General features: G+C 46.4%; 15 protein-coding genes, 8 long non-coding RNA genes, 3 other non-coding genes and 3 pseudogenes across 76 annotated transcripts; 16 read left to right on the top strand and 13 right to left on the bottom strand.

The window, feature by feature from the left end:
* Positions 1–6,668: 6,668 nt before the first annotated feature.
* On the bottom strand, positions 6,669–74,026 carry ALPL (alkaline phosphatase, biomineralization associated). Of its 6 annotated transcripts, XM_070458872.1 has the most exons (13): positions 37,305–37,386; positions 35,325–35,436; positions 27,795–27,958; positions 22,505–22,624; positions 22,088–22,203; positions 20,467–20,641; positions 19,337–19,512; positions 15,759–15,902; positions 13,828–13,897; positions 11,702–11,836; positions 9,055–9,246; positions 8,521–8,640; positions 6,669–7,658 (listed from the first exon to the last, which is right to left on the bottom strand). In XM_070458872.1, the coding sequence occupies exons 3-13, from the start codon at positions 27,853–27,855 to the stop codon at positions 7,393–7,395; spliced, it is 1,575 nt and encodes a 524-aa protein (XP_070314973.1). In that variant the 5' UTR covers positions 27,856–27,958; positions 35,325–35,436; positions 37,305–37,386; the 3' UTR covers positions 6,669–7,392. The 6 variants fall into 6 exon arrangements, with proteins under 6 accessions (XP_070314973.1, XP_070314974.1, XP_020730180.1 ...); XM_070458873.1 differs by lacking the exons at positions 35,325–35,436; positions 37,305–37,386 and adding an exon at positions 73,942–74,026; XM_020874521.2 differs by lacking the exons at positions 35,325–35,436; positions 37,305–37,386 and adding an exon at positions 70,977–71,125.
* LOC139032277 (U6 spliceosomal RNA) lies at positions 32,153–32,259 on the top strand. Its single transcript, XR_011484812.1, has one exon. It is a non-coding gene; the product is annotated as a U6 spliceosomal RNA (small nuclear RNA).
* A 72,536-nt stretch (positions 74,027–146,562) lies between the features above and the next one.
* ECE1 (endothelin converting enzyme 1) lies at positions 146,563–275,897 on the top strand. Of its 2 annotated transcripts, none has more exons than XM_070458871.1 (19): positions 146,563–146,666; positions 206,553–206,639; positions 215,237–215,378; positions 222,422–222,634; positions 236,190–236,311; positions 237,324–237,470; positions 238,831–238,896; positions 240,016–240,207; positions 247,004–247,146; positions 248,524–248,638; positions 254,525–254,635; positions 256,154–256,252; positions 256,857–256,934; positions 258,414–258,517; positions 261,862–261,972; positions 262,763–262,830; positions 263,598–263,788; positions 272,776–272,871; positions 273,535–275,897. In XM_070458871.1, the coding sequence occupies exons 1-19, from the start codon at positions 146,664–146,666 to the stop codon at positions 273,709–273,711; spliced, it is 2,265 nt and encodes a 754-aa protein (XP_070314972.1). In that variant the 5' UTR covers positions 146,563–146,663; the 3' UTR covers positions 273,712–275,897. The 2 variants fall into 2 exon arrangements, with proteins under 2 accessions (XP_070314972.1, XP_020730268.1); XM_020874609.2 differs by lacking the exon at positions 146,563–146,666 and adding an exon at positions 206,213–206,319.
* On the bottom strand, positions 146,861–148,478 carry LOC110125472 (uncharacterized). The gene is made up of 3 exons (XR_011484670.1): positions 148,306–148,478; positions 147,440–147,557; positions 146,861–147,128 (listed from the first exon to the last, which is right to left on the bottom strand). It is a non-coding gene; the product is annotated as an uncharacterized lncRNA (long non-coding RNA).
* Positions 275,898–280,501: 4,604 nt separating the features above from the next.
* Positions 280,502–281,296, top strand: LOC110125516 (prefoldin subunit 6 pseudogene; annotated as a pseudogene).
* Positions 281,297–284,063: 2,767 nt separating this feature from the next.
* On the top strand, positions 284,064–284,170 carry LOC139032287 (U6 spliceosomal RNA). Its single transcript, XR_011484822.1, has one exon. It is a non-coding gene; the product is annotated as a U6 spliceosomal RNA (small nuclear RNA).
* An 11,657-nt stretch (positions 284,171–295,827) lies between these two features.
* LOC139032214 (uncharacterized) lies at positions 295,828–313,154 on the bottom strand. Its single transcript, XR_011484734.1, has 2 exons — positions 313,037–313,154; positions 295,828–296,676 (listed from the first exon to the last, which is right to left on the bottom strand). It is a non-coding gene; the product is annotated as an uncharacterized lncRNA (long non-coding RNA).
* Positions 313,155–313,164: 10 nt separating this feature from the next.
* Positions 313,165–662,141, top strand: EIF4G3 (eukaryotic translation initiation factor 4 gamma 3). Of its 24 annotated transcripts, XM_070458863.1 has the most exons (38): positions 313,165–313,247; positions 406,484–406,559; positions 443,361–443,489; positions 497,367–497,462; positions 498,462–498,503; positions 498,870–498,983; positions 502,411–502,443; positions 512,864–512,884; positions 513,779–513,958; positions 514,733–514,847; positions 523,148–523,245; positions 525,177–525,299; positions 543,707–543,866; positions 549,784–550,623; positions 582,193–582,281; positions 586,902–587,148; positions 589,511–589,644; positions 591,643–591,762; positions 592,154–592,264; positions 597,279–597,449; positions 605,225–605,422; positions 619,902–620,048; positions 621,445–621,681; positions 622,721–622,825; positions 624,240–624,372; positions 627,241–627,335; positions 629,541–629,634; positions 630,569–630,686; positions 632,152–632,372; positions 634,702–634,820; positions 638,647–638,819; positions 643,976–644,101; positions 645,243–645,324; positions 647,568–647,666; positions 654,830–654,976; positions 658,555–658,636; positions 660,182–660,328; positions 661,796–662,141. In XM_070458863.1, the coding sequence occupies exons 4-38, from the start codon at positions 497,433–497,435 to the stop codon at positions 661,975–661,977; spliced, it is 5,133 nt and encodes a 1,710-aa protein (XP_070314964.1). In that variant the 5' UTR covers positions 313,165–313,247; positions 406,484–406,559; positions 443,361–443,489; positions 497,367–497,432; the 3' UTR covers positions 661,978–662,141. The 24 variants fall into 24 exon arrangements, with proteins under 24 accessions (XP_070314964.1, XP_070314966.1, XP_070314967.1 ...); XM_070458865.1 differs by lacking the exon at positions 443,361–443,489; XM_070458860.1 differs by lacking the exons at positions 313,165–313,247; positions 406,484–406,559 and adding an exon at positions 450,901–451,002 and having other exon boundaries at positions 443,391–443,489.
* LOC110149557 (RNA-binding motif protein, X chromosome-like) lies at positions 423,041–425,188 on the top strand (annotated as a pseudogene).
* TRNAK-UUU (transfer RNA lysine (anticodon UUU)) lies at positions 521,395–521,467 on the top strand. Its single transcript has one exon. It is a non-coding gene; the product is annotated as a tRNA-Lys (tRNA).
* LOC110149559 (uncharacterized) lies at positions 560,203–583,144 on the bottom strand. The gene is made up of 4 exons (XR_002317493.2): positions 583,058–583,144; positions 580,658–580,719; positions 567,698–567,818; positions 560,203–560,735 (listed from the first exon to the last, which is right to left on the bottom strand). It is a non-coding gene; the product is annotated as an uncharacterized lncRNA (long non-coding RNA).
* On the bottom strand, positions 620,992–621,296 carry LOC110149538 (small ubiquitin-related modifier 2 pseudogene; annotated as a pseudogene).
* Positions 662,142–662,467: 326 nt separating the features above from the next.
* Positions 662,468–681,160, bottom strand: LOC110149558 (serine/arginine repetitive matrix protein 3-like). Its single transcript, XM_070458448.1, has 3 exons — positions 680,878–681,160; positions 670,124–680,616; positions 662,468–669,074 (listed from the first exon to the last, which is right to left on the bottom strand). Exons 1-2 carry the CDS (start codon positions 681,158–681,160, stop codon positions 679,760–679,762), a joined length of 1,140 nt encoding a protein of 379 aa, XP_070314549.1. The 3' UTR covers positions 662,468–669,074; positions 670,124–679,759.
* Positions 680,328–717,610, top strand: HP1BP3 (heterochromatin protein 1 binding protein 3). 9 transcript variants are annotated; one of them, XM_070458868.1, is made up of 13 exons: positions 680,330–680,418; positions 685,656–685,848; positions 686,296–686,392; positions 689,136–689,289; positions 690,544–690,703; positions 693,823–693,966; positions 696,058–696,138; positions 696,830–696,984; positions 707,752–707,842; positions 712,273–712,432; positions 713,761–713,872; positions 715,281–715,400; positions 715,838–717,610. In XM_070458868.1, exons 2-13 carry the CDS (start codon positions 685,753–685,755, stop codon positions 716,130–716,132), a joined length of 1,665 nt encoding a protein of 554 aa, XP_070314969.1. In that variant the 5' UTR covers positions 680,330–680,418; positions 685,656–685,752; the 3' UTR covers positions 716,133–717,610. The 9 variants fall into 9 exon arrangements, with proteins under 9 accessions (XP_020767683.1, XP_070314969.1, XP_020767680.1 ...); XM_020912021.2 differs by having other exon boundaries at positions 686,293–686,392; XM_070458867.1 differs by lacking the exon at positions 680,330–680,418 and adding an exon at positions 680,937–681,014 and having other exon boundaries at positions 686,293–686,392.
* Positions 717,611–719,947: 2,337 nt separating this feature from the next.
* Positions 719,948–722,594, top strand: LOC110149550 (uncharacterized). Its single transcript, XR_002317488.2, has 2 exons — positions 719,948–721,734; positions 721,834–722,594. It is a non-coding gene; the product is annotated as an uncharacterized lncRNA (long non-coding RNA).
* A 5,138-nt stretch (positions 722,595–727,732) lies between these two features.
* SH2D5 (SH2 domain containing 5) lies at positions 727,733–741,213 on the top strand. 8 transcript variants are annotated; one of them, XM_070458840.1, is made up of 10 exons: positions 727,733–727,906; positions 732,749–732,877; positions 733,181–733,264; positions 733,755–733,829; positions 734,889–735,035; positions 736,270–736,518; positions 736,666–736,840; positions 737,213–737,321; positions 737,935–738,094; positions 738,986–741,213. In XM_070458840.1, exons 2-10 carry the CDS (start codon positions 732,791–732,793, stop codon positions 739,187–739,189), a joined length of 1,290 nt encoding a protein of 429 aa, XP_070314941.1. In that variant the 5' UTR covers positions 727,733–727,906; positions 732,749–732,790; the 3' UTR covers positions 739,190–741,213. The 8 variants fall into 8 exon arrangements, with proteins under 8 accessions (XP_070314941.1, XP_020767737.2, XP_070314938.1 ...); XM_020912078.2 differs by having other exon boundaries at positions 732,454–732,877; positions 733,184–733,264; XM_070458837.1 differs by having other exon boundaries at positions 732,454–732,877; positions 736,669–736,840.
* Positions 741,214–742,929: 1,716 nt separating this feature from the next.
* Positions 742,930–788,903, top strand: KIF17 (kinesin family member 17). Of its 7 annotated transcripts, none has more exons than XM_020911997.2 (16): positions 742,933–743,511; positions 749,032–749,178; positions 750,154–750,255; positions 754,607–754,796; positions 757,752–758,204; positions 762,839–762,948; positions 767,670–767,817; positions 770,248–770,783; positions 771,495–771,559; positions 771,905–772,031; positions 772,807–773,006; positions 776,032–776,263; positions 782,068–782,326; positions 784,057–784,127; positions 787,194–787,314; positions 788,193–788,903. In XM_020911997.2, the coding sequence occupies exons 1-16, from the start codon at positions 743,281–743,283 to the stop codon at positions 788,369–788,371; spliced, it is 3,171 nt and encodes a 1,056-aa protein (XP_020767656.2). In that variant the 5' UTR covers positions 742,933–743,280; the 3' UTR covers positions 788,372–788,903. The 7 variants fall into 7 exon arrangements, with proteins under 7 accessions (XP_070314933.1, XP_070314934.1, XP_070314935.1 ...); XM_020911998.2 differs by having other exon boundaries at positions 742,935–743,511; positions 784,060–784,127; XM_020911999.2 differs by having other exon boundaries at positions 742,937–743,511; positions 771,479–771,559; positions 771,933–772,031.
* Positions 773,700–776,038, bottom strand: LOC139032210 (uncharacterized). Its single transcript, XR_011484732.1, has 2 exons — positions 775,923–776,038; positions 773,700–775,478 (listed from the first exon to the last, which is right to left on the bottom strand). It is a non-coding gene; the product is annotated as an uncharacterized lncRNA (long non-coding RNA).
* A 1,671-nt stretch (positions 788,904–790,574) lies between the features above and the next one.
* On the bottom strand, positions 790,575–791,866 carry LOC139032212 (uncharacterized). Its single transcript, XR_011484733.1, has 2 exons — positions 791,485–791,866; positions 790,575–791,039 (listed from the first exon to the last, which is right to left on the bottom strand). It is a non-coding gene; the product is annotated as an uncharacterized lncRNA (long non-coding RNA).
* Positions 791,867–791,917: 51 nt separating this feature from the next.
* On the top strand, positions 791,918–803,216 carry DDOST (dolichyl-diphosphooligosaccharide--protein glycosyltransferase non-catalytic subunit). Its single transcript, XM_020911996.2, has 11 exons — positions 791,918–792,115; positions 792,318–792,428; positions 799,313–799,399; positions 800,234–800,337; positions 800,436–800,530; positions 800,769–800,862; positions 801,044–801,192; positions 801,710–801,857; positions 802,405–802,525; positions 802,624–802,730; positions 802,803–803,216. The coding sequence occupies exons 1-11, from the start codon at positions 791,962–791,964 to the stop codon at positions 802,950–802,952; spliced, it is 1,320 nt and encodes a 439-aa protein (XP_020767655.1). The 5' UTR covers positions 791,918–791,961; the 3' UTR covers positions 802,953–803,216.
* Positions 803,217–803,584: 368 nt separating this feature from the next.
* On the bottom strand, positions 803,585–823,524 carry PINK1 (PTEN induced kinase 1). The gene is made up of 8 exons (XM_020911994.2): positions 823,059–823,524; positions 814,387–814,677; positions 812,911–813,011; positions 809,322–809,504; positions 808,648–808,811; positions 806,475–806,602; positions 805,903–806,139; positions 803,585–804,940 (listed from the first exon to the last, which is right to left on the bottom strand). Exons 1-8 carry the CDS (start codon positions 823,452–823,454, stop codon positions 804,674–804,676), a joined length of 1,767 nt encoding a protein of 588 aa, XP_020767653.2. The 5' UTR covers positions 823,455–823,524; the 3' UTR covers positions 803,585–804,673.
* Positions 823,525–836,357: 12,833 nt separating this feature from the next.
* On the bottom strand, positions 836,358–860,374 carry CDA (cytidine deaminase). Its single transcript, XM_020912077.2, has 4 exons — positions 860,163–860,374; positions 848,585–848,696; positions 843,776–843,833; positions 836,358–840,507 (listed from the first exon to the last, which is right to left on the bottom strand). Exons 1-4 carry the CDS (start codon positions 860,314–860,316, stop codon positions 840,391–840,393), a joined length of 441 nt encoding a protein of 146 aa, XP_020767736.1. The 5' UTR covers positions 860,317–860,374; the 3' UTR covers positions 836,358–840,390.
* Positions 860,375–861,590: 1,216 nt separating this feature from the next.
* On the bottom strand, positions 861,591–864,624 carry LOC139032209 (rhophilin-2-like). Its single transcript, XM_070458831.1, has one exon. It carries the CDS (start codon positions 864,608–864,610, stop codon positions 862,550–862,552), a length of 2,061 nt encoding a protein of 686 aa, XP_070314932.1. The 5' UTR covers positions 864,611–864,624; the 3' UTR covers positions 861,591–862,549.
* Positions 864,625–894,461: 29,837 nt separating this feature from the next.
* FAM43B (family with sequence similarity 43 member B) lies at positions 894,462–897,570 on the bottom strand. Its single transcript, XM_070458830.1, has one exon. It carries the CDS (start codon positions 896,513–896,515, stop codon positions 895,544–895,546), a length of 972 nt encoding a protein of 323 aa, XP_070314931.1. The 5' UTR covers positions 896,516–897,570; the 3' UTR covers positions 894,462–895,543.
* Positions 897,571–929,079: 31,509 nt separating this feature from the next.
* On the bottom strand, positions 929,080–936,216 carry LOC139032208 (uncharacterized). The gene is made up of 2 exons (XR_011484731.1): positions 932,812–936,216; positions 929,080–931,637 (listed from the first exon to the last, which is right to left on the bottom strand). It is a non-coding gene; the product is annotated as an uncharacterized lncRNA (long non-coding RNA).
* A 19-nt stretch (positions 936,217–936,235) lies between these two features.
* MUL1 (mitochondrial E3 ubiquitin protein ligase 1) lies at positions 936,236–943,853 on the top strand. The gene is made up of 4 exons (XM_020899175.2): positions 936,236–936,474; positions 939,848–939,935; positions 940,586–940,706; positions 941,992–943,853. Exons 1-4 carry the CDS (start codon positions 936,355–936,357, stop codon positions 942,728–942,730), a joined length of 1,068 nt encoding a protein of 355 aa, XP_020754834.1. The 5' UTR covers positions 936,236–936,354; the 3' UTR covers positions 942,731–943,853.
* An 888-nt stretch (positions 943,854–944,741) lies between these two features.
* On the top strand, positions 944,742–951,194 carry LOC139032207 (uncharacterized). The gene is made up of 2 exons (XR_011484730.1): positions 944,742–949,619; positions 950,080–951,194. It is a non-coding gene; the product is annotated as an uncharacterized lncRNA (long non-coding RNA).
* Positions 951,195–955,398: 4,204 nt separating this feature from the next.
* Positions 955,399–956,919, top strand: LOC139032206 (proline-rich protein 36-like). The gene is made up of 2 exons (XM_070458829.1): positions 955,399–955,594; positions 955,685–956,919. The coding sequence occupies exons 1-2, from the start codon at positions 955,414–955,416 to the stop codon at positions 956,917–956,919; spliced, it is 1,416 nt and encodes a 471-aa protein (XP_070314930.1). The 5' UTR covers positions 955,399–955,413.
* Positions 956,038–960,072, top strand: CAMK2N1 (calcium/calmodulin dependent protein kinase II inhibitor 1). The gene is made up of 2 exons (XM_020899176.2): positions 956,038–957,150; positions 958,742–960,072. The coding sequence occupies exons 1-2, from the start codon at positions 956,985–956,987 to the stop codon at positions 958,810–958,812; spliced, it is 237 nt and encodes a 78-aa protein (XP_020754835.1). The 5' UTR covers positions 956,038–956,984; the 3' UTR covers positions 958,813–960,072.
* Positions 960,073–1,073,776: the final 113,704 nt, after the last annotated feature.

Raw genomic sequence — 1,073,776 nt, 5'->3', positions numbered from 1 at the left:
AGTAGAGGGCTCAGGACCAAAGGCCCCTCCAGCACTGACTCCTGCCGCGAGGGTGGGGACGGTACTCTCACGCCTGGAGAACAGGCATCAGCTCCTCAGGCCCAGGCCCTGCAAGGGCTCAGGGAGACGAGGGCATGACCACACCTCCAACCTGGCCAGGGACTTCCCTGGGGGTCCAGCGGCTAAGACTCCACGCTACCAAGTGCAGGGGGCCTTGCGTTCGATTCCTGGTTGGGGAGCTAGATTCCAGGTGCCGCAGCTAAAGATTCCGCGGGCCGCAACAAAGATCAAAGACCCCGCATGCCGCAGCTAAGGCTCAGGGCAGCCAAATAAACAAACAGGAAAAAACAAAACCAAAAACCTGTCCACACCCTGCCCCAGGGCCCTCCTTCTCATCCCAGCCCAGTCCTGTGTCAGCGGGACACGGCCTCTTAGCTGCCACTGTTCCCCAACCAGGTCACCTGAGGGTCAGGAGGCCTGAAGACAGGGCCCTTCAGCCAGTGGTCAAGCCCAGGCTGACCTCGGAGAGCCTGGGGCCACCTGGCCTGGCCCGGGCAGGGGGAGGCGAGGGTTCTGCCCAAGGCTGCTGGGCGCTTCCCGCCAGGACAAGGGCCCAGGCCCAAAGGGTCAGGATCTCCTGACCGATGCCGGCAGCCCACCACCTTGAATCTTTGCAGGGTCACAGTCCTGACCCCGTTTTTGCCCCTCGTCCTGCCTGGCGCATGGTTAAACCTCACACCCTGCAGCCGCACTGTTTGCCTCTACAGTGAAGTCGCTCAGTCATGTCTGACTCTTTGCAACCCCGTGGACTGTAGCCTACGAGGCTCCTCCATCCATGGGGTTTTCTAGGCAAGAATACTGGAGTGGGTTGCCGTTTCCTTCTCCAGGCGATCTTCTCAACCCAGGGATTGAACCCAGGTCTCCTGCATTGCAGGCAGACACTTGACTGCCTGAGCCAGCAGGGAAGCCCAATTTTGCCTTTATATCCTCCTCCATATCCTGTTAGTTGTGCGGCTTCACATAAGTCATCAGATTTCTCTCTGCATCCGTCTCCTCATCCGTAGACCAGAGACAGCGGCGGTCCTTGCCCTCTGAGGGTGGTTGGGAGAGTGAACGGGTTAAGTACCCCGTGAGGCACTCGGAAGGGTCCCGGGCACTCAGAGAGCCCCGTGGAAAGGCCTGGACTCTGCTTGCAGCGGTGTTTCCACCGCCTCAGCGACTCTAAGCCTTGGTTCTCATGGGCAGGGAGGGAGACGAGGTACTGGCCAGTTGGCCCGGCCTGCCCTTGCTGGGCTGGTGCGTCACGTGTGTGCCCCCCATCCTGAGGCTGGGGGCAGATGACTGAGGGGTCAGAAAGCAGCCTGGCGCCGTGACCAAGGCAGCCTCACAAGGAGGCCCTGGGAAGCCACACAGGAGCCCAAATCCACTTCTGAGAACTTAATCCCCTCACCCCACCCCCGGATCGGCTGGGGCTAGATCTTGCTGGGAGGTCTTGGGGGTGAGCCACCAGGGCTAATTATAAACGCCGCTGGTTTGGGGCTCTCACCACCCCATCGAAGGGCTTCTGCGGCCGATGGGGTCTGGGTTGTTTTCCTTGGAGAGATGAGTGCCTCGGAGCGGGTTGGGGGAGGTGGACTCGGGGGTCAAGGGTTCAGCTTGCAGCTGTCACTTAAGAAACATGGAACAGGTCACTGCGCCCTGCGAAGCCTCAGCTTTCTCATCTGTAAAATGGGGATGACAATGCCCGGGTCACAGGATGGTCATGGGATGGTGGTGGGGTATGTGGATGTTTCCAATATACACCCCCCTGCCCCGCCCTGAGGACAGCAACTTCACTGCATGTCTTGGGTGCTTAGTAGGTGTGAGGTGCATTGCAGGTCTCCTGCTCCCTCCTGCCGTCTTTCTCAGCGCAGTCGGTCTGCTGACCACCCACCCACTCACACGCTGGTCTGGTTTCCTTCGTCATAAGCAGGACTGAGACTCGCAGGCGCAAATTTGGGGCCTGCTTCTCCCTGCCTGTCTCCATGGCCCCAGCATCCCCTGCCTGGCCTCCTATAGCAGATTTCTTGCTGCTCTCAGCCTCTAGCTCTTCTCAAAGCTGCCCTCCAAGCTGGCAGCCAAGATGGTCTTTCGAAAGCAATGCACACGTCCAGTTCCAGAACCTTCCGTGGCTCCCCAGGGTCTCCAAGGTCACCCCTCGCTTCCTGGAATGGAGTCATAGGTCCTCCCACTTGTGTCTCCCCACAGGGTTCCCTCTAAGTTCCCCTCTGTGGCCTCAAGCCCTGCCCCAGTCCTCCTCTCCTCATCAAGCCCCAGATCATTCATCGCCTTATCTCTGTACCCAGCCCACCTGCGCCCCCAGCTGGTGAGGTGCCCCTCTATGCCCCCAGGGGAGAAGTCCTGGAGAAGACTGTTGAGATTCCCTTGGACAACGAGGAGATCCAACCAGTCCATCCTAAAGGAAATCAACCCTGAATATTCATTGGAAGGACTGATGTTGAAGCTGAAGCTCCACTACTTTGGCCACTTGATACGAAGAACTGACTCATTGGAAAAGACCCTGATGCTGGGGAAGATTGAAGGCGGGATGAGAAGGGGACGACAGAGGAGGAGACAGTTGGATGGCATCACTGACTCAATGGACATGAGTTTGAGTAAACTCTGGGAGACAGTGAAGGACAGGGAAACCTGGCATGCTGCAGTCCATGGCGCTGCAAAGAGTCGGACACGACTGAGCGACTGAACAACAATGACAACTGTGGCCCCATAGTTCCTGCCTCCCCATCACGCTGGGATTCCCTCCGGCCTTCTCTTCCATGAGACATGAGCTTCCTGAGGACAGGAAGCCCGTTCACAGTCGTCTCCCAGGTGTGGCCCAGAATAAGGCAGAGGCCACAAGCCCAGTTTCCACCATGGCCAGATAGGGAACACCAGTCCACAGGGCCTTCTTGTAGGAGGGCAGACAGGAATGCTGGAGACTGTGACGGGCAGGAGCCGTACACCCATGACAGGCAGCCGTCTCTCAGCTCTGACTGACCGAGGCCCTGCAGAAATGTGGGGCAAGGCGAGCGGACCTTGCAATTGTTCAACCAAGCCAGAACTCCAAATCTTTTGTGCAAGTTCCCAGTGCTTTAAAACACTGTGAGGATAATCAGTGACATCTGGGGAGCACATGAGTGGAAGGTGCCCTGAACACACGTGAAGCTAAGACAAGACAACCCAGACTTCCACACCCCTTCCTTACTGTGGAGGAAAGGTCTCAACGGTGTGGGGAGGGGCAGTGATAGACAGCTTGGGAGGAGGGTCTGGGGATGCTGCTAACCATCCTACAGCAGAGACACATCCGGCCCCAAGTGCCAAGGGTGCCCAGGCTGAGAACCAGAAAACTAAGGCCGTGGCATCCGGTCCCATCACTTCATGGCAAATAGATGGGGAAACAGTGGAAACAGTGACAGATTTTTATTTTGGGGGGCTCCAAAATCACTGCAGATGGTGATTGCAGCCATGAAATTAAAAGACGCTTGCTCCTTGGAAGAAAAGTTATGACCAACCTAGACAGCAGATTAAAAAGCAGAGACATTACTTTTCAAACAAAGGTCCGTCTAGTCAAAGCTATGGTTTTTCCAGTAGTCATGTATGGATGTGAGAGTTGAACTGTAAAGAAAGCTGAGTGCTGAAGAATTGAAGCTTTTGAACTGTGGTGTTGGAAAAGACTCTTGAGAGTCCTTTGGACTGCAAGCAGATCCAACCAGTCCATCCTGAAGGAGATCAGTCCTGAATATTCATTGGAAGGACTGATGCTGAAGCTGAAACTCCAATACTTAGGCCACCTGATGAGAAGAACTGACTCATTTGAAAAGACCCTGATGCTGGGAAAGATTGAAGGTGGGAGGAGAAGCGGAAGACAGAGGATGAGATGGTTGGATGGCCTCATCACTGACTGGATGGATGTGAGTTTGAGTAAACTCCGGGAGTTGTTGATGGACAAGGAGGCCTGGTGTGCTGCAGTCCACGGGGTCGCAAAGAGTCAGACATGACTGAGCTACTGAACTGAACTGAAGAGTTGTTGGAGGGAAGGGTCTGCTCAAAGACTACATTTCCCAGCCTCCTTTGCATCCAGGTAGAATCATGTGACTAGTTCTCACCAATGGACTGTGAGTAGGAGTGATGAGTGTCGCTTCCAGGAAGAAGAGGTTAAAACGTGAGCCCCCCCACCCCTCCGCCTTGTCCTTCAGTGTGGTGGCCAGATGGAATTTAGACATTCTGGTTGAGATAGAACCTCTTGAATTTAGAGGAGGGCAGAGCCACATGGTGGAAAGAGCCTGGGTCCCAGGCACCTGACCAGAGGCACCCCCAGATGTTTGAGATAGAAATGAACTCATTGTGTTAAATTCCAGATTTCTCTTTAACAGAGGACAGGGTTATCTGGATGACTAGAAGTGGATTTGTCAGCTTAGATTTGTTCTTCCTCGCTGAGAAAATGTCTTACGTCACCCTTAGCCTCTAATTCCACGGGGGGATGGGTGGAGCTGGGACTTCTGCCTGGACTCCTGGCCTGGATTAGGACTGAGAGCCACCTACAGTTGGAATATTGGGGTGATGAGTGACCTGACAGTGCGTGTGGGGTCCAGCCTGGGTAAGGGAGGCCCTGGAGCAGTCTGAGCACCCTGATTCTTCTCGAAGCACACATGCATGAGCCACAGCCTGGCCTCGTGCAGGAGCTCCTGGTCCCTCGTGGGATCCTGAGAGCTCAGCGTGTTCAGCTCAGTGCCAGGACAGTACATTCAGATGTCAGGAATGGAACATCAGCGAGGTTAAAGAACTCCCGAGTTCATGGAAACGAGAACGCGATGGAACAGAGACGGGAACCCCTACCTCCCAGACCAGCGGCAGCCCATGCTTCTGAATCCCATCCCAAAGTTTAATAAACGATGTTGGTGCTTCACTTGTGTCCTTTGAGCATTTACTGTTCCTGCTCAGGCTTTGGGGCTTGTTCTCAGCCCTTCCTGGGGTGTGTTGGAAGGGCCAGGGTGTTCATTTTTTCAGGAACAGCTCTTAGCCAGTGAGAAAGGAGAGTTGAAGAATAAATACCCCAGCTCCCTCACTCCACAGCGAGATAACCCTGAGATGCAGCTCCCTTGCATCCTGGAGGCCCACAGTGGGACTGAGCCCTGGTTGCCCACGATGGTGACCTGCTTAACATGCATGCTTCCTTTCCCGGCTCACTTCCCCACTCTGTCTGGTGCGTCCTGGGTTCCTTTTCCTACCCCAGGGATTGAACCCGCATCTCTTGCGTCTCCTGCATTGGCAGGTGGTTTCTCTACCACTGCGCCACTCAGGAAGCCCCTTCACAAACTGTACTCAAATCCTTGCCTCTGGAGAACCCAACCTAAGACACAAAGTGTGGTTTGCACACCCCAGTGAGGCTTGTACATTGACTTTGGGTGGTACTGGTGAACTTTTAAAGATTGACTGCTTAAATGTGAATTTAAAGAAGTGTTTACGAAATGACAATAGAGATACAGCAAAAATTATGTAGACAGTATGAGAACAACAAATGACAACGCTGCACTGTACAGTTAAAGGTGAGGTGTCCGTCCTGGCCAGAATGTAGGCAAGTAGTTTACTATCCCAGCATCAGCTTGGCTGTGCCCTTTTTTGCCAGGACTGCTGGGAAACTTAAAGAGAACTCTTTTTCAGCTGCATTTTTAGTTTCTTTTTTCTGGTATTTTCATTCTTGAAGGATGCCTTGCTTCTAACATACAATTTCTTGCGGAGTTCATTTTTAACTAGTGTGTGTTATGAGTCATTAGTACCGGCTGCTTCAGAGCCTGGTTGGCAGGAGGTTGGAAATGCACTGTAAATAAAGGATGTCATTAAGTGTGGGAACTTTGGAATCAGACCCCAGCTCCGCAGCTTGGGGGACCTTGGGCACTCATGTCACTTCGTATACCCTTGGTTTCATCATCTATAAATGTGGATGGATGAAGGGGGCCTGCTTCTCAAAGATTAAATGAAATGAATCCACATAAGCACCAAGCTCAGAGACTGGCAGATAGTAAATAATCAGTGTTAACGGTTAGGACTGTCATCATTATCATCATGATCGAGTTTTTCATTCTGGTACCTGGGGGACTCTACCCCCAATATCAGGTGTAACCCTGAGTCTGTACCCGGCCTTGACAATCAGGAATGGAAAGATCACCATTACTGTCTAGGCCGAGGCTCTATGAGGGCAACCACTAACCTCTTGGCCTGGTACGGTGCCTGGCGCACACTCAATACTTGCTGAATGAACGGATAAGGGAGCAGCTACGATCAGCCATGGTGGGCAGCTCTTTGAGGGTACCACGCAGCCAGGGTATCCCGGGGCACTTGAAAGCCTTCCTGCTGAGGGCTTCGGGGCCCAGAGGCACTCTTCTTTAATCCTCATGGTGGTCCTGCAGTGGGCTGCCTCCCGGAGAGGCAGAGATGCAAAGGACTTTGTCCACAGTCACCCAGGTAATGAGTAGTGAAGACCCCAGGTCAGCGGCAGACCCCCTCTTCCTCCCCACCCACCCCCACCTGCGTGCGCTCCTGGGCCCCGAGTCCAGCTCTCCCCAGAGAAGTGAGCTTATTTCAGTCTCTTCCTCACTGACCACAAAGACTCAGTCCTGTCCTCAGAAATATTTGGAAAGTTTTATTTAAATGTTTTGTGTTCCCTTTTAACCAACACCAAAAAGAGAAAATTTTTTGGCTGTTTCGAACAGGAGCGTCCCTTCAGAGAGGAGCTGGCGTGTGTGTTTAGAGCCGGGAAGCATCCGCTTTGCCAGACTCCTCTTCCCAGCCTGGGTCACCCGGGGCTGGACGGCCAGTCCTCGGAGCCGACTTCCTGGGAGCCCCGGGGCGACCTTGGAGTGAGTGAGCAAACCTCCCTCCTGAGGAGGACCTGGTCTCCCCTGCAGTTAGGGACGGACTTGGGGAACGGGCCCAAGAGCCTGGTGGGTTCCAGAGGGATGGGGAACGGGGTGGGGGAGGGTCAGATCCAGAATGTTCCATAGAAGCTCTAGGGCCTCTGGGTCTGGAGAAATAGAGTTGCTAGAAAAATAAGAGGCTTTGAGAAGTTCTGCAGTCTATGCTCTCTGCCTGCCCAAGAGAAACCTACCCTGTTGGCCAAAGGGGGCAGCGGGTGGCGGGGGAGGCTGGAGGCCAGCAACTGATCTGGCTGCAGTGGAGGATTCCGGAGGGGAGCCAGGCAGGCGGCAGGCAGACTTTGGTTTCCTGGGTCCCCTTGCCGGCAGCGGCAGAGGCGGTGGGGGTCTCTGCCTCCCGCCTCTTTGAGGTGTGGGCTGCCAGGCCGTGGGCAGCACCGGCCATCGGTCACGGGCTGGTGGGTGCCCGGGCCCCGGGCCCTCAGAACAGGCTGCCCAGGGGCAGCAGGGCCAGCAGGAGCAGCAGGGGGCCTGGGGAGGGGCTGCTGGACGAGCTGGCTGAGGCACAGTGGTCGCGGTTGGCACCAATGCAGGCTGCGTAGGCCATCACATGGGGGATGTAGTTCTGCTCGTGGACGCCGTGCAGCAGGTGCGCCATGGGGCCCTTGGCAAAGACGGCTACATCCTCCCCGCCATGGGTCTCGTGGCGCAGGGGCACAGCGGACTGCGCCTGATAGTTGTTGTGAGCTGTGGGCCAGAAGAAACGCTTACTGAGCACCTGCCAGGGGGCCTGGCATGGTGCAGCAGCTTTTCCGTGCCCACTTCCGGACTGGCTCAAATGCCCTCCTCCCCCATTTTTTTTCGAGGTGGGGGGCCACTCTGTGCAGCACATTGGATCCTAGTTCCCCAACCAGGGATCAAACCCGTGCCACCTGCATCGAGAGCGTGGAGTCTTTAACGACTGGACCACTTGGGAAGTCCCGAATGCTCCCGTTTTATAGAAGAGGAAGCCGAGGCTCACTGAGGGAAAGTCATTTCCTACACTAGGCCACAGGACTCAAGCCTGAGTCTGTTCTGACACAGAAGTCTGCTCTCTCAACCTGCAGCTCTCATCTGGGCTGTCTGGATTAGAAGGGAAGAGACAACCCAGGAAAAGCCTCTGATCCTTGGCTGTGCCATTAGACCCCCAGGGGGGTGCTGGGGACATCATGAACAAATATTCAACAATATGGAATCAAATAAACAAACTGGGAAGGCGCGCACACACTGGAATACTATACAGCCAGTAAAAATGACAGTACAAAACAGCAAGCACCTGCATGTGCTAGGTACCACACTAAGCTCATCAGATCCAGCTATCCTTCAGACAACCTTGGGAGGTAGACCATTCTTCTGAAGGAAACTGAAAACGAGGAAGGTGAAGTTATATGCCCAAGGTCACAGAGTTGCTAGATTTGAGGAAGGGATTCAAACTGACATTGTTGTGACTCAAGTTCTGTCTATTCTGGGACACCTCGCTCCCAACCTTAACCAGAGGACCACACTGTTTCCGAGCTCATCCCTGAGGGGGTGCCCTGTCCCCTCCCAGCCCTGGGCCTTGCGTTCTCACCATAGTCCACCATGGAGACATTCTCTCGCTCACCACCCACCACCTTGTAGCCAGGCCCGTTGCCGTACAGGATGGCAGTGAAAGGCTTCTTGTCTGTGTCGCTCACCATGGGGGCCAGACCTGCACAAGAAGGCGTTGGTCCAGGGGTCATGTTGGAGCACCAGGAGTCCAGTCCCTAACCCCCAGCTAGGGTCCCTGCCCAAGGAAGCCACCTTCCAAGCCCAGTTTATTTCCAACCGACCGTCCCTCAGTTTTGATTGTGCCCGTGTCCTCCCATCTGTTGGTCCATCCTTCCATCCATCCCTCCATCCTCTTCTCTCCCCTGTCCATTAATCCAGCCTGCCTCTCACTCTTCTACCTATCCATCATCCCGGTGGCCACCCAGGCATCACTTCCCTCCACGCCCCCCACCCTCTATTCCCCCACCTGCCAGTAACTTCTCTTTCCTCCCCAATTCCGAGTCCCACACGTGCCAGGCCCTGGGCTTGCCAGCTCTCCTACCCTACCCCCGCCCCCCAGTGGAAGCCTACCTACCAAAGATAGAGTTGCCACGGGGGGTGTACCCGCCAAAGGTAAAGACGTGGGAGTGGTCAGCAGTGACAACGGTCAGCGTGTCTTCTACGGAGGTCATAGCACCCGCCTGCCCGATGGCCTGGTCCATCTCCACCGCCTCGTGCAGCGCCTGCTTGGCTTTGCCCTCGTGGTGCCCGTGGTCAATCCTGCCCCCTTGGGACACCAAGGCAAAGGCCTCTGGTCAGGGAGTGGGGAACGAGGTGTAATCCCCGATTCCCACCCCCCTGGGTTAACCGCCAGGTTAACCTTGATGGGAGCTCCCCTGGGCCAGGCACCATGCCGGGCATTTAAGACAGCTGTTCAACCTTCCCAGCAGCTCAGACAGTCAGCCGCTGGACCACAGGCCCACGTGTGGACAGTGCAAAGTCAGGTTTAAGGCAGATCCACCACCCCACGCTCCTCTCTGAGCTGCTTCTTTAGCTGCTTAGAGTCCCTGAAGACCTCGGAGAGTTAGGGAGAGGACCCAACATGCCTGAATACCTACTAGGTGCCAGACGGAACAAACTGACGTCTTGTTACCCATTCCCAACGTCTTGTTCCCCATTCCCAACAACTGGGCAGAGATGGGTACAATCAGCCCAGTTTACAGATGGAGCACCTGAGGCTGAGACTGGGGAACTGACGTGTCCAAGGTGAGATCTGCTGGGCTTTGAATTCACATGACCCACTCTAAAACCCCGTTTTTCCATCTTTGAATACATCCCCTCTGAGTATAAAGTGAAAGTGAAAGTCTCTCAGTCGTGTCAGACTCTTTGCAACCCCATGGACTATACAGTCCATGGAATTCTCCAGGCCAGAATACTGGAGTGGGTAGCCTTTCCCTTCTTCAGGGGATCTTCCCAACCCAGGGATCAAACCCAGGTCTCCTGCATTGCAAGCGGATTCTTTACCAGCTGAGCCCCCAGGGAAGCCCAAGAATACTGGAGTGGGTAGCCTATCCCTTCTCCAGCGGATCTTCCTGACCCAGGAATTGAACCGGGGTCTCCTGCATTGCAGGTGGATTCTTCACCAGCTGAGGTCTCAGGGAATTACTCCAAATTACCAAGTGTGAAGCACACTCTTAGAGGGGAAAATCCCTCGGGGCTTGGGCAGTACCCACAGCAGGCTTTCATAAAGGCCTGGAGAAGCCTGCACCCCATGCCACCTCCCCCCAGGTGAGCAGAGCAGGCCTGGCTTGGTTAAGCCTGGCTTGAAGATCACAGCTGAGACTGTGTGACTGCAGGGAGCGCCTCCCGTCTCTAAGAGGAAGACGATGCCTGGGTGGACACTCCCAACTCTGAGGGTCCGGAGCCTGGGTGCCTGGCCGCCCTGCCTTCCTGCTGGCCTGGGCCTCACCACACAGGCCTGGCCGGCTGGCAGGGCGGGTCCCTCCTTTGTTGTGGCTCTGGGAGCAGCTGGCCTGGCCGGCCCGGTCCTGGCCCTGCTCACAAAGAGGACCGCTCCCGGGGGAGCCCGTGCTCACCACCACTGGTTCCTGGCTGCTTCCTCAGCGTCAGAGGCCTGTTCGGGGCCAGGCCGAGGCCGCCGTGCTTGAGTGGGAACCCCGGGGTTTGGCAGGAAAGCAGCCAAGCTGGGCTGGCGGCCGCTGGCCTCTGGAAGGGGGACGGGCGCGAGCGTGTGTGTATGTGCGGTGGGAGGACGTGTGCAAGTATGTCCGTGTGTGTATGTGTGTGTCCAGGCAGAACATGAATAGTTGTTAGAACTTTGGAGGATTCCAGAGACTTTATCATTTCCTCTTACTTTCTATTGTGATCACCTTAGCTATTGGGCAATCATAATAATGATAATAATAGAAGCATTGAGGATTTATTCTCTGCTGGGCCCCCTTCCAAGTACATTATGTCTCTGGACACAATGGATGCTAATAGTCCTTCTTGGAGAAGGGGACTATTTTGGGCCTCATTTTTACAGCAATGCACAGGTAAAAGTCACAAGAGTCAGTGGTGGCAGCACTCGGACAATGAGTCCGGGCCTCACGACAGTGCTGGGAAACCCCAGGAGTCTTGGCAGACAGCACAGCTGCCTCCCGAAGCGTCTGGCCCTCCCAGCCCTAGGGACCCCAGGATATACCCAGGGGCTGCCCTGGGCCTTCTCCTCTCTGGCCTTGGCCCCATATGGGCCTAATAACAGCAGCGGCCCAGTGTCCAGCTGCGAGGGCATCCACAGACCAATGGGCATCTGGTCGACCCTGGGCCGGTGTCCTTGGGCCCAGCCCAAGCCAGGCAGCTGGTCAGGGCACCTCTGACTATGGGGGCTTGCAGACTTGTCTTTGGGGAGGAGTGAAGCTGTGGGGGCTGCACACCCCTCCAGAGACAGGCTCTGGGGAGGAATTTCCAAAAGGAAGAAAACTGCCTCCTCTCTCAGGAAGCCCTCCTGGACTGGTAAGCCAGATGAGCCATCTCCACACCCAAAGAAGAACTTGTTGGGCTGGGAGCTTCAGCACCGCCCCTTCTCTCCAACTCTCTCATTTATGACCCATCCTCCCCAAAGGAATCTCTCTGCTCATCCCCAAATGGGACAGTCCTCTCTGAGAGCTGACCACCTGACCCCTAAACCCACTTAGAAACTCCCAGGGAAGTGGCCTTGCAGCTAGGCTTGGGCCCCTTACCTTCCACCAGCAGGAAGAAGCCTTTGGGGTTCTTGTTCAGGATCTTGATGGCCATCTCTACCATCTCGGAGAGTGAAGGGTCAGTCACGTTGTTCCTGTTGAGTTCATACTGCATGTCCCCCGGCTCAAAGAGACCTGAGAAGGAGCCAGGAGGGTGTGGGTGTCTCGGGGAGCAGAGGTTTCTCATGCACAACTTCGGGGTAAAGGGCGGTGGGGGGGCGGAAGCAGCTCTGGGGGTCTCTTGCAGCCTGACTTGTGCCAGGTGCTCTGGGAGGGCTGCCTCCGTTCATCTTCTCAGCCTCGCCTTGGTGGCGGGGTGGGGCAGGGGCACTGTGTCCATTTCACAGAGGAGGAGACAGGCTCAGGTGTTCTGTAACTCGCTACTTTCAGCTGCTAATGGGAGACCTGGGATTCCAGTCCATCAGCCCACTCCTAGCCCAGAGGGCCCTGGACAAGCCAGAGGACTGTGTCCCGACCTCAACGAGACAGCCTGGGTGTGTGTTTACATGTCAGGTTTGAAGGGCTCAGTGCTTATACAGTGAAACAAAAGACGGTTTAGGGCCACTGTCTCTGCTGTTCCCTGAGTGTGGTTTTTTCCCTCGTGAAACAAGGAGAGAGATCCATGCCTTGCTCACATCACAAGGTTCCGCATGTACTGGTTTGCTGTTTTCCAGTCCTGGATGTGCTTCCAGAACACCTTGCCCTCCCACGCGTGGGCGCGGCCTAACAGGAGCTCCAAGGAACAGACTGCTTACTCTGGGCCACGTGCTGTCCTGTGTGCTTTGGAAGCAGCCGGGCCCAGCCTCTGAGATGTCGCCGAGCAGCCCTTCCTCCTGGAATTCACGCTCTCAGGCCCTACCTCACTGACTGGGGCCGGCCTGTGTATCCAACAGAATGCCGTGCAGACGACAGCGTGTGACTTCCAGGCCCGAGTATAAGACGCTGCAGCTTTGCCTTGCAAACTCCTACTTTCTGGGGAAAGCCAGTCGCCACATCGTGAGGACACTCAAGCAACTCAGTGGAGAGATTCACACGGTGAGAAGCTGAGGCCTCCGGCCAACAGCCCGCACTGACTTATTAGCCATGTGAGTGAGCCACCCTGGAAGCCCCAGCCCCAGTCAAGCCTTCAGAGGACCGCAACCTCCTGAGACCTAGCTAAACCACTCCCGGATTCCTGACCCAAAGAAACTGTGAAAGAGTAAATGTTTGCTCTCGTTTTAAACTGTAAAGTTCTGGGATCATCTGTTATGCAGCCACAGAGATAACTTATACATTAGCTCATTTAATCCTCATGTCACCTGAGGCAGGCCTGATCACTGTACCCACTGTATAGAGGATTCATTATCCTCATTTTATAGAAAACGGAGGCACAGAAAAGAGAAATCACTTGCCCAGGATTGCACAGCTCATGAGTGGTAGGAACTGGATTTGAACCCAGCAACCTGGCTCTAGACCCGTAAATGGAATGTTCATGCTACATGGGTACAGGCATAATTCTCTACAGGCAGTGTGGGGTATGGGGTGTGCGCTGTGTGGCCCAGGCAAGCAGAGAGCTGTGTGCGTCTGAGCGATCCTCCAGGTGCCCTGCTGTAAGCCCAGAATCTCTGAGGCCATGCCCAGACCCCAGGGGCCATGTTCCTTGAGAAAGGCTTGCAGGGGGCTTTGCCACCAGCTGCTTGGCCCAACAGCCAGGAGGGAAAGGGGACCCAGATGTCTGCAGTGGTACTCAGGGTCTCATTCCACCTCACCTGGAGCCGCCTTGGGTCCCACACCTGTTACCCAGTCCCTGGGTCCCCTGGCCCCACAGCCATGGATGTGTTTAAGTCCCAGCACCAGCTAGGGTTCAGACTCACCTGGGCCATGTGACCTGCCAGAGGTCATCTTCCTTCTCTGAGCTCTGTTTCCCTTTGTGCTCAATGGAGCTGTTTGCCCCGCACGGCCAGCAAGTTTCAGGTCTAGTTCTATGAACCAGAACCCCTCCCTCACCCCTCCCACATCCTGGAGCCTGGGGACAGAGGTCCCCAAGTTGGGGTGGGGGCGGCTTGGGCCTCCTCTCCCAGCACTGGTTCACAGAGCCCTGGCCCCAGGGCACCCAGCTGGATATGCACTCCACCCCCTCCACTTACCCAAGAGGTAGTCCACGGTGTGGGGGTCAAGGGCCAGGAGATCAGTGCGGTTCCAGACGTAGTGAGAGTGCTAGAAGGAAGGGCCAGGGTGAGTCATGCTGGGACCGGGGGAGTCAGCTGGTCTCAGCGTCTGGGGCACGTGTGTGTGTCCTTCAGTCATTTAACAGTCCCTCTCTGAGGACCTACCATCCCTGCCTTCAAGAAATGGCAAATAAACAGGTAATTTTAATGCAAGGTGATGAGAATTCTGAGACCAGGGGCCCTGTGAACCTAGAGACAAGATCAGGGAGGGCTTCCTGGTGGAGGTGAGGTCCTCATCCGGACGTGGAAGACAAAGAAAGAACTGAACAACCTGGAGTCAGGGAACAGCGTTCCGAGCGGGGGGGGGGCGCGCTGTAGGGCAAAGAAGAGGAAGGCACAGATCACCGAGGGCCTTGAGTACTCACTGAGAGGTATGGGCTGTGTGTGTTCTCAGAGCCAGAAGGAAGGAAGTCTGCCCTGGGGACCCCAGCTAAGGGGGGAAATAAAGGAAGGACAGCTTTCCCAGGGCACAGAGGCCATGGGAAGGGACTGGCCAGCTTGCCTGGAGAGGGTGCCTTTCAGGCCTGGACTGGGGGGTGGGGTCCTGAACTACCAGGAACCATCTGTGTGTCCTTAGGAGAGCTCCTCACCTTCTCTGGGTGATGGCATTGGGATCAGAGGTTTTTCAAACCTCCGGGGCTGCTCTGGGGAGGAAGGTGGGAAGGCTAAGAAAGTGGGGTTCCCCTGCTATCCCTCACTTCATGCCTGGGGGGCCAAGCTCTGGTCCCATGTTCCAGGTAGAGAAACCAAGGCTGGGAATGGCGGTGCCTCTCAGGCTTGGGCCGGGGAGGGGCTCTGGTCTACCCAGAGATGACTCAGAAGGCACGGGAAGAGTTCAAAGCAGCTAGGTCCTGCCCCCACCCACCCGGGGGGCCATTCCCCGTCCCTGCCCCCACCTCAGTCTTGGCCTAGCCCCATCCCACAAGGCCTCCCCAGGGGCCAGGCCTGGAAGCCTCCGAAACCCAACCCCAGAGTGACATCAAAGCGGCTGCCAGGCTGCTCCCCACTGTCTTCAGCTCCGACCACAGTCATTTCCAGACCCCAGCTGCCCCAGGCCCCGGGGCCGGCAGATGGATTTCACGGGCCGGAGCTCTTCCCGGGAGCCAGTGCCCAGGTCTTCCCACGCTTCGGCTTCCCATCCCCGGCCAGCACGTGCCCTGACCCCGGCCCCTCCCTGCCACCGCGGCCTGCGAGATTCCCCCAACTGTGGGCCTCCTCCCCCCCACCCCCCTTTCGGGGCTTCTCAGCCCCTCCCTTGTGGTCTGTCCCCTCTGGGTTCCCGTAGGTCCTGGGCATCTCGCCATCCAAGCACAGTGTTCCACGTCTCCTTGACCATCTGATTCATCCTTTGGACCGCAGGCCTCGCCAGGGGCCCCGCACGCAGTAGGGGTACAGGTGGGCGCATGGCCATGCAGGTCACTCCTTGGCCCACCCTCTTCCTCACTGCCTGAAGGAAGGAATCAATGGGCACCTACTATGTGAACTTCCTGGTGGCTAAATGGTAAAGCGTCTGCCTGCAGTGCTGGAGACCCAGGTTCGATCCCTGGGTCAGAAAGATCCCCTGGAGAAGAAAATGGCACCCCACTCCAGGACTCTTGCCTGGAAAATCCCATGGATGGAGGAACCTGGTAGGCTACAATCCATGGGGTCGCAAAGAGTCAGACACGACTGAGCGACTTCACTTTCACTTTTCATGTGACATTCAGATACCTTTGACTCTGAGGTCCTTTGGTAAGGTCCTCTGGGCCTGAGCTAAGAATTACAAACCCATTCTACAGAAATGAACAGATGCAGAGAAGGATTCCCCCCAGCACCTCCCCGCCCAGTCGTCAGGCAACTGGACAGGCTACCTTGTGTTTCGGCTTGAAGCTCTTCCAGATGTCGATGAGGTCCAGGCCGTCCAGCCTCGTGCCTCTGGCCTTCTCGTCCAGCTCATACTCCACATCGGTTCTGTTCTTGGGGAACATGTACTTCCGGCCGCCCCCCATGATCACCTAAAGGGGACACAGCCGTCAGTACCCCAGGGGTGCCATGCTGTCTGGAGGTTCCCAGAGGCCCGGCTGGAGAGCTGGGCTCCGCGGGGGACGGACGGAGTGGACGCTTCTCCAGCGTGGTGAGTCTTGGCTCCAGTGCGCGCCACCTTCCCTGAGCCTCTGCTCCATCGACTCAGCCAGGAATGGAATCACGAGTCTACTGGGATTGTGGTTTGGGCTTCGGAGTGCAATACTGGCGCTAACCTCCCTTACCTGGCTTTCCAGAAGCCCAATACCAACTTCCGCTGGTGTGAGAGCAGCAGCATCTTACAGCATGTGTGTCGGGCACTAAGGCCTTGAGATTGCTGTTGTTTAGTCGCTCAGTCGTGTCCCACACGTGTGACCCCACGGACTGTAGCCCACCAGGCTCCTCTGTCCACGGGATTCTCCAGGCAAGAATACTGGAGTGGGTTGCTCATTTCCTTCTCCAGGGGATCTTCCCGACCCAGGGATCGAACCCAAGTCTGCTGCATTGGCAGGAGGATTCTTTACCCCTGAGCCACTGGGAAGCCCTAACAGACTTGAGATACCTGATCTTGTTCAACGTCACACAAGGCTGCAAGGCTACCCATGTCACCTCTCTTCCAAACAAATGGGTGCAGAAATATGATTTCTTTCCCCTAAGGCCACGTAGCCAGCGAGGGTACAGAGCCAGGATGTGAACCCAAGGCGCCTCCAGCTCCTGCTGTGTCCATGGAGCGGAGGATGGGGACTCCGACCGAGAGCTGCCTCCTCGCCGCCCCCGCCCCCCCCCCCGCCCCCGGAGGCGAGAAGCCTCTGCCAGGGAGGTCTTGGGGCAGCCCAGCTGGGAGCCTGGCAAACAGCGGGCCAGCGCCCACGTCTGTGTAGTCACCGCCAGGCTAATTTTACCCACTGCGCTGACCCACGCGGGCAGACGGACGCGGGGCTGTTTGTTTTTCTTGGGAGACCATGTTTGAAGTCCTGACTATTTTTAAAATGGGGGCCAAGGGCATAACAGCCGCCGCCCGCGGTGACCACCACCCCGGTGTCCTCCTGTTACCGTGGGCGTCAGCCCAGGCCACTGCCCCTGGCTGACACCTCGGGAGCGCAGAGTCCAGTGACGGCCGGCCTTGGACCCGCCGTCCCCGGGGATGGCATTTCACAGGCGCCCTCCTCAGAACCCAGGTTCCACCGGGTGGACAGGGAGCCAGGAGTCCAGGGTACAGGTGGCAGATACAGGGCCATCCCGGATCCCGGGGAACCAGAAAGGCCTTTGAAGTCAGACTGGGGTTGGAATCCTGACTCTGCTGTATCTTGACCAAGGTCCGGGCGCTTAAGCTCTCTGTGGCTCCGGGTGTCCATCTATTAAATGGAATGGACAGCGCACGCACAGGACTGTCCCAGGAGGAAACGCAGTGACGAGCAGTCCAGTCCCGGCCGCCCCCCCGGGGGCTGGCTTCCCCTGCAAGGCATTCTCACGGCCAGCAGCAGTGGAGCTCAGGATGGCTCCGTGAAGGCAAGCTCCTCACAGCCAGCTCCAGCCGGGTGCTCTGCGGGGCGGGGCAGGCTTGGGACAGAAAGGAGAAGGGGACCCCGGGTCACTGGCTCCCTGCCCCCCTCCAAACCGTTCCCACAGAACCTGACCCCTTGGCATTTTCAGAATGGAAAATGAAGCCCCCAATCTTCTTGCCTGGAGCCTCGTCATTTCCAGCCCCAACAGGGACTTCACACACTCATTAAACTCCCAAATAACAGACTTGCTGTTTGGCTTTGGGGTTTGGGTTTGTGTCTTTCATTTTTCTTTTTCTTTCTTTCCTTTTTTTTTTAGTAAAAGATATTTATTTTCAGGGCGGACACCAGCATTTTTGTTTCATGTGCAGCCTGAGGGGGCTTTGTGGTGGGGGGCTCTGTGGTGGGGTGGCGACTGAGGAGCAGAGAAGGACAGGGGGAGCTGAGGGAGGAGATGGGGGGCGGGGCGGGACTCCCAGCGGCCGCACCCCCTCACTCAGGTCGGGATGCAACCCCCCGCCCCTGCAATCTCCCCCCGCCTCTGCCAGCAAAGCCTTCCTTTAAGCTCCTGTCCCCTTCTCAGGCAGTTGCCGCCAAATCCCTCTCAAGGGCAGTCCCGTAATTACACCCTGCACTTGTACAACAAATGTTCTCACATCCACGACCTCATCTCGGCCTCCAGCAGCCCCAGGAGGCGGGGAGGGGCCGGGGCGGGGGCACCCTGCTCTTGCTGCACAGGTGGGGACACTGAGGCTCGGGGGGGGGGCGGAGAAGCCTGTCGGGTGCCCGCAAAGTCGGAAGGGTGCTTTGCCTGAGACACTAGCTAGCTAGGAGCCGGTCACCAGGACTACACGTCCCGAGAAGGGCAGCTTAATCCACGGCTCGGAAAAGAGAAACGAGAGGTTGGAAGAGGGGCAGGTGGCACTTGGAAACTGGGGGCGTGGCATGGGGGGGGGTCTGGGAGCCAGGGAGTTAGTCTGGTGGGGGTAGAATCAGACAGAGTGGGAGGGGCCTGGGGGCTCTCTCTGAGCCTCCCTGAACCCCCATTCTAAGCTCAGGGGCCGAGGCCCCCTCGCCTCCTCACCGGCACCCCCACGGGAGGTAACAAGACCTTGAAAAGGGAACAAGCCAGAGGGTCTCATTTAAGAAACAGAAGGTGTGGACCCATCTGAGGGTCAGGCGGATGATACTGGGGCGCGTGTGTGCGAAGTGCTCCATACGTCAGAGCTTGTGTTTCAGGACAGGGACACCTAGCTGCTTCTGCGTAAATGCCACCACCTTCTGAACACTCACGAGGCATCAGGCCCAGTGCCAAACTGTTACAGGGGTTATTTTATCTAGATCTGGCAATGGGCTTATAAGGTAGGTACATTTCACAAAAGGGCTGTAGAAGGGAAGGCTCAGAGAAGTTAAGCAACTGACCTAAGGTCACACAGCTAGCAAACAGCAGGCCAAGGACGTGACCCCAAGTTTCAGAGTAAGAGCCCGTGCCAACCACGGCTTGCACATCGCCTTTTCTCTGGGCACGCTGCCTGAGTGCACGGGGCTCACGGCTGTCCGTGCATGTGGGAACGTACGGGGCAGGTACCGGGCCACCCCCACGCTCCAGGGCAGCGCCAGTTCCCAATGGACAGAATAATCCCTGGGCGCCTGACTCTCGGGGCACGGTGGCGGCCACATCAGGGTTCATCCCTCAGGCCCACCGCGGTGAAATCACACAGTGCCTCCCTGCCCCAACCGCAAATCCCCTAATGGGCCGGGAGCCCTCCCAGGTGAATGCAGAGCCCGCTCAAGCCGCTTCTTCAGGCCAGTCTGGGCCTGAGGCCTGAGGCCCACCAGGGGCCCCGCCTCGCCCGCCCTGCCCCGGCTGGGCCCTGCCCCGCCCCGGCTGTGCCCTGCCCCGCTGTGCCCTGCCCTGCACTTGCCTCGATGTCCTTGACGTTGTGCATGAGCTGGTAGGCGATGTCCTTGCAGCCCTGGCTTAGGGCCTCCGGGGGCATCTCATTGTCCGAGTACCAGTCCCGGTCAGCGGAGTGGGCGTAGGAGGCGCTGGGGGTGGCGTGGTTCACTCGCGTGGTGGTCACGATGCCCACGGATTTCCCTGAGGGGTGGGGGAGGAGAGGTCGGGTTCATCTGGACTTCGGGCTGTCCAAGCCAGTTCTCTTCTCTTTCCCTCTCTTAGCTAAAGATGGGCCAGTTCCACTGCCAGCCTGGGCCCCAGGCTCCCCATCGGTACCAAAGGCAGGCTTATGTGTGTGCTCGGTCACTCGACTCTTTCTGACCTCATGGACTGTAGCCCACCAGGCCCCTCTGTAATACTGGAGTGGGTTGCCGTGCCCTCCTCCAGGGGATCTTCCTGACCCAAGGATCGAACCCAAGTCTCCTGCATGTTCTGCGCTGAGCCACGTGGAAAGGCAGGGTGGGTGGCTTCCAAACAGCCAGACAGCTCAGACCCTCTGCCTCTGTGACCCTCCCCACTCCCGAGGGCCCTTGAAACATAAGCACCTAGGCGGGAGCCCTCCTCTCCATCAAGGACCCCACCACGCCCCACCCCTGCAGGAAGTCCACGGCTGCCCTGCAAGAACTCAGGGGTCCCTCCGAAGGGCTCTCAGATGGAGTGTGGCTCTGTCACCAACATCAGCCGGACTCACACCATGACTCCAGGGATGTCGGGGGAACATCCCGGTGCCTCCCAGTTCCAAGGAGGAAAGGAACGGGGGTAGACAGCTACTGGACTCCCACGACACCAGCGCTGGGCTAGATCCCTCACCTTCCTCACGCTGAACCTGTGAGGGGCTATGTTTTCAAGAACATTTTATAGTCAAACAAACAGACTCCGGGAAATGAGCTGGGGGCAAACCCACACTGAGTAGCCGTGAGACTTCGCTCTCACGGAAGAAAGTCCCTGAAGAGTTCGCAGAGTCCCAGAACATCAGAGCTGGAAGGGCCCTGGCGAGCCTCTTTTTCTGCTCTCTCCCCATTGTACAGTTGGGAAGACTGAGGCCCAGACAGGTCACAGAGCCGGGCCCCGTTCCCCACGGCTCGCCCCACTCACCTGCGTCCTTGGCCCAGCGCAGGATGGAGGTGACCTCGTTGCCCTGCGTGGTGTTGCACTGGGAGCGCTGGGTCGCTGCGCTCACCCCCACGGTGCCCTCATTGGCCTTCACCCCACACAAGTAGGCGGTGGCGGTGCCTGCGCTATCGGGGACCTGGGCGTTGGTGTTGTATGTCTGCAGGTGGAAAAGGAGGGTCAGGAGATGGCCCAGCCTTGGCCCACCCTGTTGCCCCAGCACCCCCACTCACAGCCCGAGGCCTGGGCATGAGGGAGACAGAGGCCTCCTGCGGTCTTGGCTGAGCCCTGCTGCCCACCGAGGTCTCCCCACCCCTAAAGCCACCGGATCCCCTAGCTGCCTGCCTCCTGCCCACCCCCATACCCTGGCAGCCAGGATAGCAGGAAGGGGCAGGAACGCAGTGTTCTAGCACATGGGGACTCGTTGGGCAGAGGGGTGAGACCTGGGTCAGCTGTCTCTAGGTCTGGAGGTCCCGGAGCCGGCAAAGGGTGGAGGAGGCAGGTGAGTGTGGAGAAGGGAGCGGGTTCTTGAGGGAGGCAGGGAGGCTGGGGAAGGGGAGGGAAAACGAGAGCGGGGCAGGATCTCGGAGGAGGAAACGGGGACCCCCTTATTCAGACTTCCCTGGGGGCTCAGACGGTACAGCGTCTACCTGCAATGCAGGAGACCCGGGTTCAACCCCGGGGTCGGGAAGATCTCCTGGAGAAGGAAATGGCAACCCCCTCCAGTGTTCTTGCCAGGAGAACCCCATGGACGGAGGAGCCTGGTAGGCTACAGTCCATGGGGCCGCAAAGAGTCGGACATGACTGAGCGACTTCACTTTCCTTTCCTTTTATTCAGACCACTGGTGGGGACCCTGAAACTACCTGCCCACAGCGTCTTGAGGACCACCGCCACTACCAACAACAACCCCCGTGACAGAGCTACCAGCTTCCATCTGAGCCGCCTTGGGAGAAATGAATGTCACAGAGCCCGTGCAAAGAGCACACACTGTGATTCCATTCTCATCAAGTGCAAAAGCAGGAACAGCTAATCTGTGGCATCAAAAGTCAGGAAGCAAGAACTGGAGGGGACTGCGGGGTGGGAGCCCCGGCTGCCATCACGTTCAGTTTCTCAACCCCAGTGCTAGCAGCCACACAGACACGTGGAAAGTTGGTGAAAAATTCACCCCGCACACGTGTGCCCTTCTCTCTACGCTTGTTGTGCATCAGTAGATTTTAAAACCAGTGAGCTGAAATCCCCCAAATCTTAGGAAGCAGTGACCACTGTCCTTTCTTCATGGCGGGGCCACGGAGTCCCCGGGAGGGCCGACCGCCTCATCGGTGGGCTTGAGGGGCCTAGCAGGAGCCACGACCCTGCCCTCTCTTCCCTCGTGGCTCAGAGGGTAAAGCGTCTGCCTGCAATGCGGGAGACCAGGGTTCGATCCCTGGGGGGGGAAGGTCCCCTGGAGAAGGAAAGGGCACCCCACTCCGGTACTCTCGCCTGGAGAATCCCATGGGTGGAGGAGCTTAGTTGGCTACAGTCCACGGGGTCGCAAAGAGTCGGACACGGCTGGGCGACTTCCCTTCACCTCCTCCTGGGAGGGGGAGGCTCGGGGTGGGAGCTTACCTTGGAGAGGGCCACATAGGGAAACTTGTCCATCTCCAGCCTGGTCTCCTCCCCGGGGTTGTGGTGGAGCTGACCCTTGAGAATGCGGGCGGCTGTCACCGTGGAAACGCCCATGCCTGTGGTGGAGGTCGGGGAGCGGCGGGGGGGAGCTCAGGTTTTCGGGCTCCCAGCCTCGTCAATCAGGCCTCTCAGGCCCCCACAGCTCCCCAGCCTGGGGCCGAGGCAGGTTCGGCAGGGGGCACCAGACCTTCCCTGGTTGGGCGGGGGGGCACTTCCTCCTTCTGTCCCTAGACCCTCAGGGTCCACAGCCTGGCCCCACCCCCCCATCCCCGGCAACATGCCCCCAGAGGCCAAGCCTCTGTAACACAGCCCCCTTCACCTCTGCCTGGCCCCCCGGACCCCCCACCCAGGCCTCACCATCTCCCAGGAACATGATGACATTCTTAGCCACGTTGGTGTTGAGAGTCTGAAGCCTCAGGGCATTTTTCAGGGTCTGCTGAGCTTGTTCTCGCCAGTACTTGGGATCTTTCTCTTTCTCTGCAGAGACAGAGAGGCAGAGTTATTCAGCGGGAGCGGGGCAGCTCCCCCAGCCCCAGCCATTACAGACCCCAACTTATCATGATGGCAAGGCTGCCTGCAGTCAGCAGAGCAAGCAGTCCTTGCTCCATCCCAGACAGCCATCCTGAGGTCTGCCAGCCTCTGCCAAGCCAAACAAGCCTGAGGACTCTGGGTCTTCTCCCCACACCCGAGAGCGGAGGAACCAAGGCTCAGAGACGCCAAGCGACTCGCCCAAGGCCACACAGCTCTGGTGGACACTGGCAGAGCTGGGCTTCACTCCAAAGCCCATGCTCTTTCTTTCCACCCAGTGGAGACACATTGTGCTCAGGCAGCAAATGAACAGCGCGAGCACAATCAGGAGGGTAATGTTTAACCTATTCAAGAGAACAAGCTACCTCCAACGGCAGGAACCCCCAGATGTATCCCAGCCATCAATTATAAACTCCGCTTGGCTTATTCATTAAAGTAGGCTCAGCAGGAACCTGACTCAGCAACAGCTATTTAGCAGGGCTGGAAAGCAAGGCTTGCCTTTTTGTTTACTGTATCAAACTTAAAGGAGTCATATACCTCACTCCTGTGAGTGTAAATTGGCCAAGAAGGTGCTCTGTGTCCCTAATTCCTGGGAAAACCAGGAATGCCTGCTTCTCTGTCTGTCTCTCTCCACCCCCACCACCCCCACCATGTCCATGGCTTGAGTCATCAATTTTCCAGTGGAAAGAACACTCTAGGGCTTGACAGTCCTCGCAGAACAGCTGCTGTGCGGAGCAGCTGAGCTCCCGGGTCCTCAGTCTCCTCCCCGTCAGATGCGGGTGTTTGCACCTTCAGGATTAGATAAGGCAGCACACGGCCCTACAGGAGAGGACCAACACCGCACTCCCAACATCTCCACGCCAGACCCGGACTCCCCTTTTCCTCCAAGCAGATCCCCGTCCACGGGGGTCAGGGCCCTCCCACCACCTGCTGCTTTCTCCTCTGTGCTCGGGCCCCTCCAAACCCGCCCATCACAACACGGAAGCCTCGAGAAGGGCCCTCCTCGGGGACACTCTCTCTTAATGGCCCCCATTGCCGGGAGGGACGGCGGAGGCCAGGAGAGGTGGGAGGGTCGTGTCCAAGGTCACGTTACACATTCACGACTGAAGACACAGGCCTCACCCCATGGCCCAGCCCAGGCCCAGGCTCGCAGTGTGGGTAAGGAGCACAGCTTTCCTTTTGCATGGCCGTGCTGGGTCTCTGCTGCTGCACGCGGGCTTTCTCCAGTTGCAGAGCACTTCTCGGTGGAAGAGAAGCATGTGGAATCCTCCTGCATGGGACCGAACCCACAACCCCCGGGCCTGAACCCATGACCCCCGCACTGGCAGGGTTCTCAACCACTGGACCACCAGGGACGTCCCCACAGCACTCCCTTCTTAGGCACGGTGCCCAGCTTTGTGCCAAGAGCCTTCCCCTCCCCAGCAGCCTGACGGAGTGGCTACCATTACTTCCTCCACATTACGGAATGGGGAAACTGAACACCCTGAGATTTGAGCCGCAGAGGAAGCAGGAAACGCACACTACTCTTGCGTGGGGCAGGCAGTGCAGGCAGGGACACGAAAGGAAGCCGTTCTCACCTCAAGCCTGGGAGCCGTCTGTGCCCCACCCCACCTCCAGCGGCCCCATCCTCACCCCGACCCCTCAGCCCACCACCTTCATGCCGGCAGCCCCCAGCAACACTCCTCTCTTCCGAAGCTCCCCAAGTTTAGACCTCCTGGCCAGAGGCTCCTGCTGGAGCCCAGAGAACCGTGGTCCTTCCATCTAGCTGAACGCCTTTATGCAAGTTCTTGCCACTCAAGTTTCTGTTCCAGGAAAACGAGAGGACGGAGCTACTCACAAGCAGTTCTAGGATTGAAAGACGTAAAGCCTGAGCAAGTGCCCTTGGCCAGTGGTTTTGTTTTTTTTAAACTTGGGTTTTCAAATAGAAGTTTTTTTTAAATTGAAGTACAGCTGATTTACCACATTGTGTCCATTTCTGCTGTACAGTAAAGTGACTCAGTTCAGTCGCTCAGTCGTGTCTGACTCTTTGCAACCCCGTGGACTGCAGCACGCCAGGCCTCCCTGTCCATCGCCAACTCCAGGAGTTTACTCAAACTCATGTCCATTGAGTTGGTGATGCCATCTGACCATCTTATCCTCTGTAGTCCCTTTCTCCTCCTGCCCTCAATCTTTCCCAGCATCAGGGTCTTTTCCAATGAGTCAGCTCTTCACATCAGGTGGCCAGAGTATTGGAGTTTCAGCTTCAACATCAGTCCTTCCAATGAATATTCAGGACTGATTTCCTTTAGGATGGACTGGTTGAATCTGCTTGCAGTCCAAGGGACTCTCAAGAGTCTTCTCCAATACCACAGTTCAAAAGCATCAATTCTTCAGCGCTCAGATTTCTTTATAGTTCAACTCTCACATCCATACATGACCACTGGACAAACCACAGCTTTGACTAGATAGACCTCAGTTATTCACATATCTTTTTTCCCCATATTCTTCTCCATTACGGCTTATTCCAGGATTTTGAATATAGTTCCCTGTGCCGTACAGTAGGACCTTGCTGTTTATCCATTTTATATGTGAGAGTCTCCATCTACTAACCCCCAACTCCACGGGCAAGTGGTTTTGATCAGGGACCTACTAGCTGTGGGCAGGTTTCAATCTCCCTCCTGCCGTGCTCCCACATATGAACACAGTGCCGAGGCTTTGGTCAAGGAGCTTCTTTGGCCATTTGGGTGCCCTCTGGGTGGCGATGGCCTTCTGCCTCTCCTGCCCTCCCCCTGGCACCTGGCACACGCCCCGGGGCCAGGCCGCCGTCGGCCTCCCTGTTCCCGTTGCTTCTTCTCCAGTTGAGCCTGTTTGCCGGTTCCCTGCTCTGCCTGCTCCGAGGGGGACCAGGAGTCTGGCGAAGGCACAGCCTTGTCTTCCTCACCAGCGCTATGCCAGGGTCTGAGAAGGGTCTGGTGGATGTCAGACTGACTTCACGGTCTGAGGACTGGTTTAAGCAATGGTGGCTTTGATGCTCAGGAAGCTATTGAGCATCAGGAAGCTGTTGTTTTTGGAGACCATTAAAGGACACTCAGAAATCCTTGTGTTGTAACGAATGCTAAATGAAGAGTACTTATCAGTACGTACGTGTGAGTCCATTTATATGAGGCCCCAAAACAGGCAAAACTCGTCTAAGTTAGCAAGAGGAAGCCTAGACACTTCCTCTTCCCCGCTTGGGGCCGGGCGGGGGGTGGCACAGGAAAGCTCTTGGCGTCGCATGACTGGAAATGTCCTTTCTTGATCTGGGTGATGGTTACATGGGTACCAAAATATGTCAAAACTCTTCAAGCTGTATATTTAAGATTTGTGCACTTTGCTTCAAGTTATATACCTAATTACTTTTTAAAAGGTTTTTTTTTGATGTGGACCATTTTTAAAGTCCTTATTGAATTTGTTACAATTTATCACTTGTTTTAAAGCCTGGAGTTTTTGGCCATCTTAGCTCCCTGACCAGGGATCAAACTCATACCCCTTGCATTGGAAGGTGAAATTTTAACCACTGGAACACCAGGCAAGTCCCCTATTTTTTTTTTTTAAAAAGGAAAAGGCCATGATGTAACACTACTACACACCCATCAAAATGGCTAAAATGAAACAGACACGAAAAATTAAGGAGCTGAATATTTGAAGATTTTTCATTTTGTCGCTTTTTCATCTTCTCTCATTTCATTCATCTTTCACCCAAGAAGGCTGTGAGTGCTGAGGAAGCAGGAACTCAGTCCCAGAGCAACCTTGGGCCCACAGGGAGTCACACCGAGAGGCATCATGTGAGCATGGCTGGAGCAGCGGTGGGAGCCTGGCAGCCCAGGTTCAGGTCCCAGCCCAGCTGCGGATGTGCTGTGTGATCTGGGAGGCCAGTCCCTTCTCTGCACTCCAATTTCCTCATCCGTTGAAATATATTCTGCCCATGAGCACCTGCTCCCTGCCTGACACTGTGACTGTCCCCTATAATTCCCGCAACAGCCCTAAGGAGAGATCAGCATCTCCACTGGGCAGATGGAGAAATTAAGACTCAGGGAGGGCAAGTTGGGGGACTCCTAGTCACATGAAAAAGCCAAGGAAGACTCCCCTTCTACAACAGACACTGAAATGCTAAAGAAAAAAGCAACTGAGAACAGTATATAGCTTGGAAAAGGAAGTCAGAAGCGGGGAAAGGCAGAAAAAGCAGAAGGCAGAAAAGGGGGGCAGAAGGGAAATTCCCAGGAGGCAGAAATTAAGTTGGAATTCAAAATCATGAAGGCAAACAGGAGCTGATGTTGAGGGACCCTTGGGGTCCCCGATCAGATACAGAAGAGTTGAGACTGTTTTCAGGCACATGTTTTGCCTGGGAGCTATGGAAGGGTTGGGGAGAGAAAGCCAGGCATAAAATGTGAACTCAATTCCAAACCTGAAGGACTTTCCTGGTGCTACAGTGGATGAGAATCCATCTGCCAGTGCAGGGGACATGGGTTCAATCCCTGGTCCAGGAAGGTTCCAGTTGTGGGGCAACTAAGCCCGTGGGTCACAGCTACCGAGCCCGCACGCTACAACTAGAGAATTCCGTGCAAAGCAACGAAGACCCAGCACAGTCAAAAATAAATCAGATTATAAAATACTCCAAATCTGAGCCTGAATTTAAAGTGTAAGAGCCCCAAACTGAGAAACTAACATAAACACTCTTACAGAACTGATTGCAGAATCAGACACTGTAAAAACACTTTCATGTGAGTTTCTGATAGGAAACATAAACTATGAAAAGAAAAAAATAAATAAAACTCCTTGAAGGTGAATTTTAAAGCAAGAATTACAAAATATAAAGAAATGTTCTATCAGGGGTTTATAGAAGAGTTTATAGAGTAAGTTCTATTTCAGATTTCTATCGATAAGAGAGACAGGAAACTGCAATTAAAGAATAATATAAAAGGAAAAAGACTGGCTCTTCCAACACAAGCACATGTAGTAGCTGGGATTTCCTGCTCTGAACATTTGTTTCCAGCTCTTAAATACTGCGGGTGAGTCTATGACCCTGATCACAGACACTGCCTTCATCCTATCCCACCTATCCCAGGTCTCCCCCTCCATCCACCCTTGCCCCCAATCCTACCTGGCACTAAGCAGCTGGTAAGACAGGTACCAATAGCCAGCACTAAGAATGGTGGGATCATGGCGTACTCCAAGACCTGCTTTCTCTCTGGAGCCCAGAGGTGTGATGGATGTGGGTGGGAGAGGTGGGCTGCCAGTGGTCAGCAGTTAATTGATGTTCCAATCCTAGAAATTAAAAAAAAAAAAAAAAAAGACATGAAAGTCACAACTCCAGAGGTCATCTGTTCATTCACTTATTTGTTTGTTGATTCATTCATTTTCCACTTATTACAGGAGGCCTGGCATTAGGATGCCAAATCTAAGTGGTCCCTCCCTCAGGAAGCTTAACCACACAAAGAGCTGTGGAGGCATAAATGAGTTCTATGCTGCCAACTGGTTCCTTCTCATCCCTCAACTGAAGGCCCACTTTCCACCCACCTGAAGCCCAGAGCCCATCAGAGTTCAGCTTTTCTGTGTAGTGATTCTCAAACTGCAGGATGCATCAGAATTTTCCAGAGGGCTTGTTGAAACAGATTCCAATACCGCCAACCCTGGCCCAGAGACCCCGTTTGCATTTCTAACAAGCTCCCAGGTGCTGCTGCTGCTGTTGGTTCACAGACCCTACTGTGAGAAGCTCTGTTCTGGAACATTCGTCTTCAGCCTTGAATTACCCATGTCCCAAGTACATCAGAGACAAAACAAAGAGTCCACCTTTTCTCACAGGGACACCTACATGTGCTCTTATAGGACAGCGGTATTTGCTATGATCTCTTCTACAGATTGTCATTTATGGCAAGAGATATAAAAACTATACAGGCGACATACAGGACAAGATTGTCTTACAAGTGTGACCATTTCTGGATAGTGACATTTTAGATGACTGATTCCTTTTTCATTGCTGTTTTTCCAAATTTTCCTTCTGTGTTGAGATGTTACCTTTATAATTTTTTTAAATGTTATTTCTTAAAAAGGACTGAAAGGAAACACACCAGAATGTTCACTGTGGTTTTCTATGGGTAGTAGGACTGGGAATGACTATTTCTGAGCAGTGTACTAACTCTGTTGAGAAATGCACTGACCCTGTTGCGTATAAGTGTTACTGGAAGATGAGGCATTTAAAACGGCAAGAGTTGCGCTGTTACTATTTTCACCAAAACCAAGATAAGAATGATTATTTCATTTGTTATGGGAAATGGCACAACATTCTGCCACAACAGTGGCATGTGAGATAAGAAACCACTCTACTCCTGGAAAAGGGATCTTGATTCTTGGTTCAACCCCAAAACGGCGCACGGGGGCAATTCTCTGGCAGTCCAGGGGTCAGGACTCTGCGCTTCCACTGCAGGGGGCATGGGTTTGATCTCAATCCCACACGCCCCTCAGTGCGGCCAAATTAAATAAATCAATGAAAGGTGCCTGGGGCATTCCGGTACCCATAGACAGGGCTCACCAGCACTCCATCCCACAGAACACCCAGTGTGCATCAAACACCTCACCCAGCTGGATAGCCCTGTGCTGGGGCGGAGCAGGGGGTGGGCAGTGCAGGAAGGGAAGCTCAGGAATTGAACGGAAATGGCCTCCATCTAACAGCACTTAACTCTGAGTGGTGGGATTTCGGATGACTTTTAATGCTTTAAGTCTACTTTAGTTTCCAAACATTACTAGAGTCTATTCTAACATCAGAAAAAAAGAAGTTATTAAATTGATATACAATATCAAGACAATCATTGCATGTGCTTCTCTGCTTTTTTCTGTTCTGTTTTTAATTTTTATAGGCGTATAGTCGCTTTACAAAGCTGTGTTAGATGTACTTTCTGCTTTGGAAGCAATTCCTTCCTGGTCCATTTCACCCACCACACAGAGCGCTTCTAAAAGCGGGGATCTTGCCTTATTTGTTTGTACTCCAGTGCTTGGTACAGTATACATTTACATCAGTTGAAAGTCAGTGGTCTAAGAGCTGGAGGTAGGCAGGAGTCACCCCCAAATCCTCCATTTTTGTGTGCGGAAAAGTCCAAGCGTTGGCAAGGAGTTGGGATTACCAGAGGATCTGTTCGCTGCTGGTAGGCAGAGATTGGTTCAACCACTGTGGTAAACCAATGGTATCTATCAAGGGGACACCATACATACGCCCTCTGACCCATTAGCTCCAACAGAAATGCACGTGTGTTCACCAAAAGACGTAGGTAAGAATATTCACATCAGCCCTGTTCATAATGACCTCAAAACTCTGTCCATCTTCGGCGAGATGGACAAATGCATTGTATGGGGTCACGAGAAGGAAATCTACACAACAATGAGAATGAATAATTGAGAAGAATATACATCAGCAGGGATGCCTCCAGTAAAGGTGAGCTTGAGTGAAGGGAGGCGACCGGGAGGATATATCGTGACTCTAATGATGGTTGTTGCTGTTTAGTTGATAAGTCAAGTCCAACTCTAAAGTTTAAAGCATACAGGCATGAAGACATTTGGAGAACGGTTGGGACTGGTGCTGGGGAGCAGGGATGAAGGGGAAAAGGAACAAAGAAAACAAAAACTGAGCTCATGATAGGAGCCCATACATTGAGGAATAGGACTTACTCAACTGTCTGCACCACAGATCCACAACAGACTCATCAATAAGGAAAAATGAAAGTGAAGGTGGCCCCAGGAGCTCTCCAAGGCTCACCTGGCCCTGCCTGGCTATTCTTGTCTCTCTCCTCTGCTAGCCTGACGCTCCGTGAGAGTGAAGACCATCTCTTCCCCATCACTGACTCCCAATCCAGTGCACACAGAATTGGCTCCATAAACGCTAACAATGAAAAGTCCCATGACTCAGGATGGAATGCTCTGAATTTTGGCCCCAGGGCTGTGGCTTTGAGAAAGGTCTGTTCTGAAGACAAATAGGTGCCTTTTCCCATTGCCTCTGCCTGGAAAGGAGAGGAGGCAAGAATCTAGGAAACCAGGGTCTCCTAGGAAACTCTGGGGCCAGTCGCCCTTGCTGGCTCCTCCTCTCAGCCCCCACCCGGACTCGGAGGCTCCAAGTCCGCTTCTGGGTGGGTGGCCCTGGGCGATGGGCTCGTGGGGCTCCGACTGGGGCTGCAGGGACCCCAGCTGCCCACCACCCTCTGCCAGCACTCTACCAGTTCAGAAGGGAGCCTCCGGGTGTGTGCCAGCACCCCCCCACCCCCACCATCCAGCCAGACCGTCTCTGCCAGGCTCACAGCTCCGTGCCCTGATTACGCACAGCAAGCGTGCAGAAGTCCTGGCTGGGCTCCCGCCCTGCAGGAGGAGCGGCTACTTGGTAGGTTAGCAGAGGAAGCGGAGGCTGGGCTTTGGCCCTGAGGACTGACTCAGCATCCTGGGACAGAGGGCCCGGGAGCCCCTTGAGACTGGGCAGAAAGCCAGCCCTGGATTGGGCCTCAGAAGGTCCAGGACACACGACAGAGTAACAGGGCTGATAGAAATCACTGCCACTTCTTGCCTTGTGCTAACAGCAGTGTATATCTGTGATCCCACTTAATCAGCACAAGTGCCATCAGATCCCGGTTCACGGTTAGGAAACTGAGCAAAGGCTCTTAGCCAGTCCGTGGCCAAGCGCGATTCAATCTCCAGCTGACTCAACCTCTTGGGGCCTCAGTTTCCCTACCACGGAGAGGGAGAAAGACCAGTGCCCACCCTTCCCCCTCCCACAAGAGCAAACAGAACCACACGAATCTAGGGCAGGATCTCTGGCCGGGCGGGAGTCAGCCTGGGGCAAGCCCTACCTGAGGGGCTGGGCCAGACGGGTGAAGAAGCAGACCAAGGCCAAGGTCAGCACCAGGAGGAGGAGGCTGAGGACTGCTGTGAGGACCAGGTCCAGGGTGGGGGACAGGAGGGCCATCTGGAGCCAAGAGGGCCCCAGGGAGCCGCCAGCACAACCCGGAACACTCGGTCACACAGCCCTGGATGCCTGCCCCAAAGCCCTGGGTCAGTGGCCCTGACCTGGCTGTGTTCCTTGGGGTTAATCTTTGGGGATTAGCCCAGGAGGTGTGAAACGGGAGGAGGGACAATCCCCGAGGCTCTCCTCCCCCAGGCCGGTCCATCCCCACTGGAGGCTTGGCCGTCCCTCCTGCATGCCCAAACGTTTACTGAGCACATGCTGTGTACCCAGCTCTGCTCAAGGGACTAAGGACTCAGTGGGGAACAGGACAGACACAGTTTCTGTTTTCCTGGAGATTCTTGACCAGCCCGGATAGGGAAAAGCACCTACTATGTGTCAGGCATTGTGCTGGGCACCTTGTGGGATAAAAGCACAGAAGGAAAGGAACCCCTACCCAGGGTCATCATCTTTTTTCTTTCTTTAAAGATGATGCTGCTTTGCCAAAAGAGAATTCCTAGAAGCTTAAAAAAAAAGGTATAGTGCTTGTTTCGGCAGCACATGTACTAAAATTGGAACGATACAGAGAAGATTAGCATGGCCCTTGCACAAGGATGACACACAAATTCGTGAAGCGTTCCATATTTTTTTTAAAAAAAAAGGTATAGCCAAGACATGGAAGCAACCCAAATGTCCATCAACAGATGAATGGATAAAGAAAATGTGGTACACACACACACACACACACACACACACACACAGGAATATTACTCAGCCATAAAAAATGAAACCATGCCATTCACAGCAACACAGATGGACCCAGAGACCATCATACCAAGTGAAGCAAGTCAGATAAAGACAAACACCAAACAGCACTGCCTACATGTGGAATCCATAAACAAGGATCCAAAAGAACCCGCCCACAAAAGAGAGACAGACTCATTGACCCAGAAAGCAAACCCAATGACGCCAAAGGGGCAAAGGCCATGGGGGAGGGATGAATTGCACAGTCGCTTTTTTCCCAGCACCAGGAGCTGCTCCGGGAACCTGTGTCTGCACTGCATCAGCCAGAGAGGTGAACCCTTCTCCAGAATAAGAGCAACTGTTCTTACTTAGCACCAACGGTGTGCCAGGCCCCACTTCCAGATGAAGGAAAAACAGATGCTCAGAGGTGCAGTGATGGAGTTGGAATCTGAACCCGGATCTGCTGGCCATCACAGCTGTAACCCCAACCCCAGCACTGCTTCAGGTCTGGGACTGTACCAGCCCTGCAGGGCGGCAAGGAGGCTTCAGTCAAGTCTCAGGCAGGTGTGCAAACCCAGCCATCCCCAGAGAGGCAGCACACACAGGCTGGAGGGAGCTGAACCTGGAGGGAGCTGAACCGCCCGCTGCCTAGAGCGGCCCTTCCTGCTTCCGAAGTGTCCCCAACCCCCTTTTCATTTGTCTTTGGTGGTGGTGGTTTAGTCGTTAAGTCGTGTCCGACTCTTGTGATCCCATGGACAGAGGAGGCTGGCAGGCTACAGTCCATGGGATTCTCCAGGCAAGAATACTGGAGTAGGTTGCTATTTCCTTCTCCAGGGGATCTTCTTCTCAACCCAGGAATCGAACCCTGGTCTCTTGCACTGTAGGCAGATTCTTCAACTAAGCTACAAGGGAAGCTGTTAATTTTTCTTTGGCTTCCAACAACCTCTCAAGTCAGGATGGTGATTATAGTTCCCAGCTTATAGATTCAGAAGCTGAGGTTCAGAGAGGGGAAGCCACTGGATACCCACGGGGCCTGGGTGCCTAAGAGACCAGGCCTTTTCCGATTATATGTCCAGCCTCCTGGGACACCTCGGATCCCATGGTACAGAGCACCCAAGGATGGTAGGGGGAGATGCTTTTACCCTCTTGGTGCCAAGGGAGGACCCTGTTCCTGGCGCCAGAAAGCACACTGAGCTAAGTAAGAAAACAAGAAACTCATCGCATTACTCCCTTAAAACTTTTTCTTTCTCTCTTTGCATCAGATCCTCACCACATCCTAACGACATAGGCAGGGTAGATGGCAGGGGGGGGAGGAGGAACAAGGCTTATCAGGAAAGCCGTTCTGAGCTGTCACAGCCAGCAAGTCTGGTTCAAGTCCCAGCTCCATCACTTCCCGGCTGTGTGATATTGGTCAGTTCCTGTATCAGAGAGCCTGCTGCCTTCTCCTCCTAACATCTCTCTCCCATTTAGGAGACCCCAGAGGCAGGCCAGGCACTGAAATGTGACGTACCTCCTCTTGCATGTGCATACGCAGTCGTGTCTGACTCTTTATGACCCCACGGACTGCACCCCGCCAGGCTCCTCTGTCCATGGAATTCTCCAGGCAAGAATACTGGAGTGGGTTGCCATTTCCTTCTCCAGGGGATCTTTCCAACCCAGGAATCAAACCCAGGTCTCTTGCATGGCAGGCAGATTCTTCACCATCTGAGCCACCAGGGAAGCCAAGAATACTGGAGTAGCTTGCCATTTCCTAGTCCAGGTTAGCTTCCTAACCCAAGGAATGAACCCGCATCTCTTCCGTCTCCTGCACTGGCAGGCAGATTCTTTACCTCTGCGCCGCCTGGGAAGCCCATACCTGATCTTACTTTCATCCTTATTAGCCAACTGAGAGCTAGATACAATTGTCCCCCTTTCCAGGTGAGGGGAAAAGGCCCAGGGGGCCGTGGTGACAATGATCCAGGGTTACACAGATGGGAGATGCAGAGCCAAGCCCTCACAGGGCTCCACGTGGGGCCTACCCAGGGGTCACCCCCGTTCCAGACTCTTCCCACCACAGCTCACCCAGGAGCCCTCCCTGCCCCCACTCAGCTCTCAGGCCCGAGATGCCCTTTATAGCTCCCTACTCACCGACCTAACGAATCGATACGAGGCCGCAGCAGTGTCACCTTGGACTCCCGAGAAGTACACTGTGGGAGCAGTTATTCGTCCTCCGGGAGCCACCAGTCTAGAGGTCACAGTTCAACAATGTCTGGGCTGGGAAGGGTTCTTTGACCAGCTCTTCCCAAATGTCCCAGACCACAAAAATCACTTTGGGTGATTGCAGAAAAGTCCTGCTCCCAGATGGTAGCCAGGGAGGTGTGCAGCCTGGCAAGTGTATGAGGGAACTCTACGGGGTGATGGAAGTATTCTTTACAATGGTCTGGGAGGCAAAGTGTATAAATGTGTAAAAATTCATCCAGGGGTTAATAACCCCCACCTTGCCTGAATTGTGGGCTTCCCTTGTGGCTCAGCTGGTAAAGAACCTGCCTGCAGTGTGGGGGACCTGGGTTCAATCCCGGGGTTGGGAAGATCCCCTGGAGAAGGGAAGGGCTATCCACTCCAGTATTCTGGCCATGGGGTCGCAAAGAATCGGACACAACTGAGTGACTTTTACTTTCACTTTGCCGCAATTGTGAATTGTTAGGTGAGAAAGGTCTGCCGATATTTGAGTTTAGGAAACATTGGGAAAGAAAAGGTGTCCTGGGGGTGGCTGCATTCAAATTTTAAAAGAAATTAAAGAGACATAACAACCTCTCCCCCCCTAATTAATTCTTAGCCCCCACCCCCACCTCAAACCTACTCAGAATCTCCCAGGGCAGGGCCTGGCAAGTCATCCCACAAGCAGATTAGTTTGAGAAACACTGCCTTGGAGACAGATGATCCCATTGCCCAGATGGGAAGATTAAGGCCTAAAGAAGAGAAAAGACTTACCCCGGGTCTCCCGGCTGCTCCGCCCCACAGACATGCACCGAGAATAATCAGAACCAGCCCGGGGCCAGTGCCTCTGGGCTGTGAGCTGGGCCTTCTTGGCTTTTTCAAGGAACTGTGATTGAACAGAAGGGCTAAATGTTCCCAGTGCTTCTGATGGGGGGCGTGGGGAACGGGATGGGAGCTGGAGGGGGTCCGGCACCACCAGACGGGGCTGCAGCAGCTGCCTGGGGAGAGGAAGCCACCGAAGATCAGCCCAGGAACATTTCAGCTGCAGGGTCAGGGAGAAGGGACACGGAATCGCTCTCGCAGCCAAGCCCAGCATCCCTGGCAAGGCTTGCTGGCTGGGAGTTTATTCATTCAGGACGGAAGTTATTTACAGTCGCTGCCATAAAGCAGCCTCTGGGTGAAGGGCTCTGGAAGGAATGTGTGGTGGTCAGCGCGGGCTGCAGGTCAGACCCAAGGACAGACTTACTTGGGAGGGCGGTGGGCCAGGTGCTGGGGTAGAGTGAGACCTCTAGCCACTGCTGACAGCACCCCATCTTGGCAGAAAACAGACACGGGAGTGCCTGGGAGGCTTGGTGTCAGTCCTGACTGCTGCCAAGCCGTGGCATCTTCAGAGCTGTAATAAGATGCCAGCTTTCTCTCCACCACCACCTCCACCCCCCACTCCTACGCCCAGGCACTTCCAGCCTCAGCCCCTCTGCACACTGCGTTCCCTGGCCTAGGACAGGTCTTGAATGTTCCCTGCTGTCCACCCGATGAAGTCCTCCCATCACCCTTCCCCCCTTGACCTCAGCTCTGCTGGGCCGCCCAGCAGCCCCCGCCTGGGACCTGGTGGGAGTTCCAGCTCCTCCCCTAGAAGCTGGGTGCTCAAGACCTGGAGCACATTTATCAGAGTCTTAAGAGATCCACGGGCGGTCACTCCTCACCACGGGGTGAGTGCCTAGCGAGCAGGGATCTTGCTCTGGGGATGGCAGCCGCCCTGCGGCTGGCAGAGCCCCAGCGCACAGCTGGCCGGCCTGGCAGGAATGTGGGTAGGCCGGTGGAAGGGTGGCAGGTCAATGCCGAGGGACTGAGGAGGCGGCTCGGCAGCAGGAAGCGAGCCCTGGAGCCAGGGCTCCAGGTTCAGACCCCGCTCCGCCCCTCTCAAGCCCGGGGGAAGCGGGCGGGCTCAGGGCCAGTGAGCCCACCCCTGGAGCCTCAGGCGTCTCATCAGCAAAGTGGGAGACAACAGAAGCCACAGGGTCGTGGTAAGGATTGTATGAGTTGATACACAGGACGTGGCAAGCAGGCAGTGAGTGTCGCCTGGCAGCCACGGCCGCTGGGCAGCGTGGGGACGGACTCGGAGGTGAGTGGGCAGGCGAGAGGCTGGCACTGAGAACACACAGACCCTCTCCTGCCCACTCAGCCAGCGGTCACGTCCCCCCGGGCGCAGCACAGGCCTGCTCGCCCGGGAGGTCCGGGAGCTCTTTCTCGCTCTAAGACTCCAGAAACCGAAAAGCCTGCCTGGCTGCTGGGGACCTCCAGCCAGGGGAGGGGTTAGTTAAGACGTGGAGGTTCCAGTTCCCAGAGTCAAGGGGTGCCGTGTGTCCTGAGGACCAGATCCGCCTGTCCGTCTCTCTCTCACAGACAAACCACCCAGCTGGCGGCCTGCCGCTTTCTCTCCCTCCTGAAGAAGACAGACAGAGACCACTTTGGGTCAGTGGGGAAGCTTCCATGGAGCAGGGAGGAGGAGAGCCAGGCTGGAAGGATGGGAGGGTTAAAATGAACAGAGAGAGCGCGCGGTCCACACAGGGAACCCGAAAACGCAAAGGCAAGGAGGTAGCAATGTGGCATCTAGAGGTCGGGGCAGGGGTTGGGGGGGAAGGCAGGGGACCATTGGTGACCGAGGACAGTCAGCCAGGACAGACCACAGAGCGCTTTGCTCCCCGAGGTCAGCGGAGTCAAGGGCAGGCGCTCGGCAGGCCCCACCTGACTTACATGCCTCTTGTTGACCCATTTCACAGATGAGGACTCTGAAGCTCAGATGGTCTGCCGCTCGCCCAAGGCCACACAGCAGAGCTGGAACCGAAAGCCTCAAGGATCTGAGTTCTAGAGCTGTCGGTGTTTCTGCGGCTTTCTAGGGCGCCTGGCCCCGTCTGGGTGCCACACACTGGCTCCGTGGGCAAAGGACTGAAGCCAGTCAAGGTTCAACCGGAGGGAGGAGAGCTGGCAGCAGGGAGGTGGGGGAGGGAGAGGGCAGGGCCCAGAGGAGGAGGCCTGGGGACTCCGTGCCCGGGGAGGCCAGAGCGCCTGGGCAGAGGAGGGTCGGGGATGCTCCCACACGGGCTCCCACCCTCCCACGGGAAGGATGTGTTCCCAGGCCACCTTGCTAGGGGCCAAGCCTGGGAGCTGAGCGGCATGGGGATGGGAGATGTGTTTTATATCCGAGGTGTTCACTGTCTCTTGCCCTCGGGCACCCCACTCAGCACTCACAGCGGACAAGAAACGAAAGCCACAGAGAGGGTGTGCAACCTTCCCAGGGTCACACAGCGATCAACAGAAGGAACAGGTCTCCCCACCAACCAATTGAGATTTCTGGGGCTATTATGGGAAGCACAGGGCAGTCTGTGATGCACAGCATGGATGCCAGGGTCTTGGAATTCCAAACATTAGTGATTCCTGTCAACTGAAAAGAACATTTCAAATTGAGCCTATTCTAGAAAAATCCTTATTTTACATACTTGGTCATTACATTTGTGATAAAAATAGCATATCTTTTCATAGCTCTTACTGTGTGCCAGACATTGTTCTAAACACTTCACCTATATTAATTCATTCAGTCTCCACAATAGCTTACTAGGTAGGCACTATGATTACACCCAACTTGTTCAGTTCAGTCGCTCAGTCGTGTTCAACTCTTAGTGACCCCATGGACTACAGCACGCCAGGCCTCCCTGTCCATCACCAACTCCCGGAGTTTACTCAAACTCATGTGCATTGATGCCATACACCCCAACTTCCAGGTAACAAGACGGAAGCACAGAGAGCTTAAGCACCTGCTCCAAGATCACACAGCCAGAACGCGACCAAGTCAAGAACTCAACATCGCTTGTGGATGTTCCTGTCTCCCAGGGCCAAGTGTAAACTCCTGAAGCAATCAGGAAGGTTAGAAACAAACCACGTCTTTTCTACCTGCAGTGTGTGCGTGACATGTGTGTGGGTGAATGGAGACACAGCTGCCGCCAGAGTCATATTCACCATGCGCCCTACCTGATGTGCATGTCAGCCCCTGCGGGACGGCTTCTTACCCCGACTTCACCGGAGACAGGGGAGCCGACCTGCCCCAGGTCACACTGAGTGCAAGTCTTTGATCACAGGAGGCCGGTCCGGCAGAGGGGGCCACCCAGGGTGTGCGGGGAGGCGGGGAGGGGGGCCTCGGTTGGAGGCCTGGCTCCACCCCTGGACACACCCCTCCTGCCCCACCGGCCCGCCTCTCAGCCGGGTCTCCTGCAGGACCCTGGACCCCGGGGCTGCTCTCCCTGCCTGCCCCCCGCTGCCCCGCGTGCCCTGGCAGCCTTCCCCAAGGAGGAGAAACCTCCATTCCACAGACGGCCCCACACAGGCCCTGAAAGTGGGGGCGCTGAGGCGGCTCGGAACTTCAGAGAAATGGACCATGAACTTGTAACCTTCTGGGTGGCAGCCAACACAAGCAGTATCCCCGGGTGGCCTGTGTCTGGTTTCTCCAAGGCCCGGCCCTCTTCGGAACAGGAAGGGCACGGATGCTCCCAGGGACAGGTCTCACTGCCCCGGGCCCACGATAACCGCGCTCCTCACATTCCCAGGGAACCTTCCAGCGGCTGGTGGCTCCTGGCACTCCTGCACTTGATACCCCTGCTGACTCTGGGAGGGTGGGAATGCACCCTGCACCTGGGCAGAAAATATGGGTCTGCAGAGGCGAGGGTCCCAGCCAAGGGGAGCACGGCAGAGCAGAGCCCCCATCGCTTGCTGGCTTTGTGACCTGGGGCCCGTCACTTGCCGTTTCTGGGTCCAATGGCAACCATCACAGTGTGTACCTGTATCACTGGGCTAATCATCAGAACAAATTTCAAAACAAGCAGTAAGACAAAGACCCAGGGCCTGGCCCATATTAAACACTCAAAGTAAATGTTAGCTAGTAGGAGAAGTGAGAACAAGCGTGCCGGGCGCTGAGTGCTTCCCAGGGCTTCCCTCGTCTCATCCTCACGACACCACACAGTACGGGCGCTCGTTGCTCCCACTGCACAGAGAAGTTAAGTGGCTCGGCCAGGGTCACACAGCTGTCAACAGGAGGACCAGTATGAAGAGGGAAGGGAAGCTCAATGGATGAAGCACCTACTACGTGCCAGGAGCTTTCTGTTCAGCCTTCCAAGAACCCGGCCAGGTGGGAATTACCAGCTCGGGTCAGAAGAGAAAACTAAGGCTCAGAGAACTAAGGCACGGGGTGCAGGGTCACAGCGCAACCACGTGGGAGAGCTGGGATGCAGGCCAGGCATGTCTGGCTCCAAATCCAGGGCACTGGCTCTCCCAGCTCAGTCACATGCAGGACAACTTCCATCAGAGTCACCATCACGGACAGCAGATCCTGATGCCTCAGCCGCCCCAGGACAGGGAGCCCTGCGTCAGCGTGCCCTGTGACGTGTGTGTGTGTGTGTGTGCGTGCGCACGCGCGTGCAGCAGCGTCCTGAAAGTGAGCAAAGCAGGGCTCCCATTGTGCGTGCGTCCAGCCCCGTGACCGCTCCTCACGTCAGGCTGCTGCCTCTGTCCCCAGACCGGCTCCTCCTGGGCCTCCACGTGGCTGCAGCCTCCTCGGGACCTCTCCTGCCTGGAAGAGGCACTTGGGGGGGCTTTCAGCCACACCGGCCCCCTCCCTCCGGGGTCAGCCCCTTGGGTTTGTAAGTTTACACAAAGGGGCTGAGATGCGTGGTGACTGCTCAGAATTACAAGTCAGAGTCCTGGCCGGTTACTCAAGGGCTGTTCTCGCACCTGTCAAGCAGGGACAATAAATGCCTCTCCACTTCCAGTAATGGTTTCTTGAGAGGGAAGGCGCTCTACAGACTGTCAAGAGCTATGCAGGTTTCTGTTTCTATGGCTTTCTGCTGTTTCCCCTTCTGAGAACTGGATGAGAACTGAGAACCACCTGGATGGTGTGACATGAGGGTGGGGGGCAATGCGGAGGTGCGCTGTGTGGAGCCTGAAGATAAAGCAAGCTCTCAGCAGGTGGAATAGAGAGATGCAGAGAATCTGACTCTTTGAAGACACTGCTTGAGCCCCTGGATACAGCCATGCCTGAAGCCTACCTCTTAACATCCAAGTTACATGAGCTAATTACCCCCCCGTATTGCTTACCTTGGATTTTCTGTTATTTGGAACATAGAACCTGAGCTCAGAACTCCAGTTTAGCCCATTTTTCTCAGCTGCTTACACTGTAAACAACCACATCATGTCACTCAGCTAGCAGTCTCTATCAAAGAAAAAAATCTTGCAAACGAGTTAAGGACGGATCAGTAAGTTTCAAGTGGATGATAAAATGAGGCCAACTGATACAAGTTAGGTCTTTGTGGAATCTATTAACCTGTAGAATCGTAGAAAGTCCATGGGGAGAATTTGCCTAAAAGCCCTACTACATGCAAGACTCAGACCGTCCGCTTCCAACAGGTTGTTGTCAGTTGAGTTTAACAACTCTTTGATCACCTGGTTCCAAGTGTCTACTATGTGTCTGGTCCTATGCTGAGGGCCACAGGTACAATCAGCCTTCCAGGCCCTTTGGTCTAATGATGCTAGGTCACCAAACACATTTTCACTATATTTTACACAAAGCCCTAGGAGGCTGGCCCACAAGGGGGAAACTGCTGCACCCATTTCACAGAGAAGGAAATAGAGACTCAGAGGGGTATAGTGACTTGCCTAACTGCTGAAGAGGGGCAGGGCCAGGCCAAGCCCCTGGATCTATCTGGCTCCAAACCCAGTGCCTTTTCTCTCAGCCTTTTGGATGGTAAGGATGGTGCTGGGACTGACATTTCTTTGAGGTAGTTTGTTCCACTTAGGGGCAATCAGAGGGCTTCGCTGGTGGCCCAGTGGCAAAGATGCAGAAGATGCGGGCTTGATCCCTGAGCTGGGAGGATCCCCTGGAGGAGGCAATGGCAATAGACTCCAGTATTCTTGCCTAGAAAATTCCATGGACAGAGTGACTGGCAGGATGCAGTCCATGGGGCCACAAAGAGGAGGCCATGACTGTGCAACTGAGCATGCCTGCACAGGGCAATCAGAGTGGTTTAAAAAGCTAAAGAAAGCAGGGAAGCCTAGTATCATGGGCTTCCTGTTTGTCCTGAGGCTCTTGGCTCCGTGAGAAGCCCCAGTACTCAGGCCCATCCGGCTTTACAGGGCTCTCCTACAGGGCTCACTTCCTGCAGGCTGTGGCCAGAGAGGGTTCAGCCACCACCCTAAAATCCAGGCTCCAAATGCTTTCATGGGCAGCCTGTGGCATCCCAAGTGAGCTGTCCTATTGCCTCTGCCCAGCGTCTTTAAGATCCAACTGACACAGCCTCAACATCCATCATTTGACCACTGCTTACTGAGCACCTACTATATACCAGGGGCAAATCCCTGCTGGGGCAGGGGGAGGTGAGCAGACAACAAGAAAATAAGTAAAATCAGTAGGTAATGGCAAGTGAGATGGAGAAATAGAAGGCAGGGAGGAGAGGTGGTATTTGCAGGGGAGTTTTTGTTGTTGTTTTGGGGTGGGCTTTTTTTTTTTGCAGTTTTATATAGAGAGATCAGAGAAGGTCTCACCAGGGAAACATCTCACTGGAGCCTTGCAATAATTCCACACAGTTGAGAACTGCAAATAAGGAAACCATTATAACTGCATTATAACTAACCATTAGAACTGCAAATAAGAAAACAAAGACTTCAGGACTAAAAAGTCCACACACGCCAATCTAAGCAGCCGTGGAGCTCAGATTCTGGTGCACTGATACTTCCCCCTTACCAAAGGTTACTAGCAGCCCTTTTGCAGCCACATGTTCAAACCTGCAAGAGTAAACGGCCCGGTGCCACAGTCTGGAACTGCCTTTTAGCAAGACCTACAACTGCTTCCGCAAGGCCTTGCTCTCCAACGTCAGCTCCGAACTTGTTGAATCTCAGTTCTCCTCTTTGCTGACTCCGTGTCCTCTGAGACTATTGCTCTCCTTCCCAGAGCCCCTCTGGCTCTCTCTCTCTCAGGTCACTTGAGCCACTAATTGTCCAACCCACCCTCGTTCTGTCTCCTCAATTAACTTCTGGCCCATCATGAAACCTGTATTTGCATGAAACCTACAAAAGACATCTTGTGGAAGGCCTAGGGCAGGCAGACAGCTGGCATACGTGTGGAATGGGGAGGGGGCATTCTCACCAAGTTTTCCCATCTGGATTTGTTCAATAATCTCCCAAACTTCAGACTAATCTTTCTGAATATGAGGCAGAGTGGAAAGGCCTTGGCCTTGGAGAAGCTGGATACAAGGTTAAGTCCTGGTGGTACGGCTTTGAAAGTGATTTTATGTCTGAGGCTGCAGTTTCCTTATCTGTAAGACAGGGGCACAGATTCTCATTTTCCAAAGTTGTTTCAAAACATCCTGATTTTGCAAGGCTGTTTTAAAGATGAAATGCAATGGAGAGTATCTGTTAGGCAATAATATTGGGTAGTATTTTTAAAAATTTAGATAGAGCCTGGCAGACAAACATCAAGATTTTATGGACTGGAATGAAGAAAGGTCCGTGTGATGGTGAACCAGCACCATCAGCACAGCGACAGCTGCATTCATTCCGTTCCTACACCCTGAGGTAGGCACCCTTAGGATCGACCTTATTAGACAGAAGTTGGGGGGGGGAGCATAGAGACTAAGTAACTTGCCTATGGTCACAAAGCAGACAAGTGGCAGAGTTGGGATTATGAACCCAAGTTGTCCAAGCCCGAAGTGTAAGCTCTTAACCACTATGCTAGGTTAGTAAACGAGGGTTCACGAGCTGAACTAGCTACTCATTGAAACACAGAGATTAAGTAAGTCCAGAACCTTCATTCTTAACCACTGCATTAGGGGAAACACTGACTGAAACTGCTCACCCCAGCCAGGCACCGCAGTAACCACTTATGTGAGCTATTTTACAACACGTCCTGGTAAGCATCACGGAGCTAACAAGTCACCACCAACCAGACACATTCGGGAAAGGTCAAGAGGAGACGCCACGTGTCCTCCCCACCTCTCAGAATCCTCCTCGCTGGAATCCGTTTTGGCTGGGCAATGCGTGCACCACCAGTCATGTTCAGGTCATTACTGATGTTACCAGGTAGAATCCCCTCACCGGGTCAGCTAATAATGCCTACTCTGACTCTGGCCATAAATATGAGTTTTCTTCTGTGATTCAAGCTCAATCAGACCAACAAGCAAAGTTTCAGCCAAGGAATAAAATCTCCCACAATTATGGGATGGGTTTATGTAGAAAACACCAGGCAATGGTAATTTAAGTTTAAAGTTGCCTCTGTGTTGGGAACAATTAAATCATCCTAAGGATAATCAGTCTAGTAACACTAGGAACTGGACTGTGTGCCTTGTGGACAACGCACGCTCAGTCGCTTCAGTCATGTCCAGCTCTTTGGGGCCCCACGGACTGTAGCCCACCAGGCTCCTCTGTCCATGGGGATTCTCCAGGCAAGAATACTAGAGTGGGTTGCCATGCCCTCCTCCAGGGGATCTTCCTTATGGACAATGCCAATACATAATTTCCTTGAAAGATAAGGATTGGTACAGAATAGACTAAATTAGATGACCTGGAACATATTGGGCTGCACCTAATGGAAGTTCTGACTCAATTCTTACTTATGACTTTACTAATACTGCTAGCTATGTTATTTGTATTTTATCTTTTACAAAATTGCTATTTCCTACATAATCAAATGTTTGACTGAGCCTCTGATAAAAAAATGATGACATGTAGATCCATGAGATCAATGACTGTAACAATGTCTAACTCTAGATATGAGAAGAAGCCACAAGAAGGAATATTTTCCTGTATCATAAGAGGCTAGTAAAGATAGGTGGTCTGGAGCTTTTTGGCACTGTTAATGAGGCCTAGTCCAATAGTACATTGAGTGGCCTGTCAACGAAATCTTTGCCAGACATGGGAATAAGCATTCCTGGCACCATGGGATATAAATGGTCATGAAATGCACCCCCAAACTATGGTCAAATTTATGACCATGAACGGAGTCTGCTGACTGGAAATCGGCACTTGTCATCTACCTCTGCAAAGATTAAATTACTGCAGCTGCTGATCTTCAACACCCTCTTGAAAGTAGTTCAGGGTGGAGATCAGGAATGAGGCACTTGGTACTCTGGGAAAAACTGGAAGAAGAGGCCTTCAAATAGTTATTTCCAGGAGAAGACTTTATGAGTCCCAATTCTGGCATCTTCTCATACCTAGAGAAATACTAACATCATTAATGGTGACATCTGCTTTGGCTATTAAGAAGAATATTACAATTAAAAGTAAAAATGGAGTAACTGTGACTCAGACATCCAAAGAAATAACTAGATGATGCTACGGTTGTAACTTAAGGCTAGTCCTTGTGTTGCTAAGAAACTGTTTGCTGAGCTGTGTCAGACTTGGATGCCACCAAATGTTCTCAAAACAATGTCTGCTGGAAGCTAGTAACTGCAACCTTACTTTTTAAATGTCTCCTCTTGTAACCATTACATTTCTAGACAAGGAAATTGCTTTAGATCATACATTAACAGAAAGAAGAGACATATATGATGACCAATAGCACCTTTTATCTATATATTAATATTACATTTAAAGTTAAAACCTACTTAGATGAGTTTCCCCAAAATACCAGGTCCAGACTGGGTTTCAGGCTTACTCCCCTGAAAAGAAATGAGATTTACTCTATTAAAATTTCACTTGTCACTCCTCCAACTACCTTTAATTGGGTTGGTTACACCAACATGGCAGACCAAGGGATTGAGGTTTTAATATATAAGACTCAGATCCAGGACTTGCAACTCAGAAAAACTTACAGTTCAAAGTCGATTCTTCAAATTGAGGCAGCACCATGCCACATTTTGACAGGAAGTTGCCAGAGCCATAGTTGCCCAGTTCCCTGAATTAAAACTGAGCAAGACTCTGTGGGCCTTTGCAGTACAGATCCTTCTGGGTCCTCTATTTCTTTGTATCCTTGTAGGATATAGGCTTCATTCGGCCTCCTCGACCTTTCCTGAGTTCTCTGGAACTCAGATGCAAACAGCGGCTGATAAGGGAAGGGAGGAGATACAGAAACAGGGGAAGAGCATTCAAGTGGAGGCAGAGCCTCGGGGCAGCATCCTAGTGCCCACTCAACAAACACGCCTAACAGTATCTTTGAGAACTGGGGCCCCCAACCAGGTGGAGATGGTAACTTCAAGCTGAATGTTAGATGCCTGGAGCACTGCCCTATTACTTCACCATCAACAAATCAGAAGAAAATTACACCCTGAAGCCCCTTTTGCCTTCCTTTCCTGGGGCCTGGTGATGACCATCCTGTTAGGCCTCTTGTTATGTTCTCCGTTTCATCTCCGACGGGGTCAAATAGTTTCAGGCTAAATTGTTACCACGAGGGTGAGTGTCGGTTTTGGGCACAGAATACCTATATGCAGATCATGTGGAGAGAGACTTCTGTCTACGAGGCAGGACGACAGCCATCTCAGCTGGAAGCAGTTACAGAAGAAAGAGATCGCTGCTTTCAGTCCCCAAGAAGTATCTTGAGTAGGAACTGAAGTCTCTCAGCAGGGAGTTGTTAGGGGAAACACAAAAACTGCCCACCCTGCGAGGCACCATAGTTACCATTTGCATAAGTTACTTTACGACAGGAGGTCCTGGTAAGGAACACGGAACTAACAAGCTACTACCACCTGGAAGAATTTGGGAAATTCTTCTAGCCCTCCAGAGTCCTCCGTGTTGGAATCCATCATGGCTTGAGCAATTCGAGTTACCATCAGGAAAGACTCTGAGTCGAAATGGTTGGCCAGAGACAACCGGGAAACGAATCCCACCACCATAAAACCCAAGACTGCAAGCCATGTAGCGGAGCAGTCCTCCTGGGCTCCCAATGAAGCCTCTTGCCTTGTCAGCACGTGTGTCTCCTCAGACAATTCATTTCTGAGTGTTAGACAAGAGCCCACTTCCAGACCCCGAATGGGGTCCCCCACTTCCTGAAACAACTGTACCAGCTTGTCAGAGCTAAAAGGGGCTCTAAAATAATCTAACTCAATACTCTCGTTTTTTCCCAGCAGGGGCCTAAAGGTCCCGAGAGGTAGTGAGACTTTCCCAAAGTCACACAGTCAGTTACTTGAATAGGATGGGCACCTGGTTTCCTAACTCTAGAACCCCATGCTGATAATGAGTGTCACACTGCCCGTGAGGGTCTTCAGGGAAAGAATCTTGAGGAGGTACCAGAATTTTTCCAGCAGAAGTGCAGGGAAGACAGACTAATTATGGTGAACAGCAGCACATGTGAAGGTCTGGAGGCCAAAGTCCTTTTTTTAGGGAACAGTGAGTTGCTAGTTGCACGCAAACGCTGGGGCAGGAACAGATGATAAAGCTGACTTTTCATATTAAACCAAATTTCATATTTCCACATGGTCCTTCTATTGTGTAACGCTTTTCTAATACAGTTTCTTATACTGTTTTACATTGCCAATATCTTTCCTTATCTATTTCGTATGCTCCTGATGCTAATTAAAAATTCTGGGTCTTTCTGTCGCAATGTGGCTGACTCCAGTGCTATCCTGAGTCAGTTCGCTGTTTTTCTTTTGAAGTTTTGTGCTCCGGCTGGCGATGCAGTGGGGGTGCTGCGCGTACTTTCCCTTGAAACAGTGAGGGAAGACATATGGCTCTGGGCCCCTTTCCCGCAAATCAACACCAGAGTTACAATAGAGCAAACGTCACTAGCCTAGGAACTAGTGGAGGGAAGCGGAATCTCCTGGGGAGGTGGAAGGGGGTGGGGACGCCGCAGCCAGGAGAAGGGGTAGGGCCTGGAGCGGGCGTGGAGAACGCCACAGAACAGAAAACAGAGTTTGAGCTCTGCTCTTGCCTCTTTGCATCAAGACTTCCCCAGCACAACCCCTCCATCCCCCGTCCCAGCCCCCGCCCCCAAAACATGCCCACTCGCCCCCGAGAAATGAAGGCCAGCGTTCTCACTGGAACAGGCAGGGCCCAGGCAGACGGCCCAAGTGTCTGCTGGGGTAAAATCAGGGCCACGGAGCAGGCACTAAGGAACTGCAGAAACCAAGAGCGAACTAACAGGCTGACAGTCACCCCGCAGCCCTTCTCTTCCAGACCTGGAGGTTGGTGGACTCTGACCCAGGCAGACAGTCCCCTCCCCTGGCTGCCTCTTCCTAGCACTCAGAAAGTGAGGCTCAGGACTTCCCTGGTAACCCACTGGGTAAAAATCTGCCTGCCAATGCAAGGGACGTGGGTTCAGTTCCTGGTCTGGGAAGATTCCACACACCACGGCGCAACTAAAGCCATGTGCCACGACTATTGAGCCCCCTCGTGCCGCAACCGGCCCCCGCCTGCCACCACTAGAAAAAAACTTGTGCACAGCAATGAAGATTGAGCACAGCCAAAAATAAACAAAGTTTAAAAAAAGAAAGTGAGGCTCAGTCGCGTAGAGTTAGTTACTTGGTGGGGATGTGGGGAGTTGTGATGCTAAACCCGGGGAGGAAATATGCAATTCTGGCACCTGGGGGTCTCCACTCTGGGACTGGCCTCTCCTTGGGCTCAACCATGCTGACAGAGAGCAGGGTCAGGCTTGGATTTTTATCCCAATATGCCAGCACCAGACAGGCGAGCTGAATGGTCCCTTCCCCTGAGGAATGAGATCACGGGTTAAAGAACAGGGAATCTGGGGAGCACACCACCTTCCGAAGAAAAACAAACTGATTAGAGATACCACTGGACCTGGCCAGGCTCAACAGATGGATTTTTTTTTTTTTTTTTCATTTAAAGGATTTTATTTTATTTCTCCAGACAGGAAGGCTACAGTTAAAAACTTAATAACCAAAATGTAATATTTCATTCTTCAAAAGAGCCACAAGCTTTTCACCTCTGGACGCTCAGGTTACACAACAACCCAAACCTTTGTGCTCTCAGAAGTAAACGTACATCTTTCTCAAGAGGCCTTGCATGACTCCACAGCTGAAATTCCTGTTACAAAACTGAACCAAACTGAAACCAGGCCGCCATCAACCTACGTAGGCCCTGATGTACACAGGGCTCTGGCCAAATTCTCTCCCAATCCTGGATCCATCATGGTCCATTCAATGCCTGTTTGCTGCCAACAGTGAGCTCCAGAGGTCAGGAAGCTGAAGGTTTTGCCTGTCGACACGTGGTTCTCTTGGAGCCCCAGCAGGGACCCCTCCACCAAGATTCATTCTGTAGCGTCTGATCACGCAAATCACATACAGTAGTAAATTCTGATTCCAGGGCTGAGACGACATCGGATGAGGAGGAAGAGAGCAGACGACGAACAACAAAGAGCGCCGCCGACGCGAAAGAACAGATGGACTTTAAAACAAGAATTCTAAAACAAGCATTAGAAACATGTGAAAGAAATACACTATTAGTGAAATAAAAGAGAATAAGAAATTGTTAAAGGATCCAGGTGGAAATATTCCATGTGAAAAACCAGTTGAAACAACAAATATAATAGGTAGAATGAATTATAGAACAGATACAGCATCTGAGCAATGAAATACGGAACTGGGATATCAGATGGAGGACTATCTCTAGGAAGAAGCCAGGAAGGATGAAGAAATAGAAAATATGAAAGAAATGGTAAAAGACTGGTTAAAAGTTAAACACCAACCCCCATCTTACTCTATCAATTTGAAATGGATCATAAACCTAATTATAAAAGTCAGAACTATAAAGCAATTATCCTTCAATTAAAAAAAATAAGTAAAGCCAGAATCATAAAGCTTTTAGAAGATAATATAAGCAGAGATCTCTGTGACTCTGGGTAAGACAAGGAGTCTTAACTTCATTTAAAAAATTGATAAGTTGGACTTCATTCAACATTTAAAATTTCTACTCATCAGAAGATAGCATTGGGCTTCCCTGGTAGTCCAGTTGTTAATAATCCACTTTGCAATGCAAGGACACCAATTTCATCCCTGGTTCAGGAAGATCCCACATGCCACAGAGCAACTCAGCCCACAGCCATAACTACTGAAGCCTCCGTGCCCAGAGTCTGTGCTCCATAACAGAGAATGGCCCCAGGGTGCAGCAACAAAGACTCACCACGGCCAAAAAATAAATAAACCTTAAAAAAAAAGACATCAGTAAGAAACTGAACAGATAAGACATATTCTAGAAAAGAATCTGCACAATACACATAGCTTACAAAAGACTCGTACCCAGGAAATGAAGAACTCCTGAAGTTGACAGGGCTTCCCAGGTGGATCAGTGGTAAAGAATCCACTTCCCAATGCAGGAGACGCAGGTTCAATCCCTGGGTCGGGAAGATTCTCTGGAGGAGGAACTGGCAACCCATTCCAGTATTCTTGCCTGGAGAATCCCATGGACAGAGGAACCTAGCAGGCTACAGTCCATGGAGTGACAAAGAGTCAGACATGAATGAGCACATACACACGAAGTTCACAAGAAAATGATTAACTCTTCCTCCCCACGCCACACGAAGGGCCAGAGACTTAACCATGGCAAAAAAAATAAAACATACAAGTGACCAATAGCTCTAGGTACTTCACATCATTATCAGGTAAATAAAATTTAAAAAACACCTCTCACATCCACCAGAATGACTAACACCAAGTCAACATGACAAAAATGTAGAAAAACTCATGATTGTGTAATAATCTTTTGAAAAAGAGTTTGTCAAACAAACATATACTTATGACACGATCCAGCAATTTCACTCCTAAGTATTTACACTCAAAGATTATAAAGTATTCAAAGGAACTTTATTCATAATATCCCCAAACTGGAAATAGTTCAAATATTCAGTAACTGAAGAATGAATAAACAATGGCGGTATGGTATAGCAATACAATGGAAAATCACTTGGTTAGAAAAAAGAGAGCTACCAAGGCAACAAACACAGATAAATATCAAAAGCATTATGCTAAGTGAAAGAAGCTAGACACAGAACAGTACCTGCTGTATGATTTCATTTATGTGAAATTCTAGAAGAGGACCAATCTCATCTATGGTAAAAGGAATGAGAATGATTGCAATCTGGGAGGAAAAATAGACTAGAAAGGGGTATGAGGAACTCTATAGAAAATTTTTTTAAATCTTATTTTGGGGTTCTGTTTATAAGGTAATGTGATTGGTCAAAATACTACATTGACTGGGGGGGAAAGGTCCATTTTCATTCCAATTCCGAAGAAGGGCAATGCCAAATAATGTCCAAACTACCACACTATTGCACTCATTTCACATGCTAGCAAAGAAAAGCTCAAAATCCTTCAAGCTAGGCTTCAACAGTATTTGAACCAAGAACTTCCAGATGTACAAGCTGGATTTAGAAAAAGGCAGAAGAACCAGAGATCAAATCGCCAACATCCATTGATCATAAAAAAAGCTAGAGAATTCTGGAAAAACATCTACTTTTGCTTCATTGACTACACTAAAGCCTTTGACTGTGTAGACCACAACAAACGGTGGAAAATTCTTAAAGAGATGGGAATTCCAACCACCTTACCTGCCTTCTGTGAAATCTGCACGCAGGTCAAGAAGCAACAGTTAGAACCGGACATGGAACAATGGACTGGTTCTAAATTGGGAAAGGAGTTCATCAAGGCTACATATTGTCACCCTGCTTATTTAACTTATATGCAGAGTACACCATGCAAAATACCAGGCTGGATAAAGCACAAACTGGAATCAAAATTTCAGGGAAAATTATCAGTAACTTCAGATATGCAGATGACACCACCCTTATGGCAGAAAGCAAAGAGGAACTAAAGAGCCTCTTGATGAAGGTGAAAGAGAGAGAAAAAGCTGGCTTAAAACTCAACATTCAGAAAATGAAGATCATGGCATCCTGTCCCATGAGTTCATGGCAAAACGGATGGGGAAACAATGGAAACAGTGACAGACTTTATTTTCTTGGGCTCCAAAATCAATGCAGATGGTGACTGCAGCCATGAAATGAAAAGATGCTTGCTCCTTGGAAGAAAAGCAACGACAGCATATTAAAAAGCAGAGACATTACTTTGTCAAAAAAGGTCCGTATAGTCAAAGCTATGGTTTTTCCAGTAGTCATGTATGGATGTGAGAGTTGGACCATGGAGAAAGCTGAGCACCAAAGAATTGATGCTTTTGAACTGTGGTGCTGGATAAGACTCTTGAGAGTTCCTTGGTTTGCAAGGAGATCAAATCAGTTCATCCTAAAGGAAATCAGTCCTGAATATTCATTAGAAGGTTGATGCATGTGCTCACTTTGGCAGCACACATACTAAAATTAGAAGGACTGATGCTGAAGCTAAAGCTCCAATACTTGGCCACCAGAGAAGAACCAAGTCGTTGGAAAAGACCCTGATGCTGGGAAAGACTGAAGGCAAGAGAAGGGGATGACGGAGGGTGAGACGGTTGAATGGCATCACTGACTCAGTGGATGTGAGTTTGAGCAAACTCTGGGAGATGGTGAAGGACAGGAAATGTTGGCATGGTGCTGTCCATGGGGTCGCAAAGAGTTGGACATAACTACATAACTGAGCAAAACTCACAACAACGGACACATGCATACATATGGCTGAGTCCCTTTGCTGCTTACCTGAAATGATCACATCATTGTTATTTGGCTATCAGTTCAGTTCAGTCACTCAGTCATGTCCAATTCTGTGAGTTTTATAGTTATTATGCTATACTCCAATACAAAATATAAAGTTTAAAAAAAACCCACTACACTGAACACTTAAGATCTGTACATTTTATTGAATGAAATTATATATGAACAACAAAAAAAGAGAGATGAAATATAATTGCCCACATCTAGATATTAAGAGTCCCAGGAGAGGAAAATAAATCAAAGGAGGAGATATTGGAAGAAATAATGAAGATAACCTTGAAACTGAAGAAAGATGATAGATCTCAATTTGAAAGGGCCCCAAATACACCAAACAGGATGAATAATGAAACATGTACACTGAGAAATATTACAGTGAATATCAGAATAAAAAAACATTCTCAAAGTCCAGAGAAAAACAGATCACTTAAAAAGGAGTAAGTGTCAAATTGAATTGACCAAAGTACCAAAGGAAAAGAATCTGAACTGAGAATTTCATATCCAGCTAAATTGCCATTCAAATGTTAAAGGTTTGTACACCCCCCCAAAATTTTTTTGAAGTAATTATTAATACTTCAGTAATAGAAACAAATTCCTCAGATGATACTAAAGATATATGAAAGCTGAGCAAATAACTTAGTAAAGTTTGGTGTTTAAAAAAAAAATCCCAGATCAAAGAAAAGAGTAAGATATATATATCTATATGTACATATAGATATATATATATATAGCTACAGTCCACAGGATCACAGAGTCAGACATGACTGAAGTGACTTAGCACGTGCACAGACACACACACACCTCAGAACTGAAAAATCTAGACAAGTTTAAAGGCCGTTGTGGGGGCTCAAAGGCAAGCTGCTGAAGAGCTTAAGGGCTGAGAGGGAAGACAGAGACCAAGGGATATGAGGAAATGCTCATCTTGTCTTTGTAGGCAAAGCTACAGCTAATAATTTTTTAAAGTAATAAACTATTAAAAGAAAAATAAGTTGTAATGAAAAAGTAGGGTAGCAGAAACAAAGTACACACACATTCTTTTCAGGAACACGCAAACAAAAAATTCATCACACACCAGGCCACAAAGCAAGTCTCACATCTTAAACAGCAGGTCTTCACACAGTTCACATTCTCTGACCATTAACTTAGAAGTCAGTTTTTAAAAGAACAAACAATTCCCCCTATATTTGGAGATGTAAAAAAGAATTCCTAAGTATCTCATACATCAGAGAAATGCCACAGCAGAAATTAAACACTACTTAGCACCAATTGATGATAAAACACGATAAATCAAAAATTGTGCAATGCAGCAAAGAAAGGCTAAAAATTAATAAACTAAGTTTACAATTAAGGAAATTAGAAAAAAACAGAAACTCAAACAAAACGAAAGGAGATTATAAAGAGCAAAATCAACAAAACAGGAAAAAAAGAGGATTAAGTTGAGAAGATCAAAGCCACAAATTGGTCCTTTAAAAAAGATGATAAACTTGAGGCAAGATTAATTTTAAAAAATAAAGAGAGGGAGAAAGAGATAATACATAGTTATTACAGAAAAGAGAAATACAATTAAGAAAATGCTATAAGCAACCTTTGCCAATAAGTATAAAAATGTAGATTAAATGCATACATTTCTAAAAATATATAAATATATGCAACCGCATGGACTATAGCCTGCCAGGCTCCTCTGTCCATGGGATTCTCCAGGCAAGAATACCGGAATGGGTTGCCATGCCTTCCTCCAGGGAATCTTCCCAAGCCAGGGATCAAACCCGGGTCTCCCACATTGTAGGCAGATTCTTTACCAGCTGAGCCACCAAAGGAGTCCGTATATTTATAACACACCAAAACTGACTCAGGAAATCAGAAGACGACGTTTAAAAATGGAAACAGCAGGGCTTCCCTGGTGGTCCAGTGGTTAAGAAGATGCCTTGCCGCAAAGTGACACACATCACCACATAATGGAGCAGGAAGATAAAAGCTAAGGCTTCAGAGCACAGACGTGAGGAACTACAGCAGCTACAAGCTGACACACCCTTTCTTGTTGGCCCAACGACTTCCCACGTTTTCCTCCAGGCATCGCTGAGAGACACCGCTCCGTGGAGAGCAGAAGCCGGCTCAGCAGAGCAGAGCCTCTCAGGGCCCAGGGCTTTCATTACGGAGCTCTCCCAACTGTTGTGCCTGTTTGAAATTTTTTACCATAAAGTGTTGGAAAAACAAATAAGTAAACATGCATCAGTTTGATTAAATTAAAAAAAAAAAAAAGGAATCCGCCTTGCAGGTGGAGGGACACTGGTTCGATCCCTGACCCTGGAAAATCCCACACATCACAGAGCAACTACAGAGTCCCGGCTCTGGAGTCCTCAAGGCCCAACTGCTGAGCCCAGCGCTGCAGTGACTGAAGCGCCAGCGCAAGATGCGCATAGATGCGCATAGAGCCGAGGTCCACAACAAGAGACCCGCCTACAATAAATACTTAAAAGGAAAGCAGGTACCCATAGTCGGTGCTTTTTCGACACTAGCAAAACCTGAACACGACCCAAATGTGATCAGCAAGAAATTGACTAAAAAGAAAATTGTGGCAGGAATTCCCAGGCAATCCAGTGGTTAGGACTTGGCACTTTTACTGCCAAGGCCCTGGGTTCAATTCCTAGTGGGAAACTAAGAGCTGCAAGCAGCGAGGTGGAGCCAACAATAAAATAAAAACTTTTAAAAATTGTGGAATAGTTACCCAGTAGAATGTTACATAGTAGTTTAAAAAAAAAAAGAATTATAGCTATATGCAACATTGGCTCAACCTTGGCAATAAGATTGAGTGAGAAAAGCAAGTCCAAGGAGATTATGTAAAGCATGATACACTTTCATAAAGTAAAAAATATATTGATATGATATATATAACATACACATCTATGATTTTAAATACTAATCAAAAAAGACAAAGAGAATGAGAAACTTTATATATGATACATATATCTAAATGTGACAATACTAATAAAATTACTATAAAGTATTAATCGAAATTTTAAAATAATACTTGTAAAAAGCAAAAGAATGAGAAAGCCCAGACTCAGGAGAGTGGTTATCCCACTTGAAGAAAGGAGGGTGGGAGAAGGATGGAGGAGCCCAGAGGAAAATGTAAGGTATTGGATGATGGCTGACAGACATTTAAAATTTATTTTTAATAATAAAATAGACCAGAGGGGACATACCTGGTGGTTCAGTAGTTACTAACCTGCCTGCCAAGGCAAGGGGAACGGGTTTGATTCCTGGTCTGGGAAGATTCCACATGCCACTGGGCAACTGAGCCCGCGTGTGCGTCTGTGTGTGTGTGTGTGTGTGTGTGTGTGTGTGTGTGTGTGTGTGTGTCCCATATGGGTACTTATTTGTGTTTGACCCTGTGACCCCATGAACTGCAGCCCTCCAGGCTCCTCTGTCCATGGGATTTTCCAGGCAAGAATATTGGAGTGGATGGCCATTTCCTTCTCCAAGGGATCTTCCCCACCCAGGGATTGAACCCCAAGTCTCCTGTGTCTCCTGCACTCACTGGCAGGCAGATCTTTACCACTGTGCCACCTCGGAAGCCCAACTGAGCCCATAAATCACACATATTGAGCCCGCGCATCCTAGAGCCCATGCTCTGCAACAAGAGAAGCCACTGAAATGAGAAGCCCGCGTACTTCAACAAAGAGCAGCCCCCACTTGCTGCAACTAAATAAAGACCATGAGTAGCAACAAAGACCCAGGGCAGCCAAAAATAAAATTAATTTTAAAAAACAGACAAGAGAGTCATTATGAACCAGTGACACATGTGCTTGAACAAGGGTCATGACGATGCCACTGGAAGATCCCAGAGTCCGTAAAATAACTTAAAATAAAAATGCTAGGTAAATATTCACATTTTGACAAGCACTACAGAGAGTCCAACACCTGTCGTATCTCACTGTTTTTGTGAGTGGGAGATCACTACTGTCCCCATCTTACGAGTGAACTGAGGTTCAGTCACTTGCCCAGGATCAATCACATGGGACCCAGGTCACTTCCCTGAGCCTCACCTTCCTCCTGTCTAAGGAGGCAAGATAGATGACTTCCTTGGCAAAGAGGAAGTGTTTAATAAGTGTTTGCCTTAATTGAGAGGGGCTGCGTGGGCATGTTGGAGGGAAACTGGTGGGAGGCGAGGGGACCCAGATAGAGTCCCACCATCTCCCTCTGAGATCTGGGAGGGTCCCCTTCCCTCTCTGGGCCTCAGCCGCTCGCTCTGTGCCTGGAGAGGACGGGTACGGGCGAACACCAAAGGTTCCTGCTTTAAGTTTTCAAGGGGCCAACAAACAGGTCCCCCACCACCTCCGCGCCCTGGCAGGTGCTGCTGGCTCTCCCAGAGTAGGCTCAGAGGTCTGCGAGCTCCGGTCTAAGCCCAGCTTCTGAGGTCATCTCCTGGCCCCCTCCCCTCACCACTCTGACCTTCGGCGCTCTGCTCTCTCCCCCCAGGGATTTTGCACCTCCTGCATCCCCCGCCCCCCAGGTCTTCGGCTGGCTCACGCCTCCTTCTTCAGGTCAAAGGTCACCACCTCTGAACCCAGTCCCTCACTATTTCACAATCCCGTTTCTTCTCTTCACAGAGCTCGTCTTTGGCTGAAATTAACCTAATTTTTATTTATTATTTACTTTTGAATTTTTATTTCATTTAAATTTTTATTGGAGTAGAGTCTTAGGTGGCTAAGTGCTAAAGAATCTGCCCGCCAATGCAGGAGACATGGGTTTAATCCCTGGCTCGGGAAGATCCCCTGGAGGAGGAAATGGCAATCCATGCCAGTATTCTTGCCTAGAAAATCCCCTGGACAGAGGACCCCGGCGGGCTCCAGTCCGTGGCACACAGTCGGAGTCGGACGTGACTTAGCAATTGAGCACACACACACAGTTGATTTACAATGTTGTGTTAGATTCAGACGTAGAGCGACACAATACTTACACATGTCAGTTACACACACACGGATATCTACTCTTTTTTAGATGCTTTTCCCGCATAGCATCTTTTTTAGATGCTTTTCCCACATATGCATATACAAATATCAGTCATACAGACACATGTATCTACTCTTTTTTAGATTCCTTTCCCACATAGGTCATTACAGAATATTGAATAGTTTCCTGTACTATATAGTAGGTCTTTATTAGTCATCTATTTTATATATAGTAGTGTATACATGGATGGACCTAGAGATTATCATACTGAGTGAAGTCAAAGAAAGATAAATATCATATATCATTCATTTATATGTGAAGTCTAAAAAAAAGGGCACAGATGAACTTCTTTATAAAACAGAAATGAAGTCACAGATGTAGAACAAATTTATGGTTACCAGAGGGTAAGGGGGGTGAGGGATAAATTGGAAGGCTAGGATTGGCATATACACACTGCTGTATATAAAACCTAGTTTCACTTTATGGTCTGTCTTTAAAGCTCCAGGAGGGAGGAGAGTGTGGTTCACTTCTGTATCTCCACCTAGAACTCTGCATGCCTACAGAAGATGCTTTAAAAAAAAAAAAAAGATGCTCAGTATTTGCTGGAAGGAGGAAAAAAAAAAGAATGATGCCATCTCCTGCGGAATTTGTGGTCATCCAGCCCAGGGATTGGTTAGGTAGACTCCCCTGGTCCACAGCTCTTAAACTTTCCGTCATCCTGTGCCACTTGGGATTCTTGTTTACATGACCATCTCCTCACACACTGGGTAATCTTTGAAGCAAAGGCTAGACCAGGCTCAGGTGTGAATTCCAGCATCCAGTCTTGGGCTGAGCAGGCAGGTGGGCTAAGGAAATATTCATTGAGTGAATGAACGAATGTTCTGCACCCATCTTCCCGCTTCCTGACTCTGCTTCCTCCTTTCTACAGACCGACAGGCGCCAAGAGGTCACACCCAGCTGACAATAAAGGCCACTCCAGCGTGAATTTCCTGGAGGACAGTCCCCCCTTCCTCCAAAAGGAGTCACTCCAGAAAGCGAGATGACAAAGCGCGAGACCAGCCCTGCCTCTGTCACAGAAACCGTCTGGGGCCTGCCCAGCAAAGCCAACGCGACGGGGGTTTTCTGTCCATCTCAGCCTTGCAAAGGACAGCAAGCCGTGGGACCAGGAGGCTGGCAGGCCTGCCCGGAGCCCGAACGGGAGGCCTCGAACACTGAGTTCCATCTGGCCGTGGGCCAGCTGGGAAATACTTGATTATTCAAATCATGTAGCCATTCAAGAGGAAATGATCTGCTTCCTCCAAAAGCACAAAGTGGGGCAGGCAGACCAGCCCAGGGACTTGGGTGCCGAAGGGGGAAATTGCAAAGTTTTGCACAAACCAGCGCGCTGAGATTTTCCACCCCAGGCAGACTCTGGAAACCTGAGATGGAAACTCAGGAGGGTCAGGCCTGAGCCCTGGACAGAGGCTGGGGCCAGGCCCCCACTGAGGATTCAGTTAGCAGTAGCTTCGGCCAGGCTGATTGCCTGCCCTCCTCCTGACCCTGGTTCTGGAGACAGCAGGACTGCCCCGCGGTGTCCCCCCACCCCTATTTGTTCCTGCCTTCACCCAGGAATCTCACAGGGGTAGATAAACTCCACATCCTCAGCTCAGGGGGCCGGCGAGTATCCTGCAGTCTATTCCTGGTTTTTGCTCACTTCTTGCCTTGCACCCCCTTCCCTGAGTTGGGCTCCGGAAGAACCATCAGGTTCAAGAAGAGTTTATGCATCTGGCCTGCAGAGTTTTATCTAACATTTATTAAGTGATTAGGCGCTCACACTTCAGAGCCAAGCTGCCCAGGTTCAAATTCTGGCTTAACCATATCTGAGCTGCCTGACCGTGGGCAAGTCCCTTTCCTCTTCCATGCTTTTTCACCTGTAAAAACAGGGATTGGAGTACCTACTCTGTGAGAAGTTTAAGAGGATCAAGTAAGAGACTTCCCTGGCAGTCCAGAGGCTAAGACCCCATGCTCCCAACGCAGGAGGTGCAAGTTCGATCCCTGGTCAGGGAACAAGATCCCACATGCTACAACTAAGAGTTCACATGCAACATAACAAAGACCCCACAAGCCGCAACCAAATAAATAAATAGTCTTTTTTTTTTTTTAAAGAGAACCAAATGAAAAAGGGTATGTAAAATACTTACTTAGCAGGCTATACATGGGGCATTCGGCAAATGACAGCTCTTAGTATTACTAAACAAATGAAGATTGTTCGGAGGCTGGCCTGAGTCTCTGCAGCACATATCCTAAGGACTGACCCTTCTTCCCTCACCAGAGCCAAAACCAGTCGGCCCAGAGCAGACCGACAGGCAGAGGGGAAAGGCCCCAGGCTCTGGCTCGAAACCCCAGCCCCACCACTCATCAGCTCTGCAACCCTGGGCAAGTTACTTAACCACACTGAACCTGGTTTCTGCCTCTATGCACTCTAAGCCGGAGCAGCACCTCGCTCAGAACCGTCACGAACCTCCCCCATCAGGAAGGATGCTAGGCCCTGCGGCAGGTCACTGTGAGCAGAGCCCCGGGGAATTACGCAGTCGACGCGTGCCCAGACTGCCCCAGGCAGGGGTGAGGCGATCCACTGGCTTCCTTTTCTGGAAACTTCCGTCCGGGCTCAGCCTTCAGATGTGATGTGGGGAAGCCTCCCCAGGAAATAGTCCGCTCCGGGGGCCATGTAATACCAGTGCGGACCCTGACACAGGCCTGCCGGCCAACAGGCAGCCCTGAACACAGGCGAAAGCGTACTGACCAGCAGGAAGCTTCGAGGAGCCCTTCCTTACGAAAGGAGGTGGCCAGGATTCACACACCCAGCTGCCATCACCCAGACAAACGAGCTCATTTCTCTGTTTCCTCTTCCGTGGGGTGGGGGTCATCACAGTACTCACCAGCTGGGAGGATTAGAGGTGTTCCTACATCTAACGTGCTTGGGGCAGAGTCTGCCCCTCAGGAAGCATGAACTGATGCTGTTAGTCATTCATGACTGCGTTCCTTTCTTCCACGAAGGCTTTCTCAGCCTCCCCAGCAGACTCAGGCTCCTCCTGGGGGCTTCAGCACAGGGCAGGATCCGCTCCTGTTACACGGATGATGATCACAAGACCTACCATGTGCTCGGCACCCAATTAAGCAGTTTTGTTTTCTTTTAGTCTTTTTATTTCAACTGCGCTGGGTCTTCATTGCTGCCCACGGGCTTTCTCGGGCTGTGGTGAGCGAGGGCTACTGTTTGTTGCAATGCGCGGCCTTCTCGTTGCTAGGGCTTCTCCTGCCGCAGAACACAGGACTCCAGGCAAGCGGGCTTCAGCAGTTGTGGTGCATGGGCTTTGCTGTTCTGCCACAAGTGGAATCTTCCCGGACCAGGGATCGAACCTGTGTCCCTGCATTGGCAGGCGGATTCTTATCCACTGCGCCACCAGGGAAGTCCCATGTTAAGCATTTTATATTCATGGAGATGTTTCTTAATCAGGGGGCAGAATGATCCCTGGACTCACAGACCATTGGCTCTGGGGCAGGGCACTCTGTGCTATGGAAAGAGCTTTGGGGAAAGTGGTCACTGTGTTCCATAGATTGGAATACATGTATCCCAGAAGGTATGAAAATATTTGCACTTGGTACCGACTATGGGACCTAGGAGACATTACTTACATTTTTTGGAGCTCGGCTGTGAGGATAAGTGAATATATATAAGTAAAGCACTTAAAACAGAGCCTGATTCATGACTTGTTTAAAGCAAACATCTATTGATATATGTGTCAATCACTCCTCCAAATACCTCTCATGGACATGCGGGAAAACTGAGGCACAGAGGCATTATAAGGTCTTTGCTCCTAAGGGATGTTATTCTCTGTAAGAATTCACTCATTCATTCACCATATATGTATTAAGTGCATACAGGATGCTTGGTACATATATTATGGCACATTCGGTACATATAATAGATTCAGCAAATGATGGCTGTTCCTGGCTTGAGGTTATTTGGCACTGAGGGTACATCTGCAAACAAGTTGGACAAAAGGATTGGTCAGAGGTATGACGCTGGGGAAACTCACACTTGACTAAGGTCTGAGCCACCAATAGGGAAATTGGCCCATCCTGCTGCCAATCACTGACCAATCAGTGACAATTATGAGCTGATGTTATTGGTAAAAAAAGAAGATGCAGATATGGGAAGGGCAGCCAGGCTCAGCCTGGAGTAGCTCAGGCGTCATGCCCAGCAGAACAGCGCTCCTGGCTTTTCCCCTTTCCCTGGGGGAACCAACCCGCCTGGGCTGTGGGAACCTCTGCCAGGCGGGGCAGCCTTTCACTACGAGATCATCCCCGGACACTTGCTGGAGGCAGGCACCTTGTGAGACACTGGGATTCACGAATGACTCAGATGGGGTTCCTGCCCTCCAGGAACTCACGCAGGGCCAGACAATACGAGGATGATCAGATGACAAAGGGCTGAAGATTTCCAAGCAAGATCTAGAAAAGCAGTGATGATGCCAACTGGCGACGCAGGCAGGGAAGACACTGCAGAGGCGGGGACAGCAGGGTTAAAAGTGAAGACGTGACAGGTCGGGGGACACAGCTGGGGAAACATCACGAGCCTGGGATGCCGACCTGAGTCTGAGAGCTGGTTCTGCCATCTGCTTGACCTGAGCCTGTTTCCCTTCTGCAGATGAAGATAATGCTTTATCGGGCTGTTTCCAGGATTCACTGGTTTCAGGAATAAGAAAGAGCTTTAAAAAATGAAAACGTCTAAGAGCCTGGATACTGAGGTGGGGGAGAATCAAAGTGACTCATCCATGGTCCAAAGGTGGATTAAAACAGGAACTCATTTTGGTCCATCCAGGATACAGAGTGGGTAACTCAGCCCCACCTCAGCTGCAACACGCCCCTGTTCCCACCCTCCCACTCCAGGCTCCCCTGGGCCATCCCAGGACCCAGGGATTACCATTTCCGCACCGTGTGACCCCAGACCCAATTTTCTAACCCCAAACATGGAGACGCCACTTGCCGCGCCCTTCGTGTGTACACACATCCTTGTGTACGTGGATGGCCCTGCAGGCAGAAGGGTGCTTTGCACAGGTGAAGGAACATCACAGTCGCAAAGGACAGATGGTGATGGTGAGCAAGGAGGAGTCAGCAGGAGACCTAGCAGGGAGGGGAGACCGCCGCAGGGCTGCACGCATGGGCGAACCCCAATCTCTGCAGCTCCGCTGGTTCACCAGCTGAGGAAACGTGGGCACATTGTTTCACCTTTGAGTCACTTCCCTCACTTGAAAAGTGGGCTGTTAGAAGGATTAAAAGCACGACTGTATAGAAAGCATTTAGCTGAGTGGCTTGGTGCCTAACAGATACTCAGTAAATGTTAATAACTCATCATTACTATTACTACTGCTACGGATATTATTGTGGAGGGTGGGGGAAGGGGTGAGTGGAGCTCTTTCCAAGAGGGATCCGAAACCAGCCTCTTTCTTCTCAGTCTTAACAAGCCTGGGTTGTGACCGGCCCCAGAAGCCCACCCTGCCTCCCACCCTTCTCTGAGGAGTGGACAGGGACACAGCTGGGTGCTCCTTTGCAGGTCTCCAGCCCACAGCCGAGGTGAGCTCTGGGGCGGTCTAGCTCAGGGTTCCTCCAGCTTTCCCAGACCAGGAAATAAAGATTAAAGAGCATAGCAACCAGGGCACCACCCTGGGCCTGTCCCTTCTCGTTGCCGTTCACACAATGCCTAAGTCGAATTTGGTTCAGGACGTCTTTCCATTTGCTGTGTGCCAACTCTATTGAGTGAGTAATGGCTGCCTGGAGGACTGCGGTTAGAAGGGACCTGAGGTTCAGAAGGAAAGAGAGCAGTGGTTGATTAGTAAGGTCTGACATGTATAGGCCCAGAGAGTCAAGAGAACAGTGGTTGCTTAGTGATGTCTGACACGTATAACACAGGAGAGGGGGCGGTATGCAGGCCAACTATTGGCCACACATGAACTAGAAATGTCCCAACACTGACTCCCTGGATCAAGCCACAGTTGTCAGGCAGGATAACCAAAAGCCAAGGGGGAAAGGGACTTGCCCAAGGTCACATAGCTTGAAATGGCAGGACTGGGATTCGAACCCAGGCCCCTCTGGTTCTTTGAGGATGCTGCCTACTACAATCATTGTTTCTTTCCTGTTGACTACAAGAGGGGGTGTCCAGGCCAAAGCCCATTGTTTGGGAGAACAGAAGCCACTGTCCAACCAGGAGGGTGCCTATGCTTGGTCCCCTCCCTGACACTGCCCACCCCAAATGACTGCAAACCCGGAGACAGATGGTTCTACTGAAAACACATATATACAGCAAGGGCTGTATCCAGACAAAAATTTGAATCCAGACACTAATCTGATGGAAGGCATGAGACCTAAATTTGGGTCTCATCCCCACTTTCTAGCTGCATGACCTTGAGAAAGTTACTTGGCTTCTCTGAGCTTAAGTTTTGGCCTCTATAAAACAGAGAGGATAACAAGTTAAATAAGGTCACTAAAAGTGATTTGCTCAGTTCCTGACAGAGTTAAGACCTTAAATCGGGGGTCCTCAACCTCCAAGATCTAATGCCTGATGATCTGAGAGGCAGCTGATGTAACAATAATAGAAATAAAGTGCACAATATATGTAATGCACATGAATCATCTGGAAACCATCACCACCACCCCTCCCACCCTGCCATCCGTGGAAAAATTGTCTTCCACGAAACCAGTCCCTGGTACCAAAAATGCTGGGAACCACTGCCTTAAATGTTAGTTGGAAGGATGAGGTCAAGGGGAAAAATTAAAACACACAGCATTTTCACAAAAGTGAACTCAAGTGATGAAGGCGAGAGCTCAGATAAGCTGTTGAGAGGAATCTATTTATCTCCGATTATCTTGATAGGCTAACTAAAGTTGAAATACGAATTACTAGATTTGATGATTTCAAAATAAGGAACCATACTCTTCTAGGAAGATAGATTGTGTCATTCATACCACAAAGAAGGAAGCAGCCTTGAGTGGGTGGATCGGCAATGGCAGGGGATGAATGTGTGTATTTCCCACTCCCCGAGGGGTAATTCTGTGCCTCAGCTTCCTCATCTGTAAAGTGGGAATAACTGCACCTGCCACACAGGGGTGCTGTTGAGACTAAATGAGCAGTTCCAGGAGAGGCGCTAAGCACCATCTGCCTATCTGGGTGGCAAGAGGGGAGCTGGCTTAATTAGGCAGAATAGACAGGGCAGCTATAAGGGGTGAAGGGAGCGGGCCCTCAGAGTCAGCTGACACACTTTCTGGCCAAAATGGTGGCAGATGAGAAAGTTATTAACTCCTGTATGTTAAGAGGCCGGTGACGCGGAGAGGCCACACCTGACACAGCTGAGTGACAGTCAGCCTAGAGGACTACAGGACGGTGACCTGACATCTGCCAGAGTGGCCACACTGTTGTTCTGTAAAGTAAAAGGTCACTCAGAGAAGGCAAGAACTTGACTTAACAGAAAGTCACATCGCAGATCCTTCTAAAGGTGGGACTTACGTTTTTTTCAGATAAAAGCCACCAAAACACTTTTTTTTAAAGAACATCAAATGTTTCCTGGGCTTTGCCTGGCAGCTTGCAGACCTGGCTGGGTGAAATGCATCCACTTGAATCACAGACTGAGATCTGGAAGCATGAGAATGCTTCTCTCGAACGAGCCTGGGGTCAGCACCTCACTACAGGGTCGCTAAGGAAATAGCCTCAGTCGCCCCTCCTCTCTCCCTTCCCAGGTCAGGGCAGGGTGACCGAGGCACCAAGGGGAGGGATCTGGACCCAAGATATCCTTTTGGAGCCTCAACTGCAAAACAGCAGGGTGTGAGGGACAGGGGAGGTTCAAGGATGATGTGGAAATTGCCTGGTACCCAGCGGGTGCTCACAAAAATGCTACTTCCCATACAAGGTCATTCCTGCACTCCTCTGCGGGTGCAAGGACCAGGGGCCCTGTGGCTGCTATCAGGAATCAGGGCTCTCCCAGTTCACCCCAGAGCACTTTGCTTGTGGAGACCTTCTAGAATCTCATGCTAGGCAGCTGCCTCCAGAGTCTTTCATGCTCAGTCGCTAAGCTGTGTCCAACTCCTTGCTACCCCAGGCTCCTCTGTCCATGGGATTTCCCCAGGCAAGACCACTGGCATGGATTGCCATTTCCTTCTCCAGGGGATCTTCCAGACCCAGGGATCGAATCCACATCTCCTGCATTGGCAGGCAGGTTCTTTATCACTGAGCCACCAGGGAAGCCCTCCAGAGCATTTACCACGAGCTTCAACCACGAGGCTTCCCGGCTTTCCTCACCGTCCTCAAGCTCAGACACGGCGATTTGGAGATTTGTGCTGCAGCTGTTATGCTGCCTGTTCCCCGCGGGCCTAGACCCCTGGAAAAGGGAATGGCAACCCACTGCAGTATTCTTGCCTAGAAAATCCCATGGACAGAGGAGGCTGGGAGGCTATAGTCCATGGGGTCGCAAGGAGTCAGACACAACTGAGCAACTTCCCTTCACTTTAGGCCCCCAGAAAAGGGGAAAAAACAGACCGCTGTGGGTTCAGAGTGCAGGATGGTGCTTCCTGTCTGTGAAGCATCACTAGTGCACAGGCCTGTCGGGAGACTAGGTAAGGTGGTAGATGTCAAGGGAGTCCCTCCCCTGAAGGGGCTGCGCAATCTCTAGTCTGAAGCACCCAGGGTTGCCTGTCCCCAAGGGGGTGGACCCCAAGCCCAGCTCCCTAAGGACTCACAGGCTGATGCTTGGTCAGCCCCCAAACTCCCGAGCCCTTAGCCCCTTCCCGGGAGCAGCAAAGCAGGAAGAGAGCGTCCTCGTCCTGGCTGACATGTTCCAGAGATGCTGCCAGGCCCCGGAAGGGGGCTGGGGTCCGTTATGCCCCACATTCCGCCCCCGAGCCTCGTGACGGCCAGCCCGAGCCACATGCACCTAGCTCAGAAACTGCAGACTCAGAAGGCAGGCCGGGAACGGCAATGAGATGAACGGGCTGGGTGTGAGAGCAGGGTGCAGAGGGGACTGTGGTCAAGAGGATGGACCGGCTGCTGGCGGCCAGGCCGGGATGCAGCCCAGCGTGGCCACATCTTTTGATCTTCCCAGAGAAACCAGAACCCTTATTTTTATGTAAAACGAAATTGCCTGTTTTCACAACACCAACAACTAAATGCAAGTTTTAAATCACTACAGCAGTCAACAATTCCCCTGCCCCCACCCCCTGCTGCCTCAGGAGGGCAGTTTGCGACTGACCTACCATAACTTCAGCCACAGATGTTTGAGGACCAACTCAAACTAAATCAGACCCACGCCAAGTCTTAGGGGTGTCCCAAATCCCCAGGTCATGCCCTTCAGGCATCCTTGGATACAGATACAGACATTGAGGCTCAGAGAGGGGAAGTGACTTGCCCAAGGTCACACAGGGAGGGTACCAGTTCAAGGGCTTAACCTCTGTCCTGAGTTGCAGACTTTTCCCACCAGCTCACACCATCTGTATCCTTCCTCAACAATTCTTTTTTTTTTTAATATTTCAATGATTTTATATTCCAAATATCTGTCATATTTTTTGAAAATTCTTTATGTTGAAATTCCACATAGTTAATCCATTATTAAAATGTAAAACCGTATTAACAAAATTTGTTTAAAAATTTTATATACTTGAAGACTCTAAGATCCCCTTATTTTTTGTCCCCTAGACCAGAGACATTTTTTGTGGTAATATTTTAAAATTTTTTAGTATCTTTTCTGTATCACCTACTATCTACCCATCAATCATGTTCGTTGCTTTCCTCTAAACTGTCTCCCTGCCCCTCATTTTACCAGTAATTCTTTCCTTTAAAAAATAGATGTATATTGAAGATATGCCATGGAAATGATACAGACCAAAATCAGACAGTGGATACTTTTCAGAAAGGTCATGGGAGACCCTGGGTAAGTCTGTACTCTCTCTGAGTGTCAGTCTCCCTGGTCTGCAAAGTAGCCAGTTGACAGAAGCAGTCTTTAAATGCCTTCCAACTGTGAAATTCTAGGCATCTATGAGGTCTCTTCTGCACCCAGTACTTTGTGGCCTCAGATGAACATAAAATAGTAATAATAATAATAACGGGGAGGACAAGTCCACGGTAGCCAGGAAGGAACACTACAATTTTTAGTGAAACTTGACTCTTAGTTACTGGAATTCAGAAGGAACGATGTAAATACCCAGGCAGTTTAACCACCATCCGACAGTTAAACAAAAACACATCTGGTTTAACTTCATTTTCCTCAACTCCTCCCCCGCTCCTGCACCCCCTACCCTCATCTCAAATTTTACCCCTTAATTTGAGAAGTCAAATTAAATGCAAACAATTGATTTCATGCCACAGTGAGGTTGAGAATTTCAGCATGGAAAACTTTAAGCATGATGTTTTTCTGGGAGCAATTAGGAAATGTTGGGGGATGGCATGAGGGGGTAGAAAAATAGGAAGGCTACTCCTGAATGTTCTTTGGACGCTGAGCATCAGAGAAGAGTTGCCGAATGCCTACTAGGAACCCAGCACTTAGAGAGGCCAAGCGAGTTGCTGCAGGTCACACAGCTAGGGCTGGAACCCCAGGCGCTGATCCTAAAGCCATTCTTTTCCCTCCTGTCGAGGCCTTTGTAACCTACATAGGGCCTTCCCTCTGGCCCTCATGGATCACCTGGTAGTGGCCAAAAATGTCTCACAGAGAATATTAACTTCTCAACAACAGTCCCCAACAGTGGTCATTTTCAGCTGAGCCATTCAATGGTGAAAAACCATTATAATCTTGCCAACCCTTCACAACTCTGCAAACTATATATTAGTAACCCATATGATGGATGATTTCCTCACCTGAGGCTCTAAACTTGTCTAGTCATACGGCAGTGCTGGAAATGAACCCAGTCTACTGCCCACAGCTGCCCTCTAAAAGCAATCCTGTGGACTGTAGTCTGCCAGGCTCCTCTGTCCATGGGATTCTCCAGGCAAGAATACTGGAGTGGGTTGCCATGCCCTCCTCCAGGGGATCTTCTTGGCCCAGGGATGGAGCCCACATTTCTGACGTCTCCTGCATTGGCAGACGGGTTCTTTACCACTAGCGCCACCTGGGAAGCCCTCAAAAAAGGAAGGACATCCCTAAAAAAAAAAAACCCACCAAAAATAGACACTGCACAGCCTAGCTCCAGCCTGCAGAGGACAAGGACCACGACGTAGCACTGGAAAGCTGAGTTTGCATTCCTGTGGCCACGCGGAGATTCTGAGTGCTGGTCCTCAGCCCAGCTTGCTCACTCTCCCCGTAATGTTCTCTTCAAGCTCTGCTTTGTATTAATAACTCCAGCTGGACCTATTCAAAGTGAGCACTCTGAGCTATGCCACTGGATCCTCCCCCTGGATTCGGAGGCCTCATCCCCAAAGGTGTGTACAATACCAAGATCACTGGAGCTGGTCACCAGGGCTCCAGCCCCAGCTCCCCAGGTAGCATCTCTTGTTGTTGAGCAAATCACCTCCCTTCTCCAGGACCAGTTTCTTCATCTGTAGGACTGCATCCGGTTTGCAGGGCAGTCAGGTATGTAAGGACCGGTAGGGCTTGAGTTTGATTTCACCTCATTTCAAAGCTGGGACACATCCAGGCAGAAGGGACTGTGGAGGTTAACAGTCCCAAGCCTTTTCCCAGCACCGAGCTCCAGGCTCCGGGCCAAGGCTGAGTCTAGGATGATGGGAGGCGGCACTTGACTATGAGCAAGGAGGACACCGTGCCACTCAACAACACAACCCATCGGGGAATGGGCAGGGCCTAGGCGGTGGGTGACAGGTTTCCAGGGTTCGGGGCCGAGACAAACACCCTACACCCCATCTCAAGTTTGCATTTTCCGCTGAGATTAGAGCTGATGAGAGCCAAAATTTTCTTAAGCACAGGCACCAGCTCAACACTTTGCATAGGTTAATCATACTATTTACTAATCTCAGCTAAAAGGAGGAGACTGGGGCATGACAAGCAACAGAATTTGTCCCAGGTCACACAGCTAGGTTGCCTTTTTCTGTTAGTGAAAACCAAAGGTTGGCTGATCCATTTTACCCATGTTACTGCCTGTTAATCTCCTTCCTTGTGAACTGCTTGATTCTTTTTCTAAAGTGTCAGTTTCAGAGCCTGAAAAAGTTTTGTTATACAAGTGTGCAGATGTCTGTGTAATTTATCGCTGCATTCCCAGCACCTAGGACAGGGTTTGGGGTATTAAAATGCTTTTTGAATGGAGGCGGCGTTTTGTTTCTGCCCTCAGTTCAGTTTTATTGCTCACAGCAGTCTTATGAGAGAGGTGCACTCCCTTACCTTCAGGTGGGGTCACGGATTCAGACAGGGGCCTTCCCTGAAGCCTATATCTGACTCCAGGGGCTGGGGAGTCGGGAAGCCGTGTCCAAGAACCTTTTCTGCTTATGGAGTTCGGATGTATGAAGTTCAGGAAGAGACAAGGAGACAGAGAGACAAGAAAGGCAGGGGCAGGGAGTGGAGAGGGCAGGGTGGGGAGGACACTCTGGGGAGGTCGGAAGATTTGAAGAGGACAGGTCTAGGGCGTGGGGGGAGGCAAGACTGAACACCAGAAGACCCAGAAGGAGGAACCAAGATCAGCCCCTCATCTTAGCAGGGGGATGAGGTTGTAGGGTTTAGAGTCTGGCTTCAAATCCGGGCCTCAGACTTGCTTAACTTCTTCAGGCCTCAGTTTCCCTGTTTGTAAAGGAGATGATGCACGTCAAGCGTTGGAGCCTGGCACGCGTAGGTGTTCAACAAACGTCAACTTTGCTGGTGTGGAAGCCCACCCCTTGCCTACCAGGGAACTCGGGCCCACCTGGAAGTCTTCTTTTTTCCCCCAGAGCCCAGAGGCCCTTTCTGGCCAGAGAACTGCACCCTCCAGAGATCTCCTCCACCCACTGGCCGCTGTAAAGACCCCTCCCCCAGCCCCATTTTGCATTGAAAAAGGGTCTGAAGAGACAATGCGGGGGAAGGCTGGAGCTCCGCACAGCTACCCGCCCCCCCATTGTGACCAGGCTTTTAACCCTTTCTTATCAAGACCAGGCGCCGGAACCCACCCCGGGCCATCCGCTCACCTGCCTACGCCCAGAGATGGATCGCAGCAAACTTCCCCAGCTTCGGGGGGCTCCAGAGCTCGGCCCCAAGGCCGCTGTGCCCCGCCCCCCCCCCCTCCACGACTTCCAAACAGACTCCAACACGCCGGATGTCCGCCCCCCTCCCCGTCCCCCTGCGGCTCCCGGACCGAAGTGCCTCCCTCTCTCTACGGTTCCCAGCTCCGGCCCAAACTACTTTTGGAGCCCACCCAAACAGGCCAGCCCCCGCCCCTGGCGGTTGTGCCAAGATCTAGAGGCTGCTAGATGGCTGGCAGTTCTGGGGTAGGCAACCCGAGTCTCTTGATCGCGGACCAAGGGGGCGCCGTAGAAGCCGCCCAGCCACCGGGCACCCGGAGGCGGTGCCGAGACCGAAGACGGGGGTCTCAGGCAGCCGCCGGGAGACCCCAGGGCTGCAGCGGCCGACTCGAGGGCAGTCAGCCCGCCTCGCCGGCTCCGCTGGGACCACGTCCACTTTCTGGGCCGGCCCAGCGCGCCCGCAGGAAGCCGCAGATGCGCGCGAGCGCGGGAGCGGGACAGGTGGCTGGAGGTTCCGAATGGGCTGCCTTGAGCGGTGTGGGGGGGCGCGGAGGTCCCGGCCCGGCCCCTGATATCCAGCCTCGCCGCCCTCGCCCGGCGAGGAGAGGATGCGGAAAGGGGGCCTGGGATGCTCCACATCCCGGGGGTCCCGGAGAGCCAGGAACCAGCGTCGAGTCTTTACCTGCGCGGAGTTCGTGGGTGAAGGTCTGTCCCGGCGCAAGGGACGCGGGGTCGATGCGCTGGGAGCTCGGACGCGGAGGGGCGGGAGCGCGACGCTGCCCCGGCCAAGTCCCCCGCGGGCTTATAAAGGCGATCGCGGGGCACGCGCGCGGCCTGGGCAGCCCTACCCGGCCCCCGCCCCCGCCCCCGCCCCCGGCCCGGGCCCCGGCCCTCCCCGCCCCCGGCCCGCCCCCGGCCCGGGCCCTGCTGGCGGGTCCGGCCACGCGGCCAGCGCGCCGCCTGCCGGGGAGCCGGGCGCCCTCCGTCTTCCTGAGCCCTGGCTCGGCTCCCGCCCTTGCGCGGAGTTGGGGCGGGCGCTTCCCAGCGAGGCCACGCTCTGTCCTTTCTCTCCGCGAGCGCCGGCTCTGATTCCGTCTCTTTGGGGTTGACCTTATCCTTGGCTCCAACTTCCTGCTATGTCTCTTTGTGGCTGTTTCTCGCGCCCTCCGACTTGTCTGCCTCTCTGTCTGACAACCCACCTGTCTCTTTTGGGACCTCTGTCTCGCCCCATCTCTGTGCACGTGTCTCTCCGCCGTGTCCACCCGTGTGTCTGACTCTCCTCCCTGTCCCCTCCCGCCTTCCCCCTCCAACCAGACCACTGGCCCGGCCCCCTCTCCGCTGGTCTTGGGTTCTCTACTCTGCTCGGGCTGAGGAAACCGAGGGATACCTCGGAGGGGGTGGCTTAAGGATGGGAGCCTCCTCTCCTGGAATGGGACTGTTGCCTCTTTCTCCTTAGAGCCAGCCAGGGTTCCTGCTGACCGCATCCCATCCAGAGGTGACGACCTGTCTACCCAGTAACCAGAGGAGGAAGCCCACACTTTCCACCTGGTGGAATCAGACAGCCCAGGTTCAAGACTCCAGCCTGGTAACAAATCACTTGAGCCCTGTGGCCGGCGGGCCCCTTAACCCGCAGAGGTCAGCTGCCCTTATCACAGGCCGTTGTTGTTGCTGTTCAGTTGCTCAGTAGTGTCCATCTTTGGGACCCCATGGGCTGCAGGACACCAGGCTCCTCTGTCCTCCACTGTCTCCACTGTCCTATGCTGAGAGGCAGACTAATGTGAGACAGTGGTTGAAAAGTGCACAGGAAACTCTAAAAGCTCTAAAAGTTCTAAAGGATAAAGGGAGGCAGGGCAGGACTGGAGGAGACTGAGGCCTGAGCAGAGAAGCTGGCAGCACCAGCAGGACCAGTTGTTGTTTAGTGGCTAAGTCGTGCCGGAGTCGCTGAGACCCCATGGTCTGCAGCACACCAGGCTCCTCTGTCCACGGGATTTTCCAGGCAGGAATACTGGAGTGAATTGCCCTTCCTTCTCCAGGGGATCTTCCTGATCCAGGAATCGAACCCATGTCTCTTGCATTGGCAGGCGGATTCTTTACCATGTGAGGCACCAGGAAAGTCCTGGCCCAGAATTCTGTCTTACCTAGGACATGCTGACCTTGGGCCAGGCATCTTACATACATTATCTCCCAACAACTCCATTTTAGAGACAAGAAAACAGAGGCCCAGACACAGTATGAGGACAGCTTGTCAGTATGATTGGAACCAGAACTGGGAACTAGCACCAAAAACAAAGAGTGTCTTTGTATTTATTTTTCTTTTTTCTTGTATTTTTAGCAACTGATATTGCTTCTTTATTTATGAGTGGTATGGAGTGTCCTTCCTGACATAAGTTTGTTTTTAGAAAGTGAATCAAAGCATTGATTAAATATTATATTTATGTATTCAATGAGTTAGATTATTATGGCAAAAATCATGGAGGTGATAAATGAATCAAGTTCGGGAAACAACACTTTTGCATTAGAAATTGTGAGTGAAGGCATCCAGAACGGAGTCTCAGACCTTGGAGGGGTTCTGTAATTGCTCACAAACTCCAGGGAAAGGGTTAGGGATACAAAGAGGCTTGAGACAATGTCATTGTCAGTGGGCCAGGGGCATATCCCCAGGAATGAGGAGTCTGCCCGTCCCAGCCTGAACAGAGGCCGGGGGCCGAGGCCACGGTGACTTGAATGGACCCCATTTCACCAATTATGGGCCCCCATGCCTGCCGTTGACCTCTGGTCTCCCCAAAACTTTTGGGGATGGACACTTCTAGTTGCACTACATGGCCAGCATTGGGCCCCCTGTGTCTGGGTGATTTTTCCCCAGGTACCACTGGCTGAGCGCCTAAGAATTGATGCTTTTGAATCTGTGGTGCTGGAGAAGGCTCTTGAGAGTCTCTTGGACAGCAAGGAGATCACACCAGTCGATCCTAAAGGAAATCAACCCTGAACATTCATTGGAAGACCCGACGCTGAAACTGAAGCTCCAATACTTTGGCCACCTAATGCAAATAGCCGACTCATTGGAAAAGACCCTGATGCTGGGAAAGATTGAAGGCAAAAGGAGAAGGGGCCGGCAGAGAATGAGATGGTTAGATAGCATCACCGACTCAATGGACATGAATTTGAGCAAACTGGGAGACAGGAGAGGACAGAGGAGCCTGGCGTGCTGAGAGGGAAGGAACTAAGAAAACGGAAACAGGAGCTTGCCTGGTGGGTCCAGTGGTTAAGAATCCACTTGCCAATGCAAGGGACACGGGTTCGATCCCTGAGCCAGGAAGATCCCACGGGCCTCAGAGCAGCTAAACCTGTGCACCACAACTCCTGAGCCTGTGCTCAAGAGCCCATGGGCTGCAGCTACTGAAGCCTGCACACCCTAGAGCCTGTGCCCCACGACAAGAGAAGTCACCGAAATGAGAAGCCCTTGCACTGCAACTAGAGAGGAACCCCCGCGCATCGCAACTAGAGAAAGCCCACTCACAGCAACGAAGACCCAGCACAGTCAAAAGCAAATAGCAGGGTTTGAGAGCCCTTCCCAGGACCAGCGCTAGCTTCAGCCCTGGTCCCGGACTTCCCCCTTCCCAGTTCTGCCCGCAGCCCCGCCTTCCCACCTTGAGCCTCATCCTGGCTCAGCCCTCCTCGTCTTGGTCTCAGGCAGGTCTCCCAGGCAGTGCTAACCCAAGCTTCCAGCTCATCTGCAGTCCCAGCCCCCGCGCCCACCCCCGGCAGTCAACCCTGTGCTCAGTACCCTAAGAAATGACCAGAGTGTCTCCCAGGCCCTGCTGGACTTAAAGGAAGCCTTCCTCACAAAGGCCCCGCCTGCCCTGTGAGAAAACCCCATTGTCTGAGGAACAATGTCTCTATTTTGTCCTTTATTTCTAAAGGGACTTGTGAGCCGGCTCCAAGCTCCTAGAGGGAGAGTGTTGCTTCCTATTCTCAACCCTGGAGAAGGCTTCAGGCCAAAAGGAAGGGTCAAGGCTGTCCGCTGGGAGCTGGATTCCAGAGATCAGAGCGGATTCAAGCAGGCCCAGCATAGCGGTCCCGTGGCATTTCCAGAATGGAGACAGGAAGGAAGGCATCCCAAATAAGTAGGAAGAGTCTGTACCCAGGGTGGTGGAGAGATCTCCTCCCTTCTCCCCCTCCCCTGACCACATACTTACAAGACTTTGATCATCTCTGGTAAAGTCTTCCTGAAGATTCATCCATCCTCCTGGCTGTCCATCCACCTCCCTGTCTTCAATAGACACGTCTGAGATAGGCCTTGGAGATGCTTCCCTGGGGGGCTGTGTCACTTTTGCCTTCCACCTCCTGTTAGATGCAAACTTGAGGGCCCAAGAACACTTTAGGGCTTGGACAATGGTAGGCTGATATTTGGCAGCATGGGGATTTCTTTAGCAATGTTCTGAAAGGTTTATGACTTTTATGGCAAATAGGTCAGATACCTACTAAGCCTACAAAACCATCCCCAAGAAGAAGAAATGCAAAAAGGCAAAATGGCTGTCTGAGGAGGCCTTCCAAATAGCTGAGAAAAGAAGAGAAGCTAAAGGCAAAGGAGAAAAGGAAAGATATACCCATCTGAATGTAGAGTTCCAAAGAATAGCAAGGAGAGATGAGAAAGCCTTCCTCAGTGATCAATGCAAAGAAATAGAGGAAAACAATAGAATGGGAAAGACTAGAAATCTCTTCAAGAAAATTGGAGCTACTGAGGGAAAATCTCATGCAAAGGTGGGCTCAATAAAGGATAGAAATGGTAAGGACCTAACAGAAGCAGAAGATATTAAGAAGAGGTGGCTAGAATACATAGAAAAGCTATACAGAAAAGATCTTAATGACCCAGATAACAACGATGGTGTGATCACTCACCTAGAGCCAGACATCCTAGAGTGCAAAGTCAAGTGGGCCTTAGGAAACATCACTATAAACGAAGTTAGTGGAGGTGATGGAATTCCAACTGAGCTATTTCAAATCCTAAAAGATGATGCTGTTAAAATGCTGCACTCAGCATGCCAGCAAATTTGGAAAACTCAGCAGTGGCCACAGAACTGGAAAAGGTCAGTTTTCATTCCAATCAAAAGAAGGACAATGCCAAAGAATGTTCAAACTACCACACAATTGCACTCATCTCACATGCTAGCAAAGTAATGCTCAAAATCCTTCAAGCTAGGCTTCAGCAGTATGTGAACTGAGAACTTCCAGATGTACAAGCTGGATTTAGAAAAGGCAGAGGAATAGGAGATCAAATTGCCAACATCCGTTGAACCATAGAAAAAGCTAGAGAATTCCAGAAAAATGTATACTTCTGCTTCATTAACTACATTAAAGCCTTTGACTGTGTAGACCACAACAAACTGTGGAAAATTCTTCAAGAGTTGGAAATATAAGATCATCTCACCCGCCTCCTCTGAAACCTGTATGCAGGTCAAGAAGCAACAGTCAGAACTGGACGTGGAACAACGGACTGGTTCCAAACTGGAAAAGGAGTTCATCAAGGCTGTATATTGTCACTCTGCTTATTTAACTTATATGCACAGTACATCATGTGAAATGCCAAGCTGAATGAAGCTCAGCTGGAATCAAGATTGCCAGGAGAAATATCAATAACCTCAGGTATGCAGATGACACCACCCTTATGGCAAAAGCAAAGAGGAACTAAAGAGCCTCTTGATGAAAGTGAAAGAGGAGAGTGAAAAAGATGACTTAAAACTCAACTTTCAAAAAATGAAGAGCATGGCATCTGGTCCCATCACTTCATGGCAAATAGATGGGGAAGCAGTGGAAACAGTGACAGACTTTCTCTTCTTGGGCTCCAAAATCACTGCAGATGGTGACTGCAGCCATGAAATTAAAAGACACTTGCTCCTTGGAAGAAAAACTATGACAAACCTAGACAGTGTATTAAAAAAGCAGAGACAATACTTTTCCAACAAAGGTCCATCTAGTCGAAGCTATGATTTTTTCCAGTAGTCATGTATGGTTGTGAGAGTTGGATTATAAAGACAGCTGAGCGCCGAAGAACTTTTGAACTGTGGTGTTGGAGAAGACTCTTGAGAGTCCCTTGCACTGCAAGAAGATCCAACCAGTCAATCCTAAAGGAAATCACTCCTGAATATTCATTAGAAGGACTGATGCTGAAGCTGAAGCTCCAATATTTTGGCTACCTGATGCGAGGAGCCAACTCATTAGAAAAGACCCTGATGCTGGGAAAGATTGAAGGCAGGAGGAGAAGGAGGCAACAGAGGATGAGATGGTTGGATCACGTCACTGACTCAATGGACATGAGTTTGAGCAAGCTCCAGGAGATGGTGAAGGACAGGGAAGCCTGGTGTGCTGCAGTCCACAGAGTGCAAAAGAGTCAGACACGACTGAGCGACTGAACAACAACAAATACATGGAGACTTTGCCACATTTTTGTGTTTACAGTGTCCTATGGCTATTCGTCTCCTGACAACTGGCCTTGGGCTCAGTGCAGCCTCCTGTCTTCCCTTTAATGGATGACTTCTTCCTTTTCATGTCATAGCCAGTATGGAGCCAGCCATCTAGCTGACCTCGTGTCTACAGTTTGCAGAAGCATAAGAGGAGGAGTTGGCAACTCATTATCAGAGAATGCAAATCAAAACCACAATGAGGTACCATTACACGCCAGTCAGGATGGCTGCTATCCAAAAGTCTACAAGCAATAAATGCTGGAGAGGGTGTGGAGAAAAAGGAACCCTCTTACACTGTTGGTGGGAATGCAAACTAGTACAGCCGCTATGGAAAACAGTGTGGAGATTTCTTAAAAAACTGGAAATAGAACTGCCATATGACCCAGCAATCCCACTCCTGGGCATACACACTGAGGAAACCAGATCTGAAAGAGACACGTGCACCCCGATGTTCATCGCAGCACTGTTTATAATAGCCAGGACATGGAAGCAACCTAGTTACCCATCAGTGGACGAATGGATAAAGAAGCTGTGGTAGATATACACAATGGAATATTACTCAGCCATTAAAAAGAATTTGAATCCGTTCTAATGAGATGGATGAAACTGGAGCCTATTATACAGAGTGAAGTAAACCAGAAAGATAAAGACCATTACAGTATACTAATGCATATTTATGGAATTCAAAAAGATGGTAACAATAACCCTATATGCAAAACAGAAAATAGACACAGATGTATAGAACAGACTTTGGGACTCTGAGGGAGAAGGCGAGGGTGGGATGTCCTGAGAGAATAGCATTGAAACAAGTATACTATCAAGGGTGAGACAGATCACCAGCCCAGGTTGGATGCATGAGACAAGTGCTCAGGGCTGGTGCATGGGGAAGACCCAGAGGGATGGGATGGGGAGGGAGGCTGGAGGGGGGATCGGGATGGGGAACACATGTAAATCCATGGCTGATTCATGTCAATGTATGGCAAAAACCACTACAATATTGTAAAGTAATTAGCCTCCAACTAATAAATATAAATGGGAAAAAAAAGTTATTAAAAAAAATGCCCAAAAAAAGAGAGGAGGAGTTGGGTGTCATTGTCAGACAAAGAATGCTCAGGAGTTCCCTGGTGGTCCAGTGGTTAGGACTTGGTGCTTTCAACCATGGCCTGGGTTAAATCTCTGGTCGGGGAACTAACACTCTGCAGGTCATGTGGCATAGTCCCCCCAAAAATCATCTCAGACAAAGAATGCTTCATGGAATGTGCTTAGGAGGGACCTGAGGAGCCTTCAGTTTCATCTCCTGCTAAGTTCTCCACCTGCTGGCCTCTGCTTACCCTAAATATAGCTGAGCGTGGAGAATTCCAGTTTTTGGCTGGAATCCTGGGCTTACTGTCAACTTGGACCACAGGCCTCAGGTCTAAATTGCCTAGTTTTTCTTTCTCTCCTTTCAACCTGTCCAATTTCAAAGGAGTCAAGCACGTCTCTTTCTTGTAGGAATTTATTAATGAGTGCAAGAAATGAGCAGCCTCCAAAATCCTGAGATTTTCCCACGAGTTTATAAAAGAGCAGCCTTGGAGGCCCCTGGTTTGAATTCCAAGTTTCAACAGACTCCGACCACACTGACCCCTTCACCACCAGCTATTTTAGAATAGCCAACCTCCCAGTCAAAAATCCCTGTTCCACATGTGCTGTATTGCCCTCCTCTGCCCCACAAGTTCTGCACTGGAGGGTCTGTGATTTGCAGTATCCTACTTCGGGTCCCCATTTGCTCATCAGTTAAGAGGTTGTAAATATCGAAATCTGGGCTTTCCAAGTGGTGCTAGTGGTAAAGAATCTGCCTGCCAATGCAGGAGACATAAGAGGCATGGGTTCGATCCCTGGGTCAGGAAGATTCCCCTGGAGGAGGGCGTGGCAACCCACTCCAGTATTCTTGCCTGGAGAATCCCATGGATAGAGGAGCCTAGTGGGCTACAGTCCATAGCATCGCACAGGATCAGACTTGACTGTAGTGACTTAGCATATACACACACACAAATAACAAAATCTAATTTGTCAAACTTAAACAAATTTTTTAAAATTTATTTACTACTATTTTTGACTGTACTGGGTCTCCACTGCTGCTCACAGGCTCCTCTTCTAGCTGTGTCTCTGGGGCTACTCTTGAGTTGCGATGCATGGTTGTGATACTCTGCAGTTGTGATGTATCTAGTTGCGAAACGACGTCTCCTTGTAGTGGCTTCTCTGGAGCTGTGGGCTTCAGTCGTTCTGGCACACCGGCTTAGTTGCCCCGCGGCACGTGAAGTCTTTCTGGACCAGGGATCAAACCCCTGTCCTCTGCACTGGCAGGTGGATCCTTAACCACTGGACTGCCAGGGAAGTCCTCAAACCGGTTTTGAAACTAAAGGAAACTTATTGGCCCATGAAACAGGCAAGTCTACATGTGGGAGAGGCTTTTTTCCTCAGTGGTTCAGTGATATACTAGGACCTGATTTCTCTCTCTTTTCATTTCTCAGCTCCTTTTGGCCCTGTTTGCATCCAGGTGGAGGTTCCCAGATGACATCTCACCTGTAATATATCAAAAACGTGGAAATCTGTTCTCATGGGCCAAACCTCCATTGTTGTTGTTGAGTCCCTAAGTCGTGTCTGACTCTTTGTGACCCCATGGACAGAGTTCATCAGGCTCCTCCATCCTCCACTGTCTCCCAGAGTTTGCCCATTTCACATCCCTTGAGCTGGTGATGCTATCGGACCATCTCATCCTCTGCCACCCCCTTCCCTTGTCATGGCAAAGGGGCTTGTGTAACTAAATGCAGTGAGAGCGATGCAGTGCTGGTCCACCCAAGATGGATGGGTCATAGTGAAGAGGTCTGACAAGATGAGGTCCACTGGAGAAGGAAATGGCAACGCACTACAATATTTTTGCATGGAGAACCCCTTGTATAGTATGAAAAGGCAAATCTCCTTCATGGGCTCCCTAAACCAACCACCCCAGTGGTTGATATAAGAGAATCCAGGCCCACCCATAGAGACAGGATAAGGTCCCAGCCTACCCACCCTGTTTGGAAAGGCCAGGACGGGGGTGGGTGACGGGGAGGTAAGTCACAGATGTCTCCCCCACGTGGCTCTAGGATTTAGGTGAGTACTCACATGCTTACCTTTATGGGCTCTATACTTGCCAAAGCACTTTGAAATAAATAATAGTAAAAATATTTTATATGGGTACAGTAAGGTATGTTTTTAAAGATATAAATCATCTCAGTTCATGTTAGAAAGCCTGAATCCAAAAAAGAAAAAGTAAATTAAAATAACCTGTAGTCTCATCACACAGAGCGAATCCATTTAACACCTTGGTATTTCTCTTTCACAATTTACTTATTTTTAAAAAAATTATTTGTTTTAGTTGACTTCTCCAGGTCTTAGTGTTGGCACATAAGATCTTTAGTTGAGGCATGTGGGGGTCCCAGCTCCCTAACCAGGGGGCGAACCTGGGCCAAATTTGTACCAAGTAAGAAATATACTGGCCCTGGCAGTGAAAGTCCAGAATCCTAACCGCTAGGCTACCAGGAGACTATCTTCCCCAATTTAAAAGCAAAACAGGGCTTCCCTGGTGGTCCAGTGGTTAAGAATCCACCTGCCAAGGCAGGGGACACAGTTCAATCCCTGGTCTGGGAAGATCCCACCTGCCGCAGAGCAGCCAAACCCATACTCCATAGCAAGGGAAGACGCCGCAGTGAGAAAGCCTCGAGCCACGAGGAAGAGCAGCCTCCACCCTCTGCAGCTAGAGAAAGCCCGTGGCAGCAACAAAGACCCCGTGCAACCAAAAATAAATAGACTCAATAAACCACTATTTTTTAAAAAATAGCAAAACAAAATAAAAATTCAAAGAAGGGGATCACAGGAGATGTATGAAACAGCCTACATTCAGGTAAGATTTTTCCCAGTGGCTCAAAGTGTCTGCCTCCAATGCAGGAGACCCGGATTTGATCCCTGGGTCGGGAAGATCCCCTGGAGAAGGAAATGGCAACCCACTCCAGTATTCTTGCCTGGAGAATCCCATGGACAGAGGAGCCTGGTGGGCTACAGTCCCCGGGGTCGCAAAAAGTTGGACATGACTGAGCGACTTCACTTTCAATGATGTATTCAGGACGTGGTTTCTCTCCCTTATGGAGAAAAACAAAGACCCTGCTTTTCTGGCTTACTACACACACATTTTCACAACCCCGTCCGGGTTTTGCAGCCCTCTGGATGTATTATCCCATCTTCTCCTCTGGGTGGGGTTATCGCGAGCCGCATTTTACAGACAGAACACCGGAGGCGTGGCGGTCAGGTCCGGAGCAGGTGGCCAGTGTGCAGTTCCCAGCCCAGGCCCCTAGCCGTGGCGCTCAGCTTCCGAGTGGGAGGCAGGATGCGCGGCTGGTCTGAAGGAAGCGCCCCCAAAGCGATTCTGGAAGGGGAGTGACCACAGGCTGCACCTCCGCACCAGTCTTGTCCGCTTTCCAGCCTCTTCCGAGGTTCCAGAGATCTCTGCGCACTCGGAGGAAGGACGACCAGTGGGTTTAATGTTTACCCGCCCCGAAGCGCGGCGTCACGGAGACCCGGGCACTCGGGACGCTCCCTCTACTTCTGGGCGTGGGGATGGGCAGGGCAAGGGGTCAGCGGGCAGCGCCTCCACCTCAGATGCCAGCTCCTCCCGCCCGAGTTTTCGGTGTGGATGCAGGGCTGGAGTGAGCATGCGATTGGAGGGGTGTGCTCAGAAGGCCCCCAGACAGGCCCCCACCTTCCAGCGGCCTCAACCGAAAACTCTGTTGTAATGGACAGTGGCCCAGGCTCTGAAGCCCGCTCCACAGGCTTCCCTGGAGGCTCCGTGGTAAAGAATCCGCCTGCCAAGGAAGGAGACACGGGCTTGATCCTTGATCTGGGAGCAACGAACCCCCTGCCTCGCATCTGTTGAGCCTGTGCTCTAAAGCCCAAGAGCCCGTGTCCTCGAGCCCGGCCGCACGCCCAGAGGAGCCGCCGCAGTGAGGGGCCTGGGCACCGCACCTAGAGGGCAGCCCCGCTCGCTGCAACTAGAGAAAAACCCACGAAGCAATGAAGACCAACAACAGCCAAAACAAAATCTTGCTCCAGGCTGATTCATGTCAATGCATGGCAAAACCCACTACAATATTAATTAGCCTCCAATTAAAATAAACTAATTAATTTTTTGAAAAATTAAAGAAAACAGACTTATGATTACCAGGAGGTAAGGTGGGGGGAGGGATAAATTGAGAGACTGGGATTGACATATACACAGTACTTTATATTGGCTTGGCCAAAACGTTCATTTGGGGGTTTCCATTAGATATTATGGAGAAATCCAAATGAACCTCCTGGCCAAGCCAATATATAAAATAGATAACTAATGATGACCTACTGTATAGAATAGGGAACTCTACTTAATACACTATAATGATCTATATGGGGAAATAATCTAAAAAAAAGAGTGGATATATGTATGACTGATTCACTTTGCTATACTGAAAGTATTGTATTGTAAATTGTATTGTAAATCAACTGTACTCCAATAAAAAATTTTTTAAGTGTTCCCAGGTATAGATTCTTAAAATAATGTAAAAATAAATATCAACTGATAAAAAAAAAAATCTTGCTCCACTAGCTGTGTTCGACCTTGAGCAAGTGAACCTATCTGTGCCTCAGTTTCTTTGACTGTGAAATGGGAATAATAATACATACCCCCACCCCCCCACACACACGTGCAGAGCTGTTGAGGGGTTTAAAATCCTTATAAAGCCCTGGGAAGAGCGGCACACAATAAACATTCAATAAGTATCAGCTATAATTATTGTTTTATTATACATGTATTAATGAGTGTTCTACTTGCTGGTAACAGAAAGCCACTCCTGCTGGACGAACAGAAAAGAGGCATTTATTAAAGGGAAGTCTGTCCATGACAGACAAGGGCAGGGAGGCAGTCAGTGTTCCAGAAGCAACTGGAAGCAGAGAATTTTTTCCCCCTCCGGGGAAGATGTTCAAAAGCCTTTGTATTCCTACTGAAATAGAAATAGAGCTGCTGCACAGTATGAGCCTCGGACGTACAATAAAGTGAGTCACAGTTTTTAAAGGTTTTACTACATTTATAGTTATTGTAAAATATTGGTTATAGTCCTTCTGCTGCATAATATATCCTTGTGTTTTATATATAGTTGTTTGCACCTTTTAATTCACTCCCCTATCTTGCTCCTTCCTGCTTCTCTCTCCCCTCTGGGAACCACTAGTTTTCTCTATATATCCGTGAGTCAGTTTCTCTTTTGTTATATTCACTAATTGTTTTATTTTTTAGTTTCTACATATAAGGGATATCAAACAGTATTTTTTTTCTCTGTCTGACGTCTGACTTGTTTCACTAAGCTTGATACCCTCCAAATCCATCCACGTTGTTGCAAGCGGTAAAATATCATTATTTTTTTTATGGCTGATCGGTATTCCATTGTATATACACACCACATCTTTATCCAGTCATCTGTTGATGGACACTTAGGTTGCTTCCATGTCTTGGCTATTGTAAACAATGCTGCTATAAACATTAGGTGCTTGTATCTGTTTTGCTGAAAGTTTCACTTTCATTTCAGGTTCAAAGGATTTGTTAACAAAAGAAACCACTCGTCACACACAGATAAACAACTTTAATGTTTAATAAAGAATTATTTAGCTTAATTTCAATATACAGTCATGAAAAGAAAAGGGAAATAGAAACCATAGAGAAGAGGAACAGCACATACATCACCAAAGTGGGTCGACCAACATCCAGAATTAAACAGAGTGACAGGAAGTCCCGAGTCACAGCGATTTGGAGTCCCGGTTGGGAAAAGGTCCCAGGCAGTGCGTCCACTCCACAGGTAAGACTTCAGATTGCAGTTTTGGGGGTTCCCACTTAAAACCCTAGGCTGCAAACTGATATCATCATCAGTTTGTGGGCAAAAATGCAGCTCTGGTTTTACTTTAACACTTTTACAATGCTGTTTGTTTTATCTTGTGAGATTTGTTGTTCAGTCGCCAAGTTGTGTCTGATTCTTTGCGACTCTTTGAACTGCAGCATGCCAGGCTTCCCACTCCTTCACTATCTCCTTGAGTTTGCTCAAACTCATGTCCATTGAGTCGGTGATGCCATCCAACCATGTCATCTTCTGTCGTCCCCTTCTCCTTCTGCCTTCAATCTTTCCCAGCATAAGAGTCTTTTCCAATAAGTCAACTCTTCCCTTCAGGTGGCCAAAGTACTGGAGCTTCCGCATCAGTCCTTCCAATGAATATCCAGGGTTTATTTCCTTTAGGAGTGACTGGTTTGATGTCCTAGCTGTTCAAGGGACTCTCAAGAGTCTTCTCCAGTGCCTCGGTTTGAAAGCAACAATTCGGCATTCATCCTTCTTGATGGTCCAACTCTCACATCTGTACATGACTACTGGAAAAACCATAACTTCTACTATATGGACCTTTGTCAGCAAAGTAATGTTTCTGCTTTTTAATATGCTATCTAGGATTGTCATAGCTTTTCTTCCAAGGAGTAAGCATCTTTAAATTTCATGGCTACAGTCACCGTCTGCAGTGATTTTGGAGCCCAAGAAAATGAAATCCAACACTGTTCCTGCTTTTTCCCCATCTATTTGCCATGAAGTGATGGGACTGGATGCCATGATCTTCTTTTTTTGAATGTTGAGTTTTAAGCCAGCTTTTTCTTTTTTAAAATTAATTAATTTATTTTAATGGGAAGATAATTACTTTACAATACTGTGATGTTTTTTGCCATACAGCGACCCAAATCAGTCACAGGTACACTTGTGTCCCCCATCCTGAACCCCCTTCCCACCTCCCTCCCCATCCCATCCCTCTGGGTTGTCCTAGAGCACCAATTTTGAGTGTCCTGCTTCATGCATCCAACTTACACTGATGATCTGTTTTACATATGACAATTTATGTATGTCAGGTACATTGAAACAATACATGTTTCAATGCTATTCTCTCATATCACCTCACCCTCACCTTCTCCCACAGAGTCCAAAAGTCTATTCTTTACATCTGTGTCTCTTTGGCTGGCTTGCATATAGGATCATCGTAACCGTCTTTCTAAATTCCATATATAGGTGTTAATATACTGTATTGGTGTTTCTCTTTCTGACTTACAGTTTCATCACCTCATTAGAACTGACTCAAATGCGTTCTTTTTTGTAGCTGAGTTATATTCCATTGTGTATATGTACCACATCTTCCTTCATCAATGGACATCAAGGTTGCTTCCGTGTCCTAGCTATTGTAAACAGTGCTGCGATGAACATTGGGGTGCACGTGTCTCTTTCGATTCTGGTTTTCTCAGTGTGTATGACCAGCAGTGGGATTGCTGGGTCATATGGCAGTTTCATTTCCAGTTTTTTAAGGAATCTCCACACTGTTCTCCGTAGTGGCTGTACCAGATTGCATTCCTACCAACAGTGTAAGAGGGTTCCCTTTTCTCCACACCCTCTCCAACATTTATTGTTTGTAGACTTTTTGATGGTGACCATTCTGACCAGCATGAGATGGTACTTCATTGTGGTATTGACTTGCATTTCTCTAATAATGAGTGATATTGAGCATATCCATAGCCATTTGCATGTCTCCTTTGGAGGAATGTCTGTTTAGTTCTTTGGCCCACTTTTTGACTGGGTGGTTCGTTTTTCTTGTATTGAGCTGCATGAATTGCTTATATATTTGGGATATTAGTTCTTTGTCAGTTGCTTCATTTGCTATCGTTTTCCCCCATTCCGAAGGCTGCCTTTTCACCTTGTTAAGCCAGCTTTTTCACTCTCCTCTTTCACCTTCATTAAGAGGCTCTTTAGTTCCTCTTCATTTTCTGCCATTAAAGTGGTATCATCTGTGAGTCATGGGATTTCCTTAAACCCTGGGGTGGTTGGCCAGGCCTCCAGGGGCTCGAGAATTCCGAGACCCATTCCCTTTCTTATCTAAAGTGATGCATGACTAGCTGTGCTCATGGGCAGGCATGGAATCTGGGCAGTGTCCAGACAGCTCAGAAGCAAGGTCAAAGGTCTACTCTCCTGTTTCTGAAGTCTGAACAAGACTAATCTCCATTTTGATTTCCCTTCTTCTCTATACATTTGTGCTAAGTCGCTTCAGTCGTATCCTACTCTTTGTGACCCCAATGGAGTATAGCCCTCCAGGCTCTTTTATCTGTGAAATTCACCATGCAAGAATACTGGGGTGGGTTTCCACCCCCTTCTCTGAGGCACCTTCCTAATGGGGGGAGCGAACTTTCATCTCTTGTGTCTCCTGCACTTCGAGCAGATTCTTTACTTCTGAGCCATTGGAACGTTATCTTTTTGAGTTGGTGTTTTCTTTTCTTTTTTTTCCCAATATATACTGAGGAGTGGAATTTCTGAGTCATGTTGTAGCTGCTGTTCCATTGCTAATTTGTGTTTGACTCTCTATAACCCCATGGACTATAGAACGTCTGGCTCCTCTGTCCTCCACTGTCTCCCAGAGCTTGCTCAAATTCATGTCCATTGAGTCAGTGATACTATCTAACCATCCATTCTCTGCCACACCCTTCTGCTGTGGCCTTTAATCTTTCCCAGCATTCTGGTCTTTCCTAATGAGATGACTCTTTCCATCAAGTGGCCAAGGTATTGGCGCTTCAGCATCAGTCCTTCCAATGAATATTCAGGGTTGATTTCCTTTAGGATTAGCTGGTTTGATCTCCTTGGAGTCCACAGGACTCTCAAGAATCTTCTCCAGCACCACAATTTGAAAGCATTGATTCTTTGGTGCTCAGCCTTCTTGATGGTCCACCTCTCACATCCATACATGACTACTAGAAAAACCAGAGCTTTGACTATGTGGACCTTCGCCTGCAAAGTGATGTCTCTGCTTTTTAATGTGCTGTCTAGGTTTGTCACAGCTTTCCTTCCAAGGAGCAAGTATCTTTTATCTCATGACTGCAGTCACCATCTGTAGCGATTTTGGAGCCCAAGAAAATAAAATCTGCCATTGCTTCCACTTCTGAGCCATAGAGCATTAGGTTGGTACAAAAATAACTGTAGTTTTGCATTGTTGAAATTTGCTATTTTATATAGGAATATGTTCTGAAATAAATGTGGTTATATTCTACATCATTTTAATGTGTGTTTCTTACTTTATGTCTTTTGCTAAGGACTTAATACTTGCTGTGCATTTTATGTTTGTTTTAGGCTAGGGAAATGATGTTAGACAAAAAGCAAATTTGAGCAGTTTTCTTATTCGGATTCAAAATGGGCTGTAAAGCAGCAGAGATAAGTTGTAACATCAACAACACATATGGCCCAGGAACTGCTAAGGAACATAGAGTGCAGCAGTGGTTCCAGAAGTTTTCTTAAGGAGATGAGTGCCTTGAAGATGAGGAGCAAAGCGACCAGCCATCAGAAGTTGACAACAACCAGCTGAGAAGATCATCAAAGCTGATCGTCTTACAACGACACGAGAAGCTGCCAAAGAGCTCGACATCAACCATTCTACAGCCATTCAGCATTCGAAGCAAACTGGAAAAGTGAAGTAGCTTGATACGTGGGTATCTCATGAGCTGACTGCGGGTCAAAAAAATCATCATTTTGAAGTGCTGTCTTCTTTTATTGTATGCAGCAAAAACAAACCATTTCCGGATTGGATTGTGACATGCAGTGAACAGTGCATTTTATATGACAACCGGCAACGACCAGCTCCGTGGTTGGACCGAGAAGAAGCTCCAAAGCACTTCCCAAAGCCAAAACAGGTCATGGTTTGTTTGATGGCCTCCTGCCCGTCTGACCCTCTACGGCTTTCTGAATTCTGACAAGACCATTACATTTGAGAACTATGCTCAGCAAATCAACGAGATGCGCTGAGAATGGCAACATTTTCAGCCAGCGTTGGTCAACAGAACCGGCCCAATTCTTCCCCACAACAACGCCTGATGGCACATAGCACAGCCAAAGCTTCAAAAGTTGAACAAATCGGGCTACAAAGCTATGCTTCATCCACCATATTTGCCTGACTTCTTGCCAACCAAGTACCACTGCTTCATGCATCTTCACAACTTTTTGCAGGGAAAATGCTTCCTCCACCAGTAGGAGGCAGAAAATGGTGTGCAAGAGTCCCTCAAATCCCAAAGCACAGATTTTTATGCTATAGGAATAAACAAAGTTATTTCTCATCGGCAAAAATGTGTTAATTGTAAAGGTTCCTACTTTGATTAATAAAGATGTGTTCGAGCCTAGTTATAATGATTTAAAATTCACAGTCTGAAACCACAATTACTTTTTCACGAACCTAATAGTTCTATTCTGAGTTTTTTGAGACACCTCCATACTCTTTTTCAAAGTGGCTGGCTGGAAGCGGGGTTTGATCAGTCACCAGTTTCAGGCTTTCTGACCGTTTTTAGACTTCGTTTCTTCTCTCTGTCCTCGCTTCACTCTCCTCTCCCTGTAAAGCCACTCTCTGTTCTTGCCAGTCTTTGCGGCAGGACCTGACCCCATCCCCCAGGGCTTCTAGCAACCGCAGTGAGGTGTGGCCGTGCCTGTGCCCAGGAGAGAACGGGATTGGGCCCACGGGCCCATGTCCACCCCTGGCCAACCAGCTGTGGATGCATCGGCCACGCAGGGCCAGCGTGGCAGCTCATACAGAACTGAGGACTGGCTTGTGAGGGCTTCTGGACACGCAGCGATGAAAGGCTGTCATTCCCCTTCTGTTACAAACCACCTTCACTCCCTGGTTCTCAGACTGAGAGGACAACCTCTCACCCTCACTGCTCTCCGAGGAGGGAAGACACACTCTCTGAAAGGGCCTGCCTGCAGCGCCTTCATCCCAGGGGAGGCCCTGCCCCAGCGCCTGTTACCCCAGGGAGCTACCGCAACACAGCCCTTCACGCACAAACACACACACACACACAATCACAGCACATCCCTTCACACAGTCACACATATCCCTTCACACACACGCACACACACACACACCATCAGAACACCGCCCTTCACACACACACAGTCACAACACATCCCTCACAACACATCCCTTCACACACACACATGCACACACTCACAGTCGCATATCCCTCTGGACACAGCTGATCAACTCAGATTTGGCCAATACCTAGACTTGTCCCCTGACTCCACAATCAGTCAGAACCACTAATGGAAGGGCAACTATTGACCATCAGAGAGGAAAGCTCGGGTTCTCCCGGGATCTCCGTGGGATCTGAGGTGAGCGTGCCCACTGAATGAGGGGAGAAGGGAGTAGTTGATCAGAGATCAAAGAGGAAGCGAGATAAGAGAGACCTGCAGCCCAAGGCACCAGGCAGGTAACTTCAGTCTCTGACTTCCCAGTTCCCATGTCCGTCACCAGAAGGGCCTGGCTGGGGTTAGGTTTCTTTCTTTCTTGGGCCCATGGAGATCCCTGAAAATTCCAGTTGCAGCCTCACAATTCCCTCCATCCAAATTTTTATTTCAGGTCACCAAAAATGCCTTACTCAGAAAAATTAACTTCCTTATTTCTCCCTAAAATGAACCACAAATAATCCAACTTCCTTATTTCTTCAAGGAGAGGAGATGCAACCAGCCCACCCCTTTATTCCTCCTGCTTAAAGCGCCATGGACATGTGTGCCCGGAGCGTGCGCCAGAAACATCCATTTAAGGACACTTAGAACAATGGCTGGCACCACAGCACTATCCTGTCCCAGCGCCACCTGACCTCCCCCCAAGGGAGGGGACAGAAAGCAGCTTTCCTAAAATGGCCTGCAGAACCATCGTTGCGACCGCTCCCCCAGACGTGGGCATGGCATCCCTGGGGACAGTATGCGAAGGTCTCCGGAGAGCATGGCCCTTTTCCAGTCCCCAGAGCTGGGCTGGTCATAGCATGTCAAAGAGGAGCCAGAGCAGGACTCTGAGAACAACGATTCCTCCAAAGCACCAGCGCTGGTGCTCCTGCACTTAACTAGCTTCAGAAGCTGTTCGTAGACTGGGCAACCATTCCCTGGGAGGAAGGTGATCAGAATCGGTCACAGAGCTCCTCTCTCCCCACCACGTCCTTACCTCGCGAAGTAGTTCACTCAAGCGTGTGCTCAGTCACTCAGTTCTGACTGTTTGCAACCTCACGGACTGTAACCCACCAGGCTCCTCTGTCCATAGAATTTTCCAGGCGAGAATACTGGGGTGAGTTGCCATTTCCTCCTCAGAGAATCTTCCAGACCCGGGGATCTAACCTGTGGCTCTTGTGTCAGCAGGCAGATCCTTTACCACTGAGCCACGTGGGAAGCCCTGCAACCAAGACCTCATTCCAACTTCCTTTCTCCTCCAGCAAATCTGAAGATATTCATTCAAATTCGGTAAAGCTTCCTTCTTTTTTTGGTAAACTGATTTACTTATTTACTTCCAGCTGGCCCGGGTCTTGGTTGCTGCGCAGGCGCCTCCCTAGTTGTGCAAGCAGGGGCCGCTCTAGTCGCAGTGAGCAGGTTCTAGTTGCAGTGCGTGGGTTTCTCACGTTGCAGAGCACGGGATCGCGGGTGCACAGGCTTCATTAGTTGCTGTTCCCGGGCTCTAGAGCACAGTCAATCATCATGGCACGCGGGTTTAGTCACCCCGTGGCACGCGGGATTTTCCCAGATCAGGGATCCAAGCTGTGACTCCTGCATTGGCGGGAGGATTCTTTACCACTGGGCCACTGGGAAAGCTCTCAGTGAACATTTTTGTTTTGAGCCCGCTGTGTGCTAGGACCCGCCCTCAATTAAAGTACACGCACACTAATCCCTCCTTGGCCGGAGCCACTGTTAACACCAAAATCGTATTTCCTTATTTGTGAAATGACAAGTTTGGGCGAGGCATGGTCTCTGGCCCCGCCTCGCTCTGATGGTCTAGAAATGGCATGTCTCATCGCTACCGTGTATCATGATAATGGATGGTGCACGAGTTTATTCCTTATTCTTGGGCCATTTTCTACATCTGTTTCCTGATCTCTCCGTGTGCCCAGCGCAAGAGGGTCTTTGTGGAGTAAACTGATAATTGCTTGCTGAGAATCCAGTTAATGCCAGGGAGACAAGACAGGTCCCTGTCCGGCTGGCGGAAAGGCTGACGTCCGACCAGCAGCAGGGAGTGAACCTGACAGGTGACGTGTCAGCATTCGCAGCCGAGGCCAGCGGCAGTCCCTGGGCTGGGCCGGGTCATGCTCCAGTCCCGCCCTCTCTCCACTCCCACCCTCCCCCAGCAACTAGTGGTTAGGCTAAAAAGATGTGCCCAGGGTGCCAGAAGGGTAGAAGAATTGCTCCCCAGTCCAGACAAAACTCAAGAATAAAAGTTCATCTCAGGGACTTCCCATGTGGTCCAGTGGTTGACTCTGCACTTCCAAGGCAGGGGCACTGGTATGATTCCCTGATTAGGGAACTGAGATCCCGTATGCCGCTTGGTGTGGCCTAAATAAATAATAATTGATTTTTAAAAGCTCATTTGGACAATCTCATTCAAAATTCTGTAATCAGGAAATTTCAAATATGGAAGCATAAACTAGTTTTAACGTTGGCATGTGTGTTAGATGTTTGTTTTTTAATGTTATTTATATTTCAAATTGTGGTGCTGTAGAAAACTCTTGAGAGTCCTTTGGACAGTGAGGAGATCAAACCAGTCAATCCCAAAGGAAATCAACCCTGAATATTCATTGGAAGGACTGATGCTGAAGCTGAAGTTCCGGTACTTTGGCCACCAGATGCAAAGAGCTGACTCACTGGAAAAGACCCTGATGCTGGCAAAGATTGAGGGCAAGAGGAGAAGGGGGCAAAAGAGGATGAGATGGTTAGACAGCATCACTGACTCAACGGACATGAATTTGAGCAAACTCTGGGAGATAGTGGAGGACAGAAGAAGCTGCTGTCTATGGGGTCGCAAGGAGTCAGACACAACTTAGTGAATGAACAGCAGCGACAAATATTTCTAATTACATGGGGAGAGAATAGTAAGGGCTACCACAGTGCTCAGGCAGCTAAGGTCTAAAATGGGCCCTGGTGCTGGGAGTTGGGTTTGCAGCCTTGGAATTGGTGGCCCTGAGTCATCACTTCTCTCTCTCTGTGGGTAGCCGGCTCTTTTTTCTCATCCCTTGTTGTTGTTCAGTCTCTCAGTCATGTCTGACTCTTTGCAACTCCATGGATTGCAGCACACAGCCTTCCCTGTCCTTCATTATCTCTGAGAGTTTGTTCAAACTCAAGCCCATCGAGTCAGTGATGCCATCCAACCATCTTGTCCTTCCCTTCTCCTCCTGCCCTCAATCTTTCCCAGCACCAGGGTCTTTTCCAATGAGTCAGCTCTTCACATCAGGGGACCAAACTATCAGAGCTTCAACTTCAGCATCAGTCCTTCCAGTGAATATTCAGGGTTGATTTCCTTTGGGATTGACTGGTTTGATCTCCTTGCTGTCCAAAGGACTCAAGAGTCTTCTCCAACACAATTTGAAAGCATCATTTCTTCAGTACTCAGCCTTCTTTATGATCCAACTATCACATCCATACATCACTACGGGAAAAACCATAGCTTTGACTAGATGAATCTTTGTTGGCAAAGTGATGTCTCTGCTTTTTTAATATACTCACTAGGTTTTTCATAGGGTTTCTTCCAAGGAGCAAGCACCTTTTAATTTCATGGCTGCAGTCACCATGCACAGTGATTTTGGAGCCCAAGAAAATAAAATGTTTCCCTGTTTCCATTGTTTCCCCATCGATTTGCCATGAAGTAATGGGACCAGATGCCATGATCTTAGTTTCTTGAATGTTGAGTTTTAAGCCAGCTTTTTCAGTCTCCATTTTCACCTTCATCCAGAGGGTCTTTAGTTCTTCTTCACTTTCTGCCATTAGGGTGGTGTCATCTGCATATCTGAGGTTATTGATATTTCTCCGGGCAATCCTGATTCCAGTTTGTGCTTCATCCAGCCTGGCATTTCACATGATGTACTCTGCATATAAGTTAAATAAGCAGGGTGACAATATATGGCCCTTACATATTCCTTATCCCTTAAAATATCTTAAGACCTTAGTTGCAAAACAAGGCTCAACTCACCCAAACAACACCTGACCTAGTCCAGATGGCTTTGTTTGTATTGACGTTTTTCCCAAGAGGAGGGGCTGGAGGGAGGAAAACACCCCCTGCAGAAAACAATCGCTTTTTATCCCTAGAAGGTTCAGTTGATCCCAAGCCAAAAGGAAAATGCTCCGTCCTCTGGGATATTTGGAAATAGGTGGGACAGGACTCCATAGGACAGCTGTGAGTCCGTGGAGCTGGGTGGGAACCCTTCGCTTCCTCTTGCTTACAGGTGGCTGTTGGCGCGTGTGTGTGTCACCACCTGTACAGTGACTGGTTGATACACTTCTTCCAGTGGATTGACTCTTTCCTTTTTTTATTCTGATAGATTCATTTTAGAATTAATTCACTATTGAAAACAGGAAGCCAATTTCATTTGCCATGAATAGAAGGTAACACGACCATAGATTCAGTGAGTTCTAGTTTGAATCCATTGCCTGCCAAGGGCTTTTAACAAGTGGTAGGGAGGTGTTGATGATATATTTGGCCCAGAGAGAGTGAAATAAAATTGAAAAAGGAAAGCCTTCTCAATATGTGATCTGAGGTTATTTAAGACCACATGTGGGTAAATCGTTTCCTACTTGGGTCTTTTCTATGAAGCAATGAGCTCCCTGTTAGAAAGAGATGGGTCAATGTCATTTGCTAGAGCGCATAGCAGAATGTCTTAACATATGTTGAGTGTGCATTAAACACTTCTACGTGTTGGGTACCCCGAGTATAAGGCAGCCGGCTGGGGCTGTGCCAACCAGGGGTCGGCCCCTCCCTCAGACTTCTAACTTGATCAGGGATGGGAGAGCCTGTGCATCAAACTGGCGGGAGGAGTTGGTGCCTCCCTGTCCTGACCTGCTCCTGAGTCCTGGGGTCTTACAAGCAGGGTGGGGCTGGGGGAAGGTGCCCCAAGTGCCTCACTCTGGTCTGACCCAGAAGGTTCTGGAGAGCCCAGTGAGGCCGTCCTCTTTTCTGGGAGAACACCCCAGCACATTCCATAAACTGGTCTCTTAGTACTTGCAATTCTTAAAAGAAAAATAATTTGTTGCCACTTCTCCCGTGGCCCCCAGCCAATGTTTACTTTCTCCCTATTTTCAGAATTCAGTGCTAACTGGGGGCAAATTGCCAAGTGTCTGAATGGGATATAACTATATTCCCAGCTTGGGAATTTTGTCTCTTTTCCTGCCACCCAGGAGGGGAGGGGAAAGTGAAAGTGTTTTGGAAATTAAAATTCAACTTCGCAATTCTATTAGCATCAGTTTCATCATTTTCAAATTCCTGAGCCCAGGGAGGCTTCAGAACCAAACTTAACCTCTTTGTTCTGACACTTAGTTACTGCCTTGAGTAAAGTCTTAAATCTGAGGTCCCCCAACCTGGAGGTGCCGGGCCCCCCACAGCAGAGGGTCACGGGTTACGGAGCACCGCTCCTGTACCGGGCACTGTGCGCTGTCAGCCGGGATACCAGCTGCTACCAGGATGCTTTTGCACGCTCAGGAAACAGTTTCTTGGCCTTGTTCTTGCTGGCTCCATCTTCCAGAAGAGGCGCAAAGTTGCTTCCAGAATACTCAGATAAGAATGCTCCCAGATCTGAAGCAGTGGAGCACTTCTAACCACCACCTCCCCACCCCCACACACCAGCTGGAAGCTTCCCCGGGAGCAGCAGGTGTTTATAAGAGCCTTACCGCCCATCCCCACCGCACCCCATCATCTGCCCACAGCCAGTCCCTTTCCCTCGCAGAACCTTGGCTTCTTCAGCTCAGCATGGTCCCCCGATCAATCCCTCAGCCCTGGTCCCCTCGGGGAGCTCCTATCTCACCGGCACCGCCCTTTGACGCATGCCTCGCACCACAGTCCTCCTTGTCTCTCCCTTCTTATGTCCAGGCCATCTCCGAGACCTGTGGGTTTTACCGGATAGTTTAGTTCAGTTCAGTCTCTCTGTTGTGTCTTTGTGACCCCGTTGACAGCAGCATGCCAGGCCTCCCTGTCCATCAACAACTCCCAGAGTCTACTCAAACTCATGTCCATCGAGTTGGTGATGCCATCCAACCATCTCATCCTCTGTTGTCCCCTTCTCCTGCGCTCGATCTTTCCCAGCGTCAGGGTCTTTTCCAATGAGTCGGCTCTTTTCATGAGGTAGCCAAAGTATTGGAGTTTCAGCTTCAGCATCACTCCTTCCAATGAATATTCAATGAACTGGATAAATGCCTAAATATCTCTCCGTTCTGACCACTCCCCTCCACGTCCACCACCACCACCACCCTGCTGCAGTTCCTCACCGAGATGCATGCAGATCCTGCCCTGGTCTCGGGATGTGACACTGCCCTCTCTTCTCGGGGCAGATCTGATTGTATCGTGCGCCTGCCTCACCTCTGCTGAAAAGTCACCCGCGCCTGTCCCTGCTCCTGTGCTGAAGACCTGATTCCTAACTATGGCTGCCGGGGGAGGCCTGGTCCTCACCAGCTTCAGCCACATCAGGCCCCTGCTGTGGCTGCCTGGGCCTGTCTGTGGTTCCTTGAATGCCCCATGCTCTTGCCTGCCGCAATGCATTTGCGCAGCCTGTTTCTTCCTCCTGGAAAGGCCTACTTTACGTCCCCCGAAGCCTGGCCTCGCTCTGTCCTGTTTACTCAGTTCTGAGCTGACGGTTCACCTCTGCCTAGCTCCCTCTTTGGACAGCAGCACTGAGAGCGTCCGGCCGTCGTCATGCCCTTTCAGAGCACTGGGTGCTTCTTTACCTTGCTCTAAGGAGGTTATTCCTTTAACCACCTTCTTGACTATAACCCCCATGAAGACAGGGCCAGTGGCTTTTTTTTTTTTAATACTTATTTATTTGGCTGTGTCGGGTCTTAGCTGTGGCATGCTAGGTCATTCTGTGCAGCACACAGACTCTAGTTTCGGCACGTGAGCCCAGTGGCCCTGTAGCTTGTGGGATCTTAGTTCCCCGACCAGGGATCAAGCCTGCATCCTCTGCATGGGGAGGCAGATTCTTAGCTACCAGACCCCCAGGGAAGTCCCAGCAGTGGCTGTTTTAATTCACTTTGTTGCCCCAGAGATGAGGACCTGACACACAGCATAGTTGAGTTGAGTTGAATGACTGAATGAAGATTGCTCTGAGAGCCAAATAAGGGAGAGGGAGTGCGAAACGGAGAGGAAATTGATGTTTGGAAGGTGTCCACGGGGTGGCCAGTGTTTCAGATACATGGTTCTGACTAATTTTCACACCTCACCCATTTTTACATGGAGAAAACTGAGACTCAGGGATATCAGTTCACCTGCCCATAGTATTCAGCCAGTAAATGGCAGACTTAAAAGTAAGAGCGTGGTCTGTTTAACTCCAGAGCTCATAATCTGCCCCATTCCCCAGGCTGCCTCCAAGTTCAAAAGAGGAAGGAATGTGTCTTGCAAATTCTTGAGATAAACATCAGTCTTTATTTACAGGGAAGCAATGGAGAAACAAACATAGAGAACAGACTATGGACATGGGGAGAGGGGAGGAGAGGGTGAGATGTGTGGAAAGAGTAACATGGAAACTTACATTACTGTATGTAAAAGAGATGGCCAAGGGGAATTTGCTGTGTGGCTCAGGAAACTCAAACAGGGGCTCTGTATCGACCTAGAGGGGTGGGGTGGGGAGGGAGATGGGAGGGAGGTTCAAAAGGGAGGGGATATAGGCAAACCTATGGCTGATTCATGCTGAGGTTTGACAGAAAACAACAAAATTCTGTAAAGCAATTATCCTTCAATAAAATAAATAAATAAATAAATAAACATCCTTAAAAAAAAGTCCTTTATGAGCACCCCCAGAGCTACTTTTACCATAATAATAACAGGTGTGCGTGGGGAGGAGTTGCTGGAAAGAAAAAGTTTCAGGGGCATTGGAAAGGATCTATATTTTGCTTGAGGGTCGTGGTAGCACAGATACAGACATATATATATATATATATATATATATATATATATATATATGTATGGGCTTCCCTGGTGGCTAAGCTGGTAAGGAATCTGCCTGCAATGCGGGAGACCTGGGTTCGATCCCTGGGTTAGGAAGATCCCCTGGAGAAGGGAAAGGCTACCCATTTCAGTATTCTGGGTTGCAGAGTCGGACACACGACTGAGCGACTTTCATTTTCATATACATATGTATATGTATGTGCTCACTGAAATGTGCACCTAAGAGTTGTACATTTCATCATTTATAAATTTTACCTCCATGCCAGAGCTATGAATTGTTGGTACTATTGAGGAAATTTGAGCATGTCTTCATTAGCTAATATTATTGTATCCATGCTAAATGCTGCCAAAATTTACCCACAGAGTTATCATGTAACACAGGAATTCACTCCTGGTACCTGAAAGAATTGAAAACATGTATATACAGAAAAGAATTTGTATGTAAATATTCATAGCAACATATTCAGAATAGCCCCAGGGTGGAGAAAACACAAATATCCATCAACGGATGAACAGATGAATGAAATGTTTTTTTTCTTTTTCTTTTAAATATGTTTTTTTAAGTACAAAAGACGTGAACAAATAATTTTCAAAGGCAAAATCTCAACCTAAAAAAATAAAAATCAAATAAGGTATGGTATATCTGTCTAGTGGAATACTATTTAGCAATAAAAAGAAACAAAGAGATGCAATGAAAACAGTGCTCAGAGAGAAATTTGTACCTGTAAACCCCTACACTATCAAAGAAGAAAGATCTCAAATTAACGACCTAAGCTTCCACCTTAAAAAACTAGAAACAAAGGAGCAAACTAACCCCAAAGCAAGTATAAAGAGGGAATAAGAAAGATTAGAGTGGAGATAAATGAAATTAGAAATAGAATAACAATAGAATCAATGGAACCAAAAATTACTTCTTTGAAAAGATCAACCTCTTGGGGACTTCCCTAGTGGTCTGGTGGCTAAGACTTCACGCTCCCACAGCAGGGGGCCTGGGTTCAAATCCTGGTCAGGGAACTAGATCCCAAATGTCCCAACTAAGAGTTCCAACACCACAACTAGAGATCCCACAGGCCATACCAAAAGGCTCCACATGATGGAACAAAGATGCCGTGTGCCGCAACTAAGACCTGGAGCAGCCAAAGAAATACATTTTTTAAAAATCAACTTTGTTGTCAAGATGTTGGCAAAACTTTAACTAGACTGATCAAGAGAGAAAAAGAGAGAAGACTCAAATTACTAAAAATCAGAAATGAGAGTGGGGACATTGCTACCAAACTTATAGAAAGAAAAAGAATTATAGGAGAATCCTATCAGCAATTGTAGAACAACAAATTAGGTAATGTAAATGAAATGGGCAAAACCTGAAAAGGCACAAACTGCCAAAAACAAAAACCCTGAAAAACAGAACTACCATCAGTTCAGTTCAGTTCAGTTCAGTCCCTCAGTCGTGTCCGACACTGTGACGCCAAGGACCATCACCAGATGGTCCCTGTCCATCAGACCTCCCTGTCCATCACCAACTCCTGGAGTTTACTCAAACTCATATGCATTGAGTCAGTGATGCCATCCAACCATCTCATCCTCTGTCGTCCCCTTCTCCTCCCACCCTTAAACTTCCCAGCATCAGGGTCTTTTCAAATGAGTCAGCTCTTCGCATCAGGTGGCCAAAGTATTGCCATATTATCCAGCAATTCCACTGCTGGGTATATATCCAAAGAAAATGAAAACACTCAGAAAGATAGATACACCCCAATATTCATAGCAACAGTAACTATAGCCAACATATGAAATAAACCTAAGTATCCATCATCAGATGACTGGATAAAGAAGATGTGGTGATATATACAATGGAATATTACCTGTAAAAGAGAATGAAATTCTGCTATTTGCAACATGGATGGACCTTGAGAGTATTATACTTAGTGAAATGTCAGACAGAAAAAGACAAAGACTACATTATCAGTGATATGTAGAATCTAAAAAATAGAATAAACAAATGAATATAACAAAACAGAAACAGACTCACAGACACAGAGAGAAAACTTGTGGTTACCAGCGGGGAGAGGGAAGGGGGAGGGACAATTATAGGAAAGGTAGATTAGGTACAAACTACCATATATAAAATAAGTTACAAGAATATATTGTACAGCACAGGGAAATATAACCATTATTTTATAATAACTTTAAACAGAGTATAACCTATAGAAATACTGAATTATATGTTGTATGCCTGAAACTAATATAGTATTGTAGACAGTAAAAAAGTGAAAAGTGAAAGTGAAAGTCACTCAGTCGTGTCCGACTCTTTGTGATCCCATGTCCATGGAATTCTCCAGGCCAGAATACTGAAGTGGGTAGCCTTTCCTTTCTCCAAGGGGATGTTCCCAACCCAGGGATTGAACCCGGGTCTCCCGCATTGAGGGTGGATTCTTTACCAGCTGAGCCGCAAGGGGAGCCCAAAGTAAACTCTGAATAGACATATAAGTAAAGAGATTGAGTCAGTAGACAAAAAATTTCTAGCAAAGAGACATTTAGAACTAGATGGTTTATTGAATTTTATTAACTTCTTAAGGAAGAATTAACACTCTCCTTCTAAAATTCTTCCCAAAAAATAGAGGAGGAAACGCTTTCCAGCTCATTCTACGAGGTCAATATTACTCTGATATCAAAGCCAGATAAAGACATTTCAAGAGGGACTTCCCTGGTGGTCCAGGGGCTAAGACTCTGAGCTCCCAACCCCACATGCCCCAACTAAGAGCTCTCATACCTCAACTAAAGATCTGCACACTGCAGCAAAAGTCAAGATCCTGTGTGATGCAACTGACCCAGTGCGGCCAAAATAGGAAAGAAATAAAATATTTAAAATTTTTTCTTTAAAAATAAGAGACATTACGAGAAAAGATAATTACAGACTGACATCCCTTATGAACATACATGAGAAAATTCTCAACAAGGGACTTTCCTAGTTGCTCAGTGGTAAAGCATCTGCCTGCCAGTGAGTTTCGATCCCTGGTTCAGGAAGATTCCACTTGCCTGGAGTAACTAAACCCGCACGGAGCAAATATTGAGCCTCTGCTCTAGGGCCCGAGCTCCGCAATGAGGAGCCACCGCAGTGAGGAGCCCCCACTCTCTGTAACTAGAGAAACCCACACTACAGTGAAAGCCAGCACAGTCGAAAATAAATAAGGAAAATGATTTTTTTAAAGAAATTCTTAACAAAATATTAGTAAACCAAATTCAAACCAAATATACCATGACAAAGTGGGATTTTTTTTCTAGGAATGCCAAGATTGGTTTAATATACAAAAATCAATCGATGATGTATACCATATTCATGCAATAAAGGAAGAAAACCACACGATCATCCCAATTGTTGCACGCAAAAAAATGCATTTGAAAAGCTCCAACATCCTTTCATGATAAAAACATCCAAACAACTAGGAAGGAAAAGACATTTTCCTCAACCTAATCAAGGGCATCTGTGAAAAGCCCACAGCCAGCATCACACTGGTGATACTTTCCCCCTACGATCAAGAAAAAAATCAAAGATGTCAGCTCTCACCACTTCTCAACATGGTGCTGGGGGTTCTAGCCAAGGCAATTAGGCAAGAAAAAGAAAAAAAGCATACAGGCTGGAAAGAAAGAAGTAAAATTATCTCTGTTCTCAAATGACATGATCTTATATAGAGAAAAGCTTAAGGAATCCACTTAAAAAAACTTGTTTAGAACCAATAAACAAGTTCAGCAAGGTTGCAGTATACAAAATCAAGGCATGAAACTAAATTGTATTTCTATGTCTTAAGCAATAAAAAATAAAAAGTGAATAAAAACTTTCATTTACATTATCATCAAAAAATATTTAGGAATAAATTTAACAAGAGAAGAATAATATATGTATACTAAAAGCTACACAACATTATTAATAAAAATTAAGCAACAGTTAACTGTTCCCAAAGTGTTCTCTGTAGCCCAGACACCCACAAAGATTCACAGAATTGGATTGGGAAGAGAAGGGGAAAGGAGGAAATAGAGGTGTTCTGAGGTAGAAAACAGAGTCAAAAGTGGGAGAGTAATCACCACACTCCTGAATAGAAATGGGAACTGAATATTGGATTCTTAAATGTCCAAAATTTGTATCACATACTGAAAAACAAAGATTTAAAATCTAGTGTAGAGGTTAGACTCTTTGAAATACAATATTTAAAAACAAAAACACACAAAAAATTTAGAAATGTATATGAAGTTTGGTTTAAAAATAGGGTTTCTCTCTTTCTCTCTTTTTTTTTTTGGCAAGGTTATAGTGAAATGAAAATGAAAATTAAGGAATAATAGAGGAGTATTAGAGGACTTTAAAAGGAAATAGGAGAGAAAACCAAGAAAAAGAAGAAAAAAAAAGATAAATTTTTTCCCCTAATTAAAAAAATAGTAAAAATATATGAAAATGAAAGTTGAGGAGTAATGGGGGAGTAATAGGGAATTTTAAAAGAAAATAAAAGAGAAAAATTAAAAAAGGAAAGAAAAAAAAAATTTTTTTTATTAAAAAAATATATATACATATATATCTAGGAATTTCTCTGAGGTTGTTGCGGTCAGCGTAGGTTCAGTTCAATTTCAGACAGCTCCTCTTTCCAGCTTACACTTCTCGATATCTGTAGGCTCCTTCCCGTGTATTCGGTGTTACCTTCAGGGATTTTAATCTGTTGCACCGGTCCTTTCTGAAGCGGTTCCCTTTGTTTATTTGGCTTATGTTTGCCGTCTCTTCGGTGTCTAATTTCCGCCCTGACACAGGCGGGCGGAGGTGATCTCTTATTTAGGTTCTCTAGTTCAGTTCAGTCCTGCTACGGGGAGGGCGGGGTGCTGCAGACAGACACCGCTCTGTGTGGATAGCGCTCACCGTGTTCCGGCCACACTGGGTTTGCCCCGCTCACGGGTGTCAGTGCTTTCGCCGTCTACACTGCTCAGGCTCCCGGCTGCTCCACATGGAGCGGGCCCTGCGTTGAGTGCGGTTCCAGTTTTCGGGTTCTCCACAAAAGCGCAGATTCGGTTGCGCCTGCGTTTTGTGCCTTTCTCGGCCTGAGCGGTTCAGGCAGCCAGGGGCCTGGGCGTACAGTTAAATAAGTAGAAAAATATCTCGTGTTCATGGATTAGAAGATTTAAGATTTATATGATAGAAGTACTCATCATATTGTTCTACAGATTCAATGCATTTCCTATCAAAATTCCAACTGATAAGTTTGCAGAAATGGACAAGATGGTCCTAAAATTTGTGCAGAGACTCAGGAACTAAGAAAAGCCAAACAATTTTGAAAAAAAAGAACAAAATTGGAGAATTCACAAGCAAAGGAGGAGAAGGGGATGACAGTGCTGTGGTCCACGGAGTCTCAAAGAGTCGGACACAACTGAGCGACTGAAGTGAACTGAACTGAACTGAATTACTCATCATCCCTTAAGTATTGTGCCCTTGCTCCAATTCAATTTAACTAATACCTTTATGAAATATGCCTTATAAAAGGTGAAGGGTTCCAAGGATAGGTACTTTCTGGCACATATTCTGTGTCATTACCTCAATACCTTACCTAGGTCACATATGATTTACTTAATTTTGTTAATCCTTTCAAAGGACCAGCTTTTAGGATTGTTAATTTGCGCTCTTATCTTTGTTGTTTTCTTCTTTCTTATCCCCTTTGCTATTCTTTTTCAACTTCTTGAGATGGACACTTGAATCATTAATTTCCAAATCTTTCTCCTTTTCTAAAATACCCATTTTGAGGCTGCAAATTTTCTCTAAGAACTGCATTAGCTGCATCCTACAAGTTTTAATATGAGATACCTTTATTATCCTTCAGTGCAGAAAGTTTTCTGATTTCCATTTTGATTTCTTCTTTGACCAGTTTAATATCCAGGCAGTTGGGGATTTTCTATTTTTATTTTTTTGTTATGGATTTATAGTTCCTTGTGGTTAAACTATCTAGTCTGAATAATTTCAATCTTTTGAAATGTGTTGAGTCTTTTTTTATGGGCCAGTATATGGTTTATTTTTATAATAATGCATGTTCACTTGAAAACATGTAAATTTAGAGTTCTCAAGTCAAATTTGTTAAAAAAATATATATCACTGACTGATCACAGCTCTTCTTATATTGGGTTTCCCAGGTGGCACTAGTGGTAAAGGATCTGCCTGCCAATGCAGGAGATGTAAGAGACATGAGTTTGATCCCTGGGTCGGGAAGATCCCCTAAAGGAGAGCACGGCAACCCACTCCAGTATTCTTGTCTGGAGAATCCTATGGACAGAGGAGACCGGTGGGCTACAGTCCACAGTGTCGCAAAGAGTCGGCCACTACTGAAGTGACTTAGCTCATAGCTCAGGGTCCTCCATCCAAACTTTAGGGGCCAGAGGTGATTCAGAATTCATAAGTTTTTCAGATTTTAGAAAGATGATTTTGTACATATTCTGGAACCACACATATTAATCAACTACATTAACATACAATCAATGGGTTATTCCATTAAGACTATAAATAGCTTGGTCAGATCAGACCTTGCCATCAAATGAGCTTTGGTGGCAAACTTGCAAAAACACTTGAGAGGGATTTCAGATCTGTAGTGAAAGCTAATGGCCAATATAGTCAAGCATTTCCTGAGCACTTACCATGTGCCAGGAACTGTGCTGAGTGTTAGCCCTCATCTACATGCTATGTGGTGGGAATGATTTTTATGCACATTTTACAACGGAAGAAACTGAGGCTTAAAATTGAGCATAAAAGCAGGAAGTGTCCGACGCTGGGAAGAGGCGTTTAATGGATGAGAGAATGGAGGCTCAGAGAGGTGAAGCGACTTCCCTGGACTGCAGAACACAAGGGGTCCAGCTCAGCCCACCCGCTCCGGACCTTGTCCTGCAGAGCCTCCCCTCACCCTGCCCTTCTCTCTCCCAAATCTGGGTCACAGGGAGCAGGCAGCCTCAGGAAGGAACTGCCGGCCTCGCAGAAGCAATTGCTTAAGCAAAAGAGAATGCAAAATACCTTCCTAGGAACTTGTTCCCACAGGCAAATGTCTACTACCTCGATGACCGGTAATAAACATGCAGATGCCTGAGTGAATCTGGAGGTGGGTTCTCTTTGTTCACTGCGTCCTCTTCGAGTGTCCTTTGACTCGTGGTTCCTAGACTTGCAGTTTCACAAAACTTGTTGTTGCTGTTCGGTCGCTGAATCATGTCTGACTCTGTGACCCCATGGACTGCAGCCCACCAGGCTTCCCTGTCCTTCACTATCTCCCAGAGCTTGCTCAAACTCATGTCCATTGAGTCGGAAATGCCATCCAACCATCTCAGCCCCTTCTCCTCCTGCCCTCAATTTTTCCCATACACTTGCTACTATGTATAAAATAGGTAACTAATAAGGACCTACTGTATAGCACAGGGAAGTCGACTCGATACTCTGTAAGTAGTTCCTCTCTCAGGTAGTGGATGAACAGGGACACAGAGAGCATTGTACACTCTTCATATACCTAACTTTCAGGAGAGGATCCCAGGAACAATGTGTTAACAAGCAGAACAGACAGTTGGGACAAGGATCTGGGAGTTTCCAAAGAACCAGGATTAACATGGTGCCGGCCCGTGGAATGCACATTGGGAATTCTTTGTTATGTTATTATTATCCTTCTTTTGAAAGAATAATAAAAGAAACATCTATATATTGCTTCACCAAGACTTCCCATTTACTAATATTTAAACATTTGCTTTATCTCTCTATATATATCAGCACTGTTCAATAAAAATTTCTGTGATAATGGAAATGTTTCATACCTGAACCATCCTAGTGAATGTGAAATGGCCTCTTGTGGTTTTTAATTGCATTTCCTAACAACTAATGATGCTGAGTATCGTTCCATGTGGTATCGACCATTTATATATCTTCTTTGGAGAAAAGTCAGTTCAAGTCTTTTGACCACTTTGTAATTGTGTTGTCTACTGGTTATTGCACATTAAAAAGCAGAGACATTAATTTGCTGACAAAGGTCCATATAGTCAAAGCTATGGTTTTTTCCAGTAGTCATGTATGGATGTGAGAATTGGACTATAAAGAAAGCTGAGCGCCAAAGAATTGATGCTTTTGAACTGTGGTGTTGGAGAAGACTCTTGAGAGTCCCTTGGACAGCAAGGAGATCCAACCAGTCCATCCTAAAGGAGATCAGTCCTGGGTGTTCATTGGAAGGACTGATGTTGAAGCTTAAACTCCACTACTTTTGCCACCTGATGCAAAGAACTGACTAATTTGAAAAGACCCTGATGCTGGGAAAGATTGAAGGTGGGAGGAGAAGGGGACGACAGAGGATGAGATGGTTGGAGGGTATCACCAACTCAATGGACACGAGTTTGAGCAAGTTGCGGGAGCTGATGGTGGAGAGAGAAACCTGGCATGCTGCAGTCCGTGGAGTGACAAAGAATGGGACACGACTTAGCGACTGAAAAACAACAACACATTTTCTCCCATTTTGTGGTTTGGCTTTTCAATTCCTTTTTTATTGAAATATAATTGATTTACAGTGTTGTGTTTTTTCATTTTCTTGATGGTGTTCTTTGATGCACAAGTTTTTAGTGTTGATGAAATCCAATTTATCTAGTTATTCTTTTCTTACTTGTACTTTTGGTGTCATACATAAGAATCCATTTCCAAACCCACTGTCATGAAGATTTAGGTCTATGCTTTCTTCTAGGAATTTATACTTATTCCTCATACATTTAGGTCTTTGATCAATTTTTAGTTAATTTTTGCATGTGGTATAAGTATCCGACATAATTTTCATTCTTTTGCATGTGGATATCCAGTTGTCCCAGAACCATTTCTTGATAAGGCTATTCTTTCCTTAGGCTATTCTTCTTGGCACTCTTGTAGAAAATCAACTGACTCTAGATTTATGGGTTTGTTTCAGTTCAGTTCAGTTCAGTTCAGTTTAGTCACTCAGTCGTGTCCGACTCTTTGAGACTCCATGAACTGCAGCACGCCAGACTTCCCTGTCCAACACCAACTCCCGGACCCCACCCAAACTCATGTCCATTGAGTCGGTGATGCCATTCAACCATCTCATCCTCTGCCATCCCCTTCTCCTCCTGCCCTCAATCTTTCCCAGCATCAGAGTTTTTTCAAATGAGTCAGTGCTTTGCATCAGGTGGCAAAAGTATTGGAGTTTCAGCTTCAACATCAGTCCTTCCAATGAACACCCAGGACTGATTTCCTTTAAGATGGACTGGTTGGATCTCCTTGCTGTCCAAGGGACTCTCAAGAGTCTTCTCCAACACCACAGTTCAAAAGCACCAATTCTTCAGTGCACTCAGCTTTCTTTATAGTCCAACTCTCACATCCACACATGACCACTGGAAAAACCATAGCCTTGACTAGATGGACCTTTGTTGGCAAAGTAATGTCTCTGCTTTTTAATATGCTGTCTAGGTTGGTCATAACTTTCCTTTCAAGGAGTAAGCATCTTTTAATTTCATGGCTGCAGTCACCATCTGTGGTGATTTTGGAGCCCCCAAGGATAATGTCAGCCACTGTTTCACTGTTTCCCCATCTATTTGCCATAAAGTGATGGGACCAGATGCCATGATCTTAATTTTTTGAATGTTGAGCTTTAAGCCAACTTTTTCACTCTCCTCTTTCACCTTCATCAAGAGGCTTTAGTTCTTCTTCACTTTCTGCCATAAGGGTGGTGTCATCTGCATATCTGAGGTTACTGATATTTCTCCTGGCAATCTTGATTCCAGCTTGGGCTTCCTCCAATCCAGTATATCTCATGATGTACTCTGCATATAAGTTAAATAAGCAGGGTGACAATACACAGCCTTGATGTACTTGCTTTCCTATCTGGAACCAGTCTGTTGTTCCATGTCCAGTTCTAACTGTTGCTTCTTGACCTGAATACAAATTTCTCAAGAGGCAGGTCAAGTGGTCTGGAGTTAAAATACTATGAGGGAGATGATTTAGACCAGACTCTGTAGTAGGTGTGGTCTAATTCCATGGACTGTAGCCATGAAATTAAAAGATGCTTGCTCCTTGGAAGTAAGGTTATGACAAATCTAGACAGTATATTAAAAAGCAGAGACATCACTTTGCTGACGAAGGTCCATATAGTCAGAGCTACAGGTTTTCCAGCAGTCATGTATGAATGTGAGAGTGGGGCCATAGAGAAGGCTGAGTGGTGAAGAATTGATGCTTTCGAATTGTGACGCTGGAGAAGACTCTCGAGAGTACCTTGGACTCCAAGGAGATCAAACCAGTCGATCCTAAAGAAAATCAATTCTGTAGATTCATTGGAAGCACTGATGCTGAAGCTGAAGCTCTGATACTTTGGCCACCTGGTGTAAAGAGCCAACTCATCTGGAAAAGATCCTGATGCTGGGAAAGACTGGAGGCAAAAGGAGAACAGGGTGGCAGAAGATAACGTGGTTAGATAGCATCACTGACTCAATGGACATGAATTTGAGCAAACTCCAGGAGATAGTGGCGGACACAAGCGTCTGGCATGCGACAGTCCATGGGGTCGCAGAGTCGGACACGACTTGGCACCTAAACAACAACAACAACTGTTGTAGATGACAGAAGCCCAAGTCAAACTGACTGAAGCAAATAAGAGACTTTGTTTATTTGCATAATTGAAAAGTCCAAGGGGATTTCTGGCTTTAAGCACAGTTGGCTCAAGGTGTTTAAACGGTGCAGTCAGAGTGGCTGTTGTGCCAATTTTCCTAATAGTGTCTACTAAAAAGGCTTTGATTTATGGTGCCATATTTGTTATATATCAGATCTATCATTTATTTTTATCTATCACCCATCATCATCATCATTTGTATCTATATTTGTATCTATGGCTATCTATCTATCTGTATATGTAATAGGATAACATTTCCCATTTAGTTTCTCTTTCATAAAGTTTCCTTAGCTCTTTGCGGACCTTATTCTTCCGTATGTAATTTTTTTTTTATTCTTCCGTATGTAATTTAGAACAAGCTTGTTGAATTTCTCCAAAATGAAATCCATCTCTAGATGTTTGGGATTGTACTGACTTTGTAGATCCAATTTGAGCAGCAGTTTTGTGATATAAAGTTACCCTAACCATGAGTATTGAGTAGGTAATCATTTACGTCTTCTTTTGTATTCCTCAACAGAATTTTTAAAAGTTTACCTTAGGGATCTTTTGCATTCTTTAAGCTAATTTTTAGAGATTTTAATGTAAATTTAAGAATTTTTTAAAAAATTTTGAAACAATCTTAAACATACCAGGGAATTGCAAGAATAATACAGAGATTTTTTTTCCTGAACCATTTGAGTTTTTGCTGGCAACTTGACGCCCACACCCTCATATACTCCTTTGGGTCTTTCATACAAATAAGGACATTCTCATCCATAGCCACAATGTAACCATCAGAGGTGGGAAATAGACTATCATCTCATCCCCAAGCCTCATTCAAGTTTCAACAATTGTGCCAATCACGTGGTTTTTAAATAAATATCCATTTGTTTTTATTTTTGGCTATGCTGCGTTTTGTCTGCTGTGCCCAGGGTTTCTCTACTCAAGGTGAGCAGGGGCGGCTCATTAGTTGCCGTGTGCAGGCTTCTCACTGCGGGGGCTTCTCCTGTGCAGACCCCTGGCCCCAGGGCTTGGGTTCGCTCATTCTGGCACATGGGTTTAGTTCCCCTGAGGCATGTCCCCTGACCAGGGGCGGAACCTGTGTCCCCTGCATTGGCAGGCGGATTCTTAACTGCTGAACCACCAGGAAAATCCTCAACAACGTTCTGAACGGCAAAAGGAATCACATGTTCAGACCACATCTTGCATTTATTTGTTTTTTTGTGTCTCTTTAATCTCGTTCGATTTGGAACTGTTCCTCAGTCTTTCTTGGACTTACATGACCTTAAAACGTTGGAAGATCAAGGCAAGTTATTTTACAGAATGTCCCCCAGTTTAGATTTGTCTGATATTTCCTCACAATTAGATCCAGGTTATGCGTCTTTGGCAGGAACATCAAACAAGTGAAGTTATGTTCCTCCCTTGCCATCCTATTGAATAGCACACAATTTCAGTCTGTCCTGTTGCTCATGCTGTTTACTTTGATCGCTTGAGGACAGGTTTTGCCATTGTAAAGCGACCCTTTCTCTATTTGTAATTAAAAGTATTTTCTGGAGTGGTTCTTTTAAATTCTATAAGTCATCTATTTTCATGGAGCTTTCAATTTATTCATCCATTTATTTATAGCAACACAAACTCATGGTTTTCTATTTCATTCAATTCATTGCTATACTTACTTATTTTGCTTTCAAATCGTCCTGTTTTTGTCCAGTGGAAGCCCTTCCAAATTGGACACATCCTTTTGGTGTGTCCTCTTCTTTGAGAACTTCCTTGCTTTCTCTTGTAACAACATGACCTAAGCTCATTTTCTACTTTCTCTGTCCTGGAATCAACAATTCATTCAATGAGACCTGGTTCCTTTTTTAAAAAAATTGTTTATGCATGTATGTGGCTGCTCCAGGTCTTGGTTGCAGCACATGGGATCTCTGATCTTTGCTGCAACCTGTGGGATTTGAGTTGTGGCATGCTAACTCCCATTTGTGGTATGTGGAATCTAGTTCCCTGACCCAGGATCGAACCCAGTCCCCTTCCATTGGGAGCACGGCGTTTTAGCCAGTGGGCCACTAAGGAGGTCCCAAGAGCTGGTTCCTTTTAGTGGCGAAGAGTATTTAGAAGGGCTTCCCAGGTGGTTCAGATGGTAAAGAATCTGCCCACAGTGCAGGAGACCTGGATTCAATCCCTGGGTGGGGAAGATCCCCTGGAGTATTTAGAAGCCAAGAGCTGAATATAAGAGTGCTTATTGCTATTGTAGTATCACTGGCCCCATTCTTGAAGCTAGAGAATATATGTCACTCTCTCCACCAGCCTGGGGACCCAGCATCTCCTGCCAGGCTCCCCCCATGCTGAGTACCTTCCCCACCCCAGGGGGGCCCCAGCACCCCACACAGGCTGCCCCTCTTCACGGATGTCACCTTGCTGTGCACTACTGGGGACTGAATTTGGGGGGATGGGCAGGAGAAAGGATAAAAAGGAAGAGGAAGCTAATTTACTTGTTACTTCAATATTTTATTTCTCCTTGTATTTTTCAGTTCCCTATGGCTGATATCCAAAAAGATGCTCCTAATTTTTATAAATAGATCTTTTATCTGGTTATTATTGCATTGTTTTTTCTGCATAGGTGACTAGTGTATAGTCTGCAAGTAATGACAGATTCACTTGTTAGCTTCTAATCCTTACATTTCTTTTGCTTTTGTTTATAATGTGGGCTAGAACCTTGAGGCTAATTGTATAGTATCTGTGATATCAGGTATCTTTGAGTTGTTTCTGATCTTAGAGGCATCTAATGTTTGTCCATTAAGAAAATATTTGTTCTAAATATGGAGGTTCCTTAAGAAACTAAAAACAGAGCTACCATATGACCTGCGATCCCACTCTTGGGCATATATCCAGAGAAAAACATGATCTGAAAGGATACAGGCATCCCAATGTCCATTGCAACACTGCTTACAATAGCCACGGCATGGAATCAACTAAACGTCCACTGGCAGAGGAATGCACAGAGATGTAGCATCTGTATACAACGGATTATTACTCAGCCACAAAAGAGGATGAAATGATGCCATTTGCAGCAACACAGACGGACCTGGAGCTAGTCATGCTGAGGGAAGTAAGTCAGACCAAGAAGGACAAATACCGAATGACATCCCTTACATGCGGGATCTAAAATGATACCAAGGAATTTACTTACAAAACAGAAAGAGACTCACAGAGTTAGAGAACAAACTAAGGTTGCTGGGGGGACGGATGGGGGCAAGGGATAGTTAGGGAGTTTGGGATGGACATGTTCACACTGCTGTATTTAAAATGGATAACTGACAAAGACCTACTGAATGGCACATGGAACTCTACTTAACGTTATGTGGCAGCCTGGATGGGAGGGGAGTTTGGGGGAGAAAGGATACATGTATATGTATGGCTGAGTCCCTTCACTCTTGACCTGAAGCTATTACATTATTGTTTGTTAATCAACTATGCCTCAATACAAAATAAAATATTAAAAAAAAAGAATATATTTGTTCTAAGAGTTTTTCTGCCCCAGGTCTTAGCTGTAGCATGTGAGATCTGTGACCTTCATTGATTGCAGTGTGCAGGAACTTTAGCTGTGGTGTGTGAGCTTTTAGTTGCAGCATGTGGGATCTAGTTCTCTGATCAGGGACTGAACCCCAGCCCCCTGCACTGGGAGTGTAGAAGTTTATTACTGAATCCCCACAGAAGTCCCCATTCTAATTTTTTTACATATAATTTTTATCAAAATTTGCAAGTTTTTTTCTATTTCTAGTACATAAGGAATTTTAAAATCATAAATCATTGCTGAATTTATCAAAAGCCTTTTCTGTGTATATGTGCCTCTAATGAAATAATCATGTGATTTTTCTCCTTCAGTCTATTAATTAACATGGAAAATTTTTGAAGGTTAATTTTCTTTTCTTTTTTTTTTGAGTTTCATTTATTTCTATTAGTTGGAGGCTAATTACTCTACAATACTGTAGTGGGTTTTTGTACTGTGATTCATTGACATGAATCAGCCATGGATTTACATGTGTTCCCCATCCCAATCCCCCCTCCCACCTCCCCCTCCATCCCATCCCTCTGGGTCTTCCCAGTGCACCAGGCCCGAGCACTTGTCTCATGCATCCAACCTGGGCTGGTGATCTGTTTCACTATAGATAATATACATGTTTCGACGCTGTTCTCTCAAAACATCCCACCCTCGCCTTCTCCCACAGAGTCCAAAAGTCTGTTCTGTACATCTGTGTCTCTTTTTCTGTTTTGCATATAGGGCTATCATTATCATCTTTCTAAATTCCATATATATGCATTAGTATGCTGTAATGTTCTTTATCTCTCTGGCTTACTTCACTCTGTATAATGGGCTCCAGTTTCATCCATCTCATTAGAACTGATTCAAATGAATTCTTTTTAATGGCTGAATAATATTCGATGTGTATATGTACCACAGCTTCCTTATCCATTCAATTCAGTCTATGTGTTATGTGTGACTTTGGGCAGCCTGTAAGTTGACATTCAGGGCTATGTTCCTGCGTTGCTGGAGAATTTGCGTGGTACGTCTTGCTCTGGCTCTTGGGTGGTGGTTGGTTCCAGTGTAGGTATGGAGGCTTTTGGATGGTCTCTTATTACTTAATGTTCCGTGTAGTCAGGAGTTTTCTGGTGTTCTCAGGTTTGGGGCTTAAGTCTCCTGCCTCTGGATTTCAATTTTATTCTTCCAGTAGTCTCAAGACTTCTCCAACTATACAGCACTGATAATAAAACACCCAGAGAGGTTCACAGAGTTACATGAAGAGGAGAGGGAGGAGGGAGATAGAGATGAGCAGGAGGAAAAAATGGTGGACTCAAGAGGAGAGAGACAGATCTACACAGTTGTCTGTTCCCAAAATGTTCTCCATAGCCCAAACACCCACAAAGATTCACAGAATTGGATTGGGAAGAGAAGGGGAAGGGAGGGAATAGAGGTGTTCTGAGGGAGAAAATGGCGAGTCAAAAGTGGGAGAGAGTAATCAACACACTCCTGAGTAAAAATGGGAACTGAATATTGGATTCTTATATGTCCAAAATTTATATCACATACTGAAAAACAAAGATTAAAAATCTAGAGTAGAGGTTAGACTCTTAAAAATACAATATTAAAAACAAAAACACAAAAGTTTTTAGAAATATATACGAAGTTCGGTTTAAAAATAGGGCTTCTCTTTTTTTTTTGCAAGGTTATAGTGAAATGAAAATGAAAATTAAGGAGTAGTAGAGAAGTAATAGAGGACTTTAAAAGAAAATAAGAGAAAAAGAAAAAAAAGAAAAGTAAAAAAAGAAAAAAAAAAGAAAAAAAATTTTTTTCCAATTAAAAAAAATCGTAAAAATGTATGAAAATGAAAGTTAAGGAGTAATGGGGGAGTAATAGGGAATTTTAAAAGAAAATAAAAGAGAAAAAATAAAAAAGAAAAGAAAAGAAAAAAATTTTTTTAATAAAAAAATGGTAAATATATATCTAGGAATTTCTCTGGAGCTGTTGCGGTCAGTGTGGGTTCGGTTCAGTTTCAGATAGCTCCTCGTTCCAGCTTACACTTCTCGATATCTACAGGCCCCTTCCGGTGTAGTCCGTGTTATCCACAGTGATTTTAATCTGTTGCACCGGTCCCTTCTGAAGGGGTTCCCTTTGCTTATTTGGCTTCTGTTTGCTGGTCTCTTCAGTGTCTAATTTCCGTCCTGACCCAGGCGGGCGGAGGTGGTCTCTTATTCAGGTTCGCTGGTTCCATCGCGCTGCGGGGAGGGACTTGCGCTGCTCTCCCCGTCTACGCTGCTCAGGCTCCCGGCTGCTCTATATGGAGCGGGCCCTGCGTTGCGTGTGGCTCCAGTTTTCGGGTATTCCACAGAAGCACGGACTCGGCTGCGCCTGCATTTTATGCCTTCCCCGTCTCAGCGGCTCAGGTAGCCAGGAGCTTGACCGGGGCACTCTACCCGGGTGTGGCACGCCTTCTCCCCTCCACGTCCCCAGCCCCAGTCCCCAGCCGCGCCGCCCTGTGCCTCGCAGTGCCCCTCCCAGCGGATGTCGACCATCCAGAATCTCAGGAAGTCTTTGATTAGAAACTGGAGGCCTGTTTGCAGTGTGGTAGGGATGCCGTCTTTGGGGCGGAGTTTGCCCCTTTCCCCTCCCCCCTGCCTCCTGCCTCTGGTGAGGCTGGGCTGGTCCGCAGCCAGCTAGCTCCTCTGGACTTGCTCAGACCCTTTGTTCTGCGAACGGCCAGCAGTGTGTTCCGGCCAGTTAATTTTCTCTCTCTCTTTTGCTGCCCCACAGTTTAAGTTGGAATCTCACAAAAGCTCCCTCTGCTTGCCCCCAGGGCACTCAGGCCCGGTCCTCACCCTAAGCAATGCCGCCTGCTCCTCTCCGTTCCGCCCCCACTTGCTGGTGGCGGATGCGGGCGTCTGGGGTACTTTTCTGCTGGGAGTTGCTTTTAGGCACATAATCTGTGGAATTTATTTATTTTTCCTCCCAGTTAGGTTGCCCTCCAAGATTCGAAAATTTCCCCCAGACCCGCCAGTGCGAGGGTTTCCTGGTGTTTGCAAACTTCCTCTATTAAGACTCCCTTCCCGGGACGGGTCTCCGTCCCTAGCTCTTTTGTCTCCCTTTTTATCTTTTATATTTTGTCCTACCTCCTTTCGAAGACAATGGGCTGCTTTTCTGGGCGCCTGATGTCCTCAGCTAGCGATCAGAAGTTGTTTCGTGAAGTTTGCTCTGCGTTGAATTGTTCTTCCCATAAATTTGTAGGAGAGAAAGTGGTCTCCCCGTCCTATTCCCCCGCCATCTTGGCTCCCGAAGGTTAATTTTCTGATGGCTAATTCTCCTTTCTTATATATGTTAAAGCCTAAACAACAGCAACATAGGATTCAGTTAGACAATATGCTGTTTAGGATTTTCATCTTCATGTTCATCAGGTGAAAGGCAATGCCCCCCACCACCCCCCAACCTGATCCTCTGTCCCAGATCCTGGCTGCCAACTCTGCCTAAATTTGCCCTTCCTCCCCAGACTTACCTAAGCAAGGCTCATTCCTAACCTGGACCGAATTCGACATCTCATCCTCCGCAGCATGTCACTGGTCACCCACACAGCTCTACTTCAGGCCCAGGGAAAGAGCTAGTATTGACCTGTTTTCCTCCTGACTCACCCAGGCTTCTGCTCCCCTCTGCCCGTGAAGCTGTCCTGGCTATTCCCAGGGACACTCCAGGAGCCTCTATCAGCTTTCTCCCGCCCTATCTGAGCTGGAACTGCCCCCAGCCCCATTCCCAGTCTCATCCCCCGCTGTACTGGGGCTCCACGGTGTCCAGGGTCACCCCCAGCCTGCGTCATTGGTCCCGTGGTTACCACCATGTGAAGGACTGCACCAACCCCTTCCCTGCATAGACATGCTGCCCCCTGCTGGTCAGTTGGTTATAAAGCATAAACGTTTTCCAGGCCCTTGGATGCTTACTGTTCCAATGTTAAAAGCTGTGACCAACCTAGACAACATATTAAAAAGCAGAGACATTACTTTGCCAGCAAAGGTCCATCTAGTCAAAGCTATGGTTTTTCCGGTGGTCATATACGGATGTGAGAGTTGGACCATAAAGAAGGCTGAGCACCGAAGAATTGATGCTTTTGAACTGTGGTGCTGGAGAAGACTCTTGAGAGTCCCTTGGACTGCAAGGAGATCCAACCAGTCCATCCTGAAGGAAATCAGTCCTGGGTGTTCATTGGAAGGACTGATGCTGAAGCTCACCTGATGCGAAGAGCTGACTCCTTGGAAAAGACCCTGATGCTGGGAAAGATTGAAGGCGGGAGGAGAAGGGGACGACAGAGGATGAGATGGTTGGATGGCATGACCGACTCAATGGACATGAGTTTGAGCAAGCTCCGGGAGTTGGTGATGGACTGGGAGGCCTGGCGTGCTGCAGTCCGTGGGGTTGCAAAGGGTCAGATACAACTGAGCGACTGAACTGAACTGGATGCTTACTGAGCTGCCCTGTCGCGCTCTTAAACCACAGTTTGTAAGCACTTAACACGCTTTATCTAACTGACTCTTCACAACAGCTTCACGAAGAAGGTTTTGTCATTACTCCTATTTTACAGGTGGGGATGAATGGAGGCAATTTTGAATCCAGTAAATTAAGAATAAGGATGACAGCAACTCATCAGTGCAGTCCTTCCTGTGGATCCAGAACTGCGTGTTTTTTTTTTTAATTTATGTGTTTATTGGCCGTGCAGGGTCTTCATTGCTGCGCTTGAGCTTTCTCCAGCTGTGATGTGCGAACTTCTCTTTGCCACAGCCTCTCTCGTTGCTGAGTGCAGGCTCTAGGGCATGTGGGCTTCAGTTTTTGTGGCGTGTGGGCTCAGGAGCTGCAGCTCAAGAGCTCCAGAGCATGGTTTCACTAGTTGTGGCACCCAGGGTTAGTTACTTCGAGGCACATGGGATCTTCCCTGACCAGGGATCGAATCTGTGTCCTTTGCATTGCAAGGCTGAGTCTTAACCCCTGGACCACCAGGGAAGGCCCTCAGAACTGCATTGCTATTTAGTCATAAAGTCACACTCATCTCTTTTGTGACCCCATAGACTGTAGCCCGCCAGGCTCCTCTGTCCATGGGATTTCTCCAGGCAAGGATACTGGAGTGGGTTGCCATTTCCCCCTCCAGGGGATCTTTCCAACCCAGGGGTCAAATCTGTGTCTCCAGCTTGCCAGGCGGATTCTTTACCACGGAGCCACCTAGGCAGCCCTTCAGAACTACAGCAGGCCTTTCAAAAGCATAGTCTCCTCAAACCTTCTCTCCCACTTCCATAGCCTGGTATCAAAGGTGCTCTGCGGGCCCCACGCCTCCAACACCCCGTCCACAGACAGCCCACCCAGCCTCCCCGACTCTCAGCTGGGGACCCTCAAACTACCCACGACGTGTGCCCAACTCCCATACCCTCCTCCTCAGCATCCCCCCCACCCCGACTCCCCAGCTCAGGCCAGTCTGCCCAGTCCTCTGGGTCCTCTTCCTGCTCATCTCCAACTAATTCTCTATCTCCAGCACCTTCCACCACCCCACCGTCTCAACCAGAACGTTTCCAGAGACACTTAAAATGCTACAGTCTCTCTCATCTCAAAAACATAAGCAAACGCCCACTCTGTTTCGGCCCTTCAATTCTAGCTACTGTCCTGTTTCTCCTCCAGAGAAACTTCTGGAAGGGCTGTCCACACTCACGGCCTCCTTTCCCCACCACCTCCTCGTTCATCAGCCCAGGCCCTTGTGGCTCTTGGCCCCGGGGGCTGCAGCCAAGGCTTCTAAGGTCACCGCTCAGGGACGTGGCGCGGTTCAGGCTCAGGGTCTTGATCTCTCTCTCAGCTGCACTTGACGCGGTCGGCCACACCCTCCTTCTGGCAAGACTCTCTCCCCTCCTGGCTGCTGGTTCTCTTCCAAGCTCTCAAGCATCTCCTCCCAGCCTCCTTTGATGACCTTTGTCATTTAGCTGGCCGTTGGATGCTGGCACTGTGCATCACTCCGTCCTGCACCCTCACTGCCCTTCATCCCGTCCTCTCAGCCCAGGGCATCTCATCCACACGTGCAGATGCTGATGGCTCCCAAGAGTATATCTCTGGGCCAGGGTCCCAACAAGGGAGCAGTTTGGCCCTCCAAGGGACATTCGGCATCATCTAGAGACATTTGTCAGATCTAGAGAGGGATGCTCCTGATGTTTAGTGGGCAGAGGCTCTGGGGGCTGCTAAAGAGCCTACAATGCCCAAGACAGCGAAGTACCCAGCCTGCAAGGCCAGCCGTGCCCAGGCTGAGGACTCCATTCTAGCCTAGCTCTTCTTCTGAGCCCCAGGCTGGTACACCCAACCACTCACACCACAGCTTCCCCTGGATCTCTCAAACACGCCTCGGACTCAGCCTATCCACTCTGAACTCCTGATCGACCCCCAGCTGATTCTCTCACGCTCCTCGCCACCTCAACTGCACCCCATTTGGTCACCTACAAACCCGGAGTCATCCTGGAAACGTCCCCCTCCCTCACTGAGTGTCCGGTCTGTCACCAGGTGCTGCCCACGTTGAGCATCTCTCAACACCCCACTCCACGCACCATCGTCTCCTGCCTAGGCTTTTATAAGAGCGCCCTGTCTGGCCTCCCGGGGCTGTCTCAGGGGCCCCCTCCAGTGTTTTCACCGCACGGCAGTCAGAGTGGTCCGCGTCAAAATGCAGATCTGATTTTGACGTCTTGTTTGAAACACAAATGGCTTCCTATTACTCTTTGGATCAAGGCCTAAAGCCTTAACCCAGCTCGCGAGGCCTGTGTGTTCTAGCTCTTGGCAACACTCCAGGCTCTCTTGGAGCCCCTACACACCCCTCTCTCTGCCCTGTAGCCACGATTGCCCAGATTTTCAGTTCCCCAAATCCACCGAGCTCCCTTCTACCCCAGAGCCTTTACATGTGCTGTGCCCCTGCCTGGACCGCTCAACCCAGTTGACTCCTGTTCATGCACTAGAAATAACTTCAGAGGTCACCACTTCAAGGCAACCATACATGACGTCAAGGTCTAGGTTAAGTTCTATGACAGACTGTCTCAGAAGGCCATGTTTCTTTCCTCAGGAAGTTAGTTCAGCATGCATTTCCCCTACTTACCCTTGAATGACTTGATCAGTGTCTGTCTCCCTGGCTTGATTCTGCACCCATCAGGCGGGACCACATCGCTGCTTGCTCACCGGCTTCTAGCACAGGCTGGGCACATACGTGGAGGGAGGGGGTCAGCGCAACCTCTAAAGAACAGAGGGAGTGAAATTTGATCTTTCCTCCTGGTCACATTGTGAATCACACCAAGAGAAAGCTTCTGAGTCATCACCTTTTCTTTTCCCCCTGAAAGGCATTGCATTCATTCTTTCCTTATCACAAAAACAGTCCAGGCTCGTGGTCATAAAATCAGAAACACAAAGATATAGGAGGAAGAAAATATAACTCTATTGTACATAGTATTTCGCAAACTGCTTTTTAACCTGAGCAACAAATAAAACCTGAACAATAGGTTTAGATGCTTGTCAGGCCTTACCTTTTTTTATCATTGTTTTTCCTGCATAATATCCCATTATATGTACAGAGTATAGATTCTTTCTCAAGGGACCTGCTGCATGAGAATGCCAGGGAGCTTTTCAAAATACAAATTTCAAGCTCCGTGCCCAGATTTGGGGAGACTTGGGTAGGTCCCAGGTATTGCTACTTTAAAATTTTACCCTGGAGACTCTAATGGGCAAGGCAAGTTTGGGAACCACTGCGTGAATGAACCCTCTATTTTGGCCACGAAGGGAGGACCCAGCATTTTGTTATTCTTAGTTGTGCACCACCAGTGAGGATCCTTATGCTCCCACTGGCAAATGACCTCAGTTCTCTCAGACAGCTGATTCCCAGGCTGGCCTTGTGCAGGTAGGGCCAAAGTGCCAAGCTGCTTTGAGTTTTCAAACCCCTTTGCCTCAGTCGGGTCTCTTCTCCCAAGTGAAGATAAGATGGACTTGGTCTGGGGAGGGTGAGCCAGGCCTAGGAAGAACATGATTTTCACTCTTTCACTTTATACCCCTTTGAACAGTTTGATTTTATGATGACTGGCATGTATTCTTTTTTACAATTAAAAAAGAAACCAATAGGTTTTTCCAAAATGTCCAATGACTTCCAGCCCAGATGATTTCTTTTGCTGAGCTCTGATCCTGATCTCAGGCTGCTTCCTTGATCTCGACCCTCGGTTGTTGAACAAACATCTTAGAGTTGACACATGTGAAAATTAACAGAAGCAAGCTCGTTTTCCCCTCTTAGACCTGCTTCGCCAGAGTAAATAGCACTTCTGCTCACCCAGCTGCTTGGGACAGAAATGGGGAAGCCTCAGCACCCTCTCGCTCACCCCCATATCCATCCATTCAAGTCCTGTGGATCCTGTCTACAGATCCCATCTCACACTGGTCCAGTTCTCTCCATCCCCATCACCATCGTCCTGGCCTAAGCTGTCTCCATCACTCACTGGACTTCTGCATCTCCCACCCAGACAAGCCACTTTGCCTATAGCAATTAGAGTGGTCTTTCAAAACCTAACTGACACCAAGACAATCCTGTTGGAGATTCTCTGATAACTTCCTGTTGTACTTCGGATGCAATCGGCGTCTTTAAGGGGCCCCCCCGGCCCCCATGTGGTCTGGGCCCTACCCATCTCTTGTCTAGCCTCTCTTTGGGCTGTGACAGCTCTGGCCTTCAGGTTACTCCTCATGATAACAGGTGGAGCTCCTTACCTGAATGCCTTCACTCATCTCTGGAATGTTCTTCTCACGAAGTCTCACCTTCCCTCAGCTCTCAACTTGAATGCCCTTCTGCAGGGGTTTCTCTGACCTCATCTAGGGTAAGTTCCCCTCAACCCTCTCTCTGACTGCCTATGCTTCTTCATAACCCTCAGTCTTGATTACAACAATATGTTTAGGTGTTGCCGTTGTTATTCAGTCACTAAGTTGTGTCCAAGTCTTTGCGACCTCATGGACCGCAGTACGCCAGGCTTCCCTGTCCTTCACTACCTTCTGGAGTTTGTTCAAACTCATGTCCATTCAGTTGGTGATGCCATACAACCATCTCATCCTCTGTCATCCCCTTCTCCTCCCGCCTTCTATCTTTCCCAACATCAGGGTCTTTTCCAATGAGTCAGCTCTTTGCATCAGGTGGCCAAAGTATTGGAGCTTCAGCCTCAGCATCAGTCCTTCCAATGAACACCCAGGACTGATCTCCTTTAGGATGGACTGGTTGGATGTCCTTGAAGTCCAAGGGACTTTCAAGAGTCTTCTCTAACACCACAGTTCAAAAGCATCAATTCTTCAGAGCTCAGTTTTCTGTATGTTCCAGTTTAGGTGTTATACCAATATAATTGGCTGTTGTTGGCTTCACTCACTGGAATGGAAGCTTCTGGAGAGGAGAGATGTAGCTGTTTGTTCACTGTGAACGCAGCACTAGCCCAGTGCCTGACACGTGTAAGGTTCTCAGTACATATTCATCAAAGGGTTTGAAGGAGAAAGGGTCAAGGTCTCAGTCTTCCTGCTTTAAAGAGGAGACAACGGAGCCCTGAAACGTAAAAGGACCTAGCTGATGTCACCCAGCTAGTCAGCGGAGCTCGGGGCCTCACCCTGCTGATCCCAGGTGGAGTGCCCCGCAGCGTCCTGGGCTGCCCGTCGTTTAAACTCATCACAACCCTGAGAGGAGAGAGGTCTTCTCCTCCTGTCACAGGCAGGCCCACTGAGATCCTGGGACTCCCCCTGAGTCACTGGGTGAGCAGTGTTCACACTGCTCACACCCAGTCTTCTGTCTCTCTCCTCTTTCCATCACAACAAACTGCAGCCCACACATTTTTACTGGGTGCCTACTAGGTTCCAGGGACCGTGCTGGGAGCTGAGGAAGTGGAGTGAGGCAGAAGGCACGCCCCTGTTCTCTTGGTACCCACATCACTGTGGGAGGAGACAGGAAACCGATGCAGAGAAAAGTCCAGGAATAATTATCCATTGTGATATCAGGTTTTGAAACCTAGCTAAGTGTTCTTGGCATCATCTGCTTCCCCGCCGTCTCTAAGCATCTTAAAATTCTTCTGCTCCCATCCCTTCCCCAGGGCCTCCCTCGCAGGGCCTCCCTCGCTTGCTAAAGCCGGCGCTTTATCAGAAATAATAAAAATCAGAGTGGAAACAAATAAGTAGCAACTAAGAAATCATAAAAGTTCAATGAACAGAGCTGGTTCTTTGAAAAGATAAATAAAATCAACAAACCTTTAGCTACATTTACCAAAAAAAAAAGAGAGAGGACTCAAATAAGAAATGAAAGAAGAAAAGTTACAACTGATAACTTGGAAATACATACAAAGACCCATAAGAGACTACTATGAACAATTATACAAAAATTGGACAAACAGAAGAAATGGGTATTTTCCTAGAAACATAAAATCTTTCAAGACTGAATTATGAAGAAATAGAAAAATCTGGATAGACTGATTACTAGTAAGGAGCTTGAAACAGTAATCAAAAGTCTCTCAACAAACAAAAGCCAAGGACCATATGGCTTCACTGATGATTTCTACCAAACATTCAATGAAAAATTAATACTAATCCTTTGCAAACTCCTCCCAAAAATTAAAAGAGGGAGGACCTCTTCCAACCGTTTTATGAGGTCAGCATTATCCTGACACTCAAACCAAACAAAGATACTACCGAAAAAAAAGAAATTACAAGCCAATGTCTTTGTTGAACATACATGCAGAAATCCCCAAGAAAATATTAGCAAACTTAATTCAACAATCCATTAAAAGGCTCATACACCATGATCAACTGCGATTTTCTTTCCAGGGATGAAAAGATGGTTTGACATCCACAACTTAATCAATCTGATACATCATATTCACAAAGTGATAAAATATTCACAAAATTCACAAAATATTCACAAAATTAAGGATAAAAATCACATGATCATCTAGACGCAGAAGAAGCGTTTGACAAAATTCAACATCCATTTATGACAAAATTCTCAACAAAGTGAGAATAGAGAAGTATAATAAAAGACATATACAACAAACCAATGGCTAACATCACACTCGGCAGTGAAAAGCTGAGAATTTTCCTCTAAAATCAAGAATGAGACAAGGATAGGCACACTCGCCATTTGTAGTCAACATAGTACTAGATGTCCTAACCACAACAGTTAGGCAATAAAAAGAAATGAAATGCATCCAAATTGAAAAGGAAGACGTAAAATTATCCTGATTTGCAGATGACAGGATTCTATGTGCAGAAAACCCTAATGACCATTGAAAATGGTTAGAACTAATAAATGAATTAAGTAAAGTTGCAGAATACAAAATCAATATATAGAAGTATGTGATATTTCTATATACTAATAACTATATATAAGAAAGGAAAATTAAGAAAACAATCTCATTTACAGTTGCATCAGAAAGGATAAAATACCTTGGAATAAATTTAACTTAGAAGATGAAAGACCTATACACTGAAAACTGCATGATGATGATGAAATAAATCAAAGAAGACACAAATTAATGTTAAAAATGTCCACACTACCCAAAGCAAATTCTTAAAGAGATGAAAATACCAGACCACCTTACCTGCCTCCTGAGAAATCTGTATGTAGGTCAAGAAGTAACAGAACCAAACACAAAACAATGAACTGGTTCCAAATTGAGAAAGGAATAGGTCAAGGCTGTATATTGTCACCCTGCTTATTTAACTTATATGCAGTGTACCTCATGTGAAATGCTGGACTGGATGAAGCACAAACTAGAATCAAGATTGCCAGGAGAAATATCAATAACCTCCGATATTCAGATGACACCACTCTTATGGCAGAAAGCAAAGAGGAACTAAAGAGCCTCTGGATGAAGGTGAAAGAGGAGAGTGAAAAAGCTGACTTAAAACTCAACATTCAAAAAGCTAAGATTATGGCATCTGGTCCCATCAATTCATGACAAATAGACAGGGAAACAATGGAAACAATGACAGACTTTATTTTCTGGGACTCCAAAATCAGTGCCGATGGTGACTGCAGCCATTAAATTAAATGATGCTTGCTCCTTGGAAGAAAAGTTACAGCAAACCTAGACAACAAATTAAAAAGCAGACACATTAAAAAAAAATAAAATAAAATAAAAAGCAGACACATTACTTTGCTAGCAAAGGCCCGTCTAGTCCAAACTATAGTTTTTCCTGTAGTCATGTATGGATGTGAGAGTTGGACCATAAACAAGGCTGAGCGCTGAAGAACTGATGCTTTTGAACTGTGGTGTTAGAGAAGACTCTTGAGAGTCCCTTGGACTGCAAAGAGATCAAACCAGTTCATCTTAAAAATAATCAGTCCTGAATATTCACTGGGAGGACTGATGCTGAAGCTGAAGCTCCAATACTTTGAACACCTGATGAGAAGAGCTGACTCATTAGAAAAGACCCTGATGCTGGGAAAGATTGAAGGCAGGAGGAGAAGGGGATGACGGAGGATGAGATTGTTGGATGGCACCACTGACTCAATGGACATGAGTTTGAGAAAGCTCCAGGAGATGGTGAAGAATAAGGAAGCCTGCCGTGCTGCAGTCCATAGGTCACAAACAGTCAAACTTGACCGAGTGACTCAACAACAACAACAATCCAAAGCGATGTACAAATACAATGTAATCCATATCAAAATTCCAATAGCACAGTTCATTGAACTAGAACTAATCATTTTTAAAGTTGTAAGGGCCCTGAATAGCCAAAACAATCTTGAGAAAGACGAGTGAAGCTGGAAGTATCATAATCCCTGTTTTCAAACTATACTCCAAAGCTGTAATCATCAAAACAGTATGGTACTGGCACAAAAATAGGCACACAGATGAATGGAACCGAAATGAGAGCCCAGAAATAAACTCACATATATACGGGCAACTAATTTACAACAAAAGAGCAAAGAACATACAATAAAGGATAGCCTCTTCAATAAATGGTATTGGGAAAACTGGACAGCCACATGCAAAAGGAAGAAACCAGGACCATTATTTTATATCACACATGAGAATTAACTCAGAATGGATTAGAGACTTGAATGTAGGACCCGAGAGCATAAAACTCCTAGAGAAAAATGTAGGCAGTGACCTCACTGACCTTGGTCTCAGTGAGTGTTTTTTGACTCTGACTCCATGGGCAAGGGAAACAAAAGAGAAAAAAATGGGACTACATCAAACTAAAAACCTTCTGCACAGCAAAGGAAAATGCCATCAAATCAAAAAGGTAACCTACTGAGTGGGAGAAGATACCTGCAAATTATATATCCAATAAGGGAGTGACATCCAAAATATATAAAGAAGTCATACAACTCAGCAACAGAAGAACAAACAACCCAATAAGAAATGAGGATCTGAAACAATTTTTTTTCCAAAAAAGATATAGAGATGACCAATAGGCATGTGAAAAGTTGTTCAGTACCACTAACTACTAGGGAAAAGCAAATCAAAACCACAATGAGATCTCACCTCAAACCTAACAGAATAGCCATTATCGAAATGGCAAGAAATAACAAATGTCGGAGAGGCTAGACAGCCTCGCACATGGTTGGCAGGACTGTAAAATGATGCGGCCACTATGGGAAAGGGCATTGAGATTCCTCAAAGCAAGAATAGAACAAGCATATGACCCAGCTATTCCACTTCTAGGTGTTTATCCAACGAACAGGAAAACACAAATTCAAAAACACAGATGCACCTGTACGTTCATTGCAGCTTTATTTACAGTAGCCAAGATATGAAAACAACTTAAATATCCATAGATGGATGAATGGCTAAAAGAGATGTCGTATATATAAAATGAAATACTACTCAGCCATAAAGAACAGTGAAATCCTGCCATCTGCAGTGACATGAAAGGAACTTGAAGTTATTAGGCCAAGTGAAATGTAGATGGGGAAGGAGGAATGCAGTATGATCTCACTCATGTATGGGATGCAAACGACCCCAAAGAACAAACAAATAAACAAAAACTCATAGCTGCAGAGATCCAGTCAGTGGTTGGCAGACAAGGTTGGAGGGTGGATGAAATGAGTGAAGGGTGTCGGATGTATGGTGATAGATGGTGACTAGCCTTGTGGTGGTGAGCACTTTGTAGTGTATACAAGGTTGAATTATAATATTGTATAGCTGAATCTTACATTAAAAAAAAAAAAGCTGGCCGCTTACCCTGTCTGTCCTACTGACCATATTCCCAAGCGGTCACTTCAGACCACCACGAGGGGGCACTCGTGCCCCATCTCAGATGGGTCCTCCACTGGCCCAGCTTGGATGGGGAAGAAGGGGAGAGACCCAGATGGGAGCAAAAGACAAAGAGGAACAAAGAAAAGCTCGCAGACTCCCCAGCTTGGGTGTCTTGGGGAATCAGCTATGTCAGGCCAAACTTTTCTCTAGAAAAGTTTCTCAATTGTTTTTCTCCGTTGTCTCCCTCCTGCTTTAATGTCTCCCCATTCACTCATTTAATACACTTTTAAAATAGCTTTATTGAGTTATAATGTCTATCCCGTAAAAGTGCACCCACTTAATGTGGACAAGACAATGCTTTCTAGTATATTCAGAGTCATTCAACTGTTCGTATAATCCAATTTCAGAGTATTTCAATCCCCCAAGAAGCCTTGTACTCATCAGCAATCCCTTCCCAGCCCTCCACTCCATTTTCCTCTCCCCACTCTGCCCTAGGCAAACCACTAATCTATTTTCTGTCTCTATAATGTTAGTCACTCAGTCTTGTCCAACTCTTTGTGACCCCATGGATTGTAGCCTGCCAGGCTCCTCTTTCCATGGGGTTCTCCAGGCAAAAATTCTGGAGTTGAGAATCATTCCCTTCTGCAGGGGATCTTCTTGACCCAGGGATCAAATCTGGGTCTCCTGCATTGCAGGCGGATTCTTTACCATCTGAGCCAGCAGGGAAGCCCCAAGATTTACCTATTCTGGACCTTTCCTATAAATAGAATCATATAATAGCATATGCAGTCTTTTGTGACTGGCTTCTTTCACATATTGTAATGTCATCGCGGTTCAACCATGTTGTAACCTGTATCATTACTTACTCCCTTTTCATTGCTGAATAATATTGTCACGTGGATAGACCACACTTTGTCTATCCATTAATCTGTTGACGGGCATTCGAATTTTTTCTAGTTTTGGCTATCATGAATAACATTATTATGAACATTAGCATTCCACTTTTTAAACCGATATAATTCATATACCATAGACTTCATCCTTTTAAAGAATAGAATTCAGTGGTTCTTAATAAATTCACAAAGTTGTGCAACCGTTACCACTATCTAATTTCAGCGTATTTCATCACCTGTAAAAGACTCCCTGCTTATTAGCAGTCACTCCCTATCTCTCCCTCCCTCTAGCCCCTGGGAACCACAAATCTATTTTCTGTCTCTATGTATTTGTCTCTTCTGGACATTTCATGTAAATGAAATCATACAATATGCGGCTTTTTGTGTCTGGCTTTTTTACTCAGTGTATGTTTTTGAGGTTTTTCCATGTTGCAACATGTATCATTACTTCATTCTTTTTGTTGCTAAATAATACTGCATTGTAATGATATAGCACATTTTATTTGTATATTTCTTGCTGGTAGACATTTGGGTTGTTTCCAACTTGGGGAAGTTATGAATAGAGCTGCTGTGAACACTCACAAACAAGTTTTTGTATAGACATGTGTTTTCATTCTCCTGTGTACATACCTAGCAGTGAAATTGCAGGATCATATGGAAACTCTGTATTTAATGTTTTTGAGAACTGACTGACTCAAAATGGGCTGCACCATGTTCCATCCCCACTAGCAACTGTATAAACATTCTCACTTCTCCTCATCCTCACCCTTTTGATTCTAGCAGTTCTCCTGGGTGTGAAATGTTTGCTCAATCTGCTTTTGCCGAGCACCTTACTACGTGCCAAGGCCATTCGAGGTGCTAGAGATGGACAGTGAACAGGACACCGTTGGCCCTGCCTGCGTGGGGGCCCAGCACCTACTATAGATTTAGGCATTCAGGGAGTAGTGAACCCGTGGGCCAGACAGGAACAGAGAGCACTGGGATGACTTGAGACAGGGCCTGAGTGGCCGGGCAGGGGTGATGGTACCTAAGCTGCTTCACCTGGAGGATCAGGTGTGAGGTCCCCTCTGGGAAAGTGATGCTTGTCTTGAGACTTAACAGGTAGGAAGGAGCCACCCCTTTCAGCCCTGAAGAACACCATCCCAAGTCCCGGGAGCAGCAGGGCCCAAGCCCCTGACACCCGATGAGCGTGGTGTCTCCTAGTGACAGCAGGGAGCACGGTGTGCTGGGCGCTGAGTGAGCCGCGGGGAGGGAAGGGGTGGCCGGGTGGGCGGAGGAAGGTCCACCATGGAGAGTCTGAATTTAACTCTGAGCTTTGGGAGAAGCCCCTCGGGTTTTGAGAAGAGAGCTTTTATATTCTGAGAATCTCCCTCTTTTTAAACTTAAAAAAAGATGGGGCAGGAGATAGGAGAGAGGTTCAAAAAGGAGGGGATATAGGTATACCTATGGCTGATTTCTGCTGAGGTTTGACAGAAAGCAACAAAACTCTGTAAAGCAATTATCTTTCAATAAAAGAAATAAATTTAAAAAAATATGTATTTTATTTATTTGACAGCTCCAAGTCTTAGCTGTGGCACCCGGGATCTTGAATTGCAGTATGTGAACGCTCTGTTGTGGCATGCGGAATCTAGCTCCTTGACCAAGGATTGAACCTGGGCCCCCTGTACTGGGAGCTCAGAGTCTTAACCCCACAACCCTCAGGGGAGTCCCAAGACTCTTCTTTCCGTGTGTGAAACAAGGGTCTCTGGGAGACAGGAGCTGAGCAGGGAGCCTGGGAAGGGCACCGTTCACGCAGTCCAGGTGAAGGATGGCAGAGGCTGGGAGTGGAGGGGCTGGGGCTGAATATGTTTTGGAGGTGTGTGTGTGCTGAGTCTGCATCTGACTCTGCAACCCCATGGACTATAGCCCACCAGGCTCCTCTGTCCACGGGATTCTCCAGGCAAGAATATTGGAGTGGGTTGCCATTCCCTTCTTCAGAGGATTTTCCCAACCCGGGGATCGAACCAGTGTCTCCTGTGTCTCCTGCATTGCAGGCAGATTTTTTACCTGTTAAGCTGTCAGGGAAGCCCAACTAGAAGGGCTGGGTGTGGATATGCTTTGGAGGTAGAATAAACCATTTACTGGAGGACTGCACGTGAGGAATGAAGAAAGGAGAGGCATGTTCTTCCTGGCCCCTTGTACTCAGCAAACTTGCTCTGAGGCTCTGGTGGACTGATATGACCCAGTGGACCCCCTGGGACCAGGAGGGATGCATCTTCTGCCTTCAGCCTGGAGACCAAGGACCCTCCCCCACCAGGAGATTGCAGGGTGGCGGCACATCTTCATGAAGCTCCTATGGCATCCTGAGTCCTACCCTTGGCACTATGGGGGCTCAAAAGAAGACCTTCATTCTCGCCCTTAAGAGTTCAAGCCTCATGCCAGCCCTAGTCTAATGGCTTCTGGTCATCGGGAACACGCTGCCCAATTCGTCTCCCTGGCACTGGGCTCCCACAGGCTCACGCCCATCCTGGAGCCCTTCAGTAGGGTGCTGTGCCCCTCGCCATGTTTCCCAGCTTGAATAACATATAGACATGCTCTCTGAAAGGAAGAAGATCCTCCCAGCCAGACGTTATTGATTTGAAATGTTTTTATCATACTGTCTTATAAGACATAAAACTAGGTACAAACTCCACGGGCTCTCATAACACCGTAAAACCGAGTTATAAATTAAACACAAGCACAGCTGCAAACCTGCCCTCGTCCCGATGAACTGTAGTCCTTTAATGTGCTGGGTGATGTTGTTGTGCGGGATCAAAACCGCCCCTTGCAACATCGAGCACTTTGTGGACTGTGCCAGTGTGGTTGCTTTGCTCGTTTGTTTGCCTTTTTAGTCTGAAGCTCCTACCTGGGCTGTGCGGGCTGAATAGATTCACTCACTTCTCTTTTCCATGCGGGTGACGGGAACCCTCTCACAGATGAGTGCATGGGCTCATCATTTGGGCCCTTTGCTGTGGGCATAGCAATTCCTCTGTGTTTTAAGCCCAGGACTGTTTTAAGAGCCTTCATAGTAAGTAAAGTAAAGTCGCTCAGTCATGTCTGACTCTTTGTGACCCCATGGACTGTAGCCTACCAGGCTCCTCTGTCCATGGGATTTTCCAGGCAAGAGTACTGGAGTGGGTTGCCATTTCCTTCTCCAGGGGATCTTCCAAACCCAGGGATCAAACCTGGGTCTCCAACATTCAGACAGACGCTTTACCATATGAGCCACCAGGCCTTCAGATGAGAAAATGTCTTAACGGCTCAGATAACCATGACGATGTGGTCACTTACCAAGAGCCAGACGTCTTGGAGCATGAACTCAATCCAGAAGAAGACCGTCCCAGTCAGACATTGTTGATTTGAAATGCTTTTATTATATTGCTCCTTGAGACATAAAGCTAAGTAAAAACTCCACTCAGCAATGGCCCCAGGACTGGAAAAGATCAGTTTTCATTCCAATTCCAGAGAAGGGCAATGCCAAAGAATGTTCATACTACTGTACAATTGAGCTCATTTCACAAGCTAGCAAGATAATGCTCAAAATCCTCCAAGCTAGGCTTCAGCAGTATGTGAACTGAGAACTCACAGATGTAAAAGCTGGATTTAGAAAAGGCAGAGGAACCAGAGATCAAATTCCCAACATTTGTTGGATCATAGAGAAAACAAGGGAATTCCAGAAAAACATCTACTTCTGCTTCGTTGACTACACTAAAGCCTTTGACTGTGTGGATCAAAACAACCTGTGGAAAATTCTTAGACATGGGAATACCAGACCACCTTACCTGCCTCCTGAGAAATCTGTATGGAGGTCAAGAAGCAACAGTTAGAACCAGACATGGAACAATGAACTGGTTCAAAACTGGGAAAGGAATGCATCAAGGCTGTATATTGTCACCTTGCTTATTTAACTTATATGCAGAGTACATCATGAGAAACGCTGGGCTGGATGAATCACAAGCTGGAATCAAGACTGCTGGGAGAAATATCAAAAACTTCAGATATGCATATGATACCACCCTAATGGCAGAAAGCTAAGAGGAACTAAAGAGCCTCTTGATGAGAGTGAAAGAGGAGAGTGAAAAAGCTGGTTTAAAACTCAACAGGAAAGAAGTGAAGATCGTGGCATCTGGTCCCATCACTTCATGGCAAATAGAAGAGGAAAAAGTGAAAACAGTGACAGATTTTATTTTCTTGGGCTCCAAAATCAATGCAGATGGTGACTGCAGCCACAAAATTAAAAGATACTTGCTCCTTGGAAGAAAAGCTATGACAAACCTAGACAGCATATTAAAAAGCAGAGATATCACTTTGCCAATGAAGATCCATTTAGTCAAAGCTACGGTTTTCCCGCAGTCATGTACAGATGTGAGAGTTGGACCATAAAGAAGGCTTAGCACCAGAGAATTGATTGTTTCAAACTGCGGTGCTGGAGAAGACCCTCGAAAGTCCCATGTACATCAAGGAGATCAAACCAGTCCATCCTGAACGAAATCAACCCTGAGTGTTCATTGGAAAGACTGATGCTGAAGCTGAAGCTCCAATACTTTGGCCACCTGTTTCGAAGAGCTGACTCATTGGAAAAGACCCTGATGCTGGGAAAGATTGAGGGGAGAAGGAGAAGGGGATAACAGAGGATGAGATGGTTGGATAGCATCACTAACTCAATGGACATGAGTTTGAGCAAATTCCAGGAGACAGTGAAGGATAGGGAAGCCTGGCGTGCTACAGTCCATGGGGTTGCAAAGAGTCAGATGGGACTGAGCGACTGAACAACACCAAACAGGCCTCCAGAATTCTTAACTGGTGGCTCCACATAGCCCTTGTCAGACACATTTAAAAATATACCCACACCTCACGTCAATTATACCTTTTCTTTTTGCTGTAAGAGGGGATTTATTCTTGTAATTCTGCAATTGAAAGTATTCACATTAACAATGTTTGTGGGTGTGCCTGTTATTTTAGCTGTTGTTGTTTGTTACTCCAGAGTCATTAACATTCTTTTTTAGATCTGGAACATTGTCTGGGCCCTTGGAAATCTCCCAGGCCCAAGGGTTGAGCTCATGGTCCTGGAAAATAAACCAACCAAGCCAAGACCTGCTTCTTTCTTTCCTCATCAGCCCAAGACAATTAAACGGGGGCAGTTGGCACCAAGCTGACCCCAAGCACAGGCCAACATGGGCTCAGAAACAGTGTTGGCTGCTCTGGTTTTGAGGCCTGGGTCACTCAGCGGAGCTAGAATACGCTTATACTCATTGTTTTTAGATTGTCACTGAATTGAAAGCCCCACATTATGAAAATTCTAACGAAGCCAGGTTACTGGGAACATGCCTGAGGCTTCGCAGAGGTCAGAGACTTCAGTTTGAGGCCCCTTGGGCTTCAAGGTCACGTCACAGCACCTTGATCTGGGACCAAGCCCTCCACCATGTACAGCTAGCTCTCCTTTTGAGAGGTTTTCCTCCCCATCACTCAGCCAGGCTCCGATCCTTCTGCTGTCTCTGCTCAGAAGGACCTCCTCACAGTTTTTAGACTCTTTTATGTATTTGTTTCTAACATACTTGTTTACTCACTTGGCTGCATCAGATCTGTCGCGTCGTGCGGGGTCTGCACTCGGTCCTGGGGGATCTTGGCTGGTGTGCGCCGTCTCTCTAGCTGTGGCATGCAGGCTTAGTTGCTCCGCAGCACGTGGGATCTCGGTTTCCCCACCAGGGATCAAATCCGTGGCAGATTTTTAATCATTGAACCACCCCTAGACTCTTTTACTTTTTTAAGTTTTAAAACATTGTGCAGGTGATCCATGTTAACTATAGGAAAATCAGAAAATTTAGCCATATCAAAATGAAAATAGGAACATTAAAAAAAAATTAGTGATCTCATCACAGAGAAATAATCATGATTAACTGATTATTGGGCTTCCCAGGTGGCATGAGTGGTTTGATTCCTGGGTTGGGAAGATCCCTTGGAGAAGGGCATGGCAACCCACTCCAATATACTTGCCTGGAGAATCCCATGGACAGAGGAGCCTGGTGGGCTACAGTCCATGTGGTCACAAGGAGTTGGACATGACTAAAGTGACTTAGCACACACATACACGTGACTGATTATTTGCTACATCAGTTCAATTCAGTTGCTCAGTCGTGTCCAACTCTTTGTGACCCCATGGAAATGCAGCACACAAGGCTTCCCTGTCTATCACCAACTCCCAAGTCTTGCTCAAACTCAAGTCCATCAAGTCGGTGATGCCATCCAACCATCTCATCCTTTCTCGTCCCCTTCTCCTCCTACCTTCAATCTTTGCCAGCATCAAGGTCTCTTCCAGTGAGTCAGTTCTTTGCATGAGGTGGCCAAAGGATTGGAGTTTCAGCTTCAGTGTCAGTCCTTCCAATGAACACCCAGGACTGATTTCCTTTAGGATGGACTGGTTGGATCTCCTTGCAGTCCAAGGGACTCTCAAGAGTCTTCTCCAACACCACAGTTAAAAAGCATCAATTCTTCAGCGCTCAGCTTTCTTTATAGTCTAACTCTCACATCCATGCATGACTACTGGAAAAACCATGGCTTTGACTAGATGGACCTTTGTTGGCAAAGTAATGTCTCTGCTTTTTAATATGCTGTCTAAGTTGGTCATGACTTTTCTTCCAAGGAGCAAGTGTCTTTTAATTTCATGGCTGCAGTCACCATCTGCAGTGATTTTGGAGCCCCCAAAAATAAAGTCTGTCATTGTTTCCATTGTTTCCCATTTATTTGCCATGAAGTGATGGGACTGGATGCCATGATGTTAGTTTTCTGAATGTTGAGTTTTAAGCCAACTTTTTCACTCTCTTCTTTCATTTTATCAAGAGGCTCTTTAATTCTTCTTTGCTTTCTGCCATAAGGGTGGTGTCATCTGCATATCTGAAGTTATTGACGTTTCTGCCAGCAATCTTGATTCCAGCTTGTGCTTCCTCCAGCCCAGCGTTTCTCATGATGTACTCTGCATAACAGTTAGATAAGCAGGGTGACAATATACAACCTTGATGCACTCCTTTCCCTATTTGGAACCAGTCTGTTGTTCTATGTCCAGTTCTAACTGTTGCTTCCTGACCTGCATACAGATTTCTCAGGGGGCAGGTAAGGTGGTCTGGTATTCCCATCTCCATCTCTTTAAGAATTTTTCAGTTTGTTGTGATCTCCACAGTCAAAGGCTTTCAAAAGTGTAACTAATAAAGCAGAAGTAGATGTTTTTCTGGAACTCTCTTGGTTTTTTGATGATCCAACAGATGCTGGCAATTTGGTCTCTGGTTCCTCTGCTATTGCTACATATACTCTTTAAATTTCAGTTTTCCACATATTAACATATTAACAAAATGCAATGAGTGCAATTTTTCAAATGAAGTAATATAAGTAAACAAAAATAGGGTATACTGTAATATATACTTGTAATAATCAAGTTTGACAAAAAAACACTTTTAGTATATTTGCTTCAGCTCTTTTATTTATTTATTAAAATAAAAATCCTAACTGATTAGGGTTTGTTTTTATTTATTTGGCTGCATTGGGTCTTAGTTGCAGCATATGGGATTGTGAATCCTGTTGCAGCACGGAGGAGGTTTTAGTTGCGGCACGTGGGATAGAACCTGGGCCCCCTGCATTTTGAGCATGGAGTCTGAGCCGCTGGGCCACCAGGGAAGTCTGTTTAGCTTTTCTAAAAAAATAATAAAACTTAGCAGACATGCTGAAGCACTCGCCCCCAACATACACCCACCCGGTGCTCCTCGGCTGTCCATCCGCAGTGTTCCCCTACCAGAGTCAAACTGTCTCACAAAGCTGGGGTTTATCTTCCAAACCAGTGCTCTGGATATTGTTAAACTTCAAATGAATCGAGTCGTGCATATACGCCTCTGGGTCTGTCGTAATGTCTTACAGATGCGTTCACGTTAATCCGCATCAGCCAGTTTGTCCATTTACACTGCCAGTCATGATTCTGTGTACTGAATGGACCGCAGTTTCTTTACCAATTCCCCTGATGATTGATTGTGCAAACTGTGCTACATGCTATACCACTCTTGTGTGGGGAACATGAATTTCTTTGGGATCAATACCAAAGACCGAATTGCTGGGTTGTAGGACACTCAGAGTATCATAGCCGTCCTTTCTTCCGTTCAACCACAAGTCATGAATATTTTTCCATTTCAACACTTATCCCACATCAGCAGTTTTCCATGGCTATAGCAATTCTGCCACAAACTCCTCAACATAATTATGATGGGCATAATTAGTTTCTATTAAAGACTTGATGAGGCAGTACCTTTGCAGCTATATATTTGTGCATATCTTTATTTCTGTAGGAGAAATGTATAAAAGTAGAACTTCTGGGTCCAAAGGGATATGCACTTTCTTTTTTAAAAATATTTATTTATTTATTTGGCTGTACTGGGTCATGCGGGATCTTTAGTTACGGGATGCAGCATCTGGATCCCTGACCAGAATTGAAGCCTGGCCTCCTTCCCTGTGGGCATGGAATCTTAGCCACTGGACCACCATGGAAGTCCCTAGCACACGCATTTTCAAGACTAACTTCACTGAGAATTCTTGGACCGACTGCTCCTTCCACCAGCTCCCACCTCCTTCAAGGGCAGGAGAGTCTGTTTCCCCAAATCTGGCCCCCTGACCCCTCTAAGTAAAGCATTTGCCTCTGGAAATCTTGTCCTTATCCCTTCACCTCACCCATTCCTTTTCCTCCTTCAGCCAAACTCTGGCCTATGGACTTTCATAGCCCTTAATCACTCTTGTACAACATTCATCACTTTTTCATTTCCTCCACAGTTATTTTGGTGTGTGATTTATCTTCTCACCCAGATGTAAATATTTTAATGTCAGGAATTCAATTTTCTTCAGTGTTATTCTTTCATAATTTATATACCCCCAAGAAACAGACACAACATCTACAACAGACTCCACATACAGACTGTTAAAAAATACCTGGAGGGCTAGAAAAGACTTGATTAAAATATTCTGATTCAGTGAAGTTACTGCATTTCCATTCCATTCCACCCAACTGACATTTGTTGAGAAATCTCTCTGGGACAGGAGCTGTGCTAGGCCCCGGGGAACCAGAGGCAAAGAGGCCCTAGTCCATGCCTACCAGGCAGTCAACTCAATGTTGCCCCAAGCATCATCTCATGCAGGGCAAAAAGGGAAACATGACGCATTATCTCCAACCCCTGATTAAAGAACAAAGGCTATTTCAGCTGGGAAAGACCCTTTACCCTGGCGCTAAAGTACAAGAAGGATTTTTCACATATGGACCTATGTTTTGGACAATCTGCTTAGCAGCCTCTTAAAGATAATGCAGAGATGCTCTTTTCCATGTGGATTTAATTTCTCCATCACATTTCAGAGAGGTAAGGACATACATCCTTCAGGGACTTCCCTGATGGTTCAGCGGTGAAGACTCCACACTTCCCCTGCAGGGCGGTGCGGTTCCATCCCTGGCCAGGGAACTAAGATTTGACCATGCCACACAGCATGGTCAATAATTTAAAAAAAAACACCACATCATTCATAAGGGTCATTTTTGTAGATAAAAGACATGGTGCCACCTCATACACTGCTGGTAGGAATGTAAAATGATATGGCCACTTTGGAAAAGAGCTTGGCAGTCTCTGAAAAAGCTGAATATACTACTGACCACACAACCCAGGAATTCCGCTCATAGACACCCAGGTATTCACTCCAGGGAAATGAAAATGTGTGTCCACACAAAGACTTTTAGGCAAATGTCCATAGCAGCGTTATTCTACAGAAAAAAAAACTGGAGGCAATCCAAAATTGAAAAGTGAATGGATAAAGAAAGCGCAGCGCAGCCATGTTAGGCGTTACTATTTGGCAAGAAAAAGAAACAAATGACCCACACTTGCAACACAGATGAAGCTCAGACTTCATGCTCAGGGCAAGAAGGCTTCATATTACATGATTTCATTTATGCAACTTTCCCAGAAGAGGCAAAACTGGGGAGACAGAAAGCAGATTGGTGACTGCCTGGGGGTGAGGGTAAAAGCAGGAGCCCGTATAGTCAGAGCTATGGTTTTTCCAGGAATCATGTACAGATGTGAGAACTGAACCATCAAGAAGGCTGAGCACTGAAGAACTGATGCTTTTGAATTGTGGTGTTGGAGAAGACTCTCAAGATTCCCTTGGACTACAAGGAGATCCAACCGGTCAATCCTAAAAAAAAAATCATCCCTGAATATTTATTGGAAGTTCTGATGCTGAAGCTGAAACTCCAATACTTTGGCCACCTGATGTGAAGAGCCAGCTCATTGGAAAAGACCCTGATGCTGGGAAAGATTGTGGGCAGGAGGAGAAGGGGATGACAGAGGATGAGATGGTTGGATGGCATCACTGACTCAATGGACTTGAGTTTAAGCAAACTCCAGGAGATAGTGAAGGAAGTCTGGTGTGCTGCAGTCCACGGGGTTGCAAAGAGTCAGACACAACTAAGTGACTGAACAGCAAAAAGTGACTGAACCTGCAAAAAGGCCCGAGGGATCTTTAGGAAATGATTGAAGTTCTACATCTGGACTGTGGCGATGGTTGTGCAACTATATGAGTTTACTAAAATTCACCGAATTATACAGTTAAAATGCATAAGTTTTGTGGCATGTTAGTTACACCTTGTAAAGAGCCATGACGAAACAAGAAAGACACAGGCCATGCATTTGTGGGTTTTATCATTTAATTAGGCAGGGTGATGGTGGATCAGTCATTAAGCCCCTAAGCACAGAATTATAAAGTCTGCCAAAGAGAAGGAAGGAAAGACAGTGGGTGCAGTGACACAGAATAAAAAGAGAAACCTCCTTGGAGAGGGTGGCCAGGGAAGGTCTATCTCAAGAGCTGTCCTTTGGATAGAGACATGGGAAGGACACTCCCGGTGAAGAGATGGCAAGGTCAGAGTCAGGGTGGGGAAGTCTAGGAGTCTTACACACTTGTGGTAGTGTTTAAAGAGTTGCCCTGACCTGCTAACCACATGGCCCATGAGTGACTGGGCAGGGGTTTAAAACAAGGTCTTCTTGTGCCCTAAGTTGGCATCAATCTTCCTGCCAGTCTGTTCTTGCAGCCGATGCGATTTCCCCAGTCATACACCGGCTGCTCAGCCTGTCCACACTGGCCTGCCGCTGCCCAGGGCTTGGAGCACGGTGGGGCATGGAGGTGCCTGAGCACGTGTGAGGTGAGGAGACGGCTGAGGTGTGTGTGAGCTCATGCTGCCCCGACACCTGCTGCCCAAACTGTGAGTCACGGGCAGGGATGACCGCGGGATCCAGCCTCACAGACTCAGCCCAGGCTCAGGGGGTCCAAGGTCCAGGGGAGCCGCAGGCTGCAAGAAGCCCCACCTGCCCACACCTCCTCTCCATGCGTGGGACATAATGCTCTTTTTCTTTTAATTCTAATTTTTACCTTCCACCCTTTCCCTGTCTTTTTTGTTTTGTTTTGTTTTAATTGAACACTTTATATAATTGCATTTTCTCTCCTTTCTTGGTATTTCATCATACTTTTTAAAAAATTCATTTAATTGATTATTTGGCTGCATAGTCTTATCTGCGGCAGGCAGGATCTTCCATCTTAATTGGGGCATGCAGAATCTTTAGTTGCCACATGCAAGATTTTCAGTTGTGACATGTGGGATTGTCCAGGGATCAAACCCATGTCCCCTGCGCTGGGAACGCAGAGTCTTAGCCACTGGACCACCAGGAACTTCCCCAGGATATAATGCTTTTGAGGGCAGACCTGGCTTCGATTCAAATCTCCACAATGGCACTTCTGAGCTATGTGACCTTGGTCTTGACTGAGCCTTGCTCTCTTTCTTTGCTGGATGAGGATGTTGGGGTATGGGAAAGAGCAGATTTGGGATTAGAACCCACATCCACTTGACTATGAAGCCCTGGTTTCTCCACCACGCTATATGGACTGGCTTCTTGAAATGGCCCTCACTGAGGGGCTAGTTCAGTGTTCTCAGCCCTGACCATGCAATCAGATCAAACCTGGGAGTTTGATGAACTTTGGGATCCACCCTTAGAGACTGGTTTAATTGCCCTCAAGTGGGGCCCAGGGACCAGTACATTTTAAAAGCTCCCCAGAAAAAAATAAATAAATAAAACCTCCCCGGACAATTCAAACAGGCTGCCAGGGTTGAGAATCACAGATCCAACCTCTTCATGTTCTTTGTTTTTGTTTTTTAAAAATCTCTTCATCTTAGAGACAAGGAGACAGAATCCCCAAAGATCTCCTGGCCATTTTCAGCTGAGCTGAAAATTTTGAATTCTCCCCCTGCATGAAAGAACTATAGCTTGGATATATAAAGTCTCAGTGAAGAACCAGAGCTTTGTAATCAGATGGTTGTTCAGTTGCTCGGTTGTGCCAGACTCTGTCTGACCCCATGGACTGCAGCACGCCAGCCTTCCCTGTCTATCACTATCTCCTGGAATTTGCTTAAACTCGTGTCCGTTAAGTCAATGATGCCATCCAACCACCTCATCTTCTGTCATCCTCTTCTTCTCCTGTCCTTCAATCATTCCCAGCATCAGGGTCTTTTCAAATGAGTCAGTTCTTTGCATCAGGTGGCCAAAGTATTGGAGTTTCAGCTTCAGCATCGGTCCTTCCAATGAATATTCAGGACCGATTTCCTTTAGGATGGACTGGTTGGATCTCCTTGCTGTCCAAGGGACTCTCAAGAGTCTTCTCCAACCCCACAGTTCAAAAGCACCAATTCTGGTGTTTTGGAGATGAGGTTCAGAGAGGTGTGGAACCTTGGCTAGGCTCCCTCAGCTACGGACAGAATCCACATAGAGTCTGACTCCAGAGCGGGATCTCATCCCACGGTCCCCGGGCCTAATCAGATGGGGTCTTTGGGGCTCCCAGCCACCATCCTTGCTCTGACTGGTTGGGCAGCCTCTGGGGAGCTCTTCCCTTGACTCCGTGGGGCTGGGCAGCAGGATTGCTTTGAGGGCACCTGGCTCGAGGCCTTTCTCCCGTCCCCACTTGCACCCCCGGCCCAAGTCAAGGACACAGGAGTGGGAAATGGAGCCTGGCCTGGGATTGCTCCCGAGAACGTAAGCACTCCGGTTGCAGGGGAAAGGGCGCCTTCCTGAGTGGCAACAGCCGCCCCCAGCCCCAGCTCCCCCACGGTCCTCACTGCCCTAAACACACCAGACACTGGCCTTCTTCTTGTCCGCCCGTGTCCTGCCCACATCTGGGTCTTTGCACAGGTGGCCCCCACTGCTTGAGCCCTCTTCCCTTACCTGGGTGTGTGACTCCATCTGTCACACTCAGCTACTTCCTCTCTAGTGCCCCTGACCTCCCCGCCATGTGGAGCACCTCCAGAACCCAGCACCTCTTCCCTGTGTGATCCGTCACATTTTCTAAGTAGGTCGTGACATCCTGTCCCTCCTGCCCGATCCAGCTTGCCCACCCTGGCCCACTCTACTTCTGTGCCCTTTCCCATTTCTCTATGATTTGACTCTTTTCAGCTGTCAACCAACGAACTCACATGACAAAATGTTTTTGTTTATGATCAACATCTTCTCCATTTACCAAAATGCAGTGAAGTGGCTGCTCGGTGTTAAAGCAAACATGATGAAACATGAATTTAGAAGAGGCTGAAGCCCATAGAAGGAGATAGGGAGAGACCTTGTCGGGCTTCTGGACTGAATTAGTAACTGAAGTTGAATATATAACTTACCCAAGAGCATGCCAGCAGCCAAAGCAAAAGTGGAAGTATACCAGGCTAGAGCAGTCTGGTTCTGGGGTGACTTGGTTCCTTGAAAAACCACACCCTTCCCCCTCAACTGATAAGGGCTGTAGATAACAGAGCTGCTACCGGCAGGGAAGACCTTTGAGGAAGTGGGTTTCCACGCTCTGCATTCCTGTTCCTAGTGGCAGTCTCTGTGCTCATCCCAGCTAATTCTCAGGAATTTCTTCTGCTTCACTGTTCCAACCTGGCCTACTTTCCCCAGCTCTGGGCTCCACAAAAGTAATGGGTCCCCCATCTGAGAAATGTCCAAACTTGGGCCAGGTGACCACCGTGGGGGAAGTGGCAAAGATTTTAAAACTTTGAATAGATGATCGGTTTTTATTCAGGTCCAGACCTCAGGGTCTGTGAACTTATGCCTAGGTAACCGAGATGTAGCCCAGATCCCTAGCCAGCTCCAGTTCCTGTATGCTCCTTCAGAGAAAACAAATTCACACATCACAACTTAAAATCTGCCTTATTGTGGGTTAGTGACCATGTTCCATGCAGCTTCAGGCTCTTCATGTAGAAAACAGGGGTGATACTGATCACAAGGAATCATGGAGTCAATGACAGTGCATGTCTAACTTTTATTTGTGTATTTTCCTACACGATCACAAGCAGAAAGGGTTTTGAAGCTCCTTAAAAAAATAAACAACAACAAATAGAACTAAGCAACTACATTAACCAGAAGATTAAAATCAGAAAAGTTATTTCAGGGACTTCCCTGGTGGTCCAGTGGTTAAGACTCTGTGCTCTCCCCTACCCCACCAAAAAGAAAAAGAAAAGCTATATCATCCCTGCTCCCTACTTTCTGGCTATGTGACCTTGAGCAAGTTGCTTTGCCTCTCTGAGCCTCGGTTTCCTCATTTGTAAAATGAGATAACAGTAGTACCTTCCCCCATTGTGGTATTATAGAATTAAACAATATGGAAGAATAATTAGCACAATGTCTGGCATATAGTAAGTAGGCAATACATTTTAGAAATTCTTCTTCTTCTTATGTAATCTCATTTTTGGTTTATAAGAAAAGTAATCTGGGTAAAAGCCGAGCCACTTTGAGGCCAGGCTCAAATCCTTATTGAATTAGAAAGAAATACCATTTCCTTCCCCCACCAAAAAAAAAGCAATTCAAATGTTTATTCAGTACTTTCGAAAATGTTAAAGATTTCATTCATTTAAAGATTTCATGCATAATATCAACAAAACTTAACACTCCTTTTCCTCTCTTTGTTCCTTCTTCTCTTCCTCCCTCCCACCCACTGTACACAGCACACACATCTTTATTCCGAGTCCCTCAAATACTTTCTCAAAGCTCAAGCTGCACGTTCTTAGCTCCCGGGCTCCTGCTCCAGCCTCTCCCATCTCTTCCCCGCCAGCACCCTCTGCCCTGTCTCTCCTGGCTTGTTTCTTTCTCCTCCCTCATCCTGTGACTCAGATCCGCAGGACAGAGCAAGCCTGAAGACACCTGGACTGCAAAGTTTTCTTCCTCAAAGGTAGGGAGGGGGCCTTCCCTGGTGGTCCAGTGGCTAAGACTCCGAGCTGATCGGAGACCCTGCATGCTGCAATTAAGACCTGGCCCAGCCAAATAAATAAATATTTTTTCAAAAGACAAGGAACCAAGGAGACTATGAAAAGTTAATGTGTTTCTCTCATAAAACAGACACACATCTATTAATGCAGCTCAATGCAGACTCTTATCAAGGAGTTAGCAGTGGTTAATATTTGAGGAGTGGGGTTATGAGGGATTTTTTTCCTGTTGTATTCATTTCCATATTACTTACATTATTTTACAGTGAGTACGCATTAATTGCCCTTGAGATCAGAAAAAAAACCCCACAGATTTTATTTTTAAAATTAAATATGGAAATCAGGGCAAAGGGAGAAAATAGCACAAAAAGTAAAGGAAGGTCTCCCCTGGTGGTCCAGTGGTTAAGAAACCTGCCTGCCAATGCAGGGAACACAGGTTCCTTCGATCCCTGGTCCAGGAAGATCCCACATGCTGAGGGGTCACTACTGAAGCCCACACATCTAGATCCTGCGCTCTGCAAGGAGAGAAGCCAGTGCAATGAGAAGCCCCTGCTTGCCACAACTAGAGAAAGCCCACATGCAGCAAGGAAGACCCAGGACAGCCATAAATAAACAAACATTTTTTAAGTAAAGGAAAAGCAGGTATAATGTGAGCATCCAAAATACATCCCAGTATTTAATCCTGCAAAGTATTTAATCATGGTCCTGTATTCAAACCACGCAAAGGGCCAAGTGTGGGGCCCAGTGCACGCTTGATAAACAGCACCTACTGTTGCTCAGGACTTAATGGATCTCCAGTCCCTCATAGAAACTCAAACTGCCCAATGGAATCAGAGCAGCTAGTGGCCCAAAGAGGAAAAGGTCAGACTGAAACATCCTGGTCCCCAGCCCCACCCCAGGCAACCTCTCTACAGGGTTGGGTGAGTCAAGAAATAGTCTAATTGGATCTGACAAGCTCTGCCTGCCCTCCTGGGCCAACCTCCTAATGGGCTCCTTTTAACTACATCCTCTTAGACAGGCTGGTGGGTGGGTGTGATAGGGAAGTCTGTTCCTAGAGAGCCTGGTGATACCCCCCAGGAGCTCTAGACTATAGTTTCAGCTCCGTTATGGAAGACAAGACAAAATAAAAAATTGAATAGCTCTTATAATGAGTGTCATTTTGTCTGTAGACCTGTAGCTGTCCAGTTTATCCAGACTCTGACTTGGTACGTGATATCAGCAACCCCCTACCCAAATCAGTTAACCACTAAGGATTCCTTGGGTACCTACTGTATGCTAGACATTGCCGTCAAGACGATGACAGAGGAAAAGTAGAGGAAGAATACCAATAAAAACTGTTGCCATTTATTGGAGGCCTATGAAATATAAGCCTCTCCACAAATTCTAGAGGATTCTTCTCGGACCTGTGTTGGGAAGATCCCCTGGAGAAGGAAACGGCTACCTACTCCAGTATTCTGGCCTGGAGAATTCCATGCATAGTCCATGGGGGTCACAAAGAGCTGGACACGACTGAGCGACTTTCACTTTCACTTTTCACACTTCTTGGATCTTGATGAGTCCTCAGGCTGGGATAGCTCGAAATCCCACATAAACTCAAAAGCCAGGTACCTCTGAGACCCTCAGGCTCGGCGGCCTGGCCAATCAGAACCCCTGGCCACAGTGATTGGCCAAGGAATGGATACATTCCAGTGGATACAACAGCCAGTGAGACCTGATTTGGAGACCGCAATTAGAACTGTTGAGAAAAGAGAGTCTCTGTTTGTGCTGGAGCTGCTAGAGACTAGGATGCATGGCTAGTGCTGCTGGCAGCCACTCTCTGATCAGGAGGACAGCCTACCAGAGAATGAGACCAGTGGAGAGGGAAAGAATCTTGAGGGACTGAGAGATTGACCCTGAATCCTGACGACATCATCTGAGCCCCTCAGTGCAGCCATGCCTGGAGCTTGCTCGACCCTGCCCTTACCAGTTTAAGGCAGTTTTCTGCCAGTTCGAGCTCTGATGCTCTGACTACTGTACCCAGAAACCTGAGTGTTTGGCAGAAGCATCCTCAACACCCAGTCTATAGGAGCCTGACGAGGGAATCGGGTTCTCCTGCCACACAACGGCCCATGTTTCTGTTAGCACAATGAGCCTACAAATGCCAACAGAAGCAGTGTGGCACCAGAACGAAGGAGCAAGTCCTCTCAGACCCGCTGTGCCACCTTGGGGGAGCCACTTTCCCTCTCTGAACGTTCATGTTCCTCACCTGCAACACGGGGCTGGGGTGGGAATCATGGTATCTGTAGGTTTGTTCCCATGAGGCTGTTTGGGGGAGGGGAATACTGGGGATCAGCAGAGTGGGCAGCAAACCTCCTCCCTGTTGTTCTCAGAGCAGCATGAAGACCAGGGCCTGTCCTTCCCAGGCAGCCTGGGGGGGCTGGAACAGGAAAGACTCAGCCCGAGTGCTGGAAGCCCTCAGTTCTAGTCCTGGTTCGGCCGCCAGACTGGGGCATGGCTCGGGGTAAGCGCCTCCCCTGGCGGTGTGAACCTTTCAGAAGTGGAAAAAGCCACGCCCTTTCTCCTCGGTTTTCTGGAAGAGTCAGGATCCTGTCTTGTTCACTGTTGTACACCCCCAGTAGTCAGCCCAGCTCCTGCCTCACTGATACAGCATTCCAGAATGCCCATCGTGTGAGCAAAAGAACCGCAGTCAGGATACCGGACCTTTCTTTTCGGAACATGCTGTTGGACTATGACATATACACAAAAAAAGCCCAGATCCTAAGGACTCTTCACAAACGGCACATCCCCGTACCCAGCCCTCCCATCCGCAAGCCACCCTCTACCAGCACCTGGAAGTCCCCGGGTGCCCCCTTTCCAGTCATTCCTTCCACAGAGGCAAGGCTGGCCTGACTTCTGACAGCATCGAAGTGCTTTGGACTTTATAGAAATGGAGAAATGCTCAGCATTTTCCAGTGATTCATAGCTTACAAAGAGCCCATGTGTACATGAACTCATTAAATCTTCACATCAGTACTGAGGGGCAGGCAGGAATTACAAATCCTACTTTGCAGAGGAGAAAACTGAGGCTCAGAGAGAAGGGAATCCCCCAAATTGCATCACTGGTAAGTGGACCACCAGGATAACTGGTTCCATTTTCCGGTCTACCTGGATCTTAGAATGTCCCTCCAGGAATTAGGATGCAATGCCCAGGAATGGTCTGGGCAGCTGGTAGTGTAAGTTACCAGTCCTCCAGGATGGAGAGAGGGTCCAGACCTTCCGTCCAGAGAAGATCTGGTCACCTTCAGGGCAGGGCCCACCTCCCTTCTTTCAATCCGTGGCACTCAACAAACTTTGTGAATTCTGGCAAGTGGTCCCCCTCCCCATCTGCCTCCCTCCACGCTGGAGAATCCAGAAGGCTGTACGGAAACAGGGGGAGTTATTTCCCCAGGCCCGTCCCTGCCCACCACGTGGCCACACTGCCCAGGAGCAGAGGGTCCCATTTGGCTCCTGGCACTGTGTGCCCAGACCTCTCCTTTGCAGAGTCACTCGGGCCAGCTCCTGATCAGGGTCTGCTGCCAGCTTCTCCTCCTCCCCAAATCTACCTCTGTCCCCCATGGCTGGTTGGCAAGATTCCCCAGGTCTTTCCTTCTGGCCTCATGAACTCTTATACATCCCTCAATGCCCCAGCCCCCATGTTCTCTGGAATGTCTTTGTTCCTCCTAACACACACATAAACACACACACACAGCCCCCCCACATGCACAGCCCGTGTAAACACGCGCGCACACACACACACACACACACCCTCCTTCCCTCTTACACACACACACACAGAGCCCACATAAACACACATGCACACACAACCCACCCCCCCACACATGCACAGCCCACATAAACACACATGCGCGCACACACACACACGCACAGCCCACATAAACACACACACGCACAGCCCACCCCACACACACATGCACAGCCCACATAAACACGCACACACACACACACACCCTCCTTCCCTCTTACACACACACACACACACAGAGCCCACATAAACACACATGCACGCACAGCCCACCCCCCACACATGCACAGCCCACGTAAACACACACGCGTGCGCACACACACGCACAGCCCACATAAACACACACACGCACAGCCCATGTAAACACGCACAAACACACACACAGCCCACATAAACACACACACACGCACAGCCCACCCCCCACACACATGCACAGCCCACGTAAACACGCACACACACACACACACCCTCCTTCCCTCTTAACACACACACACACACACAGAGAGCCCACATAAACACACACACACTCACAGCCCACATAAACACACACACGCACAGCCCACCCCCCCATGCACAGCCCACGTAAACACGCGCGCACACACACACACACCCTCCTTCCCTCTTACACACACACACACAGAGCCCACATAAACACACATGCACGCACAGCCCACCCCCCACACATGCACAGCCCACGTAAACACACACGCGCGCGCACACACACACACTCACAGCCCACATAAACACACACACGCACAGCCCACCCCCCCCACACACATGCACAGCCCACGTAAACACGCACGCACACGCACACACACACACACACACAGAAGCCTGCAGTAACAAACCCTCATAGTCAGTCTCTGCCTTCCGTCACACAGTAACACATAGGCGCGCACGGGATCCATCCCTTCCCCGGGCTTTTCTGTCTCCTCCTTTCCTCTCTCTCTCTCTCTCTCTCTCTCTCTCTCTCACACACACACACACACACACACAAACATACACCCCTCCGCCTCTCAAGCCTCTCTCACTCTTACACACGCGCGCGCGCAGCTGCAATGCCCTGGCTCACACTCCTTGCAGTCACCAGGCAGGAAGACAAAGGTCGCCGAGGCTCCCGGCGCCGCGCACCGAACGCAGCTGAGCGGCTCCCTGGCCTTGGCCGGCCTCGAGCCGGGTCTCGGCGTGGTCTGGAGCCCGCCCCGGGCGCCGGAGCTCCAGCCCCGGTCAGCCCTCGGGGGTGCGCACGCGGCCCACCGGCCCTAGCCCCGGCGCGCCGAGGGTTAAGGCGCGGGCGCGGGCGGGGGAGGCGGCCCCGGGCTTGATTGGCCGCGTCGCCCGGGCCCCGCGCCCCCGCGCCCCGCCATTGGCCCGTCGGCGGGCCCGCCTCCCGGGGCTCGTAGCGCGAGCGGCGCTCACCCGCGGGGGCCCAGCCTCGCCGTCCGGGCAGCGCGGCCGTGAGCCGGGAGTGGGGCCGGGAGTGCGGCGCGGGGCCGGAGCGGAGCGCGCGAGCGATGGTGAGTGCCGCGCCCGGCCCGCCTCGACGGCCCCCGGCGGCGGCGCCCTGGTGGGACTCGGGGCCGGCCCGGAGCGCGGGGGGCCTGGGCGCCGGCTGCGGCTCTGGGAAGGCGTGCAGTCGTGGGGTGCGCGGGCCGCGCTCGGCTCGCCTGACGGCGCCGCGCTCTGTTCCGTCGGGGGCGGCTGGAGGGGGTCGGGGTGGCCGCTTCGGTTCGTGCTCCCTTGCTGTGGTTTTGCGCTGGGGCGTCCGGAAGGCCCTGAACGCTGCTGGGCTTGGAGACCCTCGGCGGGTTCCGTAAGGGGGTCGGGGACCATCCGAAGCGCTGGATTCGGTAGGACCTGAGTGTCCCGGGACTCTGAGGCGGGTCTGGGGCTGAGGCTCGGCTTGGAGCGTCGTGGGTGGCCGCGCCGAGAGCTTCGGAGGAGTAGTTCGGGCGCCCTGGGACTGGATCCACTATGCCCTGAGGGTTGAGAGTGGATGCTGTCAGAGACCAGGGGCCCCTGGGATGCCCTAAGGCCAGCGATCTGGTCTCCCCAGCATGTCCCAGTAATGGGTCTTCATCGGAGGGGGTTGGTGAGGCCACTGACTCGGATGGGCAGTGGCACCAGGAAGAAAGGAGTTGGACTTGGGGACTTAGGGGGACCGGGGGGGGGGGGGGGGGTCGGTGTTTCTGAAATCCCCGGAGAGAAATCCGTTTGGTCAGGCTGAATTCGTTGACGCTGTTTTAGAGAGGAGGGTGGTTCTGGAAGGAAAGTCAAGATCTTTCAGTACCTCTCTGAGGCCTGGTGACCACCTCGCCATCACGGAGGCCGAGGCCGCCTACGTCTCTGTGGCTTGTCTTCTCCGAGGGCAGGCCGCTCCGGTTCTCTCTCTTGTCCTGCTCTGTGCCCTGTGGAGTGGACACAGGGCACCATGAAGGGCATGTGTCGGTGACGGTGGCTTCCAGGCCCACGGACGCAGCCACACCTCCCCGTCTCTGTGACGATGCCGTCAAGCCTGAATGTGCCAGGTGGGGGCAGGAAAGGACCCCTGTAGCCTGATGAGTCCCCTCAGCGACCCCCCAGGACCAACTCCCACTCTCTCCGGGCCTGGAGCCCCCATACAATATCCCGTTCTTCTTCCCTTCAAGCCAGTCCCCTCTTTTCTCACCCACGAGTGTCTGCCTGCCCTGCACCACCACGAGCCACTCCAGAGTCAGTAATAATGAAGTTATGGCTTGATTCCGCACCTAGAGGTGCTTAGAGACTCTTGGATCCAACCTACCTCTTTGATCAGGACCCCCCCCCCCCCCCAGATTGCTCTTCTTGAATAGTTGCAGTGGCAGGGTGCTCACTCCCAAGTGGATCGGCACTTGATTTAAGGTCTCAGTATATGGGAAATAAAAAAAGGGTGACTTCGAGGTCATATCATCCACTCTGCCTCCAAGCCCACCCTGACCTTAGTTACTCAGAAAGAGAAATTTATCCTTCTCCAAAATCAGTTAAAGAAGGAGAGGCCAGTCACTTTGCCCTGGTGACACATTTCAGAGCCTTACAACCTTCCAGCCTGTCAGAAAGACCCCTGGTTTTGTCCTCAAACAGACTTGGGTTTGAATTTTGGTTCCTCTGCTTCCCCAGAGGGACAAGTGACATCATTACCTCTGAGTTTCCGTTTCCTCTTCATCTGTGAAATGAGATGATATGTCTTATCTCTCAAGGATGTTGTACAGACTTGGTGAGCTAACCCAGCAAGAGGGATTTACTTGAATACAGCTTTCTGATACAACTTTAAGCTCAAGGTGGGAAGTTCTGCCTGACATCTAACCTCTTTGCTAAGTGCAGAAGAAGGATTAAAGTTTATCATGTGGGGAGAAAACGGGGAGGGTGATACTTAGAAAATCAGGCATTAGCTCATCAGTCAACAAAGATTTATTGAACTCTTCTATATGCCAAGTCTTGTCTAGGGAGGAAAAAAACGGTCGTAAACACCATGGTAAGAGCACTTCCATGGGACTTCCCCTGGCCACCCAGGGGTTAGAGGCTGCGCTTCCACTGCAGGGCGCCCGGGTTCAATCCCTGGTCAGGAAACTAAGATCCCACATGGCACATAGTATGGCAAAAAAAAAAAAAAAAAAAGAGGGCTTTCACTAGTCTATAAATGTCCACACCATCCTCAGGCGGGGTGGCATGTCTTTAGGAGAGGTAGCGCGATGCTGCCAGGGCAGGGCTCCCCTCTGGACGGAGAGGTGGGGCAAAGCTTCACCGAGCAGGTGGCGTCTGAATCGGAAAGAACATCCCGGGTCAACGCACCTCTGCGAGCGGAGGACCAGAGATGTGGGAGTGTGGGAAGTACTCTTGGAAGGGGCCCAATGGGGTTTGCTCGGCCTGTGGGCACCGGAGCGGCAGGAGAGAGGGGAAGGTGGCAGGGGACGCTGCTGGGGCTGGATGGTGGGAGGCTGGGGCAGGCCGAGGGGCCGGAGCTCCACCGTGGGTAGTTGGTCCACTGCGATCGGGCGGGAAGAAGGCTGATGTCAGGCCCCTCAGCCCCTGTCATTTTGGTTTCTCCTAAACACCAGGCCCTGTGCTCATTCCTGAGGTGGGGGTGATTCAGGGCTGCTAGAGTGTTTATTCCTTGGCTCTCCTGCTCCACGGGTTTAAAACAGTTCAGCGTTCTTGCCAGCGTTGCCAAGTTTCCCCTGGCCCCTGGGTCCCTAACGGGGCTCTGCTCAGAGAGCGCGTGGGCTGTTTCCTGCGTCCTGCCTCCATCTGCTTGATGGTCCCCAGCTCCCCACCTCGGTCTCTAACGCCTTGGCAGGGAGTCAGCGCTGCTCTCAGAGGCTTCAAGTAGACCCCCTCTGCAGATGTGGGAGATGAGGGCTCTCAGGGGCGTTTTGTCCGTCCTGTCTCTGATTGTCCTCATGCTGCCCAGCAGCAGGCACAGAGAGATGAAGGAGATTGTTAGGGTCACACAGCAAGATGGAACCAGAGCAGGCGCAAACCTCCTGCAAGTCCGGGGGGCTACCAGACAGACAGGTTGGGGGAAGGAGGCCCAGCCTGCTCTTGTGGAGCCCTGAGAATGCTTCTTTTCCTTCCCAACTAGGGGCTGAGCTGGAGGGTCAGCAGTCATCTTTACTGTAAGTGGCTGAGCTGAGAACCAGGTCCAGCTCCCAAGCATCAAGACTGGGTGTCCCACCCACTTGCCGCGTGACTTTGGGTCAGCTGTTCCTTCTCTCTGCACCCCCTTTCCTACCAAGTGCGGCCGGTTTGCTCCTTGTCAGGATCGCAGGCCAATACCACCTAGTACACGACATAGAAATGTTTCACAAACTGTTAAGAACTTGAGGGAAAGTATGATTGAAGGCAGGAGGAGAAGGGGACAACAGAGGACGAGATGGTTGGATGGCATGACCGACTCAGTGGACATGAGTTTGAGCAAGCTCTGGGAGATGGTGAAGGACAGGGAGACCTGGCTTACTGCAGTCCATGGGGTCATAAAGAGTTGGGTGCGACTGAGTGACTGAACAGCAACAGAATGACTGACTGAAGATGGGAGGCCAGCCACATGCCCCCTGAACCAGTCTGCAGGGGGCTTCCAGAGTACAAGGTATCTTTCCCCAGTGTGGCCTGTGCTGTGCTGTTGGGTTATTGCTTATAGGCACCTTATTAACTTTTGTTAAAGAACAGATACATTGTTTCCCAGATGGAATTGGAGAAACCAAGTCCTATATAGGGTAGAAGCAGGATTTAAGTAGTAGGAGGGTTTCCGGGTGGGTTCAACAGAAAGTTTCAGGCCTTGGCCAAGACATAAACAGCTTGGCCAAAGTCCACACTTTGATGTCAGGGTGATAGCAACAGCGAGGGAGGAGCCATCAGCAACTGTTTACGACTTTTTGTCCTTCTCAATTTTTTCTTTTCAGTTAACTAGGTAAGGCCCTGCCCTGGTCAAAGTGCTGCATTCATTCATTCATCCACCCATTCATTCATTCACCAAAAAAGTATGCCTCGCATAATGCCAGGAGCTGGGGCTGTGGGCATCAGTATGGATGAGACTGGTAGGTCTGTTTTTCAGTCTGGCAATCAAGAGATAGGGAGTAGGAAATTACAAGTGTGATTTCTGTTACCAAGGAGACACACGGGGTGCTGTGGCGCAGATAGGGCAACCTGGGGCCGTAGAAAGGCTGCCCTAGAGGCCGTGCCATGGAGGTTGTGGCCTTAAAGAATGGACGAGACCGGGAAGAGCATTCCAGGCGGGGGCAGCAGCAAGTGGGAGATGGGACAAAACTTGGTGCTCTCGGGAGTCAATTTGCCTGCAGGCTCAGAAGATGATGCTTGGGAGGTGGCCGGGGTGGGCGCGTGCAGGGAAGGCCTGGTTCAAGATTTGGGGCTGGATCCTAAGGGCTGTGAGGGGAGTGACATGGTCAGGTCTGCATTTTTGAGATAATCGCAGAGGCTGCTTTGCAGAGAATGGAGGGAAAGGGCAAGGCTGGAGGCCGGGAAACTCTTTAGGAGGCCGCCAGAGCGGCCCCAGGAGAGACCACAGTGGTCTGAACACCCGCTACAGCCCCCACCCACCCCACCCCACCCCACACGCTGCCCAGGGTGGGCGGTGCGGCGAGGAGGGGCTCTGGCCCTAGAGGCCCCCAGAGCCCCCTGCCCTGTGGGCATGGATCTTCCTCTTCTCCTGCTTTCCTGCGAATTAACTAGCGGGCCTCCAGGAACTTTGATCTAACAGAGGAGAAAGACGAAGTTTCCAAAAAGTTCTGAAACAAGGTAGAAAATGGGGATGTAGCTTCGGGTCCCCCTGGCCATGGGGGTGTATCAGGGAAGGCTTTCCAGAGGAGGCGGCATTTGAACTGCTTCCTCGGGCCACAGTGAATGGAAGGGAAGGCTTCCAAGGAGCCAAGCTTTGGAGAGAGGACAGTGAGGAGATGCTGACTCACTGGGAAAAGACCCTGACGCTGGGAAAGACTGAAGGCAGGAGGAGAAGGGGATGACAGAGGATGAGATGGCTTGTTGGCATCACCGACTCGATGGACACGAGCTTGGGTAAACTCCGGGAGTTGGCGATGGACAGGGAGGCCCGGCGTGCTGCGGTCCATGGGGTCACAGAGTCACACACTACTGGGCGACTGAACTGAACTGAAGGTATGGTCTGGCCTGGGGCAAAGATTAATGAGTAACCAGTGCTGACTGACCCCACTGCCAGAGAGGGGCGCTGGGAGCCTAGGACCTGGGGGTCCAGCCCTTTCCCCAGTGGCCCTGAGGATGGGCTGCCCAGGCCTGCCTCGGCTCCCCGATGAGCCTCGGAAAGGCTCCCTCTCCCCACTGGGCTCCTGGTGGGGGAGTTAGTGAGGGGCTGATGTAAACAGAGGAACACGTTTCTGGGAAACATTCAGGAAATAAGCTGAGAGAGGATCCAACTTCAGGGAGGTGTGCCTGGCTGCCCGATCTCCTTAAAATCTTGGAGTGCTTGTGTTAAAGGGGGATTTGTAACCACCTAATTCAACAGCAACCCACTCCAGTACTCTTGCCTGGAAAATCCCATGGACGGAGGAGCCTGGTAGGCTATAGTCAGTCTGTGGGGTCGCAAAGAGTCGGACACGACTGAGCGACTTCACTTTCACTATTTTACAGGAGGAAAGACTGAGGGGGTGATGTGAGCGTCTACCATGTGCCTGGCACTTACGTGTCAGCCTTGTGACCGTCATACCAACCGCAGGGAGCAGGTTCATCCCCATTACGGACCTGGGAAGGCTGAGGCTCAGTGACCAGTTAGGGAGTTAGGACTTGTAAGCGGGCAGCAGCCTCCTGATTACTCAAGATTCTGGCTTCAGTCCCAAACTGCCACTCGATTTGGCAGAAACTGCCTTCCTGGGAAAACCCCCTGGGGACGGGGATGGGACTGTTGGGCAGTGGCCAGAGGCCTGGGGAGCTGATTGGGGCTGGATGCTGGCCTGGCCGACATGCTGATTACCTTTCGCCTTTGCCCAGCACTTGACAGTGAGGTTCTTCCGCTCACCCCCTTCACCACCTGTCTGTGATCCCACGGCCAACAGGTGGCAAAGCCAGGGCTGAAACCCAGGCCTGTGTCCCCCCAGCCCAGACCCCTATCTCCCAGCTCCTGGCATTGCCCCTGGGGCCCGGGACCAGGTCCCCAGTGGCCCCTGTCTAGAGACTTCCCCAGCCTCCTGAGCTCATGCTCACTGTGGGTGAGGAGCGGCCCCTGACCCAGAAGACAGACCCTCCTCCTCCCCAGGCTCCTCCCCACCAGCTCCTCCCCTCCTCTCGGGGAAGGCAGGAGTCAGGTTACAGGGTAAACACCGCCGGTCAATATTTACCTCTGCCTGGAGCCGTAGCCTGCCTCCCACGCGCCGCCTCCCCAGGTGTGCAGGCCTGCCCCGAGCTGGTCACCGAAGGCAAGGCCGAGGGTGGAGATGCAGCTTCAGCCTGCGGCCCTCGGCAAGACGCGCTTAGTTTTCCCATCTGTAAAATGGCGTGGCTGGAACAGACTGATTCAAGGGGCCGTTTTCAGCCGTGGTTATGTAGGATTCCAGGCGTCATGCTCTGGTTCAGAGCACGGGTGTGGAGTTGGCCAGACCGGGGTTTCCATCTCAGCTTTGCATTTTCTCCCTGCGAGGTCAGTCCCTTCCAGCTTCAGTTTCCCCAGTTTGTAAAATGAGCTGCTAACGGACCTGTTTTGGAGGATCACTGGTGAGGATTAACGAGATGATGCCTTGATGCGCAGAGTTTGGGGCACAGGATAAGAAGTGAGTGGGGCGTGCCTGGTGGCTCAGACGGTAAAGAATCTGCTGGCAGTGCTGGGGACCGGGGTTCAATCCCTGGGCCGGGAAAATCCTCTGGAGGAGGGCATGGCAACCCACTCCAGTATGCTTGCCTGGAGAATCCCCATGGACAGAGCCTGGCAGGCTGCAGTCCATGGGGTCACAAGGAGTCGGACACGACTGAGCGACTAACACACATAAACACAAGAAGTGAGTAAGTGGTGGTGGCTGGTGGTAGTGGTTGGTGGTGGCTGTTATTCCAAATAAACATTTGATGATCCTCTGGATCCAGGCACTGGGTTGCCTCACTTGGGAACAAGAACCAAGGGTGGGGACTGTAACCTCAAACTCTCCTAGGACTTGGGCTGGGGGAACCCAGGAGTTGAAACAGCCCTTGGGTTAACACCACAAACACACACACATCACACGCACACACCCAGGTCCAGGACTGACCTCAGCGATCTGTGGCGTGAGAGGGGTGAGGGAGGAGGCAGAGGGGAGGACGGATGCACTTCCGAAGCGGTTCGTTCACAGGAGCTTCGCATCCAGTACAGAGAGCAGCTGTTGCCTCTGGCCCTGGAGAGGAGGGGGCGTGGGGCAGGGCAGGCCCAGAGGGGTCGGCCAGCTGGCAGAGGTGGCCCCGGGTCCAGCCTGGCCCCCTCGCTTTCTGCGCTGTCTCTTGGGACACGTCACCTCTCTGGGCTTCGTTTGCCTGGCTCTCCTGTGGAGACGGTGGCGCCTGCTTGGTGCTCCAGTTGAAACAGTTGTATCAGATGCTGTTTCGGAAGAACCCAGCTCCCTCCTGGCACATCCACGGGGCTCAGCCCGTTTTATCAGCCGCTTTTATGGTTACAAGAACCACTCGCCGGTCCTGCTCATCAGGGTGCTTCTTGAGGGCATGATTGTGCATTTTTTAAAATCGTGACAGAGGGACTTTCCTGGTGGTCCTGTAGTTAAGAATCCGCCTGCCAGTGCAGGGGCCACAGGTTCGCTTACTGGTTGGGGAGCTGAGATCCCACCTGGCCACCGAGCAGCTCAGCCCATGGGCCACGACCACTGAGTCCGTGCTCTGGAGCCCGTGAGCTGCAACAGGAGAAGCCCCTGCCCACCGCAGCTAGAGAAAGCCCATGCACAGCACCGAAGACCCGGTACAGCCATGAGTATAAAATTACCTAAGCGTTGCGGCATAATTTACACCAGGTGCACACATCTTGTACAACTCAGTTTGCACAGATGTACACACCTACATAACCACCACCTAGAACCTTCCTGCGGCCCCCAGAGAGTTCCCATGTGCCCCCCCCCCCCCCACCGTGGGAAGTTCCAAAGTCAATCCCCCAGCTACAGGGGCCGCTGACCTGTCTTCTGTTGCTGTTTTGCCTGATTTTGGACTCTGTCTGCGTGAATTCACACGTGTGTACGCCTGGGTCTGGTTCCTTTCCGCTTCCGTCAGCACTAAATGTTTGTACCGCCTCTGAGCTGTGGCCAGGATTCCTGCCTTGGGGCCCTGTTACATGCCGCTGGGTGGATGTGCACGGCCTGGATGATGTTTGAGTTGATTCCAGGTTGGGGCGGCAGTGACATTCCCGTGCCTGTCTCTCGGGTGGGTCATAGGAGTGGAACCGCCCGATCGGAGGGTCAGTGTGTGTTTCCTGGAAACTGCCACACCGATCTCCAAGGAGGGCTCTGTTCGCCTCTTTGCCCGGGGGCCCACGGCCTAACCTAGAGTACCAGCTTGATGGATGTCTTTTTAAAGAAAGATGGAATTTGAGTCCTTGCTTGATCTTAAGGCTTCAGACCTACGCCGACGCCCTCAGGACTGAGGCTCTGCCCAGATGCCGAGCTTTGTCTTGGAGCCCCTCAGTCCTCAGGGCAGGGCGGGAGTCTGGCCCGGGGAGCCCAGGCCGTGAAGCTCGGCCAGTGATTGGCTGTGGGGCCTTCGGAAGCCCCTCCCCTCCCTGATCCTAGTTTCTGCTTCTCCCAAACGTGGTGTGGAGTGAAGGTTTCTGCGGCTCCTCGTCTGGGTGCTTCTGCTCCTCGTTGCTCCATGCTTTTCCACCTCTGGGCTTGCTCCGGTGCCCCTGTGTCCCATATCTCCAAGGAAGGGCCCTTTAGGAAAGTGGGTCGTCTCTTCATTCTTAGCCCCCTCGCTAAATACCTCCTTGTGAATCAGTCCTCTCTCGGTGAGATTCCCCACACCCAGAGGGGGCCCCTGACTGTGGGAGCCCCACCCATGAAGGCTCTGCTAAGGTAACAGGGCCAACCTGGATCTGAATCCTGCCGCTGCCGGCTCTGTGACCTTGGGCAAGCCAGCCCACCTCTGAGTTCCTGCATCCTCTTCTGCAGGGTTGATGAGGCTGAAGTGAGGTCCTGCCTCATGGTGGGGGCAGCAGAACCCCCGCCCATGAGGAGCTGCCTTCTAGAAGAAGGAGCCACAGACTTAAACAGGCAAATCAGTCAACCAGAAAGATCCCATCAGAGAAAGGAGAGAAAAGGAAAACAGGGATGAGGCTGTGAGCTGGGGAAGGGGAAACTCTCGATGGCTGGGAATGGATGAGGAGGGGGCAGCCAGGCAGAGATGCAGGAAGCGGAGAGAATTCCAAACAGGACAGCAAGTGCAAAGGGCCTGAGACAGAGATGGGGGTTTCAGCACAATATGAGTGGCCGGAAGGCTGATGGGACTGGCTGATAGATGGAGGGAGCAAGGGGGAAGTGGGTAGGAAGAGGTGGGTGTGGAGAGAGCAGGTCCTACAGGGCCTTGTCAGGCTCAGGGTTGGGGGGCGGGGCGTTGGCATTTCCTTTTTAAAATTAATTAATTTTTGGTTGCACTGGGTCTTCCTTGCTGAGCGTGAGTTTTCTCTCCTTGTGTCCGAGCGGGGGCCTAGCTACCCTTGGTGTGGTGCATGGGCTTCGCATTGCAGTGGCTTCTTTTGTCGCCGAGCACAGGCTCTAGCGCGTTTGGGCTTTTGTAGTTGCGGCCTCAATAGTTATGGCACACAGGCTTTAGTTAGTTGCCCGCGGCTTGTGGAATCTTCCCGGACCAGGGATCGAACGTGTGTCCCTTGCGTCAGCAGGCGGGCTCCCATCCAGTGTACCACCAGGGAAGTCCGGCATTTCATTTTTCAGAGTGATGGGGAACCTGCAGGGCTCCAGACAGGGAGGGGACGCATTTGGCTTTAGGAAGGCCCTGGCTGCTGTGTGGGGAGATGGCCTGTAGGGGGCAGGAGTGAGGCAGGAGGAGGGCCGCGTCCAGTGGGAGGGCATTTCACCTGCCCTGCGGGCGAGGCTTCTGTTGCGCCAGGACATGGGGTTTGAGCAGCTCCTTCAGAGAAGGGGAGAGAGGTGATGGGGCCATCCCAGGTGCTGAAGACGTTCCTGGCAGCTGAGCCTGGTGGACAGAGAACTGACCCTTGGGGCCAGAGAGACCGGTCTTTTTTTTTTTTTTTCCAGAGAGGCCGGTCTTAGGACCTGCCTTTGAACTCAGCCTTCCAGAGCAAGCTTCGGGTCCTCCCAGGGGGACCCCTTTCCCAGCACCCCAGGCCATGGGGACCCAGGGACAAGGAGCAAGAAGGGCCCCTCTGCACCCCCTGCAGAAGTGAGGCGGAGGAAGTGATGGCCTCCCCGGCTCCCAGTCCTCCCGCCCCTCCCCAAGGCTGCAGCTCCCTCGGCTCGGCTCCAGGCCACCCTGTGGCTTTGTGGTTCCCGGGTGTCCCGGGCTGGTCTGAGGAAGGAGGCGGCCACAAGAAAGCGGTCCTTCACCTCCCTCTGCCCCCAGTGGGTGGTTACTCGGTATCCTGCTGGGCTTCCCCAGGTGGTGGGGAGGGAAGCCACAGGGAGGGCAGGGCCTGGGAGTTCACGGTCTCTTGAGAGCCACGTGCAAGTGGGAACTTAGATGTCATCTAGAGCGGCCACTTCGTGGGAAGACAAAGGCTCAGGAAGGGAAGAACAGTCTTGTGGACCCTGACTGCTTCCTCTTCCGTGGGAGCCCTTTGCAGCCAGCAAGTTAAGAAGTTAGTACGAGGTCTTTCTGTATATCCTCCCTTAAGCATCAGCTCTGGCTTGAGCTGGTGTCTTTGAGGAAAACGGGATCTGGAAGTTGAAACCCTGGAAAACAAAGGGCCTGTATCTGGGAGAGGAACGGGATTAGAATAGGTATTTACTGGGAGAGGAAGGGAATTCAGAAGGCTGAAAAAAAGTTGGAATTCAAGCTGAATCAGAATTTGCTGAATGCACCTTCTGTGCCAGGTATGGGGGTATCTCTGCCCCCCCGCAAGGGACTCCCAGGCCTGTGGGAGACACAGACAAGTCAATTAGCAACAAGTGAGAAACCACAGCCTCTAAAGGCTGGGGGAATGGATAACTGATTTGGCCCAGGGAGGTGATTATTTTGAGCTGGGTCTTGAAGGATGAGGAGGAGCTCGCCAGCCAGGCAGAGCCAGAATTTAAATTGAAAGAGTCTGTCTGGCCTGGCCTCACTGCCCTGTGAGCCTTAGGAGATGTGATTCCGCGGGTCCTGGGCACTGAGTGTGGGCCCTGGGCAAGTGTCCAGCCATTTCTCATTGAACCCCTGCACCTGTCCTCTCAAACCCTGTCGCCTCCTGCTTCTGCCAGGGTGGTGAGTGGTTGGCCAGCCTTGTGTGGAGAGTCTCTGCCCTCTCTATGGCCAGCACTTGGGTCCTGAGAAGGACGCACAGATTCCACTGCCGGTGCACTGTGGCTGCTGTGAAGGTGCAAAGAGTCGGTGAAGGATTTCCTCTTTCATTTTGCACCTCTCCTCACCTCCCTGCACCAGCCCCCACCCCCAGCAACCTGAGATGTACTTTGCATAACGCACTTCCTCAGATCTTTACAACAACACACACACCCCCCACACACCCCCCCCCCCCCCCCCCCGGGCAATTAGAGGTTGGTTGTCACCATTTTAAGCTTGCAAAACGCCTGACCTGCCTCTTGAGAGATCTGTATGCAGGTCAGGAAGCAACAGTTAGAACTCGACATGGAACAACAGACTGGTTCCAAATAGGAAAAGGAGTACATCAAGGCTGTATATAGTCACCCTCCTTATTTAACTTATATGCAGAGTACATCATGAGAAACACTGGGCTGGATGAAGCACAAGCTGGAATCAAGATTGCCAGGAGAAACATCAGTAACCTCAGATATGCAGATGACACCACACTTATGGCAGGAAGTGAAGAAGAACTAAAGAGCCTCTTGATGAAAGTGAAAGAGGAGAGTAAAAAAGTTGGCTTAAAGCTCAACATTCAGAAAACAAAGATATGGCATCCGGTCCCATCACTTCATGGCAAATAGATGGGAAAACAGTAGAAACAGTGGCAGATTTTATTTTGTTGGGCTCAAAAATCACTACAGATGGTGACTGCAGCCATGAAATTAAAAGACACTTACTCTTCCTTGGAAGAAAAGTTATGACCAACCTAGACAGCATATTAAAAAGCAGAGATGTTACTTTGCCAACAAAGGTCCGTCTAGTCAAGGCTATGGTTTTTCCAGTAGTCATGTATGGATGTGAGAGTTGGACTATAGAGAAAGCTGAGTGCCAAAGAATTGATGCTTTTGAACTGTGGTGTTGGAGAAGTCTCTTGAGAGTCCCTTGGACTGCAAGGAGATCCACCCAGTCCATCCTAAAGGAAATCAGTCCTGAATATTCATTGGAAGGCCTAATGTTGAAGCTGAAACTCCAATCCTTTGGCCACCTGATGCGAAGAGCTGACTCATTTGAAAATACCCTGATGCTCGGAAAGATTGAAGGTGGGAGGAGAAGGGGACAACAGAGGATGAGATGGTTGGATGGCATTACTGACTCAGTGGACATGAGTTTGAGTAGACCCCGGGAATTGGTGATGGACAGGGAGGCCTGGCGTGCTGCAGTCCACGGGGTCGCAAAGAGTCGGGCACAACGAGCAACTGAACTGAACTGAACTGTCACCATCTTAAGCCTGCAGAAGGCAACAAAGAGAGGTTGAGCTGCATGGTCACGAGCACACAGCTAAGCAAATACTCTATAATTTGCTCCTCTTTTGGTCTTAACTCCACGGCCTGTGCTCACGTTTCTAAGCCGTGAGAAAGCAGGCCCGTTCATGATAGGCTGGCCTTTCTGATGACAGGTGCTCCCACCCCCATCCACACAGCCTCTGGGCTTCTCATCAGGGCCCCAGGACTGCTGCAGGGGGGTGGTGACAGTATCACTTGACTGTATTAGTGGCAGCCCTTCTCAAGCCCAAGTGTGCGTGAGAATCCTCAGGGACCCCGGTGACAAATGCACATTTCATTGCCATTGTCACACACATTCTGATACCATCTGAGTGGAGTAGGGTACAGACTGGAACTTGTTTCCAGTGAGCTTCCTGATTCTGATGCTGGTGGGTGATTGATCACACTTGGGCAACCCTGACTTACTGCACATCCGCTCTGGAGCCAGCGCCCTTGTGGGCCTTTTGTTTTGTCATTTCAGCCATCAGAACATTGCTTGGTGGGGGAAGCTGGTACAAAAGAAAGTGGGGAGTCTTGAGACTTCGACCAGTCATAATGAGGACATTTGTAACCAATGTGTCATATGTATTTAATCTTCAGATTAATTGGCTGAGGAAACTAAGGCTCAGAGAGGTTCAGGGACTTAGAACCCACATCCCTCAGCCGCTGATGCCTGTCTTCTCAGCCCTGCACGTGGCCTCTTTTGCACATTCCCAAACACAGGTTCTTAGAGGCCTGGAATCAAAGGAAATATGGGAAGATTGGTGGTGGTGGTAACTACCATTTACTGACCAACTCCTATGTGCCAGGCACAGAGTATAGAATGGTGAGCACACAGAAATGGTCTTGGGTGATTGCACAGATTTCTGATTTTGAGCAGGATACTGTGTGACCTTATGTCTGAAGAGCCCATCCCAGGCAGGGGTTGGGGGGAGGGCATCTCTCAGGAAGAAGCAATTGAGAAAGAATCTGAAGGGTGAGTTACGTATTAACCAGGTGAAAAGATAGAAAAGGACTCTAGGGTAAGAGAATGGCATGTGCAAACGTCCTGAGGTGGGTGACCTATACAGCATGTTCAGCATAGCCGGAGTAGAAAGTAAAAGTGACCCAAGGTGAGGCAGAGGGGTTTGCCAGGCCCTGGGCCCCATGGGGCTGTGTGGACCAGGTGAGCAACTTGGACTGCATCCCAACAGCAGTGGAACATGGAAAGCCACGAGATTGTGTGTGTTTTCAAATCAATTAACTTTATAGGCTTTATTTTCTTCTACAATGAAAGATCCCACTTAAGCCTGTGAAGGAAGAAAGGGCAAACATGTCTAACTCGTGGGGTGGACGGTCCACCCGGCCCTGGATGGGGTGCCAGCAGGGGGTGGCAGGACCCCAGTCGCCTTTTATTAAACTCTATCTGGCTGCTGAGTGGAGACGGACTAGGGTGAGGGGGCAGGAGTGGAGGTGGGAGATGGTGGCCCTACTCGAGGGAGTGGAAGGGAGAGGCAGCCAGAGATGCTTGGAGACGAGCTGAGCACTTTGATGAGTGAGGACGGAGCCCGGGAGGTGTGTGAGCTGCTCTGGGTCCGGGTCACGCAGCTTGTTGGCGGGCCTTCCCATAGAGCTCTGACTCAGCCGAGCTTCCAGGCAGCCCTTTTGCAGACGTCCTCCTGCCAGGCCTTCTTTTGCCTGCACCCACTCCCAACTCCCCAGGGGTGGGGCCTGCTGACTTCAGGGGTGGGGGGGCTTCATGGCACAGATCTGTCTTTGAAGCATCTACCAGGGGGAAGGTGGTGCTCTGACCACCGAATTCTTTCCTTATGACCTCTGCTCTCTGCCCTCTGCCCGGCCATCCCCAGGCTTTGAAGGAGTCCGCAGAAGTGGGGCTGGGATGGGGACTGGAGCCGCTGTGCTTAACATAGCCCCTGCTTGGGCAGGAGTGGAGGCCCTTCCAAGGATCTGAGGAGACGCCCTGCTGCAGAAAGAAAGGACCAGAGCCTGGGCCTCTGCCAGTGGGGTCCCCCTGCTAGAAGTAGGAGACGCCCCTGCACCCACACCTCTTGAGCTGGAAACAGCTGGCTGCCATTTAAGGTTTTTCTCCTCCCCCTCCCAGCCCCGCATTAACTCCCTGGCACATGCCACCTCTGAGATGTTCAACTAGATGAATTTCTCACCCTGCAGGCCTCCCCCCTGCTCCAAACCATCCCCTCTGCGGTTCTAAGAGCCGTGATGCTCCTGCATGAACCGCATCCCCTTTGTGTGGGAGCCCCCACTTTCCTCTCTGTGGCTCAGGCTCCCCTCTCTTCTCTCCAGGTTCCAGAGCCCACTCTCCTCTCAGGACCCTGCTCCCTGGGAATCGCCCCTGGACCTTGGACCTGGGTGTGATCTCTCTCTGGGGCCCAGGTCCCCTGCTCTCCCAGGGATGGTACACACACAGAGTCGTGCACACAGACACACACACACACACATATGTGCACACACGCACACAGACGTGCGCACACACGCTCACACACAGACGTGCACACATACGTGCACACACACTCTCACACAGACATGCACACACACGTGTGCACACGCTCACACACAGACGTGCGCACACACGTGAACACAGACATGCACACACATGTGTGCACACACGCTCTCACACAGGCGTGCGCACACACGCTCACACACAGACGTGCACACACGTGCACACAAGGGCTGGGTCCTTCTCACTCTGACTCACAGGGTGTGCGCGCTCAGTCGCTTCAGTCGTGTCCGACTCTTTGCGACCCCATGGACTGTAGCCCGCCAGGCTCCTCTGTCCCCGGGATTCTCCAGGCAGGAATACCGGCGTGGGTTGCCATACCCTCTTCCAGGGTATATTCCTGACCCGGGGATCAAACCCACATCTCGTGCGTCTCCTGCATGGCAGGCAGATTCCTTACCGCTGAGCCACAATAGGTACACAAATAGGTACTGATACATAGTAAGTACTTAAGAAATGTATTCTCTTTCTCCTGCCACCCCCTCTCCCACCCTCCCAACCTTGTGGCCCCTTCCGAGTCCCCCTCCCCTACATGGGTATTTCTGCTTAGGGGGCCACATGCTGTGTGACACCCAGGCCTGGGAAGCAGTTATTAACTTGGACATTGGGACCGGGAAAAGGCTCAGTGCTACCAGCCCAGCCCCCTGCCCTGATGTCTTGTTGAGTCGGTTTGAGGCAAGTGTGGGATACGACAGAGGAAGTCCCCTTCCCACCGCCGGGAGCTCAGCTGAGGACGTTGGTGCCCTGGCAGGACACGGGCAGCAGCATTGGAAGCGAGCTGGGGGGTTGGCCTAAGAGCCACTGGTGGCTTCTTGGGGAAAGAAGCCAGGATCTCCTCGGGCCTGGAGGACAGTGTCTGGACACCTGCTGTGGGTGCAGCGCTGTGGGCCACCTGTTCTCCCCGTCCTCGTACCTGTCTGCTCCGCGGCGCGGGAGGCAGGAGCCACCACCAAGTGAACGCTACTTCCGAGCCGGCCCTGTGGCGAACGGCGGTTGCATGTCATCAGAGTCAGTCTAAAGAGATGGGTCCTGAGACCTGCCTCATGGTCTGGTGGTTAAGACTGCACTTCCACTGCGGGGGACGTGGGTCCCATCCCTGGTTGGGGAGCTAAGATCCCGCACGTTGCACAGCCACCCTCACCACCACCCCCCTGGCAAAAAAAGAGAGAGATAGGTCCTAGTGTGTCCCCATTTAACAGATGAGGAAACTGAGGCTTGGTGAGGCAAGGGGACTCGGCCAAAGCCACACATCTCAGAGCCGTGACTCCAGAGCCAGGAGTGTTTTGCAGGTTCCTATGGAGTGTCTTAACTTCCGGCCTGGATCGGGGTGGGCTTGTGGCTCAGAAAAGCCATCAAGCAGTGGAGAGAGAGGGGCTAGCCAAGGAGCATGAGAAGAAGATTGCTCTGGAACCCTGACTTGGGATCTCTCTGGAGGAAAGCAGGTGGTCCCCTCCCGGGAGGGACCAGGCAGCCAGAAGCAAGTTTGAGCTGGATGAGGAGCTGGCACTGTTCTGTCCTCTGGGCACTTAATGCCCTTTAGTTGTGCCTGTGATTTCCCTGCCCTGGAGGGGGAGCCCTGGAGGGCAGAGACCCTGCCTCTTGGCCCACCTGCTCTTGGCAGATGAAAGACGAGTTGGGGGTGGGGTGCAACCCCACAGTGCTGGAAGAGGGGAGCTATCGGGATGGGGAACAGCCTTCCCGGGCCAGAGGGATGGTCCTCGAGCCAGTGCGTGGTTCACAGGATCACCAGGGACAGGCTATTAAGTGTTAACACCAGCTAATGGCGACATAGAGTCCGATACATAAAAATTGCACTTTGCAAGCAATTGTGAGCCCCGTCTGTTGTGTCATATGTTTCTTTCAAGAGCAGAATCTGGAACAAAATGTCAGGGAGCATCTCTGCCAGTGATCTAGGATCCCTCCAGACTGAAGAGGGATTTTTTTCCCCTTCTTTGGTGATCTAAGAGTTTTCTTACTGTCCCCAAGTGCCAGTGAGTCAGCCATAAAGCTCATTCAGGAAAGTCCGGAGGAATCTTTCTCCTCCGTCAGGTCCCATCTGGGCAGGGCCAGGTGACACCCAGTGACACAGCCGAGGTTGGGGGAGGAAAACCAGGCACACTCCACCAGCCACTTGTCGCTGCCACCCCCGCCTGCGTTTGTCATCCGTTCCCAGGGCACAGAGCCATCTCGGCCCGGGCTGGCAGGCAGATCAGTGACCCCAGGGCTCCCCCAGCCTGACTCAGTGCAGCCCTGGCCCTCTCTGGGGGAACGTGAGTCACTTCTTCAACCCTGGAATGTTTCTCTTTGTGTGGAAAGAAGGGGAACGGAATGGGGGTGGGGATAGCCCCACTTGGGGCTCATTTCCCAGGCCACAGAGGGAGGGGCTCCAGGCGACTGTTGGAGGGGGCAGCCGGACCCAGTTAAGTCAGTAAACTGCTGAACTGAGCAAGTGAAAGGTCCCTCCCCTTGACCAAGCCTGATCCCTTTCCTCTGCCCCACCCAGCACCCTCAGTTCAGTTCAGTTCAGTCGCTCAGTCGTGTCCGACTCTGCAACCCCGTGAACCGAAGCACGCCAGGCCTCCCTGTCCATCACCAACTCCCGGAGTTCATCCAAACTCCTGTCCATTGTGTTGGTGATGCCATCTGACCATCTCATCCTCTGTCATCCCCTTCTCCTCCTGCCTTCAATCCTTCCCAGCATCAGGGTCTTTGCCAAGGAGTTGGCTCTTTGCATCAGGTGGCCAAAGTATTGGAGTTTCAGCTTCAGCATCATTCCTTCCAATGAACATTCAGGACTGATTTCCTTTGGGGCATGCTACTCCTTTCTATCCTTTGTGAAGTGAGTGAAGTGAAAGTCACTCAGTCATGTCCAACTCTTTGCGACCCCGTGAACTATACAGCCAATGGAATTCTCCAGGCCAGAATACTGGAGTGGGTAGCCTTTTCCTTCTCCAGGGGATCTTCCCAACCCAGGGATGGAACTCAGGTCTTAACCGCTCTTTAACTTGACTAGGTTAAGAAGGTATCTGGGGATGGGAGATGTCAATTAGGATTGACTATTCTGCGGATTTGAAAACCTGACTTCAGCAAGGGTGAGAGGTGTGATGAATTCCATCCGTTAGTGGTGACTGCCAGGGCGTGGGGACAGGGGTGCCGCTTTGCTGGAGAGGAACTGGGAGGCCTGGGTTTGCCCTTCCCCTCTTGCCCAGATTCCCCGTTATTTGCTAGGTGACCTTACAAAAATCCTTTTCCTTCTTTGAGACACTTTTCTCATCTGTAACACAGGGCAAACAATTACCACCCACAGGTGTTGAAAGATAAATGAAGATGCATCTGCAGAGCAGCCTCATTTCCTTTGCATCCTAACTCTGACGTCACTTTCTCAGAGACCCCCTTCCTGGCCTCACTCCTGAAAATTGTCCCTCCCTTCGTTTTCTGTCCATTTCCCTGCGTGATTTTTCTCATCAGCTCTCACTACAGTCCAACACACTGCCTATTTTTAATTCATTTTCTTTCCTCCTCTCACTAACCCATAAGGATTTCTGTGGGTCTTGTTCCCTGGTTTAGCCACCTCGAACGGGGCTGCCATGTGGTAGGCACATAAACATTTGTAAAAGAACGTGTAAGTGAAAAAGCGAGTGAAAAAATGAACAAAGTCATGTGAGCCCGGGGCACAGTGCATAGGCGTTCGTAGGGCCTGGGTTCCTCTTCGTCCTTCTCCAGCTGCGTTATTCTGGACAGCTGAGTCCTTTCTCCCCACTCTCTCCAGGTCAGCTCATCCACTTTTTAAAAAATTGTTTGGCTTCTCCGAGTCTTAGTTGCGGCATCTGGTCCCCTGACCGGAGATGGAAGCTGGGCCCCCTGCATGGAGAATGGAGAGCTTGGAGTCTTAGCCACTGGACCACCAGGGGAGTCCCCTGCTCACCCACTTTTGAGGGTTCATACTAGTGCATGAGATTGCCCTGGGGAATATAGTGGGGGGCAGTTATAATAAAATTAGAAGTTACTGGGGGAGGTGGGAAGGAGGTTCAGGAGGGAAGGGTATATATATATATATATATACATACATACATATACATATGCTTACGGCGGATTCACGTTCTAGAGTAGAACCAACACAACATTGTAAAGCAGCTATCCTCCAACTAAAAATAATAAATAAATAAAAGGCACTGTTTTGGAGTCGGATGCAGAAGGTACATGCATTTTAAAGATTTTTTTTTTTTAAAAGAAACTTCAGTGAAGACTTTCCTCCGTGTCCTCAGACATCCCTGGCTCCAGGTTCAGTCTCTGGGTGCCTTCGGGAAGGTGTGAGGAGGCTTGGTTTGGGAAATGACCCCAATCTGGAAGCCCCATGGCCTGCCCTCCCTCCCTTCTGAGCCCCTGGCCGGGATTCCGGCAAACGTGCATGGTTTCTGCAGGGCACACACCCCAGCGTGTCTCATCCAAGGCCGCGGCCGATGCCCTTCCTAAGCTGTTTCTTTTTTTCCAGGAGAGTCAGCCCTGGGACCTGGCGCCCTGAAACCCCCTTTCTTTAAATAAGTGTTTTGTTTTGGAATAATTTGGGCCTTCCCTGGTGGCTCAGACAGAAAAGAATCCATCTGCCGTATAGGAGACCCGGCTTCGATCCTGGGGGTGGGAAGATCCCCTGGAGAAGGGAATGGCTACCCACTCCAGTACTCTTGCCTGGAGAATTCCATGGACAGAGGAGCCAGGTGGGCCACAGTCCATGGGATCGCAGAGTCAGACATGACTGAGTAACTTTCACTTTGGAATAATTTTGGGTTAACAGAAAGGTTGCAAATATGATAAGGCGTTTCGGTTTCCTCCTCACCCAGCTCCCCCTCATGGTATTAATAACATCTCTCATGACCACAGAACGTTTGTGAAAACCGAGACACCATCGGTGGTTCATTGAGGTTCATTAAACCCACACTCTGGATTTCACTGGTGTTTACACGCGTGTTCTTTTCTATTCCAGAATCCCATCTGAGACACTCATGACAGTTAATCGTCCTGTCTCCTTAGCCTCTTCTGACCTGTGACCGTTTCTCAGACCTGCCTTGTTCTTTATGACCTCGGCGGTGTTGAGGGCACAGGGCAGGTATTTTGTGGAACGGCCTTCTGTTTGGATTTGTCCGGGGGCCTCTTTGTGATGCCTTCCTCTCTGTCTGCTGCGCAGAGTGGTCCCCAAGGCCACGGCCTTCTCCTCTGCCCTGGACTCTCCCCGCCTCTCTTGCGCTGATGCCACCTGTCCATGGTGAAGACCGCCTCTGCCCTCCTGTGCCCCAAACCCGGCTTTTCCTGCCCTCAGTCAGCAGCTTATCTGCTCAGTTGCCTGCTTGGAGTTCAAGTGCCACCTAGATGCCTCCTTGCTCGAGTTCTATCAATATCCTGCCTCCCCTCCACTTGCCACCCATACCCTCTATCAGCCATCTTTGTCCCTGGATTAAGGCAAAGTCTCCTGCCCTCACCTGCCTCCAGCCTTGCCCCTCCAACTTGCCTCCTCACTGCAGCTTTGGCCAACTTTCTGAAACATGTCTGGCCATTCTGCTTAGATGCACCCCATTGTCCTGGGAGAAGTCAGACTCCTCCATAGGAATTCTCAGGTTTTCATGTCCTAGTCTTTGCCCCTTTCTCTAGCATCATCTCTGGCCTTTCTCCACCCTGTCGTCCCTGCTTCAGCCAAGTAGAGATACAGTACCCCTGCCGCGCCCCAGGGCAGCTCACTCTGCCCTTCTCTACCCCTCTGCATGGACTGTGCCGTCTTTGTCTGTTTCCTGCCATTAGAATGTGAATTTCATGAGGATAGAGATCTTATTGGGCTTGTTCTCCACTTCCCTACAGTACCGTGGACAGTGCCTGGCACATAGTAGGTGCTTGATGGTGGTGGCAAGATGGGGTGGGGGGCAAGATGGGTGGCAAGATGGGTGATGGGGGTAGGTTGCCATTTCCTTCTCCAGGAGATTTTCCCGACCCAGGGATCAAACCTGCATCTCTTGCATCTCCTGCGTTGTAGGCAGATTATTTACCACTGAGCCACCAAGGAAGCCCAGGTGCTTGATAAATACTTATTAACCAAGGTGAGAAGAGCATGGGGTAAGAAAGTTATTTATCAGATAATCTCAGATGAGCATGAAAGTGCGGCAGTGACAAATGCTGTGGAGGCAGGGTTCATGGTGCTGCCCGTGCCTGTATTAGGGGCCTGGACTTGTGGAGGTCAGAGAGATAATGACGCTGTCCGTGCAGTCTGAGGAGAGGTGCTGTAGCTAGGAGGGGAGAGAAGAGCATTCTAGGTACAGGGCATGTGCAGAGGCCCGGTGGGTGAAGGGAATATGAAGGACTGGAAAGAAAAGCAGAGTTAATGGGGCCCAGCCAGGGTAGGGAGAGCAAGGGAACATTGTGACGTGAGGCCAAACAGGGCGGCAGGGCCAGAGCTTGGGGTGGGGTGCTTATCATTTTTAGCTTCATCCTCAGAACCATATGAGGCCACTGAATGGGGGTATGAGAGAGAGAGAGAAGGAGGGGGAGAAGACAGGGAGAAAGAACCATGATCGTGTCTAGGCTCCGTGACTTTGGACAGGTCACCTAGTCTGCCTGAGTGTCAGTCTCCTTGTCTATAAAACTGGGGACAGAACCACCTACTTTAGAGGGTCGTTGGGGGGATCAAATGAAATAAATGTAAAGCACTTGGTCCCACTTTGGTGCATGGTTGGGGGCCTGGTGAATGTCCCATTTCTTCCCTTCCCTCTCTCCCCGCACCACCAGCAGCTGCAGACTGTGAGAGAGATGTTAACGAGCCCTGTTCACAGCTCAGCCAAGCTCTCTGCTCACGGCCCTTCCCCTTGACCTGCCATCTCAGCCTCTGCCCAGCAGGGAGGGAGGCGATGCCCATCTGTCCCTCCCATCCCAGGCCCACCTCCTGCTCTGACCAGCCAGGCGCTAGGATCCCCATGGCCTGCCTCTCCCTGGGCTCCGCAGGGACCAGCAAGCGACAGGAAAGCCAGCCGACATGTTCAGCTCGCTCTGGGGCTCACGAGTTTGAGTGCAGAAGGGCTGTCCTGGTGACCCAGGAGCCCACCCAGGCCCGCCCACTGCTCGCAGAGCACCGCCTGCCCCGCTTTGTGGCCACCGTCTCTCAAGTTCCCTTCTGTACGCGCTTTGCACTCATCACCCTGTTGAAGCCACATCCATGCAGGACATGAATCAGTGTCCGCTTTTCACAGATGAGGAAACTGAGGCCCAGGCAGGTGACATGATATTCCCAGGCTCTCATTGCTTGTTGGTGGCGGGTCCGCCTGACCTGGAGACCCAGTGCCCTGCTTTGTCTCCTGTTGGACTTGGAGGCTAAGAACCCTGGGAGGATCCTTTGAGGTTACAGCCAGTGCCTCTGAATGCAGCCAGTCTTGGCATGTGGAGAGAGGCAGTTTTTATTATTTTGCAAGATTGTCCCACATATAGCAGAAAGTGAACAACTCTGGCCCCTAGGCTTAAAGGTGAGTCCTCCCCAGTCATTTGACAACCAAAAATGCTCCCACATATATCCAAAAACTCCTTAGAGGGGTAGAACTGCCCCCAAATTGAGACCTGCTGATAATTGAGTAAAAAGAACAGTAGTACTAACATTATTGAGGACCTGCTGCTGCTTCTGTGTAGTCACTTCAGTCTTGTCTGACTGTGCGACCCTATGGACGGCAGCCCGTCAGTGTCACACAGTAGGTGGGCATCGGGGCTGAGTTTGAACTCAGGACTGGCAGAACAGCGCTCTTCACTCCATCTGATGCTCAGAAGGACAAGATGAGCCTCGCTGACTGCAGCTAGCCAGAGAAGCCACTGGCCCATGGTCAGAGGAGGAATTCCGCCTCTGTAGCCTGATGCCTGGGGTCTACTGCTGTTGTCTCCACCCAGACACCTTTGTTTGTCCTCATCCCGTTTCTCTCCCTCCATCACCCTCAACCTTGTGCCCTTGGACCGGGCCCACCAAGCCCCTCCTCTTGCCTCAGTCTTTCTCCTCGTCCTTGGAATTACCCTAATCTTTCACGGAGGGGGACATTTTAGAGGATCAGGTGGCAAAACTTGTATGAAGAAAGTCCTGGTTTGGTGCCAGGTGGGTCCTGTGGGTTCAGGAAATGTTTGCTAACTCTGACCTCCATTGTCCTGGCCGACTCCATCCTCTGACTGTCCCTCTGTCTGTCCCTCTTCCTCTCCTCCTCATCTCCGACTTTTTCGGTCCTCACCTGGCTGGGTATGGAGGCCAGCTTCTGAAGCTCTGTGCCAAGCTGGCCCCACCTCCCTGTCTCCTATGCCAGTGGTTGGTACTGTTGTCTTTGCCACAGGGCCGGGGGCCTTGGGCTGGAGCACATGGGAGGAGGGGGCCCTGGCATGGTCCCAGCGTGTGCCCTCAGCTTGCCCTTTGCACTGACCAGGTGAGAAGGGCTGACTGGTCTCCTGCCCTCAGAGCACCGCTGGCATTTCCATGGCAGCTGTATAGCCAGGCCCTTGGCTCCTGCTGGGCAGAGTCACCAGGTGCCCCCCAGGTGCCCACAGTTCCTGGAAGGTCAGCCTCTGTTTGGAGGCTAGAGGTGGGCAACACTCACCTGCCCTGAATTCTTAGAGAGGGGAGCAGCACGTGGCTCAGGTGGGGTGTGGGGTCTTCTGGTTTCATCTGACATACCCCTGTCCCCAGTCCATCTGACTGGGCAGCTGCCCGTGACTTCTCTCTGAGCTTTGGTTTTCTTATCTATAAGATGGGGATGTAATGCTGATCGCAGAAATCATCCCAGCTGCCTGCACGAGCCTGGGGGTGGCGGGGCGGGGGGACACCTTGGTCAACGAACCTGGAGAAGCTTTCCTGGGACAGAGCTGGAGGGAGGCGGGAGCAGACCAACAGGACACGGCTCTGTTTCATTAGGACTTGGGAGTCAGATGGGTCTGCGCCTTTCTTCTCCAAGCCTCCGTTTTTCCTCCCTAAAGTGAAGATAGTTCTTCCTGTATGACAGGATTGCTGGGAGCATGGAATAAGATGTATGTGGCATGCCAAATGTGGCGCCTGGCCCAGTATACAAGAGGTACTCATTAGGCGTTGATTTCATTTAAGGGCACTGGCTGGTCGCAGCCCCAAGGAGGGGTGTTTCCTGTGGTCAGCCCTGCCTGCACAGACCTAGGTCCTCCACAGACCCCATTCCTGGGCAGGGCTGCTGGGCGCCCCCAGGACGTGCCCCGCCATGGGGAATTCCTCCTGCGTTATTCACACAGACTTCCCCAGGAAGGCCGAGCCCCTCTCTGTAAACGTCCCCTGCCGCCCCGTTATCTGGCTTTCCCTGAAGGCCTTTGTCGATTTCTGGTTTGTGTTAGGTTGTTTGTGTCCCGTCTTATCTCCCCCAGGAGACAGGGGCAGCCAGCTGAGTCACAGTGACCTGCGTGTGAGTCCCCAGCTCTGCCACCGATCGGCTGTGGGGTGCTGGGCAAGTGCCTTCACTTCTTGGAACTTCGGTTTTCTCTTCTGTAGAAATGGGGATAATAAAACCTCCAGCACAGAGTGGTCGTAAAGATTACATGAAAAGGCTGCATGGTGCCTGGCGCGGGGCAGAGGATGAGTCAGAGAAAGCCTGTCCCCACCCCCTTTTCCAAACCAGCAGCAGCGGGATCCTACACGCTCTGACCCAGGGGCCAGGGAAGAACCTCACAGTATAATCAAGCCACCCACCACCTGGGCAATGGGCAGAGGCAGCTGTACAGCCTCCGTCTGCTGGAAGTTCCCAGGACCTCATGGCCGAGGGGAAGCTGGGACCTCAGGAAGTCTCCCCAGAAGGTAGAGTGGAAGAGGAGACACAGATGAGACCCCTGCAGGGATGCGGGCAGGCATGGAGGTTAAGAGCACAGACTCTGGGTCAGGCACTCACTTCTTCCACTTAATGAGGGCTGTGTGATCCCAGATAAGTGAACTGACCTCTCTGGGCCTCAGCGCTCCACCTGGGAACCAGGGTACAACGATGCACCCCATCTCCTGGGCTAGCTGTGTGAAGGTGATGAGGTGAAGCATGAAAAGTGCTTGGCACTGTTTGGTCAAGATTTCCTGGTATTTATTTTTAAGAAGTGCTCTCTAGGACCTACCGAGTGCTTCACCAAACTCCTCAATTTCCCCTAAAACAATTACCCGTGAAGTTTTGTTGTTGTTTAATTTTACGAGTTTATTTTTCCAGTACCTTCCAGGAGCCAGGCACTGTGCTTCATGCCTTCATCATTTTAACTCACATAATCCTTTTTTTTTAAGTTGTATTTTTTTGTGTGTGATGTGGACCATTTTTAAAGTTTTTGTTGAATTTGTTACCATATTGCTTCTGTTTTATGTTTTGATTTTTTGGCCTCAAGGCCTGTAGGATCTTCACTTCCCCACCAGGGATCCAACCCACACCTCCCGCATTGGAAGCAAAGTCTTAGCCACTGGACCACCAGGGAAGTCTCTGCCCCGTGTAATCTTCATTGTCATCTCTTGTCCCCATTTTGTAGATGAGGAAACAGCCTGAGAAACTGGGCCACCTGTCCCGGTCCACATGGCCCTTGACTCCCAGGGTCCAGCCCTGTCTCACTTTGCCCCTTTTCTGGGGATCGTTATGGACCGGCTTGGGAATGTCTTGCCAGGTATCAGCTGGATACAGCAAACCCCAAACACAATCTGTGCGGAGAATCTGTAAACAGAGGATCCGGAGTGGGGTGGAGGCAGCCAGGAGAGTGAAAGCCAGCTGGGAAGGGAGCTGGAGGCTGGAGCCTGAGACCGCGTGTGTTTATTCAGCCTGTTCCAGGCAGGCAGGGGGCCCTGGCGGCCAGTGTAAACATCCGGCCTGCCTGTCGCCTGCTGGGGGGAGGCTGAGGCAGCCAGGAACCAGCAACCAGGGCCTCCTGGTGGCAGCTCGGAGGGGTACCTTGTAGACGCCACTCGGTGTTGGGCGCCTAGTACGTGTCATGTCACTTACACACAGCATCTTATCACATCTTTTACAGTAGCCCTTTTTGGTCTCTTATTATTTTTACCTTGCTGATGAGGAAACAGCCCTGGGAATGGTATAGCCCCCAGCTGTCAAAAGCCCGCAAGAGTTGGTTTGCTGAGAGGGTGAGTTTGTCAAAGAGCAGCTTAGACAATATTCCTTGGCTTCCACTTCTGCTGGTGCCACTCTTCCTGGACAAACTCAGCTGGGACCCTCATTCCCTTTCTGTCCTGCTGGGGTGTGCCATCTGGGAGCTGCACTCCTTGCTGTAAGTCGCCTCCCCCGATTTAGTGCTTCTTAGCCCATCACCGCCTGCGGGACTGGCCGGGCTGAGGAAGGCCGGCTCGGGGTTGCTGCCCCTTTCTTAACCAGGGAAGGGAATTTGGCTGGCGCTGGTTTTGCAGCCTTGCGGAGTGAGTCTGATGGATCGATAAGACCTTAGGTGTCATTCCCGCCCATTTAACAGATGGAGAAACAGAAGCCCAGAGAGGAGAAATGTTTGTGCCAAAGACTCGCCGTGAATGGCCAAGGCAGAACCGGTGTCCGGGTCTCCAGGGAGGACACCCCTAGGCCTTGTTAATGGGGGTGGGGTGGGGCAGGGTTAGGAAAGGACAGGGATGGGGTAAGCGTGTTCCTGGTGCGTCATGATCAGAAATTGGATTTCACGGCCACCCCACTCCCTTCTGCCCTCTCCAAGCCGTGCCCCAGAGATGCCCTTGGACTCTGGGAAACTCGGGTAAATTCCTGTTTGTGCCAGCGGGTTCGTCTCACTTGGTTCCAGTGGCTGAAAGCCCATGCAGGGGCCCTGCTCCCCCACCTGCTGCCCCTTTCTGCCCCAGGTCTTGTCCTGCTCCATCCCCGCACACTCTCACCACCCCCAACACCACCCTCCCCCCCCCACCCAGATTCATCTTGGAGTCCAACAGAACGACCACTTGCATTGTGCCAAAGCTGGGAGGAATCATTTAAATATTGACTTGGCCAAAAGGGTCGTTCGGGTTTTTCTGTAAATCTTACAGAAAATCCTGAATGACCCTTTTGGCCAACCCAACATAACAGCGTCCAGCGCCTGGGCGCTGGATGCCCATGGGGCTCAGGCCTGACCAGAATTGTTTCTGCCCCCCCTCAGAGAGGGGGCTGGCGGTGACCCCAGTCAGAGGTTGAGATCACACCTTTTGCCTGGATTTGAACCAGGAGCCACACACCCAAGGGTCCACACCCTCGGCCACACCTCTTAGAGCCTGGGACCTGGGACAGCCACCCCAGAGGGTTTGTTTGGGTACAAGGCGGTTCAGGCTCCACCTGGAGCGTGAGGAGTGCAGTCTCAGGTGAGTCCGAGGAGATTTGGGTGGGCAGGGAGCCCAGCTTTGCTGCCCACCTCGCAGCCGGAAGGGGCACCGAGGCCAGAGCCGGCAAGGCTGAGGAGGGCTGGGGCCGCAGCGGGAGTCCGGCCAGCCAGGCCCATGACTCTCCTGTGTCCCGGCCAAGGGGCCACGATTGCCCAATCCCCACATGCGTCACCAGTTAGGAATCACTGAAGGCCGGGCCTCGGGATGAGTAAACCCTTTTCTCCCCTTGATCTGAGGCCTGTGGACTGGCCCTGCACCTCCATCCGTTTGTTTTGGGAGACTCTCCCGACAGCTGTAAGGACAAGAGCAGCTGCCGTGCGCCTGGCCCCACAACAGCACCCCGCACCCTACGGGGTGCCAGCCCCCGCCCCTGCAACTATGCACCAGGCTCTTTACAAACCCAGCCTTGTTTGATTCTCAGATAAGTCATGGGAACTAACAGAGGGTCTTATGATCCCACTTCCTGGAGGAGAAGACTGAGATCTCGCAGCCACAAAGCCCAATTCTGGCTCTCCGTCCAAGTGTGCCTGCTTCCAAAGCCCATGCCTTTTTTGATATGGGACAAAATAGTTCAGACATATAAAAAGCATAGAGTTCAGCAAAAAAGAAACACTGGTGAACCTACCATCCAGCTTAAGAACTAGAACATTCCAGATGCAGCTGAAGGCCCCACACGGGTCCCTCCCTGATCCCATTGCCTACGACACCCCCCCACCCTGGCTTCCAGAAGAAATGGCTTTCTTAAATGACCGCCTCAGTTCTTTTACTAGGTCTTTCTGCCTCCCCTAATGATACATATGTGTGTTAGTCACCCAGTCATGTCCGACTCTGTGCAACCCCACGGACTGTAGCCCACCAGGCTCCTCTGTCTGTGGGATTTCCCAGACAAGAATACTGGAGCGGGTTGCCATTCCCTTCTCCAGGGGATTTTCCATGACCCCAGGATTGAACCTGGGTCTCCTGCATTGCAGGCAGATTCTTTATCGAATGAACCACCGGGGAAGCCCAAATGATACATAGCATTGCTCCTGTGTTTGAAAACTTAAATGCTAGTAATTGGCACAGGCTTTTCTCTCTGCATGTTGTGCTCGGGTCGGGTCCGGGTCACTGCAGTGGTGTAGCGTGTCCTGTGTCACATGCATCAGCACGCTTATGCCAGCTGGGTGAGGCAGCCATTTAAGTTGCTACTCATTCACTCCTTTCTTTTTTGAGTCAGTCTTTTTATTTTATCTTATTTATGTTTGGCTGTGCTGGGTCTTCATTGCTGCACGGGCTTTTTCTCTTCTTTGCAGCGACTGGGGGCTATTCCCTGGTTGCAACGTGAGGGCTTCTCATCGCGGTCTTCTCTTCCTGTGGCGCACGGGCGTAATTGTCCCACAGCATGTGGGATCTTCCCAGACCAGGGATGGAACCCGTGTCTCCTGCGTTGGCAGGCGAATTCTTCACCACTGAGCCACCAGGGTAGCCCCTCATCCACCATTTAGATGATGCCATGGAGCTTCCTTGTCCATGTCTCCGAACACGGGAGAGTGTCCAGGTTGTGTATATATCTGGCCACCTGAGGCAAAGAGCCGACTCATTGGAAAAGACCCCAATGCTGGGAAAGATGCAGGGCAAGAGGAGAAGGGGGCGACGGAGGATGAGATGGTTGGATGGCATCACCGACTCAATGGACATGAGTTTGAGCAAGCTCTAGAAGATAGTGGAGAACAGGGGAGCCTGGCATGCTGCAGTCCATGGGGTGGCAAAGAGTCGGACACGACTTAGCGACTGAACACCAACAGTGTTAAGGAGGGGCTTCAGTAAGCCCCTTGTATCACAGGACTCTTTGCTGAGAGAACTGATCAGTAATTTGGGGGGAGGTTCCTGCTCAAAGAGTTAAAGACCCCTAATGACAAGAGTGTTCCTATTTTGTCTGCTGCTGTGAACTGCACCCAGAACAGTGTCCGGCACATAGTAGGTGTACAGTAGATACCTGTTGACTAGGTGTGAGTGTTCCAAGCTCTATGTGAAGCCTTGACGTTCACAGCCATAAGCAGTCTGCTGTGCAGATGGGTTCTTCCCACCTCACAGATGAGCTTAAGAGAGGTTTAGTCATGGTCCCAGCAGCCCAGTCAGTCAGCTCCAGAGCCTGCTCTCTTTCCTAATTCCAGGCATCCTCCGAAATTGTCTGTGTAGCCAGCGGAGGCTTCAGAGGCCAGGAGCTGCTTCTAAAGCCTAATTACTTGGGGACTTCCCTGGTGGTCCAGTGGCTAAGACTCCATGCTCCCACCGAAGAGGGTCTGGGTTCGATCCCTGGTCTGGGAACTAGACCCCACATGCCTCAACTAAGACATGGTGTAGCCAAATAAATACATAAAAATAACTAGGTATTTTTGAAAAATAAAGTCTAGTTGGCTAGATAGAGGTGCTTAGGGCTTTTAAGGTGGTCTGGAGGCTGGTAGGGTGTGGTGGAGCCTGCTGGTTGTAGCTTGGAATGCCACCATGGGGTCAGCGGAGGGGCTGGGGGGTGAGTAACATCTCACTTCTGGGGCTGATCCATGGGAGAACTGCAAAGGCTGGGACCATGCTGGATTCTGATGCAGTCAGTGGGCAAGACCTGTCATAGTGCAGGCAGCCTGACCCCTCAGAAGAATCATTTGTGTGGGGCGTGAGCAAACCCAGATTCAAATCCCAGACCAGCCACTTAGTAAATGTGTGGCTTTGGGTTAAGTCACTCAGCCTCTCTGAACCCTGTCATCTCCATCTGTTCAGTGAGGATATGGACTTTCTCTTGCAGAGTTGTTAATGTGTTTAGAATTGAGCATAACAGGCACAGTGCCTGGATAGTATAGTAACTGCATTTCAGGGGAGAAGGATATTCCGTTAGGGATACATACAAATCACTGCAGGTGCTCACAGACGGGGCAGCTTAGGACACTTCATGGAGGACATCTGATTTGGGTTCTGAAGGGTGAATAGAAGTTCTCCAAGCCAAAGAGTAGACTATGGGTCCAGCAACTTCTGCGTGTCCCGACTGGACTTGGTATTGAGAGAAACATCATAGTGTTGCTTTGAAAAAGCGAAAGGAAATGTAAGTTGCTTACAATCTGATAGAGGTGCGTGACCTCTGACAACGATGCTGACCACTTAGATAAAGAATCAGGAGTTAATGGTACTGGGATCCGAGGAACACATGAAAACGGTGGGCTAGGGCAGTCAGGAAGTTCTAGGGGTAAGTGGTAGGGCTTGAATGAGAAAGGAAGATGAGAGGGAGAGAGACTGCGTGATTCTTGGTTTCCTGGCTGGGCTAGGTCAGGGAAGGGGCCTCCCCCGCCTGCCAGGCGACTAGGGACGAATCGTCCGTGTCCCCAAGCCTTGTGCTATTTTCGCCTTTCGAAGAGAAGTTGTTTTTAATTGCGCAATTGCAAATTGGCTCCTGCGCCGGCCTGAGGAGAAGCCAAAGCCCCAGAGGGCGGGAGGAAGAGCCCGAGCTGGGTGTCTACGCAGCCAGGAGTTTGGGGGCCCAGGAGGGGGCTCGGGAATGGCGCTGAATGAGTTTCCCAGGCAAGGACGCCAGCCTGGTCTCGGCAGACCTCCCTGCCCAGAACTCCCCTGCCCAGAACTCCCTCCATTCTGCAGGACCCTGTGGTGCCCGAGAGGTGGGCGGACTGGGTTTGGATTATAGCCTCTCCCCGGCTGTGTGACCTTGAACCAGTTACCTAACCTCTCTGTGCCTCTCCTTTCAAATCTCTCACATGTGATCGCTGCGATGGTTAAACCAGAAAACACGGGTAAAGTGCACGGGGCCTGATGAAGTCGCTGCTCAGAGAACCGGTTTTGTCGCTGCTGCTCTTGTACAGATTTAGCAGCAGTAACAGCTACCCCATCACGGCCGCTATCTGCCGTCACCGCCCCCGTGGCCCCAGGCCATGGTCTTGCTCCGGGGTGAACTCCAGCGTCATCCCAGCTGCCTCGCCTTCTCTCCCTGAGCCAGAATGTTCCTATGCCATGGCATTAGCGTCCAGCATCACAGCCTGTCCCCTTGGCGGGGGCCCCTCTTAGGAGGAGGCGAAATTTGAGCTCTGATGTGCCTTTTTGCAGATTATTTCCTTAATTCTCACCCTGTGAAGTAGGTTCAGGTGTCTCCCTTTGTAGATGAGCAAACGTGCTCGGAGAGGTAAGTGACTTGCCCAGCGTCGCAGAGCGGTGAATCACAGGGATGCAAGCCCAGGTCTCTCTGGTCCCGAACCTCCGCTCCTCGCCCCCCAGGAGGGGGCGGCGGCTTGTTCCCAAGGCTGGGAGCCTGGTGCTGTCCCTTCCTGCAGCCACCCTGCGCCCCCTTTTTGGCCACGTCCCCCGGCTCCTTGTTCTCCAGCCCCCTTGACTGCTCCGCACCTGGGGACCACTCTGGGCCAAGACTGCAGACGGGGCAGCCTGTGTCGTCCCCCACCGTCAGCAGGAGTCGGGCCTCCTCGCCCCAGCAGGCATTTCCTCCCGAGCTCCCCAGGCAGCCTGACACATGTGTGATGAGGGGAGTAATGGGGACCAGATGGGAGGCTGAGCCGGGGTGGGCTCTGTTAGGCAGACATTCCTGGTCACTGAGGCAACGCCAGCCCAGTAGCATCTGGTTTGGCTAAGGGTCCAGCCTGATTGGCTGGGGCTGGACTTGGGGAGTTGCACCGCCGCCCCCCCCCCCTCCCCGGGAGGCCCTGATGTGGCAGCAGGTGGGGATGAGCAGTTCCTGCTGAGACAGCGTTTAGGAGTCCAGGAGGCAATAGCAGGGGCCGGAGGGGCAGAGGGAAAACAGCAGGGCGTTCAGAGCCAGACCTGGCGCCCGGTCCCGGCTGTCACTCTCGGTCACTGTCACCCCAGCAAGTCATTGCACTTCTCTGGGCTGCAGTTTCGTCATCTGCATCGTAGGGTGACGGTGATAGTACTTACTCCATGGGTGCGTGAGAGAATCAAAAGCGTAGCAGTGCTGAGGTCAGAATGCTTTACATATTTTATTTCATCTCAATCTCATAGCCACCCATGAGACCAGTCTGTTTTACGGGTAAACTGAGGCTCCGGGGTCATGGCACTTGCAAAAGTCGGACAGGTCATAGGAGGCAGAGCTGGGACCTGAACCCAGGCTTCCAGGGACCCTTTAAGTTTTCATGGCCGGGTGACTGGGACAGCCGCATACCCGGTCCCCACGGCAGCCCGTCACCCCAGCAGCGTGGTGGGACCTGGTGGCCAGGTGTGCGGAGTGCCGGGGAACACAGAGGAAGGAAAGCGTGTGGGGCCAGGGTCTCCGGGGTGTATCTGCCAGCTGCCCTCCCCACTCCGCTTGCTGACAGCAGCCCCTCCCTTTGGAAACTGCCCCTCCCCTGCTCCTCAAGCTGTCAGCTGCCGCCCGTCACAGGATCTTGCCCCTCCCCAGGGAGGGCACATGCCCCAGGCCTGGCCAATCAGAGCCCTTCCCTGAGACTCTATAATTTAACCCAGAGAAAGGGAGGGGTTCTTTTCTCTAGGGCTCTTAGCTGCCGGGACGCAAACCTGGCCCCCTTCTGTGGGTTCCGAGGACGTCAGGAGATAAGGACATGAGACACACAGAGGGAAGGTGAGGGTGGGAGTAGACGCACGGGGGAGCTGCTCCAGCAGCCCGGCACCCGAACTGGCTTTCCTGCTGCCCGAGGTCTGATCCTCCCCCCCTTCCAGGCAGTTGCAAGCCCCGGCTCCGTAGGAGCTGAGCTCCTGTCACTTACAATTCTGAGGGCTTTCCCGGTGGCTCAGACAGTTAAAGAATCTGCCTCCTAACACCGGAAGCTCGAGTTCCATCCCTGGGTCGGGAAGATCCTCTGGAGAGGGAATGGTTACCCACTCCCAGTACACTTGCCTGGGAAATCCCGTGGACAGAGGAACCTGGCGGGCTACAGTCCACGGGGATCATAAAGAGTCGGGCACAACTGAGTGACTAACATGCACACAACCTTGAGGGTCCTGGCTGAGGGGGCTTCACAGAGGAGGTGGCGTTTGAGCCACGTGTTAAAGGGGTTTTTGGATAATCAGCGATGGTGAGGTGGCCTCAGGCAAGAGAAGCTGGTGAGAAGAGCCCGCTTGTGACTTCCTGTGGAGCTGGCAGTGTGAGGTTTGGGCAGTGCCTAATTACATCGTCCTAACAATCCGGTGAGTTCGACGCTGTTATTCTGTCACTTTCCAGATGGGAAAACAAAGGCACAGAGGTTCAACAGTTTGCTTGCAATCACATCGCTGGTACACGACAGAGCTGGGTGTTTGACCCTGAGCCGTCTGGCTCCAGCGTTCCTTCTCTCAACCACAGAGTAGAAATGACCACCTTCTGACTACAGCCTCGAGTTCTTTCCGTGGAACACCATGTCTCATAGCCCAGCAGAGCCCGCAATTGGGATGTGGCCCCGGGACTCCAGGGTCCCAGCGTGGGCTGGGCAGTGGAGAAGAGAGGGAGGGAGGCCCCTGTGGAACCTTCCAGAGGAACTAGGTGCTCTCCTGGCCCGGTTCCATCCCGGGCTAGCCGGGAGCTTCAGCCAGGTCTCTTGCCAGGTGCCCTGCCGTTTCTGTAAGCTGTGATAATCTCCACACACGGTGAATGATGGGCTCTGGCTGTGTCTGGCTAAGCCCTTGGCAGGAGGTCAGCGACTTTAAGAAGCTCTGGCTTCCAGCCGAGGTGCTGGAGAGTTATAAAACCACTTCCAGCCCAGGAGGCCCTGGGCAGGCAGGAGGAGGGGAAGGACTGCACTGAGAGTGGATCCCCAGGGATTATCAGCCTCAGTCCGCAGTTCCCGCCTGCCCCAGGCTCCGGCACCTCCCCTGTGTTGACAGCTTTTTACCCTATACTTACAGAGTTAGGGAGCATCAGCCCCATATGATAAGCAAAGAGGTTGAGGCTCAGTGAGGCTTAGTAACCTGCCCAAGGACACACAGCCAGATCTCCCAGGTCTGTGTCCAGGGCTCTGAACAGCCTCACTTCTGCCTCTTCGGCCCCGTCCCTCATCTGAAGGATTCTGAAACACACGCCAGAGCCCCATCAGTTCTCCTGGTCTTTCCCCCAAAACACTTCTTCTTCCCTCCGATTCCAGAGAAAGGATTCTTCCCCCATGAGAGAGTCCTTTTCCATTTCTCCACTGGAGGAGCCCCCAGCCCCTGGGAGTCCTGCCCAGGTGGTTCTGGGCCAGGGGTTGGGGACTAAGACTTTCACCTGTGTGCCCGTGTCTGGGCCCTGTCAGGCCCAGGGGAGCCAGTCTTGCTTATTAGGCTCAAGCTCCTTGGGAGGAAGACTTTCAGTTCAGTTCCGTCACTCAGTCGTGTCCAACTCTTTGCAGCCCCATGAACTGCAGCACGCCAGGCCTCCCTGTTCATCACCAACTCCCGGAGTCCACCCAAACTCATGCCCATTGAGTCGGTGATGCCATCCAGCCATCTCATCCTCTGTCGTCCCCTTCTCCTCTTGCCCTCAATCTTTCCCAGCATCAGGGTCTTTTCCAGTGAGTCAGCTCTTCACATCAGGTGGCCAAGGTATTGGAGTTTCAGCTTCATCAGTCCTTCCAATGAACACCCAGGACTGATCTCCTTTAGGATGACTTTAGTTGGGGGCAAAGGAAAGGCTGGGTAGGCCGAGCCTCAGAAGATTAGCCCTGCCAGAGTAGGGCAGGGAGCAAGGCTCTCCAGATGGAGAAACAGCGAAAGTGAAGGTCCAGAGGTGGAGCAGTGGGCACCCCCCGGCCATCACTGTGCGTCTCATCTTGGCCAGTGAGGCAGAGCGTCCACCTCCAGCCCTCCCTGGTTAGCCTCCACAGTGCAAAGAACCCCAGACTCTGCTCTAGACCCAGAGCCCCAGATCTGGCGGGGACAGGTGACCAGGACGGCCCCGGGCATGCAGGGAAGCCCCTCTGGGAGCCTGCGTAGCCCTGACGTCCTCCCGTCCGTGACTGTGACATCGACGTTGAGAGCTGTCCTTTGTGAAACACCTGCCCTGTGCCTGCCCCTGTGTTTCGCATTCCCCCCGGGTCCCGTTTGACACTCAGGACCACCTTGCGGGGAGGCCCCTGCTCCTCTCTTGCAGGGGAGCTGCAGACCCAGAGGTGGCGCGACTCACTCAACGTCACTGTCACTCAACAGTTGAGCCGAGCGGGTCTGACGTCAGAGCCCGTGTCCCCAGCCATGAGGGGTGGTCCTAACTCAGCCCTCGGGGCTGCTGTGGGGTGTGAAAGCAGATTCAGAGGAGCGATAAAGCAGGGCATCCAGGGCTACGCAGCCTGAGCCGGTGAGACTTGGATGGGGGACCAGAGCTGATACCCTAGACCCAGGAGGAAGGCGGGGGTCTGGGTGCAGGGAGACGAGGGCCCCTCCATGGCTTTCAGCCATCCTAAGCCCACGTCAGCTCCTTCACCAGCACCGAGTCCTTAGCAGCCACGGCTTTGAAAGGAGGGTCCAGAGGCCTGGCTTCTGGTCCTGGCCATGCCTGCTTGCTCAGGGGACTTCCTCTGGACCTCAGCTAGTTCATCTGTAGAATGGGCGGGGGCAGGCATGGGGAGTGGTCAGACGAGCGTCCCCCTCACCACGACTCCAGCCACACTGCCCTTCTTCCCGCTCCTTTTTCGTTTAATACAGGTGTATACATTTTTTAAAATGTTATATATTTATTTTGTTTCTCGTTGTGAGTCTTGCTGCATGCAGGCTTTCTCTAGTTGCAGCAGGCGGGGGCTACTCTCGTTGTGATGCGCGCTTCTCGTGGTGGTCGCCTCTCTCCCCGCAGGCCCCGGGTACGTGGGCTTCCATTGTTGTGCTCGTGGGCTCTGTGGTTGCAGCGTGCAGGCTTAGTTGCTCGGAGGCAAGTGGGATCTTCCCAACCCCGGGACTGAACCTGCGTCCCGTGGAGTCTCAACCACTGAAACCCCAAGAAGTCCCCTCCTGCCCCTTGAGCTCTGCTTGGTCCTGTCTCTGCTCTGGTTGTTCCCTCTGCCTGAAGTGCCCCCTCACAGCCGGCGCCCCGGCGTTCTGGTTTCACTTGGTGTGTCACCTGCTCACGACGGCCCCTCTGGTCTTCTCCAGTATCCCCCGCCCCACCGCCCTGACATCCTTTCTCCGTAACTGAGACAGTCAGGGTGTGGGTTAGGGTTTAGGGACGCCAGAGTCAAACTCAGTTCAGTTCAGTCCAGTCGCTCAGTCGTGTCTGACTCTTTGTGACCCCATGGACCGCAGCACGCCAGGCCTCCCTGTCCATCACCAACTCCCGGAGTTTACTCAAACTCATGTCCATTGAGTCGGTGATGCCATCCAACCATCTCATCCTCTGTCGTCCCCTTCTCCTCCCGCCTTCTATCTTTCCCAGCATCAGGGTTTTTTCAAATGAGTCAACTCTTCCCATCAGGTGGCCAAAGGATTGGAGTTTCAGCTTCAACATCAGTCCTTCCAATGAACATGCAGGACTGATCTCCTTTAGGATGGACTGGTGCCTGGGTTCAAATCCCAAAGTCCACCCCTTAAAACTGATGATCTTGGCTATAGTCTGTCTGTGCCTCAATTGCCTCTTCTATTAAATGGGGTCAATAATAACAACATACTGTCATTTTTGTAAGAATTAAGTAATGTGTTAGAAAACACAGTTGTCAGGACACAGTAAACACTGAAAATGTTAGGTGTTAGGATAGATAATAACTCTTAGCAACATTATTCCGTCTCCGACCCCCCACCCCACCCCGCCCCACCCCTCCCCGCTTTAAACTTCCAGCTCCTGAGAGCCAGGACTTTGTCTTGTTCAGTGACGTATATCAAGCACGGAGCCATTTCCTGGCACACAGTAAGTGAAGTCGCTCAGTCGTGTCCAACTCTGTGCGACCCCATGGACTGTAGCCCACCAGGCTTCCGTCCATGGGATTCTCCAGGCAAGAGTACTGGAGTGGGTTACCATTTCCTTCTCTAGGGGATCATCCTGACCCAGGGATCGAACCCAGGTCTCCCGCATTGGAGGCAGATGCTTTAACCTCTGAGCCACCAGGGAAGCCCATGGCACAGAGTAAGTGCCTAATAAATAGTTGTTGAGTGAATGAATGCGTGGATGGATGAGTGCTGACATTCCCAGCTTCTCAGTGGCTCCGTATGTCTGGACATGGGGGAGGATGGATTTAGGGAGGACGACCCTGGGCCAGTCCCAACTCAGTGTCCAGCAGCCCCTACGGCGGGCACACCCCAGCCTGCCCTCATGGTGTCTGTGGGTGTTTGCTGCTGTTTCCCAGCTCGGAGTTTTGGATTTTTGCAGTCGTGCATGGAGGCTAACATAGATTTTCCCCTGTGCTCAGCAGCCTTCCTTCTCAGACCTGCAGAGTTGGGCCCAGCCTACTTATCTTTACCAGTGCCCATTACCCTTCCCCCAGCCCAGAGAATCAATTTTTTTTTTTTTTTTGGCCATGCCATGTGGCATGTGGAATCTTAGTTTCCCAACCAGGGATTGAAGTTGTGCCCCCTACGCTGGAAGCTCAGAGTCTTAACCACTGGACCGCCAGGGAAGTCCCCCAGAGCATCTTCACAAACGAGTCTAACAGAAATGTTCTCAACCGCGCCTCCCACCGTTCCCATGCCTCCCTCTTGTTCTAGAATTCAGGGTGGGACTGCTGACCCATCCATCCCCCTGCAGGTCTTTTCTTGGCTCCTGGGCCTCTGAGTACCCCTAGAGGTGCCCAGTCCCAGGAGGGAGGGAGAGATGGGTACGTCGCTATCTGTGCAGACGATACCGAGGCTCCAAGGGGAGGTTTGCTGGATGCCCTGCGCTGGCGGTGGCCAGAGGCAGAGTTCAAACCCAGGTCTCAACATTTGCTTCTTGTTTTCATTCATTCATTCGTTCGGCTCAGTTACTGACCAGCGCTCACGGTGCCTGCCCTGGCTGGGGGCCCAGAGTTACCCGGCGACATAGCCAGCTATCCCCATGCTGTCCACTGGAACTCCGTGACATGGAACTGTTCTATGTCTGTGGCTGCTAACCGTGTCTGGCTACAGGGCACGTGAAATGTTACTAGTGCAAATGTGGAACTGAATTCTTTTTTTTAAATTTATTTATTTTAATTGGAGGCTAATTACTTTACAGTATTGTAGTGGTTTTTGCCACACACTGACATGAATCAGCCACGGGTGGACATGTGTTCCCCGTCCTGAGCCCCCGTCCCACCTCCCTCCCCACCCCATCCCTCAGGATCTTCCCAGTGCACCAGCCCTGAGCGCCCTGTCTCATGACCCGAACCTGGGCTGGCGATCTGTTTCACATGTGGTGATATACATGTTTCAGTGCTATTCTCTCAGATCATCCCACCCTCGCCTTCTCCCACAGAGTCCAAAAGACTGATCTCTGTGTCTGTGTCCCCTTTGCTGTCTCGCATATAGGGTCATCGTTACCGTCTTTCTAAATGGAATTGAATTCTTAATTTTAACTTTAGTAGCCACACGTAACTCACGGCTACTGGGTTGGACATTATGGATATGACAGTCCTCTGAGGAGCAGTCCTTCACGGCCTCGGATGTAGGTCTCAGACTCAAACGTGAGCCGGGGGACCACGTTGATTTCCCAGGGGGCAGCTTAGGGTCTGTCTCCTTTCCCAGTTGTCAGTATATTAAACTCACAGGTGTCTGCTTCACACCCACAAAGGAGTCAATCACTGTTTTCTCTGAAATGCAAGACCCTCCTAACCCATCATGCAGTCTTCCCTGGTTTTTTTTTTTCCTCGTTAGTGAGGTGTAACTTATATAGAGTAAAATCGCACAGTCCAGAAGCAAACGGTTTGGCGAGTTTTGACAACTGTCGACACCCGTGTAACCCCGGTGGCATCGAGATAGACACAGCCGGAACGTTTCCGCTTTCCCAGACAGCTCCCTCCTGCTCATCCCAGTGAGTCCTGTCCTCAGAGCAACTGCTGTGCTGACGTCTGTCACCTTAGATTAGTTTTGCCTGTTTTTAAGCCTCAGAGCAATCATCTTTGCACTTTTGACTGAGACGAGGTTTTAAGAAACACGTCCCTTTGTTGGAGACACAGAGCACCAGCATGATGGAAAACGGCAGCTGAACCTGGGTCGCGGCGAGGAGGAGACCAGAATGTGGGGAGGGGTGGGGGCCCGTGGGGGCCTGGGGTTTCCGGCCAGTCCAGAGGGGGCAGCCGCCCTTCAGCTCCAGCTGGCTGCGGCTACTTGAGAATGTGGGCCCAGCGCTTCCAAGTCTTTTTTTTTTTTAATGCTTTTTTTTTCTTCTTCTGCCAAGTCGTTTTTAAAGGAAAGCTGAAAATACTGGTTTTCATGTAAAATCTCCTTAATGTCGGCATTTCAAAACGTGTTACAACACTGCCGGCCAGGTAATTCACGCCTGTGTGTCAGAATCACGCTGTGGACTGTGGATGTGAGTTCTGCCTTGGGCCCATCAGGATGTTAGTTACCGTTCTGTCTGATATTTGTGGCATGGGCCCTTGGCTTCAGGTCCTGTTCCAAGTACTCGATGTTATTAAGTCCTCTAATCCTCTTAATAATTTATTAATTCATCCATTTCACAGATGAGTAAACTGAGCCGCGAGAGGGATTACGTGACTCGCCCAAAGTTACAGGGTACTTGGCTGGCACTTGAACCCCGACTGCCTGCTTTCTGAGTCCCAACTCTTAACCACTACACGTTAAGGGGTGGAAGGCAAAGCTTCCCCGGGGATGGTTATGCCACTCGGGGTGCAGCTTGGCCATCCAAGAGCGCTCCCCCCCTGAGCGAGCGGCTTGGGCCCCGCCTCCTGGGCCCACCTGCCTGGCACAGTCCGTTTTCATGTCCGGGCACCTTGACTGTCAGCTGGTGGAGCCCCGGTTTTGCAAAGTGCTGGGAAAGCAGCCAGGGGTGGGGCTGGCAGGCAGGAAGCCTGGCTGAGGGTATCTGGGAGCGCTGGGCAAGTGGGGACAGAAGCCGCAGTAAGCTGGCAGGGGGAGGGCTCAGGCCTGGAGGGTGACAGGCGCTTGGAGGAGGTGCCAGCTGCAGAACAAGCCCGCTGGCCCGGGTCAGGCCAGGCCGCCACTACAGGGAGCTGATGACTGCGGGATCCCCATCCGCTAATGCTGCGTTCACACAGGCCTGTCTCTTGGGGGAGGTCGGGAAGGAGAAGGTAGGGATCCCAAGGCCAGACAATGCTGCCTTCCATTCTCCCCTAGCGCTTCCACACAGGGGGGAAACTGAGGCCCAGAGAGGGCACCACCAGGACTCAGACCTGGACTTCCGGCTCCCCGTCCTGCCCTCTCTCCGCTCCATTTGGGTCCACGTTCCTCAGGACCCAGAGATGTGGGGCAGGGAGGTCTGTGGGTGCTGGCAGGCAAACGTTCCAGAAGCCTGAGGCACGTGCCAGAGGGAGGCCAGACCCTCCCCTCTGGCCCTTGTCTGTGTCACTGAGCCAGGGCCGGCCCTGTATTAAAGACGCTTTTGCCATTATTATTTTTTTTTCTCCCATGTGATCGTCACACCTGCTTTTGGGAGCTGTACTCTTATTATCCCCTGGTATTACCAGTGAGAAAGCCAACTCTCAGAGAGGTAGAGATCCCTGCCAGAAAGTTGGTGGGATTGAACGAGTGATGCATGTCGAGTGCTCACCACCGTTCTGGTACACAGCAAAGGGTCATGGGCTTGTGGGCCAGAGCAGGGGTGAGGGGTGAGGGGGCAGGACTGGGCAAGGAGGACCTCCTGCATCAGGTAACATGGACCGGGCTTTGGGGAGTCTGTGGGGCAAGGAGGTCTGTGGGCGCTGGCAGGCAAGTGTTCCAGAAGCCTGAGGCACGTGCCGGAGGGAGGCCAGACCCTCCCCTCTGGCCCTTGTCTGTGTCACTGAGCCAGGGCCAGCCCTGTATTAAAGATGCTTTTGCCATTATTTTTTTTTTTCTCTAATTTGATCATCACACCTCCTGCATAAGGGCCTCCTGCATAAGGTAACACAGACTGGGCTCAGCCTCTCAGGCAGCTGGTTTCCCTAAGGTCAAGGATGCTTCCTGAGTAAGACCAAAACACCACATAACGTGGGTGGTACCCCAGAGCTCTCAGAAACCTTTCAGCAGCCCAGCGCCCCCCCTCCGCCACACACACACACAGGGGGAGCCCTCCAGGTCTGGTTCCAGGTCTTGTGCATTTTGAAGGAGCAGTCTGGCCTTGAGGTCCTCTCATCACCTCTCTGAACCTCAGTTTCCTCATCTGTCAAATGGGTACAGTGCTACCTCCCATGCAGGGTTGTGATGAGGGCCTGGCATATGATAAGATAGGTGCTCAGTAAACAGGCATCACAGAATCTCTAGGAAACACCTATTTAATTGAATTGAACTTTTAAGGACAGAGGACAGACACATTCCAAGCGTAGCCCAGGAAAGCTTGATCCACACTTTAGTGCAGAACCAAAAAAATCTCAACTACAGCTTTTGGGGGTCCTGTTTTAGAGGGTTAAGAGAGCCACTCAGCCCTCTTCAGCTATGTCTACACTGGAAGAAAGCACTAGGGAGCACATTTGTCATTAGTTCCCCCGCACGCCCACCCAAGAGCTGCAGACACTTACTGAGCACTACTGTGTGCCAGCCCCTATGCTAAGCCCTTCCTTTATGTCATCATTTTATACAGGAGGAAGTGGGCTTGGTAACTGGACCCTGGACCCTCCACCAGTACGTGGTGGCGTTGAGATCTGAACCTATATAATCTGGCTCCAGACTCTGTGTTCTTAGGAATGGAAAATAATCTACCAGAACTATGTGCAAATATTCACTGGGGGCAGTCTTTCACAGTTCCAAAGCCTTTGCGTGCACGTGACCCCCTTTGGCCCTGGCGTCACTAGAGGAGGATGGTGTTTTCATGCCCATCTTACAGTTGAGGATGCGGAGGCCCCGAGAGGGGGTGCAGGTGGACCGAGGCTGGAATGTGGGTCCGTCACCTGATTCCATGTCCAATGTCCTTTCTCCTTCTTCTCAGTCACCTCTTGGGGAAACAGTTATCTAAGCTGAGTGGTGACAGCCAGCAGGCCCCAGTGAGCTCACCATTGCTGTGGTCCAGCCTGGCCCACCACCACCATGGACCCACCCTCACTGGGCAAGCACCATCCCAGCCCCAGACCCGTTTCCTGCATCCGTATCACTTTGATATCAGAGCTTTAGAGCCACTAGCTCTCAGAGAGAAACAGAGATGAAAGATTTTCACATTCCGGTCCTCAGAACCCCTGAGGAAAGCAGACCCAGGGTCAGGATGTAGGGTTACCGATTGCGTGAGTGGCAGCTCCACTCAGCTCTGTTTTGTATTTTGGGTTGCAGTGTTACGTTTTCAAAAAACAAATGGCTCGGCAGGACCCAGGCCCACGCACCAGCAGGCCGGGAGCCCTGGCAGCCAACTGGGCCCCCACCTGCCAGCGTGCCCGCAGTAACTGGCTCTACCACGCCGAAGGGCTCGCGGAGCCCACACAGGGGTCCCCATATGGCCCTGGTGACTAGTGGGAAGTGTTCTGTTGACTTACAGGACGTCTCCCATGACAGGCCACTTTTTCAAAGACTGGGAAATGTAATCAACCTACCTAATACATGGAAATAAAAACAGAAATTAGGCGAAACAAGGCAACAGAGGTATATGTTCCAAACAAAGGAACAAGGTAAGACCCCAGAGGAAGACCTAAATGAAATGGAGATAGGCAATCTATCCAATAAAAAATTTAAGGAAATGGTCATAAACATGTTCAATAAATATGGGAGAATGGATGAACACAGAAGTTTAAGAAAGAATTAGAAAATAGAAAGGGAAATTGAATAGCTGAACAATACAATTGTTGTTCAGTTAGTAAGTTGTGTCCAACTCTCTGTGACCCCATGGACTGCAGCACACCAGGCTTCCCTGTCCTTCACTATCTCTTGGAGTTTGCTCAGATTCATGTCCATTGAGCTGGTGATGCCATCCAACCATCTCATCATCTGCCACCCTATTCTCCTTTTGCCTTCCATCTTTTCCCACATCAGGGTTTTTTCCAGTGAGTCAGCTCTTTGTATCAGGTGGCCAAAGTAGTGGAGCTTCGGTTCCAGCATCAGTCCTTCCAATGAATATTCAGGATTGATTTCTTTTAGGATTGACTGATTTTGATCTCCTTGCAGCCCAAGTGTTCTCAAGAGTCCTCCAGCACCACATTTCAAAAGCATTAATTCTTCGGCACTCAGTCTTCTTTATGGTCCAACTCTCACATCCATACATGACTACTGGAAAAGCCGTAGCTTTGACTATATGGACTTTTGTTGGCAAAGTAATGTCTCTGCTTTTTAATGTGCTATCTGGGTTTATCATAGCTTTCCTTCCAAGGACCAAGCGTCTTTTAATTTCATGGCTGCAGTCACTGTCCACAGTGATTTTGGAGCCCAAGAAAATTAAATTTGTCACTGCTTCCACTTTTTCTCCTTCTATTTGCCATGAAATGATGGGACTGGACGCCACGGTCTTAGTTTTTTGAATGTTGAGTTTTAAGCCAGCTTTTTCGCTCTCATGAAACCTCATCAAGAGACTCTTTAGTTCCTCTTCACCTTCTGCCATTAGAGTGGTATCTGCATGTCTGAGGTTATTGATATTTCTCCCAGCAGCCTTGACTCCAGCTTGTGCTTCATCCAGTCTGGCATTTCACATGATGTACTCTGCATGTGAGTGACAGGGTGACTGTATACAGCCTTGATGTACTCCTTTCCCAGTTTTGAACTAGTCAGCTGTTCCATGTAAGGTTCTAATTGTTACTTCTTGACATGCTTACAGATTTCTCAGAGACAGGTAAGGTGGCCTGGTATTCCCATCTCTTTATGAATTTTCCAGTTTGTTGTGACCCACACAATCAAAGGCTTTAGTGTGGTCAATGAAGCAGAAGTAGGTGTTTTTCTGTAATTCCCTTGCTTCCTCTATAATCCAGTGAATGGTGGCAATTTGATCTCTGGTTCCTCTGCCTTTTCTAAACCCAGCTTGTACATCTGGAAGTTCTTGGTTCAGTACTGCTAAAGCTTAACTTGAAGGATATTGAGCATAACCTTACTAGTATGTGAAACACTAATACTAATACTTGAGCATAATCTTACTAGTATGTGAAACACTAATACTAATACTTGTACAGTAGTTTGTGCATTCTTTGGCATTACCCTTCTTTGGGATTGGAATGAAAACTGACTTTTTCCAGTCCTCTGGCCACTGCTGAGTTTTCCAGATTTGCCGACATGTTGAGTGCAGCACAAAAACAGCATCATCTTTCAGGATTTTAAATAGCCCAGCTGGAATTTCATCACCTCCATTAGTTTGTAGTAATGTTTTCTAAGGCCCACTTGACTTCATACTCCGGATGTCTGGCTCTAGGTGAGTGACCACACCATCATGGTTATCTGGGTCATTAAGACCTTTTTTGTGTAGTTCATCTGTATATTTTTGTCACCTCTTCTTAATCTTTCTACTTCTTTTAGGTTCTTGCCATTTGGGTCTTTTATCATGCACATCCTTTCATGAAATATTCCCTTGATATCTCCAATTTTCTTGAAGAGAGCTCTAGTCTTTTCCATTCTATTGTTTTCCTCTACTTCTTTCACTGTTCATTTAATAAGGCCTTCTGATCTCTTCTTGCTATTCTCTGAAAGTATGCATTCATTTGGGTATACATTTCCCTTTCTCCTTTGCTTTTAAAGTGGAACAATACAATAACCAGAATTAAAAATGAGCTAGAAGGAGTCAACAGTAGATTAGATGCAACTAGAGAGTAGCCCCTGCTCACTAGACAAGAGCCCACACAGCGAGAAAGACCAGTACCGCTCCCTTCCCAAAAAAATCCTGAGCAAAGTAGCAAATTGAATCCAACAATGCATTAAAAGGATCATATACCATGATTAAGTGGGATTTATCCAGGAATACAAGGGCGGTTCAATATTTGCAAATCACTCAATGTTATGCATCAAATTAACCAATTGAAGAATAAAAATCATATGATAATCTCAATGCTGCTGCTGCTAAGTCACTTCAGTCGTGTCCGACTCTGTGCGACTCCATCGACGGCAGTCCACCAGGCCCCTCTGTCCATGGGATTCTCCAGGAGCATAAAAAATTTTTGACAGAATTCAACATCCATTTATGATAAAAAAGAAAAAAGTCTCAACAAAGTGAGTACAGAGGGACTATATCTCAGTATAATAAAAGACATATGACAAGCCCACTGCTAACATCATACTCAATGGTGAAAATCTGAAAGCATTTCCTCTAAGATCAGGAACAATACCAAATGCCCACTCTTACCACTTTTATTCAACATAGCATTGGGAGTCCTAGCCACAGCAATCAGACAAGAAAAAGAAAAGGAATCTAAACTGGAAAGAAAGAAATAATGCTATCACTGTTTGCAGATGACATAACACCATATATAGAAAATCCTGAAGATTTCATTAAAAAAAAAAAACTATTAAAACTAATAAATGAATTTAGTAAAGTTGTATGATACAAAATTAATATTAAGTAATCTATTGTGTTTCTGTGCAGTAACAATGAATTATCAGAAAAATAAATTAAGAAAACAGTCCTGTTTACAATTGCATCCAAAAGTAAAATGCCTACGAATAAATTTAACCAAAGTAGTAAAAGACCTGTACACTAAAAACCGTAAGACACTGATGAAATAAATTGAAGAAGACACCAAAAATGGAAAGATACACCATGCTTATGCACTGGAAGAATTACTGTTGTTAAAATGATCACACCACTCAAAGCAATATACAGGTTCAATGAAATCCCTATCCAAATACCAGTGACATTTTCACAGAACTAGGTAATTCTAAAATTTGTCTTGAAATACAAAAGACTCCCAAATAGTCAAAATAATCTTGGGGGAGAAAAGCACAAAACTAAAGATGTCATCCTCTCTGACTTCAAACTATTAACAAAGCTACAGTAATCAAAACAATATGCTGCTGCTGCTAAGTCACTTCAGTCGTGTCCAACTCTGTGCGACCCCATAGACGGCAGCCCACCAGGCTCCCCCATCCCTGGGATTCTCCAGGCAAGAACACTGGAGTGGGTTGCCATTTCCTTCTCCAATGCATGAAAGTGAAGTCGCTCAGTCCTGTCTGTCTCCTAGTGACCCCATGGACTGCTGCCTTCCATGGGCTTTTCCAGGCAGGAGTACTGGAGTGGGTTGCCATTGCCTTCTCCCAAAACTATGATACTGATGCAAATACAGACACACTGATCAATGGAACAGAATTGAGAGTCCAGAAAGAAGAGCCCACACTTACATGGTCAATTAATCTATAACAAAGGAGGCAAGAATACACAATGGGGAAAAGACAGCCTCTTCAATAAACAGTATTGGAAAACTGGACTTGGAAAAGAATCAAACTGGACTACTTTCTCACACTGTATACAAAAAATAAACTCAAAATGTATTAAAGATTTAAATGTAAGACCTGAAACTATAAAACTCCTAGAAGAAAACATAGGTAGTATGCCCTTTGACATTTTTTTAGGAGTATTCTTTGTATCTGTCTCCTCAGGCATGGGAAACAAAAATAAATAAACAACTGGGAACACATCAAGTGAAAAGCTTTTGCATGGTCAGTGAAACTACCAGTAAAATGAAAAGGCAGCATACTGAATGGAAGAAAATATTTGCATATGATATATCTGATAAGTTAATACCAATATATATAAAGAACTCATACAACTCAACATTAAAAAAGCAAACAGCTGGGTTAAAAAATGGGCAGAGGACCTGAATGGTCATTTTTCCAAAGACATACAGCTGGTCAACTGACACATGAAAAGAACGCCCAACATCACTAATCATCAAAGAAATGCAAATCAAAACCACAGTAAGATATCACTTTATACTTGTCAGAATGACTTTTATAAAAAATGCAACATGGAGAAGGAAATGGCAACCCACTCCAGTATTCTTGCCTGGAAAAGTCCATGGACAGAGGAGCCTGGCGGGCTGCAGTCCATGGGGTTACATGACTGAGCATGTGTGCACGAGGGTGGAGGGAGATGGGTTGGTAGCAATAAACTGGTAGAACTAAAAAAAAAAAAAAAATGCAACAAATAAATGTTGGCAAGGATGTGGAGAAAAGGGAACCTTTGTGTGCTGTTAGTGGGAATATAAATTGGTGTAGCCTCTATGAAAAATAGCATGAAGGTTCCTCAAAAAATTAAAAATAGAAGTACCATGTTATCCACTCCTGGATAGTTTTCTGAAGAAAACAAAAACACTAACTTGAAAAGATATATGCACTTCAACATTCATTGCAGCATTATTTAGAATAATCAAGATATGGAAGCAACCTAAGTACCCATTAATAGTTGGATGGATAAAGAAGATGTGGCACATATATATGCATATGTGTATATATATGTATATGTACAATGGGATATTACTTAAAAATGAAATCTTGCCATTTGTGACAATATGAATAGACCTAGAGGGTATTATGCTCAGTAAAATAAGTCAGATAGAGAAAGACAAATATAGTGTGATTTTACTTACATTTTAAAAAATGAATAAATGTATCAAAAAGAAACTGAGTCATAGATACAGAGAGCAAACAGGTGGTTGCCAGAGGCGAGGCAAGTAGGGGAAAATGAGTGAAACAGGTGAGGGTGATTAATAGTACAAACTTGCAGTGACAAATGAGTCTTGGGAATGAAGTGTATAACATGAGGAATAGTCAATAATATTGTGATCATTTTGCACAGTGACTGATGTTAACTAGACATTGTGGTGATCATTTTGCAACGTACAGAAATAGCAAATCATTATATTGTAGGAACTAGTAATAACAGCGTTTGGTCAATTATACTTTTTGAAAATATTAGAATAAAATTGGGTGTGTTAACTAAAAATAACAGTAGTAAATAAAGGACTCTACAGGGTTAAAAATACATATGCTTTCAAACCACTGTTTAAATCCAGCAATTACTTCCTCATTTTACAGATGGAAAAAGTGACTCCAAAGCATGTGCTTTTCCCATAAATGATGATAAGATTCAGGCATGTTCCAAGTTTCTTAACTTACTTAACCCTTACAACCCTGAGGACAATAGTTGTCTCCACTGAGGCTCAGATGGTTAAGGGCCTACCTCCCAAGTTCACACTTTCAGCCACTCCCAGCCTGACAGGCATACCTCTCTTTGCCTTGGAGAGGGGAAACCGCTTGCCGAGGCCCAGGGTGAGGCAGTGTCAGAAATGGGTCCAGGATATAGATTTTCTGCCTCCCAGCCCACGCCCTGGTTACCTGCCACGGTCCAGTCTCTGGACTGGATATGGAGACGAGCAGGCCTGTATGGAGCCTGACTGTGTTCTGTGCTGGCTGTGTGACTTTGCCCCTGTTAACAGACCTCTCTGAGCCTGTTCCCTCTCCCTGGAAAAGGAGAGATAGGGCCCACAGCATGGAACTTATCATGAAATCTAAATAGGATCATCCACATGAGTAAGTCTGCCCAGGGCCTGGCGCAAACCGAGGGCCCTTGTCACCCTCAGTTCAGAGATCCGAGGGATCCCCAAAGCTTCCTGCCCCGCCCGCCTCCTCCCTGCCTTCTCCCCAGTCCTCTCCCGCCCACCTGTGTAACACAGATACTAATTACAACCATTTCCAGGAACCGCTTCCTGCTTGAGCCTAATTAGGCAGCGCAGTCATCCCCATTATAAATGTCATTAAGTGAGACAGATTAACTTTGTCCTAGGTTTTATGTGATTAGATCAGCAAACGCTGAGGCGCAGTTGGTCTTCCCAGCCTGCTTATCCCGCACAGCTTAGGGCCTGCTCCAAGTGTCTGGTCAGCCTCAATACCCCTGATGGCTTGGTGATAACAGCAGGCAACTCGGCCCCTGGGACTTCCCTGGTGGTCCTGTGGTTAAGACTCTGCGCTTCAAATGCAGGGCATGCGGGTTTGATCCCTGATCAGGGAACTAAGATCCCACATGCTGCACTGTACAGCCAAAAAGTTTTCTTTAAAAAGTGGACAACTCAGCCCCTTTGACCTGACTGAGAGGCGGTGCCCGAAGTGGAAAGGACACAGCAGGTTGGCGCTGCCTTCGTATTTATCATAATGGCAAAACCACGGGCTTTGCAAATAGACACATCTGGGCTGTAGCCCGGGCTTTGTTAGGTACCAGCTGTGTGACTCTGGGGCAAGTCACTGACCCTTCTTGTACTCCAGTTGTTTTGCACTGTGTAATTGGGAGTTAAAGTTAAATTACACTGTGTAATGTCAAGTTACAGCACGGTGCCTGGCATGCCATGGGTCCTCCCCAGTCCTCCCCTTCCCATCTTCCATCATCTTCAGTGTGAAGAGCCAGCCCTTTCTGAACCCACTGCCCACACAGTAACATCACCTGAGCTTTACTTCTCTGTGAGGCACTGGGCTTTAGGCATCTTATTTAATGCATATAAAGACCCTGGGACTTCCCTGGAGGTTCAAACGGTAAAGAATCTGCCTGCAGTGCGGGAGACCTAGGTTTGATCCCTAGTTCTGGAAGATCCCCTGGAGAAGGGAATGGCTACCCACTCTGGTATTTTGCTTGGGAACTCCCATGGACAGAGAAGCCTGGTGGGCTACAGTCCAAAGGGTCACAAAGAGTTGGACATGACTGAAGTAACTTAGCAGGCACGCATAAAGACCCTATGAAGCAGATATCACAATCATTTGATAGGAGAGAAAACAAAAGTATAGAAAGCTCTGTCAAGGTCACACAGCTGCAGTTGGCTGCTGGTCACTCTATTGGGGTGAGATGCTAGAAGCCTGTGTAGCTGCCTTCAGGGATCACAGTAAAGTCCAAGAAGGCTGCCTGTAGGAAGATGCATCTGAGCTGAGGGGTTAGACAGGGGAAGGAGGAGAGGAAAAGCCTCCGAGACAGGAGACAATGGATATGCCAAGGCCTCGAAGAGAAAGCAACAGTGTGTTTAGGGGCCTGACTATTCATATTTTACTGAGGTTCAGGCATCAGTGGGAGGCTGGAGAGGATCCGGGAGCAGACTGAGAGGTGGGCGGAGGTTGGGAGCCCCACCAAGACTCACGCTTTCTCCTACCAGTTCCGGGGAAGCTTCGTGAGAAGGAGGAGAGTGACTGGATCATATCAGTTAGTTTAAACAGTTCTGGGGCCAGCTGGGAGGTGGTAGACTCGGGAGGGTGAGGGGCTCTAAACCAGGGAAGGCTTCTGGGCAGAGGAGGGGCGGAACCAAGTGGGCCTGGACAGAGGGGCAGAGATGGAGGCAGGCAGGTGGGGTGGGGAGAGGTGAGGTAGGAGCCTCGCGGGGGCTGAACAGTCAGGAGGATGGTAGGGGCCTGTGTCGAGGAGTCAAGAAGAGGCTGCCGGCCAAGCCGGGTTGGGTGTGGGCTGGCCGCCCCGGCAGGCACTGGGGTACAGTCCGCTGAAGGCTCTCAATGCCTCCCGGGGCCCCTGGGCAGGTGAGTCAACACCAGGCCAAGTGGGCAAGTGTTTTCCAGCTCCCTGCATGTGTGGGCCGGTCTCCGACTGCCAGCGTGTGAGGGGGAGCCCGGCCTGGGACTCTGGTCCCAGCCTGGGGTGACTGACTCATGGACTGGCAGGGCTGCAGCCTTCCCCCTGGAGGCGGTGAGCAGCCTTGACCTCCCGTGGAAGCTCTGTGCTCTTGACCTTCCGGTCTTCCTCCCCTTAGGCCTCCTCGAGCTCCTGACTGCCCCCTCGGCCCTGCCCACCTTCCCCTTCTCCACGCTCAGGCCTCCGGCCCCACCCGGCCCCACGTGCCGTCTCTCTCCCCCACCCCAGCCCCGGTTGGGTTCCTCTATTTCCCACGGCAGCCTGTTGTCTCCAAAAGGAGTCCACCTGGAGAGCCAGGCCCCAGGGTGGCACGGGGAAGGAGGAAGAGGATCTCTGAGGGTCAGGAGATCTGGGTTGGAGTCCCAGCTCTGCCCCAAGGGCAGGCGGCTTCCTTCCCCTGTCCTCAGTCTCTTCATCCATGAAATGGCTTTGTTCCACAGGGTGACGTATCGCGAAACACAAATGAGACCAAGGTATAAAGGAGCCTTGAGAATCGGGCGGTGCTGGGCTTGTGGTGGTGTCAACAACTTTGTTTTCTTGTTTAGGGGGCAGCTAGTTATTTTTTTTAAATAAACATTTTATTTTAGAACCATTTTAGACATATAGCATCATTGGGAAGATTGAAGAGGGTTTCTTTATACTCCACACTCGGTTCTCCTATTATTTATATATGACATGGTACATTTGTCAATTAATGAACTAACATTGATACATTGTTACCAACTAAAGTCTTTTATGCCTTCTTTTTTTTTTTTTTTGACCGCGCTTTGCGGGATCCTAGTTCCTGGACCAGAGATGGAATAAACCCAAGCCCCCTGCACAGGATGCATGGAGTCTCAACTACTGGTCCACCAAGGAAGTCCCTTAATTTGTCTTTTTTTTTTTTTCAATTTTTTTTTTTTGCCACGTCACATGGCTTCTGGGATCTTAGTGCCCCTAGGGATTGATTGAACCCTGGGTCACAGCATTGGAAGCACCAAGTCGTAACCACCTGACTGCCAGGGAATTCCCACAGTTGTCTGTAAGTTTCTGCCTAAGGTCCTTTTTCTGTTCTGGGATCCCACCGAGCATGTACGGTGCTCAGTCACTCAGTTGTGTCCAACTATTTGCAACCCCATGGACTGTAGCCCGCCAGGCAGCTCTGTCCATGGGGATTCTCCACGCAAGAATACTGGAGTGGGTAGCCTATCCCTTCTCCAGGGGATCTTCCCGACCCAGGAATCTGACCGGGGTCTCCTGCATTGCAGGCTCATTCTTTACCAGCTGAACTACCAGGGAAGCCCCCCACCAAGCATACCCCATTATGTTTAGTTGCTATGTCTCCTTAAGTTCATCTTGGCTGTGGCTGTTGCTTTGGGGAGGAAAGCACAGAGGTAAAGTACCATTTGCATTCCATCATGTCAGGAGTACATCCTATCCTTCAGTAATTGGAGTTATCCTTGCGGACATTAGCCTTGATTACCCAGGAAAATGGTTGTTTTTGCCTTGATTAGGGCAGCAGAGTGAGATGCACAACAAACGTGAACTGAGCTAAGGCCAAGGTCAGAAAACCTGGACGGGTGCAGAAGCAAATGGAAAAGCTGAGGAAGGAGAATAAACAAAAGCGTCTCATCAGACTGCAGTGTTTCCCCCCAAGTGCCAGGTCACTTGGGGATGGGATGCTCGGTGCCAGGCAGTTCGTTTCAGCTCATTACATCTTTTCAGGGACTCCCCTGGTGGTCCAGTGGCTAAGACTCCACACTCCCAACGCAGGGAGCCAGGATTCAATCCCTGGTTGGGGAACTAGATCCCACATGCCACAACAAAGAGTTCATATGCTGCAACTAAGACCAGTGCAGCCAAATAAATAGATTAAAAAAAAATCTCTACACTGAACCATTTTATAGATGAGGAAGCTGAGGCCTTAGGAGGAAAATGATATGGTCACATGATCCAGGGAACCTGGGTTTGGGCCCAGGTCTGTCTTTCCTGCTTCATTCCTGCTGTTGAAAAAATACATTGATGCTGCAGTCCCAGGAGAGTCCAGTTAGGGCAGGAATGTTTCATGATGCAGGTTGTTTCAAACTCACTTTATTCCAAAAAAGATTCATGATGGGTTGTAACTGAAACACATTCAATCAAATGATACACAGAAGAAATGAAAAATCAGGAGCAGAGAAAATAGAGCAGAAAATGTGGACAAGGACAAAGCCGAACATAAAGGCCAGAAAAGTGCTTGGTTTGGCTGTGAGCTCCCTCAGCTAATTCCTGTAATTCTTCTTATCAAAGAGCTAAGAAGCGGTTCACTCCTCCGGGAACGTTGTGGTAAATTTAAAAAGGACTTAATCACATGGAGGGACTTCCCAACGGGTCCAGTGGCTGAGACTCTGTACTCCCAATGCAGGGAGCCTTGGTTTGGTCCCTGGTCAAGGAACTAGACCCCACATGCTGCAGCTGATGGTTCTCATTTGCTGCCACTAAAGATCCTACGTGGTGCTGTTAAGACTAAAGATCTCCAGGGCTGCAACAAAGGCCTGGCACAGCCAAATGAATAAATATTTAAAACAAGAAAGAAATTAAGCACATGGAAATTTCTCATGTAAAAGACACTGAACAATGTTATAGATCAGATAACAGTAGCAGTAGGTGTTACCTGGTGTCATCTTCAGGAGTCATGGCTATATTTTTACTATATGTTCCTTGCCTAAAGTTGTCCTATTTGAATTTTACTTGTCATCAAGCAACTCAACCCTGTTTCTTCTTCACTGAAGTCACAGATGCCTTTACCTGAGTGAAAATCTTGGATACAAATTAACTGGTTATCTATATACTAGGTTCTGTGCTGGATACCAGGGATGGAGGGAAATAGCGTAATTGTTGCCCATCCCCCAGGTCTATCCCTGTGATGAAGACACCTGGACAAACGCCTGAATGAAATGCAGGTGCTGTGCTTGGGGTACACCAGAGGGGCGGGTATAATCCCCTCTGACTGGAGAGGAGGGGGGACTTCCTGGAGGAAGAGGTAGGCTAGACATGGAGATCAGTAGCTGTGGTGGAGACAGCATAGTCTTTTGTGTTACTTTGGCAGCATCGGGTCTTAGTTGTGGCACATGGGATCTAAGCATCTGACCAAGCATCAAACCCAGGCCCCCTGCATTGGGAGTGCAGAGTCTTAGCCACTGGACCACCAGGGGAGTCCCAAGGGGGGGACTTGGGAGAGAGGGTGGCAGTCATAGGTTCCTTGAGGGTTGGGAGCAAGTGCTATCCCCTCAGCTCACACCCTGGGGCCTGACGGACATCATGGACTCAGCGAACTCCTTTTGGGGGGTCAGCGCCCACAGGGATAGCTCAGGGGTCAGGGTGACGGCCATACACCTGCGAGGTGTGTGCAGGGTGAGTCTGGGGAGGCGGGTTTGGGCCGGTTCAGGGGAGTCCTTGCATGTCAAGCTAAGGAGTTTGGATTTTGTTTTTAGGCAGTGGGGATCAATTGGAGGCTTCTGAGCCCCATGTCTTATAAGTAGTGATGATACAAATAGTAACAGAGAACACTTGGTGGGAATATGCCGGGTGCCCAGCACTGTTCTGAGCACTTTATTTTTAAGTTTTAGGTCTTTAAAAGTTTTTATTTTGGGCTGCACTGGGTCTCTGTTGCTAGGCACGGGCTTTCTTTAGTTGCAGCAAGCAGGGGCCACTCTTCTTTGAGGTACGCAGGCCTTATTGCATTGGCTTCTCTCATAGAGGCAGGTGGGCTCTAGGGATGCAGGCTTCAGCAGCTGTAGTACACAGATTAGCTGCTGCACAGCATGTGGAATCTTCCCAGACCAGGGATCGGAGCCGTGCCCCCTGCATTGGCAGGCGGATTCTTAACCACTGGATGACCAGGGAAGTCCCTAAATGCTTCATATTGACTAAGCGTCACGACAGCCCTATGAGGGAGCTGTTATTGTTATCACCCCATTTTACAGATGAGACTGCCAAGGTGGAGAGGCTGAGTCACTTGTCCAGGCTCACGCAGTGGGGACACGGCGTAGTGAGGCTCTGAACTGAAGCTTGGAACTTGAGCTTTTCCTCACTCTATTATTGTCCTTGTTAAACATAAGTATTTAACTAACATAAAACACGGAGCAGGAAATGGCAACCCACTCCAGTATTCTTGCCTGGAGAACCCCAGGGACAGAGGAGCCCGGTGGGCTGCCGTCTGTGGGGTCGCACAGAGTCGGACACGGCTGAAGCGACTTAGCAGCAGCAGCAGGAAGTATGAGTGTGTTAGGTGGGCTTCCCAGGTGGCGCCAGCTGTGAAGAGCCCACCTACCAATGCAGGAAGTGAAGTGAAAGTCGCTCAGTCACGTCCGACTCTTCGTGACCCGATGGACTGGATGGCCTGCCAGGCTCCTCTGCCCGTGGAATTCTCCAGGCCAGAATGCTGTTGTGGGTAGCCTTTCCGTTCTCCAGAGGATCTTCCCAACCCAGGAGGGATGGAGCCCAGGTGTCCCGTATTGCAGGTGGATTCTTTACCCTCTGAACCACCAGGGATGCCAACTGCAGGAGACACAGGAAACACAGGTTGCATCCCTGGGTCGGGAAGGTCCCCTGGAGAAGGGAATGGCTCCCCACTCCAGTATTCTTGCCTGGAAAATTCCACGGACAGAGGAGCCTGGAGGCCTACAGTCCCTGGGCTTGCATAGAGTCAGACACAACTGAGCACACATAGACATAAGAATTCAACAGATCCCAGCTAGTTACTGGCATAAAAGGCAAGAACTGATGGGGGCTCTGGCCACACAGGGCAGCATCTCTGAGAAGCTGAGACTTGGAAACAGAATGTGAAAACGACTTGTGGGCTGTGGTCAGGGAGTCCCAAGCCTACGAATTTCACCCACAGCTGCTCTTTTTTTTTTTGCCTCTGACAAGTTCTCAGTTTCTTGGAAGATCCCCCTCCTTTGGGCAAACCAACACAAAAGCCATCAGGGTGACTCACATGATTAGGAAAGATGACCTGGTGGGATCACCCCCCGTGCCACTGAGCCCAGAGCCTCTGTCATCAGAAACACATGAGCGTTTATAACACTTCTCGTTTCTGTTTCAGCCCAGGCCTTTGATTTCCACAGGGTGGGGTTTCCAGAGCCGGGCACCATCACAGCCTCCATCTGTCTGTCTTTCGTCACCATGTCCTTGATGGATCTGGGGACCGTGGTTCCCACTGCTCCGCTCCTGGTCTCCGCCCAGTGCTTCTCACGAACTCCAGGCCCTCACTTCTCATCCACGGCTCAGCGGGGCCAGGAGAGGAGCGTGCAGATCAGGGTAGCATCTCCCCAGAAAGCTGCCGTTGTTCGTCCCTTTCCTAAAGCTCCCTGGCTGTGGGTGTCCTCATGACCACAGACGAGGCTGTCAGGGAGAACAGCCCTGGCCAGCCTGCCACTCACTGCCCCTGAAGGCCAGGCCATCCCCGCCTGGAGCAGCGCTCCCCTTCTGCACAGAGCAGGAGGCCAGGAGGCCCCACGGTCCAGGTCCTGCTCTGCCGCGCAGGAGCTGAGCGTCTGGGCTTCTCTGCAGGCGGTGTGGTGGGCTGAGGCAGCCAGGACTCCCATCCGGGTTCTCTGACTCTCTAGCCAGGGAGGGGACCGGCGGGAGCGGGAAGAGGGTGCTGCCGCCTCCCCATGCTCAGTCTCCTCTGCCAAGTGGAAGGGGGAGGTGGAGATCCCACCGCACCGGGCTTCCCGGGGTCAGGAAGGATACGGATGCCTGGGGCCCAGCGGCTCAGCGTTGGTTGGTGTGCCTGGCCCCCTCCCACATCTTCGTGAAAGGGAAGTGATACCTGCTGAGGCCAGGGCTGTGGTGGGTGTGGGGATCCAACAAGACAGTGAGCGGAGGGCCCCACCCAGAACCGGGCAGGTAAGAGACAGGGCTCCCCTCACCCAGCCACCCCACCACCCCCCTTGTTGGAATGCCAGCTGCTGACTGGGGCCCACGGTGCTCCCCACGGATGGAGACGGCTAAGCCATTCCCACGTCCGAGGTGGCTTCAGTTTCACTCCCCGGCCCCAGGGCAGGCGGCATTTCTAGAAGGCCCCCTCATCTTTTGTGTGCTGAAAAATAAACAGCTCTCCTCAGATTTCTGCTCCGGAGGTAGGTGAGCTTCCCGGTCATCCCTGCATGGACAGGCCGGCCTCGGCCCCTGGGATGGGCTGCCAGCCTCCTCCCTCGCCTCTTACTTTCCCTCAGATGCCGGTGGAAGCTCCAGCCCCACTCTAGGCCTTTGGGGGCATAGGGCCTCGCAGGACCCAGTCCTCCCATCAAGGTTCTCCTAGTTAAGGTGCTGTGTGCGTCAGTAGAAGGAAACCTGGGATGTGGGGAGGGTGGGGGAAGGCAGAAGACACAGCGCAGGGGGCCTGAGGCTGCCTGGGGCCAGAGAAGGCTGGGCAGGAGAGCTTTCCAGAAGGACTGATCTCTGAGCTGAGACGGAAGGAGGAGATGCCATTGCTTCACTGCACCTGGGCCAGTTACTTCCCCAAACCTCGGTTTCAGGTTCTGTAAGACAGACTGATGATACCTCCTTCAGCGTGAACAGTGAGAGGCTTCAGTGAGATGATGAGTGTAAAAGAACCGACAAATACCTCGTCCCACTAAGCGCCCAGGAAACAGTAGCTGCCTGCCGTGCCAGGCATGGGAGGTGTTTGGTGACTTGAATTTCTTTCTCAAGGGTCTTTTTCCTGGGGCAGTTAGCACCTGTTACTTAGTCTAACTGGTTTCCAAAAAAACCCAGGGTGAAATTAAAACAGCCCGGTGGCCCTTTCTGTTTCTCCGGTGAGTGATGGGAAGTCCTGCCCCCAGTGGGAGTGGAGCAGAAGACACCAGAATGAAAACTCTTCCCACGGACCCTGCCTCCCCCAAGGTCCTCAGACATGTTCCCCTTGTCCTTGGGTATTGCAAAATGAGATGCATTTTCAAGGCCCTTCCCCAGAGTAATTTTCACTTCTTTACTTGTTCTTGCGTTCATTTTAACAGTGTTTGGAGCGCCTGTGCTGTGGCAGCTGATGGGGATTCTGTGTCAGACAAGGTCCCAGTTCTGATAAAGCTCACAATTTTGGTGAGGGGGAAGGAGACAGACGTTAAAAACCAGCATAAATAAGTAACAGACTGCAGCAAAACAGGTTGCCATGATCGATAATTTGGGTTCTGCTCCGGGTGGCTGGGACATTTGAGGGTGTGATGTTTATGCTGACCTCTATCTGCAACAGAAATCTGCATGGTGGGGCGCAGAGACATGTTCCACACAGAGGGAACAGTGCTATAAAGATCTCGAGGGCAGGAGACACTTGGAGAGTCTGAGAACAGAGGGAGGGCAGGAGAAGCTGGGGCCTGAGTCAGCAGCGAGGTGGGACAAGGGGCAGGGTGGGCAGGGGCCACGGAGGACCGGCAAGGGGACTGTCCCCGCAGAATTGGGAGCCAGGGTAGCAGGATCTGAGCTTCCTGCTGAAGGCTGGGCTCTGGCTGCGGAGCAGGCTGGAAGAGGGCAGGAGGTGAGGCCAGGAGACCTCGGGGTCTGTCACCGTGGCGCCCCGGGTGCCACTCAGCCTCTGTGCCTGTCCCTTCAGGCATCTGTGCCGTCAGCTGTGGGAGGGACCCGGAGCCTGCTTTGGAAAGCTGAGGAAAATGTATGAATGCAGGGGGGTTCCAGGTCTCACCGGACAGGGAGGGTCCTTTGGGAAACTGCCGAGTAGGCTTTGCTGGGGCCTTGAGGGGCAGGGAGAGCGCCCAGTGCCCACCTCTGAGGGAAGGTGGAGGGAACGGGCCTCTTCTTGGCTGTCGGCTGGCCCCAGAGTTCCTGTTTTGAGGGTAAGATCACACCTTGGAGCCTGGAGCCAAGCATGGGCTTCCCTCCAGCACGCACAGAACATTTTTCATTCTAAGGAGAGTGCTCTGGAATTTTCTGAGATCATCGTGAACTCTGGCTTAAAGACCCCTGAACGAAAGGAAGGGGGAAATGGGGGGGGGGTGCACATGCCTTTTTTATTCCCCTGTGTGTGTGTGTTTTCCCCCAATCTTTCTCGCTCCCATGGGAGAGGCTGCTCTTGGCGCAGCTAAAGGACAATGGCGAGAAAAACTTCTCTCTTGACCTTTGTGGCCAAACTAGGGGCCCTTTCCTAATACCTGGCTTTTGGCATCTGCCACCACGGCTTATAGATGGGGGACTTCATGTTTCTTAGAAGGAAGGGTGGCCGCGAGCCCCTTCCTGCCTGCAAGCGGGAGGGGCCTCTCCCCGACCCCCACCCCACTCCCCGACCTCTGGGAAGGGGGAGAAGGCTTCGTCTCCCTGGGGACTCTGGGGGGCGGTCTCCCGGCGCGGCCGGGGAGGGAGCCGGAGCCGCGCGGACCAGGCTCCGCCCTCGAAGGTGGTGCGAGGCCGGGCCCAGCCCCACGGCCGGCCCTCCCGGGCCAGAGCCGCGGGCGCGCGGCGGCGGGGAGCGGGCGTCGTGGGGTGCACCATGCGGAGCCTGTGGCCGCCGCGGCCGGTGGCCGCGGCGCTGTCGGCGCTGGGGGTAAGGCGCAGGGTTGCATAATCGGGGAAGGGGCGGGGGGTGGCGAAGGGAGGCGGGACCCCCCTCGGCCTCCCCCGGCGCGGGCCTGGCCGTGGGCCGGTCCCGGTGTCCCGGCCGGGGCGGGGCGCGGCGGCGGCAGCGCAGGCGGCGGGTGGCCGCTTCCCTGTTCTCCCCATTCGGGCGTGGGAGCCATGGAGGCGCTAAGAGAGTCGGTGCTGCACTTGACTTTGCAGATGTCGACCTACAAGCGGGCCACGCTGGACGAGGAGGACCTGGTGGACGCACTCTCCGAGGGCGACGTGTACCCCAACCACCTGCAGGTAGGCGCCCCCAGCCTGTCAGCCACCGGGGGGCGGGGGTGGGGGACCCGTGCCAGCCCGCCAGCCCTCGGGCTCCGTGGGTTTAAAAAAAGCCTTTTCTGGGTTAGCAGTACCCCTGAGGCGCTGGGCTCCCCAACAGGCCTCCCCTCCCCACTTCCACGCGTCCCCAACCCCTCCCGACCACCTGCTGCTGGGTTACAGACCATGTGGCCGAGCAGAAGAAGCACCCTCGAGGGGTGAGCTGGTCCAGTTCTCTCTTCACGGGAAGAGAACGGTCCCTGAGTGCTGAGACTTGCCCAGAGTTTTAGGCAGAGCCTAAAACCTTCTGAGTTGTCGCATGCAATGTCCCGGAATCCTGTCAGTCCTGGGCAGACGGGGAGTGGTTGGTCACCCTGTCTGGCAGACATTACCCCACGTTCTTCCTCTTCTTCCCCAAACCCTGCATCCTGGCGTGGGAGCCCAGCCTCCGCTCCTCGGCTCTCTGCCCCTTCCAGCCTGTACTCGGGAGGCCCAGGCCCTCCCCCACCAGGCGCTGCCCCCCTGGGGTTCAAATGTGCCCACCAACAACACTCAATGCGGCTGCTTTCTGCTCTCCCCCCCCCCCCCCCCCACCCCGGAGGGATGAGCTGGGGCTTCCAGACCAGGACCTCAGCCCCGGTTGGGCGTGAACTGAAACAGGTGGACCTGAGGAATTTGGAAATACCAGAGGATGCCCAGGGGGGCCCTGTGAGCTGACACCTGAAGAACCGGCTTGCAGAAGGCCCGGTGAGCCGCTCAGCCTAGGAGGACTTCTGCCAGGTCGACCCGGGGAGGCATAGAGGAGGGTCTTGGGGCTGCTGCAGGAACTGATACCAACTGATACGCCCCCAGAGGGAAAGCGTAGGTTGTGTGGAAACTTAGGCTGCCAGGCCCAGTCCTACTCGGGCACACCTCTCAGAAGCTGGGATCATGATACTAGTAAGGGAAACAGCACTGATTGATATTCGTTCAGTAGACCCCGGGGAGGTCCCAACCCGACTCTGGGTGGTCTGCACACACTGCAACAGGACTCTGTAACCTACACGGTCCCACTCAACCTTCAGGAGCAGCCCGTGAGTTGTTGTCTTTACTGCTCCCCCTTACAGACGAGGAAACTGAGGCTCTGAAAGGGGAGACAACTTGCCTTAGGTGCACTGGAGCTAGAAATCCAGGAGTAAGAAATCAAACCTGGTCTGTCTAGAGCCACTTCCCCGTGGACCCTTCTGAAGAGGCTAAATCCAGCAGGAAATTAGATTCCTGTGGCAGGCGCTTTTGCCTTCCTGAATCAAAACAGCATCTAATCAGCCGTCTTTTTCAGTCTCATCTTTCACAGAAGGTTCTAAAAATATCAGCACAAAAGCATTTCAGAATTCACAACAAAGTAATGTGCTGTGTTGTTATCATCATAACGGCAGCCCGCATGGGTATAGACCTTTTCAGGCCACAAAGCACATTCGTCAGCCTGAGGCCGCCTGGCAGAGGGGAGGCACCCAGGTCTCTGAGATGTGGGGGGCCCAGGTGTGAATGTGACACCACCTGTGATCCTGGGCGATCTAAGCTTCTCTTCCTGCATCTGCACAGTGGGAGTTAAGAGAAAATGACCGTGGTGCATGTTTCAGGGCCTGCCAGGATTGCTGTTTGTGATCGTGAGCTAAGGGCTCTTGTGACTGTGTCACACTTGACAAAGCTGAGTCTCAGAGAGGTTAGGGACATTCCTGTGGTCACAGAGCGCTCATGTGGTTGGAATGTAGTGTTGATGCCCCGACACCAAGCCACCCAACCGGGTATATCGTCCACTTTCACTACAGAAAAAGCCCAAATGCTTGCCCTAAGGATTAGGAGGCATTTCTGTAGGTACCCAGCCTGGCTTTCCTTGAGCCTCCACAACTTCCCCAAAGCAGACTAGCTAACGATTGTTCTTGTAAGAGTGGAGAACCTTTTCATTTCATCTTACAGAGTTTTCTATGAGTTTTATGTCTTTAATCACAGGAAGTTTTTTCCAGTATAACAATTTTGCATACTAATTTGTGAAAAAAAAGAGTCAAGTATAAAAAAAATTTACAAAGAGACAGTAACCCCACCACTCAGAAATAACTACTTCTCATTTTTCACATTTGCTTGTATGTATTTTTTAATATAATTGAGCTCACTCTGCATCCATAACATTTTGTCCTACTTTTTTCATTTAATGCCACATCATAAGCATTTTTCTGTGTTGTTAGAAACTTCGGAAACATCAGCTGTACCTCAGTTTTAAAAATACTTCCAAGGAGTTCCTTGATGGCTCAGTGGTTAGGACTTGATGCTCTCACTGCTGAGGGCTGGGGTTCGATCCCTGGCCTGGGAACTAACATCCTGCAAGCCTTGTAGTACAGCCAAAAAAATAAAACAACACTTCCAAAACATACTGCCATTAAATATGATAATACTTTATGGTACCAATATATAAAAATACATTTACTCAATCTGCTACAATTGGACAATAGACCCAGTATCTGTAACACTGTGGGTGACCAGCTTCTAACCTTTTGAATAATTTTCTATGAGTAATTCCTAGAAACTCAACTGTTCCCTCAATTTTAGGCTTTTTAAAATGGATCCAACCCCCCTCCTCCACCCACCAAATCTCCATCTCTTGACAGGCAGCTATAAAAATCAGCTACTTGATTTTTCAAGATTTTGAAGCCCGTTGTTCCTGAAACTCCCGAGTTGTCAATACCAACACTAGTAAATGACAACTTGCATCTTTCAGCCAAACTTGCCACCTTTTGCCTGAACATGCTGACAGAGTGTTGTATTTAGCTGGAGCAAATTTCTACTTGTACCTCACCTGAAAGGATTTTTCTTTTCCTTGATCTCATATTTTTGCCGTCAACTAAAATTCATCAGTGTGGACTGAGTGCAGAGTTTAAAGCCCCAGCTCTGACATGGAGCCCCAACTTTGCCTCTCATGGGCTCTGAGACCTGAAAGCTACTCAGTTAACCAGGTTTTTTTTTTTTTTTTTTACAAGATGGGGTTGATAATAATCCACTTCTCAGAGATGTTGCAGAGATTGAAATGAGACAATCCAAGTGAAAGCACTTAGTGTAATGCACAGAAAATGTATTTGGTTGGGATTATTATAAAAACTCACCCGGCGTGATATCTCAGTGATGCCCTAAACATAATAGCTTTGCCTCTGTTTGGCTCAGACTGGCTGCCTGGTCTCTGTCCCTCCAGGTACATGCCACACACCGTTTCAGTGGCTCAGAGGGAAATAACTTAAGTCATACCTGCAGCTGGGGCTTCCCAGGTGGTAAAGAATCCTCCTTCCAATGAGGAAACACAGGAAACAGGTTCGAGCCCCGGGTGGGGAAGATCCTCTGGAGTACGAAATGGCTACCCACTCTTGCCTGGAGAATCCCATGGACAGAGGAGTCTGGAGGGCTACAGCCCACGGGGTCGCAAAGAGTCGGACACGACTGAGCCCAAACTGGGAGCAGAAGGCCACTGCTGCTGCGGCTTGGCCACTTCAGTCGTGTCCAGCCCTGTGCGACCCCATGGACTGTAGTTCACCAGGCTTCTCTCCAGGGAATTCTCAGGAGTACTGAGTGGGTTGCCGTGCCCTCCTCCAGGGGATCTTCCCAACCCTGGGATCGAACCCAGGTCTGCTGCCCTGCAGGCAGATTCTTTACCACTGAGCCACCAGGGAGACCTCCCACAGAAGGCCACAACTATTTACCAAAACCTTTGAAGCTCATCCAGTTACCCCTAAAAGTCAAATTTACTTTTCAAGAAAAAGGAAAGCCAAGATACTTAATTCTTGGTGGTGGTTTTCTCTAATCCCCCCCACACCCCTTCCCTTCATGCACAGAGCTGTCTTTTGTCGGCAATTGCAGAGACAGTCCCATTAAGTACTTTGAAAAGATCTCTCTGCTTTCCAGCAGACTCTTTCAACTCCATCTGTCTGTTTGATCTTTTTACTCTTGACCTTAGGGTTGCTTTAGGATCCGAACTGGTCAGACCTTACACCTCATCTAGCTTCCTCATTTTAAAAATAGGTGACTGGGACTTCGCTGGTGGTCCAGCAGTTAAGATTCCACACTTTCAATGCAGGGGGGGGGCACAAGTTCGACCCCTGCATGGGGAACTAAGATCCCCCAGTCTGCATAAAAAAATATATATATATATATAAATAGGTGACTGAGGTCCAGAGGCTGCCCAGGGACACACTCGCGATCTTGATAAAGCCAGGGTTGACCTTTGACTTCTCAGGTTCATGCCCTTTCTCCTGTGCCATTGACAGCTGGAAGGTGCATCTTCTAAATACTAGACTTGGATTCCTGTTGAGATGCAAGGAGTCCGCTCCCCCCGAGCAGGTACTGATTCAAGCTGCTCTCAGTCATTGGGAGAGTCAGGCCGTGGAGCTGAGGGGCTGGTAGGGCTCTGGGAGGAAGTGGAGAGGACGGGAGGGCTTCATAGTTTCAGCCTGGCCTGGCCCCAGTGGCCTTAGCCAGAAGCCTGCCATGTAGAAACTGTCTTGGAAGAAACTTCCCCAGCCTAACACAGGATATCACGCAGCGCCAGGCTGTCACGGTCTGTCTGTTCCGAGGGGCTGACTCGGAGGCAGGCGGCCCCGTCTCCCTGCCAGCCCTCCCCGGGGTGGTCTGGGCTGCAGGGGGTGGGCTCCCTGCCAACCCTTTGGCCAGACTGACTCCTGTTGGCCGCTCCGCTCAGCTCAGGTCGCTGGTGGACCAGGCGGTGTCTCAGGAAACAACTGCCTTCCCTGCGGACCCCCTGCTTCCTCCGAAAGCCGGGCTCCCCACCCCTTCTGCTGCTGGCTTGTCTCCTGGGCCCCAGGTGTGGTGGCCTGTCCTCGCCCGTAGAACCCGTTCTTGCTGGGAGCCTCGCTGAGCCAGGCGCTCACTTCTGTAACCGAATATTGATCCCTCAGCAGGGCTTTGTTCCCTTGGCTGTGGCAACCCTGGGAACTTCTGGGCTGGATGGCTCAACCGTTGCTCTCTCTCTTTCTCCACCTCTGTTTCCTGCTTGGTCTTCCTCTCTACCTTTCTTTCCAGGCATCCTTTCCTTTCTATCTCATGCTCTCCCTGCCTCCCCGGACCAACCCCTAGGATGCTAAGCCGGCCAGTGAGCTGAGCATTCACGATGATTGTGACCCCACCTTCCAGGGTAAGCTCCACTCCTTGGCTGCTGCTGCGCCCAGTTACCTCTCTGGAGACCAAGTGGGCTGCCCGTCACTAACCCTCCGACCCTCCACGTTTCTGCAAGCCCCTCTCTCACGATCCACATGCCGTCATTTCCCAAAGGCGGGCTCTGAAGGAGGCAGGGCGCGGAAGGGACTCACTGAGCCAAACAGCCCCAGCCCCAGCCCCAGCCCCGGGCACGGCACCCGGGAATTGGACAGCCTGTCCTGGAGTGGCCTCTTGACCCCGGCACAGTCTGCTGGTGACTTCTCCTGCCGTGGGAGACTGCATCTGGACTTCGGCCCTCAGAGGCAAGGCTTGTCCAGAAGCCAAGAGGCCCTTCTGCCTGGTGGTTAAATCCAGCAAACAACCATACAAAGGCTAAAAACTCTGCCTTCAAATTCCATGTGCCCTTTCTCCCTGGAATTATGAATGTTTAATTTAATTTGGACTTAATTCTGTTTGCGTTTTGCAGTGAACGCCATCTGTCTGTTTGATGTTAAACAGGCGAGGCGAGGCTCGCTGCTCCTGGTGGGCAGCGCGGCCACGGGGCTGATGCTGTGGGCTCAGGGGAGATGTGGGTTTTCTTGTCACCCTCTCTGCCCCCTGCTTCCTGTGTTTCTTCTGGAGCCAATACTCACACTACTCTTGGGGGTGCTGGGAAGATGGAATAGCATCATCCAGCAACAGAATAGAATTAACACGGGCGCCCAGAAGGCCCTCAAGCACCAGCTGCCGTGACGGCTGCTTTTGCCCTCCTTCCCTTTGTCCTTTCGTCCTCTTCCTTCTATTTCTTCTTTCTCTCCCTTCACTTCCTCAGATTCCCCGCACCTTGCGAGTTTCCTGCCAAATGTCAACATGAATCAGCCATAGGTATCCATATGTCCCCTCCCTTTGGCAGAAAACAACAAAATTCTGTAAAGCAGTTATCCTTCAATTAAAAAATATTAAAAAAAAAAAAAAAAGTTTCCTGGATTGCCCTGGTGGTTCAGCACTCCCCTGGTGGTCAACCGTCCCAAAACGGGGGGTGCAGGACCAGTCTCTGGTCAGGGAGCTAGGATTCCACATGCTGAGCTGTGCAGCCAAAAAAAAGACAGTTTCCTGCTTCCCCAGCCCCGACAGCTGTGCTCCCTGGCTTCCCAGGGCTCTGGTGCCTCTTCAACCAAGGTTAGCCATCGCTTAGCTTTCCACCCCTCTCCCCTTGAGCTGAGCCTTGATAATGGATGGGGTCACTGAGAGGCCCAGCAGGGGAGACAGAAGGGGAGCTCAGTTCCATGGCCCGGAAAGAGTGAGAACCAATGTCAGCATCCCCAGACAAGGCAGCGTCTGCTTCAGACCCTTTGAGGGCCCCTCTGGATCCCAGCGCCCCCAGTGAACTGGGTGAAGGAATTGCTACCTCTGAGAAAGTGCTTCATAGACACCGAGGCTGTGAGCATGTCAGCATCATCCCAGGCTATGTCTGCACCAGGAGCGTGGTCAGAATCTTCATGTCTCACCGTTTTAAAAAGGTTCTTCAGGGGAGCTCCCTGGTGGATCAGGTGGTAAAGAATCTTCCTGTAATTCAAGAGACCCGGGTTTGATCCCTAGGTTCGGAAGATCCCCTGGAGAAGGACATGGCAACCCACTCCAGTATCTTTCCTGGAGAATCCCATGGACAGAGGAGCCTGGCGGGCCACAGTTCACGGGGTTGTAAAGAGTCGGACACGACTGAGCGACTCACACTTCGGGGCTTTCGGGAGGCGGTGTCCCTCCCTGTACCCGCTTTCGTGTCCCAGCCTCCTGGACCTCCACGCAATTCTCACCAAGCCTCAAGTTCCTTTTCTCGGTTTTAGGATCCATCATCTTTTTTTGCGTCCCCACAAGGAGTCCTTGTCTTCCCCTTTCACCAGTGCAGCAGTCCCCAGACATTTCCTGTTCAGAAAATAGCCAGCGATGACCATGAGGCTGCTCGATGCCCTTCGCTTAGGTGACTGCCCTCAGGGTCCCCAGGCGTCGGTGTCAGGCTCCCTGAAGGCTGTGCCGTGGCCCCCAGTGGCAGCCGTCCTCTCAGAAGTTGGGGGCCACTCTCAGGTCAGAGGCTGGGTCTCCCCATCTCCCCTGGCAGGCTGTGGGCCTCCCTGCCTCCATGCCCGTTCCCCTTGAGCCTTGCTTCTCCTTCCACCTTGACTTTTCCAAAGGGTGAATCTAATCCCATCGTTCCAGCCCTGGGAAGAAGTCCCCCACCTGTAACCCGGCTTATAGCACCCCTGAGCATCCAGGCCTTGCCCCTCTCCTTCTCCCTTCCCCTCCCCTTTCACCTGGTCAGCTGCTACTTATTCTTTTAAGACCCAGCCCAGGGGGCCCCCACCTCCAGGAAGCCTTCCCTGACTGAACCCCTGCCCAGCCCAATATGTTTCTGTATCTGTCTTTCTGCTGGGCGGTGAGAGCTGAAAGCGAGTGGCCCTGAGTTGGTGCTCGACTGTTGACACGTGGCCACAATGTCACTGAACTGAACCCCACCTTCAGGGTTCCCTTCCTGTCCCGCGGCCCCGGCTTCGGCAGGAAGCACCTCATCGAACGGAGAGGAGCCCCCAGCAGGCTTCGGGTGTGAAGGCCGGGCCCTGGGCTCAGCGCTGTAGGCTGGTGGGTCCCTCCTCAGCTTGGAAGGCCCTGTCACACCCTCCCCTTCCTCTCATTGTGCCTCCTTTCCTGTTTAGCTGACTGTGAGTTAGGCCGAGAACGTTTTTTCCTCCCTCTGAGGACCTGCTGAGATGGAGCCTTTTCCCCTTTGCATCCCCCCTGACGTCTCCCAGGACTCGATGCTCTGACCCGTGGGTGGGCTCTGGGATCCATACCTTTGGACCCAGATCCGAGCTCGACCCATCTAGCCGTGTGAGCAGAGGCAAGGGGCTCACCCCTCCGGGTTGCGGTTTCCTCATTTGTAAAAAGAAACCGGGCGTGCAGTCCTCGTGGGGCCGAGCCGGCGTCGGCGGCCCAAGCTGCCCGTGCCCCCATCTGCGCTGCGGTCGTCAGGCTGGGGGTTGTGTCCCCCTCAGAGCCCAGCCGGATGCGCCCTGGATGCCTGCGCATGCAAACATCCTGTTCTTTTTTGAACTCCTTACTGGAGAAACAGGGAAAAACCCAATCTTTTTTTTTTTCCCCTCCTAAACCCAGATCGGGTGACACAGAAAACACAGGCGCGGCTGGCCTGAGCTGCTTGACTGCGAGCTGCTGAGCAGCGTGGCCGCTCCTCTCCCGGATTAGGACGGGTTCCGTGGGAACCAGACCACCCCTGAGACAGGAGGGCGGCCCTGATGTCTCCCCGGGGCCAGGACCTGCTGCGCAGCCCCCTCCTCCTGGGCAGCGAGGGCCCCGGGCTCACGTCCTCCCCGTTCCGCCTGCCTCCCGCCCTGCAGGTGAACTTCCGAGGCCCCCGGAACGGCCAGAGATGCTGGGCCGCCAGGACCCCGGTGGAGAGGCGGCTGGTGGTGCTGGTGGCGCTTCTGGCGGCGGCAGTGGTGGCCTGTCTGGGAGTGCTGGGCATCCAGTACCGGACAAGTAGGTGCCTCTCTCTGTGACGGGTCTGGGCTCCGCTCACTGCCGCCCCGGGCTGTGGCCGCGTGTGTCAGCGGCTGGCCTCCGAGGCTCAGGGGGAGCTGGGGCTGGGGGGCTGGGGGGGCTGCTGCAGACTGAGGCCTGGGAGGTGGGCGGACAGGTGGTGATCAGGTTTGGGTGTCAGGAGGAGGTGAGTGTAAATCCTGGCCTGGCAACTTGTTATCCTTGTGACATTGGACAGGTCACTCAATCTCTCAGAGCTTGTGTGTTTTCTGCTTTCAGTGGAGACACCGGTGGTCAGTTTGAATTCCTCCCACAACTAGCCCACGTTTCTCTGTCCAAACCTGTGTAGCAATATGATCAGACCCCACTTTGACCTCTGAGGATTCGGGATAATCCTCAGATTATCTACCGGGCACATACCTGGTGACCGGCAGACCTTCTCTGGCTTCAGTTCCAGGTACTCTTATTGTTAGGATGTGGGCTGGTTAGACATGCGGGCTGACCCTGTCGCCCATCAACAGTTCCAGCAAAACAGCAGTGATGGCTTCCGCTTGCTGAATACTTTCCATGCACCGAATACCTTGCCTCTCCTTTACAGATGTAATCTTGTTTCCTCCTCGCTGCCACTCTGTGAGGTGTGGTTGCTTCTGGCCCCATTTTCTGCAAAGGAAACTGAGGCAGTGAAACTACGCGGTTTGCCCAAGGCCATGTGCCTAGTGCGGGAGGGATTCAGCCGTGGGCTGGCGGGCCCCAGAGCTCAGGCTCTGTCTTCGGTGTAATTGATGGTGCACCCTAGTTTGTGTTACCCCAGGAAAGCTGTTCTTTGAGCCAGGGGACCTTTGCATACCTCTGTCATCTCATTTCTCTGTCCTACCTTGTATAGTAATATGATCAGACCCCAGTTGGATCCCGCTGTCAGGGGTCTGAGGCTGGTTCTCTATGTCTGGTTGAGTGTATGTAGCAACTGCCTCTCATAGAATCCATGCTCCGTAAGCTCTTATGGTCCAGGAAAGGGCAGATCCAAGCTAATAGGGATGGGAGTCCAGATAGTTCCAGGATCTCTTTCTTCTCTGTGCCCCTGTATCCAGCTCTCTGATGGCAAGAAGCCACCTGGATGAGCAGCCTCTGGGGCTTCGCCAGCAGTTTAACCCCATCGACTTTGTCACCTGGGGCTCATCCCATCAGAGAGATCGTGAACCTTCATAGGATCTGTCAGTTCAGTTCTGTCGCTCAGTCGTGTCTGACTCTTTCTGACTCTGTGAACCGCAGCACGCCAGGCCTCCCTAATTCATCCCCAACTCCTGGAGTTTACCCAGACCCATGTCCATTGAGTCGGTGATGCCATCCAACCATCTCATCCTCTGTCGTCCCCTTCTCCTCCTGCTCTCAATCTTTCCCAGCATCAGGGTCTTTTCAAATGAGTCAGCTCTTCACATCAGGTGGCCAAAGTATTGGAGTTTCAGCTTCAGCATCAGTCCTTCCAGTGAACACCCAGGACTGATCTCCTTTAGGATGGACTGGTTGGATCTCCTTGCAGTCCAAGGGACTCTCAAGAGTCTTCTCCAACACCACAGTTCAAAAGCATCAGTTCTTCGGTGCTCAGCTTTCTTCACCGTCCAGCTCTCACATCCATACATGACCACTGGAAAAACCATAGCCTTGACTAGACAAACCTTTGTTGACACAGTAATGTCTCTGCTTTTTAATATGCTGTCTAGGTTGGTCATAACTTTCCTTCTAAGGAATAAGCGGCTTTTAATTTCATGGTTACAATCACCATCTGCAGTGATTTTGGAGCCGCAAAAAATAATGTCAGCCACTGTTTCCACTGTTTCCCCATCTATTTGCCATGAAGTGATGGGACCAGATGCCATGATCTTAGCTTTCTGAATGTTGAGCTTTAAGCCAACTTTTTCACTCTCCTCTTTCACTTTCATCGAGAGGCTCTTTACTTCTTCTTCACTTTCTGCCGTAAGGGTGGTGTCATCTGCATATTGGAGGTTATTGATATTTCTCCTGGCAATCTTGATTCTAGCCTGTGCTTCATCCAGCCCAGCGTGTCTCATGATGTACTCTGCATATAAGTTAAATAAGCAGGGTGACAATATACAGCCTTGACGTTCTCCTTTTCCTATTTGGAACCAGTCTGTTGTTCCATGTCCAGTTCTAACTGTTGCTCCCTGACCTGCATATAGGTTTCTCAAGAGACAGGTCAGGTTTCTGGTGTCCCATCTCTTTCAGAATTTTCCACAGTTTATTGTGATCCACACAGTCAAAGGCTTTGGCATAGTCAGTAAAGCAGAAATAGATGTTTTTCTGGAACTCTCATGCTTTTTCGATGATCCAGTGGATGTTGGCAATTTGATCTCTGTTCATAGGATCTGGGAACATCAACTCCAGGCTTTGTTGAGCCTTCTCCACTGTGAACTTGCTGGCCTGCATAACTGGCCACACTGCATTGGGGTTGGGGAAGGGGTTTGGAGGACTGAAAAGAGTGCAGGGCTTCATCTGAGTCATCCTCCCATCCCTCCTGGATCAAGCACTCATTCATTCACTCATTATTCATTCCACAAACATTGAATGAGTGCTTACTCTATGTCAGGCGCCTAGGTGGTACCTGAGAAATAATTGCTTAGTTATTTAACTGACTTTTTAATGGTTTGTAGATGTCTTACCAAATGTGCCTAGCCCAGCAGGCGATTATTGCATATCTGATTGATTAATTAGTGATTTCCTAACCATATGTGCTCAGCATAATGCCTGCTTGCCATAGGATACTTTGCAAAGTGAATAAATAATGATTGAATGAACAAAGAGCAAGAAGGAAGACAAAGTGGGAACAGCCTTTCTCTACTGATCACCCTTGTCCTGCAGCTGCCATCTTGCTTCGTCCTAAAGCAGGTTTAATTCCGGGCAGTGCAGGCCTTCTCCAGCCGTGTCTGCCCAGCGTGGGAGCTGATGGGATTCCAACACGCACTGTTGCCCTGAGGTTGCCCCTAGACGTTCAAAGGACGTTTTTCCATCAGAAACCAGAAGGGAGCCCCTGAGGCCTGGCTTCTAAGGATGGGGCAGCACACACGTATGTTGTTGCCGGGGGGGCCCACAGGGAGGAATCCTGCTTCAGTCTATCCCGTCTGTCTCAGGGCTCCAGAAGTGTTTTCCCCAGCCTGGTCCTGGGTGAGGGGAACTCTTCCCCCCAGGGTGGAGCTGGACTGGGGATCTGGTGACCCTTGAGCCTGTTCATGTGTCTTTATCAGCTGCCTGAGCCTGGGAAAGCAGTGGCCGCCCCAGATGCTGGTGATAACCTCATTACCCAGCAGCAGGTGCTGGCACTATCCACATCTGGGCAGACATTGGGCAGGTCAATGCAGATTTTGGTGATTCTCAAAGACACACCTGTAAGTTATGTCTGAGCACTTGAATACATATTTATCCACCTTCCTGTTGCACCCTGCTTTCCAGAAACATACAGATGCTTTGCAAACAGTGGCAGCAAAACAAACAATACATTTTCCAGAAAATATTCTGAAGTGTCTTAGTGTTGAGGCCAGGCACCATCAGAGCCTCTAACCTTTAGCTAGATCTGGGACCTGATCCTGCCTTCTCGATGGATCATGCACAACCTAAAGGGAAGAAGTATTTCTGCATCTACAGGTGGATCAAAGGCTGGACAAATCTCCTTTATTCATTCAGCCATTCATTCATTCAACAAACACTTAATGAATAGCTGCTGGGTGCCAAGTTTGCTGAGCAAAGGAAGTGTAAATGCAAGTAAGATGCTGACCTTGGGCTTTGCAGTGGTGAAGAACCCACCTGCCAATGCAGGAAATATGAGACTAGGGTTCAATCCCTGGGTCAGGAAGATTTCCCTGGAGGAGGGCGTGGCAACCCACCCCAATGTTCTTGCCTGGAGAATCCCATGGACAGAGGAGCCTGCCAGGCTTCGGTCCATAGGGTCGGAAAGAGTTGGACACCGCTGAAGTGACTTAGCGTGCATGCGCGCATGCAAGATGCTGGCCCTACTCGCAGGCTCACTTCCTAGTGGGGAAGGTAGTCAGGGTGATGGCCGTGACACAGCACAATGTGCTCAGGTGGCAGGCCTCCAGACAGCCAAGGGGACCAGGGAAGGGAGAGGTTTCCCCAAGGAGAGAGAGCTTGGGCTGAGTTTTGAGGTTGTTGACATGGGATGAGAGGCACGTCGAAATTGTGAATTAATTAATCAAATGTACACGAAGCACCTCCTAGGCCAAGGATCGTTGATAAGGGATCTAGAAGCCAATAGTAGTTAAATAGCCAGGCAATTATTGCCTACGTATCACCTGGGTGCTTAAGTATTTCTGTGTGCCTAGCGGAATAGGTGCTTAAGTGAAGAACTCAAGCCTGTCAGACTGATTCCTGGGGACTGGTTTCCTATTGAAAACCAAGGCCTGCTGTGATAACTGCAGATTATCTCTCTGTCTCTCTCATGCACACACACACACGCACAGATTCTGTCTTGCTCCCTCAGGATCAGTCTCTTTACAGCTGGCCTCTGGGTTTTCCCACCCGCCAAGTATTTGTCAAGCTTGACTTCCTGCAGTTAGTTGTATAAAAACAATAGGTATTCTTTTTCTTTTCCAAATATGAAGTTATATCATAATAGTGAATAGGCTTTTTCAGATGACACAGAAACTCTTTTCCCCCACCCCCATAAAGACTTTGGTACATTTCCTTAGTTGAAAAGCAAGGCATGCAACTCAAAGGTCTCATCTAGAGATATTTGAAATTGTGCTATGTCCCCTACCATATCCGTTCTCTATTTTCATGCCTAAGGTGAAAGTCACTCAGTCGTGTCCAACTCTTTGCGACCCCATGGACTACACTGTCCGTGGAATTCTCCAGGCCAGAATACTGGAGTGGGTAGCCTTTCCCTTCTCCAGGGGATCTTCCCAACCCAGGGGTCTCCCGAGTTGCTGACGGATTCTTTACCAGCAGAGCCACAAGGGAAGCCCATTTTCATGCCTCACGGTTCAATAATCTTTAATTGTTGTACAGTCATCTCAAAACAAGAAATTATTGGGTTGGCCAAAAAGGTCGCTCCAGTTTTCTGTAACATCCTCCAGAAAAACCTGAGCAACCTTTTTGACCAGCCCAATACCTCGAAATAGAATCGCCCTGATTTTGGGGCTGTCCTGCGACCCTTCTGAGCCCTTCGTCCACCCTCAGGACCTTGGGTTTATCATCAGATATACATTAGCACACAGGTTGCCCAGCCCTGGCCAGCGTTGCATCTCCAGGTGAGATGATGACCAGCCCTGCCAGCCGGTGCATTCTCTTTTGCTCTCTGAGGGTTGATCTGGGAATATCAGATGCTAAGACTCCAGGGAGCTGAGTCCCCCGACCCCGCTGCCCAGCCACGAGGTCACTTCCTCATCATCAGGCAGTTGGTCCTCCTTTTTCTCATCTCCAGAGGGAGAAACCAAGCTTCGGAGGGATGAGGTTACCAGCACGAGGCCAGAGGCAGAGAGCTGGGCTCTGCACCAAGGTCTAGGAAAGAGCCCCCAGCACCTGCCCTGCCCCTCTCCTCCGTGCGCAGTGGGGAACTGAAGGGCCGGCCAAGCGGCGGTGCAGGCAAGTGGGAAGAACCCAGCTTTGGCGTTGCCGAAGCAGCAGAGAGCGGGTTCAGTCCGGGCGTTCCCATGCCGCCGCGGGACGCTCAGAGCCTTGCTGTCCCCATCTGCCCCCGGGGGTCTCGCCCCCGTTATCGGGAGACCATCCCTCTGGTTGCCTGTCTGCTCCGGTCAACCAGCGGTGCAGATCCTCCGTCTCCTACCGTCAGGTTCGTCTCACCACCTCGGCCCGAACCCCCGCTAAGGTGGCCCCGGCTTGCTTCCCCCGCTTGAGCCCGCTGACCGACCTCAGGGCCGGAGTCCGGCCCTGTCCGCCGGCCTCTGCCCCAAGTCCTGTAGAATCAGCTCAAAGTGAAAAATGAAGTCGCTCAGTTGTGTCTGACTCTTGCGACCCCATGGACTGTAGCCCACCAGGCTCTTCCGCCCATGGGATTTTCCCAGGCAAGAGTACTGAAGTGGGCTGCCATTCCCTTCTCTGGGGATCGAACCCCCATCTCCCGCATTGCAGGCAGACGCTTTACCGTCTGAGCCAGCAGGGAAGTCCTTAGAATCAGCTCAGAGGAAGCGGATTTCTTTGTCCCTTGTGCTTTGGGGGCACTTGTAGGATTTGGCAGCCCTCCCCCGGGCGCCTGCCATCACGGGAAGAGCTCCCTTCCAGGCCCAAAGCGGAGGGTGGGACTCAAACCCCACTGGCCACTGAGCAGGGAGCTTAGTCTCTCTCCCTGTGCCTCTGTTTCCCAATACATAAAAGTGGCTTTAAGTGAAGCGATCTCTTAGGACTGTTTCCTTTTTGCTTCTTTGAAAATTCAGCGAGATGATTCTCCTGCCTTATACCCGGTGGGAATGATTTTTCACGGTTCCTTCTGTTCCTCAGTCTTTCCTTCTTCCTGGCACCTCGTCCGCGTCACGGATTTGGCGCAGTGAGTTCGTGTATAATAAGTAACGGACATTTCTCCTTCTGTATTCTTTTGACTTTTCTTAGATAAGTTTGTATCTGCCACTAAATTATTAACTCCTGAAGAAAAAGACTATGGTTTTATATCTCCTACCACACACACACACCTATCTGCACTCAGCAAAGAACTTGGAAGATGCTCAGTAATTACTTTGTTGAATAAATGAATGCATGAATGAGTAAACGAATTTGTTGAGCATCAGGAGATAATTTTTAAAAATCAATGAATATTTATGGCAGCACTGATTAAAAGAAGCACCTTGGTTCTGGTTTTAAAGTCATAGGAAGGATTTTAGGCAACTCAACAGAAGTCTTATTTTACAAGCCAGGAGATCATAAATCCACGGAAATCTTTGTCTCTGTAGTGTTTGGTCTCTCTGTTTGGTCAGGGCTGGGGTGGCCCAGACCACCTGCACTCTATTTCCATAGCCTCCTCCCTGCCTGCCCTTCACTGGCCTCTTACCCTTGACCCCTGCCAGGAACGCCCTCCGTGTGCCTAAGTGAGGCCTGCATCTCAGTGACCAGCTCCATCTTGAGCTCCATGGACCCCACGGTGGACCCCTGCCAGGACTTCTTCACCTACGCCTGCGGAGGCTGGATCAAAGCCAACCCCGTGCCTGACGGCCACTCACGCTGGGGGACCTTCAGCAACCTCTGGGAACACAACCAAGCCATCATCAAGCACCTCCTCGGTAGGCACCTGGCGGGGGGACTGGGGAACGGGCTGCAGAGGGGGCTGCCCTCCGGACCCAGCCAGGCTCGGCTGAAGGGCGAGGTTGGCAGGATGGGGAGACGAGAGGGTTGGGAGCAGACAAGACTGGGTTGGAATGTCTGTCCCGTCTCTGGGTGTGTGATCCTAAGTCACTTATCACCGAGCCTCACTTCCTCCATCTGTAAAAACGGGACTAGTAAGGCCCAAACTGCGGAGTTTCGAGAGCTAGAGAGCACATGTGTGAAGCATTAGTGTGGTATGTACGGCATGTCAGAGGTGTGTAAGTACTGTGTGTGTGGCTGTGGTCATAATTTATGGCTTCAAGCTGTGGCTTAGTTTTTGACTGGTTTTGACTGGGAGTTTTGCAAGTTGTGAGCAAAAGGAATGAAGGCATGCTGGATCCAGATTTTAAGGTTGTGAGCCGATCCAGGTTCTGGCAATGTTTTATCTGAGAGTCATCCAAAGGCAGGAGTCTTCCTTGGCCTGGTGGTAATCCGGCTTGTGTGATAAACCGTCCCGCACTTTATACCTTGTTAGGCCATTAGCACTTCTAGTTGACCTTGGTGTTGGTGGTTTTATCCTCAGGTTAGAATCCCACGTCTGTCTTGTTTGAGGCTGTGTCCTTAGTCAAAGTCTGTTGAATTAACATCTGCCCTTGAGGATGCTTCTCCATGTGGAGTCGAAACACGCTGTGCTGTCACCTGTAGAGGTCCCAACTTGAACCCCTTTGGGACCAAGACCTTCACCATGCCTGTCTCCTGCTGACCCCTACCCCATTCTGGGACCCTCAATGCTGACAGGAGCTCAATCATGGAAAGTCAGTCCATTAATTCACCAATGATAGAACTGAGATTGAAGAAGTACTTATTAAATTAAAAAAAATACTTTCTTAAAAAATAATACCTTCTTAATACTCAAAAGTAGGTCAATTGAAGAAGACATCTAAAAGAGGGCTCAGTCATGTCCGACTCTTTGCGACCCTTTGAACTATAGCCCGCTAGGCTCTTCTGCCCATGGGATCCTCCCGACGAGAATACTGGAGTCGGTTACCACTGCCTCCTTCAAGGGAGTCTTCCTGACCGAGGGATCGAACCCTCATCTCCTGCACTGGCAGGCAGATTCTTTACCACTGGCAGCACCTGGGAAGCCCCTAAAAGGGGACAGATGGTCTCAGCGGGACAGAAACCTTCCTATGAGACAGGAAGAGATTTCTAACTTGATGAATATGAATTTCAGGAGACTGTGTCTTTAAGATGAAAGTGGAAATTAGCAAACCAGATTAAGGAGACCTTTGCTTTCTTATTCACCCCTGCCCCAGGGGCATGGCTGCTGCAGGGTGGAACTCACCCACCACTTCCCCCTGGTACCCAGCAGCTCCAGGGCAGGGCCCCTGGGCACAAGGAGACCTGCTTGTCTCTCTGAGGATCAGAAAAGGTGGTGGGTGGAGGTGGGGCGGAGGGAACCCCAGGTCAGGAATAACCCAGCCCCCTGTGCACACTATGCCACCTGCTTGCCTTTGCAGGGGGACCCAGCCTTTTATTTCAGAATTAAAGGCAAGTATGTCTGTGGTGGCCAGACTGAAACTCAGCGTTGTCCTTTCCCCAGCATCTAAAGACACAGCTGGAGACTGGGCAGGGATCATCAACCAAAGCAGAGGAACAGAGGACTTCTCTGATGATCCAGTGGTTTAGATTCCACACTTCCGCTGCAGGGGGCACAGGTTCCATCCCTGGTTGGGAAACGAAGATCCCATATGCTGCACAGTGCAGTCCAAAAAATAAATAAGTTGTATTTGGGAACTTCCCCGGCAGTTCAGTGATTAAGAGCGTGTGCTCCCAATGCAAGCGGCACAGGTTCGATCCCTGGTCTGGGGACTAGACTAAGATCCCACAGTGCTGTGCAGCGTGGTCAAAAAATGAAAAACACGGCAGGAGGATAGTCTCGGCAGGATAACAATATGGGCTAGTGCCTCTGTGTCCTTCACCAGGACCTGGATTCAAGTCCTGGTTCTGCCACTTACTGTGTGATCTTGGGTCAGTGGCATAACCTCTCTGGGCTTCTTGTCTCATCAGTACAATGGGAACCACACCTCCTCCAGGTTGTGAAAATTAAGTGGAAAAATATCTATAAAGCCCTTTGCTGGAGCCAGGCATATTGTGGTGGCTGCTGGCTGTGCTGATGTGACTCTTGTTACTCACCCTTGACCTTTGCCCAACACTTTCCAGTTTACAGAGCTCTTCTGTAGATAACCATTCCTTGTGACCCTGCTCCTGTAGGAACTAGGAAGCTGTTGCTCACCCCACTTGATAGATGAGGAACCGGAAGTCCAGAGAGCTCCCCAAGATGGGCTAATAGGTGGCAGAACTGCCACTGCCTGAATCCTGGCCACATGTCCCTTTCCGGTCCCACGCCCTAACCCTGCCCATCTTTTTGGGGAGAACTTGCAGGAAGCACACAGTGTGGAGAGTCTGAAGGGAAGAAGGAAACAGCCCGGCTCTTGCTGAGTCTGTGTACCAGGCTCTTTATATCCACTGCCTCCTCAATCCTCACGGTTACCCTGGGACTTAGGAACCGCGGTCCCATTCCTGGATGACGAAGCTGAGAGAAGTTAAGCTCGCCAAGGACACCCTGCTGGTCCAGGGGCTTCAGCCAAGGGGACCAGTTCACACCGAGAAGGGACTGCGGAGAAAGGCAGACGGGCCCTTGGACTCCCCAGTCAGGCCCAGAGCTGGCCCCTGGGGAGGGCACCCCTGGGTCCTGATCTGCTGCCTCTGGGAGGATCATGGGTCTTATCAGGAAGACCTTGGTTCTGGGCCGAGACTCAGCCCCTCCCCACCCCCGCCCCACCCCCACAGCGGTGGCCTCCCGTCTGGACCCTGGCCTTTCATCCCCGCTGTCCCTGAGGCGGGGAGCTGCACTGAGGGGGCAGGCAGCAGCCAGGACCCTGTGTTCAAGCCCCTGACCCCGGGTCGGGGCCGGTGGGATCAGGAGCCCCGGCAGGCTGGCCGATCACGTGTGGCCTTGGCCCACGCGCTTTCTCTACAACTTGGTTCCACGATCTGTAAAATGTGGGTGATTGTATTGCCTGATGCTCAGGGTTACTGTGCGTGTCGTCTCGCGTGTGGTGGGTCAGCGTGCTCGGCGCAGAGCCTGGCTCCCAGGAGGCGCTCAGCAGAACTGCCCTCCTTGGTGGTGGGGGTGGGTGAGTTCCAGGTCAGCCCCCTGCCTATGGCCTGTGTGGATGCCCCGCCTGCTTCAGCCCTTCACCTGTGAAGTGGGAACCAGCTCAGAGTACCGGCAGGGGTGTTCTGAGGATTCGTGGGTGGTCACAGAGAGAGTACTTATTGCTTGTTTTATTTCTTTTGTTTCTTGGATTTGTCTGGTGGCTCAGACGGTAAAGCGTCTGCCTACATTTCGGGAGACCCGGGTTCGATCCCTGGGTGGGGAAGATCCCCTGGAGAAGGGAATGGCAACCTGCTCTAGTATTCTTGCCTGGGAAATCCCATGGACCAGAGGAGCCTGGCGGGCTACAGTCCATGGGGTCACAAAGAGGCAACACAACTGAGCCACTTCACCTTTCACTTATTTCCTTTTAAAAAAAAGTGTAACCGGAGTATAGTTGCTTTACAATGTTCTGTTAGTTTCTGCTGCACAGTGCAGTGAGTCAGCCTCACATGTGTGTACATCCCTGTCCGCTTTAGGCCACCTCCGAGCATTCCAGTAGAGTTCCCCATGTGGTACAGTAGGCTCTGCTTGGTTATCTGTTTTACACGGGGTATCAGGAGTGTCTGTGTCCGTCCCAGTCTCCCAGTTCAGCCCAAGCCTTCGCTTTCCCCACCGGCATCCATAGGTTTGTTCTCTGCATCTGTGACTCTCTAGCTACCTTGTAAATAAGATTGTTTATACTGGCTTTTTCAGATTCTACACATACGCGTTAATATACGGTGTTTATTTTTCTCTTATAGAAGCCCTGATAGAGCCTCTTATCAGAAGGAGGTATGAGAGTGTTAGTCGTGTCTGACTCTTTGCAATCCCATAGCCAGGATGCCGATTTTTTCTCTCCTAACAGATGGGAGCTAGCAGTTCCAAAAACACTTCTTTAAAATGTATTAAAAAAAATTGGGGACAAGTTTGATCCCCAGAGTTTAAAAAAACCCTCCTGATCTTCTTCTGTGATACTGAATGGCCACAGTATCCTTTGGAAGACGGGGAACACTGGCCTGTTAAAGGGTCTCTCAATTATGATACTGTTTTCATTGGAGAAGGAAATGGCAACCCACTCCAGTTCTCTTGCTTGGAAAATCCCGTGGACGGAGGAGCCTGGTAGGCTACAGTCCATGGGGTCGCAAAGAGTGGGACACGACTGAGCGACTTCACTTTAGCCAGGCTCCTCTGTCCTTGGTATTCTCCAGGCAAGAATACTAGAGGGGGGAGCCATTCCCTTCTCCAGGGGGTCTTCCCAATGCAGGGATCTAACCCCAGTCTCCCGCATCGCAGGCAGATTCCTCATCATCTGGGCCACCCGGGAAGCCTCAGGGGGGTGTGGGTGTATCCATGGCCATGCTGGGTTGTTATATTATTTTCTTCAAGCCATGGAGTACATGCCCATTTTACAGATGTGACTCACAAATACAAAGGAAACGGATCTCCTGGGAGATGGTGGAGCTGGGGCCTCAGACCTGTCCTCTTTCTCTACTGATTCTGCTGTGCAGAGGTCAGGGACAGCCCAGAAGTATGGTCTGCCCTGCAATCTCCTTCCCCTGAGAGCTGCTTGATTTTGTTCTCCAGGCCAGGGGACACCTGGCTCGGGCCCAACGAGCAAGTAGCTAGGGTCCCCTCATGTCATAGTGACCGAGAGCTTCCCCACAAGGTATACCCTGGCATCCCCGCCCCCCAGGCCCACTCTTGAAAACCAGTCTGGAAACGGCCCCTCCCCTGTGGGCCTTGATACCTGAGACTCTTGATACCTGGAAATTCCTGAAGGGCCAGGAAGTAGGTGAGCAGGTGAACAAAATATGCAGGAGCGTGGGCCAGTGTATTCTTGGGCTCCAGGTCAGGCTGGTTTCAGCTCCCCCAAGACACAGGGGTCAGCCAGCAGGCCCTAGGAGGGATTGGATACACAGGGGGCCTGGCTGGGCAGGCTGGCCTGGGTGGGGGTGGCTTCTCTGAGAGGAGAAAGACAACTCCGAGGCCCATGAGGAATGTTAGCTGGCCGAGCAGGACAACTGTTACCATCAGCTTGCCCCGTGACCTTGGGCGAGCCACTTCTTTCTATGAACAGTGGGTTTGCTCTGGCCCCCTCTGAGGAAATCCAGGGACATCTGTAGCAGGTGGATTGAGCTGGGCCAAGTGCCACCGTGGCATGTCCTGGCAGCCTGCTGGCTAGAAGGGGGCAACCTCAGCCGCATGAGACCCAGGTGCCTCAGCCAAAAGACCATCTGCCGTCCATACACACTGCCAGCGTGGGCTGCCCTCATAAGCTTTGGGGAGACCAGAGGGTGTCCTCACTTTATCAGGGGAAAGATGCGGTTGGACCTGTCATCCCTTAGGCTGGGCCTCACCTTAGGCATTCTACCCTGTGTTTTTAGCACAGGGTATTCTGCCATCTAGAATACCTTCCCCACGCCCTCCCAGTCCTGCAAGACTCTGTCAAACCTGCTACTCCCGTTATGCCTTCTGTGGTTACCAAAGGGCCTATCCAGGCTTGAGCTACAATTATATCTTGTGTACTTGTCATGATTACTGTATTTTATATTCTAAGATGAATCATGCAAAAAAAATAATAATTGATGCCTACTTGTAACAATTCAAGTAATGCAGATTCCCTAAAGCCCAAGTTAATGGTTTCCCTTTCTTCTACTCCTGACCAGATACACACAGAATCATCCCCATGGCATCAAATCTGCCCATGTCAGTGACTTGGCAGTAAATCATGTCACCCTGTGACATCTTTTCTACTGTTATTTTGTTCTGTCTTTCCAGTATTTACCGTTTAATGTAGCTTCATCTTCCTGTGCACATTGAAAGCTCTGTGGATAAGATCTGCATGTGAAATGCCTTCTATCCAATGTCCTTCTTGCAGCAGCGGGCCCTTCTTTTTCTTTCATGTTTGGTGGGGGGGTGGTTAGATGGATTGGTTTTTTGAATCAATGCTTTATTTGTTTTTGGTGGCACGGGGTCTGGTTGCTGTGGCCGCGCTGTCTCTAGTTGTGGCGAGCAGGGGCTCCGCTCCCTTGCCGTGTGATGAGGTGGCCGCTTGTTGCAGAGCTTGGCCTCTAGCCGCTCAAACTCAGTCGTTGGTGCACGGACTTAGTTGCTCTGTGCGTGCATGCGTGCTAAGTCACTTCAGTTGTATCTGACTCATTGCAACCCTATAGACTGTAGCCCGCCAGGCTCCTCTGTCCGTGGGATTTCTCCAGGCAAGAATACTGGAGTGGGTGGCCATGCCCTCCTCCAGGGGATCTGCCTGACCCAGGGATCGGACCTGCGTCTCTTATGTCTCCCGCATTGGCAGGCGGGCTCTTTACCACTAGCATCACCTGGGAAGCCCTAGCTGCTCTGTGGCATGTGGGAGCTTCCCAGACCCAGGGCTGACCCTGTGTCCCCTCCATTGGCAGGCAGATTCTTCATCGCTGGATCAGCAGGGAAGTCCCTAGATGCATTGAGTGATGAGTTGATCCAAGGATGGGAGTGGGTGTCCAGGGCTTCTTAGGGGCGGCTGGATTGCTTCAGATCTCCCTCCGGTGTTCCAGGTCAATATGCAGGAGGGGAAAGGGAGGGCAAGAGAGCTCAGGCCTCTGCTCTGACCTCAGCCACTCACCGGCGTGACCCTGGACCAGTGACCCAGCCTCTATAAATTGGCACCCACTGTGGAAGCGGCTGTGACAAGATACACATACACAGCCACACCCACACACAGGAAGCTGTGTGTTATCTCCGGGAGGCCTGAAAATGCGTGGGTTCAAATTCCAGCGTGCCGCCCATCACCTCTGCCTTCCTAGGCAGGTTCCTTCATCTCCCTGGACCTCGTTTTCCTTCGGTGTGTAATGGGGTGACCGTATCCACGGCAGCGTGTCCGAGTGGTGATGAAAAGGTCCCAGCACATGGCCTAACCCATGGTGCGTCTCCAGTAAGCGGGAATGGTCTTATCATCTCGTTCTTCTGTAGAAAAGGGCACCTCCTTATCAGCTGCCCCTTACCCTCACCGGATGGGGCTCCTGAGGCCTGTGATTGTCAGAGCTGTGTCTGTGGTTTTATCTAAAACAGACGCCGGTCCTGCCCTGACGTGGAGTCAGGGCCCCACACGCTCCTGGCCGGCCGGTCTGCTGCGCACAGTGAGGGGGGTGCCCCGGAATTTCGGGACCCCCATCTCTGCAGCCTCCCAGCGTCTGTTTCCTCCCCGGGAGAGCTGTGGGAAAGGGTGTTCCAATAAAAACTTCCAGAGGAAGAAGTGGGCCGATTAAATGGGATACTCGCTTTCCTCTCCGGGACTTTGGGGAAGTGACAGAGAAAGTTTCTGGAATTCGGGGTCCCTGGAAGGAAGTACCCAGGCAATTGGGAGTCCTGTTGTCTGGTCCTGGGCTGCCAAATTGTTTCCAGACCACTGGGGTCCTGGAAGTGCCACCATTTTCAACATATGGCCCCCTTCTGGGCCGGGGCCTTCCCTGGTAGCTCAGTGCTTAAAAAACATAACAAAAACCCACCTGCCAGTGCAGAGACTCAGGAGACGTGAGTTCGGTTCCTGGGCTGGGCAGATGCCCTGGAGGAGGAGATGCTAACCCTCTCCAGCATTCTTGCCTGGGAAATCCCATGGACAGAGGAGCCTGGTGGCAAGAGTTGGATATGACTCAGTGGCTGAGCATGCACACACACACTGGGTCCTGGACACTGCCCAGCCCCTTCCTCCTAGGCCACTCTCTACTTCTACTTCTGGGAAGAAAACACGGTCTGGGGTGTCTTAAAGAAAACCAACGTTTTCCTCAGGAGAAAATCAACTGTGCCTGATTTCACTCTGAAACTGAGCCTCCTCCCTCGGGCCCAAGTGATGGACGCCTGTGTCTGTGGAGCCCCAGATACACCTTCCCTCGTTCTCTCAACTGTTACATACTGTCCGCTGACTGTGGCACAGCTTCGCTAGGTGCCCGGGGTCGTGTAAGGAAGTTAACAGTCTTTCTTTGTGGAGCTTCCATTCCCACAGGGGAGACAGTCAACAAATTAATGAGTTAATAAATGACTTCAGCTTGTGAAGACTTCAGCTCAGTTCAGTTCAGTCGCTCAGTCGTGTCCGACTCTTTGTGACTCCGAGAACCGCATCACGCCAGGCCTTGCTATTCATCCCCAACTCTTGGAGTTTACCCAGACCCATGTCCATTGAGTCGGTGATGCCATCCAACCATCTCATCCTCTGTTGTCCCCTTCTCCTCCTGCCTTCAATCTTTCCCAGCATCAGGGTCTTTTCAGATAAATTAGCTCTTCACATCAGGTGGCCAAAGTATTGGAGTTTCAGCTTCAGCATCAGTCCTTACAATGAACACCCAGGACTGATCTCCTTTAGGATGGACTGGTTGGATCTCCTTGCAGTCCAAGGGACTCTCAAGAGTCTTCTCCAACACCACAGTTCAAAAGCATCAATTCTTCGGTGCTCAGCTTTCTTTATGGTCCAGTTCTCACATCCATACATGACTACTGGAAAAACCATAGCCTTGACTAGACAAACCTTTGTTGACACAGTAATGTCTCTGCTTTTTAATATGCTGTCTAGGTTGGTCATAACTTTCCTTCTAAGGAGTAAGCGGCTTTTAATTTCATGGTTACAGTCACCATCTGCAGTGATTTTGGAGCCCCAAAAAATAAAGTCAGCCACTGTTTCCACTGTTTCCCCATCTATTTGCCTTGAAGTGATGGGACTGGATGCCATGATCTTAGTTTTCTGAATGTTGAGCTTTAAGCCAATTTTTCACTCTCCTCTTTCACTTTCATCAAGAGGTTCTTTAGTTCTTCTTCGCTTTCTGCCATAAGGGTGGTGTCATCTGCACATCTGAGGTTATTGATATTTCTCCCGGCAGTCTTGATTCCAGCTTGTGCTTCATCCAGTCCAGTGTTTCTTGTGATATACTCTGCATAAACATTAAATAAGCAGGGTGACAAAATACAGCCTTGATGTACTCTTTTCCCAATTTGGCCTTGAAAAAGAATCAAGTAGGAGGCAGGACCAGAGAAAGAAGAGGTCTTGTAGCCATGGTGATCAGGAAGGATGGGCCTGTGGAGGAGCGGCCCCTTAACCCGAAGCTTGAATTAGAGAGAGAACAGCCCGCAGGGATGTGAGGGGAAGAGTGTGGCTGGCAGCAGGAACAGTGAGCACGGTGGCCCTGGGGTAGGAGCATGGGATCAAGAGGGCGGGAACAGAAGACAGGCTCAAGCTGGAGGCGAGGCCCAGATCATTCAGGGCAGTGTTTCCCCATCTTTTTTAATGACTGCCCCCTCCCTCAAATTTTAATACCTTAGATATATGGTTGTTTCTATACTGTTATTGTGGTTTAGTCGCTCACTAAGTCGTGTCCGACTCTTTTGCGACCCCGTGGTCTGTAACCCAGGATCCTCTGTCCATGGAATTTCCAAGGCAAGAGTACTAGAGTGGATTGCCATTTCCTTCTCCAGGAGATCTTCCCAACCCAGGGATCGAACCCACATCTCCTGCACTGGCAGATGGATTCTTTACCACTGAGCCACCAGGGAAGCCCTGTATGTATTCATAGAAAGGGTCAGATGTTTCTAGGGACTTCCCTGGTGGTCCAGTGGTTAAGACTTCGTCTTCTAGTGCGGGGGTGTGTGTGGCTTCAGTCCCTGGTTGGGGAGTGAAGGTCCCACATGCCTCACGGCCAAAAAAAATCACAAACATAAAACAGAAGGAGTATTATAAAAATTCAACAAAGGGAAAAAAATAGTCCACATTTTTTAAAAACTTAAAAAAAAAAAAGACTTTGATTCCACTGCAGAGGGCACAAGTTTGATCCCTGGTCAGGGAATGAAGATCCCGCATGCTGCTTGGCACAGCAAAGGAAAAAAAAAAAAAGAATAAGATGTTTCTGCTATTGAAGAATTAATTTTTTCTCCCCTTTAGGAGTAATATTGCCCCCATTGAGAATGCATGCTGTAGGGCTCTCTGCGCAATGTTAAGGGTTGTGTATATGCCTCTGCCAGCTGCCCCCAAGGTTCCTCATGGATGGCTGATAGATCTCAAATGTAAAATATCTGAAAACCGAAGTGCTCATTCCACTCCCCGAACCTGCGCTCCACCCCCCACTTCTGTAGCTCAGCTCCCCCTGGCTCAGGCCGGGGAAACCTGGGAGCATCCTGACTCCTGTTTCCTCTCATGTCCCCCCCACCGGCTTCTCGGTCCTTCTTTCTGCCACCCTGGCCACCCCATCATCGCCCCATCGCTCCATCGCTCCGCCGGTCTGCTGCAGCGAGCCACCAGCTGGCCGTCTCACCCTGGCTCCTGTCCCACAAGGAGCCTGCGGGGTCGCAGGTACCCTTGAGCAAGGAGGAAGGAGAGGAGGTGGAAAAGATGCTGTGGGTGGTCCTGACGGGCGGAGGAGCCAGGCAGTGGGCTGGGGGGCCGTGGAGGAGCTTGGCCTGCTCGCGGGGCTCCGGCCCCAGCCAGCATGGGCAGACGCTGGGACGGCACGTGCTCAGTCCCTGGGGGACTCGTCCTCTGTCCCTCCTTGCCCCCCTGCCTCCTTTCCTCCCCTTGCCAGTCTCCCCTGGGCCCTGGCCTTAGCACTGTCTCGTCCCCCAGATACAGCATCTTCCTCATCAGACGCAGACTCTGGGCTCCGTTTTTTCTGCACCCATCACTGCGAACTGCTGTGTGCCCACCTGATGCTGGGGGAGCAGGGGGAACTCGCCGTGGACTGGTGGGCGAGGCCGCCAAGCACCACGTCCACAGTCGCTCCATGTCCAGCTCATCCTTCCTTCCCAGAGCTCCAGCATGGAGTTCCCGGGCCTCCCCTGCCATCCTCTTCCAAGCCCCTGGACTTTCTCCTCGTTGCATTACCCCACATGTGATCGGATGTCTTGTGTGGACCGCATTGTTGTCCACCTGGCCCGTCAAGCTGCAGGCCTCACACCGGCAGCCCTGTGTGTCCCGAGTTGCCCAGTGCTCCCTCCGCACCCAGCCTGGCAGCCCCCACACCGCTGGAACGTAGTCAACGTTTGTGGGGAAATGAGCCAAGGTTGACCGCAGGGGTGTGGAGCTAGGAGGAAGGAAGGTGTTTTTTTTTTGAGGAAGGAAGTTTGAAGCAGAGAGGGAGGTCGAGGCATTTTGCCTCCTCCCAGCCAGCATTCAGGGTCGTATCTGACGGGTCTGCCTGGAACTCGATGTAACGAGCATAGCCAGGCTGTTCTTGGGAGTCTTTATTTGGGTCTCTTATCTCGGTGGCCTTGGAGTCGTGGAGGAGGGCGATGCTAGGCCCTTCTGTGGCCAGAGCACGCAGAACGTGCCTCCCCTGACGCTGGTCTGGCATTTCAAGGTCACGGCCAGAGCCAGCCGTGGGCAGTGGGATGCCGGCTGCTTCTGGGGTCTGATGAGCAGTGATAGTTCTTCAAAAACCTAGCTCTTGGGGGATGTTGCCGCAGAAACGAGGCCCCTGGGAGGCAGTGGGAGCCCCCCACTTTGCATTCCCCAATGTTCTGCTTGGAGAGTCTGGGGAGCCAGGCAGCTCTTGCCCCATCTGCCCCACCCCCGCCCCCAGAAGGCTCTTCTCTCGATCTAGGAGGGCCCGGGGGGCGCTCAGGTGTCTCCAGGGCTCAGCAGTGGTCCCCTGTGAGCTCCAGGGCTGTGTGAACCTTCCGCAGCCCCTCAGCACGCCCTGGACCTCCGTCTCCATGACTCCCTTCAAACTCCCGTCACCGGTTCAGGGCCGTCTCCTTGACGGCAGCCAGGTGGTCCCTGTGACGCTGTTTATGGTAAGCATTGGAGGGCAGGGGCGCGCTGGGGAGAAGGGCTGGGAAAGCTGATTAGACCGGTCAGGAAATGACTCCCGCCCTTGTGAAACCGGCTCCGCCAAACATTTCTTTTCTCCCAGGTCATTTTACGCTTCCTTGCTTTGCCTCATCCTGTCCAGCTCCCCGCCCCCCAGCCAGACCGAATACTCTTTCCCTTCATTTCTGCCTGGTGAGTAACTTTTTGTCTTTCAGAACCAGCTCAAACAGTAGAACATCCTCTGGAGACCACCCCCTCCCCCGGCACCCCTCCCCCACAGGCCCTCCCCACTCCACCAAAGGGTGGGACCTTTCTGTAGGTGGCAGAACCATTTGCATTAGTGAACGCACATCCTGTCTTGAGGTCACGTCTTTGCACGCCTGAGTCACCAGAGGCAAGAGCGGGTCTCATTCATGTCTGTAAAACCTCGTGCCCAACCTGGTGCCTGTTAGGTGCTCAGCGTTGATGCCCTCCGTGAATGAATCTCTTAGGAGAAGCCTCGTAGGCAGGGTGGCCTCTGAGAGGCCTTGGCAGCTAAGTGCGGTGTGAGGGTGTCCAATGCAGAAGGCCCGGGGGACCTTTTCTTTATGCGTTTCCTTGTTTAGTATTTGTGTTTATTTGTATTTGTATTTATTATTTGTATTTAGTCCTTCAAAAGGAAGCTCCGTGGGGACGGGGGCATTGTCTTTTGGGTCCCCAAAGCTGGCACAGAGCCTGGCATAGAGTTCGCAGCTAGTACCTGCTTTGTGAACAAATGGATGAAGTTCTGCCACAGGAGTCTTCTTGGAGGAAGTGGGGTGTGGGGAGTCGCCCCAGGGAGCAAAAGCAGGGGCTCCAGGGTCCAGGAGGAGGAGCGGAGTGCCCCGGGGAAGCCAGATGAGCAGACACAGGCCGCCCCGCCACCTCCAGTGGGGCGGGCAGGACCCTGGCCCTGCTAGGGCACATGCAGGAGCCCGGTCCTCCGTAGGTGGCGTCGGGACCAGGGCCCCGGGGGCAAGGAGAGGGGCCGGGGTCCCCGGGTGAGGCCCTGAGACGCTGCTCGTGGCGGTGGGGAGGGACACGGCCAAGGGCCTCTGTGTCAACTCGAGGTCAAATGGACCTGCCCGGCCCCTCTGAGGAAGGGCGCCGAAAGGCAATCTGTGATGAGCGAGGCCTTTAAAGCGCTGCCCAAGTCCAGTCTTGATCACAAGAGAGGCTCTCGGGAGTCTGGAAAAAAAAACCCAAGACAGGCGTCTGTCCCGCACAGCAGGCGGGGGTGTGGGGCCACGTGCCGGCTGGCAGGGACGCCGACTCGTCTGCCGTCCAGGGACAGGTCTGAAGGCGTCCAGCGGAGGCGGGGAAGCACGGGCTCCTCCCTGTGTGTGGCCGGCGGGAGTGAGGAGCCCTCCAGCATGCCCGCCGCGGAGGTCACGCCTCTGCTCTGGCCCAGCTCGTCGCCTACACTGACGGGCCCCGTCGCCGGCCTTTCCCACAGCTGACGCCCGACCTCTCCCGGGGCCGCCCAGCGTGGGGACGGGGCTGTGCCGCCAACCGCTGTCCTTTGTCGTTCCAGAAAACTCCACAGCCAGCGTGAGCGAGGCAGAGAGGAAGGCCCAGGTGTACTACCGAGCCTGCATGAATGAAACCAGGATTGAGGAGCTCAAGGCCAAACCCCTGATGGAGCTCATTGAGAAGGTGCGCCCCTGCCCCCGTCTCCCCCGCCCCCGGCCCCTGCTTCAGCCTGCTTCCACCGCCAGGGCCCAGCCACCTCACACCTCACCCAGCTGGACCGTGGAGTCTGCTGACGTGTGTCAGGCTGCCTGAGTGTGTGTGCACATGTGTGCGTGCGTCTCTGCATCGGTGGGGATGTCTGTCACGTGTGTGTGTGCATGCGTGTGTGTGTGTGTGTGTGTGTGTGTGTGTGTGTGTGTGTGTCTGGGCATCTGTGAGCGGGGCAAGGGTTTCTCTTTCTGGCTGCTTCCATTCCCTCAGAGGGGACATTTGTGTGTGCAGAGGGGTGTGTCCTGCAAGGACCCGCAGAGACTCTGGGGTCAGGGGCAGAGCCCTCCCAGTGAGGAGGGCCACACTGACCCGGCCCCCCGGCCCCCTGAGCTGAATGCCCTCCCGGGCACTGTCCAGTCAGCCTTGGAGGGGCCCTGAGGGGAGCCACCCAAGCTGGCCACGCTGCCCGGTGCACACGGAGGGTGGGCGTGGGTGTCCCCGGGGGCCTGCTGTTCCCCTGAGGCCCCCCTCCTAGGTGGGCTCCCGGGGGGCCCTGAGGCAGGGTGGGGCACCGCGGGCTCCGCGGACAGGACAGCCCTCCCCTGTGGCACAGGCCGAGAGCACTGGAAAGTCCCAACTCAGAGACTCTGTTAGACCTTAGCTCATCGACCTTGTAAAGAATATGCACCCATTTTTTTATGGGCGCAGTTGAATTTCTGCTTTAATAGGAGTACATTCACACGATTGATTATTCAAAAATGAACAGATACAGGATGGGTCAGCCACCTGGGAAGCAGGCGCCATGTTCTCGTGACTCAGTGGTCAGAAACCCCCAGTGAAGACCGACCAGACCTCTCGTTTGCCCCTGAGGCCCAGAGAGGTCAGGGAACCGCAGAGCGCCACGCACCACGTCCGCTGCAGAAGCAGGACCCACGTCTGGTCTGCATGCGCCTCATCCCCTCCTGTCCCCTCTCCCTCCCCACAGCTCGGCGGCTGGAACATCACGGGGCCCTGGGACAAGGACAACTTCCAGGACACGCTTCAGGTGGTCACATCCCACTACCACACCTCACCCTTCTTCTCCGTCTATGTCAGCGCCGACTCCAAGAATTCCAACAGCAACGTGATCCAGGTGAGGGGCCTGGAGGTCTAGGGCGAGGACGGGCCTGACCTCCAGGCCTGATCTGCATTTAGCAAGTGGCGGGGTGGGGTGGGGTGCAGACCTGCCCTGGCCAACAGGCTTCTGGTTTTTGAGCTTGGTGTCTCTGGCGGCTCCCCACTGAGGTTTAAGGCAGGGACGTTGGCAAAGGGCAGGCTTGCCCTCCTTGGGTAGTGGGGTACCTGCAGTGCAGGTGAATTTGGGGGTTCTGATTGGTCCCTGTGGGCGCCAGGGGTGTCAGCAAGTCCTGGGCACAGCTGGAGCCACCTCCTGGTCACCCCACCTCTGTCTCTCCAGCCTTTGTGGCTCTGATTGGCATAGCTTTGAGTCCACCTCTTCCCATCAGAACCTGCCCCAGACGGTCAGCACACCCAGGGGAGCCCCAGCCCTGGTCTGCCCACTCTCAGGTGCAGAAGTGAGAAACCCAAGCCTCTCCTGGGTTTCTCCCCATGTCTACCACTCACTCACTGTGTGACCATGGGGGAGTGCCTCAACCTCTCTGGGCTGCAGTTTCCTTATCAATCAAATGAACTATAATGACACCTACTCCAGGCATGTCAGAGGGTGACCGAAGGCTCTCTTAGGAGCTATCAGGGATTGACCCTGCCTCCCTGCCCAGCACCCAGCAAGCCCTTCATGGGCACTCTCTCCTTGTACTCAGCCCAGCTCTGAGGACTCGATGGTTCCCCTGTCTTCCAGCTGAAGAAGCTGAGGATCAGAACGGTTCGGTAGCTTGTCTAAGGTGACATAGCTCTGAGTGATTCTGAACCGCTCATTATCTTAGGAAGTGGTTAATTAAACACAGAGAGTCTGCAGAGCCTTGGAGTTTAAAGAGGAGGATGGCTCCGTCTGGCCCATGAGAAGGGCCCTGAACCCCTGCGCTGACCACATGCGTCTGTCCCCTCACTGGAGGGCCCATCCCAGGCGTGGCCCCTGCTACCAGCTTGTGCTTCTGTGCACGCCCATCCCTCTGTTGCTATGTGCCTGCTGTCCCTGGGGCTGGTGGAGGCTGCGTGGGTGTGCGTGCACGGGTGTGTGTGTGCGGGTGTCCGTGCACGGGTGTGTGTGCGTGGGTGTGTGTGCACGGGTGTGTGTATGCAGGTGTGCATGCATGGGTGTGTGTGCATGGGTGTGTGTATGCAGGTGTGTGTGCACGGGTGTGCGTGCACGGGTGTGTGTGCACGGGTGTGTGTGTGCAGGTGTGCGTGCACGGGTGTGTGTGCACGGGTGTGTGTGCACAGGTGTGCGTGCATGGGTATGCATGTGCAGATGTGTGTGCATGGATGTGCGTGCATGACAGCAGATCCCCTCTCATCCCTACCTTTCTCTCCAGGTGGACCAGTCTGGCCTGGGCTTACCCTCAAGAGATTATTACCTGAACAAAACCGAGAATGAGAAGGTGGGTGTGCCTCTTCCGAGAGAGTGGCTCCGACCCAGCCCGCCTCCCTCTGTGGTTCGTCCCCCTCGGTGACCCCTCAGTATCCACACCTCTGCAGGTCTTTGAAGCTAGAGAAGCATGCAGGGGTCCCTTACCTAGCAGTCCCTGGCAGGGGGGAGGGGCCTCATTTGTCCCCATTTTAGAGTGAGGCTCTTCCACGTTTCGCCCTGTGGGCGCAGTGGACAGGAACAGGTGTCATCTGTCCCCGTTCCAGAGAGAGGCAGATCTAACGGCCACTACCTCTGGCCTTCCTGGTGATCCTGCAGGTCCTGAATGCCTCTGAATGTCATTCCCCTCAGCTGTCATATGCGTATTATTTTTCCCTGGACTGTTTCAGAGGAGGAAATAAGGCTCAGAGATGCTGAGTGACCTGCTTAAGGTCACACAGCTGGCCGTCAGTGGTGAGGCTGAGATTCTCATCTAGATCCGCTGACTCCAAACCGCCTACTTTCCCCTCCCTCCCCCCGGCTGCCTCCCGTGATGTCCCAGGGAGACGTTGCCTGAGGTTCGTCATCTGTCCATTCATGATTCTGCCAGCTTGTATTGCGCAAGTGCATACTAAGTGCCTGATGCTGGGGAGACAGTGGTCTATAAGGCCAGCCTGCTTCCCGGCCCATGGGGCTTCGAGTCTAGGAGAGGAGGCAGATGTTAAATAACTCACCACCAGATTCGAGGCATAATGAGCAATTGTGCTAAGGGAAGGGCGAGCTGAGAAGGTAACCTGAGGGTCTAATTCAGATCTGGGGGCCTGGCAGAGCAGGGTGGTTCAGAAGTAGTGTGTTCCAAGACGAGAACTGAACGGTGGCCCCACTGGTGCCTTTCATGTAACGAGCATCCCAGAGGGAGTGTGGGCCGCGACAGCAGAGACCGACCCACGTGGGGCCCTGGGTGGGCCTTATCCTGGGGGCCATGGGGAGCCAGTGAAGGGGTATGCTGCCAAAACCATTCCTGAAGCTGGTTTCCTGGGTAGAACCCCCAGCTCCCTGGCTGCCCGCCCAGGGCTGAGCTGACTGCCCCGCAGCTTGTCCAGCAGGCAGCAGGTGGCAGCCGCTGATGGAAGTGGGGGGCTGGGTCCCGCAGGTGCTGACAGGATACCTGAACTATATGGTCCAGCTGGGGAAGCTGCTGGGCGGAGGGGCCGAGGACACCATCCGGCCCCAGATGCAGCAGATCCTGGACTTTGAGACGGCGCTGGCCAACATCACCATCCCCCAAGAGAAGCGCCGGGACGAGGAACTCATCTACCACAAAGTTACGGCAGCTGAGCTGCAGGTAGCCGAGCTGGCTGACGCGGAGGCTGGGGTGGCCGTGGGATTCAGGATGCAGGGCGCTGGGCTGGGGGCATGGACACCTCCTTCGCCAGAACAACCCCACGAAGCACAGGGGTGGTTGTTATCACCGATTCCCAGGTGGCACTGAGGCTCAGAGAGGCCGAGTTGCTGGCTGAAGGTCACGCAGCCGGTGACGCCAAAGCTGGTGTCTTGCTGTATTCCAGGCCGCTTTTCTGAAACCGTAGTTAGCTGGGGAGAGTCTGCGCTCGTGGCAATATTGAATCATAGTGATTGGGCGTGTCCATTCTCCCAAGCTCCTTGAGCCTGGCACATAGCAAATAAACACAGCAAATAAATCTGATGTCACCTTCCTTTTACCAAGCCAGGAGGTTAGGTGATGTGCCCAAGGCCTCCAGGCTTCTAAGTGGCAGAGGAGCTGGGACCCGGACTCAGGCTTGGCTCACTGGAGCTCTGCTCTTGATGATGCTCTTGACCATGACCCCTGCGGCCTCCTGGAGCTGTAGCAGGGTTGAGGTCAGCACTGAACGGCTCTCTACTGGGTGTAACCCATCTGAGAAGCCACTGTCTTCTCTGTAGATCAGTTCAGTTCAGTCCAGTCGCTCAGTCGTGTCTTACTCTTTGTGACCCTATGGACTGCAGCACGCCAGGCCTCCTCGTCCATCACCAACTCCCGGAGTTTACTCAAGCTCAAATCCATGGAGTCAGTGATGCCATCCAACCATCTCATCCTCTGTTGTCCCCTTCACCTCCTGCCTTCAATCTTTCCCAGCATCAGGGTCTTTTCCAGTGAGTCAGTTCTTTGCATCAGGTGGCCAAAGGATTGTAGTTTCAGCTTCACCATCAGTCCTTCCAAGTTAATATTCAGGATTGATTTCCTTTAGGATGGACTGGTTGGATATCCTTGCAATCCAAGGGACTCTCAAGAGTCTTCGCCAACACCACAGTTCAAAAGCATCAATTCTTTAGTGCTTAGCTTTCTTTATAGTCCAACTCTTACATCCATACATGGCTACTGGAAAGACCATAGCCTTGACTAGACAGACCTTTGTTGGCAAAGTAATGTTTCTGCTTTTTAATATGCTGTCTAGGTTGGTCATAACTTTCCTTCCAAGGAGCAGGTGTCTTTTAATTTCATGGCTGCAGTCACCATCTGCAGTGATTTTGGAGCCCAAAATAATAAAGTCTGTCACTGTTTCCGCTGTTTCCCCATCTATTTGCCATGAAGTGATGGGACCAGATGCCATGATCTTAGTTTTCTGAATGTTGAGCCTTAAGCCAACTCTTTCACTCTCCTCTTTCACTTTCATCGAGAGGCTCTTTAGTTCCTCTTCACTTTCTGCCATAAGGGTGGTGTCATCTGCATATCTGAGGTTATTGATACTTCTTGCAGTCTTGAGTCCTCTGTAGATCAGCCTCTACCAAAGTCTGCCCCCTGGTGGCTGTTTGGGACTTGCAGGTGATGAACTGGCCTCGATTCCGTCTTTTTTCTTTTTTCTTTTTTGTTTGTTTTTATTTACTTTTTTGGCTGCACGGGGTCTTAGCTGCAGCATGTGGTCTCTTTGGTTGCAGCTTGCAAACTCTTCATGGCAGCATGTGGGATCTAGTTCCCTGACCAGGGATGGAACCTGGATCTCCTGCATTGAGAGCATGGAGTCTTCACCACTGGACCCCTAGGGAAGTCCCCAGTTCCTTCTTTCTGGTTCGTGGCTTGTAGACCTTCCCCCAGGCCCCGGGGTCATAGAGGAGTCAGCAGAAAGGCCTCAATCAATCCTCCTGTTTCCTGCCATCGCTTGGCTCCCCCCCCAGGAAGGATGTCCAGGCCACCTCTGCCCACCAAGTCCTGCCCATCCATTCAAGTTCAGCTCATTTTCTTTCCTTTTCGGAAGAACACCTAGACCCCTGCCCCCTTTTCTGTCTCCATCTCTCCCTCCAACAAGCGTCTGTAGGACCACGCTGGGGCTGGGTTCTTGCCCTGTTTCTGGATGAGCTGGGGACACCAGCGAGGAAGCAAGCTCAATCTCATTGCCTCGAGCTTTGTGCAGAAGAGGCTGAGCCTTGGAGCTGGGGCCGGGTAGGGGGGTCTCACGCGGGGGTGAGTGGGAGCCAGGCTGCCCAGGTGTCCCGGGTGGGCACACAGCCCACACAAGCCTGCGGATGAGGGCCGGAGAGCCCGGCCTCCTTCCAGGTGCCAGCTGCCCTTCCGGTCCCCAGAGAAGCTGGCATCATGGGGAGCGGTGCTGAGTGGGTTGTTATGGAGATCAGAGGCCTGTGCTGGGCACCATCTGGCACTGTTTTTCCCTCTCCGAGGCCAGGAAGTCGAGGGAGATGCTGTTTGCTGATGCAACTTGATTTGGTTTGCTCCAGCTGCACGGTTCTCAGCCCAGAGGGGCTCCGGCGGTCCCTGTCCCCCCTACAGTGGTCACGAAGCCCGAGGGTGGCTGAGAAAGCAGTCGCCCTGGGTGCATCTGCCCCAGAGTGGCCTGCTGGCTCCACCCCCGGATGGCCTTTCACCATTTCAACAGGCTTTTGCTCTGTTCTTCCAAGTAGAAAGGAAAAGCTTTTCCTCCCCCCGCCCCCCCCCCCCAGCTGCAGGACTCCCCAGGTGGGGAGGATTTTAGCAGAGGCAGCAGCCTGGAGCGGTGTGAGCAGAGGATTGCCCCAGCCCAGTCCCACCACCAGCCTTGGGCAAGTCACATAACCCCCTCCTCCTTGAGCCTTGGTTTCCTTCCTTATAAAATGGGCTTTGCTCGCTCATCCACACCTGCCGTGTTCCAGGACACAGAGACAGAGGAGGGGCAGATCCTACCCTCGTAAGGGGCGTGGCTCTTACCCACCCTTTTTTTTCTTAAGATTTATTGTTTATATTTTTGACCGTGCTGGATCTTCGTCGTGGCTCACCTTCTCTAGTTGCAGCTAGCGGGACTGCTCTTGTGGTGCATGGGCTTCTCGTTGTGCTGGCTTCTCTTGTTAGAGCTCGCGGGCTCTAGAGCCCAGGCTTAACAGTTGTGGCGCACGGGCTTAGCTGCCCCGTGGCATGCGGGATCTTCCTGGGCCAGGCAGGGAACTGGACCCCTGCTGTGGCAGGCAGATTCTCAACCGCTTGACCACCAGGAAAGCCCAGTTCTTACCTTTAAGTCACAGAATTTTTGGAGGCCAGGTTCAAAGGTATGGAGTGTCTCCAAAGGGATGGGTACATATTACAAAATGATGTCTAAGTGTTTAAAGAAGTGGTGGACAGCTGAAGCCTGGTGTGCTGGATGAGAATCTGCCTGCCCTGCCCTGCCCGTGGGGTTGCATGATGATGAGATGAGGCAAAGGCTGAGATCTCAAACTTTGCAGGCTGGCCTGCAGTTTGAACATGCGACAGTCATCGTTCTTAGTACTGTTCCTGCATCATCAGTGATGATAGCCCATGTCTCCGGCTCTAAACCAATTTGACTCATTTCACCCTTGGACAGGAGAGGATGTCTTTTTGTTCCTTGGTATCTGGAAATGTAGTCTTCTTCCTACACTTCAAGGGGACTCAGGAGTGGGTGCCCCAGCCTTTCACAGTGTGGTTCTAAGAAGCTATGGCCAGTTCCAGGCCAGCCCCCAGCAGCAGAGTCTGAATTGAGGACCACGAATCAAACCTCCTTCTGCGGCTTCTCTAAGGGGCCCGAGGACCTTCCTATTCCTTCCTAGGACCGTCCACATCAAAAATTGACTGGGAATGAGCCCCATTCTCTGATCTAAATTCTCTAGCTGAGGTGGAATCTGGGAGCATGCGTTCTTTCCCTTTGCAAGCCTCCTTGAGCTGGGGGCTTGGTGACCAGCAGGACTTTTTTTCGGCAGCAAGTGTGGAAAACAGAGCTCATCTGTGTACCTCGAAGGCTTAGAGTCACAAGTGGAAGGTCCTGATTAGTTAAAACAGCTGTCTCCATGGACACTGACCTAGGCACACGAGCTTTAAGTTAGGTGTTCGCTAAAGCAATAAAGAGTGAAAATTTTGGTAAACAGCACACACCTTATTTCAGAGTGATGGGAATTTACCTGCCCAGAACCCCTGCTCTCCCTAAAAGAACAGGCTTGTGTTAAGTACATAGGGATTTATCATCACCTGTATCTCTACCCTGATCGGAGCCCCAGTCACCAGCAGTTGTATAAAGCTCTTGTTAATTGTGTGAACAGTGACATTTTGTCAACTTGGCTATTCTCCCAGGGGTCTTTGCCAGCAAGTCACGCAGTCACATGGCACTAAGTGTTGGGCTCTGTCTGACCAGCTCACCTGGACACCATCACGTTTTGCAGCCACAGAAATTTGAGGGGGAGCCCCAGAGGTTACTTGCTTAAGGAGCTCCTGCCAGGAAAAGAGAGTGGAATGGACAAGCTGGGGAAAAAAGAAGCTCGATTTGTTGAGTGAGCTGTCCCAAGAGGCACTTGGCAGGGATTGTTGTCTCCATTGAAAGAAAGCCTGTGGAGTGACTTGAGGCTCATGGTAGGCACCCCAGTCCAGGTCTCACTCAGGACACGGCTCTTAATATGTATTTATTTATTTATTTGGCTATGCTGGGTCTTAGCTGTGGCATGTGGGACCTAGTTCCCTGACCAGGGATTGAACCCAGGGCCCTTGCCTCGGGAGCATGCCACTAGACCACCAGGAAAAAGTCCCTGAGAGCCATCCACTAAATGTTTCCCAGCTCACCCCTGCCCACAGGACTGGCCCCCTTCTGTCCTTGGAGGTCCTTGCTCCCCAGCCGCTGAGCTGCCCTTTAAAACCAGAGAGACGGTCAAGTGGGAGGTCTCCATGGCTGCCTGTGTCACTGAAGGCCTTGTAAGTATTTACCAGCCAGTTATGGGTCCATCAGTGTGACAGGTTGAGTTCACTTTCTTAATTGATCTTCCCGTACGAAGGCCATTTATAATGCAACTCTCACTTCCTTAATTTGTCTTTGCACTTTGCCCATTTTCAAGGGAACAAAGAACAGAATTTGGAATCAGTCCCAGTTCCACTCTTGGGAGCCTTGGAGCAATGATTGCAAAGCTAATCAATGATTATAATAACTAACATTGATTGAGTGCTTGCTCCATGCCAGATACCATTGATATTAGAAGCATTTTTACTGTAACACAGGATATGTCGTCCTGAAAATCCTTTCTTTCTGTAAAATTATAGGACTAAAAATAACAGAACATATGGGGGAAATAGGACTAGAGCAAACCATTCGAAAGTTGTGTAACTTTAGGACATCATGCTAAGTGAAATAAGCCAGTCACACAAGGACAAATACTGCCTAGTTCCGCTTACATGAGCTACGGAGTAGTCAGACTCACGGACTGAAGGTGGAATGGTGGTTGCCCAGGGCTGGGGCTGGGGAGATCCTGTTTAATAGAGTCAGTTTCAGTTTTGCAAGATGGAGTCTGGGGATGGATGGTGAATGTACTTAATGCCATAGGTAAGGTGGTAAATTTCACGTTATGTACATTTTACCATAATTATTTAAAATGTAGCATGACTTTGTAATCAAAACACTCCCAAGACAGTAACTGGAACCTTGGGAGAGAGCTCGGCATGGCTGGAGGCTGCCTGGGGAGTGGAATGGCACTCCCGGCTGTGGACACCAAGACCCTACAGACAGACAGACAGACAGACAGACAGGAGCTGTGTGTGTAAGTGGGCTGCCATTCGGCTGGCCCTGGGCAAGTGCAGCCCTCTGGGAGCTGAGTTATGCAAAGCAGGCATGTGCCCCTGTGGGGACAGAGCCCTGGGTGCAGGTGAGCCGACCGGCGTCCCGTGTGTGTCTCCCTTTCTTGCTGAGGTTGACATCCTACACTTGCTTTTCCAGCTTCCAAGCCTGAGAAAAACTCCCCTGTGGACCAAAGCACTCCACACGCTCTGTGGCCGTCGTTCTTGAAATTGACAATCATGTAGAGGACCGATCATGTAGAAACTAGTGAATGTTACAGAAGCACTTGTTGGGTTGAACAGATGAGGTTAAGTTGTTTAATCCCTGCATTAACCCTATGGGATGGTTTCTGTGAAGATAAGCCTCACTTTTCAAGATCCTGAGGCACAGAAAGTGAAGTGTTAGTCTCTCAGTCGTGTCTCTTTGTGACCCCATGGACTGTAGCTGGCCACAGACTCCTCTGTCCATGGAATTCTCCAGGCAAGAATACTGGAGTGGGTTGCCATGCCTTTCTCCAGGGGATCTTCCCGACCCCGGGATTGAACCTGGGTCTCCTGCTCTGCGGGCTGATTCTTTACCGTCTGAGGCACCAAGGAAGCCCTTGAAGCACAGGGGGCTTCATCGTCTTACCTGGGATGACACAGCTAGTAAGAGCATGAACCCGGGCAGTTTGGCTCCAGGCTCTGCACGCCCCCATGACACGCCACTCTGAGGCTGTTTCTTCATCAGTAAAGTGGGGATAATGGTACCGACCACCCAGGCCTGTTAGGCAGCCTGGCTGAGAGAGGACGTGTGCCACCCGCAGTGGCTCCTGGCGTTGGAGGCCCTGACCGGCATCTGCTGCTTCCGTCCTCGTGTCTGCTCTTCTTCAGATCTCAAGTGACCGATCGGCGTTCAGCGCCTTGAATGGGTCCTTCTGTGTAACGGGACTCTGCCAGCGGTCAGCCAGGCCTGGGCCTGACGTCTGCCCAGTGCACTCTCAGCCAGCGCCCGCCTCTCCCGCTTTGTTGGTGGGTGGGGAGAGGGGGCTCCTTCTTCAGAAGAGCGACCTGGAGACCTGGGCTCTGAAGAGAGGCAGCCCAGCCAGAGTCACCCTGTCCGCTTTCCTTCCAGACCTTGGCGCCGGCCATCAACTGGCTGCCCTTCCTCAACACCATCTTCTACCCCGTGGAGATCAATGAGTCAGAGCCGATTGTCATCTACGACAGAGAATACCTGAGCAGGGTGTCCACCCTCATCAACAGCACAGACAAATGGTGAGGGCACCCAGCGCCCGGGGACGGGCCCCTCTGCTCAGCCAGGACAGGGGCACGCTGGCCCGGGACATCGGCCCGCGGGCTGGCTTTTTTTTTTTTAATATTTATTTGGCTGCGCTGGGCCTTAGTTGCAGCACTTGGATGGTTTTAGTTGCAGTATGTGGCATCGAGTTCCCCAACCAGGGTTCGAACCGGGGCCCCTGCTTTGGGAGTACAGAGTCTTAGCCACTGGGCCACTGGGGAGGTCCCCTGGGCTGGCTCTTCTGAGAGGCTGCAGGACACCCTGTCTCCTCCACCGGCCCCCTTGGTAGCCTGGGGCACGTTTCTTTCCAGCTTCATCGGGTTCATCTTCCTCATCCATGAAGTGAAGATACAAATAGCACTTACCACACAGGGTTGTTGTGAGAACTGAGTGAAACAATTGGTGTGAAGTGTGTTAACACAGTGCCTGACCCCGAATGGGACTCAGTAAATGTTCGCTAACACTTTTAGTTAATATTTATGATTGTTTTTAATTTTAAAGATTTGTTGTAGGGAATTCCCTGATGATCCAGTGGTTAGGACTCTGGGCTTCCATGGCAGGGTCCCAGGTTCAATTCCTGGCCAGGGAGTGAAGATCCCACGATCCTTGTGGTATGGCCAAATAAAAAGGACGTGTTATAGAAAATTTTTAAACTACAGAAAAAAGGCAACAAAAATTAAAATTGCCCAGAGCGCCATTGTTGATCTTATGGGGGGTGTGTGTGTGTGTGTTTGTGTGTGCATTTGTAGAGAGAAGCTTGGATATGTAAGTGAGAGAAAGAGAGAGATGGATGTTCTAATACATCATTCCTTCTTTTTCCCCATCATTGTAACCACATGGATCGTTTGCCTTTCCTTAACATTTATCATAAACATCTCCCCATGGCAACCCAGGCCCTCTGCACATCTCATTTAACTCCATGATAGTCCATCGAGTATAAATATGATTATTTATTCACCATTCCCTGTTGTCAGACATTTGGTTGGTTCCGGTTTGAGGCTGGATGTTCATTATAGTGCACACCCTGTGTGTGTGACGGTGACTTGCCTACAAAGGTGGTATCAGCCCCGATGACTGTCTGCGCTCCGGGGGCGGGGGCAGGGAGAGCTCCCATTCATGGAGGCTTGGGCCTGGCCGGTCAGAGCGCCCTTCCCCGCCCACCCTGTTCGGGGGCCCTTTCCCATCGCTGGCCTCCTGGCCGGGACATCCTCAAGCTCTGGAAGTGCCACCCTTCCCCTGCTTTGGGCGGGCGGCGCCCACCACCCCGAGCGCGTGTCTGTGGCCCCTCGAGGTCGGCGGGGGGCTTGCTGCGTCCGCCCCGGGCACGTCTGAGCCTGTCTGTGCTCCTGCTGCAGCCTGCTGAACAACTACATGATCTGGAACCTGGTACGGAAGACAAGCTCCTTCCTCGATCAGCGCTTCCAGGACGCCGACGAGAAGTTCATGGAAGTCATGTACGGGACCAAGAAGGTGAGCCTGGCAGCGTGCGTTTCCCCCGCTCACGCTGAGTGCCTGCTGGGCACCAGGCCCTGGAGCTCACAGGGAGGGAGGTGCCAGGCTGCGGAGGAAGAGGGCCACCCCAGGGGTCCGCCTGGTGTCCGCCAGCGCGTGGGAGGGGACCTGAGGCAGCGGGGTGGCCAGGAGCCCCCAGGAAGGGGCGGTTACACTGAGTCTTCAGGTATAAGGGCTTCCTTCCCAGGAGGCTCAGCGGCAAAGAATCCACCTGCCAAGGAGGAGACTTGAGTTCGATCCCTGGGTCGGGAGGACCCCCCAGAAGAAGGAAATGGCAACCCACTCCAGTATTCTTGCCTGGGAAATCCCGTGGACAGAGGAGCCTGGTGGGCTACGGCCCACGGGGCCGCAAAGAGTCAGACATGACTAAACTACAAGTATAAAGTAGACCCAGAGGTTTAGCTAATTTACTGCAAAAAGTGGCTTCGGTTCTCTCGCTGCTGACTTCTCAGGTGCGATGGGTCTAAGGCTTTCCTCGTGTAAGAGCGCTCACGTGACTGTCACATCCCTGCAGGGTGGGTACCACCCTCAGCCGCCTTTTACATAGGGGCTCTCCAGCTCCAATAATCCTGCTTCTTCCCCATACATATAAAACCCTTGGAGCAGCCCCCCTGACTCCTGGAAAGTATGATACCAGTGTCCACTGATGTTATTCTCCTCCCAGGCCCCAGTTCAGGGAGTCTCTGCTACTTTAAATGCCCCGCTGTGACGCCTGCCCACCAGCTACTTCCACCTTCTCCAGGAAGCGGAGGTCATCTCTGTCTGTCGTGGCCACCTACTATGTGCCCACTGACCCGTGCCACTGTCTACTCCGAGTCCACTGTGCCCACACTGAGGTGGGGGCTGTGCCCGAGGCCCCCGTGTCTGCTGAGGGAGCTGGTAGAAACGGATCAGCCCTCGCAGGTGCGGAGGGGACCCCGAAGCCGAGAGGTACCCCATCCGCAGAGCAGGAGAGGCTGGAGAGCCAAGCCTTTGGCCAGCGTGGCCTGCCCCCACCCAGGACCACAGCTTGCAAGACCCCAGGGGGCAGGCACAGCTAGCTCCCCAGGGCTCTGCCCCGCCACCCTGCCCAGAGTCCAGGGGAGTGGGCGGGGCCAGATCAGGACTCATGGGATGGCAGGATGTGGGTCTCAAAGTTCCTCCTGGGGCAGGGTTCTCCGTGTCCCTCTCTCTGGTGGGAAGGGGGCTGAGGAACAAGCCCTGATCCTGATGAGAGGGGCTCCTATACTATAGTATAGTCCAGGCTCCTCTGTCCAAGGGATGCTCCAAGCGAGAATACTAGAGTGGGTTGTCATTCCCTTCTCCAGGGGTTCTTCCCAATGCAGGGATTGAACCCAGCTCTTCTGCATCGCAAGCAGATTCTTTACTGTCTGAGCCGCCTGGCAGTTTTGTAAGTGGAGAGTGGCTTTCAAACCCAGCACGTCTGATTCCACAGCCTGTGCTTCTAAGCTCTGTACCACTCAGCTTCGCTCTGCAGGAACCAAAAGTCACGACTGAGCATCCTGAGAGTTGCCAGGGGCAGCAGGTGGGGAGGGCAGAGTGAGGAGTTGTCAAACAGCTGCAGAGTTTCAGATCTGCAAGGTGAGAAGTTCTGGAGATGGGTTGCACAACCGGTAAATATAACACTGCTGGACTTTATACTTAGAGTTCGTTGGGCCAGGCTCAAAGTGCAGCTGCCGCTCTGACCAATGAGATGCTGAGAGCTGGTGGGACACACGGAGGCCTGGGCAGAGGCAGGGGCGGCTGGGAGATCCTGAAGGTGCGAACGAGGCTCTGGGCCGGGGGTCACTGGATGCCCCCGGATGGAGGGATGGAAGATACTGCCTATCTGTTTCTCCTTCTCCAGCCCTCCTCACCCCCCGTCATGACTGCTCCTGGGTCCTGGCCGGGTCCGCCCAACTTATGTCCAGCACAGCTCAAATCACAGCTCCACTATGTGACCTTGGGGAGTCCTGGTGCCTCTCTGAGCCTCCGTTTTCTCATCTGTTCTTTGGGATCATTCCTGACCTCATCTCACAGGACCCTGGGGAATGGCCTCCATGTGGGAAAACACTTTTAATTCCCTAAAGATTTATAGAGCGTCCTGTTGTCCATCGATATAGGGAGATAATAATGCAGAACTTTGCGTCAGAAGATCTGAATTTACAACCACAAAACCTTTTTTGTATATAATTTTATTTATGTATTTTTGGCTGCTCCGGGTCTTCCGTTGCTGTGTGTAGGGGCTTTCTCTAGTTGCAGTGCTCTGATTTCTGGCTGTGGTGACTTCTCTTAGTGGGGAGCACGGACTCGAGGTACACGGGCTTCAGTAGTTGTGGCACACGGGCTTAGTTGCCCTGTGGCATGTGGGATCTTCCCAGACCCGGGATTCAACCCATGTCCCCTGCCTTGACAGGCAGATTCTTTACCGCTGGACCAGCAGGGAAGTTCCTAACCACACAGTTCAGTTCAGTTCAGTTGCTCAGCCGTGTCTGACTCTTTGCGACCCCATGGTCTGCAGCATGCTAGGCCTCCCTGTCCATCACCAGCTCCCAGAGTTTAACTCAAACTCATGCCCATTGAGTCGGTGATGCCATCCAACCATCTCATCCTCTGTTGTCCCCTTCTCCTCCTGCCCTCAATCTTTCCCAGCATCAGGGTCCAAGAGACTCTCAAGAGTCTCCTAACCACACAGCCTTGGGCAGAGCACTTCATTAGATCAAGGAGTTTAGTCTTTCTCTCTGTAAAATGGAATAACTCATCACTGCCCTGTTTACCAGAGGGCTGACTGGGATTACGCAGGGGGATCCGCACAAAGTCTGCTCTAAAGGGTACCACATTCCACAAAGGAGCACAGAGAGAACCTGCCTCGTAGGGTTGTATGAGGGGTCTAGGGGACAGGGCCCAGAACCCAGTGCAATTCAATTGCTCAGTCGTGTCCGACTCTGCGACTCCATGGACTAGAGCACGCCAGGCCTCCCTGTCCATCACCAACTCCCAGAGCTTACTCAAACTCATGTCCATCTAGTCAGTGGTGCCATTCAACCATCTCATTCTCTGTCATCCCCTTCTCCTCCTGCCCTCAATCTTTCCCAGCATCAGGGTCTTTTCTAATGAGTCAGCTCTTCGCATCAGGTGGTCAGAGTATTGGAGTTTCAGCTTCAGCATCAGTCCTTCCAATGAACACCTAGGACTGAACTGCTTTAGGATGGACTGGTGGATCTCCTTGCAGTCCAAGGGACTCTCAAGAGTCTTCTCCAACACCACAGTTCAAAAGCATCAGTTCTTCAGTGTGCAGCTTTCTTTATAGTCCAACTCTCACATCCACACATGACTACTGGAAAAGGTCAGTATAGCTTTGACTAGACGGACCTGTGTTGGTGAAGTAATGTACCCAGTAGACGTTTAATAAGCATTAACTACTGTCGCTGATGCTGTTAAGCTTGTTGTGCGTCTGCTTCTTCCCCCAGATGTTCTGGGTGCTTCAGCTGAGCTGCTTGAGGGCAGGACCCAGCACTGTCAGGGCACAGCTGAACTGCTCAGAGAACACTGGCTGTGTGAATTAATGAGCGCAGACCTGAACGGATGGGTCAACGCAGAGAGTCCCCTGAGAAGACAGTGAGTAAGACCTGTCCCATCATCCAGCTGCCCCAGCCTGGAGCCGTCACAGAACCCAGAGCTGCAGTGCTCTGGTCCCGACCTCCTGAGCGACCAGCCTCTGCAGCTGGGGCAGGTGGGGCACAGGGCTGGGGGAGTTTAAGTGGATTTAACAGCCAGGAAGTGAAAGAGCTTAGGAAAGGCCGCAGGGCCTTTTTCTTTCTTCCCTCTGGTGTGTAAGAAACTTTTAAGCTAAAGCATAATTTGTTATTGTTTTTGTTTGGTGGCTAAGCCCTGTCTGACTCTTCTGCGACCCCATGGACTACAGGCCATCAGGCTCCTCTGTCCATGGGATTTCCCAGGCAGGAATACTGGAGTGTGTTGCCATTTCCTTCTCCAGGGGATCCTCCCAACCCAGGGATGCAACCTGAGTCTCCTGCTGGGCAGGTGGGTTCTTTGCTGAGCCACCTGGGAAGCCCAGCTCTAGTTTACATACAGGTAGATGGGGAGACAGGGGAAACAATGAGAGGCTTTATTCTGGGGGGCTCTAAAAATACTGCAGATGGTGACTGCAACCATGAGATTCAAAGACACTTACTCCTTGGAAGAAAGTTATGACCAACCTAGATAGCATATTAAAAAGCAGAGCCATTACTTTGCCAACAAAGGTCTGTCTAGTCAAACCTATGGTTTTTCCAGTAGTCCTGTATGAACGTGAGAGTTGGACTGTAAAGAAAGCTGCACGCTGAAGAACTGATGCTTTTGAACTGTGGTGTTGGAGAAGACTCTTGAGAGTTCCTCGGACTGCAAGGACATCCAACCAGTCCATCCTAAATGAAATCAGTCCTGAATATTCATTGGAAGGACTGATGCTGAGGCTGAAACTCCAATACTTTGGCCACCTGATGTGAAGACCTGATTCATTAGAAAAGACCCTGATGCTGGGAAAGATTGAAGGCGGGAGGAGAAGGGGGCGACAGAGGATGAGATGGTTGGATGGCATCACCAACTCGATAGACATGAGTTTGAGTAAACTCTGAAAGTTGGTGATAGACAGGGAGGCCTGGTGTGCTGTGGTCCATGGGGTTGCAAAGAGTTGGACATGACTGAGTGACTGAACTGAACTGAACGGACTAAAAATGTGTACATTAAGTATGCAGTTCAGTGAGAGTTGACAAATGAAATCGCTCCTGCTACCACCAGCCCGATCAAGGTAGAGAGTGTGTCCATCACCCATGTGTCCAGAGTGCTCTGTGTAGGAGGTTCCCTTGCACCCCCATCGGTGCCCCCACCAGCCCTGCCCACCCGGAGGTGGGTGTAGATGGAACCACACGCCGTGTGAGCGTCTTTTGCTCAGCGTAACGGCACTGGAATTCATCCACGCTGTGTCATCCGCCGCCCCTTCTCCTTTTGTTGCCGAGTGGTGTGCTGCTGTATAAAAATGCCACATTTTGTTTGTCCATCTGCCTGTCGACGGGCATTTCATTTGTTTTCGGTTGATGGCTATAATGAAGCAGGCTGCGCTGAGTCTGGGTGGTTTTCACCACCTGTTCTTCCTAGTTAAGAGGACCCAGCTTCCTCTGCAGCGCAGCGGTTGTATGAGCAGGGCCACCGCCTGTGGTCACGCGGACTGTCCACAAAGGCGGCCTGGGTGGGCGAGCGGGCAGCGCTGAGCCCAGCATGGGTGCTTGCCCCAGGCCTGGCTCCGTGAGGCTCCAGCCCAGCTGCCCCGTCTCCAGCCTCCAGCGCGTCCTGTGGGCTGGCGGGCTTGTGGGTGAGACCGAGGTCGGATGAATACGTCCAAGTCCCGCAGGGTCCCGATGGCGGCTCTTTCTCCAAGAGGCTTTAAATGGGGCTGCAGCCCTTCTGGGGTTTTCTGTTACTTGAGGGGTAGAAAGGGAACTTCCTAAGGTTCTTTGCGACCAGGATCCTTAGCATCCTCCAGGAGAGAGGAGTGGCGTGGGGTATGGAGTCCGGCATGTCATGGTTCCGGCGGCGGGGGCCTCTGGACCAGCGGCTTCCCCTTGCGGACTGTCTGCATCCTCATCTGCCTCCGGGGTCTGTTTTGGTGGCTCTGTAGGACACATCGGCATCTGTGGAGCGCACTGCAGGAAGCGGTGGATGGCAGGGATTAGGGTGATCCCCGGGCCTAAAATAACTTCCGCTGCAGGAAAAGTCTCCCTTCAGTTCTGGACGGAAGCACGGACCCCGCTGTCCCGCCTCCCGGACAGACAGTGCCAAGAAACCCCTCTGACTTGTGTTTTCCAGACCTGTCTTCCCCGCTGGAAGTTTTGCGTGAGTGACACAGAGAACACCCTGGGCTTCGCCCTGGGCCCCATGTTCGTCAAAGCGACCTTCGCCGAGGACAGCAAGAACATAGTAAGTGCCCCCGCGCGCGGAGGCCGTGACGTCACACCCGCCACCCCCGTGAGCCCGCCAGGCCGCGCTCTCATCTGCTCTGGACCAGCCCTCCCCTGGGCCTGGGCTCCAGCCCTAACTCCAAGGTTCCACTTTCTAAAGCCTTGCGTAATCTGAGTTACCTACAGTAGAGAGTACGATCACAGGGGCAGGTCCTTTATGGGATTTCATGTAGCCCTCCTGGCTTCCCAGGGAGGTTGGTCTAGCCATCTCCACCTCCAAGGGTAGGCAGGCCCAGAGGGGTCATGTTGGCAGAACCCCTTGACATGAAATGATGGCGGGCAGAGGACACCCGTGGCTGAGCATCCGGAGACAGCCGGGCCCCAGCCCGGATGCCGGCTTTATCTCTTCCTGGTGGGGGGTCTTGGGACAATACTCTGACCCCATGGACATGGAGGTGGGTGCATCCATCCTGCAGGCGGAGACTGAATGGCATTGTGCACGTGGAGAGCAGCTGGCACAGAGTAAGGGCTCAGGGAGCGGTAGCTGCTGTGTCATTCTTGTTGTGGTTCAGTCGCTAACTTGTGTCCAACTCTTTGCGACCCCACAGACTGCAGCACGCCAGGCTTCCCTATCCTTCACCACTTCCCAGAGTTTGCTCAAACTCATGTCCATCGAGTCGGTGATGCCATCCAACCATCTCACCCTCTGTTGTCCCCTTCTCCTCTTGCCCTCAGTCTTTCCCAGCATCAGGGTCTTTTCCAAAGAGTTGGCTCTTCGCGTCAGGTGGCCAGAGTATCGGAGCCTCAGCTTCAGCATCAGTCGTTCCAATGAACATTCAGGCTTGATTTCCTTTGGTCCCATTTTTATTACTAACTCTAACTGCACAGATTTTTATTTGCAGTCAGAGGTTAGCAAACTGACTCAAACCTCTTACATGACCTTCCTGTTAGTGGCAGAGATGCAGATTCTGAGTCGAGTTCTGTCTGTCTCCAGTCTGTCTGCTCCTCCTGCTGCCCGACTCCCCCTTCCTCTGCTCCGGAGTCTTTTTCAGCCTCTGGATCTGCTTTTGACATTCATCTCCAGCCTGAACAGAGTCTTTCTGGACCCACCCCTCAGAACTCGGCTTCTCTAGATTTTAAAGCCCAGCCCATCCGAAAGGAATTCCATCATCTGATACCTCTGAGAACAGCTATATGTCCTAACATCTCTGAAAAGAATAGCAGGGCATGGCGCTCAGTAAAGGCACTGATAAGTCCTGCCATAAGAGTCTTTTCCAGTGTTCCCAGAGCTTGCCCTGAGTGTAAGTGACCAGGGAGCCCTGTTTATAGAAATCTACCTCATCTCACAGGATGCTAGCATTCAGAGGAAGGAGGTTGGGGGACCGAGGCTGTGGACCCCCTTCCTCAGCCCAGCACCTCGGAGCATGAGGCCTGGAGCCAGGATCTGAGTTTAGGCTCTGGCCCCGCGGCATCCTTCTCCAGGAGATGTCCGCTGCCCATGGGAAAGTTCAGTGCCCACACCTGACTGTCTCCTCAGGCCAGCGAAATCATCCTGGAGATCAAGAAGGCATTTGAAGAGAGCCTGAGCACCCTGAAGTGGATGGATGAAGATACTCGGAAATCGGCCAAGGAAAAGGTGAGGCTGGCCGGGAGCTGGGAGGGGCCCCGCACAGAGGGCAGCGACCTCAGAGGAGGAGGTGGACGAAGGAGGGACTGGCTCTATCCGGTGAGCCCAGGACGGATGCCGCGGGCAGTCCAGCGCGATGGCGGGAGAGCCGTGAACACATGGCTCGGATTAATGACTGGGTGGAAACAGACCGTGCTAAGTGTGCAAGGGAGGGACTTCCCTGGTGGCCCAGTGGCTGAGACTCTGCGATCCCACCGCTGGAGGCCCGGACTCAATCCCTGTTTGGGAAACTTGATCCCTCCTGCTGCATCTAAGACCTAGCACAGCCAAATAAATATAATTAAAGAAAAAAGTGTGTGCAGGGGAGAGGTGCAGAGCGATGTGACAGTGGATTGGACATGGTCCAGAGCAGCAGGCAGGCCACGGAAAGCTTCCTGGGAGAGCTGACATTGAGGCAGAGATCCCAAGGATAAGCAGAAGTTAGACAAGAGAAAGGGCCGTGAAAGCCCTGAGTGGGGAGGAGCCTGGCCACTTTCCCTGGGCCCCGACCTTGAGCCCGCCACCCACAGAGCCCTGCTGGGTGCTCACTGTCCTCCGTGTCTCTCCTGCCCAGGCGGACGCGATCTACAACATGATAGGCTATCCCAACTTTATCATGGACCCCAAGGAGCTGGACAAAGTGTTCAATGACGTGAGTGGCTCCCTTGCCTTCTGCCCCCTTGCATTCCTGAAATGCCCCTGGGGGGCAGGGATGGGGCAGAGGCTGATCTGGGTGGGCTGCTGGAGGCACCATGACTGTCAAGACGTCTTGAGATGAAGTGGTGTGGGGTCTGGGGATGGACTGGGCACCAGGGGGCCAATCTCTCCTCCTTCCTCCCTGGGGCCAACCAGTGGCCCCTGCCCCCTAGGACCCACCAGCAGCCCTTGGCCAGCACAGCACAGTCCACTCCATTCAATGAGTGGGAGTTAATGAGGGAGGGGGTCAACCAGATGATAGAAGGCATAGAGATAATCTGCATCCCTAAAAGCATCAGAGTGGAGCCCCTAAACCTCCCAGCCCCCAGAGAAACCTGGACCTGCCTCCTGTCCCCTGGCTTCTCCCCACCTCCCCAGAGAAACCTGGACCTCTTGTTCAGACTTTGAAATGCTAATGGAAAGGAGGAAGCTTAAACCCCAGATGCACGTTTAAGCTTAATTTAGGCAGCAGGGTAGTTGATACGTCCCTGGTGGTTAGAGCTTTGGGCAAATCACTCCGTTAAGTGGATTGTGCTTCTGCCCCGAACGTTTTATACCATGTAATTGAAATTTGTGAATTCAGGCATTTGTGAAATTATAATAACCTCTCATTATGGTTATATTTAAAACCTGAGAATATGAAAATTACGGCTGAGAATATGGGACTCATCCACAGCCTTTTTCCTTGAGAGTAATTTTAGATGCTCCAGGGTATCATGATACGAGATGAGGGGCTCCTGGAGACAGCCCAGGCAGACCCTGTCTGGATTAGAGTCTGGACCCCAAGCGCCTGGCCTTTCACTGGAGCCCTGATGTAGAGAGCAGGTCTGAGAGAACCTCACACCTGTGGCAAGAGCCGAAAGGCCAGGCTGAGTGGGGAGGAAGGGGTGCAGGCATGCCTGCACCCTAATAGTTCACAGATCCCCCTGGATTTATGAGATCTGTGCTGGCCCGTGTGGCAGCTACTAGCCACAGATCCCTACTTTAGTGAATTAAAATCAATTAGTTCATTAAATTAAAAGGTTGCGCTCACCACATTTGAAATGAGCTAGAGCCACATGCGGCTGATGTCGACCATACCTGACAACACACGTATAGAGCCTGGCCATCATCGCAGAAATTTCTGGACCCTGCTGGACGTACGTGCCAAGGCCCTGGCACGATGGCAGGGGCTTCCTGTTGCCCCGAGGCCCTGCTGGGCCGCCCCAGGTGAAGCTCTTACTGTGTCCTTGAAGGGAGAGGACGCCAGCCCCCGGCCAGGATGAGGGCCAAGGGAAGAGCCCCAGCCTGCAGCCCCGAGCCCCCCGTTTTTGTCTGCCCTGAGGATCAGTGCCCCGGCCACGCGGGGTTTCAGCCTTCTCGGTTTTAGAAGACGGGCTTTGCGTCCGAGGCCCTGAGCGTGCTCTGACCCTGTGGCTTGCTCCCTCCTGCATAGTACACCGCCGTGCCAGACCTCTACTTCGAGAACGCCATGCGGTTTTTCAACTTCTCCTGGAGGGTCACTGCCGACCAGCTCCGGAAAGCGCCCAACAGAGATCAGTGAGTCTCCGGGCCTCGCTGGGGGGACGCTGGCTCCCGCAGGCGGGTGTGGGGCCCAGCGCTCCTTCAGCCTGAATCATGTGCGGGGATGTAACTGTCCTGCCAGCCCTCTGAGGTGTCGGGACTGCTGTTATCCCGCTCGCCTGCCAGGAGCCGGGGTCAGCCTGAGTCCGTATGTCCTTAGTGTCCAGCCTGTTGGCAGAGGGGGGTCCACCTGACCTCACTGCCCAGCTCTGCCACTGCGGTGTTCAAGCCTTTGCTTCACTGTCTGCAGGTGTGTGTGTGTGTGTACGTGCACGTGCCCAGTGTGTGTGTGTGTGTGTGTGTGTGTGTGTACGCGCACGTGCCCAGTTGTGTCTTGACTCTTTGCAACCCCATGAACCGTAGCCCACCTGGCTCCTCTGTCCACGGGATTTCCCAGGCAAGAAGACTGGGGTGGGTTGTCAGCTGCTACTCCGGGGTCTTCTTGGCCCTGGAATCAACCCCGCTTCTCCTGTGTCTCCTGCGCGGGGCTGCTTCTTCACTTGCTGAGACGTCAGGGAAGCCAAGGGGTGGAAGCCGCCTCTTTCTCTTTGCCCCTGGTTCCCCCTTGTGGACAACAGGGGTTAGGACATCTCTGTCTCTTCTGTCTTCATCCACGGTATACCCTAAACATACAAGAAAGTGGTCTTTTATGTCCAGAATATGCTGCAGGCACTACCCCAGTGCTGTGAATTTACTAGAAGTCTTTTAGCTTAAACTTTTCCATTTAAATTAAGTCTCCTACTCATTAATGTATCCATGCTTAATGTATCTCTGTGGGACTCACCTGGAGGAAACATAGTGACTAGCTAGGCTCTCGGAGAAAATATCCTTTCTGGCTCACTCCACCCCCCACTGGTCCTTCATATCGGAACAGTCATTGGGAGGCCAAAATTTTCATTAGTATCTACCATCAGAGCCTCTTCTACACTCAAAAAAATCATTGAACCCCCAGAAGCTTGTTTATGGTGATTGCACTGACTTTTCTGAAAATTTTATGAAAAAGAACTGTTTTTTTTTTTTTAAGAACTGTTTTTTAAAGTTTACTAAAAAGAGAGGGATTGTTTTACTTTTTACAAGTTTCTTTAATGTCTGGCTTAATGGAAGACAGCAGGATTCGCACGTCGGCTCCTGCCTTCAGCCTGCTGCAATATATTGTTTTGAAATATGTAAAGATATTCTAGCCTTACACAGACATGTAATTAGAAAAGGAAAGAATATTTTAACAGTCTTTTTCATACGTATGCATATCCTTCATTGATATTACTCCAAAACGTGACAGGTAGTACTTTTTAAAAATTAATTTCTATTGGTGTATAGTTGCTTTACAATATTGTGTTAGTTTCTACCGTAAGGAAAATGAATCAGCTATACGTATACACACCCGTGCTTTTTCGGGCTTCCTTCCCATTGAGGTCACCTCAGAGCCCTGAGCAGAGTTCCCTGAGCTATACTAGGTTCTCATTAGTTATCTATCTTATACACAGTATCAGTAGTATATGTATGTTAATTCCAGTCTCTCGATTCACCCCACCCTCCTTTCCCCGCTTGGTGTCCATAGGTTTGTTTTCTAGCTCTGTGTCTCTGCTTCTATTTTGCAAATAAGATTATCTGGTTAATTGCACTGCAGAGCCTGAAGCCATGCTCATAAACGTTTCACATTCTCTTACACTAATGTTTCATCGGTGTGTCTGGCCCTTTGAATGGATCCTTCCTTTACCCACGCGTGACTTTGTAACACCATGCATTGGTGATTTGGAAAACAATGGTTCACGGAGTTTCACATATCTTCCAAACAGTAATATCTTCATTATACATTATATATCCAGAAAAATCCACACCAGGTAATATCACTGCTGACCTCCAGAGGAAAGTCTAGGTGTTGGACAGCTATCAAGTTTGCCATGGCCGGGACCAGTTTTTCAAGTTTTCGCTTGAAATTTCAGTTGTTTTGAAACCTTGAGTTTTTATCATTTGTCAGTTTTATCAACTGACAAACCATGTCAGTTGTTTTGCTTGAGGTGATGTGCTCACTGTTCATTTTCAAGAAAACGCCTATCAAACACCCATCATCCTCTCAACTACAAATGGCATTCCGTGAAGAAAAACAGAAATGCTGGGACTTCCCTGGTGGTCCACTGGTTAAGACTCCACGTTTCCAATGCAGGGGACGTGGGTTCAATTGCTGGTCAGGGAACTAAGGTTCCACATGCCACAGTGTGCCCAAAAGATTAAAAAAAGAAATAAAAACAGAAATGCTTACAAGTGCTTCCCATCTGGTCACACAAACTGTTAAAAGACTTGTATTCAAGGGTCAAGGTTTAACGAAGTTAATAATTATTATGCTGCATCATCAAGGATGTTCTTAAGGGAAAAGACCTTTTTTTTTTTTTGGTGAAGAACATGGTGACCAACTGAACTGGTACCACTACCTTAACTGCTCCAGCAGTTTTACCCAGCGTTGCCTTTCCCCCATCAGTATAATGTCAACACGGTGGGAAAGGTAAATAGCATCTTAGTATTTTAATGAAAAGAGTTTTGGCCTCACAGAGCCCCTGAAAGGGAACTGGGGGCTTCCCATCTCACCAGGTGTCCACGCAGCACACTTTGAAAACTGCTGGCAGATTCATTTTGAGCCTAGAGTATAGGCTCTCTTTTTAGTATAGAATGGTCCATTTTGTTCTTTGTGGGGGTTTTTTTGAGATGTTCAACATTTTTAATAGTGAAATGAAACGTAAAATGAGATTTCATTGTACACTTGCTAACATGGCTAAAGTTGATAGTTTCTAATGCTGAAGAAGATGCTGGGCACCTGGAAATATCCAGCCTGGCAAGTGGAGTGTAAAATGGTACAGCCATGGTGGAAAACTGGGAGTTCTTTTCTCTTTTTTGGTTTTTAATTTTTGTTGCAGCACAGCTGATTTACAAGGTTGTGTTAGTTTCAGGTGTACAACAAGGCGAACCCGTTGGTTCTCCACACACACATATCCACTGCGTTTTAGATTCTTTCCCCATATAGGCCTGACAGCCTTGAGAAGGCTTGACCACTGTGCCCTACCGTAGGTCCTTACTAGTTATCGCATTTCACTCTTTGCAGGGATCTCACTGTGCGATGTGACATTGAATTCAACCAGCTCCTTCCTAACAGACATTTGGGTGTTGCTAAGTTTCCTCTCTCAAAAGCAGGGCTGCCTCGTGCTTGCGTGCCCTGGGCAGGGTCAAGGGGAATCCACACGTTCAGGGCTCTCGACGCCCCGCAGATGGGCTGTCCCCGCCTGCCGTCCCCCGTGGGGTCAGAGCGTCCACGTGTGTCTTGCTTGCAGGTGGAGCATGACCCCGCCCATGGTGAACGCCTACTACTCACCCACCAAGAACGAGATCGTGTTTCCGGCTGGAATCCTGCAGGCGCCCTTCTACACCCGCTCTTCACCCAAGTAGGACGCTCCTGGGGCTCTGTCCCATCTCCTCCCTGCCCACCCCCCACCCCCGCAACCCCTCAGCAGACCCCCCAGCCCAGCCCGACAGCAGGGTCAGCCCACAGCTGACCTCGCCTGCAACCCCGTCTCACCGAGGGCTCCTTGTCCCGCCGGCCAGGAGACGTTGCCATGGAGACAACACACTCACCCCCTGTGCTTCCCTCCGGGGTCTCCTAGACCTCGAAGTCCCTACACAGTGGGCACTCGGGGGCCCATCATGGAGGCAGTTCGGTTTAGTCGCTCAGTCGTGTCAACTCTTTGCAGCACGCCAGGCCCCCTCTGTCCATCACCAACTCCCGGAGCCTGCTCAAACTCATGTCCATCGAGTCGGTGATGCCATCATGGAGGCAGGAGCCCCAAACAGGGGAGTGCCCCTCTAGTGGTGTTCTAGAACAGTCCCAGCTGGGAAGTTGGGAAGGGTGAGAAGTCTCGGAAGTGAATTCCACACAGGCCTGGATCTGATCCCCAGGCCTGCTCTCTGCTGACTGAGTGGCCCTTGGGCAAAGTGGCTGAACCATCCCACACCTGCGTTTGCTCCCTTATACTCAGTTACTGAGGCCTAGCTCTTTGCACTGACCCTAGAGGGCAGTGCCTGGCACGGCGCTAGGAGTCCAGTGGGCACAGGCTGACACAGCCGGCTCTCCAGGCTCTGAACAGCTCGGGGGCCCAGCTCCTGTGTCTCCAGACTGAGGAAGTGGTGGTCCCCCTGCACATGGCATCACTCTCACCCCCGTTTCTCCCCCTCCAGTGCCTTAAACTTCGGCGGCATCGGTGTCGTCGTGGGCCACGAGCTGACTCATGCTTTTGACGATCAAGGTACGGGATCCTCAGGGTCCCCTTCGGATGAATCCCCACCGGCTTCCTGGCCCACTGCTCCTGCCTTTTTTGCCTTTATGCATCTTGGCCTTGGAGACAGACCGAGACAGAAGGTTAAAATACTGGCCCAGACACCTACCAATCTGTGTGGACTCTCACAAGCCCCATCATTTCCGCAGGCCTCTATTTTCTTATCTGTGAAATGGGCATGATCATGTGGCGATTGTGAGGACTGGGCAGGCTCACAGCGGGCCACCCTGCTCCCCGAAGGTGTGCAGTGCCGGGGTCGTATAGCGTCCCCCCTATAGTCAGTGGGGAGCGAGCATTTCTCCACCACCCCAGAGACTTTTCTGGGCCAACGACAAGTAGAAGAGTTAATACCTCACCAGCTAACGTCCAGAATCCCCCTCATTGTCTCCTGCCTTGGGAACCCCGAGACCGAGAATGAGGAGGCAGGACCTTCCTGTGACCGGGCGCAGGGTCAGAGGCCCTTCACCAGCCTCGACGGTGAATCCAGCTCCACCGAGACTTTGAACGTGCGGGTCCTCAGTCGGGTCACGTTCCTCCATCCCCCGCCCCACCCCAGGCCGGCTGATTCATCCAGGTCCCTCAGCACCCAGCCCGGCCTCGTCTCCGCAGTGCTGGGGGGTAGACGGCCGGACCCGTGGCTGGCTGATTTCTCCCTGGGAGGAGAGGCGCGACCGCAGCACGGGGCTCTGGCTGTGTCTCTTCTCCGCCCGGCCTGACGCTCCCCTCTGACCCCGCAGGCCGAGAGTACGACAAGGACGGGAACCTCCGGCCCTGGTGGAAGAACTCGTCCGTGGAGGCGTTCAAGCAGCAGACCGAATGCATGGTGGAGCAGTATGGCAACTACAGCGTGAACGGGGAGCCGGTGAACGGCCGGCACACCCTCGGCGAAAACATCGCGGACAACGGGGGCCTCAAGGCGGCCTATCGGGTATGTGGCCCCTCCCTGCACACCCCAGACCCGAGCTGGGTCTGGCCAGGTGCTCCTCGGTTAAGAGTGGTGGGAGACAAGCTGGGCATGTGCAACGGGTCTGTGGGCCTCAGTTGCTGCATCTGTGGAATGGGTGGCCGTGAGGACCGAGTGTAAGGGTGTCTGTGAAGCACCCAGCTCAGAACTGGCACACAGAGGCTGTGTACCCCAAGTTCAGCCTCCAGAAAGGGCTGGGCTGGACCCACCTGAAGACCTGCCTGTCCCTCTCGTTGCAGGGGAAGCTGCCCCTGACCCAGGCAGCAGTGGCCCCGGGAAGGGAGGGAGGGGGACACTGGTCACGGAGCCAGTTCCGGCTGTGGTCCTGGCTCTGCAGTGAGTCGCTCAGCCTCCCTGAGCCTCGGTGCGTGTGGCTGTGTTCATCCCTGCATCTCTGGGTGTGAGAGAGATGGCACGTGATGGCTTGGGCACAGGGTCTAGTCCGGGGTGGCCCTCAGCGATGTTGGCTGAGCTGGAAGGGAGAGATGCCAGAGGCTAAGACAGAACCTCCTCCTCCTCCCCGTGGCAGCGAGAGCAGGAAGCCCGAGAGATGCTGTGTGCTGAGGCCTGGGGGCAGGGCCCCCCGAGATCCCTGCAATTAGGCATCTCACGCCCTCTGTGCAGGCGACAGAAACAACCAGAAACGTCCGATGACTTGCCTGACGTCTGTTAGTCGGTGAAAGTGTGTTGCAAACTTTTGACCCGCCGTGTCCTGTTTTTGGTGCTGGCGGTTCTGGGATGAAACAGCAACGGGTCCTGCTCTCGTGAAGCCCCCACCTGTAGCGGGTCAGGGAGGGAGAGGAAAGGCAGTTCACACCCCTACGGATAAGTGTGACGATGTCAGGTGCTAATGAGACGAAGAAGAGGAGACAGGCCAAAGGAAGAAAGAAAAATAGGGGAGAGGGTGGTCAGGGGAGGCCTTCTAGAGGGGATGACCTTGGAATGGAGTCCAGTAGGGTGAGGAAGAGGCGGGGAAGAACAGTAAACGCCGAGGCCGTGAGGTGGACCCAAGCCTCGCACAGTCCAGGACAGGAAGACGGACGGGCGGGGATGGAGGGCACGGCCCGGTGCAGGAGGGGCGGCTGGAGGAGCGGTTGTCCTGGCTGTGGCCTCTGTCGACTGAGCAAGGACCTTGGTGTTTATTCTGGCTGCAGCGGGAGCCACTGCGGGGGTTCACACAGGGGAAGGATCTGCGCCACCCTCTACAACCAGGTCAGCAGGCCTACAGCCTGTGGGCCACATCCAACCCTTAGCTGGCTAAATCAATAAAAATAAAGTTGTGGGAGAGAGGGGACAGCTACACCCACTCATCTCCATGGTGCTTGTGACTGCTTTCATATATCAGGGTGTTCCTTGAGCCGTTACAGCAGAGAAACTGTTTGGCTTCCAAAGCTGAAAAGATTTCCTCTCTGACCCTTTACAGAAAGTGCTGCCAGCCCCTGTTTATGAGGATGACCCGAGTTGCTGTGTTGGGAGGGGGTTGGAATCGGACCAGTTTGAGGTCAAGGAGACTAGTTAGAAAGCTGCTGTGAGGTTGTCCAGGCAAGAGATGGGCTAGAGCAACGTGAAGGGTGAGATGTGGTTAGATTGGGGTTGTTCGGTTGATTGAAAGAAGATGAATTGCCGGGGCCCAGCCCCAGCAGGATCCAGGGGGTACCCTCAGGATGAACGGCGTTGACGAGAGATAGAAGACCCGTGAGACCAGCCTTGATAGGGCCAAGTCTGCGAGGGAAAGAGAGAGAGAGAATGACCAGATGGGGGTGTTTGCAGGGTCTGGCAATGCTTTATTTTTTACCGTGGCTTTTATACCCTAAATTAGTACATTTCTAAGGGGAAGATAGTTTAACATTACATCAGCTTGTTCTTCACGAAACCAGGGTGTTTTCTGCATACTTCTTTGTTTATGAGGGTCTTGTACATTATCTTCTGGCCTTGGGGCCTATTGACATTTTATGACCTAGGTGAATGCAAAGCTGTTTTCCGTAATCTATTCTTTAATGAACACAAAGGTCAGTCCTTTTGCAGAAGTTATCAGTTAAATTTATCTAAAAGGTTTACCACACAAAGACTCTGCAGCTCCGATGAGGCAGCCCCTGTTTAGCATTCCTGGTTAAAATAAACAATTTTAAACTCTTATTTTTCTAAGTCTTTAACTATAACCACTTTTAGAATAATATTTTTATGTTCTTTAATAGGGCTTCCTCACCCCCGAAGGGCTCTGTGCCTATTAGGGCCTTTATGTGATCAGGTTCTTTATGCTGTTTTATGATTAGGGTACTATAAGCAATCATGCATATTAGTACCAAGGGCATAAACAATTTGCCAAACAAAATAAAATACCAGCAAAGGAGTTTAAATTAAAACATTAAAACATTCCTTTCACCCTGGATAATCTCATAAAATACCACCACCTGGGAAACTTATTGATTAAAGTTCTAAATTGATTCTTATTTGGAAAGACATCGGGGAAGGCCTTCTGCCTGTGTCACAGAAATTAGGGAGTATTAAAGCAAGCATCAGAAGAACAGATACCATCTTTAAGGTGAGCCCCGGGGGCAGCTTTGGGGCAGCTTTTCAGAATCCCTGAAAACCTGATCCGCCTTGCGCATCAGGCTTTCTCCCCATGACCTTGTCATGGGTGGGATCTCTTGAGCTAGCCTTTTCCAAATCCTTGAAAACCTGATCCGCCTTGCCTGTCAGGTTTTCTCCCTTATGACCTTGTCATGGGTAGGATCTCGTGTTCTGGCTCCCGGCATCTCCCCCTTTTTTACTTTTTAAAACAGCGAGATGGATTTCAGTTGCGAGCTTCTGAGTGCTTTGCCGGAAAATTCTGACAATACAAGGAAGGATTATAATGAAAAGTAAAACTAAGGCTGCTACAGCAGCATAACTGAAGATAATTGATAGAATATTTTTTCCAGAAATAAAGTTAGAAAAGGTATGAAAAAGTCATTAGCAGCTCCTGCAGCAGTAAAGTCTAGACGGGAATGTTCTAAGATCTTTATCTCACCATGAAGCTTTCCAAGATCTAAACTAATGCTGGAGCTATTCCATATGCCTGAAATATGGTTTTTAATCCTATCCCAATTATAATCTGTATCATTTACTTTTAGGGGTGTTGCACAAATCCACCGATAGTCGGCGTGACAGGATAGTGCTAACTTTACCCTTAAAGCCTGCAACTCAGTTCCAATATGCATGACTGCTTCTTTTAGGGCATCTATTTTTACTTTTAATTTTCTATCTATAAATTCTTGTGTAGCTAGAGCTAAAGAAACATTTTTTGACATATCATTGACATATTGAGCAGTATGTACCTGTTGAGTCAATGATACCGCTGCCACAGTGACAGAGGTGATTGCTGCTATCAGAGCTGAAACCCCTGAGATAAGTAATCCGACAAACAGTCGGGAACATTGAATCATGCAGTTGTTGCAGAACGGCTAGACCGAAATTGTCATACCAGTAGGCATTCACCGTGACGGGCACCAGAAGACAAGGTGGACGCTGCAGCACCACAAAAGAACAAATGTTATATTGAGGGATTAAACAGGATGAGAGCATGCATGGTTCACAGTAGACTATATTGGGTCCACCTGAATAGTTAATCTGTATATGAATCCTTTTTGAATCATTAGTAAACAAAAAAACGTAAGGGGAGGGTAAACAAGCCAGCACAGAATAGGTGGAATCGTTCTCTGGCCGAGATAGAGTAACAGGGCCTCGAGGTGGCAGCAAGGGCTCTCCAAATTTCTGCTTGCCAAAAAGTTTTCCCCTTAGTTGTATAGGACAACATGGGGGGAACAAATTGATTAATATACCATCTGCTGGCCACCAGTGGCCAAGGGAGGGAATCATTTTTTCAATTGCTAAACCTACTAACATGGTCAGAAACAGATCCCAGATTCTGATTTGGATTTGGATTGCTCCAGTCTTGTACCGAATAGTTTCTGCCTCTCGGTATACTATAATCTATTCTCGAATTATAAGTACAAGATTTTCATACTGGATATCCCAGGCAGTTGTCTATAGTTTTCCATAAGACATCTGAAGGAGCAACATCAATACAATTGGGATATTTTGGTGGAGCATTAAGGAACAAGGATTTATAGGGGTCAAGGACCCCGGGCATATGGGCCTGTAATATCCAAACCAGCCGATCTCCTGTTTTATCTGAAAATTTTGGTGCTGGGGAATCTGTCAAAATTGCTTTCTTGGAGGCTCCAACACACCCCTCCTTAGAGGGAGTGATGAGATCACTTGTATGACTATGGGGGAGGTTAAAGTAAAGGGGAAGGCCATCCGTTAATCCCCTAAAAGTATCGTTAAAATTGATGGGGTAGTGATCTTTATCATAAGAAGTATAGGATCCTCCCAAGAGATGAGGCTGGTCTGTGTTGACCCGTATAGGGTCGCTGTTCCAAGTAACTACTTGGAAGGTCGGGGGATCAGGGAAATATGCCCAGTATTTTTCTGATGGAGAAGAGGTAGCACTTGCCTGGCAAGACAGTAAAGCAAGCATAGCAATAAAAACCCTTTCGGGAGAGGCTGAGGATCCCTGCAGGGAAGCTATTCCCTGTGCTTGACGGCACAGCGACTTAATTTGCCCCCATGTGGGTATGGAGGCTTGTTGAGTTGCCCGCACAGGACATCCTGGTGGTTTCCATTTGTTCCTCCAGGATCTCCGCTGCCGGTTGTTTCAGAGTCTGCTGGACCTTTTAGGTGGGCGGCGGAGGCAGGGGCAGAGGAGCGTCCTTCTTCTTTTGTGGTCGAAGCAATGGGGGAACCGGATGTCTGGGGGACTGCGACATGGCGAATCAGTGTCGAATCAGTCTGTCCGGGATCCAAATTGGCTACTCAGCACCCTAGGGGAAAATACAAGCACACCCTCGGCCGCTGGTTAGTAATGGGTCAGGACCCCTCCGTTGTCCTGAAAGAAGGTTTTTCCATTTAACCAGAGGTTCTGTACTCTGCTGCTCTGGACTCCAATGTCAGAGCATTGCAGTGACCCCAAATGAATCAGTGTTTAGATTGTATATCACAAAAAGAGTGTGTTGTAGAATCTGGTGAGGGGAACTATACTTAAATTCACCTTTATGTAGTTTTAAAATTTGAGTTTTTAGGGTCTGATGTGCTCTTTCTACGATGGCTTGTCCCTGTGGGTTATAAGGGATACCTGTGCTATGTTTTATATGAAACCTTGTACAAAAGTCTTGAAACGATTTAGAAATGTAAGCAGGGGCGTTGTCAGTTTTAAGACATTACAATAGCCAAGTCTAACAGTGAGGGGTTATTTTTGGTAGAAGCAGAATGAGCTTTTATATGTACCATAATCTTAAATAACACTTATTTACTTTACTAAAGTATCAAAAGATTTTAAAAACAAATATAAATCACTTAAAGGCAAAGAAATTCATAATTTGTTATTGAAAGAGTCATTCTAATAAAACTTTGTTCTCTTAACAGAGAGAGTAGACTAAATTCCAGTCTGTTACCAATTTACCGAACAGCAAACAAACAAAATTTTTCAGTTAATCTTAGAAAAGTCTTTTAATAAATCTTGAAGAACTAGCAGTATTTTTTTTAAAGGCATGAGAGTGAAACCATACAAGGCATGTTTAAAATCTAATTAAATTGACCACAATGACCACAGCCTGGTCATTGCTGTGACTTGTAACACTTTAATGTGATAACTAAAATTATAACTGACATTTTACCAGGACACATCAGATTTTCATGAATTTCACATAATTTCTAGGGTATCTATATAAGTAACATCAACCATACAATATAACCTGAGAAGATTTATCACTCCTCCAACAATAATTCCCATGCAATTTAACATGTCAAATGAACTCAGGTAGTTTAATAGCTCTTTGGGATGTCTCAGGGGCCCTCTGAAGCATCCCAAAGTCAGCTAGAAGTCAAGCTATTTAGGCAGTTTTGTCAATAAATATCAAAAGCGTTTATAGTACTCTGTCAGGTAGAATCATATAGATCACTGTGAAATAATATATTTGCACTTTCCATCAAGCCTTTTTTAACACTTTCTGTACCCATTACTTTGTTCTCTCATCCTGAAACAGCCACCTGTAAGTCAGACTTACTTCCTTTTTTTTTTTTTTTATAAAATAAAACTTCAATCCTCATACCTTCTTTACTGAACACACACATCTTACTTTCCTTAAGCAACCAAGAATTGACCTTTATATTAGCATTCTATAGATTGGTGAACATAAATACCAGTGATAATTTCTAAAAAAATTCTAGCAAACATCTCAGGATGGCATCAAACATTATTTATTAATAGCCTAAAATCTTTAGTTTCTCTGTAAGTTAGTATTCAGTAATGAATGTTTCAGAATCTTATTTTATTTGGAAATGACCTAGCTATTTAATAAACTTCTGTTATTAGTTTAGCACAACTTTAGAAATTTAGGTTACCAAAATCTGGAGAAACTGTTTTAGCTAGACATTTTTAATCTTAAGTTCAAAAGCTCATATCTCATTTACCCCTTTTTTTTTTTTAAGTTTCTTTAATTGAGGTACTTTCCTTGTTGACAAACTTGTAACAGATATTACAATATAACAATATTTAACTTATAATAAACCTAGGCATAATGAAAATATTTTACTTGATGTTAATTACTCTGACATGTCTATATTAGATAGGTCAACAAACAAACATTAATATCAGGTATTTAATACTGAATATTTTCCAGTTTACCTGAACCTGGAATTTATTGTTTAATTTAGAATCATTTGATTTGTAAGCACTTACCTTTCTTTAAGCCAATTAAATAGAGCTCATTTACAAATGAACCTAAAAAATATTACCCAGAGACAAAGACATACCAAGACACATTTAGACACACACAGTGCAAGATCTAGCTTCATTTTTAAAGTTCGGTCATGAATTAGATATTACAATATGAAATTTACTAGTTTATAAAAAAGTTGAAATAAATAAAAAATTTTAAAGGCTTTTTCCCTTTTCCCTCAGTCTCAGGAGTTAGAGATGGTCTAGATAAGTGTTCCCTAGAGCCCTGGTCTCAAGGCACAGGGAAAGAAAATCAAGTTCTAACAAAAAGCAAAATGGCCATCAAAAATCACAGCACAGAACACAGAGTTAAAACACACACATATAAACACATCAGACACTCCCTTAAATACAAGAATACCGTCTCTCAGAAAACCTTCTATAGAGACATAAAACTTCAGATGTCTTCAAAGATTTCAAGAGGAGGAAAGGAAGCCAGGTTGAAAGAAGGAGGAGGGGGAGGCGGGAAAGGGGGGCAAAAGGGGTGGTCTTACAGCCGTCTCCTGCCACCTGCAGACACCCAGGCGTTTCGGGACTTTTCCCTGGGCTTCCAGAGAAGGGAGGACTAGAACTCGGCCCTACCGGAATTCGAGTTCTCTGCCAAGAGGAGGTGATCAGTCTCCAATCCTCAGCTCAAGCTGAGGCCCTTCGACCAAATTCCTGCGTCCAGGACCAGGGGATTAGAAAAATGGGAAGGATAGGAAAGCTAAGGAGAGGAAAGAGAGAGGGAAGGGGAGAGAGGTCAATAAAGTCTCTTGTTCCTTACCGGTCGGGGCACTCTGGGCAGTTGTCCGCGCCAGGAGGAGACCAGGGACAAAAGGGTCCCAGTTGCGGCCGCTGGGTCTGGTCCATTGGCAGGCAAGCTGGCCTCTGAGTACCCTGAGTGGTCAGGATGTCAGTCTCAGTGAAGAAGAGTCCCCACCAGTTGCAGGAAGGGGCCCCCTGCCAGGGCCTATAAACGAGGCTCTTATAAATGAACTGTCCAAGGAGACACATGTGCTGACATTGCTCTTGGACAAACGTAAAAAAGGACTGAACACCAGTCTTTTTAACTTTAATTCCTCTGTGGTTAAGGAGTTGCATTATGAAAAAGCTGTCTTCCTTTGACTCACTGTTACCCGTTTTTGTTACTAATTAGAAGAAAAAAAGACAAAAAAAGGAAGAGGCTTAATTTTAGAGAAGAACAAACCTGAGACGTACCCACCTTTCTTACCCTACCTTTCTTATGTAGGGGGGCCTGTAGCGCCCTAGTGGGGTTCTAAAACCTGAAGCCTACCCACTTTCCTCACCCTACCTATTTTATGCAGAGGGGCCCGCGTAAGGAGAGTTCTGGGGTTTGGGCCTGAGTAACTGGGTGGTTCAATTCAGTTCAATCGCTCAGTCGTGTCCGACTCTTTGCAACCCCATGGCATTGCAGCATGCCAGGCCTCCCTGTCCATCACCAACTACTGGAGTTTACTCAAACTCATGTCCATCGAGTCGGTGATGCCATCCAACCATCTCACTTTCCTCTCCATTTCACTTCTCCTCTCACTTTCAATCTTTCCCAGCATCAGGGTCTTTTCAGATGAGTCAATTCTTCGCATCAGGTGGCCAAAGTATTGGAGCTTCAGCTTCAGCATCAGTCCTTCCAATGAACACCCAGGACTGATCTCCTTTAGGAGGGACTGGTTGGATCTCCTTGCAGTCCAAGGGACTCTCAAGAGTCTTCTCCAACACCACAGTTCGAAAGCATCAGTTCTTTGGTGCTCAGCTTTTGTCGTTGGCGTCATTTACTGTGATGGGAAAGCAGTGTGTGTGTGTGTGTGTGTGTGTGTGTGTGTGTAAAATGCATCTTGGATGTCCAGCTGGTGCAGCTGAATGTTCCCAAGAAAGGCTGGGGCTGGCAGGTGCATCTGTATTTAGAAGGAGGTGGTACTTAAAGCCGTGGGGTTGAATGAGCTCCCTTTGGGATGAGTGCAGCAGAGTGCGGCTCCTCTAGGCTGAGTTGGGCTCAGGGCTGAGGCCCAAGACCCTCAGAAGCCAGGCCCTGTCCCGACGGGGTGCATCTTCCCAGGTCTCCCCCACTAGCCCCCACTGCCACCCGCTTCTTCATGTGACACGGGGACCCTGAGCTCTGCTCTCCCCCCAGGCCTACCAGAACTGGGTGAAGAAGAATGGGGCTGAGCAGACGCTGCCCACCCTGGGTCTCACCAACAACCAGCTCTTCTTCCTGGGCTTTGCACAGGTGAGTTCTTTAGAGAAAAGCTAATACTCAGGCACAGTCTGCCATCTTGAGTTCCAGAAGCGCTGAAAACCAAAAGGCAAATTTCTTCAAATAGAGAAGCCCTAGCTCGTGGGTGCATCCACAGGGCATTTACCCTGTAAGAAGGCAAGCTTCATCTTTGGGGAAATTCAAGGAAGGGTTGAGAACCCTGTTAGAGGAATTCCTGCATCAGGTTTGCTTGGATGGCTAAGGGCCCTCCCAGTTCTGCTGTTCTAGATGTGTCTTAAACTCAAGGTGTCCCAGGTCGTCCCTAGAGTTGGCAATCAGTATGTAGCCTTCTGTTGGTGCCCAGAGTCACAGGGCCATGAGGCAGTTGGTTCTGCCCAGGAAAGGAGTGATCTGGACTCAGTGCAAAGTGTTCAAACTGGTTTGGGGGCAGAATCCTTTGTGCAGGTGAAGCGTAATGCAGATGCCTGGGACAGACATTCATCTGGTCTGGCTGCAGGAGAGGAAGCTGGATGAAGGCCCCCCAGCCCTCTGCTTCTTCCTAACCCAGGTGGCGGGCCCTTCATGGGGGTCTTAGAACCAGAGGAACGCTTATTTCCCTGTTAGGGTGATGGGGCCAATCTGGCGGCCTTGGGGACCCGCAGTGACTCCGCCCTCTCCCTTGTCACCCCCTCAAAGGTCTGGTGCTCTGTCCGCACCCCCGAGAGCTCGCACGAAGGTCTCATCACCGATCCCCACAGCCCCTCCCGCTTCCGAGTCATCGGCTCCATCTCCAACTCAAAGGAGTTCTCAGAACACTTCCGCTGCCCACCCGGCTCACCCATGAACCCACATCACAAGTGTGAAGTCTGGTGAAGGGCCAAGCACCCCGAGCCGAGATGGAGGGCGAGGGGGGGGCCCAAGAACACGCCCCCGGGCCCACAAGACTGCCCCCTCCATCCAGCGGCCAGCCCCCTCCCCCAACACTGCAGGGTGGTCAGCCGGAACCAAGCCTGTGATGTGAGCTCTCACCGTAATCTGAGATTTGACCCCCTGTGAAGACCTGGTCATCCTAGGCACATGTGTGTCAACTCTGATGGGTGTTGGGGCATTAGCCAGGTTGCCCACTGGGTCTGGACCCTCGCCGACAAGGGCAGGGGGGCCCAGCCCCCTCCGCCCACATGCAGCACCAGATATACCACAAATACCACTGTGTCAAATGCTTTAAAGATATATTTTTGGGGAAACTATTTTTTAAACATTGTGGAATACACTGGAAATCTTCAGGGAAATGATGCATTTAAAACACTTTTTTTTTTTAAGGAAAGGATCGGTATATTTATTATGTTCTCTTTTTCTAAATAACCTGTGGACAAGGGAAAGCCCCTGACTACCCCCCCTCTCTTCCTTCCTCGCTACAAGGTTGGGCTGAAGCAGGATTCCCAGCCACCAAGCAGGTCCCCACGTGGAGAGGTGCTTCTTCCTTTGGGGTGTGTGGTTCCAGCCCCCTCCCCTGGTTCTTGCTCCCAGCAGAGGGAGGGGCAGCTCGCTGGCAGCACCCCCCAGGGGTGCCTGCCTCTGAACCCAGAGTCCATCAGTGGGGTCCCCCAGCAAGGAAACTCTGGCCCCCAGAGTCGCACTAGGGGACTGATGGCTGCGTGAGGCCAGGTCTGTGCCCCCCACCCCAGCCTGGCGGTGCCTGAGCACCCCGGACCTGGGTCACGAGCCCTGCGAGGCTGAGACCCCCCACCAGAGCTCTGCTGAGCCAGGGGGCCCTCTCTCCATCCCCTTGCTTTTGGGCGCCTCCCTCAGCCCGGGACCCATGGCTGCTCTGTAGCGCCCCATCCCAGCCGTTGCGGAGTCTGCCTTGCACACCTCTTCTCCCCCGGGAAGAAGAAAAGAGAAAGCAGCGCTCATCGCCCTGGGCGCCGGATCCTCCCTTGGGCTCTGACCTCCACCACCTCCTTTCCTGGCTCCCAGGACCCCAGCCAGCCCCAGCCTCCCCCCTCAGTGCCTTATCTGGGGCTGCGCCCCGCAGGAGGAGACCGCCCTCTGCCCCCAGGGGCCCTCGGCGTCCCCAGGGAGCCCCCGCGTGCCCTGTCTGGAGCACCAGGCCATGCTCCCCGACCCAGGGCCCACACAGCTGCCCCTCACGGCTGCCCAGCGGCTGAGGCTGGCTGGTCAGCGGCACTGCGGCCAGGAGTCTGAGGACCCCCTGAACGTGCCCCGGGCTCCAGCCCACCCTCAGCCCCTTGGCTGAGTGGAGACAGTACTGGCCCTGGACCCTCCTCTTCTTGGGGGGTGCTCTCAGCCGGGGGAGGGGGGTTCAGGGGGCAGGCACGGTGGGTCTGGCCTGAGGAGTCAGGGCACCGGGAATGCGCCTCCTCCGTGCGGCCACAGCTTGTCGGGATGGCCGCGTTGGGACGCCCCGACCCGGCGGAGCTCACGGAGCCCCAGGCCGACCCCGTGCGGAAGCGGGCGCCGAGGCCGGAGACCCGCCGCCCCCAGAGGAGCCAGTCCTTCCGGGAGGAGCAGACGGCAGCTCGGCCACCGCCAGGCGCCCTTTCACCCGCCCTTGAGCTGGGGCGGGGGTCGTCGGGGGGCTCCAGGTGAGGCCCTGGCCCCCACTAGCGGCGGGCCGGGGCCTCGTCAGCGGAAAGGAGCACGGGGCAGAGAAGGGGCGGAGTTCGGAGCCTGCCTCTCACCCCCGCCGCGGAGGGCTCCCTCCTGCCCTCCAGCCTTCCCAGAGGAGGCTCCCAGCCCCCTAGCCTGGGGACCAGGACCCCCCAGCGAAGGCAGGCGTCCCAGGGCCGAGGTCCAGCCAGAGGCAGGGCCGGGATGGAAGCCAGGGGAGCCCCACCCGCCTCGTGCCCTCGCCCCACCCCCGAGCTTTGGGCAGCCGCCCTCCCTCGAGGCCCGGGGCGCCCCCCGGGGCCGGCGTCTCTGCGGGGACAGGGGTGTAGGGCTGGGATCTGGGAATCTATTTTTTTGTATTATCACGTTTCGTGCTACTGTAGTCCTGTGTGGCACCATTGTAACTGAAATAAAGTACTTACACCGAAGGCCGTGTGACCGAGCGTGTGTCCTCCCCCGGGCAAGGTGTGTCCTGTGGAGCCGCCAGTGTCCCCGGGGCTGGCCGCGCCTCCTCCCCGGAGCAGGGGCCTTGAGTGAGTGAACGTCGCTCAGTCGTGTCCGGCTCTTTGTGAGCCCGTGGACCATACAGTCCCTGGAATTCTCCGGGCCAGGATACTGGAGTGGGTAGCCTTGCCCTTCTCCAGGGGATCTTCCCAACCCAGGGGTCGAACCCAGGTCTCCCACAATGCAGGGGGATTCCTTACCAGCTGGGCCACCAGGGAAGCAGAAGCCCTGGATCCTGGCTAATGCCTGTGCCCGCCTGGCCGCACTTCCGTCGTCACCAAGAGCGTGTGAGCGCCCCCTGCTGGTGAGAACGATGCGTGTCGCCGCATGGGCTCAAGGGACCTCCGGGTAAAAATACTTCCGTTATCTCGGAATGAAGGATGTCATCACTGTTTCCAGGCCTCAGGTGCGTGGGCAGGGCAGGCAGTTCAAGGAAGAGTCTCTGACATACCCTCATGCCTCTCCTGGGTTTTACATACATTCTTCCCTCTGCCTGGAATACCCAACCCTGCCTTCTTTTGGCTGATGAACTCCTACTCATCCTGCGATGTCCAGGTCAGCATCACCTCTAGGAAGCCATTCCTGACCTGCAGTCCAGATCACGGGGCTCATACAGGCTTCCCTCTCCTACCAGACTTACAGCCGGGGCTGCCATAACAAAAGGTCGCAGTGTCACTGCATGGTACCTTACACAACAGAAATGCATTCTCTTGCAGTTCTGGAGGATGTCAGTCTGAGATTGAGCTGGTTCGTGCTGAGGAATGTGAGGGAGAATCTCCTGGGGGCTTGCTGGTTCTCTTTGGTGCTCCCAAAACTTCTCCCTTTGGTGCTTCTGGAAACATCCCTCATCTCTGCCTTCATCTCACATGATGTTCTCCCTGTGTGTGTCTGCCTCTGTATCCAAATTCCTTTCTAACTTAATTTTTATTTTATATTGAGGTATAGTCGATTAACAATTTTGTGTTCTTCTCTGTTTTTATAAGGGCATCAGTCATATTGAATTAGGGCCTACTCAGAAAGTGAAAGTGTTAGCTACTCAGTCCTGTCCAACTCTTTGCAACACCATGGACTGTAGCCCGCCAGGCTCCTCTGTCCACAGGATTCCCCAGGCGAGAATACTGGAGTGGGTTGCCATTTCCTTCTCCAGGGGATCTTCCCAACCCAGGGATGAAACCTACGTCTCCTGCATTGCAGGCAGACTGTATGGTCTGAGTCTCCCAGGAAGCCCAGGGCCTACTTTAGTGACCTCACTTGTATTCATTTATTTATTTGGCTGTGCTGGGTCTTTGTTGTAGCATGCTGGATCTTTTATTTGTGTCATGCAAACTCTTAGCTGTGGTATGAGGGAGCTGGTTCCCTGACCAGGGATTGAATCCAGGCCCCCAGCATTGGGAGCACGGAGTCTTAGCCACTGGACCACCAGGGAAGTCCCCTGACCTTATCTTAACTGCATTCAAGTTCATGTAATGAACTTATATTATATGCATTATATATATATATATACATATATATAACACATATTATATATATGTAATATGTTACATATATTACATGCATCTTAATTGCATGTAATATAACCCCTCTAAGGTCATATTCTGAAGTACTGGGGATTTCAGCCTCAACATGAATGGAGGGGTGGGGGCAAATTCAGCTCCTAACACAGGCCCTAATTCTGCAGGCTACAGAGGTGCCTGCCCCACCCCCAGCAGCCCAGCGCCTGGACCAGCCAGGGACTATTGGAGAAACGGGTGAGTGGGTGGGTGGATGGATGAGGGAACGGACAATGACTGTAAGTGAGACACGATTGAGACAGCCACCCCACAGCACACCAGGCACCTAAGAGATCAAGTCCCGTGGGCTGAGGTGAGGGAGAACACTTCCTAAAGGGGAGAGATTTCATCTGAGCCTTGGCTGAAGGGGGAGGATTGAGATTCACGCCCCAGAGTGGATGGAGTGATGGCCCCAGGCAAGCACCTATCTGAGAGGCAGGACTCCTCCCACTGCCTTGCTTTAAAGGGAGTGAGTCGTTTCTCTTCTCTTAGATCCCGCTATTCCAGCTCTCAAACGGACAATTAGCTCTCTCAGTTGCGACCCACGGTGCTGGGGAGATGTGAAGATCCTTGAGACGGTGATGCACTTGGAAACTCGTCGGCCAGCTCACACGAGGCGAACCTTCTTACTGACCAGTGTGCCTGAGCCCCTAGCCTCCAGCATCTCTCAGCAGGACGGCTTGGCCTCCTACCCTCCCACTGCTCTCTGTCCTAGAGGAGTACGCTGCTCAGAACTATACCCTCCCACCACAAAGTTTAAAAAAAAAAAGTCACTCATAGTCTCATCACCTGAGGATTAAAAAAGAGTAAGCTATTTAAAGATCTTACTTTCGCTCCCCGTCACCAGCTCGCCCTCCCACCTGAGTCTCCTTTCTGCACCTTATGCAGTCCAGGCCCTCTCCTGCCTGTCCTTCAGAGTAGAATGTTCCCCCAACACACACACACACCCTTGCCAATGAATGAATGAATGAATGCAGAATTTAATAAAAGCTTCCCCATACTGCATGCCTGCTGCGAGTCAGGCTGTGAGCCGTGTGCTGTATACACATCCTCTGCTTGAATGCTCACAGCAGCTTTCTGAGAGAGGTGCTTTATCACCCGGATCACCGGGGGAGCTGTGGCAGAGACGGATTCTGAAGCCAGGCAGCTACTTGGGGGAATGTGAGAAGCTGCCAAGAACAGGGCCACTTTGAGAGTCACACACATGCACACACACGCACACACGTGCGCACACACACGTGCACACACACGCACACGTGCACACACACGCACACGTGCACACACACGTGCACACACGTGCACACACACACACAGGCTGAAGGTGCAGAAGGGAGACCTTTCTTCCTGCGGAGCCCATCTTCCTGACGCTGTCCCTTTCCCCATGACCAAGTGAACAGGCTCCTTTCTCTTCCCTGGAGTTCCTGCCCCTCCCTTCCTGAACCTCCTCCCTTTTTTGTAAGCGGCAGATCCTCTCTTCTTAAAGCATGCCCCCCTCTCCAAGCAGGAATATTAAAACCCCAGCTCGACCCTCTAGGAGTTTACCACACAGTTAGAGAGATAGAAACACATGCAAGATGTGACCAACTAGAAAATATATGCAAACTACGGCTTCCCAGGTGGCGCTAGTGGTAAAGAACCTGCCTGCCAATGCAGGAGACATAAGAGATGCGGGTTCAATCCCTGGGTCAGGAAGATCCCTTGGTGGAGGGCATGGCAACCCACTCCAGTATTCTTGCCTGGAGAATCCCATGGACAGAAGAGCCTGGTGGGCTGCAGTCTATAAGGTCACAAAGAGTCGCACACGACTGAAGTGACTTAGCACGCACACACATGCAATCTAGTAATAACAATCAACTGTAAAGCCAAAGGATTCAGCAGAGGCTCTCCATGAGGGTTGAGGAACTGCAGAAGGAGGGATAAGACAATATTCTAAACTTTTAAGAATCTACTACAGTAATAAAACAATGAAAAATGGGCAAAACCCTTAAACAAAAAAAAACTCTGTAAAACTTTCCTGAGGAACATAAAAGAAGACCTGAATAAATGCAGATGAATATCCTTATCACGGATGGAAAATTTCAACACAATAAAAGATGTCAGTTCTTCCCGACATGAATCTCTAATTTCCATGTACTTTCAACCAAACTTCCAAGATAATTTCCATGGAATTTGATAAGCTGATTCACATGGAATGGAAAATGTACCAGGGCCAGGACAATTTTGAAAAAAATTAGTGAGGGAGCTAGGCCTCTCACAATATGTTATAAAGCTTTAGTAAGTTGTATAACATGATGCTGGCATAGGATTAAAGAAATGAAAACAACTTGAATCGATTAGAGAACCAGAAACAATTCTGTGTGTATGTGGGCATTAGTACAGGAGAAAAAGAGGGGGTGCTTCCCAAGTGTCTCATGCTCAGTCAGTCATGCCCGATCCTTTGCGATCCCATGGAATGTACCCTGCCAGGCTCCTCTGTCCATGGAATTCTCCAGGCAAGAATACTGCAGTGAGTTGCCATTTCCTTCTCCAGGGGATCTTCCCCACCCAGGGATCGAACCTGCATCTTTTATGTCTCCAGCATTGACAAGCAGGTTCTTTACCACTAGCGCCACCTGGGAAGCCCTTCCCAAGTGGCTCAGTAATAAAGAATTCCCCTGCCAACGCAAGAGACAAGGGTTCGATGCATGGGTCAGGAAGATTTCCCTGGAGAGGGAAATAGCAACTCACTCCAGTATTCTTGCCTGCGAAGTCTCATAGAGGAACCTGGCAAGCTACAGTCCATGGAGTGGCAAATGAATCAGACACAACTTAGCAACTGAAAAACAACAATAAAAAAGCCCTTTAAATCAGTCGGGAAATGATGAACCATTTAATAAACGTTAGGATATCCATGTTAGGATATCCACCCAGGAAAAAATGAGATCTTGCCTTTCTCACACAGTTCTCACATGCAGTGATCATGGCAATAAATTCTACATATACTAGAAACCTAAACGTGCAGTAACTATAAAAGTATCAGATGAAATAGAAGAGAAGTTGTTTAAGAGTTTGGGTAGGCAAAGCTATCTTTGAAAAGACACAACTATTCATTAATAGGAATGTAATTGTAGAATTTCTAAAAATATAAAAACCTCTAAAGAAATTAAAACATACCTTAATCCTATCATCCAAAAAGTCACAGGGCACACGATGAAGAAAAAAAAGAAAAGATTAATATCTTTGGCAACATCAAAATGTAATTCATTTATAAACCAGATATAATAAATAAAATTAAAAGATTAGGCAACAAGGACCTACTATATAGCACCGGGAATTATATTCAATATCTTGTTATAAGCTATGATGGAAAAGAATCTAAAGGGTTCACCAATACTGAAGAGAGAGCGCTTTCGTCCCCGCCATGGCTGAGCTAATCCAGAAGAAGCTGCAGGGAGAAGTGGAGATGCATCAACAGCTGCAGGACTTGAGTAAATCCATGTCAAGGAGGCAGAAACTAGAGGCACAACCAACAGAGAATGATATCGCGAAGGAGGAACTGGCCCTGCTGGATGGGTCCAACGTGGTGTTTAAACTTCTGGGGCCGGTGCTGGTCAAACAGGGGCTGGGGGAAGCTCGGGCCACAGTGGGGAAAAGGCTGCACTCCATCACAGCTGAGATTAAGCCGTGTGAGTCCCAGCTCCGGGACCTGGAGCAGCAGAGGGAGGCCTCGCTCAGCTGCGCAGGAGTTCCAGCGGGCGCAGGCGGCAAGGGCAGGGGCTCCTGGGAAGGCCTGACCCTGTCCTGGGGGTGGGGGGGGGGGGGATGAGGCAGCTCTAGGGTCTATACTGTAGTTAATGAAATGTGAAAATATCTGGCGTGTTCTGACCAGCCAAAAAAAAAAAAGAGTCTAAAAAGTACACACACACGTGCGTCTGATTCACTTCGCTGCACATCTGAACCTAACACAACGCTGTAAATCAACCATGCTTCAATTAAAAAAATTAATTAAAAGATAAGTGACAGATTGGAAGCGAAAAATTTCTAACATGTGCAGCTAATGATCCAGAACATATATAAACAACTCATAAAATAAAACAGCCAACTAGGTGAGAAAGAGAGCAAAAGATTTGAAGAGCTCATTCAGGGAAGAAAACATTAAAAAAAAAATGTATTTTGAAAAGGTGATCCTGCTAATAATATGGGAAATGCATTTAAAATTCCAATCAGGTAATGCTTTTCACCCATCAGCTTGACAAAAGTGATGGTATTTGACATGAAGCATTGGTGAGAATAAAGGAAACTAGGTACTGCTGCTCACTGCTAGGGCCAATTTAACAGTATTTTCTCAATATCAAGTGCATTCACCAGGACTTCCAGGGTTGGAAGAAACGGTGGCTCCCTAATTTCAAATCAACCCACTCACCCTCCTCCCAAAAGAAAGTAAATCAACAAAGAAAGGAAATAAAACCACACAAGAATCTTTGAATTAACCAAAGCAGAGAAATAATCCAAATTCCAAGAGAAGTCACATCAGATACAGCTGCAAGCCTGTGGGTGCAGAGAGTGATGGAGAATAAAATACCAAAATCATATCATAAATGAAGATTAAAAAGATGTTCAAGGGAGAATAGATCCAAATGTAAACTTAATAAAGGACATTGAAGAAAATCCAGAAAGCAACCATGAGAGTGAAAATTAGGTTGAAGAAGTAAAACTGGTCAGAGAGAAAATGGTAGAACTGAAAGATAGGTAAAGGGTTAGCATTTTAAAAACTATTTATTAAGTTGGTGCAAAAGTAACTTCAGTTTTGCATTGTTGAACTTGGCATTGTTGACAACTTTACACATGGACATCACCAGATGGTCAACACCGAAATCAGACGGAGTGTATTCTTTGCTGTCGAAGATGGAGAAGCTCCATACAGTTAGCAAAGACAAGACTGGGAGCTGACTGTGGCTCAGATCAGGAACTCCTTATTGCCAAATTCAGACTGAAATTGAAGAAAGTAGGGAAAACCACTAGACCACTCAGGTATGACCTAAATCAAAGCCTTTACAATTATACAGTGGAAGTGACAAATAGATTCAAGGGATTAGATCTGATAGACAGAGTGCCTGAAGAACTATGGATAGAGGTTCATGACATTGTATAGGAGGCAGGGATCAGACCATTCCCAAGAAAAAGAAATGCAGAAAGGCAAAATGGTTGTCTGAAGAGGCCTTATAAATAACTGAGAAAAGAAGAGAAGTGAAAGGCAAAGGAGAAAATGAAATATATACCCACCTGAATGCAGAGTTCTAAAGGACAGCAAGGAGAGGTAAGAAAGCCTTCCTCAGTGATCAATGCAAAGAAATAGAGGAAACAATAGACTGGGAAAGACTAGAGATCTCTTCAAGAAAATTAGAGATACCAAGGGAATATTTCATGCAAAGATGGGCTCAATAAAGGACAGAAACGATATGGACCTAACAGAAGCAGAAGATGTTAAAAAGAGGTGGCAAGAATACACAGAAGAACTGTACAAAAAAGATCTTCAAGACCCAGATAATCACAATGGTGTGATTACTCACCTAGAGCCAAACATCCTTAGAAGTGAAGTCAAGTGGGCCTCTGGAAGCATCACTATGAACAAAGCTAGTGGAAGTGATGGAATTCCAATTGAGCTATTTCAAATCCTAAAAGATGATGCAGTGAAAGTGCTGCACTCAATAAGCCAGCAAATTTAGAAAACTCAGCAGTGGTCACAGGACTGGAAAAGGCCAGTTTTCATTCCAATCCCAAAGAAAGGCAATGCCAAAGAATGTTCAAACTACCACACAACTGCACTCATCTCACACGCTAGCAAAGTAATGCTCAAAATTCTCCATGTTCTTCAACAGTACATGAACTGAGAACTTTCAGATGGTCAAGCTGGATTTAGAAAAGGCAGAGAACCAGAGATCAAATTGCCAACATCCATTGGATCACCGGAAAAGCAAGAGAATTCCACAAAAACACCTACCTCTGCTTCATTGACTATGCCAAAGCCTTTGACAGTGTGGATCACAACAAACTGTGGAAAATTCTTAAAGAGATGGGAATACCAGACCACCTTAGAAACACCAGACCTCCTGAGAAATCTGTATGCAGGCCAAGAAGCAACAGTCAGAACTGGACATGGAACAGACTGGTTCCAAATTGGGAAAGGAGTACGTCAAGGCTGTATACTGTCACCTGGCTTATTTAATTTATAAGCACAGTACATCATGCGAAATGCCAGTCTGAATGAAGCATAAGCTGGAATCAAGATTGCCGGGAGAAATATCAATAACCCAAGATACACAGATGACACCACCCTTATGGCAGAAAGTGCTGCTGCTGCTGCTGCTGCTAAGTCATGCTAGTTGTGTCAGACGCTTAGCGATCCCATGGACTGTAGCCCGCCGGGCTCCTCCGTCCATGGGATTCTCCAGGCAAGAGTACTGGAGTGGGTTGCCATTGCCTACTCCAGGCAGAAAGTGAAGAAGAACTAAAGAGCCTCTTGATGAAAGTGAAAGAGGAGTGGCTTAAAACTCAACATTCATGCTCGCTTCAGCAGCACATATACTAAAATTGGAATGATACAGAGAAGATTAGCATGGCCCCTGCAGAAGGGTGACATGCAAATTCGTAAAGCATTCCATATTTTTCATGGAGGCAACCTAGATGCCCATCAGCAGATGAATGGATAAGGAAGCTGTGGTACATATACACTATGGAATATTACTCAGCCATTAAAAAGAATTCATTTGAATCAGTTCTAATGAGATGGATGAAACTGGAGCCCATTATACAGAGTGAAGTAAGCCAGAAAGACAAAGACCAATAGAGTATACTAATGCATATATATGGAATTTAAAAGGATGGTAATGATAACCCTATATGCAAAACAGAAAAAGAGACACAGATATACAGAATAGACTTTTAGACTCTGTGGGAGAAGGCGAGGGTGGGATGTTCTGAGAGAACAGCATTGAAACAAGTATACTATCAAGGGTGAAACAGATCACCAGCCCAGGTTGGATGCATGAGATGGGTGCTCGGGGCTGGTGCACTGGGAAGACCCAGAGGGATGGGATGGGGAGGGAGGTGGGAGGGGGGATCGGGATGGGGAATACATGTAAATCCATGGCTGATTCATATCAATGTACGGCAAAAACCACTACAATTTTTTTTAAATTTACTCATTTGAAAAAAAAAAAAGAAAGTGAAAGAGGAGAGTGAAAAAGCTGGCTTAGAACTCAACATTCAAAAAATGAAGAGTAAGGTATTGGGTCCCATCACTTTATGGCAAATAGATGGGGAAACAATTGAAACAGTGACAGTGTCTATTTTTGGGGGCTCCAAACTCACTGCAGATGGTGACTGCAGCCATGAAATTAAAAGATGCTTGCTCCTTGGAAGAAAAGCTATGACCAACCTAGACAGCATATTAAAAAGCAAAGAGGGACTTCCCTGGTGGTCCAGTGGTTAAGAATCCGCATTCCAATGCAGGGGATGCAGGTTTGATCACTGGTTGAGGAACTGAGATCCCACATACTGAAACCAGAGAGCTCATGCATGACACTGAAGACCCAGTGAAGCCAAAAATAAATTTAAAAAAATAAATAAAATTCAATTTAAAAAATAAAATTAAAAGAAGAGACATTACTTTGCCGACAAAGATCTCGTCAAAGCTATAGTTTTTTCCAGTAGTCATGTGTAAATGTGAGAGTTGGACTATAAAGAAAGCTGTGCACTGAAGTATTGATGCTTTTGAACTGTGGTGTTGGAGAACTCTTGAGAGTCCCTTGGACTGCAAGAAGATCAAGCCAGTCCATCCTGAAGGAAATCAGTCCTGAATATTCATTGAAAGGACTGATGCTGAAGCTGAAACTCCAATACTTTTGGCCACCTCATGAGAAGAACTGACTCACTGAAAAAGACCCTGATGCTGGAAAAGGTTGAAGGCAGGGGGAGAACGGGATGACAGAGGATGAGATGGTTGGATGGCATCACTGACTCAATGGACATGAGTTTGAGCAAGCTCTGGGAGTTGGTGATGGACAGGGAGGCCTGGCGTGCTGCAGTCCATGGGGTCACAAAGAGTCAGACTGAACAGAGCAAATGAACTGAACTGATTGTTGAAATTTGCCATTTGATATTGAAGTACATTCTTAAATAAGTGTAGTTACATCATTTTCAAGCACATTTCTTGGTTTATAAGATTTTTGCTAATGAATTATTACTTTATTTTTATTTTATATGTATTTTAGACTATGAAATGATTTTAGACAAAAAGCAAATTCGAGTGATTTTCTTTTTCGAAGTCAAAATGGAGAGCAATTCTTATTCGAGTTCAAAAGCAGCAGGGACAATTTGCAACATCAACAACGCATTTGGTCTGGGAACTCCTAATGAATGTTCAGCGCAATTGTGGTTCAACGAGTTTTGCAAAGGTGATGAGAGCCTTGAAGTTGAGGAGTGCTGTGGCTGGCCATCCAAGGTTGACAGTGACCTCAGAGCGTCATCGAAGCTGATCCTCTTACAACTGCAAGAGAGCCTGCCCGAGATCTCAGCGTCGACCATTCTACGGTCGTTTGGCGTTTGAATCAAATTGGAAAGGTGAAAAAGCTCGGTAAGTGGGTGCCTCATGAGTTGACTGCAAATCAAAAAATCGTCATTTTGAAGAGTCATCTTCTCTTATTCTATGCAACAACAGCGCCCATTTCTCAACTGGATTGTGACATGCGACGAAAAGCGAATTTTTATGACAACCAGCAACAACCAGCTCAGCAGATGGACCAAGAAGGAACTCCAAAGCACTTCCCAAAGCCAAACTTGCATGAAGAAAAGGTCATGGGCACTGTTTGGTGGTCTGCTGTCGGTCTGATCCACTACAGCTTTCTGAATCCTAGCGGAACCATTACATCTGGGGAAGTACGCTCAGCAAATCAATGAGTCGCACAGAAAACTGCAGTCCCTACAGCCAGCATTGGTCAACAGAAAGGGCCCAGTTCTTCTCCATGACAATGCCCGACCACAGGTCGCACAACCAGCGCTTCAAAAGTTGAACAAATTGGGTTACAAAGTTTTGTATTCACCTGACCTCTCGCCAGTTGACTACCACTTCTTCAAGCACCTCGACAACTTTTTGCAGGGAAAACGCTTCCACAACCAGCAGGATGCAGAAAATGCTGTCCAAGCGTTCGAGGGATCCCAAAAGCACAGATTTTTATGCTACAGGAATAAAAGAATTTATTTCTCGTTGGCAAAAATGTGTTGATTGTAATTGTTCCCATCTTGATTAATAAAGATATGTTTGAGCCTAGTTGTAATAATTTAAAATTCAGGGTCTGAAACCCTAATTCCTTTTGCGCCAACCTAACACTTCTTTTTGGCAGTGTCAGCTCTTAGCTGTGGCAAGCGGTTCTCTCCTTATAATGTGCGGGCTTCTCTCATTGCAGCATGTGGCCTCAGTCACTGTGGCTCACGGGCTTGGTTCCCCTGAGCCGCGTGGGGTCTGAGTCCCCTGACCAGGCACGGAACCCACATCCCCTGCAACTGAAGGTGCGTTCTTAACCACTGAATCGCCACAGATGTCCTATGAGCTAAAACTTAAAGCTGTAATCCAGGAAGACTTTCTAGAAATGAAAGACCTGCATCTACACACCAAAAGGGCTCACTGGGTACCATGGAAATTGATGCTAAATCATCAACTCTAAGATACATCCTTATAAAGTTATTGGACTTTAAAGATAGAAAATACACACACACAAAAAGATAGAAAACACTCAAGGCCTCCAGACAAAAATATGAACTAACTTAGGCAGACGTTTGAAAAAACTAACATACATTATATGAGGTACCTAGAATAGACAAATTCATAGAGACAGAAAATAGAATAGAGATGACCAGAGGCTGGAGGGACGAGGGAGCGGGGAGTTATAGTTCAAGGAGTACAGAGATGTTGTTGGAGATGATGAAAAAGTTTCAGGTATAGATAGTGGTGGTTACACAACATGTTAAATGTATTTAATGACATTAAATTGTACACTCATGAATGGTTAAAGTGGTAAATATTATATGTGTAATATATATACATATAGTTACAACAACATAATATACAAAGTAAAGCAATCGTGGAGCCACACTGGGACTTCCTGGTGGTCCAGTGGCTAGTGCTTTCACTGCCAGGGTCCAGACAGTGTCCATCTCTGGTTGGCGAACTAAGATCCCACAAGCTATGTGGTGTGGCCAAGAACAAACACAAAGCACAAAAAAAATCATTCTTAGCTTGCGAGTTGCACAGAAAGAGCAGAGAGGAAGACCTGACCCACAGGCATGGTTGGCCAGCCCTTGCCTTAGGGGTTAAGAATGCTGGGCTAGCAATCCCACTTCTGGGCATACACACCGAGGAAACCAGATCTGAAAGAGACACGTGCACCCCAATGTTCATCGCAGCACTGTTTATAATAGCCAGGACATGGAAGCAACCTAGATGCCCATCAGCAGACGAATGGATGAGGAAGCTGTGGTACATATACACCATGGAATATTACTCAGCCATTAAAAAGAATTCATTTGAATCAGTTCTAATGAGATGGATGAAACTGGAGCCCATTATACAGAGCGAAGTAAGCCAGAAAGATAAAGACCATTACAGTATACTAACACATATATATGGAATTTAGAAAGATGGTAACAATAACCCTATATGCAAAACAGAAAAAGAGACACAAATGTATAGAACAGACTTGTGGACTCTGTGGGAGAAGGCGAGGGTGGGATGTTTCAAGAGATCAGCATCGAAACATGTATATTATCTAGGGTGAAACAGATCACCAGCCCAGGTTGGATTCATGAGACAAGTGCTCGGGCCTGGAGCACTGGGAAGACCCAGAGGGATCGGGTGGAGAGGGAGATGGGAGGGGGGACCGGGATGGGGAATACATGTAAATCCATGGCTAATTCATTTCAATGTATGACAAAAACCACTGCAATGATGTAAAGTAATTAGCCTCCAACTAATAAAAATAAATGGAAAAAAAAAAGAGAGAGAAAAAAAAATTCATGCTTGAAAGTTCAAAAAAAAAAAAGAATGCTGGGCTGTGTGTGTGCTTACTCGCTCAGTCGTGTCCGACCCTTTGCGACCCTGTGGCCTGTAGCCCGCCAGGCTCCTCTGTCCATGGTGATTCTCTGGGCAAGAATACTGGAGCGGGTAGCCGTTCCCTTCTCCAGGGGATCTTCCCAACCTGGGGATCGAGCCCAGGCCTCCCACATTGAATGAAACAACGGCATACTCACAACTCCTCCCTCCCATCTGTTGTGTATTGTTGTATTGTATTTTTGTATATGCTATAATTCCACACTGTTATTAGTTTTGCTTTAGATAGTCAATTATCTTTCAAGGCGATTAAAATAGTCTACACATGACTTTTTTTTTTAACTCATGCCTTTTATATTTACTTTTATTTTAACCATTTCTGGAGACCTTCATTTCTTTGTGTAAGAAATGAAGCACATCTGGGTGCTTATTCTGATATCATATTCTTCCACATAAAGAACTCCTTTGAGATTTCTTGTAGTATAGGTCTGCTGGTGATGAAATGTCTCAGCTTTTGTGTATCTGAACAAGTCTTCAGCTCACCTCATTCTTAAAAAATTATATACAATATAATTGACTTTTTTGCATACAGTTTGATGGATTTTGAGACTTGCATAGGATCCTTTGAGACTTTCCAGGTGACATAGTGGTAAAGAATCTGCCAATGCAGGAGACACAAGGGACGTGAGTTCGATCCCAGGGTCTGAAAGATCCCCTGGAGAAGGGAATGGCAACCCACTCCAGTATTCTTTCCTGGAAGATTCCATAGACAGAGAAGCCTGGCAGGTTACAGTCCTTGGGGTCGAAAAAAGTCAGACACAACTGAGCAACTGACCTCGTATGCATAACATCCTCTAACCACCAGAATCAGGATACAGAATAGTTGTGCTTTCATTAAAAAAGAAAAAAAAATGTTTTATTTTGAAACAATTATTGACTCATAGGAAGTTGCAAAAAAATAGCATAGAAAGTCCTGTGTTACCCTTCCTCTGTGGTAACATCTTACATAACTATTGTACAACATCAAAACCTAACATTGTCAATTCAAGAAACTTACATTAGTATGGTAATCAAACTTATTAGGACCTTATTTACATTTCACCAATTTTTATACACACTCATGTCTCTGTGTGAGTGTATAGTTGTAGGCAGATTTATGCCATTTACGGATTCATGTTACCAGCACCTTCATTTTTGAAAGTTTTTTTTTTTTTTTTTTTTTAGTTTTCAGCCGTGCCATGTGGTATGCAGGATCTTAGTTCCCCCACTAGGGATCGAACTGACACTCCCTGCAGTGGAATCATGGAATCTTAACCACTGGACCACCAGGGAAGTCCTCTGAAAGATATTCTTGATGCAGATAGAATTCTGGGTTGATGTTTCTTCAGCACTTTAAAGAGGTCAGGACTTCCCTGGTCCTCAGTGGTAAAAAAAAAAAATCTGGCTGCCAATGAAGGAGACGTGAGGTCGATCCCTGATCCAGGAAGATCCCACACGCCTCGGGACAACTAAGCCCATGCGCTGCAACTATTGAGCCTGTGCCCTGGAACCCGGGAGCCGCAAGTACTGCGCCCCTGCAGCCTAGAGCCTGTGCTCTGCGACGAGAAGCCCACGCTCTACAACAGAATAGCCCCCGCTCTCCACAACCAGAGAAAAGCCCACGCAGCAATGAAGACCCAGCACAGCTGAAAATAAGATACACAGAATTATTAAAAAACCAAAGATGTCAGCTCATTGTCTCCTGCTTGTATGGCTGTACGGCTGTTAGCATAACTGACGCCATCTTGGGGCTGTTCAGTTCCTCCCGTCCTCCGACTGAGCCTACCTGTGGCTGGACTGGGTAGTAAGTAAATCTCTTCTCTGTGGTCAAAGGTTTTGTAGTTAATAGACACTGTTTAATGGTTGTTTAGGTCCAGGTGGCCTCCATGCTCCATGATGATGAAGACTTTAACTGACATTCCCAGCGCCCAGGAGACTAGTTACCCATTCATATATCTTGGCTTAGGAATGCACTTTGTGTTTCCAAGCACGCATCGCCACACCTGAGGTTGACTGTAAAATTGTCCCGGGGCCTCTCGTTGGAGCACAGTGCAGCTGTGAACGCCTCTGGATCACAGTCTGCTGATTCCATCCTGCCAGTTATCCTTTAATAAACTGATCCATTGGTCACATGGAGCTGCCTCCCTCACTTCTCAGTCTCAAGATGCCTTTTCAGTTCAGTGGACACTTTTTGCTCCCTCTGTCCTCCCTCTTAGTTTCTGACCAGAAGTCTACTGTAATTCTTATCTTTGCTCCTTTGTGTGTATCGAGTATCTTTGGCCCCCTCGGTCTGCCTTCAGGATTTTCTCTTTATCTTTGGTTTTCAGCAGTTTGACTACAATGTGTCTAGGTGTCTTTGCTTTTTGTTTTCTTAGGGGATGCATGCATTCTAAGTTGTTTCAGTTTGTGTCTGAGTCTTCGCAACTCTATAGATGGTAGCCTACCAGACTCTTCTCATTTCATGGGATTTTCCAGGCAAGAATACTGGGGTGGGTTGCCATGTCCTCCTCCAGGGAATCTTCCCGACCCAGGGATCAAACCTGCGTCTCTTACGTCTCCTGCATTGGCAGGTGGGTTCTTTACCACTAGCGCCACCTGGGAACCCCTTTTTTATGGGGGGTGTTATTTATCCCACCTGGTGTCCTCTGTGATTCTTACATCTATATTTGATGTCCTTCATAATTTTTGGAAAAGTTTGATCCACTATCTCTTCAAGTATTCATCTGCCTGTTCTCTCTCTTTCTTCTTTCTGGGACTCCAGTTATACATATATTAGATAATCTGATTTTGTTCCACAGCTTTTGGATGCTCTGTTCTGGTTTTGTTTGTTTTTTCACTTATTTCTCTCTCTGTGTTTCAGTTTAGATAATTTCTATTGAACTATCTTCAAGTTTACCAACTTCTTGCTCAGTTCTGTTGAGTCTGGAGATTAGTCCATAGAAGGCATTCATCTCTGCTACCATGCTGTTTTGTTTTTCTTCTAGAATTTCTGTTTGACTCATAATTTACATTCTGCTGAAATTCCCCATCTGTTTGTGCATGTGGTCCATCTCGTCTACGAGCATTTTTAATGTACAAATCGTGATTGTTTAAAAATCCTTCTCTAGTAGTTTCAACAATAGCATCATTTCTGAATCTGGCTTGGTTGATTCTTTGTCTCTTGACAGTGGAATTTTTTCTTGCTTTTTAGTGTTTTATAATTTTCAACCGAACACCCAGACATTGTGTGTAGAAGAGTAGAGACTAAATTAAGTAGCATCAGTTCCTGGAAATGAGCAAGCATCTTTCACTAGACAATTAGTGTAAGAGCTGAAGTCAGTGCACTTCGGGGCTGAGCTGGTTTGGACTACATTGTTGCTATAGTTACCTTCCTTGCACTACTGATTTCCGGCTTCTCTAGCATCATCTCAAACTTTGGATGAGGACTGGGTGGCTGGGGGGTTTTTAACAATGGTCCTGCTTCACCCCCTCAACTTTCCATCCCTCAGCTGGGTTGCTTATTACTTGGTGCTTGCTAGCCTGGTTTGGGGGTGGGGAGTGGGGGGGACTTGGTTCTTATTCTGATCCAGCCTCAGTCTTTGGCAAACCGTATCCCTGGGTTTGAGAAGCCTCACTCTCAAAGATCACTAAGTTTCCTTAGCGATCCTCTCCTCCTCCCCACGGCAGCAAATTCTGCCTGGTATTTTGGCAGTTCCATGCAGGGGGGTTTCCTGCCACCCCGACCCCCAGTGATAGGAGCCTTGTAATGGTAGGGGCACAGGATCTTGGTCCAGAGGGTTTCTGCCCCTCCCACGTCCCCCAGCCCTGACAGGTCGTCACGTGTGCCCTGTGGGGGAAGGGCTTGCCGCAGGTCCCCAGCAGCTCCAGATTTTCATTCTATAGAGGAGACGGGTCCTGGGGAGGGCAAGACTTCCCACCCTCCCTGCAGGTGCAAGCATGCCCCTCATCCAGGTTGATGGAGGCCTGAGGGGAGAAACCTGCTAGAGGGTACGTGTGTCTGCGACTCCTGGGGGTCCACAGAAGGCCTGTAGCAATGAGTTACAGATTTAGCCTGAATCCCTTACGTGCTTGGCACTTGGCAGATGCACATTACATACTTACTGCATGTTGGGAGGAGATCATGGACTTTTCTAAGCCTGTTTCTGCACCTGTTAAACCGGGATGATGAGCCCCACCTCACCGAGCGCTCACACGAGGCAATGGCTAGGAAAGGGTTTGTGCTGAGTGGCGGTGGTTTAATCACTGAGTCATGTCTGACTCTTTGTGACCCCATGGACTGTAGCCCGCCAGGCTCCTCTGGTCCATGGGGTTTCCCAGGCAAGAATATTGGAGTGGGTTGCCATTTCTTTCTCCAGGGGATCTCCCTGACCCAGGAATTGAACCTGGGGCTCCTACATTGCAGGCAGATTTTTTTTTACCGATTGAGCTACGAGGGAAGCCCAGGAGAAGTGGAGGAGCAAACACACACACAGGGTGGTAAACCCTGGGACCTCTGCTCCCTCACCTGTGGGAAAGCTGAGACGTGCGGCGAGACCAGGACCGAGGGTGAGGGGGTGTGGCTGGCATGTGTGGGGGGACGGTGGTGGGGATAGAGCCAGCAAACCCAAAGGGGAGCTCTGGTTCAGACGGTCGAGATTTAGAGTCTGGCTCCCACAGCGAATCCCTGTTTGACTTGGGGTAAGGTAAATAACCAGTCATCTGTAATATGGGTTTTGGGATTCATGATAATTCAGTGAAAGTTTGTCAAGAGTTTAGAACAGTACTTTGCATAAAGTACTTAACAGATATCAAGGTTTTTTGTTTTGTTTTACTAATCCCTTCATTCATCTATTCAACAAACACCGAGAACCTAGTATGCGCTAGGCATTGGGCAAGGTCCTGGAAATAGGCCATTGAATGCGATAGGGTTCTTGTTGTTAGTGATCAAGAAAAGCAGTCACTGAACAAGAAATCGCCACTGTAAAGGGCTCTCTAAACTTGAAAGTGCTGCGGAATATAAAAGTGTATGTCTGAAGAGGCAACCTTTGAGCTGAGATGTGAAGAACAAGCAGGAATTTGTAGATAAAGGGCAGGTAAGAGTGGGAATTCCCTGCTGGTCCAGTGGTTAGGATTCAGTGCTTTCACTGCCAGGGCTTGGGTTTGATCCCTGGTCAGGGAACTAAAATCCTGCAAGCCACACGGTGAGGCCAAAAAAATTTTTTTAATTGGGAGGAGGGAGCAGTGTAGGGAAGAGTGTACCAGGCAAAGGGAACAGCAGATGTAAAGGCTGAATTAGGAAGACGCAAGCGCCTGGAAGAAGGCCAGAGAGGCTGGAGGTCAGGGGGAGAAGGAGGGCGGAGGGGGGCAGAGAGAGAGGGAGGTGGGGAGGGAATGGCCATAGGCCTCATCCTTAGAGTTGAGTTTTGTCTTAAGATCAATGGGAGGGGCTTCTCTGGTGGAAAGTGAAAGTGAAAGTCGTTCAGTCTTGTCTGACTCTTTGCGACCCCATGGACTATATGGTCCATGGAATCCTCCAGGCCAGAAAACTGGAGTGGGTAGACTTTCCCTTCTCCAGGGTATCTTCCCAACCCAGGGATCGAACCCAGGTCTCCTGCATTGCAGGCGGATTCTTTACCAGCTGAGCCACAAGGGAAGATCAGTGGCTAAGACCCAAAGCTCCCGATGCAGGGGACCTGGGTTCGATCCCTCGTCGGGGAACTAAGATCCCAGATATCAAAAATAAGCCCAGGCGCCACAAAGAGAAGCTCAGCTGGTTACAATGAAGACCCAGTGCAGCCAAAATAAATAACGAATTTTTAAGGGAAAAGATCAATGGGAAGTTATCGGAGAGTATAAGCCAGAGCTTCTCTCTTAGGGAAGGGCTTCCCTCCTAGCTCAGTTGGTAAAGAATCTGCGTGCAATGCATGAGATCTGCGTTCAGTTCCTGGGTTGGGAAGATCCCCTGGAGAAGGAAATGGCAACCCACTCCAGTATTCTTGCCTAGAGAATCCCATGGACAGAGAAGCCTGGCAGGCTACTCTCCATGGGGTTGCAAGAGTTGGACACGACTTAGCAACAGACAGATAAGCCAGAGAATGACATGATCAGCTTCGGGTTTTTAAAAGCATTTCTGCCAGATGTGCAAAGAACAGATCTGAGGAGAGCTGGAGTGGAAACAGGGAGCCTTAGAAAGCAGAGAAAAAAGTGGAGCACGGCACACCCAAGGGAGCTGGGAGCGTGCATCTGGACCTTGTGAGCCAATTCCTTTTCCCTCCTGAGCCCCAAGACAAAAACCTGCTTCTAGAGACGGAATTTGCTAAAGTCCAAGTTTCTTGCCACTTGTAAGATGAGGCCACCAGAGGGCGCAAAACACCCTAAAGGGTCTCGGGATCAGCCCAGATCCTCCACCCACCCAGACTGTCCTAGGACTCAAAGACAGCCCGGGGCGTCCCCTCCCCTCTCCCAATTAAAGGGCTGAGTCCGGGGCCCACGCGAGCCAGCCTCCAGTTCCTTTGTTAGGAAACAGTGAATAAACTGAAGGCCTCGTGGACCGGGAGCCTGAAAACCTGAGCTCTGATCCGTTTCCCCACTGCTCCCGGGCTTGGGCGCGGTACTTCAGGTCTCTGATTCCCCCTCCCCAACATCTGCAAGAATCCTCGCTACTGTTTTCCCTTTTGCTCTCTCATTTGAACCAGGGACCATGTGCTCCCTCGGCCCTCATTTCAGAGAGAAGTGTAAGGGGGTTCGGAGCCTAGTGTTTGAGTCGCCTGGGTTTAATCTCCATTCCAACCACAGGGGACCTCACCTGTCAAAGCCCCAGGTAACCGGAAACCCTGATCCATCCCTTGAAGGGTTGAAAATTATGAGATAATGTCTCTAGTGCTTAGGACATATTAATTGCTCGATATATGGTTATTATGCAGACAGAAATTTGACTCACATTCATTAAGTGCTTACTTAATGAATCTCCAGGATTGGAGATTTAAGAGTAATTCTTTTTGCGCCTTTTGGCAAGATTCCTTCCCTTTTTTTTTTTCTTTTTTGCCTTTTCTAAGCCTCAGTTTCTCCAACAGAAAAACAAGAGGGTGAGATTAGAGTGGATCCTCAGTAGGAGCCATTCCAGCCCTGACCCTCCAGGCTGTTTCTATCTCCCTCCCTCCAACCTCTCTCCCAGTTCCCTTCCTTTCTTCCACCTTCCCATCATTTATTCATTCAGTCGACAATTATTTATTGAGTATCTACTATATTGCAGGTGCAGGAAACAAAACAGACTGACATCAAACAGGTGTCCAGCAGTGACAGCCAGTCTGTTGGAAGCATGTTTGTTCAAAACCTTCTTTGTCCTCTCTTTCAGCAATCAATCCTGCAGGTTATTTTGTGTTTGGAACAGGGAAAAAAAAATTGTGCCAAGAGTTTATTTCTGTGCATCTCTGTGTGGCTGTGTACACACACACATTTATATTTAACATTGCAGCAGCGTCGTCATGGGAACCATTTTTTGGTGTCTCTGGGCATGAGCGCTGCCTGTGAGTGGAGGAGCATCTATGGAACACCCCCGGCATGGACTTTTGTGCGGCGAACCATCCTGCTGGCAGAGTTCCCCCACGAGCCTTTGTCGGCCCTTTTGATCATTGCTGCCTGTTTTTCTCATTGATCTTGTCGGATGTGAGTGAAAATGACTGGGGGTGGGGGGTGGGGGGCTGAATGTCAAGCTCAGAGACTGGCAGAGCCAGATCCCCTTGGACATCTGCCAGCGAGCGGCGTGGATAGGTCAGCTTGGGCTTTTTGTCTTTTTAAACCCTTGATTTGGGAATGTTTGAGGCTTTGGGGAAGACTTGGATGAAAAGACAAAAGCAGCCAGGGAATGTATTTTCAGAAACGACAGCTGCAGCAGCCACTTTTGAACTTGGTAGGCAGTGCCAGAGCTGGGAGGGGCGGAGTGCCGGCCAGGGGGAGAGAAGCGACGCGCTCTTCATCACGCAGCTCCTCGGGGGGCCTGGCCCGGTCCTCAGTGCTTTGCATACGTTATCTCCTGTAATCCTCCCATCCAGCCTGTAAGACAGACAGTGTGGTTCTTAGCAGGAAACTGGGATGGAGAGAAAAAGGGGCCGAGCCAAGTGGCAAAGCTGTGAGAGTCAAACCCAGGCTGCAGGCTGACTCCAGCCAGGGTCAGGGTTCTACCCACTGCTCCAGCCCCTGGCGCCCTCTCTGCAGCCAGAGGTTCCTCTCAATCCAGGCCAGGACTTGAGGGGAGAGGCCACCAGGAGTGGCAGCCCAGAGATGCAAGTCCGTGCACAAACCCCAAGTCACAGGGGTGGACCCCCTTCCTAGGGGGGCCGTGAGTGAACAAATCAAATCTCTGCAGACATTGCGTGTTTAGCCGCTAAGTCATCTCCAACTCCTTGCCACCCTTTGGACTGTAGCCCTCCAGGCTCCTCCGTCCACGGGATGCAGACATTACCTTCACTCTAAGTACAGGACTGCCTTGTGCTTTGGTGTCATGAGAGCTTACCAGGCATTGCTTCACTTCTTTATGTTATAAAGTCCGTGAGACCAATGTTTTCTTATCATTACTCTATTACAGATAAAGAGCGTGAGGTACAGAGAGGTTAAATGTCTTGCCCAAGATCACACAGCTAATGAGCTGAGATTTGAACCCAAGCAAATTGGTTTTGGCACCTGAGCCTTTCTGGTCTGTGAGCTAGGATTCTGCATAGAGCCACGTGGACTCTCCCTTCCACAAACAGCTCCAGCTCAGAGGTAAGAAGAGTTAAAGGAACAGGAAATAGGATCTTCCTTTAATTTTCATGGCTGCACCTTGTAGCACGTGGAACGTCCCCAACCAGGGATCAAACCCATGCCGCCTGCAGTGAAAGCTTGGTGTTATAACCACTGGACCACCAGGGAAATCCTGAGGCTCCTCTTTTATTGATGTGTTCAGCCCTGAGCTATGTCTTTCCACCTCACAACTTCGCCAGTCCGTTGGAACTACTAGGATCCCCTTTATACAGATGAGGTGAGTCAAGGTCCAGCCGGGTGAAGTGATTGGCTAAGGTCTCAGAACTGGGATTTGAGCCAAGACCTACATTTTCCAAAGTCCAAACCCTATGCTCCAAGAGTAAGATAGCACGGCCCTGGGTACTTCTACATTTCTCAGCTATAGTGCCAAAGAAGTGTTCAGGTGTTTTGCTGAGAACGGGGAAAGCCATTCTAGGAAACCCTTGTAAGGCAGAGGACTCAGACGCCCAGATCAAGGTGCTCTCTCAAATCTGCCAGGGTAGGGTTACACTCAGTAACTCAACCAGCATCCATCCCTCAGCTATTTACAGAGCGCCACCTACTGCCAGGCTCCGGGGCGTGCAGCAGTGAAAGCGAGTCATGGACCCTGCCGTGGGGAGCTTACCTTCTAGCCGCGAATAGCCATGATCCAAGTAAGTAACTGTGTGAGCTATCTAGGGAGCTGTGGGTGTGGATAAGAGACCGCTGGGCCTGGGTTGATAACTGATGTGCATGTTTTACATTTATTCAAGGACTTGAGAAGGTCAAGGATATCACTTAGTGCTTTTGGCCAAAGCTTAAAGCTGGCCATGCTACAGCATGAAATGAAAGAGGTTTCTATTTTCTTCCTGTTCAGAAAACAGGCTGTGGTACCCTGTTAGGATCCACCTCCTCTCGCCAAGCCATTTCCAGCCTCATAGAAAAGGTAAATAAGCTAGCGTCTGTGGAATACTTATTATGTGCCAGGTACCAGGCTACATCAGTCCCTTATGTACTTAGCATGATAGAATCACACACACACACACACACACACACACACACACACACACACACACACACAATCGACCCACCACAAAAGTAGCAGAAGGCGGGGATGAATTAAGTTTGTCTGGGAAGGAGGCAAGTCAAAGAAAGATGATACTTGCCAGCGTTTTGAAGGATAAGTAGGAGCTCAGTAGGCAATCCAGGAGCAGGAGACACTTCAGGGGAGGAAACAGCGTCTGGAAAGATTTGGAGACGTGAAAGTGTTTGGCTGTGCAAGATGCCTGTCAGTAAGGAAGTGGGAGGAACTGAGGTGCAGAGAATGCTGAGTCAGAGGCCACAGGGCCTTAGGTACCTGGCTGAGGAGCCTGGCCTCTGTCTGATCTCCATGCTCCCTGCAGAAGGGTGAGAGCCAAGCATCTTCTTCCACTTTTCTATCCAAGTGAAAGCAAAGGCACACAGGGGGGAGGGGGGAAAGAGTGTGACTGCCAAATTTGGGAAGCTGAAAAACGTTCATCTGCAGAATTAATTCTACATCGCTGCTATTTTCATTCTCGTGCTGGTGGGAAAGGCAGAGCATAGCAACGCGCCTCAGCCTTTTTCCAGGTGTCTGGAGCACTGGCAGGCTGGCTCCCACGGAGATCACTAGGGCCAGCCTGCTGCTTGGCGCCAGCTGTGGGCATCTGGAAATCCAGCTTCCTCTTCTGGTCATTAGATGGGGGGAAGATCAGAATCCAGGATTTTCCCAAGGCAGTAAACTTGGCAGGATGATTAAATGGCATTAGGCTTGACAAGGGCCAGGGGGAAGGATATCCGGACCACCCAGGATAGAAAGATGTGTTTTCCAGATTCAGGATTGGGTATGTGGGTGACTCTGTAAAGTGCTTTGGTTTAGAGCATGCTGGTGGCCTGCAGGGCGGGTTCTAGAGACCTTTCACAAGGCCAGGCCCACTAGCTGTCAGGTTGATCTCAGTAATAGGGCAGCTCAGAAGATTTGGTGTGTGGGTAGCTGTTGTTTAGTTGCTGAGTTGTATCTCTTTTGCAACCCCCATGGATTATAACCCGCCAGGTTCCTTTGTCCATGGGATTTTTCCAGGCAAGAATACTGGAGTGGGTTGCCATGTCCTACTCCAGAGGATCTTCCCTACCCAGGGATCGAACCTACGTCCCTTGCAGTGGCGGGTAGATTCTTTACCAGTGAGCCACCAGGGAAGCCCTGGGTGTGTGGAGGGTTCTGTTAATGAGGCCTGGAGCAGCGAGGTCACCTGCTGCTTTGGCTCGGGTCCAGCGGACATGTCCTGAACATGCTGGGCAACAGCCAGACGAGAGGAAGGAAGGCCCTGTTTGGATTCAACTTTTATGTGTAAGCAGTACTGGTAGCCACACTGGAGGGTAATGAGTTAATATATCCAAATGAATTAATATGTGTAAAGAGCTTTGTCCAATGCATAGCACATAGTGAGTGTTTAGTAAATGTTAGTTTTGTTATTGTTGCTTTGTTTTCTTTCTCTGACCAAACCCTGAAGCCATTGGCATCTTAGTTACTTGACCAGGGATCCAACCCATGCCCTTTGTAATGGGAGTGTGGAGTCTTAATCACCAGACTGCCAGGGAAGTCGCTAGTTGTTGTTTTTATCTGCTAGACACACTAATGGTTGTCTTCCAAGTGCTAGCTTATTTAATCCTCACATCAGCTCTAGGAAGTAGGAATTAACAGGTTTAAAAAAGTGTACCTGTTACAGGTGAGAAAACTGAGGTACAGGGGGGTTACATAACTCACTCCAGGGCACATAGTTAAAAGTGACAGAGCTGAAAAGAACCTCTACAATGCAACAATTTTTTAAAAAAATCAACCCAATTCAAAACTGGACAAAGGACTGGAATATACATTTCTCTGAAGAAAGTATCAAATGGTCAGTAAGCACATGCAAAGATGCTTGACACCAGTAACCATTAAGGAAATACAAACCAAAACTGCAAGGCAACTCCACTTCACACCTGTTAGGAGGGTTACTATGAAAAAGAAAGGAGGAAAGAAAATGAGTGTTGGTGAGAATGCGGAGAAACTGGAACCCTTGTGCATTGCTGCTGGGATATATAATGGAGCAACCATTGTAGAAAAACTATGAGTATAGTAGCTCTGCAAAAACCATATGATTCAGCAATTCCACTTCTAAGTATATGCCCCAAATAATTCAAAGCTGATACTTGTGAAAAGACACTTGTATACCCATAAGTTCATGGCAGTATTGGTCACAATAGCTAAAAAGTGGAAACAATGCAAATCTCCACTGATACATGAATGGATAAACAAGATGTGGTATATCCATTCAATGGGTTAGTATTCAGCCCTGAAAAGAAATTACATTCTGACACATGCTACAAGATGGATGAACCTTAAAAATATTAAGTGAAGTTTGAAAGTGAAGTCGTTAAGTCGTGTCTGACTCTTTGTGACCCTCACCATGGACTGTAGCCTGCCAGGCTCCTCCATCCATGGGATTTTCCAGGCAAGAGTACTGGAGTGGGTTGCCATTTCCTTCTCCAGTAAGTGAAGTTAGCCAGATGCAAAAGTATGGTATGAATCCATTTACATGAAATACCAAGAGCAGTAGAATGGTGGTTGCCAGAGGTTGGAGGGAGGAGAGAATGCGGAGTTATTGTTTATATTGTTTCAGTTTGGGATGTTGAAAAGTTCCGCTAATGTCAATGCCAATGCCAATGCCAATGCCAATGCCACTTAATGCCCCTGAATTGTGCACTTAAAAATGGCTACAATGGTAAATTTTATCTTGTATCTTATATGCTTGTTTTTTATTTTTTTTGTATTTTTTATGTTGTATCTTAAAACTAAAAAAAATGAAAGAAAAAATGTCAGAGTTGGATCAGGACCCAGGTCTCTTTGTCCCTAGCATCCCCTGGGATGGTTCCCTGGGCCCACTTTCTCCTTTGTAGGAAAATACACTTCATTTTTGTTCAAAACTGACCAGCAGACAGACTTCCCTGGAGAACTAGTGGTTAAGGATCTGCACTTCCAATGCAGGGGGTGTGGGTTCTATCCCTGGTTGGGGAACTAAGATCCCACATTCATGCAGTGTGGCCAAGAAGTTAAACAAAAAAATTACTGAGCTGTAGAGAGAAAAGCCAGGTCTTGATGCTAATGGACACACCCGGTTGGAATTAGTTCTCTTATCCAAACAAGGCATTGGCTAGTGATGTTCAACTCGAACAATAGGTAGGTTCTGAATTAGAATGTCGAAGAGTCAGATCGTGGTAACTGTGTGTGCTCCTTCTCTCTGACCCCCTCCCCCTCCCATGCCCCGTGCCCCCCCAGCAGGTATCATTTTGTGTCAGTCAGTCAGTCAAGGAATATTTTACTGAGCCCTCTGGTATATCACAAGGTAGTTCTCAGATACCAGCTGGGTGCCTTACAATTTAACTCAACCCTGACACCATCTACCTGAAGACAGCTTCAAATCCCACAGTTAGTTTATAAAGGATGGTCTGGGAAGCCCTCTCTGATAAGATGAAGTGAAGGGCTCAGTCCTACAAGGTTCCCCCACACCCACCCCTCTGCTTCAGATATGCCGGCCACAAGCCCAGGCTGTTATCTGTGCTTCTGGTCCATTGGCTAGAGACAGGAGGTTCCCATGACCCCTCCTTGCGCTGGAGTTAGTTACGAGAGCAGCTTACAGAACTCAGAGAAACATTTCCCTTGGTAGATCACCAGTTTATTATGAAAGGATGTGACTCAAGAACAGCACAGGGCAAAGGACAGGGAAAGGCTGCAGAAGCTTCCACACCCTCTCTCTCCACCGACCTGGAGGCACTCACAACCTTGTCCTCCTGGGGTTTTATGGAGGCCTCATCACAGAGGGCTACAGTTCATGGGGTCACAAAGAGTTGGACATGACTAAGCATACACACACACACACACACACACACACACACAAGCACACACATGCACACACGCATAACATACACTTGATTGATTAAATCTTCGGCCACTGGTGATGGAACTCAACCTCCAGGACAGGGACTGAAAGTTCAGCTCTCTAGTCATAAAGTATATTCGCCTGGCAGCCCAGCCCCCCCCTCCTTAGGTGACTTAGGGGCTTCCCAAACATCACTTCAATTTACATAACAAATGAAACCTTATCACTCTCCTAACTTCAGTTCTATTCAGTTCAGTCTCTCAGTCCTGTCTGACTCTTTGCCACCCCACAGAGTGCAAAATGCCAGGCTTCCCTGTCCATCACGAACTCCCGGAGCTTACTCAAACTCACATCCATCAATTCGGTGATGCCATCCAACCATCTCATCCTCTATCATCCCCTTCTCCTCCTGCCCTCAATCTTTCCCAGCATCAGGGTCTCTTCCAATGAGTCAGTTTTTCGCATCAGGTGAGCTTCAGCATCAGTCCTTCCAAAGAATATTCAGGACTGATTTCCTTTAGGATTGACTGGTTGGATCTCGTTGCAGTTCAAAGGACTCTCAAGAGTCTTCTCCAACACCACAGTTCAAAAGCATCAATTCTTCTGTGCTCAGCTTTCTTTATAGTCCAACTTTCACATCCATACATAACTACTGGAAAAACCATAGCTTTGACTAGACAGACCTTTATTGGCAAAGTAATGTCTCTGCTTTTTAATATGTTGTCTAGGTTGGTCATAGCTTTTCTTCCAAGGAGCAAGCGTCTTTTAATTTCATGGCAGCAGTCAACATCTGCAGTGATTTTGGAACCCCCCAAAATAAAGCCTCTCACTGTTTCCATTGTTCCCCTAACTATTTGCCATGAAGTGATGGGACGAGATGCCGTGGTCTTAGTTTCCTGAATGTTGAGTTTTAAGCCAGCTTTTTCACCCTCCTCTTTCATCAAGAGGCTCTTTGGTTCTTCTTCGCTTTCTGCCATAAGGGTTGTGTCATCTGTGTATCTCAGGTTGATATTGATATTTCTCCCAGCAATCTTGATTCCAGCTTGAGCTTCATCCAGCCTGGCATTTTGCATGATGTACTCTGCATATAAGTTAAATAAGTAGAGTGACAATATACAGCCTTGACGTACTCCTTTTCCTATTTGGAACCAGTCTGTTGTTCCATCTTCAGTTCTAACTGTTGCTTCCTGACCTGCATATGGGTTTCTCAAGAGGCAGGTCAGGTGGTCTGGTTTTCCCATCTATTTCAGAATTTTCCACAGTTTATTGTGATCCACACAGTCAAAGGCTTTGGCATTGTCAATAAAGCAGAAGTAGATGTTTTTCTGGAACTATCTTGCTTTTTCAATGAGCCAACAGATGTTTGCAATTTGATCTCTGGTTCCTCTGCCTTTTCTAAATCCAGCTTGAACATCTGGAAGTTCACGGTTCACATACTGTTGAAGCCTGGTGTGGAGAATTTTAAGCATTATTTTGCTAGAGTGTGAGATGAGTGCAATTGTGGGGCAGTTTGAACATTCTTTGGCATTGCCTTCCTCTGGGATTGGAATGAAAACTGACCTTTCTACTCTAAGGGTTCTAGCAGCTCTACTTCAGGGATGGAATGAAGATCAAATATATATTTATTATAAATCACAATATCACAAGCACACAATATATGTCAGGCACTATTCTAGGGCCTGGAGATACAGCAATGAACAAAACAGAATCCCTACTCTTGTAGGGCTAACATTCTAATGGGGAAGATAGATTATAAATATGAATATGTAAATATGTCACTGGTTAGATGGTGTTAAGTATAATGAAGGAAATTACAGTAAGATAGAGTGGGCTGAGGTTGGGAGTGGGTTGTTAATTTATAAGGAATGATCAGGGAAGGCCTCTCCTATAAGGTGGCAGTTGAGTAGGGACAAGAAGGAAGTGAGGGGATGAGCAAACAGTACTATATCCTAAGGACAGGAAACAGAAAGTGCAAAGACCCTGAGGTCTGAAGTGTATAAAAGGAACATCCGGGAACTTCTCTGCTGCTCCAGCGGTTAAGATTCCACTTCCACTGTAGGGGGCATGGGTTCTATTCCTGGTCAGGGAAGATCTTGCATGCTTTGCGATGTGGCCAAATAAATAAATAAAATGTTAGTTATTAAGGGAAAAAAAAAAAGGAACATCCGAAAGGCCAGTGCACTAAAGAAGACTACAGGAGCAGCTCAGGGGGGTAAAGGCGGGGGCGTGGGAGTCAGAGATCCCTGAACACCTCAGAGACCACTGAACAGATTTTGGTTTTTACTCTAATTCAGAAGTGAGGGCAGTGGAGGGCTCTGGGCACAGGAGTGGCAGGATCTTAACTTTTCAATGTAAATCATTATGGGGATTATTATTATTATTTGGCCATGGCAGCTTGTGGGATCCTAGCCTCCCTCCTGCAAGGAAAGCATGAAGCCCTAACTGCTGCGCTACCAGGGAATTCTATGGGGATTATTTAACTTGAAGGTCCAATTACCTCTCTCTCTTCCCTATTAGATGTGGTCTCATTAGGGTCCCAGCGCAGAGCCTAGGATGTAGATATCACTCAGTAAATGCCCATTAAATTAGTTCTGAAGATTGACTGTGATTCCAGAGGTACACAGGGGATCAATGGCCCATCCTTGTAGTGGGAAAAGAGGGGAATGGGTGCGTGTGGGGATATCCAACTTCTTAATGAGAGGATGGTATCAGGTCATGAGAAGCACCTTCGTCCAGCAGCAAGAAGAGCTTGTGAGTTTCAGTCCAGGCTGTGTTGGTCACTGCAGGGTGACCTTGAGAAAAATCTTATATCTGGGCTCTAATTTAAAACCAGGACCCTAAGGTGATCCCTAAGGCACCTCCCGTCCTGACTAGACGCATTATAATACTTCAAACAATTATGGTAAATAAAAGTAACTTAAAATTTACTGTCTTAACCATCTTATGATAATATTTTTTGTTCCCTCTTCCATCCTGGTGAAGCTGCAGTATCTACTGCTGCAGAACTGTTGGGGGCTATGGTCAGCTGCAGAAATACCTGAGAGATGAAGACCACTGCACACACATATGGGCAAAGGCAAAGGGGTAGGATGACTTGGCCTGGGAAGTGGGGGTGGCTGTGGCAGCAAGTTTTGCCTTGGAAGGAAGAACTAAAGGATGTAGCTTTGTTGAGGTTCTGACCATGCCCTAGGCCCTGGTGATGCTCTCTATGGACCAGCTCCTCCAAGTCCTGCTTTAATCCTTTGGAGGCAGACCTCCTGTCTTCTTTTTGCAAAAGGCCCAGAGAAATTAGGAAACTTGCTTAAGGTTGATGAGCTCGTCTGCAAGGTTAGAATCCAGATCTCTCTGAAAGTTTACAACTTTTGAAAGAACTACTACCTTCATTACCGGGAGAAATAGCAATAACCTCAGATATGCAGATGATACCACCCTTATGGCAGAAAGTGAAGAGGAACTAAAAAGCCTCTTGATGAAAGTGAAAGAGGAGAGTGAAAAAGTTGGCTTAAAGCTCAACATTCAGAAAACTAAGATCATGGCATCTCGTCCCATCACTTCATGGCAAATAGATGGGGAAACAGTGGAAGCAGTGTCAGACTTTATTTTTTGGGGCTCCAAAATCACTGCAGATGGTGACTGCAGCCATGAAATTAAAAGATGCTTACTCCTTGGAAGGAAAGTTATGACCAACCTAGATAGCATATTAAAAAGCAGAGATATTACTTTGCCAACAAAGGTCCGTCTAGTCAAGGCTATGGTTTTTCCAGTGGTCATGTATGGATGTGAGAGTTGGTCTATAAAGAAAGCTGAGCACCAAAGAATTGATGCTTTTTTTGAACTGTGGTGTTGGAGAAGACTCTTGAGAGTCCCCTGGACTGCAAGGAGATCCAACCAGTCCATCCTAAAGGAAATCAGTCCTGGGTGTTCATTGGAAGGACTGATGCTGAAACTGAAACTCCAATACTTTGGCCACCTCATGTGAAGAGTTGACTCACTGGAAAAGACCCTGATGCTAGGAGGGATTGGGGGCAGGAGGAGAATGGGACGACAGAGGATGAGATGGTTGGATGGCATCACTGACTCGATGGGCAGGAGTCTGAGTAAACTCCGGGAATTGGTGATGGACAGGGGGCCTGGTGTGCTGCGATTCATGGGGTCGCAAAGAGTCGGACATGACTGAGTGACTGAACTGAACTGAACTACCTTCAGTAGTAGGGCAGCCTACCACCAGGCCCTGTGATGCTGGGCAGGGCCTGCTGACATAGCTCTTTACTGAAGGACATTCATAGCTGATTATGAACCAGCTTCAGTATAGGCAATGGGGCAAAATATTTACTTTTTTTTCCCACAGGGGCTTTTCTCCTCTCCATGTTCATTTCAGATGAGTGCCCTATAGTCGCTACTTATTCAGTCTTCCTCTGCCTTCTTGTTTTTTATGTTCTTGGTCTCTCATCTCTACGTCTTAACTCCCTAGGGTCTAGATCTTACGTCACTAAGTTCCACGCCCAGCTCTATCTTGCCAGGCCTTGGTGGAGGTTTGCATGTCTCAGAGTGGAACACCTGATACAAACCTTCTGTGGCTACTAAAGATGGCTTCATTATGCTAAAAGGCTAGTCCCCTCCAGGAGGAAAAACAAATGAAAGAGCCAGAGAATTCCAGCTTGGAACAATATTTTCAAAAATTTTCAATTCAGAAATTAAAGGGTCCCCCTGAGTCCAATCTTCCATTCATTTAGAGAAACAGCATGGTGACCCCACATGATAACAAGTAAGCAAAGCACCATCACTCAGCCTTGAGAAGATGTATAAACTAGATCTTAACCTGCCTGCTGGCTCTTGGAGTGAGGATGGAGAGGTATACTGATTCTGGGAGGGAATGCAGGCCTCTGCTGGGGTTAGTGTGGTGGACTCTGGGAATGGTAGCTGGGTGGTTAAAAATGCAAAATTCCGCCGGTGGACCAGCAGGACCCTCTTGACTTTCTCACTCCCTGTGCAGTGAGGCCCAGCCTAGGCTCTGCAGTACCCAGGGCCTCTCCAGGATAACCTGAAATCCTCTGGCAATTCACAAATATTCTCTCCTTCAGTGAGCTTCACGTCGTATTAACTGGGTACTAGATATCAAGGATATTTTAAAGGGCCAAGTAATGTTCCTGTATCCAACTATTGCGGGCTCCCCAGGTGGTACACTGGTAAAGATTCTGCCTGCAATGCAGGAGACACAGGAGATATGCATTTGATCCCTGTTGGGAAGATCCTCTGAAGGAAATGGCAACCCATTCCAAATATTCTTGCCTGGGAAATCCCATGGACAGAGGAGGCTGGCAGGCTACAGTCCATGGGGTCTCAAGAGTGACTAAACTGCCACACAACTGAATGACTAAACCACCAACCATCCAACTATTATTATGAGTCAGGGACTGGACTTTGTACATATTATCTTATTTCTCATGATAGGAGGCAATCTCCATTTTACAGATGAGAAAACTGAGGCATGAGAGGTTAAGTGATTGTCTCTAAGGTCATACAACTAATCAATGGCAGGGCTGAGAATCAAACTCAGGCAATTTGATTCCAAAAGCTGTACCCTTAGTTGCTCAACACAAGCTTTAAGCATCCACTCGGGAACCTAGAAAAGGTGAGCATAGCTCAGCCTGGGGAGTGAGGAAAGGCTGTCTGGAGGAAGTGGGGCCTAAGCCAACCTTGAAGCGGGACGGGAATTAGCCAATGGGCTGAGAAAAGAGAGGATGGTTTGGGGTTGTAGCCCAGGGTGAGGAGGAAGATGGCCTTGTTTGCAGTGGAGCAAGGTGGCTGCAGCTCTGGATGTGAGGTGGAGAATGGCAGGATGGAAGCAGAGTCTAGATCCTGAGGCTGTTTTATTTCTTTACTTGTTTATGGCCGCACTGTTGTAGTACATGGGCTCAGTTGCCCTGCAGTATGTGGAATCTTCCCAGATTAGGGATCAAACACATGTCCCCTGAGTTGATAGGCAGACTCTCAACCATTGGACCACCAGGGAAGTCTCCTGAAGGGTCCTGAATTTAAACTGGATCCTGAGGGCAATGTGGGAGGCATGGACAGCTCTCAGCAGGCAAATTTACAAGATCAGCTTTGCTTGTGGACAGTGTCCCTGGACAGCGTGGGGAGGTTGCTCTGGGGAAGGCAATGGTGGCATATCAGAACTGGAGTCAGATGCCTGGGTTAATTTTTTAAAATACTTATTTATTTCACTGCACCAGTTCTTAGTTGCAGCACAGATCTTTAGCTGTGGCATCAGAGCTCTTAGTTGCAGCATGCAGGATCTAATTCCCTGATCAGGGTTCAAACCTGGGCCCCTTGCACTGGGAGCTTGGAGTCTTAGCCACTAGACCACCAGGGAAGTCCCAGATGCCTGGGTTTAAATGCCAGCATTTCGACTTGAAAGTTATACAATTACTCAGTTTCTTTGTAAATAAGGTATAGTATTACCTTGCACAGTTGTGGAGGTGAATAGGATTGACTCTAAGTAGAATGCTTAGGAGAGTTGTGCCCTGGCACACAGTAGGTGTTCAACAAATTTTAGCTGCTCTGTGTCAAATGGGAGGTGTTGAGCAGGGTTATGCTTTGGATGAAAGGAGAGCACTCTACCTTTCTGACTTTGCACGGGTATAAGGCTTTCCCATTGATTGCCCAGGCCTAGAATCTTATCAAGGACTGTTACATTATTTTGCTCAAGATCTATCTGTTTAAGAGAGATAACTGAAGACCAGACACACAATAATCGCCTGATGAGTGTAGCTATTAAGTTGGAAAAGGAAACAAGCTCAGAAAAGAATAACAATTAAGCAATTATCAGTCTGTTATCACCCTGTAAGTTCCATTCTGTTCAGCTGCTCAGTCCTGTCTTGACTCTTTGTGACCCCATGGACTGCAGTACACCAGGCTTCCCTGTCCATCACCAACTTCTGGAGCTTGCTCAAACTCATGTCCATTGAGTCAGTGATGCCATCCCAACCATAACATCCTCTGTCATCCCCTTCTCCTCCTGCCTTCAATCTTTCCCAGCATCAGGGTCTTTTCCAGTGAGTCAGTTCTTCTCATCAGGTAGCCAAAGTATTGGAGTTTCAGGTTCAGCATGAGTCCTTCCAATGAATTTTCAGGACTGATTTCCTTTAGGACGGACTGGTTGGATCTTGCAGTCCAAGGGACTCTCAAGAGTATTCTCCAATGCCACAGTCCAAAAGTCAATTCTTCAGTGCTCAACTTTCTTTATGGTCCAACTCTCACATCCATACATGACTACTAGTAAAACCATAGCTTTGACTAGACGGACCTTTGTTTGCAAAGTAATGTCTTTGCTTTTTAATACGCTGTCTAGGTTGGTCATAGCTTTTCTTCCAAGGAGCAAGAGTCTTTTAATTTCATGGCTGCAGTCACCATCTGCAGTGATTTTGGAGCCCCCCAAAATAAAGTCTCTTATTGTTTCCATTGTTTCCCCATCTATTTGCCATGAAGTGATGGGACGAGATGCCATGATCTTACTTTTCTGAATGTTGAGCTTTAAGCCAACTTTTTCACTCTCCTCTTTCACTTTCATCAAGAGGTTCTTTAGGTCTTCTTCACTTTCTGCCATAAGGGTTGTGTCATCTGTGTATCTCAGGTTATTGATATTTCTCCCTGCAATCTTGATTCTAGCTTGTGCTTCATTCAGCCTGGCATTTTGCATGATGTACTGTGCATATAAGTTAAATAAGCAGGGTGAAAATACACAGCCTTGACATACTCCTTTCCTGATTTGGAACCAAGTCTGTTGTTCCATGTTCAGTTCTAACTATTGCTTCTTGACCTGCATACAGATTTCTCTGGAGGCAGGTCGGGTGGTCTGGTATTCCCATCTCTTTAGGAGTTTTCCACAGTTTGTTGTGATCCACACAGTTAAAGGTTTTGGCGTAGTCAATAAAGCAGAGGTAGATTCACCCTGTAAATGGGGAACCAAATTCTTTCCTGGGAACAGGTTTTCATTGGGAGAAGGAAGTTTGAGATCTGGAACACAGAAGGAGAATCTGGGGAAGGGCAGTACCAGTTGGGAATTTTTCCTGGAGCTGATTGTGCCTGAAGAAGACCAGAAAATCCAATCCCAGGTAAACAGGTGTTACAAATCCAAACGATTCCAGAATGTGACTTCCAGTCTGGAGATGATGGATGGATGATATTCCTTCTTCACTACACTAGGAGCTGTGAAACTCTCCCCAGAAAGATGCAGTGGAGGTATCCCCTTCTTCCAGATGGTTTTTATTCAGAAGGAACTTTTAGGGTTCCCAAGGACTACCAAGAATTAAGCACCGATTGTGTGTAGAGCTTCATATGAATTGAAAAAAAAAAAAAAAAAAGGCAGTATGAAACAGTATAGCAGGAGTTAGAACCCACCTCTGATTCCAATTTTGTGTCTGCCAATTACACTCTCCATGTGACCTTGGGAAAGTATCTTGCCCTTTTTTTTTAATGATTTTATTTTCATTTATTTAGTTTTGGCTGTGCTGGGTCTTTGTTGCTGTGCAGGCTTTTCTTTAGCTGTGGTGAGCTGGGCTACTCTCTAGCTGATGTGCACGGGCTTCTCTTGTTGTGGAGAACTGGCTCTAGGGCATTCCAGCTTCAGTAGTTGTGGCACAAGGGCTTGAGTTGCAGCTCCTGGGCTTTAGAGGACAGGCTCAATAGTTGTAGCACATGGTCTTAGTTGCTCCACCACCTCTGGGATCTTCCTGGACCAGGGATTAAACCGGTGTCTCCTGCATTGGCAGGCGGATTCTTTCCCTCTGAGCCACCAGGGCAGTCTCCTCTTGTGGGTTTTGAGCCTGGCTTTTCTCAGCTCCTTCTTTTGGGTGGTGGTATTGAGTCTCCCCGGAGAAGGCAATGACAACCCACTCCAGTACTCTTGCCTGGAAAATCCCATGGGCAGAGGAGCCTGGTGGGCTGCAGTCCATGGGGTCTCGAAGAGTCAGACACGACTGAGCGACTTCACTCTCACGCACTGGACAAGGAAACGGCAGCCCTCTCCAGTGTTCTTGCCTGGAGAATCCCAGGGACGGCGGAGCCTGGTGGGCTGCCGTCTATGGGGTCGCACAGAGTCGGACACGACTGAAGTGACTTAGCAGCAGCAGCAGCATTGAGTCTCCCTGGGCCTCAGTCTCTTCCTTTGTGAAATGATTGTCCCTATTTCACTGGACGGTGTGAGACAGTAAGTGCTCGGTGCCTGGGAACCATTATTACCTGGCTTGCTCCCTGATCTCTGCAGTTCTTTTCCCCTCAATGTTCCAGTGCTTAGACAAGACCCCCAATGCGGGGTGGTGGTGGTTTGCGGGCAGGGTGTGTGTGGGGGTGTGTTCGTTGGTCATGCTCAGGAGAAAAGGAGTTTAAGTGTCATAGGGCACTGGGGAGCCGACCGCCGGCTGACGGTCAAAGGGCGCTCGGGTCCTGAGGCAGGCCTGAGAAGAATCCTTGCACAGATCCTTAAATTAGGGCTGCCGATTAGATAAGGCAGTCAGGTGAGGTCCCCGGGCAACTTGGGAGGCGGCCAGGTTCCTTCAGACGAAGGTGGATTTCAGATCCTGGTTTGGCTCTGTCCTTTCTCTGCTGGGTGACCTTGGGCCGGTCCCTTTTCCTCTCCTCGCCTCAGCGCGCTCTGGAGACCGGGGCTCCTCATCCCACTCGCTTCTCTGAGCGAGGGCGAAATGTCGACACAATGGACGGTGACTGCGTTACAGGCCGGCGAGAGCTCTGTGTGATGCAGATAGGGGCACGCGGCGCGTTCCTCTCCAGCGATTTCTCTGTGGTGAAGCGCTTCCTACCACCGTGACCTGGGTCTCTCTCAGCGTCTCCCGCCCCCCGCGGACAGGGCTCTGCGGACCGCAGGGCTCCACGGCCGTTACCATTGTTCTTCGCGGCTGGGCTACAGGGGAGGGCTCTCACAGACCAGACCTCGCCTTTGGTCTCTCCCTCCGCCCGGTACCCCTCGGCCGCAGCGCGCCTGGGAAGCCTCCCCCCGCGCCCCTCCCCCGACTCCTTGCCGATCTTCCCCGAGGAAGCGAGTCCGCCCCAGAGAGCTCCCGAACGGCGGCCGAAGACGCCCCCGAGCGTTTCCGAAGAATCCCGATCACTCCCAGTCTCCGGAAAGAGCCGAAGGGGCTTCCCACCCTCGGCCTCCCGAGCCACTCCGAAAAGGCCCGAAGTTTTCCGAGCGGCCGTCCTGCCGGACTGCTGGAGGCGGCCGCAGCGCCATGTTGGATGCTCTGCTCGTTGAGGGAAGAAAATCCGCCGGCATCGCCTGAGCCCCGCTACCGAGAAGGGCGCCGCTTCCCCCGGGGAGGGGGATAAAGACCCCCCGCCGCCGGCCCATGAGGATATTGCCGTGAAAGGTCCGGTCTCTCCGCCTCCTGCCCCCGCCGGGTCCGGCCCCCCCCCTGGGGTCGCGTTGTCACGGAGACCGGCAGCCGGTGGTGCTGGCCCGCGGGGCGGCTGCTGCTGCCGGCGGCGGCGGCGGCGGCGGCGGCGGCGGCGGCGGCGGCGGGCGTGTGTGACCGGCCCGGGCCCCCTCCTCCTCCTCCTCCCAGCCTCCCCCCGGCCCCCTGCTCCCGCCGCCTCCCCGGGTCTGCCCCCATCCCGCCCCCCCGCTGCCCCCGGCCCCTGCACCCCGGCGCGCCCGGTCCCGCTCTGGGGGGGTTGGTGGCTTCGCTTTGCCATGAGTTTACCGCAGAAACCGGCTCTGAAATCAGGCTCAGCGGCTGCAGCAGGAACCGGACCCGGCACCGGAGCGGCGGCGGCGGCGGCGGCGGCGGCAGCGGTACCGCCTCCTCACCCGGCGGCGGCGGCGGCGGCGGCAGCGGCGGCGGCGGCGGCGGCAGCAGCGGCGGCCCCTCCTCACCCGAACATCAGGGCCCTCCAGACCCAGGCGCCCCAACAGTATCCTTTTCACCTTCCTGCCAGCCCTTCGGCTCGCTTCGCCGTGGACCGGGGTTAGGGGTGTCGGGGACTGTGGCCCCTCCGGGGACTCTCCTGCCCGCAACCACTGCCCAGCCAGGGGCAGGGACGCTTCTCCTCCAGCCCACGCACCCGACCTGGCGCCGGAGCTTTTGGGGGTGCCCTGGCAGCAGCTCTGCGGGGGATGGGGAACTCCCCCCTCCCCCGGACCCTCTGCACTACTGTGCAGACTAGCTCTATCGGCCTTGCTTCTGCAGCCCTTCCCTTTTGGAGCCGGGGCGGGGTGGGAGACACCGTTTCCCCCTTCTCGTGTCTCCTCCCCTCGAAACCCGACCCCCCCCCCCCCCCTTTTATTAGGCCGAATTTGCTGGTGCCTGTGACCAGCCCCGCAGGGAAGGCTTTTTCTCTGATTGTTGTAAGGACGACACCCTCCTCCTGATCTCCCTTCAGCTCCCGCTGCAGCGGGGCATGGTGGGCTTCCTTGATTATCGTGGTTAATACATAATAAACTTTATTGGTAAATTTCCCGTGTGAAACTAAACTCAGCTCGTTCCAAAGGTAAGTCGGATTTTCAGTCTACGGTGAAATTTTGCAGAAAGCACTCCCTCTGGCTAGTGTTTTTTTTTTTTTTTTTTTTTTTTTTAGCGATTGGGAGAGTTGTGATGTGGTTTGTGGTGGAACGCGATCTAAGGAGGAAATGTTACGCCGGACGCTTCCCTGTCTTTGACCTTTTTTAAAGGAAGAGGAAGTTAACTGACATTACCCATCACCCCCAAAAGTCTCACTTCTTGGAAGACTGGTGTTAAATGCTGAATATTTTTAAAGGGCTTGAATTTACTCTTCCTAGGCCTGATATCTGGAGGGTACCGTGGTTCCTGGCTGAAAAGTCTAGTGTTGAATATGTCTAATCTCATGTTATTTGCTCGACTGTAGAGTTTTTGCACAGCTTTGATTGAAAAGACTTGGTGACGAGGTATTTTAGTTAAAAACCAGCGGGTGAAGGTAAAACGTTGAGTTCATGAATTCCACGGAGAATTAGAAAGGCATTATTACCTACCTGAGAGTAACATTTCATTATACACCCCTCCCCCCAATCCGTTGTATTTATGTAAATCAATAAATAATTATTGGATGTTTAGATGTGTTGTGTTTTTGTATTTGTGTCATCGTGTGTTTGACTATTAGAGAGAGTAGGGTGTTGGAGCAAGCGAAACTAACTGCTGTGAGGTCCACAGATTATTTCACAGTCTGTAGTTTGATTCTTGTCTGTATCCATTACTTTGAGAAGGGAAAGGTATCTCCCCCTCTAGTCATCTCAGGTCATCGTTTTGGTTTCTGTCAAGTGCCATTTTGTCTGTGCTTTGAATATTGTTAGTCCACATTTTTTCAATCCAAGCAGTGTGGCGCAGGGTAAGATAAATTCCGTTCCAGTGTGATGTGTGTACTGATTTCATAATGTTTAACTGCATGATTCTGTTTAATTAAGAATTGCTCACTGATGAGACTGGTTAGTGATTCCATAGTGTTTGCTGCCCGTTAAAAACCTGGTTAGTTTTGATCAGTGTCCCTAGTTGCTTTACTTTGGGGGGTGGGGGAGACTGACTGATACTCCTACTTCAAGGTAGAATCCAGTATTGGATCTCTTAAAGATATCTTCACTTAATGCTTTGTGAGTTTAAATTCCTTTTTAATTTCAGGGTTTTTTTTTATCTTGATTGCCCATACTTGGTTAGCGCTCTTTAAGTTTCTATACTGTGCCACCAAGTAAATTATTCGTTACCTCCATCTTGGAGCTGTTTGGGAAATTAAACATATGAAAGGCGGCCTGTAGTTATGTGTTCTTGGCTACAAAGTGTAAGGACCGAGGTGCTGAGTCTGACAGTGCTTGGTGAGTTTAGTGGCATTATTTGGATACTTAAGTGTTTCAAGTGTGCTTTTACAAGTGCATTTCACAAAGGAAGGACTTTTAAAAGTTGTGAGTTTGTTGCAATATAAGTTAGTAATACTGCAACAGTTGTTAAAGGAGATAGATCTAAATGTAGTAATATAGGTTACTTAGTTTTATGTGGCTTTTTTTTACTTTGGCTCATGTCAGTGAAGTAAGATTAAATTTTCTTCTTGATGTATTTCACAGTTCTGTTATCTTTTATTTGCTTTACACATTGAAAGATTACAATTGCTAAATCTGAAAGCTTGTAAGTATATGAAGTGTAGATTACAGATTTCATTATAACATGCCAGTGGTGGAATGTTATCCGTGGTAATGGGGAATTGGCTAAAAATGGATTGAAATAGGGTAATTTTGCTTTTCTACACTGAGGGAATGTGGGGATTTGTATTTGTTTGATAAAAGTGATCATCATATAAATTGATACACATCGAAGCATTGAGACTGGAGTGCAGAGTTGGAGTTGCCCTTTCTGTGGCTTGATTAACTCCAGTTCTTCAGAATGTACTGGTGTAGTTGTGTTTGAATTAATAAGTTTAGATAGCATTTTAAATCTGTAAAAATATAAGGAGACTCATGTAACGATGTCTGTGCTTCGTTTGTACTCAGTGTTCAACTGCAAATCGGAAATGCTAATCAGTTGGAATTGAAGCTTAATGCAGCAGGCTCCTAAGGCCCTGTCAGGTGGAGGTCCTTGGCTGCCGAGAGGCTGGATGGGACCTGTCCAGGGGTGGATGGGCCTTGGCGGAGGGTGGGTGGGGACGGTGAGGATGAAAGAAGATAAACCCCGATACAAAAAGGGCTGATGCCAAGCGAGAAATATGCTTAGAGTTTCTATAACATAATCCAGTGTGAATAGTTTATGAAATTGGCACTTGGGGATCCTTGCCTTGAGATTTGCTCACCTCACCTTCCCAGTGTGAGGTTCCAGGAGGCTCTACTGAGAACCTCATGCTGATTCTTAACCTTTTCTAGGTAACAAACAACTTTGACATTTTGATAAAACCTTGTAGTCCCTCTCCAGAGAAAATTGTACATGCATAGAAAATCTTGCTAACATTTTTCAGGGAGTTCTTGGGTCCTCATTAAAAGCCTAGTTCTTTAGATGGAAATTGCTCACCCTTGAGATAATTGAAGATAAATGAGTTTGAATTCAAGTGCCCAAGTAGTTCTGACTTAAACAGAACAATTTTGCGGTCTGTTATGAATACTCAATGTTCTATTTATATGGAAAGGCTTCAGGATGTAATTTCTCTCAGGGCTGCTGACACTTCTGGGGAGTCTAGTTACTGTTTAGGGGGAGTTGGTTTGGTTAAGAAAATCAGAGCAGTAAGTTCTTTAAAGAAACTTAATTTGGTAAAGGCCTGTGGTGACCCCCAAATGACTTGTGTCCTCAGCTCTTTTGTCTTAGATATGACATACATTAAAAGCAAATATTCTCTTTATTTTCGGTACTATAGTTTTCCCTTTTTTGCATTCTGTGTTGATTTTCAGTTTTATAGGCTGAAACCAGTAACATTTGCTTTCTTCTTTTTGCCTCCATCAAAGCTAAATCTGAGTGATAATAATGGTGTTTATTTATTGAGTGCCTACTGTTCTAGGAGCTGTACATATATGATTTCATTAATTTGCACAAGAACTCTAATGTTCTCTGTTTTACTGATGAGGAAACTGAAGTTCAGAGGAAACTGAATTTCAGAGAATGTAAGTAACGTTCTCAAGGTCATCTATCTAGTAGGTAGCGAACTGTGGTTCAGACTGTGGTCCTAAGGCTTATGGATGTCCTTTCTGTGTGCTGGGCTACTTCTTACCAAGTGTGCGTGTGAGAGTGAGGGCAGCAAGGATGCCCTCCCGTATTTTATAGCTAGAGGAAGTCTGTATAAAGTAAAGGATCTCTGTGGAGTAACCTAAAGTGCAGTGATGCTGTACCATGTTTTAATTAGCTCATAGCTACATACAGCTAGACAAGTAGGTTATCTTTACCTCCTTGAGCCTTGAAGCATAGGAATAGGCCTGCCACATTTGATTCAGTGCATGTTTCTGCTTGTTCAGATGTTAGCAAGCCATCTCTCAAAATACCTGTATAACTAGCAACTAGAACTGTGTAGCTTATGCAGTGGCCAGTAGTCTATTTACTCCTAAGCCCCACCATCAACAAAGATGGATCTGCTTTGAGACCCAGATCTCCCTCCTCTTGGGAGGGAGGGTGGGAGAGTGACACAAGATGGAGATGAAGAAGGAACAAAGTTAGATGCCTGATTCGCATCAGCTCTTGCCTCTGCTGCTGCTATGCCCTGTACTAGGCTCACTGGTATTTTCCATCAAACTCGGAGAACTTAAATTACCTGAGGACCAATAAGTTGCTTTTCCACACTGGGGTCTCTGATAAGATTTTTACAAAAAGACCTGCTAAAAAATGTTATTGAAAACCGTGTTTTAAATCAGAATAGGGTTGCCACCTTTTAGCTGTTTATATTGGTGCTTTAAGTGGCAAGTTTAAAAATTGTTCGTTCATCCAGCACCTACTGTGCAGTTCATCCAGCACACTCAGTGTAGGTCTCGGGTTGAAGTCCTTGCCCTCAAAGAACTGGGTCCAGACAGGTGAACGACGGAATAGCGTGAGGCAAGTACAATTACTCTGGTCTAAGAGCCTAGCCTAGGGGCAAGGGGGAATTAGGGCTTCCTACAAGAAATCCTGAGCTAAATTAGAAGGATGAGTAAGAATTACCCAAGGTTTAGAGAGCTTTCTCCTCTGCCAGCTAACTTTTCCCAGTTCCTTTGCTGTTGCTGCTACATAGAATGTTAGTACTGAAAGGGTTTCAGGCATGTTTTAGGTTTTTAGAAGTGGCGGAGAAGCTAGAAAGACATACCAGAGAACATGGCAATCAAAACACAGTTGCTATAGATTGAAAATATCTTAAACATCATAATATGAGAATATGAGAAGATGCATTGATGTTAATATATCAGATCCTGATTTCTGTGGTTGGTTCTTTCCTAGTCTCCTTCCCAGTCATCCTATAATATCCCCTGCCCTTCTGATACTAGAATGGCTTGGAAGCAGTACCTGCTGGCCCCAAAATATAAGTAGATTTCACTTGGTGTATTGAGACGGTCAGCTGATAGGGAGTTTAAAAAAAAAATCTGGATTTGAGTTTGGCTTTTCCATTTTAATGTGTTATCTTGGACTGGTCATGTAACTGCTTTGGGCATCAGTTTCCCTTCCTCTGAAATGAAGAGGTTAGACTAGTTTACTAAGTGATCCTCTTGAATTGTAGGGGCTTTTTTTTTTGTAGTGGCTTTTAATTCTGAAGATTATGGTTTGAGGATTTGTTTTGTTCTTGCAAGTAGATGGGAAGGATTTATAGAGACCTATTAACGGTTTCTTAGTCTGTTTGATGGTCAGTGACACGTTTCTGTGGTGACTTAACTGATACTAGAGGCATTCTAACATGGACCACAGGGAAGGCAGCTTGCTCATATAAGAAGCGTCTGGTTTTTGTCTTGTTAATGTTAGATTTAGCCAAACAGATTGAAATACTTCTGTGACTTTAGTAGTGAAGACTTTATGGTCTGTGGTGGGATGACTCGAGGCTATAAATAAGGTTGCCATGTCGGATGGTGGCTTGCTCTGGGGGATGACCCAGCTAGTTCATTATGAGGTATGAGGGAGAAAGTATGTTCTGAAACAAACGCCTGTGGTGAGGACCGGTCTCTATTTTTACTTTAGGAATGATGCTTTGAGTCAATATAATAGGAAATGAAGTATTTCCTGATTATTAGGCAGGCGCCTGACTTCAGGCAGTGAATAAACTGCAGCTGGAATTTGCGTGGATGAAATATTGCAGGATCCTGAGATACTTCTGAATTCTCAGTTGGTTCCTAGTTCTTTGGCTTGCTGCCAGTCAGAAGGAATTTTTCACTTTCCTATACCCTTAGCTGAAATTTGAGATGGTTTGAGCTATGTAAAGTACATTCGAAACTTATCAGTTTTTATGATCTTTATTAACTAGTAGTTGTTTTGTACTTTTTTGAGCCCTGCGTGGGTGTTCCCTGACTCTTCTGAGACATTAAATTTTATCTACAGAGAATGTAAACCCCTTAAAGGCAGAGATTTTTGTTTTTTGTTCACTCTGTTGAGTTGCCAGCACCTATAACTGTGCTTGGCAGGTAGTCGGAAGTCTGTAAATGTTTGTTGAATGAAATGTTAACTTAAGAGTCTAGGAATCAGTTTAAGGTAAGTTTTGAGATAATATAGGTGACATCACAACAATTCTGGTACTCAAAGCTGCCCTAAAATTGTTTGCACTGATGTGTAATGGAATTGAAAATAGTTCCATAATTTCCTTTGAGATGGCATAAGCATTGACCTAGTTTGCAAAGCCGTCTAAAGTAGTTGGATTGCATTTGAAGTATAGATACTGAGAATTAGTTTATATAAAGGCCAAGGAGAAAAAACAGTCAAATGTTACTGTTAAAATTTTTGTTTTATACTTTTAATAATAATACATCAATTCAGCAAGGTTTGAAAAATATAGAAAAGTAAAAAGGAAGTCAGCCATAATCTTAGTATATAGAGATGCCCACTGTTTAACATTTTGGTATATTTTTTGTCCTTTTTTGTATGGACTTTAATTTTAATGGACTTAAAATCTGCCCTTTTTTGTAACATAACTTAAGGTCAAATTACATACAGTTTTATATCTTGCTTATTTTGTTGCTTAACTATCTGCCAACAGAAACTAGTTTTTTTTTTTTTTTTTCCCAGAAACTAGTTTTTGAGTAGTTTTATTCTTCATCAATTTGGAATGAACTATTTTTGTTGCTTTGGAAAGGTTTTCTTGAGAATATTCTTTTACCTTTGCCTTGTAGCTCAGAAGTTATGACTGCCCATTAGGAAGAGGAGGGTTGAAATCTTTATCAATAAGTCAGACATTTTTGAGTTACTGTGCCTATAATATTTTGTGTTATTTATAACATTAAGTGTATTGACATAACTTCATAGGGGCTTCTCTGGTGGCTCAGAGGTAAAGAATCCGCCTGCCAATGCAGAAGACATGGATTTGATCCCTGGGTGGAGAAGATCCCCTGGAGGATGAAATAGCAGCCCACTCCAGTATTCTTGTCTGGGAAATCCCATGGACAGAGGAGCCTGATGGGCTATAGTCCCTGGGATCACAAAGACTCTGACACGACTTAGTGACTAAGCAACATAACTTCACAGACTTCCCCCCTACAGTTATTTGCATTTAAAAAATTATTCCTTTGACTCCATCTTCATCCATATATTTAAACATACTTTAAAAAGATGTGAACAGGGTGTTATTTTTCAGTTAGGAATTGTATACATGTGTACATGTATATCAGAGAAGGCAATGGCACCCCATTCCAGTATTCTTGCCTGGAAAATCCCATGGACGGAGGAGCCTGGTAGGCTGCAATCCATGGGATCGCTAAGAGTCAGACATGACTGAGCGACTTCACTTTCACTTCTCACTTTCATGCATTGGAGAAGGCAGTGGCACCCCACTCCAGTATTCTTGCCTGGAGAATCCGAGGGACAGGGGAGCCTGGTGGGCTGCTATCTGTGGGGTCGCACAGAGTTGGATATGACTGAAGCGACTTACCAGTAGCAGTAGCAGTACATGTATATCCGATTTTCAGAAAATGTTGATATTTATATGGAGTGATTGGAGGGAGGATAAGACCATATAGGGTCTCATGCAGGGCTCAGGAAATAAGATTGAAGCATTGGAACAACCAGAATTTTGGTATGACAACGTGGGATCAACACTCCATCACAGTAGAAATAAGTACAGTTTTGAGCCAGTACAATATTTTTTACATTGAGAATGGAAAGGACTGAAACTTGTAGATAGAATGGAGGAATATTAAGAAAGGGTGAGTGATATGACCCCCAACTCTTTCTTGGCCCTAGAAAATAGCACAGAAGACACAGAATTTGAACTGTAAGATGAATTTTTAAAAAATTAAAAAGTTTAAGTTTACAGTCAGGGTTTCGTTGGGCAGAGAGGAAAGGATTGTGGTGAGTGGGTCATCAGCAGGAACAAAGATTTGGGCTTGAAATAAGCATGTGTATGCTGGGTTGTTGCTTCCCTGGTGGCTCAAGTGGTAAAGAATCCGCCTGCCAGTGCAGGAAATACGGGTTTGATCCCTGAGTCAGGAAGATCCCCTGGAGAAGGAAATGGCAACCCACTCCCATGTTCTTCTGTGGGAGGTCACATGGATAGAGGAGCCAGGTGGGCTACAGTCTGTGAGGTTGCAAAAGAGTCAGACATGACTTAGCAGTAACATGCTGGATTGTTAGGGTCTTGATCAGTATGCTTGGAGTGGAGGATTCTTGTGATACAATCCTTGAGATAATGGGTCCAGATTCTAGAGGACTTTGAATGAGTAAAAGAAAAGGTTAGATTTCGTTTGTATAAAGCATTGCTTTTTTTGGTGGTGGAGGGGCACAGTTTTGTTGAGGTATAATTTGCATATACCATAACAAGCCACCCATTTAGAGCAGACAGTTCAGTGGTTTTTAATTTATTAACATCATTCTACAACCATCACTGCAATAAATTTTAGAATATTTTCATTACTTTCCAAAAGAATTCATTAGAACTACCAGTACCCCCCCCCCCCCCCCCCCCAAACCATAGGCAAGTACTATTAGCCTACAGAGATTTGCCTATTTTCTGGACATTTTGTATAATGGAATAATATGATAAGTGGTCTTTTGTGAGTGGTTCCTCTCTGCATAAGTTTTTCATGGTTCAGCTATGTTCAAGCACATGTTTGAGAACCTTTTTTTAATTGTTGGAGAATATTCCAGCTGTCATGTTTTCTTCATCTGTTGATGGACATTTGGGTGGTTAAAACATTTACTGTTATATATAATTATGAGTGTTTTTGTGTGGATGCATGTTTTGATTTTTCTTGAGTAGATACCTAAGACTACAGTTGTTGGGTTTTATGAGGTAGCTCCACGTTTAACATTCTGAGGAACTGCCAAACTGTTTTCTACTACCATTTTACATTCCTACCAGCAAAATATGAAGATTCCAGTACTTGTCATTGTATGTTTTGATTATAGGCTGTTGTAATGGGCATAAAGTGGTATCTCATTGTGGTTCTGATTTGCTTTTCCTTGATGACCAGTGATGATGTGCGTATTTTTTGTGGGCTTATTGAACATTTGTCTTTGGAGAAATGTCTGTTCAAATCCTTTGCCCAGTTTTTAACTTAGTTGTCTTTTTATGATTGAGTTGTAAGAGTTCTTTATATAGTCTGGATACAAGTCCCTTTTCAGATATAACATTTACAGTTTTTTTTCCCCCATTGAGTGGGTCAGTCACCTTTTTTCATTTTTTACTTTCTCGATCGTGTCCTTTGAAGCCCCAAAGTTTTTAATTTTGATGAAGTCCAATTTATCTGTTTCTCTTTTGTCACTTGTGCTTTTGTATTGTGTCTAAGAAGGCTTTGCCTAATTCAGGGTCATGAAGATTTACATCTTTGTTTGCTTCTAAGTTTATAATTTTAGTTTTTATACTTAGGTCTCTGATCCATTCTGAATTTGTATGTATGGTGTTAAGTAAGGGTCTGAGTTTATTCTGCATTTGTATATCCAGTTGTTTCAGTACTGTTTGCTTGATTATTTTATCCTCATTGAATTGTCTTGGCACCCTGTCAGAAACCCGCTGCATTTCTTTTTTATTTATTGAAAACTGATGATGAAACAGTAGTTTTGAAGATTTATTTGGTTGAGGTGTGCAAGTTGAAATAAGGAACAGGAAAGATTAGGAGAGAAGGAATGGCATCACAGAACTACATGTAAAAATAATCCATTAAATGTTTGAGATTAGTGAGATGTGCTCCTATTTAATGACTTATTGAATAAACAGACTTTGACCATTTCTACCTTTTGTATAATGCCTGAAACTATTCAAAAGGAGATTTTGCCTCCTTCTGTCATTAAGGTAAATTCCTATTAGGCGGTGATAATTTTGTAAGAAATAAAGTATGGCCATTTGACTACTTTGTTGTCTTGTCAAGAATTGAAATTGTAAGTTAAAAACTCTTGGGTTATTGTATTTCACATAGAATGTTAGTTCTACCTAACGTGTGTATGTAATTTTCAAGTTAAATTTGATTATTTATTTATTTATCTATATCCTCAGGCTATCCTAACGTATATATTATTATAAAGAAACAAAATAGAGAAATAACCGCTATCCTCTGTGTGGTAGGATTTTTGTTTTTTTAACTGTTTAGGAAAAGACCCCATTAAAGAAGAAACTCTGTAACCTCCAGGTCTGATGACAGCAGGGTCTGTTTGCTTTGGATGGAGATTTTTCACACGCAGTTTCCTCAGTGACTTGAAATATTACAGTGTGGGGATGGGATGTTGGTTTTTAAAGATTGTGTTTACTTCCCTTGTGGCTCAGCTGGTAAAGAATCCGCCTGCAATGTGGGAGACCTGGGTTCAATCCCTGGGTTGGGAAGATCCCCTGGAGAAAGGAAAATCTACCCTCTCTAGTATTCTGGCCTGGAGAATTCCACGGACTGTATAGTCCATGGGGTCACAAAGAGTAGGGCACAACTGAGAGACTTTCACTTTCACTTAGCTTAGCTCTTACTAAATATGCAAAGGAAGTAGGTCTTAATTACCCTATGTGGAATTTTGAGGATATCAATACCTGGTTAATACTGTTGAGTCTTTGAGGCTAATATGTCATATTCAGCTGATAACTTAATATTATGTTGTTGATCTTTTGCAGAACTAATAGAATTTGGAACTAGTCCAACTTTCTGAGGTAACTGCTAAAGCAGACAGTGGAGTACTTGACCTTAGCTTATTACCCTTTATGCTGTGACTGGGTGAGTGTACTTGAATGTGGTACGTTTTAGGCAAGGCAGTGAGAGCTGAATGCTGTTCTGGAAAGTTGGTGATTTCATTCTTGACGTTCTTTAAAAAATCATTAAAAAGATCTAAGCATGTAAATATGCAGTAGCTTATTTTCACATTACATAAGCCTCCTTTGGGGGTCTCCTGATCTAACTTCCTGGCCCCCCCCTCAGGGGTATTTGTTCAGAGGCTAGGGGAGAGAGGATGACTTCCCTAAGCATCTGGTTTATTCCAGCTCAGACTGACTTGACAGCTTGAATAACACGCACACTTTGGCCTTCTCGCAAGGAAACCTAAGGTCCTCTCTCTCCCGCAATGGCCCTGGTTTGCGTGGTGAATTATATGCTCATCCTACCCAGTAACGGGCTTCCCTTGTGGCTCAGCTGGTAAAGCATCCGCCTGCAATGCGGGAGACCTGGGTTTGATTGGGAAGATCCCCTGGAGAAGGGAAGGGCTACCCTCTCTAGTATTCTGGCCTGGAGAATTCCACGGACTGTATAGTCCATGGGGTCGCAAAGAGTCGGACACGACTGAGCGACTTTAACTCACTGACTTACCCGGTAACGATTATGTAGCTTAGAAAATTAAGGGTGTTTATGTTATTTCTAAGTATGTTGCTAAAATGCTTTGTGAGGCACCAAAATCTTTTATATCGATTGGTCCAGTAATTTGTATTTGATGTTATAGTTATTATAGAGGTCTTTGACACTAGCATGTGAACTAAGTAGGAACAAAGCATTGTCAGCTCACTAAATAAAAAGAGCGACTTTACGTGAAGTAAATTTAGACTTGGAGAAAACCTGCCAAAATAGTAGGATGTGTCCCCTTACGTCTCTTGTGTCTTCCCCTACAGTTAGCATATTCCCTAACCAGGTACAGTGATCAGGAATAGGAAGTTAACTTTGATACAGTATTTTCAGCTAAGCTGCAGACCTTAATAGAATTTTTACCAGTTTTTCCACTATCCTTTTTCTGTTCCAGGATCCCACACTGCATTTAGTTACTATTTTTGCTTAGTCTCCTCTAGTCTGTCATTGTTTCTCTGTCTTTCTTTTTCATGACTGATCCCTTTGAAGGTTACCGATCAGATATTTTGTAGAATGTCCCTCATTTTGGGTTTATTTGATGTCTCCTCGTGATTTGAATGAGGTTATGAATTTTGATAAGGATACCAAAATGCACACTTTCCTAGTGTATCATATGAAGAGGTTCACCTTGTCAGTATGGAATGGTCAATATGAAGTGATTACTTGGTTAGATTGATCTTCCTACTGTGGAGTTGCAGTCTCACCCTTATAGTAAGTGTCTTGTGGAAGACTTAGCAAGTACTGGTTCTCCTCAGACTTTGGCACACCAATCTTAGTAACTGGTGGATATTACATGCAACATTTATTAAGTTTGTGGATGCTTAATTGGGACTTTCTAATTCTCTCTTTCCTTCCACATGTATTAATTGTAATTCTTCTGTGAGGAAGAGCTCTCCTCCATTTATTATTATATAGTCTATTATATATTTATATCATCAGTGAGTCATGGATATGTATTATCATTATATGTTTTGTTGCTCAGATTATTCCAACTTTGGCCATTAGGAGTTCTTTCAGATTGGCGCCTGTGTTTTTCCACCCAGCTAGCAACCTTTTTTTTTTTTTTCTTTTTTGGCTGTGCTGTGCTTCTTGTGGTATCTTGGTTCTCCACCAGGAAACTGATCCCAGGCCCCTACCAGTGAAAGTACAGAGTCCTACCCGCTGGACTGCCAGGGAGTTCATCCCCCCACCCCAGCCACCCTACCCTTGCTGCTTTTGAAAGCATTTCTTTACTTTCTGGCATCACACGATGTTTCAGGTTCATATTGTATTTTCCCTGCCTCAGTGCTGCAGTCAGCCACTTCTCCAAGAAATCCTGAGCCTTCTTCTTGGAGAATGGTGTTAGTGACCAAGCTCTAGGCCTAGCTGTGTTCAGTGTCACTAGAATGTCCTTGCTTCTAGGCCCTTTCAGCAGACAAAATTAGGGAATATATGTATTATACTAACCCACTTATATACACATTATCTGTATTTCTGTATTTATATATACATATGAGTCCCACTGCAGTGCCACCCAGTTTGTTTTAGCATTCCGCTTCTCCTTGTTTATTAAATGTCTCTAGTAATGAAAGCCTGATTCTGCATATCTATAATCTTCTCACTTCATTGTACACAAAGAGTACAAAAAGAGTTTGAGAATTTCTAACGCTTTTCTTCTACTTTTGGTTTTGATTGTTTGTTTTGAGCATGTGAAACATTACTCTGGTTCCAAGAGTCCGAATTATACTTAAAAAAAAAAAGATGAAAAATGCACTCAGAGGAGGAGCGCGCCTCCTGTTTACGCTGCCCAGTTCCCCTTCTTCTTCGTCGTCTTGTTTTAAGACTAATCTCCTGCCCCTCTTTTCTCCCCCCCGCCTTTTCTTTTTGATTTGGTTTTGACTGTGCTGGGTCTTCGTGGGCTCGTTGGGCTCTCTGGTTGCGGCGGTGGAGGGCTGCTCTCCGGTTGTGGTGGGAGGACTTCTCAGTGCAGTGCTTCTCTCGCTGCAGGGCACAGGCCCTCGGGCTCGAAGGCTTCAGCTGTCGTGTCTTAGGGGCTCCAGAGCATGAGTGGCAGTGGCACACGGGCTTAGCTGTGCCACGGCACGTGGAATCTTCCTGAACTGGGGATCAAACCCATGTCCCCTGTGTAGCAAGAGGTATCCTAACCACTAGACCATCAAGAAAGTCCTGTTTCCCTCTTCTTTTCCACCTATACTTGGAAGTAACCTATTTCTTAATTTCTGGTTTATCTTTTCTGTGTTTCTTTTACACAAATGAGTAGATACCTGTGTATTTTCTTTTATCTCTTTTCTTACATGAAGATAGCCATGTTGTCATGGTGAACCCCATAATCTCCTTGAGTTCCAGTTTTCTCATCTGTAAAATGAGGAAAATTGTACCTCTCTCTTTTTCGAAGGGTTTTGATTCTGATTGAGATAATGAAAGAGTAAATGATTTCTAAACTTTATGATGGCCTTTATAAGGCAACAAACAACATTAGTGGTTTCTGTCCAGGGAAAGGACTTGACTTATTTGACCTTGCAATACAGTATCAGAAGCTTTTGTTATTGTGAAACAATTTGGGAATTAAAGCAAAGTTTTTTTGTTGTTCTAGTTTTTCATTATTCATTATTATTATTATTTTTTTAAATCAATTTTCAGTATGGCTTTAGGTTATCACAGTGTATCATGTGTAATTATTTAGTTTTATTTTTGAGCTTGATGAGCATCTGAATTCCCCAGCAGTCATGTTTTTAATTTATATTAAAACTTGGTCAGATTTTAAAAGTATTCCTTCTATTAGCATAGTTGCTAAAAGAACGAAATGTGTACAGCTTTTTGTTTTGTTCTTATCTTGTTTTGCTCCCAGAGATGTGAATTTGAAGGACTTTTTATGTTTAGGTTCTATTGGGAACTGCAGGTCCAGTGTCTTTACTTCACATCTGATAATTTTATTTAGTCAGAAGATGTATGTATTTCACATTCTTTGAGTTTGCCTAAGAGTAAATTCTTTTGATGAGCTTTGAAATCAGAGATGTACTCTAGTTATCCCTGTAGAACCCATGGACAGACTACCTGCCTTGTTTTTTATGTTGTTAAATTTTGAATGCCAGGTCTGGTGAATTGTTTTACTTGAAGGAGCTTAACCGAAATAGAAATTTAGCCATTAAGTGTTGCAGTTTATATGCACTTTTAAAATAACAACCCCTTTTCTTCAGTTAACCATATATTCATCAGAGAGTCTAGGTGCAAAAAGTAAGTCTCTCCATGCTTTTAGTGAAATTGAGGCTTTGGTCTATTCATAATAGTACTGTGTATGAAAATGCCTGTCAGTGATAAGAACAGTTGTGAGAAGCTGCCAACTGGCAGGTGGCAGAATAGCCTTCACAAACATACTGCTGGTCACTCTTCCCAGTTTTTCTCAGTATTTGAAGAGGCAGGTCATTTTTCTTTTGTATTCCAGAAACATGTTTGTGAGAGTAGCTTAGTTGCTATTCAACAGAAGGCTCAACTCAGTGGAAGAGGGCACCTGGTAATGGTAAGGTTAGGGTGCTGAAGGGAGAAGGAAAGAACTAACGGAATCCTGAGAAAAGAGTGAGAGGCAGAACAGAGGAGGGAAGTATTGGTCATTGTTTTGGTAGATAGATTTAGCTAACAGTCCCTGAAGCTTAGTAGGCACAGCAATTATTTATTAAGCGAACAAGGAGCACGTTTTATTAAATAATAGTATGTGCTAACTGGTGAAGGAGATCTAAAACAAACCTGAGGTGTGCTCTCTGCCTCTTACATACTTTAGTCAAACAGTTAAACATTTAAGGTGCTTTCTGAAGGGAGGTGAGGAGATCAGAGGCCTGAAGATGGGCGAGGACTAGAGGAATAGGAAGCAGGACTTGGATAGGCAGAAGGGGAAGGACATTTTGGGAGGAATGACAGAAGACAGTTGGGGGAGGATGCGTTTATAGCAGGTAGGAAATGGCACAGGTTGTGTTTGGGGTGGTCAGAGCTGCTTGATTGAAATGGAAGCCAGTGAATGTGCAGTGTAGCAAACAGTCTCTACTTTCATCTGTAGCAGGTGGAGGTTTTTTGAAGACTTAAACCCTACTAACACGTTTGGTTGTTACAAGAAGGTGAAGATTGTGCTGAATGGGTTGAGATAGACAGGAGGCATGGAGATTGTATGCTGGGTCCATTAAAGATTTTTCCAGGGTTTTTCTGCTGTACATCCAGGCTAGAGGGAAGTGAAAAGGAAAGGATGATCATATCATCCCTTTCTTTTTCTCTGAGATTTTTGCAGGTGCTGAGGAGGGGGGTCACTTGACTTAAGAGGGTAGGGTGGGAGAGAGCTGGGAGGAATGAGGGAAGAGGCTTCCTGGAGAAAGGGATATTTCTAAACTTAAGCCGGAAGGGTGAATGAGCCATATGAAGGATGATGATAGGACAAGGAGTATTTCAGCCAGGAATCAGCACATGGAGAGACTCAGGACAGTGACAAATGACTTGTTTATCATTGCTGAGACAACAGTTGGGAGGGGAGAAGTGGAAAATCAGAGGCCGCAGAAAAGACCATATACACCATACTAGTGGTGGTGGTCTAGTCGCTAAGTGGTGTCCAGCTCCTTGCAGCCCTATGGATTGTAGCACGTTGGGCTCCTCTGTCTGTGGATTTCACCCAGGTGACGGCGCGGAGCCATCAGAGCTGTGAGCTGGGGAATGATGTGGCGAGATTGTGTTTAGGAGGGCCATTCTGGAAGGTTGTTAGGAGAGAGGACCAGATTATCTAAGTTTAGTAAATAATTAAAATCCAAGGTTGATAATGTGAGTTACAATTTTTACTTGGGACTTTTAAGATAGATTGTATATGCTTTTCCTAAGGGTGATTTTTCAGTTTGTTTACTTTTTTTGTCTGCAGTTTTTCAGATTTATGAACTATATATAGATATGTTTGTTCAAGAGGCTTGGAGCTAGGCAAATTTCCAGGGTTGTTCCCCAACCTGCACTTAAAGATCACTTGGACTTGATTTTAAAAAACATGTTTAGTTCTAATTTAAGTTTCAGTCTTTGTTTACAGTTAGTGCATGGTTAGTAACAGGTTCATAGCAGATAGCTTGTCATTTTATAGTTTAAAAGGTGTATTGTCTTGGTACTTAAGTAAAGGCTTTTCTTTACTTAATAGTGAAAGTACCTGCTGGCTAGCTAACAGGGCATCTTTTATCATAGATACATATATGTATTGCATATATCTATATCTCCCTGTTAGTTGAGCTTGGAATTTGAAATATGAGGTTAATTTGACTGCCTTAGAAATGAAAGGGAAATTATTACGGTGTAACGCATAGATGGGACTTCCCAGGTGGCTCGGTGGTAAAGAATCCACCTGCCAGTGCAGGAGACACGGGACACGTGGGTTTGGTTCCTGTGTCAGGATGATCCACTGAAGGAGGAAATGGCAGCCCACTCTAGTGTTTTGGTCACAAGCAGTTGGACATGGCTGAGCGACTGAGTGTGTGCACACACGCGCACGTACACAGACAATGCCTGGATAAACCACTGGAATTGAAACCAGAAAGCAATTAGGAGTTGTTTCTCAGTCCAGTACTTTATTGGAAATCACAGCTTTGAAAAATATACTTGGAGGGGATCCTTCTTATGACAGAAAGATTCTTAAAGGTGAAACACCTTTGGTTCTGAGAAGTGAAACTGAGTTGAACCAGAACTGGAGAAGGTAATTCCATTGAGTGTCAGGTTATTTGGCTTCTCTGACTCTCAAAAAAGATTAGTAATTCATATTTTATCCACTTGTTTTCAGTTCCTTTGAATAAGCACTGAACGATGCTCTAGTTAACTATATTATGTGGTTAAAAAATCCTCTTATTTTTCTTATTGGAAGCACATTTTCTTACGTTTGAACATGTATCACAGTAGTAGTCTAATGGGTTATTGCGATCAGAGACACACTCCTAGTTGCAAGAATGGTTTTCGAATGCTCTTAGACACTTATATTATTTTTGCTCTGAGAAAAGAGATTGTTCACTGTGCTTTAGGAGCTGGTAGCTAAGTCTGATGCTTCTTAGCCCTTAACTAAGGAAAATGGAGCTTGGACAATAGATGGTTTTATAGGCCTGTGAAACCCAACAGCATGTTCAGCAATGTAAACAATGGCAGCTGTCTTTTGCTGGCTTGTCTGTTGTTCGAAGTGTAATGAAACTGCCTCTCACAAATGGCTTCACCTGCTGACTCATCTTCCAACCCCTAAACCACCATAGGGTCCAGCATTATTTAATACTGGGATTGAGAATAAAAAGAATCCAAGTCTTAGAATGTGAGGGTAGTAATGGATCATGGAAATCTTTTAACTCAGCCCCTTCTCAGATGACCTCAACTATTAAAAAAAAAGGTCATGATGGCAGATGCCATATTTGATAGTTACAAGAATTAGTATATACTGCTATTCAGAGTGCCATTAGGATCTTCTTGAATGATTGAGGACTCTTCTGTATAGAAATCCTTGAGATGTACTTTTTGGCTTTTTAAAAAAAATAACACTTTATTCTGAAAGTGGTTGTAAGTCACTGGTACAGGGGCAGCACATGTTTAGTCCCTGCTGTATACAGTAGGAGGACTGTGGGGAGAAGTAAAATGAAAGATGGATATTGTGAAAAACTTCCAATCTAATTAGAAAATAGATATGAGAAAGGAATGGGAAATATTTAGGAGTCAACTTATTAATGAGTGAATAAGCTGAGTCACCTGATACTGACTGTGTGAAAGAAGCTTTTATAAATTTATGGGAGCTCTTAGAGCAGTGGATGCAAAAAAATCTGTTGCGGAAGTGAAAACTTCCCATATATTTGAATTCTAAAGATTGGAAACTGTGTTCCAAGAAACTCAATTTCCACAGGAAACACAGGGAAAACCAACGGCTTACAATGGTGGTTCTCAGATTTTTTTCTCCCCTGTGCATTGTTAAATATTATTGAGGACATTCTTAAATATTTTTGAGGACCTCAGAGAGCTTTTCTTATGTGGGCTATGTCTGTTGATATTTGTAATATTAGACAATAAAGAAAAATTAAAAATAACCACTTAGTTAAAAAAAAGACAAATCCATTATGGATTAACTTAGTTTGAAAAGTGAAAAATAACCACTTTTCAAAACAAAAATTAGTAGCATTTTATATTTTTGCAAATCTCTTTAATTTGTAGTGGAATAGAAATAACTGTTATCTGCTTCTGCATTCATTCTGCTATACAGTGTTTGTTTGAAGGAGCTTGGAAAGGAGTATTTTAATGTCTTTCTCAGATAATTGTGGATATTCTTTTTTATTATACCGAAACTTGAAAGTGGTAGTTTTTTAAAGGTTAATTTCAGTTTGGAACCTAAACCTTGTCCATGAACTTTTAATGCACTTAAATCCATTGGTTTGTAGTGTACTTTGAATGGATCTTTTACCCAAGCAGATTTTGTAACACCATGCGTTGGTTGTCTGGAAGATAATAGCTCAATAAGTTATGCAGATTTTTCAAATGTTGATGTATTTCATTATACAGTATTTGGGAAGTTTTTGAGCTCACGGTGGTAGATACCAATTCAGCTGTGACTTGTGAAGTGTGGAAGGGTTATTGAAATTGCATTAGAAACCAGTCTTTGGGTTGTAGGCAAATGGATTTCATTTTCATGAAGAAGCTTCATGTTGATGGCCCTGAAAATGAGGCATTTTATTATCCTTGTTCCTTCTGGTGTTAGCAGGTTTGACTCATTCATTTAAGGAATACAGAACTGGAAATAGTTGCCCTTTTCAGATAGCTTTGTTAACCTGGGGGAGTTTCTGTGATGGAATGTGCAGGAGTAGTTTTGAGGATTGCTGCTCTAGGTGCTTGGTTTCCTGTCGGTTAAAGATCTGGGAGTCTTTAGAATCTCTTCTAAGCCTTTTTATTTCCTCATCCTCCGATAGTGGGTCTTGGATCAGTTCTTTTTTGTTTTTTCATTTTTAAGTTATGTCTAATGCCACAACTAGAATTTCTTTGAAAACTTCATTTATTTTCTTTTATTTATGTTTAGCTGTTGCTGGGTCTTCGTTGCTGTGTGGGCTTTCTCTCATTGCGGGGTGTGGGGCCTACTCTGGTTGCGGTGTGCGGGCTTCCTATTGCGGTGGCTTCTCTTGGTGCGGAGCACAGGCTCTGGGGCGTGTGGGCTTCAGTAGCTGGTGGCACTGTGGGCTCAGTTGTGTGGCTCCCGGTTTCTAGAGCACAGGCTCAGGAGTTGCGGCACACAGGCTTTGTTGCTCCTTGGCATGTGGGATCTTCCTGGATGAGGGATTGAACCTGTGTCTTCACATTGACAAGTGGATGTTTTACCACTGAACCACCAGGGAAGCCCCTGGATCAGTTTTACCTCACAGAATTGGTTTAATTTTTTCCCAGGCTCTGTCACTGTCTTCCTTTAAACTCATTCTCTTTCACTAAATAGGTATCTAGGATGAGACAGAGACTAAAATGAATCTCTTTTCCAAGTGGGTGGATGAGACAGCTTGACCTAGGATTTTGCTTCTTGTGCCCCTTGGTGATAAACAGAAATTGGACTGTTGTATTAAACTTTGTTAAGGTTCTAAGGAATTGCTTCGACATTATATCCAAGGATTACTTTGAAATCTGCCTAGGTTTTTTTGTTTTAATATCATCTGGCTTTTACAGTTTTGTACTTTGAAATCCAGTGTTCAAATAAAATTCTGATTGTTGTCATGTCATCATTTATAATAGCAAACCTTTTGAAACATTCTCAAGGCCTAATAATAGAGTTCTGGGCAAATTCTGGGCTCAGTATGCATTGAAATACTATGTAACCCTTAAAAATCTTGCAGAACAGTTACTGACATAACAGCATCCACGTTTATTCTATGGAAGCCAGTTAAAAATAGCATGTGTCTAATTTTATCTTAAATACATAGAAAAGGTGCTTGCTTATACAGCGGTGTTCATAGGGCTATTTCTGGTTGCTGTTGAAATTGCTTGATTTTCATTTTATTTTCTCTGCTAAGTCATTTTTGTTTATGTTAACCATGTATCACTTTTGTAATCAGAAAAGTAAAGCAATTTCTGTTTTGAAAAATGAAACTTAGCTAAAATGTGACTCCTTGCCAGTTCCTCAGTTCAGCAAAGACATTATATTAGGAGCATGAAGAGGCTTTAAAATACATTTGTAGATTTTCCAGAGGGACTCAAGGGACAGAGGGAGCTTACTTTAAATTATAAGTAAAACTTGTGAATTATGTCCTTCAAGCCTCTGGTTAAATTGCTCTTTGTCATAATAGCAATGCTTGTGCTGATTTTCCTAAGTTTGTCTTCATGACACCAAGAGAAGCGGTTTACAGTGTTTTAAAACAGACATCACTGGAAAAAAAAAGCCTTATTTTTACCGATGTGGCAGATTAGGGCAACATTTTTTAAAGCTATCTCTTATTTATCATGGAGTTTCCTTCTTAGAGTCCTTAGCCATCTTGTCCTCGCTGTCCTGGCTTTCATCTGGGGCTGCAGCAGGGCGAGCCAAAAATGGCTGCTACTGCAGCGTGCGCAGGCAGGGTGCAGACAGGACTGGGCTGCGGTGTGACGCAGGAGAAGCCTGGAGAAGCCTGCCCCAGGTTGGGACTCTCTTCAAGCGTGTCGCCAAGAGAGTGGGACTTTTCCCGTGGAGGAGATGGCACATTACTGATGCTGCTGGGGAGAGGGAATGCCCCTGTGCATTGGGATTTGTCACCTTAGCAGGGGAACCACCCATTCTCTGCAGGAGTGAGAAATCTTACATATGCTGTCGTTTTGCTGAGCAGGACTGGCTGTTTTTAAAAAGCAGCACGGCTTACCTGTCCGTTTCAGTTGATGACAGAGAAGTGTACAGAATGATGGTGATTTCTGGCTCGGTGAATAAATTTACTAAACGAGTAGCTTAACTTTTCCCTCAGAGACATAGTGGGTGGCATAGACTAGGGGATTAAAATGGTCTGTCCCCATGTGATGTGCAGCTTGTGTGAGGAGCACTGTATGCCGTCAGATGCTGGGTGAGAGATGGGGAGTGGTTTGAACACGTGAAGTTGCTGTGTGTGCTGCTCACGCTGCTTCTGAGAGGGGGTTTTCACTGCCGTCTGGATGGGGCGCGTGTGCCTGAGGTCCTGTCCTTTCTGCCTGTAACTGGGGCGGGCAAGGGGTAGGAACTCTAGGATAGGCTGCTTAGCAACCAGGAGGATACGCTGTATCCCATATGTCTGGATGAGTAACAAAACTTTGTTCATTTTTCTTTTAATATGATGTGGAGAAAAGGCTTTAAAAAAACCCCAAAAAAACTCCTGCAGAAAAGCCATATATAATCATTGTAAAAATCACAGGAAAAAAAGAAAAAGAAATTACTTGCAACATTACCACCTGTGGATGAAAGTTGTTAGCTTTTTTACATATATTTCCTTGGAGGAATTTTTAAAATATATCCATGTGTTGGCATATATATGTTTATGTGCATATACTCATTTGCATAGCTTCAAATCATACTGTGAACATTTATTTCACAGTATAAAATGGTATACTATTTTAATATATTGATATATTGACATCTCAATAAAGATTTTGAAAGGACTTCCTTAATGGTTTTATAAAATTTCTGTATATGGCTGTACCACATATATTTAAAACACATTCCTTATCACTGGATTATTTGGTTAACAATTTTGTCCTTAAAAGAAATGCTGAGACTAACATCTTTGTGTGTAATGTTTTTCAGTATTTTAGGTATTTTTTTGATAAAGTAAAACTTACTGGATCAGCAGGTGTGAACATTAGGATGCATATTGCTGTATCTTTACCAGTATCAGATATTCTAATCTTTTAATTTTTGTAAATTTGATAGGTAAAAATTATATACAGTTTTAATTTGCATTCTTGACTATTTTAAAGATTTAGTTGTTTTCTCCCATGCTTATTAACTTTTATTTATTGCTTTGAAAGTCACCTGTTTATAGCCTAGTTTCATGTCTTGATTGAGATCTTAGTTTCAAAACTTAGATAATACCTGTCTGTTGTATAAAGAATACAAATTATATTGACTTAAGCATCTGTATTATATATTTAAAATGTGAAAAACCTTCCATTTCCATTGTTAGAGGCTATCACAGTTGAGGATTCAGCATGTCTCTCCTTACTGATCTTTTTGTATGCATTTACAGATTGAGAGAAAGAGGAAGTGGAAAAGGGAGAAGGGTCAGGGAGAGGGAGTGAGACCTGGAGTCCTGTAGGTGATAGTCCCAGCTCCCATGATTTAGTGTCCGTGTACCTTTTGAAAGCAGTTTAACCTTTTTGTGCCCCAATGTCCTCATGTATGGAGAAGGAAATGGCAACCCACTCCAGTATTCTTGCCTGGAGAATCCCATGGATAGAGGAAACTGGTGAGCTACAGTCCACGGGGTTGCAGAGTTGGACACAGCTGAAGCGACGCAACACGCACATCCTCATGTGCCTGAGATTGTTGTGAGTATTAAATAGTTGTGCATATAAGGTGCTTAACATGGTGCTTAGCCCATCGTGTTATGTAGTCACAAATAGGTATTATTATTTTTATATTATTGGTAGTTGTATGTTTAACAGGATTTCTCAGGTGGCACAGTGGTAAAGAATTTGCCTACCAATGCAAGAGATGCGGGTTCGATCCCTGGGTTGGGAAGATTCCCTTGGTGTAGGAAAAGGCAACCCACTCCAGTATTCTTACCTGGAGAATTCCATTGACCTAGGAGCCTGACGGGCTACAGTCCGTGGGGTAAGAAAAAATCTTGACGTGACTGAGCACATATTGTTAAACAGGATTGTAAGTGTGATTATACAGCACATGCTTCATAATTGCTTTTTTATGTTTCATATAAATCTTTCCCATGTTGATACTTACAGATGGTTGTGTGCCTGCTTAGTTGCTTAGTCATGTTTGACTCTTTGCGACCCCATGGACTGCAGCCTACCAGGCTCCTCTGTTCATGAGATTATCCTGGCAAGAATACTGGAATGAATTGCGATTCCCTACTGCAGGTTATCTTCCTGACACAGGGATTGAACCTGTGTCTCTTGCGTCTCCTGCATTGGCAGGCTGATTCTTTACCACTAGTGCCACCTGTGAAGCTCAAGGTTTTTTGGTGTGTGTGTATCAAAATCTGTAGTGGCTATCCTTGTACGTATGTGTGAGCATTTAACTTGGATGGAATCCTGTAAATTAAATTGCTGAACTGGCGAGTATGTAAATAATAAACATTTGGCAATTGCTTTTTTAATATCTAAGAATTTTTTTAAAATTTTGCTCCTTTTTTTGTGTGTGGGAGTTGTGTCTTATTTTATGATTGGAATGTTACCTTGAATCCTTTCATAGGTACTTGTTTTCTGTTGCCTGCACCATCTCTCTCCCTTCAGGATTGGTTCTGTTTTTTCCTCTTGGTTCTTTACTTTCTTAATTTCTGATGATTGTTAGTTTCCATTCATATTTATAAATGAAAGATGAGGTAGAATTGTATAGTTGGCAGATGGACTCCCTGCAGTTGAGTAATAGTCCTCAAATGTTGTCTTTAAGTATTGTGAGTGGGATCTGACGCCAAGGACATTTTCCTGTATTTGTGCATTTATTTTCTCTTGGAATAATATTTTTAAAGGAACATATTACTAATAAAAGTGGACTAATATTGCTATTAAAAATTGCGAATTAATAGCATATTACTAGTAAAAATTCCACTAATGAAGGGGGAATTAGCAGAATAAATCCGTTTGTTCATGTTAACAAGTTTGTAGTCAGCGTTTTATATATTTTATATATAAATTTTATATATTTGCATACTGTCTGTGTTTGGTGACGTTTCTCATGCACAGTATTTTTCAGATATATTTTAGTTATGATTTTGGACTCATTCTCCCAAATAGATACTATGGAAGTGGAGATTCCTAAAATTTCTAAAAGTATCTTATCTCTGTAGGGACTTTGCTAGGTTTTTGGAGAATTCAGGTGTATTTTTACATTTTCATTATGGCATTTGCAGTAGTACTTTCTAGACTTTCTTGTTGAAATGAAAAACTCCTCTGACTTTATTTTTCTCATACTCAAGTCCTCATCTAATAAACCATTTTAATATTTAATGATAAAATCACTTTTCTGATTTGTATAACTGTTAAAACTTTACATTTACATTTCATTTACTGTAGTTTTTAGCTTTTCAGAATTTTGTGCAAGTGGCTAGGTTTTTATGTATGCCTGTACGTAAACAAAATTAGTATGAGTACTAGATAATTGAATGGTTTCAGTAAGACCTTACCATTCAGACTTGGATATTTGCTTTCCTCAAGTGACATCACAGTGTATATTTATAATTTTGTTTCAAGTGAATTAAATTTGATAAAATATGAGGTATAAAATACTGGATAGATACTTTAAGAGATATTGGTGAGGAACATTTAAAAGAAAAAGCAAAACTTTGGAGTTGAACAGACCTAGGTAGGTTGTGGTTCCGTGATTTACAATCATGATCTTTGGCAGTTCTGTTTGGCAGATCTTTGACACATCAAAACATCTGATGTGTTTTGAGTGTCAGCTGCCTTGAGTAATAGGGACTGATGATACCTCAGGAGCTGTTTTGTGACGTAAATGAGATCTCTTCAGAATACCAGGTATACTGACTGGCATGTAGTTGGTACCCAAGAAATCATGCTACTATTAATCTAGCCTATTTTAACGTTTTTTATTTAAAAAACTAAAAATGAATCACATTATATTTGTTGGTTTGCAGTCCTTTATTCCTTAATAATCTGGACAAATTTTTGTGTTAATAATAATATTGATCTTATTTTTTGGAAATGACTGGAATTCCTTAGTGTGGGTGTTCCTTAACTTATTTTTATTTAAGTCCCTATAATCTATTTGAGTTATTTTCATTTTCTTCTATTATGAAGCTTGCTGCACTAAATGTTCTTATACAAATACTTTTTGTACTTGAATTGCTATTTTGAGGATAAATTAAAAAGTAGACCAAAAGGTGTGAAAAGAGAAGTTTGTCAAAGTATGAAGTAGACCAAAAATTACGAACATTAAATATTAGCTATTGTGAGTTTTAAATAGTTTGGTCCTTCATTCCATTTAGATCTTTATTGTTTCTCTATTTTCTTTTTTATGTTTTACTTTGTATTATTTTGCTTTATTAAATGTGTTCTAATTGGCCACTTTAAATTCTTTTTTTTTTTTAACAAAGTGGGAAAATAAATAGAATGGCATTAATTATAAAAGGGAACCAGGACTTTTTTGTTAAAACCATCATTTTCTGTTTGGCCAAGGAAATAATACATTAAAAATACTGAATTATATGGCTCATTTAACGTTCTTCTTCCCTTTCTTATTTGCCAAATAATTTGTTTGTGTTTTCTGTTTTTAGCAAACTTAACAGTTTAAATTTTATTTCAAAAGAAGGTAGCCTTTAAAAAAATATATGTAGAAGCAGCTATTGTTTAGAAAAAAGCTTGAGTATTTTTTAGGTGATACCAAGTGAATACCTGAATTCACTCCTGAATTGAATAGAATTGAAATAGAGTATGTAAGTTTAGATAAGTCAAATTCTTACTTGTTGAAGTGTGAGGTTATTGATGAAGTGTGACTTCTTCTGTGTCTCATCTGTACTGATTATCTTAGTTCCTAGCAGATATCTGATAGACAGATATATTAATAGGGAGAATGAAAGGATCTTGGAAGTACTAGGGCAGTCTGCAGAGCATGAGTCATACATTTCTCGCATCTTCTGTGAATGACTGTGAGCTCCTTGAAGGCGAAAACAGTCTTCTTTATCTGTGATGATAGTTAGCAAATCCTGGTGGATTTTTAAAAAATGGTAATTTTCTTGAAAATGTGTCATCTTTATTCCTGACATTTATTGTTGTGGGTTGGTAATAAACCTTGAAAATATTTTTAGGAAATTAATCTGTGAGTCTGCATATTTCATTGTCTTTAAGGATTGTCATTAAATCATAGGTTTTAAAAACAAATATTTTCTTGAAACCTCACACTTACTGTAAGATGTTTAGACAGCTCAGGAATGTGTATATAAAATAGGAAATGTGTTCTGTGGCACCTTAAGTAAAAATAATCTTTATTTTTTTTTTAATTTTGGTACTTAAAAAATAAGCTTAGGTATCTATATACAGAAAGGAATTTTATTCTTAAATAGAAATGGAATTTTCTGTTATCTATTTATTTATGTTAAATACATAAAACAAGGATTTAGACCTGTTTCATTTATTTAGACCGATTAATCAGATCTTACATATTATGTAAATGACAATAAATTAGTTTAATTATTTGGATTGTACCTTTTTCTGAGAGTTTTAAATACTTGCGTGATGCTTGTTGGATTGGAAATCTATTCTTTGTTAAGATTGTTGATTTTTAATGATCAAGAAATGAACGATTCCTTTACTTCTCCATAGACATGTTCTTTAAGTTTCATATCTAGATTCATACTGAAATAGGATCTGGCCAATAACTAGAGGAAGATATTCTTACCTTTTTTAAAATAGGTTGATTCTGGGATCTGGTAAAATGTTAAAGGGCAAACCAGGCATGTTGCACCTGACATCATTTTAGACTTAAAAAAAAAAAAATATATATATATATATATATTTATATTTTTTTACAGGTGCCTTTAGTAAATAAACTTTATAAAGTTACAGTTTTCATACAATAAAATACATTGAATTTGAGGGCATAATTTGATGTTTTGAAAAATACACACAATAGTATAGTCAATAAAGATAAAATTTTTACATCACCCCAAAAGTTCTCACATATCCCTGCTAAAAAATCCTGCTTCACCCCTTTTTAAGTTGATTAATTGGAGGATTATTACTTTTCAATATTGTGATGGTTTTTGCTATACAGCAACATGAAAAACTTAAAATAATTTATTACTGGTATCTGCATTTAATCACATTGAAAAACTATTGGGCACTGACAGTCTTTATCTGTTTTCTTTCTGTTATGAAGCGCCACGTGGCTTGCCAAGATCTCAGTTCCCCAACCAGGGAGTGAACCTGGGCCATGGCAGTGAGAGCCCCAAATCCTAACCACTAGGGCACCAGGGAACTCCCAGAAGTGAACTTTTGTTAATCCCGCAAAGTTTATTGTGTGCAAGGCATAGTCCTGCCTCTGTTACTGAGGATTATTAGGATTACCATAAACCTGCCTAAGATTTTTAAACAGTGATGTATGCTCAGAAGTGAATGTGTTGACATACTCTTTAGTGTATAATGAAGAGACTCCTTGATTTTAATCTGCATTGTTCCACTGATAGCATGTTACCTGATCCTGAGCTGTTGTGGCACTCAGAGCTGTCAGGAATCAAAGCTTCTGTCACAGCATGCGCTTTGTTGGTCAGGTGAATCTTGTGGTCCTAGAAGGCTGCTCCAGCTCCAGCCTGTAAGCTTGCATTCCAGTTAGCAGGAAGGAAAGAACAGAGAGATCCTTCTTCTCTTAAAGGGCCCTTGCCAGAGGACTCATATGCCACTTTTACTGAGGAAAGAGAGGAGATACAAAAATTGGGGGGCATCTAGCAGCCTCTGGCAAAGGGGGTTTTTATGAAGCTCTGTGCAGCAGAGTGATGGGCGCATAGTGGAGGGTCCAGTCAATGACAGTTTATGTTTTATATTTCAGTTCTTTCAGTACTTCCTTTCTGCTGAGTTATTAAAGAAAAGTGAAAGTGAAGTCGCTCAATTGTGTCGGACTCTCAGACCCCGTGGACTGTAGTTTACCAGGCCCCTCCATCCTTGGGATTTTCCAGGCAAGTGTACTAGAGTGGGTTGCCATTTCCTTCTCCAGAGATCTTCCCAACCCAGCGATTGAACCCTGTCTCCCACATTGCAAGGCGGACGCTTTACCATCTGAGCCACCAGGGAAGCCTGAGTTATTACTCCATTATATATATGCCATGGAGATTTAAGGAGAAGGGGGTAACAGCTATACCTGACAGTCTCTTTCTAAATTAGCTCTAACTTTTTTGAGCACACAGTTACTCACATGAGACAGTTAAACAGGAGTTCATTAAAACGCAAAAGAAATCTGTTAGATATTAGCTAGCGGTTGAAAAGGAAGACAGAAACAAGTAGGTTTCTCAAGATGTAGTTTGGTCTGAATGCTTCTTATGCCTGTGCCACACACCCACATATGAAAGAACTTTAAAGAGTGTAATTGAGTCATAACCCAAATAACACAATTATATTTTAATAGTGTATTATATTCAACTTTAAGGTACTCAGTAATTCACCAGTAAAATCTTTGTTATGTATGTCAAAGAATGTTGAAATCCTCAGTAATGAACTAAAAGAACAGTGTAAATAGATGTAGGATGAATCTTCATTGGAAATTTTTAGCTATTTTTTCCCTCAACCCCCAAGTTCATTATTATAAAATTGCTGTTTTACTCTGGTATTTTTCAGTTTTTATAAAGTTAATATTTTTAAAGTGTAATTTTCCATCATGTTTGAGTAGATATGAATACTGAAATGAATTGGAAGTAAACAGAACAGAATATATATAGGAAAAAATTTCTTATGATGGTGACTCTAAATTTCTTTTCCCGTTTTGTGTTAACCTTAAAGATCTCATATCATCTGTCATGTTTCATTGAAAGAATATTCAGCTGTAATTTGGTATTTTCTGTTTTCCCAATGGAGCATAATCGAAGCTTTCTTGTAACTTCAGGAATAAGAAATCAGATGCATTAGATGGATAAAATCCCGCAGAGAGAGACTCCCCCTCTTTGAAAAGCAAAATTCAGTGTGTACCCAGGAGTACGAGGCTGAGGACACTTCAGGCTACATAAGTTTACATCAGAACAATATGCTTGTCAGTCTTTCTCTTTTAATAACATCTTAAAATTTATTGTATTGAATTTGCTTTTGCTTATAGTGATAGACTTTATTTTTGGGGGCTCCAAAATCCCTGTTTGGGCTCGAAAATCACTGCAGATGGTGACTGCAGCCATAAAATTAAAAGATGCTTGCTCCTTGGAAGAAAAGCTATGACCAGCCTAGACAGTGTATTAAAAAGCAGAGACTACTTTGCCAACAAAGGTCTGTCTAGTCAAATCTTTGGTTTTTCCAGTAATCATGTTATAGATGTGAGAGTTGGACCATAAAGAAAGCTGAGCACCAAAGAATTGATGCTTTTGAACTGTGGTGTTGGAGAAGACTTTTGAGAGTCTCTTGTACTGCAAGGAGATCCAACCAGTCCGTCCTAAAGGAAATCAGTCCTGAATATTCATTGGAAGGACTGATGCTGAAGCTGAAACTCCAGTCCTTTGGCCACCTGATGTGAAGAGCTGACTCATTGGAAAAGACCCTGATGCTGGGAAAGATTGAAGGCAGGAGGAGAAGGGGACGACAGAGGATGAGATGGTTAGATGGCATCACCAACTCCATGGACATGAGTTTGAGTAAGCTCAGGGAGTTGGTGATGGACAGGGAAGCCTGGCATGTTGCAGTCCATGGGGTCGCAAAGAGTCGGACACAAGTTAGCAAATGAACTGACTGATAATAAAGTAGTAACTTAAAATGCCTTTCTTCCTTCTGTATCTTTATTTGTAGTTCATGAAAATGGAAATCACTTAAGAAATAGAAACACTGTTACTTCAGTTTTCATTCAGGTAGTGTTTTCAGAGTGACAGAAGTGACTTCATTTTTGAGAAGTAAATTACTTCTCTCCCCTTAGTTTCACTGTCAGTGTTTAATGTTCTAACCTTGTCATTGGAATCACATGTCCATTGAAAATAACTGGTAAATATTCTGCTTTCAGTTTTAGCTGCCTTTATTTGTGGCTTAATTGAAGTCTATTCTGACTAGTAGGAATAAATAGATTCTGACTATGAGAATAATATATGTGATTATATTATGGAAAGAAGTAAGCTGCCAATGAAAGCACTTAAAAATATATTAGGGTTTGTATGGAGAAACTTAGGGTCTCTTACACAAGACAGCTTTGATATCTACCTTAGATTTTTTTGACCTTTTTACTAGTATAATACTTAATGATTCCCTTTTAAGTAGACTCTTTTGATATTTTAGATAATATGCCATAATTCTGTAAAAAAAATAAGTGTTCTGGCTTTCTGTGTGCGCTGCCTTTCCTCTGCTCTCCCTGCCTGATTGGACTCTGGCATCTGCTCTCCTCTATGGTCTGTTTCAATCCTCTGCACTCAGTGTCTTCCTCTGTAAAACTAACTAACTATACTGAGTTAGTTCCAGAATCCTTTTTGGCCTTTTTATCTTATTAACCCAATTAGGGTAGAAATAGTCACATGTATCCTTTTTTTTTTTTCCCTCCTTCCTCGAGCATGGGCAGCAGCCCTTTTTTGTTACTAAGGTCTTTATTTTAGGCAAAATGGGGAGATTTGTGGGGGGAGGGGATTAGTCGAAAATCAAATAAACTTTAGCAATAAAGCATTATCAGAGAAGTTTGAACCAGTTGATATTGGAGGCAGTCTTGTAGAACTCTTTTCCTTTGATTGTATAGCTTATGATTGGAATTTGATGCACATTTTAAACGTTTTTTCTTTGTACCTTTTCTCTTTCAGAATAATCCTGTTAGGAAAAAGTATGAGTTAGTAGATTATTCAGGTGCCTCCAGAATCAAGAGACATTCAAGGCAGTGTCTAATAGAACTCTGTGTAATGTTGAAAAGACTCTACGTCTACACTGTGCAGTGTGCGTGTGTGCTCCTCTGTCCATGGGATGTTCCGGTGAAGAGTACTGGAGTGGCTTGCCGTTTCCTCCCCCGGGGCCTGTTCTTAACCCAGGGCTCGAACTTGCATCTCTTGCATCTTCTGCACTGGCAGTTGGATGCTTGACCACTGCGCCACCTGGGCAGCCCCCATTGTCAGGTATGGCAGCCATTAAAGGGCTTCCCTGGTGGTTCAGAGGGTAAAGCGTCTGCCTGCAGTGCAGGAGACCTGGGTTCGATCCCTGGGTCAGGAAAATCCCCTGGAGAAGGAAAGGGCAACCCACTCCAGTACTCTTGCCTGGGAAAATCCCATGGACTGAGAAGCCTGGTAGACTACAGTCCATGGGATCGAAAGAGTCAAACATGACTGAGTGATTTCACTTAACCTAATAGCTACATGTGGCTAGTGGCTGCCATACTGGACAACGTAGCACCATGTTGTCCATTCAACCAGCAGATTTTTTTGGCGTACTCAGAAGATATGCCCAGCATTGTGTTAGGTGCCAGAGATATTAGGGTCCTGCAGTATGGTGAGGGACAGATGATTAGAGAGATAAGTGTAATACGTCTTATAGTTGCTGCATTAAAAAAAAAAGAAAAAGGAAGCATAGATGGTGGTTCTTACCTAATAAAGGCTGAGGGTGACACTTTGAGGGTGCTCTTATGTCAAAAGTTGTGTTCGGTCTTCCCTGGTGGCTCAGTGGTAAAGGATCTACTTGCCAATGCATGGGACATGGATTCGATCCCTGATCTGGAAAGATCCCACATGCTGCGGAGCAACTCAGCCTGTGTGCCGCAACTCTTGAGCCTGTACTCTCGAGCTTGGGAACTGCGACTCGTGCAACCCGCACGCCCTAGAGCTTGTGCTCCACAGCAAGAGACGCCCCTGCCGTGAGAAGGCTGTGCACCAGAACTAGAGTGTAGCCCCGCTCACTACACCTGGAGAGAAGCCCAGCACAGCATACCCCCCCCCCCCAAACTGTATCAGCTGTCCCCATGCATTGAACTCAAGTCAGTCCTTGTGTTCGACATCACCAAGGGATATGGAACCACTTGGTTATTGTTGTTTTTGAGTGTTCAGGTCAGCTCTAGTATTTTTGTGCTTTAACTCTGGACCATGTATAGAATTGATAGGTCTTCATTGTGATGAGATGAACTGTTTCTGTTGTGAAAATCTGTAAACAGAACTGTAAATCATTAAGGCTATTTGCCTAAAGTGGTTACTTTTAAGTGGGTAACTTAAAAGTACTGAAAAAGTACTTAAAAAGTTACTTTTAAGTGCGGTTTATGTAGTTTTTCTAAGGCCGAGTCTTGTTCGAGTTATAATATTGCTGGCAAGTAGGCTGTCTTGGTTCTGTAATTCCTGGATATACATATTATGGAGATCTTTGGGTCAAATTTCCTGGGCTCTGGACTTTTACATACGAATATTCAGTGAAAGAGTAATAGTTCTTCCTCTTATTTAGGACTGATCTTTATCTGAGTTCTAGAGATAAAGGAATGCCTGTCAAGTCCTAGGGCCCCTAGATGTCATTGTACTCTCTGGGTCCATTTATAGTCTCTCAGGTTTGATTTATTTAGAACCTTCTCTGCCATGACTTGGGGGAGGGAGGGCCTTTGAAATTCTCATTGCTGTTACTCTGGTCCTTTGATGACTCTGGAGGAAGTCAGGATAGTGTGAGACATGTGCCTAATGAATGAATTTTCACAGTCTTTCTAGATACTGAAGAGCAGGAGCTTTGACTTTAAGCCCCAGGGGACAGATTCTATAAGAATGCACTTACAGGTAATTTAAATGAATTGCGCTCATCAGTAAATGCCTTGTTTTTAGGATGTTTTGAAGTTTCTTTCTCTGTAATTCTTGTAAAAAGAGCTTGGGTTTGGTTTTGATTTCTCATGTAACTCAGTTTAAGGAGGAGGAACATTTTTATTGCATGTTAATCTAGAAAAATAAAGTTTGTGGTTTCAGTTTGTTGAGTTAATGTCATTGTCAGATCATAAATACACGACCCAACAATTCTGACAACATAGATCCTTTCTTTCTTTATGTTGTTTTTTTTAAAAGATTGAATTTAGGTATGATTGAGCCCAGTGGGCTGCCATCTATGGGATTGCAGAGAGTTGGACACGACTGATGCGACTTAGCAGTAGCAGCAGCATAGGTTATTTTAGCTAACATTTTTGAAACTTCAATCTAAGATTCAGATTCAGGTAATAGTTATTGAATACTTTAAAATTCATGTTTTACTTTTTCTGTGGATTATTTGTTGGGTGGAAATATGTAAACCAGGTATGTAATTTTAGGTTTTCTAGTAGACATGTTCAAAAGTGAAAAATAGGTAAAATTAATTTTAGTAATATACTTAATCCATTATATCCCAAATACTATCATTTCAAGATGTGATCATTATGAAATTTTTAGTGAGATATTGTATTTTACATTCTTTCTTTCTACTAAGTCTTTGCACTCCAGTGTACACTTAACAGCACATCTCACCTTGTGGTAGCCATATTTTAAGTGCTCAGTAGCCTCGTGTGGCTTAGAAGTTACCTAGTGAAAAATGGATTTCGATTACATAGAAAGAGTAAGCTGCTTCCCTGTGTGCTTTCAGAGGAGGCCTGGACTGGCAGAGCTGGGGGCAAAGGACAGGATGAAGAGGAGGAAATGTATGGCAGGAAGTGTGCATCAGTAGGGTTGATAGGCCACGCCTTTCTCCAGCTGGGTCAGGTGCTCCACAGCAGCTGTAGATACATTTACTCTTTACTTTTGCTAAACTAGCTGCTTTATGCAGGAGTTAGGTTTTCCTTTCCTGTTGTTCTGAGGTCTCTCAGCGCTAAGCACAGCAAAGTGCACACTCAGTCGCTCAGTCTTGTCTGACTCTTTACGACCCCCCAGACTCTAGCCCTACAGGCTCTTCTGTCCATGGGATTCTCCAGGCAAGAATACTGGAGTGGGGATGCCATTCCCTTCTCCAGGAGATTTTCCTGACCCAGGGATCGAACCCGAGTCTCCTGTGTCGGCAGGTAGATTCTTTACCACTGAGCCACCTGGAAGTCCAGGCACTGAGTAGACAGTAATAAATAATGTTCACTAGAAGTCTATACTGAGAATAGGGAGTTTCAAACACTGCCTGTGAAGATTTTTGGCATGATTTATTGCATTTCTGGGAGTTAGATTTGTTTTGTTTCTCATGTTAGTTATACATGTATCCATTCTCAAAGTTATTCCACAAATTAGGAGTGGAAAAAATATATACACTGTCAGGAATAAGTACACATGTGAAGACCTACAGTTTGTAAATACGACATACAGTGCTATATTTTTTGCATTTTTGTTCTGTAGCGGTTGCCCACTAATAGTAACTAACATTTGATTAACATGTAGACTATTCATTTTTGGTTCTACTGCTTTTTCATACTGTTGTGGATAGGTTGGTGGGATTGACCTCACTGTATAGATGATAAAAATTTTTTTTTTTGTGGGTCACAAAAGGCATTTACTTGTCATGGTTGGAGTTAGTGTGTATGTTTGGTGGGAAATAGTTCTCTAGAAACTATAGTAATAGTATGATAATGATTATTTATATTTGTGATCAATGAGATGCAGAGTGACGTATCCATGTTGAAAACTAAAAAGATGCATTTTGAAATGCTACAGCTACTATACAGAAATATGTTGTAGTATAGCAAACCCATGTATCCATCAACCAGTTTCTCAAACGAAACATTATCAGTGTAATTGAAGACCTCAGCATGTACCTCTTTGACCATTTGATTCTTCCATTGGGGGTAACTTACCCTGAATTTCCCTGGAGGAGGGCATGGAAACCCACTCCAGTGTTCTTGCCTGGAGAATCCCATGAACAGAGCAGCCTGGCGGGCTACAGTCCCTAGTCAGACATGACTGAAGTGCCTTAGCACATCCAGAATTTGAGATTTGTTAGTGCAGTGTATTTCTTTATATGTTTACTACATGCTTACATTGATTTCTCTAAACCTTTTTAGTTGTAATTCAGCTGTGGAAGAAATCAGAATTATTAAATCTAAATTCGTGTGTGTCTATTTTTTCAGCCTGTGAGGAATTTCTGAACTTGTTTCCAACTTTGTATTTCTGAATAGAGTTATTGAGTCATTTTGACTGAAAAGTTGCAAGGTTTTGTTTGAAAGAGCTAATCTAATTATTACTAGCCAATATTTTGACTGTTGAGATTTTTGGTGACCTCACTGGCAGTCCAGTGGTTAGGATTCTGTGCTTCCACTGCAGGCGGCACAGGTTCTGTCCCTGGTTGAAGAACTAAGGTCCTGCATGCCATGGGGCACAGCCAAAAAACCAACAAAAAAACTAACAGATTTTTGTCTCCTAAGGGTAGGGACATCACCATTTCAAATTATTTTGCATAGTGAAGCAATAATACTATGTGAAAGTGAAAGTCGCTCAGTCTTTCGACTCTTTGTGACCCCACGGACTATACAGTCCATGGAATTCTCCAGGACAGAATACTGGAGTGGGTAGCCTTTCCCTTCTCCAGGGGATCTTCCCGACCCTGGAATTGAACTGGGGTCTCCTACATTGCAGGCGGATTCTTTACTAACTGAGCTGTTGGGTTTTTATTAAATATGGTCTATTCACTGTTAATAGGCCATAAACATTGAAGAAGCAAGTGATATTAAAATACACAGTGGAAATCTAGGGCCACAGTGTAAGGACTAGAGATAATGCATGTAATGACAGTGAACTTTAAGGATCTAAATTCTGGTATCTGTTCTTCTTTATCCATAATTGGCAGTAGCAAGCTGTACTTAACCTGTTTTGGTTAATGGGGAGGACTAGAATCCTGGGGATGGGGGACCCTGGTGGGCTGCTGTCTGTGGGGTCGCACAGAGTTGAACACGACTGAAGCGACTTAGCAGCAGCAGCAGAGTATATAAAGTACCTTAAACCATCCTGGGTGCTGTGTTATCAGCATTTCAGATATTTTTCAAATGTTAGTGTTTGTGGCCCTTGGGTTTAAATAGCTGCTTGGAAGCGGCTGTTATTAGCCTCTTTTAGTTGTTAGAGAAGATGGTAATGAGTGGACTATGTAACCTTGAAATTGTTCCTTTTTTATTTTTATTACTCTGAAAGGTAGGGCTTTGGCAGGGTATCTGCTGAAATTACCTGTTTATGTATGTTGTCCACTTTTTTCACTAAGCCCTTGAACAAATTAAAAATTAAATTAAAAATTAAAATTAAATTAATTAAAAATTAAAGAAAAAGAAATTCCCTCTCTGATAGTTATAATCTGAATTGTCCCCAAGTCTACTTGTATTGATTGCTTTTTCTCTTGACCATAGGCTGTTTTCTTTTTTGTGTGTGTGTCATAATTTTTGTCTAGGTGTTGGGTATGGTGTATGTAGAACAACAGTAGACACTCAGGTAAATAGTACTTAAGCTTGGAAGTGAACATATCCCACCTCTGTTGGGCTGTCAGTGTGTGGGCATAACTCAACTAGTCCTGAGTTGAGGTTTTTTGTTTTTTGGTTTTTTAACTTATTTTGCTCTATTTACTTGGCTTAGTTGATTCACAGCATGTGGGATCTTAAGTTCCTTGATCAGGGATTGAAACTGTGTCTCCTGCATTGTAAGGCAGATTTTTATCACTGTTCCCTTTCCTCCTGCGGCAGCCATCGTTTGTCTTGTATTTGTATGTGTTCTTGAGTGGGGTTTCCTGCCCCTCACCCAGCATTAATAGATTCCTGCATGGTGTATTAATGTGGAATCCTAGGCACAGATGGTTACTTACCTATTATTTTATCTCAACAGCAACAGATGTTTGCCATTGTACTATGACAGGGAGGGTTTGTTGCCCCTACTCCAGTGGCCTGACAGCTTTGCTTCACAGGAGGAAAGGATATTGGGAATCAGGTGTGACTTTGTGTCTGTTCCCAGCAGTGACTGGTCTCACCTTCTCAACTCCTGTGCCACTGAGCAGGACTCTGGTCTTTTGCCATGAAACCAGTCTTTCTCATGATTACCCTGTGGAGGCCAGTGGAGAAGAGCTGGCAAGTGAGCGCAGGTTCCTGTTTTGGATAGGGCACCCGGTCGGGAAGCTGGTGTGCTTGCCTCTACCTTTTGGGAATTTATTAAACATTTAGCATCTTTCTTTTTATTCATTGTGTTATGGTTTCCCCGCTCTCTCCTTGTCGGCCATGTATGTTCTTTACTGAAGTTTCTTGTTTGATTGCCTTGCAACTTAAACAACCTTTGATGGGCTCAAGAAACCCGGGGTGTTTCAGGTTATCTAGCCTTTTCTTCTTTTAGAGTGAGTGCCATGTTGGGGTTTTTTTTTTTTTTTTTTTTTTTTAGTTTTCTGTTTCTTAAGCTGAAACAGAAATTTAAAAGTAATGTTTAGAGTTAACCTGTACTAAACTTCATTAGAAGGATTCAAAGTGGTTTACAAAAATACTTGAAATAATATTGGATGATAAAATTAGGTAAAGATGGCTTATAGGCAATAGCTTTTTAGATATGTCTCCTCAAGCAAGGGAAACAAGCAAAAATTAACAAATGGCATTATACCAAACCAAAATTCTGCACAGCAAAGGAAATTATCAATAAAATGAAGAGACAGCCTGCCAAATGGAAGAAGTTACTTGCAAATGATTTATTTGATAAGTAGTTAATATCTAAAGTATGTGAAGAACTCATCCAACTCAATAACAACAAAACACAATTAAAAAATGAGTGGAGGAGCTGAATAGATATTTTTCCAAAGACGACATACAGATGGCCAACAGGCACAGGAAAAGATGTTCAACATTGCTAATTATTAGGGAACTGCAAATCAGAACCACACCTGCCAGAATGGTTATTATGAAAAGAAAACAAGGAGTGACAAGTGTTGGTGAGGATGTAGAGAAAAGGGACCCCTCAGACACTGTTGGTGGGAGTGTGAGCTGGCACGGCCACTGTGGAAGGCAGTGTTGAGACTCCTCAGAATTTAAGTGTAACAATGCCACAGGACCCAGCTGCTCCACTCTGGGTGTTTATCCAAAGGTTCCAAAAACCATCTGAAAAGATAACATGCACCCCTCTGGTAACTGCAACACTGTTTTCAGTAGCCAAAATACGAAAGCATCCTAAGTGCCCATCAGTGGATGGATGGATAGATAGAGGATGTGATATATAGACACATTTCCACACACATACACACACACACTGTAATACTATTCAGCCACAGAAAGATGAAATCTTGACATTTGTGCAAACATTGATGAACCTTGAGGGTATTATGCTACGTGAAGTATGTCAGAAAGAGAAAAGACGAATGTTGCATGATTTCATTTGTAAGTGGAATATAAAAATGAATTAGAAAGGAACAACCAAACAAAACCAAATATAGGTACAGAGAGCACAGTAGTGGTTACCAGAGGGTGAGGGCAAAATGGGTAAAGGGGATCAGCTGTATGGTGATAGGTGGAAGTTATGTTTGGTGGTGAGCCTGCTGTAGAGTATACAGAAGAAGAAATATAATGTGGCACAGATGAAACACATGTAATGTTATAAATCAGTGTTACTTCACTAAAAAAATACAACCAGGTAAAGGTATCAAAGGAGAGGGGAAATAAGGATAGGGATTAGAAAAGTACCGACAGACAGACAGGTAGACCATGAGTTTTGTGTACAAATGAATGCCAAAGATAGTTGTTGGTTGTGAGTTACAGATTTGAATCTGAGCTGCATCATGAGCAAAAGCTAAGTTACATGATTGACAGTGTTCAAATTTAAATTCTTTTCATTGATGCCTTTTAAATGTGGGAAGAATTTTTTTTTTACTTTTACTGGCAGAGCTGATGAAGTGAATTATGTAATGTGTAAACATTATATATATTTATATATTTATTGAGTATAGTTTGATTTACAATATCCTGTTAGTTTCAGGTATATTAGTTTATATATGTGTTAGTTTCAGCACAATTTTATATATATATATACATATGTATATGTTTTCAGATTCTTTTCCCATATAGATTATTACAAAATACCATAATTCCTTGTGCTATATAATAGGTCCTTGTTGGCTCTCTATTACATATACATAGTACTAGTGTATATACTGTATGGAACACGGAACTATTTTAGGGCTTCCCTGGTGGCTCAGATGGTAAAGAAACTGCCTACAATGCAGGAGACCCGGGCTCAATCCCTGGATCGGGAAGATCTCTTGGAGTTGTTGTTCAGTGGCTCAGTCGTGTCTGACTCTTTGCGACCCCATGGACTGCAGCACGCCAGGCCTCCCTGTCCTTCACCATTTCCTGGAGCTTGTTCAAACTCATGTCCATCGAGTCAGTGATGCCATCCAACCATCTTGTCCTCTGTCGTCCCCTTCTCCTTCTGCCTTCAGTCTTTCCCAGCATCAGGGTCTTTTCTAGTGCATCAGCTCCTTGCATCAGGTGGCCAGAGTATTGGAACTTCAGCTTCAGCATAAGTCCTTGTGATGAATATTCAGGATTGATTTTCTTTAGGATAGACTGGTTGGATCTCCTTGCAGTCCAAGGGACTCTCAAGAGTCTTCTCCAGCACCACACAGTTCAGGAGCATCAGTTCTTTGGCACTCAGCCTTCTTTATGGTCCAACTTTCACATCATATATGACTACTGGAAAAACCATAGCCTTGATGAGATGGGCCTTTGTTGGTAAAGTAATGTCTCTGCTTTTTAATATGCTGTCTAGTTTAGTCACAGCTTTTCTTCCAAGGAGCAAGCGTCTTTTAGTTTCATGGCTGCAGTCGCAGTCAGCATCTGCATTGAGTTTGGAGCCCAAGAAAATAAAGTCTCTGTTTCCATTGTTTCCCCATCTGTTTGCCATGAGGTGATGGGACTGGATGCCATGATCATAGTTTTCTGAATGTTGAATTTTAAGCCAGCTTTTTCACTCTCCTCTTTCACGTTTATCAAGAGGCTGTTTGGTTCCTCTTCGATTTCTGCCATAAGGGTGGTGTCATCTGCATATCTGAGGTTGTTATTTCTCCTGGCAGTCTTGATTCCAGCTGAGCTTCATCCAGCTGGGCATTTCACATGATGTACTCCGCATATAAGTTAAATAAGCAGGGTGATAACATACAGTCTTGACATACTCCCTTCCTGGTTTTGAACCTGTCTGTTGTTCATGTCTGGTTCTAACTGTTGCTTCTTGACCTGCATACAGGTTTCTCAGGAGGAAGGTAAGGTGATCTGGTATTCCCATCTCTTTAAGAATTTTCCACAGTTTGTTGTGATCCATACAGTCAAAGTCTTCCCCTGGAGTGGGAAATGGCTCTCCACTCCAGTATTCTTGCCTGGAGAATTCCATGGACAGAGCAGCCTGGTGGGTGTACGTCCATGGGATTGCAAAGAGTCGAACTCAACGGAGCTAGTAACACTTTGATGTTATGTGTTAATCCCAATCTCCTGGTTTATTCCCTTCCCTTTCCCCATTGGTAGCTGTAAATTTGTCTTCTGTGTCTGTGAGTCTCTCTTCTGTTTTACAAATAATTTCATTTGTATCTTTTTTGAGATTCCATATTTAAGTGATATCATATGATATTTCTCTCTCCCTGACTTACTTCAGATAATATGATAATCTCTTGGCCCATCCATGTTGCTACAAATGGCATTGTTTCATTCTTTTTTAGATTCTAAATAATATTCCATTGTGTGTGTGTATGTTTCTGTGTATCATGTCTTCTTTGTCCATTCATCTGTCATTGGACATCTAAGTTGCTTCTATATCTTGGCTTTTGTGCATAGTGCTGCAGTAAACATCTGGGTGCATGTTATCTTTTCGAATTATGGTTTTCTTTGGCTATATGCCCAGGAGTGCAATTATAGGATCATATGGTAACTCTTGTCTTTTAAGGAACCTTCATACTGTTCTCCATAGTGACTGTACCAGTTTACATTCCCCCCAGCACCCTCTCCAACATTTATTATTTGTCAATTATTTGATGATCGCCATTCTCACTGGTATGAGGTGGTACCTCATTGCAATTTTGATTTGCATTTCCCTAATAATTAGTGATATTGAGCATCTTGTGCCTGTTGGCCATCCGTGTGTCTTCTTTGGAGAAATGTTTGTTTAGAGCTTCTGCTTATTTTTTGACTGAAGAGGTTGTATTTTGATTGAAGATGTTGAAGACTTGATTTTTTTTTTCTTTTAACCTGTACTATTTTTTTCTTTAGTTTGTTGTTTATACTTTTCTCACACTCTCTCCTGAAGGAGCTGGGTAATTTTATGAATATTCGTGCCTGATAGTTTGGTGTGAGCTGCTTAGCCTGTGCCAGATGGTGTGTGAGGTCATTGCTGTTTGAATCTCAGTCCCAAGAAGTTGCTGTTAACCCTTTGTTGCTCAGAGTCCCAGCTGTCCTTACGTGTAGACGGGGTTAAGGGCTTAGTTCACTTGTTCAGTGCACAGACATGCATGCCTTGTTTTAAGAACTGAGGAACAGTGTTTTAAGAACTGTTTTGAGAACAGTGAATAAAAGCAAGCCCCTTTCTCATAAAACCTATATTGTAGTAGGAATAGAAAGATGGTATGAAATAAGTGAAGTCATATGGTAGTAAGTGCTATGTGAAAAATATGAAGTTGGAGAGAGTTGTTACTTTACATAGGGTTGGCCAAGAAAGTCTTTTTTAAGGGGAAATTTGAACAGAGAGATAAAAAAAGTTGAGCTGTGATTGTGGGACTATCTGCCTATTTTCCAATAGAATGTTTTGCAGAGGAAACAGTAAGTGCAGGATCTCTGAGCTTGTCCATGAACACATTTGAGGTAGGTAATGGAGGCCAGTGTATTTGGAGATGAAGTGGGGGAGAAATTTGTGTATATCCTTGTAGGAAATGGTAAGAATTTTGTATTGATGTGGGAAGCTTTTGGAGGGTTTAGAGCTGAGACATGGTATTTGTATGACTTTTGTAATTATATCTGACTTTAGATATACTTACCTGCCTAAAATCTATAGTGTTTTACTGTGATGCATTACCATATCCCATCAGTCTCTAGAGATCAGGAAGACTCTTGTTTTCTTCCGTAACATTTGTTCTGTTTCCTGAAACATTTTTCTTCAAGCTTAAGGAACCTATTCTTAGGATAAAATAAGCAAGCTTTCAGAAGTCTCTAAACTGTCTTTGGTCATTTGTCTATTAGGATACGTTATTTGTGAGTGATATCCAGTCTTTTGCTATTTTAAGTGATGCTAAAGATACTTGATGCCTGTCAAGGATGGGGAGTGCCACCAAGTGGGACAAAGTAGATTAGAATATAGAGGTGAGGGTTCCAAAGGCAGACTGAACTACTGCTTCATCAATTGAGATAAAGTCAACTCTTAATGGTATCTGATGCTTTTGTTTCCCTTATCTTGACAAGTGTTTGTTTAAATCTCTTCAGCTTAAGACTTAATATTAACACTTTACATAACTACAGTGTAGTATTATGGTTAAGAGTATGAACTCTGAAGTCAGAATACTTATAAGCTTGAAAAAGCTTTTTTTTTTTTCCTCCTTTTCTATTCTTCAGTTGTCTCATCCTAAAATAGGGCAAAATAATAGAACTTTTCTCCTAGGTTTGTTGTGAATGAATTAATGTGCATACAACAGGGCCGGGCTTAGTAGGTACCTCATAAAATTAGCTATTCTTATTATATGGAATATGTAACCATAAGACTGTCTTTATAAGGGCCGTTTGTCATTGACAAAGTGAGGTCACTATTTCAACAGTATTTAACACTCTTTTTAGACTTTCCCTGTGTATTTTTGTTTTACAGTAACTTTGTTGGCTCATATGATAGAGAAAACCTGCAATGCAAGTGACCTGGGTTCGGTTCCTGGGATGGGAACATCCCCTGGGGGAGGGCATAGCAACCCACTCCAGTATTCTCACCTTGAGAATCCCCATGGACAGAGGAGCCTTGTGGGCTACAGTCCATGGGGTCGCAGAGTTGGACACAACTGAGCCACTCAGCATAGCACACGCAACTTTGTCAACAATTGAATGATCTTTATGGGATATGCTAACTCTGAGAATATCATCCAGATGTGCCTGATTGATTTGTCTATTTTGAAATAAACTGGTGACTGTTAAAATCTTAAGTGTTATTGTCTCCCTGAGATTGATCTGATATTGGGTATATAGAGATAATTCATGCTTGAGTAATTCAGTTGTACTTGTAGGCTAACGGACATCTTAATTATAATTCTTGTTCTTGTTGTATTGTCTTAATCTGACTTTTAAGAATTGCCCATGTATGTTAACATATGATATACTGTTACATATTAATATTAGAGCCTTAATACCAGTAAAAAGAAACAAAAACCTGTAAGTTAGATCTGTAATTATCAAGAGTACTTTGCTTTCCAAGCTCAGTTCTCTAGGCATGAAGAACTGTTATGTTTTCTTAATTTGTTTTTAATGTTAGAAATATGTTAAATCATTTATGGCTGCGCTGGGTCTTGGTTGCTTTGCACGAGTTTTCTCTGCTTGTGGTGAGTGGGGTCTGCTCTCTCAGTTGTGGTGCCTGGGCTCCGCATTGCAGTGGGTTCTCTTGTGGAGCTCGGGCCTCAGAGTGCGTGGGATGCGGTAACTGTGGCTCACAGGCTTGGCTGCTTCGCAGCGTGTGGGATCTTCCCAGATCAGGGAGTGAGCCCATGTTCCTTGCATTGGCAGGTGGATTCTTAACCGCTGAACCACCAGGGAAGTCTCATGTTATTTCCAGTTTTATGCTGAAGTGACATATTACTATGCTCTCTGATTGTGTTTCCGCTTTTAGAAAGCTGTTTTTCCTAGCTCATAAGCTCCATATAAATAAGCCAGATTTGAGCTTTCACATAATATCATTGTAATGGGTACACAGTTACTGAGAAATAAGTGGCTTTACGTGGATAAAGAATTAAATTTCTTGCCTCTTGTTCGTGTCTGTAGTGGTTGATATTGTCTTGGTGTATTTTTTTGGTAATGTGTGTTGCCTTAAATGTGGTCTTGAAGAACTTGTTTCTTAACCTGAATAAACGGAAACAATTAACTGATGTGTAGGTACTTTTAGATCTACTTGGTGTTGAAGAAGGACAGAACCAGAAAACACCATAGTAACAAAGTCACAAGGGATGTGTTTTTCTCTCCCTCCTTTTCTGGTTAGGAGTTGATAAAAGGAGCGCCTCAGCATATGTGTTCATGAATGTCTTTAGTGTGACCAGTTTAAAATTGGTTAGTATTACTCTAATCCAAAGAGTTAAACTATTTAACTTTTTATAACTATGCCTGTTGTCAGACCAAAATGAATGTCATTTTATGCTTACTTGAAAAAGGACTATACAGAATGGAGTTGCCTGGAAAAACTAAAAATTAATCTGCCATATGATTCTAGCTGTCCCACTCCTGAGTCTGTATTTGAAGAAAATAAAAACACTGACTCAGAAAGATACATGCATCCCAGTCTTCATAGCAGCACCATTCACAATAGCCCAGACTTGGAAACAGATGAATGGATAAAGAAGATGTAGCGTGTGTGTGTGTGTGTGTGTGTGTGTGTGTGTGTGTGTGTACTTTGGGGGCATTATGCTAAGTGAGATAAATCAGATAAAGAGAAACACTGTGTGATATCACTTATATGTGTAATCTAAAACATGAAACAAACTGGTGAATATAACAAAAAAGAAATAGACTCAGATATAGGGAACAGTTATCAGTAGAGGAGAGGGACAAGATAGGGATAAGGGATTAAGAGGAACAGACTACTCTGTATGAAATAAATAAGCTACAAGGATATACTGTATAGCACAGGGAAGATAGCCAATATTTTATAATAACAATGGAATATAGCTTTTAGGAATTGTTAATCACTGAAATTTATTTAATATTGTATAATTATAATCAGCTCTACCTCAATAGAAAACTAAATAGAAGTATACAGTCAAAAAAAAAAGAAAAAAAACCAGACTTAACAGAAACACAAGAATGCCAACATACTGAAATTTCAACAAATTTTGGGTATGACAGTTTGAGAAGATTTCAAGATTCTGAAGAATTTGTTTCTACTGTAGGCAGTCAAGCTTTCTTCTCTGTATATGCCTTCTAAAGAAGCGAAGGAAAACCCACCGTTTAAATTTCTGTGATACAGTACAGGCATACTTTGTTTTATTGGCACTTCTGTGTACTGCGTTTCACAGACTGATTTGTCAGATAATGGTTAGCTCTTTTTTTAAACAATGAAAAAATTTTTTTAACTAAAGCATGTACAGTTTTTTTTTAAGACAATGCTATTGGTGCTCAATAGACCACAGTATAATATAAACCATAACTATGTGCCTTGGGAGACTAAAAAAATTTGTATGACTCACTTTATTTGTGATATTAACTTTGTTGTGGTGGTCTGGAAGCAAACCCACAGTGTCTCCTAGGCATGCTTGCATCAGATTTGCTGACTTTCTGGTGTTCAAAGCCTGTATTGCCCATGTAATAAGCAAAAGCATGTCTTTACTCACTACAGGTCCTTGGATGGCAGTTTTAATGTTTGCCAGATGCAGTACATTTACTTAAAGTTGTGTCCTACACCTTGGATATTTGGAAGAGATATATAATTTTTGAAATATTTAAGGAAGAGAATATGTATTTTTAGTCCCTGAGTTGATCCCTTGACTATTAAAAAGCTGCTATGCATTCCATAGCATTTCTATGTTATAGAAATGCCTTCACTATATTGTCATTTAATGCATTTTGTTATCACAGGAATTTTACCATAAATAATGTTTTCTATATTTTTCATGGGACCTTTGTGGCAGAATTTTATTTGATTATAGTCTAGGAAAGAGGGTTTTCTTTCTTTGCTTTGGCAGTCAGTTTTCTGCTCTTTAAAACATTGTCCAGTGCAGTTTGTCTCCAGCTCCCTTTTGTAAACTTTAGTGTCATTTTTAAAAAAAAACTTTTTATTTTGTATTGGGGTATGGCCAATTATGGATGTTGTCATAGTTTCAGGTGAACAGAGCCATTAAATTTTAAAGCCAGTTTTTTGACCCAAATCCTCTCAACCTAAACTTCAGTTTAGGTACTGAAAGCATCATTTTCTTTTTTGATTGATTCCTTCCCCCCAACCCCCTCAAGTGTTTTGCATTATTCAAGTTCACTGATACCTCATTGTGAACTAGGGCAGGTAAAAAGAAGTACAGATCTTCTGAGACTAGTTAGATGTTTTCCAGTCTTCAGATATTTTGATAAGACACCATTAAGGGAGAATGAGGAGGATCATGAAGCTATAAGAGAAAAAGCCTAGCATTAAAAACAGCAGTTTCTAGAGGATTTTATTTTTAATTGGGTTTGGGTTACATTACTCTTTTATTTACATTCATATTTCCAGCTGTGTAGTTTTGCCTGCATGCGTAGTCTCGGCTTTTAAATAAAATACCCAGTCCTCACAATCATCATGTTTTATGTCTTGCTTGAGTCTGAATCTGTAGTTACTTGAAACTCAGCATTGCTACTAGTGTAAATGCAATTACACATTATTCACATGTGTAATGCAAACTGGCAGACTAAGCCCCAAGCTGATGTGTTAAATGCAGTGTAAAGAAGTTTTTCACACATTTGAATTGTGTTATTTTCTTCCATGAAAATGCTCAGTATTATCGGCCTGGACTGTAGTAATTGAATCACAGTTGAACTTGAATTAGCCTAAACTGAAAAAAGTCTGCAGGAATTTGTTCTGTATCTGTGTGTGCTAACTGTAGAAACAATTGAAACATTAGGTATGTGAAAGCTTATTAAGTAATGAGATGATTATTTAAAAAGCAGCAAGTTTAAACTTGTACTAATTTTCAGATTAATTTATGACATTCCAAAAAATGTGATTCTCCTCTTTTACCTTGTACTTCATAACTGAAAAGAGATCAACAGGAAAATAAGTTACATGGTTTGAATTAGTCATTTAGATTTTTGGTTTCCAATGTATGGGAAAGTAGAAATTATTTGGCCCCTACATGATTTTGTTTTTAATTAGTAATTACAGTTTATTCTTTGGCATAAAGAAATTTTCCTATAATGTTTGGAAGGAAATACTCTGTTAAACTCACCTAATTTCCTTTATTCTTTCCAGTTTAGATATATATGGCTTTAAGGTTCTGTCTGCTTGTTAAGTTCATTGTTCATAAATACAGGAATTCATTCCAGAGAGGAAATAGAGGCTGGTGACCTTTAGGTTTTACCTGAGCTCAGGTGACCTGGGTGGAGCCTGTGATTTTGGGAAAGCCACTTAACTTCTCTATTCCTCAGCTCCCTAATCTGTAAAGTTGGTTTAATACTGGCACCTGCTTCACAAATAACTGGCAGGCACATGCGCGTGCTTAGTGTGGAGCCCAGGTGCAGGGAGTGCTCAGTGATGTCTCCTGTTACTCTTGTGTTTCTGATCATGTAATTCTGTCACCAGGAGCATGCCAGTGCTGCGGGGCAACCCCTCTCTGTCTTACTTTCAGCATCCTTCTCCATCCCAGGAGCAGACTGAGATGGAACAACTGGCCTTTGTCGTTTTGTTTTTAAAAAAATTTATTTTTTGGCTACACTGTGTGGCATGTGGGATCTTAGTTTCCCGACTGGGGATTGAACCTGAGCCCTCTGTAGTGGAAGTACACAGTCTTAATCACTGAAACCGTCAGAAAAGCCCTAGCCTTTGGTTTTTATAGTGTAGGCACATGTTATTATTGAGCTTCAGCTTTATTTTTTAATTTTTTTATTAGTTGGAGGCTAATTACTTTACAATATTGTAGTGTTTTTTGTCATACATTGAAATGAATTAGCCATGGATTTACATGTATTCCCCATCCCAATCCCCCCTCCCACCTCCCTCTCCGCCCGATCCCTCTGGGTATTCCCAGTGTACCAGGTCCAAGCACTTGTCTCATGCATCCAGCCTGGGCTGGTGATCTGTTTCACCTTAGATAATGTACATGTTTCAATGCTGTTCTCTCGAAACATCCCACCCTCGCCTTCTCCCACAGAGTCCAAAAGTCTGTTCTATACATTTGTGTCTCTTTTTCTGTTTTGCATATAGGGTTATCATTACCATCTTTCTAAATTCCATATATATGTGTTAGTATACTGTAATGGTCTTTATCTTTCTGGCTTACTTCGCTGTGTATAATGGGCTCCAGTTTCATCCATCTCATTAGAACTGATTCAAATGAATTCTTTTTAATGGATGAGTAATATTCCATGGTGTACATGTACCACAGCTTCCTCATCCATTCGTCTGCTGATGGGCATCTAGGTTGCTTCCATGTCCTGGCTATGATAAACAGTGCTGCGATGAACATTGGGGTGCACGTGTCTCTTTCAGATCTGGTTTCCTCGGTGTATATGCCCAGAAGTGGGATTGCTGGGTCATATGGCAGTTCTATTTCCAGCGTTTTAAGAAATCTCCACACTGTTTTCCATAGCGGCTGTACTAGTTTGCATTCCCACCAACAGTGTAAGAGGGTTCCCTTTTCTCCACACCCTCTCCAGCATTTATTGCTTGTAGACTTTTGGATAGCAGCCATCCTGACTGGAGTGTACTGGTACCTCATTGTGGTTTTGATTTGCATTTCTCTGATAATGAGTGATGTTGAGCATCTTTTCATGTGTTTTTTGGCCATTTGTATGTCTTCCTTGGAGAAATGTCTGTTTAGTTCTTTGGCCCATTTTTTGATTGGGTCATTTATTTTTCTGGAGTTGAGCTGGAGGAGTTGCTTGTATATTTTTGAGATTAATCCTTTGTATGTTGCTTTGTTTGCTATTATTTTCTCCCAATCTGAGGGCTGTCTTTTCACCTTGTTTATAGTTTCCTTTGTTGTGCAAAAGCTTTTAAGTTTCATTAGGTCCCATTTGTTTATTTTTGCTTTTGTTTCTAATATTCTGGGATGTGGGTCTTAGAGGATCCTGCTGTGATTTATGTCGGAGAGTGTTTTGCCTATGTTGTCCTCTAGGAGTTTGATAGTTTCTGGTCTTACATTTAGATCTTTAATCCATGTTGAGTTTATTTTTGTGTATGGTGTTAGAAAGTGTTCTAGTTTCATTCTTTTACAGGTGGTTGACCAGTTTTCCCAGCACCACTTGTTAAAGAGGTGGTCTTTTTTCCATTGTATATCCTTGCCTCCTTTGTCGAAGATAAGGTGACCATAGGTTTGTGGATTTATCTCTGGGCTTTCTATTCTGTTCCATTGATCTATATTTCTGTCTTTGTGCCAGTACCATACTGTCTTGATGATTGTGGCTTTGTAGTATAGTCTGAAGTCAGGCAGGTTGATTCCTCCAGTTCCATTCTTCTTTCTCAAGATTACTTTGGCTATTCGAGGTTTTTTGTATTTCCATACAAATTGTGAAATTATTTGTTCTAGTTCTGTGAAAAATACCGTTGGTAGCTTGATAGGGATTGCATTGAATCTATAGATTGCTTTGGGTAGTATAGCCATTTTGACAATATTGATTCTTCCAATCCATGAACACGGTATATTTCTCCATCTGTTTGTGTCCTTTTTGATTTCTTTCATCAGTGTTTTATAGTTTTCTATGTATAAGTCTTTTGTTTCTTTAGGTAGATATACTCCTAAGTATTTTATTCCTTTTGTTGCAATGGTGAATGGTATTGTTTCCTTGATTTCTCTTTCTGTTTTCTCATAGTTAGTGTATAGGAATGCAAGAGATTTCTGTGTGTTAATTTTATATCCTGCAACTTTACTATATTTGTTGATTAGCTCTAGTAATTTTCTGGTAGAGTCTTTAGGGTTTTCTATGTAGAGGATCATGTCATCTGCAAACAGTGAGAGTTTCACTTCTTCTTTTCCTATCTGGATTCCTTTTACTTCTTTTTCTGCCCTGATTGCTGTGGCCAAAACTTCCAAAACTATGTTGAATAGTAGTGGTGAGAGTGGGCACCCTTGTCTTGTTCCTGATTTCAGGGGAAATGCTTTCAATTTTTCACCATTGAGGGTAATGCTTGCTGTGGGTTTGTCATTTATAGCTTTTATTATGTTGAGGTATGTTCCTTCTATTCCTGCTTTCTGGAGAGTTTTAATCATAAATGGATGTTGAATTTTGTCAAAGGCCTTTTCTGCATCTATTGAGATAATCATAAAATGTGAAACCTTCCCTCCTTTTTTCATGCTTGTCACCTAAATTTTAGGTGGGGCATTGGAGTAAGTGTTTGAAGTGATGGATTAGTTTCATTGATCATTCAAATATTCGGACTATTTGGAAGATCTTAGGAGTATCTGACTAGACTACTTCTATTGTTAGTCATCTGTGTGACAGATTAAAAGTTGTAAATTCTAGTTAGGTTATTTCATCTCTCTCAGGCACTGTGGAACACATGGGGGAAATTAAATACTATTCTTTTAAGGTATAAATAAAACTTAAATATTTACATTTATAACAATAAAATACATTGCTGTTTTTTGTGTATGTAGTCAATAAATACAGTTGATCTGAGGAAAGGGAAGCTTGAAGGCAAGAGTAGTCATAAAATAGTTTGGTAAGAGGATGGATTTAAACTTGGTCTGAGAATGGTTAGAATTTGGGGGAGTATGGAGGAGCTGGATGATGAAGCTGTGACTGAGGTGTACAAGAGAAAATGTGGTGTATTTAGAAAGTACTAAAGGACTTCCTCCACAGAAGGTAACATTTATTGAGCCCTGAAACTATGCCATCTATAGTGTAAGGGTTTAATATGTTTACTCTTCACAGCAACTCCACTTTACACATGAGGTATAGAAACTTGGCCGTACTTGACTATAAGGCTGCCCCCAGTTCATGGGGTCTCAGAGTCAGACACAACTGAGTGACTTTCACTTTTAATTTTGTTATAGTGGCAGAATTGTATTTGTGCATAGATGAAGGTTATCTGTTGCTGTGTAATGAACCACCCCAAACTAGTTGTAAGTGAATATCACAATAAATTTTCTCATACTGCAAGCACCAGTATAGAATATCAAGCAAGAGAATATTACAAGAATCATGAAGATTACCCTCCACCCCCAGCTTCCTTTATAGCCTGCTCCCACTTACCAACTTCCAACAGCATAGATTATTTTCATCAGGTTTTGAAGTTTTTATGAGTGTAACACAATGTCTGTGTCTGGTTTCTTTTATTCAACACTGTGAGCTTCATAGCAGTTGTATATAGCTGTATTTTATTTTCATTGCTGCAATATCTTAAAAATTGATTTAAAGTTTTAAAAAAGTTAGTTTTTTTAGTGTAAGAGGCATTGAAAGTGTGTGTCAGGTTCTAAGCTTTATATAATTAAAAATAATTTATGGATGCTAAGGGATATGTAATTTTAAAGGGCAGGTTATTTTTCTGAGCTTATTATTGACATAGTCTGAAGTATCTTTAAGAAATTTCAGTCATATAATTGTGTTCAGTAGCTCTTCAAAATAACTGTTCTTTCCTGTTTTTTCCTTAAAAAAAAATAATTTTATGAAGACAAATACTCTATGATCTCACTTATATGTGGAATCGTAAAAAACCAAAACCAAAAGAAAACCAGGCTGGTAGATGCAGAGGATAGATTGGTGGTGGCCAGAGGTGGCGGGGTGGGGGTGGGAGTGGGAGGGTTGAGTGAATGAGTGAAGGGAGTCAAAAGGTACCAAATTCCAATTATAAAAAATAAGTTATGGCGATGTAATATGTGGCATGATGGCTGTAGTTGATAATACCTGTACTATGTATTTGAAAGTTGTAAATCTTAGTTTTCATCATTAAAAAACTGTATGGTGACAGGAGTTAACGGTACTTACTGTGGTGACCATTTTGCAGTGCATAACAAATAGTGAAGCTAATGTATGTTGATTTTACCTCAATTAAAAATAAAAGAATCTCATGAAGGTGGAAGGTGAGCTTTTGCAGTGGCACGGGGGAACGTTAGGACCAGTGCCGATCTGCGGTGGAACATGTCAGTGATGTCTAAAGCAGCTCCATCCTAGCCTCCACAGTGACTGCTGAAATGGTCATTTTTTGTATGCTATGAGTGAATGATTCTCAACTAGTTTGGTCTAGGATCCCCAGCCTATTTTTTCATTTCTACCACAGATGTTTGTGTGTGGTGCCAAACTTTAGAGTAGTGGAGTTGATGTCTGATTATTTTTGCTACAAATGAGAAATGAGAGTAACCATAGATGGAAGGGTGCCCATACCTTATTATTAAAAAAAAAAAAAAAAAAAGATGTGGCTGGGCAGTCAGTGGTAGAGAGCTCAGCAAAGGAAGGCAACTTTGCAACATCTCTTCCTCCCCCTCTTGTTTCCTACACTGACATTTTACATGTCATGGCTTTTTAGTTTCCTCTCCATAGTTCTTCCCCTGTTTCTTGCTTATACAGATAATTTCCTTGATTTACCTGAGAAGAGTAAAGCAGTGGGAATGTCAAATAAGGAAATGTGTTCTCCTTTTACATCCTAGTTTTTCATGAGAATACTCCTCTGTTTATGTCACGCCAAGATTCCTTCGGTAGTTATCCTTTCTTTTACAGAGCTCCCCCATCATCATCTTTTGGCCCTGTTTCCATTCCCTTTCACTGTCAAGGTTCCTTTGCTTGAGCTTTACTGAGCTCTGTACCACAGATTGCTTACCTCGGCCTTCCTCTCTTTCACATGCAGGTTCTTCACTCTGCTACTGAGTCCTTCTCTTGTGCGCATAACCTGTTCAGAACTTCTCTACACGAGAAGTACCTTTCTCAAGTTGCTGCTACTTGAATGGCATTTTGGCCAAGTATATTTGAACATTTCAACGTTTTTGTTTTGCTTTGTTTTTTTTTAACTACAAAATGCTGAAAGTTTGGTTTCTACTTGATGTTTCCAAGTTCCTCATCATCGATTCAGATACTTGATTCTGTACCATTCGACTTTCAGCTCTTGTTTTGCTTTCGTTGTTCCTAACCTTGGCTACACATTGGAATTACTTTGAAAGAGTTAAAATTCTGATTATCACTTTTAGATTTAGTTCTGATTTAGTTCTAGAGTGGAACCTGAGCATTGAGGGGTTTTGAAAGCTCTCCAGATGTTTCTAATGTGTGCCTGTGGTTGAGAACCAGTACCTTGATAGAAATCAGTAGCCATCAAATTGATTCCCTTATCAAGTCAACTCTTAGAACCTGAAGGAGTGTATTTTGGGTTCTGTTGGTCAGAATTCTTTCTCTTTAGGTGCAGGTGAGAAAAGGGTTAATGATTTGAAGGTCTTGACCCCAGTAGCTCTTCTCTTGCATACTCTTTATTCTGCTGGATAGTTGACCAGATAAATGTCTGTTCTCCTGACCCAAGGGTCCTCAGACTAAGGTCTTCTATCAGATGGAGTAGGAAGTCCATTTTGTTCTTGGGCACAGGCTGAATTCTCCAGTCTAGCTTTTATCAGTGGTAAAGCTAACATTCCCCCCCCCACCCCCCCGTTATCTCCTATCCTTTCTCTCTTGCTTAGAATTTTGAAGGGATATGAGTATGATTACGTGAATTCCCTCACATTCCAACACTGCTTTTCATCCTTTGTACTTTCTTTGTGTTGAACAGATGAAGTCACCAGCAGAACCTGGGACAGTTTCTGTCTAGGACAGACCTTGTCTTATGGACTTACTGCTTGAAGGAGAGGAAACAAAAATAGCTTGCTTGTGCACAGTGACACAGTTTTAGATCCAGTAGTGTGAAAAATGGCAGCACTAATCCCATTCTACAGGCTAAGACAGTAAGGTGGGGGGAATAGAGCTTCAACCCCCATATTGTTTCTCAGATTTGGTCTTTGGGTCCCATTATCTTCACTACACTTCTTTGGGATATCATCTGCCTGTATAACTTGAAACCTTATCTTTAGATGACAAATCCATACTCTTTCTTCTCTTGGACCTTTGCCTGGTTGCCTGCTGCATATTTTCTCTTGGAACATTTTGCAATTGACTCAGACTCAGTAAGGAGATAGCTTTTAGTCCTAAGCATTAGCAGAACCTGGGTTATCATCTTGGCTCTGCCATCGCCTTTGTGACATTTGGTGTCTTCCTGAGTTTTACTATTCTCATCTGTGGAAAGACATGGTAGAATTGGAGTCCTTTCTAGCTCTGACATCATACAACTTTCTAATCTTGTGTGGACCTCCTGTGTACTTGCACTACCCATGCCGGTCACACCGTGTAGGCGTAGACTATTCCAGGTACATTCTTGTTTCCCTTAATTAGAATGCCTCTTGGTCTTTCACTTCTCAGTCTGAATCTTCCTCTACAATCCATATCAATCCTTTTGTTTCTTGTAGAATGGTTCCTGATCATTCCAGTCCACAAACACTTGTTTTCAGAATTTCTCCAGTCAGTGACATCACTGATTGGCATTCCTCAAAAAATTTCTTGAGTAGTTATTTGTTATGTACATATATTACTTAGCCAAAATGTAAGCTCTTTGAGGATAAGTCTGTGTTCTGTAGCATAATGCCTTGCACAGATGAGCATTTAATAATTTCTGCCCTTTTGAATAGGCATTCACTGTTAATTCCTTGCAGATTACTTTGTCATCACCTTTGCTAACTTAGAATAGATGAGTATCACATTTCAACATAAGATGGTGATTTAATAGCCTCTAAATGGAAAAACCTATTTATTTTTTTTCCCAGAGTTTAGTTACTGTGAATATTTTGCTTGTAGACTATTTTGAGACTTTTGTTTAGTATTTGGATATATGAAAATTAAAGCCACGGATTGAAGGTGTGAGTTACTGAGATGTTGAAATCCTGTTAACTGGTTATATATAAGCTCCAAGAATGTGGGAACTTTGTGTTGCTAATCACTTGATCTCCTGTTCCTAAAATTGATGTCTAGGCAGAAGTATGTTCTTAATATTTGTTGGATGAATGAGTGGATAAACGAATAAGTCTTACAGAACTGGGAATATTTATTCCCTTCTCTGTATCTCTGCATTACACTTGAGCTTTCTATATGCTAAGGACTGTCTTACTATATCTGCTTTTCATTCCTTGGTTGGGGGAAACCAGATGAGTAGTGGATTTTGACCCACAGAACCCCAAATTTGTCTTATGCGTTCTTTTCTGATGGTGTGGTAGATGAGACTGAGGTTCAGATAGGGTAAACTGGGATAGTGGTTCCAGTGGTGTTGTCAGTGTTGGTCACTCAACTATGTCTGACTCTTTGCAGTCCCATGGACTAGGAGTGGGTAGCCATTCCCTTCTCCAGGAGGTCTTCCCAACCCAGGGATTGAACCTGGGTCTCCCTCGTTGCAGGCAGATTCTTTACCATCTGAGCCAAGAAAGCCTGTTGTCAGTAAAAGGGGATTAGCAAAGAGGATTGAAAGTGTACGGCTAAAATGAAGGTGGGAGGAGGCAGTGTCCTAGTCATAGAACTTGGAAAGTTGAGAACATGTGGTGGAATGGGCAGCTTATAGCTGGTCTGGAGGCACTTTGGAGGTGAATTGTGGGTAGCCTGTGGTGAGTTTTTCCTGGGCTCCATTGTTGTTGAGTCGCTCAGTCGTGTCCCACTCTTCGTGACCCCATGGACTAGGCTTCCCTGTCCTTCACCATCTTCTGGAGGTTGCTCAGACTCATGTCCATTTAGTCTGTGGTGCCATCCAACCATCTCATCCTCTGTCATCCCCTTCTCCTGCCTCCAGTCTTTCCCAGCATCAGGGTCTTTTCCTGTGAGTCAGTTCTTCATATCAGGTAGTAGAAGTATTGGAGCTTCAGCTTCAGCAGCAGTCCTTCCAGTGGATATTCAGGGTTGGTTTCCTTTAGGATGGACTGGTTTCGTTTCCTTGCTGTCCAAGGGACTCTCAAGAGTCCTTAGTGTTTAAATCTGCTATGGAGTTCTGGGCTCCATAGCAGACTTAAATGATCAGGTCAAGATTTGTGCAAGGGGTAACGGTTTTCATTTTACATTAGAGTCATAAGTAGCATGCACACCAACAAGAAGGAAGCAATAATAAAGAGGAATATCTCTTGATATTTTGACTCTAAGAATTGTGTTTTAAAATCTCATCAGTTTTTCCAAGTTTCAGTTTGTCTTCTACCTACACATAGTCCCTTGAGAAACAGAATAACTTGCCATGATTTTTGTGTCTTTTTTTAAAAAAAGAAGGCGTTCCAGTCTTTGCCAAGACTTGTATTTAATTTGTATGAAAGGATGAATAGAGTTATTTTTCTGGTTTGGTAAAACTAATTTTCTTTCAATTCAGTAGGCTTTTAGTGGTGTTCTTTGCCTTTAGGAAGTTATTCCAGGACTGCTGCATGCTAGGGATTGCAGTTTAGAAGATGCACAAATAATGAGCACAGACTTCAAAATCAACATGATATTTTGGACTAATAACCTGACTAGGGCCAAAGTTAGTTGAGGTTGTTACTAGGGAAATTGCATATTCTGTCAGTTTCATCAGCAATACAGAATTAGAATCAGTTAATTTTTAGAACTGGAAGGAAGTGTACTGAGTTGTTAATGGTGATTGTCATTAGCTTGTGATTGAGTGATTTTTAATTTCTATTTTATAGTCTTATATTTAAAAAATGTCAACAAAACATGTATTTTATAATGAAGTTATTTTTGAAATGTAGTAATGGATACAGTTGATCCTCTGATTCTGTGGCTTCCATGTCTACTGATTGAACCAACCACAGATGGAAAATATTCAGGAAAAAAATTCCAAGAAGTTCCAAAAGCAACACTTGAATTTGCCCCACTCTGGCAGCTATTTACATTTTACTGCTCTTTACTAGCAATTCCATTGTATTAGGTATTATAAACGGCCTGTGGATGATTTAAAGTATATTGGAGGATGCAGATACTACACCATTTTATATAAAAGACTTGAGCATGTATGGATTCTGGTGTCTGTAGGGGATCCTGGAACCAATTCATCATAGGTACTTACGGACGGTTGTACTAATAAAATACGTGATTTAATGAGTAAAAGATACTCATTGTAGGTACACTGTATTAACTTTTTAAGAAAATGCATATGTAGGAGAAAGGACTGGAAGAAAAAGAAGTGTTGGAGTGATGTAGGAAGATAGAATTCTGGGTAGTTTAAAGATTTTGTCTTACAAAGTTTTGGTAATACATTTGTAATATGACATTCATAAAAGAATCAGTGGCCACTTGTCTTAGTGTATTTTGAAGCAGTGGTTTTGTTGACAAAATTGACAGCAACTCAAGAATCATAGTTAAGTGTCGTGTTTTGGGCATAGTGGGCCTTTCTCATTTTCTGTCTCGTTGTGAAACACAGATGACAAGTAGGCTGAAGGAGAAGTTAAAATTGCTAGCTGCCGCTTCATGGGGCTTCTGGGCAGATGTCAGTGGTGTTGACACTGAGCAACAGGAGTGAAGGGCTTTCAGGGTGGAGGGTAGAGTTGTGATAGAACGTGGCCATGTTTGCGTGTGGGGCCTTTCAGGAGGACATGATTTGCAGGCAGTGCGATGTTTTATCACTTAGAGCAATCTGGGTTTAAGTTACATATCTGTGAGTCAAAACTATAAAGAGGGCAACTTCAAGCATGGTCAGTGTTAACTGCATCAGTATCAGATAATTTTGATATGTGAGCAATGAGGAAGGGAACCTGTAACTCACAGACTGTTTTCATCAAAACCTTTGTGTCTCATGATTGCGCTTCCTAGTGACAGCATAAAGGTTGTAAAGCAGCAGCATGACTACTGCTCACATGTGTATTGTAGTTGGGACCCACTGTGAGAGAAACTGGAGGTGTCCCCTCCTAACTGGGTTGAGGTAGAAGTTGTTTCATAAGGCCAAATGGAAAATTGAATGCTCAGGTGGTATACTTGATCATTGACTCCATTGTGTGAAATTAAATGATAAAAATGGTCTTTAACAGAATATTAGATCAAATCATTCTGTTAACACTTCATACATTTGTCTGTTTTATAACTTTTTCTAGCAGTCTTCATCAGTATGTTTTCATAATGTAAATGACCAATATTTAGAAATTTTGCTCTTCTTTCTTACGCCTATAGCAATCTGACATTTCATATAATTAAAAAAAATCTTCTTGGCTGGTCTCGTGGCTTGCAGGATCTTAATTTTCCAATGAGGATCCAGCCCAGGTCCAATGAAAGCACTGAGTCCTAACCATTGGACTGCCAGGGAATTCTTGACATTTTAGGTAATTTTAGCACAATCACAGTGATTACTTTTAGAAGTGATTTTTAGGAGTTAAAAATGATTGTGTCTTTGTTTAGAAAACTTCTGGAAAGATGCATAAGAAACTTGACAGTTGTTGCCTTTAGGAGAAAAAGATAGGATGATGGAAGGCACTTTCCCACCTCACATCCTTCTGTGCTAGTACTCTCTGCTTTGTGTCCTTTTTACCATTTGACATTAAAAAAAATAAAGATCACATGGTCTTAAAACTAGTCAGTTTTAAGATCTATGTATGATCTATATACAGATCTATATATGAATGTGCTATTAACTATGTCTAGTTTTAAGGTCACATGATCACTGTTTTAAAGTTTTTGTCCTGTTTTCAAAGTACATAGTATTTATTTCTTCCTTCATTGTTGTTGTTCAGTTGCTAAGTTGTGTTCGACTTTCTGTGACTCCATGGACTGCAGCTTGCCAGGTTCCCCTGTCCTTCACCATCTTCTGGAGTTTGTTCAAATTCATATCCATTGAGTTGGTGATGTTATCTAACCGTTTCATTGTTTGTTCTGCTTTCTCCTTCTGCCTTCCATCTTTCCCAGCATCAGGGTCTTTTCCAATGACTTGGCTTTTCACATCAGGTGGCCAGAGTATTAGAGCTTTAGCATCAGCCCTTCCAGTGAATAGTCAGTGGTTGATTTCTTTTAGAATTGACTGTTTTGATCTTGCAGTCCAAGGGACACTTAAGAGTCTTCTCCAGCACCACAATTCAAAAGCATCAATTCTTTGGCACTCAGCCTACTTTATGGTCCACCTCTCACATCCATACATGACTACTGGAAAAACCAGTAGTTTTTGACTATCTGGACTTTTGTTGGCAAAGTGATGTCTCTGCTTTTTAATATGCTGTCTAGGTTTGTCATAGCTTTCCTTCCAAGGAGCAAGCATCATTTAATTTCATGGCTGCAGTCACCATATGCAGTGATTTTAGAGCCCAATAAAAGAAAATCTGTCACCTTTTCCTCTTTTTCTTGTGAAATGATGGGACCTTATGCTATGATCTTAGTCTTTTGAATATTGAGTTTTAAGCCAGCTGTTTCCTTCTCCCCTTTCACCTTTGTCAAGAGGTTCCTCCTCACTTTCTGCCATTAGAGTGATATCATTTGCATATCTGAGGTTGTTGATATTTCTCCTGGCACTCTTGATTCCATCTTGTGATTTATCCAGCCTGGCATTTTGCTTGATGTATTCTGTGTATAAATTAAACAATCAGGGTAACAGTATACAGCCTTGTCATACTGCTTTCCCAATTTTCAGTCAGTCAGTTGTCCCATGTTCGCGTCTTTGCTTCTTGACCTGCATACAGGTTTCTCAGGAGACAGTTAAGATGGTAAAGAGTTCTGGCAAATTTCTTCCTTTACATGTCAAATTTATCTGGTGTTTTCTGTTTTTATAATGTCTGTTTATTTTCACTGAAATACTGTTTTATTTCAGAAGTCAGTGTGATTTCCAGAAAACTGTTTAGTGGTCCTTTGGGACAGTAGAAGATTTATTCATTTGCAGATCATAACTCAGTAACAATGAAGTGGTAAACTGTATACAGATTTGGCTTTTTTATTTTCTACTTTCATTATAAGGAAACTTAATTGTGTAACCTTCAGCACATTGCTTAATTTTTGAGTATTTTTCTCTTTGTTTAGTTAGACGTTCATTTTTATAAGATTACCTCCCAGGACTTATTTGGATGAGATAAGATTTTGTAATTTCATATCTTTTTCAACTCAAAAGATAGAATTCCATAATTCTTAAAGTACATTACAGTCAAAATTCCTAGTTAAGCTGACTCTGCATAACCTGAGAATAAACTTTTAATTGTTTAAGTGCATTTGTAATCTGATTTGTCTCATGAATGAATTCTAATGTAGTGTTGCATAAGTCAGCCATATGCATATATAAAATTTTAGTCATAGACTGGGGTTTTGAGTGAAAATTTCCAGTAATGAAGACATATTAACCTTTTGTGTGTGTATTTGGGGCTTGTGTATGTGTGTATTTTTTAAGCAAATTAACATTTGTTTTTAATCTTTATACTTAATTCTAGAGAATGAGCCCTTTCCTTATTTAGAATCTTAAAGGAAATGGTGTCTTATGCCAAGTTTAGGTTCATGGATTATACAGTGGTTTAGCAATCAAATTTAATTAAGCTATGACAGCTTCTTTCACTAACTTTCCTTCAATTGATTAAATTATGGCACTGAGGAAAATAGTTTTGATCCACACCCTCACCCTGAGGGCTTGCTATTTTCAGAGGAGGTATAGTATACTGAAATGTGACATTTTTATTGTGAACTTGTGTTAAAACACTGAACTGCTGTCTTCATTAGGGAACCTCTTATGATTACTTGGCCTTTGAAAAACATCTGAATAACAAAAAAATGAAAGGTCTTTCTTAATTTAAACTTTTCTGATGTCTCTTGAAGCAAGATGGTTATGACGACTGGAATCTAAATTGGAAGCCAAATGACTTTATCTCTCCTACAGTTTTCTGAATGAACTGAATTGAAAGGGTCAGTATGTATTAGAAATTTTGCTTAATGGTAAGATGATTTGTAATGGAGGCAGGGCACATGAGTCCTCTTCTCTGGCTTATGTTAATAGACGAGAGGCTGGGTACATGCTTGGAAAGTTTTTCTGTGTCCTTGCACTCTTGATCCTCCCTGTAGCCAGGCAGCTGAGGAGATATCCCCTGAAGTGGCAGAACTCCCCATCCTCCCTCTTCTGCCTTTTTTTCCCCCCTTTACTATATACTGGGCCATTCAGTGGCCTTGCATTGACCAGAAAGACAAAGAATGCTTTCATACTCCGGGTTTAGCCATGGCCGGTGTGCTGGGCCTTTGTTAGGACTTGCAGTAGCCCTTTCTCTGTCACCACCCCCAGTCTCATTGTTCATACTTTGCAACAGCAACTGTGTCATTTTTAGAATTTTACCTCCTTACTTAACAAATAAATAGTTGCAAGAGAAAAGTCCAATTTCTTTTAATGAAAAATGCAAAGAAAAGCAGAGCTTAATTTCCGCTTGTGGTTTTTTGATAGAGTGCCCTGTGATAGCTTAAGTGCCGTAGTGTGATACTTGATCTCATTGAAATTATTTTCTGTCATTTAAAAAGTAAAAATGAACTTTCTTTCCTTTTTGTATGGTTATATTCCATCTAACTTACTGTTGGTGCTTAATATTCATTCATGAAGTACAGATAAGAATCTTTTTCTCCTGTGTCGGATGGTTTTTAAAGTATTCAGTGATTTTGTGGTTTATTGGATAATACGAAGTGGAGAATTTAGACACTTACTTGGATTATTTAAAGAATGCCTTTTGCCTCAGTTAATAGGCAAAAGTTAACAGTGTTGCTTTTGTCCTACATTTTGCTTATATGCAAGTAAACTGTCAAGATGAAAAGCAAAAGTTATTTTTTAAAACTTGTCATATTTGGATATGTAAAATTTGTCAGATAGACCTGGACTGTATTTTACAGTTGTATTTTTAATTCTGTTTCTTTGTACACATGATTCATCTTTTAATGAAATATTTTAAGGATATAGAAAATTATAGAGAATAACAGTAGTTACACAGTAGACAGTAGTATACAACAGCTTTGTTGTATTTGTATTCTTGAGAGATTTTAGAGGATTTTATTGGACCCTAGAAGTTTTTTTTTTTTTTTTTGAACCTTAGAAGTCTTAATCTGCCTTGTGAAAGTTTATAATTTTTCATTTCCTTATGTCACAACTTTCTCCCCTAGGCAGGTTATTTGTTAATGTGTTACCCTTGACACAACACAGTAACTGCTGGAAAGTGTTTGTGACCAATTCAAATTCTGTGTAATAAGCTCAATATTAAATAAGTAGATACACTAAATTTTTAGATGCCAGAGCTAGATTGTCACGTTCTAAGAAGGGGATATTATATTAAACATGGTGTAAATATAGTCATAATTATGATATATAAGCTGTTATATAAATAGGTGCTTGAAATCCTAGGGAAATTTCTGCTAGTTTGTCATTAGTTCAGCTGCTATTGGTATTTCATTTTGATCTTCATACTAGAAAGAATAATTGCTCTTAGAGGTCTTGATGTTAGCAGTGATTTATTGTGTACCTACTGTATATTAAGCACTGGGTTAAATACCCTAAATAAACTATGTATCAACTCTGTGAAGTAAGGACTATTATTGCCCTCATTTTCCAGATGGAAATCCTGTGCTTAGAGATGTTAAATGTAATTCCTCAAGAAATCATACTGGTAGTAAGTGGAAGAACTGGAATGCTAAAATCGGAAATCCTGTGCTTATATTAAATGTAACTCCCCCAGAAGTCACACAGGTAATAAGTGGAAGAACTGGAATGCTAAAACAGATTTATATTTGAGATCACTAATGTGAGTAAACTGCCTTCTGAGATGAGTGTTTCTAGAGTTGTGTACTAAACCTCTTTGACAGACTGAATTTGGTCTATTTCAGTTAAAATTCTGAGCTTTGGATCGAGGTATGTTCAGGTTCTTCAAAACCTAGGTATTGGCTGGAATTTCTGGTTCTAGTTTATCTATTAAAGGGCTTGTGTGGGATGCATTTGATTCAATTCAGAGCTCTTGGACTGACTTGTTGCCAGTGACTTTTTTGCTGTACCCATTTCAGACAGATATCTCATAAGCTGGATGCTTCGCTACCTAAACCTGAAACTAGAGAAAAGAAAAAGAGGGTTGGGAGAAAGGAGGAACACAGAGTCTTTGCTTTTCTAGTGGTTGAACAACGCTGATGAGAGAAGGTCATTTTTGAAGAGCCTAGAGTGTAAGATGCTAAGGATGAGGTTGAGAAGGAGAACGACTTGACCATGGATTGAAGCAGTGGGGACACGGTAGGCAAAGCTGCCACTGCTACATTTACTTTAGGATTTTACTAAATATGGGCTAACAGGATATTTACTCCAGCATACGTATCAGTTTGTTCTTTTTCTAAAAGAGTGTCAATGAGTTCTCTGTCCTTGTGAGTGAAAAGCCCTTTGGAGTTTTTTCACGACGTCATTTGATGACCATTTTTGCATTAATTTAGCATAACTACATTTGTAGGGTGTCCTTTTGTACTTGGAGCTCTGTGCTTCTGGCTTGCTTACCTAGATTTACTCTAGGAAATATTCTGGATGTCAACAGTGTTGAAATTCTGTTCTTGCCTTTAGGGGGCCCTGTGTGAGAGAGTATAATTTAGAGGCAGTACTATTTAAAGGCAGAAATCAGACCTATTTTAATAATTGTTCTAAGGTATTTTTTGACTTTTTCATTTTATTGACATATTCATTGATGGCGCCAAATCAGTTCAGTTCAGTTCAGTCTCTCAGTCGTGTCCGACTCTTTGCAACCCCATGAAACGCGGCACGCCAGGCCTCCCTGTCCGTCACCAACTCCCAGAGTTTATCCAAACTCGTGTCCATCGAGGGGGTGATGCCATCCAGCCATCTCATCCTCTGTTGTCCCCTTCTCCTCCCGCCCCCAATCAGTGGTGTCTGTCAAACTGCTCGTGCCTTAGTGTGAATCAACATGATGGTACCAAATTAACTAGTAATGATTGTTTTTTTCCACCAATACAGATTCTCAGAAAACAAAAACAAAACTTTGATTTTCATTTAATATCTTTGATGAAACAGTAAAAGAAAAAAGGATTTATTAGATCTTTACCCTCGAGTGTACATTTTTAAATACTCTGCAATGGAATGCAGGTATGCATAGAATACTTTTGTTGTATTTGTTGTTTATTTTCTCAGTCATGTCCAACTCTTTTGGAACCCATGGACTGCCGCACACCAGGGTTCCCTGTCCTTTACCATCTTCCAAAGCTTGCTCAAACTCATATCCGTTGAGTCAGTGATTCCATCCAACCATCTCATCCTCTGTCGTCCCTTTCTCCTCCTGCTTTCAATCTTTCCCAGCATTAGGGTCTTTTCCAATGAGTTGGCTCTTTGCATCAGGTGGCCAAAGTATTGGGAGCTTCAGCATCAGTCTTTCCAGTGAACACCCAGGACTGATCTCCTTTAGGAGGGACTGGTTGGATCTCCTTGCAGTCCAAGGGACTCTCAAGAGTCTTCTCCAACACCACAGTTCAAAAGCATCAGTTCCTCAGTGCTCAGCTTTCTTTATGGTCCAGCTCTCACATCCATACATGACTACTGGAAAAACCATAGCTTTGACTCGATGGACCTTTGTTGGGAAAGTAATGTATCTGCTTCTTAATATGCTGTCTAGGTTTGTCATAGCTTTCCTTTCAAGGAGCAAGTGTCTTTTAGTTTCATGGCTGCAGTCACCATCTGCAGTGGGTTTGGAGCCCAGGAAAATAAAATCAGTCCCTGTTTCCATTGTTTCCCCATCTATTTGCCATAAAGTGATGGGACCAGATGCCATGATCTTCGTTTTTTGAATGTTGAGTTTTAAATCAGCTTTTTCACTCTCCTCTTTCAGTTTCAACAGGAGGCTCTTGGTGCCATCTGCATATCTGAGGTTATTGTCATTTCTCTTGATTCCAGCTTGTGCTTCATCTAACCCCAGCATTTTGCATGATGTACTCTGCATATAAGTTAAATAAGCAGGGTGACAATACACAGCGTTGACGTTCTCCTTTCCCAGTTTCGAACCAGTCCATTGTTCCATGTTCAGTTCTAACTATTGCTTCCTGACCTGCATACAGGTTTCACAGGAGGCAGATCAGGTGGTCTGGTATTCCCATCTCTTTAAGAATTTTCCACAGTTTTTTGTTATTCACAAAGTCTTTAGTGTAGTCAATGAAGCAGAAGTAAATGTTTTCCTGGAATTCCCTTACTTTCTTTGTGATCCAACAAATGTTGGTAATTTGATCTCTGGTTCCTCTGCCTTTTCTAAATCCAGCTTGAACATCTGGAAGTTCTTGGTTCATGTACTGTTGAAGCTTTTGAGCATTCCTTTGTGAGCCTGTGAAATGAGTGCAATTGTGTGGTAGTTTTTGTTGCATAGTTGTTCAAGTTCTAATGAAAACCACTTATGTGAGTGAGTTGCAGGCAAAGCTAACCACTTTTTTTTCTTGTAATCATTTTTACTTGAAAGAATGATAAACTCTGATTATTCAGATTTGCATATTTAGGAGATATAGTTTCAAAAATAAACCATTGTGCCTTCCTCTTTGAAGAAAACTATTACCAGTGATAAAATTAGAGGTTTTAGGTTAAAAAATATTGTATTTATATCTGTCACCATGAGTTTTGACAGCTTGCCAGTTAATAGACTTTTCTGGTGAGACCAATGATGATATTAACAGATTTGATTTTATTAATTTTTTGAGCATATTTGACTTTAATGTTGTACAGTGACATGTGCCTGTATCTGGAAAATCTGCACAACTTAACATGACAGTATTTCCAGATCAATGCATGATGTTACAAACGACTGATAGGTGAAAGATCCACTTCAAAAGCAATCTGGGGACTTCCTTGCTGGTCTAGGGGTGAAAAATCTGCTGTGCAGTGCAGGGGATGCGCTTTCTGGTTGGGGGACTAAGATCTCACATGCTGGGGGGCAACTACGCCCATCAAATAAATAAATATGTTAAAAAATCTTGAAAAGTAATCTGAATTAATTTTACTGCATCTGTGTATGAAAAGTTAATTAAAGTGGTTTTTAGATTTCAAATTGCATATCGTCTTTAAAAACTACCACTAATCAAGTTTTGGTGTAATAATAAGAAAAAGCACAATTATCAAGAAAGACTATTAACATACTGCTTCCTTTTTCCAACCACACATCTGTGTCTGTGAGACCTCTTCTTCACAGACTTCAAAATAACTTGTTGCAACAGATTGATGCAGAATCACATATTAAGATACTAGTTGATCTTCTATTAAACTAGACATTAAAGTGATTTCCAAAAATGTGAAAGTGTCACTCTTCTCCAAGAAAAAATTATATGACTATTTTTAAAGTTAAAATTTTTTATTGTGTTTACATATAATTAGTTTATTACCTTAAAATAGTAGAGATTCAAAATTTCCTCAGTTTTGTTTTCTGATGTGATAAATGTACTTATATATAATCCATTTAAGCAAAAACTCTTAAGATTCCTCACTAACTTTTAAGTGTAAATGAATTCTGAGGTCATGAAGTTTAGAAACCCAAATTGTACCATCTCAGCAACTAAAGCTGTCATTTCTTTACTTTTGTTATTTTAATGAGATGATTGTTTTAAAGGGGAAATAAACTTTTTGTTAGAGTTTATTAATGCTTTCTATTTCTGCTTCATTGACTACACTAAAGCCTTTGACTGTATGGATCACAACAACCTGTGGAAAATTCTTAAAGAGATGGGAATAGCAGACCACCTTACCTGCCTCCTGCGAAACCTGTATGCAGGTCAAGAAGCAACAGTTAGAACTGGACATGGAACAACGGACTGGTTCCAGATCCAGAAAGTGGTACGTCAAGGCTGCGTGGTATACCCTGCTTATTTAACTTATATGCAGAGTACATCATGTGAAATGCCAGACTGGATGAAACACAAGCTGGAATCATGATTGCCATGAGAAATATCAGTACCCTCAGATATGCAGATGACACCACCCTTATGGCAGAAATCGTAGAAGAATAGAGAGCCTCTTGATGAAGGTGAGAGAGGAGAGTGAAAAACCTGGCTTAAAATTCAACATTGAAAAAGTGAAGATCATGGCATCTGGTCCCATTACTTCATGGCAAATAGTTGGGGAAACAATGGGAACAGGGACTGATTTTATTTTCTTGAGCTCCAGACTCACTGCAGATGGTGACTGCAGCCATGAAACTAAAAGACAGTTGCTCCTTGGAAGGAAAGCTATGACAAACCTAGACAGCATATTAAGAAGCAGATACATTACTTTCCCAACAAAGGTCCATCTAGTCAAAGCTATGGTTTTTCCAGTAGTCATATATGGATGTGAGAGTTGGACCATAAAGAATGCTGAGAGCCACAGAATTAACGCTTTTGAACTGTGGTGTTGGAGAAGACTCTTGAGAGACCCATAGACTGCAGTGACATCAAATCAGTCCATCCTAAAGAAAATCAACCTTGAATATTCGTTGGAAGGACTGATGCTGAAGCTGAAACTGCAATACTTTGGCCTCCTGATGCGAAGAGCTGACTCATTGGAAAAGACCCTGATGCTGGGAAAGATTGAAGGCCAGTGGAGAAGGAGGCTACAGTGGACAAGATGGTTGGATGGCATCTCTGACTCAATGGAGATGAGTTTGAGTAAGCTCTGGGAGATGGTGAAGGACAGGGAAGCCTGGCATGCTGCAGTGCATGGGGTCGCAAGGAGTTGGACACGACTGAGCGACTGAGGAACAACCTTAATTACTTAGTTTCTATAATTACTTTACTTGTTAGCAGTTATATCAGTCACCTGTACGTTATTTAATTGTCACAAGTAGTGTAGCCAGGATTTGAATTTAACATCTTGACATCAGAGCACATATTGTTTTTCTCTTTGTCTGTGCCTTGGGGAACGTGAGATCTTAATTCCCCAACCAGGAACCTGCATCCCCTGCATTGGAAGCTTGGACTCTTAACCACTGGACCGCCAGAAAGTCCTCAGAGTTCATTCTTAACACATAAAATGTTTGTCAGAATGGTCTGCTTTTCTGCTAGATTTAACGTCTATTAATACTTCTGACAGTTGTATCATAGATGATATTTACTTGTGGCATAGCCTCATAAATACTCTTTCATTTCTTTCCTCTTTTAGGAAGTTTTTCTCCTTATTTACTTTTTCTTTTTAAAGTATAGTGTGAACGTCAAAGACACAGGGTTCAGAGACAGTATTAGTTGAGTGTGTACCATATTTTAGGGGCATCCTACTTTGTCTTCATAATAGTTCTGTGTGACAGCTGTTACCATTTATGAGGAAACTGAGGTTTGAAGAGGTGAAGTGACTGCTGAGTTGAGAGGTATTGAAATCAAGATTCACAGTCAGATCTTATTTTTCATAAAAGTGATTTGGTTTCCATTCTTAATCTGGTTCCTCCCAAGGAACGTGAGTGGGTAAGGAGAATTGGGGGAATCTGGACTATCTCTTCTGCTCTTCCTTCCTCCTCCTGTTTCCTCTTTCTGCATGCTCACAGAGCCTTTGACTTGCGTCCTCTGCGTTGTAGGTGCCTCTCCTGAGTGTGATTTCTGGTGACTGGATCTGGGCTGGCTGGAAGAGAGGCAGGGTGTTCAGGATTTAGGTACTTTGATTAAGTGTTAATATTTAGATACAATGGTTTGATGAGTGAAGTAATACTGTATTCTTTTGGGATCTGCTTGGACCTACTTGACTGCCATATCCTTTTATCCAGTCTTCATATGAGAAGGTGATTGTTTTGGTTATTTGGACCGAGACTTATTTTGGCAGGGTAATCCCTAACCTAAAAGCCTTTATCAAGAGAGAAAGAGAAGTAAACAGCATTGGATTCTAATTAGCCTTGGGACTGATTTGCTTGTGTGAATTATTCAATGAGGAAGTTTTATAAAGAAGTCTTTTGTCTAGGTGGAAAAAGGATGTTAGCATAAGGAATAATAAGGTAGAGAAGTAGTCTCTCACAGAAGGTACCATTTATGAAATACCTACTATGTACTCAATTCATTATAAGGATTATTTAATCCCTACAGTAGTTCTGTGAGGTATTATTTCTTATCTCCTTTTACAAATAATAAGGATAACTGAAGCTAAGTGAAAGGAAGCAATGTAGGATCTCTTACTATACAAAGCCAGGAAGTGTGGAATTCAATCCAGGTAATAGTTTGGAGTTGAATGGATAATAGTTTGGAGTTGAATGGATTTATATTAGTGGAGGAAAGAAGGGAAGACATTCCAGGTTTTGGCAGTTGCGGGAGCAAACAGGAAAGAGCCTAGCATTTGTTCTTTAGGAGACGTTTTATTTTAGGGTGTGGGAAATAAAAATTATATAGGACAGCTCCCAAATTGTGGTGGTAATCAAATTACAGGATTTGGAGTTAAACATTTGGGGAGCCCTTGACTGTTCATTGATGAAGCACAGTATTGTCCGGGACCGTTGATCTGATACCATTCTGTATAAATTGAAGAGGAAGACTCTGCTCAGGAAACCTAGGCAGCTACGGCAGCTATAAAGTGAAGATCTGAATTGAAGTGGTGGCCATGGCTTGTAGAAAGGGGAGACTAAGGATGGCTTCCAGGAAAATTACTAAAGCCGTATAGAGAGGAAATTGAGTGAATTTATAGGCTAAAATTGAGTAGTAGCAATCAGACTGCACATTAGTTAATAATTTGCTGCTGCATCGTAGTAGAGGCAGTATAGATCTTTCCATTTTACTGTTTTATTTATTTATTTTTTTGGTTGTGCCGCAAGTTTAGTAGGATGTTAGTTCTCCAGCCAGGGATTGAACCCCAAGGCCATGGCAGTGAAAGGGTCAAGTCCTCACCACTGGGCCACCAGAGAATTCCCTGACCCATTTAACCAGTGAAATTTTTTTCTTGAATTAAAAAAATACTTAATACAGTAGAATTTATCAATATGTAACATATTGACTTTGGGATAGAATAATTATATGCGTCTTTGCAGATGTTACTCATAAGAATAGAATTGATGTGGGGGCTGTAACCCTTGGAAATGGAGTAACAGGAGAGAGTGATTGGGATGTTTGTACACAGTGGTATACTGGTGGTGGTGGGGTGGTGGTGGCTGCATACTCAAAATCACCTTTAAAAATCGGTCATCTTTGAAGAACATGATTGGTTTAAAAAAATTTTTTTTAAAGACTGGTAAATTTAAACATGTGACCCTGGATGCCTAGTAATTACTTTGGCCTGAAATTTATGAAAGGCAGTCATCTTGGCTATGTGCATTCTACGTAAGAACATAAAATCTTTCAAGAATTTTGTGTTGAAATGCCCCTGACTTTTTAAGAAAGAAAGAAAACTTTCTGGAAATTGGATGAGTGTAGAATGAGACAGGAAAAATATTACCTATAGTTATCGCCATACCTCAGAATCACCAAATGAAATAACGTTGACTTCTTATGTGTCTAATATCCTAAGAAATTATGTTTAGACTTGTGAAAGTTTGTATGATTTTTTTCTCTGCCAGGGCATCCCACCCCCCACCGCCCCCAACACCGCAGGGCCTGCTGGGATCTTAGTTCCCCAATCAGAATGGAACCTGTGTCCCCTACAGTGGAAGCAATGAGTCTTTTAACCTCTGGATGGCCAGAGAAATCCCTTTGTTAGGACATTTTTATGAATATGGAAAGTAAATTATAATGATGTTAAAGTTTGTATTCTTCTTGTTGGTATTATTTTAGCCAAAAGCTAAAGATAATCCATTTTTTGGCTTTGTGATTGAAAGTTGGTGTGTAATTTTTATTTGTTCATTATGTATCACTCGGGGACCGGCCCTCCTGGGTGACTCTGAGTCAGGTGAGACAGAGTTGCAGAATGCTTTGCAGTTCTTGTTGGCTGTGTATTTGCAAGTAGGTGAATTGATTACAGATGTTTTCCAGTATACTGATATTAAGAATGATGACTGTAGGGAAAGGAGAATTATTTATTTTCTAAGTGGTAGTGTTTGGTATTTTATATTGCTATTGTGTATCAAATCTTTTTTTTTTTAGGGGAAAATAAGATTTACTCAAAAAGTTTCAAGTGGACGGTAGACTTTTTGATACAAGTTTTGCTAGTAAAAGAGTATTGATTTCCCCCACTAGTCAGGGAGACTTGTGACTGCAAACACTGAGACATTTTCAAAATAAGAAGAGTTTTTAAAATACCTGCCATGATAGCTGATGTTTGTTGAGGTTCACTGTTTGCCAGATACTGTTAAATGCCTTAAATGTTTTATTTCAGTTCTAGGAGATAGTTTCTATTTATTCATACTTTATTTTTTGAATGCTGAGGCGACTTTAGCAATGTGTTGGCTAGAGTGTAGCATCCCATGTGGTCTAAAACTTGATTCTCAAGACTTCCTGGAGGACTGGCAAGTTGATCCTGGCGTGCCAACAGTTAAGAGTGTTATGGACGCAGTGTCCACTGCACTTCATGAATAATGAGGTGGTCCTGGGGTACTCCTGGTACACTGAATCTGGTGGCTTTCCTCTGACCTTGGCAGGGTCCTTTGCTGATTCTTCCATTGTTTCACCCTCATGGCTGTGGTCCTTTGCATCTTTCTTTTGGGTCTAAGTACTATTTTCATGTTGACGACTTTCAAATTTCTGTATCTTTAGATCAGATTTTTAGCCTGACCTGAAGATGCATGTGTTCGATTGGTGTATTTACATCTCCTCTTGGAGCCAGTTGACCTTTCGACCTCTTGATTTCCTTTTCACCTCCACTTCAACCTGATCCTTCTGAGTTTTGCTAAATAATATTGCTCTCTTTTTAACTGCTCAAGGTAGAACATCTGTAAACCATTCTTTGATTATTCTTCTCCTTTGTCCCTCTACTCTTATGCAGTAGCAAGCCCTGTTGCTTTTACTATTTAAACTTGGCCTTTTCTCCATTTATGTCTACTATCCTACTCTTTTCCAGGCCACAATCATCTCTTATCTAGACAACTGCTGCAGTCTCCTAACTAGTCTTATTTCATTTTTTTAATCAGTAGAATAGTCTTCAAAAAATAATGTTCATGTTTGCCCTTCCTCTGTTTAAGCTCTGCCATTGTTGGCTGTTGATCTTAGAGTTCATATTGTTTAACAAGCCGTGAGCGTGTGCAGGCATACGCTCCCTCAGTTATGTCTGACTCTCTGCAATCCCGTGAACTATAGTCTGCCAGGCTCCTTTGTCCATGGGATTTTTAAGGCGAGAATACTGGAGTGGGTTGCCATTTCTTCCTCCAGGCATCTTCTTGACCCAGGGATCAAACCTACCTCTCTCGTGTCTCCTGCATTGGCAGGCAGGCTCTTCATCAGCTGAGCCACCAGGGGAGCCCTTAGTAGGCCCTACTCAAGTTGAAACGATGTAGATCCTGCTTGAGTTTCCAGACTGTGATTACCATTCCCTACACACTCCCTTCATTGTAGTCTCAATGTCGTTTTTGAAAAAATTTATTTTATTGAAGTATAGTTGATTTATAGTGTTGTGTTAGTTTCTGTTGTACATTGGGGATTCAGTTATACAAGTATTTGTGTACTCTTTTCCATTCTTTTCCATTATGCTTTAGTATAGGATATTGAATATATCCTGTGCTGTATAGTAGGATCTTGTTGTTTATCCATTCTGTATTTGTAATAGTTTGCATCTGCTGATCCCAAACTCTTAACCTCTCTCCCACTTCCGTCTGGTTTCATGATCTCTGAGCACAGCCATTTTCCTCTGCTGGTCTTTGCACACGACGCTCTCTTCCTGCAATGCTCTTCCCCTTGCTTTTTGTGGAATGTATAATTTGGATCCTTCAGATCCCAATTTAGATGTTATCTCTTCTAACTTGTCCAGAATGCTGTTACTCACTTATCATATTATTCTTTTTATTGTCATACCATTTTCACCATTTAAATTATCTGGTTTGTTCACTGACTTTCTATCTACCCCTAGTAGTATGTAAGCACCATGAGTTTAGTGCCTTTACCTATTTTATTTACTACTTTGTAGCTACTCAGAAAATATTTGTTTAAAATGAATGATTGCGGTGATTAGCTGCTTAAAAGCTAGCTTCTTGCATTTGTTCTCTTAATGCCACTTCTCAGACCATTTGTGTCATATTGCCTATAATTTGGGAGCTAGAATAAGGAATTAACAGGGATTGAATATAAAATACCAGGCAGGCATTGTGCAGAGAGTGTATCCTGTACAGATTTAGTTAATCCTTAGAGCAATTTATGAATGTTTTACTGTTGACATTTTATAGTTGAGGGTGCTGCTGTTTAGATACTAGCTGTGACTACACAGTGTACTAGGGGCTAAAGCTCGGAATGGGACCCAGGTTGACTGCTGCAGGGCCTCTAGAAGGCAGCGCATCAGGAAACGCTGCGGTGAGTTTGCTCTTAGGCAGGAAAGTAGGATTTTGGTCACTTGAAAAAAATGGGAGATGGATCTTACTTCTTATTCTTCTTTCCTCTTCTCTTTCACCTTTTCACTACTGTTAGCTAGTCCTTAACATCACTGTTCACGCATCCTGCTCCAGGTGAAGTGAATGACCTTCTCTCTGTCCTTGAGAATTCTTTATAGTTTTCTACAGTCAAGTCAGAATGAAAAGCACAGTATGATATTGTTGACTTTAATATTAATTTTTAGTATTGTTGAAGGTGGTTTAGAGAGGAAAGGGAATTGAAATGAAATATGTCTTCCTTTTTCTTTTAATATGGGTGAATGTTAAAATTATTTTTTCTTCTGACATTTCATTTGTTTTCCCTTTTGTCTTTATTATTATTATTACTGCTTCTATAAATTGAGATTATGGAATAAAATTAGTTAAGAATTCAGTGTAATTGTTACAGAAATAGCAATTATAGGTGACCATTGACATAGCAGAATTTGTTTTAGTTATTAAAAACTAGTCTGAGTTTAAACCATATACACTCTAAGTTTTTCAGATAATACCATTGTTTTGTTAATATTGGTAATTTCAAGACTCTCACTAGGATCCGTCTGTTAACATAACCCTTCTTCCATCTCCATCATGGATGAATTTAATTAATGTTTGGAAACTTAAGGTTTGTATTATCAGATATTACATAACTAAGCATTTATTATCTTAAATGGATAGTCTTGTACAAAGTATTGGGGAAAGTTCTTCTATTAGATTAAATTAAGGGTAGGCAACCTATGGTCCACTAACCAGCTGTCTGTTTTTGTAAATGAGCTTTACTGGAACACATGAGAGCCATTCATTTCACGTGTTAGCTGTAGCTTCTTTTGCATTGCAGCAGTGTGGGTGAGCAGTTGTTACTGAGACCGTGTGTCTCTCAGGCTCATGCAGATACTGTGGATGCACAAATGTTTACTATTTGGCTCTTTAGAAAAAGTTTGCTGGCCTATGGGTTACATTAACAACTTATAATTTACCATTATAAACTTCCATATGTAGTTTTTCCACCTTTGCCTCCTTATCTCATTATTTTTGTTAATTACTTTTCTTCTTTATTTCTTTTGTTGATCTATTTTCTGATTAACTGACTCTTCTGTCATTTCTGTTCTGTTACTGATACCACCCGGTGATTTTTTTTTTTTTAAGATATTTTATCATTCAGGTCCAAAATTTCCACTTGGTTCTTTTTTATAGTTTGTATCAATCTGCTGCTGATATCTGTCTCTCCCTTCACTTCAAATGGGTCTACCTTTACCTCTTGGAACATAGTTAAAATAATTGCTTTTATGTTCTGTACTTGGTAATTCTAACATCAGAGTCTTTTCAGTCAAGATTGACATGGGTGTATTGTCTTCTCCTAAGAATTGGTTAGATTTGCTTGGTTTTTTGTATGTCAGATAATTTTGGATTGTGTCCTGGACACTAAATGTTAAGTTTTATAAATTCTGAATCATTTGGGGAGTATGTTTCTAGGCAGTCAACCCTGTTAGATTTGATTTCATGTTTTTGATAATTGGTTACATTTTGCTGTATTTATATATTATTAAGTAATTGCAGATTATATCCTGAACATTTAAAAATTTGTGTTTTGTGGATTCTGGGTCCTTTACAATCCATGGAGAATTGAGATTAATAGTTTTTTTTCTTTTAATAGACAATTAACTTGGTTAGGCTCTGTGCTCAAGTTTGTCTCTCTTTGGGGGGTGGTTTTAATCTTGATTTGTTTTCAGAGCTTTTAAAATGCTGCTTTGGATCTGTCCCATTTATGTACAACTCTGAGGGTGAGCCTGGGACTCCCGTAAGTTCAAACAGAAAATTAGAGATCGCCCCTCCAGTTTGCCTCTGTGGAACCCCCTAATATCTGACTCACAAGGGCTCTTTCTCCCTTGCCTCTGGCCAGGAAGGGGTTTCTGCAGTATCATAGTGCTCTTTCTTTAATTCTGACCTGCTTAGTAATTTTACACCAGTGATGTAAATTAAGATGAAATTCTTATCCTTGTAAAGACTACCAGGGAATTTAGATGAAAAAATTGAGTGTCAGATTAGATTTCAAAATGAAATTAAATCGGAATCTGTATGATGAAATTAAATAGGCACAGATGTATTCTGTTTATATTCAAATGATTGATTACTTAGAGTTATGTGCAGAATGAATCAGACATGACTTTGTGACAATTTCAGATGGAAAGAAAACACAGGTGGAGAATATTTGTTACAGACAGGATGAATGTATTAATAAACTTAGTTTTGAAGTAAAGAAGGAAAGCTTATACAAGCCATGGTTGCACTGGTAATAGAAATTGTCTCCCTTCCACTTTACTCTGACAGGATTATACCGCATCTGCCTCTCCATGAGTGGTTAGAAGGGAGTGAGTGTTTTGCTTGGAAAAGACAAAAAGATTTATTAATATCAGTGGTGCTCTGTTAACATAGAGTTTTCCTGTGGAGTAGAGTGTATTATTGAATCTCTGCGTTTGATGTTAGGCTAACTAGAGCACTAAGGAGCTGCCAAGGGTAATCTGATGTGGTCCTCATTGTTGATGAACTAATCATGATTCTTTATTTTGTGACGTCATTCTTCTGTTGAATGTGGATCTCTGTGTCACTGGTTTTCTAGTGCACACACATGCTCTGACTCATTTCAAGGCGCTGTAGTCTCCCCTTCGGTGGACTGACAAGCAGCACTGCCCCACTGGTTAGGTGCGTGCGCTGTGGCTTGGGTTTGTTCACTGGATAGAGAAGGGTCTTTCCCAGCTGTTACTGAAGAGAGAAGTTTGTCAGGGGGTGCGTCAGGAAGCTGGCTGAGCAGATTTCCACATTGCATGGTTATTGGGCAGGGTTTCAGAATAGTGTAGGATCCTGCCATTGAAAGAAATTCAGTTCATTGCACAAAATCAGCTACCCATTTTTCTGTGGGGGTACCTGTTTTACTTTTTTTTTTTTTTAAGTAACTCAGTCGTGTCTCACTCTTTGCCACCCCATGGACTGTAGCCTGCCAGTCTCCTCTGTCCATGGAATTCTCCAGGACAGAATACTGGAGTGGGTAGCCATTCCCTTCTCCAGGGGATCTTCCCAACCCAAGGGTTGAACCCAGGTCTTCCGCACTGCAGGTGGATTCTTTACCATCTGTGCCACCAGGGAGGCCCATAAAGTGGAAGTGAAAGTTGCTCAGCTGTGTCCGACTGTTTGCGACCCCATGGACTGTACAGTCCCTGGAGTTCTCCAGGCCAGAATACTGGAGTGGTAGCCTTTCCCTTCTCCAGGGGATCTTCCCAACCCAGGGATCCCAATGCAGGTCTCCCGCATTGCAGGTGGATTGTTGACCAGCTGAGCCACCAGGGAAGTTCATTTATTATTATTACTGTTGCATTAAATTTCTCTTTGCTATGTCAATTTTTAGGATGAGTCATACTTCTTTTAAGTCTAGTGGACTGAGGAATTCCCTGGCGGTCCAGTGGTTAGGACTTGGAGCTTTCACTACCAGGGCAGAGTTCAGTCCCTGATTGGGGAACTAAGATCCCATAAGCTGTGTTGCATGGCCAAAAAAAAAAAAAGTCTAATGGACTAGATCATGATGATGAAGAATTTTGAGTTTATGAGTCTGTTGCAATATTCTAGTGTCTGTGAGTAAGTAGAGTAATAGACAAAACAAAGTGCTTGCCCCATCATGGAGTTTTAATATTTTAAATACTTGTTTAAGAATTAAATAACTTTATTGAGATATTCATATATGATAAAGTTCACCCATTTAAAATGTACAGTTTGTTGATTTTTAGTATATTTACAGTTAGTTTCACTATCACCGTGGCCTTATAGCTTAATTTGGATTACTTCAAAAAGAAACTTATTTACTTTAGCAGGCATCCCTCCTTCTCCCATTTCCATCAGTCCTCTCCAGCCTAAGCATCCACCTGTCATTTTCTTTTGTACTTTTTGACTACTTAGCAATTGTATACTTTTTTTCACTTAGCATTTTGTTTTCAAGGTTTATCCATGTTCTGTAGTATGTATCAGGATTTCCCTTTAATTGCCAGATAAAATTCATTGTATGAATATACCTCAGTTTTATTCATCCATCAGTTGATGGAAACATTGGTTCTACTTTTTGGCTGTTGTAAATACTGCTGATAGGAACGTTCATGCATTAGTTTTGTGTGCACACATTTTTATTTCTCTTGCATATATATATAGAAGTGAAATTGCTGAGCCATTTAGTGACTCTATTGCTTAACTTCTGGAGAAGCTCATATAGTTTTATGAATTCTGACAAATGCAGTTTCACAGCCCCACCACACTGAAAATGAGAAAATTCCTCACCCAGTGAAATTCCTTCAGTGCCTGCGTCTTTTTTTTTTTAATTTTATTAAAGAATAGTTAATTTACAGCATTGTATCAGTTTCTGCTATACAGCAAATTGATTCAGTTATATGTATTCTTCTCCATTTTCATTTATCATAGGGTATTGAATATGGTTGCCTGTGCTATACAGTAGGACCTTTTTTGTCCATTCTGTATATTATAGTTTGCATCTGGTAATGGCAAACTCCCACTCCATCCCTCACCTCTGCCTCTGGCAGCCATGAGTCTCTTCTCTCTATCTGTGGATCTGTTTCTGTTTTGTAGGTGAGTTCATTTATGTAGTAGTTTAGATTCCACATAAAGTAATATGATGTATGTATTTCTCTTTCTGACTTACTTCACTTGATGTCATAATCTCTAGTTGCATCCATGTTGCTGCAATGGCATTATTTTGGTTTTTCTTTTCTTTTTTTGTGACTGAATAGTTTTCCTGTGTGTGTCTGTGTGTGTGTGTGTACACATACCATATCTTTATCCAGTTCATCTGTAAATGGACATTTAGTTTACTTATGTGTCTTGGCTATTGTAAATAGTGCTGCTGTGAACGTAGGTGTGTGTATTTTTTTGTTTGAATATATGCCCAGGAGTGCAACTGCTGGATCATATACTGTTGTCTCTTTTAAGGTAAACTCTTCCCTAGACCCTAGTAGCCATATAGATTTGCTTTTGTCAGAGTGTTTGTAAATGGACGCATAGCCCTTTTGAGTCTGGCTTCTTTCACTTGGTTAGCATTTGAGATTCATTCCTGTTGTTACATCAGTGATTGTTTCCTTTTTGGAGCCCTCCTACACAGGTGGGAGGGGCTTCCCTGAGAGGTCAGTTGGTAAAGAATCCACTCGCAGGGCAGGAAGATCTGCTGGAGAAGGGATAGGCTACCCTGTCCAGTGTTCTTGGGCTTCCCTTGTGGTTCATCTGGTAAAGAACCCACCTGCAATGTGGGAGACTTGGGTTTGATCCCTAGGTTGGAAGATCCCCTGGAGAAGGAAAAGTATTCTGGTCTAGAGAATGCCATGGACATCCATGGGGTTGCAAAGAGTTGGACACGACTGAGTGACTTTCACTTTCAACAGGTAGGAATGTAAGTTGGTCTAGCCACTATGATAAACAGTATGGAGGTTCCTCAGAAAACTAAAAACAGAATTACCATATATTAACAACATGGTCAACAGCCATTTTGGGGGCAGTATTGGTCTTTTTTTATATATTAAAGAAATGAACAAACACCCTAAGTAGAGTATGTTTCTGGGTAAATTTAAATGTGACTGGCAGGAAATCAATTTGTTATATGTGGTGAGTTGTGTTCTGAGGTAGAAAACCAGAGTCAGAACAAGGGCATTTCTGGCTAAGCACTTGGAGGAGACTAGTGTTTCTGTATTTGTTTTTTTAAAAAAATGCAATGTCATGGTTCTGGTTGTTAATGTTAAAATGATGATTTCCAGCGATTTTTAAATCTAAAACACAATGGTAAAGAAGGTATAGGCTTGCAATCTAAAATCAAAACAGCTTAGGGAAACTAATTTTTTTCTGAAATTGGCAAAAACTCTGAACAGAATTACAGAAAATTGAATGTTCATATATTTTGCAGTAGAGGTATTAATGTGCTTGGTTAAAAAGTGCTGCCTAAGACCTTGATGAAGATGTTATATACCATAAGGAATAGATCACCACTGTATTGACTCTCTAACAGTGGAAAAATTCTGAGTTACAATAAGGGATTTTGGACCTGAATTATTAATAATAGCTTAATGGTAAACAATTAAAAAAATTGAAATTTTGACTAGTTTTATTTCAGTGCACTTTTGGTGGCAAAATATAAACAGCTTTGAAGCAAAATTTGTATTAAAACATTTGGTAGTTTTTCAGTCGCTCAATTGTGTCCGACTCTTTGTGATCCCTTGGACTGCAGGATGCTAGGCTTCCCTGTCTTTCACCATCTCCCAGAGCTTGCTCAAGCTCTTGTCCATTGAGTCGGTGATGCCATCCAACCATCTCATCCTCTGACGTCCCCTTCTTCTCCTGCCTTATCTTTCTCAGCATCAGGGTCTTTTCTAATGAGTCAGCTTTTCACATCAGGTGGCCAAAGTATTGGAGTTTCAGCTTCAGCATCAGTTTTTCACTGGTTTGGTCTCCTTGCAGTCCAAGGGACTCTCAAGAGTTCTCCAACACCACGGTTCAAAAGTATCAGTTCTTCAGCACTCAGCCTTGGTATCATTTGTTAAAAATCATATTGTTATAGACTCCTCAGTTAAAGTAGGAGCAGATATGTCCGTATTGTTTAGGTTTGAGAACACAGTTTCTGTTTTGCTTTTGTCCATACCACAGTTACTAGAGTTGTGGCCTCAGATTTTTGTAGTTGCCAGTTTGGGTTATTCAAGATGTTCTTTTTAGGATATTTTGCATATTTGGTACCTGTACTTGAGGACGTCAATTTCTAATTCATTTTTATCTATTTTTATCTTTTCTTATAACATGCATTAATCTTATCAGCATAGTTTCAGGCTTGGGTTTGAGATGCTCTGTCTTTGGTGCTGTTTAGGTAAATAGAAATTATCTGAGGATCCTTTACTGTTGTCAGCTGAAGGCTTCATTCTGGAATTTGCTTTTCTTACTTACCTACTGTCTCTAGTATTACAGCTCTCACCCTTATCTTTTATGAAGCTTTTCCCAGCATAGGAAAGGATTAATATTTTTAAAAAGTTATTGTAATAAAATATGCATTTCATAAAATTCAGTCATTTGAAGTATACAGTGCAGTGGTTTTTCATGCATTCACAGATACATGCAACCATTATCGCAGTCAGTTTTAGAACATTTCATCACCTTGGAAAGAAACCTATACTTCTTGACTACCTCAGTTCATACCTCAGTTCATATCTCTCCATTTCTCCTAGTCCCAAGCAGTTGCTAGTCTTTTTGTCTTTATAGCTTATTCTGAACATTTCATAAAAATTATATGAGGTAGTGTGTTGTGACTGACTTCCTTCACTTAGCTATTTGCAAGGTTTATGCGTGTTGTAACATGTACAATTAGTACAATTGCCCCTTGAACACTGTTCAACATGGATTTGAAGTCCCTGGGCCCATTGTTCGTGAACGTTTTCCAATAAAGACCACACTACTAGACAGTCCTTGGCTGACTGGATCTGAGAATGTGGAACTGCACATATGGTGGGCCAGCTGTAAAGTTATAAGTGGATTTTTGACTGTGCTGGTAGGTCGATGTCTGTAACCCCCACATTGTTTAGGAGTCAATTGTATTTTGTTTCTTTTTATTGCCAAATTAAATTCCACTATATACTGCATTTTGTGTATACTCTGTTCATCAGTTGATGGACAGTTGATTTGCTTCCACCTTTGGCTATTATAAATAATACTGCATATATATATATAAATATTCATGTACAAGTTTTTCCAGGACATATTATATTGTGTATATGCTTCTCACTTGAGTGAAGTTAGTGGGTCATAATGCAACTTAATGTTTAAACTTTTGAGGAAATGTCAGATTGTTTTTCATGGTGGCTGTATTATTTCATGTTATCACCAGCAGTGTATAAGGGTTCTAGTTTCTCCATATTCTTGCCCACACTGGCTTTTTTACTGTAACCATCCCAGTGGGTATGAAATGGTATTTCATCGTGGTTTTGATTTGCATTTCCCTGGTGACATTGAGCATCCGTTCATGTAGTTGTTAGCTGTTTGTATATCTTCTTTGAAGAAATGTCTGTTCAGATCTTTTGCCCATTCAGAAAGTTGGGTTGTGTTTTTGTTGTTGAGTTATAAGAATTCTTTAATACTTTCTGGATAACAGTATCTCATCACACATATTCTTTGCAAATATTTTTCCGATTCTGTGGGTTTTCATTTCATTTTCTTTTTTTTTTTTAATTTTTTTTTAAATTTTCATTAGTTGGAGGCTAATTACTTTACATCATTACAGTAGTTTTTGTTATACATTGATATGAATTAGCCATGGATTTACATGTACTCCCCATCCCAGTCCCCCCTCCCACCTCCCTCTCCACCCGATCCCTCTGGGTCTTCCCAGTGCACCAGGCCCGAGCACTTGTCTCATGTACCCAACCTGAGCTGGTTATCCGTTTCACCCTAGATAATATACATGTTTCAATGCTGTTCTCCTGAAACATCCCACCCTCGCCTTCTCCCAGAGTCCACAAGTCTGTTCCATACATCTGAGTCTCTTTTTCTGTTTTGCATATAGGGTTATCGTTACCATCTTTCTAAAGTCCATATATATGTGTTAGTATACTGTAATGGTCTTTATCTTTCTGGCTTACTTCGCTGTGTATAATGGGCTCCAGTTTCATCCATCTCATTAGAACTGATTCAAATGAATTCTTTTTAATGGCTGAGTAATATTCCATGGTGTATATGTACCACAGCTTCCTCATCCATTCGTCTGCTGATGGGCATCTGGGTTGCTTCCATGTCCTGGCTATTATAAACAGTGCTGCGATGAACATTGGGGTGCATGTGTCTCTTTCAGATCTGGTTTCCTTGGTGTGTATGCCCAGAAGTGGGATTGCTGGGTCATACGGCAGTTCTATTTCCAGCTTTTTAAGAAATCTCCACACTGTTTTCCATAGTGGCTGTACTAATTTGCATTCCCACCAACAGTGTAAGAGGGTTCCCTTTTCTCCACACCCTCTCCAGCATTTATTGCTTGTAGACTTTTGGATAGCAGCCATCCTGACTGGCGTATAATGGTACCTCATTGTGGTTTTGATTTGCATTTCTCTGATAATGAGTGATGTTGAGCATCTTTTCATGTGTTTGTTAGCCATCTGTATGTCTTCCTTGGAGAAATGTCTGTTGAGTTCTTTGGCCCATTTTTTGATTGGGTCATTTATTTTTCTGGTGTTGAGCTGGAGGAGTTGCTTGTATATTTTTGAGATTAATCCTTTGTCTGTTGCTTCGTTTGCTATTATTTTCTCCCAATCTGAGGGCTGTCTTTTCACCTTGCTTATAGTTTCCTTTGTTGTGCAAAAGCTTTTAAGTTTCATTAGGTCCCATTTGTTTATTTTTGCTTTTATTTCTGAAATTCTGGGATGTGGGTCATAGAGGATCCTGCTGTGATTTATGTCAGAGAGTGTTTTGCCTATGTTCTCCTCTAGGAGTTTGATAGTTTCTGGTCTTACATTTAGATCTTTAATCCATTTTGAGTTTATTTTTGTGTATGGTGTTAGAAAGTGTTCTAGTTTCATTCTTTTACAGGTGGTTGACCAGTTTTCCCAGCACCACTTGTTAAAGAGGTTATCTTTTTTCCATTGTACATCCTTGCCTCCTTTGTCAAAGATAAGGTGACCATAGGTTCGTGGACTTATCTCTGGGCTTTCTATTCTGTTCCATTGATCTATATTTCTGTCTTTGTGCCAGTACCATACTGTCTTGATGACTGTGGCTTTGTAGTAGAGTCTGAAGTCAGGCAGATTGATTCCTCCAGTTCCATTCTTCTTTCTCAGGATCACTTTGGCTATTCGAGGTTTTTTGTATTTCCATACAAATTGTGAAATTATTTGTTCTAGTTCTGTGAAAAATACTGTTGGTAGTTTGATAGGGATTGCATTGAATCTATAGATTACTTTGGGTAGTATAGCCATTTTGACAATATTGATTCTTCCAATCCATGAACACGGTATATTTCTCCATCTGCTTGTGTCCTCTTTGATTTCTTTCATCAGTGTTTTATAGTTTTCTATGTATAAGTCTTTTGTTTCTTTGGGTAGATATACTCCTAAGTATTTTATTCTTTTTGTTGCAATGGTGAATGGTATTGTTTCCTTAATTTCTCTTTCTGTTTTCTCATTGTTAGTGTATAGGAATGCAAGAGATTTCTGTGTGTTAATTTTATATCCTGCAACTTGACTGTATTCGTTGATTAGCTCTAGTAATTTTCTGGTAGAGTCTTTAGGGTTTTCTATGTAGAGGATCATGTCATCTGCAAACAGCGAGAGTTTCACTTCTTCTTTTCCTATCTGGATTCCTTTTACTTCTTTTTCTGCCTTGATTGCTGTGGCCAAAACTTCCAAAACTATGTTGAATAGTAGTGGTGAGAGTGGGCACCCTTGTCTTGTTCCTGATTTCAGGGGAAATGCTTTCAATTTTTCACCATTGAGGGTGATGCTTGCTGTGGGTTTGTCATATATAGCTTTTATTATGTTGAGGTATGTTCCTTCTATTCCTGCTTTCTGGAGAGTTTTAATCATAAATGGATGTTGAATTTTGTCAAAGGCTTTTTCTGCATCTATTGAGATAATCATATGGTTTTTATCTTTCAATTTGTTAATGTGGTGTATTACATTGATTGATTTGCAGATATTAAAGAATCCTTGCATTCCTGGGATAAAGCCCACTTGGTCATGATGAATGGTTTTTTTAATATGTTGTTGGATTCTGTTTGCTAGAATTTTGTTAAGGATTTTTGCATCTATGTTCATCAGTGATATTGGCCTGTAGTTTTCTTTTTTTGTGGCATCTTTGTCTGGTTTTGGAATTAGGGTGATGGTGGCCTCATAGAGTGAGTTTGGAAGTTTACCTTCTTCTGCAATTTTCTGGAAGAGTTTGAGTAAGATAGGTGTTAGCTCTTCTCTAAATTTTTGGTAGAATTCAGCTGTGAAGCCATCTGGTCCTGGGCTTTTGTTTGCTGGAAGATTTCTGATTACAGTTTCGATTTCCTTGCTTGTGATTGTTTTGTTAAGATCTTCTATTTCTTCCTGGTTCAGTTTTGGAAAGTTACACTTCTCTAAGAATTTGTCCATTTCTTCCAAGTTGTCCATTTTATTGGCATAGAGCTGCTGGTAGTAGTCTCTTATGATCCTTTGTATTTCAGTGTTGTCTGTTGTGATCTCTCCATTTTCATTTCTAATTTTGTTAATTTGGTTCTTCTCCCTTTGTTTCTTAATGAGTCTTGCTAATGGTTTGTCAATTTTGTTAATTTTTTCAAAAAACCAGCTTTTAGCTTTGTTAATTTTTGCTATGGTCTCTTTAGTTTCTTTTGCATTTATTTCTGCCCTAATTTTTAAGATTTCTTTCCTTCTACTAACCCTGGGGTTCTTCATTTCTTCTTCCTCTAGTTGCTTTAGGTGTAGAGTTAGGTTATTTATTTGACTTTTTTCTTGTTTCTTGAGGTAGGCCTGTAATGCTATGAATCTTCCCCTTAGCATTGCTTTTACAGTGTCCCATAGGTTTTGGGTTATTGTGTTATCATTTTCATTCATTTCTATGCATATTTTGATTTCTTTTTTGATTTCTTCTATGATTTGTTGGTTATTCAGAAGCGTGTTGTTTATGTTTCCTCCATATGTTTGAATTTTTAATAATTTTTTTCCTGTAATTGAGATCTAATCTTACTGCACTGTGGTCAGAAAAGATGACTGGAATGATTTCAATCTTTTTGAATTTACCAAGACTAGATTTATGGCCCAGGATGTGATCTATTCTGGAGAAGGTTCCGTGTGCACTTGAGAAAAAGGTGAAGTTGATTGTTTTGGGGTGAAACGTCCTATAGATGTCAATTAGGTCTAGCTGGTCCATTGTGTCCGTTAAAGTTTGTGTTTCCTTGTTCATTTTCTGTTTAGTTGATCTATCCATAGTTGTGAGTGGGGTATTAAAGTCTCCTACTATTATTGTGTTACTATTAATTTCCTCTTTCATACTCGTTAGCGTTTGCCTTACATATTGCGGTGCTCCTATGTTGGGTGCATATATATTTATAATTGTTATATCTTCTTCTTGGATTGATCCTTTGATCATTATGTAGTGTCCATCTTTGTCTCTTTTCACAGACTTAATTTGAAAGTCTATTTTATCTGATATGAGTATTGCGACTCCTGCTTTCTTTTGGTCTCCGTTTGCGTGGAATATTTTTTTCCAGCCCTTCACTTTTAGTCTGTGTGTGTCCCTTGCTTTGAGGTGGGTCTCTTGTAGACAGCATATATAGGGGTCTTGCTTTTGTATCCATTCAGCCAGCCTTTGTCTTTTGGTTGGGGCATTCAACCCATTTACATTTAAGGTAATTATTGATAGGTATGGTCCCGCTGCCATTTATTTTGTTGTTTGGGGTTCACTTTTATACCACCTTTCTGCGTTTCCTGTCTAGAGAAGATCCTTTAGTATTTGTTGAAGAGCTGGTTTGGTGGTGGTGAATTCTCTCAGCTTTTGCTTGTCTGTAAAGCTTTTGAGTTCTCCTTCATATCTGAATGAGATCCTTGCTGGGTAGAGTAGTCTAGGTTGTAGGTTATTCTCTTTCATTACTTTAAGTATGTCCTGCCATTCCCTTCTGGCCTGAAGGGTTTCTATTGATAGATCAGCTGTTATCCTTATGGGAATCCCTTTGTGTGTTATTTGTTGTTTCTCCCTTGCTGCTTTTAATATTTGTTCTTTGTGTTTGATCTTTGTTAATTTGATTAATATGTGTCTTGGGGTGTTTCGCCTTGGGTTTATCCTGCTGGGTTTCTTGAACTTGGTTGGCTATTTCCTTCCCCATTTTAGGGAAGTTTTCAGCAATTATCTCCTCGAGTATCTTCTCATGGCCTTTCTTTTTGTCTTCTTCTGGGACTCCTATGATTCGAATGTTGGGGCGTTTCACATAGTCCCAGAGGTCCCTGAGGTTGTCCTCATTTTTTTTGATTCTTTTTTCTTTTTTCCTCTCTGCTTCATTTATTTCCACCATTTTATCTTCTAACTCACTTATCCTATCTTCTGTCTCTGTTATTCTACTCATGGTTCCCTCCAGAGTGTTTTTGATCTCATTTATTTCATTATTAATTTTTAATTGATTTTTTTTTTATTTCTTCTAGGTCCTTGTTAAACATTTCTTGCATCTTCTCAATCTTTGTCTCCAGGCTATTTATTTGTAACTCCATTTTGTTTTCAAGATTTTGGATCATTTTTATTATCATTATTCTAAATTCTTTTTCAGGTAGATTCCCTATTTCCTCCTCTTTTGTTTGACTTGGTGGGCTTTTTTCATGTTCCTTTAGCTGTTGGGTATTTCTCTGCCTTTTCATCATGTTTAGATTGCTGTGTCTGGAGTGGGCTTTCTGTATTCTTGTGGTTTGAGGTTCCTTTTTATTGTGGAGGTTTCACCCAGTGGGTGGGGTTGGACGATTGGTTTGTCAAGGTTTCCTGGTTAGGGAAGCTTGTGTCAGCGTTCTGGTGCGTGGAATTGGATTTCTTCTCTCTGGAGTGCAATGGAGTGTCCAGTAATGAGCTTTGCGATGGGTCTCTGTGTTAGGTGTGACTTTGGAGAGCCTGTATGTTGACACTCAGGTCTATGTTCCTGCGTTGCTAAAGAATTTGCGTGGTATGTCTTGTACTGGTGCTTATTGGCTCTTGGGTGGTGGTTGGTTTTGGTGTAGGTATGGAAGCTTTAGGATGGTCTCTTATTCCTTAATGTTCCGTGTGGTCAGGAGTTTTCTGGTTTTCTCAGGATTTGGGCTCAAGTCTCCTGCCTCTGGATTTCAGTTTTATTCTTCTAATAGTCTCAAGGCTTCTCCAACTATATAGTACTGATAATAAAACTTCTAGGTTAATGGTGAAAAGATTCTCCACCGTGAGAGACAACCAGAGAGGTTCACAGAGTTACATGAAGAATAGGAGAGGGAGGAAGGAGATAGAGGTGAGCAGGAGGAGAAAAAGGGGACTCAAGAGGAGAGAGACAGATCTACGCAGTTATCTGTTCCCAAAGTGTTCTCTGTAGCCCAGACACCCACAAAGATTCACAGAGTTGGATTGGGAAGAGAAGGGGAATGGAGGAAGTAGAGGTGTTCTGAGGGAGAATAACAAAGATTGAAAATCTAGTGTAGAGGTTAGACTCTTTGAAATACAATATTTAAAAACAAAAACACAAAAAAATTTAGAACTGTATATGAAGTTCAGTTTAAAAATAGGGTTTCTCTCTCTCTCTCTTTTTTTTGTGTGGCTATAGTGAAATGAAAATGAAAGTTAAGGAATAATAGAGGAGTATTAGAGAACTCTAAAAGGAAATAGGAGAGAAAAACAAGAAAAAGAAAAAAAAAAAAAAGAAAAGAAAAAAAAACTTTTTTTTTTTTCCCCAAATAAAAAAATCGTAAAAATATATGAAAATGTAAGTTGAGGAGTAATGGGGGAGTAATAGGGAATTATAAAAGAAAATGAAAAAGAAAAAATAAAAAATTTTTAAAAAAAAAGGAAAGAAAAAAAAATTTTTTTTTAATTAAAAAAAAAAAGTACATATATATCTAGGAATTTCTCTGAGGTTGTTGCGGTCAGCGTAGGTTCAGTTCAATTTCAGATAGCTCCTCTTTCCAGCTTACACTTCTCGATATCTGTAGGCCCCTTCCCGGGTATTCGGTGTTACCTTCAGGGATTTTAATCTGTTGGACCGGTCCTTTCTGAAGCAGTTCCCTTTGTTTATTTGGCTTCTGTTTGCCATCTCTTTGGTGTCTATTTTCCGCCCTGACACAGGCGGGCGGAGGTGATCTCTTATTTAGGTTCTCTAGTTCAGTTCAGTCCTGCTACAGGGAGGGCGGGGCGCTGCAGACAGATGCCGCTCTGTGTGGATAGCGCTCACCGTGTTCCGGCCACACTGGGTTTGCCCCGCTCACGGGTGTCTGTGCTTTCGCCGTCTACTCTGCTCAGGCTCCCGGCTGCTCTATATGGAGCGGGCCCTGCGTTGAGTGCGGTTCCAGTTTTCGGGTACTCCACAAAAGCGCAGATTCGGTTGCTCCTGCGTTTTGTGCCTTCCCCGGCCTGAGCGGTTCAGGCAGCCAGAGGCTTGGGCGCACTCTCCCGGGTGCAGCACGCCTTATCCCTCCGCGGCGAGCGGCCCAGGCAGCCAGAGGCTTGGGCGTATTCTCCCTAGGTGCGGCGAGCCTTTTCCCTCCGAGGCGAGCGGCCCAGGCAGCCAGAGGCTTGGGCGTACTCTCCCGGGTGCGGCGCGCCTTTTCTCTCCGCGGCGAGCGGCCCAGGCAGCCAGAGGCTTGGGCGCACTCTCCCCCCGGGTACGGCGCGCCTTTTCCCTCCGCGGCGAGCGGCCCAGGCAGCCAGAGGCTTGGGCGCCCTCTCTCCCCGGGTACGAGCGCGCTTTTTCCCTCCGCGGCGAGCGGCCCAGGCAGCCAGAGGCTTGGGCGCCCTCTCTCCCCGGGTACGGCGCGCTTTTTCCCTCCGCGGCCCCAGCGCGCGCCGCCAGTCGGGTCTCAGGAAGTCTTTAGCTAGAACCCGGAGGCCTGTTTGCAGTGTGGGAGGGGGTGGCTTCTCAGGGGCTGAGTTTGCCCTTTTCCCCTCCCCCCTGCCTCCTACCTCCAGCGGGAATGGGCCGGCTCTTCTCTGGAGATTCTCAGTCCCTTTGTTTTGCGAACCGCCGGCAGTGTGTTCGGGCCGGTTAATTTTGTCCCTTGCTATCCCACAGTTTAAAAAAGCTCCCTCCGATTGCTCTCAGGGTCTTCGGGCCGGACCTCACCCTAAGCAATGCCGCCCGCTCCTCTCCGTTCCGCCCCGCTTGTTGCTGGCGGGTACGGGCGTCTGGGGCACTTTTCTGCTGGGAGTTGCTTTTAGGCACGTAATCTGTGGGCCTTGTTTAATTTTTCCTCCCAGTTACAGTGCCGAAAACTTCCCCCAGTCCCGCCAGCGCGAGGGTTTCCTGGTGATTGGAAACTTCCTCTATTAAGACTCCCTTCCCGGGACGGGTCTCCGTCCGTAGCTCTTTTGACTCCCTTATTATCGTTTATATTTTGTCCTACCTCCCTTCGAAGACAATGGGCTGCTTTTCTGGGCGCCTGATGTCCTCTGCTAGCGATCAGAAGTTGTTTTGTGAAATTTGCTCAGCATTCAAATGTTCTTTCGATGAATTTGTAGGGGAGAAAGTGGTCTCTCCGTCCTATTCCTCCGCCATCTTGGCTCCTCCCTCTCATTTCATTTTCTTAATGGTATCTTTTGAAGTACAAAAGTTTTATTTCTGTTGAAGTTCAGTTTATCTGGGTGGGGTGTTTTTTTGGTTGCTGTTCTTTTGGTGTCTGTCATACCTGTACGGTCCATGGCCTCGTATGTGGTCGTGCAGGTGTGTTCCCTTCTGGACTTTGAAAAGTTTATGCTGCTAGCTCTACATTCAGGTTTTGGATCCAGTTTGGAGTTAAGTTTTGTGTGTGTTGTGAGGTGAGCATCCAGTTATATGTATATATATATATATAATTTTTTGCCTTTGTCTATCTAGTTGTCCCAGGAGGAGATGGTTAATCAGTTTCTATATGTGACAGATCTGAAAAACTCAAACATAATTTTGCACATTCTTAAATTATTTTTAAAACATTCTGAACTAATCTGAATCATTTTCTGTATCATAAACCGTGACACAGGATTTTTTTTTTTTAGAATTAAAAATTATGTAGATAGTGTGTTTATTAACTTTAGTGCATTTACTTTTTAAAGCTCGGTTTAGTTTTCTTTTGTGAGGATTGTTTTCAAAATATGCTGGTTTATTTAAATTGGATTTCTTTAATTTTTGAAAGACATGTACCTTATGGGTCAGAGCTAATATTAAAGGGAAATTTCCAAAGCCAGCTGTGTTTGAAACAATGTTTGTTTTGAGAAACCGTGTATGGTATCTTGTGAAATACTGTATAGTTTAGAAATTTTGCCCTTATTCTTGTATGTTATAGAAGTTATCCTTTTCATTATCAAAAGTAGGTAAAAAAATGAGAAAATGAGAAAGCTTAGATCAACTAATGTAACTATTTTGCCTTAAAGATTAACTAAGAATGCAGAAAGGATCTTTTTGATTGTTTGTATCTGTTGACACTAGTTGCCCGTGTCTTGTCTAAAGCAGTGTCTGTGCAGAGGAATCTGCGCCCTCGCTCTCTTTTGCCGTGAGTCAGCGTTAACGCAAGGCTGTCACTGGAAGGACATTGCTTATGCTTTGCATCCAGACAGCAGCTTTTCTCACCGTATTGTGGGGCAGAGGTTAGGAGCATTCACCTGGGAATTGGAAACGGACTGCTAGTATTTCAGCAAAGTGGAGGAATATTTGTATTGACTTTCACTGCTTGTTTCAGCTATTTGTTTTCTGATTTGTCTAAATCTGCCTTTTGAGGGTTCTGACTGTGAGGCAAATGCAGTGTCGGGTATGACTGCCGTAGATGTAGAAGCTCATCCTGGTGGAGTTCATCGTCCTTGAGATGTTAGTAAGCATTTGTGCTACAAATAATTATAGTTCCCCCTCCTCCCTTCATGGTGCAGTAGGAAACGTTCAGGTCATTATGTAATCTCATAGATCCTTGGATTTCCCTGATGAAATTTGGTCTCTGAGAATTTTTTATCTGCCTAATTGGCATTTAGTGTGGAGAGTTATGTAGTGAGTACTATAATAATCAATTTAAATTCTGTTGTGTTTTAATACTCTTTAAGCTTCAAGTTTTGTTTCTGAAATTTACTTGTTAATTTTTTATAGAAAGAAAATGGGGAATTAGAACTTTTTTGCACTTATATTTCTGCTTAAGTCTTATTAATTCAGTTATTACGTATCAGCTGTCCAATCTTGCCAATGGTTATGCTTGTATTTCCTAATGACATAATATAAATCATAACAATTTGAATCACAGAAATGTCAAGTGGATGTACTGCTCTTCAATCACGAGATTTGAAAAATAAAAACAGTGTGTTCTGGAGCATTGCACATGCATATTACACACTGCACATTGTTTGAATTAGAATTTAAATAGTACCATGAGAAGCTGTTTGCTTGTTATATTGAGCTGAAAGGCAGGTAAGCATTCAGTGATTTATGCTGGAGATATGGAGCTTGATGAGAACTGGTAATGAACTTAATATTAATCTATAAAATTCTGTTGGTAGTCTTCAGAGGGAAATAAATGGAGTGAGTAGTCTTTGTGACCAAGGGAAAAGAATGTTTGTTATTGGAACATTGACCAAATATATGATTGTCCCTTTAGAAGTCTGGTAATTACAGTAATATTGTTAGCCAATGAAGTGACTAATAGAAATCCGGAGCCTTAACCTTTCCTTGTAAGATGAAAAGGTATGGTTCAGCCCTTGGGGCCTACTACTGATAACTCACTTGGAACTTATTCCCGCATCGTGACAGTTGACCCTAGCTTGAAAAAATAGTAGTTGGCTTTGCAGAAGAAAGAAAGGTTTTATGTTTTCTACCATTCATGTGACCACAATGCAGAACCATAATTAAAAGTAAGCTTTCTTTCAGCTAGGGGTAGTCTTCATTCTGAAAGAATTGACAAGCTAATAGAATGGACTGACACCCTGAAACTTGTTAGGCTCATGTTTTCTACATCGTGAATACATATGTAGTGTCTTTGGATGAAGCAGTTCCTTTATGGATGGTTTACCTTTGTTATTTCTCAATGCACCGTTTTAAACTAGTTCTTTGTGTGTGCGGGGGATGGTGTGGTGTCCAGCTGTTGTCTGAGGTTGCTAAGTTTAAAGAACTATCTAAAAACTGGTAACAATGTTATTAATACTGAATGACTAAAGCATTGGTTTTTTTGTTTGGGTTTCCCTCTCTAACCTCAGTAAACTGTTGCAGCTTAGATATGAAGAATTTTACTTCTAATGATTCTTTAGGCCTCCGGCAGCTTGTAGTCATTCTTATACAGTTATTATTTGCAGTTATCACTTTGTCTTCCTGTTTCACTGAATTGAAAAGGAACATGATATGAAAATTAATTTGTTGAAGAAAGGATACTGTCTCATTTTGGGTTTATTACATTTGTAGTCTTTTAAAATACATTTAAATTATAAAAATAACTTATTTTTATTGCAGAAGAGACACATAATACAGTTTTATAATCCTATCATCCAGAGATAATTGCTGTTAATCTTTTGGTGCCACTCTTTTGGTTGTCATTCTAAAAGTGGTGAAATATCACCTTACCAGATAGAAGAACTTACATCTTTCAGTTTTGAAGCTGAATAAAATGATACTCTTTTGAATAATATCCTGACAACATGTTGAAATATTTTAAGCTAAATTGTGGTGGGGAGCCTCTTTTTTTAAAAAGGAAGAGTTGATGGGTAGAGATGGGAAAAGTAGTAGCTAAAATAGGAAAACAAGGAAACGGTTGTATTTGCCATTCCTTTGTAGTTAAAACAGACTTGGTCTTTGTCAGTAATTTCCACGTTGATAATTAGTCTTACCTTCCTGAATATCCTGCTATATACTTCCTTAGTCCTTTTCTCCAGGAAGTAAAGGTGGTAGTCTCATCGTGGGCCTGAAGTTAGGAGGCTTGTTGTATGGTTTTTATTTGTTTTGAGTTTCCATGGAATGGTTATCATGGGAATCCCTTTTGGAGAGATTGACTTAATCACACTAAGAAATTTGAAATACTTTGTTTTCCAGTTTCTCTGGAGAAGTAAGTGGATAGCCCCACTAATTGGATGACAAAGTTTGGGTCGTTGACAGGATTTTGTGGTCATAATTTGCTCTTACTGCTCAGTTCGTTTTTGTTCTCTTATCCTTAACTCGCGCTTCTAGAATTCCTAGAGGACCCGTGCAGCAGCCTCTGGAGGATCGGATCTTCGCCCCGACGGTCTCGGCGGTGTACAGCGCGGTGAGTGCCTCCGGGCTGTTTGTCAGGGGGCGCACGTGTTCCGCACACGAACCTTCGCTCTAATAAGCGCTGTTAGATTGGTACACGACATGCGTTTGGCTAAAAGTTCGATAAAATGTCAAGTAGGATTAGATGTATATAATGTAATGTGAATAGATCTTTTCCCCTGTCATCTTACTGCAGGAAGTAGACATGAAAGAAACATTCTCTTAAGGTAGATTGACTCATGACTCTGTTCTCCTCCCTTTTCCACCCTCCATAAATATTGTGGTTCTTCTAGGATACTGAGTTTTAATTTTCTTTTGACTATTTTTCCTTCAATTTTAACAAATTTTACTTTTTTGCCTTAAATTTTTGATTTTACTTTTTTTTAATCTTTGCATATAAAAATGCAGAAAGTTTAGAAAACTGGTTTTAATAGGAAGGAATTTAAATATTTATGTTAAATGATATAAATTCATACATGACTGGAAATTTGAAAGAGGATGAATATAATAAAGTTAGAAGTGGATTTCAGGGATCTTACAGTAAGTCTAAGGGAATTTAGGGGAAAATTGCAGAGTTTTAAAATTTTTTATCTGTGCTGCACTGTTTGTGGGGTTTTAGTTTCCTGACCAGGGATTGAACCCAAGCCCTCGGCAGTGAATATGTGGAGTCCAAACCACTGGACAGCCAGGGAATTCCTGGACATATCTTTTTAATGTTTCATTTCATCATACCGTTTATTTCTAGGATAGGGTACTTTAAACAAACTCATCATGTAGTGAGAGAATAAATAATTGTAATCCAACTGATATGATAAAGCAATAATTCTTATCCTATTTGGTTATAAATTACTTTTAGAATCTGAAAATGGTCATGATACTTTCTCCTAAGCAAAGAGCATATACCCAATGTTTGCAAGTAATTTCAGAACTTCACAGATGTTCATTAGCTCATTCATAAGACTCTGGTTAAGAACCTTAGAAAAAAAAAAAAGAGAACCTTAGAGATAGTTCAGTTTAGTTGCTCAGTCCTGTCCAACTCTTTGAAACCCTATGGACTACAGCACACCAGGGTTCCCTGTCCATCACCAACTCCTAGAGTTTGCTCAAACTCATGTCCATCGAGTTGGTGATGCCATCCAACCATCTCATCCTGTGTCGTCCCCTTCTCCTCCTGCCTTCAGTCTTTCTCAGCATCAGAGTCTTTTCCAATGAGTCAGTTCTTCACATAAGTTGGCCACAGTTAGAGATATGAACATGCAATTATATGCTTCGTTGAGGAAGAGGCACTAAGCTGGAAGATACAGGACTTTTCTAGACAGAGAAGGGAAGAAAATGCCTTCTAGGACGTTAGGAATTAGAGGCTTGGTTAGTGGAATGGTAAGTAGTCAGTCATGTGTGGGATGTGTGTTAGGTTTTGTAGCAGAAGTAGAGATGAAGAAAGTGGGTTTTGGAAGTTTTAAGGTTGTCCTAAAGAGATAGAGCTTTGTTATGTGGGTAATGAGTAAGGTAATTATTTTGATTTGCTCAAAACGAGTCTCAGTTTACTCTTGCATAAATCAGCTGAACCACCTGTTAATTATTTTTTGAACCCTCTGCAACAGTTTATTGTGATCCACACAGTCAACTGCTTTGGCATAGTCAATATAGCAGAAATAGATGTTTTCCTGGAACTCTCTTGCTTTTTCCATGATCTAGCGGATGTTGGCAATTTGATCTCTGGTTCCTCTGCCTTTTCTAAAACCAGCCTGAACATCTGGAAGTTCGTGGTTCACGTATTGCTGAAGCCTGACTTGGAGAATTTTGAGCATTACTTTACTAGTGTGTGAAATGAGTGCAGTTGTGTGGTAGTTTGAGCATTCTTTGGGATTGCCTGTCTTTGGGATTGGAATGAAAGCTGACCTTTTCCATTCCTGTGGCCACTGCTGAGTTTTCCAAATTTGCTGGCATATTGAGTGCAGCACTTTCACAGCATCATCTTTCAGGATTTGAAATAGCTCACCTGCAATTCCATCACCTCCACTAGCTTTAGACCAGGGTAAAGACTTTGGATTTTAATTTAGATGTGATAGAAAGCCATTGGAAATTTAAGAGCAGAGGAACTGACTTTTTGTTTTTAAAGGTCACTTTGGCTTCTAAATAGAGGGTAGACTAGGTGGCTGTGGCTCTGAGGGGGAAGTGTGAAGATCATAAGAGGTTAATTGTAATACAGGCAAATGATGGTGGCTTGCTGTAAGTTGGTGGCAGTGAAAGAGATGAGTAGTGGAGTTGGCTATATATTTTGAAAGAGTCAGGATGTGATGAGAGCTTGGATGTGGGACATGAAAGAAAGAAGAGTAAAGGAGAATGTCAGAAATCAACACTTGAGCAGCTGAGTAGATGAGCTTGATACTAGTTACAGGAATGAGTGCTGGGTGAGAAACAGGGTCTTTGTTGAGAAAAGTAATACATGTGAACATGATTTATGTGAAGAGTTAATAAGCACTAGGTTGTTTCCAGTTTTTCCTATCATGAGTAATTTATTGCATTTTAACCCTTTTCTGTATTTGGAATTATTGTTATAGAATAACTTTCTAGAAATGCATTTTCTCAGTTAAAGTGTAGACATGGTACATTAATGTGGACATGTGACTTTGTAAATTTAGTCCTTTAGAGAGGAGATAATCAAAATCCTGTGACACAGTACCTGTTACACAGTTGACATGAATTGCTTTGCATTAAAGTTTTTGAATTTATTTTTGAGTTAGATCAGATTTGACATCTGGTATTAAAAGCTACTGTCATATATGTGGTCCTTCAGTTAATTTAAAAAGTTGATACTTCAGTTATATGAAATGCATATTCTCAAAATCTAAGGGTTTTAGAGAGTACAAAGCTACCTTAAAATATGATGTCTCTACTTTCTGATCAGTTTTTCCATTTTTAGAAATTCACGTTGCTTCCTTACTTTTACAGTGTTGTGCATATTAGCAGTAATTAAGGAGGGTAGTTGACCAGCTGCGTTGTCTCCCCATTTCTCAGCCCCAGGATTATGTATTGGTCTTCAGTCCTCTATTGTCTTGGTCTATTAGGATAATTTCTGTGTCATAAAATAAAGCTAACCTTCAGTTCACCTCCTCCTGGCTCAGCATATGGCGCCCGCATGTCACTTTAATTGAGTTGTTTATATTCCTTGAACGGCAAAAGATACCTGGACAGCCTTTAAAAATGAAACAATCAAAGATTTCACTCTCTTATGTCTCATAGGGAGGCTGTATGCCATTATGTCAGCCATTTTAGGTTAAGTTGTCTGCTGATATTCAAAGAAGTATCAAAAGTAAGACTCCTATAATGCCTTCAATTTTACATTTTGGCTTGCTTATTATTTTATTACCATCTGGTTTTTCTGAGTTTTTTCTTGGAACATTTATCAGGGATGAGAGGGATGCTTATGTCATTATTCCTCATTAGCCGTAATTACATTAGAGTGATTGATCATATGAACAAAAGAACAAAAAAGGCAGAATGTTTAAATGCTAGTAAGATCAGTATGTACTATGGTAGAGAGGAAATGATAAAACTAAAGAGGCATGAGCTAGTTTGAAATATATTCATTAATAACTCTCTTGTTGGCATGCTTCTTAAGAAAAAATTGTGAAGTTTTACCATATTGTATATTTTTGACTTATATAGTCAGACCTGCATATCCAAGGGTTCCTCATCCTTGGATTCAGCCAACCATGGATGAAAAATATTTGGGGAAAAAAAAGATTTCAGAAAGTTCCAAAAAGCAAAACTTGAATATCCGTCTGCTGCCACCTTATCTACATAGCGTTTGCATTGTTTTAGGTATTAGTGTAATCTAGAGATGATTTAAAGGATAGGAGAGGATGTGTATGTAAATATGAAGCCGTTTGAGCTTCCCGAATTTCGCTGTCTGTGGAAGGTGGTCTAGGAACCAATCTCTCTAATACCTAGTTCAGTTCAGTTCAGTCGCTCAGTCTTGTCTGACTCTCTGCGGCCCCATGAACTGCAGCATGCCAGACCTCCCTGTCCATCACCAACTCCTGGAGTCCACCCAAACCTATGTCCGTTGAGTCGGTAATGCCATCCAACTATCTCATTCTCTGTCGTCCCCTTCTCCTCCTGCCCTCAGTCTTTCCCAGCATCAGGGTCTTTTCAGATGAGTCAGCTCTTCGAATCAGGTGGCCAAAGTATTGGAGTTTCAGCTTATTTTTCTTGTTTGTTTGTTTTTTGAGTTTCAGCTTCAATATCAGTCATACCAATGAACACCCAGGACTGATCTTTAGGATGGACTGGTTGAATCTCCTTACAGTCCAAGGGACTCTCAAGAGTCTTCAACACCACAGTTCAAAAGCATCAATTCTTTTGCGCTCAGCTTTCTTTATGGTCCAACTCTCACATCCATACATGACCACTGGAAAACCCATGGCCTTGACTAGACGGACCTTTGTTGACAGAATATGTCTCTGCTTTTTAATATGCTGTCTAGGTTGGTCATAACTTTCCTTCCAAGGAGTAAGCGTCTTTTAATTTCATGGCTGCAATCACCATCTGCAGTGATTTTGGAGCCCAGAAAAATATAGTCGGCCACTGTTTCCACTGTTTCTCCATATTTTTGCCATGAAGTGATGGGACGAGATGCCATGATCTTAGTTTTCTGAATGTTGAGCTTTAAGCCAGCTTTTTCACTCTCCTCTTTCACTTTCACCAAGAGGCTTTTTAGTTCCTCTTCATTTTCTGCCTTAAAGGTGGTGTTATCTGCATATCTGAGGTTATTGATATTTCTCCTGGCAATCTTGATTCCAGCTTATACTTCTTCCAGCCCAGCGTTTCTCATGATGTACTCTGCATGCAAGTTAAATAAGCAGGGTGACAATATACAGCCTTGACGTACTCCTTTTCCTATTTGGAACCAGTCTGTTGTTCCATGTCCAGTTCTAACTGTTGCTCCCTGACCTGCATATAGGTTTCTCAAGAGGCAGGTCAGGTGGTGTGGTATTCCCATCTCTTTCAGAATTTTCCACAGTTTATTGTGATCCACACAGTCAACTGCTTTGGCACAGTCAATAAAGCAGAAATAGATGTTTTTCTGGAACTCTCTTGCTTTTTCCATGATCTAGCGGATGTTGGCAATTTGATCTCTGGTTCCTCTGCCTTTTCTAAAACCAGCCTGAACATCTGGAAGTTCACGGTTCACGTGTTACTGAAGCCTGGCTTGGAGAATTTTGAGCATTACTTTACTAGTGTGTGAAATGAGTGCAGTTGTGTGGTAGTTTGAGCATTCTTTGGGATTGCCTGTCTTTGGGATTGGAATGAAAGCTGACCTTTTCCATTCCTGTGGCCACTGCTGAGTTTTCCAAATTTGCTGGCATATTGAGTATAGCACTTTTCACAGCATCATCTTTCAGGATTTGAAATAGCTCAACTGGAATTCCATCACCTCCACTTGCTTTGTTCGTAGTGATGCTTCCTAAGGCTCACTTGACTTTACATTCCAGGATATCTGGCTCTAGGTGAGTGATCAGAGCATCGTGGTTATCTGGGTCATTAAGATCTTTTTTGTATAGATCTTCTATATATTCTAACTACCTCTTTTTAATATCTTCTGCTTCAGTTAGGTCCTTACCATTTCTGTCCTTTATTGGGCCCATCTTTGCATGAAATGTTCCCTTGGTATCTCTAATTTTCTTGAAGAGGTCTCTAGTCTTTCCCATTTTGTTGTTTTCCTCTATTTCTTTGCATTGATTGCTAAGGAAGGCTTTCTTCTCTCTCCTTGCTGTTCTTTGGAACTCTGCATTCAGGTGGGTATATATTTCCTTTTCTCCTTTGCTTTTCACTTCCCTTCTTTTCACAGCTATTTTTAAGTCCTCCTCAGACAGCCATTTTGCTTTTTTGCATTTCTTTTTCTTGGGGATGGTCTTTATTCCTTTCTCCTGTACAATGTCATGAACCTCCTTCCATAGTTCATCAGGCATGCTGTCTTTCAGATCTAGTCCCTTAAATCTATTTGTCACTTCCACTGTATAGTCATAAGGGATGTGATTTAGGTCATAACTGAATGGTCTAGTGGTTTTCCCCACTTTCTTCAATTTCAGTCTGAATTTGGCAATGAGGAGTTCCTGATCCGAGCCACAGTCAGCTCCCGGTAGCACACATTAAAGTCTTACTGAATATCGTGACAGTTTTGTTCAGACACCATCACCATCCATTACGGAACTTTGTTCATCTTATACAACTATACCTGTTAAATAACAGCTGTTCCTTCTTCCTTCTTCCAATCCCTGGAAACCACCACTCTGCTTGCTTTCTTTATGATTTTGGCTGCTTTAAGTAACTTCCGTGTATAAGTGGAATCATACAGTATTTGTCTTTTTTAGTGACTGTCTTATTTCCCTGTCGCTCAGCTGGTAAAGAATCTGCCTGCAGTGTGGGAGACCTGGGTTGGGAAGATCCCCTGGAGAAGAGAAAGGCTACCCACTCCAGTTTTCTGGCCTAGAGAATAGAGAATTCCATGGACAGTCCCTGGGGTCTCAGAGAGTCGACATGGCTGAGGGACTTTCACTTTTATTTCACTTAGCATAATTCCATATTGTTGGATGTGTCAGAATTTTCTTTTTAAGACTGAGTAATGTCCCTTTGTATGTGTATAACACATTTTGCTTATCTATTCCTCTATCAATAGACATTTGGTTTGCTTCTTCATTGTAGTTATTGTGAAGAATGGTGCCATGATACCTCTTTGAAACTCTACTTTCAATTCTTCTGGGTATATGCCTGGAACTTGAATTGCTGAATCATGTGATGATTTTAGTTTCAATATTTTGAGAAAACAAATAATACTATTTTTTACAGTGGCTGTAACATTTTATATTGTCACCAACAGTGTACAAGGCTTCCAGTTTCTCCACATCCACTCCAACATTGTTGTTTTATGTGTGTTGTTGGTTTTTTGTTTTGTTTTTGTCTTTGATGCTAGACATTCTAATGGGTATGAGGTGGTAATCTCACTATATAGTATTGATTTTCATTAGCATAATGATTCGTTATGCTGAGCATCTTTTCATGTGTGTCTTGGCCATTTGTATATATCTTCTTAGTGAAATGTCTGTTCAAGTCTTCTGCCCATTTTTGAGTAAAGTTGTTTTTTGGTTGTTCAGTGTTAGTAGTTTTCTGTATACTAATCTGTGTCACATATATGACTTACACATATTTTTCTCATTTTGTGAGCTACCTTTTTACTCTGTTGGTAATGTCTTTATAGATAATTTTTTTTTAAATTTTCATGAGGTAAAATTTGTCTATTTTTTTTCTTTTTGTTACCGATCCCTTTGGTGTCATATCGAAGAAGTTATTTCTAGATCCAGTGCAATGAAGCGTTTGTCTGAAGTTTTCTTCTAAGGGTTTATTGTTTTAGGTCTTATGTTTAGGTCGTTGATCTGTTTTGAGTTAATTTTTGTATATGTTGTGTGTAAGGTCCAACATTATACTTTTGCATGTAGACATTCAGTTTTTCGAGCACTGTTTGTTGAAAATACTGTTCTTTCCCTTTGAATGATCTTGACACTCTTGGTGAAAATGTATGTATGTGAGTATTTATTTCTGGGTTCTCTATTCTCTTTTATAGATAGTCTATCTTTATGCCAATAGCACACTGTTTTGATTCCTATAATTTTGTAGTAATTTTGAAACAATAAGTATGAGTCCTTCAGCTTCTTCTATTTCAAGATTGTTTTGTCTGTTTGGAGTCCCTTGAAATTTCATATAAATTTTAGAATGGATTTTTCTGTTTTTATCTGCTGGGATTTTGACAGGAATTGCATTGGATCTGTAGATCACTGTGGCTAGTACTGACATCTTAGCAACATGAAGTCCTTCCTATCTATGAACATGAGATGTGTTTCCACTTACTTATGTCTACTTTCTTTCCACAGTGTTTTGTAGTTTTCATTGTACAAGTGTTTCATTTCAAGTTAACGCTTAGTATTCTTGTTGATGCTGTTGTACATGGAATTATTTTCTTCATCATTTGTTTTTAGAAATTCAGCTGATTTTTGTGTATTGTCTTTATATCCTGCTACTTTGAAGAATTCTTTTATTGTTGTAAGAGGGTTTTTTTTCCCTTTTTTGGTGTGGAATCTGTATACATTGTGTGTGTGTTTCCAAAATCACTGTAGATCGTGACTATAGCCTTGAAATTAAAACACGCTTACTCCTTGGAAGGAACATTATGACCAATCTAGACAGCATATTAAAAAGCAGAGACATTAGTTTGCCAACAAAGGTCTGTCTAGTCAAGGCTATGGTTTTTCCAGTGGTCATGTATGGATGTGAGAGTTGGACTGTAAAGAAAGCTGAGCGCCAAAGAATTGATGCTTTTGAACTGTGGTGTTGGAGAAGACTCTTGAGAGTCCCTCGGACTGGAAGGAGATCCAACCAGTCAATTCTAAAGGAAATCAATCCTGAATATTCATTGGAAGGACTGATGCTGAAGCTGAAACTCCAGTACTTTCGCCACTTGATGTGAAGAACTGACTCATTTGAAAAGACCCTGATGTTGGGAAAGATTGAAGGAGGGAGGAGAAATCGACGACAGAGGGTGAGGTAGTTGGATGGCATCACCGACTTAATGGACATGAGTTTGAGTAAACTCCGGGAGTTGGTGATAAGACAGGGAGGCCTGGCGTGCTGCAGTTCATGGGGTTGCAAAGAGTCAGACACGACTGAGCAACTGAAGTGAACTGTGTGTGTATGTATACATATATAAAAAATATATTCTTTATACATCTCGTGATAGACTTTTAGGTTTTCATATCTTTGTTATTGTGAATAATGCTGCAGTTAATACAGGAATCCAGATATCTGTTTGATATCTTGTTTATTTCCTTTGGATATATACTCAGAAGCAGGATTGCTAGATTGTCTGATTATCACATTCTAAGGCTTGTATTACTTTGAAAGATCATCTTGAATTTTACAAAAAATTTTAAGACCCAGCAATCCCTCTCCTGAGCATACACACTGAGGAAACCAGATCTGAAAGAGACACATGCACCCCAATGTTCATCGCAGCACTGTTTATAATAGCCAGGACATGGAAGCAACCTAGATGCCCATCAGCAGACTAATGGATAAGGAGGCTGTGGTACATAGACACTATGGAATATTACTCATCCATTAAAAAGAATTCATATGAATCAGTTCTAATGAGATGGATGAAACTGGAGCCCATTATACAGAGTGAAGTAAGCCAGAAAGATAAACACCAATACAGTATACTAACGCATGTATATGGAATTTAGAAAGATGGTAACGATAACCCTATATGCAGAACAGAAAAAGAGACACAGATGTATAGAACAGACTTTTAGACTCTGAGGGAGAAGGCAAGGGCGGGATGATCTGAGAGAACAGCATCGAAACATGTATACTATCAAGTGTGAAGCTGATTGCCAGTCCAGGTTGGATGCATGAGACAAGTGCTTGGGCCTGCTGCACTGGGATGACCCAGAGGGATGGGATGGGGAGGGAGGTGGGAGGGGGGTTCAGGATGGGGAACACATGTAAATCCATGGCTGATTCATGTCAATATATGGCAAAAACCACTACAATATTGTAAAGTAATTAGCCTCCAACTAATAAGAATAAATGAAAAATTTTTAAAAAAAGATAGTCTAGATTGATTATGTTTCAGCATTTCCTTGCTCTTCCTGGGCTCATATTTTACTAATATCTTCAAGTTTTATTTTTATAAAAAACTGTTTTCTTACCCATCACTAGTATTAGCCTCCTTTCTTTTGATAAATCTCACAATCAACATTATTAAATATTTATGAAATCTAGATGCCACTAAAACTGTATTTTTTGTCTTTGTTAAAAATAGGTATGTTAATTAGACCCAATATATTTGCTGTATTGCCTTTCTTTTTAAATGTAGAATTGCTAGGTGTTGTAATAATTTAAGACATTTTTGAAGTTACTTTTCTGCAGCATTATAAATACAACTGAAAAGCCTGTGGCTTCTTGGAGCTTGCTTTCAGGGCTTATACACATAGATGTGGTAGAGTTATTAAGGATATTGAGACAGTTAGTTCAGTAAATATTTATTGAATAATAACTGTGTGCAAGTTTTTGTGTCAGATAATCTAGGTTTACAGTGGTAGATAATATCCTTATCTTTAAGAGTTTTCATTTTATCAGATGAGATGGTTAATACATTATTTTAAGCTCTAGAAGTTATAAAGTACAAATGGGGAGAAAGTTTGGACTGTTTACTAGTAGAAGGTGGGGAAAGGTGAACATATTCCAGTTAAATCTTTTGAGTTGGATGACAATTGTACTCTATAATGCAATGCGTCATGAAATGTACAGTTAACTCTTTAACATATGGGGTTTAGGGGCATCCACTCTCCATGCAGTTGAAAATGCACAGGTGTATATATACCTAGGTATATAAAAATTGGACACATCTGATCAGAGCAGTTCTTCCTGAGGAAACTGACAGAATCCTTTATAGAACATTTTCTTCATTATCGTCACTAACACTCGGTCAGCACTAACTGGGCACCAGGCTCTCCTCTGAGCACTTCACTTGTGTTAATTCATGTAATTTGCATTACAGAGGTGTGCGGAAAGCGTGACTGCATCTCCTGTTTCAGGCGGGTTTTGAGTAGTTTCCGTGCCCCTGGCGGTGTGCGGAGTGCTGTGCATCCCGTGGATTGCTTAGTCCTTAGGGCAGCCTTCATTTACAAATAAGGAGATGGAGCTCTCTGAAGTTACATAATTTGAGTACACATCTATCTGACTTTATAGCTCATGTGAAGTACTATATTTTACTGGGTGGGAAGCTGCCTTCTTCTTGTTGAACTCTCACATAAGGTATAAATAGCAATACTCAATTTTGGGGGTATCAGCACTCTTGATCATCTGTGAAAGCTATGGATCTACTTTGCAGAACAGTGAGCATATGAAAATAGTTTTTACTGCAGTTTTAGGACAGTTCGAAGTATCCTTTGAACCTGGCTAAAGAGCCTTTATTTGCTATGATTCCTTGCTCTAGTCTAGACCAACTTTCCCCTTGCAAGAGTGCTATGTTATACTCTTTTCATGATTCTCAATATAGGGAAATAGCTCATTTATTACTTTGTACACTGTTAAACTGACAGATACTTTATATAAAGATTTTACCCACTTTTCCATCTTGAGGTAACCCTTTTTTAAAGCACTTGTATATGTTTAGCTCATTTATATCCTTGTTATTAAAAATTCTGGATCCATCTTGCCGCCTCTCTTGGTATCTGCTGAGTAATGACATTTATGAAAGTTAAGATTCCTTGTCATTAATATTTAATGTGGATGTACTCATTAAATGTTAAACCACATACCTAATTAAAATATTTAATATATATTCACTGATTTTCCTCCTTCAGAAGAAGGATTAATTTTAAAGATACAAAGTGTGTTCTGCTGTTAAATATCAGCTAGAAATGGCTTTTGAATTTCTAAAATAAGAAAATAATACACATAGTAATCAAGTTGTTTAATGTTAGAGAACTTTCAAAATGTGTTTCTTTAAACTCTGAGATAGTCTCTATAGGGGCATTTCATAAAGTATTTTATGCCCTGTTATTTAAGAGAAAAACAGCTGATGTGGCCAATTTAAAATAAAATGAGTCATAGGAAATTGGACTGTCTTAAGTAATTGTGTAGTAAATGAAATTGTAATTATTTTAAGGAAAAAGAAACAAGGCACATTATTTTTTCAAGATACAAAACTATTATTGCTGTGAAGTTGGTGGTATGAATAGAGGTGTTTTTTTACCGTATGTTTTGATAGACATGGAAACGTTTAACTCACATCATTCCTTTTTCAGTCTTTTAAAAGCACTCTGCTGTTAGGGTAATCTTATAGGCAAGAGATTGTGAAGGATTAGCATCTTTGTCTGTTGTGTCATTCTTTGATTACTTAATTGCCATATAGAATACAGAATGTTCAAGAGAAGGGTGTTTAGTTCTTTAGCTCTTTCAAATCCCAACGAACCCTAGGTATGTTGTTCATTCTTAGCATTGTTAAATCAGCAGCACCTTTTTTTCTTTATTCAGTATGTTGCAGGAAGAGGGGACCTGTTCCAGGGCCAAAGAGTGGGCTGTTGTCGAACACTCACAAATGAATTGGGTGAGGAGATACAAATGCTGGCAAAGCAAGGAACCTGATTGTGGATGGGCCCCTGGGTGGAGCGCAGCCCGGAGAGCTGCTGTGCCTTGTGGTTTGCAGTCTCAGGTTCTTTGGTGATGAGATTCGTTTCAGGTTTGTCTCTGGCCAGTCATTCTGACTTGGAGATCTTCCTGGTGACGCACGCATCGCTCAGCCAAGATAGATTTCGGCAAGAAGGATTCTGGGAGGTTGGTAGGACATATGGACTGCCATCTCCTTTCTCCTTCTGACCTTTTCTGAATTCTTCCAGTTGGTGGTAACTTGTTAGTTTCACCTTCTTTACTAGGCCCTCCTGTTGTGAGACAACTCATGCAGATCGTCACTGTGGGGTCTGGTTGGAGCAGGAAGCTTTGGTCAGTGGTCCCCTAATGAGCATCTGTTCAGTGACCTTTCTGCCCTTCCTTTGGTCACACAGGGCAGCATGAGGGACTGTGATTCCTCTACTAGGGGTCGAACCCGTGCTCCCTGCATTGGAGGTGTGGAGTCTTAACCACTGGGTTGTTGGGGAAAGTACCTACTTAATCTGTCTAGAACAAATCAGAAAAATTAATTAGGAGCGTGTTTCAGATATTTACTTAAAAACTTCTATAGACCAATTAAGAGAGTTTGATGTTGGTGAAAACATGCATAGGAAAGGAAAGAGGTGTAATACTGAAATGTATGATTAAAGTTCATTAGACTGAGATAGTGAAATGGGTTGGGTGAGGATATTTCAGCTTTCTGGAAAGTCTTCATCTCATTACAGTCTTTCCAAATATTGGTCAGGCATTGGTTAGTGCTAATTGTTTTTCAGAGGGAGCTAATAAATTATATAACACAAAAAAGTTTGACCCAGACCAAGTTTGGGGTGGATTTCTTTCTTCATGTATTTTATGTGTTGGGCTAAGTTCTGTGGGAGAAAATGTAGTAGAGAGGGTTCACTTACACTTTGGCTGGAAGGACAAAATGTACTCACAGAAATTGAACTGTTAAAAGAACTAGAGGAAAGGAGTTGTTTAACATTTCAGTGGAAGGGAAGAAAGCCAAAATCAAACAATAACACTAAACAAAAGGAAACTCCTCAAACTGTGACAATGCACCAACGTCTTTGTGCTTTTCTCTTAAGGGGTTTCTTTCAAACCCTAACCTGTTCATTCATCAGACTTTGTGGTTTTTTTGGAGCATCTGCTTGTGTGGCATTGTGCAGAGCACAAGGGATACAGTGCTGTCTGCCTTGAAGATGCCTGTCGCCTAGTGGGAAAGTTGAAAGTGATCGATCGTTTAAGTGCAAGTGTGATGAATGCTGAATTTGAGGTAGGCAGAGAGTGTCTTGCTGTTCTTGCAAGCATGGAGCTGCAGCTTGAAACTCAGCCAGGGACACTGGGCAGTGAGATATTTATATCAGGAGAGGTGAGATATGGATTGAGTTTCTAAAGATAAGGAGAAGGTATACAAGTGAAAAAAGGTATGTTTGTGCAATTGGAAAACTACAAGGAAAAAAAGCATCAGAATGTTGGCTCTTGAGCTTTGGAGCCCATCTGAGGTTATTAGAGTTAATTACAAGAGAGGAAGGAATGAGCTAGTAGTTGGAGTCATAGATAACTGACTACGTGACAGCAATTGTAGATGCAGAGAAGTGTGCACAGTGGGCTTAGTGACATTCCACTATTTTAAAGTATGTTTTTGCATAAAATTTGATGTTCATAATGATGAATTTGTATGATCAAGAAAAAATTCAGACTGTATTCAGTGTGCTGAAGATTTCCATCCAGAATAGTTACAAGAGAAAAATAAATTTTGCTTATTTAAAGAGGTTTATTCCTTGTTGTCTGGAAAACGTGAAATTATACAGTAGAAGGAATAACTTACTTTCCAGGGATTCCAAGAAAGTGCACTTATATCATAATCTAATATAAATTGTTCTTTAAATGTGGTGGGTATGCAGGGTAAAGGAAAGAAGGGAATGAGTTGGTTAAGTCAAGAAAGTGACTTTTTTAACTTGTATTGGAGAAAAAAGCACATTTCAGGGTTAACGGTATTTATAAATAGTAGTGTTCTCTTTGCATCGTCACACTCGGCAGTGATGCAGCGTGTCTCCTGACTCGGTGTGCTGGACACTCCGAGCAGGTGCCACATGCCATGAATTCACATGCTGTGAATGTTGGTGAAGCCCTGTCAGTGTTGTATTTCGGTCGCCGCTTCTTAAAGCTTCAGGTGAATCAGCATCACCTGGTGGGGCCCAGCCTGGAGTTTCCAAATCAGTAAGTCTGGGGTGAGGCCTACAAATATGAATTTCAACAGGTAGCCACATGCTGATGCCACTGGCCCAGGGACAACACTCTGAGAACCACTGCTTTAGGTTTAGTGCAAGTCCTGCCATTCCCCTTTCCCATTTGTAAAATGGAAATCAAAATAGGAATCCTTTGAACCCAGAACTGTTTGATTTACACTTATATGCCTAATACTAGGATTTTAAGTAACAGTTTAAATATTTTTGAACAGTGAAATATTACAATAGCTACCACTTTGGGAATACTTTTTATATAACAGGCATTGTGATGTATTTTACCTCATTTAGTGTGTTCAGTGAATCTTCACTGAATCTTCAAGATATCCCTTATTTTTCCTTTTATAGAGAAAGAAACTGAATTTAGGTAATTTGCTTGTATAATTTTTGTGTGGTGGAGCCAGAATTTAAACCCAGGTCTCCGTCTGAAAAACCCATGCTCTTTTTTTAAAAACTTTATTTTTGCATTAGGGTATAGCCAATTAACGATTTCATGATAGTTTCGGGTGAATAGCAAAGGGACTCAACCATAAATAAATATATATCCATTTTTCCCGAAATTCTCCTCCATCCAGGCTGGCATTGAGCAGGGTTCCCTAGGCTATACAGTTGGTCCTTGTAACCTGTGATATTTCAGTAATGCTGTTAGGCCTACTTGTAAGATAACTTCAGTCAGTTTACCCTCTGCTTGTGTTACTTGTTTCAGACTTTTTGTCTAGAAAGTGATCGTCTTTGACGCATCCTCAGAATAGAAGCGTATAGCACATGTTTCATGTTACTTGGTGTACAGAGCAGCTTAATATTGTGACTTTGATAATGAGATTGTGTTTATGTTTGTTCCTAGTTCTCATCTTGGATTTAAAAGCAGAATTCACTTACCTTGTTCAGTTAGCTGAATGGTTCATTATCAGTAAATGAAGGTCAGGAGAAAGACAGCCCTAAGTTGTACAGGGGGAAATGACTGCTGCCACTGCAGCTGTTAAATCTGTACTGGTCCTCTCCCAGCTCAGACACACAAGCATGTCTGTGGTAGGAAGTTAAGAGCTTTGAGAGTAGTGGGGCTCTTGAGCAAATAAAAGCCATCACTTCTCATGTCAGTTTTCAGTGGTTCCTCTTCTGAGAAAAAGGATAGCAAATGGCCTACAAAGTATGTATTTCTTGAAAAATTAAGAAGTTAATTTCTTACGCTTATGTAGAGTGTTATTTATTATATGTTAAGGTAGTTTAATAAGTGATTGGACTTATAGAGAACTTCTCGGTACTCTGTTTCTTTCCCCACGACCATCATGCCTAACTGCCTAGCATTTTAATATTGAGTCAGAAAAGGACCTCCTTGGAAGCTTAAGACCATTCTCTGGGCTACTGTTAGCAATGAATGAAGTAAAAATCTACTTACTGTTTTGGCCTGCTCCCTTTATACTACTGTAAGGCAGCACTGACCACCTGAGTCATATTCTAAATCAGTTTTACTGCTAAATAGCCATATTGCGAATAATGAGATTTGGTAGAATTAATAATATGGTGTAATATTTATACATACATGTGGGAATGGCCCCTTATGGGCACGCTCTCTCATAAGTACTCCGGAAGTCCTGTCCCTGTCAAAGAGCGAGGTAACGCGCGTCACTGCGGTGGGGAGACCTGGTGGCTGCAGGGGAGAGAGGACGGCGTGAGCCTGGTCTCCCTCTGCGACACCACTGGCTTCAGTGGGCTTTCATAGGCCAGTCTGGGAACCTCACCGCCGAGTTCCAAAAGCAGGTTTGCTCACTGTAAAATTTATGTGTGCCCGCGAGAAGAAGAAAAGAAACTCAGAAGTATCAGAAGTATAACAGGAAAAGAAGACCCATATCTTGCTACCTAAAGGGCCATGCCACTCATGTTAACATGTTTCTTCCAGTTGTTTTGCTGTGTACTTAAGAAAAAAATACTTCTGAAATCAGTGTACCACAATTTAATATCCCTCTTAAAATTATCGGCAACTTCTCATTAAAAAGTCTTTCTAAATATGTATTTTAAAGGTGCAAATAGCCATTCCCCAAGGAATTATGTATTTTTTTGTTTATAAATACATTTAAACAAGTGACTCATAGCTTTACTTTTTTGCTGGCTAAATAATACCAATTAAGAAAAAAAATCACTAGTTGCGCAGTAGTGCGAGCGCCGTACAGCTTCCGTTTTCAGGATCGGCCGCCCTCCCGCGTGCTGAGCTGCTAGGAAGCCGCTGTTGGCGAGCTCGTAGGAGCTAGAGACCGTCGTCACCTCTCCACTTCTGACCAGGGGGGAAGAATGGCTGAGGCAGATCGTCCAGGAAAGCTCTTTATCAGTGGCCTCAAAACAGAAATAAATGAGAAAGCCCTTGAAGCAGTATTTGGCAAATACGGGCCAACAGTGGGAGTTCTCTTGATGAAAGGTCGTGCAACCAGTAAATCTAGAGGCTTTGCTTTCGTCTCCTTTGAAAGCCCAGCAGATGCCAAGGATGCAGCCCGAGACATGAACGGAAAGTCCTTAGGTGGAAAAGCCATCAAGGTAGAACAAGCCACTGAAGCGTCATTTGAAAGTGGCAGACGTGGACCACCTGCGCCTCCAAGAAGCAGAGGCCCTCCCTGGGGTCTGCGAGGAGGAAGAGGAGGAAGTGGAGGAACCAGGGGACCTGCATCCAATGGAGGGCACGTGGATGATGGTGGTGGTTCCATGAATTTTAACATGAGTTCTTCCAGGGGACCACTTCCGGTAAAAAGAGGACCACCACCACGAAGTGGGGGTCCTCCTCCTAAAAGATTTGCCCCTTCAGGACCAGTTCGAAGCGGTAGTGGAATGGGAGGAAGAGCTCCTGTATCACGTGGAAGATACAGTTACGGAGGTCCACCGTAACGAGAGGGAGCCCTTGCCCTCTTGTCGAGATGTTTATTTGTTCCCAAGAGATGATGGATATTCTAATAAAGACAGCTATTCAAGCAGTGATTACCCAAGTTCTCGTGATATAAGAGATTATGCACCACCACCAAGAGATTATACTTACTGTGATTATGGTCATTCTAGTTCACGTGATGACTGTCCATTAAGAGGCTATAGTGATAGAGATGGCTATGGTTGTGATCGTGACTATTCAGATCATCCAAGTGGAGGTTCCTACAGAGATTCATTTGAGACTTATGGTAACTCACGTAGTGCTCCACCTACATGACGGCCCCCGCCATCTTATGGTGGAAGGAGTCACTATGATGATTACAGCAGCTCATGTGACGGATATGGTGGAAGTCAAGACAGTTACTCAAGCAGCAGTGATCTCTACTCAAGTGGTCGTGATCGGGTTGGCAGACAAGAAAGAGGGCTTCCCCCTTCTAAGGAAAGGGGGTACCGTCCTCCACGAGATTCCTACAGCAGTTCAAGCCACGGAGCACCAAGAGGTGGTGGCCATGGAGGAAGCCGATCTGTGATAGAGGGGGAAGCAGAAACAGATATTAAAAACAAACAACTTTGGACCAAAATCCCTGTTCAAAGAAACAAACAAAAGTGGAACCTATTCTATCATAACTACCCAAGGACTACTAAAAGGAAAGATTGTGTTACTTTTTTAAAATTTCCTGTTAAGTTCCCCTTCCATAATTTTTATGTTCTTGTGAGGAAAGAAAGTAAAACATGTTTAATCTTTGATTTTATGACATTGCTTTCAACAAGCAAATGAAACATTAAGTGTGTTTAAGACTTGACATGTGTACTAGTGGTGTCATCTTCCAAGTAAAAGTGTCCCTAAAGGCCACTTCCTATAGGATTTTCCCCAGTAAATGATGAGGCAAGCAGTTTATCTTACACAAAATTTCTAGTCATCTAAAATGGAGAGATGAATCCTCCTGCCTATATAAACAAGCTCGTTATTAGAGGGTGGTCGAGGTATGCTACTCTTAAGATTTCAGAGTGTCTTCAAACTGAAATCTCAAATGTTCTCAGTATGAAAAACCTTAGATCAGATGCATATATGTCAGGAAAGTGCTATCCACCCAGTAAACCCAGCAAAAAGCAAATGGATAATGTTGGCCATATTTTGCCTTTCTGACATTTCCTTGGGAATTGACAAGAACCTCCCCTTTCCCCCTCCCCATTAAGACCATTTAAGTGTGTGTGAAGCAACTACAGAATACTAAATAAAAAGTTTGGCCAAAACCAACCATGAAGCTGCAAAAAAAAAAAAAAAATAGAAAATAAAGAGAATGAAAATCAGCCATTATTTCCCAGAGAAACCTTTACATGTGGAGAGAATTCTTCATCTGCTTTTTACTTTTATAAGTAAGTAAGTAAAGTCGCTCAGTCGTGTCCGACTCTCTGTGATGCCGTGGACGGTAGCCTACAGGGCTCCACCATCCATGGGATTTTCCAGGCAAGAATACTGGAGTGGGTTGCCATTTCCTTCTCCAGGGGATCTTCCTGACCCAGGGATCGAACCCAGGTCTCAGGCATTGCAGGCAGATGCTTTACCATCTGAGCCACCAGGGAAGCCCTTTTTACTTTTATAGACATATATAAAATATACACATATAAACTGTCTTAAGTTGTACACATGTAACTTAAAGGAGATTTTTGTTCATGCTTGCTTGTAAGTTAAATTTTTATCCTAGCATATCATGTACATCATTTCATGTCAAGATAGAATTACACATCATTTATTGGGTTGTGATTTGTGTTTTAAATACCAGAACTAATCTTTTGGCTGTGTTGGGAAGAAGGCACTTTTAAGAATGAAGATGTTTACAAATAAGAATGTTACTTTTGTACTATGATTTATATAACTAGTCATTTGTTCATGGACATTTGTGTTATTTCCATATTCTTGCTTTCATGAATAATATAATACTGTGATTAACATCCTTGGCATTTTGATCTTTATATTGCTAATTTCTTCATGATTGTAAAATAACTGATTAACATTTATCCCTCTGTTTAATGAAAACAGAGCAGTGGAATGCCTATGATTTTTAAAAGCTAATAATATAGAAGGATTTATGAAAAGAAAGAACCTATTCTTCACCTCTGTTCTTATCCATCAGAGGCAGCTGCTTTTAATTCCTCTGGCCTTACCTCTGTTATCTATAATATAGTTTTTTTTTTTTTTTTTTTACCATTGGTTTGTCATTATCCATTGACTGTGCTTCAATAAGTGGTGTTTCAGTTTCTTTCACAGCCTTTCTTTTTCCATTTCCTCTCAGTGTAGTTAGGTTCTTGGTCCCATTACAACTAAACAAATTTTTACAGCATGCGGTTTGGATACTTGATGAACAAGTCCTACTCTAAAGATGAAAAAGAGCAGTTTTTGTTTATGAATTCTGTTTCCTTCTTAACTCTTGCTTCTTGTTCTGTACTCTTTTTCTGTCAGAATTTTTTCCCAATTTACTGCTAAGAGGATTTACATTTGCCAACTCTTATTTTAAAGGAGAATGATAATCCCGGTGAATCTTTCTTGTGAGATTCTCAGGAGTTCCCATGTGACCTGTAAATAAAACAGATGAAACCTTAGGGAAAATCTTTCTATATCTTATCCACATGTAGTGTTTTAGGTATGTTGTCAGTCTTGTCTCAAGATTTTCTTCATTGCATTGTCCAAACCTGAATTATATTGAGAATTATAAAAATTTAATTCTAAGGAGGATGGGAGTCCCTTTTAGAGCCAGTAATCGTTTCCTTAAGGAATATATCACAACATATAGGAATTTACTTTACTAGGCAGTCAATGTATTAGTCATTCTTTTAGTCAGTGATTCAGTATTGCATTTTAATTTTGTTCTGTTTTTGATGGAGGTTTAATGATCTGTTGTTTGTTCTGTACTTTTTGCTAATTTGTTTTTGTGGGTGTTATCAACAAAGCCAGATTTAAGTGAATTAAGAGCTTTGTTACCTCATGCATATGCCTCAAGTGATAAAATCTCAGATGTTATAACTAATGGAAAATGACCTAAAACTCATTTATTTCATCTTAATTTAATGCTTTTGTATTCCAAGAATAGTTATTGATCTTATACGTATGTACAAATGCAAACTCATGATACCCATGATTAAGATACCCTAGATAGTGAGTTAAACTGTATATTTTGAAAATAATTTGTTTCTATAAAGGTCTTCATAAACCTCATGTTTAATTTGTGGGTAGAATATTAGTAGCTTCCAGGTTTTGTGTATCAAGCACTCTGTTAGGTACTCTCCAAAATGTGTCTATAAATTTGCATTCATCCCTTTTAACGATTTCTATTTTACAAGGTAAGAAAGTGGGACTCTTTGAGTTATTTGCCTGTAGTAGCACATCTATTAAATGATAGAGCTGAAGCTAGGTATGGTCATGTGTTCTCCCATTTTATTTTCTGTACCTCAGTTTCTAACATGGAAGAAGGATGCTCAGTCACTAAATAATGTCTGAGTCACTTGTGACCCTATGGACTGTAGCCCATCACGATCCTCTGACCATGGGATTCTCCAGGCAAGGATACTGGAGTGATTTGCATTTCTCTGATAATGAGTGGTGTTGAGCATCTTTTCATGTGTTTGTTAGCCATCTGTATGTCTTCCTTGGAGAAATGTCTGTTTAGTTCTTTGGCCCCTTTTTTGATTGGATCATTGAGCTGCAGGAGTTGCTTGTATATTTTTGAGATTAATCCTTTGTCTGTTGCTTTGCTTGCTATTATTTTCTCCCATTCTGAGGGCTGTCATTTCACCTTGCTTATAGTTTCCTTTGTTGTGCAAAAGCTTTTAAGTTTCATTAGGTCCCATTTGTTTATTTTTGCTTTTATTTCCAATATTCTGGGAGGTGGGTCATAGAGGATCCTGCTGTGATTTATGTCGGAGAGTGTTTTGCCTATTTTCTCCTTTAGGAGTTTTATAGTTTCTGGTCCTACATTTAGATCTTTAATCCATTTTGAGTTTATTTTTGTGTATGGTGTTAGAAAGTGTTAGAAAGTGATTGCTGTTATCCAAAAGTCTACAAGCAATAAATGCTGGAGAGGGTGTGGAGAAAAGGGAACCCTCTTACACTGTTGGTAGGAATGGAAACTAGTACAGCCACTATGGAGAACAGTGTGGAGTTCCTTAAAAAACTGGAAATAGAACTGCCATATGACCCAGCAATCCCACTCCTGGGTATACACACCGAGGAAACTAGATCTGAAAGAGACACGTGCACCCCAATGTTCATCGCAGCACTGTTTATCATAGCCAGGACATGGAAGCAACCTAGATGCCCATCAGCAGATGAATGGATAAGGAAGCTGTGGTACATATATGCAATGGAATGTTACTCAGCCATTAAAAAGAATTCATTTGAATCAGTTCTAATGAGATGGATGAAACTGGAGCCCATTATACAGAGTGAAGTAAGCCAGAAAGATAAACACCAATACAGTATACTAACACATATATATGAAATTTAAAAAGATGGTAATGATAACCCTATATGCAAAACAGAAAAAGACACAGATGTACAGAACAGACTTTTGGACTCTGTGGGAGAAGGCGAGGGTGGGATGTTCTGAGAGAATAGCATTGAACCAAGTATACTATCAAGGGTGAAACAGATCAGCAGCCCAGGTTGGATGCATGAGACAAGTGCTCAGGGCTGGTGCACTGGGAAGACCCAGAAGGATGGGATGGGGAGGGAGGCGGGAGAGGAGATCGGGATGGGAAACACATGTAAATCCATGGCTGATTCTTGTCAATGTATGGCAAAAACCACTACAATATTGTAAAGTAATTAGCCTCCAACTAGTAAAAATAAATTGGGAGAAAAAAAAAAGTACTTGAGTGGGTTGCCATTCCCTTCTCCAGGGAATTTTCCCAACCCAGGGATCAAGCCTGCGTCTCCTGCTTGGCAGGTGGATTCTTCACCACTGAGCCACCAGGGAAGTCAGTGGAAGAAGAATAGATGAAAACAAAATGAATAGTAACTAAGATAGAAATTTTGAATGTCGAGTTTGTTATTGGTGTCACCAAAGCCAGTGATCTGAAGTTCATGTTAGGTGAATAGCATAAAATATGTCTAGATCTGCCTTGTCTTTTCGTGCACTTAGACCTGAATCTTTGTAACTTTCCTGTTGATTCCTTTGGATACTGTGATGTATTGCATGTAGAAATCATAACTTATCTCTGCCGCTCTTGATTAAAATTGTTACTTCTCAAATTGGTCCTTTTACATTGGTTCCCCTGTGAAAATCATCAATCTTTCCCATTACTACCGAGTTTGCTTCCTCAGCTCTAGATTCTGTGTTTGTCTCTTGGCTTTATTGAGACAACATTTGAATATCGTATAATTCACCCGTTTAAAATGTACAGTTATTGGATCTTGGCATATTCAGAGTTGTACAGTCCTCACCAAAATCAATTTTGGGACACTTTCATCACCCCCAAAAGAAAGCCCGTGTCCTTCATTAGCCCGTTACCCCCCAACACCCCAGCTCTTCTTCTCATGTTTGTGCTATGTCGCTTCAGCTGTGTGTTGACTCTGTGCAACGCCCTGGACTGTCGCCCGCCAGGCTCCTCTGTCCACGGGGTTCTCCAAGCACGGATACTGGCGTGGGTTGCCCTTCCTTTCTTTAGGGGTTCCTCCCAGTGCAGGGATCAGCCCCGTGTCCTGCTTCTGCACTGCCGGCAGATTCTGTGCTATCTGAGCCACCGGGGAAGCCCACGCCACGCCTCGGCGCCCACTGGTCTCCTTCCTGTCTCTGGTAGGCTTGCCCGTTCTCAGCATTTCATGGAAGACTTACTGTTCTTAGCCCGTTTTTGTTGCTTCATAGTATCTATTGTATGGATATATGTATCATTATCTGTTCATCAGTTCAGTTCTGTCACTCAGTTGTGTCTGACTCTTTGTGACCCCATGGACTGCAGCATGCCAGGCTTCCCTGTCCTTCACTATCTCCCTGAATTTGCTCAGACTCATATCCATTTAGTCAGTGATGCCATCCAGCCATTTCATCCGCTGTTGCCCCCTTCTTTTCCTGCCATCAATGTTTACCTGCATCAGGGTCTTTTTCAGTGAGTTGGCTTTTTGCATCAGGTGGCCAGAGAATTGGAGTTTCAACTTCAGCGTCAGTCCTTCCAATGAATATTCAGGTTTGATTTCCTTTAGGATTGACTGGTTGGATCTCCTTGCAGTCCAAGTGACTCTGAAGAGTCTTCTCCAACACCACAGTTGAAAGCATCAATTCTTTGGTGCTCAGCCTTCTTTATGGTCCAGCTCTCACATCCAAACATGACTACTGGAAATACCTTATCTTTGACTATACAGACCTCTGTCAGCAAAGTGATGTCTTTGCTTTTTAAATACACTGTCTAGGTTTGTCATAGCTTTCCTGCCAGTAAGCAATCATCTTCTAATTTCATGGCTGCAGTCACCGTCCACAGTGATTTTAGAGCCTAAGAAGAGGAAATCTATCACTGTTTCCACCTTTTGCCCTTCTGTTTGTTATGAAATCATGGGACTGAAAATCATCATCTTAGTTTTTTGAATTTTGAGTTTTAAGCCAGCTTTTTCACTCTCCTTTTTCACCTTCATCAAGAAACTCTTTACTTCCTCTTCACTTTCTGCCATTTGTGTAGTATCATCTGCATATGTGAGGCTGTTGACATTTGTGCCTGCAATCTTGACTCCAGCTTGTATTTCATCCAATCATGGCACTTTGCATGATGTTCTTTGCATATATTAATTAAACATGGTGATGATATACAGCACTGACGTACACTCCTTTCCCAGTTTTGAATCAGTCTGTTGTTCCATGTCTGATTCTAAATGTTGCTTCTTGACCTGTTTACAGGTTTCTCACGAGGCAGATAAGGTGGTCTGGTATTCCCATCTCTTTGAGAATTTTCCAGTTTGTTGTGATCCACACAGTCAAAGGCTTTAGCATAGTCAGTGCAGCAGAAGTAGGTGTTTTTCTGGATTTCTCTTCCTTTTTCTATGATCCAACGGATATTGGCTGTAGATACTTGATTTATCAGCTATTATGAATAAGTAACATTAGTATGTAATTTTTTTTGGTGGACGTGCTACCCTCTCTCTTACCCTCACAATATAAATAAGACTATTATATCATCATTTTAAAAATCAGTGGCTCCTCTTTGCTGAGAACGAACGATTAACATATCTTAGCAAAGCATATGCAGTTTTCCTACGGTCTGGCTACAATCAGACTGCAGTTGCACCAGCATCATTCCACTTAACTCTCTTTTCCCCAACCCTTTCTAAAGAGAACCCCTTACCTATTTGTGGAACATGCTTTACTTCCTTATCTCTGTACTCTGCAAATTTCTTTTCAAAATAATATCTCTAATTCTTCATCTGAACTAAAGCTTTTTACTTCTCTGCATGCAACTCTGATTTTACTAGACCCTTCCACAGTTTCAGACCTAGTTTTGTCTGATTTTTAATCAGTTTTAAATACAGTAAATTGAAAATACATTAAAAAACAGGGTTTATCACATCTTGTTTCTTTACTTACTGTGATATTCTTTTTATTGGGACTCCTAAGGGCAAGGGCTTTTTCACTTCATAGCTTAATACAGTGCCTGACAGAGTCTTGATGCTCAATCAGTGTTGAGTATGTGTCAGGGAAGTTAAAATTAGCAATCATATTAAATTGGTTTGTATTATGGCTATCTGTCCTGTCCTTTATATTCTGTTCTGACATCAGCACACCCATTAAAAAAAGACAGAGGAACTTTTGTTACATGTCAATTAAAAAAAAATTAACCATTCTAGAAAAAAATACTTGTTGTGAGCCTCATTCTCTCTGGTAATATTGATCCCAGCACTGCTGAAATTAGATTATCTTTCAGTTACCTTTTGTCTTTAAAATTCTGAGATTCTGACTTTGGTTTAGTTTCAGTTTGAGACATTACTGATTTGTCCTGTGATAACCTTGTTTATTCTTTAGGGATTCTGAGTAGAGAAATTAGCCACATTGATTCCACTGAGAGGGTGAGCTCTGTCTTGGTGGTGGTGGTGCTGGTTTAGTCGCTAAGTCGTGGCCGACTCTTGTGATCCCCTTCCAGGCTTCTCTGTCCATGGTATTCTCGGGGCAAGAATACTGGAGTATGCAACAATTAACACTGACCAAATAGATCCCTTCGGTTTATAAATTGCAAGGTTTTTCACAGTTTTATTTGCTAGTTTTCATAGTTAGTTTAGAGACCACTTGAAAGTTCGATATGAACCTACTCCTAAATTTATCCTCTCCAGCCCCTGACTTCTCTTCTCAGCTTGGATTCAAATATTGAAATGGCTACTTAGCCATTTGGATATCTGTTAGGCACATGTTGCTTTTGATTACCCCTTCCCCTAAGTCTGTTCCCCCTATCTCACAGGAGTATCTCCACCCACTTAATATTTCAAACCATAAACTTAAAAGCCATCATCTGTTTTCATATAGTTATCCCTTTTAAATATATGTTTTAAAAATTATTGTATCTTTTATTATTATTTTTTCTTCAGGTAGGATGTAAACTCCATGAAGACAGATTTTAGAATCTTACTCACCTAATTTTGTATCCCATGCACCAGTGTGTGACATATAGTTTGTTCTCAGTAAATACATATTAAATAAGTGAATCAGTCAATCCTCATTCCTTCCTGTCCCTTCTTTTCAGTCAAATCAATAGGAATTTTGTTTGCTCTGCCTTTGATATACAACCCAGATTGTTCCAGCTTCTTTTCATCTTTATTTTTACTGTTCTAAGTTACCATCAGTTTTGGCCTAGTTTATTGTGATAGCATTTAAACTAATTGTTTCCATTCTTCTGTTCATCTGTTCTTTTCACAAAGCAGCCAAAATGATCTTTGAAAACATCAGATCTGTTCATACTGCTACTGCTAAGTCACTTCAGTCGTGTCAGACTCTGTTCTACCCCGTCCCTGGGATTCTCCGGGCAAGAACACTGGAGTGGGTTGCCATTTCCTTCTCCAATGCGTGAAAGTGAAAAGTGAAAGTGAAGTCGCTCAGTCATGGCTGACTCTCCGCGACCCCATGAACTGCAGCCCACCAGGCTCCTCCTCCCATGGGATTTTCCAGGCAAGAGTCCTGGAGTGGGGTGCCATTTCATGGTCCTGCTTAGAATTTCCTCTAGGTTATCCCACTTCTCAAAGTCCATACCGTACCTAATAAGCCCTTAAGCAATGTTGCCTCTGCTGCAGTATCTTTTCAGCTTCAGGATGGGGGGTTACTCCCTACCCCACTTGGAACAGCTGAGTCAAGCCCATTGCATGACCTTGTCAAACTTTCAGGGTCTTATACCTGTCATTTTTCTGCCATGTGAGTTCTTTCCCTAGTTTTTGTTATTACTATGTAACAAGTCACCCCAGAATTAACAGCTTAACATAGCACCCATTTGTTATCTCACAGATTAGGTGGATCTGCGCTGTTAGGGTCATCTGCTTAGGACCATGCTGAAATTAAAGTATAAACAAAGACTGGAATCTCATGTGAAAAGTGAAAGTGAAAGTCACTCAGTCATGTCTTTGTGACCCCATGGCCTATACAGTCCATCGAATTATCCAGGCCAGAATACTGGCTTGGGTAGCCTTTCCCATCTCTAGGGGATCTTCCCGACCCAGGAATCGAATCGGCGTCTCCTGCATTGCAGGCGGATTCTTTCTCACCCAAGCTGCACCTTCCTTCCCTCCTCCTTTCCTCCTTCTCTCCTTTCTTTCTCTCTATCTCTCTGTCTACCCCCACCCCCTGCCCCGACCCCCATCCCCCCGTCGTCCCCCCTCCCACACACTCTCTTTCTTGGATTTCTCTTTGTCTCTTCCTCCTGTCTCTCTCTCTCTTTTCCCCTCTCTTCCCCCATCTTTCTTACTTTCCTTCTCTCCCTCGTTTTTTCATTTCATCTACCAGGGCATCTCATGTAAGGCTTGGAATTCATTTCCATACTCATTCGGATTGTTGGAAGACTTTATTTCCTTGTGGTTGTTGGACTCGGGTCCTTGTTTTCTTACTGGCTGTTTGCTAGGAATTGCTCTCAGGTCCTCGAGGCTACCTTCAGGTCCTTGCTGTGTGGTCCTCTCATAATCTGGAAGGCTTAGTCTTTAAGAACAGCAAGAGAATATCTCTCTGATTCACTGTGTTTTAAAGAGCTCAGCTAAAAAGTTCAGACCCACCCAGGGGAATCTCTGTTGATTAACTTGAAGTCAGCTGTTTAGTTACCTAATCACAGGAGTGATATTCTATCATGTTCACTGGTATATTAAGGGGAAAGAATTATACAGAGTATGTGCACCAGAGACAGGAATATTGAGAGCCATTTTAGATTTCTGCCTACCACAGTTTGCCGTCTGGCTGAGGAGGATTCCCACATGGTATCCTGTCTTTGTTACCTTTCATTCCTAGACATGTTTCTGAGGGCAGGTGTTTTTTTCTTATTTTTATTTCATTACTGATTTGAGGTAGGTAGTCAGCATTGAAAAAGTAGCTGATGTGTTTTTATTGCATTAGCTTCCATTGCCAGTTATTGATAAATATGAAAAGAAACAATCCTTAGAATTGAACCCAGTACTCAGAGAGTCCATGATAGAAGTGTCCATGATAGCATCTATTTGCTTGAGTATTTAAGTATTACTCAAATTTTATGAAATTGCCTTTTTAAAAAATGTGAAAAAAGCTTCAATTTCAGAAATTCCACATGGTTCAACCTAAAAAGTGTAGCTAAGAGGAGAGCAAGGAGGAAGGTAATATACTTTCTTTCTCTTTTTCTTGGTTTTTGGGAGGAGTTTGGCAGTAATAATGTCTGACTTTGAAAAAATGTCATGATACTAGTAAAATTTTCTAGTATTCACTGTAGTGTTTCTTTTAATTGACTAAATCAACTTTTATTTCCCAATATTTTTAGTTAAAAATATCTCTAAATATTGGGAAATAAATAATCTGAAGGAAGAAGTAGGATGATATGAAAAACTCACCAGGAGGGGTGGAGAGCTGAGGCTTGAGTATTGAAATTAGCCAAGTAAGAAGGCAGTCCAACCAGTCCATCCTAAAGGAAATCAGTCCTGAATATTCATTGGAAGGATTGATGTTGAAGTTCTGAAGCTTCATTACTTTGGCCACCTGATGCAAAGAACTGACTCTTTGGAAAAGACCCTGATGCTGGGGAAGATTGAAGGCGGGAGGAGAAGGGGATGACAGAGGGTGAGATATTTGGATGGTATCACTGACTCAATGGACATGAATTTGAGTAAACTCCGGGAGTTGGTGATGGACAGGGAAGCCTGGTGTGCTGCCGTCCATGGGGTCGCAAAGAGTTAGACACGACTGATTGCCTGAACTGAACTGAACTGAACTGAAGAAAAGCTTTGGAATCCTTCCAGTCTACCCCAAATTGAACTTGGTAATTTCCATGTGGGAGTTGCAGCTGTTGAAATGCTTTCAGATGATTTCACTAAGTAAACTTCATCTCGGGATAAAAAATTAAGGGATGACTTTTCAGACATAAACTATGTACCGTGTTTGCCTTTATAGGAATGAATTTATTTATTTTTTTGCTGAAAACATTATTTCTTGACAGGAGTTTTTTGCAATTCTTTTGACAAAGAATTAATTGTTTTTAAGTGCTGTGTTTTTATTGCATATATTGGGCAACATGTATATGTAGATGCAATGAATAAAAATGTGTTTTATATGTGTGTATATAATGTTTAACAATATATCTATATTCATTCATATCTGTCTAGAATTCAATCATAAGTCTATATGTGAGTACTTCCTTAAAATAGAGTTTATTCTTTCTAGATTTGCTGATTGGTGATTTCTGGATAAATTCGTCACAGCGTTACTATTTTCATTTTTCTTTTATTACCCTGTCCCTTGTGTTAGTACATAAAGTGACAGAGATGGAAGAATACCATAGCTGTGTATAAGACATTCAGAGCAAATGGGCACGCATGCTTATTGTATAAAAGAGATAATTTTTCTTTCTGGAGCAAAAGGCAGCATGCTTACTGTCCGTTATAAAATATTCAAGTTCCCTAAGTTCAGGGTTCCTTTCAGGTAATGCAAGTCACCACATGGACACATAGTATGTGGCCTTGTTTGTGTTACCCTGAACCTTAGGTTCAAAGTGTGGTACAGAGATACTCTACTGCTGTTGTTTAAAGTAATAAATAGTTCCTCATTTTGTCCAAAGTGGGGGGGGGTAAAAAACCTAGAAAGTTTTATGTTTCATTGGTGATCATGAGGTACCCCTGAGCCAGATTCACACTCTGGCTGCCTGTCTTCTTCAGGTATCGATGTGCTTTATTTGGCTAGTATAGTGTTTTGGAAGTTAGGAAAATTTTATGTAAAAATCTTTACTTTTAGTTTTTCTTGAAAACTTGGAAGATACTGCATGACTTGTTTGAGATTCTAAGTGGTGGCGCTGGGCTCCAACTGAGTATCTGCTTCCGTATGGGGGATGGGCATTCACGCCAGTTCTCTGTAGACCTTATTCCCTGTTGTTTACACCTGGTCGTTTCTTCCCCCCCACATACGTTTCCTGCACAGTATTTTCATTCCTCCTGGGTCAGGAGAATGATCATGTTCAGGAAACTTTACTTTTTAAGTAGCTATTTTTTGAAATTGTAGTTTATATTTATAGCTTTTAATTGGCCAGAATATTTTATCAAATCAGGTAATTTAGTGCCGAACAAATCAACTTTCTATTTAATCAACTTTATACTTACTGACTAATCTCAGTTTCCCTGGTTTATGGTTTAGCTTTACATTTTCAAAAGATTCTTCAAGTTATATTGCTCATTAAACAACAAATATCATTGATTTTATAGGAGATGGTTTTAAGTAGAACTTTTGAATGAAATTTACTAGCTGGTTGAAGTTTTTACTCAGTCAAAACTTTAGAGGTTTTCTTTCTTTTTTCCCTTCATTTATTTTTTGTTTAGACCAAGCCCTGCAGCATGTGGGATCCTAGTTCCCCATCCAGGGATCTTAACCACTGAACTGCCAGGGAAGTCCTGAGATATTTATTTAGTTTATTTTCTTTTTATATTCTTTCTACTCTTGTAGAACAGCAATATAATTAATACCACTGTAACTGATATTTTAACCTTCATCCTGAATAATTTGGTTGTTTTTGTTTCTAATCTTTTTTAGGGAGTTGAAGAGAATTATACATGCATGAAGGTGCATAAAACATAAAAGTAGAGTTTAACAAATAATTTTAAAGCAAAAACTATCTCACCTCCCAAGTTTAAAAGAATAAAACATGATATGGCCTTTTCTGATGTCTAGTCCTTCTATTCCTGATATAGAAGCCTTAAAAAAATTTCCTGCTTTTGTTTACAGTGTTGCCCTTCAGTTATGTATTTCTGAATTAATATAGTCAAATTTTGTTTTGGAGTCATTTTTGGAATCATACTCTATATTCTGTGTTCTTTTTCACTTATTAACATTTATGAGAGTCATTCCAATTGTGAAATGTTGCTCTAGTTTTTAATTTGATTTCCATATAGGAAAATATTTCATTACTGATTCAGTCTCCAGCTACTGAATGTTCGTGTTATCCAGTATTGGGTAAAAAGAACAGTGCAGCTATGGATGATTTGTACGTGTATCTCTGTGCTCGCTTCCCTGTTGTCTCACAAATGCAGCCTGCAGAGAGCTGGGCTGTGTGGCCACGCGGCTGTGCCAGCTGCACTGTGACGTCACGTCACCCTCAGGAAACGGGGACAGAGACCACAGTGAGAGTAAACCGTAGGGCACACCTGCTTCCAAAGGTGCCAGCTAGTGCCCAGTTCTTCCCCAGAGAACTGGCACCAATCTATATTTCCATGAGCATATGAATGACAGTTCTGGATCTTCCATATTATTGCCAATGCAGAACTATAATATCCGTAAAAAAGTGAATATTTCTCAGCATATAATCTTTTAAATACAGTGCACATGCACACACAGACACATTGTCCCTCTCTCTGCATACCAAGAAATGATTGATTAATTTTGCTTAGATGAACTATTGTATAAAAGAGAAAAATTTCTTTAGCTCTGGAGGCAGTTAGTTAGTTATCATAACTAGTCATTTTATGCTTCTGCTCCCAGCCTTCACAGTTGAGATGGTACTAATAATAAATGATGAGAAAACTTGTTTTTTTCCTCACTACACGAGAACTTGCCACTATGTTCAAAGGACATAGGTTATAACAATATGATCTCAAAAAAGCCTTACCTGTGTTCTCTTCTAGGAGTTTTATGTCTTGTCTTGTATATAACTCTTAAAGCTGTTTTGAGTCTGTGTATAGCCTGAGGGTATGTTCTAACTTCATTGATTTGCATGCAGCTTTCCAACTTTTCAGCACCACTTGCTGAAGAGACTGTCTTTTCCCCATTGTATATTCTTGCCTCCTTGTTGAAGATTAATTGACCATAGGTGTGTGAGTTTATTTCTGAACTCTTTATTCTGTTCCATTGGTCCATGTGTCTTATTTGTGTGTGTTTGTATATGTGTGTGTGCGCCAATACCACACTGTTTTGATTATTGTGACTTGATAGTGTGGTGTGAAGTCTGAGAAAATTATGCTACCTGTTTTGTTCTTTTTACTCATGATTGCTTTGGGAATTCTAAGTGTTTTATGGTCCCCTGTAAATTTTAGAAGTCTTTGTTTTAGTTATGTGAAAAATGTCATGGGTAGTTTTGTAGAGATCACATAAACCCTATAGATTGCTTTGTGTAACATGGACATATAGTGGTATATTTTAATATTCATTTACTATTAATTTCAGGAAAGATTTGGTTTTTTGTTTTTTTGTTTTATTTGAGTTAAATACATGTATTACACAGTCCAGGGAATTCTCCAGGCCAGAATACTATAGTGGGTAGCTGTTCCCTTCTCCAGGGGATGTTTCCAATCCAGGGATTGATCCCAGGTCTTCTGCATTGCAGGTGGATTCTTTATCAACTGAGCCAGCAGGGAAGCCCCTAATCAGCAATTTTTAAAAAATTTTCCCACATTAGGATTTTTTTACCTAGGTAAATTTAATCTTTGTTTTATCATATTGAATTGGAGAATTGACCTGATATTTAATACAACTAACTTATTTCACTGAGAAAATTTTTATCATAGTGTTAAAAATATGTGTCTATTTTGATGCTTTGCTTTAGTAAAATATCAAAATATTTAAAGTATGTGAAATAAGAATATAAATTTATAAAGCCTTGTTAGTGAGAGATTTGCATGTAAAAACTCTTCATTCTGGTTATTAATTTTTCCTAAAGTAGACATGTAGATAGCACTTTGGTTTTTATCCTTTGAAAAATTGCCCTGATGAGATTTATAAAGCTATAACAGTTCATGGTAAACCTCATGCCCTTATAAATGTAATTTAGACTTGAAATTGTAAACGAAGTTTTCAAGAAAATCATAAAGCTACTTGAAAAGGAGGAAGAAGGACTTCCCTGGATGTCCACTGGTTAAGACTTCATGCTTCCAGTGGTAGAGGGTGTAGGTTCGATCCCTGTTCTGGGAACTAAGATCCCACATGTCACATGGCCAAAAAAAAAAGCAGTGAAGAAATGAAATACAGTTAATTTCGATTTTAAACTTTGGTCCCTTTTTACCATATTTGTGTCTCTTCTTAATCTATAAGCTTTTGAGTGTACTAGTTCTCCATGAGTCCATTTTATTTTAACTTTGGGAATGGGTAGCTGAACCTCTAGGTATTCATGTCTGTTTTAGATAGACATAACCTGCCAATATAACCTGCCAGATGTAACCCGGTGAGAATACACAGAAGAACTATACCAAAAAGATGTTAATGATGCAGATAACCATGATGGTGTGATCACTCACTTAGAGCCAGACATCCTGGAGTCTGAAGTCAAGTAGGTCTTAGGAAGCATCACTACGAACAGAGCAAGTGGAGGTGTTGGAATTTCAGCTCAGCTATTTCAAGTCCTAAATGATGATGCTCTGAAAGTGCTGCACTCGGCATGCCAGCAAATTTGGAAAACTCAGCAGTGCCCACAGGACTGGAAAAGGTGTTTTCATTCCAATTCCAAAGAAAGACAATGCCAACGAATGCTCAAACTACCGCACAATTGCACTCATCTCACATGCTTGCAAAGTAATGCTCAAAATTCTCCAAGCAAGTCTTCAGCAGTATGTGAACCAAGAACTTCCAGATGTTCAAGCTGGATTTAGAAAAGACAGAGGAACCAGAGGTCAAATTGCCAACATTTGTTGGATCATTGAAAAAGCAAGAGAGTTCAAGAAAAATATCTACTTCTGCTTTATTGACTAAGCCTTTGACTGTGTGGGTCACAACAAACTGTGGAAAATTCTCAAAGAGATAGGAATACCAGACCACCTTACCTGCCTCCTGAGAAATCTGTATGTAGGTCAAGAAGCAACAGTTAGAACCAGACATGGAAGAACAGACTGTTCCAAATTGGGAAAGGAGTACATCAAGGCTACATATTGTCACCCTGCTTATTTAACTTGTACACAGAGTACATCATCGGAAATGCCCAACTGGTTGAAGCACAAGCTGGAATCAGGATTGCCAGGAGAAATATCAATAACCTTAGATATGCAGGTGACACCACCCTTATGGCAGAAAGCGAAGGGTAACTTGAAGAGCCTGAGCCTCTTGATTAAAGTGAAAGAGGAGAGTATGAAAAAGCTGGCTGAAAACATTCTAAAAGCAAAGATCGGCATCTGGTCCCATCACTTCATGGCAAACAGATGGGGAAACAATGTGAGACTTTATTGTTTTGGGCTCCAAAATCACTGCAGATAGTGACTACAGCCATGAAATTAAAAGACACTTATTACTGCTTGGAAGAAAAGCTGTGACCAACCTAGACAGCGTATTCAAAAGCAGGGATATTACTTTGCTGAGAATGGTCTGTCAACTCAAAGCTATGGTTTTTCCAGAAGTCCTGTTTGGATGTGAGAGTTGGACTATAAAGAAAGCTGAGCACCAAAGAATTGATGCTTTTGAACTGTGGTGTTGGAGAAGACTCTTGAGAATCTGTTGGACTGCGAGGAGATCCAACCAGTCCATCCTAAAAGGAAATAATTTCTGAATATTCCTTGGAAGGACTGATGCTGAACCTGAAGCTCCAATCCTTTGGCCACCTGATGTGAAGAGCTGACTCATTGGAAAAGACCCTGATGTTGGGAAAGATTGAAGGCAGGAGGAGAAGGGGATGACAGAGGATGAGATAGTTGGATGGTATCAGTGAGTTGATCGACATGATGTTGAGCAAGCTCTGGGAGTTGGTGATGGACAAGGAAGCCTGGCGTGGTGCAGTCCATGGGGTTCACAAAGAGTCAGATGCTACTGAGCAACTGTACTGAACTGAATCTGACAATGCAGGAGACATAAGAGATACGGGTTCAGTCCCTGGTTCGGAAAGATCCCCTGGAGGAGAGCATGGCAGCCCACTCCAGTATTCTTGCCTGGAGAATTCCATGGACAGAGGACGCTGGTGGGCTGTAGACAGAGTTGCAAAGAGTCAGACATGACTGAAGTGACTTAGTGTGCCTGCATGCAAAGGATTTTAGGCTTAAATTACCAAGAGTAGACTTTCTTCAGAGCTTCTGACTGACTGAGTGAATTCTAGGAAAACTTAATGTCATTTAGAGACCACTTTCATTTCTCTCTGGGTAGAGTTTTTAACTCTGTGGTAGATTCAGGGGATCTAAGAACTGGGTTAAAATATCTTACTAAATGTTATCATTTCTTTGAATTATGAATGTGGGCAGCAACTGTCATTAGTTACTATTTTCAATACAGTAATACAGAATGTATATTATATCACAATTTTGTCTTAATGAATTAATACCCATATTTCAACATAATTGGTTTTTGTAATCTATTTATGCATTTAAAAATATGAGTATAGGAAGAAGTTTGTTTCTATTAGATTGCAAGGGATTCATGGCTCCACTCAACCTAAGGAGAATGAATTGTTTTATATTAGATAACCTCTCCACCAGTCCCTCCCATCAGGAAGCTCACTGTAGCCTCTTCACCTCCTACATCAGAGGGTAGACAGAAGAAGCCAGAAGAACCACAGCTCCACAGAGACTTAAGCAAAAGCCACATTACAGAAAGTTCATCAGCATGAAAAAGCAGGAAGTTATGTCTCAGATGGATAGATGGGGCTTACCAGGTGGTATTAGTGGTAAGGAACACGCCTGCCAATGCTGCAGACATACGGAATGAGGGTTTGATCCCTTGGTTGGGAAGATGTCTGGAGAAGGAAATGGCAACCACTCCAGCATTCTTGCTAGAGAATCCCATGGACAGAGAAGCCTGGCGGGCTATAGTCCATAGGGTTGCAAAGAGTCAGACACAACTGAAGTGACTTAACAAACACAACTGCAGAATTGCCCCTTATTCATGGAGGTTAGCCAAATCGTCAGTGCTATTGTGGGTTAGACTGATAGAGTTGGGTAAGAATGATTGTTAGATGCTAGAAAGGGGCCAGAGTAAAGTGGTTTCATACCTCTCAAAGGCTGATGGGTGGTTTATTACCAATAAAAAGTGGGGGAGACATAATTTTTATTTACATAAAAGCATATGCTATTTTTTTGATTGTTCAGGTTTGTGACTGTTGAACTATATGAGAATATAAAAATAGGAAAAAAACACTTGCATGCTTTCTATTAAGATCTTTGTGTATCTTTCTTATAAAGCTTTTTTAATATGTATACATACTTGTGAGTATGTATATATATATTTATATATGCACACATATTTACACTTAAATACACATATAGAAATATGTATATGTATATTTAGGTGTGCTTTTTTAGAAACAAAAATGCGATTATGCTCTATAAGTAACTTTTGAATCAGGTTTATTGAGGTATAATTTATTTAAGGTAAAATTCACCTTATTACAGTTCTATGTATACTTCCATTGGTTTTTACAGGTACAAAGAGATATGTAATCTGCATACAGTAATGATCTTGAAGCAAGTTATGTCACTCCCTAGAATCTCCTTGTGCCCTTTTTGTAGTTACTGTTTGCTTTTGTAATCATTTCTTGTTATTTCCTTTTTGTTCCTTTTACAAAATATCAAATAAATGGCATCCTATAGGATGTTGTTTCTAGTCTGGCTTTTTTGTTTATATTTTTCCTTTAAAATTTTTAGTTTTTAGTATGCTTTGAGAAGCTTTTATCAAGTGGATAAAAATATTCATTTTTTTATACTAATTTCATTTTTTCAACTTTGAAATTTTAAGCTTTTAGTTTTATATTTATTTTAATTTGTGAGATAGAGAATTTAATATATTAAAAGTAAGCTACTTTTGCAATATTTATTAGTACTGAGTTGCTAATACTCTTACTAAATACCGATTTCTTCACAGGTAACACAAGTAGCAAGACAGCCGGGACCCCCGACCCCTTCCCCTTACTCAGCACATGAGATAAACAAGGGGCATCCAAATCTTGCGGCCACGCCCCCGGGACATGCATCGTCCCCTGGACTCTCTCAAGTAAGGAAAACCTTTTTTTCCTAAAATAAATTTCCTTGTAAAAGCCGAATTTTTCTAAAGCAAACTTTTAAACAAACATACAATATTATTTGAAGACAGATTTCAGTTTTGTCTTATTTCTGTTTTGTGTTACTACATTTTTTAGACATACCTCCCATTATGGTGGCTAGTAACAGTTTTACGCATTTCGTTTCTGGAGTCATTCAGAATAAACTGCCAGTGATATTTAGGTTTTGTTTGTTTGATTGTTTTGGAAATTAGAGTATAATTCTCACGTTCTTCACAAATCCCATGAAAAGCGTGTGTTTGCATTTCAGTGAGTAATCTGATAGTCTTGCTTCTTCTCACTTTCTGGTGGATTGTTGACGGTTAGTTTCTACTTTTCTAAAAGATATGATGTCTTTTCCTCTTAGTAAGTTTTGTTGGTGTGATTTTGTAAATAGATTATTAAAATTGTTAGGCTTAAAATTTTGTTGAAGTGTTCAGGGGTAGTGAACTCCTTAGTTTATTTCCAGTTACCAGGCACAGGAGACACCGTTATACTGTTTTAAGGTGGCCCTGTGGGTTCCCTGTATATTAAGCCCTTTCCCAAGAGCTCTTTCAGCTTGCACCAACTCACCATTATATGCTCATTTGATCTTCCTTGTGGTTAACAGTGGTATAGAGTTAGGATGTCTCTTATCGTAATGTAGACATAGTTAGGCCAGTAACTTTGAATCATGCTATTTGAGATTATCAATATTTATACCTAATAACCATTCTTTTTAATAATAAAAATTAATTTTGTAACTTGTTTCCAATTTGGGCCTTTATCTTTTATGCCTTTGAAGAGCTTGAATAATAAGAGGAAGAATTACTAATAGCAGTGCTAATGGCTGGCGATTATAAGGTAAAGGTTGATGAATGATAGTTTAAACTATAGAGTGTTTGGCGAAGGAATGTACCAATATGCCCAACCATAATTGAAATAGCACCATTCATGCTCAGATGGTAAAGAATCTGCTTGTAGTGCAGGAGACCTGGGTTCAATCCCTGGGTTGGAAAGATCCCTTGGAGAAAGGCAGTGGCTATCTACTCCAGTATTCTTGCCTGAAGAGTTTCATGGAGAGAGGAGCCTGGCGGGCTGCAGTCCATGGGGTCTCAGAGAGGCACGACAGAGCAACTAACACAACTGCTGCTACTACTGCTATACTTAAACTCAGTCCAAATAATTCCTGTTTAAAATTGAGCTTTAAAAGTAAAGCATGTCAAAGTGAATTCTAAATCGTTTAAGATGTTTCCAATGTCGGTTTCATAGTATGGAAGAGAGCCACCCAAGCTATTGATACGGTGTGTTGGTATGTGTCTCAGTTCAGTTCAGTTCACTCTCTCAGTCGTGTCCAGCTCTTTGTGACCCCATGAACCGCAGCATGCCAGGCCTCCCTGTCCATCACCAACTCCCAGAGTCTGCCCAAACCCATGTCCATTGAGTTGGTGATGCCATCCAACCATCTCATCCTCTGTCGTCCCCTTCTCCTCATGCCCTCAGTCTTTCCCAGCGTCAAGGTCTTTTCAAATGAGTCATCTCTCTGCATCAAGTGGCCAAAGTACTGGAGTTTCAGCTTCAACATCAGTCCGTCCAATGAACACCCAGGAATGTGTCTCAGGAGAAAAGAAACACTGTGTAGTAGTTTGAGTAGGGAAAGTTTGTATATAGGGTTTATTAAGTATAATAGGGGATTGGAGTAATGAGAGAAAACCTTAAAGGATGCAAAAACAACAAATGTATAGAGTAGCTGCTTTTCCTGGGGCTAGGTTAGAGTTCCCCTGAAGATTCTTCTTCACCCCATTACCAGAGAGCGCATGGCTATGGTATACCTAATAGTAGAGAATACATGGTGTCAGTAATGGCTTACCAGTGGAACATGCTGGAAATCCATCTTACAGAATGTTGAGGAAAGCTGACGTCTCTAGCACCAGTTCCTTTAGCAAAGAGCTTCTGTGGAACACGATGACTCGAGGCTCTGTAAGCAGCTCTGCTTGCCACGGACACTTCAGATGGCCTGAACCTGGAGCCTCGGTCCCATGTGATAGAGGAGCTGGCATTGCAGCCTGAACTTTCTGCAGAGGCTCCTTGTTTCTTTTCCTAAATCAAAGTTGGAAACCTCCCAGATCACTCTGAAGGTCCTTTGAGGTGTCTCACACCCAAGTGTAATGTATGTTCTCTCCAAAATCTAAAAAAAAAAAAGGCCTTTGTAACCGTGTGCCTCTCTTTCTTTCATGCTAGCACTAGGTAGGACACCGCTCACCACCCCCACCTTGGGCTGAGATTGGCTTGATGTGGTTCTCTGAAGGGTAGAGAAATTGTTGTGGTACTGCATCAGTGGAACTAGAAATCAGCTCTCTGGAATGTGCCAGAATTCTGCCTTCTGAGTTACTGAGGGGAAACCCCACACAGGGCAGTTTCTTAGTGGAGGCACTCTGCTGCAGGGCAGCCTGAGAGGGTACCTGGGCTAGCCGTCAGCCGCTGGGCACTGCTGGCTGCTGTGCCCTGGGAAGAGTGGGAGGCAGAACCTTTCCCTCTTGCAGTATCTTTACAGTGTCCTTTACTGAGAAACCTTTACACTGTGCCAGACCCATTTTCACTGAACTGGCAAATAGGTTGACTTTTGAGCTGAAAGGCAAGCGGTCAGTAGCTGGCATGTAAGGGGAACAGCTTAGTTTTCCATTTCAAATTCTTCCTGTTCCCAGTTGTGACTTGACCTCAGCAGTTTGCCCAAAGCGCTGAAGTGTTCTGAAAGAGGGTGGCTTGCAGATGCATAGTTTGCATTTAAGGAAGGATGATCTAGCAGTGGTCTCAGTTGTCGAGCCCACCAATACCTTTTTGTATGCCATTCTGTTAGTTGCTTTTAGAAGTCAGAGTGCGTAAACCCCAAGAAAGGTCACCAGATGTTACCTTGCTTTTCTTTTGTGGTCTTTTTTGTTATCATCATTCTTCCTGATTTGATGAATGACCCCAGTACATCACATCTCATTCACTACCCGCTTTTATACCCACCTTTCAGACAGGGGAGGTGGCCTTATAATGAATTTATTTGTCTCCTAACAATGTCTTAATGTCTGTTGATAGAGTTGAGGAAATCTTTCTAAATTGACATACCTGGAAAATTGGGGTGTTTTGTGGGAAACAATCTCCGTAGGCTTTAATAGTTAACATGTTTGTAGATCATGATGGAAAGTAGAGTCTTCAAAATAGTGGGAAAAATTTTTCAGGCTGAGTCAAATAGATTCCAGGTTCTGGGACTTGATCTGTCAGTTTCTGGTTATATGATGTTGGGTAAATTTTTCAGTATCTCTAGAACTTGGTTTCTTCATTGCTATATAGGGTAGAATTAGAATTCTGCTGCTCTTCGAGAGAGTTTTCACCAAGATTATATAAAATCTTGCCTCAGAAGAGGACACATGTATGCTTTCAATAAGTGACACGTGGTATTTTTGTGCATCTCCAACTTGATTCTTTTCAGGATGTGTGGGTGTGTGTGTGTACGTGTGTGTGCGCGTGTGTCTTAACTCACCTAATCTGGCTACCATTCTGGTATTAGTGTGAAATTTAGAAGCTCCCTCTAGGAGTTTGAGATGTCTTTCCAGGTCTTTGCTTATTCCTTCCAGGGTAAAAAGTACAAGCCAGGCTTGGTCATTTTCTGTTGGAAATAGTGTGGTTTATTCTTATACACAGAACTATTAATGTTTGATTTCAAATCAACTGCAGAAAAGATGAAAGAAGCTTCTTTAACCACATGCGCTATTAGAAGTGACAATCTCCTGTTCTTCTGTGAATCAGATCTTTTTGTCCCAGGTAGCAACCTGTGTCTGTGACTCAATGTTTGGCCTGAAATCAGTTGATCATGGTTTGAGTGAAAGCAGCTAAGCTGAAGAAAAATGAATTTCATACCTTTGAAACATGAAAGAAGGACATGGTAGAAAATTGCTCCCTGTCTCTTCCTTCCATTGTTAGTGATGACATATTTAACCTGTTTCTTTTTCTTCAGGATAGGATTTTATACATGTGTGTGCAAGTACATACACTTGTGCATTTTTCAAGTTTTAAGACTTTATGTGCATTTTCCTTTGTTATGTGACTTCTAAATCTTTCTAGCCCTGTTCCCTCAGGAGATTTCATTTAATGAAAATCAGAAAATTTTGACTACTACAGATTATTATATAATTATTATTATATAATTATTAGAGATTGTTATATAATAATATATAATATATATTAGATAATATATCTAATTAGATATAGATACATAGATATAGAGATATCTATCGATATATGCATAATAGGTAGATATCTGTAGGGACTATAATATATATCTGATTAGATCTTCTGTCTAATATATCTATAATAATATATTAGAGATTTTATATAATTATTATATATATATATATAATTATTGACTATTAGAGAACTATTATAGTTTAGGAGAAATTGTCCAACTGTGGAAAATTATTAGACACAAAGTCTTTTTAGGTGTGGATTCTTTTCAATCACCTTGAAATGGCAGTACTTGAACAATCTCTAAACCGAGAATGTCCTTACTGTGGGAATAATGTTGGAATTTAACAGTATCTTCTGAGGCAGTTTTCAAAGTAAGTAAAGAAGTGCATTCTCCTGGGAGTCAAGAGCCCTGTCTTAGACAATTGTCCCAGCCTGACAATACTATTTCAGAGTTCAACTATTGGAAGTTCCTATTAATGCTTAGTTTTCCTCTTTGTAAATAGGAGGCTTATATTAAATGAGATCTGAATTCCCTTTAAGATCTCCATGCTTCTGGGAAACTACTTGAGAGTACCCAGTTCTTAATATGAAAAAATTTTGAATTCTATATTTTTGAATTAAAATTAGGCTAACTTTGTGTTCTTTTTCACTTTGTGTCTTTTAGAATAGGTCAGAAGTTTGATAGTTGAGCATCTTAAATTAGTTCGGGAAAACAAAAACGTTTCATACTTGTTACTTGATGGTTGGTACATATTTGTTTTAACTCGGTTAATTTTCACATAATGGAGCTAAATTACAAAGTCAGGAGCCCAAACTGGCACTGATTGTCAGGTTCAATGACTAGTCCTTTTCTTGGTGTCACTGTCTAAGTTCTTAAGCTGTGCTCACAGTAATCGCTGAGAAGACATGCTCAGAATAATGCAGAGAAGTGGAGTGGTACATGTTTCCTACCTCCTGTTCCTAGAAATTTCATTTGGTTCCTCTGTTTTTTGAGAGACCAACTTGATCATGCTGTATAGTGGGCTGAGATGGTGATGGTATGTGATCCACTGGTTAGATTCTTTATTGTCTCTGGAAATACTGAGCAAAGAACTTCTTCACTGAGGAGTAGTGATTGATCATGATACTTATTTTAACTTTACTATTTTCATTCATACTATTTTCATTATTATAAAACAATGTGATTAAATGACTTATGGTCCCTATAATCATTTTCCTTTATCCAAATTATAGACTTCCTTTTTCTTTCAGAAATCTAAGGAAAAATACTCAGTGTTACCTCATAGTCGTTGACTGACAGGTTGTTTCAGACTTTGCAAATTGCTTTTCCTTTTTTTTAAGCTAAACAGTAATTTTATGTATTGCAAACAAATTTTTATATTTTTTGTGATTTTTTTAAAAAATGTCTTTCATGAATATGACAAATTCTGAGTTTGATGACTCTGACAATCAACCTGGCTTAAAGCAGGATAAGTAGAGGAAGCCTTGAAAATCTTGTTCACATCTCATTGTTGAAATAGATGAATGTTGACTTTCTTTAAAAAAAGAAAGTGAAGCAAAATTTCTTGTTTTTTATACTTGCCTTCTCCCCCTTGGAGCATACTACAGCTGTCTAAAGCAGTCTTTGACATAATTGGTGTTTGGAAGCTGCATTTGTGGCAAAGGAAAATTTGATGTAGGCTCTAGAAACTGCAGTATAGACTGCATTTAGTTGACTCTGTTGCCGGAATCCTCTGTTTCTTTTGTTTGTTTTTTAGTTGATAATATATGTACTTAAAAATTTATGCTTTACTGAAAATTCACCAGCACATACTGTCATTAAATAGTTTAAAATTAATATGCCTTTGCAAGTGTCATTAGTATAAAAGTAAGTTATAAAGTCTTATAAATCTAATCTTTTATACCTGTGGTTTCATCTCAAATATGCTACATAATTGTGGTAAGCCCTTTTCCTCTTAATTGTTGAGATTTATGTTAATGTGGTCATATTTGATAAAGAATTTTATCTCTTTTGTCTTTTTTCTTCATTAACGAAAGTAGTTGCAACCATATTTATAAATTAGGACTTTACCAGATGTTTTCTAAATTTCATCTTTTACGCAATCTTAGTAGCTTACCATGCCTACGGGTTTGTTTGGGTATGCTTTTCTTTACGTTCCATGTAACTAGAGAAAAGACTAGAATCTGTATTTTGAAATATCTAAGTATAAAGAGTAAAAGTTTTAAAAGTGAGTTCTACATTAATTCAGCACTGTTTAGAAAATTGATGAATTTTGTAAGAACCAGTGAGGATGAATTGAGTGATTTTACAGGCATTCCTTTCATCGTCTTTGCTGTAGGCTCAGTTTTTTGTTGATGATGTTTATTTTCATACCAATTTTGTGAAGGGAAAAAGGTTTAGGATTTTATCTCTTTCACATTTAAGGAGTCATTTTCTCTGGACACATTCTGGGAGGTAGGTACTTCTTGATTTCTCTCACTGCCACTAAACTGTGTTAATAGGTAGTACAAAATCTCTTCGGGAATTTTCTTTGTAGATTTACTTCACTTACTTCCCTTAGTTTAAGAAGAGAAACTCACTTCTGTGCCACCAGTCTGTTTTTTTTACATAGCTGTGACATTATTTTTTAAGTTTTTTATGGTGTTGAAAATTGCAACTTCAGTTCACCTATGGAAATTAGCATGTACCACTAAATCGGGGAATAGCAAATAGAATAGTTTTAAAGAGAATCAGGAAATGGAGTATTCTGACTATTCAATTCAGAGTGCTTGTGATTTATTCTGCAAAAATTTATTTTCCATTTGTCTTGGTTAATTAGCTCACACTACTGAAACAAAATACCATAGACTTGGTGGCTTAAACAACAGACATTTCTCACATTTCTGGATGCCAGGAAGTCCAAGGTCAAGGTGCTGGCAGACTTTTGGGTCCTGATGGGAATCTCCTACTTGGATTGCAGAAGGCCACCTTGCCTCCTCACGTGGCGGAGAGAGGAGAAGAGCAAGCTCTCTGGTGTCTCTTACAAAGACCCTGCTCCCATCATGAGGGACCCCATGACCTCATCTAAATCTGATTGTCTCCTGCAGGCCACTTCTCCAGATACGTCACACTCCTAGGGGATTAGGGCTTCAATGTATGTATTTTTTTTGCAGGTAAGGGAGAAGGCACCGTCATTCATAGCACCATTTATGTAATTCAGAGAGCTGTGGGAGAAGCAGGCTGATAGGACTATTGGGAGAAAGGTCAGCAGAGGGGTAGGTACCATAGACATGTAGAATATTGTTCCAAGTTTAATCTGTCATGTAAGTATATATTCTTAACCAGATTAATTGGTGGGGGGGGGGGTTAATTTGCATGAAAGTGGGAGAAGGTTTCTCAGGTAAAGAGTCTGCCTGCCAAGCAGGAGACACAAGTTCCATCCCTGGGTTGGGAAGATCCCCTGGAATAAGGAATGGCAACCCACTTCAGTATTCTTGCCTGGAAAATCCAGTGGCCAGAAGAGCTTGGTGGGCTACAGTCCACATGGTCGCAAAGAGAAAGAGAAAGACATGCCTGAACAACTAACAGACTTTATTTATTTTCATCTGCAATCAATGAGAATGTTTACTTGAAATAATAAGAAAGCTAGGATCTTGGGAATTCCCTGGCAGTCCAGCAGGTTCACTGCACTTTCACTGCGTAGGGCTCGGGGTTCAGTCCCCAGTCAAGGACCCGAGAGTCCAAGAAACCTCACAGCTTGACCAAAAGAAAAAATATAGAATCTTTGTAGAACTGAGAGTCTTGGATAAACTAGCTGATTGATTCTCAAAGGGACACTGCAGTAGTCCGGAGATTAGTAACTGCAAGAAGCAGCTAACATTCTTAGAGCTGAGGGAATGAAAGAGGAGAAATGGTGGTGTTGTGAGAACCTAGGAGCTTAGAGGAAAAGTTCTTTAGGAAACTGTCGCTTAGACTTGTGAGAAGGACGTTTTACTGCACATTGTTCATCAGAAACTCAGTAGGTGAGAGGTGAGGCTAGTACTTTGATTATCAGGTGTGCATGCATGTTTGCTGCTGGATCTCTAAGTGGCTTTCAGAGACTCGCAATCTGAATGGAGCTGGTGTCAAGCCGTCCTGACAGGAGGTGAAAGCACCCTCCTACTTACAGCCTGGGTTAGAGGTGAAAGACAGTAGGTAAGTAAAGAGCACCGGTAATGGTCAAAGGATATACGTGTGTGCTCAGTCGTGTCTGACTCTTTACGACCCTGTGGACTACAGTCCGCCAGGCCTCCCCTGTCCATGGGATTTACTCGGCAAGATACTGGGGTGGTTTGCCATTTCCTCACTAGGCAAAGTCTTCCCAACCCAGAGATTGAACTCTCATCTCCTGTGTCTCAGTTGGCAGGTGGATCCTTCACCACTGTGCCACCTGGAAGGCCCAAGAGTAGTTATCTTAGTAATAACGAATAAGATGGGACCATAAATCCCATGAATTTAACAAAAAGTAAGAAAGGAGATATTACAAAGTAAATACAGGGCTTCCATGGTCACTCGGTTGTAAAGAATCCGCTTGCCAATGCAGGAAACATGGGTTCGATCCCTGATCCAGGAAGATCCCACATGCTGCGGAGCAGCTAAGCCCGTGCACACAGCTACTGAGCCTGTGCTCTAGAGCCTGCACTCTACTCTAGAGCCTGCACTCTACTCTAGAGCCTGCGCTCTAGAGCCCGGGAGGCGCAGCCGCTGCAGCCCGTGTGCCCCAGAGCCTGGGTTTGCGGCGAGAGAAGCCACTTCAGCGAGAAGCCCGCTAACCACAGGTAGAGCAGCCCCCGTTCACATAGCTGGAAAGAAGCCCATGCAGCCCTCAAAACCCAGTCCAGCCAAAGAATAAATACCAAAGTAAAAAGAAACAAAATAAGTGCTATAAAACATCATCTTTGCTAACTAATAATAATGACATTAAATTCCTCTATTAAATATGCACTCAATTTGTCAAAAACTGGAATCTAGGAATATGCATTTGAACATGACACAAAGATTAAAAACAAAAGCAGGAAACCATTTAAAGGAAAATGCTAATAAGAAAGCAGGTATAAGCAACCTTCAGGAGTCAACATACAGTTTAAAGCAAAAAGCTGTATGGGTGAGAAATAATTCCTACAATAAATAATTTCTAGAGAATGTAATATTATAAACTCTTAGATACTTAATAATTGGTTTAGAATATATATAAAGCAAATTTTAAAAATGGAAGTGGTCAAATTCAAATCAATGTGGGAGATTGACATCTCAGAAAAATGGACAGATCAGTTAGTAATCGTATAGGTTGGGGGTTGGCAGACTGTGGCCCAAGGGCCTACTCTGGACCCTTTCATGGTTTTGGTGAGTAAAGTCTCACCAGAACACACCCATACTAATTTGTTTGTGAATTCTGCCTTTGTGCTGCAGGTGCAGAGCTCAGTGTTGCCAGAGATGGGATGCCTTACAAAACCTAAAATATTTTCTATCCAGACCTCAACAGGGATAAATTTGCCAGCCCCTGATAAATTAGCGAACTTTAGAAAGACAAGATAATAAATATTTTGGAGTCAGATTATCTTTTGTTGCTGCTGCTGGTTTTTCTTCTTTTTCAGCCCTTTAAATAGGTTAAAAAACCTTTTCATAGGTAGCCCCACAAAAACAAATGCTAAGGGTCATTGTTTGCCAATCCCTGATACAGATAAATGACACAGATGGTAAACTTGTTTTTATATAAATGTGTATTAGCTCAAGAATGTGTGTGTATATAAATACATATTTTGATTATATGTATGAAAGAGAAATTTTGTATAGAACAAACCAGGATAAAAGTAATTGAGGATATCAGTGGTTTCAGTATCATAATTATCAAACCTTAAAAATATAGAGAGGATGCTTTACCGATTCAAGTTAGCTAAACTATTGAAAAGGCTATGGATAATTTGATCAAAATAATAAATTTATAAATATATAATTTAATTTACATTTTTCTCATTCTATTGAGACTGCTATTTTTCTGCAGCTTCTCATAGAGAACTTATAAAATTTAATGATATGCTAGGTTACAGAGAAATATGTTAAATTCCAATCGTATTTATATTATTTTCTAAATATACTTCTGTAGAATTTAGAGCTTAACAACAAAAGAAAGACAAAATCTAAATTATGTTTAAACTGAAACTTTACAGACCATAGTTGCTGTTTGTAAAAAACCTTATCAGAATTATAACTTATTTTAGTTAGAATATAATTTAATTAGATTAGGGGTTGGCTAGCATTATTTATTTAGAACATAATTTTGTATCTTTCATAATCTTAAGCATAATGTAGGAGAAAAAATTAAAATTTGTTTATTTGGAAATCTTAAAAAGCTTTTGACTTGATAAAATCAAAATATAAACATTATCTTTAGAAATGAATGAAAAATAGCACTTTGTATCAGAATTTGTGTGATGTACATAAAGTGTTACTTAAAACATGTAGCCTTAAGGGCATATATTAGAAGATAAGAAAAGTTGATTAAAAAATTCAGTGATTTGAATGGAAAAGTATATTGATGAAAAATTAATCAGTCAATCTAAGAAAGATACAGAAAAATTTATTTGAGCTAAATTTCAGGATTATAACCCAGGAATAGCATCTAAGAAGGCTCTGAGAATGGTTCCACCCATGGAGTCAAGTGAAAATGAAAGTGAAAGTGAAAGTGTTAGTCACTCAGTCGTGTCCGACTCTTTGTGACCCCGTGGACTGTAGCCCACCAGGCTCCTCTGTCCATGGAATTCTCCAGGCAAGAGTCCTGGAGTGGGCTGCCATTCCCTTCTCCAGGGGATCTTCCCCACCCAGGGATTGAACCTTGGTCTCCCACATTGCAGGCAGACTCTTTACCACTTGAGCCACCAGGCCACCAGAAAGTCAAGGCACAGTTATATATGTTTTTTAAGACAGGGCTGTATATCACATGACTTTTCACTGACAGTTTAAATAATCCACATCATCATTGACCCCTTACAAAATCAACAGGGAATGCTGTCTCTTAAGGAGTTGTCTTGTTGATGCTAAGAGAATGTTGCTCTTTATGGCTGAGCTGGTATTACTGCTGATGGCGGAGGTTTGGTGATGGATGGGGGAGGTATACAATGCACAGAGAGAGGGAGAGGAGGCCATGGGGCAGAGAAGATTTTCTGTTTAAATTTCTCCTGTCTTGCCATAAAAAAAATGACTTTATTTCACAACTGTTATGTTGTAATTTAAGGATTGTAGGTTTTATTTTCATACGTAGTTTATGTCTTCTATTGTTGATTGTAAACAGTAGCTATAAATTGCCACACTGCCTTATCTGTTTTCATACCAGGAGTCAAGAATTTTGTATATAGTAATTGTCCTTTGAATGGCCAACTCATGTCTACTGTCATTCAGAATATGCTCTTTTTGATGATAGCAAACTTGATTATTGTGTCAGAAAGAAAATTCATGAGTATGTGTGTGTAAGACATTTACATGCTGTTAGTGATTAGTGATGCTGACCATCTTTTCATGTACTTATTGACCATTTGTTTGTATTCTGTGGAGAAAATGTCCGAATCCTCTGCCCATTTTTTAACTGGAGTTTTACGTGGGGAAGTCGTGTTGGATCTCAGCTCCTTATCAGTGATTTGCACTGTTTTTTCTCATTAGATGCCTTTTCACTCTGTTGTTAGTGACCTTTGCACAAAAGTTTCTAAATTTGAGGAAGTCTGATTTACTTGTTTATTTCTCTTGTTGTCTGTGTCTTTGATGACATATCCAAAAAACCATCACCAAGTCAGCAGTTACTTCTTTACAGTAAATGCAGTGTAGGCTAACTATTCCTTTTCTTTATAACTTTAAAATTTTACACATGGAGATTTTTCTCCTTTTAGAAAACAGTAGCAAGTCTAGAGAAAAATGTATTGAGTTATCACAAGGACAGGCATATTGGAAAGAACAATGGAAATCGTTATTAGTCTGTGACCAACAGCTGCCACTAGAAGCCCGGCAGGAGTGAGAGGAAGCACTGGGAAGTCCAGCTGCCCTGTTAAAAAAGACGCTGAGAAATTCCAGGGGCTGTTAAGGGTTCAAAGAGTTTATCAGGGTTCACTTTGGGAGTTAGAGAAGTTGAATACAGAAGTGATGACTCAGAAGCCAGCTGGCTTATTTACATAACCATTTGGCAACAGTTAAGAAGGGAGGGAAGTAGCAAAGGGACTGGAGGCTGGCCAACAGGCAAAGAAAATAAGTATCAAGGACCTGGAAGACATTATTCTACCATCTCCTCTTTGATTTTGAGCGACTGTTAACTTTAGCAGCAATGAAGTTAAAAAGTATGAAACCAAAGGAGGAAAAACGCTGTTGAAGTGCATATTAGAAAAGGGTGTTACAAAACTTTGTACACCTTATAGAGAAGGTGAAAGTTATCAAAAAGCTGGATGCATACAAAGGGCATCCGTCATTAAGCCTTTGTGTTTGGCTTAGTTTGAGTTGCTCTGGAAGACCTTAAAGAATATAGGTTTCTTGAAGAATGACCATCCGAAGAAGGTCTTTGAAAGAGACAGTCTCATACTAGAAGCTATTCCTGTAACACACTCTAAAAGTAGATGTAGTGCGGTAGGAATCAGATGGACAGATTCTCCTGAAAAATCGCAACTCTTGTAGATAAGGGACAGTGAGTGTAGGAGGACCTTGTCTGCTGGAAAGATTTAGAAATAATTTTAACCAAAAGCTGTTCCTTCCTAATGTAACTTGAATTATAACTGTGTAAACTAGTATTTGTTGTATATTCCTCTTATCAGATTATGTATTTAAGGATAGTGTCTTAATGATAGATTACCTTACAGGTTAGAGCATTTCTTAGTTACTCCACTATTTTTATTTTATCTTTTCAATAAGCCTATGGATAGATATGATTATCTCTGTTTTGAAGATTGGGGATGTTGCATAGTCTGATTTAGGGTCCTTCCTGGTGGTGCGTGTATCTCTCACCCAAGATGGATTACGGTGAGAGGGACTCTGGGAGGTTGGTCATCTCCTCCCTCTTTTAAACCCTTGGTGAATCCTCCCAGTGAGTTTTCAGTGGCAGCACCATATTCCTTGTCAGCACCCCCTGTTGTGAGGCAGCTCAGGCAAGTGGGCCTGGCCAAGGTGGGTGGTTTCTGTGCAGCAGTTCCCGAACAGCTCTGTTTGTAAAGAGTTGAGTCTACATCTCCAGGTCCCAGCTCTTGACATTATTCCTAGTTCAGTTCAGTTGCCCAGTCATGTCTGACTCTTTGTGACCCCATGGACTGCAGCACACCAGGCCTCCCTGCCATCACCAACTCCTGGAGCTTACTGAAACTCATGTCCATTGAGTCGGTGATGCCATCCAACCATCTCATCCTCTGTCGTCCCCTTCTCCTCTCACTTTCAATCTTTCCCAGCATCAGGGTCTTTTCAGATGAGTCAGTTCTTCGCATCAGGTGTCCAAAGTGTTGGAGTTTCAGCTTCAGCATCAGTCCTTCCAGTGAATATTCAGGACTGATTTCCTTTAGGATGGACTTGTTGGATCTCCTTGCAGCCCAAGGGACTCTCAAGCGTCTTCTTCAACACCACAGTTGAAAAGCATCAATTCTTCAGTGCTCAGCTTTCTTTATAGTCCAGCTCTCACATCCATTATTCCTAGCTTTCTCATAATTCATCGTAGTACTCAGGTTTGTTTTATGCATACTAGGCTTTCATGAATAGTTTTGGGACTACAACCACCACTTATAACATTGTTTTTATGAAACAGTATGATGTGATTAAAAAAAAACAACATTTGTTTTTTGAAACAACTTTTGTCATCGTTGTTAATTATGGAAGTAGAGGAGGAGCTAAGATGGTGGAGGAATAGGACGGGGAGACCACTTTCTCCCCTACAAATTCATTGAAAGAACGTTTCGAACTTTGGAAGCAGAGAACCATCAGTGCACAAGTTATGGAATACTTTTGGTATCTGGGAATTCAGTCATCAGGCACTGAATTCTCCTTAGGCAGATCAGTACATTTAGCCCAATAGCCTTGGGGAAACTGGGACTGGGATTGGGCAGAGAATGGTTTTTATTATGCCATGTAGGGAAGAGCTAAGGTTTGAATAGTATAGTTATTGTTGTGGGAACACAGTGTGTGTGAGATCAAGGTGTATTGTGAAAGCCATCCTGTTATATGAGCCCATCTGTGTTTTATGAGAAGCAAAAAAATCATAGAATTTAAATGTTAAAGTAAGTGTAAAGAATATAGAAGTGGTGGTAAACTTAGTGCAGTGTTTTTCTGCTACATATAATGTCACTGCTTAGAAATAAAAGAGTGGTTCTCAATCCTTGCTGCCTCTAGAATCTTCTGATTCCTGAGAACCATTCCCCAGAGATTCTCTTAATTGCTTGGGATGAGGCCCAAGTGATTCTAATGTTGAGAACAGAGCTGTGGAACAGGGAATACCCACACACTTCCTAGGTCTTCTTTGCTGGAAGTGCTTTTCAGTGAAAAGAACAGAAAGCATCCTCATATTTTAGACCACATACAAACATAATGAATTTCTCACCTTAGGGACCGTGACTTTGGTGATTGAGAAGTTATTTCTTTCTAATATCTACAGGAGACTGTTAACTTTTTATAGACAATATATTTTGCATTACAGTCTGTACTGAAATAGTTTTTACCGCATTGATAATATATACCATTTAATTTTTATGATAAAATCAAGTTCTGTCTGAGAGGTATAATTCAGCAGTCCCCAACCTTTTTGGTACCAGGGACCAGTTTCATGGAAGACAATTTTTTCATGAACTGGTATTGGGGTGGGGGAAGTTTTCTCAATGATTCAAGCACTTTACACTTATTGTGCATATTGCACTCTGTATTTCGATTAATATTACATTAGTTCCAGCTCAGATTATCAGACGTTATAGATCTTGGCGGTTGGGGGTCCCTGGAATAGTTGACCCTTCTGATACAAGCAGAGTAAGAGCAGGTTGTTTTGGCTTCAACATATCAAATCTTTGTGGATTTAAAGCTGCAATACAGTGTTATTCAAATTTTTTAAAACAGTAAGGCTTTTATTTCCCCATATACAATGCCTGAATGTAAGGAATGGAATGCCTCTTTTGGGATGGAAATGGCTCTAAATAAAATTTTCTAAAAGTGTAATTTAGTGGCTGTTTGCAGTGGTTTATTTGGGTAAACAGAAGGGCTTTTTTCTCACTAGTACTGTTGACTGTTTTGTGTCATTCAGTAGAGATTTATTTTACAGGTACAGCTTAGCTAAAAAAGAGCCAAGTATTCTGTTACATGCTTTGAGAGCTTGTTCTGAGGAAGGCTTATATTGAGGAAGGGTCTGTGAATCTTTTCTCAATAGTACTGTTATCATGAGTTAAGATTGAATTCTGAAGCCAGAAAGTCTTTTATGGATATTTTGGCAGGGATTTAGATTTTTAAAAACCAGTTCAGTACCATATTGATACAGGATTTAGTACCTTTTCTGAGCAGGTGATCTCATTTTCTAGTCTGTATATTATCAGAATATAATCCACAAATAAGCTTTTATATAGAATCATGGTGGTTAGGTACAAAGAAATACTGTATCTCTGGTATTTAAAGTAATATGAGATGTTAAGGTTCAGTTTTGTATTAAATGTTTCATTTTACAGAGTATGATAATAAATCAGTTTACTTGTCAAAATTGTCTCATTTTAAAATTATATTTATTGTAAATATTTCTAGAGTTGGATTGAAGAAAGAGTGGCCTGACAAGTACAGCTGTGTTGAAATGGGTGATGAGTGACATTTAAGTGCACTCCAGAGTGTGTGGAGTAATGCTCATTAAGTATCTATTTTTGAGGTAACAAAGACTAAGAGTAATTGGATGGTCCTAATGCAGAATAAAACACATATTATGACTTAATGAATGGTTGAGTTGCCTAAAACATTCATTTAAAAAAGTCCAAAAGTCACAATTAAGTAAAAGCAGTATTTTTGTTAGATAACATTTAAAATACAGGCTTTTTAATTTTCTATCAGCCAAATTTCTGGTGCTACAAAGAACTTCCATTCAGAAATATATAATCTCTCTCGGAGTACGTCTTGAAGAGGCCTTGAGCACAGCCCAACAATTGAACTGTGATAAGGCACGGAAAAGGTTTCCTAGGGCTCTAACTTAAAACAGAGATTGGCTACATAGTGTTCTCTTTTTTTATTGTGTGGTAAAGAATTTCTCCCCCACATCGAAAATATCAACTATGAAAAAGAATTATTGGTTTGCTACATATGCATTCTAAGTCTCTTCAGTTGTGTCCGACTCTTTGTGACCCCATGGACTGCAGCCAGTCAGGCTTCTCTGTCCCCCAGGCAAGAATACTGCAGTGGGTTTTGCTGCAGTATAAAGGTTGCCTTTTAGAGAGTGAAGTTTTTTTTTTTTTTTTTAAAGAGAGACTTGACTGTGAATCCCAGTTCTACCAGATATTAATTATGTGATCTTGGATATGTTAAACCTCCCTCCAAGTGGAATTTTGGCATCTGTTGAGTGGATATATAACAATACCTACATCACAGAATGGTGTGAGGGATTAAGTCAAATAACAGATGCAAAGGCCCTGGCAAGTAAATGCTGGATGCTTAATAAATGTCCATTTTCTGTATTACAATAGCTTTGAAATATTTAACATTTTTTGAAAGTTGGGAACTAGGGACTTCCCTGGTGGTCCAGGGGCTAAGACTCCCATGTGCTCAGTGCACGGGGTGTGGGTTCAATTCCTGGTCAGGGAACTAGATCCCACATACCACAACTAAGATCCAGCATAGCCAAATAAATATAAAGAAAAAAGTTAGGAATTAATTTTAGAGAATGAATTCCTATCTTCCATGGCATTGATATATTTTATATGTGGCTGTGCTGGGCCTCTGGACCCCGCACTCAGTAGTTGTGGCGTGCAGGCTTCGTTGCTCCAGAGCATGTGTAATCTTCCTTTACACGACAGGTTTCGAACCTGTGTCTCCTGCATTGGCAGGCAGAGTCTTATCCACTGCGCTGCCAGGGATGTCCCTAAAATCTTTAATACCTATTTATAACTGTCATCATTACTGAAAACCAGGCCTTGCTACATAGGTATTTTAATATTATTGCTTGATGTTGTTAAATTTTGATTAATTTGATTTTCACTGTATTTATTACCCTCAGGAAAATTTTTCAAACAGAAAACAAAAACACCTCCCACCTCAGGCAAAGCTGATAGGTGGAGTTGTTTAGAAATCCCAGAGTAGCCACTCAGAAAGCTGTGGTATGCCCTCGATGCTGTCTAGAAACTGAGGTTCATCTGAATTTTCCCAAATTCAGCAGTGTGAACTGTCAAGCAAACATTACACAGAAAGGAAAAATTCTGTCTAGTAAGCACATCTGTTATTTGCTTCTTAGAGAAGCAGTCCTCATTGTGCTATAAGGTATTTGGAAAGAAGTCCAAGTGCTAGAATGCACGATTCTTTTTTGGTTTATGTATACCACCTTTTATTTTGCCTCTTACTACTTCTTCTCTCCCACCTTCCGACTCTTCTTTTGACCACTTATTCTCTGCTTTTTAGAATACTCAGCAAAAAAACATAAAGGTGACATCTGATGCATGATTGTTACTTTTTGTTGGTAAATCTTTTCATAGAATTCAAGATGAAAATGTTTGAAAACTGCACCTTGAAATGCTTGCTGTAGTTAGTATCATAAAACATTTATTTCAACAGCTGAAATATTTTTTCTAACTAAACTGAATAAAACAAAAATTGTTATGCTTCAAGACAGGAATGGGAGAAGGAGGTGGAGGATGCACTGTTAGTATTTTGGTGCATGGATTGTGTATTGTTTCAGCCAAAGCTTGATTCAGATTTCTCCCAAGTCATGTATTAGAGCTATGCTTTGGATTAGTCTTACAATGTACATTTTTGACATTTATCAAATGAGCCATGATGTCAGGAATGAACAGTTTTGCTGAAGATTAGTAAGAAGATAAACCTAATGAGAATCTGTCTGCGGAGGCATTACTGTTTTTCAGCTTTCATGTGTATCATCTTGCTTGAATTTTATGAAAATGAAAAATTATAGGAAATTGAATGATCTGTAGAAAAATGCCTGTGCTATATTCCTAGTGTTATGGCTGACAGAAAAATTTGGAACTAATACTGTAATTAAGATCTCAAGAGTCCATGTAGATTGGTTGTGGTAAATAGGATTTATGTTGTTTGATTTCTTTTCAAACCTATTTTTTGATAACTTTTTAAAAAATGAGATTGGACCATTAAAAAAAATGTCTTTATTGAATTTGCTACAATATTGCTTATATTTTATATTCTGGTTGTTTGACTGCAAGGCACCTGGGATCTTAACTCCCCAACCAGGGACTGAACTCGCACCCCTGCTTTGGAAAGTGAGATCTTAACCACTGCACCGCCAGGGAAGTCCCCTGCTCAAACTGTGTTTAAAGCAGTTTTACTGAATATCCTCTTTTCCCCAGATTATCAGCTTTACTGCTAGGGTGTGATCTATTTGAATTAATAGCTGGGTTTTCTTAGAAAGGCCATTCTTTCCATGAATCTCTGTGTGCCAGGCACAAATGGGTTTATTTGGTAAAGGCCATTTCACAGAGTTTAAGCAAGATTGTTCTTTATAAAATGCCAGCTCTGTATTTAAGCCATTTATTTCTCTGAGAAGATTACATATTCCACAATTTATGTGACTAACTATGTGTCCACTCTGATAGTCTTGCCTGGAGAGTTCCAGGGACAGAGGGGCCTGGAGGGTGACAGTCCATGGGGTCGCAGAGTCGGTCTCGACTGAGCGATGAGCGCAGCGCAGCACAGCATATGCTAAACTCCAGAAGCTAGTTAGTCCTAGCATCAGGAGACTTGCCTCCTGCTGTTTATTTGCTTACCTGCATATGTTTTTATGCCATAGTAGTTGAAGTGCTTGTAGAATCTCTGCTACTCTCCTATTACTTGGATCTTCTGGAATGTTCTCGTCAGGTTTTTTCCTGAGCACCTTATCTGTGAGCTTGCCCACCCTCCCTCTGTCTCCTTACTCTCTAAAAATTTAAGTAACATTACTTCCCTAGAAATCCTTTCAAGTGAATGTTAACTAGTTTTTCTATTTTCTTTTTACCTTGGGAAGCAGGCTGAGCATTGCTCTGGCCCTTCATTACTCTGGCTAGGTCCTTGGCCTTTGACTCATGTGTACCCTCTGAGTATACTGGTTTCCTTATTGCTATCATTGGCAATCTTCCAGAGCAAATTTCCACATTCTTTAAGGATTTTAGCATTTGACACACAATTTACATTTCTGTTTTACTTTCTGCCATTTACTATGAGGATATCTAGCATTCGTTTGTTGTGTCATTAAGCTTTCTGTGGGCTCTTGGATTCTCTGTTTTTCCCCCTTTTCACTCTCCCAGAACAGCCATATACATATTCAGCAGCCCATATGGACACATTCTAGACGTGCACTCTTCAGTATAATAGCCAGTCGAGTCACCTGTGGCTTTTGAGCACTTGAAACAGCTAGTACAGATTGAGATGTGGTATAAAATGTAAAACACAGTGGTCTCCTGGTATCTGCAGGGATTTGTTCACTGGTCCACCCTCCTGAAAAACCAAAATCTCTGCTGCTTGATTCCCTTGTATAAAATGGTGTAGTATTTGCATGTAATCTATGCACATCCTCACGTGTACAGGCATGCTTTGGAGATACTGCAGGTTCAGCTGCCGATCACTGCAATAGATGACTATCACAGTAAAGCAAATTGTACTCATTTTTTGATTTCTCAGTGCACATAAAAGTTATGGTTACATTGTACAACAGTCTTTTTAAATGTGCAAAAAGTGTTATGTCTAAAAAAGTGGGCCAAAAAAAATGATAAAAAATGGGCAGTCAGAGACAATTAATTGGGTGGACCAATGAGAGGCTTCTTCAATACGTAGGAGGAATGGGACAGTGAATACAGCATGGGCACCCTGTCCTTGTGTTCTCCAGCTATCAAGGCAATGAGTTGCCCAAGCATAAAAGCCTTTCCCAAACTTCCAAATATGCAAGTGTGACCAGCGGGAGTGCACAAGGTCCCCACATAAGTGATAGAATCTATGGATTCATTTGTTGGTATAGAGGCTTAGCATTGCTTACCAAGGCTCAGGTAACTATTACGTTCTTATGCCCTGACAGGTTACCTCCATATAACTTTTCACATACATATTGAAAAGATTTTTTTTCCCCTCATCCCAGGACTGGATCAAATTGAAGCAGCGAATAAGTTTAGGTGGGTTTGGCACCAAGACTGTATGAAATGGCACTGTGGAATCATTTGGGAACCCCAGTGAAATCACTTAGAGGGTAAACCAAAGAGCCATTGCTATCTTGGAGGGACTGAGGTTTCTGGTGGCAAATCCAGCAATCAGAGAGATTCTGCCATTTGCAGGGTATTGGGAAATTGGGACGACGGCGTAGTCATTCCATGGAATGGGGGGGAGAAAAACAGGTTAAGAGGTAGTATTGAAAGAAAGGTGTATAGGCCTAGTTTGGACTTCTTGGGAAAGCTGTCACCCTCAGTTGTCATCTGCTTCAAGCCCTAGTGAGCTTTATGTTCAGGTTGTCAGATGGTGTCCAGGTCGATTTGGGGTTTGGGGTCTTTCTCTGGTGCTATATATGGATCCAGGATTCTGTTCCCTGCACTGTGGCAGTGTGAAGATTAGTCCACAGTATCTCATAGCAGTCCTTCTTGTGAGGCTGGAGAGTCCTTTTGGAGGTGTCTTTTCCATGATCATGATCTCCAGGTTGTAAAATGTGATACTTTTTTTTTCTCCTGTAATTGCGCTGTGAAATGAGTTCTCTACCACAGAATAATTATTTTTAATAGAAGCAATTAGACCTTTACAACTTGGAACTGTGTCTCCCTTTATCCATTGTGGATCAAAAGAAGCGGTACTTAGGTGCTTCAGGCATCCTGTTACAAGGAGAAGAGACTCCCCTAAAATCTCTGCAAATATATATGTTGTAATGAAAAACAGGAATATTTAATAAGAGTTTCAGGCTTTAGGGAGGAACCAAATAGGGAGAAAAAGATACATTCTTCAACCTTTGTTGTGAGGATACACTTGATCAAATTGCTGTAAATAAATTATAGATCGCTTAAAGGAGAAGAGTAAAAATAAAAAAGACCCTTTATATGGGGAAAACAAAACATGAAAGCGGTCGGCTTTAAATTAGTTTCAGAAATCCTTACCCTGTTCAATCTTATGATATTAGAGTTATCAAAAAACTGTATTCCTGAATACCTGTCAGAGTCCTTTCCCTTTTTAAAGATGAAATGTTTCCAAAAACATTAGAATAAACCAGTAACTGCCTAGAAATTGCAGAGACTTGAAAAAACCATATTAAAGGTCTGATGAGAGTTCATTATAATGAGATTAAGAATGAAATTGCTTATTTCTGTGATACACATTTAAAAACTGACAACATTGTATCAGTTCATCTTAGAATTCAGAAATTTGATCCAGTTTTGAATACTTATATTAATATACACCTTTACAAATAAGGTAAAAAGATTCAGTAGTCCTTCTTATATGACAAGCCTCTTACATAATTTGTCAATATATATCAATTTATGTGATCAGCTTATTTAATATATCAAATAAAACCAATTCATTCAACATAATACCAGCTGAGAGAGAAATCCTTTTAGATTCTCCAGTGGTACTCTGGGAGAGCCTAAAGCTGGTTCAAGTAAACAAACACACAATGAAAGACTTCATTTTTAAATGAAGACTTTTGTGATTTTTGAGAAGTGTTTTAAACATATCAGTAGGTTTTAAAAAAATATTCTTATTTGTTAATTCACTTGACTGTGCCAGGTCTTAGTTGTGGCATGCCAAAGGTTTTAGACATTAGATCAAGCAGGACCACAGATCACTATGAAATGATACTTAATTATCTATTTGACTAAAGTAATAATAAAAGATTTCAAAGGCAAATACAAAAGGTTACATAGTTGTAAGGGAAACTTAGCTCTTTTAATATTGAGAAGATTTAATTTTCTTTAATAAGCAAAGACTTGGTTAGCATAAAACAAAATGTTTGGTAAACTACAAAGTTTTGTTTCTAAGGAGGTTAATTAAAGATAAGTTAAAAGACTTTCACAATCTTTTCTCAGGAGCAAACCAATAATTCTGAAAAGACTGTTCTTTTAGGAAATGAAAATGAAAGTAAATTAGGTTTTAGTTTTATATAAGTATACCACTGATTTTAAAGCTTATTCTTAGAGGCCTTATAATATTCAGCCAGTTGGACCACACATAAAGCTCCTTTTTTTTTTTTTTTTTCAAAGAATTCTTTTCCATAAATTTTCTTGTCCTTTATTTACTCTTTCCAATTCTGAAACAATCATCGCCTCTTTACAACAAAATTGCTTTCTTTTTTTCAGCAAAATATATTCCTCATAAGTTTTTAAACTGAAAATACACATCCATCTTGCCTTGCATTTAGAGTTGTGTTCCCTTATTTCTTGTAGCATTAAACAATTATCAATCATCTGTTAATGGAAAATTTGTAAATACATTTCATAATTCCTAAAGACATATGTTCCTCATATTTCCAGTGTGGTATGTTTAACAATAGACCCAAATATCTTTTTAAATTTTTAAAATTTTTATGGAACTATAGTTGATTTATAGTTTATTATTTTATTAGTTCCTGATGTGCATCAAAATGATTCAGTTATCTATATCTGTGTGTGTATATATGATGTATGTATGTATGAGTATGTGCTGTGTGCTATCGCTCAGTCGTGTCTGACTGTGAGCCCATGGACAGTAGCCCGCCAGACTTCTCTGTCCATGGGATTTTCCAGGCAAGAATACTGGAGTGAGTTGCCATACCCTTCTCCAGGGGATCTTCCCGACCCAGAAATCAAACCTGTGTCTCCTGCGGCTCTTGTATTGGCAAGCAGATTCTTTACCGCTGAGCCACCAGGGAAGCCAATATCTATCTATATAAATATATATATATTTATATTCTTTTCCATTATGGTTTATTATAGGATACTGAGTATAGTTCCCTGAACTATACAGTAGATCCTTGTTGTTTATCTGCTTTATATATAATAGTTTGTACCTGCTAATCCCAAGCTGCTAATTTAGCCATTGTCTACCCCCTTTCCCCTTTGTAAGCATAAATTTGTTTTCTGTGTCTGTGAGTCCGTTTCTGTGTTGTAATTAAGTTCATTTGTGTAATATTTTAGATTCCACATGTAAGTAATATCATATGGTATTGTCTTTCTCTTTCTGACTTATTTCACTTAGTATGGTAATCTCTAGGTCCATCCATATTGCTGCAAATGGCATTATTTAATTTCTTTTATGTCTGAGTGAGATATCTATATTTATGAGTGAGTGAGTGAAGTCACTCAGTCGTGTCCGACTCTTTGCAACCCCATGGACTGTAGCCTGCCACACTCCTCCATCCATGGGGTTTTCCAGGCAAGAGTACTGGAGTGGATTGCCATTTCCTTCTCCAGAGAATCTTCCCGACTCAGGGATCAAACCTGGGTCTCCCACATTGTAGGCAGACGCTTTACCGTCTGAGCCCCCAGGGAAGTTTAGCCATCTATATCTACACCTATACCTATATCTATATCTATCTCACAGCCTGTTAATCCAATCATCTGTTGATAGGCCCTAGAGTTGCTTTCATGTCTTGGCTATTTTCAGTAGTGCTGCAGTGAGTGAATATTGAGGTGCCATGTATCTTTTCAAATTAAAATTTTCTCCAGATATGTACCCAGGAAGGGGATTACTAGATCATCAGTTCAGTTCAGTTGTTCTGTCATGTCCAACTCTTTGTAACCACGTGAACTGCAGCATACCAGGCATCCCTGTCCTTCACCATCTCCCGGAACTTGCTCAAATGTCCATTGAGTTGGTGATGCCATCCAGCCCTCTCATCCTCTGTTGTCCCCTTCTCCTCCTGCCTTCAGTCTTTCCCAGCATCAACGTCTTTTCCAATTAGTCAGTTCTTCGCATCAGGTGTCTAAAGTATTGGAGCTTCAGGTTCAGCATCAGTCCTTCCAGTGAATATTCAGGATTGATTTCCTTTAGGATGGACTGGTTGGATCTCCTTGCAGTCCGAGGGACTCTCAAGAGTCTTCTCCAATACCACAGTTCAAAGCATCAGTTCTGCCATATGACCCAGCAATCCCACTTCTGGGCATACACACCAAGGAAACCAGATGTGAAAGAGACACGTGCACCCCAATGTTCATCGCAGCACTGTTTATAATAGCCAGGACATGGAAGCAACCCAGATGCCCATCAGCAGACGAATGGATGAGGAAGCTGTGGTACATATACACCATGGAATATTACTCAGCCATTAAAAAGAATTCATTTGAATCAGTTCTAATGAGATGGATGAAACTGGAGCCCATTATACACAGCGAAGTAAGCCAGAAAGATAAAGACCATTACAGTATACTAACACATATATATGGAATTTAGAAAGATGGTAACAATAACCCTATATGCAAAACAGAAAAAGAGACTCAGATGTGTAGAACAGACTTGTGGACCCTGGGAGAAGGCAAGGGTGGGATGTTTCAAGAGAACAGCATTGAAACATGTATATTATCTAGGATGAAACAGATAACCAGCCCAGGTTGGGTACATGAGACAAGTGCTCGGGCCTGGTGTACTGGGAAGACCCAGAGGGATCGGGTGGAGAGGGAGGTGGGAGGGGGGGACCAGGATGGGGAATACATGTAAATCCATGGCTAATTCATTTCAATGTATAACAAAAACTACTGTAATGATGTAAAGTAATTAGCCTCCAACTAATAAAAAACAAAAACAAAAACAAAAAAAAACAAAGCATCAGTTCTTCAGTGCTCAACCTTCTTTATGACCAACTCTCACCTCTGTACATGACTATCTGAAAAACCATAGCTTTGACTGTTTGGACCTTTGTAGGTAAAGTAATACCTCTGCTTTTTAGTGCGCTGTCTAGGTTTGTCAGCTTTTTTGCAGGGAGTAGGCATCTTAATTTCATGGCTGCAGTCACCATCCACAGTGATTTTGGAGTGCAAGAAAATAAAGTCTGTCACTGTTTCCATTTTTTCCCCATTTATTTGCCATGAAGTGATGGTACCAGATGCCATGATCTTCATTTTTTGAATGTTGAGTTTTAAGCCAACTTTTTCACTCTCCTTATTCACTTTCATCAAGAGGCTCTTTATTTCTCTTCACTTTCAGCCATAAGGATGGTGTCATCTGCATATTTGAAGTTACTGATATTTCTCCTGGCAATGTTGATTCCCGCTTGTGCTTCGTCCAGTTGGGCATTTTGAATGACGTAATCTGCATAAACGTTAAACAAGCAGGGTTATGATACACAGGCTTGATGTACTCCTTTCGCAATTTTGAACGAGTCCATTATTCCATGTCTGTTTCTAAATGTTGCTTCTTGGCCTGCATATAGGTTTCTCGGGAGGCAGGTCAGGTGGTCTGGTATTCCCATCTCTTTAAGAATTTACCACAGTTTCATGTCTGGAAATTCACATCTTTGTTCTCAAGCACAGTGGACGCCTTCCTGGGACTGCGTTCCAGGCCTGTCATCTCTTCCTCTCTTTTCCACTTTATAAAAGTTCTGGGCTCTCATTCAGGTCGAAGTCAGCCCTACTGGATGATACGGCTACTCTGTTTTTAGTTGAGGATGAGATGGTTGAGTAGCATCGCCATTTCAGTGGACGTGAGTTTGTGGAAACTTTGGGAGATAATGAAGGATAGGGAAACCTGGCACGTTGCAGTCCATGGGATCGCAGAGTTGGACACTACTGAGCAACTGAATAACAGCAACTTTTGTCTTTATCCTGATTATTACATTAAACAATATTTTGTTTCACCTCTTGCATTGGTTTCCTTCTATTTTATTGAGATTAAGATTCAGCATATTGAGATTCACATTCTGCATTAGCTCTTATGTATGTGACTTGTGGCGAGTTACTTTATTTCCTCAGAGCATGTTTTCTCATTTTTAAAATGATTTACTTCATAGTGGTTTTGTGTAATTAAAGTAAATCTGTGGTGTATAGTGAACAGACTCGGAATAAAGAGAGTTTGCGTTTCATCCTTGGGAAACTACATCTTCCTGATTTAAAGATTTATTTTCATCTTGCCTGTGTCAAACATATTTGTTTCAAATGTTTTTTTGTTATTTAGTCCTGTACCCTTGGTGACCTCATCCACTGCCATGGCAAGGAGTTTGTTTTATGTTGCTAATCACAATTATGTTCAATACATGTCTGATTACTCTGTATGCTTTTATACTTGGGGTTTTCTTTGATAATTAAAACTAAGTATGATACAGTTGAATCAATCACATTTTCATCGAAATCAGAGAAAACAGCTAATGCAAAGATATTAAGAGGAAAAAACCTGATATGTTTGAGTGAAATAAATAAGGTTAGCATGGCAGGAGAGCAGGGGGAGCTGAGCGGACGTCTTCGAGGTGGCCTAGGCCTCAGTCCTGGCTCTTCAGGGCTTCCTTACCGCTCATGTCTAGTTTCTGAGAAAGTCTTGCTGAGAGTACACCAGTTATTTTAAAATAGGCCTCCTTTGTCTAGACCCATCACGGTAGACTGGGTCCTTATCAGCTTGTACCTGGACTGTTAGAGTGCTCCCTGACTAGTAACCCTGACACAGATCCTCTTCTCTAGTACTCCCTATTGTCATGGCAGTTCTTTCCACGAAACTCATGATATTGCTTCCGTGTTTAACGTATCCTGGATTCCTTTTAAGTTAAAGTCCTTTCTTATGCTGACATACCTTTATAGCTCAGCAGTTCCACCCTAATCTAATTCTCTGGCCCCCTTGGCTCACCCACTCCTAGGTGCTGGCATCACTGACCTTTGCAGACTTTTCCCGGCTTTTTCATTTTCCAGGTTTTCCTGCTTCTGTTGTACTCTTTGTTTTGCTTACACATGGTGCTCCTCTCCTCGTGTGGCCAACTTACCCTCCTGCTTCCCCATCCCTTGTTGAACTCTGACCCGTGGAGTTTCTCTGGAAATCTTCTCCCAGGAAGAATTAATCAGTTTTTGCTTTGCTTCTTGCCATATTGTTCACGCTCTTTAAAGCACTTGCTGTATTCTGTTACAGTTGTTAGGTAAGTTATCAGTTCCTTAAACACAGGAACCATGTCTTTTTGACTTTGTCTTTAGGACTTCTGTCGATGCTGGGGAAAAAAAATTTGTTGAACTGTTTTTTTTCATTCCAAAAAAAGTTTTCAGTGTGTTTAATGTCTTTCACTGATGATACTGCTAGTTAACTAACATCATCAAAAAAAAGAAAATCTAAAGCAGTTTTGATTGGAGGCCTTGTTGTTTGAAGTCAAGAACATAGACTGTGTCACTCAGGGATGCTTTGGGAAGAAAGGGTGTCCCTTGGGGCTTCCCTCGTGGCTCAGTTGGTAAAGAGTCCACCTGCAGTGCATGAGACCCCGGTTTAATTCCTGGGCTGGGAAGATCCCCTGGAGCAGGAATAGGCTACCCATGCCGGTATTCTTGGGTTTCCCTTGTGGCTCATCTGGTAAAGAACCCGCCTGCAATGCGGGAGACCTGGGTTCCATCCCTGGGTTGAAAGATCACCTGGAGAAGGGAAAGGCTAGCCACTCTAGTATTCTGGCCTGGAGAATTCCGTGGACTGTATAGTCCAGGGGGTCGCAAGGAGTCAGACACAACTGAGTGACTTTCATTTTCACTGTTGGAAGAAAACCCAGGGGGATTGTATTGATCAAGTTCAGTTCAGTCACTCAGTCATGTCTGATTCTTTGGTACCTCATGAACTGCAGTATGGCAGTCTTCCTTGTCCATCACCAATTCCTGGAGTCTCATGTCCATCACATCAGTGATGCCATCCAGCCATCTCATCCTGTGTTGTCCCCTACTCCTCCTGCCTTCAGTCTTTCCCACCATCAGGGTCTTTTCCAATGAGTCGGTTCTTCACATCAGGTGGCCAAAGGATTGGAGTTTCATCTTCAGCATCAGTCCTTCCAATGAATATTCAGAAATGATTTCCTTTAGGATGGACTGGTTGGATCTCCTTGCAGTCCAAGGGACTCTTAAGAGTCTTCTCCAACACCACAGTTCAAAAGCATCAATTCTTTGGCTCTCAACATTTGTTATAGTCCAACTCTCACATCCATACATGACTACTGGAAAAACCATAGCTTTGACTAGACAGATCTTTGTTGGCAAAGTATTGTCTCTGCTTTTTAATATGCTGTCTAGGTTGGTCATAACTTTTCTTCCAAGGAGCAAGCGTTTTTTAATTTCATGGCTGCAGTCACCATCTGCAGTGATTTTGGAGTCCAAAACAATAAAGTCTCTCACTGTTTCTGTTGTTTCCCCATTTATTTGCCATGAAGTTATGGGACCAAATACCATGATCTTGCCTGGAGAATCCCAGGGACAGGGGAGCCTGGTGGGCTGCTGTCTATGGGGTCACATAGAGTCGGACACAACTGAAGTGACTTAGCAGCAGCAGCAGCAGCAGTTTTCTGAACGTTGAGTTTTAAGCCAACTTTTTCACCCTCCTCTTTCACTTTCATCGAGAGGCTCTTTGGTTCTTCTTCGCTTTCTGCCATAAGGGTGGTGTCATCTGCATATCTGAGGTTATTGATATTTCTCCCTGCAATCTTGATTCCAGCTTGTGCTTCATCCAGTCCGGCATTTCGATGTACTCTGCATATGAGTTAAATAAGCAGGGTGATAATATACAGCCTTGACATACTCCTTTCCCAATTTGGAACCAGTCTGTTGTTCCATGTCCAGTTCTAACTGTTGCTTTCTTACCTGCATATAGATTTCTCAGGAGGCAGGTAAGGCGGTCTGGTATTCCCATTTCTTTCAGAATTTTCCAGTTTGTTGTGATCCACACAGTCAAAGGCTTTGGCTCAGTCAAAGGCTTTGGCATAGTCAATAAAGCAGAAGTAGATGTTTTTCTGAAACTCTTTTTCAGTGATCTAGCGGATGTTGGCACTTTGGTTTCTGGTTCCTCTGCCTTTTCTCAATCCAGCTTGAACATCTGGAAGTTCATGGTTCATGTACTATTGAAGCCTGGCTTGGAGAATTTTCAACATTATTTTGCTAGCATGTGAGATGAGTGCAATTGTACGGTAGTTTGAACATTCTTTGGCATTGCCTTTCTTTGGGATTGGAATGAAAACTTACCTTTTCCAGTCTTGTGGCCATTGCTGAGTTATCCAAATTTGTTGGCATGTTGAGTGTAGCACTTTCACAGCATTATCCTCTAGGATTTGAAATAGCTTAACTGGAATTCCATCACCTCCACTAGCTTTGTTGGTAGTGATGCTTCCTAAGTCCCTCTTGACTTTGCATTCTAAGATGCCTGGCTCTATGTGAGTGATCACACCCATTGTGGTTATCTGGGTCATAAAGATCTTTTTTGTATAGTTCTTCTGTATATTCTTGCCACCTCTTCTTAGTATCTTCTGCTTCTGCTAGGTCCATACTGTTTCTGTCCTTTATTGTGCTCATCTTTGCATGAAATATTCCCTGGGTATAGATAATTTTCTTGTCAAGCTCTCTAGTCTTTCCCATTCTATTATTTCTTTGCACTGATCACTTGAAGAAGGCTTTCTTATCTCTCCTTGGTATTCTTTGGAACTCAGCATTCAGATGGGTATATCTTTACTTTTCTCCTTTGCCTTTTGCCTCTCTTCTTTTCATTGTGTTGATAAGTGTCACAAAAAAGCAGAAGCTCTGTGAATAGTGCAGTGGTTAAGTTCCTCTGTGTTAACTGAAGTGATACCTTTTTCTCCAGAGTAGACTGGCCTAATTGAGATGAAGTTTGCCAACCTAATTAGCTTCCTATTTTTGCTTTTCTTTGTTTTTCTATCACTGTTGTCAGAAATGCTTGGTGTGTTCATTGGGGTGGGGTTAGTGCTATGTGATTCCTGAAATGAGTTTTGTCATTAACTGCTGGATATTATTGAAGTATAAGGGAATTGTTATTTACTAGTGCAAATAAGAGAAGCAGCCAGTGTTGTGGTGAGACAGAAATTTCCACTGAGGTACTGGGAGTAGGAAGACTGTTGGTAGGTGACTCAGCTATTTTCGAAACCTGTCTCATGTGATAGTGTGTGCATGATGTCTGTTTATTATCAGCAGAGTAAGTGCTAGGGGAGTCACATTACATGGCAGGGCTAATGTTTATTTAACCAGCTCAGTGATGATCTAAAAATAACTTGTAGAGAATTTTCATTTAGTATCCTTAGAAAAATCATAATGGAGTCACACTGATGAGTGTTTTCCATTATAGATAACTTTGAATATTATAGTTGGCCAGTACTATGTCACTTCTTTAAGTATAAAGAAGAAAAGTTTGATATTTAAATAAAAGGTTAGGGGAAGAAGATAAACTTCTAATTGTCCAGAAAATAATTCTGCACAATTACATTTTAGCTTGTTTTCTGGACATATACTCATTTTCGGTGCTTCAGGGCCGTCATTGAGGTGTTCATGTTCTAATTTTTATATAGCAACTTTTCCTTTTTCTGAAGTTAAAAAACAAATGCCTTTCTGTCATAGGAACAGTAATGATGTGTATTTTCTGGATTTCTTTAATATTAAATGATGATATTAGTAGTTTTACTCTGATTTTCTTGAGTTGCTTACCTTGTCCTCAGGGTTTGCAGCCCCGGTTACTGTGGTTGAGTCTTTCAGTGTGTGAGATGTGATGATTATTACCCTGTGTACCTATTTATATGCATGTCTCTGAACGAGAAAGCCCTTGGAAGCCTGAACATATCTAGTAATCATAATCTGCTCATTTGTCTGGGAAGCAGTGAGTCACTATGATTTATTCTTTTTGACATTTGGACTGTTTGTCTTCGAAGTGCAGCATGTGAACTTGAGTCAGATTATTTCGAAAGGAAAACGGAAAATGGATTCATTAAGAAGAAATAACTGCCAACATTCTGTTTACAATAATGTTTAACTATGTAGGAATATTTGATTAGGTCTAGTAGTCCATAGGATTATATTGCTTACACGGTGCTTTATACTACATGTAAAGTGTGAAATACATAGCTTTTTATGGTGGATGAATAAATTGTGAATTAAACAATTATTGCAGTGTTTTAATCTTTAATTCTGTGTTTCAGAAGATACTAGGCAAGCATGAGAAGATTTGTTTTTATTTTGAATATTTACTGGGATTTCTATTTTAGCATCCTTTTAGTTGGTGTTGTCATTAGGAATTTAATATACCTAAAATGGTATATTAAAGTACATACCTTCTAATTAAGTCCATATAAATGGGGCCTGACTTGAACACCATTTGAAAGTAATCCCAGCAATTGCATTGGCTATTTGTTATCCCATATAAGTGAAAAATTGGTTGTTTCTCAGTATTTTAAAATTTATCTGGGCCTGAAAACCTAAGGTTCAGCCATGACGTTTGTGCATGTTCTGAAGAACAAATGAAAAATGATTTCAAGCCAACTTGCATATTATTCCACAGGGAATAAATTGAGATTTGGGAAAAGGGAAAGTGGTTTTCCAGTCCTTGCATGATTGGTGGTGGCAACAGGCCAATGAACCCTTACTGAACCCTGAATGACATGAATAAACAGTGTTTTCTCTTCTGTAATTGAGGAATTATTTGTGTTTCCTGCAGTACTGTTTGTAGTGTTTTTTTGATGATATCCAGTGGAGTAGGAGGAATTTTGTTTTATTTTCAGTTAATACCTCTTTATGACATGGTTACCTATATACTCTGCCTGGGTCTCATTCTCTGTTGTACTCTCCTTTCTTGGAAATAGATGATAAGACCTTGGGCTTTCCCATCACTGAAATAAATAAAAGGCATTATGTGTTGTGCAGACTGTTAAATGATGATTTTTAAATCTGTATAAGGTGATTTTTTATAACTACCATTTATGAGTTTTGGGTGGATTACAGTGCCATATCAAGTTATCAATGTTTAGAGAAGTCTACTTGATCAAGTATTGTTTAGAATTCAATAAGATACAAATAAGCAAGTATATTTAAGTATATGTAGTCAGATATGTATTAGACAACTAATTGATGATGTTGACTATATGCTGTTGAAACAAAGTTGTTTGTGATTAGACTTTATGATGTTTTTTGATACTTAAATTTTTAAAAAATTGTGTTAATGTTAAATAGATAGAAAATTTGCTGTCTTAACTATTTAAAAGTGTACTGTTGAAGGTATTAATTACACCCACATATCTGTGCAATGTCAGTGTCTTCAGAACTCTTTTACCTTGTGCAGCTGGAACTCTGCACCCGTTAAATTACAGCCACCAACCCCTCCTTCCCCTGCCGTTGGGCAGCAGCCATTCCATTTTCTGTCTTTAAATCTGACTAGCTTAAGTACCTCAAAATACAATCATGCACTGTCGTTTTGTGACTGGGTTACTCCTCTTAGCATCATGTCTTCAAGGTTCATTCATATTGTCACGTGTCAGAATTTCCTTTCTTTCAGTGAGTGAATAATACTCTACTACATGTGTATACAGTTTTTTTTTCCATTTATTTTTATTAGTTGGGGGCTAATTACTTTACATCATTACAGTAGTTTTTGTCATACATTGAAATGAATTAGCCATGGATTTACATGTATTCCCCATCCCGGTCCCCCCTCCCACCTCCCTCTCCACCCGATCCCTCTGGGTCTTCCCAGTGCACCAGGCCCAAGCACTTGTCTCATGCACCCAACCTGGGCTGGTGATCTGTTTCACCCTAGATAATATACATGTTACAATGCTGTTCTCTTGAAACATCCCACCCTCGCCTTCTCCCAGAGTCCACAAGTCTGTTCTATACATCTGAGTCTCTTTTTCTGTTTTGCATATAGGGTTATCATTACCATCTTTCTAAATTCCATATATATGTATTAGTATACTGTAATGGTCTTTATCTTTCTGGCTTACTTCGCTGTGTATAATGGGCTCCAGTTTCATCCATCTCATTAGAATTGATTCAAATGAATTCTTTTTAATGGCTGAGTAATATTCCATGGTGTGTATGTACCACAGCTTCCTCATCCATATACATGTGTATACATTTTATTTATCCATTCACTTATCAGTGGACACAAGTTGCTTCCAGCTTTTGGATATTGTGAATACTTCTGTGAACATAGGTGTATAATCATCTCTTCAAAGCTGTACTTTTCAGTCTTTTGTGTATATACCCAGAAATAGAATTGCTCAAGTATATGACAGTTCCCTCATAGCTCAGTCAGTAAATCATCTGCCTGCAGTGCAGGAGACCTGCATGCGATTCCTGGGTCAGGAAGATCCCTGGAGGAGGAAATAGCAACCCACTCCAGTATTCTTGCCTGGAGAATCCCATGGACAAAGGAACCTGATGGGCTTCGTCCGTGGGGTCGCAAGAGTTGGACACGACTTAGAAGGTAAAACCAAACCCAGCATGACAGTTCAAGCATATAAAGAACTTGCTTAAGACAGAGGAGATGTGGGTCTGATCCTTGGGTTGGGAAGGTACCCTGGAGGAGGGCATGGCAACCTAGTCCAGTATTCTTGCCTGGAGAATCCCACAACAGTCAGACATGACTGAAGTGACTTAACACTCATGCTTGCGTGGCTGTTCTGTTTTCCATCTTTTTGAGAGCTGTCATTCTTTTTTCCATGGTGGCTGCACTGTTTAACATGGATACCAGCAATGTGCAACTGCTTAAGTTTCTCCGGGCTTTACCAAACATTTGTTATTTTCTTCAGTAGCCATCCTGGTGGGTGTGAGTTAGTATGTCATTGTGGTTTTCATTTGAATTTCTTTCCAAGGATTGGGGAATATCTTTTCATGTGCTTATTGGCTATTTCTGTACCTTTGGAGAAATGGTTATTCAAATTTTTTACCCCTTTTTTTTTTTTTCATCTATTTATATTAGTTGGAGGCTAATTACGTTACAGTATTGTAGTGGTTTTTGCCATACACTGACATGAATCAGCCATGGATTTACATGTGTTCGCCATCCTGAACCCCCCTCCCACCTCCCTCCCCACCCCATGTTTCACAGTTGATAATATGCATGTTTCAATGCTCTTCTCTCGGATCATCCCACCCTCGCCTTCTCCCATAGAGTCCAAAAGTCTGTTCTATACATCTGTGTTTCTTTTTCTGTCTTGCATATAGGATTATCATTACCATCTTTGTAAATTCCATATATATGCATTAGTGTACTGTATTGGTGTTTTTCTTTCTGTCTTACTGCACTCTGTGTAATAGTTTCATCCACCTCATTAGAACTGATTCAGATGTATTCTTTTTAATGGCTGAGTAATGTTCTATTGTGTATATGTACCACAGCTTTCTTATGCATTCGTCTGCTCATGGGCATCTAGGTTCCTTCCATGTCCTGGCTATTATAAACAGTGCTGCGATGAACATTGGTTGCCCATTCTTAAATTAGGATTTTTGTTGTTGTTGAATTGTTTGGATTTCTGTATATTAATTTCTTTTCAGATGCATTTTCTCCATTTTTGTGAGTTTCTTTTTCACACTACCGATTGTTTCCTTTGATGCATAGTTGCCTCTAGATTTGATATAGTCCAGTTTATGTGCTCTTTTGTTTCTTGTGTTCTTGGGGTCATACCCGAAAATATTGCTAAATCCTGTATTGTAAAACTTTCTCCCTATATGTTCTCTTGAGATTTATATACTCTTAGGATTGGTAATTTATACATTTTGAGTTAATTTTTGTATGTGGTAAAAGATTAGGACCCAGCTTCCTTCTTTTTCATGTGGATATCAGTTTTTCCAGCACCGTTTGCTCGCTGAGTAGTTTTGGTATTCTTGTCAAAAATCACTGTAAACCATATCTGTGAAGGTTTATTTCTAGATCTCTTCCATTTGTCGGTGTGTGTCTTTGTACCAGTATCACTTTGTTTTGGTCTCTATGGACTTGTAATAAGTTTGAAATCAGAATGTGTGAGATCTCCAACTTTGTTCTTCTTTTCCAAAATGATTTTCACTTTTCAGAGTGCCTCGAGATTCTGTATGAGCTTTAGAGTGGATTTTTCTGTAGCTGCAAAACGTGTCATTATACTTTTCATAGGGATTTCATTGAATCTGTAAATTACTTTGGGAACTATTGACATCTTAACAGTATTAGGTCTTCCAGTTCCTAAACAAGGGATCTCTTTCCATTTATTTGTGTCTTTTTTAGTTTCATTCAGCAGCATTTTAAAGTTTTTAGTGACGAGTCTGTCACTCCTTTGGTTAATTTTATTTCTAAGTATTTTGTTTTTTTTGATGCTCTTGTAAATTGAATTTTTAAAAAATTATTGAAATATAGTTGATTTACAATATTGTGTTAGTTTCTGCTGTACAACAAAGTGATTCTTTATGCATACACACACATATTCTTTTATGGTTTATCACAGGATATTGACTGTAGATCCCTATGTTATACAGTAGGGCCTTGGTGTTTATTCATTCTGTGTATAACAGTTTGCATCTGCTAATTTCATGTTCTCAATGTAAGTATAATTGTTTTCTTAATTTTTTTCAGTGTTATTGTTAGTATATAGAAACATTTAGTTTTTATGTATGTATTATTTATCCTGTAACTTTGGTAAATTCATGTATGACTTCTAACAGACTTTATGGCTCCTTGCATAGGTTATGCTGTCTGTAAACAGATTATTCCCCCCCCCCTCCCCAGTTTGGATTGCTTTTATTCTTTTTCTCCTTTTATTGCTGTGGATAGAATTTCTTTTTTTTTTTTTTCCATTTATTTTTATTAGTTGGAGGCTAATTACTTTCCAATATTGTAGTGGTTTTTGTCTTACACTGACATGAATCAGCCATGGATGGATAGAGTTTCTAATACTAGGTTGAGTAGTTGTCTTGTAAGCAGGCATTTTTGTCCTATCCTTGATTTTAAAGTAAAAACTTGCTGTTTTTCACCAACGAGTATGATGTTAGGTGTCAACTTCTCACATGTGGCCTTTATTATGTTGAAGTAGTTTCCTTTTTTAAAAAATTTATTTATTTGTGGCTGCCTTGAGTCTTAGTTGTGGTGCATAGGCCCAGTAGTGGGCATGTGGGGTCTTGATCTTTTTCCACCAGGGATTGAACCTGCATCCCCTGCGTTGGAAGGTGGATTCTTAACCATTGGACCACCAGGGAAATTCCAGTCATTTCTTTCTGTTCCTAGTTTATTGAGTGTTTTTATCCTGAAAGATTATTGAAGTTTATCACATATTTTTTCTGCATCAGTTCAAATGATCTTGTGTTTTTTCTCTATTTTGTTAGTGTAGGGGTATTGAATGATTTTTGTTTGTTGAACCAGCCTTATATTTCAGGAATAAATCTTACTTGGTCATGATATATAATCTGTTTACTGTGTTATTGAATTCTGTTTGCTAGTATTTTGTTGAGGAATTTTGAATCAGGAATATTAGTCTGTAACCTTTCTTGTATTATTTTTGTCTGGTTTTAGTATCTGGTTAATGTTAGCCTCATAGTATGAGTCTGGAAGTATTCTCTGTGTCTTTAAATATTGGTTAAAAGTCACCAATGAAATCGTGTGTTCCTGGGCTGGTCTCTGTTGCAAGGTTTTTGATGACTAGTTTAGTCTCCTCAGTTTTTCCATTTTTTCAATATTCAGTCATTATAGGTTATGTGCTTCTAGGAGTTTGTTTCATATAAGTTAACTAGACTTTGGTGTATAACTGTTTATGGCATTCTCTTTATGAACATACTGCTCAGTCATGTCTAACTCTTTGCAGCCCCTTGGGCTGTAGCCTGCCAGCTCCTCTGTCCGTGGGATTTTCTAGGCAAGAATGCTGGAGTGGGGTGCCACTTCCTCCTGCAGGGGCTCTTCCCCACCTGGGGATGGAGCCCGAGTCTCCTGTGCCTCCTGCGTTGCAGGCAGAGGATTCTTACCACGTGAGCTATCCAGGAAGCCCTTACATTTCTGTCATCAGTTAAAATGTCCCCTTGTTGACTTATCTATCTCCCTTATTTTTCTTCCTCAGTCTGGTTAGTTTTTTTCAGTTTTGTTGATCTTGGTTTTATTACTATTTTTTGTATTGTTCTACACTGTATTTTTTTAATTTTCATTTACTTAATTTTTATTTTATATTGCTATATAGCTGATTAACAGTGTTGTGTTAGTTTCAGGTGTACACCAGGGTAATTCAGTTATACATATACTGTATTTTTCTTAATATACTGTATTTTAAAAAAATATGCTCTAGTCTTTATTTACATTTTTCTAATAGTTTTTGGTTTGGTTTGTTCTTCTGTTTCTAGTTCCTTAAAGCATAAAGTTCCTGGAGAAGGGAATGGCAACCCAATCCAGTGTTCTTGCCTGGGAAATCCCAAGGACAGAGGAGCCTGGTGGGCTACAATCCATAGGGTCACAAAGAGTCGGGCATGACTGAAGTGACTTAGCACGCTCAAGGTGTAAAGTTAGGTTGTTGATATGAGATTTCTGCTTTTTTAAAATTAATTTCTTTATTTTAATTGGAACAAAGATGAATATTTTTTATGATAAGAGTTACTATTCACAAGATAGACATCATAAACCATTAGACACATAACAACAAAGAAACATAAAGCTAAACCCAGAAGAAATATGAGGGAAAAGAAAAAATATATAATCATAGTGAGACATACTGACGTTTCTCTGAGAATGTTTTATCAAGTGCAGAAAAATAAGAATAGGAGCATCTTGAATTATGTCATTAGTAATTTAAATATAATAGATTTCTATTTAGTTTTATTAATCTCATATGTACACAAATATATTTAAAAGTTGTATCTCATACGTTGTTATTAGATATCCATAGGACATTTAGAAAAGCTGGCAAACAGATAAACATTACTAAATTTAGAAAAGTAGCATTCTTTTTGTGTGTGTGTGATTCAGTTATACATATATTATTTTTGAAATTATTTTCCATTATAAGTTATTATAAAACATTGAGTACAGTTTCCTGTGCGATACAGGAAACCTTTGTTGCTTGTTGAATATCTAATTTTTTAAATTAGAAATCTAGCAATCTAGTCATACTAAGTCAGTTGGAATTAAACTGTCATACGTTTTTTGTTAGGCAAAAATTCATTTGTTTTCTAAAACACATATATTCTACATTTTACTTATATATATATGTATGCAAATACTTCTATAGTGTTCTTGATAGAAGCTTGAGAAAGAACATCAAAAAGGAAAAAGGACAGATGGAGAAATGGGAAACGTAGACTAGATGAAACGGGAGCACTGGATGTGAAATAGAAGTGGAAGAGCGCCTCGTGTCGTCCAGTTGCTTTTAGACAGGGCCGCTCACTAGAAACATGTCTGGAGTTCTGGACAAAAAAAAAAAACAATACCCGGGCATCTGTATTTTTTTAAAAATTCCAAGATAATTCTGATACACATCTGGATTTTGAAAAGTGATTATGAAAAAGAAAAGAAAAGTGATTATGGGTTTTTCTATTAAATGATAGTTTTGATGATATAGAATTCTGTTATGTTTCTGTTACCCAAAATCATGAAACACTGATATTAAGTAAGTTATAGTTATATAATCACAATCATAATAGTAAAAGATGTTTATCAGTTTTCACAATCAATAACTAGACCCCCCAAAAAAGAGAGAATTGTAAGCATAATGGGAACATGATTAACCTAACAATATAAAATAATTACATACAATTTGGGGAGCAGATTTGGGGAGCATACAATTTGGTTCAAGCAGAGTGATGTGGTAAAGTGGAAGTACAGTATGCACATGTTTTCATTTGCTCAGCCAGTCTCTGCCTTTTAATTCATGCATTTAATCCATTTACATTTGAGGTAATTATTGATATGTATGGTTCTATTACCATTTTCTTAATTGTCTTGGGCTTATTTTGTACAGGTGGGGTCCTTCCCTTCTCTTGTGTTTTCTGCCTAGAATAGTTGCTTTAGCGTTTGTTGTGAGGCTGGTTTGGTGGTGCTGAACTCTTTTAACTTTTGCTTGTCTGGACAGGTTTTGATTTCTCCACCGTATCTGAAGGAGAGTCTTGCCAGGTAGAATATTCTTGGTTGTAGATTCTTCCCTTTCATCACTTCAGATGCATCATGACATTCCCTTCTGGCTTGTAGGGTTTCCGTTGAGGAATCAGCTGCTAGGCTGATGGAAGTTCTCTTGTATGTTATGTGTCATTTTCCCCTTGTTTTTAATATATTATCTCTTTCTTTAGTATTTGTCATTTTGATTTCTATGTGTCTCAGTGTGTTCCTCCTTGGGTTTATCCTGCTTGGGACTCTCTGTGCTTCCTGGACTTGGTTGACTGTTTCCTTTCCCATGTTAGGGAAGTTTTCTTCAAATTTTCTCAGGACCTATTTTCTCAGGTCCTTTCTCTCTCTCTCCTTCTGGGACATGTACAGTGCAATTGTTGGTACATTTAATGTTGTCCCAGAGGTCTCTTAGGCTGTCTTCGTTTCTTTTCATTCTTCTTTCTATATTCTGTTCTGTGGCAGTGTTTTCCACCATTCTGTCTTCCAGGTCATTGATCTGTTCTTCTGCCTCAGTTATTCTGCTATGGATTCCTTCTGGTGTATGGTTCTTCTCTGTTTGTTTGTTCTTTAGTTCTTCTAGGTCTTTGGTAAACATTTCTTGCATCTTCTCAGTCTTTGTCACCATTCTTTTTCTGAGATCCTGAAGCATCTTCACTATCACTATTCTCAATTCTTTTTCTGGAAGGTTGCCTATCTCCACTTAATTGTTTTTCTGGGGTTTTATCTTGCCCCTTCATCTGGTACATAACTTTCTGCTTTTTCATGCTGGTTAACTTTCTCTAATGTGGTTTTTGTTTTAGTCACTATGGGATTTTACTTCTTCTGTCTTCTTCTGTCTGCCTCCTGAATTGTTTTTCTGGGGTTTTATCTTGCCCCTTCATCTGGTACATAACTTTCTGCTTTTTCATGCTGGTTAACTTTCTGTAATGTGGTTTTGTTTTAGTTACTATGGGATTGTACTTCTTCTGTCTGCCTTCTGGTGGAGGAGGCTGAGAGGCTTGTGTCAGCTTCCTGATGGGAGGGGATGGCAGTGGGAAAAATTGGGTCTTGCTCTGGTGGGCAGGGCCTTGCTCAATAAAGCTTTAAAATCCAATTATTTTCTGATGGGTGGGGTTGTGCTTTCTCCCTGGTATTATTTTTGGCCTGTGGCAAACCAGTCCTCGGGTCTGTGGGCTCCATGGTAGAGATAATGGTGATCTCCAAGAGGACTTATGCCAAGGGCCATCTTCCAGGACTGTTGCTGCTAGCGCCCCCATCCGTGTGGTGAGCCCTTGCTGACCCATGCCTCCACAGAAGACCCTCTAGCACTGGCAGGTAGATCTGGTTCAGTCTCTGGTGTTACTGTTCCGTTCTCCTGGGTCTTGGTGCATAGAATATTTTGTGCCCTCCAAGACTGGAGTCTCTGTTTTCCCCAGTCCTCTGGAAGTCCTGTAATCAAATCCCACTGGTCTTCAAGGTCAGATTCCCGGGGAATTCCCAGACCCTTTGTCAGATCCCAGGCTAGGAAGCCGAACATGGGGTTCAGAACCTTCACAACAGTGGGAGAACTTCTTTGGTATTATTGTTCTCCAGTTTGTGGGTCACCCCCCTGACTGGTATGGAATTTGATTTTATTGTGATTACACCCCTCCTGCCGTCTCACTGCAGCCCCTCCTGCTGTTTCACTGCAGCTTCTTGGCTTGGACGTGGGGTATCCTTTTTGTTGGGTTCCAGCACCCTTCTGTTGATGGTTATTCAACAGTTAGTTGCGATTTTGGTGTTCTCGCAGGAGCAGGAGAGCATGTTTTCTTCTCTTCCACCATCTTGAACCAGAAGCCGTTCGATTTCCCTTTTAGTGCAGTTTTTGTCGCATCCCATAAATTTGGGTTTGTTGTTTTTTCATTTTCTTTTGTCTCAAGATATTTTCTAATTTCCTTTGTGAGTTCTTCTTTGACTCACTGGTTATTGAAGACTGTACTGTTTAATTTTCACATCTTTGTTATTTTCTATCTGCTCTTCATTTCTACTTTCATTCCATTGGGATGAGAAAATGTAGGTTAAAAAATTGATTGAAAATTATCTTGTGATCAAACATATGTTGTATTATGGAGAATATTTCATGTGCACTTACAAAAAGTCTGTCTACTGCTGTGTTGTATCACAGCAGTATTTTTTATGTCTTTTAGATACAGTTGGTCTATTGCATTATTTAAGTCCTTTGTTTTTTAAAAGTTAATTAATTTAGCTATTTTTGCCTGTGCTTGGTCTTCACTGTTGCACGCCGGGCCTCCCCCGTTTCGGTGAGTGGCGGCGGTCCCTTGTCTTGGTGTGAAGGTTTCTCACTGTGGCGGCTTCTCTTGTCGAGGAGCCCTTTAGGCTTCCTGGCTTTAGCAGTTGCGGCACGCAGGCCTGGGTGCTCCGTGACCTGTGGGGTATTCTTGGACTAGGGGTTGAACCCAGGTTCCCTGCGGTTGCAGGTAGACTTTTAACTACTGGACCACCAGGCAAGTCCCAAGTCGGTTCTATTTATTGATTCCCGCCACACACACACCCCCCCCCCCCCCCCAGGTTCTTTTATCCATTATTGAAAAGGAGGCTTTGAAGTCTGCTGCTTTTATTGCAGAGCTATTTTTTTTGCTTTAATTCTGTCAGGGGGTACCTCATGAGTTTAGAATTTCTGATATTTGATGAGTGTATGTTTGTAGGTGGTACATCTGGTTAGTTGGCATTCTCTCTTTGTATGCTGCCCTTTGTCTCTGTGACCGTGTTTCGCTTAATGTGTGTCTTGGCTGACACTGGTACACCATCCCTGCCCTTGCTTGGTTACTGCGCAGGGGATCTGTTTTCCTTCTTTCAGTTTCAGTCTGTGGGTTTTCAGGTCTAAAGTGAATCTCTTGTAGGCTGAATGTCATTGAATCTTGTTTTTAGAAATCCATTCTGCCAACCTTTCTTTCAATTACACGAGTTCAATCTGTGCTGTGCTTAGTGGCTCGGTTGTGTCCTACTCTTTGTGACCCCGTGGAGTGTAGCCTTCTGTCCATGGGGATTCTTGCGGCAAGAATACTGGAGTCGGTTGCCATGCCCTCCTCCAGGAGATCTTCCCAGCGCAGGGATCAAACCCAGGAGTTCAGTCTACTTGTGTTTAAATTAATTACTGAAAGAAAACCACTCACAGTTGCCATTTTGTTTTTTTTCCCACATGACTTAGAGCTCTTTTTTGTTGGTGATGGCGTTATTTATTCCTTTATTACCTTGCTTTTCATTTGTGTTTATGTAGTGATATGTTTTAATTCCCTTCTCATTTCCTTTCATATATATTCTAAAAAATACTTTCTTTTTGGCTACCATGGGGAGTACGTGTAACATCCTTCAGTTGTAACATTCTATTTTAAGCTACTAACAACTTAACTTCAGTTACTTGCAAATAGTTCTTTACACCTATGCCTCCTCTCACTTTATAATATTGGTGTCACAGATTGGGTCATTATATATTATGTATCCATTAGCATACCTTTATAATTGCTTTTATGTTTTTAAGTCCTGCTGCTGCTGCTAAGTCACTTCAGTCGTGTCCGACTCTGTGCGACCCCACAGATGGCAGCCCACCAGGCTCCCCCACCCCTTGGATTCTCCAGGCAAGAACACTCGAGTGGGTTGCCATTTCCTTCTCCAATGCAGGAAAGTGAAAGTGAAGTCGCTCAGTTGTGTCCGACTCTTACAACCCCATGGACTGCAGCCCACCTATAAGTGGAGTTATGAGTCAAAATGAAAATAATAAAGGTTTTTTTTTTTTTAATGTGCCCATGTATTTCCCTTTACTGGATAATTTCTTAGTTTTATATGGCTTCTGTTTATTTTTGTGCGTACCTTTGTTTCCAGTATAAAAACTCTCTTTAACATTTCTTGTAGGGCAAGTCTTGTGCAAACGAACTCCCTCAGGTTTTATCTGGAAATTTTCCCCTCATGTTTGAAGGACAGTTTTGTGTGATATAGAATTCTCATTTAGCAGGTGTTTTTTTGTTTCCCCCTAACAGTTTGATTATAATATATTTCACTTAGGGTTCATTGAGTCTATTTTATTTGTATGTCCTTGTCTTTCCTCAAATTTGGGACATTTTCAGCCATGGTTTTTTCAAACAAACCCTCTGCCCCCACTGTCTTCTCGTGTAATGCATATATTAGTTTTTTGATTGGGTCCCTTATCATAAGTTCCTTAGACTCTATCTACTTTTTTTCATTATATTAAAAATTTTTCTTCTCAGTCTTGATATAATTCCAAAGCTTTTCTCCTCAAGGTCACCAATTCTTTCTTCTGCCTCTTTGAATCTGCTGTTGAACTTTTCAAGTGAATTTTAAAAAGAACTAAACAGACATTTCTCCAAGGAAGACATACAGATGGCTAACAAACACATGAAAAGATGCTCAACATCACTCATTATCAGAGAAATGCAAATCAAAACCACAATGAGGTACCATTATACGCCAGTCAGGATGGCTGCTATCCAAAAGTCTACAAGCAATAAATGCTGGAGAGGGTGTGGAGAAAAGGGAACCCTCTTACACTGTTGGTGGGAATGCAAATTAGTACAGCCACTATGGAAAACAGTGTGGAGATTTCTTAAAAAGCTGGAAATAGAACTGCCATATGACCCAGCAATCCCACTTCTGGGCATACACACCAAGGAAACCAGATGTGAAAGAGACACGTGCACCCCAATGTTCATCGCAGCACTGTTTATAATAGCCAGGACATGGAAGCAACCCAGATGCCCATCAGCAGACGAATGGATGAGGAAGCTGTGGTACATATACACCATGGAATATTACTCAGCCATTAAAAAGAATTCATTTGAATCAGTTCTAATGAGATGGATGAAACTGGAGCCCATTATACACAGCGAAGTAAGCCAGAAAGATAAAGACCATTACAGTATACTAACACATATGGAATTTAGAAAGATGGTAATGATAACCCTATATGCAAAACAGAAAAAGAGACTCAGATGTGTAGAACAGACTTGTGGACTCTGGGAGAAGGCGAGGGTGGGATGTTTCAAGAGAACAGCATCGAAACATGTATATTATCTAGGATGAAACAGATCACCAGCCCAGGTTGGGTGCATGAGACAAGTGCCCGGGCCTGGTGCACTGGGAAGACCCAGAGGGATCGGGTGGAGAGGGAGGTGGGAGGGGGGACCGGGATGGGGAATACATGTAAATCCATGGCTAATTCATTTCAATGTGTGACAAAAACCACTGCAATGATGTAAAGTAATTAGCCTCCAACTAATAAAAATAAATGGAAAAAATAAATTAATAAAAAAAAAAAAAAACCAATTGTATTTTTCTGTTCCAAAGATTGTAAACTTGTTTTCACAGTTTTTGTTTCCTTGTTAATATTCTCATTTTGTTTGTATATTGTTTTCCTAGTTCCCTTTAGGTTTCTGTGTTTCCCTGTAGTTAACTGATCATATTCAATACAGTTGTTTTCACGTCTTTGTCAAGTAACTCCAAAGTCTGTCTCTCTTTAAGGTCAGTTTCTAGAGATTTCTTTTGAGTGTGTTCCTTTGAATGTGCCATGGTTCCCTATTTATTTAAATGCCTTGTAATCTTCTGTTGATAATTGAGCATTTGAAAAAACAGCCTTACCTTCCAGTAAATTTGAAAACTGGCTTCTTGCAAGGGAAGACCATCAGCTGTCAGCCCAGTAAAGGCTTCAGGTCATCTCAGGCATTTTCTGTGCACACATCTTCCCTAGGCTTGCATGTTTGGTTCCCCCCAGTCCTATAGTGTACATGGCTCCTTCTAAATGCTGTGGTTTGTCAGTCTTACCCTGACTTCTTCTCAAGGCCGTAAGTGTCCCGTTTCTGTTGTGACCTTCCGCCTCTCACCTCTTGCCCAGGTGCCTGCAGGTCTGAAATATCCTTCAGCTGTCACGCATGTCAGCAGGCTCCACTCCTTTCAGCACCCCAGACTTCCCCCCATGCCATGCCACTGTCCCTGTCCGTGCTCTGAGTCAGGAGACAGAAACCAGCCCCCTCAGGCCTGCTCCAGACAAGCCACAGTGGTGCAAGCCAGTTAAGCCCTTTTCTTTCTGTCTTAAAGGAGGAGCTGGGAGTTGGATGTCTTACTTCAGATTGTGCCAGACCAGGTAAGGGTTGAGGCAGGGAGAAACGGAGAAAAACACCACTATATTTCATGTTCTCTTGAATGTGGTTATGTGGAGCTCAGGAAGACAGTTTTTTAACGTTCCTGGAAGCGATATGGATGGAAATTATTTTAGGTTCACAGTAAACCACATTAATGTGGAAAAGTTTAGTTTTGAGGAAGAAACTTCAGGATAGGGAAGCAATGTGCATGTTTAACATTTTATTTGCAAGAAGTAAAGAAGATCCCTTTCTGTTCTAGCGTTTATCTGAGTCAGTGTTCTGAGACTTTCTGGTTCAAGACTTCTTTATATGCTTAAATAAAAATTTCGGGATTTCTCAATATTTTTTGTCTTGTATTTGTTAATATTATATTAAAAATTAAAACAGGAATTTTAAAATAACCTAGTATGTAAATATGAATAATGTATTTTTATGAAGAAATGTTTTCCAAAACAAAAAAGTTGATGAGCAGAATTGTATTATTCAAAGCTTTGCAGATTTTTAAGTATATGGCTTAATAGAAGTTAGCTGGAGTTGTATCTGCTTCTGCCCTGAATCTGTTACATACAGTGTTACTTCAGTTGAAGTATGTGAGGAAAAGACAGTCTTCACGGGCCTGTAATTGGGAAAGGGAGGCCAGGCGTATTTTATACAGCTTTCTCAGAAACTGAAAGTGGTAGTTTCTTAAACGTTAGTTGCAGTATGGAATCTGAATCATATTCGTGAACTTCTAGTGCTCTGTTACGTTAAAATCTGTTAGTCTATCTTGCACTTGAATTGATTATCTAGTTTGTGTGTTTTGTATATCATCATGTATGGGTCCTTTGAAAAATATTGCTTGACTGAGTTATGTAGGTATTTCAAGTACTGTTTATTATACAGTATTTAAAAAACCACATTCTCACCTGGAAAGTCTACATGTTGGGAATGTGCTGACAATTACACATTTCTAAAATTTGAATTTTCATTTGAAAGGTTGAATTTTATCATTAGTAACAAGTACTTTCAATTTTCTTTGTGACAAGCTCACTTGTTCTTTTTCAATAAAATGTCTGTCATGTATCAAAATCTAGGTAAGTAGCTCGTCTGTTGTTTATTCTTTCAAGTGAAAAAAGCACTACTTTGAAAAAGCACCTAATTCAACTTGTAACTTAATCAATTTTATAAATGCTTTTTCTTGATATAACCATCTAACCCCAATATACTGTAAAAGTGTTTTGTTTTCTCTCATTGGTCACACAGTATATTAAAAAGACATGTTCTAAAACTTCCTTACTTACTTCCGTACATTTTTATGACATTTCTATATGATCAAGTTACAGATATGGAGAATAGGTTAGTGGTTGCTAAGGGTTTTGTGCATGAGAGGTGAAGGAAGGAAGGAAAGAAGGTTCCTGTGGCTACTATAGGGTAATGCAAAGGATCTTTGTGAAGAATCTTTTCTGTATTGTAACTATAGTAGGGATTATAGGAAACTATAAATGTGATAAAATCGCTGAGAACTAAATATACACAAAAACTGGGTACATGTAAAACTGGTGAAACTCTTAAGTGATTAAAATGTATGTAAATAAAATCTAAGTAAACCAGTGGGTTTTTTTTTTTTTTTTTTTCAGTTTATTTCAGTTCATCACAGAAATTTCTGTTTACACTGGTTGTGTAGCTCTCAGGAAGATAATTGATTGGATGTTGAAGGTGCTTGGAAGCATTGTGCGTGCTTACATGGTCAAAATGCTGGTCTAGTCTTTAAGGTATTATCTTTACTTCTCTGGCCAGATTTAGATGTCATACATTTATTTGATACAAGAGTTTCTCACTATTTATATCCTATAATAGCAAATTAATAAAAATGAAGAAAAACATCTATTGCATATATTTATGCATATAGTGTTATTCACTCAGTCGTGTCTGACTGTTTGTGATCCAATAGACTGTACAGACTGCCAGGTTCCTCTGTCCATGGAATTCTCTAGGCAAGAATAGTGCAGTGGGTAGCCGTCCCCTTCTGCAGGGGAACTTCCTGACCCAGGGATTGAACCCAGGTCTCCTGCATTGCTGGCATATTCTTGACTGTCTAGCCACCAGGGAAGCCAGTTAATGCATGTGTGTGTGTGTGTATACACACACACAGTTATAAATCACGGAGAAGGAAACGGCAGCCCACTCCAGTGTTCTTGCCTGGAGAATCCCAGGGACGGCGGAGCCAGGTGGGCTGCCGTCTGTGGGGTCGCACAGAGTTGGACACGACTGAAGTGACTCAGCAGCAGCAGCAGCAGTTATAAATCATTTTGTTAAAACAAAATTGAGAACTTTTTATAACAATGACTGAAGTGACTTAGCAGCAACAGCAGCAGGTAGTCTTTTTTTCAGATTTTAAAAGTCATATCCCTAAGATGATAGAAATGGATTTGCCTCTGGAACCATTAAAGTACTGTAGTATACATGCCAACATTTTTAATCAGTCTGGAATTTTTTAGTATCATGAGTTGAGGGTATGTACCTACCTTTCCATCGGGTGATTATCTAGTTATCCCAACAATGTATAAAGTAATTTTTATATTTCCCTAGTGCTTTGAAATACTGCCAGTACATTCTGTCCATATATGTGCATATTTGAACATACTCTGTGAATATTATTCTTTCCATATTGTCAAATGCCCCTCTGTATCATTTTTAATGACTGCAAAGCATTATACTCTGTGACTGAGTAAATACTTTGTACAGCATATCTGTCTGTCGATTCAATTGTGAATTTCTTGAAGCTTATAAAACTAGAAGCCATGTTATTGGCCACATTTAGGCACAGCATAGTCTTTTCTTTGTATTAAATTTCCATAAATCTTTTTTATTTAGTTTTCATTGTGATTTCTGAGAAGATATTTCAGTTGTCTTCCAAAAATATTTAAAGAAGTGCACATAATATAGACATCGTATTGAATTTTCGAGTTGGCTTATACTGTTCCTATCACATGAAGGGAAACTGAAAAACAGAGGTTATCTTCAGTGGGTATAAAAGTAGCCAATTCTTTTTGATTCATGAAAAGAGAAAAGTACATACAGGCATGCCATAGAAATATTGTGGATTTGATTCCAGAATGCTACAATAAAGCAAATATTGCAGTGATGCAAGCCACACAAATTTTTTGGCTTCCCAGTCCAAATAAAAGGTGTGTTAATACTGTATTGTAGTCCATTCAGTTCAGTTCAGTCACTCAGTCATGTCCAACTCTTGGCGACCCCATAGACCACAGCAAGCCAGGCCTCCCTGTCCATCACCAACTCCGGAGTCCACCCAAACCCATGTCCATTGTGTTGGTGATGCCATCCAACCATCTCATCCTTTGTCATCCCCTTCTCCTGCCCTCAGTCTTTCCCAAATCAGGGTCTTTTCAAATGAGTCAGGTCTTCACATCAGGTGGCCAAAGTATTGGAGTTTCAGCTTCAACATCAGTCCTTCCAATGAACACCCAGGACTGATCTCCTTTAGGATGGACTGCTTGGATATCCCTGCAGTCCAAGGGACTTGCAAGTCTCCAACACCACAGTTCAAAAGCATCGATTCTTCAGTGCTCCGCTTTCTTTATAGTCCAACTCTCACATCCATACATGACAAGTCCGTAGTGTGTAATAATAACATTATGTCAAAAAAAAAAAAGCAATGTACATACTTTAATCACAGTGGTGGTTGCTGAAACTGGAGGTGACTGTGGCAATAAAAAAATAAGACAACATTGATGTTTGCCGCTCAGTCAGCTCCTTGTCATGAAGAGCTTCTCTGTAGCATGCCATGCTGTTGGATAGCATTTTACCCACAGTAGACCATTTTCCTTTCAAAATGTGCTCCAATTCATCATCTGACTTTTTGCAGTATTCTGAATCCTTTAATTGTCATTTCAGCAATCTTCCCTGATCTTTAGCAGGACTGGAGTCTGTCCCAAGAAACCCTTTCTTTGCTCAGCCACAGGAAGCAGTTCCTCATCTGTCAGAGTTTCATCATGAGATTGCAGCAATTCTGTCAGATCTCCAGGCTCCACTTCTAATTCTAGTTCTCTTATAGTTTCTTTCACATCGGCAGTGACTCCTCTGTTGAACTCTCTAACTCCTCAAGGTCATCCACAAAGGTTGGAATCAACTTCTTCCAAACTCCTGTTATTGTTATTATTGTTAATATGTTGACCTCTTCCCATCATTCATGAAGGTTCCTCATGGCACCGAGGATAATGAATCCTTTCCAGAAGGTTTTTAGTTTACTTTGCCCAGATCCAGCAGAGGAATCACTGTCTGTGGCAGCTAAATAGTCTTAAGAAATGTATTTGTTAAATAGTAAGATTTGAAAGTCAAAATTACCTTGTGAGTCATGGGCTGCAGAACGGATGTTATGTTAGTAGGCATGAAAACATCATAAATCTTTTTTATCTCCATCAGAGCTCTTGGATGACCAGGTGCATTGTCAACATGCTGTAATATTTTGAAAGGCATCTTTTTTCTGAGCATTAGATCTCAAGAGTGGGCTTAGAATATTCAGTAAACAATATTGTCAACAGATGTGCTATCCAGGCTTTGTTGTTCCATGTTTGCAGTACAAGGAGAGTGGATACAGCAGAATTCTTAAGGCCCTAGACTTTTCAGAATGGTGAAACAAGCAGGGACTTCAGACACATTAACCCCTGTCAAGAGAGTCAGGCTGTCCTTTGAATCCAGGCATTGAATGTCCTCCTTTCTAGTTGTGCACCTCATAGATGGCATCTTCTTCCACTGGAAGGCTATTTTCATCTACACTGAAAATCTGCGGTTTAGTGTATCCACCCTCATTCCTTACCTTAGCTAAATATTATAGGTAAGTTGTTGTAGCTTCCACCTCAGCACATGTGGCTTCACCTTGTATTTGTATGTTATGGAGACAGCTTCTTTTCTAAAACCTTATGAAACAACCCCCTCTGCTAGCTTCATACCTTCCTCTTCCAAATTCTTCACCTCTCTGTTTTCATAGAATTTAAGAGAGTTTGGACCTTGCTCTGGGTTAGGTTTTGGCTTAAAGGAATGTTGTGACCAGTCTTATTTCCAGACCACTAAAATTTTCTCCACATCAGCAAGAACGCTGTTTTATTTTTTTACCGTTCGTGTATCTAATGAAGTAGTAGAACTAACTTTTCTTTTGCATTTACAGCTTGACTATTTGGTGCAAGAAGCCAGGCTTTCATCTTAATCTTGGCTTTTGACATGCTTTCCTCACTAAGCTTCATCATTTCTAGTTTTTGACTTAAAATGAGAAACATAGGACTCTTCCTTTCGATTGACTGCTTGGAGGCCATTGCAGGGTTATTCACTAGCCTGATTTCAGTATTGTTGTGTCTCAGGGAATAGGGAGGCCCAAGGAGACGAAGAGAAAAGGGGAACAACTTGTCAGTGGAGCAGTTGAAATACACACAGCACATGTGGATTAAGTTTGGTGACTTCTATGGGCACAGTTCATGCTGCCCCACAACAGTGGCAATAGTGACATCAAAGATCACTGATCACAAGTCACCATAGCAAATATAATAATAGTAATGAAAAAGTTTAAAATGTGGTGAGGATTACCGAAATGTGACACAGACACATGAAGTGAGCAAGTGATCCTGGGAAAGTAGAGTTAATTGATAGTCATGTTTGTGTGGCGCAGGGAGCCACATTCAGTATCTTGTAATAACCTGTAATAAAAAGGAACCTGAAAAATAATTACATGCAGATATATATAACTGAATCACCTGAAAACTAATACAGCGCTGTAAGTCAGCTATACTTGAAATAAAAAAAAGACTGGCATGCTTAATATTGGGTTCCTGCAAACCTTTAATTTGTAAAAATCACAATATCTGTGAAGTGAAATAATGTGAAGCACAATAAAATCGGCTGTGCTTTTAATACACAGTATATAAAATAAAACCTACAATTTGTATCCTATATCCCCCTTTCAGTTACCTTTCTGTGAAATAGCAATTTTAAGTGTGCTATATATCTTCCCAAGACATCTTTTTAAGTATCCTATTTGTATATATCAAAAAATACTGTACAAATAGGGTTTTTATTCTGACTAATTCTGTGATTTGCTTATGTCATTAATATTATAGATATCTTTCCATGATAGTTTATATAGATTTTCCTGATTTTTTTTCTTTCCTCAAAATTTGCACTACATTCTTTGATTGAATATAGTGTACTTTAACATCTCTTTTATAAATGGAATATGCAATTCTTCTTTATTCTTTGCCATTATGAATTTATCTTTAGGGTAAGTTTTTTGAGGTGTAATTGTGGAATAAATGTAGAAGCTTATTTTAAATTGGGTAAGTATCATCTGATAAATGTTTGAAAGGCTGTGGCTGCTTGATTTTTAAATTGGATTTGTGTGTGTGCACACACGCACAGTGTGACTTTGGTCTTCATGGCGTCATTCATTCATTTAAGAGGAAGTGAGCGTTTTAAAGCAGGAGTACTGACCTTTCATCTCCTTGTAGTGTGCACAGTGCTTCGAATTGTGTGTGAAGCATATTAAGAACTATCTAAAGTCTATAATTGTTTGCTTAATTTTCTTCTTTTATATTTTGAAAATTGAAACTTCTTACTAATTTTTTTTCACATACCCTTATTTTGAAAACTGTCAGCATCTGGACCTAAGATGCTGTTAGTGTGTTCTGTGTTATACGGAATTCATTCTCAAATTTCTATATTTAATTGTCCCAGTCACTGTTTTTTAGTTATTATTCTTAAAGGTTATGTGTGCAATACAAAGTGTGTTTTGATTGGCTTGTCTTCCTTCACTGGCATTTCCTTAACAGATTTTCAGTTACCACCATTTCCTATTTTTTCTTAGTATGTCCAGTTAATAAAAATGATTAACTTAGGAGCTTTCGTTGAAACTTGAAAATAGTGATGAAAATGAGACTATGTCTGTACCTCTTGTAAACTTATAAAATGATCTGGATTGCCATTTAAATACAAAGTACTCATGTACATATCCTTGGAGAAGTAAATCTTTGTGATAACTTTGAAGGTATTTGAAACAGAAAAGTATAAGTAAAATCTGTGATGACTATCAACATGACCATCCCTTGTCTCCTTTGCATTTGATGTTATAAATCGTGCGCAAAGACTGTTCCCACTCAAGCTTCTGCAATATTTTTGAACAAAGTATGAAATAGTATGTTAAATAGTATGTTAAGTTCCTCCAGAATAATTTAATCAATGAACTTGGGTAGTCATGTCATTAAATGCAGAAGAAAAGTACAGAGGCATCTCTCATAGTTATACCCCCTGCCTCAGCAGTAGGTACAAGTCACATCATTCCTATGAAATTTCTAAAACAGTCACAAAGAATGGAAGTATTCTCTGTGAGAAAGCCAAGTAATCTGTAGGCAGGATTTCCGTGTCAGCGCCCCTCTTGAAGTGTCGCTCAGGCACAGCGGCGTGCACCGACATGTGGCAGTCGTCACATGTCCCGCTTTGCATCAGGCAGAGCTGCCTGTGTGCAGGGTGTGCATCCGCTGGTGACGCATATTAGTTAGATATGAGGAGTACCTGATTATTTTTTGTCTGTTTGAAAGAGTAATTCCAAGCTGAAGGAAAATAAATTATTTGTTTTATTAATACCTGTTTTGAGAGCAATGATAGAGTCTCAGTATTTATAGAGCACCAGCTTTGTGTGGACAGTAGGGTAGTATTATACAATGAAAGAACTTGAGCGTGAATGTTAATTCACTTACTTGTTTTGCAGTGTTGACAACTGGCTCTGGTGTGGAAAATATTAGTCAAAAGTTTCAATAAGATGAAATATGGCCAGCATGCACATTTTCAGCATCTGCAGTGAAAGAAATCTTGATTGTTCTTTTTTTCCTATAGTATGCCAGCTATGAGAGGGGAGAGTACTCACCTAACTTTTTGAGTAGAAAGAGATAACATTTCTCTGTGTTTTTATAAGTGGTGTATCTCAGCACTGTGTTTATTACCTGGACAGCCAGAAGTTTACACTTCAATATACCACTAACTATATATTGAAAATAAAGTACAGTGTTCCCCACCTTATCTGTAGGTTCACTTTCTGAGGTGTCAGTTAACTGCGGTCAAGCAGTCTCAAATAAATTATTCATCAGTTTTAAATTGCTCACCCTTCTGAGTTGTGTGATGAAATTGCTTCTTATTAGAGATTTAAGATAAATTCTAAAAAGGTTGCACTGATTCTGAATTGCTGGATATTGTGATAAAGATAGGCCTTTAAAAACAGAGCTGTAAACCACATTAATGAACACTTTACTGAACTCTCAAACTCTTTAAAATTGAGTTACCCAGGCCACATTTACTCACAGTATGATACTGTTCTTGTCATTCTTTGACAGACCCCTTATCCCTCTGGACAGAATGCAGGTCCAACCACGTTGGTCTATCCTCAAGCTTCTCAGACAATGAATTCACAACCTCAAACCCGTTCTCCGGTAAGTAAGCAGAAGGTTGTTCTAGAAAATGTTCTCCACCTAAATTTGTGTTTGTTGTAGCTTAGGTTCTTTTGGTTCATATTTTTATTTGATTTTAGAAATTTATTACAAAGACAATTTTTAAAATTATTATTACTGTTACTGCTGGATAGCATTGCATTTTCAGACCTTTCCTATGGGAATTATTTAAATTTATTAAGAAAAGAACAAATGGAGCCTTTTCCCTTTTTTTTTTCTTTTACTTTTTTGTGTCATTCAAGTTCTGGTTGCATTCAAGTTCACTTCATTTCAGCTCTTAAGTTTTTGTTTGTACTGTTCAAAATTCAGGAGATTTGTAAAGCATGGTTTTGAAAATAAATTACATTTCATTAATTGGGCTCTGAGATTCCAGTGCCTAGGGAAGTACAACTTTTAAATCAGTATTAATTACTTGATCAGTTCTATTTGACTGTGTGGACATATGCATGACTTACACCAATGGTGTGTTTATTTCTTCAGATGGTAAATAAATTGTCATAGAAGTATAAACACTGTCATCCTCTTTGCTCATCTTTTACATGGTTTGCAATAAGTATGGCAAAGACAGAGAATTTACTCAAGGTTCATCCTTCTGTTTCACAAAAGTGTACAGTGGCTTCAGCAGTCCATTCCTTAGAATGGTGTTTCCTGCCCTGCATGATTAGTGTTTGCTAGAAGGTGCTTCTGTAACATCTCATTGTCTCTCACGCCCCTACTTCTGTCTCCGCTCTGTGTTTTTCTCAGAGTACAGGGATCTTCTTTTGGTTCTCCACCTTTGCTTTTTTGCCTGTAGTACAGGAATATTTCATTGCATTAGCTTCTATTCATTTGATTTTATGCATGAATTTAGGAATATTGAAGTTGATGACAGAATTCCTCAAAGAACTGTAAGGTCATAGACTTCTCCAAGATGTAATCTCTCTCTTATCCTCTTCCTACCTTCCTTTCCCTGTTTCCCTCTTCTTCAATCCCTTTTCTTAGATCCTGGTTCTCCCCCGGGGGTGGAGGAACCATTCTAAAGAGGTGGGACTTTGGTCCTAGTTGCTTGTTTGCTTGTCTGGTTTTTTTGTTTTGTTTTGTTTGTTTACTTTTTTGCTGCAATGGTCAACAAGATGTCTGATGCAAGTTTTGTTCTGAGAGTGGTTTGGGAATGTGGACACTTGACCACTTGGAGTGGGCCTTGAGATCTCGCCAGATTACTTTAGATAGGCACCAGTTCTAATCACTAAACATGGAACATTATGGTAAGCTGTTATTGCAAAGAATTCTATGGCCCTTTTAACCCCTCTACGCCTTGTATAATTATTGGGAAAGAAAAGAATTTACATGGTTAGAACTGGCGCAAAACCTGACTGAAGAGCTGCATCTCTAAACCAGTTTTTTTGACAGCCCAGCAGAACAGTGCCAATACATTGCACAGACAACTGGAAGAGGAGGAAGGTTTTGGAACAGACTCCCGTTTACAGGTCCTTGGCTGGAAGAGGCTGGATAAAATACTGCATTGTAAGCAATATAACAAACTGTACTTCTTGCAGGCAGTGGTGCCTCCGGCACTCATTATTTTTGACCACATCCATCTATTGGCTGATGAACACAAATGGATTGATTGCATCCTCTCTGAAAGTCTAACCTGGCATTGCAGTTTTTGCCAGGCATTATGGGGAAAAGAATAACAAATTGGGTGGGTCTTTTCTATTGGGAATTAGACAGGAGTAATTTGGGGTTTAGAGGGATATCCCTTTGAGATGAATTTGATTTTAAGAGATAAATTTCTTTTTAAAAGGCTTCTTTTTCCCTCTTTCATTTTATAATTGGTTATCAAAGGGAAAACTGTCTGTAGTTGTCAGCCATTTTTCTGTGGTCATAAACTATCTTCAGATACTATCCTCTATGCAGTTTTTGCCATCTGCTCTGCTAGTGACCATTACCACCCCCATTACTAAAAACCACACACATAACATTCCATTACATACCCCAAAACAAGTGCAAGACTAGCAGACCCTGCACACTCTTGCTTCTTGTTTTGGGTCCAGTTTTCTTTATTTCGTTTGTGTTGGTGCTGGGAGGGTAAAGTTGGGTTTGGAATTTGGCAGGATAGCATTTTCTTCTCACATCCCAAGTTGCCATAGTCCAGTCTCATCCATCCCACAGCTACCCCAGCTGGTGAGGAGAGGTAAGCTGTTGCACTCAGGAAGGGACTCTTCCCATGGCTTTGTGGAGCGGCTAAAGCTTACTCCATTCTATTTCTGCATTAATGGGCCATTGGCGATTGCGCAGTTTAGGCTTTTCTGTTCTTCCCTGGACAGCTGCCTTTGCAATCCAACTGGCTTCAAGTGGCCCCCCTCCCTCCTTGAGGTGATCTTTGTGCCTGTATTTCTGCTTGACACTTGTATATTGTTGACAGTTTTGTTTAAAAGTAAAAAAAAAAATTGAAAAACTACCTCTCTGTTCCATTTTCTGGTTATATTGGAACTATTTAAAACTGTAATTTATTGTTTAATAGCCTCCAAAATAGTGAAATCATTGAATGCTTCATGGGGGGAGGGGGGCAGTTTGGCTTTTGCAGTAACCTGTAACCACCGGTTATTTTTATATTCTGTGGCGCTAAGTGCCAAAGGTGCATCATAAATACTGGTCATGCTCAGTTACCAGCTGTGCACAGAAGAGGGAGTGCGTGGGTGGGTGGGAGCGTGGGTGGGTGGCGTTAACATTGGATCTGAGTTCACAGAAGGCTGCTTTCCTTAGTATCTACAGTCCTTACCATCTTAAAAACCCCTCCTAGAAAAAAGAAACAAAAGTTTTTATTTTTAATATAAGCCAGCAGCAATTACAGTTTGTTCTGTTGCTTACAGTTACCCGTAGGATTGAGACTATTGTCATTACAAATGAAAAACTCAATAGCCAATGGTAACTAGTGCAAAATAGACTAGGGTACTTTCCCACTAACTTTTATTTTTTTAATATCTGTGTAATTTTATAAGGTACTCCTCTTGCTCATAGGAAGTTCCCTTTTGACTGGAATATTCCAAATATATAAAGTTTCAATTTTTATTGTAGAGCCTTAAAAATGGGGCCTTTCTGTGGAACAGTGATAAGACAGGTACTTCTGTACTAAGGTTAATTTTTTAACATGGCCCTTCTCTCCCATTTCCTTCAAAAGTGTCATGAAGAAATATCACACTCCCACCCCCGTGTGAATACCATGTGGGTAATAGTACCTATTCTTGAAACTTGATGTCCATAGTTAGAGGTATGATCTGTTTTCTTTTCATAGTTGGAAAATTGAAAATATAAGACTTCAGTTTCTTTGAAGAGAAAATGTTGTGCAAGAAATCTGGCTGCCATTATCATCATTCTGAAAAACTACTTTACATTGGTTTTTAGCAAGTATAATGGCTGGCTAACATGCCCTGATCCTACAAGTCATGGAGAACTCGTTAACTTATACTAAATAGTTTCAAAATGTGTTAAAACAGTTTTCATTACTTGAGCCATAAGGAACATTTTAGCTTCTAAGGTAAATTCTTGATTAGAGCTGTCTTCAGTCATCTCCTACATTGTGGCATGTGACCTACTGCAATTTCTTGAAAATTTTTTATATTCAGTAGTGACAGTTGAGAAAATAATTCTGGTAACTTAAATTCTGAGTACAGGGACTTGTTTCTTAGTTCATCTTCAGTCTTCTTCACCTGTAGTAACGCGCTAACGGAAGGAAGGCTCTATAGGAAATTAAACAACTGAAAGAAGATACATATTTTAGCTCCTTAAATGTTTTAAATGAAACCCTTGTTTGGTTTGCAGTGAAAACGTCTTACTAAATATTTTCTTTTAACTGTTAAATTGAGTGGTTAACATTTCAGTAGTTAACGTGTAGGTAGCCAGTAGGTGACTCTACGTGTCTGAATATTTTCTCTTTCCTTTTTAGTAAAATCACATCGAAAGTCTGATTTTGCTCTGATGAATTATTTGATCCTAGAGCTTTTGTACTTAAAATTTTATGGGTGAAAAAGCTTTTTCTTCCATTCTAAGTTAGGGAAAGTAAGAGTTGGAATATGTTTTATCCTCTTTCAAATGCTCTGTGGTTTACCTAAAAAGTTAAGTTTTCTTTTGTTTTTGTTCTCAATATCAGATAGCAGTAGGTACAAGTATGCAGTCTTGTGCTGTTGTGTCTACATAGTAATTGAGAAATTTGACTTCTTTTACTCTTTTTTTTCTTCTTGAGCTTATAAGAGTACCACTTTGACTAATCATGTTAAAGGATGGTGTTCTTTACCTCTGCTTATTGATATGCCTGGTATTAAACTTCACTAGTTAATCGAATTTAAATATATATAATTATTTATATATTTCCTTATATATTGTAAATATATATGTTTATATATTTATAATATATGTGATAAATTTTAATCTTTAACTCCAAGAGATGAAGATAGTGAAATTTCCATTTCATATGTGAGATACCCTGTTTAACTTAAGTACAGTTTATTTTCTGCTGGACATTAAAATTACCTCCTGGCTATTTCTTGTAATGGGAAAGCATTTCTCATTCCCTCCAGTATTATCAGTAGCATAAGCATAGTTGGCTTTTCATATGTTTGTCTTAATATAACCACTTAGTGTTTCAGACTTTCTTTTGTTTTATTTTAGGGTTTAAAAAAATTCCTATCAGAGAAGCACTCTTACGTGCGTAACAGCTTAGCCGTTTCTCTCCCAGCTGATAAATGGCAAACTATTTCTGAGAGAGGTGTTAACCTGTTGAATCTTCTCAGTACCTGTCTGTCACTGTCCTGCAGCAAAGCTTTGACTGTTTGTGTTTTTTTCCTTGTGGGTTTTATTTCTTTCGGCATATTGTGTGAACTTTGGTTTTTGTTGTGGTGTTTCTGACTCTCTGTGCCTCTCCTTTTGTGTTTGTTCTCCCTCCTTTCCTCAGTTTGCAGCGGGGCCTCGACCTGCCCATCATCAGGTACTGTACCCTTGCCCCTTCACTATTACCCTGAACTAATGCGTGGGGGCTTTAGTAGTTTCTGACTCTTAGAATGCTGCCATTCCATGGACCCACTCAAGCTACTCTTCAAGAGTAGCTTTAGGACTTCCCTGGTGGTCCACTGGTTAAGACTCTGCACTTCCCATGCAGAGGATACAGGTTCCACCCCTGACTGGAGGACTAAGATCCTACATACCTTGTGGCATGGCCCCTACCCCCCAAAAAAAGAGTAGTTTTGGTCTGATTTAATACAATTCTCTTTATTCTTCACTGATTTCATAGCATTTTGTTATTAGCAGACCAATTTTCTTCTTTTTACAACACAGTTTAAAAATAAAGAGTTTCTTAAGCTCTTACAGATTTTGTGGATATCTGCAGTAAGTTTAAATTTAACTGAATGGAATAGGCAACATTCTAAGAGTTTTCTGTTAACTAACTTTCTGATGTAACTTGTATTGATGTGTATATAATAGTATTAGTATTTCTAAAACCACTTAATCTCAGTTACTAACATAGGCCTAATAAATTGATTAACAATAATATATGTTCATTTGCTGCATAGTTATCTTTATTTTTAGCATATATAGAAAATTGATACCTTATTTAATTTTAATATTTTTAGCCTATTCTTTTAAATGAAGTTATTATGTAAATTAAAATTTCAAAAATGTGTATGCGGACACTAGTTTATTTAGCAGGAATATACTAGAGGGAGTGGTTTGAGAGAAAGGAAAAGAGTTGCAATGTTTTTCTCTCAAGTATTCTGAAACATTTTCTCATTCTATGGTAGAAAGAGCCTAGGATCTTCTAAATTCTAAACCTGATAGATCTGGCTTTATATTACCAGCTCTACTGTGTAACCAACTGAGTTAAGCAGTTCTTTTTCTTAGCCTCAGTTTCCCTGTGTGTAAAGTGGGGCTAAATACCCTTTACATTAGAGATAATATATGTAAGTCATCTGACATAAAATAAGCAGCCAGTAAGTGTTAGCTATTTTTAATATTGTCATGCAACTTAGTATGGTTTGATAAAATGAGAGAAATAGTACCAGTGTCTCCCTATGGTATCATATTGGATGTTGCTTAATTGAAACCTTTAATTGTCTAGCAGTGATTTAATAAAAGGCTCTACTTTTAATACGGTTTTCCAGTCTAAATGATGTAAAAACCAAACAAATTCTGAGGTGTTAAAAAAGATATTTTGCAGGAGAACTCAGAGGTGGTTGTATGAAATGGATGGCAGTTCTTTGGATTTCATAAAGAAATAAAACTCGGGATAGTTTTTGCTTGATAGAGATAGCATTGTTGCAATGCTTTAAGAGCTTGGAGTTCGATGTCAGCTGGACCTTGGTTTATGGCTCGGTGGTTTTGGATAGACTGCTTACTGCTTTCAGTCTCCGTTTCTCATCTGCAAAGTGGGGATGATATCAGTACCCTCTTTGGACTAATGAGAAGATATGTGAGATAATACAAATAACATGCTTAGTGGAGTGTTTGGCATATACTACGAATCTGGTGGATAAGATTACTAATAATGAAAAAGGATAACCTCTTAGGTTAAAAAGATTGATTATACATTTTTTTCAAAATAGCAAATCTGCTCACGAGCCTTAGAGTCAAGGTTTACATTTTAATCAGGGATAAAGCCAGAGATTCCTGACAGAGAGAAAGCTCAAAGATCTCTGTTGAAGAAGCAGAATAAAAAAACTAGTGACTCAGCAAAAAAGTTTCTGAGCTCCTTGGTACAAGGCTAAGTGTTTCTATTACTTGAGTTCAGTTGCAGTGGTCCTCAAATAGGGATGTTTAAGTCTTTATATATTGTCAGCTTTGGGAAAATCTAGTTTTTAAAAACTTTCTTCCGAGTCTAAAGGCTTGTGATGCGTTTTATCTTTTTCTAAAATTTTAACAACCAGGCAAAACTTTGAAGAAATCTTTCCGAGAAAAGGTGAATTTCTATCCTGAAATCATTTTTCATGTGTAATGTATCTCAGAAAATGTATTGTCAGATTAGTCCTTTATTTATCTGTAGGATGATGGTTGTGAAATTCCAGCATATTTTAGCTGTTAAAAGGTAGAACTGTATATGTGTGTATATTTATTATTTATCCATTAGCAAGAAACCCACACTGGTTCTTGAAGATGGGTTATTGAGATACAGCATAAACCCAGAGCATTGCTTTTGGATCTGAAAACTTCAGGTAGCTGGCTGCTTTTACTATGATATTCTTCCTTTTTAAACACAAATTGCATTTTTTTCCCTTGTGCCTCACAGAATTAAGTAAGGAAATACACAGCGTTGGCTCAGGCTACTGCAGTAGCTGCTTTGGAGAAGTGGAGGAGGGGAGAGCGTGGTTGGAGTGGGACTGCTGAGCATCAGGTAGCTTGAACCAGTGTGTGGGATGCCTTCGAGGACCTTGTTAGGAAGAGTTTGCATCTTGTATTCATGGATGGAGAGGCCAGTTTGGCTTGTTTCCCTATGGAATTAGTATTGGCATTTTGGATGGAGTAAGCAGTTATGAAAAACTGCTCTCTATATTGCAGTTCCTTTAGCAACCTTTGGGTTAATGCATGCCAGTGGAATTCCTGCAGTGACAGTTTAAGAAACAAAATGAAACCAATACCTCCATACGTTTCCAGATACCCTCTGTGGAAGTGGTACTGTTTCTCATTTAAGAATGACTGGCTGAAGTCTGTATTTAAGACATCTCCTCAGACCTAAACCCTGAGAGTTTCATGAAGAAGGAGATGCTCATGATATGAAGCAAGACATAGAGAGGCTTGCGTAAAGAAAGCAGTATTGTTGAAAACAAATGTTGACTGGCATACAGAAAAGACTTTTTTTTAGGGAAAAGATTTATGTCCTGGGATATTTTTGGTTTGTTGTGATTAAGACTCAAAGTTGAATGAAGGCCCCCAATTTTTTTTTTTTCCATCCCATCTATGGCTGTTTTCTTTGGCCAGAAAGAATTGAGTCAAGGGTCAGAGTCCGTTTTGACTAGTTAGGATTAGTGAATAGATGTCTCGCTTCTCCTCTATTACATCATTCACCAGTGGCTGCCTTTCCCATCATGTGTCCTGTCAATGTTTTGATCTCGTGTTTTTTTACAAAATAATTTGATGCTGGATGACGTTTTGATGTTTCTAAAGTCCTGTAGTACTTATATAACTTCTCATAGATGTTTAGTAACAATTGTTTCCATAAACTGTGGACTAAAAAAGATGCACAAGGTGAGAGTTGTGAGTTAATTTTTACTTGCAGCAAAATCAGAAGTATAGTCCTGGAGACAGCATCTCAGGTAGCTCTGAGAAACTGCTGCAAGGAGGCAGGAGGGAGGATCAGTGTATAGTGATTTTTGGTAAAGGGGGAGGACATTCAATCAAGCACACAGTTTTTTGAAGGTTGTTGCTAGTCTCATGAAGGTTACTGCTAGTCACGAGGAGCAGACGTCACCACAAATAATTTTAGTGCTTTTCTAGTTGTGAGGAGATGTAAGTTGCTTCTTCTGAAACTATCTTCCTAAGGCCTGTTCTGCCATTTTTTCCCAGAGCACAGAGGGCCTCATTCTTGATCTCCACCCTGAACTCCTTTCAGGGTGTGTTGAAGGTCAGTGACTGCAGCAGTCTGTGATTTAATCCTTATGGAGGCAGATGGCAAGTGCCAATTTTTAGTTGGCAAAACGTTGCAAAGAAAAAAAGAATAGTTATTTAGATGAGCTATTTGAAGGTAATTCCTTATGAACACACTGTCATCCAGTTTAGTAATCTGGAACCTGTGTATTTTTTTTTTTCTTTGTGAGGTGGAGTTATCAGAATTGAAATGGAACCACAGGATTTTGGGTGGTAGACAGTTTTAGTTCAGAGAACCAGGACATTGGGTAGGATGTGTCTGTTTCTTGGCACTGCTTTCATTTAACAGATCTTTCCGTAGTCTTAAGAGCCCAGCCAGAGCTCTGTTTGAGTCCTTAAGTCAGGGATCCCGTGTTCTGAGTAAGGCTGTGCCAGCCACATCATCTTCCTGGTACAGTTCATTTTTGGCTTTTACAGGGAGTCTTTGGCTTAGTAATGATGTTCTTATTCTTTTTGCACATTATAACCTGAAGAGAGCTTTACCTTAGAATAACAGTAAAAGAAGTAGTCCTAACTTATTTTATATGCAAAACACTCTTGGCTTTAGAAATATGTCAACTATGTTTATTCCAACGTTTGAAAATCCTGAGGTACCTAGAAACTGAAAGAACAGAACGTACACCCAGAACTAAAACAAGTGACTTAGTATAATGTAGATCTGGTCTTTGAAGATTGTGTAGTTGTGGTTTAAAGTTACTGATGTTCCTGTCCTTATTTTACTTTTGAATTTCACAAGAAATATCAAGTGTTGGTTTTATACCATGGCTGAATAGTCTTTGCACTTTGTTCATGGAACAAAAACATTTTGCAGTATGTTGATAAATGATTTAGTTCACATAATGTTCAAAGAAATTGGATTTAGCATTAATAAATAATAAGCTTCATAAAACTTAACAGTATTTGGCATCAAGGAATTGTTACCTGGTGGCAGGCATTGAAACTATGCATGTTTTCCAATTGTAATTTGGCTCTTTTTGCAAAAAAATTTTTTAAAAAGGAAGAAACAGCTAGCTTGTATTCCATCCTCTCCATTATGACCTCTAAAGGTTTCTGTACTCAAAGTTGTGATATTAAATTTGACGTCCTGGTCCCTAATACAGAAATATTTATATTGCTCTAGGCAGTTTATTAGATTTGGAAAATAAAACAAATGAAGGTGTTGAATTTGCCTCTAGGACCAGACCTGGCATATCAGAGTTTAATAGATAGGAAATCTGACTAAGCATCTCTGCAGTCTTATTACCACAACTCTTGTATTTTTCAGAGCTTAATGTAGGCCAATGATGGGCAGTTTTATCTGGTACCTAACTCACAAGGAGTTATAGGATGGCAGCAGAGACAGTGACGAAAATATGGGTTGGGAGTTGTCATAACTGGGATTCAGTCTAACCTTTATTGTAAACTAATCTTTGACCTCAGCTTGATGTGTGAAATGGGTAAAGTATGCTCACGCATGAAGTAATACTGAAGTATTACAATAAGAGCATGTATTTCCTAAGGGTATTGCGATAATTAAAAGTACCTGCCTGTCACAGTGCCTGACACATACTAGGCCCGCGATAAGTGTCAGGCTCCTTTAGCAGTGAGGCACCTTTGCCTTTCACCGAGCTCTGTCTACCTGTGAACGATGTGCTCTACAAGGGTGCTTCTGTTCCCGGCTGTGCATCGCTCCTGGCGGATTCCGTAGGGGCTTCTTCCTCCCTCGGACAGGGTCCTCTGCGGGAGCACTGTCACACACAACTTTCTGTGATGAGGTGCATCTTCTCTATCTGTGCTGTTCACTATGGCAGCCACTAGTCATGTGCAGCTGCTGAGTGCTTGAATTATGCATTGTGGCTGAAGAACTGAATCTTTAAGTTTTAATTTAAATAACCACGTATGATTAGTGCTGCCTGTTGAACAGCTCAGCTATAGGGCTTAATTCCTTAGGTCTAATCTCCTATTCTTAGTGAAATCTAAATTATCTGATAATATAGGCTGTGTGCAGGAAAACACAAAGAATTTTAAATGAATAACCTTCATTATAAATTGTTGTAAGTCAGCAGAACATCTGATTCATACTTGAGTGATATCCCATTATGTGGACTCTTTACCACTTGTCTTTTTCTAGCTCAGAAAATCATAACACTATTATTTTTCCTTGAGTGCTATTTTTTTTAAAAAGATATTAACCTAACAAATTCTTAATTGAGAATCTTACTGTTTATCCCTCCAGTAGGTTAAACTATCAATACATATGCAAAAAACTAGGGATTTCAGAAGCATAGTTTTGATATGTTTTTATTGCTTTGCAAATTAATAAGTACTCAGTGGTTTTAGGAAGAACTAATGTGATTGAATAAGTTTTTTATAGTTGCTGAAAATGAATAGGTGTTTTTCAATTTCTGACTGTTATATAGTTTTGGGGTTTTTTTTTTAGAGATGTCCTTGTCTTTTGATGATGTTAGAGAACAAATTCATAAGAAATGTTGTATTCTAATTGACAGCATCTTGGGAATTCCCTGGAGGTCCAGTGGTTGGTTTCATTTCGGGGGCCTGGATTCAGCCCTTGGTCAAGGAACTAAAATCCTGCAAGCTCTACATCACACACACACACCCCCAACACCCCCCCCCCCCAAAAAAAAAAAGAGAAATGGACATCATCTTCAGAAAGCAATGTGACCGATGTTGTTGGCCAGGAAACTATGGTAAAGGCATAAATACTGTGTCTTTAGAAAGATTTTCCAAGAGGTAATGTTTTCCTTTTTGCTTCTAGAGTGTTTCTATGAATGTCAGCAATCTTGAGTCCCCTATAAATTCAGCCTCTGTTTTAAATGTATCCTAGCCCTTTGGAGCTATTGGAGAAGGAAATGGCAACCCACTCCAGTGTTCTTGCTTGGAGAATCCCAGGGATGGGGGAGCCTGGTGGGCTGACGTCTGTGAAGTCGCACATAGTTGGACACGACTGAAGTGACTTAGCAGCAGCAGCCCTTTGGAGCTACCCAAAGTATCACCTCAAATGGGGCTGTCCTCTTCCTCTGCCGTTTTCCTGGCATACTAGTGGGCCATACTAGTGAAAGACAGAAGACTAAATGGATTGAAATCGAGCTCGGAGATGATGCTTATGTTGTACAAGGTCCTTCTCTCCTTGCCTATGTCATTTCAGCATTTTTATCAGTGACTTGGATTAATGCCTTGCCTGCCGAGTTGGCTGATGGTAATGTAGTTTTGACATTGCATGACATATTTCAAATACAGAAGATTCTATATAATCTGAAGTGATGGGTTGAAATTAGCCAGATAAATTTTCAGAGGAATAAAGCACTCAATTCCAATATGAGATTCAAATCACAACTATAAGAGTACACAGAGAAGTGAAGAGCATGACTTATTGCCAGGTTATGTATAAAGAAGATTAAAGAGTTTAAGATGACTGTAACTCAGTACTAATTGGTAGTAAAATGTTTTGACAAAAGAGCTGCTGTGATCCTTGTTCGTTAATGGAAGCATAATTGTCCAGAATAAAAGAGAGATATTGTTCCTTTATTCTGCAGCAGATATTTATTGAGTGAGGGCCTGGCACATTCTGGGCAGACCTGGATATTTATATTTGGCTCTCTACTTTGAGAACTTTGAGCAGTGGGAGAAAAAGTTTAGGGAATTTAAAAATATTAGCTGGATGGGCAAGGGTGCAGAATGGTGATTGGCCTGGAACATAAAATAGTGATAAGTTGCCAGTGATGGCAGGTTGTCACTTACAGAGAGAAAGGATTTGACTTCCATGTGAGTTTTGGGAGGGGAGATGTCAGACCAGAGGATAGGTGGTACAGAAACTTTGGAGCCAGTAGAAGGAAGAACTTTTGTGGTGTCAGAACTCCCATTTAACAACACAGTGGAACTGTGTTGAGTTGCTAAAGTCTGATAACCCCAAAGGCATGTCATTTAAAGATTCAAACTTTAGGTATATGGTTAGATTAAATGGCCTGTACTGTGCTTCCAAAAACAGGACGTGTTGCTTCTTTTAATGATTCTTCAGCACTCAGTGGAGAAGAAAAAGTATTCAGAAGCATTGCAAGCAGTTTGGGAAAGCCTGTTCACATCCACACTTTTCAGTAACGTATGGTTTGCTGCCATGCCTGCCCACTGTTAAATCTAATGCTGTATTTACGGTTGAATAGTTAGGAGGGAAGAGAATCCATATCTTTTTATTTCTTTGCTTGTCCAGCCATTATACCTTTTCTAGTCCTGGAGATAACAACCTGTGTGTGTGTGTGTGAGAGAGAGAGAGAGAGACAGACAGACAGACAGACAGACAGACCGACCGACCGAGAGATGTCGTGGTTTTTTTTAAAGGAAGAAACAAGTTCCAAATAGCCTGTCATAGTGAAAATCTTAGTGCAGTAAAGTTGAGTAAGTGTAGGCCTGTTAAATGTACCAGGGATTTAAAAAAAAAAAAAAATGTATAAACAGTTTTCAGTAACTCTGAAGGAAATAGAGAATTAAGAGTCTTGTAGGAAGAATAAATTTGTTTTCCTGAGTGATATACATGAGTTGTAATGAAGTGATTGATGGGGTGTTTTTCTTACCAGTAATCAATTATGATTGATGTGCTACCCATTAGTGTAGTTTGATAAATGTCCTGGCACATGCCTTCAGCTTTTGAAAAGAATTCTCCTGACTGACATATCACATGTTTGAAATTACAAAGGATATTCCGTTTCATGAGAGGTAAGAGTGTGTAACAGTTACAAGTACAGGCTCAGAACCTGAATATGTTTAAATTATACATGGGAGACCTTAACGATGTTACTAATCTCCCCATCCCCCTCAATTTCTTCATATATCTATCTAATACTGGTGTTAATAATAGTATCTGCCTTAGAGATTTGTAGTGAGGATTAACTTAATATATATGTAGTGTTCAGAGTGGTACCTGGTAACTGAAAGTGTTATATGAATCTTTGTTGTTGTTATTTAGTGTGCACGTTTAATACATTTTTTAGTTTCAAAGCTGAAGTCTTAGTTTATTTTTAAAAAAGTATATTGTATGTCCACATAACCACAAATTTAGTGTTTTACTGGCTCCAGGTATATGTTATTAAGAGTATCATTGGAAACATTTGTTTGTTTCTCTTTCAAAACAGCTAAAGCAAACAGTCTTATCCTGTTCAGAAATCTGCTTGAGCAAAATGTAATCTCAATTATTCTAGACAAGATGGTTAAAAATTCCAGCAGAACAGTTTGAAGATAGTGTTGAGAAATGTGGTTATGGGAAAACTGAACCCATATCTATTTTTCTTGTTCTGCATAAGTTAATGGAGTAGTTTCCTTTTTCTCTCTAGCCCCCTCACCTCCCCTTAACACCATGTGTCTTCAAAGGCAATAAGTACTTTGACAAATTAGTTGATAATAACCACAGTGGATCATCACGTGTCCGTTTAATCCTCTCCTTGTCTTGGCTGCCCTCTAGAGTTCATGGAAGGGAATCTTACAGAATTAATCTGTATCCAGTGTGCCTGACATCTAGGAGTGCTCGAACAATTGAGCCAGATGAATGACCCTGCTCTCCTTGAGTCTTGTAAGAGCTTTGTGGCTCCTGATACGTATACTGCATTCCAGAAAACACTCAAGTTCACATATGTTGATGAAAAATTGATTCTGTCTGCTGTGTAATTAAGAGAAGTGAAGTCTAGCATGGAAAGTTTACTAGTCCAGTGTTCCTGGTTGTAACTGACAGAAATTCTTGTGTCTGTCACCAAAACTGTGTCAGTAGAGATAATTTGAAGACTATTGTCTCTGTAACCCAGACCAGGCTCCTCCTGTATTAGCACCCTTGCCTCTCGAATTTCCTTCTCATCTTCGCCAGCTGCCCTCTGGTTTTCCCCGTTCGCTTCATTCTCCTGCTGTATGTCCCTGTCTGTTGCTTTTCTCTGCCTTGTTCTCTTTAGGGTTTTCTTTGCCCTGGGGTCTGAGGGCTGAATGGGGAGGAGCCTTGGGCACTGGATCCCAGGTCTTCCAATTCAACACAAGATGAAAAGTCACTTCCTAACACCTGTGGGTAGCTTGATACTCAAGAGTAGGACATGATAAAACCTGAGAGGGCCAAAAGGTCAAACTTGCCTTTATTAGGACCAGTAGCAGCGCTCACATCTGGAGTCGTAAGACAACTTGGGAGACTTTGGAGCTGGACAGCACTTTTAGATTACGACTGTATTTCCCCTTTTAAACCTGTAGGTGGCCTCTTACATACCTAGTTAGTTGAAAAGAGCAAGTTTCTGTCATTGTTATTAGCAAGTCTGGTGAAAGTTAACAAGCTTAGGTGTTTCTTAGGGCTTTCGCAAACTTGGAAGTAACCAAATGGCACTCCTACTGTTAATGCTCATCTCCACTCAAGATGAAAAGTAGGTCTTAGCTAAATAACTAACGCTGAATCATACCGTGGGGGTCCATGAGAGCCAGGAATAGGCCTCAGTAGTTCAGCTGTGCTTGTCCACTAAACAGACGTTTCCTTCCAAGCTGTTAAGACTTGTGGCTATACTGTTAGAATATTTTTGCCTCCAGATTTATTTACTTTGACTAAATGTCATTCGATTCTTTAGTTCCATGTGCCCTTGAATTCTTAAGTGGAGAACTGTCATTCTGATTTTCTAATCTTCTTTCTTCTCCTGTTATTACTAAATAGAAAGGTATTTTTGTTGAGCTGCATGCTATGTCCCACCCCTTCCTACTGATCTGTAAGCTTTTCCATTGGCTTTCTTTCTGTTTCCTGCTGCTTTCTTGCTTCATAATTGAAGGGAGGATTCAGACCCATCCAGGTAACAAACTACTGGTTCTGCATGGCCTCCTTATTTCTCTATCCCCTTATTGTTGTTATAAGAGTGACATTGATTGTTTGCTGATGAATACGTGCATTCACAGTGGGAATTTCCTATTGGTATATTGTTTCAAGGCTTTTAAGCCCGCAGTGAGAACCATAAATAATCACAAGTACTGATTGCCATTTGAAAGTTCCTTCCAGACCATTCTCAAGCCTGTCTAGATTTTCTGCTTTTATCGCAAGCTATTTGAGAAAGCAAAACTTGGTTCAGTTCCGTATGAGATTGCCACTGTTTTCAAAATGAAGGCTTTTCCTATTCTGTGTCAATTAGCATGTGACACCCTCACAGATAATGGTCATTTAATTTGACCTCAATAAACTGAGATGAAAATTTTAACGTCCAGACAGATTTGTGGTGTTGCTGTTATTCTAAATGCTTTATAAATGACTTGACTGGTATCTTTTTAGGGGACTACTTTAGCTTTTAGTAAGTTGATAATGAGCCATCAACTCTTCGTGAAAGCAGGAATGCTTTTGTATAATACAGCAGAACAACTTTTGGAGAGATACCAACTGCCCCTTTTGTTATATTTTACCACACATTTTAACATTAATCATTTATGGTATAGAACTTTTAAATTAGTTGAGAATTCATTTTAAAAGTGAAACTGCCCTGCTGTTTTTAAATGAGGGACAACATTGATCAAAACTGGAATTAGTGTGGCTGGGCCTCATGTAGAATGTTTTTTTGTGTGTGTGTGAAATATTATATTCTATTTCTAATTCAAGTTATTAAGATTTTTGTTAATGGAAAAAAGAAAGCTCACAATAGTAAAATTTATACACTACCTTTTGTAAAAATAAGTAAATATTTTTTTCCTCCCCTCCTCAGTTTTTCCAGAGGCCTCAAATACAGCCTCCTAGAGCTGCCATCCCGAACAGCAGTCCTTCCATCCGTCCTGGTGCACAGACGCCCACTGCGGTGTATCAGGCCAATCAGCACATCATGATGGTTAACCATCTGCCCATGCCGTACCCGGTGCCCCAGGGGCCTCAGTACTGTATACCCCAGGTAAGTGTCTCTCAGAGCCGTGCGCTCCCCCAGTAGAAGCGTGGGGGTTAACTCAGACTCTCACCAAGGCGAGCAGGGAGGATGGCTGATGGCGTCGGCTTTTAGTGATGCGGGAACTTTTGGGTTGGATATAAGTCTAAGCCATTTTGTCATTTTTCATACTATCATGAGGTTTTCTTTCCATCTCTTGAAATTTTCTAAGATGATGGAGAAACTGTTTTTATATCCTGTCTTTCCCCTAGCCCCTTTCCCACAGTCGGTTGCTCTAAAGTAGACTCAGTAACGAGCTGTTCCAGTGATGTTGTTAAATGTCTTTGAAAGCTGTCAGCCTGAAATAATTTTTCAGTGAGCTGATATCTGCCTGTGCTCTCATTTGCTATGACTGTACCTGAGGCACACCTTTTTCTTCATCCTCATTGCATCTTTTTTTAAATTGAAGTATAGTTGATTTACAGTACTGTGTTAGTTTCAGATGTATAGCAAGTGATTCAGTTATACCTATGTATATTCATTTTTTTAGTTCCTTTCCATTATAGGTTATTAGGTACTGAATTTACGGTTCCCTGTGCTATACAGTAAATCCTTCTTGTTTATCTACTCATTGCATCTTAATGGCCAGCAAGCATTCTGAGTGTGTTTAACAAAGTGACTTCACCTCCTTTAAATGATTCTCTCTCTCTCTCACACACACACACACACACACACACCCCTTTATTTTCCATAGTAAGGGCCCCTTCCGTGTCACTCACCGTGTCTGTCGCCCCTCTCTTCCAGTACCGTCACGGTGGCCCTCCGTATGTGGGGCCGCCACAGCAGTACCCGGTTCAGCCACCAGGACCAGCTCCTTTCTACCCCGGCCCGGGGCCTGGGGACTTCCCCAGTGCCTATGGTAAGTGTGGAAATTCGAGCGGTTTCTGCTAGCTTGTTGTGCTTATTCCATTTTGTTGTGTAGCAGGACAGTTTAGATAGTGAGATTTGATGTTGTGATAGTGAAAAAGTGTTAGTGCGCAATTGTGTCCAACTCTCTGCGACCCCTTGGACTGTCTCCCGCCAGACACTCTGTCTATGGGATTCTCCAGACCAGAATACTGGAGTGGGTTGCCATTCCCTTCTCCAGGGGATCTTCCCCACCCAGGGATTGAACCCAGGTCTCCTGCATTGCAGACAGATTCTTTACCATCTATACCACAGGGAAGGATTTTTAAATAAAATGTTGCAAACAGTTCTGACCTGAAAGCTTTTTTTAAAGAGAGTGACTTCTAAGGAAAAAGTATTAGAGAAATGTATTTAGTTAATGACACCTTCTGAAGGAGCTGCTGCTGCTGCTGCTGCTGCTAAGTCCCTTCAGTCGTGTCCGACTCTGTGCGACCCCATAGACGGCAGCCCACCAGGCTCCCCCGTCCCTGGGATTCTCCAGGCAAGAACACTGGAGTGGGTTGCCATTTCCTTCTCCAATGTGTGAAAGTGAAAAGTGAAAGTGAAGTCGCTCAGTCGTGTCCGACTCTTAGCAACCCCATGGACTGCAGCCTACCAGGCTCCTCCGTCCATGGGATTTTCCAGGCAAGAGGACTGGAGTGGGGTGCCATTGCCTTCTCCATCTGAAGGAGCTAGTAATCCTGAAAGAGCCCATGTCTCAATCTGATGTCTCCTACCAGCTCGTCATTACCTAGATTTTTTTACTGGCTTTTTGTTAAATGCATAAGTATGCCTTATCTCCTTTTCATGATTTCTTTTCTCCTAAGCATTTGCTATCATTTACCAAAGCATTTGCTAATGTTTTCCCACTGGAATGTGATACTCATGAAGGCAGGGAATTTTATTTGTTTTGTTTACTGCTATATCCCTAGTACCTTGAGGACAGTGACTGGTAGGCACTTAGAGAATATACATGGGATGACTGAATTTAACTCAGAATACCTGTGATTCCTTTTCTGCAGAATTTTGGTAATATCTGTGTCATGGGGAGGTTTTGAGAATCAGTTAAATGAAAATGCCTTGAAAAACCATGAGTACTTTTAATGTGCAAAAGCAAGCACCATGCTTACACTTGGTGTGTGAGCCAATACTAAACCAAGGAGTGATAAAAACTACATAGAAAGCCAATTTTAAATGATAAAATCAGTGGCTACTAGAAAAATTTAACTTTAAGAATCAGTAATCATCAGTCTTCTCCGTTACAGTAAGGAAGGAAATATTAAAATTTTAACTTGTTCTTTTAAGATGGTTATCTACCATAGAAAAATATGTACCCACTAACTGGGATTAGTTCCTCAGTTAAAAACCTTTGTAGAATAATCTGTGGGTATTAGAATAACCCAAGGAGATTTCCCCTAGGTTTTCAGGTGAAATAGGCAAAGCAGACAAGTGTTTACCTTGCTTTACTTCTTTTAGAAAAGGAGAACCTTCCTGTTACTTTGAAACTGCTGTTTCAAAATGGTATACTTTATAACTTCATTATATGTCTCAGATATATATGCTTATTTAACACGGCTTTATTAAGTGGTATTTTCACTAAGAAATACTTGATGTTTTCAGAATAATGAACATATTCACATATACATTTTAAAGGAAAATTATATGTGTACATTACTTAGCTTTGACATAGAATATTGTTAGCACTGTTGAGGTACTTGTGCACCCCTTGAACTTAAATTTTAAGACAGTTTCACATAAGTCTAGTGTCTTTGTAGTTGTGCACTTTGTACTTGCTCTGAAAATTATTTTGAAGTGTAAAATTGGCTGTTATCTTGAATTTATTGAAGAGAAAAACTTCAAGATGAGATTATCTCTCACAGTAGACATGCTAAAATTAAAGTATTTCTTCTTTAACCTCATGTTGCAAAAGTAATGCAGTTATATCTTTGAATTTATAGAATCATTTTGAAAAGTATCTCACTGAACTTTAGTCTACTGTTTATTTACTGATCACATAAGTGACTTTCTGATTCACAAAGTATCATCATTATTATAAGTCTGTGCCAGGCCTCTTTCTTGCTCTTAATACTACTGCTGCAGTATATATGGAAACAATATAGATGAGTTTAACAGTAGGGAAATATTTTGTTGATGTGTATATACAGTATTACAACATTTTGGTTTTATTTATTCCTATTATATATAAACCATATTTTTTTTAAATGCAATATATTGAGGTATAATTATATCTCAGATATTGTTAATGTCTGTTCCTTTTGATAGATAATCTTTTTTCTCAGGAAATTCTTACTTAGATCTAATAAGACATTGAGTAGGTAGTTTATCACCTAGATTAAAACACTGTTTCCCTAGATTCCTTAAGATTAGAAACATGATTTAAAAGTTTTTCATTATGAAATTAACCAATGATGAAAAGTACAAATAATATTGGACAAAGAAAGCTGAAGTAGTCAGTTTCTCTCCCTCCCTACTCCCTAAAGAAATAATGATTTAACAGACTGATATATATTTTTTCATTTGTTTTAAATAATTTTAGTGCAAATGGACATAGACTATTTTTAATGTTCTAAAACTTTCTGATTTTCCCCCCATCTCACAATTTATTGGTGGACATCTCTTCATTTCATTACCTTTACTAGAATTTCAAGCTACATTAATTCTGTTTTAAGAATAAATCATAATTAATCTCTCTGATAGAACTTTAGGTTCTTTTTTGTCATTTGGGCAGATGTTTTCATTTTAAAACCTGTCACTAGTTAATATGCTTTTATCAGAATCAAAAGTTGTAATCTAATGGTTCCCATCAATTATTGGTCTTTCTGCTATACTGCTTTATGTCAGCTCTCATGGCCTTCTGGTCTTGAAGCCATAAGCATTCCCTTCTATTTCCTCTTTTCAGAATCTCCCCTTCTCTTATCTTTCCACTCCTGTTTCTTAATTCGTCTCTGATTCTGGTGCCTCCCTTTTTCATTGGGTAAATGTGGGTGTAGGGACAGGATCCTAGTTCTGTGTTCCAAAGCCAAGAGTCCTCTCTTCTAGTGCAGAGGACCTTCTTTTATCTGAACTGGCTAGGAATGAATCTAAGACTTGTTCACTCTTGCCCTTCTGCTGGAGTTTGTGAGTTGAGTGGACCTTGCCCACTCTGGGGTGGACGCACCCCAGAGTTCTTAGTTCTTCATCCATAACGTTGGCGTTCACTCCATCATACTAACAGTTTACCCCTGCTTGGTTTAAACCTTGAATAGTGATTCTCAAAAATATTAGCTACATTGAATTTCAGTAACTAAGATCATAGAGTTTTGTATAATTTTTGCAGTGTTTCTCCAGTGTTGAGGGAAAAATAACTAATGAGTAGTATTTGCTCAGTGTCACTTTTCAATTTTTCTCTTGTCAGTGTTTTTTAAATACTCTGATACCTGTTATGTCAGAAAAATACCTCATGGAGACAAATTATTTCCAGGCCAACCCTAGCTGGTGACTGCCCAAAGTGAAAAATACACTTTTGGGAGCAAAAGGATGTGGTTAATGGTGGGAGTGATGTTGAGAAAGAAAAAAAGGGTTGAGAATTTGCAGTGGTAGGTGGCCCCATTCTCTCTTTAAACTGGTATGCTCTCCTTCCTTCTCACTCTGTCATGTTATTTCCTTTTCGTTCTGTCATCTTTCTACTCTTTTCCTGAGTCTCTATGGGGGCATGGGCACCTGGTTCAGTTCTTAAGAGCTGAGGGAGTCACTGTTCCGCATGGTGTGTGTAGTTGGGTAACCTTTGGCATCAAATTCAGTTTGATTGTGTTTTTGCAAAGCAGCAATGCTGTGTTCAGTGATGCGGTTATATACCACATTATTATTATGATGGGTACAGTACGAGATACATTGATTTTATGTGCCAACCTGCGTATTTAACCACTATATTTTCTTTGTTTCTATGGACAATTGAAGATTTTTGAAAGGTTTTGGAAGACCTGCAATATGTAAGACATCTGGGCTAGGGATTTTCTGGAATGGAGATGTTGAGGTATTATTCCCCCTGCCTTTCAGAGTTTAATTTGTGTGGTGTTTACTTCCCTGGGGGCTCAGACGGTAAAGCGTCTGCCTACAATGCAGGAGACCCGGGTTCAATCCCTGGGTTGGGAAGATCTCCTGGAGAAGGAAATGGCAACCCACTCCAGTATTCTTGCCTGGAAAATCCCATAGACGGAGGAGCCTGGTGGGCTACAGTCCATGGGGTCACAAAGAGTCAGATACGACTGAGCGACTTCACTTTCACTTTATGCTTAGGGTTTTGCCAGTGAGAACAAGTCTGATTTTCTTCCCCAACCCTTTCAGTATCCTGGGCAAGTGAAATAAATAGAAAGTAAAATAAAGGAAGAAATATACATGACTATTACATTTAAAATTTTGCTAAAAAGCCTTTTAAATAAAAGTGTGTTTATTGTATTATTTCATATAGGAAGCCTGCTTTAATAACAAAGGAATAGGACTGAAATAATTTTAAGACAGAAACAGTCCTTTCCAATTGTGTCCAGGTTGGCAAGCCTATAATTATATGTGTGTGTATTTTGTGGTTATTATTTTATAACTTTTGTATAGACCGGAGTTTGGAGAACCACTGATAGACTAAGAGTCAGCAAGCTTTTTCTCTAAAGGGCTGTGTATAGTAAATAGGTTAGGCTTTGCAGATCTGTTGCAACCATTCAACTCTTCCAGAGTAGTGGGAAACCAGTCATAGAGAGTAAAGTGTTGTCTGTAGGTATCTTCCCATAATACTTTATTTACAAAATAAATGATATTAAGCTGGATTTGGACCTGCTGATCCAGACAGATCTATCTCCTTCCATGAATAAGAGGTCCAGAAACATTAATTTGCCTGATATGGGCATGCAAAAGTGATTTACATTTTTAATAGAATAGATAAATGTTTTTAAATGTCTTTGTGTAAGAAGTTGGATTAGGTTATAAAAGAAAACTATTGTCTGATAGTGCAGAAGGCCTGCTCTGCTGGGGTCTACAGTTGATTAGCTGTTTTACTAATTCAGTGTTTAACCACCACCATGTTGAGACTATCCTATTCTCTCAGGTTTATTCAGCTGGTATTTATTATACATATATTGTACATCACCCTCTGCCCCAGTCGTGTTGACTCAAAAATATTTCTTTAGAAGAATCCGATTTTTTTAAGGGCTGTTTCACCTTTTAGATCTTATTTCACTTAACTTAAAAACTATGGCAAGGTGAGCAAATTGTATTGCTTGGGTAGCAGCATTTGATAGCAATTTCAGGGTGGAGTTTTCTGAGTTTGGGAGCCAGTGACGTACTGTGGTGGCTTAGACTTGCTTGTTTGAGTTCACTTTGATAGTTCCTTGCTCAGTACTAGAGGATGGCTAAAGTGTTTTTTGTCTTTTAACCTATTCAGAGGGCTTCCCTGGTGGCTCAAGACTGTCAAGAATCTGCCCACAATACAGGAGACCCGGGTTCAGTCCCTGGGTTGGGAAGATCTCCTGGAGAAGGAAATGGCCACCCACTCCAGTCTTCTTGCCTTGAGAATTCCATGGACAGAGGAGCCTGATGGGTTGCAATCCATGGGGTTGCAGAGTCGGGCATGACTGAGCAACTAACACATCCATGCACACAACCTATTCAAATCCTAGTCGTGCTATTTAGATCAGCCCTGTTTAGTTCTTTTCCAAATCTGATTCTCAGAACTGGATTGATACCTGCAGAGTTCTGATACCTGCAGAGTTCTGATACCTGCAGAGTTCTGATACTGAAAATCATAGTGCCTCCAAGAATTTTCCACTTGAAGATTATTATGATAATGGTGGGATGGTGATGTTGTTGATAATGACAGTGATAATAGAGCTACATTATTTGACTTTTTACTAAAGTGCCAAGGATTTTTACCAGTATTAACTACCTTAGTACACATTTGTCCTTCTTGTTACTTTGACTGCTGTCCGTCTCTCCCACTAAAGGCCAGCCATCCCTTACGCACCCATCATTCATGAACGTACTCATTTAAGGCTTTTACTCTGCTGTTCTCATCTGTCTTTCCTGTTAATAATGTCATTTTCTTCTCCCTCTGCTGGATTAGTTCCATCAGCATACAGGTATACTGTTTCACTCCCATCTTTTCTTAAAAAAGATTAGTTTTACTTCATATTTTTGTCCACCCATAGCCCATTTTTCTACTTCCTTTCAAAGCTTTTAGGAAAAAGAGCTATCTATACTATCTTCATTTTCTTTCATCTCATTCATTACCGAACCCACACTAATGAGGATGCACACTTCACCCCAGTCTAAACAACTTTTGTCAAGATCACCAGTGAATTTCATTATGCTAAACCTTACCTGACATCCCAGTACCATTTGACATAGTTCAGCACTCTGCCCATTCTTAGACAGTTTTTTTCACTTCAGCCGCTGCCTTGGTTTTCTGTTTCATTTCCTTTGCTGGGTTTTCTTTATATCTTTGGCCTCTAATCAACATAAAGTTACTTGGTAATTCCGTGGTGGTTCAGTGGTGAGGACTCTGTACTTTTACTGCCGTGGGCCCAGGTTCAATCCCTGATCAGGGAACTAAGATCCCACAAGGCATGTAACACAGCCAAAAAAAGAAAAAGGCACTACTTTAAAAAATAAATAACATAGAGTGCTTCAAAGTTTAGTCCTTGGGCTTCTTTTCTGTTTGTACTCGTTTCCTGGGTTACCCAGTGTCATGGTTTAAATATTGTCCATATAGTCTAGTTCTAAAATGGATACCTATTCTCTGGCTCCATCCAGACTTGAGCCTCTTTTTGTATATTTGATATCTTGGTTTGAAAGTCTGATAAGAATCTAAAAACTTTTCATGTCCAGAATTGAACTCTTGGTTTTTCTGCCCTAAAGTCTTACTTTTCCTCATCCCAGTAAATAAATCACACAATAAATAGAACCTCATTCTTCCATTTGCTCAAACAAAAGACCTTGAGGATTTTCCTTGACAGTTCATTCTCTCATATTCACATCCCATCCGTTAGCCAGTCTGTAGGCTCTGTTTTCAAAAATATCCAGTATCTGACCCCTTCTTACCTACCTCTACTATAAGTACTCTGGTTTAGTAGTAATTGTAATAATAGTCAAAGTTTTGAAAGTTAAATAGGATTCATTGAGGTAGGTGGTTGGAAGAAGTTAACTTCAGGCAGAAGGCCAGTGTACTCGTGAAAGTGAAGTCGCTCAGTTGTGTCCGACTCTTTGCCATCCCATAGACTGTAGCCTGCCAGGCTTCTCCATTCACAGGATTTTCCAGGCAAGAATATTGGAGTGGGTTGCCATTTCCTTCTCCAGGGAATCTTCCCGACTCAGTGACTGAACCCGGGCCTCCTTCCTGCATTACAGTCAGATGCTTTACCCCTCTGAGCCACAATGTTGAGGGGATTGATGTACTCAAGGGATAGGAACAGGTTGTCCCTGGAGCAAAGGTATGGAGTTTGAGACTGGTAGGAAATGTAGTTAGAAAGGTGGAACCTGGATACTTAGTGAAAGTGAAAGTTGCTCAGTTGTGTCAGACTGTTTGTGACCCCACGGACTGTAGAGTCCATGGAGTTCTCCAGGCCACAATACTGGAGTGGGTAGTCTTTCCCTTCTCCAGGGGATCTTCCCAGCTCAGGGATTGAACCCAGGTCTCCCGCATTGCAGGTGGATTCTTTACCAGCTAAGCTCTAAGGGAAGCCCTGGATACTGAAGTATCTGGACTTTGTCTTTAGGCTGCTTTTTATCTGCCTTCTATGGCCCCAACAGTAGGGCATTCTTCAAGCCTTTATGATGGCTGCCAATGGCAGTGGTTCTCCACAAGCTGAGAGAAGAATTAGATCCCCAGCCTACAAAATGGTGAGATGTATTATCCAGCCCCTGACAAAACCCACATGCAGAACATATTCACACAAACCTTTGTTTGAAAATCATGTTTGGAGGCAGTGAGCTCCCAGAGTAGATTTTTTTTTTTTTAAGCAGTAACTCTGGTGTCAGTTTGCAGGAGTTGGTTATTTAATTGCTTTTTTCTAGTGGATGCTGAAAAAAAGACATATGACTGTTTGGGAATCATTCTTTAACCACTTCAGTAGCTGGAAGGGGTGAGCTAGTGGAAAGAGATAAGTGAGAAGGATGCTTGTTTTTTTACATTTTTAAAACTAATTGTCTAGATTCACAGTGTCATTACCAGTCTTATAGTGGTTGACAAAGTAACTGAATGCTTTCTTTCATTGTTTTCTAATTCTTTAGGAACGCCTTTTTACCCAAGTCAGCCAGTGTACCAGTCAGCACCTATCATAGTGCCTACGCAGCAGCAGCCCCCTCCAGCCAAGAGAGAGAAAAAAACAGTAAGAAATGTTTATTAGTTTTTCTCATTTTAAAATTGAATGTCCATTTTCTATTAAGTAAGTTTACCTATAGCTGTAATAATTACTCATCTCAGTTCACAAATGAGGGCAATTTTTGTTCCTCCCTTATATCCTCACCACTACACCTGGAGAATTTGTATGAGCCTGTAATGAGATGTTGCAGGTACCCTTTGCTTAATATCAGTTTTCAACATGCGCTAAGCTAGCTATGCTAACTGCCATCCAGCTCTAGAACTGGGAAGGGTTAGCCTTCTAAGGTCTTAATAAGTGAGAGGAATTTGAGCTGAGTTTTCACATCCATATTGTCTTTTAACCTTAGCCTTAACCAGCTATATATTCAAATATGAATTAACAGGGGAAAAATAGCACAAGAGAAAATAGAGTACTAAGGACAATGAGGAAAATCTTTCTGATGGAGCGGATTTAAGAAACAGAAAGCAGAATTTAGAAAATGTGTTGTAATTGTTTTAATAAATTTAACAGAAGCTTTGCCTCTGTTCATTTAGTCAGGCCCAAGGGAATTAGGGTACAGTAATATGAACTATGCACTGCAGAATATTTTATAGAAAAGTGGCTTGCAATCTTTTAAAACATCAAAACACAAAAAAATGAGTGATACTTATAAGAGTCTCATATTCACAGAGATAAAATAGATGCGAGTGACATCTTAAAATTACTCATTTAATAAAAACTAATTAGGTTCAGAATTTTTTTTTATCAGACGCAAATTGTTTGTGCACATGTCATAATAAACGACATGCATCTTGACACTACAGGTGAAAAACTATGCTTTGGAAATGTTGAAACAGCATGGTAAATGTTGGGCTTGAACATTCTTAGAACTCAGAAAAGTTAATTTTAAAAAACAATGAAAACAGAAGACAGTGTTAATATATGTTACTGAAGAAGAAGGGAGAACAAATAGATTGAAAAATAATATGTAAAACTATAATAGAAACAAGATTTTATAACTGATAGTAGAAATCTTAAACCTCTTCCCCAGAAAGCTTCCAGGTTCAGGTGGTTTTATTAGTGAGTTCTTTGAAATTTTGAAGAAGCCTCGGATAGCTTGCTAAGCTCTGGATTTATTGACAAGCAGAGGAGGGTTTTATGTCTCAGCATTGTCTCAGAACAAAAGGCCTAGACCCAGGTGTTCTATCTTCATATGGTACCTTCTCCACTGTTGTCTGTAAACATAGGCCCTCAAAAAATTAGAGGAATACCATCCACATTGTTCTGTATCTTGTATCTTTTCATTTACCAATACATCTTGACAGTCACTTTATATTAGTATGTGTAGAGCAGTCTCATTTTTTATACTGCTGTTTGTTATTTAATTGTAAGGATGTAATATAAAGTTTTAACTACCGTGTTTTTGATCAGCCTTTAAGATCTTTCTGTGTCTTTGCTGGAAAAAAACAGCATTGCATTGAGCATCTTTACATACATATATAAGGTTATCTGCAACATAAACCTCTATTTCTTTGCCCTAGGATATGAATATTTTTCACTTTGCTAGAGAACTGTTTAGGCCTTTAAAACTTTAGAGAGTAACTTCCATATTTTACAACTATTTGATGAACTTTGTCTTACGTTAAGCATTATAAATAAAATCAGTTTGCATTGCTTAAAAGATAAATGTTAATAGTTTGTCTTTTTGACCTAGAAATTCATCCAACTAGGTTTCATGCTAGCTTGTTGTGCTACTTTAGTTCAAGTCACCGAGCATGGCCTAAATTCCTTTGAATGACACCCTGTGGTTCTGTGATTGAAATCAAGTCAGATGTGGTGATTATCAGCCTTGATGTTTGACAGGTTCCCCAGTTTTCAGCTTTATACATCATATTCCTATAAATCTACTATGTAGACACCCACCTGTAAATATGCCGTCTTAATTTATGACCTTATAGATAAGGATTCGGGACCCCAACCAGGGAGGTAAAGACATAACAGAGGAGATTATGTCTGGAGGTGGCAGCCGAAATCCTACTCCACCCATAGGGAGACCCACTTCCACACCCACTCCTCCTCAGGTAAGACAGAGCATGCCGTGGTGCGTGATGGTGTGTATCTGTCACTAACCTCTACTGAACTCTTTCTTCTGTAGCTACGTGACTGTACTTTTTTCCTTTCCATCAGTTGTCTCATGGCCTCGAATATCTAACTGATTTTTAAACAGACATGTTTGTTTCTCTTTGTAAGCTGTTATAACTTCCAGATTTTCATTGGTAACATTTCTCTGCATTGTCTTCACACGCAGAGCATAGCTGTGGCTCCTCTTCCTAATTATTGCCTGGCACCAAAAGGAGCTGCGTTCCCATGGAAACCTCATTACTAAATGAGCATTTTATATTTTCAATATGGAGTCTTAGGAATTAAATGCTACACACTATGATAATACAGGCATTAGAGAATTTAATCTTCTTCACTGAACAGTTTCGTTTGAGATGATTGCCTGTGTTTTTTCAGAGCATATTTAAATGTCTTACAGGTATACCTCTTACTTTTAAGTCCTACATAAATGAGCTTGAGTGGAGGGTGTCTTCTTTAATTATTTACAAAGGTTTTTAGTAAGTTCTGTCAAACACTTATTTGTTCCTGTTGCAGAATGTGGTTATCAGTGATCTTCTAAGAGCTCACTTTCCTGCTTTTAGACATCAAGGCATTCCAGGAGGAGCTGGAGTTTAGTAGACTATAATAGAGAATGAATCCCCCCTCCCCCAAGTTTGACAGAATTTTGATTTCATCATTAGGTTATCTTAAACTAGGCTAAACCATTCCGAGGAGAAGAGTGATGGCTTAAAATTTTCACAATATCTAATGTGTGAATAGAACAGACATAACCAGCGTTCTTAAGGTCTGGGGATCTGCTTGCTTCTCCCTCTTGTGGTGAGTCTGAATGGTGAGGTACTCCTGAGAGCCCAGTTTACAAACAAGTGATGTGGATGATCAAATGTAAGGCACTTCACAGTGACAAGATTTTAGTAGTACTGTACAGGTTAATAAAAGTTCTTTAAAAATTGAGCCAACAAATAGATGTTTAAATTTAGAGCCCCTTGAAAATATGTGACTTTTGAATAAGTCTCAAACGTGAGAATTTGTGTAACATGTTTTACTTGGAAACGATGATACTGTCTAGCTGACTTTTATCTTCCATCATCTAGCAAAGTAAAATGTGTAACCACCTAGGAATTGTGATGGTTGTTAATAGAACCTTTTACTATACTCTGTTATTTCCTCAGGGATATTCCAAATCTGGAGTGACTGAACAGAGCTTATACTCAGTCTTGTCCCTGGATATGAATGTGGAACAAGCAACATTTGCACATTTAAATTAATCTACTTTTATGTGCTCTGTTAGGTAGGAGCATCCTATCGCAAAAATTTAGGATTAATTAATAGGGGCAATTCTATTTTGGTATGTATTTTCCAACCTTAATTAAAATATTGTTGTCAAACTATTTAGTTTAAATTCTCAACTAGAGCATATATTTCTGCATTTTAATTCCCTGTGAGGTTGGTTTGTTTTTCTTTAGTTTTACAGAGCTTGACCCTGCCCTCTGCTGGTTCTCTCTGTCCTTACGCATGGGCATCCTTTTGCTCTCTTATCATTCTCCAGGGATTCCAGGCCTGAATATAAATGTATGTGTTTGGATAATCATAAAGCCCACTGAATGTACACTTTTAGTTGATAAAGATTATCAGTCAATTATTCTAATGTTGGTAGTTCTTTCTGAGGTGTAATATCATCATGAAGCATTACTTTTATTTATTTATTTGAAGCATTACTTTATTAGTTTGCATTTAAATACACACTTACCAATCTGCTGCCTTCCCAAATGCATGAAACTCATGGAATGGATAAATAACCTGTTAAGAGACATATGTACTGGAAATATTTCATTTTCCTCTTAAGAACAGCAAGAGCACAAGCGTGATGATGGCAACTGACACTTGCCTTCATTTATTAGGAATTCATAGAGTGATACACAGAGAGCAAGAGGGGACAATCCCCAGTTAAGGGAAGCAATCATTAATGCCTCATTGTTACAGCATGTAAAACTGTTGACCTACAGTTTCAAAAGAAGCTAGAAATCTCTGTAAATAATCTGCAAGTTTTAAATGACAACCCAGTTCTACTAATAAATAGCACTATGCCACTCAAATAAACCCTTTAGATTTTGCCTAAAACTGCTTGTTTGTGGCCATGGCCTAATTCTAAATAGATCCTGAATCACTTTCTAGTTAGTTAGATTGCAGATGAGACAGCCTGTTTCAGACTTTATGACTGAATAGCAAACACTGTATTGCCTCACGGAGTACCTGCTTTGAGTCACACTGCATGTGTTGTGAATAGCAGAACCCTTTTGCTGTGATTGAGGTCATCCCCATCTCTTTAAGGTAAATAGAGGATACTTGCTGATACTTGATCCATCCTCCTGTGAAGGATATACTGAGAAGCATTAAAGCACAAAGGTGACAAGTGGGTCATAGTTACAGCACAAACTCAAATGTGTTGGGTCAGAGAAATCCATTGATGCTGGTTGGTACAGGTGAAATAGCACAGGGCAGGGCCTTTGGGTTAGAATCAGATATACGTGGTTTCAAGTCCTGGTTCCATAGCTTGATTTTGTAACTTTAGCCAAATTACTTAACCTTCTAAAACTTGAGCTCCACATTTTCAAAAATGAGGGAAATAAAGCCTCATAGAGTTATTATAAGTATTAAGTAAATACTTAAAATTGCTTAAGCTCGGAACATAATGAGCATTCAACAAATTTTATGTTACTTTTTTTTAATTGAAGTATAACTGCTTTACAGAATTATGTTGGTTTCTGTCATACATCAACATGAGTCAGTGATAGGTATGCACATGTCCCTTCCCTCCCACCCCTCTAGGTTGTCACGGAGTCCCGCTTTGCGTTCCCTGAGTCATACTGCTAACTCCCGCTGGCTTTCTCTTTCACACGTGGTAGTGTGTGTGTCCGTGCTACGCTCTCCATTCGTCCCACCCTCTCCTGTGCCCCGTGTGTCCACAAGCCTGTTCTCTATGTATGTCTGTGTTACTAGCATTGCAATTATTGTTATTGCAGGAGGCACAGAGGATGACTGGAAGTGTCTTGAAGGCTTCACAGCAGAAATGCCACTTGGTCTGAGTTCCCAGATTGGTATTCACAAAATGGAAAGAGAGAGAAGGGTATATTAGCAGAGTGGCTCTGTATGCAAAAAGGCACATGATGATGGGAAATTGAGTGAAGGGAGACTATTATAATTTCTAATGATAAATTAGGAAGTCAGTTGGATGAGAGGAAGTCAGTTAGAGTAATATTCAGCAACTGGTTACTAAGAAAGTAAGCATTATAAAAATGGTGACCACATGTAAATCCATGGCTAATTCATTTCAATGTATGACAAAAACCACTGCAATGTTGTAAAGTAATTAGCCTCCAACTAATAAAAATAAATGGAAAATAAAAAAATAAAAATGGTGACTGTATAAATTATCACCTAAATTTGGGTAGTTTTAGAAATGAATGGGGATGCTGTGAATCTTCTTGCTGGGACACCAGGCGTAAACCAGTATGGTTCAAGTAAACATGTTGCATGGTTCCCCTGGGTGTTAGAGGAAAGAATCAGGGGTGATTCTTAAAGATTAAATACTGGGATTTATAGTAAAATATACCATGGAATAGACATGGGTTTTGAATAGGGGGATAATGAGTTTGATTTTGGCCAGCAAGCAAGCTAAGAGGAGTTACTTGAGAGAAACTGTTGGAGGAGGAGAATGGAAAGGAGAAGCAGGTTTTTGTTGCTTCTGGTTTTGTCCTGAAGAGTAGATTGAATTTAAATATTCCTGCTTCCCAAGTTTTAAAATGATCTGTGGAATAACTCCTTCAGATTTTATGTCTCAGATGTATTAAAGGTGTGTACATGTTTGTATCCATGTGCCCATTCAGATGATCGTAGTGCACGGACAGAGGTGCCTAGATGGATGTCATAGAGTACCTGATGCTGGTCTCCACTCTGCCATCGAGATTTATGACCTTGGGTCAGAATGTTAAGTCCTTTAACTGCCTATTTTTTTCATCTGTAAAATGACGGATTATACTAAGTAATCAGTCCTTCAGAGTCTCCCAGCTGTATCCTTTGCTGGTAGCAGTGAGGCACAAGGAACATTTTCATATTAAGAAATGTGCTACTTCCTAAAAGTTGCTTTGGACCCTGTAAAGTAGAAATAAATTCATAGTGTTGTACAGTCAGCCCTCCCTATCCACAGGCTCTTCACCTGCAGATTCGAATAACCAGGGATCAAAAATATTCAGAAAAAAATTGCAGAAAGCTCCAAAAAGCAGAAGGTGAAATTATCATGCACTGTCAAGTATTTAAGTAATATAGAGATGATTTAAAGTATTGCGTTGGCCAAAAAAATTTGTTTTGAATTTTTCCAGGCAGAAAAACCCAAACAAACTTTTTGGCTAACCCAATATATGGGAGGTTAAATGCAAATGCTTCACGCTTTCATGTAAGGGACTTGAGCGTCTGAGGATTTTGTTATCCACAGGCTGTCCTAGAACCAGTCTCCCATGGATACTGAGAGCTGAGTGAATAGGCAAGTGTTCCAGAATTGTCTCCTTCCAAAGGGGTGGTGGATTAAAATCACTTAAAATTTTAAAATGAACTATATACTTTGTTTCCTCTCCCTACTCCCTTTTGTTCTTTTCTTTTTTTGTTGTTTTATTAATAAGCAGTACTTCTAAAATGAAGCACAGATATTACTTGGGGGAGAGGCCTGTGTCATAGAGTGTTGGGGTTAATGAAAGATTATTTATTGCTGGCACATATTAGCCTATCCTGTCTTTTGGGAAAATTACCAAAGTCAGTAGGTTATTCGGTCTTTTGAAGAGATATCTGGAAGTCATCTGGCCATTTGTTAATAAGTTCATTTTTATAGTCTTAGCAGTAACAGTTAACCAAAATTAGTTTCTCATGTTTAGATAATAACATTCATTTTGTTAAGTACACTAAGTACATTAGTTCTTGCATAAAGAATTTGAAGATACCTATATAATGTCAACAAATCCACTGTTAATTTTTAAAATGTCGTTTTGTCATCTCAGGTATGGTATGGTACGGTATGGTACAGGTGCTCAGTTGTGTCTGGCTCTTTGCAGCCCCTTTGGACTTGAGCCCGCCAAACTCCTCTGTCCATAGGACTTTTCAGGCAAGAATACTGGAGTATGATGAGTACAGTAAAGATCCTGATTATTGAATTAAACCACGTCATTATTCATCTTTAATAATTTCTCATTAGTCACCTTCTTTGGCTTAAAAACAGTATTTTTCAGTGTGTGCTCAGTTCTGCAGTCGTGTACGCCTCTTTGCGACCCCATGGACTGCAGCCCACCAGGCTCCTCTGTCCATGAAATTCTCCAGACAAGAATACTGTAGTGGGTTGCCATTTGCTTTCCAGGGAATCCTCCCAACTCAGGGATCAAACCCTAGCCTACTGCCTTGCAGGCAGATTCTTTATTACCTGAGCCACCAGTGAGGCCCAAATTTTATTTTACATGACTCTTTAGTTTTTCTTGAACTGTATTTCTTCATACGGCTTCACCAAATTTTGTGAAAGCCTTTGTTATTAAGAGTGGTATGACTTTACACCAGATATACTAAATCTGAATCTTGGTTATAAAGAAATGTACCTTGAATTTCTACATGTGTAGGAAAATTCCTGTCCTTTGCTACTTATTTCCAGACATTGAGCAGTTGCATTGCATCTCATAGTCATGCAGTAACTATGATGTTTAGTTGGGGATCACAAGAAGTATTATAAGAGATCTCAGAAAACAATCAAGTTTAATCTTTTGTCTACTACTAATAATGTATTTTCAAAATTACAGTGATTTTGTTTTGTATGTATACAAATTACAAATCTTCATTAGAAAGGAGTAGTAAAGGAAGACATTGTTACCATTAATTTTATTACCAAAGAGTTAACTGTTAACTTTTGGTTGAATATCCTTTCAGACATCTTTCAGAGTGAGTGTGTATGTGTGTGTATCTCTACCTACCTACTTATTGTTGAATATATTTGAGTTTATTCATGACTTTTTTTTTTTTTTTTTTTTGGCTCGTCAGATACTCAGCTTGTGGGATATTAGCTACCTGACCAGGGACCAGACCCAAGCTCATGGCAGTGAAAGTGTTGCATCTTAAACACTGGCTGCCAGGGAAGTCCCTGTGATATTGTATAAGTACTGTGTTTCCAGCGATCATGCAGGATATTCTTGTTTGATTATAGGTATTATAATTCTTAATGGCTACATGGTATTTCCTTGTTTGGATGTGCCCTAGTCTATTTAATTGATGTGTATTCGTATTCTTTCCTGTTTGTGACTAATAATAACTATGCTATGATGAACAACTTTACTTTGGGATTATAGCCTCCAGAAATGTTCCAGGTAATCTCCTAATAGCAATGTAAGAGAATATCCATTTCCTTACATTGTTGACTTATTGATAGATTTCAAAATAATACCTCATTTAATTTTTATTTATTGATTCGTGGAGTTAAATTTTTTCATGTTCTTTGGTTATTTGTGTATGTATGAATCTTATGTTCATGTCTTTTGTACACATTTCTTTTGGAGTGATGATTTTTCTCTTATATATAAGCATTCTTTAAATGTTACAGCAATCCCTTTGGCATATGTAATTTTTCTTTCTAGTTTGATGATTGTGTTTTAACTTTAATGATGCCTTCTGTTACATAGAAGTTAAAAATCTTTTTTCCTCTCTTTGTAAGTTTTTAATTTGTTTGTTAATTGGAGGAAAGTTGCTTTACAGTGTTGTGTTGCTTTTTTCTGAACAACAGTGCGAATCAGCCGTAATCATAACTGTATCTCCTCCCTCTTGAGCCTTCCTTCCCTCCCCCATCTGTTCACAGGTTTCTGGTTTTTCATAAGTAACTGATGATTTGAGGCTCAAACTTTGAAAGATTTTTCCACCAAAGATAATAAAAAGAGCAGTATTTAAGTTTGGTTATTTTACCTTTATCTTTGATTGACGTGGAATTTATTTTGATGCATACAATGAGATTTTGGGCCTACTTTTTTCTTATTCTCCTTTTTTTAATCAAATAGCTCGTCTCTTTGTTTCATTATTTATTGAATAGTTCTTCACTGACTCTTTGTTTTTAGATGTTTTAATTATTTACTGAATTATCACATATTCCTGGGTCTCCTTCGGACCTTAATCTTCTCCTGGTCTGTTCTTGTTTTTGTTTTTGGCTGTGACCTGCGACTTGCGGGATCATAGTTCCCCAACAAAGGATTGAACCTGCCCTGGGCATTGCTGGTGCTGCATCCTAACCGCTGGACTGCCAAAAGAATTCCTTCCATTGGCCTGCTTTAATACAGTTACTATACTGTCTTACATACTGTAGCTTTTAATTTATTTTACTATTTTACAGTGAATTTTATCAGCGTTATTCTTCGTTTTTAGAGTTTCTGTTGTTCATTTAGCCCCGTAACTCTCTTGTTGGGGCTTCCCATGTGGTCTAACGGTCAAGAACCTGCCTGCCAACGCAGGAGACCTAACCGATGCAGTTTCGGTCCCTAGGTCGGGAAGATCCCCTGGCGGGGCGGGGGCGGGCATGGCAGCCCACTGCAGTATTCCTGCCTGGAGAGCCCCACGAGCAGAGGGGCCTGACGGGCCACAGTCTGCAGGGCGGCAGAGAGTCGGACATGGCCGAGGTGGCTTAGCATGCACGCCCTCTTGTTCAGCCTGACAGCTTTTACATTGAGGATCTGAGTTTCCTTCAGTATTCCTGACATCTTTAAGGAAGTGGTTCTCTCTGTAAGATTATATTGTTTTATCAGATTAGTGTTTAAAAAAAGTTTTCATCAGTCTGAATGCTTTTAATCTGGACATACATTCTTCAGTTTGTTTCATAGTTCTGTTATTATTTTACACTTTTGAGTCACATATTTAGGTCACTTGTTTGTTTACAAAAGCATTTGAGTTTGTGAATCCTGTGTTACTGTATTCCTAAGGTGTTCGGTGTGCTTCCCTGGATTTTTGTGTGTGTAAATTATACCATAGTCTGTGCTAGTTGCTCAGACAGTAAGCCTAGAAGTCATCTTTCAGTTTTGGTTTCATATTCCACAACCATTTTATCAGCAAGTCCTGTCTGGCTAATTTTTACCATCTCCACTGCTACTGTTATTCTCTAAACCACTTCAGTCTCTATAAACAACAGTAACTTTTTTACTCATCTCCTTGCCTCATTTTGCCTGATTGTTCATTTTATTTTTTAATTGAGGTATAATTGGCATATCACATTACATTAGTTTTAGATGTACAGCATAATGGTATTTGTATGTTTTGTAAAATGATCACAGTAAGTCTAGTTAACAACTGTCACCACCATACATAGTTTAAAAGAAGTTTTTTATCCATGAGACCTTTTAAGATCTACTCACTTTGCAACTTTCAAATTTGTAATATGATATTATTATGTATAATTGCCATTGCTATTTATTGCATTGCATAGATTATAAAATATAACGGGAAGTTTGTACCTTTTCCCAGCCTACCCCCCACCAATCTATTCTCTTTTTCGTTTACTTTTGTTTTAGTTTTTAATTTTGCTTTCAAGGTAGAATATACTGTGTGTTTTTCTCTGTCTTACTTACTTCACTTAGTATGGACCTTAAGGTCCATTTATGCTATTGCAAAGGGCAGATTTCTTTTTTTAATGATTGAATATTGTTCGTGTGTGTGTGTGTGTGTGTGTGTGTGTGTATAGGTTTTATTCTTTAATGTACTTCTCTTGAAAGAATCATAAGCTGTAGAAGCTAAGCATTTTTCCGTTTTATCCCCCGTGGGTTCTCAATGTTTTGTATGTGATAGATGCCAGGAGAAAAACTCAAAACAACATGTTGAGTTCCCACATGCACATACACACAGCTTTCTGAGAGTGAATTCTTAGAAAGAGAATTCATTCTCTCTCACTTAGAAAAGAAGCATGTTTTGGTCCTTTTTCCTGGTGCCGTTTATTTTTTTCCATTCTAATCTTTATAATGTTTGTCGGTTATGGTCAGTACTTGTTTATCCCCAGGATTTGGATATGTCTGTGACTGGTTAATACCTTTTCTTTAGCTGTTCTAAAGAGAAAGTGTTAGTAACTCAGTCTTGTCCGACTCTTTGCCACCCCATAGACCATAGCCCTCCAGGCTTCGCTGTTCATGGAAGTCTCCAGGCAAGATTACTGGAATGGGTTGCCATTCCCTTCTCCAGGGGAATCTTCCCAACCCAGGGATCAAACCTGGTCTCCCACATTGGAGGCAGATACTTTATACCATCTGAGCCACCAGGGAAGCCTTTGTATATGTTTAACACATAAGGTATTTATTACAATGCTAACTTTAAAGTCATTGAATGGGACTTTGAAGAATCAGTTACACATAAATGATGAAATGTGAAGCATTTGAATAACCTCTTATGATAATAAATTAAATCAGCACCTTGGTTATATTTCTATAACTATCTGGAGTCTCTTTCTCTCTGAATTACAATAGGAGTCAACAACCTTTTTCTGTTAAGGGCCAGTTAGTACATATCTTTTGGTTTTGCAGCCAACTGTCTTTCACCACTACTCAACTGTGCCATTGTAGCATGAAAGCAACTGTAGCGAATATGTAAATGAATGGCTGTTCCAATAAAACTTTGTAAGTTTCCTGTAATTTTCATGTGTCATGAAATAGTGTTTTTTTAAAATTTCCCTGTTTAAAATATGAAAGGTTCTTCTTGTCTCATCAGAAATATGAAAATAGGCATGTGAACCCTGGGCCATAGCTATTGGTCTCCTGTCTACAATTACTTCTGTACTTAAGCATCCTATTGTATACAAGTTTAAAATAGATAGTAAATAAAGGTGGCATCTTTTGTGGCAGAAACAATGTAGGTTATGTCAAGACAAAGGAATTTTATTTATTTTTTAAATTATCAAATCTGATCTTAAAATTTTTATTTAACTCTTAGGTTGCTTTTCCATTTACCGTTATTATAAAATCTTGGCTATTTTCCTGTGCTGTACAGCACAGCCTTGAGGCCCAGTAGTTTGTGCCTCCCACTTCTCCTCCCTATATTGCCTTTCCCTCCAACTGATAACCATTAGTTTGTTCTTTATATCTGTGAGTCTGCTGGTTTTTTTGTTATATTCACTAGTTTGTTGTAGTTTTAGAGTCCACCAATAAGTGAAATCAGACAGTGTTTGTCTTTTGGTATCTGACTTCTCTCCCTTTGCAAAAGGCCCTCCAAGTCCATCCATGTTGCTGCAGTTGGCAAAATTTTCTTTCTTTTTTATGACTCAGTAGTATACCATTGTATATGTAATCCACCTCTTTTTTAATTCACGTGTCTGTTGATAGACACTTAGGTTGCTTCCATATATTGGCAATTATAAATAATGCTGCTGTAAACATCAGGGTACCATGTAGCTTCTCAAATTAATGTTTTGGGGTTTTCTTTGTTTTTGTTTTTTTTTTTCACTATATACCCAGGAATGGAATTACTAGGTCATATAGTAATTTTATTTTTAGTTTTTGAGAAACTGCCATACTGTTTTCTACAAGAGCTGCACCAGTTTACATTCCCACTAACAGTGTATGTTCAGTTCAGTTCAGTCGCTCAGTTGTGTCCGACTCTGTGACCCCATGGACTGCAGCATGCCAGGCCTCCCTGTCCATCACCAACTCCCGGAGTTTACTCAGACTCATGTCCATTGAGTCGGTGATGCCATCTAACCATCTCATCCTCTGTCATCCCCTTCTCTTCCTGCCTTCAGTCTCTCCCAGCATCAGGGTCTTTTCTAATGAGTCAGCTCTTCACATCAGGTGGCCAAAATATTGGAGTTTCAGCTTCAGGATCAGTCCTTCCAGTGAACACCCAGGACTGATCTCCTTTAGGATGGACTGGTTGGATCTCCTTGCAGTCCAAGGGACTCTCAAGAGACTTCTCCCACACCACAGTTCAAAAGCATCAGTTCTTCGGCGCTCTTTATAGTCCAACTCTCACATCCATCCCTTTTTTTCATAGCCTTGCCAATATTTGTTATTTGTGTTCTTTTTGATTCAGTTCTTTTTAAATTGGGTTGTTTGATTTTTTTTTGTGGTTTTTTTTTTGTTTTGTTTTGGATGTCGTGTTGTATGAGCTCTTCATATATGTTAGATATAGTTCTTTGCCTCCTTAGGTAGGCTTATTTGTGGATACTTTATTCTTTTTGATGCAGTGGTAAATAAGATTGTTTTCCTAACTCCTCCTTTTGATAGTTCATTGTTAGTGTATAGAAATGCAGCATATTTCTGCATATTAATTTTGTATCCTACAGCTTTATCAAATTAATTGATGAACTCTTAATAATTTTCTTATAGTGTCTTAGGATTTTCTATAATATCATGTCATCTGCAAACAGTGACAGTTTCACTTCTTCCTGTTCAATTTGGATTCCTTTTTAGTTTCTTTTCTGATTGCTGTGACTAGAACATCCGAAACTATGTTGATTAAAGTAGCAAGAGTGGGCATTCTTGTCTTGTTCCTGACCTTAGAAGAAATGTTTTCAGCTTTTCACCATTGAGTATGATGTCAGCTATGGGTTTGTCATATATGGCATTTATTATGGTGATCAAGGTATATTCCTTCTGTGTCCACTTCCTGCTTTCTGGAGAGTTTCTGTCATAAATGGATGTTGAATTTTATCAAAAGCTTTTCCTGCATCTTTTGACCTGATCATGTGGTTTTTATTCTTCAGTTTGTTATCACACTGATTTATTAGTGGATATTGAAAAATCCTTTCCGTCTTAGAATAAATCCTACTTTATCATGGTGTATAATCTTTTTAATGTACTGTTAGATTCTGTTTGCCAGTATTTTGTTGGGGAGTTTTACATCTGTTTTCATCAGTCATCTTGGCTTGTAATTTTATTTTTTTATGTTATATGTCTGGTTTTGGTATTAGGCTGGTGCTGGCCTCCTAGAATGAACTTGGAAGTGTCTCTTCCTCTGCAGGGGTTTTTTTTTTTTTTTGCATTATTTTAGGAGGTTAGATGTTAACTATTCTCTAAATGTTTGGTAGAATTTATCTCTGAAACCATCTGGTCCTGGACTTTTGTTTTGGGAATTTTTAAATTACTAAAATCAGTTACAGTACTGGTAATTGGTTTGTCCATATTTTCTATTTCTTCCTGGTTTAACCTTAGGAGATTATACCTTTCTAAGTATTTTTCCATTTCATTTAAGTTGTCTATTTTATTGGTGTATAGTTGCTCATGGCAGTCCCTTATGATCTGTTATGTTTCCATAGTATCGGTTGTACCTTTTCGCTTTTCACTTGTTACTTTATTGATTTGAGCCTTTTCTCTTTTTTCTTATGGAGTCTGGCTATAGGTTTATCAGTTTTGTTTATCTTTTCAATGAACCAGCTTTTAGTTACATTGATTTTTTGTTTGTTTGTTTTTTAGGCTCTATTTCATTTATTTCTGCTTCGATCTTTGTAGCTTCTTTCCATCTACTAATTTTAGGTTTTGTTGTTTCTTCTTTCTTGAATTGCTTTAGGTATAAGGTTAGTTTGTTTATTTGAGCGTTTTATTGCTTCCTGAGGTAAGCTTGTATCACTCTAAACTTTGCTCTTAGAACTGCTTTTGCTGCATTTCGAAGATTTTGGATCATTTTTTAATTTGTCTCTATTCTTCAATTTCTTCTTTGAGTTCTTCAGTCATCCATTGCTTGTTTAGTAGCATATTTTTAATTCTCCATGTATTTGTTTTTTGCAGTCTTTTCCTTGTTAATTTCTAGTCTCATAGAATTGTGATTAGAAAATATGCTTGATATGACTTCAAGTTTCTTAAATTTATCAAGGCTTATTTTGTGATCTGTTGTGGAATATGTTTCATGTGCTGTTGAAAAGAATATATATTCTGTTGCTGTCTGGTGGAGTGCTCTGTATATATCTATAAGTCCGTTTGGTCAAATATTCCTTGCATGATCTGTGTTTCCTTATTGATTGTGTATCTGGATGATATGACAATTCATGTACGTGGGTGCCAGGTTCCCCTAATCTTCTATGTACATTTATTTATTTGTTTGATTGGCTGTTTCAGGTCTTAGTTGTGGCATGAGGGATCTTCTAGTTGTGGCATGGGGGATCTTTAGCTGAAGCATGTAAACTCTTAGTTGCCACATGTGGGATCTCGACCAGGGATCGAACCCTGCCCCCCTGCATTGGGAGCGTGGAGTTTTAGCCACTGAAATACCAGAAGAGTTCCTCAGTCCTCTACTATTATTGTGTTACTGTCAGTTTCCTTTTATTTCTGTTAATATTTGCTTTATATATTGAGATGTTCTTGTATGCATGTGTATTTAAATGTTCTGTCTTATTCTTGGATCAATCCCTTGGTCATTATTTAGTGTCCTTTCTTTTTGTCTCATCTAACAATCTTTAAAGTCTTTTTTGTCTGATGTAAGTATTGCTACTCTAGCCTTTTCTCTTTGCTTGGAATACTTTCTTCAGTTCTCTCAGTCTGTATGTTTTTCTAAATCTGAAGTGTAGACGGCATATATGTAGGTCTAGTTTTTGTTTTGGCTGTGCCACATGGCATGTAGGATCCTAGCTCCATGACCAAGAATTGAACCCTGGCCCCCTGCCCTAGAAGCGTGCAGTCTTACCCACTGGACCACAAGGGAAGTCCCAGGTCTAGATTTTGTACTCATTCAGCAACTTTGTACCTTTTGTTTGGAGCATTTAGTTTGGTTCCATTTAAAATAGTTGATGTGAGTGTTCCTACTGCCGTTTTGTTACTTGTTTTTTATTTGTTTTATAGAGGTTTTTTTATTGCCTTGCTTCTTTTGTTCTCATCTATTATGATTTTTATGAGTATCTTTAGTGTTATATTTGGATTCTTTTTCTTGTCTGTCTATTATAGATTTTTGGTTTGTGTTTAGCAGTCTATATTAAAGATGATTGTAAGTTGCTTTCTTTTTTTTCTTCTTGCACTGTGTGGCATGGAGGATTGACATGTGGTATCTTAGCTCCCCAACCAGGAATTGAACCCATGCCTCATACAGATCCTAACCACTGGATCACCAGGGAAATCCCTCAAATGTATTTATAAAACTGTAAAATTTTTAGTCTTCTCCCCTCATGATAACTTTTTGATAATCATATTTTACATCAGTTTTATGTATCCCTTTGGCTTCCCTGGTAGCTCAGATGGAAAAGAATCCGCCTGTCAGTGTAGGAGACTCGGGTTCAGTCCCTGGAGAAGAAAATGGCTGCCCACTCCGGTATTCTTCCCTAGAGGGTAACTGCCTTTTGTGGGTCTGAATGATTGCTGCTTTTTTTTTTTTTTTTTTTTGATCTTTTAACCTCCTTACTAGCTTCTTTTGTAGATGATTTCCAGCCTTTACTGTATGTTGCCTTTCAGTTCAGTTGCTTAGTCATGTCCGACTCTTTGTGACATCATGGAGTGCAGCACGCCAGGCCTCCCTGTCCATCACCAACTCCCGGAGTTTACTCTAACTCATGTCCACTGAGTCAGTGATGCCATCTCATCCTCTGTTGTCCCCTTCTCCTCCCACCTTCAAGGGAGTTCTTGGCCCTCAAGTGGGAAGGGACATGTCTTGAGGCATGTCTGGAGGTAACTGTGGGCTCAGGAAGTCTTTTGGCAATTTGTCTATTTATGGCTGGGGTTCTGTTCCTGCCCAGTTGGTTGACCTGAGGCATCCCATCACTGGTGCCTAAACCTGTTGTGTGGGATTAGGGTTAGATCTTGGGGCTAGTGAGCCAAGAGCAGTGTTCATGCAGTAGAATGTCCCCAGTTATGGCTGCCACTGTTATCTGTCTTCAGGGTGAGCCACAGTCACCAGCCTTCCTCCCCTTCTCTCCCCACCTCTCCAGAAGACTGCCCAAGACCAGCAAGTAGGCCCAGGCTCCTGCCATATTACTGCTTTTGACTTGAGTTCCAGTGCATATAAGATTTTGTGTACACCCTTTTGAGTGGTGGTTTCTATTGCCCCCAGTCATGTGGGGCTTCCAAAATTAAGCCAGAATGGCCTTCAAAGCTACATGCTCTGGGGTCTCATCTTCTTGGTGCGGGACCCCTGAACTGGGGAGTCTCACTTCTATTCCTGTTGGAAATCCTCTGCAATATAATTGCTCTCATTTGTGCGTTGTCCACCCAAGGGTATGGGATTTGGTTATATCATGTGTCTGCCCCTCCTACCCATCTTGTAGTTCCTTCTTTACATCTTTAATTGTATAAAATCTTTTCTGGTAGTCACCAGTCTTTTTCATCGATGTTTTTTTTTTTTCTAGACAGTTGAGATTTTGATGTTTGTAAGGGTAGGTAAGTTCACTCTTTTTTGCTCTGCCATCTTATCTACTCTTAAGAAATGAATTTTAAACTGTACAGAGAAGTATTGAAGACAGCCCCAGATACTGTTACCTCTTTTACGTGTTGTACTCTATTTTTTTAAAAAAATGAACTCTTCCAGTGGGCCCACATCTACCAATCTCCCTTCAGGCTAGTAACTTCAAATTTAATATATACGTTTTAAACAAAATAGATTCTCAAGTAATCTTTATAAAGAGAATTCACTTTTTTAATACTATCAAGTATGTGTTATCTTGTCATACTTACTTTAAATAAGCTTCCTTAACAGTCTGTTTGAAAAGTGAAATTTTGTTTTTCTTCTGCTGGAACTTTGATTTTAAAAAATTTAGTGTGGGGAGGGAATTTAGCAATGAAATAAATCATGAATTATTGCAGCAATGTGATGTTGCCAATAAACCCTAATCTTTTAACTCTGATCATCTTTATTATTTTACATTTTGATAGCAATTGACCTTCCAGACTGATTTTTATAAATTTTCACTCCTGCCAGTAGTGAAAGTGACTGAAATGCAGTGATTTTGAAATTCCTTAAACATAGTCTCAGCAGAGTAGATCATGTTACCTAAGAAGAGATGAAAGTTGAGGTTAGCTAAAATTTTCGATTATTCTAAATTAAAATTAATCTGAAGCAAGATTAAAGTATTGATGCGTATTAGTGTGTTATTTTCTTGGTCCTGTCAGAGGCTTTAGAGAATGCTGAAGTTGGATGACACTGTAAGATCTTTGATTCCTTTTCATTTTACAGCTGAGCATTACCTTTTTTTCTTTGACCTGCAGTGGGCAGCGGGTGAGATCTTAGTTCCTTGACCAGGAATCTAACCTGTGTCCCCTGCACTGGAAGCTTGAAGTTTTTACCACTGGACCCCCAGGGAAGTTCATAGCTATGGAAACTGAGTACTTTCCTAGCATTCTGAGTCTGTGTATTAGATACCTGAATTTAGAACTATGAGTTAACCAGCCAACTATGAGTCATTCGTTTCTTAGAAATCTTTATACATGAAATCTTCCTAGCGCTTTGTTGATGGAAAAATGTCTGTGCAGTTGTCTATATAATATGGTTGAAGGTATTTTAATCTTAGATTAAAAAACTCTCTGATCTATACAGATTTATAGATACTTATAGATATCATCAGTCTTTTACTGTCTTAAGAATCTCACCTTCACCGTGTATGTCACTTATTCTGGTGACCTTCTTTCAGCAGATACCCCCTTTTCAATCAGTTATTCATTTCCCAGACTGTTGAAATAGTTAATATTTTATTTCTTTCTGTTAAATGTGACACAGTATACAGATCTTTCTTTCCCGAGTTATATAGATGACTATTTAATAAATGTTAAATAACATAGACTCTTTCCTTTGTTCTAGAGCTGTTTTCAGCCATAGAATCCAACTGAGTCGCTATAGTCGTCCCTCGTTATCCACAAGGGATTGGTTCCAGAACCCCCACAGATAATAAAATCTGCAAATGTTTAAGTCTATAAAAGTCTAAAAAGTAGAATGAGTAGTACAGTCAACTCTGCATATCTGTGGGCCACACATCTGTGGGTACAGAAGAGTGACCATTATTTTCCCTTATAGCTATGATTCCTTCCTAACTGTAAAATTTTAATAATAAAAATTTTTTCCCACTGGAACTAAGAATTCAGAGTAGAATAATTATGGTATTACTATCCATTTGTCAGTGATTCAGAGTTGAAAATAGAAACTCTCTTCATTTTTTACATATAGAAATATTATTTTAGTGGTCTTCATTTAGGAGAAATTGTGGAATGTGAGTACTTTCATGGTTTATGATGAATAGGTGAAATAATATTATTTTCTATGTTTTTATCTGTTATTTTGTACATCATATATAGTCTTATATAAATTGCACATTGTACATCATGAAAAGCAGTTAGTTAAATGACATTATAAATAATAGATGTTTGAACTCATATTTCGTTTTATGTTCCTACTCTGTGAGACATACTAATTCAAAAATATTTTTCATAAACTCCCACTTTTAAGTGGCCCTATCTACCCCGAATTTTCCCCTACCCTCCAAAAAAATAAAAGTCAGATTGTGCAGGGAGCTCTGCTCTGATAGCTCTGGTAGAATTTGATGTAGACGATTATAGCTATGAAAAATTGACCTTAGATCTCCGAGGAGAGATACTGCTTTCTTGTGTGGCTGTTGTGTAACCCTCAAGTCCAGAACAAATACCTAACTGGAATATGAGGTAGATTGAATGTTCCTGTTCTTTCTTGTGTAATTCTTGTTCCCTCTAAGTTGGAAAATGGCTGCAGTGTTTTTCAACCTACTCTGCTAGGATTTTGATGGACATTTTTATTCCATATACTGGCTGAGTGCAAAGAAGAGTTTTCTCTTACCTGTGAAAAGCCAGATGTTTTACTCAGCTTTCTGCCTCTGAGAATATATCATCCTTGACCCAGAAAAGACATTTTAAGGTGAAAGTTCCTTTAAAGGCTTTCCAAGTTGAATTTCACCTGTGATTATTTGGACAAAAGAATCACCATTCTGGATTGTTTTCTTGAATCAGTAACTGATTTTAAAACCCATCATGTTTTGTTTGTCCTGGTTTTGACTGATGAACTATCAATACTTTGCTAGATAATTTATAAATGAAGCTGGCCAAGTCCCATTGGTCTTGACTGAGAAGATGCTGAATTCCTTCTCAGATGTGACATCTGTCGTTAGGTTGAAAGCCTGTCCTTAGAAGGAACACTGGAGGATGCATTGTGCTGATAATTGTTATGCAGTCTTCTCTTGCTGTGGTTAATATTAATCATCTCTTTTCCCTCCCCTTTCTTGCTGCCTCTTTTCCTTTTCTTCCTTGTCTTCCCATATACTTTTTGAATTTATTAAACTGGCCTATATATTTTTTCCTTTCCTTCCTTGTTTGTTTGTTGTTTGTTTCTGTTTCTTTGATTTTGTGACCTCCTGCCTTCTTTGTCCCCCCCACTTGCTTGGGCTCCGTGTTGCTAGTTTTTCTGTTCGCACGCTCATTACCGCCCTTTCTTGTACTTCACATCCCAGCAGCTGCCCAGCCAGGGCCCCGAACACAGCCCTGCGGCCTGTGGGACTGTGGAGAGCGCGCGTCTTGCTGCCAGCGCCCCTGTCACCGCGGCGAGCGACCAGAAGCAAGGTTTGTGCACCACTGCTCTCCTCCCTCTCACCTTTAGTCTCTTTTTCTAAAAAACGTGATCGTGTTGCCTCACCATGTAAGTGTGAGAGTTAGACATGTGAGGGTTATCTAGAATCCCCACTTTCATAACGGAGTTTTAAGGTAGAAAATAAAAGTGTTCCGCCTCTAAGAAAGTAAAGTAGATATGGTACGATGACTAAAAGTTTTTCCTATGTTTTGTTAACGCCTCACTGTCAAATGCATATTTATGGGTGTAAGCTTAGCTGCCTTAAATGGTTTCTTTTGGAACAAGATTGGGGAAGATAAATCAATGTATATATTGCTTCATAAGAAAAGCAGTTTCTGTTTGTAAGTTTAGCATGTTCATATGTATCTTACTGTTTTTAAAAACATAAAACATTCCTTCTTACAAGCTTGGCTTCTGTAGCCTCAGTTGAAGGTAATACTGAGTTCAGATCCTGACTGCATCCGGCAGTATTTGGTCTGAGTCATTATGATGAGTCATTATGCTGAATATCTTAATTTCTTCATTTACTAAATGGAATGAGGAATAGCTTCCTTATAGAGTTGTTATGGGGACATGCCAAGCATTGAAAAAACACTTAGTAAATTACAATCTAGTAAATTTGCAAACTGTGGAATTGGAGAATACTCTCGAGAATCCCTTGGACTGCATGGAGATCAAACTAGTCAATTCTAAAGGAAATCATCCCTGAATATTCATTGGAGGGACTGATGCTGAAGCTAAAGCTGCAATACTTTGGCCACCTGATGTGAAGAGCTGACTCGTTGAAAAAGACCCTGATTCTGGGTAAGACTGAAGGCAGGAGGAGAAGGGAACAACAGAAGATGAGATGGTTGGATGACATCACTGACTCAGTGGACGAGTTTGAGCAAGCTCTGGGAGATGGTGATGGACAGAGAGGCCTGTTGTGCTGCAGTCCATGGGGTCGCAGAGAGACACGACTGAGCAACGGAACAACAACGTCACCATCGTTGTCATTATCCGGAACCACACTGAAGTCTCCCGTTGTAACCCTGGACATGAGAGGCCAAACGTGTGCTGAAAGAAGTACACATGGTACCTCTTGGGTTAAAAGTAGGAAACTTGAAGGGAAATCTCATGCCAGAAAGTGGGATATCATAGCCTCTCCTTCTTTCCTGCCTAGTTGGATTTAGGTTGACCTTTTAGCTAAAATTGGGAGAATTCATTAGGTACAGGAGGAAGCAAGTTACTTTGTTCATGCTTTTATAATGTTTCTGACTTTATTCTAAGAATGATTAAAATCATATGTGTTTTCTATTTTCTTGAATTACTTATTCTTCCAAACACCTTACTATTCTGTAGCTGATGTGTACTTTCTATACTTTCTAAAAATTCTTCATTAAAAAGCATTGGGTTTGGCAAATAATGAAAATGGAGGTATTTAGTAGTAGTGTTTTTTCACTGGACTGCAAGTTAATCACTCTCACAAACTTGTAATGCATGGTTTTGATGTTATTTTACAGTATGAAAAAGTAGTATGGTATTCTTTCCCTTTAGTATTCAGTAACCTAGTATTCTTGAACAGAGACAAGTCCTAAATTTTGTTTTATGAAATAGTTGTAAATCACAACATAAGTAACATATCCTAAACCGGAATGCTTCCACAAGTTGCACTGTCAAATACTTCTTTCAGCAGTGTTCAGAGTTGGAGACTCATACATGTTTAAAGTTAAATTTTTTAGTATTAAAACCATTCACCTTGCAGGAGGGCAGTTTGTAAGTATTGTGAAAGGCTAGTTCCTATTGATCAAGCAGTCTTGAGTCAGCATTCAGATTACTTTCAGTCTGAGGTTAAGAATTTTCAGGGTTCAAGATGTCATTTCTTTTGCATGGTCATAATCTTTTTTGCTAGTTATAACTATGCTAAACATAATTAAGAATTACCATGCAGAGAGGCCTTAAAATCCTTTCTTTATGCTGGCTTTCTCTGTAGGTTGATCCTTGGTACAAAGAATTCATATTTTGATGGTGGTAGCTCTGACCTAAGATTTTTGGATTAGGAGATACCTGTGTATCTTGTCACATTTAGGCATTGATTTACGGGAGGAGAAATGCAAAATTCTTTGTTTCCTCTCATTTTTTTTCTTTTATGCCTAGTGGAAATTTGAATAATAAAATCAACATTTCAAATTGTTGTTTGATGTGGCTTTGGGTGAATTAAAAAACGTTTGACATTACCTTGATGAAAGAGTAACTTCCATTTTAAATATATTTCATAGGGCTTAACAGTAACTTTTGGGGACTACTGCTGTCTTCCTCTAGTACTAACTATTCTCCAGAAAACTCAGTAATACTGATTTTCTGTTTTTAATTCTGTCCATAACTTGTCAAAATATATAATAGTTTTCAGAATAGTTTTCTTTTTTAAACTAAATATATGTAATTCAAATAATATTAGAAAGAGTTCATCACTTTTCAGATAATTTTTTTTACAGTTAAAAGTTTTTTTAAAAGTTTCTCAACTGTAGATTCGTTTTGAAATTAAAGTAGGATACAAAACTGCACTGTTTTCAAAAGTTGTTACATTATCCTCAGAAACAATAGATTCTGTATTCTACGTTCAGATTGGTTTTTCTCTTTTGATGGAAATATTACTAACGGTTTGTACTGGGATCCCATTTCATCCCCAAAGTCTCCCACTAGTTTGATTCACTTTAATACTTCTTTTTCCATAAACTTGCCTTCTCCCCTTCTGAATTGGAAGAATTTAGAATTTGAAATCATTTTCAGTTTCTTACACTTTTAATTTTTAAAATCCTATCTGTGAATTAACATAATAGTTTTTATTCCACTGGTGATTGTAAGACTTAAAGGACATTAAGTATATATGGCATTTTACCTGTTTCCTGGCTCATATTAAGTGCTTAATAAATACTAGCTGCCTTAATGGTCTGGTTTTCTGTTTCTGATGTGAACAGCTGGACTAGTTACATGCAGACTGAGTTTTCAAATATGTCATTTCCCATTTGTTTTGGTACTTGATAAAAAAGACCGGGAAGATCTCAACTTGATTTGTATCAATAGAAAGACTGTTGAGTGAATTAAAATCGTGAGTCAGTGTTGATAGTGTAGAGACACCGCTTAAATGATTGAACAGTGCTTGAAAAAGTGCATTCAGGCCAGTGTATTGAGGATATGGTATGTATAATTAAATACAAATAAAAGTTACCTGTGCTTTAGTAATGTTTTAAAAGCACTTGATATAGAGTAGATATGCAATGAATGGTATTCTGTTGTAAATTCAACCAGTTGTTATACCAGTGTAGCTCAATAAGGTCGCTTTGGAAATTCAGGATGAGACTGTTCTCTGTCAAATGAGACTGTCCCTCAAATCCCAGAATACTTCGCTTTCCTGGTCTCTCCCCCAGTAAGTGATAGTAACACTCATATGTGGAGCTCCTGACAGCCAAAGGGTGCCCATTTAGGAGACTGGTTGCACCACCCTGTGAGAATAAAAGGGAGCAGTTTTTTCCTTTTTATAAATTTTACATTCATTATAGAAACTGTGGTTAAGCAGAAAGAAAAATTATCTATCTCATTATTCACAGACATTATCAATAATAACCTGTATATAATTCTAGGCTTTCTCATATGGATATATGTTAGTATTATATTTTTTCCTGTTGTTTTTAGCAGTAGTTTATTCTCTACATGCAATTTTGTGCCCTGTTTTTTTAAAAAAGTGTCTTTTATTATAAACACCTTTCTGTATCATTAAATACTCTTTTAAAAGCTTATTTTAAATGATTGTGATAATATGCCATTATATTCCCAGGCCATTATTTCTTTAACAAATCCCTCATTGATAGACATTTATTTTTCTATTTTTGCTATTATAAATATTATTGCTTTAGATATTCTACACCTCTGTCTTTGCTCACTCTTCAGTGATTATTTTCTTAAAAAAATTCTTCAAGATGAAATTCCCACAGATTCCTAAAAATGGTCAAATAGTATAAACACTTTGAATACAGTGTATTAGATTTCAAACTGTCATGGCTCTGCAAAGCATACTCTTAATAGTAAAAGTTCTTAGAGAAATAAAATTAGTGTTCTTTGTGATCTGTTGTTTCTTTCAGCTTTCTGTATTAAAACCTTAGAATTCATTAAAGTACTTAATTCAGAATAAGGAGCTCACAAAAATAATTTAAAAATTTTGTTTCTAGTTTTCTTTATTAATGTTAGGTATTTCTTAACAGTATATAGAAGTTTCACAAGTCTGCTTTTGTTTGATTTTTTTTTACTTTCATAAATTAATAATTGAATTGATATGCTCTTATTAATGTGAGATTTGCTATTTTCTAATGTTCCATTCAGTGGCTATTAAGGGTGGTTAGTATTCTGATGTGCTTTCAAAGTGGCATCTTATAATGTAGGGGACCCTTGTAAGCAGTTATTCCAGTGAACTGGAAATGTTTGGGGATATTTTAATAAATACATATTACATGTAATAAATATAATAGATGTATTTCTTTGAAATGTTTTTGCCTCTTGCCCAGGCAACTTAGTCTGAGGTATTTGGCTTTGAGAACTGACTGACCTTATTTCTCCATTATAGTAAATAGGCAGAGTTTTAGAAACACTGGACGCTAAGCCCATCAATTAAAGTGAATTTTAAAGCCAATAAAAGTAGTTGCAGTGAATGAATTAGCCTTTAACAGTTTAATTTTGCCATCTGTTTATCTGATTAATGAGAATATTTTCTTTGACAGGCTTACTTGAAATTTATTGTAAACACTCAGTTTCACTGATGCATAAAGATTTAAAGATTTTTGGCAGAGAAAGTTAAGTCCCTTCCAGTTTAGTTTGTCTTTTAGCAGCGCTTAAAATTTTTCTTTGCATTTGGTGAACATACTCATGAGTATCTGTTTTTACCACTGGAGCCTGTTTGGTTTCCAGTCTTGTACTTCCTAAAGAGAACAATCTAAGTCTCCTCTGATTTTATCTTCCTAGGCATGAATCACATGTTTATTTACCTGGAATTTTAAAATATGGAAATTTTCATGAGTTAGCATTTCTTTCATTTTTCTGGTACCTTTATTGTGATTATTGATTTATCACTCTTACTCTCATTCTTTCTCTGTATGTAGACGCACATTTTATGTATTATTCTTATATAAAGTGTTTTTTTTTTATTGGACTTAGTAGTCTGAATATTAACTTTGGTTTCTCCTTAAAGAATATATTTTTTTTTAACAACTGAAGATATAAGATAAATCTCTGGTTTTATTCCTTAACACTATTTCTGGTTATATGCCTCTTTTAAGAAATATAAGTTAAATTAATATCTCAATGAATTTTTTTGTTCAGGAACTTGGTTTCCCTCATAATAGATTTCATTGGTAATAAATGACACCATGATAATTTTTCTTGAAATAATTTTTTATGCAAGTAATACATGTTCTTTATAAAAATCTCCCACATGCAGAAATATGTAGAATAAAAATAATACCTGTCTCTAATTTAATCTCTAGTTATTTACCCTTAAACTGTCCTTCCCTGCCAGTATAGTGTATCCTTGGTAGAAAAATTTTACACAGAAGATCTCTCTACCTTAAAGAAAAGCCCTGTTCTCATCCCAGGAATTGTTTCCTTTTAGTTTTGATGAGATTTTCATTGTATTCTTAATACAATCATTTGGTGAATTAAGTCCTCTTACTTCGAAATAAACTTTACATGTGTTAGAGGTTAAGTGGTAACAGAAAACAGAAAAGAAGTGTGCAGTGTTTTTGGAGTGGCAAATAATGGTTTGATCTGTCTTCTGCTGCTCATGTTTTAGAATAAGAGATTAAAAGAATTATCCCCAAATAATACAATATAATCTTTGATCCAAAAATTATTCTTAAATCGCTTTCTTTTTTTCTTCCCCAGAAGAGAAGCCCAAAGCAGATCCAGTGTTAAAGACTCCTTCCCCAGTCCTTAGGCTAGCCCTTAGTGGAGAGAAGAAGGAACAAGCAGGTCCGACGTCTGAGATTACTGCAACAGAATCCATACCAGAGCTTCCTCTGCCTCCGTCACCTACTGCTCTTTCTCCACTTGCTCGAAGTACAGTTACTCCTCCCGCCTCTGTTGCTCTTAGTAGCCAACCAGTATTCACCAGTGCAGTTGATGACAGGTGTGAACTCTCTTCCTCAAAAGAAGATGCAATTCCTATACCCAGCCCAACATCTTTCACAGAAGCATCAGATCCTTTACCAACAGATGAAATTGATGATGATATATGCAAGAAATCTTGTAGTGTAGCACCAAATGATATTCCACTGATTTCTAGTACTAACCTAATTAATGAAATGAATGGAGTTAATGAAAAATTACCAGCCACAGAAAGCATTGTGGAAATAGTAAAACAGGAGGTGTTACCACTGACTCTTGAATTGGAGATTTTGGAAAATCCCCCCGAAGAAATGAAAGTGGAGTGTGTCCCAACACCCGTCGCCCCTTCCATAGTTCCCTGCTTTTCTCCGTCTCCTCCGACTCCTCCAGCTTCTCCTCCTCCCACACCAGTTACCGTTGCTACTGCCGCCACTAGTGTTAGTACTAGTAGCGGTCCCACCGGAGTCCAGAGAGTCTTCGAAGAGGACGAGAGCATAAGAACTTGCCTTAGTGAAGATGCAAAAGAGGTTCAGAACAAAGTAGAGGTAGAAGCAGATGGGCAAACAGAAGAGATTGTGGATTCTCAGAACTTAAGTTCAAGAAAGAGCCCAGTCCCAGGTAAGTCATCCTGTTATTAATTGTATTATGCTTGCTGAACATGAAAATGCAGCAGTATTTGAGTTATTTTTTAATTGGCTACTTTCCTTGACTTCCAGAAACATCAAATGAATGCTGAAATTCCTAGTCTGATTTCTTCAGTGGTGTGTTTATATTTTAGTGCATCCAGCAATGAGTTACTCCATTGTCTAAAAATGCAAATGAAATATCAAATATACAAAATGCCTCCAAGGTATATGTCACTGTACACGTGTTTTTTGTTTTTGCCTCATTCATAACAGTCGTTTCCTCTGGTGTTAATTTTGTTGCTTTGGGGATGGAAACCAATCAAATCCAGCATGGTCTATAGTTCCAGATCTTGTCTTCTCAGGATTTTAAAACCTAGTCAATCCTTAAATTAAAAGAATTCCTCTGTGCAATACCTCTTCTTTAATCTTGCTTAAGGAAAAGAGCAATTAGAATGTCAAAGGTTTATAACTAGTTCTGGGAAATAAATGTACCCTCTCTGTTTCACAGATAAGTATAATGCTCTTCCATTTTTTTTTAAGTTTCATTTTTCTTGTAATATTAATTTATCATTACTTAATATCATTAGTATGATCAAAGTATTACACGCTTCTGAATTCAGAATTATTTCTTTTCAATGTAGCATCACCTAGAATCGTGGTGATCAAAAGTTATCTGAGACTTATCAACTATTCTTGATTCAGTAGCCGATAAGAATATGGCTTTTAACGAGTCAACATAGCCTGTCTTCTAGACATTGCTCTGTATTGTATAATTTGCTCTTTGTGTACCTGTCAAGTTACTCAATTTGACAAATGAGTGCTCTCCTTGCAGCTGATCTAGATATGTACTGGGGATGTTTTCGTCACCCACATCCGTGATATTTATTACCTATTCTGACCTGTCTAATAGGGAAATTTGGCAAGTCAAGTTTAAGATGTGGCTTTCCCACCTAACTCAGTTCTCAAGGTAATTCCCTTATGAAAGTCTGAGAGAGGTATCTGGTTCCTTGGAATTGTAGAACATCTAGTTCCACAGTGAACCAGAGCAGGAAAACAATGCCAGGCAGTTGGGACTGGGAGAAATTTATCATAAATGTTTATGAACCACCTATTTCCTCAATAGACTGGCCTCCATAACCATCAATATTCATACTGTCATCACTGTTATAGGAATCTTCTTCCTTGGTAGGGCAATGATGTGGGGCTTTTTCATTACTCTTTGAAAAAACAGTCTTACTTTTGGTGTGGCTGCAGGTGAGTGCCCCTCCAAAGAACATTCGTTTGTTGGAGAATAGTAATTTGTTTGACCCTTGATTTTTTTTCCCCCCTTCATTTACCCACCTGTGAGTTGTCATTCAACAACTAGTGATATGGTAGTTCCAAAAGTTGGAGAGGCTATTGAAGACAAATATTTTAAAATATCCAAACAAATAATAGAACGGAAAAGCAGGCATAGGGAATACAAGTCAAAGATATAAACTATATCTCAGAACTGAAATAAGTATAAAGCAGAATTCTACATTGATGTACTACTTACACTCATCCCTGATATTCATTCTTTTAAGCAGTTTGTCACTTAAGTGGCCTTATATTATAAGACAGCTCCCCTGGATAAATGGGCAAACAGAATTTAGGTCTAAGTAATCTTTATACCATGGTTTATTTTTTTTTCCAAAATGCAGATTGCTCTTGGAATTAGTAATGTTAGTTACCAGCACCTTTGTTCAGCTGTAAACCAGAAGATAACAAAAAGAAAAACCATCTTTTGCATGATTAGGGACGAGGTAGATGTTGGTGTTGTCAGGAAGTAAAGTGTCTTGGCATTTTTCTAGTTTCGTGATATTTCACCTATAAATGTATTTTGGAGGAACTAGAAGTTCAAAGTTTCCCTTTTATATCTTATATTCTTCAGAATCCAAAGTAAATGAACCTCAAGAACCCATATACCTCTAGCATTTTTTTAAATTGTAATGCTACCAAAAGCATTCCTGACCCTGTCATTTCGGCGTTACTGTTTGTTACCGCTACGAAAGTTAGCAGTGGACACGAGCTCACCGTCCTTTTTGCCCGCCTCAGGTTGCCACGCGCTTAATGACTGCGGTCGTCGTTGCGCTCACTCATTCAGTACGCTCCGTTTACTTTGAGAGGTTATTAAAATCATAACACTTTGGCTCAGTGTCAGCCTTTTGTTGTTGACTTTTGAAAATAGCTCTTATTTTCTCTGCCTGAGGATGAGCACTTTAAAGCAGGGTTCAGAAACCACTTGCTTTTGACAGGTGTGATGCATCGAAGTATATAGTAGTTGGTACAGAGGTACTTATTTAAAGCGGTAAAGTCAGACATAAGGGGTATGGTCCATTACTTCTGATGGGAAACATTTTCTTGCAACTATTAGGTTGATTGGCACAAACTGCAGCAATTCTGGCTACTTAGGGGTTGCACAGAAAGCCCTATGAAATGAAAATTGTTTGTACCTTCCGGGTATGCAGAAAAGCCTCAGAGATGGGGGAGACATTTGATTACCTGATTTGTACAATCACTTCAACAGTTTAAATGTGAAAAAAAATCTGTATTAACTGATATAAGTCTTAGGAATTTTTATTATGGGTTTTGTTATACTTGGTGAGGGAAGAAGAGAGAATTTCAGAATTTGTGCAAAAACGTTCCCCACTTACTCATTCAGGAATTCATTTTGTGCAGTTTCATGAGTGCAGATGTTGTATAACATGCATGCTGTGTAACATGAATTTTTTCACTCTTAAAAACTATAGTGATTTTTTTCTTCTACTTTTCTTATCTCGACTTGATACAAAACTGCTATTTGAAATTCTTTCAGCAGAAGGTAGTGTCTGATCTGTCTTCTGGCTTTGTTCATGGTGTGTTACTTCTTGGCATATTTTATAAATTTGTTTAATGAATTTATTTTCAGCTCAACTTTGCTGGATGTGTATATTGAAGGCAGGTCCTCCCAAAGCAGATTTTTGTTTATTTGTTACTGCATGTCTTGGGGAGAGCATTAACTGGTATGTAATCTGAGTTTTGTCCTAAACCAACCTTGATACCACAGAGTAAATGCATTCCCTGTGTATACTAATGTTTAGGATAATGGAATCTCTGCCACCTAGTTGAAACAAAACTTCTTTCTTTGTCATCACTCTGGGTTGGTTCACTGGTTTATTTTGGTCTCTGTTCTAGCATCATTTTTACTCTTGTCAGAGAAGTATTAGAGCTTTTTATGAGAATTCCAGTTCCAAATCCCTGCTTTGTAGAAATTCAAGCTCTTATCTCTCTCACGTGGGTGTTCAGATGTAAACTTTTTTATGGAGACATACACGGCAAAGTAGGAAGTCAAGAGATAACCTGGAATAACAGGCATGTTTGCCCTTGGAGTACAAAATCAAGCAGGATGAAGGCTAACAGAACTTGCCATTAGAACACACTGGTCATAGCAAACACCATCTTCCAACAACACAAGAGACAACTCTACACATGGACATCACCAGATGGTCAATAGCAAAATCGGATTGATTATATTATTTGCAGCCAAAGATGGAGAAGCTCTATACAGTGAGCAAGAACAAGACTGGGAGTTGACTGTGGCTTATATCATGAACTCCTTATTGCAAAATTCTGACTTAAATTGAAGAAAGTAGGGAAAACCGCTAGACCATTCAGGTATGACCTAAATCAAATCCCTTATGATTATACAGTGGAAGTGACAAACAGATTCAAGGGATTAGATCTGATAGAGTGTCTGAAGAATTGTGGACAGAGGTTTCTAACATTGTATAGGAAGCAGTGATGAAAATCACCCCCTAGAAAAGAAATGCAAAAAGGCAAAATGGTTGTCTAAGGAAGCCTTACAAGTAGCTGAGAAAAGAAGAGAAGCAAAATGCAAAGGAGAAAGGAAAGAAGTACCCATCTGAATGCAGAGTTCCAAAGAATAGCAAGGAGAAATTAGAACCTTCCTAAGAGATCAGTGCAAAGAAGTAGAGGAAAACAATAGAATGGGAAAGACTAGAGATCTCTTCAAGAAAATTAGAGATACCAAGGGAATATTTCTTGCAAAGATGGGCACAGTAAAGGACAAAAACAGTATGGACCCAAAAGAAGCAGAAGATATACATGTAAATCCATGGCTAATTCATTTCAATGTATGACAAAAACCACTGCAATGTTGTAAAGTAATTAGCCTCCAACTAATAAAAATAAATGGAAAAAAAAAAAAAGGAAGCAGAAGATATTAAGAAGAGGTGGCAAGAATACACAGAAGAACTATATGAAAAAGATCTTAATGACCCAGATAACCACGATGGTGTGATCACTCACCTAGAGCCAGACATCCTGGAATGTGAAGTCAAGTGGGCCTTATTAAGCATCACTATGAAGAAAGCTAGTGAATTTGATGGAATTACAGCTGAGCTATATCAGATCCTCAAAGTTGATGCTGTGAAAGTGCTGCACTCAGTATGCCAGTAAATTTGGAAAACTCAGCAGTGGCCACAGGACTGGAAAAGGTCAGTTTTCATTCCAGCCCCAAAGAAAGATAGTGCCAAAAAATGTGCAAACTACTGCACAGTTGCCCTCATCTCATATGCTAGCAAAATAATGTTCAAAATTCTCCAAGCTAAACTCCCAACAGTGTGTGAACCAAGAACTTCCAGATGTTTAAGCTGGATTTAGAAAAGGCAGAGGAACCAGAGGTCAAATTGCTTCCAATGTCTGTTGGATCATAGAAAAAGCAAGAGAGTTCCAGAAAAACATCTACTTCTGCTTCATTGAATGCACTGAAGCCTTTGACTCTGGATCACAACAAATGGTCGAAACCATTTGAAGAGATAGCAATAGAAAACCACCTCACCTGCCACCTAAGAAACCTGCTTGCAGGTCAAGAAGCAACAGTTAGATCTGGACATAAAACAAAGAACTGGTTCTAAATTAGGAAAGGAGTACGTCACGGCTGTATTTTGTCATCCTGCTTATTTAACTCAGAGTATATCATGTGAAATGCCGGGCTGGATGAAGCCCAAGCTGGAATCAGCATTGCTGCGAGAGATATCGATAACCTGAGATTCGCAGATGACACCACGCTTATGTCAGAAAGCAAAGAGAAACTAAAGGGCCTCTTGATGAAAGTGAATGAGGAGAGTGAAAAAGCTGGCTTAAAACTCAACATTCAAAAAACAAAGATCATGGCATCCAGTCCCATCACTTCCTGGCAAATAGATGGTTAACAATGGAAACAATGATAGACTATTTTTGGGGGCTCCAAAATCACTGCAGATGATGATTGCAGACATTTGCTCCTTGGAAGAAAAGTTATGACCAACCTAGACAGCATATTAAAAAGCAGACACATTACCTTGCTGACTAGTCAAAAGCTGTGGTTTTTCCAATGGTCATGTATGCATATAAGAGCTCAACCATAAAGAACGTGAGTTGTGGTGTTGGAGAAGACTTTTGAGAGTCCCTTGGACTGAAAGGAGATCCAACCAGTCCATCCTAAAGGAAGTCATTCCTGAATATTCATTTGAAGGACTGATGCTGAAGCTGAAGTTCCAGTACTTTGGCCACCTGATGAGAAAAGCTGACTCATTAGAAAAGATCCTGACTCTGGGAAAGATTGAAGGCGGGAGGAGAAGGGGACAGCAGAGGACGAGATGGTTGGATTGCATCATCGACTCAATGGACATGAGTTTGAGCAAGCTCTGGGAGTTGGGGATGGACATGGAAGCCTGGCGTGCCGCAGTCCATGGGGTCACAAAGAGCCGGACAGTGTGCAGTTACTGAGCAACAGCACAGCACCCCACACACCCACTGTTGTAGCAGCTGCAGAGGTAGCAACAGCTGACCTTGTTTACGTGGCTTCCGAGAGTTTGCCTCACGTTCGTTTAGGCCCAGCTAAGGTTGAACGCCAGCAAAGGTCCGTCTGGTCAAGGCTAAGGTTTTTCCAGTGGTCGTGTATGGATGTGAGAGTTGGACTGTGAAGAAAGCTGAGCGCCGAAGAATTGATGCTTTTGAACTGTGGTGTTGGAGAAGATTCTTGAGAGTCCCTTGGACTGCAAGGAGATCCAACCAGTCCATCCTAAAGGAGATCAGTCCTAGGTTTTCACTGAAGGACTGATGTTGAAGCTGAAACTCCAATACTTTGGCCACCTCACGCGAAGAGTTGACTCATTGGAAAAGACCCTGATGCTGGGAGGGATTGGGGCCAGGAGGAGAAGGGGATGACAGAGGATGAGATGACTGGATGGCATCACTGACTCGATGGACATGAGTCTGAGTAAACTCCGGGAGTTGGTGATGAACAGGGAGGCCTGGCGTGCTGCGATTCATGGGGTCGCAAAGAGTCGGACACGACTGAGCAACTGAACTGAACTGAATCTGAAAAAGGCTTATTTTAAAAAACATAGCCTGAAGGTCTGCATCAGTAATAGGAAATTTGAAATTTATTCTTTCCTTTCTTTGACTTAAGGTTTCTAAGAAGTATTTGAAATTATTCCTGGAATATTTAGTTACGGGGGCTGAAAATAGATAGATCCCCAGTGGTTTTGAGTGTCCCACGAGCACAGTCATTCCCATAATATGTACCCATGTAACCTAACTTCTCATTCTCTTCTAGAGAAATACCTTCTGAACCTTGCGAATAGACCTTCTTACACATTCCTACATTAGTGTCATTTATCAACACCAGTAGAGCAATTGTTAAAATAAGCTCTGTTTGCTCCCTTTTCTAGAGGCTTGAGTCTGAGTGGTCCTTGCTACTGCTAAGTCGTTTCAGTCGTGTCTGACTCTGTGCGACCCCATAGACGGCAGCCCACCAGGCTCCCCCGTCCCTGGGATTCTCCAGGCAAGAGTACTGGAGTGGGGTGCCATTGCCTTCTCCAATGCACGAAAGTGAAGTCTCTCAGTCATGTCCGACTCTTAGCGACCCCATGGACTGCAGCCTACCAGGCTCTTCCATCCATGGGATTTTCCAGGCAAGAGTACTGGAGTGGGGTGCCATTGTCTTCTCCGTGAGTGATCCTTAGGCATAAGTAAATTAAAATGACTGGATTTTGCCACCTTGTTCATCAGAATATTTTCAACAAAGCTGCCTAAAAAGTACATTTCTCCTCTGTCATTCCTGTATTCTTGTTGCCTTCCACAGTGAAATCTCAAGCATTCTCTGGAGATCACTGTTACTGGGTTAAATTCTGTCTATTATGGAATGAGCCCAGATACCTACCTTATGGTAAAACTTATCCATGAACTCATGTGCCAAGTCTTTCTAGCAAGCATTGTGCACAGGTCCTCTTTGCCTCTTCAAATAGTATACACTTCCCCACTATTTCCAAAGGTTCATTTTTTTGCAACGTTAGCCTTGAAGTTTCATTCATTGGTTATTAATTAACTTCTTATATGTATCTCCATGAATAGACATAGATTCTTTGTTCGGAATTTAGCCCACTTTTCCCCAGACTTAGTAATTAGTCTACTTCCAAAAGAAGTCATTGTTCTTAACTTACTTTTAGACAGAGTAGTCCAGACAGTTTAGGGGAATGTTATTCTCTTTCAGGCAAGCCTAGTCATGCTAAAAGCTTTCTCTTTCTCCAGTATCCATCTTCCCCTTGCACATGGTAGTCTTGAGAAGTATCTTGACAAGGAAATTTTCACTACTAATACAGAAAAATGTGCAAAATGCATTTCCCTCAATATGTGTTTTTTCTCCACTTTTCTATTGCTGTATTATTAGCACTTGGTAATTTAGTTGCAGTCGTAATGAAATCATCTTTTCATGTTTATAAGACCTTTTCTTAGGTATCACGAACATTAATCTTCATGATTTAAAGTTCTTTCTGAGATATAATTATTCTTACTTTGCTATTAACAAAAATAAGCCATGGAAGTAAGTTGGGTTTTTCAGGGTCACAAGAAGAGTTACAACCCAAGCCTTCTTTCATGTCACATTTCTATTGTTCTTTCTGACATGCTGTTTGCATTGTTACAAGGTTCTTTTAACCTTTTCAGGATTTAGGGAGTATACATTTATGCATATTTAAAAGGAGTTGTGAAAGCGCCCTTGTTTCAGCCACAAATAGTTAATGAGGGTCTACTGTGTTCTACATTGTTCTGGGCACTTGCGATTCATCACTGAAGATTTCAGTGATCCCTGCCCTAGTTGTAATATATTAGAAAGTTAAAAGTAGTATAAAAATAACGAAGCAGGGAAAGAAATGCTGGAGGGCCATCAGGTAATACCATTTACAGTGAAAGTGTTAGTCACTCAGTCATGTCTGACCCTTAGTGGTCCCCAGGCTCCTCTGTCCGTGGAACTCTCCAGGCGAGGAATTCTCCAGGCTGAAGTAAGTAGCCATTCCCTTCTCCAGGGGATCTCCCCAAGCCCGGGATTGAAACCGGGTCTCCTGCATCACAGGCAGTTTCTTTACCATCTGAGCCATCAGGGAAGCTCTAATAATGATAAATTTAAATAATATGATTAAAGTTGTATTCCTCTGTAGAAAATGAAATTTGAGCAAAGGTGGAAGAGGAGGAATTATCTGATCTATACTCTTAACCAAATTCTGTGATTTTTCATGTCCACTTTTCCTTTAGAGAACAGTGTTTTACTTTGTCTTTTTTCTTAAATTTCAGTAGGCAGCGCACTGTGGACAGGATTACCTGCTGTGAATTTAAATGCCTGTAGAAGCACATGCTGTCCATCACCAGCCACTCCTTTTTTGACCTCCCTGTTGTAAAGTCATGTAATCACCCTGCCTTCCCCACGCTCAGCAAATGACTTTGTTTCTGTCTTCTGTTTAGAAAATTGAGTGCATGCTGTTTACCGTTTTGTACCTTCTGTTGGAGCTGCAACCCTGTCTCTATCCAAACTTTCATATGAATTTACTAGCTTCCCTTTTCAGTCTCCAGATTTCTTTCTTATTGTGAATATACTGAATTCTCTCTCAGACCATAAACACACCCTTATTCCTATACGTCCATTTAGTTACCACTTAAACTCATGTTTCATCTTGCCCAGTCTTCTCAAGAATAGTCTACCATTCCTGATTTTACTTTGTTCCCTATTACTAATATAGTCTGATTTATGCTCCCAATATGCTATAATATTGGCCTTTTTACCACTTTTAATACTATTGATCATTCTCTTCTTTTTTAATTAGATTTATTTATTGTAATTTACATGCAATAAAATTTTCTTTTTAGCATTAATTTCTGTGAATTTAGACATGTCAAGTCATGTAATCATCACCACAGTTAACATAAACAAGTTTCACCACCCCCAAAAGTTCCCTCATATTTCAGTTATATTCTGCTGATATTATTCAACACTTTGTCCATGGGTAATTTCATCTAATGGTAGATGGCTTCAGTGGTATGTGCTAATGAGTTTTTTTTATCTCCATTCCAACCTCTCTTCTTAGTTTCAGTCTTAGATTTCCAATTGTCTGCCAAATATCTCCACTTGGAAATGCCATAGTCGTCATATTCAGTACCAGTAATCAGCTGTTAATGACACCCAGTCTCTTACTTTATGTAAGTGGCTCTGGCTTTAACTGAGGTGAAATCCTTAATGTGAATTCCCTGTTGACAGATTTCCTCCTTGAGTCATTCTTTTTTCATGTATGGTCATTTAACAAGGTTCTCTCATTTTATCTGATATGGCTGTTGAATTTGTCCCCTCCACTCCATTTTCTCCTTAGACCTGCACTTACGCATGAATACCTCTCATTTCTCTGGCTTCAGCTTTGACCCCTTCAAGTTCATTCTCCACTAAGTAGTCATCTCTTTAAAGTAGACATGTGGTCTTGCATTTCTGCTTAAACCCTTCAGGGTGATGGGAGGCCCTGGGGAACCCTCGTGATAAACACTAAGCTGCTCACTTTTGACTGTCATGTCTTCTTGTTTTATTTTATTATAGCACTGGTTCTCTGAGTATATATCCGTAAGATCTGAATGTAACTTTTCATGTATTTGATTAGTCCGGACACCAGCTGCATAGTATAGTGGTGAAGATCAAAGCAACAGTCAGACACTCCTGAATCTTGTCCTTTTCCCTTGTCTGTCTCTATGACCTTAAGTTTCTTACCTCTGAATTGATTTTCTCTGAAAAATGAAGATAATAATAGTATTTACTTCATAAATGTGTAGTGACAATGAAATATGCTATATATAAAGCACTTAGCATAATGTCTAGCACATATTAAGGACTCTATAAATGTTAAATGTTATTAATACTACTATTTTCAACTAGCATTACAGGCCCAAATGTTCTCTTTTAACTGTGTTAATATAACAGAACAAATGAGTGTCATGATTCCCTCAGGGATTTATGTTCCAAAGGAGAGAAGCTCTTGAATATGATAGTGTCTGAAAAGTACTTAATTAAATTCTGGGCTTGAAATGGTTGAAAATCCTTACAATAGGTGCCCTTTTTCCAACAGCATTGTCTCACTTCTTGTCTCTGTGTCACATTTTGCTAATTCTCAGAATATTTTTCACTTTTTCATGATTGTTATATTTGCTACAGTGATCTTGGATATTACTGTAAGATAGTGAACTTAATCCATAAATGTTGTATGTATTCTGATTGCTCCACTGATAAGCTGTTCTTCTCACCCTCCCCCAGTGCCCCATCCCACCCCATCCCCCCACCCCCGCCCCGCACTGGGCCTCCAAAATCCCTGAGACACATAACAGTATTGAAATTAGGTCAGTTAATAACCCCACATGACCTCCCAAGTGTTTGAGTGAAAGAGTCCCATGTCTCTCACTTTAAATCAAAAACTAGGAATGATTAAACTTAGTGAGGAAAGCATGTCAGAAGCTAACATAGGTCTGAAGCTACGCGTCTTGTGCCGAACAGCCAAGTTGTAAATGCAAAGGAAAAGTTCTTTCTTGAATGGAATTGAAACTACTACTTCAGTCAACACAGGAATGATAACAAAACAGCCTTATTGCTGATGGGGAAAAATTTTTACTGGTCTGGATACATTATCAGATCGGCTACACCATTCCTTTAAGCCACACCTAACCCAGAGCAATGTCCTAACTCTTTACAGATCTGTGAACACTGAGAGCAGTGAAGAACTTGTAGGAGAAAAGTTTGAAGCTAGCAGAGGTGGTTGGTTCATGAGGTTTTAGAAAAGAAACTGTCTCCGTAACATACAAGGTGAAGTCACACGTGCCGATATGGGAAGCTGCGGCAATGTAAGAAATGAAGGTGGCTACACTGAACTACAGATTTTCAGTGTAGATGAAACACAGACTTCTGTTGGAAGATGCCATCTAGGATGTTCATAGCTAGAGAGGAGAAGTGAATACATGGTTTCAAAGAACCGACTGTCTTGTCAGGGGCTAATGGCATCTGATGACTCTTAAGTTGAAGTCCCTGCTTGTTTACCATTACAGAAATCCTAGGGTCCTTAAGAATTCTGCTAAATCTACTCAGCCTGTGCTTTCTATATGGAATAACAAAGCCTGGATGACAACACATCTGTTGACAACATGGTTTACTGAATATTCTAATCCCACCCTTGAGACACACTACTCAGGAAAAAAAGACACCTTTCAAAATATGACTCCTTACTGACAGTGCATCTGTTCGCCTGAGAGCTCTGTTGGAGACAGACCAGATTCACGACGTGTTCATGCTTACGGACATAGGGTCCATTCTGCAGCCCGTGAAAAAGGGGTGATTCTGACTTTCAAAGTCATCTTATTTAATAAATACATTTGCTGCCATAGACAGTGATTCCTCTCCTGGATCTGGACAAAGTAAATTAAAAACCTTCTGGAAAGGATTCACCATTCTGGGTGCCCCAAAGGACATTTGTGATTCGTGGGAAAAGGTCAAAATATCAACGAACCACATGATTTATCTCATGATAAAACTCTCACAGATGAGGAGTTGCTTCTTATGAATGAGCACAGAAAGGTTTCTTGAGATGGGTTCTAGCCCTGGTGAAGATCTGGGAAGATTGTTGAAATGACATCAAATGATTTAAATTAAGTTATATAGCAGCAGCAGGTTTTGACAGGATTGATTCCAATTTTGAATGGTGTTCTACTATGGGTAAAATGCTGTCAAAAAGCCTGGCATGCTGCAGAGAAGCTGTTTGGGAAGAAGAGTCAGTTGATGCTGCAGACTTCATTGTTGTCTCATTTTAAGAAATTGCTGCAGCAATCTCTACCTTCACCAACCGCCACCTTGATCAGTCAGCAGCCATCAACATCGATGCAAGATCCTCCATCAGCAAAAGGATTATGATTTGCTGAAGGCTCAGATGATGGTTTGCATTTTTTTAGCAATGAATATTTTTATATTAAAGTATATAAATTTTTGCATTTTTTTAGCAATGAATATTTTTATATTAAAGTATATAAATTTTTTTAGACATAATGCAGTTGCACACCCATACAACTATAGTATAGTATAAACATAACTTTTACATGTACTGGGAAAACAAAAAATTTGTGCAATTTCTTCGTTGCTGTATTCATTTTATTGCAGTGGTCTGGAACTGGACCTGCAATATCTCTGAGATGTGTCTGTAGTATAAAATATATGTTGGGCTCTGCCTCTGATTCCTGGCACAGAGTTTCTAACATCCTTGTAATTTATGATAACATTAAAAACATCTCTGGTTCTAATACTGGTTTTTGACTTATGTCCCTGGCATTGGGCTCTTAAAAGCCTTGTAAATTCCTAAGTGATGAGAACACTACAAGCATCTTTTGTTCCATTGAGGTGACTCTAGTTGGGTTCTTGGTTGACTCCGGGGTGGGGCTGATAACCAGGACTAATTCAGTCATGTTTAGAATCTTTGAATTTTCAGCCCCTTCTTCAGTCTTCCAGAGGGAGAAGAGAGGCTGCAAATGTGATTACTTTTGGATCATGTCTGCTTGATGAAGCCCCCATAGGAAGGAATTCAGAGAGCCTCTAGCCTGGTGACATGTCCGCACCAGGAGGGTGGTGCACCCAGCTCCTCGACTGCACGGAGCTCCTGCACTTGGGGCTCTTCCACAACTCCTCTCTGCCTGTGTATCTCTTCACCTGCAGTTCATCTTTGTTCTTTATCATACCCTTTAATAAGCTGATAAACATAATTAAACATTTCCCTGAGTTCTGTGAACTGTTCTAGCAAACCTGAGGGAGGGGATTGTTGGAATTTCCAATTTATAGTTGGATTTGCAGCTGGCATCTGAAGTGAAAGTGGAGGACAGTCTTGTGGATCTGAGCCCTCACTTGTAATATCTGACACTTATCTCTAGGTAGATAGTTTGAGATTGAATTAAACTGTGGAAACACAGCTGGTGTCATGGAAAATTGGTTGTTGTAGGGGAACACCCCTGCATACTTGGTGACCAGAAATGTCTGGAGCAAAGTGTTACGGATGAGTGGAGAAGGAAGTCCATGGGAGGGAAGAATGGACTTTCTCCCTTCACAGCCATGAGCACTGTGTGTGTGCTTTTAAAAGGGGGGAGTTTATAGTATGTGAATTATATCTCAGTAAAGCTTTTTTTAAAAAATGAATAGGATTGTGAATAGTTGTGTTTCTACATCTATGTAATGATCTGTCAGAGGCATCAGCCTTATAACTTACTCTACATTACTGTTTTACTAGTAGTTACATCTTGCCTCAGTTTGAGAGGGTGTTCTCAGCTAGGTAGTGAATGTACCACTGTAGTAACCATTCTAGGTGCATTGTTTGATGTCATAGATATGGAACACCCAGCTGGGCTGGGACAGCAGGATCATTATTTGTGGTTGAAATGTAAGGGATCTGTGTTTTGTAAATTAATGATTCTGAATTTCTTTTGTATGTAACTTAGTTCCTGTATATATTTTTAATGTATCTTTTTAATTGAAGGATAATTGCTTTACAGAATTTTGATATTTGGCAGAAATTCTGAATGTTTTTGCCTCAGTTGTGAAGGCTCTCCAAGGCCTCCTACAGTTTCTGCACAGCACCCTTCCAGGCCTTTCTTATCCTTCCAGCTTTCCATCCATTTATTAATATCCATCCATCTCTTCAACCCCCTTCCCTTTCTGGTCCATTTCATAGACTTTTTTAGTACTTCAGCTTCTGTAATTCTCTCTACTTTGAGACTTCTCTGTAAATGTATATTCAGCAGACATTCCCAGAAAAGTCTTCCAGGGAAAGTATTGTTTCTGGAGATATCTGTATAGCTACAGAGACATAGTAGTTGTTTCAGAGGTTAGCCTTCAGGGCCCTCTGTTAGTCATTATCTCTTCTTAGCCGTACTTTATTTTTTTCACCAGTCCTCCACACCTGTTTGCTAGGTGCTAATCTCCACATTTTTGCCTTGATGCTGTCTTCTCAACCTGCTGCTGCTGCTGCTGCTAAGTCACTTCAGTAATGTCCGACTCTGTGCGACCCCATAGGTGGCTGCCCACCGGGCTCCCCCATCCCTGGGATTCTCCAGGCAAGAACACTGGAGTGGGTTGCCATTTCCTTCTCCAGTGCATGAAAGTGAGAAGTGAAAGTGAAGTCGCTCAGTCGTGTCTGACTCTTAGCGACCCCATGGACCGCAGCCCACCAGGCCCCTCCATCCATGGGATTTTCCAGGCAAGAGGACTGGAGTGGGGTGCCATTGCCTTCTCCGCTTCTCAACCTAGACCATGTTAAAAAACCTGCTCAAAATTTAATTTTTTCAATATGACTCTCTTCACAAAATACTACATTCTGATTATTTCTTAACTCTTAAGACATATATTTATGTCAGTTTGGAATAGTTGTAGGACTTTATGAATATTGATACGTATGCATTTTATCTCTCTAGCTCTCTTACACCTTCTAGAGTAGTAGAACTCTGATTTGTTTTATTACCCTCACAGAACTTTTATTAAATGTTTTATTAACTCATCTAAGCAAATGAATATTTTTGTTGGTGTTAGTTTATTCTTGGTTTGTGTGTGTGTGCTTCACAGTATCTGACTAACAAATCAAGTGTATTTAAAGTAAACGAAAACGGCCGCTGTAGAACACAGTATGGAGGTTCCTCAGAAAGCTAAAAATAGAATTACCATATAATCCAGCAATCCCTCTCCCAGACATACATCCAGACAGAACTCTAATCTAAAAAGATGCATGCACCCCCATGTTCATAGCAGCGTACTGACAGTAACCAAGACATGGTAACAAACCAAATGTCTGTCAACAGATGAATGGATAAAGAAGATGTGTTATATAAGTGTATGCAATGGAATACTACTCAGCCATACAAAAAAGAATGAAATAATGCCATTTGCAGCAGCACGGATGCGACTAGAGAATATCATACTAAGTAAGTCAGAGGAGAAAGACAAATGTCATAATCACTTACATGTGGATTCTAAAATATGACACAAATGAACTTATCTGTGAAACAGAAACAGACTGGGTGGATATAGAGAATAGACTGGTGGTTGCCAAGGGGGATGAGGTTACGGGAGGAACAGAGTTTGGGGTTCAGTTCAGTTGCTTCGTCGTGTCCGACTCTCTGTGACCCCATAAATCACAACACACCAGGCCTCCCTGTGCATCACCAATTCCTGGAGTCCACCCAAACCCATGTCCATTGAGTTGGTGATGCTATCCAACCATCTCATCCTCCTTTGTCCCCTTCTACTTCTGCCCTCAATCTTTCCCAGCATCAGGGTCTTTTCAAATGAGTCAGCTCTTTGCATCAGGTGGCCAAAGGATTGGAGTTTAAGCTTCAACATCAGTCCTTCCAATGAATATTCAGGACTGATTTCCTTTAGGATGAACTGGTTGGATCTCCTTGCAGTCCATGGGACTCTGAAGAGTCTTCTCCAACACCACAGTTCAAAAGCATCAATTCTTCGGTGCTCAGCTTTCTTTGTAGACCAACTCTCACATCCATACATGACCACTCAAAAAACCATAGCCTTGACTAGACGGACCTTTGTTGACAAAGTAATGTCTCTGCCTTTTAATATGCTGTCTAGGTTGGTCATAACTTTCCTTCCAAGGAGTAAGCGTCTTTTAATTTCATGACTGCAGTCACCATCTGCAGTGATTTTGGAGCCCAGAAAAATAAAGTCTGCCACTGTTTCCACTGTTTCCCCATCTATTGCCATGAAGTGATGGGACCGGATGCCATGATCTTAGTTTTCTGAATGTTGAGCTTTAAGCCAACTTTTTCACTGGAGTTTTGAGGTTAGCAGATGTAAATTATTCCATGTGAATGTATAAGCAACAGGTCCTACTGTATGGCACAGAGAACTGTGTTCAGTTTCCTATGACAAACCATAAAGGCAAAGAATACAAAAAAAGAATATATATATATGTATAACTGAATCACTTTGCTATATAGGAGACATTAACACATTATAAATCAGTTATACTTCAGTTTATAAAAGACATATCAACAACATGTAAGCCATACTGTCCTAGTTGCTGTTGTTTAATAATAGCTATCATTGGTTAAGTGCTTACTATTTGCCAGTCGCTGTTTAATTTACTTCTTTAATGCTCACAACTGTAGTATCTTATTTTATGGAAAAGGAGACTGAGACACAGAGTAAATAATCTTGTTCAGGGTTATATAGTTAGTAAATAAATGGTAGAGCCAACATTCAAACATAGCTCCACATCTAGAGCTCATAAGCACTTACCTATATGGTCTCTCATTTTAAAAATTCACTTATTTTTCATTGAAGGGAAGTTGGTTTACAGTGTTAGTTTCAGGTGTGCAACATAGTAAATCAGTGTTTTTAAAGAATATACTCCATTTAGTTATTGTAAGTTGTTGGCTATATTTTCTGTTCTTTATAATATATCCTTGTAGCTTACTTGTTCTGTACATAATAGTTTGTTCTTCTTAACCTCTTAGCCACTATTTTGCCCCTGCTGCCTTCCCGTTCTGCATAGGTAACCACTAGTGCATTCTCTGTACTGTATTTCCTCTCAAAATTTAAAATCATGTAAAATAATTCTGGTAATGTGGATACTCAGTTAATATTGGGCATGAATATAATACTCATATAAATGAACAGTCGACAAAAGAGGCAAATGATGGCAGGGGTTAAATATACTCACCTTAAATAGCTAATAAGGGACCACAAAAGCATAGAAGATGTCATCCCCAGCCCATTAGTTAATAACTCTTCCTGCAAGCTTCTACTGATTTCTAAATCCATGCTAGGCTGTAACTTAGTACCTAGAACAGCATTTAAAAATTGAAAAAGAGGTCATTATTTACATGACAGCTTTTAGTATTCAATGAAATACTTGATACCATCAAAAAACTGTTAAGATTTTTAGAACATAGCACCCCCATTAGAAGTTTTCACTCACCAATTACCTACCTAGGAGTCCCAGAGCTGGGATTAGCTACTGCTAGTTATTATTTTTAAACACAGAATCCAAACAAGAATTGAATCATATTTGAAACACTTAATTCTGTACTTTGATCATTTAGGGTAATATTTCCTTTGAAATGTGATACTGCACTTTACAAGGATATTCTGTAAGTTGTACAATCACATTACTAAATCATGGCATGACCCTCTAAATGCATAGCTTTCTCATACATGTTATAAATGAAGTCTACAGTAATCAAAATAATAATTGTATCAGAAGAATGGAAATAACCCTCTTAGTTTATTCAACTCAGGGATTTCCCAGGTGGTGCAGTGGTAAAGAAACTGCCTGCCAATGCAAGAGACATGGGTTCGATCCCTGGGTCAGAAGGATTCCCTGGAGTAGGAAATGGCCACTCCCTCCAGTATTCTTGGCTGGAGACCTCCATGGACAGAAGAACCTGGCGGGCTGTGGCCCAGGGAGTTGTGGAGTCAGACGATGCCTGAGTGACTGGGCACCCGCACACGTTATTCAGCTCAACAACTTTTGAGCAAAACCTACTTCGAATAAATAGGTTCTGATGTTTTTAACCCCCATAATAGACTCTAGAGTGTCTCTAAAGTTTGAATTTATATTTAGATGAGTTGTAACTTAAAATACTTTTTGACAGTATATCCTGATCCATATTTTGGAGCACAGGAAAGAATATTCAAATTGGGAACTGTTATAGAACGCTAAGAAATTACAGATGTGTGGCATAAAGATAATGTGTCAAGAGACTCATATATTCATACCTAAGTGTATGTGTTAGAAATGTAGGATTAGATTGGCTAATAGTTTTATTTCATTTGTTCAGGCAGTGTCAGTTTTTGCGTATTATCTGACAGGCCCTTTGCTGACCTCTGGGGCTCAGAGATGACTTTCTCCTGGGAACTTGATGATCTTAAAGAGAGACAGATGTGTTAGTATAGGGTTGGGTAAGGTGAAGATGAGGGATAAGTAATCACATCTGTGAAGGTATGTTTTATTATTTGTAGTGGCCTCTCCCAGAATTGGAGAAGGAAATGGCAACCCACTCCAGAACTCTTGCCTGGAAAATCCCATGGATGGAGGAGCCTGGTAGGCTCTAGTCCATGGGATTGCAAAGAATCGGACATGACTGAGCAACTTCACTTTCTTTTTTTTCTCCCAGAATAAGGTTTCAGTTGGCTTCTCTGCACTTAGCAGAGCACTGGCCATGTGGACTCACTAATGGAAGGGTTTTTTAAATCTGGGTTTATGTATTCAAGGTATTTAGAGATGGAAAGTATTTAGTAGACAGAAAGATTACTACTTATGTTGTATGTATCTATGTTGTAGTGATTGACACTTCTTTATTAGCACTAGATTTGCCTTAAATTTAATTGCAGTCTGTTTTGATCATGGTAGAAGTGGCACAGATGCATTTTTTAAAGTGTAAAAAGAAAAAATGCCCAAGACATTGTAGAGTGAGCAGTACAATGGAATTCGGAGACTTAGAAAATGGAATAATGGTCTCATTGGAATCATCATTTTTTCTCATTGCTAGCCAAATTGCATAATGTCCTGTCCTCTGCTGAGCTCAGGACAAACCTTAGAGTCACTTTATTATTTTATTTTCCTGATGACATATGACGCTTAGGGCTAACAGGCAAACAGCATTCTTCAGTATACCCTCCCTTGTTTATCTCCATATCCTCTCCTGTTGCAAAAACAAATGACAACCAAAATGAAAGTGAAGTTGGAGTTCTGAGAAAGTATAGGAACAAAGTAGAGTTGAGAGGCAAAGTATTATATTGGGAAGACAAAGACTTCGAAGTTACATCTATGTCTTAGTTGCTGTTTTTGTTCAGTTGCTTAGTTGTGTCCGACTCTGTAACCCCGTGGACTGTAGCACACCAGGCTTCCCTGTCCATCACCAACTCCTGGATGTTGCTCAAACTCATGTCTGTCAAGTTGGTGATACTGTCCAACCATCTCGTGCTCTGTCATCCCCTTCTCCTCCTGCTGTCAGTCTTTCCCAGCATCAGATGGGTCTTTTCAGTGAGTCAGTTCTTCGCATCAAGTGGTCAAAGTGTTGGAGCTTCAAGCTTTAGCATCAGTCCTTCCAGTGAATACTCAGGATTGACTTCCTTTAGGATTGACTGGCTTGACGATCTCCTTTCTGTCCAGGGCACTGAAAAGAGTCTTTTTCAGCACCGCAGTTCGAAAGCATCAGTTCTTCAGTGCTCAGCCTTTTTTATTGTCCAGCTCTCACATCCATACATGACTACTGGAAAAACCGTTTTCTTGACTATACAGACCTTTGTAGGCAAAGTGATGTATCTGCTTTTTAATGTGCTATCTAGGTTTGTCATAGCTTTTCTTCCAAGAAGCAGGCGTCTTTTAATTTCATGGTTGCGGTCACCATCTGCAGTGAGTTTGCAGCCCAAGAAAATAAATTGTAGCTCCAGCCTTTATTCTCTCCAGGATGGGTCTATGTAGTTAACTTTGTCCTATTTCAGTTTCCTGATCTCTGACATGGAGATATTACAGTAGTACCTACTTAATACAAAAAGACCAAAATAGTGTTTATTGTTGTAGAGAGTCATTAACTTTCAATTTAATTTTGATTGCAGGGCATTTGTTGATTAATAGATTTTAGGTGGACATATAATGTATTAGCCCTGGAGAAGGAAATAGCAACCCACTCCAGTATTCTTGCCTGGAGAATTCCCATGGACAGAGGAGCCTGGCAGGTTACAGTCCATGGGGTCACAAGAGTCGGACATGACTTAGTGACTAAACCACCACCAGCATACTGTATTAGATGCTGTATATATAAAGGAGACCAGTAAGATGCAGTTCTTATCTTTAAAGAGCTAAGATTCTAAATAATGCATTCTCAATTTGTTCCAAGTATTTGATTGTATAGAATAGCAAAGGTATATTAAGTGGGTTACTGCTTTTGACTGTAAGGTAAAAGCTAACTTTCTGGCTTTAATATTCTCAGAAACATATTAAACTAGAGAAAGATATGGTCATAAAGATTGTGAGGCTATTTAAAAGTCACATGAATCCATTTAAAAGCCTTTGGGTTTTAAAGTGGCCCATTGATTGATAAATATTTGAGACATTATCAAAAAAGACTTTTCATGGCCTTTGTTTTGAATTTATTAAAATAGGTATGTTTTTTCATGGCATTTTTGTTGATACTGTTTATAAACATAATACATATTCATTACAGAAAATTCATCATAAAATTGCAATAAAATTTTGAATTTTGGGGCAAAAGAAAATTAAAAGGCAACAGTATGTTAAAGGTTAATCTGTTTATAGAGTATATGCAGGTTAAAACAAACCACCAATCTAATGGAATATTGAGTAAAGGATGAAATAGTCAATTAAACTAGGAAAAATGCTCACCCTTACTTGTGAGTGTTGAAATACCATATTTAGCTGTTAGTTTGGCAGATATAATATCAATAACTGTGAGAATGAAAGAAATCCAACACTCATGTATGTGTGGTAGGAATGTGAATTACTTTTACCTTTTTGGAATGAAATGTTTCAGTATCTATTAAAATACATGCTTATGTGTTTGTGCTTTGGGGAGGTGAGCAAGGAGGAAGTGAAAGTACCAGTAGGTACTGTTAGAAGTTTAGAAGTGGGTTTTGTAGCAAGAAAAAGCAAAAAAGGTTACTCTTCTCAAGAGCAATGGTACATACATGCTGTGGGATATCATGTCACTGATAAATGAATGAGACAGAGCTGGGTCATAACCCGGAGAGGTTTTCATAATAAGTTAAGGGAAAAACAAAGCATTTTGCAGAGTAACTTATGTAGTTTGACCCCATTTTTTAAAATTTAAAATAAACCTGTATATTTTATTATGATTATTTGTGTGAGCCATAGGGTATGGCAGACCGTATACCAGAGATTGTTCAGTCTGTCCAGCTGAGGGGACTAGAACTCGCTAGAAAGGGATATTACTTTATATTTATTTCAAAAGATATTTTTGGAAAGAAGAAAATTAAAAGGTAAAAAGCAGCAAAAGTTAGGATGAGGAAAAAACCCTTGGAATCTCATTACTTGGGTCTATAGATTTCTGTTTTTTTCCTTAAATGGAAGAATACTATCTATGCTGTTTTTTTCAGTCTTTAAAAACTGTTATTTTTCAGATTCGTAACATACATAGATAAGCTTATGGTTTATTTACTTTAGAAACCACCCAGACTACTTTAACACCTTTATTGAAGGATATTTGATATAAAATTAATGTATAAATATTTAAAGTATATTTGATTAGTTTTGACATCTGTATATACTCATGAAGCCATTATAACCATCAAGATGATGCACATATTTATTGTTTCAGAAAGCTTTCTCCTGTTTGTAAATCCTTCTGTCCTGTACTGCCCTCACCCCAGTCCCCAGGCAAGCACTGATCTGCCTACTATCTCTATAAATCGGTTTGCATTTTTTAGAATTCTATATAAATGAAATCAGAACCCATAAACTGTTTTCTCTGGTTTCTTGTACACATCAAGTTTGTCCATATTGTAGCACATGATAGCAACTCATTTTTTAAAAACTGTTGACACATTATGGATGTACCACAGTTTGTTCACCTATTGGTGGACATTTGGGCTGTGTCCAGTTTGGGGCTGTTATAAATAAAATTGCTATGAGCATCATGTTTAAAACTTTGCATGGATATATGCTGTCATTTCTCTTGACTAAATAGCTACACTGGAATGACTGAATCGTATGTAAGCATATGTTTGATTTTTGTTTTTCATTCGTGTAGTTGTATCTGACTCTTTGCAGCCCCATGGATTGCAGCATGCCAGGCTTCCCTGTCCTTCACCAACTCCTGGAGTTAGTTTTGTTTTGTTTTTTTTTTTCAGTTCAGTTCAGTCGCTCAGTCGTGTCCAGCTCTTTGCGACCCCATGAATCGCCGCATGCCAGGCCTCCCTGTCCATCACCAACTCCCGGAGATTACTCAAACCCATGTCTATTGAGTCGGTGATACCATCCAGCCATCTCTTCCTCTGTCTTCCCCTTCTCCTCCTGCCCCCAATCCCTGTCAGTATCAGGGTCTTTTCCAGTGAGTCAGCTCTTTGCATGAGGTGGCCAAAGTATTGGGAGTTTCAGCTTCAGCATCAGTCCTTCCAGTGAACACCCAGGACTGATCTCCTTTCGGATGAACTGGCTGCAAAATATTTTCCAAGTATTTATGCCATTTTATATTCCCACCAGTAATGTACAAGAATTTCAGGCTATTCTTTTTCTGGTTTATTTCCTTTACAACTTCCAAACATATGTTGTGCGTGTTATATATGGGTCTGTTTCTGAATTCTCTATCTTTTTTTTTTTTTTCTGTTGATCTAGTTGGCTTTTTTTGATACCAGTACCACACTGTCACGATTACTGAGGCGTCTAATAACTCTTGAAATCAGATAGCATTAACTCCTTCAACTTTCAATTTTTTTTTGGCCATTCTAGGTCTCTTGCCTTTCTGTGTTAATTTTACAGTCACGTTTTTCCTACAATTTTTTCTCTGTAAAACCTGTTGATATTTCATTTGGTTTGTGTTTAATCTATAGATAAAATTGATATCTTACAATATTGAGTCTTCTGACCCAGTAGCATTTGTTTGGTCATTTAAATCTGTCTTCTTTAATTCACTCAGGAATGTTTTGAAATTTTTAATATACAGAGGTTTTATAATTTTGTCAGATTCATGTCTTTTGATGGCTATTGTAAATGGTATTTTTATTTCCATTTTTATTTTTCACAACTAAATATGAGAATACAGGAGACTTTTTACTCATATTCTACAGGCTTGCTAAAATTCACAAATTATTAGCATTTTTATAAAATCCAAAGAATTTTGGGGATTTTCTACATAAATATGTCATATGTGAAGAAAGACAGTGTTACTTCCTATCTAACTGGATACACTGTTTATTTCTTTTTCTTGATTTACTACACTAGCTAGAACCTGTAGTATAGTGTTGAGTGGAAGTGGTGAAAGTAGATATTTTTGTCTTTTCTTGATCTCAGGAAGCTTTCTAAAAGTCTTTCACCATTATGATGTTAACTGTAGGGTTTTGAATTGTCTGATGAAAGAAGTTCTTGCTGATTAGCTGAGAAATTTGTTATTTCTATCAGAAATACATATTGGACTTTATCAGTTCTTTTCCTCCATTTCTGGAGACAGTTGTAGTTTTCTTTTTTCTTTATTAATTACTTTCCATTTGAATGTTAAACCAGCTTTGCTTTCCTAAGATAAAACTTAGTCATGAGGTGTTTCTCTTTTCATGTATTGTTGAATTTGACTTACTAAAAATTTATGTAGTTTTTTTGCATCAAGTTCTTAAATGGTACTGGCATATCATTTTCTGGTATTTTTATATTTGGGTAAATGGTGGTGCTGACCTCAGAGAATGAATTAATAAGTAGTCCCTCTTCTTCACTATTGTGAAAGAGTTTCATGGAATTGATATTGTTTCTTCCTCAAATGTTTGCAAGAATTAACCACTGAAACCGTGAGAATATGTATGACTTGTACTGAGGAGAAAAATCAAACTGATTTATGCTGAATATTAAAATTAGCCTACATAATCAAAAAGTTGTGACATTGAATTGACTTAATTAGAAAAATGTAGTTGATGGAACCAGTAGACAGAAATTTAGTGAGGCTGGAGAAGACCTGAAGAACACAACCAGCTTGACCAGCAGATACAGAAGTGCCAATGTCCGATTTGCCCAGATAGACCATATTGTGGGTCATGAAACAAGTCTTAATAAATTTAAAAGGATTCAAGTCAGAGCAGGTATATTGTCTGACCTAACAACAATGCAAATCAGAATTCATGGTTGTATCCTTTTCCTGTTGATGCTAGGACAGATCACCACAATTTGAGAGATCAGGAGTCCAAACTTGGTTGCACTGAAAGTCAAGATATCAGGAGGTCTGTGTTTCTTCTGGAAGCTCTGTGAGAGAATCTGTTGTCTTGCTTTTTCCATCTTTCAGAGATACATATATTCCTTGCCTTGGGACCCCTTCCTCTATCTTGAAAGCCAGCAACATAGCATCTTCTTATCTATTCAGTTCTCCTGCCTCCCCCCGCCCCATGTAAGAATCCTTTTGATCACATTGGATCCATTGGGTTACTCCAGGATAGTAATCTCCCTGTCAAGATTCCTTGGAGAAGAACTAAAGAGCCTCTTGGTGAAAGAGGAGAGTGAAAACGTTAGCTTAAAGCTCAACATTCAGAAAACTAAGATTATGGCTTCCGGTCCCATCGCTTCATGGCAAATAGATGGGGAAACAGTGGAAACAGAGCAGACTTTATTTTGGGGGCTCCAAAATCACTGCAGATGGTGACTGCTGCCATGAAATAAAAAGACGCTTGCTCCTTGGAAGAAACCTAGACAGCATATTAAAGCAGAGATATTACTTTGCCAACAAAGGTCCATCTAGTCAAGGCTATGGTTTTTCCAGTAGTCATATATGGATGTGAGAGTTGGACTATGAAGAAAGCTAAGCACTGAAGAATTGATGTTTTTGAACTGTGGTGTTGGAGAAGACTCTTGAGAGTCCCTTGGACTGCAAGATCAGTCCTTAGTGTTCATTGAAAGGACTGATGTTGAAGCTGAAACTCCAATACTTTGGCCACCTGATGCAAAGAACTGACTCATTTGAAAAGACCCTGATGCTGGGAAAGATTGAGGGCAAGAGGAGAAGGAGGCAAAAGAGAGTGAGATGGTTGGATGGCATCACCGACTCAATGGACTTGAGTTTGAGTAAACTCCGGGAGTTGATGATGGACAGGAAGGCCTGACATGCTGCTGTCCCTGGGATCCCAAAGAGTCAGACACGACTGAGCGACTGAATTGAACTGAATTATCAAGATCCCTTTAACTTAATCACATCTGCAAAAGCACTTTCATCACATCAGGTAACATACTCCCAAGATCCAGGGACTGGGACGTGGATATCTGCGGCAGTATGTTATTCTCCCTACCACACTACCAGGATAGTACTCAGGTATCAGTTGACACCACTAAATGACCATTTTAAAAGTGAAAATGATCTCAAATTATTGACTCAATCTCCATCTGACAAAACTATTAAATGAGCAAATTTTATAAGATGAATAATGTCTGTGATCTAGTGTAAAACTTGGTGATTGTAGTTAATAACTGCTGTATACCTGAAATTTGCCAAGAGAATAGATCTTCAGTGTTCTTACCAAGAAGAAAAAAGATAAATGTATAAGATGATGGATGTGTTAACTAGATGGAGGAATCCTTTCCAGTGTTATGTGTGTGCATATATTAAATCACCACAGTGTACACTTTAAGTATCTTACAATTTTATATGTCATTTATACATCAGTAAAGCTGAAATTTTACATTAAAAAAAAGAAAGCAAAAGTAAACCCATAGGAAATAATAAAGATAATAGGGAAAATAAAAAATAGGAAACAGGGAATAATAGGGGAAAAAAGAATCATAAAACCGAAAAGTAGTTATTGATTAACACCAATAAAATCAATAAACCTGTGATTTGACTCTTACTGTGATGGTATTTTAACGTTAAAACTGGAAGTAAAAGTTTTTAAATTGTGTTGTAGATGTATATTTTGGTCGAATTTAAGTCTAGACTCATCTTTTTATATACTTTCTTCTTGGTTTCAGTGCTAGATCCTGTGGAGTCTTGCTTATACTATTTCAGCTTCTGTGAAACAGTCTTAGAGGAGAGAGCCTTTTTTTTTAATAGATGCTGGGAAGAATTAATACCAATCCATCCATCTGTATCAAATAGCAGCACCTCAAAAGACTGAAGAAACTCTGACTGACTTACATTCTAGTGTTTCTTTTGTTTGACAGATCTCTCAGTGACCCTGTCATTCTTGCATGTTTATCACCGTGATTCTTTTCCAGTCATTTACATCTCCTTTGTAAAAACTTAATCCTTCTCTCACTTGGGTTTTTTTTTTTTTTCCTGTGTTCTGCCCCTGTTCCTTAAATAAATCGTCAAAATTACCTTGGTTCTCAAAAGGATCTATGGCAGAAAAAAAGGAGAGGATAAGATCCCCATCCTCAAAAACTCTAGACAGAATTCTTGAATATGATATAATCAGAATAATTTATTGTGACTTCTGGGATTTCAAAGCTGTTGTGGGGGGAAAGGGGAAAAATATTGGAGGGGGATGGAGACAGTAATGAGAAGGGATTAGAAGTGGATGTTGAGGATTTCCTTGGTAGTCCAGTGGCTAAGGCTGCACCCCCAATGCAGGGGACCTGGGTTCGATTCCTGGTAAGGGAACTGGATCCCACATGCAACAGCTAAGAAACTGCATGCCGCAACTAAAGATCACAACTTAGGTTGTTTCCATATCTTAGCTGTTGTATATAATGCTGCATTAAATACAGGGGTGCATATATTTTTTAAATTAGTGTTTCCATATTCTTCAGTTAAATACCCAGAAATGGAATACCTTGGTTGTGTGGTAGTTCAGTTTTTAAATTTGGGGGAATCTCTGTACTATTTCCTATACTAGCTGCAAGAATTTACACTCCAACAAAGGCTCCCTTTTCTCCACATTCTTTCCAACATTTGTTATTTCTTATCTTTTCAATAGTAGCCATTCTGACAGGTATGGTTGCTATCTCCTTGTGATTTGGATTTGCGTTTTCCTGATAATAAGTGATGTAGAACATATTTCATGTGCCTATGGGCCATCTGTATATTATCTTTGGGAAACTGTGTGTTCAGATCCTCTGCCCATTTTTTAAATCAATTTGGTTGGGATTTTGTTGTTGATTTGTATGAGTTCTTTATATATTTTTAATATTAGCCCCTTATTAGATATATGATTTGCAGATACCCTCTCCCTTTTAGTTAGTTGCCTTTTCACTTTGATGATGGTTTCCTTTGCTGTGCAGAAGCTTTTTAGTTTGATGTAGCTCCATTTATTTATTAAAACACAGTGATTAAACTTGTCTATATCCCCAATATTTTTCAGAATTTGTATTAGTCATTTCATAAAAAGAGCTCTGAAGGAAAACATTTTCCATCCAGTAATGTAAAAATTTGCAAAAATCTTGAAATCATAGCTATGCTTTCTTTAATTTTACTTATTCTCTGTTTGGGGGCTTCCTGGGTGGTTCAGTGGTAAAGAATCTGCCTGCCAATGCAGGAAACACAAGTTTGATTCCCTGGGTTGGGAACATCCCCTGGAGAAGGAAATAGCAACGCACTCCAGTATTCTTGCCTGGAAAATCCCATGGAAGTCTGATTTCTCTGTGGGGTCACAAAAGAGTTGGACACGACTTAAGACACTAAACAACAACAACATTCTCTGTTTTAAAGAAGTAGAAAATCAGTGTTCCTCCGAGAGTTGAATTCTTATGGAAAGTTGGGGAAGCTCCATTAGGCATCTCTAAATTCAGATAATTATGAATCTCATGCAAGATTGTCTCTTGCCCTGTGGTGCTTTAATACAAGACAGGGGAAAAAGAATTTGTCTTGGGAATGTCAATAATACCTCTTTAACAGAGAACTGCTGTTATTTATTCAGTCAACAAATTTGAATTCCTGCCCAACCACCTTGCCTGCCTTCTGAGAAACCTGTATGCAGGACAAGAACCACCCGTTAGTATTGGACGTAGAACAGTGGACTGGTTCAGAATCGGGAAAGTTAACTTCTGTTCAGTGTACATCACATGAAATGCCGGACTGGATGAATCACAAGGTGGAATCAGAATTGCTGGGAGAAATAACCAACAACCTCAGATATGCAGATGATACCACTTTAATGGCAGAAAGCGAAGAAAAACTAAAGAGCCTCTTGATGACGGTGAAAGAGGAGAGTGAAAAATTGGCTCAAAACTCAGCATTCAAAAAACTAAGGTCATGGCATCTGGTCCCATCACTTCATGGCAAATAGATGGGAAAACAGTGGAAACAGTGACAGACTTTATTTTCTTGGGCTCCAAATCACTGCAGGTGGTGACCGCAGCCATGAAATTAAAAGATGCTTGCTCCTTGCAAGAAAAGCTTTGACAAACCTGGACAGTGTATTAAAAAGCAGAGACATCACTTTACTGACAACGGTCCATATAGTCAAAGCTATGGTTTTTCCAGTAGTCATGTATGGACATAAGAGTTGGACCATAAAGAAGGCTGAACACTGAAGAACTGATGCTTTCGAATTGCGGTGCTGCAGAAGACTCTTGAGAACCCTTTGGACAGCAAGGAGATCAAACCAGTTATTTCTAAAGGAAATAAATCCTGAATATTCATTAGAAGGGCTGATGCTTGAAGCTGAAGCATAAATACTTGGGCCACCTGATGTGGAGAGTTAGTTCATTCGAAAAGACCCTGATGCTGGGAAAGATTGAGGGCAATAGGACAGCAGTGACAGCAGATAAGATGATTTGGATGGCATCCCTGACTCAGTGGACATGAGTTTGAGCAAGCTCCTGGAGACAGTGAAGGATTGGGGGGCCTGGCGTGCTGCAGTTCATGGGGTTACAGAAGGTCGGACATGACTCAGAGGCTGAACCACCACCACCTTGTGTAAGGAACTTTGCTCGACACTATCGATGATGCCTTAAGGAATATTTTAAGTAAAAGAACAACCAATCAAATCAGTGATTTAGAGAGGCCATCATTCAGGCAGTATTATATTTAATACAAATTGGAGGCATTGAGTTGAGCCTTTCTCATAGTTAAACCAGTGCAGCAGTAAGGGCCTAATTAAGACATAGGCATCAGAAATGGACTAGAAAGGAAAGAACAAATCTGAGACAGTATCCTAAATTTACTTCCTTTCTTCTAATTTGGTATTAATTGTCCTTTAAATCTGGCAGCTGGTGTTTCTGTCTGTCTCTCCCCCTCCCTCACTTGCTCCCTGGTCCCCTACTTCTCCACACTCCAGCACACCCAAAGGTTACTGCACCCCTCCATCAATAAAGGTAGGAGAGGGGGTGTATATCACAGTCAGCAGACACACGGTGTGTATCTGTGTCCATTTTTTTTAAAGGACTGAGTATCTCCTAAGGAGGTGTGTGCTTTCTCTCACCTCTTTTTGTGAATTATTACTTTAAATCAAAACTTTAGCCACTTGAACAGAGTAACAATTCCTGCTGTGCAAGTAGCTGATTTTTTTAAAAAGCATATTAAATGTGTTAACGTTACCCATGGAAGAAATGTTTTAATGTTTTGGATCCATTTGATACAGTTTTGAAGGAAAAGTTTATCTACATCTTTGGTTTTTTTGGTTTAAAGGAAATGATACCAAGTTTATATTTGATCCTAACAAATCCTTCAGAAAATGGTCTTCCCTTTTCCATGGATGAAAATTAAAGCTGAATTCATGTATATATGAAATAAAATTTTAATTTTAATGTATAGGTTCCTCAAACTCCCTAATTCTTAAAAAGAATTCTTCTATGAAAGCAGAATTAATCACAAACATTTTGGAGGGGTGCACAATAAACAGACTGGTTATATAAAATCAGAAGAGCCGTAAAAAATGAAGAGAGACCACCACATATCACACATACAAATATTAATCCTTGAATATGCATATTCATCATAAGGCTGAGGCAAAAGCGAGTTTAAATCCACCTGTAGTTACCGTAATCTGAGTTCCATACTTTGAGAAAATGGTTTACCTTGGTTAGGCTGCGAAGGAGGAATAGCTGTTGGTCTAATGATGTTTTCTTATTCATATGGTCTGCAAAGGGAAGGATAAAGACGAGTTGGTTTAAGGAGTGGGTAATAAAAGAGATTTACAGAGTATTTTTATGATGGTGCAATAGTTTTGAGATTATTAAATGTCTCTTTTTCCTTGTTCCCAAGACCAGTGTGAGTGTTTATACTATACCCTTCTTCCAAAAAAGATTTGAATCACCAAGAGAGATTGGTTGGTTTCGTCTCAGTGCGACCTTTTATTTCTGTAAGGAATTAGATTAGATGGTTCCTTTGGCTTTGTGTTCATTCACTTTCAGTAACGTCTGTATATTTATAAAGTGATGTTTCTTTGACTGTTCCCCTCCCTTCCCATCTGCCTTAGAACCTCACTGCTTGCTTTTGAGTCGTGCCGCCTTCTGATCTCCTCTGAAGTCACTCAGTCATGTCCAATTCTGTGACCCCATGGACTGTAGGCTCGTCTGTCCATGGGATTTTCCAGGCAAGAATACTGGAATGGGTGCCATTCCCTTCTCCAGGGAATCTTCCCAATCCAGGGATCAAACCCAGGTCTCTTGCATTGCAGGCAGATTCTTTACCATTCTGCACCACTGATTGCCTTCTGCGGGATCCTTTAAAGCATGTTGTATTTGCTTTCTGATGTTCCAAGTATCTTTAAATTGTATGTCCAAATGTTGATTTTGTGGACTTTGTAAGCCAAGTAAATTTTTAAAAGTTCTTTGTAAGCTTAGGTTTCCATGTGGAACTTCTGATACAGTAGAATAATTCAATAAAAATTATGTTCCTGGGAATTCCTGGTGGTTTGGTGGTTAGGACTCACACCTGGGTTCGATCCCTGGTCAGAGAACTGAGATCCTGCAAGGCATGCAGCACAGCCAGAAAAAGCACATTACCTATTTCTTCCTTGGTTTTCAGCCCAGCCATAGGACAGGTTAGGCCCACAGTGCTGACATGAAGTGAGAGCTCAGTGTTGTGCAGGTGCTGCCTAGCCAGTGAAATCTTCATCAAAGTGTACTTCTGCTGTGTGTTTTAAAACAGAATCTGGAGTTTAGCATAGTTTAAAGGCACCTTAGATACCATCTAATCTTACTCTTACACTTTATAGTTGAATATGCTAGTACCTGAGAAGTGTTTGCTTAAGATCACATAGTTGATTAACAATGGAAACAGGCTCAAGTCTAGAATTGGCTGGTAGCCCAGTTGCTTATATAGATACTCACCTCATACTGAATTATGTGGCTTGGTATGTCCTAACCATGAGATAGGAGGACCTTAGGCCACTGATTGAAGGCTGTGTGAGCTGATGTGAACAGTTTGTGCCTGAGACATTTGTCTGCAGTCTTTGGGCCACAGTTACACAGTTCTTCACTTACCATCCATGTGTCTCCTGACTCTGCAGGAAGCCCTCTTTTGCTTAATTTGAATAAAGGTATCGTTTAGACCTAATATTTTCCATTTTTTCAGTGGGAAGTAATGGCAGCCTGCTCTTCTGTTTCAGCTCAGACAGCTATGACTGCACCAAAGATGTGGAAGAAACCAAAAGAGCGGACGCGAGCCGCTGAGGAGTTGTTAGAGGCAGAATCGGAGGTAAGGGGCAGCCATAAACATCGTCAGCTCATCTTCAGAGCAGTGGTGCTGTTTTCTCAGAAAAGTGTGTGTTTATAACTTTTTCTTGAGATACTGCTTTCCAAGCAAATCTATCAAGCTCAAAGTCTGATTTTTTTTTAAATCCATTTAAAGAATTTTTTAAAGGTTGTTAGTAGTTTGTTTAACTTCGCTGAATTCTTGTTTCTTTTTTAAAATACCTCTTCTCAAATAGCAAAAATAAGTATTGTTAATTTTTCCTTTTTATTACCCCATGTAAAGACTAATCTCATTCTGTTTTAAAAAGTGTTTTGTTTTGTTTAGTTTTCAAATGCCTATTAGCTGTCCTGGTGGAAATCGTCAAGTGTATTTTAAGGAAACTGATTTTGAATCTGTTGTCCTTTACCTGCATCCCAGTAACAAGACTTTTCACATATGGTTTGAACTAAGGCATGGATTTTGCTGTAGGATACTGTACACCAAGTCCAGGACAAGATGTGAGGAAGAATCCAGGGCAGATTTCATCCTAAGCAGTGCTCTACCAATTTCATAGTCTCTAATTTCAATATGCCTATTGTTATATACTGAAGCTTTTAAAGAAGAGTAATATAAACAATTTCCATGTTTCTTTTTTTTTCTTTTTGAGTTCTTATATCTACTTTATTAAAATAATTTTCATTGAATGTTTAAGATGATAACATTAAAATGTAGAAATCATTTTTAAATAGCTTTAAGTGCATTTGTTTTATAAAACCTCTCTGTCTAGTTATAATTCTTACCCTCTCTCGGCTGCTCACAGTGCCCCTTTGTTCCTTCTCCCTGTCTCGTCCCTGCTCTTACATGACGCTCCGTTGATGTCACAGTTAGTCACATAGCAACCTCTAAAATGCTTGGGTGTGATTTCATTGTGGTTATCAGGGGATAGGAATTGGCAGTAAGTTATAGAGGTGCAAATAGTTATATACTCCTTTTGCAACTGAACAAGGAAATGTTGCTCCTACAAAGAATAAAATACCTTCGAGAGGCAGGGGAATCGCATACGTTCCTGGTATGGCTGTAAGAGCTTCACAAATGGGTTCATCTTTAGAGTCAGCTATAGTTTATTCACTTTCTTTTATTATACTTTATGTTCCTTTGCCCTGTGGTGTTTTTAGAAAGCATTATTGAATATTAAATGGGTAGGTCACCATTCCTGTGCTTCCAGATTTTCATCCTCTTCTTTAGGTCAGGGGTTGACAAACTTTTCCTTTTTAACAGTCCAGATAGTAACTAGTTCAGGCTTTGTGGCCTTAGGATCCCTGTGACAGTTCTTAGCTCTACCGCTGTACCCCCAAAGCAACCATGGACAATGGGTAAATGAGTGAGTAGCTATATTTCAGTGAAAGTTTGTTGGTGAACATTGACATTTTAATTTTATATAATACTCATATTTCATAAAATATTCTTCTTTGAAATATTTTTCCAACGTCACAAGTGTACACAAACACATCTTGCGCACAGTACAAAAGCAGGTGAGGGGCCCGCTATTGGCCCACGGTCCATAATTTGCTGAACCTGCTTTAGATTATTATTCTTTGTGCACGAGAATTGTTTAGGCTCATTTTGAACCAGTCACTGGTTAGAAAGAAAACTAAAGATGTTTGGTTATTTGCACGCATACTTTTTCCAGAAATCTTAGTCCCTTGTCTTTCTAAAATTAAGAATTTACCAGAGTAGTTTAGTAAATATTGGTTGTCATTGTCTTCATTTTTCATTGATCATCATGCCATCTATATCATTGCAAGTATTTAATCAAATTCTTTAAATTACAGCCTAAAGAGATAGTGTGAAGGATGAATCATCGTAAAATTGTTATTCAAGACAACCAAAAATGTATTTAAAACTTTTTGGATATTTCATCCATCATTGTATTTGTAATTGTCAGTCTGATATTCTGGCACATAAAAAACTCTTGCATTCCCTGGTGGCTCAGAGGTTAAAGCGTCTGCTTGCAATGTGGGAGACCTGGGTTCTATCCATGGGTCAGGAAGATCCCCTGGAGAAGGAAATGGCATCCCAGTCCAGTATTCTTGCCTGGAGAATCCCATGGATGGAGAAGCCTGGCGGGCTACAGTCCACGGGGTTGCAAAGACATGACATAACTGAGCGACTTAACTAACTTTTGTTAACTAAACTCTTATTTAGTAAGTTCCTGTAATAATGTTTGCTTTGACAGTCTAGACAATAAAGTGCTTTCATTTTTCAATCTGGCTTTCTGGATAAACTATTTAAGAATGGTTAGATAATTATAAACTAGTTGAATAAAAATCCATCCTGCTAAAGGAAAAGTAATCATCAAATATTTAATGGAACTTTTTTTTTATGGATTCCCTTGAGAAATATCCCATCTAACAGTGTACCTCAGACACCTCATAGATTCTTTGTGTTCTGAAATACGGTTTGTCATTCATGGGCCAAATTTCTTTATACTTTTTTTTTTTCCAGTTAGAGATGGACTTTCTCAGTAGTGCATCCTTTGTTTATATCCAACAAATCATCTGTTGTTGTTGAGTTTAGGTACAGAGAAGGTCACTCAATAAACTTTTCTCTCTAAAATAGCATTTTTTCACCTTTCCAGTTCCTGAAATAAGAATTCTGTATGATTATAATGTGGTTATACTACTCTGTAATAAGTTTAAGAACTATTTGCAGACTCACATGCCAATTTATTAAAGATCTTGATGAAAGAAAGTGAAAGTACAAGTCACTCAGTCGTGTCCGACTCTTTGCAACCCTATAGACTATGTAGTCCTTGGAATTCTCCAGGCCAGAATACTAGATGGGTAGCCTTTCCCTTCTTCAGGGGCTCTTCCCAACCCAGGGATCAAACCCAGGTCTCCTGCATTGCAGGCAGATTCTTTACCAGCTGAGCCACAAGGGTATCCCAGGAATATTGGAGTGGGTAGCCTATCCCTTCTCCAGGAATCGAGCCAGGGTCTCCTGCATTGCAGGCGGATTCTTTACCAGTTGAGTTATAGGGAAGCCCAGGGTCTTGATGACCTATACTTAATCATAAGGTAGTATTACAGGGAAGTTTTGAGTTTAGATTATAGTATAGAATAAGAAAAAATGAGGCTTCTAATGTATGATTCAAACTTGGTAGGTCAGTTTTTTCTTAAAACATAAAAGATGCCTCACTTTCTGCCATGTTTTATAAAAATAGTGATAAATCATTTTCAACATTTATTTTTGTTGAAATTTTTTATCTCTGTCTTCTGAAGATTTCCGTACTCGTCTTGTTGGAGGAAGGAGGAAGTATGTGTGTGGGAGTGTTTGCATGAACATTTTATTTCCATTTTAGAAAACACGGCCTTAAAACCATCTGTTTCTGTTGATAACGTTTTAAAATCTAGCGTCTTTTCCCCATGATCTGATTGTTTTGTTGTTCAGTTGCTGAGTCATGTCCAGCTTTTTGCAACCGCATGGACTGTAGCACTCCTGGTTTCCCTGTCCTTCACTATCTCCCAGGAGTTTGAGTCAGTGATGCCAACCCACCATCTCATTCTCTGTCACCCCCTTCCCTTCTTGTCCTCAATCTGCTGTTAGTAGAAGAAAATGTATTAGTATTATATATTTTTTAATATTTCACTTAATAACGAAGTACGGTTTGCAACTATTTAAAATTTTTTTTCATGAATCAGTTGGGGTAACTACTTCCTGGTGTATATGACATTTTTTTTACCGTCCTCTGTTCAGCCAATTGAGTAGAGCCTCTAATTTGGCTCCTAATGTGAATTTATCAACTGGAATTTGTAGTAAGTTCCTATTTCCTCTGAGTGCTTCTTTCAAAGGATTGTTTTCAGAGTGTTTCCTTTAATGAAAAAGAAAGACTTTAAAGTTCATTGAGAACTTTGCCTCAAGGAGTTTTGATGGTTGATATGGCCCTCAAGAAATACTTTGTTGTTGTTGTTGTATCTGAAACTGAGATGGTCAGAAATAATCTGGTGAATAAGTTTAATTCTATTTTGCCTTTTAAAAATAGGATGCACTGGAACCCAGATTTCTCCCTGGGAGAATATGTGCCAGTATGATTTGAATAAGGTCACAATCTCAGAGAATTCTAAGAACCAGTACACAAAATAGATTTTAACCAACAAGTGACCTCCTTGTTAAAGGAGTGATGGTCAGCTTTGTTGGAGTCAGACACTTTAAACTGTTCATTGAACTCTTTTTCCACAGCCAGAGGACAACACAAAACACACCCTCTAGCGTTTCTTTTTATATTTGCTGAGCGTTAGTGGCAAGGGTAGGAGTGCTTGATTTAGATTCTGGCTAGAACTCTTTCATGTCCATCAAGTTCCAGGGATTAACAGTTCTTTCCTTTTTAAACTTTGGTATATTTAGATTTCATTAGTCATGTTAAAGCATTTCAATAGCCGTTGGAATTGTCTGCTTTATCCCAGGAGCTGAAATGAGAAAAGTGTTTTAAATAAACTTATCATTCTAGTACAATAAGCTGAACACAGACATCCTTATCTTGAGTGATATGTTTTCTTATGCTTTTTTGAGGGGATAAGTGTGGGTCTTCATGTGTATTTACACACAGTGAAAAGAATATAACCTCTGTGTTCACTTATGCTTTAGCCTAAAGCTGAAGAGGAGCTTTCAGGAGACAAAATACTTGAATCTGAACAGGATAAAATGAGCCAAGGGTTTCATCCTGAAAGAGACCCCTCTGACCTGAAAAACGTGAAAACTGTGGAAGAAAATGGAGAGGAAGCTGAGCCTGTACGTAATGGTGCTGAGAGTGTTTCTGAGGGTGAAGGAATAGATGCTCATTCAGGCTCCACTGACAGTTCTGGTGAAGGGGTCACGTTCCCATTTAAATCAGGTAAGGTTTTCCTTGTCTTCCTGTGTCTGTTTTGTTCTCCTCTTCACTCTACTGCAACTTAGAGAAGTGTTACCTCCTCCTAAAGAAATATTGGATGGAAGGAAGAGGCTCATCACAGCGTAATATTTACAGAATAAATCGGCAGGCATGCTTGACTGACTGGCAAATCCAGAGAGCCCTTGATTGGCGGAAGTGACACCTGACGCTGGCTGGTACTCTGCTTTCACTGGCATTGAGAGAGCTGCTGGCAGAGGAAATCAGTCAGTGCTAGGCTGGTAAAATTTGACAAGAGAAATCTAATTTATTCATTTTAATTGAAAGAGATGTTTCAGATATGGTGACCACTTTCCTTGAGATAGTATACTTGTTGTTTCAGGAAGCTGGAACTAACTTTGTTGATGGAAATCACTCTGTAGAGCTGAACTCTAGTAGGCAGTCAGCATCAGTATACTAAGTTATTAAGCACCAGTGATGTGGAAGTGCCCTATAAGATATCTGATAAACTCTAGAGGATCTTTGACCTTTAGACACCATCAAACACACTAAACCTCTGTCCCTATGCTATGTAAACTCCGGTTGGCTTTCAGATTTACAGATAGTTTTTCCCTGGACATGTGGGGAAAGGTGGGGTTAGGCAAAATGGTTTTCTTAGTCCACCAAATCTAAAGAGACTTACGCGTGAAGTAGGGTTTGAATGTAAAACAGCAGGCCTCAAAAATAATCTTGACAAATATTCTTCACACTTCTGATTTTAACCCATTTAATCAGTTGTGAAATTATTTTAGTGAGTTATAACCAACATTGTTAAAAAAGAATATATAGAATACAAATTGTCAGTGTATTACATGCAGTAAGGAATGTATTGTTTGTTGGTTTTTTTTAACTTTAATTTATATATGTGTGTGTTCAGGGTCATGAAATCACTACATTTCTTACTGTGAGCTGTAGTCAGAAATTTTTGAAGGCCTTTGATTGATCCCATCTTAATATACTGATCATTAATATTTAATGAAAACACTACCAGTGAAATACTTGTAATGGTCCTTATGAAATTGTAAGGTTATTCCATTGTAAATTTTGTTTTTAACCTTGGGGCTCAAAATACTGAAATTTCTCCTAAGGATCTAGGCTTGTATCACCAAGCACTGGGACTACCATCAATCCTTCTTCAGGGATTGAATCACTGTTGTCATTTTTAGGACTGTGTAAATTATATTTTTATCCTTCAGCTTCCCAAGAATAAAGCGCACAACTAGCGGCCCCGACTGTACTGACTGACTAACTGCTTTTTGCCTCTGTAATATATACCATCAGTAATTGGGCAGGGGGGAGGCAATTCAAAATTCAGATGCTAATAAACTGTGTATATTTTAGTAATATAATATAATAAAATATCTGCAGAATTCTCACATACCATCAGTCAGTCTATGACTTGTATACCAAGAACCACTAAGATAAAGGATACAGTGTGCTATCATGAAGTGATCTGGGGCCTGATTTTGATGAGTTGTTTTGTTAATTAAAAGAAAAAACGGTGACTTGATTTTCTTAACAATAAAAATATCAAGAAATTTTCCAGCTTTATATTATGATAGGGTTGTTAACAATAGCTGAAATAATAGTAATAGTAGCAAAATAAGTACTGTGGTAAAAACTACTTTAATATTCATATGAAAAGTATTAGCTAAGAATATGTTTAGTGACAGGATTCTTGGACAAAGGTATATGTCCTTTCCCAGTTTAGTTGGCTCAGCAAGCAGATCCATTATTTTATTTTCTTCAGATTAAACTGTAATTGGTGGGGGCGGGGATCTGTAGTCTGCTTAGACTTTTCAGAATCTTTAATAAGTTATTTGGTTTTGTGTTTTATGTCCTTTTACCTTTTTTCCCTCTCCATGGTAATATTCCAAATTATCCTCCTTTTGCAGGAAACCAAAAGTATTATATATAAACTATGGAGCATAAGATAATCTACAAGGATGTATGGTACAACATGGGAAATACAGCCAGTATTTTGTAATAACTGTAAATGGAGTACAACTTCTAAAAGCTATTTTTAAAAAAGGCTTGGTTGATTGATTTAATGAAGATTATTCATGTCCCTTACCAAAGTCTGCTTATGTGTAAATGAAACGGTTCCTATAGCACCTTACTTCAGATTACTCTCCAGAGGTATCCAGAAGGGATAAAGAACAAATAACAGTTTAAATCTTCCCATGATGTTTTCTGACTGTAGCTCATTGTTTTCTTTGGGGTTTTGTTTGTAAGTGATGAGATGAAATATTGGAGTCAGCTTATGTTCTTGCTGGATATAAACACAGTGACCTTATAGACTGTTGTCTGCCTGCTTTCCTCTTTTTAGAATCCTGGAAGCCTCCTGACTCGGAAGGCAAGAAGCAGTATGACAGGGAGTTTTTGCTGGATTTTCAGTTCATGCCAGCATGTATTCAGAAACCAGAGGGCCTGCCTCCCATCAGTGATGTGGTTCTTGACAAGGTAAGCTGAGCACTCAGCGAAAGCTATGTCTTTTCGGTGGGAACTGGTTTTTAACTCTCAGGGCAAATATGTGAAAAGAAAGCAGAAATCGCTCAGTCATGTCCAGCTTTCTGTGACCCCATGGACTGTAGCCTGTCCTCTGTCCATGGAATTCTCCATACCAGAACACTGGAGTGGGCAGCCATCCCCTTCTCCAGGGGACCTTCCCAACCCACAGATCGAACCCAGGCCTCCCGCATCACAGGTGGGCTCTTCACTGTCTGAGCCACCAGGGCCACCTGCCCCTCCTCCCGCAGCCCTTCCCGACCCGGGAGTCCACCAGGCGTCTCCTGCGCTGCAGGCGGCTTCTTTACCGACTGAGCTTCCGGGGAAGCCCCCCTGATCTGTGAAGTATGAGCAATTTTTAGGAGTTGTTAAAGTGACATTTGAATTAAATGTTTCATTAAGCATTATTGGATCTTAGGTTTACTATAGCTCATAGTAATTGTGGGGTTTGGCTCATATTTGAGTGGTAAAGTTTTAAAATTTATTGTTTGGCTTATTATAGCTATTGCCTAGTGATAAGGTGGAAATTGTGTGTCTTCTGCACCAATACACCTAAGGAGATGTAGACCTGTTTCTGCACTATACTAAAATCTCAATAGGAAATTAGAGTAGCATTGAGGATAGATCAGAAACCTAGATAAGTATTTGGCAGATCAAACTTAAGTGGGAGGAAGCATAATTCAAATAGTATAACTCAGAATTTCCCCAGTGGATACTTATATGTGGATGAGTCTTTAATCTTGTGCAAATAGATAGGTACCCTTTTTCTTTACATCTGATCTTAATGGTACATACAGAATATTAGTATAATCAGTGTTTATTTCATCTGTTCATCAATTTAAAGATGTAAAGTCAGGTGTATATTTGCCAGAATAACTGTACATACATCAGTGATGAACCAGTTCTGGTGACTAAACTCTCATTTTATAGAGATACTGTTAATCCCTAAGTAAAGTGTAGTTGGTAACTTTCTTGCAGAGTGAGATACAGTTCTTACTGAGAATCCCTGTAGCTGCTTATCCAGACTTTATTTGTAGCATTTATTCTCTTAGAGCAACAGATCTTCTTCCTTCTCTTGCTAAGTCTTCTTTCTTAGTTGCTTATGGGAAAACAATTGAATGACTGGTGGTACTAATTTAAGCCTACTTCAGTATTCAGAGAACAAGCTTTGTTATACCCACTGAATGAGACTGTCCTCTTAGAAAATGTTTTTTCCTGTCTGCCTTGCCTTATCTGTTTGACTTTGGCCAATGATGAGTTGATTTCTCACTAAGCTACTTAGCTTTGCTGAGTCTATAGTCACATTACATGCTTAATACAAAGCCAGATATCTCCAATTAACAAAGCAGACAAAATGAGATTTTAAATGGATCATCATAGAGAATTCCCTGGCAGTCCAGTGGTTAGGACTTGGCACTTTAATTTGGGGGATCCAGGTTAAATCCCTGGTTAGGGAACTAAGATCCCACAAGCCCTGTGGCACAACCAAAAACTAAAGTCATCCTACATGAAGCTTGTCTCCTTTTGAGATGTGTTGTCCACTCAAATTACATTCTTTGCTAACCGTAAGTTAGTAGCATCAAAACCAAAACAGGCTATATCAGATTTATTATAGGCAGGTGCTTTAATGACCCGGGAAAATGATTCAAAAATTTGGCTGTAGTCCATAAGTTCTCAAAATAGCTTGTCTTGTGCCATTCTGCTGGTCCTAAAGTGTCAAGTGAGCTGGGAATTTTAGACCTGATCATTCCAAGGCAACCAGGAAACCACTGTTGACCTAAGGGCTCCACAGCTAGCCCAGGAGACGCTGTCGTGATTCAGATTGGACTCCCACTGGTTCAGAAAGCCAGCTCTATCTTGTCAGCTGACACAACTTTTTAGTCTAAGATTTTGTCTTTGTGGCACTGATTGCTCTGAAACTTGTATTAAGCTTTCCTTTGCTTCTTTGTGCAGATCAATCAACCAAAATTGCCAATGCGAACTCTGGATCCTCGGATTTTGCCTCGAGGACCAGACTTTACTCCAGCCTTCGCAGATTTTGGAAGGCAAGCCCCTGGTGGAAGAGGTGTACCTGTAAGTGCGAGTTCCCTACAAACCAGTTAGTTAGAAACTGTCGTAGACTTCATGACATCTTGTCTAATGGCAGGAAAGCGACTTCTATTCTTTGATTCTTCTAACCAAGAAGAGGAAGTAGAAGAGGTGAAGACTATCCTTTCCATACTAATATTCAAACAAATAAAGAATACACTTGAGTTTCAAGTTTTTACTTGAAAGAAGCTGGTCTGCTTAATTTGGTCTTCAATTTTTTTTTTTCCCATATTTTTTCAGTTAAAAGACCTGCACATGGGTTAAAAATAGAACCAACCTTATATAGGATCCCTGTTTTGTCTTGAGGTGTCCCGATATACTAGAGATGTCTGATGGCATTCAGCTAATGGTCATCTCTTTGTCTTTGTTTCTACAGATTTGCAAAGTGCAGAGCAGGCATGGGTTGCCAGTTCTGGAACAGAGCAAAGCCCCAGCTTCCACTTCACTGGCGATGTCGCACCCACCCCTGAAGAGCCTGCCTCTAGGGGTGCGCTGAATCCTTTTTTTAAAAAAAAACCCAAAAACAGTAGTTTCTGGTGTTACATTTCCTGTTTTGTTCTTCTCACTTACTGTAAGTCGTGAAGTCAAAATATGAAAACATGATATATACAAAGAGCGTGGTACTGGTAAACTGCAGGTTGCCTTTACATTCCCAGCGGCAGCTGTTCAGTGGTGGAAGTGGCATCGCCCGTGGAGTCCTGCTGGGGACTGCACTGAGCAGAATTTGACAGGCTCTGCCTACTCCCTGCTTTGGAGACTTGTAGAAAGCATTGGGGTGGAGTTGCCAGTGATGTGAATACCTCTTTTTCCCCAACTCGGAATGATATAGAGAGAACTTAATCTAAAGTTCTGAAGGATCTCAGGGTTTGATGTACGTTTGTGGATCACCCTGTTTATGCTACTTTATGTTTGTAAAAGTATATTTATAGAAGGTGGCACTTTTTATTTCCTCATCACCTTTTTATTTCGGGAATGGCAACTTCTGAAACTTGCTCTGAAATAAGACTACACCTTCTGACAACAAATCACACCTTGTAGATACTTGAATTATTTGCCTAACCAAACACTGATTGAAAACACTGGAATGTCTGTACCGTGTCAGAGACTTTATAAAACCTAGAGAAAATTTTAATTTGATGCATACTTTTTATTGAGCATCACCTTCTTAAAGACCCCTGTGTGTATAATATTCTATTCTTACTCAGGTTTGAAATTTAAATTTATCTAATTTCTCTAAATACAAAAATAAAATTTTTTTTCTGAAGTTGGAATTTCCTCACCAGAAAGTCTTAGAAAGCAGCTTTCTAGAAACTATTTTATACCTGTTTTTCAGTATTATTTCCCTTCATTAGTGGGTTAAATTTATATTTGTTAATTTTTGTTTTCATTTTGGTTTGAGTTTATATCTTTGTTTTGCCAAACATTTGAAATAATGTTGATGCCATTTTGATTATTCTCTGGTTAATATCTGTGGTTATCATGTTGCTCAATTTTGTTCATATGTCACTCACAGAAGATATGAATTGTTGCATCTCCTCTTCCAGTGTATACTGTCAGTTTTCATTATCAGCTTGCTATTGTCTGATAATCAGGTAGAGCTTAAAGGAGGTATTATGAATTAAGCATAGCTATATCTCACTCAAAATACTGAAACTAAAGAATGAGTTTTTAAAATAACTGTCCCAGTGTATATTTGCCCAGGAATGTATTTGCCTACGTATATCAGGTAAATGATTATTTAGTGCACAGTAATGTGACAGGAGATGGACCATTATCAATAATTTGTAGAGTCTCCAAAAATATTCACTTTAATTGTTTAACTCACTTTCTTTTCACAGCTCTGTCAGTTTTCCACATGCTGTTTTTTAAGTGGAATTGTGATCAGTCAGGGTAATATTGATACATTGAGTCTTAGTATAAGTAATTATTCTTCTAACAGTTCCCATAGCTAACAAATATTCTCCATTTAATTAGTCCAGCTTACTTGGTGTATTGGTGAAGATAAAGATGGGAATTTTAACGAGTATATATAACATATAAAGGAACAATCAATAATGCTGCTTGGGGAAAAAAAAAGCAGCCTACTCTTCATTGTTTTTGTCTCCATACAGCTTCCAAATTGGCTTATAAATAATTACCATCCAAAATTGTTAAGATCTACTAGGTATGCTTCTTAGTCTAGGTTTAGTTGCTATGGCTCCTGCTATAAACTTTCCTGCAACAGACTTGTTATAAAATATTTTTAATGTGTAGCAATTATATTAGTGTCATACAGTTATATATAATTTTTAACCATAAAAGTTCATCTTTTGATGAAAGCGCCCAGACAGTATCATCTCTGTAGTTTTTTTAAAGTCTAGTTACTTGGCTATTGTAGTGTTAATTTTAATAATAATCTGTTTGCAGATATCACAGAATGTGCCTCAAAAGATACGTATTGAGAAAGGGGCTGTAGACCTAGAGTAGTAACTTGCCATTCATGTTCATTTTAACTAAATTTGAGATTCACTGAACTGTGATAAAAATCCTACATACAGAGACGTTTCCTGAGCATGTATCATCCTTTTCTCTCTTAAAGGAATTGTTGGTTATATCTCTTAAAAAAAAAAAAAAGCTACAGTGCCTATTGGTCCTATTTTCTTTGGTTATCCAAGTAAGCAGAAAAGTTTGAGGTTTTAGTCTCTTGAGTGAGATAGGAGCAATATATATTAGATTCTACAACAGAGATCAGTATAGTTTCTTATGTAATACATTTAAGAACTGTGGACCCTGCACACATAATACCTTGAAGTTCATCTTCTCACCATCAGTCAGAATTTTTTGTCTTTCAAGCCAGGAAACCAGGCTTTATTTCTTTTTATATGTTCCATAACTCTTAGCACAGGATCCTAGAATTTTATCTGTATTTAGTAAATAAAGTCATTCATTACCCATGGTACAACTTTTGAATGATACTGTAAATCTGACAATTTATATTGTTTTTCACACACAAAAAGGATACAGGGTGTTTAAAGGTTTTTATACCAATCTGCATATCACTTTTTTAAAAATTTCTTTTTTTTCTTTGGTATTCATGATGATATTGTACAGCCTGATTTTGTACTTAGTTTTTAAGGTCCTTTTCCATGCCTTACTATTATATATCCCATGACCCTACTAATAACTTCTGTAGGTACGATAAGCATTTAATATGTGAGATGGTTTAAGTTCAGCAAAGTTGAGACTTTGCTCATAGTAACTTTGCTCATAAGTGGCAGAATTGTATTCAAGAGACCACAGTTCTTTTGTCTTCTAATCTGCCTTTCTTCTCCGCTTCACCATAGCCACTCCAGGCATTGATGTTCCAGTGAATCATTCTGAGTATAAACTGAAGAATGTTAGAGATTAATTAATCAAGCATATTAAGCATTTATAAGAATAATAAGACTCAGTATACTTGGGTAAATATTTGTGAGCAGTATCTTAGTTTTATCCAGAGATATTTAAATTTGTCTTGGGAGGTTGCACATGGGTTATAATTTAAATTTTTTAATCCAGGACTTTAAAAAAAAAGTCATTTTTTCATAACTTTTTGACTTTGAAACATTGTTGTTATCTACTTATTTAATATTTCTCACATCTCTTTGCTGCTTGTCTCAAATTCACTTATATTTGTCTTGGGACAGATAGAGTTGTTTCATAAATCATATTTATTTTTTAGAAATCTCAAACTTTCATTGGTATTTGCAGTGTCTTTTTTGGAAATGAACATTTTCTAACTTTATGCAAACATAATTAAAATTATATCCACAATTTATACTGTGGCTCTTAAATGATTTTGGCATAATACCTTTTATTATACCCACCAATCATTGTTTTTAACAAGTTTCTATGTGCAGATGCACGGATTAAATTGAATATCTGTGATCTGTTTATTTGAATTTTATCCAAACTTTAAAAAGGATAATAACCAACATGAATTAACAGTCAGATATATTTTGCATTATAAAAACCAGACAATACATGGTTTACTGCCTTTTCTTAACAGTTCTTTTGCCTGAACTATCAAGGTTTCAGTAAGAAATAAATCCTATAGTAGTACTGTATGGTTTAGCAGCTCTTCCCAAGTTGATACTTTCCCGGTCTGATGATCTTCTTTAGTTCTGTCTTAGTTATGCCATGTGTGGTACCTCGGGGTTTATATGACTTCAGTTGTTTTTTTCCCCCCATTTCATTTGTTAGATTACAAAATAATCTAACATTATATCGTTAGTACCGAGTCCTTAGCTAGACATATTTGATTGGTGTGTATTGCCCAGGAATTCTAAGCGTTGATCCTGAAACATCCTTAATACTGCTGTTTCTAATTAGGGCACATGGTCAAGGAAGGGTGTGAGAATAATTAATTCTGAGATGGGTGATGTGTAAAGGCTTTGAAGCTTATCAAAGTCCTCAGACCATGTTTCTCTCAAATATGTCTTTCTGTATGAAGTATGACCTTTTATTTATTTTCTTTATTGGATGATAATTGCTTTAGTTTCTACTTAAAGGGCAGTGTCGGAGCATTAAGTGAGACAGGATTCTGGTCTTTGTGTCTTGTGTGAAGCATTTCTTTTTTCTCCTCCTTTTTTCCTCTTGAAACCTAATTGTAATATTTCCTCATTGTTCAGAGAAGGACCTATCAGAAAAAGTAAGGGCAGTCAGTATCGCAGATCTTGGATTGGTCATAAGCAGAACTCAATATCACTCCAGATATTTAATCTTAAAAAAATATTTGCAGGCATTTAGAGTAGCATTTATTAGGAACATTTTAATACATAGAATACAACTTTTAACTTACCCATTGCTGTTACAGTAACATTTCTGATTTGATGATCAGTGTGACATGCTCACATACATTGGTTTTAACAGAATGAGCATAGTGAGCTGACAAAGAAAGGCCTTTTTTCAGGGAGCAATTTAGTTGGATTTCATTATGACATAAGATTTATTTTAGTATTTCTAGCCCAGCAAACTTAGAGGGATCTATTAAGGTCTACAGTCAGTCTGGGTGTCTATGCTGTAGATAATTTTCATAGTAAAGGTGTATTTGCATTGTACAGTGAAAGTTTAGGGTTTTTGAAGCAGATTTGTAACTGTGGTGATCTCTCCCTCTGAATTTTTGTAGTTGTTCAAGTGACTGGTCCAAAGTCACATAATGAGTTAAAAAGAAAAAGAGAAGCAGCAGTTTCACTTAGAGTAGTCTTTTTTGTTAGATACAATAGCTTTTTCAGACATGTCTCATTTAGGACATCAGGGTCAAAAACTGTAGTCGTGGTATACACTATAGTGATGACATTCTAACACAACACTCTCCCCCCAACCAAAAAAAAAAAAAAATCGCATTTCAGTTGAATGCTTGATACCCATCTTTGCATCTAGAAGTGTTTCCTGTGGTCGTCAGTCCTGACTTGAGCGGCACAGCAGAGACGGTAGACTGTAAGTACTCTGTGTGGATGTAATAAAGAATACTCTTGTCCTAGCTGTTGAATGTTGGACCACGGAGATCTCAACCTGGCCAGAGAAGAGAGCCCAGGAAGATCATCACGGTCTCTGTGAAAGAAGATGTGCACCTGAGAAAGGCAGAGAATGCCTGGAAACCCAGTCAGAAACGCGACAGCCAAGCTGAAGATCCTGAAAACATCAAAACCCAGGTGAGGACCAAGGGACACGCTAATGCTGTTTTTGGAATTATAATGGTATTATTTTGTCTCTTTGCCCTGTTAATATAAGGTTTTTCCTAATTTTTTCTTACTACAGGCATTATTCTAAAAGCTATCATAAATGCCAACAACCTATTTTCTCTTGAAGTTGCATTCTGTGTGCTTTTCAAAACGCACACTATATTTCGAGGGCTCACATGTCATAGAATTCTGTCATTCACGCTTAGATCAATATTTGCTTTTCTTAAAAATGTGTTTTTAGATTCTTATTCATTGTCCTGTGGTAGTCTAGTTAGTATCTTGCTTTTTGTTTCATTTCTAATAAGTTACAATTTAGAAATCCGTCTTATTTACAGTCCTTGGTAATAAAATGGAACTATGTGCACCTTTTTGTGCGTACCCCCCCGTAGCACGCCTTAGGGTGAACTGAATGAACTCCTGTAGCCCACACAGGTCTGTGTCTGTGTGCCAGTTTATATAAGGCCTCTACTCCTCTCTTGCTGTGCACGCAATGCCAGTTCCTATCCCTGCGTTACCTCTGCTATACCCTTTAGATGTTTTTGATTCTAATTAAGATAACTAATTGGACACTAATTAAGATACTAATAGTATGTGCCTTATGGACACTGAAATTTAAATGAAGCGATACAGAGCACTTGCACTTGACGTGGTTCTGGGAGCCCAGTTACGTACTTAGTATGATGATGTCCCTGGGAAAGAGATGTGCCTTACACATCCGCTTGTGATTGAGCACTAGCACAGAATCTCATACACAGTAGATACTCGATAAATACTTGTTGAACAATAAACTTAGTGGCAGAGCTGCTCATAGCGTCAGGACCAAGACAGACTGGTGCATCACAAGCCATTTTGTCAGACCCAGATCGGCTGCTTGCCTTTGTTCATCTTTCTCGCAATTGCCCCAGTTGTTTGTCCCAAGGACATCCAGCTCCAGATTCACTAAAATCAAGTACCTAATCTTCCCTGATCATCACGGTCTCTGTGAAAGAAGATGTGCACCTGAGAAAGGCAGAGAATGCCTGGAAACCCAGTCAGAAACACGACAGCCAAGCTGAAGATCCTGAAAATCTTCCCTGAAGATCCTAATCTTCCCTGAAGATTTCTCAACCTTTTAAAAAAAATCCTCTACATTCCTCCTTCCATTCCCTCTGAGAAGTACTTAATGAATAGGGACCTAAAAGTTTTAAATTTCCCACTAGTTATTTATCATTGAAGATGAAGATATCTTCTTTTAGTGTTTAAGGCACTTGTATTAGTGCCTTACTGCGTTAGATTCTTACAACACCTGGGAAAGCAGGAATACATGTTTTCTGTTTTTTTCATGTGAAGAAACTGAAGCTTTGAGGAGGTACTCACAGCCGTTGTGGTTACAGAGTAGTCCATTTGTTGTGAACTTGTACCTCTCTCTATTTCTGTAACAGAGTTCTCCCTGTTTTTAAAAAATTTTTTATTGAAGTATAGTTGATTTAGAAACTAAATCTAATTTCTAGTTCTAAATCAACTAAAGTTGTGTTAAGTTTCTAGTATACGGCAAAGTGATTCAGAGATGTATATGTGTGTGTATGTGTATATATAGATATGTATTTATTTTCATATTATTTTCCATTGTGTTTTATGACAAGATATTGACTATAGTTCCCTGTGCCATACAGTAGAACCTTGTTGTTTGTTTTATATATAGTATGTGTATTTGCTATTCCCAAACTCTAATTTATCCCTTCCCCATCCCCTCTCCCCTTTTGTATTTAGATCTGTGAGTCTGTTTCTATTTTTAAATAAGTCCGTTTATATTATTTTAGATTCCATATGTAAGTGATATCATAGGTATTTGTGTTTTTCTGTGTTACTTAGTATGATAATCTGTAGGTCCATCTACATTGCTGCAAATGGCATTATTTCATCCTTTTTATGACTGAGTAGTATTTCATTTTGTGTGTGTGTGTGCACGCATATATATTTATGTGATATAGGTATGTATCACATCTTCTTTATCCATTCATCTGTCTGTGACCTTATAGGTTGTTCCATGTCTTGGCATTCGTAAATAATGCTGCTGTGAACATTGGAATGCATGTATCTTTTCAAATGATAGTTTTGTCTAGATATATGCCCAGGAGTGGAATTGCTGTATCACATGACAACTCTACTGTCAGTTTTTTAAGGAACCGCTATACTGTCTTCCATAGTAGCTGCACCGTTTGCATTCCCACCGAAAGTATAGGAGGGTTCCCTTTTCTCCACACCCTTTCCAGCACTTGTTTTTTGGAGACTTTTTAATGATGGCTATTCTGACTAAGTTCTCCCCATTATTAATTATTTCAGAAACAGAATAATTATATTAACTTTGAGGTATCATTAATTAGTTCAGTTTTCTTTATTGAATAGATAACAGCAAATCCAGTGCAGGATTGATAGACTTCTTATTCAGGGCCAATACATCCTCCTTTTCTTGACACTTTTTCTTCTCAACATAGAGCATCTTCGCTTCATTCCCTCTCCTTTTTGTGTTTTCATTCTTCTCTGCACGGGTATATCCCATGTTACCAGTTGTTCCTCCTATTACTCTTTTTCTATCTTTTTGTCAAAACAATAGTTTTATTGTTGCTGCCACTTCCAGAAAACTCTTTCACTCTAACGTTTGTTCCTACCACTCTATTTATAGCTACATTATGAATGATCACCAGTGGATACCGTAAGAATTAATCTTCTTGAAACATTTCTAGGAAATCATTACTAATGACGTATGTAGACTCCTTCCACATATATACACTACAGTTGCGATTCTGCTGCTCAGGCCACTATTTCTTCTCTCTTCTCTTGATACAGTGAGGCCACTGCTGCTGCCCGACTCATCTCTAATGGGCTGATTTTTACCTCCTCACTCTAGCTTCTAACTTATTGTCCTGTCATTTTCTTTCCCACTAGTGCACACTAGCCCTCTGATCTTTCCTTACTGTTTTCCAATCCTGCAGTAGAAGAGCCTCATTAACAATTCCTTTATGAAATATTTCCCTTCCTAAAATATCTTCTGTGCCCCTGCCACTCTTTTTTCTTGTGGCCAGCTTTTTTTTTGCCCTGTATATTCTGGCCCCATTCTCATTTCCTTCTAAAGGTATTTCCTCACTAACCCATTACAACCCTCACTTCTCTGGCTTCTAATCAACCTTGTGCTTTGCTCTGTCATTTCTCTTGTAACTTTTCCTGTCTTTGAAGCTGAATTTTGATGGTTTTGATTACTGTGCCTTATGCTTTATTTGTACCTAAATGAAATTACAAAACATCAAGTAGATATTCAGTTATAATGAATAAATGAGTTTTGGTCAGTGTTTTGTTTTTTGATACTGGAGATTTCCTTTTTCAATTAACGTGTAAATTGACATATTACTTTTTAGGTGTACAACATAATCATTCGCTGTTTGTATGTATATTGCAAAATGATCACAGTTAGCCTACTTAATGTCCATCATCATGTAGAATTTTATTCTTGTGGTAAAAACTCTTCAGATGTGCACAGCAGTACTATTTTCCCTGTATTTTCGTTTTTGTTGGCGTATTGGTGATTCGCTGTGTGTTAGTTTCAGGTGTGCGGCGTAAGTGAGTCAGTTACACACCCGCGTGTACTCGCTCTTTCTTAGATTCTTTCTCCACACTGGTCTTTACAGAGTAGGGTCCCTGTGCCCTACAGTAGGCCCCTGTTTGCTGTTGTTGTTCAGCCGCTCAACTCATTGTGACCCCATGGACTACAGCGTGCCAGGCTTCCTTCCCTGTCCTTCGCCATCTCCCATAGCTTGATCAAACTCACATCCGTTGAGTCCGTCAGTCATCATCTGACATCTCGTCCTCTGTCGTCCCCTTCTTCTGCCTTCAGTCTTTCCTAGCATCAGGGTCTTTTTCAGTGAGTTGGCTCTTCACATTAGCTGGCCAAAGTACTGGAGCTTCAGCATCAGTTCTTCCAGTGAATATTTGGGATTGATTTCCTTTAGGATTGACTGGGTTGATCCCTTTGCAGTCCAAAGGACTCTCAAGAGTCTTCTCCAGCACCGCAGTTCAAAAGCATCAATTTGGCCTTCAGCCTTCTTTATCATCCAACTCTCACATGCATACAAGACTGCTGGAAAAACATATACAATAGTGTGTATATGTTAATCCCAATCTCTCAGTTTATTCCTCTCCCCCTTTCCCTCTGGTAACCATATGTTTGTTTTCTACATCTATGACTTTGTTTCTGTGTTCTAAATAAGTTCATTTGGACCTTTTTTTTCAATTATTTTTCCACATATAAACAATATCATATGATATCTGCAACAGTCTTATTAGCTATACTCACTTACTGTACATTGCTTCAATAAATGACCTTTTTGTTTTCCTGTTTTTCTGAGCTTAGTATTTTCTGATACATTTGAAGATAGGAAGGCTGGGTTTTATTTTTGTTTTTATTTTGTTGTATAAAGCACAAATTAAAGTCTTAGACCTAAATGGTGCTGTCTCAGTTGATACAGGCAGTTTGGAGAAGTGCTGTGACTCCCTCATCCCTAATAAACTTGAAATTTTTTCTACTCTATAAAAGTGAAGCTGACTTATTGCTTTAAAAGTTTACAATATGATTTTTTAAAATTTAAATAGATTTATTTACTATCTCTGTCTAGAGAAAACTGTTGATACACTGGTACACTTTGTAAAAATCCTTGTATTCAGATTAAATTATATAAGGATCAAATAAAACATTTTATGGGTTTTTCAGTTATTACATCATGGTTTCATGGATTTTTACAACTTCATATTTTTACTGAGGTATAGTTAGGTTTCCTTCTTTGTTTATAGTTCTATAATTCTTGCCAAACACGTGGTCATGTTACTGCCACCACAATCAAGATGTAGAACATTGCCATCAGCCCCCTGAAATGTCCTTCTTCTGCTTTATATTCATCCTCTGCTGCTCTTGCTCGCTTCTGGCAGTCAGTCATGTGTGTTTGTCCCTCTGCTTGTGTACACATGCGTTTGTGCACTCAGGCATATCTGACTCTGTGACCCCATGAGCTGTAGCCCACCAGGCTCCTTTGTCCATGGAATTTTCCAGGCAAGCATACTGGAGTAGGTTGCCATTTCCTACTCCAAGGGATCAAACCTGCATCTCTCCCACCTCCTACACTGGCAGGCGGATTCTTTGCCTGGAAGGTCCCTGTAGTGTTGTCTTTTCCAGAGTGTCATATAAATATGGAATTATTCTGAGTAAAGCTTCTTTTACTCAGTGAATATATTTGGTACTCATCCATAATATTACATGTATTATTAGGTTATTTTTCATTACTGAATCCATTCACAAGATAAACACTTTCCAGGTTTTAGTAATTATGAATAAAATTACTGTGAACATTCACATAGAGGACTTGTGTGAGCAAATACGTTTTTGTTTCTTTGGGGTAAATTCCTAGCTATTGGATCAGTGAGTTGTATGGTAAACATAGGTTTAACTTTATTAGAATATACCAAAATGTTTTCCAGGATGGTTACTGGCAAGGCATGAGAGTTTCAATAGTCCAGTCTTCACCAGCACATATCGTTTTCTGTCCTATAAATTTTAACCATCCTAATGGGTGTGTGATATCTCAATGTAGTTTCAATTTGCATTTCCCAAAAGACTAGTGTGTTGAATGAGGACATTTTTTCATGTGCTTATTTGCTATTTGTGTATCTTCTTTAGTACAGTTTTCTTTATATCTTTTGGCCTATTTCATTGGTTGGTATGCTGTCTTATTGAATTTTGAGAGGGTGTTTTTTTTTAAATTATTATTCTCCATATAAAGCCTTTGTCAAATGTGTATTTTTTTTAAAGTTTTCCCCCAATCTATGGTTTGGTTTTTTTTTTTTTTCATTTTATTAGTATCTTTTGCCAAGCATAAGTTTTTAACTTTGATGATGCTTGGTTTATCTATTTTTTCATTCCCACATTGTGCTTTTGTTCTCTCATTTAAAAAATCTGTACATTTAAGAATACAGAGTTTTTTGGAGTAGGAAATGGCAGCCTACTCCAGTCTTCTTGCCTGGAGAATTCCATGGACAGAGGATCCTGGTGGGCTACAGTCCCCAAAGAGTTGGAGACGATTGAGTGAATAAACCTTTGAAATTAAAAGAAAAAAACAAACCAAAAAAAAAAAGTACAAAATTTTTGTCCTGCTCTGTTCTAAAAGTTTCTAATTTGGGATTTTACATTTCGGTTTGTGATCCTGTTTTAGTTAATTTTTGTGTTTTGTGTAAGGTATGAATCAAGATTTTTTTTTTTAACTTATGGATATCCAGTTGTTCTAGCATCATTTATTGAAAAGACTTACCCTTTGTTCACTGAATTTTGTTTGCACCTTTGTTGAAAATCAGTTCTTCATATACATGTGAGTCTATTTCTACACTTGTCATTCTGTTCTCATGATTTATGTGTCTGTTCTCTGGCCAGTACCACTATCTGTGCATAGTAGCTTCATATAGCAAGTGTTGAAATTAGGTTTTATGTCTTCCAGTTTTTGTTATTTTTTGAAATTGTTAAGCTGTTCTAGTTTTTCTTTTTCCATTTCAACTGAAGAATCAACTTCTTGATTTCTACTCTTCCCCCCTCCAAAAAACACCTTATTAGGTATTTTATTTTGGTTGTGTTAAATTTGTAGATCTCTTTGTATAAAACTGGCAACTTAACAATAATGAGTTTTATAATACAGGAACATGATACAGATCTCTGTTATTTTGGTGCTTCTCGATTTCTTTCATCAGTCACTTATACATTTCATCACACAACTCTTACGGATATTTTGATAGATTCTTATCTAAGTACTTCATGGTTCTGGTGCTGTTATAGATTGTACTTTTTAAGAATGTAATTTCTAGTTGTTTATTGCTAATACATAAAAATAACATTGATTTTTGTATATTGACTTTTGTCCTACAAACCTGCTAGACTCACTTAGTGTCTACTTTTATAGATTTCTTATGATTTTTCTGTGAAGACAGTCATTTGTGAAAAGGGAATTTTTATTTCTTCCTTTAGATCTGTATGGGTTGTAGTTCTTTTCCTTTGCATTATTCCGCTGAATAGGACCTCCAGTAAGATTTTTGAATAGGAATGGTGAAAACAGATGTTTTTGTCTTGTTCTCACTGTTAGAGAGAAAACACTTATTCTTTCACCAGTGAGTAAGGTTATCAATGTCCTTTTTCTAGCTGAGGAAGTTCACTTCTATTTCTAATTTGATGAAGGTTTCTATAACATTGTAAGTAACTTCTGCCTAGTGTTTTATATGATAATTTATATTATACCATTTGTAGATGAAATTCTATTTTAGGACGTTCAAGTTATTTGCTATAAAGGGTTACGGTAAAGTTAGGATGGTTAAAATCCTTTTTAACCTTTAACCTGTTAATCCTTAAATATGAATAAATTTATGAAAGTAAAATTGCTGGTTTAAGAGTTTTAGTACACATTGCCAAATTGCCCTTGGAAATGTGCCAAATTATAGTCCCACCAGTGGAGTGTGAATATACCTAGTTCCTTGAATTCTTATCAATAGTGAAAAAAAAATAGGTGGTATAAATTCTTAATATATGATAAAATAGATTTAATTATTTCTGTGATTCATTCACAGTCTTTGTTAACAGTTTAGGAAATTGCACTTACAAATTACAAATAAAAATTAGTCCTTATAGAAAGCATCATATTGTCACAGATAATATAATGTTTTCTACCTTTTTGTGGTCCTTCTAGGAACTTTTTAGAAAAGTTCGAAGTATCTTAAATAAGTTGACACCACAGATGTTCAACCAACTGATGAAGCAAGTGTCAGGACTTACTGTTGACACAGAGGAGCGGCTGAAAGGAGTCATTGACCTGGTCTTTGAGAAGGCTATCGACGAACCCAGCTTCTCTGTGGCTTACGCAAACATGTGTCGATGTCTAGTAACGGTAAGAAGAGAGGAAGGAGTAAAACCAGAAATCTCCAAGAGGTATATTCTCCCCTCACTACATATTCTTCCCAGAAGTGTTAATGGGGCAGAGTAAAGGGGAGAATATATTTTTTGTACATGTAATATTCTCATTGTATAAAAATAGCCTTGCTTTTTTATAATGTATTTTCACCTCTGGAGGGGATATGGAGGTAAGACTGAAATACGCATCATATGGTCCCATGCAGTGTGGGGAAGATTAAAGAAGGTTAAAATTTGTAATGTGAAATTTTTGTCATGGGCAACTAGTTTTTTCCTGGGGTATCATCTTATAGAAATAAAGCAAGTGCTTACATTTACATTTAGATTCAAAATTGTAAGGCATGTTGATTCTAAGTCTAGCCTTTGTAAAATTGCTAGGATAGTTGTGGTCATAAAGGTTTCAAAACTGATGGTACTCTCTTAGATACTATTAGATTTCTTTCTCTTTACATTGTCCACAGCCTGTCAAATCTAGGGCAAGAGAGAATGGGAGACCAGAGAGCTTCTGGTTAGTGTTCGTTACCCTCTGTTCTGCAGGCATAAACTGCCAGGCATCATCTGTGTTTTCTCTGCCTGTTACCAAGGTACCTGTATCAGAAACGTGTGTCCTTCAACATTTGAGTTTTTCCTTAATTATCACACCTTATTGTCATTGTGCCTAAGAAAATTCAGAATTCCATCATTTTATACCAGTGTTTTTGAGTACCTTTGTTAAAAGTAGGAAAGTCTGTTGGGATTTAGGAAAAGTACATCTTCTGTCTTCAAGGGACTAAAAGTCCATATTGGAGAAAAATAGCATTAGCAAGAAAAAAAAATCACTCATAATGTATTTTGTGATGTTGTGGTGTCTTGTTGCCTGATTGGATGATTCAGCCTGAAATATCAAGTTGAAAGAAAAAGAAATCACCGTATTCATGGGAAATGACAAACTTTTCATATGAAGCAGGTAGTTCAGCCTGAATGGAGAGGAGTGGCGGGTACAAATATAGGGAAGGAGGAATGTACTCCCCGCAGGCTCAAGTCTCAGGCAACAAGCATGGCATAAAGGCTCCAACTACTGACTTTGGAGTCTCATAGTGCTATGAGACTATGACAATTTAAACTTGAAATTCCAACTCTGCCATTTGCTGACTTTAACCTCAGAATAGTTACATAACTTCTTTAAGCATCTTTTTTTAAATCCATAAAATAAGATTAATTTATATAATTTAAGGTAATTATACTGATAAAATTAATTGGAATGAGATTGTGTTTGTAAAATCTAGCTCAGTTTTAGCCTGTCATGGCCCTAAAATTCAGAACTAAATTGGTGGTGGTAAAGATTGTGAAGATCTTATAGAATGAGGAGGATTGTAATAGTTAGCACTACTAGTGATGCTGGGAAAGACTGAAAGCAAAAGGAGAATAGGGTGGCCGAGACTGAGATGGTTAGATAGCTATATCACCAGCTCAGTGGACATGGATTTGAGCAAACTCCAAGAGACAGTGGAGGACACAGGTGCCTAGCTTGTCTGCAGTCCATGGGGTCACAAAGAGTTGGACACAACCTAGTGACTGAACAAGAGCAGGTTGTAGTATGGGTAGATGCTTTACATATGTCATTTTAACACTTACTATAAGCCTTAAAGGTTAGTATTATTAGCCCCACTTTATTAAATAAGAAGTTGAGGCTTAAAAAAAGGATTAATAACTTGCTCATAGTCACATAACTAGTAAGTGGCAGTGATGGAACTCAAATCTAGGGTTATTTAACTCAGTCAATTGCCTCCTAACCTGTACCATCGTCACCTGAAAGCAAACTGATGCCTCAGCTTGTGCCTTTGGCTTCATTGTGACAGCCATGACATCCTGCAGTCAGAAATTAGAACTAGGGCTAGATCCCAGAGCTTCTGGCTCGTAATTTTATGCTTTTTACCAGTTTTTTATTGATCCAGTGAAGGGTTGTGAATTTTGTTGTTGTTATTTTGTTTTTTTTTATACCAAAATCATTTTGTATCGGGGTCTAGCTGATTAACAGTGTTGTGATAGTTTCAGGTGAACAGTGAAGGGACTCAGCCAGACAATTTTTTTAATAGAAGAATACTGTTGATGAAAATGACCCTTAAAGGCCTGGCTATAATACAAGTTAGTTTGGAATGGGAAGAATTCACAGATAAGCCATCTACTTATGGGTCTTTTGTTGTGCCATATCCTTTTATAATGAGTTTTTAAACTTTATTGGATTTTTTTAATTATAAAATAACAACCTATTGGAATAATTCAAACAGAATAGGGATATACACAGAGAAAGTTTATACTCTTCCCTTGAAGCCCCAGTCAGTTAAGTTTCCTTTCCTTCCAAGGCAATCAGTGCAAGTGATATGGTTGTATTGTTTCATAGTTTTCTTTATAAAATCATATAAAAATATACACATATGTGTAAATAAGATGTTTTTAATTTTTTGTTTTAATTGAATTGTTATTATTTTGCATTTTGTTTTCTATCCCCACTTAGTATGTTTTAGGCATCCCCTTAGGTCATTGCAGATAGATTTTACTCACACCTTGTAATAGCTTCATATATTCGATTACATATACACATTTACACAAATTTTTTTCGTTCATTTTCCTCTCTTCTGCCCCTGCCCTACCCCATGTTGTTTTTGGTTTTTTGTTTTGCATGGTTTTTTGCAACCAGAAAAGAAGCAGTGCTGCAATAAACAACTAAGTACATTTATTCTTACATACTGGAGCTTTTACTTCTTTAGCATAGGTTCCCCCAAAGTTATATACCAAAGGATATATATTTTTAAACTTTTTTTTATTGAAGTATAGCAGAAATATAAATAGTTTGGGAAAAGGAAAATTGCTCATTTATATTTTTTGTTAAATTCAGTTCAGTTCAGTCCCTCAGACACGTCTGACTTTGCAACCCCATGAGCTATAGCATGCCAGGCCTCCCTGTCCATCACCAACTCCTGGAACCTACCCAAACTCATGTCCATTGTGTCGGTGATGCCATCCATCCATCTCATCCTCTGTCGCCCTCTTCTCCTCCTGCCCTCAATCTTTCCCAGCATCAGGGTCTTTTCAAATGAGTCAGTTCTTTGCATCAGGTGGCAAAAGTATTGGAGTTTCAGCTTCAGCATCAGTCCTTCCAATGAACACCCAGGACTGATCTCCTTTAGGATGGACTGGTTGGATCTCCTCATAGTCCAAGGCACTCCCAAGAGTCTTCTCCAACACCACAGTTCAAAAGCATCAATTCTTCGGCACTCAGCTTTCTTTATAGTCCAACTCTCACATCCATACATGACTACTGGAAAAACCATAGCCGTGACTAGACGGACCTTTGTTGGCAAAGTAATGTCTCTGCTTTTTAGTATGCCATTTGGGTTGGTCATAACTTTTCTTCCAAGGAATAAGTGTCTTAATTTCATGGCTGCAGTCACCATCTGCAGTGATTTTGGAGCCCCCAAAAATAAAGTCAGCCACTGTTTCCACTGTTTCCCCATCTATTTGCCATGAAGTGATGGCACCGGATGCCATGATCTTAGTTTTCTGAATGTTGAGCTTTAAGCCAACTTTTTCACTCTCCTCTTTCACTTTCATCAAGATGCTCTTTAGTTCTTCACTTTCTGCCCTAAGGGTGGTGTCATCTGCATATCTGAGGTTACTGATATTCTCTTGGCAATCTTGATTGCAGCTTGTGCTTCATCCAGCCCAGCATTTCTCATTATGTACTCTGCATATAAGTTAAATATAAATTAATGATTTAAATACTCTCATAATGTTTAATTTTAAGCTACCACATTAGTGTATATTTCATTGTATATCAGCAAAGTGAACATACCTAACTCTCTGGTCAATAAATGTAATTGTACCTTTCTTCCTTAAAGATGACTGCTGTCCTAACTTCTAACATCATAGCTAACTTAGTTTTGAGACTTGTTTTATTTAACAGTGATTTGTTTTACTTAAGGTTGGCAGTGGGACTATTCATAGATTTCTAATACAAACCAAATACAAAAATCAAACAGCCATAAGAATAATGAAAACCTAAATATGAAAAGCTAATCTCTTAGTAGAAAAATAAGGCTATCTTCATGAATCTTGAGTGAGGGAAAATTTCTTTAGCAAGATACAAAATAAATATAAAGGAGGAAAATATCAAATATGACTGCTAAAATTTATAACCCTTGGTGCAGGAAATGGTGCTATAAATAAAATAAAAAGGTAAAGCCACAGCCTGGGAAAATATATCTGAAATGCATATAGCTGCCAAAATATTAGAATCCAGAGTTGAAGGGGAGAAAAGCAAATCAGTAAGAAAAAAAAAACCCAATATAAAAAACGGACAGTTCATAGAAATGAAATCCATTGGCTCATAAACTTAAAAGATACTCAGATGTTATTCATTATTAGTGACAAGAAATGACAAGATACAGTTCTGTGCAAGTCACATCCGTGAGAGTGAGGGCAAAATGCAAAGATGAACATAATCACTTTGGAAAGTAATGACACAACAGTGGTGAAGATGTTCATATGCTATTCCTCAGTAATTTCACTTCTTGGTGTATATCCCAGAGAAATTCCCATTTGTACACAAGGAATCGCATGTTAAAATGTTTATCTAGGTATTGATTTTAATAGTGAACAATAGGAAGCAACCAAAATAAGCCTAAAGAAGACAGAAGAATATACCGCAGTTTATTTTAAAAAATAATTAGGCACATGAGGAAAAAAGACAGCATGAACAAGAACCAACAACAAGCAAATGCCCTGTGTTGGGCTCCAGATACTGGTTTTATCAGGCACAGATGTTAAATGAATATGCTTACATTCAAGGTGATAGATTGACAATTTCAATAGAGAAAGATAAAGTATAAAAAGGACTAAACAGAATTTCCAAAACTGAAATTAAAATTAAGAAGGCAATAAAAGGGTTTAGTAGCAGATGAGACACAGCTGAAGAAGAGAATTATGAACTAGAAGGTAAGTGTATAGAATCCAGATTGAAGCACTGAGACCCCCAAAAAGAAAATTAATGAGAGGTTAAAAGATGATAAAATCAAAAGATTTCCTGCAAACCCCAAGCATGACCTTTTTTAAAAAGGCTGAAAGAAAGCTTTTACAACTGGTCCTAGTAAAGCTAATTACAGGAAGAAGAAGATACTAAAAAGAAACAATAATTTGCAAGTTTCTTAGGACTCAAAAGTCACCATATATATAAAAAAAAATGTTGGTAAATCAAACTACACTAAAATTAGCATTTTTCACGAAAAGGTGTCACCATTAAGTGAGAATGCAAGCCATGTGTTAGAAGATAATCGCAGCATAAAAATCCAATAAAGCACACACCAACTGAGAAAGTAGCATTGACATGTACACACTATCGTGTGTAAAACAGACGGCTAACACAGGGAGCCCAGCCTGGTGACCTGGGGGGTGAGGCGGGGGTGAGGAGAGGGAGGCTCATGAAGGAGGGGATATGTATACATATAATTATGACTGGTTTGTGTTGTATGCAGAAACCAATACAGGATCGTAAAACAGTTTTCCTCCAATTAAAAAAGTTTTGAAAAAACTAACAAATTAATAAGAAAATAGCTTAATTTTTAAATAGGCAAGAGACTTAAATATTTCACCAAACAGATTATCCAAATGACCAATAAATATGAAAAAAATTAATTAGATAAAACCATGCAGTAATACCAGATTGCTAAATTTACCAGATGTTTGGAAATAGGTGAAGCAACCAGAACTGTCAAGCAGGGCCAGTGGGAATATAAATTGTAACAGTCACTTTCTAAAAGAGATTAGCATCATCTACAAAACCTGGAGTTATTTATTTATTTATTTTTTGCTATAACCAGCATTCTTAAGAATATACACAAGAGCTAAACATACATTTCTTATGGGCCAGGAAGCATATGGAAATGTTTGTCATTATTCATAGTGAGTAAAAACTTGAAACCACCCATAAACAGTAAAATGGATGAATTGTTGCATGTTCACACTAGGACACTCAAACCAAACTATAACTGTGTACACATGGCTCTAACAAGAAAAAGCTTTAGCAGAAGAAGCCAGACCCAAAACAATATGTATTGTTTGTTTATTTAAAGTTCAAAAGTAAATATGGGATTTGGGAATACATATCTGGATGGTAAAACAAAGAAAAGTAAGAAAGTGGTTATTATAAAAATATAGGATATTAGGATTAACTGTGAAGGCTGGATAGTTGTAGTGCTTTGAAAGCATTTAAGTGAAGCTCTGGGAGGCTTCAGTGTTCTTGAAGCTAAACTTTGAAAGGAAGAAGAGCAAGCAATAGTGTGAAAAAATTTTTTACATGCTTGGGCCCTTAACTTGAATATTTAGTATCTTAAAGATGAAAGTAAATATGGCAAGATACTAAGTTTTAGCAAACTTGAGTGTGTGCTCTTTTCTTTTATAAGAGAAGAAGTGGTGTTAAGCTGATTATTTTCGGATGGCATGTCCATGAGCAGTGTTGTCCAAAATTGAAATGATAGTATATGTATCACTAAGGCCAGCTTGAGCAGATTTTTTTTGCTTTCAAGTTTCGGTTTCCTGTTACAGTGCTTCTTGTGAAATCAAACAAGAAGGATCTACCCTGTGCAACGTTTTCCAGTCCTTCTTAACTACAGGTGCTACTTGTTTTGTTTTGTTTTTAACATAATTGTTAGTTTGAGAAACAGTTCCTCCAACAGAATGAGAGAAAATGAAGAGTGAATTAAAAAATTAAGATATTACCCAGGGGAGGTATTCTTTTTCTATCCATTATATTCATTAAGTTATTTCAGTAGCTTCACTTTCATTATCAGTATGTTTTATTGAGACACATCTGCAGGTCAAATTGTAAGATCTTTGGCCTGGTTCATAGTCCTAAGAATGTATAGACCTATGCCACTTGCATGGATTATCAGGATTTTGAAGTATTGGAATCTAGTAATGATTGCCCACACAGTCATATTATCTTTCTAAATAGTAGTAGTTAAGAGTAATGGGAATCATAGCAGTATTTTGAGGGGATGTTTTACATCTAACTCATTTAATCCTCACAACTATTTTATTATTCCTATTTTAAAACATTTTGTGAAAGTTGGGAAATTGCCTAAATAGGGATTTTATACATATGGAGGTTGCCAGTGTTAAATGATAGAACCCTAGTTCGAACAAGAGCCAGTGAAAGTGTTAGTCACTCAGTCGTGTCTTGACACTTTGAAACCTCATGAACTGTAGCCCGCCATGCTCCTCTGTCCATGGAATTTCCCAGGCAAGAATACTGAAGTGGGTTGCCATTTCCTCCTCCAGAGAATCTTCCCAACCCAGGGATCAAAACCAACTTGCCTGCATCGCAGGTGGATTCTTTACTATCTAAGCCACCAGGGAAGAATTGGACTATAAAAGAAGTCTGAGTGCCAAAGAATTGATGCTTTTGAACTGTAGTGCTGGAGAAGACTCTTGAGAGTCCCTTGCAGAACAAGGAGATCAAACCAGTCAATCCTAAAGGAAGTCAACCCTGAATATTTATTGGAAGTACTGATGCTGAAGCTCCAATACTTTGGCCACCTGATGTGAAGAGCCAAATCATCAGAAAAGGCCCTGATTCTGGGAAAGATTGAAGGCAGGACGAGAAGGTGGTGACAGAGGATGAGATGGTTGGATGGCATCCATGACTCAATGGACATGAGTTTGAGCAAACTCTGGCAGATGGTGAGGGACCGGGAAGCCTGGTGTGCTGCACTCCCTGGGATCACAAAGAGTTAGTCACAGCTTAGCCACTGAACAACAACAAGCTCAAACAGAGACTTAGATCTCTGGTTTTAAAGTCTCAGGGTAGGTTTTTTTCCTGACCTCGGGCAATAATTGGAGACATTTTTGGTTATGACTACTAGCATGTTAGTGTGTAAAGGATGCACTTTAGTGCATAAAGTTCAGGATGCTCCTGAACATCCTACAGTGCACAAGACAGCCACCTACAACAAAGGGTTGTCCCAGCGCAAAACGTTCATAGTGTCAAGGATGAGAAACTTGGTCTAGATTGTTGAGATTTTAAGACTTAAGAGAATACTTATTGTCATTGTTCAGCACAGGGTTGTTTTGTTTTTGTTTTGTTGACCACACTGCACAGCTTTGTTGGGGTCTCAGTTCCCTGAGCAGGGATTGGATCCCCACCCTCAGCGGTGAAAGTGTGGAGTCCGAACCACTGGACTGGGAGGGAATTCCCTCAGAGCAGTTTTTAAACCTTTTTCTGCCTCTTTGTCATTCACTTCAATCACACTCCTCCATAAGTCATTTTGCCATTCTTACCTACAGGAGGGCTTGAGAATACAGCTGTGTGTCAGTTTTCCTTGACATCCAGAGGGGTGATAGGCTTTCTAAAAAGAAATTTTTTAGATTTACAGAGGAAATTGATACGGTAGTTTTGGCTTTACCAATTGGCTCTGCATATCAGCTGGTAAAGAATCTGCCTGCAATGTGGGAGACCTAGGTTCAATCCCTGGGTTGGGAAGATTCCCTGGAGAAGGGAAAGGCTACCCACGCCAGTGTTCTGGCCTGGAGAATCCCATGGACTGTATAGTCCATGGGGTTGCAAAGAGTCGAACATAACTGAGCGACTTTCACTTCACTTCACACCATATTTATTGTGTACACAGGCACACTTGTTTAGACTTCTCTGCAGCTGCCTGCCTTTGCCAAGCTCTGCTAAGTGAAACCTCTGGCACATAAGACTTAAAGACCTTATAAGAGATAGTAACATGGGCCTCTAGAGTATGCTGCTGCTTCTGCTGGTTCAAGTAGGAATGAATGAAGAGATCTGCAAGACCTTCTTCACAAACTGTAGCTTGCCAGGCTTTTCTGTCCTTGGAATTTTCCAGGCAAGAATACTGGTGTGAGTTGCCATTTTCTCCTCCAGAGGATATTCCCAATCCAGGGATGGAACCCTGGTCTCCTGCGTTGCAGTCCGGTTCTTTACCATCTGCAGGGAATCCCCCTTCAAAGACTGCAGGGCATTTAACTAGAATGCAGTACTTCTCTGCATTCTAGGAGGAAGAGGACATCTGAAAGTGAAAGTAAAGTCACTCAGTCACGTCCGACTCTTTGCGACCCCATGAACTATAGCCTACCAGGCTTCTCCATCAATGGGATTTTCCAGGCAAGAGTGCCAGAGTGGGTTGCCATTTCCTTCTCCAGGGGAATCTTCCTGACCCAAGGATCAAACCCAGGTCTCCCACATTGTAGGCAGATGCTTTACCCTTTGCCCCGAGGACATCTGAATTGAGTGGCAAATAAAGAAGGGCAGATAGTAGAAATTGCTATCCTGTATCTTAAATCTATGTTTAAATAAAATTTTACATTGAATTATTAGTCCTTTTTATTGCACTGTTTCATTTTAATCAAAATTTAGAGAAAATCCCCAACTGGAAACGCATTTTGAGCCTGAGTTCCTAAGAGCGGGGCACTGCTAAATTCCTACTGCCTGAAATGGTTTCTGATACATAATAGACCCTCATACATATGTTTTGAGTGAATGGATAAATGCATGAATGAAAGTATAACTTGAGTTTATTTTGCACCTTAAGACCATGCTTTTGTTACTTTTAATCTCTGCTGTGGCAGGCATGCAAACCTCAGCTGTAAAGAATGGCACTGTGGGTAAATTTCTGCATTCTGTGTCCTGTTATACCAGATCCAAGACTTTTAATGTGCCACTGAAGAAAAGATTGATGAGAAATGACTTACCCTTTCATAACTTGACCACTCCTTTTTCAGTCTTGTGGACATGCCTAAGTGCTGTATACCTCTTTGAATGTATCTAATAGAACACATTTTGGTAGATGTGTTCATCGTACATACAGATCATGTTATGTTCATTTTTAGTTGGGAATTCACTAAGGTCAGGGCATCACCACTGATAAATGATAGTATGTCACCGTAGACCCAGGAGTTACTGTTGAACAATTGATTTATTGCTGTTCACTTCACATTTTAGAGTTAGTTTGGGCATACCTCTTGTTTATATTATACTAGTCATTCCAGATACTTTACCGCAGACCAGAACATGCTTTAAGCAAAACAGCTACTGGGCCATGGATTACCACTAGCATCTTTATGTTCTAGGACAGCCCTGAAGATCCTGAGCATGCTAATAAGAAAGGCCAGGACTTGTCCTTCTATTTTCTAGTCTCTTGTTGGACTCCATCAATACACAACTGACAGCCCTTGATGATTTTCAGGGAGTTTGATCCTTTTAAGGAGAAGAAGTATTTACCGTCAATACTAAGAAATACATTAGCAGTTCAAATCCAATTGCTTGAAGAAAATGACTGCCTAATCCTGACAGCATTCATATCCAAGATTGCTGGCTGACCGGAATGTGGCCAGGTCTCATCACAATATGAGATGGAATGGACACTGTTAGTTTACTGTGTAATGCAGTGTCACATGGTTAGTTTATTGTTGTGTAAAAATTAAAAGGTAGGTACTCTCCAGCAAATCTAGCTTACCAAGCAGTCTTGATATAAAATATTCCCCATTGACTCCCTCACTTTCTAAGGAATCATCTCCCAAACAACCATCTGAAACACTTAGTATCTTAGTTTTAATTCCAGACTACAGTTTAATGAAATTATAGTTGTCTGAGAGAGAGCTTCTTCTCACTGTGGCATGTCACCTTTCACTTTTGGTATTATCCACGATCACATCTTCAAGCATCTACTTCGTCTACTCTTAGGAACTGAATGTTTATCTCTCCCCCAATTCATAGGTTGAAGCCCAACCCTCCATGTGATGGTGTTAGGAGGTGGGGCCTTTGAGAGGTAATTAGCTTTAGCTGAGGTCATAAGGGTGGATCTCCCATGATGGAAATTAGTGTCTTTAATAAACAGGAAGAGGTACTAGAATTTCTTTTCCACCACATGAGGATAGAGGAGAAGGCAGATGTCTGCACACCAGACATCTGAAGAAGAGGGTTCTTCTTCACCAGGAATCAGATCTGCCTGCACCTTGATCTTGGACTTCTTGTCCTCCAGAACTGTGAGAAATAAACATCCGTTGTTTAAGCCACCCTCTCTGTGGTATTTCATTATAGCAGCCCTACCAGACTGAGAAATTCACTCTTCCTGTTCTCACTCACCAATTTTATTGAGTCTCCTGACCAGTCAAGTGTCCCCTGACAACACAAGTCAACTTAATACTATCATAATTTCATAATTCCGTTGAATTTAACATCTCTTAAGAAGAAGAAGATTACCGTGCATCACAGTTCTGAGGCCGTATCCTCCCTGGCCTATTTCCATATTTCCACAGCCCCTGTTAACCATCCCCAGAGGACATTAAGATCATGTTCCAACGCAAGTCTTTAGGGCATTATGTAGCCAGACCTTCATTCATTTAGAAACAAGTGTGCTTGCAGGTCTGTGGCCATTCTGCTGATCGTTCCATTTTAATACTTCCATGTGAACATATCTAACAAGCATATGCAGCAGTCACAGGTTCCTTATGTCCTGTACATGTAAACTGTTGTGTGACCACCATTTTGGGATAGCAGATATTCAATTCATTTGCCTTTTGTGGTTCTCTCCCTAATTGCTTTGTGAACTAAAACATTTTTTTTTGATGTTTATGTTACTACAATATAGATTTCTCTTAAATTTTACAATAAGCATGTTAGTACAGCTCCAAATTTAAATATAGCTCTATTAGTTTGTAGAATTCTTAGCTATATTCTGGACACTATTACTTGTTTTAATTAGACTGTCTCATTTAATCCTTCAAACAGCCCTACGAGATAGACATCTCCATTTTAGAAAGAAATAGAAGTTCGGAGAAGCTAAATAATTTGGCCAAGGTCACATGGCAGAGCGGGGATGATGACTGTCTCCACAGCTCCTGCTGCACCAGCTGCTTCATGGTGTCCCCAGTCTGTAATCACTGGAGTCCTTTTGCTGATGAAGGGATTAAGGCTTAATGAGGTAGCTTGCTCACATTTACATACTGATGAGGTGTAGAGCAGGGATTCAAACCCTGATTTTACAGCTCAGGATCCCAGTGCTCTTTCACTTTGAGTGTTCCAGATATGCCAGGTAAACGTTATTCTCTGTGACTTAAAGCGCTTCCAACAAACCTATTGCATCAGATGCTTAAAGCTTCATTCAGGTTAGACACAGGGATTGTGCCTCCCTTGTTTGGATGATGAATGAATTGGGGTTAAAAGAATTGCCTTCATTTAAAATCAAGTAAGCAAAATAAAAGAAAGAAAGAAAATCATGTAAGGGAATCTTTTCAATATAGCCTTCCCTACATAAAAGGTATAAAAAGCAAATCCTTTAATACATTTTGTGTAGGGAAATTATCCCTTGCCTTATGTCATTTCTACTTGTTCCTTCCTATAAATAAAATACACAAGTTGTATTTATTTGACCTTTGTGACTGATTTTAATTCTGGTCCCTCTCATTAAGACAGTGGTTTGAATTTTCATATTATCCACATTTTTCACATCTTCTACATAGTAAATCCATAATGCAGGAAAAATATTTTTAAGGCTGATAAATTGTGATGGTTTTTATCCCATCAGTCTATAATGTCCTTAGTATTAATATAGACAGTGTTGGCGAATATGCTAAGAAGTTGGCAAAGACCTCTTGATGTGTTTATTTGAGTTCCTGTACAACAGTAAATTGAATATAACTGCTGACTTTTTGAACCTTTGCTTTGTTCTGGAACCTAATGTCATGCTGGGTGCTCTATTATATAGAACCTCTCAGATATGCTGCTGCTTTATATTCTGGGTTATAGAAAGTAAAAGATAGTCTACTTTTGGCTTCTGCTTTGAAAACCCTTTGCTTTCATGTTTCATTTCTTTAAGACTAATTAAGTACCTGCTCTCAGAACTTCCCTGGTGGTCCAGTCCCCTGTGCTCCCGATGCAGGAGACCTGGGATTGATCTCTGCTTGGGAAACTAGATCTCACATGCCACAGCTGAATGTCTTACATACCGCACTTAAGATCTGCATAGCCAAATAAGTACAAATAAATTAAAAACCTACCCTCTTGTGTGATCATAGAATAGGCCTGACTTTGACATAACCTGTTGTCACTTGTATTTGTATGGCCTGAATTTGGACATAAGGACATGTTAGCTTTCCTGTGATTGTCTAAAAAGAATCCATGTTTGGTGTTCTTCCCCTCTTTCTAAGTTTAAAAAAAAGTGAAATGAAACATTCGGCTCTGGTTGGTAAGAGCTGGCCTTGTTGAATGGTCTTTCATGTCTCATGGGAATATGTTGGAGAGTGAGCCGTCAGCTCTAGCACTGATAAGCTGTGGTATTGAAGTCCTCAAGTTTCTAGCCATTCAGCCTTGATCAGCCGCTGTCCAAATCCATTCTGGTTGACAACTCTTTTGTGAATATAAATACAAGGCATCCTGGTTTTTATTAACTTCTCCCACTAAATCTAGGACAAAGACCATGTATTTCAGAACTTTGGGAGCCACTTTGTGTTCTAGGAAAATCATTTTGCCATATTGTCATGGCTGTTCAAAATGGTACTCGAGATTTTGTCTGTAAAATATAATTTTTTAGTCAATCACTATGCTGGTTCACTTCCTTTATATTCTGAATTAGAATGTCTCTGTATTTAGTTACAAGTAACCTTGAAGGTGAAGCTATTGCAGTTAATAGAAAACAATTGTCATTGTGTTTGTATGAACATCTTACAAGCATCTTGCCTCCAGCCGGCCCCTTCCCTCCATCCTGAGTCTTCCTGTGTATCAAAACAATGTGTCTAAGTTGGGCATTTATTAGACAACTTGTAGAGACCTAGTGTTTTCTTTTGGCACATAAGAAATAATCAAAAGCCATAGTGTATCGATAGACAAGTCAGATACTAGCATTACAGTGTTGTGACATCCCCCTTAGGAAAAGATGTCTCATATTCTGAAATGTGACACTCACACACATCTTTCTGCATCTTTCTAGAATAGTCTGCATCTTTCTGGAATAAGGATCTCACCTCCAACAGTTTTCTTATGGCCGTGAAATTCTCCCCTGCTTTATTTCATTTTTATTTGTTTTTTGAAACCAAAGTACCTACTGTAGTAGTTTGAAAAACAAAAATAATAACCTTTGACAGTTAAAAAGGTCTGGAGGAGTGCGGAGTCATACTTGTAATAGTATTAAAAGGGTTTTAAAGTCAGCTAGAGGCACAACCAGCCATAGAAGATGCAGTACATTTATATGAGAGGAATGTGTGTCTTTTCTATATAAAATTTAAAGCTTCTTAACCATTGAAAACTTGAAATGCCTAAAGCTAAATTGTGTATCTTTTGTAAAATGCTTACCTGTGCTTCGGTGAGCATTATTTTGCACAGTAAAGAAAGTAGATTTTTGAGAAAAATCATTGGATTTCTTTAAGTAATCTTGCCACTTTTGCATTTTCCCATCTGGATGCAGCTGAAAGTACCCATGGCAGACAAGCCTGGTAACACAGTGAACTTCCGGAAGCTACTACTGAACCGTTGCCAGAAGGAGTTTGAAAAAGATAAAGCCGATGATGATGTCTTTGAGAAGAAGCAGAAAGAACTCGAGGCTGCCAGTGCTGTAAGTATTTTCACAGAAAAACTGTGCTTGTGCACTTTGAGTGTTATCAGAATTTTCATGAAGCCAGCTGCCTCATCGTCCTGCTACTTCAGTAGGTAGTTTCTATTTCTTCAGGTGGAGATATACTGTATTGATGTTTAGAGGAAAGCTTTATTCCTTTTAGTGCCACGTGTTAAAACAGCTCAACCTTCTAAGATAGGGATTCAGAACCTAGACTTCAGAGAGGTTACTGAATTCCAGAAATCTCCTGAAATGGATGCAAACTTGTGGGTATAGTTTTATTTTCTGAATAGGTCTGTGGTTAACTATCAAAACCTCAAAGGTTCTCCCTGACCTCTAGCTTAAACAAGTTTATTTCAACAACAAGACAATTGACTTGAAGGGAGAATTACATAGGATCATTTCTTCTTTTAGAGTAATTTATCTTACTCTTTTAGAGTAATAATCTCTTACTTAAATAGAGATTGCCTTATGTGTAACAGGTACATACAAAAAAATTACAAAATTTTCACTGGTTTAACAATGGTAAATAAAAAAACATTAAAATCCACCAATCAAACAAGGAGTGCAAGAATTTTTATGTTGTTCTGTTTTTGTTAGACAATGAAAGCAAAATAATATATTGGAGTATAAAGATAAGAGTTGATGAGTATGCCCCTAATGGAGATAAAGGGGATGTTTTCACCAAACCAGTATTTATCCCCATCCCATCTTCATTTGATGTTAATCAAAACATACCATCGGCCCTTTAGTTTTTTTAAAAAAATGCACTATGCTTGTGCATATACACCAATTACTTTATGTACAGTAAAGGAATGAGAAAGGGAAAAATGAAATAGAGAAACTACACTCTAGTAGTCAGGATGTGGTGGAACCAAATTGTGATTTTCTAACGGAGAATGTCTTTTTGGTGTGGAGGAACAGAATTCTAGGGGTTCCCTGTTTAGTAGACACCTACTCTCTGCTGTTGGAACACAACAGTTGTATCTTCATCCTCCACTCTTCCACTCCCAACTGTGCAGATGTGTCTTTTTCATTGATTGGCTGCCTGTCAGATCGGAATTGATCTGCCTCACTGAAACCCTTTCGTTCACAGTAGGCTTTTATTAGGGTACTAAGTGGTGTGTGCCTCTTAATGTTAAACGGCATCTCTGAACCATCCTGCCCCTACACCTTCAAATTAGTATGTTCGTTTTTCTCAGTTTTGACTCCTTCCTTGAGCTTTTCATCAACTATGCTGAGTGCCATAGTCTCCCTAGCTGCCTCTTCATAGAAGACTTGCCAGGTCTGTACTGAAGAAGCACACGGGCAGCACCAGTCAAACGTATGTTTTTAGCATCTATTGAGTAGTACCATCTTCATCGTCAGGATTCTGTTATTCTTCCTTATGCAATAGCCAGAGGAGAGGACAAGGCTTCATGATGAACTGGAAGAAGCTAAAGATAAAGCCCGGCGGAGATCCATTGGCAACATCAAGTTCATTGGAGAACTCTTTAAGCTCAAAATGCTGACTGAAGCCATCATGCATGACTGCGTGGTGAAGCTGCTGAAGAACCACGATGAAGAATCCCTCGAGTGTCTATGTCGCCTGCTCACCACAATTGGCAAAGACCTGGACTTTGAGAAAGCAAAGGTAGGACCCCCAAATCTCAGAAACCTCCGGCAGGGACTCTGTCAGTTGCGGAAGTTGACTGTCAACACGAGTCTCCACCTTGTCCCAGCAGCCAAGGCTGCTTGTTTTTCTTTTGTCCTTCTCACCATCTGTGTTAGGCCATCGTGCTCCTTACCACGTTTTCATTAAAGTCAGAAGTGAAGAGGGTCCAAAAGTATTTAAAAGCCGGGTCATGAATTGAGATTATTTGTCCCTTGTCCCTTATTTTACAGGCCCTTCATATGTATATGAATAGCAGTACATTCTGTGGAATGTACAGAGATTTGGGGGTGGGGGAGAAGCTACCAAGAGCCAGGACTGACGGCAAGACAAGAATGAAGATCCAGTAGCTTTCTCAAGTTTATGCTGTTATTAATGACAGGGCTATCTAACCATAATATAAGAAATCATTAAAAATATCATAATTCAAACATAGCACGGTACTCTCCAAATAAGCGGTAGGGAAATTAGAAACGCATCAAAGAAATAATGTCAGAAATGTTTTATAACATCGGAATCAGCTAGGGTTATGTTTGGCTGTGACAGAAAACCCCGAATATCAGTGTGTATGTAAGACTGAGGTTTATTTCTCACTCATGTAAATGAAGTTCAGGAGTAAAAATTCTGAGGCTGGCCTGGTGGCTGGCTAAGAGATGACAAAAAATTTCAGTTCCTCCAGTGTAACATTTTGTCATCCCTAAGGTGTAGCCCTGGAGTACTTCTTGACATCATAGCCGAGAAGGTTAGAAAAGGGCAAAGGACACAGCCACCTCTCTCTTAAGGTTCCAGGAGGATGCAGTATGACATTTCCATTTGTATTCTGTTGGCCTGTAATTAGTCATATGGCCATGGCCTGCTGCCTGGAATATGTAGCCTTTATTTTGGGTGTATGTTCAATTAAAAATTCTACCACAGTGCCTTTTGGCCAAAAGTTGTATTCCTATGCTCTCTTAAAATTCTGCGTGGTAAAACTACATTTGAATTCCTCAGGCAGGAATACTAATGGTTTTGTATCTTGCAGCCACGTATGGACCAGTATTTTAATCAGATGGAGAAAATTGTGAAAGAAAGAAAAACCTCATCTAGAATTCGATTCATGCTTCAGGATGTAATAGATCTAAGGCTGGTAAGTAGAAAAATAAACCTACCTCTCCAGTCTCTTTTCGGGATTTGGCTTGGGGAGGCTGTCCTAGGGTTTATATGTGTAATGGCTTAATGCTTTTGCTGCATGACTCAGAACATGGATCGACAAACTGTGACGAGAAAACTGTGTGAAAAGACAAAGAGCATGTTCACCTGTCTGTCACTTATTTCTTCTCTTTATTCTGGTGATCAAACCACTTGGCAGTTTTGAAATCAGCCATTCTGAACTCAAACTGTGGTCATTTAAATTTATTCTTAGCATGCTAAATAACCAAGAATTCTCATCTTCAAAATAAATGTATTTCTCTTCCCTGAGCCTTACATTGTAGTCTCTGAAGTGGTGATGCTGCCTGCCTTGCAGGTGTGTTAGAAAGATTCAATGGTTATGTACGTGCCCAGCTCACAGGAGATGTAGATGTTTTCCTCTGTTGTTTTTCCTATATACCCTCTTGTTCCGCTGCTTTTTTTCCCTCCTTTGTCATACTAAGTATAGTTTTTACCGCTACCACCCTTTTCAACTCCTACAGGAAATACACTGCCACTGACCCTAAGATAGGTCCCCCTCTCTACCCTGCCTTGCGCTCAGACCAGGTAGCATTGACGACAGCTCTTCATCTTACTAAGCTGAGATAGGACCTCAGGATCCTTCTTATTAACAAAGCCACCACCAGTTGATCAGAATTTTGAATGCTGATTTAAATCTATTTGCCATTCTTGCCTCAAACTAATATAAGTAAGTGTTAAAAATTGCTCTGCCTCTTCCTTCAGTCACTCAAATTTGTATCAGATATTGAGACTGTAGCTCAGAAGGGAAGGAATAGGAGAAGTGTAACGAAGGAGACAGCTTGTCTTACCCTTAGCAGAGAGGATAACTAGAGCCTAGAGTGATTGTGGCATTTTGTATAGACACCATAACCTTGATATGCGAGGAAGGAAAATGCTAGTCGTCCTCGATTTAGAACCCCACGGAGTGTGGTGTGAGCTGAGTCGCAACGTATCCAACTGGGTCAAGGCCAACGTCCTGATCTTTCTCAACTCCTCTTCTCTCCTTTCAGAAGTACAAAATGATAACTTGTACAGATAGGTGGGTAGGTAGGTGGATGGGCAGATAGACAAGATAGGTAGGTAGATAGTTGGGCCATTCTTCCACTCTGTATTTTTATCCATTAACTTTTGTATATAGTAACTCAGAGTGGATTGAGAAGGATTTAAATATTTAGCGCTAACATCTCAACTGCACATAGTGTCATCTGTAAGATGGTTGAGAAACTGCCATAGTACTGGATTTTATATGTATGTTGGGCTTTTCTAGCAGTGAAAGTATAAAATAGATTTTTCTAAAGTTTCCTTTTTATTCTTAGTTATCTGGCTGACATTCTCATTTTCTCCTTTTATAGTGTAATTGGGTATCACGACGAGCAGATCAAGGGCCTAAAACTATTGAACAGATTCACAAAGAAGCTAAAATAGAAGAACAGGAAGAGCAGAGGAAGGTCCAACAACTCATGACCAAAGAGAAGAGAAGACCAGGTGAGGGGTGGGGTCTGCCGGACATTAGCAAACTTGGGAGTTTGAGGGATGCATAGGTTAAGAATTTTATATTTAGATGTGAAATGAGAGCAGAAAGACTGACCCAAACTACAGAATGGTGATTGGTAAGTGAAATGGCATCACCTGGAGACTAGTTGTTGTGTAAAAACAGAGAATGTGGGAAGTACATATTATTTCTTTGACTACTCCAAAGTCAGTAATCAACAAGACTATTGAGCATCCTCTGTATACTCAGTATGGTGAGGGATATAAAAAGAGGTAGAAGATAGAGCTCCTTCCCTCAGGAAGCCAAAACTAATAAAGGGAATGTTTTCGAGCAAACGGAAGGTACTATCAGTTATGAAATGTATTGTCCACTAAGGCTGTTAAAATTCAGAACAGGCGGGATAGCAACCTGGAGGAAGGGGGCACTTGAACTGAGCATTGGTAGATGGCCAATGTTTGGAAGGGATGGAAAACTTTTAGCCATGAAACTAAAATAAATAAATACTGTAATACAAGAGGAATAAATAAGCCTGATGAGAGTAAAATTTAAGGGTTCAGAAGAATTGAAAAAACGTCGAGAAGAATGTATCCAAATTAGGAACTTGGGGCTTGAGCCGACATTAAGGAGCCACTATGTGTTTTTGAGCAAAGGAGTGATAACATGCTGGACATGCACAAGTGAGATAAGTCTCTTGCCCTCTGGGAAAGACGCTGATGCTGGGAAAGATTGAGGGCAGGAGGAGAAGGGGGCAGCAGAGGGTGAGAGGGTTGGATAGTATCTCTGACTCTGTGGACATGAGTTTGAGCGAACTCTGGGAGATAGTGAAGGACAGGGAAGCCTGGCGCAGTGTAGTCCATGGGTTCACAATGAGTCAGACACAACTTAGCAACTGAACAACAATGACAGCGTTGCTCGTCACATGATGAATCAAGGGGTATACCAAACTCAGAAACGTTGTTGTCAGTTGAAATCCTATGTGGAAGGAGGTAAAACTTGGTAGTGATAAAAATAAAAAGGAAGAAACGGGGGGAAAAAGGTGGAATAGTAAGCATTTTACACCTGAGAAAACAGTAAATTCTATTGACTCGGTTTAGGAACATTGAAAGAAGAAACTTGTTTCAGAAAGGAAAGGAAATGATCATTTTTCTTATAAGCTTTTTCTTCTGAGATGACATCCAAATGGGAATTCTCATTTTGTCCACTGTGCTATGAAGTGCTCAGATGCTGACCGGGTCATATTAGTATAGAGGTTGAGAGAGTAGACTCTGGAGCCAGGCTGTCTTGTGAGTTTCAGCTCTCCTGCATCCTAGCTGCGTGACCTTGCGCAAGTCACTTAATCTGTAAAATTGATCAAATAATAGTACCTAGGATTTGTGTGAGGCTGAAATGAGATAGGTAAAGTGTTCAGCATAGCAACTGACACCTACTAAATATTCAGTAGCCATGACCTGTTATTTATCAGAGACACTGTATACTCTTAATGAAGTTCTGAGAGATGACTCCACCAGGGAAGAAAGTGTGCTTTTCCGTTTCATAGGAACAAGGAATAATCAAGCGTGTTCATGATCATTAATATCACTTAGCAAAGAGAAAATCAAGAAGCATGTGAGAATTGGAAAAGCTTTTAGATAGACAGTTTGGGGGTCTTTCATTCAGTAAGTATTTGTTGAGTGCTTGTCACGTAACAAGAGAGACAAAGTCCATTACCTCCTGCAGCTCACATCTTAGGAGGAACATGGGACAAATACTTAAATATATTTAAGTTTGTCAGATATGTTCTATAGAAACACTAAAACAGAGAAGGAGTAGGAGTGCAAGGTTTGATGAGTAGAGAGGTTGCAGTTTTATACTAGGACGATTGGGAAACCTATTTAAGTTGGTGGTGTTTGAGCAAAGACTGAAGTAAGGGAAGGAGTTAATTCATGTGGATATTTGGGGGAGTGGGTTTTAGGAAGAGGGGATAGTAAGTACAAATGCCCTGAAGCAGCCTTTTCAAGCATCAGCAAAATGGTCAGTGTGGCTAGAGCAAAGGTTATGGGGGGAGAGTGGTAGGAGCTGGGGTCTGAGAGGCAGGAGCCAAGTTACTTAGAACAGATAAACCATTTATAAGGAGTCTGTCTTTTTCTCACAATGGAATAGATAACAAGTGTTTTGAGCAAAGATGTAACAAGGCCTGACACATAATTTACTAGGGCCACACTGGCTGCCATGATGATAAATGGTGAGGATGAAAGCAGGAAGCCACTGATGATGTTTTTATACCAGTTGAGGCTTATTGCTGGCTTAACCAAATTTGTAGTGTTAGTAGTGGCTAGAAGGGGGCTAGATGCTGATATATTGAAAAGGTTGAACTGACAAGATTTGCTGACAAATTAAGTGCAAAGTGTGAGAAAGAGGAGTCAAGGCTTTCTGCCTCTCAGTGCCTGAAAGTTTGGAGAATCTGGTTTTAAGGGAATGATCAAACCATAGTGTGTCTTATAACATCATTAAGTGAAATACACTTTGGAATAAATTATTTCCATCTTATTTCTCCCTAAGTATTCTCATCATTAACTCTATACACATTAGATTTGGCCCTCCCTTAGGGAGGATTAGTCTAGCATTAAATCCTTGTTCATTTGTATGAGTTGGTTTCTTCCAGGTCAGTAATGTTTTATGAGAGATGGATACCAGTAGAGTGCTTCTACTTGAAATGTTCATGTTGTGGGTGGTAAGGAGACTGTCAGAAGTGCTTTCACAGTTTCTACTGTCTTCTTTCTGGGTTTTGATTGGAGCTGCTGAGTTGAAAAGATTGCTCACCCTTTCATTGTCAAACTGATTTGAGACAGATGAGAGTCTGGCTCACTCTGTTTTTCCTACAGGTGTCCAGAGAGTGGATGACGGTGGGTGGAACACTGTTCAAGGGGCCAAGAATAGTCGGGTATTGGACCCCTCAAAATTTCTGAAAATCACTAAGGTGAGTGTGACATTTAAGAACAGCTTCAAATAGTCTCAGAAACATGACTCTCAAAATTACTTCTCACATAAAATAGCCATATTACAGATTTTGCCTGGTAGTTGTTTTTTATTGCAGATGCATTTCTACAGGGCAGCCTTAGTAAGTGTACTCTTACCTAGTTGTCCTGGAATTAGTCCTTTTTATTTGCATGAGTGTTAACCAAGAAGGGCTAGATTAGGTTTACTAAGGCTTATTAAGTTGACTAGGTTAATTCTTAAAGGTATGAGATACTTAGTATAAGAGAGATGATAACAAAAGTTCTTGAGAAGCCATAGTAAGTTGCAAGCTTTTATACATTGTATCCTTAGCTCTAAGGAAGGAGAGAGTGCCTCTTTAAGTCTGACCTTGAAAGGAATTAATGGTTTGCTGTATCTAAGACATAAAAGAAATCACAGAAGACCTACCAGAAAGTATTCTGTGATAAAGACTTACTGAACTCTGCTTCCTTCTCTTCAGAGTCTATGGACAGTAAGAGGAAAGAATTTTCTCCTGGCAGATGTTTTCAGCAGTATAAGTTGATCACTATATGTAGAGTGAAGAGAACCTTGGAGAACATAGAGAAAGTGGAGTTACATTTTGTAAAAGTGGAAACTTCCACAGCCCACTGGGTTTTGCAAACCATTTGCAAATGTGGTTTGATCCTTACTTGTAATACACTTCCCATAGATCTGAAATTGGCAGCCTGCCAGGAGGATACTAAAGACAGCCTAAAGCTCACAATGAAGATAGCAAATAGAAGAAGATGAGCTGTGTTGTTTGCATCCTTACAGTTTTTTCAAAGCACTGCTTCAGGATGGAGCATTCCCTCTCTGGATCTCTCTTCATGTATCAGCTAGGATCCTGTTTTCTAAGACTTTGGTACATTCTTCCAGTTGTTTATGTCTCAAAGAAGGAATTCCATTGCTGAATACAACTTGATTCCCATCCGCTTCCATTTCCAGCAAGAGACAGTTTTAACTAAAATAATTTGTGTTTTAAAATATCGTTTCTGCAGCATTGAAACATGTGTATTATCTAGGGTGAAGCGGATAACCAGCTCAGGTTGGGTACATGAGACGGGTGCTCGGGCCTGGTGCACTGGGAAGACCCAGAGGGATCGGGTGGAGAGGGAGGTGGGAGGGGGGACTGGGATGGGGAATACATGTAAATCCATGGCTAATTCATATCAATGTATAACAAAAACTACTGTAATGATGTAAAGTAATTAGCCTCCAACTAATAAAAATTAAAAAAAAAAAAAAAAAAAAAAAAAATACAAAAAAAAAAAAAAAAAAAAAAAATATCGTTTCTGTGCATGGGTGCTATAATAAGGAATTGTTGGTATTAAGCCTACAACATTATTTCCTTAATATTTTAAAAAATATATAAATTAAAATAAATGTGTGTATTCAGATAGTTATACTGTTGGTACTCTATATAAATATTAAAAGCTCAAAACCATTAAGGAGATTCACTGTTAACTATTGACTGCATATAGCAAGCAGCACTGTCAGAACATAGTACCACCATTGTTATGAGGACCTGCCTGACAGCGTTTGTTTTGTGGTGTGCATTTTATGAGGTACTCTGCATTTGTACTGAAGTTGTGCTGGGAGAGTTAAATCTGAGAGAGATCAGGCACTCTGACTCCCCGTCTGACATGTTCCTCTCTTTTCTCTTGTTTGCCTTTACTGAATCATGGGCCTATCTCACCTCTCCTTCCCTGCCCCATCCTATTTTAGGCTTTGCTAAAATGTGAAATCTTTGGGTCTTTTGACCTGTTTCCTGACAGTCACTTGAAAAGATTAATGAGTTAATTTTGTAATATTTGTATATTCCTTTTTTTTTTTTTTCTTTTCCCCATTATAAAATCACTGGGCATTGTAAGAGGGAAATCATTAAAAGCTACTTAGCAAACCAGCATACCATCTTTGAGGATCTGAATGCATTCTCCAGGCCAGTGGTTTCTAGCTGTATTTTGTGGACCCTGGATTCCAAAGAGTTCTTCAAGGACCAGAGGAATCCCAGTTTAATGGGAGCAGCTCCAACTTATGTTTCATATATGAGCATTCCAACAAAATTTTGTTGCTGAAATTGATTTTATTGCACTGGGGTGAAAAAGAGAAGATAAACTATTCCTCTAGAATAGTTCCTACTGTTAATTTGTGATCCCTTACGTTGCAGCCCACAATTGATGAGAAAATTCAGCTGGTACCTAAAGCGCAGCTGGGCAGCTGGGGAAAAGGCAGCAGTGGTGGAGCAAAGGCGAGTGAGACCGGTGAGTGTGGGGTGTCCCTTCTCCGGAAGCTGGCATCTGCAGGCGTTGCACCAGCGTGCGTTTTAGGGCAAGATCTGTAAACTAATCATGCCTAGATTTATCGGTGTCACACTCTTAACATAATTGAGGGTTTCCTCCTCAGTATGGATCCTTAGGTATTTTGAATATTTAAAACAAGTTTTTTTTTTTTTTAATTCAATTAAAAGACTATTTGAAACTTTAATCTGTTTGATTCCTTTGTTGTTTTGTTGCTTTTTACAAATTCAGTATAATTAGAAAAGTTACTGGGACTCCAAATTAAAATGGAAACTCATATTGCTGAGAAAAATAGTATTATTACCCAGAAGCATTTAACTTTAGGGTGTTGTGAAAGAAAAAAGAATTAGATTAAAATATTTTTCAAAATCTATGTCAGAAGTAGATTTTGAGAGATTTGACTTTAGGACTGACATACTTGGATCATAACAATTTAAACTTCATTATTAACCTCCTTCCCATATTTCCCTTCAATTACATAATTTTGACTTTTTCTTTTAAATTAAATTGTTCACTTAAACTCACATCCATACTTTTACATAAGTTACATCATAGCATTTATGCAGCATTTTTTAAGTGAAATATTTTCTTTTGGTTTCACTTGCCTTCTTTCTTCCCCTTTTTACCATTCCTATACCCTACTTAGGATAATTTAGTTATATTTTTAAACGAGCAAATAGTTGTAATGAACAAATATTTCTAAATTCTTTTTTGCATACAAAATCCTTCTAATACTGTGCTTCTGAGAATATGGTCTGTGGACAAGGAGGTTGGCATCAGCTGGTTAGGCTCGTTAGAAATGCCTAGCCTCTGGCCCTTCCCCACGAAGGCAGATCAGTTAGAAGCTGCGTTGTAGTCATGTGATTTGTATTTTTTTCTCACTCCTTAATATCTGTAGATGCCTTAAGATCAAGTGCTTCCAGTTTAAACAGATTCTCTGCTTTGCAACCTCCAGCACCTTCAGGGTCTACGTCATCTACACCTTTAGAGTTTGATTCCCGGCGGACCTTAACTAGGTAAGCAGTCTGCACATTAATAAAGACTGACTTGCTTGTCAGGCTGTCTGTCTGTCTGTCTGTCTGTCTGTCTGACACAACACTCACTCTCTCTTTCTCTTTCTCTCTCTCTCTGATGATAATCCCTATGGATAGATTCCTTTCATCACTGAAGTTGATTTACTCCAAGATAAGGAAGTTATAGAGTTCAGATGAGGTGGAAGGGAAGGGCAAGTTATCTGACAAATATCCAATAGCTTGCTCCACTCAGAAAGCCAGGCCCACCCAAAGAGCCCTGGGAGCTTGTGTTAGGGCTCTCCAAGGTAAGGCTGCAGGGTGCTCTAGAGTAACTAGCACCCTCAGGCTGTGACCCTTAAGCTGTGAGTTGAAGGTCATGACTGCCCACCCATGCATTTCTCTGTCGCACTGTTCTTGGAGTTATATTTGAGGTTGTCTTTTATTTTTCACTACTCTGTATTCTGCTGTCTTTCTGCTTTCATTTTGCAGGATTCTTACAGTCAGGTGTTCCATTGGCTAGTTTACAGAGAGTGGATGAGAACCTGTAGTATAGTGACAGAATAAAATGTTCTGATGTAAGCACTTTTGGAACTGAGTTTCTTTTAAACTCTCAAATGTTTGTTTTTTATTATTATAATTAATAAGACTAGGTGGATTTTCTAAGCTGTATTACTATTCCTTTGGCTTCTGAAACAAAATATAGCAGAGGTGAACTTTTAAACGATAACGTAGACTGTCACTGAGCGTCAGCTGTGCTCCTCAGACGTTTGTGGCCCTTCGCCCTGCTATCCATGTCCCCCGATGGCTCTGCTTCTTGAGGACTGTGTCTGTTCCTGCATAGTGATTAGACCGTTGCCATGCCTCTAGACCTTTTCTCCTTTTAAATTCAGCGTTGCTGATCTGTCTTGGGCTGATCTTTGCCCCACTGGTTAGAATTGTCTGAGAGAAGAGTAGGAAGACAGGAAGAGTCTCTCCTAAAATGAAGGAAGTGTGTGATCTGGGCTATTCAAAAACTTTCCATGACTTGGTCCTCAAATATTTTCCATGTATTTGAAATTTCTGAATAAATAGAATATCATAAAGTTTGTAAGACAATAAAACCGTATTATTTTGGTACTCTGTTTCCCTTTCACTCACTTAGCTCATACACTCATCACTGTCTTTCTTCTTAAAAGATTTTTTAAAATTTAAACAAGGTATTGCCATTGGCATTTAAAATTTTCAAGCGGTATCCCTTTAACATTTAAGGAAAACCTAAAGCACATTTTAGTCTCCTTAAAGCACTGATTTTACTTGTTTGTGTAAATAATTACCCTTTGGCGTGTAATTGGTGCCTCACACATCTAAAGTTATCTGTGAAAAGTTCTCCTGCATACTTTTAGAAAGTCTTAGTGTGTTGTTTTATAATTTGAATACAGAGGGAATGGAGGTGGTCTTTATTTTGAAAAGTATTGTTTTGTCTTTTAAGTCGCGGAAGTATGGGCAGGGAGAAGAATGACAAGCCCCTTCCGTCTGCAGCAGCTCGGCCGAACACTTTCATGAGGGGCAGCAGCAGTAAAGACCTGCTAGACAATCAGTCTCAGGAAGAGCAGCGGAGAGAGATGCTGGAGACCGTGAAGCAGCTCACAGGAGGCATGGACGTGGAGAGGGGCAGCGCTGAGGCTGAGCGGAGCAGAGCCAGGGAGCCAGGTGAGGGGCTCTGTATAAACAGGTACAGGTGAAGACCGGGGCCTTAAATTTGGGAGGGAAAAAACACAAGGAGACTTTGTGCCCGAGTAGATTCGCAGAATCAATGTATGCTAACAGCACACAAGCCAGTGCTTTAAAAGTTAGAGGATATCTTCCTAATCTTATGGTTCTCATTCCCCAGGTATCCCGTTGTTCAGCAGTTTGTAAATTTTCCTCTTTCACTATTAAAAGTGATGAAGATGAGGTCCTTTTGCTGTATCTTAAGCGATAGGAATTTCTTCCAAGGTCCCTGAATTGTACCCCCTTGTGCATCCTTTGTGAAAAGTGAAAGTGAAAGTCACTCAGTCGTGTCTGACTCTTTGCAACCCCGTGGACTATACAGTCCATGGAATTCTCTAGGCCAGAATACAGGAGTGGGTAGCCTCCCTTCTCCAAGATATCCTTTGTAAAGCCCCTCACATGTATGAAAATCCTGAAACTGTTGTGCCACCACAGGGCAAACCAAAGAGAAAGTATCAGATGGTCTTTTATTACCTTCATCTTGGAACCTCTGTGGTTTTTGTACATGTTGAGCATGTATGTACTTAGAGGACCAACTCAGGTACTGCTCTAAAAACTGCCTCATGTGTTTATCTGATTGTCAGTTTCCTCATGTCTTATATGGAGATAATAAGTGTACTAATTCTGTAGAGTTATTGTGAAGGTTAAAAGTGATAATGTATGTAAATACTTTGAACATTACCTGGTAAATACAAAGTTTGCAAAAAGGTATTAGATGTCTTAATAATGATAGTGACAGTGATGAAAAAGTTTTAAATCTTAATCCTGAAGTAATACTGTTGTTTTATAACATTTTCCTAGCTTTCAATTTTGTTTCACCTTTTAAATTATGTCTTTTAGCTGTAGTTTCTAAATGGATTTCACAGACAAATTGAAATGTCTTTCCCCAACTGATGAAGACTTCAGATCTTTCAGTTTTAAGGACGTGTGGCTTTCTTCTCCATGCTAGGTGGCTTGGGAACCTAACAAGATAGGGTATGAAAGCCATCTGGTGTGTAGTGGATCATGCAGCACAGCTGCCCGCTGCACGTTTATTGTCTGGGTCATTTGTTCATTTGCCATGTGCACCTCAGCAGCTAGTGACTTCTGGGCACCAGGCCCTGCTCTTGGTCTTCCGTCTCCTGGGTCAGGAAGAAGTTTATCAGATAACCCCATGAAAGATGATATATGTGGTGACCCAGGGATCGAAGGAGCAGATAAAACCAAGGAAGGTCTTGGAACGCAGGAATGGAAAACCAGACCCTCAGTGTCCTTCCCTCCCCTGTGTCGCAACTGCTAACAGGTTTCAGGTCCTCCTGAGCAGTGTAGCCTGTCTCCCCTCCTACCCCATAGGGAGAAGCGATCTGCCTTAGTCTTCCCTCACCCAGGATACACGCCTCATCCAATCAGCAGATGACCCACAAGACCCCCAGCCCGCTCCTTGTACCCTGGGTATAAAAGTGGACTAAGGACTTCTGTTCAAGGTCAGTTCTTCCTTGAACTGGCCCGCTGTTCTAACAGCGTCTCCTGCTCTAATAAACTTTATTCTCCTCTCCTGCCTCACGTTTGGAGATTCTTTTCCAACCCACACCTGGACCATGACCATATAGAAGTACAAAAGGAGAAAAATGCTATGAAAGAAACATAGTTGTAACAGACACAGGATGTTAGAGAAGGCTTCCCTCAGGTCTGAAGGAAAGAGGAGTTATAACAGGTTTACAGGGAGGACAGGTGAGGGGCAGAGAGGGAGCCCCCGTGTAGGAGGAGCACCCGTGTAGGAGGAGCACCGTGAGCAAAGCATTCGTGGGTGGAACCATGGCGTCTGCAAGCAGCCGCCAAAGCCCATGTGGCTGCGGCTGCACGGGCCTCGTGTGCTCCTCCCCGGCGCAGCAGTGGAGAGCAGTCACAATACAGAAGGAGAACGGAGTGTACTCTAGAAAAGCATTCAGTCACCGTGTTGTATACCTGAAACTAACAAAATACTGTAAATAATACTGGAAATCAACCATACCTTGATTTTTTAAAAAGAACAAAAAAGTGCTGATTATAAAAATTTATCGATATCTCAATACCTTGTAGCTATTGTGAATTATGAAGTTATTTAGTATGTGTGTATTCTAAAATGTTTCTGTATTCTACTTTTAGGTGGCTTGCTTTGTCAAATTTGTATCTGTTTTAATGCCTTTACTAAAAAAAAAAGTAACAGCACACAAATATTATCAGCCATAATTCTACCATTTTAATGATAATTTTTGTCATTTTTCCTTTCTCACTTTTTTATCCTCACTAGTGACAAAACCAGAAATTCCAGCAACATCAGCCTCTGACAAGCCTGCGTTGTCAGAGGAAGAGATGGAGAGGAAGTCCAAATCTATCATTGATGAGTTTCTACACATTAATGATTTTAAGGTAAACAGAAATTTTTAGAGAGGAAGCAGCGGCACAGAAAGGCCAGTGGCAGGAGACGGTGTGACTCGGTTCTGGTCTCGGTTGGCAACCGTGAGCCGATGAGGCCTGGAGTGAGTAATCCCAGCCCCGCGCGCTCCAGTCTGCACAACTGATGCACTCCTGCCGAGCAGTTCACAAGATCAGCTGGCAGGAAGGGAGAGCGGCTATCAACCCATTCCCACTACAGCATAACCAAATTTATTTTGATATTAATGAACAAAACCAACACATTATCATTATGAGGAATTCCTGGCTCCTTATATTACCTGTCATTTTGTCAACATTCTCATAGTAACTTTAAAGTACAGCTGACATTACTTTTTCTTTACTTCATAAGTGGAAAAACTGAGGCACAAAAGAGTAATGTGCCAGGGTCAGACAGCCGAAGTGAGACATTTCAAGATGTAGCTTTCCGTTTGCCCTTCTTTACCCTTAATCTTCTCCTTGATCTTCATTTTAAGATAGCATTGAGTAAGACACACATACTGCCTGGCTTCACGAGCCTTGTGGTCTTAGGTTAGAGACAGATCATAAACGGATAAAGTCCACCAAGTGTTCAATTGTAGTTAAAATTAATGCTAGGAGACCTGTAGGATCTTATAATGGGACCTGGTTTAGGGATCTGGGGTCATCAAAGGCGTATCTGTTAAAATTATTTGTCAGATACATTAACTACTGTTGCTTTGGTAAAAGCTTACCAAAATTGTCCAAAATTTAGAAATAGGAAGGTTTTGCTCCTGACAGAGTTAGAGTACTTTTCAAAACCCCTTGAAAATGCAGCAAAAATAAGAACACTAGCTGAAATAAGCCAAAGAATAGACTTCATATATTGTGACTTGTTAGATTCCTGGAAAATGAATAATATTGTTATAAATTGGCAGCACAGCTTTTTTTTTTTTTTAAACTGCCTGAGCCACCAGGGAAGCCCCTAGCACAGCTGGAGGTGCCAGAGGAAGGGGGCGTGTGTGTGCCTACGGCGGATTCATGTGGATGCGTGGCAGAAGCCATCACAGTTTTGTAAAGTAATTATCCTGTAATTAAAATAAAAGTAAAATTGAAAAACAGAAGAGAAAGCTAAGGTGCAAAGGTGTAACATAACTTGCTCTAGGTCATACTTATTTCTGTCGTATAAATGGCAGACTCAGGGTTCGAATCCAAGCTTCCAGCTTCAGAGCAGAAGCTATACTTTTTCTTCCTATCTTTTGGGTATTGGTGTGTCATGCTAAAGGCTTATTACAGAGCTCATTCTAAGGAAGATTTTTCCCTAACATTTTAATAGGTGCTATAGTTAACAGTAATACAAATGAATATTTATTGAGCCGTTGTTTTGTGTTTGGCAATATGCCAAGTGCTTATATATATTATATGCAGTCCTCACAGTAACCTTGTGATAGGAAGTCAAAGCTGAGAGATTAAGTAACATCCCTGAACTCACACAATAGCAAGTACATGGCAGAACCAGGGTTCAAACATGTTTGTATGACTCCAAACCTTGTGTTTTTAGCCTCTGTGAGATCTATGTGTTGAGCACCTGCAATGTGTCACCACGTTAAGGAATGCATGAGTGTGTGTTAGTTGCTCAGTTGTGTCCAGCTCGTTGCGACCTGGTGGACTCTAGCCCGCCAGACTCCTTTGTCCATGGGGAGTCTCCAGGCAAGAACACTGGAGTGAGTTGCTTTGCCCTCCTCCAGAGGATCTTCCCAACCCAGGGATTGAACCCAGGTCTCCCGTGTTGCAGGCAGATTCTTTACCGTCTGAGCCACCGGGGAAGCCCAGGAATACTGGAGAGGGCAGCCTGTCCCTCCTCCAGGGGGTCTTCCCGACCCAAGGATCGAACCGTAGTTTCCTGCGTTGCAGATGAGTTCTTTACCAGCTGAGCTACCAGGGAAGCCCATTTTAAGGAATACTTCCTGTAAATATTGTAGTATATGTAGTGAACAACATAATCTGTTTTTATGGGTCTTTTATGGAGCTTATTGTATTCTAGTGGGTGATACAGACAAAGCTGTCCTAAAAATAGATAATAACTAAATAAGCAGCCTCTACAAAAAGAAAGTGTTTCAGTGCAAAGAAGTAAGATTAGATGGTATGATAACCAGTGATTGGGCAGTCATAGGGATTCTTGGGGATGTCATTTCAGCTTAGAGGTCAAAAACAAGAAACAGAACATCAGAAACTAGGGAGAAGGGTAAGATTATGAACTGCTGTGAACTTAGAAGCTTCACATTAGTAGTTCCATGATATAGTTAGTTGGCCCAGTATGTAGATGCAGTGACTAAATTCTCATTGGAAGACAGTCACTTCAGGTATAATATTGAGCATTGAGTATTTGCTATCATTTTTACTCTTTCCTGAAAAGGCTTTATAATGATGATGATAGGCTTAAAATGAGGTAAACCCCCACAAGGACAAAGAGCATAAGCTGTAGAAAGCAGCACCATTCTGGAAGCCAGAAGGATGGGCGGTAACTTACTTAGCATTCGATGAATGTGCATGAGGTGCAGATGGGGCTGGAAATAGACTGATTGGGTAAAAGTGTAGGTAAGAAACAGTTTTACGTGACAGTTGTCTTAAAAGTGCCAGTGCCATGGAAACACAAAGAAGAGAGAAAAGATTGGCTTATATTAAAGGGATCTCAAGAGAGAATTCTTGATGGTTCAGTTGTTGGAACTTGGTGCTTTCAATGCTAGGACCCAGGGATCCTAGAACAATGAAAAAGATATATTGGACATTTGGGAACAGTTGTGGAAATTCCAGTATGTACTATATATCAGATATTTAGTTGATGTTATTGTGTGAATGTTGAATTTCTTAGATACATATACAAGAAAAACAGCAGTTGATTAAATTGCAGTAAAGGTATGTTGGTGTACATTTTATTACTCTAATTTCTCTATATTTTGAAAATATTTTAGATAAAAAGTTGACCTGGGAGGAGGTATTAAATAACTTTAACAGGGGAGATGAGGAGGTATTAAATAACTGAACAGAGGGGCGATAAGCAGTGGTGAAGACACCTAGACCTGCCTTTCTCGCTGCTTCTATCTCACGTGCATCTTCCCCCCTCACAAGGGCTGCTCTTAGCAGATACCGAATCACAGGATTTTGGACTCACACAAGTTGGGGTAGCTGAGGGCAGGGAGGCACACTGCTGTCTTGGCAATTCAGGGACCCTGCTGCCAGGCTTTTACTGTCCAGAACAGAGATACTGACCTAGCCAGATCATCCCATGGTAAGAACCAGTCTACAAGCCCCACATCCCAAGATCTTCCTAAAAGATTTTTAGTACTTCAGCTAACCATGTCAACTTTACTGTAAAAGGAAGACATTTTTCTTTGAAGATTTTGCAAATATTACATACTGAGACAGAATTACCTCTGTTATCTCATTAAGGCCTTTGAATCATGACATGAATTTCTGTTTAAATATTATCTCATAATATACCATTTCAAGTTTCTGAATGATCATAATATAGATCCATGTTGTGTAGAAAAAGACATTTTTGGCTCTGGTCTTTTGAGTGATCTTTAAGAAGATGTTTACCTAAATACATTAGCCTTATAAAGATGCACTTTTATTTTTAAATATGCCCAATAATATTGCCCATATTATCCTGCATTTTACTGAGCTATATTAATGTTTAACTGTATCTATATCTATATCTATCTGAAAACTGTCTTGCTCTTTTCTACCAATTTTGCCCTAAGTAAATGGTTTTAAACTTATTTTAACACTCTGGCAATTTGATGCTTATTTTGCAGTAAACTTTTATTCGCTGTTTGAACAGGAAGCCATGCAGTGTGTGGAAGAGCTGAGTGCCCAGGGCCTGCAGCACGTGTTCGTGAGGACGGGAGTGGAGGCCACCCTGGAGAGGAGCCAGGTCACCCGGGATCACATGGGCCAGTTACTGTGTCAGCTGGTGCAGTCAGCGAAGCTCAGCAAACAGGACTTTTTCAGAGGGTCAGTGTCCTACTCGACAGCGGTATTCAGTTACTAGGCTCTTTCATAGTAATCTTAAGAGTACATATCTTTTAAAGTATTTAGCAGTTTCCATAGGTTAAAATTGTATCTGCCATAATATGTTGATGTATATTATATTGACAGTATGTATATTGGTTGATATGATGGCATTTGATAGATTGTGCTAGGGCTTAGTGGTTATTTTCTGATTTTCTGTATCTAATTGTAGATAGACACATATTATGATGCAAGTCAGATACAGAGACCCTCATAACCGCCAAGAAACTCGGAGCTCCTCATCAGCCTACATGTAATCCCTGAGAAAGAAGCTTTCCTTTGTGAGAAAAATTCTGGAAAATTAAACCAAAAAAGCTTCATCCTTTCACTAAACCATGGTTCATTTTGGCCAAGAAATGCTTGTCTGTCCACTCTACCCCATAGAAGCATATGTAACTCCCACGTTATTAATGATTCGGTTTACTCCAGGTTGGTTTCATTATGATTTCTCTGATGGCTGAGTTGATGAGGTTTGGCTGTCACTTGTCTTAAATCCTATGTGATCAGGATCTGGTTATCTTTGTGACCATCCACAGAAGCATGCATTGATAGGTTCTTTGTGGTACAGTCACAGAACCTTGCCTAGGCTTATGTTTTAACATCAATATTTAAAGTGAAATTGCATATGGTTTTAAAAAAAAAATTGTTTTAGGAGCCATGTTATGCAAATGTAAACATAGAACCACAGCCAGAGCTGACAAGTACCCAGTCTATGAGAGAAGAGGAACTGAGACCTGTGGGATAAATGTCAGATGGGGTAACCCTTCCATCTCATATTCAGGGTGAATGCTCCGTGAGTGGGATGGGGGAAGACTTCTGCATTGTTTAAATTATTTTTCTCATTGTTGAATCTTTTTTTTTTTTTGCAGATCTTTTTTATGGTCTTGTAAATTAAATGCACATGATGAAATACCACCATATATCCCTCAGATATGGCAGTCTCTTAGAATAGTGTAATTATTAAATGCCAGGGTTAAATATACCTAGGAATAATTATTCATTTGATTTTTGTGAAGAATAATGGCATTGTTCTCAGGGTTCCAGGAGACGTATATTTGTTACTAGAATCATTAAAAAGTTATACTTCATCAATAAGTTAGATTTCTCTTGATTCAGTGGTTTGACTAGATTCAGGCCATCTGACTCAGTTAACTTAGTAAGAAACTTGGGCCCCCTCACTGTAAAAGCCAACCAATATAAATAATAAGAGAAAATGAGCATATTTACAGCCTCACAAATTGAGTTCTGCCCCTAGTCAACTTGGAACTATAGTTTTAATAATAACTATTCTGTTAATTTATAAATATTTGCTTTTTTCCCAGATATTATTATATATTCACCAGAAAATTTTGAAAATGAGAATGCTAGATTACCATTTACCATTTTCTGTCTTTCTTCAAACCATAGTCAGAAGTTGATTCATCCCTGAAAAGCCCTCACAGAGTGTGTTCTAGCTTCACTGGCCTTAATTGAACTTGTGAGGTGCTAGCTTGGTTTCCAGGCTGTCCCAAACATTTTCATTTCCCTGAGGAAGAAGTCTCGTGTCCAGACGTGGTGTCCACACTTGCATTGGTAGTGGTGCTGCTGCCAACACTACCACAACCACATCTCATTTAGGACAAAAGGAAACACACCTGTGTCTCAGTAGCTACTTCAGCTTTCTCTGCCCCTGCTTCCTCTCTGCAGCTCGTGATACTTAGTTAGACCTAACCAAGCTATCCTTAGACAAGACCCCTAGGAAAATCCCTATTCCTTCCTAAATGGAAAGGTCTGGCAATTTTTTCTAAGGTGGAAACAAAAGAGATAGCCCCATGTTAGTATCCACTAAGAGCCTTCTTGCACATTAAATCATAGTTTCCGAATTACTTCTGAAACCTAAGTTTCAGAACAGAGGAGCCTGATGATCCATAGGGGTTGCAAATAGTTAGACACAACCGAGTGACTAGCACAGTGCTTTCTGAACAATTAAAGTCGTTTCTGCCTAGTTTCCCAAGCCAGTGATGATTCTGGAAAACAAAAAAGAAGACCTCCAAGTTTACTGGACCCTGATCAGCCAACTGTTAATCTGTGGTTTCTCCTACAGCTGCCCAAAGCATACATTGCTACTTGAATAGTAAGATATATGAGACAGATGTTTCAGATAGCCTCTTTGTGTCGGCTGGTTTATAAGCAAAGCTTAGATCCTTTGCAGTTTTCCTTTATAGATGCTTTATCACCTCTGAGCATAGTAGTTGGTGTATGTAAAACATTTCCACAAGATCAAACCATCCCCTTGGAATTTTCAGGACTTGGATCTAAATACTCCATGATGCAAATCAGATGGGTGGGTAGGTGAGCACTTATTGTGTAGGTAGATTCATTTCAGATAGTGTGGTACAGTCATTTAATATCATGGCCTCACGAAACTTCTTTTGTTAAAACTGTCTGGTAAAGGTAGTTGAATGTCTCACTGTTCACCATGGAATTGGAATCTCTTTGAAAGTGTAATGAACAAATGAAAATGTAATAAACAAGTAAAAAGCAGGACAATAAAAGTTGGAGTTGACTAGAGACCCAAAATATTTGCCCTTCAAGGAATCTTGATAGATTAACATTTTACTTTTGGAGATGCTTATTGGGAAGGAAATTTTTATCTCTTCCTCGACTACTCTGGGAACTTTTCTTGCCACTTAAGGCAATTCTGCTTTGGTAAAAGACACTATTTGGAGCTTAAGTGGACAAGCAGACTAAGTTCCATGTGTAGAATTGTAGAGGTGCTTCTTAACAAGTGAAGGCCCCATTTGCTCTCATAGGTGAGGTAATAGTCTTTTTTTGTGTGTTATTCCTTTGAAAATGGTACTGGAATATAAGAAGGCTCTTTATCTTTTTATTTCTTTCTTTCTTTTACATGTAGTTAGATTCTCTAGTGATCAGCATAATAATACCAGACCAGTTTAATTTTGAGATGTCTTCACTACTTCTTTGATTATCTACAGCAAGATTTATATTTTTATTAAAGTTATCATAACACAAAATTGTGGAAGATGCTACTTGACAAGATCATTTCCAGTGGTGGTAGATTATTTTGCCTTTTAGCAGATGTCTAATCAGAACTTTACTGAATTAAAAAATTAAAGTAAAAAAATATATTTCTAACTTTTAATAATGTATTGCTTTCTTCAATTAAATTTTAGACAGGATCGCAATATATGAAATAAGTGAAAACAGAGTTTCTGTAGCTGAAATGGGGTGAGGGATGTTTGGAGTCCCATTGGTGAACCTCCCAGAAGTGCAGTTTAGTGGGTGTGGTAGTCACTATATACCACGAAGCAAGGCTGTGCTATAGCTTTATTTCATTTATTCAGCCAGCAGAAAATGTATATTAGGCAAAGCATTGTTACAGGCTAAGTAGTAGTCCAAAGACACAGAGATAATTTTCAAGCAGCTTCTGCACACAGGGCTCCAGGATTTTTCTTTTAAAATTGTACAAAAGGATTTAGAAATAGTAAACTTGAAGAGAAGTAATTTCCTTACAGGCTTTTGCTTCAGGTAGCGTGTGTTCAGCCAGCTATGTTTTTTATCATCAGCATGGATTTGATCAATGATGGTGTTCTGCAGACTGTACCATGGTAAACTGACTAATCAACAAGTAGAAAACTGGGGCACGAATATGAGTATCTTTTAGTTGTAATAGATGAAAAGAACAGATGAGATGAAAAGAAACACACTGCTTCAAGACCAAGACTGCTGCGATTGTCTCATGAGCTCGTTAGACAAGTTTATACCACTAAACCATGAAACATGAAGAGGCATTACACATAATTAATCTAGAAATCCTGGAGCCCAGCCAGATTATGTTCCATCGTTGGCACGTTAACCAAGCTGGAAGTGTACATAATGAGCGAACAGTCAAGAGTCTGTTTATAGCAAATTGGTGTCAAATAATTGCAGGCTGTGAGGTCACAAAATTGCCATTTGGGATTCATGAAGCCCAGAGTTAGATAATGTGGCTGAGCTGCCAACTGTTTTGAAATGACACCTTCAGAAAAGTGACCCTGCCTTGCAGTGGTACCTCTTTTTAAGTGAAAAATTTTAGTGATGGGTAGCCCTCTCAGGTAGGTAAAAAGAGTAGCACATTCTGGTTAGAAACTGGAATTGCAGTGAAAAAGCACATATTTTTTATGTATGCAGAGGTCTGAAAGGATACCACCTGCCCTTGACCCCTTGATTCATTCACCCTTTCCTTCTGATTATATGTATTTCCTTGTAATTATGTATACATCTCCTATAGTTAAATTCACTTTTGTTTTTGTGCCTTTTAATATATTCTATGTTGGAATGATTAACACAGTCTTGAATTATGTTTTTATACTTAAAATGAATAGCTATGATTTCCAGCCTAAATAAGACTGTGCTGATGTTTTGTATTTGATGTTTCTAAATTTTACATTTAAAAATTTCATTTATTTTACTTCACGTTCAGAAATATTCCATAGCATGATAGCCTAAAACCACCAGCTTTTCTTCAGAGGTTGCGCTGTTTGTAACGTGTGTAATGATGATGTTATATAGTAATGTTGTCAGGCTCTTTTGTATTCACACAGCTTTCTTCCCCATTGTAAGCTCCTCAAAGGAAGAATTTTTGTCTTTTCTTCTCTGTGTGTCTGGTCTGTATTACACAAAGTTTTCCGTCACTGCTTCTGACCAACTCAGAGGATATGATACTTAGCTAGGGGGATCTCTTTATAGTTGGGATTAAATTAATAGCTTGTTACCCTAGAACATCATGAGACTGCCTCTGTTTTCGTTAAGTCTTTCAGATGTCACTTCCATACAGGGGTATTTTCTGATCACCCTCTAGCAATATCCTAGTACCTTAGGTCCTGTTCTTCAGAGAATTATTAACCTTATCTCAAATATGCTTTTGTTTGTTTTTGTTTTCCACCCCACACTGATAGAAGCTCTTTGAGATCAAAAGCTTGTGTACTTGATGCCTAGAGCAGTACCAGACATAGCAGTTGTTTAATGGGTATTTGTTGACTGACTGGTTTTTGATCTATGTATTTGATCTTAACTTTTCAATTACATTTGCATGTGGGTTTGTTCCTGTTCTTTTGCAGTTTTTCAGAAACACTGGAATTGGCAGATGACATGGCCATTGATATCCCCCACATTTGGTTGTACCTTGCTGAGCTGGTGACTCCCATGCTAAAAGAAGGCGGAATCTCCATGAGAGAACTTATCGCGTAAGTTGTCTTGTCTCTTTTGATGGATATCTCGTTAACCTGGCAGAACTCACCAGCTGGCTTTTAGCTTAGTGCTGTTTCTTTAGTGCTTTTGGAGACTTTCACACAGCCTGTGTCTCTTTAAGGCTTCTAATTTCTGTATAAAAATGTTACATTTTTCTAAATTAGAGAAGTGATAGGAATATAATAGCCCTGTGGTTCATTAACGTTAGATATGGCTTCAGAATCATGTAATTGGAAAGTGATTGCTCCTGGAAGCTTAATGTTAATCTGGCTTTTGTGTCTCTCATTGCTCCAGTGCTGTAAGAATTTATAGTTCCACGTGATAACCTGTCAGATTGTGGCACCTGCATGGTACGTGCTCAGGTTGTTTGGAAAGAAACTGAGCTGTTAGGCATTCCTAGATTTGGACAGGGATGGGAAATTGTTGCTACATTGTGTAGGCTAGTATTTCCCCAGCTCTTCTTTAAAGTATTAGTGTTTCTCCCAAAACTGATCACATAGCCAGATTCTGCACACTGGCGTGTCCCCATGAGAGCCACAGAGCGCGTTACAGCACGGTGAAGGCTATGAGAGCCCTGTGAACAGAGCAGCAAGTGAAGACCACTCGGCTCTGTTTCCGTCAGCTTTGCTGCAGTTAATTGTTGCATCCTTCCTTTGAGGAATAATTGTTAATATACTGTGGAAGATAGTTTGGGAAATACTGATTTAGACTGTGAGAAAATTGGTTCCTTTCTGTTTCATCCATGTTCTAAAGAAAAGCTTCCTTTCTCAAACATATTTCATAAGCAAGCTTCACACCTTCCTGTTACCTAAGGTGCTTCTCTCCTTTCAGCTTAAAGTTACATAAACAGAGTGAGACTGATCTTTGCATTGCTTCTGTCACTGAAACAGTTAGAGAAAAAGGAAAAACCCAGGAATTGTAAAGCCTCTTTCCAGCTTCTAAATGAGGCATAAAAACCCGAGGTCTCTGAACTACTTCTGCTGAAAATTATTACTTTGAGCATGTTCTGGAGATTGGACTTTCCCAGTATTGTTTAGGTTGCACAGTATCTGTTCTTTTGGCACACTTTGTTTGCCTGTTTTTTAAAAACAGAGAATTTGTTCAGAGGTACTTAAGCAATACTTGCATCTTTTACAGAGAATTTTGCAAACCTTTACTTCCTGTTGGAAGAGCTGGAGTCTTGATTTCTGAAATATTGCACCTTCTATGCAAGCAAATGGTGAGTGTTAAACTTAGTGTTGGACTTAGCAGTGTATTAGGAAGTGTCATGATTTTGATATTGGTTTATTTGTGAAAAACTTGGGTATTGCTATGTAAGTAATTCTGTTAATTTCTATTATTTGGTGGGGGGGTGGGGAGGGGGGAGAGTGAAGTCTCTGGTTTAGTCTAGTTTCTTCCAAAGGTATATTTGCCTTTCTGTTCTCTAGTAATTTGGGAAGAAATTATCTAATCTCAGCTAGATTTGTTAAAATTTAAAGAATCTCAAGATGTGTTTTATTTTCTCTTGAAGCAAAATGGCTATATTATTTATACTTTATTATAATAGATTTTGATTAAAACTCCTCCGCTTTCAGAGAAAGATAAGATTCATGGAATGAATGATTTTATTATTTTTGGATTAAGGCTAAACAATCTGATTAGAAATAGGTGGTAAAAATTCATGTTGATATCATTTATACGTGGAAAACACAAAGTTATCTAAGCAATAGAAACAGACTTTCAAAATAGAGAACGGACTTGTGGTTGCCAAGGGGAGGGGAGAAATGGATTGGGGATTTGGGTTAGCAGATGGAAACTACTGAATATATAATGGATACACAGTGAGGACCTACTATATAGCACAGGGAAGCATTTTCATTATCCTGTGATAAACCGTAATGGAAAGAACATGAAGAAGACTGTTTGTGTTTATATGACACTGAACCACTTTGCTGTGCAGCAGAAGTTAACACAGCATGGTAAATTAACTTCAATAAAATGATGGTTTAATGGATAAAAGGAATAAGTGGTGAAAAAGATTCTACAGGATTGTGAATTTCTATCTTAAATTTACATTTATTTTAGAATTTATTTAGAATTACTGCATAACTCTCTACAAAGCTCTTTGCCAGGATTTTAGTCTACAAAGACGACTAAACCTTCAAAGAATTTATAGACTGGAAGGGGAGACAGACAAATCTTAACCAAAAAATTCTGTCAGTGCTATATTAGAAGTTAAGAGGTTTGGAAAAGTGGTATAGCTTCCCAAAGAGAAAGGTGATGTAACTCCTGGGGTGAGAAACATCAAAACAAAACAACTCACTTAGAAAGTTCCAGAGTGATTTCTGACTTATTCATACCAGAGCAAGAGATACTGGTATGATAGATTTCACTGTTTTATAGGCACTGATCAAAACAAAACAGCATATCATTTCTCTGTATAAATCCACAGAAGTTCCCTTGTATCTAATTTGTGTGATAATTACTCATAGATAGGTATACTGAATAGTCTCAGCTCTAGTTCTGTCTGATTATCTATATGTTTTTAATACCCTTTGCTTGATGGCACTGAAATTTTTATTGAACCCTAATTTCTAGATCCAGAGTTTTCTCCTCCTCTTCTACCTATTTGACTTTATCCCTTAAAATTCAAATTCTTGTTAGAATTCAAATTCTTGTAGAAACAGTAAGCAGATTCTCACTCTTCCTAACTAAAACAAAATTCTCATAGAACATAAACTCTGAAATTAACCTAGAGTTTAAATCCTAGCTCTGCTAGGTTATCAGCTATGCCTTGGGCAAATTAGTCTGTTAGTCTGTGAAACATCTAGTCCGTGTTCCTTAGATGACAGTTGCAGCCTCAAAGCCTGACACTTTCCTTTATCACTGTGACTTGGTTCAGGGAGTGGACTGGAACCTCCTCATCAGTTTTCCAGCTGACAGCGGCTCTTCTCTGTTGTTTGTTAGGCTCAACCTTGCACTTCTTCTTGCCCTTGAAATAATTCTCCTTCCTTGTTCAGGAGCAGTAACTTCCTTAATCATTCTCATGTTAAGTAGCATAACGATAACCTACTATGAGGGCCTGCAGCAAGGCTTATTGAGTGGCTTTAATCACCAATGCATACAGCACTGTCCGGGAAAAGAGACAGTTCTGAATTTATCAGCTGTGTAAGTTAAACTCTTTAGATGATTGTATTCAAAAAAACATCAGGAAAAAAAAAAATCGAACATCAAGCCTGCCGATCCCCAAATTAGTCATCTGGTAAAAGAAATTATTGAACCTTAAGCAACTGTACTTCATTTACCACTACATTTATGTACATTCAGACATCTCAGCCTAAAAGCTGAGAATCCTAAGAAATTAACTTCATATCAACACAGGGAAAACTTTCCGTTTTTTAGCCTTCACAGTTCTGCACTCTTGGCTTTTTTTCCCTCATTCCAGTGTAGAAGTAAATGAACTGGACTTGATCTCTGTTTTAGAGCCATAAGAAAGTGGGCGCCCTGTGGCGCGAGGCTGGCCTCAGCTGGAAGGACTTTCTACCAGAAGGGGAAGATGTACACCGTTTTCTCCTGGAGCAGGTGAGTGGCAGCACAGCTTACGCCTCCTGTGTGATAGTGTTTTGTCTGTTTCTTAAAGGAGGTAAAAGTAATTGCATCAGTATTCCAGTTATTAAGTGGAAGTTAAAATTGCTCAGTCGTGTGTGACTCTTTGTGACCCCATGGACTTCTGCTAGGCGCCTCTGTCCATGGGAGTCTCCAGGCAAGAATACTAGAGTGGGTAGCCATTCACTTCTCCAGGGAATCTTGCCAACCCAGGGATTGAACCCAGCTCTCCCACATAGCAGGTGGATTCTTTACAGTTTTTAAAATTAGACCAAAATAGGAATAATGGTCAAGTTGTCATTTTACATCTATACTTTAAGGCCACTTTACCCTCAAAAAGACTCATGATTCCTAAGGAGGAATATTTTCTGATTTCTTGTTGGAACCAATCCCAGTTCTCGTCTGGGAACTTTTAACAACCTCATGGCTGTTTGCCTATGCATTCATTAGATGATGGATTAAAAATAAAGGAAAAATTTAAGAAATTAGACACATTTTAAAAACAAGTTACATGTGTCCTTGAATCAGGAATGAAATTGATAAATAAAGCAGGAGTATAGGGCTACAGCTACAAATCTCCTGAGCTCCAGGTCTGCAAGCAGATAGAAACAAGCAGACGTTACATCTATAGGGTAACAGCCCCTTACAAGGAGAAGATTGGAGACAGGCTTACTGCGCATCAGTAAGTGGAAGTTCAGTAAATAAGTGTTAGGAAGTAGGTACAGTCTTGTAGATAGAACTTTAACTAAGCTGCCTGCTGACTTGGTAACTGGATCCAGAAATCCACAACAAGGCAGAAGGCTCCACAACCCTTATAATCTGGTCCTAAAACAAAAAATTCTTCTCAAAATGATCCTGAAAATCAAAATCCTAAAACATCTGAGGAAAATAACTGCTAAGATAGCCAACAAATTCAGCAATAAGGAGAAAAAAGTCACTCTTAGGTTAAAAGAAAATAATAAAACAATCTGAAAGTGATTTTAAAGCTTGTATATTTTAAGTTGGTTAAAGGCATTAGATTCACAGTGGATTTTAGCTTTCTTCTGGTTTTAGTCTAGATACACTAAGAAGCACTCCTTAGAACCTACATAAGGCGTAATTTATCTTTCATTGCTGGGATCATAGAACATGGAATAAACTTCCAAATAACAAAAAGAATAAGGGGGAGAAAAGCCAAAGATGAAATATGAATTCTGAGCAGTAAGCACATGTGAGAATTCCCATGGACAGAGAAGCCTGGTGGGCTATAGTCCATGGGGTCGCAAAGAGTCGGACATGACTAAGCAACTAAGCAGAAGCACATGTGAAGGGCATGTTGCCTAATACCACTTGGAGTGCTCCTGGAGATCTTGAAGAAGCTGGAATAGTCCTAGTTCAGTATTAACCCCGCTCCACAAGCACCAAACCGAAATGCTCTTTGGAGAAAACATGCTCAACTTACCTCTTATTTTCTACAAATTAACATTATCTAAATGTATGAGTTAATACTTAAGAGTTCATTTAACACATAGTGAAATAAGTAACCATGAATGAGAGTAAACAGGCAATAAATGCAGGATATAGACTCTGGAGACTTGGAATAATAGAATTATAACTCATAATATAAAATAACACTATTTTAAAAAGACAGAGTCACAAAAATGAGCAAACATGATTGGGCAGATATAAAAAGAGAAGAAACTAGATAGAATTCTGATAGATGTTAATAAAATTTAGGGACTAGAAAAAGAAAGTCTGTAACGTGTCTAACTGGAGTCCTAGAAGGGAAAGTAGGGAGAATGGAAGAGAGCCATTATTTGAGGAGATTGTGGCTACTAAGACTTTTCCAGAACTGGAAATAACATGAATCTGTAGAAAGCATGTGAATACCACATAGAGTAGTTACATTTTAGTGAAACGGCATAATATCCAAAAAAGAAAAAGATTTTAAAGTAGATAGAAGAAGCATATTAAAACAACAGTGAAAGCCCAATTGTATTCTGTCAGTCAAAGTGTTACATAGATGACAATAAAAGATGGTGGAATAATTCTAGTGCTGAGAAAATACCAGTTAATCTAGAGTTGACTTCCAAATAAACTAACCTTTAAGAAGGGCAACATATATTTAGAAACTTAGTAACACACTTCTAAATAACCCATGAGTCAAATAAAAAATCATAAAAGATATTTTAAAAATATTTTATACTGGATAAAAGTAAAAGCACAAACCATAAAAATTTGTGGGGTACAACTAAAGCAGTATTAGAGTGAAGTTTTTAGCACTGAACACCTGTATGGAAAAGATGTAAAGTCACAAATCATTAACTTCAGCTTCAACCTTAAAAAATTAGAACAAGGAAGAGCAAATAAAACTCAAAAGTAAATAGAAAAAAGGAAATAACAAAAATCAGAGCAGAAATCAGTGAAACAAAAGAATAGAGAAGAGTCACTGAAGTCAAAAGCTGGTTCTTTGAGAAGATAAAGTTGATAAACCCTTAGCTAAACTAATCAGGAAAAATAAAAGATAAGGCACAAATTTCTAACAAAAAGAGAAAGATGACATTGTACATATTCTACACATAATGACAACAGATAAGAGGATTTTATGAATAATCTTTATGCCAGTAAACACATCAACTTGGTTGAAATGAGTAAATTTCTTGAGCAAGAAGAAACTACTAGAGCAAGAAGAAAAACAGATAACGTGAATATCTATGAAAGAAATCATAGTAGTTAAAAATGTTCCCACAAAAAACACTCAGGGTTCTGATGAATTCACTGATGAGTTCTACCAAATGTTAAAGGAAAAAGTAATGCTAATTTTGCAGAACTTTCATGCTAATTCTTTCAAAACATTGAACAGGAGAGACTATTTTCCAACTCATTCTATGAGGCCAGCATTACACTGATAACAAGACTAGACAAAGGCATTTCAAGAAAGAGAACTATAGACTAATTCCTAATTATCATAGAGAAAATTTTGTTGACTAAATTTGTTGTCAACAAGGTTTTCGCAAGTCACATCTAACAGCAACAAAAAAAGATAAAACATCATGACCAGGTAGGTTTATCACAGGAATATAAGGTTAATTTAAAATTATAAAACCATGCATAGATGTAGGAAAGATGAAGTAGGAAGAAGATCCAGAGTTAGTCCCTCTGCTGAAACAACTGTTGAGCTGGGACAGTTAGAATCAGCTATTTTGAAATTATGAAGTCTAGTGGAACAAATGCAGTACCAGAACCAGGACAGTGTTTGATGAAAAAAGAGTGTGGCAAATTTCAGGTATTTTGCCTAGAAAGCTACCAGCCTGCAGCTGTGTGGTAGACAGCAGAAAGGATAGTAGTTCTGTCTTTCTGACCAGATTGAGCAATAACGACCTTGTCCTCCAGAGACTGGCATTGTGTCTTTTAACATGCCTACCACTTCACCAAGAATCCATTTCAGGACCTTAATGTTGTTTCCATTCCTCACTCTGAAACAGCTTCTCATATGGGGTCTGTTACAGAACTTAAACGGAACACATTAGAGTCTTCCCCACACCTCTCTGTTTTTCTCCTCAGATCCAAATAGTCACTGAAATTTCTGAAAGATCGCTGGCTGACAGCGAAGGTAGTGGATCAGAGATTTCAGGAACCACACAAAGGAAAGAGTACAGTCCTTGTCAGAAAGTCACTAAATAAACACATAACTACAACATCAGCAGTTCCTAGGTAAAGGAGAGAATCTGATGTCCAGACTTAGCACATTGCAAGGTCTGGTTTTCAACAAAAAATTATAAAGTATGCAAAGAAACAGGAAAATACAGCTCTTTCAAAAGGAAGAAAGAAACTGACAGAAAGCACCCCTGGGGAAGCCCAAGCATTGGGCGTACTAGACCAGGGCCTCAGCTGTGCTCCGGTGGCTAAAGATGACCACGAAGGAAGAGATAAAGGAAATCAGAAGGATGAACAAGCCGAGAGTACCAGTGAAGAGGTAGAAACTATAAAAAGCAACCAAATAGAAACTGAAAAGTGACAATAGCTGAAATGAAAAATTAACTAAACACCAGCAGGTTTGAACAGACTAATCAATCCGTGAACTTGAAAATAGTGCAGTTGAAATTGTTCAATCAGGAATCACTGATTCAACACTGATTTACTATGATGAAAGTCCATCGTTAGTATTTGCAGATACACCTTGTATTGTTTTTCCAATAAAATTTATATGAAACAATATCATTGAATTTTTTAAGTAAAAATGTCCCTATAGTTGTTTATTTTTAAAAAACCTTTTAATTATAATAATACATATTGAAAAATTAATCCATTTAACATATAAAAGGCTTTAAAAGAAGAATTTCTCAGTTTGAGGAGCAGAAAGAAAAAAGAATCAAGAAAAATGAAGAGTCTAAGGACTTAGGGGACAGCTTCAAGCATATCAGTATACCATAATGGAGCCCCAGAGAAAAGAGAAAGAGACAGAAGAAAATGTTTAAAGAAATAATGGTTGAAAACTTCCCAAATTTGATCAAAGATGTGAATCTACATATTTATGAACTTCAACAAACTGCAAGCAGGATAAACTCAGTTTCACAAGATACAGTGAAACTGCTGAAAGACAAAAACAAAGAATAAATATTGAAAGCATCAAGAGAAAAAGTGACTCATCACATACAAAGTAGCCTCAATAAAATTAACAGCCAATTTCCCACCAGAAACTATGGTAGTCAGAAGACATTGGAATGATATACTTAAAGTACTAAAATTTAAAGACTGTTTATATATCTGCAGTATTTGCTACAAAAATGAGGAAGATATGAAGACATTCCCAGATAAAAACTAAGTTAGTTAGTACACCTACCATCCTTAACTGAGTCTTTCAGGTTGAAGCAAAAGGATGTAACTCAAAACCATGCAAAGAAATATAGATAATTGGTAAAGGTAACCACACAGATAAATATAAATCAAGCATTATTTTGTTTTCCATTTGTAACTCCTTTTTGTTTACTGAATGATTATGATTTAAAAGGCAAATCCATAAAATGATAAATATGTGTTAATGGGCATACATTGTATAAAGACATTATTTATGAAAATAGCTGCATAAGGATGATTTCTCATGGAATTCCCATAAGGCCCAGCTCTTGTACTTCTAGGTGTATATCCAAAAGAAATGAAAACATGTGGCATCCTTATTTGAAGTCAGATGAGCCTGGGTTCAGATTCCAGTTTTCTCCCACTTAAGACTTTAAAATTACTTGATTTCTCTAAGCCTGAGATTCCTTACCTATGAAATGCTTATTATAATATCTATCTTTTTATGACAATTAAAAAAGAGATAATGTTTAAGAAGCACTGAGCATAGAGAGGAACTCAGTCAACTATGCATAATGTTGTTATTAATAAAAATGTTTAGAAAACAAGAAAAATGAGGCTTCAGAAAACTTGGCCATCCTTACCTTGACTTTTAGCTTTCTTCTAAAATGGCTAGTATAATACCCTTTTTCTGGGAACCCTGTTACATTCTACAAGAGATAGTGATGAGCTGATCCATAAATCTGAAGCCCAGCCTTCTAAGTTCTAGGAAGATTAGATGGCTTGCACAGAAACACAGGGATTCTGAGGGATAAATGCTTCTCTCCAGTGAAAAAGCTAAACTTCACAGCTCACCACTGACTTCTTTAGGCCGTGGTAAAGACTTTCACATTTTTAGATCATTTTATTAATGAGCAGTGTAATTAATGTTTAACTTTGCTATTAATGTTAATTGCTACCAGACCTCCAATTGTCTGTGTAGGTATAGGGTAGGTTAAAGAGGTATTCTGTGTAGGTATCCTAACATCTAAGATAATGTTAAAACAAATTTGTAGAATGTTTCAAGGTTATGAGAAATCAGTTGCCTGTTCTTAAAAGAACTAACAGCCATCATCTCGTAATTTTGTATGTATATTGAAATGTGGTAGTTAACGCATTTATCAATGTTGAATCAGAAAAATTGTGATACTGAATCATGTTTCTAAAGCTTTATAGGAATATGTTATTTAAAAGTGCTACGTACATGGTAAAGACAATTAAAACAAAATGAATTTTTTTTTTACAGAATTCCAGGTAATTTTGGATTTGTGGATCCAAGGAGGATATAGGAACATATATGAGTCTTCTATGGTATTAGAGAAAAATTTGTAAATAATCTTTAGTATTTTAATCTTTATGGGTTTCGCATAGAGAAGCTGTATAAAGCAAAGCATACTTATATATATTTCATGGCCTTATACCCTAGAAAATGAAATATCACTTTGATTATTGATTTTTTAAAAAAAATACTCACGAAAGAGTTACATGGCATCATTTTTTACACTTGGATTCAGAATGGTCAGGAGGTGTTTGAAGGACTTGACAAAACTAAAGCTATAGAGTCTTTGACAGCTGCTCTGTGACAATAGTGATATTAATCATAGGCTGCAGAAGGGTAGTTAAATTGTATCCTTGCTGGTACACCTGCCCTGCCTTAGAGCTGTGTCACCGCTGAGAGCAAGACTGAAGCAGGCAGGGGTACGAGGTTAAATGAAATACGAGAAAGACAAACACCGCCTGATTTCATTTACACGTGGGATCCGCAAAACAAGTAAAAACCCATAGATTGAGTGAAGAGGTAGGTGGTTGCCAGAGCAGAAGGGATTGGAAGGGGTGAAACAGTTGAAGGGGGTCAAGAGATACAAACTTGCAGTTACAAAATAAGTAGGTTATGGGAAAGTATAATGTGCAGCTTGGAGAGAACAGTCAGTGGCATTGTACCGACTTTGTAAGGCGACAGAGAAGGACTGGGCTTACTGCGGTGGTCATTTCACAGTATGTACAAAAGTCGGATCACTGTATTGTACACAATATTGAACTAATATTGTGGATCAGACATACTGAAAATGAAGACTGAAGCTCATAATGATTTGGAGGAAAAGTAAGCTTGATTTTAAGGAGAATCAGAGATACTCAGTATAAAAAAAATGGTATATTCAGAAGAATAATGCATTTAGAATCTTTCAAAACTATAAATACAGATGGGCTTCTGCTGATCATTTTGATTGCACGTGAAATAGAAGAGATAGCCCATGACTTTGTTTTTTTCACAGGGTGATAATAATATTGAATTATTTTAATATGTTTAACTTTGTATGTTTCAGAAGTTGGACTTTTTACAGTCTGACAGTTCCTGTTCCTCCGAAGCACTTTTGAAGAAAGAACTCTCTGCCGAAGAGCTGTATAAGCGACTCGAGAAACTCATTATTGAGGACAAGGCAAATGATGAACAGATCTTTGACTGGGTAGAGGTATAAAGACTAAAGATTCATAGTCTTTTATAAAGTCAAGTAAAAATATTCAGAACATAAGCCATTTTCTCTGGATTTCTCATTAGTCTAGTATATACACTACATTTTGCCATTCAAAAATTTCCATTTCTTTCTCAGGTTCTCACATTTTAGATACTATCCTGGATAAAATTAATAAATATGTAATTATTATGAAATATGTTGGCTTACCTTTTCATAACATACCTTAATATCTTGTGTTATAGAGTCCATTTATCATGTCTGTATTTAACTTGTTACTATATTCCTTTAAATATTAACTTTTGTTTATGTAGATGTGTTTTATTTGTGCACATTTTCATGGAATCATGTACTAATCCAAGTTGAAAGAAAGCCATGAGGGGCTAATCTAGTTCTCTCTGTCTTGTATAACTCTTGTTTTATAGTCCCTTCTAATGGGTTGTTGTTTCTTTAAACCATTTCCAGGCATTGAGAAATAATGAAGCTTCTCATAATTTTTTTAACCTATTTTCCCTCCTGTCTATGGGATAGTCTGTCACCTCACCTGATGGGTAATATTTTTAAGTAAATTATAATAGTCAATAGGATATATTCCTGACTCCTCCTGTAGGTTCTTTCATTGCTTCTTAAAATCTTGGTACCCAGGCCCTTGTCTGATTATTCTCATACAAACATAACCTGCATTTTGAACATACCTCTCTAAGTAACATGTGTAAACTGAGTGTGAACATCAGCTGTGGTCCAACAGTACAGAGTTAGGTGGTATTTCAGCATTTTTTGCTTTCTTTTTTAACACTGTGCTTCTGGCAGGCTCACCACAGTGAACCCAGACCTGTCCATTCAGTCTTGTAGTATCCGCTCATTTATATTCTACAGGTTAGGTCATCTCTTCCATCCCAAACTTACACATTTCTTTTTCAAGCCAAAATAGTGTTTTAAACGTTTATTTCTATTTAGATTTATCTTCTTAAATTAGACACTTTTTTATAAAAGTCTTCAGGACATTTTTGGTTCTAACTTGGTCATACATTTTGCTTGCCGTCTTTTCCACTTTGCGCCCTCCTTGCATTGGAGTGCTGTGTCAGCTTTGCCCTCACCCCAGTCACGGGGAACGTGTGAGTAGAGTAGGCCCGAGGCCACAGCAGCCTGCTTTTTAGGACCAGATCTCATCGCCATCCTGGTGGGCATTTCAGCTGTTAGCTTGCTTATTACTTCACGTCATTCCTACCATCCAGTTTGCCTTTTCATCTTGCCTACAAGGGAGTACTATTATAATTTGTCAGATGTCTTACTAAACTCTGGGAAGTTACAGCTTTATCCATCAGAGCTGCCATATGGTGATCATATCAGAAGAGGAGAGGAGGTTAGTTTAGCATGACTTGGGTTTTTTTGTCCTTATTTATTCTTAGCATAACCATCTCTTTCCTCTGTAAGACTTTTAAACCATTCATATGATAGTTTGTTGTAGATTTTAGGATAGAATTAGTATCAGGCTTTCTGGTATGTTATTAACCTCAGATACCTTCTTTTATGTTTTAGAAAGTCAGGTCAATATTTGCATACTGAACATCATTCTCTTTCAGCGATTTGGTCTTTTATTTCTCATATGTTGCCAAATGATGCTGTTTGTACCTCTTCATCCATGTTGGGCCCTATTTTCTTAAATAGTAGTATTTATTTAGCTTCTTCCAGGCCAACAGTTATTCTCCTTAAAAATAAGACAAAGGGTAAATTTTAGTGAATGTAAATGATACCTAATAAAGGTGAATTTTAAAGAAGGATCAAGGAAACAGAAACATTATAATGGTCACTGAGCTCACAGTTCATCTAAGGTGTTTGTTGCTGTAAATCTGATATTAGTACTATACAGTAATCTGATTTTGCTTATTGTTTCCAATTAGCAGACCCATTTTCCATATTGTTCTTATGCATTTTTGTTAATATCTTTGCTTCATCTTAGTGTTCTTGATACTTTTCTTCATGTCTTTTCTGTTCTTGAATACTAGAATTACAGTGTCTGGCTTTATTTAAATACACGGTTCATTTCTTTAAAATGGAAGAAACAGTCAAATGGTTTTGAAGGGTTATTATCTAACAGTAATTACATCTAGCTAATTTGTTTTTCTCTGACTCTACTTGAAATCTGATCCTTTGGGAATTTTATACTCAGCTGAAATAGCTCTACAACCTGTTTATAAAGTATTGTTGAGCCAGAGAGTAATCATGTATTTTTATTCTCTCATTTATTCAAAAATAATTGTTCAGACTTTGCAGAAGTAATTTCCTGGGCTAGACCAGCCTTGGCTTCAGTCTGTATATTATTTAAAGTGGTACACAAGCATAAACCATATATATAAACCATCATTAAATCTTTTCTACACAACTCTTACCCCAAGTTATTCTCAGCCTTACCTATCAGCAATAGCACCACATGTTTCTGTCCTGTGGGATGAGATCAATAGCGAAAGGTGGCCTGGCCCTCTGTGTTCAGCTCTGCCAGTATCCTGCAGAGCTAGCCATCTGCCTTGTGAACCACTCTTAACTCTGCTTTCAAGAAACCACCAGTTCCTCCCAAGTGATATATGTGAGGTTAGGTATTCAGCAAAGAGAGAGCTGCTGGTTAACTTACATCAGCTCTAAAATTCATAAACATTAAACTGATCTCTAAATATCTTTGAAATTCTTAGCTTTATAACACGTACTTTTTTAAATGGCATTTTTAATTTTTTCCTAGCTGGTTATTTTAAGAATGACTCTTTAAGTAGAAAATACTGTGCTGTGCTGTGGTATTCTAAGCTATTAAAAGAAGCTGAGATAAGCATTAATTCTGTTCACAGGTATAAGGAACATAAACTCTGGAAAATATTTGAAATACCTACCTAGAAAATGGCTGCTTTTGTGTGTTTTCTCCTTTTGCTTCCCATCTGGTTTAGTGTAGTATTTTATAGCAAAAAGATAAGATCTTAAGAGAAATAAACTAAAAAATAAGTTGGAGGTTCATTTACTCTATTTAATTTACCTCAGAATACATGTTTTTGCCATCCTTAGAAAAGAGGAACAGTTATCTCACCACTACCTGAGGTGTTTATTTGAGGTAATTCTAGAAATTAGCCTCTAATTCACATTAAGATGAAAAAGCAGCGTTAGCACATCTAAACATAGTTCCACACTACTGAGCAAAGTAGGCCTTAAAATACTCTGTAGTTGCAGAATAGTTGTTCTTTCAACTTTATAGATTTGGAAAGATCATCTTAAGATGGCTTATTTATTGAAAAGGGAAAATGCTTTTAAACAGTTGCATTTCCGAATGTATATAGTACACAGCACTGTTTAACTGAATGAACAGAGGATATGGAGTGGTAAGCTCCCCGGAAACAAAATACCGCTATGTAGAACACTCTCAGAAAAAACTGGTGATAGCCCCAGTATTTCCTGGTGAATCAAAAGACTAATTTTTACTAAAAAGTTGAACATGATCTCATGTGCCCTTAGTGCAAGATGAAGCCTGGTTTAGGGGAAAATAATACCTCTGGTGTGCCAAGGGTACATTTAACTATTCTGTTTACTTTTGATTGCAGGCTAATCTAGATGAAAGCCAGATGAGTTCGCCTACATTCCTTAGAGCTTTAATGACCGCAGTCTGTAAAGCAGCTATTATAGGTAAGTCGTATTTCTGAAGGCAACATCTGAAAATCCCCCATATGTCAACTGCTGATGATACGGGTCAGAGTTTATGTTGCCCTTAACAGCGGCACTGTAAAGCTCAGTCCCTGTGCCAAATGAACGCCATTTCTGCCTACAGTGCCTGGCTGTCCTGGGCCGCGGGCGCAGATAGCTGCTCTGCCTGCAGCGGGCCCAGCTGTCAGAGCCGCTGTGGGCCTTCTGCTCCCTAGGTCAGCAGGGCGTCAGGGCCTGCTCCTGAGGTGGTCTGCTGAGTGTGACTTTTCCTTTCCTTTTCACCTCCAGCATTCAGAGGCTGCACTGCCTTCCATTCACGAGTTAAAATGAACAATTTGAATATCCTTGTCCAATGTCGATGAAGGGCTAATCTCAAAAGAAAAGCCACTTTATGTAAATTCATGTATGAGGAAAGAAAATACCAATTATTTCTCCTGTTTTATGTTGACCTGATAAGACAATATTATTGAATGTTTATGAATTACATAGATAGACAGGATTCTGATTGGTAGAGACTCTAAACGGTCTGAACTGCACATAGTGCAGTAAAAAAAAAAACTAAGATTTAACGAGATCATCCACTTGGCCTGGGACTGAAGCCCACATATCTGTCACTGAAATAGAAAAAAAAAAATCTATCAGCTGAAAAGTTGTTCAGAATCATTATAGAGATAGCTTCAAAATTCAAGATTTTCTGTCAGATGAATTTAAACACCTGGTGGTGTTTGCCATTGTCACAACTAATCCTCATCCTGCTGATAACGGGGCTTCCCTGGTGGCTCAGGCCTCTGCCTGCCGATGCAGGAAACATGGATTCAATCCCTGGGTCGGGAAGATCCCCTGGAGAAGGAAATGGCAACCCACTCCTGTATTCTTGCCTGGAGAATTCCATGGACAGAGGAGCCTGGTGGGGTACAGTCCATGGGGTCGCAAGAGAATCAGACATGACTGAGTGACTAAACAATAACAACACTGCTAGTAATAATACAACAGCTCTAATTCTTTTACCCTTCTTAAGAGATGTAAATGAACTCTCTCTTTATAATTTCCTTTTTAATGTTGTTTTTATGGTTTGGAATGTCATGAGACGACTGTCCCTGTTTGATTATGATTAAAGATAAAGAACTGAGTGCACTACTCTTGAGGCAGCCCAGCACTCTAAATACATCCTCCTCCATATTTCTGTTTGTTTTTTGTTTCAGGAAGAATTTCATGTATTCTCCTGGTGGTCTAGTGGTTGGGACTTCGCCCTCCAGTGCAGGGGGTGTGGATTCGATCCCTGATTTGGGAGCTAGGATCCCACATGCCTCACGACCAAAAAACGAAAACATAAAACAGAAGCAGTATTATAACAAATTCAATAAAGTTGTTTTGTTTTAATTGAAATTTTAGAAAATTTGGCATTTCAAAATAGTTACCACAGACCCCCTTCGTTCCTCTTTCCCTGCAGGGTCATGTATGTCTTACTGATTCAGAAAACTGAAAACAGCTGTGTGTGTTAATGCTCAGTTCTTCTGTCTCCTCCAGCCGACTGTTCGACCTTCCGAGTGGACACTGCTGTTATCAAGCAGAGAGTGCCGATCTTACTCAAATACCTAGACTCAGATACAGAGAAGGAACTGCAAGCACTTTATGCACTACAAGCATCAATAGTAAAACTTGATCAACCTGCCAGTAAGTTTACCTCTTCATCCAGTTAACTCAACTGATGGGTGAGGATAATTTATCCAAGGCAGCACTCGAGAGATGGTTTGATGGGCTTTAAACAGTGGAAAATAGAAGAATCCCTAGTGACAAAAACTCAGCCTGTAACTTTGATAAACCTGAATGTTTTTAAGTGGTTGACTCTTCTGAGAAAATGACAAGAAGACTAGTTTATATTATTTATATTATATGAGGAGATTTAATCCTCATTCTCGGGCACGTCTGTCTTATAAGAATCTCTGCCATGATGGAAATGTATCTCTGTCATGCAGTACAAGACAATCATGAACCACTTGTATCAGTCAAGCACTTAAATGTGGCTACTGTGACTAAGGAACTGAACTTAAAATATTAAATGTCAGTAGCTCCATGTGGTTAGCGGCTACCCTATTGGACAGTGCAGGTCTAGGGCACGTGGCATTAGCGTCTGTGCAGTACAGTTCTCCACCTTCTTGGACCCAGGCCTTAATAATGAAAGAGGGTGATACTTGTCAGGGTCCTCAGATACCCAACAAAGACATGGAGGCATTTTAGACTAATTTTCAGTTAAGAGTTACAGTTAAATCTGGCTAACCAGACAAATAAGGTAACTCGAACACCCAAGTGTTAGTGATCTGGTAAATTAAGTGAATCGTATTAAATCTTGAAAATTCAGTTGAAACTTCTTAAAGTGGACACTAAGTATATGGCTATTTCAGAGATAGCACTGAAGTAATTCTTTGGCATTTCCTTAGCTTGTGACTTCTGCAGAGTTTTTCTTCTCGGCTAGTAGTGCTAAATCCCTTTGGGAAATAAAGGGAAGAATTGGAACAGTCCTCAAAGTATAACTGAAGAGATATTCTATCTATAAATCTGTCCTTTTTGAAACAATAATATAAGCTGAGTTTCCATGATGAGAGTAAAACAGAAGACTAAAATTGCCCAGATCATCTGGGCACTGAAAATAATGACTATCATTTCATTGGATAAAATCCAGATGAGATAGTTTTTACCCATGTTTTTCATATGAATTATTACTCTCTTCATTTTGAAAACAACACTAGAGGAGAGAAAGCACATTCTGCCTTTTCCTCCCAAAATTTATAAAAATTAGATGGTTTTATTGTAAAATCTCAAAGAAAATGTATCAAAAGGAAAGTTTAAAAAATTATTCTTGTATTTTTAAGTGTTCAGGTTGAAAACTATGTAACATCAAACAGCTCAGTAATATCAGAAGACAGTTCAAATTGAATAAAATAAAAACTAGTTCCAACTGCCTAAATTTTTTCACATTCTTTAGACAAATGGCTTTGCTCTTAGGCTGTCAGGAGGGAGTGTGATGAAGTGACCCCGACGGGGCGTCCTGCCGGTGAATTCCATCCCTTCCCTGGATGGGAGTGCGGCCTCCTCACAGCCGCAGTGCCTCCAAACCGATGGTTTCCTTTCACCTCCTTGCAGATTTGCTACGGATGTTTTTTGATTGCCTGTATGACGAGGAGGTGATCTCTGAGGATGCTTTCTACAAGTGGGAGAGCAGCAAGGACCCCGCAGAGCAGAATGGGAAGGGCGTGGCCCTGAAATCTGTCACCGCCTTCTTCACCTGGCTGCGGGAGGCAGAAGAGGAGTCTGAGGATAACTAAAACTTCAAATACACAAAAGAAAGAAAAGAAACAATTTAAGTATTTTTTTAAAAAGTTTCACTCTTCGCCAATCACAGTGCAGCAAGGCCAATTCTCGCAGAAACCCCCACGTGTGCACGAGTGGGAGAGGGGAAAGAGAAACAAAGGTGATCATGGAGGAAAAAGGTACTGGAAAAAAGTAACCTTCAAACCTGAGGGCGGGAGCACTAAAACCAAAATACATGTATTATTTATAGAAAATATTTTCTGTTTTAATCTTTTCTTTTTAAACGAGGACTCATACTTTAAAAAAAAACACATCTGTTTAGCAAAAAAAAAAAACAAAAAAAAAGTTGAGAACTTTTAATTTATTTTAAGGACTGCAAATGCCAGTGTAATTTTTTAATTTGCAGTTTCTGTAAACAACTTGTATAATAGAAAAGCAGAGAAATAAATTTCCCTCCCCTTCAGATGCACCTCACGTTTGTTTCAAAGCATAGTATTTAGTCCAGATTTGAGAAGGTTTGGGGTGAACAAGGTAAGAAAGATTTTTTTTTTTTTTTTTTTTGGCATCAGATCTTTCTGCCTGCCTCTCAGCTTGCTTCAGAAAATAAAAAAATCACAATAGTAATCAAAACATACATAACCTTGGAACAGAAAGAAATGCTGTGGACCAGAGAACTCCAAGAATTGTTTAAAAAAAAAAAAAGTGCTACCCTGGGAAAAGTACTCAATACTTTTGAAATCTTTAGAGCAACTTTAAGGCTTGTAAATACATAGAACAAATATTTAAAAAAAAAAAAAAAAACAAAAAGAAATTGACTCAGTACTATTTCTTTTCACTTTCAAAATATAAAGAACAAAATAAAGGCAAACATTGCAAGTTTAAAAGAAAGTCAAGTGGCTTCTCCTTTTGACAGCTGCTGCATGTGCGCCCACCCCTGGGGGGTGCTGTCTGACTCCGTGTCGTCTGATCCAGATCGCTTCTGAGGGGCGGGCGGGCGGGCGAGAGCGTGTGTGTCTGTGTGTCTGCAGTGGAAAAAGGCAGGCTGCTTTGTGGGCAACGCAGGGCACTCATGCTTGGGTGGGGGAGCTTCTCTGAAGTCCACGGGATGCTTCTTTCCAACACCAAGCAAAAATACATCCTTGGCAGGAACAAAGCCAGCAGCACTGTTACAAATCCCCGAGTGTCCCACTGCATGTATTTGGATTAGGGAAACTACTTTCGTTTGAAACGACCAGTACCAGTGATTTTTAAATCCATCACTGCCTCCAATGCTTAAGAAACCCAAAGATGTCTTTTAAAGAAACCAAAGTTAAATTACGCTTCTTAAAATAAGTGAGCATGTGGTTTAAAACCAAACCAATACCACGTGTGAAAATCACATTTACCCCAACTTCAAATTCATGCAAGCCATTCTGGTGAGTATAAAGTGGACTGTGGTTTGGGCCTTTGTTTCTCTGACAGATACTGGAGTGCTGTGCTGTGCTTTGTTGTGTGTGTAGGTCTGTGTGTCTGTGTGTGTGTCTGTGTCCTTTGATGAAGTTGTTGTCTCTACAAGTGGCTTTCCATTTCAATTATTTGTAGACCATCACCCTACAAAATGCATTTATGAAGAAAGCCAGGCTGCTCCCAAATATGCAGCCTTGTATTCTGTATCTGAATAACCAAAGAGTTCTTCTGGCTTCCATCTCTGAAGAAATGCTCACGTTAAGAGACTTGGCAAGACTTGTAATGCACAAGAACAAAATTTTCCATAGCAGTAAAAAGTTCTCTCTCTCAGAATGTAGTTGAACAGAACACAGGATGCCCCTCCATGAGCCCACAGAGCCCACTGTGAAGTGGCCGAAGGCTGTTCTCCAAGAGCCAAGTCCTGAAAGTCTTGTGACAGGCAGATGACAGCTGCTGTCATAAGAGATGGAGCCTGAAAAGCTGTTTCAGGGTCTGACCACAGGCTCTGCCTGGGAGCCCTCCATTGGAAGAAGCAACTCGATTCTATTATTTTGAGTTTTAACAGCTGCCAGAATCAAAGTGCAGAGGATTCTGAGCCAGAAATCTGACTGGGATGTAGTTTTAGGTGTTGGCAGCACTCACAGGGTGTGGGGGTGGGAACTGCCTTCTGGAAATCAGTGACTGTTGTTTGCAGGGGTCTAGCCAGGAAGGAACTTCAGGTAGCAGTGATAACCTGTTCATCAGTATTTCAGATGTGGACATGTGTAAGGATTGGAGGAAAGAGAAGAATATCAGGGGGAAAATAATTCAAGGGTTGAAAAAAGCTTCAGCTATATAAACATCTATAGTACGATAACAGAAATAAGTGTCTGCAGTCTCATCTGTAACATGAACTGTGATGAGGAGACTCCAAAGTAACTTTTGGGTAACTTGTTGCTTTATATACAGAATATTAGATGGGATTAGCAAGGTTACCAATGGCAAAATATGAGCAAAGTGGGATAATTGATCCACACTTGTACCAGCTAAAATGCAGAAACGCCGTCATGACTCCTACTTTCTCTACAGTTTTCTTACTTGAAAGCAAGGTTTGGTGATGTTTGGTTTAAGGTAATAGATGACATGGGCAGCGCTGACATACCTGCAGCTCTTTCACTTTGAAGCTCTTTCACTTTGGGAACAGGTAGGTCCATTAAGATCTGGTTCACTCATTAAGGTGCTTTATGCCTGTATTCAAACCAGTTAACTTACAGTGTTTCATTAAGTTTAAATGAGTTATTTTCCCTTTCTAGCAAAAGAACATGATGCCAGTTTTCAAAATAAACTCATTTTAGATTCTTGTGAAAACCAGCAAGCCAGTTCATAGTTGCATCATGAACTTGTTTCATTTAGTAATGAGCATCTACTGTGTTCTAAGTGCAGGAAATATAAGTGAATAAGACAGTCTTTACTTTCATGGAAACTCACATTTTTTATGGAAAATGAAAGCTAGAATTTTACATGTTACATCAGCATACTAACCCACTAAGAAGTGTCTGCCCTTTGTTATGCTGGCAGATCTTTGATTTGGTTTTTGTCTTTTCTTAACATTTCAAAATACTTTGTAGGTTATTTACAATTATTAGCCCAAAGATAGTTTTATCTGTTCTCGAACCACTCTTCAAACAAGTTATCATTATGGGTTTTTTGACGTTTTTTCTTTCAAGTGACTCAGTTCAAGCCAAAAGGATACTAAGCTAGAAAAAGTAGTCTTAGGCTAGTGGATGTAATTCTCTGTTTTCATTACCTAAGTTTTATTCTTTGTTTTTTTTTTTCTTTTTGGCTGCATCATGCAGTTTGCTGGATCTCAGTTCCCTGACCAGGAACTTTCATAGTAGTGAAAGTACAGAATCCTAACCATTAGACTACCAGAGAATTCCCTTAAATTTTATTCTTTTTAAAAAAAAAAAGAAGGATCCAGTTTTTCAGTTTTCTCCATGCTGTTGGCCTTTATGCACTCCTACAGTCCCCATTTTGAAGAGAGGAGCATTTTTGCATTCCTTTTAATTTTTATGTTTTTTTTTCTTATTGAGATATAGTTCACATACTATAAAATACACCCAGGACTTCCCTGTTGGTCCAATGACAAAGAATCCGCCTGCCAGTGGAAGGGAAATGGGTTCATTCCCTGGTCCAGGAAGGTTCCACATGCTGCGGGGCAGCTAAGCCTGTGGGCCACAACTGCTGAACCTGTGCTTAGGGCTCGGGAGCCACGACTCCTGAAGCCCACCTGGCCTGGAGCCCGCGCACCGCAACGGGAGAGTCGCCCCCCCTCAACGTAACTAGAAGCCCAAACACAGGGACAAAGACCCAGTGCAGCCAAAGGTGAATGGTTTTTTAAAGTCACCCAAAATGTACCGTATTCACCACTGTGCAGCCATCACCACTATCTGATTTCAGAACATTCTCCTCAGGCCAGAAACCCAGACGAAGCGTCCTGGAGTCGTTTCTCCTCTTTCTCTACTCTTCTCAGCCCCTGGGAGCCACATACTCTGTTTCTGTGGCTTCACATGGATAAAACCATACATTGCGTTGCTTTTTGCTTTGACCTCCAGTCCAGCATTTAGCAGGTGATCAAACCTCACGAGCGTTTGCAACGTCAGGGACCGGACAGCTTGATGTAGACCCTGATTTTTCTGTCTTCTCCTTCTTTGTTTTCTGTCGCTTCTTTAGATAAAACTTGGCGATATGTTTACAACCATCAGCTCATTCAGAACAAGTTCCTCACAACTTCTTTTTCTCACTCTGTGAACTTGATCCGCATGACCTGGGATGTCCCAGTTGCACTGGCAACTGGGGTCTGGTCACTTAGACCTCGCATTCATTGCTACTTGAGTCATTTTTCCTTAGGGTTGGAATTCCTGCATGAATTAGAGGCTACTACAGTGTACCCTGATGTTTGAGGTTTTATTTGTCCTCTCCAACAAGGCACATTTGGACATAATGATTGATTTCCTGAGCAGCTTGAGGCTGCTTACTTGTCATGAGAGTAAATTAAGGAATAAAAAACGCCTTGAAATGGAGCCGCTTCTACTCACTGAGGCTTCCCTGGTGGCTCAGAGGGTAAAGTGTCTGCCTACAATGCAGGAGACCTGGGTTTGATCCCTGAGTTGGGAAGATCCCCTGGAGAAGGAAATGCAACCCACTTCAGTACTCTTGTCTGGAAAATCCCATGGATGGAGGAGCCTGGTAGGAGACAGTCCGTGGGGTTGCAAAGAGTCGGACATGGCTGATTGACTTCACTTTCACTTTTCTACTCACTATCCCAATTTATTAGTCTTATAGATGATTACCTTTCCTATTCAATACACTTGAACCCTATAAGTCTCAACATCCCCCAGTAGTTTAGGGAGAGATCCACTATGTGCTCACTAGCTTCAGATACCACATGTATCCCTCAGAGGGAAAGTGATTACCTGTTAGTGTTAGGATTACCACCCACCCCATGCCCAAAGAGACATCATTTTGTGTTACCAAATCCTGAAGAAACCATGTGCCAAGTTTTTTTTTTTTAATGAATATATTATTTGAAATGAGTTTAGGCTTATAGAAGAGTTTCAAATCTAGTAGATTCCCATGTACCTTTCATCTAATTCCCTGTTACCTTACCAGGGGCTTCCCTTGTGGCTCAGCAGGTGAAGAATCTGCCTGCAATGCTTGAGACCTGGGTTTGATCCCTGGGTTGGGAAGATCTCCTAGAGAAGGGAACAGCTACCTACTCCAGTATTCTGGCCTGGAAAATTGCATGGACTGTACAATCCATTTGCTCACAAAGAGTCGGACACGCCTGAATGACTTTCACTTACATTACCAGTGGACATTTATCAGAACTAAGAAGCCAGCATTGGTACATTGCTGTGAACTAAACTCTAGACTTTGGTTTTCACTACTGCCCTTTTGGTCCTTTTTCTTCTGGATGCAATCCAGGATACCACATTGTGTTTAGTCATCATGTATTCTTAGTGTCCTCTGATAGTTTTTTTTTTTTTTTTTTTTGCAGCAGAGTCTGGCAATGCTTTATTTTTCACCGTAGCTTTTATACCCTAAGTTAGTACATTTCTAAGGGGAGATGAAAGATAAGCATACAAAGTATAGTTTAATATTACATCAGTTTTGTTCTTCTCGAAACCAGGGTGTTTTCTGCATACTTCTCTGATAGTTTTTTAAGCTTTCCTTGTATGTCATGACCTTGACATCACTGGTCAGGTATTTTGTAGAATGTTCCTCAGTTGGGTTTGTCTGGTGTTTTTCTCCTGATTATTGTTGTTCAGTCAATAACTTGTGTCTGACTCTTTGCAACCCCATGAATTGTAGCATGCCAGGCTTCCCTGTCCATCACTATCTCCCTGAGTTTCTTCACACTCATGTCTGTGAGTCAGTGATGCCATCCAATCATCTCACTCTCTGTTGCCTGCCCTCAATCTTTCCCAGCATCAGTGTCTTTTCCAATGAGTCAGCTCTTCACATCAGGTGGCCAGAGTATTGGAGTTTCAGCTTCAGCATCAGTCCTTCCAGTGAATATTCAGGGTTGATTTTCTTCAGGACTGACTGGTTTAATCTCCTTGCAGTCCAAGGGACTCTCAAGAGTCTTCTCCAGCACCACATGATTAGACTAAGGTAATGAGTTTGGGATAAAAATACTTTGTAAGTGAAGTGCCCTTCTCATATCATAACGGGGCGGGGGGGGGGGGGGGGGTATGTGATGCTCCCATGACATCATTGGTGATGTTTCACCTTAACTATGTGGTTATGGTGGTGTTTGCCAGGTCTCCACTCCAAAGTTAGCTTTTCTTTTCACCTTTTCTTACTCTGGTCTGTTTGGAAGCTAGTCACTAACTATCAATTCAGATTCATGTATATTTATTTTATATTTTGAGTTATGATCCAATGCCACATTATTTTGTCACATAGGTTGTTCCAGCTTTGGCCTTGGGAGCACTTTTAGGTTGATTCATGTGTTTCTTTGATGTTTCTTCATCTGTAGATTTTCGAGCACTTACTTTGTGACAGTACCAGAAACCACTACCTATAGAATCAGCCATTCCTTCTAGGAGCCTTGGTTTCCTTTAAGAGAATGTTATTTAGAAACCAAGAACTGGGCATTGGGTGAGCTCATTACTACTGGTATGTCTCTGCTTCTCGTTTTGCTGGCACTTTAAACTCTCTTTCTTTTTACTGAAGGTGAGCTAGTTTCACAGGAACACTATGGCTTTTTGAAAATACTGCTTCATTTTTTCTGTGATAACTCTGGTACTCAAAAGACGCCATCCTATACATACTATAATTATGTTTTTGCTCATCGTCCGTAACAGGAAGAAAGGACTGAAAATACTCCCTCTCTTTCCCTGTGATGATGATTTGTTTTAACTTTCCCCTAGCTAGCAATATTCAGACAGTCTATTAAAGTGTACCATACAGTACAGTGTTAAAATGTTGCCTAGATGACTAACGCAGTTAGATAATAATAATGGAGATGAAGTAACCAGAAGTTAACTGACAGTGCAGGTGCTGCATACTGAAACCTGATGAGACGCCGCTGAAGCCGTGCTCGGAGGTAAATGTAAGGTCTTAGATGTATCCAGCAAACATGAAAGGGTTAAGCAAATCAGGTCATCCGAGGAGCCAGCTGGGCAAAAAAAAAAAAAAGGAAATGTCAGCTGGGTGGGTAGCAAGAGGTCGTACAGGGAGAAGTTGTAAGCCATAGTAGCAAAGAGATCTTGACTGGCACTGGGACATCTGTGTTCTGATACTAATACTACTGTTCACTGGTCATTTGTCCAGTCTCACTTGTATGGGCCCCCACTGTCCTCTCTAGAAAGAGTTTACTCTCGGACTTCCCTGGTGTGGCACAGAGGAGAAGAACCTGCCTGGTGATGCAGGGGACATGGGTTCGATCCCTGGTCTGGGAAGATTGCATATGCCATGGAGCAACTAAAGCCTGTGTGCCACAATTACTGAAGCCCAAGAAGCCACTGCAATGAGAAACCCATGCACTGCAATGAAGGGTAGTCCCCTCTCGCCAAAAAGCCTTTGAGCAGCAACAAAGACACAGCGCAACCAAAAAAAAAAAGTTTACTCTTGCCAACCATGTAAGCACATCCAGAATCACTTTCAGTACTGTTTCCCAAGCTTAACAGTGCATTAAGTCTTGGTTAAATATGATATTATTAAACTTTTTGAAGAAGTAAGAGTCATGTACACATGTGAGAGTTGGACCATAAAGAAGGCTGAGCACCGAATAATTGGTGCTTTCGAACTGTGGTGCCAGAGAGGACTCTTGAGTCCCTTGGACTGCAAGATCAAACCAGGAGATCAACCCTGAATATTCACTGCAAGGACTGATGCTCACACTGAAGCTCCAGTACTTTGGCCACCTGATGTGAACAGCCAACTCACTGGAAAAGACCCTGATGCTAGGAAAGATTGAGGGCAAGGGGAGAAGCGGATGACAGAAGATTGAGATGGTTGGATGGCATCACTGACTTCAATGGACATGAGTTTGAGCAAGCTCCAGGAGATGGTGAAGAACAGGGAAGCCTAGTGTGCTGCAGTCCATGGGGTTGGACATGACTGAACAACAGTAAGACTATCAAGAAATTTTCTAAACAAATGACTGTCCAGCAGTTGAACTTGTTCTAGCAGTGATTTCCTTTCTGACTCTTCTGAAATATTTACCTCTTATTGATAATATGTCTTCTGACCTGGTCCTGGGAAACCATCTTTGGCAAAGCTCCAACAGCACTCCTATCTAACTGCTTCCTAGAACGGCGAGTACTGCGGCTCAGCACTGCTGCATGGTAGATTCACCTGGGAGTTTTCAAAAGCACAAATCTTGGGACTCAACCCCAGGGCAGTTGTTTCCAAATTTCTGGAGATGAACCTTGGCATCATTTTGTTTTCAAGTTGCCTAGGTGATTCTAATATGAGACCACTGTGGAATGGTGAAAATAACCTGATTTACCAAATTGTTTAGAGAACAACTTATATTTTCAAGTATTTAAAACATATTTTTTAACTGCAAGGTGTTGGTTGGACACACAAGTGTGGCATTACAAAAGGCACATGTTTTGAAAATACAGAGCTGTGAAAGCAGGTAATGGGCTCCCTGTATAAACCAGGGGATTAGGGTATGCTTCCTTTAGGAAGAGAATTTTAAACTGAGAAGTCTAAAGAATTAAACACTTATGGGATGGGTTCAAGTAGACAGAATGATGAGTGCAAAGGAGATGCAGGGTATATTTGAAAAATGAAGCAAGAGTGCCAGGTATGGTGAGAGTTCATTCTCACATGCAAAAGTAGAATTTGAACATGTCCTATGACAAATTAATCCAGACAAACCTTTTCTGGACTAAAGGATGAAAAGTACTTTTTGAAAATTGCCTTATACTCTCAATTCAATAGCATTTGCTAGAGACCTACCTTCATTGGTTTGTGCGTGTGCTTTTTTTTTTTTTAAATAAGTTCTCACTTTGGGAATGGCAGTACTTTTTCATCATTAAATGATCCCCAGCCCCAAAATTTAGCAACACAGTGAATTGGAATAGCTTCTGGCTCTTTGGAAAGCAGTTTAAGTTTATTTTATTTTATTTTGCAGTTTAAGTTTATATCTAAGATTGCTGCTGCTGCCATTGTTTAGTCACCTCAGTCGTGTCCAACTCTGTGCGACCCTATGGACTGTAGCCAACCAGGCTCCTCTGTCCATTAGATTTTACAGGCAAGAGTACTTAGAGTGGGGCCATGCCCTCCTCCAGAGGATCTTCCTGACCCAGGGATCAAACCCAGGTCTCCTGCATGGCAGGCAGATTCTTTACTGCTAAGCCACCAGGGAAGCCCATATCTAAGATTAAGGTCATTGAAAGTGTGGACCTTAGACCAGCAGAATCAGTATCACCTGTGAGCACATCAGAACTGCCCATACACAGACCCTAACCTACTAAATCAGAATCTGAAGGAATGGAAGGAGCCCAGGAAACTTTTAACAAGCTCTCAGGCACACTGAAGTTTGAGAACTACTGCCTAAGAACACTTTGTATCCCTGCCAGCTTATAAAGCTCTTCACCAAAAGCTAACTAAAAATAAGTGCTATTTGTAAAACAGTTCAGTTCAGTTCAGTCGGTCAGTCGTGTCTGACTCTTTGTGACCCCATGGACTGCAGCACACCAGGCCTCCCTGTCTATCACCAACTCCTGGAGCTTGCTCAAACTCATGTCCATCGAATCAATAATGCCACCCAACCATCTCATCCTCTGACGTCCCCTTCTCCTCCTGCCCTTAATCTTGCCCAGCATCAGGGTCTTTTCCAATGAGTCAGTTCTTTGCATCAGGTGGCCAAAGTATTGGCATTTCAACTTCAGCATCGGTCCTTCCAATGAATATTTTAGGACTTATTTCCTTTAGGATGGACTGGTTGGATCTCCTTACTGTCCAAGGGACTCTCAAGAGTCTTCAACACCACAGTTAAAAAGCATCAATTCTTCAGCACTCGCACTCAGCTTTCTTTATAGTTCAACTGTCACATCCGTAGATGACTACTGGAAAAACCATAGCTTTGACTAGATAGACCTTTGTTTGCAAAGTAATGTCTCTGCTTTTTAATATGCTGTCTAGGTTGGTCATAGCTTTTTTCCCAAGGAGCAAGCGTCTTTTAATTTCATGGCAGCAGTCACCATCTGCAGTGATTTTGGAGTGCCCCCAAAATAAAGTCTGTCACTGTTTCCATTGTTTTCCTATCTACTTGCCATGAAGTGATGGGACTGGATGCCATGATCTTAGTTTTCTGCATGTTGAGTTTTAAGCCAACTCTTTCACTCTCCTCTTGCACTTTCATCAAGAGGCTCTTTTGTTCCTCTTTGCTTTCTGCCATAAGGGTGGTGTAATCTGCATATCTGAGGTTATTGATATTTCTCCCAGCAATCTTGATTCCAGCTTGTGCTTCATTCAGCCCAATGTTTCTCATGATGTACTCTGCATATAAGTTAAATAAGCAGGGTAACAGCATACAGCCATGACACACTCCTTTCCTGATTTGGAACCAGTCTGTTGTTCCATGTCCAGTTCTAACTGTTGCTTCTTGACCTGCATACAGATTTCTCAGGAGGCAGATAAGGTAATCTGGTAATCCCATCTCTTTTAAGAATTTTCCACAGTTTGTTGTGATCCACCCAGTCAAAGGCTTTGGCGTAGTCAATAAAGCAAAAGTAGATGTTTTTCTGGAACTCTCTTGCTTTTTTGATGACCCAGTGGATGTTGGCAATTTGATCTCTGGTTCCTCTGCCTTTTCTAAATGCAGCTTGAACATCTGGAAGTTCACGGTTCACATACTGTTGAAGCCTGGCTTGGAGAATTTTGAGCATTACTTTGCTAGTGTGTGAGATGAGCGCAATTGTGCAGTAGTTTGAGCATTCTTTGGCATTGCCTTTCTTTGGGATTGAAATGAAAACAGAACTTTTCCAGTCCTATGGCCACTGCCGAGTTTTTCAAATTTGCTGGCATATTGAGTGCAGCACTTTCACAGCATCATCTTTCAGGATTTGAAATAGCTCAACTGGAATTCCATCACCTCCACTAGCTTCGTCCATAGTGATGCTTCCTAAGGCCCACTTGACTTCACATTCCAGAATGTCTTGCTCTAGATGAGTGATCACACCATGATTATCTGGGTTGTATAGATCTTTTTTGTATAGTTCTGTGTATTCTTGCCCCCTCTTCTTAATATCTTCTGCTTCTGTTAGGTCCATATCTTTTATGTCCTTTATCGTGCCCATCTTTGCATGAGAAGTTCCCTTGGTATCTCTGATTTTCTTGAAGAGATCTCTAGTCTTTCCCATTCTATTGTTTTCCTCTATTTCTTTGCATTGATCGCTGAGGAAGCCTTTCTTATCTCTCCTTGCTATTCTTTGAAACTCTGCATTCAAATGGATATATCTTTCCTTTTCTCCTTTGCTTTTCACTTCCCTTCTTTTCACAGCTATTTGTAAGACCTCAGACAATAATTTTGCCTTTTTGCATTTCTTTTTCTTGGGTATGGTCTTGATCATTGTCTCCTGCACAATGTCATAAAAATATTTAGGCTTTGTTTTCTCGTCTGTAATACAAAAATACTAAGCCTTTTCTACATCCGCATGACTTGGTGTTGTCTAATTCAGTCTGCACCAGCCCTCTGGTACATATATAAGTTGGTACTGCTTGCTTTCAACAGTAAGAATCTAAATGCCACAGAAGTTTTGCTCCTAGCAAGTGTCAGCGCTGAGACTCACAAACTGGTTTTTCTGGAAGGCAGTGATTTCCCAAATTTATATTCTCTCACCACCAGAAGTCTTTATTCTACACTTGGGAAAATGGTATAGTGGATATTTGTTGGGAGTATTGGAATTGGAAAAATATAGAGCCTTTAATGCAACCCTGCATGGGTTGTTTAAACCTCAAGTTCCCTCATCTGTAAACACATCCACCTCATAAGGTTGTTTTGAGGATTAATTAAAGGAGAGATAAAGCCCCCAGCATTCTGCCTGGAGCACCTGGGGCCTGTCCTCCCTGTGTCCAAAGTTCTCTATCACATTCTACAACCCTAGTCATAGCCACATACAAAATTCTACTACATTCATTAACTGTAGATCATGGTTTGCCCATCCATGTTTCTTTACTGTTCTTTGTGTAGTTAAAAAAATTTTTTTTTTATTGTTTTGTTTTCCCTAGGATGCCCTGAAATCTCAGTCTTCTCCTCTGACAGATAACAGAGAGGAGATTTAGCAGCTTTTACTTTTCGCTTTTACTTTTCACTTTTCCTAGGATTCAATAAGAAAGGCATTGAAAAAAAGGAAAAACATTTTTGGGGGGCATAAATTAATGGTATCCTTTGCAAGTTACACATTGCCCTACCTATGACAGAAAGAAAAAACAACTAGTTTTTGCTATAAAACAATAACAAACTACTAAAAATACCAAGTACTTAAAAATACATATTCTGGGGAAAATGCATATTATGTCATATACAGCTCTGCCCTTGTTCCTATTGAATTTTTTTTTTTTTTCTTTTTTTTTTTTTAATTTTTATTAGTTGGAGGCTAATTACTTTACATCATTACAGTAGTTTTTGTTATACATTGATATGAATTAGCCATGGATTTACATGTACTCCCCATCCCAGTCCCCCCTCCCACCTCCCTCTCCACCCGATCCCTCTGGGTCTTCCCAGTGCACCAGGCACGAGCACTTGTCTCATGTACCCAACCTGAGCTGGTTATCCGTTTCACCCTAGATAATATACATGTTTCAATGCTGTTCTCCTGAAACATCCCACCCTCGCCTTCTCCCAGAGTCCACAAGTCTGTTCCATACATCTGAGTCTCTTTTTCTGTTTTGCATATAGGGTTATCGTTACCATCTTTCTGAAGTCCATATATATGTGTTAGTATACTGTATTGGTCTTTATCTTTCTGGCTTACTTCGCTCTGTATAATGGGCTCCAGTTTCATCCATCTCATTAGAACTGATTCAAATGAATTCTTTTTAATGGCTAAGTAATATTCCATGGTGTATATGTACCACAGCTTCCTCATCCATTCGTCTGCTGATGGGCATCTGGGTTGCTTCCATGTCCTGGCTATTATAAACAGTGCTGCGATGAACATTGGGGTGCATGTGGCTCTTTCAGATCTGGTTTCCTTGGTGTGTATGCCCAGAAGTGGGATTGCTGGGTCATATGTCTGCCCTTGTTCCTAATGTAGGAGATGCTAACTACTTTGGATAAAGAGACAGCTATACTAGCTGGTTAGACTAAATTTCAGGATTTTTTAAAGTATCATAGACTCATTCAAGTAGAGTGTAAAGCAGAGACATAAAAATGTCAAATTTGAACATTTGAAATTTATGCCTTTTTGGTCAAAATGTTTTTTCTATTGGGAAGAACAAAGACATCACTGATGAATCAAAATTTAAATTTTAAAAGTTGAACTAACAATCTGACTCTCAATCTTGAATCTTGCTCTTTCCAAACTTTGGGTTGAAACTGACAACCTTGCTGCAAGTATTTCAGGAATATTCAAAGCCAGTGTTTTATGGTATTTTCTCTTTTTGAAAAAACTTCAGTTTCTCACCACTGTGCAGTTTCACTTTGTTTTATAACAGGGAAAGATCCTTTCCATCACCATTTTTTTGGGACTTCAGTTTTGTTTTTCAACAAATGGGTCCAATTTAATGATTCTTTTAAAAATGTCTTTTGTCTCCAGTCACAAATTTTGATTCATGTTTTAAATTACTGGGTTTTATTGGAGGGGTTATCTTTCTCTTTAAAGAAACTCTCTCAAATTTCCCCATAACCATGAAGGAAAGATGTGTTACGGTGACCAGCTCATTCTGCTGGGAGCTTACTGGTTTAAAAACTGAAGGTCCTGCCTCACACTAACCCAACCTCCTCGCAGCAGGTAAACCATGATAGTCCCCCGCCCTTGTTGTCACTGATCTGACGGTCACTTAATCTCCTGCCACCATCACAGGCCTGGTTCCCTTCAGACATCTTCCTGCAAGTATAATTTGCCCATAGAGTCACAAAGTAGGTTTAGAGGGAGAAAATGGTACTGTTGGCAAATTTGCTTCATGTTACACTGTCAACACTGGATATATTTTGATTTTTAGGTAAGTTTGGCAAATCAAGAGTGTCTTTATAATGTCTAAAATGTGGTTGTTTTGCTTCTGGTGTTTAAAAGGGGGGAAAGATGGTTCAACATATACAATTCCCAGAAACTGACATGAGCCAGGCTTGAAAGCAAATTCTGTTTCTTTCCCTAAGAGATACAGGACTAAGTGCCTTAGGGACCTTGATTCAGTTCAGTTCAGTCACTCAGTCGTGTCTGACTCTGTGACCCCATGAATCGCAGCGCGCCAGGCCTCCCTGTCCATCACCAACTCCCGGAGTTTACTCAAACTCGTGTCCATCGAGTCGGTGATGCAATCCAGCCATCTCATCCTCTGTCGTCCCCTTCTCCTCCTGCCCCCAATCCCTCCCAGCATCAGGGTCTTTTCCAGTAAGTCAACTCTTCGCATGAGGTGACCAAAGTATTGGAGTTTCAGCTTCAGCATTAGACACCTGTAATAACATTCCCAAGTGTTTTTGTTACTTTGAAGACTGAATTGTAACTTCATCCAATATATCAGCCACTTCAAACTTAAAGGACAGCTTTTAAAACTTACCCTCCATGGAGAAGGAAATGGCAACCTACTCCAGTATTCTTGCCTGGAGAAACCCAGGGACATGGGAGCCTGGTGGGCTGCCGTCTATGGGGTCCACAGAGTTGGACACGACTGATGTGACTTAGCAGCAGCAGCAGCATACCTGCTGTTATCCAGGAGTTTGTACCTGGAACTAGTTAGCTTCCCAAATCGTGAACGACACCAAACCCACTCCTTTAAAAAATAAATAAATAAATTAATAAATAAATAAAACTTACCCTCCTCAAAATGATAGTAAACTCTTGGCATTAACACTTTTCAGATCTCTTCAAGAAGCTAGAAACATTGACTCCAATTGAACACCAGAGGGCTAGTGACATCTGGAACAGAGGCTCTCAAATTGTGAATGGCAAAATTAATGGATTTCCTCCAGCACTGTAAATACATATAGATATACACACACACATATATATGGGGAGAGAACTTATGACGGTAAATGTTATTTTGTAAAGTTTATTTGGTTTGTATATTCTGATACATGATATCCAAAACAATTGGGATCAGACATATTTTAGACTCAGCATTTTTCAAAGTTTAGAAAGAAGTCTTTCAGTTTGATGACTGCTGGGATGAATGGAGTTAAAGTTACTGTCACCAGTAAGTGCAGCACTGGCAGAGGAGGATGCGGGGTTGTTACCTGTCTCTAAACCAGGGTCTTGGCCTCAGGAAGTAAAAATAATAGAAGAGAAAAACCACTAAAAGAGTGGCAGTGGTGAAGTAATATTAAACATCTTCGTCAGCCTCCGGCTTTGTTTTTGTATTTTTTTGTCCTAATAGTACAAATTGTTCTCTTGCCATCCCTCTTCAAGCTGCAACCAAATTTGAGAGTCATTTCCAGTCTTCCTGGCTGGAAACCAGAAAAGTCAAGTGACCCCCAGTTCTACTAGAACCATACCTTCTTAAGGAACCAATCTCCAGCCAGGTTTTTGGTTACTTGTGTGTGAAATTACAGAATTGTCCTTGATTTGTGGGGAAAACAAAGATAGACTTGCTAGGAACAGAAACATCTCTCCGCACCAGACAATCAAGAATTATTCTTCAAATGTCTGTGTTAACACACAGTAGAATGTGAGTAAAATAGGTGGATGTATCTTTCATGCTCAACCTCATGAGGCAGTGTTGTAGCTCTGGTCTGGAATACTCCTGGAATCTGAAATTGTTTCATCTTTTTCTATCCTTATACCTAAATCTCTAAAGTCACATTATTTTGTTTTTCTATACAAAACATGACCTTTTACCCTAACAGACTTAAGTATCACTTAGTGAAGAATAGCCAAAAAAAAAAAAAAAAGTAAAACTATTGCGTTGACAGCAGGCCACGAAGTCCGTAAAACGTGCTAAAGTTTCAACAGGGACTTGGCTTCTGAAAAAAAAATGGATTTTTTTTTTTGAAAACTAGAGATGCTGCAATTGCATTTTGGGGCTTTTCTAGTTCACAAAACCCTACATTTCCTTACGATTCTGGGACTCCTGAGTCATTCCTCTAACCTTGATGGCTATGGGCAGAAGTGTGAAGTCATCACAGACAACAGCACATTTACTCCTTTTCTTTCTCCTAGGTGCTCCTCCTCTATGCAGACACTCAGAGTTCTTATACTTCTGATCCCTGACTATGCAATGGAAAGCTTTATATTTTCAAGTTCAGAGATTATAACAATGAATTCTCAATTATCAGTTTGAGGCCTATATGTTAGCTCTCCTTGATATTAGCACTTTAAAAGTACTTTAGAAGAGAGTGAAGCTTAAAAGGAATGAATGGTGCCAACTTCAGGGATTTTGATTTCAGTGTGAGAGGTCTCTTTTTGCAAGAGGGTCTTACTGATGCTCTGATCATAACCTCCACACACTCACTCCATGAGGACAGAGCTGCTCTTCAACTTGCAGGTCTATGTTCCCTCCAGTGCAGAATGTCAGCCTAACAGCTTAAGTAAAGGGTACAAAAACCATCATGTAACTCTGTTTCTCAAGAAACACAACTGAATGATGTTTTTACTAGTATAGCTCAAAGAAAACCAAGTGAGATAAACTATAAAACCATACCCCCATGGTGTCTTAACTCAGATGTGGCTAAGCATAAAAATCAAAACTGACCAGACGTTACAGTTAGCAGAGGTAAAACGCCTCAAGCAATATACATGTCCAGTAAACACTTCAAGTCCTTTTTTGTAAGTGAGAAAACACCTTCAGGTTTAAGGAAATGGTCGCTTCAGTGCCTAGCTGGGGGGGGGGGGGGGGGGTGGGTGGCGTGTGTGCACGTACCTCTGTGTGCACACGAAGAACTGTGTTCCAGGGTTTCTCCCCTCGAGGGTGTGTGTTCTAAAGAAGAGTAAGTTGTGTGTGTTTTAAGCAAAAAATCTGTGTAAAGGTGGAATCTAGTTTGCTCTTATCTGTGTCAGCTCCTTGTCTGAGATGGGGATAAAGACATTTTCGGGAAAAAGAAAGGTAGGATGTTTTAAGCAAATAAATACATAAAAATGGAAGTCTTTTTAAAAGGAGACAAAAGATAGAAACGGTGATGAGATGACCCCAACTCCTTGTGAACATGTTTAATGGGACCCACCAGGATGCCAGGGCACTGGTAATGCCATTGGGACATTAATGGTAATGTCCTTCACCTTGTAAGGAATTTGTGGTTGTGGTGATATTTTTATATAGCTAACTTTGGAACGGATGGAGTGTGATGGCTGTGCCTGGGAAAGCTGGTGAGACAGTTAAAAGTGCTCATGGCAACGCCAGAGCCTGAGGACTGGGTTATAAAGTGCTTAAGATGGTTTCATAGTAAATCTTAAGAAGGACAGGTACACGCATTCGACTGCCTGTCACACTGCTCTGAGCCTCAAGGCTATTGTAGTGTTAACTATTTCTCTAAGAGTATACTCAGTAACAAAACCCCCTCTACCCCCGACAAAACACCTACTACTTTAGATACATCGAATTTTCCCCAAACCGACTTTGAAAAAGTTCTAACGTTTTTCAGCAGTAACGTACATAGCCTAAGCACGTTGGTACTAACGTAAAAATTCTAAGGGAATTCCCTTTCCAATCCCGAAGTTTCCTTCTTGAGGACACTCCCTGCTTATGTGATTAGGAGACCGCTTCATTGACCAGAAAAGCAACTTCTACAGTTCTTTTCCTGAGGCATTCCTGTGTCCTGTGAGGAGACTTCATAGGAACGAGCGTGAGGTAACTGCACTCTCCGCTCTCTGGGTTTCTAATCATTTCGTCGTCTTCAAAGAAGAGGGTCGTTCTTGTGCTCAACTCGGGAGCGGGAAAGGCCAACCCCCTCCAAAGGCAGATGGGGCGCCGAAGTGGAAACTCAGGGATGGAACCCGAGGACACCGAAACAGCGCCAGCCCAGACGACGGGAGCCACCCGAGAGGTGCCAGCGGAAGACGCGCGGACAGTCAGCGCCGCCCCGGCGTCCCTCGCGCCAGCCCCGCCCGCCTTCTCGCGCCCCCGCGTGCCCGACCGGGGGGAGGCGAGTCTCGCGCGCTCCCTCCGCGTCCACAGGCTGTGGGGGGCGCGGGGGCGGGGGCGGGGCCGGCGCGAGGGACGCGCGCGGGGGGGCGGGGCCGGCGTGAGGGATGGGCGCGCGCGAGTGCGCGCGCGGGGCCGCGAGCAGGGGGGCGGGGCGGCAGAGCTCGGCGGCTGGGCCTGGAGGACAGCGGTGGCGGAGGCGGTGAGCGGGAGCGGAGCCGAGAAGCCTCGCAGCACGCGGGCGCCAGGAAGTGGGGAGCGCAGAGGTAACGCGGGACGGAATGGGCGGGCGGGCGGGCAGCGGGCGCGGGCCCGCTGGACCCCGTAGGCGGGCGGTAGAAACCGCTCGCCCGGGGCGCCGACGCCGCTCCCTGAGAGGAGGGGGCGGGGCGCTCGCGTCCCCGGAGGTGGCGCCTTTTTTTTTTTTTTGGTCTGCCTTTCCCGGCCGCTCCGCCCCCTCTTCCCTTACCCTCGCTGCGAACCGAGCCCCTTGCCCTTCAGGTGGAAGCCGCCTCCGGGGCCCTCTGGCGCGCGCGCGCGCTCCCGCCCTTGTTTTGTTTGGATCGGGGGGAGGTGAGGGAGCGCTTTCCTGATCCAGGGCCTTGCCTCGCAGCGCGCCTGCGCTGGCGTCCTCCCGCCCGGCTCTGATTGGCTGAGGGCTCGCGCATGCTCCCGAGGCGCGCGGCGGCCCCCCCCCCCCCCCCCCACTCCGCCCTCCCCCTCACCCACTCCCTCCGAGGTTTTCGGAGCCGGTTCGAAAGATGCCGGCGGCGGTGACTGGCTGTGGCGGACCCGCCCCCCCACACACCCCCCCGGGGTCCCCGCCCTCGCCGCCGCTGCCGCCATTACGGAGCTCCCAGCGGTGAGTGCGCGGGGGTTGGTGCTCGCGGTCCGTCGCCTCCTGCGTGGCGCGCGCGCAGGCGGGCGGGCGCTGCCCTGGTCGCGGCGTCGGCCTTCCGGGGCTGGAGCTCGCGCTGAGCCCGCCGCCCTCTGCCTCGCAGCCTTCATCCCGGCTCCGCTCTCTTCTCTTTCTCCCCCCACCCCCGCCTTGTGCTCGGCGCTCCCCGCCTTTGTCTCTGCTGGTCTTTCCGCCCGGGTTTTCGGGCCCGGCGCGGAGTCAGCTGTTCGCGCCCCAGAAAAGCCGCCGCCGCCGCTGCTGCTGCCGCCGCCGCCGCTGCTGCCACCCGGGCCTCAGCTTTCGTTTTCCCCCCCTTCCCATGGCTTTCGTCGAGCTTGTGACTCACTGCTCCTTAGACGAGGTCGATTTAGTTAATAAAGTCAAGCCTGTGAGTAGGGGCGTTTGTAAAGAGCTGGAGGCAGGAGGGGTGAAGCGAGAGCCCTAGATCAAAGGGTTGGATTTTTGTCTTTTTTTACGAATTGACCGTTGATCTATGATTGAAACAGGGCTTCCCTTGTAGCTCAGTTGGTAAAGAATCTGCCTGCAATGCAGGAGACCCGGGTTCGATCCCTGGGACGGGAAGATCGCCTGGAGAAGGAAATGGCAACCCACTCCAGTATCCTTGTCTGGAAAATCTCGTGGACAGTGGAGCCTGACGGGCTGCAGTCCATGGGGTCGCAGAGAGTCGGCCACGACTGAGCGACTAACACTATGATCGAAACGCCTCTTTGAGGGACTGTCCCCCCGCACAGAGGACGGCCAGGGTGAACTTGACCCCTCTTTTCATGTGTACCTTTTCTTTCTGCGGTTATGCTTCCTGACCTTAAGTTAGGTTGAAAAGTGACAGTCTGGTTCGAAGTGCTGGTGGGAATTCACCTGGGGCTTCACTGTCAAGCTGACTTAGAGTGAAGCTAGACGTGGCTAGTTTGACTTTGGAAGATTTGTTTAATCCGGTATAGGCGTGAAGCTGTTAGGAAGTTTTAAAATTTCATTACTCTTTTTAGAAATTTAGTGCAGCGTGTTTCAGAGTAGAAGTGACATTTTTAAAGGGTATTTTTGGCCTTGTCGAATTGGAAGATTGAGGGCGAGAAGTTGGAGGAAGCGTCCTGAACTCTACGTGTATAGATGAAAAAATGCTCACTCTTCAGCCAGTTAGATTGTGCTTATCTTAGGAGGGGGTGAGGTACCCGTAGTGTCCAGAGTATCTGTGTGCAAGATAGATACTAATTAAGTAATACTGATTTCTTTGAAATATGGAAGTGGAAAAAAAAGTTTCTAGCAAATTATAGGTATACTTTTTGTGACATTACTCCATAAGTCTGAATATAGTGAAAGACTTTAGATTGGAAACAATTTAGGGTAATCAGTGCAAGGCTCATGACATAATATGTAAGGTATTGCCGACATTTTATGGTAAAATATGAAATAATAGTACTTTCCTTAAAGTGCATGTTTTCAAAGTTACCGGAAAACTGAAATACATGTTGAACTCCTTATTTTTCTAGTGCTTGCTCTTAAGGTAGAGAAAGTAAATTAAAACTCTGAAATTATGGACTTTTTACTTTTACAACCTTTTCTTTACTGCTTGTATTTAAACAGCTTAGCACTTCCCTTGACAAAAGGAGATCTTTGTATTGTTCATCTGACATTAAACTTAAAAAAAAACAAAGACAGATTCATGACCACAGGAAGTCCAGACAAACCACAGGTAAACTGAGATTGGTTTGTCACATATAAGAACCCAGATGAAAAACTTATGCAAGTTTCATTTATTCTTTCATTTTAACAAATATTTGTAGAGAACCTATTTAGAGCCTATTATGCTTCCTGGGCAAGAAATATAGGGCAGTGAACCAGCCAGATAAGATCTCTGTCAAGGAACAGGTGTGGCAGTCTAAAAGTCTGATCATTCAAAAGTAGCAGCATCAACAGTTAGATTGATGGGTACTTGTTAAGGCAGTTAACCATCCAGGTAGTTTGTCAGCTCTGTGATGAACCATGAACTGAGGAAATAAGTCATTAACCAACCTATTATAAAGAGAGCCTTAAGTTACATGACCTTTATTAAGGAAATTCAAAGCTGAGGCATACATTTCTTAATGTTTATAATAAGTTTTAAATTTTTATCTTTTAAGTGTTTTTCACACATGTTGAACATAGAAATAAGTACTGCCAGGTGTCCTTGTTCATTCAACATTTGCCCCTCAGTGTTTTGTTTTTTTTTTTTTTTTAATTTATTTTATTTTTGGCCGCACAGGATTTTTGTTGCTGGGTGCGGGCTTTCTCATTGTGGTGACTTCTCTTGTTGCGGAGCACTGGTTCTAGGCACGTGAGCTCAGTAGTCGTGGCTTAGTTCCCCTGCAGCATGTGGGATCTTCCAGGACCAGGGATCGAACCAGTGTCCCTTGTATTGCAGGGCAGATTCTTAACCACTGGACCACCAGGGAAGCCCTTCCCCCAGTATTTATGCTACACCCACTATATGTTGGGCATGCTTCTAGGTACTGGGAATGCAGTGATGAATTAGTTCTAGCCCTTGTAGTACTTAAATTCTGCTGGGAGAGACACATAATAAACAAGCAAATAGACATACATTGAGTTACAAGTGGTGTTAAATGCTGTGAAGAAACCTGAAGAAGAAAAAGGATGGGAGGGCTTTCTGAAGGGGTGACACTGGGCCGAACCTGATTGAAGTGTTTAGGGAGAGAATGTGGCAGTGTGAGAACACAGCGTGTGGAGAACACTGAGGACCAGAAGGCCTGTGTGTCTGGAGTCCAGAGTAGAGTGATGGGAGGTACAAGCAGGAGATGTCGGGATGTGTTATTTTGGTGGATGCATTCAGGAGGCTTGGCAGACCAACTTATTTTTCAGTTATTCCAACTTGGGCATACTGCTTACCTGACCTAATTTAAACTGATGTTCTTGGGTCAGTGATGTCGGGTGTCTATGGGCCATGTACTTGTTGCCCCGGTTTTAGTCAGTTTTATCATTTTAGCATTGAAAATAACTTATTTGCACCCCCACTTCCTTTTTAAAATTTGTTTTAATTTTGAGCAATTAGTAAATATAGAGTTGACTGGAAAGGTTTTGACTTTTTTTTAGTGTTTTATTTACAGGGAGAATAAATATTCTTTAAAAAGATGCTCTATGAAAAGAGACTCCTGAAGGTTTTGTTAATTTCACAGTATCATTTTCAGCCTAGCTAATATTATCATGGGTTAAGAAAGATGAATTAGCAGTATCACTTTACCAAGAATAACCTGATCGTGAAATTGTGCTTCTGAATGGTATTTACATGTAAAAGTATCATCAGATTTGTGTTTTTTTAATCAAGGAAAGTATATTACTGTAAGTGCTAGTTGGATAAGGAAGCAAGTTTTATGTATTGACATTTTTCCAAGGTAGACTTGTAGCTTTCACAAACCTTAGTAGTGCCCTTAGGCCCACAGATTAGAAAATAAGAATTTTTTTGCAAGTATATTTATTTTTTATTAAATTTATTTATTTTTAATTAAAGGATAATTGCAATGTTGTGTTGGTTTCTGCCATACATCAACATGGATCAGCCATAGGCATGCATGTGTTCCCTCCTTCTTGAGCCTCCCTGCCACCTCCCACCCCATCCCACTCGTCTAGGTTGTCACAACGCCTCAAAAAACAACTGTTTTTATTTCTGTGTTTTATAGTTTTTGACATACATTTCTATGTGAACATTTTAAGTAGTCTTTATAACCGTTAATAACTATTACCTGACAAATTGAAAGCTCTTAAATTCCTAGACAAGTTTAGAGCTTAAAGCAGAAGTTGAATGACTAGTCTCCTCTTGCCCAGTTCTTCATTACTGTTCATTAGCACAAAGATCTAAACACCTAACTGATCATTTTCTTTTAAAGAAATTTTTATTATAAAGTGTCCTTGATTCTCAGATGAGTTGTGAGGAGCAGAGGGTATTAAGCGATTAGGTAAATTTGAGTGATCTTACATAGATTTTATTTTTCAATATTTAATTTTGTTCTTTTGTATTAATTTTGCTTAACATTAAAAATAATGACAAGGTCTTAGAAGCATGCTTAATCTCCTAGGTGATGGTCTGAATTTGCTTTTCTGAGTCTGGAGGCTTTTAGACTGTCATGTTCTTCAGCAGTATTTTTGTCCTTGTATAACTTCTCTGATGGAGATGGAGTTAAGTTTGCAGTTAAGTTTCCTGACCCCTTTGAGAACATTAACATCTCTCTGTCTAGTAAAATGATCTTTGAGCAAACATAGTTGAAACTTTTCTGGGTCTTTTTAGTCTGTTCTAAGCTCCTGATGGTAGGAGAGAGGATGGGGTTACATTCTTCATGAGCTTTCTGGTCCTTGCTGCCTTTGTTCATGTGGAAGGTGCGACAGCTGCTGTGGCCTGTGCATTTGTCTTAGTCGCTGCTTTACACAGTCTGTATTTTGATAGTAATTTTTATCTTTCTGAATGATAACTGACCAAGTCATCTGTCATTTAACTATAAGTTTTATAGTGAACTTTTTTCCCTTTGGATGTATATTAAATTTAGACGTTTTAGTTTAGTTTTGTTTCTGTAATCTTCACACCAGGTCTTTTCTGTGCTTTAGGTTGATGCTTCACACTGAAACCATTAGGAAAAATCCTTGTGGTTAACAGCAGAGGCTTCAGAGTGTAACCTGTACTCGGGCCTAGAAATTATTTTAAATGGCGACTGATACGTCTCAAGGTGAACTCGTCCATCCTAAGGCACTCCCACTTATAGTAGGAGCTCAGCTGATCCACGCGGACAAGTTAGGTGAGGTAGGGGCTGACACATTCTTGAAGCTCACTCTTGGATCAGTCCCTGACTTCCAGGCCCTGCTGGGTCCTTCTTGGTACCTGTTCCTTCCTCTACTTTGGGGAGTCTGGGTTATGAATCTAAAAAAATCAAGTAGATACAAAGTTCTTTTAATCTTCCCTTAACCCCTCAAGCTCCTGAGAAAACCTCCAAGCTCCTAAATTTGTTTCAAATCAAGTATAATTATTTCCATTTGAAATTCTAGCTAAAATAAAACATTTTGAAAAATACTTCTTAAGAACCATATTTTCATTTCAAAAAAACTTGTTAAAACGTAATTTGCATCAGATCCTGGAGTCGACTTGAAGAATTCTCCTACATCTTCTGACACCTAGTTAGCCCCCCTTGAGAAAGAGAGGAAAGATAATTGTTTTTGTATGTGTGATTATGGCCATTTCTTTTCTTAGAAGGTAGAAGATAGCACCATGCCGATTCGTCGAGCTGTGAATTCTACCCGGGAAACTCCTCCCAAGAGCAAGCTCGCTGAAGGAGTAGAAGAAAAGCCAGGTAAAGTAAAGCAGTGGACAGGTTAAAAAGGCCAGCGTTTCTGCTCCAGGTTAGAGTGTCCCATAAATTCCCCTGGGGAGCATTTAAAGAGAGAAGTGGTACTAGTTGGTATGTCATTTCCGGACCCTCTGGGCAAAGAAAGAATTTCACCTTGTCTGTAAAGATTTCTAGAAGGCGAAAATTTCATGTTCTTGGAATTAAAAATGGAAAGATTGTTGGAGAGAACAGAAATGGTCAAAAGCGCAGCTTCTGGGCATACAATGTCATGGGGAGGAAGACTGGGAGAATGAAGGACTAGGGCCTTCAAGATGGACAGGGGATGGCTCAACCGGAAGTCATGAGAAGGCCGTAAGGGAGCAAATAGGTGATTAAAGTGTTGGTTTGTAACTTTGGTGTTGGTGGAGAGAAGGTTGGCCAGATAGAGCTGGGAGCATAGTAAATCGAGAAAAAGGTAGAACTATTGATCTGGAGTATTTGTGCTCCTTTATTGCACATTTAACAACTTCTTCAAGTGTAACTGCATTTCTTGTTCTTTTCGTGACCACCTTCTCTCTCTTTTCTTTTCCAGGGATGAGCACATGGTGCTGTCCCTGTTATAACTATTAGAACTGAATATTTGCTGACCAGCATATATTACGAATAAAATAAACCATGCACCCTTATTGTCTTTTTCACTGGTGCACCAGAGATCTACTCTTTTTTAGCTAAGCCTGAGTTTTCTCTCAGAATCCTCAGATGAATACTATAAACATCTTGGGTACTCTGGCCTAAGGCAGTGAGGAGACAAGGGAATTAGCATATTAAAAAAAAATAGTTGCTAGTGAGTTGGAGGGAAGGTTATTTTGTCCAGCACTGGGATAAACCACTTGATGGCCTACCTTAATCCACATTTAACAGCCAGCTGAAGTCACTGATAACATGAGTTTTCAGAATACACCAGTGTTCAGATGTAAGAGGTATTAAGAAAGTCAACCAAGAATTTATAAAGGACTATAATAGACTCCCAAGTTCTGTTTATTTGTCTTACCTCTTTCCTTTTATATAGTATTTTGTATATGAAAATGACTGGACTTCACTCACGTTTTAAATTTTATAAATCTGAAAAGATAGAACAGTTTAATGAGTTGGAAATAATGTCTTACATGTAATACATACACATTATCAGCTGAGCAGCTGAACCTTTATTAAACCGTAAACTTTAAGAGGAAGTGAAATTTAATTTGTAGCTCTGTTGTTACAGTGAAAGTGTTAGTCGCCCAGTTGTGTCCGCCTCTTTGTGACTCCATGGACTGTAGCCTGCCAGACTCTATCTATGGAGTTTTCCAGGCAAGAATACTGGTGTGGGTTGCCATGCCTGTCTCCAGGGGATCATCCCCACCTGGGGGTCGAACCCAGGTCTCCTGCATTGCAGGCTGATTCTTTATCGTTTGATAAATCTCAATAAACATTCTTAGCTTTTCAATTTTTTAAAGTAAGGCAAGGTAAAAATAAGTAAACATGACTGACTAAGTTGTTACACAGCCAGTTTGGTTGAACAGTTAGGTCAAGTAGTTGAGACAAAGGGCAGTAAAAGATGCATCAAGATTAAAAAAAAAAATACTTTGTAGTTATCTGTATCACCAGATACCATTGTTATAGTGAAGTTCTAGCCTTAATATTTGCCAAACAGCTATAGAAGCAGCAGAAGAGGCCAAAGGAGAATGGGAATCATAGTATACAAGTGCTGGCCTACAGGTTTTCCCTAAACCATTTTATACAATGTTTCTGACAACTCTGTGAGGTAAGAGTACTCAGACTTAGAAGTGTCAAAGAACTTGCACCAAGATAATGAACTAGAACATTAGAAACTCTGAAATTGAATCCAGATATATCTGATCCTAGAGCCTTGATTTTGGTTGAACATATGTAGGAGAATTTTTTTACTTATCTGCAGGTCTGGTTGAAGAGCATAATCCAGGATGATTTACAAATTACAATTGACTGTCCTGAAATTTGGGCTTCACCGGTGGCTCAGAGAATCCACCTGCCAATGCAGGAGACTTGGGTTCACTTCCTGGGTCGGGAAGACTCGCTAGAGAAGGAAATATTTATGTGAGGGCTCCAAAGAAGTCTTCATTATGCCAGTAATAAGTTCACATAATTTAAATGACCAATCTCTTCAAACATACCCTTTTTTTCTTTTTGCCTGATTTTGGCCCCTGACATCTTTCATAGTCTCTGCTTAGTCATTTCCTGGGATTCTGTGTTTCGTAATAGCTGCTCAGAGACCTCCTGAGAAAAGACTTGACAGGCAACTGCAGGCCTCAGTATTCCCCCACTCATATTTCTACCCTTGCCCAAATCATTTGACTTGAAAATTTCATTTTAGTTTTTTATTATTTATTCCCTTACTAATACTTGTTAAACTATAAAATGGCTAATTTCTTAATTATGAGTCTTATCCTTAATATCATGGAGTAGAACAGGAGATTTGATTTGGGGTAAAAGGAGTTTCACTTGCTATGTAATTTCCTGATTCTTTTCCTTTTCTCACATAGTGGTTTGGATTGGCAACCCATTATATAGACAATTTGAGTGATAGGAAGGAAAAAAACTGTACTCGTAGTCATTTACTCATTTTAGAATACAACTGTTAATTGGAACATTTGACTTAACCTGATTAAAGTTATCCTTTGATTGACTCGGTCTCTAATGTATTTACTTGATGCAATTCTACTCACCTGTTCTACTGGTTTATTTTAAGAACCAGATGTAAGTTCAGAGGAGTCTATCTCTACTGTAGAGGAACAAGAGAATGAAACTCCACCTGCTACATCTAGTGAGACAGAGCAGCCAAAGGGGCAACCTGAGAATGAAGAGAAGGAAGAAAACAAGCCTTCTGAGGAAACCAAAAAGGAGTAAGGATTTAAGCCTTCTTGCTTTTTATAATTGAAGACTATATAAAAGAAGTATAGATCAGATGGTTTTTTTTTAAGTGGTATAATGTTAATTTATGCTGGATACATGATATTTAGATTTACTTTTTGGGGAATTATTTTTTGAAATAGGCTTATGATGTAGTTGTATGGCCTACTAGAATTTGTAGTGGTTAGAACAATGGTTTCACTAATGTATAATTCATTCTTTTTGGCTTCAGAACGTGTTTTTCAGTAAGAAATGAAACGTGACTTTAAAAGTCTGACCTGGGAGATACTTCATCATTTTATTCCTCCCTCTATGCCAGGCGTGAGTTATTTTTACATGTTTATGTTAGAAAGCGTTAATCTATACCAGGACATTGCTTAGAGGGACCTAAAACTGTATATATTTGAAGAAGTATTCAGTTGGAGGGTGACTTTGAGAATGTGAAAGCAGAATTTGCTCTCAATAATCTGTACAGTGTAATGGTGATTCTTTTTTAATTAAAATTACTTTTTGCAGGACGGCAGGTAGCATTTCATTCATAATTGGTGAGAACAGTTAGGAATTACTTTTAAAATAAAAGAATGATTTAGAAATAACTATACCTTCCAGGTGGAATTCTAATCCTTCATCCCAGTATCATAGGTATTTGTAAAGTTTGTGGAATTTTTAGCAGCTACCCTGTATTTTAGATGCATGGGATGTTTTTATCACTACTTAGAATAAAACTTGTATAATGCTTTATGATTCAGAAAACTTTTTATAAACATAATCTCATAATTTATTGAAGCACCTTGTGAAGTACTTGGTATCATGTTTCTGTTTGAAGCTCAGGAGACTGAGGCTCAGGTCACTTGCTAAGTAAATGTTAGAGCTAAGAGTCAAACCCAGGTTCTCTGACCTCAGAGCTTGAGTTCTCTGCACTGTAGTGAATTGCAGCTGTTGTAGTTGTTACTGGAATACGTTGTAAAATTCTCATTTCTTTTATGTACTGGCCCTTCATACTAGTTCTAATTTATATAACTTCTCTTTCCTTTGTGTACCCGAGAGAACACACCTTTTTGGTTCATTTATAGTACCCAATTTTAAAAAAATGTTTTATTTTGTAAAATGCTTACTTTACATATCACTTCAATATGGAAATGAATTAAAACATTGATTTTTATTTCTCTCCAGTCTTTTCTTCTTTCTGACTTTATACTTCTTTCCGAAGAGTTTATCTTGCATAATAACAATTCTTTGTTTTAAAGTGAGAAAGATCAGTCTAAAGAAAAGGAGAAGAAAGTGAAAAAAACAATACCTTCCTGGGCTACCCTTTCTGCCAGCCAGCTAGCCAGGGCCCAGAAACAAACACCGATGGCTTCCTCCCCACGTCCCAAGATGGATGCAATCCTAACTGAGGCCATTAAGGCAAGTTTTTATTTCAAGCAGTTCATCATAGATTTATTCTGTTTGTCTCTTGCATATTTGAAAATGGAATACTCCTGTGCAGACATCAGAAATCTTGCTCTGATTCCTAAAAGAGATCTACATAGAAGAGAGCCATTGCGAAGTTCATGTTTTTATAATATCACATTTGGAGAGCACTGTTAATTTTTTTAATAACTCTGATTTGCTATAGCAAGTATTTTTAGCTTTTAGTTTTTTGGTTTTTGTTTTTTGGGTTTTTTTTTAGTTTTTTGTTTTTTTTAACTGAGTTTTTTTTAAGTGTAGTTTTTATTTGAAGGTTAAGCATGTTAATTCAGTCAACACACCATTATGGACTAGTTTCTCTGTATCAGGTAATCCCACTAGTGATATAGCATAGAATAAGACAAACAGTTTTTGCCTTTATGAAATCTATTTATGACTCAGGGTAACATTGAGAAAATTTTTATTTTAAAAACGTATACTTATCTTTACAGTTTCCACAGTGGCTCAGCGCTAAAGAATCCACCTGCAGTGCAGGAGAGGGGGGTTCGATCCCTAGGTCAGGAAGATAACCTGGAGAAGGAAATGGAAACCCAATCCCGTATTCTTGCCTGGGAAATCCCATAGAAAGGAGCCTGGCGGGCTACAGTCCAAGGGCAAAAGAATTGGCCACAACTGAGCGAATAAACAGCAGCAGCATACTATTCTTAGGTTCATTTTCAGAGCTTATGTCTAACATTAGGAGTTGGTTATCTTTCACACCTGAAAACTTATAGAAACTTTTAGAAAACGTATAGGAAAAACTTACAGGAAACTTTCAGAAACCTCAATACTTTGTTTCATCACCTAGTCATTCCAAAATACTTAGAAAAACTATCCTCCTTCCATAGCTTTATAACTTTACTATAATTCATTGACTTTCATTAGCTTGTGTGATCATCAGATACTGTTTTCCTATTTTAAGGGAATCTTCTCATCTGACCTTGCCATTTTGTGGGTAAATTTTTCTGGCTAATTTTGCTGTGTTGATTTTACGTGATCACATGACAGAGTAGTTAAAATAGAAGCCATAGATTCTGATTTCCTTTTGCTAGGATCTGAGTCAGAACTGGGGAGAGAAGGCTTTAGGTAAACTTAACAAAAAGTGACCTAGGTAGGAAAGCGGAGCCTCCTGGTCATGCTTAGGGTTTGAGAAGCCAGCAGTGACAAAGACTGGGAAAGAGCTCACCTTCCAGCCTCTCCCTGCATTCCTTCAAGGTTACTCTCAGCTCACTAAGAAAACTTCCTTGGTTTAGATAGCTTGACTATAGTGAGAAGTCTGTTTTTTGTGTAGCCTTTTTTTAAGGGTTTCACTTTGTGATTGGGTTTCCCTGGTAGCTCAACTGGTAAAGAATCTGCCTCCAATGCAGGAGACCCCAGTTTGATTCCTGGGTCAGAAAGATCCTCTGGAGAAGAGATAGGCTGCCCACTGCAGTGTTCTTGGGCTTCCCTGGTGGCGCAGAAGGTAAAGAATCTGCCTGCAATTTGGGAGACCTGGGTTCAATCCCTGGGTTGGGAAGATCCCCTGGAGGGAGGGCACGGCAACCCACTCCAGTATTCTTGCCTGGAGAATCCCCCCAGGAGAATCCCCCCGAGGGGTTAAGCAGAGGAGGCTAGCAGTCCATGGGGCGGCAAAGAGACAGGACTGAACTTTTAGTTTAGACAGGACTTTTAGTTGCTGAGGAAACTGAGCTGTGATTGCTCAGCCTAGGTTTGAAGCAGGATTATAGTGAAGGTGAAGAAGAGGCTAAATTTTTAAATAATAAAGCATTTAAACAGTATATGTAGTTCTAAAGAATAGTTCAAATATGATTATGCATATTTATTTATACATATTTAAATTTAAATATATATATATATATTTATACAAATGAATATATACGTTGGGTTGACCAAAATGTTCATTTGTGTTTCTCTGTAAGATCTTATCCAATGGATCATGTGTATTCCATGCAGTGTAACAAATTATAATTTCAGATCACTGATATCTTTTTCTGAATTAAATCATCTATCAAGTAGATGGTATCTATTTTCATCTTATTGTCAGTTTGGTGGAGCAGGGGATTATTGTAGCCTTAATGTTCTTTTCTGCTTTATATTCTTTACTCTGTGTTCTCTTGTGAGGTCAGGAGTAAACTTAAATCAGTTGTAATAGGTTGGAGACATTTGCTTGAAGTAGATGATCCTTATTAACACAGTCCATATTAACCTGTTCTGTGTTGTAAAGTCTTTCCTAGTCCATTTGTCTGTGACATTTTTCTTTACTGTCAGTATATAAGCTTTCACCCAAGTCTTTATCCAATAACAATTACTAAATCCTATGGTCCCTTTATAGGTAACAGCTACACAAAATTGGTGGACAACAGATACTGCGTGGGTATTTCAAAATGTAAAGCATTTGAAAAAAAAATTGCTACCTTTGTGGCCTAATGACCTGCTTGAATCTTCCATGGACATTAGTCAGATGAGGTTTAGAGAAATAGGATGGGAAAGGAAGAGGGCACTTGAAATAGCAGTTGAATGTTCCCATTGTTGTCCAAAACGCCCCTTAAAGCTTTGCATTTGTAAACTCCCCTTAAAGCTTTGCATTTGTAAACTCAGTTTTATGCCATTTATTCAGATTGTCTTTGCTTATATTATATATACCCACAAAGCCTGCAGAGAAATACTGGTTTTGGTGAGCCAAAGGTAGTTCTGTAAAGTGGGCCAAATCTATGAACCTACAAGCTATAGGATGTCCTGGTTTCCTTCTTTAATGCTAAAGATGTCTTCTAGGTACAGAACAGAATTAGAATGGGAAGAGCTTCTTCATTAACACAGAACGTTGTTCACATGTTGTATCTTCTAACTTTGGCTGTTTTGAACAATTTTAAATTGTTGCAGAAATATTGCTAATTCTGTATTTCTCCACAGTCATGATGAACTGAAGTTACCAGAAATATTATTCTTTCCAGCCGTTTTTATCATCCATTGTCAAGTTCACTTCCAAAATAATTTATTTTGAAAACATATGTGTCAGAAAACACATGAAAAACAGCTATTTTAAATTAATGTGTATGGTTTAATAATCTGTTTCCTAGGCATGCTTCCAGAAGAGTGGTGCATCCGTGGTTGCTATTCGAAAATATATCATCCATAAGTACCCTTCTTTGGAGCTGGAGAGAAGGGGCTACCTCCTTAAACAGGCACTGAAAAGAGAATTAAACAGAGGTGTTATCAAACAGGTATTAAATGGTTATTTGTAATAAGCATATATTAGCTATAAATCCTATATATAGTAACATTTATGCTTTTTGAGCATTGTGAGTTAAAATAAGTTGACATGATGAAGGGCTTATGCTTAACCTGGTTTTACAAAATCACTGGTGCCAATGGCTTTAATAAGTATTCTAAAGAACCGAAGCAATATGATAGTGTAAATTTTTTCTAGCTGCCTGTACAGTTTTTTTAAGTATTTATTTATTTGGCTGTACTTCATCTTAGTTGTGACATGCAGGATCTTTAGTTGAGGCATGTGGGATCCAGTTCTTTGACCAGGAATTAAGCCTGGATCCCCTGCATTGGGAGCACAGAGTCTCAGCCACCAGACCACAAGGGAAAACCCCTGCCTGTACATTTAATTGGATTTCCTTTGGGGGCTGCTTGTGCTTACGATTATGTAATGGTAAAGGTGAGAAATGGGGTTGAGATATCCTGTTCTTGCAGCACCAAAAAAGATCATTGTTCTTGTCTTAGGTTTGTTAGTTTTAAAACCTAACTTCTGTGACTAGACTGGTGATCATAAATTAGCTTTGTAAATAGGTTTACCTTAACTTACTAGTACCTAAATCTGTTAAAGCTTTTGGAGCATTGGATAAACCTGAGTAAATTGAGAATAATATTAAAACCAATATTGATTTCGGACATAAATCCATATTGCTTCGCATAGTATATCAAAGCATTACCTAGAGCTGAGGATACTTTGTATATCATAATGAATATAGCCAATATTTTATAATAATTTTAAATCGAGTATAATCTGTAAAAATATAAATCACTATGTTATGTACCTGAAACTGTACAATACAATATTGTAAATCATCTGTACTTCAGTTTTGTTTTTTTTTTAAACTCCACATGACAAGATCATGACACTCTAATGCCAGAATGAATTTTCTTGTCTGCACATTCTTCGGAAGTCCAAAGGGATGAAGTAACTCCCGAGGTCCCGTGGTAGTAGCAAAGATGGTTCCGAGGATCTAGTTCACTGCAGTCCCAGAGTCCTATTGCCTTTTTTCTGTATCTTTCTGCATTGTTTGATTAATACAGAATTCTGTGCCGCTCAGCCATTTGAACTTCTCTTAGGAACTTCAATGAGTACTTGATTTCACAAATACATTATTGAATGTTTCCTGTGTACCAGGTGCTTGGGGGTCCATCAGTGAGGAAAACAGTTTCCTGCTGTGGAGCTTATATTCCAGCTTTCTCAAATGTTGTAAATCTAATGTTTAAATAGCCTTTAAAGTAACCATTGCTTAAAAAGAATTATCTGACCAATATAATTAGAACCAGAGACCTGTATCATAGTGTATATTAGCAGAGTTTATGAACTAGCTTCATGTTTTTCTTCATGATGATATAGTTTGTGACCTATTTTGCCTCATAAGCTGGCCTTCAGTTTGATGCTTCAACAAGTTTATAGGCTGAAAGCATTTGATTGCTATATCCCTAGTGGTGTCGGTAAAGCCAAAGTGTGGAAGACAAAGTGTTCTATGATAGTGATTTGTAAACTGTGGAAATATGTGGTAAGACTTGCACATATTACCATGTACAGTGTCTAAAATTAGATGACTTTTCCCTTATACAGTAATAATCTCTAGTGGACAAACTGTAGGAAGCGTTGTGGCCCAAGATTAACTAGGCTCTGAACTTTTGTCAAGGAACTGTCTTCCTTTTAAGGTAGAGGTTTTCTCATTTTCCGAAAAGATGGTGTCCCTTCTTCCATGGGACTTTTTTTTTTTTTTTAAGCTTGTAGTAGACTGTTTAACCTGTTGTCACAATAGCATTCTTCATTCTTCCCCAATTTTGTAGATGAGGTAACAAAAGCTGAGTGAGTTTATGAGTTGTCTAGTATTGCATAGCTAGATGATATAGTGTTCAATCCCAAGTCTTTTGACTCACCCCCTCTTTTATCTCTGAAGAGTTTAACAGCACTTTACATTAGTTCTTGCATCACCATGCCCTGTAATTCAGTCTAGTTAAAGTTACTAATATGAGTACCAGAATCATTTAAAGTAAAAACACTGGTTATTGCAACTGAAGTTGCTTTACTTTAGGTGAAAGGGAAAGGTGCTTCCGGAAGTTTTGTTGTGGTCCAGAAATCAAGAAAACCACCTCAGAAATCCAGAAACAGAAAGGTAAGAAGTCTGTACCAATTTGCTTGAGCACTGTAATACTGTTGGTGCTGCTAAACAGTGTTTACTGCGTGTGTGTTGCTTGTGCGCTGGTCAGGGAGCTACGTTTCTATGAAGGCTTGGAGAGGTTGTAATTCATTTTCTCATATAGTTTAGCCAGAGGCTGTGGGTCTAACTACCCTATATTGAGTCACGGGCAGCTGTATGAGTTACAGCTTTTTGCTTTTTTGTGAAATACCTTTTAAACTAGAAGAGGCATACAAGTACATTTTTACCCAACATTAGATCCTCAAAGTACTATAGCTTGAGGCAGCTTTTCTTTAGTGTAGGTACTAACTATACTACCCTTCCCCCAGACACACATGTTCATTTATGGAAAGTATACAATAACTGTGAAATATGTACTATTTACTCTGAGTCAGTGATTGGAATCATGACTGTTCCTCTACATTTTTATGTTTACAGTTTTATATATATATTTTAACTGTCCCAGTTTGAAATTTTTACCTCAAAGAAATCGCCATGCAAGTGGCATTACATGACGGTGCAGTGATTTGTTTGAATGTGCTAAAAAGGGATAGTTTTTCTTTTGGCTAGTTGATTTGGCAGTCAGCTGAGGAAAGCCTCTGTGTTGAATATAGAAGCGGTAGAACAGAAACCTGTAATGATGATCATTTTTGATACTACATTTCAGAACAGGAGCTCTGCAGTGGATCCAGAACCACAAGTAAAACTGGAGGATATCCTCCCACTGGCCTTTACTCGCCTTTGTGAACCTAAAGAAGCTTCCTACAGTCTCATCAGGAAATATGTGTCTCAGTATTATCCCAAACTTAGAGTGGACATCAGGTAAAAAGCCAGAGGCCTGGGCTTTAAAGCACACATGTCTGTTACTTCCTTAGCCACTTTTTCATGAGAAAGGAGAGAGATTAAATATTTATTAAGGATTACTTCTAGGTGAGCTAGGAATAAAACCTTTTATTGTGGGTTTCTTTTTTTGTCCCATGATATTTTCCTTTTCATATCTCCATATGTAGTTTCTTTTTGAAACTCCAGCCACATGTTGACCTTCATAAGACTACCATAGAATAACTTTTCATGGTCAACTGCTAGAATATTCAGCATTAAACCATGTCCTTTCAGCTGCTTATTATTAAATTTTTCACTTTTTTATTGTGATAAAATACACATAATATGTAAAGTATACCTTGTTAGCCATTTTTAAGAGCACAGTGTTTAGTGCTCTTAAACACTTTAATGTGGGCTTCCCTGGTGGCTCAGAGGTTAAAGCATTTGCCTCCAATGTGGGAGACCCAGGTTCGATCCCTGGGTCGGGAAGATCCCCTGGAGAAGGAAATGGCAACCCACTTCAGTATTCTTGCCTGGAGAATCCCATGGATGGAGGAGCCTGGTAGGCTACAGTTCACGGGGTCACAAAGAATCAGACACGACTGAGCCACTTCACTTCACTTCTCTTCACGTCACCTTTGATTGCACCACCTATCTCTAGCATTCTTTTCAGTCTTATAAAGCTGTAACTCTGTACCCATTGAACAAGAACTCTTTGTTCTCCCTTATCCCCCCACCCCTGGGCACCACCATTCTACTTTCTATCTCTATGGTTTTTTAATACTGTAGGTACCTACCTCATATAAGTAGAATTATACAGTAATTTTGTAACTGGCTTATTTCACTTAACATAATGTCCTTTAAAGTTCAGCCATATTCTTCCATGTGTCAGAATTTCCTTTCTTTTTAAGAATGAATATGTGTGTGTGTGTGTGTGTGTACACACACACACTCTACATTTTGTCTACCCGTTCATCTGTCATTGAACATTTGGGTTACTTTCATGTTTTAACTGTTCTGAAATAATGCTGCTGTGAACCTTGGTGTATTAATATCTCTTTGAGACCCTATTTTCAAATAGCCAGAAGTGGAATTTCTGGATGATATGATAATCCTATTTTTACTTTTGTGAAGAACCACCACACTGTTCTCCATGGTGACTGTTACCATTTTACATTTCCACCATCAGGCCACAAGAGTTTTGATTTCTCCATATCCTCACCAACACTTATTTTCTGGTGTATGTTTGTGTGTTTTTGTTTTTTGACAGTAGCCATGCTGACGGGAATGAACTGGTTGGTAGCTCATTTACTGTTTTAGAGTTATAATCCAGAATATAGGAGAATTCAGGCTTCTGTAGCACTTCTACATAGAAATAGCATAATATCTTCATCATTCAAACATATCAGGTAAAACTCTGAGAGAATTTTGATAGTAATTCATTTGTTAAAAAATTGCTACTTTAAAAACACCTAGACTGATTTTTTTTTTTCTTTTGCCATTGATTCATTTAATGTCGCCACTGTTCGGAAAATGTAACTCTTTTTTTAAATCTTTTTAAATTTTTATTGGGGTGTAATTGATTTACAGTGTTTCTGTTCATTTCACGTGTACAACAAACTGAATCTGTTATGTTGTTGTTCTGTCGCTAAGTCATGTCCAACTCTTTGCAACCTCATGGACTGCAGCATGCCAAAGTCCTTCACTGTCTCTGGGAGTTTGCTCAGATTGATGTCCCGTTGAGTCAGTGATACTGTCTAACCATCTTATCCTCCGACGCCCCCTTGTCCTCTTGCCCTCAATCTTTCCCAGCATCAGGGTCTTTTCCAGTGAGTTGGCTCTTTGCATCGGGTGGCCAAAGTATTGGAGCTTCAGTGTTAGCATTAGTCCTTCCAATGAATATTCAGGACTGATTTCCTTTAGGGTTGACTGGTTTGATCTCCTTGCTGTCCAAGGGACTCTCAAGAGTCTTCTCCAACACCACAGTTTGAAAGCATCTATTCTTTGGTGCTCTGCCTTCTTTATGGTCCAGCTCTCACATCTGTACATGACTAATGGAAAAACCATAGCTTTGACTAGACGGACCTTTGTCGACAAAGTGACATCTCTGCTTTTTAACATGTTGTCTAGATTTGTCATAGCTTTCCTTCCAAGGAGCAAGTGTCTTTGAATTTCATGGCTGCAGTCACCACAGTGATTGTGGAGCCTAAGAAAATGTCAGAGTTTCCAGTTTCTCCCTGTCTGTTTGCTGTGTAGGCCATGCTGAAGAGGAGAGTGCTCCGTGTTGGACGACCATCCTTATCAGGCCTCTCTTTATATAGAGTGGTGTGTGTGTCAGTCCCATTCTTCCAGTTTATGCCCCCTCTGTAAGTTTATTTTCTACTCTATAACTGTTTCAGTTTTGTAAATAAGTCAGTTTGTAACCTTTTTTTTTTTTTTAATTCCACATATAAGTGATAACCATGTGTCTGTCTTTCTCTTACTTCACTCAGTATGAGAATCTCTAGGTCAATCCATATTGCTGCAGATGGTGTTATTTTGTTCTTTTTTATGGCTGAAGAATATCTCATTGTACATATGTACCACATCTTTATCCATTCCTCTGTTGCTAGACCTTTAGGTTGCTTCCATGTCTTGGCTGTTGTGAATAGTGCTGTAGTGAACATTGAGGTAGATGTATCTTTTCCAGTGACTATGTTCTGCAGATACATCCCCAGAAGTGGGATTGCTTGATTATATGGTAGCTCTGTTTTGTTTTTTAAGGAACAAACCTCCATACTGTTCTCCGTAGAGGCTGTATCAGTTTGCATTCCCACCAGCAGTGTAGGAAGGTTCCTTTTTCTCCATACCCTCTCCAGCATTTATTGTTTGTAGTTTTTTTGATGATGACCATTCTGACGGGTGTAAGGTGTTAACTCATTGTAGTTTTGATTTCCATTTCTCTAATAATCAATAATGTTGAGCATTTTTTCATGTGCTTTTTAACCACCTATACGTCTTCTTTGAAGGAATGTCTATTTAGATCTTCCATCTATTTTTTGATTTTTTTTTTTTAATTGAACTGCATGAGCTGTTTGTGTATTTTGGAGATTAATCCCTTGTCAGTTGCTTTCTTTGCAAATTTTTTTCCCATTCTGACAGTTTTCTTCTCATTTTGTTTATGGTTTCCTTTGCTGTGCAAAAGCTTTTAAGTTTAATTAGGTACCATTTATTTTTGTTTTTATTTTCATTATTAGACTGATTATTTAGATTGTCACATGTCCCTGTGGATTCGTGCAGACACATTAATTTGTTTACATTTTAAATTCACAGGATTTATGTTTTGAATGTTTGTGTAAGTTCTTTGTTATGTTGACTTCTGGGAAATTGTGTTTGTAATCCAGAGTCCTTTCTATAGACAATCTTTGTATTGGATGCACATTGTCCTATTATAGTTTAGTACCAGTATTTGCCTTGGATTACTGAGGTATAGAATTAGAATTGTTGGGGTTTCAACTCAGAAGCCACATGTTCAGAAAAGCACTCGTGGTCTTCAGAGTGGCCAGTTAGTCTTTCTGTCTGTCTGTCTTCACTCAGTAAGAGAATCTCTAGAACCATCCATAAAGTGCCAAAGAAATGGAAATCATAGAAGTAATAAGTTCATAGTCCTTGACATACTTGCTGGTCCAGTCTCTGTACCAGCATTTGACCCAGTTGATGGCTCCCATCTACATGAAACACTTCTTTCACTTGCTTTTCAGAACACTGTATCTTTCTGGTTTTTACTCCTATTCTTTGTCAATCTCCTAAGGATTCCAGATTTCCCACCTGCCTCCTTAGTGTCTGGGTGTCCCAGGGTTAGACCTTAGGCTTCCTGTCATTCTTACAACCCTGATTATGCCCCTCAGATACAACTTGGGTCTGATGGACATTGTATGATGCTTACAGAGTGGATAATTCTTTTCCTTCTCAAAGCTTTAGATCCCACCTGTACAGTACTAGTGTGTAGATACATAAATCTGGCCCGAGTTTATTTATACAGACACCTATTGGCCGTCACCACTTGTATGTCTGCCTTGATGTGTCCAAACCAGACTCATGACCCCCCTCTTCCCCAGCCCTGTCCCTCCTGTGCCACCAGAAAGGCCCTGCACTTCCCATACCTCCTCCATCTCAGTTAATGGCCATAACATCTTTGCAGCTTCTGAAGTCAAAAACCTTGGGTTTATACTGGTCTCTAAACAGTTATTTTGGCTTTGTTTTTAAAATATATACATAAACAGACATCTTTTCATTACCTCCACTATTGTCAATCTTTTCTAAGCCCACCATCATCTCTTATCTGTGTTAGAGCAATAATGTCCTGCTTTTCCCATACTCCCTCCCTTTCAGTCTATTGTTAACATAGCTATGAGAGTGAGACTTTTTAAAATGTAAGTTAGGTGATACCATCTTGCTCCTCAAACCTTCCAGTGGCTTCTCAACCACCTCACAGTTTAATAGTTTAAAGGTGGAATCTTTAAAATGGCCTACACTACATTTGCATTGCATCTCTGACCTAATCTCCTACTACTCTTCTCTGCCCTACTGGCTTCAGAGACTTCACACTTGCTGTTCACTTTGCCTGGGTGGTTTTCTGCCATAATCCACTTTACTCTTTCTCTTCCTTTAAGTGTTTACTCTTAAAAACTTGGAGTAAGACTCCACATGCTTACATTGACTATCTTACTATTTTTAAACATTTTATTTTGGAAGTTTTCAAACATACACATAAATGTAGAGAGAATATAATCATGATACTAACATAATTCTGAACTACGTTATATTCCTTAAACATTATCCTTGAACATTATAGTACTCTTCCCTGGTGGCTCAGACGGTAAAGCATCTGCCCACAATGCGGGAGACCCAGGTTCAGTCCCTGGGTTGGGAAGATCTCCTGGAGAAGGAAATGGCAACCCACTCCAGTATTCTTGCCTGGAAAATCCCATGGACGGAGGAGCCTGGTAGGCTACAGTCTATGGGGTCGCAAAGAGTCGGACACGACTGAGTGACATCACTTTCACTTTTCAAACATTATCCAGTACCCAGACCATGTTCAAATGTCCTCAATTGTCTATCTCCAAAATGACTTTTTTTAATGGTTTATTTTTTCAAGTTAATATCCACACATGGTCCACACATTGCATTTGGTTGATGGGACCACTTAACTTACATTTGCAACCTTTTCCCTCCTCTCCCAAAGTGGAGAATTCTACCTCTGCTTTACTTTCCTGCATAGCATTCATCCTGTTCTAATATACTATGTATTTACTCCTTTTGTAAAAAAAAAAATTACATGCACACCCCCATTAAAATGTCAGATTCCTGAAGGCCAGGTTTTTAAATTGTTGGCCTCTGTTTTCCCCAAGTCTTGCTCACAGTAGATGCTCAATAAACCGAATAAGTAAGCTAATGCAGTCCCTTTACCTGGCCATTTCACTCAAGGAATTTATGCCTTGGAGCATATGAAATAAGACATGAATTTCTACTACCATGTATTGGAGGTTGTAGAGCATTGTGGTAAAGAGCACAGACTTTGGAACCAGATGCCTGTGTTTAAATCCTGAATCTGTCATTTTCTAGCTTTATATCTCTGAAAAAGTTATTTGTTTGTATTTTGGTTTCCTCATTGATAAACTGTATAATTCAAGGGTTGTTAGGAACCTTTGTACATGTTAACCACTTAAAATAGCTAATGTTAGTATTATTAGTCAGTCTGAATTCCAACGTAGGACTTCTCGGGTAGCTCAGTGGTGTAGAATCTGCCTGCCAGTGCAGGAGACGCAGGTTTGATCCCTGGGTCAGAAGGATCCCCTGGAAGAGGAAATGGCAGCCCACTCCAGCTTTCTTACCTGGACAATCCCATGGACAGACAAGCCTGGCAGGCTGCAGTCCTTGGGGTTGGAAAGAGTCGGACATGACTGAGCAATTGAACACAAACAAATTCCAACATAATTCTTAGAGTATGAGCATCACAACATACTAAATATTAAATATGATGTTTAAAGTGACTTAAGGTGGCTCAGACGGTAAAGCCATCTGCCTACAATGTGGAAGACCCGGGTTCAAACCCTGGGTCAGGAAGATCTCCTGGAAAAGGAAATGGTAACCCACTCCAGTATTTTTGCCTGGAAAATCCCATGGATGGAGTAGCCTGGTAGGCTCCAGTCCACGGGGTCGCAAAGAGTCAGACACGACTGAGCGACTTCACTAAGGTGACTTAAACATGTAAGTCACCTCGTCGTTTTTTTGCAACCCTAAAGAAAAACTAGGTATGTTAGCTTTACATGGGCTTTGAGTTGGCCTCTAAGAAGGTGTTTTTCAAAGGTAATTCAGCCATATGGCATTAGAAATAAAATCTTAATATTTAAACCCTCCAAGAGGAAAACTGGGGTCTTTGGAAACCGTAATCCAGGAAGGTTAAGAAGGAAACTTTCTTTTAAAAGATACTTTCTTAGCTTTCGTTTTGGGAGTGAAGCAGTCTGCATCTTCAGAGCCGCTTCTTTTCCTCTTTCCTGCTTTGACTAAAGGTTGTGGACCTACCTCAATAGCTTTTGCAGCTTGTTCTTTTGTTTCAAATTCCCCGAAGGCAAATCCCTTTGGGTCCCCAGTAGACTTATAATGTGGTATACTTATATAAACAACATTGCCACATTTCCCAAATACTCTCTCAATCCAGCTGTGGTTAACATTTTTGGGAAGCAGTTCCTATGGTAAATTAGTAATAAATAAAGTGTTGAAAACCTTAAAAATCTTAATATTTAATCCTGTGTATGGTATAACTTCATCATATTCATTTTTAGAAAATTGATCTTACAGATTGATATAACTATTGTTTACAGGATTCCTGACACTTGGAACCTGTCTGCCTTACCTTCCATTCACTCTGTGCATTGCTTTCTTATTCATTTCTCAGTGCAGACTTGCTTAATCATCTTATTTTTAAAAAAAAGACAAAATGAAGAAGCTTGATATAAACAGCTCCTTAAATTTCTACAGGGCTTTTGAAAACACTTTTGGGGATTTCCCTGGAAGTCCAGTGGTTAAGACTCTGGGCTCCCACAGCAAGCATGGGGCATGGGTTTGATCCCTGGTCAGGGAACTAAGATTTGACATGCCTCACGGCACATCCAAATAATTTAAATAAATAAAAGTGGGCACTTCTTTAAAATGTTACTAAAAAAAAAAAGACTACTTCTGTTTACATGTTTTCTGTAATTTTCTAAATAGACTTAAGAAATATGTATTCCTACCTCAATTTTGCTGATAAAAGTCTTACCCTGGGTAAGTTTTACCCTGGGTTACCTGGCTATTCACTGGTGAAAGCAGAACTATATTTCATTTTTTGGTTATAACCTTTTTCCACTGTTCTGGACAGTTCATTAACATACTGAAAGTGCAGGCCTAGCATAGTAAAAATGCAGAATCTGAAATCAGACTGCCCATGTTTATAATCTGGTCCTTCCACTGCCTGACTGTGTGACCCTGAAGAAGTGACTTAATTTTTCTGTCACTTAACTTTTCCCTTTTAGTAAAGTATGAGCAGTTTACTTCAGTTGCTAAGTTATGTCCAACTCTTTGCGACCCCATAGACTGCAGCACACAAGGCCTCCCTGTCCATCACCAACTCCCAAAGCTTGCTCAAACTCGTCCATTGAGTCAGTGATGCCATCCAACCATCTCATTCTCTATTGTCGCCTTCTCTTCCTGCTTTCAATCTTTCCCAGCATCGGGGTCTTTTCCAGTGAGTCAGTTCTTGAATCAGGTGGCCAAAGGATTGGGAGTTTCAGCATCAGTCCTTCAATTGAATATTCTGGATTGATTTCCTTTAGGATGGACTGATTTGATCTCCTTGCAGTCCAAGGGACTCTCAGGAGTCTTCTCCAACACCACAGTTCAAAAGTATCAATTCTTCAGAGCTCAGCTTTCTTTTGGTCCAACTCTGTCACATCCCTACGTGACTACTGGAAAAGCCATAGCTTTGACTAAACGTACCTTTGTTGGCAAAGTAATGTCTCTTGCTTTATAATGTGCTGTCTAGGTTGGTCATAGCTTTTCTTCTGAGGAGCAGGCATCTTTTACTACACTGCATGGCTCATAGTTTCATTCAGTTAGACAAAGCTGTGGTCCATGTGATCAGTTTGGTTAGTTTTCTATGGAGCGTGGGCAGTAGTAGTACCTATTTCTTTGGGTGGTGGTTGTCTCTTTTTTATTCTGCACATGTAAAACATTTAGAGCAACACTTAGCACCATCATATGTACAAAATGTTGTGATATATATATCCTGTAGTATTTTTTAGAAAAGGGAGTTGTGCCTGGCCATTAACAGTAAGTTACAGAGATGGGACTTGAATGGACCCCATCCAGTTGTGTCCCATCCCATTGAGATGGCTCTAGAAGAACGTGTAGAATTTAGATCAGATGATGAAGTGGTGAAGGCATTCTTAAAGGAGGTTCATGAGAAAATTTAGCGGCAAGAGTTGGCATTCTTTTTTGGGAAGGGAAAGAAGCTTGTGTCTGACTGGCTCTAGACTAACAAGAGGTGGGGCAAGGCCTTGAAAGACTTTGAAGCTGACACCTGTCAGTTGAGTCATGTGTAAAGGAGGCCTTTATAGACGTGATGACCTGATGGTGGTGTGCACTGTGAAAACAGCGGCACGGTGCCCAGAAGGGAGGCCTTGCCCTGTGTAAGGTTATAGCAGTGATGAGAGAGAAAGGGCCTGAGACGTTTTGAAGCACTTAATAAGTATGGTTCACCTGAAGGTAGGAGTGAGTGATCGAACTCTGGAGATTTCTAAAGGCCTAGGGTAAGGTATATATCCGGGTAATGATTGGTATTGCTGAGGAAACAAAATGTTAAGGGAACCAGTTTAACTGATAACTCATTTCCTAGAGCATTTGAACCTTGGTTAAGAAGATTCTTCTCAGATGAGTTATTTAATTTGATATAAGAGTCTAGGGTTTCAGTGTTTTACTTAAACTATGTAATCCTCTGTTGGATTCTAACTTACAGAGCAACTAATAGAAAAATCATTTGGCAGTTAAATCATTCCTTCGGTTGTGTTCCCAAAGCTCTATGCAGATACTTCAACCCTGACCCATATAATTCCTTGCCATAATTATTATGTTTTCATCATCTCTTAAATTCCTTAAGTTTAGTGACTGGATCTAAGTGTTAATTCTGCATAACCGTAATAAATACTCAGTAAATATTTATGGGGTGAATGAGTATATTTTGGGTTATGATATAAATCATATTTGTCCTGAATGAAACAGCACTGGCTTAGAAATATTTTGATTGTGATTTGGTGGGGAGGGAGTTTGTTTATTTGGAGTGTCACAGTGTACATGATTTGTTAGTATGGCTTCTACTTTTTTTTTTTTGGCCAAACTGCACAGCATGTTTGATCTTAGTTCCTCAAGCAGAGATCGAACCCGTGCTGCCTATATTGGAAGCTGGAGTCTTAACCACTGAACTACCAGGAAAGCCCCATGATTTCTCCTCTTTAGCATCCTATTAGAACATGAGATCTCCTCTACTTTTCCTCTCCAATCACGTGGATAACGTAATCAGTAATTCTAGTGTCAACTCAGCCTGTAATGTTTATTGATTAGATAAAAGATTTAAAATTTCTTCTCTAATGAAAGGTATCAAAGCTCAGTAAAGGACGTCAAGTGGTAATAGTTTGGCCCTCATTATTCTGCTCCTCAGTGGGCTGCCAAGTTGTTGACCTTCTCAATTTAACTTATCAAGTAATCAGTTTCAAATAAGTCTCAAGATTTTCTGCTGATTTAGTGCTGTTCTCCTAATTCTTTGGAGGTGTGGCAAAACACATCACTAACCTTTTGGGTTTCAGTTAACCATTTGTTTGGCTGTCCTGTCAGTAGCCTGGGTTGTAGCTTTCCACTTTGTCCTGCCGTGTACCACAGACCCTTTAAGCCCTAAGTCACCCTGACTGATTTCTCCCTGCACCTGAGATTCTCCACCCACCACTCAGACCATTGCCCCTTGACAGAGTAGCTTTTGCTTCAACACTTTATTTTTATGTTTTTAATGAAATTCAGTTGTCTCATGCTTGCCATTTGATTTTGATGACCTGGGTTATGTGTGTATGTGTGTGTTGTTAAACGACAGCCCTTTAAAGGCAGAGATACTATGCTAAATATGTGTGTGTGTGTGTGTGTGTGTGTATTTTCTTTATCAGGGAATTATATTTTATTAGGCTGACTTCAGATAACTGGTTTGCAAAACATGACTCCAGTTTTGTTGATGTGTATATACATGTGTGTGTGTCCGTGTATTTTAGATCTAGGAGTTTTGCCTCAGAGAATGTCAGAATTAAATGGGACTATAAAGATACCTGTTCTTTGCTGATTACAAAGTTGTATTGCTATTGTCTGATGATAATAAAGAGATTTTTGGAGTGCCCTGGCAAGTGGGAAATTGGTTCCATAGGCTTGGTTTTAGAAAAGTACCTCTCAAAAGTTTTGCTTCCAGGACCTCCTTATACACTACGTAGTTCTGTATGGTACCTGGTTCTGTAATAATTTAGCTTCTTGCTTGAAGAAAAAAGAATACCACTTATTAAGAGTGCCAACAACTTATTACTTTATTGTCCATTTTAACAAAGTACTACACGTGTAATAGGAATCAGAACTTTAGTTGTTTAGAATGACACTGGATCTGTTTTTTTCAAATCTTTGCTTCATTGATGTATTAATCGCTATTTTATGTTTTCTCTGCAGGCCTCAGCTGTTGAAGAATGCTCTGCAGAGAGCAGTAGAGAGGGGCCAGTTAGAACAAATAACTGGCAAAGGTGCTTCTGGAACATTCCAGGTTAGAGGCTCAAAGGGTTGGTTGTAGAGTAGTTCTCAAAAGTTTTGGTTTCAGGACCTCCTTATACTCTAATTTATTGAGGACCCCAAGAGCTTGTGTTTATGTGGGTTATACATGCTAATATTTACTGTATTAGAAATTATAACTGAGGACCTTTTTAGATACTTATCTTTTTAAAAGTAATAAACCTGTTACATGTTGACATAACACTTTTTATGAAAACTGCGTTTCCGGTAATGAAAGAAGGTTACTATTTGTTACGTTTTTACGAAAGTCTTTACTAGCTTAATAGAAGACAGCTGGTATCTGTTTTTAATATATTTGGGGTTACATCTGTGAAGAAAATCCAGCTCACACCGAGTACTTAAATGTGAAGTAACTAGGGTAATTTTCAGAAGTCAGTACTATTCTTTGATAGTATACCAATACTTAAACAAATGATAGTTTTTGTAATAGCTTTATTGAAGTATGATTTGTATACTGTAAGATACAGTCATTTTACATTACAATTTATGAGTCAGTAAAATTTAGTAAATTTACAGTGTTGTACACCTATCACTGCAATCCAGTTTTAGAGCATTTCCGTCACCCCAAAAACCTCCTGTGCCCATTCGCATCACTCTCATTCCCATCCCCATCCAGCCTACTCATCTTTCCTTCCTGTGTAGATTTACCTTCTTACACCTTTCACAAAGATAGAATCATACAGTATGTGCTCTTTTGTGTCTGACTTCTTTCACTGAGCATAATATTTTTTTAGTTTTATCCATGTTGCAACAGAAATGAATACTTTCATTCCTTTTATTGCCAAATAGTATTCCATAATGTGACATGTTATGTATCCATTCACAAGTTGAGTTATTTCTGCTTTTTAGCTATTGTGATTAATATTGCCTATGACCATTTATGTCCAGATCTTTGTGTGGATATATGTTTTTATTTCCCTTGTGGTAAAGTAGGAGTGTGGACTGCCTGAACTACATGGTAAATTTATTTTAAGAAACTGCCAAAGTGGCTGCATCATTTTTCATTCCCACCAGCACTGTGTGTATAAGAGTGCCAGCTTCTCCTTATCTTTGCCAACTCTCTTACTGTCTTTTTGAAAATTATACCCATACTAGTAGATAGAAAGCAGTTTCTCATTGTAGGTTTAGTTTGCATTTCCTTAAGACTGTTGATGTTGACCATTTTTTCTTGGATTTATTGGACATTTATTTATCTTCTTTGGTAAAATGTCTATTACACATCCTTTGCTTATTTTTAGAATTGAGCTATTTGTCTTATTATGAGTTATAAGAGTTATATGTGAAAGTCAGTTGGTTGCTCAGTTGTGTCCAACTCTTTGTGACCCCATGGACTGTAGTCCACCAGACTCCTCTGTCCATGGGATTTCCCAGGCAAGAATATGGTTGCCATTCCCTTCTCCAGGGGATCTTCCCAACCCAGGGATTGAACTCGGGTCTCCTGCATTGCAAGCAGATTCTTTACCCTCTGAGCTACCAGGGAAGCCCCATTTAAGCCTCTGTATAAGAGTTACATAACTGGATACAAGTTCCTCTTCAGATACGTGATTTGCAAATATTTTCTCCTATTCTGTGACCCATGGTTTCACTTTCTTAATGGTGTCTTTTGAAGCATGAAAGTGTTTAATTTTGGTAAAGGCCAGTTGATCATTTTCCTAAGTTGCTTGTTTGTTGATTTATTAATAAATCATTGCCTAGCTTGAAATCCAAGATTTACTCTTATCTTTTGAGAGTTTATGGTTTTAACCCTTACATGTAGATCTGTGATCTATTTTGAGTTAAGTTTTGCTTATGATGTTTGATAAGGATATAAATTCATGTTTCTGCATGTGGACGTCCAATTGTCCCAGCACCACTTATTGTAAAGACTGTCCCTTCCTTGTTGAATTGCCTTCGCACTTTTATCAAAACGTAATTGACCATGAGTATAAGGGTTTTTTTTCTGGACTCTTCATTTCTGTTACATTGATCTATATGTGAATCTTCATGTCAGGATCACACTATCTTGATGACTGTAACTTTATAGTAAGTTTTGAAATTGGGAAATATAAGTCCTCTCTTAACCTTCTCTTTTTCAAAATTGCTTTGACTGCTCTGGGTCTTACGCATTTCCATATGGTTTTTACAATTCATTCATCATAAAAATCCACCTGAGGTTTTGGTAGAAATTGCATTGAACCTATAGATCAATCCAGAAGGAATCACTGCCTTTACAATGTTGCGTTTTCCAATCCATGAACAAGCATTGTCTCTTTGTTTACTTAGATCTTTAACTTCTCTCAGCAGTGCTTTGTAGTTTTCAGTGTATACATCTTACTTTTCTCTTGTTAAATTTATTCCTAAATATTTTGTTCCTTTTCCATGCTATTGTGAATGGAACTTTATTTTCATTTTTCAGAGTGCTCACTGCTGTCCAATAGAAATACATTTGGTTTAAGAAAAAAGAAATACATTTGGTTTATCTATTGTTCCTGTATCCTGCAATCTGCTGAACTCATTTACTAGTCTAGAATTTTTTGTAGGTTCCTTGGGAATTTGGGGGTGGATTCCCTTGGATTTTCTACATATAGGATAATGTCATCTGCAAATAAAGACCATTTTACTACTTCTTTTCCAATCTGGATGTCTTTTTTTTTTTTTCCCCTCTATGCCTGTGCACTAGATAGAACGTCTACTACAGTGATGAGAATAGATGTTTTTGTCTTGTTACCCATCTTAAAGGGAAAACATGCATTTTTTTTCACCATTAAAGCTGTAGATTTTTCATAAATGCCTATTATCAGATTGAGAAAGTTCTATTACTAGTTTGTTGGAAGTTTATGATGAATGGTTGTTGGATTTCTCACATACTGTTCTAAAACTGTGGAGATGATCATATGCTTTTTGTCCTTAGTTCTGTTAATATTATGTTAATTGATCTCGTGGTATTTCTTAAATTACATTAAAATTGCCATGTGAAGCCTGAAACCATTTTAGTGAGCTCCTGTACTCTGTAAACTTAAATTTCTTCGGTTTGTCTTGAACTTTGAGTGCATCTCTTTTCATTGTAATTTTATAACACAGTCGTTTGAAAAATAGTAGTTCACTGAATCATGCAGATTTTTTAAATGTTGACACAATTCATCAAAATTAACACAAATCATATTCATTAATATCACCTACTGATCTCATCAGAACATTTAAGTGTTGGGAAATTATTGTGCTCACAATGGTAGGTGCAGATTTTCCACAGTTTATCTCTTGAAAAGTTAAATTTATCATTTGGTAACAAATACTGTTAGTTGTTTTCCTTGAGCTGATAGCCTTACTTAATTCTTTTTCAAGAAAATGTCTACCAGATACCCAGGTCTGGATGGCCATAGATTACCTATTAATTGGTCCTTCAAGTAAAAAGGATATTCCATGAAAAATGTTGCTAATTCGTCTCAGAACTCAATCACTAGGTGCTTTTCCTTGAGACTGTCACCGTCCCTCCACATGCAGCTGGCAGGCCATATACATTCTTCTCATTTTGCCCCCTAGAGTATCAAAAAGACATGCGTTGGAGTTGAGATTTAATAAAATCATTTTTATATCAAAGAAATTGCTATGTGAAGCTAGTTTTTATTTTTCTTCTATAACAATATAGTAGTAAAAAACGAACTACCTACTGGTATATTTCTTTGCCTCCACCACGATTTGTAGTAAAGTAATAGCAGTTTTACTCATCATTGTTTTTCCACCATCAGTGCAGATGTCATCACAGTGAAAAAGACAAACCCATCTTAGAATTATTATGAAAACCCAGTTTTAACCTTGCAGATCCTCTGAAAGGGTCTCAGGAACCGTTTGGGGTTTTTGGACCTTTCTTTTGAGAATCACTATTATAGACCATACCTCAGTTTGTTCTTTAACCTTTTTGCTTACTGCTGCCACCTTTGTTAGCACTGGTGCCTTTTGTCCTTGAAATACGATATATAATTTTCTGTTACACCCCAAATATTTGTCAGACTTTTTTGCTGTTTTCCTTACAAGATTAAAAATACTATTATTTTTGTAAATACTCCCATTTTTCAAGTTCAGAAAAAAGGAACTTGTCTCAAAAGTGTTCATTTATCAGGGACAAAGCCAGTTAACCTCCTTTTTGGAGTAGAGTTGTTGTTCTCTTTGGGTTATGTTGGCTTTTGCTATTTTCAGTTGGATAGAGGGATAGCTAGAAGGAGAAAATATCCACAGGAGGGTTGGGACTCCTCAGTTAGACTGAATACCTGATGAGTGGGAAGAGAAAGTCCCTAACCTGACAATTTACTGTAAAACATATCTGTGCTAATGCAGGAACTCCGACCCACCTGGTGCAGAGGAGTCTTGTCTTGAGCTGCTTTGGGAGAGTGTTGTCTTGATGCTTTTCTCTTCCTCCTTGGAAAACAGCTGAAGAAATCAGGGGAGAAACCCCTGCTTGGTGGAAGCCTGATGGAATATGCAATCTTGTCTGCCATTGCTGCCATGAATGAGCCGAAGACCTGCTCCACCACTGCTCTGAAGAAGTATGTCCTGGAGAACCACCCAGGGACCAATTCTAACTATCAAAGTAAGACTCAGAGCTGCACACTTTCAGTGGGGACCCGGGGAAGGTGGGGGAAGTTATCTTGTGGAAATATCCTTAGAGATCATGCTTGTTAATGAAAGAGCATTAACTACTGACTGAAACCCAAGAGGGAACAACCTTACAAATTTATTATTTACAAAAGACAAAAATAATCAAGACTTACCCTTAATTTATAGTGTCTGCTGAGGATTATAATTTGATTTCACTTTACTATAAAGATTTTTTATGCTAATTTTTATTGTACTAGAGATAAATTTCTAGGTTCAAAACACCTCTCAGGTGGGACTTCCCAGCGATACAGTGGTTAAGATTTCGAGCTTCCAAGGCAGGGGATGTGGTTTTACCACAGTCCATGTGGCATAGCCAAAAAAACTCTCTCAAGTATAGTATCTTTTTACCTTCTTCTGAATGTTTACCAAAACATCTAGTGTCATCCTGAAACCAGACCAGTGGGTTAAAATACCGCTTATGTGATTTCTTATTGACTTAACCGCTGCACAGAAACACTTCTCAGTGGACACATTTAACCCGTCAGGTGACGGTCGAGGTTGGAAACCTCGCTGCACAGCAGGACCTCTGACGGGTCAGTGAGATGTGAACTAGGAGAGTGGGCACCGTGGTGTAGGGTGAGGAACCTGAAAACTAAGTCACAGAAAATACAAACTAGAACATATTGTTTTAAATGAAACACTTTTCAGGTTGTAATGTTGACTTTTAACAGATGCAATATGTGTTTTTTAATGTTCTGAAGGAATGCTTTGTGATTTCGTGTGAAAGGTAGGACTGGTGAGGCCTTTAGAAGCCATGATACTGTTTTGTTACTATTTGCTGCTTCATGTGATACATGGTTTATCTTTATAGACTTTCTCCTAAGTGCTTATCAATACTTATAGGCACTCAATAGATATTTAAAATAATAGAAATAGAGATTGAGTTTTAAGTCAACAGTTACCCATTTATGTGCAACTGTAGGGCAGGTCACTAGTCACTCTAGGCTGCTGTTTTACTTTCTGTGTAGTGAGGAATTTGACACAATGGTCTCTGAAGTCTCATCCCATATTCTTGCCAAATTCATGGGCATGTAATAGTAATTTAGTAAATTAGTTAATAATCCCTTTGACCACAAAGGATTGATTTAGCATGTGACAGTTGCTCAGTCATGTCCGAGTCTTTGCAATCCCATGGATTATACAGTCCATGGAATTCTCCAGGCCAGAATACTGGATGTGACAGGATAATAAATTAATGTATAATAGATTGTAGTTGAGAGAATTATCAAATACTTTCTTCATTTCTGATTTTTTATCCAGTGCATTTGTTGAAGAAAACCCTGCAGAGATGTGAAAAGAATGGGTGGATGGAACAGATATCTGGTAAAGGATTCAGTGGCACCTTCCAGCTCTGTTTTCCCTATTACCCCAGGTAAGCACCCAACCTGTAGTGTGAAGTAGTGGTCACTGCAAATTTTAAAAATCTGACTCCAGATTACTGGTGTGGCTTCACTTATTTGCCCGTATTACCATTAAAGTGAACAGAATGTACTTGAAAATAAAGACTTCTTCAGGCAGTATTTTAGAGCAGAACGTCTTCATATAGTAAAAGGGGGCTGATCTGGCCTGTCCTGCTGAAGCTCATTGTTAGCCAGGTGTTCCCGAAATCAAGCATTGAGTTCTTTGAGATCCTTGGCCAGTCATTGACATGTTCAGTCCTGCTAATAAGAGAGAAAGTACATGATGATGACAGGAAGATTATTAGAAGATTATTTGTTCTAATTGTCCGATACCAAGTAGGGGGAACATTGGCTACTTCTAAGAATCCTAATCTGCCTTCTTCATGCTATAGAGACAAGGACATTTTTTTGAAAACTTCTTTCTTATACATGCCTTATTTATTCATTGAACCAAAAAATGTACTGAGCACCTCCTATGGACCAGGCATTTTTCTGTGTACCCAGGCTATTGCCTTTTTCTACTTTGATTTCCAATCAAGTGCCATGACGCTGAAACCTATTTTGGCAGGCATATAGTGTGTAGCTTTCTTATATTGCTCTTTATGCATAAACATGCCACGTCATGTTCTACACCTTCCTGTGTAGGAGCTGCGTGCATGGAGCTCAGTCATATCCAACTCTTTGTGGCCCCATGGACTGTAGCCTGCCAGGGTACTCTGTCCATGGGATTTCCCAGGTCAGAACGCTGGAGTGGGTTGCCATTTCCTTTTCTAGGTGCATAAACATAAGTGTTACTTCATTGAATGTACAGTATTTGAATATTTCAAATGTTTAGCTTTAAAGATAATTCTTAAAATCATGTATATACAGTGTTATGATTTAAGGATTTATTAATTAGCGGTACCAAGTTTTCTATCATTAAAGACAAAGAAAAGTTAGAAAATCCTTGCTGAATTTCTCAAAAACTTTGAAGAGATTCAGGCTTTATGAGGTCTTGTATCATAAGGGCAAAAAACATATACTGCTATGTAGACTGTTCACCACTGTATGGACTGTTCACTTTTGTATATTCAGTGCTGATACAGTGTCGAACACACATCAGGAGTTTAAATAACTTTACTAAATAAGTGATTAAGTGTCAGTTTTATTAAATGGAGGGAGGAAGAGAATGAGTTATGTTTGAGACTTTTATAGATTTGTCATAACTTCATTTGAGAGTTCAAAATAGGTTAAATTGTGACCTGGTATTTGTAACCTAACCTGACTTCATTGGGGAGTGTGGGAGGAAGTGGGTAATGTCCAGGAAAGAGCATATCTAGGTTCACATCCTTTTTCTTGTCCCGATGGGACTTCCCTTTATCTAATATTTTTTCTTACTAGCCCAGGAGTTCTGTTTCCAAAGAAAGAGCCAGATGATTCTAAAGATGAGGATGAGGATGAAGATGAAGATGACTCATCAGAGGAAGACTCTGAAGATGAAGAGCCACCACCGAAGAGAAGGTGCGAGTGTGTGGGAAACGGTTCTTAGAGCCGAGAGAGGCTGTGCCAGCAGCTCCCGATCCTTCTCAAGCGCTCTGCGTGATGTTTGAGCTTACCCTCTTCTGAGAATTTAGAGGCTCTACACTCGTGAAACACTGTGAATATTTAATTACTCTTTGGTCAGACCTCTGTGTATGCGTGTGTGTGTGTATGTGTAGTGTGTGGTTTAGTTACTTGAAGAAAAATGATTCCATGTTTTTCCTAGAAAAACATTATGTGTAGACTTCCAGAATTGGTTGAATTTTTATACAATTTTAGGTGAAAGGTTATAACCCATATTATTCTTAATGTAGGTGATGTAACCTGTGCTGTTTCTTTTCTGGCAAAGTATCTCGTCATCACGGTGCAGTGACTCTCTCGAGTACTAAGTGATTGCCTTCGCTGTTTGGGTCTCACAGGTTGCAGAAGAAAACCCCGGCCAAGTCACCAGGGAAGGCTGCAGCCATGAAGCAAAGAGGGTCCAAGCTGGCGCCCAAAGTCCCAGCGGCCCAGCGAGGGAAAGTGAGGCCCCTGCCCAAGAAAGCCCCTCCTAAAGCGAAAACGCCTGCCAAGAAAGCCAGACCCTCACCCTCAGTCATCAAGAAACCTAGTGGTAGCTCTTCCAAGAAGCCTGCAGCCAGTGTGAGAAAGGAAGTGAAATTGCCTGGCAAGGGCAAATCTACCATGAAGAAGTCATTCAAAGCAAAAAAGTAAATTTTATAGTAAAAAAGGGTATCATGATGAAATTCAAAATCTTATTTTCTAAGGTCAGCGTGCATTTGTTTTAGTTTTGATGCTTTTAAAATTACATTTTTTTTCCCTCCCCTATGAACACTATGGGGAGGGAATATAAATAAACCAGTTTAGCCATTTGTTAGCTTTAGGTGCTGTTTTTGGTGCCTGCCCCTCCCCCTCCCAGTCATTTTAATTTCTGCGATAATTTTGGACTTTTCCTCAACTGTATAGTCTGTACTTGTCCTTTTTTTTCCCTCCACCCCAGCCCTTTCTTTTTTAATGGTCTGCTTTGGCTTTTTTTTTTTCTTCCAGTTTTATCTAAACAGTTGCAAAGATTTTTATATTTCTTAGAAACCATCGAGAATGGGATGCTGGTCAGGTGCTGGATGTAAAAAGGAGGCAGCATAGCACTGACTGAATCATAAAGCCTCCTGCCTGGAGGCTTCACTGACAGCCGCCGTAATAACTCATCTTATTTATAAAACGACTCTGCTAACCCTCTCTCTATCCAGGTGTAAACACAGAGATGTCTTAGCTTTGGGGGTAGGCCAAAAGCACCCTGATCTCGTTAGCTTCTGAAGATCCATGACTCCTTTGGGCCACTTTTCCATTGCTCAATTTCCAGGTAGTTTTCATTGATCCCTGGGTATCGCATTCCCACAATAGCAAGCACAAGGTCTCTCCACCACTTGGTTTTTGACTGAAGAGGAAATAGAGGAACATGCTGAATTTGTGATTTCTGGTGTCACCTGTATTACCAAAAATTAAAATCTTGATCAGATAGTTAAATATATTTTTAATATTTGGAGGATGAGTTGTCACTTCCTCATTTCCTTTTTTATAAGGAAATGTTGGAGAGTTACACCATTGCTAATGTAGAAACGTGAAATGAAAAAACATACAATTTGCTAAAATATTTCAAATTTATCTGTGGGTTTTTTCCCCTCTTTTCTTTCCACAGCACTTTTGATAACAAACAAGTGGCTTCCTTTTTTGAGTTATTAAAAAGAGAAAAGAAAAAAACAAATGAAGCCTGACTACCTAACTCTTCTTTATTTGTATTTGTTTTAGTATTGTGAAGTTGTGTTAAATAGTATTAGCTTCCTAAGAAATATTGATTTCCGGTTCTCATTTATCCTCCCTGTGGCACTTGACATTTTAATTGTCTTAAATTTTTTGGTGTACATCTTCTGGCCCGAGTGCTGCCAGAGGCAAAATATGTTTGTTTAATCCATTCCATTTGCATTGTCTCCTGGGATCCCGTCTGCAGCCTGAGGCTGGCTGGGAATTGGACTTGAGAAGACTGGCTTGAGTTAGATCCAGAATCATGTGTGATCCCATCATGAGTTTATTGGAATTTGTGTTGCATGTAAGGCAATCTTTTCCTGTTGTAAATCTTCCTTTTTTTATGTACATATATTTTGAAAAATATGAATAAACATGGAATTTTAAAAGCTGCTGAACTGTAGCTTGTATTTAAAAGTTTCTAGAATTCCTCAGAAGTAGTGTTTTACTCACATTGAGCCTTCTCTGCTCCTTGTACTAGCTGTCATCCATTTTCCTTTTTAAATACCAGCTCCAACAAGGTCCAGTTTATTTACTTTTTTGAATTTTTAAATGGATGGTGAATGTTTTTAGTACATTGAACCTGATTATTCAGTGCATAAGGGATTTTTAAAAATCTCTTTGTATTTTAACAAAATCGTTGTTTTCAAGGTCATAAATTCCAGTTTTTCATGTTTAGTGTTCATATATGTCCCTGAACTAGAAAAAAACACAGCATTGCAAAAAGATTGATAAATCCTCGGCCTACTTCTAGTAAATAATCTAATTTTCTGTTATGCTTTTTAGCAGGTAATAATTTTTTTTAAATATTTTTATTTTAAATCATTTATTTATTTGGGTCTTAGTTGCAACATGTGGGATTTAGTTCCCCGACCAGGGATCAAACCCAGGCCCCCTAGATTGAGAGCTCAAGTCTTAACCACTAAACCACCAGGGAAGTCCAATAATTCTTAATATTATAGTTGTTATAATACTTCCCTGTGCTAAGAATTCTCTACTCTTTTGGAATCAGAAGTGAGGGTTTTGGTTGGTTTCTGTATTTTGTTGTAAAGAGACTGCCTGAAACATTCATCTGGTGGCTATGTTGTATATCAGGCACTCGCGTAGAGTGAGACATTGAGATCGTTTCAGGTCCCTTTCCACCCTGACATTCTGTTAAATTCATAGAATTCAGGTGAAGACAGACCTGTCCTTGATTTCAGCATCATGTAAAGGGAAGAGACAAGAGGGCCCTTGCACTGTTCCAGGGAAAATCCCCCGCTGTCAGAGATGCGTACCTTCCTGATGTTGAGATAAAGGGATGTTTGGGTTTTTGCCCTCCCAGACATTCTCAAGGAGGAGAAGGCACAGTTTTTGCTTCCATGTTACAGAAAGGTAAACAGCAAACCAAACCCAAGAGAGAACCCAACAGTTCCTGGCCCGGATCAGTGGCTTCAGTACTGTGAGTGGCTTTTAGTGAGCTCAGATGCAGTGTTTCACATGTCCTTCAACCAATTACAGACAGCCTTTGATAGGTGAATCTCAGAAGGTGCTGGGAGAGAGTGTTGGCTTCCTAAAGCTCAAATGAGAAAGAAGAGATACCACTTCAGAGAACGGTGGAGACATATTTTTAAAATTATGACAAGCTTTCAACACAGGGAGAACTCCATCCTAACTATTCATGCAGATTTAACTAAGGGAAGCCTGATCCAGTCCTGTCTGTTGGCTATAACTAATGGGAAATCACATGAAAACAAGGGCTAGGTAATATGCCTGTACCTTGGACATTTTTTATTTCCGTCATTCCTCTTTTGTAAAATTTTGTCAGCCCAGTCTAGGCTTGCTAACCTGTCCTTATACCTAAGAAGTTATTCTTGCTCAACCTGAGGTACTTTGCCATCCTAAACTGTCAGGGGAAAGAGGGTAAGCCAGCTTTATTCATGAACTGTTGTACTTGGCTAACTAAACACCAGCTAAAAGAACCTTTAATCCAAAAACTTAAAATTATAGTTGAAGCTTTTCGTTTTTGGAACCTGATGAATGATATTTCTTTTTCTTTGGGTCAAGCAAAAATTCGTATTTTATCCATGAAGAGAAATTCTATTTTTTTTTTTTAAGAGGTAGATTTTTTCTTTAATTAATTTTATGTGTTATTTATTTAGCTGTGCCAGGTCTTAGTCACAGTATGCAGGACCTTCAATCCTTGTTGCGGTACACAGGATCTTGAGTTGTGGCATGTGAACTCCCAAGTTGCTGCATGTGGGATCTAGTTCCCTGACCAGGGATTGAACCTAGGCCCATTGCATTGGGAGCATGGAGTCTTAGCCACTGGACCACCAGGGAAGACCCAGAAATTCAGTTCTTAATTGTGTAAAGATCATTCATTATTTTCCCCAGAGGTTCTGACTGACATTTCTGTTCCCAACGTGTAGAGTTGCTTTTGCATTTTTGCAATAGAACAGATGGTACTCAGTTCCGCGGAGCTGAAGCTAGAGAACTGGAACTGTTGAAGCTCTGGGCCTGGGACCTGCTTGACGGATGCATGCTCAGAAGCCCGGGGAGAGGCTGGGTGGCACCCCTCTACTGCGCTGTTCTTGAAGAAACTGATCCCTGCCGTTTTTATTACTGTGTTCTTGCCTTCTGTCATTTTCCACAAGATTCTTAACTTCAATGGCTTTTTTTCTGTTGCAGGAATTATCTGCCTTTGGCTACTTAAATGTATTAGCTTAGTTTTAACTTTCTGTTAATAGTTTTGTCAACAACTGGTATGTCAAAGGAGGTTTCTAAAGCTAACCTTCACAAACTATTTTCCTCCAAAAATGGCAGCTCTTTCTGTTGATACTGGATGTAAATGTGTAATTAACACCATTTGCTGTTAAATCTGGAATCCCGTAGATGGAGGAGCCTGGTGGGCTGCAGTTCATGGGATCGCTAAGAGTCGGACACGACTGAGCGACTTCACTTTCACTTTTCACTTTCATGCATTGGAGAAGGAAATGGCAACCCACTCCAGTGTTCTTGCCTGGAGAATCCCAGGAACGGGGGAGCCTGGTGGGCTGCCGCCTATGGGGTCAGACACGACTGAAGTGACTTAGCAGCAGCAGCAGCTGTTAAATCTTTGCTTATTAGCTGAGTGCTTTCTCTTTGGTGCCTTGAATATGTTTGACAGCGTGTCATTATTCGACTTGTTACTTAATAATAGTGACAATCATTCTGTTCAGTTCAGTCGCTCAGTTGTATCTGACTCTGCAATCCTATGAACTGCAGCAAGCCAGGCTCCCCTGTCCATCACCAACTCCCAGAGTTCACCCAAACTCATGTCCATCGCATCAGTGATGCCACCAACCACCTCATCCTGTTTTGTCCCCTTCTCCTCCTGCCTTCAATCTTTCCCAACATCAGGGTCTTTTCCAGTAAGTCAGTTCTTCATATCAGGTGGCCAAAGTATAGGAGTTTCAGTACTTCAGTCCTTCCAATGAATATTCAGGACTGATTTCCTTTAGAATTGACTGGTTGGATCTCCTTGCAGTCCAAGGGATTCTCAAGAGTCTTCTCCAACACCAGAGTTCAAAACCATCAATTCTTTGGTGCTCAGCTTTCTTTATAGTCCAACTGTCACATCCATACATGACTACTGGAAAAACCACAGCCTTGACTATACAGACTTTTGTTGGTAAAGTAATGTCTCTGGTTTTTAATATGCTGTCTAGGTTGGTCATAGCTTTTCTTCTAAGGCGCAAGCATCTTTTAATTTCATGGCTGCAATCACCATCTGCAGTGATTTTGGAGCCCCAAAACAAAGTCTGTCACTGTTTTCATTGTTTCCCCATCTATTTGCCATGAAGTGATGGGACCAGATGCCATGATCTTGGTTTTCTGAATGTTGAGTTTTAAGCCAACTTTTTCACTCTCACTTTCATCAAGAGGCTCTTTAGTTGTTTGCTTTCTACCATAAGGGTGGTGTCATCTGCATATCTGAGGTTATTGATATTTCTGGCAATCTTGATTCCAGCTTGTGCTTCATCCAGCCCAGCATTTTGCATCATGTACTTTGCATATAAGTTAAATAAGCAGGGTGACAATACACAACCTTGATGTACTCCTTTCCCAATTTGAAACCAGTCTGTTATTCCATGTCCAGTTCTAACTTGCTTCTTGACCTGCATACAGATTTCTCAGGTGACAGTCATAGCTAACACTGAATTTTTTCTACATATCAGGCTCTGTACATATATTAACTTCATTTAACCCTAGCAATCCTGTGAGATGGTCCCTGTTTACTATTCCCATTTTGCAGAAGAGAAAGCTGACGCAGAATGAGGCTCACAAGTTACCCCAGGACACAGAGGCAAAGCCAGAACTGCACCCAGGCCCTGTGAGTGCAGAGCCGTCTCCCACTGCTCTCCACCGCCTCTCTGACCACTGTTCAAGCTTCTGAATCCTCCCCTTATCTCACAGCCCAGTGAGTGCAGGGGATTTGGAAATGAGATGAAATTACTCAATTTGCCAGTAGGAGTCTGTGTGACTTTTAAGTTTGGTAAGAACTATTCAAATTAAATCTTGGATTACTGGAAAATTTTAGCTAGGCTGTCCTAAGGCAGTTTTTTTATTTGTTTTTGTTTTGTTTTTCTCCTAGGACATTGCAAGCACTTGGTCACTCTCAGATCCTAGCCATGGGACTCTTTCTGGTCCTCACAGTTTACTTATCCCAGGCAGATTCTACTGACACTTATGAGAGCTTTTCCTCCAAGAACCACAGCTTCTATCAGAACTTTTTTTTAATTAGAACTTTTATGTTGCTAAGTGTGAGCAGTGCTCTCACCCCTTACAAACTATGCACTTGTGTTCTATGAGGCCTACCAAGAGAAATTCCAGAAAGGGGCTTGTCTGACAACTGCATTTTTTGGACATGATACCAGCTTAGTAGTCATGAACTGGAATATTAGAAATTCTTGCTCTTGATTCTGAAAGAAACCTTACTCATCCGGTCTCTCTTGCTCTGTCTGCTTTGTTCGCCCAATTCCAACAGATACTATCTTCCTTAAAACCCAGAGTTACACAGCATCCTTGCTCATCCATTTTACTGTTCGAGAACTTTTGCTCTGATGAAATTCTCGTGTCAAACCTAAATCCTTTATGTTGTTTGCATAACTTAAATTTGCCGGTTCAGTCTATAGACAAGACATTAATTTCAAACTGGGTTTGACTCCTGGTTAGAGTGTATCACTCAGCCTAGCATCCTAAGAACATGCATAGCTCTGGTCTTTGGGGGCTGTGTCCCTTAACCAGCTGTGTGACCTTGGCCAAGACAAGCTTCCTGAGCTTAATTTCCTCCCATAAGATAGGTTCAGGTGCACAATTCTTGGTGTTTTATTAGAATAGCCACCCAAAGGCAGTGTGAGATTATCAAGTATCAAATACTGAACCATATTCACTAAGGTTACTAAGACATTTTAGGATTTTAGGAGACTGGTTTTTTTTTTTTTAATAGACAAAATCCAGTTTCACGAGTTCAGCTTTGTTGTTTACCATTCATGGTAGGTTCCTATTGTTAGACCTATCAATCACACTACCTCAGATGCTTAGAGATATATTCTCAAAGTATGTGAAAGTATGCCCAACTTTCAGAAACAGATTTTGGTTCATTTCTCCTGATTAAACAAGTAACAAGTGGTGGAAGTGGACACAAACCAAGTCATAGTAGACTTGACCAGTCACCTTGCCTTCACACTTTCCTTAGCAGGTTTATACTCTGGCAGCTCAGGAAGCAAGATGTCTGGCAACAAGTTACAAGATGGACATGCCATAAATGGCAGTGGTGAACAGATTTTTTTTCCAATTAGGTTTACAAACCTCTAGGAGCTTACTTGTTTAAAAAAAAAGAAAAAAACGTACAGCTTTTGAGCTACCAGGGCTGCAGGTGATGCCAGGGAGCAGAAGAGAAGTGCAGTCTGCTGGGTAAGAGAAGGAAGTCCTTCCTAGACCAGGGTCAGCATCACATGCCACCTGGGCCAAACCTGGGGCCTCAGCTGGCGGTGGGTGGAGAGAGGGGCTGCAGGGGAGACCAGCTACTCACTGTGCAATCCTTTTAAGGGTTTCTGCTAAGTGTTATTACCAGTTTGTTTTCAACATAGATGGGGCTTTGGAGAGTATTCGATATATCCTGCTTTCTTTGCTTTCTGAAGCGCATCCCTCGACTCTGGGACGAGAGAGTCTCACAAGTGTTTCTAGGGAGGAGTCCTCTTTAGACTTGTACTTCTCAGGTGGAAAAGTACTTGGAACTATTCCTTGTTCCCTGTTTCTCAAATGGGGTACAGGTAGCAACAAGACTAAATACCTATTTCTGGGGCATTCTTTTTATCTCCAGAGTATTCCTGGGAGTGCTTTATGTTACTGGTAATAAAACAAGTGGAAGGAAGTACAAAGTCCATAGTAGTCACTTCAGATACAGGATTACCTGGAACTAGAGCAGCAGTGGCACTTAGCCTCTACCAGGTGGTCCCCAGGGAGTGCCCGGTCCCTCTGCTCCAAAAACACAAAAGCACCACCCTAACTGTGGCTGAGAGGGTGAGTGGAGGTGCCTGCAATCTGTGCCCCTTTGGAAGTAAAAGAGTGCAACCTCAGGCCAGCCGTGGAAACTTCTAGTTCTCAACTGGAAAGGAGAGAGTTGAATTAGATAACATTTCTCTGATCCTGGAACCTCCACGATCCCTGCCACCCAGAAAATACCAGAAGGAGGAATCTGGCCATAGAGTGCTGTGGTCTGGATCGCTTTGCAATTGGATGAAAAGGAGTCTTATTTTAATCACTGTGTTAGTCTGCTTGAGCCATAACAAAACACCACAGCCCAGATCACGTAAACAACAGCTATTTAATTTGTCAGCTGTGGAGTCTCCAAGTCCAGAATCAAAGCGTCAGCAGGTTAGTTCCTTCCAACGAGAGAGGGAAGGATCTGTTCCAGGCCCCTCTCCTTGGCTCTTGGACGGCTGTCTCCTCCCTGCCAGCACATTGTCTTTCCTCTCTGTCCAGATACCCTCTTCTTAAAAGGACACCAGTCATATGGGATCAGTGCCCACCCTGGAAACCTCTTTTTTTTTTTTTTTTTTATGAGGAGGGGGCCTGTTTTAGTTCCACGACCAGGGATTGAACCTGTGCCCCCTGCATTGGAAGCACAAGGTCTTAACCACTGGACCACCAGGGACGTCCCCTAATGACCTCATGTTAATGTAATTACCTCTTTACACACCCTAGCTCTAAATCCGGTCATACGCTTAGGTTAGATACCAGGTGTTAGCACTTCAACATGTTAACTTGGAGAGAGGGGACACAATTCAGCCCATAACATCTCAGAATTAAACAGAACTCTGCTCTAGGTCACTCGGGGGGAGGCACAGTGAGTTGCAGGGACAGCCACTGGGAGACGCCTGAGAGGAGAGCACGGTGCTCAAGGCTGAAAGTGGCTGCCAGTATGGGAAGGTGTTCCTGAGGAGACGTGGAAACGCGCGCTGTAAAACCAGATGTGTGTGAGATGCTGAGCCAGGGCCTGTCCAAGCTCACCATCTTGGCTCCCATTTGAGTCCTGCTGTTGGAGACGGGCTTGCAAATGATGTGATGTTACTTCCCACACACATTCATCAGCTAGCAACTCCAGTACCAGATTTCTGGGATTTTTAGTGAACAGAGAAGATTGTGATAGCAAGCTGACACCTGGCGAGGCTTTGTCGTTGTCGCTGACTCATCAGGAAATGCCAAGATGGGGCGTGCGCCCTCGCGTGTTCAGGAATCACAGCCCCACCACCTTGCCTGCGTTGTCATCCCCTCCCGTGCTTTGTGTAGATGACTTCTCTGGTCTTCCTGCGAAATGACTCATTTGTCTGCCAGCTGAGGTTCTCTCCCTGATGACTCCCAAGACGTGCTGTCGTGAATGTAGGATTGGATACCTGAGGCAGATAATTATGCGGTGGTGGCCATTTCATGCTGCCCTGAATGGACTAGCTTGGCTCGCCCAGGAGATGGCTGGCTCCTGCTGACACTTGTTTTCCTTGATGTAAACCTCTGAGCTGATATATCTATTGTAGCTTTACTAAGGCTACATGCATGGTAGAAGATCAGAGTTTCTGTGCTTTGGGTGGAGCCAAGTCCACTGAATTTGGTAACCTGAAGACCAGCTCAGATGGGCAGTTACATTACTCTGATACACAAATAAAAATGAAGACGTGAACTTGCAATCCATAAAATGCACTTGGTTTTGAAACATATTCCTGAGTGAAGGAATAAGTGAAGACCAATAAGAGGAGGATCCTTGGTGGTCACAAAGTCAGGAGTCAATGTCACATACATTTCCCACACATGTATCTTCCCAGATCTGATTTTTGTAGTAAATCTGTGTCTCTGGGACCTACCGCAGTGCCTGCCACTCAGACCTTCACCCTCTGTCCCCTTCTGAGCAAGATTTAGAAGGCAAAACTGCCCCTCTGGTTTTAACAGCTTCACCATCTGAATTTAATTCTTTGGTCTTCTTTTCATTTTGACCTAAAACAAATTCCTGTCACTTCTTTTTTTTTTTTAATTGTAGGCTTCAGGATGAATTGTGTGTCTCCAGAATTTGTTAGAGTCAGTAATTAATACTGTTTCTCCTGTTTTCTCTGAAGTGTCTCAAAATGGGGACTGTGGTCTAGTAATTGGCAAGTCCTCTATTTAAAATTTACATGCCTTTTAAGAAAGCTTGTAAGAATTAACCCTTTATTCATCCTTCGTGTACTCTGAGTTTCATAAATTGGGATTTCTGGAAAGCAGGACCAAACTGTAAACCATCTTGATGCTTCTCATCAATGGGTTCAAGGCTGTCACATGACCTCCGTGAAGTGTTTTCCAGAGCACTTAGCATCTGCCCTTCAATCACATGGAAAAGAAACTCAAGAGTAACAGCACTAATACCCACTGAGCACTTCACTCACGTGGGTCAGCTAGGGTGCTGAGCAGTTTGCCCACATTACCGTATGGGATGAGACGGCTGGATGGCATCACTGACTCAGTGGACATGAGTTTGAGTAAGCTCCGGGAGGTGGTGATGGACAGGGAGGCTTGGCGTGCTGCAGTCCATGGGGTCGCAAAGAGTTGGACATGACTGAGCGACTGAGCTGAACTGAGTGCATGGGAATCCTCATGTCCCTAGGAGTCAGGTGTTAGTAAAACTTCCAGATGAGGTGCTAGAAGATTAAAGTGATTCAGGTCCCACATCTGTGCAGTCAGAGGAAGTGTCCAGATTTGGGACCAAGTCTCAGCACCACACCTCACCACTGCCCTTCTTGGAAAGGCATCCGGAAGCTTTGGGGAGATGAAGCGATGCCCAGCAGGCCCTCAGGGCTCACGCCCCCCTCTTCCCCCACTCCCCTGAGGCAGTCAGACCTCAGCAGTGCCCACCCACCTCCCTCGGGGTGCCCGCCTGCCCTTGCCGCCCATGCTTTCCTGCCATGTGGCAGCTGCTGGCGTTACCTCTACAGAGTTCAGACGTCATACATGCCAAAGACTGGGCTGAACCGGGCTTGCTATTTATTTCTGTGGCACCTACAAGGTCTGTTAGAGGAGGAAATAGTAACCCACTCCAATATTCTTGCCTGGAGCACCCCATGGACAAAGGAACCTGGGGGGCTGTCCCGAAACAGTCGGAACAGAGGGAAGCGACTTAGCACAGGGTCTGTGCTGACACTTCGGGCTGAATTTGCTCACCCCATCTCAGTGGATTTTCATGTAACCCAAAGGACAAGGTCATGGCCCCCCTGCAGAGCTAACTGCCCAGATTTCTTGGAGCCGCCTGGGCAGGGTCAGTTAAATCTCTTACAAGGAACGCTGGCAGGAGGAGGGCGAGGAAAGGGCTGTCCCACACCTCCCACCCCTCTGGGGCTGAGGGAACCAGGGCTGAGGCTGGCCGGGGGTGGGGGTGGGGGATTCCCAGAGGCCGGATCGTGACGCCTTCTTCATTCACTCAAGACGACAAGCCCGGAACGCCTACTGCGGGCCAGCGGATGCCTGCGCACTGGGGAGAGAGGCGCCTCCGGGCCGGGGCCGAGGGCCCTCTAGTAAGATGGGTTAGTTATGCTGACAGGAGTGGCAAGAGCTTTAAGGAGGTGAGGTCACCGGTGGTGGTCAGGGAAGGCTTCCCGGAGGAGGTGTTGCCGCAGCCGCCGCCGAGATGACGAAAAGGAGCTATAGCCGGGGGTGGGGGTGTGGAGGGTTGGGGGGTCTGGAGGAGAAAGACGCCCTAGGAGGGGGGAACCATCGGCGAGGCCCCTAGCACTCAGAACCCCCCAACCCGCCCGAAAAGAGGCGTCCTGAGCAGCGGTGAGCGGCCCCCGGTTCTCGCTTTAAAGGCGGAGCACCGGGGCGCGAGACGAAGGGGGCGGAGCCAGGGCCCCTCGCGGGCGCCGATTGGCCGACGCGAGCGTGCGGAGCGGCTCCGCGGGCGTCGATTGGGCGGGTGAGGCCGAGGGCCGGGTGATGTGGAGGCAGCTAGCCGAGGCCACGTGGGGGCTGCGCTGGGAGTTGCGGGAGGCAGGGGAGGGGCGCGCGGTGCAGGCTGCGGGTCGCTGCGCCGGGCGGCAGGGACGGGACTCCGGGCCCGCGGTGAGTGAGCGTCCGGGGAGTCGGGCGGGGGCTGGGACTGGCGGATCGGCTGAAGCGGGACTTGGTTCCAGGGCGTGGAGATTGAGGTGCGTGGGTGGTTGCGTGGGGGGGCGCGTGTCGGATGGGGAGTCGCCTGTCTCCTTTTCGCCCATCACCGTCATCATCTGTCACTTCCACCATCACCGTCCATCACCTCCACCATCCCGTTGGCTAGCGTCCTGCCTCGCTCGCCCCTCTGTTGGGGGGGCGGGGGGGAGGGCAAGACTTTCTCCGCTCCCGGGGACGGCCGGGAACCCTGACAGTGCTCCCTGGGAATTACAGTGATAGGAATAATTCCCCACGCTGCGGAGCGTTCTGTACCGCCGCACATCTGGTTTCGGCCCCACTTTAATCCTGAAAACAGCACTTTCCTCTTCATGTCGTCTGCTCGGGGAGCCTAAATTTGATGGCACCTCCCCCCCTGACAGAGACGCACGCAGATCCCAGGCCCTCTTCACTCTGCCGTATTTTCCTCCAAGTCGCTTCAGCTTCCCTGTAATGTTGCTGATTTCCAGTATCCACCCCTGCCCCTCCTCAGGCCAGCTTGCTGAGGGCTGAGACTTTGTTTTGTTCACCTGGAACGTAGCGCTTGGAAATATTCTCAGAAGGAACAGATAGATGAACAACTCCAGGAGGCAGCTGCTATCATTAAGCCCACTCTCTGGTTGAGGACATGGAGGCTGATGTTGGTGACATCAGTCAACGTCGTGGGGACCCCACCATCCACGGATTTGACCTTAGTCTCTCCCACCCTGTGGCAAGGGCAGCCAGGGCTGGCCCGGGGCAGGGGGTTGCCCTGGGGGTAGGAGGCTGTCCTGGGAATAGGGGGGCTCTTCTGTGCTGCGGAGCCAAAGACAGTGTGGTGAGTCTGGAGTGCCTCTGGCAGCTGCAGGCCGTTTGGCCTGGGAGGCAGGCAGCGGGAGAAAGCAGCTGATCACATCCACCCCCAGCACTGCTGCTGTTCCTTCCTCGCCTCACCTGCCCCTGGGTAGGCTGGGACCCACCAAACTCAGGAGGTGGACACCTGCTTTCTTGGGGGCGGGCACTGCCATAGCGGGGATGGGGGGCAGGGAGGGGGGAAGAGCCCTATAGACCCACAGTGGGTTCCCAGCTCCCCTTTTGCTGTGTGACTTTGGGCAGGTGAGCCACCATTTGCTAAGCTCGGAGCCTGCAGGCTGAGGGGTCTCCGGTGACGCTGGAAGGTGGGCCCTCCTTAGGACACCACTTGGCTGTAGTACAGCGCAGCAGAGGGCTCCATCCGTGCCCCTCGAGGTAGTCCACCCATCCGGGCCCGGTCTCTTAAGTGGCCACCTCGAAAACGTCAGAGGAGCAAGAGAAGGGCCCCAGCCTTGCTCCAAATGTGTCCCCTTAGGACCTTCTGGCCCAGAGCCAGGCTCCTGTGCAAAAACCTAAGAAAAACAGATCTGATCAAAGGGATCCGTGGATGTCTGTGCCTGGAATAGGTCAGCGGGTCTGTTTCCAGTCTTCTGTGAGCCTCTCCCCTCCCTGGTCCCCTGGGCAGTCTGGGGCTGAAAGGTACTGTATCCCTCGGGCTTAGGAGGGAGAAACTTCCAGTTTTCCAAGGTTGGGGGAAGAAGGATCAGGTGATGTGGGGGTGAAGTGGGACCCATAAGAGGGCCCAGTGGCCTGGTCTCCCCCTTGCGCCCCCACAGCCTACACCCCGGGGTGTCCCCAAGAAAGCTGTGGCTCTGGGGAGGAGGCTGTTTGCAGCCTCAGACACTGCTGTCCTGGCTGTGGGAGGGGTCACAGCCCCGGTGCCTCCTTCCACTCCCACCCTCTGAGTGAGATGTGCTCCCTGCTCCCCACCTCTCCCTCCTCCCATCTTTCCCTTATCTCTCTTGCCATTGTCTTTCTTCTCACTCCTCTGTTTCACTTCTTCTTAAGTCACTAAGTCGGGTCCTACTCTTTGTGACCCCATGGACTGTGGCACACCAGGCTTCCCTGTCCGTCACTATCTCCTGGAGTTTGCTCAAATTCATGTCCACTGAGTCAGTGATGCCATCCAACCATCTCATCCTCTGTCATCCCCTTCTCCTCCCGCCTTCAATCTTTCCCAGCATCAGGGTCTTTTGGCCAAAGTATTGGAGCTTCAGCATCAGTCCTTCCAGTGAATATTCAGGACTGATCTCCTTTAGGATGGACTGGTTGTGTCTTAGCTGTCCAAGGGACTCTCAAGAGTCTTCTCCAACACCATAGTTTGAAAGCATCAATTATTTGGCGCTTAGCTTCTTTATAGTCCAACTCTCACATCCGTACATGACTACTGGAAAAACCATAGCTTTGACTGTATGGACCTTTGTCGGCAAAGTAATGTCTCTGCTTTTTAATATGCTGTCTAGGTGTGTCATGGTTTTCATCCTCTGCTCCTTCCCTCTCTCCGTTTTGCCCCATTTGGTTTGGGTTTTGGTCTCTGCCTCCTCTGTTCCCCCCTACCCCTGCCTGCGGGCACCAGGCATCCCAGCCCAGGATGTGTTGAAGGTCCAGTTCCCTGGAAGCCCCATCTCCGTACCTGGAACCAGGGCCACGTAGCTTCTGTGCCAGTTACACCCTAACCTTGCTGTATTTAAACGTAAAATGATGGTACGTAATGGCATGATGTGAAAAATAATTAGGATCGAAATGTGAAGAGAGGTGGGAGGGCCCAGGAAAGCAGGAGGGCGGAGCTGGGAAGCCCTCGAGGGGGCCCTGCAGGCTTCCTTTAAAGGCTCACTGAGGCCCTTTCATGCCGCTAGTGGCCCCAGCTGGCCTGAGCCAGCTGCTGGGGCCGATGGTCATGTACAAGGCTGGGGTAGGGGCCATCCCTGGGCTCTAGGCGATCTCCCAAACCCGCCGTCCAGGACTCCCGCAGGTGCTAGAGCACACCCACGGTGCACGCATCTCCTGCCCGGCGCCTTGTCTGATCCCGGCTCTCTCGGCAGGAATTGTGGCCCCAGGCACGCCTGCCCTCCTAGATTGGGGGTTTCCTCTTAGGTGCGGCCTGCTGCAAGGAGGCCCTGACAGTAATCAGACCTCACTGTCCCTGAGATCCCCTCTTGAGTGGGTCCCCCGTCCCCCCATACTGTGGCCCCCTGCCGCGGAGAGCCAACTCGCTGGAAAAGACCCTGATGCTGGGAAAGACTGAGGGCAGGAGAAGGGGGCGACAGAGGATGAGATGGTTGGATGGTATCACCGACTCGATGGACCTGAGTTTGAGTAAACTCCGGGAGTTGGTGATGGACGGGGAGGCCTGGTGTGCTGCAGTCCATGGGGTCGCAGAGAGTCGGACATGCCTGAGTGACTGAACGCCAACAACCACATTCCGCACGAGACCGTCCTTGTTGGCCACAGCTCTGACCCTGGCGGGCATCGTGCTCAGTTCTGTGCCTGCGTTCAGGTCTCACCAGTGCCACACGTTATCCCACGTTTGGGGTTGAGGAAATGGGGGGCTCAGAGAGGTGAAGCAGCTTATGCAAAATCACACAGGATTTGGACCCGGGTCTCTCTGATCCCAAATGCAGTGGTTTACAAGCAGCCTGGTAAGACGGAGCCCTCCGGGATGGGGGATGGACGCGGGTGTCTAAATTGGCCCCGAGGAAGCCTGAGGGAGCTGAATCCCGGGGCTGAGGCAGAGACATTCAGTCATTCCGTTTTGTGATGCGTTTGTTGTTGTTGTTGTTATCGTTTTCTCATTTATGTTGTGGCCGCGCTGGGTCTTCATTCCCGAGACCCAGCTCTCCAAGGCAGGGCATCAGCTTCTCCAGTTGCCACGTGCAGGCTCCGCGGTGGCAGGATGCATTCATGCTGCATTCCCTGAGCACCAGCTGTGCCCTGAGCTCTGAGGGGAAGGACGTGCCCTCCCTGCCCCTGAGGACAGTCTGGAGGGCAGTGTCCCCCCTCTTCTCTGCTGGGGGATCCGGGAGGTCTGGGCACACTGGCGCCCGGCTGGGCTCCCTCCCCTCTGACACAGCACCAGTGCCGGCTCTGGCTGGGGTGGACGCTTCGGGCAGAGGCTGGGGTCGGGCTGGACAGGAGCCAGGGTCACCTCAGTTCAGGGGCCGCCGCTGCCCCGCGGACTCCAGGCGTCCTGCCCTGGCACCTGCTGTGGCTCCCTGCTGCCCACGGGGCAGCGCCTCAGTCCCCTCGTGTGACGGTTTGGGCTGACCCCATCCCGGGTGCTGCTCTGGTAAGTTCTGCCTCGGGGCCCCAGCTGCCCAGCTCCTCGGGGCCTTCGCAGACCCTGTTCAGGCCGCTGTCACATGCCTCCTCTTGGGTGGTATCTTCCAGGGTGCCCCTCCCCTGGCACTCTGCACAAGCTGGCTACATGTCCGCTCCCCGTTCCTCCAACCTCACGCCTCAGCGAGAACTTCTCTGCCGTGGTCACCCCCCAGCCTGCCCTTCATGGCCTCTTCTCTGCTCTATCACCATCTGTGTTAGTCTCTCAGTCGTGTCTGACTCTGTGACCCCACGGATTGTAGCCCACTGGGCTCCTCTGTCCATGGGATTCTCCAGGCCAGAATACTGGAGTGGGTAGCCTTGCCCTTCTCCAGGGGATCTTCCCAACCCAGGGATCGAACCCAGGTCTCCCGCATTGCAGGTGGATTCTTTACCAGCTGAGCCACCAGGAAAGCCCCTTATCACCATCTGGCATATTCCATATCTTACTGATGGCTTAATTGAATGACGGCTCCACAAGGGCAGGCGGGGACTTTGTCGTGTTGCCTGGGGTGTGTGTCCCCTGTGTCCCAGCGCCCAGGACGCTGCCTGGCACACACAGCAGGCGCCCAGGCAGGGCTTGCTGGATGCCAGCGCGCGGAGGGGAGCCTCTGACCGGTGCTCCGAGGTTGGGCACCAGCCTTGGGCGCCAGCCCTCCTCGCCCTGCCCTTTGCAGCCTCCTCTCCGTCGGAGCAGGAAGCCGGCGGCCCTGGGGGCCATGCAGAGGGCGGGGGCCGGGGGCCGGAGGGCCTCCGACTGCGGCCCTGCCCCTCAGCGGCCCCGGTGCATCACCAAGTTTGCCCAGGTGGGTGGGGTCGGTCCCTGGGGGCGGGGCTGGCCCTGGGTGGGGGGAGGAGCCTCGGGCCCCTGTATTCCCAGCTTGGGGGGAGGTGGGAGAGGGGCGGCTCTGGAGTGTGTGCCCACGAATGAGGCCATGGGGCCTGGTGGGGGGGCGGTGGAGGTGGAACCTGGCCCCGGGGATGCCTTCTGCCACCCACCAGCCTCCCCCACAGCTCAGAGTGTGTGTGAGGAGGGTCACGTGGAAAGTGGGGATCAGGGCCAGGGGCCTGACTCCCCCGCCCCCCCACCCCGCACCCCTGCCCCCAAGCAGTACGTGGGCTCCTTCCCCGTGGACGACCTGGACCCCCAGGAGAGCGTGTGGCTGGTCCAACAGCAGCTGTGGGCGCTGAAGGTAGCGGGCTGGCGGGGGGCACTTCCCCGCTGGGCTCAGAGCCCCGGAGTGTCGGGCTGGGAATGACCTCTGAGGCCCTTGGGTCCACCCCAGTCCCCCATTCAGAAAGACCGAGCAAGTGAGACCCAGGGAAGGGCGGAACCAAAGCCTTTCTGAGAGGTGGGCGCCCTTGGGACCACACGCGGGCTCCTGGAGCCACGTTCTTCATGCCCCGAGGCTCCCTTCCCCCTGGCAGTCGTGACCTGGGCCCCACAGGTGGGAGATGTGGGGGGCGGTCATCACGGGCCTGGGGGTTGGTCTGCCAGGAGCCATGCACGCTGGGCCAACCCCGGGGGACTCCCCGTCCAGGGTTCCGCCCCCTGGCAGCTGTGGCGGAGAGGGGAGGGGGGGTGGGGAAGGGGGGCGGAGTTGCTGACCAGCCCCAGGGTCAGAGGCCAGGCTGGGCAGGCCGGGTGGTGACGTCGCCCCCCACTCACTGTCTCCCACCCAGGACTGTCCCCGTCGCCGGGCCGTCATCCTGAAATTCAGCCTTCAGGGCCTCAAGATCTACAGCGGGGAGGGCGAGGTAGGAGCCTGCTGGGGGTGGGGGGTGCAGGTGAGGACCCCCCGGGTGCCCTGCTCCCCGGGGACACGCCTCTGCCCAGCCCTGCAGCCTCCCCGGTTTCTCAGCCTGCCCTGGGCCTTTGGACATCCTCTCTCCAAGGGCCCTCTCCCTAGTTTCTCCCCACCCCCCCCCACCCCACTCCCTGCCTCCAGCCCTAGAATCTCCAGGGACCAGCTCCTAGCCTGAGCGTCAGGCCCAGCCGACCTCATGAGGTCTGGGCCGGTCCCCAGGCTGGGCCAGGGGGGCTGTGGCCAGCGTCTCATGATTGTGGAATAGGGCCAGGGAGGCTGGAGGCGGGCTGGGAACCCCTGTTTGGTCACCCATCCTCCTCTTGGTGAAAAACCAGCCCAAAAAAATGAACTCCAGCCCTGTGTGCCAGGCGAGGTGCCCCACGACTTGGCACCAAGCTCTCCTACGAGGTGGTGCCGATGTGTCCAGAGCTGGCACGGTGGGGGCCCTGGGGTCAGTACCCGTACCACCTGCACGAGGTCTCACTGACGCCCTCTGCCGGCCCCATCGGAGGGGTCCTGTCCCTCCTTAACACCCGTCCCAGCAAGGGCTCAGAGAGCTGTGTTCAGCTGCCCAAGGCACCGGAGAGTGAGTGACACAGTCCGGATTCGAACCCTGGTCACCTGACTCCAGAGACCAGGAGTGCAAGCCCGGGGCTGGCCACTACTGCCTGGCCCTGTGACCCTGCAGGCCGGGAATGCTCTGCCCCTCGGCTCCATGACCCAGCACGACCACCCCGGTCAGCTGGTTGGCAGCCCAGGGCAGGGGCCCCGAGCTCAGGGTTCGTGTAAAGGATGAGGGTGCCCATGGGAAGCGTAGTTTGGGCAGGCCTGGAAGGAGGGCAGAGTTCTTCGTCCCAGGAGCTGGGTGGGCCCCCAGCTGGGCAACCAGGCTGGAGGGCAGACCTGCGATGCCGCCGGCCGGGGCGTGGCGCCGGCGGGGCTGCGCGCTGGCCGGCATCTGCAGCCACGTGGTGGGTCTGATGGAGTCCGCGGGCTTGCTGCCTCCCAGGTGCTCCTGATGGCTCACGCCCTGAAGCGCATCCTCTATGCCACCTGGTGCCCAGCCGACTGCCAGTTTGCCTTCATGGCCCGAAACCCCAGGAGCCCGGCCAGCAAGCTCTTCTGCCACCTCTTTGTGGGCAGCCAGCCTGGGGAGGTACCCGGGGCCCAGGGCAGAGTCCCAGCACTGGGGCTGGGGGGGGGTGGCGCGGTGTGCTGTGCATTCACATGGGTCCCAGGGACCGAGGCCATGGTGGCTCAGCGAGCTGGCCTGAGCACCCCCACCCCCTGGCCTGCACCCCTCGTCACCCTGGCTCCTTCGTGGCTCTGCCTTCGGAGGAACCCCCCAGTGTGTCAGTGGACTCAGCATGCCTCGGGCTGGGAGATGGGCAGCAGGCCGGGAGGCTCACACTGCCAGGCCTTCTTCCTTGCTGTTCTGCCTGCCTCCACGCCCCTCCCCCTCCTCATCCTGGCAAATTCCAGCTTGCCCTTTGAGGTTCAGCCCGGCTTGAATCCTCCAGACCACCCCACCTTCTGCCATCCTGTGACCTGAACTGCACTCTGCCATCTGTGTGTCCCTCACTGCAGTCACTGGAATTCTTTGAGTGCAGAGGCTGGGTCTGGGTCTTGAACTGTTCTGTTGCTTGGCCCTGTGGGGAGAGAGGATGGACGGGTGGATCCTAAAAGTCAAAGCCAGTGTGACCGCTGCTAACAGCAGAGCCGGGGCAGCCGGCCGTTTGGGCAGCAGGGCCTGGGCTTGGTTCCAGGCAGCAGGCCTTTGCCGTCCCCTCTGTGTGTTGAGCCCTGTGTGGCTACTGGGGTTACGGGTGGCCAAGCCATGACCCTTGAACTTTTGGAGCTCACAGTTCCATGTTGGGGCTAGATGCTGCCTGTGTGATGGATTGAACGTGCAGGTCTCAGAGTGCTGAGCCTGCCCGGGGCGGGGGGGGTGTTCCTGTGGTCCATGTCGTTAAAGGGGCACAGAGACTCCATGTTGTTCCCAGGGGTCACCCAGCAGTTCCTATGTGACAGGGCCAGGATCAGATCCCAGGTCCTATGACTTCAGGGCCTGGACTCTCAGCCATGCCTCTAAGAGGATATAGGTGGGGTTAGTAACTGAGGGCTAGCAGTGCATTTAGCCCATGTATTCCCAGCTCCAAGCACGATGCCTGGAACAAAGTAGACGCTCCCTGTTTGTTAAATGAATCAAGGAAGATGGGAGGGGAGGCTGCATGGTGGTGAGGTTTTGAGGGCTAAGTACTCGTTTTCTCAGGAAGAATAGGGAAGAGCACGTCGAGCCAGGGGGCTGCAGGCACCCCTGGCCCGTGGGTTGATGCCCGGGGATCCCCCAGGAGCCTCCCGGCTGAGCGCACCTCCCCCTCCCTCCCCAGGTCCAGATCCTTCACCTGCTGCTCTGCCGCTCCTTCCAGCTCGCTTACCTGCTGCAGCACCCGGAGGAGCGGGCGCGGCCCGAGCCACGCCCGAGCACTGTGGGGGACGTGCCGCTGAAGCCGGGGTCCGGCCCCGGGCACCCCCCTGGCCTAGTACGGGAACCCTTCGGCCGGGATCAGCTCTCACAGAACGTTGACGCGCTGGTCTCCTTCCGGCGGCTGCCGGCAGAGGCGTCTGGGGGCAGCGGGGTATGCAGCACCCCAGCCAGGGAGTGGGCAGGGGACGGGGGACGGGGCGAGGGTTTGGAGGTCGAGGGGGGCGGGTGCCGGATTTCCGTGGGAGGGGCTATGGCCGGGCCGGCCTGAGTCTGGGCGCCCCTGCGGGGCCCTCCCTAGAAGGAGCTGCTGGAGTCAGGGAGCCGCGTGGGCGCCCGCCACGCGCGCCTAGGGAACCCGTACTGCTCGCCCACGCTGGTGCGCAAGAAAGCCATCCGCAGCAAGGTGCTCCGCTCCGGGGCCTACCGCGCCTGCACCTACGAGACGCAGCTGCAGCTGTCCGCCCGCGAGGCCCGTGAGTTGCCGGGCACGCGTGCATTGGCGTGGGTTGGGCGAGGGTGGGCCTGAGCGGCAGCGTCTGCGGGCTGATTATAGAAGCCTGCTGAGTGCCGGGGCTCCGTGCTCGAGGATGCGTTCGGGGCTGAGCGCCCAGCTGCTGTTGGCCGAGGCGCGGGCATAGCTACTGAAGTGCTGTGAGTGGCGAGTGGGTGTGCGTAGGCGTGTGCCTGGGTGTGCCTGTGTCTTTCGGGAAGCACGATGTGTGCAGATTGGGCGGAGAGCGCGGGGCTTAGTAAAGAGAAAAGCTCGGGGGGGTGCCGAAGCCTGTGGGGGTGAAATAGGGATGGGCGAGGGGAGAGGACGACCTCCCTCCCTCTGATCGCTCTAGTTCCTGCCGCGTGGGAGGCCTGGCCCCGGGCACCCGGGGGCCCCTCGTGCCTGGTGGAGAGCGAGGGAAGCCTGACGGAGAACATCTGGGCCTTTGCTGGCATCTCCAGGTAGGAGTGGTGCCCAGCCCTTTGGGAGGGGCGGGGAACTAGGCTGTGAGCTCCCCCAGGGCCCCGAGATGTGCATCCCTGCCCTTGGACGGAGGGCTCTCCGACCTTAGGCCAGAGACTTCCCCACCCCTGGGCGTCAGTTTTCTGTAAAATGGGGATAATAAAAGGACCTTCCGGGCTTCCCTGGTGGTCTAGTGGTTAAGATTTCTGCGCTGCCGGTGCCGGGGGCGTGGATTCGATCCCTGGTGCAGAAACTAGGATCCCACATGCTGTGCGGTGCAGCCAAAAGATAAAAACAATTAAAAAAATAAAATATACAGACCTTCATTGCAGGGCTGTGGAGGGGATCAAATGAGGTTATTCAGGTGAAGCCTGTCACAGGGAACGGCCTTCCTAAATGCCTGCGCTTTAAAACTCTCTCCCTAGTGGGGCAACAGTTAGGGTAACCCTTGGAAACCTTTCTGAGAGGCAGTCAGAAAGCGTCCTTTCCTGGAAGGCATACTCTGGGCAGGCACTGTGTTTCCGACTCTGTGGGTCTGTTAGGCCATTCAGCAGACTGAGGCTGGGTCCCGACAAGGGGCCGGCCCTCAGCCTCTGGCCTCGGCCCTCCCAGGCCCAGCGCCCTCGCACTGCTGCGGAGAGACGTGCTGGGGGCCTTCCTGCTGTGGCCTGAGCCGGGCGCCAGTGGCCAGTGGTGCCTGTCGGTGAGAACGCAGTGCGGCGTCGTGCCGCACCAGGTCTTCCGGAACCACGTGGGCCGCTACTGCGTGGAGGTGAGAGGGTTCCCGGCCACACTTCTCGCCATCAAGCCCCGCCCCTTTCACACCACACCCCGGCCCCTCATTGGCTCACTCTGGCCCCACCCCCCCCCTATTTAACGCTGCATCCGGCTCTTCAGCCATTGGTCCTTCCGGCTCTGGCCCCACTTCTCTGCGGGCTCCACTCTAAGGCCCCTCTCTCACCAGAGTAGGGTATTTCAACTAGAGTCATGGGCTTCCTAGGTGGTGCTGGTAGTAAAGAACCTGCCTGTCAGTGCAGGACGTAGAGGAGATGCAGCTTCCATCCCTGGGTTGGGAAGATCCCCCTGGAGGAGGAGATGGCAACCCACTCCAGTATTCTTGCCTGGAGAATCCCATGGACAGAGGAGCCGGGCAGGCTACAGTCCACAGGGTCTTAAAGAGTCAGACACGACTGAAATGACTTAACACACAGACACTTAACACTCCACACAGTGGAGTCTTGGGCTAGGGTCACGCCTCGCATTTTTACATCAATCACAGCTTTTAAAAGTCATGCTTTCCCACACCCTAACTCGTCTTTTAGCAGAGGAGGAAACTGACTCAGAGAGGGTCGAGGCTTGCGTTTAAGTTCACACAGTCTCTAGGTCTGGAGTCCTAGCCTGATCACATGTTTCCAGGGACTGGGGTGGGCAGGCATGGATTTTTAAATGCTCGGCCTTATTTGCACGCTAAGTGCCTCGGTCTTGTCCAGGCCCCGGGGGAGATAAAGAGAGGGAAAGGGGTGTGGTTCTGCTAGGAGCAGGACAGTGTCCTCTCTGAATTCCTCTAAAGTGAGGCAGGATCCAGGGTGATGGGGTAGTCGGAGGCATCATCTGTGGGGAAAGGGGGGCTGGAACTGAAGTCCCTGCCCTGCCCCCTCCCCAGCACCTGCCGGCTGAGTTCCCCAGCCTGGAAGCCCTGGTGGAGCACCACGCTGGAACGGAGCGGAGCCTCTTCTGCTCCCTTGACATGGGCCGCTTGAACCCCGGCTACGAGGAGCAGGACTATGGGCCCGAGGGCCGGCCTCCTCGGGCGCTCAGACCCCTGGGCCACGCCAAGTCTGAGGCAGAACTGCAGGGTCTGGGCTAGGAGGCAGGGCCCCACGCCAACAGGCCCCGCTGTACCCTGGCTCCCGAGCCTCAGCGGGCCACTCGGCTCTGGCCTCTTCCACCCTGCTGGGCACCAGTTCCATCCAGTCACTGTCCCTGGGACCAGTCTTCCATCATTTCCCTGCCTGTGGGGGGGCCCTGAGAGTGAGGATCACCAGGGGCTTCTCCCCAGGACACGGGCCGTCAGGATCACAAGCGCAGCAGACCGAGCTCCAGGCTTCCCAGAACTTGTCGGGTGACTTGATGCTTGCCTTCCCTGGGTCTCACCTCCCTCCTGGGTGGGGAGCTTTCCAAAGTGGGCAGGAAGGTTGTTCCAGTTCAGGTGGGGCCCTCCCCCAAGCAGGCCAGGTCTTGGGGCCCTGACTGGGTGTCCCCAGAGAGCTCCAGGCCAAGGCAGCCAGACGCATGAGGGAGAGGCATGTGGGCAGGCAGGAGGGAGTTCTCACTTTGGGCAGAGGTGTGGGGACAAGTCGCCCTCTCCGTGAGAGAAGCAGGGACAACGTGGTGGAGCTTGGGGGCGACGTCCAGGCTGACGGAGCACGGCCTATTTCCCACGTCCTTTGAGGTGAGAGGAGCCCGCCCTTGAGTCCTGAAGTGTGGGGGTTAAGAGGCTGCAGAGAGGAGCCGAGTCACCCAGAGCCCAGGTGGACACCTGTGCGTAGAAAGCAGTGTGAGCGGGCTGACGGGGCAGAGGATCCCAGTGAACCTCAGATCAGGAAGGCTGCTTTCTCTGCTCTGAACCGCAGAGCTGGGCCTCCTGCTCACACAGAAGAGATGTCGCAGACTCGTCTCTTCCCACACACCCTCCAAAACCCATCAAGACACCCCCCTACCCAGCCTCACTGCCTTTGGCCACTTGATTCTGAGGGGCCAGCAGTAAGCTACAGGCTACAGGCTTACAGGGGTGACTAGGGCCCTGATCCACTCATCCTGCAGGCCACACTGGGTTTGGATTTGGTGGCTGCTTGGGAAGTCCACGCCCCACCTCATGGTGGCATTTCCCTTAATGGGCATCTGTCAGGGACCACGTCACTAGGTCAGCCCCACTGGAGGTGAGGGTCAGGGAGGAACCATCTGAAGGCAGAACCAATGTGGGCCCTGCCAGAGGACACTTGGCCTGGGCTGACACGGGGGCATTCATCCAGGGAAATGACCCCACAGTGACAGCTCTAGGTATCCCCCTTTATAAGCAAAGTTGACAGGCAAACATGAATCTCCCAAACTAGGGAGCAAGTTCATGGTGGATGAACTTCTACTCCTGAGGCAGAGGTCTAGTCGTGGGTCTGGGGGCTGCCTTCTCTCCTCTCTGGGGACAGGATGTGACTGAGTAGGGCCTTGAAAGTAATACACTCCTGTTTCCTGGAAAAACGAGCAGCCCCAATGGAATAAAAAGAACGAGGAGCCTCAGAAGTTCAGGCCTGGCGTCCCCGGTTTACACCCTCCGGCTCAGTAAAGGCTCTTGGCTGGGGCCTTGTCACTCTTGTCACAATAGATGGAAGGAGGAAGCCGTCCTTTTGGCGCTTGTTTCACTGGAACCGCAGCAGTGGTTTTGTACTGAATATGCGTGGGAGCCTGGACTCGTGTTACAGCCCTTACTACCGGAAGCCATCTCCTCCCTGGGCAAAGCCCTGTTTCCTCAGGAGCCCCAGCCTCCCATTTCTCTGGCAAGGAGAGGGGTTTGGTGATGTGGGGCCCAGGATTACCGCCCCGGAGCCGCACACATTTAGGAAGCCCCGCTAACTGGTCTGACCTCTGTGAGGGACAGATTTCGTCGCACAAGTTGTCGTGTGGACGGGGTGTGGGGAGCGTCCCCACGGTACTTTACATCCCTTCACGCGGCGCTTTGGGTCGCGTGGCACAAACGAGGCCGGGTTTCTGCTTCGCGTGCGCAGACGCCTCACTGCCTTCATTGCAGACCAGTTTCCTCTGTCGCAACCAGTGCCACCTGGGTAGCCCAGCCTCCTTACTGTGTGGACTTGAAGCAAATAAAATGCATTTCTTGCGGTTGCTGAGTACAGACTTTTCCTTTGAAAGGCCAGGGCTTTGTCCAGGTTGCCTGCTTTGTTTTTGTTTGCCAACCATACCTTCTGCTGGCGCTGAATGGCGCAGACAGAGATCCTGTCGTCAGGGGCTCAGGAGGTCTTGAACGAATTGCGTGGGTAGCTTCAATCGACGACTCCTGCTTAAAACCTTAGGTGGGTATTTCCTGTATGGAGGAGGCTCAAGTCCTTATGTTCTGGCCACTCGGCTGATCCTTCTGCTCCTGCAACATGCCACAGGGCCTTTTCTCAGGCCTCCTTGCCCTCCTCTCCTTTAACTGATGAACTCCTCAACCTTACCATCTCACTCTCAGGGAGCCTGCCCTGACTGCCCCCTGGCCCCCTGCCTGGGCTGGGTGAGGTATCCTGGCCAACTATTCAGTACATCTGTTCCTTTAGTTTGTTAATACTCTTTTATTTATGGGATTTTTGTTTGTGGGATATTTGTTTCAAATGTCAGCCTCCCCCACTAGACCACACGTGCACTGGAGGGCAGGGGCTGAGCTCTCTCCCAGCATCTATTGCCGTGCCTGGCCCATAGCAGACAATTTCTGTGCAAACGGGAGCCCAGAGGAGGTGCGACCAGGGGCTCTTCTAGAGGGATTTGTGCGGGGGTCGGGGTAGGTGTGGGGAGAGAGGCCAGGCAGCCTCTCCAGCCAAAGGACTTTGGCTCTCGAATTTGTTTTGTATCTTCAGCTTGAGTCTTAATAAAGACAAGGGACAGCATGACAGGGAAGCTTTGCTCCGGCACCGCCCGGTGTGGGGGTGCAGGGGGCGCTGTAACAGGCTCTGGGCAGCCTTTCCGAGTTAATACAGGGATGTGGATAAAGGGCAGCAAGGTCCCTGTCCCCTTTGTTGGTAAGTCTCTAACCCCCGAGGGAGGCTGCTCCTCTGATATCTCCTGGGCGGGGGGGCTCCCCTGGGCCGCCTCTAACAAGGTGGTTAGCCTCTCAGAACTGGGGCTGTGGGGACTGGAAGAGAACGGCTGTGCAGCATCTAGTCAGAGCTATGGTTTTTCCAGTGGTCATGTATGGATGTGAGAGCTGGACTATAAAGAAGGCTGAACGCAGAAGAACTGATGCTTTCCAACCGTGGGGTAGGAGAAGACTCTTGAGAGTCCCTTGAACTGCAAGGAGACCCAACCAGTCCATCCTAAAGGAGATCAGTCCTGAATATTCACTGGAAGGACTGATGCTGAAGCTGAAACTCCAATACTTTGGCCACCTGACACGAAGAACTGACTCACTGGAAAACACCCTGATGCTGGGAAAGACTGAAGGCGGGAGGAGAAGGGGACGACAGAGGATGAGATGGTTGGATGGCATCACCGACTCAAAGGACATGAGTTTGAGTAAACTCCAGGAGTTGGTGATGGACAGGGAGGCCTGGCGTGCTGCAGTCCCTGGGGTCGCAAAGAGTCGGACACGACTGAGCGACTGAACTGAACTTGCAGAGCTTGGCACTGAGTCAGCAGGCGCGTGGACAAAGTCAGCGCAGGTCCCCCGCGAGGGCGCACCAGCCTTCAGCACGCGCGCTGGGGACCTCACACGTGGGGCTTCCTCCGTCCGGCGCTCTGGGCGCTGGCAACAGGGAGCCGCGCGCTGTGACGCCCCCGGCGTTGCCCAGCAACCGCGGACGCCGCGGCGACGTGCGCGCGAGCGAGCGGGCGGTTGGGGCGGATCCGGGGGCCCGGGTCCTGCGGCGGCGCCTACAGCGCGGATCCGCCACTGCCCCCCCGCCCCCGCCGGCCCCCGCCCCCGCCCCCGCCCCCGCCCGGGCCGGGCCTCAGGGAGACGGGCGAGTCCGAGCGCGGGAGGAGGCGGCGGCTCCGCCTCTGCTCCTTCGGCTGCTCCGCCGCCCAGCTTTCTCCTCGTCTCCGGGTGCCCCCCGAGGAGCCCGGTCCCCCCGCCGCCGCGGCCCCGGCCCCGGCCCCGGCCCAGCCGCGCGGGCGCTGGCCCCGCCCCCTGGCCTGGACCGCTGGGGGTCCCCGTGCGGGCCGGCCCTGGGGGACCCCCCCCGCCGCGGCGGCGCCATGGCCTCGGAGTCGGTGAAGGTGGTGGTGCGCTGCCGCCCCATGAACCAGCGGGAGCGGGAGCTGAACTGCCGGCTGGTGGTGACGGTGGACTCCGCTCGCGGCCAGTGCTTCATCCAGAACCCGAGCGCCGCGGACCAGCCCCCCAAGCAGTTCACCTTCGACGGCGCCTACTACATGGACCACTTCACCGAGCAGATTTACAACGAGATCGCCTACCCGCTGGTGGAGGTGAGGGCCCCCGCTTCCCGAGGAGACCCGCTGGGCAGGACCTGAGGCCCCTCGGAGGGCTCCCGAGGGCCGGCCCTGTCCCCTGGGCCGGGCGGGAAGGCCCTTCTGGAGGGGCCGCAGGCGGACAGCAGCAGGCTGAAGACCTCCGTCCCCGCAGGAGACTGCTGGAAGCCACCTGCAGTGTCTGTCTGGGTCCCCCACTGCCCCTGGTGCCAAGGCTGGTTCTCACCCCATCCTTCCCCCGTTCCCCACAGGAACTCCAGCCCCCGCGACCACTTGCCCCCCACCTTCACCGGGCAGCCTCAAGGCTCCTCTGAAAGCTCCCGTCACTCCCCCAGCCTCCCAAGAGCCCCAGACCTCGTCCTCCTCAGCCTCCCCCTTCTCCTCTCGCCTCTACGCCCTCCCGAGCCCTGGTCCCCCTCTTTCTGCCCTCAACACCTGGAGTCCGCTCCCTCTTCACCCCCGCTCCAGCTTCCTGAGAGGCCTGTCGGGGTACAAGCCTATGTGTGTGCGTGGAGCAGGGGTGGGGGGGGATCTCACTTCTGCAGAGAGAAGGCTGTTGGCCAGGCCTTGGTCTGGGAGGAGTGGAAACCCTTGACGTTTGGTCTCCCCGGCGCTGAAAGAATGGGGAGGCAACAGCTGTTCCCACCCCTTTGCAGGGCGTTTGCTTTTTCTTCACCCCCTCGGACTAGGGAACTCCTTGGAGCTGCAGGGCAGGGAGGCTCCCATGTCACAGATGGGGAGACTGAGGCCCAGAGGGAGGAAACTCGGAGCTCCCACAGAGAGTTTCTGGAGGAGATGCGGCTGGAGCTACGCCTGCTGTCTTCTGGCCAAGGGTTTCCTTGCTATTGCCACCTTCCCAGTTGTGCAGTTAATTTGTTAGTGGAGATGTCAGGATGTGAGGTGGTGTTCGAGGAAAAAAGGAAAGGTTGGAGAACTGCTGCCTATATCCCCCTGCAGGTGAGGATACTTGAGGCTCTGGGGAGTCTGGCAGCAGAGAAACTAGTTTGACTTCTCTAACCCAGTGTTTCCAAAAGGCATTTTTCCATGGAGCCTTTTGCTTTGGCCAGCAGGCCAGCTAACATCCCCCAGCGTACCTCCTTTGGCTGTGGTCAGAACCCCTTGTGGGGGTTGAAGTGTTCCGGAGCCCAGAGCCCCCCAGCAGTGAGGGCGTGACTGGAGGTGATGCCCAGGGGAAGAGGGCAAGTCTCCCCCGACGTTGGTCCCGGGCACTGAGGGTGGCCAGACTCCCCTGCCATCCTGGACTCTCAGGCTCTAAGGGACCGGAATGGGTGGTCTGCTCCCACCCCCACCCCGGGGTCCTTGATTGTCCACCTGGCGGCAGGCACTCACCCTTCCCAGAGTAGCCTGCCCTTCCCTTTGCTTCTTCACTCCTGGAAGACCCTTCTGCACAGTGAATCAGAGCCAGACCCCCCGAGGCTTTCACTCCCTGCCCTGGCTCTGTCCCGGGGCGCACAGAACACCTCTGCTTCCTGGTCCAGGGTTGGTTCCTCAGAGATGGGAAGATTCTGAGACTGAGTTCTCCTTGGCCTCGGCTTCTCCAGGGGCTCAGCCTTGCTCATGCGTCTGCCTCCTCACCCTGAGCACACCTCCCTTGTCGGGGTCCCCAAGAAGCCCCAGCCCAGAGGGGTAGCACCTCAGATCTCTCCTCCAGCCCCTACTCCTGTCGCAAGGGCTCTACTACAGGGACATCTGCCTTTGGGCATCCCACGGAGCCTCAGGCTCAGCAGGACATAGGTCCCATTTTCATTCGTTCACTCAGCCAACAAAGAGCATCCTGGTAAGAGGCCCCATCCAAAGCATGGAGCAATATCAGCGCCTTCCCTCAGCGAGCTCACAGCCGGGCAGAGGAGCAGCTAAGCTAGTAGCTGCAAGCCAGGGTGATGAGTGGGTAGAGAAGCCACAGGGACTTTGGCAGAACAAAGAAGACTAGCAAACCTGGGCTTGGAGGGGATGGGCAGGCAGGGAGGACTTCCTGGAAGCGGTGAGGTCTAAACCGAGGCCAGAAGGATGAGGGGTCAGCCAGGCAAGAAGGTGGAAGAAAGGGCCTTTCAGGTGGAGACCAAACCATTTGATCTTCGCCAGACTCCATGGACATACTTAAAGCTGGGATTATCATTCCTGATGAGGAAATTGAAGCCTTGAGCGTCCCAGAATGAGTTAGGGGTGATTTTGACTGCAGGGCTAGGTCCCCAAGCTCCATCCTGTGAATCGTACGCAAAGCACAGCGAGGAGGAGCTTCACCCTTAGGCTGGGCAGCTGTGTGTCTGTCCTGCTGGGCTCTGACCACCTCCAGGGGGCCTCCTGCCCAGGTCCTTCCCTCCAGATCCTACTGCGCAAAGCCTCCAGCGCTTCAGACTGACCCTTCCCACTCTCCTCTCCCTCCCCTTGCCTCGCCTTCTCTCCCACTTAAATCCAGACCAGATTCCTGATTTCTCTGTCACTGAGTGACCTCTTCCACTCTCCTGGGAGCTGACCACCCCAGACTCATCTTTCAGCCAGCTCAGCACGACCTACCCTGAGCTTGTCCCCTCCACACCTGGCCTTCTACTTGGTCTCTGGGCTCTTCCCCAGCCAGTGGCTTTTCCCTCTCCCCATCCTCCTGCTTCACACTCATGGCCTTAGAGCCGCCTCTGATGAGCCACCGCCCAACCCACCCAGGGGCCTGGTACCATGCCTTCTACCGGGATAGAGCAAGGATAGGCCCGGTTTCCAGAGACAGCAACACAGTATTTGGCCCCTGGATGGAGCACAGAGCTGTTGGTTTGGGAGAGGACAGAAAGGCGGCATGAGGCAATTTAGCACACTTGCTAGGCAGAAAAATTAAGTAGCACATCCGACCTCTAATAGCAGCTTCACGGGAGTTATTGCTGAGGATGACACCAAGTTATAAAGACAGTCAACTAACAGTTTGATTTCATGAAAATCATTCGGTAAACAGTAACATGGGGGACCTTGGCCAAACCTGGGTGGACAGAGTGGATGACACTTGGACCCGCTCCATGTCTGCACATGTCGCTGGAAGGTCTGGAGTATCACTTAATGGGTGAGGAGTTTTTGAAATTTAATGTTTTGCCTTAAGAATGCAGGTGACGTTGTCTTCCACTTCACAGCAGCGTGGTTCTGCAGAACTTCCTGCAATGGTGGAAATGTTCTGGATCTGGGCTGTCCAATTAGGGACTGCCAGCCATACGTGGCAAGTGAGCACTTGACGTGAAGCTAATGCTTTTGAAGAACCGAATCTTAGTTTTATTTCATCATAAGTTAAATTTAAGTAACCACATACGGCCAGTGGCTACCACTGGGGATGGCACAGCTCTCGAGCCATCCTTTCCAATACAGATGTAACATGAGCCACAGACATAATTTAAATTTTTCTAGTAGCCACATTTTAAAAGGGCTTCCCTAGTAGCTCAGCTGGTAAAGAATTTGCCTACAATGCAGGAGACCCCGGTCTAATTCCTAGGTCGGTAAGATCCTCTGGGGAAGGGATAGGCTACGCACTCCAATATTCTTGGGCTTCCCTGGTGTCTCAGATGGTAAAGAATCTGCTTACAATATGAGAGACCTGGGTTCGATCCCTGGGTTGGGAAGACCCTCTGGAGGAGTACATGGCAACCCACTCCAGTCCTCTTGCCTGGAGAATCCCATGGACAGAGGGGCCTGGCGGGCTGCAGTCCGCCGGGTCATGAAGAGTCGGACACGCCTGAGCGACTAAGCACGGCGCGTTTTTAAAAGCGAAAGGAAACAAGGAAAAAAGAAAGCCTGATAATAGATATGATTGTGGCATAATAGCTGTCAGAGAGATACCTTACACTCTTTCTTCACTGTAAGCCTTTGAGATCACGTGTGTTTCACACTTATAGCACGTCTTAGTTTAGGTGCTAAAGTGTCAACAGTTCAAATGAAATGAAACACAAAATGTAAATTCATGTTTAATGGGAAACTATTTTACACTGCTTTGGGTTTTAAATGGAAGATGGAAAATTTTCCATTAAAAAAATTTTTTTTTAATATTTTAAAGTTTTAACCTTTCTCAGTGGCATGAGGCGCCCTTCAGGTGTGCCTGTGGCTGGCCTACTGCACCACGCGTGTGAAATATTTACTTTGATATGGAGCCCTCCTCCAGGCCCGGGTGACACTGATACTCCAGGCCCTGCATCATGTTGTCCCTGGGGCTCCGTGTGCCCCTGCCTCTGGCCTTCTGGTTGGGTGACTGATCTGCCATCACTTCCGCCCCCCGGCCGTCTGATGAGCTGTGGGTCATGACTTCCAGTCTTACTTTCCCCGCAGCCCCTGGGGACCCCGAGCCCCGCCGTGGTCTGCAGGATGGCTCTTTGCAGATGCCAGCTGGGCCCTCGGGCCTGGGCACAGCTCTCTGGGCCCACATTCTGACACAAGAGTCCCGCTCCCCGTGCTAAGTTCCAGAATTTGTGGCCTCATGAGCGGGGCAAGGGCAGGGAGCGGGGTGTCTTCCTTGTTCAGGGTTCGGTCCCCAGCCAGAGCATGGTCCCCTTTAGAGAAGAGAGTGGGAAACTATGCAGTGAACAATGGCCTCCGAGAACGAGGGTTGCCCTGGGGGAATGCCACCCTGGTTTGCCGCCGCCTCCTTCCCAGCCGTCTCCATCCCCCTCGCCCCAGGTCCGCCTGCTCTCAGCCTCCCGCCCCTCCCCTCGAGGCTTTGCTCCAGCCGTCACCCCAGCCTTCTTCCTCCTCTCACCTGTCGAAATCCAAGCCACCCTTTCTGTTCCCCTGTTCTCCGCCCTCGACCACCTGCCTGGAAAGTTTGCCCAGCTCTTCCCGCACTTTCTCCGCCCAGCCTGAACTCCATCATTGCACGCATCTGCACCTCACAGGAGGCCCATCTCCCACACGTTCCAGCGGACACTTGGGGGGCACCTCCCTCCGTGTGCCAGCACCTCGAGTGCCAGGGCAGGAAATCATTCCCACGTACAGCTCTCAGCGGGCCTCCCTGGTGCCTCAGCCATAGAGAATCCGCCTGCCGGTGCAGGAGACCCAGGTTCGATCCCTGGGTTGAGAAGATCCCCTGGAGAAGGAAACGGCAACCCACTCCAGTACTCTTGCCTGGAAAATCATGGACAGAAGAGGCTGGTGGGCTACAGTCCACGGGGTCGGAGAGAGACACAACTGAGCGACTAAACAGCGGCAGCAAGCCCCCCTGTCCACAGCCTCAGAGGAGGTGCTGTTCTGACCCTTGGTCACCGGTGAGGATGCCGGGGCCCCACGTCCCTGGATGAGAACAGGCCAAGGGCGCAGGCAGGACGGGATGGCACCAGGCTCTTAGCCAGACACAGGGACGGTCTGCTACCCCACCAGCGGTGCCGCCTCCATCTCTGCACAGCCACCCCACCCGGCGCCACCATACTGGGAGAACCAGCGCCGGGTCCCTGCGTCAGGGGGTAGCCCCGCAGCCCCGGGCCTGGCCCCGAGCCTGGCCGTGCCAGGCCAGCTGAGCGCCGGGCTGTGTCCTCCTCGCAGGGCGTAACTGAAGGCTACAACGGCACCATCTTTGCCTACGGCCAGACGGGCAGCGGAAAGTCCTTCACCATGCAGGGCCTGCCGGACCCGGCCTGCCAGAGAGGCATCATCCCCCGGGCCTTCGAGCACGTTTTCGAAAGCGTCCAGGTAATGGGCCTGGCGGATGGCAGGGGCGGGGCGGGGCGCCCCAGGCGTTACCGTGAGCCGTAGCGGAGCACTTCTGACCCAGGATGTGGGATATGGTCAGAGCCCACCCAGCCGCGGCCCAGACAGGCAGAGGCAGGCTCTAGTTTCTGAAGCGGTGATGGGAGAATTTAAAGCTGAGAAAATTCTACCTACCAGTTCTACGTTTTTCTCCTGCCATTTTTGGAATTTTAACATTTCATGTGATATTTCACGTGGATATGGTGACCTAGAGTGCTGGCCTGAGACGTGGCGTAAATGATCAGAGCTTCCCCTTTTCATGGACCAGCTGCTGCAGACCAAGCGCTGTGCGGAGCACTTTGCATAATTACCGCGCTACGCCCCTAGCCCAGGAGGTAGCTGTTGCCCTCATTTTTGATAGAGGGAAGCCAAGACCGGGAGCCCTTACGGGCTGGGCCCAGACCAGTGATCGTGGGGTCCAGATGGCAGGTGAGACACGCCCTGCTGCCCACCCGTGAAGGCTCGGAGATCCCGGCATCTGAGAAGGCCGGGGCTACTCAGCTGCAGAGCCGGCTGTGCTGCAGCTGGGACTCATTCTGATGACCTGCAAGCAACTGGGAGAGCTGCCAGGGATTAGCCCGGGGCCAGTGCTGGGACCAGGCCTTAAACCCACAGTCTCAGGCTCTCTACCTTCACAGTGGGGACCCCTCTCCTGTTTCCTTTCCCAGGAGGCCTGTAGAGTGCAGAGGGAGTGTGACTCCTTAGCAGTAGGAAATGATGCCACTCTGAGACGCTTGAGGGCCCAGCCAGCCAGAGAGGAGGGGACCGCTTGCCACGCAGGCAGGGCCAGGTGAGGTCAGGGATGCTGCTCCCCTTGACGTCCCGCCTCCTGCCGCCGTGTCTTGCCACGATGTCTTCTCGTGCCGGCCGGGCAGCGGGTGTTCAGGGGTGTCTGTTCTTCCCGGCCGCTCCCTGCAGTGTGCAGAGAACACCAAGTTCCTGGTCCGGGCTTCCTACCTGGAGATCTACAATGAAGATGTCCGGGACCTGCTGGGCACAGACACCAAGCAGAAGCTGGAGGTGGGTTGGGTGCAGCCCTGGCCGGGGTAGGTGGGGGTGCTGGAGGAGATATGGGGAAGGGTCACCAGGGCCCGCTAGTCTGCCCAACCCTGCCAAGATGGGCAAAGCAGGCCTGATCCCTAGGGGAGCCCAGCGAGATCAAGTGACCTGCCAGGACTGGACAGCCAGGTGGTTAGCAAGGCTGGACCAGGTCTGGGACCTTTGGGCAAGGCTTGGTTATATCTCCTATCCGGGACTCTAAATGCTGGACCGGTCTGGTCCAGTTCCGTGGGGAGCCTGAGAAGGGGAGACCGACCCTGGTCTGCGGCCAGTGTGCCAGTGACTGCTTCCAGACTCTGGGGCTTCTTGTCTGACCACTGGATCTTCCCACCTCGAGGCCCACAAACCAGCGGTGGGGAATGACCTACCTTCTCCAGTCCAGAGTCAGAATGCCTCCACTGGGGGAGTGTCAGTCCTGAATGAGCATCAGTCTTGGGAGGTTGCAATGGAGATCCCCATCCTGTAGATGCGGAAGGGAGTTTGGGAAAGAGACAGGGACTTGCCTGAGGCCGCTGGGTTAGGAAGCCCCAGGGTCAGGGTCGGACATTTTCCGTGGCTCAAACTGCCTAAATCTCGCTGGGGCACAGGCCTTGACCGCCAGTGAGGGGTGGGGGGCAGAAGCAGATAAGGGGCTGCTGATAAGGTCCAGAAGCAGATAAGGTCCAGTCCTCTGGACCCTCCCTGACCTCCAGACTGGACCGGACATTGTGACCACCGGGTTCCTGCCCCACCCCCATCCACGTGGGACAGGGCTGTTTCCCTGCTCAGCTCCAAAGCCCCCACTTGCCTCTAGACACCCCCCCACCCCCCCACCCCCCCCCCCCGCACTTGTCCTGGCTTCCTTTGGAGCGACCGTGAGTTCCTCTCTGGCCTGCAGCCATTAAATGCCCCACCAGGACGCACGTGATCCCCAAGGAGCAGCTGTTTTGGAAAAAACACTTGTTTATACTGATCACGTGGTGGAAAAATCCTTAAAAATTTGTGCCAGAAAGACCCTTAGAGAGCTCCTAAGTCCACAGTCCTTTCGTGGTGGAGATGAGGAAACTGAGCCCCAGGGAGGGGAAGGGACTTGGCCAAGGTCACACAGCAAGTTACTAGCAATGGTGTTGGTACCAGAACGTGCAGGATCTGAGTGGTCAGGTGCTTTTTCCTCCCAGACTTTTTGGGGTGGGCAATATAGGAAACCTGGGGGGCCATGAGAAGCTGGCAACCGGGTTCCTTTCGAGGGAGGGACGTCCATGAGTCAACGCATCCATTCAGCAGAGATGACTGTGAACCACCCCCACCCTCCCAGTCCCCATCCAGACCAGGACCTGCCCCCAGCACCCCCTCCTCAGCTCCTCGAAGATACAAGGTGCTCTGCCCTTTCCACACCGGAGCCTCCAGCCACCCCCTGCAGTCCTTGCACTGTTTTCTCTCCTGGAGCTGGAGCAGCTGAGTCATCACTCAGCCCCCAGACAGGGAAATGGGGACAGCATCAGGGCCCCCTCCCCTTCCTCCCCACCCCAGACCCTAGGATGGGCTGGGTTAACCAGGCCCCGGGGGGCGGGGGTGCCCAGGGCTGGCAGCTGCATGCACTTGGCCCAGCTGGGCCACAGGCCTCCAGCCTGGTAAACCAGGCGGCCTGGAGGTGGAGGGTCGCCTATCACGGATGTGCTCAGAGACCCCTGCCTTGGGTGCACCAGGCTCTCTCCCGGGAGGTGCAGGTGGGTTCTCGTGTAAGCCTGACCCTAGCCTCAGGAGGAGCTGCTGTTTTTGTCCTTTATTACAGAGGAGGGGCCTGAGGCTCCTAGTGCCTAGGTGCGAACCGGCCCAAGGGCACAGGCAGGAAGGGACAGAGGTGGCATCCAGGTGGCGAGGCTCTGTGGCACAGTGCAGGCCCTGGTAATTCTGGTCGTTAGAGGAGGTTGGATCAGCTGGGGTCAGCAAGGGATTTGGGGAAGCGGATTATACCCCTTCCCCCCAACCACCACGAACCGCCCTCAGGGAACCCTGCTCGGCGCTGGGTGGTGCAGGAGGCGGCTGAGGGGCTGAGGGCATCCGGCCAGTGTGGCAGGACCCCCCTCCTCCGCCGGGACACATCCTGACTCCGGACCGGCCGGCGTGGTTCTGGTCCTGCACGCAGCGCGCCAGCCCACCCGGCCGCATCGCAGCTGGTTGCCATGGCGACCGGGCCCGGCCTGGCATTTTGGAGGAGCAGTCACCAGGAACGCGGGGCACAGCTGGCGGCTGACACTCCGGAGGAGGGTGGGGGCGGGAGCAGCGGGGGCAGGGCAGAGGGCTCAGGAGGTGAGGTGAGGCCTAAAAATAGGGGTGGGGGAGACCCTTATGTCAGGGTCATCGCTCCACAGAGAGAGATGGCCTCACCTCCTCAGTATCTGGGGTCACTGAACCCCCTCCAGGCTCCCACAGAGCTTCCTTTAGATCCACTCTCTTCTTAACCCTCCCGACAGCCCCGTGGGGAATAGGGTTCATCACCCTCACTGTACAGATGGGCTTCCCTGGGGGCTCAGACGGCACAGTGTCTGCCTACAGTGGGGGAGACCCGGGTTCAATCCCTGGGTCCGGAGGATCTCCTGGAGAAGGAAATGGCAACCCACTCCAGTACTCTTGCCTGGGGAATCCCATGGACGGAGGAGCCTGGTGGGCTACAGTCCATGGGGTCGCAGAGAGTCAGACATGACTGAGCGACTTCACTTTCACTTTACCGATGAGGCGACCGAGGCCAGGAGAGGCAAAGTGACTTCCCTAAGAAGCAGCAAGCCAGGACGAAGCGTCTAGCCTGGGCCCGTCTGAGTACAGACGAGAAGCTGCGTTCTTCCCGAGGCTGGGAGCCGCCATCCCCTCACGCGCACCCACTGTGTGCCCATCTAGGCATCTAGGTTCCAGGGGAGCCGCACTGCTCAGAGCAGGCCGCGGCGCGGGCGCACCTTCTCCCAGGCCGCCCTCAAGCCCTGCTCCGCTGGCCACGTCTCCTGCTTCTGGCCTTTGAGCTCCAGGCTCCCAGCCACCTCCAAGGTCAAGGTCAGCCCTGTGTCCTGTCAAACCTCAGTTCCTCTAGGGCGCCGCAGTGAAAGTGAAAGTCGCTCAGTCGTGTCCGACTCTTTGCGACTCCCTGGACTGTACAGTCCATGGAATTCTCCAGGCCAGAATACTGGGTCGGTAGCCCTTCCCTTCTCCCGGGGATCTTCCCCACCCAGGGATCGAACCTACGTCTTCCATACTGCTGGTGGATTCTTTACCCGCTGAGCCACTAGTGAAGCCGCGGCAGCCTCTGGAGTGTCCGCTGCTGGGGACCCCGGTGCGGCCCTCCAGTCACTCAACCTTTCTGTGCCTCAGTGGTTTAACTGTTCCCGGAGACCCGATCCTTCAGTCTGGGTCTGGCTCCTTCTCCAGACTGGGGCCGCTAGGGCAAGCGGTGCTGGCCACCCTCACTCACCGCCCCACCCGCCCCCCGACTCTGCAGCAGGGGTCCAAGCCCACCTGCGACCCTGAAGCCGCCCCGGGGCACAACATACAAGCCTGCCCTGGCCCAGAGCAGCAGACAGATGACTTCTGTCCCGGTTCCTTCCTGCTCCTGCTGGAGCGGTTTGTATTTCCTCTCACACCGGAAAAATACTGCGTTTCACAGCTGTGTCAGCAACACAACAGCTTGGCTGCCTGGAGAGCGAGCGGGCAGCAGTCAGATAAATTAATTTACCTGCTGCCGTCCTGCTGAGGGCTGGAGGGAGCCGCGGGCCAGGCTGAGCTGCCGGCTAGCCGGGGCTCTGGGCAGCAGACAGCCCTTCACCTGCTGTGGTCCACGAGGTCTGGGAACATTTCTGTTGCCCTGGAGCTGCCTCAGAGAGATGTGGGCAGAAGGCACGTTGGCACGGCAGGGGAGAAGCACTCAGAGCCCTTGGGTGAACGACCACCGGGTCAGCCCCCCGGGGGCTAAAGCCCCAGACGGGAAACCGCCTCTTCAACTAGGGTGTCAACAGCAGCGATGAGGCCCAGGGCGGCCATTTATGGAGCACTTGCCAGGTGCCAGTGATGCCTGGCATTGTACGGGCCTCAGTTTACAGAGTCCTCACCGCCTCCCTAAGAAATGTCCATTTTACAGATGTGGAAACTGAGGCCCAGGGAGGTTGATGTAGCTGGCCCAAGGCCGCACAATGAGGAAGAGGCAGGGGTGACTTTGAGGCTGCTCTGCCTGGTCTGACGGGAATTCGAGGTGCCAGCCTGCCCCACAGGAGGGCAGAGGTGGTGGGCACCGATGGGGCCCCTCCCTCGGGTTCCCTGGGGAGCCCTGACCCACGTCTCCTGCCCGCAGCTGAAAGAGCACCCGGAGAAGGGGGTGTACGTGAAGGGGCTGTCCATGCACACGGTGCACAGCGTGGCCCAGTGCGAGCGCGTCATGGAGGCAGGCTGGAAGAACCGCGCAGTGGGATACACCCTGATGAACAAAGACTCCTCTCGCTCCCACTCCATCTTCACCATCAGCATCGAGATCTACGCCGTGGGTGCGTGGGGCCAGGCGGGGCTGGAGGGGGACGGGCCTCCCGAGCCGGGTGCCCACTCCTAAGTAGTAGCCCAGACCCTTCACCTCTCCGAGCCTCCAGGGCCCCACTTGGGAAGAGATGCTGGGATCGCCCGGAGGAAACACACGAGGACCATCCCTGTGCCAGGACCCGTGTTTAAAGGAGAGAGAGCATTACCACCACCAGTAATAACACTGGCAGTTACTCTGGTGCACTTACTGCCTGCCAGGCAATGCATGTGCATTGACCCATTTGCCCCTTACCACCCCAGGAGGTGGATACTGATAGCATCCCCATTTTACAGATGAGGAAACTGAGGTCACACAACTAGAAAGTCTCTGAGCTGGGCCTCTGTCCCAGGGGTCTGTCCCCCAGAGTGTGCCACCAAGAACTCTTGTTTTTGTCTTTTTTTTCATTCAGAACTTTAGAATATTTGTTTATTTTGGCTGGCTGCGTGGGGTCTTAGCTGCTGCACGCATGCTCTTTGTTGTGGGACCGGCTCGCCAGTTGTGGCTCCCAGGCTTAGTTGCCCCACGGCACGTGGGATCTTATTATCATAGTTCCCCAACTGGCATCAAGCCTTCGTCCCCTGCCCTGGAAGGCGGATTCCTAACCGCTGCACCACCAGGGAAGTCCCCGCCACCCAGGACTTTTGGATTCTCCTCTTTCTGTGATGCTCTCTACTCCTGACCCACCTCACTCTTCCTTTTTTTTTTTTCTTCCTGGAAGCGTTACTGAGAAGGGGGAGAGGAAAGATAGGAAGAAGTACTCGTTTATTTCAGGTCACCTATGGATGCTGTGCTGAGCCCTTTTCACACTTCATTCCGTTGAAGTCTCACAGCAGAGTCCTAAACGCAGGCAGACATTATAACTCCCATTGACAGGTCAGGAAACGAGGCTCTGAGAGATAAGTGACCTGCTGGTTCAAGGCCCGCTTAAGTGCTAAGAGGTGGAGCTGAGGCTTGAACCCAGGTTGCTTTGCCGTCTGGGTTTTCCCCACCCACACTGCAGCTGCCTTCGAGCGTGTGGTTCATTCATCCCAGACAGAACTCCGGAGAGCGGTGGGCAGGGAGCAGCCTCGCTCACGTAGGAATGTAGTTCTGGAGAGATCCTGGCTCAAGGTCATGGCTTGGGTGGATGGAGCCCCAAGCAGCATGATGCCCAGCTGCGGGCTGACCTGGCCCCAGGCCCAGCCCCTGGGGCTGGCTGGACCGGAGTCTTCCCCCGGGTGTAGACATGGAGTCTGGGGTGACGGTGTGGTCTCATCCTTGTGTGATGACGCTGTGGGTGGGGAGCTGGGACCCGGCTGGCAGAGGACAGATGAGGAGGGGAGGGGAGTGCGGCTGTGGGGGCCTCTCGGTCTCTGCAGATGAGTTTGCAGGACGAGGCAGGCTGCCTGGAAGCAGGTTTTTAAAGAATTGTTAACATGTTTATTGCCTTCATGATAAAAGAAGTTCAGATAAAGATGTTTAGGAGTTAAGAGAAAGGTAGGGGAAATTACTCACAAACACAACTATTAACATACACGCATATACTCTTTTGGTCCCTTTTTTCCTATGAAAATTTTAAACACAACTGAATCTTAAGCTCTATTTAGTTTCTTCCCCATGCCGTCCTTACAAATGTTCCCAACGTCGTTCCTGCCACGTCTTCCTGACCTCGGGAGGTGGATGGAGGTTCCTTGTGGTCTTCCTCTCCCCACCCGTCTGCAAGGTCTTGATGCCCATTTCCGGTTTCTCTGTGTTGTAAATGACGCAGAGATGAGCGTCTTTGTGCACAAAGCCTTTTCTGCTTTTAGAGTCACCTCAGATTCCCTGGAGCCGGCCTGCTGGGGTGAGGGTGCAAACCTGCCTAAGGCACCTGGTATATTCTGCAAAGAGCTATCCTAAAGGGTGTTTCCAAGTTCCTCCTGCCTGCTACTGCTTAAAAAAAAAAGCCCAAAGAATCAAGCCCCTTGCATGCCCAGGCCTCCACTGGGCATCAGCCAGACGTTTTCTTCACTTCGGGTGACTGTTCGTGGGCAAAGCCAGGACAATTCTGGTTTCAACAAGCAGGAAACCAAGGTGGAAGTTCCCTCCCCTACCCTCATCTCGCTCCAGGAGCATTTGCTATATGGCAGGCGCGACCCTTGAGGGTGGTCTTGGGTTCCCGTGTTACCGAGAGAAAGGCTGAGACGCAGTTAGCTCCCTGAGGCCCGCAGCTCCCGAGGGATGGAACCCAGACTGGATCCCTCGGGTCTTCCCAAGTGATGCTCTGGGCCCCTGCTCCCGAGGCACCCGGCACCCAGGTCTGCCTGCCAGCGCAGCCGTGGTCCCCGCGGACCTGGGCGTGTTCTTAGGGCACGAAGTCCTGCTGCGTGCTGCACCCCGAGTGGGCTCCATGACAGCGCTATCCATTTACCCCCTGCCAACAGCGTCCCTGGTGGGTAGCTGTCGTTAGCCTCATTTTGTTGGTGTGAGAATCGAAGATCAGGGCGGGATATGGCTCTGCCAAGGTCACACGGCAAGTAGGAGGCAGGACTTGGATGGGAACTGGGTCTCAGGATCTCCAAGCCGATGTTTTTCTGCATTGAAGGGCGGCAGCTTCCTGGTGACCCAGACGCACGTCCCCTTACCCCACGCCTCACCTCCCAGGGAGGAGGGGCAGGGAACACTCAGGGAACAGCGTGTACCTCCCAGCCCCTGCTCCCTGGAGGGTCGGCCCTGGGTTCTGACCTTGAATCTGCTGCTTAGCCAGCCGTGTGACCTTGGGCACGTCACACGCCCTTTCTGAGCTTCACTTTTCTCACCTGTAGCGTGGGCACAATCCTAGCAGCCCCCTTCTTGGGGCTCCTGTGTGGCTGAAATGAGACCCTCGGTGGGTGGGGAGCACCCAGAGCCTCCTTTCTGCAGGGGGTCGCCGCACCCCAGGCCCCTCACCCCTCTGGTCTGTCTGCAGACGAGCGGGGCAAGGACCACCTCCGGGCGGGCAAGCTGAACCTGGTGGACTTGGCGGGCAGCGAGCGGCAGTCCAAGACGGGTGCCACGGGGGAGCGGCTCAAGGAGGCCACCAAGATCAACCTGTCTCTGTCAGCGCTGGGCAACGTCATCTCGGCCCTGGTGGACGGGCGCTGCAGGCACATCCCCTACCGGGACTCGAAGCTGACCCGGCTGCTGCAGGACTCGCTGGGCGGCAACACCCGGACGCTGATGGTGGCCTGCCTGTCGCCCGCCGACAACAACTACGACGAGACGCTCAGCACGCTGCGCTACGCCAACCGTGCCAAGAACATCCGCAACAAGCCGCGCATCAACGAGGACCCGAAGGACGCCCTGCTGCGCGAGTACCAGGAGGAGATCAAGAAGCTCAAGGCCATCCTGGCTCAGCAGATGGGCCCCGGCAGCCTGTCAGGTGGGCGGCGCGGCGGGGGGGAACGGCAGGGCGGCCGGAGCACCAGGAACGCGCTCTCCCCGCGTCTGCCCGCCTCCCCTTCCTCATCTGAGGGGCGTGGAAGCCGTGCCCCACCTCCTCCCAGCTTCGTGTGAGCAGCCAGGGGGAGCCCTGCTTGGGGACGGCCCCCGGGCATGGAGGTATCTGCCCACCGATGCCCCAGGGAGAGGCTGGTCCATGCGGCCTGTCCCAGCAGCTGGAGGCTCCATTCACCACGCCCCCCACCCCCTTTCCCTGCCTCCAGGCTGCGCATTGGGCCTCCCGCCTGTCTGCCTGTGGGCTCCGTGGCAGCCACAGAGTCGTGATGTTGTGCTGCTGAGCAGCGGGGTGACTCATGTCCCGCACCCCCGGTCCCCCGCATCCTGCCTCCGCTCCAGAGAGGCACCTTGGGACGGCGGCTCTCATACCCAGGTGTTTGGCCATCACCCAGCAGGTGGCAATCCAGACCTGGAGCCTGGGCCTGCAGAGTCCTTCTGTGCGGCTGAGGGGCTCCAGGGTCGTCTCTGTCTGAGAATTCCTGGGAGGAAGGGAGCACCAGAGAGCCTGAGTCCATGTATCCATTCATCCACCTCCCCACCTTCCTCCGTCCACCCATTCTCTGCCTGCACTGATCTACTCATCCACCCATCCATCTACGCATCCACTCATACATCCAGCCAGCCGGCCAGCCGGCCCGCCCACCCCCCGCCCACTCCATTATTTACCCCCCACCCCCCACCCACCCCTTCTGTCCGCCCACCCTGTCTACCCTCTCCACAGGTCCGCCTGCTCATTCACTCCCTCCTGCCATCCATCCTCGTAGCTGCCTTTCCCCTCACTCGTCTGTATGTGGCCCTGGGCCTGGCATGGGGACCCAGAGATAATGCAGATCCAGGTTCCGCCTGGTGGTTAACCTAGTCTCCCGGGAGGGAAGGGACACTCCCGCAGAGGAGCGTGTGCCCCTCGGGCAGAGAGCTGGATGGGGCACTTCAGGGCAGAAGGGAGTGTGTGGGGTGGGGGTGGGCCTCAGGGAGGGCTTCGCAGAGGAGGAGGGGTGCTTGAGTGGAGTCTGGCGGGATGAGAAGTCTCCTGTTAGGATGAGCGTGGTCAGTCTGCAGAGAGGCACAAGACTCTCAGGTGCCTTTGGGGACCCTCAAGAATTAAGAGATCCACTGGCTGCCTGGGAAGCTGGGTGGTGGGAGGTGCCCAGGTGCAGGGCCTGGCAGGGGCTGGCAGGGGCTGGCAGGGGCTGGCAGGGTCTGACAAGGGCTGGCAGGGGCGGCGTGGAGAGGGCCTTGACCTCCACGGTGACGGCTTCTCCTTGGGCAGCGTGCCTTCCTCCTCTTCCCCTCCGGGCCCAGGATTAGCGAGGGGCCGCTCGATGGGGGAGTGGTGAGAGTTCCGGGAGGGAGTCGGGGCGCTCTGCTGGGGGCCCCCCCAAACCTATCGCAGCAGCAGCTGACATTCCTGCAGACCTCCTGTGGTTACCACGGCAGACTTGCTGGGTGGAGGCTGTCTGTGTCCCATCTCCCTGGATTTGGAGCGTGGAGCCCAAAGAAGCTGGGATGATGGTGCAGGGCAGGCAGAGAGCCGAGAGCCAGGCAGTAACCACTGGCTCACAGTCTGGCTCCTCGGGGAAGCGACTTAGACCCACCCTGAGTCTCAGTGTCCTCATCTGTGAAGTGGGTCACCCGCCTTGCGATGGCTGTGGGGCAGTTGGGAGGACTGCATGAGATGGTTCACATGGGGGCTTAGCCCAGAACTTGTCCCGTAAGGCTCCACAGACTGTACCTGACGCTTTGACTTCAGAGTTGGGCCTTGAGACCAGCCAGGGGTGTCTGACTCGGAGCTCCAGGTGTCCCCATCGCCCGGCACTCCCCGTGAGCCGGCGCCCTCTCAGCCCTAGCCCTCCCTCTGGTCGCCGGCATGTTTCTGTCTCCCCTTTTTAGCCACGCTGGAGACATTGTCTGTTTTCACCGCCCTCCATGCTCACTTGCCCCTAGTTCAGGCAGGCCCCGTGCTCCCAGCCCGCAGAAACCACCTCCTGATTTCTAAAAAGATCATCTATTTCTTCATTTGTGGCTGCGTGCGGTTTCCTCCAGCGGGGCTACTCTGTAGTTGCGATGTGCAGGCTCCTCACTGCAGGAGCTTCTCTCTCCGTGCGGCACCGGCTCCAGGGCGAACGGGCTTCAGTCGTCGCGGTGTGAGGGCTGAGCCGTTGTGGTTCACAGGCTCAGGTGCTCTGCGGCACGTGGGATCTTCCCAGACCGAGGATCGAACCTGTGCCTCCTGGTGGTTAAATCCAGCGATCGGTCGGAGGAGGCCCCGCCTGCCCTCTTCGCATCCGTTGACTCAGAGGATCCCCTCCCTCGTCCTTGAAGCCCTTGCTTCCTGGACACCCTCACCCCAGTCCTGCCCCTCCAGCTGCTCCTCCTCATCCCTTGGACGAGTCTTCCCCGTCTCCTGACGGCAGGTCATCCCGGGGCCGGTCCTCCAGCCTCCTGTCTACACTCGCTCCTCTGGTCTCGCGGCTTTAACCACCACCTCCCCGCTCACGCGTCTCACAGTGGACCTCGATCCTGGCCGTGTGATGTGTGCCCAGGTCTTTTTAATTTATAAGGTGACTGAGTGGTTGTGCAGAGAGGTCAGTGTCATCACAAGAAAGGGTTTAACGTTCCTCAGCTACCTGGGCGATGAGAGGCAGGCCACGCTGGACCACCGGGGTGGGGGGAAGCACCAGCGGGGGTCAGGCTGCGGAGGAGCCAGGGTAGCCCGAGCCAGAGCTGTGATCGAGGTTTTGGTGGAAAGACATAGCAGGCAGGAGAAAGGGCCCAGGACTGACCGGTTTGAGGAAGCCTGGCAGGATCAGGGTGTAATGCTGGCCTTGCTTGCGTGGTGCTGGCCTTGGCTGATTTCGGGCAGAGGAAATACTGGCTCCTGGTGGGAGAGTTAGAGGCGGCCTTGGACTCGAGGTTGGTTGGTGTGCGTGTATGAAAGGTGGGCTCCTCCAAACAAGGTGTTGACTCCCTCTAGGAGTTGGCTGACCCTGGGAAGGACCATCTCCCCCAGACCATCAAGTTCCCCAGGATGTTAAAACATCATTAAAATGAACCTGATTGATAACACCATCTCCTCCAAATTCTAGTCTTAAAACATCATTAAAACCTGATTTATACATCATCTCCTCCAAATTCCAGTCTTGAACATCCTGCCATCTATCTGATCATCACTCCAAACCTAATGTATGGGACACTGAGCCCCGAATCTTCCCCAGTCCTTCTGGGGAAGGAGCTTCTCCTGCAGCTGCTCTCCCCGCCCCCCGGGCTGGTGGCACCTCTCTCCTTCCAGATGTACAAGCCAGAAGCCTTGGCATCATCATCCTTGGCTTCTCACTTTTGCCCTCTTGCTTTTGTTGTCTCTGTCTTTAGAGTGATGTCTAAACCTTTAGCCGATGGCATCACCGACTCTATGGACGTGACTTTGAGTAAGCTCAGGGAGTTGGTAATGGACAGGGAGGCCTAGGGGTTGCAGAGTCGGACACGACTGAGCGACTGGACTGAACTGAACCTTTGGAGCAGGTCCAGACTCTGCCCACTGCAACCCTGTGGCCTGCAACCCCGCTAGCATCTCTCAGCTGAAATACTGCGAGGCCCCCTGCCCCCAGCAGGTCTCCTGGCCATGCTCTCCTGGTACATTCTCCACACGGCAGCCAGGGAGCTCCTGTTCAGACGCCAGTCCTGCCCTGCCCAAGCGCTCCAGTGGGCCGGTGGAATCCAGACTTGAAGCCAGAGTCCTCGCCTCGGCCGGCATTTCCCTCTCTGCGTGCCCTTGGCTCACACTCCCCCTCGCTCTCTCTGCTCCAGCCTCAGTGGCCTCCCGGCTGTCCCTGGGACGGCCCCCTGCCTGCCACAGGACCCTTGCACTCTCCGCTCCCTTCTGTCCTTCCCTGGGATCTCTGCCTGCCCCTCTCCCTCACATCCTTCAGATCACTGCTTTCCGCCTACCTTGTCTAAGAGGTCTTTCCTGTCCACAAGAATTAAATTGCAGCCCTTTGCCCTGGTCTTTACTTCTCCGCACCCTCCCTGCTTGCTTTTTCTTCTTAGAAAGTGTCACTTTGTAACACGGTATGCCTTTTGCTTGCCTTTCTTCCCCAGTTGGAAATGATGTGTGTGGAGTCCTGTCCTGTTCAGTGCCAAACCCCCAGGTGCCCAAGAAAGGCTTGTTGGATGAGTACGTTGGCATTTTGCATAGAGATGTGCTCAAAATAAGTTCAGTATTGAGGGTCTTGTTTGAATGAGCACATTGGCGTCATTTTATGGTTTTCTGCTTAGTTTCTAGGGGCTTCCCAGGTGGCTCAGTGGAAAAAACAAATCTGCCTGCCAATGCAGGAGACATGGGTTTGATCCCCAATCCAGGAGCATCCCCTGGAGAAGGAACTGGCAACCCGCTCCAGTATTCTTGCCTGGGAAGTCCCGTGGGCAGAGGAGCCCGGCGGGCTGCAGTCCGTGGGTCGCAGAGTCGGCCACGACTCTGAGCACGCAGACGTGCATGCAGGCTTGGCGCCGGCAGACCATGCGCAGCTTGGTCAGAGCCCCTCATTTCTACTTTTCTCCCAGCTCTGCTGAACAGTCAGGTGCCCCCAAGCCCCGTCCAGGTTGAGGAAAAGCCGTTGTCTCCACCGGTGACGCAGCACGACACGGAGGCTGAGAAGCAGCTGATCCGGGAGGTGAGGCGCGGGGCGGGCAGGTGGGTGGGCCCGCGGGAGGGGGGGCCCTGCCCCGGGACTAGACCGCCTCCCCGCCGCCCTCCCCTGGGGGCTGGTCCTCCAGTCTCCCTTTCGGAGCTCAGAAAGCTGAGGCTCCGAGAGGTGCCAAGGCTTGCCCAAGGTCACACAGCCGAGGCAAGTCTGAGCCAGGATTTGAACTGGGGTTCCCGCCTCCAGAGCACAGTCCGTCCGCCGTGAGTGCCGCTGTGGGGAGAAGAGAGGCGTCTGCCGGGCCTCGGTCGCTGTCTGTCCATCCCCCGTCTGTCTTGCAGTGGATTGACGGCCGAGGAGGGGCCGTCCCTGGTAGTGGGGCTGGCGGGTGCCGGGCGAGGAGGTCAGAGTGGGCAGGCTGGGGGCCGAGAGCGGGGCATCCCGGGCGGGCCGCAGGGAGCCCCCAGCGGCACGTGTGGCCTCCGAGAAAAAGCTGTCGCCCTGGGTCCTCCCGCCTGCGTGCCTGCCTCCCTGCGGCACTGGGAACCCGCAGGGCAGGTCACAGCCGATTGTCAGGCGTGGAGCTGACCCCAGAGACACGCACAGAGCCAGACACCCAGAGCCTTCCACCCCTGCCTTCAGCTGTGCCCCGACCCCAGGCTCTGCTGGTTTCTGAGACCCCAGCATGGGGTGGGGTTTGACATTCAGTGGTCCCCTGGTGGGAAGGCCAGCTCTGCAGGGACCGGGTACGGAGCATGTCTGCAGCTGGGCCTCTGCCACTCAACTGTGACCTCAGACGGACTCAGTCCTGGGGCGGGCAGGCTTTCGGGGCCTGGGGCCCAGCCTCTGGGAGGCAGACCGGGTGAGGCCTGGGGGGATCTCTGTGCTGTGGGCTGGAGGGCTGGGGGGCCCCCAATAGCTCCCAGTGGGGCCCCGTGAAGGTTCTGGGGGCTCAGGTCTGGATGTAGCCCCCAATAGCCCCCAGTGGGGCCCCGTGAAGGTTCTGGGGGCTCAGGTCTGGATGTAGCACTGGATGGCCCCCAGTGGGGCCCCGTGAAGGTTCTGGGGGCTCAGGTCTGGATGTAGCCCCCAATAGCTCCCAGCGGGGCCCCCGTGAAGGTTCTGGAGGCTCAGGTCTGGATGTAGCCCCCAATAGCCCCCAGCGGGGCCCCCGTGAAGGTTCTGGGGGCTCAGGTCTGGATGTAGCCCCCAGCAGTGGGGCCCCGTGAAGGTTCTGGGGGCTCAGTCGCTCACTCTACCTGTTCCCCTGCTGCCCCTGGGGCGGGGTCGGTGTCAGGCTGGCCCTGGAGCCCTGGGCCCAGCTCCTGGGGCGGGGGGGGGGTCCTGGGAGGAGGGGGCCTTTGAGGATGGCGGAGCACAAGCCCACAGGATGAGAGCGGTGACGCCCTGGGGTTCGGGGAGGGTTTTAGAGTCACACAGGGATGAGTAGACGTTGGCCACAAAACAGTATGGGCCAGGGGGTGACAGGGAGCGGGCTGGGGTTGGGGGCGGGGATGCGGGGGTGGGCCTGGGGCTGGGATGCAGGCTTCCTGCCTGGGGAAGCTGGGTTGGGTGGGCGGGGGTCCTGGCAGCGTGAGAAGCAGGGCACTGCCGCCCCCTAGCGGTCATAGGGGAGACGCGCCGCTGTTCTGGCCTGGTTGCTGGTGGGGCCAATGCTACCGTGTAGACTCTGTCCGCGCAGGAGACGCTGGTTCAATCCCTAGGTCGCGAAGATCCCCTGGAGGAAATGTCAGCCTACTCCAGTATTCTTGCCTGGGAAATCCCTTTTACAGAAGAGCTGGGTGGGCTGCGGTCCACGGGGTTGCAGAGAGACACGACCGAGCAACCACACACGCAGGCATTGCGGGTGGATTCTTTCGCATCCGAGCCCCCAGGGAAGCCCTCCCTCGTCTCTGGGAGTGGACAGAAAGCAGCGTTTCTGCTGCTGGGAGAGGCTGGGTGGTGTCAGAGGTGCTCGCCGGGCCCCGGGGGTGGGGGGCGGTCTGGGTTTGTGTTCTCTGCACCCCTCCCGACCCATCCAGTCATCCGCAGGCATCTGGTGCCTACCTACTAGGTAATGCGGCTGGAGGCGGGTGTGCGGCCAAGGCGGGGCTCTGCTGTTTTTAACGCTGGAAGTAGCATGGCAATGTCCTGGTGGTCCCGGGAACTCTGTGCTTCCATCTCTTGGAGGGAGGTGGCTCCTGCTTCTAGATCTCGCAAACTGCACAGCATGGCCAAAAAAAAAAAAGATTGGAAGTGGCGAGCGTGTTTCAGGGACTGGGGGGAGTGATCGGGACGGAGCGGGCAGCCCGGTGTGGGGGAGGGGCGGGAACTGACCGAGCGGAGTCCTCCCGTGGGGGGCTGGCCGTGGATGGCTGTCCTCTGCCCTGGGAGGATGCCAGAGGGACTTCCCTGGTGTCCAGTTACTGACACTTCGCCTTCCAGTGCAGGGCATGCGGGTTTGATCCCCAACTGGGGAGCTGAAATCCCACCTGCCTCCTGGCCAAAAAAACAAAACGAAACATAAAACAGAAACAATATTGTAGCAAGTTCAATAAAAACTTTTAAAAATGGCCCACATTAGAAAAAAAAAATCTTAAAGCGAGCATGTGAAGAGAGGGTGACCTCTTCAGGAGTATAATCTGCAGACATACTGAATCACTTTGCTGTGCAGATCAGAAAACTTTTGCTCTATAACTGTGCAGTGAGGATTAAGTGGTTTGATGTTGGTAAAACTTTTTGTCACCAGTTCAGCTCAGTCGTGTCCGACTCTTTGCGACCCCATGGCCTGTGCACGCCAGGCCTCCCTGTCCATCACCAACTCCCAGAGCTTACTCAGACTCATGTCCATCGCGTCAGTGATGCCATCCAGCCGTCTCCTCCTCTGTGAAGGGACGGATAGGGAATGGCGGGAGAGGAGCGTTGAGGAGAGGGAAGATGGAGGGACCGGGAAGGGGCACTCCCCACTTTGAGGTCCTCCTGTAATTTGGGGGTCACACGTCCTCCTGTAATTTGGGGGTCACACCTCCTCCTGTAATTTGGGGGTCACACGTCCTCCTGTAATTTGGGGGTCACATGCTTACACGTGAGAACGGCGTGTACGTGTGTGCAGAGAAGTGTGGGTGTCTCCAGTCAGGTCTTGCTAGGCTGTAGGTGCCGCTGGGCTGAGGCCCAGGTTGAACTGGGGTTGGGGCTGAAGTGCCGGCCTGGGGTCTCTGCTGGGCGGGCGTGGGTTTGAGGGCAGAAGGTAGGTGGGGTGAGGGCTGCAGGTCTCAGGGGGGCTGCCAGGAGCTGCGTGTGGTTCTGGGCAAGCCGGGCCCTCCCTGGGTCAGCGGCACCTTGGCCGTGCTGCGGAAACCGCTAGGTCTTCATGATGGTCTGTCTCTCCCGCCCTGAGAGCCCGGGCGGGCTGGCTGTGCCGTGCTGGGGGTCTGCGCTGGTCCGGTACTTCCCGGGGGTCGGTGGGCGCGCGCAGGGGCTCCCCCCTCTAACCCTGTTGTGCCCCCCGGCTCACTGCCGCTGCAGGGCCACCCTGTCCAGAAGGCCGTGGCTCACAGGGTGTCGTGAGTTCGCAGAGGCCAGGCCTTCCCGGGGGCTTGCACCAGACGCCTGGACCGTCCGCCCAGCCGTCCTGCTTCACACACGTGATGACTCAGTGGCGCGGCCCTCAGAGGTGCCCCTCTGTGCCCGGCATCACGGCTGCAAGATGGCACGGTGCTCGCCCTCTGGCCGGGGAGCCGGGCGCTTAACCTATAATCAAACAAGTGCGGAGCACGGTGGAACTTCTGACCCAGGCTAAGAAAAACTGAGCAAAGTGACAGAGAGTGACAGTGGGCATCTCCCGAGAGGGCGCTCACTGAAGGCCTCTCTGAGCGGATGTCGCTGAACTGAGGCCAGAAGGGGTGAACTTGCCTCGGAGCGAGCGCAGAGGGCCTGAGGCTGGCGGGGGTCGGGGGAGTGGGTGTGCCGAGGAGTGGAAAGGGGCTGGCGTGCCCAAGTGTGACAGATGGGGTGGGCCGTCCGGGTCACTGGGGACTGGAGGTCGACTGGAGGAAGTTAGATTTTATCCTCAGCCATGGGAAGCCACTGAAGCATGATCCATGGACACACAACTGCTCTGTGGAGGAAGGTCTGGAGTAAGAGTAGAAGCGGGGAACGAGGTCTGGGCAGCAGCTGGTGGCGATGGGGAAGATGGATGGCTGAGCAGAAGTATAGTGATTTATTTTGTCTTCAGTGGGTTTGGTTAAACCGTATTTGTCAATGCAGAAAGGTGTTTGTGATCTATTGCTTAGTGGAAAAATTAGATTATAGACACATATATGGGCTTCCCAAGTAGCGCTGGGAGTAAAGGGCCCAGCTGCCAATGCAGGAGACATGAGAGACATGGGTTTGATCCCTGGATCGGGAAGATCTCCTGGAGGAGGAAACGGCACCCCACTCCAGTACTCTGGCTTGAAGAATCCTTCAGAGGAGCCTGGCGAGCTGCAGTCCACGGGGTCGCAGAGTCAGACGCGACGGAAGCGACTTAGCACGCAGGCGGATGTTATTAGCGTGTTAAAACATGCTTAGACGAAGGTTCAGAAGGGTCTTCCCCAGCCAGGAATCACCCCAGATTATCAGGGTGATAATCTTAGTTCTGTTCCTTGGGCTCAGCTGCGTTTCCTGGATTGTTGGACAGAGGAGGATTCCCAAAAGCCGGGTTTGGAAGCGGTGATGGAGCGCTCCCCTCTGTTCCCTGCTCGCCTCTCCAGGAGTACGAGCAGCGCCTGGCCCGGCTGCGGGCCGACTACGCGGCGGAGCAGGAGTCCAGGGCCCGGCTGGAGGAGGACATCACCGCCATGCGCAACTCGTACGACGTGAAGCTGTCCACGCTGGAGCAGAACCTGCGCAAGGAGACAGGTGGGCCAGCCCCGCCAGGCAGGAGGGAGCCCAGCCTGCTGCCCCCCGCGCCCCGCCGACGGGCCCCAGTTCTGTTTCCTGCTCACAACCGCCCAGCGAGGCAGGCACCTCCATCACCCTCGCTGGACAGTTGAGGAAACTGAGGCCCAGAGAGGGTGAGGAACTTCCCCGAAGTCACACAGCTTTTAAAGCGGAGCTGGGATTTGACTCCAGCAGTCTGATCCCGGGGTCAGCGTTCTCACCCACAGCCCTGCATCGTATCACCTTGACCACAGCCTGGGTTCCCCGCCCAAGGCTGACTTAGAGTGGCAACGTATCACCCAGGTTTCACGGGTAAGTCCCTTCCCCCGGTTTCTGCATTTTCTAGTCTCTCTTACACTCTAGAGCCCATCTGTCACCAGGGCAACTACATCCCAAACTAGGCAGTCCTTCAGTTCAGTTCAGTTCAGTCGCTCAGTGGTGTCCGACTGTTTGCAACCCCATAAATCACAGCACGCCAGGCCTCCCTGTCCATCACAAACTCCCGGAGTTTACTTAAACTCATTTTCATTGAGTCGGTGATGCCATCCAACCATCTCATCCTCTGTCATCCCCTTCTCCTCCTGCCCCCAATCCCTCCCAGCATCAGAGTCTTTTCCAATGAGTCAACTCTTCGCATGAGGTGGCCAAAGTACTGGAGTTTCAGCTTCAGCATCAGTCCTTCCAATGAACACCCAGGACTGATCTCCTTTAGGGTGGACTGGTTGGATCTCCTTGCAGTCCAAGGGACTCTCAAGAGTCTTCTCCAACACCACAGTTCAAAAGCATCAATTCTTTGGTGCTCAGCTTTCCTCACAGTCCAACTCTCACATCCATACATGACCACTGGAAAAACCGTAGCCTTGACCAGACGGACCTTTGTTGGCAAAGTAATGTCTCTGCTGCTGAGGCAATCCTTAGCAAGAGCTTTTACCTACCTGGGAATTTTTGTCTTTTGTTTGACACTCTAGAATGTTCCATCCCACCGCTATCTTTCAAACACCCTGTGCTGCCAGGCATCCCAGACTTCCTAGTACTCACTATAAGTGTTAGTCGCTCAGTTGCGTCCGACTCCTTGCGACCCCATGGACTGTAGCCCCCCAGGCTCCTCCGTTCATGGAATTCTCCAGGCCAGAATACTGGAGTGGGTAGCTATTTCCTTCTCCAGGGGATCTTCCCGACCCAGGGATTGAACCCAGGTCTCCCGCATTGTAGGCAGATGCTTTACCATCTGAGCTGCCAGGGAAGCCCATAAATACTATAAAATCTGCGTTGTAATGATGACGGTTTCACATCGTTGGTCCCGTATACGGGGCATTGCTGTGTGCCGGGTACTGGGTAGGTAGGCGCTCCCCCTGCCAGCCCGCGGTGAGTTGGGACTCACTGCTTCCTCACACGGCAGGTGTGCAAACCGAGGCTTGGAGAGGTTCGGGCTGTGAGCTACGTACAGCGGTCCCCAACCCTCTCGGCACCAGGGACCGGTTTTGTGGAAGACAGTTCTTCCACGGAGGGAGCGGTGGTTCAGGCGGTAACGCAGGCGATGGGGTGCGGCAGGTGAAGCTCCGTTCACTCACTCGCTGCTCTCCTTCGGCCATGTGGCCCAGCTCCTGGGCGTTGGGGACCCCTGAGCTGGCGAGTTAGCGACCCTAGCAAAGGGGACATCGGGGCTCTCTCGGGGGGGCCCAGGACACGGTAACAAAGGAGCGGATGGACCCGAAGGAGCTGCAGCAAGAGGCCCGTGGGCTCGTCCCCCAACCCCAGCTGGCAGGGAGATGTAGCCCCAGGGGAAGGCCGAGGAGCAGGTTCTAGCACTTTCTGTCCTGGAGAGTGTTTCCTCCAGCCCACTTTGAGTATCAGGCTTCTGAGGGATTTTATTTGGCCTCGCTAATATTCATCTGCAGCATTCATTTAACCCCCACAGCTCTAGCTTGTCCTGTGGACAAGGGCCTTGAGCTCGGTACGCCAAGAGCGGGCCCTGAGGGTCTTGGGTGTGAAATCTTTGGGTCAGGAGCTCTCTCCTTTAGACGCAATAATACCGGCAGAACAATTAGTTGAAATATTTGGGTCAGGAGCTCTCTGCCTTCGAGGCAATGATACCGGCAGGACAGCCAGTTTATGTATAAAGAGCAAACCCAAGGCACAGGGGTTAAGAGTCCAGCCCTTAATGGCTGGGGCGGTTAGAGAATGGAGACATCATGGAGCTGGTCAGGGAGGACTTCCTGGAAGAGGTGGAAGGAGATAGGGCTTGAGTTCTGAGGGGCAGACATGGGAAGTCAGCGTTTGGGGGCCTGGAGGCTCTGACTGTAAAGTCGGTCTCTTGGAGATAGTGGGCCTGCGGCTAGCTTCCAAGGAAGGGCTGTCCCATGCTCCAGTCCACCCTGTAACAAGCTAAAGGAAGGTGTCTCCCTGCAGAGGCTGTCCTGAAGGCGGAAGTCCTCTACAAGGCTGAGGTCCTATCCAGGGCTGAGTTTGCCAGCAGTTCGGAGTACTCTCCTCTTTTCGAGTTCAGGATGGCCGGGAGACCCGAGATCTACTCCATGCCTGACCCCCTGCCTGGTGAGGACTCCTTCAAGGCTCAGGTCTCCTCCGGATTTGAGGAGCTGCCCAAGGTGGCGGCCTCCAAGTCCGAGGCGTCTCTGGGGTCTGATGAGTCTTCCACGCTGGGAGAGAACTCCGTCTGCACGGCCTTCTCTGGGCCCGAGGAGCCCTGCAGCCTGGAGTTCTCGGTGCCTGATTCAGAGGCCCGGGGCCGCTGCCTGCTGCCTGACGACGATGTTGGCAGGGGCGCCGCGGAGCCCCTGTTGGAGGAGCCCCCGTTGATGGCGCTGGAGCTGTTACCCGGCCTGCATGACCCCTACGCCGAGGTGGCGGCCAAACTGGCCAGGTTCTCCTCCACGGTGTCCGGGCCGGACGTGCCCCCGGTGGACGTCCCCAAGGTGACCACGCAGGTACCTGACGTCACGCGGGTTGACGCGCGGGAGTTCAGGGGAGGGGCCGAGCTCTGGCGCGGGCGCAGAGGGGCCTGCGGCGTGACTGCGCCTGGGGGTTAGGGGTCTGGGAAAGGGGAGCTCTGGCTAAGGCTCTGTACACCAGTGGGAAGGTCGGGATGAGATCCCAGGCGACGCCGGATGGGCCCCTGTTCTGCCGACACGGGGATACCCAGGTGGGGCGTCTGCTTGTTGCCATGGTTACACAGCGCAACAGCCCTCCTGTTCTCATAGCAGAGTCTGGCTACCTTTCAGGGGCCGCCCAGGGGTCCAGAGGGTCTGCTTCTCCTCCATCCTGCCTCCCGGTCCAAGGCCTTCTCTCCCTTTTCAACCCTCTCTTTTATGTTTAAAACTCTTTTTTCTCTTCTCTCCCCTCCTTTCCTTTGTCTCTCTGTGTATGAGACTGTGTGGGTCTAAAGAGCACAGGCCTTTGAATCAATGAGTCCCGGGTTCAGATCCCAGCTCTACCCCTCACTCAGCTGTGTGACCTCTCCGGGCCTCAGTTTCCTCATCTGTTAAATGGGGATGCTGACACCCACGTTCTTTGAGGTCAGGCGGGGTTGGGGAGCAGGCAGGGAGCTGGCAGGAAGGTGGGGCGGGGCCCCAGAGGATGATCCTGACCCAACCTCTGCTCCCCCAACCTGTTCTCCTGCAAGCACCCTTCCCTGACAGATCTGCTGGAGCCCGCTGACCTCAGGTCTGAAGCTGAGGTGGCCGAGGACCTCCCGCCCAGGACTGTGAGTGCCCCCGCCCGGCCCTGAGTTGGGGTGGGGGGAGCTCCAGGGGCCTGATTCCTCCTGGGATGCTCTCGCCGCTCCTCCCTCTCTGGCCTCAGTTTTCTCACCCATAAAATGGGGACAGTACCCCCTGCCCTCCCCCAGCACAAAGCAGCGTGCAAATCAGAGGATTCCTCACCTCTCTCTTTATTTATTGATTTGTAACGAGATGCCACTGTTTCAGGGTGATGTTCACCCTTTGCTCAGCGGTGGCACCCTGGTCTAAAGCACAGAAGCCCAGCATGTGTGGTGGACGAGGACCACAGAAGCGCTGGCAGAGCCCCCCGAGGGCTCTGCTGCTCTCAGACCCCACCTCCCCCCACTTCTGCTTCAGAAAACACAACCAGCCAAGGGGAGCGGGAGGAAGACTTTAAATCTGCCCACGTTTGTGGAAAGAGAGAGCGACCTGCTGGCCTCTGCGCCTGATCACTGGGTAGGAGCCAGCCTGCAGCTTCTCGGCAGGGGGCACACGGGGAGGTCAGGGGTCCCCTTGGGCAGCAGGTGACACTGAGATGTGGGACTCAAGCAGGAAGAAGAGGCCGGGGCGGCAGGGGAGAGAGCACCCAGCCGGTGGTGGGGGGCGGGGGCTGCAGGTGCCAGAGTCCTGTGGCCGGAACGATCTCAAGGTTCTCAGTGCCAGAAAAGGAGGTCAGGGAAGTGGCGGGATGGATGGGGGGTTGGGGGGTGGCAGGGCGCAGGCAGAGGGAGGAGGGGGTGGGCAGCGGGGGTGCAGCAGGTTGTGGAAGAAACTGGCTTGGACTGCAGATGTGATGCGGGGTCTGCGAAGGATCAATTTATAGTTTAAGAAAGTTCCGGGGAACTCTGGTGGCCCAGTGGTTATGACACTGTGCTTCCACCGCAGGGGGCTGGCTTCCATGGGTTCAGTCCCTGATTGGGGAAGTGAGATTCTGCCAACCGCACAGCAAGGCCAAAAAAACAAACAAAAATTGCCCTAGCTGCTGTGTGGGGTCTAGATGGTAAGGGGCAGGAGGGAGAGTGAGCTGGGGGCTGTTTTGGGGGGTGTTGGTCAGAAAAGTGGTGGGAAGTTGACTGGGTGCATGTGTTTAATGACGTGGTGTCCCCGAGCCCGTAGCGATGTCGATGTCGTGGGCCGCCAGGGGGCCGGCCGCCTCAGCTGGGGTTGAGGCTGGCGAGCTCGTGCGGAGGAGTTGGCCCCCGCCTCCACCTTGGCTTCTTGCTGCGCTTAGGAGGTTGACCGGGGCCCGGGGGCGACGGAGGAGCTGGTGTTGGCGGCAGAGCCCATCGCGGAAGCCCAGGCTGAAGCGCCGGCGGCCTTGGAGGCTCAGTCCCGGTCCCTGCTGGCCGGGGCCGGCGCGAGGAGGGAGAGCGTGCCTGCGCTCGCCGATGACCTCCTGCCCACCGTGGACCAACAGCAGGTGCTCGCCCGGTAAGCACCTGATCCCGGGGCAGTGGGGACCCGGGGGGCAGGGTGTGGGTGCGGTGGGACCGCGCGGTGGCGGGAGGGAGCCCCGGCCCCAGGGGTGGATGGTGGGGCCCAGAGATACTTCCTGAGCCCCACCTAGCCCTCCCCCAGATGTGGTTGCGGGGGTCCGGTCCTCCCCAGGAGTGGTGTGCGGGGGTGGGGGGGCGGTCAGCCAGGTGGCAGGGCTCTCTGCTCATGAAGTGGCTCAGGTGCCTCCAGATCCCATCAGACGCTTGCAGGGGGAGCAGCTACTCCGGGGGAGGGCGGCGACAGTCCCCGCTTGGCTTTCTCGGGCTGCCATGCAGGTTTCAGGAGCCCAGGGCAGGCGATGCAGGCTTTCCCCGGGGGCTCAGCCAAGCCTCCAGAGCTTCCCCGGTGGCTTAGATGGTCAAGAATCTGCCTACATTGTGGGAGGCAGAAATCAAGCAAAATGCTGGGCTGGATGAAGCACAAGCTGGAATCAAGATTGCCAGGAGAAATAACCTCAGACATGCAGATATCACCACGCTTTTGGCAGAAAGCAAAGAGGGACTAAAGAGCCTCTTGATGAAGGTGAAAGAGGAAAGTAAAAAACCTGACTTAAAACTCAACATTCAGAAAACTAAGATCGTGGCATCTGGTCCCATCACTTCACGGCAAATAAATGGGGAAACAATGGAAACAGTGAGAGACTTTATTTTCTTGGGCTTCAAAATCACTGCAGATGGTGACTGTAACTGTAAAATTAAAAGATGCTTGCTCCTTGGAAGAAAAGCTATGACCAACCTAGACAACATATTAAAAAACAGAGACATTACTTTGCCAACAAAGGTTGGTCTAGTTAAGGCTATGTTTTTTCCAGTAGTCATGCATGGATGTGAGAGTTGGACCATAAAGAAAGCTGAGTGCTGAGGAATTGATGCTTTTGAACTGTGATGTTGGAGAAGGTTCTTAAGAATCCATTGGACTGCAAGGAGATCCAACCAGTCCATCCTAAAGGAAATTAGTCCTGAATATTCACTGGAAGGACTGATGATGAAGCTGAAGCTCCAACACTTTGGCCACCTGATGCGAAGAGCTGACTCATTAGGAAAGACTCTGATGCTGGGAAAGACTGAAGGCGGGAGGAGAAGGGGACGACAGAGGATGAGATGGTTGGATGGCATCACCGACTCAATGGACATGAGTTGGAGCAAGCTTCGGGAGTTGGTGAAGGACAGGGAAGTCTGGTGTGCTGCAGTCCATGGGGTCTCAAAAAGTCAGACACGACTGAGCCACTGAGCTGACCTGAACAGTGTGGGAAATCCAGGTTCGATCCCTGGTCGGGTAGATCCCTTGGAGAAGAGAATGGCTACCCACTCCAGTATTCTTGCCTAAAGAATTCCACGGACAGAGGCACCTGGTGGGCTACAGTCCATGGGGTCGCAAAGACACCACTGGGCGACTAGCACATCAACAACACAGCCTTGCCTCCAGTCCCTCCCTCATGGAAGACGTGCTCCCTCTAGGGACCTCCGCTCCCAGCACACCCTGGGGCTGCCTGCCCAGCTGGACTTTCCTCTCTAGCGGTGTGGCTTTGTGCAAGTCACTTACCATCTCTGAGCCTTGGCTCTCACTTCTGTAAATGAGATTGCCGTCAGGCCCAGCCCGTCGGCATGACAGAGTCTGCCCCACAGCCAGCGGTTCAGCCTCCTCCTGGCCCCACAGACTATGGTTCAAACACTAACTGAGCATCTACTATGTACCAGGCATCAGGACGAAGCTCTCAGTCCAGGGGGAGTCAGGTTCTGGAGCAGTTAGACTGGCTGCGTTCCCTTCTGCCTCCAGCGTCTCCCAGCTCCGCCACCTGGGCCTCTCTGTCCCCCAGTTCCTCACGGGCACAGTGGGTGACGGCAAGAGTGCCCGCTTGGAAAGCGTGTTGTGAGGGTCACAGGACACGATGCCCCGAGAGGCAACAGCTTGGTGTCGGGCACACAGAAACAGCACAGGTGGTGGTTTTCACGGTGTGGTCTGGAGTGTGGTCAGGGAGGGCTTCTCAGAAGAGGGGGCCCTCGAAGAAGGTATGCAGGACAGATGTCTCAGGGGTGGCATTCGAGGGACAGGGCACAGCTGAGGTGGCGCAGAGTGGGTTCCGGGGGTGGAGACAGACTGGGTGTTTGGAGAAGCAGCCGCCCCTAGTTAAAGCTGGAGCAAGGAAGGGGTGGTAGGGTTCTGGGGGAGATATGCGCGCCCTGGGGCTTGGGCTCCATCCTGATGGGGACCCTAGAAGGATTTTAAGCAGAGCAGCGACTTGGACGTGGCTCACCTGTATCCCGGCTGCTGTTGAGCTCAGAGCCGAGCCTGAAGCAGGTCTGCCCTGGAGGCTGGGTTTGCGTGGCTCCCTTCTTTCTGCTGAGCGTGGTCTCCTATCCTGTTATGAGTCCATGTCATGCCTTTAGTTATCCGACCCTTACATCCCTTTGGAAAGAGGCACAGTCAAAACACTTACGTGGTGCTTTAGTAGAGTGAGGCGTTCCGCCTGAGCCTTTGTAGTTATTTCAAATTTGTGCTTTTAAAAGGCAAAACTCTATAAACATTTTTAAGCATTTTATATATATATAAATATATAACTATTCGTGTTCCTGATGAAACATTATGCACTGACCGTAGGAACATTCCCCACGACCCAGGGGCACTCTGATCCGCAGGTTCTCTGGGAGCACAGCCAGGACCTTGCTCTGTGGCAGGACCACCAGCACCCGGATGTGGGTGGGGCAGCCCTGGGCGGAGGGAGACTCGCCCTTCCTGTGCGGGGAACCAGCGGGCCGGCTGAGCGCACAGGCTTGGAGTCGGGCAGAGCCGAAAGGAGCGCTGGGTCTGACCCCGAGCCAACAGCAGTCACCTCCCCGGGCCTCAGTGTACCTGTCTGTGAAGTGGGGTTGTTGAAAGGAGCTGGGGAGATCAGGCTGGACAGCCAGTGCTCAGTGATCGGCAGACTCTGTCACGTTTGCTTTCTCCTCCCCGCCGGCAGCTTGCGGCAGTTGGAGCAGCAGGTGGTCGGGGGGGAGGAGGCCAAGAACAAGGACCTTAAGGAGAAGCACAGGCGGCGGAAGCGGTACGCGGACGAGCGCAAGAAGCAGCTGGTGGCGGCCCTGCAGAACTCGGACGAGGACAGCGGGGACTGGGTGCTGCTCAACGTCTACGACTCCATCCAGGAGGAAGTGAGGGCCAAGAGCAAGCTGCTGGAGAAGATGCAGAGGAAGGTGAGGCCCGGGCTCAGGCCCCGCCCCGCGGGCCCCGCGGGCCCCGCCCCCGGGCAGGCCCCGCCCCCAGGCAGGGAGCGCTAGGTGGGCGTTCACATCTGGTCTCGAACCTTGCCTGTATTCAGTGCCTGCTGTGTGCCACGCCCTGTTCTGGAAGCGTTCGTGGTGACAGGTTTATCTCTGCAGTTGTGGAGCTCGTGTGTGTGTGTGTGTGTGTGTGTGTGTGTGTGTGTGTGAGATAACTGAATTCATTTCCACAAAGGGAGTGCCCTGGGCCACCTGCACCGGGCTGGGGGCTCTGAGCATTAGCAGGACCCCAGAAGTTCCCGGGGCCACTTCAGATGGGAGGACACCACACAGGTGGTGACTTCTCAGGTGGGACCTAGTGGAAAGCAGTCTAGGGGAAGAGACAGGCCGGTGCCTGGAATGCGGTCCGTGGTTCAAGAAACAGAAAGGCGGCCACATGGCTGAGCATGGGGAGAGAGGACTGGAGGGAAATGAGGTTCTGCCATCTGTGACCTACACTTGCGTGGCCTTCAGCGCATCTTCCAGGTGGCCTGGGCCTCATAGCACCCTCCCTGGCCGCCTGCTACCCCCTCCTCATCCCCACTCAGCGTGGCAACCAAGGGATCTTGCCAGAGCATAAACCTGATACTTTTTGGTCTTTAGTTTAAATTTTTTTCTTGGCTACTTTTATGCCTTTTCTTAGTATGCTTCATGTCTTTAATTGAATTTGGTCTTTCTTGTACTTTGGTCTACATATCTAAATTAAAAAAAAATCTTTGCTGGTTTTGTATTAATGTCCCACTTGGCATCTTCTTCACTTTTGTCCATTTCAAGATTTTGGATTTCTGATTTGAAAATTTCACACCTGCGAATTTGTGTTTAAGGAAACTATTCACATTGGGGCGTCGAGTTATATTTTTAACGTTTGGTTGCATGTGCTTGTGCTTTGGGAGGCTCTTTCCTCTGCTGAAATGCTTTTGATTTTCACTTCCTTTTTCTTGATAGTGTCGTTGATTAGATACATCTGCTCGTCTCTGTTTACTGCATAACGTCATGTTTTTCTGCACTCTCAGTAACAACTGAGCGCCCAAGTTGTTGGAGGAGGGAGGGAACCAAAAGTACCCACCAAAACAAGGTACCCTGAGACCAAAAAACGAGGCAGGCGGCTCCATGTAATCGGTGGATCAGTTGATTTTAGGGTAAGGTAGTCACGGGGTGGGGCCGGACGGATGACAACCTGGAAGCATTCGCCGCTGTGCTTCCCAGCACCCAGGGGCCATCAGGATGATTCTGTGTTTACCCAGGGTGTGGGGGTAGGAGCTTTACAACAGGAAGAGCATCTTTTTTGTTTTTCTGGCTCCACTAGATATTCATTGCTACACGCAGATGTTCTCTGACTCTGGTGGCTGGGGCCACTCTCTCGCCGTGGCGTGTGGGCCGTCACTGTGCTGACTTCTCTTGTGGTGGAGCACGCGCTCTGGGGTGCTGGGGCTCTGTTGCTCTGCGTCATGTGGGATCTAGTTCCCAGACCAGGGATCAGACCTGTGTCCCCTGCATGGGCAGGCGTATTCTCCACCACTGGACCACCAGGGAAGTCCCAGGAAGAGCGCTCTTAGGTCAAGATTTATGAATGGGTAACTAGTCTTGTGGGCACTGGGAATATGTTGGTGAAAGGTCTTCATTGTTGTTTAGCGACTACCAGGGCATAGAGACCACCTGGACTTAATCACAGTTAAACAGTATCTATTAACTACAAAGCCCTTGACCACACAGAAGAAATTTACTACACAGTACTTCCCAGGTGGCGCTAGTGGTAAAGAACCCTCCTGCCAAAGTAGGAGGCAAAAGAGATGCGGGTTCGATCCCTGGGTCAGGAAGACCCCCTGGAGGAGGGCATGGCGACCCACTCCAGTGTTCTTGCCTGGAGAATCCCATGGACAGAGCCTGGTGGGCTGCAGTCCTTGGTGTTACAAAGAGTCAGATGTGACTGAAGCGGTTTAGCACACACGCGCACAGCCCAAGTTGGGGTCAGTGGAAGGCCAGGAGGAACTGAACGGGCCCAGGGCGGTGTCAGCGGTGCTGACAGCCACACAGAGGTAAGGGTCCGGGGTGGCTGACTCAGTAATATACTCTTCTGTCCATACGGAAGTGTGGCTTTAAATAGAGCTCTTCATTAGTTTCCTGTGGTTGCTGTAGCAAATGGCCACACATTTTGTTGCCTGAAACAACACAAATTGGTTCTTTCACAGTGGGTTTCCCCTTGGGCTCAGTGGGTGCAGGAGACACGGGTTTAGCCCCTGATCGCGGGAGGATCTCAAATGCCTCAGAGCAACCCAGCCCGTGCCTCACAAGTGCTGAGCCTGTGAGCCACAGCTGCTGAGCCCACGTGCCAGAACTGCTGGAGCTCAAGGACCCCAGAGCCCGTGCTCTGCAGTGAGCGAGGCCACTGCAGTGGGAGCCTGGGCGCCTCGACGGGACCGTAGCCAGCACAGCGAGGAGGACCCAGCGCGGCAGAAACAGATGAACGTTGAAACACGCGACCCACAGCTCTGTGGGTCAGACTCCAGGTACGGCGTGGCTGGCTTCTCCGCTCAGAATTCCCCAACGCCAAACTTGACGTGTTGGCAGGGCTGCGTTTCTTTCTGGAGATCCTAGGGGACAGTCCATTTGAGGTTGTTGACAGAATTTAACCCTGCGTGGTTGAAGGACTGAGGTTCCCGTCTCCCTGCCGGCCGTCGGCCATGGTCATCCTCAGTTCCTAGAGGCAGTCTCTCTTTCCTGCTGCCTGGCCCCCTCACAAAGACAGCCTGCCCTGTGCAGTCTCTCTCCTGCTTCCCGTCTCTTTGGCTGTCCTGACTGACTTCTCTGAAGCGTCTCTTCTTTATTTGTGACCATGCCACTCTGCTTGTGGAACCAGGGATTGAACGCGCCCCTAAATGTGGAGTCCTAACCTCTGGATCACCAGGGAATTCCCAAGCATCTCCTTTAATGCATCTCTTCTACCTGTCTCTCTCTGTTCCCTCTCCCACGTGGTATATACATTACATTGGGCCCACTCGGTAATCTAGGATAATCTCCTTATTTTTAAGTCAGTTGCTTGTTCCATCGCTCAGTCGTGTCTGACTCTTCGGGACCCCATGGACTGCAGCATGCCAGGCTTCCCTGTTCTTCACCATCTCCTGGAGATTCCTCATTCATTTCCATTGACTTGCTGATGCTATTTAACCATCTCATTCTCTGCTACCCTCTTCTTCTTTTGCCTTCAGTCTTTCCCAGCATTAGGGTCTTTTCCAGTGAGTTGGCTCTTTGCAATAAATAGGTGGCCAAAGTATTGGAGCTTTAGCTTCATCATCAGTCCTTTCAATGAATATTCAGGGTTTATTTCCTTTAGGATTGACTGGCTTGATCTGCTTGCTGTCCAAGGGAGTCTCAAGAGTCTTCTCTAGCACCACAGTTCAAAAAGTTCTTCTCTCAACCTTCTTTATGGTTCACACATCACATTCTTACATGACTGCTGGAAAAACCATAGCTTTGACTGTGGACCTTTGCCAGTAAAGTGATGTCTTTGCTTTTTAATACACTGTCTAGGTTTGTCATAGCTTTTGTTCCAAGGAGCAAGCATCTTTTAATTTCGTGGCTGCAGTCACCATCCACAGTGATTTTGGGGCCCAAGAAAATAGAATCTGTCACAGCTTCCACTTTTTCCTCATCTTTTTGCCATGTGGTGATGGGACTGGATGCCATGATCTTTGTTTTTTGAATGTTGAGTTTTAAGCCAGCTTTTTCACTCTCCTCTTTCACTTTAATCAAGAAGCTCTTTAGTTCCTCTCTGCTTTCTGCTATTAGTGTGGCATCATCTGCATATCTGAGGTTGTTGATATTTCTCCCGGCAATCTTGATTCCAGCTTGTGCTTCATCCAGCCTGGCATTTCACATAATGTACTTTGCATATAAGTTAAATAAGCAGGGTGACAATATACAGCCTTGATGTACTCCTTTCCCAATTTGGAACCATTCTGTTGTTCCATGTTCTGTTCTAATTGCTGCTTCTTGACCTGCATGCAGGTTTCTCAGGAGACAGGTGAGGCAGTCAAGCATTTCCATCTCTAAGAATTTTCCATAGTTGTGATCCACACAGTCAAACTTTAGTCAATTTTTTTTTTTTTTTTTTTTTTTTTTTTAGTCAATGTTTAGTGTAGTCAATGAAGCAGAAGTAGATGTTTTTCTGGAATTCCCTTGCTTTTTCTATGATCCAATGGATGTTGGCAATTTGATCTCTGGTTCCTCTGCTTTTTCTAAATCCAGCTTATACATCTGAAAGTTCTCAGTTCATATACTGCTGAGGCCTAACTTGACGGATTTTGAGCATTACCTTGCTAGCGTGTGAGATGATCGCAGTTGTAGAGTAGTTTGAGCATTCTTTGGCATTGCCCTTCTTTGGGACTGGAATGAAAACTGGCTTTTTCCAGTCCTGTGGCCACTGCTGAGTGTTCCAAATTTGCTGGCATATTGAGTGCAGCACTTTCACAGCATCATCTTCTAGGATTTTAAATAGCTCAACTAGAATTCCATCACTGTCCACTAGCTTTGTTGGTAGTAATGCTTCCTAAGGCCCACTTGACTTCACATTCCAGGATGTCTGGCTCTAGGTGAATGATCACACCATCGTGATTATCTGGGTTGTGAAGATCTTTTTTGTACAGTTCTTCTGTGTATTCATAATATCTTCTGCTTCTGCTAGGTCCATACCATTTCTGTCCTTTATTGAGCCCATCTTTGCATGAAATGTTCTCTTGATATCTCCTGTTTCCTTGAAGAGATCTCTAGTCTTTCCCATTCTATTTTTCCTTCTATTTCTTTGCATTGTTCACTGAAGGATGCTTTCTGACCTTTCCTTAGAAAGGGGACGACAGAGGATGAGATGGTTGGATGGCATCACTGACTCAGTGGATGTGAGTCTGAGTAAACTCCCGGAGATGGTGAAGGACAGGGAGGCCTGGCGTGCTGCGGTCCACGGGGTCACGGGGTTGCAAAGAGTCGGTCACGACTGGGCGACAGAACAACAGGAGTGTGACAGCCGTGGAGAGTGAGGGCTGCTGTCTGAGAATCTGTGCCTATGGCTGCTTTTTAAAACACGAATTCATTAGTTTGGGTGTTCTGGGTCTCCATTGCTACGCGCAGGCGTCTCACTGTGGTGGCTTCTCGTTGCGGGGTGCGGGCTCCTGGTGCTTAAGTTTCAGCAGGTGCGGCTTGCGGGCCCTGGGGCGCAGGCTGCAGCTGCGGAGGTGCATGGGCTCTTCCTGGACCAGGGACCGAACCCCTGTCCCCCGCATCTGCAGGCAGACAGCTGTCTCCTAGCCACTGGGCCAGCAGGGAAGTCCTGCCTACTGCTTCTTTTAGAAGAAAGAATCTGTACAGTTCTCTGAGATCTCGAGGACTGTGGTAACTACAGTGTTACACGTGGAGCCTTGTAAACAGCTTCTGAATAAAACGCGTGGGGATAGTGGCTGAGGGCTGGTGGTGGGAGTGGATGACCAGCCTCTCTTCCTGCTTTCTGCAGGGCTCCGGACCCTGTAGGTGCTCATCTAAGTATTGAGTGGAGGGGTGGGAGGGACTGTGAATGAATCAACGGAAGGATGACAGGGTAGACGATCAGATTGGATGGGTGAGAGGATCAGTGAGCGGGGTTGAGTGACTGATGGGCTGGGGGCGGGGCAGGGGGCGGGCGTGCAGGAGAGGGAATGTCTTTCCTGCTGGCTGTCTTTCCTGCTCATTGCTGGTTCATCTTTTGTTTTCAGCTCCGAGCAGCAGAGGTGGAGATCAAAGATCTGCAGTCGGAGTTTGAGCTGGAGAAGATCGATTACTTGGCCACCATCCGTCGGCAGGAACGTGACTTTCTGCTCTTCCAGCAGCTCTTGGAGCAGGTGCAGCCCCTGATTCGCCGGGACTGTAACTATAGCAACCTGGAGAAGATCCGACGAGAGTCCTGCTGGGATGAAGACAATGGTTTCTGGAAGATTCCCGAGCCCATCATCATAAAAACCAGCCTCCCAGTAGGTCAGGAGCTTTGCTGTTCCCCTCACCTCCCCGCTGCCCACCCACTTCCTTGTTCCCCCTCCCTTCTCCACAGTTTGCTCTCCTGCAGGCTGGCAGGGGGCCACGCACCTCTTCCTGCTGGCTCTGAGGGCAGCAGACAGGTGACCCTGGGTACCCAGCATGTTGGGGGCCTAAGAGTCGGGCACACGTGGGTTGGAATTTTGGCTCCAGCAGTCCCTGTGTCAGCTCTTGGGACTCAGTGTTCTCATCCGTGAGATGGGGATTAATAACAGCACCTTCCTTAAAGATCGCTGGGTGGCTTAACGTCTTATGACATGTAAAATCCTTGGAAACATGCCCGGCACATTGTAAATGCATGAGGCATTTTCTTACCACGATCGTTATTGTCCTTACTTCAGCCTGCAATAACCCTGAAGGGGTAAAGATTTTCACCCCTGTCTTCCATATGAGGAATCTCAGAGAGTGTAAGTGACTTATCCGGAGTCACAATCATAGCAGTGAGTTGTAGGCCAGGGACGGAAGCGAGCTGGGCAGTTGCAGGCCTGGCTCACTTTCTGCTTTTGCTGCTGATCTCCTGTGTGACCTTGTGATGATCACTGTCCCTCTCTGGGCCTTGGTCGCCTGATCTTCACAGAGAAGGGGTTGGATGAGATACTCCTGAAAGCCACCGAGCCCTCACTGGGTCTCAGAGTAGGCTCAGACTTGCAGTGGATTGTCTCCAGCAGCTCTGCCCATTCAGGGAGCTGTGGGCTCCTCAGGCCGGCGGGGCCACACCCGTGCACCCCCCGCTCGGGGAGTGCTCATCTAGGTCCTCCATCTTTGACGACCCGGGGGGACGGGTGCTGCCGCGGCCAGCTCAATGGGCAGGGAGCAAAAGCAGGGTGATGCACAGTTTGGAAGAAAGAAACTAGAGACAGAATTAAAGTTTTAAAGATGAGACCGGGGGACTCAAGATCTCAGGGATCAAGAGCCCTGTTCCTCCAAGCCACCTCATTTTTATTTAGCGTCTTCACATGTAGAGAGTATCTGTTGTGTTACGATAAAATCAGCCTCCTGTGTCCCTGATCCCGTCTCCCAGGTTACTGATGACCTTGAACTGTCGTTATTTTCTCGTGCAAAGGGTATCACCCAGCTGGAGGCCCTAAACCCACATATGCCTTGGGAAAAACATCTTGGTGTGTGCGGCAAGCAGTGTTCTGAACTTGCGCTGACCCGGCATTCCAAGGTCCACACTGTTTTTCTGTAGCTCAGCAGGGCATGACGACCCCAACTCATCACGCTGATGTACTTTTGTTTAGATTACACTTAATTGCTCTATCTTGCTTTCATTCTTTTCCCATGGTTTTGTTTCATGGCTTAGCCAGAGCAACAGGCAACTGACTGACTGTTATCCAGTCAGTCACACTGACTGATCCACACTGACTGATAGTGTGTGGTGCCCTGCGTGGCACCATCCCCGGTGAAACGCCAGCTGCCTCATTTCCTCGCAGGCTGCAGGCAGCGCTGGCCTGTCTCCCCATGCTCACCTGCAGTCTTGCCTGGGGGCAGAGGAGTGGCTGCTTTGACCTAAGCCCTCCTGATGTCTCTCAGAGCCATCCCCTCTCTAGGGGTGGGCTCTAGTGTCCTCCCCTGGCTCCAAGGCTGAGCCAGGCCTGAGCACCCAGCCTCTCCCCCAGCCCCGCTGCCCCTCCTACCAGGCAGCAGGGACCTGAGCTTCTGTTTTCTCGTAGCAGTTTCAACAGGGCCACAGAACAGACCAGCCCGCAAAGCCTCTGCAGCGGACAACGGCGAGCCAGGCATGGTACAGTCTCTGGGAGGGCCAGTGGGGAGCGGGGAGCTTGGCCCCCAAGGCGCAGTGGGCCGGGGAGCTGTAGGATCTGACTGTGCTTCCAGGTGACCTAAGGATTAATCAGGGGCTGAGCGGGGGCCCTTTCTGTGTCGCTCTTTGCACCTAGACCCCCTGCCTCCTCTGGGCCTCACTCAAAGGCACTTGAGCGTGCACAAAGAGCAGAGAAGGAGCAGGGGTTCAAGGTAGCCTACCCTGCTGGTGATGGCCTGAGGTCTCAGCCACAAACCCAGAGCCCAAGCAGCTCATCCCAGTTCCCTGGGCCCCAGCTGGTACTCTTAGACAGAAAGCGTCCTCAAGTTTCTGTAAATAGTCATTGCGATTCTAAAGTCACTTTATTTCATGTTGCCTTTTTTTTTGTATTACAACAAATACATAGCCTTAAAGCAGGTCAGCCAACTTTTCTCTAAAGGACCACACAGGAAATACTTTAGGGGTTGGGTGCAATGTGGTCTCTCACACAACTAATCAACACTGCACGAGAGCACGAAGCCACCCACACCCTAGGTAAGGGAATGAGCCCAGCTGCGCGCCAGAGAAAGTTTCCAAGAACAGTCTGTGGGCCAGGTTTGACCCATAGACGGTATAATTTGCTGATCCACCGTTAGCCATTACAGATATTTTGGAAAACCTACATGGAACATAGCTCTGCAGTCATGACAAGGTCACTCGTAGGTTAGTGCGTCTCCATCTGAGCAACACAGGCTGGTTTAAGGTTCTGACTGGCTGCTTTTGATTCCCTAACTTTGTTTTTAAAAAAAAGAAAAGGGAAAGTTGTTCCTGAAAGAAGCCATTCTTAATCTGAGATTATGGATGGGTTATATTTGAATGCTTTTAGTTCCAGGTGACGGATACTTATGCAAAGCAAACAATCATAAGCAAATTCGGGATTTTCTTGGTCTATGTTAAGTGGACCAGTTTCAGGCATGGCTGGATCAAGGGGCCCAAACAGTCCTGTTCTGTGTGGTTTCTTCACCTCTTGGCTCTGCTTCACTTGGAGTCCTGGGTTTGGATGTAGGCAGGACTTCTCTGTGTGGCAGGAAAGATGGCTGCTAGCAATTGGTAATCCAGTAGGAAAGAGATGTGGGATTTTGGAGCGTCCTTAAACCAAGGCTTGTGGCAAGATTCTGATTGGCTCTGCCTGGGTTGGGCCTACTCTTAGACCAATGACTGTGTCCAGGAGATGTAGTTCTGCGATTGGTCCAGTCTAAGTCACATGTCCAGGTGTGTAGCAAGGGGATGGGCAAGCGGCAGTGGTGGTATTAGGGTGCTGTGAATGCATAACCTACCAAGACCATGTCCAGTGGGTGAAAGGTAGCTCCCTGAAGGAAGAGATTCAGGCTGAAGAAAATAGATCCACTACAGCAGTGAAAAGTACTGAGTTTAGTTCAGTCGCTCAGTCATGTCCAACTCTTTATGACCCCATGGACTGTAGCATGCCAGGCCTCCCTGTCCGTCACCAACTCCCGGAGTTTACTCAAACTCATGTCCAATTGAGTTGGTGATGCCATCCAACCACCTTATCCTCTGTCGTCCCCTTCTCTTCCCACCTTCTATCTTTCCCAGCATCAGGGTTTTTTCAAATGAGTCAACTCTTCCCATCAGGTGGCCAAAGTATTGGGAGTTTCAGCTTCAACATCAGTCCTTCCAATGAATATTCAGGACTGATTTCCTTTAGGATGGACTGGTTGGATCTCCTTGTTGTCCAAGGGGTCTTGAGTTGTCAAGAGTCTTCTCCAACACCACAATTCAAAAGCATCAATTTTTCAGTGCTCAACCTTCTTTATGGTCCAACTCTCACATCCATATATGACCAATGGAAAAACCATAGCCTTGACTAGATGGACCTTTGTTGACGAAGTGATGTCTCTGCTTTTTAATATGCTGTCTAGGTTTGTCATACTTTTTCTTCCAAGAAGTAAGCATCTTTTAATTTTATGGCTGCAGCCACCATCTGCAGTGATTTTGGAGCCCCCCAAAATAAAATCTGCCAGTTTCCACTGTTTCCCCATCTATTTGCCATGAAGTGATGGGACCAGATGCCACAATCATAGTTTTCTGAATGTTGAGTTTTAAGCCAACTTTTTCACTCTCCTCTTTCACTTTCATCAAGAGGCTCTTTAGTTCTTCTTCACTTTCTGCCATAAGGGTTGTGTCATCTGCATATCTGAGGTTATTGATATTTCTCCTGGCAATCTTGATTCCAGTTTGTGCTTTCTCCAGCCCAGCGTTTCTCATGATGTACTCTGCATATAAGTTAAATAAGCAGGGTGACAGTATACAGCCTTGAGGTACTCCTTTTCCTATTTGGAACCAGTCTGTTGTCCCATGTCCAGTTCTAACTGTTGCTTCCTGACCTGCATACAGGTTTCTCAAGAGGTAGGTCAGATGGTCTGGTATTCCCATCTCCTTCAGAATTTTCCACAGTTTATTGTGATCCACACAGTCAAAGGCTTTGGCATAGTCAGTAAAGCAGAAATAGATGTTTTTCTGGAACTCTCTTGCTTTTTCAATGATCCAGTGGATGTTGGCAATTTGATCTCTGGTTTCTCTGCCTTTTCTAAAACCAGCTTGGACATCTGGAATTTCTCGGTTCACATATTGTTGAAGCCTGGCTCCCAGTGCTTGGTGATGAAAATGTTAGAGGACTCCAGTTCTAATGTTCCTAAATGCACTCGTGAGCCGAGTACTGTATTAGGAGTATGTCGTCCTGGGTGTGGGGGTGTGTAGTATCTTCCTTTCCCCTGATGGACCTGGTTTTGAGCACTGGAAGGTGGGGGTGGGGAGGAGCGTGTATGGACTGGAGACGGTGACCCTCCTTGCTGCCTGAGCTGCCTGGATCCCACTGCAGGAGTCGGGGTCTGGAGTGGAAGGCACCCCAACATGGGCAGTGAGGTTCATGTCAGCCCGCTGCCTAGGCTGGCAAAGCCCGTGGAACCCCCCCCCCCCCCCCCGGGTCAGGGCACGGGGTACAAGGAGCGCAGAAACAAGGGTCCTGACCTTGAGGACTTGGACTCTCAGCAGGAGGAGGACCGCTACAGGCTGATGCTCAGTCGCAGTGACAGCGAGAACATAGCCAGTAACTACTTCCGGCCCAAGCGGGCCAGCCAGATCCTCAGCACGGACCCCATGAAGAGCCTGGGTGAGCGTCCCGCCAGCCTCCTGCCCTCCAGCCCCTCCGAGTGCTCTGGAGTCATACAGGCCGGGCCAGGAACGCCTCCCTCTCTGAGCCTGTTTCCTCCGCCGTCAGCTGAGGGAGCTGCCTCCTCCGTGATGGGTGGGACGAGGCGGGGGGTGCTTGGTACACAGCCCCCGGCCTCCTGCCCCCTCCGTCTCCTGGGGGCGAGGGGCCGAGTTGGATCCTCTGTCTTCCTGACACGCAGCAGCCCCTCAGCACGCCCCAGCCCGGGGCTGCCCAGGACTCGGTCAGGTCCTCACCAGCTTCCTCAGATGGTGACTCGTTCCCAAAGCAGGGCAATCAGGGCCACAAAAACAAAGCACGCTTCTACAAGCAAGAGTCCAAAGGCGCTTTGCTCTTAAAACTAAAACCAAAGGCACTGAGCTTCCAATCCAATACCAATTAAAAAGCAAATCTCAGATCTGTCCTGAGGTTAGTCGAGACAGAGTGGGTGGAGCTGAGGAATAAGGAGAGGAAAGCGGGACGGTGAAGACACATCAGATGAGTGCCTGGCATCGTGCCCATGTTGCAGATGAGGAAACCGAGGCTCAGGAGAAGCAGCTCCCTAAGGTCACCCTCCCACGAAGTGACGGAGCAGGGATTTGCAGCAGGCTTGTCTGGCTTGACACCCAGGCTGCACAGTCTGAGGCTTGAAAATCCACGCTCCCAGCCCAGACTCTCTGGGCAGAGATGGGCGTGCTGGGCCCAAGGCCACAGCCAGAGCAGGTTCTCAAAGCTTGGGGTCCCAGGGCCTCTGGCTGGGGTGATACCCCGCACAGTCTTTCCTCTCCACCCCCGCATCCTGGCTAACCAGTGCGTCTCCCTTCTGTGCTTTTCCTCAGCACATCACAGCTCACCACCAGGCCTCAGCTCCCCGCTCGGCGGCGGCTCCACTATCCCGCCCGCCCAGGCCCCCGAAATGCCCCAGCCTCGGCCCTTCCGCCTTGAGTCCCTCGACATCCCCTTCACCAAGGCCAAGCGTAAGAAAAGCAAAAGCAGCTTTGGCGGTGAGCCCCTGTGAACACACTGGCTGCTGCCGCCCTGCCTTTGGGCTCCCGTGAGACCACCAGGCCCCCCCCAGGGCAGCTCCAGCCAGGCCTCCTCTCGCCTGCCCCTGACAGTGACCGGGGCACCCAAGGGGGCCTGTCCCTGGGAAGGCACACTCCCCTCCCTGCTACCCAGAGAGCCCACTCTGCCCAGGCTGTGAGCCCCTCGGAGCCTGGACCCACGCCACATCAGTGTTCCCATCAGCCCGCCACTGTGCCCACCAGTGCGGTTCCGTGCCTCTATGGGATCAGAGACCTCAGCTCTGCTTGCAGGCCTTCATCAGCATCCCAGCAGTGTCGGCGACTTCCACGTGGATCAAACTCAACCTCTTGGCAATTGAACACTATTCCTCTGTCCAGTAGGCCCCACTTGGTGGGGAAGCCCTGGGGGGTGGGCCCAGGAGTCCTGGAGAGCTGTTCCCGGGCTGCCCACTCTCAGCTGGTTTGCAGCCCAGCGGAGGCCATTCCACATTAAGCTGCCCTAATAAACTGCCTTTTACCGACCAACTGTGCTTCTCCGACACTCAGACAGCGTCCCACAGCCCCTCGCTGGCCTCCAGGGGGAAGCTCTCGGAGCAGGGGTTCTTTTATGTGTGTGTGTGTTTGTGTTTGTTTTTGGCTGCACTGGGTCTTCACTGCCACACATGGGCTTTCTCTAGTTGGGGTGAGCGGAGGCTCCTCTTCATTGTGATGCACAGGCTGCTTGTGATGATGACTTGTGTAGCAGAGAAGGGCTCTGGATGCACGGGCTTCAGTAGTTGTGGCTCATGGGCTTAATGGCTCTGTGGCATGTGGCATCTTCCTGGACCAGGGATCTGACCAGTGTCCCCTACATTGGCAGTCAGATTCTTAACCACTGAGCCACCAGGGAAGCCTGGAGCAGGGGTTCTTAACAGCCTGCAAGCTCCAGGTCTCTGCAACTCCCTGCAATTGTGAGCACAAGTGCAGCTTTTTCAGCAGAGAGCATATGAATGTGAACTGTTAAGATTCTCAAAGAATCTGTGACCCAGGAAAGCAAATTCCTTGTTTTGGAAAATAGAGGCCACATCTGGCTGAGGTCCAGAGAAGACCCAAGTCTTGATGCCCTCAGGGGCTGTGTTGGAACCGTGCGTCCTAACATCTCTAGAAATGAATCCAGGCCATCCCAGTTGCCTAAGACTGACCCATCCCGTCGCCCACTGTATCCCAGCCCTGCTCTGTGGGAGGGGCCCACAGTCTGAGGGAAAAGGCTTTGGTGCTGTCCTGAGCCTCATTTCACGCTGAGCATCTGTGAAATGGGGATAATACCAACCCCACAGGGTTATTGTGAAGGTGAAATGAGATAGTGTGTAGAGTTCCTTGTGCGATCTCCAGGAGATCTTCCCAACCCACGGATCGAACCCAGGTCTTCTGCATTGCAGGCAGATTCTTTACCAGCTGAGCCACAAGGGAAGCCCAAGAATACTGGAGTGGGCAGCCTATCCCTTCTCCAGCACATCTTCCTGACCCAGGGATCGAACCAGGGTTTTCTGCATTGCAGGTGGATTCTTTACCAACTGAGCTATCAGGGAAGCCCTCCCAGGATTATTGTGAAGGTTAAATGAGATAGTGTGTGGAGTTCCTGGTGCGTAGCAGGTGCTCTGTTAGTCCCCCTGTCCTCCCCTTCCGTATCTGTATTAACTACTGTGGTAGCTGCCCCAAGCTACTTGCCTGGGCCAAGGAGCTCATGTTCTGGAGAAGCCAGGGCGGAAGGTGCTTAGGAAACCCAGAGATCAGCCTAAGGGGAGGCAGGCTGCAGTGCACACTTTGAGCAAGGGGATGCGAAGTCAGATCCGTATGGGGAACAGAGCGCCCTTGTGAAGGGAGCAGTCGGGGGTGGGGCTGCCATGAAGGATGGAGAGGACCCCTTAAGATGGGAATGTGGGGAGAGGATTCCTGGTTAGGGGTCTGCGTGAAGGGTTCCTGGTAGAGGGGTCCTCGTGAACAAAAGGCAGGAGGTGGCAAGGTCAGGGTATGTAAAAGGTGGGAGGAGACCTGTTCCATGGAAGGCCTGAGCAGGGACTGAGAGGAGATGGGCTGACAAGACAAGTTGAGGTGCAGACCTGCGTGAAGAGCCTCTGGGTTCCGTGAGCTGTGGCCGACTGCTCAGTGACTGTCTACACCATCAGGTCTGAGTGAGAAGTGGGTTGATGTGGCATCGTGGGCAGGAGGGCGGGCTGTGGGCAGAAGTCCAGGGTGCGGTCAGGGGATGGAGGGCAGGACTGGTTGAGGAGAAGGGCAGAGGGAGGTTTTGACTTTTGCCCCCACATTCTTGGCTTGGTGGACAAGGAGAATACATCAGAAAAGAATGGCTACCTTCTCTCTCCACAGTTACCTTCACCATTCACTCCAGGATTGAGGCTGAGCCCCAGAGAACAGTTAAGTCCTGGAGATGCTTGTGGTGGCTTTCACTTAGACCCATGGTGGTCTGAGGGGAGCTGGTTGCCCTGTTTGCCAGTTCAGAAGGGGTGTGGGGCCAGACCTGAGTGGAGGCTCAGCCTGATTCTGCACGAAGCGCTTTCGAAACCCGCGGTAGTCCTCCCAAGAGCCCAGGCGGTCCCAAAGGCACATACAGGTAAGCAAGGCCGGGCCTCATCGCTTCCAGTGCCAGCCTAGGACAGCGGCCTGGAAACAAGTGAAGTCAGTCAGTCGTGTCCGATTCTTTGGGGACCCATGAACTGTAGCCCGCCAGGCTCCTCTGCCCATGGGATTCTCCAGGCAAGAATACTGGAGTGGGTTGTCATTCCCTTCTCCAGGGGCTCTTCCTAACCCAAGGATTGAACCCAGGTCTCCCATACTGCAGGCGGGCTCTTTACCCTCTGAGCCACCAGAAGCGGCCTGGAAACCAGAGAAGCGCTCAGGTTACAGGGCTGTTGCGAGCCTGGGCGCAGATATGCCCAGCTACAGGTTCTGACTCCTCGCCCAGCCCACACTGCCTCCGGCCGGGGTCATCAGGCCGGGTGGACTGGGCCCGCGCCAAAGCCCTGCGCCCGTGAGCAGCGGGAGAGATTCCGGCCCTCTTCCCCCAGCCTCCACGCCCGCGACTCGTCCCCGGCCTTTTTCCAACCACCTTCTCCCGGGAGACAGTGGAGGTATGGCCTGGCTCCAGTCGAACCTGTCCCGGTCCAGGGAACCTCTGGCCGGGACTCTGACCCGAACGCCACGGCCCAGACCCGGACCAATCGGATGAGCAGGCGGGAGCCGGCCCAGGCTCGGGCGGGAGCCGGCAATGGGCGGAACCCAAGGGCTCTCGGCCGTACTGATTGGCCGCGGCCGCAGAGCTGTCTCTCTAGGATTGAGCCTTTTCCTCTCGGGGGGGCGGGACCGCGAGCCGCTTTCACCAATAGTGTGCCGAGAATCCGCCTCCCACAGGGACACTTCCGGCCATGTTCCTCGAGCCTTGCCGTCCGAGCAGCGGCTCCGGACGCCCGGCCCCGGCTTTCTCAAATCACTTCCGGGTGATACTCTAAGACAACGAGCCGCGATTGGGCGACCGTGGAAGGGGCACTTCCGGTGCCCAGGCCCTTGGGTTCTTTGGAGCAGGAAGATGGCGCCCCGCGCGGCCCGTGTGTGGTCCAGCTGGTGGCTGCTGTTGCTGCCCTTGCTTGGCCTGGCCGGCGCCAGCGGTCCTCGCACCTTGGTACTGCTGGACAACCTCAACCTCCGGGAGACGCATTCGCTTTTCTTCCGGAGCCTGAAGGGTGAGACTGGGGCCCGAGGGGGTGGTAAGGTCCCTGAGCTCCGAGACACCGACCCTTCTTCCTCCCACCCGAGCTGGCCTTCCAGGTCCGACCTGCCGCCAGGGGCCTGGTGGGGGGACGGGGGCAGGACGGTCACGGTCTCTGCAGTGGTGGTTTCTCTTTGCCTCCTATCTGCCTCAGCTCCCTCGTTCTCTTTTTCCAGATCGTGGCTTTGTACTCACATTCAAGACCGCAGATGATCCCAGCCTGTCCCTCATTAAGTACGGGGAGTTTCTCTATGACAATCTCATCATCTTCTCCCCTTCGGTAGAAGGTAAGAGCTGCTGGTCGCCCCCAGGACTGTGATTTATCAACTTTCTTCAGGATCTTGGGTATGTCCTGGGATGGAGTGGGTCGCCAATCCTGGGCGCGCTGCTCCCAGAGAAGAGGAAAAGGCTAACGCTCAGTTGGTAAAGAATCTGCTTGCAATGCAGGAGGCCCCGGTTCGATTCCTCGGTCAGGAAGATGTGCTGGAGAAGGGATAGACTACCCATTTCAGTATTCTTGGGCTTCCCTTGTGGCTGAGCTGGTAAAGAATCCACCTGCAATGCGGGAGACCTGGGTTGGGAAGATCCTCTGGAGAAGGGAAAGGCTACCCACTCCAGTATTCTGGCCTGGAGAATTCCATGGACTCTGTAGTCCGTGGAGTCGCAAAGAGTCAGACACGACTGAGTGACTTTCACTTCACCTCACCTCACACTCGGCTTAGGATATGTCCTTACCAGAAGACAGAGCTGAGGACTGTGCGATCAAGTGTTGTTGCAGACCTTAGAACTCCTGGCTCTGCTACTCTGAGAAGGGGTTTTCTCCCTTAAAGGGCCTGATAGGAAAGACAGACATTCCTTCACTCCCTGACTGGGTTTGCCTGTGTGAAATGAGAAAATGGCTGTGCTATAAGCATGATTTTCTGTAAAGGGGCATTGGTGGTAGTTGATCCTGAAAATTCAGATGGAGTCATAGTTAGACTGAAAAGACCCTTTAGTGATTACCTAGTCCAGACTATTTGAGGCTGGATGGATATGTCCAGGGCTTAGCAGAAGACTAGTTGTTGAGCCAAATGAACATCTTCACTAGATTTCCCAGTTGACATTGCTGTGACAGCTTACTGTTTTAGGAGGCAACTCCTCAAATAGGCTGCCACTGTACGACTCTCTTAAGAAGATCATGTATTAAACTGAACTTGTCTTCCACTGCTTGCTTTGTTTATTTGGGGCAAGGAGGAAAAGGGTTTCTGATACCCCCCAGGGCCTAAGAGAAGAGCTCTAATGCTTATTTTGCTTACAGGCATAGCCTTCGCATAATCAGGTCCTGAATTATTCAGTTGTTTCTTCTCCAGACTAAATAACCCCAGTTCCTTTGGCTGTTTCCCTTTTTGTTGTGCTTTTGAGCATCCTAGTCATTCTTTTCTTTAGTGGCTTCAGTTTATCTTTTTCTCAGAGGACACAAGTTGTCCCTGTCCGGGGTGAGTCAGGACTGCCATCTCCCTGTTCAGCTTATGAAGCTTAGGAAGGCTGTCACTTCACTGGCATCGACTTTCTTCTCTTTGGTTCATGTGAGATTGGGATCTGCAAAGCCCCTGATGCATTTTCCCCTAGGTTCACAGTACTTGGCAAGGTGCTCCCAACTCTCCTGTAATATGTGCCTTTGGAATTAGCTTTTCAGAGGCAAGTTCAGTTGTGCATTAAAATCTTCAAGTTGGCTAGGCAGGCAAATGATGCCTTTAGCAGGTTAAATGGTCTTTGCTGGATTGCAGCTATGTTGGAACTCTGAAAGCAGTACTGAATAGTGACAGAGGCTACCCTTCAGGAGTCTTTCAACCTATCTGTGAGGAAATATAAATAAGGACTTGAAATGAGTTACCAGACCACATGTTAGGATGTCCCAGATGGAGTGGAGGGACTGTCTGAGTTGTGCTTTGAAGGGTCACTGAGAGGGAGGGAAGTGGTAGAGGTGGGCTGAGGAGGCTGAGGTAGGCTGCTGTTAGTGGGAGAAGGGGCAGAGCCCAAGATACTGCTTCAGAAATCAGAGTCATTGCCGTCCCCACTTCGTGATCTTTACCACTTTCCATATTTGTGCCAGTAATGTTTTTCTTCAAATTGACCTGCTTTAAAAAAAAAAAGCATAACCTAGTTTAAAAGAAAACTAGTAATGAACCCATTGTCACCACTGAAAATGGAAAGCCAGTACTGTACCATCATTTGCTTTCTGAAGAGGAAAATATAACAGTGAACGCAGCGCTGTCAAGTTCTAGCTGATTCTTGGCCTGCTGAAGGCTTTGGACTTGAGGCATCCTCTGAAAAGAGATGAGCTGGTTGAGAGAGGTGTTAAGGCTAGTGTTGAACTGTGCCCATTCTCTGATGGAGGAAGCAGGGAAACGAAATGGAATAGTGTCTCTGAGATTCAGTGTTATTTGAAGCCCTGCCCGGCATCTCTGTGGTGAACTTTTCTGCCTCTTGCGGGGTGGGGACCATTCTTGTAAGAAACCCTCTCAGACACCCCTAGGGAGAAGGCTAGCATGTTCTGGAGGTCAGGGGTGTTCAGGATAAGTGGTGGTCCCCACTCTGAGGGCCCTTCTGCGGTACTGTGACCACTAGGCCCTCTCAGGTATGAGGACACAGGCCTGGCTTCCTCCTCCACGTATCGGCGGGTTCCTTGTTCTTCTGGGATCTGGAAGCCCTGAAGGCATGTGCAGTAATGGCTCCAGGAGAAGGATCCTTACCGTGTCCTCTGTGCCTGGGGAACGCTGGGTCCTTGTTTTATAGATGGGGAAGTGGCCTCAGAAAGGTGAAGGGGTTGCCTGAATTTGTTGTTCTTCAGTCACTCAGGCATGTCTGACTCTCTCTGACCCCATGGCCTGTAGCACACCAGGCTTCCCTGTCCATCGCCACCTCCCGGAGTTTACTTAAACTCATGTCCATCAAGTCAGTGATGGACATGATGGCAGAGGAGTCGTCCCCTTCTCCTCTGCCTTCAGTCTTTCCCAGCGTCAGGGCCTTTTCCAGTGAGTTGGCTTTTCACATCAGGTGGCCACAAGTATTGGAGCTTCAACTTCAGCATCAGTCCTTCTGATGAATATTCAGGATTGATTTAAGATTGACTGGTTTGATCTCCTTGCAGTCCAAGGGACTCTCAAGAGTTTTCTCCAACACCACAGTTCAAAAACATCAATTCTTTGGCGCCCAGCCTTCTTTATGGTCCAACTCTCAGATCTGTACATGACTAATGGAAAAACCATAGCTTTGACTAGACGGACCTTTGTTGACGAAGTGATGTCTCTGCTTTTTAACATGCTGTCTAGGTTTGTCATACCTTTTCTTCCAAGGAGAAAGCGTCTTTTAATTGCAGGGCTGCAGTTACCATCTGCAGTGGTTTTGGAGCCCCCCAAAATAAAGTCTGTCACTATTTCCATTGTTTCCCCATCTATCTGCCATGAAGTGATGGCACCAGATGCCACAATCAAGAGTTTTTTGAATGTTGACTTTTAAGCCAACTTCTTCACTCTCCTCTTTCACTTTCATCAAGAGGCTCTTTAGTTCCTCTCGCGTTCTGCCATAACGGTGATGTCATCTGCATATCTGAGGTTATTGATATTTCTCCCAGCAGATTTGATTCCAGCTTGTGCTTCATCCAGCCTGACATTTCTCATGATATACTCTGCATAGAAGTTAAATAAGCAGAGTGACAGTATACACCTTGACGTAGTCCTTTCCTGATTTGGAACCAGTCTGTTGTTCCATGTTTGGATCTCACTTTTGCTTCTTGACCTGCATACAGATTTCTCAGGAGGCAGGTCAGGTGGTCTGGTATTCCCATCTCTTTAAGAGTTTTCTACAGTTTGTGGTGATCCACAGTCTTAGGCTTTCAATGAAACAGAGGTAGATATTTTTCTGGAATTTGCTTTTTCTGTTATCCAACAGATGTTGGCAATTTGATCTCTGGTTCCTCTGCCTTTTCTTAATCCAGCTTGAACATTTGGAAGGTCTCAGTTCGTGTACTGTTGAAGTCTAGCTTGGAGAATTCTGAGCATTACTTTGCTAGCATGTGAAATGAGTGCAATTGTGCAGTAGTTTTAGCATTCTTTGGCATTGCCTTTCTTTGGGATTGGAATGAAAACTGACCTTTTCCAGTCCTGTGGACACTGCTGAGTTTTCCAAATTTGCTGGCATATTGAGTGTGGCACTTTAACAGCATCGTCTTTTAGGATTTGAAATAACTCAACTGGAGTTCATCACCTCCACTAGCTTTGTTCATAGCGATGCTTCCTAAAGCCCACTTGACTTCACATTCCAGGATGTCTGGCTCTAGGTGAGTGATCACACATTCATGGTTATCTGAGTCATGAAGATCTTTTTTGTATAGTTTTTCCATGTATTCTAGCCACCTCTTTTTAATATCTTCTGCTTCTGTTAGGTCCATTTCTGGCCTTTATTGTGCCCATCTTTGCATGAAAATTCCCTTGTTGTCTCTTATTTTCTTGAAGAGATCTGTAGTCTCCATTCTATTGTTTTCTCTATTTCTTTGCATTGATCTCTGAGGAAGGCTTTCTTATCTCTCCTTGCTATTCTTTGGAACTCTGCATTCACATGGGTTTATCTTTCCTTTTCTCCTTGTACTTTGACTTATCTTCTTTCTCAGCTGTTTGTAAGGCCTCCTTAGACAACCATTTTGCCTTTTTGCATTTCTTTTTCTTGGAGATGGTTTTATCACCGCCTCCTGTACAGTGTTATGAACCTCCATCCATAGTTCTTCAGGCACTCTGGCTATTAGATCTAATCCCTTGAATCTATTTGTCACTTACACTGTATAAGTCTAAGGGATTTGCTTTAGGTCATATCTGAATGGTCTAGTGGTTTTCCCTACTTTGTTTAATTTAGCTCTGAATTTTGCAATAAGTAGTTCATGATCTGAGCCAGAGTCAGCTCCTGGTCTTGTTTTTGCTCACTGTGTAGAGCTTTTCCAACTTTGGCTGCAAAAAATATAAATTAGTCTGATTTCGGTATTGACCATCTGGTGATATCCATATGTAGCGTTGTCTCGTGTTATTGGAAGAGGGTATTTGCTCTGACTACTGCATTCTTTTGGGAAAACTGTGTTAGCCTTTTCCCTGCTTCATTTTGTACTCCACGGCCAAACTTGCCTGTTACTCCAAGTACCTCTTGACTTCCTACTTTTGCATTCAGTCCCCTATAATGAAAAGGATATCTTTTTTTGGTTTTAGTTCTAGAAGGTCTTGTAGGTCTTCATAGAATTGTTCAGCTTCTTTGGTATTAGTGGTTGGGGTATAGACTTGAATTACCGTGATATTGAATGGTTTGCCTTGGAAGCTAACAGAGATCATTCTATCGTTTTTGAGTTTGTACCCTAGTACTGCATTTCAGACTCTTGTTGACTGTGAGGGCTACTAAGGGATTCTTGCCCACAGTCGTAGATACAATGGTCATCTGAGTTAAATTCGCCCATTCCTGTCCATTTTAGTTCACTGATTCCTAAAATGTTGATGTTCATTCTTGTCATCCCCTGTTTGACCGCTTCCAATTTACCTTGATTCATGGACCTAACATTCCAGTTCCTATGCAGTATTGTTCTTTACAGCATCACACTTTCCTTTCACCACCAGACCCATCCACAACTGGGTATTGTTTCCACTTTGGCTCAGCCTCTTTATTCCTTCTGGAGCTATTTTGCCACTCTTCTCTAGTGGCATATTGGGCACCTACCGACCTGGGTAGGTCATCTTTCAGTGTCATATCTTTTTGCATTTTCATGCTATTTACTGGGTTTTCAAGGCATGATGCCTGGAGTTAAGCCCTGGTATCTAAGTTTCATTCATACAGATGTGAGAGTTGAACTATAAAGAAAGCTGAGGACTGAAGAATTGATGCTTTTGAACTGTGGTGTTGGAGAAGACTCTTGAGAGAGTCCCTTGGACTGCAAGGAGATCCAACCAGTCCATTCTAAAGGAGATCAGTCCTGAATATTCATTGGAAGGACTGATGTTGAAGCTGAAACTCCAACACTTTGGCTACTTGATGTGAAGAGGTGATTCGTTGTAAAAGACCCTGATGCTGGGAAATATTGAAGAAGGGGACGACAGAGGATGAGATGGTTAGACAGTATCACCAACTCAAGGGACATGGATTTGAGCAAACTCTGAGAGGTAGTGTAGGACAGAGGAGCCTGGTGGACTGCAGTCCACGGGGTCACACAGAGACTGAGCAACTCAGCACTTGAGCTGCAGCAGCCCCACTCAGTGCCAGTTCTGGATGCTATGGCCTCTCCTGACCCACTGACCAGAAAAGGGTACAGTCTTACAGTTACAGGTACTGAAAGTTCATGTGCCTTTTTGGTGCTCACTTTAAAACAGTGTATGAAGTGGTCCTGTTATGACTGTTAGACCTAAATCTGTAGGATTAACGGGAAAAAACTTCTGAGGTCGGGCAGAGGATTGCCCGTGTCACGGGACAGCATCATCCTGAGATTCAGGAGTGCTCCTTCTCAGACGGGCTCACTGGAGGTGAGGTTGATGGACTCTAGAGAACTGCCAGGGGTCCCAGGAGTGGCTCAAGTGAAGATGAAGGTACTGATGTGAAAGGTACAGGTGATAAGCTGCAAGTTGTTTCATGAAATGGGAGTGAAAAAAAGTGACATTTCTGGATGAATAGTTCATGTGTGACTTGAAATGTGTATGACTGACTTGACAGCTGTAATTGGCAGGTGTTTGAGTGTTTCATTTGTACTTCTAAAGGTTTATGAATTTGGGCCATTATTCTTGGATCTTCACACTGAGGAACTGGGAACATCGTCCTATGTCAGGACATGTGTGGTAGAGGCCCCTCTTGCTTTGGGCCTCCAGAGGGTGCTATTCTCTAATCGGTCATGCCTGGTCTCTGGCAGCTCAGCTGGTTAAGAACCTGCTTGCCAGTGTTCGATCCCTGGGTCAGGAAGATCCCCTGGAGGAGGACATGGCAACCCACTCCAGTATTCCTGCCTGGAGAATCCCATGGACAGGGGAGCCTGGCGGGCTATAGTCCACGGGGTCACAAAGAGTCAGACACGAGTGAAGCAACTTAGCACAGTCTGCGGGTCACCCTCCCCAGCCAGATGTCAGAGAAGCAGTGAGAGGAACCTTCTGGGTCCTGAGTCTGGTGCTTCTTTCAGATTTTGGAGGAAATATCAACGTGGAGACCATCAGTACCTTTATCGACGGTGGAGGCAGTGTCCTGGTAGCTGCCAGCTCAGACATCGGTAAGTCTGACCCGGGAGGTTGTGGTGTTTCCCACCATTTCTCCCGGGAGCTGAGAGCTTTACACGTGGAGGCTGCCAAAGGGGCATTCGTGGTGGGGCGGTGGGGGGGGCCCCGCCAGGGAGGGAGGGGACTGCAGCGCCCTTCAGTCCTCCTGCACTCCCGTGACCACAGCCAGGGAGGTGAGAAGCAGGTCCTGTTTTAAGAGCTGGGACCCCAGTTTCTCTTTTCCTTCGTTTTGCTTTTTCCTTTTGTTTCTCTTGTTTTTTTGGCGGCTCTTACGAAAAGAAGGCAAGAGGGAAGATTTAACAGATTTTTGTTTCCTAGTTTGGACATTTTCAAACATACTTACAAGCAGGGAGAGGGGAGTAGGACCCCGAGCCCCACGTACTTAACCACCAGCCGCGCCAGTGAGCACCCCCGGCAACTCTTGTTTCCTTTCCTCCAGTGTGGGTAGGTTTTTAAAACCGTGTTGGGTGGGGCTCTTGGTCATGTGATGATGAAGAGGAGAGAAACCTTGTTAGCCCCGCTCATCCAGATGACGTTTGCCCGAGGTATTTACTTTGCTTCAAAGCAAGTTTTTGTGCAGAACCAAGATCACTGTGTACTTGAGGTGAGGGGCCAGGTGGTGGTGGTTTATTAGTTCAGATTCTGACTCCCGCAGGCAGAACGCCATGCTGTTGCCCAGGGGTCGTGGGGCTGCGCCCGGCTTGGTGAGGCTTCAGGGTCTGGGGGTGACTGGTAGAGTGGGTTGTGAGGATGCCGGCAGGAGGGACACTGCTCGCCCCAGGGCCCTGGCTTCAGGGCCCAGTCAGGCATCTGTCAGGTTTTTGCAGGTGACCCTCTCCGAGAGCTGGGCAGTGAGTGTGGGATTGAGTTTGACGAGGAGAAAACAGCTGTCATCGACCATCACAACTATGACGTCTCAGACCTTGGCCAGGTAACCAGCTCAGCCTCGAAACCAGGAGGGGGTTGGGAGGCGCCCTCCCCCCCGCCTGGGGAACCTTCTCCTGATTTCATATTCCTCTGCTCGGGCAGCACACGCTCATTGTGGCCGACACGGAGAACTTGCTGAAGGCCCCCACCATCGTTGGGAAATCATCTCTGAATCCCATCCTCTTTCGGGGTGTGGGGTGAGTGAGCAGGAGGGGCCGGCAGAAGCCTGGGGAAAGAAGGAGTCGCTTTTGTCTGGAGGTTTTCCTTCCCTTGGGGTACATGGGTGAGATTAAATGTCAGACTCCATCATCACAGCACGAGGAGAGCTCGGGGTTTGGCTTTTAGGAAGTGTGATGAACTCCTGTGAAGAAATGGCTCCTGGGGGACCCTGGTCCTTTGGGGTCAGAGTTGGGCGATTTTCCTTTCCTTCTCCAGGATGGTGGCCGACCCTGACAATCCTTTGGTGCTGGACATCCTGACGGGTTCTTCCACCTCTTACTCCTTCTTCCCAGATAAACCCATCACCCAGGTGAGGGTCTCTGCAGCCTGAGGCCTCCGGCTCCTGGGCCTGGGGCAGCACTTTTTATCTCAAAGTGAGCAGCAAGCAGGAGAGCCCCCTTGGCAGTGGAATTAGAAATGGGTGGGCGGGGGTGAGGGCACCAGGAGGGTGGGTCTCAGCCCTCCTGGCCGACGGCCTCTTGTTGCTCCAGTACCCGCACGCCGTGGGGAAGAACACCCTTCTCATTGCGGGGCTGCAGGCCCGGAACAACGCCCGGGTCATCTTCAGCGGCTCCCTTGACTTCTTCAGCGACGCCTTCTTCAATTCAGCGGTGCAGAAGGCCACACCTGGCTCCCAGAGGTAGATGTGGGAGACTGGGGGCACCGAGGGTGGGTCTGTGCCACGGGGGAGGAAGGAGCCTTTTCCCTAAAAGTGTTGGAGGTGGAGTATCTGCAGATGCTTTTTTGAAGACTGTCACTATATTGCTGCTGTTGGCAACCTAGACTGTTCATAGTAGTGATGACCTATCTGGAGATGCAGTGGTGCTGGTTCAGTCACTAAGTCGTGTCTGACTCTGCAGCTCCGTGGACTGAGCACACCAGGCTTCCCTGTCCTTCACCATCTCCTGGAGTTTCTTCAAACTCCTGTCACTCATGTTTTGGTAGTTGTGCACTTATTGTGTAGGTGACACCCAGAGCAGCGTGTCACGCCTGTCGTCCTTTCCTGTGTTCCCCTCAAGCAGGACCCCTAGACATGTGTGGCCTCTAGGCAGAGCCTGGCTGGGTGTGGTCTATCTGGTGTGTGGTGACTGGTTTACCAGGCACCGCTGGAGGGAAGTTGGTCCCCGGCTGCAGCCTCCCCGTTTCCCCTTCTGCAGGTACTCCCAGACCGGCAACTATGAGCTGGCTGTGGCCCTCTCCCGCTGGGTGTTCAAGGAGGAGGGGGTCCTCCGGGTGGGGCCAGTGTCCCATCATCGGGTGGGCGAGACAGCACCACCCAACGCCTACACTGTCACTGACCTAGTGGTAAGAGCTTGGCGCTGGAGGGCCCCTGGGTTTGGGCCAAGTTGATTCCACTGAAAAGCACGCAGCACTTCTGTGCTGGGTCTGAAGCGCCTAAACAAGGCTGAATAAGTTCATCTTCACCCTAAGAAGTCAGCTTGGGTGCAGAGAGCCTGGTGTATAAACTCACCCTAACAGGCGGCCTTCTGTGGAGGAGGTGTGCTTTTGCTGTGGGAACGCAGTGGGGAGGGCTTTGCTGGTTTACTCCGCTGGGAGCAGAATTCACATTGAGGGGGGTCTGGAGAATCAGTCAGGAGAGGCTCGCGTGACGACTGTGGAAGCAGGGCCGCTCAGGCGTGCCGGCGCCTTCAGGGAGACACTGTTTGGTGTGGGCTCCCACGGGCAGGTCGGGGCTGGGCCAGCTGGGTGCGTCCTCCACTGTCCGGGGCTGGGGGGACCTGCCCGAGCCGTCAGACTCCTGGGGCGCTCCTGCCCGAGACGCGGCGGGGACTCGGTGCAGCAGAACCTGCCCGTCCGCGGCCACCGGGCTCACCCCGGCTGCTTCTCTCAGGAGTACAGTATCGTCATTGAGCAGCTCTCGGACGGCAAGTGGGTCCCCTTTGATGGCGATGACATTCAGCTGGAGTTTGTCCGCATCGATCCTTTTGTGCGGACCTTCTTGAAGAGGAAAGGTGAGCGCAGCTCTTGGAAGAGACAGCTCTGGAAGCCCATCCCTGCCTCGGGCTGCCTGGGAAGCCCCTCCTGGTTATGGGTCTTGGCTCTTCCCCAGGTGGCAAATACAGCGTCCAGTTCAAGTTGCCTGACGTGTATGGTGTGTTCCAGTTCAAAGTGGATTACAACCGGCTAGGCTACACACACCTATACTCCTCCACGCAGGTAAGCTGGCCGCGCCCTGCCCGCCCTGCCGCCCGCCGCGCGGCCGGGGCCCAGCACCGCTGCCCTCCGCAGGTGTCCGTGCGGCCGCTGCAGCACACGCAGTACGAGCGCTTCATCCCCTCGGCCTACCCCTACTACGCCAGCGCCTTCTCCATGATGCTCGGCCTCTTCATCTTCAGCGTCGTCTTCCTGCACATGAAGGAGAAGGAGAAGTCCGACTGAGGGGCTGGCGCCCTGCACTCCTGGGAACAGGCGGAGGGTTTCCATAGGATTGGTTTTCTTCCTCCTTTATGGCGGGTTTTTTTTTGTTTTTTTTAAAAGCCACGGACAATGGTACAGCTTTACCTCAGTGGGAGATGGAACATTGAATACCAAGGGGTGGAGGGTTAGGGAATAATTTGTTTTTCCACCTTGAACGCTAAGTGTATTTTTTCATATGTGACGTCAACTCTCATTTCTAAAATAAAGAGAAACATGGCCCTCACATTTCATCTGGCCCCTGTTGTACTCTGCTGATGGAGGGGTGCTGTTGCGAAATGACCGGGTAGAAAGTAGTACGTGGCCCTTTTTAGTTTTGTTGGTCTGGAAATTACAGAGCTGCTGAATGTCAAGGGGAGAAAAATAAGGTTAATAAAGGCCAGTGGGGACATCACAGAGATGGGAAAGCTAGGGTAACAGCACTTGACTTTAATAGAATTATAGAACTGCTTGGCTGAAAAGAGCCTTACATCGAATTCACCTTGCTTTATGCACTAGTTGTGTTTCTAAAAAGCACACGTAAAGTTGTATGATCCATCTCCACTATGATTGTCTTTAGAGTGTAAGCCAAGTATTCAGTTTGAGGCACTTACATATTTTTTAGTTGTCAGTATACGTTTAATTCGTCCCAACTCCTGTAAGAAACGCTAGGCAGAAGGGACAGTCGGCAAGTTCAGAACACTGCACTGTTAATCTCCGTTTCATCAGTCACCGGCGCTCTGCTGGACTCAATTCAGCGGCTGCACGAGCTCCGCGGCGATGCTTGTCACCAGCACCCAGGGCTGCTCCGGGACACGTGACTGACTGCAGCGGCCCCCCCGCCTCGGGCCTCGCTCACGCACTGTTCACTCTGACACCCCACTGTCCTGACCTGCGTGAACTCTGGCCGCAGCACAGGTCTGACCTTCCTCAGCTCAGCCTCACCTAACAGACCTGCTCAGCCACTGACTTTTCAGAGGTCTAGGAAGGCAGGACTCTGGTCAGCGGTTTACCCCGGGGCAGCCTCTCCCCTGGGACAGAGCTCATCCTTGGGAATCTGTGTGCCCAGGGCTGGTCACGTGGTCAGCGCTGATGCACAAAGGAGCCTGGTGATTGGGTAGCATTTCTCTTGAGGGTTAGGCCTTTTGCGGTCATCTAGACGAGGGGCTGGCAGACTTGGTCTGTGGGCCAGTCTGGCTTGCTGCCTGATTTTTGCAGGCCTGCAAGCTAAAAATGGTTTTTACCTTTTAAGTGGTTGAAAAAATTAAGAATGTTTAGTGACACATGAAATTCCAAATCTCAGGGTCCCTAAGTGAAGCTGAACTTGTTCACACATTGAAGGCTGCCTTTGCACCACGATGGCAGAGCTGAGTAGCTGGGACAGCCTGAGCACTGGCCCTTGACAGAAAAAGTTTGCTGACCTCTATCAAGAGCAGCGTCTTCATTTCACAGGTAAGAGAACTTGGACAATGCATCAGAATCTCACAGCTAGACAAAATCACACAGCTAGAACGCGTTAGCAGCCAGAGCACGACCTGGAGCTGCTCCTTCCATCTGCCAGACCTGAGGCCTTCTCTTCACTGACTTGCCCTCCCCGTGCCATCTTTGCTTCTGACTCCCCCGTCCCCTCACCCAGGAGGCACTCGCTCAGCATTCACAGACCATCACAACACAGATACTGGAAACTTCTTTTAGTAATTCACCAGCTACAGCAGCTGTCTCGGGGCCGCCCTCCAGGAGTCGAGGAGGAGGGCCGCCTGGCTCAGCGCTTCATACTCCAGGTTGGCCAGAAATAGCATCTTCATTTTTGTTTCCACACAGTTCTCCGTCAGCCTGTTGGCCAGCAGAGTGGCAGCCGACTGCTGGAGGAGCCAGCTGATCATCTTGTCTAGTTTCAGGTTCTTCGGGGCGAGCGTGTGTTCACCCCAGAGGCTTAAATGAAGCACGTTAGCAGCCACTCGGGCTGATGGCCTCTGTAACAGGAAGGGGAGCCGGAGCTTAGAACACCTCTGATAGTCTTCACCCACAGCCTGCTTTGTTAGTGCAGCCTGTTTCAGGGTCTTCCCTTCTCTGGCCCTGAGCATGTTCTTCACCCTTCTCTCCTGCAGTACCCTGCACACACACTGGCCGATTCTACCCACGCCCCAGGCTTTCCCATGGGTACAAGATTTGGGGTGGGGGAGGGGGAGGGGGAGGGGACATTGTTGGAATAGCCTCCCCATCCTGGGCCTTTTTTTTGATTAAGATTTTTTTGCCATGCAGCATGGCATATGTGATCTTAATTCCCCACCCAGGGATCGAACCTGTGTCCCCTGCACTGGAATCTTGGGAGGCCAGCACTGGACTGTCAGGGAGGTTCCTCCTGGGCCTTTGGAAGGCCCAGGAGCTGTGTCTGGGGTGAGGGGAGCTGTCCTAACTTCATGACGGCAGTGCATACTAGTGGCAGCCTGCTGCACACGGTGAGGGGCAAGTGGTGGGGTGGGTTTGAGCCCTGGTCTGTCCATCCTTTTCCACTCCACATGCCACCCACGCTGGCCCTGCCACTCCTATTAAGGTTTCAAATATGTTAGCCTTTGGAGTAATTTCAAAATGTCCAGATCCCTTAGGAGAGTTCATCCTACCTGTCTGGTTAGATCTCAGCTGATTCTGCATCTTCATTAAACATGTCTTAAAACTGCATCTCTTTCTCTCTGAGTTCCTTTAAGCAGCTAAAGCCAAGAGGAGCTGACTGCTAGAACCCTGACTCTGAACTCGGTGGCCAGCTCCCCCGCTCCTATCTGTATTCCAGCCTGTTGTGTGTTCTGTCCATGGCCATCGCCTCTGTAAGACAGAGGAGCCACTTTTCACTCCAGTGCCTGCCCAGCCTTGCCCTTTACTCTGGGACACGGCGTGAGGTTCCCATCCACAAGCCCCCTGTAAGTCTGCCCTGCCTTACCTTGTAGGCCTCCCGCTGCAGCAGCGACCTCACCAGGCACCTCACATCCCGCGGCACCCGCTCGGGCAATGCTGGCAGCTGAGCCTCCTGGTAACTTCGGCTTTCAAGATGGGCCCTGCCCTGGCCGTAAAAGGGATTGGGGAGCCCGAAGATTTCGTAGGCGAGCGCGCCCACCGCCCAGGTGTCGGCCTTGCTGTAGTCGATCACTGCCCTGGGGCCGGGGCAGGCCGTGGACACCTGCTTGGAAAGCAACAAGTGAGCAACCACGCTGCTGGTACTTGAAACCTATTCGTGCTCCTGCACGGCACCCGATTTGCAGACTAGTCTGGATTCTGTCCCAAGGAACCCGGAATTGGAATGAACTGTAGCTCAGATACAAGAAATTGTGCTCAGGCTGCCTACTTCAGGCTGACAAAACTCATCTCTCCTGGGATGTCAGTTCTAGGCAAAGAGGCAGGGAAGGGACTTCTGATAAATTATGGGTCAGAAAAGATTGAAGTGTTGAGTAAAAGGGAAGAAACCTGGTGGGAGAGGCTCTGCTGGTGGCACATGACACGCTCAGTGGGACTCACCTCGGGAGCCATCAGGCAGCCATTTCCGCCACGGTCCACGTACCAGCTGGTGAAAGGCAACTGCAGGCCGACACGCTCATCAGCCAGGCAGCAGCCGAAGTCTGTGATCACCAACCAGGGGCAGCCGTCTGTGGAGAGAAGTGCAGAGGTGAGAGGCCGAGTCTCCTCCCCTCCCCGCACCTCGAGGCCCTCCTATACTTCCACTAAAACCACCCTCAGTTCATGCTGACCCAGGAACAAACTACTGCACAACTGCACTCACTTCACATGCTAGCAATGTAATGCTAAAATTCTCCAAGTGAGGCTTCAACAGTAAGTGAACTGAGAACTTCCAGATGTTCAAGCTGGATTTAGAAAAGGCAGAGGAACCAGAGATCAAATTGCCAACATCTGTTGGATCATAGAGAAAGCAAGAGGATTCCAGAAAAACACTGGCTTCTGCTTCATTGACTACACTAAAGCCTTCAACTGTGGGGATCACAACAAACTTTGGAAAATTCTTCAAGAGATGGGAATACCAGACTACCTTACCTGCCTCTTGAGAAACCTGTATGCAGGTCAAGAAGCAACAGTTAAAACCAGACATGGAACAACAGAGTGATTCAAAACTGGGAGAGGAGTACATCAAGGCTGTATATTGTCACTGTGCTTATTTAACTTATGTGCAGAGTATATCATGCAAAATGCCAAGCTGGATGAAGCACAAGCTGGAATCAAGACTGTTGGAAAAAACATCAATAACCTCAGATATGCACATGACACCACTGTTCTGGCAGAAAGCAAAGAAGAACTAAAGAGCCTCTTGATGAAAGTGAAAGAGGACAGTGAAAAAGTTGGCTTAAAACTCAACATTCAGAAAACTAAGATCATATGGCATCTAGTCACATCACTTCATACAAACAGATGTGGAAACAATGGAAACCGTGACAGGCTTTATTTTCTTGGGCTTCAAAATCATTGCAGATGTTGACTGAAGCCATGCAATTAAAAGATGCTTGCTCCTTGGAAGAACAGCTATGACAAACCTAGACAGCATATTAAAAAGCAGAGATGTTACTTTGCCAACAAAGCTCTGTCTAGTCAAAGCTGTGGCTTTTCCAGTAGCCATGTATGGATGTGACAGTTGGACCATAAAGAGGGCTGAGTGCCAAAGAACTGATGCTTATGAACTGTGGTGTTGGAGAGGACTCATGAGAGTCCCTTGGACTGCAAGGAGATCCAACCAGTCCATCCTAAAGGAAATCAATCCTGAATACTCATTGGAAGGACTGATGCTGAAGCTGAAACTCCAATACTTTGGCCACCTGATGCAAAGAACTGACTCCTTGGAAAAGACCCTGATGCTGGGAAAGATTGAAAGCAGGGGAAGAAGGGGACAACAGAGGATGAGATGGTTGGATGGCATCACCGACTCGATGGACATGAGTTTGAGTAAACTCCTGGAGGTGGTGATGGACAGGGAGGCCTGGCGTGCTGCAGTCCATGGGGTCACAAAGAGCCGGACCTGACTGAGTGACTGAACAACAACAAAAGCCACTATCAGGATATGCTGACCCAGGAACACAGGCCAGTAAGGCCTGGACAGCTGCCCACTCGCCAGAGAGCTGAGTGGGACCAGCAACACAAATATGGACGTGCCTCCAGGAAATCAAGGTCCCCTAGCCAAGAACTGGACAAAATCAGTGCATTATCACTTAGTTATCTGGAAAAGGATTCATGCAGACTTCCTTTAAAAGCCAGTTCCTCTAGAATTTAATTGCATATTTAATTATCTTGAGTCTTTTAGTTCAAAACTGACCAAATAAGAACCCTCCTGTGTTGCAGGGACACAAGTTCGATCTCTGGGTCAAGAAGATCCACTGGAGAAGGAAAAGGCAACACACTCCAGTATTCTTGCCGGGGAAATCCCATGGACAGAGGAGCCTGGTGGGCTCCAAGGGGTTGCAAACAGTCTGACACGAGTTAGTGACTAAACAACAAAACAATGACTCTCCTTTACAGAACCCGCAGGCAAGTAGCCACCCAGCTTTGCTTGAATGCTTCCAATGATGGGGAGCTCATTGCCAGAGGCAGTTGGGCTGACATTCAAGCAGTACTCAATGAAAATATTCTTACAATACAAAGACCAAAACAAAGAATCTCCATCCTGAAGGAGAGAGGGCGGGGCACCTACCCGCGTCCAGTTCCACAAGGATGTTGTCAGACTTCAGGTCCCTGTGCGCGACGCCCTGCTGGACCAGGTGATCCACCCCTTCCAAGAGCTGCAGAGTCATCAGCGCGGCCAGGCGGGGGCTCGGGCTGTTCCCATGAAGGTACTGGCGCAGGGTACAGGGGTAGCTGGTAGGGAGCGCGCCAGGCACCAGTTATTGCGCGCCAAGCACCCAGAGCACCTTACTTCCTCTTAGGGTGACGGCCTTTCTTCTGGTTCCTTCTCTCCCTAAGTAGCCTTTCTGTTTCTATCCACCATCTTGGAATTAGGAAGAGCTGGGGCCTCACACGCTAGAAGTCACAGGACAGCTAGCTGCTTGTTTAAACACTCACACAGCTATGCCAGAGGCACAGAGGAGGAGGAAAGAAGAGTCTACGTTTAAAAAAAAAGCAGGAGAAAGGTGAGCACAGAGGGGGCGATGGTCAAAGGTACTAAGAGCACTAGATGGAAATGATGACCCGACTGAACATGCACTTCTGTTTTCCTGAAAGGCCGTCCCAAAGGGAAACTGTGCTCCAGGGCAGACATACACCCTTAGCCTGCCCTTGTCTCCCAAAGAGAGAGGGTCCTCCTGCCTGTGACCTGAGGCTCCTGGAGGCAGTGACCAGCTCCCACTCACTCCGGGTCCCGCCACTCACTTCTTCATGACAAGGAAGAGAGTCCGCCCATGGCCCAGGCCTTCGGGGTGAAGACGCGGAGGCAGCACGTCCGGGTAGTCGACCAGGGCCCCTGGCAGCAGCGGCACCGTCGAGGTGAAGGCTCGGAAGACCCGGATGATGTTGGGGTGCGGGGCCAGCTGCTTGGGACCTCCCTTGGGCCTTCTGTCTCAGTCAGGTGGGACAAACGGGAGGGCAGCAGCAGATATGACACTTGGGAATACAACAGTCTGAGGCCACAATCAACACTGACATTCATCTCCACCCGTATTTATACCAAATGTGTGCCAGGTGCAGAGCAGGGTGCTGGAAGGGAAACCCGCGATGACCCATCACACTGCTGACCCCACCCGTCCATCCCAGGAGGTAGAGCACGGGGCGGGAGGCCCTGGAAGCGGGCTGCCTGGGGTTGAACCCCACGCCTGCCACTCCAAGTCCTTGGCCACACTGCTCAACTTCTCTGGGCTCAGTCTCAAAAGCAAAAGGGGAATAGAGTAGTAACATACCCTGGAAGGTGGTTAATAGGACCCAGAATCTCCCTGATCCAGGCCCCAGCATAACACCTGGCATGAGCTCAGTCAGCCTTTGAGTAAGCCAACACGGAGGCCGTTTGTGGAAGAGTCCCCCGCGTGTCAGATGCCCTGCCCGGGCCTCTGCCACTCCGGGAGCCCCAGCCCAGCGCCCTGCTCAGACACAGAGGCTACCCTCGGGACGCCCTGCCAGGGCCGCAGGACTGCCCGCTGGGTACAGCCCCACCCCTGCCCAGAGCTGCCGGGACTAAGCGTGCACACCTGACCCAAGGGCGACCAAGGGCCTGCAGTCCTGCCCGAGTCCCAGTGGTGGGCAGGCAAAGGGGAGGTCTCTGCGTGGAGTGTGAGAGCGTGAGGAAAAACCGGCAGTAACCGCACAGGAGATGGAGCCGAGGTTTTGAAAGGATGCTGTAACCGCGCTTGAGCTCCTCTCTGAACAGTATCTGATGCACATCTCCTGAGCTGTCGCACAGATTTTAAAACCCCCGCCAAATGAAGATGCTAACTACTTGGTGAACGTGAGCAGGTAGCCCGCAGACCTCCTGGAGCCTGAGGACTGAGTCCGTTAACCAGTGACACTGCCCTGTCACCTCACCATCTACCGAATTCACGAGCGGATCACATACCCTGGGACCCCCTCTCCCTTATGCAGCCTTTAAAAATGCTTTGCTGAAACCCTTCGGGGAATTTGACGTTTGGGGGCCATGAGCCACCCGTCTCCTTCCATGGTCCTGCAATAAACCTTTCTCTGTTCCAAACTCTGACATTTTGGTATTGTTTGGCCTCACTGTACGTCAGGCACAGGAGTTTGCTTTTGCTAACAATACCACGAGGCCTGAGGGAAGCCGGAAGTAAAGCTTCGGGCAGGAAATGAGGACGCAGGGTGGCAGAGAGAGGCGGATGGAGTGGAAACCCAGAGACATGGAGGCAACAGGGAAAGCCCCAGGCCCGGCCTGTCCTCCAAGCTGCCTCAGGTCCGAGCTTTCAGCCAGGCCATGAGTGGCTCCAATAGCTCCTCTGGGGTCTGTCCAAATGGGCCCCTGTCCTAGGTTATCGAAGGCGTTAGAGCATCGTTCCGGCCTGGGGCCCTTAGAGCCACCAGGAGAACGAGGCTCCCAGCACAAGGCTGTGGGCGCCACCGTGGCAAAGTGTGGCCTGGCTGTCGCGAGAGCCCAGGGGAGGCGTGTGGCTGCACGGGGGAGGGGCGTGTGTGTTTGAATGGAAAACTGGAGCCAGACAGGAGGCCTGACTGGGTCGGACCAAGTCTAGCCAACCGCACACACAAGCCAGCCTGTATGCATCTGGGGGTGGGGTGGGGTGGGGACACATGATCTCAGTGTGGTGGAGCAGAGGGTGTGAACAGGACAGGATCAGAGAGCAGGTGGGAGAAGCAGGCACCGAGCAGACCGCACAAGCTGAGTCTGAGGCCCTAGCTGGGCAAAGGCTAGGAAGAAACGCACCCAGTGCTCTCAGGGTCTTTCTCCTGAGACAGAGCTGATGCCATCAGGACTGGAGGTAGCAGACCTTCTGGCGTGTTCAGCTAATCGTTCCACAGACATTCACTGAGCTGTGAGCACACCTAGCAAACATAAAAGTGCTGCCCTCGGAGAGCTTCTGGTTCAGCCGGAGAGCTGGTAAATAAACAGACACCTGTGATTTGAGATGGACAGAGATAGATGCTATGAAACAACGCAAGTGGGCAGAAGACTGGAGAGCGGCAGGCACTGCTTCAGCTGGGAGATGTGGGCAGCAGAGGCACGACACGCTCACAGCTGCAGGGCAGCACCACGAGGCGCCGGAGGGTCACGCCAGCCCCTAGGGGTTGGCTGACACCCGCCGTCCCTACGGAAGCATCAGGAGGTGAGGCGGTCAGGGCTCAGCCCCCCGAGTGTCTGCTTCCACGAGGCGCCGGAGGGTCACGCCAGCCCCTAGGGGTCGGCTGACACCCGCCGTCCCTACGGAAGCACCAGGAGGTGAGGCGGTCAGGGCTCAGCCCCCGAGTGTCTGCTTCCACGAGGCGCCGGAGGGTCACGCCAGCCCCTAGGGGTTGGCTGACACCCGCCGTCCCTACGGAAGCATCAGGAGATGAGGTGGTCAGGGCTCAGCCCCCGAGTGTCTGCTTCCCGAGGCCCGCACCGACGCTCCGCCACACAGGAGCCTTCTGAGCCCGGGACGGGGCTCCCATGTATATGTCCTTAGGTCTCTGTCTCTACCTTCCTTCTTCTGATCTGCAAAGCAACCCTGAGTAAGCCACTGAGAGCTCAGCGGCCACCTCTTCCCGTGGCCTACCAACACTAAAGTGAGCACAGCGTCTCCTTTGCCACAAGCGTTAACTTTTACAACCTGTGGGTCTGCAAAGCCGCGGTGAGGTTAAGCTGCCGTCTACCTGCCCTTCCCTCTGTGGAGGGTGTCTCTCTCCCTGCTCCTCTGCCAAGCTAGCGGCTAGCCATCTTTTAAAAGAGAGAATGAACTGTCCCTTCAGAGGCCTCTGAGTGGCCCCCAAGCCCTGCACACACGCCGCCGTGGGGCTCCCTCACACGAGAGCGCACGCCGTCCCAGCGCTGACCACGCTGGACTCTTCTGCCTCTTCTCAGGTTCCTCCACCACCAAGAGCATTCTCGGGGAATAGGCCATTAAAAAAAAAATCTCTCGGCAACATCAGGTCATGGCGGTTATTCATAAAATGAGTGTCACCTTTGCTGGGGACAGACAGAATCCAATCCGTACAAAATGGCGGCGCCCTACCTGGGAATCACGCAGCAGTCATAAGTCAGACCTGCCCAGTTCACAAGGGCGGGGACGGATTTAGATGCCTTCTCTCCCTGCTCCCGCCTGAGTCAGCCGCCTGCATCTGCAGCTGGGGTCAGACTATCTACAGTCTTTCCCAGTTATCCACCGACTGAAAACCCATCACTGACTACACTGTCAGTGAGCGTTTACTGTATCTGTGGGTGTGTGTGTCACATCAAACATTGTGTGGAGGGTACACGTGGGGGCTCTGCTCTGTGATGGGGCAGAGGGAGGGGCAGATGGCTGCTTACCTGTGCCTGATCGCTCCATACTCCCCGGCCAAGGCCACTCGACTGGCTGGCACCAGCTCCTGGCTCATTGTGCTAAAGATGGCTTCACTGGATGAGCCTGCCTGGAACATATCCACAGCGGGTCCAGAATTACATGGGTCCAAGAAGTCCAGACCCTCCTTGTAATCTGGACCAGGACAACTACTGCCTGGAACTGGCTTTGACCTCCAAGCTCATAACCTCTCTGAGTGGCAAGCAGGCCTCTGCTTTCATGCCAACCCAGAGGATGCTGCCCATGCCTCAAACTCTCAGCAGCTCAGGTGCCCAGGGCAGGAGGAGATGTCGAGACGACCGTGGCAGGGGCTCCTCTTCCTGCCACAGATGCCCCCAGGCACCACCAGGCTCAGACTGGACCACTGAGCACTAACGCTCACCTGTGAAGGCTCCCTTCAGCAGACAGGCTGAGCCCGACAAGCCTGCCCTGGATAAACTTGTGCTGAATCACAGAACAGCCCTCTATCGACCAGCAAAAAGCAACAAACAATGAGGAAAAGCACCGTATTTTCCTCATGTCACTATGAACAGCCCTTAGGACTGGCGACACCTATAAAGAATCCTTTAAGAATTAAAGTCTTTTAGCTTCTGTGAATGCACTTGCTGTCATGCCCCAACCAGTGGGAGTTTTGATGTTAAGACTGGATGTTTCCTGGGGGTGAGCATGGGGTGGGGGGTTGGCTACTTGTTAGCTATCAGCCCTGCTTGGAAGCACAGTCTAATAAGCTTCATTCCCCAAATCAAGGCACAAACCACACCCTTCAGGGTCCAGCATGAGCTGTGTGGCTGTGTCCCACCTCAGCCTTGGAGAGATGCTCTGGACAGGAGAAAATACAATCAGCTCTTGGTGAATTTCCTAACCCTCCTCCCACCATGTAATGGCAAGATAAAGAAACTACTCTAAATGGACAGAAATCTTTGTTTTGGGGCGGGAAAAATACTCAACTTCCCAAAGCCTTGAGTTCTGCAAGGGTTAAGAACAGAGAGCTGACACACCAGCCTTGGGTCTGGAGTGTGGTGGGAGGTGAGCTCAGAGGAAGGCACGTGGCTTCTCCTTCCCCACGACCAGGTCAGGGACCGAGAGGACGGAGCAGACCGCAGCCCTGAAATGTGCTCATCGGCCTGGACCCCCCAGGTCCTTGCCACTCAGTGTGGCTCGCGGCCCAGCATCCTGGGAGCTCATCAGGGAGGCGGGACTCGGGCCCCACCCCACACCCGCGCTCAGAACCTGCCTTCTAACCCGACCTCAGCTGACGTGTGGACATGTTACAATCTGAGACACACTGCTTCAGACTGCTGCACAAGAGCGCAAGGTGCCTGTCCTGTGGAGAATCTTGCTGGTTCCTATTTATTTCCTGGGAAAAAGTGTCGTCAGGTTACCCCCCCCACAAGAAGGGGATTTTGAAAAAGGATGACTTTAGAGATGGAAGGCCCTGCCCTTACCGAGATGTTCCACATCATCTTGATGGCCAAGGGGAAGGCCGGGGCCCGTGGGGCCGGCGCCTCCTCCTCTCCTCGTGGAAGGATGTCTGGGCCCTTCCCTGGGAGAAGCTGGCCCAGGCGCTCTGCCTCCTCCAGGCCCCGGGGCAGCAGAGGCATGGTGGCCTCATAGACGGCGGCACTGCAGCCCTTGCCAATGGACTGCCCGATCAGGTACTCCTCCAGCCGGAAACCCTGCCAGCGTCTGGTGTCCAGCGGGTCTGGGAGCAGCTTGTTTTTCTGGGTGAAAATTGCCTGTGAAGAAAACGAGCAGGCACTGTGAGCTCGGGAGCCCCGTGAGGCTTCAGTGAAGGGATGGAGTGGTACAGCGAGGCCAAATCTCCACTGACAAGATTGAGTGCTAATAAAACAACTAAAATTGGGTGCTACTGTTGGTCCTGGGCTCAAGCCAGCCTGTGTTCTCTCTTCTTATTCAGAATAACTCTCCAACTGTCACTTCATGGCAGTCACCGCCACAGTCCAACGCAGGACGCTGTGTCCGCTAGGAGGCCACAGCTCCCAGTTCTGCAGCCGGCACGCCGCTCCTCTGCTGCCTGGCAGGCTGCCAGCCCAGCCTCGGAGGTTTCCGGTTATGGAGCCGGCTCGCTCTGCCAAGGCCTCGGCCGGCGGCTACTGGACTGTTACCAGGAGCTGTGGACGGGCAGGAGCATGTGGTCACAGCCACCCCTCGTGCTTGTGAATGACCTTGGGCTGCTCTTGCAAGCAAGTGGGTGAAAATCAGGAGGCTCCCTGGAGCCTGTTGCTGGTCCTGTTGCTGGGCTCAACCCCGAGGGTCTGCAGGTCCTGTACATGGCCAGCCTCCAGGCGACTGAATAAAGAGCCTGGAGCTAGTGACCGTGACATGTGTGGTTTACTGGATGGGGAATCTTACATGTCTGCAGCAGGGGGTCCTGGAGAAGCATCCCAGTGTGTGCAGCAGACAGCAGGAAGGACCTCACAGCCATCTTCACTACTCTGGGGAGGAGGCAGCTACCATTCACAGGGGGAGCTGAAGTCAGGTGGGCTCATTAGTGACCAGGGAAACCGGCGGGTGGGGCGCGTCCCTCACGGCCCCGCAGGTTCATGACCATCACCAGGGCAGATGTTTCCCTTTAATACACCAGCAGGTGGAGTGGTTCTGGCTCAAGACTTAGAGCAACCATAGCTGGGGCAGGGGGCCACACGTCCTGTGAGGAGGCTGTAGGGGCGCAGGCACTGGTCTAGGCCCCCGGCCCTGCAGATCCAGCAGGGCATGAACAGAGAGCAAGAGAGCGGCCACTGTGAGCGGCCAGACCACAGACTCCACCCCCACAGACCCTGCAATCTCGGTCCCTCTCCTGTGATGTCCCCGGGGTCAGGCGTGCAGAGGTGCACTCCAAACCAAACACCACAAACGCGACACGAACACCAGCAGCTAAGAGTACGGAAGGCCCGGGGACGCGCAGGAGGACAGAGCATCTTGCCGGAAACCCGCAGATCAGACTCATTTCTACACGCCTTTCAGTTGTTTGGCTGTGCTGGGTCTTTGCTGAGGCATGCTGGTCTTTGGTGCTGGCTTCTTTAGTTTGGCCGCAAGGGCTTCGTTGCATGGCATGTGGGATTTTAGTTCCCTGACCAGGGATCTAACCCGCGTCCCCTGCACTGGAAGGCGGATTCTTAACCACTGGACCACCAGGGAAATTCCCAGACTCATTTCACAGTTAGGCCACCACGGTCGTCCAGTCCCCGGACAGATTCTCTCTGCTCAGACAAGGGACAAAACGTAGGATGTTTGCATTCACATAATATAGGGAAGGTCGTGACCACTAGGCAAAATACAAGCAGTGCCAGCATTGTGAGAGCCCACCCGTCCTGTGGTTTCGTCCTGGCCAGGCCTGTGGGACCACACCGCCAGTCCACTTTCAGTCCCCATGGCGATGCCAGTCCTGGGGAGGTGGTGTGACAGACCCCAGGGTTAATAGAATGGTGCCTTTCTCCAGTAGAGGCCCAGATTAATTCCTTTAAGTAGTCTTAGGTGGTGCTGGGTAGACGATCTATAAGAAGGTGAGATCTGTAAATCCCGTTCTAATCCCATGCCCCACAGGGTGGCAAGCCCAAGCCACCAGGGTCTTATCTTCCAGTCCCAGGACCACTTTACAATATTTCCCTGGCGGGTTGGTCCTTTGGTGGTCAACAGCTGAACTTAGCTGAACTTAGAGGGTGCTGTGGCAGAGGCAGGGGGCTGGTCACTCCTGGGACGCTCAGTTATAGCTGGTAAGGGTGCTGACAAGCAGCCTCTGGGTTGCTGTGGCAGAGGCAGGGGGCCAGTCACTCCTGGGACGCTGTTATAGCTGGTAGGGCTGGAGTTACCCTCCTGGGTCACATGTGGTCACACGGTGAGAGAGTGGGTTTCACATCTCAGTCGTTGAAATAGTTCCTTTATGCCTCCCATTGGACTTCCCTCATAGCTCAGTTGGTAAAGAATCCGCCTGCAATTCAGGAGACCTCGGTTCGATTCCTGGGTCGGGAAGATCCGCTGGAGAAGAAATAGGCTACCCATGCCAGTATTTTGGGGCTTCCTTTGTGGCTCAGCTGGTAAAGAATCTACCTGCAGTGTGGGAAATCTGGGTCTGAACCCTGAGTTGGGAAGATCCCCTGGAGAAGGGAAATGCTACCTACCTACATCTGGCCTCGAGAATTCCATGGACTGTATAGCCCATGGGGTCACAAAGAGTTGGACATGACTGAGCAACCATCACTTTCGCTTTCATCTGTCCCATTAGCCCAGGTGCAGTGGGGCTGTAAGGCAGATGGATGTGCCAGTGTATGTTACTTATTTTTTGGTCCATTTCTGAACTTCGTGGCTGGTAAGGTGGGTTTTTAGTGTCACTCGACGACACAGGTAGGCCTTCTGTAATGTCTTGCATCAGCTGTAACACATCGTAGGCTGCGTATCACCGCTGCTCCGTGGCACTATCACTGCTCAGCTCCCTCTCAAAGCTGGGACCAGGAGCCCAAGGGTGTGCTTTAATTGTTCTGCATTTTGCCACAGGCCCCAAAGAAGCCTTTGCAAGAAACTGGCCTTGTCCAACGCACAAGCCTGTCCCCGAGTTAGTAACTCTAAACCTGCGTCTAAAGTGTTTGTATTTTACAAACAATCCAGGCCCTTGCATTTTGTCTGTATTCATCAGCCATCCCTGTGCAATCAGGTGAACCATGAGCATGGGGCTGCTACATTTAAACAAGAAAGAGACTCTGAGGTTAACGGGAAAGCAGTGATATAATCGAAGAGAAAGATACCTCTCAAGGTAGTCAGCTGTCACAGGGGCCCACAAGCTGGTGGGTGGCCACCCTGGGATTTCCCCAACAGTTTTCCTTTCCCCAACAAAGCTCCCTGTCCCTTCCTGACATCTTGGTGTTTACGGGCACTTTCTCGGCCTCTCGGCTGGCTCACCAATTCTTAGGTAGCACCCTCAAGGCCCTCAGGCCTTGTAGCTGCCCAGGCTTTGGATGACTGAAGCAAAAGCCCAGAGACAGTGACAGAGAACCTTACATGTCTACAGCGAAAGGTCCCTGAGCAACACCCTGCCGTGTGCAGCAGGCAGGACCCAGCAGCAATCCTCACTACCGGGGCCTGGTGGGGGTACTGCTATTTACAGGAGGAATTGAAGTCAGGTTGGCTCATCAGTCACCAGGGAAACCGGTGGCTGGGGCATGTCCCTCACAGCCCCTCAGGTTAACGACCATCACGAGGACAGATGTTTCCCTTTAACAGATTATCAATTGGGGGATTTTTTGCAGAAATTAACAACTGTGGCTGGTGATTTTTATATAAGTGAATATTAAAAGACAACTCTGGTCAATAACAATTAGGTAACAAAAGACGTATTATTAATGTCTCTGGTCAGTAAGCTGTTAATAAACTAGCAGGTGGAGCTGCTCTGGCCCAAAGCTGAGAACAATCATAGCTGGTGCAGGGGGCAAGCACATTCCTGTGAGGAGGATGCAGCTGAAGCAGGGACTGGTCCCACAGGGGATGTACAGAGAGCAAGAGAACTGTGATCTTCAGTGGTCTGACCATACATCTGTCTCCCTGTTTCTGCCTCTTAGGAAGGTGGGGGGGCATTCTGTTTACAGAAAGGAGACAAAGAGTACAAGAGTTCTGATGGAACTAGATGGAAGTGTAGGTGGGGGTGCATGGGAAAAGAGGCCATTTCCCCCAAATTGGGATTCTTGCCTACTTCAGGCAGGTGACATCATCATTCCTCCAGTTGCCCAAACTCTGCCTTCCTCCTCAGATCCCGTCTCAGCTGCTGATCCCTCCCTTTCTATGGCTAGGCACTTGCCTCCAGACTTTCACACTCAGGTCCTTCCTTCACCTGCTTCTGAGTCCAATGAAAGCACACTGCTTTCAAATGTCACATCATAACCTAACTGATGGGCTTCCCTGGTGGTCCAGTGGATAAGGAGAAGGTAATGGCACCCCACTCCAGTACTCTTGCCTGGAAAATCCCATGGACGGAGAAGCCTGGTAGGCTGCAGTCCATGGGGTCACTAAGAGTCGGACATGACTGAGCGACTTCACTTTCACTTTTCACTTTCATGCATTGGAGAAGGAAATGGAAACCCACTCCAGTGTTCTTGCCTGGAGAATCCCAGGGAGGTGGGAGCCTGGTGGACTGCCATCTATGAGGTCACACAGAGTCGGACACGACTGAAGTGACTTAGCAGCAGCAGCAGCAGCCAGTGGATAAGAATCTGCCTGCCAATGCAGGGGACATGGGTTTGATCCCTGGTCCGGGAAGACTCCACAAGCCTCAGAGCAACTAAGCCCGTGCCCCACAACTACTGAGCTCGTGTACTGCAACTACTGAACCTGTGCACCCTAGAGCCCTGCTCCGTGACAAGAGAAGTCGCTGCAATGAGAAGCCTGCACACTGCGACAAAGATTAGCCCCTGCATGCAGCAAGGAAGACCAGTGCCACCAAAAAAACAGAACCTAACTTGGGAGTTACTCAGCACCTTGTCCTGGTGCTGACACTCCCTGCATACGAAAACTGTCTTGCAGGCTGCTCTGTATTGCCCATGCTGGTCTCTCACATGCCTCTCCCTGAACCTTTGCTCAAACTGTTCCCCTCCCCTTGCCCCTATTTCTATTGTCTTTGCTCAGCCTGCTCATCCCTACTCATCCAACAAGTCCCAACTCAAGCTCCTGCATCCCCTATAACCAGCGCTGACAACTTAGTCTGCAACAGTCTTTCCTTCTGGAAGATTCCTAAAGCACTGGAGTTTATAAGCTAACACAGCTCACATGAGAACTTTTAATGTTTTTAAAAAATGAAAGTCTGTCTTGCCTTACCAACCAGTTTCTAAATTCTGTGGAGCCGAAGCACTATTGTGTAATCCTCAGTCAACCATAGTTTTGAGAATGAGATAAATTTTTTAAAGCTTTATTTTGAAATAAATATAGACTCATGGGAAGCTGCCCAAAAAAAAAAAACCAACAAAGTGTCCTGTGTACCCTTCACCCAGTTTCCCCCAACTGACGTACAGTCAACTAGGCTACAGATCTTACTCAGTTTTCACCATCTTTTCTAACCCGCATTCACTCGTGTGCGTGTGCATGTGGTGTAGCTCTATTAGATTTCACCCAGATTCATGTAATCACCATCAAGATACAGCTCTGTTCCATCACAGGAGAATTCCGTTGAGCTGCCTCTTTGTTTTTGCACCACCCCGCCATGCCCCATGCCCCACGTCCCCGGCAACCGCTGACCTGCTCTCTACCTCTACCACTCCGTCCTCTCGAGAACGTTCCACGAACAGAACGACCACTTGGAAGTGAAGTTTTACGCTCAGCATGATGCCCCTGAGGGCCACTGAGTTTGCTGCCTGTACCGATGGCTGATTCCTTTTCTTATTCCCGGTGTTCCGCTGTATGTACCAGGGTCTGTTTAACAATTCACCAGCTAAACGAGGTCTGTGTTTTTAATATTTTGCTATTATGAAGGATGCAGCCATAAACACTAGTGTACAAGATTTAACACCCATTGATGGCCACTTGGGTTGCTTCTACCTTTTGACTATTGTGAATAATGCTGCTATGAACATAGGTGTACAAATATTTGTTCAAAGTCCCTGCTTTCAATCCTTTTGGATATATACTAAGAAGTGGAATTGCTGGGATCATACGACAATTTTAATTTTGGGGGGGGAACTGGTATACTGTTTCCCATAGCAGCTACTCATGTACAGGTTTTTGTGTGAACATAAATTTTCAATTCTCTGGGTAAATGCCCAAAACTGCAATGGCTGGGTCATATGATAAACAAATGTATGTTCAGTTTTGTTAAGAAACTGCAGACTATTTTCCAGAGTGGCTATACTATTTTATATTTTCACCATTGGTCCAGTTTCTCTGCATCCTCATAAGCATTCGCTATTATCGCTTAGTTTTAAAATATTAGCTGCTCTAATAAGTATGCAGAGATATCACATTGTATTTTTAATTTGCATTTCCCTAATGATTCATGAAGTTGAACTATCCTTATTTGGCATCTGTACTCCTCTTGGTGAAATATACATGCATATCTTTGGCCTATTTTATAAAGGGTTCTCCCCACAAAATTCTTTCCAAATGCATCTAAAGGGACTGGTCTGCTCTATTCCAGTATGACACCAAATGGAATTAGCATTAGAATTAATTCGAATTAGCATTAGAATTAGAATTTTAGCACACACGTTGCCAAATCTGGTACTCTGATTTTCTTTCCAAAGAAGTCAAATGCAAGAATTTTTTAAATTAATTGGTAATTAATTAAAAAATTTAAGACACAGAAGAGCGAAGTTTGAGGAAAGGATGTGGAGATGGTAAGCTTAGGAGGGTCAAGGTCCACAGTTTAGAAACAGCCACTGTAATTTTAAGTAGGGTTAGTCAAGTTGGCCGCCCTAGGCTTCTGCCAGCTGAGTTGTATGTAACAAAAGACAGGGGCAGAGGCTGGGGACTAGGTCAGGCGTCACCTGTTGCCTCAAAGGGGCCAGAGCGTAAACGCTCTTGTGATGAGTAACAAGACCTGGGCTGAAAGCCAGGAAACATGGGAGACACTGCTTGGTCTTTAACCAGCTGTGTCCTTGGGCAGGTCACCCCACCTTGCACCACCTTAGCGCTAAGCTGTGAAACGCCGGGGCTGTACTAAGGCAGCGAATGGTTCCAAACCCCAGGAAGAATGATCTCCCTGAAGAGGAGGGAACGGTGCCAGCTGATGGCCTTCAGACTTGAACTTAACAGTGATTCTTCCTCAGGTGTCCATCCTGCCTGCCTGCCCTGCAGTCTGAACTTGCCAGACTTGGGAACAGCAATTCCCTCAAATAAAGCTGCCTTTTAATAAACACACCCTATTCATTCTGTTTCTCTGGAGAAGTAGAGATTTTGGTTGAGTAGAAACAGAATCCTCTGAGCTCTTTAAAACATTTAAAAAGCCCAAGAACTAAGCATCTTAGTCACCCCTGATAACTCTATACAGGTTGTTAACTAAAAACCACTAGGCCTGCTGTTTTGGTTTTTACTGCGACTTCAGCTATATCACTAATTGGCTAAACTGTAGAGGCTGCCTGGCTGGCAAGTGGTTAACAACACAGGTTCTGTGCAAGTTAGACTTGTGACTTCAGCAAGTTACTTCGCTTTTCACCTCCCTAAGTATGTTTCCTCATCCATAAATTGGGGATGACAACTACCTCTGGAACATAAGAGTTAGGATTTAGCTGTCCTTAAATTTTAGAAAATTTACAGAAGGTCACTGGCCTTGGAGCCACAGGAGCTATATAATTAGTGTATCTTTCAAACCATGCTGTTTGAGGAAGTGAAAGTGAAAGTCGCTTAGTCCTGTCTGACTCTTTGTGACCCCATGGACTGTCCATGGAATTCTCAAGGCCAGAATACTGGAGTGGGTAGCCTATCCCCTCTCCAGCCGATCTTCCCGACCCAGGAATCTAACCGGGGTCTCCCATATTGCAAGCGAATTCTTTACCAATTGAGCTGTCAGGAAAGCCCCGTTTGAGGAAGGGAAGATAGTAAAACAAAAGTGAGGTCATGGCCCGGCACCAGAAGATCAGTAACAAATGAGCTTTAATCAATGATTGCCAAGGAATTCCCAGCTACAAGGTAAACAGAATCAGTCCTGAGTATTCATTGGAAGGACTGATGCTGAAGCTGAAACTCCAATACTTTGGCCACCTGATGCGAAGAACTGACTCCTTGGAAAAGACCCTGATGCTGGGAAAGACTGAGGGCAGGAAGAAAAGGGGACGACAGAGGAGGAGATGGTTGGATAGCATCACCGACGTGATGGACCTGAGTTTGAGTAAGCTCTGGGAGTTGGAGATGGACAGGGAAGGCTGGCGTGCTGCAGTCCATGGGGTCGCAGAGAGTCGGTCGCGACTGAGCGACTGGACTGAACTGAACAAGATAAATCTTGACACCAGGCCCCAAGGCAGTCAGTGCCTCCCAGTCCCGTCCCGCCCCGCCCCCAACTCGGGCCCCGCCCCGCACTAAGCCCCGCCCCCAGCCTGGCTCCGGCCCCGCCCCGCACGCAACTGGGGCCTCGCCCCCCTTCCCGGCCCTCCCCGCCGACCCCGCCCCGCCCGCCGCCGGCACTCACCTGGATCTCCTCACAGGCTGAGGCGGCCCGTCGGCCCTCCGCTTGCTTCTCCTCGATGAGGCCCAGTCCCAGCCCGAAGGCCAGAAAGACAGCGCGGCCGCAAGGGCCCGCACCGCCCCGGGCCCGTACCACGAACTGCCGCTGGAGCCGCTCCGCCAGCCCGGCCACAGACTGGCGGAAGAAGCGGTAGCGGCCGGGAAGCCCGAGGCCGAGCTTGCCCGGCTCCGTGCCGGGTCCCGCGGCCGGGCCCGGGCGCTCTCCGCGGCCCCGGCCCGCCGCGGGGCCTGGCCGCTCCGGCCGGCCCCAGCCGTAGGCCGGGCCGGGCTTGGCCGTGAAGCGCAGGAGCAGCGCTCGGCCCAGCTGCAGGCCCCGGCCCAGCGCCTGACGCACCGCCATGGCGTCGCCGCCCGGTCACTGGGGACCTGCTGGCGTCCGGGGAGCCTGACACAACGCCTCAACGGGGGCGGAGCCTCTGCGCAGGCGCGGGCGCCGGTGGGCGGGGCCGTCACTCCGGCGGTTTCCCGGCTGGACGCACTAGGGCGCTGTGGCCGTACCTGCTGGCGCGTACTCTTCAGATTTTTGCCCGCAGCGTCTGGGATGGCCTGTCAAGGACGTCAGGGGTGTGAACTTGGCTGCTCCTGGCAAAATCGAGTCGTTGAGGAGGGAATATTTATTGAGTAACCCCCACTGTGCCAGACACTCTACCTTTGTTAATTTTCCCACCAATGAGATAGGAATGTCATTTTTATAGATAAAAATACTGAGCAACGGAAGGGCTGCGAGGGTCTCAGGTCATATGCGGTGCCAGTTCAGTGCAGTCGCTCGGTCGTGTCCCACCCTTTGGCACCCCATGGACCGCAGCACGTCAGGCCTCCCTGTCCATCACCACCTCCTGGAGTTTACCCAAACTCTTGTCCATTGAGTTGGTGATGCCATCCAACCATCTCATCCTCTGTTGTCCCCTTCTCCCCCTGCCTTCAATCTTTCCCAGCATCAGGGTCTTTTCCAAGGAGTCAGTTCTTCGCATCAGGTGGCCAAAGTATTGGAGTTTCAGCTTCAGCATCAGTCCTTCCAGTGAATATTCAGAATTGATTTCCTTTAGAATGGACTGGTTGGATCTCCTTGTTGTCAAGGGACTCTCAAGAGTCTTCTCCAACACCACAGTTCAAAAGCATCAATGTCAGAACCGAGGTTAAAGCTCATATCGGCCTGGTGGTGGAGTCCTTGTCCCTCAGTGCCCGGAGGCTCCTTTCACAGTGCCTGTTGGTTTCTTAGGACCCCAGGAGAAGTCACACCTGAAGGAGAGTGAACTGAGTCTCAGAGAAGTGGAGTGACTTGCCCAGAGTTGCACAGCTTGTCAGTGGCAGAGCCCTGTTACCCATTCTTATTGTTAGGAATGGTTGTTAAAGGAATTCCTGTTGATTTCTTTTTTCTTGCCTTTTTATTTTTTAAACATGGGAATTTTCAAAAACATAATAACAAAATAATATAGTGAACCCCATGCACCCATCATGCAGCTTCAACAGCTATCAACAAATAGTCATTATTTTATTCACCTATGCAGATCTTCATACTCCCCATTCCCCCAACTTTAAAGCAAAAATATTATTATCAGCTCTAAAACCATCGAGCTTCTCTTGTAGCTCAGTTGGTAAAGAATCTGCCTGCAACCCACGAGATCTGGGTTCAATTCCTGGGTCGGGAAGATCCCCTGGAGAAGGAAATGACAACCCACTCCAGTATTCTTGCCTGGAGAATCCCATGGACAGAGGAGCCTGGCAGGCTACAGTCCAAGGGATCACAAAGAGTTGGACACGACTGAGCGGCTGAACCACCACCACTAAAAATATTACCATTAACTCCATATTATCATTTATTATTCAGTCAATATAAAATTTCCCTGTTGTGCTGTCTTATTTTACAGTTACTCAAATTGGGATCCAGACAAGGTTTCCATCTCTCTTGCTCTCTCTCAGTCACTCAGTTGTGTCCAATTCTTTGAGACCCTATGGACTGTAGCCCGCCAGGCTCCTCTGTCCTTGGGATTTCCCAGGCAAGAATATTGGAAGTGTGAAAGTCGCTCAGTCGTGTCCAACTCTGTGACCCCATGGACTGTAACCTGCCAGGCTCCTTTGTCCATGGAATTCTCCAGGCAAGAATAGTGGATTGAGTTGTTGTTCCCTTCTCCAGAGGATCATTCCAATGCAGGGGTCAAACCCAGATTCAAATCTGCATTACAGGCAGATTCTTTACCGTCTGAGCCACTTGGAAAACCCTGTGCCTTCCCTAAGCTAAGGAGGTATGTTTTATTTATTTTTTTTATAAAGAAAAAGTTTATTTTCCTCACAAGAAGCACACAGACTATATACAGTACACACCAACAGAAGTTAAAAAAAAAAAAGTGCATTATGCATCTTCTACTGCAAATTCACAGTACAAAAGATACTGCCTTTTAAATATATAATATAAAAAAAACAAGAAGAAAAACAATATATAATAAAAAAAATCATTGATATCATAATGCAACATACTGGCACCCACTGGCAGCTTCTGAAAACCCAAGGGCAGGCTGTCTTGGGGGGAGGGGAGCTCCTGACTGGGGAGGGCACTCTGTACCTGCATGTTGTTGCAAAGAGCTCAGGACACCAAAAGAGAGGAAAATGGTGGGGGGGTGGGGGGGTTTCAAGGTGGTAATAAAAAGTCTACTGAACAGAATAGCTGTGATGTGGAGAGGGTATAAGGGGAGGGGCAGGGCTGTGGTCCAGAGGGTGCCCGAGCTGGTCGGCCTACCAATCCTGTCTTATCTTTGCTTACTATATGGGCCCACGGCTGAAACAGCGCCTGCCTCGCCCATAGGGACCGCCAGCCAGCACAGCTTCTAGCGATGCCCCTGGCCTGGCTGTGGGCAGGTGCGGGAGGCTGCCCAGCAGATCAGCCCAACTATGGGGCAGGCAAACTCCAGCCCCAGCACCAGCCACCGCGGACAAGGCAAAGTATCCAATCACAGAAGGCGAAAGCAGAACGGCTGCCCATAAATACACAGTATTTGTAAATTACTATTAAGGCACTCGATTGTAAAACAATGATTACAGTGTCGAGGAGGAGGGAGGGAGTGGCCATCTCCCTGCATGGCGCGGCTGACAGAGAACAGTGGAGGACGGGGGTCTGGCTCTAAAGGGTCCCGCTAGGGTCGCGGGGGTCTACTACAGGACAAAAAAAACGAGGCGGTCACGTCCAGATCCACTGCACGGTGTTGCTCCAGACCATTAAAGGAGACCCGCTCCACAGCTTGGGTGACGAGGCATGTGTGTGGATGATGGGGAAGGGGCATGCACTTGATACTCTCGTTCAAGTGACAGATGTATAGACACAAATATATGTATCTATGCAGAACGATCTCACACAGGTATTCATCTGCAGAAGGAAAGTGAAGTCGCTCAGTCGTGTCCAACTCTTTGCGACCCCATGGACTGTAGCCTACCACGTTCCTCCAGCCATGGAATTTTCCAGACAAGAATACTGGAGTAGGTTGCCATTTCTTTCTCCAGAGAGGAGGTATGTTTTATTGTGCTTCCATTTAAAAAAGGTTGCTGTGACAATAGGTACCTCTATTTATTGCAGGCAAGAGCCAACTCTGACTCCAAGATGAATCTGTTTCTTTGACTTTAACCTTTTTTTTCATTGCTTTTGTTATTGTAATTGTATATAATGACCTGCCTCAGGGAACCCTGCCTGAAGAGGGAATCTCTGCCTGAAGAGATTAACACTTCTCCTCCCTGAGGCTGTCCATTCCAGGAGATATTTGTAAGATAGTTATCTCTATTTCCTCAGTTCAGTTCAGTTCAGTCTCTTAGTTGTGTCTGACTCTTTGCAACCCCATGGACTGCAGTACTCTAGGCCTCCCTGTCCATCACCAATTCCGAGAGTTTTCCCAAACTCATGTCCACTGAGTTGGTGATGCCATCCAACCATCTCATCCTCTGTCGTCCCCTTCTCCTCCTACCTTCAATCTTTCCCAGCATCAGGGTCTTTTCCAATGAGTCAGTTCTTCGTATCAGGTGGCCAAAGTATTGGAGTTTCAGCTTCAGTATCAGTGCTTCCAATGAATATTCAAGACTGATTTCCTTTAGGATGGACTGGTTTATTTCCTCAACTCCTTCCCATCTCTGTCCTGTAAAAAAACCTGGCATCTAAACCCTGACAAGACAGTTATTTTGAGACATTAGTCTGCCTTTTTCTTGGTCAGTTGGCTTTCTGAATAAAGTTGTATTCCTCGCCTCAACTCCTAGTCTCTCGGTCAATAAGTCTTCAACAAGCCGACTGAGCTTGGATTCAGTAACATTCTCCTTACCCCTAAGGCTAGTTGTGGATCAGAGACCCTGGAAAAGATATAAAATGTTTTTGTAGGTGTAGCCATGTATGTATGGCATCACTGACTCAATGGATAGGAGTCTGAGCAAACTCCGGGAGATAGTGAAGGTCAGGGAAGCCAGTCCTGCTGTAGTCCATGGGGTTACAAAGAGTCAGACACGACTTAGTAACTAAACAATGAACAGCCATGAATATCTGTGTGTGACAGATGAGCTTCAGGGCAAGGAGACATTTGTCTCGTGAGAGAACCATCGTAGCATTGCTTGGGTAGAAAGGTGCAACCTAATCCGTTTATTTTGGGGCTCATTTGTGACCTTCAGCACAGCCTTGGTTCTGTGCTGTAGAGTAGTAAGGAAAAATAGAAGTAAATAGGAGTAAAAATAAGGCAACTGCAAAAAGATCAATCTTTGAATTGGTGAATTTAAACACACACACACATGTAATGAGAAGCTGGTAATTTTACTAAGCATAGACCCATAGCAATGCAAACATAATTTCCCCAAGAATGTTTATAGCAATGCTATTCTACATAGCGTAAAACTGGAAACAACTCAAATGACCATCGTTAGTAGACTGGATAAATTGTGGTATATTCAGCCAGAAGAGTGTCTATAACTATAGGCAACAATATGGGTATATTTTATAAATACACTGATCAGTTAAAAAAGGCAAACATAAAAAGCAATAAATAGGTACTTCTCTGACAGTCCAGTGGTTAAGAATCTGTGTGGAAACACAATGCAAGGGGCTTGGGTTCGATCCCTGGTTGGGGACCTAAGATCCCACATGCCATGGCGGGGGCAGTAAAAAAAAAAAAAAAGTGATAAATTCTATGGGATTCAATTTATACAAAGTTCTAAGGCAGAAAAAATTAATCTACAGTGTTAGGGGCCAGGTTTTTGAGGTGCTGAGGACATGCTCTTTCCTGATTTGGTATGTTCATGTGATGAAAATCACCTAGATGTACAGTCAATTTGTGAATTTTCTCTGTGTGGTGATTTAGTAAACATTTTACATAAAGCTTCTTGATATAATGAAAGCTTTTTTGAAAAATTCAGTTTATCTTGCCCCTCTCCCCTTTCCTCTTCCCACTGGTAACCACTAATTTGTTCTCTATTTGTTATATCCACTAGTTTGTTTCCACCTGCAATGTGGGAGACCTGGGTTCCATCCCTGGGTTGGGAAGATCCCCTGGAGAAAGGAAAGGCTACCCACTCCAGTATTCTGGCCTAGAGAATTCCGTGGACTATACTCATGGGGTTGCAAAGAGTCAGACACGACTGAACAACTTTCACTTTCACTAGTTTGTTTTATTTTTTAGATTCCATATGTAAGTGACATCATACAGTATTTGTCTTTCTCTGTCTGACTTATTTCACTTTAGCTTAATACCCTCCAAGTCCATCCATTGTTGTTGCAGATGGCAGAATTTTTTCTTTTTTACGGCAGAGTAGTATTCCATTGTATAAACATACCACATATTCTTTATCCATTCATCTGTTGATGGACACTTAGGGGTAGGGGATTAAGAGGTACAAACCATTATGTATAAAATAAATGAGCAAAAGAGTATATTGTAAAACACAGGGGATACAGGCAATATTCTATAATAACTATAAGCATAGTATAATCTTTAAAAATTGTGAATCACTATGTTTTATACCTCAACTGCTTTTTCCTGAATGAAGAGAGGATGGGACTCTCCATTGTTCAGGGCCAGCCAACACTGGGGAGCATCTTCACTCTGATTGTTCTGATGAGGGTGTGATGGAAGTCAAGACACCAAGAGAGAGCATGCAAAAGGCTTCATGCCCCCTCCTTCCTGCTTATATATGAAATTAAGGGACAGGTACATAGCAGCTGTTGCTGGAGGGATCTTCAGTCCTCTGAAGAGCTCTAGCTCCAGGCTTGTTTGGCCAAGGGGTGGATCCCTGGCTAGAGACAGGTGGCTAACTGTTTCAGCAGTATGGGTGTTCTGATCTCTCCTATGGGGAGAAACAGCAGGGCCCATGTCATATGCAGTCATGTTTATTTGGGAGAGACATAAGTAGATAAACAGTTGAATTTCTTTCCAATTTATTTATGGAGGTGCATGGAAGTCAGATATTATCTTTAACTTTTTGGCTTGATCTCAGAGAGTTTTAAATTACAATTTTAAAGTGCTCCGTTGAAACTGTCCTTTGGAGAAAGGTAAGGAAGAGAAGGTTGGAGAAACTTCACAAACTTCATGCAAGTGACCACAGGCTCACCCATGGAAACTTAGTCAGTTGCGGCAAAGACCTCCTTTAAAGTTTGAGTCTGCCCATCTGATGTGTGTTCTTGTCATTACAGCTCTTCTTGTTAATATTTACTGAAAAGGAGCAAGAGTTTCTCTGAGATGTTTAATATTTTAACTAAAAGGATTTTCTTTACTCCACTAGGAATGTAACCTTTTACCACAAGGCTTGTGATGACTATGCAGCCTGTAACACGTATTCACCAAAGAGACATTGTGTTGGTGTTTCTGAGTTAAAGAGGGTGGTTGTTATCAGCTTCCAGATTTGTTCCTCTAAGCCACAAATAAACTTGCCAGACTTGTGATGCTTAAGCTACCCACCTGCAGAAATGAAAACGCCAGGCTGATGTTAATTAACCCTCCATTGTAGACTGTGAAGTTTTTGCCCAACAGAGAGCACTAGATGGGTTCTCCTTCTGTAGAAAAATTTAAGTTGCTCGTGACAGGTCTGAAGCAAGCATGTCATGAAGTTCAGTTCTTCAGCAGGCCTAACTATAGAAAGGGCAAACGGGGGGATTTCCACACAGAGAAGCTGCCATCAGGATTCGCGGGGTTCTGTGTTCTCCCTTCTCAGGGCAGAGATGCAGCCTTATTGTTTGGGGCACAGGGGCTGTCTTTCGTTGGGGTCACGGCCCTGCTTCCCTTGTTCCCATTTGTTCTCCTGAGAAGGAAGTCTTCCATAGAGGTGCCATGTTTCGGGTCTCAGGGGTCTCATCCTGAGGTTCTTCCATAACATATTCTGTCTCTTTAGTGGTATCCCACACAGGTGACGTGGAGGAATTGGCATGTGGTTTTCTGCGAAGATATCTGTTTATACTGCAGATTTAATATTCTGTCTGAGAGTCTCATTCATTCAGAGCATATTTATTAAACATCAAAGGCCGGCTCTGATCTGCTCCGCCATGAGAATTAGCGGGGAATGGAGGGGGCTGCTCGAGAGGCCGCAGGACTCTTTTCTGGTATATGCTCTGCTCTGGGGGCCCCGCGTGTGTTCATTGTACCCTTTTCCCTCCGGCAGCAAGACTGCATAGTTTTGATAAAGTGCATAATATTCCTAAGAAGCATCATTTTACCTTTCCCCAAAGGACATGGCGGGGGCGGGGGGATGAGTAGTGGGGAGAAGGAAGGCTGACACTAATGTGAAAATGGAAAAAGACAAGACTTGCAAAAAGAGAACTGTTGAGGGCTGTTTGACCTTCCCTTGTGGACGATGTCCTTTGGCAGCATTTCAAAGGTCTTTGTCTCCTCCGGTAGGAGACAGACACGTTTTCCCAGGGCAGCCACATCCTTTATCCACAGACCGTCTCAGAAATGCTATCTGTAAATTGCCAGCGGAGGTGGAAGGAGTTTTTGCTAAAACTGTTGACAGAGCAAAGCTGCAGCCAGATCAAAATCCAGCCACTTACAACTCCTGGGCTGTAGTTTTTGGAGGTTAGGATCAGAGAACTGTGGGCAGAGAATGAGATTTCACTGGAAAGAAGTGTAAAGTGACAGATTGTGGAGGTGCAGTGTTGTGGAGACATTCAGACAGTCCGTGGCTTATTCAGTCCAATAAATTTGCTGCCCTGCAGTGGTTATTCAAAATACAAATATGGCTCTGTCACCTGCTGCTTAAACTCCTTCACAGGCTCTTTGACTTTGCCCACTGATCTCAGGATAAAGCCTAAGCTCCTTAGTCTGGCCGAGAATGTTCTTCGCTCTTTGGCGCTAGCCATTCTTGCTGTCTCTCTTCCCTGCCCTGAGTGGTCCAGCAATATCAGGAATGTTAAATAGCTCACCCCTGCCCCCAACAGAATTAACTACTGCATTTGCTCTCTAATACACTAGATTATTGCTAAATGAACCTCCGTTCTACAAGCTTCTTTCTTTTCATTGTTTTTTTTTTTAATTAAAAAGTCTTTTAAGGACTTCCATGGCGGTGCAGTGCATAAGGCTCTGCCTGCCATTGCTGGGGACATGGGCTTGATCCCTGGTTTGGGAAGATTCCGCATGCCACAGAGCAACTAACCCGGTGCGCCACCGCTTCTGAGCCCGTGCTCTAGGGCCCACAGGTTGCAACTGCTGAAGCCCAAGTGTCTAGAGCCTATGCTCTGGAATAAGAAAAGCCACCACTGTGAGAAGCCCGAGCACTGCAATAGAAAGTGGCCCCCGTTTGCCTCAACTAGAGAAAGCCTGAGCAAGGCAACGAAGACCCAGCACAGCCAAACTTAAATTAAATAAATACATAAAATTAAAGTCTTTTAATTTAAAGTAATACACACACATGGTTTGAAAAAGACTACCAGTATATAGAGATACACTCATCACGACAAGCAAGCAATCTGCCGTTCCAACTCCCCCTAAGCCCAGAAGCATGCTATTTTGCCCGTATGGCTATTTCTTGTCTTCCTTCAGATCTCTAACATCTCCTGATTTGACAGACTGAGCTATTTAAGGCACAAAGCTGATCATGTCACACACATACACATAAACGCACACCCCTACACACCCATCTGAAACTGAGAGCTGCCTTTTGGAACAAGGTCGACTCCTTAACGGGGTGAACCGGGCCCTCCTGCTGCCTTTGTCTGCTTTTCTGTTTTCTTTTCTTTTCTTTGTCCACGTGCCTTTTCAATTTTTACACCTTTAAAGAAAATGATTTTTTTAATTTGTTTTTGGCTCTACTGGGTCTTTGTTGCTGTGAGTGCTTTCCGGTGGCGGTACTTGGGCTTTTCATGGTAGTGGTTCTTCTGGTTGTGGAGCGCGGGCTCTAGAATGCAGTCTTCTGGAGTTGTGGTTCCTGGACTCCAGAGCACAGGCTCAATAGTTGTGACACACAGACTTAGTTGCTCCTCTGCGTATGGGATCTTCCCTGACTCTATCAAACCTGTCTCCTGCATTGGCAGGCGGATCCTTTACTACTGAGCCACCAGTTCAGTTCAGTTCAGTCATTCAGTCCTGTCCGACTCTTTGTGACACCATGAAACACAGCACGCCAGGCCTCCCTGTCCATCACCAACTCCCGGAGTCTACCCAAACCCATGTCCACTGAGTTGCTGATGCCATCCAACCATCTCATCTCTGTCGTCCCCTTCTCCTCCTGACCTCAATCCTTCCCAGCATCAGGGTCTTTTCAAATGAGTTAGCTCTTCGCATGAGGTGGCCAAAGTATTGGAGTTTCAGCTTCAACATCAGTCCTTCCAATGAACACCCAGGACTGATCTCCTTTAGCATGTACTGGTTGGATCTCCTTGCAGTCCAAGGGACTCTCAAAGTCTTCTCCAATACCACAGTTCAAAAGCATCAATTCTTTGGCACTCAGCTTTCTTTATAGTCCAAATCTCACATCCATAAATGACCACTGGAAAAACCAGAGCGACTAGACAGACCTTTGTTGGCAAAGTAATGTCTCTGCTTTTTAATATGCTGTCTAGGTTGGTCATAACTTTCCTTCCAAGGAGTCTTTTAATTTCATGACTGCAGTCACCATCTGCAGTGATTTTGGAGCCAAGAAAAATAAAGTAAGCCACTGTTTCCCCATCTATTTGCCATGAAGTGATGGGACGGATGCCATGATCTTAGTTTTCTGAATGTTGAGCTTTAAGCCAACTTTTTCACTCTCCTCTCTCACTTTCATCAAGAGGCTCTTTGGTTCGTCTTCACTTTCTGCCAAAAGGGTGGTGTTATCTGCATATCTGAGGTTATTGATATTTCTCCAGGCAATCTTAGTTTCAGTTTGTGCTTCCTCCAGCCCAGCGTTTCTCATGATGTACTCTGCATAGAAGTTAAATAAGCAGGGTGACAATATACAGCCTTGACATACTCCTTTTCCTATTTGAAACCAGTCTGTTTCTCCATGTCCAATTCTAACTGTGGCTTCCTGACCTGCATACAGGTTTCTCAAGAGGCAGGTCAGGTGGTCTGATATTCCTATCTCTTGAAGAATTTTCCACAGTTTATTGTGATCCACACAGTCAATGGCTTTGGCATAGTCAATAAAGCAGAAGTAGATGTTTTTTCTGGAATTCTCTTGCTTTTTCGATGATCCAGCGGATGTTGGCAATTTGATCTCTGGTTCCTCTGCCTTTTCTAAGACCAGCTTGAACATCTGGAAGTTCACGGTTCACGTATTGCTGAAGCCTGGCTTGGAGAATTTTGAGCATTACTTTACTAGTGTGTGAGATGAGTGCAATTGTGCGTTAGTTTGAACATTCTTTGGCATTGCCTTTCTTTGGGATTGGAATGAAAACTGACCTTTTCTAGTCCTGTGGCCACTGCTGAGTTTTCCAAATTTGCTGGCATATTGAGTGAAGCACTTTCACAGCATCATCTTTCAGGATTTGAAATAGCTCAACTGGAATTCCATCACCTCCACTAGCTTTGTTCGTAGTGATGCTTCCTAAGGCCACTTGACTTCACATTCCAGGATGTATGGCTCTAGGCGAGTGATCACACCATCATGATTATCTGGTTCATGACGCTCTTTTTTGTACAGTTCTTCTGTGTATTCTTGCCACCTCTTCTTAATATCATTTGCTTCTGTTAGGTCCGTACCGTTTCTGTCCTTTATTGAGCCCATCTTTGCATGAAATGTTCCCTTGCTATCTCTAATTTTCTTGAAGAGATCTCTAGTCTTTCCCATTCTATTGTTTTCCTCTATTTCTTTGCACTGATCGCTGAGGAAGGCTTTCTTATCTCTCCTTGCTATTCTTTGAAACTCTGCATTCAAATGGATATATCTTTCCTTTTCTCCTTTGCTTTTCACTTCCCTTCTTTTCACAGCTATTTGTAAGGCCTCCTCAGACAGCCATTTTGCTTTTTTGCATTTCTTTTTCTTGGGGATGGTCTTGATCCCTGTCTCCTGTACAGTGTCACGAATCTCCGTCCATAGTTCATCAGGCACTCTGTCTATCAGATCTAGTCCCTTAAATCTACTTCTCACTTCCACTGTATAGTCATAGTCATAGTCATATTGATTCAGGTCACACCTGAATGGTCTTGTGGTTTTCTCCACTTTCTTCACTTTCAGTCTGAATTTGGCGATAAGGAGTCCATGATGTGAGCCACAGTCAGCTCCCAGTCTTGTTTTTGCTGACTGTGTAGAGCTTCTCCATCTTTGGCTGCAAAGAATATAATCAATCTGATTTTGGTGTTGACCATCTGGTGATGTCCATGTGTAGAGTCTAAGCCCCAAATTTTACATCTTTAGAGTGACACCCACGCCATGCCAGTATCCATGCCTTTGTGGAATTCCCTCCTCTTGACTGTGGGCTGGACTTCAGGGACATCTTCTAAGGCATAGAATTTGGCTAAGTGATGGGATATTACTTTTGCAATCAGGCCACCGAAAAACTCTGGCTTCTCTCTGGCTCCCCCTCATGCTTCTTGTGAGGGAAGCCAGTTGCTGTGCTGTGAATTGCCCTGTCGAGCAGCTCATGTCACAAAGAACTAAATAGTAACAGCAACAGCCTGTAGGAGTCCTGCCAACAGCCACACATGTTAGCTTTGAAGTTGATCCTTCCCCAGTGGAGACTTCAGATGAGCCTGCAGCCCCAGTGATGCCTTAACTGCAGTCTTGTATGAGACTTTGAGATGACCCAGTTCACCCCAGACTCCTGACCTGCAGGAACTGTGTGATAATAAATTTCTGTTGTCCCAAGCTGCTAAATTTTGGCATAATTTGTTACACAGCCATAGGTAGCTAGTACAATCATTATGACATTTTCTTTTCTGTTTAGTTGTAGAGCTTTTAATTTGTCCTCCCTTAACTTCCCCTTCCCATCCCCTCAACAACTGTCAACAGACTAAGCACTCCTTCCAAGTATTTTCTGTGTTCCTATAATCCAATAAAAAATATTATATATGTGTGAGACTTACTGGACTTCCCAGGCAGTGCTAGTGGTAAAGAACCCACCTGCCAATGCAGGTTAGATGTAAGAGATGTGGATTTGATCCCTGGGTCAGGAAGATCCTCTGGAGGAGGGTACAGCAACCTACCTTCTTGCCCGGAGAATCCCATGGACAGTGGAGCCTGGCGGGCTGCAGTCACACAGAGACACGGCTGGAGTGCTTAGCATGCACTCACGCTGCTGCTCCTGAGTCGCTGCAGTCGTGGCCGACTCTGTGCGACCCCACAGACATCAGCCCACCAGGCTCCCCCGTCCCTGGGATTCTCCAGGGAAGAACACTGGAGTGGGTTGCCATTTCCTTCTCCAATGGGTGAAAGTGAAGTTGCTCAGTCGTGTCTGACTCATAGTGACCCCATGGACTGCAGCCTACCAGGCTCCTCCATCCATGGGATTTTCCAGGAAGAGTACTGGAGTGGGGTGCCATTGCCTTCTCCCATGCACTCATGCATGTGAGACTTATTAGGCCATTCCATTATTTATTCTTGAACAGCATTTTCTGGCTTCATTTCAGACACAGGCACCCAAAGTGCCCCTGGCACCTGTGAATCATATTTGTTCCCTCCTCCCTGCCAAAAGGAAATCCTAAAGAATCTCGTAGTTTACATAAGCAGTTAGCAGCAGCTGGCAAGAGCAGCAGAGATATACATGCTTCTATTTATGTCCATGGGAATCTGGGACTTAGCTTTAGGGTCCTAAAAAACACAGACAGCCTTAAACAATGGAACACGTGCTGCTCTGAAATCACAGACCTCAGAACAGCAGGACTACAAAATGAAAGTGCTTTTATTTAAAACAAACATCCCAGCCTCTCTGCAGCCAAATGAGTGTCATTCTTCCAAGGGGACACTGTTCAAATAATTTTTGGAATCCTTCTTTGCAAAGTGCCTTCCCCAGTCTGTTCCCATGAAGTGGTAAAGAACCTGCCTGCCAATGCAGGAGGTGTAAGAGATGTGGGTTCGATCCCTGGGTCAGGAAGATCTGCTGGAGCAGGGCATGGCAACCCACTCCAGTATTCTTGCCTGGAAAATCCTGTGGATAGAGGAGCCTAGTGGGCTATAGTCAGTGGGGTTGCAGAGTCGGACACGACTGAAGCGACTGAGCCCGCACACACGCACAGAAAAGAACACTAGGCTTAGTCCTCCAGGCTTCATTCTCGGCCCCTCCTCCTGCCCCACTCCCTAACTGGCTGACCTTTCTTGTGCCCCGGCTGAAATATCTCCTCCTTAGGGTTGCCCTGCCCATTCTCAGGCTAACTCCATTCCCCCTGCGACTTGCCCCCAGAGCACTTACTTCCCCTTGGGTGGCCCTTGTCATGACAGACAGAATAATTCATTTTATTTTTTAAAGATTTTTTTAAAAATGTAGACCATTTTTAAAAGTGTTTTTTGAATTTGTTACAATATTGGATCTTTTTCATATTTTGGTTTTTTGGCTGCAAGGCATGTGGGAATCTCAGCTCCTGGACCAAGGACTGAACTTGCATCCCCTGCATTGGAATGTGAAGTCTTAACCACTGGACCACCAGGGAAGTCCCTAGGATCATTTAGATCAGGGATCTAATGCCTAACGATCTGAGGTGGAACTGATGTAATAATAACAGAAATAAGTGCAGTGCATGCGTGATCAGTTGTATCCGACTCTTTGCAACCCCATGAACTGTAGCCCACAAAGCTCCTCCATCCATGAGATTTTCCAGGCAAGAATACTAGAGTGGGTTGCCATATTCTACTCCAGGGGATCTTCTCGAGCCAGGGATTGAACCCGAATCGCTTGCGTCTCCTGGTAATGGAAGGCAGATTTTTGACCACTGTGCCATCTGGGAATTCCCAATAGAAATAAAGTGCAAAATAAATGTAATGAGCTTGACCCATCCCCAAAAAACTGTCTTCCATGAAACCGGTCCCTGGTGCCTGAAAGGTTGGGAACCGCTGACTTAGATGTCTTTCCCACAGGCAGACAGAGCCCTGTGAGCACAGAGATTTTATATCTTTACTGCTGCAACCCCAGGGTGTGGCCCCAGCCCTACAACACAGTAGGAACTCAATTAAAAAATTATTAAACAAGTGTAAAAGCCTGTTTGCAAAAATCACATCCATCTGCAAAGGACCCAGATTTGTCACCCTTCACAAGAGGGACAGCTGGCACATATCAAGAGCTTACTGCGGACCCAGAACCAGGCTCTCAATAAGGCCTCTTTCCTTTGATCCATAGACAATGCTGTCCCCTGGGAACTGTCACCGCTGATTTACAGATGAGGAAATTGAGACTCAGGGTAATGAAATCACACAGTTTGGCCGCCACATGGTTCGGAGGCTGTTTAACTCCATTATGCCAGATCATCATTTTTGTTGTTGTTAAATGAAAAAGAAATACTCTGGGAATTTAAAAAATCCAGATATGTACAACGGAAAATAACCCACTACTCTAGATTCCCACTGATCAGAATTTTAACTGATGTTAATGTCTTGGCCCATTTTCTTCCTGCTTCCTGTCTTCTTTTTCTTTCTTCACTTCTCCTGGTTGAGAACATCCAGAAGAGTGTGCTGAAGTTCTCGGCAACCATTTCTAGAGAAAGGCAGGGTGCAGTCTTGCATCATGTAGAAGGTTGAAAATACTACTTTTCTGTCTCTCGAGATGGCAGCAGGTAAGTCTGGGTAGGTAATGGAAAAGCCAGTCTTACCAGACAGTAGGGCTTCCAAGGTGGTGCTAGTGGTAAAGAACCAGCTTGTCAATATAGGCAGGTGTATGAGACACGGGTTTGATCCCTGAATCAGGAAGATCCCCTGGAGGAGGGCATGCAACCCACTCCAGTATTCTTGCCTGGAAAATCCCACGGACAGAGGGGCCTGATGGGCTACAGTCCATGGGGTCACAGAGAGTCGGACACAGTGGAAATGACTTAGCACGCACGCACCAGTAATCCCTGCAGATGCTCTGATCTCAAAAGAAAGGACTCCCAGGGAAGGGGAGAAAGAGGAAACCCACGCTCTATTGTTAGCCCAGCCACAAAGACTGGCCCGAGGCCAGCTCTTCCAGGGAGGACACCTAGAGCTGCCAGCCCCCTTTACAGAGCCAGCCCCGCTCCTTCCCTTTTCAGCCCTCCCCTTCCTAATTGCACCAAGGAAACAGACAGTTCCCTCTCTGACCCCCTTCACTCCCCAGAAGGCAGCGTGCTGCCCCCTGTGCTTGCTACCAGCCTAGATCACAGTGTGTGTTTCTGAGCCTGAGTCCTGTTTACACCTCTCTACCAGACTGCAAATTCCTCAGAGGCAGAGACTGTTTCTTTACATCTTTCTCTGCAGTGTTTGGCATATAGAAAAGACTCAGTAAATAAAGGCAGCCAGACATCAGCTGCGGAAAAAGTGGAAAAAGACTCAGAGTCAGACCTGGTTCAGATTCCAGGTCTGCTACATCACAGCACATGGCAAAGAGCAGGCACTGCTTCTAGATCCTAGGGGTGAAGGAGTCTTCTGGCCTAGAAAAGAAAATAACAGTCTCAAAGGCCCTTGCTGAATCATCTAACTTCGGAGAAAACAAAACAGAACCTTAGGTTCCGCCCTGAGGCTCGAGGCCGGTTGCATCTATCTGGGACGTGTTTTTTTTTTAAACTATCTGGGACTTATCACCCCCAGTCCAGAAACCTTCCACCCCCTACACCTGCCCAGAAGACTTATCACCCCCTGCCCAACTACAAACGCCATCTCAACTAAAGAATACCCAAAACATCCCGCCTGATTAACGTTTCCCTTATCGCTTCCACAAACCTCTCTATAAATATGGAGCCTCCCTGATCCCTCTCAGCGCTCAGCCTGGTAGACTGTTGCCCCTCCTTGCCTGAATAAAGGTAACCTACTTCTGTTGAGGTCGTCTCTCCTTTTCCACCTCGGCCTGAACTATACAAGGGGGAGTGATGGGACCTGGATTTTGGTTTAAATTTTGCTGTGGTCTGAAAGCAAGTTACTCAACCTTGCTGAGGCCCAGGGCCCCCAACTGTAAGAAGGGGGAGAGAGCTACTTTACTGAGTTGTTGAGTACTTTAAATACAAAATAATCCAGGTAAAATCACTGGACACACAGCAGGTCCTCATAGACATGTCTGCTCTGCCATCTAGACAAACAGCCCCTCCCCATCTTTATACTTGGGGGGTGACAGCATCCAGGGCCCGGGTCTGACTTAGCCCAGAACAGACTCTAGAAATGGCCGTTCGCAGTAATACCCAGCCCAGCGGACCCCCATTGGAAGAAGGCAGGGACAAGAGACCTAAAAACTCAGCTCTCCACACCAGCTACACAGATCCAAGGTGTCTGATTCTGTTCCTGGCAGGAAGAGTACAGGTCTTTCTATTTAATATAAAGACTGCCCTTCCTGAGAGCTACAGCAAGGATTGAGATGGAGCAAAAGGCCTCTCTCGAATGTTTTGTGATGTTTATCATTAGAAAAGTCACCCAGAGCAGGACAGAACCTTGGGAAGGCAGATGGGGAAGCAGTCCAGACTAGGTTGGAATTTGAAAGAAGGCCCACGGGAAGGAGAGAGAAAGACGGGGTGCCCTGAGTTCCGGGGAGGACGAGATGGGTTGCAAGGAGAGGCCGGAAGGGAAACCCGGTATCACTTCGTAGAAACCTGGTGCTCGAGTGTTAATTGGAAAAATCGTCTCTGCCTAGTGCCCGGGGGGTTGGGGCCCGTTCGGCAGGTGTCCCCAGGTCTGTGAGAATGTCTTCATGAAGTCCTCCGGGTGGTCGTCCCCTTTAGCCCGTGTAGGAACGCAGGGGCTCCCGGGCGGAGGGTGATCTCCATCCCTCACTGGATCTTCTGCAGGTCCTCAGGCCCAAAAGATTCAGGCAGCAGCTCCTGGACCGTCCTGACAACATACGTGCCGTCCAGCTTGGTCATGTAGACAGCCCAGTCGGTGCCAAACTGGAAGAGAGGCAAAGCCAGTGTGAGGGAGGCAGTGTGGCTGAGGGGTGGAGGCTGCCCTGGCTTGAGTCTGGCCTGGGTTGAGTGCCTCCTGCTGTCTAATGTGCTCCCTGTGCCTCAGTTTTCTCACCTGTAAAATGGGAATGATAATAATCATACCTGGTTCACAGGGCCTGAGGGAGGAGCCAGTGAAAGATGGCATAAGAAGTTAGCACAGAGCTTGGCACATTGCTAAGGGGCAGTAAATGCTCTGTTCTGTGATTAGGACTCACCAACACTTTGGCCACCTGATATGAAGATCTGGCTCATTGGAAAAGACCCTGAAGCTGGGAAAGGTTGAAGGCAAAAGGTGAAGAGGGTGGCAGAGGATGAAATGGCTAGATAGCATCGCCAACTCAATGGACATGAGTTTGAGCAAACTCTGGGAGATAGTGAAGGACAGGGAAGCCTGGCGTGCTGCAGTCCATGGGGTCACAAAAAGGCTGATGTGACTTAGCAACTGAACAACAGTAGGACTTTATAAGAACAATATCTAACCCCTGGGGCCAGATCCCCTCCTGTTGTGACAAATAACAACCCATATCTTCTTCCCTTGGGGCCTCTCGACAACTCCTGAGAACCTGGAGAGGTTGCATTTCTGCCTCATCACACACTGTACAATGAACATGCAGGATTTCATCATCTGCCCTTTGAGGTAGGTAGATGTTATTCCCATTTTACTGATAAGGAAACTGAGGCTTTGCAGAGTAACATGGGGGTAAATGATGGAACTCTTTGGGTCTCGGTGTCTTGAGCTGTGAAATGGTTTTAGAGACAAAAGACTTATCAGGCAGGAAGATAGGTGTCCTGGGTGGAGAGTTAAACCAGCAGTGTAATGGAGAGTATCCTGGGGAGCTGGAGTCAACAGCCTGAGGCTCTACCTGGCCAGATGCCATGAGTACTGGAGGCAATGGGTGGAAAGGGCCTGCACGTAGTAAATACCCAGTGGAAGCCGTTTTTAGTGACAACTAGACGTTCCTGGTGATGGCTCAGGTCTGCAGCCTGCTGTTGATGCTTCGGCCTGAATCACCAAATATTGCCAGGCACAATCTGTCTTTTTAAAGCTAATGTTTTAAGGAAGGAAATTTTTCCGCTTGGCGGCCTCTGCCTGAGGGTGTGGGTGAAAGTGGAGTGGAGGTGAGTTTAAGTGCCAGGCCTCCAGCCCCGAAGCTTCAGATCTTATTATTTGCATTTTGATTTCCGTTTTGCTTCTCTCTCCTTCAGCTTTTCCATTTGCCGTCTCTCATTTGCCAACATCTGATCTGCGTGGAGAAAACAGCCTTGAGCAATTAGATGCCGGCAGGGTCTGGGAAGTCAGGGAGCTGGGATCCTCATGTGCTTGCTGTCTGTGGCCTGGGACACGCCGTGGTGCTGGGTGGCCATTTGCGCCCCTCTAACAGGGGTGGTGAATGAAGTCCCTAATGTGATTTCAGAGCCTTCCTGGTGGCATTTTTCATCTAGATTTGGGAAATGAGTCTGGCTAACTGTGCCTGATTTGCAGGCCTGGCGAGCAGCAGGAGGATGAAGATGTCTGTGTGTTCCAGAGATGCTAGGAACCCCTCAAAGTGCAACAGCGAGGCAGAAACACGCCCCCCACCTCCCCCCAAATTCCAGCAGCTCCCAAAGCAGAAGCCCTCATGGAACAAGCTACTCCGATTCTGCACAGCATCACTTTATCTCCACTGTGGCCAAAAATAATTTGTCTCTTTTGTAGGACCTTAAAGGGAGCGAGGGGGCCGGCGGGGAGTGTGGGCTTTGTGTCGGCCGGAACGGCTATAGTGAGTGCCAGCCTGCCACTGACCGGCTGGCTGTGTGTCCTTCAGCAGGTCACTTGCTTCTCTGATGAATGGGGATAACGACCCACACTTCCCTCCATGCGGGGCGTGGGGATTAAATGAGATGCTGTATTTAGAGGGGTCGAGGATGTCTCATCAGAGCTCAAGGCCTGGGGACTCTTCAAGTTGGTGGCTTTAGCCTTTGGGGGCTCTGGTGGGCACAGGCCCCTTTGAGGGTCCACCAGGGCTACTGACATCCCTCTTCCTCAAATGTACCTATACACATCAAGAACCTCACTGAGCCCAGATTCAGAAGAAAGGATCGAATCCAGCCCCTTGAATTGAAGAAACTGAAGCCTTCCAACCAAGATCTTTGTAAAAAGTACATCAGATCCTTTGAATCCCTTCTTAAAAACAGCCACTGAATTCCCCTTATTCTTTTCTTCCCCCAACTTGAGTTTTAATATCATAAAATATACATACAAGTTATCATTTTAACCATTTTTAAGTGTACAATTCAGTTCCCTTTACTCCTGGAGTGAAATATACCCTCTATCCACGGCCTACTAGACCGTGTGTGATGGGCCCCTGACCATGTCTCTGTCTTCACCAATTACTACCCCCAAGCCCTGCCCCGGTGTTCTAGCCTCTTTGACTTTCATACTGTTCATGCAACTCACCAAGTGTGTAAGCATTAAACTTGCTGCTTCCTCCACCAGCAAATCTCGAGAGCTTGATCTGTCTCATCTTTTCTCATTATCTATATCTCTGCTCAAATGTTATCTTCAAAGGGAGGCCCCTCCCGGCCATCTAAAAGCAGGGGTTGGCAAACTTTTTCCCATAAAGGGCCAGATAGTAAATATTTTAGGCCTTGCGGGCCATTAGGTCCATGTTGTAATTCCTCTCTCTCCCTGGTAGGACCTGAGCAGTCAGAGGGAACGTGTGAATTGATGGGTGTGGATGCATGCCAGTAACACTATTTACCACAACAAGCAGAAGCCTGGATTTCCCTGCGGGCTGTTGTTTGCTGACCTTTGACTCTGACCTAGAGTCAGCTCCACCTTCTGTCACTCTCAACTCCTTTCTTCTGCATTTTTTTTCTCTGTAGCCCTCATCACTCTCAGCAACTCTGTTGATTTATTTTGCTCCTTATTTGTCTGTCTTCTACACTAGACTATAATGTCTGTGAGTGTAGGGCCTGGCCTGTCTTTTTACCGCTGTCTCGCCAGAGCAAGGTCAATGCCTAGCACAGAGCAGACACTCAGAAAGTATTTGCTGAATGAAAGAATAATTTCCAGTGATTCATGCAAGTTTGGGAAGGTGTTAGGAGTCAGCCAACCCAGTTAATAGGACAGTCGCTGCGTCTCTTCGCTTGGCCCAGCTTGGTTGCCGGGGCCTGGAAGAGCAGGGAAGGGCAGGGGAGATCCATCCAGAAGGAAAGGGTAGTTGCTCACCTCTCTCATGACCTGTCTGCAAGCCCCACAGGGTGAGATAAAATCGTCTTGCAAGTCACTGGGGAAGCAGAGAAACAAAAACATGGGTCAGTCTCTTTGGCAACATGAGAATGACTGCTTAAATTCAGGAGTCCTGCCTGCCTGCAGATTAAGTCAAATCCCTCCAGGCAGTTCCTGGTTCACAGATGAGATGCGTCCTAGAGGCTGAGAAGCAGTGGACAGAACTTTCCAAGCTTGCAGGGGCAAAACCATGGGTAGGACCATTCTTCTCATTAGTGTGTTCACTGAATGTTTCGTGAACACTTACTATCACCCACAACCCAGGGACACAAAGGTTAAGGAGAATTTGTCTCTGGCCTTCAGCCCAGTGGGTGACAAAGAAAACTAGATGAGTTATCATTTCAAACAAAATGCGTAAGAACACACGGTAAGCAGGAGATGATCCTTGACTAGGGAGGGAGAGTATTTCATGGAGGAGGTGGCATTGACCTGGTCCTTCGAGGAAGCGTAGAGTTCATAAGTCATCATTAGTGAGCACCTGCTCTGCTCCAAACTCTGGACCAGGCAGTGGTAGACATTATCTCACGTAATTCTCAGTATAACCTGAGCATCCAGATGACCATTTTATTGTCAAGGACACAGGTTCACTGAGATGAAGTAACAGAGTGCTATTCTGAAGCTCCGGGTTTTTCTCTGTTGCAGACAAGGGATATAGTATGTGCAAAGGTCCTGAGGCATAAAAGAATAAGACACACGTGAGCCCTTGAGAAAACTGGGCACCTTGCATCTGAGAAAGTTGGAGAAGAGAAGCTTACAGCCAAGGGGTTGTCTCTGAGAATGAAGGCACCTACAGGCAGCCTTCCAGTTCTGAGCAGGACAAAGGATGGTGTTTAAAGAAAGAGGAAACTATAAGAACCTCCAAGTCTGATGAACCATCAGAGGTTAAGCCAGCAGTCACCATCATCTTTGCGCTTCTAAAACCCACAGTTCTCTGATGTTTCTGGAAGATCACAGGATTTAAAATTCAATTCTTGATCAGTTCCTCCTTTCGTTAATTACATGTGATTTTGACCAAGTCATTTTAACCCATGCAAGGGTCCTATCTTTGCCTTTAAAATGTGGGGAATAATGTCATCCACATTGTAGAAATGCTAGGATAAAATGAACTAAGATGTGCAAAGCATTTCCTAAACTTTAGAATGCTATACACACATTATTACTGCCTATACTAGTCACTGGGCATTACTCCTTTAGATAGATAAGCTCTGTTATAATTTTCGTACCTTGTCATATACAGCTTTATTATATACTATGTGCTTTACATGGTATAATATTATATAATTAATTTACCTATTTTGTATTAACAATTATCATATTGTTCAATAGATACCTAGAATGTGCCAGACACCCTCCAAAGTATTTTATAGTGTTTATCTCATGTTAATTGACAAACAGTTATTTATTGAGCACCTGCTATATGTCAGGCACTGTCTGTGCTGGGGATAGAGCAGTGAACAAAACAGGTGAAATTCACTGCATTCAGGAGTTTTTGACTAATCAGGTGAACCAGATAACTGGCAAACCATCAGCTTATCAGCCAACCATATATCAATTACAGCTAGAGACAGATGCTGTGAATTGAATAAAGCAGCTGAGGGGAGAGAGAGTGGAGGGCTGCTGCTTTATTTAACCCTCATGACTACTCTCTTTTACCTGTGGGGGTCCAGTCAAAGAAAGCTTCTGCTCATGGGAAGGTGGGTCCTCACTGAGCACACTTCCACTCCTAGCTTCAGAGGGATCCCTTGGGGACCTGAGAGGGTGGGGACCCCTGCCCAGGATGCATACTGAGCCAGAAGAACCCTTCTGGTTACCAAGCGGCTTATGTTGCAGCCAGAGCCTCTCATTAGCTCTTTGGAGGCTGGACTTGGGTTTTTTTTTTTGGCTACACCGTACAGCATTTGGGATCTTCCCCTGACCAGTGATCGAACCCATGCCCCCTGCATTAGAAGCACAGAATTTTAACCACTGGTCTGCCAGGGAAGTCCTGGACTCTGTTATTTTGTATTTATTTATTTTAAAAAAGTTTAAAAAATTATTTATTTTTGGCTGTGCTGGGTCTTTGCTGCTGCATAGGCTTTTCTCTAGTTTTGGGATGGGCTTCCCTGGTGGCTCAGAGGTTAAAGCGTCTGTCTGCAATGCGGGAGACCTGGGTTTGATCCCTGGGTCGGGAAGATCCCCTGGAGAAGGAAATGGCAAACCACTCCAGTACTCTTGCCTGGGAAATCCCATGGACTGTGGCCTACCAGGCTCCTCTGTCCATGGGATTTTCCAGGCAAGAACACTGGAGTGGGTTGCCATTTCCTCCTCCAGATCATCCTGACCCAGGGATTGAATCCCGGTCTCCGGCATTGCAGGCAGACGCTTTACAGTCTGAGCCACCAGGGGAGTTCTCTTATCAGGGATCAAACCCAGGCCCCCTGCGTTGGGAGTACAGAGTCTTAGTTACTAGACAACCAGGGAAGTCTCTGTTTTTTATTTCACTGCACGCATGTTGGCTGAGAGCTTGCTCTATGCCAGGCAAGCCTGGGAGGGAGCAACAAAGACCCGTCAGAGAATCCCCGCCTGCAGGGACCTTGATGTCTCAAAGGGAGATCAAATCTGTGTGTAAATGTCACAACTACAGGCAGACAGTGATTAGGCTCAGGGGAGAGGTGGGACAAGAAGCATCACAGAAGGTGTGGGGCGCACAGGGACCTTCCCTCCTCTCATACCCCGCGCACCCACCCTCCGCCTCCCCTGCCTCGTGCTGGGTATTGACAGTTTCCTGTGGTTTGTGCTGACCGTGGGCACACACTGAGGCCAGCTTATCAGACTTGACGGGCTGGAAACCTATTGACTTTGATGATGACAGCAGGGACCCCGGTGGGGCCAGCTCATCTCCTCGTTAGCCAAATCCCCTCTGAGCTGCGCACACTCCATTGCACAGATCTCGAGGGGGCTCTCTGAGACGGTGCACGCCCACCAGCGCTAACAAGGGAGCTGGCACTTCCCATTCGCCCTCTAAACCCACACCCTCAATTTAACAAATCATTAGCGCAGTAATGACTGCTTTTCCGGCCGGGGATGCCAGTGCCGGCTGAGCACCCAGAGAGGAGCAGTTGGGCGCTGGAAAAAATGCAGTTTTGGTGTAAACAAGGACATTGACTAATCATCACAAACAAAACCCAGTCATGTTGAAGAGTAGACAATGGCCAAGAGAAAAAGTCTTTCAACTGGAACACTCTAAACAGAGCAGGGCCACCTCGCCATTCTCCTTTTGTTGACTTTGGCCTCCTTTTCCCCAGAATATCATTATTTTCTTGGATCAGCTTTGAAATTGAGTTATCCCCCCCACCTCTTTTTTTTTCCCCTGAAGTGTAATTCACATCCTGATCTCCGCTCATCCGCACAGAATGTTCCCAGGGTGGCCTCATTTATTCCTCCCAAAGCCGGAGGGAAGCCAGGACAGACCTTGGTCCCAGGCAGAGCTCTCGGAAGCTGAGGCCCTCCTCCAGAAGCACATCCTTGGCTCCAGTTACTCAGAGGAAAAAACCTTCAATAATGTAGATCACCTCAGGGGCCAGACCGAGCCAAACTGAGGATCTTATCAAAGAAATGGAGGCTGGTTTCTGTCATACAGACCCCATCAGCCTTGCTCCTGGTCCTCCTATTTCTGCCAGAAAAGGCCTGCATCTCCCCGACAATGAAGAGATCATTTACTCCTAGTCCATGACCCATACACCCAGTTGTCTCTAAATGCCAACACTGGGTCAGCCCTGTAGTCTCTTTCTGGGTAGATTCAACATTTCCTACCTATTTGCCCTGTGCCGTTATCTTGTTAAGAGAACTCTCTCTCTGACAATGCAATGGTACACACAAGAGCAATTTATCATTAAATCAGAAGTGTAATGGGGTCTGAATTAATGAAACAACAGCCCATTCATATCCCTTGAGTCCTGAAGCCAATGAGTCTGGGTCCATGGCCAGCAAGAACTCAAAGAATTCCCTTTGAGGGCACATGTGGGAACTTGGATATTTATGTTTGGGGCATGTAGAAAGAGTTGTTAAGTGCTCCTGTTCAGCCAGGACTCAGGCTGGAATCTGATCAGTTTAGACCATAACCTGGGTTGCCTGGCTGTCACCCCACCAGCCTGTCCTTTTATCCTGGTTCTTGCACCTAGGGGTGACTGATGCCAAGCAAAGGTGTCAGCTTGCACAGTGAAGACAGGATCCCAGGATCAGCTCAAGGAGAGCAGGGAAGAGGGTTTCATTTCCCGTCACAGCACAGCACAGTGGAATGAGCCCTGGAGTCGGACTCTAGAGATCTATCTGTCCCAGCTTTGCCACTAATTCTTAGGAAAGCTCCTCATCCTCTCTGGGTCTCAGTTTCTTCAACTGTAAAATGGGTACAGTGGCCAGGAAGTCTAATCAGGTGACTTTTAGGTCCCTCTCATTTTAGGTTTCTTTGTGGCCTTTCTATTGTATCTTGTAGGGATGTTATTCCACTTGCACTATTATCAGAACAAGAACACACCTCCCTTTGTCTTAGAGTTGTCCTGATTGTTTATCCGCTCTTTAGGCTTACCAAGGGCAGAGTCTGTTGCTTATTTATCTTCTACTTTTAGCCCTCAGCCCAGCCCCTAGAGTGCCCTGCACATAGGAAGTTCAGAATAAACCCCGCAGATGAATGGATGAATGAGTAACAGGTGTGTGGTGGACGCTGGCTGAGTAGATGAACCAATGTTGCTACGACCGGCCTTTCTCACTCACCTGGCAATAGCGATTGCCCTGAACTCTTTGTACCCTTCCGAGATGGCCTTCTGGATGGCAGTTCGTTCAGCACAGACACCCAGTGGGTAGCAGGCATTTTCGATGTTGCACCCTGAGAAGAGAGGAGAGTCCAGCTGTGTTACCAGCAGAACCACTTCCTGTTACATGTGTTGAGTAAGACGCTTGCTCCATTGCAGAGCTGGGAGGGACCCGCTACTCAGAGCAAGTAGGGGAAGGAGAGGGCAATTTGACCAGAAGCACTGGGAGGCTTGCGACTCACAGTCACAAGCGTGGTGTGGTTTTCCCAAGGAATTCCCACTCTCATCACTTACCCAGTGCTGGCGTCTTAAAGCAGAACCTGGGAGCAGGCCCAGCGTCACAGGGCTGATGAGCCCACCCTCATCTTCCCAGCAGAGGTCAGGGCCAAGGGAGATGCCAAGGGTTGAGAAGGTGAGCAGAGCCCCTGCCGGGGTCTCAGAGACAGAGGCCACAGGGAGGGTGGGGCATGGTGGATGCTGACTCAAAGATCGGGCCTGGGTCAAATTTTTCATGTGGATGCCAGCTGTCAGAGTTTAACCAGGGTTCCCTGAGTTGATTTGCAAAACAGAAGTGTCAAAAGCAACAAACTAAGGAACAAAAAGCTCCCAGGCTTTGCAAAGGGTGTCTGATCATACCAGCCTTAAGGCCATCGATTTCCTGCAGGGAAAGGCGGGCTGCCAAGGCGGCACTGCCCACAGTAAGGGAGTCCTCCCCGCTGGCCCTCTGTGGAGTGTCCCTGGGGATAAATGGGCAAGGGCTCTTCCCAGGAGACAAAACTACTGGCATAGCCAGATTGGCTGACCAGCAGACTCCCCATTTTCAGGCAGATGAGGCCATGAACCTATGGCCACAAGAGCTGGACTCTCCCGGGACCATCAGGGTGTAATAGACAGTATGTCACTCTCCCTGAGGCAGAATATTCGTTGTTCCCCAGTATTCATTTTCTCCTTCTCCCTTTAAGTAATACAGGTGATTCCCATTCCAATATTGCTGACCCCCATGGCCGCTCAGAGACTACATTTCCCAGCCTCCCTTGCAGCATTTCACCTAATGGAATGTGGCACAAAGTGAGGGGGGAAACTCCTGGATCACATCTTTTGTAAAGAGACTGCTTGCCTCTTCCTCTCTTCGCTCCTGCAGAGACTGGGGCGGGGTCGGGACAGCTTTGACCATGTGCTTTATGCTCATAAGGATGGAGCGGCAGCAAAACAGGAGGAACTTGGAGTTCTGGTCAACTCCTGGAGCAGGGTTGCGCTGCCTAGGTGCCCTGGTGCGTGTGCCCAATTACTCCAGTCGTATCCGACTCCTTGCGACCCCATGGACTGCAGCCCGCCAGGCTCCTCTGTCCATGAGGATTCTCCAGGAGTGGGTTGCCATGCCTTCTTTCAGGGGAATCGTCCAGACCTAGGGATCAAACCCATGTCTCTTATGTCTCCTGCATTGGCTGGTGGGTTCTTTACTACTAGTACCACCTGGGAAGCCCTAACTTGCCCTGAACCAGCTGCCTACTCTGAATCATTATGGGAGAGAAAAAGAATTTGAGCCTCTGTATTTTGGGATCTTTTGGTTATAGTAACTTAACCTATATCCAACTAAAACAGAAATTGGCAGTAAAAATAAGATGTAACTGTGACCAAAAAAAAAAAAAAAAACAACAACACAAAACCAAGTGTCCATGGCTTTGCAGTTGGGAATGGGACTTCCCTTGTAGCTCAGTTGGTAAAGAATCTGCCTATAATGCAGAAGGCCCGGGTTCGATCCCTGGGTTGGAACAATCCCCTGGAGAAGGAAATGGCAACCCACTCCAGTATTCTTGCCTGGAGAATCCCATGGACAGAGGAGCCTGCCAGGTTACAGTCCATGGGGTCACGAGAGTCGGACACGATTTAGCACCTAAACCAATGTGAAAGAAAACAAAGATATGGCAAGAAGGAAAGCTGAAGGCCCTTGATACTCCTGGCAGATTATTTGATAAAGCCCCAACTTGTAATAATGCCTGGAGAATCCCAGGGATGGGGGAGCCTGGTGGGCTGCCATCTATGGGGGTCGCACAGAGTTGGACACGACTGAAGCAACTTAGCAGCAGCAGCAGCAATCTGTAATAAACTGGAAGGCAAACCAAATTACCGACTCAGAGGATTTTTCTACCTGGCAATGTGAGACAGCCCTGTGGCAAAGATCTGATTAAGGCTGTCATTTCCACCTAGCCATTGTTTCGGGTGCTTCACGGTAGCCACGGTTCAAATGAGGCAGCAGGGCTCAGCTGGGCAGGGAAGCCAGTTAGTGAAACATGGGAGTTGGCAGGTTGAAGAACTATTGTGCAGAAAGGATTCTTTGGGTGTGACAGAATTGGATAGCCAACAAAGCCAAAGGTCTCGTCTATAAAAGCCTATAATTGTTCAATCCCTAAAGAAATCCGGGGCCCCCCAGACCCTACTATCAGAAGTAAGCTCAGAGAGCGGTGTGCCCTCCAGGAGGGCATTCTCTTGGACACCCACTTTGGCTGTATGGCCAAGGATGATAATGGTCAAGGAAGAAACTCCCAGAGGGCAAAGCCAGCGGCCTCAGTGGACAAGGGGGTTACCCTCAGGGCAAAAAAGGGAGGCAAGGTAGTCCAGTGCACCACAGTCTTCACACCGCTTGCCCCACAGACTTGGTAACTGCATGGACTGGTGGTCCACAAGTGTTCCCTTTGCCTAACCGGAAATTTGATGATGGTTAGTCTTTCCTACTCCACATCGTGGAGTGCCCGAGCAGGTATGAAGTGAGGGGCAGATGATTGTTTTTTTTAGTTTTCAGGCCCTGGATGATCAGGGCCACATCTCAATCTGAGAAGGGGGACTGTGCACCACCAAGGGATCCTGCTGTTGGGGCTGGACGCAGCGACTGCGTGAACTTTGGGTTGTCACCCTCAGGAAGTTGTAAGTGGGTCCAATGTGTGTGAAGAAAGATGTACACAGATATTCACAGGTCACAGGGGGTTTTATAATGGCAAACACTTAATTGTTCTCAGTGTTCACACTCCCAGTAGAACCCACTGAAGTTTAGGGATTTCTCTCTGGCAGTCCAGTGGTTAAGATTCTGCACTTCCAATGCAGGGGGCATAGATTCGATCCCTGGCTGGGAAACTAAGATCCCACAGGCCAGGAGGTGCGGCCAAAAAAAAAAAAAAAAAAAAAAAAAATCCACTGGAGTTTAGTTGGGCACATCCCTACCTAACTAGAAACTGCTTTCCCAGGCTCCCTGGAAGCTTCGTAGAGTCCTATAGGTTTGGCCAATGGGATGTGAGTGTAAGTGTTGGATGAAACCTGACCCTCATTGGATCAATTAGAGCAGAGCAATTGACCCACACTGGGCCAATCAGAGCTGAGCACCTACCCTGGGCCAATCAGAGCTGAGCACCTACCCTGGGCCAATCAGAGCTGAGCACCTGACCCCCTGGGCCAATCAGACTACCCCTCTGTGAGGGAATTTCAGTTGTTCTCTAACATTGTGAGTTGGGCCTGGATCCTGCTGGCGTCCTAGTTTCTGTTCTTTACAGAGGTGACCAATAGGAGACAGTGAAATGATAATCAACTCAGATGAGAGATGGTGGGGAAAGAGTGTGGCCTTCTGCTACCGGTTGCCCCTGAAGTATAGAAACACGCCAGCCCTGCCACCATTTAGTTATAGGAACCAATGTAGCCTCCTTTTGCCTAAAACAGTTTGCATGCCTTTGTATCATTTGTAACCCTACAGAAATCAATGAATACAGTCGGGATACAGGACAGCGTGCAATCAGGAAGTTGTAATCGTGAAAGGAGTGGTTGATATTTATGGACTGCCTACTTTGGCAAAGCATATTCACATGTGCGTTACTGCAGCCTGGAAAGCTGGCCCCTGAATGCTCAGCCGCTCTGCTAGGTCAGTGAATAAATGAACGAGTCTTTCTTGTTCCCTACCTAGTCTCCCCAGCCAGGTTTCTGATGGCTGCCGGAAATGACTTCTTTTAAACATACCCTTGCCTGCTCGCACCTGCCTGCCCCTCCCACCTTTGCTGACCTGTGACCTTGTTTAAGCACCAACTTACCTCAAAATGCAGCCTCACTGAAATGCCACACACAAAAAAGAACCACTCCTTGTGTCTGTCAGGCCGGGATGAGAGTTGGCTCCCTTGCGTTTGATTTCTGCTGTTCCCAGAAGAATTGCTCCCCACTCCACTTCGGTCTAGCAACCCTCCCAGCCCTTGCCTTGTCCCTGACTGAGGGACACTCTTCCCATTAGACATGATTCACATAAATCTTGGGTTTTGCTGAGGTGCTCTTAAAGCAAATGGCCAGACTGCCGGAGGTCTGGACTCTCAAGACAATTGCCTGTGTCTGCTTTTGAAGTTCGGAATGACCTTTTATAGAGAACTCTTCCTTTGCTGTGTGTGAAAACGTCAATGATCAGTTAAGGAGAGGGAGAGAGCGTTTTAGAAGGGAGCGCGCTCACATACCCTACTGTTCAAATAGGATTTTGTAGAAGGAGTCCGTGGGTTCTGAGAATTTGGGAAAGGGACTGAACCTCCTTGAATGTCTCATTTTCAGTTTGTAAAACGAAGATGACAGCACCTTCCCCACAGGCCTCTAGTGGGAACGAGTTGAGTTCATGCATGTAAAGCGATGAGCACAACCTCTGGCACAGAGTAAGTGCGCAGCAGCTGGAGCGGCTATTCCTATTCGCATGAGCAAGGCTTCGGTGGTGGGGGGGTGAGTTTCTGCTCCTTCTGCACACGGTGAGACAGTTGCCCTGCCTCAGCCCTTCAGGCGGCTTTCAAATCCTCCCCATGATTACAAAAACTCCCTTGTCATCTGGTGCCAGCCTGCCTGGACTTCATCTCCTTTTGCTTTCCAGCTGTTCCCCAAGTACACTCCTGCTACAGGGCCTTTGCACTGGCTGTTCTAACTGCCTGGGACTCTTCCCCGCTCTAAGCACAAGGCTCACTCTACTAGGTCTTTGCTTAAATGTCACCACCTCAGAGAAGCCTTCCCTGATTACTCTATCTAAAATTGCTTCCTCCCTCTACCACCTCCAACCCTCTCAATCCATCTCTCCTGCTTTCACACTTAACACTTTCCTGGAATAAATGTCTCTATTATCTAATTTTCCCATTACTCCCCAAGTATACATTCCTGAGGGTAGGGACTTGGTCTGTATAGTGCATTACAGTACGCTCAGGCCCTGGAACAGTCATGGGGCCCAGAGCCTAAAACAGTGATGTGCTCAGTTACTTATCAAACGACTGGATTTTCACACTTTGACGCCAAGTTTCTGAGGTGCAAAGAAATAAGTGTATTTTGGGCCCCTAGCAAGTTCAAGTGTAATTTCCCAGGCTTGCTTTAAAAAATAGAAAGAGGAGGAAGGGAGGAAGGAAATCCTTGGCCGTGAACTATAATCCTGAAAGGCCAGACAATTTTGTTTTGCTTCCCTGAGGCCAAAGAACAAAAACATCATCTATCCAGGCAAACCAACTCCATTCCTGGTGTTCGCCTCACTGACTCAAACATACAGGAGAGACGGCCTGGGATGGTGCCAAGTTAGAAATCCATAATTAGAAAAGATTGTACCAAAAATAATACTATGAAGATGGTGCTATTACTACTAATCGTTTTCTTCTAATCTTTTCTTTTATTGCCTTCCTTTGGGCTTCCCCGGCAGCTCAGCTGGTGAAGAATCCGCCTGCCATGCAGGGGACCTGGGTTCGATCCCTGGGTTGGGAAGATCCCCTGGAGAAGGGAAAGGCTACCCACTCCAGTATTCTGGCCTGGAGAATGCCATAGACTGTGTAGTCCATGGAGTCACAAAGAGTGAGACACGACTGAGCGACTTTTACTTTCACTTTATCTGCCAGGCACTCCATGGAATTTTCAACAGTTCTATAGGGCAAATGCTATTAGAACCCCATTTTACAGAAGGTAAAAGCTGAGACTTGGGGCAGGAAGCCAACTCATGTTCTGGCCTGACAGACACAGAGAGTGTTCTTTTCCCTCATGGAATTTCAGTGAGGCTGGGTTTTGAGGTGTTTTGGTACTTAAGGCAGAGCTGGGGTTGGATATCATCAAGACAACAGCAGGGAAAGGAATTCACAAGGAGGGGACTGGGAGCAGTCCCCCAGAGAAGCGAGCACTGTCCCTCGTCTGCATCCACTCTGCCTTCTGACAGACCTTAAGATTAGAGCAGGGCTTCCGCATTCAAGCAAGTGGGCATCTCCCGGAGGGCTTCTTAGGAGATTTCTGAGGGACTTCCCTGGCAGTCTGGTGGCTGACTCTGCGCTCCCAATGCAGGGGACCCCCGTTCAATCCCTGGCCAGGGAACGAGATCCCACATGTCGCGAGGAAGAGCAAAGATTCCACGAGCCGCAGCTAAGACCCTGCACAGCCAAACCAATAAACATTTTTTTTTTTTAATTAAAAAAACAACAAGAAGATTTCTGAGTCCTACTCCTTGAGTTCTGCTTTAGCAGTTCTGGATCAGAGCCCATGAACTGAAACTTCTAACAAGTTCCCAGGAGGTGCCGGAGGCTGTGAGTCTGGGACCACGCGTAAGAACCACGGGACAAGACAAATGCCACGGCCATGTGCGTGAACACTCCCCTCTCTCCGTGTTCCCGCCTCCCTGCCCACGGCAAATGCAACGCGGCAGTTTCGCTAATGAATTCCATCCTAACTCACCCGGAGAGCTGAGGGGTGTTAGAAGCCCGTCTCTGCGATAAGCCGCTTTTGAGCGACAGTGGAGAGGACCAGTGATGAAGCTCGGATGGGGGCGGGGCTATCCGGAGAGAAAGCGGGTTAGGGAACCCGGAGGCCTGCGGAGCAGGGCTGTATGAAGCAAGCATAAAGAGTGGTCCTGAGAGAGAAAGGGAGCCCCGGGAGGGAATCCGGAGGGCAGGGACGGGACGGGGGAAGACAGATGAAGGGTCAGGTTTAAAGGTCAAGTCAAGACAGGCTGCATTCAGCAGTTAACCAGAATGTCCTTAAGTTTTTTTCTCTTTTTTAAATATGGTTTTTCCCTCCCAAATTAATTACAGCTGATCCAGTACAGTGACTCCATGACCTCCCCCCCCTCATCCATGGCAATGAAGCATATAGAGTGCTACAATCGCTCTGAGAGAGGAGGACGGGGAGGGGCGGGCCATCATCCCAAGAGCATGAGCTGAAGAGGAAACCCCCAGCTCTTGGGTGGTGCCCGCAGGGTGTTCCTCCGTGAGTCTCCCCCAGCCCCTCCCACCTGGCCGGCCACAGATGCCTGCTGAGCACCAACTGGGGGCGGCCCTGGCTGACTCCAGCCTCACCCCCTTGTGTCCCATCCTAACTCTTCTCGGGGTCCTCGCTGCCCCAGTCCCCCAGCAGCTCTCTCTCCCCCACGATCACCTCCCGTTCTCCTCGCCCCACAGCAACCACAGAAGGTAGTTGTTGGAGTTAGTAATTACCACCCCGATGGCCCAGCTCCAAGGGGCACAAGGCCCTGGCCGGCGTCAGGGGTGAAGGAGGAAATAAAACCATTATGACGAGATCGTGACGGCAAGGCTGTCAGACTTGCTTTTGAGTTGGCCAAGACACCAGCTGCCCCTAAGGGTGATAACTCCATGGAGGGCTAGTCTTTTGTGAGGCTGGAGAAAGTCACAGAACTGGGCTGACCCATCGTGCTTTGAGCTATAAACTCACAGTGCCTGAGTTCAGCTGTGCCCTGTCTTATCAGTTCAGTCGCTCAGCCCTGTCCGACTCTTTACGACCCCATGGACTGCAGCACACCAGGCTTCCCTGTCCATCACCAACTCCCAGAGCTTGCTCAAGTTCATGTCCATCGAGTCGGTGATGCCATCCAACCATCTCATCTCCTCCTGCCCTCATTCTTTCCCAGCATCAGGGTCTTTTCCAAAGAGTCAGCTCTTCGCATCAGGGGGCCAAAGTATTGGAGCTTCATCTTCAGCGTCTGTCTCCTAATCATCTCCGATTCACCCTCTGATGCCCTATCAGGTTTCCTCTCCCCTCCTCTCCAAGTCTGGCCTTCCTGCCATCTGCCCTCCTTTCCTTCTAAGTAAGGAGACCCAGGGGTTCTGGTAAAGGGCCTCCATCGGTCCCCTCTCCTCAGCACAGTTCTCTCTGCCTCCTCCTGCATATCCATGCTGCAGTGAGGGGCAGCAGAAAGAGCAAGGAATTTGGAAGCAGATAAAACTGATCCTCAGTGATCCCATTTGTAAACGTGCGTTTGGCTCCTGGTTAGGTCTGCTTGTTACCTCCACACTCCTTGTGGTGACAGACCACCCTCCCTTCATCGAGGAGGAACGTGTGTATGAATCAGCTGGACCCAGATACTACCCCACTGTGACAACAGTGATTGGCCCAGGGATGTGCATGTGACTGGAGAGGGGCCAATCAGAGCCTTTCCCTGGAATTTTTCCATCTTGAGCTAGTGGGAAAGCGTTCTTCCCTCTCTGCTTTTAAGGCTGGAAGAATGTAAACTAGGGATACCTGTGCTCATGTTCCCTGATGCCTGGGGAAAGCCCACCTTTGGGTGAGAGAAAGGAACCAGCATCCAGGATAAAGAAGAACATGGTGGCGTCGGAGTTCCTGGATGCAGCTGTCCCTGAGGCAAGATCTACTTTCACCTATTATGGTTCTGGTTGGTTTCTGGCATTTGCCACATGAAGTGCTCTAATGCATGTGACACTCACTGTCTTCTCTCATGTGGTGGCTCTGAAGTTAAAAAGATCTCTCATAGAAGTGTTTGTGTGTAAGTGTGTGTGCGCGCTCAGTCACTTAGTTGTGTCTGACTTTTTGCGACCCCATGGACTGTAGCCCACCAGGCTCCTCTGTCCATGGGATTTTCCAGGCAAGAATACCGGAGTGAGTTGCCATTTCCTCCTCTAGGGATCTTCCTGACCCAGGGATCGAACCCACCTCTCCTGCATCTCCTGCATTGGCAGGCAGATTCTTTACCCCTAAGCCACCTGGGAAGCCCCATAGAAGTGATTAGAGAAGGCTTAATCCATTGTGGTTATTAATATGACTGTTGGTCCCTGCCCATGATGTCCCCAGCACCATCCAACTCTGTCTCATCCTTCCCCTGGTCTCCCTGTCTAGAAACCCTAGAATTATATTCTTTCCTTTTATTCTCATATAAAAGGTCTAGTCCATCTGTCCTGTACAACCCTCCCAGATAATTCCTTCCTCTTCACCCCACTTGCCAGTGACGTAGGCCAAACCACTCTTTCAAACATTCAACAAACCTGAACTATAGGCCAGGCAACATGCGGTCAGTGGGCAAGACAGACATCACCCCCTTAATGCTCTTTCCTCTGCCCCGGTCTTGCTTGAGTACTTGTCAGACACACTGTCCTCAAACCCCACTTTCATGTTACTTTTCTTGGCTCCCTACTTTGTTTTTTTTTTTTTGGCTCCCTACTTTCTACCTCATCAAATCTCACTGTCTCCACTTGGCCTTCAAAAGTCCTCCACAATCTGCCTCTAAACCAACATCATCATGCCAATAATTAGTAGTAGTAGAAGCAGTCACTAGTGGTGACAGTCCTATTGTGGGCCAGAAACTGTGTGCTAAGCACTTCTGCCCCTTTAAAGGCATACACTCATGGAAAGCTTCACACTCAGGGGTGACATTAGACATCTTTCATGACTGAGGCAGCAGGGGCACCACCCATGGGGAGGACTCTGGGCCGGGAACACCAGCTCTGCTGACAGCCATCCTGGAAGGCGGGCACTGTGATCCTCCATTTACAGATGTGTAAGCTGAGACTCAGGAGGGTTAGCCCAGGGCCACACACAGCCAAGAAACAGCAGTGCCGGGATGCAAACCCAGGAGGCTCTAACTCCTCCAGGGCCCCTACCCCATCCCATAATGCTTCCATGCCCCTTTTCCTGGTGACGCCAGGTCCTTCCCTGCCATTTACACAGGTCACACCTCTGCTCACTTCATCAGTTCTCTCCTACAATCATTGGCTGAGGCTCCCACTTGGAGCCATGGCCTGTGCAAGAGGAGCGGAGACCTCCGTGGGGGCAGGGACTGTCATTTCTGCTCCCAGCGGCATCTCCAGCACCTGATAAATTACCTAGCACATAATTGGTGCTTGGCAAACATGTGTTGAATGAATAGATCAATGCAAGGATGGGGAGGGCCCCTCTCTGTACACCATCCGGAGGGGATATGGAGGTGCTGGAGGAATCAATAGCGGATTGCGTGTTCAAGGCCCTGAGCCTGTGGGTCGCAGTGTTGTTTGAGGTATCGGTTAATGTTTAATGTGCATCTGAGCCACTGGGCCAGGCCTGAATTTCCCCATGATACTCACAGAGATTTTTGTATCCCCCACAGGAAAGCAAACTTGGGAGTCAGAGAAACTCTAAGTTCCAGTCTCAAAAGACAAGGGATGAGATGAACATCAAGGACAGCCCAGAAGGGCCACCATAGAGGGAGGTGTGGGTCTCCAGCCGGACTCCCAGCTGAATAGTGGGGGGGGAGGGGCTCGCATTTGACCTGGGGATGCTTGGGGTGGGTGTGGGCCATCAATGAGATGTACACGTGTGAGCCTCAGGTCCTTCAAATGGCTGCGGCCAGGTGGAAGGGGGATTCTGGGCGGCAGGACTGGGCAGGACTGGGGATTCGCATCTATCCGTCTGGACCAGTTCTCATCTGCGTGGGGCAGCGGTGGGAATTGGGGGGGGAAGGGGCAATTGGCCTTTCTGCTTTTGCGCCACCTCCACGCCCTGTTCCCCACTGTCATTAAAGGGGATGTCCCTAAGCTTAGCAAAAACAAGTCTGAATTATTGTTCAAGTGAGCTATATTCTATGAAGCCAGCAAACCAAAGAAAAGTCGCTTAGGAACAGATTAGTGCCGGCTCAGATTCCTGTCTCTCTCTCCCCAGGTGGGCACTCAATACTGGCCACCCGAAGCCCACCTGGCCCCTTTTTTCTGCAAGGCCCACGCTCGACTAAGGAGTCAGCCCCAGATTCCTCAATCTCACGCCCAGCCAGCCCCCTGGGTGGTGGGTGACAGGAAGAAAGGAGGGTTTGGGGCGCCCTTAGCCCTGGTCATCGAAACCCGTGAGACCTCGAGCAAGCCATGTCACCTCTCTGGGCCTCAGGTTCTTCACTAGAAAAAATGGGCATAACTCCTAGGTTGATGGGTGGGGGGTGGGGGTGGTGAGGACTTGCTGATGTAGCCATGAAGTCTTTGCCGGTGCCAGACACAGAGGCGGGGCTCAGGAAGAGTTAACCCTCTCTCTCCCGGCTCCAGCGGGAGCTGCCCGAGGCTCTGCATTTGTGGCCTCCCCTTCCCCCTTTCCTTCCCCATCTGGCCTCCGATTCCTGGGCCCCCCAGGAATGGAAAGCCTTGGGGCTTGAGCAGTGTATTCATCCTGGCCGTCTGAACGGCAGGCAGGGCCGGGGGGTGTGGCGGCCTTGCCCCCCGGAGAGGGGAGACGGAGCGCCCCTGTCGCCCGTCTGCGTCCTCCTCTGACCTCCCGCCCAGGCTGCCGCGGAGGGGACCCCCAGGCGCCGCGCTTACCCGAGAAGATCGTGCCGTCCCCGGTGAGGAGAGCGGCCCCCACGGGGAAGCGGCTGTAGGGGCAGTAAGCGGACTTCTTGGCCTCCTGGCAGGACAGCAGCAACCGCTGGACGTGCTGGGGCTCCAGGGCGGTGCTGGGACGCTCCTGGGCCATGTCGATCCCCCGGGGCAAGCGGAGAAGCGGAAAGGGAGCTCGCAGCCGGTGTGGGCTGGGCCCCACCGCGACGGCAGCTCCTCCCCCCGGGGTGTGTCCTTGCCGGGAGGCGGCCAGGTGCGCGCCCCTGGGGGTGCTGGGCTGGGCGGGTGAGGGGGAGGTCTGGGGACAGAGGGTGTGCGTGTGTGCTCGACCCAGCGTGGATGCCCAGGGTCCACGGGTGCTTTATACGCTCCTTTGGGGACCGCTCCCACTGCCGGCACGCCCTGATGAGTGAGGAGGTCAGCGGATGGGTGCCACTGTGTAGGACGTGACTGTGGACCCACCGGCTTCCGGGAAGAGGCTGAGGAGTGGTCAGCTTGTGGTCTGGGAAATCCAAGCTCCAAGTGTTGACCGCCCTGTTTGTTGAATGACTCCTTCAATGAGGGGTGTGGTGAGATTGAAACGGCAGGGCTGGGGCAGCCCCACTGGCTTCCTGAGTCAGGGAGTGTGAGGCATAGCCATAAGACCAAGTTGCTTCTTTACACTCATCCTCCTTCCAATTCCTCTTTGTCTCAACCCAGAATGTAAAAAGATTTCAGCTGGAGAGACTCTCTGAGATCATCTACTTAGGATGCCTCACTTTGTTGTTGTTGGCAACATAGACATTGGGCTGCTGGTAAAGAAATGAGTTTGCACCGTGGCATCACCACTTCCCATTTGTACAATCATTGGCAGTGACTTGACTTCTCTGAATCAGTTTCTTCATCTGTACGGTGAGGATAGTTAGTGATCATCTCTTTTCTCCATTCTGGGATTATAGAACAGCTCACACTTTGGAGTTGAGTTGAGTTCCAGTTGTGCTACTTATTAGCCATGTGACCTTGAGAAGTTAACACCACCTCTCTAAGTCTCCATTTTCTCCTCTGTAAAGTGGGTGCTTAACAGAATCTTGTAGAGTTGTAACGAGGATTGAATGAGATATAATGTGTTATGGTGAGCATAGCTGCAGGATCCCATGAGGTCATGATGTGAACACCCATGCAAACTGGGTTTCTGTCCTTAAGTGATTTGATCAAGATGACACAGGAGGGGCAGAATGCACTTGGGGCATCCAGAGGCATCACGTGTCCCCACACCCCCAGCAAACAGGAGTGAATCTGCATCTTTTTTTTTTTTTTTTTTAACTGAGGCAAATGAATTTATTTAAATATTTATACAAAAATATCAGTAAGAACAGTGGATACACTTTCCCAAATATGGTTGCTTCCCTTTTGACATTACACACTACAAAATATTTTAAGTTCATTTATTCTCAAAATGACATGGCAGTGCTATATCTGTAGAAGCTATATAACTTATACTATGTCAACAGTGAATCTTAGAACCACTGTGTCATCCAACGTATAGCAAGACAAACCAATGTCATTTTACAAAGTCAAATAGAGCTCTAAACTTGAGTCATTTACATCTTGACCTTGTACAATGTTTTTAACCCTTCCTAAAGACTCTTAAAATATACAATTATGTACTTTCTACTTTAAACAAAATGAGAAATGTTTTGAGTATCAAACAGTATATTATCTACCTTGTAGACGGCATCTTCATCTAACACTGCCACTGTGTTAGCGACTTTTAAGTGACATAAAATGGAAGAAAAACTGCTCCTAAATGTTTTTTTTTTTTAATCTAAAGTCATGACAAATTTGGCACTAGACTTTATCTGGAAATAGCATTCATATTATCTACAAATAATAGTAAAATCTTGTTCTAGGTTAGTGATTCCCCCTTAGGCAGCAGGTCTTTGGAACAGTTTTTAATAACACTTAGTCTAGCATTATAGTCCCTCCCCCTGCCTGGATTTGAGGTCATCTGAATTCTGAGTTAAGGAATTAATCTATGTTTCACCCAAGCCTAAAAACTTACTAATAAGACCCATATAGGAAATCCTAATTGAACTCTGACAGTAAGTAACTAAGAGTCCTAATTCTAGTCTTTAAAAATAGCCATATTTCCACGTTATTCTATTTACAATACTTTATATAATAAATAACTTGCAGCAGTACGGTGAGACTCCCCTAATTAAGTTTGTTTTCCACAAGCTTCTAGAGGCTTCTTGTTACTTACACTCAAGGACATATCAATTGTATGTTTATGCTACGGGAAAATGGGATTTGAGAATATTGAGAACTCTTCCTCTATGGCACAAATGCGAAGGCCCAGTCAGCACGAGCAGCGCTCTGGCTTCTTCACGTCAGTACAAAGAGCTGTCGGTGTTGAGAAGGCTGAAGGGAGAGGAGAGCTTTTTCTTGACCGGAGGCCTCGCGACACCAACCGACGGGAGGCACAGGGTGCTCGCCGACTTCTGTCTGTTCTTGTTGGTGCTCCAGCTCAAAAACGAGAGCTTTTTCGAGATTTTCTTGGTTTTATCAGTTTTATCATCAACATCTATGCCTAAGCAGATCATGGAGTAAGTCTTCTGCATTCCCACAGAGTATGTGGCACATTTACTATGCACGGACGATGTGGCATCCAGGAGGCTCACGACCTTCATCTCAATGTCATTCTGGCCAAAGCTCTTCAGCATCTTCATAACCTCACTCACCGTCAGCCACTTACAATCAACGTCTTGAATGGAAACAATATAATCCCCTTCCTTGGTTCCTGCCGCCGCAGCAGAGCAGTAGGGATCCAGGAAGTGGACTTGAACTGGGGAGTTTCCTCTCAGGGTGAACCCCAAGTCCCCTTCTTCTGCAGTGAAGTGAATACTTCGAGGAGCCGTCCATCTCTTGTTAGCCGAAAACACAGATAAAGGACCCAGCTTTTGGAAGAAGTCCGTTACTGTCACTTTAGAGAACTGTGGGAGTATAATTTCAACTTCTCGCTCAGTTTTAGAGATGATATCAGGGGCATCGGTCAAGTTCAGGAGGTCATCATCCTCCCGGAGCTGAGTGTACTTAAGCTGGGACCGCTGGTGTGCCGCAGACAGCACCTCCTGCAGCACCTCGATGTTGCAGAGCTTCTTGCACAGGCTGGCCTCCCTCATGGACTCCTCGTGGTGGGTAATAGCTCGGCACAGATGGGATTTCCCCAGTAGTTGGCGCTGATGAACATTCCTCAGGGTGGCCAAGGGTGTCAGTCCCTCTGGCATGTGGCCGTAGAGCTGGGACAGGCACTTCTCCTGGTGGTCCTCATCTTCACCAGGCTTCAGCTGGTGGTCGATGAGCAGGGTGGCTGTGAAATAGTGGGCCAGGGCTTCATAGTGGTGGGCCTTCACGCAGGCCAAGCTGGCCCAGGAGTACGGGATGTTCTCCTTCACCGGCTCCTGGTTCATGGCCGTGTGCAGCTGCTGATAGACTTCTCCCACCTTGGCCGCTTCCTGGGCCACCTTTACCAGGAGGAAGAACTCGTTCTGGAGCCCAGGGAGGCAGACCTTCTCAAACGTGCTTTCCTGGGCTTGTGCCAGCATCATTTTGACCAGCACAGTGAGCATGGCGGGGCTCATGTCGTAACTTGGAGTGTGCGTAAACGTCTCCTTCAGGTAGTTTAAAACCCCTGCGGCTCTCTGAAAGGCATCCACCGTGCTCTCCAGCCCGGCTTCTGTCTGCCGGTTGCACCGGGTGCCGATCTGTGTATAGAGGGCTCCGATGTTAAACAGGATGCTGGCCTTCTCCAGCAGCAGGTTCTGTTGGCTGACCGGAACCCCGGTGAGGGAGTCATACCAGGTAAACAGGATCCCCATCTGTCGGGTGGGCGGGAAGAATCGGCTCTCGACAAACCCCAGCTGGATGAAGTAACTCATCAGCAGCTCTACTCCCGCCCCATTTCGGCTGGGCGTCCGACAGGCTTGTCTCAAATCCATGAGATCTGCTATTTCATCTTCGTAGAGGTAGCTGTCTTCACTGTAATGTTCCAGAATAAAATCCTTGAGAGCGACTGAAAAATCAACGTCCTTGGTTTCCTTCAGGCCAAGTGGAATCAGAGGAATCGTAAATGCTTCCTCTGTGTTCTGATAGACTCCCACTGAGATGTTGAGTCCCTCCAGCTCTTCTTTAAGCATCTGCAGGTCTGAATTCAAGAAGCTCAGTTCCAGGCGCACCTGCTCTCGTACCTTTTGGTTCGTGGCTGCTTTCAGAAGGTTCTCAGCTCCCGTTCCCATCCGCATGGCTTTCAAGATCTGCTGGTTCAAGGCAGCCCTCTGATTCTGAAGTTTGCTCCGGCCAGTTTGCGCAAGGGGATTGCAACCCTTCCGAAAGTAGCAGTTGCCCTCTTTCTCCAGAGGCTGGGGGGCTGCGGGCAGCAGCGCGTCAGTCATGCTGGCGGCACAGGCGTGCAGAACTCTGAATCTGCATCTTCTCTCAGCTTAGATGGGTGGTGTGGGGAAAGGAAAGGGGAAGCGGAGGAGAGGGGAGGGGGGGAAATGAGGCAGCATCTTCACGCTCTCTGGTTCTGTGGCCCAGCATCTCTGTGTCCTGGGCCTGGAGTGCTCAGCCTCCTGAACACTCAGGACCCCCAGCTGCAGAGATTCCTCTTCCCTCCCCCTCCCTCCCCTTCCTCTGATCCCCCACCCCCTTTCCACACATCCACCTTTGCATCTAGAGTGGTTTCTGGATCTGAGGCAGGGCTGGCCCAGAGAAAGCAGCAGGAGGGCTCCCCTACCCTCTAGCTCTGTGCAGCCCCGGCACCCCCAAGGCCCTTCGCTCAAGGCTCGAGGGAAGAAAGCAAAGGCTGTTCTGGGACAGTGTGCACCCACTTGACATGGGAATAATTCTAAAGCTTTTGGTGGCCAAGTAGAGTCCCAATTGGGAAAGAGTCATGTGCCCTGCTGGCCTGCCAGGCCTGTCAGAGATCTCGCTGAGCATTCCTGTTCCTGTCCCCTGCCCTGTCTTAACTCACCCCAGCTCGCCCCAGCTCAGCTTTTTGGCCCTACCCAGGCCAGGGGCTGGACTATGAGGCTCCACAGTTCCAAGAGAACATGGATGACCTCCAGGTTACTTATGGCCCTTGGCGCCTTCAAAGCTCACTAACTACCCATGGTCATAAACGGGGACAGTGACCATGGCATACCCAGCTGTGTGGAGCTTGAGAGTCAACAGTGGTTCTAGAATTCCTTATAGAAGGGGCTTGGGATGATCAACTGGTTAGAGGGGGAGAGTAGGATTGGAAATTTGCTTAGAGTTAAGTTATAGATAAACAATATATATTTTGACTGTGCCACGTGGGTTGCAGGACCTTAGCTCCCCAACCAGAGATCGAACCCAGGGCCCTGGCAATGAAAATGCTGAGTCCTAACCACTGTACTTGGAAGAAAAGCTATGACCAACCTAGACAGCATTTTAAAAAGTAGAGACATTAGTTTGCCAACAAAGGTCCGTCTAGTCAAAGCTATGATTTTTCCAGTAGTCATGTATGAATGTGAGAGTTGGACTAAAAAGAAAGTGCTTAAGAATTGATGCTTTTGAACTGTGGTGTTGGAGAAGACTCTTGAGAGTCCCTTGGACAGCAAGGAGATCCAACCAGTCCATCCTAAAGGAGATCAGTCCTGAATATTCACTGGAAGGACTGATGCTGAAGCTGAAACTCCAATACTTTGGCCACCTGATGTGAAGAGCTGACTCATTTGAAAAGACCCTGATGCTGGGAAAGATTGAAGGTGGGAGGAGAGGGGGACGACAGAAGATGAGATGTTTGGATGGCATCACGACTCAATGGGCATGAGTTTGGGTAAAGTCCGTAACTTGGTGATGGACAGGGAGGCCTGGCGTGCTGCAGTCCATGGGGCTGCAATGAGTCGGACACGACTTAGCAACTAAACCACAGCAAGGCCGTCCCGGAGTAGGGTGGACTCCTAATCCAAAATGACTGGCGTTCTTTTTTCAAATTGTGTTTGTTTATTTATTTTTGGCTGCGCCGGGTCTTTGCTGCTGTGAGCAAGCTCTCTCCAGTGGTGGAGAGCGGGGGCCGCTCCGCCAGCTGCGGTGCGAGGGCTTCTCACTGCGGTGGCTTCTCCCGCTGAACGTCACGGGCTCGAGAGCGCAGGCTCAGTGGTTCCGCTGCACAGGCCTTGTTGCTCTGTGGCAGGTGGAATTTCCCTGGACCGGGGATCGAACCCGTGAATCCCCTGCACTGAGTGCTGTATTCTTAAATCGCTGGGCCAATTTAGGGAAGTCCTAAAACGACTGCTCTGCTTGTGAGAAGCTGATCATGTGAAGATACACAGACACATGGAGAGTACTGCATATAGATGGAGACAGAGATTGGGGTAATGCTCCTACAGGCTAGGGATTGCTGGCCATCACCAGAAGGTGGGAGAGAGGCATGGAACGGATTCTTCCTCCTAGCCCTCAAAGGAACCAACACTGCTGACACCTTGAGTTTGGACTTCTAGCCTCCAGCAGTGCGAAGGGATGCATGTCCATTGTTTTAAGCCACTCAGTTTCTGGCACTTTGTTATGGTGACCCTAGGAAACTAATCAGTGGGTACAGTAAATGCTGCCAGTGCTTCCCCTATACCCTTAGCCACCCCAGAGGTCACTTCCAGCTTTAGTGGAGAGATCCTGGCTTCCAACCTTAAGCATACCCTGGGCTCAGCCTATACGAAATACCTTAAGAAATGTTAGGGAGTTAACACCCTTAGAGGGATTAGGATCCATAATTTATCAAGGATCCCTAAAATCAGTAAGAAAAAGATGAACATTTCAGGATAGTAGGATAGTAGGCAGAAAACTTGAACGATTTTACAGAAGAAATGGGGGTGAAAAGAAGTCTGTAAGTTTCTAAGATTTCAATTCAGTTCAGTTCAGTTCAGTTGCTCAGTCATGTCCGACTCTTTGCAACCCCATGGACTGCAGCACACCAGGCCTCCCTGTCCATCACCAATTCCGGGAGTTTTCCCAAACTCATGTCCATTGAGAAGGTGATGCCATCCAACCATCTCATCCTCTGTCGTCCCCTTCTCCTCCTGCCTTCAATCTTTCCCAGCATCAGGGTCTTTTCTAATGAGTCGGCTCTTCTCATCAGGTGGCCAAAATATTGGAGCTTCAGCTTCATCATTGTACAAATTAATTGGGGGCTTCCCTGGTGGTCTAGAGGTTAAGGATCTGCCTGCCAGTGCAGGAGGTGCAGGTCGATCCCTGGCCCGGGAAGATTCCACGTGCAGCAGGGCATCGAAGCCAGCACACCGTAGCTACTGAGGCTGCATGCCTAGAGCCCGTGCTCCACAGCAAGAGAAGTCACTGCAATGGGAAGCCCTTCTACCGTGACAGGGTAGCCCCTTGCTCGCCGCGATTAGAGAAAGCCTGTGAGCAACAGCAAAGACCCAGCACGGCCAAAGAAAGTGAAGCCGCTCAGTCGTGTCCGACTCTTTGCGACCCCATGGACTGTAGCCCTCCACGCTCCTCCGTCCATGGAATTTCCAGGCGTGAATACTGAAGTGGTTGCCATTTCCTTCTCCAGGGGATCTTCCCGACGCAGGGATCGAACCGGGGTCTCCTGCACTGCTGGCAGACGCTTTGCCACCGGAGCCACCAGGGAAGCCCAGGGCAGCCAAAAGCCTTCTGACAGCCTTGTCTATGAAGTTAATTGAGCAAAACTCCTTATTTTTTTTTAAGATTTTTGATTTAATTTTTTTAGCACAGACAAAAATAATTAAACCAATCTTTTTTAAGAAATTAAGGAGTTTTATTCAATTAATTTCATAGACAAGGCTATCAAAAGTTTAAAAAACTGGGAAAGAAAAGAAAGAAAAAGGCTGGGAAAGAATTATCTTTTCCGTGGTTCAGTTCAGCTCAATTCAGTTGCTCAGTCGTGTCTGACTCTTTGCGACCCCATGGACCGCAGCACGCCAGGCCTCCCTGTCCATCACAAACTCCCAGAGTTTACTCAAACTCCTGTCCATCGAGTCGGTGAAGCCATCCAGCCATCTCATCCTCTGTCGTCCCCTTCTCCTCCTGCCCCCAGTCCCTCCCAGCAGCAGGGTCTTTTCCAATGAGTCAACTCTTCAAATGAAGTGGCCAAAGTACTGGAGTTTCAGCTTCAGCATCAGTCCTTCCAATGAACACCCAGGACTGATCTCCTTTAGGATGGACTGGTTGGATCTCCTTGCAGTCCAAGGGACTCTCAAGAGTCTTCTCTAACACCACAGTTCAAAAGCATCAATTTTTCCGCACTCAGCTTTCCTCACAGTCCAACTCTCACATCCATACATGACCACTGGAAAAACCATAGCCTTGACTAGACGGACCTTTGTTGGCAGAGTAATGTCTTTGCTTTTTAATATGCTATCTAGGTTGGTCATAACTTTCCATGGCTAGATGGTAACAGATGAATAACACAGTGACTATATGACAAAATCATGGCAAATTAACAAGAAAAACATGGGAAATTTTGTGGAAAGATGGACAAAAATTATGACTAGGCAACTTAGAGAAAGGGAAATGCACATGGCCAGGAAGTGTTTGCTCAACCTTCTTAGAGTCATAAAAATGAAATTGACATAACGAAATGTTACTTTACATCCCTCAAAATGGCAAAAAGAAAAAATAAAGTGGTTGAAGGAGAAGTATTGGTAAAGACAGGGTGAGACTGGACCTCTCTGGTACTGCTGCTGGAATTTTTAACTGTTGATACTTCTGGAGAGCAATCTAGTAGGACTTAATGAAATTATGTGTGAGTTTAACCTTGAGATTCATTGATCTCACCCCTAGGTTAACTGAGACACTCTCACATGTACCTGTAAAGGAATATGTATTAGGGTATTTTCTGAAAAGTTATAAAGTGTTACTTTTCACTTTCAAGTCTTTCATTCATCTGGAATTAAAATTGTTATTAGTTCTGTTGTGAGGTAGAGATCCAATTTAACTTTTTGCCACATGGATACCCAGTGATGCCAGTACCATTAATTGAATACTCCAGGTTTGATTCCCAGGTCGCAAAGTTCCCCTGGAGAAGGGATGGGCTACCCACTCCAGTACTCTGGGGCTTCCCTGGTGGTTCAGGTAGTAAAGAATCCGCCTGCAGTGTGGGAGACCTGGGTTTGATCTCTGGGTTGGGCAGATTCCCTGGAGGAGGACATGGCAGCCCACTCCAGATTCTTGTCTGGAGAATCCCCATGGACAGAGGAGCCTGGTGGGCTGCAGCCCATGGGGTCACAAAGAGTCGGACAGAACTAAGCACGTCCTTTCCCCAAAGAGCCACAAGGACAGCCATGTCAAATTTCAATTCTATATGTGAGTAGGAACGGCTTTGGACTCTCTGTTATGTTCCACTGGTGAATTTTCCCGCTCCGACTCCCATACCATACCTGTCTCTGTATGTATTTGTTTGACTGCACTGGGTCTTAGTTGCAGGATCTTCCGTCTTCACTGTGACATACAGGATCGTTTAGTTGAGGCAGTCGAGCTCTTAGTTGTAGCATGTGGGATCTAGTCCCTCAATCAGGGATCGGACCCTGGCCCCCTGCATTGGGAATGTGGAGTCTTATCCACTGGACCACCAGGGAAGCTCCATCACATCTGTCTTTACTATAACTTTATAATAAAGGTTGATTTCTGGAGAAGGAAATGGCAACCCACTCCAGTATTCTTGCCTGGAGAATCCCAAGGACGGAGGAGACTGGTGGGCTGCTGTCTACGGGGTCGCTCAGCGTCAGACATGACTGAAGTGACTTAGCAGCAGCAGCAGATTTCTGGAGTTCAAATACCCTCAGTTTCCTCCACACGTCTGCCACTTGGGCCTTTGCTCTTCTGTATACATTTTATGATTAATTTTTCAATATCTGCTGAAAACTCTAGCCTCTGAAGGAATTTCTAAAAGGTTGGAGTAATGTATTCTTTGACTTTTGGGAAGAATTTTCCTATAAAACCATACTAAGCCTCATGTTTTCTTTTAAGAAAAAAAATTAAACCATTAACTGAATTTCTTTAAATATTATAGAGCTATCTGGGTTTCCTATTGCTTCTTGAGTCAATTTTAGGAAACTGTGTGTGTGTGTTTTTAAAGCTTTTGTCAATTTCATCTAAATTTTCAAAAGTGTTGGCATAAAAAAAAAAAGTGTTGGCATCAAGTTATATACGGTATTCTTACTATCTTTGAAGTTTTTGATATTGTCAGTTTTTGTCTGTGATTTAGCACATAGTTGATCTTTGTGAATGTCCCATAGGTACAGGAAAGTTTGTGTATTTTAGGTTTGTTGGACATAAAGCTCTATATGATGTTTGGGACTTATTAATCACGCTCTTAAAAAAAATCCCTTTTTTATTTGTGTCTAATTGATTTATCAGTTTGGGGGAGAGGTCTGACTACAACTATTCATTATATATGTGTTTACTATATATACTTTCCATATATTCCTATCAGTTTTTGCTTTATATATTTTTGAAGCTGCATCTTTTGGTGGTATATATTTGTGATCATTATGTCTTTTTGATTTATTGTATATTTATGTATAATGTCCCTTTTTGTTTCTCATGATTAAAAAAACACCCTATATCATTTCTCCTGATAGTAATGTCAATATTCTAGAAATCCTCTTTATTTTAGGGGTTTACTGTGCCATAGACGCCTTTGGCAGCCTGGTGAGTCTATAAACCTCTTTTTTTTTTTCCCTTCTTTGGTCATGTTGCACAGCTTACGGGATCTCTGTTCCCTGACCAGAGACTGAACCCGGGCCGTGGCAGTGATGGCAGTGAAAGCCTAGTATTCTAACCACTAATCAACCAGGGAATTCCCCTACAAACTGTTATGGCAATCCAAACCCAAGTTGGCAAAGAATTTCCTGACACAGAGTATTTCAGAAGGGAGTGAGCTTATTAAGAGCAAGGAGCAAAGACAACCAAGGCAGCCCGACCTCTTGCTGGACCAGGGAGTGTCGACACTTTTCATGGATTAGTAGCCAATTTTTTATAGCCTCAAGATCTAGAAAATTCTTGCTGGAAGGCTGGCATTAGGTGATTGGTTAGGGAGCTATAGGGTGAGTACTGGGGTGGGCATTTTTGCCCAGTATGGGGTCAGGAAGCCTGTGGGTGATGATCACGGGGGCTTTTGGCAGCGGTGATGTAGGAGTTCAGTCAGCTTCAGAGGCGACTTTGTTTCTGGGCTCCGTGTCCATGGCTTTGGTGCAAGGCCTTGCAGGACTTGCAAGGCAAGACTCCACATAAATCTCTTTTCAAAAAATTTTAAGAAGAAAAAAAAAAAATTTTTTTAAGAAAATGTATTTATTTGTTTATTTATTTGGCTGCCCAGGATCTTTAGTTTTGGCATGTGAGATCCTTTTAGTTGTTGCATGTGGGATCTAGTTCCCTGACCAGGGCTAGAACCTGAGCCTCCTGCATTGGGAGCATGGAGTCTTAGCCACTGGACCACCAGGAAAGTCCCTCAAAATGTTTTAAATGCTTAGAATTATAAAGCAAGCTGAAAAGTGAAAGTGGACTGTAGCCCACCAGGCTCCTCTGTCCATGGGATTTCCCAGGCAAGGATACTGAATTGGGTTGCCGTTTCCTTCTCCAGGGAATCTTCCTGACCCAGGGATCGAACTCAGGTCTCCTGTGTTGCAGGCAGATTCTTTACCATCTGAGCCACCAGGGAAGCCCAAAGCAAGCTGGTTGTGAAATACAGGTACCAGAAATACAGGTACCAGAACAGTTAAAATATTTGTTTACTTTTAAATTAATAGATTAAATAGCAAGTTCTAACAGTAAACCTAATAACTGTCACTTTTCAAGTCATGCTAGAAATAAAATGTATTTGGGAATATTGTAATAAATGATGTGAAAATATATATGGTTTATATTGATGACAAAGTTACAGGTACTGTAATACTTCCGTCATTTGTTCTCTACCTTTATAAATGATGGGAATGCTAAATTTTATTAATAGTTATAACTTAGTGAAATTAAAGGCATAATCTTTTCTTCCTAGTTTGTGGACTCCCTGAATTCTATCCAGTGACTCAGCGGACGGGGGGGTGGGGTCCATGTGTCTCACAATAAGAACTCTTGCTTTGTCTTTTAATAGTTTGGCCCTTGTTGTGTGTCTGTTATAAATATCTCTTCTATAAGTCTCTATCTCTTGATTAGATACTTCAATCCATTTATACTTACTGTAATTATTGTTATATCTTCGATTTTCCCTGCCATCTTATTTACTATAAATATCAATTAAAATGAAGTTTGACTTATACTATAGAAAACTCCAAATGATAATAATTTAATTAAGATATGATTTTATCTCTCTTTTAGTCTAGGACTCCACAGTCATCAGGGATTCAGTTTCCACCTTCTTAGTTGTAACTTCCATCTTCAAGTTTATCTCGTGACTCAAGATTGCTGCTGGAGCTTTAGCCTCCACAAACTCATTCCAAGCAGCAGGAAAGAAGGATGGTGGAAGGATTAAAAGAGGTGCACCTCCACTTTATACTTCATTAGCCAGAACTTAGTTATTTGGTCTCACCTAGTAGCGAGGGGAACTATGAAATGCTTTCATTCGGCTGGGTGCATTGATGACCCGAACGGCATTAGGACTACTTTATTAATACTAAGGAAGAAGAGGATGGTGGACACTGAGCAACTGTTAGCAGTCTCTACTTTAGCCTCCCACCCACCCGTGTGCCCAGCTGTCAACAGCGGGGGCTCTGAACCTTCACATGTGGTAGCTGACCCATAGACGCCGGCCTGCCACCTGGTGGCACGTTGGGTGCACTGGATTCCTTTCATCATGCAAGGAGCGTAGACTCGCCCTCAATACGACAGGCATTTATTCCAGCTAAGGTTTTACCTTCTCTGCTGGCCATACTTCTGCCAGCAACTTCATTAGTAGAGTTACAGAATGTCTCATTAGTAACCACAGTACTATTATGCAGAGTGAAGGAAGTCAGAAAGAAAAACACCAGTACAGTATATTAATGTATATATATGGAATTTAGAAAGATGGTAATGATGACCCTATATGTGAGACAGCAAAAGAGACACAGATGTAAAGAACAGTCTTTTGGACTCTGTGGGAGAAGGCGAGGGTGGGATGATTTGAGAGAATAGCATTGAAACATGTATATTACCATATGTGAAACAGATCGCCAATCCAGGTTGATGCATGAGACAGGGTGCTCAGGGCCGGTGCACTGGGATGACACTGAGGGATGGGATGGGGAGGGAGGTGGGAGGGGGTTCAGGATGGGGGACACATGTCCACCCATGGCTGATTCATGTCAATGTGTGGCAAAAACTACTACAATATTGTAAAGTAACTAGCCTCCAATTAAAATAACTAAATTAATATTAAAAAATAACCACGGTAGTCCAAATAGCATTGCTTTGGACCAGAGACCTCACTCTTCAAGAGAAATGAAGAAATTGGCAAATGAATGAGATTCCATGGTGTTGCCACACACCCTACCACCAGAATCATCTGGCTTTATGAGTGGGTTGCACGGCCTCCTGGAACGTGGTTGGTGCTGACCAGAAGACAACCTTGTGTGAATCTGAAGTGCTGGCCCAAGTTGGCACATGCTCTGATTCAGCAGCCAATGTAAGCTGATGTTTCTTTCTTTCCCAAAATCCATGGGTCAGGGAATCTTGGGCTGGATGACTTAAAAAAATTTTGCTCCCCTTTCCCTAGAGCATGGACTCTGCCAGTTTAGAGGTCTTGGCATGCAAAGGAAGAATGTTTCTATCAGGATATCACAGAAGTCCCATTGATTTGGAAATTGAGACTGTGAGTGCTAAGTCACTTCTGCTGTGTCCGACTCTTTGTCACCCCATGGACTGCAGCCCACCAGGCTCCCCTGTCCATGGAATTCTCCAGACAAGAACACTGGAGTGGGTTGCTATGTCTCCCTCCAGGGGATCTTTCCAACCCAGGGATCGAACCAGTGTGTCTTATGTCTCCTGCATTGGCAGGTAAGTTCTTTACCACTAGCACCTGGGAAGCCCAGAAATTGAGACTGACATCTGGCAATTTCAGATTCCTCATGCCCTGGATGAGCAGGGAGAAAAAGTGGGGTGGGTGAGGATCTGTGCTCACTGGAGTGATTGATTCTTGTCATCAAGGGGCAAACATTTGCTGCACAGTGGGGACAGGGAGAAGTGTGTCCCTGGGTCCCATGAAACCTTCTGGGGCTGCCTTCTAATTCCGTGATCAGTGGTCAAAATTAACGGAGGATGACAGGAGCTCAGGATGAGTAGGACAACGTGGGCTGTTTCCTCCTGAATGAAGCTCAAGTGATCCCACCAGACAAAGGCCTTTGACCACATGAGGTGCATGCTGAAGGCAAAGGAAAAATGGAATGGACAGCAGAGGAAGGAAGTTATAATTGCCTCATGACCCACAGCAGAGATGAGAAGGATATCGCTTATCTGTACATTCTTCTTTCCTTGCTGTGCCGTGCATGTAGCTGGGGATGGTGCTCACTGTCTTTCTTCTCCCACCATTTCGTTTGTTTACTGTTGGCTGTGCTGAGTCTTGTTGCTGAGCACAGGCTTTCTCTACTTGCGGTGAGTGGGGTCTACTCTTCACTGCGGTGTGCAGACTTCTCACTGACGTGGCTTCTCTTGTTGGGGAGCACAGGCTTTAGGCATGCGGGCTTCAGTACTTGGGGTGCATGGGCTTAGTAGCCCTAAGGCATGTGGATCTTCCTGGACCAGGGATTGAACCCGTGTCCCCTGCATTGGCGGGTGGACTCTTACCTCTGTACCATCAGGGAAGTGCAGTTGTCCCATTTTGTGAAGTGTGGTTGTTGGTGGTAAATGCTTCTCTTGTTGCAGAGCCCGGTCTCTAGTGCTCATGCTCAGTATTTGCGATATGTGGGCTTGGCATGTGGGACCTTCCCGGGTCAGGGGTCAAACTCGAGTCTCCTGCGTTGGCAGGTGGATTCTCTACCACTGAGCCACCAGGGAAGCCCCCATCTAATCCTTTCTTGAGTCCCTATCCTTCCTAGCCTGGGGCCCAGGGACAACAGACCCCAAGCTCCAAACATCCCAGGGGAGCTCCCGGGCCAGTCCTTTCCCTACTGGGAGCCCAGGGACGGGGGGTGGAGGGCAGAGCTGGTGGAGGAGGGACAACTCCTTCTGGAACACTCTGCACAGTGGCCTACTCCGGGTAGCACCAGGCACTTACAGATTAATTTTTAACGTGACCCAGGGGAGTCCAAAGGGCTGAGTTCCCGCCCCTGAGATCATGAGATCTTTCAGGGGTCTCTGGGAGGGGCCGAGGCGGCCTGTGGGGGAGGCGGCAGGAGGACAGGACCCCCGGGTGCACCCTCTGTGGGGCCCCTTGGGGCACCTCTGACCAAGATGTGCCAGGCGTCGTCTGCGGTGTCTGCCTTCCCTCACCGGTCACAGCCACCAGGCCGTGGGGAGGAGGAGTCCGTCTGCCCCTGGAGGGGCCTCGGGTAAAACCCCAGAGAGGACCCGACACCGCAGCCGGAACTTGTAGGGGCCTGACACTGCAGGGTCCTGAGCTCAAGGCTGCTGAGCCCCCATTTCTTTGATTATAGGAAACAGCCTTCATTCAGCCTTCGTGAACTTCCCTGAGTTCCGATGGGCAGATACAAGCAACTGTTAATTAGGGAAGGAAGGGGATGCGAGACCAGGGAGAGTCAAGAGCAGCCTTGGGACCAGGCCCTGTTTCCCCACCAATGGATACACACAACAACATCTTTGAGTTGCTTTTCAGATTCTGAAAGCCCGTCCCCATGGCAGAAGTTGTGGTCTGCTGCCCACAAGCATGTAGTCCTCAGACCAGTTAATCTTGAGGTTGACTCCTACTAACCTCACTGCCAACCATCAGAAGACTGTCCATGAGCTGATCACACCCTCCTTTATAATAAAACTTGTCACTATCTTCCCCAAGTTGGGCCATGGTTTTGAGGGTTTTAGCCTGCTGTGTCTTCCCTTGCTTGGCAAAGCAATAAAACTATATTTTTCTACTTTACTCAAAACTCTGTCTCTGAGAAGAGGGAACGGTTTGAACAATGGCTCAAAGATGCTGTCCACTTCTGTTTCCCTATAGCGATTCATGGTAAAATATTTTGTTTTTGTTTTTGGCAATGCTGCCGGGCATATGGGATCTTAGTTCCTTGACCAGGGATGGAAACTCTGTCTCCTGCAGTGAAAGCTCGGAGCCCGAACCACTGGATCGCTAGGGAATTCCTTAATGGTAAAATCTTTAAAGTGTCACATGTGTGGGTTTGTTCTGGGGACAGCAGAAGAGGATGCTGGGGAGGGTATTCTAAGCCCTGGCCAGCTGAAGATCAAACACACCCCAAATGATTGATTGGATTGGGCACCTGCGAAAGGGGGGCCTCCGAGTTTGACGGGTGCCCGACGAGTGTGAGGTCCTGCTCTGCCTACTGTGACCATCTACCATCTTCACAGCCACCCTGCAAGGAAGGAGGCTGCCCATTGTACAGATGAGGACACTGAGGCTCTGAGAGGTGAAATCTGTAGTGCGGGGTCCTTCAACGAGCAAGTCAGTGGCAGAACCAAGGTTTGACCCAAGATTTTTATGACTCTAAATTCCATCCAGGGAGAGGAAAACAGGTTCAACAAAACATTTGGCAAAAATGCAGCTATGTTTTTCTCCTGCGCCTGGGCAGCTCAGTGGAACTAGGGATGTTTCCATAGCAGGGCTGATTCTTCAAAGGGAAGGGCCTCCTGCTCTCCCTGGGGTGGGCTCTGGGGTGCAGAGGATCCTAGTGTTATGCCAGCTAGGGGGCCCTGGACACAAGCTGCCTGCAGCCTCCACGCTCAGGGAGCCCACATTCTCCTGGTTTCCCCCCCACTTTGCTGTCTCCATCCTCGGCTGCTTTCCTGCTGGTCTACCGAACACAGTGGTCTCCACCTGCCTGCATTTCCTCCTCTCCTCTCCCAGGTCATGCGCCCAGGATTATGGCTTGAAACTCCCATAAGAGTCATCACTTCCGGACTTACCTGCCTTGCTCTTGAAAATAGTCTTGCACTTCCAGCTACCCACTTAGCCTCTCCACTTGGATGTTTATTAGCCTCGTGATTTGAGGAGATCTGAAATAAAACCTCTGTCCTCAGCTGGCCCCCAACCTGTCCCTGCCTTGGCCCTGGTCGGTGCCTCAGTTAAAGGTCTGATCAGTGACTCAGATCACAAACCTAGAAGCAGCCCTCGATGCCTCGCTTTCCTTCATCCCCATTCACACCCCCAGCTCTGGCTCTATCTTCAAAATCTGTTTGAATCCAGCCACTCCTCCCCGCTTCGCCTCTGCAGCCGTGGTCTAAGGCAGCACCGGTTCACAGCTAGACCTCTGATCAGTTCTCCTGCTTTCTCTCTGACTCCCTCTCCCAATTCCATCCTTTGAATAGTGGTCCGAGTGAGCTTTTGAAAACACAAACCACCCACAAGTTTCCACGGCTTGGAATAGAACCCAAAGCCTTCGCCAGGACTTAGGCAGTCCCGCCCACCTCGCCTCCTGCCCAGAGAGCCTATCACGGGCTTGTCGCATCCAACACAAGAACCATGGTGTCATCGTAAGACCTTTGCCCAGGTTTTCTCTCTCCTCGAGGTCTCTTCCTGGGGGTCTTCAAACAGCATCTGCTTTGAGAGCGTGTCCTGACTACATCTCCCCTTCACTCTCTCGTTACCCTCCTTCCCTTCAGAGGGCCTATCGCCATCTGATAGCATCAGGTATGAGTTGATTGTCCGTCTGTCTAGAATGACAGATGAATGTCTGTCTTGCCTCCTGGGCACCCAGTTCCTGGTGCACAGGAGAGGTTTAATGTGAAAGGGAGGGAGGACGCCCCCGAAGTAGGTGCACGTGTGGTCGGTCGCTCATTTGCGTCCGACTCTTTGCGGCCCCATGGACTGTAGCCTGCCGGGCTCCCCTATCTGTGGGACGATCCCAGCAAGGATACTCAAGTGCATTGCCTTTTCCTCCTCCAGGGGATCTTCTGGATCTGGGGTTGAACCCACATCTCCTGTGGTTCCTGCACTGGCTGGTGGATGCTCTACCGCTGAGCAGCTGGGTGTCACCACCTGCCCCTGCCCAAAGTACAGGTCAGGGCAGACTCCGGGGCTCCAGGAAAGACCCCAGAGTCCATAGGCGATTTGTCAGTCTTGGTTGCTTAACCTTAAATAACTGCCGGGTGGGGCCGCCTGGTCTCTGTCTGAAATCCTTTTGTCTCCCCATTCAAGAGCGGTCAGGCTGAAGTCCACCCAAGGCAGCCCTTAACCTGGCGGTCTGCCGCCACCACAGGCAGGTTTAAGGTGACCTCACGGAATTGTCCAGTGTCAGCACACTACACTTAGGTAACTAAAAAGGCCAACAGAGAGGGTTCCACAAGCCAGGAAACTTGGTGCCATCATTTGGTAATAACAAGGGTTATATTCGACGGAGCTGTCATTTCAGGCCAAACACACTTTCACATGCTTTTCAGACATTTTCTCGTTCAATCCTCAGAGACACAGTTTGAGGCTGTTGCATCGGTAGTTGTCTATTGCCGTGTAACAATCCACCTTAACACGGAATGGTTTAAGGGAACAACCATTCTATTTGCTCACAATTCTGCAGGCCAGCAATTTGAACTGGACTTGCTGGTCTTGCCTGGGGTCACTCACGTGCACGCATCCAAGGGAACAGATGGGTTCAAGAGGATTACAGTGGCCTCGCTCACATGTCTAAAGGCTGAATAGTCGACTGGGCCACGTGTCTCCGGCAGCCCAGCTTGGGCTTCTTTCAGGGGCTGGCGGAGTTCCAGGACACCAAGCCCAAAGTGCAGCATTTTTTGAGCCTTTGCTTGAGTCACATTTGTCATTGCCAGAGGAAGTCACAGCCAAGCCCAGAGTCAGGGTGAGAGGGGACTTACACGGAAGAGAGGACTCATCAGAGGCTGTTACTGAACCATCCGTCAGACAGATTACTCTGTTCTTATCCATGTTTTTCAGGTGAGGAGACCAAGAATCAGAAAGGATAAGAAACATGCTCCAGGTCACACAGATACACAAAGGCAGAGTGGAACATAAATCCTTGGCTCTCAAGCCTCAGTTTTTTTGCAAAGGCAATTAAGTCCCCACCGTGAGGAACCAAGTCCCCACAAAGGGAAATGATGTCAAGTTCCTCTTCACCAGGCTCCCAGATATACTCTTGTTATTATCGTCAGTCAGAATCAAACCAGCTTAAGTTATTTAGCCTCAGGCTGCTCAGGTGTAAACCGGGTCTAGTAACAGAACTCCCTTTTCTTACTGTTTTGTTTATTGTCTGTTTTGGCCGTGCTAGAATGTAAGCCCCTTGAGGGGTGGGATTGTTGTTGTTGTTTGATAGGTAAGAAGTGGATTTATTTAGAAAGAAACACACTTCACAGTTTGGCCATCTCAGAAAGCAAGAGAGGCCAGAGGGGTGGGATTTTTGTCTGTGTTGTTCACTGCTCTAGCCCCAGCGCCTAGAACAGTGCTTGGGATATTCAGTTCAGTTCAGTTCAGTCGCTCAGTCATGTCCAACTCTTTGTGACCCCATGGACTGCAGCACACCAGGCCTCCCTGTCCATCATCAACTCCTGGAGCTTACTCAAACTCATGTACAATGAGTCGGTGATGCTTTCTAACCATCTCATCCTCTGTCATCCCCTTCTCCCACCTTCAATTTTTCCCAGCATCAGGGTCTTTTCAAATGAGTCAGTTCTTCACATCAGGTGGCCAATGTATTGGAATTTCAGCTTCAGCATCAGTCTTTCCAATGAGTATTCAGGACTGATTTCCTTTAGGATGGACTGGTTGGATCTCCTTGCTGTCCAAGGGACTCTCTAGAGCCTTCTACAACACTACAGTTCAAAAGCATCAATTCTTCAGTGCTCAGCTTTCTTCACAGTCCAACTCTCACATCCATACATGACCAATGGAAAAACCATAGCCTTGACTAGATGGACATTTGTTGGCAAAGTAATGTTTCCGCTTTTTAATATGCTGTTTGGCTTGGTCATAACTTTTCTTCCAAGGAATAAGTGTCTTTTAATTTCATGGTTGCAGTCACCATCTGCAGTGATTTTGGAGCCCCCAAAATAAAGTCTGCCACTGTTTCCACTGTTTCACCATCTATTTGCCATGAAATGGTGGGACCGGATGCCATGATCTTAGTTTTCTGAATGTTGAGCTTTAAGCCAACTTATTCACTCTCCCCTTTCACTTTCATCAAGAGGCTCTTTAGTTCTTCTTCACTTTCTGCCATAAGGGTGGTGTCATCTGCATATCTGAGGTTAGTGATATTTCTCCCAGCAATCTTGATTCCAGCTTGTGCTTCATCCAGCCCAGCATTTCTCATGATGTACTCTGCCTACAAGTTAAATGAACAGGGTGACAATATACAGCCTTGATGTACTCCTTTTCCTATTTGGAACCAGTGTGCTGTTCCATGTCCAGTTCTAACTGTTGCTTCCTGACCTGCATACAGGTTTCTCAAGAGGCAGGTCAGGTGGTCTGGTATTCCCATCTCTTTCAGAATTTTCCAGTTTGTGGTGATCCACACAGTCAAGGCTTTGGCATAGTCAATAAAGTAGAAGTAGATGTTTTTCTGGAACTCTCTTGCTTTTTCGATGATCCAGCAGATATTGGCAATTTATGTCCCATTCCTGTGCCTTTTCTAAAACCAGCTTGAACATCTGGAAGTTCACAGTTCACGTATTATTGAAGCCTGGCGTGGAGAATTTTGAGCATTACTTTACTAGCATGTGAGATGAGTGCAACTGTGCAATAGTTTGAGCATTCTTTGGCATTGCCTTTCAATCCTGCAAGGATTAAAAGGTGACAAATCCGGATGACTTCTCCCCCTCCAATCCAGGACCAGAGCCCCTCTCTCTGCTTCCTCCACCCTCTTCTCTGCTTGGTCGCTGACCCCACCATGTGCTTCCAGCAGGAGCTCGGAGTGGCCCCTTCCCAACCCACCTCTCCTTGTCTCCTGTGCCCCAGCCCCCCTTCTCCTGCTCATGGGCATTCCTGGTGCTGTGCCTGGGGAAGGGGAGAGGTCAGAAGGGGGACCTGGACGCCTTGGCCTCTGGGAGTCCTCAGTCACCGGAGCACTGGGCAACCTCGGCCAGGTCTCTTCACCTCTGTGGGCTTTGTCTCCTCCTCTCAAAAATGAGGCCAGGAAGGCTCCCAAAGCCGGACGGCTCTATCGCTCGGACGCCCTGAAGTTACCACCTGAGGGACATGTTTGTCCCTCAAAATTGGAGAAGAACCAGCCTCCATTTTGTGTTTTACATTTTTAAAAATCAGGTTCTAGGGAATTCCCTGGCTGTCCAGTGGTGAAGACACTGCAATTTCACTGCAGAGGGTGTAGGTTCAATCCCTGGTCGGGGACCTAACATCCCACAAGCCATGCAGCATGGTCAAAAAAATTTTAAATAAAACACATTTTTTTAAATTAAGAAAAAAACCCCAAACCTTCCCTGGTGGCTCAGTGGTAAAGAATCCACCTGCCAAATACAGCAGACAGGGGTTCGATCCTTGGTCTGGGAAGATCCCACGTGCCGAGGGGCAGCTAAGCCCGGACGCCACGACTACTGAGCCCATGTGCCTGGAGCCTGTGCTCCACGGCAAGAGAAGCCCCCACGATGAGAAGCCCATGCAAGGCAGCTCAAGGGTGACCCCACTCACAGCAACCAGAGGAGAGCCATGCGGCAGTGAAGACCCAGGGCAACCAAAAACAAATAAGCAAAATTGATTTTCTAAAAACCAGGTTCTGGCTGGGGAAACGGACTGGTACAGACCACCCTGTGCATAGGACGGCTGACCAGTGACTCGGCCGCCACGGCCTCTTCTTCAGTAAAATAAGCCTCTGGGCCTGAATGGACTCAGGGGTTGGGGCATCCTGGGCGTGGACTGTGTCGGGGCGAGTTCACCCGCCGTGGTCCTGGGAAAGTTCACACACAGCGTCCTTTCCCAGCCAGGCCTGGCCCCTCCCCACCACCCAGCACAGGCTTCCCAGTAGGCAGACGAGAAACTGACCGTCGGTCTAGGGCTGACCGTGCCCTCACCATCAGGCTGCAAGCCAAGGACCCGCACCATCCAATCTTCTTCCGACAAATGTTAAGTGCCTTCTGCATGCCAGGCCCCGTCCAGGGTCCCGAGGAGACAGTGGTGAACAGAACACCAAAGCTCTGTGCCTTTGTGGTCTCCATGGGCCAACAAGAAATAAGAAACACAGGAAATGAATAAATCTCTGTTAGAAGGAGACATTTGTATCAAGGAAAAGTACAGTGGTATAAGGAAAGTGGGTGCCGTGAAGTGGAAAATTCCGAGGTTGTAAAATCTCTGGGCTGGAAATGGTCCTGGCAGACTGGCAAGATGCTCCCCAAAGCCATCACCACTCCCTGCAGGGAAGGGGCCACACCTTTCCCAGCTCCCCTTCTGCTGGGTGCGGCCATGTGACTGTGTTCTAGCCAGTGGCGTGAGAGCCTCTTTACCATTCCTGCCCTGAGCAAGCCCTGTTTCTGCTTTCCCCATCTGCCAGCTGAACGCAGAGGCCACCGTTCACTGAGGAGGGCAGAGCCAAAAAAAACGGACATCCCGGAAGAGAGGCAGGCTCCTTGCCTCACCCGGCTAGACTTTCCACGAGGGGCTTCTCCACAGGGCTTACAGACCAAGGAGGCGGTTTGCAAAACCTTCCAGGCAAAGAAGAGAAGACAGTGACTTTTCAGTTTTCTTTTTCTTTCTTTTTTAAGCCTTCTCAAAGCTGTGGCTCTATTCTTTCCTCATATTCTCCAACCTATCCTTCTTTGAATCCCCCATCTCCCATCCATCCATCCACTTATTCGCTTAACAAAGATTTATTGGGAAGCTACTATATTCCAGGGCTTCCCAGGTGGTGCTACTAGTAAAGAACCCACCTGCCAATGTAGGAGACCTAAGAGACGCCAGTTTGATCCCTGGGTCGGGAAGATTCCCTGGAGGAGGGCATGGCAATTCACTCCAGTATTCTTGCTTGGAGAATCCCCATGGACAGAAAAGCCTGGTGGGCTACAGTACATGGGGTCACAAAGAGTCAGACACGACTGAAGCAACTTAGTATGCACTATATTCCAGGCATGTTGAGTGCAGCACTTTCACAGCATCATCTTTTAGGATTTCAAATAGCTTAACTGCAATTCCATCACCTCCACTAGCTTTGTTCGTAGTGATGCTTCCTAAGGTATTGCCAGCAAATTTGGAAAACTCAGCAGTGGCCACAGGACCAGAAAAGGTTAGTTTTCATTCCAATCCCAAAGAAAGGCAATGCCAAAGAATGCTCAAATTACTGCACAATTGCACTCATCTCACACGTTAGTAAAGTAATGCTCAAAATTCTCCAAGCCAGGCTTCAACAGTACGTGAACCGTGAACTTCCAGATGTTCAAGCTGGTTTTAGAAAAAGCAGAGGAACCAGAGATCAAATTGCCAACATCCACTAGATCATTGGAAAAGCAAGAGAGTTCCAGAAAAACATCTACTTCTGCTTTATTGACTATGCCAAAGCCTTTGACTGTGTGGATCACCACAAACTGTGGAAAATTCTGAAAGAGATGGGAAAACCAGACTACCTGACCTGCCTCTTGAGAATTCTGTATGCAGGTCAGGAAGCAACAGTTAGAACTGGACATGGAACAGAACACTGGTTTCAAATAGGAAAAGGAGGACATCAAGGCTGTATATTGTCACCCTGCTTATTTAACTTATATGCAGAGTACATCATGAGAAATGCTGGGCTGGATGAAGCACAAGCTGGAATCAAGATTGCTGGGAGAAATATCACTAACCTAAGATACGCAGATGACACCACCCTTATGGCAGAAAGTGAAGAGGAACTAAAAAGCCTCTAGGTTAAAGTGAAAGGGGAAAGTGAAAAAGTTGGCTTAAAGCTCAACATTCAGAAAACTAAGATCATGGCATCTGGTCCCATCACTTCATGGGAAATAGATGGGGAAACAGTGGAAACGGTGGCAGACTTTATTTTGGGGGGCTCTAAAATCACTGCAGATGGTGACTGCAACCATGAAATTAAAAGACGCTTATTCCTTGGAAGAAAAGTTATGACCAAGCCAAACAGCATATTAAAAAGCAGAAACATTACTTTGCCAACAAATGTCCATCTAGTCAAGGCTATGATTTTTCCATTGGTCATGTATGGATGTGAGAGTTGGCCTATAAAGAAAGCTAAGCGCCGAAGAATTGATGCTTTTGAACTGTGGTGTTGTAGAAGACTCTTGAGAGTCCCTTGGACAGCAAGGAGATCCAACCAGTCCATCCTAAAGGAAATCAGTCCTGAATACTCATTGGAAGGACCAATGTTGAAGCTGAAACTCCAATACTTTGACCACCTGATGCGAAGAACTGACCCATTTGAAAAGACCCTGATGCTGGGAAAGATTGAAGGTGGGAGGAGAAGGGGAGGACAGAGGATAAGATGGTTGGATGGCATCACTGACTCAATGGACATGAGTTTGGTAAACTCCTGTAGCTGGTGATGGACAGGGAGGCCTGGTGTGCTGCAGTCCATGGGGTCTCAAAGAGTAGGACATGACTGAGTGACTGAACTTGCTGAACTGAATCCTTGCAGGATCCCTGCCCCCTTCCTCACAGAAGCTGGCAGCCAGCACTCTCTCCAGGAGCCAGGGCCAGTAGCCTCTCTGGCCCCGATGTAACCCAGATACCTCTGGGCGCAGTGGGAATATCCCTGGACAAGCAACCAGGAGACTTGGGCTCTGTCAATTCAAATCATTACTAATCACAAACCACGTGCCAGGCAGTGTCCTCCGCAGGCAAGTTCTCTGCCTCATGGGGCTTCTATTCTAATAGGAAGAGACTGTTAATAAGCAGACAGATACACACATGCCTGAGGTCTTTACAGATGATGACAACAAGCAGGATAATGGGAAACATGAGGGCTGAACAGGTTGGTTAGTTGTGGGGAGGGTGGAAACAGGAGGGCCTCTTGAAGAGGGGACGGTGGAGCTGAGATCTGTGTGTGAGAAGGCGGCAGCCAAGCAGAGATCTGAGGTAAGTGTGGTCCCTCCGTGAGCAGTGGCGAGTGCAAAGGCCCTGAGGCAGAAATGAGCTTGTGTGTGGGCAAAAATGCCTGGTGAGAAGGGCAAGAGGAAGACTATAAAAAGAGGCCCTGTCCCTTTGTCATTATCTCTAAAGGATTTGAGTACATCTTACCTCCTTATTCAACCCCTAAATTTTAGGCATCTGTAACTTTGTGGTTCAGTGGTAAAGAATCCACCTGACAATGCAGGATACAAGGGTTTGATCCCTGGGTCGGGAAGATCCCCTGGAGAAGGAAATGGAACCCACTCCAGTATTCTTGCCTGGGAAATCCCATGGAGAGTTGGCCTGGTGGGCTATAGTCCATGGGGGTCACAAAGAGTAGGATACGACTTACAGTGTCCAACAACAAGTTTAAACAAACCTTTCTTGGCCCTATTTCAAGTTTTTATTTTAACGGCTTTTGTACAGAAGACAGGATATTACTAGTCTGGGAGTCAGAAGACCTAAATCATGGCCCCAGATTTTTCAGTAGTGAGTGGTATGACCTTGGACAAATCCCCTTTCTCATTTTCAAACCAGGAGATTGGACCACAAGCTCTAAAGGCCTTTCTGGCTGAGAGAGCCCAGCTCCAGGAATTAGTGTTAACTCTTCTTGATCCTGTTTTCTGCCCACATGTGGATCTTCTCAGCACACGTCTGCTCCTTCATCCAGGATCTGCACACAGCAGATATGTATTAGGTGTTTTTGAAAACAGGAGACAACCTGCATAGACATTAGCAGGGGATGGTCAGATACACTGTGCAGCTATTAAAAGATGAATGAGTTAGGCAGAGAGCCACTGAGCTGGGGGGAGGCGTGTGATGTAAGTGATAAAACTAGCCGCAGGATGTGTTAGAGAAAGACTCTGTTTTTGTGAAAACCAAACAACAAAGATCTCTGTATGTACATATGTGGGTTTGTTTGTGCTCACAAGTCAGGAGAGAGGTGGGAGAGAATAAGCTGCAGTCTGTAACGTCAGTTATCGTGTGTGTGTGTGTGAGCGTGTGCACACACACGCGTGTGTGTGAACACTTGCCCTAAAGACGGCAGCCCACCTCCCAGCACCCAGCTCACCATCTGCGCCTGTGTATCACTAGATTCTGGCAGAGGGGCGCTGTGATGCCAGTCTCTGAGCTTGTGTCCTTTGGAGACTGAGGGACGTAGGGAGGGACAGGCGTGGGCAGTGTCCACTTGGACCGTGGGATGTCCCTCTCCCCTCCTGGCATCCGAGCCTCTATTTCAAAGACTGCCGATCGCTCACAATCTGAGGCTGGTTTTGGTGCCCGGAGATGTGCGGGAGCCGCCCAGGGCCTGTGGGATCTGACACCACAGGTGTGATGACACCACGAGAAGCAGATGCTCCAGCCTGCTCTTCCCTGCTCCTTCCTGCCTCTGCTTTGGGGCTTCAGAGGCCGCTTGGGCTGCAAGGGTCTTCTGGCGCCTCCCCAGCCAGCCCTCTGATTGCAGACTGATTGAAACCAGCCAGCCCTTGAGGCTGCCCTGCGGGGAGGTGCGTGTGAGCTTATTGTCTGAGCTGGGAAGCCGCTTCCAGTCATGTCACTCTCTCCTTCCGGGAACCCCTGCAGATGTCTACCTTAGACCGCCCTCGCTGCGGTCTGTGTTCACCCCCTTGGCTGTGGGCCTCTCTCCACACGTAGGAGCCCTTCAGCCTGGATGTTGCGGAGCGGCCGCCCTCTAGCTTGCTCGTCCTGGCGCCAGGAAGGAAGCGCCTCGTGGAGCGTTTGATGCTCTCCGAAGCCCTCTCACGCCCCATCCCACTCGGGCAGCCCCTTACACAGCAGTCCTCTGCAGCAGGAATGGCTGGGAGTGCTGCCTCTGTGTTACAGAGGAAGTGGGGGTGCAGAGCCGTCAAGGGACTTGTCTGTGTCCCGAAATGAGTAACAGGCATTTCCAGGTTGACTCCAAAGATCAACCTGTTGAGACCTCGCGCTATCATCAGAGATACCCCCTCCCTGGCGGGCCAGTGGTTAAGGCTCCAAGCTTCCACTGCAGGGAATGCAGGTTTGATCTCTGGTAGGGAGACTAAGATCTCACAGTCTCACAAACCGCGCAGTGTGGCCAAAAAAAAAGGAAAGGAACTTCCCCCATTGAAGGTCCCCTGGGAGACTGGCTTAATCAGCCACACTTACATCTGATGAGCCGACTCCCCAGTCTCAAGAGAGCGGCCCAGGGTTTGTTTGTGATCTGGGGTGACCATCCTGGGTTGCACCGATCAGCCTCGAGCTCTAGCATTTGAACAAAGGCCAGAGACTGGTGAGGCTGAGTGCAGCGGCACGTGGAGTCAGGGTCGGACACATGCTGATTGGAGGCATGGAGGAGCAGGTGCTGCAAACAGGGAAGGAGGCTGCTCCAGGGAGAGGGGCCTGGGAAGGTGTGCGAGGGGCAGCCCGGATGGAAGATCCAGTGACCTCAGAGGGGGAGAGGGCCGAGAATGTTTGGATCCAGTGAGCTGGCTGGATGTCGCACAGTCGGGCCTCACGACAGACCCTGCAGCTCTTCAACAATCCCCTGTTTCCACTGACCTGATGAGAACATGGAACTCTGGCAGGGCCAGAGCCGTCTTAGATGCAACAGCCGAAAACTCAGCTCACACTGGCTTAGGCAGAAAGTAGACCTCATTGGCTCCAGGCTGGTTGGGAAAGACCCTGATGCTGGGGAAGACTGAAGGCAAAAGGAGAAGGGGGTGACAGAGGATGAGGTGGCTGGATAGCATCACTGACTCAGGGGACATGAATCTGAGCACACTCCCAGAGAGAGTGAAAGACAGGGGAACCGGGAGTGCTGTAGTCCACGGGGTCGCAAAGACTCAGACGTGACTTGGTGACTAACATTGACGACAATTGGCTCAAGGCACTGAAACTCCAGGGGCAGACCTGGGCAGGCCTGGTGAGATCCAGGGCCTCAAACAAATGCCGTGAGGCTTGTGGCCCACTCTGCTTTTCCCTACTGGCTCTCTGGCGCTCTCTCTCCTCATGGTGGCAAGGTGGCTGCCAGCACCACCAGACATTCTCCCTACCTCTCAGCAACTCCAGCAGAAAGTGAGCGTTTCTCTTCCAAGAGTTTCCAATGGAAGTCCCAGGACAAAGTTCCAGTGGCTCTGACCATGTCGCACGCTCATCCCAGAACTGATCTCTAGGGCCAAGGATATGGGATGATTCTGATGGGCCAGGCCTGAATCACATATCCTCCTCTGGAGCCCATGTGTATGAAGTCAAGCTCCACCTGAAGCCCCAGGGACCGAAAGCAGAGAATGATGGTTTTACCAAGAGCATCAGGGCAGCGGGTCTCAAGAAGAGTGCGTTAGTCCAGGTAAGCCACGTGCTGCAATAAACGCCCCAATATGTCAGCAGCTAACGCAATACAATTTCATTTCTTGCTCCCATTGGTGTCAGGTCTGGGGCTCTACTTTTTATGCTCATCCAGGGGCCCAGGCTGGTGGAGGCTCTGTCATCTTCAACACTTAGCTTCCCAGGACACCCTGGGTTGATGACATCCAACAGGTCGGCGGGAGAATAAAGCAAAGGTTGCATTTTGTTTGGTCCAGGCCTGGGGAGAGGCACTCATCTATTGTACTGGCCACAGCTTAGTCACATAACCACGTCTCAGTGCCAGGAAGAAAGGGGAGGCAGTCTGTACCTTAAAAGAGGGGTGGGTGAATCCCGGGCAGGCAAAAACAAGACCCACCTGTGCTTTCTAGAACAGTTCAAGTCCTTCAGCCTTTGTCCCTGGCCTGCAGAAGGACTGGCCCAGTCTTTCCAGCTGCAGTCTCCTTTATGATGTCTGGATCCACCTGCCCCCTTCATCCCTTGCCTACCCAACCTCCTTCGCATTCTTAAATTGCGTGATGAGGAGGCTTTTTGATCCTGGATCAGCTGCCAAGCCCATAGATGCTCTGCGGACAGGCGGGCAGTAGAACAAAGGGACAGAGAGAACGGTTTTGATTGCAAGACTCCTCAGATCCACGTGTCAGCCCCCTCAATCCTTTTCAGCTACATTTACTGGTCTCTAGGCCAGCAGCACCTTCCTCTGCTCCATGCTTGTGGGCGTGCAAAGCCACGTCAGTCGTGTCCGACTCTTTGCGACCCTGTGGGCTGTAGCCCGCCGAACTCCTCTGTCCATGGGTTCTCCAGGCAAGAATACTGGAGTGGGTTGCTGTGCCTTCCTCCAGGGGATCTTCCCGACCCAGGGTTCGAACCCACGTGTCTTATGCCTCCTGCATCGGTAGGTGGGCTCTTTACCACTAGTCGCCACCTGGGAAGCCCTCCTCTGCCCTACAGCCCATAGCTAAGGGCAGACAGGAGCTGGAGGGAAGCTGGCCCGTCACCACAAAGGACTGGCACCCCAGCTTTCTGAAGACCTTGGCTGGGAAGACCATGTGCCAACACTGCTGCAGGCAGCAGCTAACCATTCATTCATTCACTGACCTCTGACCTGCTCACTGTGCGCCTGGCATTGTGCCGGGTGCTCAGGCGAGAAGGAGATGCAAAAGCATAAGATATCAGAGCTAACCTAGTGTTAAGGCAATCACGCTCATGCGGCTGAACAACTGGAGATGAACATAAGACAAGCTGAAGCTGGATCTTCTACCGTGATTTAGAGATGATGCCACCCCAGGGCATGAACAAGCAGCATATTTAGTGCTTCAGGGACCCGATCTCCTCATCCCAGGGCTGTCAGTAAGGAGAGTGCCAGGTAAAAATGATAATAAGCCACACAAGAGCAGCAGTTACAACTTATTGTGTGCATTGGGCACTGTGCTAAATTATTCAGATGTGCAAAGCTTTCATTCTCCCAACCACTGTATAAAATCTAGAACTCACCCACCCCTGTTTTTACAGATGGAAAATCAAGGCGCCAAAAGCTTTCAGAAAACCGCTCCAAGTTATAAAGCCATCATCAAGTGGCAGCTCTGGGACCGGCAGTCAGGTCCATCCTGTGCCCAAGCCCAAGGTCTGACCGCCTGTGTTAAATTAGAGACGGCATCTGTCTGGATGATCTTGCGGCTGCCCAGACTGCGAACCCAGAGGGTGGCTGGTGTCTGCCAGGAGCTGCTCTGTGTTGTGAGTGGCAGCCCTCTGCCAGGGCTGGACTAGACCAGAGAGGGAAGAGGGCCCAACCTGGGGCTTTGGCGCTCAGAGCGGACCCCAGGGACAGGGGCTGCAGACTCTTCTGCTGGCCTCATCTCTTGGGCCTCGGTTTTCCTCCCCAAGAATAGCCATCCCCCTGAGCAGGGCATCTGAGGATAGCTCCCCTTCAGCCTCCCCAGGCAGAAGCCTGGCAGAAGGAATGCTCCTCCACCCACTTGGTTTCCTATCCCGTGATGGCTCTTCCGTCTGGCTCATTCATTCACCTGTTCATTCAACAAGTTACTATGGAGCCTCACTCTCTGCTCTGTGGTGGTCAAGGTGTTGAAATTCAGTTCAGTTCAGTCTCTCAGTTGTGTCTAACTCTTAGGGACCCCATGGACTGCAGCATGCCAGGCCTCCCTGTCCATCACCAGCTCCTGGAGTTTACCTGAACTCATGTCCATTGAGTCGGTGATGCCATCCTACCATTTCATCCTCTGTCATGCCCTTCTTCTCCCGCCTTCAATCTTTCCCAGCATCAGGGTCTTTTCAAATGAGTCAGCTCTTTGCATCAGGTGGCCAAAGTATTGGAGCTTCAGCTTCAGCATCAGTCCTTCCAATGAATATTCAGGACTGATTTCCTTTAGGATGGACTGGTTGGATCTCCTTGCAGTTCAAGGGACTCTCAAGAGTCTTCTCCAACACCACAGTTCAAAAGCATCAATTTTTCGGTGCTCAGCTTTGTTTATAGTCCAACTCTCACATCCATACATGACTACTGGAAAAACCATAGCCTTGACTAGATGGACCTTTGTTGGCAAAGTAATGTCTCTGCTTTTTAATATGCTGTCTAGGTTGGTCATAACTTTCCTACCAAGAAGTACTGAAGGGGACGGGGAAATGAATATGAATCTACGAAGCAGTATGAGAGGTAAGACACATCCATAAAAACAGGAATCTGAGGTGTTGCCTGATGAGGACCACGAGAACAGCACAGGCCGCACTCTGAGTCCGAGAGGAGAGACGACCCCTGGATCTGGCAGGAGAGGAGGAGGGGTGTGCATTAAGGAAAGTTCCAAGGAGGCAGGACTGGGCCTTGTGAGAGGGTAGGGCTGAACACGTGCGGCCAAAGGAAAGGACATTCGAGGTGGTGAGAATGCCTGCCATTCTCACCTGCCTGGGCCTGGACGTGGGCGCACACGGCAAGGTCTGGGGACCCGGGAGCACGTCTGTGTATGGAAGGGGAGGAACAGGAGTCAGGAAGGCACGGGCGGCTGGAGCTGTGAGCTGCGGCCCAGTCACACTGGTCCCGGCCCAGCCCCTCCTGAGTGGGATCAGGGGAGCAGCAGATAAGGCCCCAGAGCTCCCAGGAAGACACACTGCCGGAGTTGTCCCTGGCTGTGTGTTGTTTCTGGGACGCCCTCCATTTCCACGTTCACATCCCAGCATTACTTCTCTGGCCCAGTTGGTTAAGACTCCATGCTTCCACTGCAGTGGACACAGGTTCGATCCCTGGTTGGGGAACTAAGATCCTACATGCTGCATGGCCTCATGCTGCATGGTATGGCCAACCTACCCCTCACCCCCCAAAAAAGACCTCCAAAAAGAAAAATCTGCAGGTTTCCATGAACTTGGGCAAACTCTGGGAGGTGGTGAGAGACAGGGAAGCCTGACGTGCTACAGTCCATGGGGCAGCAAAGAGTCAGACATGACATGGCGAAGTAGGCTCCCATTATTCAACTGGAACCCCATGAACCCCAAAGGGAAAACAGAGGAGATGTTCCAGTTACAGCAGGTTGGGGGGCCCTCCCCATTCCATCGCCCCATCACTCCCCACAGCAGCTCCTGGGGCACACCTGGGAAACCCGGAACTCAGAGAACGCACCCACTTTTATTTTACAGGTGGGGGAAGGACGCCGGAAACGAGACACGGGTGCCGGATGGCTTGCTCGACGGTTCAGGGATCTTCTTGAGCTTGTGTCTAAGCTCAGGGGATAAAGGCAAAGTCAGGGCAGAGGAGGAGGGGGTGTTTCCCTGGCTGGACCTCCCTCCCTTGGGAGGGATGAAGCCTGGGGCCTGGGGGGCTAGAGCTGCCCCCAACACCCCCTCTGGGGCCTGGTGGCCCTTGGCATTGTACTGGCCAGCTTTTGGCTTATCTCATCCTCGACTGTGAGAGGGAAGGTGGACCAGGGCCTCCCTCCGTCACAGACAATGAGAATGGAGGTGCGGGAGTTTGCTGGTGGTCCAGTGGTTAGGATTCACTGCCTTGGCCCGGGTTCAATCCCTGGTTGGGGGGAGCTGAGAACTCACAAACCATGCAGTGTGGCAAAGAGAGAGAGAGAGAGAAAAACGACTTATAATCACCAGTGCCAGGGGTGAGTGGAGTAGGGGTCGTGGGAAGGCAGACTAAAAATCCTAACCTAAACAGAAGAATCCTATGGGTAAAATAGGAAAAGATCCCAACGTTGGGAAAGATTAAGGGCAGGAGGAGAAGGGGTGACAGGGAATGCAATGGCTGGATGGCATCACCGACTCAATAGACGTGAGCAAACTCTGGGAGATGGTGAAGGACAGGGAAACCTGGCGTGCTGGGGGTCCTTGGGGTCTCAGAGAGTCAGACATGGCTTAGTGACTGAACAGTAACAAACGGGTAAAATGGTGGTTTTTCATATGGGCATTGTCTTATTGCCAAAGCTTTTCCACAGACATCATTCTGTTTCCTTCTTACAATCAGACTGTGAACAGGAATCAGCTGTCTCCCACTTTACCATCAATAAAGGCGGGGCCCAGAGAGGCTGAATGCATTACCCAGCATCACACAGCTGGAAGGAGGCAGACAGTCCTTGCAGTCTGGTCCTGTAACTCCGGATCTAGAGAACAGAGCGTGAACGGGGGAAGGAAGGCAGTCGTGTGTGTGTGTGTGTGTGTGTGTGTGTGTGTGTCTGTGTTTTGGGAGGCTGCTGGAGACAAGTGGAGGCGCAGAGGCTAAGACTGGGAGCCTGCTTGTGAATTATCACATTGCAACTGTTCCTTTAATTATGTGCATTTCACTTGGAAATGAATGAGCCACGGGGGTGGGACTCCGGGACCGCTGGGACCTAGCTCAGCGCCTGTCCCAAGGCAGGCGTTCAGTGCATTTCTGCTGCACACTTCTGATTAAAGAGGCTGTGCTTGCAGCCGTGTTTCTGGGTGAGATTGCCTCCAACACCAGGGACTGGCTTGCAGCCCCTCCTCCGCTCCCGGGTCTCTCCTATCCCTCCGTATGGGGAGAAACCCCAGCAAATCCCTGGAGGTCGATAAGAGGGAAGCAGTGAACTCGCAGTGAGTGGTAGCGGGCCCCTGTCACTCCCCAGACACGTGATGAAGTCAAGCCCAGCTTGCCGCTTCGAAGTCCCCTGACCCTGCCTGCGTCCCGCCAGGCTGAAGTGACAGGGGTGCCCTTGGTTCTGCAGGACACAGAACCGTCCTGGTGGCGGGTGATTGCAGAGGCCGCTTGTCTGGGCTCTGGACAAGCCTGGGATCAGTGCCCAACTCAGCACAGAAATAAAGAAGATATCCAAGCTCAGGACTCAGGCTGTCCTAAAGGTCTGGATAGACCTCTCCAGCTCCTCTGAAAGCAAACTGGATTGCTCACCCCTCTCTTTTACATCCTCAAGGAGACCCAGCAAATACCATTTGCCTCGACACACACACACACCCCTTCTCAAAGATACACAGCTCATGAGAAGGCCCCAGCCCCCTGCCCCCTCCCCGTCCAAATGCTCCAGAGACACTTGCGTTTGGTGCCCAGGCAGACAGACATTCCAGGAGCCCGAGACAGACAGCTGACACCTCTCCCAGGCTTAGCCCATGTGATTTGCAGGCAAGGCACCTGCTTCTGTCTCCTCTCCTGACATGAAGGGAACAGGGTCCTGGCAGCAACTCTCTCGTCCCCCCCACCCCTGAGAGTTGGCTCCAGCTGCTACAGGGGGTGCTTCCTGGGACCTCTCCTGCCCTTCAAGGGTCTGATGATCATCTTTTCACCGTCAACAGGCCTGGCATCAAGCACAACACGAGTGGTGACAGGCTGAAAAAGCAGGAACGGTTTATTTACAATGATCATTTGGTGACACATAGATCTTTGGGCTTTTAGTGACCTTGTTAAAAGACACGTGTGCAGGGGCCCGCTCCCCCGATGGGGTCACCGCACTCTCCAGCCTCATCTTGCTGTGAGAAGCTGGGTGCTGTCAGTACCCTCTGGCTCTGACAAGCCTTGGCTTGGGGACATCTCTCCCCTGTCCATTTGCTGGGCGGCCAGTGCCTTAAACACCTGCGAGATGTCCTCTTACCCCCGTTGGAGGCCACGTCTTGGTCCTAGCTGTGGGGCGCCGAGTGGGGACCCACACACATTTGTATGCAGAAAGACAGGGAGGATGAGGAGTCCTGCGGGTGCCAGGACACAGGCGTGGGCCGCGGCCTGCTGCACAGGGCTGTTCCCGGGCCGTCTGTTGCTCGGGGTGGTAGGAATATCCCCGTTTTCCCCACAGGCAGAGCAGCCAAGTCCCAGAAGTCCTCCAAGAGGTGGAGAGGCCAGGCGTAGAGGCTGGGCACGCTTCGTTGTGTGGTATGGCAGTAGACTCAGGTGCCACTTGGGGCCTGGCCTCAGCTCTCCGGGGCCACTCTTCTTCCCGCTCTTAGAATGCCTGCCCAGGGCTACCTTGGCACTGGGCAGACCCACTGTCTCCCCCCGGGGCCAAGATCCAAGGCCACCTTCCTGGTTTTCTGGAAGAGTCTCCTCCCTAAGCCCCCTTCTCTAGAGAGGATGTTTGGGGAGGCAGGGCGTGGCCTATGGGCAAAGCAACTTGGTGTTAAGCATCGGGGAGGCAATTCCACAGTGGAGGGCGCCGGCAGACTCCGGGCGTGGGGGGCGAACACGGAATACTGCTGCCCCCCCAGCTCGCCGCCCCCCACACTCAAGGGCATGTCAGGCGTCACCCTGAGCCAGGATGAGGCGCGGGGGGACAGAGACCACGAGGGAGGCAAGGGCGGGGTGGGGGTACCACGGGGAAGCCGTAGCGGACAGAGCCGAAGCCGGAGGCTCTGCGTCAGGCCCGCCGGTTCTGGGGCCGCGAGGCCTGTCCATCCGCCCCGCGCCCCCCACCTCCGGCTCTCAGCGCGCCTGGCCCGCTCGCTCCCGGGGGCCGGCCTTCCAGCGGCGGGGCTGCGAGGGCGGCGGAGTCGCCGGGGCGGCCCGCAGGCTGCACGTCCTCAGCTCGCGGGCCAGGCTGAGCACCTCCGGCCGCTCGCGCGGCCCCGCGTCCTCGTCCTGGTCCTCATCCTCCTCCTGGATGCTGCTGAGGCGCGGCGCCCCGCGGCCGCGCTCGGCGGCGGGGGGCGGCCGGTAGGCGCACTTGGCGTTGAGGAGCCGGCGCAGCGGGGCGCGGGGCAGCGAGGCGGCGGGGGCGCCCCCGGCGCGGAGGTGCTGCTGGCGCACGTGGCGCGCGTCGTTCTGGCGCTGCAGGCGCTTGAAGTCGCTGAAGGCCGCCAGCGCGGCCTGGCGGAGCAGGCGGGCCAGGGCGCGCGCCTTATGCGCCCGCGCCAGAAGCACGGCGTGGCAGCGCAGCACCACCGCCTTGTGGCGCGCCTGGTGGCGGTAGACCCAGGCGAAGACGCGCGGGTGGCGCGCGTCCGCCGCGCAGTAGGTGATGCGCGGCAGCAGGTAGGCGTGCGCCGGTCGGCGGCCCCCGGGCCCCCCCGGGCTGCTGCGCTCGCACGGCTGCATGCGGAGGCCGTGCGGCCCCAGCGTCAGCTTCATCTTGGTGCCCCCGCCCGGCCCGCAGCGCGCCCAGATCTTGCCCACGGCGTCCTCGGTGCAGCCGTCGCCCTTGGCGTGCAGGGTGACGGCGTTGCCCAGGTACCACACGGTGTAGGTCGGGTCCTCTTTGTTGAGCTCCACTTTCTGGCGCCGGCTGCGGAACACGCGGCCCAGGCGCTCCAGCGGCCAGTCGGGCAGCAGGTCCGGGCAGGAGCGCAGGAAGCTGGAGAGCAGAGACGTGTAGGCGAGCCCGGGGCTCAGGCTCTTGGCCTTGCGCTTGGCGTCGTCCTCCACCAGCACGAATTTGTTACGCCTCCAGGGCAGCATCGCGGCGGCGGAGGCCCGAGGGGCTGGGGGCGCCGGGAGCTCGCGGGCGGCCGGCCCGGCGGCCGGGGGAGGGGAACGCGCCCAGAAGCCCGCGGCCCAGGGCGTTCGAGAAGCTGGGCGGCGCCGGGGACAATCGGTGCCCGCAGATGCCCAGTGCCAGGCAGGGCTAGCTGGCTTCGCAGATGCCCGGTGCCCAGCCGGGCTGGCAGCCGAGATGCCCGGGCGACGGCCCTGAGCGTCCGGGAACAGCTTCCCCCGGGAGTCGCTCCAGCCGTCCGGGAAGCCAGGAGGGGCAGGGGCTGGGCAGGGTCGAGACGCGCCCCCCCAGATCCGAAGAGGGGGACACCCCGAGGTCCCTGCCGCCCAACTGCGGCGGCGGGGAGGTCGCCGGAGCCGGGGCTGGAGGCTGGCTGCTCGGAGGGGTAGACCGAGAGCCGCGACTGCGGTGGGGACTCCTCCAGGCGTCGCGGCTCCACCTCCCCCGGCTGCCTACATCACCGGGCGGGACCGCTAGCTCTCTCGTCCCCTCCTCCGTCTCCTCCCCCCGCGCCGGCCAGCGGGGCTCTTCGCCTGAGACCCGGCACAGGCGCGGTGGGTCGGGTTTAATCATTATTGTCGGAGGTCAAGGAGCAGGAAGCGCTTGAAATCGACCCAAGGACTTTGACAGTGCAAGTTTCTCAGGTCGCCCGCTCAGCCCCTCTGGGAGAGCCCCTCCTCTTTCTCGGATGCCCACTGCCCCTTACCCGCAGCTCCTGCCTCCCCGCATCTCTGAGCGCGAGTTCGGGTGGGTTCCTCCCGGGCCGGCCTGGCTCCCTTCGCCTCCTATCTGCGCAGCAGAAAGCCAGCCGAGGTGGCCGAGCAGTGCAGTGGAAAAGTACTGTCTCTCGGTGAAGCTTTCTCTCCCGGGTTCCTCCAAGGTCGTGGGCCAGCCTGGCGCGCCGGAGCTGGGAGACCAGTCCCCCCGCTGCAGCGGCTGGTACTGACTCTCGCCTGGACTAACGCCCGAGGGGACGCTTTGCGGGTGGGGAAGCTTCTAGAGCCGACCGGGGTCTGTGGGGGAATTGCAGATTGGAAAGCTCCTTTGGCCGAAGGGCAGCCTCTGGACCCTCCCAGGATTAAACAGATTACACTGCGGTTTGTGAGACCTCTCCTGCTCCCCACCACCTGGGCGGGGCTGGGGGCGTTGCATTCTTGACCTCTTTATCTCAGGATGGCCTGGCCTCAGCTAAGGGCCTTGCCCAAGGTCACAGGGCTGATGGGAGGTGGAGCTGGGGTCCCACTCAGGCTTGACTGGCCCCCGTGGGGGCCCTCACTCTTCTCTGAGTTCCTCGTGTACTGGGTGTGGATGGGGGTGTTCTGTCCTGCCCTGAGACCCCCCAGTGGGGCTTGTACCAGGGAGGGAGTTCTCCTGTGCTGGGAAGGCGGCAGTGGGCCCTGGGCGTGGGGCCACAACTCCCCCTTTTCAGGATTTGTTAAACCACAACAAACTCCCTAGAACTCCAGGACTGCTCCGACGGGGGTCCAGGAGTCTCCCACAGAGCCCATACCCAAGCCCTTTCTGTGGCTTTAGAACAGGTCGTTTGGGAAGTCTTCCAGGCCAGGAATGAGCCCAGAGCTTTGGGCGAGGCCCCGTCACACCAGGTGACCTCCCAGAGTGGGGACATTGGGAAGATGATATGTCCCACAGCCTGGCAACATACGTCCGGGGCCAGCCAGCTGGGTCCAGCATCTGTGGGGGGAATACAAGCATATCCCCCACCCCCCACACAAGGCTGCTTCACCAAATGCTCCTCACAGGGCAAGCAAATAAAGAACAGGAAATAACTTAGAATTGCAGCATCTTAGCTTTGGAGGGGTCCTCAGAGATGGGCTGGTCTCCTGCAGCCTCATTTTATTTTCAACTTGAAAATGTCTTTATTCTTTGTTGCCCATTATAAAAGTAATATGTGCTTGTGGCTAAAAAAAAATCACTGAAGAAGGACATGGAAGCCTCCTACTGTCCCCACCCTGTCCTTTTTCCATGAGAGGAGCCACCCCGTGAACCTCACTGCCTCTGAGGTCCTCTTCCCCACTGCCTCTGAGGTCCTCTTCCCCACGGGCACGAGAAGGCAGGTGGGAGCAGCCAGCAGCAAAGTCTCCACTTGTGCGGCTGAGCTGCCTCCAAGCTTTGGGGAAGGCATAGCCTCCTGGGGTTGCTGGGGTTCCCATATCGTGACCCAGGAAGCCCAGTTCAGTTTAGATCTCTGCTAACCAAGCATTTCTTTAGTGCCAAGTGTGTCCCAAGCATTGCCTGCCTTTGATCCAGTAGCTAAGCGTCCTGCCTCCCAGAGAACTAGAGGGGACGGGGTGCTGTGGGTGGAAATGTGCTGCGCTTGGGAGCCTAGTGTAGATGCCCTCACGGAGTCCTGCTTCTGTCCCTTCTCACTGCTTTTGGAAAAGCCTCCTGTGGGTGGTGGTGGTGGTGGGAAGTCTCCCCGGACAGTGTGAGGTCACAGAGTGCAGTGCTCTGCGTCTGTGTTAAGTCCTCCGGACCAGGAAGTGGCATTTGACATCATTAGCCACTTTGTAACCTTGTTGACAACTGGCCTCCATGGCTGGGATTCCTTCCTCCCACAGCCTCCTTGGGACCGCTCCTCCTTTCAGGGGCCTTCTTACACCCTTGGGCTTGGTGTCCCCTCCGCCTCCCCACTTCAGCTCTTCCGCCTCTAAACTTGGGCCAGCCTGGTCCCATTCATCCAGGTAGAGCTCAAGGCTATCTCTGCCCTTAAGTCTTCTTCCCTTCTCTCCCATCCATGGCTGATATTGTTCTTCAGTCACTAAGTTGTGTCTGACTCTTTGCAACCCCATGGACTGCAGCATGTCAGTCTTCCCTGTCCTTCACCATCTCTCGGAGTTTGCGCCAACTCATGTCCATTGAGTTGGTGATGCCATCCAGCCATCTCACCCTCCGTCGTCCCCTTCTTATCCTGCCCTCAGTCTTTCCCAGCATCAGAGTCTTTTCCAGTGAGTTTTCTCTTTTCCAAAAAGTCCAGAGACTTTTCGAATCAGGTGGCCAAAGTGTTGGAGCTTCAGCTTCAGCATCAGTTCTTCCAATGAATATTCAGGACTGATTCAGCAGACAAAATCCTGCTTGGGACTTGAACCCATGTGGCTGGGACTTGAACCCAGCAAAACCCAGTTTGGGACTCTAATACATGTGGCTGGGACTCGAACCCAGCCAAAACCCACAGTACCTGGTTTCAGGGCCTAATGAAGCTCAGGTTCTTGATGTCTCATCGCAGAAAGAATTCAGTGAGATACAAAGTAATAGGTAAGATGTGGATTTATTCAGATTCAGAGAGAAGTACACTCCACAGACAGAGTGTGGTTAGTTTTTATCAGTCAGTTCAGTTCAGTTGCTCAGTTGTGTCTGACTCTTTGTGATCCCATGGACTGCAGCACACCAGGCCTCCCTGTCCATCACCAACTCCAGAGTTTACTCAAACTTATGCCCATAGAGTCAGTGATGCCATCCAGCCATCTCATCATCTGTCGTCCCCTTCTCCTCCTGCCCTCAATCTTTCCCAGCATCAGGGTCTTTTCAAATGAGTCAGCTCTTCGCATCAGGTGGCCAAAGGATTGGAGTTTCAGCTTCAACATCAGTCCTTCCAATGAACACCCAGGACTGATCTCCTTTAGGATGGACTGGTTGGATCTCCTTGCAGTCCAAGGGACTCTCAAGAGTCTTCTCCAACACCACAGTTTTTTTTTTTAGGCTGGGTAATTTCATATGCAAATGAGTGGGAGGATTATGCCAACTATTTTTGGGAAGGGGTGGAGATTTCTAGGATTTAGGCCACCACCCACTCCTGGTCTTTTGACAGTGCCTTGGAACTGTCAGGGCACCTCTGGGTGTGTCATTTCACTTGCTGATTGAGGATCAAGGTCTAGTCTCCTTTGCCATCTTGTTCCCATTTGATCCTAATTGGTTTATGTTGTGTCCTTGGGCTATGTCACTCTTTCAAAAGTTGTGCCCTGCCCCTTTCCCTCTTGTTACACTTCCAGTGGTGTTTTTGAACTGAGGTGTTGGAGAAGACTCTTGACAGTCCCTTGGACTGCAAGGAGATCCACCCAGTCAATCCTAAAGGAGATCAGTCCTGAATATTCATTGGAAGGACTGATGCTGAAGCTGAAACTCCAATACTTTGACCACCTGATGCGAAGAACTGACTCACTGGAAAAGACCCTGATGCTGGGAAAGATTGAAGGCGGGAGGAGAAGGGATGGACAGAGGATGAGATGGTTGGATGGCATCACTGACTCAATGGACCTGAGTTTGAGTAAACTCTGGGAGCTGGTGATGGACAGGGAGGCCTGGCGTGCTGCAGTCCATGGGGTCACAAAGAGTCAGACACACCTGAGCGACTGAACTGAACTGAACACCTCCAGTGAATATTCAGGGTTGATTTCTTTTAGGATTGACTGATTTGATTTCCTTGCTGTCCAAGGGACTCTCAAGAGTCTTCTCCAACACCACAGTTTAAAAGCATCAATTCTTTGTTGCTCAGCCTTCTTTATCTGCATAACAATAACCTCAGATATGCAGATGGTACCAACCTAATAGCAGAAAGCAAAAAGGAACTAAAGAGACTCTTAATGAAGGTGAAAGAGGAGAGTGAAAAAGCTACCTTAGAACTCAACATTCAAAAAACTAAGATCATCGAATCTGGTCCCATCACTTAATGGCAAATAGATGGGGAAACAATTGAAACAGTGACAGGCTTTATTTTCTTGGGCTCCAAAATAGTTTCGGACAGTGACTGCAGCCGTGAAATTAAAAAAGACACTTCCTCCTTGGAACAAAAGCTAGACAGCATATTCAAACAACAAACAACAAACTTAGACAGCATATTCAAAAGCAGAGACATTACTTTGCCAACAAAGGTCCGTGTAGTCAAAGCTATGGTTTTTCCAGTAGTCGTGTATAGATGTGAGAGTTGGACCTTAAAGAAGAATAGATGCTTTTGAACTGTGTTGTTGGAGAAGGCTCTCGAGAGTCTCTTGGACTGCAAGGAGATCCACCCCGTCAATCCTAAAGGAAATCAATCCCGAACATTCATTGGAAGGACTGATGCTGAAGCTGAAGCTCTAGTACTTTGGCCACCTGATGCAAAGAACTGACCCATTGTAAAAGACCCTGATGCTGGGAAAGATTGAAGGCAGGAGAACAGGATGACAGAGGATGAGATGGTTGTATGACATCGCTTACTCAATGGACATGAATTTGAGCAGCCTCCAGAAGATAATGAAGGACAAGGAAGCCTGATGTGCTGCAGTCCATGGGGTTGCAAAACGTTGGGTTGACTGAGGGACTGAACAACAACAGCCTTCTTTATGGTCCAACTCTCACAGCCACACATGACTACTGGAAACATCGTAGCTTCGATCTATTGATCTTTGTCGTCAAAATGATGTCTCAGCTTTTTAATATGCTCTCTAGGTTGGTCATAGCTTTTCTTCCAAGGAGCAAGCATCTTTTAATTTTGTGGCTGCAGTCACAGTCCAAAGTGATTTTGGAGCCCAAGAAAATAAAGTCTGTCACTGTTTCCATTGTTTCCCCATCTATTTACCATGAAGTGCCGCGACCAGATGCCATAATCTTAATTTTTTGAATGTTGAGTTTTAAGCCAATTTTTATTACTTTCCTCTTTCCTCTTCATCAAGAGGCTCTTTAGTTCCTCTTTGCTTTGTGCCATTAGGGTGGTGTCATCTGCATATCTGAGGTTGTTGATGTTTCTTCCAGCAATCTTGATTCCAGCTTGTGCTACATCCAGCCCAGCATTTCACATGATGTACTCTGCATAGAAGTTAAATAAGCAGGGTGACAAAATAGAGCCTTGAAATACTCCTTTCCCAATTTGGAACCAGTCTGTTGTCCATATCTGGTTCTAACTGCTGCTTCTTGTCCTGCATACCGGTACCAAAGCAGCACCATCGCTGCTTCGTAGACTAGCATGTAGTTGGATTTTTTTTTCTTTTTTCAGTTTAATTTTTTTTACTTACTAGAGCATAATTTTATTTTCTAAGCAATAAAAAAGTAATGTGTGCTTTTTTGGTAAATGGATTTACAGATGACAGTGATAATCTAAGTGTTTATAAGAAAAGTAATTGTTTTTACAGCCGACTGCTGCTTGAGTATTTAAACTTTTTACAAAGCAATTTCTACCTTCAATTTATTTCTAGAATTGATTTATTTTTGGCTGTGCTGGGTCTTCATTGCCGCATGGGCTTTTTGTCTAGTTGTGGCCCATGGGCGCTCCTCTCTAGTTGCCTAGGATGGGCTTCTTATTGCAGTGGCTTCTCTAGGCGCCCAGTCTCAGTCGCTGCCACTCCAGAGTTCCGGAGCACAGGCTCAGGTGTTGCGGTCCACAGGTTTGGTTGCTCTGCCGAGTGTGGGATCTTTCCGAGTCAGAAGAACGATTCTGTGTCTCCTGCACTGGCAGATCGATTCTTTATCACTGAGCCACCAGGGACGCCCATCTATCATATTTACACTTGCATTAGTTGAAGAAGTCAGGTAACTGACTTACCGTAGGCATATAATTAAAAAATAAGTCGTTTGCCCCATCCTTTCCCTAATCTCAGTTCTCACTTCCAAAGACAACCCCTCTCTTACACATATTAGATGGCACTTCTGTCATATGCCTTCTTATTTTTAAATAACACATTGAATTCAGATTTTCCACTTTTTGAAACTGTGTCTATTGCCTCCCTTCTATGGAAGATGAAGATGTAATTCCCTTCATCCATCTCATCCCACACATTATTTCCCCTCCTTGCCTCTCAGTTTAGTTATAGCATTTTATTGCTGTTGCAGCAGTATTCATTGTTTAAGTATAATATTAATAACTATGGAACTATTGTTCATAGCTGAACCTCGAAGTGTGTTATGATCTGATTTTTCCTTATTGGACAACATTTTTGCTTTTCTAGAGCTATTTAGTCACCTCATTAAAAACAAACACACAGGGACTTCCCTGGTGGTTCAGTGGCTAAGCCTCCAAGCTCCCCCTTCACGGGGCCCAGGTTCCATCCCTGGCCAAGGAACTAGATCCCACATGCTGCAACCGTTTGCATGCTCCAACTAAAGACCAGACATGCCACAGTGAAGAATAAATTCTGCTTCCCCTCAGCAAGGATGTATTTCCTTGTTTTCGGCAAAGCATGTATTCCAGTAGCTTTGACTGATAGTTTCGCTGGGTGTAGAGTTCTAGGCTAGGAATAAATTGCCCTCAGAATTTTGGGGAGATGATCCATTGTTGCTGTTGAAAAGTCAGATGACATTCTGACATCTGATCCTGTGTCTGTGTGTGACTTGATTTTTCTCTCTGGAAGTTTTTAGGATCTCTCAGAGCTCTAAAGTTTCAAATGTGCGTTTATCACGGGCACTGGGTGAACCTGTCCATGTGGAAACCAATCTCTTAATCTAAAAATCAATTTGGGGACATTTCTGTGTGCTAATTTCCTCCATTCCATTTCTGTTTTTTGTTTTTTTTTCTGTTTTGGTTGGATGTTGGCCTCTTGGATTGATCCTCTACTTTTTCAAAATATTCTTTCCAATTTTCCATTTTGAAAAACGTCCTGTTTTCTGGGACATTACCTCAACTTTAAATTCCAAATTTTCTAGTTGGATTTTTATGTCTCTTCTCATAATTTTTCATTTTAAGAGCAATTTCTTACTCTTTTTTAAAATAAAAGCCTATTCTTATTCATGGATGTAATATTATTTCCTGTGTCTCTCAAAATATGAATTATAGATGCTTTAAAATTTTTAATTGCAATAAAACACATGGAAGATTACATTTACCATCTTAACCATTCTTCAGTGTACAGTTCAGTATTGTTAAGTATATTCACATTGTCATCCAATTGATCTTCAGAACTTTTTCATCTTGCAAAATCAAAACTCTAAACTCCATTTCTTCCCCAATCCGCCCATCCCCATCCCCTGGCAAGCATCATTTAACCCTCTGTCTCTATGAATGTGACTGCTCTAGATACCTCATATAAGTGGGATCATAGAGCATTTGTCTTTTGTGAGTGGTTTATATCACTTAGCATAATGCCCTTAATGTTCATCCATGATGTAGCATGTGTCAGTATTTACATCCTTTTTAAGGCTGGACAGTGTCCATTGCACACATATATTTTGTGTATCCAGTCATCCACTGATGGACACTCGGGTTACTTCCGCCTTTTGGCTAGTGTGAATAATGTTGCTATGAACGTGGCTGTGTAAATATCTCTTAGAGACTGTGCTTTCAATTCTTTGGGATGTATAACGTCACGTGAAATTGCTGGATCATGTGGTAATTCTATTTTTAATATTTTGAAGAATTACCATAATGGCTGCACCAGTTTACATTGCACAGGGCTCTAACTTTTCCATATCCTAACCAACAGTCATTATTTTATTCCTTCCTCTCTCTCTCACTCTTTCTTTTTTTTATAGGAGCCATCCTGATGGAGGTGAGGTGGTATCTCATCGTGGTTTTGATTTGCATTTCCCTAATTAGTGATGTTGAGCACTTTTTCATGTACTCATTAGCTATTTGTATGTTTTCTTTGGAGATATGGCTATTCAAATCTTTTGCCCATTTAAAAGCTGGATTATTCTTTTGTTGATGTTGAATCATAGGAGTTCTTTATAGATTTTGGATATTAACCTCCTCAAGTTTATAGTTTTTGGTCTTGTTTTTGAGTCTTCGATCCATTTTTGTGTTAGTTTTGGCATATGGTATAAGGTACGGATACAACATGATTCTTTTACATGTTGATATCTAGTTTTCCCAATGCCATTTGTTGAAAAGACTGTCCCTTTCCCATTGATTAGCTTTGGCACCCTTATTGAAAATCATTTCACCGTATGTGCAAGCATTTGTTTTCATCTCTAGTCTATTCTTGGTCTATATGTCTGTCTTTATGCCAGTACCACATTGTTTTGATTACTTTAGCTTTGTAATAAGTTTTGAAATCAGGAAGTGTGAGACCTCCAATTTTGGTCTTTTTCAGGGTCCCTTGGGATCCCATGTGAATTTTAGGATGGATTTTCCTTTTTCTGGAAAAAAAATGCTGCTGAGGTTTTGATAGGGTTTGCATTAAATCTATAAACTGCTTTGGGCAGCACTGGCGTCTCAGTGTCTGGTCCATGCGGGCGGGGGTCTTCAGTGTCTTGTATTCGTGTTGTCTTTAGTTTTTGTCCAGAAATTTTTTGTAGTTTTCACTTCCTTGGTGAAGTTTATTCCTAAGTATTTTATTCTTTTTGATGCTATTGTACATGGAATTTTAAAATTAATTTTTCTTTTCAGAAATTGTTCTTGGCTAGAAATGTAACAGATTTTTGTGTGTTGATTTTATACCTGATTATTTTGCTGAATTTGTTTATCCTAAGGTTTTTTTTTTTGTGTGTGGAATCTTTAGCGTTTTCTAGTTATAGTTGTTTCTAAAAGGTTTTTTCTTTTTTCAGTTTCATGCATTGCTCTGCTCCTTGAGTTCTTTCTCCCTGATTTTTTGTTTTTTTAATTGAAAGATATACAACTCTGCCATGCTTCCAGCTTTCCTCTAATGTCTGATAATCATTGTCATCTCAGTCCTATCTGAGAGGCTCACACACTGGTTGAAACACTGTGTATGGGAGATGGAGGGTGATGAACAGAACTTGTCATGTGTGGGCCTCCTTATCTGATGACGTGCTCAGCCAGGTTACAAAGAAACCCCGACAAAAGACTCCTTTAGCGGACTTGACTCAGGCTCCTCTGAATCCTTTTCTCAAACAGACCCCATGCTGGTCCCCCATCCTTGTCCTATTCTGCATCACCCAGTTTTAGGAAGAATCTTGTTAAGTCAGTGTAGACAGAATCCCCCCTGGGTATCTGATCACCCTTGATGATATCTGGTCAAATTCCTCACCCTCCTGTCATTCCCCTTGTTGATAGCTGATCACTCGGGTCTGCCTCCATGGTTTAGTTAGAATCCCCTCTTAGCTCTGATTTTTCCTCTTAGTAATTTGCCTTTCACCTATACTACAACCCCCACCCCGGCCCGCCCTGAAATGCCCCTTTGTTCTTGTTGTATTTGGAATCGATGCCAGTTCTGTCCTGAGGTTTCTCTATTGCAATCATTCCTGAATAAAATCTTTTTTTTAAAACCACTGTTTTTTGCCCCCGATCCCCCCAAATCTGTTTTTACTACTTTAACCACCATCCAGCTCTATTTAAAAAAAATTTTTTTTCTTTCCTGTTTATGGTTTCAGCGGGTCTTTGTTGCTGTGCAAGGGCTTTCTCTGGTTGTAGTGAACAGGGTTCACTCCTCGTTGGGGTCCTCCGGCTTCTTTTGTCCCGAAGCGCGGGCTCTAGGCGCCCGGGCTTCAGCAGCTGCAGCGCGCAGGCTCGGTAGCTGTGGCTTAGCGCGGGGTCTGGGTATTAGTGCTGCGTGGACAGAGATGTTCCGCAGCACGTGGAGTCTTCCAGACCAAGGGCCGAACCCGAGTCTCCTGCATTGGCAGGCGGACTCCCCAGCACTGTATCACAAGGTTAGTCCCTCACTTCCTTTTTTAACCACCCTCCAGTGTTGAGGTCTGTAGGTCTCTTCTTTTGGGCTGGCCGGGGTCCCCAGGGAGAGCTCCAGGCGCCTCCTGCTCATGGGGGCGGGGGTGTATAAACCCGGCTGCCAGGATCCCGGGGGCAGAGTGGAGACGGGGCCTCCTGGAGGTCTCACTGATCAGTAGGTGGGCTGGCTGTTCCGGATGGAGCCTCCGAACTCTCTGTTACCCCTGGAGTCCTCAGGCCAGAGGCACCTGGGGTAGGTCTCCCCAGAGAGGAGAGCTCCGATATTCTGATGCAGGGGGTGGGGTGGGAATCTCCAGACTGCTGCAGAGAGGGGAGAATACCTGGGGCTTTCACTGCAGGCTCTCACGGATCCTCAGTTTTTTTACCTGATCTGCTGTCACCAGAGATGTCTGGGGTGTGGGGTTCCTGGGTTTCTGGGGCTCCTTAGCAGGACAGGACTTGACTCTTTGGGTTTCCATTATTTCTGCTCCGCTGAGCTTGCTCCCCCCGTCCCCATCCCTTCCATCCTCAAACATGTCGTCAACACCACTCAGCGGCTGTCATGGCCTCCTTCCTTTTCCTTGTCAGTTTATGCCACTACCGTTCCCTTTGTCATTTTAGGGAGGCGTGGGGAAGGAACGGGGACTTTATCTAGTTCTCCGTGTCGAGTGGAGACCTCTCCTCAGTGCTCTTCTATGGTTCATCATGGTGCTCAAGATACCTAAATGCTTGTCAATCGATTAATCCACATTTATTTATGTATCCATTCATATGGATATGGTCATGCCGGATGAAGAAGTTGGACTAATTCCTTCTGGTTTGGACATTCCGTCATCAAAGGAGTCATTTTATTGGGTGGGTGCTTCCCAGGTGGTTCAGTGGTAAAGAATCCACCTGCCGATGCAGGAGACACAGGAGATGTAGGTTTGATCTCTGGGTTGGGAAGATCCCCTGGAAGGGGAAATGGCAACCCACACTAATATTCTTGCCTGGAGAATCCCATGGACAGAGGAGCCTGGTGGGCTACAGTCCATAGGATTGCAAAGAGTCAGACACGACTGAACGACTGATTACACACGCATGAGTTCAAAACTGGATACTGTGGGGGCACCTGGAGACAGGTAGTGATGTGTAAGACATTCCTGGTGGAGTTAGCCTCTAAGGCGGGTCCCAGCGAACCCCACTTCCTGGTATTCATGCCTGTGTGTGGCCCCCTCCACCCTCAATTGGGCCGACCTGGGTAATGGAGAGGTGTTCTGGCTATTACACCGGCTGATTTCTGAGGCTAGAACACGAAGGTTAGGGTGGCTTCTGCCTAGTTTTTGGAGAAGGCAATGGCACCCTACTGCAGTATTCTTGCCTGGAAAATCCCATGGACGGAGAAGCCTGGTAGGCTGCAGTCCATGGGGTCGCTAAGAGTCGGACACGACTGAGAGACTTCACTTTCACTTTTCACTTTCATGCATTGGAGAAGGAAATGGCAACCCACTCCAGTGTTGTTGCCTGGAGAATCCCAGGGACGGGGGAGCCTGGTGGACTGCCGTTTATGGGGTCGCACAGAGTCGGACACGACTGAAGTGACTTAGCAGCAGCAGCAGTCTTGTTCTCTCCTGGATCACTCTTGCTGGCCGGAACCAGCTACCATGTCATGAGGACACAGGACACATGAGGACTTGGCAAAGAGTTAAGGCCTTCCGCCAGGTCACCATCCTGGTGAGGGTGCTGCTGTGGGAACAGACCCTCCTTGCCCGTCGAGCTTTTGGCTGATTGTTGCCCCAGCTGACATCTACCTTGTGAGAGATACTGAATCAGGATCATGCAGCCAAACAGCTGCTGCCCAATTTCTGGCTCACAAAAACTGTGAGATAATAAAGTTATTTTTGTTTCAAGCCATTATGCTTTGGATTTTTGTTTTAAATGTTTATTGGAGTAGAGTTGCTTTACAATGTTGCATTAGTTTCTGCTCTATGGCAAAGTGAAACAGTTGGACATGTATATCCCGTCTTTTTTGGATTTCTTTCCCACTGAGATCGCCACAGAGCATGGAGTCGAGTTCCCTGTGTTATATGGTAAGTTCTCATGGAAGTGAAGTGAAAGTTGCTCAGTCATGTCCAATTCTTTGAGACCCCATGGACTGTAGCCTGCCAGACTACATGTCCATGGGATTCTCCAGGCCAGAATACTGGAGTGGGTAGCCTTTCCCTTCTCCAGAGGGTCTTCCCGACCCAGGGATTGAACCCAGATCTCCCACATTGCAGGCAAGTTCTTTACCATCTGAGCCGCCAGGGAAGCCCAGGTTCGCGTTAGTTACCTGTTTTATACATAGCAGTGTATGTCAGGCCCAATCTCCTAATTCATCCCACCACCCCCTCCCTGCCTTGGTGTCCATATGTTTGTTTTCTACATTTGTGTCTCTATTTCTGCCTTGCAGATATGTTCATCTGTACCATTTTCCTAGATTACCAAAAGGTACTGAATATAATCCTCAGTCTGTCACATGGGCTCCAAAGCTCAGGTTGCACCCCTTCTCCCCCTGCCCAGCTTCCCTACAAGGTGGCCTCTGCCCCCATCTCTGGGCCTCAGCCGTACTGTACCCAGCGCCTCTAACCTCTAAGCGCCACCTTGCCCCTCAGGTCTTTTCCACATGCTGTTCCCTCTGGTCCCCATTCTTCTTTCTCATCTCTTCTTCCAGCCTGTTCATCTTTCAAGCCGTCTTAGAAGTCACTTCGCTTAGGAAAATAGTTCCCTGGACGAACTGTCCTGACTTCCTTGGGTGTATCTCTTGAAACATGTATCAGAACAGTCACCAATTCATTATTTGTGCAATCATTTATTTAATTCCTGCCCTCCTCTCCTCCTAAGGCTCTCAAGGCTTTGGGAACTCCTAGGACAGGGAATACATCTTTTTTTTTTTTAATAGTTATTTACTGTTAAAAATATTTACTTATTTATGTGTCGGGTCTTAGTTACGGCATGCAGGATCGTTAGTTGCAGTATGTGGACTCTTAGCTGTGGCATGTGGGATCCAGTGCCCTGACCAGGGACTCTAACCTGGGCCCCTGCATTGGGAGTGTGAAGCCTTAGCCACTGGACCCCCAGGGAAGTCCTCTACGTCTATCTTTTGCACTCCTAACTCCACACTGCCCTGATTGGCATCTGGAACATAGTAGGAACTCGGAAGATAGTTGCTGAATAGCTGAGTGAGATGTGTTCCCGTTATTTGACTCAGTTTTCATTCTCTCCAGTCTGAGAGCCAACCCTTAATTGATGGCTGCTCGGTACTTTATTCTTAAAGGACAGCACATACACTTTCTTTCTTTTTTTTTAAAGTCTTACTTCCGACAATGACTCATTTTGTGACCTTGGACTGCTTGCCTTTCCTCTCTGAAAAAGGTAGATAGCATTTGGTACAATGCTTCTCTGGAAGGATGGGAAGCTATTTCATTTAGAGAGAGGTTGGCAAGGTTTTTCAGTGCTCTTAAAGTACAATTTTCTTAGTATCCAGGTGGTTGTAAACAATTATATAAGTGATGAATAGAAATGAGCTATGATTTACCATGTGAATGTATTTCAGTTGTAAGAGTGTGCGTGCCTGTGTGTGTGTGCGTGCCTGTGTGTGTGGGTGCCTGTGTGTGTGTGCGTGCCTGTGTGTGTGGGTGCCCGTGTGTGTGTGCGTGCCTGTGTGTGTGTGCATGCCTGTGTGTGTGTGGGTGCCTGTGTGTGGGTGCCTGTGTGTGTGTGGGTGCCTGTGTGTGTGTGCGTGCCTGTGTGTGTGCGTGCCTGTGTGTGTGTGTGCGTGCCTGTGTGTGCGTGCCTGTGTGTGTGTGCATGCCTGTGTGTGTGGGTGCCTGTGTGTGTGTGTGGGTGCGTACCTCTTGGTTCTGAATCAGGAAACATTTGTGTGCGCATATTGGGCTTCCCTGGTGGCCCAGCTGGTAAAGAATCTGCCTGCAATGTGGGAGACCTGGGTTCGATCCCTGGGTTGGGAAAATTCCCTGGAGAAGGGGAAGGCAACCCACTCCAGTATTCTGGCCTGGAGAATTCCATGGACAGAGGAGCCTGGCAGGCTACAGTCGACGGGGGCACAGAGTCAGACACGACTGAGCGACTTTCACTTTCCCTTTCATTTCTTTTTAAAGAATAGTTTGCTCTAGAATGCTCATGAACATCTAGAGGTCTGCTGCAGATTTGTTTGAAGCTGTAACTGTTTGACTTTTCTTGAAGCTGTTTTCATTTGTAATTCATTCAGCTCTATTCATTTCTGATAATAACAAACCAATATTTACTTAAGTGGTCAGAATTATGCAAAACCTTTTCCTTTATCAGAGCCAACCCTCATGATTACTTTTGCGAGATAGGGACTACTGCTATTTATAATTCCTGTCTTACAGATGAGGGAGCAGAGACTCAGAGAGGTGAAATTACTTCCCTAAGGCCACACAGCTAGTAACTGACAGATCAACAACTAAAATCTCTTTGGCGTGTTCTTAACCTTTGGAAAAATTGCGCATGTGCATTTGTGACTAAGAAATAAAGAAAAAGAGGAATGTGACCAAAATTACTATTCACCCTGAAGGATTTTCAGCAGAAAGGCGACTTCAGAATAGCATTAGTCTACAATCAGATGTCTCAGTCCTGAGTGGTATGAATGCAAGAGGGGAGCAAAGGTTATGGATGAAAATATTACCTTCAGTGCACCTGTATTTGTGAGATAAGCTGGTGCATCCATCAAATTACAGTCCAGTGCAAAGCAAAGTCATGTTTGCAAAGCAGAGCAGCCTAAACCAAGGCTGGTATCTGGACACAGCTGGATCTCAGGAATGCAGGCAAGAGGAGCCACCTATAGTCCCCCAGACCCCGAGCCAGAGCAGGTGGGAGCAAAGGTGGGGTTGGAAGAGGGGATGTCAAAGTCGGCTCCATTTTGTACAGACACTAACCTCCCTGTGAGTCCCTCTGGCTTGGCCTCCTTCATCCAACCACACATAGTCACTCTTTTTTAACTAAAACGCTTTTAATTGAAGTATAGTTGATTTACAATGTTGTGTTAGTTTCTAGTGCACAGAAAAGTGATTCAGCTATATATATATTTATAAATATATACAGAACATTTCTTTTTCATATTCTTTTCCATTATAGGTTATTACAAGATACAGAATATGGTTTCCTGTGCTACATAGCAGGTCCTTGTTGTCTATCTATTTTATATCTTCATTCACTCAATCGGCCATTCAACAAACGATTTCTGGCCACTTGATATGTAGGCACAGGGTATGAAGGAGAATAAGGCATATGCTTGGGAAAGGGCTGTATGTCACAAGACATGCGCTAAATGAACAGACGTCCTTGTTGCTCCCAAGTCAAAACCCCCTTTTCTTTTTTTTATTTTATTTTTTAAAAAAATACCAAGTTTATTTAGTCAGCAGTGGCATCTCCAGGTACTTAAAATACTTGATTTGTTATCATCAATGATCTAGTCAGCATTTAAATTTCTCAAATTGTTTTAATTTTTTTTCCTTTCTTTTTTTTTCCATTTATTTTTATTAGTTGGAGACTAATTACTTTACAGTATTGCAGTGGTTTTTGTCATACATTGACATGAATCAGCCATGGATTTACATGTGTTCCCCATCCCGATCCCCCTTCCCGCCTCCCTCTCCATCCCATCCCTCTGGGTCTTCCCAGTGCACCAGCCCCGAGCACCTGTCTCATGCATCCAACCTGGGCTGGTGATGTTTCACCCTTGGTAGTATACTTGTTTCAATGCTGTTCTCTCTGAACATCCCACCCTTGCCTTCTCCCACAGAGTCCAAAAGTCTGTTCTGTACATCTGTGTCTCTTTTTCTGTTTTGCATATAGAAAACCCCCTGTTCCTTCCTAAAGTCTCCTAGGCCACAAGACCACACCACCAATGCTTCTCTCTGCTCCAGTCATCCACCAGCCCCGGGGGCCATCTCTCTTAAGGTCTGAGCTCCTGGCTCAGCCACTCCTGCTTAATTCTTGGCCACTTCAATATCCATGGAGTGGTCCTCTGACATTCCTGCCTCCCTGTCCCTCCCCTGAGGATCCTGTCTTCCACCCATCTCAGCCCTCATCCTCTCGGTCATACCCTTGACCTTGCCATTGTCAAAGGTCAATGCGACCCCCACATAATGTCAGTTTTTAGTTTATTTTTACTGGCAGTGCAATTGCTTTATGAAGTTGTGTCAGCTTCTGCTGTACAATGAAGTGAGCCAGCTGCGTGCACACACACACCCGCTCGCTCGCAGGCTCCCTCGCCGCCACTGCACCCGCCTGGGTCAGCATGGAGCACCGCGCTGAACTCTCTGTGCCTCGCCGCCGGCTCCCACTGGGGGGCTGGTTTACACACGGGGCTGTGTTTATGCCAGGCCTAATCTCCACATTCATCCCGCCCTCCCCTACCCCTCTCTGTGTCCACACATGCGTTCTCTAGGTCTGCATCTCTATTCCTGCCTTGGGATTAGGGTCATCTTGTGTCACTGTTCTAGCTTCTACATTTTTCTGGGTCCTGCATCATCTAGGGTTCATACATAGATGAGCCCTACATAATGTCAGTTTAAAGCATCCCACAGGGTAAGAACTCACCTTCTAGCGTCCGTTCAGCCACACTGCTTTGACCCCACCTGCACATCCAGTTCATGGGTCTTGCCAGCTTTCTCTCCTTCTCACTGCTCATGTTCCTCCTGCCTCAGCTGAAACCCCTTGCCTCCTTGCATGTCTCGGTATTAGCGTCCTGTTGCTGCTGTAACAAATACGCTTGACAGTTTACAGCAGCACATAGCTGTTCTCGTGTAGTTCTAGAGGTTACAAGTCTGAAGCAGAGCTCGCTTGCTAACATCAAGGTGTCCCTAGGGCCAGTTCCTTCTAGAGGCTCTAGGGAAGGATTTGTTTCCTTGCCTTTTCCAGCTCCTGGAGGCCACCCATATCCTTTGGTACATTGCCCTTGCCCTTGTCTTCAAAGCCAGCAAACTTGGGCTGAGTCTTTCTCAGGCTGCCCTTTCTCTGGTTCTCTCCTTCCTTCCTCTTCTGCTTATAAGGACCCTGGGATTACTTTGGTCTTATCTAGACCACACAGTTCAGTTCAGTCGCTCAGTCATGTACAACTCCTTGTGACCCCATGCACGCCAGGCCTCCCTGTCTATCATCAACTCCTGGAGTCTACTCAAACTCATGTCCATCGAGTCGGTGATGCCATCCAACCATCTCATCCTCTGTTGTCCCCTTCTCCTCCTGCCTTTAATCTATCCCAGCATCAGGGTCTTTTCCAATGAGTCAGTTCTTCACATCAGGTGGACAAAGTATTGGAGTTTCAGCTTCAGCATCAGTCCTTCCAAGGAATATTCAGGACATTTCCTTTAAGATGGACTGGTTGGATCTCCTTGCAGTCCAAGGGACTCTCAAGAGTCTTCTCCAGCACCACAGTTCAAAAGCATCAATTCTTCGGTGCTCAGCTTTGTTTATAGTCCAATTCTCAACATCCATACATTACTAGAGAAACCATGGATCTTTGTTGGCAAAGTAATGTCTCTGCTTTTTAATATGCTGTCTAGGTTGGTCATAGCTTTTCTTCCAAGGAGCAAGCATCTTTTAATTTCATGGCTGCAGTCACCATCTGCAATGATTTTGGAGCCCCCCAAAATGAAGTCTCTTACTGTTTCCATTGTTTCCCCATCTACCTGTCATGAAGTGATGGGACCAGATGCCATGATCTTAGTTTTCTGAATGTTGAGCTTTAAGCCAACTTTTTCACTCTCCTCTTTCACTTTCATCAAGAAGCTCTTTAGTTCTTTTTCACTTTCTGCCATAAGGGTGGTGTCATCTGCATATCTGAGGTTATTGATATTTCTCCCGTCAATCTTGATTCCAACTTGTGCTTCATCCAGCCCAGCATTTCTCATGATGTGCTTTGCATATAAGTTAAAAGAGCAGGGTGACAATATACAGCCTTGATGTACTCCTTTTCCTATTTGGAACCAGTCTGTTGCTCCAAGTCCAGTTCTAACTGTTGCTTCCTGACCTGCATACAGGTTTCTCAAGAGGCAGGTCAGGTGGTCTGGTATTCCCATCTCTTTCAGAATTTTCCACAGTTTGTTGTGATCCACACAGTCAAAGGCTTCAGCATAGTCAATAAAGCAGAAATAGATGTTTTTCTGGAATTCTCGCTTTTTTGATGATCCAATGGATTTTGGTAATTTGATCTCTTGTTCCTCTGCCTTTTCTAAAACCAGCTTGAACATCTGGAAGTTCATGGTTCATGTACTGTTGAAGCCTGGCTTGGAGAATTTTGAGCATTACTTTGCTAGTGTGTGAGATGAGTGCAATTGTGTGGTAGTCTGAACATTCTTTGGCATTTCCTTTGTTTGGGATTGGAATGAAAACTGACCTTTTCGAATCCTGTGGCCACTGCTGAATTTTCCAAATTTGCTGGCATATTGAGGGCAGCACTTTCACAGCATCATCTTTTAGGATTTGAAATAGTTTAACTGCAATTCCATCACCTCCATTAGCTTTGTTTGTAGTGATGCTTCCTAAGACCCACTTGACTTCACATTTTAGGATGTCTGGCTCTAGGTGGAGTGATCACACCATCGTGGTTATCTGGGTCATGAAGATCTTTTTTTTGTGTAGTTCTGTGTATTCTTGCTACCTCTTCTTAATATCTTCTGCTTCTGTTAGGTCCGTACCATTTCTTTCCTTTATTGTGCCCATCTTTGCATGAAAAGTTCCTTTGGTATCTCTAATTTTCTTGAAGAGATCTCTAGTCTTTCCCATTCTATTGTTTTCCTCTATTTCTTTGCATTGATCACCGAGGAAGGCTTTCTTATCTCTCCTTGTTGTTCTTTGGAACTCTGCATTCAGATGGGTTTATCTTTCCTTTTCTCCTTTGCCTTTCACATCTCTTCTTCTCATATTAATTTGTAAAGGCCTCCTCAGACAACCATTTTGCACTTTTGCATTTTTTTTTGTGGGGATGGTCTTGATCCCTGCCTCCTGTACAATGTCATGAACCTCTGTCCATAGTTCTTCAGGCACTCTGTCTATCAGATCTAATCCCATGAATCTATTTCTCACTTCCACTGTATAATTGTAAGGGATTTGATTTAGGTCATACCTGAATGGTCCCGTGGTTTTCCCTACTTTCTTCAATTGAAGTCTGAATTTGGCAATAAGGAGTTCACAATCTGAGCCATGGTCAGCTCCTGGTCTTGTTTTTGCTGACTGTATAGAGCGTCTCCATCTTTGGCTGCAAAGAAGATAATCAGATTTCGGTATTGACCATCTGATGATGTCCATGTGTAGTCTTTTCTTGTGTTGGGTCTTGTTCTGATGGGCGGAGGTGTGGGTCGCGGTGGCCTGCTGTGGGTTTGGGGGCACTGAGTGTAGCAGTGCCTGCATGGGCCCTTTTGATGGAGGTTGCATATCTTCATTACATCCACCATAGTATGGGGGTGGTGGTGGTTTGGTTGCTAAGTCGTGTCCAACACTTGCGACCCCATGGACTATAGCCTGCCAGGCTCCTCTGTCCATGGGATTTTCCAGGCAAGAATACTGGAGTGGGTTGCTATTCCTTCTCCAGGGGATCTTCCTGACCCAGTAATCAAACCCGGGTCTCCTGCATTGCAGGTAGAGTCTTTACTGACTGAGCTATGAGGGAAGCCCCCACCATAGTTTGGCCCCAGGTTAATAACAGACAGGGAACACAGCCCCGGCCATCCACAGAAAATTGGATTAAAGATTTACTGAGCATGGCCCCGCCCATCAGAACAAGACCCAGTTTCCCTCTCAGTCTCTCCCATCAGGAAGCTTCCATAAGCCTCTTATCCTTCTCCATCAGAGGGCAGACAGACTGAAAACCACAGTCATAGAAAACTAACCAATTTGATCACATGGACCATAGCCTTGTCTAACGCAATGAAACTATGAGTCATGCTGTGTAGGGCCACCCAAGATGGACGGGTCATGGTGGAGAGTTCTGACAAAATGCGGTCCACTGGAGAAGGGAATGGCAAACCACTTCAGTATTCTTGCCTTGAGAACCCCATGAACAGTATGAAAAGGCAAAACGATAGGGCACTGAAAGAGGAACTCCCCAGGTCAGTAGGTGCCCAATGTGCTACTGGAGATCAGTGGAGAAGTAACTCCAGACAGAATGAAGGGATGGAGCCAAAGCAAAAACAACACCCAGTTGTGGACGTGACAGGTGATGGAAGCAAGGTCCAATGCTGTGAAGAGCAATATTGCACAGGAACCTGGAATGTTAGGTCCATGAATCATTCCATGAATCAGGCAAATTGGAAGTGGTCAAACAGGAGGTGGCAAGAGTGAACGTCGACATTTTAGGAATCAGAGAACTAAAATGGACTGGAATGGGTGAATTTAACTCAGATGACCATTATCTCTACTACTGTGGGCAGGAATCCCTTAGAAGAAATAGAGTAGCCATCATAGTCAACAAAAAAGTCCGAAATGCAGTACTTGGATACAATCTCAAAAACGACAGAATGATCTCTGTTCGTTTCCAAGGCAAACCATTCAATATCATGATAATCCAAGTCTATGCCCCAACCAGTAATGCTGAAGAAGCTGAAGTTGAACAGTTCTGTGAAGACCTACAAGACCTTCTAGAACTAACACCCCCAAAAGATATCCTTTTCATTATAGGGACTGGAATGCAAAAGTAGGAAGTCAAGAAACACTGGAGTAGCAGGCAAATTTGGCCTTGGAGTACAGAATGAAGCAGGGCAGAGACTAATTGAGTTTTACCAAGAGAACGCACTGGTCATAGCAAACACCCTCTTCCAACAACACAAGAGAAGACCACACAAGATAACCTCTGATAACCTCCCCATTTCAAGACCCATTTCATGGTCAACTAGCTAGCAAACATTCTGTCTGCAACCTTATTCTAATTCCCTTTTGTCTCCTAGTCTAATATATTCAGAGATTCCAAGGGTGAGGATGTGGACATCGTTGAGGGGGCCATTATTCTGCCTCCCACAAGCCCCTCAAATGCCTTTCCCTCTCTCTGGGTTATTATTTCTATCCTGAGCAAAATCCCAAATCTCATTCCATCCAGCTGTCTGCTTACTCCCTGTCTGCACCCGTGCAGCGTAGCCTGGTTGGAGAAAGACAGAAACCACAGCTCACTCCACATTCATGACCACATAATTAATTTTTGGCTGCCCCGGGTCTTCATTGCTTTTCTCTAGATGCAGTGAGTGAGGGCTGTGCTTCATTTCAGGGCCAGATTCCTCATGGCGGTGGCTTCTCTTGTTGCAGAGCGTGGGCTCCAGAGCATGGACTCAGTAGCTGTGGTTTATGGGCTTAGTTGCCCCAAGTCACGTAGAATCTTCCCTGACCAGGGGTCGAACCTTGTCCCCTGCATTGGCAGGTGAATTCGTAACCACTGGACCACAGGGAAGTCCGCCGTGACCACTGGTCTTGAGTAAACCCTTGGGCCGGCCAGGCAATTCTGCTACATTTTCCTAGTCCGTTCACTCTCCCTCTCCTGTTTGATGAGCTCATACCTCCTCCCCACTCTTCACATCCCCACGCTTCCTTCCTTGTCCTCACTCTCTGCTCAGGCTCTTGTTTCCTAGTTCCCTGAGAAAACTGGGGCAATGAGGAGCAGACAGACTCAGCCGCACATCCACCCGCCCACTGGCATCTGCGTCGTATCCACCCTCCCTCTCGGTGCTGTGGACCAAGTGCCCGAAGCCAGTCCCCCGCTGGCGCCTGGAGCCTCTCCCTGTTCTTGTCCTCAAGGCGTCACTCCAAGGGAGCCCCCCACTTCATCCTGTGCTATCATTACCCACCCCCTCTGCCTTTTGTTTCATTTTCCCATCAGCGTACCAGCGTGCTATCATTTCTCCCATCACACAAAACCAAGCCGAAGTAAAACCCTCTCTGGATTTGACATCATCTCTCCAGCCGATCCCTATTTCTTTGCTTCTTTTTTGTACAGAAAAATGAGAAAAAGAGCTCTCTGCTTCTTAGGTCCAGTTTCTTCCCTCTAGCTTTCTTGGACCTGCTCACATCCGGCTTTGGCTGCCACTGCGCTTCTCAAGGTCACCGACAACTGCCAAGCTGCTGTATCTAGCGGTGGATTCTCAGCGCGGACCTTCCTGGGCTCCTGGCAGCATCTGATACAGCTCACCTCTTCCTCCTGAACGCTCTGCCTTTACGTCCTCACTTGGTGTCCTCCTCTCTCAGTGACCACCCGTCTCAGCCTCCTCTGTTGAGCTCTGCCTATCTCCTGGATCTTGAGAGGTGGAAATGCCTCATGCTCCCTCGGTGGTCGCAGCTAGGCCCTTAGCTTGAAATACCATTTTATAAGCTGTGATTGTGCTTAGTCACTCAGTTGTGTCTGACTCTCCGAGACTCCATGGGCTGTAGCCCGTTAGGCTCCTCTGTCCCTGGGGAGAATACTGGAGTGGGTTGCCATGCTCCCCCTCCAGGGGATCTTCCCAACCCAGGAATTGAACCAGGGTCTCTTACTTTGCAAGTGGATTCTTTACCAACTGAACTATCAGGGAAGTCCCTTTTTACTAACTAACCACCTCCAAATTCTCAGGGCTTCCCTGATAGCTCAGCTGGTAAAGAATCTGCCTGCAATACAGAAGACCCTGGTTTGATTCCTGGGCCGGGAAGGTCCACTGGAGAAGGGACAGGCTACCCACTCCAGTATTCCTGGGCTTCCCTTGTGGCTCAGCTGGTAAGGAACCTGCCTGTAATACAGGAGACCTGGGTTTGATCCCTGAGTTGGGAAGATCCACTGGAGAAGGGATAGGCTACCCACTCCAGTGTTCTGGCCTGGAGAATTCCATGGACTGTATAGTCCATGGGATCACAAAGAGTTGGACACAACTGAGCAACTTTCACTTCACTTCCAAATTCTATCTGTAGTCTGGACTATTTCTGAGTCCATTCTCTTTCCTAACCTCCACTCTTGGACATCAGATAAACTTCTTAAAATTCAAGTGACTAAAAACAGGATGGCCATGCCAGCCTCTGTTAGTTACTCAGGCCAAGAATTTTAGCATCAGTCTGGACTGCTTTCTTTCCTTTACACCCTTCACTAGTCTGAATTGTTCATGTCAGCTCCGCTCCAGGCATGTCCAGGATCTGACCCTTCCTGTCACCTCCACTGCTCCCACCCTGCTCCACCCACTTTCTTTTTCTTTTTTTTCTTCGTGTCTGACTCTTTGCGACCCAGTGGACTGCAGCACGCCAGGCTTCTCTGTCCATCACCAGCTCCTGGAGCTTGCTCAAACTCACGTCCATGGAGTCGGTGATGCCATCCAACCATCTCATCCTCTGTCCTCCCTTTCTCCTCCCGCCTTCAATCTTTCCCAGCATCAGGGTCTTTTCCAATGAGTCGGTTCTTTGCACCAGGTGGCCAAAGTATTGTAGCTTCAGCTTTAGGATTAGTCCTTCCAATGAATATTCAGGACTGATCTCCTTTAGGATGGACTGGTTAGATCTCCTTGCAGTCCAAGGGACTCTCAAGAGTCTTCTCCAACACCACAGTTCAAAAGCATCAATTCTTCAATGCTCAGCTTTCTGTATAGTCCAACTGTCACATCCATACATGACTACTGGAAAAACCATAGCTTTGACTACATGGACCTTTGTGGGCAAAGTAATGTCTCTGCTTTTTAATATGCTGTTTAGGTTGGTCATAACTTTTCCAAGGAGCAAGCGTCTTTTAATTTCATGGCTACAGCCACCATCTGCAGCGATTTTGGAGCCCCCCCCCCCAATAAAGTCTGTCACTGTTTCTACTGTTTCCCCATCTATTTTCCATGAAGTGATGGGGCTGGATGCCATGATCTTAGTTTTCTGAATGTTGAGTTTTAAGCCAACTTTTTCACTCTCCTCTTTCAGTTTCATCAAGAGGCTCTTTAGTTCTTCTTCACTTTCTGCCATAAGGGTGGTGTCATCTGCATGTCTGAGGCAATCTTGATACAGTCCATGAGATCGCAAAAGACTCGGACACAACTTAGCACCTAAACAACAAAATCCTTAACTTGATCACATCTGCAAAATCCTTTTTGCCACATAAGTTGATGTATTCACAAATGCACAGGATTAGGATGTGAACAACTTTGGAGGGGGTAGTTTTAGTCCCCTCACCTAGCCCACCTTCTAATAAGCCACATATTGTTAACACTTCATCAGCTGTCTCCTTGAGGATCCGGACCCCTCGGGAAGGATTTTTGCCTGTATCCTCAGTGCCTAGGGCTATTTGTGGCTAATAGTAGATGCACAATAAATTTTTTCTTGAATGCACATCTGTTGTTTTGGCTGTGACTGTGTTTGCCTGTGCCTGAGATCTGTGCCACCAGCAACAGCGACTCTGTTTGAAATCACCTGCCCAGCAGTGTCAGCAGCGGCCTGGGCTGGCTTTGGGGAGTGTGTTGGGCAGCTCCCCAATCCAGGCAGCCTGATGGGAGCTTCATTTCCCTTCCATCAGCCTTTTTTTTTTTTTTTTTTCTTTTCCCCAGGCTGCTTCGGTGCACTTTAATTTAATTCTTTGATGTTTATCAGAGTCCCCGAGGTGGGAGGCTTGGTTCCGCCCCGCCACTCCAGGAGATGTCTAGAAAGAGCCTCGTTTCTCTCAGATTTGAGCCAGAGATGTATCTTCAGTCTGGCAAATGGTATTTTGTTACCATGGCAACTGAACTTCTAAAAAAACGGATGTCAAGTGACATGCGGATCCCAGTGCTCATGGCAACCGCCATTCTGCATATTTTGGGGGAGAAAATGTGTCCTGCCTTCTTCCTGTGAGTTGAGGAGGGGGAAGGTGAGCTTAGCAGCACCAGGTTTCCTTCCGGAATTGATGAGACATTGAGGATTTTGGCAATAGCAGGGTCAGAGGCTGGACTTCCCCCCGCCTCCGCCCAGGGTGAAAGCATCTCTTTTCTAGAAGGTCACATAACCAATGCTTCTCCCTACCCCCTCGTGCTTGAAAGGAGGTCTGTCTTCCGCTCCTTCTGCCTTTGATGCTCAAACCTCTGGAGACGTGCTCGGGTTGTACCAGGTGTAGTGCATACACACCCGTCTTCGGGCTGAGGACGTGACAGGTGTAGGGGTCACTCTTCACCTGCTCTTACCTTTACTGGCTCTTGGATTCACTCATGTGACCCCTCAGGAAATGTTCGCTAAAAGCCCACTGCATGCCAGGTCCTGGGCTGGAGCGTCAGAGGCAACTAGGAGGTGATTTAGGCTGCGAGCCGCTTTCTCCTGCCCAGAACCTTTCAGGGAGATAAGGAAAGACACAAATTACTCCGTGGCTTGGAAGAGGCGAGCGTGAGGCACGGGCAGGCAGGGAGTGATTAGCTCTGGCACAGATGTCGGTGGGGGTGGAAATCAAAGAATCCAGCTTTAAGTTCTTTTACAGAAAAGATTGGCCACACTATGTACATTCAAGGAACATTTAAGAAAAGATCTCTAACAAGTTTCTCAGAGACATTTTGGACTATGTTTTCCATTCTCTTAACCAAAGGTGCACATTTTCCCTGTTGTAATGTTTCTGAAATCAGGATTTTTTTCATCGTCAATCATATATTCAATGAAATGTTTATTTCCCTTTGTTGTTTATTCGCTAAGCCCTGTCTGACTCTTTTGTGACCCCATGGACTGTAGCCAGCCAGGCTCCTCTGTCCATGGGCTTCTCCAGGCAAGAATACTGGAGTGGGTTGCCATTTCCTTCTCCAGGGGATCTTCCCGACCCAGGGACTGAACTTGAGTGTCTTGCATTGGCAGGTGGGTCCTTTACTGCTGAGCCCCCAGGGAGACCCTTTCTTTCCCTACTTCCAATTAAATTGATAGTATGTCTTAGAATCAAGGAATAATGAGATTTCTCTTTTTTCCCCTGTCAATATTCATTAGGAGCTGAGCCTGAGACCTGAGAGAATCTTCCTGGCCTTGGACTCCTGCTCATATTTCCTCCCTGAAGAAGTGCAGGCTTTCCCGTTAGAGACACCAGGTTTAATTCCCGCGTAGGGAGGATCCCCTGGAGAAGGAACAGTTGCCCACTCCAGTATTGTTGGCCTGGTGGCTCAGAGGGTAACGGATCGGCCTGCAGTGCGGGAGACCTGGGTTCGATCCCTGCATCAGGAAGATCCCCTGGAGGAGGGCATGGGAACCCACTCCAGTGTTCTTGCCTGGAGAATCCCATGGACAGAGGAGCCTGGCGGGCTACAGTCCACGGGGTCACAGAGTCGGACACGACTGAGCGACTAAGCACAGCGCAGCACATGGTTCCAGATAGAAGGATTTTGAGGGGCTTCTCTGCACTGGGCGGCAGTTGAGTTAAAGAGAACGGGTTCTGGAGTGGCACTGCCTGGGTTCACTTCACATCCAGGCTCCATCACTTTCTGGCTCTGTGGCCCCCTTAGAGCCTCAGCATCCTCGTCAGCATGGTTGTACTACTACATACTGTCAGGGCTGATGATCTTTCAGTGTATCCATTATGGACAAACCAAAGTCTGTCTGCTAAATACAACAAAACAGAAAGATGAGTTTACTGCAAGGCTTTCAGCCTGTGGGCTGCAAACTCAAGGCCGTGAAAGCAACGAGTTCCAAGTTGCTCACAGACCAAGGGATTGCTGGGTGGTAAATGCTGAAGATACTTCGCTTTTTCAGCTGATGGGTTGCCTTTAGTGGTCTTTCCCAGCCTTGTCTCTTTCAGATTTGAGCCAGAGATTTATCTGCAGTCTTTTCTAGCACATGGGTGTGTTATTTCTCTTCCAGCCTTGACAGCTGACGGTCACATCATTTGGTGACTTTTGAGCAGTTTCTTTTATTCTGATATGCCTCTGCTCAAAAGCGCCTTGCTGCTTACAGAAGCTAGTTCAAACTCCACAGTTCCTGGTACCTAAGGCTTTGGACACAGATTTACTGAAATAATGAAAAGACCTCCATGATCTGGCTCTAATGTATCTTTTCAATCTTTTTCGCCACTACCTTTTCCTGATCCAGGGTGGAATCTATTTTTCTGTAAGTCAGTTGGTGCAATTTTTAGAAACCTCAGGTTATCAAGCTGTGTTGTTTAAAAATAATTGTTTCAATAGAAAAATAACAAAGACTAGAATGTCTCAGATTTAAAATACTAAGAGTTGTCTTTGTCTGCCCACCAGACCCTCCTCTCTTGTGGTCCCAACTTTCAGCCTCTAGACCACAGGGGTGAGCACATGTCCCAGATTGGGCAATTATATTATCCTTGGTCACAGTGATTGGTCCAAGCACAGACATATGACCCAGGATAGCCAATGGGAAGTCTTCCCTGAGATTTTTTTTCCTTCAAGGTCCCCTCCTTCGCCTCACCTGTGCCAGTTTTTCTTGCAAAATGAAGACCTTAGCCTAATGCTGCTTGCAACTGTGATCTAACTGAAAAGAGAAAGATTAATGGTGGTGAGAGACGGAAGCGAAAAGGCAGAGAAAAGCAGTAGAAAGGAGAAGGGAAAGAGGAAGCGGAGAAAAGGAGAGAATTAGCAAATGCTGGTGCATTTGAGCCCTGGATCCATGTGTCCTAGAGACCAGCTTCACCACGTGCTTCTTCTGCTTAGAATATTCAGCCTATAATTTTCTATTTTGGCTTAAGCTAGTTTCAATTGGGTCTGACCAGGAGTGCAGCAAGGCAGGCTTGCTTGTATGCTCCTGAGAATGAGTACCTTTAAACTTGTACCCTAGACTACTCCTGGGTGCACCTTGGTCTTTAGCCTGAGTTGAGTTTCAATGACTTGTAACTGAATGAATTATTGGCTAATAAAAACTCTGCTTATATTTTGTCATTACAAGCTAGAAACATATCACTTGGTCAAATTAGCCACATATATTTAAATACTAATGGGCATAGCCTGAAGAACACAGACAACTGGGTCAATGTCAGTAGGTTTCTAGGCTAAGAAAGTAAACTGTGGCCCATTTCACAACTGCCAACAACTGGCTAGGTTGTAACACAAGCCACAAATTAGGGAGCATGACTGTGTTCATTATAACTTGTTCAGATATCATTTGTAATCTCAGAGCTCCTGTCTCTCTAACTTGTCTTATGGTTGGTAGAATGGATGTTAAGAAGTCATTCCTCCTTCCTTAGGTAACAGCGCCCAGAAGAGTGCTTGTTACATAGAAGGCACTCAGCTGTTATCTGTTGGATTGAACTGAACTGCACCTTGATCTCTGGGCTCCCATCTCCTTGTACATGTCTAGTAGCGGGTGTGTCATTTCTTCTTGGCTTGCTATTATTGTTCAGTTGCTAAGTCATGTCTGACTCTTTGCAACCTCATAGACTGTAGAATGCCAGGCTCCTCTGTCCTCCACCATCTCTCTGAGTTTGCTTAAATTCATGTCCAGTGAGCGGGTGATACTATCTAACATCTCATCCTCTGCTGCCCTCTTCTCCTTTTGCTTTCAATCTCTCCAAGCATCAGGGTCTTTTCCAATGAGCTGGCTCTTCACACTGGGTGGCCAAAGTATTGGAGCTTCAGCATCAGTCCTTCCAATGAATATTTAGGGTTGATTTCCTTTAGGATTGACTGGTTTGATCTCCTTGCTGTCCAAGGGACTCTCAAGAATCTTCTCTGGCACCACAATTGAAAAGCATCAGTTCTTCAGTGCTCAGGCTTCTTTTTGGTCCAACCCTCACATCTGTATATGACTACTGGAAAAGCCATAGCATTGACTTATAGGGACCTTTGTGGGAAAAGTGATGTCTCCGCTGTTTTAGTATGCTGTCTAGGTTGGTCATAGCTTTCCTTCCAAGGAGCAAGGGTCTTTTAATTTCATGGCTGCAGTCATTGTCTGCAGTGATTTTGGAGCCCAAGAAAATAAAATCTGTCACCATTTCCACTTTCCCCCCTTCTATCTGCCATGAAATGATGGGATTGGATGCCATGATCTTAGTTTATTTAATGTTGAGTTTCAAGCCAGTTTTTTTGCTCTCTTCTTGACTAGCAGGTGTTTTGCCTCCCCTGGCTTCAGTGGTGAGCTCAGGGATGAATATGTGAGCCAAGGCAATCCATGAGACTCAAATTCCAGAATTTTTCTTGAAACTAATGGTACCAGAACCAGCTGTGCCTGACAGTAGTGCTAACTCCTGCATTTGTCAGGGGAATAAAAAGGACCATCTCTTTTAGTCTGTGCTTCTTAAGAGAGGACTTCCCTGAAGCCCTTCTGCAGACCTTCTGTCCCAGCTCATTGGTCAGAAGTATACCAGGTGTTCACTCCCAAGCCAGTCCCTGGCAAGGAGGAGGAGACCATCACGACTGGCTGGGACTGAGACAAGGTCGGCCACCCTGCCGCACAAGGTCCCACAGTGGGTCCTATGTTTGTCCCTTCCCCCCCAGTGTCCACAGTCTGTTCTAGGTTCCATCCCATCTGCCTCGCACATAGACAATTCCCTTCCACCTCTAGGAAAAGCTCTTCATTTGACCCTATACCCTTTCTAGCCACCAAATTTCTTTCCTTCATCAGAATCAGGTAGCTAATGACTTGCTGAACTCAAACGATGTTGCTGAGGTGTGCAGGACTCTATATTCAGCCTCTCTCTCAAAATGGACAAAAGCTCAAGAAAGTAGAACCAGTGGCAAGGGAAACCATTCAAGCAAAGACTGGATGACCATCTCTGGGTCAACGTAGAAAGGCTTCTCCTATTGCGAGTGAGTTTGGATTGAGTTTGTTTATTTATTCAACAAGTATTTATTGAGTACCTACTATATACTAGGTGCTGGGCTAAATACTGAGGATGCAGCAGTTAACAAGACAGAAATACTCCTGGGGTCATTCAGCTTAGAGGTTAGCAGGGGAGATGGGCCTTGAGTGAGTAATTATACAGACAAATATATGGTTACAGGTATTGTAGGATGATCCTTAAAATGCCTTTGAATCAAAGACTTATGATTTTCTATGTAAAATACTTAGCCCAGTGCCTGGCGCATGGTAGATAGTTCAGTAATTGTCACTACTATAGACATTCCCTACTCATTGAGCCTATGGGGAATGTTTCTCTCCTGCAAACTTCTATATTGTGTAAACCTGTGTGCTGTGTGCGTGCACGTGTGCTCAGCCTCTTCAGTTGTGTCCAGCTTTTTGTGACCCATGGACTGTAGCCCACCAGGCTCCTCTGTTCATGGAATTCTTTGGGCAAGAATACTGGAGTGGGTTGCCATGCTCTCCTCCAAAGGATCTTCCCAACCCAGGGACTGAACCCAGAGGTCCTGTGTTGCCAGCATTGCAGGCACATTCTTTACCACTGAGCCACCTAGGAAACCCTGTCTGAGCAGTAATATTTGCTTTTCAGCAGTTGTTCAGTCGCTCAGTCGAGTCCGACTCTTTGTGACCCCCATGGACTGCAGCATGCCAAGCTTCCCTGTCCTTCACTATCTCTCGGAGTTTTCTCAAACTCATGTCCATCGAGTCGGTGATGCCATCCAACCATCTCATCCTCTGTCATCTCCTCCTTCTGCCTTCAGTCTTTCCCAGTATCAGGGTCTTTTTCAATGAGTCAGCTCTCTGCATCAGGTGATCAAAGTATTGGAGCTTTAGTTTCAGCATCAGTCCTTCCAATGAATATTCAGTACTGATCTCCTTTAGGATGGACTGGTTGGATCTCCCTGTAGTCCAAGGGACTCTCAAAAGTCTTTTACAACACCACAGTTCAAAAGCATCAATTCTTCAGTGCTCAGTCTTCTTTATGGTCCATAGAACTCCTGCTGGAAGACACCAGGGGAATCATCTACTCCTATTTTCCCATTTTACAGACGAGAAACTGAGACTCAGGTAGGTGCTGGACTTGACAGCAAGCACGTGGTTAGTAAACCAAAGAGCTGATGGAAGACTCCTAGCACCTGACTCCCAAGCCTGAATTGAGTCATCCTGTTCTAATACACTGAGAAACAGCTGCTATTAATAATTAAGGGTGGGTGGGTGTTAAGGGTGGGTGAATGGGGGGTGGGAGGGGAGAGGGATGGGGGTGAAGGGAGGAGGATTCGGCATTTCCCAGGTGGGGCTGGAGGTAGAGGTAGTCACAAGGCCTAGGGCTTACTTGGGCCCCTGATACAGCCCCGTGTGGCGCCACAGTTAGCCTCAGGGTTCCCTTTAAATCTTAGGACCTGGCCGTTATTCCTCCATCTCCCTTCTCTAGGCCCTGGCCCTTGTCGCTTGCTGATTGCCTTCTGCATTCCGTGCTCTTGGTGCCCCGCTGTGGCTGAACGTATCCACTGCAGCCCTGACTGCACCTGTTCCCGGGGAAATTCCAGAGACAGAGATAGGGAGGTGAAGGGCCCTTAGAGATTATTTTACAGGTTGTTTCCCTTTTCCTTGGTGGAATTCTGTCTTCTAGGCTAGTTTACCAGATGTATTGTTCTTGACTAACTCTTCGAATAGGAGTAATGTGTGTGATTCAGGGTGGGAAATGACTCCCACCAATCACCAGGTTGTTTCTAGGGCCAAACAACATGAACGAGGTAAAAGTCAGTAGAGTTCAGTGCTTGCGCATGGAGGTCTGGAGAAAGATAAAATTGCGTAAGCTGCAGCTTCACCTCAGTGATCCCCATCTGTAAAATGGGGATGAAAATAATGCCTAATGAGACTTCCCTGGCAGTCCAGTGGTTAAGACTTGGTGCTCCCAATGCCGAGGACACAGGTTTGATCTGTGGTTGGGGAACTAAAATCCCACCTGCCACTCCGCATGGCCTTAAAAAAAGAAAGTACCTAACCAGTTCCTAGGCAGCTGGGAGAATGGCTGGAAAGGGTGGTGCTTGGCACACCACGTACAAAACTTAACTTGTGTGATAGACAGTGGTTAAGACAGCAGATCTTAACAGTTCTCATCACACAGATAATTTTTTAAAAACTTATTTAATATCTATATGAGATGATGGATGTTAACTAAATCTATTGTGGTCATCATTTCACAGTATATGTAAATCAAATCATCATGCTCTATACCTTAAACTTACACAGTGATGGATGTTTTATTTCTCAAGAAAACTGGGAAAAAAATAAGATGGATCACAGATCTAAAACTATCAAACTTTTGGGAGAAAACCTAGGAGAAAAATGACTGTGGTCTTAGATTAGGCAAAGAATTCTTAATGCAATATTGAAAGCATGATACATTAAAAAAAATTGACAAACTGGATTTCATAAAAATCAAGCACTTCTGCTCTTCAAAAGACAAAGAGAATGAGAAGTCAAGCCACAATACTGAAGAAAATGTTTGCAAATCACATATTTTGTAAGGTACTTGTATCCAAAATATACAAAGAATGCTCAATAATTAGCAAACAACTTAATTTAAAAAATAGGGAAAAGATTTGAGCAGATGCTTCCCTCGCAAAAATATGTGGGTGGCAAGCAAGCACATAAAAGATGTCTGATAGTTAATTATTAGAAAAATGCAAATTAAAACCATGATGAGATGTCATTACACACCTACTAGAAGAGGGGTCCCCAAACCCTGGACCATGGAATGGTATTGGTCCACTGCCTGTTAGGAACTGGGCCACACAGCAGGGGGTAAGCAGGAGGCTAGCAAGGGAAGCTTCATTTGTATGTATAGCTGCTCCCCATCACACATTACTACCTGAGTTCTGCATCCTGTCAGATTCTGAATTATGGTGAGTGGTCTATTTCATTATACATCACCATGTAATAATAATCAATATTAGTATCATTTCAGTCGCTCAGTCGTGTCTGACTCTTTGCAACCCCATAAACTGCAGCACGCCAGGCCTCCCTGTTCATCACCAACTCCCTGAGTCCACCCAAACTCATGTCCATTGAGTCCGTGATGCCATCCAGCCATCTCATCCTCTGTCATCCCCTTTTCCTCCTGCCCTCAATCTTTCCCAGCATCAGGGTCTTTTCAAATGAGTCAGTTCTTTGCATCAGGTGGCCAAAGTATTGGAGTTTCAGCTTCAACATCAGTCTTTCCAATGAACACCCAGGACTGATCTCCTTTAGGATGGACTGGTTGGATCTCCTTGCAGTCCAAGGGACTCTCAAGGGTCTTCTCCAACACCACAGTTCAAAAATATCAATTCTTCAGTGCTCAGTTTCCTTTATAGTCCAACTCTCACATCCATACATGACTACCGGAGAAACCATAGCCTTGACCATACAAACCTTTGTTGGTAAAGTCATGTCTCTGCTTTTTAATACACTGTCTAGGTTGGTCATAACTTTTCTTCCAAGGAGTAAGTGTCTTTTAATTTCATGGCTGCAGTCACCATCTGCAGTGATTTTGGAGCCCCACCCCCTGCAAAATAGTCAGCCACTGTTTCCACTGTGTCCCCATCTATTTGCCATGAAGTGATGGGACCAGATGCCATGATCTTAGTTTTCTGAATGTTGAGCTTTAAGCCAACTTTTTCACTCTCCTCTTTCACTTTCATCAAGAGGCTCTTTAGTTCTTCTTCACTTTCTGCCATAGGGTGGTGTCATCTGCATATCTGAGGTTATTGATATTTCTCCCAAATCTTGATTCCAGTTTGTGCTTCATCCAGCCCAGCATTTCTCATGATGTACTCTGCAAATAAGTTAAATGAGCAGGGTGACAATATACAGCCTTGATGTACTCCTTTTCCTATTTGGAACCAGTCTGTTGTTCCATGTCCAGTTCTAACTGTTGCTTCCTGACCTGCATACAGGTTTCTCAGGAGGCAGGTCAGGTAGTCTGGTATTCCCATCTCTTTCAGAATTTTCCACAGTTTATTGTGATCAACACAGTCAAGGCTTTGGCATAGTCAATAAAGCAGAAATAGTTGTTTTTCTGGAACTTTTTTGCTTTTTTGATGATTCAGCGGATGTTGGCAATTTGATCTCGGGTTCCTCTGCCTTTTCTAAAACCAGCTTGAACATCTGGAAGTTCTCGGTTCACGTATTATTGAAGCCTGGCTTGGAGAATTTTGAACATTACTTTACTAGTGTGTGAGATGAGTGCAACTGTGTGGTAGTTTGAGCATTCTTTGACATTGCCTTTCTTTGGGATTGGAATGAAAACTGACCTTTTCCAGTCCTGTGGCCACTGCTGAATTTTCCAAATTTGCTGGCATATTGAGTGCAGCACTTTCACAGCATCATCTTTTAGGATTTGAAATAGCTCAACTGGAATTCCATCACCTCCACTAGCTCTGTTCGTAGTGATGCTTTGTAAGACCTACTTGACTTCACATTCCAGGATGTCTGGCTCTAGGCGAGTGATCACACCATCGTGATTATCTGGGTCATGAAGATCTTTTTTGTACATAATAATGGGCTTCCCTGATAGCTCAGTTGGTAAAGAATCCACCTACAATGCAGGAGACGCCAGTTCAATTCCTGGGTTGGGAATATCCGCTGGAAAAGGGATAGGCAACCCACTCCAGTATTCTTGGGTTTCCCTGGTGGCTCAGCTGGTAAAGAATCTGCCCACAATGTTGAGATGTGGGTTTGATCCCTGGGTTGGGATGATCCTCCGGCAAAGGGAATGGCTACTCACTCCAGTATTCTGGCCTGGAGAATTCCATGGACTGTAATAATAATAGAAATAAAGTGCACAATAAATGTAATGCGTTTGAATCATCCTGAAACCATCCTCCCTCCTGGGTCTGTGGAAAAATTGTTTTCCACGAAACTGGTCCCTGGTGCCAAAAAGGTTGGGGACTACTGTATCAGGATGTTTACAATCAAAAGGCTGAGTATACCAGATATTGTTGAGGATGTGAAAGCTTTGGGATTCTCACCCACTGCTGGTGGGAATGTAAAATGGTACGACTGTTTTTGGGAACTTCTGGGTAGTTTCTTAAGAAGTTAAACATATATCTGACGTATGACCCAGCCATCCCTGTCCGAGGACTTTACCCAAGAGAAACAAAAGCATCCGTCTGCACAAAGACTTAGACATACGTGTTCAGAGCAGCTTTACTGGTGACAGTTAAAACTGGAAACAACTCAAATGTCCGTCAACAGGTTACCGAGTAAACAGACTGTGGCGTATTTACACAATGGAACATTATTCAGGAAGAAAGCAGGCATAAACTGCTACTGACACTCAGTAATATGGATAAATGTCAAAATAATTATTCTGAGGAAAGAAGCCAGAGAAGAGAGAGTGCATACCACGTGGTGCTATTTACATGCACTTTTAGAAGGTGCAGACTCACAGGGGCAGAAAACAGCTGTGTGGCCACCTGGGGATGGGATGGAGTTTACCTCATTATAAAAAGAAAAAGGTCTCCCCGACACTCTGCCTGAGGTCAGGGGGCATATTTTGCATCGTACCCCTGCATTCCGCTGTGTCTGGGGGAGTACACTCCATGGGTTAAATGCTCATTAAAAGTATGCTGACACTTGATAATTCCTAATAATGATTAAGTTAAGGGCTCTCCCATGGGAAAGCTCTGTAAGGAAAGCGAGTGAGGACCTGCTGTGATTGTTAACCTTTTAAAAATTTCCTTCGGCACATCTATGTGGCAGCATTAGCACAGGAGGCCTAATCTTCCAAATCTGTCTGGTGCCTGGACCCTGCCAAGTGTCTTACTGGAATGGAGTGCCTGAGAGGGCATTGACCCGGGGACTCACGGGGAACTCAGGAATTTTGTGAAATGCTTCCAGCGGTGGCACTGTCCTTAGTAAACCCCTCCCCTTCCAGTTGCTCCTCCTAGATTCTCTGCTGGGTACCTCACTTTCCTCTTGGGAACTCACCTCACTTTCTCTAAGTCAGAGGCTCCACTTTAACTTGTGATTCAATGAGGACAGTCACGCTGAGCTGAGAATGGCGCCCTCGGGACATCTGGCTGCAGCTGAAAGTGCCCGTCGTCCATCACTCCTAACAAGGTCCACATGATGGAATTTCAAAATGTCGCAGTAGTTCAGCCCGGCTACTGAAGGATTTCAGCCTTTGGCAGAAAAAAAAAAAAGGCAGAGCTATTTAAGACCAACCTGCTTTAAGAATGACAATCTTTCATAGAGCACAAACTTATGGTTAGCAAAGGGGAAAGGTGGGGGAGAGAGAAATTAGGAAGAGGGATTAACAGATACACACTATTCTACATAAAATAGATAAATGAGAAGGACCTAGCACTGGGAACTACATTCAACATCTTGTAATAACCTATAATGTAAAAGAATCTGAAAAAGAACCGATACACGTGTAACTGAATAGATAAATTCGTATAACTGAACACATGTGGATACATACGTATAACTGAATCACTCTGCTGTACACCGGAAGCACTGTAAATCAACTACCATTTAGTTTAAAAAAAGAAATCTGCTGTTGGACACTCCCTTCTCCACCTGGCCAGCTACAGCCCATAGGGTCACAAAAGAGTAGAACTTGACTGAGCAACTGAGCAGGCACGCAAGCCACACCATATGCAAACATCCACTCAAATGGTTTAAAGACCTAAGCGTAAGAATGAGAACCTGGATCATCTAGAGGGGTGGGGTGGGGCTGGAGATGGGAGGGAGGCTCAAAAGGGCAGGGATATATGTATACCTATGGTAGATTCATGTCGAGGTTTGACAGAAAACAACAAAATTTTTAAATCAATTATCCTTCAACAACAAAAAAAATAAATTTTAAAAAATGGGGAAAAAAAGAATGAGAATCATAAAACTCTTAGACGGGAACACTGATAGGACATTCACTGACATAGTGTGGCGCTATTTTCTTGGACAAGTCTCCTAAGGCAACAGAAATAAACCCCCAAATTAACAATTGGGGCCTAATTAAACTTTAAACTTGTGCACAGCAAAGAAAACCATTGACAAAATAAAAAGACAATCTATGGAATGGGAGAAACTATTTTTAAATGATATGACTGACAAGAGGTTAATATCTAAAATATACAAACAGTTCATATAACAATATCAATATACAATATCATCAACAACAACTACCTAATCAAAAAATGGGCAGAAGACTTGTATAGCCATTTTTCCAAAGAAGACATACAGATGGCTAACAGGCACATGAAAAGATGCTCCACACCACTAATTATTAGAGAAATGAAAATCAAAACAACAATCATATCACCTCACACCTGTCAGAATGAGTATCATCAAAAGTCTACAAATAACAAATGTTGGAGAAAATGTGGAGAAAAGGGAACTCTTGTACACTGTTGGTGGGAATGTAAATTGGTACGGTCACTGTGGAAAATAGTTTGCAGCCTCCTTAAAAAATTAAAAATAAAGTTATCCAGCAATCCCACTCCAGGATATATATCTGGAAAAAACAAAAACACTAATTTGAAAAGATAAATACACCTCAATGTTCATAGCAGCAATATTTACAATAGTCAAGACATGGAAGCAATCCGAGTGCCTAGCAACAGATGCGTGGATTAAGAAGCTGTGATATTTCACTCAGTCATTAAAAAAAGGCTGAAACACTGCCATTTGCAGCCACTTGGATGGACCTAGAGAATATTACGCTTAGTGAAATGAGTCAGACAGGGAAAGGCAAATTCTGTAAGATATCATTTGTATGTGGAATCTAAAAACAACACAAATCAAATGTACGTGCAAAACAGAAACAGACTCAGAGATGTAGAAAATACACTTGTGGTTACCAAAGGGGAGAGGGATGTTGGGTGAGACAAAATAGGGGTTATGTGATTAACTGATACAAAGCACCAAATACAAAATAGATAAGCAACGAGGGTATACTGTATAGCACAGGGAATTATAGGCATTATCTTGTAATAACCTATGTGGAGTATAATCTGCAAACATATTGAATTGCTGCTGTACAGATCAGAAAACATTTTGAAATCTGCTCTATAACTGTGCAGTGAGGATTAAGTGGTTTGATGTTGGTAAAACTTTTTGTCACCATTCAGTTCAGTTCAGTCGCTCAGTCGTGTCCGACTCTTTGCGACACGATGGACTGCAGTGCGCCAGGCCTCCCTGTCCATCACCAACTCCTGGAGTTTACTCAAACTCAGGTCCATTGAGTCAGTGATGCCATCCAACCATCTCACTCTCTTTTGCCTCCTTCTCCTCCCGCCTTCAATCTTCCTCAGCATCAGGGTCTTTTCGAATGAGTCAGTTCTTCACATCAGGTGACCAAAGTATTGGAGTTCCAGCTTCAGCATCAGTCCTTCCAATGAATATTCAGGACTAATTTCCTTTAGGATGGACTGATTGGATCTCCTTGCAGTCCAAGGGACTCTCAAGAGTCTTCTCCAACACCACAGTTCAAAAGCATCAATTCTTCGGCATTCAGCTTTCGTTATAGTCCAACTCTCACATCCATACATGACTACTGGAAAACAACAGTTGTAGCTGTAATTATAAATTAGTAAAGTAAGTTGTTATGTGTGGTGATGGCAGATGAAGAAGTTAGTGATATAATCTGCCGTCTTGGCGGTAATAAACTGTGCTGCTGCTGCTACTAAGTCGCTTCTCTCATGTCCGACTCTGGGCGACCCCATAGACGGCAGCCCAGCAGGCTCCCCCGTCCCTGGGATTCTCCAGGCAAGAACACTGGAGTGGGTTGCCATTTCCTTCTCCAATGCATGAAAGTGAAGAGTAAAGTGAAGTCACTCAAGTCGTGTCCGACTCTTAGCGACCCCATGGACTGCAGCCCACCAGGCTCCTCCGAACATGGGATTTTCCAGGCAAGAGTACTGGAGTGGGCTGCCATTGCCTTCTCCGAATAAGCTGTGCAGTCCGGTAAATCCCTCTCCAGTAGCAGTGTGACTTTGAGCACATCCCCTAACCTCTCTGGCCTGTCTTCTCACGTGTAAAACGGAAGAATAAAAGCCAAGACCCTGAAGCTTAAATGCATACTCCCCTTAAGTGCTTACTAGACGTTCTTTCCTCCCAAACCAATGGCGGAGTCATCGAACAACGCCTGCAATAATAATAACCCCAGGAAAGCAGAAGGCGTGAAACCGTGGCACCGCAAGCGATACAACTACGGCCAGAGTCGAACGGGTCGCGGAGAGACGAGAGATCACTCAGGTTCCGCAAACCATTCTGCACTCCCAACTCCTGGAGCCTTGACTCCCCCAGAAGCAGCTGATGCCTGTGCATCACCCTGGCAACAGCACCTTCCGGTCTGTTGTGCCCGCCCCACCCCGATCAACTTCCGGTTCCGGGTCCTGTGCGCTCGGCGGGAGGCTGGCCGCGGGCTTCCGGGAGGAGCCGTCTCTGGGGGTGTGGTTCCGGGTGGCGGGAAGCTGAGGGGCTAGGGGTCGTTCGAGCGGGGCGGCTTCGCCAGGGCTCGGCACAGCCATGGAGAGCGGAGGGCGGCCCTCGCTGAGCCAGTTCATCCTCCTGGGCACCAGCTCCGTGGTCACCGCCTTCCTGTACTCCGTGTACCGGCAGAAGGCCCAGGTCGCCCAGGAGCTCAAGGTCAGTGCCCGAGCCGGCCCGGCCTCAGCCGGGCACGCCGCCCCGGGGGAACGGTGAGCCCCCCCGACCCGCCGTGGGCCGGTCCACCCTCGGGGAAAGACCCCAGCGGGGAACCAGGCCCTGGGAGGGCGTCACCCGGCACCCTGGAGCCAGGATCAGAGTCGGGTCCCGTGATAGCTTCTTGCCTTCCTCCTTTCTCCCAAGTCCCTCTCGTTACTCAGAATAAACCTTGACTTCATCACTTTATTGACGAAAAAAATCTTTATTGAACACTTGCTATGCTCCAGGCGCCGAGCCTGGGTGAAACAGACAAATTTCTGCCCTCGTGGAGAGTGCATTCTAGTTCAACCAGACAGACAGTAAATCAGTCAGTCAGGTGTTGGGAGACGTGAGGCTAAAAACGACAGCCTAGTGCAGGGAAGAGAGGAAATGAGAATGCTGGAGAAAGGGAGGTTTGCTCTTTTAAACAGGGTCCAGTTGAGCAGAGTCCAGGAGGATTCGAGGCGAGCGTGCAGGTGCCTGGGAGGGGAGAGCATATTTACCCTTTAGGTGACCACTCACGCCTTGCTTCTGCATACTCTGCCTTTTTACTGTATGGCCATTTAAAAAATACTGCCCACTTGCCTAATGCAGCACCTGACGATTTACACAACATATTCCTGTCTTGGTTTTAGTTCTGCTTCACAGTAATTTGAGGTAGATGAAATAATACCTCCAGACTGCCAATCAAGAAATCGAAACTTGGAGGAAAGGACTGTACAGTGTCAGTTTGGAGCTTAAATTTAGGTCTTTTGATTCAGAGTGTAGAATTTTTTTTTTTTTTTGGTTGACCACATTGCTCTATTATGAATGTGTGAGCGCCTCATGACAGATGAACCTCATTAGGTCAGAAACGGAATCTTATCCTTCCTTCCTTCTAGATTCTAACTCAATGCTTAGCAGAGAGTAGACACTCAGTAAATATTTGTGGATTTGTTTTGGGTGAAATTTCTTTTTTAAAACAGATTAATTTCTTCGATGCCGTGCCAGGCTTTCTCTAGTTGTGGCCAGCAGGGGCTACCCTCTAGTTCCAGTGTGCAGGCTTGTCATTGCAGTGGCTTCTTTAGTTGCAGAGCACAGGCTCTAGAGCACATGGCTTAGTTGCCTCGAGGCATGTGGGAATCTTCCTGGATAAGGGATCGAACTGTGTCCCCTGCGTTGGCAGGTGGATTCTTAACCACTGGACCACCAGGGAAGTCCTGGCTGAAATTTCATAATACAGCAGGGCTTAATTTGACATTTATTTGGAAGATGGATGCCTCAACCTGACACGCTTCATTATCATCAGATAATTTGTGTTGAGAGCTTAGAAACAAGTGTGTGAGTTTTGGAATGCACCTAGTTACCCGGGAGTTGAATTTGGGGTGTGAATCACAGCCTGGTGAGAGTCCAGCTGCCTTCTTGTCTGCTTAATTAAATTACTTCTGAAATGATTGGCTATGGTTGTAATTGATACTTCAGTTTCTGACTCTGAATCAGAAATCACACTGCCATCAGGTTGGCTAGAGATGGGATCCTTTGAAGCAGTGAGTGCTCCAGGATCCATCTTTGGGTGACTTTAAAAGCTTTGCCAATTAATTCCTCAATGAGGATGAAATAAGTAGTGACTGCCTGGGAAAACACTTGGAACTCCTAATATCTTAGGCTCTGTTTTCTTGATCCGATTACAAAACTTTCCGAGTAGGGTTTGTGTCTTACCCTTTTACATCTCTCATAGTGAGGGAAATGCGTATTTATTGCACACCTACTGTGTGCCAGCCCCTTGTCTGGATTCTTTCACACCTTAAGTTTCATTTAATTCATGTAAAAATCCTGAGATTGTTTTCCTCACTTTTTGCATGTTTTGAAACAGACTCTAATAAATTAAGTTGCCCAAAGTCACAATAGATGCCTTGAAGCTTGATTGAGTCGCAGGCTTTCTGACTGAATTTCATCTCCTTTCCTTCTAAAAAATTTTTAGACTATCCTGTGGTGGATACTTGACTATTTACGTGACTTTGAGCAAATCACTTCACCTCTCTGAGCCTCAGTTTCCTTATCTGTAATTGGGGTGATAATGTCTAACTGTAGAGGAATGGTATGAGCATTAAATGGTGTTATGCATTTAAAGTGCTTACCAGAGTGCCTGGAATGTAGTATATCTAAGTGCTTATTTATTCACTAATTTCTTCAGCAAATATTTATTTGGTGCCTGCTATGGGTCAGGCACTATCTCGACACTAGGGGGACAGCAGTGAACAAGACCAGCAGGGTGTCCTGTTGGTAGGGTGTAGGCTCCTAGCCCTCCTACATCTACAGTCCAGTGGAGGGAGGGACAGATAATAAACGAGTAAATAAACTTGAGTGTGAGTTGTTGTTACTGCCCATTGTTTTTATTACCTTCGAAGTGTACGTGGGTAATAATTCTTATTGACCTTGCTCCTGTTGTTTACTGGGTAGCAACAGCTTAAATGCCGAGGGACCTTAATACGTATCCAGTACTACCCACCTCTTTTGAGGTTACTTGTCTGGTATCCTTAAGATGGTGTTGATGAAAATACCTGAAAGCAGGAACCGTTTCCTTCATTCGTCCCTGAATCCCTGGCCCCCAGCAGAGTGCCTGGTTCAGGAAATGTTCAGGGGTTTTATTTTACCTTACTTTTGATGCAGCAGTAACAGGCTTGATTGTTTCCCACGCACAGCAGATTGCGATCAGAATAGGAAGGAACGGAGAACTGGGGACTGTGAGAGGAAGGCAGCGGCAGAGGTGACTGTGCCCGCCTGTTTATGAGAGGGAAGGAGGCAAAAGTAGGAGAAGTAGGGTAATGTTGAGCACAGGTTCACAAAGCCACGCCCTATAGTGCAAAGGCAGTGCTTTATTATAATGTCTGATGCAGAGCATGAACTGACAGGGGCCTGGTGATAATTATACCAACCACTGCCCAAGCCCTTACCATGTACTGGGCACTAGTTTACGTGCTTTTACACATAAACTCTTCGGATGCATGGTTCTGTGTTGTCAAGAAGAGATCAAATTACATTCAGTTTATGGTATGCAGATTGATTAGTGCCTTTAATATTTTCATCTTAGTAAGTGAAAATGAAAAGGACTGTATGTTTGGTTCACTGCAGATAGAGTGTAAGTGGCAGCTCCACTTGAGGTGGCAGAAAGAAGACTCCTGTTTATATGGTGAAAGTTCTGGGACACAGCTTTGGAATCTGACTCTCCTTAGTCTCTTTCCTGCCTGGTTCCCTTATTTTCTCAATGTGAAAAAAAGAGTCTTTTTCTTTCTTCACTTGTTTGATTGAGCATGTCAGTATTCAACAGTCAGTCCAATCTGTTGTTTCCATTTAGGGAGCTAAAAGAATCCACTTGGGTGAAGACTTAAAGAATATTCTTTCAGAAGCTCCAGGAAAGTGTGTGCCTTATGCTGTTATTGAAGGTATGTCTATTTACGGGTAAAATGAAAAATAACTCAGGCTTTCAGAGTTTGATAAAGATCTTCCTGGCTGACACTGACGTAAGCCTTTTGTAGCCTTGGGGTCGGGGTTCAGAACTTAGATTTTGGGGTCCAGAAGACCTGGGTTACTGCTGTATGTTTTTGAGGAAATTACACAAGCTTTCGAGCCTCCACTGCCCCATCTGTAAAATACACTTTGAAAGTGGAAGTTGATCTGAAAGTGAAAGGTCCTCAGTTGTGTCTGACTCTGCAACCCACTGACTGTAGCCTGCCAGGCTCCTCTGTCCATGGAATTCTCCAGGCAAGAATACTGGAGTGGGTAACTGTTCCCTTCTCCAGGGGATCTTCCCAATTCAGGGATCAAACTCTAGGTCTCCTGCATTGCAGGCAGATTCTTTATTGTCTGAGCTACCAGGGAAGCCCAAAATATACTTTACAGGGTGGTTATAACACTAAAATGATGTGATCCATGTAAACTGCTCAGCAGAGTGCCCACAAAGCATAACTACTGGTGATAACATTGTCATCACTTTGATTAATTAAACTAATTCAAACTAAAAACAAAATCTAAATAACATTAAAGGAAAGGACAGAATAGTTCTTCAGAAATAAAAAAATTTGTTTCCATTTAGGAGCCGTTCGATCCGTTAAAGAAACGCTTAACAGCCAGTTTGTGGAAAATTGCAAGGGGGTGATTCAGCGGCTGACGCTTCAGGAGCACAAGATGGTGTGGAACCGGACAACCCACCTCTGGTGCGTATCCTTGCTCCAGGCGCCCAAACCTCACAGATGGTCAGCTGAAAAGCTGACGTCCTGGCCCTGTTTCCACGTCTTCAAGCTCTTCCTGAGACAGGGCGGAGACCAGTGTCTCAGTGCCGCTGATACTCTTTTGCCGGGTCTGAGGACCTCTGCCACCGCAGTCTCCTAGGCGTCTTGTCCAAATGCAGATTCCTGACCTCTGTTCCAGATCTGCCTAGATAGAATTTCCAGGGTAGGGGACCTGAAGTCTGCAGCTGTGCACACTAAGGGTTGATGGCATGGATTGATGATTTTCAGTGCTCCACGCTGTAACATGCAGTACCATTTTTCCAGCTGATCCTCGGGGGGTTCTGCTTTGGAGTCTTATCTTAATTTTTATTGTAAAAATTACAATTAAAATTTAAAAATTAAAATTAAAAATTCAGTTTTAATTTTTACTAAGGATGCTTAACCTGCCATGTCCTCTTTTAACACATTTTAAGTGTCGCGGTGCAGAACCACTAGCTACAGGTGCAGGTGGTACAGCAGATTTCGCGCTCACTGGTCCTGTAGAACTGAAACTTACACCCGGTGAATATCAGCTCCCATTTCCTTCTTCCCGCAGCCCCTGGCAGTCTCTGTTTTACTCTGTTTCGATGAATTTGGCTACTTTAGATACTTCATGCAAACGGGATCCTGCGGTCTCTGTCCTGTGACCGCCTCAGTTTGCTTTGCTTCACGTCCTCCAGGTTCACCCATGTCGCATGTGCTGAGATTTCCTTTTTCTTTATTTTTTGTTTTTTTTTTCAAAGGCTGAATGGTATCTTGTTGTATGTATGGACCGCATTTTTAAGTCCATTCATTGATAGCCACTGACGTTGTTTCTGTGTTCTGGCTGCTGTGAGTAAGCAGGGAACCAGGGAGCATGGATCTCTCTTCCAGATCCAGATTTCAGTTCTTTTGGATACAGGCTCCGAAGTGGGATTGCTGGGTCACATATGGTAGTTCTGTTTTTAAGTTTTTTGAGAAGTTTAAGATAAAAATCTATGTGTTTTGACGGGGGCAAAGGGAGATGAAGAGTAGAGGTGGTCTCTGTTGCAGTGTGTCCACTGAGGGCCAGAGAACCGGAAGACCTACGCCTCCCTCTTCCGAGGCTCTGGACGAGCGTGATGTTTGTTGTCCTCTTCTCTTGCCCTCCCTTCACGCTTAATCCTGCCCTGGCCTTGAGGTGGTCTCCACCCCCATCTGGCTGTGCGGTATTTGTGGTCCTCTGATTTATCTTGCGTCCTCATTCCTGCAGGAACGACTATTCCAAGATCATTCACCAGAGGACCAACACGGTGCCCTTTGACCTGGTGCCCCATGAGGACTGCGCGGGCGTGGCCGTGCGCGTGCTGAAGCCCCTGGATGCGGTGGACCTGGGCCTGGAGACGGTATACGAGAACTTCCACCCCTCCACGCCGTCCTTCACGGACGTCCTCGGCCACTACCTGAGCGGGGAGCGGCCCAAGGGCATCCAGGAGACGGAGGAGATGCTGAAGGTGGGGGCGCCGCTCACGGGGGTGGGCGAGCTGGTCCTGGACCACAGCTGCGTGCGCCTGCAGCCCCCCAAGGGGCCGGGCATGCAGTACTACCTGAGCAGCCAGGACTTCGACAGCCTGCTGCAGCGGCAGGAGTCCAGCGTCCGGCTCTGGAAGGTCCTGGCCCTGGTCTTCGGCTTCGCCGCCTGCGCCACCCTCTTCTTCCTCCTCCGGAAGCAGTACCTGCGGCGGCGGCGCGAGCGGCGGCGGCCGGAGGAGGAGTTCCGGGAGCGCGCGTATCCCGAGGAGGACCGTCCCGAGGAGGACCGTCCTGAGGAGGATCGGGAGGGCCCGAAGGGCGCCTGCGTCGTGTGCCTGAGCAACTTCCGGTCGTGCGTCTTCCTGGAGTGTGGGCACGTGTGCGCCTGCGTCCAGTGCTACCGCGCGCTGCCTGAGCCCCGGCGGTGCCCGATCTGCAGGCAGGAAATCAGCCGGGTGGTGCGCTTGTACAACAGCTAAGGTGGGGCACGGGGACACTCCGCCCTGCTTCGGGGGTGTTTATCATCTCCGGGCCTTTACAAGAGCAGTGACGGGGCCGCTGCCAGCCGCGGAAGGCCGCCTTTGTCCAGTGTGGGGTTGGCCTTTGCCAGCCCAGGGCACAGGCACAGAACCCCATGCCCTGCCCTGGCACGGGCCACGGGGGTGCCATGTCCCTTCCCTGGAGCCAGCTGAGCCCGTGTGTGGCTGAGAGGAGCCCACTGCCCGAGCGCCAAAGTCCGTGGCCTCCAGCTTTTCTGTCTGTTGTCTTCTCCCCGCTCCCCTGACTGGGGTGTGGGTCCCTGTGGAAGAGTCTCCAGACTGCTTGTGTGCCCCCGTCCCTTACGCTGCCGGCCTCCCACATGTACGCAGGTGCTTCAGCATCAAAGGGAGTGAATGCGGCATCTGCCCTCTGCCTGACAGGCGGGACTCTGGTCGGAGAAAGGAGGCAGGTCGCTGGCAGGGGCGCTTGGAATGCTGCCAGTTCAGTGGCCCTCCATCTCGGTGAGGACAGGGCCACTTAGCTGCAGCCTTCCTGGGGTCACCGGACCTAAAGAGAGGGCGCTGGGAGCACGTGTCCGCCCTGACTTGGGACTCGGAAGTCTGAACCGGCTGAGGGCTGGCTCTGGTTTTCTCTGCCTAGGCTGAGCTGGAAAGCCACAAAGGAAGCAATAAGGATGCTGCTGTCCCCGCCTTGAGTTTTCTCAGCTTCTCACGGAGGCTCCCACCAAGGAAAAGTAGCAGCCAGCATCTTGAGGCCAGGGCCTTGTCCAGGCTAACCCTAACCCCGCCCCTGAAAGGCTCACATCCCGAGTGCCATCACACTGCCCCTCCTCTCAGCACCCTCCACCCCTCCCTCATCTCAGTCAACTCTGTGAGTGCAGACAAGTGGGGAGCCACTCTCACTGCCTCTGAGTGGCCGAGGTCGCTGAAGTCCCATGCGCAGCACCTTCTTCTCTCCCTTCCCTGGCTCTGAGTGGCTCTGAGTGTCCTTGCCCCCACTCCCCTTTGTGCCGGGGCGGGGGCGGGGGGGCGCTCTCAGGGCTCACACCAGCTCTGTGCAGTGTCCAGTGTGGACAGCACTAATAAAACACCTTATAACCGACTGGGAGCCTGTGCTTTGAACAGGAGTTGACGGCTAGGCTGATGCTTCCCTGGGAGGGATGGGGTCCTGTTTTGATAGGATGAACTGGAGACCTGGCGGCCTCTGTCCTTCCTTGGCTGCAAGGAGGTCTGGGGCTCCCCGTGGTGGGGGCAGCTTGGTGATGCTGAAAGAGGGGGGCTGTGTGTGGAGTGTCGGGGCAGCCCGGAAACAGTGCCTGCAGGTCATGCCTGGCCTCGCCCAGAGCTGTCTTTGAAGAGCTCTGTCCTGACATCCCGAGTACAGGCTGCGAGGTTTCACCTCTCGCGAGGGTGGGGCAGGTGGGCGCGGGGAACAGCACGGGGGATACTAGCGTGTGTACTCGAAGCTCTGTCCGACTTGGATTTCAAGGTGAGTTGATCCTCACAAGACCCTGCAGGCTCTCATGGCATCTCACCCTACAAGCAGAGAAGCCAGTCCCAAGAGGGGATGTTCCCTGGTCAAAAGCACACAACTAGTGCGGTGGGTGGTCCACATTTAAACTCCAAGCGGTTCCAGTCTCCTGATCCTCCTGTTCACCAGCGATGGGCCTCATTCCCTTGGTGTTCATAGGAACGCCCCATGAGACTCTTCCCCATGTTAGTGGAGGGGTCCACGCTGTGGAGGAGGAGGCAGATTGGTGAGAGCCCGCGCGCCCAGAGTCCTGTCCAGGGAGGCGTTAGGACCCTGGCTTTACATAGAGGTGTTGGGGGTGGCGGAGGCAGATTGGTGAGAGCCCACGTGCCCAGAGTCCTGTCCAGGGAGGCGTCAGGACCCTGGCTTTACATAGAGGTGTTGGGGGTGGCGGGTGGGCAGGATGGGAGGGGGACTGGTGGGGCTGACCTCAGAGCGTCTCAAAAGCATCTGCTGTGTTTGTCCTTTCAGCAGGTGCTTTGAAAGAGGGTCCAGGTTATGAGGATGAATGAACTGTGTGTAGGGGTGAGTGGGGGAGGAGGGTTTGTGTTAAATCTATGAAGAGTTCTGCCCTCGGCATGATTTCGTGAGTAAATCTGATCAAGTGGTTGAAAAGCAGAGAAGGCAGCCTGCTCTTGCCCCAGACTGACTCATACCCTGGGCAGACTGATTCTAATGTCTTGAAGGCTCCTGGAGTTGAGGTGCCCGTCATGTGAGACACAGCAGCACACCATCACTGCCTCGAGGTGACAGCTGGTTGGGAACACAAGCTCACACCAACCCAGACTGCAGACCTGAGGTCCACGCGTGGCCATAGCTTGGCTGGACTGAGACTGCCCTGTGCTCTCCGTCACCCATGCAAGTCCCCACCCTCGGTTTAAGGAGCTCCTTTCTAGCGGGCTTGAAGGGGCTTAGACTGATCTGTGGGAGGGAAGCCAGTGAAGAAGTGAAAGTCGCTCAGTGGTGTCTGACTCTTTGCAACCCCATGGACTGTACAGTCCATGGAATTCTCCAGGCCAGAATCCTGGAGTGGGTAACCTTTCCTTCCTCTAGGGGATCTTCCCAACCCAGGAATCGAACTGGGATCTCCTGCATTGCAGGTTGATTCTTTACCAACTGAGCTATCAGGGAAGCCTGTGGAAGCTGGTGGTGGGGGACTAACCATGGGATTGTGGTGAATTTCAATTCAACCCTTAGGCTCAGCCACTTGAATCCAACGCAGACAGCATTCGGCCAGGATGGTCTTGAATAATTGTTCCTGGTGTTTTGAAATTCTTTGTGAGGTATTTGATATGGGTGAATGCTTACAGTCCGACAAAGTATTGTTCACCCCGTTGTACCAATGAGAACTTTCTGGTAGGGTTACAGTTTACCGACGGCCACACATCATCACCATCCTGGCAATGTTGGCTCTACTGGTGTCAGGTGTGTTTCTTAGATTTAGGGTGAACCGGAAGTGGAGGCTCTATCACCCCTTTTTGCAGCTTATGTGATTTGCTCAACGCTGTCAAAGTCTGAGTATAAAGCCCTTTCCCTTTAAATCACATTGAACCTGAGAGGCTAAGAAGGAAAACTGTCCAAGAGACAAGTGAATATTACAGGCGCACAGTGTTTTTGAAGCCCGTCAGCACCCTGGGAATCCCCAGTCACGCCTGGTTTTACAGACCGCAGGTTGAGGCTTATCCTGATGGAGGAGGAGCCCCAATTCACTCAGAATTATGATGGGAAATGCAAACAGCAAACAGCCTGACAAACTAGGGCGGACTCTGACACCTTTTGCAGCCCTGGTCCTAACCTGGATGTGGACAGATCTGATGCGGGTGATCACGAAGGGCCTTGGGGGTGCTCAGAGGAAGACAGCGAAGTTTTGGTATCCTTGGTGGGCATTTATTCACCCCAGAAACATCAGCTAAATGTGTATTCTGTGCCTGGGGATTCAGAGATGAATGTGGCGCAGTTTCTGCCCTCAAAACACTCAGCGTTGTCTTTTAAAGTGGCCTGATGGTTTGAAAACAAGCCCTAGAGATGGATGGATGATGGCTGTTGGAGCGTTTTTGATTCACAGAATGTTGTAGCTGGGAGGGCCTTGAGATTGGCGTGGTTAGAGCAGATGCCCTGATGGTTCAAAACAAAGCCACCAAGGGTAGGGTATCTTTGCTGAAGGGGAGCCAAGCAGAGAACATCCATCCCACAGAGCTGAGAGTGATCTATTAGAAACACTGGTCTGACCACAGGCCTTTTCTGCTCGAAGAGAGGCGGAGCCTGGAAGGTCCCCAGGCTCCCCGTCACCTCCAGGCTCAAGCCCTGGGTCCTCTGAGGCACATGGAGGCGTGTGACCCATCCCCTGGCCATCTCTCCAGGCCTCTGCACGTGTCTCTCTCTCTCACCCGTGGCTCCAGCCACACCGAGCCTCTGAGCTTCGTTAAACACGCCTGCCGTTCCTGCCTCCTTGCCTCTGCTATTGCTGAGTCTCGCCCTTGGCATTCTGGTCCTTTCTTCACCTTGCTAACATCTCACCCTTTAAAACTCAGCTTTAGGTGTTCCCTTCAGAAAAGCTCCCCTGACCCTCCCCGCTTAGGTGGAGTTAGGGGCTGCTCCTCTGACATGCCATCATCCAGTCCTCCTTGCTCAGCCATCTTGCCCATGTCTCAGGCAGGAACTGTCTTATTTCTGCTCCAGCACGATTTGTTTAGGCTGTCACTCTGCACTAATTAAAGCTCACATTAGGGTTTGCTCTTTGCTAAGGGCCTGCAAAGGAATGGACATGATTAACGTCACTTAGTCTTCACTGTGAGCTATGTGTTTGTATTATTCTTACTTTAAACAAAAGGAAGTCAAGGCTCAGAGAGGTCAAGTATCTCACTCAAGCACCCAGGAAAGACAGGATTTAAGCCCAGGCACTTTGACTCCAGAGCCCCAGCTCTTAACTGCTGAATGTGCATGGAATGAATGAGTCAACTGGTGAATAAGATGACGGATGTGGGCCAATGATCCTGGAAGGCTGCCTGTGGGAGTTGGTTTTTGGACAAGAGGTGAGGGTCATGGCCTGATTGTAAAGAACAAGGGCAGGGGCTTCTCCAAGTGCCTGGAGCTACAATGCGTTGTGTAAGAGAACATCACGTACAGTGACCCTCCCAGAGCTTCGAGGGCTCCACGCGGGAGAAGTCAGGCCGGCATCGCTGCATGGTGCGAAATGGTCTGGGCTGGGAGCTGACTTTCTCTCGGGTTCTGTTGCTGTGTGATCTTAATGGAGTGGTGTAACCTCTCTGAGCTTCGCTGCATCTGTAAAAGGAGCAGGTTGGATTAGAAGCTCTCCAAGACTCCATCCAGCTCTGCTGTTGGGCCTGTCTGGGACACAGCGAGTGGGTGAACGAGGCTGCAGGTGGTAGTTTCAAAGCCCTTCTCGGGGTCATGGTCTGAGATCCGAGGGCCCTCTTCAGCAGAGCTGCCTGCCGTGGCCCCAGGCCCACGTTCCCGGAAAGCCGGGGAGATCAGCACATTTTCTCCTTAATTAGAGAGTGATAGCTGATCAATTTTGAATGAGATAAGTTTCCATGTACAATGTCCTGAATTGCTCCCCAGAGCGCTCATTAGTCATCTCTCTTGCAGCTGCTGCCTTATTGTTTTTCAGATGCCAGCCGAGGGACCTGGCATTTCCCTTCCCCGAGCGTGGGTCACGTGAGGCCGAGCCAGGGACATTGGCACCGGTCCCAGGAGCTGCCCCGGCCTGGGGGCGGGCCCTCTGCTCTTGACCTTTACCCTTTGTTCCTGCCAGAGCCGTGGCCTCACCTTCGGTGACTCAAATCCAGATTCCTCTTGGATTGGGCTGTGACCCTGGAGGGCCTCAGCTGGACTCCACGAGCACTTATTAAGCACCTGGCGCACCAGACGCCTTGTTATCTTGTTATCTCCAGCCTGGTCTCCAGGCTGGAGGCAGGGGGTTCACACCAATATAAATGTCCACATCGCCATAACTTCAGGCCTCCCACCCACCCCCTCAAGGTCATCCCTAGAATTTAAGGTGCTTCATCGGATGGGGCTTCATTCATGCGTTGCAGTACGTTGGCGCATAACGTGCATTTCTTCCTGCCCTTCCCTGCACCAGGGCTTGTGATGGGAATCCCTCTCTTGCTGCTATTTCTACCACGGCCTCCAGGTGGCGCTGTGCTCCCATGGTTGCGGCTGCCAGAGGCCTTTGCGGGCGACACCGAGGTGGCGCTTCCAAAGGCGGGTGCAATTTTCTCTTTTCCCGGGGGCTGGAGAACAGGCCTGAGAACAGAGCCTGAGAAGGACCTGGGGCTGCTGACACCAGACGCAGCTGGGCACAGGCTGGAAAGGGGATAAGCAGGAATGTTCTCTCTAGTTCCTTTCTCTGCCCAACACACCAGGAAGCCGGGTGCAGATGTGAAAATACTGAGAATCCCAGAAAATTCAGGGGGAAAAATAATCCCACATTTCCCTCCCTATAATTTTCCAGGCATTCACATCTTTAAATATACTAACTATGATTTCTTTCAACAAAAAAATAAGACATGCATAATGCATCACATGTTCTTAAAATACCCAGATGACTTCACACCGCTAAAGGATGCTGAAAAAAATTGCATGGCATAGATTTTGATTTTTCTCCCCAGAAGCTTTTTCTCAGTGGAAAATCCTGCTTCTTCCAGCCTGGCCTGCTCCTTTGCCATCCTCTCCTCTGCCCTGTCTTTGCCTTCTGCCCTCTTGCCTACGTATCAAGTTTCTCTGTCTCCTCCTCTGCAAAGAGACAGAACTGTCAACTTCTGTACTTGACGGTCCCACCTTTCGTCTGTCCTGTTGTCTCTTGTCTTGGAGTGTGTGAACGAGTTTCTTCCTCTTCCCGTGGATCTGTCTTCCTCTCTGGGGCTTTTTTAGTCTCTCTGCTTCTGTTGGATTCCATCTGCTTCTGTGAGTCTGTCTGTCTTCACGTCTTTCTCACCTGCACCCGGCACCTCCCCTCCCACACCCGTCTCTCCTCTTCTGGATGCCCAGGGTCTGGCAGGGCAGGGTGGGGAGGGACTCTGTGCCCAGGCCCTGGCTGCTTCTCCAGCTGCTGCCCTCCCTACTACCCAAGAAGTTCCTAGAAACAGAAAGCCCTTCTCTGCACCCTCGCAGGCCCCAGAGGGCTCCAGCCGGTGGGACTCACCGCATGGAGCTGTCCCCAGGCCAGCTGTCCCACTAGGTCTCCTCCTAGGGACCCACTCAGCACCTCATCTGATCCTCAGTGTCCCCTTGAGGCTTACCTGGTTATCCCCACTGTACCACTGAGAGGAAATCTGGCTCAGACAGCGAAGTGACCACTGGGAGGCCGTGCAGGTAAGAGGGGGTGGAGCTGGGGTTGAGCTGCCGATTTCCCCCCGTTTCACTCGCTCATCACTGAGTTGAGTGGACAGAGCTCCGAGCTGGTTGTTGGGAGCCCTGGGCTCTCGGCCCAGGCTCTGGTTCTAGCTGGGCAGCTCGCCTTCCTCGTTTGGGGCTGACTCCTTCCCACTGTGCAGTGGGCCAAGACCCCTCTCTGTCCTGCCGACCTTCCAGATTGTCACGGACACCAAATGACCTTGCATCCGTTAGGTGGGGATGTGCCTGAGTAACACTGTGTGGGAACCCAAGAGACCAGAGCAGCACCTATGCCCTTGCTGGGAGTCTGGGCTCAGAGGTCCGTGGTCACATTGTTCTGCCCGGAGCTGAGCCCCCAAAGGTCTGACCCTAGGTTTAGGGGAGAGTCAGGGTGAGGGTCCTGGCTTTAAGGTGTAAAAAAGCTCTTCTGTTTTTACAGGATACCGGTGGGGAGAGTCATTTACAGGATCTAGTCCTGTGTTCTTTATCTGGAGGAACTTTGCTGTTCAGAAATCCCCTGGAAATTGCATGCACGGTTTGCTGCATCTGGGAAAGAGAACCCATCTGTTTGAGTCAATTCTCAGAAGGGGTCCTCTGTGTGCGGGATGTTTGGACTGTAATCTCTGTCCCTCGGTTTGTGGGTGGGACGAAGTGCGAAGACTAGAAGAGGCTTGTCCCGAGTCGCCTGACTCCCAGGTGTCCGCAGGGAGGCAGTATCACCCAGCATTCGAGAGGCTGGCCTGGACTCGGACCCACCGCCTCTCCAGGCCCGTGCATATAGCTTTGGGCTCGTCACTGGGCTTCTGGCACCTCAGACCCCCTGAGGGTGACGGGGGGGGGGGGCAATCACAGCCTCCTTCTGTGGTTACTGCGTGTGGATATGCGTTCCCAGGGTGTGGGAAGCTCTTCCCAGAGACTGAGTTGTGCTCAGAGGCCTACCCTTTCTGATCGCGGTGGGGTCAAGCTCCTCCTTGGTCCCCGTTAGCAGTCATGGTTTACTCAGCTCATCCACTGGTGAGGTCAGGGGTTCTTGAGTCAGGAGACTTCAGGCCTCTCTCCAGGCCTCTCAGGAGCCTGGTTAGATATTCAGAGCCCAGGCGCTGAAGCCAGACCACGGACGCCATCCTCCTGAGCCTCCACCATCTGTCCGCCAGGCTATGGTCATCCCTGGGCTTGTCTGCGGCGCTCAGAATCACACAGACACGGCCACGGCTCTCCTCCTGGCCTGGGCCTGCGTGAGGCAGCTGTTCCCCAGGGTGACGCGGAGCCCCAGCGCCTCCCGCCTGCTGGTTCTGGGCTGGTCTCTCGGAGGTCCGAGGACCCCCCCCCCCCCGTCTCCCCCATCCTCTGTGTGAGGATGAGCAGTGGCTGAGCAGGGGACAGTGCAGTCAGGACACCAGATCCGCCCTCCGCCCCCCGCCTCCCCGGTGTCCTGGTGAAACGGGCTCCTCAGCTGCCCCCAGCTGTCCTCACCGTTTCTGACGTTCTCCTGAAGAGCCCATGGGACTCCCACTTTGCGGGGTCGTTGGTATAATAAAGTCTTTTTAAAAATTGCCCTCTGATCTTTTTATTCTAAAGGAACACAACAGACTTCATCGTTGCAAAAAGCCCTCATATTTTGTGACTGACTGTGTGTGTGTGTGGCCGGAGGTCCCCTCCAGATACCACTCTGAGCTGCAGTGATGTGCAGGGCTCTGAGGCCCGCGGCGGGAGTCCAGTCCCCCCCCCCCCGTGGCCCCCCGCTCCCCCACCTGTGATGGAGGTGGTGGGGTGCAGGGCTCTGAGACCCTCAGTAGGAGTCCAGTCCCTCCCGTGGGCCCCTGCCCCCCCCACCTGTGATGGAGGTGGTGGGACCAGACGAACTCTAGAGGCGGTTTCATGCAGAGCCTTCTAGAACTCTGGGCGCTCTTTGGAGACCCTCTGGGGAGGATGAAGGGCCTAAAAGGTGGGGTCCTAGAGCCCCTAGCTCCCCAGCAGCTTGCCCTTTATCTATGTTGTATTTACTGAGGTTCCCTGTAAGATTTTATTTGCAGAAAGGGTCTCAGTGATTAAACAAAGCAAAGTGAAGAAGCCACTACTCTGAGTTTTTGCAGGGAAGGACTCTGGCTGTCGCTAAGTCCTCTGCAGATATTTGCTGAATGAAGGAACGGTGAGTGAAGTCTTCCTGGGTTGTTGCTTGAGTCTAGGTCTGAGCCACCCCCACAGGCTTTTTTTCACTGTGTGTGTGTGTGTGTGTGTGTGTCTGTGTGTGCATGTGCGGTGGGGGGTGGGCGGCAGAGACCCAGCCTTTCAAGGAGGTGGGCAATGGGCACCACCGAGGTGCCGGTCACCAAGGTGAGAAGGCTGGAGGCAGCGTGGGTGTTTATCCAGCCTTGGCTCAGAGGGGTGTCCTCTGCCAGGAGGACTCTTGGCGTCTCTGGAGGTGACCGGCTGGCCGCTAGACAGCACTGCATCCCTGCCTTTCCTGACGGACAATCGAGGGTCTGAGCTAGCCCCTCAGGCTCAGCATTCCCAGGGCTCTGCCCCACGGGAACCTGGGCTTGAGCCGCCAGGAGAGTCCCCAACCCCGGGCTGAGGCATCCTGTAGCCTCCCTCTTCTCTGTCTCCCGTCACTCTCTGATGCTGCGGACCATGCCTTGGCTTCCCCCTCTGGGCAGGCGAGAGGGAAAGGGAACCAGGGACCAAAGGTGGTCAGGGCGTCTGTTTGATGCTGGCGCCCATCTGGGGCTGGGTTTTCTGTTTTTCTATCTGCGGACACTAGTGTCAGGCTCAGGGCACGGCAAGGCCTTGCAAACATGCATCTTTAACCGCAGAGTACTTGTGCTGAAAGCACTCACTGAGATGGTCCCTGCCCTGTGGTTCTCAGACTGCAGAGCCCCAGGGTTTGGTGAAGGGGCTTTCAGGTGAGGTTTGAGGAGGAAGCCCCCACGTCGGCCTCAAGCACAGTTTTATCTACTTTAGATTTGACAGACCTGGTTGATTTTGCAGCTGAAAAAATAAAGATGTGATTTTTTCCAAATTTCCCATTTTGTGATGCAGAGCTAGAGGCCTAGAGGAGAGAATCAGCTTCTTCAGTCACAAAGAGAGTCAACAGCTAATAATTATAACTGCATTTACTGAGGACTTACTGTGTGATAGGCACATGATACATATATAATCTCCTTCCCTGGAGCAAACCACCAAGTAGGAATGATTATTGCCCCCATTTGACAGGTGAGGAAACTGAGGCACCGTGAGGTGAGATAACCACGGAGTTAGGAGATGACGAGCAGGAACTTGAACTTGGCTTGCCCTCGTGAAGGCCGCTCCCTTCACCCTGGGCTGCTGCCCTGGACGCAGGCTTCCTTGATGGGTGGCACACAAAGGGGTCTCCACTCCTGCCTTACTGTCCACTCCTCCATCTGGACCTGGCGTCTTCAACACAGCTCTGGACAGCTGGCTCAGAGCCAGCCTCTTGGCTTTGGCAGGTAAGGCAGGGATGGATGGAGATCCAGGGTACATGTCTGCCTTCATGTCTGGGGCTCCAGAATGAAGCAACGGCCCACTGAAGGCTGAACAAATAGAGGACCGAGCAAGGCCTTTGAAATGGAGACAGCTGGGGTGGGGGTGTGGGGTAGGGATGGAGGAACACCACACTGATTCACACTTTCTCTGGCAGAGCATGTGTGTGCCCTTGGAGGTATCACTTAACCTCCAGGAACCTTCTCTGTCAAATGGGCCTGCGTGTCCTGGCCCCACCACTTCTGAAGGCTAAAGGGAGGCTCTATGAAGGGAACAGTCATGGAAACACCTTTCTGACTGTAAAGTGCCACGTGCCTGAGAGGGATGGGTGTTTCGGTAGGGGCGTGGGTAACCGAGTCGGGAAGGTGTGATGCTGCCCCCTTTCACGTTATGTGGAACAAGGCAAAACAAACTTGGGGCTTCCCAGGTGGCTTGGTGATAAAGAACCCACCTGCGATGCAGGAGATGTGAGTTCGATCCCTGGGTCGGGGAAGATCTGGAGAAGGAGATGACAACCCACTTTTGCTTGGGAAATCCCATGGACAGAGAAGCCTGGCAGTCTACAGTCCATGGGGCTGCAGAAAGAGTCACAGCGAGCAACCAAACAACAGCAACAAGGTAAGCATGCAGACAGATGGCTTCTCTTGTCTTTCCCCCGCTGTGCGTGCAGGGGTTCGCCAGCCCTCTCTGCCTCTCCGTGAATCTTCTGAACAGTGGGACTGTGGTAGCTGCTCGGTATGGACACTGCTTTGTTACTCGGCAATAAGGAAGGAGCCGGGGGGGTCCCAGCCCCGCATGCGGTCGCCACTATGGGGTGTCCCCTAATGGGGACCTGGAGTCACAGGTGGGACAAGTGGCTTCTCTTGGCTCCGTCACTATAGCCTGTGACCTTGGCAAGTCACTCATACTCTTTCTGCGAGCAGTTACACAGGGATGTACTGTCTCCTCTTTCTGTCTCAAAAGGTGTTTATTTTGAGAAGCAAGGTCAATAAAAGATGTGAGGATGCTTTTGGGCGGTGGGGGAGCAGAGAAAGCCTGATACAAGACTAAGAGCTTCTTTTAACCATCATCCTACTTCTGAGCTTTTGTTTTCTCTTCCAACGCTTGGCCTGGTGCGAACCTCAGAGCAGACGCTCAGCAAAGCCTTAATGAATGGAGACAGGCAGCTTGTAGAGCGAAGCAAAGGAGGCCAGAGACCTGCGGATTCTTCCACTGACAAGCTGGGAAATTTGGAGCAAGTTCCTGACCCTCTCTGGGCTTCTGTTTCCCGGTCTGTAAACAAGGAGACTGGACTGGGTCCTCTCTATGGATCCTTCGGGCTCTGGCGGCTCTAAAGTGGGAATGAGTGAAGTGCTACTGTTTCTTCGAGTTAAGTCATCTCTCAAGTGTTTGGTGCACATTCATGCCCAGCCTGGCACTGGAAGCCTGATGTCACCTTGTTTTCTTAACGGTCCTGTGAGGCACACAGGCAGCAAGTGAGCCACATGCCCCATTTTATAGCTGAGATCATGGAAGTTCAGAGAGGGGATATGACGTGACCAAAGTCACCCCGCGAGCCAATAGCAGGACGGGGATTCAAACTCAGGCCTGAATCCAAATGCCATGCCTATTCCATCTGCATCCCGGGTTGTCAGTCTCCTTCCTCCCATCTCCCTGGGGTGTCTGGCCTGGGGAGGCCAGCCTCTCTTTGACACAGTTTGAGGCTGGACTGGCCCCTCTCAGGCAGCCCCTTTATGCCTCTAGCACTAAAGCCATGCAGTGTCCTAGATTTAAGGGGCAAGTAAGGCTGAGGATGCACTTTTGCTATTGGTGGGACTCTTCGCAGGGCATCTGGTTGAGCCAGCTGACACTCATCGGGGGACCAAGATGTGTTCCCCTGCCCTGCCCTCATCACGCTCCGTGACCTTGGCATGGTTGAACCTTTCGCTGGTCAGGCTGGCTCTACTGCTAAAGGCGTCTCCGGGGGTAGGGCAGGTGTTGTTGACTCTGAGTGAGGATAACGAGCCGTCCTCACGTACCTTGCCCCCCTCGGAGTTACCATCTGCTCGGCAGGCCTCCGAGGCCTCTGGGGGCTGCCCCCGCCCCCACCCCCCACCCGTCTCCTTCCCAGGATCCAGGACCCGCTCCTTGGCCCTGAAGCCGCAGTCTCTCCCCAGGGCTTGTGGCTGTTGCTGGAAGGGAGGTCCCCGAGGGCAGAGGGCTGGAGGCCTGGGACGCCCCTAGCGGAGGCAGCGGACGCCAAGGGCCGGGCATCCCGGGCGAGCCCGGCGTAATGAGGCGCTCCCCTCTCCTCGGGGAGGCGGGGCCGCCTCCTCCCACCCCCCTCGCCTCCACCCCGAGGCCCCGCGGCGGGCCCAGTCCAGAGCCCCGGCGGGGAGTGGGGCCTTCCAGGGCGAGTGCGAGGCCCAAGGGGCCGGGCCCCGAGAGTCTAAAGTGGGCGCGCGGTGATGGGGGTAAGGGGCTCCCCGGTTGGCGCCGGCGGGGGAGATGGGTCCACAGGTCCCGGGTGCCTTCTGACTTCTGCCCCCGCCTCTGGCCTCCAGGGAGACCGGCATCCATCTGTCCTTCCCCGTGTGCGCGTCGTGGGTCCCCCGCCCCGCCGCTCCCGGAACCCCCCGGAACCCCCCCGCTGCTCCTCTCCCCGGCCCCCGGCGGGAGGCAGAGCCGGGGGGCTGGTCCCGCGCTCAGCCGCCGCGCACCGGCTCGGGACCGGGTAAACACTCGCAGGAGGGAGTGCGGGGGGGGGGGGGGGGGCGGGGGCGGGAGGAGGCGCCCGGAGGCCTCCGGGCCGGGGCGGGGCTCACCGGGGGCCCCCTCAGCGCGGGCAGGACGCGGGTGCCGGGGGCGGGGGCAGGAAGCTAGCCGCGGCCCCGTGACGTCGCCCGGCTTCCAGGGATCGCTCCCCGCGGCCCGGGTCCGCTCCTCCCCGTGCTCCCCCCGGGCCTCGCCTCCGCGCCGTGGCCGGCATATCTCGCTCGCGGGCTGGCTCCGGGTCCCAGCCGCCTCCTGCTCCCTCTTCCTCTCCTCCTTCCCTTTCTCTCCCTCGCGATCCTCCTCTCCTGTCGCCCCCCGGCCTCTCCGATCCGAGCTGGACATTCCCTCCGCCCCTGCTTCGCCGCCTCTCTCTTTTCCTTCCTCTCCCTGTTTCTTTCGGTCAATCCCCCTGCCTCCCATTCTCTCTCCGTCTCTGCTTCTCCCCGCGTCTCCCTCCGGGTTTCTCGCTCCCCCCTCCCTCCGGGCATCCTCTCCCGCCCCCCGCTCCCCGCTCCCCGTGCCCTCCCTCCTCGTTCGCTCCCCTCCCCCTCCGCCCCTCGCAGCCCCGCCGCTCGCAGCCCTGCCGCTCGCAGCTCCCCAGTCAGCCTCCCCGAACCGGCGCCGCCGCCGCCGCAGGACCGGCCCTGCCTGGCTCCCCGGGGTGCGCCCTCCACGGCCCCGCGCCCTTGGGGCTCGCCGGCAAAGCCTCCCCCCCGCCTCCGGCTCTCGGCCCCGCCCGGCCCGGCCCCAGCCCCGCGCCCGAGCGCGCCGAGGATGTGAGTCCCGCTCGCCTCTCCCGGAGAAGCAGTCCCCGGCACGCCGAGCCGGAGCGCAGCGCAGCGCAGCCGCGGGCGCTGGTGGGGTCGCTCGGGCCGGCCGCGCGCTCCCGATCCAGCGGCGCCCCCACTCCACCGCCACCCCACCGCCACCCCACCGCCGCCCCGGGCCTCTAGCCGCCGCCGCCGCCGCCGCCGCCGCTCGTGGGCCGTCCTCGGCCGGCCGGCCCCGGCCCCAGCGCCGCTGACCCTGTCCGCCGCGGGCGGGGACGCGGGCGGAGGAGGTGCCGCCGCGGAGCCCCCGGACGCGAACATGTCGGAGGTGCTGCCCTACAGCGACGAGAAGCTGAGCCCCTACGGCGACGGCGGCGACGTGGGCCAGGTCTTCTCCTGCCGCCTGCAGGACACCAACAACTTCTTCGGCTCCGGGCAGAACAAGCGGCCGCCCAAGCTGGGCCAAATCGGTCGGAGCAAGCGGGGTGAGTTAGCGCCCCCCTCCCCGATACCCGTTTCTTGGGCACCCAGGCCTGGTGGCGGTTCGCTAGGGTCTCCGGCACCCGGGGGACCGTTCCGACCCACTAAAATCTCGTCGCGCGGAATTGCGGGGAGTGGGGGGTGGGGGACCCCGCACTGCGGGTTCAGCTCCAGATGGTCTTGCGAACCCCTCCCCCTCAGCCCGATCCGCGTTTGGGGTCACCCAGGGGGCGTGGCGGCCACTCGCTGCCGCAGGGGGCTGAAAGGTTTTCCCAGGTCCCTGCCCGTGCCAAAGTTTGCTTTCTGATTTCTATCCCTTGCCCCCTTTTGCGCCCCCTTTGCGCAATGTAATTGCAGCTGCACTCCGTCTACAACCCGTGTGTGTGTGTGTGTGTGTGTGTGTGTGTGTGTTGGGGGGGGTCCTAGGGTTCCCCAGGGGACAGCGTGGGGACTGCGGGGGGGAGGCCCGGTTCCTGTGGGGAATGCGAGGGGCTTTCTGATCGCAGGGGCTTTTCATTGTTACTTGGCAGAGGGAGGGGGTTTGCGGAGTCCGGGCACTAGGCGCGGGAGCTGGAAAAGCCCGGGAGAGACTTGGACTCGGCGAGGCTCCAAGAGGAGCTCCAGAGGCTCGGGGACCAAGAAGGAGACCAACAGTCGCCGGGAGAGACCGAGGCGCAGAGACTGGGAGGGAAGCCGCGGGCGGAGGCAGGGGGAGGCCGGGATGAGCAGAGCCCGAGACAAAGCTCGGGAGAGAGCTAGCTGGAGCCGGGGAGACTGCGAGCCGGGGACGCGAGTCTAGGGGGGACGCAGGAGTCGCTGAAACAATGAGGGCGACCGACACCCCGGACAGAGAGAGAAAGGCCCGGAGACCTCGACAGGTGACCATTGCTCTGGAGATGATGGAGAGACCGAGGATGGGCAGGCTAGGCAGAGGTGGAGAGAGAGGCGAATGCGGAGAGGCGGGCGAGCCCCCGGTCGGCAGCGAAGAGAGGCTCCGACCTCGGGAGAGGCGAGTGCGGAGAGGCCAAGTCCGCCCGCAGGCAGCGCGGAGGGACGGGGCGGCGAGGAGGGGGGGAGGCCCCGACCCCAACGAGGCCTGAACCCCCCGACGGGCTGCACGCTGTGTGACCGGCCCCCTGACGTCCCCGCTGGCTCGCGCATCTCTGAACCTCCCCTTCCCCCCTCCCCTCGCCTTGCCTGCCCCCTCGCAGCGCTCGGGGCACCCGGAAAGGGTCCCAGACCCCTCTCAGACCCCGGAGCCTTCTTTCGAAAGAGATGCGCCCTCCAGGATGAGTGGCGGTGGGGATGCCGCGGGGTGAGGACCAGGCCGGTGCGCGCCCGGGCTGCAGGCTGGGCTGCGGGTTTCGTGCCCTTTCGGCTTCCTGTTCTAAGAACCATGCTGGGATGCAGCCTCGGGGTGGCGGTGGGTCAGAGGAAAGCCGCAGAGGGACCCCTGGCTGAGACGAGGAGGATGGGGCTGTATCGCCGGGCCCCCCCTTTCCTTCCGCCTCTGCGCGTCGGAGACCCCCCCCCCCCACCCCCGCCAGGCCCAAATAAGAGCGCTCACTTCTGCTTTTCTACCCCCTTTTTTTTCAGTTGTTATTGAAGATGATAGGATTGATGACGTGCTGAAAAATATGACAGACAAGGCACCTCCTGGTGTCTAACTCCCCCAAAGACAATGAGTTAAGGGAGAGAATAAGAGCGAGACCGGCGGTTAACAGTTATTGGCAAAAAGAGCGTGAAAAGAGAAAGCACTTTGAAATTGATTACTAGCTTACTACCCGCGAGGAAATCAACAACCTGTATCCGTGTCAGGCCGGGAGACAGATGAGGCGTGAGAAGGAGAAGGCTCTGGGCTCCTTTGCAAAAATAAAAATGAAAAAAAAATTTTTAAAAATTAAAGAAATCACTATATACACACATGTAAAGAAATAAAAAGAAGTCTCAGTTGCAGCTATTTGTCAAAGTTAATATCCATTTCTTTTTATATACAGTGAATATTGCGCAATTATAGATCTGGATTTTGAACCACTTAAATAATGAAGCAACACCAGGTGTTTTGAGGTGTTGGCATTCTTCGCTGATTTGGCTGTTCCCAATGTTTACATTATTTAATCTTGCAAAAATGATTCTGTGCACTTGGATGTGAAATGCTGTCAAGTTATATTATTTTTATGTTGTTATCTTTGGATGTACAAAACAAATCAGAAAATGATCTCTATAGATATTCCATCCTATTTTGGTCATCTTTTGAAGTTATTAAGAGTGTGTTTAAAACAAGAAGAGAACTTTTCTAAGGAATCATGCATAGAAGGAATCCTTGCTTTATTTTAAAATGAATTGTAAAGCTTGTGTTTCTTTGTTGCTACAAGCTATTTGCCCAAGTTAATGCAAACGAACACATTTTATATGTCAGGAAAAAAAAAAACATAAAAAAAGCAAAGAAAAAAAAATGCTTGAGCTTTTTCTAACCTCTCCCTGCAGTCTGTTGTGTGAGCAGCCTGTTTTTTTCTCTAATATTGTGTCAGTTTATTCTCTTTAATGGACTGTAAAAAAAAAAAAATGTAATCACAAGAGTGCCAAATATCTTGAAATGCCAAAAGGCATTTTGGTTTCTTTTCTTTCCCCTGTGCTCTGAGTCCACGTAAAGGAATGCTTGGAGTGTCTTTTCCTGTTATTTATAGGGGTTCTCTTAAGGCACACCAGCTGCCTGTTTTGCATGGTATTTGCAAAAATGCCTCTCGCGTGAGGAAATCTTCTACCATTTTTTTGTTGTTCTTGTTGCAACTTTGGACCTCAAGAGGTTTCTTCCTTACCCTACCCTGTTTGTCCCCTCTTTTCTTAATTCGATATTCTGTATGTTGCACCTTTAACCAGCACACAGGGCTATTTCTCCAATGTACAATAAAAGAACTGTTCCTGTGTCTCACTGCTCTCTTTTCTCAGCTTTCGCTGGGAGGGAAAGGGGGACTTGCCTTTTGTCTCTGCTGGCTGAAGACAGGGAGGAGGGGACAGTAGCTTTGGTTGGAGAGGCAAAAAGTCGGTGTGGAGGCCACTGTGGGTTGGGCTCAGATGATAGAAAAGACAAGCTGGATTGGCAAGGCCATCCCCGAAGGGCAAGTGCATCCGATTTGGATTTGCACTGGGCTCTCCCTGCTTCCCTGAAGCTTCCCTGGTGGGGTGTGTTGGCTGGCAGGGAGTCAGTCTTGCGAAAGGCCAAGTTTGGAGGCTGGCAGACTTGGGTTCAAATCCCAGCTCCTTTACTTCCTGCCTCTAGGCATTTGAGAAGTCCCCTCAGTTTTGGTGGCTTAGACAGTAAAGAATCCGCCTGCAATGCAGGAGATCTGGGCTGGGTTTGATCGCTGGGTCGGGAAGATCCCCTGGAGAACGGAATGGCAACCCGCTCCAGTATTCCATGGAAAATCCCATGGAGCCTGGCAGGCTGCAGTCCATGGAGTTGCAAACTATCGGACACGACTGAGTGACTAACACACACTTCACTTCCTGAAGCCTCAGTTTTCAAATCTGTGAAATGGGGATAATGCGGCTCCCACCTCAAAGGTTGTTGGGAGGATGAACACAGCACCCAGCACACGGCAGCACTCAGCATGGGATGCCCAGACCCTCCATCATGGACCACCCCTCCTCAAAGGCAGGACTGAGGGGGAGCTGTTCTCTTTGCCCGGCACCTTCGTCTTCCCAAGTCCCCAGGTCCTTGTTGGAGGGAGGAGCCTGGTCCTCTGGGGCCCACAGCCCGATTCCATTGTCTCAGGCTTCCCAGACTCTGCGGCCCTCCTCCAACCACCGCTCAAAAAGTCTCCTTATGAAAAAAATTCTCAGCCCCTTGTTGGACTCAGGACAGTTAACGGCAGTGGAGCAGGCCCCCAGGGAAGGAGGGGTTCGGAGAAAGACTGGCTGAAGAAAGGCCGGGAGAGGTTTTTTTTTCCTCCTGGGCTGTTCGGCATCCAGGAGTTCCAGCGCCGGGAGCTTTTAATGTGTTTGTTGTAAAACTGTCAGCCGGGGAGTCACAACACAGCTCTTGGTGACAGGAGCCTGAGTGTGACTCAGACATCAGGTAAGACAGGCCTGGGGGGAGCGGAGAGGAAGAGGGGTTCCAGAGGGCCTGTGGGGAGTGGGGGGGTGGCTCATCCCGCTTCTCAGGAAGTGGAGGCCCAGAGCCTGGGGGAACCCAGCGGAGTCCCTCTCTGTCATCATCAGGAACGGCAGGCCAAGTGGAGCTGGCGGGGCCTTCAGGATGCCGGGAGGGGAGTGCCAGCTTGATCTTCCCAGGGGCGAGACTCTGTTCCCAAACCTGGCCCTTGTCCCTCCTGACCCCAGAGAATCCCAGTGCCCAGGGTCGATGACTTTTAGGCACCACGGAGCCCTGCTTTGGAGAGTGAGGGGCCGGGCCCACCCTCTGCGCAGCATCAATTTGCCAAGAGGGGTAGGAGCCAAAGGAAAAGATTCTTTCAGAAGGTAGGTCTCTGTCCGCACCCAGCAGTAATTACCACTTACGTGATCAAAGCACCGTGCAATTATGCAACGCCCTCCTTTCTGAGCCTCACAGAATCCAAGCCCAGCAGCCCTGGAAACCCACAGCCCTCCTGTCTCTTCAGTAGGTGAGGGACTTGACACCCCAGAGGGGCGAAAAGGACGGCACGACATCCGCACTCATTGAGCCCTTACTGTAGGCTGGGCTCACCACAGCTCCATGAACCATGTCCTGATGAGACAGGAGAAACCAGGGCTGGGAGACATTAGGTGACTTATAAGAGGTCACTCCCCGTGGCTCCGTGGGCAAAGACTGCCTGCAATGCAGGAGACACAGGAGATGTGTGTTCGATCCCTGGGTCGGGAAGATCCCGTAGAGAAGGAAATAATAACCCACTCCAGGATTCTTGCCTGGGAAATTCCATGGACAGAGGGGCCTGCTGGGCTACAGTCCAAAGGGCCGCAAAGAGTCAGACACGACGGAGTGACTGCACGCACAGACGCACGCACGAGGTAGCTCAGCTAGTAAATCGTTGAAGCACACTTGAAGGCAGAGTGCAGGCTCCAGGATGGGGATACCGAGTCATCTGACCCCGGGCTCAGTCCCAGCTGCAGCCATTGTCTTTCAGCCTTAAAGATCCTTTTGTTGGTTGATTTTTCTTAGCCTGGGTTCTCCCGCTATTCTCACAACAGATAACTGCATCAGGGGTCAGAGGGAGGCAGGGCTGGGATGTGGTCAGCTAAGATCTGAAGCTGCCGTCTGCTGGGAAGTGGGGAGCCTGTGAGCCTTCGGGCAAGGCTCTGGTCCTTCTTGATAAGTGATGTATCAAAATGTTCCTGCTGGAGGCCTTCCCCTTTGCCAAGGCAGGATTCTCAGGCTGGGAAGGCTGAATCTGCCCTTCCAGAGTGAAAGAAGGATATAAATCTTTTAAATACACTGGAACATTGGGGCAAACATTTGTCGAGAAGGCACTTTGGGGACTGGGCAGATGTTGAATTGTTATACCCAGGGTGGGATATGTTCGAAGCATCTGGATGGTCAGGTGGCCATAAATATGGAAAGGGCCACTCGAGGTCCGACGTGGGGGAGGGTGTCTTGAAGCCTCCAGGCACGGATCGAGCATCCAGGGTTGCATTATTCCAACTTCACTAATTGAAGGCTGTAATAAGCATCCAACTCTCTGGATTCCACCTCCTTGGCCTGTCCAGGCTGACAGCCTGAAGGAACATCCAAAAGCACCTCTAAGAGGGGGAAGTTGGCAAACTAAGTTTTAAAACAAAGACTCGGATGAAGGGGCTAGTGAGGGTACTTCTGCACACAGCAGGCAGCTGGTTCTCGGCCTCAGGACCTCGCAGAAGCGGTAGACTTCCGGCTTCCCTGGTGGTCCAGGGGTTAAGAATCCACCTTCCAACGCAGCGGATACAGGTTTGATCCCTGGTTGGGGAACTAAGATCCCACATACCTTGGGCAACTAAGCCCGCGTGCCACACGGGAGAAGCCCTTGTGCGGCAGGGAAAGATACTGCGTGCCAAGCAAAGATCCTGTGTGTCGCAGCTAAGGTCCCACACAGCCAAGCAAAGATCCTGTGTGTCGCAGCTAAGGTCCGACACAGCCAAGTACACAACTTTTCTTTTTGTTTTTTTTTAAAGAAGGGGTAGATTTCAGGGTGGCTCCTGGGCACACAGAGGGCATGAGTTTGGGACTTGCGTGACTTTAATTTGAAACCTCTCTTATATACTTTCTTGTTGAGACTCGGGACCAGTTTCTCAAGCTCTTTGGGCCTCTGTTTCTTATTCTGGATAATGGGATAGTACCAACGGCACAAGGATTAAACAGAAACTCCCATTCCGCCTGAGTGCAGGGCCTGGTGCCTTATTAATGGCAGCATCACGTGATCATACAAGAGATGCCTACTGTGTGCCAAGACCTAGCAAACAGTTCCGGGATGCGAAGCTTCTTCGCAGATGGTTTTTGGCACCCCAGGGCTGATACTACAAGGGGACAGAGGGGCAGGGCATGGGTCCCCGCAGGGGGCAGGGTAGAGGACTCCTCTTGCCTCTCATTACCCCGTCAGTTCCCCAAAGCACCCCAATCAATACAATCCTAAGTAAAACTGTGTGCGTGCTCTCCAACGGCAGTTGAGAAGAGCCTCCTATCCCCTTCCAACCAGACTGCCAGAAGCCTTCCTTCTCTGGATGGAGGCGAGCAGGTACTGACTTCCTTCCTGGGAAGGAAAGAGTTTGGCATTCTGCTTGGACCCCCTCCATCAACAGGTCCTCCAGGGTTTTCATTCACTTGACAAATACTGACTTAGCACCCACCTTGGGGCGGGTCCTATGCTAGGCTAACTGAGCATCCGATGGTGAAGAAATGGGAGTTTTCCCAGGGCTTGAGAAATGATGACAGTTGCCATGGCAATGAGGTTGGGAGCCAGGAGCTTGGAGATCCCCCAAATCAGCAGCTCAGATCCTACTTGCTGGCAAAAAGAAGGAACCAAAGAAAACTGGGCCTTGGGGACTGCCTGAAACCCAAACACGGGATCCACTTTTAAAAAATACAAACTTTTACTTTAGAATAGTTTCAGATTTACAAAGAAGTTATGAAGGTAGTAGAGAGTTGCCAAGTACCCCGACCCAATTTGTCTTCTTCACATCTGAAATGTCCATGATACGACATTTCACAAGAAAGGAACCAGCATGGGTAACAGTACTATGAACTGTAAATCCACCATTCATTCAGATTTCTTCCGTTTTTACCTAATGTCCTTTCCCGTTCCAGGATTCCACCCAGGATACTACGTAACATTAAGTCATCGTGTCTGCTTAGGCTCCTCTTGGCTGTGAGCATTTCTCAGATTTTCCTTGTTTTTGATGGAGTCCTGCTCAGGTATTTTGTAAGCTGTCCCTCAGTTGCGGTTTGTTTGAGTGTTTCTCATGCTTCCACTGGGGCTATGGGTTTTGAGAAGACCATGGAGGTAAATGACGTCATTCTCATCACGTCCTCTCAAGGCTGTGCTGTGCACTCAGTCGGTCAGTGGTGTCCAACTCTTCGTGGCCGCATGGACTGTAGCCCACCAAATTCCTCTGTCCATGGGGACTCTCCAGGCAAGAATACTGGAGTGGGTTGCCATACCCTCTTCTAGGGGATCTTCCCAACCCAGGGATCGAACCCAGGTCTCCCACATTGCAGGCAGATTCTTTACCGTCTGAGCCAGCAGGGAAGGCCAGGAATACTGGAGTGGATAGCCTATCCCTTCTCCAAGGGAACTTCCTGACTCAGGAATGGAAGCGGGGTCGCCTGTATTGCAGGAGGATTCTGTACCAGCTGAGCGACCCGGGAAGCCCATCAAGGGTACACGCTATCAACATGGGGGATACTGCTGATGCTGACCTTGATTACCTGGCTGAGGCAGCTTTTGTCAGTTGTCCTCCACGGCAAAATTACTCATTTCCTTCTGGTTTCCATACAGTCCTTTTTGGAAGGAACTCATTCTGGCCCACTTAATGGGGGTTCCTCTCCTAGAGAGGGGAATGAAAGTGAAAGGCGCTCAGTCATGTCCGACTCTTTGCCACTCCATGGATTATACAGTCCATGGAATCATCCAGGCCAGAATACTCAGTGGGTAGCCATTCTCTTCTCCAGGGGATCTTCCCAACCCAGGGATCAAACCCAGGTCTCCTGCATTGCAGGCAGATTCTTTACCAGCTGAGCCGCCAGGGAAGCCCAGAGAGGGGAATGTCTCCATAAAATTATTGGGATTTTTCTGCGTGACCCACTTTTCAGCTGATCAATGTTGCCCCTGTGCTGGGCAAGTCCACTGCGGTTTAGATGGAATCATGAGTTCCAGGCAAAATGGGGAAAACCAAAAATGCCATGAGACCCAAGGTGCTGCCTGCTAACCGATAGATGGAGCCTTACAAAAAAAAAGAAAAAGATTAAACAAAATTAATAAAAGCAACTTCCTGTGGAGGGAGAACTGTCACCCTGATTAGAAACTGTGCAGAATTTTCTCTTGGAAACCTTCAGGCAGCTGCTCTGGTTTATAAAATCTGCCTATTGGAGGGAAGGCGGAGGGGGGAAAAAAGGTTGTCATTATTCCAGAAACAGAGATTCTCCCAAACCATATGCAAAAATAAATCCTCAGCGACCGGGCTGTATCCGGGGAAACCTGGCAGCTGGGAGACAGGGCTGGAGCCTGCGGGGTGGCCCCGGGGGACAGACAGCCTGTGTCTATGGGCCCTAGTCGCTTCTCTAGAGGGACAGGGAGACCCAGAAAGACAGTCCCACCTTGCCGGCACTGGGCCCCCATCTCGAGCCCACCCTCCCTCTCTGAGAAGAGGACTTGGTTGATCGTGTTTACCCTTCACTTTGGAAGCTTCATCCTTAACCCGGGGCAGCATACACCCACGGGTCTGGAGGAAGGTCCTGGACCCAGAAGCAGCTGTTTGAGGACAAAGGGTCACTAGAGGGGAAGGGAGGTCGGGGAGGCCAGGCGGACCTGGGAAATGGGCCATGGGAAATCCTAACAGAGTGGAGAAGGGGGCTGGGCGGGCGGGGTCAGGCATTGATGACTGAAAGTTGTCAGGGAAATGAATGTCAGCTAAGACAGACAGCCAGTGGCTGAGGGCTGAAAGAGCCTGGTCCAGGCGGGTGTTTGGGTAAAGGAAATTAACTAATTAATTAATTAAATCCCTATTCATTCAAGGACTCGACTGCCAGGGGTGGGGTGGGGAGGGTATTATGCTTGGCACTGGGAAGACAGGGCTGACAAAAACAAGGCTTCTTCTGGCCGTCAGAGACCTCAGAGTCTGGTCAATGACCATCTGGTCACGCTGAAGCCTCAAGAGGTTGAGAAGGGGGGTGGGGATGGGCCCACAGGAAGCTTAGGAAATCCTTGGGGAACACCAAGAGCATGCCACCAGCGACCGCAGTGGGTGTCCTGGAAAAGACCGGCAACGGCCTTCCGACCACAAGCGTGTCAGTAACGCACTGCGCTGGTCGCCGTGGGGCTCAGGTGTTTTGCGGCTCTGGGGCTCCTGTACCCAATTTGGAAAGCAATATTCACCAGGTGCTGACTCTAGGCCAGGCACTGTTCTACACTCTTTGTATTTAATTCATTTACTTTTCACAACAACGCTAGGAGGGAGTTACTATTATTATTATTAATATTATTACTATTCCCATTTTCCAGATAAGGGAAATCGAGGCACAGAGCAGTTAAGTCACCCGCCTAAGGTGGCACAGTCAGACAGTCGTGGAGCTGGCACGGACCCCAGGGAGGCTGACCCCAAGAGTCCCTGGTTTCCAGTGCTCCAATAAAAGCAGAGGGTAGAAGGCAACTTGGTACTGCTCCCGGCAGCAAGGTTCTGGGCCTACGACGCCCATCCTCCCTTGGGGGAGGGGAGGCTGAGGATCCGGTTGGCGGTGAACCCTGGACCAGGCCAGCCGGTTGCCATGGGGACGGCTGGGCGGAGGCCGCCGGCCGAGGCTGGTCGCCCCGCGGGGCAGTTCCGGGGAGCTCCCCGCCACCGACAGGGAGCCGCGTTTTCCGGGCAGGCCGAGCCGCATTACTTCTCCCCCTCGGGCAGGGCAGACCACAAGTGCCCTGCAGCCGTCTGAGCCTCCTCCGACCTGAACTCAATCCCCCACGAAGCCGCACTTTATCTCCAGTTCATCTGCGTGAATTATTTACCGTGTCTGGCGGCCTCCCCGGCGGCCTCCGCCCTCCCTGCCCCCGCGGCTTGTTCACATCCAGGTTCGCAGCAGCCCCTCTCCTCCCTACCCGGGGAGTTGGACGGTCAGGCCTCGGGGGCACTTGGGGCAGCAACCTCCCACCTCGGGCCGCAGCCTCCCCTGGGCATCCTTCTCCTGTAAACCAGAGAGAGAGCACTGGATTAGGAGTCAGGAGCATTTGATTGTCCAGCGGTGCTGCCCATCAACACGGTGCATCATCCCCATCTCACAGATAAAGAAGCTGAGGCCTGGAGGACTTGACTCTCCTGTCCACAGGTGGGAGCAGTCCGAGGCTGGCTCTCGCCCTTAACTCTCAGCCACTGCTAAGCAGGGCGCAGTGATGCTGACCTTAGTCTGCCGGCCAGTGGCACCTGTGAGGGGCCATGTGCACCCACCTGTGAGTCTCTCCCTCGGCCTAGCGTTGTGCTGGGTGCTGGGGACACAGAGGAGCCGGGTCCAGCTCCTGCCCTCCGATTGCTTCTGTCTGGAGTGGGGTGGGGGTAGGGCCCAGGGAGCAGGCAAGCACAGACAGGTTGGTGACTGATATGACAGGAGTTGGAGGGCTGGGTACAGACAGAAAGTTCTAGGGCCCTGAGAGGTTTTTCAGGGGGCCGGTGGGGCTTCAGCTGCGCCTCGGATGGGGGTCGAGTGGGAGGTGGGGGGTCTTGGAGTGGGGAAGGCCCGGAGCAGAGGGAGGGAGGCTGGGAAGTTTGAAGTCTGCTTGAGAAAGGGCTCGTTCTCCGGGAGGGTGGTTGGAACAGGGCATTTCTGTTGGTGCTGGGGGGAGAAGGGGCATTTGGGTCAGATCCAGGGGTGGCGGGGGGGTGGCGGGGGGTGGGGGGGCGGTTATTGAAATGAGCTCAAGGGTCAGTTTAGAGCAGTGCTTCTCGTGGGGTTGGGAAATAATTTTGCCCTCCAGGGGCCGTTTGGTGATGTCCCGGGACTTTTGTGGTTGTAACAGCGTGGGAGGAGGGTACAGCTCTTGGTGTCCAAGGGTAGGGGGCATGGATGCTGCTAAACTTCTTATGGCGCCCAGAACCATCAGCCCTGAGTGCACCAAAGCTGAGAAATCTTGGTTCAGAATGTGCTTAAGAGCCTTTACCAGGAACCAACGTGAGATTTTGGGCAAGTCCCTTAGTCTCATGCCTCAGTGCCCTCCTCCCTAAAATGGGCTGATTATACTGGCTAATGTTTGAGGAAGTAGCTGTCGGTTTTTCACGTTGTGTGCTGGTCACACCCTAGTACTTTACAGATATGATCTCATGTGATCCTTATAACCCAGGGAGGAGGGTATTACTCCTACTAACAGTCAACTTCTGCAGCCACTTCTTAAGCACCAGGCCCGGACTGAGCTCTTTACAGATACTCATTTATTTAATCCCCGCAACAACTCCGTGAGGAATGCACTGTGACAGACTCCATTGAACAGCTGGGGGAACAGAGGCACCAGAGGATGGAAGGCTCCGGAGGACACTGTTTCGCTTGTTTCCTGCTCTCTCTCTGACTCTTGGCGACCCCGTGGACTGCAGCCCGTCAGGCTCCTCCGTCCATGGGATTCTCCAGGCAAAAATACTGGAGTGGGTTGCCATGCCCTTCTCCAGGGCATCTTCTCCAAGCACAAATCGAACCCGGGCCTCTTGCATTGTGGCGGATTCCCTACCGCCTGAGCCACCGGGGAAGCCCAGCAGTATCTAGAACAGCATCTAAATAACTTGAGTGGGAAATACATAAACCCTCCATGGACCTCAGTGGGCCCGTGAACCTCCTGCCCTTGTGAAGAAACTGAGGCCCAGAAAGGCTGAGGATCTCGTTTGGAGACACAGAGCATCTCCTGCTTCCCTTGCCTTCTGGCCGAGGAAGCCGCTGGGTGGGTTCTTCTCCTCCCGGCTGCTAGAGCCTGGCTCTTCCGCTGGCAGGAAGGGAGCTTGTGTGGGAGCATTTCTGAGATGCCCAGAGGGCAAGTGGGTTGGGGTTTCCCTGGAGTCCCAGCTGAGCTGGAAAGGACTAGCTTCTTGGACTTGAACCAAACCCAGAACGCGGTCTGCGCAAGAATGTGTCTAGGGCCTGGGATGGGGTTTGTACCACGTCTCCTGGTGAACATGAATGCGGAGAGATTCTGATTTAATCCGACCCTGGTCCCCTACCTGCGGGGCCCTGGGAGAGGCAGACGTGGTGTCAGACGCGTCCCCTGCCCAAGCCGCTGTGCCATCTACAGGCTCCTTGCTCGAGGTGCGAATCTCAGCCCGGCCTTGGAGCAGCCAAGTGGGGACTTGTTCAGAGGCTTCAATCTCCGCCTCTCTGATGCCTGCACCACCTTGAATCCTAAACACACTTTAATTTCACTAGTGCCTATTATTTGACTTTTCTGACCCTCATTGGTGAAATGGGAAATCCAGGTCTCACAGGCTTGCTGGAAAGATTTAAGTGAAGTCGCTCAGTCGTTTCTGACTCTGTGACCCCATGGAGCCTGCCATGCTCCTCCGTCCATGGGATTTTCCATGCAAGAGTACTAGAGTGGGTTGCCGTTTCCTTCTCCAAAGGATCTTCCCGACGCAGGGATCGAACCCGGACCTCCTGCATTGTAGGCAGATGCTTTACCCTCTGAGCCACCAGGGAAGTCCTGGAAAGGTTTGAAGGCGATAACAATGAATACCCAGCACCTTAGTAGGTTCTTTGCCTGAACTTCTTGGGGAATCCATTGAGTTTGAGCTTTGGGGTAGTCCTGGGGTGCAGTGGAGCTGGTAGGCAGGGATGGGGGGTGGCGAGGATGTGCAGAGGCTTGGGAGGAGGCCTCTAAACCCTGCCCCATTTGGCTTGATGAAGAGCGGCTCCTGCAAATCCCAGACCGTCTCCCCGGGTCCAGTCCCCTGATGCTGTGTGGCCCTTAGACTGGAGAGAAGGCGGTGATGCTTGCTGGGAGTGGGTTGTGCCGCCCCTTCCTCATCCCCTCAACGGGTACAGGATCCCAGCAGTTAAAAGAGCAGATGCCAGTGTGGTCCACACCGCAAACCTCCTCTCCTTCCACTTCTCCAGAAACCCGCTACACCCTGGCCACGCTGTTCTTTCCAGAATGTCATTCTTTTTCTGTCTCCGCACTTTTGCATATGCTGTTCTCTCAAGCCTCCCACCCCTTTTCATCTTGCCAAACTCATCCTCCAGCTTTCAGCTGAGTTGTTACCTCCTCCAGGAAGCCTTCCCTGACTTGGGCTCCTGCAGCCCTACGCTCCTGTCTGTCCAAGCGCTCACTCCTCTGTGTGTCCCTGCTGGTCAGGCCGCCACTGTCAGACTGTTTCCCTCTGGGTTGGCCCTGGGGCTCTCTTGTGGGTCTGCATGTCCCCACGGGCTTCAACACAAATGCCTGGCACGCAGCAGCTCCTCAGGGAACATTGTCGACTTAATGCTATAATAATAACAATCTCTTGCATATGTAGAGCTCTTTTTCAGTTTTGAAAGCCTTTTTTATGGCAATTATGTCATCTGATCTTCACCGAGAACTTGTCATTCAAGGGAGGCAGGGGTCCCACTGGTCTTTCTGTTTACAAGGAAGAAACCGAGGCTGGAAGATGTTAGGTGTGTTGCCCAGGTGGCCAGTGGACAGGTGCACTGCCTACGCTGTCTTGCCCGAGGCAAGCGGGGAAATGTAATATTTTTGGTCCAGGGTGTAATACAGTCTGCTCATAATTCTGATTGCAAGCTTTCTGCCTCGGGGATGGGGTGGAGAGTTGGGGGCCAGGAGCTGTTGCTTCCAAGCCCTGGGGAGGAGCTGGGGCCAGCTTTGTGTGGTGGTGATGGGCTGTGTGGGGATGAGCATTCCCTGGAAGGGAAAGAGTGGGAGGCAGTGGCTCGCTTCTGCGGGGGTTCGTTCACTGCTGTACTGGAGAGGGCTTCAGAACCCTGAGAATTTGGAGGAAAAAATATATCCAAAATAGAGGAATGACTAAGTAAACTGTAGTCCATCGACTTGGAATATTTAGCAACCATTAAAAATAATGTTTCTGTAGCTCATGCCTTGGGAAAGTGTATATGTCATAATGCTGAAGACAAAAAGGAGACCATAAATTGGACCTAAGATAGGAGGACAGTGTGGAGGGATGGTTTGAATCCCAGTTCTGCCTCTTAGTCCTGCAAACTCAGGCAACCTAATCTCTCTGTGCCTCGGTTTACTCATCTGTAGAATAGGCATAGCAATAGTCCTACCTTGTAGAGCTGTAGGGAGGATTAGATGTGTAAGTAGATGTAACGCACTTAACGCAATGCCTGGTATGCATTGTTTTAAGATTTAGTTATTTGTTTTTTAAATTGGTGTTGGAGTGTCGTTGATTTACAACATTGTGTTAGTTTGCGTGTACAGCGAAGGGAATCAGTGATGTGTGTACATATATCCCCTCTTTTCTTCTAGATTCTCTTCCCATCCATGCCATTACGGAGTATTGGGTAGAGTTCCCTGTGAAGACTTAGTTTCCTTCTTTATTTAATTTTTGCCTGTGCTCGGGCTTTGCTTCTTCACCCAGGGTCTCTCTGCGTGGGAGGTGCTCTTTGCTGCGACGGCTTCTAGTTGCGGGGACTTCTCTTGTGGAGCGTGACCTCTCTGGCTCCAGGATTTCGGTAGTTGTGGCTCCCAGGCTAGTTGCCACATGGCACGTGGAGTCTTCTTAGGCCGGGGATCGAACCGCTGTCCCTTGCTTTGCAAGGTGGATTCTTTACCACTGGACCATCAGTGAAGCCCTAGTTATTCTTAATAATTATTGTTATCTTTGCAGCTCCGGAAAATATATACATGAAAAAAAGATGGAAGTAAAGGTCAGTGCTGTATTTTTGCAGGAATGAGGTTACTGGGTGATTTTTACTTTCTTTTTTCCCCACTTCCCTAAATATCCCCTAAAATGTATTGCCTAAATATTTTACGGTAGGGATGTATTTCTTTTATTATCCTGAGAAGATAATAAACTAGTTTCTCCCAAACCACAATAGTGGGGAGACAGACTCAGTAATCCTTTCCTTTTGGACTCAAGGGGCATGATCACAGGTCACCTCCATAATTAATACCTGGGATGCCCTGAGAACACACGCATGTCAATATATTTTTCTTCTGCCTGGGTCAGCAGTTCTCAGGTAGTCTTTCCAGAAAGAGATCAGGCTGACCCTTTTGTCTCTCATCTGCTTGTTTAATAATTTTATATGATGCTTATTGAAACAAGGAGCTGAGCTGTTTAATACCCTCAACCACAAGCTGTCACCACCTGATGACCATGAGAATTCCCCAGGCAGGGTGCATCAGAGATGAAACTAAATCATTCTGACCACCCCTGTCATCATCACACGCTCCCTCTATCCAGCGAGACAAGGGCATTTACAGGGAAGGAAACACCAACTGCTGTGTAAGCTGATACGGCGCCGTCAGTCAGCTGGCCGCGCCGGCAGCCTGCCAGGGCGGGCTGGCCAGCTGGCCGGCAAATGACTGTGCTGAGCACACAGTAGGCGTTCAGTAATTACTCCTGGGCAAATGCAAATGCGGCTCTGTTAGGTCTGGCGATGTGCGTGACTCTGTCTTGGACACTGTCCTGTGTCCTGGTGGAGAGAGGGCTGTGCAAAAGGGTAGTTTTGACCTTTCAAGAGTAAAGGCCCATGGGTTCTTTTAGGTTCTGCTACCAAGAGTTGCTTGAGTTCTAGTCTTTTGGGATGGTGGTCCCAGACCTAGTGGGTCTATGCTAGACCTTGATTTGAGTTTTCTCCAGATTCTTTTTGAAATAAGGGTTGATGTGACCATGATAACCATTATTACAACATCTTACCAGTTCTCACATCCCCAGCCCCCTATTTTTCATTAATCTACCTATCCATCTCTCCATCTATCTCTCCATCCATCCATCCATTGTGAAGCTATTTGTGTGTGCGCATGTGTGTATGTGTTAGTTACTCAGTCCTGTCCAACTCTTTGTGACCCCAGTACCCTGCCAGGCTCCTCTGTCTGTGGGATTCTCCAGGCAAGAATTCTGAGTGGGTTGCCATTCCCTCCTCCAGGGGATCCTCCGACCCAGGGATGGAAACAGTGCAGCGTCTCCTGCCTTGCAGCAGATTCTTTACCAGCGGAGCCACGAGGGAAGCCCAGGAAACTATTTAATGGTGGATAAATAATTAGATCTAGCGTCAGGGCTGCAAATCTGCTTGTGTTCTGGGAGGCAGACAGGCAACCAGGCCCTGAGGTGACAGGGCAGTCTCAAAGTTCTGTGAGTAAAGAGGGGGGGAGTCCGACACCCACCTGAGCCTCAGGGGAGCCTTCATGTCGGGCACCGTCATTGCCATCACTATCGCCATTGAGATTCTGCTGACTAGTGGTGGAGCCCAACAATCATTGACAAAGTGGAAGTGAAGTCGCTCAGTCCTGTCCGACTCTTTGTGACCCAGAATTCTCCAGGCCAGAATACTGGAGTGGGTAGCCTTTCCTTTCTTCCCAACCCAAGGATCAAACCCAGGTCCCCCACATTGCCAGCGGATTCTTTACCCGCTGAGCCACAAAGACGGCCTTAAACCTGCGCCTGGTCCCTGACAGGCCTCCTCGTCCCTGCGTTCTGACCTTTCCCCCACCCCTCTGGCCCCTCCTGCCTGCTCTGCTGCCTGTCCTGGCTCGATTCTCCGCTCTCCCTGACTCCTCCAGCCCTGCCCTTACTGTCAAAGGCGCCGGTCCCCAGAGCCCCGTCCCTGCTGGATGACGACTGACTAGGTTGATAAACCCGCCTGTGAAAATGGGCGTGTGGGCGTTGCCGTGTTCCTGTGACACTCTCCCTGGAAACGTCTGTCATCACCGTCGTGATCTAGTGTGTGTGTTTCTTGTGCGCCGTGAAACGCCCATTGTGAACAACACCAACCGTGTGCCATTATCACTTATTCTGAGCACCAAATGTGAGCACTGACTCCACGATTGAACTTCTCATGTGGGCCTGTATTGTGAATTTCATTTGTGAATTTCTAGGTTTCAGACAGCATGTTGGAGTAGTGAGGAGGCGGTCCCAGTCAGACGGACCTGAGTCCAGATCTCATAAAACCTCTTGCCAGCTCTTGGGCAACTCACCTAACATCTCTGAGCCTCAGTTTGCTTGTCTGTTAAATGGAGACAGTAACACCTACCTGGATGATGGGCCTGTTGCAAATAGTCAGGTATGGTATTAGCGGGAGTGTCACCCCAGGAGTGTTAAATGCCCTGTGTTCTCCCCGCAGAGGGGCTGGAGATTGGGGGAGCTTTTGGAGTCAGCCCGCATCTCGGGGTCTGTGCCCTGGGCTGGCTGTGTTGTGGGGTCCAGGCAAGTGGTGTAACCAGAATGCTCTAAGTGGTTGGTATCTGATTGTCCTCCCCTGGGCCTAATTACAAAAAGCCTTGCAGGAATTTTTACAAGCTGCGGGCGCAGGTTTCACCCACTCTGTGTCCCCTGGGTCTCAGTCATCACCACTGGGGGCCCTGTCTTACTTTCTCCCTTGGGGATTTGCGTCATCCACCCCGCCCCTCTGTCCTTACTTTGGCCTCCCACGAAGTAGTCCAACCCCCTTCCTTATTTTCTTTCACGATAGAGAAAAACAGGCAGGAGTTTTGTAACACATAGACCCCCTGTATACATGGGAGATACAAGGAAAACTGAGTGACTTCTTTTCCTCTGGTTTTTTTAATCTATAATTTTATTATTAATTTGTGGCCGAGCTGGCCTTCGTCGCTGCGCGGACTTTTCTCCAGTTGTGGCGTGCAGGCTTTTCTCGGTGGTGGCTTCTCCGGCTGCTGAGCACGGGCTCTAGGGCGTGCGGGCTGCAGTCCTTGCTCACGCTGGGGCTCCTGGGCTCTAGAGCACAGGCTCAGTTGTCGTGGCACGTGGGCTTAGTTGCTCCCAGGCATATGGGATCTTCTCGGGTGAGGGATCAAACCCGTGTCTCCTGCACTGGCAGGCAGACCCTTCACCACCGAAACACCAGGGAAGCCCATTCGCTGGGTTTTGAATCAGCAAAAAAGACAGACCTCCAGGAGTGAGATCCCTCAGAGAGGCCTTGCCCTCCATGCATTAATCCATCTTCATCCTCATTCAACCCATGTTTTTCAAGTCCTACTGTGTGCTGCGCTCTGCGCGTGAGACAGGGCGTCATGGATGACAGGGATGGCACTGAGCTTGGTTTCGTCTGATGGGTGGTTTGAGACATTCCCCTCCCCTTCCCAAGGTCTGTTCTCAAGACTCAATAGGCTTGGGCTCAGCTCTGTGGCCTGGGACTGCTGCTCGATAATCAGTTCAGTCGCTCAGTCGTGTCTGACTCTCTGCGACCCCATGGACGTCAGCACGCCAGGCCTCCCTGTCCATCACCAACTCCTGGAGTTTACTCAAACTCAATGTCCAGTGAGTCGGTGATGCCATCCAACCATCTCATCCTCCGTCGTCCCCTTCTCCTCCTGCCCTCAATCTTTCCCAGCATCGGGGTCTTTTCCGATGAGTCAGTTCTTTGCCTCAGGTGGCCAAAGCATTGGAGCTTCAGCTTCAGCAAGAAGCAGGAACTTGCAGTTGGACACATCCACCTGCTGGATCCGGGTTTGAGAAGTGTCAAAACGTCACACTTTTGGCAGACGGTTGGGATTGGGGGTGATCGAGGGGGTCGTTGCGACTGGGAGGTACCACTGATTCAAGGTTATGATCCTGGAGGCAAAGGGTCAGGTGATGAGGGTGGGTATGACTGGGCTGGGGTCTGGGCAGGGTACGTGGTGAGAAGTTGGGGGAAGAAGAAAAGAGAGGGGGGAATGGAGGGGACAGCCCCCTTTGGGGAACAGTCCCTTGAAAGCTTGGGAGGCCGGAAGAGGCCTGTTCTCAGAGACGGGGTGAGAGCTTGAGGAGAGGGCAGTGGGGACAGGGTTAGGGGAGACCCCGGGCCTGGTGGTACCTGGACGTGGTGGCCCTGGGGCTGGTCGCCTCTGTGACCTTGAGGCTGGAAGCAGAGCGCAGGAGGCTGGGGGCCAGGAGAGGTGGGTGGGGGAGGTGGAGAGCCTTGTCCGTTCTCTGCAGGAGGTGGGCGGTCGGGGGAGGGGTGCCCGTGAGTTGGGGGACATCTTTGGGCAGGACGCAGTTAGAGGCAGAGGGAAGGGTCTCCTTCGTGCTGTGCATATATGGGGTTGGACAAAAAGTTTGGGTTTTCCGTACCATCTTATGGAAAAAACTCAAGTGAACTTTTCTGGCCAACCCAGTACTTGATGTGGACAGTGTTGGCTAGTCACCTTTTTAGGTCAGTGGTGCCTTTGTCTTGTTCACTAAGTCCTGCCAGCTAACGGCAGCTAGTCCACCCCTCAGTAACTATTAAGCACATGTTATGTGCCAGATTCTGTTCCACGTGCTGAGGGTACAGCTGAGAGAAGGTGGACAGGATCCTAGCCTTCAAGCACCTTCCCAGTGAGCACATTATAACTCAGCTAGCCTTCAGCGCCGATGAGATCACACGGAGATGAGGGCCACCGGGCTTTAATCAGAGACGCAGCACTGTTACTAATGGTCCAGAATAAGGCTTTATTAACACACACAGACCTTATTCAAGTGGGCCCGTGGGGGGCTATGTGTGCAGGCTGCTCCTCTGCTTCTGAGGTCCGTTCTGGGGGTCGGGAAGGAGGGAAGGACAGACTGGAAAGCATGTGTCTCCCCACTGCCCACCTTGGTGCCGGGGTGACCTCCTGGGTGAGCTGGCCGCTGTCACCGTGGAGCTGCACACTCACTAGGTCCAGGATCCCGAGAGGCTGGAGGGGGCGGTCGGGGGAGAGAGAAGGGCTGCAGTGTCGGGGGCCGCTCCTTGCCAAGGGTGGGCCATAGATCAGTGGTAAGGGTGCACCCCCCGACCTTCAGGCTGTGATGTCCACTTCCAGCTGCTGCCCCTTCATGCTGGCCTTCCACATCCTGGGCAGGCTGACTTCCGCTGCCCACACCACCCCAGCACCATCCAGGGGAGGGAGCTTCGGGAGAGGGCACGTGAACTCAGTCACAGACACAGCGCAAAGCTAGCTCAGAGATGACGGGGGCCGAGGAGGTAGGGTGACGGGGCAGGGTTTCCTTAGCTCAGGTGGGTGGGGGAGGCCTCTCTGAGGAGGAGGCACCCGTGACAAGACCTGGGGGAGAGAACCTGGCGCCTTCCAGGGACAGAGAGAAGGACAGGGTGGCTGGGGCCTGGAGGAGCCGTAGCGCTCAGAGCCTCGCAGGCCATGCTGGGTTCGGTTCTGGTCACAGTGAGAAGGGGTTTCCCAGGTGGCACTAGGGGTAAAGAATCCGCCTGCCAATTCAGGAGAGGTAGGGAAGGGAGTTGGTGATGGACAGGGAGGCCTGGCGTGCTGCAGTCTAGGGGGTCGCAAAGAGTCGGACACGACTGAGCAACTGGACTGATTGAGGAGACTCAGGTTCGATCCCTGGGTCGGGAAGATCCCCCGGAGAAGGGAATGGTAAAGCCACTCTGGTATTCTTGATGGGAAATCCCATGGACAGAGGAGCCTGGCGGGCTACAGTCCATGGGGCCGCAGAGTCGGGCACGACTGAGCATCTGGGCGCACAGTGTGAAGGGGTTTAAGCAGGGTGGTGACGTGGCTCGGTTTCAGCTTCTGGATGCTCACTGGTGCTGCTGGGTGGAAGACGGGCTTCAGGATGGGGTGGGAAAGACTGGGAGTGGGGGTCAAGTGGGGCTGCTACAGCGCTTAACGAGGACGTGATGGCAGCCGGGACTGGGTGCTGGCTGGGAGGGGAGATACACGTGGTTAGACTGGGGGTCTGATCTGGGGACAGAGATAGCATTAAAGTGGTTTTTGTTGTTGTTGTTGTTTGTTATTATTTTACTTTTTTGGCCGCCTGGCAAGGCATGTGGAATCTTGGTTCCCCAACCAGGGATCAAACCTGTACCCTCTGTGCTGGAAGCAGAGTCTTCTTAACCACTGACCCCTCCCTCCCGCCCACCCCCTACCCCAGGAACTTTCGTAATTTTTTTTTTTAAATAATATTCTTAATGATTTTTTTAAAAATTTAATTTTGACTGAAGCGCCTTAGCACAGCACGGCATGGAGGCTTCAAGGTCCTCCTGAATAGTAGAGCTGTTTTCCTGTGCTGCTTTGGCCCTTGCTTCTGAGAAAGGTTATCCTTTCCCTCGTGAGTTCCTTGCTCTTCGTGGACCCTGCTGTCATTGGCCACAAGACTGCAGCCCCTGCTGTCCCCTCCTGTGTCTTCCTCGTAACGGGCAGGGCTGCTCTCCCCCATTTCACCCTCCCTGGCCTGGGCACTTCTCTGCCTTTGGGCTTTAGTCAGTGTGAGCGCCCCCACCGTCCTGTGCCTTTAAGATGGCAAGAGAGGGGCCAGATGAAATCTATCTGCTCAAAGTCCTGCCTTAATGAGAGGCAGAGAGAGAAGATAATAAAAGCTAGAGCCCGCCTGGGGGGAAAAAAAAGAAAAGATTTTTATCCTCCCAACCCTGCAAGTCCCCCTCTGGCTCTGAGAAAGCCTCAAAAGATTTCTCTCCGAACATATGAGTAATACCCGGTGAAAACGCTGTCCTCAGAGCAGACGGAGAAGGTGGAATGATTCTGTGTTTGATTAGAATTTATTTCCAACCTGCAGCCTCCCTGGTGCCAACCTCCCACGCGCCCCGCCCCTGCAGAGCCTGACGGCCAGAGAAACAGAGAGGGGAGACAGGAGAGTGGGGACGAGGGGGTCAGGGGTCTTTGGACTCTAGAGAACTTCCCGCAACGAGAGAAGAAAGGTGTCCTCCCCTTGATGCCTCTAGAGACAGTGGGCAGTGGGGTTGCTGGTCTCTTAGGACTTTGTGAAAGAGCCGCTTGGATTTCCTGTGGCCCCGGAGCGGGGTGGGGGTACAGCCAGTCAGGCTGGGCTGCTAGCTTGCTGTGTGATCTTGGAGAGCTCGCTCCCCTCTCTGGTTTCACTTTCCTAATCCGGCATCAATAAGTGTTTAAGGACCTTCAGTTCAGCTCAGTTCAGCAGCTCAGTCATGTCCGACTCTTTGCGATCCCATGGACGGCAGCATGCCAGACCCCCTGGCCATCACCAACTCTTAGTGGATATTATTTTAGGACAATTGCCACATGTCTGTCCGGGAGCCAGTTTGGTTCTCACTGGGTTGGGTTCCAGGGAGATTCCCTCGATGGCAGACTGGGGAGTGATGTGGGGCAGGGGCCAGGGGTCAGGCGTCCTGAGACTTTGGGGCAAGGACTGTCTCCTGTCTTGGGTTGTCTCTCGGCAGCGAGGCTAAATCTCACCGAGTGACTCTCCTTCCGCCACCCTTTATTCATTCACCCTTTATTCGTCACAGGCCAGGTGCTGGTCACTGACTGTGTGTGGTCAATAAGATACAGCCCGCATCCACACAAGGCTCTCAGTGTGGTGGGCAGAGAGCAGTCCTGGCCCTGGGCTTTGGAGGTCATGGATGCCTGGGGAAGCTGACGTCGAAGACAGGGCCCACAGAGTGAATGGGGGGAAGGCAGGAGAGGATCTGGGTAACGGGGCCACCTGCAAGAGGCAAGGGGCTGGCACGGGGGCAGGGTGAGAGCAGGCGGGGTGTTGGGGGGACTGGAGGCTGCTGTGATGGGAGGTGGGAAGCAGGGCGGCAGGGGTGGGGCCCTGGGGGCCCTCAGCAGGGTCTCTCCAGGAGGGAGTCTGGCCAAGTGCATCTCATGGGCACTTGGGAAGACACGGGGGTGGGCTTATGACTCAGCTCTTTCAAAGCGCCACCCTCTGGGGCTCCCTTCTCTCACCCTGGAAGTGGACAGTTCTGGTTGAAACACGTGTGAAAGGGAGCCTGACTCTTCAGCATGGATCCGGGGCTTCAGGGGGTAAAGGCTTTGGAGAGTTGACTTAGGCTCCATCACTCAGGTTTCGGCGCTGGATCTGGCTGCCCTGGTGGGAGTGAACTCTCATTCTTGGTGTAGGGGGCAATCTGTCCAGCTCTGGAAGGAAGGGTGATTGGGATGGACAGACTTCATCTTGGGGTAAAGAGGCGTCAGCCCTGGAATGAGCCTAGGCAGGTCTGGTTCCCCAGTATTGGCTCTGTCACGCCCAGCTGTGCATCCTTGGGTAAGTCAGTTCACCTCTCTGAGCCTCGGTTTTCTTCTTTGTAAAATGATATTAGCAGCATCCACTTCCCAGGGTGGTTTTGAAGGTTAAACAAGATGACGATGGGGGTGGTGGTGATAATGTCACTGATGGTGATGACGATGGTATTAACAGTGTTGTTTGAGTCCTAAAATCTGCTAGTGGGTGATGCAATGCACTTCAGGACCAAGACACTCATCTCCCAGTTTCCAGGAGTGTTGTCCTCAGCCCAAGTCAAAGTCACACCTGCTCCCGGGGCACAGTGCCCTGGCCTCAGTGGAGAAGAACGCAAAGGGTGAGTTCGGAGCTCCAGACTGTAGCAACTGCTGAAAGAAGAAAGAAAGTGAGGTCTCTTAGTCGCGTCCGACTCTTTTCAACCCCATGGACTGTAGCCCCCCAGGCTTCCCTGTCCATGGAATTTTTTGGGCAAGAGTACTAGAGTGGGTTGCCGTTTCCTTCTCCAGGGGATCTTCCTGACCCAGGGATCGAACCTGGGTCTCCCGCATTGCAGGCAGATGCTTTCCCATCTGAGCCACCATGGAAGCTCCTGCAGCTGCAGGGGTCCTCTTTTTCCTCTGCCCAGAGCTGCTTGCTCCACCCACCCGTCTGCCAAGAGCCTTCCCTGACAAACCTCCTGCATCCAGACCTTCATCTCAGAGGATGTTTCTCAGGAGTCTGACGTCAGACAGCCCTTTGGACTGTCGCATGTCATCCTCTTCATAACCCTTTGTGGGAGATACCACGATTAAACTCTTTTAACACCCAGCGAAGCTGGAGAAAAGAGGTGAAATCTCTGCTTGCAGCTGCATAGATTGGAAGTGGTAGAACTCAGATTTGAACACAGGGAGAACTCGGGACCTGACTCCGCAACACAGCTTCCAACCCTCCCCCGGAGCCTGGCCCGTCACGGGCAGCAAGCAAAGGGCAGTAAGGGGTTAGCGCCCCTTTCCATGGGGGTGGCTCTGGACTGCTGCCACTTGCTTCAAGACCCCTCCCATCTCCTGTCCCCCTCCCCATTTTCCCCACGCCGAGACAGCCACTGCAGCAGCAAGCTTCACGAGCCTCACCAGCATGCCCGTATCACAAGGAGAAAACACCACCTTTCTCGGCCACCCACTCCCCAGCTGCCGAGGGAACACCATTGTTCCCGCCACCAGGGTGGCTGTCTTCGCCTGCCCCCGCCCTCATGTGTGGTTCACGTCTCTGGGGAAGCTGCTGGGAGGAGAGACGCGGAATCCGATCTTGCCTCTCCCCAAGATCTGAGACCCCAGAGGAGGAAGCCCCCCCACCGGCCACGCCTGGACCTGTGATAGCAGCATCCTGGTCATGAGGAGATCCGGGTCTAGTCCCGGCACCCTCACTGATTCGGGAGGGGGGCCCGGAGCTCCTCTGGGCCTCGGTTGCCCACCTAAAGGATCTCCCAGGGTCCTTCTGAGCTGGTGTGCCGTGACGCACCTCCACGTGGATTCCCCCCTGCCTTCTGCCTCTTCCTCCCTCCAATGGCCAGAATGCCATCTCCTTCTCCACTGGGGTGGAGCTCTACAGTTCAGTCCCTTCACGGGGACTGTCCCTTTCATGGGGACACAGTCGCACTGGAACCCTGCGGCCCCGCCGTGAGGCTGGACAACGGCCTTCTCTCCTCGGATGATAGGCAGGGTCTCCAAGAGGAGCGGCGACTCGCCTCAGGCCATTTGATCTTTCGAAAACTCTTGATATTCTCTCATTTTTAACCTACAAATAAAAATTGTATGTTGCTGAATGTGAGACCTGAGTGCTTAGAAGTCACCCCCATCAGATCCTTCTGTCTGGCAGATGGGGACGTCAGGTGTCCCCTCGCCGCCCCGCCAGCCGGTTGCACAGTGGCCTGCGGCAGAGCTGGTTCAGGACCGAGGCTGGGGCTGCCGGGAGGAGAGATGTGGAATCAACGACTCGTGTGCGCGCTCCGTCTCTCAGTCGTGTCCGACTCTTCGCGACCCCGTGGATCGTAGCCCACCAGGCTCCTCAGTCCATGGGATTCTCCAGGCAAGAATACTGGAGCGGGTTGCCATTTCCTTCCCCAGGGGATCTTCCCGAACCCTGAGTGTGCTGCGTCTCCTGCCTTGCAAGCAGATCCTTTATTGCTGAGCCAGCGGGGCAGCTGTCCATGACCCTTAGCCGGGTATTTTTCGAATTTCATGCCATGAGTTATTTCCCTTTTGAAGCCTCAAGCCTAACCCACTGATGGGCAGTCACGCAACGCACCGACTTGTGGAAGTGTGGCCCCTGTTTCGGGGGCGGGAGCAGAGTGCTCCCGTGATGATCGAGCCTGTTGCACCCTGCCACACGCAGCCGGGGACGTGCCGGGTGGGGCTGGCTTCGTGAATTTATTTTCCTCTCACGGTAGCACAGGAGGCCCAGGGAGCTGACGCCGAGCAGCAGGGACAAAGAAATGTGTGTGTTCTGGCACATTTGGGGAATTAACTCTAAGGTTGTTCCAAGGAGAAAATGATGTTTTGAATTGGGAGTTATTATACATTTGAGCTCACTGCTTTTTAAAGAACACCTTGTTTACTTATCTGTTCTGTTTACAGATTTATTTATACCTGGCTCACTTTGGAAAAGAATCTGAAGGGGCAAATTATTTAATTAGATCGTGAGTTTCTTAAGGGCAGAAACTACCCCCACTATCTTTCCTCTTCTGACAGGCTAACTCCTGGTTGCTGCTACCATCCGCCCTGTCCTAGCTGGATTTTCTGCCTCTCTCTGTCGTTGTAATAATCTGTTTCTGTGTCTTTGTTTTCCACTAAACTATGAGCTCAGTGAGGACAGAAAATATGTATTAGACATTTTAATGTCTCATCCAACTACCTATCCATCCACAAGCAGACATGCATCCACAAGTGTGTGCTGAGTCACTGTCGTCTGCCACTCTCTGTGACCCCATGGACTATAGCCCGCCAGGCTCCTCTGTCCATGGGATTCTCCAGGCGAGAATACTGGAGTGGGTCGCCATGCTCCTCCAGGGGATCTCCCCAACCCAGGGATCGAACCCAGGTCTCCCACACTGCAGGCGGATTCTTGACCATCTGAGCCACCAGAGAACCCCATCCATTATCCACCGATCCATCCACCACCTATCTATCCATCCATCCATCCATCCAATAGGCAGACATCATCCATGCTTCTTTACAATCATCCACTTGTGTAACTACTTACCTATCCATCATCCATCCATTATCTATCTATCCGTATATCCATGTAACCACGTGCCCATTTCAAAACCCAGGAAAGTTGCACAAATGAAGCCAAATTGGATGGACTAACAAGCAAGCATCCTTTACCCAGGGCTTATTTTCTCCCAAGTGCTAAGTGTGCATGCGTGCTCCGTCGCTTCAGTCGTGTCTGACTCTCTGCGATCCCATGGACTGTAGCCGGCCTAACTCCTCTGTCCATAGGAATTCTCCAGGCAAGAATACCGGAGTGGGTCGCCATGCTCTCCTCCAGGAGATCTTCCTGCCCCAGGGATCGAGCCCTCATCTCTCACATCTCCTGCGTTGGCAGGCGGGGTCTTTGCCACTGGTGCCGCCTGGGCAGCCCCGGAGCTAAGCGGAGCACATGTATTAACTGAGTAAGTGAAGCTACAGTCTCCCCAAGGCTCCACGAGGCAGGATCACTATCATCGTGTTTCAGGTGAGGAAAGTAACACGGAGAGAGTTTTAGGACCCTGCCCAGGGTCACATAGCTGGTCATTGTCAGAGTGAGCTGACCCTGGTCACCGGGCTCAGCGCCCACAGTCTCTCGCTTCCCCGTGGTGAAGGGTGTTTCTGGGGGAATGCTTTAAGCTGTCCTGTAGTTCCTCCCCACAACGTGCTAATCTCTCTCACCCCCAGTCTTCATCCTTACAAGCTCTGGCCTTCTCCCTGTCCTGCTCCCCCTTCCTTTCTAGTAAGAACAGAGGCTCCCGATCTTAGCCCCTGGGGAGAGAGGGGAAGAGAGAGAGAGAGCCATGAGGGGCCTTCTGTCTGGGCCAGGTTAGAGGTGAGGAGGAAGACAGACTCTCCACCGGCAGCCAGAGCTGTCCTCTCCCATCCTCTCCCGTCCTGTCCCATCCTCTCCCATCCTCTCCCGTCCTGTCCCATCCTCTCCCATCCTCTCCCGTCCTGTCCCGTCCTCTCCCGTCCTGTCCCGTCCTCTCCCGTCCTCTCCCGTCCTGTCCCGTCCTGTCCCGTCCTGTCCCGTCCTGTCCCGTCCTCTCCCGTCCTGTCCCGTCCTCTCCCGTCCTGTCCCGTCCTGTCCCGTCCTCTCCCGTCCTGTCCCGTCCTGTCCCGTCCTCTCCCGCCCTGTCCCGCCCTGTCCCGTCCTCTCCCGTCCTCTCCCGTCCTCTCCCGTCCTGTCCCGTCCTGTCCCGTCCTCTCCCGTCCTGTCCCGTCCTCTCCCGTCCTGTCCCGTCCTGTCCCGTCCTCTCCCGTCCTCTCCCGTCCTCTCCCGTCCTGTCCCGTCCTGTCCCGTCCTGTCCCGTCCTGTCCCGTCCTGTCCCGTCCTCTCCCGCCCTGTCCCGTCCTGTCCCATCCTGTCCCGTCCTCTCCCGTCCTCTCCCGTCCTCTCCCATCCTCTCCCGTCCTCTCCCGTCCTCTCCCATCCTCTCCCGTCCTGTCCCCTGGGGAGGAGCATGAGGTGTGGAACTCTGCTGCGAGCGGGCAGTGATGAGTCAGCGCATCTAATGGGCCGGGGAGGACCAATCGCGGCAAAAAGCGTTTGGCCCTAGAAGCCCCTGGGGCTTTGGGGAAAGGAGGTGCGGCTCTTCCAAGTTCATGGGAAGCCAAGTGGAATTCACAGAGAGGACTCCTCCTGAGGTGTGGGGGTTTTCCTCCTCATGCTGTCTGGGCACCTTAAACTCCCCCGATCCAGGACTGAACCCCTTTCCTCTCCACGTCCTCTCCTCCGCTTGGTTTTTCCCTGCCCTTCTCTCTAATCCTCCACCTAATCCTTTTGCCTGTCTGTTCCACTGGTCTGACCTGGTGATTCCATAGTTATAAACTCTTCAACATCTCCCCCATTACTCCCAAGGTTAAGTCGTAGCTCTGAAAAGAAACGTGTTATTTTGAAATAATTTTCTTTTGATAGGAGAGTTGTAAAAAATCACAGTTTCTGTGCACCCTTTACTCATTTTCTTCCAATGGTAGCATCTCATATAACCACAGTATGTTTGTTAAATGTGAGAAATTAGCATTGGGACAACACTATTAACTAAATTATAGACTTCCTTCAGATTTCACCTGTTTTTCCAGTATCGTCCTTTTTCTGGATACCAGGTTGCACCCAGAAGTCCCAGCTTTTAAACAGGGCATAAGGAGCCTTTTGTGATCTTGGTGTCTTTTTACCTCCAAGCCTATCTCGAGTCTATCACCCCGCCCCTGTCTTCTCTGGCCACCCTGAATTACCTGCAGTCCCTCCAAAAGACCAGGCGTTTGCTGGTCTCTCTGTCTGCAGAGACCCTTTCTTGACCTTCAACTTATTTTTTAAGCTTCCCTGCAGTCAGCTCACCTAGGAAGACTTTTTTTTCTAAAGTGTGGATCTGGTTCTTTTTCTGTTCCATTGATCTCTTTATCATTTTGCCGACTCCGCACCATCTTTTTAAAATAAATATTTATTTTTCTGGCTGTGCTGGGTCTTAGCTTCAGCATGCAGGACCTTCCATCTTTGCTATGCGGCTTGTGGGATCTAGTTCTCTGACCAGGGAACATAAGCCCAGGCCCTCTGCATTGGGACCAGAGTCTTAGCCACTGGACCACCAGGGAAGTCTGCATCTCTGTCCTCTTCATCCCAGATATTGATGATCTGTCTCCCTGTCCTCCCAAGTGGGTTGAAGAACCTTGGGATCAGTGCCCTCCTTTATTTTTCCCTGCAAGAGCTCAATGAGTGCTTACAAAATGGATGAAGTTAGGAAAAAGTCAATATCCACACAAGTGTCAGCAATAGCTCAGAGAGCGGCTGGCCAGGGGAGGTTTCTTGACTTGACTCTTGCAAAATGAACTAGTAAACTGACATTGACTGAGCATAGACCATGTGCCAGGCACTGTTCTAAGCACTTTCACATTCTAACTGTATTCTCACAAAAACCCGATGAGGTGTGTCCCACTTTCCTCGTCTGACAGATGAAGGGTGAAGGTGAAACAACTCACCAGGAAGCGCAGTTATCAGAGGTAGGACTGGGGTAAGCTCTGAACTGTTGCTTCTCTGCTAGACTTTGGTGTGTGTGTATGGCCTACGGAGGGGAGTAGGAGGCAGAATTGCAGGCCAGGGCAACAGGTAAATCAGAAGCATTTTGGAAGGTAAGCACTGGCTTCCCAAGTGGTGCTAGTGGTAAAGAACCCACCTGCCAATTCAGGAGATGTAAGAGACAAGGGTTCTATGCCTGGGTTGGGAAGATCCCCTGGAGGAGGGCACGGCAACCCACTTCAGTATTCTTGCCTGGAGAATCCCATGGACAGAGGAGCCTGGAGGATTGCAAAGAGTCACTGGAGTGACTTAGCACATATGGGTGACCCAGGTTCTTGAAAAGTTTCTGTTGTGGGGGAACGTGTTGTTAGTTACCCTGGAGGGTGACAGACGGGGGGACAGCTGATTGGAGATCGGCTGGGCCTGGAGGAGGGGAGTAACTACATCCTGGTGGCAGAGGCCACGGATGATGCTCTCTGGAGTGTGAGCTGGCCAGAAACTAATTAATTAGAAAGCTCTGAGAACTGGGAGCAACCCAAAAGGAGAATGTCTCAAGGAAGGAAGAACTTACAGGCCCAGAGAAAGCAGCACCATCTGGACCAGGGTGGGCATGGCGTCAGGAAGAGCCTGCTAAAGTGAGGTCCTCTAACGACATTCCGGCGAGATGGATGCAGGGGTTCAGCTGTGCACCTCCAGATTTCCACCGTGTTTATCACTTGCAGCCTGGAATTTCCTCTGGTTGAGTTGTGCAGCTTTGTACTCTAAATGAAGGTGTACCGCCTCATGTGAGTAATAGCTACTATTTGTGCAGTGTTTATGAAATAGGCCTTTTATACTCTGCTGTTTTCTTCTTCCTCTTCAAAAATATTTATTTCTGGGGGCTGCATAAGGTCTTATTTATGGCACATTGGCTTAGTTGCTCCGCAGCAAATGGGATCTTAGTTCCCCAGCCAGGGACTGAACCCGTGTCTTCTGCATTGCAAGGCAGAGTCTTAACCACTGGGCCACCAGGGAAGCCCAGACTCTGCTGTTTTTAACTTATTCTTCCAATGCCCAAACCAGGTGGGCGTCATCTACGTATCCTGGTTACAGACTAAGAAATGGAGACTCAGAAGGAAGAGGACTCGCCTGAGGTCGGACAACTAGAAAGATACATGGTAAATATTCAATGGGTGAATGAATACCTAAGAACCGAAACCAGGGCTGTTTGAGTCTGGTTTCTGCTCCTCTTCCATCACCTTTGAGAAAGGGTGTTTTGTGTCTAAAGCACCTGGCACATGATGGGGGTTCAGTAAAGTGTGGAATGAATGAATGAAAGTGGTGTCAGCAAAAATAGGAGAAAAAGGCCCTAATAACATAAAAACCTACCATCAGTTTGTAACGGGAACAATGCTCAGAGTACATCAGTCAATCCACTCTCACCACAACTTAGATGCCGAGAGGATCACTCGCTCTATTTCAAGGGGGACGGAAGGAGATTCAAGGAGTTAGCGACTTGAGGAATCCTACTGCCAGTGAATTGTGCAGACAGAACCAGAGCCCGGGGCCCACATGGAATATTCGTGCCATTAGAAGGTCACCTGAGCGTACAGACACACAGACACACAGGTACCCACTAAGACACATAGACACACATGCGCACACATGCCCACAGACACACCTGGACAGACAGACAGATTCCCACATAGAGATACAGACACACAAAGAGAAGACTCACAGAGATACACAGAGACGAGCACCTCGACGCACAGGCGCACACAGACACTCACCAGTTGTCTTTGGAGAAGATTCCCTGATGCCTTGGCTACTGGCTCCACTCGAGTAAATCCTGGGGAACCTTCTTTTTGCTGTTCCCTGGCTGGTTCCATGTTTAATCTCTTCAAAGAATACAAAGAACCAAGCTTCCTGGAGAGGAAGAACCTCCCTTCCCTCACTTCTGGCTTTTCTGAGAGGAGGATGGAAAATTCAAGCTGCTGGAGGAGGACAAGGGCGGTGGGATCCCAGGGCACTGGGAGGCTGTTCCCACAGGAGTCAGTTGCTTTGCATAGTCTCTAATTCTTTCTAAAAAGGGCCATGGTGATGCTCTAGCTGGCTGGGCTGTGGGTTTCCAGTCCTCAGGGGCAAACGGCTCCCTTTGCTAGGGAATAAAACCATCTTCCAACCTCCACCGGCACCGCAGGAAGACTTCCATGCCCTGTGGAAGCAGAAAGAATCCTGGGTTTGGAGTCAGATCCAGTTTCAAACCAAGTTCAGCCCCTTTCTGACTGTGCTTTGGTGTTGTGCAGTCCCTAAGTTGTGTCCGGCTCTTTGCCACCCCGTGGAATGCAGCATGCACGGGCTCTCTGACTGTGCAACCGTGGACAACTCACTTGGAGCCTCACTTTTCCCATCTGTAAAAGGGGGCAGCAGTGCCTCTGTCGTGGGTTGCTGGGAGGATTAACCAAGGTCATCGCTATGAAATGCCCAGGACTCAGTCTGGCATAGAACAGATGCTCCCTTTGCCTTCTTCTCTTTCCTTCCCCCTTCGGTGTAGCTGTTTCCTTGACAGTCACACTGGGGACGTGGTCATTTCCCCAGCTCCTGGTTGAGGCCCCAGCACACAGTAGATGATCAGCAGATACGTGTTCAATGAATCTTTCCAAAATCCAGATCTGCTCTTGACCCTCCTGAGTCCCCAGAACTCATCAGTGGAGGTCCATGACCTTCAGAAGAGCAGGCTAAGCCCGTCAGCCTTGCATTCGAAGCCTCTTGTGACCTGATCCCAGAGCCGCAACCCCCCAGGACTGCCCTTAGCCCTTAGACCTGGGGCCACTTTTCAAGTCCTGTGCTTTATGCGTTTCTTTTTGGGCTGCAACGCAGGGCTTGCAGGACCTTAGTTCCCAGATCAGAGGTCAAACCCGAGCAGACAGCAGCAGTGCAGAGTCCTAACCACGGGCCTGCCAGGGAATTCCCTCCAGGGCGTTCCCTCCAGGGCCTGTGCTTTAGAAGGTCTGGCTCTGGCTTCCATCAGGCCAGGTCCATTGGCGCAGGGCCAGCAGCTGGCAAAGTCAAGGGGGCGTGTCCACCTCGAAGCCACACCTCCTCCTGGACTCTGGCCTTGAGTTTGCTTTCAGGGGCCTCTTCCCTGGGTCCTTCGCCCGTTGTTGGACCGAACTTCCCGTGTGTGTGTCCCTAAGTCTAAGGGGTGACCGGCGGGTGGGCCCTTGGCAGACCTGCGGGTGGGGCTTGGCTCCATGCATACAGGCCCCACCTGTGCAGGTGAGAGCCGTGCAGAGGTGGGGCCTGTGTTGGGAAGGGGGTGTGGGGGATGCTCCGGACAGACCTCCGTCGGTATGCGTGCATCGGGCCCAGGATGTGTTAGGCTGGGTCTAGTACCGCCAACCCTTCCTACCTCCTGAAGGAAAGAGGGTGCTCAGGTTCAGGGCGAGGGAGATGAGTGTGGGTTCAGAGACCTATGCATCGGGGACTCTCCTGATCTCTGGGCCTGGAGCTGTCCTACCTGTTGGCCCCACCTCTGGGAGGGAGTGTCCAGACTTGGGGGACAAAGCTTCCGTGAGTGATGCCAGGAGGTCCCCAGGAGGGACCGTGAACCCACCCGTGTCTGTGGTCTAGTTTTTGCTCAGTATCTGGGGAAGCAGAAAGGAGTGCAGGCAGTCCCCAAACCCATCCCGGGCCTGCTGGGTGCGTATCAGGGGGGCACCCGGAGCAGCTGCATGAGGGGCCTGGCCAGGTCACAGCGGGCCCCAGCCAGGCTTTTCTTACCAGCCTGGACAGAGACTGGTGTCCAGGAGGCCCAGGCGCAGTCCTCAGGTAGATTCGAAGTGAGAGGATGGCTTGGCAAAGCTGGCACCTAAACCCAGGCTTCCTCTTTTTCCCTTGCTCGGTCACTTCGTCGAGGTGTAATTTGTACACAAGAAAACGCGCCAATTTTCAGTAGACAATTTGATGAATACTGAGAGTGTGTGCAGTTGTGCTGCCGTGCCCGCAGCCATGACACAGACCATTTTCATCACCCCCTGCCCCTTGGCAGCTGCCTCCTCCCCCACCCCCAGGCCTCGGTAACTGGTGATCTGTGTTCTTGTCGCTGCCATCTTGCCCTTTGTAGAATCTCATGTAGATGGAGTCTCACGATGCATGCCTTCTGGGTTTAGTTTCCTTCGTTCAGTACAATTATTTTAAGACTCCACCCTACTGTGGCTGCGACAGGACCCCATTCCTTTTCTCCGCCGAGAAGTATTCCACTTTCAGCAGTATCACGTTTTGTCCGTTCACCCACTGATGGGCATTTGGGCTTGTTTCCAGTTTTTGGCTGTTACAGATAAAGCTTCTGTGGTCACACAGAAGTCTTTTGCGTGGACAGCTGTTTTCATTTCTCTTGAGTGAAATTGCTGGCTCATCTGGTAAGTGGATGTCAAGGATTTGGCACAGCGGCTCTGCTGTTTGCATTTTCACCAGCCGTGAGCGAGAGTTCCACTTCTTCATCACCCTTGTCAGTGCTCCAGCCCAAGACTCACGCCCCCGAAGCGCAGGCAGCGGTGAGATGTGGATTGACGAGGACAGCTGGGCCTCGGTTGGGCTGCTCACCTCTGGGAGGGTCTTAGGCTCTCAGGGTAGCAGGAACCTCTAGGGATGTTAAGGTCTGTGCTGCCATTTCACAGATGGGAAAACAGAAGCTCAGCGGGGAAGGGACCCATGCTTCGCCGAGTGCTAGCAGAGCTGGGAGGCAGCGGAGTGACGTTAAGAGCAGGATTTTGGAGGCTGGGTTAGCCCCAGATTCTAGCTCAGGTTTAATCAATTACTAACCTCTCTGAGCTTCCCCTCTTCTTTCTGTAAAACGGGGACAAAAACATCCTCCTCAGATAGATGGGGAAGATTAAGTTCCTGGAACTTGAGAAGTTCCAGAAACATTTATTGAGCAGTTACTATGCACCAGGCACTGTTCTTAGAGCGGGGATACAGCAGAGAATGAGACAGACCTTGTCTCTGTGTTTTGGGAGCTTCCAGACGGTGGGGGGTGGGTGGGGAGACAGATTATAAATCAGAAAACAAAATCAATCATAAATTGTGACAACTGCTGTCTGAAGGAGCCAAACTGATCTGTTTCCGAGTCTCTCCGAAGAGATGCTATTTAAGGTAGGATCTGAAGGATGGGGAAGGGCTTATCTTGGAGAGAGGGCAGGTGGTGGGGTTCCAAGGTGTGGGGATGGCATATGTGGAGATAGAGGAGCTGGAAAGGGTGGATGGTATTTTAGGCACAAGACGGGCAGTGTGACCCTGGTGCAGAGATTCAGGAGAGAGTACTTGGGAGACACCAGAGAGCTGGCTTGGGGCTGGGTCTTCCCGGGCCTTGCAGGAGTTTGGATTTTAGATGAAGAGCAGATTTATTTTAGACATGATGGGTGTTGCTTGTTATTATTTTTCCTTTTATTTTCCTCCGCTCCAGGGTCTTCATTTCCAGTTCAAGCCTCTTTCCAAAAACCCAGTGTAGGCAGGTGCGCGGCTGGGGTCTGCAGCCAGCTGGGCCCAGGCCCCCGCTCCGACCTCCCTGACGGCCCTGGCAGGCTGAGCAGTGCCAGCTGGTGGGGCAGGGGGTGGGGGACCATCTGCTGGTCCCTATTGTCCGTCACCCCGTTGTCTGGTCCACACCCTCTGCTCTGAGGACAGTGGGGGACAACGGGGGGAATGTGATCCCCGGGTTCTTGTTTCCCGGCCTGGCCTCTCGCCCCCACAGTGACACCAAGAGAATGCCCCCCTGGGGCGGAGGCAGGGGCTCTGCCAAGTGGGGGTTGGTGGTGCACGCATCCCTCATCATCTCCCTGGCAACCGCAGCTGCCAAATTGTTGGTTGGAGGGTTTTTTTTTTAGCCTTCTGGGTGGGGGTTTTCTTCTTGTATCCCCCTGGAGGTGGGGTGCTCTTGGGAGTGGATCTGTTCCTTGCTTCCTGAGGGTCCTAGCTCCTGGGGTCTGTGGATTCCTCAGGCCCCTTGGAGCCCAGTTTAGAAACATGCCAAGTCAGACCCCACACATGCTTAAGATGCCAGCTCTTGGAGGCACCGAAATAAACTCAGATTTTATTTGGGGAAAAGCATCGACGTTGTCATCACCCAGAGAACAGAATGTTGTTAAACCTTGTGCTCATTTTATGGTTTAGCATTGGTTTTGTTTGGACTTACATGGGGGGGTGTTGGGGGCCACCACCCTCTTCCCATCATTTAGTCTCTAAAAGCCTGGACCCAGCTCTTAGGGGACATGAAGGCAGAGAGCCGACCCCCAGACGGCTCCCTGCTCATCCCTCTGGTGGACAGATTCACATCTTGCAGGGCAGTTTTGAGAGCTGACTTCTTAGCAGTTGGTGAGGTCTGCGCTCTGGTGTTCCAGAAATCAAAAGGGTGATAATATTAGAAGAGTGATCATAAAAGAAGCCAGACAGCAATAATGATAGGCAGCGTTTATGGAGCTTCACTATGTGCCAGTAATTGCCTTATATCTGTAAACTCGTTTAATCATCACAATAAATCCAGGAGGTCGGTACTACTTTAGTATCATTCCCATTTTACAGATTGCAACACTGAGGTGCAGAGAGGTTAAATATATTGCCCAATGTCACAGAGCTATTGGGTGACAGAATCAGGATATGAACCTGGGCAGCTCCATGTGATTGAGGGCAGGAGGAGAAGGGGGTGACAGAGGATGAGACGATTGGATGGCATCATCGACTCAATGGACATGAGTTTGAGCAAATTCTGAGAGACAGTGAAAGACAGGAAACCCGGCGTGCTGCGGTCCATGGGGGATGCAGGGTCGGACATGACTGAGTGACTGAACAACAAGCACCCGCAATGAGCTCTTACATCCTTTCTCTGTGATTCCTCGTGGGCTCGCGCACAGCTCTCCAGGAGACAAGCCCCAGCCCCAGCGCGTCCTTCCAGGCCTGAACTCTGGGCACATGAACACAGGAGCCCAGGCACCCCCTCTGCAGACTGTCCCCGAGACCTGGTGTAGCCTGCGGGTGGGAGCAGGACTGACCTAGGCTTGTGTCCCCAGTCTGAAACTGATCCGCTCCGTGTCCTTCACCTCTTGGAACCGCACTCTCCCTGTCTGCAGCTGGGGCTGGTGTGAGCATTGCATAAGTTATAACACGACAAGCGCCTAGAACAATGTGCTCAGTAAATGCGAAGGCTGGTTGTTGTAATAGGTTTGCTTCTGCTCCCCTCTGGGGCAACCTGGGGCTTGAATAATAGGTGAAGACAGTTTGTATGGGAAAGACAACTGCACAAAGGTGACTCACGTGGATACGGAGCGTTCAGTCTGGAGAGCAGGAGGGCGGGGGGCTGAGCGGAGAGCCGTCTTCCTGGGGGCTCCGTGCTAGGCGCCCCTTCGGGGGCTTGACCTGAGGACGCCAGCAGCTCCAAGGCCGGGGAAGCAGCCAGGCTGTGTGTCCCGGGCTGGGGCCCTCTCTGGGTCTCAGGCCCCGTCTGTAGAATGGGTGACTAAGGGACTGGCCGCTTCGAGGCCCCGCTTGGCCCAGCCCTGATTTTCTGTGAGTTGAGACTAAGAAGAGGTGTGAAAAGGAATATGGAAATAGACACACGGTGTGGTGGATGGATGGCAAAAATACGCCCAGTTCTCCCCTTTCCTCTGTCATCTCACCATTTACTAAATGACTTCACAGCTTCTGCCCCTGAGAGGTGGGGTCTATTTCCCCGGCCCGTGAGCCTGGTTGTTCTGGCAGTTTGCTTTGGTCAGTGCAGCGTGGAGGAGGTGACCGTGCATCTCAGCAATTCTGGGCTGGCCTGCCAGAGGAGAGACCCAGGGCCGGGTCACTTCGGTCACCCCAATGACAATCAGCCACTTGTCAGACAGGTCAGCATGGGACCAACCTCAGGCCCAGCCCACCTGCCTACCATCAGCCGACCTGTGAGCTGGACAAGCTGAGATCCACTGAGCCGAGTCCAGAGCAGCCAAACCCCCACTGCCTTGCAGACTGGTGGGAAAATGAATGTTTATTGCGGCGTGCCATTGAGGTTTCTGGTTGTTACACAGTATCAGTGAGTCAGGAGATGACTGATACACACAGTCAGTGGCCAAGAGTGTGGCTGTGACCCATGGTCTGACCCTGGCTGGGGATTATCTGTTGCTCGCCTGGGGTGGTGGGGTGGGGGTGGGGAACCAGATAGGTGGGTTAGTGTAATGGTCGGGAGCTTAAGTTCTGGATGGGACTGCCCGCCCGGCTTCAGACTCCAGCTTGTCTCTACTGTGTGGCTTTGGACAAGTTATTTAACACAGAGGCCTCTGTTTTCTCTAAAATCTGGATAATCAGAGAACCCATTTGGGGGTTTTTATACAGATTCTGTTAATACATGGTAAAGCACTTAGAAAAACTGCCCATGTGTAGTTTTCACTGCAGCCATGAAATTAAAAGAAGCTTGCTCCTTGGAAGAAAAGCTATGACCAACCTAGACAGCCTATTAAAAAGCAGAGACATTACTTTGCCAAGAAAAGTCCATCTAGTCAAAACCATGATCTTTCCAGTAGTCATGTATGGGCGTGAGAGTTGAACTATAAAGAAAGCTGAGTGCCGAAGAATTGATGCTTTTGAACTGTGGTGTTGGAGAAGACCCTTGAGAGTCCCTTGGACTGCAAGGAGATCCACCAGTTCATCCTAAAGGAGATCAGTCTTGAATATTCACTGGAAGGACTGATGCTGAAGCTGAAACTCCAATACTTTGGCTACCTGATGCAAAGATTGGACTCGTTGGAAAAGACCCTGATGCCGGGAAAGATTGAAGACGGGAGGAGAAGGGGACGACAGAGGATGAGATGGTTGGATGGCATCACCGACTCAATGGACATGAGTTTGAGTGAACTCTGGGAGTTGGTGATGGACAGGGAGGCCTGGCGTGCTGTGATTCATGGGACACATCTGAGCAACTGAACTGAAATGAAGGTCAAAGATAAATGTGAGATTGAGTCTTTTTTAAAAAATAGCTTTATTTATTTGCGCATTTATTTTCGGCTGTGTTGGGTCTCCGTCGCTGTGTGGGTTTCCCTCCAGCTGTGGAAAGCGGGGGCTAGTCCCTGGTCTCAGCGCTCGATCTCCCTGTCGCGGCGGCTCCTCTTGCTGTGGAGCGCAGGCTCTGGGGCGTGTGACAGTAGTTGTCACGGGGCCTCCGCAGTTGCATTTCCCAGGCCCTGGAGCACAGGCGCAGGAGTTGTGGCCCACGGGCTTCGTTGCTCCGTGGCTCATGAGATCTTCCCGGGTCAGGGGTCGAACTCGTGTCTCTGGCACTGGTGGGTGGACTCTTTACTACTGAGCCACCAGGAAGGCCAGGGACTGAGTCTTGATTCTACCGTTTACTGGGAGGGTGGCTGTGGGGCCTTGCTAAGCCACCTTGTCTGGAACTGTAAGTTGGGGATGCTACTGGCCTCTGCCTCGTGGGGGAGATTGTGTGACCCAGAGGACGCTCAGGAAATCTCAAGCCTCCCCCCGCAGATCCGCCCCCTCCTGCTTGGCTCACCTGCTGCTTCCGGTGACCTGGAATCTCAGAACTGGATGTGCCCTGGAGACCAGCTCTTATTCAACCTCCTCATTAGATAGGGGGAAACTGAGGCCTGGAGTGGGACTTGCCCAAGGCCACACAGAGTCAGTAGCTAGAACCTGTGAATTCTGACCTCCAGCTGGGTGCTGCTTTCTTGTTGCTGGGGCAGTTGGACCCCCAAGAGGTGTGCACGTCTCTGGACTTGGTGGCTCAGAAGAGCAGACCCAGCGGGAGCCTGTACCTGTTCCCCATAGACCGGATGGGGGACCAGGCTCTCCAGGGGTGGTGAAGCCTTTTACTGATCTTTCCCATGCGCCCATCCAGTGCTGGTGCTGGAGATTCCCAGAGGTGTGGGGCCAGGACCCTGACTGTGGAATATTCCACCTGTGGGTCAGAAGTCAAGGTGACTAGGAGGCCAGGCCTCCGTATGAGCGTGAAGGGCAGCTGGCCAGGGTTGTTCCCCCAGGCGCTCCAAGGGGCAGCCAGCGCTCGGTCTGGTGGGTCCTGCCCCAGGCGCCCTTTTGGGCAGAGGCAGAGCCAAGCCCAATACTAGGCCTCCTGACCCCCAGTCTGCAGCTCTCTGCTCAGCTTCCTCTGCACCAGCTTGGCTCCTGGCCCGGTGAGTGTAACCAAGAGAAGGCAGGAGCCAGGAGGGCAGAGCCCGCCCCACCCCGGGCCTCGGCCTGGCTCCTGGGGCCTCCCTGGGGCTGGTCTCTAGCCCCACCGCTGTCCCCAGTGATTACAGGGCTGCCAGGCCTGGCTGCGGCCCAGACACTCCCTCCTGGGCCCTCCCAGGGGCATGGGTCCCTGACCTCATCGTCCTAAGGAGCTGAGTCAGGAATTCCCCAGGCCCCAGCCTGTCTCTGTGGATGACCCTCCAGGCCTTAGCTTGTCCCTGAAGGGACAAGGGGTGGGCTAGGGCTTCCCTGCCTCTCTCTGCCCCTTCCCGGGCGGCCTGGCGGGGCTGAGGGTGCTGTGCGTGTACTGGGGTGCGCGTGCAGTGTGGGCTTACTCTCCTGGCACACCTCATGGACATGATTCACGCGCGTGTGGTGCTTGTTCTGTGTGCTCACTGTGTGCGCTGCGGGCAGGCGTGTGGGTGTGTTGGCCTCAGTTCTTGCTGGGCCCTCTCTCTGCCCAGTGTAGGGATCACCCATGTGCATGCTGTGTACATGAGCTGTGCACGGTATGTGTGCATGTGCGTTGGTGGATAGAGCAACCCGTGGGGCAGAGACACAGCGCACTCACACCCTGAGCACTGCTGAATATGCTGGTGCGCTGCATGTGGCTCCAAGTGTGTGTGTGTGTGCACGTTGTGTGCACATGTGTGTGACCACACTGTGCCTAATGTGTGTGTCTATTTTGTGTACACCTTTGTGTATACATGTATGCATACTGTGTGCGCACAAATTTTATGTACACTTTTTGTGTGTCCATGTTGTGTGTGCACACGGGCATGTACACAGTGTGATGCACGCCATGTGTGCACAGATTGTGTGTGCATGGTGTGTGTACACACTGTGTGTGCAAGTGTGTGTGCATGTTGGGGGTGGGTGCACACAGTGGTGGATCCTCTGAGGTCCAGGGTGGTCTCTGGTGGTGGGGAGGGGAAGGGCTTTCAGGTCCAGTGTGTGTATTCCCTGCTGAGTCTCGTGGTTCAGCACAGGCAGGCCCAGGGAGAGAATTGCCTTTAGGGACCTGGAGGCAGGTGGATCAACTCGGGCTGGAACTCGCACTGGATGCTGGTACCACTCAGACACCTCGGCACGGGCCTCTCCTTCTGTAGAGACAAAGGGGACAGGTCCTGGGGGGCCTCTCTTGCCCTTTGATGTTGCCTCTGGGACCCCTGCTGTCTTTGAGGATCCTGTGCATAGTAGGTCCTTGAGCCTCTGTGCCAGGGTTGCTGGCCTGGAAGCTCCTCGGTTGCACCTGGCCTCACAGCTGGGTGGACATCCAGATCCTGGGATGAAGAGAGGGAAGGATAACATCTGAAACTCACATCCATCCCCCCGTGTGCCCTCCTGTAATCTCGGCATAAGACGCAGTGCTGTCTCCTCACCCCCTCCCCCGTTCCGAGGCTGCCATGGCAACGCAGAAGTTGGCTCACCATCTGCTGCCTGTGGGACCTCAGTCAGGCCTTTCCCATGCTAGGAATTAGCGTGCGGAGGCACCTGACCTGCTCGGGGGCAGCCACTGGCCACATCTGGCGCCTCTCAGCCCTGAAGTGTTCGGAGGCAATGCAGCCTGGAGTCCCTCTGGCTGCTGGGGAAGTGTGGATGTGGAGAGAGCCCGTGGTTCTCCCTGGGGCTAACTTCTCTCAGTAACATCCTAACACCCTGTCTCAGGGAAGGGTCGAGACTTATTTACACTAGAGTGCAAATGATGGACCCCTTTTGGGAGTGCAGTGGGTTGGGATGTGCAGAAGCCTCAACTTTAACAGAAACTGGAAGCTTAAATGATCAGATTATCAAAAGGGGAGATTTTAGGCATGAGAGGGAAGTGTGGGATATTAAACAATTTAAGACCTAGTTGCTAAGGTGGTTCTGGTTATGCCTGGAAGCTACTGCAAATCTAACTTGTCCTTGGGTGTCAGTGGGAGTTGGAGATGGACCCAGGCCTCACTTGGCCTGGATCTCTGAGGTCGTTGCCTCCGCTGGGAGCTGAGTTTTTCCCGCTGGACTCAGAGGTCACCTGCCCCCACTGCTGGCTCCTCCGCATTTGTTTTCTTTGGAAGAATGTTCTCCCTTGGATGCTCAGTGCTTAGTGTAAAAAGAACAGTGGAGAGGAGGAGGGGGTCAGGGTTCCAGTGGAGGAGTGAAGTAGGGGGTAAGGAGGGGTAACTGGGAGGAGTGGAGAGAGAGGGAGGATGAGAAGGGAGGTCTGAAGGAAAATGGGGACAGTTACAGGGTCACCTTGAGCCCCTGATCTGCCGTTAGAGGGTGTGTCACTGTGAATAAGTGACTTCCCCGCCCAGTGACTCAGTTTCCTCATCTGTGAAATGGGTACAGTAACCTCCCAGGGTGACTGTGATGGCTGGGGAAGATGCACGTGGAGGCCTGGCATGGTGAGAGCATGTGGCGGCCGCTTCTGCCCACCCCTTTTCTTCCTTTGATTCTGTGTCAGAGAAGGAAGTTTCTAGACTCTGCCCCAGGCCCTCAACTCTTCCCTCAAATCAGAGGGAAGATGCTCTGGCATCTGAGCCCATCTGCTGCTGACCTGGGTCCCACGGTCTGCCTGCGCAAGGAAGCACCTTCCTCAGGCCCTGGGCAGGTCCCACCGGCCTCCTCGCCAGGCGACAGGTCCACAGGCTGGGAGTAACCCACATAAATCGAGGTCGGTGTACCGTGCAGAGCTGGGATGCCGGTATGCTCCACCTCAGGGGCCCCCGGCCCAATCCCAGGCCCAGGAACTGGGACAGCCCGGGAGGTAAACAGAGGAGTCGTTCTCAGAGGTGGGGCCCAGCTCCTCCCCACCCCCAACATCAGGCCCAGCAAGGCCCCAGCAGCACCCGGCTTGTCCTGGTAGGCAAGATAAAGGGTGCAGATGAGGGAGGGGAGGGGGGAGCAGGGCAGGCTGGCAAACCCTCTCCATCAGCCAGCTCCTCTCTCTGAAATCCTAGCATCTGCAAATTTATTTCTGCCAGCAATTTACCTTTTCTGCAAGCAAGAGAAATCTGTTCTTGTTTATGAGTCACTGCTTTTTCAGAAACATTAGAAAAAGAAGCATCTGCAGTTGGGAATAAGACAGTGGCAGGGCCAGTCAAAATGAGCCCTGGCGTGAAGTCTAATGTGGTCTCACTCCCATTCAACCAGAGGCGATTATTTTGTTGGCTCGAAGTACATAGCTTTATTAATATCCACCCAGCATCCTTTTTGGATGAAGCAAGCATTTTTTTTTTTTTTTTACGTAAGTAAACGTTGAAGCTTAAATCCAAAGCTTTACTTGACATGATGTAATAAACTGGAAAATATGCTCTCCATAGAAACCTTTAGGAATTGTTAAGTTAGAATAGTCTGGGTTGGGGTTTAGTATTAGATCCACAGCTAGGGCTGCAGAAGGGTGGCTGGACCCTGTTTTGGGGGAGTGAGGCTGGTCTACTGTCTGGTCCTCTGTGAAGATACCACCAATAGGCAACCCCCTGGGGGTCCTTCCGGAGTCAGCCCTCCGCCCCCTGGGCGCCTCGGTCAGGCACCTCAGGCCACCACCTCAGGTGGTGTAGAGCTTGCCACTTGTCCCCTGTGTATGTGACTCTCCAGCTCAAGACTACATTTCCCAGTCTCCTTTGTGGTTAATCTGACCATGTGACTGGGATCAGCCAATAGGATGTGAATAAAAAAGTGATACTGGCCATTTCTAGGTTGGATCATTAAAAGGACAGGACTTCCTTTCCCCTTCCCTTCTTCCCATGGCTGGAGCAGACCCCTCAGAACCCAGCATGGAGGCCTATGTGAAGGCTGGCAGAGGTGCCCTGGCTATGGATCTTTGGACCATCATGTGAGAGAGACGTGAACGCTATCTCATTAAGTCAATATATTTTGAGGTCTATTTGTTACACCAGCTTATCTTGCACCCTCACTTTCTTCATGTGGCAAACACAGCTTGATAACTCATCCAAATCCTATAGTGATTTACTTGCGTGTTCAGTCACAGTCAGTATAGCATTATGGTTCGAAGCCTGTTGTTAGACCTGCTTTCAAAGCCCTGTTCCCTCACCTAGCAGCTTGTGACTTTTGGCAGATTACTTAATCTCATGGCACTGGGGTAACTTCAGTAAGAAATGTCTTTTCACATAATGACCTTGTCCATGTCCACATGCATACGTCACTGGAAGCAAGGTTCCATGGGACAAAGCACTCTCATTATCACCAGTACACTCTGATAGTTTCTATTCCAGTGGTTCTCAAAGTGTGGTCCCTGGACCGGCAGCATCAGCGTTAGCTGGGAACTTGCAGTTTCTTGAGACCCATCCCAGACCAGCTGAACCAGAGATTCTGGGGGTAAGGCCTAGAAATTTGTTTCAACAGGCCTTCTGGGTGATTCCAATGAGACTAGAGTTTGAAAACCACTGTTTTACTCTATTTTAAAAAATGGAGATTATTCATCACCTAAATTGATCTCATAATCCACAAATAAGAATCATGAGTCATGCAGACTTCGTGGATGTCTGTTTCCCTGCTGGCATCTACTTCTTCTTCTCCTTCCCCCCTCCTTCCCCTCCCCTTCCCTTCTTTTCCCTCATTTCCCTCCTTCCTTCTCTTTTTCCTCCTCCTCTTCCCCTCTTCCCCCTCCTCCTTCTTCCTTTCCTTCCCTTTCTTCCCCTTCTCTTCCCCTTCTCTTCCTCCTCCTTCTTCTTTTTTTTCTTCTCAAAATTTCAATACAGGAACTAATTCTGACCTACAGCTCCATGGAGAGGTCTAGACAGTCCTAGCCAACTGATACAGTGGTTGGTTCAGGAATGAGCACATGATCTTTGTTGTCCAGTTCAGTTCAGTCACTCAGTCATGTCTGAATCTTTGTGACCCCATGGACTGCAGCATGCTAGGCCTCCCTGTCCATCACCAACTCCCGGAGCTTACTCAAACTCATGTCCATCATGTTGGGGATGCCATCCAACCATCTCACCCTCCGTCATCCCCTTCTCCTCCCGCCTTCAATCTTTCCGAGCACTGGGGTCTTTTCCAACGAGTCCGTTCTTCGCATCAGGTGGCCAAAGTATTGGAGTTTCAGCTTCAGCATCAGTCCTTCCAGTGAATATTCAGGACTGATCTCCTTTAGGACTGACTAGTTGGATCTCCTTGCAGTCCAAGGGACTCTTTGTTGTTGGGCTGCAAGGGCCTCTTTATTGTCCAGTGAAATGCAAATAAGGGACACTGGCTGGAGCTACTGAGAAAGAGGAGCTTTCTTCCCAGGGGTCCTGAGTTGTTGGAAAAGAACCCCAGGCCACAGTCTGCCTGATGCTACAGGCATCTGACAGGAGAGAAACTGAGAGATGGAGGGATGTGCTGAGGCCTTTGGCATCCTGCATCATTCTTATGCTTGATCCCAGGCACAGCTGCCTCTCAGAGGTTCTAGAGGAGTCCGGCTCATGTTGCTTATGGCAAAAAATTTGAAAACACAAACTTTATTACTCTTTGGTCCTTCTTGGTCTCAGTCTCCCCACTCTCTCATTCCTGTTTCTTGTAATCCCCTCCCAAATAAACCATTTATACCCAGGTCTTTGTGCCAGGCTCTGTTCCCATGGAAACCCAAGCTAAGACAGACAGATCCCTGTCGATCTTTGAGCATTTGGGTCCAGCCAGACCTGAAACAAACTCTACTCTTGGGCTTTTCAGTTAAGTGAGCCCCAAATTCCCCTACCTCCTGTTTTTGGCTGTGTGCATCAGTGATCTACTATTGAGTAACAGTAACTACTAGCAGGGCGCCCCTGGTGGCTCAGGTGGTAAGGAATCTGCCTGCAGGAGACCTGGGTTCGCGCCCTGGAGAAGGGAATGGCAACCCACTCCAGTATTCTTGCCTGGAAAATTCCATGGCAGAGGAGCCTGGCGGGCTACAGTCGGACACAGCTGTGACTGACACTTTCACTCTCACTGTGTAACAAATTATCCCCGAGCTCTGTGGCTTTAAACAACAACATTCAGTATCACGGTTTCTGTGGGTGAGGAATCCAGGAGTGGTGGTGTTCCTGAGTCCCCTGGCTCAGGGTCCCTCGTGAGACTGCAGTAAAGATGTCAGCTTAAACTGCTTTAGCTCAAAGCTTGCCTGAGAAAGGATCTGCTTGCAAGCTCGCTTCTTGGGGCAGAACTCAGTTCCCGATGGGCTGTAGGACTGAGGTCCTCAGGTGTTTGCTCTCTGTTAGTCAAAGCTGCCCCTCAGCTCCTTGCCATGTGGGCCTCTCCACAGGGCAGCTCACACACAGCAGAGCAAGCAACACAGAAGCCAGATCATTTGTCACCTAATTTTTCAGGTGACATCCCGACACATTTTGTAGTGTTCTATTTGCCAGAAGCAAGGCACTCGGTGACCGTAATCCTAACCCTAACCCTAGCACACCCGCGAGGGTAGGGGATTACACAGGACATGGGTACCGGGAGTGGGGACCTTCGGGAGTCGTCTTATTATTAATAATAGAAGCTGCCCACCTCGGGCTACAAGGAGTAAGAGGCCCAGGTCCAAGGCACAGAGCTGGAGAGGCCTTGAGAGTGAAACTTGGCCTTCGGAACCCACCTTTGATTGGTCCCCAGGTAAGGAGAGGCTACAGGCATCTTGGGGACACTTGGAGGATGGAGAGGCTGCAAAGGCTCTGGTGGGCAGGAAATGAAAGAAGGAAATGGAATGTGGCAGTTGCCCTTATGGTTCAGGGAAAACCCACAGAAGATCATTGCTGTCATCCTCTTTAAGGGCTGTTCTCTCTGTTGGGTCTTCACTGTGCTATTATAGTACTAGCTAACATTATTTTATATTTATTCTGTGTCCATCCCTGGATGAGGACCTTCACTTGCATGATCTCATTTAATACTCCTCCTGTAAGATCAGACTTGAAAGTATTCTCACTTTGCAATATGAGGAAACTGAGGTACAGAGAGGAGTGTGCCTGAGGATACACAGCTATTAAAGTGGTGTTGCTGAAATTCATCAGAGACCAAGTCTTTACCAGCAAGGTGATCAAAACCATCTCAGTACAGTAACATAAAAGCATCCATGGAGGCTTGAACACATTCATTTATTCAGAGCCTTAATCTCCCTACTGTTTCATACAAGGTCTTTATTTCCTGTCTTCCCAGGTGGAGCAAGTGGTAAAGAATCCACCTGCAATGCAGGAGATGCTAGAGACACAGGTTAGATCCCTGGATGGGGATGATCCCCTGGAGGATGAAAAATGACAACCCATTCCAGTATTTCTTGCCTGGAAAATTCTACAGACAGAGCAGCCTGGTGGGCTACAGTCCATGGGGCTGCAAAGAGTTGGATGTGACTGAGTATACACATGCTAAGTTCCTAACCTTCAACTTTCCTGTTACTGAATTTTCATTATTGATAGCATTTATAAACCTTCTTTGGGTCATGGAGGCTTTAGAGAAAGTATTGAAAACTATGGACCTTCTCTTCCACCAAAAATGCCTTCATGCACTCAAACCCACATTAGCCATGTGATTTTAGGTCGTGATTGACTTTGTGAAGGGGCCCTTCTCATTGGCTCAGCTGGGGTCTTGTGGCCACCCTGGAACCAATCACTGCAGCCTAGGGGTTTTGGTGCTCTGATTGGCCAGATACTTAGGGGCCATGGCATCCCATCCTCTCATTCTGCTGATGGAGAAATTAGAACCTGCAGGAAAGAGTGACTGTCTACAGTCACACGGCGCTGGTGGGCCCCTGTCAGACTTGGGCAATAAGGCATGACTGTCCCTTGGCCTGCAGATTCCTCCGAGGCTGATGTGACTGACTTGCTGAAGTGTTCCCGGACACCTGTTCTGAGCCTGGCACACAGTAGGCATTTAATAAGCAGTAGAGAAATTGATCTGCAAGCCTCCATGAAGGAAACAATGAGAATAAAGTATGTTTACCCAGGGAGACCCTGGAGCACTGCTCTGCAGGATGTTATTAGACATTCCATGAAAAAGAAATTGCTTCATGAGGATGTAAATTTGTGAAACACTGGGCTGAACAAAGTGAATTGGCTTCCTTACTTTAGAAAGTCTCAAAATTCTTAATAGGCTGATTGCAGAGAATCCCCTCAAGGGAGCATATAACATGCAGTGTTTTCCAAGCTCGTTTGACCATGCAATCCTCCTTATTAAATGAGATTTTTGAAGAATCAGTGTTTAGAGAACTATATTTTGGGGAATTCCAGGAGCACAAGGATCAGCGTGGACCAGGCTAGTCAGGGAAGGCTTATTGGGGAAGGAGGTGCTTCAGTTACATTCAAAGACAGGAGGATTAGGAGAATTAGATGAGAGCTGGGAAGCCATCGCAAATGAATCACTGGAGAAAGCACTAAATAGTAATATTATAGCACATATGAGTGAGAAGACTTATATTGGTCAAGACTCCATTGGAGACAAGCATCAGAAGTGCAATTCAGGCTGGCTTAGGCAAAAAAAGGGAATTTATTGGTCCATGTAACTGATTTCAGGTGTGGCTGGATCTAGGTGCTTGAACCATGCCCTCGGGGATAAGTACTGACTTTGTTCATAGCCTTTTTTCTGGAGGAGGAGGGCCTGGCATGTCCAGGCTCCCACACTGCCAGCTAGTAAGCTCAGCAGGAAGTGAGATGCTTCTGTACAATTGTTTCCACCAAAGTCCCAGGATGAACTCTCATTGACTCTTCTTGGGTCATGTGTTCACTCTGGTACCAATCACTACAGCTGAGGGCATTTGGTGCCCTGATGGCCAGCTCCTTAGAAACCATCCCCATCCTCTGACAGATGGAGAGATGGGAGCCCAGAGAGGGAAAATGACTTACCCAAGGTCTCAGAGCTGGTGAATGGCAGCACTGAAGACAGGAACTTTCAGCTCAGGGATCTTTCTGCTACAGGCAGAAAGGTACCAGCTGGTGCCTGAGGGCTGCTTAGATCAGCATGGGCCACACCGAATGCCTGCTGGCTTCTTCATACTGAATGCGGTGGTGGGATCCTGCCTGGAGAAGAGGATACCAAGGACCAGAGTTCCAAGGCCTTGAAGGAGCAGACAGGCTATAGGAATAGCTGGGTGACTGAGTTGACTGTGAGCATGTTTAGGGTGGGCTGTGGTCGGGGAAGGCAAAGAGAAGCCAGGTCTCCCTGGCTCCTAGGGGCAATGAGTGGGAGAGAGGGATTGTGCAGGGTGATCTGTCCACATGGGGTTTGTCTGAGGCCTGGGGTGTCTGGCCAACTCTTCCTTCTCCCTGAGTTTCTATAGGTGTTTGATTCTACCTTCTCAATATCTGTAAACAATCCACTTCTCTCTGCTTCTGCTGCTGCTGCTCCTGCTAAGTCACTTCAGTTGTGTCCGACTCTGTGCGACCCCATAGACAGCAGCCTACCAGGCTCCTCTGTCCCTGGGATTCTCCAGGCAAGAATACTGGAATGGGTTGCCATTTCCTTCTCCAATGCACGCATGCAGGCTAAGTCACTTCAGTCATGTCCGACTCTGTGCGACCCCATGGACAGCAGCCTACCAGGCTCCTCTGTCCACGGGATTCTCCAGGCAAGAGTACTGGAGTGGGTTGCCATTTCCTTATCCCCTCTCTGCTTCTACTGACTCCATTCTAGCCCAAGTTACTGTCATTTTGCGCCTGGCTGCTGGCAACAGTCTTTTAAATGGCCTCACATTCCCCTTCCTGCTGCCCCCCGCCCCCCCCCCCCCTCCCCGATCTATTCTCTACATGGCAGTCTGGGTGCATTTTTAAAAACTCAAGTAAGAGATTGTCACTAAGATTTTTGATGACTCTCCACTGCCTTCAAGATGAAACCCAAACTGCGGTCCTTCACCCCTCTCCTGTCTCTTCACAGGGAATCGTCCCCATTGCACTCCAGACACAGGGGCTTCTCCTTTGAACACGTTTCCCCTTGAATGAACTACATCCCTTGTGCGTGTGCTGTTCCTTCTGCCTGGAACTCTCCTCTCCCCTCTTCCGTTGGCTAAATCCTGACCCTCATTCCGACTTTGGCTCAATGTCCCTCCCTTTCCTTGAAGAAATCTTTCCTAATGTCTTCCTTAAGACTGAACTTGGTCCCCCTGCTACAGCCCCCACAGAGCCACCTTCCTGGGAGGTGAGGAAACTGTGGTTCCGAGAAGGAAGGGACTCATCAGAGGTCACACGACTGGTAGATGGTAGAGCTCAATTAAGTTTATTTCAATAAATATGAGCTGAGCACCTACCATGGGCCAGTCCCTGTGGTTATGATGGCAAATCGGACTAGGTCTCCTGCCCCAGAGGAGCTCTCAGAGCAGCAGGGGACACAGACCTGCAAACCTGGCTGAGGACAGCGGCTGAGGGACCTGAGAGATGGGGCTCCAGGCCTAATCTCAGGGAGACATGGAAGTCTCCTGGATGGGACGATGTCTGAGCTGAGACAATGGGAAGATGCCCAAGCACATGTGCAGTCATTCGTGTACTCACTGAATGAATATGCACACTGCATCTTCTGGGACGTAGAGTCGTGTGCATGTGTGTGAGGAGACGGTAGAATGAATTGACATCTCTATCCTTGTAACTTATGTAATATTGTACATCATCCATACTTCAACAACAAAAAAATAAAAAAGGATGAACTGACATCCACTAACATGCATGTGATTGTCAACACGTATGCAAGAAATGGTTTTCTGCAGACATGCACATAAACAGATGCATTCATGAAAGGATATGTCTGTGAGTGTGATGATGGATTTGCACTGTGTATACAGGCACATCCAGGTGTATCATAGTGGAACCAGCTTACTTGTTCTAACCTTGGCTCTGTCATTTATCTGTCCTGGGCAAGTTAACCCTCCATCAGCTTCATTGATCAAATGGGGAAAATAATAGTTCTTTAGGAGCAGGGCCCGAGGCAGGCATCCTTATGCCTGTGATTATGTAGAGGGGACTTGAAAGGGAGTGAAGGAAACAGGGTGGAGCTGGAGAAGCTGCTGAGCTGAGATGGATCCTGCTTCAGCTGAAGTCTAGTCTTAGCCTGGTCCCAGGGGGAGGCCTGGAGCATGAAGGACACCACAGAGTCGACTCAATGAGGGAAGGGGGTCAGCCCTTGCCCGCCAGTCATTGACTGTGTCCCCCCGACCCTCCGCCTGGAGGAGGAAGTAACCCCCAGGCCTTTTCTGGTGAGACAGCTTGGGTTGGCTGAGGGCGGTGTTCGAGAGAGTGGGCAGATGTGAGCTGCTGGGAGCCCATGGCACAGCAGTTGGGGGCTAGTGTGCAAATAGCCTTCTCCAAACGAGGTCCTGGGAGCCCCTGGCATCAGCCTCCTCGGGGAACTTGCTAGAATGCCCTAGCCCCCACCTGCTGACTCAGATTCTGCGACAGGATCCCCAGCCCTTGAGCACAGGAAAGTTGAAGAAGCGACTGTTCGCAATGGCCTCAGGGGATCGCTGTGAGGGCTGGACGAGATGAAGGCGCGGAAAGCAGCACTTGAAGGAGCGTCCGGTCCACAGTATCTGCTGTGGTTCTGGTTTGCGTCCAGCTGTGTTGTGTGTGCTTGCTTACCCAGATTCTTAAATGTGCAGTGACACGAGTGCCGGGAGGAGAGGCTATATCATTGGCAGAATTCAGTGCAAAACGAGATGTGGGCCCTTTGTTCAAAAATCAGACAGCAGACAGCCTTGGACCAGGCTCCCAGGCCCTTGTGAACTTAGGACGGTGGGTGACCGCATCGCGGGCAGGCAGTGCAGAATGTGGGTGAGGATGCGCCTGACTGAGGCCTTGCTGATGCCTTCCTACCGTGATTTGGCCCATCCTTCAGGTTTTACAGGTGAGGCACGCCTGGGGGCGGGGTGCCGGACAGGGGACTGGACCCCCATCTTCCGTTTCCCCGGTTCCGCCGGCCACGCTCCACCAGCACGAGTCTGAGCGAACTTGACTCCGGGGAACGGCTGAGAACTCGCAGCCCAGAAAAGCTCTCTCACGTTTGCACACTGTGAAGAGACTTTTGAGTACGTTCCCCTGTGCATCGTGGGTCTCCATTCCCAGGGAGCGCTCTCCGCTCGGGAAGGGGTGTGAAATTTAATTTGCACTAATTATCCCGAAGTGAGAGGAGCGGGAAATGAGTTGGCTCTGCACGTTCGGCCTCTTCCAGCAGCTCCAGTTCCCGGGCGGCAGTTTATTTATGTGCGAGGGGTGGGGGCTGGGGTAGGGTGGGGTGCTGTTACCAAGGCAACGGCAGCCGCTGGGACTGGGGGGTGGTGGAGGCGGGGTGGGGAGGCCAGATGGAGGGAGGGGAGGGAGGCAGGGAGGGCTGGGGCGGGATTGGGGCGCGTGTCCTTCCTTGCGGTGGTGTAGGGATCTTCTGCCTAGCCCCCTCCTCACCCTCCATCTCTAATGGGGGAGGGGAGAGGAGGGGCAGAGAGGGAAGGAGGTCCTTTTCTGCGTTACGCGCGGGAGGGCTTTGGCAGCTCCATCCCAGGAGACAGACGGATGACCCAGTCTGGACGGAGAGAAGGTTTCAGTGGTTCTCTAGGGGCAGGGCCGTCCTTCTGAGGCCCCCAGGGTCAGGGCTGAGCCCGAGGGCAGAAACCCAAAGAGGCGGCTAGCCGAGGGCACCCTGGAAGGGGAGAAGGTGGGACCCTGGAGCCAAGGGCAAAATGCCCTGCCAGTCTCCTCTGGTTCCTTTCCACCCACTTTCTCTGCTCCAAACCCTCGCCCTTCTCTCCGCCCCTCCCCCTCCCTCTCCCCCTCCCCTCCCCCTCCCTCCGTCCCCCTCCCTCTCCCCCTCCCCTCCCCCTCCCTCCGTCCCCCTCCCCCTCCCCCTCCCCTCCCCCTCCCTCCGTCCCCCTCCCCCGTATCCCCTTTCTCCCCTCCTCTCCCCCACCCCCCTCCTCCCCCCTTTGTCTCTCCCTAGAGACGCTCTTTCCTGCCACCACTAGAGGGCGCCGAGGCGCCACGGTCGCCCCCGTCCATCAGCCTCAGGACTGGCTGAGGGGCGCCTTGATGGAGTGGGTGGAGCAGGGGGCGGAGGCCCCGCAGCAACTGGGGTTCTCAGTAGAACTGGGCTGATTCTGGCTTGTTCGTATCCTGGGGCAGGTCTGGGCTGGCCCTCCAGGGCGAAGGATGTTACAAAACCCAACCCCCTAACAGCTGTCAAGGGAGGGGGTTTGGAGGGGAGGGCATACGCCCTTGGCGCCTGGGAGGAGGGAGCCGTGGTTTCCTTCCCCGCCCTCTCCCCTCCTGACGTGCGGTGTGAGCTGGGGCAAGTCTCAGCATCTCTCCGAGTTCCGGGAAGTGGGGGCAACCAGCCCCCTTCAGAGGGGGAGTGGGTAGAAGAACACACAGGAGCAGAGGCATGGCAGGCTGTCCAGTGGGAGCTCAGAGTGAAGTGACTTTCTCAAGATCGTATAAGTATGGAAGAGCATATCCAAAATTAGACACCAAATCTGTATGAATCCAAATCTGTCCTCCTGTTAATGATGCATGTGGACCTGCTACCACTTTTCCTACTTGTTATTGAAGTAATGGTTTTTCCAGTGGTCATGCACAGATGTGAAAGTTGGACCATAAAGAAAGTTAAGCGCCAAAGAATTGATGCTTTTGAGCTGTGGTGTTGGAGAAGACTCTTGAGAGTCCCTTGGACTGCAAGGATATCCAACCAGTCCATCCTAAAGGAGATCAGTCCTGGGTGTTCATTGGAAGGATGGATGCTGAAGCTGAAACTCCAATACTTTGGCCACCTCATGCGAAGAGCTGAATCATTTGAAAGGACCATGATGCTGGGAAAGATTGAAGGCAGGAGGAGAAGGGGATGACAGAGGATGAGATGGTTGGATGGCACCACCGACTCAATGGGCGTGAGTTTGCATAAACTCCAAGAGCTGGTGATGGACAGGGAGGCCTGGCGTGCTGCAGTCCATGGGGTTGCAAAGAGTTGGACATGACTGAGCGACTGAACTGAACTGAATTGAAGTAATAACTGGGCAGCAGCTGAGTAGCATGTGGCAAGAGGAGAGGGAAACGGATTCTCTGTCTGCTTTAAAACATAAAGATTGTGAGAAGTGGGTGCCTATCAGTCACTTACTCTTTAGTGCAAATTAGTAGCATCTTTCCTGGCCGTGAGACTGAGCGTAAGAGGAGACAGTAATAAGGGTGCATGTATGGCAGCTGCAGGAGGGCATTGGCCCCACCAGCAGGTTGGAGAGCTGGCGCTGCTACTAACCCGCCGTGTGACCTCAGCCCGGCCCTTTCTCTTTGAGGGTGTTGTCTCCCACTTATACAATAAGGATACTGAACTGGATACACCACGGTCTCTTCCAGATTAGAGAGCTGATGTAGGCCTCTTTCTCCTGGGGGTCTGGTGTGGGGCAGAAGTTCTTTAGTCACTCAGTCGTGTCCGACTCCTTGTGACCCCATGGACTGCGGCATACCAGGCTTCCCTGTCCTTCACTGTCTCCCAGAGTTTGCTCTAACTTGTGTCCATTGAGTCAATGATGCCCTTGAAGCACCTCATCCTCTGTTGTCCCCTTCTCCTCCTGTCCTCAATCTTTCCCAACATCAGGGTCTTTTCCAGTGAGTCAGCTGTTTGCATCAGGTGGCCAAAAGTATTGGAACTTCAGCTTCAGCGTCAGTCCTTCCAATGAATATTCAGGACTGATTTCCTTTAGGATTAACTGGTTTGATCTCCTTACTGTCCAAGGGACTGTCAAGAGTCTTCCCCAGCACCACAGTATGAAAACATTAATTCTTCAGCACCCAGTCTTCTTTATGGTCCAACTCTCACACCTGTACATAACTATGGGGAAAAAGCCATAGCTTTGACTAGATGGACCTTTGTTGGCAAAGTGATGTCTCTGCTGTCTAGGTTTGTTATAACTTTTTCCCAAGGGGCTTCCCAGGTGATGCTAGTGATAATGCTATTATGAATATTTGTGTACAAGTTTTTGTGTGGACATATGTTTTCATTTCTTTTGGTATACTATACCCAGGAATGGAATTACTGGGTGGGCTCCTGGGTGGTGTTAGTGGTAAAGAGCCTGTCTGACAATGCAGGAGATATAAGAGACGTGGGTTCTATTCTTGGGTTAGGAAGATCCCCTGGAGGAGGGTATGGCAACCCAACTCCAGTATTCTTGCCTGGAGAATTCCATGGACAGAAGAGCCTGGCAGACTACAGTCCATGGGGTCGCAAAGAGTTGTACATGGCTGAGCGACTTTCAGGGTAACTTTACGGGGCTTCCCTTATAGCTCAGTCGGTAAAGAATACACCTACAATGCAGGAGACCCAGGTTTGTAACCTGGGTCAGGAAGATCTCCTGGAGAAGGAAATGGCAACCTGCTCCAGTATTCTTGCCTGGGAAATCCCGTGGACCGAGGAGCCTGGTGGGCTACAGTCCATGGGGTTGCAACAGTCAGACACAACTTGGTGAGTAAACCACCATCAGGGTAACTTCACGTTTAGGCTTTTGAGGAAATGCAAGACTTTTTCCATAGCAGGGTGTGCCATTTTACATTCCCACTGGCAATGTATAAGGTTTCCATTTTTTTCATATCTTTGTCAGTGTTTATTATATTCTGACTCTTTGATTACAGCCATTCTAATGGGTTTGAAATGGTTCTCACATTGTAGTTTCATTTTGCGTTTCCATGATTGCTAATTATGTTGATTATATTTTGTGTGTTTTTGGACATTTGTATATCTTCTTGGGGGAAATGTCTATTCAGATCCTTTGATAGTGAAAGTTGCTCAGTTGTGTCTGAATCTTTGTGACCCCATGGACTGTATAGTCCTTGGAATTCTCCAGGCCAGAATACTGGAGTGGGTAGCCTTCCCCTCTCCAGGGGATCTCCCCAAGCTAGGGATCGAACCCAGGTCTCCCACAATGCAGGCAGATTCTATACCAGCTGAGCCACAAGGAAAGCCCAAGAATACTGGAGTGGGGAGTCTATCCCTTCTCCAGGGGATCCTCCCGACCCAGGAATTGAACCAGGGTCTCCTGCATTGCAGGCGGATTCTTTACCAACTGAGCTATGAGGGAAACTTACTCCCTTTAATTTGGATTATTTTGCCTTTTATAATTGAGTTGTAGTGGGAGACCTGGGTTCAATCCCTGGATTGGGAAGATCCTCTGGAGAAGGGAAAGGCTACCCACTCCAGAAGTGTTTTTTTATATATTCTAGATATAAGTCCCTTATCAGACATATAGTTTACAAAGATTTTCTCCCAAGGAAGTGAAGGGTTTTTTCACTTCCTTGACAGCGTCCTTTGAACACAAAAGGTTTTAATTTAGATGAAGTCCAACTTACTTGTTCTTTTTCTTATTGTTGTTGCTTTTGGTATCACATTTAAGAATCTATTGCCAAATTCAAAGTACCCCAATATTTTTTTCTAAGAGTTATATAATTTTGGGTCTTACATTTAGATCTTTGATCCACTTTGAGTTAACTTCTTGGTGTGTATGTTGTGAGGTGTGAGTCAACCTTCATTCTTTCCCATATCGCTATCCAGTTGTCCCAGCACCATTTGTTGATGAGACAGTTCTTTCCCCACTGAATGGTCCTAGTATTCCTGTCAAAAATCAGTTGACCATATGGGACTCCTCTGACGGTCCAGTGGTTAGGATTTGCGCTTCCACTGCAGGGGGCCTGGGTTTGATCCCTGATAGGGAGCTCAGGCCCCACATGCTGTGCAGTGTGGCCAAATAAGAAAAAGAAAGAAAGAAAGAAAAATCAATTGATCATAGATGTATGAGTTTTTCCCTGGACTCTCAATTCCGTTCCAGTGGCATGTATGTCTATCCTATGTCAATATGACACTGTTTTGATTCCTATAGCTTTGAAGTAAGTTTTGAAATTGGAAACTGTAATTCCTCCAACAAAGTTCAAAACTTTGTTCTTTTTTCAAGATAGTTTACTGTCCCTGGTGGTCTTGTGGTTAGGATTCGGTATTCTCTCTCAAGGTAGTTTGACTCTTTGAGGTCTCTTGCAATTCCATGTGAATTTTAGGGTTAGATTTCCCATTTCTGCAAGAAATGCCATTGACATTCTGATAGGCATTACACTGTGTTTATAGATCAGTTTGGGTAGTAATGCCATCTTAATTATATTAAATTTTATGATCCATGAACGTATGACATCTCGAGATTTATGTCGGTCTTTTCTATTTTCAAACAATGCTTTACGGTTTTCAGATGATAGATTTTGACTTTATTTTGTTAAATTTATTCCTAAGTATTCTATTCTTTTAGATGCTAATGAAAACAGAACTCTATCTTAATTTTAGTTTTGGACTTTTCCCTGCAAGTGTATAAAAATACAGATGATTTTGGGTGGTCATTTTGTATCCTGCGACTGTGCTGAGCCTGTTAGTCCTTTTAGTTTTAGCAGGTTCCTCAGGGTTTTCTTTACACAGGATCATGTTATCTGTGAATCGAGGTGTTTTACTCCTGCCTTCTTCCCTGCCTTCCACTTTTCTCTCCTTCCTTCCTTCCTTCCTCTTTCCTTTTCCTGGACTAATACTCTGGACTAATTAGATTCTCTAGTACAATGTTGAATAGAAGTGGTGAGAGTGGATAGTCCTGTCTTGTTCCTGATAGCAAGGGGGAAACATCCAGTATTTCACCGTTAAGTATTATGTTAACTGTGGATTTTTCATAGATATTCTTCAGCAGGTTGAAGAAGTTCCCTTCTATTCCCAGTTTTTTGAAAAATTTTTTTTGTCATAAAAGGATGTTGGATTTTATTAAGTGCCTTTTCTGTGTTTGTTGAAATGATCATGTAATTTGTTTTGCATCTTCAACATCATTGCTTTTTAAATTTGAAGTATGATTGGTGTACAATATTATATAATTTACAGGTGTATAATGCAGTGATTCACAGTTTTTATAGGTTATACACCCTTTATGGTTATTATGATATATTGACTATATTCCTTGTGTTGTACAATATGTCCTTGTAACTAATTTTATGCACAATAGTTTGTACCTCTTAATCCTTGTGCCTTTATCACCCTTCTCCCTTCCCTTTCCCCTGTGGTAAGGATTAGCTTATATCTGTGAGTCTTTCTTTTTTGGTATATTCATTACTTTGTTTTTTTAGATTATACATATTAGTGATATCATTCAGTATTTGTCTTTCTCTGCCTGACTTATTTCATGTAGCATAATACCCTCCAAGTTCAGATGATCTTGTGATTTTAAAATATTTTTATTGATACGATGTATTACATTAATTGATTTTTCGGATGTTATACCAGCCTTGCATTCCTCAAATAAATTCTACTTGGTCATGGTGTATACTACTTTTTATACACTGTTGGATTTGGTTTATTAGCATTTTATTGAGGATTTTGAATCGATGCATAAGAGATATTGGTCTGTAGTTTTCTTTTTTGTGATGTCTTTGGTTTTGGTATCAGAGTAACATTGGGGATATCTTTATTTCTCCTCCCTTTTTAAAAGATAGTTGTTCTGGGTACGGGGTATGAAATTCCTGGTTGGCAGTTGTTTTTTTTTTTTTTTTTAAATTTCATTGAATACATTATCCCAATGCCTTCTGATCCCCACTGTGTCTGATGAGAATTCACCTGTTAATCGTATTGGATTCCACTGTAGTGATGGTTCATTTTTCTTTTGCTGTTTTGAAGATTTTCTCCATGTATTTGGCTTTCAGTATTTTTCCTACTTGGAATTTGTCCAGCTTAGAGTTTTTTGAGCTTTTTAAATCTGTAGATAAGGTTTTTCATCAAATTTTGAAAGTTTTCACCCATTATTTCTTTCTGCATATTTGTTTCCTTTCCTTCTGATACTCCCACTATGCATATGTTGGTGCACTTAATGGTGTTCCCAACATCTCTGAGGTGCTTCATTTTCTTTCATTCTTTTTTCTATTTGTCCTTCAGATTGCATAATCTCTATCAATCTGTCATCAAGTTAGCTAATTATGTCTTCTGCCAGTTCATATCTACTACTGAGCCTGTCTAGCAAATTTTTCATTTCAGTTATACTTTCACTTCCAAAGTTTTCATTAAAGACATTTATTTATCTTCTCTATTCAATAAGGCATTGCTATCAACATCTCTTTACTTCTTTAAGAATGATTTTTAGCTCTTTGATAACATTTATAATAGCTACTTTGAGTTCTTTGTGAAATTTGATATCTGGTCATTCGGAAGCAAGTTTCTGTTGCTGGCTATTTTTCATGTGTGGATCAAACTTTCTAGTTTCTATGCATGTCTTTTTTTTTTTTTTAATTATACTTTTAAAATAGTGTAGTGATTTTGGCCTCCTTTTGGGTATAGTTTTTCAGGTCATCATTTGATATTTGTTCTGACCAGAGGACGTTTCTCACCTATCTTCTTCCTAATTCTTTCTGGTAAACTAGTCAGTTTATGGTTTAGTTTGTGTTTGAAATGAATGTACTGCTGCCCTCTTAGTTACGTAAGGTCTCCAAGCCAGGGCTACGGAGCTGGGGATGGGGACAACGGCACCTTTCTCTCTGGGTGACATCCCTGCTTCAGGAGCTGAGCGTTTGGTGGAGGGAGTGCAGCTGTAGGCTTTGGTCCTCTCAGCTTGCCTTTCCTCACGTGGAACATCTGCTTTATGAATAAGCCAGGATGAAGGTGATTGTGGTCCCAGTATTTCTCAGCATCCCACCACCGAGGTGGCTCCTCCATCCCACTGGTGAGTCTGGGGAAAAGAAGGGAGCTCTCATCTCTCAGCTGAGCTCATCTCTCAGTGAGCTCACCCAGAACATAGCCTTTGCGACAGTAATCTGGGAAAGAAGAGAGGTACTGACGTCCTGCCCTCTCTGGGAAGAGACTGCAGGCCTCCACTGGGAGCAGAGAGGAGAGAGCCCTGTGCTAATGGCTGTGCTCACCTAGAGTGGAGTTTCCGTGATGCTGAGCTGGGAGGGGAGAGGGAGGCGTAGATCACAGTTCAAACGCCATAGACTCTTACTGTTCTTATGAAGTCTTATTAGGTTTTCTTGAATAAATGTTTCTTCATTTGCTGTAAGCCCTTAGGACTGTTTCCAGGGACTTTAAATAATTTTCAGCAGTTTCACTGGGGAACGAGTCTGCAGAACTCCTCACACTGCTGGGCCAGAAGTACAACTCGAACTATTTGACTTTATGCTGAGGAAGATGAGGGTTTAGCTTTCTTTGTTCTCTTCCCCATCCTTACCTGACTCTTCCCACTCCCCTCTTCTCCCAATAATTCTATGAATCTTTCCTTTTCTGAGCAAGTTTTTGTTTTCCTTAACTGCATTTTTAAAAAGTATTTTCGTTTGTCTGTAGTTATACACAGAAAAACCTTGGACTCTTGGTTAATAATGTGACTCTCCTCTTAAGATATTTGGGTGCATCAGGTTTACTATCAATTTCATCTTCTTGGAGAAGTCTTCCAGGGCCTTCCACTCTGCTTCCAGTTGGATGAGTTGCTTTTGACCTTTGGTGCACAGATGTCACCCTGGATCCATCACTATCAGCCTAGAGGATGTCTCTGTCTCTCTCAGTTTCCTGGATCTCAAGTCTTCCTCTTTCTTGGCTCATTCCTTTGTGTCGGTGGAGTGCATCCTCCAGTCATTACTGAGAAAAGATATGTGGGATGAATTTCTTGAGACTTTGCACATCTGAAAATGTCTCATCCTTGGTTGGCTTATTAGTCTAGGTATAGAATTCCAGGTTGTAAATTATTTTCCCCCAGAAAATTTGAGGGTTTTGTTCTATTGCCTTCTGGCTTCCAGAATTGCTGTGAAGAGAAGGAAGCTGTTCTCATTTCTTACCTTTTCAAACTGGAAGCTTAGAGAATCTTCTTTTGGTTCTCAGAGTAGTGACATTTCTTGACAATGTGCCTTGGCATGAGTCTATTTTTATTTATTGTGCTGGACCCTCTGTGAGTCCTGGAAATCTAGAAAGGTTTTGTTCATGTCTATGATATTTTCTAAAATTATCCTATTGATGATCTCCTACACCCTCACATATTTCTTTTCTTTCTGGGACTATAATTACTTGAAAATGGAACTCTTAGACAAGTCCTGTGGTTTTTCTTTCTTTTTCTCTCCTATTGTCCTTATCTGTCACTTTGGAAGAACTAAACCTTATCTTCCAAGTTTTGCTTTTTAATTTCTGCTATTATATTTTTAGTTTTTAAAAGCTTTTTTACTTTGTGCTCTGAGTCTTTTTTTTTTAATGAGAATCCTATTTTAATTTCACCTGTGCATGCCTTATGTTATCTCTTTGATGATATTAAGACAGGGTTGTTTTTTCCTTTTTTTTTCTTGCTATTCTCTGTTATCTTCAAGTTGGTCCTTTTTGTTTGGTTTATTTTTATCTTCCAGGTTTGAAGCATTCTTCTGATGTCTGGTAAACCTCAGCTATCTGTGCATATTTAGAAATAGCCAAGTAGGAGCAGAGTGGATGCTCTGAATACATGGGTGTGTCTTGTAGGCTGTGGGCTTCTTTGCATGGGGATCTAGCCAGGCTGTTTAGTTGGAAAATCTCCAATGTTGATGTCTCTAGGATTTCTCTAGGGTTTTATCCTTATTCCATCATGTTCCCCAGAGAAAACTCTTCCAGTTGTCTGCCCAGAGGGTATAAGCCTGGCTGCTGGTGTCCTGAGAGCAGAGTGGTGGGAGATGATTGGGGTCTTGGCATCCAGCTTACTCACGCTCCCTGAATCTCCCTGTCATCAGCAGAGCACCATCCCAAGTATTAACACTATGCCTGGAGTCCCCCATCTAAGATGTCAAATCTGTGATAATAACTTCTAAAAACTGCCTCTCAAGTAATCCTCTTTGTTTGAGTTACCCTTCACCTCAACTTCCAGAGGTATCTGATGCTGCCAATTCCTGAACCTTTGGGGATTTGTTTTCCTCGATTCATTTTTCTCAGTTGTCCATTTATTTCCCAGCTCCTGAATTTTTCTTCCTGTGGTTTCATCTCCTGTTCTCCCCATCCTCCTAGGCTCCTACCTTCAAACAGTTAAGAAGCCCGTTTATTGTTGTTTTGGCATTCAAGAGCTGGGGAGAAGCCAAGTGGCTTTGCGTGTCCAATCTGTCACCTTTACGTCGATGTCTTCTCTCTGTGTTGCCTTTCCCATCCAAGTGAAATGGAGACTCCATGCTTTCGGTTGCTGATGTCCAAACTTCGGAGCCGTTCTTGACTCCTTCTCCTATGCGCCATGTCCACTCTCTCAGCAGCTGTCTGAACTTTACCTTCGAAACTTGTGCAGGCACTTCCCTGGTGGTCCATGTGTCTGGGGGTCCGTCTGCCAGTGCAGGGGTCGTGGGTTTGATCCCTGGTTTGGGAAGCTTCCCCCTGCCGTGGTCTGCCACAACCACTGAGCCTGCGCGCTAGAGCCTGTGCTCTGTGCCCAGAGGAGCCCCTGCAGTGAGAAGCCTGTGCACTTCCGCTGGCGAGTAGCCCCCCACTGCGGTGAGAGAAAGCCTGTGCCCAGCAGCGAGGACCCCACACGGCCCAGCATATATTATATAAAGCGGAATTCCACCTGCACCGCTCCTACCCAGGCCCCAGTCACACTGTCCCTCACCTGGACGTGGCAGGAACCTCCACGCCGCCCTCTTTTTGTCTGTCTTTGCGTCCCCTGCAGTCGGCTCTCTGCAGCTTTTTTATCTGTCATATCCGTCGCTCCTCTTTCTAAAGCTCTCCTGTGGCTCCCACTTCACTCTGAAAGAAGAGCTCAAATCCCAACAAGGTCAACAGGAGCCTACACGATCAAGCCCCACACACCTTCCCAATCATACTGGCCACTTGGCCATGTCACAACGCGCAAGCCGGCTTCTTGCCCACCTCTTGCTTCTGCCTGGGTCTTCCTCTAGGTATGTTCCTCCAGATTCCTGCAGGGCTCACTCCCCCACTTCCTTCAGGCCACCTTGAGCCTTCCTGGCCTTTCCATCTCTGTTATCCCTTTTATCTTTCTCTGTTGGGGGCTTCCCTTGTGGCTCAGCTGGTAAAGAATCTGCCTGCAATGTGGCAGACCTGGGCTCGATCCCTGGGTTGGGAAGATCCCCTGGAGAAGGGAAAGGCTACCCACTCCAGTATTCTGGCCTAGAGAATTCCATGGACTGTATAGTCCATGGGGTCACAAGGAGTCAGACATGACTGAGCGACTTTGACTTTCATAGCAACTCTTGAGATTACATATACTTTTATTTCCTTGTTTAGTTATTTATAGCTATCTCCCCTCTCTAGAATGAATGGTCTCTCAAAGGCAGGGACTTTGGCTTGTTTTGTTCACTGGTATATCCTCACCACCTACAATAGTGCCAGGCCTATAGTAGGTGCTCAACAAATCTGTGTTACATATGTGAATGAATGCTTGACCCCAGCCCTGACTAGAGACTGACCTTATTCTTAGCAGGAGATTTTGGAAGCTCTGGGTCTATAGTCCTTCCTGCCATTCATTCATTCATTAATCTGCTTATCTATTCATGCATTATTATTGCTGTTGTATTAATATTTAACATGAGGCTTCCCTAGTGGCCCAGTGGTAAAGAATCCGCCTGCCAATGCAGGAGACGCAAGTTCTGTCCCTGAGTCAGTAAGGTCTCCTGGAGAAGGAAATGGCAAACCAGTCCAGTATTCTTGCCTAGGAAAATCCCATGGGCAGAGGGAGCCTGGAGGTCTAGAGTCCATGGGATCGCAAAGAGTTGGACATGACTTAGTGACTAAACAGCAACAGCAATGAATAATTAACAGCTAGAAAGTGGCAGAGGCGGGGATGTGGCCCCAGCCGGTCGGACTTCAAACCCCTGGCTCCCGAGAATGCTGCTGAGGCAGGCCCTCCACAAGGTTGGGGAAGTAAGATTAAGACCCAGTTCCTCATCTTTGGGAAAGAAGTTAGAACAGAGCCTGGTTCCAGGCTGTCTGTGTTCATGAGCATCTCCCTGCTGGGTGGACAATCCTTGAGAGAGGCTGGCAAGGTCCAGCTCCAATGATGCTGTCTCGCGGAAGGCCCCCAAGACTGCCTGAGGCGGATCAGCTGCTCCTTGGCTGCTTCGTCGGGGCTGTGCACGTCCTTCTATCAGGGTGAGCGTTTCCTGTAAGTGGCTGTCATGCTCTGTCTAGGCTCAGCTATGAGCTCTTCTGAGACAGAGGCTGGGTCATGCTCAACTCAGTGTCCCAACAGCCCAGAGTGAGGCCTCTAAAGGAGCAACTGATGAATGATGATAAACGATGCAGAACAGGGATATGGTTGAAACAGGGCCTGAGTTCAATGTCAAGCTCTACCTCTCACTGACTGAGTGTGATCTGGGGAACTTCCTCAGGGCCCTGGGCCTCAATTCCTTATCTACACAACGGGGGGATAACATAGCCCCCCGTTCCATGAGGATTCAGGGTTAATGACTGAAACGGCTTTGCACAGTCCCTGGCGTGGAGTAGGCCGATGATTAGAAATTACTGCTCTTGGGAGCCAGGCCTCTCTGGCTCTGGTCCACCGGCTCTGCACGCCCCTTCCCCCACAGCAGGTGCCCCCACCTGACTTCTTCCTGGTGCCCAGGGCAGCTGCTGGGTTCTTGGTCCGCCAGCTTGGCCCTCTGCCATGGAGGGATTGGCCTTTCTGCATTTGGTGGTTGGCCTCCAGACAGCCTGGGCCTGACACATCATGTCCTTGTTTGCTGACCAAACTGGAGATAGTCATATATGGAGCAACCGAGGCCACCCTCGGTGTAGCGACAGGGCAGCGGGGCTCTGGATGAAGGACGGCGCCTGGGACCCCGGGACCAGGGCGGCAGGAGGTGCAGAAGCAGGCGGGGCGGGGGCGGGAATAGAAGGGGTGGGGGACAGGTTGATGGGGAGGGGTGTGGGGATTGCCTTGAGGATTTAGGGAGGTCTCTATTTGTGCTGTCTATAAAAAAGCCAAAAAGAGTCTGATTAACCGAGGCACACAGATTTCAAAAGCCAGTTTTCTTTGGCAGATCATCAGCTCCCACTGGGAGCTGATGTCAGGGTCCTTAAACTTTTGGGGAGGAGACCCTGTGATTCCTTCTTTGAAGCCTTGAGCTATGGGGCTAGGTGCCCAAAGTGGGCTTTCTGTGTCCTCATAGACATTCTGAATAGCATTCTTCTGTGGTGTTATTAATTGTTAAATTCTTGAACTCCCTCCAAAAACATACCAGGGTCAAGTCTATTGTACTCTATGTCCCGTTGGTGTCTAGTGCAGTGCTTGCCACATAAGCATAATTGCTACAGCTATCTTTTTCTCTCATTTTTTTTTTGAGAAATAATTGACATACACTACTGTATACATTTAAGGCATCCGGTGTGAGGGTTTGATTTACGTTTAGTTATTTTAAGAAGCACTTACCCCAATCCTGAAGTGGGTGCTCCTTTCTTCCTCATTTGGGGATGGGAAAATCAGGTTCAGAGAGGTTAAGAGGCCCAGCTAAGGTCGCACAACTGGAGGTGGCCCAGCTGGGATCTGACCCCTCCGAGGGCTGTCTTATGAACTGTGTCAGACTCCCTCTGTCATACTGAGCAAATGTTTGTTGAATGACTGACAGTGTTGACATGTGATGATAGGTGGATGCATTTGAACAGCTGGCCTTTGCCAGCTGCAGCTGTTTATCAGGGACCCAAAGAGAGAAGGTGATCCCGTTTGGGGGTTGGGGTCAGGCATGGAGATCTACCAGAGATTTAGATGTTCTGGTGGGGTCCAGAGCCACCCAGGGGTGTTTTCAGCCTTCAAATGACATGGCAGGATCTGGTTTCCAGGGTAGAGTGTTCTCCATCCTCCTTTAAAGCCCTTGCCATGATGGGAAGATGCATGGCGAGATTATGCAGCTGACAAGTCCTTATCTCAGCAACCTGGTTCAAGAGCCCGTGTCTTAATCACTGCTCAGGGTGTCTGCCTGTCTAAGCACTCTTATTGGCCACCTGGATTCCTGCAATGCCTCTTCTTGTTTCCCCTCAGGCCTCATCTATTACCCCACACCCCTTGGTCTCTGTTCCATCCAGCCACACTAGCCTCCTTGCTGCTCCTTGAACATGCCAAGTGTACTCCCACCCCAGGACATTTGCACATGCTTCTCCAGCATTCAGAGTGCTCTATGTCACCCAGGTGGCTTGCCTGACTTGCCTCCCCTCCTTCAGGCCTTTGCTGAAATGTTGTCTTCTCAAGGAGGCCTTCCCAGATCCTCATCTTTTTAAAAATTCAAACCCCACTTCTCAGCACTCTCTAGCCACCCCCCCAAATTAATTTTTCCATAGCACTTATCAGCATCTGTCATTCTTTTTATTTTACTTGTTTATTGGTTGATTGTCTGTCTCCCTCGACTAGAATATAAATCCCAGGACGACAAGAGATTTTGGTCTGTCTTGCTCATGGCTGTGTCTCTAGTGCCTAGAACACTACCTGGCACAGAGTTAGTGCTTTGTAAATGTCTGTGTATGGATTCCCTCAAGCTTGCTTGACTCCAGGATCTCTCTGTCATCATATCTTTGATGAGCAGGTCCAGAGACAGATCCCGTGGCACACCATCAGAGACCTCCTGCGGGCTGACATTGATTCATTTATCAACATCCCTCAAATTGGGTCACTTGACAGATTATGAATCTACTTAACCATCCAATCCCTCAGCCCTGACACATAAGCTCCCAGAGGAAAGAAGGTGGGTCTGATTTGTTTGATTTTATGAGCAAAATACATTTAATTCTTTGCTTTGTACACTCTAATGCTTAATACATGTTTGTTGAAAAAAAAACAAACATCAAAAAGAGCAGCAGGGAAAAGGTCTCCTCCAAAGTAATCTACAAACTATCAATATCTTGTTTCCTTAGGTGCTTGTCAATTCCCACGGGCCCTTCCCACCCCAGTCCCCACACCCCAGTCTTTGTGGGGGAACAGCATCTGTTTACGTACAGACAGGACGTGACTGAGCGACTAACACGCTTTCTTAGGGGCCTGACGGCTCTGAAAGGAGTGAACAGAGAGAAATTGGCTGATAATCTTTAGGGGAATCAGGGAAAATATTATGCAGTTGCATGTATTTATACACAGACAGTTTGCTCTGACCAGAGGCCCTGGGGAAGCGGGAGAGAGGCTGGCGGGTTGAGTGCGGAGTAGAAAAACAGAGAGATTCCACCCTCTCGCTTCACAGAGGTCACGTGGCAAAACGGGGCTCCAGGTGCCTTTAAACATGTTATTTGTTCTGTGCTCATGAAGCACACGTACTTTATGCCAAAATATCTCATTGCATCCTTGTAACAGTCATTTCCTCTCTTTCACAGCAGGAGAAACAGGCACGCAGCAGGCCGGGGACTTGCCCAGGCCTGCAGAGGGTGCTGGGGAAGGGCAGGGAGGAAGCCCCCAGGCTCGCTGGTCCCCACGGTGGCCCCGTCCTCACCTTCACCTCGTTGCCCAGGTCTGGGTTTGGGGTTTGCCCCTTCCTTTGTGGGGAGGCAGTCAAGCCCCGAGACAGTGGGATGGACTAGATGACCTCCCAGACACCTGCTTCCCATCCTTCCTTCCCCAGAATCCCTTCCGGATGCTTGATTCCTGGGCCCAGGTGGCCCACAATCCCCGCGTCGCTGTATGAGCTGGGACTAGTCAGTGGGGCTTTGCCAGCCACGGCCTCCAGGGAGGCAGGAGGGGAAAAAAGGGAGGGACCCAGTCTCACCCTGCAGCGTCAGTCTGGGCTCTGGAAATGAAATGCCTTTTAATTTCATCGTCCGCTTTTCTTTTCTCCCCTCCATCATGCTGTCTGGTGCCAGGAGGCCCTTGGCCACAGCATGCGTGTTTAACAATTCTGATAAAGCCTTTCTTTGGCTGGCTGCATGCTCCCTGGAGCTGGGCTGGCCTGGGAGACATTGCTTCCCTCAGGCTTCACACCTGTGCCCGGGGTGGGGTGGGGTGGGGGAGGCCAGAGGATGCCTGGGACACAGTCCTGAGACCTGAGTGCTGGTCCCAGCTCTGCCACCCACTCTCGTTTTGACTTCAGGCAATCCCTGGAAACAGCAGCTCTTCTGTGCAGTGTCAGGATTAGACAAGGTCAGTGGCTTTATAGTATTTTAAGCAGTAAAACCCAGTTTCCCCGAGTGCAAGGCGCTACGGAAGTCTCCCCGTGGAAGGATCTGGTCCTCGGTCACTACTCCCCTGGACCTTGTGTGTGTGTGTGTTTTAAAGATGACGGGCTTGTTTCTGCCTTGGGGCCTTCACACTGACTTTTCCTTTTGCACTAGACTACCCTTCCCCTGGAATGCTGGGGGTGGCGCGGCTGGCCCTTCTCCTGTCGTTATTCAGGAGTTAGCTGAGATGTTACTCCCTTAGAGAAGCTTCTCTAACCAGCTAATGATTAGAGTCGCACCCCAGTCATTCTGTACCCAGTTTCCAGTTTACCGTGTCCTCAAGGCTCCTTGGTACTTCCTTGTGTCTTTATGTTAAAATGTTTATGGGCTCTTTTCCCTACTAGCTTACAAGTTCCGTGAGGATAACTTGGTCTTTTCATTGCTCCCTTCATAGGTGCAAATAGTGAAGGTGCTCAGTCTTTCCTTGATGAATGAATAAATGAATGATGATCTAAAACAGGTGAAGGTGACGTCGATCTGGGTGTGGAGGGCTGTGTAACCCCACTAGTTGGATCATCCCCTCACAATCTCCATCCTCCATCTTTGAGGTCCCCCTGCCCCCTCTTGGGGGCTTCTCTTGTGGCTCAGCTGGTAAAGAATCCGCCTGCAATGTGGGAGACCTGGGTTCGATCCCTGGGTTGGGAACATACCCTGGAGAAGATGAAGGCCACCCACTCCAGTATTCTGGCCTGGAGAATCGCAAAGAGTCAGACATGACTGAGCAACTTTCATTTTTACTTGCCTGCTATGGCAGTGCCACAAAGCCCGGTTTGAAAACCGTCTGGGCTTCTCCTAGCAGCTCTGACAATCCATAGCCAACTCCAAAGATGTGGTACAGCCAGGAAACGCTGGGGCTTCAGAGAAGGGCAAGGTGAGGGCTGGATTCCTCTCCTAGAAGGTGGCCCTTAACTTGGTTTGGGAATTTAGAGCTGGTGGAGAGAGCCTTTGAGGAAGAAGAGAATCAGGCCTGGGAGCGGGGCGGAAGCAGGCCTTCTCCAGACAACCGAGAGCCAGCTGGGTTGGCGGGAGGCGGGAGACTATGGGAAATGTTGGACATGGCCAGCTGTCAGAGGGTCTTGAGTGCTAAGGTGGGATGCTTGTGCCGGATGTCTGATGTATGGGGGTCAGCCCTGAGGTTCTGAGCAGGGTGGTGGGTTCATCAGGGCCTTGCATGTGGGCTATTTAAAAGGGAGAGGGGGGAAATGGAGGCAGGGAGACTGGGGAGGAGGCTGAAAGATGAGGCCTGGGGGTGGGTTGGAACAGGGGTGGGATTCAGAAGAGAAAGGGAATGAAGACGGGAGCTGATTGGGCAGTGAGCTTATTATGGAGGGAAAGGAAAAGGGAAGAGGCTAAGGTCATCTGAAGTTCCCCATCAGCTTATGATGCTCCGGTCCAGGAATCACCCTGGAGGACTGTGTTGGCAGGGATGGTGGGGGAGGGCTGGGCTCATAAGCAGCCCCTCCCTGCATCCCAAGCTTACAGGGAGGCAGTTGCTAAGGCTTCAGAGCCCAGCGGCTTCCCCCACCACTCCCCATCTTGAGCTGCCTGGGCAAAGAGAAGCCTTTGGGGCAGCCCTCGGGTTCGGCTGCAGGTTCCCTCCCTGCAGCCTCAGGATTAGGTCACCCACAGACCTCAGGAGCGGGTGGGGATGACTCAGTGTCGACTCACCCTGACCGCAGAGAATGGGGCACACCATGGAATACGCTGGGAGTGCCGGCCAGGGGTGGTGGCGGGGGCCTCCTTTGGCTCATGAGGGCTGCAATGTCGCGAGCATGTCTGCGGAGGTCTGCATTTCCCAAGCGACGAGGACAAGGTCGTCTTTGCTGTGCCGTGCTCGTCCCCTGAACCCTCTTCTCCAGCATGAGCCCCGAGCACCCCGTAGTCCTCACTGTTCAGACAGAAAAGGGGTCAGAATTTAAGGGCACATTCTATTCAGGGGCCTGTTCTAGAGTCTGGGGGGGCTTCCTGGAGCGTGTGCCCTGACCGTTAGAAATGGAGGATATTCTTTGATGTCGAGAGTCAGTTCTGGATCTTGGGGAAAACTTACTCTGGAATTGGAAGACAGATTTCAAAATTCTAGGCCTGTTCCAAAACTCTGGGCTCTTTTTCAGAATTCTTGGGAATGCTTTGGAAGCCTGGGGTGTATTCTGGAATTCTGGGATGTATTTATGAACTCTGGGGACCTGTTCAAGTCCTGGGCTGGCTCCCCGTCATCCTCCTTGCACTTGTCTTATCTGCTGTGATCTGCCTGTACAGTGGTTACAGAGAGGCAGTTGCTATGGCAACAGTAACCGTGGGGTGTATCAACTCCTAGCATTTACTCTGAGTCTGTGACATTTTAGCTGGTGGAAAACCACAGTGAGCTCCTGAGAGCCTGATGAGCAGGGATTCCTGCTAAACCTGACTTTGAGCTTCCCTTCCCCCGCCAACCTCAAATAACCTCCCTCTGGGCCCTGGATCTGGCTGCCCTGACACTCCCTTGGGCAAATGAATATTCAAAAGCAGCCAAAAGTGTATTCAAATCTCATAAACTTCCGCCTGCCTTGCTCCATTTAAATGCAACAGCATCTTCAGTTTTGCCCCATTTATCCGCCAGGAGAGGGAAGAGTCATTCCAGGAGCTGTTTTTCCCGAGTTGCTTTAACCTCCTAAGTGGCTAACGGAGGGGCGGGGCTGGGCTTCTGGCTGTACAGATCGGGCGAGGCAAGGCTCCCAGAATCCTGAGATGCTGATGCTGGACCGCATCTGCTGAGACTGTGGTCCAGGGAGGGGGAGTGACAGCAGATGAGCAGCAGCGGCTGAAAACTAGGTTTCCTGACCCTCAGGTTAGGCGCTCCCCCACAGTGGCCGTGTTCCTAACCAGTAGGCCCCCTGTTGTCAACTTCTGTCTTCCCCTCTCTCCCCCTGGGGGCGCTAGGTGGGTCTTGCCTGAGCTAGCCTTCTTGCCTGAGCCCCTCCTTCTATCTACAAGATCATAGACTGTCATGTGTGGAAGACCCTTGAGAATCATCTGGGTTCTGTGGATGGAGAAACTGAGGCCCAGTTCAGTTCGGTTCAGTCGCTCAGTTGTGTCCGACTCTTTGCAACGCCATGGACACAAGGCCTGGCACATCAGGCCTCCCTGTCCATCACTAACTCCCGGAGCTTGCTCAAAGTCGTGTCCATCAACCATCTCATCCTCTGCCGTCCCCTTCTCCTCCTGCCTTCAATCTTTCCCAGCATCAGGGTCTTTTCTAAGGAGTCAGCACTTTGCATCAGGTGGCCAAATTATTGGAGTTTCAGATTCAGTATCAGTTCTTTCAATGAATATTCAAGACTGATTCCTTTCAGATTGACTGGTTTCATCTCCTTGCAGTCCAAGGGACTCTCAAGAGTCTTCTCCAATACAACAGTTCAAAAGCATCAAATTTTGGTGCTCAGCTTTCTTTATGGTCCAACTCTCACATCCACGCATGACTACTGGAAAAACCATAGCTTTGAGTAGATGGACTTTTGTTGGCAAAGTAATGTCTCTGCTTTTTAATATGCTGTCTAGGTTGGTCATAGCTTTTCTTCCAAGGAGCAAGCATACTTTAATTTCATGGCTGCAGTCACAATCTGCAGTGATTTTGGAGCCCAAGAAAATTAAGTCTGTCACTGTCTCCATTGTTTCCCCATCTATTTGCCATGAGGCCCAGAGACATCCACAGATGGTTGATCAGTGGCAGACCAGGGACTTGAATTTCAGGCTCTCAAATCCCAGCCCAGAGCCGTTGTGGTCATACTCACCTCTCCCATATTATTAGTTATTACCTCATTATTATTATCACCGCATATTATTGGTTCAGCATTTGTCTCTCCATCATCTATGCATCATCTTTCCATCCATCTACGCATTGTCCACCTAGCCATCCATCCATGATTCATCTGTCATCTATCCATTCAGAAAGATATTAAGTACCTGCTAAATGTCCTGTACAACCTTGGGCCTCAACAGTACAGGAAGCTCTTGGTTGTCTTACCTATGTCTCTTAAGATTGGGGCCATCCAGTCTATCTCACCTCACTCTTCTGCCGAAAAGAAATTCTCCCACTGAGACCAGCAAGTGCCCATCCCTGCCCCCTGCCCCCGCTGCCAGCACACCAAGCTCCTTCTGGCCTCTGCCCTTTTGCTAGTGATGCCCTTCCTGCCTGGGGCCGCCATGGATGTGTGTGTTTTCAGTTGCTCAGTCATGTCTGACTCTTTGCAGTCCCAGGGACTGTAACCTTCCAGGCTCCTCTGTCCATGGGATTCTCCAGGCAAGACTACTGGAGTGGGTTACTGCGCCCTCCTCCAGGGGATCTTCCTGACCCAGGGATCAAGCCCAGGTTTCCTGAATTGCTGGCAGATTCCCCAGCAGGGGAGCCTGGGGCCCCCTTACTCACAGTTTATCCAAACCCTACTCATCGTTTCACCAGTGGCTTGGATGGTTAAGAATCTGCCTGTGATGTAGGAGACCCCGGATTTATCCCTGGGTTGGGAAGATCCTCTGGAGAAGGGAATGGCAACCCCCTCCAGTATTCTTGCCTGGAGAATCCCATAGACAGAGGAGCCTGATGGGGTATGTAGTCCATGGCCTGTCAAAGAGTCGGACATGACTGAACGACTAACACACTCATCATTTAAGGCCACAAAAGCCCCTCATCCTTACAAAGTATTTCTTCACCACCCCAAGCAGCCTGAGCTCACCTCTCTCTTACAACGCTTGGAGAGTGAGCCCCTGTTTCCTGCCGTTTGGTTTTGTCCCAGTTCACTCTTTGAGATCTGGCCCCATGCTGTTTTGCTACTAATGTTGCTGTTGGTGTATTACATTTCGGCAGTGCTGTGATGTAAAGAATGTGCCAGGAGATGAGGACTCAGACGAGGGATCAGGTCTCAACGTTACAGATGAGATGCTGTGTGATCTTGAGCAAGTCACTGGACCTTTCTGAAGTGCGGAGGTTTGCAGTGTGGATTCCTGAAATGGTGCCTTTGGGAATGCTGAAGTGCTGAATGAACGGGAGGGGGTCTTCCTCAGTTCAGGATCTGTCGTCCTCTGTGCCACCTGGGCTGGTGGTCTTGAATGACTGCTGACAGCTTAGGGCACAGACACCCTCTTTCTTCCCCATTCCTCATCCCCTTTGAGGGAGCGGAGCTTCAGGGCCGTTTCCCTAGAGGGGCCTTGCAGAGCAGCCTTTTCTTTCTGGTCTCTTCTCTCCAGGTGAGATCCAAGGCAGTGGTGGGGGGTGGATATCTCTTTTCTCCCAAGAAGACTCATTTCCTCTATTGGTTGAAGATGAACAGAGCCCAGACCAGCCTTGGAGTGTTTCTGAGGGGCCCTGGCTTCCTCGGGGACGACCTGCTGTCTGGGAAAACAGGAAAGCACTTGGCGGCGCCTTGATTCCTGCTCTGTGGGTTCCTGACTTTAATCTTCATCATGTTTTTCTTTCCTGAAGTGTGGCTTTAACACTCTCTGGGGGCCTGTGGGAGGAGGTTTGTGCCTTAAGCACCTTTTTTTTCCCCCTCCCTAGTGATTGATCTGTGCTTTCCAGAGCTGAGATGTCTTCCATCACTGTGGTTCCAGAAGATAAAGCAGCCAGTTCCTTCTCCTCCGCAACATAAATCAAAACAGGTCTAAGTACCGTATGTTGGCCTCAACCATGCATGCACGCAGGCCCAGGTGTGCACCCAGGAAGGCGTGTGTTCACACAGGGATGGGTGTGCACAGGCTGGTACCTGTGCTCACCTCCCTACAGGCACACGGAAAATGTGCGTGTCCCAAGCCTGTGGACTTAGCTGCATCTCCCTTTCCCACTCAGGGGGTGTCCACTCGACTGGGTAGATTTATACATGTGTGCATTCACCATGTGCATGGGTTTGTACACCCACAGGCACCTATCTGTGTAAAAATGCAGACCCAGGTGCACCTGCGGCCACAGAGATAGTCATGATAGCTGATGGCTGCACACACCTTTGCGCCAGGCGCCGTGAACTCAAGAGTATGAACAATTGAGCTCTTGTAGTAACACTGTGACTGTATACATGTGTCTGTATTATTAGCCTCATTTCCCTGGATGTGGAAACTGAGTCTCAGGTTACCTAACTTGCCCAGGTTCCCACAGCTAGGATGTAGGAGGGCTGGGGTTTGAACGCAGGCAATCTGCTGCACAGTCCACACTCAAAACCACTCTACAGACAGGCACGACCAGGATTAGCCTGGTCCTTCCCTCTCGCAGGAGTGGAAGCGCAGGGGAGTCTAAATATCGGCACGTGGTGCGAAGCTGCCCTCTTGGGAACCGCTGGGAGCATTTCAGCTTTCTCAGGGGGCCAGTGCTGCGAGGCTCCTGAGCTAGGCTCTCTAAAACTCTCCTCGCATTTTCTTTTTTCAAATCATGTGCCCCAAGGCCCAGCTGAGCCCCGTCAGACGGGAAGTGGAGAACCAGACCTCGCCCCGCAGTACTGCGTCTTTGCCAGCAGCCAGGCAGCTCTTAGGGCCCCTGCCCCGTCTTGCTCCCATCCCCAGCCTCATCTCCTCCTGCTGAGATCACTTTTGGGGGCCCCTTTCTCCCACGCGTACGCTGCGGCTGAGGATTTCCCTTGGGTCCTTCTTCTGGCTCTGCTGCTTTTCAGCTGTGTGACCTTGGGCAAGCTTCTTGACGTCCCTGAGCCTCAGCTTTCTCATCTGTAAAGTGAAGATAGCATCGACACCTTCCCCAAGAGGTAGCGGGAAGATTACAGGAGTTAATCTGTGGAAAGGGCTTAGAACTGCTCTGAGCACTTGGCCATTCTCATCATCGTCCCCGTTGATCTAGTTCTCACTGTGTTTGCGCCTGCTGATTGCCAGCCTTCCCTGGCAGGCGGTGTGCTCTAGAAGGGCAAGACCACGACTTCTTTCTCCTGTCCCAGGGCCTGGCTGGGTCCCTGGGGCATCGGTTCTGCTCGTCGTTGATTACACGTCTGAATGAGAAAGCCCGTTCTTCTCCCTGGTGGGACCAGTTCTCTCCAAGAGTGAGATAAAGCCCATCTCTCTGTCTTAGGGGGTGGGGTGAGGCTGCCGGCTCTGTGCCAGGGATGCAAAGTAGGGCAGGCCTCCCCAGGGGGGTTGCTGTGGCAACAGGGAAAGTTGTGCTGGAGGCAGACACACACTGGTTGGGCGGGGAGGTGTGGCGGCGTTGCAGCCTGGAGTAGGGAGACAGGCTGTTGAAATGGCTTTGGAGCCTCACTGACTCATCTGTACCATCTGTAAAATGGGGACTCAGCTGCCAGCTCATGATTGGGGTCATATTTAAGGGAGTCATGATGGGGAAGCCTGTTGACAGCTGCAGCGGGCCGGGCTGGTCCACTGTGACTCTGTTCTGCACATCACAGAAGCACTCCGGGAGAAAGGATGTTGCTTTATTCACTGCTATTCCCCCAACACCTAAAAACGTCCCTGACACATCATAGCTGCTAATAGGTATTTGCTAAATGAGGAATGAGTCAACTAAGTTTGGGGGCATCTCAAGTTTCTGCCCCAACCTGACATCTAGAATTCTCCCAGGCCCTGATTCTAAGCTGTGGTCCACAGCGGAGACCCCTCGATACCAGCCCTGACCTACCTTGGATGCCCACGGACCTCTGAGTACCACCTCCCAGCCTAAAGGAGACCTCTGTGAGGGCAGGCAGGGGCCTAGGGTCCATCCAGCCTTAGGAAAATTGTCCTAGATTGGGATTCTTGGTCTTGGCTGATGATGGAAGCTTGGGGTGGGGGTGGGGAAGTGGTCCTGGTGGATTTAATGAATTCCGGTCCCCAGGCCCCTTCCCTGTCCTATGAAATTAACTCTTGGGGGTGTGGCTCAGCATTTGGGGGTTGTACCACACTCCCAGGGGATTCTAGGGACTTCGGCTCAGGATACAGCCTCCTGCAGTTGTGGGGTTTTCAGAGGTCTCCCTGACCAAACCAGGGTCTGGTACTTCTTGGACGCTTGGGGAGACTGAGGTCCAGAGAGAGACCTGACTTGGCCCGGTGCTAACTCTGCTGCTCTTTTGCCCTGTGGCTTGGGCAAGCTGCTTCCCCATCTACCCACGCGGGGTCCGCCCAGCCTGGCTTCTCCCGTGGGCTGCCTGGTATAGCTCCCACTTGGGTATCATCCCTGAGTGACAGGGAAGGAACAAGGTGTGCCTGAGCGTGCAGCCTAGGTCTTCTTTGGGGCTTCTTGGGCAACTGCTTTAACCCTCTTGAGCATCTTCATCTACTGCAAAATGGGTATAACACGACCCATTTCATGGAGAAGTGGGTTAGCAAGGCAGTTAAGAGTGTGGACTTTGCTGCCAGGGAGTACTGTTTGTGACTCCTGGCTCCACTGGGCTGACAGCTGTGTGACCTCAGGTGAACGACTACCTCTCTGAGCTTTAGCTTCCTCATCTGTAAAATGGGCGAGATGGATCCCAGCTTCCTAGAGGACGTTGTGAAGATTGTGAAGGTACCCATGAAATACATAGTTGGGGGCTCAGCTGAAATGAAGGCTTTTTAAAAAGAAGGGCAAGAAGGTGGTGACTCAGATGTTCAGCCTGATCCATTTCAGTACTATGGAGAAGCTAGAGAGAAGACCGGAAGCTTTCCAAAGGGCAGCCCAGAGCAGGGGCAGTGGAGAGGAGAGGTGTTTGTTTGAATAGCCAGAAATGCTTAGAGGCCCCTGGTGTGTGTCCATTAGCTGTTCCTGCTGAATCGGAGGGAGTTGGAGGCTGGGGGAGTGGTGAGCCGTCACAGCTGTGCGGGACTTTCTCTGCTGAAAAGCAGTTTCCAGCTCATTATCTTAATGCGTCCTCACAATAACCCTGGTAATTGTTAACCTAGGGATCAGGCTTCCTGTGTCAGATGGGGAGATGAAGCCCAAGAGGTCAGCTGGCTCGGCCAAGGTCACATAGCTCGGCGGCAGCTGGAGACGGGGAGAGGAGAGGGCGACTGTTGGTTTAAAGGGCGGTGACGGGCACAGGGGTGTCCCTCCTGACTTCGAGCCAGCTTGACTGCTCCTGGCTGCAGTGCTCTGAGGCCAGATGTCCGAGTTCAAGTCCTGGCCCCGCCCCTTCCTACAGGCATGCCTTGAGGATGTCACTTAACCCCTGTTAGCCTGAGTTCTTCATCTGTCAACATGGACTGCAGCATGTCAGGTTTCCTTGTCCTTCACCATCTCCCAGAGTTTGCTCAAGCTCATGTCCATTGAGTCAATGATGCCATCCAACCATCTCATCCTCTGATCCCAGATATATGCCCCTAAAGTCACATCCCTAGTCTGGACCTCAGTGTTTCATCTGCCAAATGGGCACTTACCTGGGGCCAGGCATTGCTCTAGGCCCCCATGAATCAGGATTTTATGTAATATTAGCAGCAATCAATGATGCCGGTCCGTTCAGTCATCACGTTCTCCAGATAGGAAAACCAAGACAAAGGAGAGTGATGTGTCTGTAGTCCCTTGATTAGTGACCAGGATAAGCCAGCTCACACTCAGACCTGAGATTCCAGGCTGCACGGCCCCTCAGCGGGCCTGCCCCTAGTTTTCTGTCTGGGGGATCCTTTAGGACTGTGAAACTTGCCTGGGACTTTGGAGTCTGGGGGCTGGTGCCCACCTGGATGTTGGGGCAGCAGATTCCAGCCTCACCCTTGCAGGCAGTGACCTCTCTCTGCACCCTGCCCTGGCACGGGGCTCTAGTCCTAACTGGATCTTTCCGCTTCCCTTGGACCTGAGGGTGGGCTGGCAGGCCCCCGGCCCCAGAGGGAAGGCCATTAGCCGGTGCTGGAGCCCGAGTGCTGGTAATGACCCTGTTTTCATATGGATGCTGCTCGTGGTCTCTCCCCACACTCGAATCTGCTCCCAGAGCTCCCATTCTGGGAAGAGGCAACAGCAGGTTATGTAACCGGATGTGGATTATGTAAGAATGTCGCAGGCCCTGGTGGGATTGGGGGACGGGAGCGGCACCCCCCCCCCCGGCCCCAGCCCCTGCTCCCAGCCCCCACCAGAAGCTTCAGGAGTGGGGGCCAGGCTCCTGGTTGCACACCGCTCGGCCACCCGTCCTGCCAAATGATGTGGCACCGGTCAGGGAATCGGAATCCTCGCCTCAGTCCTGCTCTCCCACGAATGGGATGAATCCCTTCCCTGTCCCAGGCTCGGGTTTCTTCTTCTGGAAAGCTGAGGGGGGCTGCCTCGGGTCATCTCTAGGGGTCCTCTCAACTGTAGGGGTGCTGTCTCTCACACCCCAGAGAGCGAGGTTCCGATTTCTAGGTCTGACTCTCGCGTGAGCTGGGCACATGCTCTCTCTGGGCCCCCATCTGCCTGTTTGTCCAACAGGAAGATGGGCTTCACTTTCAGATCCACTGGTGCCCGACCTTGGCGGTTTCGGAGGTGGGCAGCAGGGTGATGCCAGGACATCACATCCCTGACTCGCTCCTGTGCCCCCGATCGAGTCCCAGCCGCCCTCCACGTAATAACAACAGTGGCAAGGAAGACAGCTGCCGTTGATGGGTCAGGCTCTGTGATAAAGAGCCCTAAGGAGTGAGTGCTTTTATTATCCGTCTTTTACACCTAGTGGCTGAGGCTCAGAGAGGGCCAGTGACCTGCCCCGACTCACATGGCCAGTTCAGTGACCGAACCAGGATCTGATTCCAGACTTGTCCAATGCCAGAGCCCCTGACTTTGCACAGAACTGGCCTAGTTCTCTCCGGAGTCCGGAGAACCAGCTATAGCCAGATGGCGTAAACAGCCCTGCTCGGCAGTTTAGAATCTAAGGAATGTCCGCCCCCCTCACCAGCCACCCCCGGGCCTCTCTGGACTCCCCACCCCCTGGTGTTCCTTTTGTACCACCCACGGTGGCCACAATGGCATCTGTGCAGTGGGCAGCACCGCCTGCAGGCTGTGTGGGCAGTTGGCGCTGGGGGGGGGGGGGCGTTTCATGGGCACTTGTATTTTTAAGCCCCAGCTCGGGCCAACCTCTGAAGTCAGCTCAGGGGTTTTCTTTAGGCATCACTGACCCTGAATAGGAAGGCAGGGTGGTTTTCTTGTCACTGGGAGGCGCCCTGCCAGTAAGTGGGGCTCTTACCAGCCAGGGAGATGCTTGGCTCTGGCTGGGGGCTGTGTCCCTTGGACCCTGGGAGCCCCAGAAAGGCTGAGCACAAATCCTGGGAGCAGGGGGCAGGTTGGAAGCTTGGAAGGAGGAAACCAGGGCAAACAGCGGAGAAAGGCTGGTGGGATGCTGCCAGAAGGAGTTACAGGAGGTAGGTGGGCAGGCACTTCGAAAGCTTAGCGTCCAACCCACTCACTCAGAGATGGGGAAGCTGAGGTCCCAACAAGGAAAATATCCAGGTCACACTGAGTTAGAGGCAGAGCCAGGACTCCAACTCAGAGCTCTTGATCACCACTCAAGAGCAGTCTTAGGCCAAATTTTCAGCTTGGCTCCCGGGGAAGTCTTGCTCCTGGGCCGGAGAGTTTTACCTGCTCTGGAGGAAGGTGAGGGCAGAGGAGGCCCCTCCTGCGCCCACCGAATGCTGCCGTGTTGAAGGACCCTGGGCAGGGTTTCAGGATCAAGGCCAGATGACATTGGAAGATGTGACTGGGCTGTGAAGGAGGGTTTGGGACTGCCCCTGTCCCATCCATTCTGACGCTTGGGGTGTTGGCCAGTTTTCTTGCTGCTGACCGCTGGTACCAGGAGGGTCCCTCATGCCCTCAGCTGGACACTGAGGGCATTGGGAGTGGGGAGACACGATGAGAGGGAAACACAGAGAGTGGGAGACCCAGCCTGCGCCCTGGCTTGGAGGTTCTCAAGTGGCATAACGTTGTCACAGCATCTTCCTGGGCTTCCGTTTCTTCATTTGTCAAGTGGGGACACTCACTGGCATTTACCACGTACAGTAAGTCCCCTACCTACCAATGAGTTCTGTTCTGAGAGTGCGTTCATTTGTTTAATTTGTATTAAGTTCGACAAAGCTAGCCTGGGTACCCAACAGACACAGTTGGCTGTGTGTGGTGTGCCGTGGTGTGCTAAGTCACTGTAGTTGTGTCCGACCCTTCGTGACCCTGTGGACTGGAGTGCGCTGTCCATGGGATTCTCTGGGCAGGAATACTGGGGTGGGTTGTCATGCCCTCCTCCAGGGAATCTTCCCCAGCCAGGGATCGAACCTGTGACTGTTTTGCCTCCTGCACTGGCAGGCAGCTCTTTTACCACTGGGGGAACCCCAGTTGGCTCTATCAGTCCAGTTCAGTCCAGTCGTGTCCGACTCTTTGTGACCCCATGGACCGCAGCACGCCAGGCCTCCCTGTCCATCACCAACTCCTGGAGTTTACTCAAACTCACGTCCATTGAGTCGGTGATGCCATCCAACCATCTCATCCTCTGTCGTCCCCTTCTCTTCCTGCCCTCAATCTTTTCCAGCATCAGGGTCTTTTTTCAAATGAGTCAGCTTTTCACATCAGGTGGCCAAAGTATTGGAGTTTCAGCTTTAACATCAGTCCTTCCAATGAATATTCAGAATTGATTTCCTTTAGTGTTTCCTTTAGTTGGCTGTATAGTGCTATAGTATATTCACACAAATAATATGTAAAACAAGCAAACATAAAAAGTAAAGAAAACACTTTAAATCTTACAGTACAGTTAATGTTACAAACACATGAACTAATGTGATTGGACCTGTAAACGCACGCTCACATCTTTGAAAGTTTGCAATTTGCAGGTTTGTAGGTAGGGGCCTAAAGACTTTCACATGTTGCTTTACTCAACTTTACGCATTTTAAAATGTGTTCGTCTTTAATTGGAGGATGACGGGTGTACAGTGCTGTGTTGCTGTCTGCAGTACATCGCCGTGGGTCAGCCCCGGGTGCACGCATGTCCTCGCCATGGGTCAGCCCCGGGTGCACGCATGTCCTCGCCGTGGGTCAGCCCCGGGTGCACGCATGTCCTCGCCGTGGGTCAGCCCCGGGTGCACGCATGTCCTCGCCGTGGGTCAGCCCCGGGTGCACGCATGTCCCCTCCTTCTCGGCCCTCCCTCCCAAGTCCGTCCCACCCCAGCCCTCTAGGCTGCCACGGAGCTCCAGTGTGCGTTCCCCGAGGTATACCATTTACTCAGCTTTGTGATGATCCATCTTTAATGATGATTTAATGATCCATCTTTCCAATGAGGAAACTGAGGCTCGGAGAGGTTACGTTTGTTGCATGTCCACGGTCACTCAGTTGCTAAGGGCAGAACCTACGTCTGCCTTTAGAACCCAGGCACCTAGCCAGCTTCCAGAGCCTCCACCTGGGTTGCTCAAATGCAAGAGAAGAGCGCTGAAGCACCCAGCTTGTATGTCTCCAGCTGTCCTCTCCGGACCGCTTTGCCTTGCCTCCCCCCAGGGGAAGGAGGCCCAGACCCATTCCAGGCCTCTCTCCAGACTCCCTCTTGTCCACCTGCCTAATCCATTCTCCATACCATTGTCACCAGGGCTGGCCTTCTGAAAACACAAACCCGATCATCTCATTCCCCAACTTGACATGCTTCCATGGCTCTCTTCTGCCTCTGGGGAAAGTCTAGTCTGGCATTCAGGGCCCTTTTAAATCCAGCCCCTTCCCACCTCTCTGGGGACCCTCTGCTCTGGCCACATCCTTCCCTGGGCTGATTTTCTTCTCCTCCCTTATGCCTTTGCTCTGACAACTCTCTGCCATCTCTACCTTATCCTCAAATGCCTACTCATCCCTGGAAACCAGCCCAAGGTCACTTGTCCTGTGAGGCTTTCTGTGCCTGTCCCTGCTGGAATGTCACTCTCTCGGTGCTCCCATCGCCTTGAGACTGGTTCTCAGCACCGAGTTTGTAGTAAATTGTTTATGTGGCACTCTCCCCAACTCACCCAACACGACCTGAGGGCCCCTGGGGGGCAGGGGCTCTGTGAGCCACTCGAGTGTGCCAGCCCCACAGCTGGGCACCGTGAACATGCGTTGCTGAGTGAATGAGTCAAGGGCATGCATCAGAAAGCCACAGAGGGTGGTAGACCAGAAGGAGTTCTTTCTGGGTGGAAGCCGTGTCTTGGGTTCTGGCACAGTGCTGTCTGCATCCCACTCACCAAGGATGGATCAGGTTGAGAGCTAATGACCCAGCGTTGGGCAGATGTGGAACTGAGCCATGTGACGCTGGGTAGGTCACTTAACCTATTTGAGCCTCTGGTTTCTCATCTGTGAACTGGGCTCACAATATGGTTGATATGAGGATTCTGGGAAATGGCTAGATCAGAGTTTAATCCTCAGTGGGGTAGGTGCTCAGTACGGGCTTTTTCTCTTCTCCTACTTCCTTCCCCTTCATCATCACATCATCACCATCATCATCATCATCCCCAGCCTTATAACCATCACCATCACATCACCTTCATCCCAACATCACTGCAATCCTTATCATCATTATCACCACTCCCACCACCACCATCATCCACAAACCACCACCATGTCAACATTAGGAGAGTGTTGTGTACATGGAATCATGTGGTGTGTGACCTTTGGAGAGTGGCTTTTTTCCCCACTCAGCATAATGCCCTTGAGGTTCATCCAAGTTGCTGTATATATCGATAGTTTTTTTTTTTTTTTTTTTTACAGCTAGTTGTATTTCATTGCATGGATATATGGGCTTCCCTGATACTTCAGTTGATAAAAAATCCACCTGCAATGCAGGAGACCCCGGTTTGCTTCTTGGGTCGGGAAGATCCGCTGGAGAAGGGATAGGCTACCCACTCCAGTATTCTTGGGCTTCTCTTGTGGCTCAGCTGCTAAAGAATCTACCTGCAATGTGGGAGACCTAGTCTTGATCCCTGGGTTGGGAAGATCCCCTGGAGAAGGGAAAGGCAACCCACCCCAGTATCCTGGCCTGGAGAATTCCATGGACTATATAGTTATAAGAGTGTTGTGTAAATGAAATCATGTAGTATGCGACCTTTGGAGACTGGCTTTTTTTTTTTTTCCCACTCAGGATAATGCTCTCGAGGTTCATCCAAGTTGCTGCATATATCAATCATTGGTTTCGTTTTACTGCTGACTTGTATTTCATTGTATGGATATACCAGTTTGTTTAACCATCTGCCTATGGAAAGACATTTGGGGTTTTTTCCCCTGTTTTTGGCTATTACAAATAAAGCTAGTATGCTACCATGACATTAATGTAGCCACTCCTTTTTAAAAATAATCATTGTTTGCATGATATATTCTTTTCCACTCTTTTTTTCCCCAAACTGTCTATATTATTATATTTGAAGTTGATTTCTTATAGATTGTATATGGTTGGATCATGTTTGCTTTTGAAAAAAATCCATTATGCTCATCTCTGTCTTTTAATTGTTCTATCAATGTTAAAAACTTGAACACTTTTTAGAATTCTATTTTGATTGACCTAGAGTGTATTTGAATTTATCTCTTTTTATAGATGGATTTTTAGTGGTTTTTCTAGATGTTACATTATACATACATAACTTATCACAGTCTACTGGTATTTATACTTTACTGGTTTGCGCAAAATCTTACCTCCTTTAAAGTTCCTTTCCCTCCTTGTTTTAAATATAATTGTCTTAAATATATTCTCAGCATGTATCGAGAACCACATCAGAAAATGTGGTGTGGGTCTTCTGTTCCTTCTGCTGAACTTGGTCACGTTCCTGAAGCCAGTAAGTGGTTGGTTTATCACTCTGTGTCCCACAGAGCACCTGGCATACAGTGAGAGCCACTCATTCGTGCCCAACTCTGCGATCCCGTGGATGGTAGCCCGCCAGGCTCCTCTGTTCAAGGGATTCTCCAGGTAAGAATACTGGAGTGGGTTGCCATTCCCTTTTCCAGGGGATCTTCCTAACCCAGGGATCAAACCCAGGTCTCCTGCACTGTAGGCAGATTCTTTACCATCTGAGCCACTGGAATGAGTGGATGAATGAATGAGTGAGCGAGTGAGTGAGTGAGTGTTTATTTGTATTGCCTCACTTATTTCACTAGATGTTGTTGCTGACCAGAGAGTCCCTACTGATGGAGAAAAGTTGGAGGCCTACTCCACTGGGGCTCTGGGCAAGTGGCCTGTGGGAAACCCTTGAGGCATAAGCTTTCACTCTTAGGGGGTAGGCCAACTGAGAGGGAAGAGGAGATCAGGGAGTCAGCAATTCATACAGTCGCTGACCCATTGATTCACCTACTCATCCACAGTTGGGGCCAGATGTAGGTTTTCATGCCCAGAGGAGTGGGCCCATGAGAAGGGAGAGATGGGGAGAAGGCTGACATTTTATCCACCCATCCATTTATCTACCTATCCATCTATCTATCTATCTGTTCATGTATCTATTTATGTATCTATGTATCCTTCCATTCCCGAGGGCTCAGCAGGTAAAGAATCTGCTGTCTATGTAGAAGAGACAAGAAACGTGAGTTTGATCCCTGGGTCAGGAAGATTCCCTCGAGAAGCAAATGGCAACCCACTCCAGTACTCTTGCTTGGAGAATACCATGGACAGAGAAGCCTGATGGGCTATGGTCCATGGGGGTCGCAAAGAGTCAGACACGACTGAGTGACTAACACTTTCACTTTCATCCATCCATCTATCCATCCATGCATGCATCCACATATCATCCATCCATCCAGGACTACAACAAGACTGTTCATGGTCCTTAAATGCCAGCTTAGGGCTTTAAATTTAAAGCTGTTTTCTTTTTTTTGGTGACAGCTGTCAAAGAGAGGAAGTTAATTTGCATGAACAGCTCAAGTGCATGCTGGAAGCTAATTGGGGCTTAAGCAGGGATAGACTGCGGATCTTGGAGCAAGTGGAACATTGGCGTTTCAGAAAGGGACCTCTTCACTCCTCGTGACAGTTTTAGAGGGAGATGAGGACCAGATGGGACACAGTTACTCTCATGAACCAAACACCTGGATTATGTCCTCATTAACCATTTTATACTGACTCTAGAATACAGGGCAAACAGATGGAGTGGTCTGGTGGTTCTCAAAAGTTCTTGAAAAGAAGAGCACCCAATTAGGCTTTCTGGCATCACTGTTGGGTTCAAAATAAATTTTGAATGAGTAAATAATCTGGGAGGGGGTGACTTTCAAATGCCCCTGCCTTCCAGTAGAGACCACAGTATCTTCTCAAGGTCAAAGCTGAGACTGGGGCTGTGAGAGGGACCAGGTCTCTTGTAGGAACCAACTTTCATTTTATCTTTGCCCCTGGGTGTGCCCCCCCAACCACAGGCCACGCTTTGTTTCTCCCTGTGTGAAACGTGTGTTTCAGTGTTTGAAACACATGTGTGGGTGTGTGCTAAGTATCTTCAGCCGGGTCCAACTCTTTGTGACCCTACGGACTGTAGCCTGCGAGGCTCATCTGTCAGTGGGACTTTTCCAGGCAAGAATACTGGAGTGGGTTGCCATGCCCTCAACCCAGGGATCAAACCTGTGTCTCTTACGTATCCTGCATTGGCAGGGGGGTTCTTTACCACTAGTTCCACCTGGGCAGTCCCCATCAGAAACGTAGTCAGTACCAATAATACCAGAATGAGTGAGTGGACAAATCCATCCATTAGTCAACACATATTTGTTGTGGGCCTACTAAGTACCAGGTATTGTCTTAGGAGCCGAAGGTACAATAGTAGATTAAAAAAATGTTTAGGCTCAGTGTATTTAAAAACCACAAGCGAGTCCTAACGCCTTATGGGGCACAAGCCACCGCTATTGTCTCCTGAGTCTGTGCCAAGTGGTGCCTGCAGGTGCCTGTGGGTGGCGGTATCTTGGCGCCATGGCCCAGGTGTTGCTTCTGGGGGAAAAAAGGTGAAGAGAGGGAAGTACCTCCCAAGGAGTCAAAACTGGTGGAAAGTTTTAAGGGCTGTTTATTGGGCATGTTCCATGCCAATAAATGGGTTATTTCTCTGAGGTCTCCACCCCAGGGAGTAGGCTTTTTTTATTTGCTCTGCTTTACAGGAAAGAAATTGAGGCCCCAGCGATTGCTGTGACTCACTCAAGGCCACTGGGGGAGAGGGTGGTGGAGTCAGGATTGAATTCAGGTTTGTTTGGCTCCAAAGGCCATGTTCCTAACCACTTGGCTCCACTTCCAGAAGGAAGTGGAAGGGAGTGGTAAGAGGAGTCACAGGAGCTGGGGCCTGGCCATGGAGAACTCTGGAGACCTATCTTGGGTGCTGGCTTGACCCTAACGCCCTGTTGTCCTTGAGCATAACATGATCATGGGTGACTTCAGGCAGACCATCAGGCCAGCTTGCCTGTTGCTGGTCCACTGAGAAAGCCATTCTGCAGAGCCAATCATGTCTGCCCATGCCCAGGACACATCCTACATGTTTACGCAAACCACTGAATAAAAGTTATGTATTGTTGCAGTTTCTAAATACCTGGTGATCCACCACTTGTAGCTGCCGGAGATGAGAGTGCTTGGCGGAAGCTGACAATGGCTCTCAGCCCTGCTGGGTGCCCTGCAGCTCTGGCAGGTAGAGTGGCTCAGAACTCAGCCACAAGGGGCAGGAGGGAGAACCTGGTTCTGCTCTGGCCTCCAGGATTATTCCAGTCCTGGCTATTTGTCTAAATCTGCATTGATTGCCCCCCACGTCTGGAGAAACTAGAGATGAGTTGGGGGCAACGCTCAGATACCTTGCCCCTAGTGCAGCCCCTCTTCCTGGCTGTCCTGTCCCAACGAGGTGACTCCAGGTGTTACCTCCAGCCCTCAGTGGTCGGTGCTGTCTGGAGGGCAGTGGAAGGCTGACCCTTAAAGCTAAAGCTGCCGTAGTGTTTCCAAATGCAGGTCCATGGGTTCAATGCACAGGGAGGCCAAATAATACAGAAACCGCGGACTTTGGATCCGAGAAAGGTTTATTGCAGGGCCATGCAAGGAGACAGGTGGCTCATGCCATGAATCCCCCGAACTCCTCAAAGGCTTTCAGCAAAGCCCTTTTATAGGAAAGGTGAGCAAGGAGTGTGGTTAGTCGTGATAAACTTCTTGGCATTGAATCCTTTGTTCTTGTAGCAGTCTACTAGGTCAGATTAGGGTCAGGTCACAATGTTGCCATAAACTTTCATCAAAAATGAAATGTTATCCTGTATTCTGCAACATTTTTTAATCTAAAGGTATAATACTCTAAAATGTCATGGCCTTGAGAATTATACAAAAAATAGAAGGGGAGGCACTGAATTCTGTCTCCTTGCAGCTTTTAACTCTCAACAAATCCTGTAAGCAAAGCAAGTTTCACTTGTTCAAGGTCCCAATGATTGGTTTTCTCCCTCCGAGGTCCCAGCCCTGGCTGAGAGGAGGGGTTCCTGCTTGGGCTGGTCACCCCGCCCAGGAGTGTCCACGTCACACCCGGTCCAGGTCGCCCCACCAGTGCCCACACCCTGCTGGAGAGACCCGTCTCAGCTGGTGGCACCCTCAGCGCCAGGCCCGCGGCCCCGCCAGGCATCATCGCCGAGGGAGCCAGGCGCCCAGGACCCACCCGGCTCCCAGGCTCCTCGGGCTGTGCAAGCAGGCTGCAGCCCAGGGTGACCGCCGCCTCCCGGACAGGACTCCTGCGCTGCCGACTGTTGGCGGAGTAGGACCCTCAAGGGTCTTGCCCCCCTCCCCCCATTACAGTTGTGGCTCCCAGCGTGGGGGCCCGGCGGTAAGCCTTTCTCTGCTCCAAACTCAGACGTATGTTGTTTGGCCTCACCGTGCATCGGGCGCGTGAACCTGCACTTGGTAACAGCCGTATTTCTCTGCCGGGCATCCCTGCTGGCCTCAGGGGGCGGTGCACTTCCCGAGATGGAGTGACATACTGATCTGTATCTCCCCACCGTGGCTCGGGCACTTTAGCCATGTGGGGACTTTCTGATGCGGCTCCTTGGCCTTTCCAAGTCAGGCAGAGCTTCCTTCTGCCAGGCCCCCGCTGCAGCTGCTGCTGGGCCTCCTCATTCGTGATGCCGGCACCCTCAGGCTGGAGGCTGGCTGAGGTCAGAGGCTGAGGATGGGCAGTGGCCGTGTCCCTTTCCTTCCTTCCTTGTTCGAGGGGTGGGGCAGGCCAGAGGCCATTTTCTTCGGCCGCAGCTTCCCCAGCCATTGAGCCTCTGATTCCTGCTTTTGGTCCCAGCCTGACCAGCTTCTCTCTGCCATCCGTGATCACCCCCATGGTTCTCCCTTGATCTTGCCCACCATCCTCCACTCTCAGCCTTCACATATCTCCTAGTTCAAAGTCTCACCCTCCTCATCTCCTCAAATCCAGTCGCTCTGTTTCCAGCTCTCGGGTTCATCACATCTCCCCAGTCTCCTCCAACTGCCTACATCAGACCTTTCACTGTGTCTCCCGGCCGCCCCAGCTCACACCTGCTTGCCCCAGGGTACCCATGATTGCGGGCTTTCCCCTCTTCCCCAGGCTCTCCTGATTCCTCTGTCCTCTCTCAATCTCCCTCCTTCCATCATCTCCCTGCCTCAGGCAGCAACTTCACACCTGTCTCTCCCTCCTCCCTCCCTTTCCTCCAGGTGGCCCACTGCCAGTCGGGTACCAGTTGGGTTGCCATGGGAACTGCTGAGCTGCTTAGGAAGCTGCCATAGATCTAATCATGGCTGTGAGGTTTCAAGGAACAGCTCAGTTTCTGGGCAAAAGAAGGTGCTGACAGCTGATTAGGCTGATGCTGGAGCCAGGGGGAGGGTGAACAGGAGCCATGGAAAATCTCAGCTGAGGCAGGGCCAGGCCCCCCGGGCACCTGGAGGCAGGAGGCCAAATATCCCCACCCCACTGCACTGTTGGCTGCCTCATTGGCTCTCTCAGACCTTCTGGGATTTTCCTTAAGAGATCATTGATGCTTCATTTATTCTTTCCTCCCCCATCAGTCTCACTCATTCATTCACTCACCAAGTCTCTCCTGTCTCTGATCATGTGTTCCCAAGGCCTTTCGAGAGCAGTGGGAGAGACTGATCACTACACAGGAAAATTCCCCAGGGGGCCAGGCTCTGCTGGAAGGCTTCTGGGGGCTAAGGGCGGGGGGCGGTCCATGCCAAGGGGAAAAGTGAGGAGACTAAGAAGTAATCTTTCCAGCAGATCCTTGAGTTGAGTCTCAGGGCGGAACAGGAGCATGTTCAGCTCAGTGAAAAGTGAGGACTCTTCCGGGCCCATAAGTTCTCTCTCTGAAGTTGGGCCACAGAACCTCTTTTTGAGGATGCTTGAGTGAGGCCGTGAGGACCCACTACCTACTGACAGAGCTGTTTCCAGCAGGGCTCTGGGCATGGTCCCTTCAGAGCAGACTCTGCTTATAGCTGTGCCAAGGATGGGTGGGCAGGGGGCATGACTTTACTCCTGGAGAAAGAACCCAAAGTTCACCATACCCAGCTTCCCTGGGGTTGGTGGTCTGTGTTTAGGGAGGGCAGGAGGATGGGGGTTACTGCGGAGAGATGTCCCCATCTGCAAATCCCCGTCCATCTCTTTCAACTGTGTGGCCAGCAGGGTTGCGTCAGGACTTTACGGCCAGAAGGGCCTGCCAGCTCGGTCTAGTCTCAGATGGCTCCCCCTGTACCAGGCCTTCGGCTTCTTTCATCTGAGCCAGAGACTGCATTTGCACATAATTTGCATACATTTGCATGTGGTGAAAGCAGGGCCTGGAATAACATGGGAAAACACATGTTTTTTGTCTCTAGGGTGCCTGCATTCTGAATAGATAAGCTCAGGGGCCCAGAGACCAGGCCTATAAAATTCTTCCTTCCTCTGGTCCTCAGGCCTCCTCTAGGGACACTTCCTGCCTCCCTGCCCACCCTCCCACTGCCCCACTTGGCGCTTGGACCCCAGGTCAGGAAGTGGGAGGGCGTCCCAGTCAGGGAGCCCGGGCTCCCCCGGGCTCAGTTACATACGGGCTGTGTGGCTTCACATTTCCTCTCCGTGTCTCCGCCTGTCTGTGGTTTACAGAAGTTCAAGAACTGGAGGGCGTGTCCTTGAAGAAGCAGCACATCATTCATTCACTGGGTTCAAGCCATTGTGTGCTCACAATGTACCAACACCATCTGTTCTGGAATGAACAAAAGCAGCCACGATCCCTACCTCTGGGGAGTTTCAGGGAGACTGACATTAATCAAATGACCACACAACTCGATGTTCAGTTGCAGCCGTGATAAGTGCTATATGTTATAGAGACAGGCAGTGCTTTATGGGAGCCCAGAATTAGTCTGGAAAGTCACAGATTTCCTGGGGGAAGTATCCTTCGGCTGAGCTGTTAAGTGTTATTTATGTAAAGAGAGGCTAGAAGAACCTTCCAGGGAGAAGAAAAGGCATATGCAAAGGCCCTGTGGTGGGAAGGAGCAGAGAGACTGCCAAGGGGAGAGGAGGGCGCTGTGTCTAAGTGAGAGGGGTGTGGAGTGAACACAGGTGGGAGGGCGGGGCCAACCCCACCGGGTCTTTCTGATCTTTTAGGGAAGTTTCTTCTTTTTTTATTTTAACCTTTTAAACTTTTTGTTTTGTACTGAGGTATGGCTGATACTGGTGGCTCAGATGGTGAAGAGTCTGCCTGCCATGCAGGGAACCCAGGTTCAGTCTCTGGGTTGGGAAGATACCCTGGAGAAGGGAGTGGCTAACCACTCCAGTATTCTTGCCTGGAGAATTCCACGGACAGAGGAGCCTGGTGGCCTACAGTCCGTGGGGTCGCAAAGAGTCAGACACGACTGAGCGACTAACACTTTCGCTTTCACAGTCGATTAACAAAACAATGTTGTGATGGTTTCAGGGGAACAGCAAAGGGACTCAGTCACACATATCCATGTATCCATTCTCCCCCAAACGCCTCTTCCATCCCGGCTGCCACATACCATTGAGCAGAATTCCACGTGCTATATAGTAAGTCTTTGTTGGTTATCCATTTTAAAGATACCAGTGTCTGCATGTCCATCCCAAACTCCCTAGTTATCCCTTCCCCTCATCTAGAAAAGGTTGTTTTTAAAGCAATGATGTCTTTACTCGAAGAGCAACAGAAGCCATTAAGCGAGGCAGCGGCACAGTCAGGCTTGCATTTTACAGAGATGGCCTGGACTGTGGAAAATGGGTGATGCAAGAGCAGGAGCACCGGTCAGGAGGCTGTGGGATTGTCCAGGTAACAGGAACTGGAGTTAGGTCGTGAAGATGCGGGTGGAAGGAAGGGGATGAAGCTCTGAGATCAGCAGGTGGTACCCTGGACAAGGCGTGGAATGATGGACGGGGTATAGCGGACCGAGGTGAGAACGGGTGTTGACAATGACCTCTAGATTTCTAAATAGCCTTTGAGCCATTGACTGAAGAGGTAGACATGGGGCTGGGGGAAGCCCAGGTTTGGGGATGAAGAGCAGAATTGAGTCACGATCACGTCGAGTTTGCACTGCCTTTGAGGCCTCCTAGTGGCAGATGGGCAGAGGGTCCAGAGCTCAGGGAAGTAGTGGATGGGGGTGCTGTGTTCTCCCAGCCCCCAGCCCCAGGAGGACAGACCCTCAGAAGCCCCTCTGCATCTAGCACCTTCCAGAAGCGACCAACCTCATCTGTCTTCTCTAAGTCGTGTCTGACTCTTCTGCAACACCCTGGCCTGTAGCCCACCAGTCTCCTCTGCCCATGGAATTTCCCAGGCAAGAATACTGGAGTGGGTTGCCATTTTCTTCTCTGGGGGATCTTCCCGACCTAGAGATGGAACCTGAGTCTCTGGCACTGCACGTGGATTCTTTACCACTGAGCCACTTGGGAAGCCGCCTTTAGACCAGCGTTGCTGCTATTCAATTGTTAAATCATATCTGACTCTTTGTGACCCTGTGGAGCCTGCCAGGCTCCTCTGTCCTCCACTATCTCCCAGAGTCTGTTCAAATTCATGTACATTAAGTCAGTGATGCTATCCAACCATCTCATCCTCCGCCAGCCCCTTCTCTTTTTGCCTTCAGTCTTTCCTAGCATCAGGATCTTTTCCAATGAGAGAATTATTTTGGGCTTATATCTAATCCCAGGGTGGGCAGAGCATTGGGGAATGTTACAAGCACCTTCCCCCATCATGTATATTAAACGTGCATCTTCCCTATGTAGGGATGGAATCTTCTGAATCCCAAGCCGGCACCTGCAAAGGAATTCCAGGCTGGTTCCAGGACCAGTGCACATTCTGAAGGACATGATGTAGATGAAGCTTTACAATTTGGGGGATCTTTTGATGGCTTGTGGGGGTGAGGAGACAGTATATTTTAAATAAGGACAGTCTCAGAAAGCTGAGGTTATGTGGTTTCCGCCAGAAGGCAAAGAAGAGGATATGAAAAGAAAGGAACAGAGGATCTGTTATATGGGAACATCTGCTGCAGGCCAGACTTTATGTTAGTTTTTCTTCCCTTTTAGTAGTATGATACTATTCTCACAAAAGTGAGGTAGGTGTTGATCAGCCCATTTTACAGATGAGAAAACCGAGGCTCAGCGAGGTTAGAAAACTTGCCCAAATTGCTCAGAGAGTATGGGTTGGAGCTGGCGTTCTCACCCAGGGTCATGTCCTTTCTGCCGCATTGGTATTTGAAAGTGGAAGCTTAATCCGGAGCCCAGGAGAAGCCTGGACCAGATGCCAGGAGTGCAGGGCGTCACACTGCACTCACGCGCTGCCGGGAGGAGACTGGAGCTTCGCTGCCGGCATCTCCAGTTTCCTGATGTTCCTGCTCTCAGCCCAGTCGTCTGCCTGGGGCTCCCCTCTCATTAGTGGCCTCGCTCCCCCTTCACCTGCAGGAACTTTCCACTCCAGCACCCTTGGCTTCTGACCATCCCCAGGGAGCGCCCCGTGCTTTCTCGCCTCCAGTCTCGGTCCTGCTGTGATTCCTTTCAGAATGCCTGGTTCTGCCCGAGCCCTGCCCACCTCATCCCAGCTCCTGGCACTCTCTTCTGTCTTTGTGACCCAGCTCAGGGTCTCCTCTGAACCCTCCCTGATCCTCCCGGCAGAGTTGAGATCCTCCTTCTCCTGCATCAGGAGGGTGCCTGAAAGCACAAGTCAGGTTCAAATCCTGACTCCTCCACTTAGGAGCTCTGTGACTTAGGGCAGGTTGCTTAAGCTCTTGGGCGTCCCTGTCTGCTCCTGTATAAAATGGGCATCATAATGGTCCTGACTTCATAGGCTCATGGTAAGATAACCGAGATGAAAATAAGACGTTTAGCCCAGTGTGAGCCCAGTGTGAGCCCCAGTGAGTGATGGTTACTGAGTGGCTCAGGGTCCACTTTTTGTATTTATTTATTATCTGTCTTCTTTACCAGGCTGGGAGCTTCTTCAAGGACAGAGCCCCCTTCCCCCCACCCCCACCCCCACCCCAGTATTCCCAGGATCTATCATAGTCCTGATACATAATAGGTGTTCAGTGGACATTTGTTGAATTAATAGACAGATGCTAATGTCTTTTTTCTATATATCTTGCTTCCCTTCCCTGCACCTGGCTTTTTAAGGTAATGGTTGGATTTCATGCTCAGTCGTACCCTTCACAGAGCCTGGCCTACACACAGGAGGAGCTCAGCAAAGGTCTGGGCTTGATTTTGTAGTCAGCCGTTTCCCAGACAAATGGAACCCAGCCCCTGACCCACACATGCAGCGGCCGTCCTCTGGGTGTAATGGATACAGATTTCTTGTTGCCCACGCGTCTCGCCTTCCCTGCCGAGCACGGTATTAAGTGGATGTTCAGCCGCTCAAGTGCACAAATATCCTTTTCAAAATTATTACATTCACCTTTTGTTGGCAGAACATGCCACATGAAACATCAAAGCCTGCTATTGACTGTGGGTGGATGCTTTCTGCTTCCGCCTCAGTGGTAGTGCTTGAGGCCAAAAGGCCTTGTCAGTGTTCCAAGTGCCTGCTTGCCAAGTATTGGCTGGACTCGGGGGCCAGTGGGGGAGCTGACTCTGGGTTCACCTGAGCTGACCTAGGCAAGGCTGGCATCACCATCGTATTGTCTTCATCATTGACACCACCACCAGCATCTCCACCATTTTTTCCATCGTGAGCACACTGCCATCCACACAGCCACTACCATCACCACCATTATCACTATTGCCACCATCATTGTGGCCGCCGCCACCATCATCACTGCCAATCAGTATCAGCATGTTTGAGATCTTTATCTGTGATAGATGTAGAGCTAAGCACCTTGTGTGCACAATTTTATTTAATCCTCAAAAGGACCCTGCAGGCAGATATATTTTTTATTCTCATCTTACAGATGAGAGGTTCAGAGAGGTTCAAAACTTGCCTGACACCACACAGCCAGAAACTGCAAAATCAATTAAAAAAAGAAATCTCAAGCCAGCAAACATTTAATGAGTGTCCATTGGCACACAGGATACAGTATCTCTTATTACCAAGGACACACATATATAAGTGTGTTCCTGACTACAGGGGATATTTAGGGCTCTCTGAGAGGGCTGGACATAACATTAAGACAATGCAGCCTAAAGGTGCATCTCAGAGAACATAGACAAACTTACCCACGGGAAAGAAAGATCCTACGTGTTTAAGATTCATACCTATAAGATTCATACCTAGAGGCACCACTTCACTACATGTGTTTTGATAAAAGCCACCCTAGGCTTTTTGGTCACTAAGAGCCTGGTGGTCTTTATGACTGCCCTTGGAGGATGCCCAACTTGATGGAAGACGTAGCTGTCTGACCCCATGTTCCAAAGCCCTGGGCCAGTTTCTCTGGCTGCTCCAGGTTTACTAGACCATCTTGGTTTCCAGTTGTAAGGGAGTTTAGTCGCCCCCGTGTAGATGGACAAAACAAACTCTGAGAAGGGAAGGGACTTACTGAACTTGTGTTAATTGCTCAGTTGCGTCCGACTCTTTGGGACCCCATGGACTATAACCTCCCAGCCTCCTGTGTCCATGGGATTTTCCAGGCAGGAATACTGGGGTGGGTTGCCATTCCCTTCTCCAGGGGATCTTCCCGACCCAGGGAACAAACCCAGGTCTCCTGCATTGCAGGCTGATTCTTTACAGTCCCCCCAGGACTTACTGAAGGCTCAGAGGGATTGTCTTTTTGTCAAGGTCCCTCCCAGCTCCAATACTCCGTGCAGGACTGTATGAACTCTTAAGTTTATCAAGAATGAAACTGGAAGCACCCACAAGGAGACTGTCTCCCCTCATCTGCTGGCTTATGCAGGCAGTGGTGGGGGAGGGCCCCTCCCTCAGTTCCTTCCGAGGGGACCTCAAGACAAGCTGGTTGGGCCTGGGCGGAGGGGCTGAGGGCTCTGTGTTCACCAGGCCTTCAGGGGTTCATAATCCCCATGCCAGTCAGGGAATCCGTCCCTCCCTTGGAGGAGGAAGCTTCCAGAAATCAGGGTGTGGTCTCCAGATTGGAAAAACTATGCACTTCCTTCCTGGAGTAGCAGCCTGGCACCTTCTGAGGGGCTGGCCGGCCAGAGGGGGAGCTGAAGGGGTTTAAAGATGTGGGGTCTGACTGATTACTGTATTCCCACCCTTTTGTCATTCTCTCAAGAGACATTAAAAAAAAAAAAAGAAATTAAAAAACGCTTGCTCCTTGGAAGAAAAGGTGTGACAAACCTAGACAGCATATTAAAAAGCACAGACATCACTTTCCCGGAAAATGTCCATCTAGTCAAAGCTATGGTTTTTCCAGTAGTCATGTATGGATGTGAGAGCTAGACCATAAAGAAGGCTGAGCACTGAAGAATTGATGCTTTTGAACTGTGGTGTTGGAGAAGACTCTTGAAAGTCCCTTGGACTGCAAGGAGATCCAACCAGTCCATCCTAAAGGAGATCAGTCCTGGGTGTTTATTTGGATATTCATTTGGATGCTGAAGCTCCAATACTTCGGTCACCTAATATGAAGAGCCAACTCATTGGAGGAGACTCTGATGCTGGAAAGATTGAGGGCAGGAGGAGAAGGGGACCACAGAGGATGAGATGGTTGGATGGCATCACTGACTCAATGGACGTGAGTTTGAGCAAGCTCTGGGACATGAAGGACGTGAAGAACAGGGAGGCCTGGCATGCTGCAGTCCATGGGGTCACAAAGAGTCAGACATGGCTTAGCGGCTGAGCAACAAGAGACTGCAGTAAAACCTTCAAGTGGCCTTGGGGTGATTTCTGGGTCTAAGACTGATGTTGCTTTGACTTGTAACTCATGCTGAGGTTGACTCGGAGGAGGCAGGATGGCCTGGCTTGAAGAGAGTCACACTTGCTTCCTTCATTTGCTCAGACAACAAATGTTTTTTGGCCTCCCAGGAAGCATCAGGCCTAGTGCTGGGAATGGGGTTCAGCAGTGAGGACAAAATAGAGGCATCCTCGCCCTCATGGGGAGAACAGACACGACTCCAATAGTTATGAATGGAAGGAAATGACAGATTGAAGTGCTACTCCGCCAAGTAGGGACTGCTTAGAAAACACAAAACATGGAATGGGGAGTCGTTTTGCGAGCTGGGGCTCTTTGAAGGTGATTATCGTTATTTTACACACGAGGAAATTGAGGCACAAAAAGTAAATTGTCCAATGTATACAGTTAGTAAGTAGCACGGAACAGATTTGAAACCAGGCTCCCCGGCTTTGGAATCCAGTGTCTTAGTCATTTTTCTCCCTTTGTTTCTGGTGGACGAGGGGGTTTAACAAGGCAACGATGGGGTGGGCAGATGGAACAGAGTTACGCGGAAAGTGCCTGGCGGTCTGAGGGGTGCAGAGCATTCCAGGAACTGGCTGAGGTCAAGTGCAGCTGGCATAAGGGATGAAGGCAGGGGAGACACAGGCAGGACCGGATGGCTAAGGGCCTCGTAGGAATGTTAGGACTTGGGTCAGGATCCTGGTAGAATGAGCGCCCCCGGGGCAGGCGCTGAGTCTGTGCTCTTCACCTGTGAACACCCAGCTCTGAGCACGCTGCCCAGCCCGGAGTGGGAGGTGGAACGAGCGAGTAGTCCTGCCCTGCTTGCCTTCCTCCATCTCACTGTCCGTCAGAATCCCCAGGGATCTTGTTAAAAATATAAACACGGCGTCTCCAGCCTGAAAAACCCAGTTTAGCAATTCTTGGTTGGGCCTTTGGATCTGTATTTTCAACAAGTTCCCCAGGTGATTCTGACTTCTCTTGGCGGTCCCCTGGGTATCCCCGAAAGCCAATAGTTCAGCCTGTAATGGGCAGCGAGCAGGGGGCTGCTGACCTGCAGAGACTTGCTGGGGCGCCTGCCTGCAACTCACTGCCTTGCGGCGCAGTCTTCGTCTACAGCACTGTGGAGAGGAACCCTCTTGGGAGAGGGTCTTCCAAGGGCCAGCAGTCCTCTCTTCCTTTGGTGATGGAGATCGTAGCTCCCAGATAGAGCCTGGCCAGCAGACCCCTCGATAACATGGACTTGATCATTGTTGTACTTGTGGTTTATATATTCCTATAAACCCCCTGGAAGTCTGCTGGAAATTGGGAGAGTGCGCGCATGCATGCAAGAGACCAATCAATCAACCCACCAACAATTGGTTAACTCAGAAAAGAGGAACAAGGGAGGAGGGTAGAGACAAGGGTGTGTGTGTGTGTGTGTGTGTGTGTGTTGGTTGCTCAGTTGTGTCCAATTCGCTGTGACCCCGTGGACTGTAGCCCACTAGGCTCCTCCATCCATGGGATTCTCCAGGCAAGACTACTGGAGTGAGTTTCCATTTCCTTCTCCAGGGGATCTTCCTGACCCAGGAACTGAACCTTGGTCTCCTGCATTGCATCTGAGCTTTACCATCTGAGCTAGGAGGAAGGTGAAGTAGGAGAAGAGTTGGAGACAGATTGAGGATGGAGATGAGGAGTGAGCGGAGAAAGGGGGAGGGTCCAGAGAGACGGGGAGAGGCTGGGAGGGGAAAGAGAACACCGTGGACGGGGCTGGGGGGTTCCGGGTGGTCCGGGGAGGATCGTCCTGGGCAGCAGCGTTCTGAGCCCCTGACAGCCGGGCCACTATCGGAGGGACTCTGGGAAGGTCGCAGAAAACGTGAGTGCAGCTCAGAGGTGTTGAGGGAGGTGGTGGGAAACCTCCTCCTGACCCCAGCTCTCTCCCCACCCGCACGCCTCCTGGGGTTCAGGGCTTCAGCTGCTGCGACAGGGTCCCTTCCCTTCAGCTTCACAGACCTCAGTCAATTCGGGGTTAATTTTCTGCCTAACTGAGAAGGCTTGGCTGCTCCCCAGGGCTCACCTGGACGCAGGGGCCACCGGGCCACCGCTTCCTGGTTTCCATCATCTTGGGCTTCCCTGGCGGCTCAGACAGGAAAGTGTCTGCCTGCAGTGCTGGAGACCTGGGTTTGATCCCTGGGTCGGGAAAATCCCCTGGAGAAGGGAGTGGTGCCCTACTCTAGTATTCTGGCCTGGAGAATTTCAGGGACAGAGGAGCTTGGCAGGCTACAGTCCCTGAGGTCGCAAAGAGTCAGATACGATTGAGCTACTTACAGTGTTAAAAGTGTGTGAAACAGGTGAGCCTGGAGGTGACTGGGAAGGGTGCTCACCCTGGGGCCCTGCTTCGTTTTATTCAGAACTCAAGACCTGATGTTTGGTGGCCTGGAGGCCCTCTGTGTCAAGACAGACCATTAGGCTATGAGTAGATGAACTGGCAGTCACTGAGGCCAGAAGGAGCCCCCAAGAGCCAGTGAAGGGTCAGCCTGTCTCCCCAGCTTCTAAATGAGGCTGTGGGACCAGAGATCTTACAGCTGCTGACATGGAGCTCCCACCACGTGTCCGGCTCTTTTTGGAGCCCTTCTAGGGCCCCATCTTGACCTGGCTATACTCACCACTTCAACCTCAGCCCTCCACTTTCCCCACCAATCCCTGTCTTCACCCTCATCAGCCTCATAGACACCCAGCCTGTCGCTTCCTCAGGGCCTTTGCACATGCTGTCCCCTCTGTCGAATGTCTCTCCAGGTCTTGGCCGTGACCGGCTCCTTCTAGTCATTCATCTCTTCAAGAGAAGCCTTGCATGTCACCCTGTCTCAAGCAGCTCCCCAGTCACGTGCCATTATGTCACGTAGCTTTATTTGTTGCCACTCTGTTCTCCCCACCCCCGGCAGGTGCTGACCATTAAGGAGGGGACCTTGTTCTCTTTGGACTCTGGGGTATTCCAACCCCAGCCCATGTCTACCTCAGTGCCTGGAGCACATAGACCCTGTGTATCTATTTTCTGAATAAAATGAATGAATGCACACAGCTTGAGTAGTTGGTATTTAATTTGTGAGATTGCATGTAGGAATACCTACTTTCATCAGGTGTTGCATGCATGCTAAGCTGACTTATTCATGTCTTACTTTGTGTGACCCCATGGACTGCAGCCCGCCAGGATCTTTTGTCCGTGACATTCTCCAGGCAAGATTGCTGGAGTGGGTTGCCATGCCCTCCTCCAGGGTATCTTTCTGACCCAGGGGTTGAACCCACATCTCTTATGTTTTTCACATTGGTAGGCAGGGTCTTTACCGCAGGTGGATGTTATTGCCAGTGGTCTACACCTGAGGACACTGAGGTTCTGAGTGGTGAGGTCCCACAGCTGAGGCCCAGACCCAGGATTCTGCCTCTAAAGCTCTTAGTCTTTCCTCATCCAAGGCCACTCTTTTGCTGAGCCAGAAGGAGACACCAGAAGTGAGGAGGTGGGGGTTATTATTTGTGTTTAGAAGTGGGGAGGTGGTGGCTCAGGGCTGTCGGAGCCTCCTGGCTGGTGGCAGTCAGCACCTCCACCTACTGGCCTTTGGTGGTGTGACCTTCCACCTGTTCCCTGTTGTTCAGTCTCGAAGTAGTGTCCCATTCTTTGCGACCCCATGAACTGCAGCACACCAGACTTCCCTGTCCTTCACTGTCTCCTGGAGTTGGTTCAAACTCATGTGCATTGAACTGATGATGCCATCCAACCATCTCATCCTCTGTCATCCCCTTCTTCTCCTGCCTTCGATCTTTCCCAGCATCAGAGTCTTTTCTAATGAGTCAGCTCTTCACATCAGGCGGCCAAAGTATTGGTGCTTCAGCTTCAGCATATTCAGGGTTGAATTCCTTTAGGATGGACTGGTTTGACCTCCTTGCTTTCCAAGGGACTCTCAAGAGTCTTCTCCAACACCACAGTTTGAAAGCATCAATTCTTTGGCGCTCAGCCTTTTTTATGGCCTGTTCCTAGTTCTCACCTTTGGCAATTCTGTGATTCCGGGAGGCTCAGGGCAGGGTTTGGGGAAGCAGCTGCTGCCTCCTGCTGCCCCTGGCTCCTGGAGGTGCCGGGGCGGATGCCAGCCTGAAGGGGGTGCTGGGGCCTAGGATAGAGCACTGCCCTTCAAAGCCATTCGGGCTTACCTTCTAGCCAGACCCTGCTCCATGTTCCAAATGGCCCGAGGCAGTGGGCTGACCCGCTTTCTCCCCAGTGGCTCAAGGTGGCAGGCGGGCTCCCACCTGCAGGGCACAGGCTCCTCACCTCTGTGGCCAGCAGAGAAGCACCATGTGTGCCCTGCGGCTGCGGGAGCAGCCTTCACCAGTCACCCAAAGGCTGTGGCCGGCACCTTCGAGAACCACTGAGCCGAGGCTTATCTCGTCAAGAATCACGGTCATGGCCTTCAGAGCCACCCAGGTCTGAATTCAAGTCCCAGCTCTACCATTCACTGGCTGTGTGATGTTCAGCAAGTCCCACGACTCTCTGAGCCTCAGTTTCCCCACTGCGCAAGGGACAGTGCTTACCGATGTGCCCAGCCCACGGGAAGTCACGCGAGCGGCATCGTTTCCTCGCCATGAGGCCACACTCTCACGTCTGGCCACGCCCGGAAAGTTCCTCCTCTGTGCCTTTGAACACGCTGTTCTCTGCCCGGATGCCTTGCCCCGTCTTGCCGGCTGGCAGAGGCCTCATGGCTCCACATGGCGGACACCTCCTCAGGGAAGCCTTCCCGGATACACTGGCCTGGCTTTTCTGCCGCCGCCCTCCCCGGTGCTCTGGAGTGATGGGGTTGTTAGGGTCCGCGCCCTTCAGGACCTGGGCTAGGGTTGATCTGTGGCCCCAGTGTCCAACAACTCAGCACAGAGCAGGAAGAGAAGGAATGTCCTTTTAACAGACAGAGGGAAGAGGAAGGAAAGCAGGGATGAATCCAGGGAGCTCTGCTCTATGTGATGTGGCAGCCTGGATGGGAGGCGAGCTTGGGGGAGATTGGATACATGGATATGTATGGCTGAGTCCCCACCTGAAACCATCACAACCTTGTTTATCAGCGATACTTTGATATAAAATAAAAAATTTTTTAAAGAATAAAAATAGGAATGAATGAATGAGCAAAAGAAGGGACGAAGGAAAGAAAGGAGGAGGAAAAAAGGGAAGGGGGGAAGGGAAGGAAAAGGAGAAGGAAAGACGGGAGGGAAGAAAACAGAAGGAAAAAAGAAGAAATGAAAGGGGAAAAAGGCAGGCAGGGAGGATGGGTGTTGGGCTCATGTCCCGCGGGGACCCCTTCTTCCCCACCCCGCAGAGCTGACACCTCTCCTCAGCCCGCTCCTGTCTGTCTGTCATCAGCAGAGATCTTCAGGCGCCTCCGGCTCCCACAAAATATTCCCTGTTCTCTTGCCTGCTCTGTGCCGTCTCTCCTGCCTCTTAGGTGCCAAAAAGCGGTGGGATTATCAGGTAAAGCACGTCTGTCACGAGGCACGGTGGGTGGAGTGTTGCTCCTGGCAGGTTCATCGGAAGATGCTTATCTGCCCCCGGCTCGGGGTGTCGAGGCAGACTCAGGCCCGGCTGCGTCTTCCCCGGAGGCCCCGGAGAAAGGGGCAAAGGCTATGAGCAGGGACTGTCTCCAGGGCTGGAGAATTTCTTTAGAGCAGCTGGGTCGGAGAATCCTTGGCTGGGAGGCAGACCCCAGCCGGCCAGGCTGGAGAGCGCTGGGGGAGTGATGCACTCAGCTGGGCCTCCTGGGGGGACACTCAGGGCAGCTCCTTGGGCAGGATCTGGGGTGGCTGGCATCTTGGAACGGACTTGAGCTGGGGGGACAGGGGACAGACTCTCCAGATGGGGCTAGAGATGGAGCCAGGGGGGCATGGGAGAATCCAGACTGCAGGCTGAGTGGCAGAGGCCACGATTCAGAAGGGCTGCCGAGGCCTCGGCCAGCCTGGGTCAGAGGTGACGGCCACACAGCACCCAGCTAGCTCACTGTGCACCTACTATGTGTCCAGTCCCGTGCTAGGTGCCCTAGGGGGTGTTGTCTCATCCTATCTTCACGTTGGGTGTCATCCGCATGCATAGAGGTCATGGAAATCACGGCTGGAGGATGTCAGCGTTAGGGTGTGAACCAAGAACTGTCAAACCCTGCTGTCTCCCTGTCAAGGCCCATTTAAAAAATGATTTATGAATCTTTCTAGAACATAATAATGCATGCGAGCTGTAGAGATTTGGAAAGTAGAGTTCAAGAAATAAAATTTACCCTAAGCCAATTTTATTTTTCTATGCCCTTAAAAAAAAATCACACAGCACACTCCGCTGGCATGTTTTTTCTACTTAACATTAGAAAGAAAGCAATTTCCTGTGAGTGAAAACTCTCAGTAAGTGTAATTGCTAATGATAGTCACAATATTCCGGCTGGGGATACGTACCCTGATTTTCTTCACCATTCCTTTGTGCTGTTGTGTGTTAGTTTCTCATCGTGCCTGACTCTTTGCGACCCCATGGACTGTAGCCCGCCAAGCTCCTCTGTCCATGGGATTCTCCAGGCAAGAATACGGGAGTGGGTTGCTATGTCCTCCTCCAGGGGATCTTCCTGACTCAGGGATTGAACCGGTCTCCTGCATTGCAGGCAGATTCTTCACCATCTAAGCCTCCAGGGAAGCCATTCTCTTACATTTGGACATTTGCATAGACTCTAAGTTTTCTCTGTAGCAAGCATCAGAGTGACGCATTTCTTTGTGTTCAAGCTTTTTTTCTACACTTTAGGTGATTTTCTGAGCATAGATTTCTGGGAGACGGATTACTGACTCAAAGGAAGGACTGCTTTTAGGGCTGGGTTGATGGGAAGAGGACCAAAGCTTCCTAGCAACAGCAGGGAGGTGGTTGCTTCCTAAGAGAGACCAACTCATGAGGGAGTTGGCTTCCTTTGGACTAATACTGTCCTGATCTCTGGTTGAAGGAACTAGAATAGAAACAGAGCTTTAAAATTATTATTATTTTTTGGCCACACTTTGGGGCAGTTGGAACCATAGTTCACCGACCAGGGATCACACCTGTGCCCCCTGCATTGAAAGGCAGAATATTAACCCCTGGGTCACCTGGGAATCCCCAAATCAGAGCTTTTGATAATATACTTTGGACTGTTTTTTCACCCTCTCCTGGGAACTGGTCTTCAGTCACCTAGCTCTAGGAGGCAGCCACCAGTTTTATCCAGCTTGGGGATCATCTCACCCAACCCTCCCTACATTCACACAGATAGGCATTTGACAGGTGGGGCATCTGAGTCCCGGCCAGGACAGGGAACTTGTCAGAGTCACTTTGCTTGATGGTGACTTTGCTGCTGCCAGACGTGGGCTTCCTGACTCCCAGTCTGTGGCTCTTTCCGCAGTGTTAGCTGCTTCTCGTCTTGAATTCCAGGTCATATAATTCTATAAGCTGAGCAGAGTGAGTACCAATTGCTGGTACCATGGTTACCATGGCAACATTGGCCCTGAATTTCCTCCCAGAGGTGCCCTGGGCTGTGAGAGGCCTAAGACTGGGGTGGGGGCTGACCTGGATGGACTGGAGTCCACTGGTGTCTCGGGCCATGGAGATGACATCACCCCCATGCCCTCAAGGATGCTCCAGGGCTGGGCCCTGAGCGGGACTGTCACCAGTAATGCTCCAATTTGGTGCTGATGCTCCAGGTGAGAAGAGAAACAGGATCCGTGTTTTGGTTTTTTTTTTTTTAAGATCGGAAAATGAGAGGCACAGCTGAGTCCTAGAGCCAGCTGAACCACCTTAGCAGGGAAGAGCTGCGGAGAGAAAGAGCGTGAGGCCCTTTTGAAGTTCCAGGAAGACAGCAAGGGAGCCGCGGTTCCTGGCGGGGGTGGGTGACAGGCAGGCTGGCGTGCTCTGGGGAAACTGTGCAGAAAGCGCCTGGAGAGAGGACTGGGCCCAGAATGGGGCTGTGGGAATGGAGGGGCTCCCAAGACACAGTGCTGAGGTCCACAGGCTGGACTAGCCCCAGATCCTGCTTGCCACGTGTCCTCAGAGCTCTGCCCGGAAAGGGGGGTCACCTGGGCTGTGGGGATGGGAGGTGCCCTCACGGGAGAGCACGGAGGAGAGTGAGGGCCTTGGAGGGGGTGGTGGGGGGCCCGGCACTGCAGCTGAGGAGAGGGGGTCTTCTTCTGCTCTCCTCTTTCCACCCTTCCGTCTCCCTCTCACCCTCCTCCTCGGCGTGCCTTCTTTTCTTCCTTCTGTCTCATCCCCGTTCTGTCTCCTCTGTCCCCTCTTCCCTTCTCCTTCATTTCCTTGCTTCTCTTTTTTTCTTCCTCCAGCTGCTCTCTCCATCTCTCCTTTCCCCTGCCACTGTTTGCTCAGGCAATCAAAACATCAGCCCAAAACCAGCAAAATTGAAAAGGAAAGTCTACTGCTGAAATTTTCCAAAGCTAATAGACATGCGTTTCCCAAACTGTGGCCTGTGAGCTCCGGGTCCTCAAGATGGGAGATGCAGTTCAGTGATGTGTTAAAGCACCGACACCAGGGCCTGCCTGCGAGGTGCCAACCCCTGCCTTGCAGCACACGAGCCATAACCTTGGATGAGTATTTGATCCCTTTGTGCCTGGGCTTCCCTTTCTGGAAAATGGTAACAATAATAATGCCTGCTCAATCGGTTGTTGTGAAGAATAAATGCCTTAGAATGGAAAGATCTTGGAGCAGTGCCTGGCATGTAATAAGTGCTGAGTGACACTTAGCTATTCCCACAGGCATTCCATGAGAGGGAGTCTGAGAAACGCTGAGCTCTTCTATCATAACCCATCATCTTGGAAGTCATCAACACAGAACAGCACAGGAGAGGCCGGCCCCGGGAGTCCCACAGTGAAAAGATCTGTTGGCCTTTGCTTACCTTTGGACTTCAGAGTCCTCCCCCTTCCTTCTTTGTAAGCACAGAACACCTGTCTCTTAGAACACACCCACTTTTGAAGGTCATAGTCTGAGACATAATAATTTGAGATTAGTCACTGTTTTGAGACCATGGTGACTGAGGTAGGGGGAGAAAGCACTATCTGAGTCATCCGAGAGATCTGAAGTCACCCCCAGCTTTGCCCTACCAGCCACAGGGCTCAATAAATGTCACGATGAGGCTCAGAGAGGGCACGTGGCCTGCCCAAGGCTGTCCAGTTGGCTGGAGGGAGACCCGAGGCTCCTACGCAGGACTCCCAGCCCAGGACTCCTCCACGTCTTCCCTCCCTGCTCTCTCACTGTCAAGTAGAAGCCTGAGACCTTTCCCGGGGAGGAGTGAGTGTCCCTCATCCCTGAGATTGATGTGGTCCCCTCTGCCCACTTCCATTAGCTTTTCATGCCCTGCAGGTGTTAGGCCACAGTGGGCATTAAGAATATATGCTTTCCTCCCCCCTCCCAGGGACAGGGAGGAGGTGAGAAGTTCCCTCTCTTCTCCCTGCTACCAAAGAAGGTAAAAGAGCTTAACGTACCCCCACCCCGCCCACCCGCAACAGGCAGAATGACCAGGAACCTTGAGAGCCAACGAGTGTGTCACTGTCCCTGGTGCTGAAATATGGCTGGCGCCTGGGCAGGGGTCCTCAACTCCAGACCTGGCTGGAGAATGGCTGTTGCAAAATCTCCTGAGGGAGAATCCATCGTTATTGTGATTCCCAGGCCTTGCCTCTCACTCACTGAGTCAGAATCCCCTGGGGTCAGTGCTCAGCTTCTGTACGTTTGAGAATCTTCTACGAGTGTCGTTTCGTACCCCACTCCTTTGGGGAATATTTGTGTATCCCAACCCTAGCCCACCTCTCCTGTGGATCATTGTTTTTCAGTTAAATTATTCTCTGATTTTTCTTAATAAATTTGTAATTTTCATGCCCTCACAGAAAAGCAAATCATTTTATATGTTTCATATTAACAGAGCAGATTTTATGGGTGGTTGGCCGTTCAATTACTTTTATAGCAGTAGCAACCATTTTTCTACTCTGGGAGTTTGAGGGTGCACACTTCTTCCTGATCCAATACTTGCGGTCCTCTGAACTCCACTCCGTTCTTTCCCTCTGCCTCCAGGCCTGGAGATTTAGGGAGCCGGAGTGGTTTTAATTATGTTCATGTGCTCTCCATCCCCACATTGAACTGCTCCAGGCAGAGATGAGATGCCTTTATTGTGGTATTTACTCTTCTAGATACTTTTCTTTCCCTATGAGACCCCGAAGAGAAAATTGTCAGTGGAGGAATAGTCACACCAGACATTCTACCAAGACAGATGCCAGCAGGATGGGGCCACGGAGCTTCACTAGCCTCTGACAGCCCCCCTGGGGAGGAGGGTGGGTTGGACCCTTGTAAGCTGCATTACCCTCTTATTTGATTTCCAGATTCCAGAGCGGTTGGCTTTGAGCTTGTCAGGAGGTACAGAATAGTGATCGCAAGCACAGGCTTTGGTGTCACATCTGGATTCAAAAGTTGGTTCTGCCTTTTGCTAGCTGTGCCATCTTGGACAAGCTGCTCCTACTTCCTGGCCCTCAGCTGCCTGGTGTGTGAAATACGGACAGCACTATCCATGCCTCGACAGGGTTGATGGCAAGAGTGCATGAGAAAATGCACATCAGAGTGTCATCCTGTAAGTAACCAAGGGAAAGGGAGAGTTTTACTCACTCAGTCGTGTCCGACTCTTTGCGACCCTATGGACTATAGCCCACCAGGCTCCTTTGTCCATGACTTTCTCCAGGCAAGAATACTGGAGTGGGTTGCCATTTCCTTCTTCAGGGGGTCTTCCTGACCCAAGAATTGGACCTGTATCTCCTGCATCACGGGTGGATTTTTTTACCATTTGAGCCCCCAGGGAAGCCCCCCATATGTTATTATAATCATACAAAGGAATCTGAACCCAGATGATGGCTGCAAACTTAAGGGGTACATTTATTTGCATTTTATTATATTTTTCGTGTCTTGCAAACTTCCATTTCTCTCCCCCTTCTCTGGAGACTAGGGTTTAAAAATGAAGTTGAAGGTAGATGTTTGGGGTCATTGAAGGGCAAGGGTGTATGTCCAGAGCAGTGTTGGTCATTGTCCCTTCTGAGGCATCTTCTTGAGGTGCCTCCAAAGGGTCATTCAACCCAGAGGAAGAAAGGGAACTGTCCCAGGTGTTGGAGGAAGTCGCCGAGTCTTCCCAGGCCCCTGGCGTGGAGGCCTTGTGTCAGTGGGGGCCTGGAGCTGCTCAGGTCTTAGGATTGACCTGGAGGAGCAGAATCAAAAGTCAGCAGTGGGGAGCCCTCCCCACTTTGTTCAGGTGGCAAAATGACTTGACCCATACAGGCCAGGTGACCTGTTCCAGGCCACAGTTAGTTGGCAGCAGAACCAATGGAAAGAATCAGGTTTCCTTTCATTGTACCACACAGCCTCCTCGGCACAGTGCAGTGAGTCCAGCTGTTTCAGCCCAGAGCAAAAAAGAAAAGACTTGAGGGGCTATGGGTTAGCTTCTGGGAAGATGGGTTGGTTCTGCGTGGTTCCCGGGGGAAGCAGTAAAGCTTAGATGTTAGGAACATAGATTTTGGCATCAGACAGGCTGAAATACGAGTTCTGACTCTGCTATTCACCATTGCTAAGAGCTTGGCCTCCAAGAGGCTGGATTTCTTCACCTGTGCAGTGGGGCTAATAGGGAACGCTGCCTCAGTGATGTTGTGAGTCAATAAGATAACTAGGAGCAAGATGGACTTTGCTCCTTTTATAATTAATTCTTCGGTTCTTTGTCTCTGCACATGCTAAGATGTTGAATGAGAAAGTAAAGAACCAGGAATAGCCAAAACTGTATGCAAAATGGAAGGTGCAGACATTCAATGATGAAACTGCCTGTGTGATAGTGAGGTCCCCATCACTAGAGGGGAGAAAGCTTCTGGGGTGGGTGCCCCCCAGAGGATTCAGGCATCTGCTAGAGAAACGGACTGGTGCCTCTGCGGTTCCATGATGCCCACTCTCCCCCTTCTCACGTCTCTGGCTCCAGCTCACCGGGGGCCTCTGTTTTCCAAAGCAGCAAGCAGCCTGCATGGTAATTACTTTTGGACTTATTAAGCATAATTATCCCCTAATCGCACACAACCAGTAATTACTGTGGCTGTTACCAGGGGCTTACCCTTGCAGCACCGCCCGCAGCCCTGGGGTCCAACACCCAGTTGGGGCCTGACGTGGGGCTGGTGCTGGCTGCCACAGGGTTGGGGGCTCAGCAGAGATGGGGCTGCCGCGTCCCCCATCTGTTCCTCTCCAGCCGGGGACCAGGCTGCTGAGGAAGCCGCTCAGACACAGCAGCCCCAGGGCTTCCCGTCCAAGTGCTTCCCCATCCTGCTGTGCCTGCCCGGGCCACCCTGCCGTCACCCGTGATGCTCCCTCCTCCCGGGACTGTCTCTCCTTTTTATCCCCCTTCCTTCCCTCCCACCAGCTCCACACCGTTCTTCCTTTCCTCCAAGTATTTTTGAGTCTCTTTTAGGTTCCTGGCCCTTTGCAGGGCACTGGAGACAGCAGTGGGAGGGGGAAAGGACCGAATCCATGCTTTCGCGGAGCTGACTTTCTACCTGGGAGAGAGGGAGAGGCAGAGAACAAGATGGTTCAGTTACGCGGCACATTAGAAGGGGCTGAGTGCTATGGAGGAATAAAGCAGAGTGTTGAGGACGGGGAGCTGTTCTTTGTGGGGGCGGGGGGGGGGGCAGAAATTCACAGTTCAAATGGAAATGTTGGCCTCATGGAGAATGGGAGATTTGAACAAAGACTTGAAGGCTAAAGCCTTGAAGACTTGTAGGTGATGGCTAACCTCTGATGGTGTTTGTGGGAAAAGAATTTTCCAGAAGGAGGGAAGAGGTAGTGCAAAGATCCTAAGGCAGGAACAAGTTTGGCATGTCCCAGACACAGAGAGGAGGCCGGGCTGGCTGGCACAGAGGGAGTGAGTGGGGTGAAGTTGGGGAGGAGGTCAGTGCCAGGATGGGGAGTTGGAAGGTTCTGGATGCTTAGGGCCTGGTGTGCCAGTTAAGGATGTTGACTTTTTCTCTGAATGAAATATTCAAGCAGAGGAGTGGCTTAATTTGACACACATACTCATATACATATTTTTTAAATTTAATTTATTTTTTGATAGCAGCCATTCTGACCGGCGTGAGATGGTACCTCATTGTGGTTTTGATCTGCATTTCTCTGATAATGAGTGATGCTGAGCATCTTTTTATGTGTTTGTTACCCATCTGTACGTCTTCTTTGGAGAAATGTCTGTTTAGTTCTTTGGAGGGTGGGATGATTTGAGAGAATAGCATTGAAACATGTATATTACCATAAGTGAAATCGATCACCAATCCTAGTTCGATGCATGAACCAGGGCACTCAAAGCCGGTACCCTGGGACGACACTGAGGGATGGGATGGGGAGGGAGGTGGGAGGGGGGCTCAGGATGGGGGACACATGTACACCCAGGGCTGATTCCTGTCAGTGTATGACAAAAACCACCACAATATTATAAAGTAATTAGCCGCCAATTAAAATAAATTAATAAAAATTAATTTATTTGGCTGTGCTGGGTCTTCGTTATGACACATGAGATCTTTAATAGTGGCATGCAAACTCTCAGTTGCGGCTTGTGGTATCCAGCTCCCTGACCAGAGATGCAACCTGGACCCCTGCACCGGGAGCGTGGAATCTCAGCCACTGGACCACTAAAGAAATCCTGTATGCTTATTTTAAAATCTCCATCCTCTCTGCAGAGAGGCTGTTGGGGTTGAGGGAGCCCCATAAGGAGAGGCCGCTACAACAGCTGGGTGAGAAATAATGGGAGTTTGGGCTAACAGGGCGGCCAGGAGCTGTGTGGAAAGATTCCAGAACCCTTGACAAGGTAGAGAGGGCAGGATTCCCTGCTGGGCTAGATCGGAGGTGGGAGGGAGAGGCTGCTGGAATGACTGCAAGGTTTTTGTCCCAACAATGGGGAAAGAGGGAGCTGCCCCCACCCACCTGGGGAGAATTTGAGGGCAAAGGGGAGGGAGGGCGGTTTGTGTCCGGCAGTGTGAAGGTCTGGACATCCAAGAGGCAGGTGAGCCAGGGGCTCGGGGAGACAGGTCTGGCTGGGGTGTGTCTGTGGGAGGCCTTCACCCAGGATAGCAGCTAAAGCCCCCAGATCAGATGCGCTCAACCAGTGAGCAAGTGAGGGAGGGTAAGAGGCCCTGGGATTGAGCGCTGGGGGCCCCCAAGGTTGAGCCATTTGAGGCCAGCAGAGGGAGGAGGAGAATCCAAAAGGAGAAGGCGCCCACATCTCCATCCTGCGGCGCTCGAGCCTGCCTCTGTGACTTCTGTCCTCACGGCCCTTTGCCTGGTTTCTGTCCTTTCCCTCTCCCCTCCCCACTCGGCCCCTGCGGCGCGGGGGTCCCCCAAAGCCGCCGGCACGTGCCAATCTCCCCGCGTCTCGGAACCGCTCCTGGGCCCCCGCGTCGCGCCTCCTGCCCGCGTAATGCGCTCTAATATTTATTTACATGCCTTTCAGACTATTATTTATTAAGGTATCGCTGCCAACTGTGCGCGGGCTAATTGCTCTTAATGTGCCCCCTCCCGGTTCCCTCGGCGACGCCTTTGTGGCGGCGGCGGAGTCAGCGCCGCAGCAGCGCGGAAACGGAGGACCGGAGCGCGGAGGGGGCGTGGGGTGGGGGCGCCCTCGCGAGGTGGGGGCGCGGGGGCGCGGGCGGTAGGCGGGGCGGGCGAGGCCTAGACGGTGCTTAGGAAGCGCGCGTTTGAAGGGCCGGGGACTTGGGGAGCGCGGGGTGGGGGTCCCTGAGAGGCCTGCCTGAGCGCAGTTTGGAGTCTTGGGAGTGGGGTGGGGGGTGCAGGGGACCCAACTGGGGGGTCTTGGAGCAGGTTGGGGACCTTGGGATGGAGGCGCGGTGCAGAGGGCCCCAGCTGGGGGTCTTGGAGCAGGTGGGTACTCTGAGCACGAGGCTGGATGGGACTAAGGTTGAAGGGCTGCGCTTGGACCTCGAGAGGTTCACCTGGCTGTGGGCGGACTGACAGACGATGGCTGGGGGCCGCGGGGGCGGGCATCGCCTCCCCGCACCCCACCCGCGTAGGCGTCCGCCTCGCCTCGCCTGGTTCTCCCAACGTCAGCAGCAGCCGCCGAAGCCGGAGGGAGCGGTTTAATTGGCAGGATTTTGGGTTAAGGACAGATGTGGCTTCGCTGGGTCTGGAGGCTGGGCGCGCAGGGGCGGGGGCGGGCGCTGGTCGGAGTGGGGAAGGGGAGCGGACTAAACGACCGGGAGAGACCCCGGCTGGGCGCCCCTGGAGAGAGGAGATAAGACAAGAGGAGGTGACGACTGGGAGACAGAGGCAGAGGAAGGGGACAGAAGATACAGCTGGGCGCAAACTGGCGAGTTGGAGGCTGGAGAGATGGCCAGGAGAGGGGGCTGCCAGGCCGGCTTCTGCCCGGGACCACCCCCTCTCTGTATCAGCCCAGCCCCACCCTAGGCAGCAGACTTAGTGCGGAGGCCAGCTACTTTGAGGACCTTTATCCATTTATTTTATTACCAGTACTGTGGGTTCTGTGCTTAGTCGGGCTTCCCTGGTTGCTCAGCTGGTAAAGAACCCACCTGCAAGGCAGGAGACCTCCCAGGTGGATCCCTGGGTGGGGAAGATCCCCTGCAGAAGGGACAGGCTACCCTCTCCAGTATTCATGGGCTTCCCCGGTGGCTCAGTCGGTGAAGAATCCACCTCAGTGCCAGAGATCTGCGTTCCATCTCTGGGTTGGGAAGATCCCCTGGAGGATGGCATGGCAACCCACTCCAGTATTGTGCCTGGAGAATCCCTACGGACAGAGTAGCCTGGTGGGCTGCAGTCCATGGGGGTCGCAAAATGGTCTCTGCCAACTCTCAGGCCTTGTTGGTGAAACCCTGAAACTGTGTCTGTTGGATGGGAACTGCAGTTTAATAAAACCCAGGGTACTGTGCCCCACCCCCACCCCACCCCAAAGACTGATTTAAAGGGTGGTGCAGGGACCTGGGGTCCCTCTTCTGAGCTGCAGTGAGCCAAGTGCATGTCCCTCTGTGAACACCGCCCAGGTAGGTGTGATGGTTTTCCAGAAGCACACACAGCATCTCTGAGAGGTGACGTGACTTGTGCAGTTAGTGACAGGCAGAGGCTGTATGGAGTGGCCAGCCCAGAAGCTCACGTTTTTTTCCACTACCCAGGGCCAAACCTCTGATTGATGGTGGCTGTAATTTCATCAGGCTTCTGGCCCTGCGGGATGTTGGGGTGGCCGCAGAGTCTTCTGGAACTGAAGCTGGTCGATCTGCCTGGTTGGTGGTTGCAGGAGGCTCCGGGCATGCTGTGTACACTGGACATTCCCCAGGTCCCCAGAGCGTGTTTCTCCACGCCTGGACCAGACTCAACCTTGCCTGGTGCTGCCCCCTGAATGCTGGGGGCCTTGTGGTCCATGGGGAGGAATCCTCATCCCCAGGAGAGCTGACCCAACCTCCCGGGGGTTGAGAGTCCAGGCTTGGGGAGGGGGGAATCCCTATCACCCTTTCATCCTGGAATGTTCTAGAGCCTGGGATCAGGATGTTAAACTCACGGGCCTCAGAGGTGAAGGGAATCTTGGAGCCTGTCCAGTCCTCTGTCAATGCTGTCACTGAACGATTGCTGGGTGGTGAGGATGGCCCTGGGGCTTTCCCGGTGACTCAGCGGTTAAAGAGTCCACCTGCAGTGCAGGCGACGAAAGAGATGGGAGTTTGATCCCTGGGTCTGGAAGATCCCCTGGAAGAGGGCATGGCAACCTGCTCTAGTATTCTTGCCTGTGGAGCCTGGCAGGCTATAGTCCGTGGGGTCGCAGAGAGTCGGACACGACTGAACGCACACGTGGATGATCCCTCCCTCATCTTATTTCAGCCGCGGGGATCTGGGCTTTACTGCAGAATGGGGAAAGCCGCAAGATTTCTTTCCTGTATTTCCCAGTCTTCTTTCCAGCCCTTGCTCCCCTTCACGCAGTCCTCTCGGCGGCCTGGGACCCGTCTTCACTGGCCTAGGTTTCTAGCTTGCGTGTATTGCCCCTCTGAAATCACCTGCCTCTAGCTCTGACCTACACATACATGTTTTCCCACACCCAACAGGGGCAGGTTTTGCAGGGCCTGAGTGACTCTGGTCCAGGCTCTATCCCTCTCTGGGCCTCAGTGCGTCCATCTGTAAAGTGGGGTGCTGTGGACATTTGGAGGTTCGTAAGCACCCTTTGCAGCTCTTCCTTCTCGGGACTGACCATGGGAGGAGCATCTGGGATCTGGGTCCCAGGCCAGGGCCCGCCTGCTGCTTCCTGTCCTGGGGTGTAAGCAGTGGAGAAAAGACAAGGGCCTCTGAGCCCCAGGGAGCAGCGTGAAGAACAGGGAGAGGCAGGAGCTGTTACCCATTCTGCTCCTGTGTCTTGAGCTTCCTGGCTCCTGGCTGCCTCCTGGTAACAGACAGTAAGAGCTGGGCTATGGTGGCCTTCTAGGGATGGTGTGGGCAAGAGAGGACTCAGTGGGCAAAGGGGTAGTGAGCCTGAAGTCCCGGGACCTGAACTCGGAAGGGCAGTTTTCATCTAATGTGGAAAAAGTGAAGCGCTCTGAAATAAACACTTCCCTCTTCTACTTGGCTGGGTTAGCCTAGCCTTGGGGTAGCCGGCACTCAGTAGACATGGCGGAGTGAATGAATGAATGGATATCTTGGGGTAAAGAGACCTGGCCAGAGAGTTGGGCGGACTTGGGTTTGGGTCCTGTCCCACCACTTTCCGGTAGGTGAAAATTTCCTTCGTGTCTCTGAGCCTTGGTTTCATCACCTATAACATGGAAATGGTACTTCCTAGGGTTGTGAGGAGTGAACAAGATGAGTCAATGGGAAGGTCTTAGAATCATGTCTTAGAATCCTTCTGACATTTTGGATTCCCCAAATCAGAGCTTCTATTTATTTTCACTAAAGAGAGGATGACTGGGTTGCCCTCTAACCTTGCACTTTAGTCTGCAGTTACTGAGCCTGTATGATGTTCTAGGCACTGCAGAGGATCTAGGTGTGGCTGAGGCCCAATCTCTGCTCTCAGATTGCTTATAGTCTGAGAAGGGAGACATCTGAACATACAGCCTTGAAATATCCCCTGAGAAGTGCACATAACAGCTATTACCTGGAGTCCGGAGGGCTGTGGGAGAGGCTGAGTCTGCTCTGGGGCGGGGGAGTGCAGGTCAGGGAAGGCTTCCTGGAGGAGGTGTGCTCCACACTGAGCTTGGAAGGACTTTGCTTTTGGTGAACCTCCATCACAGGCAGAGAAAACATGGCAGACATGAATGGCTTGCGTGGGGAACACTCAGAATCCAGTCTTTGCTCTTATGTCACTTTCCCAGAAAGTCTTCTCTAATTGCGCTTGGATACATAGCGCCCTCCCTTCCCTGTTATTACCTCCCCCCATACGGCTTCATCTTTCTGCCTTCCCTTTGGCTCCAGCATATATTTATTTGATTTTGTGTTTCTTGTGTCTCTTGGCACTAGGACATCAACCCTATGAGCCCAGTGCTATGGATTTAATTGAGTCTCCTCCCACCAAAACCTTTTCGGATATTGAATTCCTAACCCCCACTACCTAAAAATGTGAGCATATTTGGAGATGGGCTCTTTACAGAGGTAATCAAGTTAACATGAGGTCATCGTGGTGGGCCCTGATCCAGTATGACGGGTGTCCTTATTCAAAGGGGAAATTTGGAGACAGGCACATACGCAGGGAGGATGCTGTTTGAGGACGGGGGTCATGCTGCCCCACACCGAGGAACCGCCCGATGCTGGGAGAGGGACCTGGAACGGATCCTTCCCTTGGCCCTGAGAAGGAGTCAGCGCTGCAGACACCTTGATGTTGGACTTCTAGCCTCCAGAGCTGTGGGACAACACTCTTCTGTTATTTAAGCTCCTGGTCTGTGCTGCCGTTAGGGACGCCCGAGTTCTCTCCCGAGTGTATCCCCAGTCTAGAGAGCTGTTCAGTCGCTCAGTCGTGTCCGACTCTTTGCAACCCCGTGGACTGCAGCGTGCCAGGCCTCCCTGTCCATCACCATCTCCCACAGTTTACCCAAACTCAGGTCTGTTGAGTTGGTGATGCCGTCCAACCATCTCATCCTCTGTCGCCCCCTTCTCCTCCTGGCCTCAATCTTTCCCAGCATCAGGGTCTTTTCCAATGAGTCGGCTCTTCACACTGGGGACTTCCCTGGTGGCTCAGATGGTAAAGAGTCTTCCTGAAGTGTGGGAGACCCTGGTTCGATCCCTGGGTTGGGAAGATCCCCTGGAGAAGGAAATGGCAACCCACTCCAGTATTCTTGCCTGGAAAAGCCCATGGATGGTGGAGCCTGGCAGGCTACAGTCCATGGGGTCACTAGGAGTCTGAACACGACGGAGCGACTTCACTTTCTTCACATCAGGTGGCCATTAAGTATTGGTTCTTCAGCTTCAGCCTCAGTCCTTCCAGTGAATATTTAGGATTGATTTCCTTTAGGATTGACTGGTTTGATCTCTTTGCAGTCCAAGTGACTCTCAAGAATCTTCTCCAGCACCACACTTCTAAAGCATCAATTCTAGTCTAGAGTGGGGCCAGCATTTAGTAGGTAACACATAGTTGCTCATGGTTCTCTAGTGAATGAACCTTGCTTGTGACGTGCAGTGAGGAGGACCGGACCCCGGATGACCCTGTAGCTGCAGGAGGAGGCCTTCCGGACAGGACGGAGGTGTGGCGCAGACCAGGGGGCTGGTGGCTCCAATCCCTCACAAGCCTCCTCTGCCTGCTTTCTGCTCTCCTTTCCCAAGTGGCCGTCTCTTACTGATCAAATTCCATCATTCTCTTGCCCAGTGTGCCAAGCTCATGGGACTTGGGGGCAACTCAGATGCCCCCACCGTGGGAACGTGGGGGAAGGGGACTGGCCCCAGTCTGCTCAGAGTCTGTGAACAGAGTCCTGAAATAGGGTCCACGGGCTACACAGGCGTTGCCTCAGAGAGTGCACCATCCGAGGGCGGAAACAGAGCCCTGTTTGGGAAACGCCCTGGTCTGATGGAGGAGATAAGATCGGCGCCCTTGGCGAGCCACCCACCTGATGTGTGTGCACAGCCCCTGCCCTGGGGGAAGAGGTTTTCAAGGACGATCAAGAGACACACACGCATGCGTGCACTAGTAAAGTCACCCATCAGAAGCTGCTCCTGGGAGGTCTGGAAAGGCTTCCTGAAGGAAATGGATTTGCACAGAATTGGGGTGGACAGGAGGGGGTTCTACGTGGTGGGGAGGCGGAGGCGTGGGCAGAGCAGGGAGGGACCAGGTTGCCACCTCTCCTTTGCAGGCCCAGGTGAGCTGGTCTGGTGTCTGGACACGCGGGTGAATATGTGGCCGGCACAGCCTTTCAGTGGGCTTCTTGGCCATCACGAATCACCCATTTTTAGGAGAGAAAAAAAGACTGTTGGCAGGGGCCAGGAATAGCTTCTAAAGCCTCCCTTCATCCCTGCCGCTCCTCTTTTCCCAGATGGCTCCGCAGGCCCGGGGTCTGGAAGGCAGTGCATGCCCACAGCACCCTCTGCTGGACAGCCAGCCCCCTGGTTTCCGGCTCTGGGGGAGAAATGCTGAAGTCAGGTAGGAAGGACGGATAGGCCCTGGGTCGATGTCTGGGAGGATCTGTGACCTGGAGGATCTTGGGGGCTCGAGGGTAGTGAAGGGAGAGGCTGGTTTGGCTTGGGCTGGCCGCGGGAGCCATTGGATTACCTTGTCCCCCACATCTCAGGGGGGTTCAGGAGCTGGGGTGGCCACACCTTGGGTATCCAGGACTCCTTCTCCACCTCAGATCACGAGAGAGGATCCCCTC

Source organism: Odocoileus virginianus, chromosome 30 (genome assembly GCF_023699985.2).
Source record: "Odocoileus virginianus isolate 20LAN1187 ecotype Illinois chromosome 30, Ovbor_1.2, whole genome shotgun sequence".
Lineage (NCBI taxonomy): Eukaryota > Metazoa > Chordata > Mammalia > Artiodactyla > Cervidae > Odocoileus > Odocoileus virginianus.
The sequence above is the reverse complement of the archived record's forward strand: the minus strand, read 5'-3'. Positions and strand labels throughout refer to the sequence as shown.

Excerpts from the sequence above, each read along its gene's own strand:
- ECE1 (XM_020874609.2), top strand. The coding sequence starts at position 206,266 with ATGCGGAGCCTGTGGCCGCCGCGGCCGGTGGCCGCGGCGCTGTCGGCG. Across the intron at positions 240,208-247,003 it reads TTACGGCAGCTGAGCTGCAG|ACCTTGGCGCCGGCCATCAA; the intron begins GTAGCCGAGCTG and ends CTTTCCTTCCAG. Across the intron at positions 262,831-263,597 it reads TCATGCTTTTGACGATCAAG|GCCGAGAGTACGACAAGGAC; the intron begins GTACGGGATCCT and ends CTGACCCCGCAG.
- LOC139032206 (XM_070458829.1), top strand. The coding sequence starts at position 955,414 with ATGAGGCGCTCCCCTCTCCTCGGGGAGGCGGGGCCGCCTCCTCCCACC. Across the intron at positions 955,595-955,684 it reads GTGGGCGCGCGGTGATGGGG|GGAGACCGGCATCCATCTGT; the intron begins GTAAGGGGCTCC and ends TCTGGCCTCCAG.
- LOC139032209 (XM_070458831.1), bottom strand. The coding sequence starts at position 864,610 with ATGACTGACGCGCTGCTGCCCGCAGCCCCCCAGCCTCTGGAGAAAGAG.
- EIF4G3 (XM_070458865.1), top strand. The coding sequence starts at position 497,433 with ATGAATTCACAACCTCAAACCCGTTCTCCG. Across the intron at positions 498,504-498,869 it reads GGAGGAACCATTCTAAAGAG|CCCAGCAGAACAGTGCCAAT; the intron begins GTGGGACTTTGG and ends TTTTTTTGACAG. Across the intron at positions 498,984-502,410 it reads GCTGGATAAAATACTGCATT|TTTGCAGCGGGGCCTCGACC; the intron begins GTAAGCAATATA and ends TCCTTTCCTCAG.
- MUL1 (XM_020899175.2), top strand. The coding sequence starts at position 936,355 with ATGGAGAGCGGAGGGCGGCCCTCGCTGAGCCAGTTCATCCTCCTGGGC. Across the intron at positions 936,475-939,847 it reads AGGTCGCCCAGGAGCTCAAG|GGAGCTAAAAGAATCCACTT; the intron begins GTCAGTGCCCGA and ends GTTTCCATTTAG. Across the intron at positions 940,707-941,991 it reads AACCGGACAACCCACCTCTG|GAACGACTATTCCAAGATCA; the intron begins GTGCGTATCCTT and ends TCATTCCTGCAG.
- FAM43B (XM_070458830.1), bottom strand. The coding sequence starts at position 896,515 with ATGCTGCCCTGGAGGCGTAACAAATTCGTGCTGGTGGAGGACGACGCC.
- SH2D5 (XM_070458835.1), top strand. The coding sequence starts at position 732,659 with ATGCCAGCGCGCGGAGGGGAGCCTCTGACCGGTGCTCCGAGGTTGGGC. Across the intron at positions 733,830-734,888 it reads TCTACAGCGGGGAGGGCGAG|GTGCTCCTGATGGCTCACGC; the intron begins GTAGGAGCCTGC and ends GCTGCCTCCCAG. Across the intron at positions 736,841-737,212 it reads GCTGTCCGCCCGCGAGGCCC|TTCCTGCCGCGTGGGAGGCC; the intron begins GTGAGTTGCCGG and ends TGATCGCTCTAG.
- DDOST (XM_020911996.2), top strand. The coding sequence starts at position 791,962 with ATGGCGCCCCGCGCGGCCCGTGTGTGGTCCAGCTGGTGGCTGCTGTTG. Across the intron at positions 792,429-799,312 it reads CTTCTCCCCTTCGGTAGAAG|ATTTTGGAGGAAATATCAAC; the intron begins GTAAGAGCTGCT and ends TGCTTCTTTCAG. Across the intron at positions 802,731-802,802 it reads ACCTATACTCCTCCACGCAG|GTGTCCGTGCGGCCGCTGCA; the intron begins GTAAGCTGGCCG and ends TGCCCTCCGCAG.
- HP1BP3 (XM_020912021.2), top strand. The coding sequence starts at position 685,753 with ATGGCGACTGATACGTCTCAAGGTGAACTCGTCCATCCTAAGGCACTC. Across the intron at positions 689,290-690,543 it reads TCTGAGGAAACCAAAAAGGA|TGAGAAAGATCAGTCTAAAG; the intron begins GTAAGGATTTAA and ends TTTGTTTTAAAG. Across the intron at positions 707,843-712,272 it reads GTGCTTCTGGAACATTCCAG|CTGAAGAAATCAGGGGAGAA; the intron begins GTTAGAGGCTCA and ends CTTGGAAAACAG.
- KIF17 (XM_020911997.2), top strand. The coding sequence starts at position 743,281 with ATGGCCTCGGAGTCGGTGAAGGTGGTGGTGCGCTGCCGCCCCATGAAC. Across the intron at positions 771,560-771,904 it reads AGGACCTCCCGCCCAGGACT|ACCCCACCTCCCCCCACTTC; the intron begins GTGAGTGCCCCC and ends TGCTGCTCTCAG. Across the intron at positions 776,264-782,067 it reads TGGAGAAGATGCAGAGGAAG|CTCCGAGCAGCAGAGGTGGA; the intron begins GTGAGGCCCGGG and ends TTTTGTTTTCAG.
- CAMK2N1 (XM_020899176.2), top strand. The coding sequence starts at position 956,985 with ATGTCGGAGGTGCTGCCCTACAGCGACGAGAAGCTGAGCCCCTACGGC. Across the intron at positions 957,151-958,741 it reads AATCGGTCGGAGCAAGCGGG|TTGTTATTGAAGATGATAGG; the intron begins GTGAGTTAGCGC and ends CTTTTTTTTCAG.
- ALPL (XM_070458873.1), bottom strand. The coding sequence starts at position 27,855 with ATGATCCCACCATTCTTAGTGCTGGCTATTGGTACCTGTCTTACCAGC. Across the intron at positions 20,642-22,087 it reads CCTATGTGGCCCTCTCCAAG|ACATACAACACCAACGCCCA; the intron begins GTAAGCTCCCAC and ends TTCCACCTGCAG. Across the intron at positions 19,513-20,466 it reads GCGCTGGGCCAAGGACGCAG|GGAAATCCGTGGGCATCGTG; the intron begins GTGAGTGGGGCG and ends CCCACCCCTCAG.
- LOC110149558 (XM_070458448.1), bottom strand. The coding sequence starts at position 681,160 with ATGAAGGCTGCGAGGCAGAGGGCGGCGGGCTCAGCGCGAGCTCCAGCC. Across the intron at positions 680,617-680,877 it reads GAAAACCTCGGAGGGAGTGG|GGAAGAGGGGGCGGAGCGGC; the intron begins GTGAGGGGGAGG and ends AGCGAGGGTAAG.
- PINK1 (XM_020911994.2), bottom strand. The coding sequence starts at position 823,454 with ATGGCGGTGCGTCAGGCGCTGGGCCGGGGCCTGCAGCTGGGCCGAGCG. Across the intron at positions 809,505-812,910 it reads TATGGAGCGATCAGGCACAG|AAGGCCCAAGGGAGGTCCCA; the intron begins GTAAGCAGCCAT and ends TGACTGAGACAG. Across the intron at positions 806,140-806,474 it reads GCTGCCTGATGGCTCCCGAG|GTGTCCACGGCCTGCCCCGG; the intron begins GTGAGTCCCACT and ends CTTTCCAAGCAG.
- CDA (XM_020912077.2), bottom strand. The coding sequence starts at position 860,316 with ATGGCCCAGGAGCGTCCCAGCACCGCCCTGGAGCCCCAGCACGTCCAG. Across the intron at positions 843,834-848,584 it reads AGGGCAATCGCTATTGCCAG|TGACTTGCAAGACGATTTTA; the intron begins GTGAGTGAGAAA and ends CTGCTTCCCCAG. Across the intron at positions 840,508-843,775 it reads GCAGACAGGTCATGAGAGAG|TTTGGCACCGACTGGGCTGT; the intron begins GTGAGCAACTAC and ends CCTCTCTTCCAG.